We start from the raw sequence: 1,153,433 nt of genomic DNA, 5'->3' as shown, positions 1-1,153,433 counted from the left end.
TATTGCCTGGGCTTGCCAATTCCGGGGGATCTCTGTTGTGCATTATCCCTTTTTGTGCCACGGATACCTCGGACGGATTTTAACGATTGTCCCCCCGCTCGGATCTGGATACTTGGCTCGCTTGCCTCCTTCAAGATGTCTACCATGAGGCCGGACTATGTCGCTGCTTCGCATCGCAGGGGGCAGGGTTGAGTGTGCCTCCCATTATGTCGGGACTGTTTTCACTTGTACTGCTGGGACACTGATGGACTGCCGGGGATATTGAACATGGGTATTGTATTGGTCGCGGGGTCTGGGATCGGGCGGCCGGAGTGATAAGTGATGGAAGTTTTGGGAATATCCGCTGGCCCTCCTCCGGCCTTATGTGTATTACGTTTTTTCTTTTTCTTCTCTTCTTCCCTTTTCTGTTCTAAATTTCGGGTTTGGTTTGTGGGCGACATGCACGCTGCTTGGGGGGGGGGGTAGGCCGTAGCCTCCGCACACGTGCAGGGTGGGGGGCGGGGGGTAGGGATTTTGTTTTAGTTTCAGTTTCTATGGCCCTTCTTTCTCTCTTCTTTTCTTGGTTTCTCTTTCTCTTTTCTTCCTTTGGGTCAGTCAGGTGCTTCGGGGTAGTGATACCTATTCTCTCCGCTGTTGATACTGTCACTTTCGTGGATTTGGGTGTACTGAGTCCGTGGGGCGGGCGATGGCCAACATATACTGTTTCATTGTGCAACTATCCTGATGGTTATTATCCTTTGTTGCTTTTAATTTCTCTCCCTCATTTTGCTACTGACTCGCTGGTTCGTTGCCTGCCATTTGCTTTCGGTGGATTGAATGCATCTGATCCTTCTTATCTACAAAACCTAAAAAAATTAACCTAATTCCTCCTGTACCTGGCGGTCCCGCTTTATTCAAGTCACGTCTTGAACACTTATCGCGTGGGTTTTCTTTGGAACTGCTGGGTTGATCTATTCTTACTTTTTGTGCTACTGACTGCTTTAGAGGCCGGCCTGTATGGTTGTGGGCCCGTATTTGTACGCTTACTATGCACAATAAAGGTTTTCAAAAATAAAAAAAAATAAAAAAAAGAATCCTTGGGCCAGATTTACAAAGACTTTGTGGTGGGTTTGAATTACTTTTTAATGCAAACCTGACACAAAGTATACTGGTTGTATTTAGAATCCAATGCAAATTATGATTTGACATGTAACCAAAAACTATTGCGAATCTGAGAAATCCGCAGCTTAGCATTACTTTGTGTTAAGGGAGTGTTTGGCAAGCACTGTTAAGGGAGTGCTTAGAAGTTCACTTACAAAAAAATGGACCGTACAAGTAAAAAGCAGAATAAAAAAAACCTTAGAAACTGAAAAAAACAAAGGTTACAGGGACATTAGAGTTGACACTTAGCATTTAAAAAACCTTACAAATCCACTGAAAAAAAAAGGTTACAGGTACATTATAGTTAGGCTGATATTTCATAACACCAGATAAATTCAGCAGTTATAGTTAGATGAGCTAACTAAAACATACGCCCCGCAATGCATTGCTTATGACCTCACATATTACATCACTCATGACATGGTCAGTGACATCACTAATTACATTACTGATGACATTTCAAATGACATCAAGTGTTTAGAGTAGTGGTTTAGAAAAGACAGGACTATCCACGGACAACTCTCTCCTGGGTGATAAGTAGGGGTGGGCAGAACTTGTGAAGTTTCACCCTGCGGAATTCAGCACAGTTGAATGAAAACTCTTCAAGATTCGCCGGAGTTCAGCAGGACAAGCGGAAATGGCACTATAATATCAAACTCACTAAAGGAGATGGTGCTCCTCATTCAAACCAATATAAATCTGTCTGTGGCATTGTGCATGGGTGCCATGTTGAGAAGGCCTTAATACCAGCCCATTGAATGTGGACTAAACTGGATCGCCGTTCCAAAGTATACTAACAATCCAATATTAAAGTCTGGCTCTGGTCACGTACACGCAAACACTTGTTGCGAGCGTCAACAACCTGGGCAATTTGTGGACATGCATCTCATCACATTCACACTTGCAGTGAGACGGTGCTTCTCCCAAGCCTTTGTCCTGCTTTTTACTCATTGGATCACAACATGTGAACAGGGAACCTGTCGTACAGTAATCACAGTACACTTGCAGAAGATAATTACATTAAAATCCACCTCCCCAATGTTAACATTGTTGTGTGCATTCAATGTAGGTTACAAGAGCAGTTGCTTTCTATTAAAAATTATAAAAGGCCAAAGCATAACTGTAATCTGTCTCCAGCTGCTAGAATACATAAATGACTAAGCAGCTAGTCGCAATGCTAATGGTATATGTGTGGGTCTGCAATAATAAACGTTCCATGTTCTGATGTTGCCCTGCTGCTTTACATCTCAGTGCTGCTGTAGCTCCTTATGATGACCAGGTTCCAGTGACAATAGCAAATCCTCTGGGATAATCTTTTCCACTTCTCCCATCATCACAGGAGCACAGTGCACACCTCAAAAACACCATGCTGTGGGCCGGACACAGAAAAGGAAGGACACTCTTCTACTGGAAACTGTTAGAAGTGAAAGAAAACTGTTCCATAGCTAACTTGCAACAGGCTAGGGCTGGTAGTATTATGGTGTGGGAAGTTTCATTTTAGTCTTTGCAGCAACAACAAGAAAGATGAGCCAGAGTCAAAGTCTTTGTTTTAGCTCTAATGATGATATCCCCTTTCTTAAGGCCAGTTGCAATCAGATGCTTTGTTGAATAGATAGTTGGGCATTAGAGTTGTTTTCTATTAGGCTGCTCAAGCACAGTGCAAATGCGATATGCCCCACTTATTACTATGTGGAAACTGGTAACTCCACTATGCGATGGTTGGCGAAGTTGTCACCGAACTCTACGCTCCAAGCAGAGTGCTGAGTTGGCAAACTCTGCTAATTTCTCCAGCACTTCCAAGTTTACCACCCACCCCTAGTGAAAAGTGAGTGTAATAGTTGCTAAGGTTACAGTGAACTCTCTGCTGAATACCTCTCATCTGTCTCCTTTCCTTAGCTTCACTCATATAATACCAGATGAATTCATTTGTTCTCCTGCAATGCACTTCTTATGACCTCACATATTTAATCACTCAAGACAAGGTCAGTGACATCACTGATGACATCTCAAATTACATCACTCATGACATCATCTGAGTGGCTGTATAGGTAGGTAAGTGGGTATGAGAGTGGCTGTAGGTGCGTGTAAGTGGGTATGTAAGTAGCTGTGTGGGTGAGTAAGTGCCTGTGTGAGTGGCTTTATTGGTGAGTGAGTGGGTGTGTAGGTAGTGAGTGGGTTTATGAAAGACTGGTTAGGTGAGCATGTGGGTGTCTTAATGGCTATATAAGTGAGTGCCTGGGTGTGTAAGTGGCTGTATGGGTGAGTGAGTGGTTTTTTGAGTGGGTGTTTGGTTAAGTGAGTTGGTGTGTGACTGGCTGTAGTGGACAGTGTTTCTCTGTGTGAATTGCTGTATGGGTGAGTAAGCGCTTGAGGGAGTGCTTGTATGGATGTGTGAATGGGTTTGTAAGTGTTTGTGTGGGTGTGCGACTGAGTATGTCTGAGTGCTTGTGTAGGTGAGTGAGTGGCTGTGTTGAGAGGCTGTTTGGATGAGTGAGTGGGTATGTGATTGGCTTTATAGGTGAATATGGGGTGTGCGAGTATTTGTATGGGTGAGTGTGTGGCAATGTGAGTGACTATATAGGTGAGTGTTTGGTTGTATGAGTAGCTGTATGGATGAGACAGTGCTTGTGTGAGTGGTGGTTGAGTGAATTAGGGTGTGTGAGTGACTGTGTAGGTGAGTGAGTGAGTGGATGTGTGAGTGGCTCTGGTTGAGTGAGTGGTTTTATGGGTCTTTGAATGGGTATGTGAGTGGTTGTATAGGTGTGTGAATGGATGTGTGAGTGGATGTGTGGATGAAGTCATCAGTGATGTCATTTGAAATGTCATCAGTGATGCCATCAGTAAAGTCACTGACCATGTCATGAGTGATGCAATATGTAAAGTCACAAGAAGTGCATTGCGGCAAAGAAAGTTAAAGTTAGCTCAGATGACTTTAACTGCTGAAGTTCTTTGCTTTTGTATGAGTTAAATGTGAGCCTACTAAAACGTCTCCGTAACCTTTGGTTTTTCATTGAATCTCTATGTTTTTGTTTTATTATTAATTCCTAACTATAAAGTCTTTGTATCCTTTGTTTTTGTTCTATGCATTTCCACGTTTCTCAAAATTCTATTTCCTAATTATAACATCCTGTAACATTTGTTTTTTTCAGTGAATTTTGATGGTTTTTAAATTATATTTCACAACTGTAACCTGTAAATTTTGAGAGTGGGCGTGTGAGTTACTGTATAGGTAGGTTAGTGGGTGAGTGAATGAGTGGGTGCATAAATGTCTAAGTGGGGCTGTGAGTAGATGTGTGAGTCACAGGGTGGGTCTATTGGAGGGTCCGTAAGTGTCTAAGAGGGTCTGGGAGTGGGGGAGTGAGTCTCTGAGTTGATCTGTGTGAGGGATTATGAGTCTCTGAGTGGGTCTGTGAATGGCAACTGGGCCTGGGCATAAAATTTGCTCTGCTCGCAGAGTTTGTGGAATTCGGCAACTAAGTTACCAACAAATGCCGCACTCCACCATGGAGTGGAATTTTTTTGTGCCATAGGTGAGCTCGATTGAGTGCGAGTGACTGCGGCCGCAACCTGTAGTGAACCAGGAGGCCTGGGCCCCGTTCAGCGTGGTTGAGAAAGGGGCGGACAATATCTTAGCAAACAGGCTTGAAGCGACTTACTTGTGGCAACAATAGTGGTTCTTGGCCCCCAACGACCGTTAGCAGCCAAGGGGACATCATCCCCCAACCAGTAGTTTACCAGAAGGTCCCTGTGAAGAGTGGTTGAGAAAGGGGTGGAGCCCCTGACGATGTGGCAGCAATCCCACTGTAGGGTACTTAATTGTCGCAAAAACAGAGGTTCATGGCCCCCAACGACCCTCAGCAGCCAAGGGGACTTCATCCCTCAACCAGTAGTGTGCCAGGAGGCCCCTGTGGAGAGTGGTTGAGAAACAGAGCTAGGCCTCAGAAGATGTCTCTGCAATACCACTGTGGGGGACTTACTTGTGACAAGAATAGAGGTTCTTTGTGCCCGACGACCCTCAGATGCTGATGGGATTTCATCTCCCAACCTGTAGTGCATCAGGAGGCCCCTGCGCAGAGTGGACGAGAAAGGGAGTGGGGCCTCCGACCACATCTCAGCAATTCTGCTGTGGGGGACTTAATGGTTACAACCTTAGGGGTTCTTTTCCCCTGATGACCCTCAGCAGCCAAGGAGACTTCATCCCCCAACCAGTAGTATGCCAGAAGGCCCCTGTACAGAGTGGTTGAGAAAGGGGCTGGGCCTCCAATGGCATCCTTGCAATCCAGCTGTGGGGAAAATACTTGTGGTAACAACAGGGGAACTTGGCCCCCAACGAACCTTAGCAACCAAGAGGACTTCATTTCTCAAGCAGTAGAACTCCAGGAGGCACCTGTACAGAGTGGTGAGAAAGGGGGTGAGACCTCCAGAAACATCTCATTAATCTGGCTGTGGGGGACTTACTTCCAGAACAATCGGTGTTCTTGCCCACCAGTGAGCCTCAGGATCCAAGGAAACTTCATCCCCCAACCAGTAGTTCACCAGAAGGCCCCTGTGAAGAGTGGTTGAGAAAGGGGGCGGGCCTCTGATAACATCTCAACAATCCGACTGTGGGGGAACTTACTTGTGGCAACAATAGGGGTTATTGGGCCCCAATGACTCTCAGCATCCAAGGGGACTGTATCCCCCAACAAGTAGTACGCCAGGAGGCCACTGTGCAGACTGGTTGAGAAAGAGGACCAGGACTCCAATTACGTCTTTGCAATCAGGCTGTGAGGGACTTACTTGTGTCAACAGTAGGGGAACTTGGCCCCCTCAACGACCCTCAGATGTCAAGGGGACTTCATCCCTTAACAAGTAGTATGCCAGAAGGCCCCTGTGCAGAGTGGTGAGAAAAGGGGGCGAGGCATTCAACATCTCATTAAACGGGCTGTGGGGGACTTATGTTTGGCAACAATAGGGGTTCTTGGCCCCAATGACCCTCAGAAGCCAAGGGGACTTCACCCCCAATTGATTGTGCACCAGGAGTGGTTGAGAAAGGCGGCAGGGCCTCTGATGACGTCTGAGCAATCCTACTGTGGGCGACTTGTCCCAACAATAGGGGTTCTTGACCCCAAACGACCCACAGAAGCCAAAGGGACTTCATCCCCAACCGGTGGTGCTCCAGGTGGTTCCTGTGCAGAGTGGTTGAGAAAGGGGGCAGGGCCTCAAATGAGGTCTCATCAAGCTCGTTCCTTTTCTTGATTTTGCCTCTTTCTTCTCATTTCTGACCTTTATTTTGCCTCTTTCTGCTCATTTCTCTGCTTTATTTCGCCCCTTTCTGCTCGTTGCTGCATTGCTGTCCTTTATTTTCTCACTTTCTGCTAATTTCTCACCTTAATCATTCCTCTTACTGCTCGGTTCTGACCCCTATTCTTCCTCTTTCTGCTTGTTTCTCACCTTTACCTTGCCTCTTTCTGCTAATTTCTGACCTTTATTTTGCCTCTTTGTTTTTGTTTCTGACCTTTTTTTGCCTCCTTATGCTTGTTTCTTACCTTTATTCACTGTCTCTCTACTAATTTCTTATTTTTTTTGCCTCTTCCTGCTGATTGCTGACCTCCATTGTACCTCATTTTGCTCGTTTCTCAACTTTATCTTCCCTCTTTCTTCTCGTTTCTGACCTCTATTCTGTCTCTTTATGCTTGTTTCGCACCATTATCTTGCCTCTATCGGCTTGTTGCTGACCTTTATCTTGCCTCTTTTTTTTTCTGACCTTTATTCTCCCTCTTTCTGCTCGTTTCTCATCTTTATCTTGCCTCTTTCTGCTCGTTGCTGACCTTTATTCTGGCCTTTCTGCTCATTTCTGACCTTCATTCAACCCTGTGCTGCTCGTTGACGACCTCTAGTTAGCCTTTTTCTGATCGTTTCTGATCTTTATTCTGCTTTTTTATGCTCAGTTCTCGCCATTCATCTGCCTCTTTCTGCTTGCTGTGGACCTTTATTTTCCTTCTTTCTGCTCGTTCCTGACTTTTATTCTGATCGTTTCTGACCTTTATTTTGACTCTTTCTGCTGATTTCACTCCTTTATTTTGCTCCTTTATGCTTGTTTCTCACCTTTTTTTGCCTCTTTATGCTCGTTGCTGCATTTTTGTCCTTTATTTTCCCTCTTTATGCTCATTTCTCACCTTCATCATTCCTCTTTCTGCTAGTTTCTGACACGTATTCTTCCTCTTTCTACTTGTTTCTCAGCTTTATCTTGCCTTTTCTGCTCATTTCTGACCTTTAGTCACTGTCTTTCTACTAGTGTTTCACCTTTTTTGCCTTTTTCTGCTGATTGCTGACCTTTATTTTGCCTCATTTTGCTTGTTTCTCACCTTTATCTTCCCTCTTTCCTCTTGTTTCTGACCTCTAGTCTGTTTCTTTATGCTTTATTCGCACCATTATCTTTCCTCTTTCTGCTTGTTGCTGACCTTTATTTTGTCTCTTTCTGCTTTGTTATGATCTTTATTCTCCCTCTTTCTGCTCATTTCTCATCTTTAACTTGCCTCTTTTCGTTGCTGACCTTAATTCTGCCCTTTCTGCTCATTTCTGACTTTCATTCTGCCACGTGCTGCTCATTTCCTACCTCTATTTAGCCGTTTTTTCTGCTTGGTTCGAACCTTTATTCTGCTTTTTAATGCTGAGTTCTCGCCTCTCATCTGCCTCTTTCAGCTTGTTGCGGACCTTTATACCCCTTCTTTCTGCTCATTCCAGACCTTTATTCTGCCTTTTTCTGATCGTTTCTGACCTTTATTTTCCCCCTTTCTGCTCGTTTCTCACCTTTTTTTGCCTCTTTCTGCTTGTTGCTGCATTGCTGTCCTTAATTTTTAATCTTTCTGCTCGTTTCTCACCTTCATCATTCCTCTTTTTGCTCATTTCTGACCCCTATCCTTCCTCTTTCTGCTTGTTTCTCACCTTTACCGTGCCTCTTTATGCTTGCTTCTCACCTTTACCGTGCCTCTTTCTGCTCATTTCTGACCTTTATTTTGCTTCTTTGTACTTGTTTCTCACCTTTTTATTGCCTTTTTATGCTCATTTCTTACCTTTATTCACTGTCTTTCTACTAGTTTCTCACCTTTTTTGGCTCTTTCTGCTGATTGCTGACCTTTATTTTGCCTCATTTTGCTTGTTTCTCACCTTTATCTTCCCTCTATCTTCTCATTTTGGACCTCTATTATGTCTCTTTATGCTTGTTTTGCACCATTATCTTGCCTCTTTCTGCTAGTAGCTGACCTTTATTTTATCTCTTTCTGCTTTTTTCTGACCATTATTCTACCTCTTTCTGCTCATTTCTCATCTTTATCTTGGCTCTTTCTGCTTGTTGCTGATCTTTATTCTGCCCTTTCTGCTCATTTCTGACCTTCATTCTGCCCGTGCTGCTTGTTTCCAACTTCTATTTAGCCTTTTTCTGCTTGTTTCTGACCTTTATTCTGCTTTTTTATGCTCAGTTCTCGCCTATCATCTGCCTCTTTCTGCTTGTTGCGGACATTCATTCTTCTTCTTTCTGCTCATTCCTGACCGTTATTCTGCCTTTTTCTGATTGTGTCTCACCTTTATTCTGCCTCTTGCTGTTCCCTTCCCACCTTCCACGGGACTGCCGGGGGAACCTGGAAGCGCCTGTTGTCCCTGCTGGCTCCCCACCTCTTGTGGGAACAGGCATTGCTCTCTTAGACAAGGAGCTGCTAAAGATGCAGCTCTCTATCTGTGAGAGCAATACTTTTGTCTGTTTCCCTGCCTGTTTGACAGCGGGAAAAGATGAAACCTCTACTTCCAGAAAGCGAGAACATTTTCTCAGCTCTCGCTTGCTGGAAGCGTAGTGTTAGCTCTGACTTGCCACCAACTCACAGCAAACAGCTATGTCCCGGGGATGGGCAGGCAAGACATAGCAGGAGACAGCTCAGAGGGGTGGTGGCCCACAGGGAATGGATGGCTCCAGGAGGGGAGCCATGTGGCCCACCTCCTTCTCTCCGCATGGCCTGCCCTAGGGAGGTGGTGGTAGTCAGGGCCGAGAACGGCCTGGAAGGAGGGCCAAGTGTCCTCCCTCCTGCTTTTAAAAAAAGCCACTGGGTTGATGGTGGTCCACTCCTTTACAGTAAGTGCCAGATACGCTGGGAGAGTGCAGGGAGGTTGCGTTAAGAAAGGTTAAAAAAAAGGTACAGTTTTCATCCGCACCTGGACCACGCCCAGCGCCAGAACGCCTTGTTCTGTGGCATCAAAATCTACCAATGCTATCAGGTATCCCTGTGAGAAATTACTAGCGCTAAGACAATGTAACAATAATGCCCACTATCTCCCCTATGAGGAAAACACTACGGACCAAGTTAGATGGCCCCTGTTAGTCAGCCACCAGAAGGTACTAGACCACCTGAGCACATAGAATCAACCAGGCCCCACCAACAAACAAATGTATCATCCACTGCCTACTCCTAAACAGTAGGTCTCTGGTGAAACATCAGCTAGAGTTCCACGATCTTGTTCAAACGCTAAATATAGATGAAGCATTTATAACAGAAACATAGGCGGACAACAGCTCCGGGCCTGAGATTGGGTATGCCACATTCAGATTAGACAGGCAATATAAAAGAGAAGGGGGTTTGGCAATCCTTTATCGAAAAGACTGTAGGCCCAGATTCAAATCACAAGACACAGTGGTTTTTAAAGCAATGACTTTCTCAATAGAGCCGCCAGACTCATCAGTTTTTAAAGGTTTGCTAGTTTATCGCCCTCCAGGAGATAGGAACAGCTTCACTGATAAAATTTGCACTGTGATGGAAACTCTATCAACGAGAACTTCACAGTGTTGGGAGATTTTAATTTCCATTTGGAAAATACAGAAGACACTAACTCGCTAAAACTTATTGATGTTATGGACTCATTTGGATTGCCTCTAATTACCAAGGGTCTAACACACAAGGCCGGTCATATGTTGGACGGTATATTTTCCAATTGGGAGGACATTGTGATATCACCGTCCCTCCCAATAACTTGGTCGGACCACTGGTCTGGCAACTGGCTCATGATGACTAAAACAGTTCCCCAGAATAGACCAACCATACAACAATCCACCAGTCGAGCATGGCAGAAAGTCCGCCCAGATGAACTTGAAGAGGCAATCACTGCTACCCCATGTCAATTGGAAAATAATGTGGATCATAATGTGGAGATTCTCTCTTGCTGGCTTAATACTGTGCTGGATAATATAACACCCATCATTAGCAAAACAGTCAAAAGAAAGTTGTCCCAACCCTGGTATAATGAGAATCTGAGACCATTAAGACAGGAATGTTGTAGACAGGAACAAAGATGGAGAAAAAGCTATGTGGTAGAGGAGAAAATCTCATATAAAGCCAAACTTGCAAGACATAAAAAAGATATTATAGAAGCAAAAACAGAATACTTCACTAAACACATAAAAAATGCTTATGATACTAATAAAACCATTTTCTCAGTTATCAATAAGTTGTTTAAACCTAACAAGGCTAGTCATACAGAATCAAATCAAGACTTTTGTGATCTACTGGCCAATTTTTTTCAAGAGAAGGTGGTCAAAATCTATGACAAATTTGCGAATATCAACACTTAGATTAAGCATACATCTGAGACTCGGAAAAACATAAATAGCCTTTCTGAGTTTAGGAACCCCCTCGGAGGACCAATTAAAATCCTTATCCTGTCAATTAAGTCTGGCTCCCCATATGACCCGTGCCCACCTAGCATAATGCATCTGATACCCACCCAACCGGCAGTGCATGTGGTTAAAATTGTTAATAAAGTGTTTTCTAGCTGAATTTTTCCAACCCAATGGAAACTATCCTCAATTCTTCCCCTTTAAAAAAAGACAACCTGGACAGTACTGAACCCTGCAATTAACGCCCTAATGCAAGACTCTCTTTTGCCACCAAATGCATGAAAAAACTAATGAACAAACAAATCACAGAACACATTGAAACAAACACATTGCTGTATGAAAAACAACATGGTTTCAGGAAGTATCATAGTACAGAATCTGCTCTTATCATCGCAACTGAAGATATCTGTGTAATCCTTGATGGAGGTGGATCGGCTGCCTTGGTGTTGCTTGACTTCTTGGCGTCCTTTGATATGGTCAGCCATGAGATCCTGGCTGACCGTCTCCAGGAGGCAGGAGTAAAAGGCACAACACTTGAGCTTTTAAAATCATTTTAATAGATCGACAGCAATCTCCAAGCAGTTCTTCCTACCATGTGGAGTCCCTCAGGGCTCAGCCCTGAGTCCCACACTTTTTAACCTATATGTTGTGCCACTAGCTCTGATTATAAAAGAGGTGGGTTTCTCCCTAGCTTCCTAAGCTGATGACACACAAATTGCAGTGTCTCTAACGAATGGAGAAAAAATTCTGCCCGAGGCTTTTAGTACATGTATGAAGAATGTGAGTGATTGGTGGATGGAAACTGTCAGAAGCTGAATGCATCAAAAACATAGGTTATCATCTTTGGTAACAAACCCTCCCTCTGGACACCCGACTGGTGGCCACCAGCACTGGATACACTGCCCACACCCTCTACCAAAACAAAGGACTTGAGCATCATCACTGACAAAGAACTCAAATTCAAAGAACAAATCAGCAAAGTCCCTTTTGTATCATAAGACTAATCAATAAAATTAAGAAATACATTCCAGGGGAACTCCTGAAAACAGTGATCCTGGCCATGGTCCTCTCACGTATAGACTTCTGCAATAGCCTTTACCTCACCCTCAACTCAGGTCTGGTCAACAGGCTTCAGATTGTACAAAATGTGGCAGCCTGTCTCATTTTAAAAATCCCTAAAAATGTATCAGCAAGAGAAGCTACAAAAAAACTGTACTGGATACTGGTTAGGCAGAGATGTAAGTTTAAAGCCCTCTGTCTGGCTTTTAAATCTTTACACGGCCAAGGGCCAGCACAGTTCAGGAACAAACTAAAGTGGTATGTCCCCAACAGAACCTTACGGTCGGGTCTGGCTAGGAACATGGTAGTTACCCCCTTCAAGAAGGCCACCTGGGGAGGTAGGAGCCTCTTCAGATCAACAGCAGTGCTTTGGAACAAACTACCTATTACACTAAAACAACTTCATCCCTGCTGAGTTTCAGGAAAAGCTTAAAAATGTGTCTATTTACACAGACTGCTTGAACTAAATAATCTTTTCTTTTGCCTGTCATCAGTACTAATGTCCCCTCTGTCCTCAGTTGACATAGCGCCAAGACGCCTTTGGGCAGTAGCTGAGCTTTATAAATCCGATTTCAATTCATTTCCATTCAATATATATATTCACTGAAAAAACACAGGTTTCATTGATGTTATAATTAGGAATTAGCAATTAAAAAACCTTAGATATTCACTGAAAAAACACAGGTTTCAGGGACGCTATAGTTAGGGTGACATTCCACTCATACATCCAGAGAATTCAGCCATTATAGTTAGCTGAGCAAACTATAACTAACACCCCTGCAATACACTGCTGATGACTTCACATATTACATCACTCATGACATGGTCAGTGACATCACTGATAACATCATCCAGTGACTGTTTCTGAAAGTATGTATATGTATATGTGTATATATATATATATATCACTGAAAAAAACATATGTTTCACCCGGTTTATAGTTAAAAATTAGTATTTAAAAAACCTTGTTTAAGTTAGCTGGACATTTCACTCATACAAAACCATTGAAATTCCCCTGTTAAAGTTAATGATAACGTGCGCGCCCGCAATGCACTGCTGATGACATCACATATTACAATATATGCAAAGTATCACTCCCAGGCATATACTACAACAAATGCACAATAGATTAAACAAACAAACTAGTCCGGTTTAGAAAATATACATTTTTAATTTGATTAAAAAAGGAATAATAAAAAAGTCAGTGCAATGATCAAATTTGATAAAATAACAATATAATGATACATATGTATTCACAAAATTTCTTTTAAAAAGAGGTTAGATGGCATCCGGTTGACGCGTTTCGACATAAAGAATATGCCTTCATCAGGACATTAACCATCAAATTTCTGTAAGAGAGATCATAACAATGTTTTACTATTTCAGCCTAATATCTAAAAATAATTTAACCGAACTAGTTTCATGTTTTTTACGACATTCTATTGGCAAGAAATTATTTCCACATTTATGATATACCGCTTTTTATACACAAATATCAGTCACCTATGCATATACGAGGTTATCAAGAACAAGCCATATTGTATTTTGTGTGTGCAAACAGGGAGATACAATGCAGAAAAAGTCTTTATCAATATGCAAAATTCACACATTTCAACTCAGAACATATTTAAATATTTTGATATCAGCAAAGACTACTCTCATATTATCAGATTCAATGATTTAATTGATAGTTATTTTTCATCTTACATGATACATTTCCTTCCTTTCAACTGCACTTGTTTGCCTGTAACATTTGTTCTAAAATAGAACCTCCTAATCTATTGAGTACAAGAAGGGCAAAGGGATAGAAAAAATAGAGAAGAAAGGAAATCATTCAAAACCCATGTTCCAGGGGGTTTGTTTCGTATTTGTGTAAGCCGTTTAGAGAGGCTTATTTAATGCTTCAATTGTTTTTACGAAAAGACAAAAATGCAGATTTTTAAACTAACCCTTACTTTGATTAACTAAACATAACATATTTTCATGCATTTTATTCTCTTACCTAAAATTGTACTCCTGTACAGAGATAATACTATTCACATGTTATTTAGTTCCAAAGGGATGACATTTCCCTATAAGTGGAAGAAAATTTTGTTTTAGTTATTGGCAACTATATTTCTACTTATTGTTGAGGAGAAAGATGGTCATAATTATCTTACCCCTAAGCAATTAAAATAAGTTCATCATCTGGGGTCTTTTTATCGGTGTGGCACCACAAGTATACACTGATTTGTATGGAAGAGTCCTGATAACATAAAATACAGGTAAAATAAGCGGATGTTCTAAATTAAGCTGCCCGTCTTTTACAGACTAAATGTGGCTCGTATTTAGTTACTGCTTACCTAGAAATCGTAGAACGTTGTTTTTTAGTGGTGCCAGTCCTTCCTTATTGCTGGGTTTAAAATATGCTCGGCGTCGGCGTAGTAATTTCTATTATATTCTACTGCCGTTCGCACACTGCTCCTAATAAAGAGGGGGCGGGAGAGGCACCCTTTTAGTATTCATGTTATTCCGCATTTGTTCAGGTTTGTTTTATAATACCACAGCTATGTGGAATACCCTTCTCCCATGAAAATTAGCGGAGGCGGATATAAACCACTAAGCTAAACAAACATTCAAATTTTAATGTATCCACCGCTTACCTAAATGTAGGAGAACACTATTTTCTGGCAATGCCGTTTCCCCCCTCGTGGCCAGGTATTTGAGTATAAGGCGGTGGCTTTGTGATATATATTCTTTTTTATCGCCGTGCGCATGTTACTCCTGGTAAAGAAAGGGGTGGGGGGAGGGAGGGTTTGCAAACCATTAAAGTTCCCAGGGCTATTAACCGAGTCTAGATTTGATTAGATCCTAAAGTATACAGCATACGCGGTTTCTTACCGGAAGGCATTCACGAGGGTAAAGATAATTACGGATACACTGTTGGCGGGTCCAGGATAGAAATAGATCAGGATAATACAACTAACAATATTGTAGCCCTGCCCTCAACATTCACACCATCACTGGACCAACTTGGCCCTGAGATGGCGATGTTCGAAAAAGTGGTCTTAGCAAAATTGGATCAAGCCCTTAGATATGTTCCAAAATCAAAATATAATATCTCGAAGAAGGAACATGATTCTTTACTCAATCTAAAAAATAATAAATCTCTGATAATAAAAAGCAGCGATAAGGGAGGCGGCATCGTCCTCATTGACTCCAATACATATGAAGCAAACATGCTAAAAATGTTAAATGACCCCCTGTTCTACAAAGAAGTTACCAACAATCCGATAGATAAGGTAGTCAGAAATATTCAGCAGACAACAAAGAGAGCATTAGATAGGAAAATAATAACCAAAAAAGAATATGAATTTCTAAATAAATCGCAAGGGAAACTAGCATGCATTTATGGGCTTCCCAAAATGCACAAAAATCAACAGGACCCACCCTATCGACCCATAGTCTCAACTATTGGCACCCCTACGGAGGCCCTTTCGAAATACGTAGACAACATATTGAGACCTTATATCTCACTATCTCCATCTTACATCAAAGACACAGGAGAAATGATTGCAAAGGTGGAAAATCTAAGTTTCAATGAGAATAAGGACCTATTAGTTACGCTTGATGTTGAAGCATTATATAGCAACATCCCACAGAAAGGAGCTCTGGATGCCACTATGTGGTTTATAGATTTACACCAGATACCTTGTAACAAGCAGTTTGTCTTTGAATGCCTTTCAATAGTATTACAGGAGAACGTCTTTCAGTTCGGAGACCATATGTATCAGCAAATCAAGGGCGTGAGCATGGGGGCAGCCATGGCTCCGTCCATAGCAAATATATATATGGCCCTTTTTGAGGCACGTAATATATACAATGAGATGGCCCCTTTCTATGAGTCTGTTTCCCACTGGTACAGGTTCATTGATGATATCTTTTTCATCTGGACCAGTGGGGAACAGGCTCTGGGAGAATTCTTGGAGTGGGTTAATCTTGCAGACGAAAACCTTCATTTCACTACTCATGTTAATACTACCAAAGTTGAGTTCTTAGATATATATATCAGGAACAAAAACAACAAATTAGAAGTGGACTTATATTCTAAGCCCACATCAAGGAATACCTTGCTTCATTTTTCGAGTTATCACCCTAGGAATCAGAAGGATGGTATCCCCTTCTCTCAGTTTCTTAGGGTGAGACGAAACTGTACAAACATCAAAGACTACGATACTCAATCCGAAAAGATGAAGAAAAAATTCCTTGACAGAGGATACCCTCACCGTCTAGTTCGTGAGGCGTATAAGAGGGCCCGATATTATGATCGGGATGCACTCTTAAGACCAAAAAATGAAGTCCAGGAACCAAAATTAGTGTGTGTCACACGACATTCAACACTAAATGCGACTATTAGGCACTCAAGAAACCGATATATGCCCACCGGAGAAACAAAAATTTAAAAGACCTTGTAGTGAGATCAAGATATACTGGCACCTCTGAAAAACTCCCATTTGTACAAAAATCTATACAAGGTGCGAACCCTATAAAAGGTACTTCAAGATGTGGCTCCTGCCACTCTTGTGATGGCATCATTTTAGGACAAACATTTCAACTGAACGGATACAATATTGTGGCGAATGATCTGTGGACATGCAACACCAGCAATGTAATTTATTTGCTCATATGCCCTTGTAACTTAGGATATGTGGGTGAAACCTCGAGAACAATTAAAATTCGGTTAACCGAACACAGGTCAGCAATCAAAACTAAAAAATTGGCAGCCCCATTGGTTGCACATTTCATAGATTTCCAGCATGCCCCATCGGACATACGGTGGCGCATATTAGAAAAGATTTGTACACCTAGTACAAAGGGAGGAGACAAAATACGAAAAAAACGAGAAGTTTTTTGGATCTTTTCCCTTAAAACCTTCAGCCATGGCCTTAACAATGAATTGCCTTGGGAGAATGCAATTTTATGAGAACTGGTATAAACAAAAAATAATAAGATCCCATTAATAAATAATATGGCTTGATTCATTTAGGAATAACATATGAAATAGATCTGTGTGATCATTAACATACCGGAACTGTATGGAATACATGCACTTTATTTAAAAGTAGGATATCTTAGTGTCTCGCCAAAATGCTGTAACTCGCTAAATAAATATTTATTTACACCTGAATACTTTCGATTATTGAGCCAATCGAGAGCTCTATTATAATACACTAAACAAATAAATGTTTATCCACATCTGAATACCTCTTATTTTGGAGCTATTTAAACTAAGCTAGGCATAAATAATAAATGAAATAAAGAATTGTTCGACTACTCCCGAAAAATAAGTGACATATAAATAAGGCTTTCCCCTTTAAAAACTCAGGTGCAATGCAAACCAATAACATTCGTCCTTATAAAAGAACGTCTGAACTGCGAATCGGGGTTAATCTCTTTGAAACTGGACCCGCCGACAGTGTATCTGTAATTATCTTTACCCTCGTGAATGCCTTCCGGTAAGAAACCGTGTATGCTGTATACTTTAGGATCTAATCAAATCTAGACTCGGTTAATAGCCCTGGGAACTTTAATGGTTTGCAAACCCTCCCTCCCCCCACCCCTTTCTTTACCAGGAGTAACGTGCGCACGGCGATAAAAAAGAATATATATCACGAAGCCACCGCCTTATACTCAAATACCTGGCCACGAGGGGGGAAACGGCATTGCCAGAAAATAGTGTTCTCCTACATTTAGGTAAGCGGTGGATACATTAAAATTTGAATGTTTGTTTAGCTTAGTGGTTTATATCCGCCTCCGCTAATTTTCATGGGAGAAGGGTATTCCACATAGCTGTGGTATTATAAAACAAACCTGAACAAATGCGGAATAACATGAATACTAAAAGGGTGCCTCTCCCGCCCCCTCTTTATTAGGAGCAGTGTGCGAACGGCAGTAGAATATAATAGAAATTACTACGCCGACGCCGAGCATATTTTAAACCCAGCAATAAGGAAGGACTGGCACCACTAAAAAACAACGTTCTACGATTTCTAGGTAAGCAGTAACTAAATACGAGCCACATTTAGTCTGTAAAAGACGGGCAGCTTAATTTAGAACATCCGCTTATTTTACCTGTATTTTATGTTATCAGGACTCTTCCCTACAAATCAGTGTATACTCGTGGTGCCACACCGATAAAAAGACCCCAGATGATGAACTTATTTTAATTGCTTAGGGGTAAGATAATTATGACCATCTTTCTCCTCAACAATAAGTAGAAATATAGTTGCCAATAACTAAAACAAAATTTTCTTCCACTTATAGGGAAATGTCATCCCTTTGGAACTAAATAACATGTGAATAGTATTATCTCTGTACAGGAGTACAATTTTAGGTAAGAGAATAAAATGCATGAAAATATGTTATGTTTAGTTAATCAAAGTAAGGGTTAGTTTAAAAATCTGCATTTTTGTCTTTTCGTAAAAACAATTGAAGCATTAAATAAGCCTCTCTAAACGGCTTACACAAATACGAAACAAACCCCCTGGAACATGGGTTTTGAATGATTTCCTTTCTTCTCTATTTTTTCTATCCCTTTGCCCTTCTTGTACTCAATAGATTAGGAGGTTCTATTTTAGAACAAATGTTACAGGCAAACAAGTGCAGTTGAAAGGAAGGAAATGTATCATGTAACATGAAAAATAACTATCAATTAAATCATTGAATCTGATAATATGAGAGTAGTCTTTGCTGATATCAAAATATTTAAATATGTTCTGAGTTGAAATGTGTGAATTTTGCATCTTGATAAAGACTTTTTCTGCATTGTATCTCCCTGTTTGCACACACAAAATACAACATGGCTTGTTCTTGATAACCTCGTATATGCATAGGTGACTGATATTTGTGTATAAAAAGCGGTATATCATAAATGTGGAAATAATTTCTTGCCAATAGAATGTCGTAACAAACATGAAACTAGTTCGGTTAAATTATTTTTATATATTAGGCTGAAATAGTAAAACATTGTTATGATCTCTCTTACAGAAATTTGATGGTTAATGTCCTGATGAAGGCATATTCTTTATGTCGAAACGCGTCGACCGGATGCCATCTAACCTCTTTTTAAAAGAAATTTTGTGAATACATATGTATCATTATATTGTTATTTTATCAAATTTGATCATTGCACTGACTTTTTTATTATTCCTTTTTTAATCAAATTAAAAATGTATATTTTCTAAACCGGACTAGTTTGTTTGTTTAATCTATTGTGCATTTGTTGTAGTATATGCCTGGGAGTGATACTTTGCATATATTGTTTACCCTGTCCCAGGATATTGATCCGTATCAGGGGGTCCTTGTTGTTAACACGACATCACATATTACATCACTCATGACATGGTCAGTGATATCACTCATGACATCACTGATGACATATCAAATGACATCACTGATGACATCACTGATTGTCAGCTTCATCGGTCGACCCTTCCCATATAATGAACAAGTCGTCGATGTAGCACTTTGTCAAAATCCTGTTGGAAAATGGGATCAGCTCGTATGTCTTCCTCACAGCTTCCCATGAACAAATTGGTGAAACCGGAAGAAAAACATGAACCCATTGCCGGTAAAGATTCCCATTAAACAGGATAATGTTGTTACTAAGACACTATTCCATCATATCCATTAACATCTGAGTGTGTTCCAGAAACCTGATGCGTCTATTGGCGAGGTACTTTCTGCATGCTTTAAGGCCCTGCTTATGGTCAATGATGGTATATAAGCTCTGTACATCAAGAGTTATGAGCAGAAAGTTGATATCTCATTTCAGTGTGTCTGTCTTGTCCAAAAAATCTTTGGTGTCCCTGACGTAGCTGTCTAAGGTGATGACAGACTCACTGAGGAAATGATCGATGTATTTAGACACCCGTTCTGATGCTCTTCCCCTAGATGACACTATAGGTCTGCCTGGTGATCTAGTGGCATGTTTGTGAACCTTCCGAAGAAAATATAGTACTGGGAGTACCAGATAATCACATTTCAGATAGCAAAACTAGTCCCAAGAGAGGATCCCTTTGTCCCTCTATCCGAGCAAGAGTTCCCAAATGGTGGTAATGCTGAAGTTGTACCGTTCAGAATTGACCTGTTTATAATATAAGGTATCAGCCAATTGTCTATCGGCTTCCTCCAAATATTGTTCCAGATCGAGGATGACAATATTGCCCCCTTTGTCTGCAGAACGGACAACAATACTGTCATCCTCCATGTGTGATCTGAGAGCCTGTCTTTGTGTATAGGTGAGATTGGAATCACCTTTCTGTTTGAATTTGTGTTTTTTGTGTCTATGTATATATATATATACATTAAGGTGTATTGAAGAATGAGTGGGTATATGAATGTCTGAATGGAAGATTTAGTGGGTGCCTGAATGATTGTATAAGTGAGTGATTCAATGTGTCTTAGTGAATGCATGGGTGAATAACTAATCTGTGTGAATGTCTTTATCAGTCTATCAGTTGGTGTGTAAGTGGCTGCATGGGTTGGCAAGCAGCTACATGAGTGCCTATATTGGTTAATGATTGGTTGTCTGAGTACCTGTATGGTTGCCTGAGTGTGTGGGTGGGTTAGGGATGTGACTCTCCTCATGGATGTGTGAAGTGGTTGATTACCTGGGTCTATGGGTTCATGAGTGCATCTGTCAGGGGCTGTATGGGTGAGTGAGTGTGTGTATGGCTGTGTTGGTGAGTAAATGGATGTCTCAGTGGTATTTGTCTCAGTAACTACATATGTGAAATGCAGCATATGTGAGTTTTGGAGTAAATAATTGACTATACGTGAAAATGAGTGATTAGTGATAGTGAGAGTGGCTCTATGGATGAGTGTGTGATTGTGTCAGTGATAGTATGTGTTAGTATCTGTATGAATAAGTGAGGTGGTGTGTGTATAACTATATAGGTAAGTAAATGGCAGTGTGATTGATTCTTTAGGTGACTGACTAGGTGTGTGAGTAACTGTATGGGTGAGTGGCAGTGTGTGAGTGTCTGTATGGGTATATGAGCAGATATATCAGTGGCTGTATTGATAAGTGTGTGTATGAGTGACTGTATGGGTGAGTGAGTGGAGGTGTATGTACACCTATGAATCAGTGAGTGGGTTTGTACTAACTAGTATTGATGTGTCTATGGTTTCGAGAATAGTAGTCTGTATTTGAGTGTGGGTGTATAAAAGTTTATAGTAGGGTATGCATAGCATGCATGTGTCTCTGCTTTTACCTAGTGACATGTTACATACAAATAACCATACAAGTACTTGAACACCTGTGTTTCAAACAGAACACTCTGTAAATTTTAGGTCAAAAAGGTATATGTCTTTCTTTCTGCTCATAATACAGGGCACATGGGTATTCAATAGTATATTTGAGGGGCTCTATAATGCCTATATACATAAGACATGTCTGCCTGTGTTACCGATTGACAGAGCAGAACTGAGAAGATTTGACCCCCTATAGGAGAAGCTACCCGCTTTTTAAGCTACCATCTTCAGATGCATAACACATGTGAGAATACATGTACAAGTAGGCTTATACCTCAGTCACAAGAGCTTGCCGACCTTTAAAGTTGACAGCTTGCACTTCCCATTTGAGTACAGAAGGAAATGAGAGAAGCACAGAAACATGCAAGAGAAATGCAGAAAAAAGAGAGGTGCAGAAAGAGTATGAAATGTGCAGAAAGAGGCAAGAGAAGTGTAGAAAGAGGTAAGAGAAGTACAGAAAGAGGTATGAGAGGAGCAGACAGAGGCAACAGAGGTGCAGAAAAAGGGAAGAGAAATACAGAAAGAGGAAAGAGAGGTGCAGAAAGAAGGAAGAGGGGTGCAGAAAGAGGTAATAGAGATACGGAAAGAGATGGGAAACGCAGAAAGAGGAGAGAGGGCTATAGAAAGAGGCAAGAGGGATACAGAAAGAAACAAGAAAGGTACAAAGAGAAGCAACAGAAGTGCAGAATAAGGGAACCGTGGTGCAGACAGATGCAGGGTAGGTGCAGAAAAAGGGTGCAGTAAGAGGCAGGAGGGGTACAGAAAGAAGCAAGAGAGGTGCAGAAAGAGGCAAGAGGTGCAGAAAGAAAACGTGTTATGCCTCTTCTGTTCCTGTGGCCACAAGGGAGAGCCACTATCTGGAAGACACAATCAAACAAATGGGTAAATTAAAGGGGTATCATGCAGTAAGTGGAGAGACACCTTATTATTACTGTTCTGGCTAAAGGTTCTCAAAAGAATCGTCTTTGGAATGGTAAATATGCAGGAATAATTTTAGTCCTAGAAGCCCATTAGGACAGTGGACTGAACCCAATACATTAAATGTTAAATGGGTGTACAATGGGTGTTAGCTGAGGGCATTCCCAGCAGCATCCATGGACTTGAGTAATTTATAGCATCCTCATAAACCATGTCCGTGGGTCATATCTGCCTAAACGCCGATATTCCGAACGATTGAAAATGACTTTTCTTGAGAAACATTTGGATTTGGATTATCATGTTCTATACTTTGGAATTTTTGAAAGACTGACTTTGAGGATGCTATAAATTAATCAAGTCTGCCCGAATTGTGTGGGTAAAATTGATACCTAGTCATTTTGAATAAGATTGTACTTACGTCTCGTCTAACATTTGGAAGAAATATCTAGTTATATGACAACAGGATACCGACATAACTTGAAGGAAATAAGAACGCCCTGAAGAAGTTCTGTATTGTATTTGTATTGTATTTATTATTTGTAACACGCAACTGTCACCCTACGGGTATCCTGGTGCCCAAACAGGAAGTAGTCAGATGGTACAACAATACACTAGCTGTCATGACATATAGAACAGCCACCGGAGCTATTAAGTAAAGTCACGGGGATTATACTTTGGCGAACAGCCAGGTTTTCAGGCTCTTTCTGAAACCCAGTAGGGTGTCAATTTGTCTGATGTTCTGGGGAAGCTCGTTCCACAGCCTAGAAGCAGAGATGAAGAAAGCTCTGCCTCCCATCCTCGATCTCCTGATCCTGGTAGTAGCTGCCAGACTCTGGCTAGAAGAGCGCAGGGACCCGGGAGGTCTATACCAGGAGAACCTTTCCTGTAGAGGGATAGGTCCCGTGTTGTGCAGGGCTCTGTACACGATACATAGGGACTTGAAAACAACTCTACTCCCAATTGGCAGCCAATGTAGATCTCTTAGCGCCAATGTAGTGGAGGAACTGTGAGGTCTTTTAAGTGCCAGCTTGGCCGCTATAGACTGGACCCTCTGGAGCCCCTGTAGGATGTATAAGGGGGCCCCTAAATATAGAGAGTTACAGTAGTCCAGTCTGGCCAGAATCACACTCCTAACTACTAGTGGTCTAGACTGTTGTACAGAACAAAATGTGTTGGCTGGCTGTGGTACATAAACTTAAGGAAAAATAAAAGCATTTGACTATACACTAAGATTCAGCGCTTCAATAAGGACTCTAAGTGATATGATTTGATTAGACTTGTTGTGCAAGTGGTGTTGTGCCAAACTTTGGAATATTCTCCACTACTCTCTACTACTCACTCTCGACTACATCACTACTCTCTAATACTCACTTTCTACTACTCATTCTCTACTACTCTAGTACTCTCTACTACTCACTCCCTCCTACTCACTATCTACTACTCTTTACTACTCACTCTCTACTACTCTATACTCTCTACTACTCACTCTCTACTACTCTCTCTCTACTACTCTCTACTACTCACTCTCTACTACTCACTCTACTACTCACTCTGTAATACTCTCTACTACTCACTCTCTACTACTCTCTCTCCACTACTCTCTACTACTCACTCTCTACTACTCACTCTACTGCTCACTCTCTATGACTCACTCTCTACTACTCTCTCTCTACTACTCTCTACTACTCACTCTACCACTCACTCTCTACTACTCTCTACTATTCTCTCTCTGCTACTCACTCTCTACTACTCACTCTCTACTACTCTCTACTACTCACTCTCTGTGACTCTCTACTACTCACTCTTTACTACTCTCTACTACTCACTCTCTACTGCTCTCTACTACTCACTGTACTACTTACTCTCTACTTCTCTCTACTACTCACTCTCTACTACTCCCTACTACTCACTCTACTACTCTCTACTATTCACTCTCTGCTACTCTCTCCACTGCTCTCTACTACTCTCTACTACTCACTCTCTACTCTCTATTACTCACTCTCCACTCTCTACCTCTCTACCTCTCTCTACTAGTCTCTACCTCTCTACCTCTACCTCTCTACCTCTCTCTACACGCACACATATACACATATATATGCATATATATGCATATGCATTTATATATATGTATGTGTGTGTATATATATATATATATATATATATTCACTGAAAAAACCATAGGTTTCACACCAGGTATAGTTAGCTGGAAATGTTATTGACATAAAACCATAGAAATTCCAACGTTAAAGTTAGTTGGACTCACTATAACAAGCGTGCCTGCAATGCACTGCTGATGACGTCACATATTACATCACTCATGACATCGTCAGTGACATCACTCATGACATCACTGATGACACCAGCCAGTGAATGTGTGTCTTTCTGAAAAATCAATATGTTTTATATATGTATTTGTAAAGGTTGATGGAAGAATAAATGATTAAATAAGTGTGTAAATGGATGTTTTTTTTAAAAAAAATGATTGGTTAACTGCCTTATTAAGTGCATCTTATTGAATACATATATTAGCGAGTAACTTTTAAATATTGAAATATATGTATCAGTGTTTCACTTTGTGTATAAATGGCTGCATGGGTTGGTGACTGACTCACTGTTTGTATGTGTTTTTAAGACAGCATATGTGCAGGACTGTATGGGTGGATGAGTGTGTATATGTGTGTGTTAGTGAGTGAATGACTGTCTCACTATTGTCTTTATTAGTAACGACATATATTTTAATCTAGTGTATGTGAGTTTTAATGTATATAAGTGAGTATATGTGAGAGTAAGAGATTGTAAGAGTTCCTGTTTAAATAAGTATGTGTTTCTATAAGTGATTGTTTAAGAGAGTAAGTATGTGTAAGTTTCCTTAGAAGTAATGTGCTAGTGTGTGTATAGCTGTATATGCAAATAAATGGATGTTCAATAGTTTATTTGCATGTGTGAGTATGTGTGTGTGAGTAACTTTTGGAAGACTGTCGGTGTGTAACATGATGTATATGTGTATCACTACATATGATGAGTGAGTATATGTATGAGTGCCTATATAGAACTGTTGGTGAATGAGTGGATGTGTATATAGATGGTGGTATTACTGGATTGGTTGTTGTAACTGGTATGGGTATCTCTATTTATATGAACATTTTAGTTTCTATTTTTGAATATGTGATTCAAGGGTTACATTACACTGAAAGGAGGTCTGTTACTCTGTCACAAGGATGGTGTCATCAGTGATGTCATGAGTGATGTCACTGACCATGTCATGAATGATGTAATATGTGACGTCATCAACAGTGCATTGCAGGTGCGCAAGTTATAGTGAGTCCAACTAACTATAACGTGGAATTTCAATGGATTTATGTCAGTAAAATTTCCAGCTAACTATAATTCGTGTGAAACTTATGGTTTTTTCAGTGAATTTAATAGGTTTTTTAAATGCTAATTCCTAACTATAACTGGTGTGAAACCTCTGTTTTTTTCAGTGAATTTCAAAGGTTTTTTAAAAGCTAATTCCTTTCTATATCGAGTTTCTAACCCACGATTTTTTTTATAAATTTGCTGTTTTGTGTAAGTCTTAATTGTTATTTTATATTTTTTATAATAATATTTTTTTTAAAAAATTTTATCATTTTTTCCTGGGGCGCTCTGGGTGCGCGCACCGGTAAGCTCTCCGGAAAGCGCACCCAGAGCGCTACTTGCGGTCGTGAAAAAAAATATGAATGAAAAGTAAATAATAACGCAAGACATTTAGTACCATACATATAAAAGCAGTTTTTTTGAATAAGGAAATGAAAATGATTTAGCATTTCCGTGAAACTATCAAAACGTTACTTAGGCGCGCCGCGTAAGCGCCCCCGGAAGCGCCTTCGTTCGCGCCGCGTATGGCCCCCGGAAGCGCCTACGTTCGCCCCGCATTAGCGCCCCCGGGAGCACTTCGTAAGCGCGTCAAGTCATGTGACCTTAAAATAACACTTTTCATTGGTTGCTAACAGTTTTTTTACATAGAATGAAATCCCCACCCATTTCCCTCACTTCTTCTTTCACTTTTGTGACTGAAAGACCTGCCTTTTTGCTCTCGGTTCTTTGTTGGATATCTTGGCTTACCATGGCTGCCAGACCATCCAGCAGTGAAGATTACTCCAATGAATTCATTGATGAAGAAACTCCTCAGCCGAAGGTCAAAGAACATTTCATCTGGAAATTTTTTTCCAAACCTGATGACCAGAAGAAGGTAAATGCTCCAAAAGCGGAGTGCAGGATCTGTCACACAGTCCTGTCACGGGGTGACCCCACTAAAAAATATTGTTTTGGGAACTCCACAATGATTCGCCATGTGGAGAGGAGGCACCCCTAGAATTTTGCCCGGGAAAGTGTCAGGGCTCTGGCACAAGAGGTTCCCAGTGATGGGGCCTCTACATCAACCGGAGGACCAACAACATCGGTGAGGGGAGATCACAAGAGCTGGTTCCGAACATTCAGCCTGCATTTAACAAAGGCGTCCTTAAATGCAGATCCTGTGATCAGCTACTTTGCTTTGGGGAGCAAAGTGTTCTGCTCATGGTTCGATCATTGGAGAACCATCGCTGCCGTTCCCAGCCCTAATTTTTATTATTTTTTTTGCTCCTGTTGAGCAGTTTCCATTCCCTGTTTTTGTTTTTGTTCTAAAAAAAGAAAAAAGAAGAAGAAAAAAAGTTATTTTCAGAACTACCTCCAATTCTCATCAAAGAGCTATAGCTAGAAAGGTATGAGAGGATAAAGGAAGTGAAGTAGGGGGACTGAAATAAGGTGAGTGTTGGGAAGGAAAGTAAGGAGAAGGAGAGTGAACATGGGGAATGTAGATATTCAAAGAAAATGTAGAAAAGGAACAGGGGTGTGGAAGGGTAAGAAAAGATGCATTGCTGGAGTTGCATCATTTTTGTGACGCACTCCAATGATGCATCACTTTTGCGCTTACAGATACATCTGAAATACTGACATATCTGTAAGTACTTGCGACATAATACGTCATACATTTAATATGACGAATGAGTAGAAGACTGAAGGCCTCATTTATGAGGCCATGCGTCACTTTTACGCCACCGGTACGTCACTTTTTGTGACGCACCAGTGCTGTTCAAAATGCACCTTATTGAGTCATATTTACAAAGTGACGCATCTAGGTAGATGCGTCACTTTGTAAACGCCTGCACCACATTATACCTACGTCAGGTGTAATGTATGCAAAAAGGGATGTATTGACGCAAGAAAGGGTCGTAGAGGTGACGCAGTGAAATCTATGAGATATCTCTGCGTCACTTTTATGACGCTGTTGCGTCCAAATCTTGCGCCTGTTTTACATCAGGCGTAAGACTGATGCAGGCCCTTTCACATGGGCCTGGCCCCATGTGAAAGAATGCATTGCTGGAATTGCATCATTTTTGTAACGCACTCAAGCAATGCATCACTTTTGCGCTTACAGATGAGGAGAGTGAACATGGGGAATGTAGATATGCAAAGAAAATGTAGAAAAGGAACAGGGGTGTGGAAGGGTAAGAAAAGATGCATTGCTGGAGTTGCATCATTTTTGTGACGCACTCCAGCAATGCATCACTTTTGCGCTTACAGATACATCTGAAATACTGACGTATCTGTAAGTACTTGCGACATAATGCGTCATATATTTAATATGACACATGAGTAGAAGACTGAAGGCCTCATTTATGAGGCCATGCGTCCGTTTTACGCCACAGGTACGTCACTTTTTGTGACGCACCAGTGCTGTAAAAAATGCACCTTATTGAGTCATATTTACAAAGTGACGCATCTAGGTAGATGCGTCACTTTGTAAACCCCTGTGCCACGGTATACCTACGTCAGGTGTAATGTATGCAAAAGGGACGTATTGACGCAAGAAAAGGTGGTAGAGGTGACGCAGTGAAATCTATGAGATATCACTGTGTCACTTTTATGACGCTGTTGCGTCCAAATCTTGCGCCTGTTTCACAGCAGGCGTAAGACTGATGCAGGCCCTTGCACATGGGCCTGGCCCCATGTGAAAGGATGCATTGCTGGAGTTGCATAATTTTTGTGACACACTCCAGCAATGCATCACTTTTGCGCTTACAGATACGTCTGAAATACTGACGTATCTGTAAATACTTGCGACATAATACGTCATATATTTAATATGACGCATGAGTAGAAGACTGAAGGCCTCATTTAAAAGGCCATGCATAACTTTTACGCCACAGGTACGTCACTTTTTGTGACACACCAGTGCTGTTAAAAATGCCCCTTATTGAGTCATATTTACAAAGTGACGCATCTAGGTAGATGCGTCACTTTGTACTTTTACGCCACCGGTACGTCACTTTTTGTGACGCACCAGTGCTGTAAAAAATGCACCTTATTGAGTCATATTTACAAAGTGACACATCTAGGTAGATGCGTCACTTTGTAAACCCCTGTGCCACATTATACCTACGTCAGGTGTAATGTATGCAAAAGGGACGTATTGACGCAAGAAAGGGTCGTAGAGGTGACGCAGTGAATAAACTGGGTTTTCCCCATGCTACGCTCCCCGGTCCGCTCCCCGGTGCGCGTACCGGGCGCTCCCCCGCGAAATTCGATTTTTTTTTTTTTTTCTCCTGCGGAGCCCTTTTATAGCCCCCACATCAAACCTAGGGGGTCAGGGGGGTCTACTCTGCCCTCTTATGGTCATTTCCCCCTTTGTTTTTGCCACCTCTTGTGTCTCGATCTTACCGAGACACAAGATGGCGGCCGCTCCTGACTGTTTCGAATGATTACAGACACCCGAGAGCCAATCAGCTTTCCACGCACAAGTCGCGTAGCGCGCCCGGTGCGCTCCCCAGTGCGCGGACCGGGGCGCGGCCATAGATATATATATTTTTTTGAACCTACATTACTCAAAAAACACTGGAGCACATATCTTGAGACATAGCAAAGGCACATCGGGCTACCAGTCCCTACAATTTTGCCAAGTTTGGTGGAAATCCATTCAGCCTTTCAGGCTAAAAGTTAGGTCGACCGCCCTATGGAAATTAACATGTGGAAAACATGTTATGGGACCCCCCTTTTATCTTGGTCCCCGCTTGGCGAATCTCCCCCAAACTTTCAGGGAACGACCGGAGAGCAGCGAGGCAAAATTGAGGAAATTTCCAGGCAGATTCCTCAACCGGCGGCAAAGTTACTCCCAATAGAATGTTGAGATTTTGCATTGAAAATAATCCTAACTATAACTACCTACTGGCGACCGCCAGTAGGTTATATATATATATATATATATATATATATATATGTTTGAGCAAATGCGCACCTGCGCTTACCAGCAGGCACTCGCAGCGCTTCTGGCCATCCAGCCTACATGCCTCTCATGTCCTGGAGCTCTCACTTCTCCTCTTCATTTCTCATGCGCCGACGCGTTTCGAGGCTGGCCGCCTCTTCTTCATGGGGCTTGATTCAATAAACAGGCAGTACTCTCAGCTTACTATCGCCAACTTTATTTCATTGGGAGGTAACCGCCCTAAGTGGGCGTGGCTTAACGTCTTTTCACCACCGAGGATGATGGTTGTCGTAGTCCACAGTGAAAGTATCAGTCTTTACCTTGAGTAGGTCGCCTGAATTGTTTGAACATTTTGCCATAGTCTGTATTCCCTTAAGTAGGGGGAGAACTGTCGAAATCCAGGGCAAGTATTGTCTTTAGAAACGTTGTGCCCAGGACCCTTGCAACGTGCAAGGAATCGGCTTCTCCGCGCCGTATGTCAGTAGAAACTGCAGCCGGTGATGGTGCTCTGCTGCACGGCCAGGGGCAGCCGTGATTATATGTTTGAGCGAATGCGCACCTGCGCTTACCAGCAGGCACTCGCAGCGCTTCTGGCCATCCAGCCTACATGCCTCTCATGTCCTGGAGCTCTCACTTCTCCTCTTCATTTCTCATGCGCCCGACGCGTTTCGAGGCTGGCCGCCTCTTCTTCATGGGGCTTGATTCAATAAACAGGCAGTACTCTCAGCTTACTATCGCCAACTTTATTTCATTGGGAGGTAACCGCCCTAAGTGGGCGTGGTTTAACGTCTTTTCACCACCAAGGATGATGGTTGTCGTAGTCCACAGTGAGAGTATCAGTGTTTACCTTGAGTAGGTCGCCTGAATTGTTTGAACATTTTGCCATAGTCTGTATTCCCCTAAATAGGGGGAGAACTGTCGAAATCCAGGGCAAGTATTGTCTTTAGAAACGTTGTGCCCAGGACCCTTGCAACGTGCAAGGAATCGGCTTCTCCGCGCTGTATGTCAGTAGAAACTGCATCCGGTGAAGGTGTTCTGCTGCACGGCCAGGGGCAGCCGTGATTATATGTTTGAGCAAATGCGCACCTGTGCTTACCAGCAGGCACTCGCAGCGCTTCTGGCCATCCAGCCTACATGCCTCTCATGTCCTGGAGCTCTCACTTCTCCTCTTCATTTCTCATGCGCCCAACGCGTTTCGAGGCTGGCCGCCTCTTCTTCATGGGGCTTGATTGAATAAACAGGCAGTACTCTCAGATTACTATCGCCAACTTTATTTCATTGGGAGGTAACCGCCCTAAGTGGGTGTGGCTTAACTTCTTTTCACCACCAAGGATGATGGTTGTCGTAGTCCACAGTGAGAGTATCAGTGTTTACCTTGAGTAGGTCGCCTGAATTGTTTGAACATTTTGCCATAGTTTGTATTCCCTTAAGTAGGGGGAGAACTGTCGAAATCCAGGGCCAGTATTGTCTTTAGAAACCTTGCGCCTAGGACCCTTGCAACGTGCAAGGAATCGGCTTCTCCGCGCTGTATGTCAGTAGAAACTGCAGCCGGTGATGGTGCTCTGCTGCACGGCCAGGGGCAGCCGTGATTATATGTGTACTGTCATAGTCGACTGTAATGGAAGTCCATAGTGCTCGTAGAATTTGTTCCTTAAACTCCCACTAATGTTAGAGCAAGGATGAAGAAGTCGGAGGTTACATAGATACTGTCCTCAATAGTTATGTACTGTGCTTTCAATATGCTTCTTGTACTGTGACAACTTTCTGCTCAATCATTTTGTGTTAATCTTAAGGAGCATTGGTTACAGACTATGTCTTTCTTTCTTCATATAGTTGCTCCTTCCAAATCCAAAAGACCATCAAGGAGGAGGGAGCTGGCTTGAATGGCCTGGCAACGGAGGCTGGACGCCACTGTCGCTGAATATCGGCGGCTGGTGGCCCTGAGGGAGGAGGAGACGCAGTCTGGTACTACAACAACGTCCACTGGGACAGCTGCATCCTCCTCCGTGCGGGCTGCCAGCCAGCGCAGTGCTCCAGCGGTACGGAGCCGGGCTACCAAAGCCAAACGCCACCGCCGAGCAGCAAAGACAGCAGCTGCCCCCCACAGGATTTGCAAGGCACGCCGGTGCCGCTTATCCCTCAGACTGTCCTACCTGGAGCAGGAGGTCCTGAACTATAAGAACTTGGTGGAGGGCCTCCGCTTCGAACATGCCACCCTCCGCAAGGAGCATGATGCCCTGGCTGCTAAAGTCAACAGCACCCTGCCGTAGTGTCCCTTGCCCCTTTTTTAGAGACTTTTGGGGGGTGGGAATTGGGAGTTGGGTTTTTTGGGGACTTTTGAAGGACAATCGTTGGGGTTAGGGAGGGTTTTGCTGGAGATTATTTTGTTAGGGCTATAAAAACATACTTTTTGAAACTTTATCTGACCATACCTGTTTTTTACTGCTTTTGAGTCTGGTGGCTGGGGGTTTATTAGTAAGTTTGTTTTCCTGAATAGTCCTAGGAGTTTAGCAGTACTACCGTCAATCTCTTGTCTCTCCTAATACTCCATTATACTACCTCCAACCAAACGCTTATCTTACCTGTAATTTCTGTTTAAAAGTAGGGCTAGGCCCAGGGCTGGCTCCACGGGAAATGGCGATTAAGGTTGCAATCCAGGGCGGCTGAAATTTCCTCCTCATTGCGGTGGTACTAGTGGTGTGACACAGTGGCAGTTGCATGGCTTTGGAAAAAAAGAAAATGAAACCTGGTTTGTCCTTACTGTAGCATTACAACGGTATGATAGAGAATATAGCAGGTGACAGTACAATAGACTACAACAGTGCCACAATGTAGCCTAACAAATGGTAAAGTATTGATAGTATAACTTGTACTTGTGTAGGATTTCTTTGACATTGGCTACTACTACAAGAAATAGTACTGAAGCTGAGTAAGTCTAGAATATATCCTCGGATTCCTTCACCAGCCTGTTGCTATGACCTTATTCTCCCCAGCAAGTGTGTGGAATTATTGATGTCATTTAGTCACACATCAAAGAAAACCACACGACCCGGGGGAAGAGGGTTAGGGTTTGTAAAATGGATGGGAATGGGGGTTTCTTTTTGGGTAGGTTTTGTTGCGAGAGAAAAAAAAAGCACAGCATGGACAAACAATAATTGAACATAAAGAAATCTTTGGGTACAAAGCTAACCATAAATCTTTTACGTGACATAAAGGAAGTGCATGCACTACTGAATGCATTGTTACAGAAAAGTAAGTAGTACTTTCGACAACCGTGAATGCGACAGTACAGGGCTACATTAAATTAAGTTTAAAAAATAGCCGAAGTAAAACCTATAGAATGGCTGTAGGGATCAATTTAGAAGCAGAGAGAGATCCAAGAAATGCAGTCACACACACTCATTGAAGAAAAGAATGGATACTGTATCTGTATTGTTGTAGTTGTCCTGTTGAATTTGGTAAGTAAGTTGCATGCAGCAAACAATTCCTCTTATTAGCGGCACTCCTCCATTCCAGCTGACGCTTCGTCCATCAATGTTGGTGACCAGAAGACACCCTGTCCACTGCCTACCTGGCGGATGCTGAATTGCGGCTCGCTAATGTGAAGCCTGACTCCATCCTTTTTTCCCCATTGCACAGACTGAAACCCGGCCTGTAATTATTGAACGAAAAACAGCACTGATAAATAAATATAAGGTATGTACGCTGTGTAGTGCAAAAAGTCACACTTTGATTTTCCTAATAGACAGTACAACATTTTTGAAAGTGCGTACTCTGTCTGAGTCACCTTTTCAAGGATAAATAAGTATGGGCAAATTAATTTAGCGGATCTTTCCCCTCAAGCTAGGTGTACTGTAAACTGTGTTTTAGAACAAAATTAGACCTTCCCAGCAGTGCTTCCACCCAGATCGTTACTAAAGCCAGTTGCAAAAATGTAGAAGACCCCCAATCAGATCTCAAAAAAAAGGCATAGCAGAAAACTGGTGACAAAACGTACTTCGAAAGTAAAAGTATGCCCAAATACCCCCTTACCCACCGTGGATTGTATTCAAACCACTTGCAAGCAAGCAAAAGTATCCATAGCCAGCATCGCTCCAAGACTCGAAAACCCCCCCCACCCATATACATGCAATAGAAATACTGCTAACCCTAACGAGCCCTAAGTTAAGAATAGTGGCAGAGGCTTTCTTTAACTATGCCAAATCCCCCCTTTCCCACCATGGATTTTCTTCAAATGACTTGCAACCAAAATTACAAATTCTCACAAGTGCTCCAAGACCCCAGAACTCAGTTGCAAAAATCTAGAACACCCCAAAACACATGCAATCCTGATGTTAGGGCTAACCCTAACGAACCCTAAATTACAAAAAGTGCCAAAAGGCTTTCCCTTATGGATTTTGTCCCAACCACTTCTATCTGGTATTAGACCTTCCCAGGAATGCCCCAAGATCCGCCAACCCACCCGCCAAAAAGCACAACACCCCCAAACAGCCCAAAAGCAAAATCTCATACTTACAATATTTCTCGGCCTTCGGTCCAAACGAGCTGTGCAGCTAGGCCATAACTCCAGTTTTCCACCATGGATTTCCTGAAAAGCAAATGCAATCAAGATTAGACTGTCCCAACAGTGCTCCCAGACACCAAAACTCACCCACAAACACCCGGAACCCCCCCACAGAGCACCTCAAAGGCAAGCAAGTCAGCAAAAACACAAAAAAATGTCCGCCTCCGATTTGGTCCAAACCACTTTTATCCGGAATTAGAGCTTCCCAGCAATGGCCCCAGAGCCGTCAACCAGAGGAGAAAATGAGTAGAAGACCCCCAAACAGCCAAAGAGCAGAAGTACAAAAATGGGGACTTAGTCATTTTTTTGCCAATTTCCCAAATCACTCCGCGCTCGCTCTGCAGCTAGGCCCTAACTCCCCTCTGCCACCATGGATTTGCTTCAAACCTCTTGCAAACTAAAGTATCCATAGCCAGCAGTGCTCTCAGACCCCAAAAACCCACCCACAAACACCAGGAAGCCCCCCAAACAGGCCCCCGAAAACGCTACATTGAGCAAAATGTCAGAAATAGCGAGAAAAAAAATCAGCGTGGATTTTGTCCCAACCACTTCTATCCGGTATTAGACCTTCCCAGGAATGCCCCAAGACCCGCCAACCCACCCACCAAAAAGCACAACACCCCCAAACAGCCCAAAAGCAAAATCTCATACTTACAATATTTCTCGGCCTTCGGTCCAAACGCGCTGTGCAGCTAGGCCATAACTACAGTTTTCCACAGCGGATTTCATGTAAAGCAAATGCAATCAAGATTAGACTGTCCCAGCAGTGCTCCCAGACCCCAAAACCCACCCACAAACACCCGGAACCCCCCCAAAGAGCACCTCAAAGGCAAGCAAGTCAGCAAAAACACAAAAACATTTCCTCCTCCGATTTCGGTCCAAACGCGCTGTGCAGCTAGGCCATAACTCCAGTTTTCCACAGCCTCCGATTTGGTCCAAACCACTTTTATCCGGTATTGGAGCTTCCCAGCAATGGCCCCAGAGCCATCAACTCACCCGCAAAGAAGTAGAACACCCCCACAAGTGCTGAGTCTTTCTTCATTGGGCGTAATCCAGCCCTCTGCTTTGATGGAAATAGGAGTTTGGAGGAAGAGGATAGAGGAGCATGTTCTTCTGAACTTGAGAACCTGAGGAATGCAGACTGCGGCACCTTCAAATCAATAAGCAAACAAGTGAAGACAGTTCTGCTGATGGGCTTGTTTTTGTGATTAGGTGAATTAAGTTTGAAATATATTATCTGTGCACAACAAAGAAAGACAGACATACAGGAATAAAAGTGAATAAGGACGAAAAAGAAAGTTATTGATTCATTGTCTCATTTTCAGGGCTCGGTGTCGGAATAAGAATAAGAGTTCGTCATCATACTCTGCGAATTCAGGCAGGGTGAGGTCAGTGTCACCGAACAGAGAATAAATTCCCTCATCTACGTTGCTGTCCTCCTCGTCTTCATGCGGCATTCTTCTCGTACTTTGTAATCTGGTGGTATGAGGTGCTGATTCATCTTGATCATTGTTAACCTCTCCACATTTTTGGGCGAGAGGCGGCTCCGTTTGGGAGTTACAATGCCACCAGCAGCACTGAAAACACGTTCAGAAGACACGCTTGCGAGTGGGCAAGACAAGTAGTTTAAAGCCAGGTTGGAGAGCTGTGGCCACAATTCTTTTTTCCCATGCCAATACGCCAATGGTTCAGCATTAACATAGACCTCTGTTGAGTCATTCGGATAGTCCTGCACCATCGACTCAAGGTCCTCCAAGGTTCCTCCACTTTGCTTAGCTTTTGCTGTGACCTTTTGAGAACCAAACCTTAGCCGATTTAGCCAATCCTCTTCAGCATCCAATGTTACTGTTGTGTCTGGTGCAGATGATCCGGTTGCCAGTGTCTTTAACGGCTGAGAGGTCACTTGTGCCACAGCCACAGGTGCAGAAGTGGATTGTTTTGACTGGGGGTGGCCTGCTGATGCTGATGCCGATGTACTGCCTTTTCCATCAATTTTCTGCCGTTCTCTTTCAAACCTCTTGGCTGACATGGGTAGCCAACGTTTGTACTTTGTAACATCTTCATCAGCAAAAGGAAAGAATGCTCGGCCTGCCAGCGCCATTTTGTAGCGTGGATCCAGAATCGTAGCACAAATGTAATGCTGGTGTGAGTGGATCATTTGAAGACGTTCATCACCTTGTAGGCGCTCTAATAATTTGTCCGCCAAAACAAAAGGGTCTTTGTTTTTTTCATCTTTTTGAAACAGAGAAGACACCTCCTTCAGTTGGTGCTCCAGCATGTACAACAATGGTATAGCTTTTCCCAAATTACAGTCCTCCTTGCTGACTGCACGCGTGAAGACCTCAAAAGGACGAAGCATGCGTGTGAGGCTTTTAACTATGTCCCATTGCGCCGCACCCATCCTCAGGTCCTTCTGAGCTGTACCCTGTTTTAAGAAATAGTGATCGAGTACCGTATACTGCTCAGACAGACGCTTAAGCATGTAGAAGGTTGAGTTCCAACGTGTTGGCACCTCCTGGATGAGTGCTTTCACTGGCATTCGACATTCATGTAGCAGGCTCCTCAGATGCTTCCGGGCCTTAAAAGAATGGCTGAAATGGTTGCACATTTTTCGGCAGGTGTCCACTACTTCGTACGCTGGACTGTCTTTCTCACTCAAGAATTTTTTGACAACCAGGTTTATACAGAGCGCCAAACACAGCACTCTGAAATACTGACCCAGCTCCATGGCCTTAACTACATTGGAGCCATTAGCCGTGGAAACATAACCAGTCTGGCGTTTTTATGGGGACAGCCAGTCAAGGACCTTTGTGTTAAACTCATCCAAAATGTTTTGTGCTGTGTGACGTTTCTCCAAACCAAACATGGCTAGTGTTGCATGTTTCCGAGCAGCTTTAAAAACTTGGTCCGGGTCAACACCTGCGTTTAGCTTTGTTTTAACCCCTGAAAAAGAGACCCAGTGTGCAGTGATGCACATGTAATCAGCGCCTGCGCCACTGGTCCACATGTCTGTTGTCAGATGTATAGTGTGAACAGCACTCTTCTGCAAAGCTGCCCCAATCACCTCCAGCACATCTTCATGTAGTGCTGGAACCGCAACTCTGGCAAAATAGAACCGGCTAGGAACCTTCCATTTAGGGCAGAGCGCTGCCACTATTTCTAGAAAACCAACACCTTCTACAAATGAAATAGGGAGAAGGTCCAGAGCTAGCATTTAGCCAGCTTAGTGTTATACAGATGCGTCAGTGGGTGGTTGCGTTCATATTGCGCTTCTGTAAACAGCATCTTTTTAATGTTGCCCTGGACCAAGCATTTACGGGATGATCATGATATCTTCGACCCAGTTACACTCGCTGATGAACTTTTTCGCATTGGTGTCTCACTCTCTCCCACACTCTTAGTGTGGCTCACATGGGGTGTGCTGCTGACAGGGGTACTGGGTGTAAGTGAAGTGTTTGACACGTCTTCTTCCTCCTCGTCATCATCAGATGAAACAGCATTACGTGCAATTCGGGCTTCCTTGATCGCCTGTAGGTGCGCAAACCATTTGACAGCCTGCTTTCTTTCAAGATGACCTCTCTGGCCTCCGGTACCATAGTTGGAACCAAACTTCCCACGACTAACTGCCAACTTACAAATGCTACAAATGGCAAAGTTTTCCTTTTATGGGCAAACAATAAAGAAGTCCCAAACTGCGGACTTGAAATGTCTTTGGGGGCCGGAGGAGGCGGCGATACTAGTGGTGGTGGTCCTGCTGCTAATGCCAGATGAAGTGGAGGATGTGGATTGCCGAACTTCAGTATGTTTTGCACTTTCACCACCACTAATTGAGGTCGAGGTGGATGGAGGTCCCTTCTGGCGACTAAGAAATATGGAAGCGGTAGGTGTTGGTGTACTAGTTAACTCCAATGATTGTGGTGTTTCTTCCATTGCCTCCTCGTCGACAACATCATCATGCTCAGCAGCTTCTCGGGCTAAGGTCAAAATGTCTTTTTGCTGCATGCCCGCTGGGGCCGCAGTGACCTTTATGATGACTGCGTCGTCGTCGTGAGAGTCTTCATCAGCAGGAGGATCCGCCACTTCTTGGTGAGCCTCATCACACTCCATTACTATGAGTTTTTCGACGACCTTCCTTTTAGGCTTAAGTACCTTTGTCAGATCATGGTGTGCCTCACTCTCAGACGGCAGTGGTGCTGGTTCCCAATTGGGATCCGTATCATCAGAAGGAGGTGGGCTTGAAGAAGATGTAGACACCAACCTTGATCTTTTCCTTGCTAGGGATGTGGAAGACAATGAATGATCATCAGGAGGAGTGGCTTCCTCAAATGATACCTCGGCTTGATTGTCGATTTCCTGATGTGCCCCTACTTCAGGAAGAACAACTATTGTGGGCACTTGTGACCCTCCATGCACCTCTGCTTGCGCATCTCCTTGCTCTGCCTCTCCTTCCACATGTACTTGGGCTTGTACTTGCACATGTGGTTGTTGTTGCGGCTGTGGTTGTTCAACACTTGTCAGATGAGTTACAACAACCTGTGTTGATTCAGGGACATTGCTGCTACTTGCGATGAGCCAACATCACTGGTCGATGGTGATTGAAGAAGTACACTGACTGCCTCTGCAGCACTCAAGGGCTTGGACTTAAGTTGGCGTGGTGGTGGTGGTGGAGGCACTGAGCCCAATGGAGCGGGGTTGCTGCTCCCAGCTTGGTCCCCAGCAGATCCCGCTGCTGCTGCAGGCGTACTTTTTTTTTTACTCCCAAAAAACGCGGCGGCCGGCACACCAGCCTTCTTGGTAACTTGCTTCTTCTGCCCCTTACTGGCAACTTTCTTGCTAGAGGAGCTACAGAGAACTTTTTTTGGGGCCATCTTCTTCAGAGCAGGTCAGAACAGCAGGCCGCAGTTGCACGAGTTGCAGAGTTGTCTGTGGCCAGACGTGACATCGCGTGACGTTATGCTGCACACACACACCGCTGCAGGACTTCTTCCTGGCACTGGTGGTTCTCTTGAGTCTTGTGCACCTAAAAGCAATGGAAGACAGAGGAACATCAGTTCAGTTATACACCCCCAAAAAATCGAAAAATAACAGAAAAATCAGCACAATCCCATGCCCTCCATGATGTTTAAATTCAAGACACCCCACAGAAAGACTAGGCCCATGCAACACTCACTACCCCTGGGCATAAAGGTTGAAAACTAGGCAAAATGGTTGCAGGCCTAACAACACTGCCTGCATTCAAAATGGCCCCCTCCCTCCCAGCACATGGCCAGGGCCTGTAGCAGCACTCAAAATGGCCCCCACCCACATGGCCTGTCCCCATGAACACCCCAAAAAATCGAAAAACACAGAAAAATCAGCAGAATCCCAAGCCATCCAGCCCCTCCATGGAGGTCATTGTAACTCTCCCTTAAAACGTCCTATTGCCTTTTTAACCTGCTAGCAGAGGCCCAGTTCATTAAATATTGCTAATACCCTCGGGTGCTGGGACCTCCTGGATAGCATTTTAATTTCTCACCTTCACACACTTTCACTGCACACTCAGCAACATACCAGCTCCGCAGTCACCTGGCGTTGAAGCACACCCGGGGCACATTCGGTGCCACTGTGGTGGGCCCGATGATGAAGCATGCCACCGACTAGGTCGGTGGGTGAGGGCTTTCAAAGGAAAACAGTGTTTTTCCCACATATTGTCACTGCTGACGTACCAGAGTCTCCCTAATATTTCCCTTAAACTAGCTAGCCTTTATTGATTTATATATATAAACTGGGGATACAGGCTAGCTTATCTAGTCCTCTCTCTCTTGTTGATCTGTATAAATTCAAGACAACCCACAGAAAGACTAAGCCCATGCAACACTCACTACCCCTGGTGAACAGGCCACAACAGGCCAAAAAAACGAAAATCACTGAAAAATCAGCACAATCCCAAGCCATCCAGCCCCTCCATGATGTTTAAATTTAAAACACCCCACAGAAAGACTCAGTGCACCCATCACTGAGTACCCCTGGGCAAAAGGCCCCAAAACAGCCCAAAAATTAAAAATTCCAAAATTGTAGTTGCAGCAACTTTAATGCCCCAAACAAACTTACTTGTGAAATTTCTAATCCAAAAGTGATCCAAAGAAAGTCAAAAAGGCCTCAAATCCAAATATCCAGCAGCATCCACAAAACGTAATCCTTCCAGCTCCAGATCCTAATGAAAAGTGACCAGGAGATGGACAAAGCACTGGGAGGAGCCTGCTGGATAGGAACAGGAAGTTGAAGGCTGTGGGGCACTTCCTTCCTCCCACCCCCCCCTCCCCAAAATGGACTCCTCGCAAAAAAAGTGCAGGCAAATGTCAACCTGAGGAGTTATTCAGAAAAAAATCATCATTTCCAGAATGTTTATACTGGTGGATTTCTTGTGCAGAATTGCAAATTTTGTATTTTCGCGAGTGCAAGATTGTTGCTTCTCGCCGCATCTACAAGCTCGCAATTGCAAAGTCCAGCGATACGTGATCACGGCGTACTCGCGTTGACAAACTCTCGCTGTGCAAGTTGGCAAGCCGCGATGACGTAATCGCACTCGCCAAATTCCCGCGGGATCCCGCTGCAAGATCCAAAATGGCGCAGCACTCACAAAATATCGAGAAAAACAACTCGGCAAACGCTGAATGACGGTAAGTAAACGCCGCGCGCCGCAAAATTGTATCACCAAGAAAAAAAAATCCGCTGCGTGCGAATTTGTGGATTTTCTGTAAATTCGCGATCGTTCGCAGATTGCAGATTTACCGAAAATCCGCAAAATCCGCGAGTGTAACGGATTTTGCGCTCACACTTACTAATAACGCATATACACACACATGTAGCTACTCACCAACCCATGCAGCGACTTATACACAAAGTGAAACACTGATACATATATTTAAATATTTAAACATTACTCGCTAATATATGTATTCACTAAGATAGACTTAATAAGCCAGTTAACCAATCATTTTTTTTTTTTTTAAATATCTTTTTAGACACTTATCTAAACATTTATTCTTCCATCGACCTTTACATATACATATATAAAACATATTTATTTTTCAGAAAGACACACATTTACTGGATGGTGTCATCAGTGATGTCATGAGTGATGTTACTGACCATGTCATGAGTGATGTAATATGTGACGTCATCAGCAGTGCATTGCACGCGCAAGTTATAGTGAGTCAAACTAACTATAACGTGGAATTTCAATAGTTTTATGACAGTAAAATTTCCAGTTAACTATAACTGGTGTGAAACCTATGGTTTTTTCAGTGAATATATATATATATATATATATATATATATATTACCTACTATATATATATATATATTTATATATAAGTATATATATATATATATATATATATATATATATATATATATATATATATATATATATATATATATATATATATGCATATATATATATATATATATGTATATATATATATATATATATATATATATATATATATATATATATATATATATATATATATATATATATATATATATATATATATATATATATTTTCAACAGGTTTCCCCACTTTGGGGAGGCGTGGAGTCGCACAAATTGGAATCGATTGGCTTGTTTGTAGTGAATATATTATATTTATTCCATCAATCCAGGGGGGTATCAAAACAAAAACAACCAACGCGTTTCGACAGCGTCCGCTGTCTTGATCACGGTCAGTTTGTTCTCAAGGGCTCACAGTTTTTAAAACAATCAAAAAATAATGGTTACACCCATGTGGGTGTGTTCAAAACATTTGGCAGATCACATGGTATGTCTTAAATCAGACTTCTGGGAGTTGTAGTTTTCAATGCAATTATTCACAATGAACAATCTTTGGACAAAAGAAAATACATTCCAGTGGCTATACATTGATAACCTTTGTAATGTGATCCGAGTTGTTTTGAATTGTTGTTCATTATTTACAAACAGTACTGCCCTCCAGTGGGCGAGAAACAAACAGGTTCTGGCCTCCGGTGGGCAAGATCAACTCACTGTTAGATAGTTTAGTAAAGAACATTGTTATGTTTTGTGAGCATGTCAAAAGTGAGAAAAAGTGATGCGAGTGAAAACTTAAATTGTGTATAAATTTTTAAAAATTAGATAATATGGTAAGCAGGATGATTTAAGGAGTTCAGTTCTTAGTCAAGGTTAATCGTTCTTAAAGATGTATGTACATTTCTTCAGACTTGTTAAGCCCATACGGAGTCATTGTTCTGAAGTTCAATATATGCCTTGATTCTTTGTTTCTCAATACTTTTTCATTGTGACCGCCCCTTTCTGAGAGGCTCATTGTCTCAATCCCCCAGAAACGTAATTGCTTCCAGTCACCATTGTGATTTGATTCCATGTGCTTAGCAACTGCATTGCCCCAGTCCTTATGTACCGTTGCCCGTACATGCTCCAAAATGCGCTTTTTCAGCTCACAGATGGTACTGCCGATATACCTCAATTTTCAAGGACATTCGATCATGTATATCGTGTATTTGCTGTTGCAAGTTATGCATTCCTTTATCAGCCAGATCTTGTTGTTGGGCATGGATGTTTCTTTTGTGGGTTTGGCAATTTCGCAGACTTTGCAGTTGTAACATTTTATGAAACCTTTTGTTTGTAACCATTGTTTCTTTTTCGCGGTTGGTTGAAAGTGACTGTGGATGAGTTGGTCCTGTAAATTTTGCGCCCTTCTGTATGTTATTACTGGGTGTTTGCCCACTTTTGCACCTATGATTGGATCTAACTACAGGATTTTCCAATTTCTTTTTAAAATTTGATTTATTTGCTTGGTTTCTTTGCTGTAATTCAGAATTAGCCTGATTGGTTCATCCGCTGTCGATGGTAAATTTTCTTTTGGCTTTAGGCAATCCGTTCTTGTTGTCTGATTTGCCCTTTCCCAACATTGTTTTATGATGTGGGGGTTGTAATTTCTTTTTTGGAAACGTTTCATTGAGTTTTAGCTTTGCTCGTGCCATTCTTGTTCTTTACTGCAGATTCTTCTTAGGCGAAGAAATTCCCCATAGGGAATGCTTGATATGAGGGATTGTTGATGGAAAATGGTGGCCTCCAAGGTTGCGTTGGTTGCGGTACTTTTTCGATGGAGTGTGGTTTCCATATGGTTATTTATATACACCTCAGTATCCAGAAAAACAGCTCTGTCTTGGCTAATAGTGTGGGTGAATTTTATGCATGGCGTGCTGTTGTTCAATATTTGGAAATATTCCAAGAATTTTTCTTTGCCTCCATTCCACACTATAAACAGATCATCAATAAATCTCTTCCAGACTATGATGTGTTGTGTGAATGTATGGTGTTTTTCATTCCATGCCGTTGTTTCTTCCCACCATCCCATGGTTGTACAGGCATAGTTCTGACTGAAGGAAAACCCCATAGCCGCGCCGTTTTTCTGTCGATATAGTGAGTCTCCAAACATGAAGATGTTATTGGTCAGCAAGTTCTGTATCATTTCCACTAGCATGTCATTGTGGCTTTGATAATGAATGTTCTGTTCTTTAAGGAAATATTTGCATGCATTCAGACCCATCTCACTGTCTATGTTGGTGTTCAAAGAGATCACATCCATTGTGATCATGATGAAATCAGGTTGCCAAGTGATTTTTTCCAGATTGCACAGAAAATCGGTAGTATCCTTTATATAGGATTTCAGTAGTTTTACTTGTGGGCTTAGATAGAAGTCAATGAAGTTGGACAAAGGTTCAAGCAAAGAGCCATTGGCCGACACGATCGGTCTCCCTGGTGGTTTCATGGCATTTTTGTGTATCTTAGGTAGAAAATACACAGTTGCTGTTTTTGGGAAATCCACTGTTAAGTATTTCCTTTCATGCGAGCCAAGAAGTTCATTGTTTTCCCATTGACATAGTTTCTTATCCAGTTCTCTTTTTATGTTGTCGATTGAATTTTTTTCAAGTTTCTCGCAATAGTGTTTGTTGCTTAGTTGTTCCATTGCTTCTGTCATGTATAGTTTTTTATCCCAGAGCACTATATTTCCGCCCTTGTCTGCTGCTTTTATTTCAAAACTTTGATCTTTTCTTAAAGTGGACAGGGCTTCTCTTTCACTCTTGGATAAATTGTCTGAGTTGTTTTTATTAGAATTGATCTTATATAAATCATGGATAACCGCCTCCTGAAACATATCTATTTTGTTTCCTGGTGTTAGCTGGGGGTAGAATTTAGATTTTGGCTTCAAAAGGCTGGTACCTGCTCCTAGTTGTGGTATCGCTTTGTTTAGGCTAATTTTCTTGCCCTCTTCCGCATTGAGGTTCAAGATTGTTAGATATGCCTCTGATTCTTTGGCCAGTAGAGTAGAAGTAGGTTTTGGTTGATGTTTTGGTATCTTGGGTTTATTTTCTCTTTCCGCAAAGAATTTGGCGAGTTTGATTTTGCGAATGTAAAGATACATATCAGTTCAAGTTTGTGCCATATCCATGCGTTAAGTCGGGCAAAAGTTTATTCCTTTCTTTAGGAGCGAGGTTTCTGCCTCTGTGATTTGTCTCCCCGAGAGATTGATGATCTGTAATTCCTCATTCATTTCCCCTTCTTTTGTTTCATTAGTCTGGTTTCTGTACCTACTTTTTCGTTTGTAGCCATTTCGCCTGCGGCTCCTCCTTGTGTGGGTTTTGTGAATCTTGGTTGCCAGGTTCTCCCCCTTCCCCTTGCCCGACCACGTGTATTTCTTTGCGCCCCGTGATTGTGTTCCCATTGTCGCTGTGATAGAACCAGGCGCATGTTCCCTAAACAAGCCTTCTGTAATGGATCTAGATTGGAATCATCCTCACTGAATTCCACTGATGTTAAGGATGTGAGACTGGATGATGAACTTGCTGTATTTGTTTTAGATGGTCTGAAAGGGTCGTATTTTCGGGCAAAGGTGAATATGCGTCCTTGCGCATAGTCATTGGCATCTCTTTCAAATTTTGTTTGTTTTCTAATTCTTACTTCCTCTTCATGTTTCTCAATTTGTTTGTTTAAATCCTCTTTGAATTTTGTCATTTCGGAGTTAGGTTTTAGGTTATCCAATTCCTTTTCCAATTCTCGTAGCTGTTCCTTTATTTTCTCAAGGGCTACTTCTATATGTTTTACTAGTATTTTTATCAATCCCAATGAAGAGTTTGGAGTGTGTTCCCCCCATTCTTGGAGTAGCTCATTTGTTACATCCTGCTGGCTGGGCATTAGGAGTATACGCTCGGTGTCAGGGAATAAGAATAGGAGTTCGTCATCATACTCTGCGAATTCAGGCAGGGTGAGGTCAGTGTCACCGAACAGAGAATAAATTCCCTCATCTACGTTGCTGTCCTCCTCGTCTTCATGCGGCGTTCTTCTCGTACTTTGTAATCTGGTGATATGAGGTGCTGATTCATCTTGATCATTGTTAACCTCTCCACATTTTTGGGCGAGAGGCGGCTTCGTTTGGGAGTTACAATGCCACCAGCAGCACTGAAAACACGTTCAGAAGACACACTTGCGAGTGGGCAAGACAAGTAGTTTAAAGCCAGGTTGGAGAGCTGTGGCCACAATTCTTTTTTCCCATGCTAATACACCAATGGTTCAGCATTAACATAGACCTCTGTTGAGTCATTCAGATAGTCCTGCACCATCGACTCAAGGTCCTCCAAGGTTCCTCCACTTTGCTTAGCTTTTGCTGTGACCTTTTGAGAACCAAACCTTAGCCGATTTAGCCAATCCTCTTCAGCATCCAATGTTACTGTTGTGTCTGGTGTAGATGATCCGGTTGCCGGTGTCTTTAACGGCTGAGAGGTCACTTGTGCCACAGCCACAGGTGCAGAAGTGGATTGTTTTGACTGGGGGTGGCCTGCTGATGCTGATGCTAATGTACTGCCTTTTCCATCAATTTTCTGCCGTTCTCTTTCAAACCTCTTGGCTGACATGGGTAGCCAACGTTTGTACTTTGTAACATCTTCATCAGCAAAAGGAAAGAATGCTCGGCCTGCCAGCGCCATTTTGTAGCATGGATCCAGAATCGTAGCACAAATGTAATGCTGGTGTGAGTGGATCATTTGAAGACGTTCATCACCTTGTAGGCGCTCTAATAATTTGTCCGCCAAAACAAAAGGGTCTTTGTTTTTTTCATCTTTTTGAAACAGAGAAGACACCTCCTTCAGTTGGTGCTCCAGCATGTACAACAATGGTATAGCTTTTCCCAAATTACAGTCCTCCTTGCTGACTGCACGCGTGAAGACCTCAAAAGGACGAAGCATGCATGTCAGGCTTTTAACTATGTCCCATTGCGCCGCACCCATCCTCAGGTCCTTCTGAGCTGTACCCTGTTTTAAGAAATAGTGATCGAGTACCGTATACTGCTCATACAGACGCTCAAGCATGTAGAAGGTTGAGTTCCAACGTGTTGGCACCTCCTGGATGAGTGCTTTCACTGGCATTCGACATTCATGTAGCAGGCTCCTCAGATGCTTCCGGGCCTTAAAAGAATGGCTGAAATGGTTGCACATTTTTCGGCAGGTGTCCACTACTTCGTACGCTGGACTGTCTTTCTCACTCAAGAATTTTTTGACAACCAGGTTTATACAGAGCGCCAAACACAGCACTCTGAAATACAGACCCAGCTCCATGGCCTTAACTACATTGGAGCCATTAGCCGTGGAAACATAACCAGTCTGGCGTTTTTATGGGGACAGCCAGTCAAGGACCTTTGTGTTAAACTCATCCAAAATGTTTTGTGCTGTGTGACGTTTCTCCAAACCAAACATGGCTAGTGTTGCATGTTTCCGAGCAGCTTTAAAAACTTGGTCCGGGTCAACACCTGCGTTTAGCTTTGTTTTAACCCCTGAAAAAGAGACCCAGTGTGCAGTGATGCACATGTAATCAGCGCCTGCGCCACTGGTCCACATGTCTGTTGTCAGATGTATAGTGTGAACAGCACTCTTCTGCAAAGCTGCCCCAATCACCTCCAGCACATCTTCATGTAGTGCTGGAACCGCAACTCTGGCAAAATAGAACCGGCTAGGAACCTTCCATTTAGGGCAGAGCGCTGCCAGTATTTCTAGAAAACCAACACCTTCTACAAAAGAAATAGGGAGAAGGTCCAGAGCTAGCATTTTAGCCAGCTTAGTGTTATACAGATGCGTCAGTGGGTGGTTGCGTTCATATTGCGCTTCTGTAAACAGCATCTTTTTAATGTTGCCCTGGACCAAGCATTTACGGGATAATGATGATATCTTCGACCCAGTTACACTCGCTGATGAACTTTTTCGCATTGGTGTCTCACTCTCTCCCACACTCTTAGTGTGGCTCACATGGGGTGTGCTGCTGACAGGGGTACTGGGTGTAAGTGAAGTGTTTGACACGTCTTCTTCCTCCTCGTCATCATCAGATGAAACAGCATTACGTGCAATTCGGGCTTCCTTGATCGCCTGTAGGTGCGCAAACCATTTGACAGCGTGCTTTCTTTCAAGATGACCTCTCTGGCCTCCGGTACCATAGTTGGAACCAAACTTCCCACGACTAACTGCCAACTTACAAATGCTACAAATGGCAAAGTTTTCCTTTTTTGGGCAAACACTAAAGAAGTCCCAAACTGCGGACTTGAAATGTCTTTGGGGGCCGGAGGAGGCGGCGATACTAGTGGTGGTGGTCCTGCTGCTAATGCCAGATGAAGTGGAGGATGTGGATTGCCGAACTTCAGTATTTTTTGCACTTTCACCACCACTAATTGAGGTCGAGGTGGATGGAGGTCCCTTCTGGCGACTAAGAAATATGGAAGCGGTAGGTGTTGGTGTACTAGTTAACTCCAATGATTGTGGTGTTTCTTCCATTGCCTCCTCGTCGACAACATCATCACGCTCAGCAGCTTCTCGGGCTAGGGTCAAAATGTCTTTTTGCTGCATGCCCGCTGGGGCTGCAGTGACCTTTATGATGACTGCGTCGTCGTCGTGAGAGTCTTCATCAGCAGGAGTATCCGCCACTTCTTGTTGAGCCTCATCACACTCCATAACTATGAGTTTTTCGACGACCTTCCTTTCAGGCTTAAGTACCTTTGTCAGATCATGGTGTGCCTCACTATCAGACGGCAGTGGTGCTGGTTCCCAATTGGGATCCGTATCATCAGAAGGAGGTGGGCTTGAAGAAGATGTAGACACCAACCTTGATCTTTTCCTTGCTAGGGATGTGGAAGACAATGAATGATCATCAGGAGGAGTGGCTTCCTCAAATGATACCTCGGCTTGATTGTCGATTTCCTGATGTGCCCCTACTTTGGGAAGAACAACTATTGTGGGCACTTGTGACCCTCCATGCACCTCTGCTTGCGCATCTCCTTGCTCTGCCTCTCCTTCCACATGTACTTGGGCTTGTACTTGCACATGTGGTTGTTGTTGCGGCTGTGGTTGTTCAACACTTGTCAGATGAGTTACAACAACCTGTGTTGATTCAGGGACATTGCTGCTACTTTCTTGCGATGAGCCAACATCACTGGTCGATGGTGATTGAAGAAGTACACTGACTGCCTCTGCAGCACTCAAGGGCTTGGACTTAAGTTGGCGTGGTGGTGGAGGCACTGAGCCCAATGGAGCGGGGTTGCTGCTCCCAGCTTGGTCCCCAGCAGATCCCGCTGCTGCTGCAGGCGTACTTTTTTTTTTTACTCCCAAAAAACGCGGCGGCCGGCACACCAGCCTCCTTGGTAACTTGCTTCTTCTGCCCCTTACTGGCAACTTTCTTGCTAGAGGAGCTACGGAGAACTTTTTTTGGGGCCATCTTCTTCAGAGCAGGTCAGAACAGCAGGCCGCAGTCACACGAGTTGCAGAGTTGTCTGTGGCCAGACATGACATCGCGTGACGTTATGCTGCACACACACACCGCTGCTGGACTTCTTCCTGGCACTGGTGGTTCTCTTGAGTCTTGTGAACCTAAAAGCAATGGAAGACAGAGGAACATCAGTTCAGTTATACACCCCAAAAAAATCGAAAAACAACAGAAAAACCAGCACAATCCCATGCCCTCCATGATGTTTAAATTCAAGACACCCCACAGAAAGACTAGGCCCATGCAACACTCACTACCCCTGGGCATAAAGGTTGAAAACTAGGCAAATGGTTGCAGGCCTAACAACACTGCCTGCATTCAAAATGGCCCCCTCCCTCCCAGCACATGTCCAGGGCCTGTAGCAGCACTCAAAATGGCCCCCACCCACATGGCCTGTCCCCATGAACACCCCAAAAAAACGAAAATCACAGAAAAATCAGCACAATCCCAAGCCATCCAGCCCCTCCATGATGTTTAAATTCAAGACAACCCACAGAAAGACTAGGCCCATGCAACACTCACTACCCCTGGTGAAAAGGCCACAACAACAGGCCCAAAAAACGAAAAACACAGAAAATCAGCACAATCCCAAGCCATCCAGCCCCTCCTTGATGTTTAAATTCAAGACAACCCACAGAAAGACTAGGCCCATGCAACACTCACTACCCCTGGGCATAAAGGTTGAAAACTAGGCGAAATGGTTGCAGGCCTAACAACACTGCCTGCATTCAAAATGGCCCCCTCCCTCCCAGCACATGGCCAGGGCCTGTAGCAGCACTCAAAATGGCCCCCACCCACATGGCCTGTCCCCATGAACACCCCAAAAAAACGAAAATCACAGAAAAATCAGCACAATCCCAAGCCATCCAGCCCCTCCATGATGTTTAAATTCAAGACAACCCACAGAAAGACTAGGCCCATGCAACACTCACTACCCCTGGTGAAAAGGCCACAACAACAGGCCCAAAAAATGAAAATCACAGAAAAATCTGCACAATCCCAAACCATCCAGGCCCTCCATGATGTTTAAATTTAAGACACCCAACAGAAAGACTAGGCCCATGCAACACTCACTACCCCTGGGCATAAAGGTTGAAAACTAGGCAAAATGGTTGCAGGCCGAACAACACTGCCTGCATTCAAAATGGCCCCTCCCTCCCAGCACATGGCCAGGGCCTGTAGCAGCACTCAAAATGGCCCCCACCCACATGGCCTGTCCCCATGAACACCCCAAAAAATCGAAAAACACAGAAAAATCAGCAGAATCCCAAGCCATCCAGCCCCTCCATGATGTTTAAATTCAAGACAACCCACAGAAAGACTAGGCTCATGCAACACTCACTACCCCTGGTGAAAAGGCCACAACAGGCCAAAAAAATGAAAATCACTGAAAAATCAGCACAATCCCAAGCCATCCAGCCCCTCCATGATGTTTAAATTCAAAACACCCCACAGAAAGACTCAGTGCACCCACCACTGAGTACCCCTGGGCAAAAGGCCCCAAAACAGCCCAAAAATTAAAAATTCCAAAATTGTAGTTGCAGCAACTTTAATGCCCCAAACAAACTTACTTGTGAAATTTCTAATCCAAAAGTGATCCAAAGAAAGTCAAAAAGGCCTCAAATCCAAATATCCAGCAGCATCCACAAAAAGTAACCATTCCAGCTCCAGATCCAAATGAAAAGTGACCAGGAGATGGACAAAGCACTGGGAGGAGCCTGCTGGATAGGAACAGGAAGTTGAAGACTGTGGGGCACTTCCTTCCTCCCACCCCCCCTCCCCAAAATGGACTCCTCGCAAAAAAAGTGCAGGCAAATGTCAACCTGAGGAGTTATTCAGATAAAAATCATCATTTACAGAATGTTTATGCTGCTTGCTGGTGGATTTCTTGTGCAGAATTGCAAATTTTGTATTTTTGCCGCCGCATCTACAAGCTCGCAATTGCAAAGTCCCGCGATACGTGATCACGGCGTACTCGCGTTGACAAACTCTCGCTGTGCAAGTTGGCAAGCCGCGATGACGTAATCGCGCTCGCCAAATTCCCGCGGGATCCCGCTGCAAGATCCAAAATGGCGCAGCACTTGCAAAATATCGAGAAAAACAACTCGGCAAACGCTGAATGACGGTAAGTTACCGAAAATCCGCAAAATCCGCGAGCGTAACGGATTTTGCGCTCACACTTACTAATAACGCATATACACACACATGTAGCTACTCACCAACCCATGCAGCGACTTATACACAAAGTGAAACACTGATACATATATTTAAATATTTAAACATTACTCGCTAATATATGTATTCACTAAGATAGACTTAATAAGCCAGTTAAACCAATCATTTTTTTTTTTTAAATATCTTTTTAGACACTTATCTAAACATTTATTCTTCCATCGACCTTTACATATACATATATAAAACATATTTATTTTTCAGAAAGACACACATTTACTGGATGGTGTCATCAGTGATGTCATGAGTGATGTTACTGACCATGTCATGAGTGATGTAATATGTGACGTCATCAGCAGTGCATTGCACGCGCAAGTTATAGTGAGTCAAACTAACTATAACGTGGAATTTCAATGGTTTTATGACAGTAAAATTTCCAGTTAACTATAACTGGTGTGAAACCTATGGTTTTTTCAGTGAATATATATATATTACCTACTATATATATATATATTTATATATATATATATATTCACTGAAAAAACCATAGGTTATAGACCATATATAGTTAGGAATTTGCATTTACAAAACCTTGAAAATTCACTGAAAAAACCATAGGTTAGAGACCATATATAGTTAGCTGGACATTTTATTGACATAAAACCAATGAAATTCCATATATAGTTAGTTGCACTAACTATATATCGCGCACCCGCAATCCACTGCTGATGATGTCACATATTACATCATTCATGACATGGTCAGTGACATCACTGATGACATCACTGATGACATCTCAAATGACATCACTGATGACATCACTGATGACATCTCAAATGACATCACTGATAACATCATCTAGTGTCTGTGTGTTTTTGTAAAGTTTAATTATGTTTTACATATTGAAGAATGAGTGGATGTATGGAAGACTGAGTGTGTGTGTGGCTGGCTGGGAGGTGTGTGACTCTGTGCATATCAATGTGTACTTGTATCAGTGATTGTATAAGAGAGTAAGTATGTGTTAGTATATGTGTGAAAAGTATGGTGTTCTGTGTTTAACTGTATAGATGAGGAAATCGAAGTGTGATTGATTCTTCACAGGACTAACTAGGTGTATGAGTGCATATGATATTCTTGTAATAATGAGTGACTGTATGTATGAGTGATTGTATGGGTGAATGAGTGAATGTGTGTGTAGACGTAGGAATCAGTGAGTGCGTATGTAGTAACTGGTATTGGTGTGTCATGATGTCATCAGTGATGTCATTTGAGATGTCATCAGTGATGTCATTTGAGATGTCATCAGTGATGTCATCAGTGATGTCACTGAAGTATGGTGTTCTGTGTTTAACTGTATAGATGAGGAAATGGAAGTGTGATTGATTCTTTACAGGACTGACTAGATGTGTGAGTAACTCCATGGATGAGTGGCAGTGTGTGAGTGTCTGCATAGGTGTATGAGTGCATATGATAGTGTTGTAATAATGAGTGACTGTATGTATGAGTGATTGTATGGGTGAATGAGTGAATGTGTGTGTAGACGTAGGAATCAGTGAGTGTGTATGTAGTAACTGGTATTGGTGTGTCATGATGTCATCAGTGATGTCATTTGAGATGTCATCAGTGATGTCATCAGTGATGTCATTTGAGATGTCATCAGTGATGTCATCAGTGATGTCACTGACCATGTCATGAATGATGTAATATGTGACATCATCAGCAGTGGATTGCGGGTGCGCGATATATAGTTAGTGCAACTAACTATATATGGAATTTCATTGGTTTTATGTCAATAAAATGTCCAGCTAACTATATATGGTCTCTAACCTATGGTTTTTTCAGTGAATTTTCAAGGTTTTGTAAATGCAAATTCCTAACTATATATGGTCTATAACCTATGGTTTTTTCAGTGAATTTCATTGGTTTTTTAAAAGCTAATATCTATAGCTGTAAAATATATTCTTTATTACGTGACGTATCACGTAGCCACGTGAGACGCCTCATGACGCGTCGCATAACCGTGACGTATCGGCTCTGCAGCGCAAACAAAACCCGTAACGTAAGCGTGCCGGAGCACGCTTACAGATATATATATTTTTTTTAACCTTAATTAGACAAAATCCACACGTGCACATATCTTGAGGCCTTGCAAAGGCACATCAAACAAACAGTCCCTACAATTTTGTCAAGTTTGCTGGAAATCTATTCCCTTAATTTTTTTTTCACTGTTTCTCTTGGTTTTCCCCTTGTTACGCTTACCGGGACGCTACCCGGTACACGAACCGGACGCTCCAAAAACACAAGATGGCGGACTCCCGTTACGCTGCCGGTTAGCTGCCCGGTTCGCGTACCGGGAAGCGCCTCTACCGCGAAAAATCGCTGGGGACTTTAATATCCCCCTCATCAATCCTAGGGGGTCAGGAGGGGTTTACCTTGCCCCCTTTCCTTCATTTCCCCCTTCTTTTTTCACCACATCTTGTCTCTCGAACCTACCGAGAGACAAGATGGCGGCCGCTCCGGACTGTTTACAATGTTGACAGCTGCGCTGCCGGTTAGCTGCCCGGTTAGCTGCCGGGTGAGCTGCCCGGTTCGCGTACCGGGACGCGCCTCTACGGCGTAAAATCGCAAAAAAATTATTTTTATTTTTTTTGCCCCGCGGGGCACTTTAATATCCCCCTCATCAATCCTAGGGGGTCAGGAGGGGTCTACCTTGCCCCCTTTCCTTCATTTCCCCCTTCGTTTTTCACCACATCTTGTCTCTCGATCGTACCGAGAGACAAGATGGCGGCCGCTACGGACTGTTTAGAATGTTGACAGACACCGGAGAGCCAATCAGCTTCGCTTCGCGAAGTTCCGTTACGCGTCAGGTACGCAAACCGGGGCGCTAACCGGAGCGCTGTCACAGATATATATTTTTTTTTAAACGTTAATTTCTCAAAATCCACTGGAGCACATATATTGAGACATAGCAAAGGCCCGTCGGGCAAACCATATCTACAATTTTGCCAAGTTTCATGTAAATCTATTCAGCCGTTCGAGCTAAAAGTGAGTCCAACCGCCCTATGGAAAAATGAATGGGAAAAACGTGTTTTGGGACCCCCCTTGTTTCTCGACCCCCCCTTGACGAAACCCCCCCAAATTTTCAGGGGCTGCTAAGAAACGAAATGTGCCATTTTCCTGAAAATCTCAGCCAATTCCGTCCACAAACGCCAAAGTTATTAGACATAGAATTTTCAGAAATCCCATAGAGAAAAAATCCTAACTATATATACCCACTGGCTATCGCCAGTAGGTAATATACATATATAAACATATATAATCTGCATATCTATATAAATATAAATGCATGCATACATATACATATATGCATACATATGCATGTTATTTACATGAAAGTTTTAAAAACACTAATAAAAGCAAAGCTAAAAAGCCACCTCATTACAAACAGAATGGCTTTAACTTAAACGAGGGCGAGATCTATTGCATTTTCAATGCTTGTTTACTTTGGTTCTATCAAGAAGGCATTCAGATGTTTCACACATTTGCCATAAATTCTGAATGTTAGCACTCTAGTTGCTCATTAGATCACTGTAGTAAAGCTAGTGCTCACCAGGGAAGTCTGCTGCTAATCATGGTTTGCAGCCATTTTCCAGCATTTTTTATGCCGCAGACTTTCAGTCCGCATACCATTATCCCGCAAGGTCATTGACCTCGCATACCATTATCCCGCATTTTTTCAAAACGCATGTGCATTTATCGCGCATGCCTTTACAAAGAATTACGTTTTAAAGGCATGTATGGTAAATGCATTTGCGTTGTGAAAACCACGATGACGAGAGAGGTAAGTGGGTTTGTGTTAATTTTTTCGTGGGTTAGTGATTGTGTAGTGTAGTGTAGTGTTGTGTAGTGTAGTGTTGTGTTAGTGTAGTGTAGAGTTGTGGTGGTTGTTTAGTGTAGGGTCATGCTGGGGGTAGTGTTTTAGGGTTTAGGGTTGTGTTGTAGTGTTTGCGTAGTGTAGGGTCATGCTGAGGGTAGTGTTTTAGGGTTTAGGGTAGTGTTGTAGTGTTTGCGTAGTGTAGGGTCATGCTGGGGGTAGTGTTTTAGGGTTTAGGGTTGTGTTGTAGTGTTTGCGTAGTGTAGGGTCATGTTGGGGTGTAGTGTTTTAGGGTTTTGGGTAGTGTTGTAGTGTTTGCGTAGTGAAGGGTCATGCTGGGGGTAGTGTTTTAGGGTTTTGGGTAGTGTTGTAGTGTTTGCGTAGTGTAGGGTCATGCTGGGGGTAGTGTTTTAGGGTTTTGGGTAGTGTTGTAGTGTTTGCGTAGTGTAGGGTCATGCTGGGGGGTAGTGTTTTAGGGTTTTGGGTAGTGTTGTAGTGTTTGCGTAGTGTAGGGTCATGCTGGGGGTAGTGTTTTAGGGTTTAGGGTAGTGTTGTAGTGTTTGCGTAGTGTAGGGTCATGCTGGGGGTAGTGTTTTAGGGTTTAGGGTAGTGTTGTAGTGTTTGCGTAGTGTAGGGTCATGCTGGGGGTAGTGTTTTAGGGTTTTGGGTAGTGTTGTAGTGTTTGCGTAGTGTAGGGTCATGCTGGGGGTAGTGTTTTAGGGTTTTGGGTAGTGTTGCAGTGTTTGCGTAGTGTAGGGTCATGCTGGGGGTAGTGTTTTAGGGTTTAGGGTTGTGTTGTAGTGTTTGCGTAGTGTAGGGTCATGCTGAGGGTAGTGTTTTAGGGTTTAGGGTTGTGTTGTAGTGTTTGCGTAGTGTAGGGTCATGCTGGGGTGTAGTGTTTTAGGGTTTTGGGTAGTGTTGTAGTGTTTGCGTAGTGTAGGGTCATGCTGGGGGTAGTGTTTTAGGGTTTTGGGTAGTGTTGTAGTGTTTGCGTAGTGTAGGGTCATGCTGGGGGTAGTGTTTTAGGGTTTAGGGTAGTGTTGTAGTGTTTGCGTAGTGTAGGGTCATGCTGGGGGTAGTGTTTTAGGGTTTAGGGTAGTGTTGTAGTGTTTGCGTAGTGTAGGGTCATGCTGGGGGTAGTGTTTTAGGGTTTAGGGTAGTGTTGCAGTGTTTGCGTAGTGTAGGGTCATGCTGGGGGTAGTGTTTTAGGGTTTAGGGTAGTGTTGCAGTGTTTGCGTAGTGTAGGGTCATGCTGGGGGTAGTGTTTTAGGGTTTAGGGTAGTGTTGCAGTGTTTGCGTAGTGTAGGGTCATGCTGGGGTGTAGTGTTTTAGGGTTTTGGGTAGTGTTGCAGTGTTTGCGTAGTGTAGGGTCATGCTGGGGGTAGTGTTTTAGGGTTTAGGGTAGTGTTGCAGTGTTTGCGTAGTGTAGGGTCATGCTGGGGTGTAGTGTTTTAGGGTTTTGGGTAGTGTTGCAGTGTTTGCGTAGTGTAGGGTCATGCTGGGGGTAGTGTTTTAGGGTTTTGGGTAGTGTTGCAGTGTTTGCGTAGTGTAGGGTCATGCTGGGGGTAGTGTTTTAGGGTTTAGGGTAGTGTTGTAGTGTTTGCGTAGTGTAGGGTCATGCTGGGGGTAGTGTTTTAGGGTTTAGGGTTGTGTTGTAGTGTTTGCGTAGTGTAGGGTCATGCTGGGGGTAGTGTTTTAGGGTTTAGGGTAGTGTTGTAGTGTTTGCGTAGTGTAGGTTCATGCTGGGGTGTAGTGTTTTAGGGTTTTGGGTAGTGTTGTAGTGTTTGCGTAGTGTAGGGTCATGCTGGGGGTAGTGTTTTAGGGTTTTGGGTAGTGTTGTAGTGTTTGCGTAGTGTAGGGTCATGCTGGGGGTAGTGTTTTAGGGTTTTGGGTAGTGTTGTAGTGTTTGCGTAGTGTAGGGTCATGCTGGGGGTAGTGTTTTAGGGTTTAGGGTAGTGTTGTAGTGTTTGCGTAGTGTAGGGTCATGCTGGGGGTAGTGTTTTAGGGTTTAGGGTTGTGTTGTAGTGTTTGCGTAGTGTAGGGTCATGCTGGGGGTAGTGTTTTAGGGTTTAGGGTAGTGTTGTAGTGTTTGCGTAGTGTAGGTTCATGCTGGGGTGTAGTGTTTTAGGGTTTTGGGGAGTGTTGTAGTGTTTGCGTAGTGTAGGGTCATGCTGGGGGTAGTGTTTTAGGGTTTAGGGTAGTGTTGTACTGTTTGTGTAGTGTAGGGTCATGCTGGGGGTAGTGTTTTAGGGTTTAGGGTAGTTTAGTTGTTTAGTGTATGCTAAAGGCATATTCGTTCTAAAAGTTTTCGTTATTTTAATTTGCGGCCTAATAGTACATGCGGGATTTTTTTTGCAGACTGATGGTATGCGGGATTTCGTCATATATTCGCTAATCATACTTTCTATGGCAAAATGAACCCCCTCATTTTGTTCCTTTTTAAATTAAATGTTTTAAGAGTTACCACTTTATTCCAATCAAGATGGCTTCAGGTGTGCCATACCTTTGTAATAAGTAGGACTGTTAGCACTCTAGTTGTTCTTTAGAACACTCTGGGACATTCTGTCATTGGGCTATAGTTGGGCTACATCTGGCTGATATTTGGGCTACATTTGTTTTTTTTGTCTCTGGTGGCCATCTTTGGGCTACATTGGGCTACATTGGGCTACATTGGGCTACATTTGGGCTCCAACATATATATAGCCCAAAGTAGCCCAATATATATTTTTCAAAGTTAATTTTCGTAAAAACCACTGGAGCCTATATCTTGAGACATAGCAAAGGCACATCGGGCTACCAGCCCCTACAATTTTGCCAAGTTTGGTGTAAATCCATTCAGCCGTTCAGGCTAAAAGTGAGGCCAACCGCCCTATGGAAAATTGCATGGGAAAAACACGTTTTGGGACCCCCCTTTTTTCTCGGCCCCCCCTTGACGAAACCCCCCCAAATTTTCAGGGGCTGCTCAGAAACAAAATGTTCCATTTTCCTGAAAATTTCAGCCAATTCTGTCCTCAAACGCCAAAGTTATTCGACATAGAATTTTCAAAAATCCCATAGGAAAAAAATCCTAACTATATATACCTACTGGCTATCGCCAGTAGGTAATATATATATATATATATATATATATATATATATATATATATATATATATATATATATATATATATATATATATAATATATATATATATATTTTCAACAGGTTTCCCCACTTCTGGGGAGGCGTGGAGTCGCACAAATTGGAATCGATTGGCTTGTTTGTAGTGAATATATTATATTTATTCCATCAATCCAGGGGGGTATCAAAACAAAAACAACCAACGCGTTTCGACAGCGTCCGCTGTCTTGATCACGGCCAGTTTGTGCTCAAGGGCTCACAGTTTTTAAAACAATCAAACAATAATGGTTACACCCATGTGGGTGTGTTCAAAACATTTGGCAGATCACATGGTATGTCTTATAATCAGACTTCTGGGAGTTGTAGTTTTCAATGCAATTATTCACAATGAACAATCTTTGGACAAAAGAAAATACATTCCAGTGGCTATACATTGATAACCTTTGTAATGTGATCCGAGTTGTTTTGAATTGTTGTTCATTATTTACAAACAGTACTGCCCTCCAGTGGGCGAGAAACAAACAGGTTCTGCCCTCCGGTGGGCAAGATCAACTCACTGTTAGATAGTTTAGTAAAGAACATTATTATGTTTTGTGAGCATGTCAAAAGTGAGAAAAAGTGATGCGAGTGAAAACTGAAATTGTGTATAAATTTTTAAAAATTAGATAATATGGTAAGCAGGATGATTTAAGGAGTTCAGTTCTTAGTCAAGGTTAATCGTTCTTAAAGATGTATGTACATTTCTTCAGACTTGTTAAGCCCATACGGAGTCATTGTTCTGAAGTTCAATATATGCCTTGATTCTTTGCGTCTCAGTACTTTTTCATTGTGACCGCCCCTTTCTGAGAGGCTCATTGTCTCAATCCCCCAGAAACGTAATTGCTTCCAGTCACCATTGTGATTTGATTCCATGTGCTTAGCAACTGCATTGCCCCTGTCCTTATGTACCGTTGCCCGTACATGCTCCAAAATGCGCTTTTTCAGCTCACAGATGGTACTGCCGATATACCTCAATTTGCAAGGACATTCGATCATGTATATCGTGTATTTGCTGTTGCAAGTTATGCATACCTTTATCAGCCAGATCTTGTTGTTGGGCATGGATGTTTCTGTTGTGGGTTTGGCAATTTCGCAGACTTTGCAGTTGTAACATTTTATGAAACCTTTTGTTTGTAACCATTGTTTCTTTTTCGTGGTTGGTTGAAAGTGACTGTGGATGAGTTGGTCCTGTAAATTTTGCGCCCTTCTGTATGGTATTACTGGGTGTTTGCCCACTTTTGCACATATGATTGGATCTAACTGCAGGATTTTCCAATTTCTTTTTAAAATTTGATTTATTTGCTTGGTTTCTTTGCTGTAATTCAGAATTAGCCTGATTGGTTCATCCGCTGTCGATGGTACATTTTCTTTTGGCTTTAGGCAATCCATTCTTGTCTGATTTGCCCTTTCCCAACATTGTTTTATGATGTGGGGGTTGTAATTTCTTTTTTGGAAACGTTTCATTGAGTTTTAGCTTTGCTCGTGCCATTCTTGTTCTTTACTGCAGATTCTTCTTAGGCGAAGAAATTCCCCATAGGGAATGCTTGATATGAGGGATTGTTGATGGAAAATGGTGGCCTCCAAGGTTGCGTTGGTTGCGGTACTTTTTCGATGGAGTGTGGTTTCCATATGGTTATTTATATACACCTCAGTATCCAGAAAAACAGCTCTGTCTTGGCTAATAGTGTGGGTGAATTTTATGCATGGCGTGCTGTTGTTCAATATTTGGAAATATTACAAGAATTTTTCTTTGCCTCCATTCCACACTATAAACAGATCATCAATAAATCTCTTCCAGACTATGATGTGTTGTGTGAATGTATGGTGTTTTTCATTCCATGCCGTTGTTTCTTCCCACCATCCCATGGTTGTACAGGCATAGTTCTGACTGAAGGAAAACCCCATAGCCGCGCCGTTTTTCTGTCGATATAGTGAGTCTCCAAACATGAAGATGTTATTGGTCAGCAAGTTCTGTATCATTTCCACTAGCATGTCATTATGGCTTTGATAATGAATGTTCCGTTCTTTAAGGAAATATTTGCATGCATTCAGACCCATCTCACTGTCTATGTTGGTGTACAAAGAGATCACATCCATTGTGATCATGATGAAATCAGGTTGCCAAGTGATTTTTTCCAGATTGCACAGAAAATCGGTAGTATCCTTTATATAGGATTTCAGTAGTTTTACCTGTGGGCTTAAATAGAAGTCAATGAAGTTGGACAAAGGTTCAAGCAAAGAGCCATTGGCCGACACGATCGGTCTCCCTGGTGGTTTCATGGCATTTTTGTGTATCTTAGGTAGAAAATACACAGTTGCTGTTTTTGGGAAATCCACTGTTAAGTATTTCCTTTCATCCGAGTCAAGAAGTTTATTGTTTTCCCATTGACATAGTTTCTTATCCAGTTCTCTTTTTATGTTGTCGATTACATTTTTTTCAAGTTTCTCGCAATAGTGTTTGTTGCTTAGTTGTTCCATTGCTTCTGTCATGTATAGTTTTTTATCCCAGAGCACTATATTTCCGCCCTTGTCTGCTGCTTTTATTTCAAAACTTTGATCTTTTCTTAAAGTGGACAGGGCTTCTCTTTCACTCTTGGATAAATTGTCTGAGTTGTTTTTATTAGAATTGATCTTATATAAATCATGGATAACCGCCTCCTGAAACATATCTATTTTGTTTCCTGGTGTTAGCTGGGGGTAGAATTTGGATTTTGGCTTCAAAAGGCTGGTACCTGCTCCTAGTTGTGGTATGTCTTTGTTTAGGCTAATTTTCTTGCCCTCTTCCGCATTGAGGTTCAAGATTGTTAGATATGCCTCTGATTCTTTGGCCAGTAGAGTAGAAGTAGGTTTTGGTTGATGTTTTGGTATCTTGGGCTTATTTTCTCTTTCCGCAAAGAATTTGGCGAGTTTGATTTTGCGAATGTAAAGATACATATCAGTTCTAGTTTGTGCCATATCCATGCGTTAAGTCGGGCAAAAGTTTATTCCTTTCTTTAGGAGCGAGGTTTCTGCCTCTGTGATTTGTCTCCCCGAGAGATTGATGATCTGTAATTCCTCATTCATTTCCCCTTCTTTTGTTTCATTAGTCTGGTTTCTGTACCTACTTTTTCGTTTGTAGCCATTTCGCCCGCGGCTCCTCCTTGTGTGGGTTTTGTGAATCTTGGTTGCCAGGCTCTCCCCCTTCCCCTTGCCCGACCACGTGTATTTCTTTGCGCCCCGTGATTGTGTTCCCATTGTCGCTGTGATAGAACCAGGCGCGTGTTCCCTAAACAAGCCTTCTGTAATGGATCTAGATTGGAATCATCCTCACTGAATTCCACTGATGTTAAGGATGTGAGACTGGATGATGAACTTGCTGTATTTGTTATAGATGGTCTGAAAGGGTCGTATTTTCGGGCAAAGGTGAATGTGCGTCCTTGCGCATAGTCATTGGCATCTCTTTCAAATTTCGTTTGTTTTCTAATTCTTACTTCCTCTTCATGTTTCTCAATTTGTTTGTTTAAATCCTCTTTGAATTTTGTCATTTCGGAGTTAAGTTTTAGGTTATCCAATTCCTTTTCCAATTCTCGTAGCTGTTCCTTTATTTTCTCAAGGGCTACTTCTATATGTTTTACTAGTATTTTTATCAATCCCAATGAAGAGTTTAGAGTGTGTTCCCCCCATTCTTGGAGTAGCTCATTTGTTACATCCTGCTGGCTGGGCATTGGGAGTATATGTAGACCACGCGGTACCCGCTCAACTTCTAGATATTTTTGCAAGGAGATTAGTTCCCATGATTTATTTATTTCTATTTTGTTTAACTTTTCCCATAGGCGGAGTTTTTCTTTCGTGTCATTTTTACTTTGTTCCTTGTTAATTTCCGTAGGCTTGTTTGTATTGCTCTTTTTGAACATTGTGACTATGAATTCTTTCCTCTTAGCATCCCGCTTATCCATATTGCTTCTCTCTTTTGATTGATTCCCCCTTTACGTATATTGTGTAAAGTTTGATGTCAAATTTAAAGTAGGGATTCCAAACATAAATTCTCTCGTTGTTTGCTGATTGTACCAATTGGTTCAACTTGCTAAATCCCACAGTCGGATTATATTGCAAAAGTTTGTAAGTAGGCACTTAATCGCGGTTTAGGAAGAGTTTTAATGCCAAACAACCAGTTTTCACAATGGGGTAGTTTAGGTCTGTTAGTTCATTCAACAGATTACCCAGATTATGTTCAGTCTGCGTTTGTCCGCGAACAAACGCTCTTGGCAAGGGGCGACCTTTCGGTCCCCCCGAACGTATGGCGGAGTACCACGATCCCCCCGGGAAGCCATCTTGGGCGGGAGGCGAGTCTCGGCTGGTATGCCCAAAGCGGCGTAGCCGGGGCGCGCCTTTTCCCGCCCTAGAGTGGGTTGGCCTAGACACTGACGCGGCCGGCCACGCCCTTGGGGCGGGCAGGGGCGGGTTCACGCCCGCCCTGAAGACGGATAAAAGGAGCAACAAGCCAAGAAAGCATCCTCTTGTTCCTGTGCTCTGAAGCTGCACCTCCTCGCTGCACGTGAGCTCGAGACGGAACGAAGAGCCAATTTTGAGCGTTATAATCGTTCTTGTTTGTTTTCCAGATACTTTGTTGGAGAATGCCGAAGAAGGCGGGAAAGCGAATGACTACCGACCAGATGCTGCGCGTTCTCATGAAGGAGGTGACCGACCTAAAGAGGCGAATGGCGGACAAGGATGAAGAAGGGGGGCCGAAACGTCCTTTGGCGGGAGACGCCCCGGGAGGAAAAGGCAAGAGGCCCAGGAGGGGAGCAGCTGGGGGAGGCATCCTGGATCCCAGTACACCGCTCGAAGCACCCACTCCCGTGCCGGAAGAAGGGAATCCGATTCCCGTTGTGGTCACCCCCGTGTCTGGGGAAGATATGCCGCCCGAGCTGGCAGCACAATTAGCAGCGTGGTTGGGGAAAGGTAGCGAGGACGCCACGGCTGTCGACGCGCAGGTGTTGATGAAGCAACTGCGTGAAACACGTGAAGCAGCGAGGGCATCCACGCCGGCTGCGCCAGTGGAGAATCCACAGGGGACCGTTTCAGTCGCAGGGACAGCGTCCGGTGCAGGTAAGCGGCCATTGCCGATTGCGAGGGATGAGTCGGCACCCTCTCGAAGGGAAAGGTTAGGTCAGCATGTCCCTCTAGCTATTAAAGAGAAGATTTGGGCAGGAGAGTATATAAACATCTTCTCGTTGCTTACTGATCATTATGAGATGGAGCATGTTAAGGGCCAGAAGGACCTCATGCAGCCGAGTGTTTGGCGCGCAAAGATGGCCGCCTTTAAGGTAAATGAAAACATTGGCAATTGGGGCAAAGCGTGGGGGGTTTTTACATCCATCTTGGGTGAACGTAGGCCCGAATTGCTACCCGAATTGCCGATTTATCAGTCACGGATCATGGGGTACTCCGTATCACACGAGGGTAATCATTGGTTTTGCTATGATAATATTTTCAGAAAATCAAAAGAACATGATAAAAGTTTAACTTGGGATTGTTATGATTCTGTGTCCTGGTCCAAAATGGAGGAGACTGGTATGTTGAAATTGCCATTGATAGGAAGTAATGTTGGCGAATCCTCCCGCCAATATGCGGGGACGCCCTTTCGATCAGGTACAAGTACCGACAATCACTTGAGGCCTGCCGGCAACGCAGGTAAAAGGGGGGTGTGTTGGAACTTTAACAGGGGTAAATGTACTAGGCCCCAGGGGTCATGCAAATTTAGACACGAATGTAGCGGGTGTGGGCAATCATCCCATCCTGAGTCCACGTGCAGAGCCAAAACGGGTGATAACGGGGGTAGAGGAGGCGCCAAACAGGTCTAATATTGTCCGAGGGGCGCCTTTACCTACCCCGATTGATACCCTGGCAATGATTCCCTGGCTCAGCGAATACCCGGATCGTACTTCCGCTGGGGTGTTGCGGAACGGGTTTTCATATGGTTTCCGCATCCCAGTGGGGGACTTTCAGGGTGTAGCTAAATGTAAAAACCAGATGTCGGTCTTACAGCATACGACCGTAGTGCAGGAAAAGATCCGGAAGGAGGTTACTCGAGGTCGAGTCGCTGGTCCGTTTAGTCTACCGCCAGTTGCTAACTTTGTTTGTTCCCCTTTAGGGGTGGTACCCAAGAAGGAACCGGGCGAGTTTCGGCTGATACATAATTTATCAGCCCCACGTGGTCTTTCCGTAAACGAGGCGATAGACCCGGAAGTGTGTTCGGTGCGGTACGCATCCTTCGATGAGGCCGTAGCCATTTTGAATCGCCTGGGGCCCGGTGCGCTGATGGCAAAATCTGATATCGAGTCAGCGTTCCGGTTGCTCCCGGTACATCCAGACGATCAGCGTCTCCTGGGTTTCATGTTTCAGGGGCATTATTACATGGATAGGTGTATGCCTATGGGGTGCTCTATATCTTGTGCTTATTTCGAGAAGTTCAGTAGTTTCTTACAATGGGTCTTCACAAAGAAGACGGGTTTTCAACATGTGATGCATTATCTCGATGACTTTTTGTTCCTGGGGGCAGCCGGGGATCCGGAATGTGGGCAGGCTTTGGCTGCATTTTGTGTCTTAATGAATCAGTTTGGCGTACCATTGGCACCAGGTAAGACTGTGGGTCCCTCGACTTGCCTCGAGTTTCTGGGGATCGAGTTAGACTCCGGGGAAGGTTGTTTTCGTTTACCGGGTGACAAAGTATTAAGGTTCAGGGCATCCCTGCAAATGTGTATCAGAGAGTCCAAGGTTAAGCTGCATCAATTACAGCAGTTGGTGGGACAGTTGAATTTTGCCCTAAGAGTTATACCAATGGCCCGCCCCTTTTCCCGCTCGATAGCTCAAGCCATGGTCGGCCTGAAGGAGGGTCATCATCGCACAAGGCTCTCGGCTGAGGTTCGCCAGGACATGCGCATTTGGTTGGCATTTCTGGCGGATTTCAATGGTCGAGTTGTCTGGAACAAACCGGCTGTGTCCTCTGAGGAGCTAGGACTGTGGACAGATTCGGCAGGGAGCGTAGGTTTCGGTGCCATTTTCGGCACTCGATGGTCTGCTCAAAAATGGCCGGCATGGTGGCATGACAGTGGACTGACAAGTAACATTGCTTTCCTGGAACTTTTCCCCATTCTGGTGGCCCTGAGAACGTGGCCGGAAGGGCTCAGAGATCACTCTGTGGTATTTTGGTCTGATAATATGACCGTGGTGGAGTGTATCAATAGCCAGGCAGCACGATGCAAATGGGTTTTGAGACTACTCAAGGAAATTGTATTACTATGTATGCAATTGAATGTGCTATTTAAAGCAAGACATGTCCCGGGGGTGAGGAACCAGGCGGCTGATGCCCTTTCTCGTTTTCGTATACAGGCCTTCTGGGGTTTTCTGCCCACAGCGGACCCGGAGCCGGCACCCTTTCCCGAAGCTCTCTGGTCTCTCGGTGCCCCGAACTTCGTAACCTCGTGGGAGAGAGTTTAGCACCCAGGACGAGGAAGGCATATGAAGGGGCGTTCCGTTCCTATTTGGCCTTTTTGGGGACTGTTAGAAGGGAGCTTTGGGGACAGGAGGAATGGGTAGTGGAATTTCTGATGTCTTTACATCGGGCGGGGAAATCGGTGGCTACGGCCCAGAGGCATCGGGCTGCCATTTCCTTTGTTGCTAGGGCTCATGGGATCCAGGACCCGACAGCGTCTTTCGTTGTACAAAAAGCGCTACGGGGGTGGCAACGCCTTGAGGGTCGCAGAGTAGATGAGAGGCGCCCGATAGGTTTGGATAGGTTGGCCCTGTTATTATCCAGACTCCCTGCAACATGTTCATCTCAGTTTGAGACAGTGTTATTCTGAGCCGCTTTTACGCTGGCATTTCATGGTGCTATGCGGGTAAGCGAACTAGTGGCGAGGAACAAGCAGGATGTGAGGGAAGGACTGTGCGAAGAGCACGTTCAGATCAGAGGGGAGACATTGACTGTCTCGTTTGTCAGGTCCAAGACCGATCAAAGTGGGAAGGGTGATTGCATAATCATACACAGGATTCCCGGGTCCTCCATGTGCCCGGTGAAGTGTTTAGAGGATTATTTAGCACGAAGGGTGGCATCATGGGGGGGGACCTTGTTGAGACACGCTGACGCCACCCCACTGACAAGGTTTCAGTTTCAGCGGGTGCTTGCGATGTCGATTACCGCTGCGGGCCTGAACCCGGGCGACTTTGGGACTCATTCCTTTCGGATAGGGGCTGCTACAGAGGCTACAGCCAGGGGTCTGAGTGTCGAACAAGTTAAACGTGTGGGGCGTTGGTCCTCCAGTTGTTATAAAAGGTATGTGCGGTTGCACATGTTGTGAAGCTGTAATGATGTACTCACGCTTCTTGTTTTTGTTTGGTTTTCAGTTGCGCAAGCCTACGAGGTGGGGCGGACTATGCAGCCGACCCAACACCGGGCCAGCGGTCAGACATCACCGGCTGTGAAAAAGGAGGTGTGGGTCGTGGGCCACTCATACGTGAGGCGTGCCGCGGACGTATTCAAGGCAGGTGACATGATTCACGTGGCTGGGGAATACGGGTACAGTGTGTCCTTCTACGGAAAGGGCGGGCTCTGTATTGACCAGTTTCAATCTTTTTTCGAGGGTTTGCTAGGGCGGACGAGGTCACCGCCGTCTGTAGTCATAGTACATCTTGGGGGCAATGATTTGGTCACCATTGGTAGACGACTTCTTCTGAGGCGATGCTTTCCACTGTAAGTTGGTTAGCGAGGAGAGTTCCAGGGTGCACAATTGCATGGTCCCATATGATCCCACGAAAAGTGTGGCGGGGGGCCTTTTCTGTTTCTGCTTTGAATCATTCTGTAAGAAAAATTAATAACAAAGTGAGTAGGTTGTTCCGTTCCGATACACTGCATTCTATTTCGCATGGTTGTATTAATGATGACGGTATGTATTTGAGGGATGGTGTTCATTTGTCTCGGGTGGGGAATGAGTTACTCATAGGAGACTTCATAGCTTGGCTGAAGACGTTAAAACATGACCTTTAGGTAGGAGTGTTGTGGGGGGGTCCGGATAGCCGGTCAACTATCCGGCCTGTGGCGGTAAGGTCATGATCGGTGAGCACTAATTGGAAGATCCCTATGAGTGGGCGTCACCATTACGGATGGGAGCGCTCGGGGGAGGTGGCCATTGGCCCCTCAACGGGGAGGCGGTCCCTTCTAAGGATGGGTCGCCGAGAGGAAAGGAAAGGCGGTCAAGGCCCCTTCCTGGGTAGGAGGGGTTACAGCCCCCTCCTGGGGAATTTCCCGGGGCCAGGACGTCTGCGACGGCAGATGTGGTAAGTTGTGTGGGGTTTGGGGGGGGGTCTACGCTACCTTCTAGATACCCCACACGAGTCCTCGTACGACCTTTAAGTGGCATTGAGTTTTTGGGGGCCCCCGTCAAGTCAAGGGAAATTGGTAGTTGCACTTGAGGTACGCCTCTGTGCGGTCGCCCCTCACAAGTGAGGGGGATATTTCTGGGTTAGGGATCTTGACACCGGTTACGACCTTGCCGTTGGCCCTTAAACGTTAGGATGTACAATTTCAAAATTTCAAGTAAATGTTTTGTAGGATGTTAGTTCGGCTAGGAGAACCTTTGAATTAGAGAATATGTTAAGGTTAGCCAAACATCGCAATGTGGTAATGAAATTGTACATGATATGAAACTGTTGATTTAATGTTTTAATTTTGTTTCATATTTTTAATAAATACGGCCGGGAGGGTCACTCCCTCCGGTCTTCCAAAAACTTCAGAACTGTTTCCGGTTTCCCATCCTTGGGGATTGTGTTGAGAGGGGGTGGCGGGTATCTCAGCCATATACCTTGGAGTCTTCCCTCCGTGGTAGGTGAATGCTCGCTTCCTTCCGCAGACCGTTCGATGCTGGGTGGGTCACAAAGATCGTGATGGATTACCGGTGAGCACCTCGGGGAGTAAACAACATTAACCATCCGGCTCCCCTCCTCTCCCGTTAGGCGCTGCTTAGACTTTGGCCGCGTTAATCCTGCGATTGAGCCCAACCGCTGACAATTTGAACAGGGTTCCCCACTTCTGGGGAGGCGTGGAGTCGCAAAAATTGGAACCGATTTGCTTGTTTGTAGTGAATATATTATATTTATTCCATCAATCCAGGGGGGTATCAAAACAAAAACAACCAACACGTTTTGACAGCGTCCGCTGTCTTGATCACGGTCAGTTTGTGCTCAAGGGCTCACAGTTTTTAAAACAATCAAACAATAATGGTTACACCCATGTGGGTGTGTTCAAAACATTTGGCAGATCACATGGTATGTCTTATAATCAGACTTCTGGGAGTTGTAGTTTTCAATGCAATTATTCACAATGAACAATCTTTGGACAAAAGAAAATACATTCCAGTGGCTATACATTGATAACCTTTGTAATGTGATCCGAGTTGTTTTGAATTGTTGTTCATTATTTACAAACAGTACTGCCCTCCAGTGGGCGAGAAACAAACAGGTATTGCCCTCCGGTGGGCAAGATCAACTCACTGTTAGATAGTTTAGTAAAGAACATTGTTATGTTTTGTGAGCATGTCAAAAGTCAGAAAAAGTGATGCAAGTGAAAACTTAAATCGTGTATACATTTTTAAAAATTAGATAATATTGTAAGCAGGATGATTTAAGGAGTTCAGTTCTTAGTCAAGGTTAATCGTTCTTAAAGATGTATGTACATTTCTTCAGACTGGTTAAGCCCATACGGAGTCATTGTTCTGAAGTTCAATATATTCCTTGATTCTTTGCGTCTCAGTACTTTTTCATTGTGACCGCCCCTTTCTGAGAGGCTCATTGTCTCAATCCCCCAGAAACTTAATTGCTTCCAGTCACCATTGTGATTCGATTCCATGTGCTTAGCAACTGCATTGCCCCTGTCCTTATGTACCGTTGCCCGTACATGCTCCAAAATGCGCTTTTTCAGCTCACAGATGGTACTGCCGATATACCTCAATTTGCAAGGACATTCGATCATGTATATCGTGTATTTGCTGTTGCAAGTTATGCATTCCTTTATCAGCCAGATCTTGTTGTTGGGCATGGATGTTTCTGTTGTGGGTTTGGCAATTTCGCAGACTTTGCAGTTGTAACATTTTATGAAACCTTTTGTTTGTGACTCAATAAGGTGCATTTTTAACAGCACTATATATATTTTTCATCACAGCAACTTTACCATTTGAAAGAAGTCAGCTCGAGCCCAGATTCGTTAGCGTGAAGTTTTATTCAACACACAGGATGCCAAAAACATCCTGTGTGTTGAATAAAACTTCACACTAACGAATCTGGGCTCGAGCTGACTTCTTTCAAATGGTAAAGTTGCTGTGTTGAAATACTAGAGGGTCGCCTCCTTGCTCGAGCCCGCTGCCGCAAGACCGCCGGGGGATTGGTGAACTTCGTTGGATTAATGTGCTCTCTTTTGAGAAAGTCTCCCTGCCCGCCCGTGAGCTGTGGGTTGATGAATTATAAAGACACGCGAAAACGGCATCTTCGTGACTCAGGCAAGCAACAATTTCCCCGTGTGTACGGGTCCCTGGCTGGCCAGCTGGCTTACATCGGCGGGCTTTGAAGGCAGTGCCCTGATCTGAAGGTGCATTTGGGAAGCGTGAGTAATATCAACTTCTGCAGCGGGAAGGCGGAACCAATATGGCAGCAGTGTAAAAGATAAAAAATTAGTTGGCCCTCTTGAATTAATACATTAAAGTGAACCGTAGTTTATATTAATTTATGTCTGACATCTGCCTGTAAATGATATGAGCCACTCATAATGGAAGGTAGCTCCATGCTGCACAAATGGTTAAAATTAAGTTGTCTGAAATTCAGCTGAAACCAGAAAGAATTACAAGTGAACGTGTACGTGCCCATTCTGCTGTAACTCCAACTTGTTTAATGATTCACTAGCTTTCACCTGTGTATAGAGCCAGTTCAGCGAGCCAATTCCTAGAAAGGGTTCGCTGACCTAGGACGTGCCAAGTTTGCTCTGCCCTTGCCTGGTTAAGTGAAAGGGTAAAGTGTTTGCTCAGCACAGATAGCAAGTGTGTCATTTGTATGGGGAAAGCAGTAAACACGGGCCTCTGCTGATAAGATCAAACAGTGCACATTGACATTTCAAAGATAACCGACCAAGGCTGTCGGTCAGGAGGTAGTGGTGAAAAGATTAACCAGTATCTGCATGGTCAGATCCGTCAGGAATAATGTAAAGTGTGAACGTAGATATATTTCTGAAATGCACCATGATGTTGTTATGTACACGTGGCTGAGATGGTCACACCACAATGTAGTAGTTAATGAATAATGTGTCAGGGGTCTGTGAAAACATATATAAAGACTGATTTCCTCTCTGTAAAACCAGATCACTTTGCAGTCCTGCAAATTGTCTCAGCTGCAGCTTATTGGCAATAAAGCCATTTTCTTTGAAACCTTGTATGTGCCCTTCTTGTCCCTATTCACAAATGTTGTGCTTTTACAGCAGTTGCAGCTGTAACTGTGGTAAAGCGTGTGACAGCTACATCTAACTGGCTGCGTGGTCTCACGAACAGTGAGATTACTAACGAAGAAACATGGATTTGCCAAATCGACTAGCTTCAAGACGCGAAGCAGCCGAGATGCTGTTTGTCCCGCTCCCAAGTGATTCAGCCGCGAGTACAGTGGGTGATATAACGGCTTGTGATAAAACTGCAAAAAAAGAGCTTTGGGACAAGCTGTGGAAAAGCGCAAAGATGGAACAGGTAAAGTGGTGGGAGGCCACCACTCTACAAAAATACGTGGAATGTAAACGGGTGCCACGAGGTTCGCGCATTTTCATCACTCCTACGTTTGCCGATCCAGACCCAGAGCTAATAGAGGAATGGGTACAGAATAACCATCAGTGTTCGACAATCATGTTAAAGTTACTCATTAAGTATGCACAAAAAGATACTGTGAGACTGTCGGATGAGATTGAACGGATTACTGAACAATTAAAGGGACATTAAACTGATAGTGAATTTGAAACTGAAATGAAAAAATTGACAACAAGACTTCAAAAAGCGGAAGATGAAATCAAGCTAAAGAAACAAAGTAAGTTTCACCGCGACCAACTGGATTATGAAAGGGGTCAAATTTTCACCTTTGGAAAAAAGTTTGATCACCTTAGAGAACTGAATAAGAAAATACAAAAACCCCCCGAAAAACAACAACCAGCCCAAACGGACCAAACGGGCACAAATATGGATACAAATATGGTGGTGGAAAACGGGGCAACACCCTCAACAAGTGGCGTATCAACAACCACAGAGGGAGTAAAAAACAATATTTTAATAGAATTCTCTCTAATGGCGCAAGGGAGACAAGGGCTTGCCAGCCCCGGACCTGCGGTATCACCAAATCCAGGTCGCGGAAGAGGCGCCACAGGCGGCAGCCGAAGAGGCTCCAAAAGACAGGGATTGATAGATGCCTTCGTGGGAGTAAAGACAAGAGGCAAGACAACCAAAAAATGAAGAACATCCACACAGTGGTAAATCTATCTAATTTGATTTTATCATTAGACCAAATTGAAGTTCTATCATTGGGATTGACATTTTGCCCATCCAGTCACTTTAATTACACAGATGGTAGAATTGATTTATTTCATTTTGAACGGAAATTGAAATAAAAAAAATGGTTCCATAACAAAAAACCCATGGGAGGGGCAACCTCGGTAGAAAGTACAGGAATTGTTATTGGTGACATTACTCTTTTAAAAACTATGAATTGCCTAGGTTCTGATACTGATGTTATACCAAGTACCATTGAATGTCTATCTGATGAAGAACTGAGTTTTGACTGTCCTAGTGGCAGCGGATTTAAGTCAAAGTCAAGGTTTTTACCACAAATTCACAGTGATATTATTGATGTGTTTGAAAAGGGTGTGATCACTGAATTCAAAAGGATAAACAAAGCCTGTAAACCCGACCATGACAATTTAACTAGACAACAGAGAAAAGCCTTGGTTGAACTAAAAGACAATAGTAATATTGTAATAAAAATGTCAGATAAAGGCGGCAATGTTGTCGTATGGCCAACTGAGATGTACCTTGCAGAGGGCAAAAGACAGCTTGATGATCGGGAAAACTATGCAATTAGTTCTAGAAGCTTTTATGAGAAGAACAGTTTAGACTATCAGAAACAATTGCATAGGTGGAAACAAGATAGTTTACTATCTGAAGATGAATATAAATTTTTGAAATGTGATCACCCCAAACTTGCGGTTTTATATCTTTTATCCAAGTTACACAAAAATGCAAATGTTCCCCCGGGGAGACCTATTGTTTCCACCATTGGCAGCACATATGAAAACACATCTAAATATATAGATCACTTTTTAAGGTCATATGTGGAACAATTACCATTGTATCTTCAAGATACACGAGACTTTTTGAGAATCATTGAACCCATACAATGGGAAGACAACATGTGGCTTATGACATTGGATGTTAATAGCCTGTATACATGTATACCCCATAATTTAGGTGTGGAGGCTAATCAACAGTTCTTAAAGAATCGAGATGTCAACTATCTAATGCATACTAACATGCTTGTCAAAATGATGCGTACCTGTCTTTCCAGTAATTACTTTTTGTTCAATCACGTGGTCTACTGCCAGGCTAGGGGGACTCCGATGGGAACCTGCTTAGCCCCCAGTTACGCAGGTCTGTACCTGGGCTGGTGGGAGGAGCAGGTGGCCAGTAACATCTTGGCTTTCACCCAGAACGTAGTCCTCTGGGCCAGGTACATAGACGACGTGTTTTGTCTGTGGAGAGGCAGTAAAGAAGCTGCACTACAATTTGTCACCGATCTGAATCAGAATGACTGCAATCTACAATTTACTAGTACTATAGACAAACAGTCTATGGAACCAATGCAGACTTTAACAAAGAACTGTGTGTGATGAAGGAAAGATTTAAAGAAAGGGGCTACCCGGCAAAAGTGGTCGAACAAGCATGCAACAAGGTCAAAAATGTAAATAGGAGTGATCTTCTCATCCCCAAACCACCAGTTGATAGTGACGAAGGACCAATTAGATTCATCACCACTTATTCTAACCCGACTTGGCAGGTCAGGAAAAGTCTAAAGAAATTCTGGCATGTACTTAAGCTAGATGGCACTTTAAAAAATGCTGTGGGGAATCAACCTATGATCACCTTCAGAAAGTGCCCAGCACTAAAAGATATGCTTTGCAGAACATGATAAATGACAAGAAGGACACCAAAGTAATCAAGGGTTTCTTCACTTGTCGATCATGCAAAGCCTACAAGGACAGTGTTAATAGGAAAGAACTTATCCTATCTAACAACAGTAAAGCCTTTAGTATCCCAAAACACCTGACATGCAAATCTGATTACTGTGTTTATGCACTACAATGTCCATGCCCTTTCACATATATTGGAAGCACAAAACATCCAGTTAAAAAACGTGTACTAGAACACATGAGGGCAATCCAAAACGAGGACAAAAACTATCCTATTGCCAAACACTTCAAAGACTTTCATGAGAAAAATTTAAGTTCACTAAAATGTTGTGCTTTGGACAGGATTCCACTGTCTGAATGTGGTGGTGATAGACTCAGACAACTACGTCAACTTTAGTCGAAGTTCATAATCAAATATGACCCTTACAACCTTTGGGGTTAAATAAAGATGAAGAGCTATCTATTCACTTAGCTTAGGAGCGAATACATACACCCCATTGATAAACTTTAAACTGAGTCCTATAAAATCATTGATTTGAAGCTGTCTATGTAGTTGTTTTTAAATAATTGTTTGTACTTTAAAGTGATTATATATTTTTACGTTTGTAGGAGACATATATGTCGCTGCACAGTGAGGATGTGACACCACTGGCTGCTGAATTAATTGGTTCAACACGAGAGAATGCATCTCTTTTATTTAAACACTTTTTGAGTTCTAAGACATTATGAGAGTATTATCTATGAGCTGAAGCCCACTGGGGCCGAGTCCTATTGTGACAAATCATCACAGTGACAAATTGTTGTGATCTATGAGCTAAAGGCCACTGGGGCTGAATCGTATTGTGAAAAATTATCACATTGACAAATTGTTGTGCTCTATAGCCCACTCGGGCAGAATTGTACAATCTAATGCAAGATATATATGTAATGGGCACGATTTTCAAAAACAATTTTTTGTTTAAATATTCAGTCCAGCAAAAGCCTTACATGAAAGTCTTTATTTAAGCTTACATCTCTTTATTAAATGTCTCTCATAAACCGTTGAGAAATTAAAGATGCATGTTTACTTTCCATTGTGTAAAAAACACATTCAAAGATGGCCGCCAAACTGTGGTAAAACATACACTTGTGTGAGGACAAGTAGTCCTACTTCTATGTTTTTGATTTATTTTGACTTTAAAAACTGTGAAAGAGAAAAGCACTGTTACCCGTGACCAAGGTGCGGCTGCACCGAAACACGTCGGGTGTTTTTGGCATCCTGTGTGTTGAATAAAACTTCACGCTAACGAAAAAAAAGGGTTTTTTTGGCATCCTGTGTGTTGAATAAAACTTCACGCTAACAAATCTGGGCTCGAGCTGACTTCTTTCAAATGGTAAAGTTGCTGTGTTGAAATATTAGAGGCTCGCCTCCTCACTCGAGCCCGCCGCCGCAAGACGGCTGGGGGACTGGCGAACTTTGTTGGATTAATATATATATATATATATATATGCGCATCCAGCCCGTCTTCACAAGTGCTTGCCGCACAGAAAGGCACACAGACAGCACAATCAGCACGCCAAGGCGAGGTTAGATATCCAACTGCTAGTATTTATTATGCAACGTGTGGGTAAAAAGCTGCCATCAGACGCGTTTCGGGCACGTCCGTGCCCTTGCTCACTGATAGTTGACAGTTAGCGTGAACACACTTTTAAAATCACATCAATTACGTGTTTTCGCGCCAAAGAAATCATGGACATAATGGAAGGACTAGTACTCTGCATATACTGTTTTCGGGCTACAAATGTGGGCGCCATTTTGTAACATACAATCTGCAGGAACTTGACATGGAATATCGATAATAGCCCTCATATTTATACACATCATTGAAACATGCAAGATTGATGATATTATCTAGTGACCATACAGGCCTTACTCTTATCTGGCACAAATGCGTGATTGTTGCATGAATTCGATGTTGCTCTCAAAAATATCAAGTTACACCACAGCGATGAAATTGTTTTAAAATTGCATGCCCTTTAGTGCCCCCACAACATGCATGTCGGCATGTGAAACCAAGATGTATTGATATTTATGTCATGATTTAAAAAACGGAAACATGATCCCATGTCCCCGTGATGTCTATAGCAATGTCATTAGTCAAGGGAAAAAATATATCTTTTTAAAACAACAAATGCTGAAAGTTATACTTTGTACAAATACTCAAATGTATGAAATTCATAATGCTATGATTAGAAAATGGTCCTTAGTAAAAGAAAAGGAAATTATGACAATAAATATAGACTAAATAGAGCTATATTTTTAAGAATGCCCAGCCGGACACTTTAATTTCTTGATAGGAATAATATAAGACAAGGGGAATAGAACACAAAGTGCGATGGAAGTGGGACACCAGCCGGTGTCCGACTAACACACTTGGGGAACAAACACAAGGGAAGGAATATTCAGGCAAAAACGGGTTATCTGACAATTAAAATTACACAATGATAATCCTCAGTATACACATATGCATGTTCAAGTTGTATGTTAACTATGCATTTAGTGCACTTGTTGTCGATGACGTTTCGAACCTCACAAATTATTGGTTCATCCTCAGGACAAAAATGATTGCCTAAAGAGTTAAGAATTAAGCTTGAAACCTCTATACAGACATAAATTTGTTATACAGTAGCAAGGAAAATAATAATAAAGGAATACCCCGGGGCCAGGCCGACCGCCCAAAGAGAGGGAAAACCAAGCCAACACAACGTTGGCCATATCAACCAGGCGAACGCAGTACCAGGCGCCAGCACTACCAATGGTAGATTTACAACTTCCCCTACCTGCCAATGAAATGTCTATTCCGAGTGACCAAGCAGATTCCTACTCTTTGCCCATTTTCAACCTTACACAACATTCCCTTTCCAGCAGTGAATTGTCACTGCTTAGTAAGGGCCTTTCCTTTGTTCCAACTGTACGTCCGAATTTTTTGGATGTTCAAACGGAATTATTACGGTTCTTTAGGAAACTTAGACTACATGCCTTTTTCCTACTCCATCCAAAACCAATGTCAATATCCAACACCCCCTTCAGACCACCCTCCACTTTTTCACCCACCAGCAGTATGGTACAGTCAGAAATTTCTACATTTGAAAAACTTGTCTTGAAGGACCTCTCTACTCTGGAGAAACGCCACTCTTTTATCCCTTACAACATTTCACTAGACGAAAAAAGAGCAATATCGAACCTTAAATCCAATTCTGCACTTGTCATTAAGGCTGCAGACAAAGGCAGAGGTACTGTCTTACAAAATCTTGATACATATAAAACAGAAATCCTCCATCAATTAAATAACCCTGCTCATTACGTGAAACTTTCTGGAAACCCTATCAGAGAGATAAAAAAATTGATACAGTTGGTCACTAAGGAACGACTCGACTCTGGCTTCATTAGCAAAAAAGAACATCTTTTCTAAATGCCAAATCCCCACGCACCCCGGTGATATACACGCTACCTAAGGTGCACAAGAATACGGAACATCCCCCGGGCCGACCAATTGTGTTGGGATGCGGTTCAGTTTTGGAACCATTGGGTTTGTTTGTAGACTATTTCATCAGGGAATTTGTGCCTACTACCCAATGCTATATACGGGATAGTATGCATATGATTAATCTGATAGAAGAGTGTCCTTTTGATTCCACGTCCAGTGTGCTTTGCACTCTGGACGTCGAGTCACTATACACCAACGTACCACAGAACGATTCTATGTTGGTCATTCAAGACATTCTGAACACACGTCCCAGACCGCATCGTATACCCACAACATTCATTTTGCAACTCCTTGAGATTTGTTTATCCAAAAATTATTTCTTGTTTGATGGCCAATACTACGGCCAGATCAAAGGTACCTCTATGGGGGCTGTTTTTGCCCCCAACCTAGCGGTATTATACATGGACAGCCTCGAATGTGGCCGCATTCTGACCCCGTCAAATCCCTTCCATAGTGGCATAGCCCTATGGAAGCGGTATATTGACGATATCTTTATGATCTGGAGTGACTCTGAAGAATTGTTACCCCAATTTTTACACTGGTTAAATTGTAACTGCAGCGGACTCACTTACACCTTGACCACTAGCCACTGTAGCATTCCCTTCTTAGACCTCATGATACAGGATAAAGAAGGACTCCTAATCACTAGCCTATATAGGAAGCCAACGGAGCGCAATACTTTGTTGAGTTATAAGAGCAACCATCCTAGAGCTCTCCATGACTCCCTTCCCTACTCACAATTTTTGAGGCTAAGGAGAAATTGTTTCCTAAAAGATGACTATTTCAAGGAGGCTAACTTACTCAGCACCAAACTCAGTGCCAGGGGCTACCCACGTAGACTCATAAGATCCTCACTAAAAAGAGCCTGGTTTTGCCCGAGGGAAGTATTGTTAGAGCCTAAACCTAAAAAAACACAGGACCGGCTGGTCTGTGTTACCACTTTTTCGCCAGCATCTAACACACTCAGTAAGAGCATTAAACAACACTGGCCAGTGTTGAATGCAGGTCAACTCCAATTGGACAAGCCTATGTTTGCGTTTAAAAAATCTAAAAACTTAAAAGACTATTTGGTGCGCGCGGCATTACCTTCCCCACTCCAAGTGACAACTATTGACAATCTTTGGGGCCTCCCAAGGTTAACAGGGCATGTGAAATGTGGAAATTGTTCCATGTGTGGCAGTACCATGGAAGGCAAAGAGTTTACGCACAATGACATTAAGCACACCCGTAGAGATTTCTCGAATTGTAACAGCACAAATGTCATTTATGCTATTGTGTGCCCATGTTCTATGATTTATATAGGGCAAGCAACACAGAAAGTGCGCACAAGATTGTGCCAACACAGGAGCAGAATACGTTGCAGAACTTTGAATGCACCTCTTGTGAACCATTTCACAGAACTGTCACACTCCGAAATGGACTTCAAATGGACTGTCGTTGATGTGATTAAACTCCCCAACCGTGGAGGCAATTTACAGCAGCTACTCAATAAACAAGAACTACGCTGGATTCTGAAGACTCGGAGTCTGCATACTGGGCTAAACCGTACGGAGGACTGGACTTCCTTAACCTAGTACACAGCTGTGTTCTACGTCATTGAATGTATACTGTTGCTGGACAAAACATCTGACCTCTGCTAGACAGTATTATGATCCTGACTAAATTTTGTCAACAGATCTGTGGTTTATGCATATGTATTGTATAGAGTAATTACGATTGGTGCATGGTTATTTTCTTCACTTCATAATTTTTTCACTTTAATTAGCCATTTCTTTAAGGGTACGCATGGCAATTCTTTAACCACGCGTTCCTTCACCCTTCGAGCGTTTTAGTAAAATATGCAGGTTTCTTCCCTGCCCCCCTGCACTTTCAATCCCCTTGCCCTTAGCACTTCCAAAAGGGCCGCCGCATTAGATCGTATTTTGCCCCTCTTCACTTTTGGTTACCACCACTCGGCGCCTTATCCAAAATGGCCGCCTCTCCGAGCCGCTCTCTCATTGGGTATCCACTTCACGTGATCCGAGACGAGCACAACATTACCGGCACTTCGGACGTTCCTCTCCTCGTGAAGGCTGCTTCACGCTGTGCAAGGACCCCCATTGTGGACCTGCACCTTCTTGACTCCAGGTAAGGGCTCTGTAATTTTGGCGCCATACCAGGCTTGTATTCCTCGGCCCTCTCTTTGCCGAAGGCGGAAGTGTACTAGGCTGGTACCACCCGGCTCCCTAATTAAGTGCTGTTATCTATTCTCCCGGGCCTTACACTGCCAATTTGGCGCTGTATTAGGCCGGTAGCACCGACCCCCTAATTAAGTGTTTTCATCTTCTCCCACAGACTCTTGGACCAGGGCAACGTTCCCCTCGGTAAGCTTCTGTCTGGCTATCGGCAGCCTTTTTATTAATTTCCCTGTCCTTAGTCACTATATAGTAACTTTCCCTTTAATCCCCCGCAGAATTCTTTGTATTTACGTAGATTCTATCCCTAGATAAGTCCTTATTCCCACGGGTGACAGCATGTGGGCGCTTGTCTAGGAGTTTGATTAACTGGATTATCTTTTGTTGTTCATAGAAATTCACTGGAAATATTACCCTTACCAAAGCGATTTTCAGCTTATCTTGATTGGTAAGCTCATCACCCTTAGCTGCTTGGCATCCTCGACAATCCATCACGCATTGTTTGTAACCTTGATTGCTCTGTCCAGTGACACCTGTAACTCTCTCACTCCGTCCCTCCTTTCCACCAACGCGACGATCACACTTGAAACGGACGCAATTCACAATTTGCGTGCACTTGTCGTATGGCACCAACCCCATCACTTACACCATTCTTATTACCACCAGCACGATTGTTACTACTAGCCTCAATAAATGGGACTCCGTCGTTCCAAGTATATGCAAGCTCACTGCATGTTAATGGCATGTACCACACCCTACCACTTTCAACACCTTGGCATGAGATGAGTGTGGTACTACGTATGCAACTGAGACAAGGGACTGATTAATTGACATGTTTTAATCTTTTTTGTCTCCCTTTTTCCTCCCTCCCTATTCCTTTATTATTATTTTCCTTGCTACTGTATAACAAATTTATATCTGTATAGGGGTTTCAAGCTTAATTCTTAACTCTTTAGGCAATCATTTATGTCCTGAGGATGAACCAATAATTTGTGAGGTTCGAAACGTCGTCGACAACAAGTGCACTAAATGCATAGTTAACATACAACTTGAACATGCATATGTGTATACTGAGGATTATCATTGTGTAATTTTAATTGTCAGATAACCCGTTTTTGCCTGAATATTCCTTCCCTTGTGTTTGTTCCCCAAGTGTGTTAGTCGGACACCGGCTGGTTTCCCACTTCCATCGCACTTTGTGTTCTATTCCCCTTGTCTTATATTATTCCTATCAAGAAATTAAAGTGTCCGGCTGGGCATTCTTAAAAATATAGCTCTATTTAGTCTATATTTATTGTCATAATTTCCTTTTCTTTTACTAAGGACCTCTGTTCTTTGAAAATAAGTTTCCACCCATGGTCCTTAGCTTATTGCGCCCTGGGTTCCCTTGTATTGTTCAAAAGAGAATGATTAGAAAATGGACATCTAACATAACACCTTACAGACATGTTATTCACCCATGATTATACTAATCTTGACGTCCCATAGATGATATACAAGCCAAAGCTCACAAAGAAATTGCTTACGGTAGCTATGTATAGACATACTGGACCACAACATGGTGTCACAACGCTGCCTTCAAATCTTACTATATCTATGATATCTGGCTTTGTGTGTGACTTAGTAATATTGTGTGTATTCTGCTAAGGTGAGTGCTCTTGTGGTGAATGGACTTCCAATAAGGAAAATGATACAGAATGATTAAAGTGTAAACATGCTTGTGCAAAATTCACTAACTCGACTGTGGGGGTATTGGGTTCATCTCATGTTTTCAATCATGTACATACGGGAGAGCACTACTGAGATGGCTCCAAAACTTAATTCAATACAGTTAAAATACTTCACTTGCCACAGTGCTCGATATTAGGGTCAGCTCATAGAAAGTTGTACAGGTCTTCCCCCATATTAAGACCCCCAGGACTCTTGCTGTTAAGAAGAACGATATAGCGTGATTCTAATTGCCGCAGCTGTTTCTCGTAGTCCCCACCTCTTTTGTTAGTGGCTACAGCGTCTATGACGAAATATTTCAAGTCCGCCAGATTTTTGTTATGAGCGGATTGAAAATGTCGGGCCACCGGGTAGCTCGGATCTGCATGTAAAATAGCCCGCAAGTGCTGCAATATGCGTTGATGCACAGGTAGCTTCGTGCTGCCAACATATTGTAAATTGCAGCTACAGGTGAGGACATAAACTGCTAGTTCAGTGCGGCAAGTGAAATGATCACGCAGGGGTATGGGGTTGACTTCATAAGGAGTTATATATGTTCTGGTGTTAACTCCAAATTTACAAGCTCTACACGAGCTGCAATGGTAGAAACGCTTACAGGGGGACAGCCAGTTACTGGCCTTGATGGTCTCAGGGCTGTTCTTTACCAAATCATTTCTCATAGCATATGCACGTCTAAATGTGACGGTTGGTGTTGTTGGCATAATGTCTCTGAGAACTTGGTCTGTCATAATGATAGGCCATTGTTGTTTAATGATCTTGGTTATCTGTTTGGATTGACGGCTGTAGCCTGTAATGAGTCTGAGGGCATTGTTATCCCTTGGCTGAGTGGCAGTGGAGTTTTGCTCTCTGTCAGGATTCAATAAATCATTTCTGCACAGTTGGTTTGCTTTCCTCATTGCTGAGTCAAGCAGAGCCAACTTATACCCACGGCAAATTAGTCTTGCTTTAGCTTCTTGTTGACATTTATCTCTCAAAATTGGGCAGCTACATGCCCTGTAGATTCGCAGGAACTCCCCATAGGGGATGCTCCTGATGGTATGCTCCTGGTGAAAACTTGACGCATGAAGAATTGAGTTGCCGGAAGTTTCCTTCCTGAATAGACTGGTGAGAATCTCATTCTCAATAATGTCAATTTTCACATCCAGGAAGCTAGCTGTGGTGCTGCTGATATTCGCTGTGAAATGAAGATGTAATTGATTCACATTGATAGCCTGTACAAACTGCCTAGCCAATACCTCAGACCCTCTCCAAATGATGCAAATATCGTCGATATATCGCCAATATTGAATCACATTATTGGACCACATTTCTTCGTGTTCAACCTTGAGGACATGCTCCTCCCTCCAGCCTACATGGAGCCCCGCGTAGCTGGGGGAGAAACATGACCCCATGGCGACACCCCTTGTTTGTTTGAACACCTCATCATTGAACAGGAAAGTATTATTAGTCAAAAATTTCTCTGTCATTTGGATTAGCATAATGCTGTGATTCAATAGTTCAACAGGGCGTCTGTCCAAATAATGCTTCATTGCACGCAGACCATCCGTGTGGACTATGCTCGTATATGAAGTCGATATATCCAACGTTATTAACAAAAACTCATCTGACCAAATGCATTGTCCCAATCGGTAGAGAAAATCAGTAGTGTCTTTGATATAGGCGGGAAGGGTGATCACATATTCTTGTAAAAAGAAATCAATGTACTTAGATGTGTTTTCGAACACACTATTTATCGCAGATACTATCGGCCTGCCAGGCACCGGTGACTATTGTTTGTGTACTTTTGGTATAAAGTACATGTTAGGCAGAACAGTAAATTCCTTTTGAAGGAATTTAAACTCATCTTTGCTCAAGAGGCCTTCCCGTTTCCATCTGTGCAGGTCTTGGCGATAAGAGTCATTGATTTTTCTAGTTGTGGCCATGTCGATTTTGGAGTAACAGGAAGTGTCTCCCAGCTGTCTGTTGGCTTCCTCTATGTATTCATCCTTGCCCCATAGGACCACATTGCCCCCTTTATCAGAGTTATTAATTACTATTTTTTTGTCATTTTTTTGTTTTTTCATGAGGGTAACATATGGTCGCAATTTGTCATTTGGTTTGTTGCAAGATTTCATAATCCTATTTTGCAGTTTTTTGATTTCATCTATTACACGGTCTGCAAAGACATCTATTGAGTCTCGAGGCATACTGGGGTTGAAAGTTGACGATGGCTTGAATGGACTTTCTGCTGGTTGATTGATGTTATAACCCTCCTCTAAGGCCAAATCTTGGGTGCTGTTATCACTGGTTTCATCATTCCTTAGGTCATGTAGATTTCTCAGTAATCCCAAGTCTCTCGTCTGTACTCCCATTCTTTGTATATATATATACATATATATATATATATACATATATATATATATATATATATATATATATATATATATATATATATATATATATATATATATATATATATATATATATATATATAAGTTTCGGTGTGATTCGCCAGGCGGGGGCCAAGAAAAAAGGGGGTCCCAAAACGTGTTTTCTCCATGTTAATTCTCATAGGAAACTTTCGTTACGGCTACAGCCTGAACTGCTGAACAGAATTACACCAAATTTGGCAAAAAGGTAGCAGAAAGAACTCCTGTTATTAAAATGGTGTAAATCCATTCAGTAGTTCCTGAGAAAAAAAAAATAGAGCAAAAAATGCATAAACACTGAGCACCGCCACGCAGCCTCACGGAAGGAGCCGGGACTTGATAAACATTTTCCTGAGCCCCTCAGCTATCCAAGCACGCTGTGGCAATAAAGGTGTGTTGAAGAATCTCCCCGAGAGTTTGGTTGTGTTTCGACACGCGAGCGCACATATTCTGGATGGAACCATCACCATTCTGTAAACCGCACCCGCCAGAAGAGTGCAGCAGCGCTGTGATGGTATTGAGCGAAGTAGTGACCCTGCATAAACGCTGAGCACCGCCACGCAGCCTCACGGAAGGAGCCGGCAAGGACAAGCATCCAGCTTGTTTGAGAAACGGACATTCATCCGTCCCCTACTCCACCACCGTGATGTCGCCTGGTTGGCGAGGGGAGGCTATTCGACCGCCCTTGTCCACAGATGGGGCATCATGAAAACACAGGACTTCCAGTCCCAACAGGCACCGAGACACTTGGACTGCCCATCTAGGGGCGTGCCATTGTTTAAAGAGGGCTAGTACCTGTATTCCCGTGATGAGTTCGCCTTTTCTCTGAACAAGAAGGCGGGAGCCTTCGAAACGCGTCAGGAACAATACGGCGAACTGGGACTTGATAAACATTTTCCTGAGCCCCTCAGCTATCCAAGCACGCTGTGGCAATAAAGGTGTGTTGAAGAATCTCCCCGAGAGTTTGGTTGTGTTTCTACACGCGAGCGCACATATTCTGGATGGAACCATCACCATTCTGTAAACCGCACCCGCCAGAAGAGTGCAGCAGCGCTGTGATGGTATTGAGCGAAGTAGTGACCCCGCATAAACGCTGAGCACCGCCACGCAGCCTCAAGTTTCGGGGTGATTCGCCAGGCGGGGGCCAAGAAAAAGGGGGGTCCCAAAACGTGTTTTCTCCATGTTAATTCTCATAGGAAACTTTAGTTACGGCTACAGCCTGAACTGCTGAACAGAATTACACCAAATTTGGTAAAAAGGTAGCAGAAAGAACTCTTGTTGTTAAAATGGGTTAAATCCATTCAGTAGTTCCTGAGAAAAAAAAAATAGAGCAAAAAATGCATAAACGCTGAGCACCGCCACGCAGCCTCACGGAAGGAGCCGGCAAGGACAAGCATCCAGCTTGTTAGAGAAACGGACATTCATCCGTCCCCTACTCCACCACCGTGATGTCGCCTGGTTGGCGAGGGGAGGCTATTCGACCGCCCTTGTCCACAGATGGGGCATCATGAAAACACAGGACTTCCAGTCCCAACAGGCACCCAGACACTTGGACTGCCCATCTAGGGGGGTGCCATTGTTTAAAGAAGGCTAGTACCTGTATTCCCGTGATGAGTTCGCCTTTTCTCTGACGAAGAAGGCGGGAGCCTTCGAAACGCGTCAGGAACAATACGGCGAACTGGGACTTGATAAACATTTTCCTGAGCCCCTCAGCTATCCAAGCATGCTGTGGCAAAAAAGGTGTGTTGAAGAATCTCCCCGAGAGTTTGGTTGTGTTTCGACACGCGAGCACACATATTCTGGATGGAACCATCACCATTCTGTAAACCGCACCCGCAAGAAGAGTGCAGCAGCGCTGTGATGGTATTGAGCGAAGTAGTGACCCCGCATAAACGCTGAGCACCGCCACGCAGACTCAAGTTTCGGGGTGATTCGCCAGTCGGGGCCAAGAAAAAAGGGGGTCCCAAAACGTGTTTTCTCCATGTTAATTCTCATAGGAAACTTTAGTTACGGCTACAGCCTGAACTGCTGAACGGAATTACACCAAATTTGGCAAAAAGGTAGCAGAAAGAACTCTTGTTGTTAAAATGGTGTAAATCCATTCAGTAGTTCCTGAGAAAAAAAAAAATAGAGCAAAAAATGCATAAACGCTGAGCACCGCCACGCAGCCTCACGGAAGGAGCCGGCAAGGGCAAGCATCCAGCTTGTTAGAGAAACGGACATTCATCTGTCCCCTACTCCACCACCGTGATGTCCCCTGGTTGGCGAGGGGAGGCTATTCGACCGCCCTTGTCCACAGATGGGGCGTCATGAAAACACAGGACTTCCAGTCCCAACACTTGTTGTTAAAATGGTGTAAATCCATTCAGTAGTTCCTGAGAAAAAAAAAATAGAGCAAAAAATGCATAAACGCTGAGCACCGCCACGCAGCCTCACGGAAGGAGCCGGCAAGGACAAGCATCCAGCTTGTTAGAGAAACGGACATTCATCCGTCCCCTACTCCACCACCGTGATGTCGCCTGGTTGGCGAGGGGAGGCTATTCGACCGCCCTTGTCCACAGATGGGGCGTCATGAAAACACAGGACTTCCAGTCCCAACAGGCACCCAGACACTTGGACTGCCCATCTAGGGGCGTGCCATTGTTTAAAGAGGGCTAGTACCTGTATTCCCGTGATGAGTTCGCCTTTTCTCTGAAGAAGAAGGCGGGAGCCTTCGAAACGCGTCAGGAACAATACGGCGAACTGGGACTTGATAAACATTTTCCTGAGCCCCTCAGCTATCCAAGCATGCTGTGGCAAAAAAGGTGTGTTGAAGAATCTCCCCGAGAGTTTGGTTGTGTTTCGACACGCGAGCACACATATTCTGGATGGAACCATCACCATTCTGTAAACCGCACCCGCAAGAAGAGTGCAGCAGCGCTGTGATGGTATTGAGCGAAGTAGTGACCCCGCATAAACGCTGAGCACCGCCACGCAGACTCAAGTTTCGGGGTGATTCGCCAGTCGGGGGCCAAGAAAAAAGGGGGTCCCAAAACGTGTTTTCTACATGTTAATTCTCATAGGAAACTTTAGTTACGGCTACAGCCTGAACTGCTGAACGGAATTACACCAAATTTGGCAAAAAGGTAGCAGAAAGAACTCGTGTTGTTAAAATGGTGTAAATCCATTCAGTAGTTCCTGAGAAAAAAAAAATAGAGCAAAAAATGCATAAACGCTGAGCACCGCCACGCAGCCTCACGGAAGGAGCCGGCAAGGGCAAGCATCCAGTTTGTTAGAGAAACGGACATTCATCTGTCCCCTACTCCACCACCGTGATGTCCCCTGGTTGGCGAGGGGAGGCTATTCGACCGCCCTTGTCCACAGATGGGGCGTCATGAAAACACAGGACTTCCAGTCCCAACACTTGTTGTTAAAATGGTGTAAATCCATTCAGTAGTTCCTGAGGAAAAAAAAAAATAGAGCAAAAAATGCATTTCCCATAGGAAACTTTAGACACGGCTACAGCTCAAACTGCTGAACGGAATTACACCAAATTTGGCAAAAAGGTAGTGCTTGGTTCAGAAATCGTCCTTTTTTAAAATGGTGTAAATCCGGTCAGTAAATTCTGAGAAAATCAAAAAATTAAAGTTTCGATATATAGAGGCATGGAGGATCCGCGCACCCTCCGGACCATGAGCTGTATTCTAATTAGCTGTCAACACTCCAAACCAGGAAGTGTTGGCAGCCATCTTGTACCTCGGTAACCAAGGCACAAGAAAAAAGGGAAAGAAAGGTAAAAAAAAAGAAAAGGGGGCAGGGTAGAAACACCCTACCCCCTAGGCCTGCTCAGGGGGTCCCACGCTTCAACATTATTTAGCCCCCAGACGGGCCAAATCCTGGAGGCATTCAATAATGTAATTGCGGGGGCCAGGGAGACCCCCGCAGCCCCCAGGACCACCTCCCCCGTGGCTTTCCATAAATATTTGTGGGGGACACATGGGGCACCTCCTGCAGCCCCAGGGACTGCCACCCCCGGGGCTTCTTATTTTTAATCTGAGGGGGGTCTGCAAGTCCCCCCAAGCCCTGGGGACCGCCACCCCTGGGGCTTTTATTAATTATATTCGTGGGGCACACGCCCCAACTGCACCGGGGACCTCCACCCTCTGGGGCTTTTATTTTTTTAAATATACACCTGTGTGGGGGGGCTTGAGCCCCCCCACATGCCCCAGGGACCACCACTTCCCGGGGGCATTAATATTCAAATTATGGGGGCCGCAGCCCCGTGGACAGCCATCCCCGGGTTCTTGTTATTTTTAATGTGAGGTGTTCCTCCAAGGCGCCCCAAGCCCCAGGGACCGCCACTCCGGGGCTTTTATTAATCATAATCGTGGGGCACACTCCCCCTGCTGTACTGGGGACCACCACCCCTGTGGCTTTTATTTTTTAAATATACTCCTGTGTGGGGGGCTTGAGCCCCCCCACATGCCCTGGGGACCGGCGCCTCCCCGGGGCACTAATATTCAAATACAGGGGTCCGTAACGGACCCCCAAGGACCGGGGAACACCACCTCCCTGGGGTTTTCCAATGTTGGGAGGGGGGCCACGTGGCCCCCCTCCAGGAGCCTTTGATGGCCCTGGGAACCACCACTCCCCACGGCCGGCTCCTGCAGTGTCCTGGGGTGCCCACCCTGGGAAACTGTTGTTTGCAATGACAGGTTGGGAGCCGTGCAGCTCCCACCCTGTCATTACAACTGCTTCTCTTCATTGAAGCGAGAGCAGGGAAACCTGTGCCCACCAGGTGCTTCCAGTAAGCGCCACAGGCCTGCGTTGCGGAGAGGTTGTCTAGGCCATCCCTTTTTACACCTCTCGGCAATGCAGCTCTGTGGCGCTTATTGGAGGTCCCTAGTGGGCTAGTTGAACCCCAGGGACCCTCAGGATTCAAGGAGACTTAATCCCCCAACTTACAACGTGCCAGGAGGCGTGTTTGCAGAGTGGTGGAGAAAGGCGGCATGGTCTTTGTCTACCTCTTACCAATCCCACTGCTTGGGGCTTACTGAAGGTAAAAGGTAGGCTAATTGGCCCCTAAAGGATCCCCAGCAGTGAAGGGGACTTCATTCCCCATCCAAGAGCGTGCCAGGGAGCGCGTTTGTAGAGAGGTGGGCAAAGTGGGCGTGGCCTGGTACAAGTACTTACCAATGCTTCTGTGTGGGATTGACTGGAGGAAATAGTTTGGGAAGTTGTCCCCAAGGATGTCCTTGTGGGCCAACTACCCTTCTTGTTACCTCCAGTAAGTCCCACAGAGTGGGATTGCTAAGATGTCTTCGGAGGCCGAGGCCCCCTGTCTCTACCACTCTGCAAACATGCCTCGTGGCACACTAGGGGATGGGGTATGAAGTCCAATTTTGTCCTGAGGGAGTTATTGGGATGAGAATCCCTCCTTGTACCTCCTGTAAGTCCTGCGCAACGGAATTCCTGAGGGTTGGTTGGATGTCCAGCACCCTTTCTCCACCAATCTGCAAACACGACTACTAGTTAAAGTAGCATATTTCTGCACCACTGACTAAGAGGTAGTTTTAAATTCCCGTGCCCTGTTATGTACTAAGGCCTTACAGAGGAGGTCATGCTAATCACAGGGGTACCCCAACGCATAGTGTTCCCTAGTGTATGTAGGTGTTTTAACTGTATTCTAAGTGTCTTTTAGCATAGCACTGGCTCTAGGCCTGGTTAGTCAGAGTCAGTTATCACCAGTACCGATATGCAAAAGTTGAGGGCACAGTATGATTTTGCAACAGGGCCTCTTTCTGCTCCTTTGTTTGTTCTTTCTGTTGCTTCTTCCTGCATTTCTTTTGCTTCTTTTTGTGTTTTTTTCTTCTTTCTTCACATGTCCTACCTCTGTAGGCATAGTTAGAAACTAGCATTTAAAAAAACTTTTAAATTCACTGAAAAAACATAGGTTTCAGGGGAGTTATAGTTAGAAATTAGCATTTAAAAAACCTTTGAAATTCACTGAAAAAAACATAGGTTTCAGGCATGTTATAGTTAGAAATTAGAATTTAAAAAACCTTAAGAATTCACTGAAAAAACTATAGGTTTCAGGGGCGTTACATATTAAATCACTCATGACATGGTCAGTGACATCACTTATGACATCACTGATGACATCTCAAATGACATCACTGATGACAGAACTGATGACATCATCCTTGTGATAGAGTGGCAGACCTCCTCTCACCCTGATATAACTTTTCATACACACACTCAAAAATAGAAACTAACATTTTCAATACAATGGACATACCAATACCAATTATATCACACCTATTCAGTAATTCCAAGATCTGCACACACATCCACTCATTCACCAACAGTCCTATACAGTCTCTCATACATGTTCTCACTCATCATATGTACTCATACACCTATACATCCTGTTATACACCACCACCACTCATCCATAGAGTTACTCACACACATAGTCACACATGCAAAGTATCAATCATCCATTTACTTGCAGTTATACACACACCACCGCACTTACTTCTACAAAAACTTACACATACTTACTCTAAACAATCCCTTATAGAAACACATACTTTTTTATACAGGAACTCTTTCAATCTCTCACTCTCACATATACTCACTTAGATACTATTGAGACAGTCATTCACTCACTAACACACCCATACAAAACTCATCCACCCATACAGTGCTGCGCACATGCTGTCTTCAACACATACAAACAGTGAGTCACTCATTCTGCATCTATGCACTAAGTAATACCCCCCACCGAACCATACAGAGAACCAACGAATAACCTATATAGACACTCATGTAGCTACTCACCAACCCATGCAGCCACTAAGATACACTTGTATTCACTATGATACACTTAATCAGTCAGCTGTACAATTAATTTTACAAAAAAAATCATCCATTTAGACACTTACATACCCATTTATTCTCCATCAACCTTGACATATACATATATAAAACATATTTAATTTTCAGAAGAACACACATTCACTTGATAAAGTAATCAGTGATGTCATCAGTGATGTCATTTGAGATATCATGAGTGATGTCATGAGTGATGTCACTGACCATGGCATAAGTGATGTAATATGTGATGTCATCAGTAGTGCATTGCGGGCGAGCGAGTTATACTTACCTGAACTAACTATAACGGGGGAATTTCTATGAGTGAAATGTCCAACTAACTATAACGCCCGCAAACCTATCGTTTTTTCAGTGAATATATATATATAGGTGATCAAGGTCATTTGGACAGCCGAAACGCGTCTTGACTGGATGTAGGAAAAGAAAATAATGCTGGCACAAAAAAGTTGGTCTGCGCATGTGATTCCGCATCAAAGCAGGAGAATATTGCAAGCTGCTTCTGATATATATATATATATATATATCTAAATATATATTACCTACTGGCGGTCGCCAGTAGGTAGTTATAGTTAGGATTTTTTTCAATGTTAAATCTCAAAATTCTATTTGGAATAACTTTGGCACCGGTTGACGAATCTGCCTGAAAATTTCCTGAAAATGGCCTCGTCGAGCTCCGGTCCTTCCTTGAAAGTTTGGGGGGGATACGTCAAGCGGGGGCCGAGATAAAAGGGGGGTCCCAAAACGCATTTTCCCCATGTTAATTTCCATAGGGCGGTCGATTTCACTTTTAGCCCGAACGGCTGAATGGATTTTCCATCAAACTTGGCAAAATTGTAGGGACTGGTAGCCCGATGTGCCTTTGCTATGTCTCAAGATATGTGCTCCAGTGGATTTTGAGTAATTTAGGTTCAAAAAAATATATATATCTATAGGCGCTCTCCGGTGCGCGCACCGGAGAGCGCTCCAGGCGCGCCACGCGACTTGCGTGCAGAAAGCTGATTGGCTCTCAGTTGTCTGTAAACATTCGAAACAGTCCGGAGTGGCCGCCATCTTGTGTCTCGGTAGGATCGAGACACGAGAGGTGGGAAAAACAAAGAGGGAAATGACCATAAGGGGGCAGGGTAGACCCCCCCTTGACCCCCTAGGTTTGATGTGGGGGCTATAAAAGGGCCCCGCGGGGCATTTAAAATATGTTTTTTTTCGTTTTGCGCGGGGGAAGCGCCCGGTACGCGCACCAGGTAGCGCACCGGGGAGCGTAAAATGAGGGAAAAAGATGACAGATTATAAAAAAAAGAAGCCTTTATTTAGAAATTGGAGGTAGTTCTAAAAATAACTTTTTTTTTCTTCTTTTTGTTGTTTTATATTTTTTTTGTGTTTTTTGAACTTTTTGAACTTTTTTTGGCTTTTCAAAACAGTTTTATATATTTTTTGTATTTTTTTAGGGGGAGAAACAAAAAAAGGGAATTGAAACTGGCTCAACTGGAGCAAAAAAATAAAAAACCCAAAAAATTACTTATTTTTGGGGCACTTGTGATTATCACCTGCAAGGACGATGAGCTTAACGCTTTTTTCACCATAGGCGATAAGCTTGCCACATGCAGAACAAGTGATTTTAAAATCAGCAAATCTTGGCTGAATGCAGGGCATCATCTCGGATGTTTCTGGTCCTGATGAAGTGGGTTGGTTTGTTTGGGAGGTGGTCCTTGACGACTTGGGGAGGTTACTGGCCAGTTCCCTGAACTCAGCACGAGAGTAGTTGTTTGGGTGCTTTCTGGTCATATGACGAATCATGGTATAGTTACCAAATGAATATTTTTTGTTTGGGTTGCCCCGTGAAAGTTCATCATTGCAGATTAGGCAAGTTACCTTGGGCGCATTAACTTTTTTCTTGCCCTCTGGGATTGAAAAAAACTCCCATATAATGTGTGGCTTGGGTTTGTATGGAGTATTTTCTTCAGGCAGCCATCCTCTCCTCCCCTCCTCCTCTTCCTCTTCCTCCTCCTCCTGTTCTTGACCACCAATATAATCTTGAGGTGGTCCTCTTGGTGGTTGTGGTGGTGGTGGTGGGGCAGATGCACCAGCTGCTGCTGCTACTGAAGCCATTATTAATATCAAAAAGGTACAGAGATGTACAAACAGGTCTTCCTCAGTCAAAGGACAAAGTCAGAATAAGGAAAAAAGGTGGGGTCTTTCATCATTTAGAAAAAAAACTGTCCTGAACCAATGAGAAGTGTTATTTTCAGGTCACAAGACCAGGGGCTTCATCATTATGAAACTAAAACTGTTATGAACCAATGAAAAGTGTTATTTTCAGGTCACATGACCCGACGCGCTTACGCTACGCGCCCCCGGGCGCGCCCGGGGGCGCTCTGGGTCGCGTAGCGTAAGCGCGTCGGATGTTTACGTTGCGCGATCGTATTCACTCGAGTACTTCCGGGTGCGCTTACGCCGTGCGTATCACGCGGACGCGGCCACGCGATACGTCATGATCATGTTTTCGTTCGCGATATTGGCGCTTACGGGACGCTCCTCGGAGCGCGCCCGGGGGCGCTTTATAAAAGTACGCTTTTCGGGGCGCTCCCCGGGAAGCGCACCGGGAGCGCTCAAAAGCAAAAAATAAAAAAAATAAAAAATGGGAAAAATTGTAGGGACTGGTAGCCCTATTCTTAAGTGGTTTTTACGAAAATTAACTTTGATAAAATATATATTGTGCTACATTGGGCTATATATATATGCCAAAATGCCAAAATGTAACCCAAATGTAGTCCAATGTAGCCCAATGTAGCCCAAAGATGGCCACCAGAGACCAAAAAATTTAAATGTAGCCCAAATTTCAACTAGATGTAGCCCAACTGTAGCCCAATGACAGAATGTACCAGAGTGTTCTAAAGAACAACTAGAGTGCTAACAGTCTTATTTATAAAGTGAGACTTATAGTTAGGAATTAGCATTAAAAAAACCTATGAAATTCACTGAAAAAACCATAGGTTTCACACCAGTTATAGTTAGGAATTAGCATTTAAAAAACCTATGAAATTCACTGAAAAAACCATAGGTTTCACACCGGTTATAGTTAGGAATTAGCATTTAAAAAACCTATTAAATTCACTGAAAAAAACATAGGTTTCACACCAGTTATAGTTAGCTGGAAATTTTACTGATATAAAACCATTGAAATTCCCACGTTATAGTTAGTTGGACTCACTATAACTTGCGCGTGCAATGCACTGCTGATGACATCACATATTACATCACTCATGACATGGTCAGTGACATCACTCATGACATCACTGATGACACCATCCTTGTAACACAGTGACAGACCTCCTTTCACTGTAAAGTAACCTTTGAAACACATATTCAAAAATAGAAACTAACATTAACAAAAAAGTGGATATACCCATACCAGTTACAACAACCAATTCAGTAATTTCACCATCTATATACAAATTCACACATTCACCAACAGTTTTATGTATTCACTCATACATATACTCACTCATCATATGTAGTGATACCCCTATTCATTCTGTTACACACTGACAGTCATCAAAAACTTACTCATACATATACTCACACATGCAAATAAACTAATAAACATCCATTTATTTGCATATACAACTATACACACATTAGCACACTACTTCTAAGGAAACTTACACATACTTACTCTCTTAAACAATCACTTATAGAAACACATACTTATTTAAACAGGAACTCTTTCAATCTCTCACTCTCACATATACTTACTTATATACATCAATTCTCATATATACAAGATTAAAACATATGTAGTTACTCATAAAGACACTAGTGAGAGAGGCATTCACTCTCTAACACACACATATACACACTCATCCACCCATACAATCCTACACAAATGCTGTCTTCAAAACACATACAAACAGTGAGTCAGTCATTGATGCATCTATGTGCTAAGTAACAGCCCCACCAAACCATACAGACACTCATACTGATACTAAAAAAACATCTAATAACCCATATACACACACATGTAGCTACTCACCAACCCATGCAGCCACTTATACACAAAGTAAAACACTGATACATATATTTAAATATTTAAACATTACTCGCTAATATATGTATTCACTAAGATACACTTAATAAGCCAGTTAACCAATCAATTTTTTTAAAAAAAACATCCATTTAGACACTTATTTAAACATTTATTCTTCCATCGATCTTAATATATACATATATAAAAAATATTTATTTTTCAGAAAGACACACATTCACTGGACGATGTCATCAGTGATGTCATTTGAGATGTCATCAGTGATGTCATGAGTGATGTCACTGACCATGTCATGAGTGATGTAATATGTGATGTCATCAGCAGTGCATTGCACGCGCAAGTTATAGTGAGTCCAACTAACTATAACGTGGGAATTTCAATGGTTTTATATCAGTAAAATTTCCAGCTAACTATAACTGGTGTGAAACCTATGTTTTTTTCAGTGAATTTAATAGGTTTTTTAAATGCTAATTCCTAACTATAACCGGTGTGAAACCTATGGTTTTTTCAGTGAATATATATATATATATATAGATAGATAGATATATATATATAGATATATATATATATAGATATATATATATATACATAGATATAGATATATATATATATATATATATATATATATATATATATATATATATATATATATATATATATATATATATATATATATATATATATATATATATATATATATATATATATATATAACCTACTGGCGGTCGCCAGTAGGTATATATAGTTAGGATTTTTTCCCTATGGGATTTTTGAAAATTCTATGTCTAATAACTTTGGCGTTTGTGGACGGAATTGGCTGAAATTTTCAGGAAAATGGCACATTTTGTTTCTGAGCAGCCTCTGAAAATTGGGGGGGGGTCGTCAAGGGGGGGCTGAGAAAAAAGGGGGGTCCCAAAACGCGTTTTTCCCATTCATTTTTCCATAGGGCGGTTGGCCTCACTTTTAGCTCGAACGGCTGAATGGATTTGCACGAAACTTGGCAAAATTGTAGGGACTGTTAGCCCGATATGCCTTTGCTAGGTCTCAATATATGTGCTCCAGTGGATTTTGAGAAATTAACGTTCAAAAAAAGATATATATCTGTAACAGCGCTCCGGGTAGCGCTCCGGTTCGCGTACTTTTCGCGTAACGGAACTTTGCGATGCGAAGCTGATTGGCTCTCCGGTGTCTGTCAACATTCTAAACAGTCCGGAGCGGCCGCCATCTTGTCTCTCGGTAGGATCGAGAGACAAGAGGAGGCCAAAACAAAGGGGGAAATTACCATAAGGGGGCATAGTAGATCCTCATTGACCCCCTAGGTTTTATGTGGAGGTTTTAAAAGGGCCCAGCAGGGCAAAAAAAAAAAAAAAAAAAATTATTTTGCGTGGGGAGCGGCCGGTTCGCGAACCGGAAAGCGTTCTGGGCAGCGTACTATAAGGGAAAAAGAATGATAGACTTTTGAAATACTGTATGTTAATTGTTTGTTGTTTTTGTTGATTATTTTTTAATTTCTTTATTTTTTCAAACATTTTTTTTCTTGTGATTGTGTTTCATAATTTATTAAACTTTCTAACATTTCACTGTCAGAAATTTCATAATTCTCATTGAATATACTTTGTAGTCTTTGAGGGTGTAAAATGTCCTCATTTTTAAGGAGGTTATCTACTGCTTGCACACATTGCAGTAGTTCCTGGTCCCTACTTTCATCCATAAATTCATTTTCATTTTGATCAATGATTTCTTGGCTGCTCTCTTGCAGGACAATTTTAAATTCAACTTTCTGTTCGCCTTCCATTTTGCCTGAAATTTAGATAAAAAAATATATATTAGTAGAGATAGGGCACTGTTGGGATTAATTTTAGATAGGCAGTTTTTATCAGTGAATTTATCTTTTGGCAGTGTATAGTATCAGAGTGGAAGTAGGACTATAAAAAAGTGTATGTGATTTTACGTAAGTAAATTCATAATTATACAAGAGAAGCCTAACTCCATCCATAACTATAACAGAGAAGTCTACCTAAATCTATAACTACTACAGAGGGATAGTATATAACTATCAGAAAAAGTTTACCATATTAATTTATAGTGTACAATATACTTCAGTTTTAAAAATAACAACTTACCTTCACAAACAAGTTGAAGTGTTTAGTGATAATTCAAATGTAATGTACAACAAGAAGTAGCAGTCAAAATGGCTGTGTTTCCTTCTCTTCCTTTATATATATTCAGGTATATAACCAATCAAATGTCAGGTAATAAAAGTAGAAAATGAAAGTAACATTTTCATTGGTTGTCAATTCCAACACTTCAGATGTGTTTTGTGAAGTAATTTACCTCACGGTATTTAGAGAGGTCTACAGGCTTAATGGCTAAATGGAATTTCAATCAAATTTGTGAAAATGAAAGGGATTGTTATGTAGTATGAGCAAATCTATATTTGGTGAGAGTGTCTCCAGTCGTTTTTCTGTGAATTACTTTCCCACCTTTTTTATTGGACCGCTTCCCGGTATGCGTCCCGGTTCGCGAACCAGCAGCGTTACGGGAGTCCACCATTTTGTGTTTCGGTCGAATCAAGATACAAGATGGAGGGCAAATAATGTTCAGAATGGGTAGAAGGGGGCACTGTAGACGTATCTTGACCCCCTAGGTTTTCTGAGGGTGGCTGAGGAGGACCATATGTGCGGGAAAAAAACATTTTTTTTAAAAATTTTGCGCGGTTAGCTTTCGGTTTGCGTACCAGGTAGCGCTCCGGGGAGCGTAGTTTGTTGAAAATTAGAGAAAAAAGTTAGAGAAAAATAATAATTGTGAGTGATCAGATGTAGGGTAGCTCTGAGAAGAGCTTTTGGGTTTATGGTACATTTAGGTACTTATAAGTAGGTACCAATGCACAGTCTTAAATTCAAAATGAATATTCTGTTGCCCTCATCTGAGAAGTGAACTCCATCTCCTCTGTAGATATCTTGCATGCAGTAACGCAAATTATTGTTGTACATGGAGCCCATTCCATGGTCTCTCATGTAAGCTGAAACAGATATGTTTACATGCTTCCTCGACTTCTCAATTTGTGGACAAAATTGGTTGGACCACCTCCATTTCTGTCTTTGGCATATATTTGAATATACCAAGGCAGTTTGCGGAAAAAGTGCCATTAATTGCTCAAAGGTGTCCTTTAAAAGCATTTCCAGACCTACCCCAGTCAAAGTGCCCAAATCATTACCTCCACAGTGCACAATTAACAGGTCAGGTTTTGGCAAATGCATAAAGGTTTTCACCAATGGTATCAATTGGTGACATTTTAATCCTCTTTGGCCCAACCACTTAATTTCCACATCTTGTAAATTGAGGTTAGGTAAATTTCTGTTCTCAGCATACCTTTGAGCCCAGTAGATGTAACTATGTCCAACAATCCAGACATAAAACATGGTTAGAGAAGGTTGTGCTGCAGTCAGATGAAGTGTGGTAATGAAAGGGCAGTTGAAACAGTAGGAGTTTGTAAAGAAAAAAAACTGTGAATTTCCAATGCTAATGATTCATTAGCAGTGATTGGTGCATTTCCATTTCTGAAAACAGAAAGTTAGGGTGCATGGATGTGTTCTTTGAAAGATGTAATTTGAATGGTCAAGGAAAAAACATTTAATGAAAGATTGCACTGGATACGCAGGTGCACTGAGAGTTCAGAGTTCAATTGAAACATTGTTTTGTGAACTTGCAAACATGAGAGGTCTTTCAGGAGGTGGTTGCTAAGCAAAAAAGGCAGAGAGGGCAGAGGGGGGAAGGGTTTTGATTTGAAAAAAGTGAGGGAAGAGTTTTGATTGGCTAATATGAGAGATATGTGTAATGAATATCAGCATTTCTGTGCTTTCTATAGCTGCAGCCTCTGGAGTGCATCCTCTTTGTTCTGCTGAAGACAATTTGGTGTATTTCTGAGACTGTTTTGAAACTCAAAAAGTATTTGCTAAGGTGAGAAAAGATTTATTTAATTAAGATAGAGAATAGTATGATTTAAGGAGAAAATGATGAAGAAAGCTGTGTTTTTAAAATGTTGCTTTGTCTCAAGTGATATACAAATAGATTTTGTTTCTTTGAGAAATTGTAATTGCATATTCTGTGTAGAAATCTGGGGCCTTATTTATGAAGGACTTGCGCCGCCGATGCGTCACTTTTTCCCATGTTAAAAGTGACGCACCGGCGGCGCAAGTGCTTCATAAATAAGGCCCCTGGCATGCAGTAACGCAGGTTATTGTTGTACATGGAGCCCATTCCATGGTCTCTCATGTAAGCTGAAACAGATATGTTGTGTTTAAAAACGATTTTTGAAAACAATTACATTTCTGGATATGTTCTGCTAGAGCTTCATAGGTTGTTTGGGCCATATTTATAAGGCATTTGAGTGCCTCTGATGTTATTGTTCCCATTTTAATTGGAAAGCTTTCTTCATGGGGCAAGTTTCTTGTAAATACGCTCCCACCTGTGCTTGGCAAATTTAGATTTTGATTATGGGAGTTACATAGCCATGTTAAAAATGTCCCAAAAATGGTGCAAGGGCAATCAAAAAAACGCTTTCATGTGTCTTAAGGACATTTTTAGTCATTTCCTCTTGAATGTAGGTATACAAATGATTTATATGTTGTGTTTAAAAACGATTTTTTGAAATCAATTACATTTCTGGATATGTACTGCTAGAGCTTCATAGGTTGTTTGGGTCATATTTATAAGGCATTTGAGTGTCTATGATGTTATTTTTCCCATTTTAATTGGAAAGCTTTCTTCATGGGGCAAGTTTCTTGTAAATATGCTCCCTCCTGTGCTTGGCAAATTTAGATTTTGATTATGGGAGTTACATAGCCATGTTAAAAATGACCCAAACATGGTGCAAGGGCAATCAAAAAAACGCTTTCATGCGTCTTAAGGACATTTTCAGTCATTTCCTCTTGAATGTAGGTATACAATTGATTTATATGTTGTGTTCAAAAACGTTTTTTGAAATCAATTACATTTCTGGATATGTACTGCTAGAGCTTCATAGGTTGTTTGGAGCATATTTATAAGGCATTTGAGTGTCTCTGATGTTATTTTTCCCATTTAATTTGAAGAGCTTTCTACATGGGGCAAGTTTCTTGTAAATACGCTCCCACCTGTGCTTGGCAAATTTAGTTTTTGATTATGGGAGTTACATAGCCATGTTAAAAATGACCCAAAAAATGGTGCAAGGGCAATCAAAAAAACGCTTTCATGTGTCTTAAGGACATTTTCAGTCATTTCCTCTTGAATGTAGGTATACAATTGTTTTATATGTTGTGTTTAAAAACGATTTTTTGAAAACAATTACATTTCTGGATATGTACTGGTAGAGCTTCTTAGGTTGTTTGGGCCATATTTATAAGGCATTTGAGTGTCTATGATGTTATTTTTCCCATTTTAATTGAAGAGCTTTCTCCATGGGGCAACTTTCTTGTAAATACGCTCCCACCTGTGCTTGGCAAATTTTGATTTTGATTATGGGAGTTACATAGCCATTTTAAAAATGACCCAAAAATGGTGCAAGGGCAATCAAAAAATGCTTTCATGTGTCTTAAGGACATTTTAAGACAATGAGGAAACACAGGTGATGTAATTCTGAAAAAAGGAAAAAAACACCACTTTTTTCAATTACATTAGTAGTGTTTCCTAAGTTTATGAATGACATTGTGCAGATGAAGTTTAGGTCTGAGCACAGATTCTAAAGAGGTCTGGCCTTTGTTCAAGAGTGAAGTGGACATGACTTACTTCATTGGTAGGCCTTTACATGTAATATCTCCTTTGTATTCTTCAACAAGTGAAAAACTCTTCTGCAACCGTGAGTAGGCCTCACCTTAAACAAACCTCTAGAAAGGACACACCTTATCGTCATCCTGAATCAATCATTTAAAATGTTACGGAGAGATTTATGATAGGTGTATGCCTGTTTTGTACCACTGTGCGTCATTTTTGTGACGCAGTGGTGGTGCAAAAGATTTGCTATGTTAAATAATAAGTAGGGTGTTAAGTTTTTGATGACTGTTATTCATTTACTGTTTGGTAATAGTGGTTAATAACATTTTTTATTATATTTTTCCACAGATTCAACTGCAGATCATTTCAAAATTTGAAAATGCCAACTAAGAATCGAATTAGAAAGGCTAGAAAACGTCAAAGACAGCAGGATCATCTATTATTGCAGCAGTCCTCTCCCAAAAAAACCTGTCAAATCACTAAGAAAGCTCCGGGTAAGACCACAAAATCATTCATAAGAAATATTTGTAGTAAAAAAAGTATTTCTACAAAACATGTTTCAGTCCAGAAAAAGAGAAGCAATTTAAATGGAAAGGAAAGACCAATCAAAAATGTTACTGCTAGAGCAAGAGATAACTCTGTGCATGATAGTAGAAGGAAACAACAGTTTAGGGACATTCGAAAACGAATGTTCCGCAACAGGATAATAGTTAATTTATTAAAAAATATTAAGAAAGGCCAACAGAAAGTGGCATTTTATAAGAAAAAGAAAAATGTAGAGAAAATTATTGATCATGCTTTCGAAATTAAGCAAAAGTTGTTTATTTTGGTAATCAATAGAATTAGGACACTAAACAAGGTAATTTCTGATTTCAAATCAAATAGTAGATGGAAGAGAGTAGTTAATCGTAGTAACTTTTGTGAAGTTTTTTCCGGAGAATGGATGCATAGTTCAAGTTGTGAGGCATTTTTTAATGAGGAGAGTTATTTTCAGGATAATGATTTGGTGCTTGCAGTTGACACCAGTGGTCGAGCTTATGAAGTGAAGGATGGTTGTCCAGTTGAAAAAGAAAAACTTGTGACAACAGAGATAGAAGAGGTGTTAGGTAATGAGGTTTTAGAAAGATGTCCTAAAGGTCCTGTGTACATTTGGAAGTGTAGTTCTATTTGCAGTGTGCGACAGGATTCCATCAATTTGCTTTGTGATTTTGTACGGACATTTAATAAGAAAAGTTTGAAGCAGAAAATGAAGTTGTTGCAAGAATTAGATCCTTGCAGAGTGAGACAAGTGACAGGTTTGCGTGGTCATTCACTGGCTTGTCTTTCCAGGAGAGTATGCCAGAGTGTTTTTCATCATTTCAGGATGCTAGCAGTGCATCATAATAAAGTGAGGAAATTAGTCAGAATGTTGTATCATGCTAAGAGTCCAGCAATTATGCTTAAACAATTATGTGCTGCTCTTTTGCATGGTTCTGAAATAGATGTTAAGAATATTTGTGAAGAAATTGAGTTTTGTTACTTTGGAAGTAAAGATGAGAATGTTCAAATTGACCCAGAAGTAGAGGGTAATGTTGAAGATAATGTACAGGTTTCCAGTACAGATAATTTTCAGAAGGAAATTGCCAAGTTTCAGATGAAATCAAGTGAGAGGCCTAATTTCACTTCTGTGTGTTGTCGACGCACTTATTACAAGAATCAGATTAAGTTAGTGGATTTATATGCAAAAAGTGAAAGGGAAAATAATAGTGAATGGAAGGATTTTGCCACATACTTGATGGTAGAAAATTGTTTTGATTTGGGATCGGATCAACGTGTGTGTACTTATTGTTGTAACAAATTAAACCAAAACCAGATGCCTGCTAGGGCGGTTCATAATAATCTGGAATTGGTTGAGATTCCTTCTGAATTGAAGGATTTAAATACTTATGAATCTATTTTGATTCAAAGTATCCATCCCTTTCAGGCTATTGTAAGAATGGAGCCAAAGACAGGGAAGTTGCCTCCATCAGATTTACAGAGAGGATTAAAGGGAAGAGTTGTTTATTTGCCTCTAGATTTGAACAAAAACATAAACACAATTGGAGTAGAAAAAGTGGAAGAGGAACCTCTGGTTATCTTAGTTAATGGGGTTCCGACAAAGAATAAGAAAATATGGCAAGATTTAGTGGATGTTAGGAAAGTGAAAAAGGCAACATTGTATTTGAAGAAAAATAATAAGTACTATAAGAATGTATATGTTGCAGAAGAGGAAGTAAGTGATGAAGAGGATAGCGATTTGTGTGCTGGCCAAATTGAGAAAGTAGAGACCTCTAAAAGTGAAGAAATATATGAACATTATAGTGTTCATCCTTTGCATTCCAAGGAAGTCATGGGGAATGCTATTGAGTTGTTTCAAATGAAACAAGCCAAAGGGAGTCCCATTAGTGTTTGGGAGGAAAGTTTGGAAGCTGGGTGTTTCCCACAGCTATTTCCAACAGGTCAAGGAGGAAGATATGATGAGCGACCTCATCAAATTCCTGCTTCTGAATACAGGACTTTACGATTGTATGCAGAAGATGCTAGGTTTCGTCAATGTATTCCCTATTTGTTTCATCTCCTGTTTGAAAGCGATCTGTCTGGACTGTCATATGCAGTGAACCACATCTTGAAAAGTGGTATACAGATGCGAAACATCTCGGCAAGTGACTTTATGCATAAAGTCAATGTCCAAGACAGTATTTTGGATTCTCACCTAATTAATCTCATGGCGTGTCAGCGTGGTACTAATGAGTACTGGTACCGTCGTCATGGTGACTTAAAATGTATGCTGAGGAACTTAGGAACTCCGACATGGTTCCTTACTCTCAGCTGTGCCGAGTATGGCTGGGAAGACTTACTTGAATTTTTACGAGAGGCAAATGGAAACATTGAAAACATTGAATTCAAGACACCCGGAGAACTGTGCTCTTTGGATCCAGTGAATGTATGCAGGTACTTCAATCATAGATTTGAAGCTATGATGTCTTTCATCACGAATAAGAAGAATCCACCTCTTGGAGAGGTGTTGGATTTCTTCTGGAGAAAGGAGTAACAAGCAAGAGGTGCTCCTCATATACCTATGTTGCTGTGGATCAAGGATGCACCTAAATTTGGAACAGATCCGGATGACTTAGTGATGAATTTCATAGAACAGTATTCTACGTGTGCTGTTCCAAACGCAACGGAGAACAAAAGCCTAAGAGAACAAGTTCTACGTTTCCAAAGCCATCGTTGTGGAAAGTACTGTTGTCGTAAATTCAGAAACAAGGACAAGTTTTACACCAAATGTCGTTTCAACTTTCCACGACCAGTGATTTCTAAAGGAAGAGTGAACAGTTTGATGTCTTCTCTGCAACATAATGTGACGAGGAAATCACCCAAAAATACATACAGTTTGAAAAGGAACGAAGAGTCCAAGTACATCAACGACTACAACCCAGTGATTTTGTCCATGTGGAATGCTAACATGGATATACAGTTTGTGGCTGACAACTGTATGGCTGTGGCTCGGTATGTGACATCTTACATCACCAAAAAGAAAAGACAGAATTGAAGGATATGTGGGAGGACATTTCCCATGAAAAGAGCCTCAGCAAGAAGTTGTACAGTTTCAGTCTGAAGATGTTGTCGCATCGAGAAATTGGAGCTTACGAATGTTCTGACCGGTTGTCTTCAGCAAGTCTTTATTCTAAATCCAGGAGTATCGTTTGGGCGAGTCTTGGTCTTGCTGCAACGCGTAATCGAGTTCTGAAACCTGTGCGGGAAATTGAGTATTTGGCGGAAAAGGAGCCAAACAGTACCGACATTTTGAAGACCAACATGTTGGATACATATTATCCAAATCGAAGCAGTCACCTCGAGAATGTTTGTTTGTATGAGGTTCTACAAAATTACATATTCAAGAGGAACATCAAAGAAGATATTGAGAAAGGAGTGTATGCTGTAATTGGAAGTGAGGGATGCCTGGTGAAGCAAAGAAAATGCCACTTGGTAAACCATCAAAAATTGAGTGGCTAATCTCCAGAAAAAAAGGAGTTTTTCTATTTAGCCCTTTTGCAACTGTTCAAGCCTTGGCGTGCAGAAGAGGAACTGCTTGGAGATTTCCTCTGTTACGAAGACTCTTTCACTGCCGCCAAGGAGACCATAGAATGTCCTGCTTTTCCCAAATATCAAGAAATGTTGACTTTGGAAATTGAGCAGGAAGCAACGATTGCAGCCGAGATTGCCAGAGACAGTTCTCAGGACAGTCAGAGTTCTGTTTCATTGAGTCAAGATCCACTAGGAGGACCTATTATCGAAAATGAAACTGCCACTGCTATGAATGAAGTGGAAAGAGCCATGGCACATGCTCAGGAGGATGTGGTTAACTTAGAAGACTTGGAAAAACAACTCAACGTTGAGCAGAGGAAAATATATGACGAAGTTACCAAGCAAATTGATCATGGATAACGTCATGAGAAGAAAGAGTGCTCATGTACGTCGTTGAAGCCTGTCCGACTGTACGTGAGTGGAGAAGCGGGAACTGGAAAAAGTTTCCTTATTAAAGCAATTTCTTGTTATTTGCAGGAAAGGACTGAGTCATCGCTGTCTTGTGTTGTTACCGCTCCAACTGGACTGGCAGCACATAACATTAAAGGTATTACTTTGCATCGTCTACTGATGCTGCCAGTGGAGCATGACAACAAATTACAATACCACAAGTTATCTGGGGATGCTTGTTGTGAAGTTTCAAGAGTCTTGGGGAAAATGAAACTTCTTATCATTGACGAAGTAAGCATGGTTTCAAATGTCATGCTTGCCTTTGTGCATTTGAGAATGCAAGAAGTTCTTAAAACTGAGTATGATGTGTTATTTGGTGGCAAACACATCATTGTTTTCGGAGATCTTCTACAGCTGACACCAGTAAAAGGACAACCTGTGTTCAAAATACTCACGCATGAAGATACCAGGAAGTGCCTAGGGAGCATTGGCAACGTCAATATATGGTTAAACTTCAATTATGCTGAACTGCATGAAAATATGCGTCAGGCAAAGGATGAAGATTACAAGAATATTCTACAAGATATTAGAATTGGAAAAGTGACCGAGCATGGAAAAAAAGCATTACATGCACGATTACTGTCAAATTTATATCCAGAACAAGACGTTGTGCCTGAGAATATTTTTCAGAAAATTACTGAGAAGAAATCCGGAATATGTTTGATGCCAACTCTTGCAGAATGTGCCATCTTCAACAACAAAATGTTGAATTTAGAAAAGCAAGAGATTGTGAAACTTGAAGCTATTGATAGAATAGAGCATATGGGATCAACAATTATTTTGTCTGAGAATTTGAAATCAAAATTGGATGCATTAGAGAAGACTATATCTAAAACTGCGGGTTTTGAAAAGACTTTGAATGTGTGTTTAAATTGCCGAATCATTTTGAGAAGGAATTTACATGTTGAAAGAGGTCTGGTAAATGGATCAATGGGTAATGTTGTTGATTTTGAGAAATACAGAAGTAGAGATGGAATTGAATTTTTAAAAATTAAATTTGATGGCATTGAGGAAGTACAGCTAATTGCTCGTTGTTCTGCTAGGTTTCTGCTTGTTAAAGACTTATATGTTCGCCGTAAGCAGTTTCCTGTTTGCTTGGCATATGCGGTGACAATCCATAAATCGCAAGGTTTAAGTGTAGACAGTGCATTGGTGAATATTGGCAGTTCTGTGTTCAAGGAGGGTATGGCATATGTGGCATTGTCACGAGTTAGAACTTTATCGGGATTGTACTTGATTGATTGTGATGTCACAAACATTTGTGCGGATCTAGATTGTGTTAAGGAATACAATAGGTTAAGAAGAGAGTATGCGCCACATTTGCCTCAATATCCTTTGTTTGAGAAACGTGTAGTAGGCCGTAAACGAAGAAATATCAGTAATAGTAGGGAGGTTGTAGGAAAAAGACCAAAAGTCGATGAACCGAAAATTGTAAGCAGAAAGAAAACGGATTCTGTTGAAGATGTTGTCGGTTTTCAATTTGGAAACAGTTCTGGTGTCAACTGCTATGCAAATGTAGTGGTTAATGTTCTCTTTTCACTAGAGACTTTAAAAGAACAGATTGTGTTCAATTCGGAACAAAGTTTATGCTGTTTGTTGAATTCTGTGTTAGAGAAATGTAGCACTGATCGAACAAAAGTAGAAAGTGTGTCTGAAGTTCGTTATCTGTTAGACGAATGTTCAGGTCAAACAGACTTCTCTGAAAATAATCAGCAGGATTGTCAGGAGTTTTTAATGTATATGCTTGATGTATTGCAAGATGAGGGTGTAGATGTAGATCACCTGTTTGGGCTTTCTTATCAATGGCAGCATGACTGCGAGAACTGTAGGGTATCAAGTACATCTAGTGTAGACTCAGAAAGATTTATATATTTAACTTTGCCAGACAGTAAATCAGTGTCCTTTAAAAAGCTAGTTCAAGCAGATGATCACAACATGGAGTGTAGCCAATGTAAATCTGAAATGATGTCAACATTATTTATACGAAGATATGGCCAGTATGTAATTTTAATGTTCCAACGATGTAGGCCTGATGGAACAAAATTGGCAACTTTAATAAAAAATGTTGTTGCTTCGCAGTTGTCAATATCAGGAAGGACTTTTGTAACTGTAGCAATATTCTATCATGACGGTCCTTCAACAACATCAGGACATTACACAGCTTATTTAAAGTCTAGAAACGGCTGGACATTCTGCAACGATTCTGTTATAACTTTAAAAAAAATTTGCCGTATGACCTTAAAAATTCTTACCTGGTGTTTTTAAAACCAAAATTCTAGGGAAAGAATCTCGGGATGTGCTCTGAGGAATTTCAAGAGGTTCATGGAGTAGAGGGAATGTAAGTCTGCAATGCTGTCTAGATTATTGGTCCAAAATTTTGTTTAAAATGTCATTTTAAAAATCCAACTATATAAACCTGATGCAAGTAAGTCTGCTTCATAGTAAGAAGTATCAGTGTGATAGGAAAAGTAGAACATGAGTGAGCAAGAAGAGTAAGATATTAGTAGTCCAGGATTGTGAAAGTAATCTGAAACGTTTTCTTTCTGAAAGTTGCGAAAATAGAAAATGACGGGATTTGGTTACAAGAATTCCAAAAGTTGTTCATCGCTCTAACATGATTTGGCCATGTGGAAACATGTATGTAACATATTTTTCAAAACGATGGAGGTTTTCTTTCAGAAAGTGGCGGGCTGAAAATATTAATAGCACAAAGGAGTGTAAGCTATTCATAGGACATCCTTCGACGTCATGGAAAGTAAGTTAATTTTTATGAGTTTTGAATTCAGATTTCTTATGTTGTATGGGTTTTTTAAACACAATCATTTTGATTGTGTTTTTTTTTTCCCGCTGTTACATGATGAATACCTTCAAGTCACTGTTTTAGTGAAATTTGATACATTCTGAGAACAGCAAAAATAAACCATTTAACATGTATAATTAATTCTCTACTTTTTGTACTTATGATATACATTTAGAAATGTGAGGTAGATATGGAGAAACTGAGGCTTCTGTAAGTGTCAAAGTTAATGCTTACAGTGCTGCACTTCTGGGTACTGTTTTTTTTTTAAACCTGAATAGGCCTCACCTCAAACAAACCTCTTGAAAGGACACATCTTATTTGCATCCTGAAACAATCATTTAAAATGTTAGACACAATTTTATGATGGCTTTACATCTCTTTTGCGCTGCCATTGCATCACTATTGTGAGACATCAGCAGTCTAAAAGATGCACCATGTTCCAAAATAGGCCTCACTTCATCAGCATCAAGATACTGTTTGTTTAATATATATATCTTTAGGATTGTGTAGGGGACGTAGAGAAGCAGAGGCTTCTGTAAATGTCAAAGTTGTTGAAAAACTGTTTGTTCTTGAACCTTTTCCCTTGTCTTTTCTAATTTTTAAATAGATGTTTTAATATTTTTGAAATGTTTGTTCTCTCTTTCACAGATTGAAAGTATGAAAAAAGAATTGAAAAAGTTAACAAGAATTATAAGGTAAATGTTTTCTACTCTTTTCGTTACATTTCAATCACATTCACCTACTTTAGGGCTTCAGACTATAGAGCTTTAAACAAAGATTATTTAAATGTGCAAATTTGGAGCTGTGCCCGTGGGTTTTGGTTCAATACACAAGTGCATTGACCTAAAATGAGTGTGCACATTACCAAATCGCCGTCTGTTTCCTCAGGCGTACTCCTCCCACACCTTTGAAGTGAAGTTTAGCTTCACTATAAACGCCCCAGCTGCTTTACCTTCTCATTCTACTGTCCCCGCTTCGTCCCCTCTCCTGTCTGCCGTGTGCATTTCTCCTCTCCCCCCCTCACAGTAACGTCACTCACACACGCAACGCCATTCACACACGCAACGCCATTCACACACGCAACGCCACTCACACACACAACGACACTCACACACACAACGTCACTCACACACACTACGCCATTCACACACGCAATTAATCCATGCAATGCCACTAATCCACGCAATACCACTCATCCACGCAACACCAATAATCCACACAACGCCAATTATCCACGCAATGCCTCTCATCCACACAACGCCACTCATCCATTTGCAAAACCAAACGAACAAACTCTTCTATTGTGAAACCTATTGCATTTTCAATGCTTGATTCTTTCACTTCCTTATGTATTTTGTTTTCCACAATTATATCCTCTTCCTTCTTTTCTTAGGTAAATAAATCTATTAAACACCATTTCTGGTTTAGTCCCTATAGCTGTCTTTCTTTTTACATCACTCTCTGTTTTCTTCTCTTGTACTTACTCCTTTATTTATTTTTTTTTTAAATTGGGGTTAGCTCCCAGTTCGCAAACCGGCGAGCGAACCGGAAAGCGAACTAAAAAAAAAACAGCTTGCTAGAGTGTTACACTTTCTAGCAATTTTTGTAAAAAGGGGAGGTAGTTCTGAAAAGAACTTTTTTTTTTTTGTTTTATATTTTTTTTTCTTTTTTGAACATTATTTGTTTTTTTTGTATTTTTTGAACACTTTTTTGTTTTTTTGTTTTTTTTCAAAGGGAAAGAACAGAAAGAGGCATTGAAAAGGGCTCAACAGGAGCAAAAAAAAAAATTAAAACTTCTTGCGTTTGGAGCATTGGTGTTTCTCGAAAGCCAAATTAATTAATTTCACACTCATGTTTGCGCATGAAATTAAAGTGCCACAATATAAGCATGTCAGCTTCAGATGGACAAATTTTTTTTGTATATTTGGCACTGTTTCGTTTGCCTCTGCCACTGAGAGAGAGATATCAGTAGATGTTCTGGCCACCGAAGTTGGGGGGTTCTGTTGTAGTTCACGCATCTCTGCAAGACTATAGTTGATTGGATGCCACCTCTGCATATGTTGGTGCATCGTGTAATTTCCATAGCTGTATTTTTTATTAGTTCCCCTGGATAACTTATCTTGGCAGATAAGGCACGTAGCATGGCGTGCATTGACTTTTTTCTCTCCTGGTGGAATGGAAAAAAATTGCCAGATAAAGCTAACTTTGCGATGAGATACCCGGGGTAACTCTTGGACAAATCGTGCTCCCTCTTCTTCCTCTCCGTCTTCTTGTTCCTCTTCCTCCTCTGTGTTTCCAATAAACTGTGCAGGTGGTCCTCTCTTCCTATGAGGAGATGGTGGTTGTGGTGGTGGGGGTGCAGAAGCTGAAGCTACTATTGAAGCCATTTTTTAATCAGAGCAAATGATCAGGTCTTCCTTTCTCAAAGTTGAAAGTCAGAGTGAGAAAAAAGGTGGGGGCTTTCATCATTTGGGAAAAAAAATAGTTCTAAACCAATGAAAAGTGTTATTTTTAGGTCACATGACCTAGTCTTACATCATTAGGAAACCAAAAGTGAAATGAACCAATGAAAACTTTAATAAACAAGTCACATGACCTGTTCCGCTCACGTTACGCGGAGCGCGCCGCGCCTCGGATCGCTTCCGGTTCGCGTTCCGGAGCACTTCCAGGAGCGCTAACGCGGCGCGTCATAAGACGCATTACGCGACAACGTGATATGTCGCGTTTCCGCGACACGTCACGATGTTGATTTCTGATGCGGTAGTTGCGTGAACGGAACGTTTACCGGTTAGCGGACCGGGTCGCGGCATCAAATTGAGCTAACGGTTCGCGAACCAGGAGCGAACCCCAAAAATATTTTTTTTTAAAATAATCATAAACATATAAAATATAATTTGGGATATAAAGAAAAAGACATTTTACAGCTACAGATATTAGCTTTTAAAAAACCATTGAAATTCAATGAAAAAACCATAGGGTATAGACCATATATAGTTAGGAATTAGCATTTACAAAACCATATTTTACTCACACAAAACCATTGAAATTTCATATATAGTTAGTTGCCCTAACTATATATCGCGCACCCGCAATCCACTGCTGATGATGTCACATATTACATCATTCATGACATGGTCAGTGATATCACTGATGACATCACTGATGACATCTCAATATATTGAATATATATATATATATATATATATATATATATATATATATATATATATATATATATTTATATATACATATATATATATTTTTTTTCCATGCCAGGAAGGGTCCTTCCGGGATCAGCTCCCTCGTCAGGCTGTGCGTTCTTCGGCGAACCCAAATGCCGATAAAATTTTCAATTCAAATCCAATAATTGCTGATAAGCAAACGTGCACTCAGAAGTTGGTTTTGCTGCAAAGTATTTATTCTTTGGTAACGATATGCGTATCGACACTAACTTGTGACTTGATCACACGATAACCACTCCAACAGTGCCAGCATGTTTAAATAATAGACATTGACGAGGCAACACGGTTTGTAAGTCACGTGACAATGTACATGGAAATGTCTGCCATTTCTCAGTGGTAAAACAATGAACACAAAGCAAATAACTAAAACACATTATTAGTTCATGCAATAAACATTTCACTTGGAAATTCATGACAGTGAAAATGATAGCATACCTCTCATTTTGCAACTTTCGAGTAGTATTAAAATTCATATCGTATTACCCCTGTCAATACCAAGTGGTGAAACTAGGGGCCCCCGGTAAACAAACATTTCTGTCTGTATGCAAGTACAAGCAATTCTTGAAAATATTAATGGCATGTCTTACATATTGCCGATTGATTAAGTATTATACATACCATAGTACCACCATTACTGTAAGATAACTCGGGGAATAAATTCACTTGGTCTAGTGCCCGATTTACCATTTCTACTAAATCGTCCGGAGCTAATTCTTCTATACATACTGTCCCGATAAGGACAGACACTATGTGATGGACTAAAATTAGTCAATGAATAAAAGTAATTGGAGTTAGCCCTTCCACTACTATAAGTGGGTTGTGCTAACCCCTTCTCAGCATTTTTAAATCATTTAAGTGAAGTGACTACTGAGTAACTGTCAACCTCTTAAAAATTGTGCTCCTCTATAGCTCTTATTTACATGCATCATAAAAGGAATTCATTTGTATATTTATTTTATTGATGCATATTTATACCAGTTTGTACCGACTTATACCATTGTCTCTCAAGGTATACCTTCTTCAATTCCTCGCAACTATTGTCCATATTATCCATACCATTACCGGCCTCTGTCAGAAAAAAATGCAAAAAAGTGAAGTTTCTTATCCTAGTAAAGTGAGGTGGTGTCTTCCGTCTTTAAGAAGAAAAGGGTAGGGAACCAGTGAAGTGCAAAAAGTGAAGCATCCCTTCCTTTCCTCCTGTAAGAAACATATAAACAAACAGTTAAAATCAACAGTGAATTAAAATGTTGAACCATATATTACATAATTACAGTACTTCAAAAGTTAGCAATGGGAGATAAGAAATAATTGTATAGATCATGCAGATACTTCTTTCCACTTCTTTCCTTCTTTCTCTATTTACAGACCACAAATCAAAATAAACAAACCCAAGTTCTTTTAATCTTCATGTAAGTGAGTTGCTAGTTCCTCATCTAAATGATGGCCTCCCGGGAATCTAGTTTCGAGTGCCATGATCCACCTAGATTCTCTTTTCCTAAGTGCTAGTTCCTTTCCACTAAGATGTCTCTAAGGTTCATGCACCTTCTATATGTGATCTGAGGTCTTTCACTTAGTTGAGGGCCTATGATGTTGTCTAATTTCAAGATTTTCCAGTTGTCCACTAGGATCTTCTGAATCTTATCAGATCCCTGGTGAAAGGTTGTGATAACTATAGTTGTTACATTGTCTGTGTTCTTGTGGGGTTAAGGTATATATATATAACGCGTCAGGGAGTCATGTAAATATTTCTCTGAAAAGAAGCTGCCTGTGTGCAAATAAAGGGTCGGAGAATCAACCTTTGTGGAGTGGCGTCTTTTAAGCACAGGACACCTTTGGCACACATGAACACGCGGCAGTCCGGCCGTGGAAGGATGCACCGCCCGAGGAGTAAACATCGGGTCTACATGCCGGAATCATGCCGGTATGGGGGCACAAAGGACTTTTAAATCACAGGCAGTTATCGCAACAGAGCCCCATTGGAGGGGTAACAAAAGGACTACAAAAATGAAGATGAAGGTTAGTGCTCGGCATCAATGGCACTACAACGCCCAGCATGCTGTGAGAATACCCTGTGGGAGCGGCATGCAGAAAAGGGACTAAAGCGTTGTATCGTGCAGCCACGCACTAACTGTTTTCCCTATGAAGAAGAGGCTGCTGCCTCGAAACGCGTCAGGGAGTCATGTAAATATTTCTCTGAAAAGAAGCTGCCTGTGTGCAAATAAAGGGTCGGAGAATCAACCTTTGTGGAGTGGCGTCTTTTAAGCACAGGACACCTTTGGCACATATATATATATATATATATATATAAATCTAATACAAATATTTTGCACATAGTTTTAGTAAAGATACACATTAGGATAGTTATACCTACAGCACGTTTGTAATTTACACTATCACTTATTTCGTACTGTTGCAAGGGGCAGAAATGCATTGTTTACAAGAAATGGTGCTGTATCTAGCACCAGCACTTTGCAAATGCCAGAGTTGGGTATTTAAACCAGTATTATGTAACTCAGCAAAACATTGGAGGAATTGCTTTCTATATGAAATTACTTTTTATAAACCACTTACATATGTGGTTTATCAAAGGCTTTTAAAGTTGCTTGTTGCTTTTTTACTTTATGACAAAAAGACCAATTTTTTTAAATCTGATATCATGTTTGAACCCTATAGGCCCAATAGGATGGCGGGCGGTTCGCCCGTGCCAGGCCGGCGGTTACCACCGCCGGCCTGGCGGGGGCGATCCGCCCGCCATCCATGCCGGAATGACGCCCGCCATAATATTATGGCTGGGGGGTCGACGGCTGACGGAAAGACCGTCCGCCCCTTTTCCGCCCTGGTTGCCTTGCGACCGGGCGGAAAAGGGTTCTATATGGTGACTGTGTCTATCAGACACTGCCAGCCATATTAGAATGGGCATTTTCCAATGCCTTTCCGTGGCGGCATTGCCGCCACGGAAAGGCATGCAGAGTCTGCTTTGGGGGCCCGTTGCGGACCCCTAGGGACACCGGTGGGGTGGAGGTGCACATGGGGGTACCTATGGTATCCCCCAGCAGTTTCATGCACAACATGGCAGGCATCGCGCTGTGTATGCCATGTTGAGCATTGAAGTGCACAGCATGCCTTCCTGGCATTGTGGCGGGCGGTGCTGAGTTCACCGCCCGCCACAATGTCAGTAATGCTGCACGCGCACGCCACTGTGGCAGGCGCATCCGAATTGCAGGCACGGGACCCCCGCCTGTATGGGGGGCAGTCACTATATACGATGGGATGGCGAACGGACAAAGTCCACCCGTCATCCTAATGGGCCCCTATATGTTTTAAATTATATTCCATTTGGTATTTAAGCCTGAATGCAGATCAATTCCTGTTGAACTACTATGATGGGGACCTTAAATTTGTCTTTCATGTCTATGCAGCCCCTTGTATTCAATTTTAGGCACTTGTCACTTTAAGAGCAGAAAAAGAAAAAAACAAAAGCGTAACAGCGAGAGAAAAATACTGTTCACTAGAGATATATAAACCAAAGATGCAAAGAAACTGAGTTAATACTCTGTCACCCTTATTAACATGTTTCAAGGCCTGCAAGAAATAGAGGACTTCAGAGACCCAGTAGAAATCCTGTGGGAGAAGATCAAGGAAACAGTAACAACAACCTGCCAGGAGGTACTGGATCCCAAGAAAACACCAGAATGAAGAATGGAAAGGGGCGACCACTCGGTCCCCCCGAAAGTATGGTTGGGTGCCCCGATCCCCCCGGGAAACCATTTTGGGCGGGAGGCGTGGCTCGGCTGGTATGCCCGAAGTGGCGTAGCCGGGGCGCGCCTTCTCCCGCCCAGGAGGGGTTGTCCTAGACACCCGCACAGAAGACCACGCCCAGTAGGCGTACCGGAGGAGGGTCCCCGCCCTCCCGCAGATGGATAAATAGAGCGGGAATCCGAAGAAGCGTCCTCTTGTTCCTGTGCTCTGAAGGCTGCACCCACTCGTTGCTCGTGAGCCCTCGACGGAACAAGCGGCAATTTTGAGAACTTGTAATCTTGTTGTTTCTCTTTCAGTTATTTGGAGTACGAAGGATCCAGGACCTCGTTGATCAACTAGAGCAGAGTACTCGAAGCCATGGCTGGCAAGAAAGCAGGAAAGGGCTCCGAGTTGGAGAAGGTATTGCGCCACTTGTCGAACCGAAAGGCGAGCATGGACCGAAAGCTCGGAAAAGTTGACTCAATCGGCCGGGGTTTGGCCGAAGTTAAGAAACAGTTAGCGGCCCAGAACAGCTCAGGCCGCCCTAGAAAGGTAATAGGCCCGGCCTTGCCGGGAGTAGTCCCTGAGGGTAGGGGGAAGCGTGTTAAGAGGAGGGCGGTTTCTGGGAAAGATCCGGTTCCCGAGGTACCCCCAGTCGCCCCCATTACACCGACGGTCAGCCCAGTACCAAACCCAGATGTAGGTTTACCAATCCCGGTTGTAATTACCCCTGTTAATGACGAGGAGATGCCCCCGGAACTGGCCATCCAGTTAGCGGCAGTGCTGCCCTGGCTCAAGAAGAAAGCGGGGGGCAGTGGCCGCGGGAGACCCGGCCGAGGAAGCTGGGCTAATAATCGAACAGTTACGGCAGTCGAGAGAGGCCGCGACGGAAAATGTTCCTCTTGCTCCTCCACAGGTGGCGCCGGGAGAACCTGCAGTTAGCCGGGAAAAGGCGGCAGACACGACGGTCGAACCTGGTAAGCACACATTGCCAATGGCAGGGGAGGGTTCATTACCTTCAAGGCGTGAAAGGGTGGCCCAGCACATCCCTGCGGCCACGAAGGAACTGATATGGGGGGAGAAATATGTGAATATGTTTTCCTTGTTGACTGACCATCACGAGATGGAATATTAAAAAAAAAAAGAAGAATTTATGGCACCCCAGTGTATGGCGGGCCAAGATGGCGGAATTTAGGGTCGATGAGACTGTAGCAAATTGGGTCAAGGCCTTTTCGATATTTACGGCAGTCATGGGGGAACGCAAACCAGAAGTCATGACCGAGTTGACCTGTTATCAGAATAGGATTATGGATTTTTATACCATGTATGAGGGGGATGAGTGGAAAGGATATGATATGAAATTCCGAAAAGCGAAAGAGTTTGATGCGACTTTGACCTGGGATTGCCTCGACTCGGTGTCATGGCACAAGCAGCTCTTGCCTGGGGCAGCAGGTACGTCCTCGCCGGGCGGGAGCGGGTCAGGGTCAGTCCGTCAAAAACCCGCGGTGCCCTTTCGAGCGGGCGCCGGTGGGGAATATCAGCCCAAGACCGGCGGGAATGGCGGCAAGCGGGGGGTTTGTTGGGGCTTCAATAGAGGCAACTGTAGCAGGCCCCAGGGAACATGTAGGTTCCGGCATGCGTGTGCGGGCTGAGGGAACTCCTCACACCCGGAGAATAGCTGTAGATCAAAAAACAGCAGAACGGGCGGAAAAGGGGGGGTCTAAGCAGGAGTTAGGTGGTTCTTTGTACCCGGTTGCCTACACCTGTCGATATCATGGCACTGACTCCTTGGTTGAACAAATACCCTGATCATGTGTCCGCCGGGGTGTTGAGGAATGGATTCCTATATGGCTTCAACATCCGGCGGGGGATTTTCGGGGGGACTCTTTTTGTAAAAATCAGTTATCTGTCCAACATAACCCAAGTGTAGCTGCAAGAAAAATCTCCAAAGAAGTCAGCTTGGGGCGGGTGGCGGGCCTTTTCATTGCCCGCCGTTGGCGGATTTCGTGTGTTCTCCGCTAGGGGTGGTCCCAAAGAAAGACCCGGGGGAGTTTAGACTCATTCACAACTTGTCTGCCCCAAAAGGTTCATCGGTGAACGAAGCCATTGACCCGGATATTTGTTCAGTGCGGTACGCATTGTTCGACGATGCCATGGCTATGTTAAATCACCTGGGCCCCGGAGCGCTGATGGCGAAATCAGACATCGAATCGGCATTCCGGTTGCTCCCGGTACACCCGCGAGATCAGCGATTGCTAGGTTTTGCTTTTCAGGGGAGTTATTACATGGATAAATGCATGCCTATGGGTTGCTCTATTTCTTGTGCCTATTTTGAAATGTTCAGCTGTTTTTTGGAGTGGGCATTCACCGAGGCCACAGGGCATAGGCATGTTATGCACTATCTGGATGACTTCCTGTTCTTGGGAGCTGCCGGCGATACGAAATGTGCGCAGGCGCTGCAGGACTTCTGCATCCTCATGCGGGAGTTTGGAGTCCCATTGGCACCAGGTAAGACGGTCGGACCATCTACTTCACTGGAGTTTCTGGGAATTGAGCTCGATTCTGTGGAGGGTTGTTTCCGTTTACCGATCGAAAAGGTGGCCAAGTTTAGGGCTTCCTTGACACAATGCCTGGGCAAGGAGAAGGTGACCCTGCACCAGTTACAGCAAACAGTGGGTCAGCTTAACTTTGCCTTGAGGGTGATACTAATGGCACGCCCCTTCTCACGCTCTATTGCACAAGCTATGGTTGGTCTCAAGGAGGGACACCACCGTACGAGACTGTCGGCAGAGGTTCGCCAGGATATGCGCATTTGGTTGGCATTTCTGGCGGACTTCAACGGTCGAGTTGTGTGGAACAAGCCACCAGCGTCTTCAGATGAACTAGGTCCGTGGACTGACTCAGCTGGGAGCGTGGGATTTGGCGCCATCTTTGGTAACCGATGGTCGGCGCAAGTATGGCCGACGTGGTGGCACTCCAGCGGTCTGACAGGTAACATTGGGTTCTTGGAACTGTTCCCCATTTGGGTTGCTCTGATGGCATGGCCAGACCATTTCAGGGACCGCTCAGTGGTGTTTTGGTCTGATAATATGACTGTGGTTGAGTGCATTAACCAGCAGGCAGCCTGCTGCAAGTGGATCTTGAGATTGTTGAAAGAAATTGTACTACTTTGCATGAGATTGAATGTACAGTTCAGGGCAAAACATGTGCCAGGCGTACTGAATCATGCAGCTGATGCACTCTCTCGTCCACATATGCAGGCATTCAGGGGCTATCTACCCACAGCGGACCTAGTGGCGGCACCGTTCCCCGAAGCACTATGGCTAATCGGTGCCCCAGATTACAAGACCTTGTGGCAGCCAGTTTAGCCCCCAGGACAAGGAAGGCATACGAAGGAGCGTTTCGTTCCTACTGCACATTTTTGGGTCCAACAGGGAGACAGAGCTGGGGTCAGGAGGAATCCTTCCTGGGGTTCCTGGTAGCGCTGCACAGAGAAGGCCGATCAGCGGCAACGGCCAATAGGCATAGGGCGGCCATTTCATTCATGGCGCAGGTGCATGGCATAAGAGACCCGACGGGTTCCTTTTTGGTTAAGAAGGCGCTCCGCGGCTGGCAACGCCTCGAGGGTCGCAAGCAGGATGCGAGGCGCCCGATTGGTTTAGACAGGTTGTCTCTACTTGTAGCAAAGCTGGATGAGACGTGCTCCTCCCCTTTCGAAGCAGTTCTGTTCCGGGCAGCTTTCGCCTTGGCATTTCATGGGGCTATGCGGGTGAGCGAACTCGTCGCAAGGAACAAGAAAGATATGGAGGGAGGCTTGTGCAGGGATAACGTCCAAATAAGGGGTGATTCGATGGTGATCTCGATAGCCAGGTCCAAGACTGACCAGAGAGCTATGGGAAATAGTGTTATCGTGCAGCGCGCGCGAGGGTCCCCCACGTGCCCGATAAAGTGTTTAGAGGAATATTTGGCACTAAGGACGGCTACATGGGGGGGAGTTTGCTTAGGCACAAGGATGGCACCCCACTGACGAGATTTCAATTTCAGAGGGTGCTAGCACTGTCAATCGCTGCCGCGGGCATGGATCCGTGCGATTTTGGGACCCACTCCTTTAGGATAGGGGCTGCTACTGAGGCTACAGCCAGGGGTCAGAGTGCGGAGGAAGTAAAACAGCTCGGCCGTTGGTCCTCGTAAAGATCAATTGACATGCACTCACGCTTCTTGTCTTTTGTTTGAATTACAGTTTCGCGAGCCTGTCACGCGGGGCGGAATTTGAAGTCGACCCAGCATCAGGAGACCAGCGGTCAAGGATCACCGACTGGAGAGAGAGTGGTATGGGTCGTGGGCCACTCATATGTGAGGCGCACCGGGGAAGTATTTAAGGCAGGTGACGCGACTCACGCATCTGGGGAATACGGGTACAGAGTGACCTTCCATGGGAAGGGCGGGCTCTGTTTTGACCAATTCCAATCGTTTTTTGAGGGTCTTTTAGGGCGGCAAAGGTCACCGCCATCTGTAGTCATAGTACACCTTGGGGGCAATGACTTGGTGACACTGGGTAGACGAGTGTTATTAGAACACATCCTGTCGGCTGTTAGCTGGTTGGCTAAAAAAGTCCCGGGGTGCACGATTGCCTGGTCCCACATGATCCCCAGGAAGGTATGGCGGGGGGGCCTTTCGGTGTCAGCGCTGAACCACTCAGTGAAAAGGGTTAACATTAAAATTGGTAAATTGTTTTGCTCTTCGCAGTTGCATAGCATTCCTCACGGGTGTATTTGGGGTGATCACATGTATCTGAATGATGGGGTTCACCTGTCCAGGTAGGGGAACGACTTACTCATAGGAGACTTCATAGCATGGCTAAGGGGTTTGAGGAAGCATGACCTTTAGGAGGAGTAGGGGGGGCCGGATAGTCGGTCAACTATCCGGCCTGTGGCGGTAAGGTCATGATCGGTGAGCAGTAATTTCAAGGTCCCTAGAGGGGGGCGCCACCCAGAATGGATGGGAGCGCCCGGGGGAAGGCGGCCATTGGCCCCTTCCACGGGGAGGCGGCACCCACTAAGGATGGGTCGCCTAGGGGGAGACGGCCATAGGCCCCTCCCAGGGGGGAGGCGGCTAGATGCCCCTCCTATGAATTTCCCGGGGGCCGGATATCCGCGACGGCGGATAGAGAGTGTGGGGATGGGGGGAGTCCACGCTGTCCTTCCTACAGATACCTCACACGGGACCTCGGACGACCTTTAAGATGGCGTTGAGTGGAAAGGGGGCCCCCACGACAAGGGAAGTTACAGTTGGCAATGAGGGTAGAGTCCTCTGCGCATGCGCCACTCACACCGCGAGGGCGAGATTTTGGTAGTAGGGATCTGACACCGGTTAAGACCTTGCCGTTGGCCCTTAATGCTAGGATGTACAATTTTAATTTAGAATGTATGCATTTTCAGGATGCTAGACTCAGCTAGGAAACCATTGTATTATAGATCTGTTAAGGTTAGCCAAAGAACATGTCTTCATCGAAATGTAATAAATGTAAAATTGTACATAATTCATGAAACTTTTATTTAATGTTTTAAATGTTGTTTCATATTTTAATAAATACGGCCGGGGGGGTAACTCCCCCCCGCCTTCCAAAAGTTCAAACCTGTGTCCGACTTCTCCCATCCATTGGGGATTGGTGTTGGGAGGGGGTGGCGGGCATCCCGGCCATATGGATCTCCACTGAGACACTACACAAAAATCTAAGAGAAAAGGGAAAAGAAAACTGCAGTCAGCACCAGTCGAACAAGAAAAGAAAAAGTGAAAGCTCAAGGCGAACACACCATAACAAACCAGGAAGCAAAGAGCAGCTTAAGAGGAGACAAGTGAATATTATTCGATGGTCTTGCCACAGAAGCCCTGGAAGCAGCAAGTCATGGAAACTTGAAAGAACTCTATTACAAATACTACAAACTAAAAGAACTAATAAAGACAAACATGGAAAGACAATCATGGGGAATGAAGGCAAACAACGAAGATGGATGACATACTTTGAAGAACTGCTGAACCAGGCTGTGCCACAGTCTTCACCAGACCTACAGGCAGCTGACAAGGACTTGTCAATCAACTGCAGCACACCAACCAAGGAAGAAATACAGCCATCCATCAAACATCTGGGAAATGGGAAGACAGCAGGACATGACAACATTCCGTGAGGGCAGAAATTGAAACATCAGTAAACATGTTCTATCCCATGTTTGAAATGATCTAGGAAGAAAAAAAAGTGGCAGGCTGGAAGGGGCAATATCTCATCAAGATCCCCAAGAAATGTGACCCGAGTAAATATGCAAACTACGGAGGGATAACTCTTCTATCAACCCCAGACAAAGTGTTTAACAGAGTCATCCTGAACAGAATAAAGAAACAAGTTGAAACTCGGTTGCAAGAGCAGCAGGCTTCCTTCCACAAAGATAGATCTGCACAGACCACATTGCAACATGTGCATCATCATTGAGCCGTCAATTGAATAGAACTACCCCCTCCTTGTAAAGTTCATCTGCTATGACCAGTTGTTCGACAGCATGGACAGAGAGACCCTCTGGAAACTTTTCTGCTTCTACGGTACGAGATAAACTTGTAAGAATCATCAGGACCTCTTACGAGGGAATGACCTGAAAATTAGTCCGGAGTGGTATACTTCAAGGAGCAGATGTACAACCGTTTTTTGCAGTCGCAAATGGGAATTTGTCTCATTTGCAACTGCAAAATTGGTCAGCCCCATGTACAAACCATATTTTGCAAGGTGCTAACCTATTAGAGACTCGCAAAATATAGTTTGTGACTTGCTATTAGGAAGGGAGGTGCTTTGGGCATCCCTTCCTAATAGCGAGTCTGATCGCAATGTATGATTTTTTGTGACTGCATTTGCGTTTGCAAATCACTTGCAGTTTACCACCCTTTTCAGAAGGGTGGTAAGCCACTCGCAAATGGGAAGGGGTCCTCGGGGGACCCCTTCCCCTTGTGAATGGGTGCAAAAATATTTTTTAAGAGCAGCAGTGGTTCCAGGGACCACTGCCAGCCATCAAAAAATGAAACTGAAAAGTTTCATTTTTCTTTTTTAAATGCGTCCCGTTTTCCTTGAGGGGCTTCATTTAAATAAAAAAAAAACTGCTTTATTAAAAAATCAGTCACAGACATGGTGGTCTGCTGACTCGAGAAGGCCACCATCCCTGTGAGTGCTAGCCATTCCCAATGGGGTCGCAAATTGCGACTGCCTCATGAATATTAAAGAGGCACGTAATTTGAGACCCCATTGGGGATCGCAAACAGTGTCTGAGACACAGTTGCACTTTCAGTTTTGCGAGTCACAATTCGCAAATGTGAATGTTCGTGCATCTGGCCCTAAGTTAGGACCGGAGTCCACCAGGGTTGTTTGCTCTCACCTTTTCTTTCCCTGCCCACCACAGACTCGATAATGAACACATCCACGGAAAGGAAATAAAATGGGATCCAGTGGACACCTTGGATGCAGCTTGATGACCTGGACCTGGACCTGGATCTTGCAGACATTCTGGAACTACTCTCATCTCCCATACCTATCTGCAGATGCAATAGAAAACTAACAATGTGGCAGCCACATCAGCACAACTAGGCCTCAACATCCAAAGGGGGAAACCAAGATCCTGAAGGCTAACACGGCCAGCACAACTATAGTAACTCTGGCAGACAATGCACTGAAAGAGGTTGAGGCCTTAGGCTAACTGGACAGTGTCATAGACAAGAGGGCAGCATAGGCACTGATGTCAAGACAAGAATAGGCAATGTAATGGCTGCTTTCATTCAACTAAAGAAAATCTGGACCTCCAAGTACCTAACACTGCAAACCAAGACCAGGCTTTTCGACACCAAAGTAAAATTGGTGCTTCTGGCTGGAGCACAACCAACAAAATCCAGACCTTCATCAACACCTATCTGAGGAAAATCCTCCAAATCCACTAGCTAAACACTATCAGCAACAACTGCCTATGACAGCATACTTTCCAACTCCCTGCTCATGAACAAATCATGCATAGACTCTGGCACTGTATAGGTCACGATCTCCGCAAGCCCACATCAAACACCACCAAGCAAGCCCTGACCTGAAACCCTCAAGGGAAAAGGAAAAGAGGAATGGCAAGAAACACCCGGCGCTGAGGCTGACTGCAATGAGATAAGTTACACCTGGAGTCAAATTGAAAAAAAGCCCTGGACAGAGATGGCTGGTGAGCCCTGGCTGACGGCGTTCCTATTGGCAGGGAATGCATTTCTGCTCCCAACCGGCAGGAGCTTTAAAATTTCTCCTGCTAGGTGGGAGCCGACATATATTTCCTTGCCTGCACTCTTGTGGGCGGGGAAACTACTTTCTCAGGGGTGAAAGGGCTATAAAGGGGGGCTGTGCGCCCCATCCCCTTTAATTTAATATCGGTCCCCGGGTATGGAGTCCCCAGGGCCTCATGAGACTCAGAGAGTTGGGCCGCACACCACTTCCCCTTTTCTCATAATATTTCCCCCAGGGACTGGTGTCTCTGGGGCCTGTAAAGGGTCAGAGAGGGGGGACACACACCTCTCGCCCGTTTTCATGTGTATTTGGCCCAGGCAATAGGGTCCGCAGGCCTTTACAGGCTCGGGAAAGGAGGCCACACACCTCATCCCATTTAATTGTAACATTGGCACCAGAAGAGGGTTTCCAAGGAGCCTACTGAAGGCTTGGTTAGGTGGGCTACTTGACACCTCCCATTCAAATCAATGTCATCCCCGGGGAATGAAGTCTCCTGGCCTCCCAGAGGCTCGAGGAGGGGAACCACATGCTCCCATCCACTATACCAGGCCCAGGCCTACCCTAGGGGCGTTATTTTAGTAGTGGAGGAGCCTGCGCTTTTTTTTATTTTTATGCAGAATTGCTCATCCTCTGTGAATTTGCTGCAAACCTAGAAAGTCCCTACCCTGCCCCTCATGTCTTTAATTTTTTACCGTTACTTCTAGGACTTGAGACTTGAGACTGAGCCGTGAGTCCTGAGATGGCTGCTGCCACATCATAGTTGATGTGTAGCAGCCAATCAGATCTCACCTTGAGATCTGTTGGGTCCACTCCACAGATCCTCAGCGGGGTGATATATACAATGTTTTGGAGCATTAATTACGCAAAAACGACTGAACTGATTTATGTGGATGAATGCTAGTAAAAATGAGTAACATCTACAAAATGTAGGTGACGGGACAGGTATGCAATGCATCCAGCAGGTGTTTAAAGATTAACTTCATTATAACTTGATTGGTGATAGAAAAATTACTCGGCGTAGTTGATTGAATTATCTCAAGTGCAAAAATATAAACTACTGTGACAATGAATGCATAATTTCATCAATGAGGTCATCAATGATGCAATCTGAAGTGCTATCAGTGATGTCCATTAACCGGTAAAAAGTGATGTAATATGAGAGGTGATAAGCAGTACATGACGAGGTACAATTTATAGTTAGTTCTGTAAACCATGACTGTAGAATTTCAGTGTTTTTTCGTTTTTGTTTTTGTTTCATTTTTTTTACCTAAGCTAAGCTAAGATCTTATTATCATACCCAACGATTTAACCTTTGTTTGTTCAGTGAAAATATTTGCACACATTACTCACTGTAGGAACAAAATAAATCTCAGAATTATTTCATTTGTACAATAATGTTAATCCAGCAAGAATTGAATTCCTTCATGATCTCATTCGCAGGTTTCATTGTGTGTAGTGCTGCCTGTCTGTGCACCACGCAATGATTGCTTTTTTCTACATAAGTGGTAGGTTCTACGTAAGTGCTTAAAATGAGATTAGACTTACTAATGGAGCTCTTTGGAGAGCAGCCATCAAAGCTTGAGGATGGTACTACTTAAACACGTTTTAGATCAATTACTTGAAAGGAAGTGTTGAAAAATGTGCTGCCAAGCACAGTGTGTGTCCCTGATCGCAGGTCTGGCTATGGCTGTATTCATGTGTGGGCTCTTACATGCATTTGTGAGTGTATGAGCATATGTACAGGTAAGTGTGTATTAAGTAATAGGTGGCATGTCTAGTTTGAAACGGAGTCTTTCTAAATCTTGATAAGGCAGGCAATGGCCTCGAGGTACCACTAGCAAGGCGTCAGCAGCAGTGCTTAATTTGAGCTGGTGGTTGTTGGTGGGAGTCACGGTCCTCATTTCTGTGTACTGGCACTTATTAGTATTTATACGCACAAATGGGAAGAGGGGGCTGGAGAAAAAGAGAAAAACCATCAAAGGCAGGAGACTGTAAGAGTGAGATAAAGGGGAGGACAGAACCTGGTAGTGGATTAGAAAGGCATGAGGTGGGTTGAACACTACGCAGCCTTGCATTCGGTGTGTTGACATTTAATAGCTCCAAACGCCGACATAAGTTAGCAGATTGAGCATGCAGGCAACTAATAATGTTACCATATACGGGGATGTAACATGTAGCTTAGCTAATGTCACAGACTGTTCCACCAGCCCTACAAATTACACAAACTAGACGAAAAAACGATGTAATTTATATCAAGCATATCAAAGGTTATCCCCAAAAATGTCCAATCGATAAAGTTAAAGGTTTCGCCACACGACAAATAGCGTTGAACTTTTAAAGTTAAAAGGCTAAGTGCGACTGTGATTTAGAAAGAACCGTCTGTCCTAACTAGATGTGCCGTTCCTAAATGCTGTAAAACATGCACAACTGCCACAGACAGCCCATCTCCATCCATCCATGCTGGCGACTACTTTCCTCCAAGCAAGTACACTTTGACAGAAATATTGGCCATTCCTCCTGTTACCTATCAGCTCAATGGCATATTATAAAATGAAATAATTTATTAGTAACACGCTTGGTCTTGGTCGCTGAAGCTTAGTGGCACATTAAGGGATCACAACTGCATACCTCTAAGCAGCAACGAAATGATCGGTGAATTCAAAATAAGAACACTGCCTTGTATCAAACCTCGAAAAAGGTCCTTTCCATATGTGTAGTGCAGCGTATTATGGAAAACAAAAGAAATCAATAAATAGTTAAAGATTACTCAAACGCGCAGGTATCTATTCCCTAATGTTTATTCAATAACTGTATAATCCAAGTATTTACAAATCGTGAATATCCAAGGACTGAGCAATGTGCACTTGCAAAATACCACGATGCTGAACAAAGCGGTAATTAAACAGGTGCAAGGTGTAAAAGGACTATACAATTCATCAACCATTGTCAAAAGGTCAGTCCTACTAAGCAATGGTCACATGGATGAGAATATTTCGAGCCCAACAGAAGAGAAGGCAGATACTATTTAGGCAAATAGTAAACTTTGGCTAGTCTGAGGAGGAAGTGTGTGGGGTGTACAGGCTCAACCAGCAAGCCACATCATACCTCGTTAATGGGCTACATCTAATGCTGGACATGCAAACATCTTCTGTGTGCAGTACACCTAAAAGCTTGTGGTGCTTATCGACCGCAATGGCCATGTTTGGTGGTCTATCCCAAGATACTGGAAGAGAAATTAGAAAAAATGTAGATGCCATGTTGTATTAAATACACCCTTTAGAGGCTTATTTGCATGCACAGTGCAATGCCAGAATCCTTTTTTCTTGACATTACAGTGGCAGTCAGGGCTTCCCTATGTGTACAAAGCCACGGAAAGCCACCCTGCGTGGCTTTTCATGGCCTCGTTAGATATGGTGTATGGTCACACAGTGCAAGTCGCTGCGTTGCCTCACACAGCCTAGGGGAGACATGGCATGGGCATTATGGTGGGTCTTCCCACTCAATGTCCATGGTTTTTGATGCATTCCCAAATTTACAACATAGCCTAAATCTGGCAATGCATTAAAACCATGTGCCTTCCCAGGGCAGGCACACCAGTTGTTTTTGTGAAGGAAGGCATCCCTTCCTACACAAACACAACCTGATTTCAACCTGATTTCAATGCAGGCACCTTTGCACCATGGAGCAAGGGTGCCTGTGCTGGCAAATGGCAGCCATTTGGGCACCACGCACCAGTTCTCTGAAATAGGACAGAAAAGCACCATATTTCATAGAAACAGCTAATTCCTGACTGTTTCTTTAGATACAGTACTGCGCAGCAAGAAGCCTTGCGGCGCTGCCCTGCACCAAAATGTTGTATTTGAGGCACTGGGTGTTGCATTTTGCAGCATGCCAAACGTCAGGGTACAAAGGTGAAACAGTATAGAATTGCTAACTGTAACATGGAATAGGCTGTGTAGGTTTCATACCCACTGCCTCAAAAACAAATGATATAGACAGGAACAAAATATGCTACTATCTGTGCATGCAAGCAGTGTGTAATGCTATGTATTTCATCACTGCCCTCAGGACGTTATTAAAGGAGCGCACAAGACTCCAACATGTTACTCCACTAAGCTCCATATGACCGGCATGTAAGAGGAATATGGCTAATTGGTGAAAAACAACCCTTTAACGCTGGAATCAAGCCAAACTCTACTGATGTTTGTGCCAGTATATACAAGATGTATGATATAATCATTTAATACAACCATGAATAATGATAAAATATATAGCTCCAAGGCCACAGAAGGATATGTCACAATAAAGGACACCAAGACACAGTGTGGTTCACCAGAGTTTCTCATTGGTGGTCGTCACAGGGAGCAGAATTTCAGCACATATTGGCCCATTCCTGGTCATGCAGAGCTCAAAATTTCAGGATTTCACCTTTTCTTACAGAGGAGAGGACTCTGATGCCAGCAAAGAGTTTGGGACCTCTTTTGCCAACAAGCTTGATACTCCTGAGGTGGAAGCCGGGAGTCTTTAGGGCATATTATCAAGGGATTTATCTCCGCTTTTTTGGCTTTAAAAGCCAAGAAAGCGGAGATAAAATTATCTCCCTATCAGCAACAGGGTGCTAACACGCAAATTCGCATGTTAGCACCCTTTTTCTCTACGCTTCCCCTTGCATCTCTAATGAGATGCAAAGGGGGCGTTCCAGAGAAAAATAATAGGAGAAATGTTCTTAAGCGACATTTCTACTATTACCAAGGATTTGGAAATATTCGGGCTAAGCGCAAATATCTCCAAAAGCTAACACCTGCCCTGAGCTGTTCTTAGCCATGTTATCCAATAGTAGGTGGATAACATGGCTAAGAGCATTAGCTCGGTAATGCATGAATATCGCTGATTTTTCAGCGATATTCATGCATTGCGGCCTATTTTTATCGCTTTTGCGATAAACCTTGATAATAGCAAAGTTTATCTGCGATAATTTCTGGCGATGCTTAGCGTTAAAAAATTCGTTGCTAAGCATCGTTAGCGACAAATATCGCTTAGCGTTGGTAATATGCCCCTTTGTTCTTAGCCATTGTTCTTCATACTTTGCCTCATCTTTTAAAAAACTTCACGCACCTTTTCAAATAGTATTGCTGCTCTCAGCTTACCTGATTCAGACGATTAAGAGCTGATCAGGGGGCGCTGGGCAACACTTGGGACTTCCGCCGAAAACCGCCGCCATCTTGGAGGTAGCGGAGCGGGCAGCGGGCTAGTTGTTGGGCACATTTAGGGATAAAAGACACCATACTCTGCGCTCGCACCTATTTGCCACACAAGCTTGATACTCCTGAGGCGGAAGCCGAGAGTCTTTGTTCTTAGCCACTGTTCTTCGTACTTTGCCTCATCTTTAAAAAAACTTTCCTGCACGTTTTAAAATAGTATTGCTGCTCTCAGCTTACCTGATTCAGACGATTAGGAGCTGATAAGGGGGTGCTGGGCAACACATGCGACTGCCGCCGAAAACCACCACCATCTTAGAGGTAGCGGAGCGGGCAGCAGGCTAGTTGTTGGGCACAGTCAGGGATAAAATGGACGTCCTAGAGGGTACGGGCAGCGGACGCTCCGGCGGCGTGCCAAAGGTGCGCCAAAGGCAAGACCGTCTGTGCCCGTCCGCGCCTGTACGTCGCCTCTCGCCAGGACCCCTGGTCGGAAGCAGCTACTACTCTCCTATGGTATGGAAGAACTCTTGGCAAATAATTCTGGGATTACCACATGTGGTGCACCTCCATTTAACTTAGGGCTAAAACAGCTGGAATCTCCGGCTTGTAGCCTTGCCATCCCTGCCCCTGTACTCCCACCATGTGTACCGGGTAGTCTACCTTCAGCTCAGTTGAAAATATTCCAACTTAATGTGAGGTCATTGGCTAAACATTATCTGGAAATAATTGACCTTGTCACAGAGGAAGCTCTACACGTATTTTTATGTGCGAGACATGGCTAAGGGATGACATGGTAGCTGAACCAAATTTAGCTTTACCCCAGGATACTCCATATGCACTATCAATAGGGACTCCAGGGATGGTGGCATTGCTGTAATTTTTAAATCCTGCTATTCATGTCTATTTATTAAGGAAGTTATTGAAGGATGTGAATGTGCTCGTTTTAGGATTTCCGTGAGCCCTCACTTGACTTTATCAGGACTTCTGGTTTACCGCCCCCAGGAGCCAGCTGCCAAGTTCGAAGAAGCTCTTTTGGATGTGGTTAGTGCGCTCATTGTGGGCTCTGCCAACTTTAGTATTTTTGGGGACTTTAATCTTCATTTTGACCTTACCCATGATAGTGCTATTTGCAGTCTACTTGCAGACTTGGCTGCATTGCAGATGGACCAATTAGTGGCAGATCCCACGCATTTAGCTGGTCATCTGTTAGACCCTATATTTTCCAACATGCAATCTCTTAAGGCGGAGATGCCTAAACCCATGGGTTGGACTGATCATTCTCTGGTAGAATTGTCTGTTCCACTCACAGAGCCTCTTAATTCTGATACAGAAAGCCACTCTTTAGACACCCGTGGCGTTTGCTGAGGCTGGAAGATTTCCATGCCTTCCTCGCTGCAAGCCCTTTGGGACCCTTATATGACTCTGAGTTGGATTATGGCTCAATTTGTGATCGGATTAAAAAGGGTTTAGACACCCTCATCCTTGCTAAATGGTTCAAGGGGCGTACCTCTACCACCAATCCTTGGTATAACGACTCTCTGACTGTTCTTAGGAAAGCATGCAAAAAAGCTGAACGGGAGTGGAGAAAGGACTATGAGCTTGAGAAAAAATGATGCTATCTCACAAAAATTAAGCACTATCATAGATCCATTTGTAAAGCTCGCGCTGCCTACTATGCAAACAAAATCATGTCGAGCCCTAACCCAGCAAAATGCATTTTTTAGATTCTCAAAGATCTTAGGACTAAGAAAGCTATGTTGCCTGTCATATCTTCCGCACAGCAGTGTGATGACCTAGCGACTTTTTTTGTGGAAAAAGTACGTACCATCTATCAATCTTTTCCTCATGTCTCCACTTATCCCATCTCGTCCTCTTTTGAAAGAGGGTCTCGTTCGACAATTACGAGCATGTATGAGGAGGAGTTTACCAGGTTGAGTGGCAAAATCAAAACTGGCTCACTTTCTGACCCTTTGAAGCCAACGCAATTTAGGGAGTCACTTTCAATTTTACGGGCTCCGCTCTGCCAAATAATCAACTCGTCTTTTTTCACTGCTATTGTCCCGGCATTATGGAAACAGGCATGGGTTTCGCCCATTCTCAAAAAACCTACGCTGGATTCAACTAAACTCGAGAATTTTAGATCCATATCCCTCCTTCCTTGGGCGGCCAAGATTGCAGAAGCACATGTCAACAACATGCTTACTCAGTTTTTGAACTCTAACAATATTCTGGATCCATCACAGAATGGATTTCGACCGGGTCATAGTATGGAAACGGCTCTTTTGGCCACTACTGAACATTTGCGGTCTATACTTGATGCTGGTCAAAGCGCGGCTCTGTTCTTGCCAGACCTCAGCGCCGCCTTTGATACGGTGTCACATGGCATCCCTCTTCAGCGGCTAGAGGAAGCTGGGGTTATTCGGTCAGCCTTGGAATGGTTTAGATCCTTTTTGACTGAAAGATCCTTCCGAGTGTCTGCCCCACCGTTCCTCTCTCAAACCCATTCTATCGATCAGGGGGTTCCCCAGGGCTCAGCATTAAGCCGCTCGTTGTTTAATCTATATGTTCAGCCTTTGGCTGGTGTCGCAAAACAGTGGTCTCTTATGCAGACTACACGCAGCTTGTTGTTACCTTGGCTGAAGGGTCCTCTCCAACCGCCTCTAGATTTATAGAAGGAATGACGGCCGTAGCCGAATGGATGGCTACCAATTGCTTGCAATTAAATGCAAACAAAACTGAGGTTTTGTTGGTTGGGAAGAACGCTAGTTTGTGGAGCGAGCATTGGTGGCCAACTGCTCTGGGGAATATCCCCACGCCTGAGGCAGTGGTTAAAAATCTTGGGGTCTGGATGGATTCGTCCCTCAGTTTCCAGGCCCATACAAGGAAAGTAGCCGCCACCTACGTCGGCCCTGTGCGAGGTCTTAAGCCTCTTTTGAAGTTTTTGACCCGCCATTACGACAGCTGATTGTACACGCGACCATTCTATTGCGCCTGGACTATGCCAGCTCCCTTCTTTTGGGGGAAAATAAGGCTGAAATACTTCGGATGCAACGTGTTCAAAATGCTGCAGCCAGAATTTTGGTGGGTCTCCCGCGTTCTTGCCCCGTTGCTGCCACTATTCGCGGGCTGCATTGGCTTCCTATGGAGAAGCGGATTCTTTTTAAGACCATATGTCTATCTTTCAAGATAGTGAAATCTGTCAGTCCTGATCTACTGAGCAACCCTCTCACCCTTTATGTTCCTTACAGCCAGCTTCGCTCCGCGGGACGACACTTGGTTTCTGTCCCACGGGTTAAGCTCTACCGTGCGGGTGGGCTTTCTTTCCGCTGCCTTGCTGCTAGGCTGTGGAACTCTTTGCCTGAACATATTCGTGGCATAGATTGCCTGTTTGCCTTTAGGAAAGCTATTAAAACTTTTCTCTTTCCTTTAGTGTAGTTTCTGGTTGTTTGATGGCCACTATGGCTTTGAGCTGTTGTGTCTGTTATTCCACCTAGTTGCAAGCGCCGGGATGCCCCTTTACCGGGGCAGCTGTGCGCTATATAAAACTTTATAACATAACATAACATAACTGCCAAGATTTCAGATTGCAATGTGTGACATTTTCATAATTTCTTTGTAATTATGAGTGACATTTCAATGACTATGAGTGACATTTTCTCACAAGCAAAATCAAGCAATGAAGACACAGGAAACATTTAAATAAATTACACCCATTGAGCAATGAGATGGTCTTAAGAATCATGTGTTCAAACACATGTATGTAGTTAAGCAGACCGGGCGTGCATCATAACAAATATAAGCCCATGTCCATCTTGTAGGGGGAAAAGTGATGAGGCGGACGGGATATCACAAGGACCATGGCACCAGGCACAGTGAACATCCCAATGTAGAAATTAAAATGAGAGGGCATGATTTCTTTGCATAGGAAGAAGGGCCCCTACAACAGAATGTGTAAGTAAACAAATAATGGTGAATGGGTAGTAAGCAACATCATAAATATGACCATAGTTCTTTTACGCTATAGATACATGACTGTAAGAACCATTTATGAGTCATTGAGCATAGTACTCTCCAGTAACATTATGCATATTTTATGCCATCTAATTAAACAGCCCAAAAAAGTTATCACCATATGCCAGTATTTTCCCCCTTATTTGTACACTCTTTAACTGTAAGTATAGTAGAAAGCTTTTAAAAATGTGTTTGAGCTGCATTAATGATCACTGACTGATAAAGAAAGACAGAAAAGCCATGCTAAAAATAAATTAAGATGATTCATACAGGCCAACAGACCCGATTCAGGTGGGAGACTCCTGATTATTAAATCCAAAAATGGCTTTATTTTGGCTGCCTCCCGCCTGAAATGTGGAAACCATAGTCTCTGCCTCATATTACAACACACCAGATATTGATGCAGCCCATTGCTACTACAATAAGCATACTGACATGAACCCAAATCATCCGAACAGGGATACATTACATGTATATTTTGCCACAAGGCCGAAAGCCAACAGAAACGAACACCAATCGAGGAAGTACTGATATACACACTTACAAGTGTCAACTCCAGGCTGTGACCCAGTGGTGGTGGTTTAATGCTGTTTGGCACGCTGTAGACGGCCCAGAAGACTCTTTCTTTGAGCGCCGCATCACTGCTGTAAATCGATCAGTTGACCTGAAACCAGGCCTTCATTTTCAAAGGGGCCTGAGGCCAGAGAAGGGAACAGTCAATCTGCGCATGACTCACTATGGTCAGGGAGGAGCTGCTAGGCAGGCAGGGACTGCTGCACCAGGTGCTTCAGATGTACCTGCCTCTGTGCAAGTATATGTCCCCTGGGTCCCCATGTGGAGGGCAGGTGAATATTTTCAATTTATCTCGCCAGGGTGCCTGAGCAACAGCAATCCGCTTGGGAGGGAAGGGCAACTGAGGCGGGCGCTGCCGGGCCTGGAGGTGTTGCCAAAACATCTTGCCAGCCTCGGTGCCAGTGAGCGCAACCTCTATGGCCATGCTTGGTGGAGGGGCTACTTTACCAGCAGCGGGTTTGGCTTTCCAGTTTCCATGCACGTTTTGTAGGTGACCTGGACTGAGGCTCAGGAAATGTTACCTACATTATTAAGGAACGCGGTGGGTGGGACATATTGTTAAAGTTGTTCGCCGCAAGATCTCGGAAGAGGACCTAAAGAAAGACAACCCCAGCAAAGCCAGAAAGTGCTAAGGAGTAGCTTCACTAATTCTCCATCAGCGCCCTTCTGGCTTCGTAGCCCTTTTCCAAAGTATTAGGCAGCTCAGACAGCAGTCCCCAATAAATATGCAAGCAGCACACACCTCACGGATATGCCACTCAACGTACTTTGTGTTATTATAATCATTAGAAAGCAATGCTTGACAGGCACAGGCGCTAATATGCGTGATTACGCATTTCAGTGCGGTGATGCGGACCACCACACAGAAATGTGGTAGTCTAAGGCCTGATGCTTGGTACGTGGCAGGGCTGGACCTGGGTAGGCACCTCTTGGGGATAAGAAACTCTATCAGAGACCAGCAAGATTCAGGCAGGTTGAGTTGCAGGTCCAGGCAGGCCCAGTGCAGCAGGCCAGCTGGGCAGTTGCAGGGAGGCCTCTGAAGCTTGTTGTGTCCCTGTAGCTCAGAAGAGGAGGACAGCCAACTGACCCTTGGAGTCAATCATGTAGTCTGGGATGACGAGAGCAGGTGCAGTCTTCCTTCTCAGGGATCAGGGCAGACCTCTAGCAGCAGGTCAGTCCTCTAGGGGACAAGGAAGGCCTCAAGCAGCAGGTTGGTCCTCTGAGGAACAAGGAAGGCCTCAAGCAGCGAGACAGTAATCTGTGGAACAAAGCAAGCCAAAAAGCAGTAGGGAAGTCCTCTGGGGAAGAAGGCACTCCTTCCTCGTGTACTGTCCGCAGGTCCAGGAGTGTACTGAAAAGTGGCTTTGGAGGGCCAATATTTAAACCTGGTGGCAGCCTTTGAGGTAGGGGGATTCCCCTATTATCCCCATATCTGGTTCTGGAAAGTTCTTCCCTTCCCCTAGCAAGGCTTCAAGATGTCTGGGGTAAAAGTAGACTAGTGTCAGCTTCCTTTGTGTGTGAGTGGGGCAAGGCACAGTTCTGTTGTTTACAGTTCTGCCCCAGCCATCCTGGCAGGATTTCCCATCCTGATCACACCTAGTCCCCTTTTGTCTCACTGCCTGGTAGGAACACATTAACCCCAACAGCAGAGTCATTCACAGTCATTTGACCCAGGACACTGGCTTATGGTACAAAAGGCTAGGACAAGAAAATGGCAACTTTATAGAAGTGACATTTTCAGAGTTGTATATATATATATATATATATACAATGAAAAAACTATTGGTTTTAGGCCATATATAGTTAGGGATTTGCATTTACAAAACCTTATTTTACTCGCATAAAACCATTGAAATTCCATATATAGTTAGATGCGCTAACTATATATCGCGCACCCGCAATCCACTGCTGATGATGTCACATATTACATCATTCATGACATGGTCAGTGACATCACTGATGACATCACTGATGACAACATCCAGTGACTATGTTTCTGTAAAGTTTAAATATGTTTTACATATTGAAGAATGAGTGGATGTATAAGTGTCTGGATGAAGAATTTAGTAGGTGCATGACTGACTGTATGAAAGAGTGATTAAATGTGTCTCACTGAGTGCATGGGTTAGTGACTAAACTGTCTTAATTTGTGCATCAGTATGTCTGTTGTTGTGTAAGCTACAGCATGTGTTGATCAGTAGCTATATGAATAACTATATGGGTTATTGATTGGTTGCTCAAGTATTTGTATGGGAGACTGAGTATGTGTGTGGGTGGCTGGGAGGTGTGTCAGTCTGTGCATAGATGTGTAAGCAGTTGATTCACTAGGTGTATGAGTTCAAGAGTGCATGTGGAAACAGCTACATGGGCGGTTGACTGTGCATGGGTGTCTTGGTGAGTGAATGGATATCTCAGTGCTACATGTGCAAGTAAATACGTATGTAAAACACAATACATCTGAGAGTTGACATATATAAATAACTGTGGATAAGAGCCAGTGAATGTGTGAGTGGCTGTATGGATCACTGTGAGCTTGTATCAGGGATTGTATAAGAGAGTAAATCTGTGTTAGAATATGTTTGAATAAGTAAGGTGTGTATAACTGTATAGTTGAGGAAATGGAGGTGTGATTGATTCTTTCCATGACTGACTAGGTGTGTGAGTAACTCCATGGATGAGTGACAGTCTGTGAGTGTCTGTTTATACTGAGTGTATGTAAGATTATATTAGAGTCTGAAGAGGTTCATTGTATTATCACATGACTGATGTCATCAGTGATGTGATCAGTGATGTCAAATGAGATGTCATCAGTGATGTCATTTGAGTTGTCATCAGTGATGTCATCAGTGATGTCACTGACCATGTCATGAATGATGTAATATGTGACATCATCAGCAGTGGATTGCGGGTGCGCGATATATAGTTAGCGCATCTAACTATATATGGAATTTCAATGGTTTTATGCGAGTAAAATAAGGTTTTGTAAATGCAAATCCCTAACTATATATGGCCTAAAACCAATGGTTTTTTCATTGAATTTTCAAGGTTTTGTAAATGCAAATTCCTAACTATATATCGACTATAACCTATGGTTTTTTCAGTGAATTTCAATGGTTTTTTAATAGCAAATATGAAAAGCTTTAAAATGTCAAGTACGTGATAGATAAAAACTTTTTCGTGTTTATGCACGCTGATGTGCTTTGAACGCTGCCCCCCTCCCCTCTTTTCTCTTAGTAGTACTCTCTCTTTGCAGATACTGAAGAGTAGTTAACGCAGGCCTTTACCCCCGTTGTAATCCGTCCTGCCTGCTTGTCTCTCCATTTGATTGATTATTATCCAAGCATTTACTGTTTTACAATTGATTCTCTTTGGTTCATTCTCTATTTACAAACAAGCACAAAGTCGCAATACTCTGTTTAGTCTTTGCAGATCGGGAAAAATCGTGTAAAAAAATAAAAGTAATCGAGCAAAATCAGTACGCCACTAATTGGATCTTTTTTTGACCTCGCTAAAATAGAAATATTATAAACAACCCTTCATGAGAAATACGAAAATAGTGAGATGAACTGAGCTCCACACCATGAGGGCTGCAAGACAGCTCGGCTCCATCACCCATCCCGCCCAAAATAACGACAAACCCTATGCAAATATTAAAAATATAGACAACACACCAGCAAAGAAACAGGGTAAAACATTTTATTAAATAACTATTTACATAACGTTGGTTTATAAGATGATGTCAGTAGTGGACCGATGTGTGAATAGGTCGGAAGCAGCACAAGGCGCCAAGATCCGGATGGCAAGTCCTGGATGTTGGGTGCCATAGTTCAGAGTTCTGAGTTTGAGCCTTTTTCAATGCCTGTGCTTTGTTGTTTCCCCTCCATCAAAAACAAAAAAAATATATAAAACTGTGCAAAAATACAAAAAAAACAAAAAATGTTTACAAAAGCAGTGCTTGTAAGACTGTCTGAAGCTTATTTCCACCTACTGCAGCTTCACTATTCTCAAAGTAAGTGAGGGTCGTTTGTGGACCTGACTGCATTTGAAAACAATGTTATATGGTACCTCCCTAAACCGCTTGACGGAGGCCCCCGAGGGACGGTGTGATGGCACGGACTCGGAGAAGACGCTTGGCTCCGACCCCCTCCCCAAGTCTTATAGCACTGGTGTAGCCTGAGATCGCCCCCGACATAGGCGGCCGGCTCCCGGGGTCCGGCGGAACTTTTTGCCTTTTGATGACTCTTCTATTCTGGACTTTGTCCCACAATCCGTTTCACCTGAAGACACGCTGTAGTGGGGCGCCCCTTTACCGTTTTAGTTGCCATTCCGCCCGCTTTTGCTACACTGTGCATCTTCCGCCATTCAGCTGTTTACCGCCCGCTCTTGCTACTACAGCGTCTCGCTCACCATGTAGTTAAGTTGCTCACGCTCTTGCGGTGCAGCGATAGGCGGCTGCCACAGGACTCTCAAAATGGCGACCGGCTCTTCGGTTTTGGGCCTGGTCCACTAAAATGGCCCTGGGACACCTTGGAACTCGGACGCTTCCCTGATAGGGCTTGGGTCCCATTCTCGAAAGCGTCCCCTCAGCCGTGAAGATTCTACAAAAGTCTTGGGGGCCCCCGACTCCCGCAGGCTTCTGGTGGGGAGCGGCTGCCATGTCTGCTCGTGGAATGGCCACGACGGAGCTACGAGATGGTAGTGCTCTCATGCTGACGCCAGCTTTAGTCTGAAACATCCAGAAACACTGTAGACTACCAATTCGATCAGTTCTGGTAGCGCCCCAACATGACCCGGAAGAGAAGAACTTGCCCTCCCCTCTTTGACTGATGGTTCTTGTTGCCTGTCCCCTCTGTTATCATTTAACAGAACTTTTTGGACTGCTGAAAGGGGTTGTGTTCCGAACGCTGGTTGGTGGAGACATTTTGACTATATTCTTGACCTACGTTGTCGCGTAATGCGTTATATGACACGCCGCGTTAGCGCACCTGGAAGTGATCCGGGGCGCGGCGCGCAGTGCGCAACGTAAGCATAACAGGTCATGTGACTTGTTAATAAAACTTTTCATTGGTTCATTTTACTTTTGTTATTTTAATGATGAAAAGCTTGGTCATATGACCTAAAAATTACGCTTTTTATTGTTTTCGAACATTATTTTTTTTTAAACATATAGGTTATAATATTCCAGGCTAATGTACTTTCCCGGAAAATTTACAACTGTCCTGCAAGTAAAATATATTCCTTTTTCGAGAAAAAGGGCGTTTCTTCGTCCCATGACGGAGCCGTTGAGCAAAAGAGGCTCGGCCTGCTGTCTTAGTCGCTGATACGCCTGAATATCAGATTCTTATCGAACACTTTATGTTGCAGGAGTGAAAAACACAACTGCCCTTGACCATTTATCTTTACTGCGTTCCTACATATTATACCTTTTATCCGTCATGTAATTGGACTACTTTATTTCACTTGCCTTTTACTGATTCGAAAACAGTGACTAAAAGTAAAAACTTTACCAATGTAAATACTACTACCATGTTTTGTTTTAAAAACCTTTATTGTGAAAATGCCAGTATACAAATACGGGCCTATAACCACGTGGGCCGGCCACGGAGCAAACTGGAATCGTATATGATGAGGAGACATTTACATTGTAGAGGAACGTAACGAGCGGGCCATTAGGTTGCAAGAACTAAGGTGTCTAACAGTTGCGGAATCGGTGGACGTACATTTTGTAATTAAAATACGACAGGGCCACTTTCAAAAAAGTTATCTAGATATACATTTGCGTGCAAGTACATGGGGGACGTTAATTCGAACTTTCAATAGTACAGTAATCAATAACACATCAGAACTTAATATCAATAGGGATGTCGAAATATTCAATCAATTCTCGTCCCCGCCCGCCATGAGCATCAAAACTGCATTCATATCTCATGATATCAAGGTTGTTCAACTAGTACACAACAATGAGTTACGAGTCCCATTTATACCGGCGCCATTTTGGGCGAGTCCGGGCAGGTCCAAGATATAGTCAAAATGTCTCCACCAACCATCGGCCAGACCAGAACCCCTTTCGGCCCTTTATGCTTCAAGATGGTGTCTTCCATTCAGAAAATATTGTTGGCAGCATTTTGAAAGGAAACAGAAACAGCCGTTCTCCTAGTGAGTTTCACATTGTTACATTTAGGAAGAATGTTGAAGAGTAGTATGTGGAAAATCTGAAGCCATTTTTCTACAAACTCTCAATCAGACTTGGATGGAAAAAAAATCCTGAAGAATGTACAAACTGAAAACCAATTTTTGTCTGTATAGCATCAACAGCAACGCTTGAGTCAGCTTTGTGTCAAGCCGCCATTTTCATTCAATCAATAGCGTCCCCCTGCACACATTCAGGGACCTGGTCGTGTCTTCAGATGAAACGGATTGTAGGAAAAGAAGCAGAAAGGAAAAGGAAAAAAGTTCCGCCGGACCTCGGGAGCCGGCCGCCTATGTCATGTGCGACCTTTGGCCACACCAGGGCAATAGTGAAGCTGCAGAAGGTGCAAATAAGCTTCAGACAGTCTTACAAGCACTGCTCAGAACTCTCAACTATGGCACTCAACATCCAGGACTTGCCATTCGGATCTTGGCGCCTTGTGCTGGTTCCGACCTATTCACACATCGGTCCACTACTGACATCACCTCATAAGCCAACGGGGCACCCCACGCCGACTTTCGGCGCAGCATTGTAGGATGGCCACACCAGTGCGGCAACTTGCTGGACACCACCTCGGTGCCATCCGGATCTCGGCGCGTTCGAGTCACTGTACCGCAAAACTGACCGGAACTCAGCTGGACACGCCGCCTTTCGGCGCAGCATTGTAGGATGGCCACACCAGTGCGGAAACTTGCTGGACACCACCTCGGTGCCATCCGGATCTCGGCGCGTTCGAGTCACTGTACCGCAAGAGTGACCGCAACTCAGCTGGACACGCCGTCTTTCGGCGCAGCATTGTAGGATGGCCACACCAGTGCGGCAACTTGCTGGACACCACCTCGGTGCCATCCAGATCTCGGCGCGCTGTGCTGCCTTCGGCCTACTGTAGCCGCAAGTGCGGACGCAACTCAGTTGGACGTGGAGTGAAACGCTAAGGGGCGCCCCACTGCAGCCGAGGAGCCTCCATCTTGGGGGAGACGCACAGCCCCCACTGACTGACGCGACCTCACAGGCTAACGGGGCGCCCCACGCCGTCTTTCGGCGCAGCATTGTAGGATGGCCACACCAGTGCGGCAATTTGCTGGACACCACCTCGGTGCCATCCGGATCTCGACGCGTTGTGCTGCCTTCGGCCTATTCGCACATCGGTCCGCTACTGACGCCGCCTCACGTGCCAACGGATTTTCTACGCTTTTTGTAGCCCTATGCCGCATAACAGGTCATGTGACTTGTTTATAAAACTTTTCATTGGTTCATTTTACTTTTGGTTTCCTAAAGATGGAAGGCTTGGTCATATGACCTAAAAATAACACTTTTCATTGGTTTAGAACATTTTTTTTTCCCAAACGATGAAAGCCCCACCTTGTTTCTGGATCATTTAGACTGAAGCTGGCGTCAGCATGAGAGCACCACCATCTCGTGGCTCCGTCGTGGTCATTCCGCGAGCAATCATGGCAGCCGCTCCCCACCGGAAGCCTGCGGGAGTCGGGGGCCCCCAAGACTTTTGTAGAATCTTCACGGCTGAGGGGACGCTTTTCGAGAATGGAGCCCAAGCCCTAGCAGGCAAGCGTCCGAGTTCCAAGGTGTCCCAGGGCCATTTCAGTGGACCAGGCCCAAAACCGAAGAGCCGTCCGCCATTTTAAGAGTCATGTGGCAGCCGCCTATCGCTGCACTGCAAGAGTGGGAGCAACTCAACAACATGGTGAGCGAGACGCTGTAGCCGCAAGAGCGGGCGCAACTCAGCTGGATGGCCGCCACCTGGGGAGGCCCGTTCACGCCGCCTCCCCCACGCCCCCCCCCCCGGGCCGCCCCACGCCAATTTTCGGAGCAGCATTGTAGGATACCAAAACCAGTGCGGCAGTTTACTGGACATCACCTGGGTGCCATCAACATCTCAGCGCGTTCTGCTGCCTTGGGACTATTCGCACAACAGACCGCTACTGACGAGGCCTCCCCCCGCACCACCCGGGACGCCCCACGCCAATTTTCGGAGCAGCATTGTAGGATCCCAAAACCAGTGCGGCACCCAGGCGACATCACCTGGGTGCCGTCCAGAACTCTGCACGTTGTGCTGCCTTGGGACTATTCGCACAAAAGACAGCTTCTGACCATTGTTGCTTTTTTGGGTGAAAAATGTTTAAATGTTTTTACAGTTTTTGTTCCGTTCATTATATTTATAAGTTAATAAAGTTTTATAATCTTACTTTTTTGGAGTGTTATATATTTTTTTTTTAAACGGGTGAATGGGGCCTTGAATCGGGTTATTGTCATGTGTGGGCTTTGGAAGTGTGCTGCTGCAGGATCGGACATTTTAAACTCAAATGCACGTTCTTTTTCTTACCTTTCCGAAGCATGGAGCGCAATAGCAGGCAGAGAAAGGGTGATGCACGTGTTGAACACTACCTGACCTGGCAAGTTGCTGGCAGTGCCCCCCCGCCCGCTCCTGAAAGAGGGCACACACACACCGCCGCCCCGAGTACTTCACAAATCTTTAAAAGACCATGCGCTTGTTCATGGGGCTTAAATGGTTTATCACCTCTTCTAGAACCCCTGCATCGACCCTCTGACGTTTCCTGGAAAAATTACCACGTAACACAATACCAAGCCCTGTCAGCTGAAACCCCCGAGGAATCGTGGGGCATATTATCAAGGGGGTTTATCTCCGCTTTTTTGGCTTTAAAAGCCATGAAAGCGGAGATAAAATTATCTCCCTATTACCAAGCTGTCGCTAACACCAGTTAGTGACAGCTAAAAGGAGATAGCGACCATCTTGGGCCCCGCTTTGCATGTCAGTGATACTTATCACTAATGACATGCAAAGTGGGCGTGCCAAGATGTTAGCGACTGGAAACAGTCCCTAACATCGCTATCTCCTATTACCAACTTTTGGAGATATTCGCGCTAAGCGCGAATATCTCCAAAAGCTAACACCTGCCCTGAGCAGTTCTTAGCCATGTTATCCAATGGGAGGTGGATAACATGGCTAAGAGCATTTGCTCGATAATACATGAATATCGCTGACTTTTCTGCGATAATAGCAAGGTTTATCTGCGATAAAAATCGCCGATGTGCGGCGATAATTTTTGTCTCTAAACAAGTTAGAGACAAAAATTATCGCTAGTTGTTCGTAATATGCCCCCGGGTTTTTGCTTGCAGAAATCGGGAGGCGGGAGACTAGCACTGAAATCAGTAGTCTCACGCCTGAATCGGGAGGGTTGGCATGTCTGGATTCTCTACAGCTGGGGCCATAAACTACATCCGCAGGGGTAGGTGATAGCCTGGGACCAGCCTGGCATCTAAAATGGCTGCCGTGCAAGACAAAATTGTGGCATTGGAAAAAAGGCAAGATGGCGCAGACAATGTTTATCAATAAGGATTCATTTATAACAAAATATTTTATCGCAGTGACAAATTGGCGGTCAACACTTCCTGATTTCCATCGAATCGAACGTTAACAGACGTCAGGCAGCAAAAAAAAAAAAAGCTCACGCACAGCCGCTGGAAGAGATGTATCAACATATATGAGCCTCCTCAGCCACCCTCAGGAAACATAGGGGATTAGGATACGTCTCCCGCACCCCCTTATACCTAGTAATTTAATTAAAACGAAGCACAAAATGGCGAATTCCCGTTTCGCTACCAGTTTGCGGCCCAGTTCGCGGCCCGTGAAGCGCTTCTACCGTGAAAAATCATTTTTTTTAAATTTTCCCCACGGGACCCTTTAATAACCCCAACAACATTCCTAGGAGGTCAAGAGGGGTATACCTTGCCCCCTTTCATTAAATTCCCCCTTCGTTTTTCACCTCTTCTTCTCTCTCGATCCTACCGAGAGATAAGATGGCGGCCGCTCCGGACTGTTTAGAATGTTGACAGACACCGGAGAGCCAATCAGCTTTCTGCGCGCAAAGTTCCGTTTCGCGAAAAGTAAGCGAACCGGAGCGCAGCCCGGAGCGCTGTTACAGATATATATCTTGTTTTGAACGTTAATTTCTCAAAAACTACTGGAGCACATATATTGAGACCTAGCAAAGGCACATCGGGCTAACAGTCCCTACAATTTTGCCAAGTTTCGTGCAAATCCATTCAGCCGTTCGAGCTAAAAGTGAGTCCAACCGCCCTATGGAAATTAACATGGGAAAAACGCGTTTTGGGACCCCCCTTTTTTCTCGGCCCCCCCTCGACAAAACCCCCCCAAATTTTCAAGGGCTGCTCAGAAACAAAATGTGCCATTTTCCTGAAAATTTCAGCCGATTCCGTCCACAAACGCCAAAGTTATTAGACATAGAATTTTCAAAAATCCCATAGGGAATAAATCCTAACTATATATACCTACTGGCGATAGCCAGTAGGTAATTACCTACTGGCTATTACCTACTGGCTATCGCCAGTAGGTATATATAGTTAGGATTATTTCCCTATGGGATTTTTGAAAATTCTATGTCTAATAACTTTGGCGTTTGTGGACGGAATCGGCTGAAATTTTCAGGAAAATGGCACATTTTGTTTCTGAGCAGCCCTTGAAAATTTGGGGGGGTTTCATCAAGGGGGGGCCGAGAAAAAAGGGGGGTCCCAAAACGCGTTTTTCCCATGTTAATTTCCATAGGGCGGTTGGACTCACTTTTAGCTCGAACGGCTGAATGGATTTGCACGAAACTTGGCAAAATTGTAGGGACTGTTAGCCCGATGTGCCTTTGCTAGGTCTCAATATATGTGCTCCAGTAGTTTTTGAGAAATTAACGTTCAAAACAAGATATATATCTGTAACAGCGCTCCAGGCTGCGCTCCGGTTCGCTTACTTTTCGCGAAACGGAACTTTGCGTGCAGAAAGCTGATTGGCTCTCCGGTGTCTGTCAACATTCTAAACAGTCCGGAGCGGCCGCCATCTTATCTCTCGGTAGGATCGAGAGAGAAGAAGAGGTGAAAAACGAAGGGGGAATTTAATGAAAGGGGGCAAGGTATACCCCTCTTGACCCCCTAGGAATGTTGTTGGAGTTATTAAAGGGTCCCGTGGGGAAAAAAAAAAAAAAAGATTTTTCACGGTAGAAGCGCTTCACGGGCCGCGAACTGGGCCGCAAACTGGTAGCGAAACGGGAATTTGCCATTTTGTGCTTCGTTAATTAAATTACTAGGTATAAGGGGGTGCGGGAGACGTATCCTAATCCCCTATGTTTCCTGAGGGTGGCTGAGGAGGCTCATATATGTTGATACATCTCTTCCAGCGGCTGTGCGTGAGCTTTTTTTTTTTTTTGCTGCGTGACGTCTGTTAACGTTCGATTCGATGGAAATCAGGAAGTGTTGACCGCCAATTTGTCAGTGCGATAAAATATTTTGTTATAAATGAATCCTTATTGATAAACATTGTCTGCGCCATCTTGCCTTTTTTCCAATGCCACAATTTTGTCGTGCACGGCAGCCATTTTAGATGCCAGGCCGGTCCCAGGCTATCACCTAGCCCTGCGGATGTAGTTTATGGCCCCAGCTGTAGCGAATCGAGACATGCCAACCCTCCCGATTCAGGCGTGAGACTACTGATTTTGTTGCGTGTTTATCTAGGTTCCTGATCGATACTGTGACCTTATGCCCCTATTCGGCTATAAACCCATTTATTCCCTATATTGGCATAACCGTTCAAGTGCGATTTTCTGAAAAGTCATCTCTGGCCTCACACGAACAGAGCCACATTCCAGCATGACTCTCTGCTACTTCCTTTGCGACCAATTAGTGCAATGACAGAGCAGCAGTCACTATCTGATATTCCTAGATAACACTCTGAGTTCTTCAACAAAATAAAAACTTAGCAAACCTGGAAATCCCCGCTTGCTATGTTTTGATTAGTAATGGAACTCTAATGAGCAACTGATAACTATCACTTCCTAGTGACATCTTTAATTGACTTCTTATGTCCAGCAAACTTGCGTCAAACCCGGCACCTGTCAGGTATAAATATTACCAACGTTGCCTTAAGCAATGTTCGTTGCCTGTTGCTGATGCCAGCTGCCTGCATGACCCTGTGTTGGTAAATCTAGCACTCTGTCGCTGCAGCCTGCTATCCTGTGGTGGTGAAGCTGCTGATACCATTATCGCCGCTAAAGCGCGACCTATGGTGCAGTACGCTTAAGGAGCTGAACAGCCGTCCTCTGCGAAGACATCCAGCAGATTCCAGCTGCCCGCGGACGCTGTCCCCCCTCCTTCCTCGACGCGCTGAAGAGAAGCCGCTGCCTTTCTCGTGCAGAGAAATCCAGTCCCGGCGCTTCCGGTTTACCCTCGCGGGTGACTGGGATATCGAGAGAGACCCCTGAAGGAGATACCAATCCTCCATCATTCTATTCAGAGGTATGGTGTTGACTAAACCCTTAGACGAGAATTCTTGAAACAAACCTTGGCAAAACCAACTTAACTTAAGCTACTTACTTACTCCCCTTTTCACGTGTTAGGCTTAGGTCAGGCACACTGGGGTAGGCTTAGTTAGAAGCACCAGTTGAGTATGTTAGCCTAATGTATATATGACTGTATATATGTTTTATTACTTTTAAACCATTGTATGGCTAAGAAACCATACCAATGCTTTTACAGTTCTATTTCGCAATACTTATCTTACTGTACGTACTTTTTATAATAACAATTATTGCCATTGTGACAATACATTTCTCTTGTACGAGAAGAAAGACTGTTCAATAAATGTTAACCCTTTATTGATACACGCCCGTCTCTCTATTCTCTACATCTCGTGAAAGTAAACTGCACTAGACTGACTGAGTGAAATACATGTCTATTGTTTCACAAGACCCTAGAGATTGACTCTTGATCTGAGGAGCAAAGTTGTCATGTTGCATGGTTGTTGGAAAACTGAATCCCTTCTTGTCTGTGCCAAGGAAGCTGATCACTTCCTATGCAGAGAAGAAAGTTTCCAGTGACCTCTGAGCTAGTTGGTAACACAACCCAATTAAGTTTAGCATAGTCAGTGGAGGCCTGGAATATAAGCAGTTCCACGTCGATACTACTGTTTATGTTATTCCAATGCGCAGGGCCTAGTGGGAAACTAGGAACTACACTACATGGCGCCCAACGTTTGGTAAGGCGATAAACTAACGCAAGACAGTAGAGTAACTCAGTCGTGCATATTTCACACAGACCCCTTTCTCCCGTAAATACTCCAATAGACGTCTGGAGTGGGTGAAAGGTTAAAATCCGCCCGACCTTAGTAGGAAGAGATTCCTATGTAAAGCTCCGGTTTATTCAACGTTGAAGGATACAGTGTTCCAAAATATTGTGCACCTAATCTTTGTCTCCTTGGAGACCTACTCTGCAAACCTGCATTTTTTAAAATGTCAGTAGAAAACAACGGAACCTCTGGGGCCGCAGTAGACGCGACTCAGCAAGGTCCCGAACAAGCAGACCCGGATGCTATTATCATCCCGGTTCACTTAAGAAGATCTATAACTTTAAAACTTATAGAAAACGGACTGACACCTCAAGGTGGTACAGTAATTTTCGTGATAGAGGCTCACGAGTATCGGCAGACAGAGGTATTCTATTCATGGATAAACTTTCGAGCGGCAAACGCTGCAACACAAGAGTTTCACTATTACAAAATAGAGGAACCTCCGGGAGAGTACGCTCCTTTCGAGGAGATTGAAATCCCACTTAAATTTCAAGAGCACCTGCTCTGGTTTAATGGCGCCCTAAAACACAATGATCACATAACTAGGCTCGGTCCTCTAGGGAGACCAGGAGCAACGTGGCCGGTTCTAGCCAGCTACACACCACATCCTGACATTGTAAGAATGTCAAGAGAAGAGCTGTTAGTACAGCTAAACACATTAATAAAAATACATAGGCAATTAGTCCAATATGTAATGCGGACTGCAACAGTCCAGCCAGCTGTTAATTCACACCAGCTGACCCCTCACCAGGGGAACACAAATAAAATTACACCACAGAACATACAGTCATGTCTTGGTAAAACACCCGTAAAACGGGAACAAATTCCTTTCTGGTTAGCACAGAAAATCACTCAAATAGAGGCAGTATTTCCTGATACTACCCCTATAGAGAAACACAGAATCTTGACCATTTGCCTTCCTATGGGAATCGCACCACACGTGGAGGACTGCGACACTTGGGGTACAGTCTTTGCTTCCATTTATACAAAAACACACGGTGTTCCGTCTATGGCGGTAATACCAGAAGTGCTAAAACAGATTCAAAATGAATTCGGTCCAGAGCCCGCTTTAAATCTAGGTATGAAATTACTGAAAGACTTCAAGCAGGTCTCGGCTATATTATTAGCCAACATTAGAGGAGAAGCAGCATCTGTGGCGATTCGCCAGAAGGTAAGGGAAACAGATATAAAAGATCCTGTTGAGCTTGCAAAAATCATAGAAAAATGCTATGAAGAATTAGGTAGAGACAGCTTGGGTGGGAAACCAGTAAAACCCCAACTGCTCGAAAGCCCTGAAAAATTATTTATTAAAAATAATTTAAACACTCCTAAAAAGAGCTGGGATGGAAATAAACAATCCACTCCCAAGGAAAAAGTTTTCCAGACCAGAGGAAGGTCTCCTCGACGGAGGGAAAGAACTCCGACTCGAGAACGCCAGTCTCCCCAACGGGAGCCCTCTGAGAAAAGATATAACCTTAGAAATAGGGATAATCTGAAAAAACCTGATAGATATCAAAGTATTGATACACGTCCCTCTCGATCTCTTCCACAGAATTCGGAAAGAAGAGGACGGTCAGACCCAGGAGAGCACACCAAGTCCAAAGACAAGGAACCTGCTCAGAGTAAAAAATCTCAATTTCAGAAAAAGAAGGTAGCCAGTATTAGAGTAATCAACCATGCCGAGAATACTGAGGACACAGTTGAAAAACGGGGAGTGGGCATTGACAATGTTGGACAGTGCAGCAGAAATCAGTATAGTGCGCAAGAACTTGATGAGTCATCTGGAGACAGTGGACACGAATGAATACATTCAGGTTGAAACTGCCGACACCAGACTTAGCGAGCCCCATAAAATATACGAAATAACATTGCGTATGGAGGGTGATAAGACTAGGAAAATTAAGGGTCTATTTTGGGATAAGCTCTCAAAAGGCTATGATATTCTGTTAGCTGAGAAAGATTGGCCCCCAGAGTTTGTGAGGGAGTGCCCTCGTGGCGAAGAAGTGATTATGCCTGCCTTCTCGAATCACATTCTGATTCATAAAAAATACACATATGCAAGGAAATGGGCAGTAGCCCAGGCACCTGTATTGTATAAAAATCATGTAGGATGGGATGAGGACTCTCCTCCTCACAAAATCCAACTAAAAAGTGAACCAACTGCCCAACCGCAGTATCCCATAAAGCAAGAAGCTAAAAGACAGGTCAGGGAGATCTTAGATCAACTTGAATACCAGGGGGTGATTGAAACATGCACCTCTCAAATGAACAATCCTTTGTTTCCTGTCTCCAAGCCAGACAATTCATATCGTCTAGTTTTGGACTACAGACATCTTAATACATGTTGCAAAACTTTTGCAGTACAAAACTCGCATAGTGCAGCCCTAATGAATAACATAGTTAGGAAAAAATATAAAACGACATTAGACATATCTAATGGTTTCTTTTGTCAAAACATTGCACCAGAAAGCAGATATTTGACCGCTTTCTCCGCATTTGGGTCGCAGAAAAATTCTGTCGACTCCCACAGGGGTTCAAGAACAGCCCAGGACTATTCTCAGCTAGGGTAACAGAGTTACTACAAATCTATGATGATGAAGCATTATCTTACGTAGATGATATTTATCTCACAGATGATGACTTGGATACTCACTTGAAAAGAGTGAACACCATTATACTTGGGTTCGCAGCAGAGGGTTACAAATTCAACTTTAAAAAGTCCCGAATTGCCCATCTGACAGTACTGTTTTTAGGGTACGAATTATCAAGTGAAGGGAAAAGCCTAGCGGACAACTTCTTAGAGAAGTGCGCTGTACTCCAAGCTCCAAAAACGCTGAAGAATTTACAATCAATACTAGGTTTTCTGAATTTCGGAAGAACTTACATCCTAAATTACGCAGAGAGGGTTAAACCTCTCTACGAACTAATTAAACCTGATTTTAAACAAATCAATTGGACTCAAAAACACACAGAAATTTTGGGATCACTGCAAACAGACATGTTAGCAAAAACAAAATTAGATACACGTGACAACACACGTGATCTTGTAATCCGAGTCATCCCAGGAAGATGCGGATTCACGTACCTTACCTCTAATGAGGGAGAAAAGGTACCAATTTCAATTAAATCTCACTTGTACACACAAGCAGAAAAAGCATTCAGTCACACAGAAAGAACTGTGAACGCAGTGCAAATCGCATTAGCAAATGAAAGAGAACTAGCACACGGCAAACTGATTAATATCCTCACAGCGGAATCCGCCTTCGAAGCGCTATTCAGCCCAGTAAACGTGCCTACAGTGTCACTTGATCCGAAATGGATACAGTGCATAGATTCTCTAGGAGCGGAAGATGTGAAATACTATTTCGCCCCGCAATTTGAAGAACTGAATGATTTAGAATATGAAGAAGAATATCCTCTGCCAATCGAAATTCTGCCTCTCCCACTGTAAGCCTGTATAATCTATACAGATAGCTTTGTACAGCATTTCAACGTAGAGAAAAAATCCTACGATGCAGCATGTGCGATCATTAAAGGTCGTTGGCTGTGCGGTAAATTCAGACCGAAAGTAACAAAAACTGAATCTGTAAGAAACTGTTCGGTTCAGAGAACTGAAATCAGATCTTTAAAGATGGCGCTCGAAAATGCAGAACGTGAATTCCCCACACTTATAGTGTGCGATTCTCATTTTTGCGTCAACTCTTACAACAATAAACTGCAGAGTTGGATCAAAAACGACTACAAAGATGACACAGGTGCAACAATAAAGCATAAATTGCTCTGGAACGAGGTAGCTCTTTTAAGTAAAGAACTACAAAAGACTCACGTGATTCACGCACAGAGTCTTCAACGTGATGGCGTTCACGTTGCAGGGAATTCATTGGCTAATACAGCCACCGCGGAAGCAACTAACCCGGCTTCCGTAGCCACAAAAAAGCGTACAGATAAATACATAGACGGGGAAACCATGCTGGCAGTAAAAACGACCGTAAAAGGCGACTGTGCAGCACTACCCATAAACTATCCACTCAATTATGCATACATAATCGATGCAAACTCCATTCCTTTTGCTCGAATCCCTGGAGTGGGGGACAGAGTAATTCCAAACACGAACAGGAGAATATTTTTAATAGCAGACGCACATATGGGTTTGGGTCTGAGACACCAAACAATTAAGGTTTCTCTGACTGAATTACAATCAGTATACTGGTGGCCGGGAATGAGTGTAGAACACCAGATATATGCAAACAACTGTGAAAACTGCAATAGGGATCGCAGTAGCGAACCTTGCTACCGGCTACCAGTCAGAAAGAGCGTAACGCTGCCTGCACCCCAACCTGCGTCCTATTAATTAGTTAAGATGAAAAGCACTTAAAAAAAATGAGGCCTCCAGCGCTCGGCTGACGCTAGAACGGTTATAAAAGATTTGCGAGTCTTTATCGGCACATACGCAATTACCACGTTCCATTCTGACCAGGGTCCTGCTTTCAGCTCTCGAGCTTATAGGGAGGCCATGGCCAGCATGGGAATTGGGTTGCGGTATTCTTGTCCGTCGCATCCCGAAGGGAATAGTGTGGTAGAAAGAAAAAACCGGGACATAAAGCAATCTATAACAGCGAAGGTATTAGGTTCAGGCGCTGGGTGGGTCAAACATTTAATAAGTGTCCAGACTAGTCTTAACAACATGCCAAGAAATACTCTAAAAGGTTTCAGCCCATACGAACTATTGTTCGGAATTAGAATGCGCGTTCAGGACCTCGATAGTCAGATGTCAGTGGTACAAGAAGAAACAACGCACTTTGATGTAAAGGATCGTTTGGCTGTTTTACAGGAACTGAATGAAACAAGAAAATCATTAAGCAACATAAAGTTAAAGCAACAGCCAAGTACCACTGACGAGGCACCACCCGCAACAGCCCCAGCAAGGCCTGTCTGGATTCCAAAGATTGGGGATCTAGTCAGAGAAAAGATCGCGGTTAAGAAGGAATTTGGGCCTTCTTACAGAAAAGCAGTACCTGTCTTGGCAGTCACCGGAACAAGATCAGTTGTGCTACCGCCCCTTGCTGGTAAAAAGGAGAACAGAGTCGTGTCTATCGATCTGGTAAAACCACAAGCATGTGGCCTATAATCAACAGTAGGCCCAGTGGGCTCCCAAGAAACAACAGAATACCCAAACTTGCAACAATCCAAGAGGTTCAAACTGAAAGACTAATCACATTCGATCAGCCTGCAGTGCACAATGAAGGACTATGCAATAATGCCATGGAACTCGTGCCTCTTGAAACACAGATTGAAACAGTTCGTCAAGAAACAACACCAGTCTACAATGATGTGGCATCAGAAAGTGCTACCGAGAGACAGATTGAAAGAACAATCCCATCAATTGACAGAACTGCCTCCGGTTATTTCATCATATTCGACAACTTCTCTGAAGATTTAAACGACCCCGAAGTGATGCCAGAAACAAAAAAGTATTCTAAAGAAAATACAACAGGACTCCTTCAACAAATCAAAGAATTATATCTGGATTCACTGTTGATTGAGCATTGGATAATTTCAGGGCTATTCATACTCCTACTCTGCCTAATTTTAGTTTTAATTTTAGGGAAGTTTATTACAATTGAATGGACACAGCAAGTCAGAACATCAACCTAGTCCTGAAACCACACAGATCATCCCACGTGAAGAAAAGAGAACTGTCAACAGTAAATGTCACAGCAATTCCAATACCTGGTGGGGTAGTATGGGAGAAAACAGACTATGAGATATATGGTCCGGTCGAAATCCTGAAGTATCCTCATCAACTAAAGGTTTCCTTAAGTGACTTTGTAAAACCGAGTACATTCTCTGATGATTGGGACTTTAACAGTATTAATGACATGATGTCTGATTTAGTAATGTCAGCTAGATTCACAGATCATGATTATTTACAAGGTTCATCTAGTTATGAGCAGTTATTCTGTTACACCCACTATGGGGATCATTATTTGCATAAAGCTGCACAGCCTAGAAATGTTTTTATGTATAATCAATGGGAACATTGTTCTACACCACCTAAAAGCAGTTCTAAAGCATTTTTTGAGAAATTCAAATATTTTTCAGGGTTTAACACCAGTGATGCAGAAACGTTTTATTACAAACTGTTAGATAAAACAGGAATGAAAACAATGCTGACAAATTCTAAATTGATATATTCAGAAGCATTTTATGACAAAATGATGACATTTGGTTTTGATTATTGGAAAAATAATATTGAAACGAAAACAATTTGGGGTACAAAAGATTGGCAGGTGCAAGGCATAGAAGCACTATTTAGAACCTGCATGATATCAGAACAAATGTTGTTTTTAAATGACACAATACACCAAACATCTTGTCTTGGCCTAGCTAAGATCAAAGACCTTAGAACACCGTCTATTCCAAAGCCAATAGCTGAGAATACAACCACAGATATTGAGTTAGACGTATCACAAATTTTACATTTCAACAGAACACATCCTGATTGGAAAAAGTGGTTAATCTGGCCTACAGACACAAATAGCTGTCATGATAGATTCCTGAATAAAACACAGGGTTTAAAAATGACCAGATTAGACCCTAGATACTCCCAGAGACAACATCCAAGGATTATAACCACATACAGTGTAGGGAAACTCTGCCTAGAATGGCTAACTACATCCACACTGGCTGAAATTAGGCAACACTTGTCTTTATTAAAAGATGGTGCTGATTTGCGCGATTTCATTCTTGGACCACGCAAACAGCGTCAAAAGCGTTTCATAGCGACCAGCGTCTATGCTGCTTACAACGAGGCTTGGAAAGTAAAGCAAATTGAAACTGCTGAAAAAATACGAGAAATTGATCGTATTAATTTGGAGAAATCACTTTCTGTGGTAGACAATGGGTTAACGACTCTGTCTTCCAGAATATATTCGTTGGACAATATTGTATCCTCTGCCTTTGATGTGATAGACAGAGACATGCTAATGTTACAACATGGCCAGTCTCAATTACGCTCTATTATAGAATTAGGCTGGACGCTGCAAAATCTTCGTTCAGGCTATGTGCCTTGGCGTTTAATCAACACAACGTCATTATTTTCCAGTTTTAACCTTACTGATAAACAGATCAGTTTGGCACAGAAAGGAGCAGACTATACAATCCTGAGCATCGAAAAACTCGAGAGATTACCATTGACAATGTCAGAGAGTCCTGTCATTGAATGGATAATACACTGGATTATCACAATTCCGATAACAACTTTCCGATTTAAAAAGTGCCTTGAATACATACCTGCTGGCCAATATGAACAATTGGGTAAAGGATATGTAAAATCCGAATGGAAATTACCATACACTCATTCTTGCTATAGTGACAGCGACAAAAATGTATTTCTTAGTGGTGAGAACTGTAAACATTCACTAAGTGGTATACTTTTGTGTCAGGGTATTAATTTACACGGAGCATGTGATGGAAATTCAAACAACCTTTCATGCCACCAGCTAGTGACACCTGCAACTCAGATAGAGCCCTTCTTTATGCAACTCGCAAACGGGAGTTACATTCTTAGAACGGATCACAGATGTTGTGGCCTGACGCCAGGGAAAAGTTATCTAATAGAAGTAACGTCCATGGTCAAATGTTGTATGCAAGCATTGTTCCCGAGCGGGCCTCCAGACATAGTGACTCCCCTCTGGCCTCGTCTGAATCTCTATTCTATACGAATTGATACATTAAGCAAAGTGAAATCTGTACTTTTACAGACAACAGTGCCTATAACGTCATCTAAAGAGACGTATGATCTTCTAGTCGCAAGGACGGCTACTGAAGTTCATGACTTTTTATCAACAAATTGCCCCGTGCATTTCGTAGAAATGTTCAGCCAACTCCTTAACATGTCTAGTGCAACAAGCATCCCAGGCATATTTAAGACAGTCTTTACGGGACTGCTAACACCCTTCCAGGCAATTTTGGGAATCTTTCCTAATTTTGTGCACTCCATTTTTGGCGGCATACCATTATTTTTGGGACTCATCGCAGGGATTCTATTTTTGACCCTCCTGCTACGTTATGGCAAGCCTCGGCTCAGACATAGCTTCCATGGGAATGGAAGAGACAATCCTAGCAATGCGCTACCGGGACAGGATAACTAACGTCCTTGGATTGGCCAGGCTGAGAGATCTAAACATGACCTGGTTCCTTTCATTCAGACCGATATGGCAAAATTGCATTTTACCTGTGCTACGGTGTATGCTTTGCGGCGATGAATGCGTGTTGGACATCTGTCTTTCACTTCCATCAGCAGTACCAATGGACGTCGATACTTTGCTCAGTCCAATAACGGCTCACGCATTGTGTTGTCCCCAGCGGCTACCAATCCTGATGACGGCATTTGTGGAGACTCCTGTACTACAGCCAAGTGGTAACAGTGGAGCGAGTGACAAAAGCAACATCACCCAGGTACAACGTTCTGTGAGCATTGCTGCTCCCGAATATGATGACAGCAATCATTCTCACACCTGCCAAGTTACAGCGCTATCTAATTTGGTTGAACTATCACCTGAATTTGTAGACCAATTCTTTGAGAGCCTGTCTGATACGATGTTCTCACCCACAGAGAAACAATAACTTTTAGAAGCTTTCCGACACACAGTGTTCCCATGAACTCTGAATTCGGCCTTCAGTTTTGATCAACAAAAACTGCAATAAGCTTTGGAACTCTATGTTTCCCCGCTCAAGCATTAAAAGTTTTTTTTTCTTTGAATTGGACAATTTTTCTAATATTGACCTTTTTTTGGCACGAACAATTCTTTGCTTAACGTAAAAACTATTCTTAGAGAACAGAAGCTTCACACTTCTTTTTCTAAACACATCTAGAGACATAACAACATTACACCAGCCTCTAGCACACATGTTATTACAATGCATTTTTATGTGATGATTTATCTCGCATTTCTTCTGTCAGAGATACTTCATGTGTAATTCTTTATGCATAATCGTTCATTGATTTCATATGCAATAATTTTTGAATGATTACTATGCTTTAAAAAACGTGCAGTACCTAAATTCCATGTATTACTAATACGCCTATTTCGAATGCATTTATGTATTTTGGGGTGGGCAATGTTACACATGCATCTAATTGCTTAGTTTTAGTAATTTTGATGGACATTAACCCGTGGAGTGGGTGTTGCGTGTTTATCTAGGTTCCTGATCGATACTGTGACCTTATGCCCCTATTCGGCTATAAACCCATTTATTCCCTATATTGGCATAACCGTTCAAGTGCGATTTTCTGAAAAGTCATCTCTGGCCTCACACGAACAGAGCCACATTCCAGCATGACTCTCTGCTACTTCCTTTGCGACCAATTAGTGCAATGACAGAGCAGCAGCCACTATCTGATATTCCTAGATAACACTCCGAGTTCTTCAACAAAATAAAAACTTAGCAAACCTGGAAATCCCCGCTTGCTATGTTTTGATTAGTAATGGAACTCTAATGAGCAACTGATAACTATCACTTCCTAGTGACATCTTTAATTGACGTCTTATGTCCAGCAAACTTGCGTCAAACCCGGCACCTGTCAGGTATAAATATTACCAACGTTGCCTTAAGCAATGTTCGTTGCCTGTTGCTGATGCCAGCTGCCTGCATGACCCTGTGTTGGTAAATCTAGCACTCTGTCGCTGCAGCCTGCTATCCTGTGGTGGTGAAGCTGCTGATACCATTATCGCCGCTAAAGCGCGACCTATGGTGCAGTACGCTTAAGGAGCTGAACAGCCGTCCTCTGCGAAGACATCCAGCAGATTCCAGCTGCCCGCGGACGCTGTCCCCCCTCCTTCCTCGACGCGCTGAAGAGAAGCCGCTGCCTTTCTCGTGCAGAGAAATCCAGTCCCGGCGCTTCCGGTTTACCCTCGCGGGTGACTGGGATATCGAGAGAGACCCCTGAAGGAGATACCAATCCTCCATCATTCTATTCAGAGGTATGGTGTTGACTAAACCCTTAGACGAGAATTCTTGAAACAAACCTTGGCAAAACCAACTTAACTTAAGCTACTTACTTACTCCCCTTTTCACGTGTTAGGCTTAGGTCAGGCACACTGGGGTAGGCTTAGTTAGAAGCACCAGTTGAGTATGTTAGCCTAATGTATATATGACTATATATATGTTTTATTACTTTTAAACCATTGTATGGCTAAGAAACCATACCAATGCTTTTACAGTTCTATTTCGCAATACTTATCTTACTGTACGTACTTTTTATAATAACAATTATTGCCATTGTGAAAATACATTTCTCTTGTACGAGAAGAAAGACTGTTCAATAAATGTTAACCCTTTATTGATACACGCCCGTCTCTCTATTCTCTACATCTCATGAAAGTAAACTGCACTAGACTGACTGAGTGAAATACATGTCTATTGTTTCACACGACCCTAGAGATTGACTCTTGATCTGAGGAGCAAAGTTGTCATGTTGCACGGTTGTTGGAAAACTGAATCCCTTCTTGTCTGTGCCAAGGAAGCTGATCACTTCCTATGCAGAGAAGAAAGTTTCCAGTGACCTCTGAGCTAGTTGGTAACACAACCTAATTAAGTTTAGCATAGTCAGTGGAGGCCTGGAATATAAGCAGTTCCACGTCGATACTACTGTTTATGTTATTCCAATGCGCAGGGCCTAGTGGGAAACTAGGAACTACACTACAATTTCAGTGCTAGTCTCCCGCCTCCCGATTTCTGCAAGCAAAAACCCGGGGGCATATTACCAACAACTAGCGATAATTTTTGTCTCTAACTTGTTTAGAGACAAAAATTATCGCCGCACATCGGCGATTTTTATCGCAGATAAACCTTGCTATTAGCAAGGTTTATCGCAAATGCGATAAAAAACGGCCGCAATGCATGAATATCGCTGAAAAGTCAGCGATATTCATGCATTACCGAGCTAATGCTCTTAGCCATGTTATCCACCTCCCATTGGATAACATGGCTAAGAACTGCTCAGGGCAGGTGTTAGCTTTTTGAGATATTCGTGCTTAGCGCGAATATCTCCAAAAGTTGGTAATAGGAGATAGCGATGTTAGGGACTGTTTCCAGTCGCTAACATCTTGGCACGCCCACTTTGCATGTCATTAGTGATAAATATCACTGACATGCAAAGCGGGGCCCAAGATGGTCGCTATCTCCTTTTAGCTGTCACTAACTGGTGTTAGCGACAGCTTGGTAATAGGGAGATAATTTTATCTCCGCTTTCTTGGCTTTTAAAGCCAAAAAAGCGGAGATAAACCCCCTTGATAATATGCCCCACGATTCCTCGGGGGTTTCAGCTGACAAAGCTTGGTATTGTGTTACGTGGTAATTGTTCCAGGAAACGTCAGAGGGTCGATGCAGGGGTTCTAGAAGGGGTGATAAACCATTTAAGCCTCATGAACAAGCGCATGGTCTTTTAAAGATCTGTGAAGTACTCGGGGCGGCGGTGTGTCCTCTTTCAGGAGCGGGCGGGCGGGGGGGGGGCACTGCCAGCAACTTGCCAGGCCAGGCAGTGTTCAACACTTGCATCACCCTTTCTCTGCCTGCTATTGCGCTCCATGCTTCGGAAAGGTAAGAAAAAGAACGTGCATTTGAGTTTGAAATGTCCGATCCTGTAGCAGTACACTTGACAATAACCAGATTCAAGGCCCCATTCACCCGATTTTTTAAAAATATATAGCACTCCAACAAAGTGGGATTATAAAACTTTATTAACTTTTAAATATAACGAACGGAACAAAAACTGTAACAAACATTTAAACATTTTTGACAAAAAAAAGCAACAATGGTCAGAAGCTGTCTTTTGTGCGAATAGTCCCAAGGCAGCACAATGTGCTGAGTTCTGGACGGCACCCAGGTGATGTCACCTGGGTGCCGCACTGGTTTTTGGGATCCTACAATGCAGCAAAGAAAAACAGCGTGGGGCGTCCAGGGTGGTGCGGAGGGAGGCCTCGTCAGTAGCGGTCTGTTGTGCGAATAGTCCCAAGGCAGCAGAACGCGCTGAGATGTTGATGGCACCCAGGTGATGTCCAGTAAACTGCCGCACTGGTTTTGGTATCCTACAATGCTGCTCCGAAAATTGGCGTGGGGCGGCCGGGGGAGGGGGGCGTGGGGGAGGCGGCGTGAACGGGCCTCCCCAGGTGGCGGCCATCCAGCTGAGTTGCGCCCGCTCTTGCGGCTACAGCGTCTCGCTCACCATGTTGTTGAGTTGCTCCCACTCTTGCAGTGCAGCGATAGGCGGCTGCCACATGACTCTTAAAATGGCGGACGGCTCTTCGGTTTTGGGCCTGGTCCACTAAAATGGCCCTGGGACACCTTGGAACTCGGACGCTTGCCTGCTAGGGCTTGGGCTCCATTCTCGAAAAGCGTCCCCTCAGCCGTGAAGATTCTACAAAAGTCTTGGGGGCCCTCGACTCCTGCAGGCTTCCGGTGGGGAGCGGCTGCCATGATTGCTCGCGGAATGACCACGACGGAGCCACGAGATGGTGGTACTCTCATGCTGACGCCAGCTTCAGTCTGAATCATCCAGAAACAAGGTGGGGCTTTCATCGTTTGGGAAAAAAAAATGTTCTAAACCAATGAAAAGTGTTATTTTTAGGTCATATGACCAAGCCTTCCATCATTAGGAAACCAAAAGTAAAATGAACCAATGAAAAGTTTTATAAACAAGTCACATGACCTGTTATGCGGCATAGGGCTACAAAAAGCGTAGAAAATCCGTTGGCATGTGAGGCGGCGTCAGTAGCGGACCGATGTGCGAATAGGCCGAAGGCAGCACAACGCGCCGAGATCCGGATGGCACCGAGTTAGTGTCCAGCAAGTTGCTGCACTGGTGTGGCTATCCTACAATGCTGCGCCGAAAGTCGGCGTGGGGCGCCCCGTTGGCCTGTGAGGTCGCGTCAGTCAGTGGGGGCTGTGCGTCTCCCCCAAGATGGAGGCTCCTCGGCTGCAGTGCGGCGCCCCTTAGCGTTTCACTCGCCGTCCAACTGAGTTGCGTCCGCACTTGCGGCTACAGTAGGCCGAAGGCAGCACAACGCGCCGAGATCCGGCTGGCACCGAGGTGGTGTCCAGCAAATTGCCGCACTGGTGTGGCCATCCTACAATGCTGCGCCGAAAGACGGCGTGTCCAGCTGAGTTGCGGTCACTCTTGCGGTACAGTGACTCGAACGCGCCGAGATCCGGATGGCACCAAGATGGTGTCCAGCAAGTTGCCGCACTGGTGTGGCCATCCTACAATGCTGCGCCAAAAGACGGCGTGTCCAGCTGAGTTCCGGTCACTCTTGCGGTACAGTGACTCGAACGCGCCGAGATCCGGATGGCACCGAGGTGGTGTCCAGCAAGTTGCCGCACTGGTGTGGCCATCCTACAATGCTGCGCCGAAAGTCGGCGTGGGGTGCCCCGTTGGCTTATGAGGTGATGTCAGTAGTGGACCGATGTGTGAATAGGTCGGAACCAGCACAAGGCGCCAAGATCCGAATGGCAAGTCCTGGATGTTGAATGCCATAGTTGAGAGTTCTGAGCAGTGTTTGTAAGACTGTCTGAAGCTTATTTGCACCTGCTGCAGCTTCACTATTGCCCTGGTGTGGCCAAAGGTCGCACATGACATAGGCGGCCGGCTCCCGAGGTCCGGCGGAACTTTTTTCCTTTTCCTTTCTGCTTCTTGTCCTACAATCCGTTTCATCTGAAGACATGACCAGGTCCCTGAATGTGTGCAGGGGGACGCTATTGATTGAATGAAAATGGCGGCTTGACACAAAGCTGACTCAAGCGTTGCTGTTGATGCTATACAGACAAAAATTGGTTTTCAGTTTGTACATTCTTCAGGATTTTTTTTTCCATCCAAGGCTGATTGAGAGTTTGTAGAAAAATGGCTTCAGATTTTCCACATACTACTCTTCAACATTCTTCCTAAATGTAACAATGTGAGACTCACTAGGAGAACGGCTGTTTATGTTTCCTTTCAAAATGCTGCCAACAATATTTTCTGAATGGAAGACACCATCTTGTAGCATAAAGGGCCGAAAGGGGTTCTGGTCTGGCCGATGGTTGGTGGAGACATTTTGACTATATCTTGGACCTGCCCGGCCTCGCCCAAAATGGCGCCGGTATAAATGGGACTCGTAACTCATTGTTGTGTACTGGTTGAACAACCTTGATATCACGAGATATGAATGCAGTTTTGATGCTCATGGTGGGCGGGGACGAGAATTGATTGAATATTTCGACATCCCTATTGATATTAAGTTCTGATGTGTTATTGATTACTGTACTATTGAAAGTTCGAATTTCAGTTTGCTCCGTGGCCGGCCCACGTGGTTATAGGCCCGTATTTGTATGCTGACATTTTCACAATAAAGGTTTTTAAAACAAAACATGGTAGTAGTATTTACATTGGTAAAGTTTTTACTTTTAGTCACTGTTTTCGAATCAGTAAAAGGCAAGTGAAATAAAGCAGTCCAATTACATGACGGATAAAAGGTATAATATGTAGGAACGCAGTAAAGATAAATGGTCAAGGGCAGTTGTGTTTTCCACTTCTGCAACATAAAGTGATCGATAAGAATCTGATAATCAGGCGTATCGGCGACTAAGACAGCAGGCCGAGTCTCTTTTACTCAACGGCTCCGTCATGGAACGAAGAAACGCCCTTTTTCTCAAAAAAGGAATATATTTTACTTGCAGGACAGTTGTAAATTTTCCGGGAAAGTACATTAGCCTGGAATATTATAACATATATGTTTTTAAAAAAAAGTTCGAAATCAATAAAAAGCGTATTTTTTAGGTCATATGACCAAGCTTTTCATTATTAAAATAACAAAAGTAAAATGAACCAATAAAAAGTTTTATTAACAAGTCACATGACCTGTTATGCTTACGTTGCGCGCTGCGCGCCGCGCCCAGGATTACTTCCGGGTGCGCTAACGCGGCGTGTCATATAACGCATTACGCGACAACGTAGGTCAAGAATATAGTCAAAATGTCTCCACCAACCAGCGTTCGGAACACAACCCCTTTCAGCAGTCCAAAAAGTTCTGTAAAATGACAACAGAGGGGACAGGCAACAAGAACCATCAGTCAAAGAGGGGAGGGCAAGTTCTTCTCTACCGGGTCATGTTGGGGCGCTACCGGAACTGATCGAATTGGTAGTCTACAGTGTTTCTAGACGTTTCAGACTAAAGCTGGCGTCAGCATGAGAGCACTACCATCTCGTAGGTCCGTCGTGGCCATTCCACGAGCAAACATGGCAGCCGCTCCCCACCAGAAGCCTGCGGGAGTCGGGGGCCCCCAAGACTTTTGTAGAATCTTCACGGCTGAGGGGACGCTTTTGAGAATGGGACCCAAGCCCTATCAGGGAAGCGTCCGAGTTCCAAGGTGTCCCAGGGCCATTTTAGTGGACCACGCCCAAATCTGAAGAGCCAGCCGCCATTTTGAGAGTCCTGTGGCAGTCGCTTATCGTTGCATCGCAAGAGCGGGAGCAACTCAACTACATGGTGAGCGAGACGCTGTAGTTGCAAGAGCGGGCGGTAAACAGCTGAATGGCGGAAGAGGCACAGTGTAGCAAAAGCGAGTGGAATGGCAACTAAAACGGTAAAGGGGCGCCCCACTACAGCGTGTCTTCAGGTCAAAGGGATTGTGGGACAAGGTCCAGAATAGAAGAGTCATCAAAAGGCAAAAAGTTCCGCCGGACCCCGGGAGCCGGCCGCCTATGTCGGGGGCGATCTCAGGCTACACCGGTGCTATAAGACTTGGGGAGGGGGTCGGAGCCAAGCGTCTTCTCCGAGTCCATGGCCATCACACCGCCCCTCGGGGGCCTCCGTCAAGCGGTTTAGGAAGGTAACATATCACATTGTTTTCAAATGCAGTCAGGTCCACAAACGACACTCACTTACTTTGAGAATAGTGAAGCTGCAGTAGGTGGAAATAAGCTTCAGACAGTGTTACAAGCGCTGCTCAGAACTCTGCACTATGGCACCCAACATCCAGAACTTATGCCATTTGAGAATGGCAGTGACATTGAAGCAACTCAGGGACCAAAACCATTAACGTACTTTCACGTATGAAAATCTTACTTGGGGAGGGGGCAGGAGCGAAGCGCCCCCTCCCAGTCCGCGCCACCACACCGTATGTTGAAAATCTGAAGCCATCGTTCTACAAAGTCAACCAACCTTGGATGTAAAAATCTAGAAAAATGTACAAACTGAAAACCAGTTTTGGTCTGCATAGCATCAGTAGCAACGCTTGCTATCAGAGTGCATGAGTTTCATGCTCGATCGATTGAGCTAGCCGGATCGGGCAATAAAAAGTATAAAATAGTTATGTAAATAGTTATTTAATAAAATGTTTTACCCTGTTTCTTTGCTGGTGTGTTGTCTATATTTTTAATATTTGCATAGGGTTTGTCGTTATTTTGGGCGGGGTGGGTGGCGGAGCCGAGCTGTCTTGCAGCCCTCATGGTGTGGAGCTCAGTTCATCTCACTATTTTCGTATTTCTCATGAAGGGTTGTTCCTAATATTTCTATTTTAGCGAGGTCAAAAAGAGATCCAATTAGTGGCCTACTGATTTTGCTCGATTACTTTTATTTTTTTACACGATTTTTCACGATTTTTCACTATCTGCAAAGACTAAACAGAGTATTGCGACTTTGTGCTTGTTTGTAAATAGAGAATGAACCAAAGAGAATCAATTGTAAAACAGTAAATGCTTGGGTAACAATCAATCAAATGGAGAGACAAGCAGGCACGACGGATTACAACGGGGGTAAAGGCCTGCGTTAACTACTCTTCACTATCTGCAAAGAGAGAGTACTACTAAGAGAAAAGAGGGGAGGGGGGCAGCGTTCAAAGCACATCAGCGTGCATAAACACGAAAACGTTTTTACCTATCACGTACTTGACATTTTACAGCTTTTGATATTTGCTATTAAAAAACCAATGAAATTCACTGAAAAAACCATAGGTTATAGGCCATATATAGTTAGGAATTTGCATTTACAAAACCTTGAAAATTCAATTAAAAAACCATTGGTTATAGAACATATATAGTTAGGAATTTGCATTTACAAAACCTTATTTTACTCGCATAAAACCATTGAAATTCCATATATAGTTAGATGCGCTAACTATATATCGCGCACCCGCAATCCACTGCTGATGATGTCACATATTACATCATTCATGACATGGTTAGTGACATCACTGATGACATCACTGATGACATCTCAAATGACATCACTGATGACATCTCAAATGACATCACTGATGACATCTCAAATGACATCACTGATAAAATCACTGATAACATCTCATTTGACATGACTGATCACATCACTGATGATATAATTCATGTGATAATACCATGAACCTCTTCAGACTCTAATATAACCTTAGATACAATCAGTGTAAACAGACAGTCACAGACTGTCACTCATCCATGGAGTTACTCACACACCTAGTCAGTTATGCAAAAAATCAATCACACCTCCATTTTCTCAATTATACAGTTATACACACCTTACTTATTCAAACATATACTAACACATATTTACTCTCTTATACAATCCCTGATACATGTTCACAATGATCCATACAGCCACTCACACATTCACTGGCTTTTATGCACAGTTATTTATAGATGTCAACTCTCACATGTACTGTGTTTTACATATGTACTTACTTTGACATGTAGCACTGAGATATCCATTCACTCACTAATACACTCATGCACAGTCAACCGCCCATACAGCTGTTTCCACATGCACTTTTGAACCCATACATATAGTGAATCAACTACTCACACATCTATGTACAGAGTCACACACCTCCCAGCCACCCATACACACACACTCAGTTTCCCATACAAATACTTGGACAACCAATGAATAACCCATACAGTTACTCATATAGCTACTGATCAACATATGCAGCAGTTTGTAGAACAACAGATATAATGATGCACAAATTAAAACAGTTTAGTCACTAACCCATGCACTCAATGAGACACATTTAATCACTCACTCATACAGTCAGTCATGCACCTACTAAATCCTTCATCCAGACACTTATACATCCACTCATTCTTCAATATGGAAGACATATTTTAACTTTACAGAAACATACAGTCACTGGATGTTGTCATCAGTGATGTCATCAGTGATGTCATTTGAGATGTCATCAGTGATGTCATCAGTGATGTCACTAACCATGTCATGAATGATGTAATATGTGACATCATCAGCAGTGGATTGCGGGTGCGCGATATATAGTTAGCGCATCTAACTATATATGGAATTTCAATGGTTTTATGCGAGTAAAATAAGGTTTTGTAAATGCAAATTCCTAACTATATATGTTCTATAACCAATGGTTTTTTCATTGAATTTTCAAGGTTTTGTAAATGCAAATTCCTAACTATATATGGCCTATAACCTATGGTTTTTTCAGTGAATATATATATATATATATATATATATATATATATATATATATATATATATATATATATATATATATATATATATATATATATATATATATATATATATATATATATATATTTATATATATATATATATATGTGTGTGTATATATATACATATGTATATATATATATATATATATATATATATATATATATATATATATATATATATATATATATATATATATATATATATATATATATATATATATACAAAGAAGGGACTAGGGGGCTTTTTCTCTTTCCACAAAAAGGGAGGTCCAGCATATATGCCCCAGAGAAAGTCTTGAAAAAGAAGGCTGTGCTGTTCCTCAGGGACCAATGTCAAGACTAGGGAAATCAAAGCCAACCTGACCACAAGGGTTCAAAGTTGGGAGTCCATATATTGGATTATAATACCCTCACACACCCAGTTGGGTGTCATGATTCAACATCTGGGCTGCCTCTGTGGGGAGAAAAAGTGTGACATAGGTTATATCAGTATGGTACACTTATTTATATAATCTAATTTCCCTTGTAAGTCTGACTTAGTATTTTTATCAGTGAACAGTGAATGCAAATGCATTGAGAACAATAAAAACAGTTTAAGAACAGTGCCACACAGTGAGTGCCCACAGTGAGCAACCTTCTTTTTCAAGATTTTCAGAGTTGTGACTTACAACCTGACTTTACCATTAAAGAGGAATCTGCTCAAGATCGTCAACAAAGGAGAAGGCAGCACCGTACCCCATCCAGCTACAGCGTCGCCTAGCAACGGAGCTGCAACAACATCAGGACCACCCAGCAGGACGTCCGACGATCAGGGAGAGAGAGAGGCAGCACACCCCCCAGGTAAGGCTTGTATTCTGATCTGGAGCCATAAGCATGTGTGGTCTGGGGTGGCGTGCAGGAGGAGTACAGGAGAGCTCCGATCTCTCTCTCGCTGCACCCCGTTAGACGCGCTGAGTCCCCCAGCAGTACCGGGCCGCCCCTTTAAGTTGACGACCATTGTCTCTGTTGTTGGGGCCTAGTGGTGCCCAAGCTGACCGTGCAGATTGGCTTATAGCATTATTCTTTGTATTATGAACTGCCTTATTCTTGCACTAAGAACTGCCTTATTCTTGCATCAAGAACCGCATTATTCTTGCATTACGAACTGCATTAATCTTACGTTACGAACTGCATTAGTACTTGCATCAAGGACTGTCTTATTTCTACATCACAAACTGCATTACGAACGGCATGGCATTGCAGGTGGACTGCATTAGATCATCGTGAACTGCTCATTAATACCACAAGAACCTACAAGTGATTGTTGGCCTAATAACCAGCAAAGTGACATATTGCGAATACGCATATGTTGGAGTTCTATTGTTTGGTCTCATCGTATTTCTTTTGATAAAGATACCACTATTGTTATAGAATTAGTGTAGTGTCCATTTTGGTGGTGTTATTACTGTGTTACGGGTTGTGGTTGCAAATACTTTACACATTGCCTTGGAGATAAGCCTAGCTGCTCATGCCAAGCTACCGGAGGGTGAGCAGGGGTTATTTAAGAGTTTGTCCCTCCTTTCCCTGACTAGAAGCAAGGGTCCCTATTTGGACTAAGGTACCTACCTCAGCCAACTAGAGACCGTCAGTTCTAACAAGTACCCTTGACCGAATGCAACAACTTTTTGGATGCTTGCCGTTGGCGACGCTTGGCGTAAGTTATGGACTTACTTTTCGCCTCGCCTATTTCACTTGCGTGCAACCTGTGTTCTATTGCTGACAGTGCCCTTTCAACTGGGCCTTGGATTCATGCCTTTCCAATGCATCTGGTGCTCAGCTAAACTATGATCTATTGGTGGGTCCATTACTGGCCCATGACCAGGCCTGTTCTGGGGATTGCCGTTTGATGCGTGCCGCTGCACTTGGAGTTTTGGCTGAGTGGAATACCTGTGAGGCTGTACATCACCTCTTGCAATGGAGTTTCATCGAGTATTATGCAAGTTGCCTGCATGGGCTTTTGAAAGCATCGGGCATGAGGAACACGTGTTTTCCTTAGATCTCCTCAACTGGATGGCATTCCTTTTTTCCACGAACGACAGGGATAACCTTTTGGAACGAATTGCATTCTTGGGTTCACATACATTGATGAGTTTTCCGGACTCTCCTTAATATCATTTTAAACGGACCTTTTGATCTCATCCCGATTTGGCCTTTTTTGCATGCGTATTTTGACTCTGCTTATCATTGCACCCTGTTTGGATTTTTTGCTATTTGCTACAATCTGGCCAAGGGGAGGGTGTTGTGTGGTCAAGGAGAACATTGTCGATATTGCTAAATTAGCATGAGCTCAGCTGCAATGATGATTCTTTTGCGCATGTTACTACATGACTTTATTTTTGCAAGATTCTGTTTATGCCTTTCACATAAGAACTGTCTGCTTTGTGCATTCTCTGGGGGGGCCTGGGGTTTAGTCTGAACACTGTAAGCAAGGTCAATAAAAAATGCCCCTTGTTATTCTGTTCTGGTCAGTCCCTAGCATCTAGACAATACACACTAACACAGCTGCTGCTGGAAACTCGTGCTTTGATATTATGGGGATGCATGTTTGGTGAACACACACTTGGAGAGGGATATTTCCAGGGAGAAGAGCTATGCGGTTCCTATGATGCAGATATACCATCTAGGCACTAAGGTATGGGATCAGCTGACAACGCCCAGAGCTCTTCTATTATATAATAACACTTCTTCTTGCCAAGTGGAGGGTGGTTAGGCCCTATAGTCCTTTATCCACTGTCTTTATATGATGACATCTCTCTTTATCATATATGGCCTTGCTGCAATGATAACTGTATTGATAGTATGCATTTTCCTACTGATTGTGGCTTGTATACGGCATTTTAAAGCCGCTAGTTAAAATAAACATTTGAAACTATATTCGTGTCTCGTGCAATTCTTATTGTGGACATGTACTAGCGAATGAGAGAAAAGGTGTGTCTCATTACTGGGATTTCTGAGATCTGGGAGTGTTGTGTTCTGGGATGTCCAATCATTTGCATCTTCGTGATTGTTTAGGAGAGCAAGTGAGACACTAGCTAGTTGGTCTGGGATTGTGGGTACTGAGGCGGTAGGAAGAGATAGCCCCTATGCACCGAGTTCCCGTATTCCTGCGCATTGTTCTGTGTGCGTGCAGAATCCCTACAACAAAAGCTTCAAATAGGACTAGCAATATTAGAGGTTCAATCACACCGCAATCAAAATTTTACCAGAGGTTTTTCACCATCGACAAAGCTGATGAGTGTGTACCTCAACCATTGCAAACCTCTAATTCAAAATTATCAAGAAATCCATTCATCTATTCAAATTCTTGAAGCTGTGAGAAAACAGTTTCTCCCTTCTCCTTTTGTTAGCTAAAATAAATAAGAAATGTAATGGGATGGGAGGCAAAATATTTAGGTCTTTATAGTCATCCGAGGTTTGAAATAAGAGGCGCTTTACCATGGCCATTTTTACTTTCTGCTCACAAAGAGATTTATCTGTTTTCTATAGAAGACCTGTTGTTTCCAATACATTAAAATATATGCATATATTGGTCTTTGGTTCGCCACCTTGGTCTTTATTGGATGATTTTCTTATATATGTCCTTTCCCTGGTTTTTATTTGATGGATTTCGTCTCTAATTTGTGTTTTTCCACCCTCCAGAGCCTTTCTACTTATCCATGTTGTGAATGCATGACTAGTTTCTTTCCAATGCTTACTTACATTAAGGGAAATACTTTTTAGTTTTATTTTAAGACTCCATGGGAGGCATGTGTTTTGTTGCTCTCTCTCTCTCATTCCCCTGTGGTCTGCGTCTCCACTCACATCCCCAGTCATCTATATTCTCCTTGTTGCTCTGCCTAGCCAGTTCCTATTGCTTTTCCCACCTCTCGCCATATCCCCTTTTTTTGTTTTATAACCCCTCATCCTTTGTTGCTCCAATGTCCCTCGCTCCTTGTCACGGCCAGTGTTACTTTCCTGGTGCCACAGCCTCTCCATTGCTCTCCCGCACACCCAACATCCCATTTGTTTTATTTAAACATTTAAAATATTTTTTTCCAGAGCCCAGCTCCGGAAATCTGCTGCTGAGCTGCTTCTTCCCAAAAATTTGCATTCACACACCTTCTACTAATTTTAGTTTACCAATCCAAAGGTGTCCATAACCTTTAAACTGTAAAAAAAAGTGTGCTGCATCATGACGTTCACATGCAAGTTGACACATGTGTGTGCATACTACATAACGCCGTTTCAGCTGTAGATTTATTGTGCATACACACAGCGATGTGTGATAATGCTTAAATGTGTTGTGTATACACCATAGGGTTTGGAGGGATTGCCGATGACCCTCAGCATCAACATTGTTTCATCATTTCATTATTTCTCACCCTGCCATTGGTACACTAAAATCCAATTCACTCATACCACACATACTCCATTCAACTAAGACTTAAAATCAAGAACCACGGTCAGTTATATTCTTAAATTATATCTCCTTCACTCAATGATAGCATGCCTTTGTTGTACATCTGTTGCAGCCACCGTTATCATCCTTCTTGACCATGAAGAGATAAGGAACAGAAAGTCCCATGTTTGATGATAATTCACATGGGCATTTGATTGATGTTTAAAAATGCACCACTGACAATTGTTGAGCAAAGAAACAAGGTTTGCTTGTACACCATTGGCAGATTTTCACAGACTAAGGTGGCTTATAACTTTAAATCGTGGTAAAATGGAATATGTGTGGCACGAGTGAATTGGATTTTAGTGTATTGATGTCAGGGTAAGAAATAATAAAATAATTAAACAATTAGTATTCCTTTCACTTTTCACGTTGTAACAGAGCAAATGATCAGAGTTGTTTGAACTTGATAAAATTGATGATGAATCCTGCCAAAGGTGGCACTTGTGGGTGAGGATCCTACAAAAATATCCAACAGATGCCAGGATCATACTAATTTAGCAGGGTGAAGATCTCTCATTCTCTAGGATTATACTAAGGACCACGCAACTGATCTCTCGATCTGAAGAGATCATGATAATATAGGTAAACCCCCGTGAGTGTAGTTATCTGTAACAGTCTGGGAGGCGGCTTGTTGCACCTTACATAGCTTCTCACTCTCCTTTCTAGTTGAATACTCGATAAAATTAGGGCACAGCTATTTTCGGTCAATACACTTGAGGGCTTGAGGAGATTTAAGGACCTCTGTGAGCTAACTCCCCACCAAATAATGTAACACACAAAACAAGCCACGGGTCCAGGTTAGGAGGAGGTTAGTGTGTCATGCAGGGGGGGGGGGGGAAATACCCTTTTCAGGATGGTTCCCCTCACACACCAGAGGTGTCATGCTTCATCATGGGGGTGCCTCCTCACAGGAAATACCTAGTCTTCGTGTGGGCTACAACCCCCCCCTCTACGAGGGAGGAGCTCAGGGATGTTTTTATTTGAACAGGCAGGGTGTACTAAACGTGTGTATAAACAAGAAAAGAGTGTCCTATGGTATTCATACGACCACAAAGGGAGCAAGAAAGAAAGGGGGGTGAGAACTGGCCTCACTTAGGTCAGTTAGGAAAGCCCTCACTCACCAACCTGGTTGGTCACTTGCTTCATCATCAGGCTAGTGTGCTGCAACGCCAGGTCTACTGCGGAGCGGGTTATTGTGAGTTCAGGCGTGCAGTGAAATAAAGTAAGTGGTGGTGAGATATTAAAAAATGTCTAAAGTGTATCGAAAAAAAATTATTATGTGATCACTAGGACATAAGTTTAAAATTAGTGTTGGAAAGTGGTCCACAATTAATTGTGTGGTTGTTTCCAAAAGTTTTGACTGTCAGTCAACATGTTTCTGCTTTTAAAACGGTGTGAATTTACCAGGCATTCGTCAGGACTAAAAAGGTGGACTAAACCCTGGCGGTATGAGCACGCTAAGGCCCACCCTCACCTAGGGACGTGAATAGTGAAAAACGGTGTAAAAAGTGCAAAAAGAAAGAGGTATTCTCTTCCCAGTTACTCCTGGTTTAGGAGGCTTACCAATTTAGGTTTCTGCACCTGTGGAAAAAAGGGGGGACATAGACATACACATCGGACAAAACAAACAATTAGTAATTAGTCGCATTCTCATAGGTACATCTATGGTGCTCCATTCGTTGTGGGTGGACAGTGGGCGGCGCTTTAACAGTATGTTTAACACCAACCTCTGTCCCAAGGCGAACAAGTACTTATCTTAAGGAAGTGTCGTGCGCTACTGGTGAACTAGTGAAGTGCGGTAGCAGTGAATTAAAAAGGAAACGCGTGTTCCTAGTCAGGATAAATGGACCAAGGGTCTGTGATCATGTTTATATAATGGTAAGGATTAAAATGTCTCACTTGTTAGGTGTATTCAGCGTACACCATGGGTCACGGGAGGGGGGGTGTTAGTGTAATTGGCACACCCTTCGCATGGGAGAAAAAACAAAAACATAATCAGGGTCAAGAGAAGTCAGGTTGCTACTTATCTTAGCGATGTTGCCGCCGGTATGGATTCCGCCAGAAGCCGTATGGACACTTACGCCCTCGACGCCAGGCACCCTCTGTAAACCTGCGGCACCCTCAGACCGGACCCCGAAGATCATGAGCGGGGCTGGGGAGAGTGTTTAAAAGCAATTTGCAGGTTGAGCGGCTCATTTTCGGGGGGCGTGGCCGAGAGGTGAGTGGGCGGAGTTCCGGGCTCATGGACCAATAGTAATGGTGAAAGGTCCATGACGCCTATTGTAACAGCAGTATGGCAGTGACGATGAGAGTCAAGGGGGAATGGCACGCTCAGAGGCTAGAGCGTTGCCGTCATGATTACTCGTGATACCGATTTCAAGATTTGGTAACTTTATTTAGAGTGCGCACAAAACACAGAGCACACCTAGCGTTTCATCCGGAATAAATTCCAAGACTATGCTCGAAAATGTGAGTCGAGGTTAGCAGCTACTGATATATAGTTAACGCCTGTGGTTTTACTGTGCAGTGCAATGTAGGCGGTAGCTGCGCTCGAAAGAATCCATAGCGAGCCCGGGGAATATATTTCTCCTGAGGCGACAATGAGGAATTCTGGCACTCGAGTGAGCCTGGTTAAAGTTTGAGCAGAGGAACTTATTATCTTAGGCGCATTGACTCTTCTAAAGGCGGCAGGATGGGAATGTCTTCCCATAGTCAATTTTCATATTCCCAAGTCTGTAAATACATCTAAGACTACACTGGGACTGCACTAGGTATCACAGACTAAGAGTGGTTTGTGATTGATTGACCAGAGTACATTTAGACACCAGAAATACCAGTGTCTTAGCCAGCAGTTGGGTCATTTGAATTGCGGTGACAGTCAATAAACAGGTAAGTTGGAGTCTCATGGCAGGTCGCACGCAGAGGGCCTGTGAACAGATTGGTGAGAGTATTATGTGTGGTCTACTGCGGGGGGCCTATAGTTCTAATCCCACCAACGGTCAGGTTATTTTAATACAGAGTTCCACGGGATTTCATCATTAAGTCCGGTGATGTTGGCCCCCAGTCTGTAAACCCACCTCTGCTCTTTCTCAAACAGTCGTTGGTAATATTATTGCCAGTGTTCAGTTGTTCTATCACAGTCCACGGCATGTCGTTGGCGGTGTGATTGTTGTCCAAAAAATGCCTGCTCATTTTTGTGGAAGACTTTTTGCACCTACAGTTTCTCCTATGTTCGCAGATTCTCTGCTTGGCCTTCCTGGTGGTCATACCTACATAGCGTAGGCCGCATGGGCAAGGGATGAGATATATAACATTAGGTGAATTGCAGTTAGTGTGTCCCCTTTGCGTCCACACTTTCCCATGTTCAAGTGTTAAGGACTTGGATGGTGTGGTCAGGTGGCAAACGCTACAATTTGAGCATGGAAAATGCCCTGTTACTCTTGGTATACCCCATGAATCTGTCACAGAGCGTACCTCAGATGGTGCTGTCTCCCTAGGGCCTGTGTGGACCAACGCGTCTTTGAGACTGCGTCCCTTCTTAAATGAGAAAAGTTGTTTTTCCAAGGTTTTTTTGATGCTAGATATTATCCTCCAGTTTTTTTGATAGATTTTTTCATGATGTTTGAGGCTACTATATGTGGTCACGCAAGTGAGTGGAATGTCCTTGGGCTGGTTGATCTTGTCCTCCAGGAGGGCCTCACGAGGTTGATTGCGCACTCTCTTGTAGCCTTTGTTTAGAGTTGACAGTGGGTAACCTTTGGACTTTAGTTTCTCAGTTAGACCAAGTGATTGGGCCTTGAAGTCTTGCACATTGGTGCAATTTCGCCTGATTCTTAAGTACTGACCGTATGGTTAATTTTCTTTCAATGGGCGAGGGTGAAAGCTTGTAAACTCAAGCAGATTATTTTTGGCGGTTGGCTTGTAGTATGTTTTTGTTGACAGGCTTGTGCCGGTGACGGTGATCGTCACATCCAAGAAGACAGCTTCAGTTTTGCTAATGGTGTGGGTGAACTTCAGGTTTGGAGCCAGGGTGTTGATCCACCTTAAGAAGTCTTCCAATTGGTTATCACTACCCTTCCATATCAGCAGGACATCGTCGATGTAACGCTTCCATATTTGTATGGAGGGCATGAATCGTCCATTTGGTGGTAAGAAATGTTTTGTCTCGAAATCCGCAACGTACAGACCTGCCACACTAGGGGCAAAGGTACTCCCCATGGATGTACCTGTGCATTGTAAGAAGAGTTTACCCTTGTATGAGAAAAAGTTCTCCTTTAGGGCTATTGTGGCACATTCAATGATGAATTCCTTGGATGTCTGTTAGTCCCAGTCTACTGTTTCCAGAGCCGCCCCCAGGACTCTGATGGTATCGTCCTGGGGGATGCTGGTATACAGGTTCTCGATGTCTAGGGTTACAAGTGTCACTGTGTTCTCAGTGAAGGTGAGATTTTGTAGTAGCTGGAGTAGACTCTTCGTGTCCTTGAGGTACGTTGGTTTGTTTTGTACAATGGGTTTTAAATAGTGGTCACAGAATCGTGACAAAGGTTCTAGCAGAGAACCTATGCCTGAGACGATTGGTCGTCCCTGGGGTGGAATCCTGTTTTTATGCGTCTTAGGCAGTGTGTAGAAGTAAGGGATCACACTGTCACTGGTACTTAAGAAGTCGGCCTCATTCTTAGATAGTTGTCCGTCTTCCTCTGCTCTCCTGACTTGAGTAGTAATTTGTGTCCTGAGTTCAGCGGTAGGGTCTTCAGTTAGAGGGGTGTAGTTCTTTCTGTCATCCAGGAGAACCTGACAAGCTTTTTAGTAGTCCGTCGTATTTTGTATCACTAGGCCACCGACCTTGTCCGCCGGTTTTATTGTGATATCCGGGTCATTCTGGAGATTCTGGAGGGCTTGATGTTCAGCGGTGCTGAAGTTGCCAAATGTGGCTGGATCTTGGCTGGTTTCCAAATCTTGGAATACAGCCTGCTCAAAAGCAATAATGGCTGCAGGGACAGTATGTGGTGGTGGGGTGAAGGTAGAGTCCAGTCTTAATCCGGTGTCTCTTTTACGTGTCGCTTCATTAGGGTCTTCCTTGCCTTCGAAGAAAGATTTCAACTTGAGTTTTCGGAAAAAACCTGCCAGCTCACAATGGAGCTTAAATTTATCTGGGCGGGCTGTGGGGACGAATCCCAGGCTTTTTTCAAGGACCTTGGTTTCCGTCACGGTCAGTGTCTTGTCCGATAGGTTGGTTATAAGGCTCATTGCCCGCTCGTTCCTGGTTGTGGGGTCTTGCTGCGTGTGTGGTTGCCCACTGGATCGTCTTCTTCCCAAGACACCTGGTTGGCCCCTCTCCTCTTCCCTCTTCCTCTCCGGCCCCTCTCTAAAAAAGGCTGTTGGTATTGGTTAGGAAAGCTAGGTGGTTGCATAAAGCCCGGATTCCAGCCCATGAGTGGGAAGGGGGGTTGTTGAAAGGGAAATTGATGCGCAGCTCCTCCCATCTGTAGGGGTAATGGCCAACTTTGTTGTTGGTTGAAATAACCTGGTCTTCCTCTGTTGCTACGGTTATCTCTGTTGCCTCTCTTCTTGACCTGTTTAAAGGAACCATTACTGGACCCACTAATGTTAGATGAGTCCTCATCTGAGTAGTCGGTGTTACTAGTGTTCCTTGTTGGTGGGGTATAGGAGGCTGCTGAGTAGGGGTAGACTTTTTCAAATTCAAACTTCTTCAGGTCTGTCTGGAACGTCGTGGTCTGTTTTCTGAATTTCAACCAAAAGGGCTTCGGAAAGTCTTAATGCTGTTTTTATTATTAGCCCTAGACAGTCGCGAGTGCAATGCCACGCGATCATGGCCCATTTTTTCCGAAAGGTGGCATCATTTAGGAAGATGCGCGGGCATTGGTGACAAGGAGGCCTCTCTTCTAAAGGCGGCAGGATGGGAATGTCTTCCCACAGTCAATTTCTATATTCCCAAGTCTGTAAATACATCTATGACTACACTGGGACTGCACTAGGTATCACAGACTAAGAGTGGTTTGGGATAGATTGACCAGAGTACATTTAGACACCAGAAATACCAGTGTCTTAGCCAGCGGTTGGGTTGCATTTAGAAGAGTCAATGCGCCTAAGATAATAAGTTCCTCTGCTCAAACTTTAACCAGGCTCACTCGAGTGCCAGAATTCCACATTGTCGCCTCAGGACACATATATTCCCCGGGCTCACTATGGATTATTTGAGGGGCAGCTACCGCCTACATTGCACTGCACAGTAAAACCACAGGTGTTAACTATATAACAGTAGCTGCTAACCTCGACTCACATTTTCACGAGCATAGTCTTGGAATTTATTCCGGATGAAACGCTAGGTGTGCTCTGTGTTTTGTGCGCACTCTAAATAAAGTTACAAAATCTTGAAATCGGTATCATGAGTAATCATGACGGCAACGCTCTAGCCTCTGAGCATGTCATTCCCCCGTGACTCTCATTGTCACTGCCATAATGCTGTTACAATAGGCGTCAAGGACCTTTCACCATTACTATTGCTCCATGAGCCCGGAACTCCGCCCACTCTCCTCTCGGCCACGCCCCCCAAAAATGAGCCACGCAACTTGCACATTGCTTTTAAACACTCTCCCCGGCCCCGCTCATGATCTTCGGGGTCCAGTTTGAGGGTGCCACAGGTTTACAGAGGGTGCCTGGCGTCGAGGGCGTAAGTGTCCATACGGCTTCTGGCGGAATCCATACCGGCGGCAACATCGCTAAGATAAGTAGCAACCTGACTTCTCTTGACCCCGATTATGTTTTAGTTTTTTCTCCCATGCGAAGGGTGTGCCAATTACGCTACCACCCACCTCCCGTGACCCATGGTGTACGCTGAATACACCTAACAAGTGAGACATTTTAATCCTTACCATTCTATAAACATGATCACAGACCCTTGGTCCATTTATCCTGACTAGAAACACGCGTTTCCTTTTTAATTCACTGCTACCGCACTTCACTAGTTCACCAGTAGCGCACGACACTTCCTTAAGATAAGTACTTGTTCGCCTTGGGACAGAGGTTGGTGTTAAACATACTGTTAAAGCGCCACCCACTGTCCACCCACAACGAATGGAGCACCATAGATGTACCTATGAGAATGCGACTAACTACTAATTGTTTGTTTTTTCCCATGTGTATGTCTATGTCCCCCCTTTTTTCCACAGGTGCAGAAACCTACATTGGTAAGCCTCCTAAACCAGGAGTAACTGGGAAGAGAATACCTCTTTCTTTTTGCACTTTTTACACCGTTTTTCACTATTCACGTCCCTAGGTGAGGGTGGGCCTTAGCGTGCTCATACCGCCAGGGTTTAGTCCACCTTTTTAGTCCTGACGAATGCCTGGTAAATTCACACTGATTCAAAGGCAGAAACATGTTGACTGACAGTAAAAACGTTTGGAAACAACCACACAATTAATTGTGGACCACTTTCCAACACTAATTTTAAACTTATGTCCTAGTGATCAAATAATAAATATTTTTTTGATACACTTAAGACATTTTTTAATATCTCACCACCACTTACTTTATTTCACGGCATGCCTGAACTCACAATAACCCGCTCCGCAGTAGACCTGGTGTTGCAGCACACTAAAGAGGCACTCGGCCTCTTTAGTGGAGTCTGATGATGAAGCATGTCACCAACTAGGTTGGTGAGTAAGGGCTTTCCTAACTGACCTAAGTGAGGCCAGTTCTCTCCCACCTTTCTTTCTTGATCCCTTTGTGGTCGTATGAATACCATAGGACACTATATTCTTGTTTATACATATCTAACCGGGGACTAAGAGTGTTCCCTGACTCTCCCTACCTCTCTTCTTGTTGTTACGCACTTAGCAGCACAGAGCTGTGAGAGTTGTTTTTATTGAGTCTGACAGAGTTCGCTCTTTTTATTAAACACTTTGTCTTTACTTACTGTGTACACCATGTCTAACCTGGGACTAACATACTCGGAGTCAGAAATAGCAACCATTCTGTCGGATTCTTCCCTATTCGCAGATCCTGCTATCTCCCAAGTGATAGCCCATACTTCCGAAAGGGAGAAACTAACAGACTTGAAACGTGACCGAATACGCACAATCCTTCACGGCACGATTCTCAAACAATATCTCCTTACAAACACCGCACCGAGAGGCCTCCTTGTCACCAATGCCCGCGCATCTTCCTAAAAGATGCCACCTTTCGGAAAGAATGGGCCATGATCGCGTGGCATTGCACTCGCGACTGGCTAGTGCTAATAATAAAAACAGCATTAAGACTTTCCAAAGCCCTTTTGGTTGAAATTCAGGAAACAGAGTCGCATTTCAAAGCAACAGTCACTGATTACAAGAAAAAACTGGATGAAATTAATAAAGAACTGAACGAAAATAAGAAGAACCTCATGCAATCTAAGGCCACGAAGTTCCAGAAAGACCTTAAGAAGTTTGAATTTGAAAAAGTCTACCCTTACTCAGTAGCCTCCTATACCCCACCAACAAGGAACACTAGTAACACCGACTACTCAGATGAGGACTCATCTAACAGTAGCGGGTCCAGTAATGGTTCCTTTAAACAGGGCAAGAAGAGAGGCAACAGAGGTAACCGTAGCAACAGAGGAAGACCAAGTTATTTAAACCAACAACAAAGATGGCCACTACCCCTACAGATGGGAGGATCTGCGCATCAATTCCCCTTTCAACAACCCCCCTTCCCACTCATGGGCTGGAAACCGGGCTTTATGCAACCACCTAGCTTCCCTAACCAATACCAACAGCCTTTTTTAGAGAGGGGCCGGAGAGGAAGAGGGAAGAGGAGAGGGGCCAACCAGGTGTCTTGGGAAGAAGACGATCCAGTGGGCAACCACACACGCAGTAAGACCCCACAACCAGGAACGAGCGGGCAATGAGCCTTATAACCAACCTATCGGAAAAGACACTGACCGTGACGGAAGCCAAGGTCCTTGAAAAAGGCTTGGGATTCGTCCCCACAACCCGCTCAGATAAATTTAAGCTCCATTGTGAGCTGGCAGGTTTTTTTCCGAAAACTCAAGTTGAAATCTTTCTTCGAAGGCAAGGAAGAGCCCAACGAAGCGACACGTAAAGGAGACACCGGATTAAGACTGGACTCCACCTTCACCCCACCACCACATACTGTCCCTGCAGCCATTATTGCTTTTGAGCAGGCTGTATTCCAAGATTTGGAAACCTGCCAAGATCCAACCACATTTGGCAACTTCAGCACTGCAGAAACACCAAGCCCTTCAGAATCTCCAGAATGACCCTGATATCACAATATAACCGGCGGACAAGGGCGGTGGCCTAGTGATACAAAATACGATGGACTACGAAAAAGCTTGTCAGGTTCTCCTGGATGACAGAAAGAACTACACCCCTCTAACTGAAGACCCTACCGCTGAACTCAGGACACAAATTACTACTCTAGTCAGGAGAGCAGAGGAAGACGGACAACTATCTAAGAATGAGGCCGACTTCTTAAGTACCAGCAACAGTGTGATCCCCTACTTCTACACACTGCCTAAGACGCATAAAAACAGGATGCCATCCCCGGGACGACCAATCGTCTCAGGTATAGGCTCCCTGCTAGAGCCTTTGTCACAATTCTGTGACCACTATTTAAAACCCATTGTACAAAACACACCAACGTACCTCAAGGACACGAAGAGTCTACTCCAGCTACTACAAGATTTCACCTTCACTGAGAACACAGTAACACTTGTAACCCTAGACATCGAGAGCCTGTATACCAGCATCCACCAGGACGATACCATCAGAGTCCTGGGGGCGGCTCTGGAAACAGTAGACTGGGACTATCAGACATTCAAGGAATTCATCATTGAATGTGCCGCGATAGCCCTAAAGGAGAACTTATTCTCATACAAGGGTAAACTCTTCTTACAATGCACAGGTACATCCATGGGAGTACCTTTGCCCCTAGTGTGGCGGGTCTGTACGTCACAGATTTCGAGACTAAACATATCTTACCACCAAATGGACGATTCACGCCCTCCATACAAATATGGAAGCGTTACATCGACGACGTCCTGCTGATATGGAAGGGTAGTGATAACCAATTGGAAGACTTCTTAAGGTGGATCAACACCCTGGATCCAAACCTGAAGTTCACCCACACCATTAGCAATACTGAAGCTGTCTTCTTGGATGTGACGATTACCGTCACCGGCACAAGCCTGCCAACAAAAACATACTACAAGCCAACAGCCAAAAATAATCTGCTTGAGTTTACAAGCTTTCACCCTCGCCCATTGAAAGAAAATTTACCGTACGGTCAGTACTTAAGAATCAGGCTAAATTGCACCAATGTACAAGACTTCAAGGCACAATCACTTGGTTTAACTGAGAAACTATAGTCCAAAGGTTATCCACTGTCAACTCTAAACAAAGGCTACAAGAGAGTGCGCAATCAACCTCCTGAAGCCCTCCTGGAGGACAAGATCAACCAGCCCAAGGACATTCCACTCACATGCGTGACCACATATAGTAGCCTCTCAAACACCATGAAAAAATCTATCAACAAAAACTGGAGGATAATATCTAGCATCAAAAAAACCTGGGAAAAACAACTTTTCTCATTTAAGAAGGGACGCAGTCTCAAAGACGCGTTGGTCCACACACGCCCTAGGGAGAAAGCACCATCTGAGGTACGCTCTGTGACAAATTCATGGGGTATACCAAGAGTAAAAGGGCATTTTCCATGCTCAAATTGTAGCGTTTGCCACCTGACCACACCATCCAAGTCCTTAACACTTGAACATGGGAAAGTGTGGACGCAAAGGGGACACACTAACTACAATTCACCTAATGTTATATATCTCATCACTTGCCCATGCGGCCTACGCTATGTAGGTATGACCACCAGGAAGGTCAAGCAGAGAATCTGCGAACATAGGAGCAACATTAGGTGCAAAGTCTTCTACAAAAATGAGCAGGCATTTTTTGGACAACAATCACACCACCAACGACATGCGGTGGACTGTGATAGAACAACTGAACACTGGCAATAATATTACCAACCGACTGTTTGAGAAAGAGCAGAGGTGGGTTTACAGACTGGGGACCAACCTCACCGGGCTTAATGATGAAATCCCTTGGAACTCTGTATTAAAATAACCTGACCGTTGGCGGGATTAGAACACTAGGCCCCCTGAACTAGACCTCACATAATACTCTCACCAATCTGTTCACAGGCCCTCTGCGGGCGACCTGGCATGAGACTCCCACTGACCTGCTCATTGACTGTCACCGCAATTCAATTGACCCAACCGCTGGCTAAGACACTGGTATTTCTGGTGTCTAAATGTACTCTGGTCAATCTATCCCATACCACTCTTAGTCTGTGATACCTAGTGCAGTCCCAGTGTAGTCTTAGATGTATTTACAGACTTGGGAATATAGAAATTGACTATGGAAAGACATTCCCATCCTGCCGCCTTTAGAAGAGTCAATGCGCCTAAGATAATAAGTTCCTCTGCTCAAACTTTAACCAGGGTCACTCGAGTGCCAGAATTCCACATTGTCGCTTCAGGAGAAATATATTCCCTGGGCTCACTATGGATTATTTGGAGCCCTGCTACCACCTACATTGCACTGCGCAGTAAAACCACAAGCGTTAACTATATATCAGTAGCTGCTAACGTCGACTCACATTTTCACGAGCATAGTCTTGAAATTTATTCCGGATGAAACGCTAGATATGCTCTGTGTTTTGTGCGCACTCTAAATAAAGTTACCAAATCTTGAAATCGGTATCACGAGTAATCATGACGGCAACGCTCTAGCCTCTGAGCGTGTCATTCCCCCTTGACTCTCATCGTCACTGCCATACTGCTGTTACAATAGGCGTCATGGACCTTTCACCATTACTATTGGTCCATGAGCCCGGAACTCCGCCCACTCACCTCTCGGCCACGCCCCCCGGAAACGAGCCGCGCAACTTGCAAAATGCTTTTAAACACTCTCCCCGGCCCCGCTCATAATCTTTCGGGTCTGGTCTGAGGGTGCCGCAGGTTTGCAGAGGGTGCCTGGCGTCGAGGGCGTAAGTGTCCATACGGCTTCTGGCAGAATCCATACCGGCGGCAACATCGCTAAGATAAGTAGCAACCTGACTTCTCTTGACCCCGATTATGTTTTTGTTTTTTCTCCCATGCGAAGGGTGTGCCAATTACACTACCACCCCACTCCCGTGACCCATGGTGTACGTTGAATACACCTAACAAGTGAGACATTTTAATCCTTACCATTCTATAAACATGATCACAGACCCTTTGTCCATTTATCCTGACTAGGAACACGCGTTTCCTTTTTAATTCACTGCTACCGCACTTTACTAGTTCACCAGTAGCGCACGAGACTTCCTTAAGATAAGTACTTGTTCGCCCTGGGACAGAGGTTGGTGTTAAACATACGGTTAAAGCGCCGCCCACTGTCCACCCACAACGAATGGAGCACCATAAATGTACCTATGAGAATGCGACCAACTACTAATTGTTTGTTTTGTCCTATGTGTATGTCTATGTCCCCCCTTTTTTCCACAGGTGCAGAAATCTAAATTGGTAAGCCTCCTAAACCAGGAGTAACTGGGAAGAGAATACCTCTTTCTTTTTGCACTTTTTACACCGTTTTTCACTATTCCCTAGGTGAGGGTGGGCCTTAGCGTGTTCATACCGCCAGGGTTTAGTCCACCTTTTTAGTCCTGACGAATGCCTGGTAAATTCACACCGTTTTAAAGGCAGAAACATGTTGACTGACAGTAAACACTTTTGGAAACAACCACACAATTAATTGTGGACCACTTTCCAACACTAATTTTAAACTTATGTCCTAGTGATCAAATAATACAAAAAATTCGATACACTTTAGACATTTTTTAATATCTCACCACCACTTACTTTATTTCACTGCACGCCTGAATTCACAATAACCCGCTCCGCAGTAGACCTAGCGTTGCAGCACACTAAAGAGGGACTCGGCCTCTTTAGTGGAGCCCGATGATGAAGCATGTCACCACCCAGGTTGGTGAGTGAGGGCTTTCCTAACTGACCTAAGTGAGGCCAGTTCTCTCCCCCCTTTCTTTCTTGCTCCCTTTGTGGTCGTATGAATACCATAGGACACTCTTTTCTTGTTTATACATATCTAACCGGTGGACTAAGAGTGTTCCCTGACTCTCCACACATCTCTTCTTGTTGTTACGCAGGGTGTACTAAACCCCAGTGTGAGCCAGTGTGTGTGTGTGTAGCAGGAGAGTGCAGTGCTGTGATGTGAAAGTTTAAAACTGGCTACAGGGCTAGCTATATTGTGACTATATTCAGCTACCCAGTGCCAGGATTAAAAACAGGGAGGAGCTGATAACACAAGTGCTGACATTAGAGACACATTTGCGGCCTTCTTCAGGGTCAATTTATTCAGCTACTGCAGCTATAAAAGTGTGTGTACGTGAAAAAACTTGAAAAAAAACGTAAATAAATCAGAAGTTTGATACTTAACCAGTAGTCTGGCTGTTCGGTATGGACTGCATACAACCACTATTGAAGACATAAAGGCATGTATGTCAGCAGAATGCATAACCAATGTATATATAGCCAAAGTCTCATATACATTTACTAACCTCCTACATTTTACATTTTAGCATTTTTTGAAGCACATATACATTTTAGATCAATGTGTCAAAAAAACAAGGACGTGTGACTCACCGCAGCAGGTTGTACAGTTCACTACATCTGTCCAGATGTATTAGCCATGTGGTATGTACAACAGAGCCTGCAAAAAGATGTATATGGTGTTTCTTTAAAACAAGAAGCCCAAGAGAGGGTTTAGAGATAGAGCGAAAAAGCGACTTAAGATCAGTCAGATAACGTTTCACTGTCATTGGGCTTCATAGGTATGGCTGAAGGTGCAAAATGAAGTGCAGGTCAATCAAAATCCAGGCATCTCTCAACCCTTGACATCATGCATAGACCGGTGAGATGGATGTCACAAAGAAAGGAGCACAGTTCAGGGAGCTCATTGATGCATGGGAATATGGCATAGGCTAATGTTCGCCAAACCTCTGTTGGGGGATGGCCAGGGTGTGTGGTGTAACACTTGTCAGAGAAAGGCAGTGCAGTACGTAGGGCACACTGGGTAAGGTGGCGCGTCTGATGAATTCTAGCCTCAGCCTAGCATAAATAATAGCCAGTGGGTGGGGCGGGCTAGTGAAAGAGAATGAGCGCATGTGTCTGCCCAACAAATTAAAGGAGGTGATCTAGCAAGCTGCATGGGTTGTCAGTCAACCTAGGTGACATGGTGTATCCCACTGGGCGTGGTCCAATGATACCAAACCTGGTGTAGGTTAGGGGGAACTGAGGCAAGAATGAGCATACCGGGCGGCCCGCAAAGTGCGGTGCAGTGCCTGGCAGGTGGAAAACTTACAGGAGGGAGTGAAGAGATGCAGTGAGAAATACTGTGTCTCCTGGGGAGGCAAGTGGTTATGGACGCTGGGTGCAGCGTGATGGCAAGCAGGCATGGAGGTGGTCTCCTCAGTAGAAGAGTGTAGCAGCCAGCAAGCAGCATTTTGCAAAAGATGCGGGGTGCCAAGGGTGTGGAGACAAGATGCGGTATGAGGTGTCTCAGTGGTGGGGTGTGCGGTGCTAAATTACCAGAACTAGCATGACAGCAGATAAACGGAATGGCATCCTCCTCAGTAGAAGAGTGCTAGATGTAGCCCAGCAAGAAAAGTACTTACCACAGGGTGTGTGGGTCCTATTCAGTCGAGCACATCCAGGACAGGAAAAAAGCGTCCAGGAATGGCTCGCGTTTAAATACATCTAGCGTACAAACAAACTCAGCTGAGTGGTGCATCCCCGGAAGTAGAGGCTCCTGGGAACTGTAGTGTTTGAGCAATATTCTTTTTGTGTATTCAGACTCGGAAACGCATGATCGGAAGTATAAGGCTCATGTGAGTTGTAGTTGTACAGTCTGTGGAACGGAATGTATGGAAGATAAGCACTTTGCTGGCTGCTCATTCTTGCCTCAGTTCCCCCTAACCTACTTCAAGTTTGATCTCACTTGACCACGCCCAGAGTGACACACCATGACATACCATGTCACCTAGGTTTACCGCCACACCATGCGGCTTGCTAGATTACCTCCTTTAATTTGGCAGGCAGACACATGCACTCATTCTCTTTCACTAGCCCGCCCCACCCACTGGCTATTACTTGTGCTAGGTTGCGGCTTGAGTTCATCAGACTCGCTACCTTACCCAGCGCACCCTACGCAACTGCACTGCCTTGCTCTGGCAAGTGTTACATAGTGCCCCCTGGCCATCACCCAACGGAGGTTTTTCGACCATCATCCTCATGCCGTAATCCCACGCATCAATGAGCTCCCTGAACAGTGCTCCTTTCTCTGATACATCGATCTCACTGATCTATGCATGATGTCAAGGGTGGATAGATGCCTAGTTTTTGATTGACCTGCACTTCATTTTGCGCCTTCAGCCATACCTGTGATGCCCAGCAACAGTGAAACTTCATCTGACAGATCTTAAGTCGCTTTTTTGCTCTATCTCTAAACCCTCCCTGGGAGCTTCTTGTTTTTTTGCTGGCTCTGGTGTGCGTACCACATGGCTGATACGCCTCGACAGATGTAGTGAACTCTGCAACCCATTGCAGTGAGTCACATGTCTTTGTATTTGACATATTAATCTAAAATGTATATGTGCTTCAAAAAATGCTCAATGGAAAATGTATGAGGTTAGTAAATGTATATGAGACCTTTGCTATATAAACTTTGGTTATGCCTTCTGCTGACATACATGCCTTTAGGTCTTCATAATAGATTGTATGCAGTCCCTACTGAACAGCCAGACTACTGGTTCAGTATCAAACTTTTGATTTATTCATGTGTTTTTTCAAGTTTTTTAACGCACACACACTTTTATAGCTGCAGAAGCTGAACAAATTGACCTTGAAGAAGGCCGCGACACTACCTAGGTCCTCCTGGCTGAAAAATGTTGGTCTAGCTACACATGTGCCTCTAATGTCGGCACTTGTGTCATCAGCTCCTCACTGTTTTTAATCCTGACACCGGGTAGCTGAATAAAGTCACAATATAGCTAACCCTGTAGCCAAGTTTAAACTTTCACATCACAGCACTGCACTTTCTTGCCCCACACACACACACACCAGCTCACATAGGGGTTTAGTACACCCTGCCTGATCAAATAAAAACATCCCTGAAATCCTCCCTCGTAAAGAGGGGGTTGTAGCCCACACGAAGACTAGGTCTTTTGTGTGAGGAGGCATCCCCATGATGAAGCATGACACCTCTGGTGTGTGAGGGGAACGGTCCTGAAAAGGGAATACCCCCCCTGCATGACACAGTAACCGCCTCCTAACCTGGACCTGTGGCTTGTTTCGTGTGTTACAGCTATTTTCGGGACGCAAAGAAGTACAAAGGGATGGCTGTTATTAAGTGTGGAGAAAGGATCCTAGCCAATAATGGGCACACACATTATTCATTGGATTAGTGCTCTTCATAAAACTCGTGCTAAGGGAAAGGTATACAGTTTTGTTCACAGTGCTATCTATTTTTGGGTATTGCGGCAACAACATCAACATCTAGAGCTCACTCATTTTGTCATGGGGAATAAAATGTGGTTGAGGCTCAACAGGAGATGTTATTATAGAAATCATTTTCAATGGATAATTTGATATATGATCCTGGTAGCAAAGTAGGAGGTTTTAGCAGTTTTATTTGTGTTTTGCAGAGCCCCATTTTGGCAGCATAGTGTGTTTTTGAATCTGGTGATTGTTTGTTCCTTCCCCTTCAATACAATTAATGATTTTCGATCTTAAATTTTATTAGGTACAGGGTAAAACATCTATTTACTTCTCATTTATACCCATTTTAATCTTTTGCAGATACAGAACATTATTTAGTTTCTCAGCAATGCAGACTTAAGCTTGGCAATGTGGCTGTTGAGTCAGAAAAGGGGGTGGTGATGGACAGAGTTTCTGAATTAAGCAGAATACTCCTACCCAGTCAACAGATCAGGGCTTGATCCATCACCGTTTTTTAGCTCACTGCACCATCCCAGCTCAGAACCTGGCTACATGCAAATTAGTCTGTCCCTGTCCCAGTGCATCATGGGAACAGGGCAAACTAAACTACCAAGCCAATTCTTATACTGGGAAGGAAACAAGCTTCCGGGGACTGGTTTCTGGCATTACAGCCGTCTTCGGCCCGGCTTGCTTGAATCCTGATGGTGCAATGAGCAAGGGACTCACATCAGAGTATACCCTTCCACGCTTATGGTGGACAAAATGATTCAGAAAAGGGGGTGGTGATGGACAGAGTTTCTGAATTAAGCAGAATACTCCTACCCAGTCAACAGATCAGCGATTGATCCATCACCGTTTTTTAGCTCACTGCACCATCCCAGCTCAGAACCTGGCTACATGCAAATTAGTCTGTCCCTGTCCCAGTGCATCATGGGAACAGGGCAAACCAAACTACCAAGCCAATTCTTATACAGGGAAGGAAGCAAGCTTCCGGGGACCGGTTTCTGGCATTACAGCCGTCTTCGGCCCGGCTTGCTTGAATCCTGATGGTGCAATGAGCAAGGGACTCACATCTGAGTATACCCTTCCACGCTTATGGTGGACAAAATGATTCAGAAAAGTGGCTGTTGAGGTCATAATCTTTATTCTGAGAGACAGCCTGCTATCTGAAATTGAATTGACAATTGTTAAAATTGCAACGCTAAGTCGCCTCCAATTTTGGATTTGCTGAGGATCATTTACTGAGTTAGGGTGAACCTGGTATTCCAGAAGTAAGAATAATGTATTTATGACAAATGCAGATAAAAGGGACAGGACCTTACTAGTGAACAAATAGTTTGTTGAGAAGATGGAGTCTCATAAGTGTCCTGCGACTTAGGTAGGTAGCAAGTGGAGTGTTGTAAGCTTGAAGATAGATGGACCTAAAAAAATCAGTGTGATGCCCCTTGTAGAACGAATGGATTGGTTCAGGTCATTTAAGAGAATTATATTCTGTTTCTAATGAGCTATTTGGCAGACGAAATACAAAAGCTTTGAAGTAGAAACAGTTGAAAAGTATGCAAAAAAATTGTAAAGTACGATATTGGGATTTTTACATGGAAAGGATGCAGGTTTCCATCGATAATTGAGATCAAGGAACTCATGATTTTTTGAAAATATATTTTTTATTGAACAATTTGTTGGTTACAAAGAGTACATGTTCACAGCGAGGAAATATACTAAGGTATTCTTGTACCATTCCTCAATTACAGATCATTTACATGGTGAATATTTCAATCTTCCAATAATTTTTCCAACAATACATAATAAACAAAATATTTGGTGCATTACCCTAGCTTATTATATATCATATTACCATCCCTCCCAAATATTCATCACAGCTATGTGCAGCCTCCTAAAGTCTCCTCAGACATTGAGATCCCACATCTGTCAATCTGATTCTTTTCAATCCTTCTAAAAAGGCAATTGTTCCCATATTACGTTTTTGTTCACTATTTATTGAAATGTTTGAACAATCTTTATCCGAGCCACTATCCACACTTGCTATTGTACTCATGCTTGCCTGTTCTGATTAGCATACATTCCTGTTTGTAGTTTCCAGTTTGCTCTTTTACAAAACCCTGTCAAATTTCTTTGGATAGGTATGGACTCTTTCCATGCTGTAATCCTGCTCATCACTAAGAATCTTGGATCTTTTTCTATTTCTGAGTTCCTCTACATGCTGTACTATTATCTGTTCTAGGATCTCATAATGTTTCCCAATAAATTCTACCCTGTAAGTTAAATTGGTTTGAATAGAGACCAATACATTAGTCATCCCTTAGTTTCCGCACACATTATTGACCCCTATAGTAATTGATTGGTATATGACTTTAATAACCTGCTCCACATAATACAACACAACGATCTAAATATATTAAAAGTAAAATGACATTAACAAGTCATCACTTTTGTGATACTCATTTAAACATACATCCCACTATGCAATGCTTATTTATTAATGTTCATAGCTCATAGTCAAATAAATAACAGAATATTATTCCTTTAGTAAAAAAATATTTTTGAAACAGAATCCATACTATTTATTTGACCCCAATCTACATTCCTATACAAAAAATCAGTAAATAGTAAGAAAAGACTTATCCAATTCATCCCTTGAGAGTGGGTTACTAATGTCATAACCAAGTAATAACTATAGAGCATCAAGAATTTCTGAGGAAAGTGAGGGATGAAATTGCGTCGATCTCCATTTGAACCAATTTAATTTATAGCGTTTTGGTATATATAGTTCAAAGGAGAGCATAAAATGTATAACTCAATTGACAAAGCACAGGTTCACACTATCACATAAGTCTGAATTATATTAAATTGGGAATTTCTTTAATATTGCAGACATTGGAATGGAGTTACGAATTACAGACTAGAAAGGTTTTACAAAGTGTTTGCGAAGGAAGACAAAATCTCTTTTGGACTCATCAGTTTAAATGAATAATCAGGTATGATGCAAATCAGCGAGATATTGTGAAGTACATGATTGGAAAACACATGAAGAATGGTAGCGATGCATTTAGAAGTATGGGTACTAACTGCCAGATTCATGAAAGCCGAAATATGCGAATTCTAAATTGCGATTAATACCGAATCGCAATTTAGAATTCGCATAATGGTATTCATGTAAAAGTGCGATAATAAATAGCGATTTGCATCCGGCCGCAAAAGCCGATAGCGATTTTTCGATATCGCAGAAAAATCGCAAAATCGGTCCATTTCCATGTAGGAATTGCGATCTCGCAATTAGCGAGATCGCAATTTTGCGATCTTGCTAATAGCAAGATTGCAAAAACGGGAAGTCGCATTTCGAACACAGTGATGACATCACAACCAGGAAGCAGGCAGTTCCCTCCCCCATTGAGAACACTGAGGCAGACATTGAAGCAGCACCACTCTGAGCTCCTCACAAACCACCTCCAGTCTTGGAATTTAGGATACTGCAGACTGCAGCTAGGCACAGGAAGCAGCAGCAGGGCCCAGTGACACCGGGCGAAAGCGCAAGATAAAGTTCTCGGAGCTGGAGCAACTAATCGATGGAGTCTGCAAAGACCACAACAAACTTTTCGGCAAGGACTCCAGGAGCGTTGCTGAGGCCGAGAAACGGCGACTGTGGCTGCGCATCCGCGCCAGAGTGAATGCAGTAGGAGTCACACAGAGGTCCATAGACTACCTCAAGAAGAGGTGGTACGACCTCCGAGGTCGTGCCAAGGAGAGGGTGACTGAGAGGCTGGGTGAGCGCCTTGCAACTGGAGGGGGAGAGCCTACAGTCCCTCCCAACACACCCTCGGAGGATCGTGTGGAGGACACACTGCAGCCTGAGGCATGTGTTGGGGTCATCCGTCTGGACTCATCCCGACCCACCCAAGACAGCCAAGGTAAGTGCCATGCGACTGCGACCCTGTCCCCTAACAATGGCCGTGACCCTATAGCCTCCCATAATCAACCCCAGTCATGCAGCCCATGTACATCAGAACATCCCTATTGCATGGTGGGACATGTAGTCTGACCACAATGCACAAAAACTCCCATGCAGCCAGACATGTCCCAATGTACGCTTTGCAACAGCCAGTCAGGGAATGGAGGCCAGCATGCATGTAGCAACTGCACATATCAAAGATACATGTAATTAATCTACGTCCACTTTCCATCATAGGTGGCGCAGATAACACCAGCAGTGACAGCGAGAGGCTGCAGATAGATGACGCTCCGGAGGAGCCTGAGGGTGAGGAAGAGAGAACATCCACACAACCACCACCATCTGGCCAAGCTCCAGTGCCACCAAGCGTAGCACCACCTGCAATGTCAGTTACATCAGGTACACCAACATTGCCAGCTGCAAGACCCATTCCAGTGGCACCATCAACATCAGGTGCAGCTAGACCTGCGACACAGCGCACACCCACTGTGCCCAGCCAGCACGGCAGGCATGTCAGGGAGCGGCGGCAGATTACACCACGCACCGGCAGGAGGATGATGGCTGTGCGTGTGCCAGGGCTCTCTATTGAGCACCGCATGCTGCACGTGCACCAATTGCAGGCATGACACCTAGGTGCAATCCACCTGCAGCTGCACAACACAGGCAGGAATGTTGCCAATCTGTCTAATCGCATTGACCGGATGTCCACTGCCATGGAGGCAAACACTGCGGCCATGATCAGCCAGCGCAACCCCACCCGCCGCCGCCACCGCCAGCTACTCACACGCCTCTCGGCGTACACACGTTCAAATTACGTGAAATGAAATGCCACCTCCCAGCTGTCCCGTCGGTCCCTGGCAATGCAGCTGCAGATGGTACAATGCTGTGAGGACGTGGCACGTGCACTCGAGCAGGTGACCACTGCTGTCCAGGCTCTACAACCAACTGGCCAAGCCAATGCCGGAGGGGATGACACAAGCGAGGGGACATCGAGTATCAGCAGCCTGTCTGCGACACAGGTCGGTGTCCTACACCGCAGCAGCAGGCCCAGTGCGGGATCACGTGCCCTGCCGGAGGAGGAGCCTGAGAGGCGACTGGGAGCTGCGTGCCGGAGGCGCCAATGACATTTCAGTACATGGTCAGGGACATGCTGCTGACATAAGCATGTCCAGTTAGTAATATTGAGCAGTATGGCGCAATACTCCTCATATGTAACTGATACAAATTATTTGTTATTATTGTGCACACAACAATAATATTTATTCAAGCATTGAACATCGGACTCATGTCATTATTTCAATTGTCATGCATGAGTGAAGTGTTGGGTGAGGGGAGTGGGTGCACTAGAAACAGTTCATTGTGATTTGGTTGCGCCGTCTGTGTCCTTCAGCAGGATTTTCCCCGCGTGCATAATGCGCATGTGCAGGTGGCCGGTGGTCCCCTTCCGTCTCACTGCCAGATATCTCAACAGGTATCTGGCACTTGGTAGCAATGTTGTGTAGTATAGCACACACAGCCACAATGCGGCAGCAGACATCCGGTTCGTATTTCATGGCCCCACCAGTCTTGTGAAGTATGCGGAATCTGCTCTTCAGGAGCCCAAATGTCCTCTGTATGCTATTCCTTGTGCGTATGTGTGCTACATTGTAACGCCGTTGCTGTGGTGTTGCAGGGTTGAGGTATGGGGTGAGGAGGTACTCATGGAGAGCGTAGCCACTGTCACCTGAATGAGAGGAGCAGAGGGTGAGTGACTGTGCTGCGCAGCTACATCATCACAGTGTAACATTGTGGGGCAAGTGTACTTACCGAGTAGGTGTCCTTCACCAAAGTCTCCCTTGGCCAGTCGTGTGTGGAGGCCGCTGTGCCGTAATATGAAGGAGTCATGTGTGCTCCCAGGGTACTGTGCCACTATGTCCGTGATGTATGTCTTAGCATTGCACACCATCTGGATGTTGAAGAAGTGGTAGGACTTGCTGTTGCGGTACATGTATTCCGTTTGTGCTGGTGGACAGATGTGGATGTGGGTACAGTCAATACATCCTATCACATGTGGAAATTGCGCAACATTGTAAAATTGATGCTTGGTCTCATCCAAGTCCTGTTGGCTGGTGGGGAATGAGATGTGGTGGTGTAGCTGGGTCAGCATTGCATCTAGGAAACTCCTGAGGCAGCGGGACATGGTGGGCTGGGATATCCCCCAGCAATGGCAACTATCCCCTGGTAGCTTCCAGAGGCCAGTAGGTGCAGGCTGCACAATACCTGGACATGTGTGGGCACGGCATTGGTCCGCCTTGTTGGGTGCTGCATCAGGGGGTCCAGGTCCTGGATGAGCTTGATGCTCATTGGCCCATTCAGGCGGTACTTGGCGTATATTTGCTCTCTGATTTGGCCCAGCAGGGTGACCCGCTGGCGGAATATCCTCTCCTGGATCTTACTTCCGTCTCGTGCTGCTCGCTGTAGCCGTCGCCGCCTGACCACCATGTAGAGTCCTGGCATTGTGAGTGTCCTAATGCTGCAGCTGCATCTCCTTAAGTGTGTTTGGTCAGGCCAGCACCTGTTGCTGATTAGGAAACGTTTTTTCAAAAAAAGAAATTCTCCTTACTGGTTACCACCTGGTTTGGATTCTCCTTAATTTGCGCCTCGCAGATTGCGATTTTCGGGGTATTCGCAAATTGCGATGTTTCTTGAATAGCGATAGCGATTTATTTGCGAGCTTGCAGATTTATTCACAGAATCCGTGGTTTCTCGCATTTAAAGAATCGCTAATGGGCTACTACCAGGATTCTGCGAATTATTTTGCGAATTCACTATTCTATGTTTGCGAACTCGCACATTTTGTTCTTGAATAGCTTTTCATCAAATTGCGATCGCAATAGCTTTTTCGCAGCTATTGCGATCGCAATTTGCCTTCATGAATCTGGCTGTAAATTCTATTATTGTCATTTTAAGGTGCGTAAGGTATTAAAAATAATACTGATAATACTGAGTCATTAAGGGCCAGATGTAGGTAAGTAACATTTACCGAATCTTAATTACCGAAAATTACCGAATTTTACCGATTCGGTAATTAAGATTCGGTAAATATGAGGGGTTGGTATGTAGGGAATCCAGATGTTCCCTTTTACCGAATCGGTAAAATTCGGTATTTACCGATTTGGTAAATACCGAATCGGTAAAGCCTATTGATTCCTATGGGCTTCAAAGCCCCTAGGAATCAATAGGCTTTACCGATTCGGTATTTACCGAATCGGTAAATACCGAATTTCACAAGGGTGCAGGGGGTGTCATTTTGACACCCCCTGGCACCCCCTAAACAGGATTGGGTGCCATGTGGCAGGCATACAAGCCCTAGGGGCAGGTCTGCCTGCCACATGGCATAGGTGTGCATGCACACATGTGCATGCACGCCGGAATCGGTATTTTACCATGAGGTTGGATTTCATGGTAAAATACCGATTCGTTAAGCCCTTTGGGACTCAGAAGAGTCCCACCTACATATCAATTTTACCGAATCGGTAAAAATACCGATTCGGTATTTTACAGAATCGGTAAATGTACCGATCGGTAAATTTACCGATTCTGTAAAATACAGGGCCCTACATCTCAAATTGCATTTACTGGTCGGTAACGGCCGAATTCGGCCGTTACCGACCGGTAAATGCCTACCTACATCTGGCCCTAAGTATCATAATTATTAACTTATGAAATGCTGAAGAAGTCCTGGCAAAAATGTATTATTGATGAAAATAAAATCTAAATAATCAGTAGGGGACATATTCACAAGGAGCTATCGCTGAAATAATGGAATTTTATCGCAGCCAAAAAGTCGTGATAAATTTACCCCACCATTCATTGGCTGGTGCTAACAGCCCACAGCACCGGTGTTCCCTCGATAGCAGCCGTAAAAAACATCGCCACAGACGACCCCGGCATCTATTGCTAATGAGATGCAGAGTAGGCATTCCCCTGACAAAACACACATCAACAAAACACCTCAACATTCACAACGGCCAGACAGATCGGCGATAAGAACCCAAAACACGCGCTAAGGCGCGTTAGCAGCAGGAAGTTTACACCTGCTCTGACCTGGTGCAAAGTCAGACCACAGCCTGCACCACAAAAGGGAGCACAGCCCACAGCCACACCTGAAGATAAAAAGATGCCATAGTGCAATTTAACATTCAGCACAGACACCCAAGAGGGCCACAACACCCACTGACACCACACCCAGGACCACCCCTCCATGGCACCCCTGACCAAAGATATGCCACATTAGCTACACCGAAACATGTACAAAAGAATCCGCCTGATGTCGCACAATCACAACTGGTGACATGCATGTGTCATCACAGAAATGAGCATCACACATTTAAGAAAGCAATGAAACTTTATTAAAATTAACACGGAAATCAAATGAAGACACATGATGGCTCTCCTCAACACAATCCATAGGTCCCAGCCTGCAAGACAAAAAACATGATGAGAAGGTGTCCTGCACACATCAATGGACAGAGAGAGAGAGAAGGAGAGAGTGAGATGAAGAGAGGGGGAGAGAGAGAAAGAGAGAGAAGAGAGGAGGAGAGAGAGATAAAGAGAGAGAACATAGGGGAAGAGAGAGAGATGATGAGAGAGAGAGAGAGAAGAAAGGGAGACAGAGAAGAGAGGGGGTAGAGAGAGAGAGAGAGAGAGAGAGAGAGAGAGAAGAAGACAGAGAGAGAGAGAAGAGGGGGAGAGAGAGAGGGTAGAGGAGAGGTGGGAGAGAGAGAAGAGCGGGGGAGCGGGAGAGAGAGAGAAGGGAGAGAGAGAGAGATAGCGAGAGAATAGCAGGGGGGACGGAGAGAGAGGGGGAGAGAGAAAGAGAGAAGAGGAGAGGGAGAGAGAGAGAGAGAACCGACCATGCCCACCCAGGCTACACTGCTCACCTGCTACCACCGGTGTGTCTCCAACCATTTGCCAGTACATATAGCAGTACACCAGGTCACATATCTGAGACAGAGCAATTTTCTTGAAGAGTCCAGAGACATGACTGGCACAGTACACAAACTTGCACAAAATAACATCACCCACCTGCCCGCCCATGCACACCCAGGCATATGCATCCCAGCTCCTCCCGCCGCCCATTGGAGCATGCCCGCCCATGCACACGCGGGTCTCACTGCTCACCTACCACCACCGGCATGTAGACTGCAGGTCACACCATGTGCTGTCTGCAAGCCACAAGCCCGGGGCCCGCAGAAATGGCACACTCCACACCATGCAGCTACCCTCCGCAGGCCACAAGGTCTCACGTTTGGTGCTGGGTCTTGATTACACCATGGGATGGGACATACCAGGGCACCCGGCAATATCTCAGCCTGCACAGCTACTCTGCCCAATGGGTGCCACTAACTCTGTGATCCCAGAAGCGAGGCCACGTGGTGGTAGGCCCGAGCAGCCCACTGGTGCGGCCTACACTGTGGTCCAGCAATGCACACTAATCCTGAGCAGTCCAGACCGCCTGCTCAGCAGCTCAAGGTGCCAATGACTCAGTGCACCCTTAGTCACCGTCCCGTGGCGAGGTGTCTGTGCTGGCTGCAATGCTGCGTGTGCCACAAACCCTGTTCAACCCTGGTCAGCGCCCCGTGGCGGGGTGCCTGTGCTGGCCGCAATGCAGAGTGTGCCACAAACCCTGTTCATCCCCAGTCAGAGTCCCGTGGCTGGGTGCCTGTGCTGGCCGCAATGCAGCGTGTGCCACAAGCCCTGTTCAACCCCAGTCAGCTCCATGTGGTGGCAGGCCCATGCCAGCCTCAAGGCCTCGGGTCCGTCATCCAGTCACCACCAGCAGAGGGGTATGTGACGTCGTCAGCCACTTATATTTACGGGGTCACATGGCTTGTGACGCTGGTGCTGGTGGGTGTGGTGTGCATGCAAACCTGCCCTCAGGGAGTGGCTGTGACATGCTGACAACTAGACCAGTGACCTGCACAACACCAGCGAGTACACCTGCGACGGGTACTAATGAGGCCTCCCCATGAGAGCGTGAGCAGAGTGGTCTGGCCTACCGTACGCCGGAACAGCGCAGGGCTTTTGCAAAAATGACTCATGGGCACAGGGCGTGGTTCAGTCCATGTCCAGACCAGAAAGGTTGCTGGTGCGTGTGTCCCTGTTGTCATGTCCACGGAACCCGTGCACACATCGCTATGTAGCCCCCTCTGACTGGCATCCCACAGGGTGAGCATCATTGACGCAAGGGAAATCACTGTCCCTACATTCATCCACACATACATACCTGAATGATGAAAGACATGACACAGCAGTGCGTCACTGGATGTTTATTGCACATCCAGTGCAGTTCCGCAGCTGGAATGGTTCAGGGCACGGCCGAATACACCACACTATTTTGCCCGTGGAGGGCTAGCCAGAGTCCATCCGTGGAAGACAAGTACTGCGGAAGAGGAGGGGTGCAGTCCACAGTCTGGTCGCCGTGTAATTGGTCATCAAACAGGATGTGGCGGTCCATGTCGCTGTCCAAGGTGAGTGCATCTGAGTGAATCGGGGGTCAGTGGAAGGTCATGAGACCATATGCTGGACCAACCAGGAACAGACCAGGTGGCAGAAATGAATGTTACTGAGCCCTTCTGATCACAATCCCATCCAATTCCTCGTCTCTGGATGTGTGCCCTGTCCCACCTGGGGTTTTTGCTGTACCGGCTGTGGCACTGTGTGCCAATGATACCTCAGGTGCCGGAGGTAGATTGTCGGCCGCACTGTGTGCCAATGACACCTCAGGTGCCGGAGGTGGACTGTCGGCCGCACTGTGTGCCAATGATACCTCAGGTGCCGGGGATGGATTGTCGGCCGCATTGTGTGGCACTGTAATATCAGGTGCCGGAGTGGTTAGGCCTGCCGCACAGACAGGCATGGACACACCAGGGGTGGAGATTTGGATGGTGTGGGGGCAGCAGCCTTCAACATCGCCACGCCATGAGGCAGCAATGCCATGATGAGGATCTGCAGAGCATGGTAAATCCCAGCTACATTCCGCTGATGTGCAGAGGTGGCTGCCATCCTTTCTGCCTCCATCTGCACCCTGTCCTCCATGAGCCTCTGAATGTGTGCCAGCTCATGGCTGGAATCGCTGGAGGCACTCTGAGCTGAGAGGTGTTCTTCTCTCCACGTCATGACTCCAGCGATGTCAGTCAGGGCTTGTTGGAGACCATGGAGCGGAGTTACACACCCAACGCTGGCGTCAAGTTTGGTTGCCATGTTGCTGAAGCCCAACCACACCTGCTCTGCAGTCTTCCTCTGGCACTTCATCACATGGCATTTGAAGGCTATCTGTTGTACCTGGGGGTCTTGGGGGAGGGCCAGGGATGTGGGTGCCTCCCGCTGGGTGCTTTGGGTAGTGGGTGGGGTCCCCTCGATGTAGCTGGCCTGCCTTGATCCTGGAGATGAGTGGCGGATGGGGTCAATGATGTCTTGAATTACTTGGGTGTCGATGCTGGTGTTGTCTTCCTCATCATCAGTGAAGAGTGGCTGGGACTGCTCTGCAGAAGGTCTGGACTGTGCCCCTGCAATGTGAAGGGAAGATGGTGTATTACAATTTGTCCACATGTGTGTAGCCACATGGTGGTACATGGTGACATTCAGACAGCATGGCATTGTACATTGTGACAGTCAGCAGATCTGGGCGAGGACCTAGAGTCATTGTGGGTGTGCACTGTACTCTGCTTGATTGTGCATGTGTGTCATTGTGCCCGTCTCCACCCGTACCACAAGTACCTGGTGGTAACTCACCCTGTTGCGGTTGTGCTGTGTCCTGTCAAGCAGTGTCCGATACCCCGACTCTGGCCACAGTCTCCACACTGATATCTGTCGACACCAGCTCCTCCATGTCATCCAGCACAAGCTGTGGTGCTGGGCCCCCACCTCCAGTCTGTGTTGCTGCCTTCTGGTTGACGTGGAGTTTCACCTTGGTCCACCGATTGATGTCATTCCATCGCCTCTTGATCTCGTCCATTGTCCTCCTGTGCTCCCTGATGGCATTCACCTTGTCCACGATGTCCCGCCATATTCATTTTTTGGTGCTCAATGACACGTTGGAGGTGACGAACAGTTGTTGATGGTGTTCCATAACATCCGTGACTATGATCCTGTTCGCCTGCGGACTAAACTTTGTCTTCCTCTTCCTCTTGTCCTTGCCTTTCCCTGTCCCCGAGGTCCCGGGCTGGTCATCCGGGGTGCTTGTGGGGTTATGCTCGTCCTCTGCACCTGCTTCGTCTGCCTCCATGGAGCGTGAGTGTTGGTCAGTTTGTGTTTAGGTGTTTTTTCTACTTTTATGGTGATTTTTCCACCTGCCAGGTGTGTGTTGCAGGCCTGGTGCTGCTTATCGCTGGTTTCCTCATCACGCTTATCCCTTCGCATGTTTTTTGATGTTGTGGTTTTTGTTTTTTTCTCCATCAAAGTGGCTGTATCATGGACATTGTCCACGGTTTCGTCAGACTATCGCATGTTACTGCCGCGTTGTGAATTCCACATTGACACAGGGTTATTTTCCCGCGATAAGCTGCGATGTTGAAAGTTGTGTTATGCTACTCTTCCTGTAGTTATCACAAGTTCTTGGAAATATACCCCTAGGTCTTTATCTATCCTTAGAGCATGCATTGTGATCATGACCTTAATGAACATGACATAATTATAGAACCCTATTTTTTAACCAAATAGCTCCTTCGATTTGATGAATTATGTTCCTTGTTTACTAACACTTGAACCATAAACATATAATGGGTTTCTTTGATGGGTGTTAGTAGATGTTGATATACTAAATTAGTGTTTTTATTGTACTTAGATTGTGGTGTCTAAATAATTCTTTCCTATTTGATTTTAATCTAATTATGTTTGTTTGATGTTTTTTACAGCTACGAAAAACAGGGTCCATATCACCGTGTTGGCTGGTTGTGTATTATTTCCTAATTAAGATGAATTTGCTCCAAATCACACAGAAGTGGTAATGAAGATTAATTTAAAACTGGGAAATGTTTAATGGAGTTACAGTATTTGAAAATCGGAGGTTATTATATAACTCCTAAAGATGAATTTTGATTTGGATAAGACCAGTGGGACTGGTTTCAGAAGGAGAAGGTGCAGGGCTGTTATCTCGTTCTTTTCTGCTTTGCATTTAAGTTGAAAGGAAGCAAGGCTGCCAAATATTAATATGACTGCAAACAGGAAATTTCCTGCTGAATATTATTAGGAAGGCCAAACACCTAAACAAATGGGAAGAACTGGTAAATGATTTATTTGCAAGAAATGAGGGACCTATGATACATAACACACAATCTAATCAGAAAGGTTTGAAACAAATGTTTATAAAATTGAAGTCACTATCCAAACATGATTCATCAAAATAGTGGGACTCGATGACCCTAAGATAATATCTTGAGGTCAATCGTATCAGTAGAGGATTAAGAATTAATATTTTCTTTGCTGTAGAAGATTTGGATGAAGATAGAGTAGCAATATGGGAGAAACAATGTAATGAAACAGCAAGAGACCTTATTGGGATGCTCATAGATCAAGCAGAATACATGAGAGAGAAATTGAACAAAGTAATAGAGCAGATTAAAAAAGAAATTGCTGAGAATAACAGTTTTACACACGTAAAGACAAATTTTGAGATTCTAGAACCTGTAATGGTACAGTATAAAGTGGAATTCCGAAATGAAAAAACTTCCCAGATGTTGGCGTTATTATGTTTTGCTAATGACTAAATATGTTTATAAAATCGTTGCCAATTCTTGCAATCATTATTCCATATCTAAATAAGAGTCTGCTATTCTTCTGTTGCAGTCACATGTTTTTAGCTACCAATTGCACTTTTTTTCAGCATTTGACCCTTCATATGCATATTTTATGTTTGTGTCTATGAAATGTCATTCATTCATTCATTTCATTTTAAACTTTATTCCGTTATTAGATAAAAAACAACCATAAAAGTACAGTTAATACATTACATTTCAAAATATTCATAAAAACAGTGTTAATAAGGACAAAAAATAAGATATACTCATCATATTTCATTAGGTGATCGATTTTCGAAATCTAAAAACATTTTTAAAATACACAGAGAGAGATGCAACCGTTAATATGTTGTCTAATCTTTGAATTGCTAAAAAAGCAGGGTGACACTGATTAAATTCCATGATCTTCAATATGGGCACAATCCATCTTCTCCTAGGGGTTGTCTAAAATCTACAAAAAAAAGGATATGAATGTCTGACTGCTCAGACAAATCATCACAAGGGCACTTAATAAGATGTTTTGACCAATTGCTCATGTTGGGGAAACTGAGGGATCTGAATAACAAATTTAGCCTAAAACGAGTTAATAAAAGCCTTTCAAAATCACTCATTTTTAAGCTAATGTACGGTTGCATTTGGTCTGAGATCATTATTAATTGATGCGCGACCACGTTTTTTTTTACATTTCTATATTGGCTCTGTGCTCTCCCAGATACCTCATGCATATACCTTTAAGGACTTTTCTGGGGACATCGCTCAAGCATGCGGGATCATCATAGTATTTCAGATGGCCTATATTTGAAAAGAACGTCATTAAGTAACTTAGCAACCCCACCTTACCGCCATTCTCTAACCTCATCACGTCCCTTAAAATAGAGCGGTTGAAGGCACACTCCTCGGTGGTCCAGACCCTATGCCACAGAAGAACCGGTGCAACCTTAATAGTATCTTCTAGTTATGGCTCCTTTAGTTCAGCATGACAAGTGTATGTTGAGACACTGTCTGGGACTGCTAGAAGGAATTTCTTAAAGGTGTTTTCCACCCCCTGCAATGATTTCGCGTTTGCATATCCCCATATTCCCGCTCCATGTGTGGCAATTGCCACACAGGTCACTCTGTACACAGTTAAAAGCTCCCCAATTGTTTTTTTGACCATCCTTTTACTAAAGGTTTTCAAGGCCATTATCGATTTGCAAAGCAATAATCTCCTAGTCTTTATTGCACTATTCCATAAACCAGATTGGTCAAATAATACACCAAGGTATTGTAAGGTTGGGGTGTAATCGAGTGGTCTTGAAGCAATGTATATTACTTTTTTCTTTCTGTTTGGCCCGGGGCCGTAAGTCATACAGAAAGTTTTAGTACAATTTATTCTCAGGTCCAAGTTAGTCATAAATTCTGAAAAAGCGTTAACCATCTTTTGCATGGCCAGGGGCGTCCTGGCCATCAGAACCGCGTCATCAGCATATAAGAGCGCTGGGACAGATCTTTTGCCAACTAGCGGCATGTCCCTACATTCCTGTAACAGTATTCTTTCTACACCATTAATATAAATTGTAAAAAGAAATGGAGCAAGGACGCAGCCTTGCCGCACTCCTCTTGCAATGGTGAACGGTTCAGTACACTCTCCATTTTTCCCGTACCTAACTCGGGCTGAAGCCCCTGAATAAAGTTCCCTGAGAAAATTAATTATATTTTTCTCTACCCCTAGTTTCTCAAGGATCAGCCAAAGTTTAGTGTGGGTGACACAATCGAAAGCTGACGTTAAGTCAATAAAAGTTAAAAACATGCAACCACCCTTGGCTTTGGTGTATTTTGCTAAAAGAACGTGCAAATTAAGGCATTGATCATTAGTGCCGAGGCCTTTTCTAAAATGATACTGCAGATCACTAATTACTGAGTGTTTGTCAGCCCTTATTTGTAATCTGTTTAAAATCACACTGCCGAAAATCTTAACGGTTGAGTATAACAATGATATAGGGCGATAGCATTGGCACCTTGATCTCCCTTTTTAAATATAGGTACACCTATCGACTCACACCATGAGGATAGCAAGCCATTAGAGTAGGATGCATAAAAAAGATGGCTAAGAAGCGGGCCACACAGATCCATATTGTTCTTATATAGGTCAACCGGGACCCCATTGGGGCCTGGGGCTTTTCCTCCTGCGCTTTCCTTTATACTTGCTTTTACTTCATTCAAGGAAATACCCAAATTTAATACTAGTATGTACAGTGTCCTCCATCATAATATTCTGGGTTGGGAATTGATCCCATTGACTCACAGTACTGTACAATTCTACATAATGCTTAACCCACTCAGTCTCAGAAATGGCTATTTCTACCATGGCCTTTGTTTTGTCTGTTAAAAAAGGGGCATTTACTGCTTTCCAAAAAGCCGCCGTATCCCTACTCAAGGATGCCTCACACAATGTATCCCAGGCTTCCTTATTAAGGATATCCTTTCTCTTTTTCAGGATCTTTTTATAATCCTTCCTTAGCTCCTTAATTAAGTTACAATCTTTAACAGGGGCATTTAGGGCATGCTTGAGTTTAGTATAAGCCTTGGTACAAGCTGTATCAAACCAGCTCGAAGTATTCTCCTTATGATTTTTCGTCTCCACCCAAAGGCTATTTCTAATGTGTGTGGCAATAATCATAACTTTTTTAATAACTACAAAATCACCAGCATTTTCGTCCAGACAAGCATCAATACTTAGCCCACAGGGTTGTTGGCTATGTTGGCTCCACTTTTCTATGCACCCAAATTCACAGTCTGCAATGGCAGTGTGTGGGTGTTTGGGTGCGGGGCACCTAATATGGCACAATAGGTGCTGCATCCCTCAGAGGTCTTCCCTGGTCAGAGTGCTCTTGGTACCCATGATACCTTTTACAACGGGATTACCTACGGCCAGAGAGATGCCAATTGGAGGGTACAAAGGTGCGGATTTGGGAAAGAGCACAGGCACTAGGAACCTGATTGGCAGGGACCCAGGGCACATCAAGTCAACGTGCATCATATGTCAGGCAAAAAGTGAGGGTTAACAATGCAAAAAGGGGCACTTTCATACACATGTATTGCCACACAGTGAAAAGCCCTTTGCAAAAGTTGACTGGTAACCTTTCTGTTGCTTATTGCTGTGTTGGGCTGTTAAACTGATACTAATGGGTGGGATACAACCTATGTCTAGACAGTGCTAACAAGTGTAAAAATATGAAAACAATGAAGTAATATTATCACAAAATGTGCCTGGTTATACAGCATCATTTGCCTTTTCTTGCTGCATCATTTAGTCAACCCTGCCACATAATTTGCTCCTGCCAAATAATTCTAGTGGCCCTGCCTATGAGCCTATCTGACTAGTCTCCTTTCTCATAGTATTTTTGCTATAGGTATAGCATTGTTTTTGCCACCTCACCCAAAAGGTGCTGTTTTAATTCCCCTCTAATTCGGTGTAGCTCACAAAGTCCTGAGGAGGCGCCCTCTGTGTGTGGTTGCTGCTTGTGAGAACTGCATCTCTAATTCTGCCTGTGTGTGTTTTTTGCTTAGGTCTACTTTTGAAAGGAGCGGAACAGAGATTCAATTCTTCCCATGTAATTGCCTTGGCCGCCTCCCAGCCAGTGGATTGATTTACCTCTCCCGTATAATTTTTTTATGAAGTATCTTTGATAAGGTATCTGATGGTCTCTTTTCTGACATTATCTTTCAAAGCTCATCAGACAAGTGAAAGACAACTAAGTAACTTCGTCATTCCTTTTAGTCCAAAAGATTGACGTGAGTAGGAAGCATGAGTAAATCCATGCATGTCGGGGGAGTTTGGCCATTGATTTTAATATTTCTGATGAGCTATCTGACCGCACCGTGACAGTCAGTTACATAGTAATCTTTCCCTTGTATATAGGTCAATCTGTTGGGGCCCATAAGAAGACTAATTTGCATAACGTAGGAGTCATACCGGAAGACTGAAAGATTGAAACTTGTTTTGTATTCCTCGCGGCGCTGGTGACTCTGAGTGTTAGCTGGAACTTTTTGGCCGCAGATCGGCATTCGTGAATTAGGTGTTTAGCAAATGTTTGATGCATTTATTTGTAGAAGATGACTGCTTTCCGAACGTGTACCAGGTAACCGCAGGGCGTCCATGTTTTCTAGTCACACCTATGACGATTAGGTGAGAGACAGCCTTTTTTAAATAGACAGGGGCTTATTTACAAGGCCCTTGTGCCACTTTTGAATCATTTTTAACATGGGAAAAGGGACGCAAAACTGTCACAAGGGGCTTGTAAATCTGCCCCACAGTATGATGGCTAATAAGATCCCTTTATTATTCTTATCATACAGGCTGTTATTCTCCTTTCATTTTTTCCTGAGTAGACCTTATTGGATGTTCTAGTTGCACACATAATTTAAATGGGGTCGAAATGTTGACGCAATACAAGACCCAGCTTGCACCACTTGCAACTGGTTGAGAAGAAGGGAATGAGAGTGACCCAACATTCTTACAGTATAATCAAATAATCGTAGCCAAGCTGTAAATTAGTCTTAGATTATTTTATTACGGATTTGAATATATATTTGATGAAGCAGTTTCACATACACTTAGATATACTGCACGAGCACTTTGTCATTTTGCACGAAACAGGTTATACATTTTTTGTTTATGAAATGTTTCATTCACGCTATGAACTTTTGTGAAATACTAACATTATATCTATTTGGAGGCTGCCCCTTAGACATGTGTGTGTGTTTCTAGGTCATTTATAACATGGAACATCGGTTGTAGGGGACCAGTGGTTGGCCTCTCATTAAATATGCAAAATACGTATTGTACGTAACCCACCTCGTCTGTCAGTTGTATATAGGAAGGGTGAGAGGGACTGTGTCTGCAAGTTAGGGAATTCTAGTCACAGTAATACAATTACCAGTAAGTAATTTAGACGTTACCGCCTCGTCCTTCCCTCGCTTGCAGCCATTACATTTGAGAAGTAGCAAGCAACAAAAGCAGAACCACTGATAATACCTGCTGACCATACAAATATATTATGAAAACATATGACAATGAACACCTCTTCTATCAGAGAAGCATTGTAGCTAAAAACATCAGAAATGCGTTGGACTTCTGCAAGCCTATACCAAAAGTTTAGGAATCAACTGCACTGCAAATGTCACCAATAGAAGCCCCTTGTAGCTCAACCATAGCAGAAGCCATAATACGGGTAGATCTACCCTGAACAGAGAAAGGGGCTCACCTTAGAGCTCATATGCCTTAGAAACTCAAAGTGGCCGTAGATGTTTTTTTTTCCTTTCTTGCTCCCCCGAACTTCACAAAGGAAGAGGGCCTCACCAAACAGTCATGGCGCACTTAGGAATGGGCAAACCACTCCTCCCCTGCTACCACGGCCCACCCGCTCTCCCACAATGCAGACGGACACAACCAATAAAATTATATTAACTAAGTTATCATCATTTTATGTCTCTAAAGTGGGCACTGCTGTGACGCAGCTGGGTGATAGACCTCTGTCATATCGGAGGAGCTACCACAGTAACAATGTAACCAGTGGAGGGCAATTTTGCATCCTCCAATTAACCGTACACATTTTGATAGTCAAAAACATGAATACTGTCCCTAATGGTACTTACTTGGTAAGCTCCGCTCCCCTCCGACAGTCTGTTGACACTGCTCCGATGGAACGAAACTCTGTTCTCCTGCTAACCCGAAAACAGTGACCCAGCGCTCTGGGGCCGCCCGACCACATCCTGGCGTCCCACGCTGTGGCGAGTCTCTTCTGCCCTGCAGAAGAAACACCTGAGTAGCACAGTTCCTCACATCAAAAAAGACTCCACCATGTGTCCAGTTTTGTGTTACTCCCACTCCTTCAATTAAATCACTGCTTCTCTTCGGTTAAAAAAAAACGCTATCTGATCTGTTGGTCGGTCAGTGAGGCCCCAATATTGCCAGCAATAGTCTGGTGAGGTAACATCAAAAGATAGGAGTAGTGGTGAGGGGAGGGGTTTTTATTGAACAAGACTTTGTGAGATTGAAGTTGGGGAGGCAGGAGATTCTTAAATGTAATGGCTGTCAGTGAGGTGTTGCATTCGGGAGGGGGGGGGGGCTGCCCTCCCATCCGTAGTGCGCGCAGCAGTGCCTCGCTAGCGCACTCAGTAACTAGACACACATGCTCTGTATCAGTGTCAGGCATGGAGTGCCTGCGCAGCTCCGCCCATCTTTATTTGTTCTGGCATTCAAGCCGCCTGGCATGAATGCAGGGGCTGGTAGAAAACCACTAGCCCGCTGACCACCACATCCCATCTCAACTCAGTCCACGACTGGATCTCATGAGTATTACAGTCCACTTACTTGACAGGCAAAGTCTCTCAGGCGGGTGCTCGGCTTGGGGTTTTCCCTCAGGGCATACCTGGACAGGCCCCGGCGGGTTCTGGAAGCAGGGGTAGGGTTGCAAGGCTGCAGTGGTGGTCCTGGGAGTTCTGGGGTCACCTCCGGACCCACTGGTGGTGGAGCTGGTCCCGGATGGAGGTCCTCGGCCTCTTGGGATTCTTCCTGGGTGGTGATGCGTTCTTCAGGACTGCCTCCAACATCAGTGTGGGAGGTGGGGTTGTCTACCTGCTTGAACCATGAGATGTTTCGGTTCACAGTATATTCTACTTTCTCTACAGTCACTATTGTCCCCTTCACATCGACTACTGTCCAGTAGCCGTGCTCATACAGAGTCCTAAATTTCCCCCCTGGCCTCCTGTATTTCATGATGACAGTGTCTCCTCGTTGTAATTGACGGGGCACTGCTCATCGGGCCTGACTGGCGGTGTTGATGCGCTTTTTTCTCTACCGGAGAGCGCCATCCTTGTCGAATAGAGGGGGATCATCCCGGTGCAGTGGGGAGTCCATCCCAGCGGTTGCCGTTGAACATCAGCGCTCAGGGTGTTTGGCGCTTTGAGCATTGAGAGGTGCTCCAATGATCCCGCAGGAACCTCTACGGTTGCTGTTCAGGGTCACTTTGCTCTGCTACGGCAATACAGAGCATCTTGTTGATTGTCCTCATAAGGCGTTCAATCTCCCCATCGGCTTGGGGCCATTGCGGGGTTACCCGCCTTTGACGGACGCCATGATGTTGCAGGAACTCGTGGAACTCTTGCCCCTGGAATGGGGGCCTGTTGTTGCTGTGGAGTTTGTCTAAATATCCAAGCATGGTGAATATCTTCTCTTTAGCTGGGCCAACATGCAGGAAGGCAGTTGAGTTGATGACCTCCACCACCGGGTATTTTGAATAGCTATCGATTAGGGCTAGTGTGACTCAGAAATTAGGGAAGCTTCTAAAATCCATGCTCAACTACTCCCAGGGGCTCTGCCCATGTTCCTCTGTGTTAATGGGTGTTGGCCTTTCGGGTCCACTAGTCACTTGGCAGGATGGGCATCTCCGGACTGTCTCTTCCACCAAGCATCCATCCCCGGAAACCGGACCTTCCCCCGCATGGAGCGTTCATCTTCTCCACTCCTTGGTGTCCTCCATGGGCGAGTTGTGTTGCCCCTAGTTGAAAGGATGCCAGGATGATGATGCGTGGTCCTCGGAAGAGGATGTCTCCTTGGGTGAGGCTTGGTTAATTTCTGACTCTCCACATGTGCATCAGTCTTTCTTTTTCTTGGCTGGACCCGGAGTTCGCATAGTGTAGGAACTGACGCCACACTTGGCTGGACCAGGAGTTTGCAGAGTGTAGGAACTGATGCCACTGCCTTGGACAGCATCCCAGACCTTGGTCATGACTGGATCCTTTTCAGCCGCTGTGGCCACCTCTTTGAGGGTCAGTGCTCAGGGGCACGTGAGCACCAAGATCATGTTCAGGTGGGCTTCCGGGGCATCAGCAGCTGGTTTTTCACCTCCTACTCCTGTTGTGTCGGGGTGTCTCGACGGGAAATCAGCCGGGTTCTTGCACCGGGCCGGTAGACGACGACCATTTCATAGTGCTGGAGCCCGATAGCCCACCGTTCAATGCGTGGAGGTGGGTGGGGTGCCGACCCCTTGAGCAGCGGGACTAGAGGTTGGTGATCCGTGATGACGGTAAATGGGTGTCTGCATATGTACAAGTGAAAGTGTCTGCGCCCAGTGGATTGCTAGGGCTTCCCTTTCAATCTGAGCGTATTGCTTCTCTGTCGGGCATAGTGCTTTTCTGGCATATGCAAAAGCAGCCCATTGTCAGGGTTCTTGTTCCTGAGTGAGGACGGCCCCTAGGCCTGCGGGGATGGCATCCACAAGTATTTCTGTCAGCTTGGCGGGGTTGAAATACACCACCGTGGTGTGGTCTAGGGGGACATTCTTGATAGTTTGAAATGCTGTCTCTTCGGCAGGACCCCACTGCCACATGGCATCTGCTCGGGTGAGGTTTCAGAGTGGCTCTGTGGTGGTATCTAGATCTGGAATGAAGCAGCCACAGGACGTGGCCATCCCCAAGAAACTGCAGACTCCGGCCACGGTGGCAGAGGCGTTATTGATGGCTTGAGACTTCCGAGGGTCTACCTGTATGCCGTCTTGTGTGAATGTGTAGCCGAAGAATTCAATTTTTTGTTGGGATAGCAGGCACTTCTCCCTGTGTAGGGCAACCTTGTGGTCCAGGAGTCTTTGCAGCGTGGCCCTCGCGTGCCGGTAGTGTTCCTCGGTCGTGTGCGAGTGGAGGGGGATATCATCCCTAACATACAATACACCAGGTAGCCCGATCAGGATCTTCTTGACAGCGTGGTGGAATATTTCTGTGGCAAAGGATATGCCAAAATTCAGCCTTTTATACCTCCGGAGGCCTAGGTGTGTGCTGAATGTGGTTATGTAGCGACTGCCTTTGCCTAGGGCTAACTGGTGATAACCGGCATTCAGGTCCAGCTTTGAAAATCAATCATCTGGATCTGTTCGGGGTCGGCCACAATATCATCCATAGTTGGCATTATGTGCCGTTCACGCTGAATGGCCTTGTCGGGGAGCCACATGTAAATGCCGATTCTGATCTTCTTTATGACCCCTTCTTAATACCTTCTTTATGACCCCTTGATCCTCGAGTTTCTGTAGCTCTTCTTCCACCAGTGGTCGGAGGTGAAAAGGGATCCTCCGGTGTCTGAGTGCTGTTGGTGGGATGGTCAGGTTTATGTGTAGTTAGATGGGGGCCCTCTTTATTCGTCCTAGTCCCTTAAACAGGTCTCCTTCTGTCTGTCTGGTCCGCTTGTACGCTCCTGGCGAACGTCACCAATCTCAGGTCTTCTGCTGCGTGACTGCTTAGCAGCGTGTCCGCCTCCTGGTAGATGACATGGATATCGATTTGGGACCGCACTGGCACGGTAATTTTCCCTCGGAGCGGTAGTGGTGAGCTGCCACCATATGCAAAGATTACCATCTTTGATGGTCTGCGTTTGGGCTTGGGCCTCAGCTTGTTGTATTGCTGGATCCCCATGACTGTCACAGAGGCTCCGGTGTCAATTACTGCATTGACTTATGACCCTGCAATCTGTTTGGTGCAAGTGGGCTGGGGGCGTCTCCGACTTTTCAGGGCTTGAGTGAACAAGACTAGGTACATCTCTTCTTCATCTTCCGAAGTGGAGTCGTCTCCCTGGTAGACTGGGTGTTCTTTCCTCCTAACTCCAGGCTGTGATGTTAGCGAGACACTCAATAGTTGGCGAACCATCCTCCTCATTTGTTTAGATTGGTTCCCTTCCTTACACTGGGCTTTCTTCCTGCACACTATGGCAAAGTGGTTTGGGCCGCCACAGTAAGTACACGTCTTCCTTTGCACTGGGCATGACTGTGGGGGGTGTTTCTCGTAATGACAGTTCCCGCAGTGATTCCTTGGAGCTTGTGCCTGGCGATCTCGTGGTCTGTGGAACTTGTCCCTCATTCTGACAGCATCAGTCCGTTCTGTCTTGACAACAGCTGTTATTTCTGCACTGCGCACCAACACCATGTCCATCTCTCTGCCTGCGCCGCTGAAAGGTCATGAGAGCATGCCAGCACTAGGATGTCATTCATTGTAATGTTTGGCTGCCAGATTATAAGGCCTCGCAGAGTTTTGCTGCATATCCCGAGAATTAGTTGAGCTCTAATCCCCCCAGAAGGTGAGTGCTTTCAGACTGACCAATCACATAAACTTGTTTTTCTAAAGTATTTGAAATAAATACCTCCATACTCGTTCCCCTGACTCTCCCCAGTCCACCGCAGCTCCGGTAGCTGATTGAGTGGAGGGAGAACCATAAGCCGGAATTACTCACTTCCGGGAAGCGCTCAGAGACCGTTGGTGATAATGCACTCTATAAATTGAAATTACAATTACAATAGACGGTTGGCGGTCTAGTCCTAGCGCAAAGGCATTTCCCGGGTCTACATTTAAGATCGGGATGGCGCCGACACGCAATTGATCAAGATAGACATTTTCTGCAGATAAGCACGCTGAAAGCTGCTAGTTCACCCGCGTTGCACGGAAATTTCTTTTAAACCCTCACTTGATGCCCTTGCATCGCTGCCAGCGCACTTCGCACCTTTGACTGAATAAGGCACCTTTTTAAATTGTTTTATAAGCTGCACACAACCTGTTTTTAAATGTTGTACATGAACTTGTTTTTCTAAAGTATTTGAAATAAATACCTCCATACTCGTTCAGCTGACTCTCCCCAGTCCACTGCAGCTCCGGTAGCTGACAGAGTGGAGGGAGAACTATACGCCGGAAATGCTCACTTCCGGGAGGCCAATTGCCGGACGCCATTTTCTGAGTTGGCGGTCTAGTTTTAGTGCAAAGGCATTTCCCAGGTCTGCATTTCAGACCGGGATGGTGTTGACGCACAATTGATCAAGATATACATTTTCTGCACATAAGCGCGCTGAGAGCTGCCAGTTTCACTCGTGCTGCTCGGAAATTGCTTTTAAACCCTCACTTGATTCCCTTGCATCGCTGCTAGCGCACTCCGCAACTTTGACTGAATAAGGCACCTTTTTAAATCATTTTATAAGTTGCACATAACCTCTCTTTAAATGTTGCACATAAACTTGTTTTTCTAAAGTAATTGAAATAAATACCTCCATACTCGTTCACCTGATTCTCCCCAGTCCACCGCAGCTCTGGTAGCTGATTGAGTGGAGGGAGAAATGTACCACGCACAAGCTGACTTCTTCAAAGAAAAAATTGAGAACTCCTCCAACTCTTCAAAGGAGCTGTTTAAAATTGTAAATTCCCTCGCTACAATCGACTCAAGAGAAAACATCTCCCATATGCCGATGACACACAACTAGTGGTCTCAATCTCTGACTCCATCAACTCAGACCAGAGGCAACTAGCTCCTTGCCTAGAAAAAATTGCCTCTTGGATGGCTGACTGCAGCCTTAAGCTAAATGGGGATAAAACCGAGCTTATGATCCTGGGCAGCAACTTCAGCCCACGCTCGGAGATCCCCTGGCCAGCAATATGGGGGGCTCCCCTCTACCTAAAAAACTCAATTAAAAACCTAGGGATGTGGTTGGACCAGAACCTAACGATGGAGATCCAAGCAAAAAAAACTGGCAAACACCTGCTTGGGTATGCTTCGAATGATTAGGAAAATATTGAGCCTGCTCCCTGAAAACTCAAGGAAGACAGTGGTTCAAGCCTTAGTGGTGTCAAGGCATGACTACGGTAACTCCTTATATCTGGGCTCACTCAAATATGTTACAGATGGACTGCAAGTAGTACCAAATGCAGCAGCCCAACTGCTCCTGAAGATACCCAGGCATCAATCAGTAAAATTGTAAATTGATACTTGTATAGCGCACTACTCACCCGCAAGGGTCTCAAGGCGCTTGTACGAATACTGCTGTGGAACCCATCCTGGCTTTCCCTGTGAGGCGTCCACTCCTGGGCACCCCCAAGGTGGAGGCCAGGCATCCTTAGCGTTGTGGGGGCCGTTGTGGAGATTAAGCAAGCTATTGCCCAGAGTTGCAGAGTGGGACTCCATGATTGGAATAGGCACAGAGGCGAGAATTATCAGATCCGTGGAATTTTGAGCCCAAGACCCGCCGAGGCAGGGAAATGAACCCTGGTCCCGGGCTAGACCTCTGCATCAGGGTCTGCCGCTCTAATCATTGACCTACTTAAGGCAGAAACATGTTGACCCCTGTGAGGGATATATTTGAATAAACTCTAGTCCTCTTTTAGACTCTATCCCAGAGGCCACCCAATAAAGTTTAAGTGGACCCCTGGAGATAGTTTTACTCACGCTGATCACCTTTTCTTTGCACTCTGCCCCTCATTCACCCTTTTTTCACTGCTCATTCCTGAAAAAAACACCTCAGGTTCTCCCTATTGGGGAGTTGTTGCCCACATCTTGGACCTTCCAATCCAGGTGTGAGGATGGAACCCATATGATGAAGCATGCCACTAAATGGTGAGTAAGGTTTATCATCATGAAAGGATGTCTCCCCTTTCCTTTTTTCTGTTCTGACAGCTTCACTACATATAGTTAAATTATCACTATATAATACCTATCTGTTTCACCTATACCCAGTTGTACATGGTGTGAAATTGTTGTTGTCGTCTGAATATGACACCATTAAAAATCCCAGAGAACATATGATATCTGAAAGTGAAGAAACATAAAGTTTAAAAAGTGTGGGATTGAGTGAGGATCCCTGTGGGACCTCATATTTTAAACAATGGGAGGCTGAGTAAAATGGCCCTTTACTGACTTGAAAGCTTCTAATATTTAGGAAGGAGGGGAGCTCTAGTACTAAACCAGTAATCCCAGCCTCAATCAATCAATTAGACACTCATGAAGTGCGAGTACTCACCCGTGAGGGTCTCAAGGTGTTGGGTGGGGGGGGGCTGGGTCTGCGGTTCCGTCGATGGCACAGGTGTTGAGGTACTTCCTGAATTGCTGCAGCGATGGTGATTGCCTGAGTTGCAGCCACAGGGAGTTCCAGGACTGCACAGCGAGGTAGGAGAAGTCTCTACCTCCAGCCATGGTCTTGCTGATCTGTGGGACATTGGCCAGGGCCAGTTGGGTGAAGTGCAGATGTCTAGTGGGAGTGTCGAAGGAGAGGTATTCAGGCCTGGCATTGTGGAGGGTTTTGTAGGTATTCATGTGTAATAACCGACTTTTTCGACCCTCTTTAGAGGGAGGATGATGGAAGATGACTCCAGCCTATTACCCGTATAGTATAGGGATTAGGACTATAAGTAGGACCTATCCATGAGGCACAGTAGTGCATTTTCGTACCCTTTTCTTTAGATCAGGGCTTATAAACTTAAGCTAGGGGATAGATATATAAGTATTAGTGATGATCCATCCTTTTGCAAGAGTGTTAGTATACCTTCCATGGAGTTATGCTTATTCTGGGCCTTGTAGGCCTTAAACGGGACAGACTCCATCTTGCCCTCTGCCTGGTAGCTTGAGAGGCTTTCTAGGTCAAGTGTAATGGTTTAGTTTCGAGGTGTTGTTCGCTTGGAGAGAACCGGTTCAGGCTGGCCCTTATCGAAAGACTGTATTTTTCTCCACTCCGAAGACACAACTTCAGGCCGGCCGGCTGGGAACGTGTCCTTGGTACGGGGAGGTACAAGAATTTGGTGGGCGGCAGGTTACTGGCCGTAACTTTCCATGAAGGGACAGGCTTCCATATTAGCGAAAGTGTTAGGCAGTGAGTCAGTCAGTCTGTAGGCGGCAGCTAGCCATTAGCATCTATGCCATTAATTATTTTCAAGGCAGACAGTCACCATTTTGAAGTCCGAGAAAGATTCTGAAACCGAGACTCTCTGAGAAAGACTGAAGGAGAAGTAGCGCGGAGCGCACAGAGACAGAGAGAGAGAGAGAGAAAAAGATGGTAGTCAAGAGCGAGCAAGGTTCCAGTGACTTGGAGGGAAGCAGAGGAGATTGAGCATAGCGGTGCAGACGTGTACCCGTGACTGCTGAGGTGTGATTCCGAGACGAGCCAAGACACAGAGACGAGAAGGGAACCTAGATGACTGCCGAACCCCGACTTCATATTAACCAGGTGACCTCCGCCCTGTCCCTTATTAAGCGCGCGTTCTAACCTTTACTTTTCTTTGCAGAATATACATTGTGTAGTATTGTGTTTATTTTTATTATAATAAAACACCCCCAGTTCTTAGTGAACCGACATGTGCCTTGTATTCTTGTTCAATCAGGGTAACCTTGTCTTCTAGTCATGCATAGTTTGCGTGAACGGATGCGATTCCCGATCAGGTAAGAGATGAATGAATAACGAGGAGGAAAAGGGGACATTTGATGTCAGGAGCAGAAGGTACATATTGCAATTTGGAAAGCCATACCAATTTCTATTATCGTAGTTTTATCCTGAGTAGACAATGAGAGACTTCTTCCCTAAGTATACATAGGAAAGTGATCGTCGTTGGTACACGGCGTTAATGAGAGCACCTGAGATAGACGGTGTGTAGGTCTGCCGGATGGCGGATCGTGTGTAAATGAGAACACCGGAGGGACACGGTGTGTAGGTCTGCCAGATTGCGGACCGTGTGTAAATGAGAACACCGGAGGGACACGGTGTGTAGGTCTGCCGGATTGCAGACCATGTGTGAATGAGAGCACTGGGACTGCAGGCCCATGTGTGTAGACGCGCCGGATTGCGTGTCGAGTGAGCACTGAGGGAGATCAGTGTGTGAGAGTATATAATCAGACCTGCCCCAGGGTAGATTAGTCTGGGCCTAAGTGGCCGCGAGACTAGTTGGTGTGAATAGGATATTGTAGAAAACCTATGCATGTTTATTGGAATTTTCCCCATCCTTAGGTACGAGATGTACATACATACATCCATACCCATTGTAAATACGTTCTAAGGAGGGAGGTGATTACGTTCCGGCTGGGTTAGAGGGGCTCCTAGGAGCTGATCCCATCTGGACCGAAAATCCGGTCAGTACATCTGTCGTCACAAACTGTTTACGAAGCCTGTGTGCGCTGTATTGTTTTAATCTTGTTGGTTTGCGCTCGGCTTGTATGTATTGTCTTTGTTAGTAATTGTGTATATATTTTTTGTGTGTCAAAATGTTTTCGCGTAAGTCGAAATCTACTTTCAAAATGCCTGTTGAAATTCCCGGCTGGGAATCAATGCCTTACGAGGCCTTGGCCCGTGAGTGGGCCGATTCTACTGGTTTAAGTGAGAATTGGACTGCTTGTTTGGAGCAGGCGGAGCCTGCCGATGTGGTTTCCTGCTTGCAAAAAGCGCCAGTAGTGAAAGGTGATGAGCTTCCTATTTTAGGACGCAGAGGTTGGATTGTGAAATGAAATGAAATGAAAGCAGGATTTGTATAGTGCATGGCTGCCCGAGAGCGTCCCAGCGCTGAGATTGCATATACAGCTGAGGGGAGGAAGAGGGGGGGTCAAAGGGTAAAAGAAGGAGAGAGGAGTTTTATTGTGGGAAGAGGTGCGTTTTGAGTAGTTTTCGGAACTTCATGTAGTTGGGTTCGTCCCGAAGCTGAGTTGGAAGCGCGTTCCAAAGAGTAGCGGCTGTGACCGAGAAACGGCGTCCTCCAGTGCGGGATTTCTTTGCTCTGTGGACCGTAGCCAGGTTCCTTTGAGAGGAGCGGAGGGGCCTATTGGGTTTGTAAGGGTAGATCATGGTCTTCAGCATTGGTGGCCCTAGGTTTTGCAGGGCCCTATGGGTGGTGCATAGGGCCTTGAATATGACTCTTTCTCGAATCCGCAGCCAATGGAGTGCCTTTAGTGCTGGTTTAGCAGAAAGTCTCCGAGGGGTTCCTGTCAGCATCCGAGCAGCGGCATTCTGTGTTCTTTGGAGAACATTAACCCCTTCCATGCTGATGACGGCCCCCATCCGTCATGCATTACAGTGCTCGTGTGCTGATGACGGCTGGGGGCCGTCATAAAGCCATTGATTCTTTAAAAGCCTAGCACACGAGGAAAATCGGCCCAGCATGGAAGGGGTTAAAGGTAGCTTCTGGGGCTGCCAGGAAGAGGGCGTTACTATAATCTAACCTCGATAGTATTAGTCCCTGTATCAGCAGTTTTTGAGATTGTGCGGGGAGTAGAGGGAGAATCTTCCTGGCTGAGCGGAGTAGGCCGACACAAGTGCCGGAAGTTTTTTTGGCCTGTGTCTTCATGGATAAATCCTGTTCTATCCAGAAGCCTAAACTCTTGAGTTCCGTCTTGGGCTGAGGAAGGGGACCTAGGCAAGAGGGCCACATGGCGGACGGAAGAGGTGACAATTGGTGACCCAGCAACATGAGCTCGGTCTTGGAGCCATTGAGTTTCAACCTTGATTTGGACATCCACTCGTAGATTCCCTCAAGGCAATCATGGAGGTTTTTTATTTTTTCACCTTCAAGGGAAAAGGACACAACCATTTGGGTGTCGTCAGCATATGTTACAGCTTTTATCCCAAAGGGAATTACCACATCATCCAGGGGGGCCATGTAGGTGTTAAATAGTGTGGGGCTCAATGAAGAGCCCTGTGGAACCCCACACTGGAGGTGGAATGGGTCTGATCGTATATTCCCTTCACAGACCTGGAAGGTTCTGTCCTTCAGGAACAATGAAAGCCAGCTGAGTGCCTTGTCTCTCACTCCCAGGTTGAGTAGTCGCTGGATCAAGATCTTATGGTCCACCGTGTCAAATGCAGCGCTTAGATCCAGGAGGATCAGTAAAACCGATCCCCCTGAATCCAAGATGCATCTGGCTTCCTCGACTACCTTTACCAGGGCGGTCTCTGTCCCCTGCCCGGGGCGAAAACCTGTTTGTGATGGGCGTAGGAGATTGTTACTGCATATAGAATTCTTCATGAAAAGTTTGTTAAGTTGCAAAAGCGATTTGTGGATATGGAGGAAAAGTTTGTTGAAGTGCAGAATGCGCATACTCTTTTGCGATGTCAAAATAAATTGCTTGCCGACAAACTTGAAACTTATCAAACTATAGCCGAAAGGGCTGCAGTTCGCATTGCGAAATATAAATACAGACACCGTCGCGGTCGTGTGTCTACACGTAAAGTACGTCTGGTCGTGGCGAAAGCCAGACTGGATTGGAACCCCGATGAGTGGGATGGGAATATCTGGGATTCGAATGATTCTGGCTCCTTGGCTGAGGAGAGTGACAAGCGCGAGTCTTCTCGCTCTGGACGTGATTGTAAATCTGCTTCTTGTGATAAAGACGACATTTCTGGCGACCGTGGTCGCTCTACCCATTCTGATGACGTGTTACGCCCTGATTGTTCTTCTAAATCTAAGGATCGGGCTTCCTCGAAGGCTCTTCCAGAGGTTTTTGCTCACCCTGTGTTTCGACGCAAATTACAACAGGCTCCTGGTATGCCGAATGGTATTCATTTGGATAGTATTGAAGATTTTACTCAACAGGAGGTTAGTGACATTTTACAACGATTTCGACAACGGCCCGGTGAAACTTTGCTTACATGGATGGTGCGCCTTTATGAACTGGGTGCTGCTGGCATCATGCTTGATGCTGGTGATTGTTTGCGATTCTGCTCTTTGAGTTCCGATTCTACAGTACAGGATCATTTTCGGAATTATAATGGTGCTGGCCAAATTAGTTTGCTCCAGCTTGCGAATGATGGCTGCAATCATAAATACCCTACTGAATCTGATTGGCCTGTCAATGACAAGCCATGGTACACTTTGCGCGATGCATCGCAACGTTTGAAGGAGGAAGTGATGAAAACTGCGATTTTTCTCAGTACTTCTGACAAATTGTTGGATGGTCTTTTAACATCTTCTGTGCGCAATCGCATTATCCGTTCTTCGCCTGTTGCTTATAAGCAGGTTATGATGACTTTGTTGATTAATCAAACTGGCAATCCTTTGTCTATGGTGCTTGAATCTGTTCGTCAGCTTGGTGAGTTGGGTGAATGGTTTAAACCTGAGAGGCAATCTCGACCTGAAGGTCGTACCGCTGGGGATTATAAATTCTCTAGACGTGATATGTTTCTTGCACTTTTGGCTGATGGTGTGAAAAGGGAGGACATTGACGGTGAACCTAATAATTGCTTGTGGGACATGTTTCGTAAGCGTGGTTTAGATCGAAAGGAGGGTGCCCGTCGTGTGCGTAAGAATGATTGTGATCGTGGTTCTGATGGCAGTGGTGATGAGAGGCGTCGTGTGGATGCTGATCGCCATGATGACCGGCGCTATGAACGTGATGTTTCTCCCCGCCGTGAAAGCATAAGGGTGAGACAGAGAGAGAGAGATAGGGGGAGAGATGATCGTGTCTCTAATAGACACAGAGATGAGAGGAGTTATTCACCTGACTTCAGGAGAAGGGAGGATCGTCACAAGCTTTCTGATCGCAATTCTCAGTTTTTTGAACATGACAATAATCCATTTCGTAATAGGGATGGATATGAGCAAGACATTCTGATTCCGAAGAAAGTTGAGAACATTTATCCTGATTTGTCTTGGTTGACGGACCACAGTAAAAATGACTAGGAAATAGGTCAAGCTCCGGTACGCAGGTGGGCTCACAAAGACAATAGACCCTATGTAGATATTGAAATTTTTTGGAAACATCGTAATATCCAAAGGGCCCGAGCATTGGTAGATACTGGAGCGGAGGCCACTTTAATTCATGGTAAATCTAAGAAATTTAAAGGACAGTTTTTTACAATTACTGGTTTAGGTGGTAAAGAAACCCCCGCAGTGCAAACTACACTCGAGATGAAAATTAGCAGAATTCCCCGTAAAGAATATTCTGTGTTGGTTGTACCGCTTTTGGAGTATATTATTGGTATTGATATTTTGAAAGGTATGACTTTGCATTTGGATGATTGTTGCTATCAATTCGGAGCCAAACATTACATTTCGTCCAGACCCGTTCGGGTTGGCCGTTTGCGTATGCCCCCCATTAAAATTCCCCAAGCTACGAAAGTAGTTTCTCAGAAACAATACCGTATTCCAGGTGGTCATGAAAAAATTAGTGCCACAATTCAGGATTTGGTTGACGCAGGAGTTGTAACTCCAATCACTTCTGCTTGGAATAATCCCGTATGGCCTGTGCGCAAGAGTGATAATTCTTGGCGCATGACGGTTGATTATCGAGAATTGAACAAACACACGCCCCGTTTAGCTGTTGCAGTGCCAGACATGGTTACTTTAATTCAGAGAATTCAGAAGCATCCAGGTACATGGTATGCGTCCATTGATATTGCTAATGCTTTCTTTTCGATTCCAATTGCCCCCGAGTGTCAGGAACAATTCAGTTTTACCTGGAATGGCCGTCAAATGATGTTCAGGAGTCTTCCTCAAGGTTATGTACATAGTCTTCCGATCTGTCACCGGCTGGTGGCGGAACATTTGTCTGAAGTACCCGTACATCCACAAATTCAGGTGTGTCACTATATTGATGACATTTTGATTCAAGGTGAGACGCAAGATCAGGTCCAGTCCCACTTAGATCAGATCCTTGACTGTTTACGTGCAAAAGGTTGGGAAATTAATCCTGATAAATTACAAGGTCCATCACAGAATGTTACATTTTTAGGAATTAATTGGCATGAAGGTCACAGAGAGGTGATCCCGCAGGTCAAACGGAAAATTTTGGATTTTGCAGTTCCGAGGAATAGAAAAGAGGATCAGAGTTTCATTGGTTTGTTTGGTTTTTGGCGTCAGCATATTCCCCATTTGAGTCAGATTTTGGCTCCCTTATATCGAGTCACTCGTAAAAAGAATGCGTTTGAATGGGGTGAACCACAACAAAATGCATTTAATTTGTCGAAAGAAGCGATTCAGTACGCCTTGGATTTGTGGCCTGTGGGTGAGGGTGATGTGGATTTGAATGTTTCTGTGGAAGGTCTGTATGCCAATTGGAGTTTGTGGCAAAAGCAGGGCAGACAAAAAGTACCCTTAGGTTTTTGGACTAAAAAGTTACCTGAGGCTGGTGAGCGTTATACACCTTTTGAAAAACAATTGCTTGCATGTTACTGGGCTCTGGTGGATACCGAGCAATTGACTCTGGGTCATGCTGTGATTTTGAGACCTGAAATTCCTATCATGCAGTGGGTTTTGAGTTCGCCGAAATCCCATCGTATTGGACATGCTCAAGAGGTGAGTGTGATTAAATGGAAATGGTACATTCAGGACAGAGCACGTGTGGGTCCGAAAGGTGTGGCTGTGTTGCATGAGCGAGTGGCGCAGGCGCCATCGAATGAGAATGGAAATGATTGTTCTGTACCTGTAAATCAGGAATCTCCTGTCAAGTGGGGTAAGCCTTTTGATGATCTGTCCGCGGAGGACAGACAACATGTGTGGTTTACGGATGGTTCAGCGAGGTTCATTGGTGAGAAACGGCATTGGAAAGCAGTGTCCTATAACCCGATCACTCAAAAATTATTGAGTACAACTGGTGATGGAAAGAGTAGTCAATATGCTGAATTATATGCAGTTTACCAAGTTTTGAAACAGGAACTACCTGGAACATGTCACATTTTTACTGATTCCTGGTCCACTGCTAATGGACTGGCGGTGTGGTTACCAACCTGGCATTCTCATAATTGGGAATTGCATTCGAAAGAACTGTGGGGAAAAGAATTATGGCAAGAAATTTGGGAAATGCTCCCACAGAGTACTGTAACAATCTTTCATGTGGATGCTCACACCCCGATTGATTCCCTTGACAAATTTTTTCATAACATTGCAGATGAAAAGTCTAAAATTTCTGAGGCAGTGGTGGACATGCAAGATTCTGATTTGGCGGGATTGGCGAAATGGGCCCACCAAAAAGCGGGACATTTTGGAGAAAGAGCCACTAGCAGGTGGGCTGCCGATCGAGGAATTCATATTCCTTTAAATTTGATTAAAGATGTCATTCTGCATTATCCTATCTGTCAGCATGCTCGAAAGAGAACAGTGCCTCATATTGTTAAAGGCCAGTTACATCGAGGAAAAATGCACGCTCAAATTTGGCAAATTGATTATATTGGCCCGCTCCCTATGAGCAAAAATTGTCAATATGTTTGCACAGCTGTTGATACCTATAGTGGCCTATTGGTTGCTTTCCCTTGCAAACAAGCTACTCAAGTCAATACCATTAACACTCTGGAATTGCTTACATTATACTATGGTGTTCCTTTTCAAATTCAATCTGATAATGCATCCCACTTTCGTGGAAGATTGGTACAGGAATTCTGTGTGGAAAATAACATTGAATGGATATTTCACATTCCATATTATCCGCAGGCCTCGGGCCTCATAGAAAGGATGAATGGTTTACTAAAAGAACAGCTGCGTAAGTTAACTGATGAACACTACAAAAACTGGAGAGATTTCTTGCTCCAGGCGTTATTAATTTTGAATAATCGTCCCTTGTTGCATGCTGAATCTCCTTTAATGCGTTTGTTTCCTCCAACTGTTGATGCAAAGCCCAATACCATGTCTAATACTGTTATGTACTGGGAGATTACCCCCGGAGCTTTGGCTCTACGCAGAGCAACCCCAAGTTCCGCAGGCTTGGACCTGCATGCTATGAATGACGCAGTCCTGAAAGGTAGAGATCGAATATTTGTTGAAACTGGCGTTGGTGTCTGTATACCTGCCGGTAGTTTTGGACTGATTGCCCCTAGATCGGGCCTTGCCTTGAAAAGTATTCAAATTCTCGGAGGAGTGATTGACAGCGATTATCAGGGAGAGATTAAGGTTCTCCTGCTTAATAGCAGTGAGATTGATTTATCACAAAAATCTGACCGTGTTGTTCAGTTGCTAATTATGCCTGTTTTCAGTGGTGAGATTAAGAAAGGCACTGCCCCGACTTTGCTAACGATACGAGGCCAAAAAGGGTTCGGTTCCACGGACAACCCTGGTGCGAAAATATGGGTGCAATCGCCTAAACATCCCCCTGAACAAGCTGAAGTCATTGTGACCGGTCACGATAATACCATTTTGGTGATTAGACCAGGGAAAGATAGCTGGGAAGCTGTCCCGGCTGACAAATGTTATTTACGAGAATGAGTAAGGCCTGTATTTGTTTCTTTCAGATCATTCTCTGGACTGCTGCTGCAGGATGTGCCGGCGTTGGACTCCTTTTGGTCTGCTACGACGGGAGAGGAGAGAACCCACCGACTTTGGTTGATTGGAGAACCCGAGTTCCGCGTTCCTTCGCTGCGTGGGATTCTTCAGCAAACTTTTGGATTACCTTAGCGAAAAGAGTGACTAACTCTCCACATTTCTGCCTCACTCCCATGAGGTCTGTGACTGATATCCTAGCGACCTGCTTGGTTGCTGTCCCTGCCTCTACTGACACTTTGCGGCATATTTTCAATATCTCAAGTGCCCGTCCCAATATTATTCTGGGCGATTTTGCGGCCCACGAGTTTTGCCCTTTATGTACCATCCTTTCTGACTCCAATCCCCCTATTCATTCCCGAATTACCACCTACAACATTTCGCAGGGTGATTTATGCTTTATTTTAACATGTGATCCGAAAGCCATTTCTGAATGTATAAAATTGAAACTGCAGGCTGCCACTTCTTTTTCAGCTCATCAACGATTGCTGTGTTTACAAAGACTTCCAAATTCATGTGTTTCCGTTAAGAACAATATGACATGTAAACGTATATTAGTTGCTCCTAGTTATTACCGTTCAATGTTGTTGCCATCTGGCTGGCTGTTCTCATGTGGAAATTCCTCTTGGCCCTATATTCCCGCAAATATTTCTGGAGGTCCATGCGCTATCACTAGATTAAGCTTGTTCATGTTTTCCTCGCACCCTGGTTCCCATTCCCGTGTAGTACGCGACTCTATGACATTACATGAGGACTGTGACTCTTCCATTCATCTTTATTCTAAATCTGAATATCTCAGTTTAGCTATTTCTATTATTGGTGTCCCGGCGTTAGCCGTTTACAATGATAAAACAATTGGAAAGATGGCTTGCTGGATGGTTAAATCCATTAATCAGACTTCTACCGTGTTATCTGACCTGTTATTAGACGCCCAGGGTGAACGCAGGGCAATTTTGCAAAACCGTGCAGCAATTGATTATCTATTGATAAAACATGGACATGACTGTTCTGACTTTGAAGGTCTTTGTTGTTTTAATTTGTCTGATCATTCTAAATCGATCCAAGCTCATATTGACAAACTTCACGACTTGACTGCAGAAGTTAGAAAACATATTGATCAGGGCTGGTTCGACTGGCTCTTTAATTGGTTGCCTGACTTACATTCTTTACGACAGATTATAGGGGGTTTTATGATTTCTATTTGTATTTTAGTTGCCATTTGCTGCTTTATTCAGTGCATTCCTTCTCTATTCCAATATTTTAGATTTGGTAAGAAAAATAGATCAGTTAATTTTGTTTCTTATTACTCTTCCACTGATGTTAGGTCTATATAGAACATGGCTAATAGACTGGAGTCAAGGGTGAAGTGTAATAACCAACTTTTTCGACCCTCTTTAGAGGGAGGATGATGGAAGATGACTCCAGCCTATTACCCGTATAGTATAGGGATTAGGACTATAAGTAGGACCTATCCATGAGGCACAGTAGTGCATTTTCGTACCCTTTTCTTTAGATCAGGGCTTATAAACTTAATCTAGGGGATAGATATATAAGTATTAGTGATGATCCATCCTTTTGCAAGAGTGTTAGTATACCTTCCATGGAGTTATGCTTATTCTGGGCCTTGTAGGCCTTAAACGGGACAGACTCCATCTTGCCCTCTGCCTGGTAGCTTGAGAGGCTTTCTAGGTCAAGTGTAATGTTTTAGTTTCGAGGTGTTGTTCGCTTGGAGAGAACCGGTTCAGGCTGGCCCTTATCGAAAGACTGTATTTTTCTCCACTCCGAAGATACAACTTCAGGCCGGCCGGCTGGGAACGTGTCCTTGGTACGGGGAGGTACAAGAATTTGGTGGGCGTCAGGTTACTGGCCGTAACTTTCCATGAAGGGACAGGCTTCCATATTAGCGAAAGTGTTAGGCAGTGAGTCAGTCAGTCTGTAGGCGGCAGCTAGCCGTTAGCATCTATGCCATTAATTATTTTCAAGGCAGACAGTCGCCATTTTGAAGTCCGAGAAAGATTCTGAAACCGAGACTCTCTGAGAAAGACTGAAGGAGAAGTAGCGCGGAGCGCACAGAGACAGAGAGAGAGAGAGAGAAAAAGACGGTAGTCAAGAGCGAGCAAGGTTCCAGTGACTTGGAGGGAAGCAGAGGAGATTGAGCATAGCGGTGCAGACGTGTACCCGTGACTGCTGAGGTGTGATTCCGAGACGAGCCAAGACACAGAGACGAGAAGGGAACCTAGATGACTGCCGAACCCCGACTTCATATTAACCAGGTGACCTCCGCCCTTTCCCTTATTAAGCGCGCGTTCTAACCTTTACTTTTCTTTGCAGAATATACATTGTGTAGTATTGTGTTTATTTTTATTATAATAAAACACCCCCAGTTCTTAGTGAACCGACATGTGCCTTGTATTCTTGTTCTATCAGGGTAACCTTGTCTTCTAGTCATGCATAGTTTGCGTGAACGGATGCGAATCCCGATCAGGTAAGAGATGAATGAATAACGAGGAGGAAAAGGGGACATTTGATGTCAGGAGCAGAAGGTACATATTGCAATTTGGAAAGCCATACCAATTTCTATTATCGTAGTTTTATCCTGAGTAGACAATGAGAGACTTCTTCCCTAAGTATACATAGGAAAGTGATCGTCGTTGGTACACAGCGTTAATGAGAGCACCTGAGATAGACGGTGTGTAGGTCTGCCGGATTGCGGATCGTGTGTAAATGAGAACACCGGAGGGACACGGTGTGTAGGTCTGCCGGATTGCGGACCGTGTGTAAATGAGAACACCGGAGGGACACGGTGTGTAGGTCTGCCGGATTGCAGACCATGTGTGAATGAGAGCACTGGGACTGCAGGCCCATGTGTGTAGACGCGCCGGATTGCGTGTCGAGTGAGCACTGAGGGAGATCAGTGTGTGAGAGTATATAATCAGACCTGCCCCAGGGTAGATTAGTCTGGGCCTAAGTGGCCGCGAGACTAGTTGGTGTGAATAAGATATTGTAGAAAACCTATGCATGTTTATTGGAATTTTCCCCATCCTTAGGTACGAGATGTACATACATATATCCATACCCATTGTAAATATGTTCTAAGGAGGGAGGGGATTACGTTCCGGCTGGGTTAGAGGGGCTCCTAGGAGCTGATCCCATCTGGACCGAAAATCCGGTCGGTACAGCGTGAGAAGCTTGAAGGAATTGTTCTTGTTGACAGGTAGCCAGTGAAGGTCAAACAGGTGGCCGATGATGTGGTTGCAGCGTGGGATGTTCAGGATGAGTCTGGCGGAGGCGTTCTGGATGGTCTGTAGTTTTTTTAGAGTTTCTGAGTGGTGCCGACATAGAGTGCATTGCTGTAGTCAAGTCTGCTGCTGATGAGCGCATAGTTGACCATTTTCCTGGAATCAGTTGGGATCCACTTGAAGATCTTATGAAGGAGGCAGAAAGTGTGGAACCAGGAGGATGAAAGGGTGTTGATTTGGCTGTTCATTGAGATTGTGGATTCCAGGATTATGCTGAGGTTTTGTGCTTGGTCCGTGGGAAGGACTCCAAGCGCTGCGTGTCAACAAGAGTCATCCCAGGTGGAGGGAGGGGAGCCCAGGATGAGGACTTCGGTCTTGTCTGAGTTGAGGTTGAGACAGCTGCCCTTCATCCAGGTGGCAACTGCCTTCATCCCATTGTGTAAGTTGTACTTGGTGGCTGTGGCTTTATCTGTGAGGAAGAGAATCAGGTGGGTGCCGTTGGCATAGGAGACAATGTTGAGTCTGTGGCTTCTGAAGATGGCTGCGAGTGTGGCCATGTAGATATTGAAGGGGTTGGGGCTCAGGGAGGATTCTTTCTAGGGCTTTGTTATGGATGCCGGTGTTGTGGAGTCTTGAGCAGGGGGTGTGGTGGGAGACGGTGTTGAAAGCCGCAGAGAGGTCCAGGAGGATGAGGGCTGCAGTCTCACCTTGGTGAAGGAGGGTGCAGATGTCGTTCGTAGCAGCAAGGAGAATGGTCTCAGTGCTGTGGTTGCTTCTGAAGCCTGATTTGGAAAAGTCCAGGATGTTGTTAATTTCGATGAACTCGAGAGTTTGGTGTTGATGGCCTTTTCAATGACTTTGATTTGGAAGGGGAGCAGAGATATGGGTCTGTAGTTCTTGTGGTCCGTCGGGCCAGAAGAAGGTTTCTTCAGCAGGGGGTTGATATCTGCGGGCTTCCAGTCTTCCGGGAAAGTTGTGAACTCAATGGAGCAGTTGATGGTTTGGCATAGTTCGGGTGCGATGGAGGTGCAGAATATGTGGTGAGGGCAGGTATCCGAGGGGGCTCTGGAGTGGATGCTCTTCATGATCCTGAAGGTGTTGTCAGAGGTAACAGTGGTCTAGTTGATCAAGTTCTGCTGGGGCTGGAGCAATTGAGTGCAGTGGTTGTGGGTGGGGTGGGTGAGTTTTGGGTTGCACAGCTGTCGTAGATTTCCTTGATCTTGCAGTGGAAGAAGGTGGTGAGGTTGTCGCAGAGGTCTTGGGACATGGGGATATCTTCCTCTTCCATTCTATGAAGTAGAATTAGATAGGAGACAGTGTCAAATGCTGCACTCAGGTTGAGCAGAATGACCGCAGCTGATCCAGCTTGGTCAATGCCAATTTCCAACTTTTTAGTGGCCACTGAAGGTGCTGTTTCTATGCTCCAACCAGGCCAGAAACCTGTTTGGGAAGGGGTAGTGGAATATGGGATTCCCAAAAAACTGAGAGATTTTGGTGATAGATTTCTTCAGTATTCTTGCCCTCTTTATCAGTTTGAAAATTAAATCTGAGTCAAATCAATCGAAATGGTTTTCAGCATCTTGGCAGAGGGCCCCTTTCTTACCCTGTTAATTTCGTACGTGCTACATAAAGAGCAGGAGCATTCTCATATGATGTTGCAAGGTTCATCCTGAGAGAAAGCCTACTTGGTTTATGGACAAGTATGGGGATTACTCTCTACATTCTTGAGGTAGTATTTTGTCCAAATTTATAAGTGAGGTAGGCCCGTAGCAGGCACATTGGAGTGGGTCTTTTTTGGGATCAGGGATAAAGACTGTTATATGTCTGTTGAGTTTTTGCTCATAGGCTCTTACTATCAGTTTAATCTTTGAATGCCTTGCATAGCAGTTGGGCAACTGGGGTGGTGGTAATCTTGTAGAATTAAATTGTTAAAATGCCTTACCCAAGGGCTTTTCCAGTATTCATGGATTTGATGACCCCTGTAATCTGTACAACTGTGATTTCTTCCTCCAGAGGATTTTCTGTTCTGATGTTACCATAAAAAATTGTGGCTCCTTTAAAAAGCCTCTTTCTTGATCCAAAGACTGACATATATTTAGACTAAGTGGCATCTTGGAAGCTCACCAACCCCATAAAATGACCATGACACCCCAACTTTTTCACGGCTGAATTGAAAACCCGGAAACTAAACTGCAGATAGAAGGAAAGAAGATGGTTTGCCAGTAAGACTCAAGAGGACACCCCCAACAAGAAGATCGCCCTAGCTACCTGCATCAATGACAGCTCCAACACTAGCATGGAACCATATTCAAGAAAATTACCATCCCCTCGGCATTGGAAAACCCAATCACACCCTTGCAAGCCCTCTGCGACACACTCTCAGACTTTTTCTACCACAAAATCAACACCATGTACCAAGACTTTGCACCTCAGCCCCCCACCGAGGACAACATCAATCTGTGATACCCACCCACACCAGCTCACTTCGTGGAACACCCTTACCGAGAAGTAAATGGTGTCCATCATGTGAACCATCCACACCGGGGCTCCAGCACACCCTCCACTGCAATTCCAACTTTGATAATGAACCTATCAGCAAAGAACTCACCAAGGGAAATACAACCCTTAACTTTTGATGACTGCATTGGGTGTTGGGCAGAATAGATACTCTGAAGGAAAATGTAGTGGCGATGTCTCTAGATGCCACAATGGCCTAAAACACAATGGAATTGCCCTATTTATTTGCAGTGCTAAGTAAAATGGGATCTGGGCCCAACTTTGTGTGCTGGATAAGACTCCTATATAACTACCCATTAGCGCAGGTGGTAGTTAATAACAAAAATAAAAGTTTTTGCTCTCAGCAGAGGGGCGAGACAGGACTGCCCCCTGTCACTGTTGCTTTTTTGCATTGCTTATAGAGCCGTTAGCATCATGGATAAGCAGAGATGCACTGATAAGGGGCATGAAATGGACAGAGGGCTGGGAGGATCGTATCTCCCTTTATGTGGACAACATATTGCTGTATTTGGCGTTGCAAAAAAATCATAAGTCAACAGAGTCCTCAACATATTCTTGAATTTCTGGAAATATTCGGTCTACACAATTAACTGGACAAAATCAACAATCTTCGCATTCAGGGGGGGTTCCCCCACTACCTAAAGGATATCAAGTGGCAAGGACAGTGGAGGGGTTTAGATACCTTGGTGTATATATATATATATATTATTACTGACTCAGTGCGATTTTACAACCAAAACCTCTCACCCCCGTTGCAGCGCTTAAAGTCTGATGTACGACACTGGAAAACACCTCCGCTGTCCATATTGGGTCATGCTGCGTGATTCAAAATTATGTCTCTGCCATGCTTGTTGTTATGTTGCACAATGCCACACCGTGTGGCCACCCAAAAGTTGGTAAGGGGGATGTATGGTGGAGGCATAGGACTCCCTGACATTAGGAAATACGATTGGGCAGCACAGCTGACAGTTATCAACCCCTGCAGATATAGGCCACTGGACGACCCTGGATATAGAATGGATAAATGGGTCTTTCCAGAGAGGAGCTATTACAGGGCACTTTAAACCAAACCATCGCGATTACAGCTCACAGGCCCCATCATGCATGCAGTCTAAATATGGCACGCAGTTATTAAGAGCCTGGGGTGGGCAGGGAAGATTACACAAGCCACCCTATTATGGGATACGGAACAACTGGGAACCATGAGGAAAACTAAGGGATTCGACCTTTGGTACATGATTGGAATCTCTCGGATGGGAGACTTGTGGATGCAGGGGAGTACTTTCCTTTGCACAACTACACCAACATTATGAACTAGCATACACAGGGAGGTTCAGATATATACAGATTAGACATGCCCTCCAGGCGATCATCCTCAAGGGAGAAGTGCCCCCGAGCCGTCCCCTCTGGAGGACCGAATTATCACTGATTATATGTACAGAAAAGCAACCTCCCTGACCTATCAGAAACTAGTCAATATTGCGCCCAGTCCCCTCTTACAACTCTGCTGGAAGATGGAAAATGACATTGAGGACATGGAAGAGGACGATTGGCAAGAGGCGCTGGACTCCCTGAAAGAGGTGGTGATTTCTTCCAGGTTCAAGTTATACAACTAAGGTTTTACACAGAGTATACCTCTCAGTCCCCGCACTGGCTAAGATGGGGTGTAGGGAGGATTCCAAATGCAGGAGACAGTGTAACCAGGAGGGTACATTTATCCATATAATTTAGGGATGGGTGCACATAAAAAGATATTGGTTAGAAGTGCTCTGCTGTATGAAAGAGGTGCTGGCAGCAAACTTGGAACTAGAGGCCAAAAGGTGACTCCTAAATGTTTGAGGACCCACAGATTTGAATAGCAAATAACAAACGGGCAATGTTGGGAATGGTAATAGCCAAGCGCAACATAGCAAAAGCATGGGGGGGCTCCAGAGGTATCAACAGTGGGTGCTTGGAGGAAAGACATGGACAGGTGCATGTTAATGGAAAAGACTGTATTTGAATCTCGGGGCTGTCTTAGGAAATGGAAAAAATGTATGGGACAACTGGAACGCATATAGAGGGAACATTTGCACAACCCCTCATCCCAGCTCCTCCCCTCCTTGGTTAGTTTGTTGTAGTAGAGGATAGGCGAGGTGAGGTAGATAAAGCAGGAAACTATGTATAATGGCAAAGGGAATGTCTAAGGAATATGCGTTGATCCCTGTGCTCAACAAAAATGTTAACATCTGAACAATGTCTTGTTTTGCCATCAATAGAAAGATTTTTTTTTTAAAAGAGCTCACCAAGGGCTCAACTCCTTGATCACCATGGCCCACTTTCCCCAGTAATGGAAACATTCCGACATGAAGCAGTTGCTGAAGAAACCATCTGCAGACCAGGGAGAGCTCAAGAACTAATGGCCCACCTCCCTGCTCTCCTTCCCAGCCAAGTTAATTGAGAAAGCTATCAACATCCAGCTAACCAGACATCTGCAGAACTGCAACCTTCTGGACCCCTTAATAGGCAGCTTTAGAGCAAACCACAGCACAAAGACAGCTCTAATCACAGCCACAGACTACATCAGAATGCAGCTAGACCACAGAGAAACAACAGCCCTCACCTCCTCAACCTCTCAGCAGCCTTATACACTGTATCCCACAACACACACTGGTCAAAAGACTCCACCAGATTGGAATACAAGGAGCAGACCTCAAGTGTATTGCTTCCTACCACACAGGAGGCTTCAGAAGATCATAATTCCTCTCTACTCCTTGCTCCCTAAGAACAACACCTGCGATGTACCTCAAGGCTCATCTCTCAGCCCAACTCTCTTCAATGCATACATGACACCCCTGGCCAACATCATCAGGAGCCACAGACTAATCATCTTCTACGCCTACGATACCCAACTCATCCTCTCCCTGACAAACTACCCAACGACCACCAAAGACAGCTTCTGAAGATGCATGAAGGACCGTGCCATCTGGATGAACCACCAGTGTCTCAAACTCAACACTGACAAGACAGAAGTTCTCATCTTAGGGAAAGGCAAGTACAACCTATGGAACAACGAATAGTGGCCACCTGAGCTGGTACCTATCCCCAAATCTACCAAGCTCAGCATCATCCTCAACAGCCAGCTATCCATTAAGAAGCAGGTCAGCGCCATCTCCTCTGCTTGGTTCCTCCCCCTTTGAATCTTCAGATGGCTCACGTCCAACACCAGGTGAACTGTCACGCAAGCTCTCGTCACTAGAAGACTTGACTATGGCAACTCCCTCAAAGTAGAAATCACCACCCAACTCTTGAGGAAACTTGAGACTCTCCAGAACACAGCACACGGCAGCCAGACTCATCTTCAACCAACCCAGACAGATGTACACCACCCTCAACTCAGGAAACTCCATTGGCTACCACTCATGTAGAGATGCCAGTTCAAGCTGCTCACCCAGGCTCACAAGGTACTACACAACGAAGGACCAGCGTATCTCAACCAACAAGTGAATTTTCACAAATCTAGCAGGGAACTCCTTTCCAGATCCACTGGGTGAATAACGGAGGACGCTCCTTATCCCACAGTAATTATTAAGGAAGTGAGCAACCCGGAATACCCTTGAGGGCTTGGGTAAGTAAATATAGAAAGGTAATGATGCCTTCAAGGGACTTTGTTCAATCTAAGTTTTGTTATTTAAAATTAATATGAGAAGAACCAATTTATCGTCCTTACAATGAGTGAATCAAAACTGATCAAATTGTGTTGTCAACATGAAACATATAAACAAAGACACAGGGTGTATACGAAAAAAATGTTTTTATCAAATAATTCATTAGGAAAAATCAACTTCATATACAGACAAATAAGCTAATAAGATTTTAGGACTGTGGGTACACATAAAAATAAATTGCTAAGTGACTCAACAGAACCTAAAAGACACCTATCCCAAAACACATTGAGTAAAACAAAGCAAGGGATGAAGTGCAAAGTCGACGTTTCGGTTTCTTAGCAGTTATTTGATGAAACCATCCTCAGGACTGTAATCAGTTCAGATCTGTATAGAAATATTGTAGTCTGTATGCGGATTATCGTCATCCGCAAGAGGATCTTGGAAGGATCACAGTATCCTAGGGACCTGACTATCGAATGTGGAGATCGCTCATCCAGGTTGGATGTAGCGTCTGAACTTCACTCACATAGGGTTAACGTATTCATACACAGTAGAATTCATCCAGTGTATGTTAGGTGAATTATTATCAAATTTCTGAGACAAATCAGGGGTCGATGCACATAATTTGCGCTTAAGCGAGCCTTAAGTAAAGCCACTTTGATGACACGCGTTATTGACTTCCCCTCGCTGCATCTTAAGACACTGCAGGATCTCTGACTGCTCACAGGCTCGCTTAAGCGCAAATTATGTGCATCGACCCCTGATTTGTCTCAGAAATTTGATAATAATTCACCTAACATACACTGGATGAATTCTACTGTGTATGAATACGTTAACCCTATGTGAGTGAAGTTCAGACGCTACATCCAACCTGGATGAGCGATCTCCACATTCGATAGTCAGGTCCCTAGGATACTGTGATCCTTCCAAGATCCTCTTGCGGATGACGATAATCCGCATACAGACTACAATATTTCTATACAGATCTGAACTGATTACAGTCCTGAGGATGGTTTCATCAAATAACTGCTAAGAAACCGAAACATCGACTTTGCACTTCATCCCTTGCTTTGTTTTACTCAATGTGTTTTGGGATAGGTGTCTTTTAGGTTCTGTTGAGTCACTTAGCAATTTATTTTTATGTGTACCCACAGTCCTAAAATCTTATTCGCTTATTTGTCTGTATATGAAGTTGATTTTTCCTAATGAATTATTTGATAAAAACATTTTTTTCGTATACACCCTGTGTCTTTGTTTATATGTTTCATGTTGACAACACAATTTGATCAGTTTTGATTCACTCATTGTAAGGACGATAAATTGGTTCTTCTCATATTAATTTTAAAGAACAAAACTTAGATTGAACAAAGTCCCTTGAAGGCATATTTACCTTTCTATATTTCCTTATCCCACAGAGCAGCATGGGATTGGAAGCAGCAATAGGAATTGTGAAAGGCATTGGAGGAAAACATATCACCAAGTAAGCAGGACCCGCTATAAAGAATCATTGGCCATTTACAAAACCATGATTGTAAAGGCCAAAAAGTCCTTTTATTCAGATAAAATTGAGCAGGCAAAGAATTCCAGCAAAAAGCTATATGAAATCACCAAATCCCTTTCAGGTAATATTCCTGATCTGACCCCACCTTCATCCCAAGTTATGTGCGATGCACTGGCTAATTTTTTCTTTGCTAAAGTGGATGACATCTACCAAGCCTTCACTTCCAAATCTACCTCTAAATCCACTATAACAAATTCCTCTTTCTCCAACACACCTACAGCTACAGCTTTCATCAGTTTTAAACCACTAACTAACAATCACATACTAAATATCGTTTCTACTATTAAAACAGGATCAACATTGGACCCTTGTCCTTTCTCGGTCCTTCCTCCGGTGATGGACTCGATCATCCCGGTCCTCACACAAGTATGCAATTCCATCTTGAGCTCCGCGATATATCCTAAGTCCTTAAAAACCACACTGCTCAAACCTCTTTTAAAAAAACCTTGTCTTGATAAGACTGAGCTAAAAAACTATCGGCCAATTGCCAGCCTTCCTTTCTTAGCTAAAGTGGTCAAAAAGGCCATGAACATACAACTATCGGAGCACATTGAGACACATCGACTGCTTGACGACACTCAGTTCAGATTTCAAAAAAATAACGGGACCGAAACTACCTTAATTAAAGCCTCCGATGATGTGAGATTAATTCGAGACCAGGGTGGGACAGCAGTTCTGGTACTGCTGGACTTATCGGCTGCTTTCGACACGGTCGTCCATAAGATCTTAGTCGACCGTGTCGGAAAGATGGGCATCTGCCTTACAGCAAGAGACATGCTCGCATCGTTTCTCACAGATAGAACCCAGGCCGTCACCATCGGTCCTTACCAATCTGCTAAGCTCTCGCTCCCATGTGGGGTGCCTCAAGGCTCATCCCTGAGTCCGACACTATTTAATATCTATGTGTCAGACCTTGCTAATGTCATCAAAGCACATGGGATGAGCCTAACCTCATATGCGGACGACACGCAATTGGTATTAGCCATTAAGGGTGACGGAGGGGAAGTCGCCCAACGCTTCCAAAATGGAATGACGGAGATAGGAGAGTGGATGGCTACAAATTGCTTGAAACTCATCTCAGAAAAAACTGAGGTAGTTATTTTTGGACCCCTTTCACCAGACTGGTCATCTCATTGGTGGCCTCCCACATTTGGAGCACTTCCAAAGCCAGTGACCAAGGTTATAAATTTGGGAGTCACCTTTGATGACGGCCTAAATTTCATGGATCATGCAAATAAAGTGGCCTCCACAGCCCACCATAAATCACGCATGATCAGAAAAATTAGTCCGTTCTTGCCAGAAGCCGCCATAAAAACCTTGGTTAGTTCCTTGGTCTTGTCATCACTGGATTATTGCAACGGCCTATTTTTAAATTCGCAGGCTAGGCTTACGAAAAAGTTGCAGTCGATACAAAATGCGGCAGCACGCCTGCTCTCTGTAATCCCAAGATTTGCGGCCATTTCAGACACTATCAAACAACTCCACTGGCTGACGAATCAAAATAGGATCAAGTTTAAGTCACTATGTATAGTCTACAAAGCGCTAAATAAGCAAGGCGTGCATTTTTTAACAGATCAACTGGCCCCTTATCAACCTTCCCGTCTGCTTCGGTCCTCTAATCGTAACCACCTAATGATTCCCCGCTCGAAAACAGTGTCATGGGGTGATCGTCGCTTCTTGGTCACTGCCCCAAAACTTTGGAATACCCTGCCCCAAGACATCAGATCAAGTCCCACACTTATCCAGTTTCGTAAGAGACTTAAGACCTGGTTGTTCTCCCAATAGTCCATATGAAACGAAGGTAACAAAGGTAATCGGTTGGAGCAAATAACACAGATCTGAATCTATGCAAATGACTAGCGCCAAGACGCCTACGGGTATTTGTCGCGCTTTATAAATGCCAATAAATAAATAAATAAATGGTTGCTCCAACTGTTTAGGAAGGACCTCAAGGCCTGGATGTTCAACCAACAGGAACAGGCAGTGTGATCGCTCAGCAGGACCCCACAGCACCTCAAGACCCTCATGGGTGTAGCAGCCGCAGTATAGACAAATTCTGATTGATTTATTGACTATCGTCAGAGGGATATAGCTCACAGGATAACATTGAAATTGCTAATTCTTTTAATATCTCTATTATGTTTGTTATCAATTGATCTATATTATTTCTTAGTGCCGGGATACTGGTAGTTGCTTCCAGTTGCTTCAACTATATTATCAACAAGTAATCTGCCTTCTCACCTTGTTTATGGTGTTTCATATGAAATTGATTCAGAGCCAGCTCTACCTTGGAAAATTGAGAATTTAAATCATATTTAACTTTTGTCAAACTCTTTAAGACTTCAGCTGTTAATGTATTGCGGCACTGGCATTTAAAAGAAGCTGTACTTTCTTCTCCAGGCTTCTTTTGTCTCACATCAGGCTCTCTTTGAGCTATTGTACAGTTTTTTTTAAATATATAACCCCAAAAATTAGATTTAGGAGCTCCTCACAGGACCTTATTGAGGGATCCTGAATGTTCATTTAATTCCAGATAGTCTTTCAGGGGTTGGCATAGGGGTTGTTTATCTGTCAGCATTTTATAATTTAGAGTGTGGATTCTCCATCATCTGCAAGGGACCCTGATTGGCAGCTGTAAGAAACCGATATATTGGTTGGAGGGGGGCGGAGTAGAAGCCTCACTAAGGCAACAACCACAATCCTTGTCAGGGTGATACACAAAAGTCACTAAATTAACCAGTGCGTAACACTGTGGTAGATTGGGTAAAGCTGTCAGGCTTAACTTAGAAGCACTGTGTATAATATTTACGTGGCACATAAAAAGGAAGAAAGTGAAAAATCAACACTAGAAAAATCCCAAACCTATTCAGAAAAAAATTGAACATATTTTAATAAATAAACTGATACCAGAATGACAAACATCTAAGCACTGGAATGAGAAATAGTGACTTTTACAATTTTAACTAAAAATAGTGCATAGAAGCACAAAGGTTTTCTGGGAGTGCAAAGTTACAAGTTCAGGCGGACTGGAATGGAGTGCAGGACATGCACAGAAACAAGTCTGGCCCGCTGGGAGGTGTATGTTATCTCCTAGGCATGAGGTCTGCGCAGTATGGCTTTGCGTGGGTTTGTGTCACTCAGTGTTGGTTCTGATGAGACTTTCAGGTGTGTGGCAATGATTTGTGGTGCTTTGTGTTGCTCAGAATTGATTCCAATAAAGACTGTTGCTGGACTGTGAGGCTTTGTAGGGCATTGCATAGCTCGACGTTGGTTTCGATGAAGTTTTCAGCTGCGCAGCGAGGCTTTGCGGGGCTTTGCATCGCTCTGCATTAGTATGTTGCTCAAATATAAATTTACCTTTAAAAAATACAAGACAAGAGGCATTCGTCAAAACAGTAACTTCTGTTTTATTTAAACGCTTCGTCCGGCAAGTACAGTTCCAGAAGAGGGTCTGAGGACTGTCTCAAAGTACAACCGAACTGAGCAAGGTTTTTTAAATTACTTTGGGTATCATAAAATGTTTCAGTCGATTCTTTTTTGGTAAAAAATGCAGGCCTTGCCTTTGTAATCAGAAATAAGTCCCCTGATGATAAATGCAGGCTGGCCTCAACCTTGCGTGAACACAATGGGGGCCAGTGGGTAATGTGTCCAGATGTCTGGCATGAGGGGCAGGTGATCACTGTGTGTACTGTGTGTGCAGTGTCATAATTGGCTATGTGCTCCTAACCTCATGTAGCATCTAACTTTATAGTTTTTGGGGGAATGCACGCACCCCTCCAGCCATGTGTGTTTTATTGGGGTGAATCTCCCTGGACCATTGTGGCATCAATGTGCCTATCTATGAGATTGATCTGAGTTTCTTGTTAACATGTTTGTCTGCCAGCTACATGCCACCCCACCTATGACCTGTTAATCACTAACCTCAGGCCTAGGCCTCAGAGCCTGCCTGACCACGTATTTCTGAGTTGGAGGTGACAGAGAGTTTGTGACAGGACAATTCAATAATAGAAATGTGATTTTATTCTTACATATGGATGTATCGTTATTAACATTTACATTGACTTTTTCAAAAGTAACATTCCCCCGATAGGTGAATTTTCAGCTGCACTACTCAACATATACTTCATGAGAGACACATTATTGGGGATTAGTTGTTCTTCATTTTCGACAATTACTACTTTCCTAGTTACTTGTATTCTACCCAATTTGAGGAATGCGTTTTTACAGCAAGAAACCCCCAGTTGCAGTAAACCACACAGAAAATAGCAATAAAAAAATGGGCCGCAACTACATGCCCAGTCCAAACAGCCAACGGGGAAGAAAGGAGAACCAGTTCATGAACCATTACTTCTCAGAGGCACCTCCCTCCTCAGGCATATATCTTTGTAAGCGGTGCAGTGCTTGCATAGCAAGAGTCAGAGTCCCATTGTTCATATTACTGCCAGGGATAAACGTGTAGCAGGATGCACCAATTTTGGTGCACACACCTCCCTCCATTGTAGTCATGAAGTCTAATACGTATCAATGTTGCATCACCATGAGGCAGATGGCTCTCATTTCTTCCTTGGTTGAATTAGGGTCGAGCTCAGTGCTGTTCATCATCTTGAGCATTTCCCACCTGGTTATCTACAACCAGCAGGTATTTGTTTTCATCTGTAAGGTGAAGAAGGGTATGGATCCTCCCGCAGACACATGTGCATCAGAGAACAGACTGAATTCTTCTGGAATGTCCTTGTACTGAGCCCAGCACAATGATCAGCAGTTCTTTTTTCATGAGCCTGAAGCAATAGAGCTGTCTTCTTCTTTAGCGGGTGTTGTTACAAATACAAGAGTTCTGCTTAAGGGGTGACCAAGGTTGGGGTATGCATGGTGACAAGGGAGCTGAGACCACGCCATCTGGGGACAAGCTGAGTGTAGGCACACTTGCTGCACTGCCAGAAGTTATCCATCACCTTGGTGTTGTCCCATTACATATACGGAATGTGCAGGATTGTGCCACAGTTTTCATTCCTCCCCAGCGCAATTGTTACTTTACCCTTGAGACAGAAGGAATACAGTGTAAGTTTCTGTACAATTAGGGATTGCCCCATTTCTTCGAGCCATGTGTCTCCACCCACCTTGGTATCCTAGATATCCTGACATGGGGTATCTAAGCTAATGGTCAACCCTTCCCTACGAGACCGATTTCCCTTTGTCTCATCGAGATGTATGGCCCTACACTGGAACTCCATGTCTGGGTCCGTTTGTTATTAAAGAAGACTGCCCGAGATATGCTAAGGGCCACACTGGGACCACAGATGGAAGCAGGGGTGGATGTGTTCATGCACTGGTTCAGTGGCTTTGCTACCTCCAAGAATTTCTTGTCTGGGAAGTCTTGGATGCCAAACTGTATCCTCTCCTACAGTACCCCTCCTGCGCATCCTATCTAGCTCAGTTTGAATGTTGTTAGGCTCTGTGAAAAGATACAGTGTTGTTGGACTGGTCTCTTATCGGGTCAGATTTACTACTACTCTGTGGGATTTTAACTTGTTGGGTTGTACTTTGGCCCAAATCCTGCATTGGTATAGGTGGGGAAGACATTTTGCTTACTCGGGGGCTACCTCTTGGAGCAAGTAAAGCCTAAACTGCCCCTACTGTATGCGGTATCAGCAGACAGATGTAACATGACCTGCCTGATGTCGTGGAGCCCATGACCTTCATGTGCTGATACCATGTGTTGTGTTGGACATTGTGTAGTGCATGTGGGATGCTAGTGTTAGGTTCAGTGTTATTGTAAGTGATATGGGAGCGTTCCTGGGTGGACTCCATTTAACGAGGCAGGTGTTTGGTGATGAATGGAGGCGGCAATACCCATAGTAAACACCGGGTACATAGAAGTGTAAAAATACAACAAGTAAAACTTATTGAACATTGCAGGTATGGGATGAATCCAGGAGAGCTGTTTGTAATCCTCTGGTAATTGAGATTTTCTTTAGATTAAAAAGTTCAAGACAAAAGGGTCATGGTATATTTCATAGTTCTCAATTTGCACACTGTAGATCCTTCTGGGGTGCTGATGTGGCCCCTGAAGAGGTGGTGCACTTGGACATTTGAATGCTGACCTGTTGAATAAGAGCTATGTTCATTGGTTAGTTCAGAAAATGGTGTATTATTGCATGTGACGTCATTAATAATTTTTCTTCGGGGTTCCTGTGCTCTTCATAAGGGGTTTTTCTTCACACTCCATTCATGCAGTTTTAGTGAGGCGCCATGAGGTGGCCTCAGTCAGTGTACCTATTTTTGATGGTTTATGTTAAAGAGTGGTGAATGATTTTTACGGGGTGATCTTGTGAACATTAGGTTAGTCTCCATTTTAGCTAGGGTTCTATGGGCATTGCAAGCCCTCCTGAGCGGGTGATGTCTTTTGACCTATACTTGAGCAGGACGATGTGTAATGAGGGGGAGTATCACTATTTACTGCTATTGGTTGTTGCACTGCGCCCTAAGGTCACGTACATACCCCTCTAGTGCCTGGCATGTGGCATGCACCATGACCCTCATGGTGTTAGGTGTCTTGACCATTCACTTTTTCTATTGTTGGTCTTTTCAGATCCTCCCTAGATCTCACGTGATCTGTTTTTCATGAAACAGAGGTGGTCGGGTTGCAGTTCTGTGGCCCTTGTGCACCCCTGCTCATGTTGTTTTGTGGTGTTTGAGGTTGGGCTTACTGCTATCAACAGATGGTGTAGGTAAGGCCTTGGGGGTTGGCTGATTGCTAGGCCGGATACAGGGGTGAGCACATTCTGCCTTTTACTCGGAGCTGCAATGGACTTTGCAGGCCCCTTCTTCCAGGCACCCCCACCCATCAGACTACATCTTTTCCAGGGTATTTGGACCTGCAATTCCTAGCACTGGCTCAGGACTTCTAACCAGCAGAAAGCTTCGGTTGATATTTTTGAGGGGTACGACCAGACGTACAGACTTTGGATATTTGGAAAACTTAAGGGAAAGGAAGAAAAACATTGCTGCATAAAGAATCCGGGGTTAAGGTAAAAAAATCGTCGAAATGCGCCTCATGATTGTGATGGACTGGGACAGGTTGTTGTTATAGTGAACCTCTCCTCCAGACTGAGTCAGCACCATACGGCACTTCACATCCCGTTGGATCTTGTGTGTTCTGTGGAGATTATGAAGTCTTACTATCCCAAGTGTACAGGAAAGCTGGCTTCAGTTACTGGAGGACAGCTTTGTTTTGGAACTAAAAAATGGGAATGTCATTTTGGCTGGAGGCTTCTGGTTTTTGGAATTGTGTTCCCGCCAGGCTGGATGCCCGAGAATGGAAACCTTTGATCTGCTGACTGGAACTCGTCCCAAGTGACTTGGGTTTATGGGTACCTGGGCGCCTCTCCTTAAGGACAGGTCGGAATGCTGCCCTGCCCCTCTCATCAGACTGCACTACGCCTAGGTTGAGGCCAGCTAGCCTTGTCCTGGGGGTTCAGTAGCGGGGCCTAGGCTCCCGCAGGTGCCCTGAATGGCATACTATAGTGAGGATACCTGGTCGACAAAACACATGCAGCAGCCTGAATGCAAGTAAATTCCTATTATTGTCTAATTTTTCCCTCCTTTGACATTTGGTACAGCTAACTTTGAGGTGTGGGTGAAATAAGGGGGCATGCATCAGGGTTTTAACTTACAGCACATTTGGATTCTGTATTTGTCTGAGGGCATTACCTCCCCAGACATTTACCCCTCCGTGTTGCAGTTGCAGCCCATGTCCCCGTTGGCTGAGTTTCCTGTCTGTTGTTGCCAGGTGTTAGTCCAACTACCTGATCCCTGTTGTGTTGGTGTGGTGGCTGACTGACCTCCCGGTGGCTGAGTGTAGGGTGTATTTGGGTTTCCCCAGGCCTGACTTTGTGGATGGAGATTTTGTGGGGACTGGCCCTGGCTCATTGTTGTCTGTTTGTGGTATGCTTTTAGTCTGCAACTTTCTGCCATGTGGCTCAGTCTGTGAAAGTAGTAACATTCCCTAAGTTCTGGTTGCTGCCAACCCTTCTGCCCTTTGCCAGTATAGCTATGTTTTGAAACCCTCTGGGGTTTTGCAGTGGAGCCTCTTTTAAGACTGGTACCATCACGTTTGTGGCAAACGCAGCCCCCTCAAGAGTGGTCTTTTCAATTTGTGTTGAACCAACTTAGTGGTGTCTCTCTGGGCTTAATCCTCTTTTTCCCATCCTTATCTTGTTTCTTTTTGTGACAGTGCAACATGTGGGCCTGTATCTCCTGCCAGGATTTGGTATCTAGCTGAATATAGCACTTACAATGCAATGTATTAAATCACGTGCTTTTACAACACGGTCGTTACAACGATGTACACAATGGCACCGGCATCGGTAGACAAAGGCTACCGGGTAGGATGAGGACGGTGAGTCTTGTAACTTTATGAGCGGTGCCCTTGAACCAAGCAGCGGCGTGGAGCGGCGCATCGGGGATACCACGGCGTCGTCGTGAAGCGAGGCAGCGCGGAGTGCGGTGCCCACAGGTCGCAGTGCAAGCAGCGGCTCGGTGGCAGTGTCAGCAGGCGTTGTCGGTAAGACCAGGGTCGCGGTGTGGCGTTTCAGTGGGGATCTCTGCTGTGCCTTCAGGACACGGTGTCGGCAGCGGCATCATAGACAGCGTCCGGCTTGAAGTCTTTGCTGTTCCTGAGACTTCTTGAACAGGGGGCAAGCTCTACCTCAAGCCCTCGGAGATACTCAGCACAAGTAGAGAAAGTTCAGTCCAGTACTTGGAAGCTTGGCAAAAGCAGTCAGGCTTACCTTAGAGGCAGTTTGTAAAGCATTTGCACATAACCAACAGTAATACAGTGTAATCACTACAAAGGGACACCACAACAGTTTAAAAAAATATCCAATATTTTTAGATACCTAAACAAGACCAAATACGATAAGAAATCCACAGTACAGTACTGCAAGATGTCTTTAAATTGCCAAGATATGTTGAAAACACAGTTCCTTGATGTCGATAGCTCTGTCCGGGCTATTACAGCATCATGAACAAACAAATCCAAACAGTTCTGGCTGACCCCGGCGTCGGGGGTCAGCTGCGGTGTCGGGAAGACCTGCCAACAGTACCTTTCAGAGATACAGGTCGCGATCACCTCTCGTTGTCACACCCATTGCACGTCGAACTCCTCTCTGATGACATCAGGAGGGCTGGCGTCGGCAGGCGTCGGGTGCAAAGTGCAGTGGTGCGGCGTGTGGTGCCCTCAGGTCGCGGTGCGAGCAGCGGCTCGGTGGCAGCATCAGATGGCGTCATCGGTGATAACAGGGTCGCGGTGTGAGATGAAGGCGGTGCTCGTCACGGTGCTGGCAGGTCACAATGCAGCAGCGGCGTTGCTGTCACTGAAGCGCTGTCGTAGGCTGACAACTGGAGTCAATGGCACTGGCGTCGGTAGGCCAAGGCTGCGGGGCGGGATGAGGGTGGTGCGCTGTGTAACTTTACGAGTGGTCCCCTTGAACCACGGTGCAAGCAGCAGCGTTGAGTCTGGCTTGGAGCGTCAACTTCGGGGATACCATGCTGTCGTCGTGAAGCGAGGCGGTGCGGAGTGGGGTGCCCTCAGGTCACAGTGCAAGCAGCGGCTCGGTGGCGGTATCAGCAGGCGTCGTCGGTGAGACCAGAGTCGCGGTGCGGCGCTGCAGCGGGGCTCTCTGCGATGCCTTCAGGACACAGTGTCTACAGCGGTGTCATAGACGGCATCGGGCTTGAAGTCTTGCTGTTCCTGAGACTTCTTGAACAGGGGGCAAGCTCTACCTCAAGCCCTTGGAGATACTCAGCACAAGTAGAAAAAGTTCAGTCCAGTCCTTTCACTGCACAAGGCAAAAGCAGCAGCTGCAGGCCAACCCAACAAAGCAACAGCAAAGCAAAGTGGGCAGTACTCCTCCTGGCAGCTCTTTCAGCTCTTCTTCTTGGCAGTTTCCTTGATTCCAGCAAGTTCTAAAGTCTTGGGGCTGGGCCCCAATATTTATACCAGCAATTCCTTTGTCCTGTGAATCCAGAGAGGCCTGGACCTAGTTCAAACCAGTTTGGGGTGCATTCTGCCAGAGTGCCCCTTCTTCCTTTGTCAGTGTAGGCTAGGGTCCTCAGATGCACCCCAGGAGGTGGAGCCAGCATTGTGGAAGGCGAGTCCAGCCCTGTTCAGACCTAGGTGCTACTCCTCCCACCCATCTATGTGCAGAGGTGCCTGTTCAGCCCTGCTGACTCACCCTGTCTCCTGGAGTCTCCCCCAGCCCCTGTCACTCACAAACCAGAAAGCTAATACACACGCTAGCAGAGGCGGGCTGGATGGTTAGGTCAGAAAGTACCTACTTTCTAAAAGTGGTATTTTCATACACAGAATGTTAAAACCAACTTCACTAAGAGATGTATTTTATCATTCTTAGTTCAGGCATACAAAACTCGAATTTCTACCATGTTATCATAGTCAGTTAGGCTCATAGGATGTAATTATCAAACTGCCCATTCTGGCCTATGGAGAACATTTAGCCTTGCAATAGTGAAAAACGAAGTAGGCTGTAATTTACTATCAGGACATGCCACAGACACCAGGGCATGTCCTACCTTACGCATACAATACACCCTGCCCATGGGGGTACCTTGGGCCTACCATAGGGGCAACTCACATGTAGCAAAGGGAAGGTTTAAGGACTTGCAAGTGTGTGCACAATTCCAAGTCAACATGGCAGCCTTAGTGTGCGCACAGGCTCTGCGAAGGCAGGCCAGATTTACACTTTACAGGCTGTTTGCGTGGGTGGCACAATCCAATGCTGCAGCCTACCAACAGCATTTGATTTATAGACGTTGGCACTCAAAGTGCACTTTACTAGGGACTGATACATAAATCAAATATGCCAACCATGGAAACACCAATCAATAACACATTTATACAGGAGCATTTGCACTTTACCACTGGACAGCAGTGAGGAATGTGAGCAGAATTATCTCACCAGCAAAAACAGAGTCAAAACCGGGAGGTCAGAAAGTAAAAAGTCTGGGGAAAAACGTGCCAAAAGATGCCAAGTCTAACACATGTCCCCTCCAGCTGAAAGTAGGGAGAACTACCCACCCTCCTGGGAGTTCTCACTTAGGCGGAAGAACCTGGACAGACCATCTGCGTTGGTGTGTTCTGTGCCAGGGCGGTTTTCCGCCGTAAAGTCCATCACTTGTAGGGAAAGGGACCACCTCAGCAGTTTTGGACTCTCACCCCTCATTTGCATTACCCATCTGAGGGACCTGTGGTCTGTCTAAACCCGGAAGTGAGTCCCAAACCGGTATGGTCTCAGCTTCTTCAGTGCCCAGACCACAGCAAAAGCTTCCCTTTCTATGGCACTCCACCTCTGTTCCCTGGGGAGTAGTCTCCTGCTAAGGAAGACTACAGGCTGGTCTAGTGTCACGCCTGCCAGCTCTCCGGAGAACACACAGACAATGCGAGGTCAATCCAAGATTGCCGCGCGACACTGCGCATGCGCGAGGGGATCGGACAGGAAACTAAAGCCTGACCTCCTCGCTACTCTTGGCTTTGCGCTCTAGTTTCTTGTTGCTCTTGCAGCACGTCACTTCCGCCTTGCCACTCTCCGTATCGCTTACTTTGTTTCCTGTTGTGGACCGTGATTTAGGATCCGCATCTCAGCATTTTTCTACCTCGACCATTGATGCTTAGCTGTCTGTTTCGCTAAGTCTGGAGCACAGTTGTGCTTTCCTGTGCCTCAGTGTTGGAGGCTTTCACTCGGTGTTCTGCCTGTTTCTTTTTGCGAAAGGTTCCGAGTTTTCCCCGTTGTGTTTCCTTAATTGTATTCTCCAGTGCCGGCTGTCTTCTCTCCATTCCCTTTGAGGACATCATTCCTAGGCTCTTGCGTTCCGCCTTTTGGCCGGACTACGGTCCCGTCGAACAGCTGGACTTGAGGGGTGTGGGTTTTGGTGGCTACTGAGGAATTGTGGGAGTCGTGGTCCGCTTAGCGGTGCAATTCCCCTTTTTTTTCTTTATCATTTGAAGTTTGCTGGATTTCCTGGATGCTGGCATTCGTCACAGTACAGGGAAAGAAGACCTGGTAAAGCGCTTGTCGTGCACCATTATCATTATCGTTTCATCTGTAAGGGTTAGGTAGTGTCATGTATATATTTGCTGTTCCTGCGACCCTATATATTCTCCTATTCTGCCACGCAGTACAGCCCGTAACTCTTTGGGTAAGACAGGTACAGATCCCTAGCATTACTAATTGGTATTTACATACCTTGGACATACAAATGCTTTTATTCACACCAGGCATTCCGTGGTATCTAGACACATTGTACATTTAGGATGGCAGAGTGATCTATAGAAACCCAGGTCCCACCATGTACTAACCAGGTAATAGACAGTCTATGTATACATTATATGAATGCTTGTTGATTGTCGTTGTACTAATTTTCCCTTCCTTTTAGCGCCAGCTTCCACCTTGAGGGAGATCTGTTCAAGAAGTCTAGTGTTTCTTCCCCTTCTTTCCTTGTTTTGTTCCCTCCTTTCCCTCCTTATCACCATTGTAAATGTAAATTGATACTTGTATAGCGCACTACTCACCCGCAAGGGTCTCAAGGCGCTTGTACGAATACCGCTGTGGAACCCATCCTGGCCTCCACGGTGAGGCGTCCACTCCTGGGCACCCCCAAGGTGGAGGCCAGGCATCCTTAGCGTTGTGGGGGCCGTTGTGGAGATTAAGCAAGCTATTGCCCAGAGTTGCAGAGTGGGACTCTATGATTGGAATAGGCACTGAGGCGAGAATCATCAGGTCGGTGGAATTTTGAGCCCAAGACCCGCCGAGGCAGGGAATTGAACCCTGGTCCCGGGCCAGACCTCTGCATCAGGGTCTGCTGCTCTAACCATTGAGCCACACTTCTCCACCATTGCGTTCTAGTGTTTGATAGACACAATAGGTGCAGGGGGGACGGGTTGGGTTAGACTTCGGTTCCTGGCACTCCTGAGGAAACTGCTCTTGGATCCTTACATCTAGGACATCTTTGCACAGTTGTGAGAGCACAGCTCCCACACCATGCTCTAAAGCGTCAGTCTGCATGACATATTCCTTGGAGAAGTCAGGTGCCTTGAGCACGGTCGCCATGCACATGGCTGCCTTCAGGGCATCAAAAGCTTTCTGGGAGGACTCAGTCCAGATCACCTTCATCGGCTGCTTCTTGGAAGTCAGCTCTGTTAAGGTGCCGGAGCCCTTAACAAATCTCCCATAGTAGCCGGTGAGACCTAAGAAGGCCCTCACCTCGGTCTGGGTAACATAGGTAACACCCATGACGAGCTGGCTTTGTCATCAGCACTGAAGGGGTTAAGGTGCCGTAGCCCTTAACAAATCTCCCATAGTAGCCGGTGAGACCTAAGAAGGCCCTCACCTCGGTCTGGGTTTTGGGGGGCTCCCAAGCCAGAATGGTATCAATCTTGGATTATAGGGGTGCCACCTGGCCGCTTCCTACCTGGTGTCCCAAGTATACCACCAAACCCTGCCCGATCTGGCACTTACTAGCCTTGATTGTGAGACCTGCACCTTGCAGAGCCCTCAACACTCCCTTGAGGTGCTGTAAATGTTCTTCCCAGCTGGAACTGAACACAGCAATGTCATCCAGGTAGGCAGCACTGAAATCCATCACTCCAGCCAACACCTGATTGACCAACCTCTGAAAGGTGGCAGGGGCATTCTTCAACCAAAAGGGCATCATCTAAACTGGAAATGAGCTTCTGGGGTTGAGAACGCTGATCTCTCCTTGGCCCCATCGGTTAGGGCAATCTGTCAGTACCCAGACGTCAAATCAAACCTGCTGAGGAACCTGGTAGCTCCCAACCTATCAATGAGCTCATCAGCTCCGGGGATGGGATGCGCGTCAATGCTGGTGATGGCATTGAGCCCACAGTAGTCCACACAAAACTGCAGTACTGGTGTGGCACCCAGTGCAGCAGCCTTTGGGACCAAGACCACTGGGCTGGCCCAAGGACTGTGCGAGGGCTCAATCACCCCTAACGCCAACATCTTAGAGACCTCCTCCTTGATGCTGGCCCTGACCCGGTCAGTCCACCTATACATTTTGTGCTTTACAGGAGGGCTGTCACCAGTGTCCACGTCATGGGTACACCAGTGAGTAACACCGGGGGTCAGAGAAAACAGTGGGGCAAACTGTCCCAACAACTGGCGACAGTCATTCTGTTGCTCTTGAGTCAGTGTAGGGGAGAGGATCACACCCTCTACTGACCCATCATGCTCCTTGGTAGAAAAAGAGGTCAGGAAGAGTCTCACTCTCCTCTTCCACCCCATCATCTGTTGCCGAGACCATACTCACTTCGGAACTTGCGAAGTGGGGCTTGAGGCGGTTCACGTGAAGACCCTCAGAGAGTTCCTTGGAGTCTGCAAATTCACCAGGTAGGTGACATTAAGTTTGCTCTCCACCACCTTGTATGGTCCAGTCCACTTGTTCTGCAATGCACAAGGTTCCACTGGGGCCATGACCCACATTTTTTGCCCAGGTTGGAATTTGACCAGAGTGGAACTCTCGTCATTCTACTTCTTCATTTCTTCCTGGCTTGCTTCTAGGTTTTCCTGAGCGAGTTTCCTGTAGCGGGCAGTCTGGGTTCAGAAGCCCAGCCTGTAACTAAACACATCCTGGGATGTTTTCCTGGGAGCTGCTTCGCAGCCCTCCTTCACCAAACTTATAGGTCCTAGGACAGGGTGGCCATACAGGAGCTCAAAGGGGCTGTGCCAAAGAGACTTCTGAGGCACCTCCCTGTATGCGAAGAGCAGGCATGGCATGAGGACGTCCCACTAATGCCTCATGGGTTCTGTGAGACTCTTGATAATGCCCTTCAAAGTCTAATTTAATTTCTCCACCAGACTGTTTCCTTGGGTTTGGTAAGGAGTGGTGAGATTGTAGATTACACCACACTTCTTCCACAGGGATGCCATATACTTGGATATGAAATTGGGCTCCCTGTCAGAAACCACCTCTCTGGGGAATCCCACACGGGAAAAGATCCTCATTAACGCCTGGCCCACCACTGGCACCGTCTTGTCCTGAGAGGGATTGCCTCTGGGTACCGGGTGGCATGGTCCACCAAGACCATAATGTACCTGTTGCCCATGGCTGTCTTGGGATCCAGTGGCCCCACAATATCCATCCCAAACCTTTCAAAGGGTGTTACAACAACAGGAAAATATTTGAGAGGAGCTTTGACCTTCCTCCCACTCCTACCACTTGCTTGGCAAGCTTGGCAAGACCTACAGTGTGCATCTGACTGCCTTTGCATTTGGTGGCAAAAGAAGTTGGTGAAAAGCCTGTCAAAGCTCTTGTCCTGCCCCAAATGTCCTGCCAAAAGCACGTAATGAGCCAGACCCAATAGGAAGGTCCTGAAGCGCTGGGGTACCAGCAGCACATGGGCTGACCCAGGCTCAGCGACCTTGGGCTCACTGTATAAGAGACCATTCTCCCAGTAGATCAGATGTGACCCGGACTGATTACCGGCTACCTGGTCTGCAGCCTGCCGCCGCAGACCTTCGAGAGTAGGGCACTCGTTCTGCTCCCGGCAGAACTTCTCCCTGGTGGGACCCCCTTCTTGCTGCCAATGGGTCAGATCAGAGATGTCTCCCAGTTCGGCTACCTGCTCCTCTGTAGGTACCGGGGAGTCCCCCTCGAGGTCCGCCTCCCCCCTTTCCATGGGAACTCCGGGGGCCAGTTTCCCATGCCCCTTGCACTTGGCAGGGACTTGGGCCACTGTTTCAGGCTCCAAGTCTTCTCGATCACTCGATCACCCTGGCAACCCAAGCATCTCCAAGTGAGACCGGAATTCAACATCCTTCTATAAGGAATGCTCCAGGTCGTTACCTAGCAGACAATCTACAGGCATGGTAGGGCTCACAACCACCCTCAAGGCACCTGAGACCCCCCCATTCAAAGGCACCCTGTGCCACCTTACACTGGCTCTCTGAGTTGTCCACAGTAATTACTTGGTGGAATGCTCCGGGGACTACCTACTTCTCAGAGATCAGGTGACACCGGACTGAGGTCACACTGGCTCCAGTATCTCTGAGAGCCTCTACCCTTTTGCCATTAATGGTCACCCATGTGCTATATTTCTTTGTGTTAGGGGGCACCTGGTCTCCTGGGACCATCTCACTGTCCCCTAGTCAGACGAGGGCCATTTCTGCGGGATTCCCACCCTCCAGTGGGCACCCCTCCTACCCAAGCGGTACATTATCCAACACCTTGGTCGGTCCACAGGTGGGTGGCTGTGTCCCCTTTGGGCACCAGGGGTCCCCCTTTATGTGACCCACCTGGTCACAGGCATAACACTTGTGGGGGCCGGTCTCAGTAGGCTTCCCTGTAGAGACTCCTTTCTTCTTATCACCTGGGTACTGGGAACCTTTACCCTGGGTACTAGTCTGTGGCCCTGTAGAGAACTCTTGACTTTTACCCTTGTCCCCCCCTATTTTCTGCTGGGGACCCTGCCCAGCTTTGGCTGTGTCTCCCTCAAATGCTTTCTTGTGGACCCTGGTACTCACCCAGCGGTCCGTCTCCTTAGCAAGCTTTCTGGGGTCAGTTAGCTTACTTTCAACTAGGTGCTGGCGTAGATCTGCAAAACATGGACTAGACAAGTGCTTCAATTCAATCAAATTGTAGAGCCCCTGAAAATCAATCAAATTACTGCCCTTCACCCAGCCATCCAGCCACCTACAGAACATATCCACACATTCAAACCAAGTGTTGGCCTCAGAATTTTTCCTGGACCTAAAATTATCCCTATACTTTTCAGGAGTAAATCCATATCTAGTGAGGAGAGCGTCTTTCATGTCAGCATAGGGAAGGTCCAGCTCCTTAACCAAAGCTATCAGAGTATCCCTAGCTTCTTCTGGAAAGAGAGGCCACAACCTGCCCCCAGTTCCTCTCAGGGACCCCAATTCATATGAATAGACAAATTGTTCCCTTGAAACCACCTTTGAAGGTCATCACCCTTTTTGTACTCTTTACCTACATTCTTGGGGATGTGTACAATCCTGCCTGTGTGTGCTGAAGAGTTGCTGGCACCATCTGAGCCGGTTCTACTCTTTAGTTCCAGCTCCTTGATCATTCTCTCATGATCTAGCAATTTAAATTCAAATTCAAATCTAGCATTGTCTTCCTTTCCTCCATGGCTATCCTCTTGTCTTCCCTCACACTTTCTCTTCTGAGTTTCTCCAATTCAAACTTCCTTGCTTCACACCTGTCCTCAAGCTACTGCTGCCTGGCCTGGAGGGCTCCTCTCCTCCCACAAGCACATCTCCCCTAGGACCAGGCTCATCCACCTCTCCACTGAGATTACCAGATTGCCCACTGGCATGTCTGGCTGCTACCCAGGCCCTCAGCGCCTTTTGTAGCTCATCCTTCCTGGTGAGGCCTCAGACCTGGACTTTCAGGTTCTTGCAAATCGATTTTAACTCCTTGACATTGTAGGCTTCCAATCGATCCTCCTCAAAGGCAATATCTACTCATGCAATAGATGATGCAATGGATTCAGGCATGTTGAAGTAGCAAGTTTAAACTGGCAAGACCAGAAAATCTGTCAAAAAGAAAAAGAACCTGTATGTGGTTTGTAATTGTCTGTGATATGGTAGTAGTGCACATCAATAACTGTAAGTCAAGTGCAAACACAAGTCCTATCCTCACCGCTGACAACCAATGTTAGAAATGGGACTACTGGTTGGCCAAGGTTTGCACCAAAGCCAGGCAGAAACCACCACTCTAGTCAGGATAAGGGAGTTACACTCCCAAAATTACCCCTGCTCACCCCCTTGGTAGCTTGGCACGAGCAGTCAGGCTTATCTTAGAGGCATTGTGTAAAGCATTTGCACATAACCGACAGCAATCCAGTGTAATCACTATAAATGGACACCACACCAGTTTAGAAAAATCTCCAATATTTTTAGATATTTAAACAAGATCAAATATGATAAGAAATCCACAGTACTGGACTTTAAAAATAGATGCGTTGCAAGATGTCTTTAAATTGCCAAGATGCTTTGAAAACACAGTTCCTTGTTGTTGATAGCTCCGTCCGGGCTACCACGGCATCGTGAACAAACAAATACAAGCAGTTCCGGCTGACCGCGGCGTCGCCGATCAACTGCGGTGTCGGGAAGACCCACCAACAGTACCTTTCAGAGATGCAGGTCGTCGATGACCTCTCGTTGTCACACCTGTTGCAGGTCGATCTCCTCTGATTGAATCAGGCGGGCTGGCATTGGGTGATGCATTGCAAAGTGCAGCGGTGCGGCGTGCGTCTCTGACGCTGAAGCGCTGTCGTCTGTTGACAACTGGAGTCGATGGCACCGGTGTCGGTAGGCCAAGGCTGCGGGGCGGGATGAGGGCGGTGCATCGTGTAACTTTATAAGCGGTGCCCTCGAAATATGGTACAAGCAGCGACGTCGAGTCCGGTGTGGAGCAGCGTCATCGGGGATACCACAGCGTCATTGTGAGGTGGTGCGGAGTGCGGTGCCCACAGGTTGCGGTGTGAGCAGCGGCTCAGTGGCGGCGTCAGTAGGCGTCATCAGTGAGACCAGGGTCACGGTGCGCCGCTGCGGCGGGGCTCTCTGCGGTGCTTTCAGGACACAGTGTCGGCAGCGGCATCGGGCTTGAAGTATTTGCTGTTCCTGAGACTTCTTGAACAGGGGGCAAGCTGTACTTCAAGCCCTTGGAGAAACTCAGCACAAGTAGAGAACGTTCAGTCCAGTCCTTTCACTGCCCAAGGCAGAAGCAGCAGCTGCAGGCAAACCCACCAAAGCAACAACACAGCAAAGGGGGCAGCACTCCTCCTGGCAGCTCTTCCAGCTCTTCCTCTTGGCAGGTTCCTTGATTCCAGCAAGTTCTAAGGTCTTGGGGTCTGGGCCCCAATATTTATACCAGCAATTCTTTTGTACTCTTGTGGCAGAGGGGCCTGGACCTAGTTCAAACCAGTTTAGGGTGCATTCTGCCAGTGTGCACCTTCTTCCTTTGTCAGAGTGGGCCAGGTCATCAGACACAACCAGGAGGTGGGGCCAGCATTGTGGAAGCCAGGCCCAGCCCTTTTCAGACCTAGGTGCTACTCCTCCCACCCATCTATGTGTAGATGTGCCTATTCAGCCCTGCTGACTCGCTCTGTCTCCTGGAGTCTCCCCAGCCCCTGTCACTCACAAATCAGACAGCTAATACACACGCTAGCAGAGGCAGGCTGGATGGTTAGGGCAGAAAGTACCTACTTTCTAAAAATTGTATTTTCAAACACAGAATGTTAAAACCAACGTCATTAAAAGATGTATTTTATCATTCTGAATTCAGACATACTATATTCGATTTTCTACCATGTTCTCAGAGTCAGTTAGGATCATAGGATGTAATGATCAAACTGCCCATTCTGGCTTATGGAGAACAGATAGCCTTGCAATAGTAAAAAACAAAGTAGGCTGTAATTCACTATCAGGACATGCCACACACGCCAGGGCATGTCCTACCCTACGCATACAATGCACCCTGCCCATGGGGGTACCTTGGGTCTACCAGAGGGGCAACTCACATGTAGCAAAGGGAAGGTTTAAGGACGTGCAAGTGTGTGCACTTGCCAAGTCGACATGGCAGCCCCAGGCTGCTCAAAGGCTCTGCAATGGCAGGCAAGAGTTATACTTTACGGGCTGTTTGCATGGGTGGCACAATCCAGTGCTGCAGCCCACCAACAGCATTTGATTTATAGGCCCTGGCACTCGCAGTGCACTTTTCTAGGGACTGATACATAATTCAAATATGCCAATCATGGAAACACAAATCCATAACACATTTTATACAGGAGCACATGCACTTTACTACTGGACAGCAGTGAGGAAAGTGCACAGCATTATCACACCAGCAAAAACAGAGTAAAAACTAAGCATGGGCGGAAAATACGTTCCGCTTGCGGATTTTGCGGATTTTTGGTAAATTCGCAATCCGCGAACTCTCGCGAATTTACTGAAAATCCGCAAATTTGCACGCAGCGGATTTTTTTTGTTGGTGATACAATATTGTGGCGTGCGGCGTTCACTTACCGTCATTCAGAGTTTGCCGAGTTGTTTTTCTCGATATTTTGCGAGTGCTGCACTATTTTGGATCTTGCTGCGGGATCCCGCAAGAGTTTGGCGACGCATGGCGAGAGTTCGCAATTGCGAACATGTAGGTGCGGCAGGCAGCAACAATCTCGCACTCGCGAAATTACAAAATTTGCAATTCTGCACAAGAAATCCACTAGCAAGCAGCATAGACCTTCTGAAAATGATGATTTTTATCAGAATAACTCCTCAGGTTGACATTTGCCTGCACTTTTTTGGATTTGAGGCCTTTTGACTTTCTTTGGGTCACTTTTGGATTAGAAATCAACTTTCACAAGTAAGTTCGTTTGGGGCATTACAGTTGCTATTCTGCAGAAAAACGAGTTTTGCAAAACTGAAAGCACTCAGCAGGTGCAAAAGTTCACCCATCATTAGTAACCATTCCCTGTAGTACTTCCTGAGGGGCCCCTCCAAAGTTCAGTTGCCTATGTTTGTTTGGGGCATTACAGTTGCTGTTCTGCAGAAAAACGAGTTTTGCAAAACTGAAAGCACTCAGCAGGTGCAAAAGTTCAAACTCATCATTAGTAACCATTCCCTGTAGTGCTTCCTGACTGGGGCCCCTCCAGAGTTCAGTTGCTAGTTGCAACAATTCTATGACCCTGCTCTGACCCTCACAGCAGGCTCATAGAATAGCTACAAGTAGGCCATAAAGGTCCTGGAAAAAAATTGCACTGCAAAAGAAAGCAAATTACAGATAAGGAAGCAGGTGCCAGACTGGAATTTTAAAACAGTGACACATTAATAAATCAACCCCAAATTAATTCATGTCAGTTGAAGCAGGGCAGGTGTGCTTGCTTTCCCCCCCATAATCTACAGTGATGAACCAGAGGGTGGCATTGATGTACCAGAGGATGGCATGGGTGAAACAGGGTGGCAGTGGTGAAACCGAGGGTGCTGTGAACCTGTGATGATGAACCAGACATAGAAACAACATAGTCGCGACCGTTGCGAGCCGACAAGTAAGTTCGCAATTGCGAACTGGTACAAAACCCTCGCGAACTGGCAGAAACCCTTGCGAACACAACAAAAAAAATCTGCAAATTTGCTAGAATTCACGGATTTTGCGGATTGCGAGTTTGCAAATATGCAAATTCGCGAACGCCAGATTCGCAAAATTCGCCCATGCTTAGTCAAAACCGGGAGGTCAGAAAGCAAAAAGTCAGGGGAAACACACCAAAAGATTCCAAGTCTAACACTCATCCTATCCAGAAAATTTACATTTTTCACAGCCTGCTGGGCAGAAAATCTGGATTTTATTAAGGACACAGAGGCTAATATTATGCAAATCTCCTTTATTACCACAGCTCAGTAGCAACAATTGAAGAATATAGAACTTCAATGAACATTCTGAGTAAGAATAAAGTTCCTTAGAAACCATCTCTCATCCTTCTTTGTCCAAACTGCGAAGAAATATCAATGTGAGATAAACTTGAAGATCAAAGGTTGAAGATCCAAATTTCATAACCAAAAAATCCAGAACGAATTATTCTGAAAGAAAAAAGTAAATATCGTAAAAACTGTCAATTGGGAGGGTTTAAGAAAAAAAAGAGTTGGGATAATATTAGCCTCCGGGTCCTTAATAAAATCCAGATTTTCTGCCCAGCAGGCTGTGAAAAATCTAAATTTTATGGCACGACACGAAGGCCATATTATGCAAGTTTAAAGTGAATTAAGAACATTATCAATCACATTAGGTATTGGTTTGAAATAACATGCTCTAAACATACTATCATTTGACCAATCTGCAGCTCTAAGGATGTCTTGTAATCCTCCACCTAAACAGAAAGATTTTGAGGCTGAAGCACCCCTTAAGGAATGAGCACCAAAGATGGATATATCAACACCACTTTCATGCATAACGTTTTTAACCCATCGAGCAAGGGTTGGGGAAGAGACTCCCTTATGAGGAGATCTATAAGAAATTAACAATTGTGATTCATTCATTCTTAGATGTTTCGTTCTTTTTTCATACTCTTTTAAACATTTAACCACACAGAGTCTATCATTCGCAGAGAAAAAGGGATAGAAAATAGTAGAGGACAGAGTCTTCGCTCATTTCTTCAGGTAAAAGCAAACTCCTTCAGGTTGAAAAGCCCTACTTGAAATGTCTAAAGCCTTAACGTCTGAAGTTCTTCGAAAAGATACCAGACAAAGTAAAACAGTAATTTTAAAAGAAATGTGAGAGAGTAGAATTATCTCCCCACGATGATAAAGTTCTAAGCACCAGAGTAACGACCCACAGTGTGGTATATTTTGGGCCAGGAGGGTTTATTACCCTCATGCTTCTCATTATCCTTTTAGTTAGAAGATTTTGTCCAACTGATAATCCATTAACTAATGAATGACCAGCTGAGATCGCGGATCTATAAACATTAACAGTTCTGTAAGACAAAACTGAAGTAAAAAGATCCGAAAGATAATTGATAACATTGACTAGATCAGTTGAAATGGGATCGTAACACCGTTGAATGCACCAGCGAATCCATTTGTTCCATGCCAGTCTATAAGCTTTCCTTGTGCCAGACGCCCAAGATTCCGAAATGAGTCTGAAAGCGTTTGACGAAAGTCCAGGGACTCTCCATTGTTTCCTGAAATCTTCCATGCCGTCAGAGTTAGAAGGCCCTGCTCTACAAGGGGATGTCTATAACCCTCTGGATCTAGAAGGATTTCTTTGAAAGAAGGAATTAAAATTGGAAAATCTATGCTCATTTCCAGAATAATCGGAAACCACGCTTGGGATCTCCAAAGGGGAGTTATCACGACCATGCTCTGATTGTAACGTCGGGCATGGAGGAGAAGGCGAGGGAGCATTGAGAAGGGAGGAAACGCATAAGGTGCTAGGTTTGTCCAGTCTTGTAAAAAGGCATCCACTTTCGTGACCTGAGGATCTGGTCTCCAACTGAAGAAGTCTTTCAGATGGGTATTTATACTGTCCGCAAACAGATCTGTTGTGAATGGGCCCCACATCGATTGGATGGATAGGAACACATCTCTGTTCAGTCTCCAGTTGCTGGAGTCCTTGAAATTCCTGGAGTACCAATCTGCAACTTCGTTCTTCAGTCCGGGAATATGTTCCGCTACAACTGAAATACCTTTGTTCAAACAGTAGTTCCATAGGCCCTTCGCTAAGTCTGTCAAATCTTTTGAATGTGGACCGCCCAGCTTGCTGACATAGCGAACTGCTGACACATTGTCCATTCGTAAAGTTATATAGCATTTCATTGAATCTTGAGTGAAACAACGAACCGCAAAAGAACTTGCTAGTAACTCTAAGCAGTTGATATGCACTTCTTTTTCTTGTGGGGTCCAGCGACCCCCTGTTGACAAGTTTCCACATCTTGCACCCCAGCCTTCTAAACTGGCATCTGATTCTATTATTAAATCTGGTAGTTCTCCGAAAATGGCTCTTCCATTCCATGCTTCTAAGTTTTTGAGCCACCAAAGTAGCTCAGTTTTCGATTCTTGGTCTAATGAAATTAGTTGGGAATATGATGCGTTGGATCTCAAGTGTCTTGATTTGAGTTTTTGTAGTGCCCGATAATGAAGGGGTCCTGGAAATATTGCTTGAATCGTGGAGGAAAGAAGGCCCAGGATTTTCGCTAGATATCTCAGAGGAAAGACTTTCATAAGAAGTGTTTTCCTCAGTTCTTTTCTCACTTTCCTTACTTTGTAGCTGGGAAGACGGAGTTCTGTCTTCACAGTGTCTACCAAGAAGCCTAGGAATTGGGTTTGTTGAGAAGGAATTATACATGACTTTTTTAGATTTATAACAAAACCCAGGTGTTGAAAGAGAAGTATCGCGAGATCCATATGGAATGAGACAGTCTTTTTTTACTGGGCCATTATAAGGACATCGTCCAGATAAATAATCATCCTCACTCCCCTTTGTCTCAACCAGGTTGCGACGGGTCGAAGTAGCTTGGTGAAACACCAGGTAGGGAAGAAAGCACGAAAGGGAGGCTGCAAAACTGATACAGATGTCCTTCTCATGTAAATTGGAGAAACTTTTGATGGGGTTTCCAAATAGGAATCGTTAGGTATGCGTCCTTTAGATCGAGTCTTGTTAGCCAGTCCCCTTTCCTTAGAACATCTCTTAGGAGGTGAATTCCCTCCATTTTGAAATGTTGGTAGACTACCCATTGGTTTAATTCTTTTAAATGTATTACTGGTCTTTGTTCTTTGTTTTTCTGTTCTACCAGAAATATGTTGCTGAGGAAACCCACTGAAAAGCTCTCGATTATTGCGCCTTTTTTTAAGAGTTCTTGGACTTCTTGAGAAACTAATGTCTTGTCCTTGCCAGAAAAGGTGATCTCTCTTGGGATTTTTCTCTGAAAGGGAGTGTCTACAAAATCTATTTTGTAACCCTTTACGGTATTGAGTACCCAGGGGTCTTTGGTTACTAGGTTCCAGTTCCCAGCAAATTGGAGTAGTCTCCCTCCCACCTTTGGAGGGGTATCTGAAGGGTCTGGTAAGGTTCTTACCTGTAGAGAAGGAGCGTTGTCTTCTCTTGCCTCAGAAGTTTCTCCCACGGAGTCTTTGTCTTTGAGGGTAGAATTGTCCAAAATTGTTGGAGTTATTGGTATTAAATCTGCCTCCTCCACGAGACATGAAGGGTCTTGAATTTGAGTTTCCTCGGCCGGGAAAGCGACCCTGCATTCTCTCGGCCCGTGTAAAAACACGATCTTGGAAAACTCTTTTTATATCTTTCTGTAACTTTTGTATTGAGCTAAAAGCTGCGACATATCTTGCCATGTCTTTAATGAATTCTTCTCCAAAGAGAAAACCTTGAGTATTTTGGCCCCCATTGTTTTTCGCCAAATCAATTAGTTTAGGGTCTATTTTGAATAAAATCCTTTTCCTTCTTTCAATAGATAAGGCGGTATTGGCATTACCAATTAGACATATAGCCCTTTGGACCCATTCCCTCAATTCTTTAGTGTCGACTTGTCGATCCTCCAAATAAGCAGTTTCCGCCATTTCAAATATTTGGGTTATGGGGCCAATTGAATCTAAAAGGCGGTCCTGGCAGGATCTAAGGCCTTTATCTAGTCCCATTCTAGGGTCTCGAGAGGTCTTTGAAATGAATGCTATCACCTTAGGGTCAAGTTCAGGTGTAGAGGTTATTTTATTAGGTAGGGAAGGTCTGGGACATTCGGATCTAAGTCTTGTCCTGACCTCTTGAGGGATCTCTTTTCATAGCCAGAACAAGAGATATTCTCCAACATGTTGGGAGGGAGCCCACTCAGGGGACAGAGGATGTTTGATTAGGAGTGGGTCGAACATAGGATCTCCAAAAGGGATCTAGTAGGGCTATATTTTTATCTAGGACCTTAGGTGTCCCATCAGAGCTCCCTGTTCCCCTTTTTTGCGCCTCATCCTCATCAGTATTAAATTCAGATGAATAAGATAGGTCTATTTCTTTATCTGAATTATCTTCGGAATCAATATCAATAGGGAGCTCTGGGCCTTCATCTTGCCCGAAAGGGGTGCCCGAGGCACCATTCTTGTCACCACCCCAAGGGCGTGAAGGGGCGTAGGTTGTTTTAAGCTTTTTTGGATCCTTGTGATCTGTTCCTCCAATTGTTCGCTTTTTGGGAGCTTTGACTGATCTTGATTGATTTCCGCTAGTGGATGGGCGTGGGGATGATAAGGCTTCAAACCTTTTTTTAATATTTTCATCCATAGAAATAAGGACCTTCTCAAAGGCCTTATTAATTAGTTTTTCTAATTGTCCCTCAACATTAGGGATAGGGTCTGACATATTTAGGGTCCTACCTTGAGCAGTTGGTTAAGGTAGTATGTCCACTTTATAGAATTCGGAATAAGAATCTCCAATAAATGTAAATTATTCAATTTGAATTAGTTAAAATTGTTGAAAGGTTTTCTCTACTGTAAAAAGCGCTGTTGCTTCTTCACATCCGATTTGTGTGTGGAAGCAAACTGTCATCTGATTGAGACAGTAAGTGATCCCATCGAAATAAAATGGATGTCTAATATTTTCTTATGACAAATGCCCAATCTTCTAAAATGGCGGATACGCACGCAATGAGCGTACATCGGCCGTTGCTAATGTTAAATTCTCTAATCCGGCCCCTCTCGAGTAACGTCGACTAGGGGCCGGAGAGTTTTGGGTGAAATGCATTATGGGAGTCATTGGGAATCGGGTACAGCATGTAGCAGAAGGAGGGAGGGAGAGATGTCCCAGAGTGTTTACGAGGCGGGGGAACCGGCGAGGTGAGTGCTTCAAGTTGCGATGTGTGCGCGAGCGCGAGCATTTAAATGGCAATAAGGGATGTAACCGGTCCGAAATAGAACCGGAAAGGGGGGTTGTGAAGGCATAGGGAAGCCGATCAAGGCAGGGTTGGAAATGAGATAAGCGTAGAGGTGAACAACAGTGGCATAGAGGTATATTATGATAACGAAATAGTTAAAGTATAGAGAAAGAGAATAATGAATAATTCATGCAATAAGAGGATAACCACGACCTTCTACAATCTATAGGGATTATGTCCCAGTCCAGTAGTTTTCTTTAAAAGGCAATATATAATCAATAATTAAAGTAAGTCAGAGAGTAAGAGAGAGGCACTTATCTTTCTGAGCAGCAGCAACAAAGAAGGATGAGAGATGGTTTCTAAGGAACTTTATTCTTACTCAGAATGTTCATTGAAGTTCTATATTCTTCAATTGTTGCTACTGAGCTCATCCTATCCAGAAAATTGGGTACGGTTTCCCAAGGTTTGATAGTCCCTGCCAATAACCCTCTTACGTAGAGGCAGTCAGGGAACATTCCCTTTAGGACCGTCCATATTAGGGGCCTGTTTGAATTGAATGCAGCCCCATCATGCTCAGTGTTTGTCAGCATGATTGCTTGAATGTGAGGTCAGGAGAGCACCATGTTAGTCTGCTCTCTGATAAGACTACTTGACTTTGCATCCCGCTAGGTTTATTCCACCAATGTCCTTCTCAAAACATGAGATCTATTGCCCTGCTCCATCCAACAATGGCAGCAATTTGGTCCTTAGCCCTTCTTTACCTTTTGAGCCCAAGAGACGTAGATGGTCCTTGATGCGCCTTTCTGCAGTAGAGGGTACATTTTGTATTTGGGTGGCTACACTGGTTTCTCCCTAACATAGCACTCCCACCTTCTTAGGCAATCTCGCATGTAAGGTAAGTTCCATTTGGGATCTCCCCCTTCTTGCCAGATGCAGTCTTCAGCTATGGTCATGTCCATTGGTTCAAAGGATCCCTCCTCTGGCCAAGATCTACCGTACTGGTCTTTTCTCGGTCCAGCAGGCTAGCAGGTGAGAGAATGGCAACACAAATATCTCACCTTCCTCTTGCACCACTATCTCTCTTGGGGTCAGTCTATCTGTCCAGCACGTTTAGAAAGAGCAATGGACGTCTTTGTCACTGCTGCCATAGTGGGCATGCAAAGGTGCCATCTTGTTTCTTCTGTGCCTTGGTTGGGTCTGCACCAAGCTACCATGGTCTCTTATTTCCTGGTCAGCCCCTCTTTTACTTTGATAATCTGGTGAGCCTTGGATCCCACACAAAAGCGTCTCATCTAGTTCTACCTCTGATTTCTTTCCGATCGGTGTCCTGAACCTACCCCCTCACTTCTCAGGTGGAGGATGCACTGCTATGCTTTCTTGCTGTGCTTCCCGGGTGCAAGTTCTCCCTCCCTCTACCCTTAGTTTGTACTTTTCCTCTAAATCCTATCTAGGTTGCCCCCTTTCCTCTGAGCTATGTGCTGTGTTTCTTGATTGAAATTTGCCCTCAAATGTGCTTTCTGTTTCTTCATATACCTATGTAAACCCTGTAGCTCCACCCTCATCATCGAACCCCTTTCCTCATCCCTGCTAGCTGTAACACTGTCCAGAACCACTTTGAATCTCCCTGTTACCAGAGTGTGTTTTCCCGAACCTGTGGGAGTGTGTGTTCTCTACACCGCTTGAGTTCAATGGGCTGCATACAAAGGATGTGGGATTGAATTTTGGGGAGCCTTTGCACAGGACTGGTGTGGCACTGGTATTACCTGGGCCTGTAGGTTTGTTACACTTTCATGCCTGAACCAGATAGTTTGTTTCTCGGTAGGGGACTTCTGGTTCCTTCAACTAGCGGGTTGGTATATTCTAATGCAGGGAGAGCACCTTCATACCTGCATATAGCGGGGAGGTGTGGACGCCTTGCTTTTTGTTTGTTGGATGGGATTATCGGTCTGAGCTTCCTAGAAGATTGCCCATAGTTCTAATAGAGCCTCTCTCCTGTTCTCCTTCTGTCCTGCATATTTCGTTTGTATGTTGTTCTCATGTGTTTCCTCCTTAGGCCAGGGAAACTGGACTTTTTTAGCCTGTGTGAGGAACCTGGTTTGCATGTGTTTTAGTACCAACTCCATGATAAGTTGGGTCGTTTTAGAAGGCAGATGTGCCCTAGTTTCTCTTATTTAGGGAACCTTTTGTTTTGGTCTGATTGTAGCAAAAATATATACACAGGAGTTTCCTGGTTCTAACTACTACTATGAACTCAGTGCTGTCTACAGCATCAACATAAATATATCACAAACACATATAGCAATATAGATGAAGAGTTACAACCTAGGGCCTGATTACGCTCTCATTGGGAAAGCCCTACGGCCAATTTGGGCACATGGAGCTTTCCGAACGACTCAGCCTCCAGATCTAAGCAACCGTGTACAATGCAATTGCAAGCTGATGGACTCCGGTCACTCGGAGTCCAGCCACGACCGGTGGTAGGTGTAACTGCAGGGCGGTGACGTAGGGAGGGGGAGGGGCAGGGTGGGGGGTTGTAATGTATGCATTACGGACTTTAACAGTAAGTAAACATATAAATAAATAAAGCTAATTTTGTTGTGTGCACTGCATCATGAAATGCGATGCAGTGCGCGCAACGAAATTAGTTTTATTTATTTATATGTTTACTTACCTGTTAATGTCCGTAATCCATACATTACAACCCCCCACCCAGCCCCTCCCCCTCCCTACGTCACCGCCCTGCAGTTACAACTACCACCAGCGGTGGCTGGTGGAGCCCCATTGAAGTCTATGGGAGCCTGTTGTACATCGTGTAAATAGGCTCCCAGAGAGCAAAAAGGTAGGTAGCAGAAAAGGGAGTCCCCTGACGTGGGGCGGAGGCCCTGCACTGTGCATGCATGCAAGAGTCCACCCCAGTGACCGATTCGTAGGGATATGGGTGAAGGGGGATCCGCTACGGGCCCCCAAAGTACGCCTCCGGCAACAGCGACGTCTCATCAGGAGCAAGTCTATCTAACTAACAGACACGCTCATCCTACTTGCTCGCTCAGAAATTGGCCCCATTTCACAGCGCGAGTTAGCCATGTTAGAGTCGTCCGGAAGGCATCGCTGACAGATAAATGTCATTCAGAGCGTGAGGCTATATACGCATCGCACTTGCTCACTCGTACAGCAGTACGAGTCATTAGGAAAACGGATGCAGTAGCCCTTCCGAGCGATATCTTAGTAGGGCCCTTAGAAGAAAGTGCAATTGTTAAGCAAGAAACATGCAATTTGGCATCAAATAATGAGTTTTGACTTTGGCATCAAATACAAACTTTTGCTTCGCCATCAAATAATGATTGTGAGAAATACCAGCACCTTCATATACCTCATTGAATCATCGACAAAATACAACACTTAGGACAAAACACAGTCGCATTAATTACCAGCACCACAACTTCAAATACACCTTGCATCAATTTCAAAGTATAATAAGACAAATCTGACAGAGAAAAAATTATGACTGTCAAAAATACCTTAGCCCACTCCTAGCATATGCTATCCGGTGTCCAGGGCAAGGTCTGCGCTGTACATAGGAATAAGTGTGCCTGATAGTTTGGCAATATTAACTCCAGGACAAAGATAATAAAAAAAATTGTGAAACAAAGAAATATCTTAGAAAACCACAGGCCCCTCTTGGCCAAACACAAGCTACACCTAATCTCCCAGATCCAAAAATGTTTTCCCTAATGAGCGAATTGCAGCCTGTGTCATGCATGCCCAGTGGTTCAACCGAACAACACTTTTCAATTCTTTCAGAATCCAACAGTTTTAAGAATCTTGTAGCCCTGAGAAAACCCCAAGAACCCTAAAAACATAAGGTTGAGGTGCCGGCCCTATATTACACCCAGGGTCCATGTGTACCATCTGTGTCACCTTCAATGGTCCAAGCTGTGAGGCCTCAGCCTTGCATCACACTCAGGGGACAAGTGTACCATCTGTGTCATGCCCAGTGGTCAAGGGATAAAAACTATTCACTTTTCCTACTGTGGTAAATATAATAAAAAAGGCAACATCCCAGATTTCTGTCATTGGCAGGGCTTTCAGGTTACATTTTTGTGCTTCTTTCCAGTTTGCCATACACCGAATGCTGGGACTAAGGATCTGATGAAGTCTCTTACCTACTGTGACAGCGGTTTCAGGATTGACCTTCGTTTCATGGATTCAGCAGAACTTCCAATCAATTGGAGTGTCTGCTCGCCTTCCTTGCTGCGCAAATGTGAATCCGTCCAGGTGGGGTTCCATTCCTTCAGCTGTAGTCGGGTTTGAGGCACCAATCACTCCTATCTGGGTCACCAAAATGTTGCTCGAATATGAATGTACCTTGAAAGAACAAGAGGCATTTAGCAAAACTGGAACAGCTGGTTTAATTAAACGATTCGGTCTGGAGTACAGTTACAGAAGCTGGTCTGACGACTGCCTCAATGTACAATCGATCTGAGCAAGGTTTTATACATTATTTAGGGGGTATCATAAAATGTTTCAGTCAATCCTTTTTTGGTAATATGTGATAAATAAGGCTCCTGATAACAGATGCAGGTGGGCCTCAACCTTGCGTGGCCACAATGTGGGCCAATGGGTAATGCATCCAGATGTCCGGCATGAGGGAGGTATGATCACTCCATGTACTGTGTGTCCTGTGTCTGAAAGTGGCTATGTGTTCCTAACTTCGTGTGTGATCTGAATTTATGGTGTTTTTGGGAATGCGTGCATGCCTCCTGCAGTCTGTGCTTTATTGGGACCTCCCTGGACAATTGTGGTGTTGTTGCGACTATCTGTGGGATTGATCTGAGTTTCCTGTTCACACTTTTGTCTGCTGGCTACATGCCAATCACTAACCTCTGCCTTCCTGACCACGTATTTCTGAGTCAGGGTTGAGAGAGTTTATGACGGGTGAATTTGATAATAGAGATGTGATTTCATTCTTACACATGAAAGTATTACTATTAACATTGACACTGACTTTTTCAATATTAACAAGTTCAGATGTAGCTTTCAACTGTGCAACAATTTTTTGCAGTGCTCTCAATTAGTTAACGGTGAAGCTGTCATCTGTGCGGTGGTGGATTTGTGTGGCTTTGCATTTCTCAGCATGGGTTCCAATAAAGCTTGTAGCTGAGTGGCAAGGCTTTGAGAACTTTGTGTAGCTCGGCGTAGGCTCAGATGAAGCTTTCAGCTGAGCAGAGAGGCTTAGCAGAGCTTTGCTCTACTCTGCATCAGTTCCAATGAAGCTGTCAGCTGTGCGGCAAGGTATCGCAGAGCTTTGCATCACTCTCCATCAGTCTCCGATGTAGCTGGCAGACATGCAGCAAGGCTTGTGGGGCTTTGCATTGCTTTGTTTCTGACATGATGGAACCTTCAGTTAGGCAAACCGGAGTTCTCTTTAATGCCAGCTAAGGATCCAGGGGCCTGTGGGGCACCTCTTGAGGATCAGGACTCACTCCAGCAGAGTCAGCAGCAGAGTTCAGGCAGGTCCAGCTGCAAGTCCAGGCAGGTCCATTTGCAGCTGGTCAGTTGGGCAGCTGTAGGGAGGCTTCTCAAGCTTGTTCTGGACCTACAGCTCACACAGTAGGTAAGCCAACTGACCCTGGAATTCACTCTGAGTAGCCTTGGATAAAGACGAGCAGGTCCAATGTTCCTTCTCTAATAGAAAGGCATCCTTCAAGCATAAAGGCAGTCCCCTGGCAGCAGAGCATTCCTTCTTCTGTATCTTTAACAGGTCCAGGATTCAGGGTTGGTGCTACACATGGGCAATGTGGGCAGCTGCCCAGGGCACCCATGCTCAGGTAAAAAACATGGGGCCCGCTTGTGTGAAAGGCCACACTATCAGTCAGTCCACCGGCTCCTCTAATGCCAAGTACAAAGTAATATTTAAGGGAGGTGTCTTTAACATCATGTTCGAAGGGCATGGTGACATTCCTGGGGGTGCAGGGGTGGGGGGAAGAAAAACAGTGGGTTGGGACATGGGCAGCAGCAGAGCCAACAATTGTATAGGCTCACAACATCAGGGGTGGGGCAGCATCGCTCATAAAAACCTACCTCAAAGCCTTTCATGCCCGTTCTGTTTTATGTTGCAAGGCACCAAAAGGGCCCCTCTGTTCCAAGGATTAACCGGACATTATCAGGTGAGGATTGGTAGGTTGGGGGGAGGAGGGAGCAGCCATAAAAGACTGGCATGGCAAGGCAGTGTTTAGCAAAGCTCAGTCCACTGGGCCATGAAGCATTGCATCAGGCCCTTTCTCTGGGCCTTTCAGCCATTATCTAGTTCTGTGAGACCTAGGGCAGGATCCCCATCTCCTTTGTCCCAGTGCTGCACTATTGCTGTGAAGCCAAGGGGTTGAAACTCTCTCCCCCCTGGGCTATGCAGCACGTGGTTTAGTTTAATGGAAGTGGGGAATCAGGTACAAGTCCTGGCGTTGGTTAAAAAATCCTGTGATCCTGGCCAAATCACTTAATCTCCTGACCTTTTTTTGTGGTATTGCTGTTCATGTAAAGAACTCCAAAATCCTTGGGCTGAGTTTGTGCAATATAAAAGTGAAAAAGAGGAACCACAGCACCATGTAACATTCACCTCACGTCCTGGCATTATGCATTATGCATGACATGTGAACCATCTGCTGAATGGATGGGGGAAAGGGTAGATGGATGTGTGAAAGGGTGAATGGATGAGTGAAAGGATGGACAGCTGAGTGAAATGACGGACAGCTGAGTGAAAGGGTGTATGAATGAATGAGAAAAGGCTGGACGAATGGATAGATGGATGGAGTGAAGGGGTAGATGAATGAGTGAAATGATGGATGAATGGGTGAACAATTAGTAAAAGGATGGATAGCTGAGTGAAAGGGTGGGTACATGGAAGAGCCAAAGGGTGGATAGATGGGTAAGTGAAATGATAGATGAGTTAATGGGTTTACAGATAAGTAAAAGGGCAGATATAAGGATGGATGAGTGAAAGAATAGATGACAGCATGAGTCAAAATGTGAATGGATAGATGAGTGAGTGAAAGGCTGTATGAGTGAAAGAGTAAATGGATGGACACTCGATTTTAAGTCACACTTGCTGACACATCTGTAATATGTCCCCTATAGTGGGTCCACCACAGCAATTCCCCTACTTCACTACCACAGCAAGAGCTATTTGGTAACATCCCAGCAGCAATGTGATGAAAGAACTTTTCAGTGACCCCAAGAGTAAATAAAATGAATTTTCCAGGGACAAGTAAGGGGTCAGCTTCCAGTTTCTAGGTAAGAAATGGAGATGCTCCGCAGTAGCTTCAAGGCAAAACCTAGTTGCTGCTAATGTTTCTCTGTCCAGATGAATCAAAGTCATGCAATCTCATCGCAGTGGCATCAATAAACAGCACTGGCATACTGCTGCAACAAACACACACTTGTGGAGCACAATCATATCAAAGCTGTCCACTGCTTTATCCTTACATCTGGGTTATGGTTCCAAAATAAGTGAATCATTAAACTATCTTTTCTTGTCACAGTAAAAGGGATTTCTATGAAAGCTGTTACTTTCACTAGTGCAGATTTCCACCAAAGGAGGTCTCAAGTTGCTTCTTCATACCACATGTAAGTAGTGCATCCTGCTGTTATTTTCTTGCATTCTGGAACTTGCATTTTCATTTTTCCCACATGAATTCAGCATTACGAGATCCACATGAAAAGATCAAATCAAATGATGTATATGTTTAGGCACTATAAAAACTCACATTTTAAACAGCTTTTATAGTAACCCCTCTTTGATGACCTGTGATTTATAAAGCTTTCAAATAAAAATGGAAAGGTACGTGTATTTGAATTCAACTTTATTTCACTACCCGTTTACATAATTTTTACGATAGAGATGCCATTCAATTAATTTTCCCTGGAATTTTTATCATGCACTAATCTGGACACAGGTGAACTAATATGGACACAGATGAGTAAGGAAATCAGGGGCATATTACCAAGCAATAGCGATAATTATCGCTATTGCTTGGTTAGCGTGAAACAAATTATCGCCAAGCTGCGGCGATTTTTATCGCAGATAAACCTTGGTATTACCAAGGTTTATCGCAAATGCGATAAAAATCGGCCGCAATGCATGAATATCGCTGAAAAGTCAGCGATATTCATGCATTAGGGAGCTAATGCTCTTAGCCATGTTATCCACCTCCCATTGGATAACATGGCTAAGAACTGCTCAGAGCAGGTGTTAACTTTTGGAGATATTTTTTTTTATTTATTTTTTATTTATTTTTTTGGTGCAAGACGTTTATTGAGTACCATTAAGTGTACACAGCATACCGCCACAACCCGGAGGCCGGCTGCTATAGTGCAAATCAGTATTCAAAAAGAGTAGTACATCAATAGTCCCCCCATGCAGTGCTGTAGGACAGCGCATCAAGTCAGTAACAGTACGCAAATATTAAAAGTTCATCAATTCGTCTCACTTTTATCATTTTGTTGATAAACTAACAGAACAGAACAAACCCTAAGCATGTGCAACACATTATTCACAGTAGGGGTGGATCCCTGTGGCAGCCGAGCGGTCGGTGAATAGTCACAGTTCACAGCAGGATGGGGAAAGCCTGGGCAGGGGGGGGCATGGATTATCAACACAAAGGGACTAAAGTGCTATATCGGATCATGGGATTCATCTAGACTCCGGAACATCCCCACTTTCTCTCAGGGCCGCCCCACCAGCACACTACACAACAATTCCAGTTCATACATCATTAACAAGTGAAGACTCTGTTATCAAATAGCATTGTAGCGGGGCCCAGATATCCGTGGGCCTGGAGGAGGGAGGCAGCAGTTCCGCATATGTGTGTAGTTGTTCCTGGCAATACACCAGGTTGCCCAACCACTCCTTAAATTTGGGCGCCCTTCCCCTTCCCCATCGACAGGCCACTCTACGCTTGGCCAACAAAAGAGCCATCGCCACATACTTGCGGTGGGCCGCTTGTAACGGTTCGACATACCCTAACAGAGCCAGTACAAGGGAGGGTGTTACCGCTGTGTTTATCATTGCGGAAAGTGCCTGAAACACCTGGTCCCAGTATCGAAGTACCCGGGTACAACCCCAAGCAAGGTGCAGAAAATCAGCCCCAGGAGTCCCACATCTGTCGCAGGTGTCATTATCCCGCAGCCCGAATTTGTGTAAGCGTGCCGGTGTGTAATACAATCTATGCACAAATTTGTAGTGAATGATTCTGTATCTGCTGCTGGAGGAGATGCGTTCCGTCTGCTGTAAGCAAAACGTCCACTGTTTATCAGTGAGGGGGACAGGCAGTTCCCTATCCCATTTCGCCCTTGAAGGGAGCTCAGTGTATTCTACGTTGGCACGGACCGACCTATATAGTGTAGACACCAGTTTACAGGGGTTCTCTAGTTGCAGTATGTGCTGCAAGGGGAGTAGGATGGGGGGCTCGTGCTGGAAATCTGGTGTAATCGCCTGCAAGCCATGTCTCAAGCGCATGTAGTAAAAAATCTCTAGAGGGGTCGGCTGTATGCCCTCATAGAGGTGATCTTTGGTGCGAAATTTGCCATTGTTATATAAATCCCCCCACGTGCGCACATGAATTTTCGTCAGCAATTTCTGAAAGTCAGTTTCCTGCAGACAGCGTGTTGGGGGTCTTATCCCTCCCCTCCACTATGGTGTAAAGCGCTCCCTCTATAGGCGTGGGGTGTGCTAGCCAATGTTCCGCCGCCAGCTGTGGCATGTACCTAGGCTGTCTCACCCAAAAATAGGCGAAATGTGCATGGGCTGCCAGGAAATACAGTTCAAAATCAGGCACTCCAAATCCGCCCTGGGCATAAGGCCTGGTCAGCACCTCCCATCGGAGCCTGGATGTCTTCCCTCCCCACACCAATTTAAGCAATTCTGACCGCAGCCGCTTAAAGAAATATGCACCGGGGTGAAAGGATATGTTGAGAAACAGATAAAGCAATTTTGGGAGCACAATCATTTTAACCAGGGAGGCCCTCCCTGCCATAGAAAGAGGAAGCGCTATCCACCGGGAAACATGGTCACTGATCTTACTCATTGCCGTACCATAATTAGCCCTCATGAGCGCCTCCCTATCCTTCTCAATGTGAATACCTAGGTACTTAAAGTCTCCTTCACACCAAGTAAGTGGATAGTCCAAGGGGAATGCAAGAGTAGAGGCTGTGAGGGGGAAGATACAAGACTTAGACCAGTTGATCTGTACACCTGCGAGGGCCCAGAACCTGATGAATTCCCTAAGCAATGGGTGTAAATTATTGCCTGGGTGTCGAACATAGAGCGTGATGTCGTCTGCGTACATGGAGATGAGGATCTGTCTCTGGAAGCATCGCAGTGCGCTGTCCTTATGGTGTTGTCGCAGCTTAGCAGCGAGAGGTTCTGTGGCTATGGCAAAAAGGAGGGGGGACAGGGGGCACCCTTGCCTAGTCCCCCTAGAGACAGCGAATTCCGGGGAAAGTTGCCCATTGACAAGGACCCTAGCCGTCGGGCGCGTATACAACAGCTTTATCCATGAGACGAAAATCGCTGGAAAACCCATGCGCCCCAGCACACCAAAGACATAATCCCACTCCAGCGAATCAAACGCTTTAGTGGCGTCTAGAAAGATGGCTGCCATGGGCAAATCCTCATGGACCGAGTCATACACTGAAAAGAAGGTGCGGAGGTTGTGGGATGTCGCCCTGCCCGGGACAAAGCCAGCTTGGTCTGGGAGGATAAGATTTGGCAGCAGGAGACTTATGCGCGTGGCGATGAGTTTGGCAAGGATCTTGACATCACATGTCAGCAACGAAAGGGGCCTATAAGAGTCGCAGTGCGAAGCAGATTTCCCGGGTTTAAGCAGGGAGATAATCAGTGCAGTTCTCATGGATGCGGGGAGGTGACCCACTTCCAAGGTGTCTTCATACACTTCCCGCAGCACCGGGGCCATGAAATCAATATATGTTTTATAAAATTCAATAGGGATGCCATCAAGCCCCGTAGCTTTACCCGATTGCATACTCATGATGGCCTCCCGGACTTCATCCAACTCAAACGGGGCGCTCAAAAAGGCCCTCTGAGAGTCACTCAACCACCCCAGCGTTACATCAGTTAGGTAGTCGTCTAGGGACGGCCTCTCCGCCCCAACGGAGGTGTACAATGTGCTATAATGGTTGACAAATTCATTCAGTATCTGCGTGGAATCTCTGAGCAGCAGCCCCTCGGCAGTTTCCAATTCCAGTACTACGGTGGGTGTCCGCATAAGCCTGACTGTAGTAGCTAACGCCTTCCCAGGTCTCTCACCCTCCCCGTACCTACGTGCCACCCAATACTTGTGCCTAAACTTCGCCTCTCGCGCAGCCTCGTCTGAGTATTCAGTTATCAAATCTCGTATCTCAGCAAGTGTGTCGCCATCCGGGTGCATACGGAGGGCCTCCTCCGCTCGCCCCAGCCGAGCCTCCAGAGCTTTCAGTCGATTCAGTATAGCCTTAAGGACTCCAGAGCCTTTCGCAATGCAGAATCCCCGCAGTGTAACTTTAAACGCATCCCATATGGTCTCAACATCCCGCACAGAGTCCTTATTTCGTTTAAAGAAATCTAAACATTCCTCCCAGAGCTCCTCCCTAAACTCCTCGTCTAGAAGCATCGCGGGCTGCATACGCCACGCCGTAACAGGGGGGCCTAATTCCGTCCCTCTTAGGGCAATGTGAACCGGGGCATGATCAGAATACGTCCTGGGGAGGTGCCGCGCACATGTCAGTGAGGCATAAAGGTGAGTGGTCAGAAAAAAATAGTCAAGTCGAGCCCAGGATTTTGCCTTTGCAGTAAAGTGTGTGCCCTCCCCCTTCGGCCCGCAGTGTGCGCGCCACGCGTCTACAAGGTGATTCTCTTCTACAATGGCACGCAGGACCTCCCGCCCTTTCGTGTAGTGATGCGGAGCCTGGTGTGAGCGGTCCAGAGTCGGGTTAATGGCCACATTAAAATCTCCCCCCCATATTATGTGTTGCGACCCTGTCTCTACTATTGCAGCCCATAGAGTTTCAAAGTAATGTGGGTCATCCACGTTAGGCCCATAGCAGCAGGCGAGGGTCACTGTCATGCGCCCCAGCCTGCCCCATACCAAACAATATCTCCCCTGCGCATCCGTTTTCGAGCCAGCCATGTAAAAGGGAGTAGATCTTTTCACCAGTATCACTGTGCCCCGTGCATGAGAGGAATATGATGAGAACGCAGCGCACGAAGCCCACCTGCTACCAAAGGCCTGCGGTCTGTTAGGTGCAAAGTGTGTCTCCTGTAAAAAGGCTATGTGTATGTTGTGGCGGTCCAGATAGCCCAGAATGTGCCTCCTCTTTCTATGATCCCCCAATCCCTGCACGTTCCATGTGAGTATATTCAGACGAGTGTCCCCCATTCCTAGAATCTGCTGTATAAATGACAAGACAGTGTGAAGGGACAGTCCATGCTCCTGTCAGCATGCACGTCGTGTGACAGCCAATGCAACCACTTCCTGCGGCCAATAGTCCCCCCCTCTGTAGTATCTCCAATGTACCACCACACCCCAAAGCAGGCAGGCAGTCGAGTAAGTAGTAGTGCACATGCCAAGAAACAAAACCAAACTGTTAAATCAGAACCACCCCAGGTCTCCAAACCAGTGAGTCGTAAATACCTTCGTCCAGCAAACAGCTCATCAGACTTGCCCCAAGCATTAGCAGGGCATCTGACAACTATCCCTTCCCCTCTCCCCAACAGTAGGACAGTGCAAAGAACAGTCTTAAACATAGCAAGCAACCTAGGTCGCAGGCCCAAACCGCTCCGTGTAATCGTTGCTCTCCAGTCCGCCACAGATACAGCTCCCGCATTCCGAGACCAGCGCTTTCCACCCCCCACCCACTGAAGCACCCCCAACTTGCCAGCACCCGTTTCCCCCCCCCCTCCCCTAACAAGCCCACAACAGTAAAACATCAAAAGTGCAATAAGCAAGGTCTGTGGGGTACACCCGTTCGGGGTCCTCAGAGGTGCACCGTCTTCCACCCCAGTCCTCTCCCCACCATTCTCATCCACTCTTACCGTCTCTGTCCTGGCGGGAGAGGGAGTATGGGGGTGGGGGCCTGGCATGCATTGTCACCTGCAGGCCCACCCGACCCGAGCCCCCCGGGGGGGCCAGTTGCAATCGTCCCACAATGAAGCATTAATCGTCCCAGTCCAGCAAAGTGTGTAGCAGTGCAAATATCGTTCACTCCGACCCAGATTCGCGTCCGCCGTCCTCATTTGCAGCTCTCCGGTCTCGTTTAGGCAAAGTTTTAAGGTAGTCCTCGACCTGCTGCGTGTTTAAAAAGAAGTGTTGCATGCCCTGGTGGGTTACCCGCAGCTTGGCAGGGTACAAAAGCGCGTAGTCAATATTCAGGCCTCTTAGCTTCCTCTTCACAGCCAAGAATTTCCGTCGTTGCTCTTGGACCACCGGGGTAAAGTCAGGGTACATTGAGAAAGACACTCCTTCATAAGCAAGGTTTTGATTCGCCCTGGCCGCTCTCAGCGCCGCATCACGGTCTCGATAGTTGAGCAGGCGCGCAATGATGGGCCTCGACGGGGCACCATGCTGGGGTTGAGGCCCAAGTGACCGATGGGCCCGTTCCACAATGAATTGTTTCGAGAGGGCCTCCTCGCCAACCGTGGCTGTGAGAAGTTTTTCGATGTAAAGCTCCATTCGCCCTGTGTTGGTCGACTCCGGAATGCCTGTGACTCGTATGTTGTTCCGCCTGCTCCTTGCTTCTAACTCCTGATTTTTGGCGGCTATCACTCTGAGCACGTATCCATGCGGGAAAGCCTTGAAGCCTGCGACGTTGTGGCATCCTCGGTTTCGGAGATTCTGCGTTCCGCCTCCGTTAGGCGCTCCTCATGTATGTCCATTTTCTGGACGATGCCGTCCATTCTGGCGGACAGCCTGTCCACCTTGTCCACCACCGTGGCAAAGCCCTGTCGCATCTCTTGCAGCATCGTGGCAATATCCGGGACCATGGGGGACACCTCCGCTGCCGGACTTCTCGGCTGAGCGACATCTCCCGTCTGCTTAGTCGCCGTCTTCTGTGCCGCAGGCTCAAATTGTAGTTTAGGCTGCCGTTTGTCCGGTTTCCCCATGCCGGTACAGCAGTGATAGGTAGCGGTGAAAGTGGGCTCAGAATTCGCGCCTTGAATCCGAGCAGCACAGGGAGGCTCGGCGCGCGGTGGCACCAGCGGCAGCTGGCCTCCGGTGCGTTGCCAACAAGTCAGGCACCTCCGGAAGTCAAAAAGAAATGCCCCAGGGCATTAACCCGTTTGGTTGCTCCGTGTGGCTTGCCGGTGGCTCCTCGATATCTGCCAGAAATCACCGGTGCATCCAGTGCGGCGTGGCTGCCAGCTTACGGCCTACACACCACGTGGCAATCCGGGGCGTCGCGTGTAATCCAAGGCCGCCGTCAGTGAGGTCCCAACCAGAGCCCGCCTCCGCTGCGGCTGCAGCTCGCTCTAACTCAGCAACCACAGGTCGTAGGGCCCCCAAACTCGGACAGGGTGGGCAGCAGCATCATATCTCTCCCCCAGGCGAGTTTCAGGTGGGCGGGCGCAGTTTGAAAGGATTAATGTAGGATAAGAATGCCAGGCAGCCGGAGCCTCACTAAGGTGCGGCCATTCAGCTTGTGCGCCCTCTAGCGCCCCCAACTTTTGGAGATATTTGCGCTTAGCGCGAATATCTCCAAAAGTTGGTAATAGGAGATAGCGATGTTAGCGACTGTTTCCAGTCGCTAACATCTTGGCACGCCCACTTTGCATGTCATTAGTGATAAATATCACTGACATGCAAAGTGGGGCCCAAGATGGTCGCTATCTCCTACTAGCTGTCGCTAACTGGTGTTAGCGACAGCTAGGTGATAGGGAAATAATTTTATCTCCGCTTTCTTGGCTTTTAAAGCCAAAAAAGCGGAGATAAACCCCCTTGATAATATGCCCCTCAATTCTTTCAGACCTGTACCTAGCTTTACCGTTCAATGTGACTATTGAAATCAATTTAGCTTTAAAATAGACTGGTTTATTTCATTAGGGTATTTAGCTTTTTATCCATGTTACTGGTATCCACACTAAGTCACTTCAGCAATACCAAAGAAGAGTAAGAGTCCTGTGATGTCACTTTCTGTGATATTACTTGCAAATTATAGGGGCCTCACATCTTCCCTTTTGCCGGGACCACAAAATCTTAGGACTGGCCATGACTCGATCTTTCTGATGAGGTACACAATTAATACTTGGCGCCAGCTTTTGTGCGCAGGGACTCTCTGTTTAATCCCACACCTGGTCTTGGAAAGTTCTTCCTCTTCCCCTGTCAAGGCTCAACACTGTCTAGGGGTGCAAAAGTCAGGCAGCCCTGTAGTTAGATTCCTTTGTGCATGTCTAAGGCACAACCCTTTGAAGTGTGAGTGGGGCCATGTACAGCTCCTCCCAGTCATCCTGCAAGGATGACATATCCAGTCCACACCTAAGACCCCTTTGTGTAACTGGATGGAAGCAATAAACAAACAACAACAACAGAGCTTTTCACAGTCATATGAACTTGGACACTTACAGAATGCACAAACGATTGGGCAAACAAACCAACTTTCTAAAAATATGTTATGAACGTTCAATGTGTCATGAAAATGATCACTTTTCAAGTTTTTATTGAAAAAATATACCCCACAGGACAAGACAGTTCAGTCATGATACCATACATAACAAAACATGAATATAACAAATGGCTATGAATTTGTGCATCAAAACAATGAACATCAACCTAAGTGGTGATTCTATCTCATAAAAACATTATCAACATAGACTTGAAAGAAATATTCAGAACCAATCAAATGATTCAAAACCAGAGGTGCTGTTCACAGTTGGCCTCAATGGCAATTCTCAATTCTCTGACTCAATGAAAAAGTTGAGGTTTTCCTTTTTGTGACATTGAAAATTCATAATATGGTCTTCAAAAACAATATAGAGAAAATTTTAAAATAAATAGATGGGCAAAGAAAATAGAGTTACTTCACCTGGTTTGCTTAAAGAGGAAGCTCAAATAATCACAACCATTGTTTCTGTTTCGTGAAATATTTTAGAGGTCCAATTTGGATGTACGTAAAAGGGCCCAACCCCCTAGTTCCTAACTTTTTAAAAGTGGCATTTTCCAAATTGTGACTTAAAATGTAACTTTACCATCTAAGAGAAATTTAAATTGCAATAATTTTTTCACAGCCATAACCTGTAAAATTTAAGCTAGAATGTACTATTCTTTAAATATAATGCACCCTGCACAATCAGCCTTGAGGACATACCCTAGGAGGGACTTATAAGTATTAAAAGAAGGTATGTATCAGTATGGCAAAAGGTTTATTCTGCAGCTCATAATGGCAGTATTACAACAGTCTTGCAGGCTGTAGTGGCAATCCTAAAACATTTTTTAAAAGGCTACTTTAGTGAGCGGTACAATGGGAGTTTCAGGCCCACAAATAGCATTTAATTTGAGGGCCCTGGGTATATGTGATGTAATTTGCTAAGAACTTACAAGTAAATTAAATGTGCCAGGTGGGTGTAGTCCAATTTAACCATGTTTCATGGCGAGAGCACAAGCACTTTAGCACTAGTTAGGGGTGGTAAAGTGTACAGATTCCTAAAAACCAACAAACACTGGTGCAGCAAAGGAAGGGAGTGAGAAAGGGTTTGGGGAGACCCTGCACAGAGGGCCAAGTCCGACCCCATGTCTACTTAATTGGGGCATGATTTGCGATCTGACCCTCCCTTACATTCATAATGTCACCTTTGGCAGCAGACATTTCATCATGAAGTAGTCTATTCTATACCATAAGCATTGGAGCATTGGACATTAAGGGGGTGATTATGATGGCGGGTGGATCGCCACCGCCCGGCTGGTGGTGGTGATCCGCCGGCCATTACAACGGCCGGCAACCATTATGATAGCCAGACGGGCGGACCTGGGCACTAATATGGTGGCTGTGCCTAGCAGGCAACACCATCCATATTAGGATGGGTGTCTTCAAAGGCCTTTCTGTCATGGAAAGGCTGGCAACTGGGGGTGTTGGGTGTGGGGGGCTGCACTTGGGGGGTACCTATGGTAGCCCCCTACATTGCCGTGCACAAGGTGGCAGGCACTGCACAGTGCCTGCCACATTGTGCATGGCACTGCACAACATGCCATTTTGGCATTGCGGCAGGTGCTGCTGTAAGCAACACCCGTCACAATATCAAGACTACCAAATGCGACCGCTAGTGTGGCGGTCGCATCCTAATCAGTGGTGCAGGACCGCCCCACTTGTGGCGGCCGGTCCCAGCACTGCTAGGGCCGCGGGCAGATGAAAGTCCGCCCGCCATCCTAATGGGCCCCTTAGGTATATTCTATTTTGGTGAAGTGTATTATTCTCCATAGTTCCAGGACAGCATTGTCTTAGGTGGAGTATCAGGCCTTTATCTTCTGACCTGCATAATTCTATTGGTCCGAAAGAGTCTAGTAATAAATCTGGAACTCAATTTTAACGCCCTTCTTAATTTACTATCAAAATTTTGAAGCCAAGAAGTAAGATCAAGACATTAATCTTGATGCTTTTGCTGGCAGTCATCAGCATATCCTTTGCCATGAGGTTTGCAAACACCAGTCTGCATTTTCTGTCAGGCCATATTTTCAGGGTGCTGAACTCTAGACATTTATGAATTAGGATAGCCACTCTCCACTTCTTAAAGCACAAAGTATCATCCAGTGCAAATCTCCTGCTGGGCTTCAGATTCGAGGGAACAATATGATGCTTCCTGCCCAGTTTATCTTCAATTTCTCTGACTCCAAGAAGGATAAATGTGTCCCTTGTAGTTGCATTTTGTCTGGGTTGAGATATTGTCTGGGACGCCAGATTCACAAAGGTAAACTTGCACTTTTGTGTAAGTTTACATTTGTTTGGGATTTTCTAAAACAACATTTTAATAGTAAGTTTATGAGTGCGGAGACTCTGCAGTCGTGGTGGGGAACTCTGCACATAAACCGATACAAAATGCCTATCTTTGATGTGTGGAGTTTTACGCCCCAACTGTGGAGTTTCCACACACTTAAAATTCCAAAACAAACGTAAACCTACACAACATTTTACGTTTACCTTTGTGAATGAGGCCATTAGCAGCCAGGAATGACAGTATATTTTCCTTTAATCTAACCTGAGAGACCATTCATATTCAGGAACCATAGGAATACATTGCTTATCGATGAAAACAAAGAGTATCATCTGTATGATCAAAGATATATCAAGGCGAATCATCCTTTACAACGCAACCATTACATCGCACAACACTTACAACGCAGTCATTACATCGCAAAATCATTTACAACGCATGTTACCACAACGCAGGCATTTCAACGCATGACACTACATTGCATGACACTACATCGCATGTAACTACAACGCAGGAATGACAACGCATACCATTACAATGCATCGTATTCCAAAACGTACCCTACTATTGCACCCCCTGGAGTTAGAATAGTAATTTTTACCCCTACACTATCCAGCACTTACCCTACTGTTGCACCCCCTGGAGTTAGAATATTAAATTTGACCTCTATACTATCCAATACTTACCTTACATGCATTGTAATGGTATGCGTTGTAAAGGTATAATGCGATATAATGGAATGCGTTGTAAAGGTAATTTCTAAAAATGCGATGTAGTGTCATGCGATGTAATGGAGTGCGTTGTAAAGGATGTTACGGTGTAAAAACTGTGTTGTAAAGGCATGCGTTGTAAATGTATGCATTGTAACATCATCCACCCAATTACCCATAAGTAAGGCCTTCCATGCACTCTTGTATTATTATCCTTAACAGTTTGTCAGATATCCTTAATTAATTGGAGTACTGAATTAGTGATGCGTACGTTCCCACAATGCATTCCTACTTTGCTGTAAGGTTGTGTCAAACATGATGGAGCCTTACAGAAATGTTACATTTTTGGTTGCTTTTGAAAACAAAACCCCAAAGTGGGACTTTGTTTTAAAAAAAAAAAGTACTTTCTCCGTTGGAGTTTACTTCCATGGAGAGGAGGGCATTTGTTAGTCTTAACAGACTAAACAATCTACTAGGAGATAGTCTTAAAATCACCAGAAACACAGTACAGCCGAGGAAGGTTGCATGAAAATGTAAATATCATTATTCAGGCAACTGTAACAGCCATTATATGTGCCATTACTCCTCACCATATAGTAGAGTTGACCTTTAAGGGCATTTCCTATATCCAATATTCTCTAAGAACTTATCTTGAATTATGAGTCAAAGAAAAGATGCAGGGTACCCGGTAGACATAAGAGGAACTCAAGATGTATCCCTATTTCTGATAGGTGACTCCACTGGCTGATGTTCATGAAATGGATCTCTCTTTGACAGAGCAGGATAAATTGTTCTTTACTTGTCCATCACTTTTTGCTTTGTGGTAAAGTTAAAGTCATAACTCAGAAGAACTAATGGCGAGGCAACACCCATTGTGCTCTCTTTCATGGATTCTGAGAACTTGTTTGCGCCAAATGAGCCATGGCATTCTCTTCTTTTTCTGTCAATTGTTTTCAGCTTCATATCTGGCTCAAGAAGCACAAATCTGATGTCCCACTTTTTTAAGGGTTACATTAATCTCATGAAAAAGGTCAACTGCAAATAAAATCTTTTGGTTTGCGCTTTCGTATGGGCCAAATATTGTATCTGCAGTCACAATCTATCTTTCCTGTGTATGACAAAGAAGAGTCAATGATGAGTTTGACCTGTTATGAACTTGTAAATGAACACTGTTAGACCTGGCATCCTTGGTGTAGTGCCCCCTAAATATTTGCCTTCAACCCTGCTGTTTTGCTGATTTTATTTTTGCTGGCCCTAGGACTGTGTGTTTTACCACTATGAACCAGTACTAACGTGCTTGTGCTCTAATTTAAAGCATGGTAGAATTGGCTTATACCCAAAAGGCGCATTTAATTTACTTGTAAAGTTGTAATACCCATGCCCATGGCCTGTAAATTAAATGCTACTAGTGGGCCTAGAGCACTGATTTTGCTACCCACTTAAGTAGTCCTTTTAACATGTCTCAGATTTGCCATTGCAGCCAGTGTTTACAGTTTTAAACTGGATCTTCGTGCTACAGCGACAACCAATTGCGACACCAGCCTTGCTCTTCGTGCTACATCGACGACCCTGTGCGATGCTCTCTAGTCTTCAGGGCCCCCTCCACCAGGAACAGGACTCTTTGCACCTGACTGAGAAGGTAACTTTTCAGCTACACTGACCTAGTTCCTGCTTCTGACCCAAGCTCCATCGCATCGGCCTGAACTTGTGACTTTCTCACAGTCTTGCACAACTAGATAGCAGTGAGTTTTGGCCATTTTAGGGCTATTTTCACCTACATCTATAAAGTTGCATATCTTTGGCTCTACTGATTGGATAATTTTTGTTTTGGTCTTGATTTATTTAATAATTTTCACTCTTTTGTTCTAAATTGGTGTTGGATTTTTCTTTCGTAAAGTGTTCACCTTATTATTGTTAGAAGTGCTGCATAAATACTTTACATAGTCACTCTAATTTAAGCCTTATTGCTCGGTGCCAGGTTACCAGAGGGTTGAGCAAAAGTTACATTGGAGTTTGCTTGTGCCTCACCGTGACAAGGCTTGTGGTACCACAGGTGGAGCGAGAGCCACCCCCCAGATAGCAAAGTGTAGGAATAGTTTACAAGAACATCAATACACCCCTGATATGCTTCAGGAAAAAGGAATTTGGCAGCTGATTGTTTGTCAAGGTTACCTATGATTAAGGATCATTCTGTAGGTTGTTCAGTTGATGACCTTGAATTCAACTGAACTACCTCTGTGGACAGCTGATGTGGGGTTGCATCAGTTTCTGATGTGATAATTGTAGTATCCCTTTTAGATGACATCATATTGCATCATTGGAATTGTTATGTTTCCTATGTATGTTCTATATTCTTTATGTGGGAGTTGCTCAGATCTCCTGGCATTCCTATCCTGGTGGTTGTATAAGCTGTTTACTCAAGAGAATAAACTTCTGCTACTTCAAGAGAGTTTCCCATTTACTTCATAAATTGACGACAATCGGGATCTTGAAGAAGGACCCACTCTTTGAAGGAAATATTTTTTTTTTTTTAAAGTAGAGGAAGGAACTCGAGTAACAGCGTTCACGCGTCTTAAAGGTATTTTGTTACTATTTTTTTTTTTAATGTGTAAATGATTGCACCAGCGGCAGTAATTGATTCTGTGCCTTTGATTGCACCTGAGGCAGTGTTTAGCGGCATAGCTGCATTAATTTTCTTCAATTTGTGTGTCATTTCCGACTTTAAGACTTTGTATTTTTTTTTATTTGGCACACTCAATTTTTTACTAAGTTAACCTCAGCCTGCTTATTATTTCATTTTAAGCGCACCAAAGCCCATGTTGATGAAATAGTGAAAAGCGTAAAGTTTTCAATTCTGCATACCTTTGGTGGTTCTGCATTTTTTGAAATTGGTTCGGAGTTCCATGATGGTGAGCTTGTCTCAGCGTTTAGGTTTACGGCTCAGATTCAAAGTTCTTGTTGACGTCTGAACGCTCCGCCGTGTCAACATTCTGCACGTCGTTCGCCAAAGCGTCAAAGGCGTCTCAGAGGTTAAAGTGCTATACGCCTTGACGTAACGCAGCGGCCATTTTTCTTTATTTTTTTTTCTTCTCTTTGATTAACGCTATGCTGCATTACTCCGTATGACTGTTTATAATTTAATTTTTATCAGCGTTCCTGCACTCAACGGACAGCTGTATTTGCAGGACTGCTGCACGATCCTCTCGCCTGCATCAAACTTTCAGAAATCTTCAAGATTTTCCTTAAAGAAACGAAATTGACCATGGTGACTACGTTTATTTTTTTAATTCTTTATTTTCTTTAACTGTTTAATTCCTTTTATCTAGTTTCATGTTATTTACCTAAAATGTCTAATAATATTATTCTCCTCCACATTTCTTACCCCCTGTTGGGGATCCTAAGGTAGAGTGGGACCTGTGGTATCCCACATTCCTAGCCTATGTGGATGTAGTGGAGGAAGATGGATGTTCTCCCAAAAGGAAATTAGCACTTTTAAAAAATTGTTTAGGAGGTGCAGGTCTTAAGGAGTTGCAAAATTTACCTCCCATTGACGGTGCAGGTGTTTTTTAAATTTTTGAGGTGGTTATAAAATAATTAACTACTAGGTTTGGAAGGGAAATCAACACAGTAATGGAGAGATTTAAATTTTACTCTAGAGCTCAGAAAGATGATGAGTCTATTGAAAACTACGTAGCCGCATTACGAACCTTAGCAGGTTCTTGCGCTTTCGAAACTATCAATTTTGAACAGGTATTAAGATGAAAATGATGAAAACCAAAAGTAAAAAGATACAAGAACGTCTATGGATGGGAACTGAGTCTTCTCTTAATGCTGTATCGAATATAGCCAAAGGTATTGAACAATCTGAACTCTTTGTTAGTCAGATTAGAAGCCAGGATGTTAAGAATAAGGTAATAATCCCAGAGGTTGCTTTGGTAAAGGAAGTCCATACTCAAAGGAAGTTTCCTATCACACAAACTAAAAAAGAGTATTTTGCAAGAGACAACAGATTCACTAACAAGAAAAACCAGGTGATTTGTTATAGGTGTGGCGGAAATGATCATGTTGGTAATTACAGAGGTTGTCCAGCATGGAATAAAATTTATATAAAATGTAAGAAACCAGGGCATTTTAGTAAGATGTGTAGATCTCCACAAAAAGTAAATTTATTACCTGATTCAGAATATGAAAATCCTGAAGAAATTCAGGAAATCAACACGTTGTTATGTGTTGGTGACACCAAATGCAAAGGTTTTCCCAAGGACAAAATATTAATAAATGGTATAGAAATTTCTATGCTCATAGACTCATGTGCCATGTGTATAATTGGTAGTGATATCTTTAACAGGCACTGGAGTTCATCAAGTTTATTTCCATCAGATGTATACTGGTCAGAAAATTGATCTGTTGGGTTTTATGTGGGCTGATATTAAATTTAAACATAAGAACATTAAAGGCAAAATTTATGTTGCATCCAAAGGAGCCTCTATTCTGAGTTGGCCACATCAACATGAGTTGGGGATTAAATTGGATCCCAATGCTTCTCCACCAGTTTATCTAGTACCTCCTGCTGATGATGAATTCACTGTCCAGATTAAAAGCAAGTTTCCTGGCATTTTTTCTGACACCTTAGGTGAATTTGTAAATTTTAAACATAAAATTATTTTAAAGGATGGTGCGACACCAGTTCGACATAAAGTTAGGAACGTACCTCTAGCTTACCGAGACAAATTGAAAACTATTTTGTTGGACTTGGTAACTCGAGGGATTATTGAACCAACTGAGTCTTCTCCCTGGGTTTCTCCAGTAGTTTTATCAATTAAAAGCAACGGCGAACTTCGTCTATGTGTTGACCTCCGCAGTTTGAACAGTGAAATTTGGGTCGATAGACATCCGTTACCCAACATTCATGAACTGATTTCTACTCTTTCTGGTGCTTGTATTTTTTCAACCTTAGATTTGGCTAGTGCTTATCACCAGGTTCTACTCCATGAAGATTCTAAGTTTCTCACCACTTTTATAACGCCAGAGGGTATGTTCCAATTCCGTTGCATGCCATTTGGTTTGGCTAGTGCGGCGTCAGTATTTCAAAGACTTATGAAAGATGTCTTGGAGGGTTGTGATAATGCCATAGCGTTCCAATATGATATTTTAATATATGGAAAAGACTTTGAAGATCATGACAAGAACCTGGATAAAGTGCTAAGGTCCGTTCAGGGAAAAGGTTTGACTTTGAAATTTTCAAAGGGTAAATTTAGACAAAGCACTGTAGAATACTTGGGACATGAAATTTATGCTCAAGGCATCACACCCAAACATAATCACATTCAAAGCATAACTAAGGCTCCAGCCCCTAGTAATAAGGAACAATTGGTGTCATTTTTGGGTCTTACGGAGTTTTATAGTAAATTTATACCAGATTACTCTTCTAAGGTTCATCCTTTAAGGTTGTTGTTAAAAAAAGATGCAAAATTTGTTTGGAACAATGAACAACAGATTGCTTTTGAATTACTCAAAAAAGAGATTGTCAATGCCCCTTTTTTGAGGCCTTTTGATTTGGGTAGAGAATGCATTGTGTGTGTTGATGCAAGTAATGTTGGCCTTGGCTCTGTGCTGATGCAAAAGAATATGGGTGAGGAATATGTAGTTTCCTATGCATCTCGGACTCTTCGTGGTGCAGAGTTTAATTACTCCACCATTGAGAAGGAACTTTTAGCTTGTACTTGGGCAGTCGAACATTTTAGGCAGTTTCTTTGGGGAACAAGATTCTGTTTGCGAACGGACCATAAACCTTTGATAAACATGTTAGCTGCTGGAGGTGGTCGTACTTTGACAGCACGTTTGGCACGTTTAGCGGCCAAGCTACAAGAATTTCAATGCATAGTGGAATATGTGCCTGGTCGTTTAAATGTTCATGCAGATTGCATGTCTAGATTGCCTTGTGTCTCTTCAGAAGTAATTGACAATATTTCTCGGGATGTTGATGTAGTTTTAACCATTGATGATATCAATGATGTAAAGTGTAATGCCACATCCAGTGTTATCTCTGAAACTGTTTTGAGAGATGCCATGTGTAAGGATGTTTCCTTATCCAATGTGGTGGATTTTTTGAAGCATGGGTGGCCTGAAGAAAGGAAACTTTCTGGTGATGGTTTGTCTTTCTGTAAAATAAAAGAGGAACTCATGTTTGATCAGGGTTTTGTAACTAGAGGCGATAAGATAGTTCCTCCTTGTGATTTGCAAGAAAAAATAATTTTTATGGTACATGAGGGCCACATGGGTATGTCCAACACTAAAAGAAGAATCTGTGAATTTTACTGGTGGCCCGGTATTGATAGAATGGTAGACAAATGGGTTAGTTCATGTTCTCCTTGTGCCAATAGTGATAAGTCAGTTAAACCTTTAGCTGCCAAAACGGATGTTTCTCCCATTGAGTATACTATGTGTCCTTGGAAGAAACTTGGGATTGATATTATTGGTCCTCTTGATTTATCGGATAACAAATCTGTTTTCATTCTGGTATTGATTGATTACTTCTCTAAATGGCTGGAAGTAAAGGTTGTGGACAGGGTTGGTTCTTCCCAGGTTGTTGAATTTCTTGATTAAATATTTTGTAGGGAAGGGATCCCAGCTGAGCTGGTATCGGATAATGGTCCACAATTCATCAGTAGTGAGTTCTTTGCTTTTCTTGATAGGTGTGGTGTTGTACACAAAAGGGTGTCTAATTACAATCCTCAGGCCAATGGTCAAATGGAGTGCTTCAATAGAGTCATCAAGGAATCCATTCAACTAGCTGTTAAAAGCAAATTAGATTGGAAAAAAACTCTTCGTGCATCTCTTTTATCGTACCGTACTTCGCCTAACTCAGTTACGGGCTTTTCCCCATTTGAACTGTTAAAAGGTAGAAAACCTGGTTCAAAATTGTTACCTTGGTGGATGAAGTTGAAGATTCCTTGTGAGCCTGGTGTTGATCCATCCAAGGTTAGACATAAGGTTTTGAAATATCAAGAAAAGATGAGGTGTTCTTCTAGTTGTTCAACTGGTTTTAAATCAGGGATTAAAGTTGGTGATCTGGTGCGTGTCAAATTTGGTAGGTCTTCTGGTTCTAGGTGGAACAAATGGTCTGATCCTTGTAAGGTTACAGAAGTTTTCAGCAAAGCTGTTAGAGTAGAAGGTGGTAAAGTGTGGAACTTCCATAGGGTTTCTTTGTGTAGAGCTTCTAATTTGAAAATGAGTTCTCTACCCCCTTCATCTGAGTCTGATGCTAATTCTTATTCTGCCCTGTTGGACACGGTTGGGGGTGATTTGCAAAGTTCAACCAGTAATAATGATGAATTTGTTTCAAATGTATTGGTTTCCCCAGAACAAGAGTCTTTTGGATCTAATGTTTTGTGTGATAATTCAACCCAACAATGTATTGCTGATACTCACGTTCCCAACCATAATGTGGATAAGTTGAATGTACAATTTACTGATGTTCCCTTAAGGAAAAGTTCTCGTGTCAAATTTACTCCTGTTAAGTGACGTGATTTTATTCATTCGGTTTTTTTTTTGTTTTGTTTTTTAAAAGGGGAAAGGCGTGTAGTATCCCTTCTAGATGACATCATATTGCATCATTGGAATTGTTATGTTTCCTATGTATGTTCTATATTCTTTATGTGGGAGTTGCTCAGATCTCCTGGCATTCCTATCCTGGTGGTTGTATAAGCTGTTTACTCAAGAGAATAAACTTCTGCTACTTCAAGAGAGTTTCCCATTTACTTCAATAATCACAAGACTTAGGAGACAAACTATATGTTGGTGGATGGGCCATCCTCCAAACATGATGGACCCATATGGCAAAGCTCATTTTTATTTTAAAAACAATACTGCAAAATGGGATTTTGTTTTTGAAAATAAAATAAAACAATGCCCTCCCTTGCCATGGAAGTCAGCTCCCATGGCAAAAGGGGAATTTTCCAGTTTTAATAATTCCTTACTGCCAGGGTTTTCTTGGTGGTGAAAAAAAGAGAAAACAGATCTGTTTGTCCGTCTTTTTTAATTAAGATGGGCGGACATACAGGTCAACCTACAATGGCCATTACTCCACCGGGCCTTCGGAGGGATCTAACCACAGCAGACGTAGTATTCTCTACTGTGGTTACACCAAAGGTCCACCCACTTTTAAATCTGGTGGGTGGACCATTATGTTAGCGGGAATCATACTCTGTCACTGTTGCAATGGAGTACCCCTTCCTCCAATATATAAATTTGGCCTTAAATTCCTTTCTTGTTTGACAAAAAGCTCCTATTGGTAGAGAAAATAAAAAAGTCACTTTAGCTTTTATAGGATATATAGGATTTACAGGCCTTATACATGATTTATTCACCTCTATGGTGTGAGCTGGCGTCTTTCCCATGTGACTGTAGGAACACTCAATACTGAGAAAACTGCAACTAATTCAAAATCTGGCTTTGTGCTTGATAATTAATGTTACCTTTACCACTTGGTAATTACAATGCAAGTGGCATTGTAACCAAGTCTGTACAATGCATTATTTCACAAGGCAACTCATTATCATGCCTATATGTATATATAACGAAGTGTAAACAATCAAAAAATTAGTTTTTGGTGATGGGTAAAGAGGTAAAAAGGGAGTTTGGAGGCTTTAACCCCACCCTGTAAAATGTTTTTGAAAAACTTGTTTTATTTGATATAGAGTTTTGAGGGATGTGTAAGGGATTAAAAAGGAGTTCAAAGGTTTCCAAAAAATTAAAACAAATAGGGTTTGTACGGTTTTTAGTAATGAGTAACAGGTAAATAGGGGACTTGGGGGAGGGTCCTCCCATAAAATGTAATAAATAGTTGTTTATTTTGGGTGATGGTAAGGGTTAAAAAGAAGTGTTGGCAGGTTTACTCCCCAACGAGTAAAAACAAAGTTTTATTTCATATAGGATTTTTTATTAACATTTGGATATCATTTTTTTATATGATCTTCATTAGTTAGAAGCAGGATGCGAGAGGTATATTGTTCCAGGGAGATGAGTGTTTAAAGTTTGGGCATTTATCTTTTATTTTGGGGGTGTTTATGTATTTCATTTTAATCTAAGAGCTTTATTCTTTTTGTTGCATTTACCCCAAAGATATCTTTTATAGTTTTTTTTAATGATCAAATAACAATATTTTCTTATTTAAAAGTGGTATACTCTTGGTTGAGAGTATTTTAAATGTTGGCATTTAGGTTATATTTTTTAGGTTGAATTTCTTTATTTGCTTTTTTTAAAATTCTCAATAGGTACTCTAAGAAGTTTTTATCTGAATGTTTAAAAAAAAATACATGCATTTTTAATATTAATTATTTTTTAAACTAAATGTTAACAACTGTTTTTTTTTTACCTGTGATTTTATTAATATAGAAGTTGTATTGCCAAGGGTACAGGGTTCCAGGGTGAAGAGTATTTTAAATGTGAGTATTTACTTTTTAGTAAAAAGGTTGACTTTTAAAAAAATGTAATACTTGGTTAATACTCTAATAGATTTTTTGAATGTCTGACATAATATCGACAGACAAAATATCTACATACAAAAATATCAACACAAAAATATCGACATCAAAAATATTGGAGTTATATCTTCATAAAGGTAAGTACAAAAATATCGAAATAAAAATATTGTAGTACAAAAATATCGAAAGTAAAAATATTGTTTTTTTAAATGTATTAATAATATTAAATAAAAACATTAAAACATATTTAAACAATAATAACTAATACATATACATTTAAAATAAATGTAAAAGTCTACATATAAATTAATATATATACTTACTCCACATATTGCAACAGTAGGAAAAGCGTTGGATATCATAGGGGTTTAAATTATTATTCCCACTCCAGAGGGTGCAACAGTAGGGAAAGCGTTGGATAGCGTAGGGGTAAAAATTACTATTCCCACTCCAGAGGGTGCAACAGTAGGGAAAGCGTTGGATAGAGTAGGGGTTTAAATTACTATTCCCACTCCAGAGGGTGCAACAGTAGGGAAAGGGTTGTATAGCGTAGGGGTAAAATTTACTATTCCCACTCCAGAGGGTGCAACAGTAGGGAAAGCGTTGGAATACCGTAGGGGTAAAAATTACTATTCCCACTCCAGAGGGTGCAACAGTAGGGAAAGCATTGGATAGCATTGGGGTAAAAATTACTTCACACACTACTCCCCCTTTAACACACAACACAGTACACATACAAAAAAACACAATTAATATGAATATCAATTAATAACAATTAATATTATTAAATTGATGTAATTTTAATTGAACTAATTAACACATATTAATTACCAATTAATTAACAAAAAATACCAATAAAGAAATACAATTTCTTTAATTAATTACATTTACTTATATGACACCCTATTACCCTATAAACACACAACCCGCTACACAAAAAGAAATCATATCATTTAATCACTTAATAATTATTAATGGCCAATTAATTATTAATTAACAATAACAATAAATTAAATATATTAGCACATCAACTCTAATTAATTTAATTAAATAATTATTATTATTTTATTACTAATTAATTATTAATTAACAATAACAAAAACTTACATATATTAGCACATTAACTCTAATTATTGTAATTAACTAATTAATAATAATTAATTACCAATTAATTATTAATTACCAATAACACAAAATTCAATATATTTGCACAATAACTCTAATTAATGTAATAAACTAATTATTATTAATTAATTACCAATTACTTAGTAATTAACACTAACAAAAAATGTAATATATTAGCACATTAACTCTAATTAATGTAATTAACGAATTAATATTAATTAATTACCAATTAATTATTATTTAAAAATATTTAATAAATATATATTAATTAATTGATTATTATTAAATTACTTCCCACCCTATTCCCCTATAAACCCACAACCCGCTCTGATACTAAAACGCAAAATGTAAACTAAATTACTAATTTTCAAACATACATTTAATAACATATTCAACAAACATATAAACAACATAATAAAATACATAACACTAAACATAATTTTCGTGGAGAAGTGTGGCTCAGTGGTTAGAGGCGGCAGACCCGGATGCTTGGATCGACCGTGGACCAGGGTTCAATTCCCCGCCTCAGCGGGTCTCGGGCTCAAAATTCCACTGCCTCGACAATTCTCGCTCCGGTGCCTACTCGACTCACGGGGTCTCACTCTGCAACTCTGGGCAATAGCTTGCTTAATCTCCACAACGGCCCCTCGCGGAGGGATGCCTGGCTTTCACCTTGTGGACCCTGCCGGGGCCTCTCACAGGGGAATACCAGGACGGGTTCCCTAAGCAAGCGCCAGGATGCCCTTTGGGTGACAGGTTGCGCTATATAAGTACATTTACATTTACATTTACATAATTTCGGTATTATTAAATTTCGATATTAGTAACATACATACCATAAAAACGATATTCTGTCTGTCGATATTTTGGACATCGATATTCTATACTATCGAAATTAAAACATCGATATTATTATATATCGATATTTAAATTTCGATATTTTGTCTCCCTACCAGATTTTTTAGATAGGTTATTATTCTTTAAATACTTAAAAATGTAAAATATTTGCAATTAATAAATGCAGTAATTTAATTAATCTATAATTAATCTATACATTTGTTTTTAAAAAGTAGGTTCAAAGTGCTTTTTGTTTTTGTAACGATGACGTTTTTTACAATTGCATTGCTAGATAAGTTCACTATGAGTGCTTCTGTTTATATTTTTTAACCCCTTGTGTGCTCAGGACTCCCCCGGTCGTCCTATGTCATGGTGGCATGTGCTCAGGATGGCCGGGGCCGTCCGAACATCGCGGATTCCCCAGCGCAGCACAAATTCCCCGCTTGTGCGGAAGAATTAATTCGTGGGTGGAGTTCAGATGGCCCCCAGCCGTCCTCCGCACATACCTACTCTGATGTAGGATGGCCGGGGGTGTACTGAGCACGCAAGGGGTTATGCCCCCTAATTTAAACCCTGCACTCCAGCAGAATTAGTGACGCAGGGAAGGCGTTAAGGGACAACAGTGCACATGTAAACAAACAATATAAACATAAAGCATACACGTACAACACATATTTAATTTAATATTTAACATTCATTGTTTTAAACATTTTTATTAGAAAAGTCACAATACACATATATTTTTACAAATATATATTTATTTACTAAAATAAAAAACATTTAATAACATTTATTTAAACTCTTTTTTAAATCTGTCAACACTTAGAGACAATGCTCTTTCATTTCACCACATATTTTCTACCTTTACTTTGAGGTAAATTGTCCTATTTTTATGTTTAGCATGGCCAGTTAAAAAAAATGAATTGCTTTTACATTTATTTCTTTATTCAGTGGTATGATGAGTTCACGGTCGTATGGATGCTGCTGCACTAAACAGGAAGGAACATTTTATTTTATACTTAAATGGGCAGTAACAGTACTTTTATAGGAGGGTTAGTAAAAGGGAGGTTAATTAGGTTAAATAACCAATATTTTTGATGGTTTTGTATGTATTTAACTTTACTACTATTCAATTTTTTAGAAAGAAACATTTTGTTGTTATTTTAGGGCTATTGATGGTATACAGCTTAGATTGTAGGGAGGTGTTATAAATTCAACTTAAGAACCCTTCCTATTTTGATTTTCGCCCATTTTATTGGGAGGTTTGTTTCTATCTTTATACTTTTTCCGGTTTTCAGGGGCCGGAAGGAGCTGAGGTGCACGAGCTTTTCTTTGAAAAGTTTCTTGGAGATTTGTTTGACGGGCCAAAGTTATTAGTAAAACAAAAAATGTTCCATCAATGGAAAGCAAACCTAACAATAACTACCTACTAGCTACCGCCAGTGAGTTAATTATATATATATATACATATATATTTATAGAGACCACAAACTTACAAAACTGGAGATACCAAATACCCCGGTGGTCTTAATGTCACTGAAGATTTGTATACCTGTCTATAAGTAGTTTTTGTAGAGTTATGCCAAGGGTTTTTATTCTCTTACTGCTACTAACAATCAAGAGGCTAGATCTCCATATGAGTTGGAAGACAGGTTTTTTTTATGCACACCAATTTCCAGACTGTCCCATTTATTTTATCTGTATTTATTTATATATTTATTTTATATATATATTTATAGATTTTTTATATAATTGATGTGATTTATGGTATAAGAATCTTTGCACAGCATATTTGCACAGCATTTTTCACAGTATTTTTGGATCCTCCCGCATAACCCAACATAAAACATCATCTGGCATTTTTTCCCGGAACTCCCTTACCCATGTTACCTTTGCTCATGTTAGATGTACCATATTGGTCGAACAAAACTTTGAGATTGGAGATACCAACTGTTTATTTGCAACAAGGTATACCTTTATGCAGTAGATAGTATGTTGGATGCCATTAGCCACCATCTGTTTTAGAAATATTAGAAAAAGCTGCAGTTCCATGCTTTGTAAATGTATGACAAATGGTCAGTACGGAGTATATTTGATGGTTACCACCATGTTGAGAAATGATTTGCCTGTGTAATTTTACTAGCAGTTCAAATACACAAGATTTTGGAGTACACAGACTACTTATTTAAGATGTGAAAACTACTACTAAATTCAAGCAAACACTGTGCGCCCGTGTAAGGATCGTCAACTCGGTCCTATTTTGCAAGTTGTTATTTAAAACGTGAACAAGGGTGGATCACGTGCTCGGGATGCACGCTCAGCAGTCGATAATGGATTATGATCAAGAAAGAAAGAAACAAACAAAGGTGTGCACAGTTACTCTTTTTGAACATGTAATATTTTAACCAGTTGCACTGTCACTTTGAAAATGCACACAAAACTTTACCATCATGTCTTGCGAACAAGGCTAGCATGAGCCGAAATGCGTTATGATGACCACAGAGTAAAAACTCTTTGCACTTACTTTGGGTCCGTGTCCGTTCTTGGAGCTATCCAGCTGTAGACGGAAGAAAGGGATTTATTTATATATATGTATCACATAAACTAATAATACCGCCAGTATGTACAAAAATATATATTCACTGAAAAAACCATAAGTTTCATGGAAGTTATAGTTAGAAGTTAGCATTTCAAAAACCTTAGAAATTCACTGAAAAAACCATAGGTTTCGGGGACATAGTAGTTAGTTGGACATTTCACTCGTACAAAACCAGAGAAATTCGGCTGTTATAGTTAGTTCAGCTACCTATAACTCGTGCCCTGCAATGCACTCCTGATGATGTCACATATTACATCACTCCTGACGGGCCATTCACTTGAGGTGTGAACAGAGACAGAGATGTTCAGTGATGTTGAAAGGACAAGGTTCTCAAGAACTCTTTCATCTCATGCGAGGTAAACTGAACCCCTTTGTCAGTAACAATGATTTCTGGCACCCCCTCGAATGCAAATTCATCTTTGAGGAAGTCAATGACCATACTGATGTTTATCACACTCGCATAATGTGTGGACACCCACTTAGTTGTGTAATCTGCCAGCAACAAAACATATCATTCCTTTCGTGACAACAGTTCAAAAGAACCCATAATGTCAACCCTAGTATCAGCCAAGGTTCCTCAACTGAGGAAAGTGATACCGCATTGCCATTGTCAAATTCAAAGAAGTCTTTATTTTGATAAACATATCATAAAAGACTATACATTAAAAAAAAAATACACATATTAAAAAGGTCATAAACCAAACATCAGTGACAGGGCATTGCTACCAAAGAAATAAATCTACAAGTTATTCCATACGGTAAATAATGGTTATTCTTAAAAACAAGATATAAAAGCCTATACAATAAATTAGGTATAAAAACGTCCGAGGTCAAAAGTTGATTGGCATCACAGAATTGATTATACAACGAGTTTACTTAAAACCATTTTAGTTCTGGCGTAGCTTTCTCCTCCGAATTGCCCACATCCAGTGTAAAAATTTAGTGACAGCACTCACAATTCATTCTGAGCTATCAGTTTGGAAGATCCTTAAAGCCTCTGCCCCAGTGGTAATACCTTTCAGCAAACATATGGGCTTCAGCCACTTGTGCTGGGGATGTTTATACTCTGGGCAGATAAACAAGATATGGGCTATACTTTCCGGCTGAGAAATACAGAATGGGCAGAATATATTGGTCTTAGCTTGCCATTTGCCGGTAAAGGAATTAACAGGAAGGGTACCCACCCGATATTGGTGGTACCGTTTCCGGTCTTCCGGATGTGTGATAATATCCCAATAGCCCTCATAGACAGATTCATGTTTAAGCTCAAGGAAGTTTCTTGTAAGTGATGGGCCAATACAAGTTCTACAATTTTGCATAGACACCATTGACCAATAAAGCTCCCTGAAAGCCTTTCGAGGTGGGGAAGGGATTAGCAGTAGGATTCTCCCACAATAAACTCAGACCCATGGCGGTGTAAGCAGCCTTGACCTCTCTCAACCATGAAATTCTGTTGGCTGTATCTACGTCTCGGACTTCGAGGAGGGCCTGGGCGTACTGGGAGAGTTCCGGTGTAACCCAGAGCCTCCTCCAATAGGACACAGGTCTAAAATGTGCCACATCCTCTAGTCGTTGGCAGCCCAGATCCAAGTAAAGGGGAAAGAGTGGCATAGATAGGGGAAGACCAGCTAATCCCCTCACAAACTTATTTTGGGAGCTCATAAGTTGCGCTAGATTACTAAACCCCCATAGTTCTGCCCCATAAAGTATGGATGCGCTTATTTGAGTGCTATAGATTTTCATCGCTGGCGCAATAGGTTTAGTAGCCGAGAGACGCAGTTCCCTTATTAAAGCACCTGCCAACTGAGCGTGTTTGGTAGCCAACTGATTAATGTGTGGTTTCCATTCTAACTTGGAACCCAATGTGAAACCAAGATAAGAGAAGAGTTGGGTCTGTTCTAGTGATTCACCATTCATAACAACCCTCCCTCTCACTAGCTTCTGCTTGTGCATATCCGTAAACTTTGTCTTGGTCACATTAATAGTAAGGCCATAATCTTTGCAGAACACTTCAAAGCGCACAATAGCCTTATATAGGCCTTGCTGCGTTTTGGATATTAACAGAGTGTCATCTGAAAATATTAGCAGGGGGATCGATATTCCATTCAATTTGGGAGCATCGGTAGGGTGTTTTTTAAAGTACTCGATAACCCTGTTAATATACAATGAAAACAGTGTCGGGCCAGGACACACCCTTGCCGTACCCCTCTACGAATCGGAAACCTGTCTGTAACTTTGCCTTGCTGTCCCCATCGGACTTGCACAAAATTTGCATCATGGAATTTGATTAAAAAAGCGAGTACATCAGTGGCATGCCTTGTTCTACAAAGACACTCCACATTTTAGAGCGCGGTACCAGGTCGAATGCCGTCTTAAGGCCGACAAATGCCGCGAAAAGAGTGCCACCTCTAAGGATTACCACCCACCAATAAATTAAAACAAATCTAAAAGCCTGATCTATAGGGCTCGTGTGGGTACGGAACTCGGCCTGGAGAGGGGACAAAATATCTTCCTCCTCAATGCAGGCTTGGATCCTAGACAACACAAGCCTAGCTATCACCTTCAGGACGCAGTCTATCAGGCTTATAGGCCTATAATTGGGTGTCTCCGAGCGATCCCCCTTCTTATAGATCGGGATTATCTCGCCCCCTTCCAAGTGTCTGATATAGGGAGCCTTTTGCAATAGCATTTGCAAGGAAATGGATATATGGTGCCCACACTCCCCTCCCATGATTAAATAGATCAGCAGGAACACTGTCCAACCCGGGCGCTCTACCCTTTGGGACAGAGTTGAGTATTCTATCAACCTCATTTAGGCTGAAGTGTAAAGGAGTAATGTCTAGGGGAATATTTGGAATGTCAGAGCACAACACCTTATCAAAAGACGGACAGGCAAACTAAGTCGTAAAGTGCGAGAACCACAAATCGGGGGTGTTAGACCTGACATCATTGGCTTGAGTCTCTCCTCCATTTTTTCTGTTTGCCTCTACTGTTTTACGATGTTTTGCTGGTATATGCTTTGGGCGCCGTGTCACTGCTGATCAGTGCCATAGCGCAAGTGCTCCCGATGTTAAATTGATGTGTCTATTGTATCCATGTTTGGCTTATTTGGTTTACTGTCAGTCCCTAGTCTAGTGCACCAGGAGTGCCGGGGCTTGTAAATGCAAATGCCGCTCGTGGGCTTGCAGCACGTGTTGTGCCACCCACAGGAGCGGCCTCGTAAAAGAATGTCTACGGGTCGGTCATTGCGAGACCCACGTGCAGTCTTGTACTGTCACGCAGGCTGCGCAGGTATACCTACTTGCCAGCCCCCAACCTTCCCTTACCTTCATGTTAGTCACCCCTATGGTAGGCCGTGGGCAGGGTGCGTTGTAAGTGTAAGGTAGGACAAGCCTGACCAAGTTGGCATGTCCTGATAGTGAAGTGCCGCCATCTTCGTGCTTCACTATTGCGAGGTAGCCTGCTCTCCATTGCTTAGAATGGGCCGCCGGGATTATTAATGCTATGATCCTAGCTGGCTCGGAGAGTACGGTGCAATGTCGAGTTTGGTATCCCTGAACTCGGGGTTTAATTACGCATCCGGTGGTATGGATGGTTTTTGGACTCTGGGTTCGAAAATAGTACTTTTAGAAAGTATCCATTTTCTTGTCTAACCATATCTGGTCTCTGCTGGTCTTGCGTGTGTGTGACGGGAGCTGGGTGGCTCCAAGAGGTCTGGATGAGTCAGTGTGGGATGAGTGGGAAATTTACCTTGAGAGTAGGGGGAGAGTAGTTGTTGATAGCCTGCCTTGCCTGATACAATGCTGGCTCCACCTCCTGCCAAGCGACTGATGGCTCTGTACCTGCCATGGACGATCCTAGCCCCACCTCCTGCCAGGAGGGCGATAGCTCTGCTCCGGCCGGTATCAATGCTGGCTCCACCTCCTGCGGGGCGTCTGAGGACCCGGCCCGGCTCAATGAATAGGCCCGGTGCTACTGCCTAGCTCCACCCACCACAGACCCAGGATGTTGGGAAATCCCCGGCATAGACAAAGGGATCAAAGACGAAAAGGGGTATAAGAGAAGGGCCCCTGAACTAGGAAATCAGATCACTTCTGACAAGGAACCCTGTAACCAAGGACAAGAAGCCTGCTGATCTAAAGGACTGCCTACCCCTTCTGCCAGTGTGCTGTTGTTGGGGGAATCCTGCAGTGCTTCTTTATTTTTGCCAAGGAACCAGGAGAGAGGAACTGTGTGTGTACTCTCACGCTTGCTAAGAAAATCTCCAAGGACTGGAAGAGTGCCAGTCTCCTGCTGAAGTCACAGGGCTAAAGGACTTCATCTGCTAAAAGTGCTATCCCGCTGGAAGTGTGAATCCAGCACCTCTGAAACGAATAGCAATCACGACGACCGGACGGTGGGCCCGAACCGACGCCAGCAGCAACGCCAGTGAGTGGGAGTACGGCTCTAGCTCCAGAGGACCTCGTGTCTGCACCGCTGCTGATCGCATCACCCGTGTGCCCTTCGACGCCGTGAGCGCTGCTCACTCTGTGCAACTGCATCATCGACAACGCCTGCTGAGGCCTGATCGACACCGAAGACGCGACGCCGGATTGCTCGACGCCGCTGATCATCGTGTGCTTCATTTTCCTAAAGGTACTGTGTTGTTGGGGGTCCGTGTGACTCCAGGCCCGACGCAGCGCTCCTCGCGGTCGACGCCGAACCTGTGGATTATCTTTGCCCCAGCGTTGTGTAGCTCCCGTGTGAGTTACCCTGTTGCTAAAGAACTGTGTTTCCCAAAAGAAGATTTGCTTGATACTAAAAACTTTTGTGCTAAAGAAGAAACGATCTTTGAACTATCCTTTTTCCTTCCTGAACGTATTTATTCCGATTGTGTACAGTTTTGCCGTTATTTGGTCTTGTGCTAAGCCTTATATAAAAAATACTTATTTTTATAATACTACGGTGTCGTGTCCATTTGTAGTGTATTCACTGTGTTACTGTATGTGGTCATAATTGCTTAACGCACAGCCTCTGAGATAAGCCTGTACTGCTCTGCCAAGCTACCGAGGGGGTGAGCAGGGGTTATCAAAGGGTGTGATCCCCTTGCCCTGACTAGACAAGGAGTGTCCCTATTTGTCAGAAGTACGTACCTCTGCCAACTAGAGACAGCCGGTTCTAACATTGGTGGCAGCGGTGGGATTTGGACTTTGCATTTATGACCCATGTACAGTGATTAGTGTGCGCTACATAGTGAAAGCAGACCATAACGCAGTCACAATCTGATTTGGAAGGATTCTATTTTTGTTCTCCGCTTTCCTGAAACTTGATTTTCTGAACACTGCCAGTTTTAACCATGAGTGACAACGGAGTCACTGCCCCTGCTATCGTTGTTGTGGAAGAGTTCGAGAGGAGTAAGCTAAAGAAATACAAGAAAGATGAGCTGAAACACTTTTGCAACCAGTTTGAAGTTCCTACCACCGGCCTCTCGAGAAAAGATGATTTTTATAAAGCATTACAGGCCTGGTGGGAGTCCAGAAATCCCTCTGATGTGGTGGTGGTACCCACAGAGGAAGGGGATGAGGAGGTGCCAGTGAATGGACCTGTGCCCTCTCCCGGAAGCAGTGTTTCCTCCAAAGGTCTTTCCCCTGAAGAAAGAGAAGAAAGGGCGAAGGAGCGAGCTTACAACATGGAGATGGCAAGGCTAAAGATAAATGGGCAGTTGGAGTTAGAGAATGGAAGAGGTAGAAGGGAAGCTGATTTAGAGATCAAAAAGTTGGAGTTTGAACGAGAGAAGTTAGCTTTGGAGCGTGAAGCCAGGTTGAGGGAGCTGGATATCCAAGCTAAAAAGTTAGAGTTGAATCCCTCTGGTGGCAGCATTCCATCCGAGCCTGCAGAAAGTAAGTTTTACTTCCCGAAAGATGTGATCAAAGATTACAATAAGAATGAAGATATTGGTCAATGGTTTAAAGCATATGAGTTAGCATTGTTGGCCCACCAGGTCCCTGAGAAGAATTGGGGAGCGGGGTTGTGGGGTCGCTTTGTGAAGGAGGGAAGAGATACCCTGTTAGACATGCCTGTAGCGGATAGGATGTCGTATGCTCATATGAAAGATGCTTTAATGTTGCGATATGGCTTAACCCCCGAGCAGTACAGACAAGCTTTTAGAGAATGTAAGAAGTTGCCTGGTACGACGTGGGTTGAATATGTGTCTTATTTTTGCAGAGCCATGGATGGTTGGGTAAAGGGCAGCAACGTGGAAAGTTATGAAGCTCTTTATGATTTGTTTGCTTGGGAGCACTTGTCTAATAACTGTTTTCCAGAGCTGCGCCAGCACCTGATTGATAGCAAGATATCTAACCCTAGAAAACTTGCTGAGGAGGCGGACCGCTGGGTCAGTACCAGGGTCCACAAGGGTCCAGTGGGAGACTCAGCCAAAGGTGGGCCGGGTCCCCAGCAGAAGAGTGGGGGGGACAAGGGAAAACAGAAGGAGTCTCAGAAAGGGCCCCAAAGTAATCCCCAAGGGAACCAAGGGAAAAGTTCCCAGCCTCCCCCTGAGAAGAAGTCAGGGGCCCCGACGGGTAAACCTGTTCATAGGGGCCCCCTAACCTGCTACGGTTGTGGGCAGGTTGGACACAGGTTTTATGACCCCCAGTGTCCCAAAAAGGATTCGAATGCACCGCCGCGTGCACCCCCTCGTCAGTTGGCAAGTGTAGCCTTGGGAGGGGAAGAGATGGTTGTCCATGGTGGGAGGGGTCCCGCAGAAATGTCCCTGGTCTCGCTAGGAGACATGCAAATGGTCCCTCCACCCCCTCTGCCTAGTAACACTAGTAAATATAGGCAGTGGGTGACCATTAATGGCCATAGAGTGGAAGCCCTCAGAGACACCGGAGCGAGTGTGACACCTGTCAAGTGTCACTTGGTGTCCCGAGAGCAGGTGGTTCCCCACGCATTCTACCCCGTGATAGCTGCCGACAACTCCCAGAAAGAGTGTGAGGTGGCTCAGGTTTCCTTTGAATGGGGGGGAGTTTCAGGTACTCTTCAGGTTGCTGTGAGGCCCGCCATGCCTGTCGATTGTCTCCTGGGCAATGATTTAGAAGACTCACCTTGGGCTAAGGTGGAGAGAGCAGCGCACTTGAAGATGTTGGGTGTGCCAGAGTGGGTGTGTGCAACCACTCGTTCGATGACAGCGAGTAAGGGTGTTGATGGGGTCCCGGAGCCTGAAAGTACGGCCCAGGACCCAGCTGTAAAGGGAAGAGGCAGGAGGCGCGGGAAACCGGCCCCCGTAGTTCCCGTGGTCCAGGAGGAGGTAGACCCTGAGGGGGATGCCCTGGAGCCCACAGGGGAACAAATTGCCGAACTGGGAGATCTGCCCGAGCTGACCCATTGGCAGCAGGACGGTGGTCCCTCCAGGGAGGAATTCTGTGCGGAACAGAAAGAGTGCCCTTCTCTTGTGGGCATGAGGCAGCAGGCCTCGGCCCAATCCTCAGGTGATCAGTCAGGATCACATTTTGTGTACTGGGAGAACGACCTCCTGTATAGCGAGCCTAAGGCTGCTGAGCCTGGGTCAGCCCGTGTGCTGGTGGTACCCTAGCGCTTCAGAGCCTTCCTATTGGGTTTGGCTCATGACGTACCGTTAGCTGGACATCTGGGGCAGGACAAGACCTATGACAGGCTTGTCACCCATTTTTATTGGCCTCAGATGCGTAGGGATGTAGACATCCATTGCAAGACTTGTCGCACTTGCCAGGCGAGTGGGAAAAGCGGAAGGAAGCAGAAGGCTCCCCTCCAACCTTTTCCAGTGGTCAGCACCCCCTTTGACCGGGTGGGTATTGACATTGTTGGGCCCCTGGACCCCAAGACAGCCCTGGGCAACAGGTTCATCCTGGTCTTGGTGGACCATGCCACAAGGTACCCGGAAGCCATCCCTCTCAGAACAGTGACGGCCCCCGTGGTGGGACGGGCACTGATCGGTGTTTTCTCCCGAATGGGGTTCCCCAGAGAGGTGGTGTCCGACCGAGGCACCAACTTCATTTCGAACTATATGAAGTCTCTGTGGAAGGAGTGTGGGGTAACCTACAGGTTCACCACTCCTTACCACCCTCAAGGAAATGGGCTGGTTGAGAGATTCAACCGGACCCTGAAAGGCATGATTATGGGTCTTGAAGAACCAATGAGGCGGAAATGGGACGTCCTCTTGCCATGCCTGTTGTTTGCTTACCGTGAGGTGCCGCAGAAGTCTCTAGGGTTCAGCCCCTTTGAGCTCTTATACGGTCACCCGGTAAGAGGACCTCTGAGTCTGGTCAAGGAAGGCTGGGAGCAATCTCCCAGGAAACCTCCCCAGGATGTATACAGCTACATGCTGGCCTTTCGGAACCAGACTCGGCGCTTCAGAGAACTTGCTCAGGCAAATCTGGAGGCCAGCCAGGAGGAGATGAAGCGTTGGTACGACCGGAATGCCACTCTGGTAGAGTTTCAGCCTGGTCAGGAAGTGTGGGTCATGTCCCCTGTGGAACCTTGTGCGCTCAAGGACCGGTGGACTGGACCGTTTAAGGTTGTGGAGAAGAAGAGCGATGTCACCTACTTGGTGGACTTGAAATCTCCCAGGAACCCCTTGCGGGTCCTGCATGTCAACCGTTTGAAGCCCCACTTAGAAAGGTCCGAAGTGGGCATGCTCCTAGCTACAGATGATGGAACGGAGGAGGAGAGTGAGCCTCTTCCTGACCTCCTGTGTGCTAAAGAGCAAGACGGGCGGTGGATGGTGTGGTCCTCTCTGACACACTGACCCTTGAACAGAAACAGGATTGTCGCCAACTGTTGGGACAATTCCCGGATCTGTTTTCCTTGGTTCCGGGTGTCACGCATTGGTGTGTCCATGACGTTGACACCGGAGACAGCCCTCCTGTGAAGCACAAGGCTTACAGGGTGACTGACAAGGTCCGAGCGTACATTAAGGAGGAGGTCTCCAAAATGTTCGCGTTAGGGGTGATTGAGTCCTCTAGCAGTCCTTGGGCCAGCCCAGTGGTCTTGGTCCCGAAGGCTGCGGCGCCTGGTGCTTCACCAGAACTCCGGTTCTGCGTGGATTACCGAGGACTCAATTCGGTCACGAAGACTGACGCGCACCCCATCCCCAGAGCTGATGAGCTCATCGATCGGTTGGGGGCTGCCCGGTACCTTAGTACGTTTGATTTAACGTCTGGGTACTGGCAGATCGCCTTGACTGATGGGGCAAAAGAGAGGTCAGCATTCTCCACACCAGATGGGCTATACCAGTTCCGGGTGATGCCCTTTGGGATGAAGAATGCCCCTGCCACCTTCCAGAGGTTGGTCAACCAGGTCTTGGCTGGACTGGAGGACTTCAGTGCCGCCTACCTGGACGACATCGCAGTGTTCAGCGCCAGCTGGGAGGAACACTTGCGCCACCTCCAGGAAGTGTTGTTGGCCCTGCACGGAGCAGGCCTCACAATCAAAGCCAGTAAGTGCCAGATTGGGCAGGGTTCTGTGGTGTACTTGGGGCACCAAGTAGGGAGCGGCAAGGTTGCCCCCCTGCAACCCAAGATTGATACCATCCTGGCTTGGGCGCCGCCCAAAACCCAAACGCAGGTGAGAGCCTTCTTAGGACTCACGGGTTATTACAGGAGGTTTGTCAAGGATTACAGCAACATCGTGCACCCCTTGACTTCGCTGACTTCCAGGAAGCAGCCACGTAACGTGATCTGGACTGATGCCTGTCAAACGGCCTTTGACACCCTGAAAGCTGCAATGTGCACAGCACCTATACTCCAGGCGCCCGACTTTTTGAGAGAATTCATTGTTCAGACGGACGCTTCAGAGCATGGCGTGGGGGCTGTTCTAGCTCAGGTGAATGAAGAGGGCCGAGACTTGCCTGTAGCCTTCATCAGTAGGAGGTTACTTCCCAGGGAAACGAGGTGGAGTGCGATAGAGAGAGAAGCATTTGCTGTGGTCTGGGCGCTGAAGAAGCTGAGACCCTACCTGTTTGGGACTCACTTCCGGGTTCAGACAGACCACAGGCCCCTCAGATGGTTGATGCACATGAGGGGTGAAAATCCGAAACTGTTGAGGTGGTCCATTTCTCTACAGGGGATGGACTTTACGGTGGAACACCGCCCTGGTACAGATCACGCCAATGCTGATGGTCTGTCCAGATTTTTCCGCCTTAGTGATGAGGACTCCCTAGGTTAAGGGTAGTTCTCCCCACATTTCAGCTGGAGGGGACACGTGTTAGACCTGACATCATTGGCTTGAGTCTCTCCTCCATTTTTTCTGTTTGCCTCTACTGTTTTACGATGTTTTGCTGGTATATGCTTTGGGCGCCGTGTCACTGCTGATCAGTGCCATAGCGCAAGTGTTCCCGATGTTAAATTGATGTGTCTATTGTATCCATGTTTGGCTTATTTGGTTTACTGTCAGTCCCTAGTCTAGTGCACCAGGAGTGCCGGGGCTTGTAAATGCAAATGCCGCTCGTGGGCTTGCAGCACGTTTTGTGCCACCCACAGGAGCGGCCTCGTAAAAGAATGTCTACGGGTCGGTCATTGCGAGACCCACGTGCAGTCTTGTACTGTCACGCAGGCTGCGCAGGTATACCTACTTGCCAGCCCCCAACCTTCCCTTACCTTCATGTTAGTCACCCCTATGGTAGGCCGTGGGCAGGGTGCGTTGTAAGTGTAAGGTAGGACAAGCCTGACCAAGTTGGCATGTCCTGATAGTGAAGTGCCGCCATCTTCGTGCTTCACTATTGCGAGGTAGCCTGCTCTCCATTGCTTAGAATGGGCCGCCGGGATTATTAATGCTATGATCCTAGCTGGCTCGGAGAGTACGGTGCAATGTCGAGTTTGGTATCCCTGAACTCGGGGTTTAATTACGCATCCGGTGGTATGGATGGTTTTTGGACTCTGGGTTCGAAAATAGTACTTTTAGAAAGTATCCATTTTCTTGTCTAACCATATCTGGTCTCTGCTGGTCTTGCGTGTGTGTGACGGGAGCTGGGTGGCTCCAAGAGGTCTGGATGAGTCAGTGTGGGATGAGTGGGAAATTTACGTTGAGAGTAGGGGGAGAGTAGTTGTTGATAGCCTGCCTTGCCTGATACAATGCTGGCTCCACCTCCTGCCAAGCGACTGATGGCTCTGTACCTGCCATGGACGATCCTAGCCCCACCTCCTGCCAGGAGGGCGATAGCTCTGCTCCGGCCGGTATCAATGCTGGCTCCACCTCCTGCGGGGCGTCTGAGGACCCGGCCCGGCTCAATGAATAGGCCCGGTGCTACTGCCTAGCTCCACCCACCACAGACCCAGGATGTTGGGAAATCCCCGGCATAGACAAAGGGATCAAAGACGAAAAGGGGTATAAGAGAAGGGCCCCTGAACTAGGAAATCAGATCACTTCTGACAAGGAACCCTGTAACCAAGGACAAGAAGCCTGCTGATCTAAAGGACTGCCTACCCCTTCTGCCAGTGTGCTGTTGTTGGGGGAATCCTGCAGTGCTTCTTTATTTTTGCCAAGGAACCAGGAGAGAGGAACTGTGTGTGTACTCTCACGCTTGCTAAGAAAATCTCCAAGGACTGGAAGAGTGCCAGTCTCCTGCTGAAGTCACAGGGCTAAAGGACTTCATCTGCTAAAAGTGCTATCCCGCTGGAAGTGTGAATCCAGCACCTCTGAAACGAACAGCAATCACGACGACCGGACGGTGGGCCCGAACCGACGCCAGCAGCAACGCCAGTGAGTGGGAGTACGGCTCTAGCTCCAGAGGACCTCGTGTCTGCACCGCTGCTGATCGCATCACCCGTGTGCCCTTCGACGCCGTGAGCGCTCCTCACTCTGTGCAACTGCATCATCGACAACGCCTGCTGAGGCCTGATCGACACCGAAGACGCGACGCCGGATTGCTCGACGCCGCTGATCATCGTGTGCTTCATTTTCCTAAAGGTACTGTGTTGTTGGGGGTCCGTGTGACTCCAGGCCCGACGCAGCGCTCCTCGCGGTCGACGCCGAACCTGTGGATTATCTTTGCCCCAGCGTTGTGTAGCTCCCGTGTGAGTTACCCTGTTGCTAAAGAACTGTGTTTCCCAAAAGAAGATTTGCTTGATACTAAAAACTTTTGTGCTAAAGAAGAAACGATCTTTGAACTATCCTTTTTCCTTCCTGAACGTATTTATTCCGATTGTGTACAGTTTTGCCGTTATTTGGTCTTGTGCTAAGCCTTATATAAAAAATACTTATTTTTATAATACTACGGTGTCGTGTCCATTTGTAGTGTATTCACTGTGTTACTGTATGTGGTCATAATTGCTTAACGCACAGCCTCTGAGATAAGCCTGTACTGCTCTGCCAAGCTACCGAGGGGGTGAGCAGGGGTTATCAAAGGGTGTGATCCCCTTGCCCTGACTAGACAAGGAGTGTCCCTATTTGTCAGAAGTACGTACCTCTGCCAACTAGAGACAGCCGGTTCTAACAGGGGGCAACATAGTTTTGTGGGTGGTCCCTAGGCTGCCCCTTCCCCCATTTCACCAAATCCCAAAATACACACATGTTCCTGGCTCTACTAGCATTATACAACTCCGACCAGTACTGTTCGTCCCAAGACCGCTTTGCTTCATGTTGCGCTTTCTTGTACATCACCCTTGCATTTTGAATCCGGTCCCTTATTGCTGAAGCCAAAGTTTTGTAGGCATCTCTACAAGTTTTACCATACCATGTTTCCACCCTCGGTTTAGGCCTACGCTTTGATTTTTATACCTCCGTAAATAAGAAAAGCCCTAAGCTCATTAAAAAGATTAGTCTGTATTGGAAAAACTTTTAACATCATATCCTGCTCAGTGACACAATTATGGAGCTCTAGTGTGCCCTCTACCGCAAGCACACTCATTGCTGCCATATGGTCCTCTTTTAGAAGACAGTCTGTCCATTCTCCTGGTGTCGTTTGAAGGATAAATGTCAATTGCATTAGTACTAGATTCTAACAATTTGCTTCCATACAACTCAGTAGATAATATAAGTGGATTATGGTCGCTTTCCACATGTTTTGATACAACCATATCCTCAATAGAGGACCAATTCTCTTTGTTAAAAAGGATGTAGTCTATGCGGCTACTACATGTCCCATTATTAAAAGTGGGATCGGCCTGCTTATCTGAATTTGTTCTACCATTTACCGCCCTGAGCCCCTGTTCAAGGCATAGAACTTTAAGCTGTAATTCCGCTTCTGACCACTTCTTAATTGGAGATATGGTCAATTGCGGAATATCCCAAACAAGATCTTCCTCCAAAGTAAGTTCAATATCATTATTATCTAGTGGTTCGCCACAAGTGTAATCCCCTTGCCGTTATACTGGTCAAGAGATGAATCTAGCAAGGAAATAGTCTCTGAGGTTTTACCCCCAGGCTTACCCCTTGCATAAATATTAAAAATATACAGATTACTACATTTGGGGCTTTGAATTTTGATAATTAGAATATCGCTACTCTTAGAATCCAGCTGGCAGACTTGGTAGCTATCATCCTGTCTAACCCAAATGGTCAGACCCCCCAATTGGTCTACCCCTCAGACTTGGGGTGGCTGAGTTGTAAAAATGTAGGTATCCTAGTCTGTACTGAGGTTCCATTTGCCAAGTTTCCTGGAATATTAGGACATCATGATTATCTATAAATGTTAACCAATCTTGGGACATTAGTTTGTTCTGTAGCCCTGCGATGTTCCAAGAAACCAGAGATTGTACTATATGACCAGAACTAAGGTGGCCACGTAGCAGGGGCTCACTGTCTCTGGGAACAACATTAAAGGTCATTGGACCTGATACTGGCCAACAGCTGGCCTTGACATAAGGTAGAAGCTACTTGTCCCTGTGTGGTCCACCCTGTTATCGACAATATCACTATTGCACTCATATAGGCCAGGGAGCGGTAGAGCAATAACTTCATCTCTATTGGTGGGACTTATAATTTCAGCAACACCATGCCCTTGTAACATACCTACTCCTAGAGTCTTAAGGTCTGTTGGGAGGGGCAGTCAATCATTGGCGTCTAATGTGCTCAGCACATCAAAACAATTAGACACCGAGATTGCCCTGTTAGAGTCTCTTGGCAAAATGCTTGTTTGCCTATCGCTTATTAGTCGTTTGTGTATATCTGGTTGGTAGAAAAAACCCAGCGGGAGGACATTGATACCCTCATAATTTGGCCTAAAGTAAACTGCCTGATCAAGTATAACCTGGACCAAGGTTGGTTACCTAAAGCTTAGCACAACACAGTCACCATCTGAGTCTTTTTGTGAGCGCCCAACCCAGGGTACCCTTCTAACCATCATAAATTCCCGAAAAAGGTGGTTTCCTAGCCCTGTTCTATAATTCAGGAAGTGGAGTGCCTTGTTCTTAAGAGAGGACCAATGTTCCTCTTCGTGATGTGGAAATTTCGGTACATTGGCTAGGATGATGGTATATGGGGTCGCCTCAGGTGGGAGATGTAAAGAGACTCCCAGTGGCGGCACATTTCCGCGGCCCTGAATTCAACCTGAAGGGCCCTGTGGTCCTACACTACCATTATGTTCAGGCGGTATTAAGTGGTTTTGTAGCATCACCATTGGAATTGGGGGAAGACTTGCCGACCCACTGCCCTGGGAGCTAGGTGGTAATCTAGGTTCACTATCATTTGGCTCAGTTGCTTGTCTAATTCCCGGGATGACGGGTAGATCTTTAGATAGGTGCTTCTCTAGTATACTTAACCTTTGGGCAATTGCGTCAAGTTTTACCATAACAGGATTGATCAGTGCTCAAAGCCTTTCTTCAAGCTGTTTCACTAAATCCAATGTCATCTGGGAACAATTAGGGTCCTGCGCTAACCCAGATGGACTATAACTATTTGCGCCCCCCTTAGGGCTATCTGAGGCCATAGACAACACCACAGGCCCTCCCTGCTCAAGTACAACATTCCTAATCTTAGCCTGCTTGGAGATCTGATGACTCGTTTTGGGAGCACTACGTGCTTTTCTCTTCTTTGACTGATCTTTCCCTTTGGGGACTTGCATAGACTTCAGTTGTCTAGTGCGGGTATGTGGCGGAGAGGGAGGTAAGGTTGAGCAGGGAGAATTAACAGATGTTACTGGTTCTAGAGTACTCTGCTGTGAGTTGGATGCAATGTTTTGTGATACTCTAGGGCTCATAGCTACAACTGGATTAAGCTCAGGCAAATGAGCTTGTGATGAAAAAGGATTTGTTGGTTCTAAGGAGAGCCACCGCTCTGTAAGATGGATCTCATGCATTAGCACAGACTCAGCCCTAGAGAGAAAGGCATCTAAAGTGCCCGCAACTCCTGCCCCATTGCCCCCCTTGCGTGAGATCTTACTCATTGCCTAGACAGTTAACCTCCCACATGTGCTTGAGAAGAAGTATTGACAGTGTCCCCCTAGTCCAGAGTCATAAATGATAGATCCGCTTACTTTAGATCCAGATGACAAGGTTAGGGGGGTGGCCCAGCCCAGCCTCTGCCTGCGCTGCGGGGGCGCTCTCCTAGTTTTAAAGCACCTCCTGGCGCTCTAACAATGACGTTGTGCAGGGCGCCGGGGCAAGCTGGGAATTATGGTCCTTGACCAAAATTGCGGCGGTATCACGGCAGTCGCAATAGAGTAGTAGCCCTCCGGTTGGCTGGTCCAGTTGGTGTCAGGAACTAAGGGAACAACAGGTAAGGCCAAACACAGTTCAGGGAAGCAGAAAGGAACTCGCGCTGCGGGGGCGCTCTTCTGGTTTTAAAGTGCCTCCTGGCGCTCTAACAATGACGTGATGCAGGGTCCCGGGGCACGCTGGGAATTGTGGTCCTTGCCCCAAATTGCGGCGGTATCACGGCAGCCGCGCTAGAGTTGGAGCCCTCCGTTCGGCTGGTCCAGATGGTGGCAGGAACTAAGGGAACAACAGGTAAGGCCAACCACAGATCAGGGAAGCAGAAAGAAACCCGCGCTGCGGGGGCGCTCTCCGGGTTTTAAAGCGCCTCCTGGCTCTCTAACAATGACCTGGTGCAGGGTGCCGGGGCACGCTGGGAATTGTAGTCTTGCCCCAAATTGCGGCGGTATCACGGCAGCCGCGCTAGAGTTGCAGCCCTCCGGTCGGCTGATCCAGATGTTGGCAGGAACTAAAGGAACAACAGGTTAGACCAAACACAGGTCAGGAAAGCAGAAAGGAACCCGCTCTGCGGGGGCGCTCTCCTGGTTTTAAAGCGCCTCCTGGCACTCTAACAATGACGTGGTGCAGGGCACCATGGCACGCTGGGAATTTGGATCCATGCTCCAAATTGCGGCGGTATCACGGCAGCAGCGCTAGAGTTGCAGCCCTCGGTTCGGCTGGTCCAGATGGTGGCAGGAACTAAGGGAACAACAGGTAAGGCCAAAGACAGGTCAGGGAAGCAGAAAGGAACCCGCACTGCGGCGGCGCTCTCCTGGTTTTAAAGCGCCTCCTGGGGCTCTAACAATGACGTGCTGCAGTGCGCTGCGGCACGCTGGGAATTGTGGTCCTTGCCCCAAATTGCGGTGATATCACGGCAGCCGCGCTAGAGTTGCAGCCCTCCGGTCGGCTGGTCCAGATGGTGGCAGGAACTAAGGGAACAACAGGTAAGGCCAAACACAGGACAGGGAAGCAGAACGGAACCCCATTGCCATTGTCATTCTTGGTACCCAGCTGACAGTCTTTCACAACATGCTCCACCTGCCAATCCAACTTTGGCTGTATGCAAGACTTGGTTAAATTCCTTCCCAGGTGGCCCTCATGCCTTAAATTCACAAATTGTTCTCGCAATCCGGTAGTGGTACTAACCTTGTACCCCTGAACAAGTCATCATCAGTAAAACTCAGCTCCTCCTTCACATTCCAAAAGTCCTTCACCAAACCCAGGACATCCTTAAGAACTGGCCACTCCTTCACCACCAGCTCAGACAAAATTTTGAAAGCTCCATCATCCCTCCTCGCCTCCGCCCATTCAGCCTCCCTCATGACCTTCTCCTTCACCCAGGATACTGCCACACCATCATTACATTGCCCCAACTCTGTAATAGCCTTTAGAATATTCCACTGTTAGTCTTGATTGACGGTCCACTGCTCCATTCTTGTCTCCCGGTAAATATTCCACCCAAAAATTGAAATCCATCAACCCTTTCATCCATCTCCTGATCCTTGGTGTTACACAATTACGATCCAAATAGATGAAAATCCGCCCTCCTCAATGAGTGTGATGCAAATGCCACTACTCTGTGCTCTCCCTCATCCACCTGAGATAAAACAGCACCCAGTCCACGCAAGCTTGTATCAGTAGTCAGTACGTTTTTTTACACACACCAAAGAGTCCCAACGTGGGTACGTTACTAATAACTGCCATGACTGCCTGGAAAGCCACCTCACAGTCAACATACCACGAAAACACCACACCCTTTTTCAGCAAAGTCCTTAATTGTTGTACAATGCTTGCAAAGTTGGCAATAAACTTGGAACGAAATTCGGCCAACCCCAGAAAGACCTGACCTGATCTTTATTTGTGGGACTGGGATCCTTAACAATACTCCTAGCTAATTCCTACTTAGAACTGATCCCTTCTCTAGAAATTATGTGCCCAAAATAGGTGAGCATTGTGACACCAAATCTGCATTTTTCTTTCTTCGTCAACCCTGCCATTAGCATGAGCAAGGAATACCAATTTCCCACTCCCTTCAAATTTACTTTGTATAGCGCATTGGCTAGGGAAGTTGGAGCCCCGCTTACCGGGAATATATGTTTTAAATACAATTTATAATCTGTATAAACCCAGGCTTCATTCGGCTCCCTACCCTACTTATTACTCCTTCCCAGGAAATAATTTTATTTCCAATAGGAAAGTGGCCCAAAAACTCAAAACCAATATCTTTCCATTTCTTAACATGACTGGCCAAACCCCCTACATTCATCTAATTTCAGAAAGGCAAATCCGAAAACATTTGCTTGTTTAAACCACAATTGAAGTCGATTAGAGTAATCACGCACGGTCTTATAGTGCGATTTTTTCAGCAGTTTAAATGTTTTCATTAAACACATGGCATTTCCCTTGCTGGATGAAGTTTTGGGAAAAATAACCCAGGAGACGAAATGTGATTTCTCCCAACTGGAATGGCAGGCTATAGACCAAATTGGAAGCAAGGCCTTATGAGCGGACAATTTTAAAAGGTTGGCCTTCCTGTCATGGTGACTGGCTTATTACACTCCAAAAAGCTTAATAGATTTCATCCGGAAGTAGACAATAAATGCTTTTGTTGCCTCTCCCAAGGTGAGGGAGATTGCGTCATATGTTTTTTACATGTCCGAAGCTGGAGACCTTATGGGAAAATGTTTTCTTAGCAATAAGCCAGTCCATTAAAAAAAAGATCAACCCCAAAACAGAAGTGGCTCTCTTTGGACTCTCCAAAGCTAGGTCAGAACTGACCAGAACGGAAGAGATATATATATCAATTTGCTCTTCAGTAGCATCCTCTCTAATCCTCAAAAATTGGAGGTCAGAGGAGTCTCCATCTTATCTTAAGTGGGTAAATAAAATGGCAAGAATAAGGAGATTCGAGGAAGCATATGCTAAACGGGTGGGGGCAACAAGAAGGTTTGCTGTGGTTTGGAACTTTTTTGACAACATGGCTGCATTCCAAGATCTTTAGCACTTTAGCACATCTGCACTTTAGAAAATTAAGCACTTTAATGCACTGCATTGCACTTTTAACCCCAAGTAAAGGATTGGTTCTGAAGTAATAATGCCAAGATTGGTCAAATAGAAAACGATACTGATGATCTAATTACATTTCTCGTAATCTTGATGATTATCCGGTACCAGTCACTTTAGATAGTTTTAGATATGATGGGGGCAATTAATCGATGTTTTGATGTTCATGAATTCGGGGTGTCCAGGACTCTTTGCTTTAAAAAAAAACTTTTTTTTTTTTAGATGTATCTTGGTCTGTTGGGCTCCATCTTTTAACCGTACATACGTTATAGCTATATATGATATATGTGCGTTATATGTGGAAATATGAGTACTATTCCTTTCTGATGACTAATGCTATGTTGTTTTCTTGGTTCTCTGCTCTGCTCAAGAATTTTTATTTTTTTTAAACCCTACCATTAGCAACCTCTACAGCACCTGTCTCAAAACGGCATTATGATCTTGCTTATCCTTGCGGTGCACCAACACATCATCTTGGAAAAATGACACCTGCTGCACACACTTCAACACCTGTTTCATTACCCTCTGAATGCAGGCTGCCACAGATGGCATCCCAAATGACATTCTCAGATGCCGTAAGCCCCCAACAGCGTGGCAAAAGATGTAAGATTCCTTGACTCTCTATGTAAGGGAACCTGGTGATAGGCCCGAGTCTAGGTCCAATGTGCTGAAACCTTTAGCCTCCTTGAGAACTTCTGAGATATATTTAGGAGAGGTTGCCGAGATGCATTTGTTCAACTCTCTCAAGTCTACATGCATCCTCACATTCTTTCCTCCATCCTTAAGGGCTAGGACAACCACAGATAACCTTTAAGAGGATTCTATTTCCTCAATAGCCCAATTTTAGCTATTTTTGTAGCTAATTTTTCCGGGTTTCCTTCATCAGGTTGGGAACCTTCCTGACCTTGAACACCCATGGCACCACATTACTCTTCAGCACAATTCTATGCTCAAACCCATGCAACAGACCTAAGTTCACACTAAACATTCTAGGAAACTCATTCACAACGTCATACTCCTGACCAGTGTTCTCTACCAACCGGATAGGATAGGTAATTGGGTTTAAGGATGATTCCCATGTCCCCCTGATGTCTCCAACCTAAAAGGTTATCCCTACGCTTCACCAAATACACCTCCCGCACAGTCTCTCCCAGAATTGTCCTCATGACAGTGTAACCTAACACATCAATCTTGGCTTCACCATAACCCACATTGGCACCAACTTAATACCCTCCCCTCCATAATGTGTATGTCATTGCTGTTCCCTTACCATCGTATAGAGAGAACCTGAATCCATTAAAACACTTTGGGGGTCTATTAGGATGTCGAGCTGACTTTTGTCACCCTAGCAGTGTGGGGACCGGCTGCCAGTGGTGCAGCGGTCCCGCACCAGCAATTAGGATGCCACCGCCATGGTGGCACCGCCCGTCACAATGCTGTGGCTGCACCTTGTGCATTTACATGCACATTGTGGCAGGCATCGCACATTGCCTGGCCCAATGTGCATGTAAATACAGGGGGGTACCATATATACCCCCATGTGCACCCCCCAACACCCTGGGGGCCCGCAAAGGCCCCCATAACCAGGAACCGCATGCCATGGAGAGGCACTTCCCTGCCTGCATTATAATATGGATGGCGGTGTCATGCAGACACCGCCACCATATTACACCCCTTTTCTGCCCGGTCCACTTATCGACCGGCCAAAAACCGGCGGGCGGTCTTTCCATCTGCCGGGGTCCCCCCGCCATCGTAATATGGCCGAGGAGGAAATGGTAGGCGGGCGGGGAGAAATGGCCGGCGGATCGCCACCGCCATACGGGTAGTGGCGATCCGTCCGCTATTCTAAAAGACCCCCAAGTGTCACGCCACCAATAACCACAACATCTTGGTGCATTTTTAAACTACCCCCATCAATCACACCATCCTCTCACACAGTTAACACCACTTTACTATCATGATCCGTGTTTTCCTCCACAACTCTCACTTTTGCACCCTTACACACCCTGGCACAATGGCTTTTTTCCCACAATTCTTGCAGTAGGCATTTCTGGCAAAACACTTGGGATTATTGGAAAGATGTACAGTACTGCCACATCTGTAACATTTGAATTCTTTGCTCTCCTTACCAGTTTGAGCAAGTTTTGAATTAGACTTAGCCCAAACCACTGGCTCCATCAATTGCACTAATGTGCTCGTCCAATTGTGACTCTTGGAATTCCTGAACCCAAGTCGAAGCATTCTTCAAGGCCTCCACAATGCCTAAAGCCTCCTTGAGATCAGGGTCTTTAGCTAAAAGTTTCTCCTGCACTCTCTGATCATCAGTGCATCTCACTAACTGGTCTCTTATTAATGAGTCTGTTAATTTCCCAAAGTCATATGTACAAGATACTATTCTTAAAGAGGCTACATAGTTCCCTACTCTCTTAGTTTTCCCATGAGCTCTTGAAACAATTGTATGTCTTTCGACAACAACATTAATCCTACTACCAAAAGGCTTCTCCAGCATGAATAATGTCACTCATATTGATCCTCAGGGTCTCCATCTCCACCGCCCATCGGTATTTACTCTAGGATTTCATAAATGTTTCTTCCTTCTATACCAGGCTTTTACAACAAAATAGCTTGCTTCCTAGTGAGAGTAAACCGCTCTCCACCTATAGCAACCAGGTAAGAGTCAAATTGTTTCCAAGTCAGCAATGCCTCTCCATTCTCCAATAGAAAGGCTGGTGGCTGGGACATATTGGAGGTCTTCATTGAAAAACACTGAGGAAAATCATTCAATAATAACAACTACTTCTCAAAATGGCAAAACCAGCCTGGTCGAAGTCCCCGACAAATTGACTTTTGTTGCGAGCCCAGAACCCAGATACTGCGTGCCCAGTCACCACGCCCTGCAGGGCAACTATGAGTATAAATTATTAGGTGTGTGGGTCACCAAATCCTTCAACAATTTCACCTACAAATGAGGGCATTGTGGTGTGTAAAAAACAAGGTGCGCCTATTACTGATCCTCCTAATAACTCAAATATGAGGAAATTATGACGTACATTGAAAAACAAGGTGTACATGTCACCGACCTTCCAAACCATTCAAGTATGAAAAAGTTGTGAGACATGCATGTTGGAAATGGCCCTTTTTGCAGGGTTATCCCAGAATATTTTGCCTTCCTCCTGTATTTTATGACATCTTTTTGTTGGTTTTATGACTCAGGGCACTCTACTAATGATTATCAGTGCTAAAGTCCAAGTGCTCTCTCTTGTAAACTCAGTAAGATTGGTCGGCCCCTGTTTGGCATATTTAATTAACCTGTAAGTCCCTTGTACAGCGGTATCTCATATACCAAGGGCCTGTAAATTAAATGCTACTAGTAGGCCTGCAGCTCTACTTGCACCACCCACCGAAGCAGCCTTCCAAATCTGTCTCAGGCCGCTGCCAGTGCAGGGCCTGTGCACGCTGTTTACTGCTGCAGTGATATGGAACTTAAGGTGGTTGCCATGTCTAAAGCTCCCCTTTTACTACATATAGGTCACCCCTAACATAGGTGCTGTTTAGATAAAAGGTGGGACATGTGCCTTTACTGTGTGGTATATCCAGGTAGTGACAAACAGCCTATTTGGTTTCTCACTGCTGTGAGACTGCCCTCTCATAGTTTGCATAGGAAATTCCCTGATATGTGCTTCAGTAGTAATTTCTCATATGATTCTTTGTGCCCTGACTGGTTGTGTATTCACAGTACGGTTTTGGAGTGACATGGTCTGGGGATGTGCATTCACTCTAGACAGTCACAAGGGGGTTGAAGTCTGTCCTGCATTTCCTGGGTGACTCAGCGCTGCACTGAATAGATCTTGGCTGCATTTAGAGTGGTGGAGGGAATTGCACCTGCACCTGAATAGGGCTATGCCTGCCTTTCAAAAAGCTGTGTCCAATCCCTCTGTAATCTGTCTGTAGCCAGGGGATTGAGAGGCGGTGTTGTGCACTTCTGAAGTTGTTTGAACAACAAATTTTGGAGTATAAGTACAGGGGCTGTGACCCTATGATTTTAGACACTGCATGGGACTTTTAACCAGATGCTGCTGACTCTACATACTGCACCAGAGAATTGCTGTGCTGCCAGGGAACCGCCACTTTGTCTTGTTGTGCTGACCTGCTGAAAGGACTGCATCTTTGCCACAAGGACCCTGTGTGCTGGCCTGCTGCCTGCTTTCATGAACTTGTGTGCACCCCCGGAGCTCTATTGAGTGCTGTGGACTGCTCCTGGTTGTTTGCCCCATGCTGTTGTGCCCTTGTTCTCTTCAAGGAGGTCTGTCTACGCCCCATAGTCCTTGCCAGTAGAGTCCGTTATTTTTTATTCAACTTATAAGGAAGCGCATGAGGAACGCTTTTGGTCTACACAGCAGCATGTGCAGAGCTGCACTGCCCAAGTGGATCTGGGGACATGGGAGGGAAGAGCTGAGGAGGAAGAAGCATTCTCCCACTCCCTGCTTATGTTGGCTGGGTGATGAGTGTGGGGTTTGCCTGCAGAGAGGAGCCGACTCAGTATTTTCCGCCTGCAGCCCCAGCCGGAGAAGTTGCCTGGCAACCTACTGAAGTGAAGTGCAGCCTGCCCAATTTCAAGAAGCCCACAGGTGTCGTCCACAGAGTCGCTGCCGCTGTTGCCTCTCACAAGAGGCAGGTAAAGAGCAGAGAATGTTCACCAATAGCTTCCATCTAGCCTCCCCCCTACCACTCTGCGACCTGGATTCAGGGACTTTCAGCGCCATGTTGCTCCTTCCGGAGCGAACGCTGCGCTCTATAAATACCCCTCCAAATATCCAAAAATATTGTGTGGTGGTGGGTGGGGCCTTGTGGCCCAATGGAGATGCACCAGCCTTCCATTCTTGAAGCAACAGCAGCTCCATGACCATCAATGGTTCGCAGCAGTTCCCGGATGGTATTAGGGGACTCACAGCTGCCCCATGTGAAGATTGTGGTATTGTGAAATCTGTCAGCGCATGAGTGCCTTCCCCCTATACCAAGAGGAGGGCATCGCTTGAGAAGCCGTTGCACCGTTCATCGAGGGCAACTTCCTTTTGCTTCCCAACATGCAAGGGACTAAGTAAGGTGACCCCCGCTCACGTCTCCAAAACGGGTGCACCCCTCACCGTGGGTGCACATACCTGGGGGCACTTTTTCTCTGGCTGCCTTGCTGCCTTTGGAAAAGCATTACTGTGAGGACTGTAATCCCAGTTATAGGAGTGCAGATTCTGCTGTGCCCTGTCTACCCGTGAGGAGGACAGTGTATCATGTAAGACGAGCACTGGAGTGCTGTCATAGTTTTCTGCTGCATTTCATGCCCTAATGTTTGTATATGTATTGATGTAATGTTGCATATTTTAGTGGTATTTTGCATGGACAGTAGAGGTGATTCATGTTCATCATCACTTACAGGCTGCATTTCCTGTTCCCAGGTGTGGGTTGTTTTATGCCTTACCATGAGAGGCTAATGAGTATTATTTTAAAGTATACATTAAACGTGCAGTAGTGGTGGTTTTATGACAAGTGCAACTTAAAAGTATTTATGTGAGTGCCCAAACTGTGATGCCATGACAAACGCCTGGTTGGCAGAGTAATTTATATGATTATGGTCTAAAGTGTTTTATGACTATCGCTTATGGTGGCGGGGGACGTGGAACAATTTGATGAGTTATGGCAACCCTTTCATGCGCTTTTAACCACAGAATTTAGGGAACTCACCTGTCCGAGGTACCTCAGACTCCTGAGACTAACGCCACCGGTGATCTCAACTGACTAAGGGGACACAAGATCTGGGCTCACGGGGTGGGGGGGCGTGGCGAGAGGGCAGGATGCGTTATGGCCGAGTACTGGACGGGGGGGAGGTGGGAGGGTGTTGGGGTGAGTTGGGGAGTTTGGAGGGAGGGGTTCTGGGGGTTGGCGGGGTTGGTTTCTTGCATCATTGCCTTTCATTTTCTGATCTGCTTGATGGTGTCAACTGTACTTAGCCCTTATCATTTTACTATTTGATTTTTCTTTTTGCAGCAGCCTTGTCCACCATCGCGCTCCTAGATTTATACTCAGCTATTTTCACCTGAATGTATGTAACCCTACCCCTCATGTTCCCTTACCTCCTATGTTTTTTTGCCTTAATAAAATGCTTTAAACCTAAAGTGTTTTATGTACAATACAAAGGATATTTTATATAACCTTGTGCGGACTCTCTTTTTGTGGTGTGCCTAGTGTGTCACTGGTGTATGTGTGTGTGTGTGTGTGTTGTGCAAACGCTTTACACATTGCTTCTGGGATAAGCCAGAATGCCCTGCCAAGCTACCAAGAGGCTGAGCATGGGCTATCTTGGAAGTGTAACTTACTTACCCTGACTAGAGTGGTGGTTTTTGCCAGGCTTAGGTGCATGCCAGAGCCAACCAGAAACCCCATTTCTAACATTGGTGATCAGCGGTGAGGATGGGAATTGCGTTTGCACAGTACCACAGTGAGTCATTGCTGCACTGTGTGAGAAGTTGTCCTGGTATATGCTGTCCACGAATTAAAGTGGGTACCTTGCACAAGTCCAAACAACCCTTATTGATGATTAGGTCAAAGACAACCTTTAAAGAAAGCTATCCTAGTGGTAGCTGTGGAGAGCAGCCTTCAGGCCAAGTCTCGAAAGGAATGTAAGCAGCTTGTTTTACCAGATTAGAACCTCCTGAATAACAAAATGAAAGGAGAAACACACAAGAGATATATAAAATATATGTATTTATTACTAAACACTCTCTACTAACCTCTTTATGAGATTAGAGCACAAAGCACACACTATTAAATCACTAGAACCACAGTAAATAGCACAATACACAGTGGGCTTCAGAGAGAGACAAAACCATATACTGAGAAAGTGGTATTACAAACACGACTTAACTAGACACAGTGCCTAGAGCATGTGGAATCACTGGGACCCAAAGGAACCACCCAAAGTACTGATACAGGGGACCCACGGAGGACGGGTACAGTTTGAGAACACAGACTTGAGCTCCGTACAACTTCATGGGAAAGTCGATGGTGGAAAATTAAAGATTAGGGACACTTCAGAGAGGACTTCAAACAAACGCTTTGGAACATGGAAAGTTCGAAGACCAGCAGGCTTGTGAGTACCAAAGTACCTGTGTTACCTATCCCAGGGGGGCCAGGTGTGTAGGTGTCAAGGGATGTTGGAAACCCTCGTCGTTATCAATGGCGTGACTCAAAGAAGTGCTGCTGCCGGGAAGATGAAAAGCTTGGATCAGAGGTGAGAAGAACCTGAAAGCAGAGGGGTCAGAGTCTGGGTCACTTCACCATGACCAGGGGCTCGGTAGACGAATGACCACCGATGTTGGTGCTTCAGGTGAGATGATGGGGAGCTTGCCTCTGCAGTCAGGACGACCAGGAGATGTTGACGAGGACCAAATTCCAGAGGTGAGCTGTCCCATGAAGGATGTTTAGTGCTGAGGGGTCTGTGTCCGGATTGAACACCAATAAGCCTTGTCAAATGCAACTCACATGGGCAGAGGAAAGTTGGCCCGGTGTGGACCAGCAAGGTCCTGGAGACTCTCCAAGGTATGGGGAGTCAGGGCATATCTGGAGCAACCAGTAAGGTCCAAGATACATAAAAGGTACCTTCTCAGGGACCCACAGCAAACGGACCAGGAATCACGAAGGGACCTCGAGCTGAATCACAAAATACCAGCCCACGGAACACTTGTGAAGTGTAGGCTGGAAATCTTCGGTGCAGTTACTGCTCGGGGTCAGGACTACCTGTTGCCCAAAGCACCACCTCAGGGATCACCAAGAAGCATATGTTGCTGCAAAAGTACACAAGGTTCGGGTTGCACGGTCCCCGCGAGGGATACTGATCTAAGAATCGGTGAGAGGGTAGATCGACCTCAGGGACGCTTATGAACCCGCCTCCCGTGTTGCAAAAAACTTCGCAGTCCTCAGGAGCTCGAGAGATGCAAACTGGTCAGATGCAGTAAAGGTGCCTGCTTCGCAGGCGAGTAACTCCTTTGCTCCAAGGGAGATTCTCCAGTCATCCAGCATAGTGTAGATCATCGAAGGACTTGGTTTCTGCTTGCAGAGTTTACTCCAGGTAAAATATAAAGTCCTGTAGTCAGAGTTCCTACTTTATACCCAAGGAAGGGGTGGGACAAACTCTGGGACCCATCGGTTTGAACTGGACTATGCACAGGGTCACCAAATGTGCCCCCAGTGCAGACTGTCAGGCACTCTCATAGTGCACCCACCCAGCCCCAATTCACTAAATCCTGTCTGAGATGTGGTCACACCTCTCTGTGACAAGAAACCTATTGTCAAGCCTTCCCCTGCTCTAGCTTGGCTCATCAGGAGGAGGGCAGACTCGTGTCTGTGGCTTGCAACATCCATTTTGTGATGCTCAGGTTGAGAAAGCTGGCCCCGGGTATACCACTGTGTCGCATATGTCCCTTTAGGAGGGAGGATTCGTACCTCCCCCGCCCGTTACTGGTGGGGAGGTATGATTCCAAAGTGTTTGACACCAAACACGACATTTACCAAGCAGCAGTTTTAAAGTTAGCATTTATCGCGAGGTTATAATGCACTTAAATATATATGATTGGCCGCATCACAAACAACCCCGGAAAATAGGTTCCGAAGATTGCAGAGGGGCTCTGCTCAAGCATGGGCACCCTCTCACATAAAACCAAGCACCCTGCCTTCAGGATTAATAAAGCCTGCCAAAGGTGTGACTGATAGGTTTATATGAATAGTGATTTAAGATAGATATAGTGAACCTTTATCTAAGTAAGGGGTGCATGCACCACCTTACACAGGCTGCAGTAGCAGGCCTGTGATATCAGTTTGAATGGTCTCTCAGGGGTGGCACAATACATGCAGCAGCCCCTGGGAGGCCTCTGGGGTAACCATAAGAAGCAGATCCTACTCTCCTACATAACCACCACCCTCCAAACGTAAGGACATTAACTTAACCTTGATCAGTTGAGTCTTCATGTTCTAAGTTTGGGGGTTTCACCCTTCATCTGTTTTAGCCATAAGAGGGGCGTATGGTCTGTCTTAACAATGAAGTGAGTGCCAAACAAGTACGGCTTCAGCTTCTTCAGACCCTAAAACACAGCAAAGGCTTCCCTCTCAGTAGCTGACCAAAGTTTCTCTCTGGGGGTCAACCTTCTGCTAGTAAAAGCTACTGGCTGATCCTGACCCTCTTCATTCAGTTGTGATAGCACAGCCCCTACCCTCAACTCAGATGCATCAGTTTTAACAGTGAATTATTTTGAATAGTCAGGACTTTGCAGAATAGGAGCAGTGCACATGGCCTGCTTCAGGTCATCAAATGCCTTTCAAAAGCTAACTGTCCACTGAACTTTCTTAGGCATTCTTTGGGAAGTTAGATCATTCAAAGGGGTCCCTATGGGTCCATATCCTTTGACAAACCTCTCATAGTACCCAGTCAGGCCCAAGAAAGCTCTGATCTTAGTCTGGGTGGTTGAAGCCACCCAGCCCATGATTGTGTGGATTTTGCTCTGCAATGGTTGAACCTGACCTCCACCAAAAAGGTGGCCTATGTATACAACCTGACTCTGCCCTATCTGGCACTTGGTGGCCTTGATAGTGAAACCTGCATTCTGCAGGGCCTCCAACGCATTTCTCAAGTGAACCAGGTGATCCTCCCAGGTGGAGCTAAATACAGCAATATCACATAGATAGGCTGAAATATAGGCTTCCAGACCTGTAAGGACTTTCCTCAGCAACCTTTGAAAAGTGGCATGTGCATTCTTCAAGCCAAAGAGCATCACCACAAATTGGTAATGCCAACTAGGGGTTGAGAATGCTGTTTTTTGGTTTTGCATCCTCAGCTAATCTGATTTGAGAGTAGCCAGCTGTCAGGTCAAATGTGCCCAGAAACTTGTCTGAGGCCAAAGTATCTACAAGCTGGTCTGCCCCGGTTATTGGATGGTCATCAGTCCTAGTGACTGCATTGAGACCCCTATAGTCAACACAGAACCTCATCTCTCTCTTAACATTCTGGGTGTGAGGTTTTGGTACCAAGGCTACTGGGCTAGCCCAAGGGCTATCTGAGGGCTCAATTACTCCCAAATCCAACATTTTCTGGACTTGAGTCCTGGTGCAGTCCCTGACATGGTCCGGTTGCCTGTAAATCTTATTTTTAACAGGCAGCTGTCACCTGTGTCCACTTCATGAGTGCACCAGGTAGTCTGATTTTGAGTCAGTGAGAACATATGTCTGTACCGATTCAGGACTCTCCTACAATCCATTTGCTGCTGGCCAGTGAGGCTGCCTGCCAAGCCTACACCATCAACCGAACCATCATCAGGGTTCTGTGAGAGCAGGTCAGGGAGTGGATTACTCTCTTACTCCTGTCCCTCATCAGTAGCCATGAGCAAGCCCATGTCTGCCCTGTCAACATATGGTTTGAGCCTGTTCACATGGAGCACCAAATGGGGTCTCCTGGGAGTTCCAAGGTACACCAGGTAGGTAACCTCTCCCTTCTGCTCAATGATGGTATGGGTGCCACTCCAGTTTTCTTGGAGGGCTGCTGGGACCACAGGCTCCTACTCACATACTTTCTGCCCTGGCTGATAAACAGTCAACACAGCCTTTTGGTCATGCCAGGCCTTTTGCAATTCTCGGCTAGCCTCAAGGTTTTTGGATGTCTTCTTCATATACTCAGTCATCCTGGAGCGGAGACCAAGTCCGCAGTCCACAATATCATGTTTAGGGGGCTTGAGAGGTAACTCCATCCCTCCTTCACTAGACATAAAGGACTTCCAACTGGATATTCAAACAGACGTTCAAAAGGGCTGTAACCAACCCCCTTCTGAGGAACCTCTCTGTAGGCAAAGAGAAGGCAGGGCAAAAGTATGTCTCATCTAACCCTGAGCTTTTCATGGAGACCTTTAATCATGCCCTTTAGACTTTTGTTGAATCTCTCAACTAAGTCATTGCATTGTGGGTGATATGGGGTGATAAATTTGTAATGTACACCACACTCCTTCCACATAGCAGTCAAGTAACCAAACATAAAGTTTGCATCTCTGTCTGATACCACCTCTTTAGGAAAACCCTCTCTGGAAAAGAGTCCCAGGCGGGCTCTAGCCACAACAGGAGCTGTGGTTGTCCTAAGAGGGATTGTCTCAGGACACCTAGTGGCATAGTCCACCACCACTAGTATAAATCTGTGCCCAGATGCAGTTTGAGGATCCATGGGACCAACAATGTCAATCCGAACCCTCTCAAAGGGAACCCCCACACAGGTAGTGGTATCAGGGGGGCCTTTGTAGTACCACCTGCCTTGCCATTGGCTTGACAAGTGACACGGGCGGGAGCGACAACATTTCTTTGTGTCCTCTGACATATGGGGCCAATGAAAGTGAGGGACAAGCCTGTCCAAAGTCTTGTTTTGGCCTAAATGACCTGCTAATGGGATATCATGTGCCAGTGTCAATAGAAAGCCCCTAAACTTCAGAGGTATAACCAACCTCCTGGTAGCACCAGGCTTGGGGTCTCTACTGAGTATAAGAGTCCATCATCCCAGAAGATCCTATGGGATCTACTGACACTCCCCGCAGCCTCAGCAGCAGCTTGCTGTCTGAGGGGTTCAAGAGAGGGCCATCTCAGCTGCTCCTGGCTCAGATCTGCCATGGAAGGGCCTCCTGTCCCCAAAAACCCAACCTGAGCAGGTAAAAACTCCTCTGGGACTGTTCCTTCTTCAGAACTACGATCATCTCCCTCAAGAGACTGATCTGTATTCTGAGGCAGGGGGAAAGACATTGTCTTTCCCTCACTGCTCCTTCTCTTGGAAGGCATCTGGTCCATTATTCCAGGATCCAGGGCCTGTTCAGTGGAAGACATGTTTGCCTGTGACCTAGTCATAGCAAACACATCTGCAGGGATGCCCAACATTTCTGCATGAGTCATGAGCTCCACTTCAGCCCAAGCTGAAGTTTCTAAATCATTGCCCAACAAGCATTCAACAGGGAGGTCTGCACTTCCCACAACCTTCTAAGGGCCAGTTACCCCTTCCCAGGTGAAATTCCCAACTGCAAAGGAATGGTCTGTCCTGACATTGCTTGCAATGGTCACTTGGTACATCTCACCAAGTATGATTTGCTCAGGGGCCACAATATCTTTTGTCACCATGGTGACACTTTCACCTGTGCCCGTAAATGCCATGGCCTCCTTGCCATTATTCAAAGGTTGTTGTCTGTATTTGCCAAGATTAATGGGACGAACAAATAAGGAGGCAGTGTCCGGATTGAACACCAACAAGCCTTGGCAAATTCAACCCATGTGGGCAGAGGAAAGCAGGCCCGGTCTGGATCAGCAAGGTCCTGGAGACTCTCCAAGCTATGGGGAGTCAGGGCACATCTGGAGCAACGAGGAAAGCCAGAGAGAAATTAAACTTACCTTCTCAGGGACCCTCAGGCTAACGGAACAGGGATCGCGAAAGGACCTCCAGCTGAATCACAAAATATCAGCCCACGGAACACTCATGGAATGTAGGCCGGAAATCTTTGGTGCAATTACTGCTTGGAGTCAGGACTACACGTAGCCTAAAGCACAGCCCCAGGGATTACCAAGAAGCATACGCTGCTGCAAAAGTACACAGTGCACAGGTGCTTGGGTTGCATGGTCCCCACGAGGGATACTGGTTTCAGAATGGCTGAGAGGGCAGATAAACATCAGGGATGCTCATGAACCCACCTCCTGTGAGTCCTCCTGTTAACCCTCAGGAGCTCAGGAGATGTAAACCGGTCAGATGCATAAAAGGTGCCAGCTTCGCAGGGGAGTAACTCCTTTACTCTAAGGGAGATTCTTCAGTCATCCAGCGTAGTGTAGATCATCGAAGTACTTGGTTTCTGCTTGCAGAGTTTAGTCCAGGTAAAATCTAAAGTCCTGTAGTTAGGGTTCCTACTTTATACTCAAGGAAGGGGTGGGACAAATTCTGGGGACCCACCTATAGGAGGGTCAGGACAGAGGGGTGGTTAGACCCATGTCCAGTTTCGCACCAGAGCAGTAGTAAATGGCTCCTGTAACTGGTTTGAACTGGCCTATGCACAGGGACATCAAATGTGCCCCCAGTGCAGACTGTCAGGCACTCTCAAAGTGCACCCACCCAGCCCCAATACACTAACAGCCACATGCATCAAGAGATTTTGGAGCCGCAAACGGTGCGAATCGCAAAATTCGGCCGTTTGCGATTCCAAAATCACTATTTGGGATGCATCAATGCAAAAGTACAAGAAATCGCTATTTTTTGCGATTTCAGAAAATGCGATTTAATTTAAGGAATTACATTTTTGTGATTCCTTAAATGCAATGCATGAATGTTAAAAAAATTGCGAATTTGCAAATAGGGGGAGCAAATTGACACGAGGTTGAACCTCTTGGTAATTTGTGAAATCTTACAAAAATGCTCAAAAAAAGCATTTTTGAAAGTGTCATGTTACACACACACATGTCCTTTGGACATGTGTGTGTGAAACTTGCACTTACAAAAACATTTCAAGGGTGCAGGGGGGGTCCTCAACACCCTTAAAATGCATTAACAAATTGCGATTCGCAAAATGAAAATCGCAAAATGTTAATGCCTTCCCATTGATTCCTAAGGGCCTTTTGGCCCATAGCAATCAATAGGAAGGTTTTCCTTAATTGCGATTCGCAAAATTGCGATTTCTTAATTTTTGCAATTAAGGAATCGCAAACGGCACTAATGATGCATGTACCTGTAAATCTTGTCTGGGAGGTGGTCCCACCTCCCTGTGACAGGAAACCTTTTGTCAAACCTTCCCCTGCTCGAGCTTGGCTCAGCAGCAGGAGGGCAGACTCGTTTCTGTGGCTGGCAGCATCCATTTTGTGATGCCCAGGTTGTGAAAGATGGTATTGGGTGTACTGGTGTGTCGCATATGTCACTTTAGGAGGGAGGAATCGTACCTTTCCCGCCAGTTACTGGTGGGGAGGTATGATTCCAAGGTGTTTGACACCAAACATGACATGTTTCCAAGCAGCCAATTTAAAGTTAGCATTCACCGCGAGGTTATAATGCACTCATATATATATGTTTGGCTGCATCACTAACAACCCCGGAAAATAGGTTCCAAAGACTGCAGAGGGGCTTTGCTCATGCATGGTCACCCTCTCACATAAAACCCAGCACCCTGCCTTCAGGATTGATAAGGCCTGCCATAGGGATAACAGATAGGTTGATATGTGCAGTGATTTAGGATAGAAAAAGTGAAACTATATCTAAGTAAGGAGTGCATGCACCACCTTACACAGGCTGCAGTAGCAGGCCTGTGATATCAGTTTGAATGGTCTCTCAGGGGTGGCACGATACATGCAGCAGCCCCTGGGAGGCCTCTTGGGTACCTATTGCCTGGGCACATAGTGTACCATATACTAGGGACTGATAAAGGAACCCCAGTATCCAATCTGGAGTGTACCTAAAGTACATACAATCAATTTAGAGGAGAAAGCAGCTAGGCCGGGGTCCTGGATAGCAGGATCCCAGCCAGTCTAAGTTGAAAACAGTGAAACATCAGCAAAAAGTAGGGGTAACTATAAGAAGCAGATCCTAGTCTCCTACACACTGCAAACTCTACACCTAAACAATCATGTGTTTTGGTTTTCTCCTGATTTTCTCTCATTAGCATGTTTTTATTCTTGTGTACTCCTGCTTCAGCTCCTATGCCTAGGAATCTTGTGTTGCACTTGTGTGTTTTTAACTGGCCAAATTGGAATCTATCTTTAACATCCATGACCTGTTGGAATACAATCTGAAGGAGTTAAAGGGGTTCTGCAGGGTGAGGAAAATAGTGCTGATGTGTGAAGACACCCTACTAGGTATTCAGGAAATCCTTCTCAGGTGGCAAGAAGACAGGTGCGGATGATCAAAGGGCCCAATTCTGTAATGTTCCCCAAAAAGCATTAACAATGATCCAGAAGAGTGGTAGTTCTGAGGGAGCCCCTGAGGAGGGCCCTGAGATTAGGGAGGACTCTGAGTGGGCGGGCTCCCAGTCCCTACCCCAGGAGGGTGGTGGCCCTGGCGGGTCTGAACAGGAGGTAGAAAATGACTGGGCAGGGGCGCACATAGATAGAGAGGACTCTAAGGAGAGGGACACCCTTGCTGGATCTAGTGCCAGGAGTAGTGTCACCTCGTTTTCTTCGCATCGTCGGAGGAACATGGCGGCGGGCTGACGCCGGTCGTAGGAGCTCTTGCTACAGCCAGGCAAATCCGCTTTACAATGCTCAGCATGACCTACCTTTTTCGATGCTGATAGAGGCGATCCTGATGGTGAGAGCGGTTGGGGTGATTTGCTTTCACAATGGGGGCCTAAGTGACTAATTTTCTCCAGTTTTTCTTGTTTTCGCCTTCCGATATGCCATTGCCTCCGTGAGCTGAGAAACTAAGGAGCCGGGAGCTGGGAGGCGCGGCGTAGCGGAGCCTGGAGTCGCGCTCTAGGACCGCGGAGCCAAACCTGCATGGGGGTGGTGATTGACGTGAATTCCCGAGCCCTCGAGGCATACTGAGACCGCTGCTCAAGAGTGCTGAGGAAAATTCAGACAGCAGCAGCCAGGATAAATTTTCACACTCCGGAGGGAAGAGGAGCTGCAGCTGTACGGTCAGTGGCGGTGGGGGGGGGAGGCGGTCTGCTGAGATTCTGTGAGCTACTTACAAGTAAGGTGGAAGCTTTTTGGCGAACAGGCATTGCTCATGGAAAAGGTCCCCCTGCAGAACACAGAGATAGAGGATTTCCTGTACCTCTAGCACCCTTAGCTAGGAATAGGTTTCAGCTCCGTTCTCAGAACGAGCTGAAGAGCACTGCCATACAAGAGGTCCAGGAGGGGGGGCTGGGGGCGAGGGGAGGTTTAGTTGCATTGACACCTCTTAAAAAGAAAAAAAGTACAAAGGTTGGAGAGTTTAGAAAGCGGAAAAGTTTCAGGGATTCTGCCCTTCCCCTGAAGCCTACACCCTCACTCAAATCATACTTCAAAATAATAGAACAGGCGGCCACCTCTAATGGGGTGAAAATTCCCCTAAAATCTCCCACTAAACAATGCCTTCCCACTATCCCCACCAAGAATAGGTATGCTTCTTTACCCTGTGATCCTGATGTGGAAGAAGGGAGCGTCTCAGAGTCTCCTGGTCTTCTGGTCCGGATGGACACCACTACGCCACACCACAGCACTACGCCACCTCCGCACCCAGGACCCACCACTAGCCCAGACCCGACCGGCACCCAGGCATGTCTTACCCTAGTTTCTCTTGACAGCAATGATGCTGGTGGTCGAAATCAGATGGGCGCAGGCAGTTATAGCTCTGGAGAGTCTGAGTCTCTGTATTAAAAGTCGGATAAGGGGCAGCCGCAATTGAAAGTGCTGTTCCAGTCCCTCAGGGGGATATATTCTCTAAATTTGGGACCTCTGATGCCAACCAGAAGGCAATACATGAGAAATGCTAAACCTTGGAGTCTAAATTTGACGATGTATGCAAGCGTACTGGGGCTTTAGAATTAGAAGTAGAGGCACTTACTGAAGTAGTTCAGGGGAACACAAAAAACATCCGGGACCTGAAGACACAGAATAATTCACTCCAGATGGACATCGAGAGGCTAGAAATGCTAGCTAGGAGGAACAACTTAAGATTTTTGAAAATCCCGGAAGGGGAAGAGTGTAGTGATGTTAAAACTTTTATTTGCAAACTACTTAGAGAGGGATTATTGAAGGACAGACCAGATATAGACTTGGAGCAAGAAATTCAGAGGGCTCATGGGGATCCCTTCAGGTTGCATCCAGACAGGAAGGCTCCCAGGAAGATCTTGGTCAATTTCCATACCTACACGGTTGAGGAGTTGATCTTGGGAAGAGCATTAACCGATACGACACTACAACTCAATTCTGTTAACTATCAAATCCGTTCTGATGTTGGTAAACCAACTGCTCAAAGGCAATGGGAGTTGGGCTCAAGAATGCCCGAGCTTAGGAGCTTGGGGGCAAATGTCCAGATGAAGTTCCCGGCGCTCCTGAAGGTGATGTGGAGAAATAAGCTCCACAATTTCAGCTCTCCCCAAGAAGTGGATACCTTCCTGATCCTAATGAAAGATAACTCTCCATCTGGCCCTCATTAAGTCTGTGCTCTGGAGGCGAATGCCATAGCAGCCATAGCACCTGTTCCCCCCTCTCTCACCATAGTAGAAGAAGTAATAGGGAAATAACAGGGGAAAGGAAAAAAAGAGAGAAACGGGGCTATTGAAAAGATGGGAGACTTGAAAGAATTATTAAAAAAAAAAAAAATTTTTAGACAAATACAATTTTTGGGTGAGTCTTAAGCCCAATGTCCAAAATGGGTCAACGTTTTAAAGAGGTCACTTTTGTTTTTCTCTTGTTTACATTGGGCTTTATTTTTATTTTTCACTCATTAGGGGTTTGCTCTGATGCTGGCACAAGGGTAGTCCTGATTAGGCGACAATGATCGCCGAAGGGAAGTATGGGGGGGTTCCTCAGCGGGTGGAGGGGGTCAGGTGGGGGGCAAGGGGGGGGGAGCAAAACAAAAAAAATAGTCCAGACATAACCAAGAGTAAAAGAAAGCATAACACCAGCTTAGTTATGGAGCTTGCTTCTTTGAAAATCTTAATAAATGGGTAGTATTTCTAAAATCAAAGTAATTAGTTGGAATGTGAATGGCCTTAGAGATAGGAGGAAAATGTCTAGAGTGAGCGAATTCCTTTACAACTGCAAGGCCCATATTTGTTTCCTAGAAGAAACCCATTTAGAGGCTCATGAGTGTAGGCTGGGGTTCAGCAAGCTCAGATGGGTTCAGGAAGGCCTTTACTCTGAACAAAGGGGTAGCTACAGGGGTGTGGCAATTATTATTAGAGGTAACACAAGGATAAAGGTTGAAAAGTTTGAAACAGACCAATCCGGAAGATGGCTTGTGGCTACTCTCTCGATATGCGGCACTCTCCTGGTATCTGCAGTCTATTATGGGCCAAACCAAGACAATCCAAGGTCCCTGATAAAGTTAAAGGCGAGCCTCTTGGCCGCATCTGCTCCTATCAACTTGGGGGGAGATTTCAACCTGGTATTTGATGAATTTTTATATCGTACCTCTAAAGCCAAAAACATTGTCCTTCGTAGATCATATTCTGAGCTGAAAACTCTTATTAAGGAATTCAGTCTCTTAGACATATGGAGAGCGAAAAATGGTTCTGAAAGAGACTTTTCCTTTTATAGAAAAAAATACTAGTATCACTCTAGAATAGATTTTTTCTTCCTGGATCAGACCATCTTCTCAGACGTAGACTCAATCTCTTATATCCCTGCTATTCTCTCAGATCATTCAGCTATGGTATTGGTAGTCAATCTAAAGCAAAAAAAGTGCCAGAGGAGGTGGATCCTAGATAGATCCCCATTATTATAGGAGGCGGTAAAAGCAGAAGTAGCAGCACAAGCAGAAGAATATTTCAGGTATAATCTTGGCACTACAAATGATCAGATAGTATGGGAGGCCTTTAAGCCTTTTTAAGAGGCATGTTAAGCTAGCTAATGATCAGACAAAATAAATCTATGAGAAAGCTGGAGGAGGATCGGCTCTGTAAGATTAAAGAGAAAGAACAGGAGCTGCAGCGGGCCTCTGTAAGCGCCCAGAACCAAGTCCCATGTTTACAAACTGAGCTTGAGGGCCTTCGGGCAGAATTTCAGGTAAATTTGGATAAGATTTTAAAGGATAGGTGGTGTGCCAGCAAACTCCAAAATTGTTCATATGGGGAAAGATGTGGCTCTCTTCTGACATGGAAGGCCAGGGTAGACAGAGCAAGGAATCAGATAAATAGTCTAGCTCAGAAAAGCACAGGAACCATCTAATATGATGATGATGAGATCTGGGGGGAGGCTAGACTATTTATGCAGGACCTATATAAGGAAGATCTTAATTTTAGCGCTCAGGAAGCAAAGGATTGGTTAAATCAGATTGTCCTCCCCCAGCTATCACAAGCGGATCTGGCTTTTTTACATTCCAGTATTACAGAGGGCGAGGTAGAAGCCCAGCTGAAGAAAATGGCCCGACGTAAAGCGCCTGGCCCGGATGGCCTCCCCACAGAGGTATATCTTGCCTTATCTGATATAATTGTGCCTGTCCTCAAAAGTCTTTTTAATAAAATATATGTGTTTGGTGAGCCCATTCCAAGGTTTTGGTCTGAAGCTACTGTAACCCTGATCCTGAAAGCCAATAAAGATCCACTAAAAACTGAGCCATATAGACATATTTCTCTTTTAAATATAGATTATAAAATCTTTGCTGGGGTGTTAGCTACTAGGACGACAAAAATCATCAAAACTGTAATACATCAAGACCAAAGGGGCTTTATTCCCGGAAGACAGTTGAATGAACTTACTTTTCAAGCCATTGGCGCCATCGATGTGGTGGTAGATAAACAACTCCCGCTAACTTTAGTTGCCATCGATGCCGCCAAGGCTTTTGACCAGGTGAGCTGGTCATATCTCTGGGAATCTCTAAATAGTTTTTGATTCCCTAGTAATTTTGTTTTAGCAGTCAGATCTGTCTACTCTGCCCCCAAGCAAAAATGTTAGTTAATGGTGCTCTTTCAGACTGGGTTACTATTACCCGGGGCACCAGGCAGGGGTGCCCCCTGTCACCCCTTTTGTTCAACTTATATATTGAACCTTTTGTGTGCCGGCTCAGGACCGACCCCCAAATTATACCTTTTAAAATCTCGGACCTGGCGCTAAAATGTGCCCTATATGCAGATGATCTGCTTATGTATACAATCAATCCAGCAGAGGCTATCCCTAGATTAGTAGAGCAGGCCGAAGTATTCGGGGAAATCTCAGGCTACAGAATAAATAGGGATAAGACCGAGATCATGGAATGGAACCAAGGCAACGGAACACAGGGGACTAAGTCTCGAATGAGGTATCTGGGCATCCAACTAGTTCAGAAAATAGAGGATATCCCCAAGATCAACTGGAGCAGGGTCTCTAAAGATGTTTGCAGTATGCTCCTCCGGTGGTCAAGCCTCCCTCTGAACATATTCGGGAAAGTTAATCCTATAAAAATGATTGTCTTGCCCAAGATAATTTTTTTATTCAACTCAATCCCATTATCCTTTAGTTCCTTGGACATTTCAAAATTGCAGGGAAAAATTGGCTCCTTTATCTGGAATACCAAATCGCCCAGAATTGCCTGGAAAAAGCTAAGGAGAAACTTAAACAGGGGGGGTTTAGCCGTACCAGATCTACTCAATTACTGCCATGCGTTCCACTTTAAAAATTTTAGAATACCGGCCAATAAGCATGTTTAATCCTCATTGGGCCTACTGTTTCAGGCTATACTCCATGATATTCCTCAAGGGCAGGGGTTTTTCCTCTGTAATTTCGGGGACCCCAAATTTTATTAAAAAGTCAAGCTGAAGGTCCTGGGGGCTGCATTTAAAAATTGGATCTATGTCAGGAAGAGTCTTAAAACCCCGTACTATACAGGCCAGGCTCCTATCTGGGACTCCCCAGGGCACCCCGGTTTGTCTTAGGGATCATCTCTCTCAGCCACTGAAATTGGCAAGGGTTCAATCTTGGGGCGATCTCCAGAAGGACTCATAGCTGTTGAGCTGGGAATCTCTTTCCAACATAACAGGTGGCATGCTCACTAGATTTAAATATTACCAACTGTTGGGATGGTGGGCAACCCAGTCTTGGGATCATGAAGAAATGAGAGTAAGATTCAACTCGGTCTCTAGAAAGGGAGGCTGGAAACGGGAAATCTCTTTCTGGTACTGGGCCATGCTGGAAGATGAAAGACTGGCAGCATCTGAAACCCAGCATCTCTGGGGTAATGTTTTTGGCCCCGATATGCATAACTTAGGTGACATCTGGGGGGACTCTTTCACCATATTGCGGGCAGTGGTAAAACCAGCTGCCCTCAAGAGAAACCATCTCTACACAGCCTATAAAGTTTATTGGACCCCAGGAAAACTAGCTAAGGTGATAGGGTCAGAATATCACTGCCCTAATGTAAGTATTTGGTGGCCGATGACCTCCACATGTTTGTAGACTGTCCTAAGATCATCAGCTACTGGCTTGAGGTGAAAATGTTTCTTAGAGATGTTCTCCAACAACAGGTGGAGGTTAACCCCAGGACAATCTTCTTTGGTTTAACGACAGACTACTTCCTGAAAGATCTAGCATCTAAATTCATCTTTTATGTTGTAATCCTGAATCTTGAATTGAACGTTAAATCCATATGTATAATGTTATAAATGTACCATTTAAAGATGGCGGCTGTTAGTGACATCAGGATCGGGAGACGAAACAAGGACCTCATCTTTGTTTGTTTATGTATTTAAACACGGACGTCTTCACTGTAATACTCATGTGATCAAGACACTCTTAGTGTCAAAACGCGTAGCGGTTTACAGTAATAAATTTTGGTGGCAATCAAACAACCTGTGAGTGTGCATCGTGACTCAATATTTTTGGAATTGGATTTACAGGCTTGGGGCTCCTGCCGGGGAATGCACCACCCGACTACGGGACTGATCCTAGTAGGACCCGTACTTGTTGAAGTTTTATATATATATATATACATATATCAATGCTCAAAGGTGTCCACCATTGAGTAGCACGCGAACAGCAGCTTGGTTTATGTATAGGTGAGGACGGGGATCCACTCCTAGACGCCGCTCCGTACGGGATCTGCCCGACGGGTTTCGAAGCTCCATCTGCTTCTCTTCAGGGGCTTTAACGGAAGCGGTGTGCGCAACCGCCGACCCACTTCCCCATTTTATGTATAACACACCCACCGATGGAAGGCTCAAATGAGACTGTGCATTCTGGGAAGTGTGGTCCGGGAAGCACACAATCAAGTCCTGTATGGACTCCACAAGTGGGCCCGTCCTCAATTCCAAGAACGACTGCTGCTTCACATAAGTGACCCCCAGGGTACCGGGGTGGGGCATACTCCGCGGCTGGACAGCCGCGTATAAATCAATGCTCGAAGGTGTCCACCTTTGAGTAGCACGCGAACAGCAGCTTGGTTTATGCATAGGTGAGGACGGGGATCCACTCCTAGACGCTGCTCCCTACAGGATCTGCCCGACGCGTTTCGAAGCTCCATCTGCATATATACATATATATTACCTACTGGCGGTCGCCAGTAGGTAGTTATATTTAGGATTTTTTTCAATGTTAAATCTCAAAATTCTATTTGGAATAACTTTGGTGCCGGTTGACGAATCTGCCTGAAAATTTCCTCAAAATGGCCTCGTGGCGTTCCGGTCCTTCCTTGAAGGGTTGGGGGGGATGCGTCAAGCGGGGGCCGAGATAAAAGGGGGGTCCCAAAATGCGTTTTCCCCATGTTAATTTCCATAGGGCGGTCGATTTCACTTTTAGCCCGAACGGCTGAATGGATTTACACCAAACTTGGCAAAATTGTAGTGACTGGTAGCCCGATGTGCCTTTGCTATGTCTCAAGATATGTGCTCCAGTGGATTTTGAGTAATTTAGGTTCAAAAAAATATATATATCTATAAGCGCGCCCCAGTACGCGTACCGGGGAGCGCACCGGGCGCGCCACGCGACTTTCGCACGGAAAGCTGATTGGCTCTCGGGTGTCTGTAAACATTCCAAACAGTCTGGAGCGGCCACCATCTTGTGTCTCGGTAGGATCGAGACACGAGAGGTGGCCAAAACAAAGGGGGAAATGACCATAAGGGGGCAGAGTAGACCCCCCTGACCCCCTAGGTTTCATGTGGGGGCTATAAAAGGGCCCCGTGGGGCAAAAAAAAATATATTTTTTTTCCGATTTGCGCGGGGGGAGCGCCCGGTACGCGCTCCGGGGAGCGTACTGGGGAGCGCACCGGGGAAAAAAGAGAATGGCAGAGTTTAAAAATGTATGTCATTTTATATAAATGGGAGGTAGTTCTGAAAAGAACTGGTTTTTTTCCTTTTTGTTGTTTTCTTTTTTATTTGTTTTTTGAACATTTTTTACTTTTTATGGCTTTTCTGAACAGTTTTATATTTTTTTTGTATTTTCTTGGGGGAGCAACAAAAAACAGGGAATTGTGAATGGCTCAACTGGAGCAAAAAAAATTGTGCAAAAAATTAGGGTTTTTTCGGGCACTTATGGTTCTCCCCAGCACAGATGATAAGTTTAACACTTTGCTCACCATAGCAAATTAACTTACCACAATATTTGCACATGATTTTAAAATCGTTAAATTTGGGTTGTATGATAGGCATTGTCTCTGTTGCCTCTGAACCCGATGGAGTTGGTTCTTTTGATGTTGAGGGTCTAGATGATGATGGGGGTAGCTTACAGCAGAGGTCCTTTACCTCTGCAGCAGAATAGTTGATTGGGTGCCAACGGATCATGTGCCGAATCATGGTATGATTCCCGAAGGAATATTTTTTGTTAGGGTTCCCCCTGGACAGCTCAGCATCACAAATCAAACAAGTCACCTTCGCAGCGTTGACTTTTTTGAAACCCCTTGGGATTTTGTAGAACTGCCATAAGAAATGCTCTTTTGGTTTGTAGGGCTGATTAACTTCTTGCAGGAACTGCCTTGAGCGTTCCTCCTCTTCCTCCTCCTCCTCCTCTTCTTCTTGACCACCAATGTGATCTTCTGGTGGTCTTTTTGATGGTGGTGGTGGTGGTGGGGCAGATGCTCCAGCTGCTGCTGCTACTGTAGCCATTTTTAAGTAGAATATATTAGAGACAGATCTCCAAACAGGTCTTCCTCAGTCAAAGGACAAAGTCAGAATAATGAAAAAAGGAGGGGGCTTTCATCATTTGGAAAAAAAACTGTTCTGGACCAATGAGAAGTGTTATTTTCAAGTCACATGACCAGGGCTTTCATCATTTGGAAACCAAAAGTGTTGTGAACCAATGAAAAGTGTTATTTTCAAGTCACATGAGCAGGGCTTTCATCATTTTGAAACCAAAAGTGTTGTGAACCAATGAAAAGTGTTATTTTCAGGTCACATGACCCGACACGCTTACGCTACGCTACCCGGGGCGCGCCCCGGGGCGCGTAGCGTAGGCGCCTCAGAACGTTTTGTGATCGTATACGTCACGATCATGTTTTCGTTCGCGATATTGGCGCTTACGGGACGCTCCCCGGTGCGCGCCCCGGGGTGCTTCAAACGAGTACGCTCTCCGGGGCGCTCACCGGGGCGCGCTCCGGGAGCGCTCCAAGGCAAAAAAAAAAAAATTAAAAATGGGAAAAATTGTAGGGACTGGTAACCCGATGTGGCTTTGCTATACTCAAGTGGTTTTTACGAAAATTAACTTTTTAAAAAATATATATTGCTACATTGGGCTATATATATGTTACAGCCCAAATGTAGCCCAAATGTAGCCTAATGTAGCCCAAAGATGGCCACCAGAGACAAAAAAATACTAATGTAGCCCAAATATCAGCCATATCTAGCCCAACTATAGCCAAATGATAGAATGTACCAGAGTGTTCTCAAGAACAACTAGAGCGTTAACAGTCTTACTTATAAAGTGAGACTTATAGTTAGGAAGTAGCATTTAAAAAGCCTATGAAATTCACAGAAAAAAACATAGGTTTCACACCAGTTATAGTTAGGAATTAGCATTTAAAAAACCTATTAAATTCACTGAAAAAACCATAGGTTTCACACCAGTTATAGTTAGCTGGAAATTTTACTGACATAAAACCATTGAAATTCCACGTTATAGTTAGTTGGACTCACTATAACTTGCACGTGTAATGCACTGCTGATGACGTCACATATTACATCACTCATGACATGGTCAGTGATATCACTCATGACATCACTGATGACACCATCCAGTGAATGAGTGCCTTTCTGAAAAATAAATATGTTTTATATATGTATATGTAAAGGTCGATGGAAGAATAAATGTTTAAATAAGTATTTCAATGAATGTTTTTTTTTAAAAAAATTGATTGGTTAACTGGCTTATTAAGTGTATCTTAGTAAATACATATATTAGCGAGTAATGTTTAAATATTTAAATATATGTATCAGTGTTTCACTTTGTGTATAATTGGCTGCATGGGTTGGTGAGTAGCTACATGTGTGTGTATATGGGTTATTAGATGTTTTTAAAGTATCAGTATGAGTGTCTGTATGGTTTGGTGGGGGTATTACTTAGCATATAGATGCATCAATGACTGACTCACTGTATGTGTTTAGAAGACAGCATATGTGCAGGACTGTATGGGTGGATGAGTGTGTATATGTGTGTGTTATTGAGTGAATGACTGTCTCACTAGTGTCTTTATCAATAACGACATATGTTTTAATCTAGTATATGTGAGTATTGATGTTTATAAGTGAGTATATGTGAGATTGTAAGAGTTCCTGTTTAAATAAGTATGTGTTTCTATAAGTAATTGTTTAAGAGAGTGAGTATGTGTAAGTTTCCTTAGAAGTAAGGTGGTAATGTGTGTATAGCTGTATATGCAAATTAATGGATGCTCAATAGTTTATTTGCATGTGTGATTATGTGTGTGAGTAACCTTTGGATGACTGTTGGTGTGTAATAGGATGTATAGGTGTTTCACTACATATGATGAGTGAATATATGTATGAGTGACTATGTAGAACTGTTGGTGAATGAGTGGATGTGTATATAGATGGTGGTATTACTGAATTGGTTGTTGTAACTGGTATGGGTATCATGTTAGTTTCTATTTTTGAATATATGTTTCAAGGGTTACTTTACAGTGAAAGGAGGTCTGTCACTCTGTCATAAGGATGGTGTCATCAGTGATGTCATGAGTGATGTCACTGACCATATCATGAGTGCTGTAATATGTGACGTCATCAGCAGTGCATTACACGCGCAAGTTATAGTGAGTCCAACTAACTATAACGTGGAATTTCAATGGTTGTATGTCAGTAAAATTTCCAGCTAACTATAACTGGTGTGAAACCTATGGTTTTTTCAGTGAATATATATATATATACATATATATATATATATATATATATATATGTATATATATATATATCAATCACCTACTGGCAGGCGCCAGTAGGTAGTTATAGTTAGGACCTACTTTCCATAGGAAATCAACAACGTTCTATTTGGAATAACTGTGGCGCTGGTGGACGAATCTTCGTGAATGTCTCCAAGAAAATGGCCTGCTTGGTTCCGCTCCTTTCTTGAAAGTTTGGGGGTGATTCATCAAGCAGGGGCCAAGAAAAAAGGGGGTCCCAAAACATGTTTTCCCCATGCAATTTTCCATGGGGACCTTTAGCCAGGGCGAACTAAATTACACGAAATTTGGCAGAGAGGTAGAGTTCTGTTGGCAGATTGTGCTTTTCATTAAATGGTGTAAATCCGTTCAGTAGTTTCTGAGAAAATTGCAAGTAAAATCATAGCGATATCTAGAGACGGAGTTCAGCACGCGTATGGAAATCTGTTCAATTACGAGTGAGAGCTGTATGCTGATTGGCTGTGAACTGTCTGTCAACACTCAAAACCAGGAAGTGATGGCGGCCTTCTTGTATCTTGCAAGAACCAAGTCCCAAGAAAACAGTAAAGCAAAGTTGAGAAATAAGGGAAGGGGGTAGGCTAGAAACATTCTGACGCTCTAGGCTTGCTCAGGGGGTCGTACATGGATGTTTAGGCTCTATTTTTTATTTTTATTTTTTTAAGGAAAATCGAGGCGCACGCGTTTGGAAAGACGTACAATTACGAGCAAGAGCTGCATGCTGATTGGTTGTCAATACACCAAAATAGGAAATTTTGGCAGCCATCTTGTTTGTCGCGAGAGCTGAGTCACAAGAAAACAGTAAAACAAAGTTGAGATATAAGGAAAGGGGGCAGGGTAGAAACATTCTGACCCTATAGTCTTGGTCAAGGGGGTGGTACATGAATCTTTAGGCTCAATTTTTATTTAAAAAAAAAATGGCGGGGTACTCGTGCAGTACTTGTACGCGGTGGAAAAGGTGAAAAAAAACTAGAAGTCCGTTTTGTTTATTAGGTCCCGGGGGGGAAATTACGGGGTAATTTTTAGAGCTATATTTCTATGACAGTATGTAAAACTTTCGTTTTTTTTTGCTGCATCAGTTGTACTGTCTACGCATGCGCTGCCTTGTTTGCAGGTGAACTTTTTTTTCTTTTTCTTCAAGTTCGCCAAGCAAACCTTTCCTGATTTTAGGTATTAAATTTGCCGCTTTGTTTTCCCGGGTCATGTGTGTTATCCGTTGCTATACTTTTGTAATATATTAATAAACATATTGTATGTATATTTATTTGAAATGTAGTGTTGAGGCACCAAACGTTGATTACATACTCCGTCCAACAGCCATTTTAGTACTTTTCCTTCGTTATTTTTTTTACTTTCATTTTACCCTGCGTATATTTTCTCTGTGATCGATGAGATTTGGTGCCACAGATACCACGCTGTTTGTCCTTGGCCTCTGATCTTATCAGAGTTGGTCACACGTATACCTAGAAACTAATTTGAAGGACGTAAGGCACAGGCATTACAACACGTGTTGGTCAACAAAAAACATTATTAAGGTTATGCATTTATCATGAGTGGTAAATGCATACTAGTTGTAAAAGCATGTGTGGAAAAGCAATATGGGTACTAATGATTTTGTGGTGACGTTCACGCGTGCTTATGAACCGGGTTTGGGCGTGGTGGAGTCTAGGGTACCAGGCGGAGGAGCACGCAGCTGGACTCACACAATATAGAGGTAATATAGGATTTTTAAAACTTACAAAAAAATTATTCCATAATTATCCTAGATTAAGTCTTCTGTTAGTATGTTCATTAAATACATGAATATATGTTTTAAAACAATTAAAAACATTTGCGTCTTTTTTGTACGGGACGCCGTACATGACGTCACACTGAGGCTTTGATGCGACGCGTAACCTCGAAGTGTATTCGTAGCGTATGCTGAGAATGATTAGCAGTACAAACTATGGTGTGATCACTCTCTCACTGTCAAATCAGAGCACAGGGCGTGCTATGAGAATGGTTAGAAGTGGTCACTCATTGGAGATCCAATTCAGGTGTGTGGCTTATCCACAGTATAATAGCGTTTTTTTTAACCTGGTTAAGTTTGAGGTTTGCATGATAGGCAGATATGGATGTTTTGGCAGCGCTTTTGTCCATGAAACTTGGTTATTACCATTTACATATAGGTGTCTGAGGAAGGGAAAAGAAGTCTATGTGAATGGTGAGGATTGCACAATAGTACCACATCACTCCTTAATTTGTAGACACATACAATTGCATGGCTCTTGTATACAAGATGCGCCTGATTTGGACTGAGTTTTGAAAGGTAGTCCGACACCTGCTATCATAACAACGTTCCGTTTACTGGAAACGGGAGTTATTTACTTTGAAATAATGGAGATTGTTGTTCAATGTTAGCAGGCATCGCTTACATGATTACGGTAACTGAGCGTGTGGTTTGATTAAAAAAAAGTTGTGTTAACTCCTCTGCATGGAAAGCTGGATGTTTCCATCTGGCGGTCGATTTCGACCTTGAAAGCAGAGTCAACTAAATGAGTCGTATAAAAGCGCTATTGTCTCAAAAAGAGGTCGCTCTTATATCTGGTGCAGAAACATTTGGCCTTTATGTAGCAAACACCCGCACAGAAGTGCATGATTTATTAAATACAGATGTGCTCTTGAATTTTGGGGAGTTAATTTAGAGTATCTTTAATGTGTCCTTGACTACGGGGTTACCTTACTTTTTTAAAGTTAGAAGCAGTGGCCTTGTGACTTCTGTAGAAAGTATATTTGGTGTCTTTTTGGGATTTTTTCCTTCGATTTTTTCCAACATCTTTGGTGGATTGCGCTTAATACTTGCATTAGTTGCCGGTGTGCTTTTATTAATTTGTTTACATAAATAAGGATGCACATCCTGCAGCAGACGATAATATGTCTCACCTGTTGCTGCTCCGCAATCGAATGCTTAGTTACTATGGAGCGCTGCCTCTTGCAACGGTGAGTGCAGCTTATGGATTATCGTTTCGATTCTCCTTTTTCACATGCGTTCAACCTGTGTTCCATTGCCTGAGCTGCGATTTCAACTGGGCCCTGGATTTGTGTCTCTGCAGTACGGTGTCTCCCAACGCGGATTATGACCAGTTGATGAGCCCCTTAGTGGTTCATGACTTGCTCTGTTCTTGCGGCGGGATCATGGCTTTAGCAGTGACACATGGAATAATGGGACGTTGGAATGTTTTTGCAGTGGTGCTTGAGTTCATGGCACGCAGTTACATTGAAGATGACCCGAGTTTTCCTGCGATGGTGATAGAGGCTGCGGTCGGTGAGGAACATGTATGTTCATTCCCACTATTTCATTGGATGGCTGAAATGTTTTCAGATGAGAACAATGACTTCCTGTTGGAGGCTGTTGCTACATACTGTGCTTACACGCTGTTGGGTTAAGACTCTTTGATTTTTCTATGGATTCTTTATTGTTTAGTTACTGCTTTTTATCAAAGAGCGAATAACTTTTTGGGGGAAATGTGAACTTGACTATGCTTTCAAGGCTTGGACTCTGCGTTCCTAATTCGCACACGTTTATATCACATGCTTTGATCAAGAAAGGGTGCCGTGGGGCTGAGCGTTGCACTCACACCCTGTTAAGTTAGTATGGGTTTATTAGAAGTTTACACACTATTTTTGCTTTCCTGCTCTGTTTTGCACACAACACGTACTTACGATATTGTTTAAAGAAGTCTGAGTATTTTGCTTTACATGAGAATAATTTGATATGCTAGATTTGTAAACTGCCTCGCTAGTTTTCTGTGTATAGTGAGAGCACGGAACATCAAGGTTATCTTGAATACCGTGTCTGTTATTCAGAATGATCCTCGCACGTCCGTGCCATAATACATATGGAGCTGTGGCCACCTCTGATACTTTCGCGTTTCATAATCCATTGTGGAGTCAAAGTTGCACACAGTTGGAGAACATTTGTATCTGGACAGTTTGTGGAGCACTGAATGTGATCCACTACTGCTGAGTACCAGAGGTATGGGTCTGCCCATGTAATCCTATGAGACTTTCTGTAGTTATAAATTAATCTGCTAGGTAGGGAGGGTGAAATGTAGGTATATTTTAAATTTGTTTACCTTTAGCATTATAGGATGCTTTTCCCATTTATATTTCACAGAATAGTAACAATGCTGACAACCTTGTTTCTGATAATATGTTTGGTTGTATTTTCTAAGGTACTGTGGATGAGATTATGGCGTTAGAAGTAAACATTTAAAAGTTGTACGTGTCTTTATTTATATCTTGTTTTTGACTGGTGTAAGAGTATATTGAAAGAGTGTTTTTGTTATCCACTTTACTTCATGTAATCTAAGTTGCATGTTCTGGGATGACTGGTCATTGGTGTTTTTGCTCTAGGGCAAAGAACCAATGAGTCACTGATTGCTAGTTTGGTAGGGGGTTTGTGTAGTAAGGTGGGTTTTGGTTCACCGTAATTCACTGAGGTCCTAAGTCTTTATGCACAGTTCTGTGTATGAGCAGAATTCCTGGAACAATAGTTACAACAAAAAGGCTTGATAAAGGGCTTGCACTTTGAATATGAATATAAAATAGAAGAATAGTTGATAATCACAGCTAAGGAATGCAGCAATTAGATGTGTGTATGTGTGGATGATGTGCAGAATGAGTGGAAGATGAAAAACGTGAAAAATAAGAAAGGTTGGAGAGATGCAAACTAACCACTGCATTGTCAGTAAAGTGGATCTTTGGATTTCCAGGTCATTACACAGATAGGGTGTTGGATTCCGCAGTGGTAGCAAGTGAAACTAGTACAACAACTAAGGAAGAAAGCTAGTGCATAAAGTACACACAGTTGGGCAGATTTACAAGGTTGTGGGAAAAATGATGCAAAAGTGGCGCAAGGGGCTTGTAAACCTGCCGCAGTGTGTAGTAGAAAAGACGCAAGAAAGGACAGAAGCGTGTAAATTACCCACCGCTATTCACGGGTAGTAGTTACCAAGAAGGCTGAATAAAGGGCCTGCACTTTGAATTTGAATTAAAGAAGAATAATTGATAAGCTTAGGCAAAAATGGTAGCAAGTAGGTGTGTGTATTTGTGGTTGTTGTGTTGATTGAGTGGAAGATGACTAAGGTGAAAAATTTGAGAGGTTGCAGAGATGCAAACTTTCCATTTCTTTGTAAAGGAAGTGGGTGTTTAGTTTTCCAGTGCATATATATATTCACTGGAAAAAAAAGGTTTCAGGCACGTTATAGTTAGGAATTAGCATTTAAAAACCTTAGAAATTCACTGAAAAAAACATAGGTTTCACCCATGTTATAGTTAGCTGGACATTTCTCTCATACAAAACCATTGAAAATTCCCCTGTAATAGTTTGTTCAGCTAACTATAACTTGCGCGCACACAATGCACTGCTGATGACGTCACATATTACATCACTCATGACATGGTCAGTGACATCACTGATGAGATCTCAAATGACATCACTGAATTTAAACTTGAAGAGTCTGAATATTCATACAACCCAATGTCTTGGTGGAAAAGCATTTTGAAAGTAAAGCTGTAAAATTCTTTACTAAGGCTTTTCTCTTGTGCAATTTCTTCCCACATTTCCTTCATCTCTATTTTTTCTGATTTTGTTATGTACAATGTAACATAACATGCAACAGCAATTGAGTTATCTGCAACATATTGAATTTCCATGTTCGCATATCACATTTTTAAAATGACTGGATTGTAATCATTGATATACTTTGATACTGCTGTTCTTTTTAACCTGTAGTTATTCTTTGGAGATTTTCGAGTTATTGTGTGCATTACAAATGAAAAAAAAGAATCTACTCTTCCTTTACGAATGACTGGACAGGAAAAACCAAACTGACATCTGGTGTAAAATTTTCCTTTAGACTTGTATTTTCTTCTGCATTACTTTCAACAACCGGGACTTTGGAAACATATAACTTGCTATCCCAAGCTTCTATCTCCTTCTTCTCTTGGTATCTCACATGTCACATACTATTCAATGAACAATACTGTTTCATCAGAATAATTTCCAAATTTAGGTTCATCTTGATATATAGTTGCATATGTATTTGAGGTGTACCTCTTTCTTGATACTCCTTTCTCCAAAAGAAATCGGTAACCTCTGCAAGGGGTGTATTCTTTTTATTGCAGATAAAAGACATCATAGCTGGAAACCTATCACTAAAATATCTGCACACATTTACAGGATCCAATTAACACAGTTCACCACGATTCATTATTTCAACATTTTTATATTGTAATTTGTTTCTCTTAGAAAGTCAAACAAATCTCCCATGCATACTCTGCACAGCTATGTGTGACAAACCATGTTGGTATATCTAAGTCCTGTAACATACACTTGAGTTCTTCATGACAACAATACCAATACTCATTTGTTCCACGTTGACATGCCATCAAATTGATTAAGTGTCCTTCTAAATTTTCAACTGTTTCTTGAACTTTCTCCACAAATTCTTTCGCAGAAAGAACTTACTTGATGCACTTTAGTTTTAAGTATGTGGTTCACTGCATACGACAGAGAAGACTGATCACTTTCAAATAAAAGGTGAAATATGTACAAAATGCACTTTCGAAATCTAGGATCTTCAAAATATAATCTGAAATTTCAAGTGGTCAAATTGAGAAAGTGGACAAGTCAAGGACTGAAGATATTTATGAACATTACACAATATATCCTTTGCATTCAAAGGAAGTAATAGGAAGCAGCATTGAGTTATTTGAAATGAAAAAAGCACAGGGAACTCCAATAAGCTATTTCCTACAGGAGAAGGTGTACGGTATAATGATTGACCTGTACAGATTGCAACTTCAGAATATTGGTCAACAAGATTCATCTTCTAAACTTATTACCTGTTCACCCACATTTACAGTTTTGTAATAAATATTGTTCTCTATAAGATATAAGGTAGCCTTTTCAACTTTATTAACACCCACAAATTCTTGCCATATTTTCCGACTTTTTGTTACTACACCATTTACTAGAATGACTACTGCCTAATTTTCCTCTTTCACTCCAGCAATAGTTTCAATATTTTTCTTAAAATCCAAAGGTAAGTACACCACTCTACCTTCAAACCTCTTTGCAAGTCTGTTGGTGGCAGTTTACCTGTTTTAGGCTCCATCCAAATTATAGTGTGAAATGAATGAACACATTGAAAATGTATACAGAACAGACTCATTTGCATTCAATTCTGCCACTTATTCCGGAATAGCTACTAATTCTAAGTTATTATGTTGTGCTCTAAAAGGCATTTTGTCCTCTTCTAATTTATTGTAACAATATTTACATATACGTTGATCATACCTAACTCAAATTGACCTTCCACCCACAAGTACATTTCAAATTCTACCCACTTACCATTGTTCTCCTTTTCAAATACAAATCAACATTCCTACTTTGACTTTTATCATGAGTACGTCGACAACAAACACAAACATAGTCTCGTATTTCGACCACACTACATTAAACTTTCCAATTTCTTCTTCAAACTAATCAGTGCTAATCACTTTCACATCTCCTCCAACATCTGTATTTGTCAAACTTTCACTTTCTATGAACTGCTCCTCTGAACCAAAATATCGCATTTCAATATCATCACACTTTTTTTGAACAACTAATAAAGAAGCATATAAAAGACTTGTACTCAGTTGGCTTACAAATAATGCAGGACTTTTTACATAGTACACATTCCTCACAAACTTCTGCATTTCTGAATGGCATACTGCTAACATCCTCAACTGATGAAAAACACTTTGACAAACTTTTATTGAAAGACCAGCCAGAGAATGCCCATAGTTCTCAGTATATGTTCTTACATGGCATGGATCTAGTCCTTGTAACAACTTAACATTCTGTTTTATACTTTCTCTTCAAAATCACAATGAATAACTTCTGTTTTAAATTGAAAGCACTATCCACTATACTTTAAATACGTTGCTTCTCTTTCAATTCAAACATTTTCTTTTTATATTTGCAGTATGTTTTCATTGAATTCTGAATCACTCTATATCTAAAAAGCCTCTGACAAATTTCATGAAACTGCTTTTGTCTCCATGTAACATATACTATTTCTTTATCATGTTTCCTTTTCCTGGTATTTGAAATTGAACTCTGCTTCACCTTACTTGAAAAAATCTTCTTGTTCCTCTTGTGTGATCTTTTTTTCATTAAATGTTCGTAATATTTTTTTTCACAAACTATCTTGTACTTATGGTAGAACAGACTGTTTCTGTACTTCTCGCTTTTATTTCTAATTAAAGATTTTGCCTTTTGCTGAAATATTTATTTTTATTCTCTTTTCTTTTTTTCCACTTCTTCTTGGCATTTCCAAATTTTAATCCAAACAAAATAATTTTCTGAAAAACAAAAAATAGATTTAATTATTTTTCACATTAGTTCACTATGTTATAATAATAACATACAAATACAAAACTTCCACTAATGACTTCCGCACCCAGTGCTGCAACATGAGCATGACAGAGGAGCACTAGGATGACAAGTAGTGCCATAGAACATACAGCAAGTATTTATTTAATTATTTATATACACCTTTACAATTTATATGTTACTGCACTTCCTCGTACTTTTCACCTCTCCGCCGCACCCCACAGCACTCTCTCTACAACCCACCGCAGGCAACTTTATAAATAGTATTTTAAAAAATGTGAATCTTTGTACTTAGGATGATATTATCAACCAAACAGCACACACAAAAATTACCATTATTACCCTACAATTTTATCTACGACTTCCCAAACATAGCACTGCACCCTGGGTTTTAAGTGGGGGGGAAGGGTCTGAGCACCAGCACTTTAGTTTTGGGGGCCTCGGAACAGGTCTTTATGGGGGTCTATTTTCGGGCCTCACAAATCTCATCCTTTTTTTTTCTTTATTGCACTGCAGTGAGACTGTGAGAGTATGCACATTATTTACTACTTAGAAGTGCAGTCATCATGCCAGCTGACTCACATTGTAGGAGAAGGGAAATCCTTTAAAAATACACATTTTCTCTCAGAATTTTCCTTCTCTTTTTGCAACGCAGGAGCAACATCATCGTGGGGTAATTAGCAAACAGACCACCAGGTGTGCATTGCCCATTGCCCCGGACTCTCTCAGACAGCAACCCGGGCGCACACACACAGCTGCACCTGAGTACTTCATAGGTCTTCAAAATATCATTTTTTTGTAAAGAAGACTCTGTTCTTTTTCACCCCTTTTTACATCCCCTACATCCCCACTCTGCCTATTACTGAGAGAATTAGGCTCCCCCAAAATTTTGCTCTGGTTGCGTCTCTGGAAACGACCACAAGCAGGCAACTCTAGCACAAACCTGCTCTGACCTTACACACTCTCTTGTTTTAGTGCTACGAAAACACACGTTTTGCCTGGCTCACTTAGTTCTCACACCCCCTCTTTAATATGAACATAAAAGTTTTCCAATTACTTTTATATTCCTATACTGTGCTTCACATGGAAATATGGAACTCAAAGTTTTCACCACCCCAAATTAGCCCTCTGGTATAGTTTCTCAAATGTAAGAAGTACAGGTCTTCAGTATCTGTCAGTCACAGCCATGTTAAAACAGTGCACCTATATACAACTCGGCAAAACGTTATGTTTCCAAATAAACGACCTACACTTAAAAGCTCCTTTACATTTCTTTTGCTAGATCTACCTTTGTTTAAAACACCACCAGAGAAGGGTGGTGAAGTATGCTCAACGAAGAGCAACTCAAAGCTTTGTTATTCTTTATAAAAAAATATGCCTATCAATACTTTTCGCAAGCCTTTTCGACCTCTTAAGAGTCTGGGTGGATGAGTTTAATACGTTATATTAAGGATCGGGGACGAACGATGCACGAAAATAAGAACGTATAGTTGAATCAAGGGCAAGTGGATGCATGGCCAGATGCATCAATGCATAGATAAATAGATGGATGTATCAATGTATGGATGGATGGAAGGATGAATGAATGCAGGGACCAGTCCTTGCGATAGACGGGTGGGCTGATAGATGTTTAGGATTGGTTCTGGAACAGATGTATCTATGAATTTATAGGCGTATGGCTGCATGAATGGCACAGTGCTTACAATAGGCGAGTGGGCTCATAGATGCTTAAGATAAGTGCAGGAACAGATGTATGTATGTATATAAGTAGGAATGTATGTATCAATTAAAAGATGGTTGGATGGCGCAGTGCTTAGGATGGATGCTGGGCTTTAATTGGGTTGGGTCTGAGGACCGGCACTTATTTTCAAGGAGCCTCCAAATGGGTCTCTATTGGGCTCTATTTTCGACCCACGCAAGCATAGTCATTTTTTTATTTTTTTATTGAACTGCAGTGAGAGCATGTCCATCGATGTACGCATGCTTATTTTGCTCACTACTGAGAACTGGAGACATCACACTAGGTTACACACATTGCAGAAGGAAGGGAAATCCTTTAAAGAATGTTTTTTCCGAACGTAGGATAATTGAAATGGATTTTCTAAAGCACACAATGAAAGTTATCTTGATTTAGACCACGGCCCAACTTGCATAGCCCACACTCCTTTAAGAGCTATGCCCCCCACCGCCATTTTGGAGCACCTCTACTTTTTTTATCCCACTTAGAACCCTAACTACACAATAGTAACAAAGAAACAGTGTAAGCTACCATTGAAATCTACAATGGCACCAAGTTTCATAATTTTCCATCAACGCTATCAGCCTTCTACCACAGTAAAAGAGTGTCTATCAGCACAAAGATTTCTTATCCACAGAAATGTTGTATAATTTGGGTACCTGTCTGCTGGAACACTCATCACCAAAAGGTATTAAAACATGGGAATTTTCCAGAAAGATATATACCATACCATAAAGCGATTCATAAATGGGCACACTGCCACTGCCAAACAGTGTAGGTTGGCGGGTGCACAACTATGTAGATTAACGTGTTTGAGCCAACAGTTCCAATAATTCAGGGTGCTCTCGAAGGGTGGTGTTTATCCGTCTAAACACCAACAAGTATCATGAAAGTTGTGTATGCAGATGAACTGCAGGTACATCCCCTGACGAGGCACACCAGGAGCGATCAAAAAATATGCTTCACTGTTCCTTTAGAATTGTTATTTATTTTTCATAACGTTCTCTTTTTGATTTCAGCAAGTTTTTACTGATATTGACAACATATGCAGTGTGCAGCGTATGTTGGTGAACATTAGCTTCTGAATTCTTTCTCCAATGCATTTCGGGCGAGATGCCCTTGTTCACGGTCGATTCATGAAAACACAGGCAAATTTATTGATAAGTACCTACAACCTCTAGTTACTCAAACAGCGAGTTACATTAAAGACACTACGGAGTTCCTGTTGAAACTCTCCGGGATCCAAATATTGACCAACGAGCACCTGGTGCTCTGTACTGCTGATGTGAGTTCATTATACACTTCGATACCCCACCAAGGGGGAATCGAAGCTATAGAACAGATTCTACTCAACAGCGAACTCAACCCACAGATGCAAACATTCCTGATGGAATTGATGATATTTATCTTGTACCACAGTTACTTCAAAGTGGATGACCAATGGTTCTTACAACTCTCCGGAATAGCGATGGGAAACTGCGCAGCCCCGTCATACGCCAATGTGTACATGGAAAATTTTGAAAGAAATCACCTATACACCAACTCAAGTTTTCAAAATCACTCTAAATTGTACGTGCGGTACATTGATGATCTGTTTATATTATGGTCTGACACTAAAGAATCCTTACACCACCTACTCACTGAAGTTAACAGTAAAGACTCTCGAATCAACCTAACATGGCAAATTAGTGAAACGGACATAGCTTTCCTGGATGTCCACATCAAAATTACCCCCGGAGGGCTGGTCACGGACCTACATAGGAAAAACACTGACCGTAATAACTCGCTTCACTTCGCCAGCTTCCACCAAGGATCGCTGAAGAAACATCTCCCGTTCTCCCAAATTTTGCGCGTCAAGCGCATCGTATCTGATGACACAGTAGTTGAAACACGCATCAAGGAAATGTCTAAGAGGTTTCATGGCCGGGGTTACCCTGACAACATTCTCCAACAAGCTCAAACACGTGTAGCTAACATCTCCAGGTCAGACAGTCTATCGAAGACACCGAAAACGACACAGCAACGCATGGTACTAGTATCAAAGTACTCCACAGCAAGCTTGGCATATAAAAAGATCATATGGAAACACTGGCCCATATTACAGAATGAACCTGATTTTCGGGGCATTTTTGACAAACCACCGATATTTGCCCATACTAGGAGTAGAAATATCAAAGAGATCTTAGCTAGACCTACTGACATACCTAAACATCACCGTGGAACCCTACCTTGTTTAAACTGCAATCATTGCAACAATGTTATCAGAGGCAACAGTATACAACACCCCATGAAAGGTAATAACATCAAGCTACAAGTTGATGCCACTTGTGATTCCTCGAACCTGATTTATGCACTGAAGTGTCCTTGTGGTAAGCTATATATTAGCAAAACCGAACGTAAAATAAAAACTCGTCTCAACGAGCACAAGTCCAACATAAGGTTGAAAACAGAGAAGTCTAATGTTGCTATGCACTTTGTAGATGCACGCCACAACATTGCCCAATTGAAGTTCATAGTCTTGGAAATCATATCCAAGAATGAAGGAACTGATAACAACAAATTACTGTTACAAAGAGAACTTGAATGGATTTATCTATTACAGACATTGAAGCCCCATGGGCTCAATGACCGCATCGAATTTAGCTGTTACCTGTGAAATGTATGTCATTTATTGTTTTACTGTTTTACCGTACTCCTGCACCCTCTTTAGCCTCCCCCGTAACATTATGTGCATGCACCACTCACTAACCCCCTGGCACTTCTATTCATTTCAAGATGGCCACGACGGTTCTTTGAACTAACCGCCAACCTACATATGAGTCACCCGACATAGTAGTCCTTTGTTACTTTCCACTAATACACTTCATCAACCTGTGATACGAGCACTCGTAGCAGCGAACTGGCAAGCTGGTTGAGAGCGTTTCCTCGCGCTACGCGTCACCTTGAAGTAAGTCTCTGTGTATATACGCACCGTTAACCGTTATTTTTAACTCCAACATTCACCATCGGTAATACTCCTTTGCACACCCTAAACCTTCACTTTAGCGCCGAGCACTCTATAGTACGTAAAGACTCAGTCCCCACACGTGTAGCACAAGTAATTCCCCCACCAATGACGCTAGTACCATACACTGACACCCGTTCTTTCCATCTTCCTCCTCAGTTCTCCGTGAACAAGGGCATCTCCGCCCGAAATGCATTGGAGAAAGAATTCAGAAGCTAATGTTCACCAACATACGCTGCACTCTGATATGTTGTCAATATCAGTAAAAACTTGCTGAAATCAAAAAGAGAAAGTTATGAAAAATATATAACAATTCTAAAGGAACAGTGAAGCATATTTTTTGATCGCTCCTGGTGTGCCTCGTCAGGGGATGTACCTGCAGTTCATCTGCATACACAACTTTCATCACACTGCCACTGCACCACCCTCTTCCCCATCCTTCCTTAACCTTACAAAATCAAAGAAAGAGCCACACCAAACCTAGTAGACACACTATAGCAATACAGGAACTTAATTTAAACAACTGTCTGCCGGAACGCTCATGAGCAAAGCATATTAAAACATGCAAATTTGCGGGTAAAACATATACCACTCCAAAGGGCACTTTATAAGTGCTCCCAGTGGTACTACATCACCTTCAGTAGCTCGACATCTGCACGTTACAAAATTATGTGTTTCAATCAGCAAAATAACCACCTACCCCACACCCACCCCGCCCTTCCTTAACCATACGAAATCAAACAGAAACCCCCACCATTCCCAGTAGTGCCACTATACCCATACACAGGCTTAATTTTAACAGGTGTGTGCCGGAACACTTATCAACAAAAGTATTCAAACATGCAAAATTGGTGGTAAAAACATAAACCATCCCATAGCACGGTTAATAAATGGGCCCAGTGAAACGACATTACTTTTACTAACTACACATGCCCACGTTACAAATGTCCGTCTTATAATCAGCAACAAACGCACCTCCACCACCCCCACCCATGCCCATGCTCAACCTCACGAAATCAGACAACAAACCCCAGCGTATCTCTTACTGCCACTATAGCCATAAATAGACTTAATGTCAACAGGTGTCTGCCAGGATGCTCATCAGCAAAAGCTATTAAAACCTGCAATTTTGCAACTCAAACATACACCATAACATAAGACGTTTTATAAATAGTCACAGTACCACTACATTACCTCAACACCCGCCCTTGCTTAACTTTACGCAATAAAAGAAAGAGCCCATGCAAACATAGAAGCGCCACTATAGCCATACAGAGGCTTAATTTCAATAGATGTCTCCCTAAACACTCATCAGCAAAACGTGTTAAAACATGCAAATTTGCAGGTAAAACATATACCATGCCATAGGGCACTTTATAAGTGCTCCCAGTGGTACTACATCACCTTCACCGACATCCAAGATGCGACAGCAACAGCTCCGATGGTGGCGCACTTCTCGAGGATGCAAGGTGCTCTTAGTTGATGCAGTGCAATGCGACAGTTCCAGCGGCGACACCCTCCTTCAGAGTTGCGACGACAGGCACAGCGGCAGCGACATGCTCTGACCTCATTGCGAGATTCTGCTCCTGATGCGGTGCAGTGCAACAACTACAGTGGTGACACCCTCATTCGGAGTTGCAACAGCAGCAGCAGGGACGGCGACACGCTTCCTCTTCGATGCGGCATGCTTCTCTCCGATGCGGTGCAGTGCGACAGTTCCAGCGGCGACACCCTCTTTCGGAGTTGCGACGGTAGGCACAGCGACAGCGACACGCTTCTTCTCATTGAGTCAAGCTTCCAGCTCCTTACGACACGCAGTCCCTCAGAAGGCCCAAACAGCAGCAGGCACTTACAAAGAACTCTGGGGAGCTGGGGGGTGAAGTCTGTTGTCCCTGAGACTTCAGCAGGAGGTAAGCTCTTTTCCAAGCCCTTGGAGATCCTTCACAAGTTGAAAGCAAAGTACACAAAGTTACTTTCTCCTTCCTTTGGCAGTTAGGCAACCACTGCAGGCCAATCCCCCTAGCAGCAGTTCAGCTTGGGAATAGTCTCCCCTCAGTTTCTTCAGGTTCCTTCTCCTCAGTAAAGGTTTCTTCTTGTAGTCCAAAGTGATCTAATTTCATGGGATCAGGGTCCCAATATTTATACCCCAAAATCCTTTGTTCTCTGAGCGGAGAGGGGCCTTTGCCCAGTTCAAACCAGTTCTGAAGCACTCTGTTTACCAGACTTTTCCTTTCCTTTCACAGTGCAGGGCAGCACCCCACAGGAGGTGGAGCCAGCATTGTGGAAGGCAAGTACAGTCCTGGAGCACTTTGTTGACAGGACTCCTTCTCCTCTTTCAGGGTGCAGGTCAGAGACATCATCCGCTCCCCAGGGGGTGGAGCCAGCATTGTGGAAGGCAGGCACAGCCCTATTTAAGATTCAGGTGCAACTCCTCCCTCCCATCTAGATGCAGATCTCTCTATTCACCACTGGGCGACTCAGCCTGTCTCTTGGAATTCCCCAGCCCTGTCACTCACAAAACCAGACATGGGAATACACAACCCAGCAGAGGCAGGTTTGAATGGTTAGACAAGCAAATACCTACTTTCTAAAAGTGGTATTCGCAAACACAGAATATTAAAACCAACTTCACTAAAAGATGTATATTATTATTCTGAGTTCAGGCATACTAAACTCGAATTTCTACCATGTTCTCTGAGACAGTTAGGATTATAAAATGTAATAACTCTAACAGCCCATTCTGGCCTATGGAGAACAGGTATCCTTGCAATAGTGAAAAACGAAAATGGCTGTAATTCACCATTAGGACATGCCACATACACCAGGGCTTGTCGTACCATATCCTTACAATGCACCCTGCCCTTGGGCCTACCATAGGGGTGACTGATATGAAGAAAAGTGAAGGTTTAGGGACTGGGAAGTGGGTGCACTTGCCCAGTTAGCATGACAGTACCAGACTGCACGCAGGCTCTGCAATGGCAGACCTTAGACACATTTTACAAGGCTGCTTATGTGGGTGACACAACCAGTGCTGCAGGCCCACCAGCAGCATTTGGATTTACACGCCATGGGCACACTTAGTCCACTAGACTAGGGTCTGACAAGTAAACCAAATAGCCAAACATGGAACCACTGATTAATACACCAATTTACAATAGGGAGCACTTGCACTGTGGCACTGAATAGCAGTGGCACAGTGCCCAAAGCATCTAATACCAGGAAAAATACATGAGGCAACAGTAAAAATGGAAGGGAGACCCTCGCCAATGGTGCCAGGTCTAACACACATGCTGACACTACTTCCACGAGTATAGCGCAGCGGCCACGGCACATGACTTCACAGCATAAGACTTTAATCCCAGAGTCCCACACCACCTCACCTTACAGACCATAACAGACTATAGACAATACCTCACTTAATTTCTGTAACCCACCACTCACACCGGTAGGGGTGAATACTTCGCTTCGCACCCCCTCTATAGCACACCCTAAACACCCCACAGAGGTTACAGTGCTCCTACCCTCCTATTTCCCACTTTTTTTCCCCAATTTTCCCCTTACTTGCTTCAACCGAATCACAAAATGGCAGCCAACACTTCCTAGCTGCAACGGCTTACACCCCTGGCAGCCAATAAGCAGCAAGCTTGTGCTCGTTATGCCTCAGCCAATCAGATGGCAGACTTCCCAAATACCGATATCTGTAAATTCTTATACTTCTCAAAAACTACTGAACGGATTTACACCAAATAAACATAAGCGTACTTTCTTGACCAAGACCCTTCTCCCTGCCAAATTTGGGGTAATTCCATTCACCCGTTCTACCTGTAGCCTTGTCTAAAGTTTCCTATGGAAATTTACATGGAAAAAACACGTTTTGGGACCCCCTTTTTTAACGGCTCCCCCTTGACGAATCACCCCCAAACTTTTAACATAGGAGCTGATATCAACAAAGAATTAGGTTAGACAATTTCATGAAGATTCGTCAATTGGCTCAAAAGTTATTGGGAATAGAATGTTGCGATTTTCCTATGGTAACTAGGTTCTAAATAGAACTACCTACTGGCGATCACACAAATATATATATGTATATATATCCAGTAAAAACACTCCTGCCAAAATCCTTCGGCTATTCCTGGGGTGGCTCGCAGCCGTATTAATATCACTGCGAAACGGCGTTCCAATGCGCGCACTCGGGTCCAATAACAACAGCACACACGCAAAATCCAAGTTGTAGGGTTTATTTACGCCATAAGCCCAACGCTGGGCTTATGATGTAAATAAACCCTACAACTTGGATTTTGCGTGTGTGCTGTTGTTATTGGACCCGACTGCGAGCTTTGGAATGCCGTTTTGCAGTGATGTATATGTATATATATATATATATATATATATATATATATATATATATATATATATATATATATATATATATATATATATATATATATATATATATAAAATTATATATAATAAATATTAAAATTAATTTTAACAAAATAAAATAAATGTAATATACATTTTAACAAAATGGAACAAATAAACTTAATTTTAAAAATAAACAAAAATAATTACTTATACATATATATATATACTTTAAAACAATAAATAAATTAAATTAGATAAATATATATATATATATATATATATATATATATATATATATATATATATATATATATATATATATATATATATATATATATTCATTCGTATTTCCACACACTTCTTTCCTCCAGGTATGAAAAACACGAGCCCAGTATGCATCCAAAGATTTATTTCAGCAAAATCGGCAACAGAATTAACTCAATGTGTTTCGGGAAGGTCTCCCTTGCTCACGAGTCAAGCCAACTTTTTGCTGAAATAAATCTTTGGATGCATACTGGGCTCGTGTTTTTCATACCTGGAGGAAAGAAGTGTGTGGAAATACGAATGAATTGCAGGGCTCGCCACCCAGCACGAGCCCCCATCGTAAAGAGGTTGGGTCAAGGCGGCGTTTCAGCGCTTGCTGAACCAAAATGATTTGATATATATATGTGATGTCATGAGTGATGTCACTGACCATGTCATGAGTGATGTAATATGTGACATCATCAGCAGTGCATTACACGTGCAGGTTATAGTGAGTCCAACTAACTATAACGTGGAATTTCAATGGTTTTATGTCAGTAAAATTTCCAGCTAACTATAACTGGTGTGAAACCTATGTTTTTTTCAGTGAATTTAATAGGTGTTTTAAAAGCTAATTCCTAACTATAACTGGTGTGAAACCTATGGTTTTTTCCAGTGAATTTCATAGGTTTTTTAAATGCTAATCCCTAACTATAACTGGTGTAAAACCTATGGTTTTTTCAGTGAATATATATGTATATTAATATAATACCATTTTTTTAAAGTATATTCATTGTTTTTTTTATGTTTCACCCTGGAGCGCTCCCGGTGCGCGCTCCGGTGCGCGCTCCGGTGCGCGTACCGGGGCGCGTCCCGGGAGCGTACCAAAAAAAATAATGAAGGAGTGAGCATGAGCAAAGGGGACAGAGACAGTGGTGTAAAGAGGAAGAGAGCTAGAGGGAAGAACACAGAGGGACTGTGTAATAGATAGTAAAACAGAGAAAAGGTATAAGTGGAAGTAACTAAGAAAAGGAAAATGAATAAGGGACCAAAAGAAGAGAAGAAAGAGGAAGAAGACTGAAGCAGAGGTTCTGGGAGAATGTGAAAGGATGATGAAAGTAAAAAGAAGGAAAATAAAGGATGGGGAATGACGGGTAGTGACGGAACCAGAGAAAAGGAACAGCGGTGACGGAGGGAAAGAAAAGAGCAGTGAGTGTAAGTAAAGAGAGGTGAAAGAGGGTGGATAAAAGTGAATAAGGGTAAGACATAGGGAGTGACAGAGAGAAAGAACAGAGAGAGTAAAGGAAGGAGTAATAGAAAGGGACTGAGTGAACCAGAAAAGAAAGGAAAGTGAGGGAGTGTGGGTAAGCAGGAAGACTGAAAGAAGTTGAATGTGGTAGGAAAGTAAGGAAAAGGGAAATAAACATGGAGGATAAGAATAAGTGAGGGTAGCAGAGTAAGGATACAGGGGTGAGGTAGGGTGAGAGAAAAGTAGTGGGGTTAAAGCAAAGGGTGATGACAAACTACATTTTTTAGTCACACTTACCATATAATAACCGTAAACTTAATTGCATGTTAAAACTCCACTTTGTATCTGTGAAAGACAAAAGAAAAAAAGTTATAATTAGTAAAATATATATTTTAAAATAGAAGAAACAGGTCAAGAGGTAAAAAATCAAAAAAAGTGTACTAAGAAATAAAGCAAGAGTGAAGGATACAGAAACAGAAATAAAGTAATGTAGAAAGACAAAAAAGAGGGAAAAAGAAATAGAAGGAGAACAAATTACTGAAGGTAAGTAAGATACACGAAAGAATGTGAGATACCAAAACGAAATCAGGAAAGAGAAGTAAGTAAAAGGAAAATAAGTGAAAGGGAAAGGAGTCTAAATGAGAATCCATTAATAAGAAAGAGGAATGGAAGATGACTGAGAGTGAGTGAAGGGGAGTCACAGAGTGAAGGGATGAAAGGAATGAGGTTAATATAGAACGATAGAGGAAAAAGGAGTGAGGAAGTAAGTACACAGAAAGACAAAGGGAAGGACTGAGTGAACTGCAGTACAATGAGCGAAGAAAGGAAAAAGAGTAAAGGAACAAAAGAAGGAAAGAGAGGGGAAGAGAACTAAAGCAGTGGTACTGAGAGAATGTGAGAAAGCTGAAAAGTGGTGCAAGGGAGAGAAGAAATGCAGCCAGTTGAAATTGGATTGAGGAGTTGTGAAAGAAGTGGAGTAAAGGAACAGCGATGAAACAAAGTGAAAGAAAGGCAGTGTAAGTGAGTAAAGAGAGCTGAAAAAGGGTGGAAAAAGGAAAATGAGTGTGAGACAATGAGAATACAATATAAATTACACAATGCAAACTATAGAATAACTTATATATCATGCTACATAGTTTTTTTTGCTGTTCTCAGAATATATTGAATTTCACTTAAAACAGTGAGTTAAAACTCTTCATCATATAACAGCGGGAAAAAAACCCACAATCTAAAAGATTGTGTTTAAAAAAAACATATAAACTTACAAATCATATATGTACACTAATCTTTGATTCACTTACTTTTCCTTGAGGCCAAATAGTAGATAGTGAAGGTCCATTTGGTAGGAAAATACTCTGCTGTTCTCTAAAACTTCCATTTCATCGACTTCCTATGAAAAAAGATCTAAGAACATCTGAAATAATTCTCAACGTTTTAATGTTCCTCCTTGTGTTAAGTTATGACTTATTACTCATACCTTGAACTTTCCTTACGGCCAAATAGTGTCAGATATATGAGTATATTTTGAATTTTCTCTAATTAAACTCTGGAATTACCGTTTACCCGATGTTTTCAAAGAAAAGCTCATATGACATTTTCACAATGTTTATAAATTCATATTCTCTTTTTTGATCACTCATGTTCAACATTTCCTATAAAACTGATATCACTTACTATGAGATCCGCTTACAGTACCTATATGAGATAAAGAATTTTAAACATTAGACTAACTAACTAACTAACTTTTATTAACTGCTCCCGTCTTCAAAGGCCAATTACCTTTACTAAAACTTTGGTTTTAAAAACACTAGGTAAGAATTTTTTAAGTCAAAAGGCAAACATTGTTTATAAGTCAAATGAGAATCATTGCAGTAATTCCAACCTTTTTGACATTTTAAGTAGCATTTATAATGTCCTGATGTTGTCGAAGGACCGTCATGATAAATAATAGCTACAGTTTTAAAGGTTCTTCCTGAAATTGATAACTGAGAAGCCACAACATTTTTCATACAAGTTGTCAATTTAGTTCCATCAGGTCTACATCGTTGGAAAACTAAAATGACATACTGACCATAAGTTTGTATGAATAATGTGGACAGCATTGGACACTTACATTGAGTACACACCATATTATGATCAGCTGCTTTAACTAGATTATTAAATGACACTGATTTACAGTCTGGTAAAGTCAAATATATAAATCTTTCAGTGTCTATTCTAGTAGTACTTGACAAACTACAATTGTGGCAGTCATGTTGCCATTGATAAGAAAGGCTAAAAAGATTTTCTACATCTACACCTTCATCTTCCAAAACACCAAACATATACATTAAAAATTCCTGAAAATCCTGCTGAATGTTCTGTGAAAATTTATCTTGACCAGAACACATGTCTAAAATATTTTGAATTTCTGTTACACTTTCTATTTTTGCTCTATCACTGCTACGGTACACAGTCAAAATATCGAGTATTAAATATCGACCTACCAAAATATCGTGTTAGAAATTTCGAAGGTGCAGAATATCGATGTCAAGAATATCGTTGTACAGAATATCGACCCTAAGGTAAGTAATATCGAAATTCTTTATATCGATGTAAGTAATATCGAAGTTAGTAATATCGATAGCATATATATCGAGGTTACTAATTGATTAATTGATAAATAGGTTCTATATCGGGTTATGGGTTTATAGGGAAATAGGGTGGGAAGAAATATAATTAGGTTAAATTAATTAATAATTAGTAGTTAATATTAATTAATTTTAAATAATTGGTAATTACATTTAATTAATTGGTAATTCATTTAAATTAATTGATTAATTGATAAATATGTTCTGTAGCGGTTTTTTGTTTATAGGGGGATAGGGTGGGAAGTTATTTAATTATGTTTAATTAAATATTAATTAGTAGGAAGTATAAATTAATTTTAAATACTTGGTAATTAATTTTAAATGATTGGTAAATAATTTTCATTAATTCATAAATAGATAAATGTGTTCTGTTGTGGGTAGTGGGTTTATAGGGGAATAGGGTGGGAAGTAATTTTAATTTAATTAAGTAATAATGTTTTTAAATTAATTTTTTGATATTAATATAATTGTTAAATAATTATTAATTGGTAATTAAATATTATAAAATGGCATTTTTTTATATTTATTTTTGGTTAAATATATTTAGCTAATCATGTTTTTTATAATTATGTATAGGTATTGTATATGGTTTATATTTATTTAATAGTTAAATTTTTTATAATTAAAAAACGCTTTTATTTATAAGTATGTTATTTTAACCCCTACGCTATCCAACACTTTCCCTACTGTTGCACTCTCTGGAGTTGGAATAGTAATTGTTACCCCTACGCTATCCAACACTTTCCCTACTGTTGCACTCTCTGGAGTTGGAATAGTAATTGTTACCCCTACGCTATCCAACACTTTCCCAACTGTTGCACTCTCAGGAGTGGGAATAGTAATTGTTACCCCTACGCTATCCAACACTTTCCCTACTGTTGCACTCTCAGGAGTGGGAATAATAATTTCTACCCCTATGCTATCCAACGCTTTCCCTACTGTTGCACTCTCTGGAGTGGGAATAGTCATTTTTACTCCTACGCTATCCAACGCTTTCCCTACTGTTGCACTCTCTGGAGTGGGAATAGTAATTTTTACCCCAACGCTATCCAAAGCTTTCCCTACTGTTGCACTCTCTGTAGTGGGAATGGTCATTTTTACCCCTACGCTATCCAACGCTTTCCCTACTGTTGCACTCTCTGGAGTAGGAATAGTAATTGTTACCCCTACGCTATCCAACGCTTTCCCTACTGTTGCACTCTTTGGAGTGGGAATTGTAATTTTTACTCCTACGCTATCCAACGCTTTCCCTACTGTTACACTCTCTGGAGTGGGAATAGTAATTTTTACCCCTACGCTATCCAAAGCTTTCCCTACTGTTGCAGTCTCTGGAGTGGGAATAGTAATTTTTACCCCTACGCTATCCAACGCTTTCCCTACTGTTGTACTCTCTGGAGTGGGAATAGTAATTTTCACTACTACGCTATCCAACGCTTTCCCTACTGTTGCACTCTCTGGAGTGGGAATAGTAATTTTTACCCCTACGCTATCCAAAGCTTTCCCTACTGTTGCAGTCTCTGGAGTGGGAATAGTAATTTTTACCCCTACGCTATCCAACGCTTTCCCTACTGTTGCACTCTGTGGAGTGGGAATAGTAATTTTTACTCCTACGCTATCCAACGCTTTCCCTACTGTTGCACTTTCTGGAATGGGAATAGTAATTTTTACCCCTACGCTATCCAAAGCTTTCCCTACTGTTGCACTCTCTGGAGTGGGAATAGTAATTTTTACTCCTACGCTATCCAACGCTTTCCCTACTGTTTCACTCTCTGGAGTTGGAATACTAATTGTTACCCCTACGCTATCCAACACTTTCCCTACTGTTGCACTCTCAGGAGTGGGAATGGTAATTGATATCCCTACGCTATCCAACACTTTCCCTACTGTTGCACTCTCAGGAGTGGGAATAGTAATTTTTACCCCTACGCTAGCCAACGCTTTCCCTACTGTTGCACTCGCTGGAGTGGGAATAGTAATTTTTACTCCTACGCTATCCAACGCTTTCCCTACTGTTGCACTCTCTGGAGTGGGAATAGTAATTTTTACCCCTATGCTATCCAAAGCTTTCCCTACTGTTGCACTCTCTGGAGTGGGAATAGTAATTGTTACCCCTACGCTATGCAACACTTTCCCTACTGTTGCACTCTCAGGAGTGGGAATAGTAATTTTTACCCTTATGCTATCCAACGTTTTATATAATTAATTGCAAAAATATTAAAAGTATATTTAATTTTTTATATTTTTGACATTTTATTTATGTTATTGTTTTATGTTTGTAAATGTATTTGTAATTTAGAACATACTTTATTATTTATAAATTAGTAAAATAATTATTACAACTTATTGTTCAGTACATATATATTATATATTTACTGTATATATTTAATTAATGTATTATTATTATTATATATGTCTTATTTATTAATTTTAAACATGATTAGATACTTTTAACTATGTATATTTTATTTATTAGTGTTATATACTTTATTTTACATTCATATTTTAAAAGAAAAAAAAACGATATTTTTAACATCGATATTTTTAACATCTATAATTTTTTTCGATATTTTTGTACTTACCATGTTGTATATAGGATGTCGATATTCTTGCCTTCGATATTTTTGACTCGATATTCCTGTAGGTCGATATTTTGGAGGTCGATATTCTGTCAGTGATCCCACTGCTACATTTCTCAAACACAGAATTCAATAAACCACACAATCTTTGATCCCGATTTTCAACAATCTGTTCTTGTAAAGTTTGAAGAAAAAAAACAACATTAACCACTACATTAGCATAGCAGTTGACACCAGAACTGTTTTCAAACTGAAATCCAACAACATTTTTATCAGAATACTTTTTCTTTCTGTTTTGAATTACATTTTCATCTACTTTTTGTCTTTTTGCTACTACCTCACTGCAATTATTCTCATTTCTTCTTTTTCGGCCTACCACACGTTTTTCAAACAGAGGATATTGAGGCAAATGTGGAGCATCCTCTCTTCTTAACCTATTGCATTCTTTAACACAATCTAGATCTGCACAAATCTTTGTCTCATCACACTCAATCAAGTACAATCCTGATAAAGTTCTGACTCGTGATAATGCTACATATGCCATACCCTCTTTAAACACAGATCTTCCAATGTTCACCAAAGCACTATCTACACTTAAACCTTGATATTTATGAATTGTCACTGCATATGCCAAACAAACAGGAAACTGTTTTCGGCGAACATATAAGTCTTTCACAAGCAAAAATCTAGCAGAACAACGACTGATTTGTTGTACTTGCTCAATGCCATCAAATTTTATTTTTAAAAATTCAATTCCATCTCTATTTCTATAATTCACAAAATCAACAACATAACCCATTGCTTCATTTACCAGACCTCTTTCAACATTTAAATTCCTTCTCAAAATGATACGACAATTTAAACACACATTCAGAGTCTTTTCAAAACCAGCTGTTTTAGATATACTTTTCTATAATGAAAAACAATTGTTGCACCCATATGCTCTATTTTATCTATTTCTTCCAGTTTCACAATCTCTTCATTTTCTAACTTTAACATTTTGTCGTTGAAGATGGAACATTCTTGCAGAGTTGGCATCAAACATATCCCAGATTTCTTCTCAGTAATTTTTTTAAAAATAATCTCTGGAAGAATGTTTTCATTTGGATACAAATTTGAAATTAATCAAGCATGTAAAGCTTCTTTCTCAAGCTCACTTACTTTTCCGATTCTTACATCTTGTAGAATATTTTTATAATCTTCATCCTTTGCCCTGCTGCATATTTTGAAGCAGTTCAGCATATTTAAAATTTAACCATATATTAACATTTCCAATGCTTCCAAGCGACTTCCTGGTATCTTCATGCGTGAGCATTTTAAAAACTGGTTGTCCTTTTACTGGAGTCAACTGCAGTAGATCTCAAAAAACAATAATGTGTTTTCCTCCAAATAACACATCATACTCTGTTCTAAGAATTTCTTGCATTCTCAAATGCACAAAAGCAAGCATTAGATTTGAGACCATGCTTACTTCATCAATGATAAGAAGTTTCATTTTCTTCAGGACTCTGGAAACTTCAGAACACGTATCTCCAGATAGCTTGTTGTAATGCAATTTATTATCATGCTCAACTGGCAGCATCAGTAAACGATGTAGAGTAATCCCTTTAATGTTATGTGCTGCCAGTCCAGCAGGAGCGGTTACAACACAAGACAGCGGTGATTCAGTCCTTTTCTGCAAATAAGTTGCAATGGCTTTAATCAGAAAACTTTTTCCTGTTCCCGCTTCTCCACTTACGTACAGTCGGACAGGCTTAAATGATGTACATGAGCACACTTTTTTCTCATGTCTGAATCCATGTTCAATCTGTTCTGTGACTTCGTTATATATCTTTTTCTGCTCAACGTTTAGTTGCTTTACCAAATCTTTTAAGTTAACTACATCCTCTTGAGCTTGTTCCATAGCTCTTTCCACCTCATCCATGGCAGTTGCAGCTTCATTTTGGATAATTGGTCCTCCTAGTGGATCCTGACTCAATGAAGTAGAACTCTGACTGTCTTGAGAACTGTCTCTAGCAATCTCTTCAGCAATTGTGGTTTCTTGCTCTATTTCTTCGTTCAACATTTGCAGATAATTTGGAAAAACAAAACAGGACATTCTATGGTATCCTTGGTTGCATTAAAAGAGTCTTCATAACAGAGAAAATCTCCAAGTAGTCCCTCTTCTGTACGCCATGGCTTAAAGAGTTGCAAAAGAGCTAAATAGTAAAATTCTCTTTTGTCTGGAGCTTCGCAACTCAATTTTCGATGATTAATGAAATGGCCTTTTCTCTGCTTCACTAGACATCCTTCATACCCAATGACAGCATATTTTCCATTATTGATATCTTCTGTAATGTTCCTCTTATAACTGTAGTTTTGCAGAACTTCATACAAACAAGTGTTCTCAAGGTGAGAACTTCTATTTGGATAGTATGTATCAAACATGTTTGTCTTCAAAATATCTGTACTATTTGGTTCTTTCTCTGCCAAATATTCAATTTCTTGTACAGATTTCAGAACTCGTTTTCGTGTTGCAGCAAGACCTAGAGTCACCCAAATGATTGTTCTTGATTTGGCATAGAGACTTGCTGATGATAACCAATCAGAACATTCATATGTTCCAATTTCTCGATGCGACAACATCTTCAGACTGAAACTGTATAATTTTTTACTTATACTCTTTTCATGTGAAATGTCTTCCCACATTTCCTTCAGTTCAGTCTTTTCTTTTTTTTATGTAAGACGTATCTGGTATAATTATGAATTATATTAGGCTTCTACACATACCCTTTTTTTATATTTCTACTTCCTACCTCATACCATACACTGCCCAAAGATAACTTCACTGTAAAAAACTCACAAGTACCTGTCTGAACTTAAACCCAACAGTGCCCTATCTCTACTGATATATTTATTTTTTATGTAATTTACAGCAAGAAAATGGAAGGAGAACAAAATAAAATTAATATTTCATTTGAAATTGATTTGGAAAACAATCCTAAGGAAGACATTGATGAATTAGACTTTTTGGATCAGTCTCTGGACCAAGACTTACTTAATTGTGTAGAAGAAATTGAATCATGGAATCCAAATGAGGACATACCTGACGAATTAATGTTGGAAATTCTTTTAGATCTTGAAAAATCACAGCAATAAATTTGTATTTAAAAATTAAAAATTGTTTGAGACATTATTCTGTTTTATATGTAAATTATGAAATAGTACCAAAATAGATATAATATAAAGTGAGACTTAAAATATACTGTGCAACTTTTTTATGTTACATAGTAATTTTGCTCATAGTTACTTCCTTTCTCCCACAATAACATCTCTTTATCATCTCCTGCCTCCATGTTGTTTCTGCTTTCCTGACAGACTATGGTATGAATTCCATATACCACAATAACTTCTGTAACAACATGCAAGATATCTACAAAGGAGATGGTGTATATTACATTTTAGACTCTGCATTGGTACCTACATGTTGGTACTTAAATAAAAAATAAAAAAACAACAAAAAGAACAATTAATAAACATACAATTATTGAAAAGTCTGTCATTCTTTTTTCCCCATTGTACGCTCCCTGGTGCGCTCCCCGGTGCGCGTACTGGGCGCTCCCCCCGCAAAAATCGAAAAAAAAAATATTATTGTTTTTGCCCAGCGGGGCCCTTTTATAGCCCCCACATCAAACCTTTGGGGTCAGGGGGGGTCTACTCTGCCCCCTTCTGGTCAAGTCCCCCTTGTTTTTGCCACCTCTTGTGTCTCGATCCTACCAAGACACAAGATGGCGGCCGCTCCGGACTGATTCGAATGTTTACAGACACCCGACAGCCAATCAGAATTGAGTTAAAACAAAAGGCACCACAAGTACCAGAAGGCCACGGGCGTGGCTACGCCCATCTGGGCCGATGGATTATGTTCAAAAGAACGGATGCCGGTTAAAACCACCGTGGGCCAGCACTCTCAACCAAGCCCTAAGCCCATGATTAAGTGCGGGAAGCATGAAACGCGTTGGGCTGGACTAAAGACGCTCTGAAGCACTCTGCTGTTTTGTCACGCTGCATCCTCCACGAAAATAAATTGCAGACCTTTCACTCCACGTCTGGGTCTTCTCATTTTCCAGGCAAACTATGTTTTTGATGTGGAGCGGTACAGCCTGAACCGCGTGAGGGACCCGGCTGCTTGTTTGCAGTCTGCCGCAACGCTTAATTGTCGGAGCGACTGCAAGACGGGGAGGCAAGTGAAGGAAGAAACGGATGGGTGAGAACAGCAGGCAGTGCCTCTCAACCCACTTGGGATTTTAAACTTTGTCAAAGGGAGTATGGCAAGGTGGACTCACTGGAGTTAAAACAAAAGGCACCACAAGTACCAGAAGGCCACGGGCGTGGCCACGCCCATCTGGGCGGATGTATTATGTTCAAAAGAACGGATGCCGGTTAAAACCACCGTGGGCCAGCACTCTCAACCAAGCCCTGAGCCCATGATTAAGTGTGGGAAGCATGAAACGCGTTGGGCTGGACTAAAGACGCTCTGAAGCACTCTGCTGTTTTGTCACGCTGCATCCTCCACGAAAATAAATTGCAGACCTTTCACTCCACGTCTGGGTCTTCTCATTTTCCAGGCAAACTGTGTTTTTGATATATATATGTATAGAAAGCAGACCGCAGGGAACACCCTGTTACACGCCAGTAGTGCACATCCCAGCCATCTAATCCACAGCATCCCCTATGGGGAGATGCTGCGGTTACGTAGAATATGCAGCGATGAAGGGGAACTCAGGAGACATCAACAGGAGAGCAAGTGTAGGTTCCTGGAAAGAGGCTATAGTGCCAAAACTATTGATGCGGCAATGGCCAAATCAAGATTAAAATCAAGAGAGGAACTTCTACAAAACGCAGAAATCCCCACACTAGAAAACACAAGTAGCACAACAATATCTGAAGAGGCACCCAGATTAATCATGAGCTACAACCGTCAGCATAGGGAATTGCGTAAAATCATCCAACGTAACTGGCATCTTGTAAAGGAGGATCCAGTAATAGGAGACTCCCTTCCTGAATACCCTTCAATCACTTACAGAAAAGCAACATCAATGGGGGATGTGCTGGTAAGAAGTAGTCCAGAATATAAGGACAACACAGGCTTGTCTCTAGCGCGCAAAGGATTTTACAAGTGCTCCAGCTGCAAAGCTTGTTCATTTGGGGTAAACAAAACTTCCTATTTAACAGCGTTCAGCTCCAAACCACAAAACATTAAGTTTCACCTAACATGTAAAAGTGAATTTGTGGTATACATACTGGAGTGCACGTGTAACTTAAAGTACGTAGGCAGTACTAAGCTTCCCAGCCACAAGAGGATCTTACAACACATCAGGGCGATCACCAACAACGACCCTAATTATCCTGTGGCGAGACACTTCCATGAAGTCCATGGTGGAAATCTAAAAGATCTGAGATATTATATCATAGACGCAGTCCCCGCGCAGAGAAGAGGAGGGGATAGGGAGGGCATGCTACGTAGGCTTGAGACACACTATATCTTGACCTTGGATACTAAGCAGCCAAAAGGTCTCAATATGACTGAAGATCTACACACATTTTTAGAATGAGTTAAGGGAAGTTATTGCTTATATTATGTACTAAAAAGTCTATACAGTTTTCATCAATTTAATGTAACAGGATGTACAGTTTGAACCGTCCATTAATTTCTAGATGTAAATACCTTATGAACTTGTTTTGTATTGTAAATAATGGATTTTACATGGTGATAGAGATAAATATGTATATATATATTTTTGATACTTCAAAGGGGTTTTAACTATTTATGCAATTTTAATTGAGCTATGAGTGGATTGAACAACAATAATTATCTATCAATTTTGGTAGAGGTTGGTCAATTGTGGGAATCACTCAATCAGACAGTTATATTTAGTTGCATTTATTTGGAAGAACCCTTTATGAAATAGAGATATGTATATGATTTCTTCCTTGTATTTATCTTTAAGAAGAGTAGAAACTATTTTTCGAATTGTTTTTTGGTAAGGTACATGTGTGTGTAAATATAATAATATAATTTTTTGTTCACATAGGTTATCATTTTTGTCTATCACGTTTTGATAAATGTTTTAGTTTCAATTTCTCTTTACTTAGATTCACGGTGATGCACTACAGTATTCAGTGAATGGATATTTGGAATACAGTTAACAATAACTCATTGTATTATACCGAAATATTTTTTGAGACTGAACCCTCATGCTTAAATTTTAGCAAATGTATTTTACAAATATTTCCTGTATTTTACGTATCACACTAAGAAAACAATGAAAGAAAGCTGTAAATAGTATACTTTCTATGTCCATTCACGCACTTGCACTTTAAAAGGAGGTGCATCCCACGACACTGTTGTCATGTGATCAAGGCAGGGATCTGCCGAAACGCGTCGTGGCTGATGTGGCTGCACTTTAAAATTAAATAAAAAAGAAGAAGCACGAAATCGGGTCTACCTCGTCTTTGCTTGTTTGGCTGTTGGTTTCGTTGGGAGACTGAGACGAGTTCTTGCAGCATATATATATATATATATATATATATATATATATATATATATATATATATATATATTACCCAACACTGGGTCCCTCAATCCTCGGGACTGGTCTTCAAAAAAGAGCACTCAAAGTCGCTCCAGCGTGGTTAGCCATATTTTATTACAGCATTTGCAGATAACAAGGTTACAAACGTGTTTCGGCATTGCCGCCTTCATCAGTGTAGACCATCGTATTTTTTAAGGTGCTTTAAATAAAATTCATTGTGACTTCCTGACACATGCATTAAAAATAAACATGAAAAAACGGCACAATTCATGCAATTCAATCATTAAACATGGCGGCCATCTTGTAGTGGTAAGTGATGTGAACAATTGATCACAAGATGTAAATTCAAAACATATTTTCGAACACTTGTGTACTTCATTTTAGTAACTATAATGATCAGTTCATTTGTAGTTTCTTTAATATGCACATGTAATATTATAAAACATATTACTGGTCGCCTATCATTATTTTCCAGTGCCGTTAATTCGCACAGCTCCCCACAATCACATTCATGGGAACCATGTCGAATAGTTCACGGATATATAACCTGGGAGTCATATTTAATTGTAAGCTAAATGCAGTTCTTTCGATCAAGCCCTGAATGGGCTAATTTAGCTCAAGCTGTTATTAGGCAGACACGTCAGTCTTGGGGATAGATTCTTCACCTCTTACTAGATTTTCTTGTTTCCCCAAATGTCAGAAGAGACAACGTTTCAGATATGTGTCCACATTTCTTCTTCGTTGTTCATACCTCCTAGGGCCTTGGTTTGGAGCTGGGTAATGAACCTAGACTCAAAGGTTCGTAGTTTCTTCACCCAGTCTCCTCCTCTCTCAGTTCTAACTAGTTGATCCAGTGCGAAGAAGGTAAGTAAGTTGCTGTTGCTTTTGTGCATCCCCTCGAAATGCCGAGCCACCGGGTAGCTCTGAACTTTCGTGGTGATGGCTCTCATATGTCAAGGACCCTTAATTTGGTCTGTTTGATTGTGCTCTCTATGTATTTTTTCCCACAGGGGCACATCAGGCAATACACAGTATATTCCGAATTACAATTGAGTAATTTGGAGATCTTAGTTTTGTTCTTTTTTCCTGGTATTTGGTATTCCTTGACCTTATGTGAATTTTTACAGGCCTTACATTTCATACAAGGAAAAAAGCCTAGCACTGTTGGTTTCTTCCTGCTTTTGCACTCATAGTGACTGTCAACAAGATGATCTTTAAATGAGTTCCCTTTTCTATAGGAGATGAGGGGATAGTCGGGTAGTGTTTTGCCTATCACACTATCTGTCTTCAAGATGTTCCAGTTTCTTCTCATGATATTGAAGACTTCTGGTGATTTCTCTGAGTAGCCTGTGATCATTCTGATTTCTGACTCGCCTGATCTCGGTTTGTCAATGAGTAGGTCATTTCTCCCCACTGCATTGCTTCATGTTTCTGCTTGATCCAGGACTCCTTTGCAATACCCCCTCTGTCTAAATCTCTTCCTAGATTCTCCTCTTGCTTTCTCAAACTCTTCTTCTGTTGAGCAGAAATAAAAGAAAAAAAAAAATATATATATATATATAAATTTGAATGTTATCTGCGTATTGCCAGAGACGCAGCATGGAGGCCCCCGCTTCGTCAAGATGTCACCAAGGGATTGGTACGGCCTGGGCCAGCCACGATGTTTAGACATGAAGGAAGCGGTTGCAGGGATATTATCCCTCTACAGGGCGGCATGTACTGACATTGCTGCCCCCATGATTATTCGGACCTGAACATCTGGGCTCAAGCGGTATAGGGGCATGAGGAGGCACATTGTTTTTACTTCCTGCAGGGTTGGGTTTCCATCCGCGCCGGCCTGCTTTTCCGCGTGACCACATGGCTTGACATCTGATTCCATCACCTACCTGGGGGCAAAGCACTGCACTCTGGGAGTTGCAGTTTGGGACTACGCCCAGAACTGCGGCAGGTGGGTCTTTTTACATCGGGGTGGAGCTTTGGCCACAAGGCTACAGAAGGCAGCAGGACAGCATTCTGTGCGTGGAGGGAAGCATCCTGGTCGCTTGTGGTGCTGAGGAAGGCAAATTAATGCCGAAATGCATTCGCCAAAAACCAGTGAGAATAAAGGCTTCCCTGTTGTCCCCAATTGTGGCCTCTACTCTTTTCTTGCGAAGGAGGTAATATGGATATATATATATATGGCTCCCTTTCTTTCCCGGTAGGCGCTACTAGGTGTGGCCGCGTTACTCCTGCGGTTGAGCCCAACTGCTACTTTATCCAAACAACGATTCCTTCCTCGGAAAGAAATCCTGGAGTCGCAATTTACCCAATATAATTGACAAGGAGGTTGGTTTCAAAGTTATTTATTCCAATCCATGGGGTGTCAAACAAAACCAAGGCAACAACCAACGCGTTTCGACAGCCTCCGCTGTCTTGGTCACGGTCAGTTTGAAAAGTGCATTGCCACAGATATATAAACAAACCACATTTCCTGAAACACAAAAGTTACCGCCCAAGTGGGCGTGGTTAGTATCACAAGGTCATTGCATCAAGTCCCACCCATCAGAATTCTGGGTTATGTAGTTCAATTGATATGCTGTTGTTTCCGTTATTTTCACGGAGACTTTCATGTGTCTACCCATCACAGTCAGAATCACAAGGTCATTGCATCAAGTCCCACCCTTAAGAATTCTGGGTTATGTAGTTCAATTGATATGCTGTTGTTTCCGTTATTTTCACGGAGGTATTCATGTGTCTACCCATCAATTAATAAGTTTATTTATTCAGTCTTTGCTGGATGGGGGATGTGTGACCGAGTTGATTCCGAATGTTGCCCTCCAGTGGGCTGATTGAAAATAATGAGATCAGTTTGATTACGTCCTGGCCATGGGGTTTGTGGGTCTTGTAGTTCACAAGGTTGCGCCGGCAGTCCTGCTTTTGGCGAAATGGTTTTGGGTCCCCAGGTGAGGATTTTAGTTTTGGATTTTTTGATTTCCTGCCCTCCAGTGGGCTTGGGATGATTGTCTCATTTGACAGATATTGTGATTTTGGTTTGCTTTGATCTGTGGTTTGGTTTGTGAAGAAAAATTGTGAAAGTGTCAATTAAAATTGTCTATAAACGGGATTGTTTTTCAGGATTAGGATTGTTTTTGGTGGAATTTCAAGACCTTTGGACATTTTACAAGTGTATGTATAGTTCCTCTGATTGGTTGAGGCCAAAAGGGGTCATTGTCCTGAAGTTTAGTATGTGTCTTGACTCCTTTTGCCGCAGTATTTTCTCATTGTGTCCTCCTCTTTCTGAGGGAGTCATTGTTTCGATGCCCCAAAAGCGTAACTGTTTCCAGTCCCCCTGGTGATGGCTCTCCATATGCTTTGCGACTGCGTTGTTTCTGTCTTTGTGTGTTGTCGCACGCGCATGTTCCAGGATGCGTTTTTTAAGTTCGCATATGGTGCTTCCAATATATCTCAGTTTGCAGGGACATTCAATCATGTATACAGTGTAATGGCTGTTGCACGTGATGCGTTCCCTGATTTGCCATGTTTTTTTGTTTGCCATGGATATTTGGGTTGTCGGTTTGGCAATCTCACAAGCTTTGCAATTATAACATTTGATGAAGCCTTTGGTTTTTAGCCACACTTTCTTGGAGGTTGGTGTTTTGTAGTGGCTATGTATTAGCTGGTCTTGTAAGTTTGTAGCTCTTCTGTAAGTAATTACAGGATGATTGCCCATTTTCTTACCGATTACCGGGTCCAACTGAAGGATTTTCCAATTCTTTTTTATGATCTGGTTGATTCTTTTTGACTCCTGGCTGTAATTCAGGATCAGTCTGATAGGTTCCTCTTCCTGATTGGTTTCTTTGGTTTTTTGTTGTAGGCATTCCATTCTGGGTTTTTGATTCGCTCTTTCCCAACAGCTTTGAACCACTTTTTGGTTATATTTTCTTTTGGTGAATCTTTGAATGGTGTTCTTGCTCTGTTTGTTCCATTCCCTTTCCTCGCTGCAGATTCTTCTCAAGCAGAGGAATTCTCCATAGGGTATGCTTTTGATTAGAGATTGTTGATGGAAGCTGGTTGCTTCGAAGGTTGCATTTGTGGCTGTGCTTTTTCGATGGAGGGTAGTCTCAATGCGGTTATCCTTTATGTACACTTCTGTGTCTAGGAAGATGGCTTTAGTTTTGCTTATATTGTGGGTGAATTTCAGACAAGGTGTTTCAGTATTCAATATTTCAAAGTATTCAAGAAATTTTTCTTCACTGTCGTCCCACACGATGAACAGGTCATCGATAAACCTTTTCCATGACACAATATGTTTAGTGTGTTCCAAATATTTTTCATTCCACGCAACTGTCTCCTCCCACCATCCCAAGTGAATCAGAACAGTGATAGCATATTGATAAACTGGCAATAGGAAATATCATACTGCAGATATAGCCAAAAATAAGAAACGTAAACTTTCTGTTTTCACCGGAAATACTAAGTAAACCCAATCATGCCACAAGGACCAAAGAATTTCAAGGAACAAACTTGAAAGAAAATAAATATCCTGACATAAAGGGGAGAGTCAAAACCAAGCATCTTAACAATGCCGAGCCAACAAGATGTCACAAATGACTTGTTACAAGAGTGGGGGGAACACTCCCTTAACTCATCTTTGGGATTCATCAAAATCTTAGTAAAACATATAGAAATTGCTCTGAACAAAATAAAGGAACAATTAAGAATCCTAGAAAAAGAAATAGATGGTTTGAAACTAAACCCGGAAATGACCAAATTTAAGGAAGATCTCAGCAAACAAATCGAAAAACACGAGGAAACAGTAAGAGAAAGAAAACAAACTAAATTTATAAGGGATGCAAACGATTATGCCCATGGACGCATCTTCACATTTGCCCGAAAATACGATTCGTTTAAACAACAAACTGACAACCCGAACATATCCTCATCGAGCTTATCCATCCTCACATCTGCAGAACTGAGCGACGATGACTCTATCACAGACCCAGCACAGAAGGCTTTTTTAGGGGATATGTGCCTCGTTCTCAGCCAACGCCAGTGGGAACAACATCGGGGGTGCAGAGATTTACACGAGGCAGAGGCAGAGGAAGAGGGAGATCCTGGCAATCCAGAACCCCAAAACCCCAACAAGAAGGAGCAGAAGGAGAAAATTCTACAAACGCTAGAGTAGGCACGGAAACACGGGGGATGAAACAAAAGAGGGGCAAATAAATGAAGAACTACAAATAATCAACCTCTCAAAAAGAGAAATAACGAGGGGCGTGGCTTGGCGGGCAAAGATGGCGGTCACAGCTTTGTAGAGCTCCCGCCGGCCCGGACACAATTTGCTCATTTATCCTGGCCCGCAGTTGGTACCACGTGAGTGGCATCGGTTCCAGGGAGTGCTCTGACTCCTCCGGTGTGCTGATCCTGCGGTTCCATCTCTTCCAGGGACCGGAGGCGCCGCCGACGACGTACGGCCTAGTGACTGGCAGTCGACCCGGGACCTCGATTTTCAGGACGCCGGGTGGCGGTCGCTGGCAGGCTGCTGGGGATCGCATCGACTGCGCTGATTCCGGCCAGACTTTGCAGTTCCAGTTGCCCACGGGTCGCAGAGGTGTCCTGTGCTCTAGTGCGGTGCCTTGGGAGAACATTTACAGGCGACATGGCGTGGTGGAGGCCTACACCGCCCTTGTGAGGCGGGGGCCTCGAGTTTCGCGACACTGGGACTGGCCTAGCCTGGGAACGATACTTGTCGCTCCTCACTCTGAAGACACCGGTGGCGGCGTCCCGGCTCGGGGCCTGAGGCTTCCTGTGCCCACCGCTGTGGGTCTGCTCCTGGAGATCTGCTGAGAATTGTCGCGGAGGGTGTCCGCCCTGGTCTCGGGGTCTCCGGTGACGGGGCCACAGGCGGCTGCCCAAGGAGTGGCACCGCTGAGCCTGCAAGCGGCCATGACCAGGGGTGGTGGAGGAGGCCCGCCTAAGCAAGGCCCTATCGACAAATTTACGGGGCCCAGTGGCGGATCAGGGGCGCCCAGCGGCGGCGGCGGGACAGGGCCGGACAAAGCAACGATCTTGGCTGCCATCACCCAGTCCCGGGACATGCTCGATGCCAAGATCGGGGCTGTGGGAGCGGACGTTACACTGCTACGCCAAGATCTCCGCAATGCGGTGGAACGGATCACTGAGACCGAATCCCGAATCTCGGTGGCAGAAACAGACATTGGAGCGCTGAAGCAGAGAATGGCGGAGATGGAGCACACCCAAAAGACTCTCGCTGCCCGAGTGGAGGATGCCGAAGGGCGCGCACGGAGAAACAACCTACGCTTTATAGGTTTTCCGGAGCGGTGTGAGAAGGATGATATGGAACAGTTTTTGACCCGATGGCTGGAGGGCTGGCTCCCGGAGGGGGCATTGTCCACTTGTTTCGTGATCGAGCGGGCACACAGGGCCTTGACACAGCGGCCGCCGGAGCGTGAGCGTCCTCGGCCTGTTATTGCAAGACTCTTGAATTACCACGACCGCGATGTCATATTGCGGGAGGCGAGGAACAAGGGCTCGCTCTCCTACGAAAATCACACTATTATGATCTTCCCTGATTATACAAAACTGGTGCAGCAGCAGAGACAGTCGTTTGTGGCCGCCAAAGCCAAGTTGCGGGGCCTGAAGCTCCAGTACTCTCTTCTGTACACGGCCCGCCTGCGGGTGGTGTACCAGTCCCGGACACATTTCTTCGATTCACCCGAGGAGGTCTTTTGGTGGACTGACGAAGCAGTGAGGATCAGGCCGCATGCCCAGCCGGGGCTAGACCCGGGTGGGTCACGGGGATCATCGCAGGAGCGGACGAACCGCCAAAACGGAAAAGGACGACATCGGAGGTCCAGATCACGCAAGCGGTCAGCCTCCGCTAGTGCAACACAGACCAGCGGCACGATGGACACTGAACACTCCGATGCTGGCAGTTGAACTCTGGTGGGGCCTGGACCCTGGTTCTGTCCGGTAATGTGTTGCCCTACTTTGTGATGGATCGGCTAGTGGGGCTGTTGTATGGGGGCTTCGTTAATGCCAGACTGTATACGTTCGAGACATTTTGAGGCTACCTGTGGGAATGCTGTGGGGCTCGGGAGGCGACTACTAAGGGCCTTAGAACCACACGTGTATATCGATGTTGGATCGAGTGCATGGTGGGGTGCGCTGGGGTGGCGCGGGGGGCCTAGTGGGGGGGACTGCCTAGATGATGATGGCTGATCGAACTGCTGTGCTCCCTAATAAGGCCATTCGTGTTGTAACGTGGAATGTGAGGGGGATGCTCGATAAAATCAAACGTGGAGCAGTATTGCACTGGGGGAAGAGGGAGGCGGTAGATGTGCTGTTGCTCCAAGAAACTCATATGTTGGGCTCCAAGGTCCTTAGCCTCCAGAGATTCGGCTTCCAGCAAGTTTACCATGCCGGCTTTGCGAGGGGATCAAGGGGGGTGGCTATCTTGGTTCATCGCAGGGTGGCGTACGTTCATGAAAAGCAGTTGATCGACCCTCAGGGCCGCTATGTTTTTATTAAGGGACAGATGGGTGCCGAACCAGTGGTCTTTGGTAGTGTCTATGCCCCTCCTCCTATGCAGTGGGCCCTGTCAGAGAGACTGTTTGCGTTGTGGGATGAAATGCCGGATGTGTTGACGGTGGTTGGGGGCGATTGGAATGAGGTTATGGATGTGGGCTCGGACCGCCAGAGACGCTTGCCTGTGACTGTGGATCCCCCCCCCCCACTACCACACATACTAGACTGCGTGCGACGGCGGATAGCTTGGGCTGGGTCGATGTGTGGCGCCATTTTCATCCTGCTGCGCGTGAGTTCACGTATGTGTCGGCGGTGCATGGTTCTTTCTCGAGACTCGACTATATCTTTATGCCTGGTGCCTGTTTGAGCCGTGTGAGTGACACTGCTATCCTACCCAGAGGTCTGTCTGATCACTCCCCCGTTGTGGCTACCGTAGACCTCCCCACGAAATGACAGCCGTTCCGTTGGCGGATGTCTTCATGGCACCTACAGCAACCTGAGTATGTGCATCACTTGCGTGAAGCAGTTGATAATTATTGGCGCGATAACCTTGTGGGGGACGTGGACGCAGTAATGGTGTGGGAGGTGCTGAAGCCCACGATACGGGGGGTTGACATCGCTTGGTGTGCAGCCGCACGGCGGAAGCATCGGGAGGCCATTACGGCCGCCGCCGCTCGCATGGAGATATTGGAACAGCGTGGCCGAGATGGGGGAGATGAGGCTGCGATACGGCAGCTCTTGCAGGCGCAGCAATCCTACGCCTCGGTCCTGCATGATGAGGCCAGACAGGCGTGGCTCGCCACGCGTAGCAGGGTTTATCAATGGGGCGACAAGTCCTGTACGATGCTTCACAGATTGTGCCAGGCTACCTTCCAGCCTCTCACGTTGCCAGGCCTCACGGCGGAAGATGGTTCGGTGGTGACAGACCCGGCCCGCCTCGCGGCTAGCTTTGCCCATTACTATGAGGCACAATATGCCCCCCGGGACTCCCTGGAGACGGAGGAGATATCCACATATCTCGATGACCTGCTGCCGCAGGCCGTCTCCGAAGACACTAGAACTGCGCTGGACGTCCCGCTCGCGGCTGAGGAACTCGGGGAGGCACTGGGACAGCTCAATACAGGGAAGGCGCCGGGCCCGAGTGGCTACCCGCGCGAATTCTACAAAAAGTTCCACCTCCAGCTGGGGCCTCAGTACAGGCGCGCGCTTGAGGCAGCACGGGCCCAGGGGGAGCTACCACCCGATTGGCGCCACGCCGAGATCGTGGTCTTTCTAAAGCCAGGCAGGGTGCCGGACAGGCACGACTCGTACCGGCCCATCTCACTTTTAAACATTGAGGCCAAAATCCTGGCAAAGGCCTTGGCGAACCGCCTGCTGCCCTATATTACGGACCTGGTCCACCCTGACCAAGCCGGGTTCATGCCCCGTAGGGCAACTCGCCACAATATCCGGCGGGCGCAGGCGGCGGTTGATGCCATGGGGGCTCGGGATGAGCAGGCGACACTCCTACTAGCGGACATGGACAGGGCCTTTGACTCTGTGAGTTGGGCATACTTGTTTACACTCCTGCCTCGCCTTAACCTTGGTCCGGTGTTCCTATCGTATCTGAGACTACTATACACCAACGTCACGGCCTCAGTCCGGGTGGCCGGGGCCACGTCTGGGCGCTTTCGGATTGGTCGGGGCACCCGGCAGGGCTGCCCACTGTCCCCATACCTGTTCGCCCTTGCGATGGAGCCCCTGGCATCTCGGGTGCGTGCTGATGCCCAGATACGCGGATTTGTGTGGAGTGATGAATTGGTAGATAGAATCGCACTCTATGCGGATGATATCCTCTTCTTTCTCACCGACCTACAACATTCGGGTCCCAGGGTTCTGGAGGTCATGCGCGTATTTGGCGAGATCTCCGGCCTTCGACTCAACCTTCACAAGTCGACCCTATGGGTGCTGGGTGGCGGGGCCGTCATTGACCCCTGGGCTGCAGGACTGCGAGTAGCGACGGATGGGCTGAAGTACCTTGGCGTATTTCTCTCGGAGTCGCGCGCCGTGGCTTGGGATCGTGGCATCCTGCCGGTGTGGGAATGGGTCCAAGCCGATGTCAAGACTTGGTCCAGAATGCCCCTCACTATATTTGGAAGATCGGCCATCTTCAAAATGGTGGCGCTTCCACGCCTGTTGTACCAACTTCAGAACTTCCCTTACCCTATCGGCCCGCAGTGGTTTCGCCAGGTCAACTCGTCGTTTCCTGTGGGCTGGTGGAGCGGCCAGAGTGGCGTTGAAAACGTGCTTCCTGTCTACCTATTGCGGGGGCCTAGCCACCTCTGATCTCCTATCTTACTACCAGGCTTCCCAACTGCTTGTTCTTAATGAGTGGTGGTACAGCGACAGGGGAGACCCGGCGTATGCATTGGAACGGTCGCTTATGGGCGATAACACACTGCACACCATTCTATACTCAGCCCGTCTGCGTCGTGCACTACAGTCGGTTACCAGAGTGGTCTTCGCTGTGTGGAGACAGGCCCTACGCCGCATGGGCTGGTGGGACAAGTTGACGGCTGAGACGCCGCTCTGGCACAATGGCCTGCTCCCGGAGCTAGCGGCCCTGGCCGGTTTTGAGGGCTGGGAAGCGATAGGTATCTCGCTACTGGGCCAGGTCATGTCCGGCACTACCCTTAAATCATTCGAGGAACTCCGCACGGAGTTCCAAATGCCTCAGTCCCAGTTTTTCCGCTATTTGCAGCTGCACCATGCCCTCACCCTGAGCATTGCCAACCTGGACCCCCTAATAGAGTTCAGCCCAGTCGAGGCAAAGGTTTTTATGGGAGACCTGGGGATAGGAAGGTATCCCGGATATACCAGACGCTGGTCATCCATTGCTCCTCTACCCTGCATTCTCTCCGGGCGGCTTGGGAGGTGGACGTCGGCCCCCTGGACGAGGACGATTGGAGGGAGGCGCTAGAATCCCCGCGTGGGACCGCCATTGCTGTACGGCTCCGACTCATCCAATTTAAATACCTGCACCGGGCCTACTACACCCATGAACGATTGTGGAGAGCTGGGTTGATTGCATCCCCGGAATGTCTGCGCTGTGGGACGGTGCCTGGATCCCTGATACACACTGTGTGGTCGTGTGGTCGGCTGTCTGGTTTTTGGAGAGGTGTGTGGAATTGTCTATCTGAGGTCCTAGGCTGGGATCTTCCCCGCACCCATTGGCTAGGGTTGTTGCACGTTATGGAGGGCATTGGTGGGAACATCTATAAGCGTCATCTGCTGCTTTTGGGGCTTGTTGTTGCCAAACGGGACCTAGCCCGGGCGTGGAAGGCTGTGAGGGCCCCTCCCCTGTCTGCGTGGAAAGCTGGGCTGGACTACTTCATGGGCCTTGAGAGACTGATCTTTGAGGCGAGGGGCTGCCCACGCAAACACTACAAAATTTGGAAGCGGTGGGCCGACTACCGGGGTCTGTCACTTGATCCCCCAGCGGAGCGAGAAGAGGACATTTGATTGTACGGACATTGTTGGCCCGAATCTGCGACACTCCTGTCGCACTACACCTACACCCTTTATCTGCTGCTATATGTACACGTGCGGGGGGGGTGGGAGGGGGTTTCTGGGAGTTGGGGGGCAGGGGTTGGGGGGTAGGGTGGGTTTGGGGTTTATTCATATTGAGCCTATTCTGGATGCCTGCTTGAACATTTGCTACTCATTTGATTTACCGTACCTGTATTGTTGTGGTGATCTCCGGCCTGTGGGGTGCCACAATTTCATTGCTTACTTGCTCAATAAAATTGATTGTGAAAAAAAAAAAGAGAAATAACACCAGCAGAAACCTCGGTTCTAAAGAAAGGGATTAACTTCTGCCCCACTCAACGTATGAACATGGCTCAAACGCGAATTGATATTTATTTATATATCAGAAAGATCAAATTGGCAAAGTTTTTCATGGAAAAATCCAACAAACCCAAACCAATAAAACCTCAAGCAGAAATTACTTCTACTCTCCTAGCAAAAGAAGCGGAAGCATATCTGACACTGATAAACTTAAATGAAGAAGAAGGCAACAGTATTAATCTAAACAAAGCCATACCACAATTGGGAGCAGGCTCAAGCAAAATGAAAGCCAAATCAAAGTTCTATCCGCAACTCACACCAGGGAACAAAATTGATATGTTCCAGGAAGCAATCATTCATGATCTTTACAAAATCACGAAAACTAAATGCAAAGATAACTTAACAATTCAAGAGAGAGAAGCCATTCAATCCCTAAACAATGACACAAGTTTCGAAATAAAAATTGCGGACAAAGGGGGTAACGTGGTCCTGTGGGACAGGGACCTGAATACCACAGAGGCCATGGAACAACTAAACAACCCAGAATACTATGAGAAATTGAACTCAAATCCGATGGAAAAAAGCAAAAAAGAATTTGACAAAAACTTGAGCGAATGGGAAATGAATGGATTGGATTACGATGAAAAGAAATACCTTACTGTCGATTTCCCCAAAATGGCAACAATATACTTCTTGTCCAAGATCCATAAAAACCCCACGAAACCACCAGGGAGACCAATTGTGTCAGCCAAGGGGTCTTTGTTCGAGCCCCTAGCCAACTACATTGACTATTTTCTGAACCCTTTTGTACAAAAACTCAAATCCTATCTAAGGGACACAACTGACTTTTTATGCATGTTAAAAGAACTAACCTAGCAACCTGAATTCCTCCTGATCACTATGGATGTGACAGCTTTATATACAAACATCGATAATGATCTTGGCATAAATGCTTGCTAATACTTTATCCAGGAACGCAATATTTACTTCAGAGATCACAATAACATGCTCTTGGAAATGATCATCAAATCACTCACTAACAATATCTTCCTATTTGGAGATCTGATCTTTCGACAAAAAAATGGAGCCGCAATGGGCTTTTCATATAGCCCTAGCTATGCTTGTATCGCTATGGGATGGTGGGAGGAGACAGTCACGTGGAATGAAAAATATTTGGAACACACTAAACATATTGTGTCATGGAAAAGGTTTATCGATGACCTGTTCATCGTGTGGGACGACAGCGAAGAAAGATTTCTTGAATACTTTGAAATATTGAATACTGAAACACCTTGTCTGAAATTCACCCACAATATAAGCAAAACTAAACCCATCTTCCTAGACACAGAAGTGTACATAAAGGATAACCGCATTGAGACTACCCTCCATCGAAAAAGCACAGCCACAAATGCAACCTTGGAAGCAACCAGCTTCCATCAACAATCTCTAATCAAAAGCATACCCTATGGAGAATTCCTCCGCTTGAGAAGAATCTGCAGCGAGGAAAGGGAATGGAACAAACAGAGCAAGAACACCATTCAAAGATTCACCAAAAGAAAATATAACCAAAAAGTGGTTCAAAGCTGTTGGGAAAGAGCGAATCAAAAACCCAGAATGGAATGCCTACAACAAAAAACCAAAGAAACCAATCAGGAAGAGGAACCTATCAGACTGATCCTGAATTACAGCCAGGAGTCAAAAAGAATCAACCAGATCATAAAAAAGAATTGGAAAATCCTTCAGTTGGACCCGGTAATCGGTAAGAAAATGGGAAATCATCCTGTAATTACTTACAGAAGAGCTACAAACTTACAAGACCAGCTAATACATAGTCACTACAAAACACCAACCTCCAAGAAAGTGTGGCTAAAAACCAAAGGCTTCATCAAATGTTATAATTGCAAAGCATGTGAGATTGCCAAACCGACAACCCAAATATCCATGCCAAACAAAAAAACATGGCAAATCAGGGAATGCATCACGTGCAACAGCCATTACACTGTATACATGATTGAATGTCCCTGCAAACTGAGATATATTGGAAGCACCATATGTGAACTTAAAAAACGCATCCTGGAACATGCGCGTGCGACAACACACAAAGACAGAAACAACGCAGTCGCAAAGCATATGGAGAGCCATCACCAGGGGGACTGGAAAAAGTTACGCTTTTGGGGCATCGAAACAATGACGCCCTCATAAAGAGGAGGACACAATGAGAAAATACTGCGGCAAAAGAAGTCAAGACACATACTAAACTTCAGGACAATGACCCCTTTTGGCCTCAACCAATCGGAGGAACTATACATACACTTGTAAAATGTCCAAAGGTCTTGAAATTCCACCAAACACAATCCTAATCCTGAAAAACAATCCCGTTTATAGACAATTTTAATTGACACTTTCACAATTTTTCTTCACAAACCAAACCACAGATCAAAGCAAACCAAAATCACAATATCTGTCAAATGAGACAATCATCCCAAGCCCACTGGAGGGCAGGAAATCAAAAAATCCAAAACTAAAATCCTCACCTGGGGACCCAAAACCATTTCGCCAAAATCAGGACTGCCGGCGCAACCTTGTGAACTACAAGACCCACAAACCCCATGGCCAGGACGTAATCAAACTGATCTCATTATTTTCAATCAGCCCACTGGAGGGCAACATTCAGAATCAACTCGGTCACACATCCCCCATCCAGCAAAGACTGAATAAATAAACTTATTAATTGATGGGTAGACACATGAATACCTCCGTGAAAATAACGGAAACAACAGCATATCAATTGAACTACATAACCCAGAATTCTTAAGGGTGGGACTTGATGCAATGACCTTGTGATACTGACTGTGATGGGTAGACACATGAAAGTCTCCGTGAAAATAACGGAAACAACAGCATATCAATTGAATACATAACCCAGAATTCTGATGGGTGGGACTTGATGCAATGACCTTGTGATACTAACCACGCCCACTTGGGCGGTAACTTTTGTGTTTCAGGAAATGCGGTTTGTTTATATATCTGTGATAATGCACTTTTCAAACTGACCGTGACCAAGACAGCGGAGGCTGTCGTAACGCGTTGGTTGTTGCCTTGGTTTTGTTTGACACCCCATGGATTGGAATAAATAACTTTGAAACCAACCTCCTTGTGAATTATATTGGGTAAATTGCGACTCCAGGATTTCTTTCAGAGGAAGGAATCGTTGTTTGGATATATATATATATATATATATATATATATATATATATTTTAAAATATTTGGAGAAAAAAATCTATAGTAAATTAAAACATTAAATAAAAAAAAAATTTAACTGAATTTCCCAATGCAATCAGTCACGATATTTATGACTTAATATTTATGCTAGTCGATATAAAAAACTTTATATTCTGTCTGCACACCGTGACAAACAGCCTATTTGGTTTCTCACTTCTGCCCTCTCATAGGTTGGCATTGGGAATTCCCTGATATTTTCTTCTGTGGTAATTTCTCATATGAAATGGGTAGCATGACCATGTTTGATATGTTTGGAATAGAAGTAATAAATCCTGCTTATTGGTGAAAGCAGATTTGTCACTACTATTTTAGAAATGCCACTTTTAGAAGTGGGCGTTCCTGTGTGCTTTTGACTTTTTGTGCCCTGCCTAATTCTGTATTCACTGCCTGGTTTTGGAATGATAGGGGCTGGGGATGTGCATTTACTCTAGACCGGTATGAGTGGGGTTGAGGTGTGTACTGCCTTTCCTGGGTGACTCAGCGCTGGACTGAATAGGCCTTGGTTGCATTTAGATTAGTGGGAGGAATTGCACCTGCACCTGAATTGGGCTGTGCCTGCCTTTCACAAAGCTGTCTCGACCCCCCTGTAGTGTGTCTGAAGGCCAGGGCATAGGATTGAGTGAGGGTGTTGTGCACTTCTGAAGTTATTTGAAGTGCCCACCAAACAAAGACTTTTGGAGTAAAAGTACAGGGGCTGAGACCCCATGATTTTAGACACTGCGTGAGACTTGTAACCAGACGCTACGGGTTCTACATGCTGCAAAAGAGGATTGCTGTGCTGCCAGATAACCACCTTTTTGACTTTGCCTTGTTGTGCTGACATGCTTGATAGACTGTATCTTTGCCCCATGGACCCTGTGTGCTGGCCTGCTGCCTGCTTTCATGAACATCCATGCCACCCGGTGCTCTCAAAGTATCTCAGTGTGAGGTGAGTGCTGTCAATCAATCAATTAATCAACATTTGTAGAGCGCACTACTCACCTGTGAGGGTCTCAAGGAGCTGGGGGGGTGCTGCTACTGCTCGAACAGCCAGTTCTTGAGAAGTCTCCTGAAGGTCAGCAGGTCCTAGGTCTGTCGCAGTTGGATGGGGAGGGTGTTCCATATCTTGGCGGTGAGGTGGGAGAATGATCTGCCGCCGGCGGTTGCTCGTTGGATGCGGGGACGGTGGCGAGGACAGCAGAGCGAAGCTTGCGGTTTGGGGTGTAGAAGGTGAGTCGTTCCTTGAGATATGTTGGTTAGGTTTTGTGGAGTGCTTTGTGAGCGTGGTTGAAGAGCTTGATGGTGATCCTCTTGTTGGCGGGGAGCCAGTGCAGGTCTCTCAGGTGGGGTGTGATGTGGCTGTGGCAGGGGATGTCCAGGTTGAGGTGTGCAGAGGCGTTCTGTATGCGTTGTAGTCGTTTCTGGAGTTTGGCAGAGGTTCCCGCGTAGAGGGCATTGCCATAGTCCAGTATGCTGATGATGAGGGCAAGATGACCGTCTTTCTGGTTCTAGTGGGGATCCATCTGTAGATCTTGCGGAGCATGTGTAGGGTGTTGAAGCAGGAGGAGTAGACAGCGTTGACTTGCTGGGTCATTGACAATGATGAACCCCAGGTTACGAGCGAGATCAGTGGGGGATGGTGTGGCTCCCAGTGCAGCTGGCCACCAGGAGTCGTCCCAGGCGGAGAGAGTGGAGCCAACGATGAGGACCTCCGTCTTGTCCGAGTTTAGTTTCAGGCGGCTGTTCCTCATCCATTCGGCGACGGCCTTCATTTCTTTGCAGAGGTTAGTTTTGGCGGTGATGGGGGCATTGGTAAGGGAGAGGATCAGCTGGGTGTCTGCGTATGAGATGATTTTCAGGTCATGTGATCGGACGATGTTGGCGAGCGGTGCCATGTAGATGTTGAAGAGTGTAGGACTGAGGGATGATCCTTGGGGTACTCTGCTGATTATCTTGGTGTCTTTAGATCGGAATGGGGGAGGCCGACACTCTGGGTTCTGCCGGTGAGGAAGGAGGTGGTTCAGTCCAGGGCTTTGTCACGGATCGATGCGTTGTGAAGGCATGTGCGTAGGGTGTGGCGGCAGACGGTGTCAAAGGCAGCCTAAAGGTCCAGGTGGATGAGACTGCGGTTTCTCTGTTGTCCAGCAGGGCTCTGATGTCGTCAGTGGCGTCGATGAGGGCTGTTTCAGTGCTGTGGTTGCTGAGGAAGCCAGATTGGGATGAGTCCAGGATGTTGTTCTCTTCGAGGAAGGAGGCCAGTTGCCTGTGGTAGATCTTCTAGATGACTATCGCAGGGAACGGGAGTAGGGAGATGGACCGGAAGTTCTTGAGGTCCGTTGGGTACGCCTTAGGTTTCTTGACTAAGGTGTTGATCTTGGCATGCTTCCAGCTCTAAATGATGGTGGCAGTCTCGAAGGAATTGTTGATGATTTTGCGGAGATGGGGTGTGATGGTGGAACTTGCTTTGTTGAACATGTGATGTGGGAAGGAGTCTGATGGTGAGCCGTAATGGATGGTGTTCATGATTTTGATGGTTTCGTCGTCGTTGACAATCTAGTCCTGCATAAGTCAATGTCTTAACCATAACACACTTGTAGGGCTGCTTCAGCATGTAGATTTTTGTTACCTTTTGTTGTCTTATTCTGTAAGTTCAACATATGCAGTAGGATTGTTACTGTGTGAGCCTGTGCAATCTGCCTAGCTCTCCAGATTTTGGCCTGTACATGTAGAATTTATATAAATGTGTATGTTTCTACCCTGCTTCATCTAGTTAGACTCTTTATCATAACATGTGAATGAGAATGGCTGTTGTGTATTCCTCTTAAACAGCCACGAACAATAGAAATCTTAGGTGTGGCTGATTAGGCAATCACTGGCAGGATGAGAGGGCGGAGCTGGGCACAGCTCTACTTACACTTCAATAAGATGTGTCCTCTCTCCACACAAATGACTGCATAGCCCCTGTAGTTAGTCTGGAGCCAGGAAAGGGAAGGCAGGATGCTGGGGACCTCAAGGGGAAACGACCAGAAGGTTTTCCCACCTTCCAAAGGGAGGTCACCAAGTATAAATATTGGACCTCAGACACCAACTCTTCAGTACACTTCTGGACCTGTGGACCTGCACTGCTATGCTGCTGAAAGGACTGCCACTCTTCCTGACCGCTGCTCTGAAGAACCGCTGTCCTGCTGTGCTGTCCTACTTCCCTCTTGAATTGTGAGAAGTACTGGATCAGCATCTGTTTTACCCAGAACCCAAAGTGACTCCAAGGACTAGTTGACTGGCCTCCTGACTTGAGCCTTAGGATCAGAAGGGCCCAACTACTTAGAGCCCAGCACCTAGACTCTGCCATTGGCGAGGGTGCCCTGCCAAGTGGTACCACCCCATTCCTTGATCCTTGGTAGTGGCTCTAATGTCCTCTGCTAGACTCTGTGGATACTGCGGAACTGACACATCTCCTCTTCTGTGTGCCACATCCTAAGCACAACCGATGCATTGCCACTGTTGCATGAGTCAGAACCATCGCAAACACCTGCATCACATTGCAACCTGCAGCATATGAACTATTGCTGCGAGACACATTCTGTGCTCTGGCCCTCGCATCCCTCATGAACAGCAGCCTCGACATAGACACGGGACTCCGCATTGCAGCTCCTCGGAGCAGACGCATCTCACCAACTGCATAATGCATTCCTTCAAGCCGGACTTCGCATTTCAAGCCCTCTTTGATGGGATTCTCGATGATGACACAGGGCCTTGCACCACAGCCTTGCCGCATCTTGGAACTGATGCATTGCTTTTGTTCCTTGAAGCATCTTCAAAACGGATCCTCAACAATGCTCAGCAAAACTGGATTTAACTACTCAGTTCAACAAGCCTAACTGGGTCCCAGTAGATTATCAATGTTCCGTTGCAATCGTCCTGAGCTGGTAACTTTGTCCCTGTCCAGCACAACCAGATCTCCAGTTAGCGCTTTGTCCTTTTTGGCACTGTTTTTACAAAAATCTTTCAAATGGAATATCTCCAGTTTTACTGGATAGATTTTTGTTGTTTTTGTCTTGTTTTATTTAATAAAAGTTACTCTATTTTTCCACACTGGTATGCAATCTTTGTGTGGCGTGTTTTTACTGTGTTAATGTTTGGATGGTTTGACAGATACTACACACATTGCCTCTGAGATATACCTGACTGCTCTTTGCCAAAGTACCCTAGGATTGAGCACAGGTTAACTCACGTTTTGCTTGCGTCTTCAACCTGAGAAGAATTGTGGTTTCTGCTTGAGATGAGCTTCACTATCCTCAAACAGTCGCCCAATTTCTTACTGGTATCAATACCAATCTGCTTACCTGAACACAAAGATCCTGTTTTACAGGTGAATACAATCTTTTTAAAATGCTGAAGGACATGGTTCTCGTGACATTGTAGTTACATATCAATCTCTTCGGGTCTTTTAAAACATAATACAGTCTAAAAAAAGGAGAATTTCACTTAAACGTCAATAAATTGCATTTAAAATATCTGCAATAGGCTAGTTCATCAGAGTTGATTAAAAGTTTCTGGTGGGTGGTGATAATTCATCAACAAACAAACAATTATGTAAATGGAACATATTACATCTAGGAATGATATACATGTGATTGTGTTTTCAAATAAATATAGTTTTTATTAAAAACGGTCACACATCTGCTATTCATAGAACTCATTGAAGTTGAGCACATCTGTATTCAATTCCCATTTAAAAACGTGTCTACGAGGTAACACTGAAATATGCTTACCTACTGCACTGTAGGTTTTTCTGATGAAGGAAAAAATAGTAACATGGCCGACCACTACAGTGTCTCTGTAAATGACACTGAAAAGTTCCAAAGCTGCCGGAATTACGTCATGTCGCCTCCCCAAGAGCCCTGATTGAGGTTCCGAGACTCAGAGGTGCTCAGCAGAGTGTGGCTGCTTTCATTATCACAGGCCATGCGAGCTCTGGGCAGCGCGAGCGCAGTCCAGGAATGTGAGACAGCGCTGCATCTGTTGACTTCAGGGTTCTGCGGCCAAAAGCGGCAGAGGCCGAGGAGGTGACAGCAAAGTGCAGACTCATCCTCTTGTTCATCTCGGTAGCCCGCTCCCCAAATGTGGAGCCAATGAGTGGAGTCCTACATTGGTTTGTCCCTGCCTTAGTGAACAGACAGCGCTGAGGCAAATTTAACAAGCATTTGCAATGCAATAGGTCTCACGTTTGTGACAGTTCGAGCTATTGGGTTGTAAATGACAATGTCTTTCATCTATGTGTTTTGGTTTGGAGTGCAGCACTATCTAGAGGATTAAGAATGGGAAATTACCACTGGGAACAGAGACAAAGCTGGAGTTCTAAAAAGAGGATTACTTTATACAGACTTATATACATCTGGTATACTCGTAAATTCTAAATTCCTTTTGGTGCAAGAGGACGGAGTTCAAAAGAATACACAGAGGAAATTCCACAACTTCAGAAGTAGTATTAAGTAGCCCTGAAGAAATCCTGATGCATGGACAACAAGGGAAGAGCCCTCAATAACTAGGAAAACCAGAGGCCTCTAAAGGCAAGTCCAGATGCAAATGAAAACAAGCCTGTAAATAGAAGCAGAAACCTAATATTACAGTCAGGCAAAACTTGATTATGAATATATAGCACTTTGCTAACTTGAGACCAAAATAGAGAAGTAAAAATGTGAGAATAGAAAAACGTCTTCTGCAACCTAGCAAAGAGTCGAAACAGAAGTTGTGTAAACCACCGTCCAACTTTCAACCATCAGCAAGTCAGAAATGGTGGATTATTTTGTGATACTAGGTTTGAGTGATATCAAGAATCCGTAAATATATACCTAGAACAAAATACCGACATGCCAAACAAAGAAAAAAGCATTTTAAAGAAAGTAATCAATGATGAAGAACTAACCTTCGAACTGCCTGCATATCACGGATTCAGAAGAATACATGAATCTTGAAGGTGAACTCACAGTACAGTTTGCACAAATACTAAAAGATATTGAATAATCATTTCTAAGAAATGGCGTCACATATTATTCACACAGTTATAGGATAGATCAGCTTCCTTAGTCCACATATAGAAATTTCACTAATAAGTTGCTCCTTTACACATTATTTCATTTGCACTGCACTTGGGGTTTGCCACCTCTGACAGAAGCTCACGATAGCTTATATCATACACCGACCGCGGAACCCAACACTTAAAACTCCCCTTCTCCCCACTTCCCATCACTCGTAAATAGCACTATATTGCACCCTGGACTTGCCCTACCTCACCAAATGCAGCACACGCCAGGTGCCCCTGGGGCCATTGACCTTGGTGAGCGAACCACAAATGTCCCTAGAGTTTCCTCTCTATAATATCATCATATTTATATTCTAGCCCTGATGAAGTCTGCTGTTATGATCACAGCAATACACAGGGGCAGCTGCTGTCAATCTGAGGTGGCGGAGGGAAAGAAATAAACACTAACCTTTCCTGCCAGCTGCTGCCGCAATCTCCTCTTCCTACGCCGCAGTGTTCCACTGCTACCGTCCCAACAACACTACATTTCCCATGGGCACAGGATCCCAAACCTCACCCAATCCCGACGCTTCTCCCAACATGAGAGAAACACTGGGATTGGGCGGAGTGGGCCCGTTTTGCGCTTCAGCAGGGTCTTGGAGCAAGTGCCCCTGAGCACTAGGATATCTTTAAAGGGACAGCCTAGAGATATCCAAGTGCGCATGTGAGTTTGGCCGGGCATGGACAGCTGGCCAAATCCACTTGTGCACTTTCATTGCATGCCTACCACCACTCCCCTTGCTGTTTGACCCTGCAGACTAGCCCCACCGGCCCGACGCGGCAGACTGGAAGTAAAAATAATATGACAATGAATTCGTTTTATTGCCATTTTATTTTTCTTCTTACCGCTGCGTTTCAACAGTGGGGCGACGCTCCTCCACCAAAGCGGAGGAGCCGCGCCTAGGGATAGATGAAACACATGTTGGCACATGGGAAGTCTTATTATAAAGGCAGAAAATATTTTGGAAGGCCCAATAAAGAACAGTTAATACCACTACCTCGACACCTGAACTATTTTTTTGAGTGTTCGGAAAATTCTTACAAATCCGATTTGGAAAAGCTTCTTTCCAATAGAGGAAGATCAGGTGTCTCTCCCTCCTCCAGAGCACCAAAGATATATAGACATCAGCTCAGCATCACGGACTCATACATATATCTACCTTTTGTACAGTTTAAGTTGTATGTGCTGACTACTCAGCCTCCACCTTGTTAGTGTAACAAACTGTTGGGAATTTGGGAGGCCAAACCTCTATTTAAGGTTCATTGATGGGGAGGTTTCATAAAGTGGGCAAAGCCACATAATGCGAAAAAGATCTAGTTGTTCAGTGTTTCCTTACAAGACTTTTTTTAAAAAACATGACGAGAATGGTATCTGTATAGGTGATCAGGTCAACTTCACAACATCAAAACTGTGGACTGTGAATTAGTTATACAATTATTCCAAATCTATTTCTGATAAGTTGAAACAGACAAAATAAAAGAAGTTTGATCATCTGGGATTTCAGGACCAAATGCAAGAGTGGTCACCATCTTCAGATCAGAGGGTGAGTTTTGAACCCTCTTTCTGACAATCCTCTTCTCACCCTGCCTGGACACCGGAACCATTCAAGATGCATTGAACGAATCGATCCTTCTTCCTGTCTTTAAACAAGCAGCACATTAAAAGACCCAAGGCTTAACAAAACTGTAATAACGGAGCCACCCGGCCCATTCACTCACGCTGCATGCATCCAGGCATCCCGAGGGCGGGCTTGCCCGAGGGAATAAATAAAGGGGCGCAAGACCGCTCTGGGTCTTTGGCCCAGAAAAACATAGCCAGCATGTGTGTCCGTTATTTAGTATATCAAGGCCCAAGCCTGCGACCTAGGATAATCACTGCCCTGGTGACCCCGTTCACCACGCTTGCGATGAGGCGGGTCTGCCCCAAGCCTCGCCCCATGGACACACATCGGTTCCTGTGCCCTGTGTCCGTGGTACTCGCGCAGTTTGCGCTGGAGCTGCCGCGGGTGCTGGTCGCGGGTGCCCGCCGTGCTGGTAGCTGCTGCCTGTGCCCATGGGTACGTAATCGATGAGGTGTGGCCCCGTCGAGCAAGGAGCAGCGCAGAGGTGAGGCATACCCTGAGCGGAGGTGGGCGAGCGTGTGCTTTGCCATCCCTGCGCTGCGCCACCTCCGCCTGCAGGGCCCCGCACTGTTCTGCTGCCGCCCGCGCTCCCGCTCTCACGTGGCGGAGCCGGCAGGCGAAGCCCGCGCTTGATTCAGCACGTTGGGACGAGACGCCCACACGTACGCACGGGGGGGAAGTCTGCCCTCGTGAGCTGAGGCCCGCCTACAAGCACGCGCCCCCACCATCCTGCACGCTGAGGCTGCCCACGGCCCATCTGCTTCTGGGGCCCACCACTTGCCAGACAAAAACAAAAAAAAAACAACTATAATATGAAGGAGGAAAGGAAACTCATGCCTGCTGCCCCGCGCCTTAGCATGTTAAACTGCATGTGGGCTCACGTTGCCGGAGAGGACACGCCCCTGCTTGAGAACATTAGCTCAGAAAGGCAGTTCTCCTCAGACTGAAGCCACGACCATCCACAGAGGGTGCAGCAGGGCCTGCCCCAGGCATCCCTTCACCGGTTCCACACCTGGACGCCCCAATGACCACACACGGACACCTAGCCCCGCCCATAGGCGCCTGGGGAGAAGACCTCACGTGCCTGCATCTGCGCCAGGGACGCCTGCGCGCGTACCCACCATACAATTTAGAAGAGACTGCGCCGGCCCCAGCCATACACGTTATGTTATGTTATGTTATGTTATGTTATGTTAAGTACTCTTTTATAGCGCACAAATTCGCCCGGGGGCATCTCGGTGCTTGCTTAGCACTATCTCTGAGGATGGAGGGGAGAAAAGGTAAAAGATTTAGAACAAAAAGACTTTCAGCTGTTTCCTGAAGATACTGTAAGTCTCCATTTTATGCTGATGCTCGGGTAACTCATTCCAGTACCTTGGCGCTAGGTATGAAAAGGATTTTTCTCCCGATCGGCAGTGCCTGATCCGCGGTACTTGTAGGAGACCCTTTCTCCTGACCTAAGATGTCTGTTAGGAACATACTTAATAAGTCTTTTCTGGAGATATTTAGGGCCTCCACCTCCAAGCGCTGTATAAGTGAGACACCAGATCTTGAAGAAAGATCTTTTTTCTCACTGTTAACCAATGGAGTTCCCGCAATAGAGGGGCCAAAGGGGTACCCTCTGTGCGATTCAGTACCATCCTAGCTGCAGTATTTTGAATAACCTGTAGTCCGCTCAACAAGGTCTCCTACTCCTGCTAGCAAAGCATTACCATAGTCCAGGTGATTGAAGTCTGAAGCGTCCTGGGGATGGCCATGTACTCTGGCCGGTTCATCCCCAACCTTGCATCCATCTCTGAGCCGCTCCGTGTCCTCACAAAAGCGGGACAACCATGGGCCTGTTCCGCCAGAGAAGACGTGACATTTCAGGCGGGGAAGGACACCCTCATCGACGATCGAGTCACGGCATACTTCCGCCCGAATAGGTGCACAGAGGTCATGGTGGGCGCCAGTCCCATTGGACTAGGCGCTGTCCTAATGCAGGAGACGGAGTCGAGAGATTGGGTTCGCCGTTCCAGGCAGGGCCGGACTGGGAACCACAACCGGCCCTGTCAAAATGCTCGGCCGCCCCCCCCCCCCCCCCTACCAGCACTGGGACGCTCAAGGGCAACCATGCGCCTTATATGCTCAGATAGAACAAGAGGCGCTGGCCATAAAATGGGCGTGCCAGCACTTCCATCTATATCTCTACGGCCATGAGTCTTGGGTAATCACGGATCACAAACCCCTCGTCCCGCTCTTCGCTGGAACCACCAGGCTTGCACCTCCACGGATCGAGAGAAGGGCAGTGCAGCTACAGACATACCGCTTTGAGGTGCTCTTCCGACCAGGGGCCAACAATCCAGCTGATTTCCTCTCGCACCATCCTGGCACACCCACATCATCTCTCACACCGGGGGACGATGAGGACGTCGAGGAATTTGTCCTAATGATCTCTCTGGAGGCATGTCCGGTCGCACTCCCGCTTGAGGACGTGGGGAAAGCCACAGAGTCCGATGAGTGCCTCGCCAGAGTCAAAAGCACACTGGCCAACCCAAACTTGCAACACTTTCTGGACGGCGTCGGCTCCCTCACGATGGAGGAACAAGGCTTTCGGCAGCAAGTGTGGTGAGCTCAGAGCGAACTCAGTGAAGGCCCTCACAGGGTGATTCTGAGGGGAACCACCCTCGTAATCCCGACGAGCCTGCAGAAACAGGTGATCCGGCTGGCGCATCAAGGTCACCAGGGCGTTTCCAAAACTAAGGCCAGACTCAGAAGCAAAGTTTGGTTCCCAGGAATGGACATTATGGTGGAGGAAATGGTGCGCAACTGTCACTCCTGCAACATCACGAGTGAAGACCCTGTGCCGCACCCGGTAATCACCGAAGACCCGTGCCAGGATCCATGGTCCAAACTGAGCATTGACTTTGGATCCTTTCCAGATGGATGGAACACCCTGGTACTCGTCGATTCGCGCTCAAAATTTCCAGTGGTGGAAGTGGTACCCTCGGCGGCGTTCTCCCACATCAAGGCTGTGCTGGATTGCACATTCGCAATGATGGGACTGCCCGACGAGATCCGGTCGGAAAACGGATCGCCATTCCAGGCAGGGCCGGACTGGGAACCACAACCGGCCCTGTCAAAGTGCTCGGCCACCCCCCCACCCCACTCGGGGGAGGGGGGGCGGCCGAGCACTTTGTCGGGCCGGTTTTTGGCCGATTTTGTTACAGGGACGATTTTGCAGCTATGCTTCAAAAACGGCCCTGTAACAAAAATGGCCCCCAGGGGCCCAAAACCGACCCCCACCCGTGCAGCGCACCAGGGGATTGCCCGGTGCCCCCCATGGCCAGTCCGGACCTGGTTCCAGGGCAGGGACTTCCAGGCCTACCTGACCTCCCGTGGCATCAGGCACCGGAAGATCACACCACAGTGGCCCAAGGCAAACGGCGAGGTGGAGCAGTTCATGCGAACCATGAACCGGACCCTCAGGATAGGGGTAGACAAAGGAGATGATGCAGAACAATGCCTCTCACAGTTTCTCAGTGCCTATCGCCAGACCCCACACTGCACCAACCAGTGTGCCCCTGCACATTTGCTGTTTCGTAGGGCCCCAAGGGACTGTGTGCCGGCGGAGCTATCCTGGAGTCCCCCTGACTTAGACCAGAACCATGCACAGGGAAGAAGGAAATCATCCAACGACAAGGCGAGCCAAGCTCGAAGAGCCCACCCAATGAACATTGTAGTTGGCGACAGAGTAATAGTAAAGGACCGTCACCCGAACTGGAAGTATTGCACCGCATATGAGCCAGAGGTTTGGGAAGTAGTCAACACCCAAGGAACCATGGTATCGGCCATGCAGGGTACCCGCATGGTCAAAAGAAACACCTCCTGGTTTAAGAGAGTCCCCAGGGACCTGGGGGCAGATGATCCACAGCCCGAAGAGCTGGAGAGTGGAGAGGAAGTGATTCCCTTGGAGATCCCACGGAATCAACAGGAGGAAGCGCCAATACAAGCCCGGAGAGAACCAGAAGCGATGGAAGCCAGGAAGGGTCCTGTGGAGTATACAACCATCCCCGCGGTAGATCCTGAAGGGTCGGAGGCAAGCAAAAGCTCCTGGAGCCAGAAGTATGGTCTCCGGCCGAATCCGACCCCCAGCCAGAGACTAAAAGACTTTGCGTGGTGTGCACACAAGATCTGAGTGCTTCCCTGAGAAGAACCTGTGTATCCAAAAGATTGGAGGACTGTAATAACGGAGCCACGCGGCCTGTTCACTCATGCTGCACGCATCCACGCATCCCGAGGGCGGGCTCACCCGAGGGAATAAATAAAGGGGCGCAAGACCGCTCTGGGTCTTTGGCCCAGAATAGCTTAGCCTGCGTGTGTGTCCGTTATTTAGTATATCAAGGCCCAAGGCTGCGGCCTAGGATAATCATAAACCCTGGTGACCCCGTTCACCACAAAAACCTAAACTAATTCAATTAAATGTGTAAATGTAAATGTGTTTCGATTTATATAGCGCACTTTAACCCAGGGGTCCCAAGGCGCTTGCTTAGGGAACCCGTCCTGGTATTCCCCTGTGAGATATCCCGGCCAGGTATCCACAAGGCGAAAGCCAGGCATCCCGCCACGAGGGGCCATAGTGGAGATTAAGCAAGCTATTGCCCAGAGTCGCAGAGTGTGACCCCGTGAGTCGAGTAGGCACCGGAGCGAGAATTGTCGACTCCATGGATTTTTTGAGCCCGAGACCCGCCGAGACGGAGACGGGGAATCGAACCCTGGTCCACGGCCGATCTCAGCTTCCGGGTCTGCCGCCTCTAACCACTGAGCCACGCTTCTCCACACTACAGTCTGATAATCAACAACCTTCCGGATAAAGCCTGAAGCACGCAATGAGCTTGTGGCGCACCTCCAACAATCAAAAGCATGTGTTGCAAGTTATGCTCATGCAATGTGAAAGCAACATGGTGGTCACACACAACTTACATTTTATGCTCCATGTCAAGCCACCAACAAAAAGCACAGCATGCGGTGGCCCTCGCTTATGGGGGATCCTTTGTATGCACCCTCCACTCTTAGCTATACTCAAGCTATCCCGATACTCACATCGGAGGATATGGAAGGCCACCCTCTGCCTTTTCTCAAAGATTTCTCCCTGTCTAATGAGCAGTTCAGATTCCTGTTTATCGCCTAAAAGAAACAATCACCCACAGACTGTAAACAAACCTGTGAGCCCAGACAGGCATCAGAGGTGAGGCCTACAGGTAGCGGTGCTGGGAGGAGGGACTTGGGCTGGCAGAGGCAGAGCTTAGGCAAGGGAGAAGTGTTGCAATAGGAAGAGTTGTGGAGGAGGTTGTGGAGATTAGAAGAGAGTTAGTTGGAGGTGTGAGCCACTGTGGTGACCGTCTTGGTCCTTCCATAGCCACTGCAAAACACCCAGTTCATTAAATCATCTTCTTGTGTTAACTGTTCAATTGTACTTTATATTTTTATTGAGTCACAGTATGTTTCCTAAAACTCAACACTAATGCTTCCGCTCTAGGCTTGATTGATAAAACACATCACAAATGTATTTCGCACAGTGATAGCTGATCTTGCATAATTGTGATGGTTCCCAACCAGAGCATTACTATTTTATGTTAGGGCTTTGTTTCAAAATGGCATCCATGTTTTTTGGTAAAATAGAACCCCCTAAACCCCCGTTATTTAGCTGCATGAACATTGCGCATGTGCAGACTGTGAAAATGGTGGGGAAATGAACAATTTGCCCGACTTAAAGTTGTCTGGCTCTGGGGAATTGGTACCACAGAGTGAGAGCTGTAGTAGCAAAAGGGTGACTGGGTTATTTCAGTATGGACTAAGCTCTTGTGCAACATGGTAGGAACTTACTTTTGGGTTTCGGATGATCAAAGCGATGATTGTGGAGAAGTGCTAGCCTGGATTCCTATGATCGTGAATGCGTAAAGGTATAGTAGTTAAAACAAATCAAAATTTTATTAGGTTGAGAAATTATTTAGAAAGTTGTTTTTTAAGCTGTGGACGTGACCTGTTGCTCCCATCCTTCTCCATGAGCAGCCAATGATGGAGGTAGCGGAAGGGGCTAATAAAAGAAATAAAATAACAAACGGAGCTCGCCTATATGGAGCAGAGCCTGGAACACCAACAAAAAAACAGTGCCTTTAAATGAATAGTTGAGCACTAATGTGGAATGCTGCTCGAAGTTAGGCGCCGCTCCGTGGGAGGAAACAAATGAGCACAGGGTGGAACAAAGAGAAAAGATCACTAGCAAGCAAGCATTTTCAAAGGACAATTGAAGTAATGAATGAAAAGGCAATGGGTGGGCTGTAATCTCACAGAGTGAATGAATACGGCATGTCTCAAAGAGACAGCACAAGTGCTGCCTAGGCTTCACCAAAAAACTGAATGACCTTGCTCCAAAGTAGCAGTTCAGTGTTTGTTCTAAAGTCAGAGTAAAGTAACCCAAATGCACTGCTCTGTTTTTGGCCTTCAAGTATGTTTATTTTTAAAGGAAAGTAAAAAGAGTCTCACAACTGAATTCTCCACCTGACTGGATACTCCGAAGTTATTTTCCCATGACGTTCCTCCTCTTGTCTGATGTGTTCAGTTCTCTGGCGTGACAGTGGTCTCTACGTTTTCTGAGTTAGAGGAGAGGTGAAGGTGTGAGGAAAATGAACAGAGTGGTACAGGAAACACACAAGACAACGGTATAAAAAGAGAGGTGAAGTAGAGGAAGTTATATATGAGGCAGAAAGGTGAGGTAGGGCAAGACATAACAGAGGGAGAGAAACTTGAGTTTGTCAGACTGAAACGTACAAACAGGTAGAAAAAGGCAGGTAAAAAATAGCTTGAGAGATACAAACGCTTTATGAGAGAGGTAGAGAAATACAGATGGAGTCAAGAAAGTGTAGAAAGGGAGAGAAGCGTGTTGTGCACCAGTTGATGAGGTAGAGCATGGGTGATGCAGGCTAGAACGAGAAGTGAGTTAGAAACAGCTAGAGGAAGACACAGGTAGAGAGATCAGATATTTAGAGAAGTATAGAGATAGCAGTGAGGCAGATAGATCAAGAACATGCGAAGATGTATAGAAAGACAAGTCATGTAGAGAGATTGGTAAGGCAGAGAGAGAAGTAAAGAGGGGTTGTGGTATTTCACGTTTATTTATTTCTCCTTTAAAACTTATGGTTCTACTTCAGAATCTGCTGCATGTCATCTGGCCAGATTCTTCTGGAGTCAGTTATCTTTGGATCTTGGACCTATCTGCCACTCTTCTTATGAGCTCTTTCCTATATTCATTAATTACTTAATTTCCAATAAAACTTGGATTGGATCATCAGCTTGACTACTGGAATATATATATGTGACCCCATACTACAATTTGGTACCAAGAGTGGGGTCACATTGTATTCAACCGGTGATTTAAAACTCTCCTATATCTTATCATCATTATTTATGCAGAAAGAGCTCATCGCTATTATCAGCCATACATCACATTTTTAACAGGATGAAAAAAAAGGGAAGGGAAAAAAGGAGGAAAAAACGATTTTTGAACTGTTAGAGGGATCACAAGGATTGAATTTCCTAGGATGGAAAGAACCAGCGCTATGCAACCAAGGTCAGGTACGCTGTTACTTATTACGATTTTTTTAATTATAATTATCTTTGTGTTTTATTGCTTCTCAAAGAAAATCCAGGAACGTCTACTTACGTCAGGAAATCCCACATTGGCTAAAACTATTGACATAGCAAAGAGCATAGAGAGGTCAATAGTTACATCCAAGGTATTAGCTAATCAATCTAACCAGGGTCATGTTACATAAAATATCACAAACCTACAACTGTTACAGCTTCAGTATCAAGTTTAGTGAATGATGAAAATGCGGTGTGTGCTGTTAGTTCTAAACAAATGTACAACAAAAATAGGAACTTTAGAAACCAAAGTTCTAAAGGACAATTGGTTTGTTTTCGTTGTGGCTCAAGAAACCACATTGGGAATAATCCTAGTTGCCCTGCCCGAGGTAAGAAATTTTCTAGATGCCAACAGTTTGGCCATTTTCAGGGAGTTTGCAGAAGTAATCTCAGTTCAAGTACAAACAAAGTTAGAATTTCTAACATATCTTTAGAAACGGAAGATGTACAAGATTGCAAAACACAATTGGCGAATATGATAGTTACCATAGAAGTTCCTGATTCATTAGACAAGCCTATCAAGGGCCCCTTTGTGGATATGAAAGTTGGTGGCAGAGTCATTTTAGCGATGGATGATTCAGGTGCCCCAGTAACTATCCTTGCAGATTGTACTTTTTATAAATTGTGGTCAAAATATATGACTCTTATTGCTCCTGACATAAATCCCAAAGCTTTTGGAGATCAAGGTATCGATCTTCTGGGGTATTTCTTAGAAACTGTTGAATGTTTGGGCAGGTCTATTAGAACTAAAGTATACGATGCCATTAGAGGGAGAGACATAATTGGGTGGAAAGATTTAGCATTATTAGGCATTGAATTACACCCTGGACAAGACCCACCTATTGTACTTGGGAAGCTCCCTGCACTTACAGATGGTATTTTAGCTATAAATACTCTTGACGTAGGTGCTGGAAATGTTGTGAAATCATTTCCGGAGGTGTTCAAAAACAAAGTAGGAACTGTTAAAGGGTATGAACACAAAATACAATTGAAAGATAATGCTACTGCAATTATACATAAAGTCAGGCCTGTGCCTCTTTCGGTCAGAGAGGATTTAAAAATTCTACTTGACAACTTGCAAGCTGAGGGCATAATTTCTCCCATTAATTCATCTGAGTGGATTTCTCCAGTGGTTTTGCGGAAAAAAACGAACAGAGATTTAAGGCTATGTGTGGACTTGCGCTCATTAAATCAAAACATTTCAGTGGACTGCCATCTGCGGCCACTTATTCATGAGATAGATCTCCATTCCGCGTACCACCAAATAAAACTCACTACTGATTGCCAAGCTCTTACTGCTTTTATAACACCATTTGGCGCATTTAAATATTTGAGGCTGCCATTTGGACTTGCGTCGGCATCAAGTGTTTTTCAAAAACTTATGGATGGTCTTTTCAATTAATTTCCTCAAGTACAAGCATATCAAGATGAAGTTTTAATCCACACTGAGACTAAAGAAGAACATATACAAATTCTTAAAAAAGTTTTAAGCATTCTGCAAAACAAAGGCATGACAGAAAAAGGAAACAAATGTAAGTTCATGGTTGATAATGTAGAATATTTAGGTCATAACATCTTGAAACATGGAATCAAACCAAAATTTTCAAATGTAGAGGCAATACAAAAAGCCCCTCCTCCAACAGATAAAGATGCTTTACGGTCATTCCTTGGGTAATGTGAGTATTATGCTAGGTTTGTTCTTGGATCCGCACATTTCATCCAACCGCTGAGACATCTTTTAAAAAAAGGAGAAAAATTTGAAAGGAATGAATCCCTCCATAAAAGTTTTGAAGAGATTAAAATGATGGTAATCAATGCTCCAGCCCTCCACCCATTTGTATCAAATGCGGCCTCTTTTATTTCAGTCGATGCTAGTCAAAGAGATCTTGGAGCAATTTTCGGGCAATGGATTGATGGCACTGAGAAAATGGTAGCTTTTGCTTCACAGAGTTTGACTCCAACAGAATGCAATTATAGCCTAATCGAACTTGAAGCACTAGCTATTGTTTGGTCAGTGCAGAAATTCAAAACATACATATGGGGTACTCGTTGTGAAGCTTTCACAGATCGCAAACCATTGGTGTCTTTATTGTGTGGTAATGGTTTAGGTAAATCATCGGCAAGACTGGTAAGATTTCTTTCTAAATTGCAAGAATACAATTTAGACATTAAATATATTCAAGGAGGAAGGAACATTAGGGCAGATTGTTTGTCCCGTATTTCTTTACTTGACAATACAGAGGGTGAAGACGATTTTCATAAAGACTGTGTGGTTGGGTTAATAGATGCCATCTCTGAATGCAGTGGTAATATCTCTCAAGAAAACTGGGCTAATGCCATGGAAAGTGATGATACTCTCAAAAAAGTAAAATTCTACATCAATGGGAAATGGCCAAGCAGCAAGAAATTAAATGATGACATGAGATGCTTTGCACAAATAAGTGAGCAATTATCTTTTGATAACGGTGTATGTGTAAGGAATGGTTTATTTGTGCCTTCCACATCTCTTAGAGATAAGATTATAGACATTGCCCATGAAGGTCATCTAGGGATATCTGCAACGTGTAAGACACTTAAGAGTGTTTATTGGTGACCAAGCATGGACAAACAAGTAACTTCTTTCATTAATGATTGTCCAACTTGTATTGTTTCAGACAAGCATTGGAAGGTCCAAATCAAGCCTTTGATTAGTGTCCCTTTTTCTGAACTTCCATGGGATAAAATTGCCATTGATTTTTCAGGACCTTATACAGTTTTGCCTACGGATAAAAGATATTGTATAGTTGCTATATATTATCATTCGAAATGGATTTATTATTCATTTGTAGATGCAGCTACCTCTTCAAATGCCATTTGTTTTCTGAATCATATTTTCAAAATAGAAGGTACTCCTAATTTCATTGTCACTGATAATGGTCAACATTTTGTTTCCCAACAATTCACTACTTTTCTCAAGAATGTTGGAATTTTACACTGCAGGGTTGCTCTTTACAGTCCATCCACAAATGGTTGAGTTGAAAGGGCAAATCGCATTATTAAAGAAGGAATTCAGAGTGCTATTGCAACAGATGTGGATATAGGTGAGTTCTTACAGAATACAATTTGGGCTTACCTCACTATGCCACATTCCACAACTGGTGTGACTCCTTTTAAAGCACTTAGAGGTAGAGAAGCAAAATTAAAAATAATGCTGCAATGGTTTAATGATCTGCCTGTGGGTTCTGGTTTGAATACGAAAGGGTACACTAAATCAGATGTCCAAGAAGTTCAATCCAGAGTACATCATAAACAGAAATTACAAAAACAAAATTATGGAAAATCTCTTAAATATCATGATCCTTTGCTTGAATCTAATGATTGGGTAATCATTAAGAAACCTCACAAAGTTTGCAAGGGAGAATCTGTTTTTAGTTCACCAGTGAAAATTGAAAAGGTTACCAAATCCTCTGTGTTTTTAGGTTCCAGAGGATGGTGGAATAAAAGCAAGATGGTGAGAATTAATGAAAAACAATGTAAAATCTTTGAGGAAATGTACGCTATCAGGCGTTATGAAGAGAATGACAATGGATTAAATTTTGGTCCTGATTTGCTTGAAGGCAATAACATAGGTAATGCTTTGTCCAATTCTACTTCACATTTGTGTACTAACTTACCTGTTCATTCCTCTGGTAGTCATGACTCAACACCTTTACATAACCATTGTACTTGTAAAACACCATTGAGATTCAGTGATGATATATTGTATTAAAATTTTACTTTTGTTTCATTATATGGGGGGGGGGTATGTGGTATTTCATGTTTATGAAATTCTCCTTTAAAGCGTATAGTTCTACTTCAGAATCTGTTGCATGTCATCTGGCCAGATTCTTCTGGAGTCAGTTAACTTTGGATCTTGCACACTCTTCTTATGAGCTCTTTCTCTATATTCATTAATTACTTAATTTCCAATAAAACTTGGATTGGATTATCAGCTTGACTCCTGGAATATATATATGTGACCCCATACTACAGGGGTGAAGGGTAGAAAGAGTTGAGGTGAAGAAAGTAAAAGGTGGAGTAGAGGCAAAGTGAAGAGGTAGAGAATGAGAGATGAAGCTAGTTCAGAAAAAGTAAAGAGGATGAGGGCAAGAGATAGTTTTGATATTATACCTGGTAAAGAATAAAGAAATCAAACATATGGTTGAAGTGAAACACACAGAGGAACGATGCAGGGAGCTGGAATGGAAAGTGGAAAAAGTAAGCGAGGTGCACAGAGAGAGTAAGGTACAGGGAGAGTTGAGGTATAAAAGATGTAAAAGTAAAACTAGAGAGTGGTGGAGATAAAGTTGAGGTTTAGATAACGTCTAGAGGAGAATAATCAATTTAAAGGCAAGACTAAAGAGTGGCAGGGAGAGCGCTGAGGTGTAGAGAGCCTCAGAGGTATAAAAGATGTAAAGGTATGTTTAGAGAGTGGTGGAGTGAGAGTCAAGGTTTAGAGGGGTATTAAAGATGTAAAGGTAAGACTAAAGATTGATAGAGAGAGAGTGAGGTTCATAGGGCATCTAGAGAGTTATAAAAGAGGCAAAGGTAGGACTAGAGAAAGGTAAAGAGAAAGTTGAGGTTTAGAGAGCATCAATAGAGGTATAAAAGATGTAAAGGTAAGACTAGACTGTGGTGCAGAGACAGTCCAGATTTGGAGGGCTTCTAGAGAGGTATACAAAATATAAAAGCTTACAGAGTAGCAAGAGAGAGTTGAGGTTTAGAGAGTGTCTACAGGGGTTTAAAAGATGTAAAGGTAAGACTAGAGAGTGGCAGAGAGAGTAGACGTTTGAGAGCATCTAGAGGGTATAAATGATAAAAAGGTGGCATGAGGTATGTTCATGAGAGGACGCTGGAAAGAGGTGTACTTAGGTAGATATATGTAGGTGAATTAGAGTGTCCAAAAAGTGGGGGTGAAACAGACGTAGAGGTATGTGGAGATATAAAAAGAAAGGATAACGGTAAAAGCGATTAAGTGAATTAAGGAGAGAGAAACCAGATAGATCAAACAGAGGGTGAATAAGATGCCTCCTGGTTACGACCATAGGACTTCCTGGTAGTGCTAGTGCTCACCGGGCCCCCTGGTAGTGCCTATTGACTCAGACACTGTGTTACTGGCACCATTGGCGTCAGGAGCTTCAAAGGTGAAATTACCATGTGCTATGATGGGTATTATAACTGGAGCCTTAGGTGGACGTGGGAACGGCCTAAAGAGCAGTACAGGATTCACCAATTTATGTTCGAACAACTTGTGGAACTATAAATGACCCATTTGGTGCTCTCCTTTGGTCAACTACACCTTAGTTAAGCATCAGTGAGGGGCACCTACAGTCATCCCCTGTACATCACACTGATTAAAGTTATACATTTGAACACACGCTGCTCTGACATGGTGTCTCTTTCGCACTCACCACATCACGGAAACTCCCGCTGACGTCACATTCATGAGGCGCAGTGGACAGTGGTGAACTACTTTGAGGTTTGGGTTCTGTGAGGGCCCCCTCTCCTTTTCATGTAGGAGGAGCCCTTTAATGTTTTGTTAGGTCAATGGTGCGAATCGATGCTTTTTTGTACAGTTTGATGTTATTCTCCTCCTTTGGCACGTGCAGCGCTGTTCTGGAGAGGGCTGCTTTTTAGTGCTAAGAGGTGCTTCGAGGGACACCATAATGTGAACACAGAATGACACTGGGCCTGGAGACATGTCTGGAAACAGAAGTGTGAAACACGCAATAAACAGATACATGTGTCCTCATGTTATTACAAAAAGGGGGCGCCGGTGCTTTTAAGCTTAGTGAACACAGGTTTTACACAACCTGTTCTATTAGGAAGGGCTGTGCTACAAATGACACAATTCAAGACAGAATAACAAAAATTTCCAACTTGACATAAAGGATAAGTACAGTTTATTTATTTAAACAGGCTATGTGTTTTCTATTGCAAGGGGCTCGCTTTTTATCAGTCTCTGTTACAGTAGCAAGATATCTGGATAATTTCACAGTTTGAGCCTCTTAATGTCCGTTTAATCATATAAATGCCCCATAGGAGAGCTTAGCAGCTTGAGTCATGAATATGCAGGGGCAGCCCTGGGTGACGGAGCTGACGCTAGGCCACGTCCACTCTTCACCAACTAAGAGGATGTCCCTTTCCCGGCCACGCAGCGGGCGCGCCAAAGGCAAGCCCGTGTGCGCCAGGCCGCGCCAGGCCGGGTCCCGGGGCCCCTCACTATGCTGATTTACTTATGTACTCCTCTGCTAGCATGTCGTGGTGATTAGCCTATCAGTATTTCCATTTTGGCCCGTATTAATTCCCTTGGCATCTCTCAGTCAAACCATACTAACTCACCAACTTTTAAGCCTGGATCCCAGAAATCTGCGCTGCCCTTTGCCGCCTAGCAACCTCCACTCCAGCCCCGTGTTAGTCCCCCCCCTACGGCCTTTGCTTATCTCCTCAATACTCACTCTGCGATCAGACACCAAGTAGAGCTCTTTGACTTCTTGGATAATACTAAGCCTGACTTTCTATATCTCACTGAAACCAGGTTTACTCCCGATTCCCTCCCAGACGTTCTAGCTGCCCTCCCCGATTCGTACTATATTCTTCGCACCGATCGCCCAGAGAGGATGACTGGCGGTGGAGTGGCGATTATAGTCCGCTCCAAATTCAAGTTCCAACTTCTTCCCCCCCCCCCCCTATTGCAGCAGTTGAATCTTTGGTTGTTCGCTCTACCAACCTTGCGACCCCACTCACCTGCGCACTTTTTTATCGCCCCCCCCCCCCCAGGCAATGCCTCATTTCATTCCTGCTATACAGGAATTGCTGGCCACTCTTGTGGTCAACAATTCTGCTGTATTACTACTAGGAGATTTTAGGCCTGGTGACCCTCGCAAGGACCCCATGTCCAAAGATTTTTCTGATACTCTTCATTGTATCAATTTTACCTCTCACATTTCCCTCCCCACCCACATACATGGTCATACCCTTGACCAAGTTTGGTCCACCAATCAGCCAATTTCCACCCCTACCGTTTTCCCCTGTGCCTGGTCAGACCACTCCCTAATCTCTTTCTCTCTTGACCTTAGGGTGACCAACATTCCTTCCTCCCCGAAAAAACATTTGGGCTCGAAATTGGAACCGTGTTGACTTGGCCGCCCTAGGACACTCGCTAGTCTCCTCCGCTCCTGCTTTGGCGGATATTTCCCTCAATTCTCAGATGGCTGCCATTAACAGCTGGCTGTCGGCTGCTTGTGATCAAGTGGCTCCCCTTAAACGGGTCAGAACACGTCACCCCATGACGCCAATAGATGGTTCACGAATTACCTTAAATCCCAGAAACCGGCGCTTAGGCAGGCCGAACGCCGCTGGAGGTGCAGTTACTGTCCTGACCTTAAGGCCCAATATTCGACCCTCCTTCGGTCATTTAAAAAAGCCATACTTGCAGCCAATCGGTATATTTCTCCCAGAAAATTCACCAGGCATCCAGTAAACCCAAAGAGATCTTGATGATCGTACATGAGTTAGCAGCTTCGGGTAGAGTTGCCCCGAAGCCCATTTCCTCTCAGCTTCTCTGTAATGCCCTCAATGACTTCTTCATCGAGAAGATTGCTACTATCAAGCGTAACATACCCTTGCCTCCCCCCTCTTTTTCTTACCCTCGATCGCCCCGTCCCCTTCCACCCTTGACCAATTTCCCTTGATTTCAAAGGAGGTCTTTCTCACTCTGCTAGGGAAAGCCAAGACGGGCTCTCCCGCTGACCACTGCCCTGCCCACATTTTGAGGGAGATCTTTTCAAGCTGTCCGGAACCCCCCCATCACTCTTCTTAATACCTCCATCTCTCAGGGAATTGTTCCAGACTTGTTTAAATCGGCCACGATTATCCCTATCCTTAAAAAGCTGGGCGCTGACCCCACTCTCCTCTCTAACATATCTCTGTTCCCGCTTCTGGGTACGATCTTGGAGAGTCACATTACGTCTTGTTTTTCCACCTACATTGAGGCCAACCATCTCCTGGCCGCTCATCAGGCCAGCTTTCGCCCCGCGCATTCCACGGAATCCGTTGTTCTCTCCGTGGTGGATAAGCTCAGGAGAAGCACCGACATCAATTCCCCAAAGGCTCTGGTCCTGCTCGATCTGTCCGGCACCTTCGACATGGTCGATTATTCCATTCTTCTCGACCGTGTCGGGGGCGCCGGCGTTCGGGGATCGGCTCTAGCCTTCCTTTTTAGTGGGCCGTACCCAGGCCGTTCGGTTGGAAGGCTTTTCCGCCCCCTCTTGTTTAGTTTCCTGTGGGGTGCCCCAAGGCTCGTCTCTTTCCCATCTCCTTTTCAATCTTTACATATATCCTCTTATTGTTGCATTACAGGATATGGAGGTCACGGTGTTTATTTATGCCGATGACCTTCAGCTAATTTTTTATCTTTCTTCCTCCCCTGACTCTATTCTTAAGTTCCATTCCACACTGACATTCATCTACAATTGGATGAACCTGAACCAACTAAAATTGAACCCTGATAAGACGGAGCTGGTTCTTATCGGTAGTCCCTCTAATCCTTGGACTTCTGCTTTTTGGCCCCCAGCCTTCGGCTCCCCTCCCATTCCCTCTGCTTCTGTGAAAACCCTGGGCATCAAAATCAGCCAAGACTTTTCCATGCGCCCTCAAATCAGCTCGGTGGTCTCTTCTTGCTTCCTATCCCTCAGAACCATCCGCAAAATTTCCCGTTACTTCTCTGTTGAAGCCCTCAAACTTATCATATTGGCAATGATTCTATCCCACCTGGATTATGGCAACGGCCTGTATGTTGGTATTCCTGCATTCGAGCGCCGTCGCTTGCAGCTCATCTAAAACCAAGCGGCCCGCCTTATCTACAGGCTTCCGAAATCGTATCACATTACTCCCCTGCTAAAGAGACTTCACTGGCTCCCCATATGGGAACGCTCATTATTCAAGATGGGCTGCTTGACTTTTATGTCGCTAGCCGGCACAGCTCCAGACTTCATCAGATCTAAGATCAGGGCCTATGTGTCCGGTAGAAGCCTTCGATCCTCTACCCAGTTCCTCCTTAGCGTTCCTCGCTATCGAAGGAAAAAACTTGGGAGGATCCAGATTTTCCATTCTTGCCCCCCTCTTTTGGAACGCACTTACTCTTGCTATCAGATCCATCTCTACCTACATGGACTTTCGTATAGCCCTTAAAACCTATCTCTTTTCCCGAGCCTATCCATCGTAATTCCCCTGTCTTCCCTCAGGACTATGTTCATCACAAATAAAATTCCACCAAATAAGCAATGATAATTTGGAATTATCTTTCCAGGATGATAAAATGTCCTTAAAAGCTAAAGCAATAAAAAGGTCAAACAATTTAGAATCAGATGGTACTATACCTATATCAGGTGATAATGATCCTAGGAAAATGTGTTTTAATGATATAGTGGTATTAAACTTAAATATTAACATGCAAACATTCCAAACTGAATTCCAAAAGGAAAAAACAGCAGAACACTCATATAGTAAATGTATCAGTTTTGACAGTGGGTGATGCTGGGTAAGTCACTTCAGATTCATCGCTGAAAGACTGTGATTTGGTGGAATCTATCAAATGTTAGACTGCTGTCTGTAGGGTTGAGGCTGGGGCAGGGTCCGGGACTTACCAGAATTCCTCCCTGAAAGGGGGTGGGGAGGGGGGGGGGCTTTGTTGAATGTTGCATCTTTTAAAAGCTGCCAGAGCTTGGACCCTGTCATTCAAGTTGCAGACGACTGTCTAGGAGCCTGGAGGGTCGGGAAGAAAACGTTAATCGGGAAGCTTCTTTCAGGCGTCAGCTGCAATGCAAGGAGGGCTCCGGCATGTTCCCTACAACCTTTGGGCTTGGGCACAACATATCGTTGAGAAATCACAGTCCGTGTCCCTGTAGGCGTCAGGGAGGAAGCTTGTTGTCTGACATTATTACTTTTGGGTGCTCCGCTTCCAGAAGTGTCTTAAACAGTAACAGGGATGCTACTGCGCCGGCCCTGCCATCGTGACACACCCTGAGACTGAGAGCCTGAAACTGAAAGGTGCCCAGGAGACAGTGACGGGAAAGCCCTGCCCTCGTAGGAGGTCATGTGTTATGTAAAACAATTGTTTTTAGCTGAATTTGTGAATCCCCCACAATTTGTGTTTTTTGGGATCGAACTGTTGTGACTGTGCATGCGTGACAGTTGCCTATTATATGGAGATCTGTGCCTCAGCGCTCTCTTGTGGATAAGGGCGGTGTCCAAACCCTTGGAGAGCAATTGTCTTTAAGATAAGGGCGTGGTGTCAGACGCAGGAAGAGCTGGAAGGAGGTCACAACCGGGACACGGCACCCTTCACCCTCTCCCCACATCCTGTGATTCAGGGCAAATCACTTACTCTCCCAATGTCTAAAAAAAATGCTTGTTGATAATAGTCACCAAAAACGTAGTGCCTTCTCACACAAAAGGAGGGAAAGTGCTACGACAATACATCTAGCATAAAATACACTACTAAAAGGACACCAGTCATACCATTGTACCAGACACACAACACAAGCACCACAAGAAAGTAAAAAGTAGGCTTGAGTTTAGAGAGACTGACTTTAGCACAAGGACCGCAAATTAAGTATTGGGACACAGAGCCGGCCCCCCCAGAGACTACTGGTGCAATGTGTGCTTTTACATAAAATCTATAATTATATTTTAGGTTTTCAACAATGCAGGTGTTCTTACAATGTGTGCCTTAATACAAAAGCCATTCGCAAACAAAAAAAATTAGCAAAGCCAAAAAAAACTAGTGGATATAATGCTTGATTTTAGTGATTTGTCATACCTGAGAAAGACTTCATTTTACGTGGTTAATTTACACAAGCAGCAAGCAGGTCTGTCTGTATCATTGCAATGAGAGCTCGACTTTGTCATGTTTTATGGTCGGCGGAATTGAAACACTCAGTCGAGTTTAATCGTTGTAAAAGGGATCTTTCTAAATAGGGTGGACTGTAAGGTCACATTGTAATCTACAGAAGATCTGTTAATGTAAAACCAGTATTCTTTGCACGCAGGAAGAGGCGGCTGGCCGTACTGGGGAGGTCTGCAGACGAGCCGGTGCCTGTCAAATACTTTCTGGGGAGACGCCTTTTGGGATACCGGCCCTGGGTGAAATTAATTATCTACAGGCTACAGTTCCTATAGTTACATTCACAGACATGTGTAAGTAAAAAATAAATAATCTGCCACTCGAGAATAGGCCCTCCCCTCACACCGTCACAGAAAGGTTCCTCAGTGCTGCACAACTCACAAGGCCATTTTATCTGGCCTGAGGGAAAATCCCAAATCAAACACAGACAACCTTGTGCTTCACCCTTCCGTAGCCTGTAGAGGACTACCGGGGGGCGTTGTCCAAGATGCCACAGGCTGTTGCGATATTGCGCCACAGACAGGCAAAACCCTAATTATAGCTGCAGGGAACAACACCTTCCCATGCGCTTTTCCTCCAGGAAAGCCCTTCCCCATTAAAATGATGCTAAAACGGCTGGCCTGTAACCGGATTAGTGCTAAGAAGCATGCCACTGTGCACACTGTGAGGAGAGCTCTGAGGGGGTGTGGGAGGGAACCCCTCCTTTCTCCTGACCTGGCAGTGCTCTGTTGACACAGCCGGCTTACATGTACCTTTGTTTAAACGCCGTTTGTGCATCGAAGTGCACTCTCAGCCCTCTCTCTGCAGCGAATGTAACTAAGGCCGCGAAAGTTAAAAGTCCATCGGAAGTTCAGAGTAATTCAGACGCACAACGGCAAAAGTGAAAGCGAGGAATGCGGCTGTTTACAGAAAACAGTGCCTGGATGTGTGCCCACAACGTGAAGGATCTTTGAAATAGGAAACCAAACAGATGGCACACAGCGCGCCCGTGCTGGCTCCCGCAAGGTAATCGTCACACATGCACGAGGGCTCATTGGGAACAGTGCAGTACATGCACAAGTTTCCCAAAAAGCCCTGAGCGATTCCAAGAGGTCCCTCTAAGCAGCGCTTGCGCGCTGCGTAGCCAAGACCTAAAAATGTAAGCACAGTAAAAGGTCTTGGAAATGTTAGTGCATGAACACCTGTTTCTACAACCGTGATGAGGCCACTCAAGTCGCGCCTGTGCAGCATTGTGACGCTAAAGATTCAAAAAAAGGCCTTCTGTCTTGAGCTCTTAGTGCTCTGATTTGAATTTCGTACATCCCTCGGATGCTGCACCTCCCATGACTCACAGAGCACCAAAGGATACACCTGGTGATCCACCAACGAATGAGTGCCACCACTATCAATCCAGACGATGGAACTAAGTTTGCTGACAGCTCAGTCCGGTGATTGTCCTCGAACAGAATGAGAACTTAATTAGCTCTTTGTAAAGCACACAGAAGAGTGGTCAAAGTGGGCGGGATCGGCAGTGCACACAGCGCCGGTACTTCTTTAATCCAATAGATTCCGTTCCCCTACTTTTTTATTTTGAACACCTGTCTCAGGACGGCAAAAATGGCCAAGGCCTACAGATAAGGCTTGGCGTTCCTGGTCATCCGGGGACGGGCAGGTGGTCATAGTAGGAAAAGGACTCAGTCTTTTCCTTCTTGCCCCAGAAGACAAATATAGTGTCCACTTCTCCTGCTGTGTGGATATCAGCTGGCTCCCTTTTTCTTCCTCTAATTCCCTCTCTTCCTGTCTTGCTCCTCTCGCTTCAGTCAAGGCTTGCAGTACTCGCGGCTCAGGGGCACGGGGACGCGCAGGGGTTCGCGTGTGGGAGTTAAAAGAAAAAAAAGGAAAAATAACCTGACCAGGTTCGCGCCGCCTCTGCTCCTGGGCCGGGTCCCGCGTTTTCCTGCTCCTGAACAGGAACAGGCATGCTCCCTCCCCTCCCATAAGCCAATCACAATGCTGCAATGGCAGCGTTGTGATTGGTGCGGACAGCGCCCAGCCAGGCTCCTGTAGCTTACATAGAGAAAATGTAGAGTGCGTATGACTGGTTTGGTCGGGCCGAAAGGGCTGACCAAAAAGTCAGGGTACTCGGAGGGGTGCAAGCCACTCCTCCCTGACCTACCCATCCGCCCGCCCCCAACCAGGCATACCCCTGCCTTCTGCTTGCTTGCAGTGCGAGAAGTAGAAACATAAAATGGTGTTTAAAATACCATTTTATGTTTCTGCTTCTCACACTGCGAGAAAGCAGTGGGCCGGCGCTCCACCGCCCTAATAGAGGAGCCGCCCTTGTTTCCCTCTCTGAAAACCGTTCATTTATTTGTTCCTCCGTGAAATGGATCAAAAAAAGAAAAAATATTTTGCTGAAATGTCGTCTCTTTCTGACATTTTTCTATTTCAATGTGGAGCCTCAGGAAAAAAAAGGTTAAAAATATGAAAAATAAATGAATAAAGTAAGACAGAGTGGTCACAAAGTGGCCAGATTGATTTTATTCACAACAAAACACATTAGCATCACTTTACAGAGTTTGTCAGTGAAACCCTACTTTTGTTTTCTTGTCTTTATTTATTTTATTCATTTATGTGACTTATATAGCGCCTGAATCACCCTGTGAGGGGTATTTCTGCGCTGGGGCTGCTTGTGGCCATACCGAGGAAGATTAGAACAATTTGTTTTTCAGAAGTTTTAGGAAGGCTAGGAAATTTGTACACTGGCAAATCTGTATGGGGAGTTGATTCCAGTACCGGGGGGCTAGATGGGAGAAGGCTTTGCCTCCCGTGCGTGCGAGTTTGACCCGGGAAATACAGAGAAGTGCTTGATGGCTAGATCAAAGGGACCTGGCCAGTGTATATCTGTCCAACCTTTGGGCTACATAGCTGGGGCCCCTGTAGTGTAATGATTTGTACACCACGCAACAGATTTTGAACGTGTTTCTCTTTTTATTGGGAGCCAGTGGAGTTTGCGCAGAAGTGGAGCAGAGGGTTTTCTGGGAGAAGCATTGCTCACTAGGCGGGCAGCAGTGTTCTGAACTATCTGGAGTTTATTTAGGGATTTTTCTTTAGCAGAAATCAGCAGGGCATTGCAGTAATCTTGGCGACTGATTATCAGTGTCTGGATTAGGGTTTTTTGGGTAACTGATGTCAATAAGGTAAAAACCCTTCGGAGGATGCCAAGAGTATGAAAGCAAGTCCTGGCTGTGATGTTTACGTGTTCCTCTAGCGTTAGTTCCTGGTCAACTCCTAGGTTTTTCATTATCTGTGTTGGGGGCGGGCCGGTCCTAGTCCACCCAGCCACCAATTGTGGGACCATCTCAATTTTGCTTCTCCGAACAACATGATCTCGGACTTTTCAGTGTTCAATTGGAGGAAATTATCCCTCATCCACTGTACGATGCCCTTAATCCCTTCTGCGAAAATGTTTATTTATTTATTTATTTATTTATAGTGTTTTATATAGCGCGAACAAGACCTGTGGGTATCAGAGCGCTTAACATAGGGGGTAGATTACAGATTGACAATATAATAGCATTATACAAAACAAACATATATGAGGTAGGTATGTGGCTGTGAGGGGGTGATTAAATATATATATTCCTAACGCATGTGCAATTAGCATTAAGAGGTGAATAAGGCTTAGTTATGTCATGGACCATATAGACAAATAAATGTGAGGTAGGGGTTATATAGTTTTGGCTGTGCGATACAGTTATATCTGAAAGGAGGAGTTGTGTGTCATCGGCGTAGGAGATGGGAATGAAGCCTAGTTTCCGCAGTAGCCCTGCCAAGGGGGTAACATAGATATTAAACATCATATGGCTCAAACAAGAGCCCTGTGGAGCTCCTGGGTGACTGGGGTGGTCTGGGAGCGGTAGGGACCAAGGTTGATTGTTTGTGTCCTGTTGGTTAAGAAGTCAGTCAGCCAGTTCAAGGCTTTACCCCGGATACCTATATCCTTAAGGCGTTTGAGCAGGACCTGATGAGATATGGTGCTGAAGGCAGCAGACAGGTCGAGCAGCACCAGAATCACTGCCTGACCACTATCCACTGTCATTTGGATGTTATCAGTAACCTCCACCAGTGTCGCCTCTGTGCTGTGCTTTGGGCGAAAGCCGACTGTGATTGGTCAAGGCGATTAGAGGATTCGATGAACTCAGATAGATGTTTGTTTATAAGCTTTTCTAAGAGTTGCTGTATAGGGGGAGCAAAGAGATGGGGCGATAGTTCGTGACATCCTCTGGTGGGACCTTTGGATTTTTCCTTATAGGAATAGTCTGTGCTGCTTTCCACTCAGTTGGGAGGGTGCCTTCTTCCATGGAGCTGTTAAGGATTGAGCATATAGTCCTGGCAAGAGTATTAGACAAAATGGCAGCGATCTAGGCAGGTAGAGGATCTAATGAGGACCCAGATTTGGCAGTTTTTAGGAGAGTATCTGCTTCAATAATAGTGAGAGCTGGGAAGATGACTAGCGTGAGGGAATCAACTATGGTGGGTGGAGGATCTATGTGAGGGTTTGAATGGCGAGCAGAGACAGAGGTGATTTTTTGGTAGATTTGTTTCAATTTTCTGAGAGAGGTGGTTCGCGATGTTGTCACAGAGACTTTGAGATGGAGCTTCTTCAGTATTGCATGCTCTTGGGTTGGTGAATGAGTTTAATATCAGGAACAGTGTGCGGGAGGAGTTTTCTGCTTTATCGATCTGCTGTGTGATGTGTCATTTGCGAGCTAATTTCAGGTTTTTATGATAAGCCGCTAAAGTGCTTTTAAATCGTTTTTTATCTAGTAAGTTGTGTGAGAGACGCCAAAGACGTTCTAAGTTATTGCAAATACTTTTTTGGGTTCTAAGGGTGAGGGAGTATCATGGGGTGTGAGTACATTTATTGGGGTTCGATTGGGGTTTTAAAGGGGCTAGGTGGTCTATGGTGGCTAGAAGACTAGTAGTCAAGGAAGATAGTCGTTTCTCTGTGCTATCAGATTCCACATTGAGGGGTGGGGTGAAAGATTCCTGAAAGGATTATGGTATGATATTGTGCCTGGTAGGTTTTGTTTTAGGGCCAGCACAGCTGTGTCGGCCTCTGACAGTGAAATCGATCATTGAATGATCTGACCATTCCAGGGGCCTGCTGGCTTTATAGATTATATTGGGAGAGTTCGTTAGAATTAAATCTAACATATGTCCGGCCTGATGAGTAGGATCAGTATTAACTTTGCTTAAATCAAGTGTGGTATGGTCAGTTACTAGTGTTGCAGCTTCTTTGTTTCCGGGATTTTCCCCATGCACATTAAAGTTGCCTAAAAGTACACTGCGCGGTACCTGTCACGTTGTGTATGGCAATGCACAACATGCCTCTTTGGCATTGCAGCGGGTGCTGCTTACAGCACCGCCCGCCGCAATTTCAAAGATGTGGGATGCGACCGTCAAGGTGTTGGTCACATCCTAAATGGTGGTCGGTCCCAGCATCGCTAGGGTGGCGGGCGCACTAAAGTCCACCCACCATCCTAATGGGACCCAAAATGCGTATCCTGGGTGTGTGTTGGCGGAAGTGGTATTTTCAAAGCATACTGCTTAGGTCTGTTAAGGATATAAGCAATTGACATTGAAACGGTTCCTTTCCAGGCCCTGTTGTCATGTCCGTAACTTTTCAGGCAAAAGCACTCACTGATTTCTGAATAATGAGTGGAAAAAAGTTATAGTAACCAAGTTGTTCCTGCTTTTATTTCACATGCTTTACTTAATCTTGCATTCCCTATGAGTGTTTACTCTTTCCAGGGTGTTTTTACTTTTTTTCAGGCAGCATATTGCTTTTGTCTAGTGCATAATTTGAATTGAGTCGCATCAAGGTGTTTATAGCAGGGCACATTTGGATAGTAGCTGAAGGCAGTGCGAGTTTCTCTCAAGTTTTAAAAGCATCTGCTGCATCCTTCCTGGCCTCCAGCAACTTTCGACAACACTAAAATTGTCATGATAACTCCAGTGATTAATGTCCTTCCTAGAGAGAGATCGAGTTTTGTCTAGTAGAAGTTTTGACTCATTGAAAGGAGGCGCTGAGGGTTTATGTGCCTGCTGCAATGTATCATGCAGATCACAAAGTGCACATAATGGCAGACAGGCACTCATACCGCATACTGGCAGCCCCCCCGTGACAGGTGCTTGACTGATTCAGCCTGTACAAGCCAGTAGCCAGCAGTGGCTGCAACTTGGAATTTTTCATGGGCTTAGCCTGTACTGCTATTGGCTGGCTGGGGCTGGCGAGGGGTCACCTGGGCATCCTGTGGGGGCAGGCTGTGGGACTTAAATACAGGGGCAACTTTGCCTGTTGTCACCCCGCTCCATGGATGCCCTTGACGGACGCCAATCCTCCTGCCTTGCCAGCAGCCGCCAAGGAGCTCTGTTTTTCCCCACCCACCGTCCCTTAGTTCACTGCAATGGGGCGGGGTGCGAGCCATAAAAAAAGTGGTGTTTGGCTACAAAACAGGTGGACATCCTTGGCATCAGTTATAAGTGCAGGCGAATCCAGGAGGGAGTTGACCTTAAGCCAATGTCCCAACTCAGGCATGGATACACAAACTTTAGAGAACGGATAGTGGTGTCTGCTACCGCAATTGTCCATAACCTTACTTTATGCTGCCCCGATGGGTGTTTGAGGGATTGGGAGGTCCTGGTATGGCCAAGCCCATTGTTGAATGGTGGCCAGGGGAATACCTTAATGCATGACCCTGGCATGATGAATTATGCTCTGGGGGACCAGTTCGATGCTGGCCCAGGTCTCCTTCATACTGAGGGGACAAGTGGATCCGCCTTGTAATGACAACAAATGGAACCCAAAAGGAGTAATTCCCCTGGGTTCAGGACAATGGAATACAGATGATGCCACAGGGAATGGGATCTGAGGGTTCGTCTAGCATGACTCTGCCAATGTAATGTAGGCTTCAATGTGTTGGCTCCTTGCAATGCTGTTGCAGTGTAAAATAATGTAAATATTTTCCTTTCATTGCTCTTTTAATGCAATGTTCAGAGGTTCTAGGTTGTCTTTATGATGAATAATAAATATTGGCCTGATAATATGATTTCTTTAATGCAACAACAGCATGGTGTACTTGGTTTTGTTTTCAGAGACAGAATGTACAATGCTTGGGTTGATTTGATTGGGAGTGGGGGATTTGGAAAACCTGAGTGGTCTGGATGCATTCCTTCACCTATGTAAAAAGGTCAGTGGGTTTCTGATTTTGTCAGAGAGATCCTTTTGTTACTAATAGATTATAAATTAAAATCCTAACATAGAACAGTAAGCTATTAACTGTCAGCTAAAAGCTGCATGCAAATTAAAAGGTATAAATTAGAGCGTTATGGTTTTATTCCCCAGTCTGTGGATATCCTACTGTTGCAAAATGTGTTCATTTGGATAGAAATCATTTCTTATTATTAAAGAGAACCACTCAACCATGATATTACATTTTGAATTCTGAGTTTCTGTTTCTTCAGACCAATCAGTATTAAACTATACTGCCTACTTATGGTTGTCATGTGACTCCTACACCTTGTAGTCCTTTGTTTTATGTAAAATTCCCTTCACAGTGATTTACACATGTATAATTGATTGACTCTGTGTAATGTGTGTGATGTAAGGTGCTCTGACACAATACACTGGTACGAGTGATGCTGTAAATCAAATTAAATGAGAGAGTGTGGTTAAAAGATGGCAGTGAGGGAATCTGTGACGGAGGGGTCATTTGGAGGCACCAATAAACATTGCTGCACATGGCGTCACCAGTGCTAAAGCCGGCCCTGCCCTTGAGGCCAGTCCACCTCACCCATTGGTACCTCCATTGGCCTTGTTTCAGCAGTAGTAGCTGTAACTTACCTGGGATCTGCAATGCAGGAATTCACACACACCAAACTAAATTCACAAACTTCACAATCTCTCTGCTTCATGCACAAGCACTTTTAACATGCTGCCTGCTTTGGGGGCACTGGAATTATGCAGCAATGAGTTCAAAATTCAGCCACCGTATTGACTAAATTATGCAGCAAAACAAAGACTGCAGCGTAATGTAGTAAATTATGCAGCAATGAAGTTCAAAATGTAGCCACCGTATTGACTAAATTATGCAGCAAAACAAAGACTGCAGCATAATGCAGTATATTTTCTGATACTTCATTATTTTGACCTTTTTACACATGCTAATAGTCTCAGGAAAGAATGTGCCTTATTAGTACCAGTGTAACATACAAATGCAGCAGAGAGAATGGTGGTCAGTCATCCTTCCACATCGCAGAAACACAAGTTTTTTTTTAACCTTTTGATACGTTTGATGCGTTTGAGCTACAAGCAAATTCTTCCTTAAAATTGTCAAATTATGCAGCAGATGTATTATGTGGCAAATATGTCAGAGGCCTAATTATGTGGAAAACATTTGCAAACTAGGATATTTTGACATTCATGTTTGAACTGTTAAATATTTGACGGATTTGTTAGCATGAGCTAAAAGCCATTTTGTATTTCTGGCAGCCATTTTAGTTAGCCATGTGCTGCCACGTGCTCGCCATGTGCTCTGTCCTCCCTCAGTGTTGACTGCTCCTGTAATCTGCCTAGAAACAAACTATTTTAGCATCTTACACCTTAGCGCATGCTCAGAAGGGCCTAGCTAGTAGAATGCACCTGCTCATCTTGTAGAACTGTCAGGCTATTTTTTCTGCTGTATGGAGAAGTAACTCTCCTCCCACTTTGTTGAGCAAGCAGATCTTGCATGCCCATATTAGTCATTTTGCATGCTTACATAAGCCAGGACTGCCCCTTGGTCTTATGCTGACTATGTAACCCTAACCATATATAAGGGCCCTGTTTTCTGTACTCCTTAGACTGCCTCATTCAGTTGCTAAGGCTTCTGTGTGACGTAGTCTCCCTCATTTGAGGTTAATAAAGATGTGACTTTTATATTTCAGCTTCAGTGCCAATTTCTTCTTTGTTGGTTTAAAATGTTCCAAGCATCAGTGGGACCCCTGAGAATGTTTCTATTTTCTACAGAACTGCTCTTGTGGAAACATGGAGGAGTAGTGTTGATGACAGAAACTGCATGGCTCAGAGACAAATGGCTTGTGATTCCACTATTAAGTGTATTTAGGAAATTCTGTGATTGGAAACATATCCCTCTTTGTGAATGTGTTTTAATGTCAATAACTCATATTAAAACTTAAATAATCATATGTAGCCATCAGTTGAATTAAATAACATAATGTTATGTTATGTTATGTTAGGGGGGTTCTTTTAGAGCGCACTGACACCGTGAGTTTCCTGGCGCTGATTGGGATTTCAGTGAGATAGCAGATAGAGATTAGCCTGATTGGGGGAAAAGCCAAGTTTTGAGAGATTTAGCAGATTTAAGAGAAAGGGGAAAAGAATTCCAGAGTGTGGGAGCAAGATGTGAGAAACTCCGACCTCCAACCCTCACGAGTTTGAAAGAAGGAGTAGCAAGGAGATGAAGATGGGAAGATCTGAGATTGTGAGAGGGGTGATATGGAGTGATGAGGGATTTCAGGAACCTAGGAGAGGGGCCGGTCAGGGATTTAAATACTATGCAGCCGATCTTGAAGGCTGCCCTGAGATTGACCGGGAGCCAGTGCAGTTTGGCAAGAAGAGGCTTGGCCGACTGCCATTTAGGAGTCCTGAAGACCAGCCGTGCCGCTTGGTTCTGAGTGATCTGCAGCCTGTAGAGCAGGGTTTTGGGCAGACCGTGATATAAAGAGTTTGAAAAGTCCAAGCGGGAGAGGACCAAGGCCATGGTGACTTGAAGCAGAACTTCGGGGGACAGGAGATAAGCGACCTTCCTGATCCTGCGAAGCTGATGCATACAGGAGGAGACCACCGCCCCCACCTGGGCTTTGAGTGAGAGTTCGGAGTCAATAATAACTCCCAAACTCTTTACAGATGCCACAGGGGCGGGAGGGGGGCCAAACCCTGTGGGCCAAAAGTGAGGACCCCAATGGATGTAGCTCTTGCCTGGAAGAAGGAGCTCCGTCTTTCCAGGATTTAGTTTGAGCTGATTTTGACTCATCCAGAGGAGGATGTGAGACATGACAGCATGAAAGTTAGAAACAGCGGAAGGGGTAGAGAGAGGAAAGATGAGTTGTAGGTCGTCAGCGTAGTTAAAGACGGTGACGTCCCACTGCCTCAGAGAAAGAAGAAGGGGGCGAAGATAAAGATTGAAAAGAAGGGGGGACAGAGAGGAGCCTTGAGGGACACCGCAGGTGGAGGGTACCTTGGGTCCACGGAAGGGGCCCAAACTGACCGACTGAGACCTGCCAGACAGAAAGGAGTGGACCCAGGCCAACGCCGGGCCCTGGAGGCCGGCTTGTTCGACACGGCGGATGAGGATGTTGTGGTCCACCGTGTCGAACGCGGCCGACAGATCTAGTAATACCAGGGCCTGGGGGGTGCCCCTGTCCGCGTTGCCTCTCAGAGTGTCGAGCACGGCCAAGATGACTGCCTCCGTGGAGTGGCCGGGCCTGAAGCCGGCCTGGTTGCCCTCCAGGAAGTTCGAGCTTTCGACAAACTGTGAGAGGCTAGCAGTGACATGGGCTTCTAGAATTTTGGAAAAGTAAGGGAGAAGGGAGATGGGTCGGTAATTAGCTGGGACCGAAGGATCAGCCCCAGGCTTCTTCAATAGGGGCACAAGGACGGCCTCCTTGAAAGAGCCAGGTACCGTGCCCGAAGAAAGAGAGGAGTTCAGCAAAGGGAGGATACAGTCAGGGAGGGACAAGCAGATGTTACGTAACATCGAAGGGGGACAACAATCATCCGGGGAGCCAGACTTGACTCGGGTGGCAAGTTTTGCTAGAGTGGCGGAGTCGAGAATAGGAAAGTGTGAAAAAGAGGAAGTATTGTGAGGGACGGGAGTGGTGTCAGCGTCAGGAAGAGGGGCAGAGATGGAATCCTTGATCGTGACGATTTTATCCACAAAGAAAGAACTAAGGGTGTTGCAGGATTCCTGAGTGGGGGCCTGAGTGGGAAGGGTCCTGGTGTCAGTGGTAAGTTCCCCCATAACTCTAAAAATCTCTTTTGATTTAATAGGTGCAGAGAGGATTCTGTCAGTGATGTGTGCAGATTTGGCCGCAATAATAGCTTTCTTATACTTCTTGCGCGCAGTCAAGTAGGTATCCCTGCTCGTGGCGCAATAGTCTCTTCTCCACCTGCGCTCGAGTTGGCGGAGTTCAAGATGTTGCTGTTTCAGGCTAGAATTGTACCACTTGTGGGAGTGACTGTGCCGGGACCGAGGGAGTTTAGTTAAAGGGGCCAGGACATCAGTGGCTGATAGCAGCCAGTGGGAGATGTCATTGGCCAGCTTGCCAGCGCTGAGGTCAGGCGTGAGGGGGGGACGCGATTTTGAGAGGAGATCAAGAAAGCCCTGGGTGTCTACGGCCTTCCATTTTCGCGCCATGCCACCCTCTGAAGAGGGGACCCTGATATGGCCAGTGATGGTGAGAGTGGTCTCGACCAAAAAATGGTCGGACCAGATACAGGGGGTGATCACCGGGTGCGAGAGCTTGATCCCGAGGGTCCATATGTGGTCAAGAATGTGACCTCCGGTGTGTGTGGGGGCATCTATATGTTGTTGCAAGTTGAGGGATGATAAGGTCTCGAAAAGCTCAGTGGCCTGGGGGCCAGCATCCTCATGCTGGAACCAATAATTAAAGTCCCCGAAGATGGCCACACGGGTGGAGGAAGTAGTGAGGTTGGCCAGCTGTTCAGAAAAAGAGGAGGGAAAGAGAGGCATGGAGTAGGGAGGACGATATAGTACCACGAGCGACATGGCACCCTCGTTCGTGCCCAGGTTGATCACAAGATTATCGACTGCTGGGAGGGTGAGCGAGGAGGAGGAAATGAGTTGTAAATTTTTCCGAATTACTGCTGCCACGCCCCCTCCATGACGACCGTCTGATCGATTGGCGTTCAACATGTAATAATCAGAGGGCAATGCCGCTAGAATATCTGGAAGAGAGTCCTCCGATAACCATGTCTCCGAGAGTAATAGTATATCGGGGTTCTCGGCAGTCAGTAAAAGGAAGACATCAATTTGATGCCTAATAAGGAAGCGGGTGTTGAGATAGAGTATGCGAATGTGTGACTCGGGGGTGACTGATATGTCTGGCCCCAGGAGAGGGGGGGAGCTACCCTCGATTCCCAGTGAGGTGATGCGAGCCCATATGGTAGGGTGAAGGGGGCAGATGGGGAACTGCAGTGCTTTAAGAGCCGCGGCGGTGTACGGTATGGGGGCAGCAGCGTCTCTGGCCCCTGCGCCCGTCTGGGCACAGACGGGCACAGACGGGCGGGACTTAGGCGCGACTTCGGCGCGATGACGGCGCGCCCGCTGCGCCCGTCCGCTGCGCTCCCTGGATGGGGGGACCATTTTATGGGGCCGAGGGCGGGAGGGGCCGAGCGCTGCACCGCTCGCCTACTCCCTCACCCAAGATGGCGACTCACCAGGTCACGACCCAGGCAGCACCTAACTCGGCTGCAGTGGGCGGGGCCGGGAGGCGGGGCAAGATGTCTGCTTGTGGGAGTGCAGCGCGACCGGACGGGTCCCAGCGCGCACTCAGGAAGTCAAGAGCGGTTTTTGTGCGAGGCGGCGCAAGATGCAGTGAAGCGACTCCAGGGAGACCTGCACAACAAAAGGGGGTTAGTGTTACAAGTTAAAATCCGATTGTGAGGTTAAAAATCAGCGCACTGTTGTAACTGGTCAGTGAAATGCCAAACAAATACAAAAAATTAGGATGTTTTATGCATTCTGGGCACACCTCTGACTCCGCCCACTGATCCAATCCTCAGGTTACTCCCGCTCTCTTATTCTCGACTTACAGTTCCCCTAATTTTTTCTCCCACTTTGAGCACTGTAGAACACACTAGGCACTTTCTAGTGACGGGCCTGTGTAGCACAGAGGCCCCTTGAGCCACCGTTGAAATATGCAAATACCAATCACAGTGTTCCTTGTCCAGTCAGGCCCTCACTGTGACCTGCGTCTGCTGCGCGCACAGCCGATTCAGTGAAGGTCTCCACTGCACTAGGGACTTCCCAGCCACCGGGGTCTGCTTAACTGATACCTAAGGCCAGAGAGCAACCGGGAAGAGGCTACATTCGGAGCTCGGAGCAGCTCTGTCAATAGTGATGGTGCGAAGCTTACAATAGATCAGGTGCAACTATGTTCCACAGAAAATATGCTATGTTCCAGAGCCTTCAGTAGCCAGTGATCTGCTCCATGCAAAGAGACAGCGGCAGCTCGAGAGTCTGATCTGATAGGGGACCAGCAGTGTCAGCAATCCTGTGATATGCTCTACCGCAAAGAGAGCAGCAGCTAGAGAGTCTGGCCCAATAGAGAACCAGCAGCGCCAGAAGTCCTGGGATCTGCTCCACTGCAGAGACAGCAGCGGCTCGAGAGTCTGATACAATAGGGGACCAGCATCATCAGCAGTCGTCCGATCTGCTCCACTGCAGAGACAGCAGCGGCTCGAGAGTCTGATCCAAAAGGGGAACAGCATCAGCCCTCTGATCTGCTCCACTGTGATGGAGCAGGGGTTCGCAAAAAGAAACCTGCTCACAGTGACACCCCCATATTACGTACTAACAGTAAGTAGTAATAGAAAACTAACGTGCACCTTACACAAACACAAATGAAATAGCTTTGTGCATGTATGCACTAATGTGAAATAATATAAGAAAGAACTAAAAACATATTTGCAGTATGCTTTGAAGGAAACGAAAAATAATGCATGACTAGGCCGCATGTGCATTTCGTAGTTTGCATGTTGCATCTTGCTTCGGAATAATAAATAATGCTGCTTTAGAGTAACCTAGCGTATGCTAGGTTACTCTAATGAGGAATAATGCAAGGTCGGTGGTAAACAGTAAAAAGTGTGTTATCATATAATTAATGATTGTTAATATTACATTTGTTATGGTGTTGCGGATGAAATGCCATCTTCCTTAACTTGACCGAATAGAGGAAGGGAGAACGAAGAAATGAATTGATCTGTCAAAGGCAAGACAGAGGTTCTGAGCAGAGCAGAAAATATGCAGGGTTTAAAGAGAAATGTGATGATCGTCTTCCAAGGGATGTGTCTGACCGTGGGAAAAGAAGACTTCTTCCGCGGACACTGCTTAAGATTATGTATAATTGAAACATGTATTAAATCGTGTGAACTGAACAATTATAAATCGTGGGAATGGGTGTAGAACAGTGAATATGCCCGAAGTTGAATGAAGTCACAGTGGTGTGACAGAGCCACCTCCTAAACTCAACAATCATCTCTCGAGTTTCATAAAATGTTTCAACTGATGTGGGACGGACATCTAGGTTTTAGGGTATAACTGGGCTGTCTTTAGGGGTGTGGTTTAGACTTGTGGGAAGGAAGAGAAGACTTGGTGAATGCGTCGCTGATCGTCTGTTTGCAGAGAGGCCTAGTTGTTCCTGCCCCTGTCCCTTTCCTGGGTTCTAAAATCTTGGTTCCCTGATTCTATTTCAGGGACCCCCCACCATCACCTAGGCAAAGGGGGTGGTTTTCCACAGACAGTTAGGTTTGTATTATTCTGACTCATTCCATTCCTTGACAATGTTTTTTGTTTCTGAAACTTTTGTCTCTTCACCTATCCACTCCGTCATAGGTACATTGATACATATTATTTTAGATGAAACTATTTTCTCTTCATCAATCCCCTCCGTTAGGTGTATTTTGTTTTGCATCTAATTTTGCTGAAACTTTTGTCTATTAAACTATCCACTACTTCATGCAAAATTTCATTGCTTGTATGATGAGTTTGTATTCATTTGAAGTTGCTGATGTTTTCTCTCCCTTTGTGAATTTAATTATTTGCATTTTGTGACTGTATGCAATGAGCATTAACCACTTTATTTTGAGATAAAGCTTTATTAACTTTACCAAAAGTCTGTGATTATTTAACTGACTGAATAGTTATTAGATAGTATTATCATTACCATCAACTATTCAAGTAATTGGTTCATCGACCAAGTAAAAGGAAAGTTAGTGTATAAGTTAGGTAAGTATTTTATACCGTCATACAGGGTTTTTAGAAGTAAAAGAATTAAAAGTATATAAATTAACCCCAGCGCATCAGGGATTTTGGTGAATGTGTATGGGCCATTGTTCTGTGATATTATTGAGTATTGATCCCTGATCAGGTATTAGCCTTGCACTGGATCAACTGCAAAGAGACAGCAGCAGCTCAAGAGTCTGAAAAAAAGGGAACCAGAAGTGCAAGTAGTACTGTGATCTGCTCCACTGCAGAGACTGCAGAGGTTCAAGAGTCTGATCCAATAGGGGACCAGCAGCACCAGTAGTCCTGCGATCTGCTCCACCACAGAGACAGCAGCGGCTCAAGAGTCCGGTCCAACATGGCACCATCTGTGATCTGATCTGCTCCACTGCAAAGACACAGTAGCAGCTCAAAAGTCTGATCTAATAGGGGACCAGCAGCGCCAGAAGTCCTGCGATCTGCTCCACCGCAGACAGCAGCGGCTCAAGAGTCCGGTCCGACATGACACCATCTGTGATCTGATCTGCTCCACTGCAAAGACACAGTAGCAGCTCAAGAGTCTGATCTAATAGGGGACCAGCAGCGCCAGAAGTCATGCGATCTGCTCCACCGCAGACAGCAGCGGCTCAAGAGTCTGGTCCAACATGACACCAGCATCAGCCCTGTGATCTGCTCCACTGCAAAGACACCTCAGCAGCTCAAGATTTTGATCCAATAGGGTACTAGCAACACCAGCAGTCCTGCGATCTGCTCCACTACTTGTTTCCGGTCCAGGGAGGTTCTGGTCTGGCAGTTCAGATTAGACTGTTCCCATGAGACACAGGGTCAAGACTGATTTGCATATGACTGGGTCTATACTGGGTGGCACGGTGATAAAAAGAATGATGGATTTAACCCAGATCTACTGACTGTGGGTGAATATCTGATTTGTGCTGCATTCCGTCCATCATGTGTGTCTTTTCCACTGTAAAAACAACAGCAGCTCCAGAGTCCGGTCTGCCATCTGCTCCACTCCAAATACACAGCAGGAGCTCAAACATCTGATCCAATAGTGAACCTGCAGCGCCAGTAGCCCTGCGATCTGCTCCACTCCAAAAAGACAGCAGGAGCAGCTCGGGAATCTGGTCCAGTAGAGAGCCATCAGCAGCCTGCGATCTGCTCCATTTCAGAGAGACAGCAGCAGTTCGGGGACCTGTTTCCTTACAAGGCAGCCTAGCCTAGAGAACCGGCTCAAATATGGACCTCGAAGTACTTGGGGGATTTGCTCCATTACAGAGGCCTCATCAGCTGAGGAGCTGCCATAACACAAACCGCTGCCAGCAGCAACCTCGGGGTGTCTAAATAGGCGCAGATCGGCATCTGCTCGGAAGCAGGAGCACTTCGTGGATCTACTGCAACCCCACGCCGAGAGCAGCTCTGCGCGTTGCTGCGATACATCTCGGAGCCAGCCGCACGCTGGGGAGCCCTTCGGGTGATTTACTCCAGTACAAATCCAGCGGCCGTCCAGCAATCTGCTCACTCCTCGCCCAGCAGCAGAGAAGCGACCTGCTTAATACAGAGCCAGCAGCAGCTGGAGATCTGCTCCATTAAAGAGCCTTGGAGATGTGATCCATTACAGAGAGCGCGTGCGTCTGCTCTACCGGACTCAGCAGCAGCCCGGAGACCTGCCCACTGGAGACAGAGCAGCAGTGAGAGGATTTGCTCCGTTGCATTGCCAGCAGGACGTGGGGGGTTTGCACAATTGGAAAGCCATTGAGAGTTCGGGGGTTACACTGTTACAGTGAGCCATCGGCAGCTCAGTGGTCTGCTCTGTCACTGTCAGCAGACGTCCTGAGATCTACTCCTTGCAGAGCCAACAGCAGTTCGAGGATCTGTCCATAGCAGACCCAGCGGTAGCCCGGAGATCTTGTAACTAGAGAGCCAGCAGCAGCTGGGTGATCTGCTCCATCACAGAGCAAGCAGCAGCTCGCGTTTTTCCCCATTGCATTTCCAACAGAACTTCGGTGATCTGCAGCACTGCGGTGCCAGCGACAGCTCGAGGATTTGCTCTGTTGCAAAGCTCTGTGATCTGCTCCATTACAGAGTCTCAGCAGCTCGGGGATCTGCTCCATCACAGAGTCTTAGCAGGTGGGGATCTGCTCCATTACAGAGTCTTAGCAGGTGGGGATCTGCTCCATTACAGAGTCTCAGCAGGTGGGGGATCTGCTCCAATATAGAGTGTCAGCTGAGCAGCTCGGGGATCCACTCCACTACAGAGTCAGCAGCAGCTGAGACCTCTCGCCGGGTGCTCGCGCCCCGAGGATGCTGGCATAGCTCTGCCCCACACTGCACATGTGCAATACTTGGATGGCTCGGATGCTCTGATAACTACGGCGGCGGAGGACTCTGCTTCCACATCACTCACTCTCTGCCGGGATTTGGGGTAAGATGGCTATGAAGGAGGGCATCCTGCCCATCAGCGAGATGTCCTCGCCCTTCCCGGAGGTGGTGGAGCTGAACGTGGGCGGCCAGGTGTATGTGACCAGGCACTCCACCCTGACCAGCGTCCCGGACAGCACTTTGCACAGCATGTTCTCCGGCCGCGCCGACGTCAAGGAGCTGCCCAGGGACAACCGGGCGCGCTTCTTCATCGACCGCGACGGCTTCCTGTTCAGGTACATCCTGGACTACCTGCGCGACCGGCAGCTCGCCCTGCCCGACCACTTCCCCGAGCGCGAGCGGCTGCTGCGCGAGGCCGAGCACTTCCAGCTGCCCGAGCTGGTCAAGCTGCTGAGCCCCCGGGTCACCAAACAGGGCTCCATGAACGACGAGGGCTGCCAGAGCGACATCGAGGAGAGCTCGCAGAGCAGCGACCTGCTGCGCACCGCCGCCCTGGACAAGCGCGCCGGCTTCATCACCATCGGCTACCGCGGCTCCTACACGCTGGTGCGGGACAACCAGGCGGACGCCAAGTTCCGCCGCGTGGCGCGCATCATGGTGTGCGGCAGGATCGCCCTGGCCAAGGAGGTCTTCGGGGAGACTCTGAACGAGAGCCGGGACCCCGACCGCCCCCCGGAAAAGTACACGTCCCGCTTCTACCTGAAGTTCACCTATCTGGAGCAGGCCTTCGACCGGCTGTCCGAGAGCGGCTTCCACATGGTGGCCTGCAACTCCACCGGGACGGCGGCCTTCGTCAACCAGTACCGGGACGACAAGATCTGGAGCAGCTACACCGAGTACATCTTCTTCAGTAAGTCACAGCGTGCCTGGCGTGCGCGTGGGGCGGTGCCCGCTGTGCCCATCCAGTGCGTGTGCCCGCTACCCCTTGTGCCCTGGTGAATGTTCCCGGTAGCCCAGAGTTTCTTGTGGGGAGAGGGGTTGCTTTTCAGATTGCACCCTAAAGGAGTTGGAAATAAAAGTCAAACTTCTATATATTGCAGCGACCAACCCCAGTAGAGGGCGGGACACATACTTAATTCCCTTGTATTCTGTAAGGTGTACCCCTTGATTGCAGTAGCCCTTCTCGTATCGATATTACGTTTGTTTTAAACAGACTGAAAAGTTCTGTAGCTCCTCTTTAAAAACCCATTCCCTCTGTTGTAAAGTTTTCCCGCGAGATGAAAAGTGTCCTGCTGTGTTAGATGGGGGCTTTGAACATGTAATTGCAGCGCGGTCCCCGTTTCTCATTAACTACAAGGTACAGTAACAGCAGGCATTAATCGGGAAGGGAGTGGAACGGTGGGATGAAAGACCGAGCCCTCCTCCTATCAGAAACAGACGTTGCTGCATGGTTTTCAGATGGAAACAGGGGAATTGCGCGAACTGCCAGTCAGTGCCTCACACAGCTGCTAGAATTGCTCCGATAGAATTGCTCAGTGGGTTGAGTGCTCGCCTCTGCAACATGTGATGCCCAACAGGTCACTAGATGGAATCAGAGAAAGGCCGGCTAAGCTTGCCATCCTTCAGAGGTATAAGAGTATAATTAAATGGAATGATAGTAACATCTCTTGCCAATAGCGCTTAGTAGCAAAAATAATGGCGGCATCTTGATTCCCACTATCCATAGGCCACACCCCCAGATCTGGTTTGCTGCTTTGTTCATAGTACCAACCCTTATAGGTGCGCTGACGGCATTGAGATAAATCACGTTTTTAAAGTTAACTCGCTTTTCAGGAAGGTGGGAGTAAAGTCACGTGTCCAGCAGGACGGTAGAGTATGTTTGCTCACTTAAGTTAAAAAAAAAAAAACTTGGAAATAGTTTTGTTTAAAACACAGATTTCCCAGCCACCTGAATCTTTGTGGGGCAGTTGCAGCATCCCATTCCGCGGGGCCCTGTCCACTGAAGTCTGCTGCGCACTCAGCTCCGACGCACGTGCACCTGGCGCGCTGTTGGCAGGAGGGGAGGGGTTTTAATTTCTCAGTAGGGAAGAGTATGGCATGGAGTTAGCATGGGTTTCATCGCGCGTGATCCATATCGTGGCCTCTGCGACTGCTGGTAAAATTTCCGTTGTTCAGCACCGTTTTCGTGGACAGCTCGTTGAAATACTGCATGTGATATTTCTACCTCTGTTTACACTCCACACAAGTGATTAAGCACGGGTACATGCAACTCTTGTGAAATCACACTAGCGCCACTTGTATTAAAAGGCAGCTGATGTTATTCTACACATACATACATGTGATGTATACCGGCGTGAGGTTCTTCTTATTGTAATGACTGGTGATGATTTTATATATTTTTCAAATTCCTTTCCCAACTCAGCTGGGCTCTGTGTTGGTGTCAGTGGTGGGTGGCCGAGCTGGAAAAAATTCAACAGGCGATAACTTCTAATTAATAAACAGGGCTCTGTGAGGAATCCTGAGTTTACCTTTGGTAGCTTGCCACTAGCAGCAAGTTCTTCTTCGCACGAGGCACGTGAATAGCAACACTAAAACAACATTACACAGTTATCAAATAATTAGGGTAACATTTCTGAAACAATGACGTTGAATATATCACAAGTTAATGATTCAAATGACATCTGCACCTGCATGCCTACATGAGGATGTACGCACCAGTACTTATGCAATTATCAGAAAACATTCGTAGAAAACAGTGCAGTACTAAAAACATTCTCAAGTAATCCAATGTGGTGTGTCTCTCTAGGTCCAAGCCAGCCTCCAGGACCAGACAGAGATGGGACAAAACCTGGTCGAGGTGCATACACTTCCCAGGGCAATTTTGTCACATGTTCCATAATTAGGTACCCTTTATGGCCGACCGGTGATGGAGCGTGATAGGGTAAATGGCAGCAGTTCAACCAGGTTAAATGTTTTACTTTTTGTCGTGGGGGTACTTTAAAGTTGCCTAGGAAATTGTGTTAAATTAGCAAGTATCTGGGCCCCCCCAAAAAAAATTCACGCCCCCTGCTAGATTTAGAGTAAAGATAAGTGTTGTGCTTAAATCAGTGGAGTCTCCAAATACTTCTCCAGCATAAACCTTTGACCTGATTGCACCACCACCACAGAGCACTAGGTAAAAGTGTTGGTCACTCCTCCCCATTAAGGGCTGGACAACTGTAACTTTATTTTCCTACTAAGGACAGAAAATCAAATCATCCTCGTTCTAGGTTGGGTAAAATGCACGGCGGACCCAATGTACAGGAATAAAGGTTCTTATGCATTTAGGCTATTTTTTTTGTTTAAAACAAATAAACTCTTCTTTTGGGTGTTTGTTGAAAGCAAGGCATTTTGACTACTGAGCAAAACAGATTTGGTGCCTACATAGCAAACTTCTGTTCCTTCAAAGGAATTCCAGCAGCAGTAGCACATCTGAAGCCACAGAGATGCTTACCTACTTGGCAGGGACCTCTAAATGTGTTGGGGGGTCTCTATCTAGGGATTGAAGGCAATAGCCTCTGATGGACTGGTGCCATGAGTTTCCTAGCCTGCTTTCAGGAAGTTAAAATCTATCTGCAAGCCAAGGTTCCACAGGATCCGCAGGGCAGCCTGTGCTAAGCCTTGAACGTTGCTGTAAAGAACGTCCAGTGGGGCACCTATGGAAACTGTTAGCAACTCAATCATGTCTTCACTTGGCATACAATGGTACATCTAGAATTTGGGCTGGAAGTCGTGGCCAGGTAGAACTCCAAAATGCTGAATACCTATTTTATTCAATTTTGCTGGAACCATGCATCTTTTGGCAAAATGCTACATTCAGGAAAAAAACAATAAGTCATGTCTGTAGACAATGCTGTTTTGTTGGGCAGAAATGATAAATTGTCCCTGTCCTCAAGAGACATAACATTTCAAAAGTCCTAGCTTTTCTCAAAAGTTCTATAGCCTACATCCTGGAACTCCCAAAAATGACCAAACTTTCATAGAATTTTTTTTTTGGAAAACATAAGCAGAAAAAAAGACACACGTTAATCTAACACAGACTTAGCTGTTTTTTTTCTCCCAAGTGAATATAGATCCATGTGTCTCTTCAATGTGCCACAGGCAAATACGTTAGACAGTAGGCAGGCTCCCTCTGGACAACCTGGCCTTCAAATCATAGCAATGAGTAACACTCCTCAGGCCTTTATCAGGCAGATGTGAGGTCTTCCACCTTGCATCAGTAAGCCTTCAATTCTTTCCTGTTCCTGTAAGATTTCTGCCTTAAGAGAGGGCAAACAGACGACTGCAGCTTTGCCGCGAGCAAGCATCTACTGTGCTATTTGGAACTACATCCTCCATTTGGAATCGTTTCATTACATCCTTGCTGAGCGGACTTCCTGCCACACCCTGGCCCGCATTTTACACCGTAGCGATCCTGTTGCAAACGTCCTGAATCCCACCCTTGATTCTGACCTACATCCTCTCCCACACGCCTCATTGTAATCGTCTGTTCACAGCCTTCACAGGGAACCCGTCCGGGTCTCCCTGTGAGTATTCTTCCCTTTCCTTCACTCACGGTTGGCACTTATTTCACCACCATAGCTGTGCGATTGACAATCTAGTTGTCTCTACTATCATAGGTCCTGATGAGACCCCACATCCTAGAGGGGGTCGAAACGCCGTCGACAGTCTTGAAGAAAGTGAACCACTGACACAGCACTTATCATTGAATATAGTTGCTTCATAATTTGCAAAAACTTAAGATATGGTCGCTTTTGGTAAACAATTTGTGAAACCTTGTAAATATTTGCACAATATGTCACTCAACTGTTAGGTTCATGTCACATTTGGGACACTTTCGCACTAATTCTTCACCTTTTTGTACAAATGTTGTTTATGTTGTGATTAATACATATATGCTCAACAAAACCATTGGTGTTTTTGGTCCTATTCTCTATGACATCATCATCAACCTCCTATTGTGATTGTGCACTGTTATATCATTTAGATACATACTATTCTACAGGAACCATTGTTTTCTTGTTATAGTCTATCACCCTGGTTCCGTAGTGAGTAGGGTTCCCTTGTTCTCCCCTTTTGACTTTAAGAGTGTTTGCAGCTGTTCCTTTTAGATATCATTAACTACGTTTGGCAAAAGACTGTCAGCAAAGCAAGCTAGAATTCAGACACATTCTGCTTCTGTCTTTTGGAGCACCATGACACAGTGCTTGAGACCCTCAACAGCTACTTTCAGTCAGTTGCGTGCTATTCCCACTGGCATACTAGCAACCAAGAGCATCATCAGGCATCCCTCCTCCAGGAAAATATAGAAATGGTGAGGGATTCATTACACACAGGTAGTGATCTAGAATTACCTCCTATCCCAAAGAAAACTGAATTTATCAAAACAGGAGCATTGGTATGGTTTCAAAAGAAAAAAAAGATGTGTCTAGAGAAAGGTTAGGCGTCCCTCACATCTACACAAACATTAGGTCAACATGTTTCAGCCTACTTGCGCCCATACAGGTCAATGGCTTTCGTCAGGATCGTGAGATTGATTGGATCCCTGTTCTGTGGCAGTAGGTATACTTTCTCCTGGCCTGGATTGTAACAGGTAGATTCACTTTGTGAAGATGTAGGAGAAAACACTGCCCTCCAGTCCGCCTCCCCCTGCAACCCATGAGGTCTTGCTGCTAACATAATAAGGTACAAGAATGCCTGATATATTTACTACATTCTTGTTTATACAACATCTGTTTGCAAGTGTAACAGAGGGTGGGGAAAGTGCCCTACTGGCCCAGACATGGGACCCAATCAATCTCACAGTCGTGATGAAAACCATTGGCCTGTATGGGCGCAATTAGGCTGAAACATTTTCACCTAATGTTTGGGTAAATGTGAGGGATCCCTAACCTTTCCCTAGACACATCTTTTTCTTCTTTTTAACCTTACCCCAGCCTCTGTTTTAATACATTCATTTTCCTTGGGACAGGAGGTGATTTTAAATCACTGCCTGGGTGCAATAGATCCCACAACACCTCTATATTTCGAGATATCCCCTCCTGTTGATGATGATGATGATGATACTATCGGTTGCTAGTACGCTAATGAGGATAAGATGCCACTGACCGAAAGTAGCTGCTGGGGGCCCCAAAATTATTTAAAGAGACTCTTTAGTCTGATACTGCGTTGTCCACTCCTTATTTCCCACCTTACACTAGTTCCAGCCAAGGCCAAACCCCAATGCCACCAACATCAAAGCACTACCAATTCTTTCTAGGCACATTTGCTATCCATATCTGTGGGGAAGATCACTGCCAGGTCGACAAGGTCCTTTTCTTCAAAGCAAGCAAGAGTAATGGATGCTCAGGTGAACGTAGACATCATAACAGAAGGGAATTGAAGAATAGGAAAGCCTTTGCCTGAGGAGGCTTTGATCAGTGTCAGTGGTTCTATTCTTACATCAGAAGTAAGGCTGTGTGAACGAACCTAATTAGATTTAAGCCACGGGAGCCCATGTGCAGGAAGGAGATTAAGGCTACAAGTTAGTTACTTTGAGGACTGCAAATGTGACAACATGAAAAATTCTTCTTTGTGAAAAGCATAAATAAAGATCATAGTAAATAATGAGTTAATTTGTTTCTTATCTAGTTTTATAGCTGAAGAATGATTTCATACCTATTTCTTAAAATGAGTTATCAAAATCCAAGGTTTAGGAACATTTAAGTTTCATTATTGTGCTGCTCCTGCTGCTATCATAACACTTAAGATCATATTATCTTTTTAATTGTAAAAGTATCCTTAGTGTACATTTCAGGTATATGTACAGGACAGCTGAACCTAATTTTTGTAAGACACAGATACAGTTGACTAACACAGGGTTATATCTGGCATTTAAAATTTAAAATTGGGTTATTTCAAACAGCCAGGCCCAACCTGGTGTGCTAAGAAGCTGTTTTAAAACTCATGTTGCAGGGTTTCCTCCAATTGTGAGAGGTATATGCCTCTCCAACAGACATACTCCATGAATTTCACATTAAAATCATCATTGGTGTGAATTTTTGCAGCTCACGTACAAAAATCTAAAAAAAGTCAACATAAAAAAATGATTTTAATGTTGTAGGAAAAGTCATATGCAGTCGGGGATGTTAAAAGATCCTCACTGCCCAGAGGTCCAAACAACAGGTATTCAGCTACATGTGCTGGGGACACTCCTTGCCCCAGCCTTTACGGTGAAGCATGGTGGATGGGTAATGTAACAGGGTTATGTGCACTGTTAATGACCATCAAAGTGGGAGCAACATGACTTCAAAGGACTATACCATTTTAGCAGATTTCCCCACTAAATTGGGGCCTTGGGATACACAGCCAACCAGTAATCCAATGGCTCCTGAATTCACATTGTATTCTTCAGCCCGCCACTCTTTATTTGGAGTATTGATTAGTTATTCCTTCCACAGACTGACTTGCAACTATCCTGAGTGCATAAATGGTAGCCTGCTCCTTTTGTAACCACACAATTGTTGAGCTAAGCTGGGTGCAGAGGAGAAGTTCCCAGTGGGGATGTGGCACCTAAATGATTCTTGACTTACTGATGATCTCTCTCTTGAGCACCTGAAGTAGAAACAGCCTGCTTTCTTCACTCACAATACTAGTTTAGTGGACTCTCAGCTGAATCTTTGGAAGCAATGCAACCGAATCTGAGTGGGAGAGGTAAGGCTTACCTTAATGCAGCAGATACGGAGTGAAGGAGAGTGACTATTTATCTGAAAGTACCAGTGGAGAGGTACTTGCATACAAAAGAGTCTGAAATCCTGCTAGAATTGGAGTCCATTAAACTGTACCTAAAACATATGGTATTAGAAAAGTCAAGAGTCATGTGTATGGTATCTGAAAGTCACTTTCACAAGTGTGGAGACAAATCCAGGAAGCTTCTATATCGGTTGGAGAAGGAAAGTAGGCATGTAGAAGGAGAGTCTAATGGCTGGTACTGGAGCTATGGATTTAATGGCTATTATATCCTAATATTAATATTATATATGCCATACCTCAAAATAAGTGTACTCAAGTCAAGGACTTGTTGACTTCATGCAAGATCTCCCCATGAGAAAGCTCACTGGGGTAGACTAAGACTCATTGGAAAGAATATCCTCAGCAAAGGAAATCACTGAGGTGTTGGAATAGGTATAGTCTGGCAAGACTTCTTTTGGACCTTTTCAAAAAAGTGTGCCAGCAAATTTGCTCCCCATTTGCTAAAAAGTATACATGCATTAATAGGTGGCAGCTTGCTTCTCCAGGATCTCAGCTAAACTTGTAATTAAAGTGATTCTTAAGGATAGTGTGCAAAACAATGTATATGCCTTCCATAGGTAGCTTTCACTAATAAATAATGAGGCCAAAGCCTATGCCAAAGGTCAGATTTAAAACTCTTGGGAGTGATCAGGTTGACAGTCCTTTCAGACCACAGTGGTTTTATGACTGAGCAGTCCATCTATCATATTATATTTACAACACATATTGCATTAGCACACAGAATAGAGAGTCCATGACTATTATCATGGTTGGCATTGAGAAAGCATCTGCAGTGCTTCAAAAATGACAATGGGTCTTAAATTCTTAAAGTATGTGAAGCTCGTACATACACAGCTGGTGGCCAGGGTGATAGTTAACAGAGTTTGGAAAAACTGCTTCTGATCGGGAGGTGTACCTGGTACTATTATCCCACATCGTTGTTGTGAAAATGGAGCTGCTAGTAATCAATTTAGAAGGATCCTATTGTACAGTAGTGTGTCCCTTGATGTGGAAGCTCGTATATCTTTGTGTGGGGCCAATCATGTCCTATATCTCAGTTATTTTAGATGGTCCAGAACCTGGGTGATTAAAATACTATGTGCTTCATTTACAATATTTTGATACAGAGCAGCACAGCAAGCCTTCCTGCTGCCCTGCAGTGTGGTGAAAGAAAAGGACAGGAATGTTCCATAGCTAAAATATACGGCACATTCCTGACCTTCTGTCCTGCGCCGGCACACAAACAGCAGCTGTGCGCCAGTGCAGACACTCTTGTGCCATTTTGCAAGGGTGCCTGTGCTGAGGGGATGATTGTTTTGTGCAGGAAGGGACACTTTCCTGCACAAAAACCACCATTAAGGGCATTTTCCTCTTTCTATTCCCCCTCCAGAAAGCAACACGCAACGAAAGATGAAAAAACGAGGAGAAATACAAGTATTTCTCCTCATTGCGCCTCCTTACGCCCAGGAGGTGTAGGATTCTGACGCATTCCCAGGTTTACAAAAATGTGAATCTGGAAATGCGTCAGGCTCCATGAATGTTGCACTGGAACACCCACAACAGCAACAGCTAGGTAACTCCCCACTCACTCAGAGTTATGCGTGAGAGAGAAGCATAATCACAAGGCCATTAAGAATCACGCAGGGTGTCTTTACATGGCCTTATAAATATGGGGAATTCCCATTGCGCTGCAGGTGCGTCAGTAAAGGTGACGCACCGGTGGCGCAATGGGATGGTAAATAAGCCCCTATATATCATTGATTGAGCAATTTTTGAGGTTCTAGATAAAATGGTCAAAAGAGTTTCTACTTCCTGTAGTGGAGTTGGGAAACAGATGCTGCTTGGGCCCTACTACTTAAGGTAGAGTCAGTAGGCTTTAAATACCCTGAGATCTTTATTACACAGAATGTCTTGGTGTGCTGGACCAAAATAGAGTTCTGCAACTCTGGTAATTCAAGCAGGACTTGACTGTCTAGCAGACTCTACCTTTTGCATAATTGTTAAATTGGCCCGTTTTAAATTGATGTCTCTTCCTAAACTGCCTTAGGTGCTACACATTTATTCTTCTCGAGTTCTAGGCAAAATTGCCTATGGCCTTTATGACCTTTATGACCATGTTTACATTTTTTTCTGGAAAACAGTGACCCGTGGAGGGTGCTTGGATGAGTGTTCTTTCTAACCCTACTTTAGCTGGCATGCTGGGAATGACAGATGTACAATTGTAATATAGCGCTTCAATTTTGTGTTAAAAAACTGGATTTTTGACCTTCAAGTCTGATCAATTAGCTGTTGTAGAATTGTGGACTACAGCAGGGATAACCATCTTGAACTTATGTTGTGTTGAGCGACTTACAAGAAACCTTTCTCAGGCCACGCAGACCTTGCTGCACATTTCTGTTCAGAAACACAGAAAATGAATAGTGGAATAGGCTGACAAAGGAAATGCCATTATGGTGCAGCCCTCAACTTCAGCAGAGAGTAACCTGGTAGGGTTTTCTGGGTCAAGCCTGAAGTGGAATCCCTAAACTGGGCATGTGGTGCTTTACGGGGTAATTACCTAATGTGCTGAGCTGCAGAAAGCATATAAGCTTCATAGCTGCCACCTGTAGATGTCTGCAATTAATTCATGCACATAGCCAGTACCGTCTGAATGGAGACACAATCCCAGACGTTTGCCCCCTAGAAACCAAGCTAATGATAGACAGACTTGGTAACCATGTGATATATCAGTCTGTTGGAAATTTGTAATACTACCAATACATTTGAGTGCTTTAAACATACACGAGAGACACAGGAGAGATTTTGGAGAGAGAGTGGAGGAAAGCTCCAGTGGTGCAAAGGGTAGCCATGTCAGCCTGACATAGATTGCATCAATTTATTTAATGAATACGTGGGAAAACCATGGAGAAAGGCACTCGTTGCATGGCTTGAGTGCACTGTTGGATGAACAAGGGGACTAACTGCGTACAAGATGGGGATATACAGTGATGCAGCATTTCTGGGTGGTCGTGGTGGCAGTCATATTAATACTAAAGGCGGTAGGCTGCAAGCTTGTGTTAAACCAAAAAAAGGCATTGTAGGATGCGCCGGATGAGTTAGGGCAAACGCGTTACATCAACCTGTTTCCAAATCTGAGACTGCGGCTAGAGGGCATGGACTAAGAATAGGGACAGAATGATGTGTGGTGCTTCTTGGATGGCTCCAAAAATATCAAAAGACCGCGATTTCATGCTTCAATGTGACGTCTGAGTTCCTAACCACTTGTTTGTGGCGTCAAGCCAAGAGTCGTCTAGCTTTACGAAAGGCTAGGGCACCCCTCACAGTTACCAGTAGCTTGCAAACATGATTTTTGTGTGAAATGGGAGCTCTGTGGACACGTTTACTGTCTTATGTTTGCACTTATTGAACTTGTATTTCCAGCTGGAAACGTCATAACATGTTTATTAAAAACACATATAACAGCTCTCCAGGGCGTAACGTAAAAATCCTCAGAGGAAACACAGCGGAAAGATGCCTTTCCAACAATGAGAATAATACATTTTTTATATAAAACTCTGAAGGCGTGCAAAAACAGGTTAAAACGCTATTATTCAATGCGTATATTTGTTTTTAATTGCCGAAAGAATAAGACATTGTACTTTGGAGGGGAAAACCCTAAATGTATAGGGTACATGATTCCTTGATCAAGGCTGCATTTTCATTTCCTTTCCTCTGACAATGATTCAAACGCTTAGATATTCTTCATCAATAATGAATAGGCTTTCAGACTCTTTAAAAGCCATAATTGTTCTACTAGACATTGCTTTAGAGAAGGCAGCTCTAAAAACCAGCCCACACCTCTGAAGCGATAAAACTGTCCAGTCTCTGGGCGCAAAGTTAAACTGTAATTTTCATATCTGTTTTCATTCCGATTAACACCAGTATCAAATGAGAGGATGAATTTGACTTCTCATTGATAGATGCGATTCAGGTTTGTTCTGCTGTCAGCATTCCACAGTCAGGAGTAACTTGTGTTCCTCGTTTCCGGTCAGTAGTCTCAGTAATTCAACTCAGAACCTTTCAACAGACCATTACAATTGGATTTCCTCTGCTGTGGTAAAAGAAGCAATCATGCAGCTTGATTCTGATTGGTGGATTTAACCTACCAATCAGTATAAACTAGCTTCTCATCTATCAAGAATAGGAGTTTTTCCTCTTTTAGTCAGGTAAGATTGCGCAATAATTAATTTGTAAAAAAAGAAAATGGGGAAAAGTAAGGGCTGTTCCCCAAAATGTTTCCGAGGAGGCCACTAACCACTTCCTCCACTCGCATCACCCACTACCAGGATCGGGGCCACCTACTTCCAGCATGGCCTCGCCTCCCAGTCTTGCCTTTACAGTTGCTCAGTTCTCTGTCCCCTCAGGACTTCAGCTGCTGTTTATTCTCCCTCCCCCGCTTTTGTCTCTTTCTTGACCTGTCTCCTCTCCTCCTCTATGTCTGAATGTCCTCTCTCGACTCTCCTTTACGCTAGTGCGCTCTTTCCTCTGCCCTTTTATCCAGCGGTGTAGTTGTAAGTGGTGCACAAGGGGCAGAGGTACCAGGGCGCGCGTATTCCAATTAATGCTGTCTTTTACTATCCCATTAGGGGACGTTGTGTCTATTTTCCTTGCATGTATTACAATCTGGCAGTCTTGTTTCACCACAGCTTTTATCCATGCTTAGCTTCCTTCCCCTTTATCATTGCTCTCTCCTATTCTCCTCTAGCCCTCGTCAGTTCTCTCCACTTTATTCCTGCTCTGCGTTTTTTCTTTCAACCATTTTTCTCTTTGCTTGCCTCTGCCTCCTCTTCAATACTTGCCTGCTTTATTCCCGCTTTTGCTCTGTCTTCCCTGCAGCTGTTCTGTCTTCTCTCTCCCTCCGTATATGATTTGTTCTCTTCTGTCCCTTCTGTCCTGCTCTCTTTTATCTCTCTTTAGTCCATTAGTTTGTCCAACAAAAGCAATTCCTGCGCCCCCTTTTCAACCCAACATGATAAGCCACACTGTTCTAAAAGAATTATGGGGTAGAGTGAAACTCCTCATATGTCAAGGCACTCCAAGTAGCAAAAAACACTTCAGCAGGCTTTTAACATTAAATCAAGTTTCTTGTAAAATCAAACACGTGTCTTGTAAAGTGCAACTACTCACCCGTTAGGGTCTCAAGGCACTGAGTGGGGGTGGGGGGTCTGCGGTTCAGTAGAAGAGGCAGGTCTTGAGGTCCTTCCTTCCTGAAAAACTTCTGAGCTATCATGGAAACAGGTGACAATGTTCTTGATGCTTTTCAAATTTGTAATCTGTACTCTTCAGATCTGTAACTAGAGGAAATGTGCTAAGATTTGAAGAGTTTCAAGAATGTTATTTGATTCTTCAAACATATCGTTCTTTCCAAAAGCAGCACAATGATAATCCTGTCACAAGACAGTGCCAGTCTGGGATTATTCCCTCTGGGAGCCATTTAGTCTTGGAGGTTGGGAGTTCGGCGCCATCTCCTTTGTGGAGCTCTGGAAGCTTCTCCACCTCCCTCTACACCGCATTAAAACTGCTTTGCACGTACAATACTTTGAATATGCACCGGGGCCAAGGTGTGAGACTTTGAACAACAAAATTCGGATTGGAAGAGGAGCTTTCATGCAAGGAGCATACTCTGAAGCTGAACGTTTCTGGCGTCCCTCCTTACTCGCCAACTACTCAAGTTAGGGCCCGATTCAGAAAGGTACACTTAGGCATTTGGTCTAAATTTAGACCAAACATTTAGGTTTCCCTTTGTCAAAGGGGTCCGTTGTGATTCTCGTGTTATCGACTTCGAGAGGATAAAAGGTTGAGTATCATTCAGCATGACTGGAATATGCAACGTAGTTGTCATGCAAAACTTTGCCAAAGCGGCATTAACCACCTGAACTGTCTCATTTGTTTTGACAATTGGTGTTCTCAGGCTTGCAAGCTGCTGTACCTTCATATTGATTTTGCTAATATAATAAGAAGCATCCCTTAATCAATCATATGGTTCTCCCTGGGCGTCTCCGGGCACTGGGTCTTGACGTCCTTGATCGAAAAGCCATGTCTTGAGCTTCCTCCTGAATTCTTCCAGTGAAGGGCAGGTGCCTAGGTGGAGGCGGAGCTCATTCCAGAATTTGATGGGAAGGTAGGAGAAGGTGAGACCTCTGCAGCGGTTCTACTTGATGCAGGGGGGAGTGGGGCAGGGCAAGGGTTGTGGAGTGGAACATCAGGCGGTTGTTAATGTAGGCAGGTCTGAAGTTGTGGAGAGCATTGTAGGCGTGAATCAGGAGGTTGAAGAGGCATTTTTTCCCTATGAGCAGCCAGTGGAGGACTCTGAGATGGGGGTTGATTGTTCTCCTAGGGAAGATAAGAATGTGTCTTGCTGAGGTGTTCTAGATGGTCTGGAGGTGGCTGAGTATTTGCTCGGTGGATCCGGTGTAGAGTGTGTTGCCATAGTCAGGATGGCTGGAGATGAGGGCTTGCTTGACGGTCTTCCTGGTGGAGATGGGGATCCATTGGAAGATTTTACGAAGCATACAGAGGGTGAGGAAAAAGGAGGATGAGACAGCACTGACTTGGTTCTTCATGGTCTCTTGACTGTCCAGGATGATTCCGAGGTTGCGTGCAAGGCTGGCTGGGGCAGCTGCGGGGTAGAGTGCGGTGGACCACCCGCCGTCATCCCAGGGGGAGGAGTTGTTTCCGAAGATGAGTACTACTGGCTTGTTCGAATTGAGCTGTAGGTATTTGGCCAGTTTCCAGTTGGCGATGTCTGACATGGTGTTCTGGAAGCTGGCTCTGGTGGTGTTAGTGTCTTGTGAGTGTCATCAGCTTATGAGATGATGAGTCTGTGGTCGTAGAAGATGTCTGCAAGTATTGTCATGTAGGTATGGAAGAGGGTGGGGCTGAGGGAGGAGCCCTGGGTAACACCTCAAATGATGTCCTTGGGTTAGAAGGAGGAGGATACCAGGTGGATTCTTTGCATTCAGCCAGAGAGGAAGGAGGTGATCCATTTGAGAGTGCTGCCTTCAATGTGAGCTCAAGAACGATGATGGATTCAACCAGATCTGTGACTCGGGATAGTGTCTGAAAAGTTTCAGCACTCCATCCATCATCTCTTTGTGTTTGCTTTGTTCGCCCTAAGTTGGTAGGGTATGCCCAGAAATGGGTCCTTTGCTCACTTTGCCACTGGATTCAAGCTAGCATGGCTGATGAGGGGTGTTACCCCGAAACAGGTCCCAGGACGCTTGTTTCCGGTTCAGGGGAGAGCTGGCTTGGTAGTTCAGGCTGGACTATTCCCATGAGGCACAGGGTCAAGATTGATTTGCATGTAGCTGGTTCTGAACTGAGGCGGCGATGGGAGCTAAAGATTGCTGCTGGATTCAACCCAGATCTGTGACTGGGGGTGAGTGTCTAGAAAGGTTCAGCACTCCTTCCATCATCTATTTGTGTCTGCTTAGTTCGCCCCAGGTTGACAGGGTATGCCCAGACGTGGGTCTCTTGCTCACTTTGCCACTGGATTCAAGCTAGCCTGGCTGATGAGAGGTGTTGCCCCGAAACCAGTCCCTGGATGCATGTTACAGGTTCAGGGAAGATCTAGCTTGGCAGTTCAGGCTGGACTGCTCTCATGAGGCACAGGGTCAAGACTGATTTGCACATAGCTGGGTCTTAACTGAGGTGGCGAAATGAGCTAAAGAACGATGATTAAGTCTACCCAGATCTGTAACTGGGGGTGAATGTCTGAACAGTCTCAGCACTCTGTTCATCATCTCTTTATGTTTGCTGCGTTCGCCCTACTTTGGCAGGGTATGCCCAGAAGTGGGCCCTTGCTCACTTTTCTACTGGATTCAAGCTAGCCTGGCTAATGGGGGTGTTACCTTGAAAATGGTCCCAGGATGCTCGTTTCCGGTTCAGGGAAGACCTGGCTTGGCAGTTTAGGCTGGACTGTTCTAATGAGGCACAGGGTCAAGGCTGATTTGCATATAGCTGGCTCTGAAGTGAGGCGGCGAAGTGAGCTAAAGAACGATGGTGGATTCAACCCAGATCTGTGACTGGGGGTGAGTTTTCTTAAAAGTTTCAGCACTCCTTCCATCATCGCTTTGTGTTTGTAATGGAAAAGTAATGCCTGATGCCACCTCTGTACAGATGTTAGTACAGTCCAACCAGTTGTTTTCCAGATATGAGAAGTTTAAGTTGTCTCTCTTTCGCAAACTGAGCGCAATTTTGGCTTCAAAGACAAAGCCCAAATAGTGAAACTGAGTTTGTGGCCCCGTATACCATGGAACTTCCATGGGAAGTACATTTGCTCCCAGTGTAGCAGGACTATACGTGAGCAATTTTGAAGAGGAACACATCAATAACCCCACAAATCCCTACCAAGAACAAATATTATTCTGGCGTCGATATATCGCCGATGTCATTCTCATCTGGAAAGGAGATCTGGAACGTCTGATCAACTTTCACACCTGGGTCAATACTCGTGATGAGTGGCTAAAATTCACCTACACAGCTAACAAAAAACAAATTGATTTTCTAGACATCACTATTTATGCAGAGGGTCAGACTTTGCAAACCAAGACGTATTACAAACCAACGTCAAAGAACAGTCTACTTTCTTTCATGTGGTAAAGAGTTTCCGAGATCCAGGGTTTTTGTCACAGGAAATACCTCCATCACAGAGTTTCTGCAATGAAATCGCAGATTATTTTGAACAAAAAATAGTTAACATCATAAAACACTTTCCTGAAGTGATTGAAAACACCGACAATCCAGCTGTAGAAACCAGCCCAGATAAAATTAGATGGAATTCTTTTACTACAATCGATCTGCATGAAACATCCCATACTATGTCAAAAATTAAATCAGGATCACCACTGGATCCCTGCCCTCCGGCACTAGTCCATGAAATCAAAAATGAGGTCAACCCCATGATTAATTCCATCATAAACGCCTCACTCCAGTCGGGGGAAATCCCCAGCACATGGAAGACGGCGATAGTAAAACCCCTACAAAAAAAACCACTACACGATCCATCCGTCTTAACTAATCTGAGACCCATCTCACAACTCCCCGCGTTATGTAAATGTGCCGAAACCCTGGTAAATAAACAACTCTCATCATTTCTGGAAACAAACAATATATTACACCCAAACCAGGCAGGTTTCAGAGCCAATCACTCTACAGAAACAGCACTCCTGTCAACGACAGAAACCATTAGAGCGGCTCTTGACCAGGGGAAGAAGGCAGTCCTGATTCTCCTGGATTTATCTGCAGCATTCGACACGGTGTCCCACACCATATTACTACATCGCCTAGCTGAGGCAGGCATTGGGGGCACCGTGTTGAAATGGTTCACAAATTTTCTGCTCCACAGAAAACAAATAACCAAATTGGGACACTTCTACTCAGAGGAGAAGGAGGTTAGGTCAGGGGTGCCCCAGGGCTCTAGCTTGAGCCCAACCTTGTTCAATCTGTACATGGCACCCCTGATCAACCTAATTGCCACGCATAATGTAACCACGGTTGCATATGCAGATGATACCCAATTGGTCCTGGTCTTAGATGAAGATACAGGAAAGGCTGAACAGATACTGAAAGACTGCCTAACTGCGACTTTTGGATGGATGCACAATAACCATCTAAAGTGCAACTCTGCGAAAACAGAGATCCTGCCCTTCGGGAAAAATAACATCTTTTCCCCTCTTACATGCTGGCCATCAGACGCAGAAGCCCCTCCCAATACCATCAGTGCCACACGCAACTTGGGTATAAAATTTGACGATATGCTGTCCTTTAAACAGCAATCCAAAGAAGTGGCCGGTATCTGTTTCAACATAATCAAGGGCCTCAGAAAATTTTTTGACTACCTCCCACTGGCCGCCCGCCGTACGGTTGCAATCGCTCTCATAACATCGAGAATCGATTACTGCAACAGTTTGTACGCAGGAGCAGCTAAATCTACCCTGCACAAACTGCAAATGATTCAAAATGCGGCGGCCCGGCTGGTCTTAAGATGGCCTAGGAGATCATCCGCATCAGCTGCTCTGAATGCGTTGCACTGGCTCCCCATCCAAAAAAGGATACTATTCAAAGTCCTTCTGATCACATACAGAGGCTTTCATAAATGCGGACCCAAATATCTGTCAACCAAATTTCACAGATACCTCCCAAATAGGGAACTTAGATCAGCCACTGCTAATCTAATGACCATACCCAAGTTTCGACTGACCACCAAGGGTGGCAAATCCCTAGCAGTCCTAGGCGCCAAGGCCTGGAATGCCCTTCCAGCTAAACTTAGAGCATCACCATCAGAAAAAATCTATAAAAAACTTCTAAAAACATGGATTTACGGATTATCTGATGCAAAATGTAAGACTCTAATCTAAGGACATCTACAGCTCAGCTACCATCCACAAATATTTCATCTTTGCAGTGAAATCAGCAGCGCCAAGATGCTCCATGGAGTGTATGTGCGCTATACAAAAACCAACAAACATCAAACATCAAACATCTTTTCAAAGCTTCCACCCCAAACCACTAAGGGAGAATCTCCCTTACAGCCAATTTCTGAGGCTACGCAGGAATTGTAGCAAACTAACTGAATATAAACAACAAGCTAACGACCTGAGTGGAAAGCTTGAAGAAAGGTACTACCCCAAAAGAATCATCGACAAATGCAAAAAAAGAGCTCGTAATCAACATAGGGATGGACTTCTAGAATCCACACTAAGGGAGCCAGAACCTGATGTCACAACCTGTGTAACAACTTATGGCCCAGCAAGCAATAAACGGCAGAAAATTGTCAGTAAAAACTGGAGGATTCTAACCTCAGCCAACATTCAATGGCCCAAACCAAGGTTTGTGAATAAAAGAACTCGCAACCTTAAGGACATACTGGTCCACACGAGACCCCCTCCGAGAAAACCACTGGCAATCACAAACTCACCGTGGGATACCAGTCCAGTCACTGGCCATTATCCATGTGGGTCGTGTTCGGTATGTCCCCTAACAAAGGCGACAAAAGAGATACAATTACTGCCTGACTTGAAATGGAGACTTCTTAACCACACGAATTGTAACACAAGCCATGTGATCTATATGATCACATGCCCATGCAAAAAAATTTACATAGGAATGACATGCAGAAAGATCAAGCAGCGTCTGTGTGAGCATCGAAGCAACGTCAAGTGCAAACAGATGACAACAAAGATGTCCAACCACTATTTAGAAGCAGGGCACACTGTTAACGATCTGAAGTGGATTATTTTGGAAACTTTGCAAAATAAAGATCACAATGCAGAAAGGATTCTCTTTGAAAAAGAGCAACGTGGGTACATAGACTTGGCACCGATCAGAATGGATTGAATAACAACATACCATGGGGTAACATCTATAGATGATCATAATGCACATTGTTGGAATTGGCTAAATATACCTAATATGGGGATAAGAAGCATTGAGCTTAACTGGAAGAACAACCTTTAGTAATGCTCTGAACCAATACCGTACCAATGCTCAGAACCAATACAAACTCTTCTGCTTGTTGAACCAAGAAAACTATTGACATTGCTGGTTTTTAGGATAATCCAACTTGAGCCAAAATAAAACATCTGTGCACCATTACTGATGTCTATGTAATATTTCCCCTACAAATTCAATTTTTGCAAAATCGGGAATATCAAGCACATAAATAATGACCCTATAACAATTAAAAATTATCTCAACCATTTGGGATTAACAGACTAGCTAGAAAACAGACTGTCAATCGCAACCACTAGCCTGTCTACCAGCTCTTCTATATGACCAAGTAAGTCCAAACCATTATTGATGTCTATGTAATACCTCCCCCACAAACTTAATTGTTGTAATTTCGGGAATATCGAGCACATAAATAATGACTCTTCAAAAACTACCTCTATTAAAAATTATCTCAACCGATTTGAAAAACGGACCAGCTAGAAAACAGACCGTCATGTGTACCCACTAGTCTGTCTACTATTTTTCCCATGTTCACACCAACAAATACGCAACCCCGGAACAACAACCTGTTTCCGAGACCAGCGTTGGCAGAGTCAGAACAAGCAACTGACGGAGAGACCGAGGTAGCGCGAGGAGCAGAATTGGGAAAACCGTAATGTATCCACACAAATTTGAACTCTCACTGAACTACTATTCATTATTATAGTGTGCCTCCCTGACCCACCTGGCTCCCAATGAGGTTTAATATAACCATTATCGAAGGTACGTTAATGAATGATATTGATGAATGAGAATGACGTGTGAAATGAGCACCATCATGAGAGTGAGATACGCTACTTTACTAGAGAGTATAACTCGAAACGCGAAGCAAGTCATGAGTGAGAAGTATTAAGTAACGCACCCAGCCAAATCCAGCCGCTTCATAAAGAAATTACTCTTTAATCATGAAATATAGACAAATTGCAACATGTACATTGTTACAAAGCCTATACTGCCCTGGGTCATAGTTTGAGAGCCTAGAATTACCATCTATGACATCTGACGAAACCATCAGACAAATAGTTGACCTTCTTAACTTACTTACAAATTAATCCATACGTTGAAACGCTAACAATGAGAGAGTTGACCCTACTCTAGACTTAGGGTAGTCAGTTCGAAGTATTGCCATTTTTTAGTTGCAACGCCATTGTGCGTTATATGTGTTCCTGGTAATTAAAACCAGTTGACTAGTCATAAGTTTTTTCCCATACCCATTCCCTTTGTCCAGTATGTCTTTTTTCTTTACAGGTACTATTTGACCTTATTAGGAGCAGCATAACGACATGTTCCTTTAAAATCAAATTTTTTTTTTCACATATAGAGACGTGAGAGGTCTCTATACACTTTGCACCGTGGTCCTGATGAAAGCCCCACCGACCTTCTGGCGATCCAAGGGCTGAAACATGTCGACCTATACCACAACCCTAGTGTGAAAGAGTCATAACCACTCTTATTCACCTACATTAATTTTAAAACTTTGCCTACGGAAACCAGAACTAATAAAATAATTGTCTGGATGAGAGAGACTTTTTACTAATTTTCACTTTATCACGTCACAGTCACTATCACTGATCACTACTGTTTTTAACTGAGGGTATTGCCTCCTGGTTGGAGGTTGCATAAACCACTAAACCCTATGATTATGCAGACACGTGTGAGGGACAGCGGAGAACCAAGATATACCGCTTAACATCACAACTCACCAACACGTGCATGAGGGTTTTTTATTGGGACTAGTCAGAACCGTTCCTGCATACCCGATGTTATGCAGGACAAGTGATCCTTCCCTCTTTGATCAGATTATATGAGTACAGGAAACTGGACGGATCACGAATTCCTCCCCTCCCCCTACATTGACCCGTATAGTATCCACAGACTCAAAATCAATTATTTGGTATGTTACGAGGTGGTATAAAATATTATTTACATAAAAATGCAATGCAAAGTAAGAGTACGTGCATTTTTTAGTATAAAAGAGTATGAGCACTCACAGAAATGTGCTGAGACCTTTAAATGATGACCATTAAACTAAATCATACTTCGTAAACACACAAGTATGTACAAATAAACTGAATAAAATGAGCATAACATATTAGCTTTAGTTGTTAATCATTTCTTCCAACCCAGTAGAAAGCACAGGTAGGTACATTATAATTGTGTGGTAGAAGCTGAGAAATTGTCGCAACCACATATGAAAGGTAAAATCAGTGTTAACAATGTTGCTATGTAGGATCCTGCTTCTGTAATATACTTATCCGCCAGGATTGATTTATATGAGTATAATTTGATTTATGTAAGTGAATAATTTATAAAGATTTAGAATGAGACGTGAGCATAAATCTGCAGTGAGAAGTGCTGATCAAGAATCTCATACAGTGAGGCATTAAATGAGCATGCAACACACCACACTGCAAATATGCTTCAAAGGTATTCAGTGTGCATAGAAACATTCGCATGATAGAGACTGAGAAAGGCGCCTGCACCACTGGTGAGGCTAAGAAAGGCATCTGCACCAATGTCAATATGTTTACAAACACTGGACAGACAGTATGAACCTTTTATGACTGAGTAATTTGTTTACTATTTGTTCATATATTTTAATGCTTATTACATGGCAGCGTACTCGTGGTATGAACTTGCAGGATATACTTAAAAATGAACTAGATGAGGTGGTTAATTCCTATTTCGATGGTGCTTGAAGAGTATGGCTCTGTGAAATGAAACATCCGAACCTCTGAAAGGTATAACTGCCACGGTTAATAATTGTTTGCTTATACCTTGCAGTGGTTCTTATTAATCTACCTAAAGGAGTGATATGTCAAGCTTGACTGAAGAATATGTATCAGTTGAGAGTACCAGTCCTTCTCCCCTCTCTTATAGGGGAGGAGAAACAGGAACCGGCCGTCAGCGTGAGCAGGTTCAGGCTAGGGTTTTCGTAAGCGCAGCGTTTGAGGTCATTGTTATCCTAGTAAGATAAAAGTAGCACAAGTCTAAGACTAACTATTGCAAGATATACATCATAAGGGAAACTGGTTTCTTGGCTTTCTAAATGAGCCTATGATTGATCCCCACACTGGCCCGGAACAGGCAGAGAATCCTGGATTTTGGGGAGTGTAATTGTAGCAGTAAAGGCATAGCAGGAGAAATCACAAACAGAAAGCTGTGCTAGACTTTAACTAGGGATTTGAGGGAACCGAAAGAGATCAAAAACAAAGTGGAGGAATGAATGGCTAGGTTGTGAGCTTAAGAGCAAGCAGAACAGCAAACATCTAAGAGAACAGTTGAAAGGTAGCTTCCTTACTGGGAACCCACACTGGCCCGGAACAGGCAGAGAATCCTGGATTTTGGGGAGTGTAAATGTAGCAGCAAAGGCATAGCAGGAGAAATCACAAACAGAAAGCTGTGCTAGACTTTAACTAGGGATTTGAGGGAACCGAAAGAGATCAAAAACAAAGTGGAGGAATGAATGGCTAGGTTGTGAGCTTAAGAGCAAGCAGAACAGCAAACATCTAAGAGAACAGTTGAAAGGTAGCTTCCTTACTGGGAAATGGTAGTAACTGGGAGGCATATTATCAAGGACGGAGTTAAGATTATCGCTGGTTTAGTGGCAGAAAACTGCTGCTAAAGCGGCGATAATAGGCTTGATAATATGCCCTGGAGAATTCCAATAGAAGCCCATGTTCACACCAGATCATGGACTTCTATTGGAATTCTCCAGGGCATATTATCAAGCCCATTATCGCCGCTTTAGTGGCAGTTTTCTGCAGCTAAACCGGCGTTAATTTTTAACATTGTTCTTGATAATATGCCCCTAAATGTTTCGTACTGCCTATGTCAGAAATGAACAGTTGACCTGAAAATGCCAGTTAATGTTCCAGACTATCTTTCCAGCGTTCACTACTCTTTCTTCCAGAGTTCCAAATGCTTTTCTATGCCGAAACTGCATAGGAATTGTATGTGTGAGTACATAAGAGAAGTACGATACATCTGCTTCCGTTCCCGCAATTTAGAGATCTTTCTCCAACTCACGATATTACTCTGTTTCTCTGTTCACTGGTTTATTTAGCGTTCTATAATTTTTGAGAAAGTGATGAAACAGAAGAGCTTTTGTTATTGGCTTCATTGTGAAAATGGCAATTTGTGTACTTTTCTCACATTTTAGTTGTGCTGCTTTGACTGTATGTTTGCAGCATATTTAGAATGTTCCCTTGCTGGCTAATGAGCACTCTGTGCCTCAAGTGGGAAACTATATGGACCACATTGTTTTGGTCCAGGGCTAAGACTGATTTGCAAATGGCACAGACAGACTTAAAAATAATGGCCTGGAATATTACCTAGAGAGATTTCCAGTGGCTGAGATTATTTAAGATGTTCCACCCACCACTTTTGTGGTGTCTAGAAGAAGCATCGGGGACAAATCGAGGGTATACTCCTCAACCTACGAATATGAATCATGGGACTGACAAATTATAGACCATTTTCTTGTGATTTTGTAGTCAATTTAGTTAAAAACGTAGCTTCTGCAATGCAGTTTGCTTCAAGCTTTCTAAAGAATAGATCATTTGTTCTACTGAAAAGTTGTAATGCGATGACTCTGTGGGTGGTGATTGACACCGCGATGTACAAATGCATAGAGTACTGAAATGATCTGAAGGAATGTTTTGATCAAATGTGCACTTCTGAGCCTTTGTTCCTTCTTGTGTTAATATTTACCCAATAGAACAATGCAAAGAAAACGTTTATGTGGTTGAATCAAATGAACAAAGTGTGATTACCCTTACTTTTCATACAAAAATGATTCCATATTTGAGTAAACTCAAGTCTGTCCAAATTAAATCCTTATTTTACTTAATCTCTTCACTGAACACGGTGTGAATAGAAAATATTGTAGGAGCAGATAGTGCTCCAGATCAAAGTAAACATAACGAATCAAAGCCACCACTAAACGGATTTTCAAGATACACCCATGGGGAAATTTATCAACACTTTGTACCAGGTTTGCATCACAAAAGTGACACAAACCCAGTGCAAAATATTTTGTTGGGCTTTACTTTCTGCTGTTTATACTAAATTTGCATTGGAAACTTGCCAAACAACCCAAAGCACTATGCAGAACTTTGCATCTGTGGGAGAGAGGGGCAAGGGAGCATTCCATTAGTGGTGTACGAAAGTTCCCATGCACCTACCTGTGGGTTTCGATGTAAATCCATATCTATTGACGTTGGAAGACAGGGATTTGTGTTAAAAACGTGTGCCTCCTTGAGGCAGACAAAAGATTTCACAATAGTTTTGTTTTCTCAAATCTTTACAGACCTTGCATGTATGCTGGACTGTGCAGCACACACACAAAGTGGTAAACGTATTAAAACATAGTTTCTGTAGTGGAAGGATCCCCTTTCAGTATAACACCTAAGCTTGGCAGAACACACACATAACTATATTGCAAGAGTATCTCCCTTGGAGCATGGTAGCCTAAAGCCTGCAAGTGCAGATGGAGAGAAAAACTCTGCCACATCTTCATAGATATGGCCCTGTTTCCCTTGCCGCAAGGCCCCTGCTGTGGTACGTTCGACAGTGGCATTGCCACTAAAGTCCTAAACTGCTGTATTATTAGGACTTGATGATACTTTTAAAGGAAGGAAAAACAAAATCTATCTTAGAAGTTGCAGTTACAGTCTTATGAATGACACGTTTTAAACTCTGGCCCCACGGAAATAAAAGAAAATATGTTTCTATTAGTTTAAACTTAAACCCGAACACTTAATAGCCAAATTGCTAAAGGAAAATACGAATCTGGAAAGGGCTAACATATTACTTGACATCCCCATGACCTTAAATTCAATTAATAGCATCTTCCAAAATCTTACTTTATATTCACTGAAATTGGATCTAAATACAAAGGCAGAATGTTTGCCTTTTACATTAGGGACCAAATCCCTAAATATTTAATAATTCCCTCTTTCGAAACAAACCTGTACTGTTCAACAGGCTCTCTAAATCTACCTCATACCTGCCAACTCACACGGTGCCACAGTGTATCACACAATATCGGCTCTTATCACAGAGTCTCCTGGTGAGGAGCTGATATCACCCTGTGGTAGCGAAAATGAGCGGAAAACCAGTGTAAACAGGTGTTTCCAGCTCGTTTTCGAGAGGCGCTTTGAACTGCCAACATCCATTATGAGGTATAAAAACACCTCAGGCATCAGCACCAGCCACAGCAAGCTGTTTTTTTTTTTTGGGGGGGGGGGGGGAAGAAGTGGGTTTGGGGGCGGGTTCAAAAGTTCCTCCAAGGGACTTTTCGGCATGAGGCCCTGCCCCTTTCCAAGCCCTGCCCCCCTCCTCACATTGTGAGATTTTTCTTTAAGTTGGCAGGTATGGTGCCTCTAGTAAAAGGTGAGATACTGGATTGCCATTAATTAGATGTACATCAAAAAAATCTTGCAAAACTCGGTAATAAGGGTCATCAAGAACCGAATAGGTGTATTTAGCCCCAAAAGGGTCTCTTGCCTATGATCGGCATATAACAAAAGTTTTGTTTCCGGATCTCCATTTGTCTCACATTCGTCACATTCTGTTGTCATGTTGAATAGCAATTGTTTATAGCTTTACAACTAAGTCAAACAGAAACAATATTGTTTCACATCAATTGACAAAAATCAACTCTTTAAGCAAGTAGCCGATTTGTATATATTTACACCTCAGTGCTATACTTTTGTAAGGATGACTCCAAAATTCTCAAGGAAATTAATTGAAGGGCTAGGAGGCTTGCTCAAATCTACTACATTCAAAAAGTATGGTTTGATGGGCAAAGGATTCCCAGTGATTAACTATGGCGTGAATATGGTATGTCAGACCTGGCATGGGAGGGTTCAGATTATTGGAACCATGTCTGTAAAGTATGACTTTCTCTGCAGGTGGCCTAACTGAGCAAGATTCTGCTTAACAGATGGTTATTTGAGTACTAGTGCACCCTAGGACATTTGTTTTAGGGGTCAGATTTATATTGTTGCTAGAAAAGAATAGGTCTAACTGAAGTCTATAGTTTGAAATTGTGGCATTATTAGTCTCACAGAATAGTGCATAGAATTAAAATCCAGGTTATATCTTTCACACTTAGGGGGTAATTAGGATGGCATCGCCGCCACGGAAAGGCATCTGAAACAGCCCATGTTAATATGGCTGGCGGTGTCTATTAGGACCTTATCCGTCCGGTCGCAAAGCGACCGGGGCGGAAAAGTGGCGGAGGGTCTTTCCGTCCGCCCCGGTCCCCCCCGCCATCCTAATATGGCGGGGGGTCATTTAGGTGTGTATGGCGGGCAGATTGTCCCCGCCAGGCCGGCGGTGGGTACCGCCAGCCTGGCGGGGGCAATCAGCCCGCCATTGTAATGGGCCCCAAACTGTGTAGTTGTCCTGAAAACTATCATAAGTACGGCATGTAGCTACACTCAAGTCTGTGTGGGTAGTGCTAGATTTGAAGTTTTATCAAACCAACGTCATACAAAACCTATTATTATAAAACGTATATATTAAAAGATAATCGTATTTTATCTTTCAACATTAAAATGAAATTATCCTAGAACATGTCATCAATGAGATTTAAATTCAAATCCTGCCAAAGTCTGCTAATATATCAGTAGGTATAACTGTACCTCCATCTTTATATACATGTACATTCACTGAGCATAGTGTGGGGAATTAATAATGTTACCAATAATATACATATGTATGAAGTATGTATGCATGTGGTATTTGAAAGTGCAAACGTAGCTAAAATGGGTTTTGGTCAAACACAGTCTAAGACCCCTGCCTAAATAGTGGATGTTCGCGGAGTAACACGCAATGAATATAAGTAGCTATTGGTTCTACCCTAAATGGGCTAATCAACATGGGCAGCTCCTCCATTAGGGCAGAGCAGCGCTGCCACACAGCTTTCTCGCAGTGCGAGCAGTAGAAAATAAAATGGTATTTTAAATTCCATTTTATTTTCTGCTTCTCATGTTGAGAGAAAGCAAAAGGCAGGGGTAAGTCTGGTTCGGGGCATGAGGATGTGCCTGGTTGGGGGCGGGCGGGTGGGCGGGTTGGGGAGGAGTGGCTTGCACCACTGTGAGTAACCTGACTCATTGGTCTGCCCCAAGTCATGCGCATTCTACATTTTCTCTATGTAGGAGGCATGCAGTCTACATAGAAAAAATGGCACAGCTGGGCGTTGTCGGGGACTCTGCATCAATAACAATGCTGCCATTGCAGCGTTGTGATTGGCTACCAGAGGGGAGGGAGCATGCCTGTTCCTGTTCAGGACTGGCCCAGGAGCAGAGGCGGCGCGGGACCAGGATCAGTTAAGTTTTAATTTTATTTTTATTTTACCCCCCGCGGTAACACCTTCGCGATAACCCCGTGCGACTACCCTTCACCCCCCACCCATAAGAATTGCGAGCCACGACTGCTAATCAAGACGACCAACAGTACAGTTTACAGTAATAACATACTGTCTTTCGAAAGCCCACTGATAAAAGGGAAAACAGCCCCTTTGGCTTTTTCCTTCGTGGGTAGAGATGCTGTTAGAAATGCAGTGTTGTCTTTGAATGTAAAGCAGTCAGTACAGTACGTTCAGAAGGTAGGAAAGGGTTAATATTCAAGTAACACTGTGCCTTAGCATCTTTTTCAGGGCACTGTCATTTATGTATCATATTTCTGGGATATGTTTTGCCTACCAAGTAAAATGTCAGCTTAGCAATATTTTTAGTTTAGTTATGCCATGGAAAATGAATTGGAAATACAGCGAAGTTTGCTAATGAGAAGAAACTCTGCAATGCATAAATTAATGCTTTATTGAGTTATGCATTTTTCCTAGTTTTGCCATTCCACCAGAAGTAATTTAGTCTAAATAATTAAGATGTGAAAATGTACTGCACAATTTAAATGGTGCATCAACTACCTCATCCAGTACATTTACTTGCAGAGGGATGGAAGCTAGCGTTCTGCTAACTCCAACATAGTTAATATGTTTTTGATGTTATCGTAGAATGTCACTTTAAAAGCGTTAAGTTGTGCAGTGGTGCTCCCAATAATCTGCTTACGTGAATATGAAAGCGACGCTTTTTCATAGATTCCATCCTAGGCATCTATTAAGGGCATGGTCATTTCTACAGATATTTTAACCAGAGCATAGCCCAATATTTGTAATAATGATTCAGACATAATCTGTACTGTACAGATCACTGGAAACAGAATTTCATGATAATGCAATGAGGCTAACTGTGCCTGCTCTAGGTATCCTACCTCCACCCATGGTTTACACTTTCTGATGGGATAATTACCCATCATCTTCCCAGCAGTAATAATTTTTAGGAGTCCTGTGATTTCTTGCCACCAAGATCTACACTAAGGGCTCTATTGTGAGTGGGGATGCAGCAGTGGGGGTCTTCTGACTGCCCCATTACAATTAGGGTGTTCAGACCACTATTGCCCCACTGAAGCCGCCAGGGAACTGCCGTTCTCTGGCGGTGTTGCGGATGTCAGGAGGCCCGCCAAGCATTTTACGGGTTTCCTCTCTGCTACAGTTTTCATGGCAGTTCCGCCTCCATAAAAACCATGGCCGAGAGAAAACAAATGGGCATCTGAGTTTTGGGGTGCATGCAGAGGGGCAACACGTGTGCCCCCTTGTGTGCATGCACCACAGTTCCTGCACCGCATGGACTTTACAGTCCATGTGGTGCAGGAACTGTTTTTGGCGTTCCCATTGTGGTGCCCATTTTCAGGGCAACGCTGTGAGAACGTAAAAAAAGCCTGCCAGACACAAGAAGTCATCTGGCGAGTGCCCAATCACTGGTTTGGCGGTGCAGCGCTGTGGCAGACCAGGTGCCGCACCGCCAAACTCATAATCAGGCCCTTAGCGGGAGCCTTGCTGTCAGAGATATTACCTTCCCAACCTACTGAAGGTCTACCACATCCAAAGATGGTGTAAAGTACACCGAGCCCGAGGTTGCATCTTAGACTAATGAGATGGCTGTGCCATAGTAGGCTACATCACCCTTCCCCAGGGTTAAATCAATATCTATGTGGGCATGAGGTGTAATCCTTTTTTGTAGAAGAAATCATTCAAACTGACACTCTTTAGCATTGTGACATGGACTATATTGCGTAGTTATGATAAAGCAGGGGCATTGCTTCTATAGCTAGGAGGTTAGACTCCTTAAAAAATTTTCAATCTATCCTCATAAGCTAAATGTACATGCATTGATGCGAAACAGTGTTTATTTACAAAGTTAATGGCTATGTTACAAATGTGGCCTATATCCAACCTGCTTGGCCTTACATAAGAAACTACTAGACTACGGCGAGCTACTGGATTCTAGCTTACTATTGATGATAGTTCCTAACATTTTCAAATAGATAGTTAATTTTAGGATGCCTCATTCACAACTTCAGAATTTGAATACTGTATTAATTTAGTGCTGAGAGTAAATGTCTTACTAAAGATGGCACACCATTGTAGCTTGGGTGGTGTTGAACGCGTCTTAATAGAAGCACATTAGAATGCCTCAAACCTAACCTTTCAGACATTTTCAGAAAATGGACTTTGCTTATCACTGGTATCCCTAAATTAAAGTTAATACTCGAACGCAATATGCAAAAGTTGTCAAATGCAAAGTTGAACTTGCTTGGTCTAATGGTGTACTAATAATTTCAGTTCAATTTAGATACTGCAAAAAGTTTGAAATATGGTCATGCTCAACCGGATATTGGTGTATACATTGAAACCATTTTGAATTGTATTGTCACAAACATAGAACTACTATTTTTCAGGATGTCCTTATTAAAATATAAAAATTCAATATCTTTCTGCAGAATTTATTGCTGGTTAATATCTATTTAAATCAGTCCCTCAATGAGAAATTCATGAATTGACATGTTTTTCTCCCTTTCAAATAAACTCAGCATCACTCATCATGATGTGTATATTCAACAATGTGCCCATAAATTTAAATTGAAAGGAAAGAATCTTCTTTTTGCAAAAAGCCGATTAAAGAGGAGTGATGGTTGCAAAATGTGTCCATGCAGAATTCATACACATTGGTCAATAATTATGAAATTTCCTCTAAGAATGTTTCACAATGGATGAGTTCATAAACAAACTTTTGAGGGATCAGGATGTTATTGAAAAGGTCACCATCTCTCCCGCAATTTGGGTTGGTCGTCATTCATTCATTTGAAAATTAAAATATATCTGCTAGAGCTCCTCAAACATCTGGTTCTGCTAGATGGTCAATTCATTTTACATCATAAGGTCAAAGAAGAATCCTTTAAGGCTAGCAGATATAATGTGGCTCCTAGCCCAAATGGTCTTCTGATTGACTTGTCTAAAGATTTCTAATTTTGGGCAACCCAGCTGTGCCTAGTTTTTAAGAATTATTTTCAATGTAGTTTAATCCTAAAGATGGCCCATTTTGCACCACTGTATTAGAAGGCACTTTAATTGAACCAGCAATTACTTGATTCATCTCATGCCGCTTTTGTCCGCCACCGGCCACTCCCTGGGACTTTGTCTCACTTTTACAGGTTGTTTGTCATCCCCACTGTTTTCCTTAATCACTGTTTTCCCGTGTTTCTCTTCCTTTTTCGTTCTCCTTTTTAGGTCTCGCCTAGGCAGCGCGCTTTCGCTGCTTTAAGAGGGCCTTTAGCCATTGGTCTTCACTTTTCAAGAACTGCACTCATGCTTGTGGCAGCATCCACCTTGCGGGATCGAGCAGCAGTGCGCCACAGGCACGAGTGCAGTGCTTGAAAAGTGAAAACTGATTGTTTTGTTAATGTGGTGGATTTCCCTTTGACTCACTGCCATCTAGTGGTCACTGCCATGAATAGATGCACTTGTGCCTTTCTTAGAAGACCCGTTCTGTGCAAAGTTTAAAGCATTCCTTGTGTGCATGCGTGATCTAATCTCTTTCCGCCATGTGTTTCACATGAACGGGATTATCCCCCCTTTAAGCTATTAGTGCAGGGCCTGCCTCTGCCAGAGATGGAAGGCTGGGGCTCGTGTGCTGCGAGATGCCAATTAGCATCAGCCACAGATAGGGTGGTGGAGGCTACTTGCCTCTCCCAGGCTCCTTTGGTTCCCATGGCCTTTTCCTTTGATCTTTTCGGGTGTGGGGGTCAAGAAGGTTGTTTGCTTTGCAAACGCCTGTATTTATCACAGCTTCCCATCGTAAGGACACAGGCTGAAACAGTTCACATGCACATGTTTACTTCCCCAGTGAGGCCACCCCGAAATCTCCCCAAACCTGAATTGCATTGCTTTATTTAGCAGTGATTGGGGAGCAGTTAAGTATCTGTTGCTTCCCCTCAAATAAAGCTCTTTCCTCCAGCGCCAGTGAACTAATGCAGGTGGCTCGTGCGTCTTCAGTTGGACGTACAGCACACCTTGACATTCATCTAGAAATATAACGCAGCATTGCAGAGATGCAGTCAGCCAACCGGTAAATGTTTCTCCAGACATCTGATGGAAAAGGATTTTTTTCAAAAGGAATTCCAACACTCTGGTCTTTTTTTTAATTTTAATTGCTAAATAATTTTTTTACTTCGCAGCTGGAGACCAGAAAAGCAAGAAAGTTAAAATGGAGCTCAGGCCGAGGTCCAGCAGTGGCACTGCAGAGGCCATCTAGAGCTACAGTTGTCTAAGATGCACTTTATTTTACACTTTATTGAGACGTTTTGGTCCGCATGCTGGTTTAATTACCTCCATTTTTTTTTCATAACACTGACTGAACTTTAACAATTCTCCGCGTGTGGTGCCCTCCCTCTCGACACCTAAATCTACACTCCTCCCACCCACACTTCCGAGTTAAGGAGACTAACCTTTGTTATCAGCCGCTCCAGCTCAGCCTCTCCCAGATCACCTCTATAGCCGCAGGGGTCACGGTGATCAGCAAATCAGCTGGCCTCAGACCTGACTGCATCTTCTCCCCTGCAGCAGCTGATCTTCCACCGCAGCTCACACCGCTCTGCAGCACTTCAAATGGTGGGGTGTGGTAACAATGTCCTTCCAAGTTAAGCGATTTAATGCCTTTCTCCATTTCCAGGTCAATATGGTTTTATATATTTCATTAAATATAAGTCCTCTTTAACTTCAAAATAATATATGAATTTGCTCTGCGTAAGCAAGGACATAAAAATGTGCAAGCACGTACCTTAATTGTTCAGGCCTTTACAGTGCAGCACACTTGTAAAACCACACAATTCCTTAATCATAATGAGGTTTGGCTTTAAATGGTTCATGATTGTTTTTTAAAGGGACTGTGTGCATATTTTCCTTCTCTCCATCGTTTTAACCCTTCCCAACTCCTCCCTGCTTTCCAGGGAACTGCAAGTTACATGTGAAATGTACAATGCAGAAGTTCCTTCGGTGCTGTGGGCATGCAGTTCCCAGTTTTTTACAAGTTAAAATGTATTTTAATAAGTTGGAGCAAACTGAACTAATATGTGATGGACTTTTTACACTGAGGGCCTGATTCTGATGCGGTTAGGAAAGCATTCCCACCTAGGGCCTGATTCTGATGCGGTTAGGAAGGCCTCCTAAAGGCATTTCCGCCTTCAAAATCGGATCGGGAACGTGTCTTCCCGACCCAGGGCCACATTATGACGCGGTTAGGAACATATGCTCCCATTGAAGTCAATGGGAGTCCGACCAAATCGTATCTGGAGGCATCCAGATGCATCCTACTCCGTGAGTCGGACTCTCCCGATTCGAGTTGGTCGGAAACCATTTCCAAACCGATTTGGTCGGAAAGCTTTCCAACTTGCATCAGAATCAGGCCCTGAATGTTTTAATATGTCTTATGATGTAAGGAAGCTGTTGTGGCATCCTTGCCATAGCCAATAGGCCTCGCCTTTGGGACCTTATAAGTGTTTAGTTATCTAGCATATTATCCTTGGTGCAACAACATCAACTGTTGCATGGCTAAACACTTATAAGCTCCCAAAGACTAGACCTATTGGCTATGCCAATGCTTGTTTCTTTTTCTCTTTACCTGGGGGGAAATCTGATGATGAAAAATAAGTGCAGAACCTTTAAAATGATTGCTGTTGAGTCCCACCCGCAAGCACTGGCTAAAAATGTGGCCCTGAGCTATGGCAAGATACAGATGAGATTGTTCATATAAAATAAATCCACTTTGTCAAGGTCGCACCAGATCATTGACTGACGGCGCTGATGCTTTCACTTAACATTGGCAATAACTATCTAGATAGCCAATGTGTTTGTGTTAATGAAGGACACAGAATACCAAAAAGACAATACTCTAGGCATTGCATCTTGAGAATACTTTGTTCTATACAATATTGTTTAAACACATGGTCGCTGATACAAAAAACAGGACATAGGTGTTATTTTAGAGGTTCAAGTTCTTTTATTTGCAATTTTAAACTAGATTAGGCATAAACAAAAAAAATGCCTTTTAGGTTTTTATTGCACATTCCTTTGTGTGCTATGTTCAATCCTGCATTACATAATGTCATGTTCCAACTAAGTAACTTTTGTTCATTTTCAAATCAGTCTATTCCAGTCTTTTACACATAATTATGAAAGCGACAATGTGAATCAAATGCTCTTAAGGGGTATCGGTCACTGAAACAGGCAAACAAAACTTATGAGAAAAAGTTTGAAGTAAATTACCATCTACCCCCTCATTTCTGTTGCCTAATCTGATTCCCTCTTCATGATCCTGCCCTTCTCTGACTGTGTCTTCCTGGCAGCAAGGCAGTGGTACCCACTTGCTGAGTTGCAGTATTGTGGACTATGAGGTGAAGAGCTATTATTTGGCACTAATTTGGGGGTTGTTTACCATCTCACCAATGGATATGTGGAGTGACTGAAATCTAATCTTGTGCAGTCCAAATGTCCTTTTAAGTGTGTTGCGAGATTGTGAGATGAGTTTTAATTTTCCTCACCAACACTCTAAGGATGCAAAATTGTGGTCAACAAGTAATGTTTTAATGGTTAGGCATTTTCTCCTGTGAACATGAGAATGGAAATTGTGGCAGGCCTTCTAACTGCAGTCCATGTCTCCCATGTTACAAGTTGCATAGGGCAGTATTGCCAGCTGGGTTACAATGTATCAGTGACCAGCTGTTCGCGCACATGGATTTATCGGGTGCAAGACAGTAAGGGGCATATTCTCAAGGACTTATCGCTGAGTTAGCGGCACTTTATCGCAACCAAACTCACGATACATTTATCGCCCCATTCACAAGCTGGTGCTAACATCCGATATCACCAATTTCCCTGCAATAGCAGCAGCAAAAAACATTGCCACAGATGACACCGGCAATTATCGCTAATGATATGCAGAGTAGGCGTTCCCGTGCAAAAAGCCCCGACAACACCACTTCGCAACCTTCTAAACTACCAGCCAGATCCGCGATAAGATCATAAAACAGGCGTAAACGCACGTTAGCAGCAGGAATTTAACACTTGTTCTTACTTGGTGTAAAGTCGGACGACAACCTGAACCAGAAAAGGGAGCCCAGCCCAGAGCCACACCTGAAGAACAACAGATGCCACAAAGCCACTGATTATGCAGCTCAGACACCCAAGAGGGCCACAACACCCACTCCCACCACCCCCAGGACCCCCCCAAGGGGCCCTCCCTGGAAACCCCCCACCTCCCCTGGACAAAGATATGTCACATCAACTTTACGAAATCATGAACAAAACAATTTGCCTGATGATGCAAAATTTCAACACTTAACATGCACGTGTGGTCAGAAAAAGGAGAATCACTCATTCATCTTTGAATTACCAAGCAAAACATTTTATTCAAATAAAAAGTCAATACAACTATTTTGAAAAGTCATGGCGGGTCTTCACAGGACAATCTGTAAGTCAGAGCTTGTAAGACGAAATTCTAGATAAGGTGTGTCATACGCTCATCAAAGGACAGAGAGAGAGAGAGCGAAAGAGAGAGAGAGGGAGAGAGAGAGACAGTGAAAGGAAGAGAGGGAGAGGGTGGGAGAGAGAGTGCCAACACTGCAGACCCAGGCCTCACTGCTCACCTGCTGCCACCTGTGTGTCTCCAACCACGTGCCAGTATACTCTGCAGTCCACCAGGTCCCTTATCTGAAACAGGGTCCACAGTCAAGAATGGCAAAGTCCATACAGTTGCACACGCCATAATTGCTTGCCCGCCCCTGCATACACAGGCTGCTGCACCCCAGGTGATTGCCCGCCCCTGCCACCCAGGCCTCACTGCTCACCTTCTGCCACTGGCGTGTCTCCAAGAGGGCTCACCATGTGCTGGTGCAAGCTCCAAACCCGGAGCCCGCGACCATTGCAGCCTCCACATCATGCAGCCCCACACCCCAGGCCACTAGGTCACACACTTGATTCTGGGTCTTGATTTCGCTATTGCAGAGATCATATCAGCGCATACGACATCATCGCAGACTGCACACCCGCTCAGCCCATTAGGTACCACTAACTCAGCGACCCGCGAGACAACGCCACCGGGCGGTGGGCCCACACTGCCCGCTGGCTCAGGCCTACACTGCGGTCCAGCAGAGCTCACACAAATCCTTACCAGTCCAAACTGCCAAGATAGGGCATCATCGCAGGCTGCACACCCGCTCAGCTCGTTAGGTGCCTCTACCACAGTGCACCGAAAGTCACTGTCCCGTGGCAGTGTGCCTGTGCCGGCTGCAGTATATCTGGTGCCACCAAGTCTGTGCCCCGCAAGTCATGGACCCTTTATGATTGAGTTTTGTGGTGCAGGCACCATCATGTCAGCTCCGGCACTGGGGAATGTGATGTGGTAGGGCCCTATGCCCTCATGCATAAATAACAACCGCACGGATACACCCAGATGGAGAGTGGAAATGCCATCCAGCACGTTCGCCTGGCCCTTTTAATTGGCAGGGTCACATGTCCTGTGACACGTGTGGTATGGGTGTAAACCAGGAGTGGCTGTGGCATGCAGACAACAAGACCTGTGACCAGCAGATCACTACAGGGAAGACCTGGGACATGTAGCGCTGTCGTCCCCCCCTAGTGAGAGTAAGCAGAGTGGGCTGGCCTGGCGTATTCCAGTTCAGCTTAAGGGTGTGAACAATGACCCCGAGGCTCTGGGCGTGGTCCTGGACTGGACAAGGAAGTAACTAATACGTGTGTCTCTGTTGTAGTGTCGGCGCCCCCAGATCGCAATCGCCAATGTGTCACCCTGTGACCCAAGTCCCACAACATCAGCAACATGGACGTAAGGGGAAATCACTGACCCTACATTCATCCATACTTCCACACTTGAAAGATCATAGACATGACACATCTGTGTGAATATGAATGTTCAATGCACATTCAGTGGAGTGTTGTAGCTGGAGCAGTACAGGACCATTCAAACCCCACTTTACATTGTGGGCCCATGGAGGGCCAGCAAGAGTCCTTTAGGGAATGACAAGTTCATCAGAAGAGGAAAAGTACAGTCCCCAGTCTGAATGCTGTGTCTTTCTTGACCAAACAGAATATGGTGGTCCATGTCGAGGTCCAAGGTGAGACTCGCAGTGTATATCGGGGGACAGTGGAAGGTAATGATGCAGAATGCAGAACCAAACAGAAACCGGCCATATGGCGGAGATGAATGCTACTGGGTCCTTCTTACCAGGTAGGCAGATTCATCCGCATCTTCGTCCTCTGCTGTTTCATGTGCCTCACATGTGGGTGGTGGTGATCTGTCTCCAGCACCGTGTGTTAATGATACCACAGAGGTCGGAGGTGGAATGTCTGCCACACTGTTTGGCACTGACACTTCCGGGGGCAGAGATGTGGATGTAGTGGTAGCAGCAGCATTCTTTAGGGCATTGAGGAACCCAGCTACCTCTTGCTGGTGTGCAGCCATGGCAGCCGCTCTTTCCACCTGCGTCCGCCCCATAGTCTCCATTATCCTCCGCATGTGTCCCAACTCCCGGGTGACATCGCCAGAGCCACTCTGACTAGACAGTTGTTCTTGTCTCTGAGTCAGGACTCCAGCAATGTCAGCCATGGAACATTAGAGAGCATGGAGCAGACTGTGGGTATCTGTTAGGGACTGTGAGTGGTCCCTGATGGAACTTAGACACCCACGTATGGCATCTAGTTTGGCAGCCATTGGGTGGAACTCCACCTGCACCTGCTCAGGCAGCTTCTCCTGGCACCCCCACACACGGCGTTGGAAGGCCATGTGTTCTTCGTGGGGGTCCTGGGAGGAAGCCGTGGTGGTGAGTGCTGTCTTCTGTGTGGTCTGTGCAGGGGGTGGGGTCTCCTCGATGCAGCTGGGCTGCGAGTGCAGAGGCTGTCAATGAACTCTTGGATGGCGTTGGTGTCGAAGGTGTGGTGGTCATCTTCGTCATCAGAGAAGAGATGTTCAGCTTGCTCTGCAGGAGGTGTTGGTTTTCCCTCTGCAGCGCCTTGAGACCCTCTGGGTAAGTAGTGCGCTATATAAGTACGATGATTGATTGATTGATTGAATGTGAAAGGGAGATGAAGTTTAACTTTGTGTTCACATGTATGTTGAAACATTATACATGTTTACATACAGACTGCATGACAGTGTACATTGTGACTATTAGGGAGGAGCTGCCTATTTGATGCGGTACAGTGGACATTTTGACATCATCACAGATGTGTGTTCATACTTGTACATTGCCAACTCACATTTCCCTGCTATGCCAAATGTGATTGGCCAGTTTCTACACACAGGCAGCACCAGTTGTGTCCTCTGTTCTGTTGTGGACGTGTTGCGGTTTGTACCACATTGTTGTCAATGGTGATGTGTTCTGCATGTTATGTGTGTGTGCTGCATTTTGGGGGAGTCGCCCTTGCAGCTCTGATTTTGCTGCCCCTTTGCCCTTTCATGCGGTGTGCCTTTGACTTCTGTGCTTATACAGTGCTGAGATTTTGCATACTAGGGTACATTGGTCTTGTAGTGGGAGTTGAGGGTCTGGGGCATGGTTTGTCCGCAGATGTGCTATACTTAATTGTGCATGTGTGCCATGCCCATATCCCACCATCTCCCCAGTCGCTGTTCGTTACTCACGTGATGCTGTTGTGTCAGGTCATGTTGAGCAGTGTCCGGTCCCACAACTCCTGCCACCGTGTCCCCACTGATGACTGTGGATACCATTTCCTCCATCTCATCAAGCTCCTCCTGAGGCGCCGGACTCCCACCTCCAGTCTGCAATGCTGCCTTCTGGTTGATGCACTGGGCCAGGGTCAGACTAATTTGCATATAGCCAAGTTCTGAGCTGGGATGGTGCAGTGAGCTAAAAAACGGTGATGGATCAAGCCCTGATCTTTGGACTGGGTAAGAGTGGTCTGCTTAATTCAGGCACTCTGTTCATCACCACCCCCTTTTCTGAATCATTTTTGTCCACCATAAGCGTGGAAGGGTATACTCAAATGTGAGTCCCTAGCTCATTGCACCATCAGGATTCAAGCAAGCCGGGCCGAAGACGGCTGAAATGCCAGAAACCGGTCCCCGGTAGCTTGTTTCCTTCCCAGTATAAGAATTGGCTTGGTAGTTTGGTCTGCCCTGTTCCCATGATGCACTGGGCCAGGGTCAGACTAATTTGCATATAGCCAAGTTCTGAGCTGGGATGGTGCAGTGAGCTAAAAAACGGTGATGGATCAAACCCTGATCTTTGGACTGGGTAAGAGTGGTCTGCTTAATTCAGACACTCTGTTCATCACCACCCCCTTTTCTGAATCATTTTTGTCCACCATAAGCGTGGAAGGGTATACTCAGATGTGAGTCCCTGGCTCATTGCACCATCAGGATTCAAGCAAGCCGGGCCGAAGACGGCTGAAATGCCAGAAACCGGTCCCCGGTAGCTTGTTTCCTTCCCAGTATAAGAATTGGCTTGGTAGTTTGGTCTGCCCTGTTCCCATGATGCACTGGGCCAGGGTCAGACTAATTTGCATATAGCCAAGTTCTGAGCTGGGATGGTGCAGTGAGCTAAAAAACGGTGATGGATCAAGCCCTGATCTTTGGACTGGGTAAGAGTGGTCTGCTTAATTCAGACACTCTGTTCATCACCACCCCCTTTTCTGAATCATTTTTGTCCACCATAAGCGTGGAAGGGTATACTCAGATGTGAGTCCCTAGCTCATTGCACCATCAGGATTCAAGCAAGCCGGGCCGAAGACGGCTGAAATGCCAGACACCGGTCCCCGGTAGCTTGTTGCCTTCCCAGTATAAGAATTGGCTTGGTAGTTTGGTCTGCCCTGTTCCCATGATGCACTGGGCCAGGGTCAGACTAATTTGCATATAGCCAAGTTCTGAGCTGGGATGGTGCAGTGAGCTAAAAAACGGTGATGGATCAAGCCCTGATCTTTGGACTGGGTAAGAGTGGTCTGCTTAATTCAGACACTCTGTTCATCACCACCCCATTTTCTGAATCATTTTTGTCCACCATAAGCGTGGAAGGGTATACTCAGATGTGAGTCCCTAGCTCATTGCACCATCAGGATTCAAGCAAGCTGGGCCGAAGACGGCTGAAATGCCAAAAACCGGTCCCCGGTAGCTTGTTTCCTTCCCAGTATAAGAATTGGCTTGGTAGTTTGGTCTGCCCTGTTCCCATGATGCACTGGGCCAGGGTCAGACTAATTTGCATATAGCCAAGTTCTGAGCTGGGATGGTGCAGTGAGCTAAAAAACTGTGATGGATCAAGCCCTGATCTTTGGACTGGGTAAGAGTGGTCTGCTTAATTCAGACACTCTGTTCATCACCACCCCCTTTTCTGAATCATTTTTGTCCACCATAAGCGTGGAAGGGTATACTCAGATGTGAGTCCCTAGCTCATTGCACCATCAGGATTCAAGCAAGCCGGGCCGAAGACGGCTGAAATGCCAGAAACTGGTCCCCGGTAGCTTGTTTCCTTCCCAGTATAAGAATTGGCTTGGTAGTTTGGTCTGCCCTGTTCCCATGATGCACTGGGCCAGGGTCAGACTACTTTGCATATAGCCAAGTTCTGAGCTGGGATGGTGCAGTGAGCTAAAAAACGGTGATGGATCAAGCCCTGATCTTTGGACTGGGTAAGAGTGGTCTGCTTAATTCAGACACTCTGTTCATCACCACCCCCTTTTCTGAATCATTTTTGTTCACCATAAGCGTGGAAGGGTATACTCAGATGTGAGTCCCTAGCTCATTGCACCATCAGGATTCAAGCAAGCCGGGCCGAAGACGGCTGAAATGCCAGAAACCGGTCCCCGGTAGCTTGTTTCCTTCCCAGTATAAGAATTGGCTTGGTAGTTTGGTCTGCCCTGTTCCCATGATGCACTGGGCCAGGGTCAGACTAATTTGCATATAGCCAAGTTCTGAGCTGGGATGGTGCAGTGAGCTAAAAAACGGTGATGGATCAAGCCCTGATCTTTGGACTGGGTAAGAGTGGTCTGCTTAATTCAGACACTCTGTTCATCACCACCCCCTTTTCTGAATCATTTTTGTCCACCATAAGCGTGGAAGGGTATACTCAGATGTGAGTCCCTAGCTCATTGCACCATCAGGATTCAAGCAAGCCGGGCCGAAGACGGCTGAAATGCCAGAAACCAGTCCCCGGTAGCTTGTTTCCTTCCCAGTATAAGAATTGGCTTGGTAGTTTGGTCTGCCCTGTTCCCATGATGCACTGGGCCAGGGTCAGACTAATTTGCATATAGCCAAGTTCTGAGCTGGGATGGTGCAGTGAGCTAAAAAACGGTGATGGATCAAGCCCTGATCTTTGGACTGGGTAAGAGTGGTCTGCTTAATTCAGACACTCTGTTCATCACCACCCCCTTTTCTGAATCATTTTTGTCCACCATAAGCGTGGAAGGGTATACTCAGATGTGAGTCCCTAGCTCATTGCACCATCAGGATTCAAGCAAGCCGGGCCGAAGACGGCTGAAATGCCAGAAACCGGTCCCCGGTAGCTTGTTTCCTTCCCAGTATAAGAATTGGCTTGGTAGTTTGGTCTGCCCTGTTCCCATGATGCACTGGGCCAGGGTCAGACTAATTTGCATATAGCCAAGTTCTGAGCTGGGATGGTGCAGTGAGCTAAAAAACGGTGATGGATCAAGCCCTGATCTTTGGACTGGGTAAGAGTGGTCTGCTTAATTCAGACACTCTGTTCATCACCACCCCCTTTTCTGAATCGCCATCTGGTTGTTGGCGAGTTTCTGCTTGGTTTTGCACTTCACATCATTCCAGCGCCGCTTGACCTCTTCCATTGTCCTCTTCAGCACTCCGACTGCATTCACCGTGTCCACGATGGACTGCCATATTCAATTTTTTTTGCCAATGACACAGTGGAGGTGACGAACAGTTGTTAATGGTGTTCTACCACCTCCGTTATCAGAATCCTGTTTTCCTGCAGACTGAACCGCATCTTCCTCTTCTTCTTGTCCTTGCCGTTGCCTGACCCCGAGGTCCCAGGCTGGTCCTCTGGGTGTCTTCTGTACTTGCTCCGGCTACCTCCATTGTGCTTCGCTGTTGTTTTGCTTTTGTTTGTATGTTTTTTTCTCCTTTCATAGGGATTTTTCCCACCTGACATTTCTGACTTGCAGATCTGGCGAACATTATCACTGATTTATTTATCGCGATTGGGCCAATCACAACTTTTTTCGCGTTGGGGTTTACATTTTAATCGCCGTCCCGGTGATTTTATCACGAACATTTGACGCGTTATCAGGAACATATTGCTTGTTATCGCCGTGTTGTGAATAGGATGTTAACACAGAGTTATTTTCCCATGATAGACGGAGATATGAAACATTGTGATAACCGATTTTGGCGATGATTATCAAACCTTCTTGAGAATATCCCCCTAAATCTTTTGGTAAAATCACGTTTACTTGGACTGCATGTGGAGCCCGTCCCTGTTGTTTAGTCCACACACAGTTCCCTTCTATGGCATGGGGGAAGCATGTCATGCTCACCTCATTCCAGGCCACACCCTCTCCTTCTCTCTACAACTGCCCTATTCCTGCTCAGAACGGGTGGTCAATGTGAGTGTTAATCACTGCGTAACTTGGAAGTGTATGTGACGAAATATACCCAATTTTCCCCATTCATGGGAATTCCTCAACAACCAATTGTGCTCACGTTGCAGGCTTGTCATCACTCTTGGAATGCTGCTGTTTCACATTAGGTGTGCATTGTGTGCTGATGCATAGCAACGTGCAGAGCAATCTGTAATTCCTAGGTTTATTTTGCTCTCCATTTGCATCTTCAAGGAGGTTTCTATATTCTGAAATTGCTCCCTTTCTTTAGATGGAATATCAGGTGAACGTAAGGACAGCCACTACATACAACTCCGTTAGGAAATGTGGAAATGGCATAGAATCCACCCCTCACTGCATTAAGGGCCAGATGTACGTTGATTTTTTGGGTGCGTAAATGGCTGTTAGACCCGTTTGCACATGCAAAAAACTTGGGGTCCTTGTACTAACCCTATTTTGCGAAATCGCTAATTAAATAGCAACTCGCAAAATAAGGTTAGCGACTCACTATTAGGAAGGGGCGTTCCAAGGGTGTCCCTTCCTAATAGCGAGTTCAACACCTATGTAACAATGTTTTGCGGCCGCAATTGCGGTCGCAAAACACTCACAGTTTACCACCGTCTTCAAGAGGGTGGTAAACCAATCGCAAATGGGAAGGGGTTCCCAGGGGACCCCTTCCCCTGTATGAATGGGTGCACAAAAATTTTTTCAGAGCAGGCCGTGGTCCCAGAGACCACTACCTACCCTTAAAAAATGAAACCAAAACATATTTTTTTTAATGCATCCCATTTTCCTTTAAAGAAAACGGGCTGCATTTGTTAAAAAAATGCTTTATTTAAAAGCAGTCCCAGACATGGAGGTCTGCTAAGCCCAGCAGGCCACCATCCCTGGGAGGGCCAGCCATTCCCGAAGGGGTTGCAAATTGCAACAGCCTCATTACTATGCATGAGGCATTCAATTTGCGACCCCATTGGGAATTGCAAACAGTTTCTCAGATACTGTTGCACATTGGAAATTGTGACTTGCAATTTGGCTCAATTTACGAGTCACAATTTACAATGGTCGTACATCTGGCCCCAAGTTCCATAAAAATCTAATGTTGTCTGATATTTCTACCAACTTTCTCCCCATCACTTCATTTAAAATCCAAGGGAATGTCTCTGTGCTATGCTTTTTGTCATCGTAAGTGTTGCTTGGATGAAACCGCTTGAATAAAAACTCAGGGCGGCTGGTAATTTTACCAGTGTGGGCAAGGCCGGGTAGATGTCATTGCATGACTCTAGTTTACGTTTCATGTACTCTAGTACCTCCAATAAGGCGTATTCATCCACTCAGTAAGTTGCCAAAACATGTTCGGGAATCATGTCCAGCAAGTTATCACGTGTCCTGACATCCCTTCTTTTCTTTTTTTTCTTTAAATTCCCAAAGCTGTCTGTCCTTACTTAAGCACCATATGCAAAGTCTCCACTTTCTTCTCCCTATGGACAGCTCAAGAGCAATGGCAACCGTGAATGGATGCCAAAGAATGTCTTTACATTCCACCATGGCAACGAGTTTCAATAACGTAAACATTCAAAAAAAATTGTGAAATGTACTAATTCGACAAGTTAAAGGTTTAACATTTATAGCTAACCTCCAAACCTAAAAACAAGAAAAGTTACGAACGGATATTAAAGGAGATACTGAGAAAAAACATTGCGAAATCACATTTATTATTGAACATAATCGAGGGTCAGAGTAATCTGGTATAATGGATGCAGCCGCTGCAAGAGAGTGTGCCCAGGAGCTATTGACCAACATGCTGAATATACGTGTCCCTTTGCAATGCTCGGATCGAGGAATGACCTCTCATTCTGAGCCTACATTACTGGAAATGAACAAAAGTTTTGCAAGTACCATAAGGGGCATTTAGTTTCTGACCCATTAGTATCTAATGCGTTCGAACTTACCAGTCCTTCAATGGGGAATGTCAAGGAAATAATCTTGCTCCTCTACCCTAACATTTTCTCAAACCATTTTCCTGAAGCAGCCTGTTGCTCACCCTATCATTACATACCAATTAACTCAGCAATGGAAAGTCTACAAACCACTCTCCTCTCTTCTATTTGCAGCTGTGATTTTTTTTCCACCATCGGGCAGTGAACTGGGAAACTTGGTCAGTCTAAATAACATCCCCATCAAGTTCCTGATTCCTCTCCTTATAGAATCTACTGCTTCTGTGAAAGAGGTAATTGAAGATAATGCATGTCAGATAACTGGTGCTTAAGGGAGATGCTCTAATAAAGTATGTTTAACAAACGAATTATGGCCTCAAAGGGATGACACTCACTGCAATTAATGTTGAAACATTTAGAAATATAGCAGGTATCTGGATCATGCCCCAGAAATTTAACATACTACCTGAAAAAGGATTCGGATACAAGGTTCAGTATTCAAGAACAGCAACATAGATATTATAATTGTACAATCCATTATAAATGCCAGTTATGTAATACAAGGCATATGGAACTATATTTATTATATATTTAATCAGTGTTCTTTGAGGTCAATATTTTACTCTTTCCTGTTTCCACTTCTGTGCTTCTTGAATGCTCCACGAAGAGGAAATGGGGCAGGAGTACAAAACTGGCCATGAGTGTAGGAAAGTCACTCTTTTAACCCTGATCACCCCCATTATTGACTGATACTGGTGGCTACTGACTCTTAAAGTGTCCTGGACTATGCTAATCAGGCCCAGGACCAGTGCCCTGTTCTTAAAAGGTACATGGTATTTAGTAATAAATCTAATTTGATTAAACAACCTACCTGTAAGTCCCTAGTACATGGTAGGGCATGTAGGTTTAGAGACCCTCGTGGACTTAGTGCACTTAAGTGTGGGCAGCTGTGGAATCTGGTTTCATTTTAAAGCCAGGCTTGTTGTGCAGGCTGGTTTTAAAATATAAATATATTCGAATTGGACTTTGAACTAAAATAATTTCCAAAATACAAAACTACCCTTTTATTACATATACGTCACCCCTAAAGTCAGCCCTTGGTACCCAAAGAGTAGGATTCATTGTTATAAAAAGAAGGGACACTATAAAATATGTTTTATATACCCTGGTAGGGAGAAATAGCCATTGTCATTTTCCCCCATTGTAGTGCTGCTAGTCCCAAAGGCTAACATGGGAAGGCTTTACTAAAACTTAATAAAGTATGTTATTTTAGTTGGGAGATAGCTGGTAATATCATTTAAAGTATCAAAATACTTGGTACAGTAAATACAACAACTTGCCATGGTCAGATTTATTATAACTACTACAGGAAAGTAGTTTCAAAACTTACTACCCTGAGGTTATCTAAAGCAGCCCTGTGGCAGCCTCTTCTGATTGGCCAGACTTTGATAGCCTGAGCCAAAGCCACTCTCTGAGCAGGTGTGAAGAGGCCTGGGGATGAAACAATACAGCCATTTGGTGGGAAGAGATGTGCTTCCTGGAAAAGCCAGGGAGAGGAAGAGGGCTGGGGAAATATGTTGGACTTCAAAGGTAGGTGAACAGATGTCACTGGACCCAGGCAAGACCTCATTTGCTTGACCCCCAGCCAGATGTGAGCCCCCTTAATAAGATTAGGAGAGGGGCCGTAAGGGGAGTGTAATGAGTTGTTAGACACAGCATTGAGCTGAGTTACACACACATCAAGGAAATATTTTTTCAATGTTATGTTTTGGAGAACAGTGCATTTTGGGTCATAATTATACACCACTTCGAAGGATGTGGTTATCAGAGATGGAGGTCATTTTAGCCCTAGTGGTTGGGGTATCCCCCTCTTGCAAGTCTAGAACGGAAGCTAAATATAGGAGAGTTGCAGAAGCTCCTCAGAAAACTGCCTGGAACAAAGGAAGAAGAAGAAAAAGGAGGACTGCACTGCTGGACCCTTGGACTGTACCACAGTACATTGACCCTTCTGATATCTCAAGGCTCTACAAAGAAAGGACTGTGCCTAACTCAAAGGAAAAAGAGTGGGCTCTCGGAGCAGCCACAGGTAGAAAAGTACTGAAGGAAGTCACCTGCGGCAGACAAAGAGAGGACTACCCCAGCTGACCAGGTGCAGATGGCATTTACTGTATGGCACAGGTGTATCGTGGGAGATTGAGTCGTAGCCTCCAAGAGGCAATCCACTGTTTCTGAACCCTTGACTGGCACTACTGGACACTTCTCTCTCTCAGAGGAAACTAAAAGGAACAAGTTCTAGAAGTTTGTAACCTTTCTACAAAGTTTTAATAAAAAGCTCCAGGAGGAAACGCTCATCGTCGAATCGGCCTGACCTCACTGGGTTGCACTGCTTGAAGCACCTGAAATCCTCACCATCGACAATGAGGCCAAAGGCTTCAAGAGGCTCACCAAGGCATTAGGCTGCAGCAGGCCGCCGTCAAATCGAACTCCAGACTCAAGGAACCCAAGCACTCAAAAGTCCAAAGATAACATTTTGACTGGGACCTAGCACTTATCCTATCCCATCCACGCTACATTGCGGGCAGCCTAAAATTTTAACTTTGTCCATGTCCAGTGCGACCAGATCGGTAAGAGTGGTGCTTTAAGTGTTTTAACACTAGAATGCACATTTTTGTTTTAATTAAAAATTCATATCTCTGCGTCCCTACATTAGATGTTTGTTGTTTTGGTGCAATTTGAAAAGTACAAATATTCTCTGTCTTTCTGAATTGGTGTTGGATTTTATTTTACACATATCCGTCTCCTAAGTTAAGCCTGACTGCTTGTTGCCAAGCTACCAAGGGTTGCTCAAGGATTAATTTATTGAGACTTAACTGGACGCTATTAGTGATTGTGGTATTATTATTAAATGAAGGTGACTGCCCCACCTACTGATAATCCACTTTCCTATAATGAGTGTTAGACCTGGCATCCTTGGTGTGGTTTCCCCCCTGACCTCTTGTTTTGCTGACTTCCTTTTTGAGGACTCCTGGACTCTACAAACGTTAACTCTGATAACCAGTGGTAAAGTGTTTGTGCAATCTCCTTAAGACATAGTAAAATTGCTTATACCTAATTGGCACATTTAATTTACTTATGAGTCCTTAGTAAGGTGGCACTACCTGTGCCCAGGACCTGTAAATAAATACTGGTGTGCTACCCACTTACATAGAACTTTAAACATGTCTCAGGCCTGCAAATGCAGCCTCTGTGTGTGAAGTTTTAAGATTCCATTTCTACCTTGCAAAATAAACCGTTTGCCATGCCCAAACCTTCATTTTTAATACATATATGTAATCCTAAAATTAGGCCCTGGACAGCCCAGAGGGCAGGGTGCAATATATTTAAAAAGTATGACATGTACTTTTAAGACATGTATATCCTGGTAGTGAAAACATTTTACATTCGTTTTTCACTGTTGTACCTCTCCCATAGACTAATATTGGAGTTAACATACTGCATTTAATAAGCTGTAATTTCCAAATATATATATATATATTCATTTACCACCTCCTCCGAAGCGTCGGGACTCTTCACATCTCGGTGCACTGCATACTTGCTGTACCCTGCCACACCTTGCTGTGGCTCAGTCTGGTTAAATGGAAGAGAAAGAAAAGAGTAAGCGCACGTTTCTAATATGTTTAATTTCACAATGCTTGTGGGCACACAAAAGGTTTTTGTGACTATTGTCACGTTGTGTATGTATAAACACGCGCTAATGTTGCAAAGTGAACCAACTCCTCCCCCCTCCATCCACCCACTTCCCGGTCTGCGATCCTGGCACCAGCTGTCCATCCTAATATATGTAGACTATTGTCTCTATGCGTCCCTTGTAGTTGTTGCACAGCAACCAAATCAATAGGGTCTGTTCGGCCTTTCGATTAAAAACACGCGCGTGTTGGACACATGCGTATTCGAATACAACGATGTGTATTTATAAACACTTGCTAATGTTGCAAAGTGAACCAACTCCTCCCCCCTCCCTCCACCCACTTCCTGGTCTGCCATCCTGACACCAACTGTCCATCCTAATATATGTAGACTATTGTCTCTATGCGTCCTTTCTTAATGTTGCAAAGTGAACCAACTCCTCCCCTCTCCCTCGACCCACTTTCCGGTCTGCCATCCTGACACCAACTGTCCATCCTAATATATGTAGACTATTGTCTCTAAGCGTCCCTTGTAGTTTTTGCGCAGCAACCAAATCAATAGGGTCTGTTCGGCCTTTCGATTAAAAACACACGCGTATTGGACAAACGCGTTTTCTAATCCCATGTTGTGTATATATAAACACGCGCTTAATCAAATCCAAAGTTGTGTCAAAACTTCAAATCAATTGGTGAAGAACTTTCGGAGATTTAAGATTTTGAACAAAGGAACATTGACATTTGTATGTGTCTGATCAGTCTTTCGATTAAAAACGCGCGCATTCGACATGCGCGTATTGGAATCTAACGTTGTGTATATAAAAACACCCCCCTATTCGAATCCAACGTTGTGTCAAAATTTCAAAGCAATCGGTGAAGAACTTTCGGAGATTTGCGATTTTGAACAAACAAACATTTACATTTTTATTTATATAGAAGACATATATATATATATGCAGAGAGGTGTAAAAAGGGGCATGGCCTCAGAACACCTCTCTGCAGCGCAGCCCCCTGGCGCATACTGGAGGTTCCTGGTGGGCTAGTTGGCCCCCAGGGACCCCGAGTATGCAAGGGGAATTAGTTCCTCCTCTGCAAACGCGCCAGGGGACTGAGTTGCAGAGAGGTGTGAAAAGGGGCATGGACTCATTACACCAATCCTCAACTTGAAGATAGCAGGTATCAGAGTGCTTTACAGGAACACCAGTTTTGTTACAGATGGACACATTCATTTTTGTTAGGCATAGGGAGATTAAGTGATCTCCCCAGAATCACAGAATGTTGAGGGTCCCTGCCAAGGCTCGAACCCAGTTTCCTAAGTTTCGAAGTCGACTACTGTAGCCGTAAGGCTACACCCTCTCCCCAGTGAGCCTGTGTCCCTGTAGCCGGCCTGAGCTATATTGTGGTCAGCCTGAACTTGTGACTTTTTCCCAGTCTGGCTCTATCCGATATCTACAATTGGCTCTTTGGCGCTAGATTCATTAAAATATTTAAAATTCATGTCCCCGGTGCTACTCATTGGATTAATGCTATTTTTATCTTCTTTTAGTTATTAAAGAAAGCTCTATTTTTTTTACTTGGTGTGGGATTCTTTTTGGGTGATGTTTTTCAGTTAATTACTACTTGAAGGGTTGCACAAATACTTTACATATTGCCTGTAGGTGATACCTGACAACACTTTGCCAATCAACCAGAAGATTGAGCACAGGTTAATTTAGTGTTGGCTTGGGCCTCACACTGACAAGGACTGTGGTTGCTGCTTGAACAGGGCTCACACCCCAGTCAATCAACAGCCTAATTTCTTACAATAAGCAGGTATTTCAGTAACCATGGACCTCAACATTAATTCCAAGTACAATTTTCAAGGAAAGACAATTTTTGGAGAAAAAAGATTAATTGTATTGAGTAGCAGAGAAAATACATTTGTAGCACACTATAAACGTTCCCATGTTGGGTCATATTCTCAAAATCCGTGCTTAATTTGTAAAAAGGAAAAATGCCAGCGCCCGAGGCTCTGCCTAGAAGCCCCTGGCTGGAGCAATTAAACTTCAGTATGTCCAATAACAAGGCTGCGTACTTGTGAATTTACCCCAGGCCTCTAATTCACTACCAGATACTGCTGCCCCTTTATCTCGCTCTTGCAAGTTCCAGGTTTCTTCCCTTGTGACTGTTTTCTGTCTTTCTCTTCCTCCACCTCTCCACTTTTGTTTATTTTTCCCTCTCTTGCAGATAAATGAGTGCCGGTCCCTAAAAATAAGTGCTGGTGGCACCCACTGGCAACCACCGGCTCAAATTAAGCACTGCTCAATTTCACTTCTTTTTGAAAATGGAAATTATTCAAGAAAAAAGATGTATCATGGTGCTTATATTTTAGATCTGAATTCAAATAAAGATGATCTGCAAAATTTCCCATGCAGAGACACAACATCGACTGCCAAACTTCTGCCAGGTCGTCGGCGCCCTCTTTTTAAATAAATGATAAGTAAGCGAGAAGTGGGGAACCACAGGGAGTTAAGGGAAATTGAAATGGCATTGATGATAAGACACAGAATGCAGCTGTGGCTGGTGGAGGGAGTTCCATGGGGCAGAAAGGCGGGGTGAGGAGGGGCAGGGTGGGAGGGTGCTAAACACCGGAATATGGATAATTGGAGGTAAGTAAACAATTTAATGAATAAAACGAATTTCGTAGCGTGCCCTGCATTGCAAATGTTGCCACTTTGCTAGTTCTCACAATCAATTACAATGCCTGCCCTACACTTATCTTTGCTTCCAAACGTGCACTTAAATTAATCAAACAAGTGTTTCAGAGAAAATGGTGTTACCTAGGATGAAATATGGAGACAATATCTGTGAAATTTCACATTAACACCTTCGATGCTGGTGACGGAACCATTCTGTCATCAGTCACGGTTGAGCTGTGCTGATGACGGAACGGTTCCGTCACGACCACACCCAGTTAAGGAATGTCCAGCAAACTGAGGAAATCAGGGCCGCACGGAAGGTGTTAACTCAGACCATACACCTGCAGAATTTTATGCACTAGGGGCAAACCAAATAACTCCACAAACCATATGCTTATCTTACAAGTGCCTGAGGGCTTTGTGAATCAGAGACACAAACAGAATCACTGTGAGAATTTCCAACATTTTAAAACATTGAGCCTATTCTTATTACTAGACAAGTGCTCCTCTGCTCTGATTGAATTTTAGAGCACTCTAGGGTAGCTAATATATAGTTCAAATACTGCTTGATAAGCTGACCTTTCACACAATTAATATAATATTTTTAAAAAGAGCAAACTCTTTAAAGTAGCATGCATTCCTTTTAAGCAGATTACATGTCCTTTTTAAAGCCGAAACATAGTAACTATTTCAATTAAAGAAAAAACTCGTTTAACTGTCACATCGCACAAGAAAGAAAAAAAATTATGAGAACTCATAGATCAGAGTTTCCCAAACTGTGTGTCGCGACCCACTTGTAGGTTTTGAGCTGATTTCTGGTGGGTCGTGAAACCTCAAACAATTAATAAAGATGCCTTTAAAGTCTGTATTCATCTTGTCATACTTTCTGTACTTTAAAGACAGAAGCCAGTTGTCAGACTATGTCTTCCGAAAAGTTGCAGCTTATTGTTTGTAACATGGGGATTGGTGTTTTACAAACTCTTCTCCACTGGTGGCCAGTGAAAATTGAAACTGGTAGGGCCAGCTACATACCACTACCTGGGTAGTGGCCCCTGAAGAAACACTGCCGAGCATTGAGCTAGCACTCATATATAGTGTACAAGGGTTTCCAAACTAAAGCACATACACTGTATACATTTACATCATGTGATCCAGTATCAATTATGATGCCAAACACATGCAAACAAGTCTTTCCCCGCTTCTTCCCAAGGGAGGAGTATCAAGCATTGGCATCTTGTATGAATGCCACTCTTTTCTGAACCCATCACAGGGTAGGTATTAGCCCTGACACCATTGTGTGACAGTCCCCTCAAACCCTTTGCCTTAACCCCTCCTGTGTTGCTGAATTTGTTTTTATTGATGTTAGGACTTTGTGATCTCTCACTTAAATATGGTCAAATTGCTTTTCACCCAACTGGCAAATTTAATTTACTTGTAAGTCCCTAGTATTGTGGTACTAACCAAGGCCTGTAAATTAAATTATACTATTGCACCTGCAGCACTAATTGTGCCACTCAGTGAAGTAGCCCTTTAGGGCATGGCTCAGGTATGCAATGGCAGCCTGTGTGCAGGTTTAAACTGCCATTTTGACCTGGCAAAAAAAAGTTTCTCTGGTCTTAACCTTCCTTTTTAATACATAAGTCACCCCAAGGTAGGCCATAAGCAGCCCCTGGGGCAGGGTGCAGTTTATTTAAAAGGTTGCACGTGTACTTTTAAGTTTTACATGTTTGTGGGATGAAAAACTCTAAAAATCTTTTTTCACTACTGTAAGGTCTACATCTCCTGTAGGATAACATTGGATTACCTTATTATATTTAATAAGTGATCATGTTTGATTGGGAGCATATAGGAATATCACGTTTCGGCTGAAATGAATTGTAATTTAAAATCCTCTTTAATGGTAAAGTCTGATTATCAGTCACAATTCTGAAAATGAAACATTTTGAAAGTTTGCATTTCGTAACCATTTGGTGCATGCAGGCTGTATCCTGGGTCACATGACTAAGTGTACTTAGCAGTTGACCCTTGTGCATTCCTCCCAGACAGTATCACAAAAGGGGGACTGGATGCAGGCAAGATGGGCTATCATAACGTCAAGGAAGGGGCAGAGCTGTTGCCTACCACCCTCCACCCTTGGAATTCAAAGGAGTTGTCACAGAACACTCACAAATGACTTCATACTAGTCTACTGAAACCCAAGACCCCTCAAAGCCAGGACAGGAGAGGGGAGGAAATCACAGAACTAGATGTAGGGGGAAGTCTAAATGTCTCTCCCACTTTCAAGCGTACACTTCATATAAATATCGGGCCCTCAGACTAACTCTTAAGTACAGACCTGGACTTGTGTACACTACATAAGAAGGATTGCCCTGCTGCCAGAGGATTGACCTGCTGCTTGAGGCCAGCCCTGCTGTCTATGGAGGAAAGCAGGACCTGCTCACTTCATCCTAGGATAGCTGGGTGACTCCAATGGCTACTTAGCTGGCCTCCTGTTCTGAGATACAGGGAAACAACACGCTCCAGGTGCCTTTCTGTAGCTGCCCTGTTGACCTGCTGCACTGAACTTGCCTGCAAATGGACCTGCCTGAGCCTTGATGGCCTCTGCTGGAGTGAGTTCCTGATCCCCAAGAGGCGCCTTCCAAGTCTTAGAATCTTGTGTAGCATCAGTTGATCTCCTCCTGGAAGGAAAGGAGAAATCCTAAAGTTTGGGGCTCTTTGCAACCCTGAACGGGCCTGTTCATGTGAAGATCTGGTCGCCCATGCCGACCGCAAACATGAAGCTCTGGTGAACCTAACTCTTCACACTACAGCGACTACCAGCGGCGACCATCAATGCAAGATCTGCACGTTGTACTAAACAGCATCGTCAGCCCGCAGTCACTGTCATTGCAAAGTTCTAGGAATGACCGTCCATGACACCCAACAAGATCTCCGTGCTACACCAATGACAGTTCGAGATGCCCAGCCTGCTCTTTGTACTACTGAGATAACCATCCACAGCGCTTTACCTGCTCCTTGTGGTCCTCTCCACAGCAAACTGTACTCTTCATGCTAGACTTTGAGCAGGTAATTTTTTCAGCTGAACTAACATGGTCCATTTATCCAGCCAACTCTCCATCATGGTCATTCTGAACTTGTGAATTTCACCTGGTCTTGCACGACCGGATAGACCGTGACTGACACTGTAAGCTTTTATGCGCTATACTTACCTTAAATTCTTTTAATTGCATATCTCCGGTTATAGTAATTGCATTTGTGTTGTTTTGTTCTCAAATAATGTATTCAATTTTACTCTATTTTTTTTAATTGATGTGGCATTTCTTTTGTGTTTTACTTTATCTCTTCCTGTGTGCTGCATAAATACTTCACACATTGCCACAAAGTTAAGCCTGACCGTTTGTGTTCCAAGCTACTAGAGTTTTAAGAACAGGTAAATTGAATGACTTTATGTGTTTCACCTTAGCAAGGATTAAGCTGGTTACTTGGGTAGGGTTTCAACCTTCAGCCAACAATCCAATTTCTCAGAGTGGGGAGGGGGCAGTAAGGCTTGGTGATCCCACCCTGTAACGACCAGGAAAGGTGCACTCTTGCTGATTGGCATACAGCCTTTGGGAGCACAAGGCTGATGCCTAAAGCACTCAAACTGCATTCAGTGAGTGAGGATGCCCTATGTCACAGCAAGGAGTGGCATTTAGACTATACTGAGGCTGAAAAGCAGGTAAATCCAGCTAAAGCTCCTATGCGCTGCACATGTGCCTTTCAAAAGGGCCAGACTGCCTTTGAAGGTCAGAGTGAAAAGGATACTGACATTATGTCCCTAAAATAAGGAGGCAGGTTCTATACGGAGGAGTGCCGCAACACTAATATTCATAAGCCGTAACTGCTTCTCTCAGATTGTTTTCTGAGAAAGAAAAGTAAAGTGAATTATGTGATAATCTTGCTGTCATATAGGTAGTATGAAAGGAAAGACTGTAGGGTGTCATTTTATTTGTAGCACACAACAAAATGTAAATACCTATAAGCTAACTGTACACATTCAGTAGTTAGGAAAGCAAAAATAAAGCAAATTGTTTTCTAATTCTGAAGTGTGTTGGAAACAACAAATTTAATAGGATCAAAACACATAAAGACACTTTGCTTCATGATGCATACAAATGATAAATATTCAATGAAATCCGATTTCCACACGTTACCCTTCATGTCCAATATGGTTTTGTCAGTAAAACTGTATGTGTGTGCTGTGCAAATTTAGTTGCCACTTCAAAGGAAAATGTGCAGTCTGTAAATGACATTGCCCTACCACACGATGCTTTAGTTATATTAAAAATTGCCCGCCTCATGCCCACTAAGGCTAGGCGTGTTACAAACGTTTCTAAAAATTGGGCCATGGTTTTAAAGGGTTTGGAAAAAACTGTCCTAGATTGTCAGTGTGGGAAAAGACTCCCATCAGACTAGGAATACAGTGGCTTGTTTAGGTCAGCACATTTTTAATGGAACAACTTGGACACAAATAAACCGGCCTTTCACTGTAGAAATGGGTGTATATTTGAGCACAATCAAGTCAGGAAATCAATTACAGAATGACACAAATCTCATCAAAATCAGATTACATGAACCAGAGGTGTGATTTTTCAAAGTTTTTAAGTAAAAAAGTCTCAAGACAAAACAAAGGGAAAAAGTACGTAAATGGGCATGGATCACCGGGTCCTATGCACCTTTTCAGGCTGAAGGCAGCTTAGCATTGGTCAGATACAGTGCAGCGGTGCACCTCAGTCAATCATTTTACCTTCTGATTAGAAGATTTGATAGAATTACAGATAATCCAGTGAGCATGGAAAGAAGCTTGAGGCAGCAGGGCTCCCACGAAATCAGGATATTGAATGCTGGGTCCTGGTAAAGCCTCGAGGTTTTACCCAAAAGCCTCAAAGTGGGACAAGCTTGAAATGCGCAGCCACCGAGGTTGCTTTACATCTGCTATAACTTTGTAACCTTTACCCACTCTCGAGTTTAACTTTCGGACCTAGAAGCAATTATGGACATTGAACTGCACCAGTGAGGTGAGGTCAAGTGTCATAGATAGGCAGAGGTAACAAGCTCGATTACCTTTATTATGAGAGCCCACTGAAGCTTCGTTATCTCAGGTCAAAACAAACCCGAAACTCTTGTTTGCCAAGGTTGCTCCTTTCTTGGCAAGCTCTTGTCATGTTCAGTGTTTGGTTTTAGCTTGTGGTTGCAACCATCATTCATTTCCCTCATCACCAGACTTACCCGGAGAAAGCGAGAAAAAAACACAACTTGCGGAAAGGAAGAGGAAGACAAAGATGGAAAACAGTGCAAAAGGGCGAAAGCAAGGATTAAAAAGAGTCCGCAAGAGTGAAATAAATGTTCCAGGAGTGTCTGGTGGTGGAATAAAGAGCTGTGAGGTGGAATCCAGACTATGCATCCTTGGTATACGTCAATCCCAACATTCATCAGTGCCATCTATGGTATTCGGGAAAAACTTTAAACACCAGCACTTATTATTTTACAAAATAGGCACTTGCAGTGAGCCGGTGGTTCTGCTGCTCGGCACCAGCACTTACCGCCTGATTCATGAAGCAAAATTGCACTCGCAAAGGGCAAGATTCTCAGAATCTTGCCTTTTGCGAGTGCAATTTTGGCATTTGGGATTCACAATCCCAAATGCTAAAATCGCTAATGAGGAATTAGCAAATATGCGAGGATTAGCATTTAAGGAATCTCTATTAGAGATTCCTTAAATGCTATTCATGACACTTGCAAAAATTGCGATTTAGCAAAATTGGGCCGCTATTTACCGAGAGGTCAGACCTCTCGGTAAATAGCAAAAACATAGAAAAATGCTTTTAAAAGCATTTTTCTAAGTTGCATGTTGCACACACACATGTCCTTTGGACATGTGTGTGCGCAACACCTGTTCAAATGTGCATTTTAGGGGTGCTACAGGGTGTCCTTTGGACACCCCTGGCACCCTTAAAATCGCTATCTGATTTGCGAGTAGCAAATTGCTACTCGCAAATAAGGGATACTCCCCATTCATTCCTATGGGCCTTTTGGCCCATAGGATTGAATGGGGAGAAATTCCTTTTTTTGCGAGTAGCAAATTGCTACTCGCAAATAGAGAACATGTAGGAATCGCTATTGATTTAGCAATTCCTACATGAATGCCGTTTTGCGTGTCCTCAATAGCGAGTCGCTATGATTCGCTATTAGGGCCACGCAAAACGGCCCGTACATGAATCAGGCTGTTAGTTCCCAACACTCGCTCTTATGAAAATCTGCTATATCATGGCACTGATTGTCTAGTTTTGAGAGGAGCACAACAGCAGGTGTTTAATCAATCAATATACAATAACAATGAATAGTAATACCCGTCACCCAAGCCATTCTGAAGACTTTGGGTGGACTGGAATAGTCTGAATTGTCACATGTGTAGGAGTGTGGTGGTTAGTAGTTGTGATGATGCTGTCAATGGTAGCGCTGGGAGGGGAAAGGGGTGGTGCAAGCTGCAGTGGCCTCCCGAGAAGGACAATGACACGTACCCTTTTATTTTTAATTTTATTTTATTGTTTTACAAACTAAGCACACATTGTTAAAGCCAGAGAGACTCCTCGATTTGCAGGACTTCTTTTGCTACTTCTCTCCTGGTAAAATCCGTGAAACTTGATGACGCAATTTAATTTTTGGCCGTGATGCATAATTTCTCTTGCTAAGTAAATCGGATTTTATAGGCCAAATTTTAACAATTGAAAGCTATTTACAAATACACATAAAACTGATATTTGTGTGGAAAACAAGCAATGAAAAGAAATTAAGACGCTTCTTACAGGTAAAGTAGAAGTGGGAAATCCATACTTCCAAAACCCCCAGTGCTCTGAATATGTCTCTGTGATCAGTTTCTTCACTGTTTTAGGCGATGTCCTCATTACAGTAAAAGGCTGTTTATGAGTAATGTAATATACAGTACATGACCATATGATTTAAATGTGTTCGCAGAAGTACCGATCTTCTCTTGCAGGACAAAGTGCACCACAATTAACGGCTGGAAAAGTGGTCCATGAGAGAAACCACAATGTGCAATATTAATGGAACTCGAACCATATTTCCATTGATTTTCACTCTCATAAACTGTTGCCGGAAATGATAATGTATGAGTGATAAACTGGTAAGAGCATTTTGTCTTCCAGGCTCAGGCTCAAAGACATTTTACAGTTGTATACAACACTTCTTCAATCCCCTATATCATTTAATTCTGTACATAAAATTATGCAACAAAATTACCCCACGCCACTTTATGCTACTGCAGTATTACCAGACCTCTCCCCGATTTTCTATTTTTTTGCAAAAAGGTAAGGTCCCGATGAAGGTGATTCGTCCCTGGCATTAAGACAGGCTGCCCTCAATCTTTATAGTCCTTATTTTTAGAGGGAATACCTGCCTGGTGCAATAGACGTAGAAAATATTTTTTTATATTATGTACAGATTTACAGTTTCCTAATCTCTTAAAAGCTGAGGTTTTTACGCCCATTTCTGAGCACCTATTCTGATTCTTAGGGCACTTCGCACTTAAGCTTTCATAGCCGTTTTTTCACAAAAGATATCCAGGCCAAACTTAGGGGCATATTATCAAGAACGGCGATAAAATTATAGCCGGTTTAGCGGCAGGAAACTGCCTCTAAAGCGGCGATAATGGGATTCATAATATGCCCTTGTGAATTCCCATAGCAGCCCAGGTTAACACCAGAACCTGGGCTGCTATGGTAATTCACAAGAGCATATTATCATGCCCATTATTGCTGTTCTTGATAATATGACCCCAACTTCTTTGGGGACTGAGTCCGGGGTTTGTTGATTTCCTTAGAAGAAACCGCCAAAATAGCCAAAATGTAGTAAAAATAAATGTTAAAAAATTAGAAAAAGGTTCTGTGAAAGAACGAGTTTGCCTTTTATTTCTAAAAAATCATCAAGAAAACATTTGCTGTGCAATATCACCAGCCGCGGACGGCAGTGGGAGTGCCTGCAGGGCGGTGATGTGGGGAGGGGGAGGGGCAGGGTGGGGGTAGTAATGTATGGATTACGGAGCTTCCCAGGTAAGTAAACATTTAAATAAATAAAACGAATTTCGTTGAGTGCACGGCATCCCCAAATGCGATGCAGTGCGCGCAACGAAATTCGTTTTATTTATTTAAATGTTTACTGACCTGTAAAACTCCGTAATCCATACATTACTACCCCCCACCCTGCCCCTCCCCCACCACACGTCACCACCCTACAGGTACTCCCCACTGCCGGCCGTGGCTAAATATCACCCTCTTCCTATCTTTCAATAATAGGCAATCTTGTGAAAATAATTCCTTTTCACCATATTTTGGATAGGCCTGTTACTTGCTACAGGAAAAGTCATAGAATGCAAAGTAGAAACATCAAGATTTTTCCTATGAAATTCAGTAAGTTTAGGCTTGGGTTGTCGCAGTACTCGCACAAGAGATTAGCCAGTAGTCATGGAAACCTACCAACACTAACCATTCTGAATCCTAGACAGCCAGGCGAGTCTGGGGTGTTGTGGCTTGCATGGATGCCACCTCTTGGTCTTACCAATCATGTCTTGGAAATGATCAACCTTTGGAAAAAATATAGGTTTACATGCATCAACAAAACTTCTGTCATACAATCATTAAAAAAATGTACCTGCTTCAAGATTGCATACGTCATTTTTGTATTCCAGGTTGAATGTAAACATTTCGCCACAGCAAATACTGCAAGCACTTTGCAGTGTTTTTTTACAAATTTTGAAGGCCATCCTCCAATGTGAAATTCGCAAGAGTCAACCTAGCAGAAAAACCCATTTACGACTCGATTTTCTGCTGTCCCAACAGTAACAAAAAAGTGTTCTCTCTCTCTCAAGCAGTTCCATGCCAGGCACATAGTGGTTGGCCATTTTGAAGTAAAAGTAGCCTAAGATAAAATCCCATTCCTAAATTTAGTAAACAAAGCCCTGTTATGTGTAGGGGGGGTGGGGGGGTGGGGGGGTTGATATAATGTTGGTTGGTTGATAGCTTTATTTCGATATGCAAATATCATAAAAGCATTACAAAAATATATAAAACAGCACATCGTAAAAAACTGTAGAATTTAAGAACAAGACAGATAAAAACTTTCAATTTGATCAATGAATAAGTTAATTAAAAATGAATTAAATTGATATAGACAGTCTTTTTAAGTGGATCAACCATGCCCATTTAAAAAATTTAGACACACCACAAACTATGGAGGAGGATGTGTCCGTTAATAAAATCCTTAAAGCCACCATATACTGGCGAGTTCCCAATTGTCTACAGAGTGGTTTGAGCCAGTGTCTTCTTGGGCGGGTGTAATCAGGACATTCAAAAAATAAATGAGCCACAGTTTCAGGCAGAGTTGTGCGTAAGGCGCAATGTGGTGATGCCTGCACGGGCGTATTCCATCTTGAGAGCAGGTCTCCTAGGGGTAGGGTGCCTACTCTAAATTTGATATAGAGTGCCCGGTCATCAGAGATTGTAATTATGTCCAGGTAAGGCTCAAAAGCAACAACGTCTTTTATTTTCAAATAGGCTGCGGTGAAGTTGCATTGACGCGGATTGCTGATGAGCTGGGCAGAGACCCACTCCCAATATAGTTTTTTTAGGGTCGCCTTCGGCGGGGCAGAATGTGTAGTCCAACAAGACCCCAGACCTAGGTCTCCCAGGAGATTTTTGATGTCCCTGAGCCACTTAATCTTGTGCCAGCCACCCATTCCCATCACCTCTGACAGCCCGTCCGCATATGTTTTCAGTTCAGGGACCCTCCACAGACGAGCCCAAAGAAGGAGGGGCCGGAGGCGAGCCTGGTCCTTAATTGATTTGCAACCCACGTCCAAAAGCACCGGAACTGTTGGAGTGCTCAACGGGATGGCCAGAAGGTCCTTCAGAAATTTGTTCTCAGCCTTGGACAGAACCTCCATGTTGCCAAGGCCCCATAACTCAGCCCCATAGAGAGATGCCGTGACACCTCTGGCTTTATAAATGTCAATTACTGGGGCTACACATTGCTTTGATGAGTTACGATACTCATTCAACAAAGCTCCCCCCACCCTTTTGTGGCTAAGGGTCATTTTGTTGATGTGGGGTGACCAGCTCATGACATCACTCATGCGAATCCCCAAGTAATAAAATTCTGAGACTCTCTCAAGGGGAACAGAGTTCAGTACTGGGGGGCGACCAAGCTTGCGGGGAGGGTGCATGATTAAATATTTAGTTTTGTCCACATTGATAACCAGCCCTCTTTTTGAGCAAAAATCCTGAAAGCGGTTCAAAAGCTTCTGGAGGCCCTGGGGAGTCTTTGAAATGAGGAGGGTGTCGTCGGCAAACAACAGGGTTGGAACCCTCACACCCCCCAATGAGGGGGCGTCTGCTGGTTCTTCAAGCAGGTGCTCTACAACACCATTCACGTACAGGGAAAATAGTGTGGGAGCTAATACACAACCCTGTCGGACACCCCTATTGACCGGGATCCTATTGGTCTTTTCCCCGTTCTGTCCCCATCGCACCTGGGCATAGTTGTCATTATGTAATTTGATGAGGAGCAGTAGGATGTAGGGGGGCAGCCCGAGACCCTGCAAGACCCTCCAGAGTTCCTCCCTAGGAACCAGGTCAAAGGCAGTCTTCAAGTCTGTAAAAGCCAGGTAAAGACTGCCTTTGCCCAGTTCCACCACCTTCCAGTGTAAAAGCAACAGTCTGAACACTTGCTCAATAGTTCCTGTACCGGAACGAAAGCCTGCTTGCAAGTCGGACAATATGTGTTTTTCATCCACCCAATGGAGAATCCTCCCTAAAATCGCTTTTCCCGCCACCTTCTGGGTTGAGTCTATGAGACTTATAGGCCTGAAGTTCCCCGGTTGGTCCCGACAGCCCTTTTTAAAAATTGGAACTACCTCAGCCCCTTTCCAAGACTCAGGGACAGGGCCTCCCTCTATGATAGCGTTCAAGAGGGCTGAAATCAGAGTACCCCATTCACACGGATAGGCTCGGAGAAGATCCCCTGGCAGCCCATCGGGACCAGCTGCTTTCAGGGGCGTCAGGGATTTAATCAAGTTCGTAACCTCCCGCGCAGTGAAGGGGTCAGTGGCTTTATCCAGTGAGAATGGGGGAAGGGAAAATGGATCGTCGAGGCGCCCTTCTACAGCTGAGTATAGGGCCTTAAAGTGGTTGAACCACGTCTGGGCTGGGATCGTACAAGTCCTCAAGGTGTCATCAGGACGATTTCTACTGCCCACCAGGTCCCAAAAGCCTTTAGCGTCTCTTCCTCGACTTGCAGCCAGGAGATCCTGCCAAAAGTGGTCCTCCCATTCCTTTTTTGCAGTTTTCAAGCATTGTGAATATAACCTTCTGGCCTCCCTGGTCCTAGTTTGGGACTTAGATTTCACTGCTTCCTCGAGCAGTGTCTTGGATTCCCTGCACTTGCTGTTAAACCAACCCTGTCTTTTCCGGGGGCGTAGCTTCGTCCCATTGTGGCTGGATGGAACAATAAACAGTTTGCTTAATGCCTGGGTTAGATTGCAGAACCGGTCGGATAACTCCACCGGTCCACCATCGAGAGAATCGAGATTATCTAAGACTGTGGCTAGGAGCTGCGTTATGATGGACATCTTCTCAACCGAGAGCGTGAGCTTAGCCCACTTCAGCCGTCTGCCACAGTTCGAGACAACTGATTCACCGGGAACAATAGCACTTGAAGGCGAGCCCCCTATGCCCTCTAGCCACCAAGGAGACAGGATAAGAGAGAGGAGATTGTGGTCGCTCTCAACAGACGATATGATCTCCATATCTTCCACCGTGCTCCATAGGTGGACGTCAAGCAGAATGTAGTCAATTCTTGACGTGTGGTTAGGCCTGTTATACGTATGGGCTCCTGCTTTATCGGATATAGTCCTACCATTAAGGGCCCTCAGGTCAAACTCCAAGGTAAGGGAATTAACCTGAAGTGCCACTTCCGTCCATCTCTTGATTGGGCTAAGCTCTAAAGCCGGTATCCCCCTCCTGAGGTCATCGTCCTCCTGGTCTTGGGTGACTTCTGAGCCAAGAGGTTCGAACGTGCAGTTAAAGTCACCCACAACCAGGGTACAAAGCTTATGGGGGGAAGATCTAAGCAAACCCTCTAGAAGAGCTATAGTGAGAGATTGTCTGCCTCCCTTTATGCCCCGCACATAGATATTAAAGATGTTAAGAATGACACGTCTCCTGGATTTTATTAAGGTGATATTAAGGAGATCCAGGCAGTTTGTTTGATGCTCCTCTACCCTACAGTTAAGGGAGGAAGCTACCCAAATAAGGAGGCCACCCGAGGGACGTCCCCTGCCGGATTCCGGGTAGACAGCAGGTATATGGTAAGATGAGTAACCTGCCTTATGTGAGGGCTCCCTACTCCATGTCTCCTGAAACAAGCATATGGAGTAGTCCTCCACAAGAGCATTCCAATCAGGCAAGGCCAACTTCCTGTCTAGACCAGCCACGTTCCAGCTGAAAACCCTAATTAGTGGGTCCGTCACAGCTGCAGCGCTACTGGACGCGACAGTGCCGTCCGAACCTATCTCTACCAAAAGGGGGTGATCAATAGCAGCTTCATTAGGGTCTCGCCCCACACCTGGTTCCCATCTAGACATTAGGGCTACCTGCTTCCCTGTTGAGGTAGGTGGACCAGTCAACTTTGAGGATGGTTGGAAAAGTACGTCAGAAGTTGGAACCCCCCGGGCCTCCCCAAGGGAGTCGACGAGTCAGTACCCCCTGGGACCCCAGCTCGACCTCGGCCATACCGCATGCAGCTGGAATAGAGGTGTTGAGGGATCCCAATGGGTGCCAGCGATGTTTTGATAGGTGTCCACAGGGGGTTGGCCAGGACATTTCATAACCGGCCGCGGGTAAAAGTATGTTAAATCAACTGCATCAATACCTGGTCCCCCTGTAGCCTGCCCAGAATTGCATATTGCATGGGCAACTCTCATATCTTGAAAGTTGACTACCACACAGTCACCCTCAAACAATTTCTTTCCCTGTCCAATCCATCCCACCCTACGCACTCCGAGAATCAACCCATCCACACCCAAGGGGAGGGGTCTATTGGCTTTTAGCCAGCGGATGGTTTTATTCTTCAGTGCCTGATGGGTTTCCAACTGAGCGTCCTTCACGGCGGGAACATTAACGAGGACGGCAACGTATGGATAACATTCTGGGGGGAGATTAACTGGGGGACATTTTCGAGCCACCTTCTGCGGTATAACCGCAGGGCTAGGGGTTCCAAGATGACTCGTTGCTGTTTTTGCCTTTGATACCTGGGCAGCTCCTCTGGCATCAATGGTTGGGTGGGCTAATCGTTTTGGTTTAGTATGGGCCCCTCCCTCTTGCAACTTCTTTTGGTCTGGTTTAGACTTTGCATTCCTCGCTGTCGGGGGGGTACTAGCATGGACCTGAACCGTATGGGTAATAGTTACCGGTTTTACACTAGCAGGGGTCTCAGAGACAGATGTCGAGGCCTTCCCTATTACTAAGGCAGGAGGAGGCATTGGCGGTAATGTTGCCTGGATTGAGCCCCCTAAATCACTCTTCCCGTCGTTCCCACCCGCAGAGTCCTCCCTAGATTTAGACTGAAATTTAATAAGGGTTTTCAGGGAAAAAAAGTTGTCCCGGGTGGTCTGTTCGAACCTATCTAGCCTGTCCCCCAGACTCTTAACTTGATCGATGAGCGGGACCAGTAGGGACTTGACCAGATTCTCAATGAGCTTAGGGGAAGGCACCTCTTGGGGTATTGTTGGTAGTGCCGGGACCGAAAAGTGTGCCTGTGTAGTTTCAGCCACAGTTACTAGGGGATCGTTTCCTCCGGTTGGTTCGGTGGTCAGTGTGGCAGGTCCTCGACCGTTTAGTAGTGCAGCGCCTCTTGGGACATACTTCCTCGGGCGCTTGTGAAGTGATGTAAGACTGCCCTTCCGTGTACTAGTTACCCTTTTTCTCTTGGTTCGGACCAGGGAGGCTCATGCCGAGCACGACGGGTTATGAGCCGGGGAAAGGACCTGAAGGGGCGGTTGACACTCATGCTCTGTGGGTGGATTTGGGGGTATGACAAGTCGGGGTCCTATGGCTACTGGACTAGAGCTAACGGGCAAGGATTGTGCTACCATACTTTTCAACCTATCTATACTTGCCCCTATTGCTGCAATCCATGGCTGCTCGGACAGAGACCCTGGAAGAGGGGATGCAGGATTGGTAGGAGTTGGAGACAGGGCATGTGCCACTGCTCCTAGCGAGGAGCGTCTGGGCGGGAAAGAGTCTTGTGAGAGGCGGCGTTCCGTCATCACAATCTCATTTTCAATAACGGCAACTACTCTTGTGATGAATTTGTCCATCGTGCCTATCATGGAGCCTCCCGCGGCACCCTCTCCTCCACCCCTCAAAGCTTTCCCGGAACGGGTAGACATGTGGGCCTCTAAACCCACAAGGAAACTACTAACTCAGGCACAACAGATGGTAGATGAAAGGGTGGTGGCCCAGCCCAGCCTCTGACAGCCCCTGACTGCCACAGACTGCCCGCCCTTTGCCCGGGCTTCGCTCGGCGTCCTGCTCGCGTCCCGCTGCGCGCAAGTCGAGCTGTTATATAAGGGACGTTGCAGGCGGGGGGCGTGTCTCGCTGGGCAACAGCGCAGGGACTCCTGGTCTTGAGAGTCCCTGCTCGCACACGCCGTCTACAGGTTCTGGAATCCTCCTCCCGTTGGTTCCAAACGCCCAAGCAGCCTCTGCCCCTCGCTACCAACCGCGAAGCGGGTGCAGCGAGCAGCAGCCGTGAGTAGCGGTATCCCGGGGGATAGAGAGCAGGCTGCTCCTTAGGTCCTCCAACAGCACGTTTGTGGCGTCCCACTAGGGCCTGGGAACACACGCCTTTTGATCGAGTCAGGCGGGGGCGTGTCTCGCTGGGGGCGAGGCAGTGCAAACCTGAGCAACAGCGCAGGGACTCCTGGTCTTGAGAGTCCCTGCTCGCACACGCCGTCTACAGGTCCTGGAATACTCCTCCCGTTGGCTCCAAACGCCCAAGCAGCCTCTGCCCCTCGCTACCAACCGCGATGCGGCACCCGCGAAGCGGGTGCGGCGAGCAGCAGCGGTGAGTAGCGGTATCCCGGGGGATAGAGAGCAGGCTGCTCCTTAGGGACTCCAACAGCACATTTGATATAATGTAGAAAAGCCACAATTTGCTAATTTACCTTGAATTTTATGCACCTTTCTGTAATGCTCCCATGGAAAGAGAATGCCAGCCAATCGCACAGTACTGTCTGCCATATGCAGTCTTCAATATTTCTAAATTATGTTGAGGGATTGGTGTAGGGTAAGACCAATAAGTTCCGAGCGCTAGAGCGCATAACCATGTTTTTACATGACTGATCCATATGACTTTAAGGGAAGCAGGTCTGTTCATAACATCTTTCAATGCATCTCTGTACGGTTTTAGTTCTTCTACTACACAAATTCTAATTCAATATAGGAGTGGCTTCAGATTAGCCATGAAAGAGAGTGGTTTCAAATCACCATCCAATTTTGAAGGAATTGTTGGGGCACTCCTTTGAACCTTTTTTTTGGATTTAGTACATATATAGACACTCTTAACCAACTGTGCAATTTTACAATGACTCCAAAGCTCTGAGCCATAAAGGGGTGCACTAAAAGACTTCGTCCTGTAGATTTCTATGGCAGGGAAGATAGAAATTTAAGTATAACAGCCGCTCCGTGGTTCAGAAGTAATTTATTTATGGATACATGGAATGACCAAGTATAAGAAACATAGAGTCTAATTGTCATGTAGTTAACCCTATAAAGAAAAAAAAGTATTCATGATGATCTAGCCATTAAATTAAATTAAAAACTAAACATTTTGATATGAAGGCATTGACTTTAAACAAGGTAAAGCTCTCCAAAAGAGTTTAAGACCAGTCAGGGTTTTAAATAGCTGTAAACTGTCATCCATGAATAAAAGTGCATGGATCTTTTGTCCTTCCATTTCAGAATCATTTGAACAATTTAGCATAAAGTCAAAGCATCCATATATAAATAACGAAAAAAGTGTTTCGGATGAGGACAAAGCCCTGCTGGACTCTCCTGCTGATTTTTATATTACAAATGAATTATCCATTTTTACCCCTCCAAACTTTGGCAAAATTCTCTCCGAATAGTTGGATTATTATGTGGAGTAAAATCTCGGAAACTCCTAAATTGAAAAGCAATTTCCTTTGCTTGGATCTTGGGTCAAGGCCATAGATCTACAGAGTCTACAAGCACATGACCAGGATTTATATTTGTAATTTTTCTTTTCATCATCAAGGAAAAAAAAACTTGATCTACAGTGCTTACCTTTGAAATAAATCCTGCCTGTAGGTGGAAAAGTACTTAATTTTCCTCCATCCACCATGACAATTTGTCCAAAACCTGTTTACTAAATTATTTCAAAATAATAATATAGAATTTTTTTTTATATTACACGAATTGACCTGGATGGCTTTGGGAGACTTTTTTTATAGATACAACAAGTTCAGCAACTCCTCAATGTACTATGAAATGGTTGCTCCAGCCGCTGTGGTGTTAAATATTTTATTGATATATGGACCTCATATTTTAGGTTCTCGCAGGTACAATTCACGTAAGACTTCATCCAGACTTGGTGCCTTGACAAGTTTTGGGTTTAAATATCCTTCACCTACTGCAAGGCCTAACCCTTCCATAGGATAACATTGTGCTATCTCATTACATTTAATAAGTGCTAACAATTGGGAGCCGGGAGTGAAGTCAGGTTTGTTGTCTAAAGATTTGTCTTTTAAAACCCTCCTTAATGGTAAAGTCAGATTTTAGGCCAAAGTTCTGAAAGGGCCACTTTTAGAAAGTTTTAATTTTCTTGTCCCAACCATTTGGTGCCTGCAGCTTGTATCCTGAGTCACATGACTAGGAGTAGCTGGCAGTTGGCCTTTGTGTATTGCTCCCAGACAATGAGCCAAACGGGGAATAGCTGTTGGCATGATGGGCCATCTCTGATTTTATGGGTTGAGGGGAGCTGTCACCCACCACAATTACACATCACAAAGGCTCTGCTGTAGCACACTTGCAAAGGGCTTCATTCACTTTGGGTTTCCGATGGCCGAGACTGCGCTCTGTCCATCTCTGCGACAATTAGACTGATCGCGGATTGTAAGCTAATTAGCTACATTGCACCAGGCGATACTGAAATTGATCCACAGGCCCCTGGGCCACTGTTCCTCAGGCCCCAAATCCTCATGCCTGCCAGGACAGTGTACATATAATCTTCACATCCCCGTCTTGAAAAAGACCCGCCGTGACCACCAACAGGGGCACAGAAGGGTCGAAACGTCGACGCATTCCTTAGGTCCAGAATGACCCGGTTTCCACACTAGGAAAGAAACTGTGGATTCAAACAAAGCTCTGGCCTCCTCTAAAGAAATATTTTTTGATGATACCCTGATGACACTGCATATATTGTTCACTTTCTCACCTCTTCACTATGCACAACTGTCACTAAACAGTATTTTGTACATGATTTGAGTTCTTGGCATAATCATATAGCTCATAATCGAATGATGAAATTCAGATAAATTATTGAGCACAAATTTAATGAGTACAGTTTTTCTTTTTCTTCTCCTTTGTGTGTTGAGAGAGCATATTCTATATTGCATTTATTGTATTTGAAATAATATCAGTCCTACCCGACAGAACCGCTTTTTGTTTAAACGTCTAAATTACCCAGGTTCTGAGGGACACAGGGTTACCCCATTTTTTGAGCTACACTTACAAAGGGTGCCACCACAGTCCTGGACCCTTTGAAGTGGACCTGAAGGTAGTCTGCCAACTCCAGCTGTAGTCCTGTGAGAGGGAAACATCCTTGACCCGGCAATCTTTACAAAGAGCAGCCTTTGAAACGAAATCAGTACTCTTCATGTGACGTTACCACAATTTACTTTCCCACGTAACTTGTTACAATGACTTGCTGTAGGGGGCGCATTTTTGGACTGGTGTTGGATTTTTAAGTCCAACACCTTCCCTACTGCTGTGTAAACTGAAGTTGGAATAGTAATTTACACTATTCCATGGTCCAGCACTCCCTAAAGCAAGTTGTTGTAATGACTTGCGTGTTACAGTAACATGTGGTACAGTCGCCGGCGGGGTACTGACTGTGTTGTAAAGGCATGCGGGGTGAATTCCTGCTGGGTTCTGCCATACAACCCAGTGTGAGCAGAATAGATGCAGCACAACACATCTCCTTGTAGCCTATCGCAACCGCTGCTGCGTGACACATCCCAGATGCAGCATCTTGTGTCACAACACACAGCTTCCTGGGAGCCGCTGCTGCGTGATACATCCTTTCCTCAGGCCTTCGCATCACAAGCTCATCATTGATGGCATCCTTGATGACAAAGCAGGACTTTATATTGCAGTCCCACAGCTTCATTGGAGCCACTGCTGCGCATGGTATCCTTGTCAACAGCATCCTCAATGGCGATGCAGGACTCTGAACCACAGAACTGCAGCTTCCTCAAAAAGGCTGCTCCTCGACCCACGATTTCTCAACGCTCTGCAAAACCAGATTTAAGGTGCTTTGTTCAGTGGGCCTAACTTGATCACTGCTTAACTTGGGTAATCTATTCGCACTCCATGCTCCTGTGTAGTCGGCCTGAACTTGAGACTTTGCCTTGATCAGGGCGACCAGATAACCACAGCTGGGACTTTGTGGTCTAGGAACAATTTTTACTTAAATCTTTTAAATTGTGTATCTCCTGTTCTACTGAATGGATTCTTGTTGTTTTGGTCTTAATTAATGTATTACATTTTACTCAGTTTTTCTAAGGTGGTGTGGGATTTTTTTTGTGTTGTGTTTTGACTTTATTACTGTTTTGAGCGTGGCATAAATACTTTACAAATTGCCTCTAAGTTAAGCTTGACTACTTTTGTGCCAAGGGTTGAGCACAAGTTAATTTGAGGTTTGCTTGTGTCTCACCCTGACAGAGATTGTGGTTCCTGCTCGAGTAGTTCTTCAATCTCCTAAATCAGTAACCCAATTTCCTATAAATACTTAGACAGTCTTGAGAATATTGCTGACGTTGCAGATGCAATGCGACTCCAGTTCCTATTTTTGCTAAATTCATCTATCTTTCTAAGCGGCAAATTTTTAATGCTCTTTCGATGTCGGTTTGGTGACCGACCGTTAGAGGGTCTTGGTTGATCCACTTAATTTCTAATTTGTGGTTGGAATTTAAGAGGATGAATTACTGAAGTACTTTTCCATCTTTATGATACCATTTAATTCTTTCTCTTGGCACAACTCAATTCCACATTTCCTGATTGGATCTACATATTTTAAATTTTTATCGATAATCATCTTTCAGTTAAAACAAGCCATTATTGAACACCATATTCATACCCTTTTTTCACTTACAAACGATGTTTGCAATAGATCTTCAGAAGTTACACTCCTTCAATTAAATATTGCATGCAAAACGTACAGAATTATCCTACTATTTATAAATGCAGAGTTGTCATAATCAAAAATGTTTATTTCAGATACAAACATTTATAAAACACAGTACAGTGGGTAGAAAAGTAAAACCAGATAGATAGGCAAAATAAACATTGGGAAACCACCAACAGGGTAAAGCAGCATTCAGCATCCATACAGAAAGGAAAGGAGTAGTTTTAAGGCACCATTGCTTTAACACTTTGACACTGTGCATACGGGTGAACGAAGTAGCATGCAAACATGTTGTCATTCCGACACCAACTACCTCTCCCATATCTGAACCTACAGTGTGTAGCGCATTATTATAATGATAAAAAATAAAACGTTTACATACTGGCCTAATCCACAGTGTTCATGGTCTATAGTAGGCAGGGCAAAAAAAGCCAAAATTATGTGGAGTTTCCTCCGCTAAATTACAGAAAGGACACTTGATAGAGCTACAGTACTGCACATCCCATGGGATAAAAAAACTAGTTAACAGCAGTTCCCCATACCTCTATTTTAAAAGGCAGGCCTGTCTCATACAACATGGCCTTGGAGTAAGCAAGTCAGGCAATCCTCTCTCAGCCCAGAGGTTTTACGAGAGCCCTGATCACAACTCTATAGGATCCTAGGGGCATATTATGAAGCCTGGGCGATAAAATTATCGCCGCTTTATCGGCAGGAAACTGCCGATAAAGTGGCGATCATGGGCTTGATAATATGCTCTATGGAATTCCAATCGAAGCTCATGTTAGATGTCCTTCACATTTAACATGAGCTTCGATTGGAATTCCGGAGCATATTATCAAGCCCATTATCGCCACTTTATCGGCAGTTTCCTGCCGATAAAGTGGTGATTATTTTATCGCCCAGGCTTGATAATATGCCCTCTAGTTCATCTATCTCTGTGCCAGTATATAATGGGACAAGACATAATGAGGTGATATATAGGGAAAATGAAGAATTGTTAGTTGTTACAAATATATCTTCAAACTCCAAGACTTTTGATCTTATGCTTTTAGGACTTGTATTTATGTTGCCCCTTACAAAACTTCACAATGTGATTTTACTATTTCTAGCTCCCTTTTTGCATATTTAACCATTGGCACCATATTCTTCAATACTTCATCTTTACATGATTTTGGGGGGCAAATGGAAGTACCGATGGGTTTACCATTTCATTCGGGCTCTCATGCAAGGTAGTTTTTGTTTCCACCATGTCATCAAATCAAATTTTATGTGGGACTTTTCCAGAGGTTTTACTCACTGTTTTCCTATTTTGCTTATTTACAAATGTATTTTTGTTTGCAGCTTGGTTTTCCATACTAGAAAAAGTTTGATATGCATTGTTCCTCTATTCGTTTTTGGCAACTTTTTAGTGAATAAGTGTTCTTTAATCGCATAATTTTGGTCTGAATTAATATTTTTTCATTCCCTCATTCCACTTGACATGTAAATCGTCCTCAGAATGTGATCTCTTATTTTGCTATAGTTTATTGGCTTAGCCACTATCATCTTGTTGTAAGTTTTTACTGGACATCATCTCGAATAGCGTTCTCATAATATTCTGAACATTTTCCAATTTAGGTGATATCCTTGAGCTTAAAGGCATGTTGTTTTATCTTTTCAATTGTGACACCTTTTGCAAAACAGAATTATAATGAAAAGATGTATTGCCTGAAGGATTGCTCTATCTTTTGCGAACCATCACTCTGTTGATTCATCACTCTGTTGATTCATCAATTGCACAGCTGAGTACTCTTATTTTGTTAGTTCTTAGCTACTCTTCCCCTTTGCAACATCCCTAACCTGGAGGTATGCTGAGTCATGTATGGATTTCAGTGTCACAATTATAGTTTTATCTACCATGACATTTTCTGGCAGGGATCACAACAGTTTCCCAGTGTCTTTGACCTGATCCTTAAAATAGGCTTTTATTGAAAGCCTGTCAGACTGCTGCTTTTCTTTGTTTCATATGTTTAGCACAGTTTGTAGCTCCAATGTCACAGATGAGTCAATGGCCTCTTTTTGAATAGGAGTTTATACCAGATGAATATTCATTTTTGGTACACACCTCATGCTCATACCATGTTTTTGTTGATAACATGTACCACTCTTTGGCTTATGAGTATTCTCCTTATCTTGCTTATTTTTAGAAATCGGGTTCCTGGTTGGCTGGGGTGTGAACCCTGGTCAAGCGGTGACCACAATGATACTCAGGGTAAGGCACCATCAAACCCCATATTAACCTGTGCTCACCCTCTGGTAGCTTGGCACAGAGCAGTCAGGCATCATTTGAAGGCAATGTGTAAAGTATTTGTGCAACACTTTAAACAGTGAAAGCACCACACAAAAAAACCCCACACCAGCTGTAGAAAAATAGAATATATTTTAATAAATAGACCAAAACAATAAAAATCCAATAAGTAGAACTTGAATTATGAATATTTAAAGAATAAACCGTACAATAGCACTTAGAAACGGGACACGTTTACCAGGGACATCTAGTCGCACCGGACTGGGACAAGTTCAGGGGACACGCTTCATCACAGGGGGCTGATTGCAGGCAAGGACTACTCGCCCCAGGCACCAGCGGGGCTCGGAGTGTCGAGGCAGCCCCTCCCTTCACTACCAGGGCATCAAAAGCTTTCCGCGAGTCCCGCTTCGCGGGACACGCTTCATCACAGGGGGCTGATTGCAGGCAAGGACTACTCGCCCCAGGCACCAGCGGGGCTCGGAGTGTCGAGGCAGCCCCTCCCTTCACTACCAGGGCATCAAAAGCTTTCCGCGAGTCCCGCTTCGCGGGACACGCTTCATCACAGGGGGCTGATTGCAGGCAAGGACTACTCGCCCCAGGCACCAGCGGGGCTCGGAGTGTCGAGGCAGCCCCTCCCTTCACTACCAGGGCATCAAAAGCTTTCCGCGAGTCCCGCTTCGCGGGACACGCTTCATCACAGGGGGCTGATTGCAGGCAAGGACTACTCGCCCCAGGCACCAGCGGGGCTCGGAGTGTCGAGGCAGCCCCTCCCTTCACTACCAGGGCATCAAAAGCTTTCCGCGAGTCCCGCTTCGCGGGACACGCTTTATCACAGGGGGCTGATTGCAGGCAAGGACTACTCGCCCCAGGCACCAGCGGGGCTCGGAGTGTCGAGGCAGCCCCTCCCTTCACTACCAGGGCATCAAAAGCTTTCAGCGAGTCCCGCTTCGCGGGACACGCTTCATCACAGGGGGCTGATTGCAGGCAAGGACTACTCGCCCCAGGCACCAGCGGGGCTCGGAGTGTCGAGGCAGCCCCTCCCTTCACTACCAGGGCATCAAAAGCTTTCCGCGAGTCCCGCTTCGCGGGACACGCTTCATCACAGGGGGCTGATTGCAGGCAAGGACTACTCGCCCCAGGCACCAGCGGGGCTCGGAGTGTCGAGGCAGCCCCTCCCTTCACTACCAGGGCATCAAAAGCTTTCCGCGAGTCCCGCTTCGCGGGACACGCTTCATCACAGGGGGCTGATTGCAGGCAAGGACTACTCGCCCCAGGCACCAGCGGGGCTCGGAGTGTTGAGGCAGCCCCTCCCTTCACTACCAGGGCATCAAAAGCTTTCCACGAGTCCCGCTTCGCGGGACACGCTTCATCACAGGGGGCTGATTGCAGGCAAGGACTACTCGCCCCAGGCACCAGCGGGGCTCGGAGTGTCGAGGCAGCCCCTCCCTTCACTACCAGGGCATCAAAAGCTTTCCGCGAGTCCCGCTTCGCGGGACACGCTTCATCACAGGGGGCTGATTGCAGGCAAGGACTACTCGCCCCAGGCACCAGCGGGGCTCGGAGTGTCGAGGCAGCCCCTCCCATCACCACCAGGAGTATATTAACAAGTGGTAACCGCCGTCCCGCGGACGCGCGCGGGCTGCGCCGGGAGAAGCCCGGGACAAGGGCGGGACAGTCTACGGCAGTCCACGGCAAGACCAGGCAGGGCTGGGCCACCCTCCGTACATCTCCTGCTAATATGGGTAAGCGGAAAAGCGGAGCTACCGCAGACGATGGGGGGAAAAAGGCTAAAGTGGCTAAACAATCTGACTCCATCTTGTCCTACCTTACTTCTGCGGTGGGGGCTTTAACTAAAGAAATCGCCACAGCACAGCAAGAACTGGGTATATTAGCTAAGTCCCCTTCCTCATCTATACTACCTGAAGCACAAGCCATTCCTTTAGAGCCTGATGTCATCATAACGAAACCCACGACTGCTACTGTTTCCAATTTACCTCAAGCTTGTGCATCCCAAACTTTGCTTCCCACTGTGAGCCTGGACCCATTGGGAAATCCAAAATCGTCCTCGAAAAAACGTAAGAAGAGGGAGGCCCCTCCTCGAGTTACTCATGGGATGGAGGAGTCCCTGAAGGACCTTATTGAGGCTCTTTTTGAGGAACGGATTGAACCCCTTTTAGTGGGAATTGCAAAGGACATAGTAGACACTATGAACACATGTCTCGAAGGCTTGCTAAAAAAATGTGTCTTGATAGATGATATAGCAAAAAAACTTGATAGCTTGCCTTTTGGCGATAAAAAGGTCGTAGATTGTCACAGCGCACAGCAGTTACCTTTACCACTTCTTGAGGCCATTCCCGAGCCTATGGAATCAGACACAGTAGGCCTACAGGTCCCCCAACCACCCACACCTATCATCCGACAGGAGGTCCCCTCAACATCAGGGGAAACTAGTTACTTGGGAAGCAAGACTCATCTAAATCTGCCCCCTGCGGTAGTACCCTATGTAGCTGTTTTCCTAGGGGTGCCCCCGCTAAGGCAAGGCGAGGAGGAGTCAACTCCCGCACTTATAGGAAAAGCTAAAAAATGGTGCGATGATTTGAGCAGCGGTGACTCAAATACATCCTCTAGCATCATAGCTGCAAGAAGGGTAGGATGGGTGGGTAAACGGGTTAAAAATGTGAAAGGTGACTGTGTGGTGATAAACTTCAATAATGACCATTGCCCGAGTACCCTGTTCTGGGATGGATCAGATATTAAGGAAAACGACAGCCTCAGGGCGGTCCCATTAGGCTTCTTTTATCCCCCACAGCCCCACTTCAACTCACACAGGATGGCCCCCCCAAATATGGTCCCAGCAGCTAATGGGTGGCAAATTGTAACTAGGAAAGCGAGTCGAAATTCATCAACGTTCCATAATACAGGCCCTATTATGGACCTGGTTAATCGCTTTAATCCCCTAAGTGATTTGAACATAAACGATTGACTACCTACACCCTTAACATCACCTATAATAGCCAAGCCTGAGAGGGTCACTTCCCTACCATGCACATTTATGACCTGGAACGTTGCAGGAATAAGAGCTAAAAGATCGGACCCCACTTGGATTCAATACATTTCTAAACATAAGGTCATAGCTCTGCAAGAAACGTGGGACACTTCACTTTCCTTTTCCCTAGATGGCTTCCTAAGTTTCATAATACCCGCTAGTTCTAGTAACGCGGGGAGAGCAAAAGGGGGGCTTATTACACTTTTTTCTTTAGATTTAGCAGGAACTTTTAACCTACTGAATTCAGGTTCTCCAAACATCCTAGCAATAGAATGGACAGTCTCCCCGAGCTGTATTATACTAGTAATTAATTTCTATAACGCCTGGGGTGGACCAAATGAATTTGAACACTTGCATTGTTTGGTGAACTTGATAAACAAATACAGTCAAAATTCACATACTCCTTTCGAAATTTTTTTAATGGGTGATTTTAATAGCCACAAATGTCAATTGCCCTGTCAATCACTAGATGCAGATCCTCCTGCCGGAGTCTGCATTCCTCATTTCGAACACACCAAAATGGGGGAGTCACTTGACCTATTGTGTGCCAATTTTAATATATATGAATCATACAAAACTGCTACTAATGAGAAGGTCCCCACCTTTAAAGGTACAACTAAGGGGTCGATAATTGATTACATATTTATGTCCGTAGGCTTAATTTCAAAGACAAGAGACTATAAAGTTACTGTCTCACCCCATAGTGATCATAACCCTCTGTCAACTGAAATTCACTGGAGTGACTTATGGCGCAGACAGGTGGACCAACCCCGGGTTTGCGCCTTGGCGGTGCCCAGTGACCAGGGCAGACGGCTCAGATGGGGTATGGCCATGGAGGAAAGGTTTATGGAAACCTTACTTCCTAAAATTGAGGGACCGATAGAAACTTGTCTAGATCAAACTGCCTCGAACCTTCAGGTTGTTACAGCTTTTAATTGTATTTGTGCACAAACTGTCAGGGATCTTACAAAATCCAAATCCAAGTACCCCACAAAGCCCCACAAATGGTTTGACAGCAAATGCTCATGGGCACATAGAGAATTGAAACTGGCCCTTAAGGCCAAGGATAGGGATAAAGAATTAATTTCTCACCTGAGACGGGCCTATAAAGCCAATGTGAGGGCAAGGAAAAATGAGATCAAGAACAATGCATGGAATGATCTACTTAATGTAGATGTTCTAAAAAATAGTAAACAGTTCTGGGAAATCATTAACCACTCCTTTTTTACAGGGGAGAACAATCTGAATACAGATTGTGTAATTCCCGATGAGAGATGGGTACAGCATTTTAGCAATATTTATGGGGGTGAACCATTAGACTGCCCAAGTACTACTGAGGTGGTTCACTGTGCAGCCACAGTGGTATTCACGGAAGAGGAGGTCCTTAAAGCCATTATGGATACCACAAAAAACAAGGCACCAGGCCCTGATGGTGTCCCGGCAGACTTTTTTAAATATTGCCCAGTACTCTGGAGCAAAGTACTGACCAGAGTGTTTAGAGCAGCAACCGAAGGATTCCTACCTCAAACTTGGGCAACATCCATAATAGTTCCCATCTTTAAGAAAGGAAATCGGGAGGACCCTGGGTGTTACCGCCCAATTTCCCTTATCGACTCCACTTTTAAAATCTTAGGTAGAGTCCTTTTGGTTCAACTAAGGGAAAATTTAGAACTGAATGGGGGACTCTCGAACATTCAATACGGCTTTCGTGAGAATAGGGGGACGTTGGAACAATGTTCCAATCTCCACCTTTTAGTCTCCAGGTATACGGTGGCCGGGGAGGGGTCAGTTTACTTGGCTTTTATGGACCTCTCCTCGGCCTTCGACCTGGTGAATAGGAGTAAGTTATGGACTATTCTACTAGAGCTAGGTATAGAGGAACCCTTGGTGGCATTTATGGCAAGGTTACACCAAGATCTCAACGCAAAAATAAGAGTCACCAGGGATGGAAGGTGCACGGAAAGTTTTAAATCCGAAAAAGGGGTGCGCCAGGGTTGCATCCTGGCCCCCATTCTTTTTACTATTTATATAAACGGTCTGGGGAAATACCTAGAAACAGGACTGGCTGATGTTCCCCGTGTAGGAGGAGCCCAGATTCCAGCCCTCCTATACGTGGACGATGCCGTCCTAATAGCACGAACAGGGATTAGCCTACAGATTCTTCTGGACCGCTTTGGCTCCTTTATGGAGAATCTAGACTTGAAAATTAACGTTTCCAAGTCCCACACTATGATTATTGGTCGTAGAGTAAATATGTTGCAGACAAAATCTTTTATTTGTAAAGGGGAGATACTTTCTAGGGTCCCAGTTTTTCCTTACCTGGGAGTCCTTTTTGACCAAAGAGGGTCCTGGGTCCCCCAGATCAAAGCAAAGAGTCTTAGCTTAGCACGATCTTCATCAGCCCTGCTGGCCTTTACAAAAAGATTGGGAGCCAAACCAATGGAGGCGGTGATTAAAATATATAACAGTAAGTGCGTACCAATCGCTATGTATGGATCTGCGATTTGGGGTTACGCAGAGACGGCAAAAATACAGAGGGTAGAAAATGGTATTATTAGGAACATTTTATCTGTTCCTGATTCCACACCCACCTTCTCTATCCATGAGGAAATAGGTTTACCATATATCTCTGACAAATTAAAATTAGCCCCCCTCCTTTTCTGGGCCAAAACATGGCTGAATCCCGAGCTAACGCTAAACCATGCTATCCTTAAGGACGTCATTGCAAGGGATAACGCCATGAGAATTCCCTGGCTAAAATATATTAAAACTACATTACTAATGCTGGGGAGACCGGAACTTTTTAATGACCCAACCAACATCAGGAGGGAGGATGTCAGATGGATTAAGCAGATGTTTCTGGAGAGGGCTCGTATGGATAGAGAAGAGCTGGAATTGAGGAAACCCATGGTGAGGGCACATATTGTTTTAACGACTTCGCCCACCTTGGAACCATATCTAAAAGTTGTGACTAATCCTCTTCACAGACTCCTACTAACTAAATTCAGGATGAACTTAATTCATTACTCCCTAGGAAACTTCCCGGTGTGGTCAAAACCTGAAGATGGTCCGCCATGTGGATGTGATCAATTTTCAGTTCAAGACACCCTTCATTTTATATTTTTTTGTGACTTTTATAGCAGTGAAAGGAAAAAATATCTATTCCCTGTCTTGAAAGCGGCTGGCTTTACTCAAATAAGGCCAGCCTTAATCTCCCTCCAAATGTTAGCAGATACTCACACCATGTTTAGTGTTGCTTGCTATCTAACTGCTGCATTTAGATCTAGGAAGAAAAGACTACCCCAGATAGACCTGTTTTAACACAAATTTGTTTTTAAAGGAACATTTTTAATATTTGTAAATAGATTTGTAAATTTTGGTACTTTTGTGTAACAATCTGATGAAATGAAATCATTAAGCAGAACACTTTTGTAATGAAATCAAGTGATGTTTTTAAAAAATTGTATTTGTATTTGCATTGTGCCTTTTATGATTTTAACAAAAATCGAATAAAGAGTATTTTGACTGACTGACTGCCAAGTTCAGGCCAACCGCGATAAGTATGGGCTGGCTACAGGGATCCTGTTAGGTCTGCTGAACAAAGTACCTTAAATCCTGGTTGTCAAACAATAATTGGATCAGGGTCAAAGAAACACCACACCCCGAAGCGATGTGTCTGTTCCGAGATAAGAGGAGGCCGCGGTGCAAGGTTCTGAAGCATTGCCATTGAGGATCCTGTCGACGTGGCTTGCAATACAAAGTCCAGTGTTGAGTATGCAATGCACAGTTGAGGCGATGCGTCGGTTCTGATGAAGCTGCGGTACGGAGTTACAGTGTCAGCACTGAGGCTTACTTGGACGAGAGATGTGAAAACCTGGGCCAGATATTTGCCACAACTTCAGTGATGCATCGGGTCAAGGACTGCAAGGGAGATGTAGGTCCAATCCACACAGCGGTGACAATGCATCGGTTCTGTTCGACAATGTGCCACGCATCTGAGGAGATGCACGGTTTCAGCTTGAGGATGCACTTCTCAACAGAGAAGATGCATTGGTTCCACTGTTAAGCACCTTAAGCCCAGTTAGATGGGTCCAGGACTGGAGTGGCACAACTTGGCAGGGTAGATTCACAGATGGCAGAGTCCAGGGCCGGAAGCAGGTTGGTTTGAAGTCTTTTATGTCCCTGAGACTTCAGATCAGGAGGCCTGCCAACTAGTGCTTGGAGACTCTCTGGGTTCAAAAGAAGCAGGTCCAGTCCTCCTCACCCAGGCAAGAGGGCAGCAGGCAGAGAGTCTGCACAGCAATGCAGGAGTTCAGAAAAGCAGCAACCAGCAGCATAGCAGTTTTTCTTCATGGCGTAGTTTCCACAGGTCCAGTAGTCTACTGAATGTGTGATGTCTGAAGTCCATTACTCATAGCCAGTGGTGCTTTTGCAGTGAGGGAGATTTCAAAGAGATGCCTTTGAAGATCACATATGTCCTCCCTTACTGCTCTAGGTTCAGACTCACTACAGGGGTGCATGCAGTCCTTTGTGTTTGGACAGGACACAGTCTATTCAGTTGTAAGTGAGGCTGTGCCTAGCTCCTCCCTCCCATCTTGTCAGGTTGGCCCATCAAGTCACACCTAAGCTCCCATTGTGTGTGGCTGTTTAGGTGGAATACACAAAGTCCAACTGTCAACTACACCCAGACATGTGATCAGATACAGGTCTCATGCTCTAAATGGCTAAGGTAAGAAAATACCCACTTTCTAAAAGTGCATTTTCCGAATGTAATTTAAAATCCGACCTCACAATAAGTTAGGGTTTTAAGTTAGGATTCCGGAGCCACCAAACTTGAGCCGGTTATATCATCCCATTTTAAAATTACATTAAAAAAACTGAAATAAGGTAATCCCAATGTTATACTCTGGGGGATGTAGGCCGTGCAGTAGTGAAAAGTGAATTGAAGAGTTTTTAACTACCAGGACATTTAAAACGTAGAAATATATGTTCTCCTTTTTAAATACATTGAAGCCCGCCCTCTGGGTTTTTCAGGGCCTTACCTAAGTGTGATATAAATGTATTAAAAAGGAAGGTTGGGATGTGGCTAGAGGCTTATCTTGCCAGGTCGACATGGCATAACTGAACACACAGGTTCTCCAATGTCAGGCCTGAGACACGGTTAAAGGGCTACTTGAGTGGATGACACAATCAGTGCTGCAGGCCCACGAGTAACATTAAAGTTACAGGGTCTGGGCACCTGAAGTGCACTTTACTAGGGAAGTAAATCAAATGTGCCAATTGGGGATAAGCCAATGTTATCATGTTTTAGAGAAAGAGCACAGGCATTTTCGCACTTGTAACAGTGATAAAGTGTACAGAATCCTAAGGCCAGAAAAAACCAAGTCATCAAAAACTGGAAGTGTGACGGCAAAACATCAGGGGGAAACATGCAAAGGATTTTATTTATTTTTTTTTTAAATATATTTTTATTGCAGGAATCAGTAAATCAGTACAGTAACGACCAGCATGGTATCATAAGCAATAGTAACAGAATAAAGCCCTCTGGCCCCCCTCCATAAAGTCTGTACACAGCCAACCAGCCCACAACCCTGGGGTCGGGCGGCGAATCGCAATGGGGGTCAGTAGGATGCTGGAGCTGGTCCGGATAATGCACTGTCCGTCATCTGCTTTTCCAAACAAGCCTAAAACCCCCAAAATAAACCCCCTCCCCATAAATGTCTACTAACTAAGAGAACCCCCCCCCCCCCCCCCCACCACCACCAGCGCCGGGGAGCTATCAATATAGGATCTACTATCGGACCCAAGGGGAAGGCAATAGGACTGTCAGTACTAACGTTCACCGGGACTCGGGGTGAGTCGCTTCTTCACTTTCAGAGTCGCTAGGGGCACTATAATCCCTGAGGGCCTGCACCAACATTTCCCACTCCAACGCGGCCTCCTGCGCCTTCTCATTACCCTGCCTCCAAGCCAGTTGATATCTCAGTGCGCTCTCTCCCGCCGCCCACTTCAAAAGCTCACTGTGCCATCTGCTGCCCGCCGGACCAGCCCGTGCCTTCCAGTTCCTAGTCACCTCTCGTTTGGCAAGGAGGAGCCCCAGGTCGATAAACTTACTAGAAATTTTATTCCTGGGGGTATGGGGAAACCAGTGTAGGAGCCCCACCGCCGCATCCAATGATAAGAGTCTCCTTGTCACCTCCTCCAGGGTCGTCGCTACCTCCTGCCAGTAGGATGTCAGTCCTGGACAGGCCCATAACATATGTAGGAGGTCCGCCTCCTGAGCCGGGCATCTGGGGCATTCCGCCGAGGCCGTGGCAAAATAACGCCTGACTTTCACCGGGGTCAGGTACGCTCTATGGAGAACATAATAGTGGACCAGTTGGAAACGGGCATTGCGTGTGCCCTTCCAGGCCCGTCTCACCAACTGGGACCAGGTCGTTTCCGGGATCTCCCTACCAATGTCCTTCTCCCAGCGGGTCCTCAAAGTGGTGAGAGGAGCCAATCCCTCGGTAATCAACCTGCCGTACAGGCAAGTGACCGCCTTCACCGTGCCCGCCGACATCATTACGTACTGGCACACCTGAGATAAGTGGGGTTCCTCCAGCCCGTTCTTCCAGTGTGCCTGGATCGCTCGTACAATGGCCGAGTGCAGCAGAAAGTCACCTCGGGAGAGCCCGAAGCGGTCAATGAGATCCTGAAAGGACAAGAGCGCGCCGTCCTCGTACAGATCACCAACGAGCTGTAAACCGGAATCCTCCCAGGCCGCCAAGCGTGACCAATCCCCTCCGTGGGGGAGGGCCGTCAGCATCCCCAACGGTATTTCAGGCGCATACGGTGTTCTCAGTTGGCCTCGGGCATGGGCCCGATTCCAACACAGGCGGACAGTCCGCTCCTCCATCGATAAGTCCCGCAGGACTAAACGTTGTCGCAGCGCTATAAAGGAGAGGACATGCCTGGCCATCCCTGTCCCCCTTCCGTCTTCCGGGCCCCGGAATTCCCTGGCGATCTCCTGGGTGAAGGTCTGGAGCTGTGCCGCCAGATAATACTTTTCGAAGTCCGGCACAGCGAGCCCCCCCTCGTCTTTCGGCCTCATCAAGGTATTGAGGGCCACCCGCCGTCGGCCCGTTCCCCAGAGGAATCCGACCACCATAGAGCGTAATCGACGGAACGTGGCCGGTGGGACCCAGATCGGCAAAGTCCGGAAATAATATAATAACCGGGGAAGCGCCACCATTTTGAGCAGGGCGATACGTCCCGCCACTGAGAGCGGCAACGTGGCCCAAAAGTCCATGCAACCTCGGAGTGCTCGAATGCAGCGGGCAATGTTTCCATCTAGGAGGTCGGGTTGTTCGTGGTAAACGAATACCCCAAGGTACTTAAAGCAGTCGGGCTCCCATCTAATCTCCCTACTCAGCGCAGGGGCGGGGGTACCCCTGCGTACCGGAAAAAGACTGGTCTTAGACCAATTCACTCGGAGGCCCGAGACCTCTCCGAACTCCGTGAGCGCTAATTCCGCTCCCCGTAAAGCGTCGACCGGGTCCTCTAGGAAGAGCAACAGGTCGTCCGCATAAAGCGAGACATAATGCGGGCCCGCAGACGTCCATAAGCCCGTATAGTGGGCTCCCGAGCGAAGGTGCAGCGCCAGTGGCTCCACCGCCAGCGCAAAAAGAAGCGGGGACAAGGAGCACCCTTGCCGCGTGCCTCGTTCCACCGGATACCGCGATGAAATCAATGGGCCCGCTCGGACCCTGGCCGAAGCAGAAGCATAAAGAACCGTGGTCCATCGGACAAATCCCTCCCCTAGGCCGAACCTCCGTAACACCGTGCAGAGGTAGTCCCACTCTAGGCTATCAAAAGCCTTCTCCAGGTCCACCGATAAGACTACCGGGGACGGGGCATCCACAAATGGTTCCCCTAGCAAACGGAACAACCTACGAGTATTCATAGTCGTGCTCCGCCGTGGGATGAAACCGGCCTGGTCCTCATGCACCAGAGAACTCATGTGTCCCAGCAGCCTCGAGGCCAAGATGCTGCTCAGTATTTTGTAGTCCACCGTCAACATCGATAGGGGACGGTAGGACCCCGGGTCGGATGAGTCTCGGCCCGGTTTGAGGAGAGGAACCACCAGCGCCTCACACATCGAGCTCGGGAGTCGCCCTAGCCTCTTCGCCTCCCTGTAGACCACTAGTAATCGAGGGGCTAGTAGGTCAGCGTAAGCTGCATAAAACTCCACTGGTAGGCCATCTAGGCCCGGGGTCTTGTTTCTCGCCATCCGTTTAATGGCCCCGCGGATCTCCCCTAATTCAATGTCGGAACCCAGAGTTTTCGCCACTTCCTGCTCCACCGTGCGGAGCTCCAGTGGGCGAAGGTAATTATCAAGCCGGTCTGGGTCACGTGCAGAGCGACTGCGGTATAAACATTCATAATAATGCCGGAAGCAACTAAGAATCTCCGGTTGGGTGCATACCTCGGTTCCGTCTGCCCCACGCATATTTGTCGTCGTTTGGGACTGGCGCGTAGGGTTGGCCAACCTCGCCAACAACGCACTCGCCCTGTCCCCCTCCGCGACAGACCAGACCGTATAGGCCTTATAATCAAAACAGCGGAGCCGTTCGACCTCCACTGCCACCTTCTCCCTCGCCTCCGCCGTTTGTGCTTGCAATTCCGGGTGTCCGGGGCGTCGAATCTCAAACTCGCGGAGTTCCCGGTCCGCTGTGTCTAGATCAGCTAGGATGACGCGCCTCATGCCCACCTTCTTGGAGATACAGTAGCCCCTCACCACTACCTTAAAAGCGTCCCACTCTAACGCCCTAGTACTCGCGGAGCCGCCGTTGGACGCAAAATAATCCGATATTCTCTCCCCCAAGTCCGCCTTGAAGACACTGTCCTCGAGGATCTCGGGTCGCAATTTCCAGGTGGGCACCGCCGGCGTCCCCGGAAACCAGCGAAGGTCCAGTAGGAGGGGGTTATGGTCCGAGATGGTCCGAGATAAGTACTCCGATCGGACCGCTGCCGAAACCAGTTCGGGCGATCCAAGAAATCCATCTAGTCTGACATGCAACTCATGGAGGCTCGAGAAATATGAATAATCCCTAGTTGCGGGGTGATGCGCCCTCCAAATGTCCGTCAAACCCCAGCGGGTCTGCCAATCCTGACGACCCTTAGCCGTGCGACGGACCGGGGAATCGGGAAGCGGGGGATGCGAACGGTCTATGTCCACATCCACTACGGAGTTAAAGTCTCCCCCCAGCAGGAGGGGCCCGGCGAAAAAGTGGGCCAACGAGCCCGATAACCTGGAAAGGAAGGCAGTCTGGTCTACATTAGGAGCGTATACACAGCAAACGTTCAGGTCCCTCCCCCCTAGAGTGCCCGAGATGGCCACGAAACGCCCCTCTGGATCCAATACTGTCCTCGTGACTTGGAAGGGGACCCCTGCCCTGATCCATATTAGCGCCCCCCTGGCATAAGCAGAGTACGACGTGGAAAAGACCTGCCCCCGCCACCTACGCTGAAGCGCCGCCCCTTCCGCCTTGTTCAGATGAGTTTCCTGTAGCAGCGCCATTTGCACTCCCCTACGCACTAAATAAGCGTGGACCTTGTGGCGCCTGGACATAGTGTGAAGCCCCCTTACGTTCCAAGTAACACATTTCAAGTTAGCAACATCAGCCATTGTCCCAGATTGTTCTTGCACAGTCCCCCCATCCGGGTCCCCTCAAAGAAAAGACATCAATCCTCCCAGCGCTGATGGCGGCCATTTTCCCCAACCCAAACCAAGCAACCCAAAAACCAACCAAACTCCCCCCCACCCACCCCAGAACAGGACCCAAACTGCACCATCTAGATCCCATCCAAACCTCGTCCTCCATCAACCCCAGAACCCCCTCTAATCCTACGGTCGCCACCGTAGGAAGGCCTTATGGGCCAGGTGCGGGCTGGGCGGAGGCAGTGGGCCCTCGTCGCCCAGGCCACCAGGACTATAACAAGCCCCAAACAGTGCCAAGACCTTCCGGGGCAAAAGCAGAGGCCCCCCAACCCTCTCCCCCTCGTTGTCATCAGTAAGGAACGGCAACCGCCTCCCCCCTGCCGGGCCCCCACCCAAAACAAAGCAGTATACCCCGTTACCCTTGTCCATCCAAAAGGTCCTCCACCGATTTCGGTGTGATCACCGGTGTATGGGCACTATCTGCTACTGAACCCTCCGAGTCCGATGGTGCTCTCTCATCGCCCGGGTTTTCTTCCTCCTCGATGACTTCCTCCCTTGCTCCCGACAACTCCGACAATACTTCCAGCACTCCCCTCCGTTCCGATGATGTCTCCGCAGTCGAGGGCTCTCCCGTGCGGCCGCGGCGATTCCTGACCCTCTTGGATCGCCGCCTTTGTTCCGGCTCATCTGCTTGTTGGGACGAGGAGCCAAAGCCATCTTTGCCTGTCCTGTATAGGTCGAGCCAGACACAGACATCCTCCGGGGTGTCGAAGAACTGGGTTTTGTCATCGACAATGATGCGGAGCTTTGCAGGATATAGGAGTAAATACTGAATGCCCTCGCTCCTGAGCTCGCGCTTAACCGCCAGGAAGGAGAACCGCTTGCGCTGCGTCTCGTAGGTGTAATCTGGGAAAATGTTCACCTGACTGTTCGCTACTTTGAACGGGCCATTGTGCCTGGCGGCATTGAGGATTAAGTCCCTGTCTCGGAAATGCAGCAACCGCGCCACCACCGGCCTCGGGGTGCGTCCCTGCTGTGTGGGCCGTGCTGGGACTCTGTGGGCCCGTTCCAGAGTGTAGAAGGAGGACAGTCCCTCCGGGACCACCGTGTCTCGGAGCCAGGTCTCCAAGTATTGCACCATGTCGCCATCCTCGATCTTTTCCGGCAGGCCCACCACTCGGATGTTGTTCCTCCTGTTGCGGCCTTCCGCATCCTCCGCCCTCCGTTCCAGGGTCTCAATTCGGGATAGGGCGTCCTTCATCGTCGCAGCCAAGGTTCGCTGCGCCGGCTCCAAGGTTTTCACCGTGCCCTCCACCTCCTTGACCCGGTCTGAAAGTTTGCCATGGTCCGCCCTGAGGAGGCCCAGGCTCGTCGCCACCTGAGCAATGTCCTGTTGGAGGGCTGATCTCGTAGTCTCTATCGCCTCCAGGACACGGTCGAACTGTTGCTGCATCGGCGCGCCACCAGAACTTTTTGGGTCCCCATGCTCCTCTTTGTCCTGGGCTTCAGAGTCCGAGGCGGTCTGGGTGGATCCCTTGGCCCCTCTGGGTTTCCCCATGCCTCCAGGGGCACTCCGTGAGGGTCCCGTAGTAGGCGTCTCCGTGTGCGGGTGTCGACCACGACCTTCCCGGGTGCTTGTCCTCAATTCGGGTCCGGGCGACCTCCTTCTCCAGCGCCTGTGGAGACTCCGCCGCTTCGGCTCACGCCATCGCCACGGCGTCCGAGGGCACCGACGAGGGGGCGGAGACAGCCGTCGTCGAGTTGGGCAGACCCGTTCACCCACTATAACCCCGGGGTGAGGGCCACCTACTCCCTCGGGTGATCTGTGGCGCCAGAGTGTCGCGCCTCCCATGTAGGTGGACTGGCCAGGAAGACGTAGCTAGTCGCGGAGTCGCAAGGCGGGCCACCGCTTGGATCACAGGGCGTCCGCTCCCGGTGCCCTCCACTGCGTGGGCACCCGCCCGGCCGTCCAACCGAGTGCAAATCCGTTGCAAGAGGTCCAATCCAGTAATGTCCAATGTCCAGAACAGCCGGGGATGGCGAAGCAGGGCGCCAGACGCCACCCGCGGCACCTCTTCAACTCAGTAGTTCCGAATAGGGGGACAAAGGGGTCCGGGCGCCATGTTGGGTCGCACTCCGCAACTCCGCAAACTTCGGTTTTACTCCGGAACAACCCTCGTCCGAGCTTCACCAGGGGCCCCGGCAGGTTTCCGTCGGCACGCTCAGCAGAATGCGGGGTCTGGGGTGCCCCGCAGCCTCCGATTTTCAGGATAATTCCGGGCTTAGTCCCGGAGCCGAGCTCTCAGGCGACCATCGCCATCGGCGCCCAAGCCACGCCCCCGGGAAACATGCAAAGGATGCAAGTTCTAACACTTATTATGCTGCTTTTTCTCACTATCACAACAGGTTCAATCAGTACATTTTTTATAATTGTATTTCTTTTAACAAGGAGAGGTTTGATGCTCTACATTTAATAGTAAATGACTGTATAATATTAATAGCATTGTGCTACACCAGTGCCCTTTATTCAGCCATTTCTGATTTTTTATCTTCTGTCTTAATGGGAGACCGATCAGTCTAAATCTCCCTTAAGCTGTGTAAGACCCCCCTCTTTTTCCCCCAATTTAAGTTTATTTTGCCATATTTTATTTCACCTAAACTGATCAAAATTAGATGGCCAATTAAGTACAAAGTAAGCACAAGATATCTATTAATTCCAAGTTCCGAGCAGAACCATTTTAACCTCTTCAAATTTCAATAAATCAAAGATAAAATCAGTCGGTTACAGTTTTCAGCCTCTTTCAGCATTGATATTGTTGCCAACTGTGGCATTTCCACAGAATCTAGCAACCAAAGAGTGGTATTAAAGATATAAGGCAGGAGAGAAGGCAATTTTATTTTGCTTATCTGGTGTATAACACTCCTTAGGTTCCTTTCATTGTCTTTCTCACTGTTTTGCTGTGTTAGACACAGACTATACTAAGCACAGCCGAACCTGTCCCACCACCTAGCATCAAGCACGCTGCCACTCATTGCAAGTGCTCCTCACACCTCTAGTTCCAGGTCTTTCCCTCTAGGCAGTCCCACTGATCCCGCTATCCGACCCCAGCTCTCCAGTAGAATAGAGTAGGTGCAGTGTACAGAGTATGAGAAAGTGAAACCAGCATCACAGTGGGTAAGCCTGGGCCAGTCAGAGTCAGCCCGCATAGGTCTCTGTGCCCTGCCCATGAGCTTGGACCCCCACTTGAACCCCTTTTTGGACCCGGCATAGAGTTAAGTGATGGGTGGCGTGGGCTGAGAAAAATAACTTTTTCTGTATTTCGATTCTGTACAGTTGTTTTTTTTGGACCAAATATTTTTGATGATGTATCTGGTCCAATGGATGATAAACTATATTAACAAAAGTCACTAGTATTTTATGTTATTTTATTAAATATTTATGAGGTTCCAAATGTTGTGGTTGGAGCATAATTTGTTTTTTTTCAAAGTGATAGCTGTTGTTCTTGAGTTGATAATTAAGCATCCACATAGCGAAAGTTTGGATTTTCCCCAAAAGTCCAGGCAAAAAACTTTTGTGATACGTGGACTGAGCACAACAGTCTGGATTTGAGGGCACAGGTGCCACACAAAGACATGGGCGCTAGTGCTCAAGCAGACACAGTGGGAGAGGCGCAAACATTACAAAATCATGTAATTTTTTTAAAATACATATTGAAAATCAAATCAGAATGACAAAAACGATGTGTAGTTTATTTTTGGACAGCAGTGTTATAAGCCTAGGATTTACTATTGCCTTACTCCTGTAGGTATTTATAAACACTGGAGCTTTTACCTGAAAGAGCTGCATCATAGACACATGCTCATCCTACCACCCATGAAAATACCATCAGATGAATTCAATGAGATGAAGAAAAGAAGCTATATTTGTATTGTCCGAAATGCAACACGTGTCCTACACCTGCTACCTTTTTGTATATAATTCGACAATTGTCACAGTAAAGTATCATTTACTTACAGAAAGCAATACTCTTCTTTAGCAGCAATGAAAGGGCAAGAGCTTTGTGTAAGCCAAAGGCATTTTAAAAGCAGAGTACATGCTCAACATTTGAGCCCTTGAAGAGGAGTGCAGGTCACGCCAGCCCTCACATAATTATATTACTGTCCATGTATTTCCATTCAGCTGCCCCCGAGCAAGGGCAACTTCACAAAACATTTTACCATAGTCGGGGTTGTCTTACTCAGAAAGTCTTTTGAGTTGGGTTCTATATGTTTGGTTCCAATGAGAGCTTACTGCTTGGGTATGTCAGCATTCTGTGGCCACTAAGAGGTTGGGGAGCTTTGTATACTACGATTTAGGGGATCCCTCCCCAACGAACCAAAAGTTGAAGAAAGAAAAAGGGGCAAAAGGGGCAAAACTGGTTGCAGTCCACGACTGCACATAGACATAATTAGATACACAGAGGCTCCACATACATTGAAACACCATTATTCTGTAGCAGGTTTTTACACATTGTACTTTACTACTTCCAGTGTCATCATAGTGTACAGAATGAAGTAATACAGCTTGTGGATTAGTAAGCTAGAAAAAACTTCAGCATTAATCAAACAAGTTATCCTGGTTAATTAATGGATAGTTTGTATATTAAATGGAAAAAATCCCCAAGACCTGGAAAAATCAAATAATGTTGTGCTGTTTCTTAAAATCTATTATCGGTCTGTGGTAGACTTTAGGCAGAGGGATAGATAGCTAGTTTGTGAGACAGATAGATAGATAGATAGATAGATAGATAGATAGATAGATAGATAGATAGATAGATAGATAGATAGACACACAGATAGATAGATAGATAGATAGATAGATAGATAGATAGATAGATAGATAGATAGATAGATAGATAGATAGATAGATAGATAGATAGATAGATAGATAGATAGATAGATAGATAGATAGATAGATAGATAGATAGATAGATAGATAGATAGATAGATAGATAGATAGATAGTGTAAAGTGGTGAAGGGCCCTAGGCCTGCATGTTAGGAGCAGCAATAATGTGGACGCAGACACCAGATGGGGGTAGTGGGAATGGCCATGAGCACGTGCGCCCGGCCCCATTTATAGGCCTCGTCACCTGACCCAGTGACGTAGGTGCTGGGTGTGTGTAATGTGTGATTACAGGCTGCAAACACTAGAACGTGTCTAATGCTCAGACACTACATCCCTCCCATTTTTTAATTGCAAAGACCCACATTCAGCAATCAACCTGTGGGGAAAATAACATGTATCAGGATGCAGTAAAGTGTTCAGCTTCCGCAGTGTCTTTCTATCCGCCGCTGCTTGGAATCACAGATGATGTTCAATCTGCTGCGGGGAACATCAGTTCACAGTGGCACCGGTTTGTGGTGCTTGATGGAAACAGTCTGTTGACGACTCGGCAACCAAATTGTCCTCACAGTCTTTCTTTTGTTGACTTCTGTGGCAACGGGTGCAGTTAGAGTTCTTGTTGTTCGCATTGGAATGATGTTCACATACCGGTCTCGGCCTTGGTTTCACTTGTGGTCTTTGTCTTACTTAGCAAAGTCAGATCTGTTGAAAGGCATCCCTCTCACCAGGATGACTTCTCTCGTTGGTGTTCCCCTGCCACGGGATATCCTTGAGGTCCTCTTTTCTCAGACTTGCGCTGGGCTGGATGTGCCACATCAGTTTGCTCCTGCGCCGCCGTCAGTGGGGGTATGGAGGAGACGATGTGCCTCACCTCAGATTCCGCAGCCTCGTCCCGAAGGTAGCTGTTGGTTTCTGTCTTTGCTTGCGATGTCTTCGCCCTCCCCTGACCTTTCGGATGGGCATTGGATGACCATCTCTCGTCGCGGGGCCTGTCGTCCCGGAGGCCTCTGCCCCTGGGCCACCACGGCTGGCATTGTCCAGTGTCCGTGTGACCCCAAAGGTGGATGTCACAAACGGTCTCGCTTGCTCCTCTCCGCAGATCCTGGGTGTGCGGAAACATCGTCGATCAGATCAGCTGGTCTTCTTTGCCACTGGTGTTCTTCCGGCCTGGTCTTCTTTGCCACTGGTGTTCTTCCGGCCTCGTGCTCCTCGCACCGTTGTCCTGGCACTTGTCGCCTTCCTTCTCTTCGGGAGTGTGAGAGGTCTTCCTGCACTCCTCTCTCTTTCCTTGGTTGGTTCACTGTGGGGACGTTGCTTCGCACTGACTTCTCCTTCCACTCTTAACTGTGGCAACAGGGCACGTGGATATACTTCCTTCCACTCTGGCAGTGGCAGACGTGCCACTCTGATCTCTCCTTTTCTTCCTTCCTTTTCGCGGTGGCAGACGTGCCACTCAGATCTCTCTTTTCTTCCTTCCTTCTTTTTCTCGGTGGCAGACGTGCCACTCAGATCTCTCCTTTTCTTCCTTCCTTTTCGCGGTGGCAGACGTGCCACTCAGATCTCTCCTTTTCTTCCTTCCTTTTCACGGTGGCAGACGTGCCACTCAGATCTCTCCTTTTCTTCCTTCCTGCTTCGCGACATCACTTGGTCCGATCTTGTGTCTTCTCTCCTGACCTGGCTCCTCCATGCAGGGCGCGCCCGCTGCATGTGTACCCCTGGTCTTGTCCCCGTCGGGGACACTTTCTCCTTCTTCCTCAGCAGCCAGAGTTGGTGTCGCAAACCCTCTTCTCTTGATTCTTGTTGGTGACGTTCGTGGGTCCACGTCCGTAGACCTTGTCTTGGTTGAACGTCCTGGACCGTTTGGCGGTCCACTTCTGCCGATGTCTGGCCGGTTATCTTCGGTCGTCCTGTCGGACTTTGCGCTTTAACAATTTTTTTGTTTGGGGACCCGTCGTGGGTCAGCACTTGATGGGTGATCATTCTGCTGATCGGCTTCTGGGAGGCGCCACGTCGTGTGGTCGTCCTTTTGCGCTACAACAGTTCTTGGGGACCCGTCGTGGGTCAGCACTTGATGGGCGATCATTCTGCTGATCGGCTCCTGGGAGGCGCCACATCGTGTGGTCGTCCGCGATAACTGTTCTGCGCGATGGCGCTGCCTGCGCTCTTCTTTCTCCTTGCGGTGGCTGTGCGATGCCATGTGGTGCGTTATCTGCGCACTTACTGTTCAGGGCTCTTGGACGCCTGTTGCATGTTGTTGGGTACTTGCTGCATTGGACCGTTGGCGGGAGCAGTTGATACTGCGGTGAACACCTGTGGCCACTAGGAGTCGCTGCTCTCTCCGTCTTCTGATCGCGGCAGTCTTTTCCCTGGACGTTCTTCCAGTGCTTGGCAGTCGTTTCCCTCTAGACGTTCTGTCAGTGCTTGAGTTCTCGCTGAGGCGTTCGTGCCTCTTCCCACGTTGCGTTGGAAGTGGCGACTGCCGACTCCTTGCTGGTGCTTGTGGGTGTTTCCTGCGTGGTTGCGCACTTACTTGCTGCTTGGTAGTAGATTCTCCTTGGGGGCGCTACTCAGTCTGTTGCCCCTTGCTGCTGCTGACTTATCTTCTGTTGTGCACTTGTGCAATGCTTGTTTTCTTTCTTTTCTTGCTGGCAGATGCACTTTTCTTTTTGGCTACTGGGTGGCAGTGATGCCTGTTTCCTCCTTGCTCACGACTGTCTTCCCTTGTTGAGCACTCTATTGTCTTCCCCTCTCAGTGCACAGGGGGCTGGAGCTGCTGCAGTGAACTGGTGAGTCTCTGTCCTTGGGTGCACAGGGGGCTGGAGCTGCTGCTGGGCACCGGGTCTCGCGCTGCCTTCCTGTTAAGTCCGTTCCCTTTATTTATTTACTGGTGGGGGCAGGAGGCATAGGCATGTGTAGGGCACTGCTCTGATTGCTCACGGGCAAATGTTTTGATTCTTGCCGGGTGCACCGGCACTTTCATTTGATATCCCTGTGGGGGCACATTTGAACTCGGCGGCTCCTGGCCGCATACAGGCTCTGCAGACCTCTCCACCCTCTCCGCTCGCGGCAGCCTCTGGCAGTCCTCGCGCGGGCGGGGGGAGGTGTTGATGCTTCCCTCAGGCGGGTGAGCTCCGCGTTGTTTTCTGTTCTCTCTTCGGGACAGGGGGCGCTCGAGGCAGGCCGCGGGTGGGCTCCGCCGGCTCTGCCTATTTAAATGTTGGTAGTTCTCCGGCACGGCAGGCTCCGCTCTTCACTGTCTCCCGCCGCAGCAGCCTCACCTTTCACGCGCTGCGCGGCGGAGACCAGCCATGCTCGTAGCAGGCCCCGGGTGGGCTCCGCTGGCTCTGCTTTGTCCTTCCTTGCTGGGGGTGTTTCCGGCGGGCCGCGGGTGGGCTCCGCTGGCCTGTTGAATGTCCAGACCACGTTGCGAGGGGGGTCAGGAGGCAGTTAGCTACTCCGCCCCCTCCCCCTCGTAGTTCACTTAAGGTACAGGTCCGGCCGCACACTCCCCACGCCGTCTACAGTCTCTACACCCACCGCCTTCACTCATACACGCGGCGGGGACAGGGGACACCTCGGGCAGGCCGCGGGTGGGCTCCGCTGGTCAAGCTTATAATTGGGCATTGTTCATGGGCGGGCACTTCTCGCCCTGGCTCACCTTCGGCCGGCGGGCCTGATGCTCTGTCGCGGTCGCGGCGGGTGAGCTCCGCCCGGCCGGTGGGCTCCGCCCGGCCGGTGCACCTCTCCGTGGGGTCACTGCTTCGCGGCCGTCTCAGGTGGGCACTGGGCGGTCTGCTCTTTCCTGGTGGCACTTGTTGGTGGCGGCCGATGCGGGTGGGCTCCGGTCGGCTTACCGTGGGCCTCCTGGTCTCTGTGGGGCTCCGACGTGCCGCTGAGCGCTTCCTTCCTGCAGGGGATGCCCTTCAGGCGGGCAGCTCTCTTCCCCTTTTCTCTTGTTTTTGCTGTGGGTAGTGGCACGCATGGGCTGCACTACCGGCCTCGTCGCCAGTGTAAAGTGGTGAAGGGCCCTAGGCCCGCATGTTAGGAGCAGTAATAATGTGGACGCAGACACCAGATGGGGGTAGTGGGAATGGCCACGAGAACGTGCGCCCGGCCCCATTTATTGGCCTCGTCACTTGACCCAGTGACGTAGGTGCTGGGTGTGTGTAATGTGTGATTACAGGCTGCAAACACTAGAACGTGTCGAATGCTCAGACACTACAGATAGATAGATAGATAGATAGATAGATAGATAGATAGATAGATAGATAGATAGATAGATAGATAGATAGATAGATAGATAGATAGATAGATAGATAGATAGATAGATAGATATTAAACAACCTGACCGATCAAGAATTACTAGTGCAGCTCATATATAAATTTTAAAACCAATGTGGTAATCCAGTCTGACCTTTATACTATATGGAATGCCACTTGCTTTTAAAAACTGAATGTAGGGAATAGGAAAGCTAGTACCTAGCCCCACTAAACTGTCAACATGTTTCTGCCTAGTGGCTCACCAGAGTCCATGGCATTCTTCAGGACGGACAGTGGAATCTCTGGTAGCATTCATACCTTATATATGCCACTGCATCTGTGATCTAACCTTTGTCGCCCCCCCCACCCCCTACGTTCCTCGGTCCGAAGCCACCCTCAATCAGGGTCATCTGAGCTCAGGAAGCTCTGTAGTCGCACATATACTAAGGTACGTTCCTCGCCAGTCACCTACCGGTACTGGCTCCTTCCTCCCGATGTCATATTCTTCAGGTGTGTAAGTATCATTAGTTCAATTGAAGTAAATCAAGAACACAGCATCCAGAATGCATTTCATTATCGCTTGAATGACCAGGAGTGTAAAGAGGGTCTGTGAAGACATGTCATGAGCTGGCTACTCTCATTTTTGAAATAGCACATTTTTTGTCTCAATTACAATTTGTGGTTTGTGGTATACTATGCATGCAGGCAATATGTACAGAATTGTGTTTAGTTTGTGCAAACTCCAAAAACTAATTTAACCGTAAATGTTCTTACATCTAAACATGTTAAGGCGACTATATATGTTTCTGAAAGTGCAAATGATGCAGAATTGAAAAGCATTATCACCATTATGCAATGTCATTTCACACCCTGCCCACTTTCCCCTGGTTTCGATGTCATTTCGTTTTCGAAATGCCATAAATACTTCCCTCTGGTGGATTCTCTACTTTCAGCACAGCATAAAAATAACGCATGAACTTTCTAAAATGCAATCATCACCTTCGCTTTCGCTTCCCTGCCATTCATCTAGTAACATGATAACATGAACATCACGTTTCTCAAATAATCTATAAGTATGACTCGAGACCAATCGTGCGGCAACCTCTGCTTGCCTAAACAAAAAACATTTCTAATTAACTTTTTTAATAGTCAATCCCCAGTCCTCTTGTGAATTTGCTTCTTCAGACTTACAGTTAACATATTTTCCCACAAACTGGCTGATAAAAGAGTGAAACTAACACTACAACTGTAATGACATCTGCTGATTGATGTTCAAGCTCCCACACCGAGAGAGCTGAGAGTGCCGAGGAGAAGCGCTGCTCTCCGGGCTATTACCGAGCACTCAGAGGGTTAGTGAAATGTATGCAGGGACAATGCCAATTTCTACACTTCAATCAATAGCTCGAGAACTGCTGACGCTACAGCGCCGCGCGCGAACATTCCCAATAATGAAGACATTGCATTCAGATTATTTCTGTCATGTTACATTTTTCACTCCTACGGCAAACAAAATATATTCGGAGAGTAGAGACTGCATTCCAAAATCAGAATTAATTGACTGAGGCTGCAACAAGAAGGGAATGGATGGTGGCATATTGTGCAAATAGGGAGTGTGGTACATTAGGAAGTGGCACTGCATTGCACAATACGCTTACACTCTTTTTAAAAGTTCAAATAGCATTGATAAATAGTAAAACAAATCACGTCTAAAACTGTCCAGCACCGCATTTTTGTATCGGATGTCGAACAGAGCAAAAAAGCAGAAAAACATAGGCAGTGCCAAAAATCTCACCGAATAATATCTGGATATAAGAATAAATGAAGTTTTAAAAAATGCAAAAACAACAATGCGTAGGATGGACAGACAGCATAACCTTTGTTTCCTATCACTACCCCGCAAAAAGAGCTGAAAAGAAAGGAAATCCATCCCCTCCCTCTTCCCTTTCCTCATAGCTGGCTAGCCTAATCGTTTCCATGCAGTAGTTAGCTGAAAGCAGACTTTCAGACTTATCGAAATGCCATGAGATTGTGGGAACTAATATGTTCCAGAGAAGGTCATTCTACAAGTAGGTGGCAGCTCCTGAGAAGAATCTGTTTCCTCTTCTTTGCACTTAATTATTGATTCACTAGAAGTTCTTGATCCACTAGAGGTTCTTGATCCAGTAGAGATAGCATGGCGGGTGACAGTTTTTGAGTTTTTCCAGGAGATAAGAGGAGCAGAGTGTTCTTGGCGTTTGTAAGTAAGGAAGAATGGGGCATATTATCAAGATGTGCGTTAAAAAAAGCACATAGCACATTTCCCTATCGCCGGATTTTATCGCTGTGATAGAGCGCTATTATCAATGCGCAACACGTAGGCGATATTAAATCCGGCGATAGTCGGCATTAGGGAACATTAGCGTGTGAAAACAAGCGTTGTTGTCACGCGCTAATGTGTGCCTTGATAATATGGGGGGGTGGATTCAGCTTTATGATCCACACCCCGATGTTAACAATGCCTAACACCTGATCAAAGCAGGCTTTGGGAGACCTGCGATAAACCAGTTTATCGCAGGTCTCCTTCTCCCAACGCCTGCCTTAATAATAGGGTGTTACCACCTCCAACCACATTCTACATGTGGTTGGACGTGGGAACGCCCACCCTGCATCCCATTAGCGTTATCTTTCGCCCCCAGCGCGGGGGCGAAAGATGAAGTCAAGAATACATCTCTAACTCTGGTAAGAGACGTATTGAGAGTAGTGCGATAATAAAAAAATGTGTTAGCGACTTTAAAAAGTCGCTAATGCTTTTATCGCGGGCTTGATAATATTCCCCAATGTTTTTGTGAAGATCTTTGATTTGACAATGAGATAGTAAAGGTTTCCAAATTGCTGGGTGGCACAGTGGATCTTGTTAAAATAAAGAGCAAAGAGTGATAGATGCTCTTCACTTTAACAAGATCGAAGTGGATTGCATCTGAAGCGCCTGGAAATCCAAGCGCATAGCAGCACCGTTCCCTACTGATTTCCTTCACTTCTTATCCTTTCCAATAGCAAAGTACTCCAGTTATAGAAAACTACAAAATTTATTTATTCATTCCTAAACTCAAATACATGTTAAAAACCGACCATTGAGCAAATTCTCTACCACAGAAGAAAGCAAAAATGTTTCTCCTTTCTTTGTGGGCTTTTCAGTGGTTGGATCTTGAAAAGACTGAAAATTAATCTGACTGCTGTGTGTAGTGCTTTTTGCAGCCTTTTTTGCAGGGTCATCCCCAAACTTTTTGCTTCTTCCTCCCTTATTTTTCCTGACCGATGGCTGTTGGCAATAGGACTCTGCGCACTTTACCACTGCTGATCAGTGCTGAAGTGCATATGCTCTCTGTGTAAATTGTGATGATGATTGGAGATACATGATTGGCATATTTATTTGTATCACCACGAAGTCCCTAGGAAAGTGCACTGGGTGTGCCAGGGCTGGGGATGACAAATGCTACTAGTGGGCCTGCAGCACTGATTGTGCCACCCACATGAGTAGCTCTAAAATGGTGTCTCGGGCCTGCCACTGCAGTGGCTGTGTGCAGTCTAGGAACTGCTGTGTCCTCCTGGTCAGTGTCCCCACTGACCAGGCCTAGCCCTGCCCTTTTTGTGCACATTAGTCACCCCTATGGAAGGCCCAAGGTACCCCCCTGGGCAGAGCGCAGTGTATGCAAAAGGTAGAGCATGTACTAGTGCAGGTGACATGCTCTGGTAGTGAATTACAGCCATTTTCGTTTTTCACAATTGTAAGGCTATCTTACTCCATAGATTAACATGGGGGATGCTGGCTACAGTGGCTTCCAGCATTTCTTCCCATAGGAACAAGATAGGACATAAGTATCTAGTATCCCTGAACTCAGAATTTAATAACACATCTTTTAGGAAAGGTTGTTTTTAAATCCTGTGTTTGAGAACAGCACTTTTAGAAAGTTGCTGTTCTCTTCTGTGTGCCTTGGCCTGTTTGTGTATTGACTGTCTGGTTTGAGAGTGACAGGGGCTGGGGATACCCCAGGAGGCTGGCTGAGTCAGCCCTAGGCTGAATGACTGCATTTGCAACCTGAGTGGTGGGAGGAGTTAGCACCTGGGCCTGAATAGGGCTGTGCCTGCCTGCCACAATGCTGGCTCCACCTCCTGCTGGGCGGCTGACGACCCTGCCCCTCACTCTGAAAGGAAAGGAGAAGCCAGGAAAACAAAGTACTCAAGAAACACCCAGAACTGGTTCAGACCGGGCTCAGGGCCCACATGCACAAAGAGAACAAATACTTTTAGGGGTATAAGTACAGGACCCCTGACAACAGAAAATTAGATCATCCTGGAATCAAGAAGGAACCTCTGCCAAGGAGAAAGCTGAATCTGAAGAAGGAAGACTGTCCTGCTGTTGCTCTGCTGGACTGACCTGTTGATTTGCTGCCAAGGAGAGGGGAAGGACTTTGCTGTTGTGCTGTGTCCACTGTCTTGAAGGAATCTCCAAGGGCCTGAGAAGAGCTGGCTCCCTGTTCTGAAGTCCCAGGAACAAAAGGACTTCACCCCCCAGCTTTCCTGAACTCTGCTGAGAGAGTTCTGTCCTTCCTAGAGTGCTTGATCCAGTTGTGGGGCCTCTGGAAGTTGTACCTGTGCTGGGAAGCTTGAAACTAAGCTTGAGAGACTTTTGCAATTGAAAAGTGTTGCATCGCTCGCTTGCGGAGCACATCCCCGACAGTGTGAGAAGTTTCCCGCCGCTACGAAGGTCGAGATCGTTGCAGCACCTGATGCCGCTGCCAGAGCCGTCGCATCCTTCGTTTGCGAGACCCACCAGACCGGTGCGGGAAAGTCGAACATCGCTGCCAGTGTCGTCGCTGAGCCTGTCGTCGCTGGGTGAGATCGCCGCACCACTTGCTTGCGGACCGCACCACGTTGCTGCGAGCATCATCGCAGAACCATTGCATCGTGGAGCTGCGAGAGAGAGGATGACCGCTGGACCACGCATTGTCGCCCCGGAGATCGTCGCAGCCCCTACAATCTCCCTACGGAACCTATGCACTGGAATCCATACAAGTGGCCTTCCTCCCCATACAGACCAGATTCGTCGCAACACGCCCGCTGCTGCAGCGGGGCTGTCACATCGCCTCCCCAGGGTCTCAGGAGCAACGCATCGCTTGTTTTCCACCGCACTAGCTTCTGCTTGTGGAACGTTGTCGCAAATAAAAGGTACTGTGAGTAAACGTGACGCAACTGTGAACTTTTCACGCATCTGTGGATTATTTTACCGCAACCTGAAGAATTTCTATCGCAACCTTAAGAACTCTTTTGAAACCATATTCTTGAACTGTGTATGTTGGATTTTTGTCGTTTTGGTCTTGTGTAGTTTAGAATAAATACCTTTATTTTTCTAAACTGTTGTGGAGTCAGTTTGTGGTATTTTCACTGTGTTACTGTGAGTGTTGGTACAAATACTTTACAAATTGCCTCCTGAATAGCCTTGACTGCTCGTGCCAAGCTACCTAGAGGGTGAGCAGGGGTTATCTCAGAGGGTTTCCTCCGTACCCTGACAAGAATCAAGGGTCCCCATTTGGACAGTGGTACCTACCTCTGCCAACTAGAGACCCCCAGTTCTAACAGCAGGTTAGAAAAAGAGAGCAGCATTTATTAAATAAAACAAGACCAAAACAACAAAAATCCAATCAGTAAAACCAGAGTTATGATTTTTTCCAAGAAAAAACTGCAATATAGCACCTAAACACATAAAGTGCCAATCATGGCTATCTGGTTGTGTTGAACCAGAGCAAAGTCAAATGTTCAGGCTGACTGCAATGGAGTGTGGGTTGGATACAGTTCCAGATTAGTCCTGCTGAATTTCTCAAGTTTTGTGCCAAGAATCCTTTTGCTTCGAAGAAAGTCACCAGATGTGGTCGGTGTGGCGCGAGAATCAGGTCAGGCATCGTGGACAGGCAGGCTGGTACTTCACATTGGCAGCCCTCCATGGACAATCAATGCTTGTTGATCAGAAAGATGGGCTTGTGGTGGCTTACGCTGATGTTCCTTAGCCCCCACCACCATGGAGGGCCAGGGACTGAGTTTTGGTGAGGAGGATGCAGCAGCAATAATGAGGACACCCTCTCTTTTTGGTATTGACATAGAACCTGCCACAGGGAGTAATACAACTGAGTGGCAATCCCTATCCGATCTCAAACGAGAATGGATAAGAATAACAATACACGGGACCATGATGGCGGAATATTTCAAAGCCAAAATTGCCCCTAACGGTTTGATCGTTAAGAACTTCCCAAGAATCTTCTGGGAAGATGGACAATTTAAAGTCGAATGGTCACAGGTGTCATGAAAGTGCACCCATGACCTCCTCATTCTCATTGTAAATACAGCCAAACGACTAGCAGATGCGCTTCTTGTCAAGATCCAAGCAGCAGAGGCTGCCTTGAAGACTGCGGTACAGAACCCGGGCTTCAAAACAAAATTGGCCGAGCTAAACAAGGAAATGGCAGAACATAAAGAATACCTCATGAATCAAAAGGTAGCGAAACTACAAAAAGACATCAAAAAGTTTTCAAAGGAGAAAGTCTATCCCTATCTAAAGGATGACTACGTTCCCCCTGGTACTAATTATAATTCTGATTCAAGCACGACTTCATCAAGGAGGGGTTCCAATAGTGGCTCTGACAGTAGCGGGGATAATGATCTTGCCCAAATGCCTCCTAGGGCAAAAAGAGGAAGGGGACGTGGACAACATAACTTTCCAAACTATCCTAACCAGGGGCAACCAATGGGTCCCCCATTCTGGCAATACCCACAATTCCCCCAATTCCAACCACCTTTTGCCCCTCAATATCCCCCATTCTATCCTCCACAAAACCCTACACACCCCCCTTTTTTAGGCAGAGGTTGGGGCTGAGGGCAAGGGCGAAAAAGAGGGAACGCACCAGAAAAGAGAGTTCAATGGGAGGACACACGCCCCCAAGGGATGGACACGAGGAGCACGAACCGATCAGGACCAAAATGAGCCTTGTGGTCAATCTGTCTGATCGGCTCCTCACAGAGAAAGAGGAAGAGGTCCTTCAGAGAGGTTTGGGCTTTGTTTCCCACCCCGAGGGTCGATCTATTCAAACAAACTAGAGAAATCCAATCATTCTTTAGAAAAATAAGATTGAAAACCTTCTTCGAAGGCAGGCCCTGCGAACCAACTGAGGACTCAGGCCTACATAATCCATCAACCTACACACCCCATAACGGGATGGTCCCAAATGAAGTGTTAACTTTTGAACAAGCCGTGCTTAAAGACCTTAACAAATTAGACCGACATACACCTCACTCCAACATCTCTAGGAACGAGATGATTGTACTGAAATCACTGGCAGAAGACCCCTTGATCACTATCAAACAGGCGGACAAAGGGGGAGCCACAGTTTTAATGAATACTGTGGACTATGACTTGGAATGCACTCGACAACTCAATGATCAAAGATATTATACACCCATTCCGAGTAATCCAACCATGCGCCTACAGACCACAATAACAAGCTTGGTGACAAACGCGGAATGTGAACAATGGATCACTAAAAAAGAGGCAGATTTCCTTATAAAAAAGGACCCAAGGGTACCATATTTTTATATATTGCCCAAGATCCATAAGGCAACCAGGCCAGTACCAGGGAGACCGATTGTGTCAGGGATAGACTCCGTATTGGAGCCCCTCTCACAATTCTGTGACCACTTCCTACAACCACTTGTGAAGTGTATTCCCTCATACATCCAAGACACCACGGATGTACTACGCATTCTGGACAACATCCAGGATACAGGACAGATTGACCTCTTGATTACACTAGATGTAGAAGCCCTCTACACGAACATTCCTCAGAGAGCCACTCTTGAGGTAATAGAGGAACGATTGGGCTTAGAAGCTTGGGACTCCAACACTCCACAGACTTTCATCATGGAATGTGCCACCCTAGCCCTCACCGAAAATTATTTTGAGTATAGAGGAAAGTATTACCACCAGACCCAAGGTACATCTATGGGCAGTACTTTTGCCCCTTCGGTGGCCTGTCTGTACATGGCTGAATTCGAAGGCAAACACATACACCATGAGTCGAACCCCTTTCAGGATAACATCAAAATGTGGAGACGCTTCATTGATGACATCCTCATCCTATGGAGAGGCCCACCGACCTCCCACGAGGCTTTCTTTGAATGGGTCAACACACTGAACCCCTACTTACATTTTACCATGGCCTCCTCTTCGAAGGAGATTCCCTTCCTGGACCTAACAATAAAACTGGAAGGAGGGTCTCTTAAAACCACCATGTACAGGAAACCCACAGACCGCAACAGCCTACTGCACTACAAGAGCCATCATCCAAAGGCCCTACGCACTAACCTGCCTTTCGGCCAATTCCTACGGATAAGACGCAATTGTAGTGAGGTGTCCAACTACAAGAAAGAGTCCGCAATCCTCTCTAGGAACCTTCTTGATAGAGGCTACCCTAAGAGTGATGTCTTGAAAGCCAAGAAGAGGGCCAGGAATAATAATCGAGAAGCTCTCCTTGAACGACAGGAAAGAGCCACTGTTGAAAATCAACCGATCACCTGTGTGACTACCTTCACCCCATTGTCCAACAAAATAAGGAATACAATAAAGCACACCTGGGGTATCCTCAATACAGGGGACATGGTTCTGGAACAACCAATGTTTGCCTTTAAGAGATCACAAAACCTAAAGGATATCCTAATCAGCACCAGGCCCAAGAACGTCAGGAAAGAAACTCAACAAACCTTGTGGCACTTGCCTCCCATGACAGGCCATTACCCATGTGGCATGTGTGGCGTATGCAGATACACTTTGACTCTGAAAACCATACAGCTCTCCGAGACTTTCAAATGGGAGCTTAGGCAGCACACCAACTGCAACACGACACATTGTATATACATGCTAATCTGCCCGTGTGGTCTACAGTACATCGGGATGACAACCCGCCCCATCAAAACCCGCATCAACTTCCGCTGCAAAAAGACCCACACTAAAATGTGCAAACACTATGTAGAATCAAACCATAATGAAGACTCATTGAAGTGGGTAGTTATTGAATCTAGTCCGAACTCCCCAAAAAATGCCCTTTTCCGCAAGGAACAAAGATGGGTCCATCGCCTTTCTTCCGACAAACAGGGACTTAATGAGGACATCCCCTGGCATTCGCTTTGATTCAACCGCCCATGTACGGGCACCCAGACCATTCTGTCCCATTTGTTTTTACCTTGATTCAGACCAAGCATCCAATGTCACCTTACCTTGATGACCGCTCTATCACTCACAACATACTCCCACTAGGCATTTGCCCTCCATTGGTCTCCCAATCATACATCAGGGTTTGGGGTAAGGATGGTTTATACTTTGGCCTCCATTGTGATCCCTATCACACATCAGGGTCTGCTTTAGGGATTGTTTGTACTTTGGCCTATCCCTATATACACCCGTTCCAAGAGACCACACCAGCTGGTACATAGCGGATACCATCCCTGACACCGGCCCATTACATCATGGCCGCCACAGTCAATATTTACATCACGTGACCGAACATACTGAGCGGTAATTCTGAATGCACACCGGATCACTGCCGGTTCTTTATATATATTTGTTATATATATTTTTTCAGACGGGGTTATTCCCTCGTGAGCCTTTAGGGTCTGGCACTTGTCTTTTAGGCTCCCTAATACATACGCGCTAGAGTTTTCCTAAGAAACAGAAAGGAAATAGATTACTCCCTCCACCAGCTTAAGATGGCCGCCACATTACCAGTCACGATCACGTGACATCCCGGACACCGGCCCATTACATCATGGCCGCCACAGTCAATATTTACATCACGTGACCGAACATACTGAGCAGTAATTCTGAATGCACACCGGATCACTGCCGGTTTTTTATATATATTTGTTATATATATTTTTTCAGACGGGGTTATTCCCTCGTGAGCCTTTAGGGTCTGGCACTCGTCTTTTAGGCTCCCTAATACATACGCGCTAGCGTTTTCCTAATAAACAGAAAGGAATTAGATCCCTCAACCAGCTTAAGATGGCCGCCACATTACCAGTCACGATCACGTGACATTACACAAGCAGGTGTTGACGCTTTAGCTAACGCCGGTCCATTTAAATACACCCACCGCCGAGCTCACTTATCTACTCGAGCTCGGCGGAGATGGGTAGGTTTTTCCACGCGGACACGGGCAGAGTGAGGTGAGTGTATCCTGTGTGAGCACGATTAAGGAGGTCAGCAAGATCCACATTAGACCAGTACCTTGCCAGTATTTTAGCTCTTAGACTTTGCTTATGTGCTCCCTTTAGCTACATTCAATAGACTCGCCCCCAATGTACTGACCCGCCGACCCCTCATGTGGCCAATAGTCCCTGACCAATAGGTGAGTAGGGACCACGCTCATCTCCAATTATGCCGCTTTTTAATCACAGTGTGAGATGTTTGGGTGGATAATCACAGTGTGACATGGCCATTATCTACATCACCCTAATTGCCCTTGTAATACACTGGATGTGAGGAGTGTCCATCTTAGACTGCTGCATTTTTAATCTTGTGTTTTTAAACCACTCATCTTTTCACTTTTCCTTCACGTATAGAGAATGTGTATGTGCTCCTCACTATGCACGTGGCACGCTCCATACACCCAGGCATGCTTGGATTGTGTTCAGTGATTCACAGTACCACAAGCATGCCGCATTATGTACATATCCTGGCGTTGACTTGACTTGTTGTGGTTTACAGTAAAACGTTATAACCATTACTTGTTTCTTTATTTAATTTCTCTGTATTTAGGCATAGGAACTTCCACAGAGGTATTGTACACACTACACACATGACACAAGCATGTTGTTGTAATTATTCTTCTTCTTTGCACTTTTTGTAAGGTCCTGATGAATCACGGGTGATTTTACCCTGAGCGAGAAACATGTCGACCAGTCTCACTTCTAGCCTTCTCTAGGGTCACTCGACCTAACTTGCTGATACCTAGCGAGCTAGTCCCACCTTTTAATTGCAGCCAGGGGACCCCCAGAATAAAGTTAATTCCGGTACCCCTTGCTACATTTTAATTTCTTCACTACACAACATAACATCCCGCCCACACACCCCCACTTCACCATAAGGCTGTTGGATAAAAAGATCTCCGCCAAAGAGCCCCTCTTTGAGGTGAGCCCGTCGGGGATTGCACCGCCTCCCCGACGAGGAGCAAACGCCTATGATGAAGCATGACACCCGTCTGGGGGTGTGAGGCAACTACATCCAACAAAATGGATGCCCTAGGGTGTCTCTTTTACACCTTGGTCACGCCAGTTAAATCCCCCTAGTCTGTCTATAGGAACAGTTCAGCAACCACTTCATTGCGCCATTTGTACCAGAAACGGACACATGCTGATACTGGACCTTCCACCCTTCAGAGTGGTAATCTGTGTCCGTTGATCAATTGATCTATCATTCTCCCTCCTTTGAAAAAAACTGCATGGTTCTGGCATGAACAGGGCTGTTTAAAGCAGCAAAGAGCCCAAAAGCTTGAATGTAGGAGCTCAAGAGCCATACCAAGGGCCCGATTACGAGTTTGACGGGGTGGTGGTGGGACCACCCCGCTGGAGCGCTGCCAAACTCGTGTGAGGACTGCCCACCCTATAATTACTTTTTTTGCCATTGGCTGGCATTTTCTTTGCCGTTCCCATGGCAGTGCCTAAAAAATAGTCACCGCAATGGGAACATTGAAGGAAGGTCCAGCACGTTCCCGGTCGAGAGTATTGTGTGCCGTTCTTCCCTTCATGATCGCTGAAACCTTGAAGGTGGCACAGGAATCTTAATTAGCGCTTCTTCCTTCTCTCGTCATCTTCGTGATGAAATTCCTCAGTTTGGCGGTAACGCGCTAGCGCTAGTCGGTGGGCTGCTCTCCCCATGGCTCTCTTGGCATGCTGTATTGGGGCTCTATTTAGCGGCGCTCTGGCATCTGCACTTACCTTAAGAGATTCTTTAAAATCTTTCACACATTGCAGTAGCAACATATGACTTTTGTGGTTCTGAAGAAAGCCTAGGATTAACTGTCCATATGGCTGAAACATGTAGACCTATTAACACAGTTATTAATTAAAACTGTTTTGCACTGTTTTAGTGTGGGTAACAAGAGATACTTAATAAACAAATGTTTCTCTTGCGATCCACTTTCAATCTCACTCTCACTTTCTATGCACTGCGTCCATCACCTTTAGAACCACCTCTTCACATCTGTGATATCGCAGAGAGCTATCCCTTTTGAATACCTAAAAAATATCCATGAGCTCCCTTTTCCGCGCAAGAAGGTTGTAGCCCTTGGTTACACTAGAGTGTAGCCAGGAGGAGACCCAGATTATGAAGCATGTCACCTTCAATGAGGGATGGGAATCCGTCCTTTTAAAAGGATTTTCCTCAGTAAAAGTGTTCTTTCATGAGCTATATCTTCCCTCTGTTTACTATACCATTGAGTTGCAGCACTTCCATTTTTGCATTGTAGTCCTCTTCGATTCAGTAGACCCGCGCATTTATTTATGTTATTGTGAGTTAGATTTGGGGAGTTTTTCCACGCAGGTCTCTAAATAGTCCCTAAGACCCTCTTTTCCTATTGCAGTGTTCTTGTTCGTTTGTATCATGCTTGGTATAGCAAACAACTCCACTCCTAGCACTCAAATCAGAATAGCAATATTGATGTTGCTGTCTTTCCTTTACTGCTGTGCCACTGGTTCACTTCAGGCTGGAAAATGACATCTGAAAGACAGTTTTTTTCCATTATTATGAGTCGGATTATGGATAGCTTTTTGTGGCAGATAAACCACATCTGCATTTAAATGGATTTATAGTTTGTAAATGCTGCCAAGAGTAAGCACATTATTTAATTCTTGATGGCAAGGATACTCAATCGCAATGACAATGGAGTTTCCTTACCAACAAGAATGTAGTACACCTGATGAATTTAGATGTTGATGGACCTTTGGTTTTATTACAGTGGAGACTACTCTGTCTTCATCTGGATTAAACTTCTGTGACAGCCCTGCAGAGTGAGAGCAGTGGGAGGCAAATCGTAATTCCACCCACCTGATTTAGATGGGCGGGATTAGAGGTCAGTTTTCACTGACCGTCATCACCAGGAAAAACCTGGTTGGTAAGGGGCAGTGAAAATTGAAAAATGCTCCCCTCGTCATGGGAGAGGATTCCTATGGCGTGGCAAGAATTGTCTTTTGTATTTTTAAAAAGAAAATCCCACTTCAGTATTTTCTTTATTGAAAACACAAAAGAAAATAGTTTTGTGCAGGGTTTTTTTCATGTTGATGGGCCATACACCAGAACGGTAAGGGGGCACGTGTGCAGGAAAATACAGCATAATGTGAATAAGCAGATGGTATTTGAAGGTAGTTCACTCTTCACATGTGTATCTATACTTCACAGGATCAGAGTAAAATTCTTACACACTTCAGAAATGTTTTATTTCATCTATGATAGTGCACCATGTGAAGAGGACACGGCATGCGTGAGTTTAAGCTGTATGCAGAAATCCTTGAAAAAAACAGTTTTGCTTTGCTGGCCTAAGTAAACTTTAGCAGCTTGATATACAGCCTCCAGATGAAAGGGGTGAGACATCCAGCAGCCAGTCAGGCCCAGTGGTGGCTCCTCCTCTAAGGCAGAAGAATATCACTACACTGCTCTTAGAGCAGTGAAAAAGGAAAAAAAAAATGATAATAAGGATGGGGTGTGACTGGTGGCTCAGGGAGGAGGAGTGGTTTGGGCACACGTAAGTGTGCATGATTGCCCGGCCAAACATTCATGCCCACTTTGCATATTCACCACCAGTATGAATGTTTTGTAGCTTTCTTGTTTACAAAAAACACTGCTTTTCCATAATTCAGCTGGACAAAATCTGGAGTTCTTCTGGAATGAAAGGCATGATTTTCCTTAAGGTGTGAAGAAGAAGGAAGCAAGCTGCCCAGCCCTTCTAAATTTGCAGGTCGGAAGTCAGTTTGTCATCCATCCTCACTATTAAGTTTTTAGCAAGGAGTTGCCAAGTTGCCCAATGGGGAATGCCGTACACTCTAAGACCAGAGTGATGGGTATTCTCCTAAAATCATATTTAAGATTTCAGTTTTACTACCATTTAGCCTAAGAAAAGTGTTTTAGCAGCACTTGAGTGTCAGTAAAGTGGGGCAAACCCTAAAAACCAAAGCACAAACTCACTCTCCCCGAGACTACCCATAGATATTAAGAGGACAGGAGAAGCAGAAGAAGTCGATGAATAGTGGGAAACATCTTTGATTACTGCTTGCTCCACTGCCTCAAAGGCACCCAGGAAAACCACCTGTAATCGACCTGCCTATTCTCACACTCATCAATCCAACTGCAGCTAATCGGTACAGTAGGATAGATTAGTCAACCATACCAAATGTAGTAAATAGACTGAGGAGTACGCCAACTTCAAAGAGCGGTTCATTTCTATCTTATCCCTTGTAGCATCCCAGACCAGCTCATTGCAGCATCTCGGATGAAAGTAAGCTTGTGACCAGTCTAAAATATTTGTTTTATCAACAGAGGAGAATAGCCAGTTGGTCAGATTTTTTCCATGATGTTAGAGACTGAAGGAGGTGATGTCAACTGTTTTTTGGGCCGCTGGGATCAAGTTAGCATTTTTTTAATACAATAGTTATGATTCTTTTTTGACAAGTCCGAGACACAACCCTTGAGAGAAAGAGGTGATAATGATGTGATAATGAGATGGCATACAGAAATGCATCTGTGAGTGATTAAACAAGAATTCACAAAATTTTTCCTGAAGTAGATAACTATTTTGGTGAGTGAAGCTCTCTGGTCTGATGAATATGCACTTGTAAGTAAGTGTACTATCTCTCGGGATTTATGAATTTAGCCCTTTTGCAAAACTTTTCCAAGTTGGGCTTCAAATCTGCACCAGTTGCAGCTTTCCAGAAGTATTCCAGTAAACGATTGACTCTTTTTTTTCTCTAAAAAGTACACGGCATGCATATTTTCCCATAAGAACAAGGAACAAGTGCAATCATACTCTCTTTTTATTTCCTGTTCCATGGGGAAATATTTTTCCTTGTGCAGAATACATATCCCTGGACCCAAACTAACATTGTGGATGTTATCTTTCACTTTTTGCTATAGAAACTTATTTACAAAACACCAAGAACCCCTGTGAGGTTGTGTAAAAACTTTCAGGCCTTTTTCATATTTTCAGGCCAATTTTCATATTTTTATTTCTCCTTGTTTATTCCTATTTCCATGTGTGCTGCATTCTGCGGCACACATAGAAAAAAGGGAAAACACCTCTTGGGATTGTTTTGTGCAGGAAGGTGCCCATTCCTTCACAAAAACAATCCTGTCTGTAACGGAGGCACCCTGCCACCATGGTGCAAAGGTGCCTGAATGCACCATATTTCATAAATACGGAGCCTTGTTGCCCTTTCATATTGGTGTAGGGCACCACAGCAAGAAGACTTGTAGCACAGCCCTACACCAATTCAGGGGCGGCATTAGGCATGTGCAAGCTGTGCACCTGCACAGAGCCACCAAACCCCAGGGGCCACCACTCCAATATATATCATTAATATAATAATCCTCTGAGGATGGATACATATTTGCGTGGCGGCCCCTGGCAGCCTCCGGCTCTGTTCTACTTCCAAACACCCTGACCCCCCCTCTTCACTGGCCTCCGCGCTTCGCCCCACCCGGACCCCCCCTTCCGGGGCCCCCTACCTACGCTCCCTGTCCAGGGCCACCATGAGCCTAGAGCCGCCCCTGACCAATTCCTCATCAATCAAGATAGTTTCTATAGGCGCAGTCATGCAGTATTCTACAACTCTCTTTGGCACATGATAGATATGCCTATGGTCACTGCAACACTGACGTCACCCTCATGTGGCACATAGAAATACTTGGCTTTTGGCAAGTTTGCAGCCTAGAGATTGTGGGCTCCATGCTGTAATGCCTGATGGCATAGTTACTTGCAGCCCAATGGGACGGCTGCCAGCAGGATTCCTGGTATCCAAAAATGAATGCTGTTGATACCCATTGGCACCCACTGGCCACTGGCACACATTAACCATTTGCTTTTTACCAATGGGCCGAGAGAAAACTCAGTTTAACAGTAATTAAATATGTGCTGCCTATTGAAATATGTAGCTGCTATTTCATCTTATTTGATCTGTTTTTTCCTGAATAGATACATGTAATAATTTATTTGAAGAATCGAATACCAATATCTTTCCAAAATCAATGTTTAGCTATGGCTCTTTCTTAACAAATGTCAAAACGGTTAATTTGTGGTACTTCATTTTCATTAAAGAAGTGGACAAAGGTTTTAGTGATGGCCATACAGTTGGACATAATCAGGGCTCATGAGTTTGCTATGGAGATCCGAAGACTCCTGAATGCGACTAACTTTACCCAAGGTTTTGTTAAAACCTGAAAGGACAGGCAGCACACAGAACTTTTTGGCATAAAATGCGTTGTTGTTGGATAATCCTTCACGAGGAAATGCCACAGGAGGAGGAGGCGCATGGGCAGTCACTGGCAAGGCTGGAAGCAGAACATTTAGAGGTCGTTCCACCGTTTGAATTGGATAACAATGTTCACAGATGCATACATGGCACAATTGAGTCCTGTTTGATAAATCAGCAAGTATACTAATACATCTACAGTCACAAAAACATCAACCATATGCCTTTCTCCCTACAACTCTCCAAAACATTTACATAGATTCCTCACACGTTTGCCATAAATACTTGAATTTAATTACTAAGTCAACTTTTTTATATATATATTGCAATTCTTTATGAACTTTACACATAATACTAAATGCCCTGCAAGGGATGCAGGGGTCCGCACAAACACCAATCTAAGACAAATTTCCAAGAAAAAGGATTATGGTAAAGGAAAAAGAGAAAACCTATGGCAGTCAAATCTGTCTAGTACATAGAAGACAATCAAAATAGGTCATACGATTAAACGTACCACGCCCCTAAATATATGAAACCCTTCCACCCCTCAAACCAAACCCAACCTGCCCCGGTTCCACATATGTGGATTGATTGTAGCGCCCCCCCTAAGAGCACACCACATATAAGGGCCAAGAATATGCACCACAGGGGCTAGAGGTAACGCAATAAAGTGGCAAAAGTCCCCTTGCGAAGGATGCCCTATAGGAAAGACGGGTGTAACTCAAAGCCTGAGTCGCCCTGCCTACGTCTCCAGTATTCTCCTGAGGGTAAAAAGCGAGTAATAGCCCATATTATTAAATGGTCCATCAGGGGGGTGCGTCATTGGGACTCCAGGAGCAATAACCCCTAGTGCCTCGTGCCTAGGGATGCTTAGAGTACTTGAGAGTGAATTCCAGGGGGTACTGACCTTCTTGTTCTGAATGTTACACCTAGGGGCTCAGGGACACAGAAACTTGCCCCATGTCTCATTGCATTTGTGCTTCTGTTCATGAAGTTTGTAGATTAACCTTTCATATGAGGCCATAGTGTGAATGTCGGAAAGCATGTGTTGTAAGAGGGATGAATTCTCGGTTTTCCAGTGGCATAGTATCTTGACCTACACCTCTGTCTCGACCAAGGAGAGTCAGCGAGTTGTGTGGTGCGGCTAATATGGTAAGCCTGCTGTGTCATATAGTAGAGATTAGCAACTCGTCAGAGCCAATGTCACTCCCAATTCATCCTGGAGTAGATCCCAGATTTGCCTTCAGTAGTGGGAAAGAGCAGTAATGTCCCATAAGATGTGTGCAACATCACAGTCTGGGTTGGAACATCTCCAGCACTTGGAGTCTGGCTGCATGTGCGCTCCATGCATTTTAGCCAGTGGCCAGTGTGATTGATGGAGAACCTTAAAGCAACTGATTTTAAGTTGGGCCCCTCACCGTGATTTGTAGTGGAGGTCAAGAAGCTCAGACCATCATCCAGGAAGGTAAGACCCTACCTATTTTCCCACCAGCTCCTCCCCTCCAATTCTAATAGACCAATTCCACCACAATTGAGCATTGTGTCGTAGCGCAACTGGGTGAGTGTTACTTTATGCCCACATTCCTACACGTATCTAGCAGTACGTAGTATCAGATTGCCAGAGGCATTAGTTTGGGCATGAACGGTGTAATACACAGCTAAGTCCCCTTTTCTACTCAAGAGATGCTTTTCTAGACAAACCCATGTAGGTATTTCCCAATGGGTTTGCAGCATGAAGATCGTATGCTAGTTGGGAGGCCAGCCAATAGGAATCCAAGCATGGGAGACACAAGCTCCCCGCCGTGGTTTTGCATGTAATTTGGACACCTTACGTTGTGGTCTCCAGCCACTCCATGCAAATGTCTGAATAAAACAGTCAATCTCCCGCTAACAGGTAAGGGGAGTGATGTGGTCTAACGGCTAGGGCGGTCGGCCTCAAATCTGGGGAACCGGGTTTGAGTTTCTGCAATGACGCTCAACATCCTGTGATCCTGGGCAAATCACTTAACTCCCCATGCCTAACAAAAATGAATGTGTCCTGGTGTAACGCAACTGGTGCTCATGTAAAGCACCCTGATACCTTTGGGTCAAGTTCACACTATTTAAAACTCTAAAGACATAATTAAAGTGAGGCATCACATTCTTTTTCATAATTTGTATTCTAGCCCACAATCACAATTGTAACATGGACCAAATCCCGGATTCCAAAGTTATTTTGTCCAGTATTGGGGATCTGTTGTTTCTGACAGCATCAGTGATCCCTGTGTTCAAATAAACGTCATGGTATTTAAGGCGTATGATAAGCCAAGCGAAAGGCAAGGTACCCAAGGCAGCTCTTGGTAGTAGTATGTGTCAATACGTGGGCTTCACATTTGCACCAATTGATCCTGTAACTGGATAAGTGCGAAAAACGATGTGTATAAGGGACTGTATTGAGGTAAGTGGATCGGACATGGCTATGAGAATGTCATCAGCATAATATAGTGCTTTCTGTTCCTCTGCTGCAGTATGTATCCCAGGGATGTCCGGCGTGGCATGAATAGCTACAGCCAGTCACCCTAGCACCAACAGGAACAGTAAGGGTGACAGGAGGCAGTCTGGTCTCGACCACAAACTATCTCAAAAAGGAGGAGGAAAAGCCATCCAGGAGATCAACACGGTGGGGGAGCTGTACAACCAATGAATTTTGATGATAAAGGGAGTCCCCAGCCATAAGCGATCCATGAGCTTAAACAGATATGTCCATTCCACATGGTTGAAGGCCTTTTCAGCATCAAATGAAATGAGGATCTAATCATCTCTATCATGCCTGACCTGCCACATAATATGGGTCATCCTTCGCAGATGATGTGCTGATGTGCGACCTGGAACAAATCCGTCCTGTGGTGGAAGAATTAATTGAGAGCAGTAGGTCACAAGGCACATAGCTTAGACTTTCACTAATATCTAAATGTCTGAATTTATAAGGGAGAAGGGCCTGTAGTGGTGCAATTGAGAGGATCTTTTCCAGGTTTAGTATTAAGCAAATACAGGCTCTGTTAAATTCTGGTAAGGGTGCAGTGCCTCTTGAAATGCCCCAAAACAGCTTGCCCAGCAGGGGTACTATTATCGTTTCAGTGATTTTATAAAATTCTATGAGAAATCTGTCATCACCGGGGGGTTCAACATTGCCATCATATCGATGCCATGAGCTATTTCTTCATCACTAATCGCCCTTCCCAGCCCCTCTGCATACTCCTGTGGTGGTGTTGGAAGCTGAAGCCTATCCAGGATTGTGGCCACCAACTGCTGGGTGTTGTGCAACTCAGTGCAGTACAGTCTTCAATAATACCCATTGAATACCCTTAATATGTCATGAGGGCCAGTAAGCAACACATTTTGAATAGACATTACGGCATGGACGGTGCTCTGTGGGGATACCTCTTTTAAAGGTAACCTAATCGCTTTTTTTCCCCCGTCATAATTTTTGTGCTTAAGCCGGAACATAGCTTTTTCTGCTTGTGAGTTAGATATAGCATTTAAGCAAGTGTTCACTTTGAGAAGGTCTTGAAGAAGTTAGGCTGTGGGGGTCGAGTTGTATTCACTTGTAATTTGGGTTATGAGAGCAATAAGTCTGAGAAAATCATTGTTGCAGCACTTGTCATAACTCAGAAGTCCTGATCATGGAACCTCGCAAGCAAGCTTTGCCAGCATCCCATGGCATCTGTGGTGAATAGCCTATGTCTGCATTCTCTTCTAGATATTGATTGAGGTAGGTGCATAGATGCTGTTTGTATTCAGGGTCTCTGTAGCGAAGCACATTCATGCGCCAATTAACCAGGGGGTTGAGGGGGTTCAGAGACTGGTGTCAAGATCCAACATTATCATATCAGAGTCGTACATACTATTCAGTAAGATAAATGTGTCTACCAATTTATGGGTCTAACCATGCTGTCATTAGGAAAAAGTCAAAGCGAAATCGGGTGCCATGTACGCAGGACTTGAAGATGTAAAACCTGTCCAGGGAGAGGACGTTTAAGTGCTTGGGTTCCACCAGGGCATGGTTATGAATAACATCAAATAGTATGTGCCTGTCACATGATTTATGGACGCTGGTGATGCCTGATTTGTCTAAGAATGGATCAAGGCGTAAGTTCCAGTTGCCTCCCCACACTTTTGGTCTTTCCAAAGTAATGCAGCAGTCTGTATAAGGTGGCCAAAGAGATCAGATTTTTCCCCTACAGGCACATAAATTTAGTCAATGATAAACGCCTCGTGTCGTATTTTAAGTTTGGTAAAAGAGGGTCTGACCATGTTTGAAGTGTACCTACTGCTAGCTCTTTGTTAGGAGGCTAGCAGCTCCCTCCTTCCTATGGTCTAGTAGTGTGACAGGAAGTGCTGACTAGTATGTATAACGGAGCCCACCTATTCCCTCTTGAGCTTAGAATTTTCAATGTCCGTCAGGTGCATCTCCTCATCCACGGCTATGTCGGGTGTTGAGAAAGTACAATACCTTTTCCCGCTTAACAAAATACATCACATCATTTATATTAAGCAATAGTATCTGCAGTGGATGTGCCAGGGCACTGTAGAAGACCATCCGTGTTGAATGAGCAGGCGGCAGAAGGGTTCAGACCGAAGTGGTCAGTGGTTTTGGTGTCTCAATAGAGGTTGATCACTGAGGCTGTCAATAAAAAGAAGAAAAAAAGGGGGGAGGGGTGAAAGAAAAAGAAAGAATCAGTCAGAAAGAGGAGGTGTGATCCCCGTAGAGTCCAAAAACGAAGAGTAAAACAATCCTTACCCCTTTAACACAGTGAAGGGTACTAACCTGCCTATCTAATTTTAGTAAAGGGATGCAGGTTTATCCGCCTGACTCATCCCAAGTCAGATGCAATCTGGGTTATCTTCGCAGACCCCATTGGAGTGGCCCATGGCTTTCAACTGATCCCAAACCTCAACCCAAGTCCTAGGCCAGATTCTATCTGCAAACAGTATTCTACAGAGGCTGGGAGTATCAAATAGCACTACAAGGGAGAGGAATATGATGCTGATGTAGAAGGTGGGATGTAAGTTGCAAAGTAGCAGTCTGGGCCTTTGAGCTTCGACAGCTGTCCGATGGGAACTCAGTCAAATGGTAACGGTCCACTATTGCAACAGGTATCTCATCCAGGGGCATGCCACAATGTGATCATCGTTCCTAGGTGGTCAACGTAGCTGGAGCATGCGCATAAGTAAAAAGTTCAAGCTCAGTGGAGAGTTGCCTTTTCCATCAGGTATTCCGTGGTGGGCAAGATTTGCCTTTAGCAGCCCTGTCCCCAAAGATGTCTGTGGCCGTCTGCTTGTTGCCCATTTTTTGGGTGATCTTGCACAATCTGTCCCACTTGCTGCATCATCTGGCATGCAGCCAGTACTCAGCTAGTCTCCAGCCTGCAGCAGCTGTGGAGAGAGAGGGGCCGGCCATAAGTGTACATGTCTGAGATGTCCAAGACATCCAGGAATCGGTCCAGGTCATCTGGTTTGGTATACTCGCTTGTCCTGCCGTCAACTGTTATCAGCGTTACAGCCGGTTCCAACAGACCACAGTGAACGGCACGTTTCCAAAGATGGGGTTCAAGTGCTAGGAACTGTTTCTACTTGCAGCTAGTATCTTGGGAGAAGTTCACTGATGTGAAGAATTGATGGTTCTCCTAATAACAAGGACATGTTTCCAGGCTGCCATGATAATCTGGCATGCGTGTTGATGCCGCAAAAGGTATGCCAGAATAGGGCTAGGGGATTGAGAGGTAGAGGGAGTCTGAGACTGGACTCATTAGGCTCTCTGTATTTCCAACTGCGGGATAAATTGCTGTTCCAGCAGTCGCGAAACGAAAGGACAGGAAAGTGTAGTTTTTACAGTACTCCTGTGATGTGCTGATTATCTTGCCTACTCCTGTCTTCTAAGTCTGTTACCTTGCATTTCAAGGCCTAAATCTCTGATTGCCAGCTTTGCAAGTATTGAAGCTGGGTTTCCATGTCTTGCAGCCTGTGTTCCTTGTCATCCATCCTATGGTGACAAGAGGCGATGTCGAACCATAGGTATTGTACCTCCAATGCTGTTTTCGACACTGCATCGTTGATAGAGCCCATGGAAGTTTTAATGTCGGTCAGTTCTTGGAGTAATGTCTCCATAACACAGTAGTATATTGGCGATTCAGCCTGGGACATGTTCCCCATTGTTGACGCAGCCTGTGGCCTCCAAGAAGAGTAGTTTGTGTGTGGCCTTCTGTTTAGACATGTGTGAAGGGGGATCGGGCTGATCAAGGAAAGTCAGGGTGGGCAGTTAGGGCCAGAATCAAAGGTTAACACAATGGCGAGGCAGGGAGGTGAGATGCGCCATTGATTTCCAGTTGGCACAGGTAGGAAAGTACCAGAGTATCTTGGGGTTTGATCGTGGTTGGCTCCTTATGTACAGAAATGTCTTAGTAGCAGGCAGCTCCTAAAAACAAATGTGTACTCCAAAAGAATGGGATAAGGCAGAGGTATTATGTGAGGCCCCAAAATCGTTAAGGCATTGTTATGGTGCATTGGCCCAAAGTCATTCTCCATCCGTCATCATGTTCCCCAATGTGCACTGGCTACACAACCCCATACAACAGGAGTTTTCAGACTGTAACATGGTGCGGAGTGAGTGATGAGGCTTTCCGTGTAGAGGGCCACTAGGTAGGCCTATGCTGAATGTCCCCTTTCCTCCCTTTATTAAAAAGGGAAAGTGGAGTCCCCTGAGTAAAGATGCCCACCATAATAGTCCAACGCAGTTCTATCTGCACACCAGGGATAAGTGGAGAGAGCTTCACCCACATTAAAGATCTTCTGCTCAAGGAAGAGGATGCAGTCCTCTTTCTCTGGCCATGGTCGTTACTGTGGCTGCCGGTCGTCTCCTGTGTCGGGCAGAAGGGCAGGAGAAGAAAGTTGGAATGTGGCAGAAGAGGGTAGGCCGTGCTTCTGTTGCACTACTTACCGCCGGTCACAAAGGTCAGTGAGATACAAGGTGGGCGGTTCACAGCTCTCCGCCCCTGCAGTTAAGAGAACAGTGAGATGTGCCCAGCAAGGGGGGTGGCAAGCCCTCTCACTAATCTGCTGTTCAAGGGGCCGACACCGTTAGAGCCACAGGATTCCACAAGACCGCCAGGCACGGCCCTCTGGTAGAACTCACTACCAGCTGGGCCTGCCTGGTCTGGTCTCAGCCGCGGCCCAAACAGGTAACAGCGGTGGGGCCATGTAATGGGGCATTTCGAGGGACAATGCAGAGGGAGAATTAAATAACTAATTAATTTTCCCTCTGCATCGTTCTTCGAAACCCCCCCTTACATGGCGGCACTGCTGTTACCTGCACGGACCGCGGCTGTCTGGGCTGTCAGCGGTGGCGTTTGGGGTTGCATCAACTGGGCCACGGTAGATGCCTACAGTCCCCCCAGTATCAGAGCTGTGTTCCTGTCCAGTTATACACAGTGATGGGGGCATTAGTGAAGCAACCAGGGCCGACCACGCTGGGACCTTCAAAAAGATGCAGCCATGCTCCTCAGCATTCGGCTCTGCCTGCCCCCCACTAAGTCAACTCTTGCTTCATTTTACAACTCCATTTTATATACCTTTCCATTGTAGTCCATTTCCATTGCTGTATATTCTCTGTCTGTCACGCTGCTTTTGCATGTATCCCCTCAGCTAAAATCTTCTAGCTCTCACTTACAGCCATAAAATGGCAATTAAAAAGAGTCCCACAACTGACCTCAAGTATCTAGGTCATGATCAGTTACAGCTGTTTCACTGTTTCAATATTTATCTACCCATATATGCTTAGCTCTTCATTTCTGTCTTATTTAATGCAGAAATATTATTATCTTGCCTCTTCATCCACCAAAACTACCCATAAGTGCAATTTTATATGATAGAAATGCAAGTCTGCTAAACACATACACTATAACAAATAGGTGTTTTGTGAATAACTGCCATGAATCATGTTTAAATGTTTTTCTTCCTTTGCTGGCTATCCATTGTAAAGAGTGTATTGAGCAATGCCCCCATCAACCACTATAGTATGTTGTCCGCACTTTCTCCCTATCAATTTGTGCACTGCTAATGTCTTACGCATGCTGAAAAGGAGACAGTACAATGTATTCATTGCCTGGTCCCCACGTTCCTTCTATTTTCATTAACTCAATCTCTACGGCTGTGTTGCTTTTGGCAGACACATGCGAAATTGCCCTTTGTTCCATTTTCTGTACATTTGTGTAGTTTTTCACAATGCAAAGACACAAATATTTAGCTAGTTTTTCAGTAATATATCTGAGCTTGTTTTCAGAGATACATTTTGTGCTCAGATCCCTACGCAAGTCTATCCCAGTCTTGCTATTGTTAGTTTCATAAAAACCTGTGCACAGCAAAGCAAATAATTACCTCTGCATGAACCATTACAGAATGTTCACAATGTGTGTTCTGGAACGCAGTACATCAAAACGCATCTTTACATTTTTACATAAAATCTATTATACCACCAATTTTCCTATCTCATTTCTACTTTATTTCTGAGAAGTGTGGGTCACTGAACGCTATCTAAAATGTAATAACTTGTTTCGAAAAAGGTGAAAGAATCACCTATTACAATATCTCATTATTTGCATTTCACTCCCTATTTGCAACATGCAAAGTCTAATTTTATAACTCCCACCTACTTGAAAAAATCCCGAGACCGAGCTGTAGGGAGGTGCACAGTTTTATTTTCCTACCTTGTCAGGTTGTGCTCATCACTTGCATTGCTTCACGTAGTTCTATTTTCAGTTGGTTTCTCTTAGTACATGTTGGCCATGTCAATATCAACAGTGCCAAGACGTTTTGCAATCATGTAAACAACTAACAGTGACCAGGATCACCGTCGACTGGAAACTTGTTATGTTATGGTGTGCATATTTGTAGAGTGCACTATCACTTGTGAGGGTATCACAACTCTGAGCAGGTTTGATTCTAGACACAGATAGGGCCTAGTGGAACTACTCAAAAATCCCAATCTTCAGCTCCTTGCGGAGTTCAAGAAGTGAGGAGGAGGTTCCTATGTGTAGCAACAGGTCGTTCCATGCTTTAGGAGCAATGTAGGAGAAGGCTTGAATGCTGGGTCTGCTTTCCATATGTGTGGAATCTGTGTAAATAGGAGTCCAGATGGTTGAAGGTGTCTGGAAGGTATCTTAAAGCAGATGCGATTGCCGAGGAATGCTGATCCAGTGCTATGTAGTACCTTAAAAGAATGTGTGAGGTGTTTAAATTGTGCTTGTTTGCAAATGTGTGGTGTGATGGGAGTGCAGCATGGGAGATGATTCTGACCACCAAGTTCTAAATGGTCTGCAGCCCTCTGTTGAGATTTTTGTTGATCTCTGAATAGAGGGTGTTTCCATAGTCCAGCTTGCTTGTGCTCAAGGCATACATGATAGTTTTACGGATGCTGATTGAGAGCCATTTCAAAATCTTCTGCAGGATCTTCAGGGCAATGAAGCATGAGGCGGTGAAAGCATTGACTCTGGTAGTCATGTCCAGTTTGCTGCCAGAGATAATCTTGAGAATACTGGCATGGATGCTGGGGGTGGGTGTTGATCCTAGCTCCGCTGGCCACCACGTGGAGTCCCACGATGATATGCTCTTCCGGAAAATCACAATTTCAGGTGTTTTGGTGTTCAGCTTTAGAGAATTTGGGGCTGATTCACAAAAGGCCTCTGCACTCATGGGAGTATTTGATTTCTCATTGAGGAGAGCCCACCATGAGTACAGAGACACCTATGCTGAGGTGAGTTCCTAATCTCAAAGAGGTGTCTTCCCAGGTCCTGGACCCATGACTGACATCACTTGAGCTCCTACCGTGAAGTCCTAAGGCTTTGAACACTTCACGCGGGACTTTGAGAAGGTAACATTTTCAGCTGAACTAACCCGGCCCCTGTATATTACCCGCACTCCATCGCACTAGGCCTGAACTAGTGACTCGTCTTGGATTAGCATGACAGAATAGCCATCAATGGCGCTTTGTTTTTTAAGGCATATACTTACCTAAGCCTATGAAATTGCATATCCCTGGTTCTACTGATTGGAATTTTTTCAATCTGGTCTCATTTTATTTTTTACATTTTACTCTATTTGTTCTAAATTGGTGAGTGTTTTTTATTGTTGTATTTCTACTTTACTGCTGTTTGTGTGCTGTATAAATACGTAACACAGTGCCTCTAAGCAAAACATGACTGCCTTTGTGCCAAGCTAACACAGGGTTAAGCACAGGTTAATTTAGTTACTTTTGTGATACACAATGACAAAGGTTGTGGTTGTTGCTTGAAAAGGATTTTTATCCCCTCAACCAAAAACTTACTTTCTATCAATGCATGATTTATGTCTGTTTTTTGTTTTTAAATGTTCACATAGTAGACAGCATGTATTGTCTAAATAGAATATTATGGGGGTAGCACATTTTTATTCCTATTCTAAGTAGTTGATCTCTCAACATTCTAAGATCTGACAAACAAACCCTGAGTCACTGGTGACAGCCCTCTCTGAACAAAAAACAAGATTAGGTATTACACTAGTTTGAAAATATAATTAATATTTTATTTTACTTTGCGAAGCTAGCAATGGAATTTCATCCAGGGCCAACTATAAATTTGTATTATTTGCTGCTGTAATGTTTCCTTGGTTGACCCCTTTATGTATTTTTTACTCCTTCTGTAATCAGCGGTGGCAACAGCTCTTTTCACCGAGTTCAGAGTGTTAGCTGATAATACTCCAGGTCAATCATGTCATTCTCCTTTCCTGGATCTGCTGAATGTCCTGGGTTAAGCCTTAGATAAACAAAAAAATCAGGAACATATACATATTTGCATGTTTGCCACCCACTATAATCACAATTTGAGACAGAGCCAACAATGACACAGCAAAGGGTCAAAATAGTAAACATCACAAAGAGAAGACGAAAGAGACACATGACATTCATCTCACATTCTGGGTGAGACAGCCCCCTCGACCCCCCAGTGCAATCTCAAAATCAAGCTATTTATCAACCATGAATTATGTCTATGCCAACAAAAAGTGAAATTCAGGTGTTTTTTTCATTTGAGTGTGTTGACACGCGATGCAAGGTTATGTGACGTGAAAAATGAATAGAGGTTATCACATTCCAAACAAAGAAAAAGAAGGTCCAATATGAGAAAAATTATATTCCTAAGGCTTTACTATGCATGCAGAAAGTATTGTGCCAAAAAGCTAAGCAAACTAGAATTGCTTATTATTGCAGGGGATACCTCTGACACAAAAATTGTAATACCAGGATGTACTAATCCACACATGAAGACATAATTAGATGAGCCCTGGCTCAGATAAAGTGGTGGTCTTTGGCTGGGTATTAATTGACTTCAAATGGAGAATAACTACTAAGAATTTGCTAAACCAGTTTAAAGTCCTTAGTATTTTCTACAGTTTGCTCAAAGTAAGTAGGCAAATTGTTATGACTCTTCAGACTTCTTGCTATTTAAACTTTTGTAGTCAAATGTGGTCAAAAAGATCTGCACCCATAACACCATATTATAGTTCATAGGTATATCTCTTAGCTCTTAAGGAGTTTTATTACGGTCTAAACAAGGTGTGTTAGGTACATAACTGGAATTAATTGTGTTATGTGAGCAAGTCCAGCAGGAATCATGGTTAACAAAAACTGCTTTATTGGAACTATGGCAGGCACTTAGGTCCCTTAGGATTGTAAAGGAAGCCTTGACAGAGTTTCTTCTTGGTTAATTTTGTAAGAAATTAGGCACAATCTTACTCATCATTTTTTGATCTCTTAATCACATTGTTGAGATTTGCATGGCCCTCCAGTCATTAAATGTATTGGTTACCGGTCTACGTAAGAAAAGAAGCCCGGACTTAATTAAATACTCCTCATACTGACTGCCACCTGCTGAACTGTGACACCAAGACAGTTAACAAATAGTGGGTAAAATGTTGACTATTCGTCTTGACATGTCCCTGTACTGGACTATTCTCAATCTTTATCTCAGATAGGTAGATGGAAATAATTCTTCTGTCAATTATAGATATTGCATTTGTAAATCAGGCACCTCTATAGCAATCATAAATGCAGAAACGGCCTCTCCTCGGGTATGTTGGGCTCTCATATGTCATCTTCAGCCACCGGTAAAAATACTTAGGCAATTAATTTTTTAGATGAGAACTTCTAGACCTGATGAAGTATTTTCTCTTTTGTTTTTCAGAAAATTGATATTGTTAGAGGATTAGCCTTTTTTCCAGGCTATTAATGTGAGTAGATTCATAAGACTGATAAAAAATATACATTCTCTAAAAAAAGCAATATTTCAGAATGAATGTAGTCGTCTTTATTTTGACATTTACACCATGGCTGCTTGGCAGATTCTTCCCCTGTGCTGGGACTCAATGTAAAGGGGTGTGGTCATGACGAGCTCAGCTCGTCATGAGCACACGAGAGGTGTACCTCATGACGAGCTGAGATCGTCATGAGCATCAAAGGGGTTAAGGCAATTTGTTAGGGAATTGCAAAGCCTCCCAATTCAGAAAATAATTTCCAAATAAGATTTTGTTCTCTTGATCTCCCTGAGAATGTAAATGTGTCTTCCTTAGAAAACAAGGATCGTCCTGCATTTCTGCCGAGCTCAAACGAGATGGATGGATAGACTTCTATGTGCTTGGAGTATTGAGTGGAGTGGCATACATGGGTTGCTAGTGACATTTCTTTGTATTGAGATGCAAAAAGATGGCATCTTTCAAAAACCCAGGCATTGCTAACTCTGGGACTTTTCCCGTACATAAATCTCTAAAATTCATCTCTTTGGTTAGTGACTGTTAGACTTGGCATCCTTGGTGTGGTTTCCCCTGACTTTTTGCCTCTACCTCCTGTGTTTTTGACGGTATACTGGATTTCTTTTTTGCTGGCTTATTTGTTTTGGGCTCTTTGCCACTGCTGATCAGTGTCAAAGTGTAAGGGCTCCCTGTGTAAATAGTTATTATGATTGGTTTTCCCTGATTGGCATATTTGATTTCCTGGTAAATCCCTAGTAAAGAGCACTGAGTGTGCCAGGGCCTGTAAATCAAATGCTACTAGTGGGCTTCCAGCACTGATTGTGCAACCCACAAAACTAGCCCAGTAAATGTATCTCAGACCTGCCACTGCAATGTGTGTGCACGCACAGTTTTCAAACTGCCCTGTCGACCTGCCAAGTGCACCCAGTAACCTTCCCTTTTTTCCTACATGTAAGGCACCCCTCAGGTAGGCCCCATGGGCCCCCATGTGTATAGTGCAGTGTATGTGAAAGATAGGACACAGACTGGTGTATTTTACAATGTCCTGGTAGTGAAATACTTCCAATTTCGTTTTTCACTATTGAAAGGCTATGTGTCCCATAGCCTAACATGTGAATTGCTTTGTAACATCCTACAAATAAACCTTCCATTAGGACAAGATAGAGAGATGAAGTTTAGGCTCTCTGAACTCAGAATTTAATAGCACATCTTTATGGGAGATGTTTTTTAAATTGTATGTTTGAAAATGCCACTTTTAGAAGGTAGGCATTTTCCTATTTAACCATTTTGTGCCCCTTTGCTGTTTTATGTATTGACTGTCTGGTTTTGGAGTGACAGAAACTGGGAATGTGCATTCAATGTAGACAGCCACAAGGGGGTTGAGGTGTGTTCCACCTTACCTGGTCGACTCACAACTGGGCTGAATAGGCCTTAGCTGCATTTAGAGTGGTGGGAGGAGTTTCACTTGCATCTAATTAGGCAGTGTCTACTCTGCACAATGCTGTCTTCACATCCTGTAGTGAAGCTGGGCCAGAGAGGGCAGAGCTGCTTTGGGCTGGGCTCAGAGACCCTAGACACAAAGAGAACAAAGAGAAAATGGGGTATAAGTATTGGACCGCAGATAATTAGATCACCTCTGGACTCAAGAAGAACCTCTGTCCTGGAGAGGAGCTGGAGAACTGTAAGGAGGAGTACGGCCCCTTTGCTGTGTGTACTTTGCTAAGATGAGTCAGGCAGCCAGGCACTACTGAGGGGAACACATGCTCTAATGAGCACAAGCAACACACCTTTTTCTTTTTTCTTTTTTTAAAACAACCCCTAAGCAAGCTTAGGATTCACCCAGTGCCAGCCTTGGCCTGCAATTTTCGCAGGTCTGAAGAGACCTCCCATTCATGATGCGTAGCAACATCATATTTGCAAGCAATCAATAGGATTCAGGGCATAAGCCCTGTATTCCTGGGTTTGCCTGTCAATCATTTCATAGGCTGCAAGCAACACCCTTTGCTAACTCGTCACCCGTAATACATTGGGAAAGGGTGGTGTTTGCAGTCTGTGAAGGATTGAGGGCATATGATTCGAGGTTACAGAGTCATGAGAATGTGACCTTGAGTCACATGCATGATGTAAACAGAGACCCTGCACATGTTTTAACACTGTTTAAAGTGTCTGTTTAAAGAATGTTATTGTGGCATTAAAAAGGGCTCCTATTGTGTATTTTTATCATGCAGGACGTTTTATATTAATACATCATTTATTTCACTATATTTAGAGGTATTTATTGAAACTGTAATAAATGCTTCTAAGTACCATAATATGAATGGATATACTATAGTGCACTCACTCGTGCAATGGGTGTGGGGTCAACCACCCTTACAAACTGTGTGGTCCTCTTTTTCCCCCAAAGACAACAGACTTAAGTTCTTAGGTTTAGAAGTAGCAAATTTGCTTCACATGAAGCAAAGTGGTATAGCAATCACTGCAATCAATAACATTGTGCAGCAAATAAAGCAAAATACACAGCAAACCTGCACACGAAATTGCACATATCATATTTACATCCCCATTTGGGGGCAGCATAGTAAAGAAATACCAAGTGAAATAAAGTGACACATCAACCATTTCTGACAGCTCCAGAGACAGCATAGTGGGATGGTCCCTGCCGGAACATCTCCTGACTCTTGATCACGCCCCCCAAAATCTTTGGGGTTCCCGAGGTAGGACTAGAAGTGTAGGGCCACGTAGCACATGAGGGAACAAAGAAGCTGCCACCAGGTGCCCGACCATATTTAAAGGGTCTTACTCCACCTCCTCCCCTAGTCTCAAACTCAAGGGCCCCTTTCGGTCATACCATACTTCCTCGGGCCCCACCCTCCACAGTGGAGTGACTAATGATACCCACCCGCAAATGGCGGTGGGCTTTTAGCCAAAGTGAAACACTCCTGCATGTTAAAGCATACAAGAAAGGTGCATCTCCATTTCCAAATCCCACTAGCCGCCACTGCGTTGTGATGCAGATTCAACAGTCACATCACTTCAATTCGAATATGTCAGGTTGATATTCCTTTTTAATGGCATTATCACTGCTTAGGTGCTAGTTCAAGAAATGTGTCTACTGCCAATAGTAATTATCAGTTGGCATATTTACAATAATACCTTAAACCAGAGGAATGTATAATTGTGACACTAAAGACTTTACCAAGCAACAGAATGGTGACATCTTCCGAACAGTAATTTACCAATAGTGGAATGTCTTACAAAATGAGAACCGTAGACTTAAAATGTTAACATTGGAAATGCGTAATCTCTGTCATAGATTATAGGTAATTTGTTTGTACTCATGAAACAACTTTGTGCTTTTTTGTCTCTGATGAGATAATCAGCACGCCATTAGTTAATTTCAAACTGTGATAGCATTTTTAAGGCTCTGCACACTGGACCTTGGGAACTGGTATAAGATTAAAATGGTGTTTCCTATCGTTCCACACAGCTGCTGATTATTTTAACAATATCTTCTGGGCAGGATGTAAAATATGCCATTCCAAACAGTTGAGCTGATGCAACCAGTTGCTAAGAAACCTAGCTATGATCCAACTCAGTATGTTTGTGAGCACACCACATTGTACTGGGTCACATACATCCATTTTTCATGAAAAGACTTACGATTCTGTTTAGAATTCGAGCTAAAGTACATATCAACGTTTCAGTGAAAATGCCCATTGACAATTTTGGAAACTCTGTCAGTAAGTATGAAGGATCTCTTTTGAAAAAACTTGTCAGCATCGTAACACTGAGCGGCTAGAGTATTGCTGCTAACCTCATATTCGGATTTATTTCTGACATATTCTTACGAAGAACACCCCCAACTCACTTTTTTTCTGCTCTGCTTTATGAATATATTTAATAGAATACAACTACAGAAGAATGTAAATTCGACTCGTTACTCAGCAAAACATTCATTTTAACAGCTGCTTGATGTTAATGGTCAGAATCAAGATCCTACCGTTGCCACGTTTATATTCTTTAAAATGTTGTAAATTGATACTTGTATAGCGCACTACTCACCTGCAAGGGTCTCAAGACGCTTGTACGAATACCGCTGTGGAACCCATCCTGGCTTTCACTGTGAGGCGTCCATTCCTGGGCACCCCCAAGTTGGAGTCCAGGCATCCTTAGCGTTTTGGGGGCCGTTGTGGAGATTAAGCAAGCTATTGCCCAAAGTTGCAGAGTGGGACTCCATGATTGGAAAAGGCACCGAGGCGAGAATTATCAGGTCCGTGGAATTTTTGAGCCCAAGACCCGCCGAGGTGGAGAATTGCACCCTGGTCCCGGGCTAGACCTCTGCATCAGGGTCTGCCACTCTAACCATTGAGCCACACTGGTGGTGTTGATTCACCATAGGACATTTTTTCAGGTTTCCTTGTAATCTTAACAACAAATTTCAGTTTTGCAAAGTAATAATAAACTAACTGTTCTCAAACCTTTTGTGGTGCACAATGCTATTCTCCAGTTTATTGGGATGTACCACCAACATGCCTATGGAGCTGATGTATGCGAGCCCTGTTTAGACTTCAACATTGATTTCCTTAATTTTGTCTCCAGTTTGACTTCATGTAAAGATTCTGTCCTCTGTGCGGCAGGGATGCCTTGTGGTAGACACGAGCCCACGCAGACCTCCCACTCTCACAGCTCCCACAGAGATACATGCACATAGATACTGAGGGCCTCATTTATGAGAAATGACGCATCACTGCGTGAAAGCAGCGATGCGTCACTTCTCAGTGCTCACTCCTTGCGACATTCCTGATGCGTCATACTTAATGTATGACGCATCATGTCGTAAGGAGTTACAGATACCTCAGTATTTCTGACATATCTGTAAGCGCAAAAGTGACGCATTGCTGGAGTGTGTCACAAAAGTGATGCAACTCCAGCAATGCGTCCTTTCACATGGGGCAAGCCCCATGTGAAAGGGCCTGCGTCAGTCTTACCCCTGCTGTGGGGCAGGCGCAAGATTTTGACGCAACGGCGTCCTAAAAGTGACGCACCGAAATCTCATAGATTTTACTGCGTCACTACTATGACACTTCCTTGCGTCAATACGCCCCCCTTGCATACATTATACCTGGCGCAGGTATAATGTGGCGCAGGGATTTACAAAGTGATGCATCTACCTAGATGTGTGACTTTGTATATATGGCGCAACAAGGCACATTTTTTACGTCACTGGTGCGTCACAAAAAGTGACGCACGGGCGGCGTAAAAGGGACGCACAGCCTCATAAATGAGGCCCGAGTGCGGCAGTGAGACCACATGAGGGCCACGCCCTTTTATTTTATTCCCTCTGGCCAAGCCTGGCCAGAGGATGTGGTGTGTCGTACTTGCATACAATTAGGGGATCGCAGGACCACTAACCTGCTACATCCCTTCCGAACTTAGTCTGAAAAGTAAATGTTCATTTGAGGTGGAACAATGTCTCTGAGCCGCTAGCTTGGCTGAGGATTAGGTCATATTTTGTACCGTTGATGTTGAGTCCGGCCTGACAGATCTTCTGTGATAAAGGTCTCCCTTGTGTCACCTGGTGATGCCTGGCCGGCGGGCACTTGAGTCTGATCCTTGGCACGGATGGAGGCACCTTCACACTCTTGGACCCCCGGTCTCTGTCACTCACATCATGATCCACCTGTATGAGGAGGGTGGTGTTGATTCTTTTAAACCACTAGATGTTTTGGGCTACTGTTTCTCAGCCCTTCTTGGCTGTCACCATAGACCCATTGACTTTTGCAACAGTCCAGACTCCTGGTTTATACGGCGTTAAAAACTTGGCTATTGATCTCTGATGACCACTTTGTCTCCTAGTGAAAGTGACTGTGTCTGCACCCTTCTTCTTTGGCTCATGTGGGTGTTTTGCTATGTGAGCACTGAGCTTGTGTTCCTTGGATGTCATGAGACGGTTGCACCCACCTTTGATATGTTGGAATGGTATCCATGCGGGGTCTATTGATAATTAAAGTCCATGGGGCTTGTTGGGTGGTGCAGTGGGAAGTCTCTCAGTATTCTAGGAGGAACAGCAGGAGGTGAGACTCAGGATTGACTAGGTCGACCACTGTAATTTGAATGTTCTTGTTCAATGTGAGTATGAACCGTTTGGCCTCGCTGTTGGCCTGAAGCCACTGAGGGTTTATGCTCTGCTGGTGTATCCCCAGTTGTTTGAGGAACTCCTTGAATTCCACACCCTGGAAGGGTGGCCCATTATCAGTCTTGATTTCGGTTGGTAAGCTGAAGATAGCAAAAATGTTATTAAGGACTGGGGCCACATGTAAAAACGCGTAGACTCAATCACTTTGACAAAGGGGTACTTGGGATAGCTGTCTTTTAGGACAATCATAGTCGTTTCATCTGGGAAGCTTCTGAAATCAAGGCTTAGCTTTGACCATGGCATGATGCACGGTCAACTATTGGTGCTGGTCTCTCTGGCAGGCTTGTCAGTTGGCATGCCGGGCATTTTCGGACGATCTCTTTTACCATGTGTCCCCCGTGTGCTACAATGTTACTTGACATTGTAGGGCAGCTGAGATCACAATGCGGGTTCCTCATAGAAGGATTCCGTCTTGTGGGGTGCTGAATTCATCCCGGAGCATCCACATTTTTATTAGTCCATCCCTGCCTTCGCTGGGCCAATCATTGGCATCCCTCAGGAAGTTTTGCCACATCCCCCTTTTGGACTGGGGTCTGCACACGTGCTTGTATCGGGTCTGTCTGCCATCTTCATCAATGTTACTTAGACTTAGAGCTTTGGGACAGGTGGCTTGCAAAACCATGTTGAGGTGTTCTTCCACTGTATCAATGTTGTTGGCTGTTTGGCCTTCTGATTATATTGGGTGGCGGGAGAGAAAATCGGCTGTATTTTTGGCTCCCGATAAACCACTTCTCTTTGATATTTCTGCATCTGGATTGGTCACCTCTCAATTCTTGCAGTGGATGAGGGGCTGATCCCCAGAAGAGTGGGACAAGGGGTTGGTGATCCATGATGACCTTGAATGGTTGTCCACTAATATACAGGTGGAAATGTCCCATGTGCAGTCGATTGCTAGGGCCTCTCTCTCGATCTGGGCATAGCGGGCTTCAGTCTTCGTCAACATTTTCCTGGCGAACGCTTGCATCGCCCATCTGCAACTCATGTTCTTGATTCAGTAGAGCCCCACATCGTACTGGACTGGCGTCTATCAATAAAAGTTCCGTGGGCTTGGCCAGATCAAAGTGCGCCTTGGCTGTGTTGTTGAGAAGTGCTTCCTTGATTTTCTGGACGCATCATCTTCTTTGCAACCCCACACCCACGGGCATCTGTTTTCATCAGTACTCTTAAAGGTTCCGCTAAGGTGGCAAAGTCAAGAATAAATCTGCCACATTACGTGGCCATGCCAAAGAAGCTTCGTAATCCTAAAACAGAGGTCGATCCATGAGCCTGTTTGATGGTTTGTGACTTTTGGGGGTCGACTTGCACCCCATCTGGACTGAACACGCAGCCAAAGAACTCAATAGACGGCTGGGAGAATGAGCATTTGTCTTGGTGTAGTGAGACTCCATTCTCCCAAAGTCACTTCAAGTATTGCCCTGAGGTGTCGGTGGTGTTCTGCTGCTGTCGCTGAGTGGAAGAGAATGTCATCACTGACATTCATGACGCCAGGTAGTCCGGTTAGTGTCTCCCATATGGAGTTCTGAAAGACTTTGGCGGCAGATGCGGAAGTTCAGCTTCTTATACCGGCGCAGCCCTAAGTGAGTGCTGAAGGTGGTAATATACCTGCTCTCTTTAGCTAGGAGTAGTTGTTGGTAACCGGTGTTTGAGCCAAGTTTGGAGAACCACCGTTAACCGTTCACATCTGCTATCTTGTCATCCATTATTGGTGTTATGTGGCGCCCCCGCTTGATGGCCCGATTTGGGAGTAACATATCGATGTACAGGCATATGTTCACTGGTTGCGTCAGCTTCTACACTATACCCATTGGGGAAACCCATGGGGTAGCTCTTGATACCTTCTCGATTACGTCTTGCTTTTCTAGTTTCTTGAATTCTTGTTCTGTGAGAGGCCATAGGTGCAACAGGACACTTCCGTCATGTAGTCCTACTGTTGCGACAGTGGGGTCAATGTGTAGCTTTACAGGTGGGAACTTGAGGCACCCTAGTCCGCTGAATAGCACAGGGAATTGATCCAGTAGCTCGTCGATCTGATGTGTCTTTACCTTCTGGCGAATTATACCAGACCCGGGACCTCTGCGGAGTGACCCCCACGAGAGAGTTGGCTTCCTTTTCAACGATGTGGAACATGGCAATGACCTCTTGGTCATTGGACTGTACAGGCATGGTCATGCGTCCTTGGAGAGTTAGGGGGGACTGGCTCCCTTACACAAAGATTTAGGTATGTGATGGGATCAACTGTATTTTTGGTTGAAGGCGGTTATATTGCTGGTCTCCCATTACATTGACTGGGGTTCCTGTGTTGATGATAGCTTTGACCGTGCATCCAGGAAATTGGACAGCGCAAGGAGGTTGTGGACTTCAATGCTATTTTACTTCTCTCATCAAAGAAATGAGGAACGTTTACTCTTTGCCCTCATTGGGGGAGGAGTCTTCCACCCGGGGGTTGTGTCGCGGTGACTGTGTATTTGTCTCTGGTGATGCTAGGTTATTTCCATTGGCGATCGCCCTCCCTGTGCACTTCTTTCCCTGGCCTTCTTTTGACAGATTGATGCAAAGTGGTTGCTGCTGCCACAGTTGGACCACGTGAGGCCTTAGGCCGGGCATTCACATTAATTTTGTCTCATTTTGTCTTGCTTTTCATGCAAATGGCATCCGTCCGCGCCATCCTGATGGCCACAGTTATCTTGGGAGCTTGGATGATGGGCACATCCATCTTGTGGGCTCTGGCTGAGGACAGGTCATGAGATCTGGGTAGAATCAAGATGTTGACCACATTAATATTGGGCAGTCCTAAAATGTTGTGGCACACCTGGATGATTTGGACTCGAATTTCTTTGAGCTGGTCATCCCCTGTGCAGGTGCTTCTGAGTTAGTTCATGCAGCCTCACTTAGAACGCATCTATCGGTTCTCCTTTTCGCTGTCAGGATTGACAGAGTTTGAACTACTCGAAGTCAGGGTTCACCACTGGGTCATAGTCTGTGGCAGGGCCGGTACTGGGTAGGTGCTCAAATAGGTTATTTCTTTCTTCCCCTGAATAGTGGAGTAATAGGGATCTCTTGACAAATAAGAGTTCAAAAAAATGTGTTGGTATTACAAGTAGGAAGCAGCGTGATTTTACTTTAAGAATCAGAAAAGGCATAGTTAAACTTGCTCCTTTATGCAGTATGAGATCAAAACATAGCATAGTATTGCATCGAGATTCACAAATGTTCCTATTCCATGCACTACTCAGGGGTAGACACAGAATGCGAATAAATATATGCATAGCAAAGAATTATAAAATCTACATACCGCCTTCTGATATAGATAAATCACATATTTAGAAAACCAAGGGACCAGGTAACTGCTTAAGCACCATCCCTTTTTGAGGCACCAGTGACCCAAACTGATCACACTCTATGTAAACATAAAACCATGGGCAACCCAGTAGTAGGGCTAAAAGGACTGGGCCATCAGCAGCTCAGCCCTCCTACTAACCAGCCCCTTAACCACCTGAAATATAAAACGTGGGCAATCCCAAGGTAGGGCTAGAAGGTCATCACCACCAGCAAGTCAGCTCTTCAGCTACCAGCCCTGTACCCATCTGAAACTCTGTGAAGAGATTTGAGATACTTGGCTGTAGGTTATAAAGTTACGTTTTTTTTACCATTCTTTCCACTTACAACCAATTGCATCTAAAACATTTAGTGGGTCATGGTGGGTGGGCTTTCAGTAGCTTTGGTGGTGACGTCCCTGGGGATCGTCCTGTCAGACAACGAGGAAGTACTCAAGCAAGGAGACCCAGGTTTGTATATCCCATTGCAGGTCCCCTACTGATGACCACATACGGGGCAAAGACAATAGAACACTAACTTGTGGTGGGGGGCAGTGCAGTTGTACAAGAAGCAGCCAAGACATGAAGATGGCCAACTTCCTTCACGCTGAGTGACTAATTGCGCACCTCCGCTATTTGCTCATGATAAATGAGTCTAAGGTAAGGTTGGGGAGAGGAGTTGGCCTAACAGCTAGGGCAGTCGACCTCAAACCTATGGAATTGGGGTTGAGTCTCAGCAATGACGCTAAACATTCTGTGATACTGGGCAAATCATGTAATCTCCCCATGCCTAACAAAAATTAATGTGTCCTATTGTAACGCAGCTGGTGCTATGTAAAGCACTCTAATACCCTGTTCGGGTCAAGGTCGCGCTATATAAAACTCTTTAAAACATTTTTTTAAAAAGGTAACCATGTGAGGGGCTTTTGCCAACAAATAGCTCATCTTGATTTAGACAGATCACTCCAATGTCATATTAATATTAACCTTTTTACAAAAAAACATGGCTGTGAGACTATTTTTTGCAAAAATCAAGCCTCTGCAGGTTTAGCAGTCTCAGCAATGACGCTAAACATTCTGTGATACTGGGCAAATCATGTAATCTCCCCATGCCTAACAAAAATTAATGTGTCCTAATGTAACGCAACTGGTGCTATGTAAAGCACTCTGATACCCTATTCGGGTCAAGTTCGCGCTATATAAAACTCTTTGAAACATTTTTTTTTAAAGGTAACCATGTGAAGGACTGTTGCCAACAAATAGCTCATCTTGATTTAGACAGATCACTCCAATGTCATATTAATATTAACCTTTTTACAAAAAATATGGCTGTGAGCCTATTTTTTGCAAAAATCAAGCCTCTGCAGGTTTAGCAGTCTCCGAAATTCAGACACAGGGAGAACCTTATTTAATGCAAAGCCATATACTACATCCCTCCACCGATCAGATTTAGTGCACTCCCAGATGTTTCTGGCATTATTCAATAGTACCTAAATGTTTATTTTTAATGATAATGATGCCTTAATTTGAGTCTTTGGACTGAACAATGTTAAAGATACTTTTCAATGTTTAAGTTTCAACTCAATATTTTTTATGCGCTTAATTATCAATATTGAAGTGTGGACCAAATGACCTACAACTGTCTGGTTCGTGTCAAATATAAGAGTTCAAATGCCCTTGTTATTCTATTTTATTTTTTGCTGAAGGGGGAAATTGATCTGCATTTGCATGCAAATTTAACTGTCAGACACTTTAACTCCCTCTACTATAATGGGTGCTGTTAGATCTGGGGGTCTCTAGTTGGCAGAGGTAGGTACCAATGTCCAAATAGAGACCCTTGCTTCTAGTCAGGATAAGGGGGCTAACCCCTGCTCATCCCCTTGGTAGCTTGGCACGAGCAGACAGGCTTATCAAAGGCAATGTGTAAAGTATTTGTACCAACACTCACAGTAACACAATGAAAACACCACAAATGGACTCCACACCAGTTTAGAAAAATAAAGTATCTTTATCTAAACTACACAAGACCAAAAAGACAAAAATCCAACATACACAGTTCAAAAATATGATTTTAAAAGAGTTCTAGGGTTTGTGTCAAAGTAATCCACAGTTGAGTCACATTTAGCCCATAGTACCTGTAGATGCGACAAAAGTTCCAAATGGAAGCTGCAGCGTTGAAAAACAAGCAATACATCACTCCTGAGACCCTGGGGAGACGATGCGACAGCTCCGCTGGACGCAGCGGGCGTGTTGCGGTGACTCCGGTCTGTATGGGGAGGGATGCGATACCTTGTGTGGATTCCGGTGCGCAGGTTTCGTAGCAAGAGTCTCGCAAAGGTATGATGAAACGATCTTCGGGACAGCGACGATCTCAGGTGTGGCGACGATGCGCAGCGCAGCGTCGATATTCTCCTCTCGCCTACCCTCGATGCGATGGCTCTGCGATAACTCTTGCAGCGACGTTATGCGGTCCGCAAGCAAGCGGTGCGACAATCTCACCCAGTGACGACAGGCTCTGCGACGATACTCGCAGCAAGCGTCCTTTTCCGGCACCGGAGTGATGCGTTCCACAAGCAAAGGATGCGTCGGTTCTTGCAGCGGCAATAGGCGCTGCGACGATCTCGATCTTCGCGGCGGCAGGAATTTCCTCGCACTGACAAGGATGCGCTCCACAAGCGAGCAATGTGTGAAACTTGCAGAAAGGCTTTGTTTCTTCTTGTCCAGCTTCCCAGCCAACAGGTACTACTTCCAGATGCACCACAACTGGCCCAGGCACTCTAGAAAGGACAGAATTCTCTCAATAGAGTTCAGGGGGGAAGCTGGGGGTGAAGTCCTTTTGTTCCTGGGACTTCTTAACAGGGAGTCAGCTCAACTCAGGTCCTTGGAGATCTCTTCAAGCAAGGGGACACAGCACAAAGCAAAGTCGTTCCCCTCTCCTTGACAGCAAAGCAACTGCAGGTCAGTCCACAAACACACAGCAGGACAGTCCTTCCTCTTCAGTCCTCCAGCTTTCTCCTTGGCAGCGGTTCCTTCTTGATTCCAGGATGATCTAAAGTTCAGTGGTCTGGGGTCCTGTACTTATACCCCAAAAAATCTGTGTTCCCTTTGTGCAGGAGGGCTCTGAGCCTGGTCCAAACCAGTTCTGCAGCACTCTGTTTACATGACTCCTTCTTTCCTTTCACAGTGCAGAGCAGAAACATCAGGTGCAGCACAGGAGGTAGAGCCAGCATTGTGGAGGGAAAGCACAGCTCTGGAGCACTTTGTTGACATGATTCCTTCTCTCCTTTCACAGTGCAGGGCAGAGACATTGGCGCACCACAGGGGGTGGAGCCAGCACTGTGGGGGTCAGGCACAGTCCTATTCAGGTCCCAGGTGCAACTCCTCCCTCCCATCTAGATGCAGATCTCTCTATTCACCACTGGGCGGACTCATTCTGTCCCCTGGAATCCCCCAGCCCTGTCACTCACAAACAAGACAGTCAATTCCCAAACAGCCAAAGGCACACCGAAAGATCAGACAAGAAAGCAGCCACTTTCTAAAAGTGCCGCTTTCAAACACAGGATTTAAAAACCATCCTTCCTAAAAGATGTGTAATTAAATCCTGAGTTCTGGGATACCAGACTTCAATTTTCTATCTTGCTCCTATGGGAAGATATGCAGGTAAACATTATAAACAGCATTCCCCATTATAGCCTATGGGCAAGATAGCCTTTCAATAGTGAAAAACGAAAATGACTGTAATTCACTACCAGAGCATGTCACCCACACTAGTACATGCTCTACCTTTCACATACACTGCACCCTGCCCAGGGGGGTACCTTGGACCTTCCATAGGGGTGTCCAATGTGTACAGAAAGGGAAGGGTTAGGCCTGCCCAGTGTGGACACTGGTCAGGTCAGCATGGCAGTTAGCAACTGCACACAGGCACTGCGGTGGCAGGCCTGAGACACCATTTTAGGGCTACTCATGCGGGTGGCACAATCAGTTCTGCAGGCCCACTAGTAGCATTTGAATCACTAGCCCTGGCACACTCAGTGCACTTTACTAGGGACCTACTGGTAAAACAAATATGCCAATCATGGATAACCAATCACAATAACAATTTATATAGAGAGCATATGCACTTTAGCACTGAACAGCAGTGGTAAAGTGCCCAGAGTCCTATTGCCAACAACCACAGGTCAGGAAAAATAAAGGAGGAAGAAGCAAAAAGTTTGGGGATAACCATGCAAAAAGGGCCATTTCCAACAGGTGCGTTCACTGACACTGAAGCAACACCCAGGAAAGTGCCATGCCTGGTTAAGCTTTCCAATGTGCTTTGTGCAGGGCCTGTGCATCCCCTTTAAACACTATCTTGTACCCACGTTGCTGATAAAAGACTGGTGGATGATCGGATATTGGACCAGAGAACTGCACACTGCCACAATCACTCCGGTGAACACCAATGATCAAGCATGGCAAACATATCGTGCTCAGTTGCAGTTCTTGCTGAAGGCCACCCCATATATACCTTAGTGCATCAAAGGAGCTGTGCAGCTGCTAAGACTTGCTCATGGGCCTCAGGGATGAAGGTACAAGCAAGTAAGTGAGACAGGAGCTCTGTGATAGTAGTCTAAATTCCTCGTGGGCTGAACGAAGCATAGCAGTTCAGAGAGGGCAGAGGCACCACCTTGGGCACTACATTTAGAGAAGACATATGTTGATGAGGCAGCGCTTGTAGGAAAGTGCCCCTTTTTGCCTGGTTGCCTCTTAATTTTTGCCTGATGTTGATGCTCTTCGACTAAGTGAGCCCTGGGTTCCTGCCAATCAGGTACCCAGGGCATATGTTCTTTCCCTAAAACTGTACTGTTGCAACCCCAATTGGCAACACTCTTCGCACATGTAAGTCACTTGTAAAAGGTACCATGGTTACCAAGGGCACTGTGACCAGGTAAGGCCTATAAGGATTGCACCACATATTGAGCTACTCTTAGAGGCCCTGTACCTTAACACACACACACTGCCCTTGAAGGCTGTGTTTTAGTACAGAGAAAAGTGAAGAGTAGACATGGCCCTGTGTGCCATGCCTACAACAAACTGCCTATGGTATAAATAAGCCACCCATCTATCAGGGTGCACTATACCACTGGTGAGGGTACAGGTGCATGAGCCCTGTACTCCTACAGTGTCTAAGTCCATTATTAGACATTGTAAGTGCATTAAAGTCATAAATAGTATACGGTCTGGGAGTTTGTCATTACGAACACCACAGCACCATAATGGCTTTACTGAATCCTGGGAAGTTTGGTATCAAACTTCTCCGCACATTAAACCCACACTGATGTCATTATGGGATTTAATGCCAAATGCACTCAAAGGGCATCTTAGAGAAGCCTCCTGTGAAAAACAACCTAACTCTAGTGCCCTGGCTGAGTGGCTGCTTGCCAGCTGCCACCACCAGACGTGTTTCAATCCCGAACCTTGCCTCCTTACACAAACAAGAAGAAGAAGGACTGAAGAGCCATTCTGAAGGAAGAAAAGGAGGACACCAACTGACTTGGCCCATGCCATGTCGCCTGTACTGACCTAAACCTGCTGCAGCGGAATCCCTGTTTTTCCTGCAGCCAGCAGGCACCCAGAACCTGGAAGACCTTCTCTACCTTCCCAATAAAGACTCTTTCACCCGTGAGCACCGGACTTGCTCAAGAACAAGACACTGACTCCAGCCAAATCCACAGGTCTGCACCACTCTGCCCCCGATGCCCCCAGCATGAGTTTGAGTGGGCCAACACCAGGAGAAGGTCTCCCCAGCTATCCTGACCTGGGATATGGTGATCGCTGACCTTTCTCAAGTCTCCCAATGACGCCTGCAGTCTCTATCTGGAGGATCCCCCCAACCGCAACTGGCGCTGGTAAGAAAAACCTGATGCCTCAAGACACTCCTGCCCCTATGCCCCATGGCCTTGGGTGGCCTAACCAACAGTGTCCAGGCAACCCCCAGCACCCCAACTTACCTCTTCAACCGATGGTCACCTCTAGATAGTCTTCGTGCCCGAGCATGCAGTGTTTGTTCTGACCAGAGTGTACCAATTTAAAGCAACAGGGCACCTAATATCGACCCTGCACCTGGCTGCCCGTGTGTTGCTGTGGGTGCACCTTGTTTGCTAAGTTGGATCCCCCTTTGCCTTGAGCTTAATCCTAGGAGCTTTGCTCCCTCAAACCTGTTGCCTCCCTTGAGCAACCACCAACCGATGCCCCCCAGCCCCATAGGCTAACTTTGGGCCTTCGCACTCTGTACCCGGCCGCCTTTTTGCCACTGATGGTGCCTTTTGAGTGCATCCATGACCCTGGGGGAACCCTTGTTCTAACCCCAGAAAATCAACCCTAAAGACTGTTTACTTTCCTTCAAACCAATATCCTCCTTTCTTTCCATGGGACTGCACTGACTGTTTTCCTCTGAAAAACGTGTGTTGAGGGTGTTTGTATGGAAACATAAGAGACTGTGGTTTAATGAAAACTATTTTACTTACCTTTTATCTAGGAAATGTCCCAGCATGATATCTAGGAATGGCACATTGAGTAGAAAAAGTAATCTAAAACATACTCTAAATATTAATCAAAAGTAATCCCAACTGTATTTGAATATTTTACAAACCTGTAACAAAAGTCATTATTCATCTGGCTTGCATAAACAATCTGTCTTGAAAAGTACAATTCCACTTACCTGCACCTAGTCTTGCTTTGTTCTAAAAGTAAAATACAACAAAGAAATATTTTTGATACAAACAATTTATCTGAGTTCAGTCTTTGAGCATGTGAAATCATTTCTTGACTAGGTGTGTACAATAAATGCTGAACACTAACCTCTGATAAAGCCTTACTACTCGCCCACACTACTACAAATAGAGAGTAATGCATTACCTACTTTTACCTCTGTAATCCTTTGGGGATCTACTGGACTATGTGCACTCTACACCTTACTTTGGTATAATATATACAGAGTCAGCTTCCTACAGAGCTCAGCTGTGGTACATTAACCAAGAGGCCAGGAGCATATATGCTACAGTGCCTCACTAGATTTCCTGTCTGATCTTCCTAGGCAATTTCGCAGGGGTATATGGCTGCATATCCTCCATATAAGCCCACTTAAACCTGCTCAGTCAATGCTCTTCAAAACTATAGCTTTCTATGCCTTCCAAATGTGTCTGAAAATGTTAAGGGTGAGAGAAGCTAACTTTGAATTAGAAAAAGGACCTTTGGTGTTCAGTGGATTTTTAGGTGCTTGGAAGATTATGATTGTATTCATTTGTTGTAGGCTTCAAGTGGCCCTATAAAGCAGGCTGCTTACATGCACATGTACTGTAGAATTATGCATTTCTCAGTTTCCAGCTATTCTTTGTTACTTTCCCCTTTATGCTTTTCAATTTGCCTCATCCACTAGTACCTACAGTGAGCAAATGTATTCTAAAGTTTGAGGTTTTAGCACTCTGACACATCTAGCTAAGGCTCTGACAGTCTCCATGCTAACTCTCCTAGGATTGAATCTATACCATGGTCCCTCCAAGAGTTATTTGTGTTTAATGGCTAATAATATATCAGAGAGGAATGTTGTGGGGAAACTATGGTGCCTTTAATCTGACAAGTCGGCTGTTAACTGTTATTGCTTGCTTGAAGTGAGTTGCCAGTATTAAGCCGAATGCCTTTGTGCATGTGCTAACTTGGCAAATTAAATTGAATGGAAATGACAGCAATAGTTATTAAAGTATGCCGGTCGGCTCACAAGATGTGGGTCACGTGGTTACTAAAGATTCTTTTCTGAATTAAGACTTGTGGTGCTCTGTAGAGGGACCATGTGAAGATGGTGGCTCCCTCTGGATGGGGGTGGTGGGTGAAAACAAAAAACTTAGTTTGCCACCGCATCCGCTGCCGCACGCCTCTCCCACCGCCACACGCCTCTCCTCCATCTGCTGACTTCACCGGAAGCACCCAGGCTTCCATACTCACCCAGCCAATTACGATGCTGCCTGAGCAGCGTTGTGATTGGTCTGAGCGGCCTGTTTGGCCGCTCAGGCAGTGCGTAGGGAGACTGTGTAACACAGCCCAATGGAGAACCTGACAAGTCGCATGACGGTTTGGCCGGCCCTAAAGGGCCGGTCAAGCCGTCATGTGCAAGTAGGGTGGGAGTTCAAAATACTTCTGCTCCCTCTGTGGCGAGCCAGTCCCGCCCCGCCCAACCTGGCTGGAGCAAGGAAAAATAAAATGATAATATCTTCTTGTGATTATAATTGTATTTTTATTTTGCACTGCTCAAGGAGCAGTGGGGCATCGCTCACCCGCCTCAGCGGAGGAGCTGCCACTGCAAGGGTATCCAGCATAGGTTGAGGAATGGCTGATTCATGCCATATTTTAAGTACATCATCATGCAATAAAGGTACATTAAATATTCTGATTCAAACACATTTACCCAGTCGCAGTTGTCGTCAAATTCTGACGTAGATCTGATCTTCCCGTAACTACGCAGGACAGAGCGGGTGTACTAGCTCTTACAGAGCAAGTTTCCTTTAATGTATTTCTTGATGTTTCTATTCCTCATAAATCCTTGTTTGTTTAGGTGAGAATATTTTTTTTGTTCAAAATGGAATGTGTTCAGTGTTCAGACAGATTGATGCTCAGGTTGTGTCTGGAGATTTTCTTTGGAAATCTGCATGTACGGTTATTTTCACTAATGGGAAGCTCAGATAGCAGAAAACAGCTAGTGCTGTACCCGGAGGGTGGTAATAATTCTAACATGAATAGAATATCTGTTTAATTCGATTAAATTGCTGTGTTTATGTGTCAGATCTCTCCTTTCCCAGCCGAAGGTTTGATTTGCATCTTGAGCGCCAAAAGTACATAAATTGGAAATGAAACCTACATATTACAATTTACTGAAATAAAATTGCCTTCAGTCCTAATACTCTATCACTGCTTGATATGGTATTTCAGGTGACGCAGTGTGCTTCGAACTGGAAAATTTAGTGTGCATCCAGTCTGGATGTGCAGAAATTGTAAGTTCCCGTTTTCCCTGAAACCCTTTTACATTGCACTTAGTTATGATGGAGGCAGACTGATGGTCGTTGAGTAAAGACCTTTATTTAGCCGACAAGCCCATCATAGTGTAGGGTGCACTAATGAAGGACGGTGCACCCCATTGGAGCAGGATCAACTCTTACAAGAGGTGCTGTAGAGCAGCTTGGTGTGTGGAGTTCAGTTTAGATTAGTATTCCAAAAATCTGTTGTGACAGCGAGGGTGGTAGTACCATCTAACCGAAATGGCTCTAGGAATCACACTGAGAGGCTAGCTTTAACACTATTGCATTGCAGACATTTCTGTCATATTGCTTATAACTTTAATACATGGAGATTAAGTAATAAGCCCAGATTCACACAGCGTTTAAGGATTGAATTATGATGGCCTCCTTACATTGTAGTCACTGCACTAACACCTATTTGAAATTGTGCAAGGGTCCCATTAATACGTTCTGTTGTAAAGTAGGCCTCCTTTTTTCTCCTTAAATTTCAATAAGTAACACCTGATGACATTTAATGAGGGGAAAAGGCACTATATATACAATGGCGACCATCATGTATTTGGTATGTAAAAAACCAAAATATAAACGTTACAACACATTTATAAGAAAATTTGTAAAGAACCAAAATATAAACGTTACAACACATTTATAAGAAAATTTGTAAAGAACCAAAATATAAACGTTACAACACATTTATAAGAAAAATGTGTACCTGGTGCTTTCTAAACACCTTGTGATTATAAACTCCAGGGTGTCAGAGTTCACTACGTATGATAAACTTCTAATCGAGGCCGTAGAAAAAAGTGCCTAAGCCAGGACTAGGTTGAGTCAGGTACAGGGTACCTGACTGACAGGTACCTCATCTTTGCTGTGAGCAGACGCTCCCCTGGCTCCCTGCTGCTCGAACTGCTTTGTGGTATCGTTATTCTGCGCTCACACATTCACAACGCGATCATTGCACAGATCTGCGCTTGAGATCTGGCTCCTTACTTTCAGCGCGTTATTTTGCATTGTGACGATTTGCTTTTAATGTGCCTCATTTTGTCTGCAGAGATAAACTGAAATTGTTGCGCTTTTATTCTGAGTGTACCTTCATTGCTCTCTTGTGTGGCGCTATATTGGTAGGGCTTGGCGCTTTGCTGCTCGTGCTTTTCCACACGCCGCCATTTGGTTGTTGTTGTTTTCCCCTGCAAGGCCGTCCTCCAGAGCCCGCCCCGCCTCCAAGCTGAGCCCCCCTCGCACTGATTACTTATAGCGCTCCCGTCCCCGGAAGCGCTGTGTCTGCCTCATCTTTGCTGTGAGCAGACGCTCCCCTGGCTCCCTGCTGCTCGAACTGCTTTGTGGTATCGTTATTCTGCGCTCACACATTCACAACGCGATCATTGCACAGATCTGCGCTTGAGATCTAGCTCCTTACTTTCAGCGCGTTATTTTGCATTGTGACGATTTGCTTTTAATGTGCCTCATTTTGTCTGCAGAGATAAACTGAAATTGTTGCGCTTTTATTCTGAGTGTACCTTCATTGCTCTCTTGTGTGGCGCTATATTGGTAGGGCTTGGCGCTTTGCTGCTCGTGCTTTTCCACACGCCGCCATTTGGTTGTTGTTGTTTTCCCCTGCAAGGCCGTCCTCCAGAGCCCGCCCTGCCTCCCAGCTGAGCCCCCCTCGCCCCTCCCCCTCCACCTATTTATGCCAGATGCACCCACGCGCAGCGTCTACGCGCAGCGACCGCGCCCAATCCGCGCCGAAGGTGCGCCAAAGGTAAGCCCGTCTACGCCCGTCCGTGCCTGGACCGCGCCCAGCGCCAGAGCCCCTGGTCCCCGTCATGCCCACCCCTCCCGCAATACTTACGATGCCACCACCCTCCAAGCCCTAAACCTTGGCCGCCCCCCCAACTGCGTCCAAGCCGCTCCTGGACACACCCATGGACCCTTCTCCTGCTACTCCTGCAAGTTCGACGGCACCAAGAACAACTCCTCATCTACGAACACACAACAGATATCCGACCCCAACCACCTACAATGCATCCTGCTCAACACCTGCTCGGTCCACAGGCACACCATTGACCTCTGGAATCTACTAGACACCATCTCTCCGGACGTCGCCTTCCTAACAGAAACATGGATGAACGCCTCATCAGCCCCAGACATCACCATTGCCATCCCGGAAGGCTATAAGATCATCCGCAAGGACCGTTCCGGCCACACAGGAGGAGGCATCGCTATCGTCCATAAGAACTCCATCCGCATCTCAACCAGCTCAGACATCAATCTCGCCAACACCGAACACCTTCACTTCCAGATCCACATCGACCCCAAGACCACACTCAGAGGCACCCTCCTTTACAGGCCACCAGGACCTCGCGCACAATTCAGTGAAGACATCACGGACTTCATCATTCCACACGCGCTCCCCTCCAAGGATTACATCCTTCTGGGAGACCTCAACTTTCACCTTGAAAATAACAACGACCGCAACACCACCACCCTTTTAGACAACCTCGCCAACCTCGGACTTAAACAACTTGTCACTACCCCCACCCACATCGCAGGTCACACACTCTACCCTATCTTCACCTCCAGCAAACATGTCTCCTTCAGCCACTCCACAGCTCTCCTTTGGACTGCCCACAGCTGCGTTCACTTTACCTACAACAAGCCCACATCCAACAACCACCCCCAACCCACTCTGCAAAGGAACTGGAACAAAATCACCACCGACCAGATCGCCTCATCGCTTCTTCTTAACCCCCCAGCCCACTCTTCAATCCCCGACCAGGCAGCCACCAACCTTACCCAATGGTTATCCAACAGCGCCGACATCCTAGCACCACTGAAAAAACGACAAATCAAACTAGGCAGCAAGAAGGCCTCCTGGTTCACGATGATCTTAAGAAATCCAAGAAACTCTGTCGCTCCCTTGAGAAGGCCTGGAAAAAAGACCCAACCACCAGCACCAAGGACGCCTTCAAAAACGCCACCCGCATACACCACCGATTGATCCGGAATGCCAAGAAAACCGCCTTCAAGGACCGACTAGATAACAACGCCCACAACAGCAAGGAATTGTTCAACATCGTCAAGGAATTCACCAACCCCTCAGCCAACTCCAACGACATCACCCCTTTCTCAAGCCCTCTGCGACTCCCTAGCGTCATTCTTCCACAACAAAATTGTCGACATCCACAACAGCTTCGACAACCGACCCGATGACCAACCCACCCAACCCCCTGCAGGACCCACACCCCCCCTGAACATCCTCAATGACTGGAAGCCAATCTCCACTGAGGACACCACCCGTCTGATGAACTCCATCCACTCAGGATCCCCCACAGACCCATGCCCTCACCACATCTTTAACAAAGCAGACTCCATTATAGCACCGCACCTCCGAGACGTCATCAACTGCTCCCTCAACTCTGCAACCTTCCCGGAAAGCTGGAAACATGCCGAACTCAGCGCCCTCCTGGAGAAACCCACAGCTGACCCCACCAAACTCAAAAACTACCGCCCTATCTCACTCCTTCCATTCCCGGCCAAAGTCATCGAGAAAGCGGTCAACAACCAGCTCGCTACATTCCTCGAAACCAACAAATCCCTCGACTCCTCACAGTCCGGCTTCAGAGCCAAGCACAGCACTGAAACCGCCCTCATCGCAGCAACAGACGACATTCGAACTCTACTGGACAATGGAGACACAGTCGCCCTCATCCTCCTCGACCTCTCCGCAGCCTTCGACACGGTCTGTCATAGCACCCTTTTACAACGCCTCAGAAACATCGGAATCCAAGGAAGAGCACTGGAATGGATCACCTCGTTCCTCACCGGAAGAACCCAGAGAGTCCGCCTTCCACCATTCAAGTCAGAGGCCACTGAAGTCATCTGCGGCGTACCACAAGGATCTTCACTCAGCCCCACCCTCTTCAACGTATACATGAGCCCCCTCGCGGCCATCGCACGCCAACATAACCTCAACATCATCTCCTACACTGATGACACTCAACTGATCCTCTCACTCACCAAAGACCCTAACATCGCCAAAACCAACCTGCATGAAGGAATGAAAGAAGTAGCCGAATGGATGAAGCACAGCCGTCTGAAACTGAACTCAGACAAAACAGAAGTCCTCATCCTAGGCACCTCCCCCTCCGCCTGGGATGACTCTTGGTGGCCAGAGGCCCTTGGAAAAGCACCCATCCCGACGGACCACGCACGGAACCTGGGCGTCATCCTGGATTCCTCACTCTCGATGAACAGACAAGTCAACGCCGTCTCTTCATCTTGCTTCAACATTCTTCGCATGCTCAAAAAAACATTTAGTTGGATCCCCACCGAAACTAGAAAAACAGTCACCCACGCTCTGGTCACGAGCCGTCTGGACTACGGAAACACCCTCTACGCCGGTACCACCGCAAAACTCCAGAAAAAACTCCAACGCATCCAGAACGCTTCAGCCAGGCTAATACTAGACATCCCGCGTAAAGATCACATCTCTGGACACCTGAAAAACCTCCACTGGCTCCCCGTCAATAAAAGGATTACTTTCCGGCTCCTAACCCACGCACACAAAGCGCTCTACGAAATCGGACCCGAATGCCTCAACACAAGACTGTCCTTCTACACCCCCACCCGCCAGCTACGATCCGCCAACCAAGCCCTTGCCACTGTACCTCGCATCAACAAAACCACCATGGGAGGTAGATCCTTCTCCTACCTGGCAGCTAAAACCTGGAACTCACTTCCCACTCACCTTCGCCTTACTCAGAACCACCTAGCATTCAGAAAGCAACTTAAAACGTGGATATTTGACAAGTAATTCTCCACCCCTCTCCAAGCGCCTTGAGACCCTTTGGGTATGTAGCGCGCTATATAAATTTATTGACTTGACTTGACATAAACAGTTTTATGTGCAAGCTATTTGAATGTGACCACATTTTGACTAACTCATACAAATAATTTTCTGTGGGCACTATTTCAGTTTCAATCTGCTCAGCTGTTTTTATGGTCTGTCTTGACAGTGCAGCAGTCCTCTGAGAATTAAGTGAGAATCACCAGGAGAGGGGCTTTGGTACCACCCATATGTTTGAAGCCAAGAGTAAGTTTTGATTGGGCAGAAGTTGCGTACTTCCACAAAACAGAGTGTTTGCTCACTCTCAATGCAGCTGTGATTACTTCGTTTTTTTCTCCAGAGGGTGCATTCATACCATTGTAATGTTAATAAAGTGTCCTGGATAACTAGATATTTTATGTTGTCTTTCTCTGGCAGCAGCACAGACAGGAGGAGGAGACAGCCATTGACTGACATGGATTTTTAGTTCAGGTTGACAGTGCAACTGACATTTGACCTAATAATCTACACCAATATTATTCTACAATACTTTAGGGTCCACACAAACACATATCCATTTCTGTGGTATGTACTGGTAATACTTAATATGTCCATACACATTCCTTTAAAGCCAGACCTGTTTGTATTGCCAATGCTTGTTTTTTGTTTGATGTGCACAGTGTTATTGTTAGAAATTGGGTCTCTAGATGACAGAGGTATGCACCCTGCCCAAGTAAAGATCACAATCCTAGAAAGGGTAAGCTAGATACACACGAAAGGATAACATGTGCTCACTCTCCGGCAGCTTGGAGCTGAGTAGTGGTGCAATGTGTAAAGTATTTGTGCAACGCACACTCACACAATATAACCACCGCAAAAATATTCCACAGAAGTTTATACAAAGAGAGAATAGTTTTTAAAGAAAATTAAGACCAAAACAACAAAAATCAATAAGCAAAACCGGAGATATGAATTTTAAAAGAATGATCCCAAAATAGTGCTTAGAAGTCAATAGCACAATGGGGTTACTTGAGGTCGCACTAGACCAGGGTGAATCCAAAGTTCAAGCTTATAGCGATGGAGGCAGCCTCCGGGATTCAGACACGTCCCACTGACAAACTAACTTGCATGGAGCAAGCGTCGATGTCGAACACTCAATGCAAGGATTCAAGCAGACATTGTGTCATTGTCAATCCTGTGGATGGAGGTGAAAATTTGGTGCTAATCCGCGCACTTGAGTAAGGCATCGGTGTCAAACCCCTGTACAATGCAGGAGCTGCATTGATGTCAATCCACACTGCCCATGGGAATCGAGTCCGGCAGTCTGTTGAGGGGTGGTCATTGATCGGCTCCTGCGTTGGAGTCAAAGTGTAAGTTCCAATCAGTGCAAAGTCATCACTGTGTCGATTTTGGAGCAGCAAAAGCAGCTGCAGAACCCACTTCTGAGGCCCATGACTGAATTAGCAGCACAGGCAATGGAGTATTCACAAATGGCAGAATCCAGCAGCAGGGTTGTAGGAAGTCTTTGATGGTCCTGAGTCTTCAGAACAGAGGAAAAGCCAAAAAACCCTTGAAGTCACTCTGGGTTCAAGTGGGAGTGATCCCAACCTTGTCCTAGGCAGGGCAGAGATCAGCAGGCAGCAGGGCAACTCAGCAAAGCACAGAAGCAGTTTCTTTAGAACAGTCAGTCAAGTAGAGTGACAATCCTTGAAGCACAGCAGTCTTTACTCCTGGCAGAGTTCTTCACAAGTCCATTAGTGTTCTGTTGTGGTAGGGTCATAGCTCCAGTACTTATACCCAAATGTGCCTTTAAAGTGGGGGTGACCTCAAAGCAGGCTACTGAAGTGCATAGGTCCCCTTTCATTTCAGCCTTGTCTGCCAGGCTATCTGAAGGGAGTAATCAGCCCTTTGTGTGGGACACATGGCACTGCTTATTCAGGTGTACGTGTCAACTCCCCTCACTTTTCATGCCCAGGAAGAGCTATCAAAATGTAGAGGATTCTAGATGAGTTCTCTGTCACATCCACCCTTCCTGTGTTTACAGCTGTCTAGAGGGAATGCACAAACTATAGCTGTCACCCATCACAGATGTGTATTTGAGACAGGCTGCAAGGCACATAGAGCAGTAAGAGGAAAGAAAAGTCTACTTTCTAAAAGGGGCGTTTCTAAAACAGTAATGTTAAGCGTGACTTTACCAGTAAGATGTTTTATTATTACCATTCCAAAGATATGAAACATGAAGCATCTTTCTAATCAGGAAATACAGCATAAAAATGTTTTAAGGAATCCCAATGCTAGCCTATGAGGAAAGATAATATTAAGGAATAATCTAATATTACATTAAACCCAAGTAGCATTAATGATAGTGAGAGTTTGCAGGGTTGAGGGATGGGAGATGTTTGAGATGGTGAGGTTTTTTTAGGGATCAGGAATGGGTGCAGTTTAGGGGGTGGTAAGAGGTCTTTAGCGTTCAAGGATGAGTCGAGTTGTGGGGTGAGGGGTTTTAAGGTTCAGGGATAAGTGGAGTTTAGGCTGGTGAGAGCTTTTAAGAATCCGTGATGTGCAGGGCCACTGGAATTATATATCAGAGGCGGTGCAAATTATGCAGCAGGGATGAGTAACTTACGTGGCAATAAAAGCCAATTATTGCTGCTTAATACAGCACATTTTGTTATAGTAATGCTTCATTAATTTGTCATTTTTACACTTGTTAATACCATCTTGGCATTGGTTTCACATAATTAGTAACAGTTTAACTACCAAATATAGCAATAAGCAACATAAATGTGACCAGTCAACCTTTGCAAAGTCCCTTCAACTCCAAGGTTACACGTATGTCTGTGTTTTCAGTAACTGTTGAACCACTTGAGCTAGAAACAAATTTTATTTGTTTAAATTTGCTGATTATCCAGCAGATGATGGATTATGTGGCAAATGTGGAAAATCTATAATCATGGGCAAAATGCTACGGCCATACAATCGCAAATTGCTGTGGCCCTGGTGAAGGATATGCTTTAAGGGAAGTACGGGGTTTTAGGAATCAGCGATGGGTGGACTTTATGAGGAGTGAGGGAAATTTAGGTTTCTGGGACCAGGAATGGATTGAGTTTATGATTGGTAAGGAATTTTTAGGGTTTAGGTATGGGAGGTGTTTAGGGGTTGTGACAGCCATTTGAGGTTCAGGGATAGGTGGACCTTAAGAGTGTTGAGGGGCTTTAACGGGTCAAGGAGAGGTGGGATTTATGCGAAGAAAGGGGTTTTCAAACTTCAGGAATGGGTGGATTTTAGGGGTATCAAGGTGTTTTAGGGTTCAGGAATCGTTAAAGTTTAGGGGTAGAAAGAGTTTTTAAGGTCAAGGATAGGTGGAGTTTAGCCATGGTGAGGGATTTTTAGGGGGTGGAGATGGATGATGTTTAAGTGTTGTGAGGTGGCTAGGGATGGATGGGTTTAAGGATGAAAAGCGAACAGCGAATTAAAAGCATCAGAAGTATTTTTTTTAAACTATACAAAATATGAATCCAAATTAATGTCCCCTGAAGTAAAGGACTGAGATAAACAAAAATGTTTATGAAAGCAATACATGCAGCCACTACATTTACACTTTAAAGAATACCATGCAAAAGTCAATTTTGAAAAAAAAGACATTCTATCGATTGGTTTCTATGAAATCCTAAGTGCTATTCATCCTGCAAATATCCATGAATAAGTGTTGGTGAAATGGGTTCTCAGTAATGGTATAGCTTGAAATCGTTTTCCCATGAAATCACATACAACCATCCCAACTCCTGCCTTGAAGCCAGGTCAGCAATTCTACCAGAATTCTCAAAAACCACCCTGTCCATGCATGAAGATCAATATTAAAATATACGTAGGCTTTGAGGGTGGAAGGGTGAGATACATTGAAATCGAGGGGTTAGTTAAGAAAGCCAATGATTAGCAAAGAAATAATTGTAAAGGGGTGAAGAGGATTAATGTTTGCTTTGATGAAAGTGGAATACAATATGAAATGTGGGAAAGTAAAGGGTGGCATGTAATATATGGAATGGGGGATCACCAAGTGTACATAACTAGGTTATTAAAAGTCCCCCATGCTCTCTGAATCTATATTACACCCACCTCCCCTGTACCTTGCAGAATCCTTATAATGCATGATTGGGGGTACTTTCTCCAACATACAGCAACATCTAGACACGCACATACTTTGTCTTAAAATATGTCCTAGCCCAAAAGAAGTAAGTACAAATGTATCTTAATATTACGTTCTAGCTTGTCTCGCATTCCCTGGTATTCTCCCTTTGGTAAGAGGACTGAGAGAATCTTTTGTAAATCAGTGCATCTGCTCATGATGTACAAAACAAATACCCATGTGGGTGACTATTGCATGTGTTCACTATGAGGGCACCTAGAGATGTTGATTATCTTATCTCTGGCTGGGTTCTGAGAGTTTCAGAATTGTTGTCAATCATGTTTTCGGGGTTGAAAGGACCAAATGGGCACCTTGAGAGGGGTTTGCTCTGAACATCTTGAGTGACACTTCAGGGCAGGCCAGGGTTGGACTGGCCTATCGGGCAATCAGGCAGTGCTCGATGGGCTGGTTTCACATGTCAATGTATGGGCCTGTTTTTCAGCTTTTGTGGGCCTATTTTATGGTCACTTGGCAGGTTTTCACTGATAATAAAATAAACGTTGCCTGTCGTAAACTAAAATCCATCTTCTATACCTTTCAAAACACTTACATAGCCTGTCTTTAGAAATTCAAAACTGCCCCAGATTGCAAATATGGTACACCTCTTTTAACTTTCGAATTCACTAATGGGGGCCATTTGTAGTTCGAGGCCCAGGTCTATTTTTTTGGGCCAGTCTGACCCAGTTGGCCCCAAAAGACACGCCCCCCCCCCCCCCCCTCTGCTACTTTGTGCAGATTTGTATGATGCAGACCTGTCTATAAGCTAAATGAAGAATCAAATCATGGTGTCTGCAGCACATGCACATCACTAAGTTTGTGACTTAGCACTGAAACATAGAGATAGTGTGAAATTTGCTTAATTTCCTTATGCCTGATCACTCAAAATTGCATGAAAATTACACAAAATGTAAGGTTTTTACATGGAATGCAAAATCAGATGTTGATGCTATATTTGAGCATGGAGTGTTTCCTTGTATCTCTTAGGCGCATTTCACACTAAAATAAATAACTAAAAAAAACACAAGCACCTCAAACAGCAGCCACTTGCATTCTGGTCATTCGTATTGTTTCCGTGCGCTCGCACTATTGTGTTGCCACGTATGGCTCATTAATTGCATGACCTGGTGTGATAGTGTAATTTTGGGAATGGTGCATAAAGCATAACGCAAAACGAATTAAATTCTGCTAAATTACGCCAGTGTAGCGGAAATTTCACCCAGGCCCAGTAAGCACATGAAGTGCCATTTGTTATTTATGCAGAACATTTAAATTTGATGTTGAAAAAAACATGCTTATTGACTTATTATGCATTATCTTAATATTTGCACGTGCTGAGATCTCATAATATCCATTAACATAAAATAGAAACCTTTACTCTCTGCATTGTGGAATGGTGTGTTTTTTCCACGAAAACTCGGAACTTCGCAATTAGAACACAGATCTTTGTGCATGCCAATAATGATACACCATATTGTCAACCGTGCTAAGTAGTGAGGGTAACTGTGGGGCTCGCAGAGCTCAGCTGCACATTTGAAGGACCCTGCCTGCTGCAGTTTTAAGTTGTCAGCCGCAGTTGCTGGCTGGTAATAATGAATGCTTCAGCCAAGTAGTTGAGTAAATCATATATAATTAAGTAGCTGTGAATATCAATCATTAAGTTACTCTCACGATTCTAAAAGCACATTTTTAGAAAAAGGAAGGCAAGTCGAAGGGACATCGGCACAAGATGTGTGGTTTAACGAAAGGGAAATTATTTAACGATGCAAAAGCTTTACTTGAAAAGGGTAGCGGTTTACAGTTGGGGTGAAAACGCTGATCTTCACTGTTAAGATTGTGGGGCATATTATCAAGAACGACGTTAAAATTATTGCCGGTTTAGCGGCAGAAAACTGCCACTAAAGTGGCGATAATGGGCTTGCTAATATGCCCTGGAGAAATCCAATAGAAGCCCATGTTCACACAAGAACATGGACTTCTATTGGAATTCTCAAGGGCATATTATCAAGCCCATTATCGCCGCTTTAGCTGCAGTTTTCTGCCCCTAAATCGGCGATAATTTTTAACGCCGTTTTTGATAATATGCCCCTATGTTCTTTCAACACCCATTTTAAGTCACAAGGCCAATCTATTCACATTTACAATGTCCTGGGCATTCGGACCTGTGTGCTATCCAGATAGAAGCCAGCACCTGTTACTTACAGAGCTAAGAAAAAGCAAACTGTGGCTAGAGTTGCATAAAAATCTATCATGACAGAGCTTGTTATTACGATTATTAATATTACTGGAATACAGCTCTCCGAGGTAGCTAGATGGTGGTGTGTAAGTTCTTTACTAAACCACCAAATGCACAAGCATTTGCACTGCAATAGGTTTCGCATTTGCGAGAGTTTGAGCTATTGGCATTGTAAAAGACCGTGCCTTTTATTTATGTGTATTGAAAACCTGCAAGCGGTGTGTAAAGACACACTTTGTACTTAAAGTTGTTGCTTACGAGAAGCAAGGCTAGCAGTAAACTGCGCCTCTTTTACCTCCAGACTTGCTTCTTGCAAGCAAGGACTCAGTATATGTGTTTATGCACAGCACGCAGGTTTTCAAAACAATTAAATAAAAATCATTATCATTTACAATGCCAATAGCTCAAACTTTCGCAAATGCAAGACCTATTGTATTGCAAATGATTGTTTAGCCTGTCTGTTCTCCCCGTTTCCCCCATTTTTATGCTTTTTTCTTCCTATATTTCCTTCCCTGTGCACCCCAGCCCAGCACCCTCTTTCACACTATTCCTTAACAGTGTAATTTATAAGCATTTTTTCTGCAGACAAAAGAGGCCCATAAATAACATATGGGGGACAGGGCTACAAGCCCATCTCCCGGTGGCACCATAGGCCCCTTTGGTGGGAGTTCCCTATGCAAGTGGGATAAACATCTTTGATATCCTTGGAGACTTTAAACTCAGGCCAGAGGGCTCCAAGGAACAACCTAGCTTCGTATTTTTAATCCGTCATTTGATGGGGGTTTGAAATGTGGACTCAGGGTGTCAACCCTAGGCCCCCAGTCACATCTAATGCCACGCACTGGTGCCAATTTGGCAACAAAATAGGAATATTTCCACCCAGAATACCTTGCCATGTGTCTGGTGAGAACCCTGTGGGGTAAATTTGCATCTGTGCCCCTGATTACCCCTTCCCAGGGCACAAGGAACCCCCCTCTGTTTCATAAAACTCTCTTGTAACTTTGATGTCACCAGACATGTGAACAGACATCACTTCCGGCAGCCCCTGTAACCATCTCTCAAGGACCCTGTGATAGAGGTTTCAGTTTCTTATTTAACTCCTACATGAACGCAGACTTACTTTATTTACGTATGTGTTGTCTTTTGAAGCGCTAACCACAGCTGAGCAGGTTTCATAGCGCTGTACTGAGAAACGGTGTGATAACAGGCAAAGTGAAGCATGCGTTGAGTGGCAACATCATAAAACAGGGGGCTGTGCGGCCAGGTGTGAAAGGGCATGTACAGCACTGAGTGCACGCCCAGGTGGCCAGGGGTGTGTGAATGTGCAGTGGGAGACAGCAAGTTCAGCATCGCCATGCATGGACACGTAGCAGGAGAGCAGGCCAGCAGCCAGTTAGCAACAGAAGGAAGAGAGGGCCGGATATCAGGGTTAAGTGACTGGAGTGGAGAAGGCTTCAGCAAGGGCGGCGGAGCTGGGGCGGAGAGAGAAGAGCAACAGCGGAGACGAACAGCAGCCAGTTGCAACAGAAGGAAGAGAGGACCGGATATTAGGGTTTAGTGACTGGCGTGGGGAGGGTTTTAGCAGGGGCTGCAGGGCTGGGGCAGAGAGAGCAGAGCAACAGCGGAGACGAACAGCAGCCAGTAAGCAACAGAAGGAAGAGAGGGCCAGATATTAGGGTTAAGTGACTGTAGTGGAGAAGGCTTTCAGCAGGGGCTGCGGACTGGGGCGGAGAGAGTAGAGCAACAGCGGAGACGAACAGCAGCCAGTTAGCAACAGAAGGAAGAGAGGGCACGATATTAGGGTTAAGTGACTGGAGTGGAGGGGGCTTTCAGCAGGGGCAGTGGGGCTCGGGCGGAGACATCAGAACAGCACAAGGGACTGAACAAGGAACAGCGCGGAAAATATGCCAAGTCGTAGTTTAGATTCATTTTACGTTTAGATAAAGCACATGCAACCTGTTCACCCCTGACAAAGAACTGGTGCAATTTATCGCAAAAAAATAAACAAACTGCAGGGTCACTGGTGAACTAAAAGATAGAAATAGAAATAAAACTAGTGCTAGCTGGGGTGTCGGGTTGGGGGGTGGGGCGTGTACTGATCGCCAAACGACAGGGAAGCTATTGCTGGGAATGAGATTTTGATACCCTTTTTAATCACTTAGATATTAATCTCATTCATCAATTTGGATCGGTTATTTTCTGTCATTGAGTAAAAGACAAACCCACATAGGTTAAATCAACCCCATAGACTGACGCAACTCTGAAGAACCACTTACAACTGATAAAGTTTGAAAGATTTAATATAAAATTAAGAAAAGTTGCAAATACAATCCTCTCAGGATAAAATTCAGCAAATATACAGGAACTAGAAGGAACATATATTCCCTAAAGAACCTCAATCTACAAACGAATACAATTAAAGTCAGTTCCAGAATCAACAAATTAAAAGCATAGATATGATGTGGTTCCGTTGCGTCATCTAAAAGAAAAGAATACAAGTTAAATCTGTCCCTACTCTATACTAGGTGACATCCCTACTTCGCAAATTCCTAGTACCCTAAAAAGGTGTCAGCAGTTTGACTCCCTAAGAAGTTCAAACTCTCTTAGCCTCTAAAGGTAACTTAAGTTTAAGAAGCAGTACCCTCTCTGCCTACCCATCCGCTCTCTAAGGGTCCTCGGCCTACTGCCCCCTTGCGCTCTGATCTCTCTCTCAGCGCATCTGTTCAAGTCATCTGCTCTCTTGCTTGCCCTGAGCTCTTCGCTGTTCCCGCTATCTTCTCCCCGGGGTGCTGTCCCTAAAATACACAATCACAGTGTGGGTGGAACGCCCCTTCGACGCCCACCACGGACTTTCCCCCATGATGTCATTTTCTAGCTCTTTCCATGGCTTCGTCTCTTCGCGTCGTCCGTTAAGTTGACCTTTCTTCTTAGACGCCATCTTCGTCTTCTTGCTGGTGACTTCGTTGACATTGCATTTGACACTTTCGGAGCAAAAGTCTATCACCTCATCAGAACTTTACTCTTTACGACTATATAAGTAACCTTTCTTGGTCCTGTGAATGGTCATTTCAAAACAAGACTCAAATTCCAAGCGTCTCCTCTCACGTTTAGGCAATAAACTTCGTCCGACATTGTCACCTTAAATCTAGCAAGCTTAGACTCCTTGGCTCTCACATTCAGATGAAGGCTATTCACGACTCCTGTGAGCCCACTAAATTACCAACAGCGGACTACACTCCTGCGAACCCTTGGTCAGTCAGGTTAAAATCACACATGACCTAAACTCTACAAAACTTCTTCTACACAGTATAACCTTTAACACATATTTATATACAATCGCATTTAGCAAATCCTTTGCTTATATGTGAATACATTTTACATAGAATACAAATTATCCTCGTTCGTTACATCGTTATGTATGCTCTCTGCACATTTCTCCAAGTTACATTTCTCGCCGCTTCTCCATTTAGAATTATACACGTATATGAATTCTACTTTGCACGTTCTTTTATTCATAAGCATTTCTACACATTTCTACATTAGCTCACTATGAATACGGGCCTTCTAAATCTAATGCACGTTCAAGAGTAAATACAATTACATTTCCTATATTACTTTGGTTACGTCTGTTAACTTTATACTTATAAGTGTCAACTTCACTTTACGATATATATTTCATTCTTACGTTTATACGATATGCTTGTAAATATGACTCGGATGTACGTTTTATTCAAATTGCGCTCTCTGTTCCCCCCTTTGATGACCTTTAGGAGTCATCACTAAATGCAATTTGAATAGCACCTTTAAACAGAACTAGTTACATCATTCCCTCTTTTTATCCTTTCGAGTGCTCTTAAACTTTTATACTGTTGATCTTGTAAAGCAGCTAATCTCCTTTCTTGTTCTCTCATGGATCTTTGTAACCGGTTCGTCCTATACCATTTATACAATTTTACTAACCCTAACAATGTAATTATGCAAATTAATACTATTAATACAGGTTTTAATATATACCATACAATGCTTTTACCAAGGTTGGCAAACCAACTTCCAACCTTTCCTACTCCATGACCTACTTTTTCCCAAACATTTATTTTTGTCAAATCTTCGATTTCTTGATGTATCTCTGTAATGTTTCTTATGACCTTCTCAAGTGGTTTTGAATTATCAGGAATATAAGTACAACATTCCTGAACCTTCAAAACCTTGCAAACTCCGCCTTCTTTTGCTAATAGTACATCAAGAGCAAGTCGATTCTGAAGAACCATTGCTCTAATCGATTGCATCTCGCCTTCTACTAGCATTAATGACCTTGCAGTACTTGCAGATAATCTATCTACGACTGTAGCTAGTCTCCTGATCTTAACATCGTTAAGTATTAAACCTAACAAAGGAAACATCGCTCCAAATACATCTCCTACTACTTCTGCATCTCCTACTTCTCTTTTCGTTCTTGTCGAAGCCTTTCCTTCTATGATCGCTAAATCCTTTGCATGATATATTTTGGGGAAGACAATTGCCAAGTAACACGAACCATACCAATTGTCAGGCAGTTTTACATAGGCATTTCTTCCGCATACAAAATATACATTAGGAATCACTTGCATCTCTTTCATAAAATCTTTCGTATAGTACTCCAACCTAAAAGCATGTTCGCAATTAACTTCACCTACAAATACACTCTCATAATATGTCTTGCTTCGAGTTAAACCTAACTTTCCTTTCTGCGTTCTATCCAAAGCTATTGGACCATTGCTACCTTTCCTCTTGTGTGCTTTTTCTTCTTCGGTCCAATCAGTTTTCCACTGTCCTGACATTTTTAGAATCTTCTGCCTTCTGTATCGGTCATCTACTTGTCCTATGAATTTCTTCTCAATCTCTGACACCTTACAAGTCAGATTATTTCTGCGTGCGTATGAAGTATCTAGTGTATCCCAAGGAAGAAAGAATTTGGCTAGTCTATCCTCCTTTTTGTAATAGTCCCACTTATTCATTTGTTTATAATTCGGGACTTCAGGCAGTACCGAATCATAATTTGAAAAGTAGTACTCGAACCCTTCTCTACCATAAAATATACTAAGCAGTAAACTACATGTTATCCCATAAGTCAGTGGGAGATGATGATATCGGATGCCCTCATCTACAGAAGCCGGCAATTGCATACATACATAGCAATCTTTGGCCTCCATGGCATCGATATACTCGTACAATAGTTTGGCATATGCATTTGACCTAAAGTTTCCCTGTGACTCGTCTACGTGTAATCTACGAGCTTCATCTACCAGTAACGCTTTTTCACGGATAACATTGCTCTCCTCCTTCTTCCCAACAAGAGCAGGTTTCAAAGTCGTTACAGGCTTTACATCTGTTATTTCTTTATCAGTTTCATGTCCTACTATGTATGATATGGTCACTACTGTAACTATGAGAAAAATTACTACTGCTATTTATGTACCTATTATGCATTTGGCTTTTCGGTTTGGGTTGCCGTTCTCCATGTTATCAAAACAGCGTAGCTCTTTCCTTTTCGAAGAAAAGTTTTCTTTCTCAGTCTGTAAAGTGCTCTTTACCAACAAAAGTCTCTTTTTCGCAACAATGTCTCTTTCTCTTCAGCAACAGACAACCCTAACCCTTCTCCGTCCTCTAAATGTAATCCGTAATTTTATTCTTCTTTCCACTCGGCGCTAGGTTATCTTCTTCTTTATAGCTTAAACACAAAAGTCTTTATGCATCTACAATTATTCTCGTACCTGCAGCTTTAATAACAAGTTCCAATAGTTCAAAACGAATGACTTTTTCTTCTTGTTCTGGAATTTGATGACCAAAAGTCGGAAACTGTAATCGATTTAGCACTAGGTCTTTGATCCGACTTAGGTAAGGGGGTATGGGAAGTGTGAAAGTCAGTAACCCCTCAGTCTCGAGTCCAGGCGTCAACATCCATATCTCCACTGCCACAAATGGATCGAGATCGATTACTTTCACTTCTCTCACTCTCCCAGATTTCTGTCCCCAAGACATCTGCTAGATAAGTCCACTCTAGGGTGGCGTACCTTCTGCAGGGCACACGTACCCTTCTTGATCTTCTTGGACTCTCAGTGCCTGAGTCTGTGGTTTCCTCTTCTTGATCCGATTCTTCAGCGATCGGAACAAGAGTACTTTCTTGTGGTGCTCTTAAGCTTGGCCTTCTCCTTCGTTCTGGCCAACTAGCTTCTCCATTCCTTGTCCTCCTGCTTCTTGTTCTTGGACTCGTCTCTTGGTCACTTACATCTTGTTCGGTCTCTGACTCGAATTCCCAGCTACTTCCTTCTTCTGATACAGCTTCGGTCTCACTGGTGTCCTGACCATCAACGACTTGTTCCGACACAGGCTCAGCCTCTTCGATCACCTCTACAGCTTGGCTTTCCCCCTCTGTGGCTTCTCCGCTTTCCGCTGGATTCTCATCCGAGAGAGGAGCTGTTTCTTCTAGAGGTGTTGGCACTCTTCGAGTGTGCGAAGCATGTATCCAATTCGGCAGGCCTCCAAACTTCACTTCAGTGTTCGTAACAAGTATGACTTGAAACGGTCCTCGCCAGCGCACGTCTAAGCAGTTCTTCCTGACGTGCTTTTTCACCAAAACCCAGTCCCCCGGACTCAGGTCATGGCACAAGTCCTGTGCTGATGGAACCTCTGCGGCCTGGACCTGGAGGGACACAGAATTAGTGGCATCAGACAGTCCCTTGCAGTAGTCCAAGATCAAGTCGTCTGTGATGTTCAATAACGCTGCAGTCGGAACCGATGGCAATCTCATAGCTCTCCCCATTAGCACTTCATGTGGAGAGAGACCTGTTTTTCTATCTGGTGTGCTACGTATGCTCATAAGAACCACTGGAAGTGCGTCTGGCCAACTCAGAGATGTTGATGAACAAACTTTGGCAAGTCTGGACTTGATTGTGCTGTTGATTTGCTCTACAATCCCTGAAGCTTCTGGTCGATAACTGCAATGGAGCTTCTGATCGATACCCAAAGCTGAGCACAACATCTTCACTACTTCGCTGTTAAAATGAGTTCCTCTGTCCGATTCCAAAGAGGATGGCACCCCAAACCTCGGTATCAACTCTCTAAGTAACAGTTTTGCTACTGTAAGTGTATCGCATCTACGTGTAGGGTAAGCTTCAACCCATCTAGAAAATATACAGACAATCACTAAAACGTATCTGAGTCTATTGCATTTAGGCATTTCAATAAAATCAAGCTGCATCCTATTGAAAGGCCCCCCAGACCTCCCAATGTGACTCAATGTGACTGGTGTTCTCTTTCCTACGTTTAGTTGCTGACAGATCGCACATCGCTGACATACTGCTTCTGCCGCTACTCTAAACTTTGGATTAAACCACGTTTGTCTGAATACTCTCACCATAGCATCTCTACCTATGTGTGCTGATCCATGCAATTTCCTTGCCATTGGACTAACAAGTTCATTCGGTAAAACTGCTCTCCCATCTGCAGAAATCCAAAAGTTCATTTCACTTTTTGTACACCCAGCTGTTTCCCAGCCCTTTTTCTCCTCATCTGGTGCGTTTTCCTGAACACATTTCAGTTCATCCCACGTATCTACAGTGTCTAACAACATAGTTAAATCAGTTCTGTCTTGTATTCCTCCCACTTCTACATTGGTGTGAGAATAACCTTGTTCTGCGCAGTAACGCGCTACTTCATCAGCATAGCGATTGCCCTGCGACACAAAATCTACGTTTTTCGTGTGCGCAGCACATTTGACGACCGCAATAGCTGATGGTCCTTGCAATGCTTCTAACAATAGTCTCACGAATTCTCCATTCCTAATGGGAGAACCCGAGGAGGTCATGTAACCTCTTTGAGACCATAACTGCCCGTAATCGTGAACTACCCCGAAACCATACTGGCTATCGGTGTATATGGTGACTCGAATTTTGTTACCTGCTAAACAGGCACGCGTCAAAGCAATAATTTCAGCTACCTGAGCGGAATGTACTCCTTCCAGGCAAACGGCTTCTACAACTCTGGTGATTGTACAAACTGCATAAGCTGCTCTCAGCTGACCAATATCGTCTCTTACGCATGAACCATCAACAAAGAAAATTTCATCGGGGTCAGTTAATGGCTCATCTACGATATCTGGTCTCGGTTTGTTGCATAGTTCAGTCACATCAAGGCATTCATGATCTGTACAAATTTCATCATCCACCTCATTTGGAAGTGGCATCAACGTAGCAGGATTTAAGACGGAGCATCTTTTTAGGGTCACATTCTCGGCAGCCAATATGACTTGCTCGTAGCGTGTGAGCCTGCTATTCGTCAGATGCTGAGTCTTAGTCCTGGTCATTAATAATTCCACAGAATGCGGTACGTACACCATTAACTGATGTCCCATTACCACACTCTCACATCGTTCAATGCTGACACCCGTTGCAGCTACGGATTTGAGACATCCGGGCAACGCTGCGGCTACTGGATCTAATGTAGCCGAAAAATACGCAACTGGCCTACGCGCATCTCCGTGTATCTGGGCCAAAACTGCTAAAGCGCATCCCTCTCTTTCGCAGCAGTAAAGCAAGAATGGTTTTGTGTAATCAGGCATTCCTAAAGCCGGGGCGCGACACAAGTCCTCCCTCAGCTGCAAAAACGCCATCAAACAATCTTTGTCCCATGGTACCGGATCACTCACTCCTTTGTGCGTCAGTTGTAATAACGGCTTTGCCTTCAGTGAGAAGTTGGCTATCCACTGTCGACAATAACCGACCATGCCTAGAAACATCCTGACTTCTCTCTGTGTTTTAGGCGCGTTCATCTTCATGATCGCCTCTATTCTGTCTGGAGACACCTTCTGTTTTCCTTTTTCAATCCTGTGGCCCAAGTATTGCACTTCAGTCAGACAATACTGCAATTTACTTGGAGACACCTTATGTCCGTTCTCGGCCAAATGATTTAACAAGGTGATGGTGTCTACTCTGCAAGCTTCCTCAGTTTCTGACGCAACTAGGAGGTCGTCTATGTACTGGACCAGAACTGTGTTCTTGGGCAGCACTAGACTTTCAAGATTTTTCTTCAGTAGCTGGTTAAAAATCGATGGGCTTTCTGTATACCCCTGAGGGATACGACACCATGTTAAAACGCGATTTTCCAGCTTAAAAGCAAAAAGATACTGGCTATCTTCATCCAAAGGAATCGAAAAGAAAGCCTGGCACAAATCTATCACAGTGAACCATTCAGCTTGGAACGGTATCTGAAATAATATCACTGATGGATTCGGTACCACTGGACAACATGAGACAACAATATTATTAATTTTCCGAAGATCCTGCACTATTCTGTATTTTCCACTAGGCTTCTGCAAACCCATAATCGGGGAGTTACATGGACTACCCACGATCTCCTTCAGTATTCCCTGTTTAATCATAGATTCGATCACAGGCTTTATTCCTGCAATCGTCTCCGGTGTCAACTTATATTGTGGTGTTCTTGGATACTCGGCATTGGGTCTTACCATGATCTTTACTGGTTCTACCCCTTTGATCAGTCCTATTTCTTCTCCAGTAAAATCCCACACCTCAGCTGACACTTTCTCCCTCAAGTCTTGTGGAAGCTCCTCCACTGTTAAGGTAGGATATAGTTCCACGCATTCCTGCGAGTTTACAACCTTGAAATCGGCATCTTCATCGTTGGTCTGCACTTCCACTCCTTCAGGTGTGCAATGTATTGTGCAATTCAATTTACACAACAGATCTCTTCCTAATAAACACACCGGGCTAGAATCACAGATCACAAACTGATGTTCGTCACTGTAATTCCCTATCTTCACTGACACTGGTTCTGTCAGAGGATTCGTCATCCTCTTGTTTGCGACTCCTACCACCTGAATCGTCTCTCCTGATATCGGCAGACCTGGGACTACCGCTGATCTCAACGTGGATCTAGTGGCCCCCGTATCCACCAAAAAGGTCGTAGGACATCCAGCTACTTCGGCTTCTACGTATGGTCCTCTCTGATCTACCTCCAGGGCTGCTCCTAGAGTACAGTCTTCTTCCCTATTCACACGTTGCCCTGTAAGAGGATCAACGTAGTAGCATTCTTCTCCTCCTACGAACAATGGCATTTGTCTATAGGTTTTCCCTCCATTTGTAATGCGAGGCGGTTGAGGAAACGGGGCTCGAGGAGTCTGAGTCCCCCCTTTGATAAACTTTCCCTTCGGGACTGTTGCTCCCTTAACCACGTTGTTCTGAACCTCTTCCTCCTCCTGTTCTAATTCGCCTGTCTCGACATTGTAAGGACACTCGCGTCTCCAATGTCCCACCTCGTTACACTGATGGCACCTCGTTGTCTTTTTCAGTGTTGCGATATCTATTCTCGGTCTCGGTCTTTCTTCCTCATCTCTGCTCTGATTATTCTGTTTCTTTGCTGGCATTCCTATTCCCTGTTGCCGCTGTCCACCCTTTCCAACTGCTTGCATCTGTACCAACATCAGCTTTTCCTTTAGTTTCTTTGCCTTCGAATCTATTTCATCGCTACAGTACCTGGCATACCTCAGAATCTCATCCAAAGGTTTGTTTTGCCAACAGATCAAATGCTGTTGAATCATTAAGCTTATGTCTGGTCTCAATCCGAGAACAAACTTAGACACAAACTGTCCTATGTCTTTGGGATCCATTACGTCTAACCCACTGTACTGTTTGAATGCTTTCAGTAACCTCTCATAGAACTCGTGAACGGTCTCTTTGGGTTCCTGAGTTGTTCGATCTATCTTAACCCAGTCTATATCCTGCACCGGCACTTTCTCTTTTAGCCATGTTATTACTCTCTCGTATTTTTCCATGACTCTGTCTGATGGACCGCCTGTCCGGGCATCCCTCGGAGGCTCACAAGCGGGCCATTCGATACTAAGTTTACATGCCGTCCACAAATCTCCGGGTACCACGATATCGAACAAAGTGTTCAAATCGATCCACAGTACCTTAGAGATCTTCACGAATCTCTCTACCTGCTTGTACCACTCCACAGGATTCTCTCTAAGCTTTGGGAAAGAATTAGTGAATGCCGCTAAATCCCCCCTACTCCAGGGTACATGAACGTAGTTTCCGTTCGCGATCTCTCGCAAAGGGAAAGCTTCCATTCGCATTAGGTCTGTATCCTGGGACTTCACAAGTGCACTCCTTCTGACAGATCCCCTCTTGGACCATTTTTCCTCCCATCTATCCAGATCTCTCCATATTCTGATACACATGATTAGTTCCCTTATGTGTACTCTTAGCCCAATCGTTCTACGCTCATCTAGATCCCGATCCGTGCAATTCAGCCTATGGTTGGCCTGTAAGGCTTTAGTTCGTGACATGTCTATCATATACTTTTCTGCTAATTCAGATAATTTTTCATGAGCTGCCCTTGCTTTTCGAGTAACATCCTTAGATAAAAACAGTATTTCATCTGGATCGTACAGCTCTAGCCTTTCTATTGCTACTGTGCCGTCAATTATTTCGTCCAAGTCTGATTTTAAACTCATTACATCTATCCGTCTTGCTTTTATTTCAGCTCTCAGTACGTCAGTCCTAGGTTGTTCTCTTACATCCCTCTCACCTCCACTATGCGCCCTACGCCTAAGCACAGGTGAGTTATGAGGAGTTCTTCTTGTATCTCTTTGTTCCCACCTCTCTAGTTCCCAAGCTTTTCCATCTTCCCTTGGGGTGTGGTGGAACAATGCTCCATTCCTCTTCACTACATTCCGTCTTTTTGGCTCAGTTTCTCCAGATACGATATAGGATCCTCCGTGCTGTTCTAAACCACTGTAACTCGCTTGCTGTCTAGTGTCACTCAACAAACGGTAAGGTCCTTCACGGTCCTCCATGTTCCCGCGATCTCGTTCGTGATCACCGGATGCATGGCGAGACGTTTCGCGACTCCTTATATTCTCATGACTTCGTTCTTGATCACCGGACGCATGGCGAGACCCTTCGCGACTCTCCATGTTCCCGTGATTCCAATGTTGCACATTTTCATCCGGGGTATGGTGAGTACATCTGAAAGTATTTCGGTACTCCTGCGTCCTTCGTTCTCCCTCACTAAAGGTGACGCGAGGCACTTCCCCACACCCTGCACTCCTGTCGTTGCACATTTGCCTATTGCCACTAGTAGTAGGGCAAGTATCTCCCCTGCTTCCTTGACTCTCTCTCTCCCACTCCGGGCTGCTTTCGCCAGCTCCACAATGAGAGAGGATCTTGTTATCCTGGTCTCTCCATTCTGTTCCTGTTTCTAAACTTTAATTCCGAGTCTCTTCGGCAGCATCCCATTCTCTCAGGTATTCCCTTAATTCCTTATAGGATTTTGGTTTCGGTCCCCTCAAATCCATTGATCCTCTTTGACCCCCTTGTTCTATCCAGGGACCCGTTGCGGAATCTAATGGGGTACTCCGACTCGTCGGTGCTAGTATCTGCCTCTGGGGATTTATCGCGTTGTTCCTATTCTCCATCTCTGCCCTTTCCCTGTCCCATCGTGCCTGTTCCTCCTGCTGGACCCCCTCTGGGTTGTAGATTGACACTATAGGGCCTATGGTAACAGGTACTTGTAAAGCATCTGGCATTTGATACGATCTTGCATGCTGTGTTTCTGGGACCTTCTGGACCACGAATCTTCCCACTACTCTCTGTTCGGAACTAGCTTGAGGTACTTCCTCATCTTTCTTGGTATCCCACTCGGTTACTGGGATCGATTTATATTCCCCCCATCTAGCTCCGTCCTCTTGCTGTAGTACGGGACTTTCGGCTTCTCTGTTGTACGGAGGTGGTCTATCTGTTAATAGTCTCTCTATTAGATCCTCATCTGGCTCGCTATCCTCATCTTCTTCTATAGGTTTCTTTTCTCCCGTAGTCTCTAGCATTGTGAACAGTTTGTCTGCTTCTATCTTTTGCACTCTCCACTTTTTAGCTTCGTCATCCCATTTTGCATCCTGCACTGCTTTCACCGATCGTCTCACTCTTTCTTGGCGTCTCTTTAAGCTTTTTTCGTGTGCTGCTCTAAACCATGCACTAAGTGCTTCGAACTGTGTTGGCCTTGGTAGAGGTCTCGTTGCAAGCATTACTGCTTTCAGTTGGTTCAATACTTCTAGCTTAAACGTTCCGTATCTCGGGAACGTCAGTTCTTTATTCCCTTCTGTTAGCTTGTTCCACTCGGAGATCCATAGTATCGAGTGTAAGCCTACATTCACTGCCATATGATAAGCTGGTGTGCCTTCTGGTGGAGCTTCTTCTCCGGCATATAAGTTTCTTCTATCTCTCCTAAAGATTGCCCTTAAACGTTTGAAACACTTCATTTTCAGTAATCTTACGATTTTCCCTTATCAATTCTCTTCCTTATTTACGTCCCGATGACAAACCACCAATCCCTGTGCGACTCTCGCTAATCAGCCTATTCCAACGCGGTTCTACACCAACCGACCAATCTCAGCGCGACTCTACGCTGACGTCACTCGTCCCCTCTACAGCAGTTTCCTCCTTTCTCAGCTTGCCTCGCGGTCTTGCATACGTCTCATTCATACGCCGAAAAATGACTACTTCCGTCCAAGCGATCACTTTTCTCTGACTGTACGGCCACAGTCTAACTGTAATTGCTACCTCGACTGGCGAGACGTCTTCCCTCTGACGGTCAGACGCTTGCCTTAACTGATAGGTTACTTACACACAGTAAACGTACGACCAGCGTCCGTTACTCATACACTCACTCAAACGCTCCCCCTATCATCGGTCTGTCGGGCGATCAATGGTACCTCATGACCCCCTTTAAAATGGTAGACAAATTACTCTGGGTGTTCGATACACCCGAACCACTTAAGCCCTCTCTGGACTTAAGATTTTATCCGGTTGCGCGCGCTCACAACCTTCCCTCAATCACACTACAGGCATTCAACTCCGCTTGACATTACAACACAGGTACAACATGAAACACCGCAATCTGGCAACGCATGACCCTTATACTCACTCTCGACCGACTCTGCTGCTTTCCTCTCGACGCACCGTCAGCACCTTCTTCGGCAGGGATTCTTCTTCTGGTCGTCGATGACTAGGGACCTTGGGATAAACTAGACCTGACCTAGGTTGTCTTCCTCAAGAAGAAAACCATCTTTCTCTGCTACCAACTGCTGGGAATGAGATTTTGATACCCTTTTTAATCACTTAGATATTAATCTCATTCATCAATTTGGATCGGTTATTTTCTGTCATTGAGTAAAAGACAAACCCACATAGGTTAAATCAACCCCATAGACTGACGCAACTCTGAAGAACCACTTACAATTGATAAAGTTTGAAAGATTTAATATAAAATTAAGAAAAGTTGCAAATACAATCCTCTCAGGATAAAATTCAGCAAATATACAGGAACTAGAAGGAACATATATTCCCTAAAGAACCTCAATCTACAAACGAATACAATTAAAGTCAGTTCCAGAATCAACAAATTAAAAGCATAGATATGATGTGGTTCCGTTGCGTCATCTAAAAGAAAAGAATACAAGTTAAATCTGTCCCTACTCTATACTAGGTGACATCCCTACTTCGCAAATTCCTAGTACCCTAAAAAGGTGTCAGCAGTTTGACTCCCTAAGAAGTTCAAACTCTCTTAGCCTCTAAAGGTAACTTAAGTTTAAGAAGCAGTACCCTCTCTGCCTACCCATCCGCTCTCTAAGGGTCCTCGGCCTACTGCCCCCTTGCGCTCTGATCTCTCTCTCAGCGCATCTGTTCAAGTCATCTGCTCTCTTGCTTGCCCTGAGCTCTTCGCTGTTCCCGCTATCTTCTCCCCGGGGTGCTGTCCCTAAAATACACAATCACAGTGTGGGTGGAACGCCCCTTCGACGCCCACCATGGACTTTCCCCCATGATGTCATTTTCTAGCTCTTTCCATGGCTTCGTCTCTTCGCGTCGTCCGTTAAGTTGACCTTTCTTCTTAGACGCCATCTTCGTCTTCTTGCTGGTGACTTCATTGACATTGCATTTGACACTTTCGGAGCAAAAGTCTATCACCTCATCAGAACTTTACTCTTTACGACTATATAAGTAACCTTTCTTGGTCCTGTGAATGGTCATTTCAAAACAAGACTCAAATTCCAAGCGTCTCCTCTCACGTTTAGGCAATAAACTTCGTCCGACATTGTCACCTTAAATCTAGCAAGCTTAGACTCCTTGGCTCTCACATTCAGATGAAGGCTATTCACGACTCCTGTGAGCCCACTAAATTACCAACAGCGGACTACACTCCTGCGAACCCTTGGTCAGTCAGGTTAAAATCACACATGACCTAAACTCTACAAAACGTCTTCTACACAGTATAACCTTTAACACATATTTATATACAATCGCATTTAGCAAATCCTTTGCTTATATGTGAATACATTTTACATAGAATACAAATTATCCTCGTTCGTTACATCGTTATGTATGCTCTCTGCACATTTCTCCAAGTTACATTTCTCGCCGCTTCTCCATTTAGAATTATACACGTACATGAATTCTACTTTGCACGTTCTTTTATTCATAAGCATTTCTACACATTTCTACATTAGCTCACTATGAATACGGGCCTTCTAAATCTAATGCACGTTCAAGAGTAAATACAATTACATTTCCTATATTACTTTGGTTACGTCTGTTAACTTTATACTTATAAGTGTCAACTTCACTTTACGATATATATTTCATTCTTACGTTTATACGATATGCTTGTAAATATGACTCGGATGTACGTTTTATTCAAATTGCGCTCTCTCACTATCTTTGCCCCCCATGATAGGGGGGCTGCCAAGAAGCAAAGGCAGGCCCTGAAGACTCCCCTGGCACTTCTGATCTCCCCCAGAGAGCTGGTTTAGTTGATCATCGTCACAAGCCCTACTGAGGGCCCATCCGTGGACCCCAAATGGCGAGGGTTTCTAAACCTTCTATTTGTCTAAAATCCAAGAAGGGAAGAGGGGTGGAGAGCATGGACCTGTCCTTCTTAGCGCTGCCTCACCACAATTTAGTCTAGAGATTATCCTATCCGCTGATTCCCTGAAGCAGAAATATATTAACTCTGCAGGAAACAGGTGCCAATGCTTGTTTACGTCCTGTTCACTTTCTTACTATTCATTACACAATAAAAAAGAATCCCGTACACAGTACCTTCAAGTTCAGTCCGCCCAGTTGTGGCCTTTGGTGTTAATATAAACAAGACCTCGAGCTTCTGAAGGCCTTTGGTTGTTACATGTCTGTCACTCTGCTGTTCATCTTACGGAGGTCAATATAAGTGCCATTGATTCGCCACATAGTAACACCTGGCACTATGATGCCAAGTTTTTTATTTTTTAAAAAGGTAAAACAAAGCGTGATGTCCCTGAAGCAGATGCTGCGTTCTTATTAAAAGTATTTTTTTTTCTGTAAAGCGTCGCCATTGTACTGTGGAGGTAGGGGGGCAGCTACTTTTAAAGTTAGAGCGGCATAGCACTCCATACAAAGTGGCCGCCATTGTCTTGTTTGGGCCTGCTGCATATACAACAAAAAGCAGACGCCATTGTCCCCATCATTGTTAATAACAAAACTAGAAACTCACAAACCAATAATAAACGCCACAGCTTAGTAAAGCAAAAGCACTGCTGTGTACTCTAAGAAGTTACATCGAAAACGTTGTGAAACGTCGCAAACTGTAAAAGTGACATACCAGAAAATAATATAGCTGCTATTGTCCCGTAAACTTTGTGCATAAAATAGTACTGAAGACACATATACATCCAACCGTGTGAGACCTTGAGTGCAAAATGCAGTCCATATGGGCAAGCCGGAAAGGAGACAGGGAGGGAACCAAAAAGCCTCACTTTCAAAAGAAAGCGAGCCTTTAGCATAAAGTGTGACATGTGTGTGACACGCACCAATAAAAAGCATGGGCCGAGCTTCCACCCCACTTCCGAAGTCGACTTGATGACAATAGAACTCGCAGAGCATGCAACGCATGCACTGCGACGCTAGGCAAGACCTAAAAAAGGACATCAATAATGATGCATTTCATCAAGGATAGAATTAATTTTCTGTTATTTTATCGATGTGCCGGTCATTTCTTTAATTTGTTGTCTTAAGTTTCAGCTTTTGAGTACAGGACAGTAGAGATCTTGAAGCAGGAAATTAATTCACCCCTTGTATGGAATTTACATAAACTTAGAACAGCAATGCTTCTCTCCACTTAGGACTTTCCAGAGTCAAAGCTCAAGGTATCAGTGGGCCGCCATATGGGGCATCTTCATTCACGATGGGAACTAATTGAACAATGTAGGTGAGTTTGGCGGAGAACATGTTACATCTCTTAGTAAAACAAATAAGGCCTCTTGCTACATTCTTCACCCTTAATTCGGATTATCAAAATGGAGCTTCAGTTTGAGACCATCACTAATGATAATAGACAAATATATGTAACTGTAGACAACGTCTATGCAGCTACCGTTTAATTAGAGGTCCTTAAACAAATCAGGTTCAGTGAACATCAAACGTTTAGATTTTTGTTTGTATTTATAATTATGCTGTTAGTCAATGGATAGGCTATTAACCCATACTGGCTCGTCTGAAAACCAGTATCCTCATTATTAATACAATATTATTTGTGTAATAAGGCACATGTGCGGGACAACTCAAAGTCTGGGTGAATGAGCATTAATACGACCTAGCTGGGCATCTAAAGCTAACAGATGCAGTGGAGGGGGCAAAATAAATCCTTGTTTGACTCCTCCATTGTAGGTAACAACGTGCTACTATTGGTTAATTACATAGTAATTTAGCTCTCCATGTTAAGTGCCTGAATGGGCTTCCATAAGGAATGCTCAAATCCCATAAGCATTAGCTTTTTCCACACTCAGGGGAAGATGTATAAATATTTCACGCAGTGCATCGCAGAAAGGAACCTTGCTGCGTGAAAGGGCAGGAATGTGCCTTATTTAACATCATATGGCGCATTTCCGTCCTTTCCTTGCACTGATGCACAATGCACTGCATAGTGCCAATGCAGGCCCCCTTGGGCCGTGGTGCAAGGGTGCCTGCGTTGCAGACAGGATTGTTTTTCTGCACAAAAACAATCTTCAGAGGCATTTTCCTCTTTCTATGTTTTCTTCAAAATGCAGCACACATAGAAAGAGGAACAAGCATTGGCATAGCCAAAAGGTTTCGCTTTTTGGACCCTATAAGTATTTAGTTATGCAGCAGAATATCCTTGAAGTGTATACTGGTAACATCCAAGCACTTCTGGGCTAGAGTGTATACTGGTACCATACACGCACCTCTGGGCTAAAGTGAAAACTTGTAGTGTGTGAGCATGAGCACTTCTAGGCTGTGGTGAATACTAGTAATATACGCACACCAGCACTTCTCAGCAAGGGATGAATACGTGTTATAGGTGAAGTGTCTGCCACCTCTGGCTTGGTTGTAATACTGAGCACTGACAGCCCTCCTCTGTTGCTACAATAGCCTTTCAATGGAAGCACTAGTACTTAACAAGTGGATAGCAGCACTTCTCAGAAGCGTGTTTGTCCTTGGGCAGTGAGTATCTGCTTATTTTCTTTCCAAACACTGCCTACAAGTGGCTTAGCACAGGCGTGTTACCGGGTATTTGGCTGAAAGGCCCATCGTCTTTACAAGCTGCACTTAGGAGACAGGCCATCCCCGCTCGCCCGCTATACAAATATTTATAGGCCTGATATAAAATCCCTGAATCCCTGGAGCACCTTCCGCTAACGGACAGAGAGCTGCCCCATACTGTCTAATCACCTGACTCACAGCTCACGGCGGCCTGGCTTTGATTAGCGCAGAATAAAACTCGAGTCTCTTTTATACCTCGAGCGGCTCCACAATGCACCCTTGTACCTCCAGCCACTCCTGTTGCAGTGTTATTTCTTCCCCGATAAAATAAAGTTTATATGAAAAAAATACTGAAGCAGGTAAAAAAAATGACATTGATGTGAGGTTGAAGGAAACGTCCCTATTGCGGTCTGGAAAAACAGTAACTTGCATCAAGAGAAAAAGTGCAGCAAAATAAAAAGCAGCTGTTTTTTGGGGCCGCTTTCCCCAAATACTTTATATTGTAGAATTCTGAGATTTCAAACACAGTGCGCCAATGTTATAATGTTATGTTATAAAATTTGTAAAGCGCTCAGCTGCCACAGCAAAGTGGCGTCCCGGCGCTATGTTGGACAAAATAACACAACCAGATGGAGAAATCAGACAGAGCAAAGATTAGAGTAGTGGAAACAAAAAGGTTTTGATAGCTCTTCTGAAAGACAGTAGATCCGGTAAGGCACGGATGTCAACGGGTAAAGTGTTGGACAGAAAGTTTCCTAGAGATGTTGGAATAAGTTCAAGTTGCGGGTGCCTCTTTGAGACTGGCACATCGGGGTGCCGCTGGGGGCATGAGGAGGGTGCTACCTTATGTCCACAGCAGAGGGAGGGTGTGTTTGTGGCTCCCGGACACTTGTCTGCTCACGGGCTCCGCTACAGTGTAAAACAGAGTAAATCTTCAAAAACAGTATCTTTTTTATCTGCTGACAATTCACAGGCATCAGTTGAAATCCGTAACCAGGAAAATATTATTGATGGGCAAATATATCAGTTACAAATACCCCCTCGCCTGCGTACTTGCCAAAAACAAGCGAGCGCCTCATGCTACAAGTGGGAGGGGTGGGGGGAGTGCAAGAGCACACAAAGGGTTTCCCTTGGGGGAGCCAGCCAGGGGCACCATGTGTTTGTAAGTTAATTACAAACATATGGTGTCAAGCTCGCTCCCGCAAGGGAATCGCCAGACGTGCATGCGTTGCCATTGAAGGCAATGGAACGCGTGCACATTTTTAGGGCAAAAGCTGCATCGATGGCTAAAGGCCTTTTTCCAAGCAGCACATGAGCGCTGCTAGGCAAGACCTAAAAAACCGAGGAGATATAAAGATATTTCTCCTCATTACGCCTCACGTGTAGAAGTGTACCATTTTGATGCAGCCCTAGGTATACAGTAATGGTAAATCTGGGAATGCGCCAAAATCCATGGTTAGATACGTGGAAACATGCATGCTCCACCCATGAAATGCATCCCAGGGACAGAGTAATGCAACCAGCAATTTGCGCTGCATTGTGTTACTCTAGATTTATCAAGCCACACAAGCCACTCAAGGTGGCCTTGCGTGGCTTGTTAAATCTGACTTAGTGGTTGTGTAGCCCTTGTGCCTTCCTTTATGGACCAAGGGTGACGCAGCTCATTAATACCTTTCCCTTTGAGTGTCTAACTAATAAAACAAAAACAGAATCAAAATTTATGAAACTGCAATAGTTAATGAGGAAATTAGGTGCCTTGAGTACGCTGACGATTTAACACTCCTATGTCAAACACAAATCGGGTTACAAAGAGGAATGAGTGCCGTAGCCAAATATTTGACAGCACAAGGGCTAGAACTGAATTTATTATTATTATTATTATTATTTATTTTTGTAAAGCGCGATAGTCACCCGGAGGTATCCCAGCGCTGAAGAACCCTGAATTCACCAGGTCAAACGGAGCCAGAGACTAAGAAGGGCAAGGAACGAAGGGGGAAACTGAAGCAACAAGAGGGGAGGGGGGGTACAGGATTAGGGAAAAAGATGAGTTTTTAACAGTTTCCTGAAGCGCAGGTATTGGGGTTCAAGACGTAGGTTACGGGGGAGTGCGTTCCAAAGGCGGGAGGCTTGAACCGAGAAACGTCTTCCTCCTGCTCGGGTTTTTCTGAATCTAGGGATGTTCGTAAAGTTTTCTGCATTGGAGCGGAGGGGCCTAGAGTTCCTATAGGGAGTGACCATTTTCCTGAGAACAGGAGGGCCTTGGTTCTGCAGTGTTTTGTGAACGAGACATAAGGCTTTAAATTTGACTCTCTCCCTTATGGGGAGCCAATGGAGGAGTTTAAGGGCGGGCTTGGCAGATGATCTGGCCGGGGTGTTGGTGATGATCCGGGCGGCCGCATTCTGAATAATCTGTAGTTTAGTAAGGGTAGCTTCGGGAGCACCCAGATAAATCACATTGCTATAGTCCAGTCTCGATATTATGAGACCTTGGACTAAAAGTTTTTGGGATTTAGGGGGGAGAAGGGGCAGGACTTTCCTCAGAGATTTTAAGAGGCCGAAGCAGGTCCCTGCCACCTTCTTGGCTTGTGAGGTGAAGGAGAGATCGGAATCGATCCACACCCCCAGGCTTTTCACCTCTTTCTTAGGGTCAGGGGGCGGGCCCAGACAGGCTGGCCAGCAGTCCAGAGGAAGTGAGGCTCCTTTCGGGCCCAGTATAAGGACCTCGGTTTTTGTCCCGTTGAGTTTTAGGGCTGATCTGTTCATCCAGTGATGGACCTGGGTAAGGCAGTTGAGCAGATCAGCTTTCTGTTGCTTGGGGTGGGACAGGGACACCACTAGTTGAGTGTCGTCGGCGTAGCTGACGACGCTCACTCCGAAAGGGATGATAACCTCCTCCAATGTGGACATATAGATATTAAATAAAGTGGGGCTCAGGGAGGAGCCCTGAGGAACACCACATTGGAGGGGCATTTCGGAGGAGCGGGCGTTCTTTTCCCAGATCTGGTAAGAGCGTTGGGCCAGAAAAGATGAGAGCCAGGATAAGGCTGTTCCTTTCACTCCCACCCTAGCCAGTCTTTCGATAAGAAGTTGGTGGTCAACTGTATCGAACGCTGCACTGAGGTCGAGGAGGATCACTGCCACTGATCCTCCCCCATCCAATAGTGCTCTTGCCTCCTCTACAGCAGCCAGGAGGGCGATATCCGTGCCCTGTCCAGGTCGAAAACCTGTCTGGGAGCTTTTTAATTTATTATTGGCCTCTAGGAACTGAGAGAGTCTCCTATTGTAGTCTCCTATTTATCAAAAACAAAGATCAAAATAATTGCTTCCTACAAATATCTTTGATTTATGGTAGAACGAAAATTAACCCACAAATCACAGCTCATTTCAATGAAGTCAAAATCTCAAAACCTGATATATGGCTTCAATGTATTAAAAAAAAAAAGTAAGCTGCCCATCATATGGCAACTTATTAACAGTTATGCAGGCACAGTTAATGCCAACAGTTACCTATGGCACCGAAATAATGAAAGGATGTGAACAAAATACAAAGAAAAGTATATAAAAAAGTCTTCCATATCCAGCAAAGCGCATCGCCTGCTCAGGTGCGGCTAGAGTTTGGCTTATTAAACCAGGAATTTCGCAGTAAAGGAGCATTCATAAAAGTGTGCTGGAGGTTGCGTGCTTCTGCAAGCGGGACCATAGATCACCTATGCTGGAAAGAAATAGAAAGACAAAAAGAAAAGAAAATGCAAGGATCCTGGAGTAGTTACTAAAACCAGGTGATAAAGGACCTCTCTGCCCTAGATATTTGGAATCTTAGTATAGGAAAACAGGAATTCAACAAACTAATCAATATCACAATGAAATGTTTGTCTCACTCAATGGATGAGAACACCCTACTGCAAAGACGGCATGCCTGGACGGTTATTAATTCATATGGGAAAAGGAAGTCTCAGGAATATTTATCAGCCTATTTCTCACTTACTCTAAAATATCAATTTATGAGGTTGCGTCTTGGCATGTGGGAAACAAAAGACTTAATCCCAGCATGGAAGGATAAAAGGGAAAATCGAGACTGCAGACTATGCGGATATAAAGACAAATCTATTCAACACATTTTTTGTATATATCCTATGATACTAAATGAACAGAAGGCACTATTAAAATAACTACTGAATAGTTTGAATATACGCTCATGTAGAGAAGCTGTAACCACCTGGCTCAGCGGGACCTCAATCCCATTAGTATGTAGAGGGGTGAAACCTTTAAATGTGTATTTAAAGGAAATCGGTGGAAACTCTGTAGAGAGCGAAAAAGATTCTCCATAAAAAACTAATGGTCAACCAGAAAATTAAGAAGAGTCAAAGGCTGTTTTTAATAATGATGTTAGAAAGACATGATTTTTTTAAACCTTCGTTTAAAAATGAAATTTTAAATATTTGACACATAAAAGTACCTTTGTAGGATTCTGCAAACAATTCTATGTGTTTATATGTAGTAGTACTATTTAAAAATTGTTATTTGGTGTAATGGTTTTTGTTTTTAAAAAGACCGATTACCCAAAATAAAATCTTGAAATCCTGAAACTGCAACACATTAAGACCATTTTTTTTACTCAATGCATCCCAGTAAAAAAAAAGGATGCTCAACATTTTTGGTATCTAAAAATAAATAAAAAACTTGCTCAACCTTTGGGTCCTAATATCCTAGTTAATTTCAGAAATATAATACCTCCATCAAGATCCCTTAAAAATTAAAATAAGATTACCAAAGTCAAGAATAGATCCTGGTCAATAAATTTGATCTGCCATACTCTAGTGGTTCAAATGAAGAAACGAGGATTGCAAATCACAAAGACTACAAATTGGCACCTAGGAAAAGCTGAGTAGGAAAAACCTATTTATATTTTCCTGACAAACTGTCGCAGTAACTATAGACCTCACATGGATTTTGGACGGCCTCTAATGATGTCACTGAGCTTTCACTGGACCGCCAGTCAGCCCCTCAAAAAGCCATGAAGAAGGCAATCCAAGGTTAGAAGCAATTTAAATTATAGGAGGTCCTCCCACCAGCTCCTCCTGCTGCATATAAACAGCCATTTTTTTTTGCCTCTGACTGTCTTTTGTTTACTTGGATTTGCCTGTATTCTATTGCCTCATGACCCACTGCCTCTTTCATTTCTTCCTCTGTTCTTGTATTTGACTGTTGCTTTCTTCCTCATTGTACTGCGCTATTTGCAGCTCTCCTGCTGTTTTCCATCCCACTTCCCGCCCACCATGTCCGTGCCTCACACACCTCCCAGGACCAACTTAATGGAGGTCACAGTGTGGCTGCACAGTGGGCCCGCGCAGTGGGCTCACTACCGGCACACCAAGGGCAAGCCCGTCAGAACCTGTACAAGCCTGAACCACACCCAGCAACAGGAATCCTGCCTCTCCCGCCATTCAAAGATACACAGCCACGAGCCCTGCACCCCAGGCTCCGCAAAAACAACTGCTGCCACACCTTGCCTGAATCTACAGTAGGATCTTATACCTACCGGCATTGTCTTTTCACCTTTATTTGAAAATGTCCCTCTCTGAAGGATCACCAAAAACATTTTGCCTTCCTCCTCCTTTTTTTCTGACATTCATTTTGTTTTGTTTAGGACTCTGGGCACTTAACCACTGTTGACCAGTGCTAACGTGTGTGTGCTCTGTCCTCCAAACATGGAACAATTGGTTTATATAGGAAAGTGCCCCTTTTTGACACGATCACCCCGCTTTTTGCCTGGTCATTGATGTGATTTCGACTGCTAACCAAGTCCCCAGGTGCCAGATCTCTTTCCCAAAAACGTTACAATTGTTTTTCCAATTGGCACTACCTTTAGCAGTCTCTATAAGCCCTTGGTAAATGGTACCCCAGGCACCTTGTTCCTGGGATAATAAAGAGGGTCCACAAGGGCTGTAGCACGAATTCTGCCACGCTAAGGGACCCTTCACCAAACTCATGCAGGGCTGCTACCGCAGGATCCATGTTTTGGTGCAGACAAAAGTGAAAACACAACATGACATACATCCCTGTGTGCCAGGTTACGTAACACAGCATGTAATATTTGTAAACCACCCCTACAGCTGGCCTTACATCCTTAAGGCAGGGTGCCTTATATTACATGTGAGGACATATCTGCATGAGCTGATATACCCCTGTGCTGGGCAGTTTACTTGCTTTCAGTACAAGTGATCAGGGAAGCCATTTTAACACATTTGCTGGAAGCTGGTGAAAACAAGTTTTAACAGCTACATGATGGCTTCGCTGAAAATAGAGATGTTTGGTTTCAAATAACTCTTATTCACAAACCCACCTGATTCCAGTAGTGGATTTAAAAATACATGCACACAGAGGTGCCCCCTGAAATTCTACCCCCTGAAATTCTACTAGCTCTGCTGCATTGGCTGACTGGTCTCTGCCAGCCTGCCAGGGTGAAGGCGTTTGCTCTCAGGAGGTCAGAAATAAAGCCTATCTGGGAAGAGGGTGTTCACACCCCCTCACTCAGGATGACCTGCTGATTAGCTTTCCAGGGAAGGGGAGAGTCAAAGAAGTCGGTTGAAGTGCCTCCCAGCAGTGGGGTTGGGTCAGTTCCATCTCCTACCCTGGATTCTGCTTTGTCTGTTTTCCCGCCTATCTCTCCTTCGGCGTCACTGGCACTTCTGGCCAACCTGAAATCGGGGTCGCCGTTAGACCCCTGCCCGGCCAAATTTCTGGCGAAGGTGGCGGATGTGGTAAACCCTTTGGTTAATCCACTCTTGAACCTCTCTTTGAGGGAGGGGATGGTCCCGCAGGCTTGGAAGCGGGCAATGGTGATCCCCCTCCTTAAAAAGCCTGGCCTAGACCCCGAGGTGCTGGCCAATTATAGGCCTATCTCGCTCCTTCCAGCGCTGGCTAAAATTACGGAGAAGCACGTGCATAGCGTGCTCTCTGCTTTCTTAGAAACCAACGACCTGCTCCACTCTACTCAATCTGGCTTCCGCCCTAATTTGAGTACCGAGACGGCGCTGCTGGAGGTGTCTGAGGCCATCAAGGAGGCTCTGGATTCTGGAGGCAAGGCCATGCTTGATCTGTCGGCGGTCTTTGACACCGTCCCCCATGAGGGGCTCCTCGCCAGACTTTATAACATCGGTCTGAGGGGGACGGTGCTCAGCTGGTTTACATCTTTTTTAGCTGGCCGTCGACAAACGGTCTGGGCCCCCGCTAGCTCCACTGAGATGCCGCCATTGGGAGTCGGTGTTCCACAGGGTTCTGTGTTGAGCCCGACTCTTTTTAACATCTTTATGACCCCTTTGGCGGCACTGGCGGAGTCCTTTGAGGCCCAGATCGTTTCTTACGCTGATGACACCCAACTCCTCTTCACGTGTAGAAAAGGTGAGGATTTCAATGGAGAGAGCATTCGGGAATGTCTCAGGGCTGTTTTCAACTGGTTTCAGCAGAACAGCCTTAAATGCAACTCTGACAAGTCGGAGGTGCTAGTCTTTGGCTGTACCTCAGACCCTGACTGGCAGGCATGGTGGCCGATTGACATGTTCCCCCCAGCACAGGCATCCCAGCTGGCAAAAAATCTGGGAGTCAAGATCGATAATGGTCTGGCACTGAGATCTCAGATCCTCGGTCTTATGGGCACATGTTTCGGCATTCTTAAGATGCTCCAGAAGTTTCTCCCTCTGCTCACAGAAGAGCACAGGAAGATCACGGTACAAGCCTTGATTGGCTCCAGATTGGATTACGCCAACGTCCTTTAACTGGGCCTTCCGGACTATCTTGTACAGCGGCTGCAGGTCGTGCAGAATTCTGCTGCACGCGCCATTTTTGGCCTTCGCAGGCGAGCCAGAGTGTTCGGCCTTCTGCAGTCGCTCCATTGGCTGCCTATCCGGAAACGGATAGTTTTCAAGGCGCTGACCCTGGCTCATAAAGCGCTTTTTGGCTCGGGAGCAAAATAACTTCAGCGTAGGCTTGTCTTTTATCGACCGGCTCGATCTTTGCGATCTGAATCTCTGTATCTCGCGGTGGTTCCCCGAGTGAAGAGGGCACGTATTGGGCAGCGCTCCTTTAGTCTGAGGGCACCACAGCTCTGGAACACTCTGCCACTGGCCTTACGCAGTACTTCTAATCTGCTGTTGTTCAGGAAGGGCCTTAAAACCTGGCTTTTTACCCTTTAGTATATGTCACTCTGCTGTTTAGGATTGTTTTTTTAGTTGTTATGTTTTCTGTCTTATGAGCTGCCAATATAAAGCGCCGGGACACTCCATTGGAGTAGCCGTGCGCTATAGAAATCAAATTTAACATAACATAACATAACATAACATAACAAGTCATCACATTTGAAATGCTAATCTGTTTCCCCTCACAGGAGAGGAAGCCAAACCCCTTTGTCCAGAGCCATTGGGCACTTGGATTGGTGGGATAATGTAGTCAGGTTGGTGTGTCCATCCCAGTCTATTACCACCCCTAAGGTTGGCTAACTGAAGTGGACACGACTTTTCAGAACTCTGGGACAGGATTATGCCCACTTCCCACAGTAATTCCCTTCCCCTTCAAATGAAACTGAGCGGTAACCTTCTTAGCTTCCGACACTCCCTTAAAACCTGGCTATTCTCACAGGCTTACTGCTGAGTTTTATAATTACCATCTTTTAACTGCTGTGTTGTGTTCTCTTCTATAGCGCCATGAAGCCCCCGGGCGTACTAGCGCTTAACAAATACATACTAACATAACATAACATAACATATAGGAGGCGTAGAGTCCCCAGGGGCAGGTAGCCCATTTGCTACTACTCTACATTCCCCTAACACGGCACAATTCAGTATTTAGGGGAGCCAATGGCGCCAGAAAAGTAGATCCTGATGACCTGAAAGAAGAAGATGGACTTGAAGGTTCGCAAAGAACAGGAACGGAAGATTTCACAACTGACTTGGCACCAACGCTGCCGGCCTGCCTGTTGACTTCGACAATTGTGCCAAAAGACCACTAGCCCTGCAGCTGCTGGGTCTCCAAAGCCTGGAAGACTTGCCAGCACTTCACCCAGGACGGAAGAACTCTCATGAAGCAGCAGACCTGTTTCCCTGCATCCTGCAGAGATCCAAAGAGACCCGAGAGGGCTCTAAGACCATCACCTCATGGAGCTTTTTTCACAAAAGTTCTTCAAAGTTCTCCAAATTTCAGGAGGTGCTTCCTGAAGGTTCCTTGTAGGTTCAACATGTCCAAATCACCAATCCACAGGTCTGGAAACTCCAAGATGGTTTCTGGGATGTCTGGACCACAATTCCCACAATGCACCCGGCAAAATCCTTAAATGTCCACTGGACATACTCCAGGATGGGGAATCTTGGTGGAGATGAGGCAGGTGGGCTCTCCTAACCTGTATCTTGCAGGGAGTCCACTCCTTAATCCTTCTTGAAGCAAGGCACAGTCTCCAGGGCGGTTGTACCAGATTGTGCAGCAGGCACAGTCTTTCAGAGTGCTAGCCTTTGGGTGGAGATGCAGATTTTATCAGAGCAGTCCTTCTTCTCTTTGTAGTTTCAGGCAGGAGATCTGAGAGACTATGCAGCTCTCACATATTTTTCCGTGTTCTGTAGTGACAAGCAGGGGGCACCTCTGTCTAATGAGATGCTGGGTGCCACCCACATGCATGACAAATTCCTCCAAAGTGTGGCCTCTTCTTGTCCCACAAGGCACTGCAAAATGGATGATTTCTCTCCAGAGAGGAGTAAGAGCCAGGTAAACAAACCTACAATGTGGCTCATTTTCAATGAGCTCCCCCTTAGTGTCTGCAAATTCCTCTCCTAACCTGCCATCTGGCTAGGACACATGATGTCATGGTAGGTATGCCTGGCATTCCTTAATAATCTGCTCTCTCTGCGAGCTCAAGTTGATTACACAGCCCCCCTCTAGGAGCTAACCTCCACAGCTGCAGAGAGCTCTCCATCAGATAATCTCTGTTCTAGCCAGGCCACTTATCACCTATCAAAGCAGCCTGGCTAAGCCTGTTAAGGCTGACCAATCGGCAGAGACCATTAAAGGCTGGATTTTAGCCTACAGAAGAGAAAGTTCAATAACTTCTCTTCTGTACTAGTTATGATAAATTCAACAGTGGCAAGTTGGTGGATTTATCAATACCAATCTTTTATGTCTTTGAATTATATTTTAACTTCTTTCCCTAGCAATAGTTACAGCTAATTAAAATATTGCAATGTTAACCTATGGAGCTTAGTATCTACAAAGAGGAAAATGAAATGGGCAGTTTTCCCTAACTGCTTATAGTTGCATGCCCCCCTACTCCTGGAACACCTAGGGAAGACATTAGGGGGTGATTAATACGTTCAAATAAAGTAGATTATCAATTTTGAAGTGCCCATACCACCAAAGTCAAGTTCGCACACAATTTACTTTTAAACACAGTCAGCAAAGCATAGCTGACTTCAAAATGACAGCAGGCACTCAGCAGTGCACACTCTCAAATGAAGTAAATTTGTTGGGCCTCTAGACTTTCATGCCTTATTATATACCACAGACTTACAGGTAGTTAGAACCCCCTAGCCCTATTATATACTAGGGGTTTATAGGGTCTGCAAATACCAATTGTGAGAATTTACTTTTAAAGACAGGCCTCTAGGCAGAACTGCCTTTAAAAGGGCAGCAGGCTCACAGTAGAGTACACATGCAAGTGTAGGAAATCTGCAGGTCCTCTAAACCACCATGCCCCCTTGTATAATAGGGACATGTAGGTAGATTGCATCCTCTGGACCTTTTATCTACTAAGGATTTATAGGGCCTATCATTGCCCTTTGTATGTGCATGCTATTAGATGTACTTTTTTAAACATAACACTGGTCCTGGGCCTGGTAAGCAGAGCCCAGGGTACAGTGTGAGTCAGTTACCACCAGTATCATTAATCAAAAAATGGGGTGAACAGGGCAGAAGTATGACTTTCTAACAGTCCATTTGTGGTGTTTTTTGCTATGTGCCTGTGTATGTTTTAAGGAAATGTAATCTATAATCCCCAGCTTTATCATAAAAAGGAACAAGCATTGGCTTAGCCAATAGGTCTCACCTTTGGGACCTTATAAGTGTTTTGGTATCCAGCACAATATACTTGGTGCAACAACATCAACTGTTGCGTGGCTAAACACTTATAAGGTCCCAAAGCCGATACCTACTGGCTATACCAATGCTAAACAGTGACGACACCCCGGGGAGTCGATGGGAGGCAAGTTTGCATCGGAATGATGGGGAGCATTGCTGCAGGACCTCACAATATTTATCCCAGTAAATACTATCTAAGAGAGCCATATATTTAAATAACAACACATACTCAAAACACAATACTGCATTTATAGTTGTTTCTTTCGTAGTGTTTAGGGTAATGTGATATGGTATTTTTAAGATTACTTACAGTTGTATGTCTATCTGTCACATTGAGGGCGATGTCTTGAGCACTGCATTTGGTGTGCAAGTTACGGTTTGAATTTCTTTGTGCCAGTTATGGACTGAAGTACTAACCACAAACTTGGCCATTTCAGTGCCTTTTATTGTTTTAATTTGCAACTATACCTGCACTTTAAGTGTGTGTTTTAAGTGAATTTGTGTAACATGTGACAGTTTAATAACCTGATGACTTCACTTTAATCTTTTTTTTTTTAAATGTAAAATAATAAATACTGATCTATTTTAGTCTCCTGCAAGTCCCGAAAGTAAATAAAGCTACACTTTTGTGACAAGTGGCTCACAAATTTCACTTGGTCATTGTTTAAGAAAAGCCAACATTAATATCTGGTAAATTACTTGCCTGGTTGCTAAGGAGAGAGTCCCATAGTGGTAATAGCACCTATTTAGCAAAAAGCTATATAGGTAAAGTGCATGCAGAAGGGTAGAGTCACTGCCATGTGCAGCATTGGCCACTGGAAATGTAGAAACTAAAGCTGGGGTCATAAAGTCAAATAAAGGAAGCGACAGAAGTATTACGTTTGAAGCATGAGGTTGATTTTCCGTAAATTCATTTTATGCATTTAAGTGTCTCGCTTAATTTTGCTTGTCGTTTGAATTCCCATGTTTTAACACAACCTTCCGTTCGACTCGAAACTTAATAAGCTGCTCCCGAGAAGTAATCATTTAACAAATGGGGCAGCCAATGAGCATCAAGAAAGCAAACACTGCTGACAGCTCAAACCGAGAGATTACCTATAGTCGAAAATGTGTACAGAATAAGTGGTTGTTAGAGGAAGTAAGCAATTAATAGGGTCAAATAAAGGATGACTGTGGGGTGAACAAGGAGTTCTTGATGCAAATGTATCGTAACAGCACCCAGAACCGGACTGGCCATTGCGGGCACCGGGCAATCCCCCGGTGCGCCGCAAGGGTGGGGGCCGGTTTTGGGCCCTGGGAGCCGTTTTTGATACAGGGCCGTTTTTAATCGGCCCTGTAACAAAATCGGCCGAAAAACAGCCCCGGCAAAGAGCTCGGTCGTACCCCCAGGGGACCGGCCGGGCACTTTGCCAGGGCCGGTTTGGGTTCTCAGTCCGGCCCTGACAGCACCTACACAGGTTGCTGCAACATAAGTTACACCTCTATTGCAGACACTCATCACAAGAAGACAAGAAACAAAAAACATACAGAAAAGTTTCCTCAGATTCGTTTATGCCCTGAAACATATGTTGCTCGCACAAAATTTGAGAGTGAGCTGCCACCAGCTCGTCTCTTCACACAGCAAGCATTGATCGCCCATGGAGGACTGCCACCGCAAAGCACCAGCCCGCCCACCTGCGATGCCTGGCCTGCTCTTTGTGCCATGTCGAAAACCACTTGCGAATCTCTCTTTGCTTTCCGCTACTCTCTCCAACACGATTGGGATTCTTGGCACAAACCTTGAGAAGGCAAATGTTCTGCAGGGCTAATCTGGGATTGTATCCAACCTGCGCTCTATCGCGATTGACCTGAACGTTTGGCTATGATCTGGTCCAGCACATCCAGATAGCCACAGTTAAATATGCCTCATACCGTAATTCAATAAACAGTACATATTTTAGGGGAAAGCATTGGCACTTACTTATATTTAGCAGATATATAGCCAGCAAAATCCAGTCGAAAAAATGAGTGGTACCACAATAAAAACAAGCATTTTCAATGCAATAGGTCTCGCATTTAGGAGATTTTGAGCTATTGGCATTGCAAATCACAATGCCATTTAGTTATGTGTTGTTTTTAAACAGATAAATAAATTCCATTGTCATTTACAATGCCAACAGCTTAAACTCTGCAAATGCAAGACCTATTGCATTGCAAATGCTTGTTATTTCAGTATGCAGAAATCTCTGACCAGATGCAAACAGACCTCTTACCTTTTTTTTTTTTAGTCCAGGACTAAAATTTGATTCCTCGTGAAGAGTCCTCTTCCTGAAAATCTCACCATTTTTGGGGTGCTCTCTCCCATTCCCACCCCGGATGTAGGTTTACTTTTGCCCTTGGCACGAACAAACCCGTGATTTTATTGAAATGGGTGTTCATCTAGTATTTCTCACCCAGGAACACCCACACCCTGCCCTGGGAGCAAAGTACTTTCAGGCAACGATAATTAATGACAATAATGGTGTAATATCGCATGTCAGCAAATCGATTTACGAGTGTAAATGTGACTTTGCATTCGCAAATCATGCCATTTACATTTCTAAGTTTAAGTTAAGTGAGCACAATTTCTTTTTAAACGAAGCCTTAAGTGTGTAATATCCAGGGAGTCAGAGTTGCCAATAAAAGTTTGCCTTGTGTTGAATGTTTATACACCAACCGAGGTCTGAACATTAATAGCATGAAGTTAACATTCAGAGCTGCAACCGAAGGAAGCGTTTCCTTTGAAGTGTCATAGGGATGGAGACAGCATGTCCTGTTCAGAACCAAAGACGATGATTATCTGAAACAAAAAGTTAGAAGAAACTTCCCGTCTCTGCAAATTCTCCAGGGTTTGTGGCTCGTCGTTCTACGCAGATAGAGGCAAACAGGCAATGTTTATGGTGGTACGCCCTATGAGGCAGGGCGAGCCCAGCCCTCTTAACAAAGGGTAAGGATGTGCGAGCGAGGACCCAAATGAAGAACACACGGATTCATAACCTCGCTTTGTTATCACAAGCCTTGTCTAAATAGAATCTGGCTGAGAAATATTAATATATCAAAATAAAAGCAGTACATTTGAAAATGTCTCTTTTGTATTGGGGAGTGAGTAACAATTGAAAGTAACTACAGGGGCATCTTACCAAGCAATAGCGATAATTATCGCTATTGCTTGGTTAGAGACAAAACTTTACCGCTGAGCTGCGGCGATTTTTACCGCAAATAAACCTTGGTATTACCAAGGTTTATCGCAAATGCGATAAAAATCGCCGCAATGCATTAATATCGCTGAAAAGTCAGCGATATTCATGCATTACTGAGCTAATGCTCCTAGCCATGTTATCCACCTCCCATTTGATAACATGGCTAAGAACTGCTCAGGGCAGGTGTTAGCTTTTGGAGATATTCGCGCTTAGCGCGAATATCTCCAAAAGTTGGTAATAGGAGATAGCGATGTTAGCGACTGTTTTCAGTCGCTAACATCTTGGCACGTCCACTTTGCATATCATTAGTGATAAATATCAATGACATGCAAAGTGGGGCCCAAGATGGTCGCTATCTCCTACTAGCTGTCGCTAACTGGTGTTAGTGACAGCTAGGTAATAGGGAGATAATTTTATCTCCGCTTTCTTGGCTTTTAAAGCCAAAATGCCCCTACATTTTGAAAATTACCATAAGTGTATCTTATTAATGTATTGTGTGTGCAGATATTCTAAAAAAATGTCTATTGGAAATATATTATTTCGCAATAAAAAGCGATTGCCAACGTAAAGAATTATTGCACTGTGCCTTAAATGAAAAGACTTACACTTTTTTTAATGCTTTAGAATTAAGCGTGCCAGCATTATTCGCTCTCCGATCTCCACTAGCAACATTTTACCAAATTTTGTGCAAAACTGGCAACACTCAGGTACTCCCAAACACCTCTCACTGCTTCTGACCTATAGCTAGCCCCCAACATCTCCGTCTACCTATTAACAATGCTAACCTACGATACACACACGTGTCAGAAACTATGTCACGCAACCCACATCTTGCGACACCTGCAGAATGTTGTGCATTTTCAGTGTATTTTGCCTTTTTGTTAAAACTTAATTGGTGTAATCTTTCTAACATGATTTTTCGAAATAATTGCATTTCTCTTTTTTTTGTTGCAAATAAATACCTCTTTTTTCTAAAAATTTCTTGACCTAATCTCAATACCAAATAATTTGTATCGAGACGGAAAGTGTAGCACAAGACCAGATAAATAAGGAAGGCTGCTACCTGGTTCTGTGTCACCTAAACATCACCTTTCAGGCTTCAGCTTTCATTTATAAGGGAAGTGTATGCTGGGAGTGGTTGTGTGTGCTTTGATCAATTGAAGTCCTTGTCCTGACATCTGATAAGTGCTTGATAAACTAGCCCGGGTATGAAGATTCCACAGCCGCTCCTCGTTCCCTACTTCTGTAAGAGGTCATGGGGTCACACGAAGAATGTGATACATAAAGTAGTGACACTCTCAGAAGGTTAGATAGTACAGTGCATTGAGTGTCTGTTGCTGATGTTTGTGTTAAGCCCACAGGAGCGGGCCCCAGTAAGGCCAGCTCGGACCTTTATTTCCCCATGGTGAATGCAAAGTGTCCACTGAAGTGTGGTAATGGTAACACGTTAATTCTTTTGACAAGAGGCAGTTCAGCTTGAGGTATGTGCTGTATCAAAATTACTAATATAGTTTGCGGTATTTTTATGAAAGCGCGCACAATAGTTTTCGCTGCTGTAACCAAATTTACTGAAGAAAAAAATACATGGTTAATTGCTAAACCAAGGATCATATCTGACTAGTTTTCTCACTTACCTTCCGCTTATACACGAGATTGCTGTCCAAGCCACGAAACGTCTGTCTGTCCGATCTTCACAAAGGTTCGAAAATGCAGCAGTTAAGATTTAGGGGTGGACGGAACCAGAAGAAAGTAGAGGAAAAGGCAAAGTGAAGACAAACGAAATCCTGCATGCAGCACTGGGAGTGTTATGTTAGCAGTACTTGGTGTTGTGGAAGCGGGATTTTTTTGCGATCCTAACCGGCTGGGAGAGGGCTCCGAGGGACTCCCGGCATCGGAGAGGAGGCAGACAATGATGGCACCCGACCCAGAGACATGAAGAGAACCCAGCGATCCTAAGAGGATAGATGCTCCAGCTCCACAGTGAGGGGCAGAGAAGTGGAGAAAAGGAGGCTCCCGCAATGCATAGATAGCAGGGGAGGTCCGGTGCAGCAGCGGGGCTGTGGAAGTATCGCACGGGCCTGAGCTGACTGCAGCTCTCGTGGACTTCCTGAGAGGCCTGTGTGCGGCAGACACAGTCGCAATTCGGCAGGCCGAGGGGAGGAGAGCCGAGCCTGGCATGCGAGAGTCAGCTGGAAGCAGCCAAGTGATCCCGGGTAAGGAGGAGCTGAGCGGCCCCCCAGTGCAACGACCTGAGAGAGGTCGAGAGCAGGCGGGGGCAGACAGGCCCAGACCACGACTGAGGCTTTGTGAGATAGTGGGGAAGTAATCCAATCGCCGGAGGGTAGAAATGGAACCCGGCGAGGTAAACAAGTGGACAGACTGCGTGACCGGGAATATAGGCAGAGAGAGTCCCGGGGGTTTCTTGAGCTACTAGGGGAAATTAAGTAGGGACCGTGCACGAGCGCGAGTGTTCAAGTGCCAGCCCGAGTGCGCCTCAGCAGCAGCGAAGGGACATGCGTGGGTCCTTGCGGGAGCGTGCGACCAAATGGTGCCATCAGATGGTGCCGCACGATCCCGAAAGGAAATCTCCAGACGTGTACGTGTTTGCATTGCAAGCAATGCAATGTGTGCACTTATTTGCTGAAAAAGCTCTGCCGATGGCATTAGGTCTCTCCTAAGCAGCGCATGTGCGCTGCATAGGCGAGACCTATTTATGTACTTTCTTACAATGCTGCTTTGTTCTCTAACCTCAGTCTGAAATTATCTACTTTGCTCTAATAATACTAATCATGAGTTAGCAAAATGAGAGCAAATAACTATTATTCTTATTGTTCATTGAAAGAAATGGGGTTTCTGGTTGGATCAGGTATGCACCTTAGCCAGGCAGAACCCACCTCTCTTGTCAGGATAAGGGAGTTAGGGAGTTACACATCCAAGAGAACCCCTGCTCACCCCTTGGTAGATTGGCAGAAGAATCAGGCATATCCCAGAGGCAATGTGTAAAGCATTTACGCAACACACACACAGACCAGTGACACAAAATATACACCACAAAAGAGATTCCACCCAAAGTTACATAAAAATATTTTGTACATTGTTTATAAAAAAAATAGAACATAATCACATAATATCACCTTCAGTTTGCCAACTAGGCAATTGTCATAAGCATAACAATTTGTGCACTAAGTAAATACTTGCACAGATCATAAAAACCTTACTGCGCATATTCCACCATCACATTATATTGTACTTGCTGTCTTGACTATGCAAGGCATCCAAAAGATCCATTAGAATTTCAGGGCACGAAATGTAGCCGTTATATTAGGGCTAAAGTACATAAATCACTCTTTCACCAGTGGTACATAAATCACCCAATAACACCAGAAGCACATAGGGTGCAGCAGACCTGCAGTTCGATTACCTTGTATACAGTCATTGAAGCTCACCATGAAGGGCACAGAAGCGCCTTTGTTTCTCTTAAGGTTACTATGGCCTTTGCTGAGATCTTCTCTCACTGTGGCCAGTTTCAGATTGGGGGCACCGTCCTGGGCTTGCCCAGTAATGGCCCCAAACGCAAGGAAGAGCTGGCCCCCCAGGTAGGTGTGCACATGGGGGGACACAAACAAAGGTGCTGTTTGTGAATGCACGGTGCAGTTGCTAAAATTGCTCGTATGTCTTCGGTGGCCAGACCCTGCCCACTGGGGCAGCCGCTGCACTGCAACACATCAAGAGACCGCCGTAGGTTGGGGCTGCAACCTGGCCCAGTCCTCACTATGGCAAAAGTGGAGGACCGTCTCTGTAGACCCGGGCCGGGAACGCACCTCCGGAACCTCTGGCAGTTGGGCACGGCTCACTTCAGCATGCTCCTTTCTCTGGTCTCCCCTGGAGGCTCCGTTAGGTGATGGGCGGTGCTGAAAAGGGTTGCCAGGTGCCATGGGAGGATTCCTGCGGCATTGATTGCCTGGCAATGCTTGGCGGTCCTGCTGTGCTTGCCCAGCTGTGGAGAGGTCACACTCCGGTTTCTTCGAGGTCGGAGACCTCACAGCATGGCACGCCAGGCGGCGATTTGATTGCTGCTCACCTTAGTTGAAGGGGGGGAGAATGAGGGATCCAATGCCAAGGAAACATGATGGACCTTCCAGAAAAGCATGCAAACTCTCGCAAGGCGCAAATAATTTGTAGTTTTAAAAACTAAGCGCCCAGGGAAGTTTCCCAATGTGTGAAACACAAGGGACTTCCAGGCAATAAAACCAAGTCAAGGTAGGTTTCGCAGGCCATCCTGTCAAAATCCACTATGGGTCAAGTGACAGCTGAATGCCAGCAGAAGAGGCTTTTGATTTTAGGTATGAAAATGAAAACTTTCTAAAAGACTATTACTTTGAATTTTAATTTACTAATAAAATGATTTCTTGAACTATTTTCCTAACTACTCCCAAACTGAATTCATCAGATATTAACAGTAATACTGTAAACCGGTATTAACCTATGTGAGAGTGTGACTTGCCCAGTAAAAAATGACTTTGTACATTTTTCACTGCCAGGACATGAAAGACATTAAATGTGCATGTCAGAGTTTTTAGATACCATGTCCCTGCCTTATGGGGCCATTAAGGGTGACTTATAATTTATAAAATGGAAGGTTTAGGCCTGGCAAAAGGTTTATTTTTTCCAGGTTGAAATGGCAGTTTGAAACTGCGCACATAGGCAGTGTTGCCTGGCGATATGTTTTAGAAAGCTTCTTTCGAGGTGGTACACTTTTCTTTTTCTTTTTTAGAGTTTTATATAGCGCAAACTAGATTGGAAGAGATCGGGTATCAAAGCGCTTTACATAGCACCAGTTTCACACATACATTTTTGTTAGGCACGGGTAAATTAAGTGATTTGCCCAGAATCACAGGATGTTGAACGTCATTGCCGAGACTCGAACCCGGTTCCTCAGCTTCGACATCGACCGCTCTAGCCAATGAGTGGTGCAGCCCGCTAGTGGCATTCATTTGTCCAGGCCCTTGGTACATTCAGTACAGTATAATAGGGACATACAAGTAAATTAGGCTTGCCAATTGAGTGTATGACAATTTTAACCTAATTAGAATGAAGATCACAGGCACTTTACCCACAGTTGGTAGAGGTAAAATTGCAGAGGTTTTTATGGCCAACAAAAAAGTTTTCAAAAACCGAACGCGGAAATCTGCGCTGACCCTGGTGAAATGGCAACTATCCAACAGCTTGCATAACAGTTTGACTTATTGGTCCTAAACTTCTTTAACAACCTGTAGTTCATACATGTCTCTTTACACCAAATTCTTCCTAACATTAATCCTATTGTGGAAATATTTTAGCAAGCGGACTCTTTTAGCAAATAATTTTCTCATTTCAACGGAAAGTGCCCACTGATTTGGAATAGGTCATTTAGAAATTGGGAAATTTTCTTTGTCAGACAATCACTGTTCAATTATTTGCTATTATCAGTAGAATATTAAATGCAACTAACATTTGTTTAGTGCATTACCAGAGTCAGTGCCATATGTATTTCATCCCAGTTGGGAAGATCATTATACAGCTTAAGGAATTCTCCCAGTGTTAACACTGCTCGTCAGAAGAGATTGACTTAAATCCTAAAATGGCTTATGCCTGAAATGCAGACATACGTGCAAAATAACTCAGGCACAAAATCTGCAATACCTCCAACGCTAAAAAATATTCCATTTGAGTTATTTCTATAAGCATGCAAAGCATTATGACACAGTTCGGTTCACACGTACATAATTACTCTGCCTTCGAATGTTTTTTTCTTATTTCTTTATTTGATATTTTCTCCCACTATCACGTTACTGTACTTCTGGGAGAGCTTTGCTCCACCTATCATGTCCCCCCTGCTAGCCTACCCCAGGAAGTCCTGCTTCTCCCCTCACTTTCTGCCCAGTACATGGGGCAGGATGTTGTATCCACTTTTCAGGTTATGGACCTGGGAAGGCTCCACTCAGCCTGGTCGTAGTGTCCTGCCGACATGACTGATGCCCTACATTTTCAGCCAACCAATCATGACACCAGTGCTTAATTTGTAAAAAAAAATACGTGCCAGATCCCTCCTCAGGAGGCCACTGCAGATTGTACCAACGTTTGCCTCTGCAAGAGGTGCCAATGACAGCACCAACACACTACTAATAATCATACTCTTATAAGTGAGACTATTTCAATCACTACTTCAAGAAGCCTTAGCACTCCTGGACTGCCAAACTTTATGTTTAAGAATTCTCTACCATGTAACTTTTATGAAACACTGTTGTAAAGCGCTCCGATACCCCCGGGTCAGGTCAGTGCTATATAAAAATCTAAAAATAAAATAATACATAAAACAAAATAAAATTTCAGGCCCCAAAGCTAAAAAACCTTCCTTGGTGGTAGGTATTAGTAATTTTTTTTATTGTGCATTGAAATAATGAACAGTTGTTGACCTTAGCTTCGACTGACAGTGCCACCCTGTGCAGACTGTCTTAAGTGCCGGAGCTGACAATTAAGTGCCAGTGCCAAGCACCGGAAAGCACCAGCTTAAATTAGGCACTGCAAGGCACAAAATATATTGAATGTTTACAAGATTCATAAAGAATAAAATCATTATGTATGGTTCTGACTAGGAGCTAGTAGCAGAAATACTATATTCTAAATCCAGTTATTCTCTGCTATTCCGATACAGCAGTGAAAAATAAGTTATTATGCTGGTGAACTTTTTCAACCTGAGCAAGCACTTCTCTTTAAGAAATCTCGCGAGATTCTAGCAGAAGACTGGTTCACACAAAAAGTCCCACCAAGAAACATTTTCTGCTTGATCAAAGTCTCCTGCTGGTATGTACCTAGATTTGTTTTATGCCAAGTGTGAACTTAGAGAAGAACAGTTACGCGATTTTGGCATATTATATTTCCTATAAAAGAGCAGTTTTGTGGACTTTTCATGGCATTTGGCTAAATTTTGTAAGAAAGAGATATACAATTTTCCACAACTCGTGCAATAATGTTGTTGAGTTCTAAGCCACACATGCAGCAATAACCAATCTTTTGAGCTTTCGGTTTTGTCTGTGCTCCAAATTCAAGCTAGAAAACATTAAGGGTTTTATTTACAGGCCCATTGAACTGCCCGTGCGTCACTTTTTTGACACACTGGTGGCGCAATGGGCTTGCATATATTTAGAAGGTCACATAAAGTCACCCTGCGTGGCTCTTCATGCCATTGCAAATAAGGTCCCTTTTCATGCGTACTCTGCGTGAAAGGGGGTTCCATAGGCGTTGCTGTGGGAGTTCCCATGCAGTATCCATGGAACTTGAGGCATTTACAACATGTTGTAAAACTGAAAATGTGTCAGAATCCTATGACTCCCCAGGGGACGCATAGGAATTGCACAACGAGGATAAATACTTTAATTTCTCCTCGTTTTTCCCTCTTTCTATTCGTGCTGCATGCTGCGTCACACATAGAAAGATGAAAATGCCATTAATGATTGTTTTTGTGCAGGAAGGTCTCCCTTCCTGTACAAAAACAATCATCCCAGCAGCGCAAACACCCTTGCAAAATGACACAAGGGTGCCTGCTCTGGCTCATAGCAGCAAATTGTGCGTCAGCACAGGGGAAAGCACAGGGATGAGTTTTATTGTTGTTAATACAAAGCATCCCTGCGCTTTGAAAATGACGCAGCATGGTGCAGCTAAATGGCTTGCAGCGCCATGCTGCGTCATTGTCTTGTAGATGGGTCCCTACACCTATTTACCTAACTCACATTCAAGCAGCACGTTTACAGACAGAGAGGAACATAATAACCCAAGATTAAGCACAATTTTCTTGATACACATATAAACTTTCTGTTTTATAATTACACACTTTTACAGAGAGCCTCACATTAGGTACATTTTGCTTGGGCAGCTCACACTGTCTCACCAGTTGTCGCTATCTCTCCCATGGGTCTTTCTTTTCTGTGGACTTCGGCCTAGATTTTCTAATATTTGATGCAAGATATTGCAGCAACCACAGTTACTGCAGAGCCGTGCATCAAAGGAGAGAGTAATAAAGTGCACAATATCAGCTAACATATTGCACATGTTTTCTCTTCCACAGTGCTAGCACATTTTTGGCTGCCATGCGCCAATATGCACACCCTTGGCTATAGTGCAAGGGTGTGTGCGTTGTCAAAAGCATACGTTTTGTACTGGAACAGGACCCTACCAGTATAAAACAACGTTCCCTACTGTGTATGTGTGCTGTAAAATTCATTGCACATGAACATTTGGGGAAATAAGGAGAAATGAAAACCTTTCTCCTCGTTACGCCTGCCTCAAAAAGGTGTAAGGATTTGGTGTAAATCCCTGTTGAATGTTAGTAGATAGGGATTTGCATCAAACCGTGGGTGGTTGCATGGTAACGCCCAAGGACCACCCATCAAATGCCCTTTGATGCAAAGTAGAGCATAGCGCAACTTTGAATTACTTTGGGGATCTTTGCAATAGAAATCCTGATCTGGGCTGAATAGTAAACCTACCCTCAATACTTCGCACTGTGTTTTGCGTTATGTTTGTGCCCAAACCTAGATTAGTACATTTGGACCCAATTGCAGGAGTGATGGTTGCGTTATTAAGAGGATGTGTCAGTTTATGAAAACATTTTCAATCATCAGAGAAGTTGAAATGAGAGACAAGATAATTGAATGCATAGTCCTTTATATGAGGAGAATAAAGTCTTGTGAGCATGGCTAAGGAGGTAAGGTAAATAGGTAATTGAAGTAATTTGTACTGCATCATGCAGAATAGGTGTCTTGAATTCCTGTATGAATGCATGATTTCCAAGGAGTCTGGCATTGCAACGTGGAAGAGCTAGGAGACTTTGAAATTCATATTCTGTTGTACAGTATGCACAAATAGGTTTTTACGACTGTCATTTTCACAGCCTGTGGCATATGGTTGGATGTATTGCACAGCAGGTCCTTGGAGTGACCAAGGCCGAGTAACCATTGGTTGTGATATGCATGCAGAGCCCACTGTGCATGACCCAATGGAAATGGCATATTAATACATATGAAAGTTCCTGAATCATTTTATTTTCAAGACAATATAAATAATTATATTACTGAAGGACATCTGGTGTCTGCGTCTGTGTTTTTTGCTAATAGGACTCAATTCAAAATAAATTCAGATAGCTTTATAATCTATTATTGATGCAACACATATGAGCCCATAATCATTTTCTTTGAGGAACCCGGAACTGTAGGTGGTGATACTAGACCTCACAGACAAAAGGCAACAAGATGTGACAAGCATGGCAACAAACATCCAGGGCCTCATTTACAATAGAATGGTGCAGCGCAGTGTCACAAGTAATTTTGCAGTGCTGCGCTGCATCATTCGAAAAGTGCAGGAATGTGCCATATTTACAAGAGTACAGTGCACTACTGTACTGACCACTGTGTCAGTGCTAATGAAGCAGCCTAGCCATAGGGTGCCTATATTGTGGTGCGGGGCGAGATTTTGATCGATACCTTATCACTATTGATCTAAACCCCGATCTGGTCGACTGAACCTTTATTGCCTGTCATTGAGGGAAGAAAGTGCATCTCTTACCAAGTTAGTTCACCCAATAAAGGACTCCGCTTCCAAAGATCACAGACAACTTCTAGCTTTCAAAGATTTATTATATAGTCAGAATAAGCTGCAAGTACAGGCATCTCAGAATGAGATTCACAAGATACACGGGCCCAATTACATACATGTGCTCTCTGAAAACCCTCAGACGAGCAAAGAAGACTACTAATACAAGTTCTAAGAATAATAAAGCTATCAACATAGACACGTATTGAGATCTCTCCGACATTTAGGTTGGAGGAAAAACACAGGTTAGGCTGTCCCTACCCTGCTCTAGATGGTATCCCTACTTAACAAAGTCCCAACCTATCAAAAGGTGTCAGCGGTGAATGACCCCCTAGGGAGGTCACCCACTCTTAGTCTCTTGGTGAAAACCTATAGTTCGCCAGTCATGACCCCTCTCTGCCTACCCATCCGCTCTCTAAAGGGTCCTCAGGCATCTGCTCTAACTCCACCCAGGGGTGCTGTCCCTAATACAAAACAGTCAACAACATTTGAGACGCCCCTTGTGAGACGCCCCTCACGTGGTGTATCTTCTGGCTTTTTCCATGCTGCTTTGTGTTGGGCCCCGTGCGTAAGAGTTGACCTTGCTTCTCAGACTCTTCTCCGGCCCGCTGATACCCCTTAAAACATTCCGGAACCCTCCTCCATGTCTGGGCCTTCTCTTGAACAAACCTCTATTCATGTCTTTATAATTGGATCCCCCCTTTCCCTTGCAGACAGACATCTGCGGCCAAGATCCCAATTCTCATAGACTTCCAAAAAGGTCTGCAACATTTCTCGGCCCAGACTAATACGTGTAAATCAAAGGCTATAACGTTTTCAGGCCTACTGCATTTCTCATAATGATTATAACATTCAAATCCTACATTAGTTAATAGCATGTTAATACTCTTGTTCTGTTATCCAGTAAACACATCTATAAATCATGGCCCATCAATTCTTATTGCTAAAGCATTAGTGCAATCCATGTTGTGAAAGGAAACACATCTCTGGCCCTGAGGCCTACCACGTTCTACGTTTACCCGCATGCTATCCTACATTTAGCAGCTACACGACATGGATTCAGGAATTATCACGTCTATTAAAATCATATGATTTCACACATTTCTGCATTAGTTCCACTTCTACTTAAATTTCTAAGTTAACTACACATTTCAGAATATAGTTGCAGGTACTATTAGCACTCATGGCATTTCTCTTCATGACTTGTGCTTACTACGTGTAAGTGTGATGTACTTATACATTTAGGTCAGTTTGCGCTCTCTCAGTTCCCCCCTTTGATGACCTCTCGGGGTCATCACTAACATTTAAACTGCAGTGATTGCTAGCATACCTCGTTTCTGCGTTTCCAGAGCCCTCAGACTCCTGTACTGATTATCTTGTATGGCAGCCAATCTCTGCAGCTGTTCCTCCCGAGCCTTTTCAATTCTCCTGGCTCTGTACCATTTGAATACCCTCACCAATCCCCACAACACGATCCCACAGATCAATATTATGATGATAGGTTTCAGGATATACCACACAAAGCTTTTGCCTAATGTGGTGAGCCAACCTCCAGCTTCACTCATTCCGTGGCCCACCTTTTCCCAGACATTTTCTCTACTCAGGTCTTCGATCTCCTTGTGAATATCAGTTATGTTCCTAATAACTTTCTCAAGGGGTTTGGAATTGTCTGGAATGTAGGTACAACATTCCTGGACCTTCAAAGCCTTACAGACTCCGCCCTCTTTTGCTAATAGGACGTCTAAGGCAAGACGGTTCTAAAGAACCATAGCCCTTATCGATTGCATCTCTCCTTCTACCAGCATTAAGGACTGAGCAGTGCTGGCAGACAACCTGTCTACGACTGTTGCCAGTCGTCTAATTTTGACATCATTAAGGATTAGTCCCAACATAGGGAACACAGCTCCAAATACATCTCCGACCATTTCTGCGTCTCCTATATCTCTCCTTCCTTTCGCTGATGTCTTGCCCTCTATGATCTCTAAGTCTTGGGCATGATATATTTTGGGGAAGATAATTGCCAGGTAACATGATCCATACCAGTTATCGGGTAGTCTCACGTAGGCATTCCTTCCACAAACAAAATATACATTTGGAATCACTTGCATTCCCTTCAGGAAATCTTTGGTGTAATACTCTAAGTTGAAAGCATGTTCACAGCTAACTTCTCCCACGTATACATTTTCATAATACGTTTTGGCTCGGTGAAGACATAACTTTCCTCTCTGCGTTCTATCTAAAGCTATTGGACCACTACTACCCTTTCTTTTATGTGCCTTCTCTTCCTCGGTCCAATCTGTTTTCCATTGTCCAGATTTCTTCAAAATCTTTTGTCTCCTGTATCGGTCATCCACCTGCCCTATGAACTTCTTCTCGACTTCTGACACCTTGCATGTCAGGTTATTTCTCCGGGCATGTGAAGTATCTAAAGTAATCCAAGGAATGAAGAACTTGGCCAATCTGTCTTCACTCTTCCAGTAGTCCCATTTGTTCATCTGCTTATAATTTGGGACTTCTGGCAACACTGAGTCATAATTGGAGAAGTAGTATTCAAAACTATCTCTCCCATAGAATATACTAAGCAATAAGCTACATGTAATGCCATATGTCAGCGGGAGGTGATGATATCTAATGCCTTCATCTACAGACGCCGGCAACTGCATGCAGACGTAGCAGTCCTTTACCTCCATGGCATCCACGTATTCATATAAGAGTTTAGCGTAAGCATTTGACCTAAAGTCGCCTTGGGACCCATCTACGTGTAACCTGCGAGCTTCTGCAGCTAATAACGCCTTCTCTTGAGTGTTTTCCCCCTTCTCACCAGCAACAGTGGGTATAGGCGTTTCTACAGATTTCACATCAGTTACCTTTGCCTCTTCCTCATGTCCCTTTACATAAGAAACTGTGACTACTAAAACTATTAATATTATCACTCCTACTATTAGTGTGCCTATAATACATTTAGTTCTGCGGTTCGGGGTGCCGGCTTCCATTTCGTCAGACAGTATGGCTCTCTCGTATTCCATCACAAAGTTCCTTTCTTCTCGTTCCTTTACAGTCTCTTTTACTCCTTTTGTCCTTAGAACCACACAACTGGAAGCTAACAACCTTCTTCGCAAAAGGTCCTTTAATAGTTCAATACAGACAACCCTAGCCCTTCTCCGTCAACTCAAGGGAAGGTCCCTAAGATTCTCTGCTTCCTGGGCGCTAGGTAATCTTCTTTTTCTTCTCGCTTATTTACAAAGTCTCTAAGCATCCACAATCAAGTTCGTGCCTGCAGCTTCGACAGCATAGTTCAATATTTCCAAACGAAGATTGTGCTCTTCATGGGCTGTTATCTTGGTACCAAAATCGGGGAATTGCAATTCTGTGAAAAACATGTGCCTTAACTTACTGAGGCGGGGAGGTCTGGGGAGCATGAATGTCAGTGACCCTTCTTGTTCGATCCCGGGTGCTAACAGTCGTATCTCCACTGTGATGATGGGCTCAGAGCTGGACACCACCACCGCTCGTATCCTCCCTGTCTTCTGTTCCAAAGACATTTGTCGCCAGATATGTCCACTCAGGGGTGGAGTATCTGCGGTTAGGCACACGCACTCTTCTTGACCTCCTCAAGGCCGGTGCTTCAGCGCCCTGAGCACCTTCTTCCGGGTCTGAATCCTCTGATATCGGAGGAAGGGTTATCTCTGGAGTTGACCTCAGGCTAGAGCTCCTTCTTTGCGGCCAACTAGCTTCTCCACGTACCCTTCTACTCCTTCTTCTTCTGGTCTGTTCACTTTCTCTGTCAGACCGATCAGGGTCCAACTCGTACTCCCAGCTACTTTCTCCTTCAGTAGCGTCGTCCGTTTCGCTGTTGTGCTGACCGTATTCAGCTTGGTCAGACTCGTACCCTTCTTCTGTTGGCACCTCTACAGCTTGGCTAGCCCCCTCTATGGCTTCTCGGTCCTCAGCTGGACGTCTATCCGAGAGAGGAGCTGTTTCTTCCAGAGGTGCTGGAACCCTCCGCGTGTGTGACGCGTGGATCCAATTGGGCAGGCCTCCCACCTTCACAGCAGTATTCGTGATCAGGATGATCTGGAAGGGCCCACGCCAACGAACATCCAGGCAGCTACTCCTCACGTGCTTTCGCACCAGCACCCAGTCTCCAGGGCACAGGTCGTGGCACAGGTCCTGGCACGATGGAACTTCGGCAGCCTGCACCTGAAGGGACACAGAATGAATGGCGTCAGACAGCCCCTTGCAATAATCCAGGATCATATCATCTGTGATGTTTAACAGTGCAGTAGCTGGTACAGACGGCAACCTCATTGCTCTCCCCATCAACACCTCCGTAGGTGTACAGGACCATGTATTTGTCTAGCCATTGGGCTCACCATCTCATTTGGTAACACTGCTCTGCCATCTGCTGAGACCCAGAAATGGGCCTCACCCACCACACATCCTGCCTTTTCCCATGTTTCCTTTTCAAAATCGGGAGCATTTTCTTGCATGCACTTCAATTCGTCCCAAGAGTCAACAGTTTCCAGTATCATAGCTAATTCAGTTCTTACATTTATTCCACCCACTTCCACCTCTGTGAAAGAGTACCCTTGTTCTGCACAATACCGTGCGACTTCGTCGGCATATCTATTGCCCTGTGACACGAAGTCCATGTTTCTGGTATGTGCGGTGCATTTCACAACTGCGATACCTGCTGGACATTGCAGCGCCTCCAACAACAAGCGCACAAACTCTCCATTGCGAATGGGAGAGCCTGAAGAGGTCATGAACCCTCTTTGAGACCACAACTGCCAGTAATCATGAACTACCCCGTAACCATATTGGCTGTCGGTGTATATGGTGACTCGAATTTGATTGCTTGCCAAGCAAGCACGCGTCAGGGCAATAATCTCGGCTACCTGAGCGGAGTGTACTCCTTCCAGGCATCCAGCTTCCACAACTCCAGTAATTGTACAAACAGCGTAAGCTGCTCTCAACTGCCCAACTTCGTCTCTTACACATGAGCCATCGACAAAGAATATTTCGTCTGGATCAGTCAGTGGCTCATCTACGATGTTGGGTCTAGGTTTGGTGCATAGTTCAGTCACATCGAGGCAGTCATGGTCTGTACATTCATCATCGTCTATGTCATTTGGGAGCGGCATCAAGGTGGCAGGGTTCAAAACAGAGCATCTCCTGAGGGTCACGTTCTCTGCAGCAAGTATGACTTGCTCATAGCGCGTGAGCCTACTGTTGGTCAGATGCTGTGTTTTGGTCCTGGTCATTAACAGTTCTACGGAATGGGGCACGTATACCTCTAACGGGTGCCCCATAACAATATTTTCACATCTCTCAATACTGACACCTGTTGCGGCAACGGATTTGAGACATCCGGGCAACGCTGCAGCTACTGGATCTAGCGTAGCTGAGAAGTAGGCGACTGGTCTACGGGCATTCCCATGGATTTGGACTAACACAGACAACGCGCAACCCTCTCTCTCACAACAGTAAAGCAAGAATGGTTTATCGTAATCAGGCATTCCCAATGCCGGAGCACGACACAGGTCCTCTCGCAGCTGTAGGAACGCCATCAAACAGTCTTTGTCCCATGGTACCGGATCACTCACCTCCTTGTGCGTCAGTTTTTGCAAGGGTTTTGCTTTCAGTGAAAAGTTCGCGATCCACTGTCGGCAATAGCCCACCATCCCTAGAAACATCCTGACTTCTCTCTGTGTCTTAGGCGCATTCATTTTCATGATCGCCTCTATCCTGTCTGGTGATACTTTTCGTTTGCCTTTCTCAATTCTGTGTCCCAAGTACTGCACTTCTGTCAGGCAGTACTGTAACTTTCCTGGGGATACCTTGTGCCCATTTGCAGCTAGGTGATTTAACAAGGCAATGGAGTCCTCCCTGCAAGCTTCTTCTGTTTCTGACGCCACAAGGAGGTCGTCTATGTACTGGACCAGAACTGACTTCTGGGGCAGCACTAGACTTTCAAGATTTTTCTTCAGCAGCTGGTTAAAGATCGATGGGCTCTCTGTATACCCCTGAGGAATACGACACCATGTTAGGACGCGACCTTCCAGCTTAAATGCGAAAAGAAAATGGCTTTCTTCGTCCAGAGGGATCGAAAAGAAAGCCTGACAAAGGTCAATCACAGTGAACCACTCAGCTTGGATTGGTATCTGAAACAGTATCACTGATGGATTCGGTACCACTAGACAACACGAAACAACAATATTATTAATCTTTCGGAGGTCCTGCACTATCCGGAATTTCCCATTTGGTTTCTGCAAACCCATAATCGGGGAGTTACATGGACTACCCACTATTTCCTTCAGTATACCCTGCTTAATCATGGACTCGATCACGGGCTTTATACCTGCAATCGTTTCTGGAGTTAATTTGTATTGGGGTGTTCTTGGAAACTCAGCATGTGGCTTCACCACAATTTTCACTGGGTCCACCCCTTTGACCAATCCAATCTCTTCCCCAGTGAAGTCCCATACTTCTGGTGCCACTGTCTCTCTCAAGTCCCAGGGGAGCTCGTCTACTGTCAAAGTGGGGTACAGTTCCACACAGATTCTTGAATTTGCGACTTTGAAGTCAGCATCGTCGTCATTGGTCAATACTTCCACTCCTTGCGGGGTGCAGTATATAGTGCAATTTAACTTGCACAAAAGATCCCTTCCTAGCAGACATACCGGACTAGAATCGCAAACCACAAATTGATGCTCATCGCTGTACTTCCCTATTTTCACCTGGACTGGTTCTGTCAATTGGCTGGTTATTCTTCTGTTTGCGACCCCCACCACTTGTATGGTCTCTCCAGACATGGGCAGGTCTGGAACTGCAGCTGATCTGATCGTGGATCGAGTGGCTCCTGTGTCCACTAGGAATGTCGTGGGGCACCCTGCTACTTCTGCCTCAACGTAGGGTCCCCTCTGATCTACCTCCAAGGCTGCCCCGAGGGTGCAGTCCTCTCTCTCCACTCTCTGTCCAGTTAGTGGATCTACGTAATAGCATTCCTCTCCACCTACAAACAGAGGCATCTGTCTATATGTCTTGCCCATAGTCCCTACTCTGGGTGGCTGTGGGAACTGGGCTCGGGAGGAGGACCCCCCCCCTTTGAGCACCTTTCCCTGGTATGGCGTTATCCCTCTTGTAGGCGCACTCTGGACCTCTTCCTCCTCTAGCTCTTGTTCTCCTATTTCAACGTTATAGGGACACTCGCGTTTCCAATGCCCCACCTCGTTACACTGGTGGCACCTAGTCGTTTTCTTCAAGGCAGCAATGTCTATTCTAGGCTTAAAGGTGGAGTTCTCCTCACTGCCCTTGTTCTGGCTATACTGTTTCTTGCCTCCAGTACCGGTCCCTTGTTGCTGTTGCTGCGGTCCCCCCTTGCCGGCTGCCTGCATCTGTACCACCATCAGTTTCTCCTTTAGTTTCTTTGCCTTGGAGTCTATCTCATCACAGCAGTACCTGGCATACCTCAGTATTTCATCTAGGGGTTTATTTTGCCAGCAAATCAAGTGTTGCTGAATCATTAAACTAATATCCGGTCTCAAACCCAGGACGAATTTGGACACAAATTGCCCTATGTCCTTTGGATCCATTACATCCAGACCACTATACTGTTTAAACGCTTTCAACAATCTCTCGTAATATTCGTGAACTGTCTCTTTGGGTTCCTGTCTTGTTCGGTCTATTTTGACCCAATCTATGTCTTGCATTGGCACTTTCTCTTTCAGCCAAGTCATCACTCTCTCGAATTTTGCCATCACAATCTCGGACGGTCCATTAGTCTTAGCATCTCTCTCCGGCTCCGTTGTGGGCCACTCAGCGCTAACCTTGCATGCCGTCCACAAATCTCCTGGCACTACAATGTCAAACAGCGTGTTCAGATCTATCCATAGGACCTTTGATATTTTTACAAATCTCTCAACTTGCTTGTACCACTCCACTGGGTTTTCCCGCAATTTGGGGAAGGAGGTGGTAAAAGCAGCTAAGTCTCCCCTACTCCAAGGGACGTGCACATAGTTCCCATTTGCGACTTCACGCAAAGGGTATGCCTCTATTCCCTGCAGTCTTCCTGGCGTCATACCAATCGTGCTTCTCCTGACGGTCCCCTTTTTGGACCACCTCTCTTCCCATTTATCTAGTGCCCTCCATGTCCTGATTCCAGTGATCAATTCCCTTATGTGTGTTTTCAATCCTATTGTTCTCCTCTCATCCAGGTCTCGATCTGAATAATGTAGCCTGTGGTTCCCCTGTAATGCTTTGGTCTTTGACAGGTCCACCATATATTTGCCTGCTAGTTCGACTAACTTCTCATGAATTGTTCTCGCTTTTCGAGTGATGTCCTTTGCCATGAACAGTATTTCATCTTGCTCATACATTTCCATTCTTTCCAAAGGCAGGGTACCATCTACCATGTCATCCAGGTCTGACCTTAAGCTGGCGACATCGAGTCTCTTGGCTTTCATCTCAGCTCGTAGTATCTCTTTCGAAGGGGGCTCACTGGTCTCTCTACCATCCCAACTCCTAGCCCTACGTTTGGGCTCGAGAGAGTTAATGAGTGCCCTCCCTTGCTCCCATCTTTCCAGGTCCCATGCTCGGCCATCCAATCTTGGAAGGTGATGGAACACGGGCCTGTTACCCCCAATCTTACTCTGCTCATTCTCTCTTTCTTCTCTCTTTTCACAGTAGGACTCTCTGCTATTCTCCCTCCGGTCGCCATTCTCTCTCTTTCTAGTATCACTCAGTATCCGATATGATCCTTCTTGGTTGCCCATATTCCCTGGACTACGCTCATGTCCATCATCACAGGGACTGTGGCGCGGCCTCTCACAACTCCCATTCTGTTCTCTGGTGCCGGGCACACAGTGGGTACACTTAAAGCTGTTTCTGTACTCTTGCGTTCTCCTCTCCCCTTCACTGAGTATCGGGCGAGACACCCCTCCACTCTCAGGACCCCCGTTTTCTAGGTCTGATCTGCCTCCACTCCGGGCCCAGTGGGTGCCTCCCCTACTGCCCTTCTCTCTCCCGTCCCACTCCGGGCTGCTCTCCCCAGCCCCGCAGTGAGTCCGGGCTCCGCTATCCTGGCTTTCCCTTTCAGCTTCCGCAGCTATGATGTTCCTATGAGCCTCGACTGCCTCATCCCACTTCTTCATGTACTCATTCAGCTCCTGAAAGGATTTTCGTCCAGATCCCCTCATATCCACTGGCCATCTATGGCCCCCAGGATCCCCTCCTGGATCCTCTGCTGTGTGTACCGGGGTGCTCCACTCTCTTGGTATCGGCATCTGACTTGGGGAATTGATCGTATCGTTCCTTCTTGCCATTTCTGCTCTTTCTCTGTCCCTCCGTACCCGTTCCTCCCCTCTAGCTCTCTCTGGGTCATATATCGATACTATAGGACCTATGGTAACAGGTACCTGTAGTGCATCTGGCAATGCGTGGGATGTGGCACACTCCGTTTCCGGCGCCCTTTGTACCACAAACCTCCCGACTACCTGCTGCACCTGACTAGGCTGGGACAGTTCTTTCTTTGCAACGGGATCCCAATCGGAACTGGGAAGTGGCCCATGCTCTCCTGCATTGCCCCCCTCCTTTTCACTACGCTCGACATCTCCCCCTGCTCTGTTATACGGGGGTGGCCTGTCTGTCAACAATCTGTTTATCAGGCTGTCCTCTGTTTCACTCTCATCATCTTCTTCTAGGGGGCTTTTGTTCCCGGGCATCTCTAACACTGGATACAATTTATTTACTTCCATGTTATGCACCCTCCATCTTTTGGCATCCGCATCCCACTTGGCATCCTGCACTGCCCTTACCGATCGTTTCACCCTTTCCTGTCGTCTGTTCAGGTTCTTTTCGTGCGCTGCCCTAATCCATGCATTAAGGGCTTCAAACTGGGTTGGTCTAGGCAAGGGTCTCGTTGCGGTCATAACTGCTTTTAGTCGGTGTAGTACTTCTAATCTAAACGTCCCGTACTTCGGGAACGTCAGTTCCTCATTTCCTTCTGTAATCTTACTCCACTCTGATATCCATAAGATCGTATGCAGCCCAACATTTACCGCCATGTAACGAGCCGGCGTACCCTCCGGCGGGGCTTCTTCCCCTTCATACGATCCCCTCCTCTCTTTTTTAAACACCGCTCTCAACCATTTAAAACACTTCATAATTATACGCACAATTTCCAGCCTCAATACTCTGTTTACTTCCTGATGACAATCCACCAATCCTAGCGCGGCTTTGCTAACTTGGCCTATCGCAGCGCGGTCTCTCTCCGGCCGGCCAATCCCAGCGCGGCACTTTCTGACGTCTTTGCTAGCTGGCCTATCGCAGCGCGGTCTTTCTCCGGCCGGCCAATCCCAGCGCGGCACTTTCTGACGTCACTCGTCTCCGCTTCGCAGCAGCACCCCTCCTTTCTCAGCTCTTCTCCCGGTCATGCATGCATCCCATTCATACACTGAAAAGAAATGACTACTTCCGACCAAGCGGTCACTTCCCTCGACTGTACATCCACAGTCTGTCTGTAATTGTCAATACAACTGACGAAATGTCTATCGTCTCTCTTATAGGTTCCTTACACTCACAGTAACCTCCGACCAGCGTCCGTTACTCACGCACTCACTCTTGCGTTCCCCCTATCTCGGTCTTTCGGGTGATCAATGGTACCTCATGACCCCCTTCACACTAATTGACAATTACTCTGGGTGTCCGATACACCCGAACCACTTAAGCTCTCCTTGAACTTAAGATTTCCACCGGTTGCGCGCGCTCACAACCTGTTCCACAATCTCTCTACAGGCATTCAACTCCGCCAGACATTACAACATAGATACAACACAAAAACACCGCAATCTAGCACGCATGACCCTTTATACTCACTCTCGACCGATACTGCTGCTTTTCTGTCTTACGTCATCCGGACCTTCTTCGGCAGGCGGTTCTTCCGATCATCGATCTCTAGGGGCCTTGGGGTAATCTAACCTGGCCTAGATCACCTTCCTCAAGAAGGCAACCATCCTCTGCTACCAACTGCGGGGGCGAGATTTTGATCGATACCTTATCACTATTGATCTAAACCCCGATCTGGTCGACTGAACCTTTATTGCCTGTCATTGAGGGAAGAAAGTGCATCTCTTACCAAGTTAGTTCACCCAATAAAGGACTCCGCTTCCAAAGATCACAGACAACTTCTAGCTTTCAAAGATTTATTATATAGTCAGAATAAGCTGCAAGTACAGGCATCTCAGAATGAGATTCACAAGATACACGGGCCCAATTACATACATGTGCTCTCTGAAAACCCTCAGACGAGCAAAGAAGACTACTAATACAAGTTCTAAGAATAATAAAGCTATCAACATAGACACGTATTGAGATCTCTCCGACATTTAGGTTGGAGGAAAAACACAGGTTAGGCTGTCCCTACCCTGCTCTAGATGGTATCCCTACTTAACAAAGTCCCAACCTATCAAAAGGTGTCAGCGGTGAATGACCCCCTAGGGAGGTCACCCACTCTTAGTCTCTTGGTGAAAACCTATAGTTCGCCAGTCATGACCCCTCTCTGCCTACCCATCCGCTCTCTAAAGGGTCCTCAGGCATCTGCTCTAACTCCACCCAGGGGTGCTGTCCCTAATACAAAACAGTCAACAACATTTGAGACGCCCCTTGTGAGACGCCCCTCACGTGGTGTATCTTCTGGCTTTTTCCATGCTGCTTTGTGTTGGGCCCCGTGCGTAAGAGTTGACCTTGCTTCTCAGACTCTTCTCCGGCCCGCTGATACCCCTTAAAACATTCCGGAACCCTCCTCCATGTCTGGGCCTTCTCTTGAACAAACCTCTATTCATGTCTTTATAATTGGATCCCCCCTTTCCCTTGCAGACAGACATCTGCGGCCAAGATCCCAATTCTCATAGACTTCCAAAAAGGTCTGCAACATTTCTCGGCCCAGACTAATACGTGTAAATCAAAGGCTATAACGTTTTCAGGCCTACTGCATTTCTCATAATGATTATAACATTCAAATCCTACATTAGTTAATAGCATGTTAATACTCTTGTTCTGTTATCCAGTAAACACATCTATAAATCATGGCCCATCAATTCTTATTGCTAAAGCATTAGTGCAATCCATGTTGTGAAAGGAAACACATCTCTGGCCCTGAGGCCTACCACGTTCTACGTTTACCCGCATGCTATCCTACATTTAGCAGCTACACGACATGGATTCAGGAATTATCACGTCTATTAAAATCATATGATTTCACACATTTCTGCATTAGTTCCACTTCTACTTAAATTTCTAAGTTAACTACACATTTCAGAATATAGTTGCAGGTACTATTAGCACTCATGGCATTTCTCTTCATGACTTGTGCTTACTACGTGTAAGTGTGATGTACTTATACATTTAGGTCAGTTTGCGCTCTCTCAGTGGTTATGATTGATTTTGTGCAGGAAGATACAGCTTTCTGCACAAAATCAATAAATGGAGGCGATTTTGTCCTTCCATGTATGCTGTAGATTGCAGCACACATAGAAAGAGAAAAAAGGCAAGAAATAATCCTATTTCTCCTCATTGTTCCCTACTAACACCACCCCTTGGGTGACATTAGAACCTGATGCATTCCCAGGGGTATGATTCCTCGTAAATCTGGGAATGCTTCAGATTCCATGGGTGTTGCATGGAAACACTCAAAGAACCATCCAAGAAACTCCCCTTTCACACAGTGTTCTGCATGAAAGGGGCACCCATTTAAAAGGCCATGAAAAGTCCTGTAAAGTGGCTTTACGTGGCCTTCTAAATATGCGGTGGCACATTGTGCCACTGGAGCGTCAAAAAAGTGGCACACAGGTGGTGCTAAACTGCAGCTAGAGCCTCATAAATGAGGCCCCTCGTACTCAAGTCAAGATCATTCAAACAGAGGCATGTTAGGAAAGCGAGACGCAGACACAATAAATCAATCATGTGTTTGTTAAGCGCAACTACTCGCCCGTAAGGGTCTCTAGGCGCTGGGGAGGAGGGAAGATGCAGGTTCCAGTCCATCAAGGAGGGGTCTGTCAAAGAGCCAAGTATTGAGGTTTCTCATGAAGATGAGGAGTGATGTTGTCTGTCTGAGGTGGAGCGGCAGGGCGTTCCAATGTCTGACTGCGAGGAAGGAGAAGGAGCGGCCTCCTGATCTGGTCTTTCTGGCACGGAGGACCACGGCGTAAGAGAGCTGGGCTGATCACAGGGTCCTTGGGGGTGTGTGGAATTTGAGTCAGCTGTTCAGGTATGCTGGTCTGGTGTTGTGGAGGGCTTTGTGTGCGTGGGTGAGAATCTTGAAGGTGATTCTAGCCTCAATGGGGAGCCAGTGGAGTGTGTGCAGGTGCTGGGAGATATGGCAGTGTCTTGGCAGGTTGAGGAGGCGTTCTGGATATTTTGTAGCTTGCGGTGAGGTTTTTGTGTATTCCGGCGTAGAGTGCATTGCCGTAGTCGAGTCTGCTGTTGATGAGGGCGTGAGTGACAGTCTTTCTGTGCTCAAGGGAGATCCATTTGAAGGTCTTACGTAGGAACTGGAGGGTGTGGAAGCAGGAGGATGCAACGGAGTTGATCTGGCGGTCCATTTTGAGCTCAGAGTCCAGGAGGATTCCAAGGTTGCGTGCGTGGTCCGTGGGCTTCCGAGGGCGGGGGGCCACCAGGTGTCATACCAGGCATCGGGTGTGGGCGCATGATGAGTACTTCTGTTTTGTCAGCAGCTGCCTTCCATCCATTTGGCGATGGCTTCCATGCCTTTTTGAAAGTTGTATTTTGCTGCATTGGGTTCGTGGGATAGGGAGAGGATGAGTTGGGTGTTGTCTGCGTATGAAATATTGTTGAATCCATATGTTCTGACGATGGGGGGGAACAGAGCCATGTAGACGTTGGAGAGCGTGGGGCTGAGGGAGGACCCCTGGGGGACTCTGAGGATGGTTGGTGTAAGGTCTGAGAGGAAAGGAGGGAGACTTACCTGCTGTGTTCTGCTGGAGAGGAAAGAGTGAATCCAGTCTGGATCCCTGCGTCATGTAGTTTGCGTGTAACGGTGCGGTGGGAGACTGTGTCAAAGGCCGCTGATAGGTCAAGGAGGATGAGGGCTACTGTTTCTCCTCCGTCCAGGAGGGAGCATTTGAATTTGAATTTAAAATTATTTATAAAGCGCACGTACACCAGCGGTTTCATGGCGCTAGGAGCAGATGTCGTCTGTTGTGGCCAGGAGTGCGGTTTCTTTGCAGTGGTTTTTTCTAAAGCCAGATTGGTAGAAGTCAAGAATGTTGTGCTCTTGCATGAAGGTGGGGAGTTGGTTGTTGATGGCTTTCTCAATTACTTTTGCGGGGAACGGGAGCAGGGAGATGGGTCTGTATTTTTAGGTCCGTGGGGTCTGCTGAGGGCTTCTTCAGGATGTGGCTGATCTCTGCGTGTTTCCAGTCGTCGGGGAAGGGCGGTTCGCTAGGGATCAGTTGATGGTGTGGTGAAGCATGGGCGCGATGGTCTCGGCGGCTCTGTTGAAGATGTGGTGGAGGCATGGGTTCGTGGGGGCCCCGGATTGGATTGACTTCATCGTCACAGAGCACTCAAAGATGGAACAGAGAGGGAATGAGAACACAGAACACCAAAACAGAATCAGCATGCGAAGCACATGGAGACAGGCAAATAGACATGGAGAGATTGTTAAGTACTTCAGCTAATTACCGCCACAGGAGAAAACATTATTGTTGATTCTAAAATTATTGTTGATTCCTAAAAATGTATTTGACTAAAACTTTAAAGAAGTGGCATTAAATAGTTGTACCTAAAATTCTTATGTGAGAGACTACCACAAGGATTTGTATCAGTTCTGGAGTCCGCTTGTCGAAAAAGCTAAAGATGAGTTTGCCAATGTTCAGGTGAGAATTAGCAAATAGTTCAAGTTTCACATTATAAATATTAAGAGGGCTATGACCAATAGACTAGTGGGTACAGATTGAGGATAGAGGTGTTTCAAAGATTCAGTGATATGTAAGCATAATATAGGGAGCGGAAGCTACAGGACAAGTGTCTGAATGTTAATTCTTTTAGATGACCTCCTAGAAGTAGTCTTTGTAAGCACTAGATTATGATTAAAAAGGGCAGCTAAGAGCGTAGTTTTAGTTCAGAGGGATTTTATGGTGGTGCAAGAACACGCCATTGCAAGCTAGAATGGTGAGATTGCCCTTTACTGCCCACCATATTGGTGCAACAGGGTTTCCATTTCCTCATTGTTGGGGCTGAAGCCCTTTGAGCCCAATGGGTGTTGCGCGCCTGGCCCTGGGCCACTCGTAATGTGATTGGTTAATGTAGGCACAGACTGGTGCAATGCAGACATCCAGGATGTTGATATCAAACCAGTCAGAGGGTGTGCTGTGGCAGGAACTCCTTTTTGTACTAACCTTCACCAATCGAGAACCGACCCATAGGCGTGATGCTTTCAACATGAAACACGTTTTAATTCTATATAGGTTAAAGTTACCTCCGATACCAACCTTTTCCTCTTCAACAGAAACAGGAATTTATATAAAAGTATAATTCAGTGAAGCCACACTCATTGTCTAGTCTTTGCTGAGCTCTAACTTCAACCATTTTCTGCGGCGAGTCTTTACCAGCTGTTTAATGCTCAAATGCTCACACACATACTAACCCGAGAAGGGAAAATCCAATTTTATCTGAAGGATGTGTCTTCCTCGAGGTTAGCGTGCTGGTCCAAATACCGACTGCCCGATGAACTTGTACATTCCTTTTAACTTTATAACAAGCCACATTAATTATAGAGTGCAATTCATTCTGCTCTAATTATTTGGAGGCAGAGTCACTTACTGCAAAGGAATACTTTCTTCTCAACATACATTCACCAACTGTGCAGACCCCTGCTGCGCCTGTTCACAGAACTGTCACCCAACCGTGATATTAATATTTCATTGTTTATTAAGATGATAACTGGCAAACTGATTTCAAGTTAAAGGGCAGGGGCACGTCCCACAGGGCCAATTCCGGCGCGTTTCCTCGTACAAAAACATTGACCTAATTATCTTTTGTATAAAAATAATGCTGCCGCCAAATAATTCCTAATGTATGTTGGCTAATGATGCTTTTTCGGGCTTACCACATTACTGAATTTTTTTAATTAGCACTCCGGTTTAAGGTTACGATTCTCGGTCTACATATGGCTTCCTGGGGAGGGGTTCGCCCCCTGATCGCTTCCACAAACAATGATTCTTCCTCGCGCCGTTTCGTTTTCTTAGAAGAGCAGGCTGGCTGCGCGCCTCTCAGTGAGACGTGCATCACTGACACAGGAAGGAGGACGCAGCCGGGGATTGACAGGACCGTAAACGCCCTTCTGTTTGACAACTGAGGCAGCTGTCTGTAGACGCGGTGGGGATGCAATACCTCTACATTCATACCACATACCGACCCGACCTGTCTATAGACGCTGTGGGGATGCAATACCTCCACATTCATACCACATACAGACCTCTGTCTGTAGACGCTGTGGGTATGCAATACCTCTACATACATACCATATACAGACCTCTGATTGTAGACACTGGTGATGAAATTCCACTACACACATACCATATACAGACCTCTGATTGTAGACACTGTGGTGATGCAATAACTTTACTTATATACCACATACAGACCTCTGATTGTAGACACTGTGGTGATGTAAAACCTCTGCATACACAGCTCGGACACCAGACACTGTGGTGATGCAATACCTCTACATTCATACCACATATAGAGTTATGACTGTTGACAGTTGGTCAGGCAATACCTCTAGATACAGGGCTCTGACTGCAGACACTGAGGTGATGTAATATCTCTGTATATATTTCGCTGACTGTAGACACTGTGGTGATGCAATACCTCTACATATGGGGCGTGTACTGTAGAAACTGTGGTGAAGCAACAACTCTACATTTATTCCATATACATGGCTCTGACTGTAGACACTGTGGTAATGTAATACTTCTACATACATTGCCCTGACTGTAGGCCTGGTAATGTTGCAATAGCCCTACATACAGGGCTCGAACTGTAGAAACTGTAAAGATGCAATACCCCTACCCACATACCCCACATACTATAGACAGACCTCTGACTATAGACTCTGTGGTGATGTAATACCTCTACATTCATACTATATACAGAGTTCTGACTGCAGCCATTGTGGTGCTGAAACACCTCTATATACAGGGCTCTGACTGTAGACAGTGTAGTAATGCAATACATTTACATTCATGCCATATACAGAGTTCTGACTTTAGACACCGGGGATGCAATACCTCTACATTTATACCATATAAAGACCTCTGACTGCAGACACTGTGGTGATGTAAAACCTATACAACCATACTATATACAGACCTCTGACTATAGACTCTGTGGTGATGTAATACTTCTACGTACATGGTTCTGACTGTAGACTCTGTGGTGATGCAATACCTCTACATTCATACTATATACAGAGTTCTGACTGCAGCCACTGTGGGGCTGTAACACCTCTACATACAGGGCTCTAGACAGTGTAGTAATGCAATACATTTGCATTCATGCCATATACAGAGTTCTGACTTTAGACACCGGGGATGCGATACCTCTACATTTATACCATATAAAGACCTCTGACTGCAGACACTGTGGTGATGTAAAACCTATAGATCCATATCACATACAGAGCTCGGACTTTAGACACTGTGGTGATGCAATTACTCTATATACATACCACAGACAGGTCTGACTGTTGACACTATGGTGCAGTAACACGTCTACATATAGAGCTCTTAATGTAGAAACTGTGGTGATGCAATAGCTCTACATTCAGACCATATGCAGAGTTCTTACTGTAGACACTGGTGATGCAATACCTCTACATTTATACCATAAACATACTTCTAACTGTAGACACTGTGGGGATTCAATACCTCTACATTTATACCATTATCAGACATCCGACTGTAGACACTGTGGTGAACCAATACCTCAACATTCATACTGTATACCAACCTCCTACTGTAGACACTGTGGTGATACAATACCTCTACATACAGAGGTCTCGCAGTAGACACTGTTGTGATGCAATACCTCTACTGCTGTGATGCAATACCTCTACGGCTGTGATGCAATACCTCTACAGAGAGAGCTTTGACTGCAGACCCTGTGGAGATGCAGGAGGAGGCAATACCTGACTACCAGGATCTTTCTATCTCAGTTTATTTAATACGGATGCAAGGGTTGCATTGGGCAAATGACCCACACTATTAGGGGTTTACTGCACTCTGATTATAACTGTCTTTTACTAACCAGTGTGGCGGCAGAATACCTGGTCTCCCTGCTTGAATTATGCAATACCACTGACCAGCCTACCTTAATTTCAAATTCTGTCATACCCTGATTCCTTTCAAGGTCAGTCCACAGTTCGTGTGTGTGTGTGTGTGTACTGTGTTTAGCAACTATGACACTTACAATATTACATTTCTATCTGGGGAAAGAGTTCATTTGCATCTTCCTCACAGACACACTTTTACATTTGCATTCATATTTAGAAGAATATGAAATAATGAAACAAAATTACATGCCCTATTTTCTGATGAATGCAGTTATTACAATAAGAGTGCCCTGAAATAGAAATGCAAATGATGGTTGTATATTGAACCGCCAAATCCTCATATATGTCTAATATAATGAATCCCTTTTGATTTAATATTTACCTCAGTGCTGCTCAGAGTTATAATTACTTGTTTTGTGTCTATCCTTTTTTAGCTCCCTAAAGTACTAGAAATTCTAACTTTGTTTGCAATGTAGACTTCACTCATCTTGGGATCTATAGCATTGGACAGCATATACACGACCAGCAGTAGCCCTACGTACTACTGGACAGTAGTTACAACTCATTTTACACAAAATAATGGAACTAAGTAGTATCATCTTCTGGTAGAATCTTGCCCACTGGACGAAAATACTGATTGGATCCGCCGGCACATCTTTAGAGATATGGTCCATGAAAAATTGTTTCCACCATCTTTAGAAGCATACCTTCCTTTTTGGGACTGGGCAGTCTGTGGCAGGAGGGCTCACATAATCTAAATGGAGATTAGCATTTTGTTTCTGAAATTCTGGGTGGTGGGCAATGAGGATGATATTTGGCCTAGATGGCTCACGGAGAACTTTCATTACCAATCTGGATGCGTTAAAGAGGCCTATACATTAGGGTAGGAGCTGACACTTTCCACTAAGCAAAGGTAATTTTGTTCCAGGAGCTCAGAGAAGAAATGAACTGCAGTACAAAAGAAAAGGCCATTTTGAACCCTGATATTTGGTTCATTTTGTAATCCCTCCATGCTTTGGTTAAGCCCATCAGGAAATTTTACTGTCAATCCCTAGAGGTGGTAAAAGTTCTGTATTTTGGGGCCATCTATAATAGATACATACAATTAGGCCAATAGTGCACTTAGACAGCGTCCTGCTCTTAGATGTCATCACAGAATAGTTAGGAGGGCACACCACACCTGAATCGTTGTTCTTTGAAGAATCCCAACCCCTCCTGAAAAGCTTCCGCCCAATGTCTTGTTCTATCCAAATGTGAAAAACAGTGCTCCAGTTTTTGGAATGTGGTTTATTAGTAGGTGTAGGCAGGCACCTACCACTATTAATATGGCCACAATCACAATATAAGGTCCATTCAAGGTCTGAATAAATTATTTCCGTGCTCAACTCTTGGTAGCTGGCTATGAGCAGGCAGGCTTACCTTAGGAGACAGGTGTGTAAAGCATTTGAAAACACCAATAATTTAAAAAAGTATGCCAAAACACACAATAAAAATCCAGCACCAATTTATAAAAACTGGAAATATTTTTATGATTAAAATGACACCAAAGCAAAAAAACTCCAAAGTAGGGAAACATAGATATGAATTTTTAATGAATAAACACTTTCTAGTGCCTAAAAGCCAAAGGCACCACTTTGGGGCATTTGCTTGTACTTGACCAGGATGAAGTCAAAGTTTCAGGGTGACCCCGATGGAGTGCATGTCATATACACTTAGCGGTAGGGTCCGGCCATGTTTTTACCCTCTGAATCTGTCTCTTTTTGGGAGCTTTTCTCTTAACGTCGAGAGAGGCTCCTCGTCAGGCTGGCTATGGGTTCCACAATGGCAGCTTGGCTCAGTGTGATGCGTCAGTCAACTCCTAGAAGTCTCATCGATGACAAAAAGCTACTGGGGCTTCTGCGGGGTAAACCCGAATCTCAAACCGAGCTGTGGTAATGTGTCGCTGGCTTGACTCTTGCCGATGGATAGGTCACTATATGGAGCTTTTTGAGAAAAAAGATTCCAAATTTCTCAGACCTTACCACCCGCCTCCATATCTGAATGACTATCCGGCAAGCCGGTGGAAGCGCCTCCAAGGAAGAGCTACTGTACAGGAGATGGAGCAGCGGAACACCCGCCATGGCTAACCGCTCTACAGCGTAGGCCTGATCTGTCTCGAACCATACCATCCCTCATTGTTCTCCAGGAGGTGCGAGGCCCAGTAGTACGCAAGGACGTTTGCCATCGCAATACCACCACAATACGTTGACTGTATACATGTTGCGAGCACCACACGGATCGTGCCCCCATGCCAGAGGATTTTTTTCAGGAGTACATTGAGTTGGAGAAACCACGCCGGGGGGATAGGGTACGGATAGTTCTGGAGCCTGTGGAGTAAGTGTGGCAGAGACACCATTTTCAAAATTGCAGACCTGCCGTACAACGATAGGGGTAGTTGGGACCAGATCGTCGTTTCATCCCGGACGGAGCAACGGGGCTATGTTGTGCGTCCAAGTATTGCTGGGACACCACGCTAGAAAGACTCCTAGGTGAGTAGATTTTTTTGGGTAGATCTATTCAGTTATTTAGAGTATGAATGTGGCATCCAATTGGCTGTGAATGACAAATTAATTCTTTTCGGGTTCGATCCTGATCTTTCTTTTATGGATCCAATGGTAACATTTTTATATATAGCAATGGCAGTAGCTACATCGCTTTTATTGCAAAAATGGCGAACAGATTTGATTCCCTCCGTTTTTGAATTGGGTCATAAGATGAAAATAGTTAAGAAGGGTGAACGCATTTTTGCATTACGGGTGGGCGGTATTAAGAAATTTAACAAGGTTTTGGGTATTTATTTTGATTAAAACAGGGTTAGGAGATTTTTTTATGATGCTTAAGTAGGTTGGGTTGTGGTCTTGAATTTATTATTGTATAAATGCATTTATTGATCTTTTGTTGATGCTTTGTGTATTATTAATTTTTTGTGTATTTGCCCCAAGGGAGTTTTTAATGATGCATTGATCTTATGTTTATGTTAAAATTTCTGGCTTCAATAAAATAAAATATGTAAAAAAAAAAAAGAAAGACCCCTAGGTGCTTAAGACCCATGTCTGCAATGACCAGCTGCGAAGCCCAGGCTTGACTCCTCTGCTCGCCATGAATAGGAAACAATGTAGATTTGGACGGGTTGGCCCAGAGTCCAGAGGTCTCCCCAAAGATTTGGTGAATTTGGAGGACACGAGGCCCGGAGTTCCAAGGGTCTGACATAAAGAACAGGGCATTTTCAGCGTAAAGCGGGATCTTGTTTGAGTGTTCCGGCGACCAGTCCAATCCCCTAATGGCAGGGTCCTGGCGCACCCACGCAGCTAAGGGCTAATTCGCTAAGGCGAATAGGAGCGGGGATAGGGGGCACCCCTGCCTCGTACCCCTACGGATAGGAAAGGGGGCCGAGCAGCATCCGGCTGCACAAACCGAGGCGGAGAGATCCGTATACAGTAGTTTCACATATGCCATGAACCGGGACCCAGGTTAATTGCCTCTAGGAGTTTAAAAAGGTAAGTCCAACTCAGCGAGTCAAACGCCTTGTCGATGTCCGCCAAAAAGACCGCCACAGGACGACCTAGGCGAGGGGCTTCTATGAAGGTGGAGCTTTTTTAGCTGTTGCTTTGAGGGAGTCAACTCCTTCACTTTTCAAAGCAAGGCAAAGTCCTTAGGTCTGTAGTTCAAAAGTGTGCAGCAGGTGCAGTCATTCAGAGTGCAGTTCTATAACTTATTTTCTGTGATAGTTATAATAAACCCAACCTTGGCAAGTTGTTGGATTTATTCTATCATTTTATTACTTTGAAGTATATTTGTAGCTCACTCCTGTTATTAGTTATATTTTGCAAGAGTATTCCCATTTTAGCCTATGGAGCCTACGGGCTACAATGTGGAAAATGAAATGGGCTGTTTTTGGCTCACCAGGGCATATACAACACCTTTTAAAATATCCTTGCTTATAGTTACAAGGCACCCTACCCCTGGGGCACTTAGGGGAGACCTTAGGGGTGATTAAATAGTTTTAAAAATAAGATAGTTTGAGATTTTGGAAGTACCTTTTATTCCAAAGTCAAATTTGCATTTAATTTAATTTTAAAAGCAGCCTGCAAAGCAAGGCTGCCTTGAAAATGACAGCAGGCAACACAGCAGTGCACACTGAAGAGCAGTAAACCTCCTGGGCCTCTAAACCTACATGCCCTACCATATACTAGGGGCTTACAGGTAGGTTGTCATACCAATTAATATTACACCTAATTACCATACACCTTTTACACAGAGCTCTGACCCTGGGTCTGGTTAGCAGAGCCCCGGGCACAGTCAGATGCCACCAGTATCAGTCAACAAATGGGGCTGATCCGGGCAAAAAGGATGGCTTTCTCCTATCAATACTGGCGCATTTGTTCTAATCTGGACCCATGACTAGCCTGTGACCCTTTGCAGATCTCCTCCTATGAGAGCAATTAATGAGCACCTAGGACCAGTTCTCTTGCACCATAGATTACCTGTGATATGCTTTAAAAATATCTCCTTGAATTGCTGCTCTTTGGTTAAGTTACAAGAGAACTTGATATATAGTCATCTCAGAATAAAATGATGGAATGTATTTTAAAAATGAATCAAGCTTTTGTACTTTAAAGTAAGGGACCACAACATTGCCTAGGCTAATAACGAAAAGCCCCTTCAATGGCAGGGTGCTTCAACTGTGTCTAAATATTGATGATCCCGAAATAACTGCAGGAAATGGCAGAGTTCGCCGTTTGAAGGATCATCTCCTGAAATCAAATTCAGTCCTTATCTTTCAAATATCTTTAATATCATGTGAATGTTAAAGTAGAGTCGAACGAGGAACTTTCTTTTTAAGGGGTCTAAACAGAGTTGTTTACTTGTAAGAATGGTTAATAAAACATTGTGCCTGCAGTCCATCGTTAATTAAACTGAGTTGTGGAGTCTTCATGTTTATCGTAGAGCAAGTTATCCAAGTCTCCACTACAGATCAGGTGGTACAGTACCATCAGGTACTACCTGATTTCTACCAAGCTGTTCTGTTCCACAAACTTGACAGTGGCCTGTGATAATATAGCCTTATAGCCCGCCGTAGAGGGCTATACCGGGTATTAAAGGCCCTCTCCAGCGTTAAAGGCCCCGAGCCGAAGGCGAGGGTCTTTAACAAGGGAGAGGGACTTTAATAGCGGTATAGCCCATCTACGAAGGGCTATAAGGCTATTAGAACATTCTGTCACTAGAGGACAGAATGTTCTAACAAAAAACAAAGCCTTTTGGGAGCGTGAGGGGCATGGAATCCCCTCGGGCTCCCTGAAGCCTTTGTTCACAGCCAGAGCTGTGAATAAAGAAACATTGGAATGTTGGAGCTCCAGGCTTATACCAGCCATTATAAGCCCAGAGCACTCCATTGTTTTCAATGGAGCTCCCAACATTCCAATGTTCTTATTGGTGATAAAGATGTGCTTCACTGCAGTAATCCACTGCAAGGGATTATCACACTGGGATTTTTGAATGATAGTGAAGTAGGTTTAACTCCATATATTAACTCTGCAGTGAAAACATGTTTTAAAAAGCTTATACTTTTAATAAAGATCTTGCCTTCATTCCTTCAAGATATTCATGATTAGGTAGTTAACGCAACCATTAATTGCAGACTTGGAAATTACTGCTATCTAGGCCTTCCAGCAAAATCATTGCTTAAACTACAATTAGAACGAGTATGAATCTCAACCGATGTGAACATGTATATGAAGCTCGGAGTGCTTTACTTTGATTACCTATAGAAAAGCATATTCAATTTAAGGCCCTCTGCTACTATTAAAGAGTGTACTATAGGAAAGATCCCAGGTTGGTAAACAGTCATAATATCGATTCCAAAATATAGAATGGACATAATATCGAAGTAAAAATATAGAATGGACAAAATATCGAATGGACACCATATAGTGGTTAAAAATATCGAATTTAAGGTAAGTAATATCGATTTTCAAAATATAGAAGTCAAAATATCGAAGTATACAATATAGGCATTGAATATATCGATTTTGTAATAATATCATTTTTTTTTAAAGTGTTTTGTATGTTAGTATATGTGTGAAAAGTGTATATTAATTTTTGTAATGTATGTTTAATGTATTTTAAGTAATGAATTTTATGTTATTTAATTTTTGCGTAATTTAATTCTGTAGCGGGTTGTGGGTTTATAGGGGAATAGGGTGGGAAGTAATTTAATTATATTAAATTAAATATTATTTTTTAGCAATTATGATTAATTTTTAATTAAATTTAGCTTTTTAGTTCTGTAGCGCGTTGTGGGTTTATAGGGGAATAGGGTGGGAAGTAATTTAATTGTAATTAATTAAATATTTTTATTTATTTATTGGTATCCATTTTGAATTTATTGTTATTTTTTAATTGGTAATTAATTTTTATTAATTGCCAATTAATTTGTATTAATTGATTAATTGTTAATTATGTTAATTTTCTAAATTAATTTTCTGTAGCGGCTTGTGGGTTTATAGGGGAATAGGGTGGGAAGTAATTTAATTGTAATAAATATATCATTTTTTTCATTCATCGGTATTGATTTTAAATTTATTGTTAATTAATTTTTAATTGGTAATTAATTTCTATTAATTGGCAATTAATTTTTAATAATTGGTAATTATTTTGTATTAATCAAATATTTGATAATTATGATAATTGTATTAATGTATTTTCTGTAGTGGGATGTGGGTTTATAGGGGAATAGTGTGGGAAGTAATGTAATTGTAATTAATTACATGTTAAAAATACTTTTTGTGTATTGATAATTAATTTACTGTTAATTTTTAATTGGTATTAATTTGTATTATTTAGTTTTTGTTATTGAAAATTAATTCGTTGTTAAATAATTATGAATAGGTTATTAATTTTTAATAACCAATATGTAGTTGTATTTCTAATTAATTATTACATAATATTAAATTGGTTATTAATTTCAATTAATGTTTTATTGGGATTGATATTTAATTTATTTTTAATAATATATTGAATCATTACTTTCCCTACTGTTAAACTCACTGGAGTGCGAATAGTAATTTTCACCCTCCCGCTATCCAACGCTTTCCCTACTGTTGCCATCTCTGGAGTGAGAATAGTATTTTTTACCCCTACGCTATCCAACGCTTTCCCTACTGTTGCACTCTCCGGAGTGGGAATAGTAATTTTTACCCCTACGCTATCCAAAGCTTTCCCTACTGTTGCACTATCTGGAGTCGGAATAGTAATTTTCACACTCCCGCTATTCAACACTTTCCCTACTGTTGCACTCTGGAGTGGGAATAGTAATTTTTACCCCTACGCTATCCAATGCTTTCCCTACTTTTGTACTCTCTGGAGTGGAAATAGTAATTTTTACCCTTCAAATATCCAACGCTTTCCCTACTGTTGCACTCTCTGTAGTGGGAATAGTAATTTTTACCCCTACGCTATCCAACGCTTTCCCTACTGTTGCACGCTCTGGAGTTGGAATAGTAATTTTTACCCTCGACCAATCCAAAGCTTTCCCTACTGTTGCACTCTCTGGAGTGGGAATAGTAATTTTTACCCTTATGCTATCCAACGCTTTCCCTACTGTTGCACTCACTGGAGTGGAAATAGTATTTTTTACCCCTACGCTATCCAACGCTTTCCCTACTGTTGCACTGACTGGAGTGGTAATATTAAATGTTACCCTCCTGCTATCCTACGGTAAAATATTGTACATTTTATATTAATAACTTAACTTAATTATATCTTAATTTTAAGGTTATTTGAGTATTTTTAAGTATGTTTTAGTTAATTATATTTATTATTTCATTAATTTTAAATTACTTTTAAGACATTTAAAAAAATTCGATACTTTGACTGGCTATATTTTTTACAGACTATATTTTGGATTCGATATTTTTGTACTTACCTGTTTGTAGATAGGAATTCGATATTTTGGCATTCTATATTTTGGTGACTATATTTTGGTAAGTCTATATTTTGTCATTCTATATTATGTCAGTGATCCTCCCAGGTTTTTTCAGGATTTGCTTCCAAGTTATGTCTGCCATCAACTCTGTAAATTGCCAGCTACCATTTCCCTGGTCCCTATTCTTTATTCTTCTTCCAGCTTCCATCTCCTGCTCCCAGCTCTCTGCCAATTCTTTCCTCTCCCCTGACACCATATCCCTTGCTTCCGTCCACTAAACCTTTTATTCACTACAAGACCCAACCCTGATAATGCATAATCTTCTGTCAGGGCTACATGTGATGTGCAATTGAAACAGGAACAGTAGAGCTCACACGATGAGAATAGGAAAGGTAAGGTCTCAGAAGACTAATAGCCATAAATATCGCAGAAAACACGTACCTGTGAGAGAAGCATGGCTACGGTTCACTGCTCTTCTCTTTCAGATCACTGAAGGAACAGTGTTTTCTGCTCATGGCCTACAGTTAATGGATAAAGAAGCATTTGACTACAGTGCATCTAGGTGGCATAATAGTTACTGACAGGGGCATGACAATGTAAGCTAATATAATGGCACAAAAATGGGCAAAAAAAGGGTGACCATTTATGTAGCAGCAGCAAAGACCACTTTGAACCGGGAAGCACTTTTTGGAAAAGAATAAAAGAAAATAATTTCTAAAAAGAAACTACAAATAATACAATGATTCCAAATAACGGACGCTTTCAAGTTATCAAGAAGCCAGGCAGTCCCTCATAACGCGGGCTACACAAGCTGCAGATGTTTCCTGTTTCTACACCAGATACTTCTTCATAGAGTTTTACAATATAAAGTCATTACATGTTTAATTTGGTTACACCTGTTTGTGAATTTCACTCACAGTCTGTGCCCTTGTCTGTCCAAGCCACGCACTTCTCTGCATAAGAAGGTTTTTATCAAACCCAGAGCAAAATTCTGTAATCTCAATCAACTACAGAGGACCATGCCCTCATAGTCTCTTTCCAGAATAGCCATTACTGCTATCTAAATGTACAGCTGTCATACCTTGGTCTACGATGCTGCTGATTGGTTTAGTCTTACGATTTGCATTATGCATGAGACCCTGCGCAATGTAATATCGGCCTGCTTTGCTTGCATGAAAAGAAGTGAATCCCCGCCAACAACAAACTGTCAGTTGTCTTTTCGATTACTATATTCTCATGAAATAATTTCTATATACTTCTATCAGAGGCAAAGCGACCTAGGATAGAAAATGTACTTTAAAACCATGGTTCATAAAAGGGATGAAGGGTTATGGGTGGAGGAAAGGTTGTATGACCTCCAGAGAAGTGGCATTCCAGAGAGAACATTAATGCACATAGTGCTGTTTGGAATTACACAGCCCCATGTACCATCTACCCCACCTACACCACCAAGAACAAAAAAGGAAATGAAAGACATTGCATGAAGTCTGCTCCTTTTAATCCCCCCCCCCCCAAGGTATTTCAGTAGCTTATTATCAATGAAATGTTGTTTTACTTATGATTTCTGAGAGTTTCATTTTTGGCTGTGTCCACTGTGTTTGTTTCATGGTCAGGAGTGTGTCTAAAAGAGTTTACCTGGATTGTCAGCTGCTCTGTATACTGTCAGCTTTTGGGTCTACTATTTGGGGCCTATTAGGATGGCCACCCCAGAGGAGGAGGGACCGTCCGCAGGGGCAGTGGCGGTCCCTCCGTGCTAATTAGGATGTGACCCCAACCCTGGCGGTCACATCCTGTATTTTTAACATTGCGGCGGGTGCTGCTTGTAGCAGCACACGCCGCAATGTTAAAAAAAACATGTTTACCTTTGCGTGCACGAAGCTGCAGGCACCACGTGGTGCCTGCCACTTCGTGCACGCAAAGGCAGGGGGGTACCATAGGTACCCCCCATGTGCACCCCCCCCCCCTTCACCCCTGGGGCCCGCAACGGGCCCCCGAAGACAACACCGTATGCCTTTCCACGGCGGAAATGCCACAGTGGAAAGGCATATGACCGCAGCTATCGTAATATGGCTGGCGGTGTCTGATAGACACTGCCAGCCATGTTAGAGCTTTTCCACCGTGGTCGGAAGGCGACCGCGGCGGAAAAGCGGCGGACGGAAAATAGATCCCCCAGCCATCCTAATCTGGCGGGGGGTCATTTTCCAGTCTGCAGCGGATAATCCGCATCCTCGGGGCCGGCGGTGGCTTCCGCCGGCCCGGAGGATGCGGATTATCCGCAATCCTAATGAGCCCCCAAATTCGGATTTATCAAGCCACGCAAAGCCACCTTGCATGGCCCTGCGTGGCTTTATAAATCTAGAGTAACTCAACGCAACTCAAATTGCTTTGTTGTGTTACTCTGCCCCAGGGAGGAGTTCCATGGGTGGAGCGTGGGGGTGCCCATGCATCTACCCATGGACTTGGGTGCATTCCCAGATGTACCATTACTGGTAGACTGTGAATGCGTCAAAATGATACGCCTCCCCAGGTGAGGTGTAACAAGGAGGAATATCTTTATTTCTCTCCAATTTGTTCCTCTTTCTGTGTGTGCTGCATTCAGCAGCACACACAGAAAAATGTCTTAGAGGGGAAACATCCTTTACCCCTCACTCTTTACAATGACCTGCCTTTACAACAAAGTCAGTACCCCACATGCGACGTTACCACGTGTTACTTTACCCCGCATGGGGTTACGACTTGCTGTAGGGGGCGCGTTGTTGGACTGGTGTTGGACTTTTTAAGTGCAAAACCTTCCCTACTGTTGCATAGATTAGAGTTGAAATATTAATTTATACTATTCGAAAGTCCCCCTAAAGCAAGTCATTGTAATGACTTGCGTGCTAAAGTGATGCATGCTAACATCCCATGCTTGAGAGGTTCCATCATATTACCTCTCAGAGGATGGTTTTTGTGCAGGTACATGCCCCTTCCTGCAGAAAAAAATCCTGTCTGCAGTGCAGGCACCGTTGCACCAAGGTGCACGGGTGCCTCCGTTGGCGCTAGGCAGAAGCTAGTTCGCCAGTACAAGGAAAGAACAGGAATGCGCTGTATAATGTCGAATGCATTGCATTCCTGACCTTTCCCTTTCACACAGCACAGCAAGTTGTCTGGCTGCGCTGCATGAAAGTTTGATAAATCTGCCCCTCTAACCCTATTCTCTGTTATCGGGCAGCCCCAGTAGGAACTAAGATCCGCTCCTCCATCACAAAGGAACTCCAGGCTGCTGTCACGGGGCTCCCTAATAGCCTGTCAGTGCAGCAGGGAGCACAGTTTGGGGCAGGAAGGAGTTCAAGGAGGAATGAATGGAACAAAGAGTGGTGAGGTAGGTGGCTGGAGGCAAGATATATTTTTGGACATTTGGGACATGAAGGAGAGACCATATTATGTATGTCCCCAAGCTACAAATGTGGCTTCTATCACGTTGTGAGTATATTAAAAAATGGCTATAGTCTCAAATTGGCAGAAGTTGGCCCTTCTCTCCAAACAGGGACCTTTGCCTCTAGTCAGGGTAAGGGAGTCACAAACTTAGATAACCCCTGCTCACCCTCTTGGTAGCTTGGCACAAGCAGACAGGCTTGTCCCAAAGGCAATGTGTAAATAATTTGTACTCCAAACACACACACAAATGGACACCGCAACCGTTTAGAAAATCAAGGTATCTTTATCTAGACCAAACAAGACCAAAACGACAAAAATCCAATATACATGTATCAAAATATGAATTTTAGAACATTTATCTCAAAAATAGCACTTGTAAAAAAAACAGCTTCAATTGGGGCTATTATGGCTTTGTGCCAGGCGTAAATCCAAAGTACGGTGCTGGCCGCGCAGTGCATGGCGAAGGGCAAAGAGTCACATGGACCCTCAAACAACAGAACCTTGGAAAACCAAGTCTATGGATGATGCATGGCATCGTGGAGGCGAGGTGTCGGTGCAGAGGATAAGGCTGGTTCCCTGGTTGGTAAGGGAGAGGCAAGGTGTTGAATCTTTGAGGAGGCGAGGTGTCGAATCCACGTTAGGGGAAATTAGGAGCGTTGGCAGGGAGGCATCGATTCCGGTGAGGCGATGCGAATCTGAAGAGTTTGTGAAGTCACCCTCATGGGTTATTGGCTTGGCAATACCCGGATGCTGGCATCGGAAATCCTGATAATTGCAGGGATCTGCATGTGTTGGAGCTGCAGTGCAGGTGGGGCGGTGTATTGTGCACTTCGTAAGTGGTGCCCCAAGCCTCAGTGCAGGTCACGGCATCACTGGCGGCATCGCTGACAACATTGGAGTTGTTTTGCTTGCATTGCAGCACAAAGTACAACATTTTCAGGGCCCAGGAACTGGAATTGGCGCCTTTTTGAATGTAGGAGTTCACAGAGAAGTCCAGGCGCTGGTCAATGGGTTGCAGTTGAAGTCTTTGGGGCCCTGATACTTCCAAACAGGAGGCAGCACACACAGGCCCTTGGAGATTCTTTTTCAAGCAGGTTCACAGCAAGGCTCTAGTCTTTGTCCTCTCCTTGGCAGAAGCAGCAACTGCAGACCAACTCAGCAAAGTACAGACAGCAAAGAGCATATACTCCTCCTTACAGCACTCAAGCTCTTCTCCTTGGCAGAGGTTCCTCTTGAGTCCAGAAGTTATCTAATTCTCTGGGGTTTAAGGTCCAGTACTTCTACCCCAATTTTTCTTTGTGAATGTAATAAAGTAAAGGTAACATACCCAAAACATATAATGGCCCACATAAGTTTATGGCACATTACTGTACTTCAAATGTATTATGAATGTTTCTAGGTATATCAAGTCGCTAATATGGCAGGCATTAGTTTATGGCAAACCTTTGCTGTTGTCATATAGTGTAACTTGTCCAGCTTCACATTACTGTCACCAACAGGGGTATGATAATGATTCCTTTCCTTCAAATATGGTGGCGCCAGTGCTTAATTTATGAATAAAAGAAGTGCCTGGGCCCTAGTCATTAGGTGACTGCAGTTGCACCACCCTCTGCCCCGTCTGCACTGGCAATAACAACTACTAACCATGATATTTTTACAAGTGTGACAATTTGGACCATTCCAGCCTGCCCAAAGCTATAAGAATGGATTGGCGTTTGATATTAGTGATTTTGAATGTATGCATTCTTATTAAACAACTGTTGTAGTGCTCATTTCAAAATCAGATAGACAGCTCCACTGTGCAATGGACTGTCATAAGTGCCAGCAATTAAGTGCCGGTGCCAAGCATCCGAAACCACCGGCTCAATTAAGCACTGAACACCCCTCGTTCGTATTAGAAGAGAATCTTCTGCTTTTTACGATTGAGTAGCATACTGTATCATTCTGTGTGAATCCGTTGTGCAATGCTTTGCTGCAAGTTGGTTTCCAGTAAGTGGACTGTGGGATACTGTAAACTCCATTTTAGAAATCAAATTTGATGCAGCATCCATTCCCTATGGCGACCAGAGTGTCGAAGCAATAATACTAAGTGCCATACAAAAGAGGGGATATGGTGCTTAGCTGAGAGGTTGATGCAATATTATACCTCCAGAAGCAAAAAAAAACAGTGTCTAAATTATGTTACAAATGTATTTGAAAGACACTATGGGTAACGAATATTACAACACCCAATGTGGGAGTCCCATATGGATAGGCAGATCACTTTCTGCAAGTTGTATTCAACGTCTACGATGGAAAGGCCTGGTGTATTGTCTTATTCTAAGAAGTTGGTGTAGTAGTCATCTGAGCAAACTCTTAAATCAACAATCAGCTTATTTGATTGATTTTCTTCAGAATTTACAGAATTTTCATTATTCTAATTAAAGGTGTTTTGGTTTATAAAAGGTCAAACAACAACAAAATGTGCCTTTTCCAGAGAAGAGAGTAAAACATGAAAAAGTCACAGGGATATGAACAACTCCACATCTATAGCAGGAAAATTAGATAAACTATTTAATTGACAGAAGCTGAACACTGTATGTGAAGAGGATTTGGAATATCCGTGTCATTGAGTTTTTATATCAGAAATGAAAGATTGACACAGAGACAATACATTCTTCAAATCATTTGAGGTGATGTAGCGATCATCACTCAAAGTTATATTACTAGGAGCAAGCTAAGAGTAGCAAACGTATAGGCAAGTCTATCACCACAGAATCCTTTGCAAGAGATCAGAAAGAACCCAAGGAATATGAGAGCATGTGTATCTTGTATATAGATCAATGTTTAACTGGGAAAAATGCTCAACATTGGCAGAAATGTGTTTTCGTGTGGGAAGTAAGCATCTGAATAGCTAGAAGGCTAGGGCTCTTACAGACGTTTCCACATATACTCGGCAGCTGGGTTCCTGCTCAAATACCTACACATACTCATGCCTAAACAAATGCATATCTCTATCTTTATATATGTGTGTGTGTAGATAGGTAGATAGATAGATAGATAGATAGATAGATAGATAGATAGATAGATAGATAGATAGATAGATAGATAGATAGATAGATAGATAGATAGATAGACTGTAAATTACCCATTATGTATATGTATTCCCACTGTACAATAAAACACACATTGCTCCATGTAGACTCCAGAAACGAGGGGGGTGGAGTGTAAAGCCGGTGAAGCATATCGGCAGTACAGACGCAAATCCAAACAGTAAACATGCTCAATCAGGGCTAAAAGTTTGCCTGAAAGTTTAATGAAAAAAGCAACTCAGACGCATTTCCGCCGTCAATCGGCCGATATGACATGACAGAATCATGCAAACCAAACCTAATATATTGTAAAAGTAGAAGAAAAAAGACCAAGTGAAAGTTCAGGACATGATGAACGGGAGTCATCTTTGAGTGGAGCATTGTTGTGTAGAAAATATAACTTCATGCAAGAAACCTAAAGAGAGTTAAATCAATGCATAAATACATCAATATATAAATCAAAAAGGCTAAATAATTAAAATATAAAGCAGCCTCTAAGAGTCTTATGAGCAACTATCAGTAGGTAGGTTGGAGGGATAAACAGCAATGGCTCTCGTAGTATATCCCAACTGGTCTAAAGTATATATATATATATATATATATATATATATATATATATATATATATATATATATATATATATATATATATATATATATATATATATATATATATATATATATATATATATATATATATATATATATATATATATATAATGCGGCTAACTTGCACTAAATAAAGAAAACAGCACCTTAAACTGGTCCGTGTCTGCGTGTTCTGTGGCGTGGAGGATTCCTGGCTCACGGAAGAAAACGATGTTCTTTGGATATATATATATATATATATATATATATATTCAATGAAAAAACCATTGGTTTTAGGCCATATATAGTTAGGGATTTGCATTTACAAAACCTTATTTTACTCGCATAAAACCATTGAAATTCCATATATAGTTAGATGCGCTAACTATATATCGCGCACCCGCAATCCTCTGCTGATGATGTCACATATTACATCATTCATGACATGGTCAGTGACATCACTGATGACATCACTGATGACAACTCAAATGACATCACTGATGACAACATCCAGTGACTGTATGTTTCTGTAAAGTTAAAATATGTCTTACATATTGAAGAATGAGTCGATGTACAAATGTCTGGATGAAGGATTTAGTAGGTGCATGACTGATTGTATGAGGGAGTGATTAAATGTGTCTCACTGAGTGCATGGGTTAGTGATTAAACTGTATTAATTTGTGCATCATTATATCTGTTGTTCTGTAAACTGCTGCATGTGTTGATCAGTAGCTATATGAATAACTATATGGGTTATTGATTGGTTGCTCAAGTATTTGTATGGGAGACTGAGTATGTGTGTGGGTGGCTGGGAGGTGTGTGACTCTGTGCATAGATGTGTAAGCAGTTGATTCACTAGGTGTATGAGTTCAAGAGTGCATGTGGAAACAGCTATATGGGCGGTTGACTGTGCATGAGTGTATTGGTGAGTGAATGGATATCTCAGTGCTACATGTCAAAGTAAGTACATATGTAAAACACAGTACATGTGAGAGTTAACATATATAAATAACTGTGCATAACAGCCAGTGAATGTGTGAGTGGCTGTATGGATCATTGTGAACATGTATCAAGGATTGTATAAGAGAGTAAATATGTGTTAGAATATGTTTCAATAAGTAAGGTGTGTATAACTGTATAGTTGAGGAATTGGAGGTGTGTTTGATTCTTTGCATGACTGTCTAGGTGTATGAGTAACTCCATGGATGAGTGACAGTCTGTGAGTGTCTGTTTTCACTGAGTGTATCTAAGGATATATCAGAGTCTGTAGAGGTTCATCGTATTAACGCATGAATGATGTCATCTGTGATGTTGTCAGTGATGTCATTTGAGTTGTCATCAGTGATGTCATCAGTGATGTCATTTGAGATGTCATCAGTGATGTCATTTGAGTTGTCATCAGTGATGTCATCAGTGATGTCACTGACCATGTCATGAATGATGTAATATGTGACATCATCAGCAGTGGATTGCGGGTGCGCGATATATAGTTAGCGCATCTAACTATATATGGAATTTCAATGGTTTTATGCGAGTAAAATAAGGTTTTGTAAATGCAAATCCCTAACTATATATGGCCTAAAACCAATGGTTTTTTCATTGAATTTTCAAGGTTTTGTAAATGCAAATTCCTAACTATATATCGACTATAACCTATGGTTTTTTCAGTGAATTTCAATGGTTTTTTAATAGCAAATATGAAAAGCTTTAAAATGTCAAGTACGTGATAGATAAAAACATTTTCGTATTTATGCACGCTGATGTGCTTTGAACGCTGCACCCCCCCCTCCCCTCTTTTCTCTTAGTAGTACTCTCTCTTTGCAGATAGTGAACGGTAGTTAACGCAGACCTTTACCCCCGTTGTAATCCGTCGTACCTGCTTGTCTCTCCATTTGATTGATTGTTATCCAAGCATTTACTGTTTTACAATTGATTCTCTTTGGTTCATTCTCTATTTACAAACAAGCACAAAGTCGCAATACTCTGTTTAGTCTTTGCAGATAGTGAAAAATCGTGTAAAAAAATAAAAGTAATCGAGCAAAATCAGTAGGCCACTAATTGGATCTCTTTTTGACCTCGCTAAAATAGAAATATTAGGAACAACCCTTCATGAGAAATACGAAAATAGTGAGATGAACTTAGCTCCACACCATGAGGGCTGCAAGACAGCTCGACTCCGTCACCCACCCCGCCCAAAATAACGACAAACCCTATGCAAATATTAAAAATATAGACAACACACCAGCAAAGAAACAGGGTAAAACATTTTATTAAATAACTATTTACATAACTATTTTATACTTTTTATTGCCCGATCCGGCTAGCTCAATCGATCGAGCATGAAACTCATGCACTCTGATAGCAAGCGTTGCTACTGATGCTATGCAGACCAATACTGGTTTTCAGTTTGTACATTTTTCTAGATTTTTCAATCCAAGGTTGGTTGACTTTGTAGAACGATGGCTTCAGATTTTCAACATACGGTGTGGTGGCGCGGACTGGGAGGGGGCGCTTCGCTCCTGCCCCCTCCCCAAGTAAGATTTTCATACGTGAAAGTACGTTAATGGTTTTGGTCCCTGAGTTGCTTCAATGTCACTGCCATTCTCAAATGGCATAAGTTCTGGATGTTGGGTGCCATAGTTCAGAGTTCTGAGCAGCGCTTGTAACACTGTCTGAAGCTTATTTCCACCTACTGCAGCTTCACTATTCTCAAAGTAAGTGAGTGTCGTTTGTGGACCTGACTGCATTTGAAAACAATGTGATATGAAACCTTCCTAAACAGCTTGACGGAGGCCCCCGAGGGGCGGTGTGATGGCCATGGACTCGGAGAAGACACTTGGCTCCGACCCCCTCCCCAAGTCTTATAGCACCGGTGTAGCCTGAGATCGCCCCCGACATAGGCGGCCGGCTCTCGGGGTCCGGCGGAACTTTTTGCCTTTTGATGACTCTTCTATTCTGGACCTTGTCCCACAATCCGTTTGACCTGAAGACACGCTGTAGTGGGGCGCCCCTTTACCGTTTCAGTTGCCATTCCGCCCGCTTTTGCTACACTGTGCCTCTTCCGCCATTCAGCTGTTTACCGCCCGCTCTTGCGACTACAGCGTCTCGCTCACCATGTAGTTGAGTTGCTCCCGCTCTTGCGGTGCAGCGATAGGCGGCTGCCACAGGACTCTCAAAATGGCGGCCGGCTCTTCGGTTTTGGGCCTGGTCCACTAAAATGGCCCTGGGACACCTTTGAACTCGGACGCTTCCCTGATAGGGCTTGGGTCCCATTCTCGAAAGCGTCCCCTCAGCCGTGAAGATTCTACAAAAGTCTTGGGGGCCCCCGACTCCCGCAAGCTTCTGGTGGGGAGCGGCTGCCATGTCTGCTCGTGGAATGGCCACGACGGAGCTACGAGATGGTAGTGCTCTCATGCTGACACCAGCTTTAGTCTGAAACATCCAGAAACACTGTAGACTACCAATTCGATCAGTTCCGGTAGCGCCCCAACATGACCCGGAAGAGAAGAACTTGCCCTCCCCTCTTTGACTGATGGTTCTTGTTGCCTGTCCCCTCTGTTGTCATTTAACAGAACTTTTTGGACTGCTGAAAGGGGTTGTGTTCCGAACGCTGGTTGGTGGAGACATTTTGACTATATTCTTGACCTACGTTGTCGCGTAATGTGTTATATGACACGCCGCGTTAGCGCACCCGGAAGTGATCCGAGGCGCGGCGCGCAGCGCGTAACGTAAGCATAACAGGTCATGTGACTTGTTAATAAAACTTTTCATTGGTTCATTTTACTTTTGTTATTTTAATGATGAAAAGCTTGGTCATATGACCTAAAAATTACGCTTTTTATTGTTTTCGAACATTATTTTTTTTTAAACATATGTTATAATATTCCAGGCTAATGTACTTTCCCGGAAAATTTACAACTGTCCTGCAAGTAAAATATATTCCTTTTTCGAGAAAAAGGGCGTTTCTTCGTTCCATGACGGAGCCGTTGAGTAAAAGAGACTCGGCCTGCTGTCTTAGTCGCCGATACGCCTGATTATCAGATTCTTATCTATCACTTTATGTTGCAGAAATGAAAAACACAACTGCCCTTGACCATTTATCTTTACTGCGTTCCTACATATTATACCTTTTATCCGTCATGTAATTGGACTGCTTTATTTCACTTGCCTTTTACTGATTCGAAAACAGTGACTAAAAGTAAAAACTTTACCAATGTAAATACTACTACCGTGTTTTGTTTTAAAAACCTTTATTGTGAAAATGTCAGTATACAAATACGGGCCTATAACCACGTGGGCCGGCCACGGAGCAAACTGAAATCGTATATGATGAGGAGACATTTACACTGTAGAGGAACGTAACGAGCGGGCCATTAGGTTGGAAGAACTAAGGTGTCTAAAAGTTGCGGAATCGGTGGACGTACATTTTGTAATTAAAATAAGACAGGGCCACTTACAATAAAATTTTCTAGATATACATTTGCGGGCAAGGAGTTACGAGTCCCATTTATACCGGCGCCATTTTGGGCGAGGCCGGGCAGGTCCAAGATATAGTCAAAATGTCTCCACCAACCATCGGCCAGACCAGAACCCCTTTCGGCCCTGTATGCTACAAGATGGTGTCTTCCATTCAGAAAATATTGTTGGCAGCATTTTGAAAGGAAACATAAACAGCCGTTCTCCTAGTGAGTCTCACATTGTTACATTTAGGAAGAATGTTGAAGAGTAGTATGTGGAAAATCTGAAGCCATTTTTCTACAAACTCTCAATCAGCCTTGGATGGAAAAAAAATCCTGAAGAATGTACAAACTGAAAACCAATTTTTGTCTGTATAGCATCAACAGCAACGCTTGAGTCAGCTTTGTGTCAAGCCGCCATTTTCATTCAATCAATAGCGTCCCCCTGCACACATTCAGGGACCTGGTCGTGTCTTCAGATGAAACGGATTGTAGGAAAAGAAGCAGAAAGGAAAAGGAAAAAAGTTCCGCCGGACCTCGGGAGCCGTGTCATGTGCGACCTTTGGCCACACCAGGGCAATAGTGAAGCTGCAGCAGGTGCAAATAAGCTTCAGACAGTCTTACAAGCACTGCTCAGAACTCTCAACTATGGCACTCAACATCCAGGACTTGCCATTCGGATCTTGGCGCCTTGTGCTGGTTCCGACCTATTCACACATCGGTCCACTACTGACATCACCTCATAAGCCAACGGGGCACCCCACGCCGACTTTCGGCGCAGCATTGTAGGATGGCCACACCAGTGCGGCAACTTGCTGGACACCACCTCGGTGCCATCCGGATCTCGGCGCGTTCGAGTCACTGTACCGCAAAACTGACCGGAACTCAGCTGGACACGCCGTCTTTCGGCGCAGCATTGTAGGATGGCCACACCAGTGCGGCAACTTGCTGGACACCACCTCGGTGCCATCCGGATCTCGGCGCGTTCGAGTCACTGTACCGCAAGAGTGACCGCAACTCAGCTGGACACGCCGTCTTTCGGCGCAGCATTGTAGGATGGCCACACCAGTGCGGCAATTTGCTGGACACCACCTCGGTGCCATCCGGATCTCGACGCGTTGTGCTGCCTTCGGCCTATTCGCACATCGGTCCGCTACTGACGCCGCCTCACGTGCCAACGGATTTTCTACGCTTTTTGTAGCCCTATGCCGCATAACAGGTCATGTGACTTGTTTATAAAACTTTTCATTGGTTCATTTTACTTTTGGTTTCCTAAAGATGGAAGGCTTGGTCATATGACCTAAAAATAACACTTTTCATTGGTTTAGAAAATTTTTCTTCCCAAACGATGAAAGCCCCACCTTGTTTCTGGATCATTCAGACTGAAGCTGGCGTCAGCATGAGAGCACCACCATCTCGTGGCTCCGTCGTGGTCATTCCGCGAGCAATCATGGCAGCCGCTCCCCACCGGAAGCCTGCGGGAGTCGGGGGCCCCCAAGACTTTTGTAGAATCTTCACGGCTGAGGGGACGCTTTTCGAGAATGGAGCCCAAGCCCTAGCAGGCAAGCGTCCGAGTTCCAAGGTGTCCCAGGGCCATTTCAGTGGACCAGGCCCAAAACCGAAGAGCCGTCCGCCATTTTAAGAGTCATGTGGCAGCCGCCTATCGCTGCACTGCAAGAGTGGGAGCAACTCAACAACATGGTGAGCGAGACGCTGTAGCCGCAAGAGCGGGCGCAACTCAGCTGGATGGCCGCCACCTGGGGAGGCCCGTTCACGCCGCCTCCCCCACCTCCCCCCCCCCGGGCCGCCCCACGCCAATTTTCGGAGCAGCATTGTAGGATACCAAAACCAGTGCGGCAGTTTACTGGACATCACCTGGGTGCCATCAACATCTCAGCGCGTTCTGCTGCCTTGGGACTATTCGCACAACAGACCGCTACTGACGAGGCCTCCCCCCGCACCACCCGGGACGCCCCACGCCAATTTTCGGAGCAGCATTGTAGGATCCCAAAACCAGTGCGGCACCCAGGCGACATCACCTGGGTGCCGTCCAGAACTCTGCACGTTGTGCTGCCTTGGGACTATTCGCACAAAAGACAGCTTCTGACCATTGTTGCTTTTTTGGGTGAAAAATGTTTAAATGTTTTTACAGTTTTTGTTCCGTTCATTATATTTAAAAGTTAATAAAGTTTTATAATCTTACTTTGTTGGAGTGTTATATATTTTTTTAAAAACGGGTGAATGGGGCCTTGAATCGGGTTATTGTCATGTGTGGGCTTTGGAAGTGTGCTGCTGCAGGATCGGACATTGCATACTCAAATGCACGTTCTTTTTCTTACCTTTCCGAAGCATGGAGCGCAATAGCAGGCAGAGAAAGGGTGATGCACGTGTTAAACACTACCTGACCTGGCAAGTTGCTGGCAGTGCCCCCCCGCCCGCTCCTGAAAGAGGGCACACACACACCGCCGCCCCGAGTACTTCACAAATCTTTAAAAGACCATGCGCTTGTTCATGAGGCTTAAATGGTTTATCACCTCTTCTAGAACCCCTGCATCGACCCTCTGACGTTTCCTGGAAAAATTACCACGTAACACAATACCAAGCCCTGTCAGCTGAAACCCCCGAGGAATCGTGGGGCATATTATCAAGGGGATTTATCTCCGCTTTTTTGGCTTTAAAAGCCATGAAATCGGAGATAAAATTATCTCCCTATTACCAAGCTGTCGCTAACACCAGTTAGTGACAGCTAAAAGGAGATAGCGACCATCTTTGGCCCCGCTTTGCATGTCAGTGATACTTATCACTAATGACATGCAAAGTGGGCGTGCCAAGATGTTAGCGACTGGAAACAGTCCCTAACATCGCTATCTCCTATTACCAACTTTTGGAGATATTCGCGCTAAGCGCGAATATCTCCAAAAGCTAACACCTGCCCTGAGCAGTTCTTAGCCATGTTATCCAATGGGAGGTGGATAACATGGCTAAGAGCATTTGCTCGATAATACATGAATATCGCTGACTTTTCTGCGATAATAGCAAGGTTTATCTGCGATAAAAATCGCCGATGTGCGGCGATAATTTTTGTCTCTGAACAAGTTAGAGACAAAAATTATCGCTAGTTGTTCGTAATATGCCCCCGGGTTTTTGCTTGCAGAAATCGGGAGGCGGGAGACTAGCACTGAAATCAGTAGTCTCACGCCTGAATCGGCAGGGTTGGCATGTCTGGATTCTCTACAGCTGGGGCCATAAACTACATCCGCAGGGGTAGGTGATAGCCTGGGACCAGCCTGGCATCTAAAATGGCTGCCGTGCACGACAAAATTGTGGCATTGGAAAAAAGGCAAGATGGCGCAGACAATGTTTATCAATAAGGATTCATTTATAACAAAATATTTTATCGCAGTGACAAATTGGCGGTCAACACTTCCTGATTTCCATCGAATCGAACGTTAACAGACGTCACGCAGCAAAAAAAAAAAAAAGCTCACGCACAGCCGCTGGAAGAGATGTATCAACATATATGAGCCTCCTCAGCCACCCTCAGGAAACATAGGGGATTAGGATACGTCTCCCGCACCCTCTTATACCTAGTAATTTAATTAAAACGAAGCACAAAATGGCGAATTCCCGTTTCGCTACCAGTTTGCGGCCCAGTTCGCGGCCCGTGAAGCGCTTCTACCGTGAAAAATCATTTTTTTTTTTATTTTCCCCACGGGACCCTTTAATAACCCCAACAACATTCCTAGGAGGTCAAGAGGGGTATACCTTGCCCCCTTTCATTAAATTCCCCCTTCGTTTTTCACCTCTTCTTCTCTCTCGATCCTACCGAGAGATAAGATGGCGGCCGCTCCGGACTGTCACGCAGCAAAAAAAAAAAAACTCACGCACAGCCGCTGGAAGAGATGTATCAACATATATGAGCCTCCTCAGCCACCCTCAGGAAACATAGGGGATTAGGATACGTCTCCCGCACCCCCTTATACCTAGTAATTTAATTAACGAAGCACAAAATGGCGAATTCCCGTTTCGCTACCAGTTTGCGGCCCAGTTCGCGGCCCGTGAAGCGCTTCTACCGTGAAAAATCATTTTTTTTTTATTTTCCCCACGGGACCCTTTAATAACCCCAACAACATTCCTAGGGGGTCAAGAGGGGTATACCTTGCCCCCTTTCATTAAATTCCCCCTTCGTTTTTCACCTCTTCTTCTCTCTCGATCCTACCGAGAGATAAGATGGCGGCCGCTCCGGACTGTTTAGAATGTTGACAGACACCGGAGAGCCAATCAGCTTTCTGCGCTCAAAGTTCCGTTTCGCGAAAAGTAAGCGAACCGGAGCGCAGCCTGGAGCGCTGTTACAGATATATATCTTGTTTTAAACGTTAATTTCTCAAAAACTACTGGAGCACATATATTGAGACCTAGCAAAGGCACATCGGGCTAACAGTCCCTACAATTTTGCCAAGTTTCGTGCAAATCCATTCAGCCGTTCGAGCTAAAAGTGAGGCCAAAGGCCCTATGGAAATTAACATGGGAAAAACGCGTTTTGGGACCCCCCTTTTTTCTCGCCCCCCCTTGACGAAACCCCCCCAAATTTTTGGGGGCTGCTCAGAAACAAAATGTGCCATTTTCCTGAAAATTTCAGCCGATTCCGTCCACAAACGCCAAAGTTATTAGACATAGAATTTTCAAAAGTTCCATAGACAAATAATCCTAACTATATATACCTACTGGCGACCGCCAGTAGGTAATATATATATATATATATATATATATATATATATATATATATATATATATATATATATATATATATATATATATATATATGATGTAATATGTGACGTCATCAGCAGTGCATTACAGGCGCGCAAGTTATAGTGAGTCCAACTAACTATAACGTGGGAATTTCAATGGTTTTATGTCAGTAAAATTTCCAGCTAACTATAAATGGTGTGAAATCTATGGTTTTGTCAGTGAATTTAATAGGTTTTTTAAATGCTAATTCCTAACTATAACTGGTGTGAAACCTATGGTTTTTTCAGTGAATTTCAAAGGTTTTTTAAATGCTAATTCCTAACTATAACTGGTGTGAAACCTATGGTTTTTTCAGTGAATTTCAAAGGTTTTTTTAATGCTAATTCCTAACTATATAAGACCTGAAAGCCCACCAGGAATCTCCAGTATGCGCCAGGGGACTGCATTGCAGAGAGGTGTAATGAAGCCACAACCCTTTTTACACCTCTCTGCAACGCAGCCCCCGTGCATGTTTGAAGAGGGGGAACTAATTCCCCTTGCATACTGGGGGCCCCTGGGGGCCAATTAGCCCACCTGGAACCTCCAGTATGCGCCAGGGGCTGCATTGCAGAGGTGTAATGAGACTATGCCCCTTGTTACACCTCTCTGCAACGCAGCCCACTGCCGCGTTTGCAGAGGGGGAACTAATTCCCCTTGCATACTGGGGGTCCCTGGGGTCAACTGGTCCACCAGGAGCCTCCAGTATGCGCGAGGGAGCTGCATTGCAGAGAAGTGTAATGAGGCCACACCCTTGTTACACCTCTCTGCAATGCAGGCCACTGGCGCGTTTGTAGAGGGGGGACTAATTCCCCTTGCATACTGGGGGTCCCTGGATCATATCTGCCCAAACACTGATATTCCGAACGATTGTAAATTACTTTTCTTGAGAAACATTTGGATTTGGATTATCATGTCCTATACTTTGGAATTTTTGAAAGACTGACTTTGAGGATGCTATAAATTACTCAAGTCTGCCCGAATTGTGTGGGTAAAATTGATACCTAGTCACTTTGAATAAGAATATACTTATGTCTCGTCTAACATTTGGAAGAAAAATCTAGTTATATGACAACTGGATACCGACATAACTTGAAGGAAATAAGAACGCCCTGAAGAAGTTCTGTTGTACAGAACGAAACCTTTCGGCTGGCTGTGGTACATAAACTTAAGGAAAATAAAAGCATTTGAATATACACCAAGATTCAGCGCTTCAATAAGGACTCTAAGTGATATGATTTGATTGGACTCATTGTGAAAGTGGTGCTGTGCCAAACTTTGGAATATTCTCCACTACTCTCTACTACTTACTCTCTCCTACTCCACTACTCTCAAATACTCACTGTCTACTACTCATTCTCTACTACTCCACTACTCTCTACTACTCTCTCTCTACTACTCACTCCCTACTACTCGCTACTCACTACTCCCTACTACTCACTATCTACTACTCTCTACTACTCACTCTCTACTACTCTCTCTCTACTACACACTCTTTACTACTCACTACTACTCTCTACTACTCTCTCTCTACTAGTCTCTACTACTCACTCTACTACTCACTCTCTACTACTCACTACTATTCTCTCTGCTACTCATTCTATACTACTCTCTACTACTCACTCTCTACTACTCACTCTTTACTACTCTCTACTACTCACTTTCTACTGCTCTCTACTACTCACTCTACTACTTACTCTCTACTACTGCCTACTACTCACTCTCTACTACTCACTCTCTACTACTCTCTACTACTCACTCTACTATTCACTCTACTACTCTCTACTACTCACTCTCTGCTACTCTCTCTACTGCTCTCTACTACTCACTCTCTACTCTCTATTACTCACTCTCTACCTCTCTACCTCTCTCTTCTTCTCTCTCTACTAATCTCTACCTCTCTACCGCTACCTCTCTACCTCTCTACCTCTACACCTCTACCTCTCTACCTCTCTCTACACGCACACATATACACATATATGCATATATATATATATGCATATGCATTTATATATATGTATGTGTATGTATAAAAAAAACAACAAAACATTTTTTTTTTAAACAGCTACTTTTAAAACTGTCATTCTTTTTCCCCATGGTACGCTCCCCGGTACGCTTACCGGTGCGCGTACCGGTGCGCGTACCGGGCGCTCACCCCGCGAAAATCCCAAAATTTTTTTTTTTTTTTTTTGCTCCGCGGGGCCCTTTTATGGCCCCCACATCAAACCTAGGGGGTCAAGGGGGGTCTACTCTGCCCCCTTATGGTAATTTCCCTCTTTGTTTTGGCCACCTCTCGTGTCTCGATCCTACCGAGACACAAGATGGCGGCAGCTCCGGACTGTTTAGAATGTTTACAGACACCCCAGAGCCAATCAGCTTTCTGCGCGCAAGTCGCGGTAAGCGCCCGGTGCGCGTACCGGTGCGCGTACCGGAGCGCGGCTATAGATATATATATTTTTTTGAACCTTAATTACTCAAAATCCACTGGAGCACATATCTTGAGACATAGCAAAGGCACATCGGGCTACCAGTCCCTACAATTTTGCCAAGTTTGGTGGAAATCCATTCAGCCGTTCGGGCTAAAAGTGAAATCGACCGCCCTATGGAAATTAACATGGGGAAAACGCGTTTTGGGACCCCCCTTTTATCTCGGCCCCCGCTTGACGAATCCCCCCCAAACTTTCAGGGAAGGACCGGAACGCCGCGAGGCCATTTTGAGGAAATTTTCAGGCAGATTCGTCAACCGGCGCCAAAGTTATTCCAAATAGAATTTTCAGATTTAACATTGAAAAAAATCCTAACTATAACTACCTACTGGCGACCGCCAGTAGGTAATATATATATATATATATATATATATATATATATTTATATATATATATATATATGACACTAAATATTTTGGACAAATACCCATATCTAGATTAAGTTCTAGGAAGATGATATTCTCATCCTTTGCTAGAGAGTCAATAACTGCTCTTTGTTTCCCAGTTAAGTTCAATTTCTTAATAATAGAACTTTACTATTTTTTCCCCCTCCTAAAGATCTCTGATCATTTTGTCATGAAAGGTATCCAGGGCATCATAAATCCACTGTGGATGAAAAGGGAATTGGGGTTTGAAATTGCTGGAACATGAACAAACGTAAACTATACCCAGTGGGGTAGATTTACAATTACTGGTGCATCCCTGCATATCGGCAGGGATGCGCCAGTTATTGTGCGCCGCAGCTCCGCAACCCTGAATGCGCCGCATTTATAATGCGACGCACCATGGGGCGAAAATGGCACAGATGCGTCACGCATCTGTGCCCTAAAAGCGGCGCATTGCTAGAGTTGCGTCGCAAGCGCGACGCAGCTCCAGCAATGCTCTGGGGGGCTCTATCTCCACAATGCTGCGTCAATCCTTACGCCTGCTTGAAGCAGGCGCAGGGTTTTGACGCAGCATGGGCCCAAAAGTGACTGAGTGAAATCTTGTAGATTTCACTCAGCAACTTTTGGGAGGCGTTCCTGCGCCGGAACGCCCCCCCCCCCCCCTGCGATGGAACGCCTCCTTCTGGTGCATGGCTTTACAATGTGACGCATCTGGGAGATGCGTCACGTTGTAAATACCCCACACCATGGCGCATCTTTTGCACCGCCACTGCGTCACAAAAGTGATGCAACGGCAGTGTAACAGAGGCGCAAGGGGCTTGTAAATCTGCCCCTGTGTATCTAAGAGGGCTTCTACCTCCGTCACATCTATGCCCTCTTGTCGGTTTCTCACTTATTCATGTACAGTCACAAGTATGTCGATATCCTCAATCAATAAATGAGAGGTGTCTCTATTATTAAAGGACATTCCTCGTTTCCCTAAAACCGTGCCGCTTCTTTAGTTGTATTTACCGACCAGTTTGAATAAATTAGTACGCTTCTCTGCATAATTTAAATTAGGACAGGACAGAAGGAAAGTCCAAAACATAAAGCTGATTTTTTCACCTCAGCAAGTACCCTATTAGATAAGTTAATGATAGTTCTATTTACCATCTTTTTATCCATTATTGGTCCCCACGTGGGATCTTCTTGTTGCTTACCATGAGAGCCCTTAATTGTCTGCTGTCTTTTCTGATTTCTTTGGTGGGTTCTTTCTTTCCTCTGACTCTTCCTCCATGTCGCAAAAAACACAGTTGATGGACAGAATGTAGAACAATGTCATACATTCAACCCAGTACAAGGATCTGGGCCTAAATCTATCCTTTTTTTAGCACTCCACACCACCCTGGGTAAGACACTGGCTTTATGCAAATCAGCTCTGACCCTGTGCCTCATGGGAACAGTCCAGTCCGAACTACCAAGCCATGTCTTTCCCAGACCGGAATCAAGCATCCAAGGACCGGTTTCTGGCTATCAGCCTTCTTCAGCCTGGATAGCTTGACTCCAGTGGTATGGAGAGCCTGGGACTCACGTCTGAGTATACCCAGCACACTCGGGGTGAAAATTGCAAAAAACACAGTTGATGGACAGAATGTAGAACAATGTCATACATTCAACCCAGTACAAGGATCTGGGCCTAAATCCAACGTTTTTCTGCACTCCACACCACCCTGGGTTAGACACTGGCTATATGGAAATCAGCTCTGACCCTGTGCCTCATGGGAACAGTCCAGTCCGAACTACCAAGCCATGTCTTTCCCAGACCGGAATCAAGCATCCACGGACCGGTTTCTGGCTATCAGCCTTCTTCAGCCTGGATAGCTTGACTCCAGTGGTGTGGAGAGCCTGGGACTCACGTCTGAGTATACCCAGCACACTCGGGGTGAAAATTGCAAAAAACACAGTTGATGGACAGAATGTAGAAAAATGTCATACATTCAACCCAGTACAAGGATCTGGGCCTAAATCCATCGTTTTTTTGCACTCCATGTCAGCATGCTCATCCTCGTCCTTTCACTCCGGTTCCTCTTTCATTGCCATTGTTTCCTGTGGTTTCTAGGATTCATTTCCATCCTTTCCCCAGCATTTGATAATCGTCTAAAATAGTGGTGTGTTTTTGATTTGTCTTTGACTCTGAAGCACTACTTCCTGCTACCTCAGAGGCAATATCCTTCTTCTCTCTTGTTTGCAAACCCACTTCAAATGTAGTAGTTTCCTCTTGGATTCGTCCTATGTTCCCACTCATCTCCACTTCATGCATCTCATCGTATTGGCAGTTAAATGTAAGAATATATTAATTCTTATGATCCTGATAAACTCAATCTATATGCAATTTACGTTGTTTACATGCCTTAATATCATCTTCATGTTTTATCAATCTTTTATCCGTTTCCCTTAGGAATTTTTCTTTTTGATTCTTTTCGGAACTTGGTTTGAATTCCTCTTTGATAGTACCTATCTCCTTTATAATCTTTTCTCTGTCTAACCAGGAGTATTTGATTAGTATTTCCATCATTCTTTTGGGCCTCACTGCATAGTTTTCTTCACCCTCCTCTAACATTTTGGAATTAGAAGATTTATATGATGGTACTGTGTAGATCTGTACTCCTCTTGGCATCATACCGTTTTTGACATCGTATTGTAGGAATGTACACTCCCATCATTTCAATTGTTGCGATTTGCACAAGTCTTTTCAGTCCCTTCCAGAGTTCTTCATTTTTACTGGGACCTTTATGTGTGCCCATTCCCTTGAGGTGCATATTTGCAAATAGTACTTCTGCCTCACTTGTCTTGTGAGTTTCTTAATTTTCTGTGAGGGTTTCTAGACAAAAGGTGGAAACCAGTCTCTCAGGTATACACTGGTACCATAAGAAACACCCCCATGTCCAATATCAGATTCCACCTGCCTCTAAATGTCAAAGAAGGTAGTTGCCAATACACCAGGGGGCAGATTTACGAGAAAGTGCAGCAGCGTGGCAAAGCAAACCCTTTGACTGCGCCACGCTGCAGCACTCTCAGAGCCCAGGAATGAAAATGTGAGACTCAGTTTTAAACATGTAAGGGGCCCAGTGTGTCAAGGATCCCCCTCGGTAGAGGAGGGTGTTCATCCACAGGAGCAAAGACGAATGTCCCACACACTTCCAGACAACAACGACCCAAGCGAGGAGAGATAACTCGCTCAAAGTCAGCTGCTACCAAAAAGTGTGGAGGGACGTTTCCCAGGGAGTATACCACTCTCCCCCAGCAAGGACAATGTAGCTGCAGTCTTGATGGCAGGAGATGGCTGGAAATAAAGGTACAACAATACTAACCTCACCAGTAATTTACAGGACTGATACATAAGTGTTCAACATAGCATTCCACTTACCTCACCAGGTGAGCGTCAGGGCTTTAAGCTAGCAGTCAAGTGTAGAACCAGGAGGTACAGAAGGGAACCTGGATGACTACCAGCAAGGATACCTCCAAGGCAGAAGGTACACAATTCCAGTCCTGCTCTTAAACTGAAGACAGAGCAGGACTGGGCCAGAAGAGCAGCAGCTGACAAGCTCGTATCACTTATAGAGCTAAAGACAAAGTGACACGGAAACTCCCACTTCCAGCTCATAAACTTAAGACAGAGCGGTGTGAGGAACAATTAACACACAACACAAACAATGCCCACAATACACACACCACGTCCAACTCGTAAACTTAGGACGGAGCGGAGCGGGTGTACATATAACAATACAATACAAGGGAGACGTACCAGCGTTCCACTCGTAAACTTAAGACGGAGTGGAGCGCATAAACAAACACATACAGAACCTCTTCGATCTCTCTGCAAAAGACGACAGAAATGACCGGCGAGAAATTCAAGGCTGAGGCGCCAGTATCACAGACAGAAACGGGGAGTGAAGGACTGCCGGGAAAACAAAGCGGAAGGGAGAGAAAGGCACCGGGGAAGGAGGTGCCGGGAAAGGAGCAAGATTACAGAACAGAGCGGGAGGTACAAACAACGGGCAGGATACGGTTAAGGGAAAGAAATACCGGGACTCAAAGGCAAATACCACAGAATCAGGAAAAGGAGCAAAACAGGAACGCGAAGGCAAAACAGGATCTTGGAACGCTATGGGAACCTCACGGAGCAGGACGCTGAGTAGAGGGGGCGTGGTCACTAACCAACCAGTAAGCCAAGCAAGGATTCGCGGGTGACACTCCCTTTTCTGCTAGTTAGGGAGCGTCTAAAAATATCGTAGCATAATGCAGTAAGATATTTAGGGAATGTCACAAAAGGATCTCAAGGGCACAATAACAAATGCGGAAAAGAGCATTCTACGCAGCCCTGAGGAATCTACATTGAACACTCATGAATGTGGTCCGATCCGACCACCCCTAACACAGTGGGCATGAATTGTGGGAACCCAACTGGTAAGGGCCCTAATGTGCATGAACTGTGGGATGCCCCAGGTAAGTGGCCCACTGTGCATGAACTGCGGGAAGCCCACAGGTATGGGGCCAATGTGCATGAACTGTGGGAACCCTACTGGTAAGGGGTCCAGTGTGCATGAACCTTGGGAAGCTCACAGGTAAGGGGCCCAGTGTGCATAAACCAGGGGAATCCTGCAGGTATAGGGCCCAGTGTGCATGAATTAGGGGAATCCCACAGGTAAATAGGCTCAGTGTGCATCAACTTGGGGAACCAAACATATAAGGGACTCTGTGTATCATCAACTCAGGGGAACCCCATAGGTATGGAGCCCAGTGCGCACCTTCAACCCAGAGGACTGCACAAGTAAGGGTCCCAGTTTGCATGAACTAGAGGAACCCCGGAGAGGATGTGCCTAATGGCTAAAGCGGTAGACCTCGAAGCTGGGGAACCAGATTTGAATCTTAGCAGGGACGTTCAACATCCTGTGATTCTGGGCAAATCACTCAATCCCTCCATGCCTAACAAAATAAATATGTCTGTGTGCAATGCAGCTGGTGCTCATGTAAAGCGCTCAGATACCTTCGGGTCGAGTTCACGCTATATAATACTCTCCTCCCAAAAATGTTTACATTTTGTAAATAAAAGTATGGAACTCCAGTGCTAGCCACGGCCCGTGGAGGGAGTTTCGGTGGGGCGGAGAGGCGGGGGAGGGGAGGGGCAAGGTGGGGGGTGCTAAAAACCGGAATATGGATAATTGAAGGCAAGTAAACAATTTAATTAATAAAACAAGTTTCGTAGCGCGCCCTGCATCGCAAAATGTGATGCAGGGTGCGCTACGAAATTCATTTTATTAATTAAATTTTTTACTTACCTTCAATTATCCATACTCCAGTTTTTAGCACCCCCCACCCTGCCCCTCCCCCACCCCGCCTCTCTGCCCCACCGAAACACCCTCCACAGGCCGCGGCTGTCCAGTGCTTAATTTGAGCTGGTGGTTTCTGTTGCACCGCACTAGCACTTAATTGTCAGCAGCTCCAACGCTAGTGACAGTCCACCACATGGTGGCACTGCCTGCCCACTTTTGAGACGAGCACAACAACAGGATTTAATAAATACATCTACATATACAAAATGAACAGTACCTGCTGTTCTTGCCAATTTTTGAATGGCCTAGAAGAGGCTGAATTGTCAAACTTGTGTGAGTGCAATGGTTAGTGTTTCAATTGGAACTGCTTTTGGCAGTGCTGACAGGGGCATGGGTGGTGCAGCCTGCAGTGGCTTCCTGAGAAGGGCCCAGCACTTACATTTTTACGAATTAAGCAATGCAACGATGTTTAGTTTAATAATGTTATACATAATTAGGTGTTAGACCCGTCTGCTTCTGAGAGTCCCCTCACCACTATGATTTCTTTTGTTCCCCTGTACCTCCCAAAATTTGTCGCTTTTCTTTGTCTACCAGGACCTTTTTGTGTGCTGTTTCAATGGGGCTAGATGTTCCTTGACGCCCAGTTGTTCACAAGGTTTTTGGCACCTATTCACAAGACACCTGGTGAATCCTGTGACATTATAGACTGGGATTGGCAACCTGTATGAATGACCTCAAAATGGTGGCCATCCATTTTCCTCATGAGAGTGACTCCCTGTGGAGCCTCCATGAAACCTGACCTTTCAAGGTTTTGGCGCCCTTTTACTTGGTGCGCATTCCTGACAGGAATTACTTTATTTCCCTCAGGTACACAAAATGGCTGCTCTAGAACCCCAGTATGGTGGCTGTTAGAGACCCAAATACCCCAGTAGTGCCATGTCATTGGTGTAACCCAAAGAAGGTTCTAGAACCTACTGGCACGAGCCAGCACCTCAGGGCTCTGGCTATATTAGGTCCAGTCCCTGGCGGCCATATTAGATGACCAAAAGACTAGATAGGATAATGATGTTCCAGATCTAGGTGAAGAAGGAGATTCCAGACTTGACACCAGATTGACACCTGCCCTGTTGACCCCCTGAGGCAGCTGGTAGCGCGGGCAGTAGAGCAAGCAAGAGTCACTGGCGTGGATCCTGACTGGCGTTCCAGTCAGCTGTGTGTGCGTTGACCTCGCGCCTACAGCGCCTGCCCAGCGAGTGCCTCGTCACCCCCAAGAGACTGTGGCCAATTTTTCGTGTGCCTCCCCGCCCCCCCCCGGTGGCGAATTACGACTGACTCGGGTCGCGAGGCGAGAGCAAGTTCGCCGCGACCATGAGCGTCTTCTGTGCCCCTTGTGTGACAGGCGCCTCCAGCGAGGAGCTCGGACGTCTCCGAGCTCCACCGGCGTAGAGTGCTTCCTGCGCAGACTGAGGTGAGGTGGTGCGCCGGGGCGGGGAAAGGCCGGCCTTCGTTGGGCGGGACTACTGTCTCTGCCCCTCCCCAGTGGATCGGCGGCTGTAGCTGTGGGCGGAACCCATCCCTGTTTGAGGAAGTCGGAGGGAGGTCTGTGGAGCCCTTGAGAACCCGTCGCTGGCGAGAGAAGTGCTGAACCCGACTGAATCGCTTTTCGATTGCAGCCGATGTGAGGTGGGCCTGTTTCTTCAGGTGGGAAGCGCTGTTATAAAGGAACTGTGAACCGGCATTTATTTGACTGAGCGCGAAGATTGTGTGACCTCTTCGGCAGTCTAAAGACTTGGAACTGGTGCCGCCTGAGTGCTAGCGGGGACAGAAACCCCTAGGCGCGCTTAGACCCCCACCGGCAAACAGAGATCTCAACCCGGTGGCAGCCGAGTGTAAATGAAGTGTTCACTGTCTTTCCTTGCCTTTTAGATATACGCGCATAACCCCCGTGTGATTCTTAAAGAGTCCCAGCACTCCCTGTTAAGCCCAGAGAAGCCTGTGTACACTAATGGTGAAATCGTCATAAACTGTAAGAGTAATCTTTCCAACCTGAAATGTATTTGCAAATGTAGTGTTCCTGAAGTATTTAATTGGTGGCAGCGATACCAGAATGAATCTGTAGATGTTCTTGAACTGAACCAGTATTTACTCTGCTACACAGACAGTGATATTTATGCTATTTATTGAAGATATTTATTCCCGATATTTATTCTATTTATTGACAATATTTATTCCTGATATTTAATCTATTTATTGATGAACTGTACTCCTAAGCTTATTTATTGAATCTATTCCAAAATCGAAACCCAGCAAATTGTGACCCAAAAGAAATGTAATTGTGCTTTCCTAATTGATCCCCATTCACAACAGAGAATTTTTACATAAAGGAATCGTATTTTTCTACAACAGTGGTGTGGTGTCCTTCTTTTTGGTGGTTGTTCAAGGAGATATTATTGGGTCGAAGCCGGCTTAACACGATAGCCTTCACTTGCCTTGACACTTGAGCCAAGCTACCCCCTTTGTGCTGGGCTTGCCCATCGCAGGTCCAACATAAAATTGTTGCTCAACGGGTGGGATTACGAGCCGTGCTTGTTTTGGACCCCATAATAATTCCGTGTGCGCCACAGGTACACACCCGGAGTTTTCTCCCAGCGGCCCTCCAATTCCATATTCTGTTTTTTCCAAATTCTCTTCTGGAGGTGGGTGGAGGTGACCCTCAGAGTTCCTATCCTTGTAACCTACTTTGAGGTGGTTGTCCACACTTTTCACTGACAAGATGGAATTCGATATGTCAGAGCTGGAGACCTATACCGTGGCGCAGCTCAAAGAGTTCTGTCAGGAAAGGGGAGTGTTCGTTAGGCGAGGGGCCAAAAGAGAGGAGCTCCGCATTAGTCTGCGAGCCTGGGTGGAGGCGCATCCGGAGGGTATGGTAGAGGAGGAGGAGTCAGACAGGGGTACTGTCGTTGAGAGAGCTGCGGAATGTCCCCTGGGGGTGGGTGATATGATAATCAGCCCCAAGGTAGCCTCACGGGAGGGCAGCAGTGCATCAACAGGAGGGTTGTCAGAGACCGAGTTAGCTGATAGAAGAGAGGAAAGACAATTGAGGTGGGAGTTAGCTAAGCTGGAGATGGAAGGGAAGAGGATGGAACACGAGTTCAAGCTACGAGAACTCGACCTCAGAGCCAATAACATCACTCCGGAGGGTGTCGAGTCTAAGGAATTTGCCAGGGAGCTCAGGCCTCACTTACCCAAGGACGTGGTCGCTAGCTATACTGTTGGAGATGACATAGCTAAGTGGCTGGCAGCCTATGAGGTCTCCTTAAGAGCCCATGGGATCCATGAGCAGAATTGGGGTGGTGGATTGTATCGCTACATGCCTCCAACAGGTAGGGATGCCCTATTGGCCCTAGACCGGGAGGATCAGGTAGACTCCCCGCCATGAAGGTGGCGCTCATTAGAAAGTTTGGGTTGACCCCCGAGAAATACCGGCAGAGGTTTAGGGGCAGCCATAAACTGAGCTCACAGAATTCGGTTGACTTCCTGGATTATGCCAAGAAAGCCCTGGATGGGTGGGTCCAAGGTAGTGAGGTGGAAGACTATAGAGGGTTGTACAATCTCATACTCAAGGAACATCTCCTCGAGAAATGTCTTCCCGAGCTGAGGCAGCACCTGGTAGACAGCAAACTTACTTGCCCCCGTAAGCTTGCTGAGGAGGCGGACATTTGGGTAAGTACCCGAGTGTCCACGAAGGGGACGGGAGGAGATTCTCAGAAGTCCGGACAGGGCGCTCCCCAGAAGAAAGAGGGGGGAGATAATAAGAAACAGGAGTTCTCCAAAGGCCCCCAAAATAACTTTAAGCGGAAAGGTTTCTTCTCCAACTCTAAGGCTAGCCCGCAAAAGAACCCTAATCCTGGCCAGAGTCAGCAGCCAAGGGTTGTCCATTGCTTTGAGTGCGGTGGTATTGGACATTATAAGGGAGACGCGAAATGCCCAAAGAGACCACCCCCTCCCACTGGAGGAAAGGCCCCGGGAGTTGCTAGTGTAGCGCTCGGGGAGGAGATGCCCTTAATTAAGGGGAAGGAGTGGGCGGGTGTCACCTTAGTGTCCCAGGGTGATCGGGAGATGGTTCCAAAGATCCAGGTGCCCCCAAATACTACCAAGTATGGGCAATGGGTCACCATCAATGGCCGTAGAGGGGAAGCTCTGAGAGATACAGGAGCCAGTATGACTATAGTTAGGAGTCATCTGGTGTCCTCAGAGCAGGTGATTCCAGGCGTACTTCATCCAGCCGCGATGGCTGATGGCAGAATGAGCCACTATCCCGTGGCTGAGGTTCCCTTTGAATGGGGAGGGGTTGCAGGTTCACTTTGAGTTGCCGTAAGCCCCGCCGTGCCAGTCGATTGTCTGCTGGGCAATGATATGGAGCACAATGCTTGGAAGGAGGTGGAATACCGGACTCATTCTGAGATGCTGGGTACACCTGATTGGGCCTGTGTGAGTACCAGGTCGGCGGCTGCTCGGGAGGAGAAGTCGCATGGGTTGGAGCCTGGAACAATGGCCCACCCAGCTGCCGATGAGGGAGCATCTCGAGGACAGGAAGAGCCTGCCTCGATGTCCGTGCCCCGTGAGACGGATAGGCCATCGGAGGAGATGGACCCGGAGTCCGCGGAGGAGGACATGGTTCCATTGGAGGATCTGCCTATCCCCGCTGAGTTGCGAGTGGAGGGAGGACCATCCAGGGAGGAACTGAGCAAGGGACAGAGGGAATGTCCCACCCTCGAGGGTCTGAGGCAACAGGCTGAAGCCCAGGCAGCAGGTAATGAGTCTGGGAACTATCGTGTTTACTGGGAGGATGGACTCCTCTACAGTGAGCCCAGGGCGCCAGTGCACGGACTGTCATGGGCCCTGGTAGTCCCACAGTGTTACCGAGCCTTCCTATTAGAGTTGGCTCACGAGATTTCCTTGGCAGGACACCTGGGACAGAACAAGACCTTTGCACGGCTTGTCCCCCACTTTTATTGGCCTCGAATGAGGGTGGCGTCCGATACATACTGTCGGTCGTGTGTGTCATGCCAAGCCAGTGGGAAAACAGGGATGAAGCTGAAGGCTCCCCTGGAACCACTTCCCGTCGTTGGCACCCCCTTTGAAAGGGTGGGCATCAATATTGCTGGGCCCTTAGATCCACCGACAACATTCGGTCACAGGTTCATCCTGGTACTGGTGGATCATGCCACAAGGTATCCGGAGGCAATACCTCTGAGAACCATTACTGCACCGGTAGTGGCGATGGCCCTGATGGGGATCTTTACCCGAGTGGGATTCCCCAAGGAAGTTGTGTCTGACAGGGGAACCAACTTCATGTCAGCGTACATGCGGGCAATGTGGAAGGAGTGTGGGGTGACCTACAGGTTTACCACTCCTTATCACCCACAGGCCAATGGCCTGGTGGAAAGGTTCCACAAAACCTTAAAGGGTATGATCAGAAGTCTACCCGAAAGCCTGCGGAGGAAATGGGACGTCCTCCTACCCTGTTTGCTCTTTTCTTACAGGGAAGTGCCGCAGAAGGGAGTGGGCTTTAGCCCCTTTGAGCTTTTGTACGGGCACCCTGTACATGGACCTCTCAGCCTGGTGGGGGACTCCTGGGAAAAGTCTCCTCCGAAAGTTCCCCAGGACGTGGTGAGCTACATGCTGGCCTTCCGGAGCCAAATGGCTAAGTTGTGGAAGCAAGCTTCTGACAACTTGGAAGCCAGCCAGTCTGTGATGAAAGCGTGGTATGACCACAATGCTCACCCAGTGGAGCTGGAGCCTGGTCAGAAGGTGTGGGTGATGGAGCCTGGAGAGCTGAGTGCCCTCCAGGACCGTTGGACAGGCCCCTATGAGGTGTTGGAGAAGATGGGCAAGGCTACCTACTTGGTGGACGTGAAGACCCCTCTGCACCCACATTGGGTGTTACATGCCAACCGCCTCAAGCCCCACTACGAGAGGCCCGAAGTCATGTTGGTTATGGTGACTGATGGATCAGAGGAAGAGGACACAGAGCCTCTCCCTGACCTTTTTGCGTCTCAAGAAAAGGATGGGTTGGTGGAGGGAGTGAAACTCTCGCCATCCCTGACTCCTGAGCAGCAGGAGGAATGTCGCCAGGTCTTGGGGTCATTCGCTCCTCTGTTCTCCCTTGTCCCGGGTAAGACCCACCTGTGTACCCATGACGTGGACACAGGAGACAGCCCACCTGTGAAGTCCAAGTCTTACCGGCTGTCTGACAAGGTGAAGGCCAGCATTCGAAGTGAAGTAGCTAAGATGCTGGAGCTAGGGGTCATTGAACCTTCAAGTAGCCCTTGGTCTAGCCCGGTGGTTTTGGTGCCCAAAGCCGCTCCACCTGGCGCCACACCAGAATTACGATTCTGTGTGGATTACCGAGGACTAAATTCGGTAACCAAAACAGATGCTCATCCGATCCCACGGGCGGATGAACTGATTGACCAGTTGGGAGCGGCCCAATATCTCAGTACCATTGACCTCACTGCAGGGTACTGGCAGATTCCCATGACTGATGGAGCCAAGGAAAGGTCAGCCTTCTCCACACCTGATGGACACTACCAGTTCTGTATCATGCCCTTCGGGCTCAAGAACGCTCCTGCCACTTTTCAGCGGCTGGTGAGCATGATCCTCACCGGGATGGAGTCCTTCACTGCTGCCTACTTAGATGACATAGCTGTCTTCAGTAGCAGTTGGGAGGATCACTTGCAGCACTTGCAGGCCGTTCTCCAAACCCTGGAAAGGGCTGGCTTGACAATCAAGGCCAGCAAATGTCAGATTGGACAGGGGTCGGTAGTGTACTTAGGTCACTTGGTGGGCAGGGGAAAGGTGCAGCCCCTTCAGGCGAAGATTGAGGCAATCATGGCCTGGAAACCCCCAAGACCCAGACTGAGGTCCGAGCCTTCCTGGGCCTCACAGGCTACTACAGACGGTTTGTGAAGGGGTATGGCACTATCGTGGCACCCCTTACTGAACTCACGGCCAAGAAGCAACCCAGGAGAGTCATCTGGACGGAGGCTTGTCAGCGAGCCTTCGACCCTCTGAAACAAGCATTGTGTAACGCTCCCATCTTGAAGGCTTCAGACTTCACAAAGGAATTCATTGTCCAGACAGATGCATCCGACATTGGCATTGGGGCGGTGTTATCGCAACTCAATGAGGAGGGTCTGGATCAACCCGTGGTCTTTCTGTCACGGAGACTGCTTCCCCGGGAACAGAGGTGGAGTACCATTGAGCGGGAAGCCTTTGCGGTGGTCTGGGCACTGAAGAAGCTGCGACCATACTTGTTTGGTTCGCACTTCCTTGTTCAGACAGACCACCGACCCCTTCGCTGGCTCATGCAGGTGAAGGGGGAAAACCGCAAACTGTTGAGGTGGTCTATCTCCCTACAGGGAATGGACTTTTGGGTGGAACACCGGCCCGGAGTTGACCACGCCAATGCAGACGGTCTCTCCAGGTATTTCCGCCTTAGTGTTGAGAACTCCCAAGGGGTTGGGTAGCTCTCCCCACTTTCAGCTGGGGGGGACGCGTGTTAGACCCGTCTGCTTCTGAGAGTCCCCTCACCACTATGATTTCTTTTGTTCCCCTGTACCTCCCAAAATTTGTCGCTTTTCTTTGTCTACCAGGACCTTTTTATGTGCTGTTTCAATGGGGCTAGATGTTCCTTGACGCCCAGTTGTTCACAAGATTTTTGGCACCTATTCACAAGACACCTGGCAAAACCTGTGACATTATAGACTGGGATTGGCAACCTGTATGAATGACCTCAAAATGGTGGCCATCCATTTTCCTCATGAGAGTGACTCCCTGTGGAGCCTCCATGAACCCTGACCTTTCAAGGTTTTGGCGCCCTTTTACTTGGTGCGCATTCCTGACAGGAATTACTTTATTTCCCTCAGGTACACAAAATGGCTGCTCTAGAACCCCAGTATGGTGGCTGTTAGAGACCCAAATACCCCAGTAGTGCCATGTCATTGGCCTAACCCAAAGAAGGTTCTAGAACCTACTGGCATGAGCCAGCACCTCAGGGCACTGGCTATATAAGGTCCAGTCCCTGGCGGCCATTTTAGATGACCAAAAGACTAGATAGGATAATGATGTTCCAGATCTAGGTGAAGAAGGAGATTCCAGACTTGACACCAGATTGACACCTGCCCTGTTGACCCCCTGAGGCAGCTGGTAGCTCGGGCAGTAGAGCAAGCAAGAGTCACTGGCGTGGATCCTGACTGGTGTTCCAGTCAGCTGTGTGTGCGGTGACCTCGCGCCTACAGCGCCTGCCCAGCGAGTGCCTCGTCACCCCAAGAGACTGTGGCCGATTTTTCGTGTGCCTCCCCGCCCCCCCCCGGTGGCGAATTACGACTGACTCGGGTCGCGAGGCGAGAGCAAGTTCGCCGCGACCACGAGCGTCTTCTGTGCCCCTTGTGTGACAGGCGCCTCCAGCGAGGAGCTCGGACGTCTCCGAGCTCCACCGGCGTAGAGTGCTTCCTGCGCAGACTGAGGTGAGGTGGTGCGCCGGGGCGGGGAAAGGCCGGCCTTCGTTGGGCGGGACTACTGTCTCTGCCCCTCCCCAGTGGATTGGCGGCTGTAGCTGTGGGCGGGAACCATCCCTGTTTGAGGAAGTCGGAGGGAGGTCCGTGGAGCCCCTGAGAACCCGTCGCTGGTGAGAGAAGTGCTGAACCCGACTGAATCGCTTTTCGATTGCAGCCGATGTGAGGTGGGCCCGTTTCTTCAGGTGGGAAGCGCTGTTATAAAGGAACTGTGAACCGGCATTTATTTGACTGAGCGCGAAGATTGTGTGACCTCTTCGGCAGCCCCGTTCGGTAGTCTAAAGACTTGGAACTGGTGCCGCCTGAGTGCTAGCGGGGACAGAAACCCCTAGGCGCGCTTAGACCCCCCACGGCAAACAGAGATCTCAACCTGGTGGCAGCCGAGTGTAAATGAAGTGTTCACTGTCTTTCCTTGCCTTTTAGATATACGCGCATAACCCCCGTGTGATTCTTAAAGAGTCCCAGCACTCCCTGTTAAGCCCAGAGAAGCCTGTGTACACTAATGGTAAAATCGTAATAAACTGTAAGAGTAATCTTTCCAACCTGAAATGTATTTGCAAATGTAGTGTTCCTGAAGTATTTAATTGGTGGCAGCGATACCAGAATGAATCTGTAGATGTTCTTGAACTGAACCAGTATTTACTCTGCTACACAGACAGTGATATTTATGCTATTTATTGAAGATATTTATTCCCGATATTTATTCTATTTATTGACAATATTTATTCCTGATATTTAATCTATTTATTGATGAACTGTACTCCTAAGCTTATTTATTGAATCTATTCCAAAATCGAAACCCAGCAAATTGTGACCCAAAAGAAATGTAATTGTGCTTTCCTAATTGATCCCCATTCACAACAGAGAATTTTTACATAAAGGAATCGTATTTTTCTACAACAGTGGTGTGGTGTCCTTCTTTTTGGTGGTTGTTCAAGGAGATATTATTGGGTCGAAGCCGGCTTAACACAATAGCCTTCACTTGCCTTGACACTTGAGCCAAGCTACCCCCTTTGTGCTGGGCTTGCCCATCGCAGGTCCAACATTAGGTAATCGGCATCTGGGAGGAACCTCAGTGGAATAACTATGACAGAGAGAAAATAGGGGTGGAAGAATGGATTGGTAAGAGCCAGCCACATAGAGTGGTATTGTATCAAGGTTGAGTCTGAATTTCTCTAGCACTCGATTGTATTTTTGCACAATTCATCACAGTCCAATGTACTTTTTTTACATCCATATGAATTTTTTTTAACATTTTCTTGTTAAAGCTGACCCCGAATTTGACTAGATCTTTATTGCATTTGTTCACATTTCAGTTTAGCCTAGTGCATTTTTGTACATTTCACGATGTGTTTTTTTTTTGCTTTGCAATTTTGTATATAGTTCTACTAGATGGTACCATATTACAATATGTACAGAACATGCTGGTGAGATGAATCTCAGTATGGTGCTTCATTACATCGGAATGTAGGAGAGTGTTTTAAGGTTTGGTATTGCCATACAATGTGGGTAAATTATGAGCATTTTTACAGCTTGATATATATAGGAAAAAGTAATTAAGTATGTCATTATTTTTTACGTTTGTCTTGCATAATTGTTAGCTTTGCATCACCCATCTAATGAAATTCTTTTTTCTGCTTGCCTTCCAATAGAAGGTATAAAGGGAGAGATCTTCAACTATTTGCATGCAATATTAGCATAGCTATGGAGAAGTCTGCCAGCCAGGATGTGGTTAGATTTGATCTCTTTGTCCTCTACACCCTGGGACATAGTTTTTCTAACTGAGACCTGGATTAAAGACTCCTCCAACCCTGACATCGCTCTAGCTATTGCACCGGGTTACAGATTTTCTGGATTTAGCCGCGAAGGCTCCAAACCAGGAGGAGGAATAGGGGTAATTTTAAGGAATCACCTAAAAATAACCACCAGGAAAATCACTAACGCCAAACCTATAGAAGCTTTATCCTTCTCTATCGTAGATTCCACCACTGCCATCTCCTCAGGGATGTTGGCCTACGTCCCCCCTAACTCTTCCCAACCTGCCATCCAAGAGTTACTGGCAATTACAGCAGATCTCTCCCTCAAACACCCTGACTTCATTGTTCTGGGATACTTCAACCATCATGTAGACGTTAGCAGCTGCAATCCCGCTGCCCAACTCCTGGAATCAATGCAAAATCTTAATCTATCACAAAGGGTAACAGGCCCTACTCATGTCGCTGGGCACACTCTCGACCTAATATTCTCAAATCATGAGAAACTTATAACCTTCCCCCCTTTCCCCCTGACATGGTCTGACCACTACTTAGTACCTTTTGAGATTTCTCTACCCCAAATTATTAAACAAGAATCCGCCATAAGAACTCAAGGCAGAAAATGGCACAAACTCTCTCTAACTGCTTTAGAGCAAACATACGCAACGAGTCGCAACCCGCCTCTGGATGACCTGGACGCCGCAGTATGTACACCAAACAATGACCTCACTTCTGCAATAGAAAAAATAGCCCCAATGCGTCCTCGCACCTCCCACAGACTAAAACCTTCTGCTCCATGGTTCACACAAGAACTCAGGGCACATAGAAGCATGTGCAAGAAGCTTGAACGACTCTGGAGACAGAACTATGACCCAGTAGCCAAGGCGCTTTATAGACAAGGCCTTAAAGAGTTTCGTAAACTTAAACACCATTCCATGAGCACTTACTTCTCTGATACCATTGCCAAAGCAAAGAATTCCACCAAGACCCTCTTCAATATAGTCAAAGACTTCACTCAGCCTAATGCTCTTGCTGCCCCAATTCCCATGTCGCAAACATTATGTGACAATCTCTCAAATTTTTTTGAAGAGAAAATTATCAACATTGCAGCTACTATCCATCAAAATGGTACGGTCAACACTAAAGATCCTGACACGAATCATAATCTTGCCTTTACAGCATTCCAAACTCTTACTAAGGAACAAGCCACGAAATTATTTCTGGATTGCAAATCAGGCTCACCTCTAGACCCTGCCCCAGCCTTAATCCTGAATGATATTGCTCCTTTAATTATCGACTCCCTACTCGAAATCTGGAACTCCTCCCTTTCCACCAGTGTTGTCCCTGCAGCCTGGAAACATGCATTACTTATCCCTATCCAAAAAAAAGTAGGTATGGACCCTCTTTGTCTGAGTAATTACGGTCCGATTTCACTTCTGCCCAAACCCGCCAAAGTACTAGAGAAGGCAGTTCAACTACAACTATCAGACTATCTGGAATCTAACTCCTTGTTTCATGACACCCAGTCTGGTTTCAGACCGGACTATAGTACCGAGTCTGCACTACTTGAAGTCTCTGAGTCAATTAGAGAATGCACGGACAGGGGAGAGGAGGCCATGTTGGTCCTCCTCGACCTGTCCGCTGCATTCGACACCATCTTGCACGACATACTAATGACTCGCTTACAAGAGACAGGGATTGGCGGCCCTCCCCTCCTGTGGGTAAAATCATTTTTAAAAAACAGAACCCAACAAGTGATGCTGGGATCGTTTCTCTCTGCCAAAAAACCACTGACTTGGGGAGTCCCACAGGGCTCCGCCCTAAGCCCTCTCCTCTTCAATGTGTACCTTAAACCATTAGCAAAGATTGTCGAATCGTGCGGAGTCAAGGTGACTTTCTACGCCGACGACACCCAACTGGTGTTCTCCTTCAAAGACCACGCTGAAAAATCATTTGACAACTTCCGCCACTGCATGTTAAAAATCGCCTCCTGGATGTCTGAGAACAATTTAAAACTCAACACTGATAAGACTGAAGTCTTATTTTTTAATCAAAAATCTCCTTTACCCCCTAATATCTGGTGGCCGTCCGAACTAAACCCTCCCCCAGTGCCGGTCCCAGCGGCCCGAAACCTAGGATTTCAATTCGACACTTCTCTCTCCTGTAAAACCCAAATCAGCAAAGTAACCTCTGCTTGCTTTGGGAAGCTATGTATGTTAAAAAAATCATTCCCTACCTACCACTTGACTCCCGAAAAACAGTAGTCCATGCCTTGATAACCTCCCATCTAGACTACGCGAATAGCCTGTATGTAGGGGCCCCATCCTATCTCATCAACCAGCTACAGAAAGTCCAGAATGCAGCGGCCAGGTTAATCAACAATATCCCTTTTCGTCACTCCATCTCACCCCACCTTATCAAACTCCACTGGCTCCCAATAAAAATGCGGATCCAATTCAAAGCCCTGACCTTCGCTTTCAGAGCCCTTAATGACCGTGGCCCTGCATACCTCCGGCGCAGACTGAGGTTCTCTCAGTCACAGCGTAACCTCAGATCCAATCACCTACGCTTAATCATAACCCCCCGGTTTCGTCTCACACGTACGGGTGGAAGGGCTTTTGCCGTTGTCACCTCTAAACTCTGGAACCAGCTACCTACAGAGTTAAGATTCACCACCTCAGAACCCCTTTTCCGAAAAAAATTAAAGACCTGGTTCTTCTCCCAGATCTAAACTCCCCTCTTTCCTCCTTTCCCCCTTTTCCCTTCTGAGATACGGTCTTCAGCGCCGGGACACCTCCGTCGGAGGTAGCTGTGCGCTCTACAAAATACTAAATAAAATAAATAAATAAATCTCTGCCGGCCACCTCCCTCTTCTTTGCATCCGGCTTGTACTTGATAAAGCAAAGCCAGGCCAGGTTTCATGGACAGCCTGTACCCATCCTTGCTTCCATCAAGTTTAAGCAAATTCAAAGAATCCGAACTGTAAACTACCACTAACTTTGAAAGTGCTATGACTTTTTAACACCAGGTTTGTTTTAGTACAATGAGAAATATTGTCTTCATTTTCTAAATGAGTAAGAAAGTAAGTGACCCAATTTTAACAGTTTATTGAAGTGACCCTATTTTAACAGTTTATTGATATGTCACTTATCTTTGACGTCAAAAGTATGATTCTTTTGGGTAGTGGATGAGCAATATGCATAACAGAGTCGTTATTTTTAGCATTCTTTCTGCATTCAGCTTTTTTTTTAACATTACACTTAAATTGCACAAGAACAGTAATTCTGTATTTAGCGCTATTTTGGATATTTGGCCTGTGCGCCATGATAATCATATTCCAAATATGGGAAAGAAAGCCCACCCTTAGAGTAAGGCTGAGGTAGCACAACCCAATTGATCCTGGGTTGTTTGTTGGCCCATACAAAACTTATGAAAATGGTGTACATGGATTTGAAGAACACCTGATAAACATGTCTGACCGGACATCCCCAGCAGTCTGCGAGCCAGTAGAGAGTCAAAATCATTGTAAAATTCTGTAGTTAGGCCATCAAGGCCTGGAGGTTTCCCTCCCTCTATGGACTTTATTTCCAGGAATGATAATGTTAACCTCATGGATAATAATCTGTAACATGCAATACTAACTAAGAAAGTAAATATATCAGAATGATGCTTGTGAAAAAATGAAAGTCTATCTGTATAATTCCCTACACTGCATAGCAGTGCGTATCTGTGCGCTTAAGCTAATGCATTTCAACTTTTAAGGGAACCGTGAGTTTTTCAGTTAAGGGGGGTTGTATGTCAATACCTCAAAACACAGCACATCAAGGTGCAGCTTCCCCTATTCCACTACCGTCATTATGGTAAGTTTAACTGTATTTTACTACTACATCAACACCACAACCCCGACCCTTCAGATATGTTGACTTTTAAAAACTAAATACAATTAACTTATTTATTTTAATTAATAATGGCAACTCTAAAGATCACTCTTAATTATTAAAGGTTGTTTAATTATCTTTAAACATTTTAACCCTAATGGTTAATTAATTACAATTCAATAGATATCATTAGATTAGGAAACTATCCCTTAAGGTAATACATATTTAACAATAAACTAAATTAAGCCCATTAATTAATTAACTAATTAAATGAAAATAAATTAATTTTAATTAAAATGTTAAGAGACCTTAAACTAACCCTAACCATGTATTACTTTTTGCTATTAATTAAAGTTAATAAGTAAGGCTGTCAGATTAAGAATAGTTTTGATTAGTTTAAATGTGTAGTCTAATTGTGGCACTTATGTAATTTCAGTTTATTTCATTTTAATATATTAAATTATTAACCCTACCACTGGCCTTCCATTTATTTAATTTACATTAGTTAAAATCATAACTTTAGCCTTGCTAAATCTTAGTTCGCTAACATTACAATATGTTTTTTAAAACATGATTAATAGTTCACAACACCCCACAAAGCAATACCATGCACACCCACCATGTAAATTATAACTCACATACACATGCATTTTCAACACTCACTGAGCATGGTCTTTGGCCATGCCAGTAAGAGTTAGCCTCTTTCAAGCCCTCCATGCTCAGCCTGCACATAACACAAGATAGATATTATGGGCCGTATTACAGACAGTACCCCGAGAGCACAGCGGGCGTTTGCGCCCGCTTTGCATGCCCACGGTGCAGTTTGCTATTACAGAAGGGGCCGCAGACGCTTGTGCGACCACTTTTGAATACCGATAGCGCTGGCGCACATAATGTGCTAAGGTTATCTGCAGGGGATATTCCCTCATTTGCATAGGGGTGTGCCCCATTCATATGAGGGAATTCTTTTGCTTCTGCAACCGTGCCGTATTACAGACGCAGGCCCAGTAAGAAGGACGCTGTCAGGAGGCGCACTTACAGAGCACTACTGTCAATGCACCCCCTGTTGGCAGCCGTTTGGAGGGGGAAAGGAGGTCCCACGGACCCCCCCCCCCCCCCTTCAGCCTCCCCATTGCAGGCAGATGCAGTCACTGACTGCACTCGCCTGCAAGTGGCTCTCAAATCCCCATTCAAAGTGCAAGCGGATTGCCGCCTGCACTGTGAAAACACAGAGCAGCTCCTTTAAAGCAGCCGCTCCGTTTTTCACATGAGTTTGTTGCCCCCAGGGAAGCGCGAGTTCACAGCGGTCCTGGGGGCAGTGCACTCATGGTAATAGGGAGCATTTTAATTGTTTGTGACAGGCGCACCTTTTAAAAGGAGCGCCTGATGAAAAGAATGAAAATGCGCCTTTACTATAATATGGCCCCATGCGTCTCCTCTAGAGGCTCCCAGTTGGACACACAGGATGTTTATATATATTGATTGATCATCTTCACTACAAAAAAAGTGATTCTTTATTTGTATCTGTGGGGTCTTCTTCACTGAATACCAGTATAAGATCAGCATTTTCCTGGTATATTCTCCGGCTGACCAACCTATCCTATACAGGGGAGGGCAACTAGAAGTCTAGCTGCATCATGGGCAGAGTTCAATGGGATTTCACTGCCAGAGATTCGTAGAGCAGTAACTTGGGTGGTTCCTACTACCTTCATTCATTGCTAGAGACTGCAGACAAGTAAACTGATGATAAGAATTGCAATGTTGCTGTTCTGAACTCAGCTTTGGCAGGATTTGATAAGAGTTTCATTAAAGCACTGGGTGTATCAGCTATTCAGTGTTTTGTTAATTTATTGAAGTCCTTGATTCAATGAATACCTAATATAACATTGATAGTGCTCATAAGTTATGACAGGGATGAGAACTCAGGTTGTAGAGGTAATTAACATTACCAGCAAGTAATCCTGAACATTTCCGGCCATCAGTTGTCATGACCTAAACTCTCTTTGGTTTTGGACACGCCAAGATGATCAGAGTGTGCTAAGTCAATTAACCTTTTTTAAATACTCACTGGTAAAAGCAAATGAATTCCGGTAAATAACAGTTCAACAGTTTGTTTTGCACTCAGAATTCATTGCTGACAAGCCAGAATAGACCTCTTCTTCTCTTCCAGTTCTCTACATCTTTATAATTATTCTTTACACACTCACACCTTTGACCAGCTCTTGAGCCTTACTCATTTTATCTAAACAGTCTTCTTCACATACACATGTCTTCCTCAGTGTCAGTGAAGACTTACTCCTCAAAGAAAGTCTTCAGTTTCTTCTACTCTGTCATTACGTCCAATCAATCTTCACAGGCAGTCCCTGCTTTATTACCTGCACTTGTCATCAAACACATAATCCTGCAAAGCTACTGCTTGTTAACAGATCCTTGTTAGCGCTGCATCTAATCTTTTCTTCAGGCCAATTGCTCTTAGGGGCTTGCGATTGGTGAGCGGGCCAAAAGAAGCTCCCCACAGGAAGTTTTAAACTCCCTCAATTCCCCAAAAACAGTGACTGCCTTTTTTTCTATTGTACAGTTAGGGCCTCATTTAAGAGGTCCATTGCAGCACTTTTGCGCCATGAGAGCGTCACTTTTATGACGTTCCGGTGCAGCAGCATATTTCCTAGCCTTGTAAATTTGTGCCCCTTTCATACTAAACACTGCGTAAAATAGGCGCTCTATGGGTGTTGCTGTTCCCACACAACACTCATTAAATTTGAAGCTTTCCTAGATTTAGGAGAAATCGTAAACCTGGGAATGTGTCAGATTCTAACGCCGAAAGTCGCAACGAGTAGAAATGTTTCTACTCAGGTTTTCCTTTTTCTATGTGTGCTGCATTCTGGAGGACACATAGAATGAGGAAATCGCATGAATTGATTGAATTTGTGCAGGAAGGTGTCCATTTCTTCACAAAATCAATCAGCCCCCGCAGCGTAGGCACACTTGCAACAAGGCACAAGGGTGTCTGCGTTGGTGCATGGCAGCCCATTATGTGCCAGCACAGGGGAAAAGGATAGGAATGCACCAAATCTCAAAGATACAGTGCATTACTGCCCTTTTGTTTTGATATAAGGCAGCGCAAGATTCCTTGCGATGCTTCCCTGCTCCTAAACCTCATAAATGAGACCCTAATTCTCTTCCACACCATGGAAAGCACAAGAAGGAAATGCAGTGGTGCAGTCTGACTTTAAGATAGCACACGCCACTCTTTCTCAAGCATCAGTGGTCACACTACATCTCACTCCAGCTGTAATGCTCTGTAATTTGGGTGCATTGTTAAGGCACATTTGACATTTCTGATACCTGCCTCAACAACCTCAGACTCTAACCCTTTTTTTAAGGAAAGCAACGCATCGAGTAAATCACTTTGTTAGAGATCGATTTAAAACATGAATCCTGTCATTTAGAACCATGAGTTAGTTCTAAAAGGGACTCATGACAGAAGCATGAGAAAAATGGGTGGACAGACTGCACTGGGTTTTTCCATTTATGTACACATGGATGTAAACAAGTCCACATACTACCAGCAAATGCCACTTGCATCCCACTGCAATGGTATGTTAAGATTGTATTTGCGCTCTTTAATGACATATCTGTGTAACAGTGTACTACAACTATACATCCTTGCATATTGCAAATGTGGATAAAGCAGGAGCTTTAAAATGTGTGCCTTCACCTTTGCACAGATCCGAGGCTGAGCAGACAAATCGCAAAGAATATTTGAAGTGATTTTCTCTTTCAGTGCCTTGGAAATTGGGTCTCAGCCTTTCTTTTCCCGCCTACACATAAGAAATACCCTCTCTGCTGCTCTTCTACCTTTCTGGCATTGATTAATGTATGATTGGTTCTGGAAGAGTGTCTAGCCTTGAGGGCTGATAAACAATTTCTCATTTCAAAATAATCTTGATACGGTATTTGCCTGCATTTCCTAAAGGGCTTCACTATTGAAAGAAATATATCATGGACAAATTGGGCTCCTCTCAGGCCCAAAATGAATGTATATGGGAGATTAAAGCCCTCTCATCCTCTGGTCTAGTGTCAGATATTGAAAGGCTCATTTGTTATGGCTGCTTGAAAACTGAATGTCACACACACACACGTGCGCATTAGAAGTGGAAATAAATGTGATCCACTACTTGTTTGTTGAAGCACCTTTACTCATAAATGCGCATTAACACATTATTACAACGCAAAGCTCAAATTCCACATTTATTACCACAGTACAGCACAATGAACATGAGAAAACAGTCAAAGACTGCATGTAACACATTCTTTACTAAGAGAAGCACTTCTCCTATCTCTCATGAGGTCTATTCGATGTTATTTTACTATACTGCACAATTGTACCCGCTTGCATCTTAGTTTAGGGTAAAGTAACTTTTGTGAAAACATGTATACAAAAAAGAATACTATGACATAAACCATATATGCAGGAGGGCAGACTGTAATAAGCTATTTCTAATCATTTCAGAGAGAGGAGGGACATCATGTTCCATCAAAATAAGCAGCATTCAGTACACTGTATGCATCTGCACGTATACTATGTATAAATATTTTAATTATTTGTGTATGTATACTATTTATAAATACTTAAAAAACAAATAAATATATGAATATGTATATATATATTTATGTGATATATACACACACACACACACACACACACACACACACACACACACACACACATATATATATATATATATATATATATATATATATATATATATATATATATCAACGCGTTTCAATCTCTTACTGAGATCTTGTTCACGGTGCCGCCCTCCTCATTTCATTCGTTTTTAAAGCTCATGTGTTTCTTTGATAACCTCCCCCTACTTGAGAAGGCATTATGGTTGTTGTAGTGCTATTTACAAGACAGTGAAAATTACGTGAAAAATCAAAAACAAATTAATTCTCAGTGTTGCAAATTAGATGAAATTAAATGAAATTGACCAATTTTAAATGAATAGTAAGTTGTAAAAAATATATCAACTTAAATTAGATCCATGAAATTAATTACTCATGTTTTATAAAGAACCCTCAAGTTCACACTCGTGCTTTTCATTATTCTTAGTTCGTTTTTTAATTTTTAATTTATTTTTTATTTTTATTTTTTATATATTTTCTTGCTTTTCAATTAATGCCTCCAGTGGCCTTAGAATCTTTATCACGATTGATCCAAATGTCCATATGTCCAACCAAATTGTCACTATTTTCCATAGCCTTATTACCAATGTCTTATTTTGATGTACCATATGTACAACTTACCAATGTCCTTAAACTTTTGTGCACTATACTCAAATAAATAATAAGATTTTAATTTAAACATGAATGTAGTATGATGCAAAAAAGGCGTAACTGTTACAATTCTGCCTTTGTTACTTGAGTTCATGATAGTACCCATCCCAAAGTCCATTTACAAATGTATATACATTTCCTCGCTCTGATTCAGACCGTACGGAGTCATGGTGCGTAGACTGAGAATGTATCTTGATTCTTTCTTTCTTAGCATAAGTTCTATTTTATCTCCTCTCAAAGGTTTTTTTGCTATGCCAATGCCATAGATTTTTAGACTTTTCCACTCGCTGTGGTGATGAGACTCCATGCGTTTGGCAACTGCATTGCTCATGTCCTGATGTACATATGCCCTGACATGTTCTAAAATCCTCTTTTTTTGTTCATTCTTTGTACTGCCCACATACTGTAGTTTGCCCGGGCATTCAATTACATAGATTGCATATGGTGTTGTGCATGTAATTAGGTCATCAATCTTCCAAATTTTTCCATTTGACAACATGACCTCTTGGGTGGGTTTACATATTTGACAAACCTTGCAGTTAAAACATTTTTTGAAACCTTTTCCTTTCAACCATGCTTTCTTTTCCTCTTTGAATAAATGGCTCTTCGTCAATCGATCTTTTAGATTTGGTGCTCGACGGTATGTTATTTGTGGTGTATCACCCACAATGGGACCAATAGTTGTATTCATTTTTAAGATCTTCCAATATTTCTTTAGAATATTCCTGATTTGTTTGGAGTCATTAGAAAAGGTTGTTATGAATCTTATTACTTCTTTATCACTCTCTTCTTTTTTCCTTGTTTACAATAAGGTTATTCTATCCTTTTGGTTCACTCTTTCCCAACCTTTCTTTATGTGACTTTTTGAGTATCCTCTCTTTTCAAATCTTTTACTCATGGATGTGCTTTGTTTGTCCCATTCTGATTCTTCCGAACATATCCTCCACAGTCTTAAGAACTCTCCGTATGGGATGTTTTCAAACAAACACTGCTGATGGAAGCTGCTAGCATGCAGTGTTGCATTGGTTGCGGTTTTCTTCCTGTGCAAGGTAGTATGTACTTCATTGCCTCTGATATAAATTTCAGTATCCAAGAACGATATTTTTTGGTCACTTAGTTCATATGTGAATTTGAAATTTGCAGGTGGTGAATAGAGGATTTGGAAATATTCTATAAAATCATCTTCTGAACCATCCCAAACAATGAGAAGATCGTCGATAAAGCGTAACCACAGTATCACTTTATTCAACATGATATCATTTTCTGCTTGCCACGCCCATTTCTGTTCCCACCATCCCATGGTGAGATAGGCAAAGCTTGGGCTAAAAGAAAAACCCATAGCAGTGCCTTTTATTTGGGCGTAGATTTCTTCTCCAAAGTAAAAAATGTTTTGGTACAGGCACAGTCTCATCATCTCTTCCAGCATAGTGTTTTGACGTGAATAATGCATATTCCTATCCTGGAGAAAGAACTTACAGGCTGAAATTCCCACCTTGTGATCTATATTCGTATATAAAGATACGACATCCATCCATATTAATTTATACGAAGGTTTCCAGGGAATTCCATTCAGCTGTTTTAATATGTCCGTCGTGTCTTTTATGAAAGAACTTAACTTTGAAACATAGGGGAGCAAGAAAAAATCCAGATAGTTTGCTATTGGCTCAAACAGGGAACCCATAGCGGAGACTATTGGTCGCCCTGGTGGTCTAGTTCGATTCTTATGTACCTTCGGTAAGAAGTACATAGTTGCAGTCACCGGGTCATCCACTGTGAGATATTTGTGTTCATCAAAGTCAATCAAACCTGAGTCTAACCATTCTTTTATTTTTTTATCCAATGACTCTTTCATTTGTTTGGTAGGATCCGCTGTTAGTTTCTTGTAGTACATTTTATCTTGTAATTGATCATGGGCTACTTTTGCATATTCCAACTTGTCCCATACGATGACATTAGCGCCTTTATCAGCCATCTTGATTTCAATGGTTTTATCTTGACTCAATGTTGTTAAAGCTTTCCGTTCTTCAATTTTCAAGTTATCAAAATAACACTGTTTTTTCAATCGATCTTGCGATGCTGAACATGCCCAGTGCTATTAAGAAAGGGTCACAGACTTGAAACACGTCTGGCAGCAAGGGCAGTGAATTTTGATGGTTTCTCTTAGCGTTTGTATGCAGCCTTCGTGACAAAATAAAGGAGTTTATTCACTTACCTGGTTGGTTCTTCCACAATGGGGCAACTCGATGGTTTATTGAAAGAAATGTAATGGCATTTATGCTGTTAAAAGGACTGTTTTTCGTTATTAACATTTCACCAGGTCAAAACTAGGAGAAAAATATCTTGGAAGTTCTTGCACATTTTGGTGCCTATCATATCAATATCCGTATTGTATTCCCCATTATGGTACACAAAATCATAATTGGGGGCTATTCTGACCTATGGAACTCGAAATGGGAAGGTAAAGCTGCTTTTAAAAAAAATTATTTACTTCATTGTGATGCTGATAGATTCCTCAAGTACAACTTAATCTTCAAATGTCTGCGATGGTAGCAGCAATACATATATATATATATATATATATATATATATATATATATATATATATATATATATATATATATATATATATATATATATATATATATATATATATATATATATATATATATATATTCGAAGAATTTCACACCACTTCCAGCAAGCAATCCTGCAACGCCAGCGAGAGAAGGAGACAGACCACAGATTCAGGTGCAGTAATTTTATTTGCACAGAACAGCTACGCGTTTCAGGCTTCACGAGCCCTTGGTCACGCTGCAAGTCAATAACTTTTTTTGTTGCTTTTATATTAGTGCAAAGTAAAATGTGCTCGCCCCTAACGGTGACATCACATATCACATGATCATGGACATAGAAAACATTTCTTATCTTGTTTTGTGAAGATAACGAAAAACAGGTATCCATCTATGTATTTCTACAATTGTTAGATGAGTTGACACTGGTTTTTGTTAGTCTAATGAACCACACATAGACTTTGTAGACCCTTTGACACTGTTGTGTTTTATGCATTTAGTTAGGGAATGTGTCTCTGTCTGGTCTTTAAACTCCCTTAGGCCCTCCCTCACCATATTGTTTTTTCTGATGAACATATAACCCCAAATCCCTGCATGTATCAGCAACTGCAGCTGCTTCACAGTCATCTTTCCCTAGCACCGCAGAGTTCACGAAGATAAAAAGAACTTATGTAATTTGCCAAAAATATGTCACTCATTAACTTGAAGGAACTTTCACTTTACATGGGATTGGAAAAGAAATCTGGGTGAGAGAAACAGCCATTTTTGTTGATAAGCTGCCTGGTGAGCCCGTATGGCCACTGGTCTTAAATAAATCCAGCGGTGTTGAGCAGTTTTCTTAGCTTGCCCGTGGCAAACTGTTGGCTGTGTGCATCTCCATGAGGGATAGAAATTGGAAGGAGGAGCACATGGTGCCTCTCATTACTAATGTTTTCTAGACAGGGCCAGAGTTCTCTTGCAGCCTACATTTTATGTGATCTTACCAATATTTCCTACCAGGCTCACAACAATTAATGTAACCCCGCTAATAGGGGCACAGGGGTTCCTCTGCCTACAGGGCTTATTGTTGCTGATTTTTATGGTGATATTTGGTAATTTTGTGTAATGCTAAATGTCCTCTAACCTCTATCCTCTAACTTGTTCAATATGGAAAACAAAGCATACATCTATGAAAATAAAATGTTGTTTTATTAACAGATTCTCCCATAGTGAACTCTACATTAATCTTGACTTTCATATATGTATTCAGGCAGGCCCTGAGACCTAGGCCTGGGAATTGCAGAATGGTCCGTCACAGGTGGGAGGTTGCATAGTTGGCAGGCAAACACTTGGACAGAATACTCTTGATCAAACCCACAGATAGGCACAGCGACATTACAAAGGTCTGGGGAGATTGCTCCAATAAAGCACACAGGGTGGGAGGTGGTACTCGTGAACCTAAATACCCCATAAAGTGTAATGCCAAATGAGTTAGGAACACATAGCCAATCAGGACCTAGCACTCGTAGTGAGCAAGCACTCCCAATGTCTGACATATGGACAGATACACCACTGGCTCCACTGTGTGAGTGCAAGGAGGAGACCCACCTGTACTAACCATTGACTATTCATTTATTACTCCACAACAGCAACCCACATTCCTAACCATATATGGCATGCCAGAAACTTGTTTTTATCTGTTGTATTTTGTATGTGGGAAGGACACAACCAAAATGTAAATGGAGACACACTTTTAAATGTTCTCCTCCCAGCTGAACTGTTTAATTAAAAAAACTGTTCCTGTTTTGCCAAATGCCTCTTGTCTTCTGTTATTCTAACTCAAGCATCAACCTAACTGCTGAATTTAATGCCCTGATATTATAATGTATGTTGTTTTGATTTTCGCACAGTCAGAATAACGAGTACAATTGCAGTATTGCATAATATGCACAGTATTTATGATCCATTTTGTTTTGTTCTATGTTTTATGTAGAATATATACTATATTTTTTATATAATCCTGCGTGGAGTCTCTTTTGTGGTGTATTTGTTGTGTTTCTATGTGAGTGTGTTGCACAAACGCTTTACACATTGCCTCTGATGATAAGCCCAACTGCTCACCAGAGGGTGAGCCCAGGTTATCTTTGGTGTATAACTTACTTGCCCTAACTAGAGTGGTGGGTTCTGCCTGGCTAAGATGCCTACCATAGCCAACCAGAAACTTAGGGGCATATTACCAAGCAATAGCGATAATATTCGCTATTGCTTGGTTAGAGACAAAAATTTACCGCTGAGCTGCGGTGATTTTTACCGCAAATAAACCTTGGTATTACTAAGGTTTATCGCAAATGCGATAAAAATCGTTGCAATGCATGAATATCGCTGAAAAGTCAGCGATATTCATGCATTACCGAGCTAATGCTCTTTCCATGTTATCCACCTCCCATTGGATAACATGGCTAAGAACTGCTCAGGGCAGGTGTTAGCTTTTGGAGATATTCGTGCTTAGCGCGAATATCTCCAAAAGTTGGTAATAGGAGATAGCGATGTTAGCAACTGTTTTCAGTCGCTAACATCTTGGCACGCCTACTTTGCATGTCATTAGTGATAAATATCACTGACATGCAAAGTAGGGCCCAAAATGGTCGCTATCTCCTACTAGCTGTCTCTAACTGGTGTTAGCAACAGCTAGGTAATAGGGAGATAATTTTATCTTCGCTTTCTTGGCTTTTAAAGCCAAAAAAGCGGAGATAAACCCCCTTGATAATATGCCCCGTAGTTTCTAACACACTCCCATACTCACGTCTTGGAGCACAGAGTACTAGGGTTTCACCCATGTTGACTTCGGCAGAGGAAGGAGTCAAGAACCGGATATCCTGCAGGCCACAAGAAAGGTTCTGGATGGTGAGCCGGCAAGGACTGTGAGGGATGTGATGCTTTGTTGAAGCCTTGCAGTTGCCCTACATGGGGCCAAGGCATCTGGAAAATAAAAGAAGTGATAGCACACAAGTGTGCATGCTTGTTTGATTTTTTTAAATAAGAAAACAGAAAATAAATATTTATCATCATGGCCCTGGAACACTGGAAAATTTGCATATTGTAATGTGATGGTGTTCCATATGGGCAGGGACACCACTACCAAAGGCAACTGAGTGTACAGAGTACATAAGAGCAGTAGTGGGCTCCTCAACCTCCTCCATGGGGACTTCATTAAACTTTTATTGTCTGCCATATGTCTCCCTAATATAGAAATTCATCATCCTAGGAGACATTTTCAGGAATGTGAGCACTCCTGCAGCAGGAATATTTGTCTAAAGGCTCTGGGATGCCTGGATCTTTGTTACTAGGTAGTTGCCTAGCAGCCATTATAACGTTAACATACCCAGTGTAATGGGCAACTTGTTTTTGCCCTTTCTGACATCAAATGTTTGGGGCATTCTTCAAGACCATGATGTTCAGTCACTCTGCTGAAAAAACTTGCATAAATAATAATAGTTAAGAATAGATACTCAGGCTCATACTCTTGACCAACCATGCACAGCAGTAGCACTTTGTTGGGTAGGGCAGGTGGCCCTATGAACAATGTGTACAGTCCGACTCTACTATCTACAGAGTTTCTCCACACACAGATGCCTCTTACGTACGGAGGTCCTTCACCATCTCAGACTCTGGTGGGGAACATTTTTGTGAGACAAATTTAGGCCACAATATTTTGATACCATACCATGTGTAGCACCAAGTTACTGAAGTAATGTTTTACAGTAATAGGCTATTTGTAAGGAATAGTAAACATTACTACATGCCCACCCATCTAAATTTATTTAGACCGACATCTAGCCATTTCTCTGACAGCCCTTACTATCCAGGGCCCTCGGAGAAGTGCCAGACTTAAGGTCTGCTGGCTCTTAAATTTGGCAGACAGACCACTATAATTGAGGAGGGATACTCCGTCTAAATGCCCTTAATCTCCAAGCAGAGTTGAATGCATTAGCTCTGCTGCACACCAAAGTATGGAAATAGTGAAAATGTATATTAGGATCAGCTCTGAGCAATAACTAATAACCAGATTTTGCAACATTAATCAGAGTTAATTTGTAGTAATAAAACAATCAGGCAATAGGTATGTCGCTTTGGAAAGTCAGATCTATGTGTTAGGGATAAGGCACAGGAACATTTAGCTGCTCTGCATAGCCAGGAGTTCCCAGTGAGTGCAGATCTCACTGATATGCTTTCCCTGGGCGCAGGCACACTTGAGGGTGTTGTGAGAATAGGTCTAGGCAGCATCTGCATAAGGAATGGTTGGAATGTTGCAGAAAGCAACTGTGTGTCTGTGATTCCAATCCAAGATGTGGCCCAAATCAAAGTTGTGGTTCCAATCAAAGATGGTCGACCAAATCCAGGAGAGCATCTCCCAGCAGGTTGTACACAAAGCGTTATACGAACCGACTATGTCTTCCGGGCATGACTTTAATTGTAACCCTTGGAGGTGAGTTATGGTTGGCTCATTACATTAAAGCCTTGAGGGTCCCGTCCATAACCATGACTTGTTCCGTGGACCAATACATCCTTTCACGATATGTTTACACCCAACGATGATGCAGACCACAGCTGACTGCCATTGAAGCATAATGAAGTCCAATTTAGTGCCTTTAGCGCCCCTCGATCCGGGTGAACCGAGTAAATGAGTCCAATACACATGAGTTTATCAGTTTCTCTTGGTTTTATGAGGGAGTTTATCTCAGTTATTCATCATTTATGATCTCGCAATGAGGTACTTTTTTTTCATTAACATAATTTCCTCTATATTTCCAGCTAGCAGCTAAGCGGCAGCCTCCTGGTTGACCTGTGGGGTAATATTTGATTGATTCATATTAGCAACATAGTGATTTTTTTGTTCACTAAAAAATATCTGCATTTATGTTATGTCTTTGTATGTTGGTTGTACCTCTGTCTTTCTATATACTTGGTCATTGAGCTTATATTAGATGCATGTTTTACCTATATTGGGGATTGTTACAAATGGAGGTCTCTAGTTGGCAGAGGTCAGTATCTTTGTCAAAGTAGGGACCCTTCTTCTTAGTCAGGGTAATGGGGATACACTTCTAAAATAACCCCTGCTCACCCTCATGGTAGCTTGGCACAAGCAGACAGGCTTATCACGGAGGCAGTGTGGAAAGCATTTGTGAACACATACAATAATACAGTCAAAACACAACAAAAGGACACCACACAGGTTTCGAAAAATAAGTCATCTTTATCTAAACCAAACTGGACCAAATGACAAAAATTCGCAATACAGTATCAAAAATATGATTCTTAAAATGTAGTAAAAGTTCTGTTCCAAGAAGATATGCGATGCAACACATTTACTCAAGGGAATGTGATGCGTCAGTTCCTTACACCCAGGGAAGGTGATGCACTGGTTCCTTGCTCCGGGGGAGGTGATGCATCAGTTTCTTACTGCTGCGCAGGGGAGGTGATGTGTCGACTTGGCGCTTCAATGCATTGTGTGATTACCCGGTAAAATATGTCGGTTCATCTCCAACCAGGCCTGTGTCAGAATCGGTGCAGTGATTTCGTAAGTCAGAGATCGGTACACAGGATTTGTTGCACAGCAGACACTTCAGCAACAAGAAGGCGCTGGGCCGATTCTTGGGCGGCAGCGATGCGTTAGAAAATTCTCCTCGCACTGCTGTGATGCGTCAGTAACAGGTGATGCCTCATTTTTCAAAGTTCTTGCAGTTTCCAGTCCCAAAACAACCTCCAGAGGGCTATAACACTGACAGGCCCCTCTCAGCAGATCAGAACTCCCAGCAAAGGAGTTTGGGGGAGGGCAGGGGGTAAAGTTTTTGTGTCCCTGAGACTTCAGAGCAGGGCGTAAGCTCTATTTAAAGCCCTTGGAGATCTTCCTCAAGCAGGGGACACAGCAAACAGCAAAGTCCTTCTCCTTTCCTTAGCAGCAAGTAGCCAACGCAGGCCAACCACAGACAGCAGTATTCCTCCTCAGCTACTACGGCTCTTCTCCTTGGCAAAGGTTCCTCTTGATTCCCAAAAGTGATCTAAAAGTCTGGGGTCCGAGTGCCTCTTTTTATACTACAAAATCCCTAGTTCTCTGTGGCAAAGAAGCTCTTTGCTCAGCCAACGCCAGTTCTATCCTCTCTGGTGCAGATTCCTGGCAGGAGGTGGAGACAGCATTGTCTAAGGCAGACCAAGCCCATTCATGTGTGAAAGAAATCTCCTTCCCGTACTCTGAATACAGCCCAGGTCTATTCAGCCGAGCCCTGACTCACCCTGGAAAGGCAGGACACACCTCAACCCCCCAAGTGGCTGTCTGAACAGAATACACATCCCCAGCCCCTGCCATTCCAAAGCAAGACAGTCAATACACAACAAGCACAGGCACACGAGATGGTTAGGCAAGAAAATCCCTACTTTCTAAAAGTGGTATTTTCAAACCCAGAATGTGAAAATCACCCTCACTAAGTGATGCATTTCAACATTCTGAGTTCAGGCATAATAAACTTTATTTTCCCATCTTTTTCCCATGGGCAGTTAGGCTTATAGGATGTTATAAGCAAACTCCTCATTCTATCCTATTGGACAGATAGCCTTACAATAGAAAAAAGCTAAATTGGCAGTATTTCACTATCAGGATGTCAAACACATCAGGGCATGTCCTACCTTTCACATACACGGCACCCTGCCCACAGGAGCACCTTGGGCCTACCTTAGAGGTGACTAATATGTAAGAAAAGGGAAGGTTAGGGCCTGGCAAGTGGATGCACTTGCCAAGTCGACATGGCAGTACCAAACTGCGCACAGACTCTGCAGTGGCAGGACTGAGTTACATTCACAGGCTGCTTATGTGGGTGGCACAATAAGTGCTGCAGGCCAACTAGAAGCATTTTATTTACAGGCCCTGGACACACACAGTGCACTGTACTAGGGACTGACTAGTAAATCAAACATGCCAATCATGCAAATCACCAATCCATAACAACAATTTACAGGCAGCACTTGCGCTTTGGCACTGAAAAGCATCTAGACCAGCAAAATCGAAGTCCAATAAACAGCAAAAACACAGGAGGCAAAGGCAAAAATACCGGGGAAACCCACACCAATGATGCCAGGTCTAACAGAGACCATTCACCACCATTGATTATGATATGCCTACCTTTGGAGACTCCGTTGTTTCTCATGGATTTCCTCAATGTAGGAAACCTGGCTGCAAAATGCTCTGCTTTTAGTTTGTACTTTTGTTTCTCTTTTTCCTTCCAGGTTGGACAATCACTTTAATCACCCAAAGGAAAGTGAAATACCTTGCAGAACGAGCACCTTTTTCACATCACAGGTGTGGGGTAGACATATTGCCTCTCCTCATTTTGTCCTGAAGAAGCGCCAAGGATCATTAGTAGATCATTACAATGTGAAACATGTTGACCCAGCTATATCAATTGTTTTAGACCTATTGAGCTACTAGGGTACATTATATCCCCAGGGTAGCCATTACCTGTTATGGTTTTTAACCCTGTCAGGAGAATTGTGCCAGTAACAATATTACAGTATCTTCTAGACAGTTTTAGTTCACTCATTTTCAAACTCACAGTCACCCCATACTCCTCAATCAATCAATTAATCAATCAGGGTTCTTGTAAAGTGAGGCTACTCACCCGTTAGGGTCTCAAGGCACTGAGTGAGGGGGAGAGCTGCGGTTCAGTCAAAGAGCCAGTGTTGAGGTCCTTCCTGAATTGAGGCAGTGATGGAAGATCCCCTCACACTTACACCCCCTCACCATATGGGGCTAAACCATAATAATCTCCGCTAAACTCACCCTTCGGGAGACCTGTAGGCATTGTAGCTTCAGCTCGATAGGGAGCAAAATGCCCAATGATGAAGTATGACATCGTCTAAGAGTTCCCTCTTGCTCTTTTGACCACACCTGGTTTTCTTGCCTCTACTTTTGGGAACAGTATCCTCTTTTTTGTTAATTTTGGCCTACTTTTTTTGAGCATAGGTACTGGACCTTCATCTGCTACTATTCCCTTTTCTTTAGTTTTACAGTGTACTTCCTATAAGACATTCAGGGAAATAGGAAATTGTCTTGTAATTCCGGGGATACTTTCTAGGCTGTCCTGCACTTCTACATCTACAAATCATGACCAGTGCCCAAGGACAGGAACTCTTCTGAAAAATTCTTTAGAAATTTAAGCATATTTGTTAAGGATTCCAGTTCTTGTTTCATGAATGGTACAGTACCCGTTATTGGACTAAACTATTACTTCAAATGTACTTCGTTCACAGTGATTGACCTATCCTACAGACACAGGTATTATACATGGGTTGATCCCTAACTCGGTTTCTCTTTGACCTCTACATTCGTTTGGTGTCATTTTAGCCGGTGTCTTCTGCTAATGATTTTGCCTCCAGGGTGTCATGCTTTTCCCAAAACCGCCTAACTCTGACTCGTCTTGTTCCATCCCAGTTTGCTAATGAGTTGCACTCATAATTACAGACTACCAATTCGTCACAAATGTGAAAAAAACTACTTTTTGAAAGCATGGTTAATGACACTATAAAAACGTAACCACTAGAAGCTGAAGGCAGAACACTGAATACACCCGAACGTAATGCAAAATCTAGCAACAGCTCAAAAAAGTAAGCATAAAAATAGAGTGGTTGACATGATGCATGTCTGTTTTCATGGGCATCAAAAGACGACTTCTGGTTCTTGATTACCATGCATAAATACTGCCAACTTTAATGCCAAAACTAACATGCATTTGGTGGTCATCAAAGAGACAATGTATCTGCATTCAGGGACTGTTGATAAGTAGAGGAGGGTGCTACTCCCCAATGATAAGGACAACAATTATTTATGTGCATGCAGAGCCCTATGGGAACCCTCTAAACTCTCCTTGCTCTGCTACCTTTGCATAACCTCTTTGGTGTCTCCTTGATAATAGTTTGGCCACCTTGCTTAGCCTACACACAATAACTGGTGCCTGATAATCTACTTGAATGAGTCCATGGTTAGACAAAGACAACCTAGAACCACTAACATACAACATGGGCTCTCATTAGATCAGGGTCTACGGAGGTTCTTGAGCAGGAAGCACATGAGTTTAGGCACTGCTCTAAACATGCTTGCTCCAACAGTATCCGAGGGTTAGATGACAGACCCACAAACAGAATAGCCTAAACACATATCATTACTAGTGCATGCCTGGGTATTTCTGTCAAATGAAATAGCTCTATCCTGGTCCTAATATGCTACCAACATTTTGACAATCACAACCTATTGAACTCCACTGCCTTGTATGTCATACTGACTTTCCTCACTATTAGTCGCATACTCACAATGCACAGTGTTGTCGTCAATTATGTAATTTCAGAAGCTGTATTGATGTCAATAACGTCATACAATATGTACTAAGTGATATAGCATGTGAGGTCGCAAGCAGTGCATGGCTAGGATGTGAGATACAGTTACTTTAGTTCACTGTAAATGGTGAAGTTCAGGGTTTTTAAAGTTTAAGATGTTACATTAAAGCTGACATTTTCATCTTGCCATAACCCCCTATTAAAAATTGTTTTTTTTCTGTGAATTTAGAAGTTTTTTTTACTGTAATGTAAGATGTTATTACTATACCTAATTTTCATGTCAATTTAATATTTGTTTTTAGTGCATTTCTGCACCTCCAATTTAAAAACACTAATGCACTTTGTTTTTAAACTGCACAGTCAGAACATGACATTTTATGAAGGTTTTACGTTTAACTGACTGGAGGAAAAAGTTTAGGGAATATAACTTACGATTCCTTTTTAGATAACTATTTTTATACAGTTAGCATATTGTAATGATTTTAAATAATCGAACAATAAAAGCTTTTTCACTTAGTGCATTTCTGGATTCTTTTTTAATGTCGAGTAATATTTTATTACCATACATAACTATACCAACTCCCCCCCATGGGTTGGCCATTAGACCTGGCCTGGCTGGCCTAGCCTACACCCCCCCACCCGTCAGCAACCAACACACTGTTGTGCAACACCTTGGGCCGTGTTCAGTGGGGGGGACATAACCCCTCACTGAAGGCTGTGGGCACTGCGGCCAGGCCCTGCACCCAACTCCCCACAGGCTGCCACAGTGCATTATCAAAGGCCATGTGGAACACTGTGTTGGCCGCAGGAAGTAGCCGGAGGCCAGGCCCTGGACCATACTGCCTACAGGTGGCCCCCTTTGCTGTGAATTGCCTTGACCATGCATGCCACAACGTAGCTGCTGAGCCAGCCTCCTAAACCCCCTGGAGGCAACCAACACCCCACCACACAGGTCATCGGCTGAGCATAGTGTGGGGTTAGCTTGAGGGCCAGGTCTGACATCAGGTCCTGGGCACAACCCCCCTGGATTGCCACATCACACCATGCACAGCTGAACCACATGTGCAGCATGGGGTTGGCTGCAGGTAGTCCCCACACCATGCACGCCCCTTGACCATGCCTGGCATTGGTTATTTGCAGAGCTAACTGCTTGTACGTAGTCTACCCAACACAGATCCTCATGCCTCCCTTTTTTATGATTTTCAATCCCACAGGATTATGGCAGGATCCAAAGTAGGCCCTTGTGCACCTTCCGAAGTAAGGGGGTTGTGCTGGCTACTGCCAGAGTCCTGCCGGATCACGAGTCAGTCAAAAGACTGTCTCACAAGGTTGAGGGTAACCCTACCCGGCTCCCTTAAACTTAATAAAAAATAAATATTTTCAGGACACGGGGACCACATCCCTGTGTCCTGTAATAGAGGCCACAACACTTAAATTTAGGTTGCATCCTGCCAATCAGAGCACGATCTCCCACTGAACTCACAAGAGCCTTTAGCTCCCGTCTCCAAGCCCATTGTTTGGGAAAAAAGGACCATTTGGGTGAATCAATCTCCCATGCACCCAACTGTCCAGATAGATATATACATTATTAACCTCTATTTCCCCAAAACTACTGAATGAATTAACACCAAATCACAAAAAAGCCCGCTTTCTGGATAAATACTTTGCTTTCTGTCAAATTCAGTGTAATTGCTTTCAGCCATTTGGGCTGTTTAATTCCCCCCTTTTGTCTTGGTGCTCTCTTGACGGATCACCTAAAAGGAGGTGAGGTGGATGTGTCGTTGTTTCAGAAACTTTTAGCCAAACAAAAGCAAAATTAATATAAAAATGTAAGCGTCTTACATATATATATATATATATATATATATATATATATATATATATACACAAGCACACATGCACATATATATATACACACACACACACACACACATATATATATATATATATATATTTATATATATATCTACCACACACACACACCAGTAGGTAGTCATAGCTAGGACCAAAAATTTCATAGGAAATGCATTTCTTTTTTGCCAATAACTTTAACGCAGCTTGATAAATCTTCACAAATTTTTCATAAAACTTTCCTTCTTTGGTACAGCTGTTGTGTTAAATGTTTCAGGGTGATCCGTCAAGCAGGGGCTGAGAGAAAAGGGGGGTCCCAAAACACGTTTTCCCCATGTTATGACCATGGGGATTCTTCATTTTTTTTTACATGACTACAGCACGAACCGCTGAACGGAATTACTCCAAATGTGGCATAAAGCTAGATGTTGGTCCAGAAAATGTGTTTTTTTATGATTTGGTGTAATTCCATTCTCTAGTTTCAGAGATATTTAAGTTTAAAAAATATAGATATCTGGGAGCACAACAGCCTACTGAAACCCTACTGAAATGTGATTGGTTGCCAACACGTCAACCAGGAAGTGTTGGCAGCCATCTACCACAAAAAATGTTTTAAAAAAATATAAGAAAAGGGGCAGGGTAGAAACACCCTGGCCCCTAGCCCAGAGTCAGTAATAAAGTCTTTTGTTTTTTCATTTTCGGCTGGATCCGCGGATCCGGCCTAAAATTGAAAACAAAATGAAGTGCGTGCTCCCACACTCTGTTCATTATCGGCCCACCGGTGGCCCAACTCCCGGTGGCATGAAGGTAATGAAGGAAGGGGGCTCATGGGGCCCCCCTTCTAGGCTTCAGAAAAGCCCTGAGGACCGCCATCTCCTCGGGACACTGTATTATACAAATTTGGGGGGCTACCTCCTCGGGGCACTGAACAATATAAATGCCGGGGGCCCTCTGGGCAAACCTGCAGCCCCAGAGACACCTCCCTGGGCAGTAAAAGTAAATTAGGGGTGGGGGAGCTATGAAGCTCACCCACTGCCCCGGTGACCGCCACCTGCCCGGGCCACATACCTTATTTAAAACACAATGCAAGGAGGCTGTACGACCAGTCTCGGGGACCGCGACTTTCCCGGGCAGAAAGAATACATTTTTTTTGGGAAGCCAAGTGGCTCCCCCGCTGCCCTGGGGACAGCCATCTCCCCAGTGCACATCTAAAATAACTGAGGGGGTCCATTGCGAAGCCCTAGATGGCTCTCGGGACCACCACCCGCCAGGGACTTCTCCAGCAATGTCCCTGGGTGCCCACCCCCAGGACATTGTAGTTTGCTACGGCTTTCCCGCCAAGCCATAAAAAACTCTGCTCCAGTTTCTGTAAGCGAGAGCATGCCAAATGCTCTCGCTTGCACAAAGAGTAGCAGAATTGCTTTTGAACAGAGAAAACTGCATGTTAGCAGCTCCCTCTGTCCAAAATCAATGACGGCTCAAGCAGGAGGCAGGGAGCCGGCAGGGAGCGTGTAGGCCTTGAGGCTACCCCCGCGGTCCCCAAAGTGAGAAACTGGGAGCCATGGGTAGGACCAGGGCACCCGTAGCCAGGCCATGAGGGACGGGGTCTCTGTGGCCAAAATCGGCCCACAGAAGAGGAGTAATGTGACCCCCTTCCTAAAGAAACAACAAGCCCCATGCCCCCCTCCCCTTTTTAAAAATGCCTAGCCCCAGGGGATGGAGTAGAAAAAACATCACTTAACGTAGGTGTGGGTTATTGGACAATGTGGTCTGGTAACCTGGGCAGTCTCAAGATCACCCGTGCACCTTGAAATTGTTGAGAAAGACCATGAAGAATATTCACTAATATTTGCAGTTCATTCCGACCCTGGCAGCAAGCACACATGTACACACAGAAAGATAGGTCTTCGAGGCGCAGCTAGGTTGGAAAGGCAAATGCAACCCTTTTGGGAGGTGTAGGGCAAAATAATTCTCCCCAACGAAAACATGCTTTCTGGTAAAGAAATAATAGGAAAAATGAGAAGTTGAAAATCTATGCTAAAACCTACGATAACCTTTATTCATAGAGTTGAGACTGACACGTGTTTACTGGTGAAACTCAGTCAAAGTACCCTCAAGAGTTCATCTGCTAATTTTCTGGCATATAAAAACTAGCAGATTTTTAATCTATGCAAAAGTAAGAGAAAGACTGCAATTGTATAGTTTTTCTGATTGCCAAAATGTGGCTTAATAAACTATGGGGCATATTATCAAGGACCGCTGTTAAAATTATCACCGTTTTATCAGCTGGAAACTGCCGATAAAACGGCGATAATGGGCTTGATAATACGCCCTTGTTTATTCCCATAGAAGCCCATGTTCTTGTGTTAAAATGGGCTTCTATGAGAATTAACAAGGGCGTATTATCAAGCCCACTATCGCCGTTTTATTGGCAGTTTCCTGCCGATAAAACGGCGATAATTTTAACACCGGTCCTTGATAATATGCCCCTATGTGTGGCAAACTTCGAACTACGAGACACCTTCTTTTTCAGTAAAGCTCTTTATATAAGTAAAAGTCGTGCCATTAAACATTCCTTACAGCAGGAAGCAACTAATGACCGCGGGTTGATGATTCCATTGGTAACGTTTTAAAGTTGAGTTCAAGTCTACACAGCGCGATGGAAATCCACATCGGTTAGTAAATATTCCCCATCGAAATACACATGACTTTGTATTGATCTTTCTGTTATACGGAGTGTTTACAAACTACGGTGGCCTAAGGACACATCACTTTCAGCATTTTCAGGAAAGTGAGTCCGTCAAAAAGTGTCTCTACATTTAACTTCGATAAATTAATTTCCAGCAGTGGCCGCGCTGTGATAGCAGCGTGTCTGGGATGCAGCAAATCAAAACTAATCTTTAAACAGCAGGCATATCCAAAATCAATTCCGCATTCAAAGTGTTGTTTAATTATTTACAAACTTCATTTATCAAGAAGCGCTTGGCTTTGATTTCCAAAAGGCAACTGAGCAAGCTGGAAAACCGTAGCCAAATGGTCGCCTCACAAATGCACTCCTAATTATATGCACTCTTTGTTTCATACAGTATTTATCTATTTATTTGGGAAAGTTTATAAAGCACGAACATGACCCGTGGGGGTCGCAGAGCGCTGTACAGAGAAGCAGACATGTTAAAGTAGGTAGACAAGTAAATAATAAATGCTGTACCTATAACAACAAGCTAAGGATATTAAAGGAGAAAAGGGAACAACAAGAAACATAGTAGATATAAAGAACCAAAATTGCATAGTAGAATAGGCTACCCGAGCTGAATACACCAACTAAAAGTCAATGTGAGTGGCTTCAGGGCTGTTGTTGAAGGTTTTTATTCAGGAGCAACTGTTTGACTTCTTTTTTGAATGAGGTGGTCTAAGGGTTAGATCTAGTTTGAGGAATTAGTGTGTTCCATATTCTAGGGGCAAGACCAGAGAACGAGCAGTTATATGTTAATAGTATGTTTTTTAAAGCGCCTGCAGTTACCAGTGAGTGTCCTGGCGCTAATCATTTATCCTGAAGGCAGCGGTGGACATGAGGTCTATTCAGCAAATATGCAGGTCTTTCAGCCCTTCCTAAAGGCTAGAAGATCCGAGGCATTTCTCAAGTGGAAAGGAAGGACAATCTAGGCCTTCGCCGCACCCACGACAAAAAGTTCTGCCTCCCCACAGAGCTTTTTTTGTGTGCGGCACTGACACTAAATTGGCCCCCAGTGAGCGAAGTGTCCTTCTCGGTGTGTACCACTGGAACCGTTGTTTTAAAAGTCTGGGCCTGTACTTTGAAGGACTTTGAAAACCACACAGAGTGATTTAAAACGCGCTCACTTTTTTACAGGGAGCCAGTGCAATTTCTTTAATTCCTTGGAAATGGGAGAGAACTTGGGTGTGCCCAAGAGGAGTCTAGCAGCTGCATACTGGAGCAGGTGGAGCTTGTTCATAAATTTCTGCTGGATATTCAAGGACAGGTGATTGCAATAATCCAGCCTAGACAATATCAGTGCTGTGATCACTGTTTTGTTGGCTGCCAGTGGGAAGGAATGGCAGTACTTTCCTGACCGTTCAGAGCTGTCGTTGATGCCACTGCATTTACTTGCTCCCCACAGGTAAGTCGGTCATCATCTATTACTCCCAAATCTTTTACCTTCTTAGAAGGTATTGGGAGACAGCCCATCGCATCAGGCTATCAGCTCGGTGTCCAGAAACTGGTGTCCTTTCCTAACAGTAGGACCTCTGTTTTGCCTGAATTAAGCTTTAAGCAGTTCTCTGTCATCTATCTTCCAACTGTTTCCATACAGGCTTGGAAGCGTTTATCCGTACCCAATTCCCGGTCAGAAAGCAGGGACACCAGAATTTGGGTGTTATCAGCATACAAGGTGAGACCTAGCCCAAATGCTCTGATAATGGGTTGTAGTATGGTTTAGGGCCTCCCTTTGTGTGCATGTTATGTTAGCATGGCTTATTAGAAGTTTATACACCATTCTACCTTTTGCTGATTTGCACAAAACACTGCATAGCTGTTTTTGTAAGTTAGCCTTCACAAAGGTCTACACATGAAAAAAGGTTTGTTTTTTGGCATCTCTAGACATACATCGTGCCCCTAGTCTGCACAGTGAGTGCTGAGCCGTCAAGATTATCATAACATGTAAGCCTGTTTATCAGCATGTCCGTTTAACACATTCTAGATACAACATTTTGGCAGCTGCGAGCCAAGTAAGTTTCTGGCGCCTTTATCGTAGCACACTTGCCATGATTTCACACACTTGGAAGATTCCAGGGATGCAGAGAGCCTTGCTGATCCAGATGTAATTTACTCTTACTGAGCGGAAAGGTAATGGGGTCCCCCAAAACAAGCCCAAGAGACCTTCCTTAGTTCATAATACATAGTTCCTATATGGGGAGGGTGTTAAAACCAGGCGCTATATAACCTGTTTGCACTATCATTGTAATATGATTCCTCCAGTTGTATATGAATCTAGGACCCCAGTGTAATTTTCCCGAATGATTCCCATATATAGGTATAAATCACCCTATCCTTATATAGGCACAGAAATCATAACCATATTTAGACTTAGCCTATGCAGTCCAAATACGGCATGGCTACTTCCACTAGTTCAGAGAATCCACAACAATTTCTTGGAAAAACCCGCCTTCAGCAGTCAGGGACTTCCCCTTGCTTGAATATTGATTTATCCAAGAACTGAAGGAGTTTTCAAAGAACTGAGTCTTTGATGACGTTATTATGTCCAACCTTACGTCAAACTCGGCACCTTCAAGGTATAAATATGCTCACATTTGCCCAGGCAAACACATGGTGGTTTATAGCAGTTCGACTATCTACTTGCCCGACCCCCTGCTACAGCAAGTGCCGAAGGAAGCCGACCCTCCAGCTGACGCACTGAGAGAGACGCTGTCTTTTCTCCTGCCGAGAAATCCAGCTCCAGTGTTTCCAGGCTACCCTTGCGGGTTGCTGGGAAATCGAGTCCTGAGAGAGAGATACAAGACCTCCTTCATTCTAAAACCAAGGTACAGAGTTGATTAGACCCTTAGAGAATTCTTGGAATAGATTATTGGCAAAAGAATACTAAACTTAAGCTACACCTCACTTACTTCTTCCCTCATACTAGACCTAGGTTAGGTACACCGGGGTAGGCGTATTTTAGAAGCACCAGTTGAGTACTTTTAGTCATTATTTATTAATGTATGTATTCTATGTTATTTTATATGGCTTAGAAACCATACCATGCTTTTACAGTATTATTTTATAATACTCTTCGTACTGTACCTATTGTACTTTGCAACCAGTATTACGATTGTAGCAGTTCATTTCTTCTGCCTGAGAAAGAAGACTGTTCAATAAAATACTTTTTATTGAAAATGCCCTTCTCTCTATTTCTCTGCACCTCTGGTGAAACGAAGCATGCACAATTGACTTAGTGAAATAGTTGTCTATTGTTTCCGCGACTCTAGAGATACGTTTCTTGTCCTGGGGAAACAAAGGTGTCATGTTTATGCGGTTTTCAGAAACTAATCCCTTCTTTTGAATTCGAGAAAGTTTCTAGTGACCTCTGAGCTAGCTGGCACTTTCAATTAAGTCTAACATATTCGATAGAGACCTAGTCAACCTCAGTCCTACGTCTAAACTATAGTATATGTTATTCCAATGCCCAGAGCCTATTGGGAATATAGGAACTACACTACACTCCTTTAGTATTTCATGGAATTGTAACCATGCTGACCATATTATTCTTAATCATATGTCTGCTTATGTTGACTAAAATACTGCGCATGAGATCACGTCGTTAAAATAAATATGTTAACCTTACTGTGTCTCTTATTTTACTCCTGTTGTGGACTGGTATGAGAGTATAACAGTATAAGAGTGTTCTCACTTCCCACCATTCCTGAGATGGTCGTAAGTCTCATTGGTTGCTTTGCTATAGGACGAAGAGCTAATGAGACACTGATGCTAGCTAGTTGGGGTTTTCTAGCTACTGAGGTGAGTTTCTGGTACACCACAATTCACTAATGTCCTAGGTCTCTGTGTACAGTTCTATGTATGAGCAGAAATCCTTGCAAAAGGATGTCAAAGATAATACATATACATTAAACAGGGTAGGACTCAGGGAGGACCCTTGTGGGACCATACAGGGCAATGACAAAGGTCTGGACTGGTATTCATTCAGAGCAACAATTTGTCCTCTGTTAGATAGAAAGGATTTGAATAGATCCCAAGCTTTGGCTGAGATCCCACATTCCTTTAAACGGTCCATCAGGATGTCATGATGGACTGTGTCAAAAGCAGCGAACAAGTCCAATAGGGTCAAGTCAGCCTTGCCACCCTGATCCACGTTCTCTCTGATCTCCTCCATGGCTTTGATGAGGGCAGACTCAGTACTATGTCCCGCTCTGAAGCCGTACTGGGAAGGGTCCATTGCTTGTGTTGCCGCTAAAAAGGCACTGAGTTGTGTGTTCATGTTTTTTTTAACCAATTTAGCTGGAAGCGGAAGACGTGAAATCGGGCGAAAACTATCAGGGTCCTTAGGATCCAGACTAGGTTTCTGTAGAAGGGGTAGTATGGAGGTCAATTTCCAGCATGTTGGGAAATAGCCTGATTCAAACATGCTGTTAAAAATAGACAACAGTGAGGAAACAATCACACCCGGGGCGGTTTGGTCACCGCTACCGGGCATGCATCAAAGGGTGATCCTGATTTGGTTGTCCTGAGAAGCCCAAGCACGATGACAGGGGATACTGGCATGACATTGTCGAACATGGCAGTCAGCACCCTTGTGGGCTTGCATTCTACCCTTGCCGTGATCAACAAGGCCGCACTGGAACAGCTAGGGGCCAGATGTAGGAGCCCTAATACCGGTCAGAAACGGCCGATACCGATTCGGTAAAATACCGAATCGGTATATTTACCGAATCGGTAAATCCATATGTAGCTGACACTACTAAGAGTGCCACAGGCCCTTAAGAGTCGGTATTTTACCACACAATCCATTTGTGTGGTAAAATACCGAATTCAGGTGTGCATGCACATCTGTGCATGCACACCTGTGCCATGTGACACACAGACATGCCCTTAGGGCATGTATATGTGCCATATGTCACACAAGCCTGTACTTGGGGTGCTAGAGGGTGTCAAAGTGACACCCCCTGCACCCTTGCAGAATTCTGTATTTACTGATTCGGTAAATACCGAATCAGTATTTCCCATTGATTCCTATGGGCTTCAAGGCCCATAGGAATCAATGGGCAATACCGATTCGGTATTTACCGAATTGGTAAATACCGAATCTTACAGATTCGGTATTCCTAAATTCGGAATTACCTAAATCTGCCCCCTTCCCATTTACAGACTCTTAAATACCGATTCGGTAAAATTCGGTATTTAAGAGTCTGTAAATGGGAATTACCTACATCTAGCCCTAAATGCTGAGAAGATGGTCTCAACTTTAGTTTGGAAGAACTTAGCAATGTCTTCACACAGTTACTGACTTGCTTGGATTTTGGCTGGACTTGGGGTAGTCAAGGTTCTCTTCCGCTTAAATTTCTGTTGTCTCAGCATTAAGGAGTTAGAATTTCTTAGAGATGGATTCATACCCGATAGTTTGAGTTTCTTTGATAGGTAAATGGGATAGTTATCAGAGAGAGGTAAGGATCAATGGCCAAAGCGGCTGACTCCGGAGCGCGGGGGTCATGGTTCAATCCCTAGCAGCAGCTCAGCTCAGCATCATGTCACTCAGGGCAATATCTCACCTAATCGCCCCAAATGCCTTGAAGCCCTTAAGGGTGATATGTTTGTGCTTTTCAAATAGGAATTATTATGAAGTGCTTTGTGTGTCAAGCAGGCTAACTTGAACTCAATCTTAGCTTCGAGAGAGATGACTGGGTGGTATCCGATCTGGTGCAGTGATCATGTTTTCTTGATCCTGTGATGAGTCTTGCTGCTGAGTTCAGTGAAGCCCTTAAAGGGGCCGGCCTACCTTTGGGTAACCTTGCCAGGGTTGCATTCCTGTATCTAAACAGGAGGTAGCTAGGGATAGGAGTGCTACCTGTAAGTCATCTGGAGGCGGGAATGATTTGATTTTCCTTAGAGTGTTCAGTTGGTTATTGGCTCCTCTGGTGGTTGCACTGATGTGGTCTTGCATATTAAAGTTAGTTGTTTGAGGCATTCTTCAATGGAGGAAGGCATTTCTGTCTTGAGCCTGTTTGGCATAAAGGGATTTCCAGTTAACCATTGTGAAGTTTTCAGTAGGGCACAGTTAAGAGTTTTGATATCTTCGGGCAAGGACATTTTCATGTGCAATTGAGTTTCATACAGCATACATGTAATGATGTATGTTTGAGTTATCGAGAATTTCGGTGAGAGGTTCCATGAACAGGTTGAAAAGCATGGATGAGAGTGCGAATCCTTGAGGCACTCCAGTTGAGACCGGCATACTGTTAGAAAGGAATAGGTTGACTCGGATTCTGTGCATTCTGTTATGAAGAAATGAGGCTAACCAGCTTAAAACAGGACCAGATAACCCCATCCTTTTCTCGAGAAGGTCAATCATGTTTAACCATGTCAAACAGTGAGTAGAGATCAAGAAGTATAAGTAGGCAAGGTTAGTTCTGGTCAAGTAGTCTCAGGGCGTCATCTACAATGTGTGTTAGAGCTTTTTCAGTGCAGTACATTGTTGTGCAACTACAACGATCCATATAGTAAACAACTGGATTTAGTGCTTATTTGCAAAATTAAAAAGATGCACATCTGGGAGAGTATGCAGATCGATGACATCCAGAAGTAGTGCCTGTTTGTAATGAAGAATTTAGTGGATTATTCTGCCACTGTAGCCTTGCCAATTGGAAATGTTCATTGTGGTGTAAATATTCATTTGTTATCCTTCAAAACTACTTGCTTCATCTTTCTCCAGCAATTGAACCACAGGCATTTCCGTGGAGGGAAACAACCTGCAAACTGTTTTGACACTCACAAACCTGTGAGCTTGTGAAAGCTCACAATATTTTGCATGGCCTTCTACCGATATGCTCGTTTCCTACATTTTTGATTGCCTTCCTTTGCAACACCATTTTTTTCTCCGATGTTAGGACTCTGTGCACTTTACTCCTGCTAACCAGTGCTGAAGCGAGCATGCTATCCCTTAAAAACATGGTAAAATTGGCCTATACCTGATTGGTACACATAATAAACTCAAGTTTAATAAGCTTTATTGAGTCATAAAATATCAATACAACATAGGCCTAAAGTATAACAATGTAGAGGATAACTTGTAAGTGAAGTAGGAAACAAAATTGTTGCAGAAAGCTGTTTACATTTCAGGAATAATATGGGAAAGAAGAAGGAAGGGGGGAAAGAAGTGGTAGAAAAAATATTTTTTGCAAGTAGTAAACAAAGAGCAATAATATGCTCTTAAAAGTAGGGTATAATGAACAAGTTCATTCCTGAATAATACTCTGCCAAATACTAAAAGAAGAAAAAAGAGAGAATAAAGAGGAAGAAATACATGGAGGTTGAAAATACTCAGAGCGATGTTGAGAAACAGTATTAATTGAAACCTTATTTAAATAGGTAGGTAATGGTAACCAGAATACATCTCTATTTACATGTGGATTGCAATGGGAAGCATAAGCAAAATCTAATCTATGATATTGGCACACAGTATTCCACCATGACTTAGTTGAGAGTTTGGTCAAATATTTCCAATTCATCGTAATTTGTTGAAATGCTAAAGCTAACATCAGATCAAACAACCCTTTTTCATGGGAGGGTAAAGTGATGGACTCTGATAAACTTCCCATAAAGAGAAGAAGATTAGATATGGGAGTATGGATCTTAAAAATGTTGGAAAGACAAGACCAAATTTGTATCCAAAAAGAAGCTACTGAGGAGCATGAGAACAGGAGATGTGAGAGGTCTCCTGAGGGAAAGTCACAGGATCAACATTTCTTATCAATGGTGTGTGTGAAATTAGCTATAGAGATATGAGTGAAATATAATCTATGATATAGAAAAAACATGGATTGAGTGGTGGAAGCAGATCTTTAAATTCTCAGCGATCAAGCCCAAATCTTATTCCATATATCAGTGCTCCACTGACAGTTTAAGTCTGATTCCTAAGCGAGCTCCACCTTAGTCTTAACACATTCTGGGATCATGGAATAGAAGAATTGATAAATTAAGGCAGCCTTTGGAAGTGATACCAATATTTTAAGAAGAGGTTCCTGTGTATTTGAAGATTCGTCAGAAGGTAGGGAATAGAAAGCACTTAGAATTGCCTCCATAAGTATGGAAAATTTACATAAAAACAAGGGAGGACAGTTGAATGTAGCTTGAAAAACAGGAAAGGAACAGGGAGAAGTACCAACAAACAAGTCCTTGACCCAGATGATGCCCCTCGCTTTCCATGAGGACCAATACAGTGGTCTAATATTAATGGTGATGAGACGATTATGCCAAAGAGGAGAATGAATAAAAACATTTCTGGAAAATATTTTTGATTGAAAATGGGGACTTAACAGTGAGCAGGTGTGTTTAAATAGTGGAAGGGATGTGGGGGCAATCTTGGCAGTAAAATAGAGAATTTCATTAGTCGAAAAAGGGGTGAAAAGACAGCATTCGATATTGACCCATAATGAATTAAAGGGAGAAAGTTCCATAAGAAGTCAATGAGAAGCCTGTTTTAAGCAGAAAGACTTATGATATAACCGAAAATCTGGACAATTTACCACACCAACAAGTCTCGGTTTTCTGAGATCAAATAAAGAAATTCTGGACTTTTTGTTTTTCCATAGAAACTTGGAAAGAAGAGAGTCTATTCTTTTAAAAAAGGTGAAGGGAATTCGGACTGGAGTTATTGAAAAGTAGTATAGTCAGATTGGAGTAATCATCATCTTAATAGAGTCAAGACAACCCCACCAGGAGAGAAAAAGGGGGTTCTAGGAAGAGAAAAGTTTGGAAATATGATCTAGAGCAACAGTCATGCTTATTTTAACCGGATCCCTAATAGAGTTAGAGAACCAAATACCAATATATTTGATTTTAGGACTGTTCCAATGGAAGCCAGTATAATCAAATTGTTGTTTAAGGCAAAATTTGCTCATTGGTAAAACCTCTGTCTTATCAGAGTTGATTTTATAACCTGACACCGCTGAAAAATCAGAGATTTCTTGTAATAATGGAGGAATAGAGAAGTCTAGATTGTAAATAAAAAGTACAATATTATCGGCATAAGCGGAAAGTTTCAGGTGATGATCTCCATATGGGAATCCAGAAATAGAGGAGTTATGTTGAATATGACAAAGAAAAGGCTTAATAGATAGAACAAATAAAAGAGGAGATAATGGACAACCATGACTAACACCTTGATGAAGTGAAAAATGCTGTGAAGCTTGACCATTAACGATGGTGGAAGCAGAGGGAGCAGAATAAAGTAGGGGGATAAGAGAAATGAATTTAGGACCAAAACCATGCCATCAGAGTGATTTAAACAAAAAGGACCTGTCCACCCTATCAAAGGCTTTTTTCTGCATCAATCGAGATCACCACAAGAGGGTAAGGTAGAGTAGAAGCCTTATTCAAAACATTAAAAAATAGTTTTCCGGGGTTAGCCTGCCTTTGACAAAGCCACATTGTTCTAAGCCTATTAAAAGAGGAAGAAATTGTTCAAGCCGTAATGCTAATAATTTGGCAAAGATCTTATAATCAAAATTTATCAATGATATTGGGCAGTCATTTTTGCAAAATGTGGGATCTTTGCCATCTTTATGAATAAAACAAATAGAAGCCTCTAGAAAATTCGCCACTTGCAGCACCTGTGCAACAAAAGTGTTGAAAAAGTTTGAAAACATTTTGTAATAATAGATTGGAGAAATGAAGATAAAATTCTACTGAAAAACCGTCAGGGCCATGAGATTTATTTTTCTTTAAAGAGTTCAGGGAAGAGGAGATTTAAGGGAGTGAAAGATCTTTGTCTAAAGAGGCGAAATCCAGGTCCGAAGGGGAAGGAGGAGGAATAGTGCTAAGATAATCATCAATGAGTGAGGCAGATGGAGGTGAACCAGGAGTGTATAAATCACTATAACATTTTGTAAATTAATCTAATATATCCTGATCCTTGAAAAGGTGTTTACCTTCTGTTCATTGAATAGAATCGATTAGTACTCTCTCCTTTCTAGATTTGAGATAATTAGCAAGGAGTGAGCCAACTCTATTTTGACCCCTATAATATCTAGCACTACTACGGAGTGAAGGGAAGGAGGCATTGTCAGTAGAAATTGTATTAACTCCATATTTTCATGTATAAGTTTCTGCAAATTGGAATCTGATGAGGAAGTGTAAAACTGATGTTCTAAGTGTTTGATGGAGGATAATAAAACCATTTGTTTATTGGAGGTGTGTTTCTTTTTCTTAGAGACAAAATCTATAATAAAACCTCAAGCAGTGGCTTTAAAACTATCTCACACCAAAACAGGGGAAATAGAAGGATCTCCATTATTAGAAAATGATTCTTCAGCAAAAGAGGTAAAGGAAGAAAGAAATATTGGTTCCTGTTAGAGATAAGTATTAAATCTCCTCCTGGAAGATTTAGAGCAAGAAGGGAGTAAGTCAACAACCACTGGAGCGTGATCCGAAATCAAAATGGGCTCGATCAAGGAGGAAATGAGGTTCTGAGCCAAGATTTAGAAAGGAATAGATAATCAATCTGGGATAGGAATCTATGTGGAGGGGGAAAAAAGAAAATTCTGATTGGTCTGGGTTGCAAAGTCTCCAGGTATCAACAAGATGAGTCTGCGTGATAGTGCTGAGAAATTGTTTATGAGTTTTATGGGGAATAAAACATAGCTGGGATTTGCGATCAATTAAGGGGTCCATAACTTGATTGCAAACACCTCCAAGTATAAAAAATCATCTTTATATTGAAAAAACGTATCTGTAATTGTAGGCCAAAAGGTGGGATCGGGTTGAGTTGGACCATAAACATTAAATACAGTAAGAGGGATATTATTAATTAGTAGTTTGACCAAAATCCACCTACCATCAGAATCTATATCTTGGGTTACAACAGAGCATTTCAATTTTTTATGGCATAAAATAACAACCCCATCTTTTCGGTTTTTGTGCGAGATATCAATACTGAGCCAACCCAATTAGGCTTAAGTTTAAGAGCCTCAGCCTCAGACAAAGGAGTTTCTTGTAATAAAAACGAAATCAGGTTTATAGGAGGCAAAATGTGAGAGAATTCTCTGCCTTTATAGGATTATTAAAACCCTTTACATTCCATGTAATAACTCTGAATGAAAAACAAAAACATTATATAAACAGCTTAGAAATTGAAATATAAAGGAGCATAAAAACAAGAATGAGCATGTAAAATAGTAACAAATAGAAAGGGTAGAAACAAAACCATAAGATACAGAGGAGGGAAAGAAAAGAGGATAAAAGAAAGAACAAGAAGAGAAGACAGTACATGTCAACAGGTGATACCAATTGAAAAAGTGAACAAGAATAGAAAAAGGAAAAAGATTGACGACTGTAATGCGTACCTTTTGAAGGGGCACAAGAGGAAACGGGTGAGAGGTGGACACAACCAACCGGGGAGAAAGTACTACAATGGGGAACCAGATGAGACAAATAGGAAAGGGAGAAAGGGATGTATCAAGAGAAAACATCTGCAAAAAAGAGAGAGAAGAGAACATTTACATAAAGGAATAAAAAAGCATATTATAAAATAACTACCATCAGTAACCTATGGAAGAAAAAATCAGCATTAGACCAAACAAAGTGAGACAAAACCTTCCAGCCATAAATAAAAAAGTCACGGAATGGGGGCGGTGAGGAAGAGAGAGGATCGGAAGTTTCCATAGAAGAGGTGGTATGTAGTTGGAGAAATTTCTTCAGGTCAGCTGGATCATCAAAAGAGGAAGTGTTGTTTTGGAAGGTGACTTTAAACAGACATGGATGGAAAAGTCCGTAACGTGCTCCAAGTGTACGTAAGGCTGGACAAAGATCAAGGAATTCTTTCTGTTGTTTAGCTGTTGCTTGAGACACATCTTGCGAGATGAAAAGATTAGAGCCTAACCAAACAAGCTGCATCTTGTGTTTGGCTTCGTTAAAAACTTGTAGTAAGTCGGAAAATTTTAAAAATAAAAAAATCTCACCCCTTGGTTTTGAGGGGCCATTGGATGAAGATAGGCGGGCCTTACCTATGAGCTCATTGAATGTTAAGCATTGTAGAAGCAGGAAGGTCCAGAAGTTTTATGAGAAAAGTATTGAAAAAGTGGACGGGTTCGTTACCCTCCAAATCTTCAGGAAGGCCATACAGGAGTAGATTATTGCGCCTGTTTCTATTTTCAAGATCCTCCGCTGATTTCTTTAACAAAGAGACCTCCCTCTCTAGAGTAGTTAATTTAGTGGAGAGATTTTGTAAGTCATTGACTTGATGTTCCACCGTACTGATGCGAGATTCCATAGACGCCCATTTAGTGTCCAACAACTGGAGACGTGAATTAGTCTCTTCAATGAATGGAAGCATGGCACAAATTTCTTCAAAGACCATGTTTAAGGAAACCAGAGAAGCTGGTTTCGGTGGAGAGAGAGGGTCTTGCTTGAGGTGTTTGCTGGCAGAAGCAGGGGTCTGCATTTTGGTTGAAGATGTAGATGGGGTCAAAGACTTTGAAGACCCAGATTGCGCCATTACAACACCACCGCTAAGCGCAGAATCAGTATGACAGGATTCCAAGACAGGGGCGTGGGCCGGGTATCTCCTGCTAGTAATAAGTATCTTCTTGCTCCTACCCATATGTGGAGGAGTAATAGACTTCAGTGTCAGTCAGTCATAAAACTTGTATTCGGTTGCATCATAGCGAAACCATAAAAAGTACAAAGGTAAAATATTACAATACATATAAAAAATCTCAATGTCATAATACATTTAAAAATTGTCATTTAAAACCATTGCTAAAAATAATTCATTGGGATACTAAACAAGAAGTGGAGTAAACTGAAACTCAAAATTTACAGCAAATTTTTAAACATGATTTTAAAAAACAAGCTACGCACTTAGCAGTGTATTGAGAATCCAGAAACTGCAGAGCCAGATAAGCGGGCCGACATGTTCTCAGGCCCATTTTTCGCAGTAAGGGAGAAATCCAGCGCTTGCGAGGAAGCTCGTAGTATCTACAGAAAAATATTACGTGCATTGTAGACTGGGATGATATACCATCACAGGGGCATTTTATTGGATTATGTGACCAGTTCTGCTCTTTTGGGAATGTAACTAAGCGAAAAAAGGAATTAAATTGGAACCTAGTCAAAACATATTTTTCATAAATAGTTAGATGGAATGTTAGATATGGGTGAATACCCAAAGCAGTCTGGACTGATAGAATCTGTACATTTGAGGGTTTGCTTATTTCTTGAGAAAGACGTAGTTCTCTAAGATGGGTTAGGCATAGTTTTTTCAAGTCTTTCCTGGTGGTATCTATCATTGTAGAAGGTTCTAAGAAATAAGTAGTACAGTTCAAGTCCTTAAGGAAATTGGAGACATACAGGAGCCATGGGATTTTACTCCAGTTTGCCAGAGCCAAACAATCGGTTATCAGTGAGCGGGTTAGATGGCATTGTGTTTTGGTCCAAATACGGTGCCACAACAATATCGGCTGGCATCTAATATTATCTGTCAGATAATCAATACCCAGCTCGATGTGGCTACCGTATGTTGGGGCACTTTGGGGTACTGCCAATAAGTATTTTAGAAACCCATTCTGAACCGTTTGCAGGGTATCGGTGGGAGCGTAACCCCAAACCCCTGTGCCGTAGGTTGCTACGCTATGACATTTTGCATGATAGATTTTTAGCAACTCTACTGGGGCAGGCTTACCCAGTTTCCTCGAAAAGGAAACTAGAGCTGAGGTCGCTCTCTGAAAAAGTAGCTTTTTACTAATCATGGCTTGTTTCCAGGATAATCTGTCGTCCACTAAAATTCCTAAATAGGGATATTCCCTGGTGCGTTCCAGCCTAACTTGATCAATAAAAACTGGTTTAGGATTCTTCGCCCTAGGACCGATATGCATGACGAAGGTTTTGTTTCTATTCACTTTTAGGCCTAAAGAGAGCATAAATTGACAGTATTTATTTAGCTGTCTTTGTAGCTGGTTTAAAGTTTTGGCTAAAATTACGGAATCATCGCGTATAACAGAGCGGGAATAAGGCGGTGATTAATGGATGGAAGATCCTGACTCCCTTCGAGCATGGCCGCTTCCAGCCCATTAGTATATAGATTAAATAAGAAGGGAGCCAGGACACAGCCCTGTCTAACACCTTTATTGACGGGAAATGATGGAGATAATTCACTGCCAATCCCGTATCTAACACATGCAGTAGCGTCTGAGTAGAGTTCACGAAGGAATTGGATAAGAGGTGGATCTACCCCCAATTCACAGAGAATAGACCACAGCCTTGAGTGAGTAACACAGTCAAACGCTGCGTTAAGGTCGACATAGACTAGATACAGGTTGCCACTTTTAGCCCCCACATATTTACCAATCAAAAGGGCTAGGTTCAATGCCTGCTCAACAGTACCAAGTCCCTCCTGGAAACCATACTGGAGATCTGTCAAGATGTTATTCGTAGACGCCCAATCCTGGAGGTGTTCCAAGATCGGCCGGCCAGCGACTTTCCCCAAGGAATCCAGGAGGGAGATGGGCCTGTAACATGTTGGATTGTTACGTTCGCCCTTCTTAAAAATTGGGAGCAAGATGGAAGTGGACCAGGCGTCTATTAGGCCTATTTTTGTGACTGCTGCCATAACCTGAGTGACAAGAGGTGACCAGAGTTCCGGACTATGTACAAAGATATCTAGTGAAACACCGTCCGGGCCGGGGGCCTTACCGGTTTTAGAAGATGACAACGCGTTAATGACCTCCTTATGATCAAAGAGAAGGTCAATGGAAAATATCTGGTCCCCGGGACGGTCACCTGCCACATGAACCTCATTGTTGGTATCCTCGAGGGGACCACCAAATATCTTTGAAAAGTGGGCTACCCACTCGTCAGCCGTCACTGCAACATCGAGATGTTGAGAAGATGACGCATCTACCAAAAAGGGTGATTTTACCGTACGCCAGAACAGAGAACTGTCTTTGCGTAGGCAGCTCTCATGTAATTGGGCCCACAAGTTCTTCTTAATTTCATTTCTACGGTTGTGCTGTGCCAATGTATAAACCTTTCTAAGTTTATTGATTTCAGTACGATCTCTGGCTGGGTCGTGGAGAGCTCTTTTTAAGTCAGTTAGGGCTTTACTGCAGGTTGGATTAAACCAGCCTTTGGTTTCCGATTTTCTGGACTTTTGATTACAAAACAACTCTTCCCGTATAATTCTAATAATTTCCAAGAAGCTGGTTATAATCAGCTGGGGTGAGGAGTCTAAGGCTAAGCTATTGCCACTGGGTCAATTTTAGACCATTTGACAGAAAAGCCGTTTACTTTGTCCACGGACAACGTTTGTTGATTCAGTAGACTAGGCCTGGTTAAATGAGGTAAAACATTTTTAATTGACACGCTAACACTATTAGGAAAGTGGTCACTACTAATATCTGAGCCTGTTTTATAAGTTTTCAGTTGACCCTTTATAATCTGGGAACATAGAATGTAATCGATGACACTTGACAGACCCGTACCATGAAACGTTGGCAAGAAATCGGCAGTCGCATATTCCATCTCTAGTGAAAATAGACACTCATTTAGGCAGTTACCTAACTTTGTATGTGTGAAGTGTGTCAGGGAGCATCCATTTTCGTCCTGAAGACCACAGGTGCCATTCTTATAATTATTACATAGTGAAACATTAAAATTCCCCCCCCCCAAATCACATAGGAGGTAAAGGAAATGTACTTATTCCGCTGTTCATTTAGAAAAGATGTAATTTCAGTTAATATTTTAGCACATTCGGTTGACTGAAGGTTGTTATAAAAATTAACCAAAAAATACAACATACATTTATTAAATGAAACCCTTAAGATTTGATCATTCTCGCCAGACAGAAGAACAGTTATATCCATAGGTGGTAAATTATTTGCGGTATATACTGCAAGACCTCCCTTAGGTCTACCAAAAGACCTTCACAATCACAGCGACTTAGAGAAACTGCGCAGCACAGTGTAATCAAATAATTAGAGTGCTGCTGATATAGAGAAAATCTAGTTACACCTGAGAGGACAGATACTTCTTGTTTATAACCCAAGTCAAAACAAAGGGATGAATTTCAGGTAAATGAAGAAGTACATTGCAAGTGAGGTAAAATCCAGCACAGAGCAAGTAAAATCCTAAGGTCACTCCTGGTCAGATAGAAAAATAATTATGTCCAAGATAGCAGGTTTTGCATCACGTTGTAGTAAGAGTCAATTTGTAAAAATAGTACTGGCAGTGAATGAAAACTCTGACATGAAGGAAAACAAAATAGTGGCCATAACAGGGTTGTAGTGAAATTAGCGTTTTCCAGGAGAAAGAGGTGCAGAAAATGCAAAAAAGGGAAGAGAACCTTTCAGGGGTTCTTCCGATTCATGAGGCTCTACATTTCACTTGTTGAAAGTTGCTGGAGCTGCGGAAATCAGCGCGGCATTCCCCGCCGTGATACAGAGCTCCGGGGTCAGGCAGCCATCTTGCTCGGCGCCGCGTGCGCTCCCCCTACTTAATTTATTCGAACGTCCCTAGTATATAGTGGTACAGGTACTACTTTAGGCTGCAGAACTCTAAAGAGCAAGTTTAAAAGTGCTATTTCAACCTGGTAAAATAAACCTTTTGCAAAGCCTAAACATTACTTGTTGAAAACGTATAGGTCAACACCAAGGTAGACCCTACAGGCTCATAGGGCAGAATGCATTGTATTTGAAAGAAGGACATGTATGGTTATTTTTACATGTACTGACAGTGAGAGATAACATAAAGTCGTTTTTCACTATTGTAAGACTATCTCTCCCTTAGAATAACACAGGTTGCCTCAACACAATAAATAAGTGATAACATAAGTTTAACATTAGATAGAGAAATGTTGTTTCCACTCAAATGATTTGTAATTTAAAACATTCTTCAATGGTTAAGTTGGATTTGAAGTTTCTATTCTAAAATGCTACTAGTAAAAATTAGCATTTTTGTGAATAAAACAATTGTGCCTTTCAACCAGTGTCCAGGGTCACCTTACTGTGAATGGCTCTTGGTGGTGTTTTGTGTATTCCTTTCAGAAATAGTGACAACATAGCCTTGTGTGTGGGGCAAGGTGTTGTTGTCCTGAGCAGCAAGACCAGGGGGTTATAATCTGAGCTCCAAAGGGTAACCTAATGGCTTTCCCACCCCCTTCCTGACTTCTAAGGGCTGCCTGCCCTGCCACTGACAAAAGCAGCTCACACCTAGGCATGCCTGCTATGTGTTACTCTAGTGATATTGGAGCCAAATGAGGAAAGAGGGAAGGTTAGACAAAGAGGGCACCCCACGCTCACAGGCTTACAGTGGAGATAAAAAGGGTACCTTCAGAACCACTCATCAGAACACTCTTGGATCTTTGGAGTATTGAGAAAAAGGACTGCCTTGCTTTCTGAAGAAGGATGATTGGACATGCTTGCCTTGAACCCAGGTTCCCTGGAAGTGACTCCAAGGGTTAGTTGCCTGACCTCCTGTATGAGCTACAGGGACACAACAAGCTTCTAGAGGCTTGCCTGCAACTGGATCTACCTGGACCTGCCTATGCCCTGCCTCTGGACTCTCCTTAAGTGAGTCCTGATCCCCAAGAGGTGCCCCCAGGTCCTGGATCCTACGATTGCATCAGAGTGTACTCCTACTGACCACAAAGTGAACATACAGAAGTTTTTGGCCCTTCGCAACTGAAAATAATGCTCTTTGCAAAAGACATCTGTCCGCGCCGACTGCCAACACGAAACTCCAGCAAGACCTGCACTTTGAACCAACATCAACCTACCACGACGACCAACAGTACGAATTTTCAATAAGACCTGCACTTCAGGCCGACATTGACCAGTAGAAGCTCCTGAAGGGAGTGCTATGGGGCGGTGGGATGGGGCGGGGCGGGGGAGCGGCAGGGTAGGGAGTAGTAAACACCGGCATACGGCTGATCGGAGTTAGGTAAAGAAATAAATAAATAAAACAAATTAAATTGCGGGCACTGCAATGCATTTGACTCAGGATGTGGCCAGCCAACCACAGGATGCGGCCAGCCAATCACAGCATTCCTATTGGCACACGTATTCAGAATACTGAATAGATATACACCAAACAACAAAAAGCACCACCTGCAGACCAAAAGCTAGCTTTCTGCCAAATCTGGTGCAATTCTTTCCAGTTGTTCAGGCTGTAGTCATATTCAAAGCCCCTATGGGAATTAACATTGGAAACACACTTGTTTTGACCCCCCATTTTCACAGCCCCTGCTTGACTGATCACCCCAAACTTTCCATGCGGACCCAAAAGAACTGAAATACTTTTTTGTGAACATTTTGTGAACATTTGTTAAACACCACCTAAATTATAGGCAAGTCCAAACACTTTTTTTCTATGGAAACATGCTCCTAACTGTAGCGAGCGCCAGTAGGTAATAAATATATATATATTCACTGAAAAAACCATAGGTTTTACAGACGTTATAGTTAGGAATTAGCATTTAAAAAACATTTGAAATTCACTAAAAAACATAGGTTTCAGGGATGTTATAGTTAGTTGGATATTTGACTCATATAAAACCAGAGAAATTCGCCTGTTATAGTTAGTTGAGCTAACTATAACTCGCACGTCTGCAATGCACTGCTGATGACTTATCATTACATCACTCATGACATGGTCAGTGACATCACTGATGACATCTTAAATGACATCACTGATGACATCATCCAGTGAATGTGTGTTTCTGTAAAGTTTAAATATTTTTCATATATATCTATGCCACGGTGTATTGAAGAATGAATGCATTTACAAGTGCCTGAAAGTATCATTTAGTAGGTGTGTGACTGACTGTATAAGTGAGTGATTGAACGTGTCTTACTGAATGGGTTAGTGACTAAACTGTGTGAAAGTCTGTATTAGTCTCTCAGTTGGTGTGTAAGCAACTGAATGGGTTGGTGAATAGCTACATGAGTGTCTATATGGGTTATTGATTTGTTGTCTGAGTATCTGTATGGGTCCCTGAGTGTCTGTTTGGGTGGGAGGGGGATGTATGACTCTGTGCATAGATTTCTGAGTTGGTGATTCACTGGTTGTATGGATTCAAAAGTGCATCTTGGAAGGGCTGTATGGGTGAGTTAGTGTGTGTATGGGTGTGTTGGCGAGTGAATGAATGTCTCAGTGGTATATCTGTGACTAGCTACATATGTTTTAAGACACTATATGTGAGTGTTGGAGTATATAAATTACTATACGTGAGAGTAAGTTATTTGAAGAGTGGGTGTATAAATGAGTGTCTGCTTCTATCAGTGATTGTATAAGACAGTAAATATGTGTTAGTATCTGTATAAATAAGTGATGTGGTGTGTCTATAAATAACAGAGTTGGTGTATATAACTGTATACATGAGTAAATGGATATGTGATTGAGTCTTTGCATTACTGACTTGGTGTGTGAGTAACTCTATGGATGAGTGGTGGAGTGTGACTGCATGTATAGATGTATGAGTGCAAATTATAGTACTGTAATGATGAGTAACTACATGTAAGTGACTGGATATGTGTAGACCTAGGAAAAGTGAGTGGTATGTAGCACATGGCATCGTTATGTGTATAGTTTCAAAAACAGCAATCTGCACTTTATAGGAAGTGTCTAAGGGTGAAAAGAAACTGTAGTGCAGTTGAAGCTTTCGAAGCAGAGAGTAGGTGTTAGACCCGGTGGTTTTCAACTGGCAGGGACGCATAGAAGTCTTTCAGAATCTACCGCTTTAGATAGGATGAGGACTATACACGTGTGCTCGTGCTTAGGTAGCTTAACACCATGCAGTGAGGCTTATCAAGGCCCAAGTGTAAATTGTTGGTACAGCACCACCCTCGCAACATACTGCGTATACCATCAAGCGACTCCACACCAAATACTTAAAACACTTCTCTTTGTGTTACACACATTGAAATCCTAATGAGATGCACATTGTGTATACACTTAACAGTTATATATGCAATTGTCAAACTTCCCTACCGAAATCAAAATCAAAATGAGATACACATTGAATATACACTTTACAGTTATATACAATTGTCGAACTTCCCTATTTGCAGAGTGGTCAAACAGTAACAGGTCTTTGACTACGCCTCATGCCCCAGCCCCTCAGTCATCCAACTACACCAGCCAATGATATGCATTGCTCCTGCTGGCACCCCATTTACTAGACAGTTGGAACCACCTATCATGGACAGAAACTGTTACTTAGTTTTGTCCATCTGGATTAGACTTCCAGGCATCCAATGACAACTGCACAACTGTAGGATCATGATCCCCTTATAGACAAAAAGTTGTTATCTAGGAAGCTAGCATGCTTCCAAGTCTGGAGGAAGGTTTACCCACAGGTGGAGGTGTGAACTGCCGTAGCCCCCGACAGTCTGCTGCTGGTGGCCACAAGGCACATGAAACCTCTCAGGCTTTGTCACGATGTTCTCCACAACAAAGTACCTTGTGGCGTGGGTCTAGGGAGAGGGAGCGAATGACCTGTCATCCTTCCAAATTTTGAAGACAATCTCAGCTCCTTTCTCAGATTCCCCCAATACCTCTCAAACACCACATTCTCTGGAGCGCAAGCATAGCACAGGTCCCCTTGGTTGCAATTATGGGTCCTTCAGACTCTACAAGCTTCTCCTGCTCTTCTCGAACTCCTCACATCTCCGGTGGCTGCTGATCTTTATGAACACTCTCCTCTGCACAACGTGATGATGGTGTACATCAGTACGGTCATTGTCCCAACCACCGATTACTTCCGCCCCTTTTCACTGCACCCCATGCAGTCCTATGCATCTCATGAAAACAGTGAGATCCTTTGTGTCCCTGGGATCTCATGGACAGAAGGCTAGCTAACCGGCTCTTGGAGAGCACTTCAAAACCATGACCATGACAGTTGGCACTTAACTGCAGCAACGTTCAGTCAAAAACCATCAAGTGATAGTCCCTTCCTGGAGCAAGACAAGCTTCAGAACACCATAAGTCTGCAGATAATCCAGTTGCAGTCCCTCCTGCCCTAATGACTCCTTGTGTCGATGTCCCAGCTTCGAACCAGTGTAGTATGATTCCAAATCCAAAAGCGTCTTTTGTTTCAGAGGCCAGAGCGCCAGTAGTTCAGTAGTCAACCCACCAGGGCCTTTGAAGGTACCATCAGTTCAAAAGGTTCCCTTTGAAATGCACATTCCCTCACCAAATTTTGTCCTGTCTGCTATCCTACCCTGGAAGGTTTGATCACTCTCTTTAGTGGAGCCAAGACCCAGCTCCCTGGAATTCAGGTGCTAATTCCAGCCCCCCCATGTAACCTTCCCTGAAAGGCACCTCAGAGTCAGAGGTCCGCAGTTTCCCTTTAGCCCCTAGTTTATGGCCTTCAACCAGGAATGCACATATGCAGCTGTCCCCCTCACACCCACATGTGAATTTGAGACAGGCACACAGAGCCATGAGCATCGAAATGCTCACTTTCGCAAAAGTGACATTTTCCCACACGCAGTATCAGATTCTCTCACACTACCAGAAAGGATTCACCATTACCAAACTCATTGATATTAAACACGATACTACTACTATTCTGCCTGATCAAAAGTCTTTCCCTACATTCCCCCTTGCTAATCCAATGCAAGAAGCAAGCCCTGTTTTCCCGAACACACCACTCGGTGTAATAAACAACACTTACATGCAACACAAACAAGTACATGCTTTACCTCTTCCCAACACCGGACCTTGTCACCAGACAGAACTCCGATATAGCAAGAGACATGCAGAACTTTGCCACATAGCTTTTTTAATGCCAAACTGTGTAACAGTAGTTAGTGCACTCAAGTCCCACCCGGGGAAACTTGTGGCACAATCGATGAGCTACCTCTGTAGATACCCAGCTCCTGCTGCAGGTCCATGGAGGAGCATCTGAGATACATGTCTTGCGTATATGTCTTACCCCTTCACAAGGGACTAGCAGCTAACTTGATTCAGCCAATCATGTATATGATGAGCACAGTGTTTTGGCCCTGAATAGCAGTGTCAAACAATCTCAATGAACTATGGCTAGCATCCAGAGTATCAGAAAACTGGGAAGGAGAAATCAAAAAGTCGAGAGAATGCACCCTCAAAAAGGCCATTTCCAACACTAGGCTTATGATCAGTAGATTCAAACAACGAAGGTACACTAACAGTCATCCAAAAGGCTAAGAGGGCTGATTCAATTCCAAGGTAAAACTTTTGTTCCCTCTTCCAAAAACACCTTTTGAATCTGACAATATCATTAGATTCATTACCAATTTGTCCAATCAGGCACACAATGTAAGGGGTATCATCAAAAAACATTGGCATATATTTAAAATTGGTGATATACTTGATAAATATCTGGGCCTATCATCACAAATCACCTTCAAATGCTGCAGATCTCTAAGATACACAAGGGTGTGCAAATTATCCTTCAGGGGTCCCTACAATCTAAGGACCTGAAGAGACCCCACATTGCACATAGGGTCGAAACGCCATCGACAGTTTTCAAAAGCGAAACATTAAACACCAGCATTAGTTATTGTATAAAGCGTGGTTCATACTATATATACCCTCTAATGGTTGTCTTTATGAAGTATGGGAAACCTTGTATATATGTCACAACATTGGCACTATTATTTTAGGTTCAGTTTTTTCACTGGGACACCACTCACTAAAACTAGAGGATTATATAAATATTATGTATGTATTTTGTTTAAAAAACTAAATAATTAATTGTGTATGAAATACAAATCTTAGGTGTGTTCGACTCTTTCTCTTTTTTACATCACACTAACCAATTGCAACGCCATTGTACGTTTATACATTAAGATTGTTTTGCCATTAGTCCTCAGGAGCCATTTTTTAAATAATAATTTCAGTACCCTGGTTCCAAGTGAGTAGGGTTCCCTTGTTCTTTGTTCTCGGAAGATCTTTAAAAGACAGTCAAGTCAGAATGCAGTGAACAGCAGAGTTATGAGGATGACTGATTCCCCCATGGATATTTTTTGTTGCAAGAACTGTAGAGCATGCAAAAACAGTTGTCTAGAATCTTGGCACACAGACCTATTTTTGTATGAGCTTGCCGAATGCCTTGACACAAGTGTATTCGCCAGGTCCTCACCTAGATGCCAACTTTGACATGTGCCACTTGGCATGTTTGCACTCTACCACTGTCCTTTTTGACATTCATTTGGCTTAAAATACTTTTTATGTTTTGCATACATAAACATAATGTGTTATACAGATCATTATGTTCAACCTTCAAATGTTGTAACTGACTGGAGTAATGCTTGTTTATTTGGTCCTGCCCCGCTCACCATTTCAGGTTGGTGCTATCACACATGGTAGATCCTGGCAACATTATTTTTGCATCATTTAGCATTCTTTGGGTGTGTGTATTTGCCTTATATAAAATTTGCGTTTCCCGCTTTTCAGGTTTTATTTACTCTTTATTTCACATTTCATTGCATTTAGAGCAGGCCATTGCAGATGACAGTGTCCTTACCTTGTACCTTTCAATGTATTGCGTGTGTTATTTACAATTATTATGTATCTTGTATTGTCCCCGTTTATCATTCCAAGATGGCGCTTATATTTATTCTGGTATTAGTATAGAATCTATAAATTGACCCCATGTATGTTTCTATTATGTGCATTTCACCTTGGTGGGTTTGGAATCCCGTGACCCCTGATTAGGGCTACGGCCAAAATGGGTTGGTGAAGGCTGACTCTGAATAAACAAGTTTTTTTTCAAGAATACAGGACTGGTCCGAGTGTGTCTTGTAGGTGGAGGGTTGTGGCTTTGCTATTAAGGCTTACCGGACCCCTGCTGAGATCTCTGTGCTTGGGCTACTGAACTCCGGTTTTGGGGTGGTTCCGATATATATATTTATTTTTATTATTTTTAAATCCCTCCACCAGTTCCCCTATAAACCCAACAATTACAAATAATGTTACAAAAATGTATAATGATTTTTAAACAAATAATCACTAAAACATGTATTTACAATGTTACAATATTTGTTAAAAAACATAAACACAAAAGAAATTAAGCAATATAAAACCAAAATAAACAATAATATTACAAAAACATTGAAAAGACGATATTACTTGCTATAACATTTTATCAGTGATATTTTTAGCACAATCTTATCTGTAATATTCTTGTCATAGTTATTGTCCACATCTCAATTTTCTTCACGATATCCTGGTATCACAATATTAAAATCTCAATATTTTGCCCAAACACCGATGAGAGGTAGAATTGAAGAGTTTTGATCCCTTCAGTGCAATCTATCTGTGAGATCATAGCCAATGGGGGATGCCCAGAAACAAGCGAGGTGTTCAACGTGAACACTTCAGAACTCCACAGCATGAATTATCTTTCTTCACCTAGATCTGTATTGTTATTTGTTGCTCTTACATTCAAGCCTAATGGCGCTGATTACCTGTTCATTGGTTAGATCATAACTAGTGACTTTTCCGAGATTTAGCAGTTTAGGACATCACTCCTATAATTCATAAATCAGCCTGATCTGAACTAGCTCTACTTTTCAGCCAAATTGTTAAATGAATAGCCGATGGCAGGAACTAAATTAATGATATTTAGTTAATAATATACGTATGATGATGCATTGCATCTCATTAGGCCCTACATAAAGAAGTACATTGATCCACTTTATGACCTACAAGACAAAGTATGTAATATAATGTTCTCGTGCTGGTTATTTACTTGGATGATTTGATTTATTCAGAGAATACTGCTTCAGTTTTAAGAAACACCATTTCTCAGTAACACTGGCGAAATAATAAAGTTCTTGAATTGGCTTCAAATATAGATTTGAATCCTTAATTGATCATTGTGGAACAGAGGATTCAGTTCTAATGTTGATATTTACCACCCCATGCTGTTCGTAAACAACCAGTCATTTTGAGATAAGTGAATACCTTAACAGGAATGAAAGAAATGCTATGTCAAATCACATGCAGCAGGAGATGTGCTAAATGCCATTGTGGTGCCTGATAGGCCACAACCTGTGAATCAATCACATCTCCATCCCTTGCTTGGGCCACAATTGCAGGCCCTGTTGCAGCCAGGTGTAAAGTCGCTGCTCTAGCTATACCTACTCCCACCATATCTGTAATCAATCTTTCAGATTCAGCTGCAGCCCCTTTACTAGCCACAACTGGCTTTCCTAACACCACCTTAGCTTCATATTTCAACACATCTTCCCTGCTACTTCTGCTCTGTTTAGATCTACAATGGTGCCCAAAGAAGTGAGTCAAGATGTCATCAGCCAACTCTGGTAAGAAGGCATTTTCCTCATCAGCATGGAGGATTAAGATATTGGTAACTATGTTTCATTAAAAAAAAATATCAGCAGATAGAGTGGCTCAGAGCAAGGCCTGTACTGGTGCAGTCTTTGGCCAGCAACCTGAAGGCAGGACAGGCATCACTGCTGATAATATAACTAGGCCCAGCATACTCCGTGGCTCCTCTCACTGACACAGGAAGCACCCTCTGGGAGAAGGATAGTATGGGGCAATCTCAGCAAATGTGTCTCTTCAACCACTGCATGGAACAGAAGTGCCATGCCATGTCAATGCAATGCAGTTGCGCAGAACAGACGTCGATAGACAGTTATCATTTGGACACTAAACTGTCTGACATCTTCCATTCTTATCAGCCAACGTATGACCAATACACAGTGATAGGGGCTAGATTGGAGAGACTGGTTTGCTCCTGGAAAACCAAGAAATTAACGTGCCAGAGAGGTCCCATTTCAAAGCCCTAGATATACCAAACATTCATTAATTCCTTCAATATAATCCCAGTCCTAATCCACAGAGGGTTCCCCAGCCATGCCAAAGAGTCAATTGTGCCACGCACCTCAACTCAAAACAGCCTCTTTCCAAAAAAGGATTAGGAACTTTTACTTTAAGGTTTACATGGCAAAAGGAGGCTTTTGATAGGGTGGGGGGTAGGTAGTTGGGTATCATGTGGGTAAAAGGGGACAGCTACCAGGGCAGAGGGGGTCTGCTTTCAAGTATAAAGGGTTGAACCACAAAATGTTTTGTTTATTTTGTTATATACAAGTATATGTTTTACATTGTTTTGTAGATGAGACCAGGGGAAATATTTGTTTATCATAGATATTTGTATAGAATGGACAAGTCTAATACATTACATATGATAAGCCTGAGATAAAAATAACAAGTAATTATTAATGTAACAACCACAAAGCACTGCCCCTGCGGTGACGACATGCCCAGTAAATGCATCCTGTACATCCAATGGCTGGGGGCTTTCTAATAAATGGGTGGAGATCGTATGTGGTCTTTTGCTCACACGTGATACTGTGTGCAAGTGTGGCATTGCTGCTGCATTTAGGGGGGTATAAGGCTAGTGCTAGGGCTAGTACAATTAACGGGAGTTGGGGGAGGGGAGAGGAATTTAGGATTAAAAGAGAAGAGAAATAGGAAATCATTCCGAAGGGACAGATAAATAAATTGGAATATGTTTTTGAAGGGATGAGTCTTAGGGTCTTTCCTGAAAAACAGGAGGTTCAGGTTCATTCTGAGTAAGTCCAGACAGAATTTCATTATGATGGGAAATCTGGCAAAGTTCCAGAAATGTCTATATTACACCATGTCACATGATTACGTATGATTATGTGCATGATTATGTGCCATTCATGGTAAACATTTACCACAAATGTACCGTTCAATGTATGTTTTACTGCAGTTGTACTGAAACAAGATGAACAACAGAACTCAATCTAATTTTGTTCACAGTGGTTTTAATCCTTTACACTAATTTTTAGCACAAATCCATGCATCTAACTTGGACACAAACTTGCCTTCCACACTAAAATACAGTCCCATATGCCACTTGCACATCACATAAATATGCGTGTTTGCTTAATTCCACTGAATTTTCATGTAAATTCCTGCCTTTGCCTTGTTTTTTCTGCTTTCTCCTTCCTTGCCTCTGTTTTTCTGAGTTCCTTCTGCTTTTGCCTCTTTTTCAATACTTTTTCCGCAAAGCAACTAGCAACACCAGTGCCTTGAGACCCTTAGAGGTGATTTGCAGCATTAAAATGCTGATTGATTGATTGCAAACTGGCTCCATGTTACAACGGAAAGCAGAAAACACAACTGTGGGTGCAAGAGTGGATGGAAGGCACAGATGGTATTAAACGTGGGAGGAAGCTTCCAGGCAATAGTTTTATATATTTAGGTTGGGGAATGGTGGATTGATGAGAGGATTGGGTGAGTGATTAGCCAAACAAACACCAGGCATGTTTTATTGTTTATATTTTTGAGAAGTAAATCTGAGCAAAGTGGCTGAATGACAAGATTTGGCTTGTATGACAAAGATATAGACACTGGAAAAGGCAAATCAAAAATCCGAATGTCCACTCAATTGTGTTGTGTTACTTTAAGTTTAGTAAATTGCATGTTGGCTCTGGTTAATTTGCTGGTTTTTGCACAGGGGCCTCAGGGGAGTTCCACAATCATCCATTTTCAAGGATATGCTTATGTATTTTCATTCACATAAGTTAAGTATATCCCAATTGATGTTATGTTTAAACATTTAAGTAAGCCCTGACGGTAAACTGTGCTCCGCTCATTGAGTTTGCGGAATTCTGGCACTCCACGGTCCGCAGAGGAGAGTGGAGTTCCTTAATTCCACCTTCCCGAGTGCGAAGCAGTTTATTATTATGTTCACGTACTTAAGATTTGTTGTGGTGCTTGCAAGTGAGCGTCATGATTCACTTGTGCATCTAGCGAGGTTGCGTGATACTTTGTGCTCACTTGCACGGATTCCGGCCACGATGGCAACAAAGTAGTGCCGATTGCGAATGCACCATAGCTTTTGTTGTTGAGAAGCAGCTGAGAGGCTTATCAAATGGATTTTCTTCTCCTACGGGATGTTGGAATTTGTTTTTTTGTGCGAGAAGCCTTTGTTCCTGGTCCTCACTAGCAGACTCCTCCCAGTGCTTTGTCCATCTCCTGGCAACTTTTCATTTAGATTTGGAACTGGAAGGATCTCATTCCCTCCTTGACTGCTGCTTATATGCCATTGGATGTAAGGACTTTGTATTTGAGATTTCACAACTTCAAAAACTGCTGTATAAGGGGATTGTTTGTTTGATTGGAGATATGCACCAGGATTTATTTGTACATGTATTTTTTTATTTTTTATTTATTATGGTGGGTGGCCTGCTGTTTCAGTAGGGGCCTAGTTATTTATCTGTGTGTCCTTTTCCTTGTTTTGTAAAGGAAAATGATGCACAGTTTAGTACATTTTAGCCATGTTTTTCAAATAATTTTGCAATATTCATTTAATTCACTATGTGGCCTAGTCCGCTAATGGGTCTTCCAGTCGGTAGGCCCAGTACTAGTCATGGGTGCATGAAACAACTCTTTCTGTGGTGTCTGTTGAATTGAAACATCATTTAGGTCATGGATGGCTTTGGAGTACATTTCAAAATGAGTTTTAGTTTTTGGGTTGAGTGTTACACGTTTTGTTCTGAAAACAGTGTATAGGTGAGGTAATATATTTGATGCCTTTGGAGGATGTTTGTTGGTGAAATTATTTTAGCCCAGTTAATTTTCTTTTTTGGCATTGCTGAATTATGCTGTTTTCTCCTGTATCACCATGCCTCCTTTGTCTGGTGAATGTATGAGTGTGTTTGACGTAGACCACAATTTGTCTTTGTTCTCCATGCCATGTGGCCAGGGGCCATTTCTCTGTATAGTCAGTGCCCATAGGCTTGTATGAGTTCTTTGTTTTCCATGCCTCCTGCTTGTTGTTTTACCATGTCGCTGGTGGCCATTTTGTGTAGGCAGCCATTGGCCTGCATGCTGCCTTGATGGTAGTTGATGTCCCCATGTGTCTGACGGACATTTTGTTTAGCCAGCCAGAGTGCTTTTGCCATAGGCCTACATGTCTTCCTAGTTCGCCATGCCTCCTTGCTCAGTGTTGTTGTTGTTGACCATTTGGCACTGGCTGGCAACTCTTTTGTGCATCCAGGTTGTTCACCTTTGCCTTAGGCTTGCATGAATGGGTGGGATATCAGTTTATTAATAAGCTTGAGGATCATTGTAGTATGTGTATTAAGAATATGATTTTGATGAACAGTGTTTATGTATATTAAATGCATTTTTTTATTTTCCACCTCCAATAGGTATCTTCTCATCCTCCCATATAAACATCAGCAATTATTGATTTATTCTTTAATTATAATTTATCTTTATCTTTTTTTTTATTCTTTACTTAAATATTTTTAATTTCACTTTTTAAAAAAAAATAACATTTTAAAATATTTTTTCAATGTACTTTTTTATTTACATTTTTAAATGTATTTGGTATTTAAATATATTTATATTTTTATCATTTTAATTTGTAATAAAAAAACGTTCAATGTTAAAAATGTTTTTTTCCAATTTACCTTGTTCGATCCATCATCTATCCATCCATCCACCATAGGCACACAGCTGCGCAACAGCATTCAGGTTTTTAGGAATATAATTCCATAGTATATATATATAAATATATATCTCCAAGCTCCAGGTTTGACCCCGCAAGAGCTGCACTCCAAACCAGCGTTCCACACAAGGCATTTATTCAGGTATAAATGTCCACTGCCTCGCGGTAAGGGTATCAGCTGCTCCATCCTTAATAGCCGGACACGTTTCGAAGGAGTGTCATTCTTCCTCAGAGGCTGAATGGATCAGATATGGACTAACGGCAAAGGATTTAGATCGGACACTGCCAAACGAGGCCCATCTGTGGGCTTGCATTTCCCAGGGACAGTAATAGGAGCGACCATCAGAGGTATGATTTTAACCACAACTCCCACAATGCTCCATGGTGCCATTGGACTGGCCCATCCGGGGGCCTGGAATCATGCATTTAGTGGGAGACATGCACGTATTTGATCCATTCAGCCTCTGAGGAAGAAAAGCGCCCCTTCGAAACGCGTCAGGCAATTAAGGATGGAACAGCTGATACCCTTATTGTGGGTCAGTGGACGTTTATACATGAATAAATGCCTTGTGTGGAACACTGGTTTGGAGTGCAGATCTTGCGAGGGAAAACCTGGAGCCTGAATATATGGCGGCGGCCCTGTCGCAGAGCTTGCACCACCCTGTGATCATAGGGGGCAGCTGGTTTTGTATACACGGAACCAATCTGCGAACTACCGGCGAAGGATTTAGATCGAACACTGCCAAACGAGGCCCATATACACACTGTTACTGAAGCTGGATACGGAGGTGTGATGAAATGTATGGCATTCGTGATGGAACTTAGCATGGCTCCTGGACTATAAAATACGAAGATTACTGCTTATATTGCTTGTGCTCGGATAGTTTGGACTATACTCCTGGTGAAGCTTGTACCAAGAGTTACTCAAAGTGACAAGCCTATACTCTAATTACTATAGTGCTGCATACATTGGAAATTAGCCTTGAGGGAGCCCGCAAAAGGAGAAACGTGCGTCGGCTGTCAAGCACTTTGTTTTAAAAGAAATAAAAACCACATTTTCTACACAACGCGACTCTCTTGGATTGAAAAGGAGTGTCTTTGCAAGAATATGAATTGGAGAAACGTGCTGATTGCACAAGGATAAAAGTGACTTTATGTGATTTGCGCTGGTGTATTTGTTCTTTGTTGATGTGACACTCTGCAACGCTGTTGGTAGGCAAATGGTCCTTTTCTAATGCTTGAGGTGGATAAGCATTTAACACCAAGATTGCACTCAATATTCAACATTTGAATTTCATACATAGGTGAATCTTTTTTCTCAAAGGAAGGAGACATGTTTTGATGTGCAGATCTGGTATAGCAAATCCGCCTTCTTGTGATGTTTATATAAACAAAGAATGTCAGAACCAGACTACTATAAGTCATAACAGTTGAGTTTTGACATAACAGCAGCAGCTGAGGTGAAAGGCAGGTCAGGTCGCGAAGCATAACCAAAGCAGCTATTTAAAGCAGCAAAAACAGAATGCTGCATAGTGTGGGTCTGGTGGCTCAGTGGACTAATGCGTCCACTGTAGGGGCCTGTGTTTGACCTTACAGTTACCGGTTTAAATCCAGGCAGGCCCACTCAGCCTTTTATCCTTCTGAGATAGATAAAACGAGTATCATTGATTTGGGTAACAATAAATCTCTGTTATTGAATGCCATGAAATCTTTCTGGTTGAACGTGCACTTTATGTTTATTTTTTAGCTTACAATGACAAGCAGAACGAACATGTTTATTTTCTGCATTCTTTAGATTGGTAAAGGAAAGCTAGAATCTTTCTTCATGTTTCTCTGCATTCCAAACTACTGCAACTTTTATTTTATTTTTTTTAAACTGACTTTTATTGAACTGTGTCTACTATTTTGTTTCCAACAAATATATAACAGGTTTGTGATGTGTTTCATGTTGCAATAGAGTTTTTTATTTTATTTTTCAAGTTTGAAAACTTGCTCTCTATTTTATGTGAAAGAGTTGCGCACCAAGGTTTAAGAGGTTTGTGGGAAAGGTGAAGGTGTGGCCATGTATAATATAGGCTACAGAACCACCTTGCATACATAATAAGTATATTGCAATTCACCTCGACGATCCGTAAACAAATAAAGAAACTCTACCTTTGGCATCTATATTGTTATGGAAGTTCTCAGTGACTTGCAATATCCTTCTAATGTATGACAGGTGTAAAATATCCCATATATACATACACATACAAACACACACATACAGCAACACACATACCCACACACCCTCACACACACACACACATAGATAGGCTGAAAAAACATGCTGGTACTCCATAATAACTTAAACCATGTTTAAACAATGATGCGTTTCAACTTACTAGCCTTTATCTAACTAAAGAGCTCCATCACCCACAAAAAACATATACAAAACATTTAATCGACTGAGATGACAGACTTCCCCATTATCCCAAAATAGTCTCTTTCCATGATCAAACTTCAACAATTCATGAAATTGCTGAATAATTCATAAGCTACTCATGGAGGACACAACTGGTTTCCCCGGTGGCTTTTCCAATTTCTTAGTGTGTTCAGGGAGCATATAAAAGATGGAAAGGGAGAAGAATGTTCTTTTCTGTGAATTGAGATCACTATAAACATAAATTAAAAAAAGAATGTGTGAAACATTTGAAATTATACCCATATGGGACATGATATTCAAGCTGGTATGAGGTTGTATATTGCATACTTTAAAGGCTAAAGCTTGTGAGTCAAACTGTGGAAAGGTATGGAGGATAATTTCTCATGTATATTATGGAGACTGGAAGGGTTTATCTAATTATTCAAAACATAATCCTAATTTTATTTTAATCATGTTAAAACTTTTGGGCAGCATAAAATATGAATTATTCAGTAATGAAATGAATTGTTGAAGTTTATTCCCAGAAAATAGAATAGGAAAGTCTGTCTTCTCAGTCCAGTTAAGGGTTTGTACATATTTTTAATCGGGTACTTTCTTCTGACAAAAGCTGTTATGCTGAAACATGTCATTGATTAAATATGGCGGAATATATTACAAACTGTAAGCCAGTTTCTTGAACCTTACCATGATTTGAATCTTTGAAGAATATTAGGCAGGTTCAGTACTCACTTCTGGCCTCCTTCACCTCTTGGAGGGAAGGCAGCATTACTGACTTTGGAAAGTGGTAAGACATAATATATATATCCACTGCAAAAACTTCATAATCAGTAGATATTTCACAAAATTATCATTGGGAAATAAAGCAGCTTGCTGGGATTTGCAAAAATGTATGTGTATGTTTATGGGGGTCTAGTGCCATAAATGTGGGCAGGAGGGGCAGAGTGGAAACAAAAATGTGCTGAACAGTAAAAAACTGGTAAGCACTAAGAAACATTCCAAAAATCATTTCACATGCAGGATTATACGAACATGTGCTCCTGTACTAACTTGATGGAAATGCATTCCTAGTGCTGGAAAGAAAGTTGCTGTCCATACATGCCCATATCTCATGGACATGTATGGCAAGGGGATTAACCTCAGAATATAAAAAAAGGTTCTTGTGTACTTTTCCAGTGTGCATTTTCCAGTGGTGGTCCACCACAGTAGGAGACAAAGGGATGTGTTTGCCATATACATGATTGGCTGATTTGAGTTAGCTTTAAGTCCCTTGTCAAGGGGTAAGACATATACCCAGGGCATGTATCTTGAATGTTTCTCAGGGGCCTGTAGCACTGGCTGTGCATCCACAGAGTAGCTCATCGATTGTGCCACAGGTTTCCCTGGTGAGCCTCTTTGCACAGATTTATGTTACTCAGGTTTGCATTGAAAAAGCTATGTGCCAAAGTTCTACATGTCTCTTGCTTTATCATAGATGTCTCTTGTGACAGAGTGCGGTGCTGGGAAAAGGGTAGGCTATGTGCGTGTGTGTGTTACACACAAGGGTCATGAATGGCACTGGATGGTGTGTTCTGTACAACGGGCCTGCTTCTTGCATTAACTCAGCATGGGGGAATGCAGGGAAAGACTATTGAGCAGTATTTCCTACTGGCAAAATAGTAGCAGTATCTTGTGTTATATTGATGAGTCCATAATGGCTAATCCTCTCTGTTAGTGTAAGAGAATCCAACATTAAGTCTGTGGAAATGTCACTTTTGGGAAAGTTGATATTTCGATGCTCATAGCACTGTGTCCCTGTCGGCCAGTCACCACATTCGTGATTGTAGTCCATAAACTAGGGACTCGAAGGAAACTGCAGACCTCTGACTCTGAGGGGCATTTCTGTCATGGTTACATGGGGGTGAAATTGGCACCTGCATTCCAAGGGCCAGGGTCTTTGCCCACTAATGATAGTGGGGTAGGATGGCAAAGAAGGCAAAACTTAGAGAGGGCCTGAGCATTTAAAAAATGGCCTTTTTAACTGACTATATTTTCAAAGCCCATGGTGGGTATAACTACTGGGGCTCTGGCCTCCAACAGTAGAGACGTTCTTGGATTTGGATCCATACTACCCTGGTTCGATGCTGGGACAATGAAACAAAGAAGCATTAGGGCAGGAGTGACTGCAACTGGATTATCCACAGACTTGTAGTAGCCTGGAACTTGTCATGCTCCAGGAAGGAGACGATCATTTGGTGCATTCTGTCTAGACGTTGCAGACCTGCAGCTAAGTGCAAACTGTTGTGGCCCAGGTCCCTAAGTACTCTCCAAGAGCTGGTTAGCTGGCTCCCTGTCCACAAGATCCCAGGGACACAAAGTATCTCACCATTTCCATGTGATCGTAAGGACCACACTGGGTGCATTGTTGGGACCAATCTGACTTACACCATCATCACACTGTGCATAGGATTGTGCTCATAAAAATCAGCAGCCCCCTGAGGTGCCGAGATGTGAGGAGTTTGAGGGGTACAGGAGAAGCTTCCAGAGTCAGAAGGACCCATGCTTGCAATCAAGGGGACCTGTGCTAGCTTGCGCTCCAGAAAATTGGGTGTCTGAGGTGTTTTGGGGGAACTTGAACAGAGAGCTGAGAATGTCTTTGACCTCCAGATTGGGAGGATGACAGTGCCTGAAATCGCGGCATCTGTCCAAGGTCATTGGCTCCCTCTCCCTGGACCCATGCCACAAGGTACTTTATTGTGGAGAACATCGTAACAAGACCACAGGGGTTTTGTATGCCTTATAGGCAGATGCCTGTTGTGGGCTACAGCAGTTCACGGGGAAACATTTCTCCAGACTTGGAAGTGCGCCAGCTTCCTGGGTCACAACCTTTTGCTTATTGGGGGGTCGTGATCCTGTACTTGCGCAGGTGCCACCAAGTGCCTGGAGGTTTAATCTGGAAGGACGAAACAAAGTAACTGTTTCTTTCCATGTTAGGTGGTTCCTACTGACTAGTTAGCTGGGCGCCAGCAGGGGCAACGTATATCATTTGCTGGTGTAGTTGAGCGACTGAGGGGCTGGGTCATGAGACGTAGTCAAAGACTGGTGACTGTTTGACCTTTCTGCGAATTGGGAAAGTTCACCAATTGCATATAACGGTAAAGTGCATATACTATGGGTATCTCATTTTGATTTCAGTGTGTGTGTAATACGAAGAGAAGTGTTTTATATCCACAGTGTGGAGTCTTTTTATGGCATATGGAGTGTGTTGCAAGGGTGATGTTGTGCCAATACTTAAAACTTGGGATTGAGGATAAGACTAACTGCTCAGTGCCAAGCTACCTAAGGATGAGTACAGATTATCGGACACGTGTACAGTACTCATCCTATCTAGAGCTGTAGATTCTGACTGGCTTCAATGTGTCCCTGCCAGGTGGAAAAAGCAGGGTCTAACAGTTAACAATGGGTAAACCTGCAAATTAAATAGACATAAATCCATGATGGGTTAATTTCCAGATTGCTCTGGGTCGGGATTATTGAGATTTTAGTGCATAACTTGTTTATTATGCATTGGCAGCCGGGAGGTGGAAAAGTAGCTCAGAAAATCTGACTATTAGCTGTTGATAATAATGTAGCATCTTCAGAATATCTGCAATAGGACCCTTGTTGTTTCTGGGCAGGCTTTAGACAGGACTGAATAGACAGGGAGATGTCAGGTTGGTCAATTAAACAAAAGATGTAATGTTCAGTGTGTGAGTATATGCTGAAGAAAAGAGTAAGGTTTGACCACAGCTCCTGTGTGGTGTGTTTCATCTGCATGCTTCAGGGCTGGGTAAGACACTACACCTGGCAACGAGTAGAGGATATGTACTCAGAAGAAAACAACCCGCCAAGAATTCACCAGTGAGGTCACTGGCAAAGACGGTGTGCTGCGCTCTGAACACTGAACAATATTCAAGGAAAACAAAGTCAGTGACTGGGACAACCATTTCCGAAACACAGAAACCCACTCAATTTCAAGGACAAGTGCAGCAATTTATGACCTCCATTTGAATGTGGAGACCCAGACTCAAGCACCTGAGGTGTTGCGTAGAGAGGTTGTCAGTCCCGCTTAGTGTGACAAATGATGTTTAACAGCACAAGCTCTCAATGGCAGCAGAAGGGCGCGCAAAATATAATGCAGCAGTCCTGAAACCACCACTACCTTTTGACACTTTTAAAAAGCAGATCATCTGTGCCAGGTGGATGCGTGCATCGAAACATTCGATGAATTCATAGATGTGCTAGAAGAAGAAGAAGAAAATAAGATTGTCAAATACTTGAAATTCCTTGCAGGTGAGAAGGTTATAGAAGAGCTAAAAGATTTCACAAACAGAAACCAAATCGTACCAAAAGGTAAAAGAAGCGTTAGAGGCTAAGTTCAACCCAATGCCGAATATCGACATCTTCAAACAAACATGGCAACAGGTTGGTGAAACAATGGATGAGTTTGTTGAAAGACTTGATACACTCATTAAGTATTGCAAGTTCTGTGACTTCACCAACTAAGAAGCCATACATCTCAGATTCATCGATAGCTGCTTTTTTGATTTGTTTAGAAGGCGCGTGTTGAGAGAGACACACAGTTTAGAAAACATGCTGATGGCTGTGAGAGCAGGAGAACAAGCCTACCGGGAAGCTGCTGACAAGCAAGCAGAAACAAGATACCAGTAAGTCACTATCTTTACAGAAATAAAAGTTATGCTTCCAATGTAGATTTTCATTTCTCCATGAAGTTGAATATCGAGCCATTGGGCAGATCCGCAAAGGTTGTGAGAAACAGAACAATTTCACAACGGTATGCCAAGCTAAGAAATAATCAAGTGCATCACAATTAAAAGACAAGATGTATGTGTAAACATTTCAGAACCTCTCTCACCACACCCACAAAACCAGAAAGCAACATCGGCTACGACAGGTGAAAACAATGCTAGATCAATCGTTGTCAAGCTCATCGTACAAACGCTCTTCGACATCACTATCGAGTGCCAATGAAGAAGACTGGTATGCCCTAATGTTATCTTCCAAATTGTGACTTCCACATGTAGGATTAGCTGCTTGTAAAGAAGACCACAGTTGAAATTAAGTTCACTTAACAAAACTCATGGTAGTCATAGATGAATATTCATGTTTTCCTTTGGTGGAAGACCCATCGCCAACAACTCATGATAAAGTCATAGAACGGCTTGACATCTTTGCAATGTGGTGCATACTCAGAATTCTTAAATCTGACAATGGCCCACCCTTTAATAGAAGCAAGTTCAAATAATTCCTTGTTTGATTTAACATCAAACACCAAAAGGGTACACCCTTCTACTCTCAAGCTGACAGTGTATTTAAACGATGCATAGGCAACCTCAAGAAAATCATTCAATAAGCATCCATGGAAGGAAACAAACTGAACCAAGCCTTGTGTCAGGCCCTCTGGGCCTACTGATCAACTCTTCACTACAGAACTGGTAAGAGTCCAGTCACCTTGCTATTTGGGAGAGACATTAAAACAAAACTATGCAATGTATCTTGTAATTATTTATTGAGAGTTTTATTGCCTGAGAACAGGAACGGAGGGTATGAGAACACTGTACAGGATATGCCCACAACAATAATTGAGAGGTTTTTTTGAGAGGGTAGTGGGGGCAAATCACCTCCACAAAATAAGTTACAATAGTATGGGTACATCTGTTCTAGCCATTTATGGATATCTATGGAAGTCATTAATCAATTTCTTAATATCCTCAGAATCATCACTTTATTAGGTATGTCTTGATGTGCAGAGTACATCTCGATCAGAAAACAATTTTTAAACTTACTATTGTTGTTTAGATTGTTTATCATTGATCTGTTGTAACTAATTATGTTGCAACCGTAAGATACCTGTTCACTTGACATGTTGCCTAAAACTGCAACTAAAAGGTGATGACAACACATTGTTAACCAGATAAATGCAAACCAAATAAAGGTCAAGCTAAATAAAAAAGTAGGTTGACACCCACTTTCTCCACAGGAGTAAACTCTCTGCCTACGCTCTTATCAAGTACCTGAGCCTAATTCACCATTGCCCGATCAGGGTGGATCGCGATCATCTAGGATCACCCAAGCTGACAGACAATTATGAGCGCCTCACCGACTAATTGAAGAGATGTGACTTTCAATACTATTGGCCACTTTTTTATCTAACAAAGGGGGAGATGTAGAACATTGATACTATATGCACTAGGGCCCTTGTGGTTCTGGGGTGGACTTTAGACAGGAACTGCATAATAGGAGGGGAGGTGTAAGCATGTGGTCAATAAAAAATATGATATAATGTTCAGTGTGTGAAGGTATGCTTAAGAATAAAGTAAGGGTTGACCGCAGCTCCTTTGTGGCGTATTTCATTTGCATGCTCCAGGGCTGGGGAAGACTCAACACATAAGACTATGAAGAGCATATGGCGAGTTCTACCTAGAAGCACATTGATGGAATCGTATATGCAGAATATATCGTAATATTAAAATGCGTTTGTAAGATTAGGAAACCAGGTGGTATTTTGTATATTATTATCAGACCTGCTTGAAATAAGAGAAGGGAGCTAAACTTACAGAGGTCTCTAAGGACTGAAGCGATCTCACACAAGTGGAATACAGATGAGATTTCAGTGAGGGGATGTCAGCCCTGCTCCTGCCTGGAAGTGACAACGCTACTAAAGCTGCACTCTTAAGGATAATCAGAGCCTGACTGAGATCACTGCCAGGAGGCGGTGGAGGGGTTTCACTGCAGCTGTCGGTAATAGAGGATAAATAGAGGGCTTGTGACTTTAGAATCATCAACAAGCCTGTCCAAGTGGAAAATCAAAGTTGAAGACTAGCAGCAAAAGCCAAAATGAAAGAATATGGATATATCAAAGGATACCTATCAACGTGAGACTAAATCATGCATTTTGCTCCTTCATTCATTTTCTGTCCATCAAGCTTCCATTGCTTTAAAGCGCACTTTGATCATGCTATCAATGGGATTTTATTTCAGTTCAGGGCTGCCAGAATCCTACACGCGACAGACGATTATCTCTGATTTGTTTTAGGTTTAGGGTCTTGACATCAACCTGTGTTATGCCTATTCACTATTCTCATTCTTATCCTCTGCTGCAAATATAGTTTTCCCCTTTGATAATACTTTTTCTTGCATATTACAGGCTCAGCATCAGAGGTGCAGGAACAGTTTTTAGAGTGGGGGTGCTGCCATTATTTGTACTTAACTAAAGGAATAGGGATTGTGGAAGAACCAAGCCTCATACAAAAGTGTAGCAAATGAGCCAACCCATTCAGAAGGAGAGTGGTGAGGATGTGGTATGTAGCTGGTGGTGCACTTTGAAGCACTAGTGAGGTAGTGCACCGCCATTTACAGACTGCACATTTTCAGTTGAAATGGCCAGTACATTTGCAAAGACATGAAGTTTTACTGGCAAAAATATATAAGGAAAAAAACATAAGTGTGAAAATTGGGTTTCAGTGAATATTTGTCACTTGTGCATCACCCAGTGAAGTGTCTTGATTTCTTTTGAATCTATTGAAATCTTTGTTTCCATCACACTTCAGAACTATAAAAAAGTGCTTCATTTGTACTGTCCTAATATGATTGGCATAACTTGAGTAATTGCTTGTAGAGTAATCTCGCTGATTTACCTACGAATTCCACAATATTACGCGGAATCACGTGAAAAGAGTAATTCTGCACAAAGCTGTATATCTTAGCGCAAAAATGCCCCCTTCTGTCCATTTTGGATGCGAAGGGGCTTTTTTGCACTAAAATATCGAGCTAAATGCCACAGAACACAAATAGCGAGATGCCGCTCTATAAATATGCGTTCCCCCATATGACGCAAGGAGGAGTAATCGAGTAATTATTAATCATTTTCTGTGAATGAGTAATGCAAAATTATCGAAAAGACTGATTACTCTTGCGTAACTGAAATTCTGCCAAGGCCTATTTTCTAATTGTTCATATAATGCGAAATATGTGCATAATTCATTTCCAGATATTTTTAAAAACTGACATTCTACAGCCTTCCTTTTAATTTCCCCTACTCCAGCAGGATTGTCACCAAATTTACTGAATCCTCTCACTTTGCAGTCGGGGAAATAAAAGGACACATCACTTTCAGAATCCAGCAATTTGTCAGAAGAGATAGCTTGATATTCGACCTTTGTCTTTAAACGTGCAGCAAATGTGACAGGATACACACCAAATGTAAAGGCACCTGTATTGCTCATTCAGCCTCCGAAATCCGTAATGATTATTTCTGGGGGTGCTGCAATACCACCATCATGCTACTTACAGCTGCTATGCATAGCAGGAACCATCTTTAGATGATTTAAAACAAAGCTATAGGTATAAGTGTAAAGGCCATCAGCCTACACAGTCTTCCAAACATTCACTGGGTCCCAAATGATGTTTAATCATAAACACGTATTACAAATTGTGTGCTGAATATTTAGAATTATCTAGAATATATATCTATCTATCTATCTATCTATCTATCTATCTATCTATCTATCTATCTATCTATCTATCTATCTATCTTTATTCATCTACTGCCATCCATCCATCCATTAATTCTCAGTTTAATTTCTCGGTCGGCATTATTTAGGGATTGTTTTCAGTGCATGAGAAGGCCTCTAAAAAAGTAAAACACAGTCAGCCCCTTTTATTGGTCAACATTTTATTTAAAATGCCAAAGTAATTAAGAGTAATTAGGGGAGAAATAAATCCTACTGCAAGAGCACATTTAGTCCGTGGCTGCTTGCACTGCTGTTTATGTTCTGTATCATTGAGTGCTATCATTTTAGCCCAAAATGCATCCTCGCATCCATTTTGGATGTTAAGGCAATTTGTGCGCTAAGAAAATAGTGCTAAATGAAGAAATATTCTTCTTGCGTAATTCCACATATCTGGCAGAGTTTTTGCTCAATTCCCCATGATTATTCTGCATGAGATTATGTGATTTACACCCATTTCTCAATGGAGTTCGGAGTATTGAAGGGTCCATACTTCTTGCTTTGTTCAGTTGGCAGTAGAGACGTAGGGACATATTTAGAATTATGCAGACAGGATACTAGACAGCCTTTTTACAAGTGCATTTATAGCCTATGGCACTTGTAATATGGCAGGCGGGATATCTACCACATAGTGTCAGACTATCCCATCCTTCAAGCTCTAAATAAGGCCCTTAATCAGTACATCATTGAATGAGCGTGGCTAGTGCTATGACTATTGCCATATACTTTCTTGTCCTTATCAGAAGTTTCAGAATCAGACGTACAAGAAGACAAGACCACAAGAGCCCTCACAAGTACTGGAAGACATCACCTGTGGGCCTACAAGAAATATGGTATACATTTTCATAGTTGAAAGTTTCTAGGAACAAAATGCTGTATAACATTTGGAATATTCCAAAGGTAACTGCTGTTAACTCCATGCAGCTAAAACTAGTGACATCATATTGGTGTCGTCTCCCCTTTTGGCCATAAGAGACATAACATAAACTAATCAGAAAAGACTAGACTATCTTTAAACAACGGGAAATAAAATAACCTCTTTATGCATTAACACTCTTCTTTTGCTCTTCAAAATCATCTCCACCAATCACAGTTTAATTGCATCTTGGTGTTGAATCCTGTGAAGAGTACAGCTACCTATTGGCTAATTTATGGCTTTATAAAAACACATATATGCAAAGATATATTCAAAAATAGAATGAACCTAGAATCACTAATCAGAACACACCACGAGCAAGAAAGATACACTGAAAATAATGTGGTGACTCCCACTGATCAAGGATCACCGTAGATGTAGCACATGTAGTACCCTCCATAAGTACCAGAGGACCTGTGCGTCGGTAAAATAAACTAATCTAGACATTTTTCACCTGGAATGCAGAAAATATATTGTGTATGGGATTATGGGCCAGATGCATCAAAGGGTTTTGCCCATTCTGTGTCTATGGGAAAATGTGTTCATGCATAGGGCCCTATGTGCCCATGTATCAAACTATGTATATGAGCCCAGATGTAAAGCAAGAATTTTCAACATGAGTCTTGAATGCGCCTATTGCAATGGTTATACTTTTAGTAGATTTAGGTCCCATTATTATTAAAAAACTGGTTGTGTGGTCAAGATTATCCATAAAAATCACATAGCTGTCAATACATCATTTAAAGCCATTGGCTGTTGTGAACATCAGAACAACATCATAAGCACGTAAACGATATGGAGCAGATTTTCAATTTAGTCTGGGTGCATCCTGCTCCGTGTCACTTCAGGGTCTCTCTAGTCGATTTGTGTAAAGTATAAACAAGAGGGGATCTAATGGACACCCTTGATGCACCCCCTACTTAGATTGAAACTGTCAGAGTGTTCCCCATTTGAGCCATACCTAATCTGTGCTGTGGTCACCTGTGCTGTAAAGATATTATGCAGTTTTCTCAGGACTCAATATTTTGAGGATCCAATCCAGCAGCTTCCAGAATTGTCTAAAACATTCATGTATTGACCCTGTCAAACACTAGAGAGAGATACCAATATGCATGATGTTACAAACCGGCTCAAGAATTAACATATTTACTTATTGAGAAACAGCCTAAAGAATTAACTTATTTGCATGTTCCAACATACCCACTCCTGTTCAAAACACATATTAACATTATAATATAGTCTCATTGCCAGTGGCCCAATCCTGAATTCTGGCCATCAGTATACAGCCAACTGGAGAGTCGATGAGGTGTTGGGATGATAACAGCTGGGGTCCTCCTTGTCATCTTCTTTAAAGATATGGTGTTAGACCTGTCAGCCTTGGTATTGTCTTCCCACCAAACATTTTTCCTACTCCCCACCTGTTTTCTGAAATTCAGTTTTGTTAACTTTAAGACTCTGTAAACTTTACCAATGCTAACCAGTACTAAAGTGCGTGCGCTCACTCCTTGAAACATGGTAGAGTTGGCCTACAACTGACTGGCACATTTAATTTACTAATACGCTAGTGAAGGTGTACAGCATGTATCTAGAGCATGTAAATTAAATGCTACTAGTGGAACTGCATCACTTATTGTGCCAACCACTTATGTTGTCTTTTAAAACATGTCTCCGGTCTGCCATTGTATTCTGTGTGCAGTTTTAAACTGTCTATTAAACCTTGCAAAATAACTCCCTCACCAGGCCTAAACCTCCCTTTTTAATATATGGTCACCCCTAAGGTAGGCCTTAGACAGCCCATAGAGCAGAGTGCATTGTATTTAAAGTGTTGGTTGTGTACTTTTAAACTTTACATGTCCTAGTGGTGAAAAACTCATACATTTGTTTTTCACTATTTAGAGGGCAAATTCTCACATAGGATAACATTAGGGTCACTTATTACAGAGTGATAACTTTTGTTTGGGAACAGGTAGAAATCTCTGTTTGGTCTCTAAATAATTGTAATTTAAAATCCTAGTAATGGTAAAGACAGATTTGAAGTCACAAATCTGAAATATATATATATAACACAGTAAATTGCAGTACATAAACAAAGATATTGCACCGTATCAATGATGTCATGTCATTCATAACTTTAATGATAAGGTGATACATAATGTTACTACTCAGCTCTCTTGAAAGTTTTGTGGCAATCCATCAAGCAAGGGCAAAGAAAAAAGGGGGTCCAAAAATACGTTTTCCTCATGTTAATTCCTGTAGGAACTTTAGACCCGGCTACAGCCCGAACAGCTGAAAGGATTTACACCAAATTTGGCAGAAAGGTAGATGTGGTGTAAATACGTTCAGTAGTTTTAAAGATAATAACCAAAATCCACATTTGTATATAGGGATGCAGATCCTCCGAGGATCCCACAGTGTCTGTGCTCAAATCTGATTGGCTGCCAAAATTTCAAACTAGGAAGTGTTGGCAGCCATCTTGGGACTCTGCTTGACCCGAGTCCCAGAAAAAACATTAAAAATGATGAAAAGGGGGCTGGTTATGAATACCCTGACCCCCCTAGGCCTCTTGGGGGGGAGGGGGGAAATCCCGACAGGGCAAAAAAAACCTCAACAAGAAAAAAGAAAGAGGAGGAGTGGGTCGGTGTGTGGGAGTACAAGTATGGTTCTGTAAATGGCTATCAGAGTGGTTATGTGGGTGTGTGAGTGAGCATTCGAGAGGTTGAATGAGAGTGTTAGTTGGTGGGTGTGGTTCTGTGGATGATGTCATTGGTGATGTCATCAGTGTTGTCATTTGAGATGTAATTAGTGATGTTATCAGTAATATCACTGATAATGTCATGAGTGATGTAACATCTGAGGTCATAAGCAGTGCATTGTAGGTACATGAGTTATAGTTAGCTCAGGAAACTAGAACTGCTGAATTTCGCTGGTATTGTATGAGAGAGATCTGAATCTAACTATAACGTTTATGGAACCTTTGTTTTTATCAGTGAATTTCTAATTTCTATGCTTTTTTAAATTCTATTTCCAAACTGTAATGTCCATGTAACCTTTGTCTTTTTAGTGAATTTGTATATACAGATATATTTTTTTGTCAGGTACAAGCGGCCTATCTAGGGAGGGCTAACCTGCATAAATTAAGGAGTAGATCTGTGGCGTGCACACTTTCATCATGTCTGTGCCTTTGAAATAGAGGGTTCATACTTTGAAACATGTCAGCTGAAAGGACGCTTTTGAACTGCCTATGCTATTGTAGTGCTGTATACCACTTATACCAATAAAGGTTTGCAACCTATAGTGGCATCAGAGTGCTTTCCACAAAGGGCAACCTTTTGCAGCAGTGATCTTGGGCGGCGGCCCGGCCGCCGGGAATACACCACCTCATTTTCTTTGGGGGCCTGCGAACTGGTAATTACTGGATTGCTTTGGGAGACGCCACAATGGATTCAGATTGGGACTGGTGCTCTGAGGCCCATCTGTGGGCTTTGAATGTGCAGTAGTTAATGGTGCAGGATTGATTCACTATTGGCCATGGACTACATGGACCAGCATGCCTCGCTCTTTCAGGTACGAGTGGCACATCCATGGCAGGTTAGTCTGCATAAATTAAGGAGTAGATCCATAGCATGCACACTTTCATCACATCTGTGCCTTTGAAAAAGACGTTTCATACTTCGAAACGCATAAGGCTGAAAGGACGCTTTAAACTTCCTATGCTATAGGGGTGCTGAGTACCACATATACCAATAAAGGTTTGCAACCTATAGTGGTGTGGGAGTGCTTCCCACAAAGGGCAACCTTTTAGCTTATTGGAACACACATCAAAGATTAGTTACAGAGATATTGGAATTCTGTGATCCCACTGTATCCAGAAGCAGGGAACTGCTATGGACATGTCCTTTGCCCCTAAGTACGGCAACATATTAGTGAGATTTTGGGAACATAAATATTGTGGGCAGAGGAAAATGAAATAGCAATGAACCAAATCAAAATGTGGATCAGATGTATGGGTTTTTGATCAGGGAAGGGAGATCTTTTATAGGCATTTATTGCTATGTTAAACTACAATAACTAGAACTTATGGTTCACACATTGTATCAGTAGTGAAAAAATGTATTATTTTGATATACATTTGTATATATTGAACAGGGAAAGATTTGCAACAAAATACATAGAAAGATCATGGCTAATAATTTGGACACCAAAAGCTCTGAAATGGAGCATCCCCTATGGGTAGTTATTAAGGATAAGACAAAATGTTTCAGAAAACACTGAATCTGACAAGAAAGCATAGATAATGATATCACATTTCAGGAAAAGGGGAAATCCAGACTCACCCCACAGAGAAACCTTATAAACATCATGGAAGAGAAGAAGAGAGGAACTACTAAATTGAAAAAACAAAAAAGAATAAAGAAAGTCTGAATATTAAAGCTTATCATAGATTTTAATAAATCATGTAAAGGCATCAGAAAAACTGTACATAGAGGTTGTAAAATACCACTAATGGATGAGAATTTAAGAGATGAGTTGCCCTACTCTCCACAAATGACATATCTCAAAACTTCATCGCTAGTGTGAGAAGTTGGCCTGGTATATAATGCTCACTAGTTCTAGTGATCACTTTGTACCATGCCAAGCAACCCTTATGATGATGGTTGTAATTCAACCTTGTAGACCAGTTATCCTAGTGGTAACGTGGACAAAGCAGTCTTAGGCTAAACTCTGAAAGGCATGTGAAGCCAGCTGTTATACCATACACAACCCCCTTGAATACCAAATGAAAGGGACACCACACAGATATATATTGAAAATATATATTGATTTATTAACTATAAAATCCCCTGGACTCTTTATGAGCACAGAAGCACAAGCGTTAAAATCACAAGACAGTTTAAAATACACAAAAGTTGCACAATATGGATGAGCCCTAGGGGCCACCTAAACCATATACTAAATAAGTGGTATAAGGGATACCAGGAGGAAAGTGAAGAGGCCTAGGGCCTTGGGAATCGCTGGAGCTATTCGAGACTGGAGTTAACTAAGTCGGGAAAGGCCCACGGGACTCGGGTGCAGTGTTCAAAGTGCACGCACTTCTCAATACAAAGTCTATGGTGCGTAAAAAGCACAAAGTTAGAAAGTTAGGAACCTTCCGAGTGACCTACGGAGCTGAAACTTAAAACACAGGCCCTTGGGATGTGTACCAGTGCAGGAGCACCGGCGGAGCTGAGTTACCTCACCCACAGGAAGCGGGTGCACAGGGTCGAAGATGTGTCGGGTTTCGTCACGCTGGTCGATGGTGCTTGGAGCTGAAGATGCTGCAGGCGGCTCGATGAGAAGAGTTCCGGTGGATCCAAGGGTGGATCTGAAGATGTGAAGACCTGAAAGCAGAGGGGACAGTGTTCAAAGTCACTAGCCAGTGACTGCCGTGGAACCAGAGTGGAACCAGGTGATGTCGGGTGCAAACAGGCGTTGTCGGGTAGCTTCTTTCTGCAGCCACGTGGATACCCGGGGTCGAGGACGTCCAGGAGTCGGTCACGAGCTGTCCCACGTAGGCCTCTCGCTGTTGGCGGTGTCGGCGACCTGATCGGAGCAAACAGGCCTTGGCAAATGCAAGCCACGCAGGAGTTGAAAGATGCTGTTCACTCGGACCAGCAAGGTCAGAGCGGGTGCTCCTTTTCACAGGAGCTTGGGTAGGTCTGGAGCAACCAGACCTGCTGTTTAAATCTTCGGGTTCGTCGCCAAGATGGCCGCTGGCCGCGTGGCTAGTGGCCGGGATGGCGCGTCGAGTGGCACAGTGCAAAAGGGCCCCACGCAGATCGTGGAGATGCTGGGGGGCTGATCTTCGGTGCAAGGGCTGCTCGGTGGTGGGGGTTCTCAATCCCCAAAGCACAACGTCGAGGATGCCTCAGAAGCTGCGCAGTCAGCTTTTCGGGTGTCTTTCAAGAGGTCCGGTCCCACGTCACTCGGTGCCTCCACGGGTCCCTTCTTTGCAGGGACTGTGGATCGGGCTCTGAGAGGTCTGGGAATCTGGTTCTTGTCGGGCTCTGGGCTCGGGCTCCGGCGGGAGGCGGCGGCAAAGCAGACGTCGAGTTGCTGGTTGGTACCTGTGTTCACAGGGTGGTCACTCCTTGGCCACAAGGGAGATTCTTCTTCAGTCTTCTGTGCAGCAGAATGTCGAAGTCCAGTCTTCTTCTTAGTTTAAGTCGATTTCGGGATGATCTGCTGTGCAATGGCACTGCTCCCCCTCTTATTCCCAAACTGGGGGTGGATCACCTACTAGGTCCCTCCCCTATGGGTGGGACCAGGAAGGGGGGTGGTTACACCCCCTCTCCTTTGTCCAGCTCCTCGCCAGGACTGGGGCTGGAAAGCCCCAGAACCGGTTTGGGCTGGCTTATGCACAGGGACACCTTGTGTGCCCCAGGCATGTCTCAATCTATTCAGCCCTGTCCTACCCAATACACAAAACCCTGTCTGGGGTGGTGCTCGCACCTCCCCAGGCAGGAAACCCTTTGTCCAGGCCCTCCTCGCTGGAAGGACTCCCAGCAGCAGGAGGTCAGACATGTGTCTGTGGTGGCAGCATCCATTTTGTGATGCTGAGGCTCTGTTTAACTTTAACCAGGGTTAAGGCTACACACATGTCGTGTCCCTCTAGAAGGGTGGAATGCTATCCCCGTCGCCAGAACTGGCGAGGGGATAGTATTCCAATTCGTATGACACCTTACTCGACATGTTTTGATAAAGCCAAACCAAAGATAGCATTTAACCGCGAGGATTATAATGCACTTAAGAGTATATGGTATGGCAATATCCCGGAACAGCTTAGGGAGTGGTTCCCGACAGCTGCAGACAGGCTCAGCTCATGCTAGAGCACCATCTCACATATTTCCAAGCACTCTGCCTCCAGCATTGATGAGGCCTTCCATAGGAGTGGCTGATAGGAACATATGTGTCCAGTTTAGGGTTAGGCACAGACATACTGTACCTAAGTAAGAGGTGATTACACCAACTTACCCCAGCTGAGTGATCAGCCAGTTGTGTCAAATATGGAGGCCAGGCCAGGGGTGGCACAATACATGCTGCAGCCCCTGGCAGGCCTTGGCTACACCTATGCCCTGGGTACCTATGGTACACTGTTACAGGGGCCTATAAGGTGAACCAATTCCAATTGTGTTATGCACCTAAGGTACATGGAGTCCATTTTAAGGAGAGAGCAATCAGCCTGGGGCCCTGAATAGCAGGATCCCAGGCCAACTAAGTCAAAAACCAGCTAAACACCAGGCAAAAAGTTTGGGGGTAACCATAGTCAGATATCCACCTTCCTACATAACCCCCCCCCAAACGAAAGGAGATAAGGCTATCCTTGACCAGGTAAGCCTATATTGCCTAAGTGGCCATATAAGGAAGTACCAGCTCTGGCTTGGTAACCCCCTGTCTCATGGTCCACTAAGCAATCCCTCACCCTAAGGGTATCGGAGGGTCTCCACCATAGGGAATCTCTACCTGTGGTGTGTCTTTGCAAAGTCAAAGGCTGGTGTTGAGATGGAGTACTGAAGTGAGCTTCCTCTGTAGGGCTCAGCTTCCTCCAATCACTCTCCACCATGTGTGCCTTTCTTTCTCTGACTGAGTTGCACTGTGCTCTCAGGGTCAACCTCTGGCTACCTAAAGCTGGAGGCTGGGTCCCTCTGTTTGGCTTACTGGAGGGACAGGTCAGGTTTGGGCCCTTAGGGTCCCAGGTTTGGCTGTGCCCAACAATATCCATCTGGGGGAGGTCCCTAACTACATTTAAGGGGGATCCCTCAGGAGTTTTTAAAGCTTGCACCTCACTAGGGCTACTAGTTTCGGTGCCCCTAATCTGCTGATGGGGGTGCTTTATTTGACAGGGGGCCCTTTGGGTCTCACTGTCCTTCTTGTCCTCTGCAGCCCTGGGCTGAGTAAGGCAAGGTAGAGAGGGGCAGGTTACCTGCTCCAGACTGGGTCCCTCCTGAGAAGGGTCCACTGCCATCAGAGGCTCTGTCAGGCCAGGCCTAACAACCTCTGGGACAGTTCCTTCATCAGGGGTAAGATCAGTTCCCTGAGGAGGCTGATCCTTTCCTAAAGTCTGGTGGGAGGGAGATTTCTCTTCCTCCTCAATGCTCTCTGTTTGGGTGGAGTGATCCATCATTTCAGGCTTCACTACCCAGGTATCGGTTTGAGTTTGGGCTGTGGCCATCACAGACCCACCAACCTTTTCAGGAGGAGACTCAGTTTGGGTATGGGCTGTTACTAGTACAGCCCTGCTACTCTTTCCAGGAGGGAAGTTATCTAAAGATGGGGCTGAGGTTTGCTCAGCCCTCCCAACCTTTTCAGGAAGGACATCTTGAATTGGGGCTGTAGCCATTACAGCCCCACTAACCTTTCCATGGAGATGTACCATTCTAGAATGGGTTTGCTGTTCAACCTCAGCCCAGGCTGAGATTTCCAAATCATTACCCAGTAGGCAATCTACAGGCAAGTTTGCTGACACTGCCACTCTCTTTGGGCCAGTGACACCTCCCCAGCTAAGATTGACTACTGCCATGGGATGATTGGTTTCTATGCCATCAATGTTTGTCACCTGATATCTGGCATCAGGTAAAAGTTGCCTTGAGGGGACTAGACATTCAGCCACCATGGTGATGCTAGCCCCTGTGTCTCTGAAGGCCTCAACTTTCAAACCATTGATGAGGGGCTCCTGTCTATACTTGCTCAAAGTGTTTGGGCAAGCTGTGAAATTGGCAAACCCCATGCCAGTCTCATAGACAAGAGTATCTGAGTTAGGGGACCTGGATAGGCCAGAGTCCACCTGTCCTCCAAAAGTAAACCCACCCAAATTCTTGGGGGTGCTCCCACCACCTGGGGGACCACTGCTAACAGTGACAGGAGGTGTTGGAGCCTTACCTGGAGGTATATTCTCCTTATTGCCATTCTTGGGACAACAGCTATCTGTTTTGTAATGCCCCACCTGTTTACAGGTATGACAATAAGGCTTTTTCTGGGATGCAGAAGTGTCTTGGGACCCACCCCCATTCTTGGAGTTTTGGGGCCCTGGGGAAGTCTTTTCCTTACTTTTATCCCCACCCTTCTCTTGAGGCTTGGTAGTCTCTTTCTTTTGGTCACCACCCTGGTTCTTAGGCCTGATCCTGGTTCTGACCCATTTGTCTGCCCTCCTACCCAATTCTTGTGGGGAGGTCAGATCAGAGTCAACCAGGTGCTGATGTAGAAGCTGATTTTGACAATTACTTAAGATTTGCTCTCTCATAATTAAATTATACAATCCTGTATAGTCAGTAACCTTACTTCCCAGCAACCAGCCCTCCAGAGCCTTAGTGGCACACTCAACAAATTCAGACCAGTCCTGAGTCTGTGTCTTCTGGGTATCTCTGAACATTAACCTGTACTGTTCAGTGGTTAAGCCTAACCCATCAATCAGAGCACTCTTCAGGACCATGTAGTTTCTAGAATCCTCATCACTAACTGTGAGGAGTCTGTCTCTGCCTCTACCTTCAAAGGAGAGCCACAAGATTGCTGCCCACTGCTCCTGAGGAATCTGCTGTACCATGCAGGCTCTCTCAAGTGCAGTCATCCATTTGTGGATATCATCCCCAGCTTTGTAGGGGGGCACAATCTTACTCAGGTTTCTTGTATCAAAAGACCTGTCTTTATCCTTCTGGATAGTGCTGCCACCAGTGGATCCTAATCCACTCTCTCTAGGCTGTCTTGCTCTAGCAAGTTTCTCCTTGGCCAGGGCAACCTCTAGTTCTTGCCTCTGGATCCTAAGCTCAGCCTCTCTCATCTTGGCCTCATGTTCCCTTCTCTGAGGGCTAGTCATCTCCTTCCTGGAGTGACCATGAGAGCCTCTAGAGACATGGGAGGTATTGGATTCACCTGAGTGATGCCTCCTCCTCCTATGGCCCTGGTTAAGTCCACCTGGGGGTCTGAATGGGTTGTTACCTGATTCATTCCCAAGTTGACTTAAGTTAGCCTGGTTCAGTCTACTGACCAGCACCTGACTATCTCTGTCATCATCTGACTCACTGCTTTCCACCTCCTCCTCCTCTTCTTCTTCCTCTACATCTACCTGAGGAGCTCCAGTGGTGGAGGCTTCCTCATCTACCAGGATGATAGGGGCAGGGGTGTCTACAGTGTCATCCTCTGAAGGATGGCCTCCTTCAGCATCCCCTGTGGGGTTTGCTTTAGAGGTCTTTAGAGCCTCAGACTGATCCAAGAGCTCTCTTAGGTGGTCTGTAGTAGGGGAAGGCCCTGTCTTCAGACCCCTTAAGACACAAAGCTGTCTTAATTCCTTAAAGGGAAAAATAGCAAACTGGGATGGTGCCCTTGGAGGGTCACTCTCAACAGGAGTAAGTCCACTGGACCCCTCTGTTCCAGACATTGCTCTAGTGTGGGTGGATGTGTTGCAATCTACCTACACTGGTGTTTACCTACTAAACCTATCTAGTAGTTGTAGCTAGGGTGTGCTACTCCCTTTGCTCTACAACAACTAAGTTCAGTAGAACTTAAGTATACTAGTCTTGTTTTATATGTACCTAGCAGGTACCTGTATGATCTTTCAAATGATAATCTCAAAGATTGCAATGGTAAAACAACAGCAAGCTCAGATCCCAATCCGCTGCTCACCAATGTGAGAAGTTGGCCTGGTATATAATGCTCACTAGTTCTAGTGATCACTTTGTACCATGCCAAGCAACCCTTATGATGATGGTTGTAATTCAACCTTGTAGACCAGTTATCCTAGTGGTAACGTGGACAAAGCAGTCTTAGGCTAAACTCTGAAAGGCATGTGAAGCCAGCTGTTATACCATACACAACCCCCTTGAATACCAAATGAAAGGGACACCACACAGATATATATTGAAAATATATATTGATTTATTAACTATAAAATCCCCTGGACTCTTTATGAGCACAGAAGCACAAGCGTTAAAATCACAAGACAGTTTAAAATACACAAAAGTTGCACAATATGGATGAGCCCTAGGGGCCACCTAAACCATATACTAAATAAGTGGTATAAGGGATACCAGGAGGAAAGTGAAGAGGCCTAGGGCCTTGGGAATCGCTGGAGCTATTCGAGACTGGAGTTAACTAAGTCGGGAAAGGCCCACGGGACTCGGGTGCAGTGTTCAAAGTGCACGCACTTCTCAATACAAAGTCTATGGTGCGTAAAAAGCACAAAGTTAGAAAGTTAGGAACCTTCCGAGTGACCTACGGAGCTGAAACTTAAAACACAGGCCCTTGGGATGTGTACCAGTGCAGGAGCACCGGCGGAGCTGAGTTACCTCACCCACAGGAAGCGGGTGCACAGGGTCGAAGATGTGTCGGGTTTCGTCACGCTGGTCGATGGTGCTTGGAGCTGAAGATGCTGCAGGCGGCTCGATGAGAAGAGTTCCGGTGGATCCAAGGGTGGATCTGAAGATGTGAAGACCTGAAAGCAGAGGGGACAGTGTTCAAAGTCACTAGCCAGTGACTGCCGTGGAACCAGAGTGGAACTAGGTGATGTCGGGTGCAAACAGGCGTTGTCGGGTAGCTTCTTTCTGCAGCCACGTGGATACCCGGGGTCGAGGACGTCCAGGAGTCGGTCACGAGCTGTCCCACGTAGGCCTCTCGCTGTTGGCGGTGTCGGCGACCTGATCGGAGCAAACAGGCCTTGGCAAATGCAAGCCACGCAGGAGTTGAAAGATGCTGTTCACTCGGACCAGCAAGGTCAGAGCGGGTGCTCCTTTTCACAGGAGCTTGGGTAGGTCTGGAGCAACCAGACCTGCTGTTTAAATCTTCGGGTTCGTCGCCAAGATGGCCGCTGGCCGCGTGGCTAGTGGCCGGGATGGCGCGTCGAGTGGCACAGTGCAAAAGGGCCCCACGCAGATCGTGGAGATGCTGGGGGGCTGATCTTCGGTGCAAGGGCTGCTCGGTGGTGGGGGTTCTCAATCCCCAAAGCACAACGTCGAGGATGCCTCAGAAGCTGCGCAGTCAGCTTTTCGGGTGTCTTTCAAGAGGTCCGGTCCCACGTCACTCGGTGCCTCCACGGGTCCCTTCTTTGCAGGGACTGTGGATCGGGCTCTGAGAGGTCTGGGAATCTGGTTCTTGTCGGGCTCTGGGCTCGGGCTCCGGCGGGAGGCGGCGGCAAAGCAGACGTCGAGTTGCTGGTTGGTACCTGTGTTCACAGGGTGGTCACTCCTTGGCCACAAGGGAGATTCTTCTTCAGTCTTCTGTGCAGCAGAATGTCGAAGTCCAGTCTTCTTCTTAGTTTAAGTCGATTTCGGGATGATCTGCTGTGCAATGGCACTGCTCCCCCTCTTATTCCCAAACTGGGGGTGGATCACCTACTAGGTCCCTCCCCTATGGGTGGGACCAGGAAGGGGGGTGGTTACACCCCCTCTCCTTTGTCCAGCTCCTCGCCAGGACTGGGGCTGGAAAGCCCCAGAACCGGTTTGGGCTGGCTTATGCACAGGGACACCTTGTGTGCCCCAGGCATGTCTCAATCTATTCAGCCCTGTCCTACCCAATACACAAAACCCTGTCTGGGGTGGTGCTCGCACCTCCCCAGGCAGGAAACCCTTTGTCCAGGCCCTCCTCGCTGGAAGGACTCCCAGCAGCAGGAGGTCAGACATGTGTCTGTGGTGGCAGCATCCATTTTGTGATGCTGAGGCTCTGTTTAACTTTAACCAGGGTTAAGGCTACACACATGTCGTGTCCCTCTAGAAGGGTGGAATGCTATCCCCGTCGCCAGAACTGGCGAGGGGATAGTATTCCAATTCGTATGACACCTTACTCGACATGTTTTGATAAAGCCAAACCAAAGATAGCATTTAACCGCGAGGATTATAATGCACTTAAGAGTATATGGTATGGCAATATCCCGGAACAGCTTAGGGAGTGGTTCCCGACAGCTGCAGACAGGCTCAGCTCATGCTAGAGCACCATCTCACATATTTCCAAGCACTCTGCCTCCAGCATTGATGAGGCCTTCCATAGGAGTGGCTGATAGGAACATATGTGTCCAGTTTAGGGTTAGGCACAGACATACTGTACCTAAGTAAGAGGTGATTACACCAACTTACCCCAGCTGAGTGATCAGCCAGTTGTGTCAAATATGGAGGCCAGGCCAGGGGTGGCACAATACATGCTGCAGCCCCTGGCAGGCCTTGGCTACACCTATGCCCTGGGTACCTATGGTACACTGTTACAGGGGCCTATAAGGTGAACCAATTCCAATTGTGTTATGCACCTAAGGTACATGGAGTCCATTTTAAGGAGAGAGCAATCAGCCTGGGGCCCTGAATAGCAGGATCCCAGGCCAACTAAGTCAAAAACCAGCTAAACACCAGGCAAAAAGTTTGGGGGTAACCATAGTCAGATATCCACCTTCCTACAGCTAGCAGATAATTTGACCTCTAATGATTTAAAGCCCATACAAAAGGAACCCTTGAACTGCATAGCCAAACAGAAAATAATGGATTTTAGAAATGCTACACCTGCAAGGCTTGCAAATATGGCATGAATATAAATGTTTTTCAACTTTCAAATGGGAAGAGGAGAACTATCAATGAATACACAACCTATGAAACAGACAATGAATGTATTGCAATGCACTTACAAAAAATGTTATGTCAGAAGGACTACAAATAAAGTGAAATTTAGAATCCTGCCATAGGCTATAAAAAACAAGAGTTTTAGATACCCAATGACTACACATTTTTGTGACAAACATGGATGGAGCACAGCAGATTTAAGATACTATGGGATTAAACATATTGAGACGTCATGGAGATGAGGTAGCAGAGAACAAAAATTAAGAAAAGCAGAATCCAGAGTGATCATCCTGATGGCCATAATAAAGATGCAGAACGTTATGTGTATTTACAATAGAGAGTATTTCAGATAGTTCCCAACAACCAGTATTATCCCACTACATGAGAATAAGGATATTATGAATAATTTGGTGTCAATGATAAATTAACCATCCAAAGAATAAAAAAAGATTAACTTAAAGAGAAAGGTCACAGAATTCCATGCTGATGAAGTAGATGACCCCATACTAAAAAAAGGACTCATATAAAGCTCTCAGAAATAGAAAATGTGTTACTGTGAGTAAAGTACTTTTCAGAAATAAATAAAAAGAAACATAAATAAAGCAAATAGTGTAAATATGCACATGGATAATAGTGGAACGATTAATTTCACTTTAATGGAAGATAATATATGTAAAATTAAGGCATATGCATGATTAGGCACTCTATAGGAACTGGTACACCTCGATCTTTAATTAATGTGTTTACAGATTATTGGCAATACGACTCCTCATTAAGAGGAACTATGAGACCTTGAGGAACTACATTGGAAAAATGGTGCGAAAAATGCTCCTTTATATATGGATTCAGCCGGCAAGCTAGTTGTCTTTAATGCAGGTGTACAAAAAGCACAAACACTTTAAATAGACTACTACATTAGGGGTAATCTATGGTCCAGTAAAAAGGCAGAGAAAGAGAAACGCATCAGCCCTATTTCTTGATTTGCACTGAATTTATAATCAAATGAATTGACAAATAAATTAAGTTTCTGAACCTCTACCATGTAGTGTGGTCTGATTCAAGCCTCATGAAGGGTGGGGAGAAAAACTTGCTGCAAATATGTCGTTATATATATTGGGTAATATATATATGGAGGACCAGAAAAGAAACATGGGTCCTGGAGAGACATGAATTCATAAGGCCCAAGGAAAAATCAAGAAGGAGAAAGGAATCTTGGTGAAACCCTCGGATAAAGGAGGGAAAGTAGTCCTTTGGGGGAGTACCGCAACAAAAAGGAAGCTTTAAAACAACTTAATAACACATAATGTTATAAAAGAATTACACCAACAGAGTATGATACTGTGATCCTTCATTTTTCTGAGAGACTGAAGGAGTGGAAAGAAGAAAACGTATTGAGCTGTGATGAGGATAAATTCATCAAACAAGAAAACTCGGTAACTCTTCCTGCAACAGCATGTTTGAGAATGGCTCCAAATATATTGATTTTTTTCTTAATCCTATTGTGAAAACGCTTCCATCATATATAAGAGACTTGTCTGATTTTCTTACACATATCTATGATGTAAGATGGAATAACAACATGGTATTGGTTACTTTAGATGTCTCAAACCTCTATACAAGCGTAAGGCATTTGGATGGCCTGAGGGCTACACAGTATTTTGTTTTAAACGAAATCAATGATATTTGCAGCACACAATGCCATGCTGGTATGAGTTATTCCAACTGGAACAGGGGATGACGATGGGCACCTACTTCGCCCCAGTTGTGCTAATTTACATCTTGACTGGTGGGAGGAGCGGGTGCTCGGGATGCCGGAATTGGAACATTGGGCAGGAAATTTTATAGTTTGGCTAAGATTCATTGATGATGTTTTTGTACTGTGTCATGGAAACAGAAGTGGATTTATTCATCGACAATCAAAACAAGAATATGCTGAACCTGAATTCTGTAGGGCACATAGTAAAAGTACAATCGATTTTCTAGATGTAAGAGTGCTGGTGAGGGGAGATAGGTTGGAAACCACGGTTTTTAGAACACCCATGGCTGGAAACACAATACTTCATGCAGCCAACTCACATCCAACCCCCCTTATTAGAAGCATTTCACTTGGTGAATTCTATAGGTCACGAAGAACTTGTAGTACTATGGAAGAGTACATAAGTGTGGAAAAGGAAATGATGACCATTTTTTATGCAGAGAGGCTGTACAACTAAAATCTTGGAAAATGCCTCCCAAAAAGCTATGATGCCATCCAAAACAGCTGTAAAGAAGAATAGACATAGCCAGGAAGAGAATACACATAGATTTATAACAACGTATAACACAAAACATGAAGAAATGAGGTTAATTTTAAAAAAGCACTGGCACTTTATTAAATGTGACTCTATAATAGGATCACAGTTTAAGGAGTATCCAGAAATAACCTACAGAAAATCCAAATCCTTGAGAGATCATATGGTGACATGTAAATATAGGGAGAGTACTGGTATTCAAACCTGGTAACAACAGAGAGAAGGTTTCAAAAAATGCTTAAAATGTAAAGCCTGCCAACACGGGGAAAATCTATCAAATTTTAAAAAGTTTTTTAACAAAACTGTAAAAAATAAGAGGATTTTTAACCTGCAAGTCAAGTTTTGCAGTTTACATTTTAAAGTGCCCATGTGAAAAAATATATGTAGGCAGTACTACATTACCAGCCCATAAATGGATCCTGCAACACAGGAAAGCTATAAGTAATAACAATCAAAGCAATACTGTGACTAGGCACTTTGAAAAAAGCACCAAAGTGATCCTACACTAATGTGTTACAGCTGTATAGCCGAAGTACCCAAAAAGAAAAGAGGGGGCAATAGAGAAAGAGAGTTACGGAAACTTGACACCTATTAAATCTTAGAATTAGACAGTAAGGAGCCAAATGGAGTGAATGTGGTCAAGGATTTGTTCACATGTCTTTACTAAATAGGCTGTAAGTACTGCACATTCAAGAAAGCCAACTTTTAGTTTTTATACAAAAAAGATTTTTTTAGGAGGAGGACTTCGGCACCACACTTTATTAATCTTAGCACAGCACTTGCACTTTATTAATATTAGTGTTTAGAAAGAACTAGCACTTACAATAAAAGGAAAGAAATAGATTAATATAAAAGAAACAACCAAAAAGAGAAACATATGTATGAAATAAATACATTAATTAGTCAAGAGCAAGAGCTCTATATGCACAAGAGGTATGGAAATGAGGTTAACACTATAAGAAATTGAGTGTAAAAACTAATGCAGCCTAAGGAACATTCAGCACTAAAGCACTTTATTGTCCTGCTCCTAACAATACAAGCTCACACTCGTGATTTTATTTTGATACATTGAACATAAATAATGGAGAATGTATTAGAATGTTCTGATATTAAATGGAAAAAAATTCTCTAATATGTGCAATAGAAATGTTTCTGAATTCGAAGCACTAAAGCACTTTATGGGGGAAAGGGGATCTGTTCCATTTCTATTAATGTATTAATTACAAGTTTTAATTTGTTTTCTAAAATATCATTTCAACAGTGTAATAATGCACTTTCCCGTTGAAATCTGTTTACAAAGTAAGATTAAAATGAATCCTTTGTGGAAAGTTTTAAGTATATGTGAAAGGAATGTGGAAGTATTTTACTATTTAGCAGCATTGTAAAACAAAATGAACATGTTCCAAAATGGCGCCAAAGTATTTCAACTCGAATACCTCAAGTTCACACTGAAAGAAATAATGTGGCTCAATATCGTGACCAAGTCTGTGGGCTATGCAAAAAAAAAGAATTTAAGGACGGAATGCTGAACAATGCAAACATTCACCCCAAGTCACAAGGATCTGGGTTTAATCCATCGTTCTTTTGCTCACCACACCACCCCAATTTGGACCCAGCCATATGGAAATCAGTCTTTACCCTGTTCCTTCTAGGAACAGTCCAGCCCAAACTGCCTAGCCAGGTCTTCCCCGAACCGGAAACAAGCATCCTGGGACCGGTTTCAGGGCATCACCCTTCATCAGCCAGGCTAGCTTGAGTCCAGTGGTGTAGTGAGCATGGGACCCACATCTGGGCATACCCTTCTCACTTAGGGCGGCATATGCAAAAGAAACAATTGATGGACGGAAGGCTGAAAAATGCAAACATTCACCCCCCCAGTCACAAGAATCAGGGTTTAATCCATCATTCTTTTGCTCACCACAATACCCCAGTTTGGACCCAGCCATATGCAAATCAGTCTTTACCCTGTTCCTTGTGGGAACAGTCCAGCCTGAACTGCCAAGCCAGGTCCTCCCTGAACCGGAAACAAGCATCCTGGGACTGGTTTCAGGGCATCACCCTTCATCAGCCAGGCTAGCTTGAGACCAGTGGTGTAGTTAGCACGGGACCCACATCCAGGCACAACCTTCCCACTTGGAGCGACATATGCAAAAGAAACAATTGATGGACGGAATTCTGACCAATACAAACATTCACCACCAGTCACAAGGATCTGGGTTTAATCCATTATTCTTTTGCTCACCATACCACCCCAGTTTGGACCCAGCCATATGCAAATCAGTCTTGACCCTGTTCATTGTGGGAACAGTCCAGCCCAAACTGCCAAGCCAGGTTCTCCCTGGACCGGAAACAAGAATCCTGGGACCAGTTTCAGGGCCTTCCCCTTCATCAGGCAGGCTAGCTTGAGTCCAGTCGTGTAGTGAGCATGGGACCCACGTCTGGGCATACCCTTCCTACTTAGGGTGACATATGCAAAAGAAACAATTGATGGACGAAATGCTGAACAATGCAAACATTCACCCCCATTCACAAGGATCTGGGTTTAATCCATCATTCCTTTGCTCACCACACCACCCCAGTTTGGACCCAGCCATATGCAAATCAGTCTTGACCCTGTTCCTTTTGAAATAGTCCAGCCCAAACTGCCAAGCCAGGTCCTCCCTGGACCGGAAACAAGCATCCTGGGACTGGTTACAGGGCATCATCCTTCATCAGCCAGGCTAGCTTGAGTCCAGTGGTGTAGTGAGCACGGGACCCACGTCTGGGCATAACCTTCCACTTAGGGTGACATATGCAAAAGAAACAATTGATGGACGGAATGCTGAACAATGCAAACATTCACCCCCAATCACAAGGATCTGGGTTTAATCTATCATTCTTTTGCTCACCACACCACCCCAGTTTGGACCCAGCCATATGCAAATCAGTCTTGACCCAGTTCCTTTTGGAAACAGTCCAGCCCAAACTGCAAAGCCAGGTCCTCCCTGGACCGGAAACAAGCATCCTGGGACCGGTTACAGGGCATCACCCTTCATCAGCCAGGCTAGCTTAAGTCCAGTGGCGTAGTGAGTACGGGACCCACGTCTGGGCATACCCTTCCCACTTAGGGCGACATATGCAAAAGAAACAATTGATGGACGGAATGATGAACAATGCAAATATTCACCCCCAGTCACAAGGATCTGGGTTTAATCCATCATTCTTTTGCGCACCACACCACCCCAGTTTGGACCCAGCCATATGCAAATCAGTCTTGACCCTGTTCCTTGTGGGTACAGTCCAACCCGAACTACCAAGCCAGGCCCTCCCTGAACCAGAAAGAAGCTGTGGACGGCAGGTGAACTGTGAGGAAGATAATGCCATCACTGAAAAACAAAAAAAATTGATCGAGTTGAACAAACCTTTAGAGTGCCGGTCTTTGCCTTGGAACGAAGGAATTTGCATATATATATATATATATATAAGTCAAGCAGTTGCCTGAACCGTGCATATACCCATGGCGCTGAGGAAGGCGAACTTCAAGCCGAAATGCATTCGCCACTGTGGGTGTTTTATCGAATAAAGAAGCCTTCATTGTTTCCCCTGGTGTGGCCTCTCTTCTTCCTATGGAGGAGTTCTGGATGATATTTCAGCGCGTGTACCAGAAGTCGCGCTTTGAGAGGTCCCCGCAGCATACAGTTGGCCCTGGCTACGCTGGTCTTCGCTTTTGCGGAATTCTTGTTGTCCCTGGTAAGGGAAAGACCGGGGCCCACCACCGAACCTGGAAGGATATTGGGCGATGTAGCAATCGGCTAGATTGCACTGTGGGCGTGGAGGACTTCCTACTTTGCCCCCGCCGATATTGTTTCCCGGACTTTGGAGGTGGCTGCGGACTGGGGAGCGGAGAAGGCAGCTGATGTTCGGCAAACCCCCTGGGGGCACTACAATTGGCTGGGACAGGACTTACCCCCGCAAGACACCAAGAAACGGCCAAGTATGGTGCATTCTGGGTCCTGTAGGCACCGCACTACGAGCAGCCTGCAGGAAGTGTCATGCGATTGGTACTCACCTGGAGGGGCGGAGTCACGTGTCCAGCAGCAGGAGGAGGCAGAGACATTTTAAGTCAAGCAGTTGCCTGAACCGTGCATATACCCATGGCGCTGAGGAAGGCGAACTTCAAGCCGAAATGCATGCGCCACTGTGGGTGTTTTATCGAATAAAGAAGCCTTCATTCTTTCCCCTGGTGTGGCCTCTCTTCTTCCTATGGAGGAGTTCTGGATGATATTTCAGCGCGTGTACCAGAAGTCGCGCTTTGAGAGGTCCCCGCAGCATACAGTTGGCCCTGGCTACGCTGGTCTTCGCTTTTGCGGAATTCTTGTTGTCCCTGGTAAGGGAAAGACCGGGGCCCACCACCGAACCTGGGAGGATATTGGACGATGTAGCAATCGGCTAGATTGCACTGTGGGCGTGGAGGACTTCCTACTTTGCCCCCGCCGATATTGTTTCCCGGACTTTGGAGGTGGCTGCGGACTGGGGAGCGGAGAAGGCAGCTGATGTTCGGCAAACCCCCTGGGGGCACTACAATTGGCTGGGACAGGACTTACCCCCGCAAGACACCAAGAAACGGCCAAGTATGGTGCATTCTGGGTCCTGTAGGAACCGCACTACGAGCAGCCTGCAGGAAGTGTCATGCGATTGGTACTCACCTGGAGGGGCGGAGTCACGTGTCCAGCAGCAGGAGGAGGCAGAGACATTTTAAGTCAAGCAGTTGCCTGAACCGTGCATATACCCATGGCGCTGAGGAAGGCGAACTTCAAGCCGAAATGCATTCGCCACTGTGGGTGTTTTATCGAATAAAGAAGCCTTCATTGTTTCCCCTGGTGTGGCCTCTCTTCTTCCTATGGAGGAGTTCTGGATGATATTTCAGCACGTGTACCAGAAGTCGCGCTTTGAGAGGTCCCCGCAGCATACAGTTGGCCCTGGCTACGCTGGTCTTCGCTTTTGCGGAATTCTTGTTGTCCCTGGTAAGGGAAAGACCGGGGCCCACCACCGAACCTGGGAGGATATTGGGCGATGTAGCAATCGGCTAGATTGCACTGTGGGCGTGGAGGACTTCCTACTTTGCCCCCGCCGATATTGTTTCCCGGACTTTGGAGGTGGCTGCGGACTGGGGAGCGGAGAAGGCAGCTGATGTTCGGCAAACCCCCTGGGGGCACTGCAATTGGCTGGGACAGGACTTACCCCCGCAAGACACCAAGAAACGGCCAAGTATGGTGCATTCTGGGTCCTGTAGGCACCGCACTACGAGCAGCCTGCAGGAAGTGTCATGCGATTGGTACTCACCTGGAGGGGCGGAGTCACGTGTCCAGCAGCAGGAGGAGGCAGAGACATTTTAAGTCAAGCAGTTGCCTGAACCGTGCATATACCCATGGCGCTGAGGAAGGCGAACTTCAAGCCGAAATGCATTCGCCACTGTGGGTGTTTTATCGAATAAAGAAGCCTTCATTGTTTCCCCTGGTGTGGCCTCTCTTCTTCCTATGGAGGAGTTCTGGATGATATTTCAGCGCGTGTACCAGAAGTCGCGCTTTGAGAGGTCCCCGCAGCATACAGTTGGCCCTGGCTACGCTGGTCTTCGCTTTTGCGGAATTCTTGTTGTCCCTGGTAAGGGAAAGACCGGGGCCCACCACCGAACCTGGGAGGATATTGGGTGATGTAGCAATCGGCTAGATTGCACTGTGGGCGTGGAGGACTTCCTACTTTGCCCCCGCCGATATTGTTTCCCGGACTTTGGAGGTGGCTGCGGACTGGGGAGCGGAGAAGGCAGCTGATGTTCGGCAAACCCCCTGGGGGCACTACAATTGGCTGGGACAGGACTTACCCCCGCAAGACACCAAGAAACGGCCAAGTATGGTGCATTCTGGGTCCTGTAGGCACCGCACTACGAGCAGCCTGCAGGAAGTGTCATGCGATTGGTACTCACCTGGAGGGGCGGAGTCACGTGTCCAGCAGCAGGAGGAGGCAGAGACATTTTAAGTCAAGCAGTTGCCTGAACCGTGCATATACCCATGGCGCTGAGGAAGGCGAACTTCAAGCTGAAATGCATTCGCCACTGTGGGTGTTTTATCGAATAAAGAAGCCTTCATTGTTTCCCCTGGTGTGGCCTCTCTTCTTCCTATGGAGGAGTTCTGGATGATATTTCAGCGCGTGTACCAGAAGTCGCGCTGTGCCCTTGCACATAGGAGCGCACTTGACTTCTCCCAACCATGCGGTTTTCTTTAGCAGCCCACTTCTTTGCACCCCATTATTTTGCTTTTGCCAACGCGTTTCAGGGCCATCGCCCCTTCCTCATAGGCTCAAAAAGAAAGCTTGAAACACTCACTGCTTCTGAGTCCGGTTCCTTTTATTTCCAGCATTTTTACAGCAGCAGCCTCTAATGGGCATTTGTTTGCTATATATACATATTACCGAGCCACTGGGTAATTATAGTTAGGCCAGTATTTCCATAGGAAATTTCTTTTTGAGATGCTAATAACTTTGGCACCGTTTGACAAATCTCCATGAAACGTTTTTAAAAAGTGATCTATTTGACCTAGTTAGTGCATTGATGCTTCTGGCTAATCTGTCAAGTGGGTACTGAGAAAAAAGTCGTGTCCCAAATAAGCATGGGCGGATTTTGCGGATCCACGATCCGTGGATTTTGCGGATTTGCGGATCCGCGGATTTGGGGCGGGGCTTCCATGCGAGTGCACACGCCTCTTGTGTGCATAAAAGGTCAGAGAAAGATCAGTTCAGCAGATGAAGAGAAAGAAGCCCCTGGTCACAAGAACAGCACAGGTATTGTGCTCGTGAAAGTCAAGGATGCAAAGGCCCCTATCCAGCATCACAGCTGATTTTCCACGGTAGAGTTGGGAAGAAGGCACACCTGTCCAGCCTCGACGACGCTCACGATTGTTTTTGGGCTAATGAATGAGTCACTGAATTTGAGCATCAACTAGTTCGAGCGACCATGTGTGTGTTACTATGCAATCGCCCCGAAGGGCGCAGGGGTCCCTTGAGTGAGCTGTCCATCATAGTGGGTGAATGGCGGGAAGACGGTGCAAACCGCGAGTGTGTGGGCGGGGCCAAACGTGCGGGGCTTCCATGCGAGTTCACATGCCTCTTGTGTGCATAAAAGGTCAGAGAAAGATCAGTTCAGCAGATGAAGAGAAAGAAGCCCCTGGTCACAAGAACAGCACGGGTATTGTGCTCGTGAAAGTCAAGGATGCAAAGGCCTCTATCCAGCATCACAGCTGATTTTCCACGGTAGATTTGGGAAAAGAAAGCACACCAGCCTGGCCTGTTGTAACTATTTTACGATGGCGCCGGCAAGCTGCCAGCGCCATCCTAAAATAGTTACTAAATTAGCTTCAACAGGAAGCTCTAATAGATAAAATCGAGCACCTGCTTTATTTTATCTATTAGAGCTTCCTGTTGAAGCTAACTTAGTAACTATTTTAGGATGGCGCTGGCAGCTTGCCGGCACCATCGTTAAATAGTTACAACAGGCCAGGCTTCAACTTTTGCCCCCGGATCCGCCGCTCGCGGATTTGCGAATTCTCGGTAAATTCGCGGGAGTTCGCGGATCGCAAATTTACCGAAAATTCGCAAAATCTGCGAGCGGAACGGATTTTAAGCTCATACTTGGTCCCAAAACAGAAAATCCACATGCATTTTCCAAAGACTTCTTTAGCCAGGGATACAGCAAAAACTGTTCAACGGAATTTCACCAAATTTAGCAGGAAGCTAGATCTTGGTCCGTAGACTGCGCTTTTTGTGATTTTGGTGTAAATCCGTTTAGTCGTTTTTTAGAAATATTTGTATATCTCGACTGTTGGGTTCGCGAGAAGATCAAGAGACTCTTGCAGGAGCGCCAACTTAAAAATGATGCATTGTGATTGGCCCATGGAGCTTTTTTCCCTTGGACCAATTTGCTCATGTGGGAGTCACAGACTCCCGCAGGAGTGAGTGCTCCGATTCATTGGCAGCAACATCACAAAAAATGTTGCTGATAGCCCTTACAGAACTTGGGGATTAATCCCTGTTCAGAAGTGTTAAATAAGAAAAATAGAAGGGGGCAACGTAGGGATACCCTACATCCCTAAGCCCCATGGGAGGACCAAGAGAGTCCTTCCCTTGAGCCAAGAACAAATTGCCAATTTTTGCCATGAGCCAGTAGATTAACAAAATTTTAAAATTGGCTCTCTGGGCCAAAATCTTCGAAAGTGCAGCCCACCTTATTAGCTGTCACAGGCCCCAGTGAGTTCCTCTCCTGGACCAAAATGTTATTTTAAGTGGGAGAGGGGCCGCTAACTTTCCAAAAAGGAAGGCATTGCTCCCTGACTCATTTGGCCTCCGGCGATGGGGTCCCCTTGACAGGCTCACCTGTTATGTCTGAGGGAACAAAGCAGTTATCTTGCCTGCACCAGCCGATACACCTCCTCACGAAAATAAGTAAATTGGTCCCTGGGATATGGAGCCCTGAGGCCAACAATAGCTAAGAAGGGGGGGGGGGCGTTAGGCCGCATCTACATTTTATATACATGTTCTATCTTTCTTAATTACTTGGCATTGGGGGATGGGGTCCCGGGACCTAATAATGATTGTCCCTCCCCTTTTTAATAAACTCCAGCCCTGGGGGACGGGGTTCCCAAGGCTTAATAAGCCACCCAGTCTTTCTTCCTCTTTTAAAAAACAGCCAGCCATGGGGGACAGGTTCCCCAGGGCTAAAGGAGACATCAGAAGGGGGGTCTGGTTGCCCCCTTACCCTATAGAAATGGACAGCCCCAGCGTATGGGGTCACCAGGATATGGGGTCCCCAGGTCCTTAGAATGCTCAGGTATTGTGGTCTTGTGGCACCCTCCCCTTTAAAAAAAATGAATTGCTCCATACAATTGGGTCCCCGAGGTCTATAAGGCGGTCCCCTGCTCCCGGCAGCCAGCCCTACACTTCGTATGCCAAAGGCTCTGCAAGGTGTGGGAGTAGCAGCCTGCTGGAGTTTGGCCACAGGGCCTAGCAGCAGGCCAAGCCCAGTGACCAACACCCAGCTGCACCAGGTCAAAGACTCTGTGAATCGTGGGTAGGTATGGCTGCCTGTGATGAGTTGCACATAGGGCCTGGCTGCAAGGCAGGCCCTGCAGCCGACCCCAAACTGGCTCTGTAGCCCACGCCCTGCTGAACATGGCTGAAGGCCATGCACAGCACAGGGTTGCCTGCCTTTGGGCAGGGAGGTCATTAGTGATGTTATTTGAGATGTCATTGGTGATGTCATAAATGATCTCATAGAACATTTCATGAGTGATGTAATAACTGACGTCTTAAGCAGTAGGTGGGGGTGCAAGTTACAGCTAGATCTGCTAACTTTAACTGGTGACAACAATCTGGATCCCAAAGGGTATAATGAGTCACACAAAAATAAAAGTCAGAAAATCGTCAGTAACAGATATAGGGACCAATTTGCCACTTGGAAGGAGTCGAGACCTGGCTAGACGCTGGGATGGCCGCGGACTCACGGACGGACGCAGTCATCGTCCCCTCTACAGAGAATCAGAGGGCCCCGGCGACGCCGCAGGAACAGGCTTTCACCAGCGCAACGGTTGCACACAGCGGCAGAGATCAGCCCCCCAGTGGAGCTGATCCATAGTGAACAACAAGATGCCCTCCGGATGGTGGCGGAACTCAGTGGCTCCCTGGACACAGATGCCGCGCTGGAAGCCAGTCCGCGAGCGCTTCCTAGCAATGATGAGAACATTTATGGACTTCCGGACTCGCAAATGTCCACGGAGCCCCCAGACGTCACTCCACAAATGGCTGATCTGATTCACTGTTTGTGTAGCGGACTATTATCAGGTGACTTCTGGTAGCTGAGAATTTATTGGCGTCCCTGCTGACCCGGACAGCTGAGGGACTCTCCTCAATGGCGACACTCGGAGACCAGCTGTGGACTGCGCTCTGCGATGACGTTGTTTTGAGCAGTAAGTACTGATGTGGTCATTGGGGGGATTGCAGAACAGTGGATTTGTCCTATAGCTGGGCAACAGTGACAGGCCTGGTTCCTCCCTTGATGCGAGAGGTGAAATGGGAGGTGCCGCGCCTTCCAGCGAGACCCGGACATTGAGACTTGCGCATTATGAAGCATGGTTCCTCGGCTGGCCATGATGTGTACATTTCCCCTTGGCTGCCTAGAACTGCCTGAGCAAGGAGAGGCTCCATCGGCTTGAGTGACGGACGTACAGGCGACGGTCGCGCCAAGTGCACGGCAACCCCCCTGGAACTAGATGTTCATTGCCTCGTTAGAGAGTTTGGACGATGGCATGTTACACTGTCGCCCTTTTTGTGTTATGTATTTGTTTTTCTTTTTGCCTTATGCGTTGGGTGAACTGTGCTTCAATTCTCTTTCTTTTGTGCAACCCTTGAGAGTGCTCGCTAAACTATTTCCTATGACATTGAAAGTGTGGCCTGTGGGAGAACTGGGCTGGCTACTTGTCGCGGGTGGAAGGGAGGGTAGAGGTAGGATGATCCATCGGAAACATAATGTCAGCGATTAAAATTTGTACATGGAATGTACGCTTTATGCACACACCAGCACATAGGTATCAGATCTACTCTTACCTTAGACGACATTCAAATAGCTTTATTACAGAAAACGCATTTGGCGGGCACGGAACTGCAGTGGCTGCACCGTAGGTGGCGGGGGCCACTGTTTGCTACTGGATATTCGGCATATGCCCGCGGGGCACTAATATGGGTGCGCCCGGGAACCCCACTCGCGGTCACGCACTCCCAGGTGGACCCCGACGGCAGATATGTTGTAGCACATGGTAAGCTAGATGGCCAGCTGATTGTTCCTGCATCACTGTATGCCCCAAATACTGACCAGGGGAACTTCTTCACACGCCTGTCTATGATCCTAGCGCCCTGGCACGGTGTCCCTTTAGTATTGGGGGCGATTACAACTGCATCCTAGACACTACTCTGGATCGCTCCTTTCCACCCCTTGCTGGGGCACCGCTACATGGGGCTATGAAAGCACTAAAGGCCTGGGCCAAACAATGGGACCTACATGATGCCTGGCGGAGTTGTAATCCGCATACTGAAGTATACTCTTATTACTCAGGTGCACATAGACTGCATGTTAGGTTGGACAGATACATGTTGACGAGTGACCTGCTCCCTCACGTTGCGGACACTTATTACATGGGCTGAACACATTCTGACCATAACCCTCATATCCTGGACTTAGCATGGGAGCGCCCACACCCACTTATACCCACCTGGAGGCTCCAACCTGCTTTATTGTTGGATGCCCCATTCCGCGACTCGCTGTCGTCCAGCATTGTACACTATCCAGAGGAAAACACCCACACAGCATCTATCCCCCAAATTGAATGGGATGCTTTTAAGGTTGTCACTAGGGGTCACTGTTTGGGCACGCAGGCGGGCATGCAGAAGCAGTTGGATAGGGCACTAGCGCACATTGAAGCCGACTTACTTGGGAAGGAACAAGAAGCGGAGGGGGGCGACGATGAGTCACTGTTGGAAGCCCGCGCAGGAACACGAGCGTCTATTAGACAGGCTGAAACATTTAAACTATGCTGCCCACTCAGCACGCACTCATCTTCTAGGAGGCAAACCAGGCAAACTACTGACGTGGTTGATCAAGCAGGACACTATGACATCACCAGTGACGTCAATAAATACCACGCAGTAGTGTACACGCAGCGAGACATTCATGGGGCCTTTGTGTAGCACTCTGAGGCTCTGTACCGCTCTAAGTTAGAGGTTCCTGCTGCTAACATAATTGAGTACCTCTCTATTATTACCCTGCCCACATTGACAGATGCGCAGCGCGATGAATTAGGGACCCCACTTGCATTGGAAGAATTGCGCACAGTCATATTCTCCCTCTCTAATGGTGAGTCCCCGGGCCCGGATGGACTGCCTGCAGAGTTCTATAAGGCCTATTCTGTAATCCTGATTCCAGGACTCCTCTGGGTGTATGCAGCAGCAATTGCTGATTCTTCCCTTCCGTCTACGCTTAATGAAGCCAGCCTAATATCCCTCCCGAAGCCTGGTAGAGACAACACGCGCCTGGGCTCCTATCGCCCATTGGCCCTCCTAAACACGGATTACAAAATCCTAGCCTCTGCACTGGCCCAGCGATTGGCCCCTCTGGTGCCTAACCTTGTCCATGGCGACCAGAATGGCTTTGTTCCAACTCGTAGCACTTCCCTTAATATCCGGCGCTTGTTTAGGGTGCAGAGTTTCGCCACAAAACAATGGCCTCACTTGGGATGCTTGGTGCTCGATCTGGAGAAAGCTTTTAACTCTGTAGAGTGGCCCTACCTTGTAGCAGTGCTGCAGAAGTATGATCTTGGAGACGACTATATCCAAATAGTGGAGCTACTGTATCGGAGGCCCACAGTGCGGGTTCGCACCGGTAGGCTGCTGTCGGATGACATTCGTGTTCGGAGGGGGACCAGGCAGGGGTGTCCTTTATCCCCCCTGCTCTTTTCCTTGGTGATGGAGCTGCTAGCAGCAATCCTACGCGAAAGCAGTATGGATTGGGGGATCCTCCTAGCAGACGGTCTGCATACGGTTTCCGTGTATACCGACGACCTACTACTGTATGTCAGGGACCTGACCCGCTTCCCACTAGTAATGTCTGATATATTCCGCACCTTTGAGTCAATGTCAGGACTTAAAGTCAACGGGGGTAAATCTGGAGTGTATTCCTTCAACGCAGATACGTCCAAATGTGCCATCACAGTTAATGGCGGGCACCTGACTTGGCACCCTACCATGTTCCGATATCTGGGAATATATATCTATAGAACCCTCACGGATATATTGGAGGGCAATCTAGTCCAGGCGATCTCCTCCTTACAAGCACAAATGGCCTTTTGGAAGACCCTCCCCCTGAATGTGCCCAGTAGGATGACGCTAGTGAAAATTACAGGGTTACCAAGACTATTGTATTATTATCCAGAAACATACAGAGTATTGGAGGGTCCTAGGGGAAATAGTTTATAGACAGAGAAGGTACCTTGTCCCCCAACTCATACAGCAAAAAAACACGAGAGGTACTCAAAGTCTGGGTGAGGAAAAGTGTTGGACCCAAATGGTGTCCAATGATGTGTTCAGATCACTCAGTTGATCTTGAACAGAAGACACTATTATGTCAAAGAGGTGAAATAGAGAAGATACAAAGTCTGTAAGACTAGAAAACAGTACCCATCAGCCCACTCAAAAGTGGAGTATCGTCATCTGGGTAGTTGGAGAAAAGGTGTCCTATAGGCTTCTCCTCAGCGAAAGTCTGAGGTTGCCTAATCATGGACCCTTAGGTCGAGCATCCAACCCACAGAAGACAGTGTGTGAGCAGACAGGGCAAAAAAGTTGCAGTGCAGAAAATAAAGACAAGAAAGGGAAAATAATCCTAGTGGTTAAAAATACCTACTTTGATGACATAAGGAAACTTTATTGGATTTGACCATCAAAGTGGCATCATTAAAAGCAGTATGCTGATAGCATGGAAGGAATTGCTATCTATCATGCGTGTTACTTGGTCGACATGTTTCAGCCTTTAACGGCTTTCTTCAGGACCTATGATAAGCTACTGCAACACATACTTATCGTGAATAGCGACCAATCTCCCATGGATTCAAAGGATAAAGGTGTATCTTCTCCCTAAATGTGGGGAGAGAAAGCCTCACCTCGCCTGGCAACTGCTCAGGTAGGAAGGAGGCCACGCACTCTCCGTCGTTGCCTCGGGTCCAAAGACTGAGCCGAGGGGGAGGCTCAGTCTTTGGACCCGAGGCAACGACGTAGAGTGCGTGGCCTCCTTCCTACCTGAGCAGTCGCCAGGCGAGGTGAGGCTTTCTAATAGTGTCTTCTGTTCAAGATCAACTGGGTGATCTGAACACATCATTGGACACCATTTGGGTCCAACACTTTTCCTCACCCAGACTTTGAGTACCTCTCGTGTTTTTTTTATTGTATTATTATGCCTATCTCCCTGTCCACGTCCCCACACGCATTTTCCGCGAGCTGGAAACTTGCATTAGGAGCCTTATCTGGAATAAAGGACGACCCCGAGTAGCGCTGACGACGCTATAAGCATCAACGGATGCAGGGGGCCTAGCAGTTCCCAATCAGGAACACTACTACTTGGCAGCACAGCTGCAGTGGGTGGCCGGCTGGCTAAGCGGGAAAAATTTGGGAGATATTGCTACAGACACCACGGTCTTGACGCTAACACAGGTGCACCCCCTGTTTCACCCGCCTACTAACACTCCTTGTCCTATGCAGCTAAATTTAGCAGTTGTGCGTCGCTGCTAGGTGCGAAGCCTGAGACTCACCAAAAAAGTGCTGCCATATGCCCCGGTACTCCAATTGCTAGGTACTCCCAAAGAGCGGGAAATAGTCACAGAGGTGGCGCTGGAACAGTGGGCACGGGCAGGGGTAGACACTATAGGAGATTTGTATGCGGAAGGATCGCTAGTTCCCTTTGCAACACTGGCCACTGACACGGGCCTTCCAGCGGGGCAATTTCTTCTACACACAGCGCTCGTGCGCACGCTAACACCGGCTTGGGGTGACGTCTCCCGGGAATTGCCGACACACCTACTAGTGCAATATTTACATGTTATGGGAAATGACTCTCATGTGGTACACTGGCTCGCACAGGCGCTCCTCACTCATAGACAGTTTTCTTCCCAGAAACTGCGGGACAAATGGGCGGAGGACAGGGGGCGAGCGTGGACGGATAAGGAATGGGCAGTGGTGTTGGCCAGTGCCACGAATGTTCGCTTGTAGCTGCAGACCTCTTACACATGCTATGGTCATGCCCCTTGCTGCAAACATACTTGCACAAAGTAACATCTTCTCTGGCGGAGAGCGTCGGGGAGGTATTGCAGCACACCTGGGAGGTATGCATATTGGGCGTATACTGAAGGACGAAACAGATGAAAGTCTCTGCCAGGTTTTGGGCTCTTGGGCTCATTACAGCGAAAAGATTAATCACCAAGCGCTGAAAAAATAGTGAACTCCCACGAGTGGCACAGCGGCGCAGCTCCTTTGACAACTCGGCGAGAGCGGAGAGCACAACACTGCACAGGGAAGAAACAGCGGGATTAAGGAAATACCCCATAGCACAGTCCTGGGATGACACTCTGAAGGCCTTTCACCATGCATGTCACAGGCTCAGCATTCCATAAACAAACCATAGCTGATCCTACCGGTGGCAGTGCTGGTGGCAGTGGCCCCCGAGTGACCCTCTGCATGTCCCGCATCCATATGCGAGCCGCCTCTATTAGGTCATGCTGGAGAGCTGCTATTCCGAGTACCGGGCGCTCTGTTCCTGATATGCCGCAGGCGAGACATAGTTGTTGCATGAGCTATTGTCCCTTCCACCTCCCATGCTAGAACTGCCTTTGCGATGTCTATACACCTCCTAGCCCTCACACGGTACATACCACACGAGCGATGTCTTGCACTAACGATGTCACATGATTGAATTTTCAATTAAGGACCCCATTTTTATTTTATGTTTTGATTTTCTTTCTTGTTTAGTGTCCCACTGTTGTTTCGTTGGGAAATTGGTTTCAATGTCCTGAATATCGAAATGTGCATATCTTATCTCTTGCCTTTACTTGGCTGTTGCAGCTGCATAGTATCAATATTCCGAATTAAAACTGTATAATTATGTAGTTTGATGTAGTTTGCTGAAGACACGTAAGCAGGATAATACCTTTGATGTCGTACCACCCAACGCTGTGGCGGATGGAAGGATTAGACACATTAACATATAGCCACTACAGTTTATATTGCTTCATGTAGGTCCTTGTTGGCACTGCACCTTGGACTTTCCTACACTGTATTGATCCTGGACAGGTCTTGCACACTTTTACTTTTTATTTGTTATTACATTTTCTTCCCCTTCCCCGGAGGCCGGAGGGGCAGGTCACGTATGATGAGTGACTTTTCAGAGGCTGCGCCCTCGGATAAGTATCTGCCGGATACAATAGAAAGCATGTAGATGTGCGCTGTGGCTAACTGTCGTCCATACGAATATTCTAATATGGTTATGTGATGTAATGATACAATGTCATTTTGGATGTTATGTATTGTGAGCAACATACCAGAAAAAGCAATAAAAGATATTCAAACAAAAAAAAAGATATAGGGACCAAGTTGATCCTATGGAAAAGGTTATCTTCTGAATTAGAAACCTTTATGGAGAAAATATGGTAATTGACAAGTCATCAGCAGGGCAAGCTAGATGTGAAGAAGAGCTCAACCATGATGAGTTGCTGAAGAGTGATTTCCAGGTGTCTTCATCGATGAAAGAGTGAATGCTTGAGCGGGTGAAATCTGAAGTTGTTGCCCAGGCGGCCTAGATGTTGATCAGATACTGCTCGGCGTCCATCCCGGTGAAGCCTTCGATGTACGAATTTTTTAACTTTTCCGGAAGTTTTACTTCATTCAGTGAGGCAAACCAGTAATGCAAAGCTAAACTGTGATTCCATGTCCACAGCTGCGGTTTTGACAGTGATTCCGGTCTCCGGCGGATCTTGAGAAAAAACCTGGCAAAAAGTTTCTAAGTCCCACTTCCTGCAGTTTTAGGACAGGACTGGAGGAGTGGACCAGTCATGGGTCCAGGGCCTAGGGGTTGGGGGGCACCACTTGGGGGTTAGCATTTAATTCAACAGTTGTCAGCTGCAGGGTTCAGTATAGGTCTGGGAAGGTGGGGAAATAGAGGCTCCCGCATGTAAAGCCTACCCAACACAAAGTAACACAAGGCAGCACAATGCCTTGCGCTAGTGTGGGTTAAAATCCCACCCAAAGTCACACAAATCTTTATTTTCATGACTTTGTTAATCCCAACATGGATTTTGCGTCAGAGCTGCGCCTGACGCTTAGTATATTTCACCCTTGATGTGTCTTTGCTTTGTGTATTAAGAAATGGTCATTAATATTACTATTGTATGTATTTCCAATTACATTCCTCTTCCCATCAGCTGCTTTGAAGTGTAATAGCTCTAAATACAGAACACTATGCCACCAATGGCTGTGTCACCTTTCCTAGACACTAATGGACCAAATTAACTTTTGTTTCTTGGTGGTGTGGTGCGCGGCCCTGAGGCACACGAGACAGGACAACCATCTGAACCAGCACACACCTTTATGGCGGGGCACATGGCTGGGTGAGGTGGCGGCACTCTCGGGTTTCAAGCAACCCTGTGTGGGTGACGTCTGGGTTGGTGACCACATTAGGACATTCCAAGACTTACTGGGCTGTACACTCTTCACATTTCTCAGTTCTATAAATATCTACAACTTCGTCATGCCCTCAATATACATATTTCGACAGGCACCCCCCTTCCAGAATTCAGCCCACCAGAAGCCCAGGTCATGATGGGGAACCTGGGTAGGGGGGTCTCCCGAATATACTGCACCCTTGTTAATAACAGGCCGGCAACTCTTGATCCACTTCGGACCCATTGGGAGGAGTGGGTGGGTCCTCTGGAGGACGAAGACTGGCTCGACACCCTCATGGCCCCTAAAACCATCACTACCTCAGCTAGACTCTGCCTTATTCAACTATACTACCTCCACGCGACCTACATTATCCCAGCACACTTACATAGAGAAGGGCTGGTCCCCTCCGCAAACTGCGCACACTGCGGCCACGCATCTGCAGACTTTTACCACATGATTTGGACTGGCCCTAGGCTTGCCCCGCATCGGTTGGAATGCGATACAGAGCTCACACAGGTCCTGGGCTCAGAAGTTCCCCATGATCCCGTACGTCTTGCCTTGGGGGTGATGGAAGGACTGGACTGCTCACGAGCAGACAAAACATTCCTTGGGACTGCAGTCGCGGTGGTCCTTCCAAGTATAACAGAGTGCGGGGTAAATGGCTGAACCTGCTGGACTAAGTGTGCGGATCCTCCCTCTGAAGTTTGGGTGCAATGGTAATGTGTCAAGTTGGTACTTCCGTCAATTATTTTGTATGCGCCACAAAAAGTGTTTGCGGTAAATGCTTGTACTGTCAATTCAGTGTCCTGTGCTGCTCTTGTGTTTTAACTTAATACCAATAAAGTTGATTTTCAAAAAAACTAATAAAAATTAACTTTTGTTTCTTTGCTTAGGCGTTATTTAATTTTTTTGCCCAATGTAAAGATTTGAAGATCGTGCAAAGGTTAATTTTTTATGTTTCTTAATCGAACCGAAAACGTTATTTATGTCAAAGTTTTCGAGATTTCGCTTCCACTTTGTATTTTCAAACTGAAAAAAATCTCAAAGATTTCCAAGGACCAGAAAACTGTTGCCATGTTCCGCTGTTATTTGATGTTTATTGGGCGCAGTGTGCTGCGCTAGTGCTGCTTCAAAGTGATCGAAGAATCTATGGAAAACTGAGAAAAGGTCATAAAGACCTGACTTTAAAAGACATTTGTAAGATTTAAATGGGCTTTACAATCGTTTCAATTCTTTTGGCTCATTGAAGGCTGAATCTAAAATGCATTTCAGATAGTGAAAGACTGTACGAATGTTAACTCGATTGTATGCATATGAACAGGAACAGTCCATACATGGCAATTTGGCTGCTCATCAGACTGTTTCTATTTTTTTGGCCGTATTGCATTTTTAAAAACATTGTGTGAACAAAATGTTTCAATATTATAAACTCCCACACTACCCAGACTCAATTACATCAAAAGGGTTGGAATGTTGAATACCATTGATAGCAAAAGCACCCATAAGGACAAATTGCAAGAAGTGATTGTTAAACTTTTAATTGTATTAATCTTTCCTATTATCTAGACAAACATAAAAAAATCCTTTTATTTTGCAATCTTTCAATTGAATATAGAGTGCATACATATAAACAATGTCATCATACAAAAATCATGGTATAAAAGACACATTCCATCTTAAAATGATATAAACTAGTCTCAATAAAAGAAGTAATTCCATATAAAATGTTTTAAAACGTTATCAGCTTTGGTTGTTGTATAATAGGCCAAAAGTCAACTGAGATCTCCTCAACCTTAAGCCTGACCACAAAAATGACGCTATAAAATTACACACAAACGGGTCCACAAGCATTTGGATGAACAACAGTGCTACCCAGCATTGTATAAAATGTTATTTCCGTACAGGAGGTAAAATACATTTTTTCCTTGGTTCTTCATAACATTTAGAGAAAAAAAGCAAATGTAAATTTCGATTGTAGGGATGAACCCTCACATGGACATAAAGGTAAGTCTTGTAAAGAGTGCCTGTTACCCGGGTGCTCCAGCGTCAGGGGAATATAGTTGAATTGAAATTTCACTAATATTAAAGGATGTTGTGAGTTGTAAACCTGTGCTAAGTAGACAGGACTGTACTGATAGATGGTAAAGGTTCACTGAGGGTATAATATGATTTGCATCCCTTCTGTACCGGATAGCTTTCAGGCAGAAAGCTTCCTTCAGTTTTGCTGTGGGAATTAGCCTGTTACTAGTTGGAGGTTCAAAGAGTTTCAAAAGAACCAGTTCCCCTAATGTGACTTTAAAATTATGTAACCATTTAATTTGATCAACATGATTCAATTTTAGGAAATAACTCAGGATGTTTTGTTGTCATTTTACGATCTCTTTTCTCCAAATGGACTGCCACAGTGTAAGTGGTGCCAAACTGATTATGTCACAAATAAATGGGGCCCCCAGTTTATTAGGGCAGTTATAATTTGAGCATGACCGCGGGGGGAGAGTAATCTTTTTTTAAATCAGTTCTCAATGCACTGTAGGGTGACGACATAGTTCATTCCCCAGATCCCTGCACCATATGAGGCTGCTGATAGTGCTTTGACCTTACAGACCTTCAGGATTTCTGTGATTGGTTTAGACCCAGTTTTTTACTTAAGGTGAAGATGGCCTTGATAAGCTTTTCGAAGGATAAGCCTCTATTTGCCACCATGCTGTTCCATGTTAGCTTTTCGTTGAAGCAGATCCCCAGATAGGGAAAGATATGGACCACTTCCAGTCTAGATATTTCTATATAAAATGATGGTCGTTTTTTTAGCCGTGCTCCTGCCACTAATATTTGTTTTTTTTTACCTCATTGACTCTAAGGTCAATTGTTTTCATGAAACTGGTATGGGCATCAATTAAGGTCTAGAATGCCTTTCCAATTCTTGCAAATATTACTGCACCATCTGCGTATAAGAGGATAGGGAGGGGGCAACATTTATGTATGGGATGTCCGTTGTAGACCCCAACAGTTCAGCCTCCACTCAATTAGTGTAGAGCGAGAAGAGGAAAGGATTTTAAATGGCCTCGTGCATTCCCCTTCCCTACCGTACCGGACACTAGATGATGCCTGCATGTACATCTGATGGATGAGCACTATTATGGGTTCCTTTATGCCCATTGCTTCCATGACAGTCCATAATTTGTGATGTGACATGCAGTCAAAAGCTGCTGAGAGGTCCATAAAGGCCAGATAAATAAGTCCCTTCATGGCTACCATATAATTGGCCATCGCAAGGCTTCGGTTTAACCCCTCCCATGTTGGTGACGAACCCCAGCCGTCACGCCCCGCGGTGGGTATGTGCTGATGACGGCTGGGGTTCGTCACGGCCCCGCCCTGTTCTTTTGTTTACCGCACAGTGGTAAAATCGCAGCCGCAGCGAAGGGGTTAAACAATAATAAATGGTCCCTCTATCTCTTTAAAAACCTTACTGCGCCAATTTGACCATATTTAAGGGCGAGGGCACAAGCACTTTATCACACTTTACTGCTGGTTAGCAGGGGTAAAGCGTACAGAATATTAAAGTCAATAAAAAACAAATTCAGTACAAATAGGAACATGGAGTCTAAAAGCCTGGGGGAATATCATGCCAAGAATGTCAGGTTTAACACATTGAATATGGTGCATGGCAACCAAAATATTAATGACTGCTTCAAACTACAATGGCCATTATGTATCTGATTACACAAATGTAACTGATTGTGGGATTATCCAAAGCGGTCAATTCTAAAAATAACAAAGGCATCATAGACTTCACAAACCTGTGAAAATGGCCAGTGAATGGAGCATCTGTAAATGCTGGAAACTCTGAGAACCCAGAGAGCCTAGCCCTTACCAATAGGAAACTTGTACAGTTCTCTGAGTTGTAACGAGGTCAAAAGTGACAGTTACCCGCACTAAAGAAACCCTTTGATTGCAGAAATAAGCTGCAACAATATTTAATCACATACAAAGGGATATTTGTCAATTTGTGAATGTAAGCAAACATATATGACAAAGGTAATAATTAATATCCAGTGCTATCCCTTTTATTAACCTGCATAGTTTGCAAACACTGTCAATGGAGAAGGTAATTCTTGACAGTTTTGCCCTAATAATTTGTATCCAAAAACTTCTGGATAGGAAGAGTGATTGGTAAGTACTTCTGCTATCTTGATACATTCTATGCTAAATCACTTTTGATATACACTATGCTGAGGGGCAGATTTATGGGGATTTGGCATAGGGCAACGCTGCGAGTCCCCTTGCTGGGTGCCCTACGTCAATGTGAAAGGGCAGGAATGCGCTGAATTGATCTAATACGGTTCATTCCTGTCCTTGCCCCCAACGCTGACACCATTTCGCCAGCCTAGCACTAACGCAGACACCCTTCCACGATTGTGCAAGGGTACCTGTGTTGTCAGCAGGTTTATTTTTAAGCAAGCAGGGGTCCTCCTGTACAAAAATAATCATGGAGGCTTATTCTTTTTTTGTGTGTGCTGCTGAATTCAGCACACATGGAAAGAGGAAACAATGAGGAGAAATAAAGTTATTTTGCTCTGCCAGTCCTTACTCCCTATATATGAGGCCTTCAAAGCCACACAAAGTGGCTTTGTGTGAGCTCATAAATATGATTTTGTGGTTTGCGCTGCTGGAGCATCACAAAAAAGTGACACTATGGTGGTGCAAGGTGCTCTTATATATGCCCCTAAATTCACTGACTCCAAACTCTGCCTCATGCTAGCTCCTGTACTCCTGGAGACCTGAGACATTTTTCTTGCACACTGGTTTTTAAAATGTGTATTGTGATTTTGAACATAAATAATACGTTAAAATGCATTGATACTGCATGACAAATTCTTATTAAATAATCTGAAATATTTTCTAAAAGATTGTACACATCAATGAGAATGCTATATGCATATGTTTCTAAAAATACATTTCAGAAAAAAATATATATCTAATAGATGATCTAGTGAAGCATGTATTAGATAATTGCAAAGATGAGAGCAAATGAACACATCTTTAACTTGATCGTGCACTGGTCTTCTTTCACCAGCTGTGTCCAATTATGTGGGCTAGAAACATTGCTTAATTTATGGTCGAAATCAGACACTAAAAACAAGCCCTGTAATGTAAAAAAGTGATATCCTCATAATTGAACCACAATAATTTGCATAGCTGACGACACGTAGAAATATACAGTTCTGACAAACATTTATCTCTATGCAGGTATTTGTTTCATGCTGAAGACTACAGTCTGACTCTACTGTTAAACATCTATCTCTAGGCAGGTATTTTAGGATTTTAATGGAAGTTCCCTTTCCAGAAATGAGTCATCAAATGAGCTGATAATCTGTAAAAGAAGTTTAGGCTGTGTAATCATTGTAAAAACGGTATGGTCAAATGTATGCAACATGTACTTATTGAGCATGATATCAATAATGCAGAGGCAATTTATGTATCTGTAACACATGTATATAAAAAGGATCAACCATTTGTAATCAAGCTATGAATGGATTTGGTAAAAAAAAAGTTGCTCAATTAAAATGTAGGCAAACGACTGTGGATACACAGGCAGCGTGTGGGATAGCAGCTTTTAAAGAGTCTCACACAAAAGCTAAATATCCATGACAAAGTCCATCAGAAATGCTGTGCTTTCATCATTGGCTTTGTCCGCATAAGCAACTTGTATTACATCATAATGCATGTAAAATCAGTAGATGGTGTTATGTTTTCACTCCTGGTGTGCTCACAAATGGCCGGATGTGCAAATTTTTAATTTATAAAAAGTGGTTGCCAATTGCACAACAATTTTTTGCGGATGTAAAATAATTTTGTGAAACAACCTATCTGCTAATAGACCAGGTCACCAAAGTGCAAATCCTTGTGGGCCAACATAAAGATGTCCCTTACAAATAATGATTCATTTATTGGTTTACAATTCCATTTTGTGATTTGGTAACAAAGAACTGAATCATAACATGGGTTTAGTAGATAACAAATAGCCATTTTGGAGTAACAAACTCTGAGATTTTGCATATCGCATATCTTAAGTTATCTATTGTGTGCTATTGTGTATGACAATGAGTGGCAATACATAAACCATTACAATGACAGCATAAAGGCGGGAAACTAATAAAACAACATGTCTACTTGGCACTCGTTTCACAGTGTGATCTTCACAAATGTTCTACTGAGAAGCCAGGTGGCAGCAGCAAAAACAAATTATCATTTTAGAACTTAATGCATAATTTAGCATTTATTCAATGCAGTTGTGACCAATGTGCCACTCACAAGCAGGGCCCGCATTTGATCAGACAGCGCCACTCCTTCCCCATCCTCCCCCTCCCATCTGTGATCCTTTTAGGCCCATAGGTGATGTCATGGCTGAATATGTCAGTGACCACCCAGTGAACACAGATTTGAACGTTGTTCCCTCACCTAAACCACCTATCCAGTGCTAAACTGGAGGTGAGAGTCCCTGGGAGGTGAAGAGGGAGAAGGAAGGGGGAGTGGGAGAGAGGTAATTGGAGAGAGGCTAAGAAGAGTAAAGGAAACCACATTTTACACACAGCCTGAAGATAACAAACTGAACCAGTGGTCTGGAATAAATGCCTTATTCAAGGCACTCAGGAGGTCAGCTGCCTGTAGACCTCTCTAACTGTAGGCGCCCCGGGCCTTAGCCCAGCTTGCCATGCCAAAACACCGCCCTGATAATTAAACAACAGGGGGTGGTGAAGGACAGAGTTTCTGAATTAAGCAGAATACTCTCACCCAGTCAGGAGATCAGGGCTTAATCCAACACCGTTATTTAGCTCACTGCACCATCCCAGCTCAGAACCTGGCTATATGCAAATTAGTCTGTCCCTGGCCCAGTGCATCATGGGAACAGGGCAAACCAAACAACCAAGCCAATTCTTTCACTGGGAAGGAAACAAGCTTCCGGGGACCGGTTTCTGGCATTTCAGCCATCTTCGGCCTGGCTTGCTTGAATCCTGATGGTGCAATGCTCTCAAGCATGGTGGCAGAAACATGAATCAACAATTGGTCTACTCGTTGCTTCCTTGTAACAGAAAAGAACACCAAATTAACAAAAATCATGTTAAATGTAGTGAATAAGAGAGGAAAACAACAAAATACCTCTGCTGCACAGAATGGTTTACACCAGTGTACCACTCACAAAAAAGGTGACCAGCTTCAAACTTCTTTAAACACAATTCAACAAAGTCCACCAAGCCAAACGCAAGCAGTGCGTATGGAGATTTTCACAAATGCTGGCCAATCAGAGACTGCATATCAAAAGCATGATGAACACACAAAATCTCTCTCTTTGTATCTTTTCGTCTCTATCATTTGCTTTGATATGATCTCCGGCAACCAGCTAAAGCTATTTTTTTTAAAATGAATTAATGCAATTTTCTATAGTACGGACATAGTCCGAAGGCATCAGAGCGCTTTACAGCAGTAGCATGATACAAGGGTACAAAAAGTTACAGTTACAATAATAACGCTCAGACATGCGCATTGGTAGCTGCGACTAGGACAAATGCAGCTATTGGACAAGGAGCGTACACAGTTCAGGCATTGATTAAGATGGCAGGGACCCAGAGTGAAGGTAGATTGTCTCCTGGATAGAGTACTTGGGTATGATCGAGGGAAATGAACCCATGTGTCTGTCAAAGAGGAGGAGCTTGACGTCCTTTTTGAATGTTAGTAGGCGAAGGGGGGAGGTAAGGATTTGTGTGCCGCTACTGGAGAATGACTGGCTCCTGCACTGTTTTCGACTGAAGGTGGGTGGGCTCCAGTAGCAGGGATTGGGCTTTTCTGGAACCCCCATTTGCTCCCTAGATTTGCAGTTTCTCACTTAGATAGGAGGGTGAAGAGGAGTGCAGCACTCTTTGCACAAAGCAGATGGTTTTGGATTGGGCTCAAGCTTCAATGGGAAGCCATTGAAGGGTTAGTAGGGCTGGGGAAATGTGCTCCCATATAGTGAGACCTAACACAAAGAGCGCTGCTACATGTCATGTTGCTCTCAGTGGGCCTACGTTAGCAAGAACTAATGTGTCTGTTTTTAACTCTGCAGGCACAACAATGTTTGAAATCTAAGACAAGGTGGCATTTTAACATTCCTTCCGCCTAAATATGGCCACAACTTCTTCTTGTTAGGAAAAAATGCACCTCCTTTCTGCTGGCTCTCTGGGAGACTGGCTTGCACTGAGCTGTGACACACCTGGTCCAGATTTTATTACTGGGGTGAGGCAATAGTTCAGCCTTCCCACCCACTTATTCTTTTCTGGGAGAAAGGGCACTGATACATGTTTAAGAGACAACTTTTTTTTCTGCTTTCCAAGTTGTAAACAGGTGATAAAAACATCTTAATCCCTAAATTGTTCCCTTGAGGTTTTAAACCCCACAGTGTGATCCTTTGCGCGCTGCTCTTGCTTCCATCTTTTCACAGCAGGTCCATATTTTGTATACTTTGTAGCTCAACTGTGTGTTTGCTCTACAGAAATATTGTTTACGATTGTGTTCTTTAATCTGTTCCCGCATTCGTCCGTATAACCATAAACAATCATTTCTTCATGGGTATAAAAGATAGGAAAGAGCTAGTTCCAGAAGACTTTCCTCATGGAATTATTTATTTTCAGGGGGTGACGAAGATTTTCTCCACACAGCTGTACAGTAGGTGTTCCTTTGTGCTCAGGATGGAAATCGTAGGATGAGTAAGTACGCGATTTTTGTTCTTTGTGAATAGCTGGAACTAGGCGTTTGGTATTGCTCATGATGAATACACTATCCCACGTGTTGTTTTTGTGTGAAGAACTGTTACTGGTCCTCGTAATATCTCTGGGAGCAGCTGCTGTGGGTGTGTGAAGAATAAATCTCCGAGTATATAGCAATTTTTGTATCTATAATGGCTTTCAGGATAAGTCAACATATACTTTAAATTAATACGCATAATTCAAACTGTACTAATGTCATCACTCCTCTCAAAAGCTTGTTGAAATATAAACGAGCTGCATATATTTCCTCTCCCAGGGCTGTGAACAGCACCAAGCATCCAGGTGCCTTACAATCCTGTGCACATCAATAGGATTTCCTTATCTCCCCCTGCCTAAGTGGTTAAAAAATGGACTTCTTATTCTGAAATAGATAAAAGGCCTCCAAAAAGTATGACTGTTTTAACCCTGTATGTCATGTTAATTCACACTTTTAAACCATTACTTCCTGTAATGTTTCTCTCTGCCTTGTTATTTTTATAGAGTTTTATTAGACGATCCACCAGTGTCACCTTTTTGGGGTCCCTGGGTAAGAAATATTGTGGGGGACTCTTTGAACAACGTCGAATTTTGTTATCCATTTTTTGTTAAATCAAGCCCTATGTTGCCCAAACATATTGAATTATGTGTTAAAAGTTAAGATACAAAAAATGCACAAAAGTGAGGTAAAGAGAAAACTCACTTTCACAGATGGGGTGCTTGGATGGTACGGTCAGTGGGCAATTGACCACTTTGCCGTGCTTCAAAACGTCTTTTGGTTCCGCTACAGACAGCTCCAACCATTTGTTGCAGTCAAATTGCCAATAAGCATTTTTCACATACATTTAGAGTAGGGTTGGCTCTGCTTTACTTATGAATAGATAGCTTTGCTGTCTACTGCAATTCCCCACTTCTTATTCGATGGGTTTCTCCCTTCTCTTGTATTTGTTTTACCAGCAGAGCTTTTGGGTTTTATCGGTTTGCATTTTTCCTTTTGTATGTTTTTATGAGGTTAGACTTTTTGCAATCATTGGGAGTAGATGACCCTTACTCCCATCATTGCTACTTGCCCCTTTCTCTCTGCCCTTGCTTTGCTTTCCAACTCACGTTCTCTTCCCGACACCTCAGTTTCCATCCAGGCTCATTTCCTCTCTCCAAGAGTGCTTCAGCATCTTAAGACCCTTTTGAGAGAACATTACACTGACCAAAATTTGGTGATTTCAAATAATACACATGGTGGATCACTAGTATTGAAATTAAATGTTCATGCTCCAAGAAAACCATGGTATAAGTATATGTGCATGTGGAGAAAATTCGTAGCCATTCCTGAAATTCATGTTCATGCTTTCCCCACATTTGATCAAAACATGGAAATGGTAATTGCAGTGTTGTTATCTCAGAACTCCTGCTGTGTTTGACACATTAATGAATAGTGAGCTTACATAGGGTTTATTAGTGATGTTTCTTCTATTTCTATGGAGTGCCAAGTGGTAGAAAAATACTGTTCTGGCTATCTGCCACATGACGACTAAAAGATCTTCACCGCGTGATGGCATCACCTGTTGTGCTCTGCTCTTTGCCTAGCAGTCAGGTAGGAGAGCAGTACCTGCATCCCGAGGTCCGATTGTGGATGGTGAGCCGGAGGAGTGGCCAGGCTCACAATGCAAAGCCTTTGAGAGGAAGGTTCACACTCAGTCAGTGGTTGTGTTGTAGTCTTTGGCAGGCGTAGATTGTAGAAGGCAGCGTGATCAGCACAGACCACTTCAATTTCAAAGTAAACTGCTGAAGTTTATGTTTATGTTTAGGTGATTTATATTGCGCGCAAATACCCTGGGGTGTCTCGGCGCATAGGATTGTAAATTCAGACAAGGAGACGCTGAAGAAATTATTTAATCATTGATTAAAAAGCCATGTTTTGAGTTGTTTCCTGAACACAGTGTGGATGGGACTGGTTTTGATGGCCAGAGAAAGGGTGTTCCAGAGCTTGGGGTTGGCAACTAGGAAACGTCTATCTCCCCAGGAGGACGTTTTTGTCCTTGGGACTGCTAGAAGACAAGTGGAGGATGAGCGGAGGGATCTGCCAGGGATGTAGATATGAAAAGCGTTCTTAAGGAATCGAGGTCCAGAGATGTTGTGAATGGCTTTATAAGCAATACAAAGTGCTTTAAAAGTGGATATTTGTTCTCTTTTTATGTCAAAAACATCAGGCATATTTATTGAGACTCTGCAACATGTGACACACCACACCTTACATACAGATGGGCACTGCCACTATAGATTTGTTTCAAACATTAAGCTGTTGTAATGATTTTTAGGTCTTTCCATTGTGTAATGTAATATTATAAATATTTTAATGGATACTCGGTTCTATAGAAACTCTGCCTTTTCCAGTTTGATTTCCAGTGATAGTTGGTGTCCTTTGCTACCCATTCCAAAGCCCTACAAAGCCATAGTGTCTTGCAACCCATATTGACTTTAGTCACGGCCACGTGGACTCCAACAGTTTGTACTATATTGAGGTAAAGTTCTTAATAATTCCATTAGGAATTGGTAAACATGGTTATTATTGTACTGGTAATATATGGTGAGATAAATACAGTGACTGCTGTTGTATTATGCTGTTGAAGTAGCAAAGAAGCAGTCTAGCTATGAAGGCCAAGACCAACTCACCGGCACACCTCTTCCTGAGGCAGATATCTATGAGAAACATAGGCTCTGGTTCGATTCGGAGAGGGCAGAGCCAACTGAGAGATGCAGCAAACTTCGGCTTGACCAGACATTGGATTGTATCTAAAGAAAAATGATGATGCAAAGTTGAAACCATATTTTAGGTTCTTCTAATAATGGATACCTCTGAACTCTGCACAGTGTTAATAGAAAGACATCAAGTGGGACAAAGAAGTATGGCCCTGTGATATAAAGTGCACCAAAGCAAGTACTAAATGTTTACTAATTTGCCAAGCCCCCGCCCCAACTCCTACCCCTACCTCACAAACATCTTAGAGGGAAGCTGTTCTGGCCACTATTTCATGTTCAATGATTAAGAACATAGGCTGAAGCAATGCAAGCCGCTGGGAATGTTGAATTTTGAACAATCAAGTATGTATGGTATGCAGAAAAGGGTGCTCTTACCATGATCACAAATGCATAGACAAAAGTCCCTGACGTCATGTGCAGCTCGTTTTCCCAGCACGTTTTGCTTTTGTCCCATGAGGTATGCATTAACTGCTGCATTTGCAGCCATGATTTGAGGGTCCTTCAATAGCCAGACTGTCCAACCTGCACATTAGTCCTCAGGGGGAGCTCCCAGAGAGGTGACACCCATAGGTCTCCCCTCTTGTGGTTCTGTGGGAGTCGCCTGCTGTAGGCCCCTCAGACCTCAATCCAGCATGTGACCTGGGAGAGCCAAGGGGAAGAGCCCATTGACCTCTCTTTGTACAAGACACTCCAGAGGCTGGATCCGAGAATACTCCTTTGTTTGCCTATTTCTTGTTATTAAATGCGAGGTTTGCACCCATCATTAACAGTCATTGCTGGCATAAACATTCATAAACATTGTTTATGAACATTGTTTATGAAATATGATGAAAGGCTTTGCAGACTTGCATGGTGAACACACCGCTCTTTGCACCACTTTTTCTTGTTTTCATTCTTTTTTTTGTTGGTCTCTTTAACCTTCAAATGTGCAGCAGTCCAGTGCCATGTTGGTTTGCCGGTTAGATAGATCCAGGGACCTTTGTGGTCCACTCTGAACCCCCTTTGTTCCTAGGCTGAAGACTGTATGCTTCTGTTGACTATGAGGTCCATGTTCCTTCATGGCCCCAGCATGCAATAACAAACTCTGAGACATTGTCCCATTGCTTTGAAGATGTCCATTCCACTGTAGATTTAATTGATTAGCCCCTGTGCATTTCTATTTCATTGTTCTTGAAAATCTATAGTGTTAACTCCTTTTTATTAATCTGATGACAGATGTCGCTTCCTATTTTAGTCTATATTTAAATAACAGTTTTAGTTTTCATAAAGCTTTGCAGACACTAGCTATGTGTGGATATACCATTGAGAGAACCACATCCTTATTGCGTGCATGGAATCTATGCGTTGACTCTGCTAGGTGCATCTATACGTTCCCAGATAGTAGAGCTTTAAAATCATTAGAATTGTTTGCACAAAATACACAGTGTTTAGCCTAGTTGTAGTACTATATTCTGTGCTCAAACGATGTACTCTACTCTGATTATTTTCATTAACCTCAAATAAATTGCCTTTCTTCTTGTGGATCCACTGTTTCAATGTATCATTTTACCAGACTGTGATGAATGTGGTATTTAAATATTTTGTTTTGTGTATTTTCCATTTGATTTAATTGTCCTAATGCTGAAAATTTATAAAATATAAGCGAGTTATTTGTAAAAGTCCTATGTACCGACAATATTTCGCTGGACATTCAGATTTTATTGTGACAGTCATATTGTCTGGCACAACACACAGACACAAACTCTATTTAGTTAAGCTTCAAGAGAGCCCCTACTTTCTATTGCACACTGAGTACTTTCAATGCTGATTGCTAAAGAGCGCAGTGACCACTGTAATAACTCACTTGATTGAACCACGCTTGACAATGAAGTATTACTTTTATCAAATGTGCAACTTTAAAACCAATAAATGAATAGCAATACATTTAATGTAAAGGGTAGTTAAGGTTCAGTGAACACAAAAGTGAAAAAGCCCTGAATTCGTCATGACCTCTGCAACTCCCTCGCCACCTACTTCCACAACAAGATCGCAGACATACACAACAGCTTCATCGCAAAGCCAACGAACCCCACGACCACACCTGCACCCCCCACCACCATCCTCCGCGCCTGGACCCCGATCAACACCGAAGAAACCCGACGCACGATGAACTCCATCCACTCCGGATCTCCAACGGACCCCTGCCCTCCCCAACGTCTTCAACAAGGACGACGCTGTCATCGCACCCCACCTGCAGGACATCATCAACACCTCCTTCGACACCGCTACCTTCCCAGAGAGCTGGAAGCACGCCAAACTCAGTGCTCTGCTGAAGAAACCATCAGCGGATCCCACCGAACTCAAAAACTACCGCCCCATCTCGCTCCTCCCGTTTCCGGCCAAATTCATCGAGAAAACCGTCAACAAGCAGCTAGCCGCCTTCCTCGAGACGAACGGATCCCTCGACCTCTCGCAGTCTGGCTTCCGGGCCAACCACAGCACCAAGACCGCCCTCATCGCAGCCACCGATGACATCCGAGCCCTGCTCGACAACGGGGAAACTGCAGCCCTCATCCTCCTGGACCTCTCCGCGGCATTCAACACTGTCTGCCACCGCACCCTAGTACAGCGCCTCAGCAACGTCGGAATCCAAGAGAAGGCACTAGAATGGATCACCTCCTTCCTCGCCAGAAGAACACAGAGAGTCCGCCTCCCCCCGTTCAGATCAGAAGCCACCGAAGTCATCTGCGGCGTTCCTCAAGGATCCTCGCTTAGCCCCACCCTCTTCAATGTCTACATGAGCCCCCTTGCGACCATCGCACGCCAACACAACCTCAACATCATCTCCTACGCCGACGACACCCAGCTGATCCTCTCCCTCACCAACGACCCCGCCACCGCCAGAGCCAACCTGCACGAAGGGATGACAGACGTAGCCGAGTGGATGATGAACAGCCGCCTGAAACTGAACTCAGACAAGACGGAAGTCCTCATCCTGGGATCCTCGCCCTCCGCCTGGGACGACTCCTGGTGGCCCCCCGCCCTGGGCAGCGCTCCCAAACCTACGGACCACGCTCCCAACCTGGACTTCATCCTGGACTCCTCCCTCTCCATGACCAGACAAGTCAACGCCGTCTCCTCGTCGTGCTTCAACATCCTGCGCATGCTACGTGAGATCTTCCGGTGGATCCCCACTGAGACCAGGAAGACGGTCACCCAGGCCCTCGTCATGAGCCGACTGGACTATGGCAACTCCCGCTACGCCGGAACCACCGCCAAACTCCAGAAGAGACTCCAGCGGATCCAGAATGCCTCAGCAAGACTCATCCTCGACATCCCCCGACACAGCCACATCTCCGGACACCTGAGAGACCTGCACTGGCTCCCGGTCAACAAGAAAATCACCTTCCGTCTCCTCACCCACGCACACAAAGCCCTGCACAACCAAGGCCCAGGATACCTCAACAGCCGCCTCAACTTCTAAACTCCCACACGCCAGCTACGATCAACCAGCCACGCCCTCGCCGCCGTCCCCCGCATCCGAAGAGCCACCACAGGAGGAAGGTCCTTCTCCTACCTGGCCGCCAAGATTGGAACTCCCTCCCGACCCATCTCCGCCTGACCCAAGACCACCTCGCCTTCAGGAAGCAGCTCGAGACCTGGCTGTTCGAGCAGTAGCGGACCCCCCCCATCCCCAAGCGCCTTGAGACCCTCCGGGTGAGTAGTGCGCTATATAAATGCACTGATTGATTGATTGATTGATTGATATTTTTTCAGATAATTTTATAATTTTGTGATATATGACATTCATCTGCCATGTACCTATTCTGCAGTACACACAACCTTTGATTTGTGCAGTGTGGTTTGCCTACTGCATGTCCCAGCTGCCACCCGCCCAAACATCATACCAGACCTACTTCTAATCATAGCCTTGATTTATATATTCACCTAAACATGCACATTTCTTGAACGCTACAGAATTCCAAAATGTATGCATTCTCTAAAACTCATGAGTTTTTAAAAATGACAAGCACAAGCTTGTGAATTTCAGAAAATGTTAGATTTTTAGAAAATGCTAACAATTACCAAATACGAAAAGAATTGTTGACTATTTTTACTCTCATTTTTGGCACACCTTCATAGCTAGTGATGTTAAATGGGCAAAATATCTCTACCTTTTTACTGTTCAATGCTCACCAACACATTTTCCAAACACTACTGCATAGATTTGCGCCAAACCACAAAAAGAATCCTTTCTCAAGAAAGTTCTACTTTTAAGCCAAGGTTCGATGGAACTCATTACAACGTTTACTCTATTCGAGAAAAAACATTTTTTATGTGAGCTATGTGAGCTACAATGCAACATGCTACTTTTGACCACTGCCCAGTGCCCCCCTTAACTTTTTTCCAGTGCACAGACCTGCACGAGACTTGCCTTGCTAACCTTAAGCACTTTTAACGAGGTTGTGCAAAATTCTATGCTGATTTGTTAAATGGCCCCAATGCATCAAGGAATGTGTTTTCAATAGAAGTGAGGCTGACCATAACTGCAGTCACGCAGATGTGCAGAATGTGATATTGAAGTTATTACCGTTGTATGTTGTGGAGAGGGGCCATGACTTAAGAGCGTCAAAACCTTAAGTGGGTGATGAATGAAGCTCCACAGTGGTACCAGAAATAGCATATCATTAATATTATTATCATTATTATTAACATGTATTACTAGTAGTGGTAGTAATTAACCAGAACACGAAGGGTTGAATCCATGAGTTTATATAAAATCATATTATATAGGCATCCTGGCTATTAGTAAGGTTGTTTTCCTCTGTAAAGTCGTTATATGATGCAATATGTTAGAGAGTAAGCACTGTTTTCTCAAGTGAACTACTTTGTTTAGTGGTAATGGCATAGAATTTGATATTCGCAAAGTAGTAATAAATATGCGAATGTGCGTTTATTTGTACACATGCTTAAATAACATGGTTTTAGGTCACATTCATTTTCAATGATATGGCATAAATATATGTGTTCTTTTTTTCATTTACTATAATGAAATAAATCAAGCTCTATTCTGTTATCATGTAAATGAAAGTTAAAGATTCCTGAATGAATAATGACAACTGTAGAAAAAAAAAGTCGTGATGGGAATTGAATGCAGTCATCTTGCATAACATCTTCAAATGTGCTTTTAATGCGTTTTACCGACCCTTGCAATGACTTGGCTGCTTTCCAAATCCCAGCTCTACTTAAAACGTCTGCAGTGGTCGCAGCTGCACCTGACATGCGTTTCCCTGCTCTAGGAACCGCTGCCCTGCGTTTTACAACCATCAGCGCATTTCCCTTGCAGACGATCTTCAGTGAGATTTATCCCTTGCAGAAAGATGGCCTAATTAAATCTAATGGACTTCTGGTGCACATTTATTGGAGTATTGACATTCTATCACCGATTACACTGTAGTCCTTATCTCGTTAGCCCATAGCCAGCCTTTTATCACTCCACTCTATAGGGTTGGAAGCAGTCTCTTCCTTTGATTTGCTGCTCCTTTTTTGGCATTTAGAGGTTTTTTTAAGCAACACGAACCCATTAACGATCATGGGTGGACGATTATTGCCTGCACTTATAAACCACGGCATCACAAATCAAACGTGATGCTCGTCTTCCATCCCTGAAGAGTAGGGCTCCCTCACTTAACCCCACTCCAGTAAATCTATTTATGGAGAAGAGTGCTGTCCACTTCATGTCCAGAACAATGTGCTTCAAAAGAAGTGGTGACTAAAGATGAGGAGAGGTGTGCCTATCATTGGTGCAACAGGTGCAGTGGCACCGGGGCCAAGGACGTGTAGCATCCCCTGTATCCCAATAAATGCGGTCTTATAGCGCCCAGCTTGCATGGGAGTCCTGGCAGCGTCGCTGCAACACAGTGTGGGGGCTACATTATCATCTGGGGTTATAGAATGGATAAAGCCTCAGGTAACCAAGACCCTAGCGCCGGATTTACTACGGGTTTGCACTGGTGGCCACATGACACTCATTGGCACAAACCATGGCCACGCACCGCAAAGTGCCGCAAACAGCAGCCACTGATAAATGCGACTTTATGTTGAAAATTGACCCTCGTGCAGAGCCCACACCCCTTCGCACCATTGCCCTGCTACTGTATGCAAGGGGGCATCACTGACATGGGCCGAAGCAAAATCCTCAGGTTGTGTTGCAAAGTCATATTCACTAAAATAGCATGACTTGTCTGTTTCCCAAATCATAACGCCAAAGAAAAGCAGGGGCAGGCATAGGGTCAAGCTGTATTTTGCCTGATACATCTATATGCAACGCGTGCTTTATGCTAAAACACACATCTTGCATGTTTGACCAGTGTGCTGATCTCTATGTGTACACATGTGTACTGGAGGGTGTACTCCAGCTGAAAGCCAGTGCTAGACACTTCAGACTCTCCTTTGCACCTGAGCGTGAGGCTCTGTGTAACAAAGAGCAGCTGATCTTTGCACGGGGGGGGGAAGCTCTTACTACATCTGGCGCTACACCACTTTGCACAAATCAGTGCTACATTTTTTCACTTAGTGCTCTCCTGGCTCACAGAAAATAAATGTAGGCCCTAATTTGTTGGAAGCTTAAAACACAAAGGCCTGAATTTTGAGCCTCATGTGATCAGGGAGTTCATTCCAAAGCACACTGATGTGTTTAGTGGACTATTGTGCACCAAAATGGACGTAGATACATTTAGGGGCTGGTTACCATTGCTATGAAGAGGGCAAGTGATGTAACGTAATAAAGGTTGCAATGCTTTTATTAAATCGTGTTACTTATGAACTGATGTAGTTTCCTCTAGCTCGATATAGGGACAAAAGCACGCCAGGTTATTTTATTATTTATATTGTGGAACTCAAGTCGTAGTTTAGAAACAAGGTTTTGGCAGGCTATGGGCTGGGAGTGCATTAAGCCAGTAGCGTATTCCAGAACAAATGACCACATGAAAGTAGAGTAATATTGTAGAAGAACATTGTAAACCTGTTTCATGGAGTAACAACCTTGAAAGATGCAATTGCCGACACCCTGAGCCGATGGTTTCCGTTGTAGTGTGCAGTCTGAGCTGCCATGAAGGAAGGGACGGTGTCCTGTGTGGACAACATGCTGTGTGCCAACATTCTGTGAAGATGCACAGCTGTCCCAAGGAGAGACAAGTCCTAAAATGATGTTTGTGCATCAACGTAAAGGAAAGTACAGAGTAGTTGAATTGCTAGTATAGTTTTCTTGCCCATCTGTTTCCCCCTAAGTGAAATCTCCACACCTTTACATCTAATGATAGGCTTTTTCAATACACAGAAACAATGGAGAGATCTGGGCAGGGGTAATATGATCATGACATGTTAAGCCAACCACAAAGCAGGCTACATAGTTTGGTACTCTTTGCAACTTAAGGGGGAATGTTGGGGGAGGCTGGGGTAAAGGGCAATAATATCAGTGGGACATAACAAAAGCAAGTATTCAGACAATTTTCTGTAACTGCGACAGGATACATTTCAGTTGAAGTAGGTGGAGAACTGAATTATCTGGAAGCAGTGAGAGCTGACCACTGAGGATCACACCCAGATTGCATTATTGGTTCACTGGTAGGAAGGGAACACATGTCATCAGGCAAAGAGGGCTTACTTGGCATAGGAATAGTATTACAGTTTTGGCACCACTTAGGCACGGCCAGTTTTTCTGTATCCACTGGTAAATATGAAAGAGAAAATAAGGAGGAAGGTTGACGGGGTCACCGTCAAGCCTTCAACAGAGCTGGCTATTGTTCACATACATCTGTACCCTTTCCAATAGGAATCTAGAATGGGTGCCAAGGGTACCACATAGGCATGGAAAATTATGTGAAACAAATAGAGCATTGTAGAACACCACAACAGACGTCAGCTGTTCTTGAGTGGAAAGTGCTCTCTTTTTATTGATGCGTACAGTTATGCAAGAAGGCATCAGCCTTACTAGTTCCGTACCTCTGACCTTGCTAAAATTGGCATCCTATCAAGAAGCACCTATTGGTCAATTATGTTGAAGGAGGCAGAGAGAGCAGGTATGATCATTGCACAAAGGTGGTATTGATCATGGGTGGATAAAAGCACTTTCCTAAGGATTTTTCAGTTCTCCTGTGTGGTCTGAATCCAGACTGAAAGGCACTGAAAAGGCCATTGGACTCCAAGTGGAAAGACAAATGGTAGGAGACATTGGCTCTGAGCAATTAGCACTCATAGGAGGCCTGAAATCAGCATGCAGTTGTACAGTATGCCAGGGCCTACTGTAAAGTTCTTTAGGATGGGTATAATAATTAAATATTTAAAAGACTAGGGGATTTACTTACTAGAAAGCAGTTAACAGGGTTGGTGAGTGCTGCTAAGGTTACTGGGGGATCAAGAATAATGACTTTGGCTTTCATGATATCTCAAGGCAGGTTTTTAACTCTCTTAAGGTCTGATTGAAAATCTGAAACTACACCAATTGGTATGGATCTTCATTTTTCCATTGTTGTAGCTTTAATTTTTGTAGAGGAATTATTGTTTGTAGAAAAGAGGCAACAAGCTTCCACGTTCCCAAGTCCATCAATCCAATCGGGTGAAATAATAATGGGAGCGTATCCATACTCTCATGCGTTTTTCACCATTTAGAGCAGTAGATTTGTGGTCATATTCCTTTTTAATATGCTGAGGTAGGAGCTGGCAATAAAGGTGCTCATCAAAATATTGGATATGTGTTTCTTTTTTCTCTGTTTGTAGATAGCTGGAGGACAGATGGTATATGATTTCAAAACTTAATGGGCCTTAGGTCATGAGACTTGCCTCAAGCGAGGTAAGGAGGGTCATGGTTTCAAATTGTGGATCAAGTTGACAAATCATATGTGCAGGTAGAATTATCAACTGTATCAATCTTTTCAAATGATGTGTGAGATGAAACAGTTCTATTCTGAAGTATCCTTTAGATAGGTGATAAATGCTGACCAGAAACTATACAGAGAGAGGCTATATCATATTCTAGTAGAAGTGTGCAATTAGGGCTATTCGTAGCAAGGCTTAGTCAATGTAGGCAGTAGGTTATAACCAGATTATTAAATCTCTATATGGCTAATTAGTTCCTACATAGGGTTCTATATTGAAGTTTGGTAGACAGGGTAGGCCATTACAACTGAGTGGGGAGGATCGCTGTTTTGTTATGTTATCAAGTATTTGTAGAGCGCTTGTACACGGTTGGTTTCTTGGCGCTGATTGCTAGGGGGTAGCTAACCCGGAAACAGATCATTCTTAAGCTTGGATAAAAAGCCGGGAAGGTTTTGAGAACCTTCCTGAAATTCAACAAATTATTGCGTGACCTGATTTCCAGGGGAATGGAGTTCCATAGAGTTGCAAACCTGCAACCCCCTTGGCGCTTCAACTTGAAGGTAGGGACAGTCAGAAGTTGGAGCAAAAAGATTTGCCAGCTTTTGGTCTGCGGTGCCCCCATTGGGTCTGCCAACTGAAACCTTTCTCTTATACCCTGTCAAGCTGCTGTTTCTGCATCAGGGGGAAAAATAACTTCTTTTCTGATCCCAAGAAGGTGACCAAGTTCATCAAATCCATTCCAGCGAGGGCGGCTGGTGGGCCTTCGATTGTCCTCAAGATGGCCTATTTGTGGCTTTGGCATTGTGTAGCGTGGAGGATTACTAAAATTCATGTTGGGCCCGCCCCGGTGCTCTTGATCCTGCAGCTCATTGTGGTCCATGATGTCTGAGCGAACCTCCTGGTGTGGTGGAACACACTTCCCTGCAGACTCTGGGTGGTGCGTATCGTCCGAGGAACATATTTGCCAAGCCTGCTCCATCCTAGCTAATAACATGGACACCGATGTGGCTGCTTGGGTGTGCCCTGCCACCCCTCCCCCTTGACACCGGACCTCTACGGCCAACCGGCTAAATTTTGGCTTGGTAGTGAGCCGGACATCTAGTTCGCCCTCATGGGATGTTCCTGTAATTTTGCATTAGATCGTTGTTGGGGATTGCTAGATGGGTGGGTTTGTAATATTTGGTTCCGACTGGGGGCCGAAGTGGGATGCGGTGGGACTGTTCTGTTGTTGCAAATGTTAGCAGGTGTTCTCACTGCTCAATGTTCTTACTTCTTCCTTCTTTATGATTACTAAGCACACAGTAACTGCTGACACAGCTTGCAATTGTTTATTAGGTGACAGGAGCTCCACTATCCCACTACAGATTATTCATGCAGTCAGTTAAATTTTGGACCTGGAACATCCAGGGCCTCAATGACCGACAAAAGGTGTGACATGTCTTCGCACACTTGCAGAGACATTACATAGATATCTGCTTTTTACAGGAATTACACCTCACAGGAGTCCCCCAAGCGAGACTGCAGGCGGGTTGGGTGGGAGAATGACAAGTGGCATATTACTCTATGCACATGGGGATGCTATTCTCATCAGGAAAGGGCTGCTACGGCGCATGCGGCTGGTCATATGAGACCCGCCGGGTCGATAATTCCTGCATTCCGGCATATTACTGGGACACCAATTAAGCTCCCCTTAGTGTACGGCCAAAATTTTGATATCCATCAGTTTTTTCCTGAGGTGTCAAGTTTGGTGGGTTCATTGGGACTGGGCGCAACTTTGTTGGGAGGAGACTTTAAAGTAGTGCTTGACACCAGACACTAGACAGATGTAGTGATACTAGAAACCAGACAGTTGTATGCTAGGTTACTTGCTGGGCTATAATCTGCAAAGCTGGACAAAAATGGCATAGTTTTTAGTCTGAAGAAGACAAATGCTATTGTAAGAGGCAGAATATTGCCATTATAATGCCATCATGAAAGCTAAAAAGCTGACATTGTCAAAGGCCACTGCAAGGCACCCACCTGAACTAAGGAAATCTTTAACATGCACAAGGAAATTACTAAGCCTTATCCTTTGCAAAGCAATAATGTAAAGGCCTTCACATTTTCTCCTTACTAAGAATATCCAAAATCTATGATTCCATCACAATTTCCACAGAAGTATTCCTAGTCCCTGTGTACTACTAAGGTCTTAAACTTGACAATTACAATAAAAGCATAAAGCGTGCCCTCTGCCCCATGTTCAGCTGAATGACTAACAAAACTCTTCCCTTCTTTTGTAATGGATTTACTGAGGCCTATGGATGCATTCTTCATTATCTGAAGTCTACTATATAATCATATACACATGTTCTCCTAAAGAAAGGTTTAAACACTGTCAAGGCATATCCACACATGCACTTCAATAGGTTCAATCATTCTTTAGCGTCCACAGTCAGAAAGACATAATTGGGTCAATTGAATATCCCACACCTATAATGGCTTGTAGCAATTCTCCTAGATCTTCCCTCTCATGTCTTGTCTTTAACATTTACTTTTACCACATGCCCAATCTCCTTCAGCTATGATTGGTGAAATCCAAATGAAGGAGACAACACTCAAATCTATCTCAACCATCAAAATGGACTAGAGCATCCCGCTAACATCACTGTGTGCTTGGACCACATGTTTCACTTTAGGACCAAGAGATTTTTCTGCATGAAGAGTGCTATGACTGAGATCCTCATGATTGAAGATTCTAAACCAGCACAGCACTGTGTGACTCACCTACATAGATGTGTGAAATAAATTCAAGGTCTTGTGCACCATTGACAAAGTGAACTAGTGCAAGGTACTGCATACCTGCAACAATTGACAACTCAATCTTCCTTTCAGAGACCTCTTTTCAATGTTAGCCAATTGGTTTGGCCAATGCTCCTTCATGTGGTTGAAACTTGGTAGCAAGCCACTGGGCATGCAAAGACCATGACTCTGAATTGTTGTTGACCCTAATATAACAGTTGCACCCAATCACATGACGTTAAGAAAACATTTGGAAATTAAACTCTTCAGACTTACTTTCAACAGATATGACTAGGACTAAGGTTTGTAATGAAGAATATTGGGTAATGTTATTTACCCCACCCGGTAGCACGCTAATTTCTAGGTCTACTATCAAGCTGTACGAGCAGGGGTTTTTGAAATGCAATATGCAGCACTTCAGAAACCTTCTTAATAAATAAACAAATACATGGGTATGTGCAGAAGTTAATCTAGTGAAGAATAGACCTTCTTACGTGAGATGCGAGCACTGACATAGGCTTACTTTTTTAACACCTTTGCTCTAGCTGGTTACTACAGATATTTTGATTAAAAGTCAAAATGTTCACTATGACCTATAATGCTTTGCAATATTTAATCTCTCCTAATTTGAAAAAATTGTCATTTAGATGAAAGCTAAACGCATACTACAGTTTACACGAATGGTCATGGAGTACCATAGTAGGTTGCAATTGGGTGTAGGCTTTTCTTGTGTCACTTTTAGCAGTAATCAAATGGAACTGGGATGTTTATATCATTTAAATATGTTCTAGATAAGCTATCTGTACTTGATTAAGCTTAATCTGTATTCGTATCAGCTACTTATATTTATAAAGAGACAGCATCTAAAAATACTTGTATTTGTGTGATTAAGGTAGTTCTCGAATGTGGAAATGTTTGTCCTGGCGCTTTCTGCAGGATCACTTGAGATTTTTGCCTTCTTCTATCTTTGTTTGTTGAACTTGATGTTGTTGGCTCTTAGGGCTCTGCACACCCTTTCCCTGCTAACCAGTGGTAAAGTGCTTGTGCTCTCCCTTGCACTCTCCCTTGAATACATGGTAAAATTGACTTAGACCCGAAATGTGTATTTATTTTGCTAGTATGTCCCTAGTATATGCTACCACAGGCACCTAGAGCCTGTAAATGAAATGCTACTAGTGGGTCTGCAGCACTCATTGTGCCACCCTTTAAAGTAGCCTTTTAAAACATGTCTCAGCCTTGCCAATGCAGCCTGTACAGCAGTTTTACACTGCTATTATGACCGGCCAAAATAAACTTTTTGCAAGGCCAAAACCTTACTTTTTAACACTAATAAGCAATCCCTAAGGCAGGCTCTAAAGGTTCAAAGGCAAGTTCCATGGTATTTAAAAAGTAGAACATGTAAGTTTAATTTTTACATGTCCTGGGACTGAAAACCTTCTATAGTCGTCTTGACTGTTGCAAAGCCTTTGTTTCCTAGAGATTAATACAGGGTTACCTATTTCAGCGGGAAATCAGAAATTGAATGGACAATCCTCCAGCCTCTAAGAATAGTTTTTGTGAAGGGAGGTATCATTTCCTGTATAAAAAGCATTCTGACCACAATGCAGGCTCCCATATATCATGGCGTAAAGATGCCTGATTCGGCACTAGGTAACCAGAACAGCGTCCGTACACTCTGCAAACACAATTGAGCCGTATCTTGGCAGGTATGGGACATTTCTGCACACTCCTTTTGTTGCAATACAGCCCAGCAAATTCTCTTGCTGAGCTGAGTTGTGTTAAAGTTCAGTAAATCTGGCCCTTAAACTTTACATGACCTACTCAATGTTATGTCAAAACTTGCACTGCATATTCGGTTTAAAACCTCATCTTTTGAGAATCAGGTGGAAATCATAAGGGTGTATCTAAATTGTACTCCACCAAGTCCTAGGGTTATCTCACTTACTTAAAAACACTGCTCATAAGACTTACATTTAACCTGCTTGCCTCTTCTTTTACAGTAGGATTCCATCTATATTTTTGTTTTCCTATCCATTCAGCCCCTCTCACACAAATACCTATCCTCTTTTGTACAATTTCCTATGCATCTGTCAACAAAATACCTCTCATTTTTAATTTAGTTTTCCTGCACCACCATCAACATTGTATTGACTGCACTTGGCCTACAGGCCTTAGGTGCATAACAATACTATGGTACCAGAATATCAGTGTCAAAATAACATCTGGCATAATAAAGTTCATGCCATAGATATTATTTACAAACATTGTGCTCCATTGGAGTAGAACATGTGAATTATTACTCCAAATTAAGAAAGTGAAAAATTGTGTAATGTTTTGGGGACAAGGGCATTGGACATAGATTGGTCTCTTGCCTGGCCATTTTCTGCTTGACCAAGTTTCCTACAGGCAAAAGTTACACAAAAGTGCAAAATTCTAAATTTGAAGGAATTTTGATATTGCCACTTAAATTTGTTTTGGACCTTTTCCAAATCATCCACATCTCACTTACTGATCTCCAGTACTCCAGACCTTGAGCAATTTCCAGGAAAACGCCAACAGAAACTGCAAAATTCCTTTTGAGAGCTGAACTAGTTATAGATTGGTAGTACAGATACCCTATGCACACACTCCAAATCTAATCAGTCGTGTATAAATCAATACGCCAATGTTAATAAACAAAGCAAGCAGAAATAAACAGGGATCTCCTGCACAGTGTTCATTACGTTCGGTTCTTTAATTCTCTCTCAGAAACAGCGAGCCGACATGTGTTTCATAGCTTCCGCGAATCATCAGGGCTGAGAATAACAAGAAACAACAATAGAACTTCTAGCATGATGTCATTAGGAAACAAAATTCATCACGAACTGATTTTCGAATTCGAAAGTGCATCCAATGATATCTCAATTATGAGTGCCCCCCCCTATCATAAATTGTGTCTATTCCTAAGTGACCACCAATTAGGAGTATACCAAACTTAACATACCTGCTTGCTTTGTTTATTAACATTGGTGTATTAATTTATATACGACTGATTAGATTGTTGAGTGTGTGCATAGGGTATCTGTACTATGATTAGTTGGTTTGTCAGTTTTTACTAACAAACTTCGGAGTGGTTACAAGGGTTTTTCCACTCACCCAGTTGCACCACAACACTGCAATTCACTATTATACTATTGCGTCCACTTTTGGCGGAGCGCCCAGTGCTTTTCTGAGACTAAAAACCTTTTGTTTATCATAGTTATAGATTGGTATAGTTAAAGGGCAGGAGGGAGTTCATGAATTAGGCGATTGTTCTTAGTCTCATTAGATGTCTACTTTCAGAGGCTGCTTCGAACTAATTGGTTCATCCAGCACTGTTCCAAAATAGAAATGACAGCACACTTTATTGAAAATAACTGTGTAACATGTAAGAAAATTTTTAGATTTGGAAAAGATCACCTATCATGACATTGTAGTTTTCCTATTGAAAACCCATGGTAGTCTTACTGCCAGTTAAGAACCTAAATGGAACAAAGATGGAGGAGAGCAAGGGCTTTAAGTGGGCCGGGTCTCACCGGGTCTGAGCATCTGCAGTTTTTTAAAGGGGGCCTCGAAACGGTTCTCTTTCGGGTTCTGTTTTGTGCCTACTGTCACTGCAGTTCGTTTTTTTTATCGCACTGCAGTGATAGCAGACACATCAATGTGCACAAGCTCACACTGCTCTCTTCTCACTAGTGGAAATGTTACTGCATGATGTCATGCCATGTGAGCGTTGTGGGGGAAGGGGAACCCTTTAAAGAGTAATTTTCTATCAATTTCCCTTCTTTTTGAAACTCGGGAGCATCAACACTGTCCTAGTGTCACCAGGGCTTTAAGTGGAAGCTTTTTCAATATTATAAACAACAAGCCATAGTTGCTGCTTATTTATCTAATAGAACTAACAATCGTTGATAAAGCCAATAGTCCTGACTTGTTGTAGGTATGATGTTACTTGTTCTATTATATCTAGATGCAATGACGAACAGCAAAATACAAGTTTGGCGGGCCACTTGACTTTGCACAGATTTTTTAGTTTAAGTGTTTTTAAACCACGCCCTTAATTACATTGGCCACGCCCCTTTGAGACCCTCCAGTTTTTTCATCCCACTTACAGCCCTGAGGCGAGCCCAATGCTTTCTGTCTTCGTGGAGATAGCTGTCTGCTAATGGGACTTGTCACTGGGGAGTCTGATGTTCCAGGGAGTTAAAATGTCCATTTACAGAAGAGGCTGATGACCGATTAGCAACATTTGACTTGAATGATATTCTTATGCCAGGGATGTGCTAGGGTTCTAGTCATTGTTTGGATGTCCACATCCCTAGTTTAAAGAGGAAGGGAGTAGTTTTGCTTGAACTTTGTTTTGTTGAACCTTTGACTCATTGAGTAATAAACAGTTCTTATTTGTGACATCTGAAGGTCGGGGTGAAGCAGGAAAATAGAATCCATCGTTGAATTTGGGTAATAGTAATACCTTTTATTTAAAACATTCAGAATGGAGGAAGTGACAAAAATGTGAAATCCTTATTATTTTATAAGGACATTACTTGTCCCACTTGAAACATTCCTTTTAAACAAAAAGTGTTCCCTCATTACCCCACAAAACCGTCAATCAAAGTGAGACTCGTTGAACCATCATCAGCTTTAGACTGTGCTTGCAGTCCAATGAAAAGTTGTAACCTCAAAATGTGTAATTTCTCTGAGAAAAAACTTTTACCTTCAACCCAGCGATGAGGGTTTGCTGCAAAACCTTTGTGGCCACGTGCGCCCTGATTCACAAATGGCATTTTGTAAATGTAATTTAGTATTGCATTCGTATTACATAGTACAAAATGCAATTCACAAGGCTGCATATAGTGCATTATAAAAGTCCTAAATAAATACAATGAGACACATTCAGAAAGGGATTTTGGAGTATGTAAAGCGGTATTTCTACAGCACTTTTACATCCCATTGTGAATTGGCACGTGTTAGACCTGACATCTTTTGGCGTGATTACCCCTATCTTTTTGCCTCTGCCTCCTGTATTTTTCGATGCTGTGCTGGATTCGTTTTGCTGGTTTAGATGCTTTGGACGCTCTGCCACTGCTGATCAGTGCCAGAGTGTAAGTGCTCCCTATATAAATTGTTATTCCGATTGGTTATACATGTTTGGCATATTTGTATCACCATGAAGTCCCTCGTAAAGTGCACTGGGTGTGCCAGGGCTGGTGATGACAGATGCTACTCGTGGGCCTGCAGCACTGATTGTGCCACCCACAGGAGTAGCCCTAAAATGGTGTCTCGGGCCTGCCACTGCAGCGCCTACGGGCAGTTTAGAACTGCCATGTCCTCCTGGTCCGCGTCCCCGCTGACCAGGCCTAACCCTTCCCTTTTCGTGCACATCAGTCACCCCTATGGAAGGCCCAAGGTACCCCCCTGGGCAGGGTGCCGTGTATGTGAAAGGTAGAGCATGTACTGGTGCAGGTGCCATGCTCTGGTAGTGAATTACAGCCATTATCGTTGTTCACTATTGTAAGGTTATCTTGCTCCATAGGTTAACATGGGGGATGCTGGCTACAGTGGTTAACGGCATTTCTTCCCATAGGAACAAGATAGGACATAAGTATCTAGTATCCCTGAACTCAGAATTTAATAACGCATCTTTTAGGAAAGGTGGTTTTTGGATCCTGTGTTTGAGGACAGCACTTTTAGAAAGTTGCTGTTCTCTTGTCTGATCCTTCTGTGTGCCTGAGACTGTTTGTGTATTGACTGTCTGGTTTGTGAGTGACAGGAGCTGGGGAATGCCCCAGAGGCTGGATGAGTCAGCGCTAGGCTGAGTGGAGCAGTTGCTACCTGAGTGGTGGGAGGAGTTAGCACCTGGGCTGAATAGGGCTGTGCCTGCCTGCCACAAGGCTGGCTCCACCTCCTGCTGGGCGGCTGAGGACTCTGCCCCTCACTCTGAAAGGAAAGATGCAGCCAGCACATCAAGGTGCTCAGGATCCACCCAGAACTGGTTCAGACCGGGCTCAGGGCCCACATGCACAGAAAGAACAAAGACTTTAGGGGTATAAGTACAGGACCCCTGACAACAGAAAATTAGATCATCCTGGAAATCAAGAAGGAACCTCTGCCAAGGAGAAAGCTGACTCTGAAGAAGGAAGACTGTCCTGCTGTTGCTCTGCTGGACTGACCTGCTGTTGCTTTGCTGCCAAGGAGAGGGGAAGGACTTTGCTGTGAGCTGTGTCCCCTGTCTTGTAAGGAATCTCCAAGGGCCTGAGAAGAGCTGGCTCCCTGTTTCCGAAGTCCCAGGAACAAAAGGACTTCACCCCCAGTCTCCCTGAACTCTGCTGAGAGAGTTCTGTCCTTCGTAGAGTGCTTGATCCAGTTGTGGGGCCTCTAGAAGTAGAACCTGAGCTGGGAAGCTTGAGACTAAGCTGAAAACTTGTGAAGCTGAAAAGTGTTGCATCGCTCGCTTGCGGAGCGCAACCCCGACAGTGCGAGAAGTCCCCGCCGCTACGAAGGTCGAGATCGGCGCAGCGTCTGACATCGCTGCCGAGGCCGGCGCACCCTTCGTCTGCGGGACGCACCAGGCCGGTGCAGGGGAATCGAGCATCGCTGCAAGTGTCGTCGCAGAGCCTGTCGCTGGGTGAGATCACCGCGCCGCTTGCTTGCGGACCGCATCACGTCGCTGCGAACAGCGTCGCAGAAAACATCACATCGAGGAGCTGCGAGAGAGAGGGTCACCGCTGGACTGCGCATCGTCGCCCCGGAGATCGTCGCAGCCCCTACGAGATCATCGCATCGTGCCTCTGCGAGAACAAACTTCCCACGGAACCTACGCACCGGAATCTACGCAAGCTGCCTTCCTCCCCTTACAGACCGGATTCGTCGCCGCACGCCCGCTGCTGCAGCGGGGCTGTCGCATCGCCTCCCCAGGGTCTCAGGAGTAACGTGTTGCTTGTTTCCACCGCACCAGCTTCCTGCTTGTGGAACTTTGTTGCATCTAAAAGGTACTGTGAGTCAACGTGACGCAACTGTGAACTTTTCACGCATCTGTGGATTATTTGATCGTAACTTAAAGAACTTTGATTACAACCTGAAGAACTCATTTGAAACGTAACCTTGCATTGTGTATGTTGGATTTCTGCCGTTTTGGTCTTGTGTAGTTTAGAATAAATATCTTTATTTTCCTAAACTGTTGTAGAATCAGTTTGTGGTGTTTTCACTGTCTTACTGGGAGTGTTGGTACAAATACTTAACGCATTGCCTCTGGTTAGCCTAGACTGCTCCGGCCAAGCTACCTTGAGGGCGAGCAGGGGTTATCTAAGAGGGTTATCTCCTCGTCCTGACTAGAAGCAAGGGTCCCTATTTGGACATTGGTACCTACCTCTGCCAACTAGAGACCCCCAGTTCTAACATTGGTGGCAGCGGTGGGATTTGAACTTGTATTTGTACTTGACACACAGTAATTGGTGTACATCACTAGTGAGTGCAGACCATTACGCCACCGCATACTACTGGTTTTTGAGTTTTTGCATTCTGTTGTTGAGTAACTCTTCGGAAAGCATCATGTCTCTGAATGGGAAAGCGCCCAGTGAGGAGGCAGAGCTAGATTTGGAATTCTCGATTGAAGATCTGTACTCCTACCCGGTAAAGCATCTTAGGTACTTCTGCCAGCAGTTTGAGTGCCCCATAAAGAGCGCCTACAGGAAGGAGGAGCTGCAGAAAATCTTGAAAACCTATTGGGAAGCACAGGAAGGAAATGAGGTTGAGGATGTAGACAGTGCTTTTCAAGGCAAAGACCTGCCAGTGGGCAGAGTAGGCTCAGGAGCTGGCAGCAACCACTCCAGTAGGGGCCTCACCCCGGAAGAGTTACAGGAGAATCAAAGAATAAGAGAATATGACCTGGAGGTCATGAAAATGAAAATGAAGCAATTGGAAGTCGAGAAGGCGGCGGAGGAGAGCAAGAATGCCCGCGCTTTAGAGGAAAAGAAATTGCTTTTGGCTCACGAGTTGAGAATGAGAGAGCTGGATCTGCAAAACAGAGAGGCGGATGCCGGTTCAAATGGTGGCAGCGCACAGCCAGTGCATGGGGGTAAAGTATATATTCCCAAAGACCTGGTATAGAATTACCATAGGAGTGAGGATATTTATGCCTGGTTCACTTCGTATGAGATTGCATTGAAGATGAATGATGTGCCTGACAAGTATTGGGGGGCGGGCCTGTGGAAAAATTTTGAGGCGTCTGGGAGGAGTGCTCTAGAGCCCTTAGAGTTGACAGGTGCCATGACCTACCCCAATATGAAGGAGGCCTTATGTCTCAGGTATGGCCTTACCCCAGAGCAGTACAGACTGCAGTTTAGAAACTCCAAGAAGAAAGAGTCTGAGACTTGGATGGAGTGTGTGAATGGGTACTCGCGTGCACTGGACGGTTGGATGAAGGGCAGTAAAGTAACTGATTTGAAGGGGTTGTTGCATTTAATCAGTTGGGAGCACTTGAGTAGTCTTTGTGTTCCAGAGCTGCGCCAGCATCTTTTAGACAGCAAGCTGACCGACCCCATTGAGCTTGCTAAGGAGGCGGACCGCTGGTCTAGTACCAGGGTCCACAGAGGAATTGTGGGTACCACAGCCAAAGGTGGGCAGGGTCCCCAGCAGAAGAGTGGGGGGGACAAGGGTAACCAAAAGGAGTTCTCGCAAGGGCCCCAAAGTAGTTCCCCGGAAAAGGATTCCCAAACCCCCAAGCCTAAACAGCCATGGCCCTCTAAGGGTAGGCGGGACAAGAGAAATAACCAGGGTCCCCCTACCTGCTATCACTGCAACGAGGTGGGCCATATTGCTCCGAAATGTCCCAAGAAGAAGCCCGCACCCACTGGTGCTCCAGCTCCAGCGTTAGCTAGTGTAGCTTTGGGTGGGGATTTGGTTTCTAGTGATTGGGGAGAGCTAGCGGTCATGACCCTTGTCTCGCTAGGAGACCGAGAGATGGTCCCGGAAACCTTACTACCCTCAAACACTAAGAAATATGGGCAGAAGGTGACCATCAATGGGAGGGAGGTTGAAGCACTGAGAGACACCGGAGCCAGTGTGACATCCGTGAGGTGTCAGTGGGTGTCTGACGAGCAAATCATCCCTGGCGTGCTCCGCCCTGTAGTGGCTGCTGACAGCTCAGTACGCCTCTGCAAGTTAGCGAAGGTTTCCTTTGAATGGGGAGGAGTCTCTGGTCTTTTGGAGGTAGTTGTCAGTGATGCCTTGCCTGTGGACTGTCTGTTAGGTAACGACCTGGAGAGTTCTCCATGGAAGGACATAGAACACCGAACTCACTTGGAGATGTTGGGTCTGCCTGCGTGGATCTGCGTGACCACGCGTGCTATGGCAGCCAGTAAGGGTGAATCAGCAGAACTGGAGCCTGAAACAGTGGCCCAGAGACCTGCCAGGAGAGGAAGAGGCAGAGGGCGCGGGAAACCAGCCCCAGCCGTTCCCACGGTCCAGGAGGAAGCAGAACCTGAGGGGGATGCCCTGGAACCTACAGGGGAACAGGTAGCCGAACTGGGAGACCTGCCTGAGTTGACCCATTAGCAGCAAGAAGGTGGTCCCTCCAGGGAGGAGTTCTGCCAGGCGCAGAAGGAATGCCCTTCCCTCATTGGTCTGCGGCAACAGGCTGTAGATCAGGCAGCAGGTGGAGCAGTCAAAGATCACTATGTCTACTGGGAAGGTGACCTACTCTATAGCGAGCCTAAGTTTGCTGAGCCCGGTGCAGCCCGTGTGCTGGTGGTACCCGAGCGCATCAGAAACTTCCTAATGGGCCTGGCTCATGACGTGCCTCTCGCAGGACATCTGGGGCAAGACAAGACCCTAAACAGGCTTGTCACCCACTTCCACTGGCCCCAGATGAGGAAGCACGTCGGTTCCTTTTGCAGATCTTGCCAAACCTGTCAAGCTAGTGGCAAGACTGGAATGAAGTTGAAGGCCCCCCTTCAACCCTTCCCAGTGGTGAGCACCCCTTTCGAGCGGGTGGGCATAGATATCGTAGGGCCCCTGGACCCCAAGACAGCCTTAGGCAACAGGTTCATCCTGGTCTTGGTGGACCATGCCACCCGGTACCCGGAAGCAGTCCCTCTCAGGACAATCACAGCACCCGTGGTGGGCCGTGCATTGATGGGGATCTTTTCCCGTGTGGGGTTCCCCAGAGAGGTGGTCTCCGACCGGGGTACCAACTTCATCTCTAGGTACATGAAGTCTCTGTGGGAGGAGCGTGGGGTAACTTATAAGTTCACCACTCCTTACCACCCTCAAGGAAATGGGCTGGTCGAAAGGTTCAACCGGACCCTGAAAGGTATGATTATGGGCCTAGCGGAGCCCATGAGACGTAAGTGGGACGTCTTGTTACCATGCCTTTTGTTTGCCTACAGGGAGGTGCCTCAGAAGTCCTTAGGGTTCAGTCCCTTCGAACTCCTGTATGGCCACCCTGTCAGAGGACCTCTCTCGCTGGTGAAGGAGGGTTGGGAAAAGTCCCGTGGGAAAACCCCCCAGGATGTGTTCAGCTATGTGCTGGCCATTCGCAAACAGACACAACGCTTCAGGAAACTCGCTCAGGCGAACCTGGAAGCAAGCCAGGAAGAAATGAAAATATGGTACGACCAGAATACCACTCTGGTCGAGTTTCAACCTGGGCAGAAAGTGTGGGTGATGGCACCAGTGGAGCCTTGCGCGCTCCAAGACAAGTGGTCTGGGCCATACGAGGTGGTGGAAAGGAAGAGTGAGGTAACCTACCTGGTTAACCTGAAGACTCCCAGGCAGCCCCTGAGAGTTTTGCACGTGAACCGCCTCAAACCACACTTTGAGAGGTCTGAAGTAACCATGCTCCTGGCTACAGATGCAGGGATGGAAGAGGATAGCGATCCTCTCCCTGACCTCCTGTCAGTTAAGGAGCACGATGGGTCAGTGGATGGTGTGGTCCTCTCGCCCACCCTGACCCCAGAACAGCAGAATGACTGTCGCCAAGTGTTGGGTCAGTTCTCCTCTCTGTTCTCCTTGACCCCAGGAGTCACCAACTGGTGCGTCCATGACGTGGACACTGGAGACAGTCTGCCTGTGAAGCAAAAATTTTACAGGGTAGCTGACAAGGTCAGGGCCAGCATCAAGGAAGAGGTTTCCAAGATGCTGGCGCTAGGGGTGATTGAGCCCTCCAGCAGCCCCTGGGCTAGCCCAGTGGTCTTGGTTCCCAAGAAAGCTGCTACCCCTGGTGGCCCGCCAGAACTCCGGTTTTGCGTGGACTACCGTGGGCTCAATGCGGTCACGAAGACTGACGCACACCCTATCCCCAGAGCTGATGAGCTCGTGGATCGGTTGGGAGCTGCCAAGTACCTCAGTACGTTCGACTTGACTTCGGGGTACTGGCAGATTGCCTTAACTGACGGGGCCAAACAGAGGTCGGCATTTTCAACGCCAGAGGGGCACTTCCAGTTCCGTGTCATGCCCTTTGGGTTGAAGAATGCCCCTGCCACGTTCCAGAGACTGGTTAACCAGGTACTGTCCGGGCTGGAGGAATTCAGCGCCGCATACCTGGATGACATTGCGGTGTTCAGCTCCTCATGGGAAGAACACTTGCAACACCTCTGCGAAGTGTTGAAGGCTCTGCAGAAGGCAGGCCTCACTATCAAGGCCAGTAAGTGCCAGATAGGGCAGGGATCCGTGGTGTTTTTGGGACACCAGGTGGGGAGCGGCCAGGTGGCGCCCCTACAGGCAAAGATTGATACCATTCTGGCTTGGGAGCCCCCCAAGACCCAGACAGAGGTGAGAGCCTTTTTAGGACTCACCGGGTATTACAGACGGTTTGTCAAGGGATATGGCACCATTGTCGCCCCCTTGACAGAACTCACTTCCAAGAAGTTGCCCAAAAGAGTTGACTGGACTGACGCCTGCCAAACTGCTTTTGAGGCCCTGAAGACTGCGATGTGCACAGCACCGGTGCTCAAGGCACCTGACTTTTCCAGTGAGTTCATAGTTCAGACGGACGCTTCAGAGCATGGTGTGGGAGCAGTACTCTCACAAGCCACTGAGGAGAATGGAGACCAGCCAGTAGCTTTCATTAGTCGGAGGCTACTCCCCAGGGAACAGAAGTGGAGTGCGATTGAAAGGGAGGCTTTTGCTGTGGTCTGGGCTCTGAAAAAGTTGAGGCCCTACCTGTTTGGGACTCACTTTCGTGTTCAGACCGACCACAGGCCCCTCAGGTGGTTAATGCACATGAGGGGTGAAAATCCAAAACTGTTGAGGTGGTCCATCTCCCTACAGGGAATGGACTTTACGGTGGAACACCGCCCTGGTACAGAACACGCCAACGCTGATGGTCTGTCCAGGTTTTTCCGCCTTAGTGAAGAGAACTCCCAAGAGGGTGGGTAGTTCTCCCCACTTTCAGCTGGAGGGGACACGTGTTAGACCTGACATCTTTTGGCATGATTACCCCTATCTTTTTGCCTCTGCCTCCTGTATTTTTCGATGCTGTGCTGGATTCGTTTTGCTGGTTTAGATGCTTTGGACGCTCTGCCACTGCTGATCAGTGCCAGAGTGTAAGTGCTCCCTATATAAATTGTTATTCCGATTGGTTATACATGTTTGGCATATTTGTATCACCATGAAGTCCCTCGTAAAGTGCACTGGGTGTGCCAGGGCTGGTGATGACAGATGCTACTCGTGGGCCTGCAGCACTGATTGTGCCACCCACAGGAGTAGCCCTAAAATGGTGTCTCGGGCCTGCCACTGCAGCGCCTACGGGCAGTTTAGAACTGCCATGTCCTCCTGGTCCGCATCCCCGCTGACCAGGCCTAACCCTTCCCTTTTCGTGCACATCAGTCACCCCTATGGAAGGCCCAAGGTACCCCCCTGGGCAGGGTGCCGTGTATGTGAAAGGTAGAGCATGTACTGGTGCAGGTGCCATGCTCTGGTAGTGAATTACAGCCATTATCGTTGTTCACTATTGTAAGGTTATCTTGCTCCATAGGTTAACATGGGGGATGCTGGCTACAGTGGTTAACGGCATTTCTTCCCATAGGAACAAGATAGGACATAAGTATCTAGTATCCCTGAACTCAGAATTTAATAACGCATCTTTTAGGAAAGGTGGTTTTTGGATCCTGTGTTTGAGGACAGCACTTTTAGAAAGTTGCTGTTCTCTTGTCTGACCCTTCTGTGTGCCTGAGACTGTTTGTGTATTGACTGTCTGGTTTGTGAGTGACAGGAGCTGGGGAATGCCCCAGAGGCTGGATGAGTCAGCGCTAGGCTGAGTGGAGCAGTTGCTACCTGAGTGGTGGGAGGAGTTAGCACCTGGGCTGAATAGGGCTGTGCCTGCCTGCCACAAGGCTGGCTCCACCTCCTGCTGGGCGGCTGAGGACTCTGCCCCTCACTCTGAAAGGAAAGATGCAGCCAGCACATCAAGGTGCTCAGGATCCACCCAGAACTGGTTCAGACCGGGCTCAGGGCCCACATGCACAGAAAGAACAAAGACTTTAGGGGTATAAGTACAGGACCCCTGACAACAGAAAATTAGATCATCCTGGAAATCAAGAAGGAACCTCTGCCAAGGAGAAAGCTGACTCTGAAGAAGGAAGACTGTCCTGCTGTTGCTCTGCTGGACTGACCTGCTGTTGCTTTGCTGCCAAGGAGAGGGGAAGGACTTTGCTGTGAGCTGTGTCCCCTGTCTTGTAAGGAATCTCCAAGGGCCTGAGAAGAGCTGGCTCCCTGTTTCCGAAGTCCCAGGAACAAAAGGACTTCACCCCCAGTCTCCCTGAACTCTGCTGAGAGAGTTCTGTCCTTCGTAGAGTGCTTGATCCAGTTGTGGGGCCTCTAGAAGTAGAACCTGAGCTGGGAAGCTTGAGACTAAGCTGAAAACTTGTGAAGCTGAAAAGTGTCGCATCGCTCGCTTGCGGAGCGCAACCCCGACAGTGCGAGAAGTCCCCGCCGCTACGAAGGTCGAGATCGGCGCAGCGTCTGACATCGCTGCCGAGGCCGGCGCACCCTTCGTCTGCGGGACGCACCAGGCCGGTGCAGGGGAATCGAGCATCGCTGCGAGTGTCGTCGCAGAGCCTGTCGCTGGGTGAGATCACCGCGCCGCTTGCTTGCGGACCGCATCACGTCGCTGCGAACAGCGTCGCAGAAAACATCACATCGAGGAGCTGCGAGAGAGAGGGTCACCGCTGGACTGCGCATCGTCGCCCCGGAGATCGTCGCAGCCCCTACGAGATCATCGCATCGTGCCTCTGCGAGAACAAACTTCCCACGGAACCTACGCACCGGAATCTACGCAAGCTGCCTTCCTCCCCTTACAGACCGGATTCGTCGCCGCACGCCCGCTGCTGCAGCGGGGCTGTCGCATCGCCTCCCCAGGGTCTCAGGAGTAACGTGTTGCTTGTTTCCACCGCACCAGCTTCCTGCTTGTGGAACTTTGTTGCATCTAAAAGGTACTGTGAGTCAACGTGACGCAACTGTGAACTTTTCACGCATCTGTGGATTATTTGATCGTAACTTAAAGAACTTTGATTACAACCTGAAGAACTCATTTGAAACCGTAACCTTGCATTGTGTATGTTGGATTTCTGCCGTTTTGGTCTTGTGTAGTTTAGAATAAATATCTTTATTTTCCTAAACTGTTGTAGAATCAGTTTGTGGTGTTTTCACTGTGTTACTGTGAGTGTTGGTACAAATACTTAACGCATTGCCTCTGGTTAGCCTAGACTGCTCCGGCCAAGCTACCTTGAGGGCGAGCAGGGGTTATCTAAGAGGGTTATCTCCTCGTCCTGACTAGAAGCAAGGGTCCCTATTTGGACATTGGTACCTACCTCTGCCAACTAGAGACCCCCAGTTCTAACAGCACGGAAACATCTAAAAAGGGAATACAATTGCAGTAATATCCAAATATTCATATATAGACGGTACAAAAGGAAAGGGCTGTGCCCTCTTTGTATTTTTACTAAAAGGGAGTAGGACGTTTCGAACCGATTCCCAAAAGTCATGCCAGAGTACTTAAAAGTGTACTTATGTAGAACTACTTTCCATACTCCTGGGAGGGAAAAACACAGTAAGTGAATCCCAACCTAAAAAGGAATCTCTAGTCAATATCGAACACAAATTGTGTCACGGCTGTGCCAGGTACGGGTGTAACCAGAGCTTCGAATAAGGCCTGCCCTTGAAATAATGTGTAGTGTGAAACACTTGCTAGAATTGTGCCAATGTTCATGCCCCTCGAAGGAAATGTCGGTGAGATGGTCCCCAATCTAGTGTAATGTTTTTTGCGCCATAAACAGGAGATGCCTCACTCATACTCCCTGACCTTCTGTGACTACACTACTTTGCTTGGCATTTCAAAAACAGTCAATGCTTTAACTGCATTAACAGCGCAGAGGCCACTACGACCAGTTTGCCTACTTCAAATGTATGGCAATGATAAATCAATTATGTCACTTTTGACTTACTATTTTTTCAAAAAAAGATACAGAAGCAGCTGTTGCATAACTGTAGTACATATATTGCAATTTCCATAATCTGAATCATGCAAATCAAAAACAGCAACCACAGCTCCCATGTAACAACATTGACCCATGTAACAACATTGTCAAAGCTCGATGTTGCACGCTGACATGAGATAGAAAATTGTCTACACCTGTGCACACTGAATAATGAATATGTATATTTACCATGAGTGTCAGCATGCCATGTTTTCAGCGGCCAGCTGCACTATATTGAAACTACTACCCTGACATAGTTCAAACCTACAAAAGAAACATATAACAGTCATGACTCCCTCTCAGCACTTCAGGTACCTTCCAGCCATATGCAACAGTTTCAATAATTCTAAAAAATAATGCCGTCCTGGCTTTGGGGCACTGCGACTGGTGCGGCTGCACTAGGCACTGACCTGGGGGGGGAGGCGACCTCAAGGGGGCGCAGTGTTTAGCAATAATGTAAGATTTAACAGCATCTGCTGCAGAGTTCCTTCTGGGTCCAGTTTTTAGGCAGCAATAAAAGTGTCAAGATAACTCTTCTGATGAACGCTCCTGCAAGAGTGGGAGATCGGAGTTGTGCCTAGTGGCTGTTCTGAATCACCATAAAATAGCACAGGGTTGAATAAGAACTGATCTCTATTTTATGTGGATAGCTGAATGAATGAGTAAAGCCAGCCTTTAGCAGCGCTGTAAAACAAATGAAATGTCCGCGAGAGAGGGGCTATAGAGAGATGAGAGGCGCTTTTACCGGGTGTAGTGAGGGAACCGGATGAGGAGTTCATAGGTGTGGGTCGGATTGGGATCACAATTCGGCCCGGGCACTGACGAAAAAAGTGGCCCACATTCAAGAGGCGTGGCCCATATTTAAGGGGCGTGGCCCACATTCAAGGGGCGTGCCCTTTCATGAAACACCATTTGCACAGACAAGGAATGAAAGTGGGAGGATACTGTTCTTGCACACAACACAGGGCCAAGGTGACAATGGCCTACATGCTGAGCAACTAAAAAAAATAGCAAGGCCCCTTTTTGTCACAAAATTTTTCCAGCCCTCCAGCACAGGAGCACCTGAAAAGCAGCAAAGCCCCTGCTATTACTAACCTACTCAGCCCTCCCCAGACCTTCAGCTCAGGAGCACATGAACAGAGGTAAGGCCCCTGCAATTAGTAAATTAATCAACCCTCCAGGCCTTGGGAAAATGTCCTGGCAGGGGAGCACAAACACAGCTTTCTGGGTCATCCAAGCTAGCCAGGTAGCCAGGGGGAGGCTGAGGTGAAGCTGGTGCATGGGAAGTGCCTTCCCAGTGTGTTCTGGCAGTTTGAGTATTTACCATTTACTGTAGTATTACCCTTGTACCTGTGTATGGTACCCTTTTGTAACTTGCACAAGTCACTTTTCTCTTGTAACACACTGTTTGCTACCTCTCACTTTTGTTTGCTTTAGATACTTGCACAAGTGCCACCATTGCCTACATAACGTTTGTTCTTGTGCTGGAGTGTCTGCCATTAATTGCAGTATTATACCTCTACTTGCATTTTGTATGCTTTTGTAACCTGCACACATATCTCTTTTTCCTCCTGTAATGTATCGTTTGCTCCTCTTGTATTTTGGTTGCTCACTATTGTCACTTTTGATTCATGTAACTGAACGTTTGCTTATGTAATTTGTCCACTTATAATTTTCTCCTCATGTATTATTGCTGTTCCTAGTGTGAAGCGCTTCGACACCTTTGGGTAAAGTCTGCGCTATATAAAATCGCATAAATAAATAAAGAAAACAAAAAAAATTCCAAACATCACCAGGCCCCCACAGCAAGACCCATTCTTCCTCGCCCACTATGCCCTGAATGTGAAGGGCTGTGGGGGAGGTTTTAAGACTAACATCGTTTCTGGGCTGCATGGGCGCCAGGGGACCGAGGTGCAAATGGCTCAAAGGCCTGAGAAACACCTGGCCCCCAGGGAGGCCGATTATTGAAAACAATCACCCCTCCCCAGCCCAGCCTCAGCCTTATTGCTTGGCAGGGTAGGGGTGAAGGAGAGCCCACAGCTGACAATCGCTGTCTGGCCGCACAGCGAGGCTGCTTTCATTTTCTCAATCTCTGTCTCTGTGCACTCTGTGGGCCGGTTTTTTTTCTCCCCTTTCCTAGTCCACTCTCCGTGGACTGGGACAGGGGAGAAAAAAACGGCCCACAGAGGGCACTGAGGCACCGGCCCTTCGGCCCATTCCCGAATGCCCGCCTTGCCAATCCGCCCCTGGGTGTGAGGTGGGGGTCCCATACACGATTGTCGCACCAGGCGCCACCATCATTGAAGCCGGCCCTCTATGACACTGTTATTGAAACCGCCAGCAAACATTGCACTTTTTCCAAGCAGCGCATTGCAAAATAAGTTCGTATTTCTTTTCCTTTTGTACATGCTCATATAGGTTGCGTTTTCAGTAGGGTTGGTATTGTCATGATGCAGCGATGCAGAGGGACACAGGTGCAAATGAGAAGCATGTTATAGCTGGCTGCATGCTTATGTAAGAACAGTACTAATTAAAATGAAAAATATATTCGGGCTACAATTAGGACATGACATTTCTCGCTATACATATAGATGCATAAGCAAGAGTAAGCAGTGTGGAAATAGAGTGAACTATGGCGTGCATGAAAAACAGCCAGCGTGAGAGCAAGAGGGCGTTTTCATGATGTCTTGTGCGTGGAAGCACAGAAGCAGAAAGGAACTGGGGGCAGGAAAAGACTCGGAGCCGGATTTAGAGTTTGGTGGACAGGTTACTCTATTACAATCTTGGCTGCTAATGTGTTCTCTTAAGTCCAAGTGCCACAGGATACAATGTACTTGTGGTAAGGCGGATGAAACATCTGGCAGGTTTGTGCTCTGTTACAGGCAGCAGAGCTCGGAAAAAGATGCAGAAGAGACCTGTGTGACTTTTGGTCAATAAATGGCTGTGATCTAGGGAGTAGTACGTTGTAAAACTAAGAGCTCTCAGCCTCGCCTCATTTGTTTTAGACTGTGTGTAGTCAATCACTATCCTTGGCTAATCCAAAATGAGTGTCCTCTTAGGGTCACGTAGCAGTCACTCATCCTCAGCTCTGAGTTTCCCCTAATCCTCAAGCGTCTTCCTTTTGGCAGCACAGCACACATACACTCGCCCAAATCTGCCCTAACAGTTCCTGTACCAGACTACCAACACAGATTGTTTCTGACCTGGCTTGCACAATTAAAGCCTACCTCGCCCATCTACCTACACCCTTGCTGTACTGCCCTCCAACGCCCTACTCTACTAATATGCATTCCGTACACAGCACCTAAAACTGATTGGGAAAGGGCGAGTCTGCACCACCACCATTTGCTAGTCCGGAAGTTCAGGGAGCAGGATTTCCTGGTATCCTGGATCAGGAAATGAAAATGGGAGCCAAGGTGCCCCCAGTTAAACACCACTAGCACAAAAAAGGTACCGCCTGAGCATTAACAGTGCCTGCTTTACTCGCACAACGGAGAACTACATGGGTAAGAGAAATGCAGGCTTCCTTCTTGCCCTCAAAGATAGGTACCAATGGGCATTGACAGTTCAAGGAAGCCTCACAGAAGCACATACGGGGTGGGGAGCAAGACAACCTCTGCCACGAAGTCAGAGCTTTAAGTGGGATGGAAAAAAATGTGTGGGGGTGGTCCTTTGAGAGGGCATGCCCAATGTAATTAAGGGAGTGGCTTATAACACGTAAGCTAAACATCTGTGCTTAGTCTAGTGAGTGTGCTGCCCGACTGGTATTTTTCTGCGTTTGACAGCATCCAGAGATATAATACAACAAGTAACATTACACCTCCAACAAACCAGGACCATTGGCTTTGTCAATGGTTGTTAGTTGCATGAGATAAATAAGTAACAACTATGGCTTAGCTGAATATAATATCAAAATTCTTCAGTTCTGAAATGATGAGACTGATAACTAAAACGAGTATCTTTGAAGTTATATCAAAGGCAGTAAAGAGTTGTACTGCTTCAAAGTTAAGATTATATTTACACCCTGAGGGTGAAGCCAGGGGAAAACGGAGAGGAAGATAGGGACCGTTTTTTTCCGGCATCCCCCGGCCCACTTAAGCCCTTCATGGAGTGAAAGGCAGTCCATTTCAGAAGACGAGAGTCACACTCATGGCAATCGAGGGAGCAGCTAGCGCCGGACATTTGGGGTAGTGCTATCCAGAGAAGGATCATCCTGGTAGGAACCGGAGTAGTTGCCCTGAGCCTTGCTAGCACCCAAACGCCACTGCAGGGGGAGTAAAGATTGAGGATGCTCAGGGCTTGGTGCATTAGCAGGTAAGAACTGAGGACCTTCTGAAGGTGATATGATCGTGAGCCAATTGCACACCTATTTGTCATCATCAATTGCATCCCAGAATATGATCCAGTCTCCCCGTCTCTTTGTGCGGGCATACCTGTAGTTGTGCGTTGCCTTTTATGATCTGTTTTTGGTAGGCGCCTTGATACCTTCGGGTTTTAGTAGCGCAATATAAATTGCTTTCAAATTCAAATTCAAAATTCAAATCCAGTCAGTGTCGATTCACACTGAGCCTACCCTGCCTTGGGAAGAAATTGCTCACCAGCAATTCTCCTGCACAAAGCAAATCACTATGCCACGAGGCATTGTAGCGCATAGCAACGTCAAGAATATTTTACTACTAGCACAACAGCAGGATAACAAGAAAACAAGAAACTTGAGATGCACCAGAAGATTTGCAGACATTTCACGCTCGTCAACACACACTCACTCTCTACCTTGATGATTGCCATTTTCTTTTTTTTAACGGGGATACCACCCCCCACCTCACCCCTGCTGCCCTTCTCAACCTCCTGACAGGCATGTCCACGCCTGCAACTGCAGCGCTATTGAATTAGGCGCTGCAATTGCCCGGTGCGCATTGTTTGTGGCAGGAACAAGGCGGCCCTGCGGCCTCGAAAAACTATGGATCACTTCCATGGCTAGGACACCTGTGGGCCATCCACAGCGTGTGCCGCTGACGACAGAGCGTTAACAGGTGGAAAAGGTAGTGTCATTATTTAAAAATAAAGGTTTAATGGAGAATTGACTGGTTTCCTCCAAATCGACACCTAAATGAAGGACTCATGTGTCCTCTTAGCTTATTTGTTTTGTCTAGCTCGGTCTGTCAAACACAAATTTCATATTTTACTGCATTTAAAATAAATTCTTACACCTTACCGGGACTGTGATGCACGTGGGCTGTTTGGTGAAGAAGAAGTTTCGTCCGCAGACAGGCATCCCTTCCCTTCCAACTCCTCTGCAATTTCACTGAGAGGGCTTTGAAAGTGAAGAGCTCATCCCCTAGCACTTTAGGGATCATAGGTCACTGCACACAGACGACGACTGAGCACTCACCGGAAGCAGTTATCTTTCATCACTTAGCTGATTGAAAGGTAGGGGACATCATTTCCGGTACAACTAGCAAGAGTTTGGAAGATACGTTTTGTATCATCGTTGAGAAAATGCAGCTGATGACGCCTCATAAACTGCTGTGGGTGTGACTTAAAGGTTCATCTGGCTGAATGCCTCCACCACTCTGTACCCATAGCAGATGGAATGCTGATGGAGGGTGTTGCCCTGGTGGAGAAACCCCCAAATGAGGATCTATACCTTCCTCCACATATCACTGGAATTCTCATCAGTACCAAAATTCCAAGTCAGACCCTTTATCATTTACATTATAACCCTTATTTAAGTGTGCTTTCAATAAAGTAAGGCGATGCATGTAGGAAGTGCTGTAAATTTCATTTTTAAATTTCCGAGTGCAATGCGGTTGTCAGTAAGATTTAGACAGGTCACATTTGCATACATCGTTACTTTCAATTCCTAATTTCACGAGAGCTCAAGTTTAAATCCCTCGCGTTTATCTGTCTGGAAAATGTGTTGAGCTGCTCTGAGACTTAGACAAGTCAAGACAATATCTCCACTGGGTGTGCTTGACAAATAAAGCATATGTAGTCTATTGGTGCGTTACAACTCGAGGGATTTTAATGAAGGAAACTCAAAGCGCAAAGATTTGTAAAAGGAAAGTTACTGCAGAAATAAGAAAAAGCATGTCATCAAATTAAAAAAGCATTTTAAATTTACGAATGTAAAATCTACTTTGGAGATCAAATGCCCATGGTGTGACAGGTGCTTCTAATTAACGCAGGGTCCATTGTAAAATATACATTATTACACTTATCAGAGACAATGACACACATATTGTAACAGTCACCCAAACGTCATTTCCTGCCAGCACCTGAATGATTGATTTTAAACTCAATATTACATCCCATCTACCCAGCTGTAGCCCATAATCGCTCACAAGGGAATGATGGGTGGTTGCCAATTACTTCATCACGCGTGCTAAATGCACGTATATTCCTATGCCTCCATTCCAATCATTTGAGCATTTAACATTCTAAAGTGCAGCCTTTTTAGTCTCGTCATCATTAATCATGCTTCTCCGCCATCCTCATAACACAGCAATATAATATTGCATGAACTCCAAAGCGTGTAGGAATAACCTCAAGATCTAGGCAATACAATTCCGATATTAAGATATTTGAATATTCGTTCAGACAAAATAAGTGCCATGGCAAAATAATTTCTATCTTTAACTAATAGTCTAGGCATTCTACAATATGCAAAGTGTCCAACCATGGCCGGACTGGCAGTAGTGGCACCAGGCGTTTCCCCGGTGGGCAGTTAGGGTGGGTCTGGTTTTAGACTCCTATAAGGGGCGTTTTTTGTTCCCAGGGGCCGGTTTTGAGGCAGAGCTGCAAAATCGGCTCCCAGAAACAAAAGCAGCACAAACCTTTACGTTTTCCGCTAGCACCAATCTCCCCCCCCCCCTCCACCCAACCACCTGGGGCCAGCTGACCTCTTTGCCAGGGCACGTTTTAGTTCCCAGTCCGGCCCTGTGTCCAACAGATAAATCTGGCCACCTACATGATCTTATAATGACGTTCCATCTGGAACATCTGTCTGTTACCTATATGCACTGATCAACAGCAAACTATAAATATCATTTTTCTCTATGTCACTATCCAGTGTAAAACTATGCACATCTGCCACAATAGCTACTGCACAATCAGTAATTTCAAACAGTTTCCTTCCGGAGCAGTGTAATTTAGACTCCACTTTCATACGTCACAAAAATGCAAACTTTATGCATGCACTTGACATTATATTCACTGTGTGCCTTAAGTGTACTAAAGTGTGTGAAACATGTAACTGTTACTGAAATGTATTCACTGTAGAAATTAGAGATTTATATGCCTGTGTGATGTTTGGCTGGAAGGATGCCCCCAGCCAGGAAGAACCTACCACTCACGTCAAGGGCAGGAGACACACTCGCTGTATAACCCATGTTCACCCTTGGTTAGATTGGTACTAAACAGACAGGCTTACTACAGAGTCAATGTGTATAGCAAAGGCACAACCCTCATTCGTGATAAATACACCAAGCATCACAAAAGAGACTTCACATGTGTTTTATATTCAAGGCACATATTCAATCATTATAACATGAACATCATATACTTTTGAACATAATACACAATTGGAAATATGACTAGCAGTACTAGGCCCACTCGTATTGTTATAATATCAATCGGATGCACACTGTGGAAAAGTCGTAATTTAACCGCCCCAATAGAGAGAGAGAACCCTTATGTGGGGCACAATATAAAAAAAGGTACATACACGAAAATAGAACACTTTTTAGAAGCACTACGGGCCAGAGCCATGCAGGTAAACCCAAAGTCAATTGTATCATACTTTTGGCATATAATCAACGTATGAAGCGGCACCGCCGGCCAGTGTCGTGAATCACAGGCGGTCCGCACACAATCACTCCCAATCACACACTCCAATCTACTACGCGGTGCGACAGGTATCAGCCATCCCGTATGGCATGATCCTACACACCTTAAGCACTCAGCACCCTAATGCTGTGCCACTGGTACCCACCAGGTCAGTGGACCACACCCTGCAGACTCCATGTCCCCAGCCTCCCTCCACCCTCTAGTTCACCCCGATTGTCCCCTACCCTTGGATGGAAGATACCGGCCCTGCCTCCTGCACACTGAGCAGCACGCGTCGTAAGTCACACTTATTCTGCGTTTTCAGGAAGCAAGTGGGACTATGTAGCAGTGTTAATTAAGAGATAGATTTAAACAAGAGGTGGTAAGCAGTCGTTCAGAAAGTTCACTACGAGTCTTAAAACACAAAGGAGTCACGCAGTCTCCTGACCTGCTCGGAACTGTCTCAGAACCCTTCCTTTAAACCAGTCAGTCTCTCTCACTACTACCTTGCCCCAAGAAGTCTTTGGAAGTGGCCAGGTGTGGACAGGGCAGTTGGTCAACCCGATTAAGGTCAAAAAGGGAACAAGCAAATAGTTTGAAAGGCTCCGCACTTGACAAAAGGTCAGTGGGCTTCACTCCGCGACCGTGGCAGGCCGTAAATATCCAAAACTCGCAGGGTTGCACTCATTGGAAGAAGCCACTCGAGGAAGAAACTATTTGCTTGTTAAGGATCGAGGAGCGGGCTGGCGTATGCCGGAAACGCCCATCCTTTTTCGTTCAGCAGCCACAGAGCGGGGCACGGAAGTTCATGTTTCTAGCATCTACCTACATGGGATTAACATTTGGCATAATGTGGAACAGTGAAGCAAGCCCACCTGGGAATGATATTCATGCCGCACTACAAGAGCCAGGATGCCTTGTGTGTAACCACGCCCAGGGGCGGGTACACATCATGAAGTGTGTGCGTTTTGAACTTTGCTCACCTACCTGCCTGAGAACGCTGCAGAAGAAGGGAGCTTCGCTCCCGAAACCGGTCCAGTGACACAGTTAGATGACGGCACCTGAACTGTTCATGTGCGCAGACTGCTGAATAAATTTGTGAAAATATTTCTTCCTCGAGTGGCTTCTTCCAATGAGTGCAACCCTGCGAGTTTTGGATATTTACGGCCTGCCACGGTCGCGGAGTGAAGCCCACTGCCCTTTTGTCAAGTGCGGAGCCTTTCAAACTATTTGCTTGTTAAGGATCGAGGAGCGGGCTGGCGTATGCAGGAAACGCCCGTCCTTTTTCGTTCAGCAGCCACAGAGCGGGGCACGGAAGTTCATGTTTCTAGCATCTACCCACATGGGATTAACATTTGGCATAATGTGGAACAGTGACGCAAGCCCACCTGGGAATGATATTCATGCCGCACTAAAAGAGCCAGGATGCCTTGTGTGTAACCACGCCCAGGGGCGGGTACACATCATGAAGTGTGTGCGTTTTGAACTTTGCTCACCTACCTGACTGAGAACGCTGCAGAAGAAGGGAGCTTCGCTCCCGAAACCGGTCCAGTGACACAGTTAGATGACAGCACCTGAACTGTTCGTGTGCGCAGACTGCTGAATAAATTTGTAAAAATATTTCTTCCTCGAGTGGCTTCTTCCAATGAGTGCAACCCTGCGAGTTTTGGATATATATATGTATATATATATATACAGCAAATTTCCCTTTCGGGGGGGAGCAACAAATAGCTGGTGCCGGCGGCGAGGTATGGCAACCTCGCAAGGATGGTGCCAAAATGGGTTTATTGACCCATTATCTTCCTTTCACCCCTATACGTTTCGACCTCAACAGTTCTTGTTCACAGTCCTTCATTAGTTTTTGACAATTTATACTGAGTCACCACTTTTACCATTATGAAGCATTGTGGGCTTAGTAGTTTTCATACACTTATCTACATTATCTATGGCCCTGCCAGTCAGTGTTATGTTTTTCCAACCGCTTATCATGGCTGATGTCAAATACCTAAGTGGTGGGAAGTGCGTGGGTTATGTAACTGCAATAATTTGCATATTGTACAATAACTGTCGCTAACGGTGGCAAACTTCGAAACTGCATTTATTTATGGCTAAGTGCCTTATTTCATTATGCCACTGGCAACATGACTTACTATCCAGTAAGTCATGATATTAATTATTATGAGCTGAGTGCTGTTCTTGTGCCATGATCTCCACGGTATGTACTTCACGTCTCACTCAAAGGCAATGTCCATAGATACAAAGTAAACTACAATCAACATGCGAGATATGCTGATACCTTTAACTCATTATTATAAATTCAATACTATGAATTATAACATTTCTAATGTATTGAGGCTTGTCGAGTCAATGTACAAGAGTTCTCGCAAAGTTAGAGAACATTTCTGCTATGTAGATCAATATGTATTGAATGGAAACACAAAATATTGACATTCAAAATCTGCAGATGTTTGCATGCATATTTTGCATCATATATATATTAACAAATTATGGCATGATAGGATTATACAATTCTTGGATCTCTCGAGGGTTAATATAGACGAAGAAATGTTCACTACTATTGTTAATCTGCAGTTATAAATGCACGTGCATTTCTTCGTCCCCATTAAGACCTTGCAGGATTTTGGTTTTGAAGCGGATGATTAATTTCGACCCAAGGCGTCTTAGTTTTTGGAGTCGATTACCTCCTCTTTCATGCTCAATCACCATGCTAGACCCGAATATCTAATGTTTTGCCATGTTTTGTTGTTGTGGCTAATCATGTGTTTGGCTATGGCATATGATGTATCCTTATTCTGGATTGCTCTAATATGTTCAAGAATTCTTTTTTTTAGAGCACAGATAGTTGATCCAATATAACATTTGCCACAATCACATTCAATTAAGTAGACTACAAAGTGTGATTCACAGGTGATCTTTGTTGTAATTTCAAATATTTGTCCCTTTGGGTCCTTAATAGATTTCACATTTTTTCCAACCTTGCATGCTTTACATGACATGCATTTAGTGAATTCTCGCTGTTGCTTTTGCAACCAGGTTTCTGTTTTTTTGATGGAAAAGTAACTGTTCACCAATGTATCCTGAATAGACGGTGCTTTTCTATATGAGATCAATGGTTGATCTCCAATCAGAATCCAAATATCAGGGTCCTTTTTGAGCACACTCCAATATTTGATTAGTGATTTTTTGATTTGAAAACTTTCTTTTGAGTAAGTTAAGATCAATCGAGGTTTATCCTCATCAGTTTGTTGGTCTGATTTGTTCTTGACAATCAGTGCCTCTGCTCTTGTTTTTATTCTGGCTGTTTGTTCCCCACAAATGATATCCCTGTGCTTACAGCCTCTCTTGGAGAACCGTATGCTAGTTTCTTTGAGCTTATTCTCCATCTCTGTCTCTTCTGAGCAGTTTCTTTTCATTCGAAGAACCTCTCCGTATGGGATACTTTGTTTCAGGGATACTGGATGAAAACTTGACCCATGCAGGATACTATTAGTTGATGTTTTTTTGCGAAATACAGTGGTTTGCAATTTGCTGTCTCTTATGTACACTTTTGTGTCCAAAAAGTCTATTTCTCTTTGTTGTATATTCAACGTGAACTTGAGGCACACTTCATTCTCATTCAAAATCGCATTGTATTCCGGGAGTTTAGATTTTGTACCCTTCCACAGAAGGAAGAGGTCGTCAATAATCCTCAACCATAATACCACATGTGAAGTGTATGGATCGTTTTCCTCTCTCCAAGCTATGTGTCTCTCCCACCAACCCATGGTGAGATTTGCATAGCTTGGAGAGAAGGAAACTCCCATAGCTGTTCCACGTTTTTGAGAGTACATTTTGTTGTTGAAGGTGAATACATTATTGGTTAGACAAATTCTGATCATGTCCAGGATCATTTTTGTATGTTGGAGTTCCCCAATTGGTCTTTGCTTTAAAAAGTATGAGATTTAGACCAATTTCGTGGTCAATTGACGTATATAGAGAAACAACGTCGATTGTTACCAGTAGATATTCAAGTTGCCATGCTGTATCCATCAAGATCCTTAAGAAATCGCCTGTGTCCTTTATGAAGGAACTCAGTGTAGGGACTATAGGAGCCAAGAAAAAGTCGACATAAGATGCTATATTTTCAAATAGTGAACCGCAACTTGATATTATTGGACGTGCTGGTGGTTTGTGTAATGTTTTGTGCACTTTTGGCAGAAAATATATGGTCGCAGTTGTCGGATTAGTTACTGTTAGAAACATTTTTTCATCTTGATTTAATAATCCGTTCTCATTCCATTCCAAGTTCTCATGCCATTCCATTACTTGGTTATGTATTTTACTTGTCATTTCTGGAATTGGATTGCCTGATATTATTGTATAGTTGGTTGCGTTACTTAGTTGTCGATTAGCCTCCTCTAAATAGTCCTGTTTGTCCAGAATTACAATATTTCCACCCTTGTCGGCTGGTTTAATTTCGATGGTATTGTTTTCTCTTAATGATCGTAGTGGTTGTCGTTCATTCCATGAAAGATTTTCTTGTTTCTTTGTTTTTATATTCTTCATGGCATCCAATTCTGTAACTACTAGGTCATGAAATACATCAATGCGATTCCCGGGGTGAAGTGCTGGGCAAAACTTAGATTTTTTCTTGAATTTAGTTCTTGGACGAATGATAGATTCTATTCCCATATCTGTTAGGACTTGAGTGTCTGTTGTTTCAGTTTCTTCTACTTGGTGAGCCAGTTCATATGCAATTCTCAGGCTCGGTATTTCAGATATGACCAATGTTTGTGGCTGATCACTTGAATTGGTGGATTTTCCTGAAGTTGCTACTGTTGTTCTCGTGGGCATTCAAGCAAAGAATTTCTTGAGCTTTAGTTTACGGATATATTTGTACATATCTATTCTTGTTTCCACACTGTCCTGATGTTTTTCTGGGCAGAATGTTAGCCCTTTATTTAGCAACTTTTTTTCCGTTTTTGAAAGGTTGTAACTGGACAGATTAATGATCAGATTTTGTTCCGTGTCATATCCCTTGTCAGTATTCATTTCCTTATCACTGCTCGGTTGCGCAATTGATATCTTTGTTTTTCTTCCTCTTCTGGTTTTGCGCTTTGATCTCGGTTTCCGAATTGACCCGTGACAGGATTTTGCTGAGTTTTGGGAGGCTTTTGCCGCCTCTACTGGCACCGGCATACAACGTCAGGCATACAGTGGTTTTGGCAGTAATTGGAGTTATAAATATATATATATACATATATATATATTACCTGCTGGAGGTCGCCAGTAGGTAGTTAAAGTTACAACCTAGTTTCCATAGGAAAAGCATTTTCTGATTTGCTTATAACTTTGGCATAGTTTAGCGAATCTTTATGAATGTTTCTAAAAAGTTGCACTTTTAGGTCAGCTTCTATCTTGAAAGTTTGGGGGTGATTCGTCAAGCGGGGGCTGAGAAAAAAGGGGGTATCAAAATGCGTTTTCCCCTTGTTAATTTACATAGGAAATTTTGCAACAAGCTACAGCGTGAACTGCTGAATGGTCCAGAAAGCACGTTTTTGTTGAAAAGGTGTAAATCCATTCAGTCGTTTTCGAGATATTAAAGGGAAAAATATATATATATCTGGTCGATGCCTTACTCCCGAGCATTAGCTTGCCTCTGATAGGCTGCTAACTCTTTAAAGCAGGAAGTGTCCTCTGATTGGTTGCTAACACTTAAAACCAGGAAATGTTAGCAGCCATCTTGTGCCTCGCATCGAGTGAAAATATAAAAGAAAGGTTCAGAGGGCAATTTAATATACCAGAGCTCTGTGTAATGATGATTTGGACACAGTGAAGGTTTAAGATTTATTAACAATAAAGGAGAAACAGGTGTGCACCAGGCAGCATGACTTCCACTCCAGTACACTAGTAGGAAGATAACCCTTTCACACTCCCTGTGCCCATCATCACCACTTCGGTGGTATGCCTTTAGAAGCCAGTCCGTCGGCTCGCAGCTGTCTACCTTTGAGAGCTAGTACGCTGCTGTGCCTGTACCTCTGCAAGCTACAATGCTGCTGTTCCTTTGGGAGCGGACGGCTCGTAGTTTTGCCTCTGTGAGTCGAGCGGACGGTCTGCAGTTGTCCCTCTGCGAGCCTGGGTAAGAACTGTTCATAAGTCACATTATATGAGCATTGAAAAGCTGAGGCATTTCTGAAAATATACCGGAGCTCTGTCTGTGAGAGATATCCCTTTCACGCATCAGCAGGTAACGCACCTTCTTGCCACATCTAATGAACAGCTAGAATGAGAACATAAGCAACACCTAAAGCATTTCCTTTAGAAATGAAGGGTTAGTAGTCTATAGAGGCAAAATGGGGACACATTTTCTATGAGTTCTCAAATATCTACCTAATCCATTTCAGTATGAGTGTAACGTTCACTTTCAACATCCGCTACAGCTTGTCAGTTACCAAACCACAGCTTTACCACAAACTTCTAATGACAACTAGAGGACTAACATTCTGAATTTATGTTACAATTCTTGCACAACTGAATGCCTTATTGATTTTTTAACAGCTGTAAAACAGATAGCATTTCTTGCAGAGGATACTGTGGTAAATAAAGATATGAGGGGTTTCTTTTGTTATTAAAATCATGATTAGTGCTCTTGGAAGCTTAAATGATATAATATGTTTAATGAGTTCACAAACATCTTCCTCATCCATTTCAGTAAATCTTACTGACATACATAGTCAATCATGTATTTCCAACACCAGCAGCCGCATGTCAGTTGATTGAGTATCTATCTATCTATCTATCTATCTATCTATCTATCTATCTATCTATCTATCTATCTATCTATCTATCTATCTATCTATCTATCTATGGTGTGGTCTTTAATTGAGGTCTTTAAAGGCTAGTTTAGTCCTGTCTATACGGGCTATTGGAACTTTCTGTCTTATGAGGGCGCCATTTTCTATTTAATATAAAGGCCTTCTACTCCTGTATGATGGAATGGACACACTGTCCCTGTTTGAGACACTGAACGCATTTAAACAGATGTGCTAGTTACAAACACAAATAGTGTGCCCTATTACAGCCATCAACTCATGCTGCTTTCAGGGCATGGCATTAGTGAAAGGTGAACCATGTGTTTGAAGCATCCAGTCTGTCTTTCTCTGTGCAGGTGGCAACCACCTACACTTCAAATGAGAGACAGAAATCCACATGCAGGTGTGTGCAGTGAATTCCTCTGTTCGTCTGTAGAGGAGGTAGGGTGTAGGAGGGTCCATGGACTCCACTTCTCCTCCCTGCAGAGGTCACTCTCAGGAGGTGCACTGATTGCACACCTCCACCTTGTAGTTCACTAAGAGTGCTCCTCCTGGCAACCTATTTGTCTCTACATCTGCATTATTAATAGGGTGTGGGTGCGGAGGCAAACTATTTCCCACATTAGCATAGGGACACACTCCCATGCTAATGAAGAAACAGACTCCTAAAGATAGCTCCAGCTCTATATGTACATAAACAGGAGACAGCGTTTACAACGCAGTCATCGCATCGCAGTTCCTTTACAACGCGGTTGTTACAAGGCTGTCAGAAACCGACATCAGAATGCCTTCTTTAAGGGATTATGGTAGGTTTCTAAACAATGGCTACCGACAAACCATTGGTGGCAGTCTGAACTGCATCGTAAACAGGCCCTAAGTGATTTGCCTAGAATCACAGGATGTTTAACTAAAGCCAGGGCTGGTGCATGGTCCCCCAGTTTTTAGGTCAGCAGCTCTAGCAATTAAGCCAAAATGTAAGAAGCACCGGAAAAGCCAGTAGGTCTGGTTTTAGCAACAAATGGCTTTGTCAATGTTTTTAAGACGTTGTACTGCAGTGGGAAACATGAGTCAAGAAAAAAGCGCTATGATGCGGCCAACTTTGACCATGTCATAGAGCACTTTTCTTAAGCCAATTATTTTATTCCACTTCAGACATTATGTACAGCAGCCCGCACTGCTGTGCAATCTCTTTAAAAAAGCAGGAGGGCAAAGAAACACACAAGGGGACGAGGAGGGAGCAGTAATAACACACACAGTCACAGGGCAAGCAGCGGACTGACAATACTTGTAAATGTAAATGTAAATGTACAGGAATTTATATAGCGCAAATCACTGAGCGATTTCTAAGCGCTTGCTTAGGGAACCCGTCCTGGTATTCCCCTGTGAGATAACCTCAGCAGGGTATCCGCAAGGTGAAAGCCAGGCATCCCGCCGCGAGGGGCCGTTGTGGAGATTAAGCAAGCTATTGCCCAGAGTCGCAGAGTGTGAACTTGTGAATCGAGTAGGCACCGGAGCGAGAATTGTTGAGTCCATGGACATTTTAGGACTCAAGACCCCGCCGAGCCAGGAATTGAACCCTGGTCCCGGGCTGACCTCTGCTGCCAGGTCTGCCTCCTCTAACCAGTGAGCCACACTTGAATCAATCTGTGTTTGGTCATAGCTCCACAGAAAACAATGGAAATGACACGTGGACTGCGCTGGGCAATTAGAAGGCTACATATATTGTGACACTGAAGCCAACTAATGGTAAATAATGGACGTGCTTCAAGCCCTTTATTGTAAACAATAGTGCATCACAAGTGAAATCACATGCAGTGTATGAGCTGTCGCAAGCGCGACCTAAAATTTTGCCCCATACATACTGCAGGAGAGTGCTTTGTGAATGGAGCCCTTGAGGATTGCATGGGAGAATCACCGCAACTCATCCAGCTGTTTGTGTAGCCCCCTGCTCCGCAGTCAGTGAAAAGGGCAGAGCAATTGGTAGATCAGTCTGTCCTTTTTGTTGCACAATGTAGTGAACAGCGGTGCATAATTTAACAATCAACTACCGCACAATTTCAATGACCCAGAATTAGAGCAAGACAATAAAGATGACATGTCTGGCTACAATCTTATATTCACCATGATTAAAGAGAACTAAAGACATGTTTTCAAAATAAAATTAAAATAATTACTCTTAGCAGTATATTTTTGAACGTTAAGGCATGATGCAACACATTGTTGAACAATATTTCACCCGATAGCATTTGGCTTTTCAGTTTTCCTGAGTCTGCCTGAAATGCGAACTGAAGAGTGAACTAGGACATGTGGAGTAGGAAGATGGCTGATTCAAAAAATGAAAAAAGCCTTCTTTCTTTCAAGTATTTGTGAAGCGAACAGCAACATCAGAGAGTGTTTGGGCTTCAGTCCAGAAAATGTGCAAGGGAACGTATATTAGCTCACAGTTGTTGCCCATCTGAGGTCCAGTGATCACATTATCAGCATCGACAGAGCCCCCAGACTTTAAGGATGAAAAGGAATGCGCATGCAGAGGCGATTTGACGGGAATGAAACATTAAAGAAACGAGCGTCGGGTAAATTGCTGTTCAGAAGATAGGCATCAGCAGATAAAAAGCAAAGATGCTGAAGGACAGATAGAAGAATGTTGAAACCCCTTTCCGTCTAAAAAAAACAACTCTCTGGTAAGCAAAAGGACCATCTCTGCTACATAGTACCTCTAAATTAGTAATTCCATTGTGAATTGTTCATCACAAATAAAGAAGGCCTCGAGAAAGGAACACACTGTTGAATGAAATGTCCTTTGAAGGGGATGAGAACTCATCATTATTACAGTTCACGCTGTCTTCAGCGATCTTTTTGAGTGGATGGATGAATGGATGCATAGATGAATGAATGAACAAATGAATGAATGAAATGAGTTTGTAAAGCGCTGCGGCTGCTTCAGAGGAAGCATGCCGGCACTAAGCAGAAAAAGAAAACAGGACTGCCATTACATCTTGCAGAACAAAAAGGGCTTCAAATGTGCCTTAAAAATACTTCTCCTAGACATAGACCAGAGGACAGCCAGTAAAGAGTTCCAGAGACTGGGTGCCAACTGCTTCGGCTTTATGCACTTTAGGTATGCATAACACATTTTGACTGGCAGAGCGCATTGCGCTTGGGGGGGAATATCTGTTGACCTTTTCCTGAATATAACAAGGGCCATTACTATGAAATGCCCTATGGTACTCATCAAAGCTTTAAATCTAATTTTCAACTTGACAGGCAGCCAGTGCAATTGTTTCAGTCCTTGTTGAATAGGTTTTCTTTTAAGGATGTATTCTGAACTCGCTTCAGCCGGTTTATCACCTTCTGTGGGGGTTCCCAGATAAAGTTCATTGGCATAATCCAGTCTGGATGTGAATAAAGCATGTACAATGTACAGCAGTAATTTGTTTAATGAATAGATCTACTTGAGCCCTTTGCAATTTTTTTACGAAACTGTTGAAGAGCAGCTTTGCAGGCTCTCTTATCTTCTGGATCTAATGCCGCCGCCATCTTTAAATCTGTTTACAATTTTGTTTTTTCTCCTGCATGCTGGGTAAAAACCATGCCACGGAGGGTGCGCCTCGCTCCCTTCTGATTTTTTAAGGTGACAAATAATAAAAAAAACTTGCCACAAGGAAGAAATGAAAGAATTGGCAGCTTCATCGATTCCCATAGTAGTGTTTATAATGATTTGCAAACACATATGGAGAAGACTGAAATCACGGATAGATTGCTATGGCTTAGAAACTCCCTCTGGCCTAGTTGTGACAGTCTGAGCAGCAGCACCAGCCAAATGAAAGGGAAATAAACAAGTATTTACAATGCAATATTCTCGTCTTTGTTAAAGTTAGAGCTATTGGCATTGCTCATGACATTATTTTTGTTTTTAAGACATAAATAAATGGCATTGTCATTTACAATGCCAATAGCTTAATCTCTCGCAAATTCGAGACCTATTGCATTGCACACACACACACACACACAGAGCCACACACAGAGCCACACGCACCCACACACACACACAGAGCCACACACAGATCCACACAGATCCACACACACGCACACCAGAGCCACACACAGAGCCACACACACACACAGAGCCACAGACACACACAGAGCCACACACAGACAGAACCACACACACACACACAGAAAGAGCCTCACACACACAGAGCCACACACACACAGACAGAACCACACACACAGACAGAACCACACACACACAGAGCCACACACACACACAGAGCCACACACACACAGAGCCCCACACACACAGAGCCACACACACACAGACAGAGCCTGCCTAATGGTACTAATAACTGACACGCTTACTACTGCTCTGAACGCATGAGTAAATGAAATGCTGAAGGTGAGTCACCCAGCTACGCACCTGAGAGCGCCAGTAATGTGGGACACCATGGGGAGACAGTACCACGGACAGAGGTTACTAGACGTATGGTAACCAATGACTGCCTCAGAACCCCTAGAAAAAGTCTAATCTGTTTGAGCTGAAGAACAAATCTACAGTCCCAGACTTGTGCGGTCCGTATGAGCTTTGGGATAGCCCAGCTGTTTGTGTGAGCTGACAGATACCTCTGCTGTTCCAGGCCTGAGAGTGATATGTAAACTGAGGGACAACTCTGCTGTCGGAGGCTTGTGAGGGCCGTGTGAGCTGAGAAAACAGGTGACTGCATCCGAGTCATTAGACGCCGGTCTGTGGAGAGCAGGCTGTGCTTAGAAGCGTGAAATGGAAGAGTTTGCAACAGGAAGGGAGGAGGGGCAGCTTTGAGCAGGAGGGGAAAGCGAGCCCTTGTGCATAGCCCTAGCCAGTCTAGTGATCTGAAGCTGGAGGCGCAGACCTCCCATCCGAGGGGTGGGCAAGTGAGGGAGGAAGGGAAGCTACCTCAGCGCATCTCCTGGGGGGTGATATTGACAGCGGAGGAGCGTTCAGATTAAGCATCTGTTTAAAAAAGACGTACCTCCCACGTTTCCTTCCTTTCTACACAATCCAGCAAAGTGAGAAGTGAGCAGTGTGAGCAGCACACACTAGTGCAGAGGTCTTCAAACTTTTCTAGGTTGAGCCCCCCCAGCTGAATTTTTTTAGATGTTGGGCTCCCCCACCGCCTGTCAGAAATTTCTGGAATCTGGTACATTACATAATCGACCGTCATCCGCATATCCCATACCATATCTGCCAAATAACTGATTGAACCTTCTACATCCACAGCCACTTAGAAAATTAGCTCAAAACTTTACTGCTTGAAGCTTACAATGGGCATTGTAAATCTCAGTAGAAGAAAACATATTAAAATGTCGTTCAGCACATTAATCCTTGCACATAATGTTCATATCGTTAGATTTGTGAAACCATTTCTATATATTTTATTAAAAAGGAGAAAGAACGGGAGATCATTGGTTCCTTGCTATATAGATCACCATGGAGTACACCGGTTTCATGATTCCAAACTTTACCTTCCTGGAGGTTTAGTTGCCTTATTATTGCATCGTGTTCGGTATTCTGCAGCTTTTTCTACAAATGTATGCTTTTATCTAGCCTGCTTTCCCTGATTACTCAATTTTTCCACATGTGTTCTGCTGCGCCTGGGCTACTAAAAACTCTGCTCCCGCTGCTCACCATAAGCCTGGTCTGTTGATGTTAAGTTTGGGTTATGCTAGCTGGCTGTCCGTGGCCTTTCTGCCCTACATTGCTGTAAAGAGGAACTGGACTACAGTGGACAACATAGTCAAGACTATCTCACTGAGCTCCAATGCTGACTGGACGTACTTTTCGAAATAACTGAAAATGCATGCTCCTAAACCTGTCTGTTACCACTGTTCAGGAGCTCCAGCTTGCCCTATCTTTTTAGTTGGGTACTTCTTGATGCTTGTTAGGAAATCTTAGACTAACATTATTGAAAAGCTATGCCTCCAAATGCACATTCCTCTGGAAGAACAAATACAGCAGTGCTACCAGGTATTTTTGTATTCTCTTTAGCTTTATCTAAAAACAGAAGAGCTGTTTAACAAACAGGGCTTAGCACCATTCCCATTGCAAGAAGACTAACTTTGTGAGTGAACCTCAACCTAGCTTTTCACAAAAAAGGAGATGTCTTATCTCATGGTAGAAAGCAAGATGCCACTACTTACATCTCTGAAATGTATCACTTGTGGAGTTCCTTACTGACCAGCCTTTCTTAACTCCTTCCACGCTCATGACGAGCCCAGCTCGTCATGCAGTAGCCTGCTGCTACACTCATGATGAGCTGAGCTCGCCATGAACTAATGGAAATGAGCCAAAGCCAGCGCAGCAGGGGAATTCCCATAGCATTGAAGGTGTTAATTACTACCACGGATAATGCACGTTGAAGTAAAGGTTGCACTACACTCCTGAATGAATCTACATACATTCAAGTGCTCAACGCCTGTGACCAACTAGTAGTTTACCCGCTCTCCCCCAGAAGGCCTGGCTACTCGCCTCTGGCTCCTCCATTTCCAGGCCTTACTCTGCTACCTTCATATAGTGTCTTCTGCTGCTTCCAATGGGACCATGAAGGACAGTTTTTGTCCTGTCAGGCCTCCAGCTGCACTACCTGCATCTGGAGTACAAACATCCAGCAGGCATAGGTGCTTTGGTGATTGAAAGGTTGTACACAATTTTAAATATCTCATTGAAAGGATGGGTTGGCAGTCACCATTGTCCTCTCCTAAAATGACTTGGGTGTGCATGATGAGCAGCTGTTGGGCATACCTCTTAGATCTGCTTGGAGGGCAAAAGCCAGACCAAAGAACTTTGACCCCAGTGACAACACAGGAAGAGACAGTCCTTTGACAAAGTGAAATCACGTCTTTGCTACTCAACTAAACGGCTATCATTTTATCGACCTCAGAAACATGTATGGCTGAGTGGACCTACAGGGAATCGAACGTGTGACCATGGTATCAAAGACATTTCTGAGATTATTCCATCAATAGGCAGAGTGGAGCTGCAGGGCCTCTAAGAAGTAGTGAAAACAAGAAAGCCTTTATTGGATGTTTAAATAGCGCACACCACAAATCGAACCCCATCAAAAGGCTTTTTATGGTGTGGCTTGACATCACAGCTGTCAACAGACAATTCTGTGAGTACGACTAGAGAGGAGTTTTGGCTCTGCTCCCATTTTGGGAGCCAAAAGTACATATTTTGATTGGCCAGAAGCTGTGTGCTTCCATAACAAAGTGCCTGCCTTCCACCAGCTGTGATCATTTTGTTGAGCCAGCTGCTTGAGCTTGAACTTTCAGGGGCACAAACATGACATTGTAATGGTATTAAAGAGTCTTAGATAACTTATGTTAGTCTTTCTCTGGCAGCAGCACAAATAGGATGAGGGCAGTCATTAAGCTACATGGATTTTTAGGTGTGGCTTGGCAGTGCAACTGTCACCTGACATTTTAACGTACATCAATATTATTCTACAGTTCTTTGCTTCCATACAAGTACATATGCTATTTTATTTTGGGGGGATTTTTATATAGCACAAATTAGATCCAAAGATATCGAGTATCAGAGTGCTTTACATAGCACCAGTTTCATTACATGAGGACACATTCATTTTTGTTAGGCACAGGGAGATTACGTGATTTGCCCAGAATCACTTAATGTTGAGCGTCCTTGACGGGGCTCGAACCCGGTTCCCCAGCTTTAAAGTTGACCGCTGTAGCTGTAAGGCTACATCCTATCCCCTAATTCCCTGGTAATGCTTCAAGTTACCATACAACATTCCTTTAAAGTCAGACCCACTTGCACTGCCAAAGCTTGTTAACCAAGGACTGGGTACATGTCCCACAGAAGCTCAGAAAGACAAGAGGATTCATTTACGAAGTCCAGTGCCTTCAAAGGCAAAAATAAGTGCAGGTTCTCACTAAATGGAGCTGTGGAGTAGAGATGGGAGTTTGCAGTGTGGATCATGACAGTGCTGAAGGCGGAGCAAGCAGCAGGACTACATGGAACCCATAAATAGTCTGAACACAAGCAACCCAGGACAGGTTTCCCTCTTACTAGGATCCATCAGCCAGTTATAGCTTGAGTGAAAGCGGTCCTGGGTTGCGTGTGTCCAGATTCAGGGAGGACCTGGCCTGGCAGTTTGGGCTGGACGGTTCCTATTGGAGTAGAGTTCAGACTGATTCGCAGTATGGATGGGTACAAACTAAGGTGGCATGGTGGGCAATAAACAATGAACTGGATGCAGCCCTGAGCAGTTGAGGGATTGCCAGTGGCTGAGATTAATTCAAGCATTCCATGCATCACCTTGCTGCTGTACATTGGATAACTAACAGTCTCTGGGAGGGTGGATGGTGCTTATCAGGTAATACACATCGACTCATGGTAAAGCACATCTGAGAGCAAAGTAAATCCAAAGCAAGCTGGATTTAGAGTAAGCACAACCCCATTCACAGAAATAATAATGGTGTCCACACTGAATGTTGAATCAAAAACATCGAAGGGATAGAATATCGGCAACCAAATACTGAAGGTAAGTTAGTATATTGAAGGTAAGTAAGTCTAGATTTTCTATACCCAACTACACCGATATGTACCCACACAGTAAATATGCATCTTCAAGGTGCTTAGATGTGGAGATAGGAATAGTGAATCTATAAATCCCTCTATGCACGTACCCTTCAATATTTTGTCACTTGATTTTCTGTCCTAGATTTAGTATGCCACAATATTGTTGGTGTCTATATTGAGTAGTACAATCAGTGAAAATACCCATTATGGAAAAAAAACAAGAAATAAGTTTAAAAAGTGTCAAAATCTGAGTTCACAAATCAAGAAAAAGCAAACAGGAAAAAAGCCGGTCTTGGCTCTACCCAGAAAATGACACAATTCTGAGCAGGATAGGAGCCACTCAAAGCAGGAAAACACAGACAAAAATATACACAACATTAGTAATAATACCTATTATTAGCAATGTCATTGTGAGCTCCAATGGCCACCCATCACACTCCTGAGCACACAACAGGCAACCAAACCCCAGACATGGTTGCGTCTCTGTAATGGGTGTGGCCATGTGTGCTCTTGTGCTTCCTCAGATCTAGATTTGACCATCACCACACAGACGGGTGTTGATTTAACATGTCTCCCATCAGTGCGGTGGTAGGGGGTTCAGCCGCCTTACCTGAGGTTGGCAAGGTTCTCCGAGTCCATGGAAAGACTGCACATCCTGGCAAAGCCTGTGCAGCATAGAGGGAGTCTGCAACTGAGCAGCGGTGGGCACAAACAGATGTGCGCACAACAACCTGCACAGCCCACGGTCATCCCTAGCTGAATACATTCAGCCAGTGTGAAGTGGCGGGAGTGGAAGGCCAGCGATGCACACTAATATGGATCATGGCGATTGTGGCTTGTGCATCTGTGCTGCTGACGGTGCCATATGGGCACTCGTACTCTCCTTTTCTGATGAACAGATCCGGTGCTCAAGGGGAGAAAATTATAAAGTGTTGGTTCTGAGCACCTTTGAGCACCGGCCCAGTTAAAGCACTGTCTACATTCATACCTATTCAAGTGATATTTCTACTAAAGTCACAAGGTATATGGCATTGCATATTTATTCCTTAAGAGTTACAGAAATGTGTACAGTTGTTTTACTGTCCTTCCATTACTTAGCACTAAGGCAAAACGGGACGGTTTGCAGTTATCACACAAATATAATTGCATATTCATCAAGAAAGTATTTAGTTATGGAACAAGCAGATTAAGGAGGTCTGAATAATACTGTGTGAGGGAAGTGGCAAGACAGAGACCGTGCATTTTAATATATCAGTGCACATTCTTTAGCATAAACTTGAGACAAATCCGCAGGTGTGCCAATTATGAGTGCATCGACGCGTTTCCAACTCATAAATGAGATTTCGGAACCGTCTTAATCAGCATGAAATGGCTTCAGGAGGTAACTAAATCTCTGCTGTCAGCAAACAAAATTAAGGAGCATTCACCATGACCTAATATACAGGACGATGTAGGCGTTTACTGAGTTTAAATGGTCTCAATGAGTGATGGGTAAGCCTGGTAGCATACTTTTATTATATGTTAGAATATGGTGGACAAATGCAAAAGTTACACAATCACACAGGAAGTTACAGATATAAATTACAACAAAATCACGGTCTTGCAGAAGCAAACCACTACATTTAAAACTGCCTTAAGGGGGCTGGTTGTATTTTGGGAAGACCGGTCAGAGGAGAATTCCCACAGTAAGCAGCTGGTGACACAAGAGATTGGACGAGCGCTTGGAGGGCCTGTTAAGTAATATATCAACGAAGCCTCCAAAGAAGCCTCCAAAGAAATCTTAGCTAAAAGTGCAGAGTTTTAAAAATCATTCACTTGAAACTGCACATGGAGTCTTTTGCCCGGGATGAAACCCTGCCAATGATTGCCCGTTTGCAATCCAGTTCGCCATTGGATCCAGACCGATATTGTACAGGTGAGGTCGAGCGAGAGGGCTAGACGAGGAGAAACTCATTTTAAAGCATTGTGTTTCAAGGGGTGTAAAGCGTCATTAACAAGCAAATGGTCTTTAAAAGACCTGTGAAGTACTCAGTGCGGCTGGGTGTGTTCCCGGGAAGCTGTCTCAGTCCGGGCTGCCATACACGGTGCGGGGGCTGAAACCCTTGGAGATTAATGGGCGCTGCGTGCCTGCCTGCATGTCAGTGTCTGAGAAGCAGGTTTGGACCAGACCCCATCCCTCGTCAGAGTCGCTGAGAGAGCTGAAGACAGCAGGAAAACGTGTTTCTTTAAATTACAAGAGTATAGCACCTTGCAAATGTACTTGTCACATGGGACGGTGAGATTTTAAGGTGGAGAGCGCGCCCCCCTCAAGATGATGTCGCGCCCCCACAAGGGGGCGCGCCCCACAGATTGAAGAACTCTGCACTAGTGAGAAGTGAGCAGTGTGAGCAGCACACACTAGTCAGAAGTGAGCAGTGTGAGCAGCACACATTGTCACTAATAAGAAGTGAGCAGTGTGAGCAGCACACACTAGTGAGAAGTGAGCAGTGTGAGCAGCACACACTAGTGAGAGGTGAGCAGTGTGAGCAGCACACATTGTCACTAGTGAGAAGTGAGCAGTGTGAGCAGCACACACTAGTGAGAAGTGAGCAGTGTGAGCAGCACACATTGTCACTAGTGAGAAGTGAGCAGTGTGAGCAGCACACATTGTCAATTGTGAGAAGTGAGCAGTGTGAGCAGCGCACATCGATGTGCCTGCTGTCACTGCAGTCCGGAAAAAATAGACCGCCTGTGCCAGGGCACAAAACAGAGCCCGATAGAGAAGCGTTTGGAGACCCCCTTTAAAAAACTGCTGATGCTCAGAACTGGTGAGACCTGGCCCACTTAAAGCCCTGCCCTTGTGTAACAGGGGGACTTTGTACTAAGCGTGTTATGCAAAATTACCTGAATCATGCCAGGGTGCATTAACTTTTTACTCGTTTACAGCAAAATGTTACCTGGAGCGCGTGGGAATAACAGGAAGGGCCGAAGCATGAGGAGGTGAGACTCGTGCCACGTGCCGTTTTTACATTAAAATATAGGGCAAAATGATGGCGCTCGGCAATTACGCATCATTTCGCATTGCTCCCCCCCACAGTTTCCGAAAATCAAACAAAAGCAAATCACACATATTTTGCCCAAACCTGCCTACAGCATACTAGCCAGCATGCCGAATACCAAGCACAACTCTATAGGAACAGTTGTGAAGTCCAACCCTGTTGCCTTGTGACTCCAAGCCACCAGTGTCAATAAGCCACCGGTGTCAATTGTTGCCAGCAGCGACGGCTCGTGGAGGGAGTTACGGTGGGGCAGGAGGGCGGGGAGGGGGAGGGGCAGGGTGGAGGTTGCTAAAAACCGGCATATGGATAATTGCAGGTAAGTAAACAATTTAATTAATAAAACGAATTTCGTAGCTCGCACTGCTTTGCATTTTGCGATGCAAGGCGCACTACGAAATTCGTTTTATTAATTAAATTGTTTACTTACCTGCAATTATCCATATGCCGGTTTTTAGCAACTTCCACCCTGCCCCTCCCCCTCCCCGCCCTCCTGCCCCACCGTAACTCCCTCCACGAGCCGTCGCTGGTTGCCAGTGTCAGCAGCACAAAAGCTGGTGCAAGTACTGAGAAAGTCCTTCAATCGCACATTTCTGCCAAAGCCTCTTACTTGTATTTTGCAGCTCCCTATACTATTCTAATAAGAGACAAACAACATTCTACCAATTTGTGAAAGGATAAACGAGGATGTAGTGAAAGTATGGGGGGTACACTGCAGTCGTAATTGTGAAGGGATGGGGAACCCAGGAATAATGTTCTCCTTCAGATACACCATTCGTTCTCTAGTAGTTAAACACCCACTGCAGTACCCTTTCCAGAGCAAGCGTTAACTTACTCCTTTTACTAATCTTATGCGGTAAGCAGTGTCTGCCAACCAAGTTCCATAGTGATGCTTTTGTCTCAACAAAATTTCCCCAATATGAACCGGGCTTTCTTATTGTTCTTTAAGTGATGAGTGCTCCTATAGGTCATGCTGACAGATGATGCTGTCTCGGACAGCGGTTATGAGGGTATATGAAGAAGATTTGAGCGAGCCAACCACTCCGGCTCAAACTTTCCTATTAAAATACTGCTGACTTAGAGCGTCTTTTAATGGAAGGGAGTTGAGAAAAATATTCTGCTTCAGCAAGCTTACAAATAAACTTCCTTCCCTTTAGCTACCGCCCACCCGACTTCAGCAGCCCGCACACTCCCCTATTCATGGCAGCATCCCCTGCTATACTCACCAAAAGCAGGGTGTTCCCTCCAGCACAACCCAGTTGCTCGGCACAGATTACAACTTCCTGGTAACAACTTCCGGTCACGTATCCCACAATACGGTTTTCTGTAGTTTTTACGTGTAACCCATTGTGCCCGTGTTACAGAGCCAGAGCTACTGTAGCGAACACAGCTGGTACTAGTCACTGGTGGGGATCACCTGTCTGCATCAGCTATGGACAGGGATTAAGAGAGAGAACAAGCGGGGCAGCTGCGAGCACCAATGATGTGGCCCGAAGCGGGCACCAAACGTGCAGGCAGGACCCACGGGCTTGCATACTAAATACAGGCTTCCTCTTAACCCCATTCACCAGGGCCTTCGACGCACCAACTCCCTCTCCTCCGCTCTGCTTTGGGGGCGCTCCTGGCCGCCGTAATGCTGAGGGAGAAAAGGAGTGTGGTCCTGGGATGCAGGGGAAGCTGGACCAGTTAAATGTGAGCATTAAGGAATTTGCTAACCCCCACGAAAATGATTGTATAAAGAATTATTCAAAACAGCACAAACAAAGAAAATCTTCAGCTTGTGCAGGTATTTTATTTAAACCTGTTTAAATTTTTTTCAAATTTGTGTTTTCATGGAAGAGAAAGGTACTTATAAACCACATTTATACATATTTACAACATTTAAACGACAAACATATATACAAATATTACACAATCTTCTTTTACAAAAGCTACGTATTCACAAATATTTACTCTTTGTGAAATATTTCACTGCCTTTGTGAAATATTTCTCACTTTTTATTACCAGAAATGAAAACAAAAGAAAGCAACCCAATCATTACAAGGGAAAAATCAAAAACAATTAGTAATGCGATCAACAATGAATTTCTATTCCCTTTCTTTAAGTGCTGACGCGTTTCGAATCTGAAGATGAATGACAGATTCTCATCAGGGCTCTTTCATTGAGGGTAATCTGAATAAAAAATGTGAAAGAAGATCATTCAGTAACTAGATCTGAAAACTTATTGCTCCCATTACAAAAGACTGATGTCACACAGCCTATTACCTTGATCTATGGGCAACGCGGTCCAGCGGGTCCAATATGTGTCTTATAACTTCTAGGGTCCTTTTTCTGTAACTGTGGACCTAATGTGTAGAATGAGGGATATTTACTGTTTACATTGATAGCCACTCAGAAGACAGTCTGTTATACAGACAAAAAAGCTGAAAATTCCTACCTCTATTGATGTTGGTAACATGGAGGTTTCTTTTTAATTGGGAATTCTGAGGTTATAGGAGATGTCCTCCGTTCTCACACGGGGGTTCCACACTCCTAAAAGACATGGGGGATAGCGCTTGTGAAAGTCTATTCGTTATTTTTGCTGTCTGCTACAGAATATTTAAAATGGGAGCCCAACGTACCTGTGCTGTTTTCTTTCGCTGCACAGAGAGTTTTTACTCTTCGCGGGCCTCGTATGTCTGTGCTGTATTAATATAGCCGGTTAGGACCTTCGTTCGGTGTCCTTTCTCGGTAGACAAGACAGCGTTTCAATTCACGCTGTACATCTGCAATAAAGTATTGCAGTTTGGATTAGGGAACTGGTGCATAGATTTATAAAACAGCGGTCGCCCCCCTTCCCCGCTCACCTTCCTCTCAGTCTGAATTCCTATCGTTGTGAACCATCCTCCAATACCGTGGCAGCGGGTTGGCTCTTCCACTATGTTAAGTCGCCGCTGAGCATTATGGTCTATGTAGTTTGGCAATCGTATTTTTGGAGATTCCAAGTGTTTCAAAGCCTCGAAACCTCGGACAATGAATTCAAGCCTGTTTGGGCGCTATTAAATTTTAAAATTAAGTAAGCCTCCTTTTTGAGCAACACTTGTTCTATATTGATTCCAGGTTTCATTTGGTTCATGCTGTACAAAACAGTCCACTGGAAGTCGTTATCCACATGATTGTTATCAATGAAATGTTGTACAAGGGGTGCAGTCTGGACTTTATTTTTGAGACGTGATCGGTGTTGTGTCATGCGTGCATTTACTTGTTGGGTCGTTTTCCCTATGTACACTTTTGGGCAGGGACAAACGATGGCGTATACTACATTTTTTGTCCTGCAGTTTGAAAAAGCAGTGTGTGGCCAGCTCAAATTTGCATGGTGAAAGGTATTACCTTCGATGGTGGAATCACATGCCACACAGTTTCCACACCTGTGATGACCTTCGATGGGTTTTAAGCCCTATTGTGATAATAGATCGCTTTTGGGTTTGTTTAACCTTATATCTGCACAGACAATCTGTTGTCCAATGCTTTGGTTTTTCCTATACGCAAAGGTTGGGCGTGGAAAGGGTACTTCAAGTTCTTCAAGAAGATGCCAATGTTTAAGCACCATTTGTCTTATCCTATGTGTCTCTGCGCAGAAGGTAGTAACGCACACCAAATTCTCTAGGTCTCGTTTAACTTTAGTCTCAAAGAGGCACTCTCTCGGGGTATAGCGTGCTCTTTTGTAAGAATGTTTTAGCAACTTACTGGGATATCCCCTTTGGCACATTTCTTCACAGAAGGTCTGTCCATGTTGGTCAAAGTGTTTAATGTCTGAGCAATGTTCGAAATGGAGGCCTGAATTTGTTGTAATGGATCTTCTTTCAACTTTCTATACCATTCTGGATTATTTACTTGGGAAAACCCTTCTGCCAGATATTTATCCCTCATTCTACACATTAGGTCCACAGTTACAGAAAAAGGACCCTAGAAGTTATAAGACACATATTGGACCCGCGGGACCGCGTTGCCCATAGATCAAGGTAATAGGCTGTGTGACATCAGTCTTTTGTAATGGGAGCAATACGTTTTCAGATCTAGTTACTGAATGATCTTCTTTCACATTTTTTATTCAGATTACCCTCAATGAAAGAGCCCTGATGAGAATCTGTCATTCATCTTCAGATTCGAAACGCGTCGGCACTTAAAGAAAGGGAATAGAAATTGATTGTTGATCGCATTACTAATTGTTTTCCCTTGTAATGATTGGGTTGCTTTCTTTTGTTTTCATTTCTGGTAATCAAAAGTGAGAAATATTTCACAAAGGCAGTGAAATATTTCACAAAGAGTAAATATTTGTGAATACGTAGCTTTTGTAAAAGAAGATTGTGTATTATTTGTATATATGTTTGTCGTTTAAATGTTGTAAATATGTATAAATGTGGTTTATAAGTACCTTTCTCTTCCATGAAAACACAAATTTGAAAAAAATTTAAACAGGTTTAAATAAAATACCTGCACAAGCTGAAGATTTTCTTTGTTTGTGCTGTTTTGAATAATTCTTTATACAATCATTTTCATGGGGGTTAGCAAATTCCTTAATGCTCACGTAATGCTGAGGGAAGCTCCCCTTCACCAGGGCTCCTCAGGGTCATGACATTGTGGCAGGGGGGAGGGCACCAGTAGTGTTCCTTGTCAGCCCCACCTTCCTGTCTTCTCTGGTGGGCCGCCGGTTACTCTGGCAGAGTCCGAGGCAGCAGGACACAAGCAGGGCTCTCCCTTCTCCATGGGAGCCCCACGGATAAATTGAAGCAGCTCTCCTCCAGCCAGTGTTATTAGTCAATAAAGTCTAGGACGAGGGTACATTGGCCAAACTGCACTGCTTCCTCCCGCCCGGGGGAAGCGAAAATGGAGCCCGCGAGGCTCCTCTCTTGTCTCAGCCGGCCCTGCCCACCGTCAGGCACGGGCGCCGCCGTGGGCTCTGTTTTTTTTTCTTCCCTCAATTCCTTTTAAAGATAACCAAAAAATAAAAAGGAAACAAGTCCACTGCAGTGACATAAACTAAATAAATTTTGCACACTACAGCTGAGCTCGAACGAGCTCTGAACCACGGTCGGATTTGTCAGTCACTAAGCCCCGTCCTTTTCGGATTGGGGGTGCGTTTTGGACTAATGATATCACAGAGAGAAAAAGCTTGAAAAAACACGCCCCTCAATCCGAAACGGACGGGCCTTAAAGTGACAGACAAAGCTCTTCTCCAATGGCTGGCCGCTGATCCAGCGCTCCTAATGTAAAACTGTCTCACCAACGCTACTAATCTCCACAATACTCACCATTAATCATGAATTACTTACTAAGGCCCATAAACTAACGAGACAATTTTTGAGCGACTGAATCATGTGACCTAATTAATCAGATCTATTCACAAACTATTTACATAACTATATACAACTGCAGTTTATCATTTCTTACCATGGATTTAAACATATGTCATTTAATTAAGTCACTAAGGCGAATGGATTAACCGATGGTAACTAGACCATGAATAAACAAGACCAGCTTGTCGTTTCAAATCTAATTTTTATTAGCTTTATTATTCAAGGAAAGGGCATTTTAATTAAGAATCTTTATTTATTAGCAAAATGAAAGCAACATTTTATTAAGGAAAAGATTTATTAGACTGACACTTTAAATGCAAATCAATCAGCATGAATTAAAGCAAAATAAAGTTTCCATTCCCTAAATTCTAACACTCTGTCTAAACTCGCTTCACCTAGAAAGAATAATCTCTAAAGACTGCTGTCCTTACGTGCGCCAAAGAGAGTCCAACAGCACATCACGCCCTTCAGGAATCGGGAAACAAGAAGATCCCCTCTTACCCATGGAGCCAAGTTTTATACCTTTCTAACTAGCTAATCTTCTCAGAATTGTATATTTTTCTTTGTTATCCAGAGTTCCCATTGGCTGTCTTATGTCAGACCATATTGTGTCATCACCGCTTTCAAACCAAGAACGGGCTCTTCTTTAGCCCTATTATCCTTTGCTTTCGTGTCATTTCGCTTCCTCGAAAATGTAACGTTTCACTCGAGCTACAGTTCATGACTTCCTTGCCTTGGCAATCTTGCCGCTTCCTGTCCTTGAGTCTTTCTCTCCAAGAGCACTTTTAGCACAACTTATTAAACTGTATTTTTCTGACAAAATTGTCGACGTGGTAAAAGTTTCCACTTCTGTGCAAGGTTCCTTTCTGGACAGGATTCGAAATGCCATCTTTTGCAGGCCTAAGACCTCTCTCGGAAACTATTATTTAAACAAACACAAAACATTAATTAATTAAAGAATTGAGACCCATTCTGTTACCCACCCCTTTGCTAATTATTAACTCATTAATTTATGTTACCTAGCTGAGCACACAAAGCAGCATTTATATCTACCTTCTTCTTTTAGGCCACAAAGATTCTTCACGAGCATTTGCCACAAAAAATACATAACATAACATAGGCACACAAATAAGCACATGCCATTAATTAAACAGCCCAATTTAATACTGACAAAGACAATAGACAAGGTTAGTTCATTATTTTTCACGCAATTGCAACATAGAGAATATAAATTAGTCCAACATGTTTTTCTGAATGTATGCATTTTTAAAACTAAGTTGATTAATGATTTCAACACATGCTTATTAATACAGTTACATTGGTTATGAAAGTTTAACTTTGCGAGTTTGAACAAAATTTTATTCATCACCTCGCTCCATCACCGCCGTTTAAGAAGCCAGCTAATGGAGAAGAGCTGGCTTGTTTAAGCTCCATACTAGAAGACATAAAATCTCGCCAGCGAGACTGAGCAAGCGCAGCCTACGCTAGCCAAGACCTAAAAATGATCAATCTAAACTAATAGCATTGGTTATCCCGAGACCAAAAAAAGGACAATTCAAAAAAATAAGAACAAGCATGTGACCCCCTTTGTGAGTAGGGTCTTTAATTGTTTGCCATAGATTAAGATCTGCCTTAGTATCCTTAAGCTGCTCAGCCAATCTACACTTCGGGTCCTCCATATGTAAATTATAATTCTCCAGTACTGTAAAATTGAAATATTGTGGCTCGAAAGGGGCCAGCACGTTTCTAAACACTTCCATGAACTTTGGAGACGATTTCGGGCGGCGGTAAATTAAAGAAAGAAAAGTTGTCTAATATCTTAAGGGAAAAGACACCATCAACTAATTCCAGGCCTTCCAACCTTGCAGTAGGGCACATTCATTTTGACCTATATATTATGGCAATCCCACCACCGAGATCTTCCACCTGGTCCACAAGGGAGTTAGCATAACCCTCGGATATTTCCAGAGCAATATCGGTACCAAAGCTATCATTTAACTACGTTTCTGTGAAAAAATATAACATCCCAAACATTATCGGTAAGCATGTCCAGAGCTCTGTTTTATGTTTTGATAGGGATCTGGAGTTTATTAGACAGGCTTTTAACCCTGAACTCTAAAAACTGTCCTAGGAGGCTCTGACCTCTTTTGCAGTTCTAAATTACACTCAATACATTGTAGAATCATGCCAACCTCACAAGCGTGAAGAAAAAGATAATCACAGCCAGGCAAGCAAAGGGCCATCGAAGTCTCCTTACAATTAAATCCCTTTTAAGGCTTGGTTGAAGAAAAAGAGTCAGTATGGCTGGTCCATGTCGCGTTCGTGTTGCTGATGAGAGCAGACTGGATTTCCACTGGTATGCCTTTGGCATGCCAGTGGTGTACCCGCTGGATGCCAGCCCTGAGCCAGGCATTAAATGGATGAGAGAAAACTAGTGAAAACTAGTGACCCCGCCCAGGCTCCAACCACAAGGGCATGCAGCTCCTAAAATGGAGTCGCAATATCGAACACAATAAAAAAGCACTAAAAGACGGCTTTCAATGTAAAAATACCCATCCTTCCTCCAACTCTGTACCTACAAAATCAGATTCAGAAGTTTTAAGATTTTAAAAGCAAATGCAAAGACTTAAGCAGTCTACTTTCTTTCTTATTGCACATCTGAGGACATATTACAGAACACCATCCCGCTGGTGCAATAAAAAGCAATAAAAACAAGGCAAATCAATGTGCAGTAATTTTGCTACTTATAAGGACGTAACAGGCCACATTTGGTTGCGCTCCCTGATACAGAAAGGTTTTGTCGAAGAGCGTTAATAGAGGAAATGGATTGTAGAACATGGTCCCATTTGTCACAATTGAAAATGTGAAGGATGTTGTTGAGCACCATTTGACATATAATACTGCAAAAGTATTGTAAAAAAAAGCGTGTGTCATCTCTGCCTAAACCTAGCACTAGCTGCTCCGTTCTCTGATAAACAAGCAGCAGAAATGGTGCAATATACATTGAACTACTTTTATGAAGACATAATGCATGTTTTTTTGTACTGAGGCTCATATTCCTTTCACAACTTACTTTAGTCATGCTATATTCAATATTTGTATTAATCATACTTCGACTCTGGAAGAACAGAACGGCCTGAACCCCCCACTCCGGGCACAATGTGAACAACATCAGCACCACAACAAGAGAATGTTGAAGGGCCAGAATAATGTCTTTGTTGAGCCAAAAGTCAGGTAAGGGAGAGATGCGCAAAGCTGTATACATCGCATTCAAGCGCAACCAGTGAGTTGATCGCAGGGGCAGAGTTGTTTCACCCATTAAGTCATGCCCAAATTTTCAAATGGCCAACACTCACTACTGTTGCCGGGAATGGGGATGATCTGCAGACAATGAAACTGTCCCTTCCACCTTTCCTCTCAACACTCTTGACCTTGGGGCAAGCTGGAGGGTGAGGCAGACGGTGCTTCTCTGTAACACTGTGACCAATGCTCTCGATGGAACTTTGACGATGCCCCTGGATGGAAACCATAACTGTCTGTACTTACCGCGGTGCTCGAGCCACCTTGACTAATGCCCGGTGGAGCTGTTCTATGCAGCTATAGAGGAGTTTGGCTTTGGTTCACCCCTCGGCGCCACTTACCCAGCCGGACACCTGACATTGTTTTCCTCGTCTCCCTGTTATGTTTCCTACCTGCATTCCTTACCCCTGTTTTACCATTCCCCCTTTACCTTTCACTCCCCATTAGACGTGTGTACGCGCTAATAACTCACATCATTGTGTAATCATGTTTATTTTCTTCTATGTCAATACTTAACCATGTAATTATGAAACCTGTAATCCGCTGATCCTCATGTAAAGCGCTCTGATACCTCCGGGTCTAACCAGCGATATAAAAAACTCCTCCTTGAGCGTCCCCAGAATCACTGCTCAGCAACCCTATCAATAAATGCCTGTTGAAGGTGGTTTTGCAGAAATGCTTCAGAAGCCTATGAGCCAACAGAAGCCATAAAAATAATCCTACAACTATATTCTAATGATTGATTCATCGACATGATGGTGTGGACTGGCTAAGCACAAAGCTGACTGCCTGATTTTTTTGTGTGTGAGGTGTCTTCAGTTCAAACATATGACAGATACAGTGAGCAGAGATTGCCTCTTTCTGTTTCCAACATGCTCTGTCTAACGGTCATGCATTAACTCAGAGAAATTTGGAGTCATATGTTTGAATTTTAGACACCCTGCATGCAAAGTAACAGAAACTATACCAATGTACCTGAAACTTAAAACGTACAAATATATCCAAGACTTGGATGCTTTTCTATTGAGCAAGAACAAGCTCAGCGCATAGGATGGTGTTTTTCACCGAAGGTATGTCTTAACTTTTGTTGAGCCATACTTATATTTTGAACATTACTATAAATTCAACACTAAGGGACTGTATTTCTTGACTTACAAATACCTAGACAGCCGAAATTGTCCTGAGGAGACCCACAGGTTTACTCCATAATGTCAAAACAAAAACACAATCTGGAGTTTGTCCTTCATGGACCAAAACATAACTTGGATTCAAATACTTTGTATTGGACTTGGTACCTTTTACATCATTATGAAACCATAGTGTCGTTCTATCCATAAATGTATGTGCACTGAGAATTTCATCGCACTAAGTCATATACACCAGATTATACAACAGTATTAAGACAGTAAAATAATACAATTATTCGGAACACTAATATTGGCTCTTGTGAATATTGATTAGTTTAATATTGCACTTATTGTAGTGTGGATATAAGATGGATAGATTGGTATGTTATATATGGGATTCTGCAATCCCTGCATAAATACTGTCTCAATTTTTTTTATAATAGGCACCTTTTGACACACCCAGTCACATATTCTAAAGAAAGGAAGTTTTAACTCAACTTGAGTAACTTATTACAGTTTAGCTTCAACTATTCAATGGCTGCTATCAAATCCAGCAAGCAGCTGAGGAATAAGGCAGGTTAGATCATAGAGTATCATTAAAGAAGCTTTTTAAAAAACAAAGACAAAAGATTGCTTTTCCTTCTTTTACTCTAATTTTCTAGATGTACAGTGACAAGCAGAAACTAGATATTTATTGTAATATGTGTATTTTTTGCACTCCTTGGATAGCTATAGAAAATATAGAATCTTTCTGCATGTTTATACTGAGCCCTTTTCAAAAAGATTGACTTTTTGATACAAATATCTAACAGCTTTTCTGATTTGCTAAATGTTGCACTACAGATTAAATGATTATTTTTCATGTTTGAAAACATGATTTCTCTTTCTTATGAAAGAGTTACTCACCAAGGATTTCAATTGTTTGCGGGAAAGGTGAGGGTGTGATCATGTATTATATAGAATAAAATACCCTTTGCTGAACATGTTAAGGCTAGTGCAAGTCACTAAGGAGTTACATAACCTTATGAAAGAACTCTGCCTTCAGCCTCATTCCTCCATCTGGTCATGGAACTCCTTGGTGACTTGCAATATCTTTATATTGCAAGGCAGAGGGTACTTTATCCCATTCATAATTGAGAGAAATCCCACAGAATCATTGTTAGTGTTATGCATATCGACTCAGGTTCTGTATACTGGGTAAAATGATCTATCCTGTATGGTTATACCTGCCTTGTAATAATCAGACTTTACTTAGCCATGAGCTGAAAAAAAGTAAGAATGTTCCAAAAAGTCAGTGTGTTTCCAGAATGGGGATGTACCTGCAAGATATATATGATTATTAACAAAGTTACAGCGTGCTTGTTGTTCACTAACTTCCATAGTGCGGACTGCCCTTAACTTTACATTTCAGATTTGTCAGTGTCATCAATGCATGATGTAATTGCAAAATTACACAAATGTAGGATACATGATTTAGAGCCTATCGACACTCTAACATTCGAACACAATGATACTGTAGCCCTAAAGAGGGGGGTAAACAAATTTTACATTGTAATATATAATTGTTTATGTTTTCATATGTGCCCATCAACCTATTCTCTGGAGTCACTTAAAGCGGTATTGCTCGCACCTGCGGATATTAACAGCTGTTGATTACCAGTCCCCACAATTATGAAGTAAGAGTAGTTGGCAGCTGTTATTACCACATAGGTGTCAGCAATAAGGTCATCAGCACTACTCCCTTGGGCCACCTAGAAAAGTACAATAAAGAGGGTGCAGTTGTTCTTTTCTGCCCAACTCTTGCTTCTCTTTCGGCTCTGTCACACAAACATCACTGAAGAAAAAGCCTCTCTTCCCTGCTAGAGTATGTCAACTCCATCCTTGACTTTCTGAAATCAAGCCTAGTCAAATACCGAAGTAGAGAAACATGTTTGTTTTACTTTTATATATGTGAAATTTCGAGTATGGTTGAATGAGCTTTGTTAGACCCTTGGCCCTGCCTTCAGGCAGGTCGCTTCCCATGCCGGGCAGCTCCACCTGACACGTGCCCCTGTGCTCCCGCTGCTGACTTCGTTCGAAGGGTGTTCGAGGCCCGCCTCCACCCGCCTGCTACCACCTGCGCCTCATCCCTGGTGGCCAGTGGGCCTTAGGTTTTTTGCTGCCACTTGCTTCTGTGCCCCCAGTATTTAATTGTGACCGCTGTATTTGTGCCCCCAGTATTTTTATTGTGACCGCTTTCTTTTTGTGACCGTATTGCCTCTGTTTCTTGTTTATTTGCTGTCTTGCCTTAGGCCTGTTTTCCCTTCCTGCCAGTGCCCGCCGCTGCGTCCCTGCGGCCCGCCTCCCTGCCCCCATTGCGGCTTCTTGCTTCTGTGACCACAGTATTGAATTTTGACCGCTGTATTTGTGCACCCAGTATTTTTATTGTGACCGCTTGCTTTTTGTGACCGTATTGCCTCTGTTTCTTTTTTATTTGCTGCCTTGCCTTAGACCTGTTTTCCCTTCCTGCCCCTACCCGCTGCTGAGTACCTGCGGCCCGCCGCCCCCGCCCCCATTGCCGCTTGCTTGCTTCTGTGACCCCAGTATTGAATTTTGACCGCCGTATTTGTGCCCCCAGTATTTTATTGTGACCGCTTGCTTTTGGGACCGGATTGCCTCTGCTTCAGCTGTCTCCTTTGTTGCCTTGCCTTAGGCTTGTTTTTTCTTTCCTGCCCGTTCCCGCCGCTGCGTCCCTGCGGCCCCGCCCCCGCGCCCCCATTGGCTCCCTCCCCCCTCCCAGCTGCTCCTCCCTCCCACCTCCCCATCTCATGGCGGCCGCTGCGCGGCAGTGAGAGTGACCCTTGACCCTGCCTTCACGCAGGTCGCTCCCCACGCCATGTAGCTCCACCTGACTGCGCCAATGCCTCTGTGCTCCCGCTGCTGACTTCGTTTAGATGGTGTTCGATGGTGCGCCTCATCCCTGGTGGCCAGTGGGCCTTAGGTTTATTGCAGCCGCTTGCTTCTGCGCCCCCAGTATTTAATTGTGACCACTGTATTTGTGCCCCCAGTATTTTTATTGTGATCGCTTGCTTTTTGTGACCATATTGCCTCTGTTTCTGGTTTATTTGATGCCTTACCTTAGGCCTGTTTTCCCTTCCTGCCCATGCCCGCCGCTGCGTCCCTGCTGCCCGCCCCCCCCCTCATTGCCGCTTGCTTGCGTCTGTGACCCTAGTATTGAATTTTGACCGCAGTATTTGTGGCGCCAGTATTTTATTGTGACTGCTTACTTTTGTGACCGGATAGCCTCCGCTTCAGATGTCTCCTCTGTTGCCTTGCCTTAGGCTTTTTTTTTCCTTCCTGCCCGTTCCCGCCGCTGCGTCCCTGCAGCCCCGCCCCAATTGGCTCGCTTCCCCCTCCCAGCTGCTCCTCCCTCCCACATCCCCTTCTTATGGCGGCCGCTGCGCGGCAGTGAGAGCGACCCTTGACCCTGCCTTCAGGCAGGTCGCTCCCCACTCCGCGCAGCTCCACCTGACTCCACCTGACTGCGCCCGTGTCCCTGTGCTCCCGCTTCTGACTTCGTTCGGAGGGTGTTCGAGGCCCGCCTCCACCCGCAGGCTACCACCTGCGCCTCATCCCTGGTGGCCAGTGGGCCTTTGGTTTGTTGCTGCCACTTGCTTCTGTGCCCCCAGTATTTAATTGTGACCGCTGTATTTGTGCCCCCAGTATTTTTAATGTGACCGCTTACTTTTTTTGACCGTATTGCCTTTGTTTCTTGTTTATTTGATGCCTTGCCTTAGGCCTGTTTTCCCTTCCTGCCCGTGCCCGCCGTGGCGTCCCTGTGGCCCCGCCCCCCGCCCCCATTACCACTTGCTTGCTTCTGTGACCCCAGTATTGAATTTTGACCGCCGTATTTGTGCCCCCAGTATTTTATTGTGACAGCTTTCTTTTGTGACCGGACTGCCTCTGCTTCAGCTGTCTCTTCTGCTGCCTTGCCTTAGGCCTGTTTTCCCGTCCTGCCCGTGCCCGCCGCTGCGTCCCTGTGGCACCGCCCCCATTGCCACTTGCTTGCTTCTGTGACCCCAGTATTGAATTTTGACCGCCGTATTTGTGCCCCCAGTATTTTATTGTGACCACTTGCTTTTGTGACCAGATAGCCTCTGCTTCCGCTGTCTCCTCCGTTGCCTTGCCTTAGGCTTGTTTTTTCCTTCCTGCCCGTTCCCGCCGCTGCGTCCCTGCAGCCCCGCCCACATTGGCTCCCTTCCCCCTCCCAGCTGCTCCTCCCTCCCACCTCCCCTTCTTATGGCGGCAGCTGCGCGGCAGTGAGAGCGACCCTGGACCCTGCCTTCAGGCAGGTCGCTCCCCAGGCCGCACAGCTCCACCTGACTCCACCTGACTGCGTCCGTGCCCCTGTGCTCCCGCTCCCGCTTCTGACTTTGTTCCGAGGGTGTTCCAGGCCCACCTCCACCCGTAGGCTACCACCTGCGCCTCATCCCTGGTGGCCAGTGGGCCTTAGGTTTTTTGCTGCCACTTGCTTCTGTGCCCCCAGTATTTAATTGTGACCGCTGTATTTGTGCCCCCAGTATTTTTATTGTGACCGCTTGCTTTTTGTGACCGTATTGCCTCTGTTTCTTGTTTATTTGCTGCCTTGCCTTAGGCCTGTTTTCCCTTCCTGCCAGTGCCCGCCGCTGCGTCCCTGTGGCCTGCCCACCTGCCCCCATTGCGGCTTGCTTGCTTCTGTGACCCCAGTATTGAATTTTGACCGCCGTATTCGTGCCCCCAGTATTTTATTGTGACCACTTGCTTTTGTGACCGGATTGCCTCTGCTTCAGCTGTCTCCTCTGCTGCCTTGCCTTAGGCTTGTTTTTTCCTCCCAGGAAGACCCACCAGAAAGCAGATGAGAGCTCAGAACATACATAGATGAGCCTCACCTTCCGGCGTTTGTGGCTGTCTAGTGGGAATTCACAAAGTGTCACTTTCACCCAGCCCAGATGTGTATTAGAGATTGTCTGCAAAGCACACAGAGTTATAAACACTGAAAAATTTCCATTTTCTAAAAATGTGCATTTCTAAAACAGTAATGTGAAATCCAACTTCACCAGTAAGGAGGATTTGTCATTATCATTCTAAACACATCAAACATGAAAAAGCTACTGCATTCTGAACAGAAATTGCCACTTAAACGTGTAATAAGGGAATTCCCAATGCTAACCTATGAGAGTATTAGGCACACAGTAGTGAAAAACAAAATAGGCTGTTTCTCACTACCAGGACATCTAAAACATAAAAGTACATGCCCTACCTTTTACTTAGACAGCACCCTGCTGAGTGGGATACCTAGGGCCTCATTAGGGGTGACCTATGTATAATAAATTGGGAGTTTCAGGCTTGTCAAGGAGCGTTAAAGGCCACAATGAAGTTGCAGTAAACTGCACACACAGGCCCTGCAGTGGCAGGCCTGAGACATTGTTAGAGGGCTACATAGGAGGGTGACACAAGCAGTGCTGCACGCCTATTACTAGCATTTAATTCACAGGCCTTGGGCACATGAAGTGCACTTCACTAGGGATTTAAAATTAAATATGCCATTTGGGTATGAGCCAATGTTTACAAGGTTTTATGGAGAGAGCACATGTACTGTAGCACTGGTCAGCAGTGGTAAAATGCCCAGAGGCCTAAAGCCAACAAAAATGAGGTCAGAAAAAGAGTAGGAGGTGAGAATACAGTTTGGGGTGACCCTTCAGAGAGGACCATTTTCCAGCAGGCTTGCATTCAGCAAAGAACAGGGTGCCATCAGCATCTCAAAAAAGGCAATGGAGAGAGGATATCGTTTTCTTCAGCAGCACCTGAAAAGTAACAGGAGTGTGCACATTTGAAAAGCTGTTCTCTGTCAGCATAGCATTCAGGTTCTACCTCACCTTGATGTAAGCAGCCATTGAGGGGCACGTCTTGGACTACCAGGACAAGCAATACAAAGAAGGACGTAGGTATGTGTCTGCCAAAGAGTGTTTCCTTTGGGGACCACAAGAATGTATTCTGACTGTCTGGACAGCTGTGAACATTCCATTCGGGCACCAATAATGGACTGACGGTCATTTAACATGATATCTGTGGCTCTTTACTTTTGATGAACCTATCTATACCTATGATTTTGTTCATTCAACCCTATGTACAGCGCTCCGATGCCCTTGGGTCATGTCATGCTTTATAAAACACTTTAAATAAATAAATATGACTTATTATCAAGCCCATTGTCAACACTATTTACATACAGAGCTTGTGTTGAAGTCAGAGAAGTATAATAAAAACAGTAAACAAACATGAAAATCCAATATATTGTATTCAACATTTGCATTACAGTGTTATATTTAATTTAATGAACCATGGATAAATACTAAATGTAAAAAGGAGGATATATATTTTGACTATGATAACCTGTAGATTTTGTCAAATCATGGTCTGAGATTTTGTAAATGCTAAAAGTTATGGTGCACGTATGACGATCGCGCAATCAATAACATATAGGGCTACTAAATGTTGATTAGAAACAATAATTAAAATATAATTAATCAAGAAGAAAAGATTATATGTTGAATGTCATGAATCATAATTAAGAAGTACTATGCACGTTGAATGTCATCAATCAAAATAAGTCTCCTCTGTTAAGAATGCCATCAATAACCACAAAGAAACATGTTTAGGCTCAAAACAATCCCTATGAATAAATCATAATTATAAAGCAATTACTAATTATAAAGAGGTCATCTTTAGAGTAACATCAATTACGCTACGGAAACTGTCTAATTAAAAATTGACATTAAAGATGACGTTATGTCTTGTTCTGTACTTTTTCATGTGTGAGCCACTAGCTTTCGTTTTTCTGCATCTCAAATGCCTAGATGTGTGCAATCCTGGTTCACTAAATGCTGTGTATCTACTTCGTTGCATGTATGTTTTTTCTGTTGTAGTGTAGTTATGAATCATGTTGGTCACTTGCCTATCTAACTTATAGGCAACACTGAGGCTGTTCTAGAATCCACATTCATCCTAGAGTTGACTGCATTTTATTGCATGAAATTCTGTGTAGATGGGTTTTTATAACTGAACACAAGAGATAGGAACTTGCACACAAATAATTGTTGATACATTCAAAAAACATTTAAATCAAAGTCGTTACTGATAATGTGAAGAAATTCTCCAAGTCCATGCACTCTCGTTTTCTTTTGAAAATGATTCTTTATTGAAAGAGAGAATAAAGCAAGCAGATAAAATACTCCACAAGCAGGTAAAATATTATACCAAAAAATAATGCGGGCCAGTTTCACAGCATTGTTTCTAGCCTAAATACTCCATTGTATTTGTACTTCTAACCCAAGGTTATCTGAATACGTTAGAGGTGTCCAATACCATTACTAGAAAGACATGTCCATATTCATAACACAGTCACCCTTAGATTTTGCAAAACTAAATGTACAGGCACCTGAGATTTAAATGAACAAGCCCTCTTTTATTAAACAGGCACGTTAACACACTGGGCAATTCATAACAAAAGCCCAAAACAAAAAAGGATTTGTTTTTCAAAGTCAATATACTATGCGTCACCACTAATTTTCAGAATCAAACTTAAAGTATCAGCATAGATTCAGGGCGGCCCTTAATTGACCAATTCTTTTGTCTAAAAGAACAAAAAGAACACTGTTTCCTCATATATAGTGTGACACATAGTTTATGGGTGGCTAAGCAAGAAAATACCTACTTTCTAAAAGTGGTATTTTCAAAAAACAGAACGTAAAAATCACCCTCACTAAAAGATGCATTTTAACATTCTAAGTTCAGGTATACTAAACTTTATTTTCCTACCTTGTTCCCTGGGGTAGTTATGTTTATAAAATGTTATAAGCAAACTTCCCATTCTATCCTATGGAAACAGGTAGCCTTGCAATAGTGAAAAACACAATTGGCAGTATTTCACTATCAGGACATGACACACACATCAGGGCATGTCTCACCTTTCACATACACTGCACCCTGCCCACAGGGGTACCTTGGACCTACCTTAGGAGTGAGTCACATGTAAGAAGTGGGTGCACTTGCCACTTCAACATGGCTGCACCAGACTGCACACAGGCTCTGCAATGTCAGGCCTGAGTTACATTTACAGGCTGCTTATGTGGGTGGCAAATTAGTGCTGCAGACTCACTAGCAGCATTTGATTTGCAGGCCCTTGTCACGCTTAACGCCGATGGGGCTTTCCTAAACTACCTGTTGCAGTTGGATTTAGAAACTTAAGCGGTCGTATCCCTGCGGATGAGGAGTCGCCCTGACCACACCTGAATATAGGTATTATAGGGTGTACTGAGTATCGCCATCTCAGACCCCTGCTCTTCACTCCTTACACTTTGCACGGTTCTGAAGAAACACCATAGGATCCACTATGGACCTCTAGAGGTGTGAAACATGTTGACCTAGAATCCTTAACTTTCATCACCCCTAGCACCATGATTACCGAAAGGAAAATATTCCCACTTCTGACTATTAGATCAAGAGCATTACTATTGGCTCCAGTTTTTAACCATACCACACACGCCCCTGAATAAAGCTACCAGTGTGGTATTTTTAACTCACTCACATCACTCCCCACACACCTGCACTCACCACTGTGGGGTTCCTCCAAAAGATCTCCGATAAAGAACTCTCTCATGGGACCCTTGGGGGACAGCAGCACAACCCCCACGAGGACCAACGCCTGATGATGAAGCATGACACCAGCTTCAGTGTGTGTGGGCACTTCTTCAACAAGGAGCAATCCTCCCCTGAGACTATCACATCCAACCTATCCTTTGAAAGAGTCCCTTTCACCAGTCTTTTCAGCGACCTAATACTAATAGGCCTGCTTTTTTCTCCTAGGAACAGTTTACCTCCAATGATTGTAACGTTACCTTTGGGAGCCCGGGTACTGGACCTTTCTTTCCATTTGCTCCTAGTCCCCCCTCTTTTTGTGTGTCTGAGATTCTGTTCAAGTTGCCAGAAATGTTTTAAGTTTCATGTCTAAAGAAATTGATCGGACGGTTACTTATCACCTACTTTCTAATGAAATCCACATGTGTTTGAACCTACACAGAACACAGGATCCAAAAAACATGGTTTGTAAATGTTAATTGCCAATTAAATATTTTATGAAAGGAGAAAAGCAGATTTGCAAATAGCAACTTGTCTGATGCTCGGTAGTTTCTGTTCTCTGTCTCCACGGCATTGTTCCTACATAATTACTGCACCTGCTGGCAAGCTCCCCACGCTATGCCGGCGAATGCTTATGCACAATAAAAAGCACACACATAATAGCACTTACTACATAACATGATATTCAGTAGATTTAATGCCTGTGCCTTTTGGTCAAACTATTAGCATCACAGCAGTAATGGGTGACCTAGTTTTATTACCAGGGAGGCAAAAACAATACGAGATAATTAGATGTGTGTGGCAGTAGATGAATTAAAAGACTTGAGGGGTTCTGTTGTAGAATGGAAAGAATAAGTCGCCAAATGTGTAAATATTTCTCCATAATGTTTAGTTTATACAACATGGAAGTTGTGCAGTATGAAAATAAAGAGCCGGGCTTGTCCTAATGTAACTGAAACGAGGCTCACAGTACCAATTTAAAAAAAATAAAAGTGCCATTGCTGTAATTGTTAGTTTGTTAAACGCATGTATTATATATGAGGAAATAAAATGCTAACAGTACAAAAGTTGTGGCAGATACTGTGGGGCCCTTTTACTTCTAGCTAAGGGAGGCTGCTGTTTCAACTTCCACAGATCTTGATGGTGGAAATGCAGGCCTTAAGGGATTATGATGTCTTTCCGACTGGCTGACGGGATTCTTGAGGTCGTTTTAAACTCCTACCGCTCTCATTGTAATATGGCGGTAATATGGAGTTTGGATGTATGACGTTACAAAGCATACTTTTACCACGCATGCCTTTACAACCAGTTTTTACAACGCATGCCTTTACAACGCATAGCGCTTTGGGGTGCTGGATAGTGAAAAGTTTAATTTACTATTCCAACTCCAGTCCCCGTGGACACTAGGGAAGGTGTTGGATAGTAAATTAAACGTATTCCCTATAATAGAGCGCCCCCCAGCGCAATGCGTTGTAATGGTTTGCGTTGTAATGACTGCGTTGTAATGGTAGTGCTTTGTAAAAGTTTCGTTGTAAAGGTTGCATACCTCAGAGTTTAAACCTGCAATATCAGTCAGATGCCCCCGACCAGTGGTCAGAGGCTTTCTGAGTGACATTGTAATTAGGCCCAGTATGTCTTTGAAATGGAAACACTGAAATAGCCCTACCCACGGTGCTATATGTTCATAATGACTTATATTAAACGTGGCTTCCTGCTTCAGACTAGAGCACACTAATTGTCCGGGTCTGTAACAGTAAAAGTGAATTTACTTACAGCTACGTGTTTATATGCTATATAATGAATGTGAAATATTTATACTGTAGTGTATTGACAGGGCGCAGTCAAGAGTGTATTCATATAGGGGCTTATACATTGTATTTGATCCCCCTCGAACTGCTGACGATCACAGAGTTTGAATCCTTGAAAGATAGTGTCATCCTTCCATCCTTTCTAGGTTAGTAAATTGAGTACTATGAAATGGTAATAGTGATATCTGATATTTATGACTCTCGGAAACGGAGGAAGTGCAATATTAAGCATGACATGCATAAAAAGCACATTGTTATTATTTAAGGAGGTGTCAAAATGTTTCTCTGAAAAAATGAAGTTGTGCCACATTCAGTGAAACAAACGAAATGTTTACATAATATGTTGGCCAGCAAAAATTCTCAAAATTGAAATTAAACATTCATTTTAATACTAAGTTTTGTCCATGTTGGGGCCCATTGGCAAAATCAACTATAATGAATCAAATGCAAACATTTACGATTGGCGATCTTGATTTTTTAATTAAAATGTTCAATTATGTATGGTTTTCAAACTGTGTAAACCAGTCAGAGACGGTCAATGACCCTCAAAGGTGGAAGGTCCTCAAGGCAGTGCCAAACCCAGTGGGAGGCACTGTGATAAATCACAATGCCTTTAGGCTCACATTCCAAAGGTCTCAATCATGGCTCGATGACAGATTTTATAACGGGCTGTGACTGAGAGCTCTGGAATTAAAGCTGAAGGCAACGCGAGTTTCTCATAATGCTTGTCAGCGGGCCAAAATGTAAAAACTTTCCTACCTACGCATTCTTGCTTCCTTGTCACCTTGAATTTCCCTAGAGCCTCAGCCAACCCTCTCTAAATCCCAATGCTTCTCTCATACTTCAGTTGAACAGCATGAGAGAAGCACCAGGATTAGTTGGAGCAGGCTGCCTTGACGCTCCAGCAGGCACAGGGGGCATGTGTCTGCTCTCCACTCAGCTTTCTTATAACAAGCATGTCAGGCAGCCGGCCAAAGAGCGATGCTCCACTGCCCTAATGGGGTAGCGGGGGCACCGCTGAAACCAGTGGCTCTTAACTGGTTGTCTGAGTACTCCTGAAGGCTTACCCAGGAGGTCCACAACAGTTTTACAAAATTAAATAATAGTAAATTAAGAAATGAAAATTAATAAAGTAGATACAAATAAAGAAACACAATTGAACATTTCAAAACTTTTTCTATATTATTATTATTATTATTTAGTATAATGTTCATTTTGGAAACATGCTTCATAAAACATGCTTAGATTAAAATCACAGTTTTGTACAATAAAACATCACAACAAAAAGTAATAAAAACTGTTTCTTTATGTGGCAGCTAAAAATAGCTCTACATCATATGTGCAAAATATCAAAAACAAATATTTGTCCAATTAAACTGGGACGCATATCCCTCAGAAATGTGTTAATATCATAATATCAATATGATTCATTAAATTAAAATGAGCTAATGGGAAATCCAACCTTGCTAGTGAAAATGAGAATTGTGCAAAAAAACAAATATACACATGAAATGTTCACCTAGGGCTTAGAAAACTATCTTCAGACAATGCTCAAGGGGCTACATAAGGCGTTCTTTATACATTGTTACTGTATGAGCCACGTAGCCTATAAATACTTGCAAACACTAATGACTATCACTGATCTGGTGTCAGACTTGAGTATTCTTAGGGCCACCTCATGTTTCCTAAAACCTAGCATTTTGCACGTTGGTAAGATCCACTTCCTACGGGGGAGCCTGTAGGCCTTTCAGAATAGCAGAAAATAGTGCATAATCTCACGGACAATCCTGCATACCGGGCACAGATTAGGCAGGCCCCGATTGCTTCCTCAGGTGGCGGTGAAGGTGAGCACATGTAAAAATGTATATCCAAATTTGAGGCACAATTGCTTTGGCACGGACCCAAGATTCTGTCAAAAGAGGTCTCTTAGGCTGGACCAGTCTTATGGTCTAGGAATCTATCAGTCAGACTACCTGGCTTACAATACTCCTACCTCCATAGGTGTTCTCTTAGCCTGTCCTTAATCAAGTACTTAGGTATTGCAGCAATTTTCTCAGAATTATCCCAAAGTAGGCAGAGATCTAGTGAGTAAAACATGTTCTTAATGTATGCCAGCCAGGGAATTCCTAGGTAAACCAAAGAACCTAGAAGTTCCCTAAGGAGGTACCTATATAGTTCTAGGTTCTTCGATGGACAAGAGTCGGTGTCAAATCAATATGGGTCCTAATTTCACAGAGGACAATAGGATCAGGTATAAACCCTTGTCCGGAACTAGTGGGAGTCAGGGGTGCCGTGCGGGATGTTTACCATGGCCCGAGAAACTTGTTTCTCACCAGAGAAAGCTCTATGAAATCTATATGACCCCAAAGATCAGCGCTGTGAAGAGCAGAACTTTTAGAATCGGTTTTATAGATTTCAACAGCTGGGGAAAGGTTTCAAGATATTGTTCTCTTGACCGCCTTAATTGCCGCCCCTACTTCCCTCTGCACTTTTAATACTCTCTTACTTATATGGGTCCTACCAAAATTATGGGACACGTTCACTCCCAAGTAAGTTAAATCTTGGACCTGCTAAAGAGGTATGCCCCGCACCGAAATTCTGGTACTCACAACCTTGTATGGGTTGAACGCCATAAATTTAGTTTTCCCGATATTTAACTCCAACCCTCTTGCATAGCAAAACTCCAGGAAATTATCTAGTACAGCTGCAGGCCTGCAATGGTTTTTGAAATGAGGTAGGTATTATTAACAAATAATAATAAAGTAAACATTTTACTTGTACCTACGTTCTGGGCATCATTCCTCTGGAAATCAAGAAACTAGTTCATATCATTGATGTACTGAGTAAAAAGGTTTGGAGCCAAGACACAGCCCTGGGGTATACCTTTTTCGATTTTGAAGGAGTCAGTCAGCTCCCCCTTGCTCCTGTACATAACTGTTGCTCGGTTGTCTGCATAGCGTCTAATGAGCACATCCAGAATTTGGGCCTGGACTTCCTTACTATCTACTACTTCCTGGAGTTTATGGCGGGGTACCAGGCTAAATGGTACTTTTAAATCAACAAAGGCCACATATATATGACTTTTCCCTCGCACTACTGTTTCCAGTCGACTATATTAAAGCGTAGTAGTTGATCGAATGCTCTTGTTTTTGGCCTGAATCCCGCCTGACAATCTGAGAGAATATTGTTCCAGAATTTGACGACAGAATAACTTCTGCAGTCCATCAATGAGACTGATGGGTCTGTAGTTGCGAGAATCATTCCGCAAGCCCTTCGTGAACATTGGAATAATATTGGCATTCTGCCAAGATTTGGATGCGGGCCACTATCCAGAATTGCTCTTTTGAAGGCATTGAGGTATGAGGCCCATATATCAGGCTCAGCTGCATATAAATAATATGGTATGAAGTCAGGGCAGAGAATCTTCTAGAGGACTATGGACTTAAGGGCCTTAAGTGAGTCAGTAATAGAAATCTCAAGTGACTCATGATGCCTTGTGCAGTTTCCTGGTGCCTGGCTTTCAGCCTCTCTATGACTGACTACACTGCCAAAGTACAGGTTCTCAAAGTGATCCACCCAGATATGAGGTTGGACATGGAGAGCCACTATCGAAACCATGTGATGACTTCCATGTGTTATTATGCCCCAGAATGACTTAGAGTCTCTCCTTTTAGCTAATCTGACCAAATAACTCCATAACGCATCCTCCCAGCAAGCTTAAGCACGTGCCACCACTTCTTTATACTTTCTTCATGCCAGGGAAAAGCTACTTTTGACTTTAGATTTTATACAATGGAGCAAGGTGCTTTTTGTGTGCCTACACTGTTTGTAATACCAGGGCTGTAAAGCAGTTACTTTTTTAAAACATATTTTTATAGACTCCCTAGATAGCAACTTTGTCAAGGATCCAAATAATTATTCATTAGAAGCTATGAAGGAATTGTGTCTAGAAGTTTGGGAAGGTAAAAAAATCATTGTTTCCAGAGTAGCAGGCACCTTTGAATATCCCTGTCTCATTAGATCAGGGTCTCCCATTACATATTTCCATTGTAACACCTTTTTCTTATTCGAAAGTATACACGAATGGGTTAAGTTCAAAGCTTGCTGCACCATCCATAAGGCTTTATTCAACCTCGGTCCCGCCTATCTTTCATAGAACTTTACACCTTACGTGCCTTGTCCCTTCGCTCAGGATCTAAGTCTCTCCTTGTGGTTCCTCGAGTCAGGAAAGCTAGACTGTGTGGGAAGGCTCTCTCCCACCTTGGCCCCCGCTATTGGAATCAGTTCCCTCTGCATCTGAGTCAATGTACCGACCATCTACAATTCGGAAAGCAGCTTAAGACTACTCTCTTCTGTCTTTGATTTTGCTGTAGCAGCTCTACTTTCCATAAGCCCTTCCGAAGCGCAGAGATACCCCTTCGGGGGTCGATTGAAGCACTATATAAATAAATAAATAAATAAAAGGTCACGCAAGGTGATAGCTTCTCTAGTCCTGGAGACATAAGAACTAAGTTTGACAGCATTATGGTCACTGTCCCACCCCCCTTCATATATGGCCATGTCTGAAGAGATAGAAGTACATCATCTATTCAAGATGATTGGCTTAACCTTTTAAAGGTGAGGTCAATCATGGTCTGACTGTGACCTACCATTGCAGGCTCTAAGACCTAGCCTCAATGTCATACCCAGTAATATATTTGCCAGGACCAAGCATCTCGTGACCCGCAGAATATCTAGCTTCAGGATAGGCCATGAGGCATCTCCTTCCTCGGTTAGGTCTAACATGGGCTTGTCTAGTGGATAAAATGTCACATTGAAATCATCCACAATTATCAGATAGACATCTGCTGATAAGGCATCTGAAGAGTGCTCTAGGGAAGTATGGATGGCTGATTCTTTGCTTACACTCACTGGCCTATTGTGCACATTAGAAACATAAATACAAGTGTCCTCTATGGTGATGGACAGACCAAGTATGTCAAGCGCATTAACAGAGAGCCTCTTTAAACTGCATTGAAGTGGGTTCTTCACCCACGTAACTAAGCTCCCTTGGGCACTGGCTGGATAATAAAAGTAACAATAACCTGCCCTAAAGAAAGGTTATGTACACCACAATACTTTAAACATGCAAATATCAAAGGCATCAATAAAAGGGCCCTAAAAGGGATCTGAAAGTTTTGATTTCAGTCCAGCTAGGTTCTATGAGAGCATAGTACATGAAGCCTTGTCTGGGACTTTCGAGATTTTGACATGTTGATCTAGTGCATCACCTTGTTTGTTGTTAGAACCGGGAGTCACTAGTTGGCTGAGGCAGTTACCTTAGTCCAAATAGGGACCCTTGCTTCTAGTCAGGGAAAGGCGGGACACCATCTTTGATAATCCCTGCTCACCCCCAGGTAGCTTGGCACGAGCAGCCAGGCTTATCTTCAAAGCAATGTGTAAAGGATTTGCAACCACACTCCCAGTGACACAGTGATAACACCACGAATGGACACCACACTGATGTATGAAAATAGAGGTATCTTTATCAATAAGAAAAATACAACATATGGGTATTCATAATATGTCACTTTGCCAGTTATCAGGCCATCAAACACTTGTAGGGTCTTGCGGTATTAATGAGCAGTTCACTATGTTCAAGTGCAGTCCTAATGTAATGCTGTGCATTTCATAATGCAGTTCGTATTCTCAGACTAATGCAGTTCATAATGCAAGAATAATGCAATCCTCAATGCAAGTAATAAGGCAGTTCGTAATGCGAGAATAATTCAATCCTTAATGCACATAATCAGGCAGTTCGTAATGCAGGAATAATGCAATCCCTAATGCAAGTAATAAGGCAGTCTGTAATGCAGGAATAATACCAGGTCAATCGACACAATTAAAATGGGCACCACTAGGCCCCAACCACAGACAACAGTCCTGAACTTCCGAGCGCTGCCCCGGTACTGCCGGGCAGGTTCAGGCTGCTCAAGGAATCGGCGCCTCTAACACAATGCAGCGGGAGAGAGACAGGAGCACTCCTGTACTCCTCCTGCACGCCTCTCCAGGCCACACACGCTTGCGGCTCCTGAATGGAGTCCAAGCCTTAACTGGGGGATGTGCTGCCTCGCTCTCTCTCTCTCCCCGCTTGTCGGATGTCCTGCTGGGAGCTCCCGATGATGACGCAGCGCTAATGCAAGGCAACGCTGTTGCTGAACAGGTTACGGCACTGCCTTCTCCGTTGCTGACGATCCTGGGCAGATACCTCTTGCGAACAACGATTACGATAACCTCACGACTTCCTTAGCTTTACAAAATCCTTCAGCACATTGCGGCTCTGGATGGGGCGGCGATCATGATCCGCATCATTCTGCTTTGATGATGGCTTGGGCCACAAACAGCTACACAGCAGCGTGGACGATGATTCAAGCTGCGGGGGCACGGCAGTCTCAGGGCACTTTCCAACCAGTACCACAGACCCCAACGGAAGTCTCAGGCTGCACACGCACAAGCACAAAGCGTCACTGAGACTCGGTTTGGTTTCAGGCCACACAGTCCTGGGGCAATGCTTACAAAGGTCTCAGGCTGCAAAAAGCACATGCACATAGCGTAGCTGAGACACACTTGGAAACTTTGATGTTCCTGAGTTTCCACAACAGGGAGCCAGCTCTCCTCGGGCCCTTGGGGACAAGTTACTTCGGGACACAGCACACAGCAAAGTCCCTTAGCAGGACAGCCCCAGAACACACAGCAAGGGTCAGAAGAAAAGTCCCTTAGCAGGACAGCCCCAGAGCACACACCAAGGGTAAAACCTTCTTTTCAGTCTCTTCAGCTGTTTTTCCTTGGCAGAGGTTCCTCTTGACCACAAAGTAGTTTCAATCCTTTTCAGTCTTGATCAGTACAACGTTCAGGGGTTTCAGCTCTCACAGTTATACCCCTAAATGTCTTTGAAGTCTTTGTGTTCAGGGGGCACTGACCCCTGTCCAAACCAGTTCTGGGTGTCTCCCTGCCAGTGAAACCTTCTTCCTTTCATTAGTGGGGGTCTGGTTCCTCAATCACTCAGCAGGAGGTGGAGCCATTCTTTTACGGCAGCAGCCCAGGCCTCTTCACCACCAGGGGCTAATCCTCCCCCCTACACTCCAGATGTAGGTCAGCCTGTTGCTGTCTCACCTCCTCCTCCACTGGGTCAAGACATTTACCAGATTCGAACCCAGACAGTCAATCCACAACCAGGCAGAGACACACAGAATTGTTAGAACAAAAACAAAACTTCAAAAAGTGCGGTTTCTAAACACACAATGCAAAAACACCTTCACAAAAAGATGTGTTATTAAATTGTGAGTTCAGGCACACTAAACTACACCTCTCCATCTTAAGCCTATGGAAAGATAGGCTGGAAACATATTACACAGCCTTCCCCGTTCTGTCCCATGGGTAAGATGGCCCTGCAACAGAGAAAAACTAAATGGGGAGTATTTCACTGTAAGGACATTCTACACAACTCAGCACATGCCATACCTTTCACGCACAGTGCACCCTGCCCAGGGGGGTACCTTGGGCCTACCATGGGGGTGTCTAATGTGCATAGAAAGGGAAGGGTAAGGCCTGGCAAGTGGGTGCACTTGTCAGGACAACATGGCAGTTAGCAAACTGCATGCAGGCAATGCAGTGGTAGGCCTCAGTTCTCTCTTTAGGGCTACTTTTGTGGGTGGCACAATAAGTGCTGCAGGCCCACAAGTAGCATTTGCATTACCAGCCCTAGCACACATAGTGCACTTTACTAGGGACTTTACTAGTAAGGCAAACATACCAATTATGGATAACCAATTTCTATAACACTTTATACAGGGAGCACTTGCACTTTGACACTGATCAGCAGTGGCAAAGTGCCCAAAGCACCTGAGTCGGTAACATAATGTCAGAAAAAGATCTAGGAGGAAGGCAAAAAGTTTTAGGAACTTTAGCCATAAAGGGCCAAGTCCAACATTTGTCAAATACGCAATTGGCTCACTTTGTCCAGTAGTTAATCTTGGAACCCTTGTCATGAAGATATTACATTCCCAGGCTGCCTGTGTGGATGTCATCAGATTATTTCTTAAGGGCTGCATATAGCCTGCAAATAAATCAGGCTTTGATTAATAATAGAGGCACCTGTTTCCAGCTTGATGTGAAATAGGTATATTGTTTGGGGAAGAAGGGAAGAAATTAAGTTTCTTAATACACTGAGGTCTTAAAGAATTTGAGTACTTGGGCTGCATGTCGAACTTTGCGGATCCAACATCTATTGGTCGCCAATCGCTTCTAGCCATAGGTTTTCCTTCAGTATACCTCTTGGTGCTCTTGGGGCAATAGCTAGAGAGTGCTACGTTAGCTTTATTCCAATTATCTGTGCTTTCAGGGCCGGTTTGGCATGTGAGGCAGCTGAATCGATCCTCATGGCTCTTGGACAGGTGTGCCACATTTGTTGGTTAGGTTTGTGTTTAGATCTGAGAGCTGTTGTACTCAAATTTAGCGATTGGATGACCAGTTTCATAGAGTAAAGTTTGCAATTTAAATCCGCAGTTACTGAGCCTGACTCCGCTGATGCTAAGTTTGCACCGCTGATCTCTGGATTTTCCTATGTCAGGTTAATTAATGGAGCATAGTGGTTTGTTCATATTATACTGGACACAAACTCTGCCATGAGAGGTTGATTATTCGATGAGAGATTTGGGACAGCGGGGACATTTGATGAGCTACGAGCATTCGGTTTTAAAAGAATTTCTGAGTCCTCAGCAATATCTGGACAATGATTATTTGTACTAGGGATTACCTTTCTTTTTTACCATTGAAAAAGTGTGTGATTTTTATATTAGTGTCAGTAGCCCCAGAATGATTCTTTCCTTTATTCAACATGTCCCCTACCTCCTCTATCAAATCATCAATAGCATCAAGCATACAATTGTGGGTAGCATGTCTTTTAGCACATTTTCCAACCGGCCCTGGTCCTGTTGCATTATCCTGGGCCTTTCCTTTACCCATTACAGTAATCAGTAATGCAACTCTGAATACTAACAGTTGCAGCCAAAGACAACATCCCCTGAATGCTCCAAGATGACAAGCAAAGAGGGGGGGCCTTCCTTGCCTCTTCCTGTCACTGGCGGGCGCAGGGTGGGCTCGACCTTTGCCTAGGCTCTGTCAGAGCACATCCCGCACTGCAGGTCCAACACCAGCAGTCAGCGCCTCCTGGCACTGTGCAAAGTGGGACCTGGAGTCCCCTTAACTACAGCAATGACATAGTCCTGCGCTGCGGGTATCGGGGCAACACTATAAGCACTCAGCAGAGTCCGCCCCCAGCAGCAAGCACCTCCTGGTACATGGCAATGTTGGAACTAGAGTGCCTTTAAACGACAGGGTCCAAAAGCCTTACTCAGGGGGTCCGTGACAGTTTACAAAATTAAATAATATGAAATTAAGACATTAAAATTAATAAAGTACATACAAATAAAAAAGCAAAATTATGAATTTCAAAACCTTTTCTATATTTGATTGTGAATTATACAATATATTTCAATATTTAAGCATCTGTTTGGTGTATACTTGTTTCGATATTTTTATGCATTGTTTTGAGTTTAAAATCAATGAAACTGCTGAGTCTGTGGTTCCCCAGCTTCCATATTGACTCAGTGGGGTCCGCAGATTCCAGTAATGATTTTGTGGGGGCAAAAGAAGTCAAAAGATTAAGAACCACTGGTCTAAACCATTGATCACACTCGGTATTTTTAGATTTAGTGTATATGACTTTCTACTAAAACTGAAGATAGAGCCATCAAATTCTCTCACTTGGGGTGTGGGCTTTAAAGACCACTTTGCTTTCCTGTGAGTGAAATACTTAAAAATCTAAATTTAATTACTCTCAGATCTATACTCTGCTTGAAAGTATCAAACCCAGGATCAGAAGATTTCAGGCGGCTAGGGACTGGAATTCTACGCCTGCTCCGCTAAGAGCTGAACCCTCTGAAACACGGTTTAGGAGCCTGTTAAAAACCTGGATTTTAATTCCACATAATTAGCTTTTTTTTCATTGCTGCTAGGTTCTACTGTAACTGGTTCAGGGTCTCGGTGCTGAGACACACCGGTTTGGTGTAGGCATGTGGTCTACAAATCTACTTATTATTTTATTTTTATAAGATCACTTGAGCTTTGCTAGAGGCACAGTGTGATCATTTCACGGGCTGTTAATAGATACATAAAAAAGTACTCATTAGTGGATGTAGTCAGCCAGACTGGCTCCAACAGCAGGTCAACTCATTCAGTGTACTTTATTACCTTGTTTGTTCTTCTTGATGCCTCCAGTTTCAAAGCCAGGCACACGCAAGACCTTTCTATCTTTATCCGGCATTTCCACTACTCTTAGGCGATCATACACAACAAACTAAACTCCATCAGTAAAACTACACACTTAAGGCCAATGGGACATATGGACATAGCACAAATCCAGCAGGCGATACCTGACCAGATACAACATCTAACAACTTAAAACAAGAAATAACTCTATTTTTTGATACACAAAATGTTAATTGATATTACTACTTCCCTGTCCCAAATACAAGTAGGTACTCCATGCTCCTGGCCACGCAACTGTGCGTAAATAACACCGCAAAGTTTTAAAGGAATAAATAAACATCATGACCTGCCGCTCTTGAAAAAAACAGCCGTTCAAATAGGAGTAAAATGCTATCAATCTCATTCACTTCCCTGATAAACATCATAGTAATTCAAGAGCCAAACGAAAACTTAAATACAATACTACACAAGTGATTTGGAAAATAATCAGCTTAGTTCAATCATAGTGTAAAGAAAGCTCAAAAAGGCAAGCTGAAGTCTCACAGCTAACTAGCACAGCTAGTGGTAACACGGCTGTTAAGAGTGATTGTGAAAAATGTAGTAAACATTTCAAATGTTAGAAAGGTAATTAAAGTCACAAGATTCACCTTGACTAATTCATCACTGTCAAACTCGGCAACAAGTGTCTTGAAGCTAGCTAAAAAGCAAGACCTACAAGTTGGCAGGGGTAATTTACAGACTCATCACTGGTAGAGATCAGTGAACTTCGGGGCTTATTTACAAGCCCCTTGCGTCGCTAGTGCATCACTTTTTCTCATATTAAAAATGAGGCACTGGTGGTGCACGGGGCTTGTAAATAAGCCCCTTCATCTGGGTAACTTTAACTCTATTGTTAACTTGTATTTACTTGAATGATAATTTGATTGAGTGTCCCCAATCTAATAACAATAACAATCTAGCCATAAAGGGATTTAATTTTCTACAAAGAAATACTAAAATTCTTCAAAAATACATTAAGTTCAGGTTTTGATTGCTAGGCAGAGGATGAAATTAATGTGTGTGTTTGGGATTAAAGAACATATAAATCAAGACGCTCAAATACAATATAATGTGCTGGACCCTGTCTTTAGACTAGAGGCCTGAGTTAGAGTTTGTCACCAATCTGAAATATGTCCCATCCATCTTATTAAATGTGCCATAGATTAAATGTATGTGACAAACTCTAATTCAGGCCATTAATCCCCTGGTCAGAAATAGACAAGATAGCATGCAAAAATCAGCATAAATGATCCATGCATCAATAAAATCAATAAAATATTATTGTGCACTTCAAAATCCTATAGACTGAGATTGATTACAGGTTTTCTGCAATACTGTGTCTTCTTTTTAGCATAGTGTTTCAGTTACCATCACCATAGGCACTTTGGAACTAAAATCCCTGTTTAACACCAACGTAATATTTTCCAGGTTAACTGGAACATCCAAAATTAAACTCTACCGTAAATACCACTCAGAAACATCCCACACAAATCACCTTTTCATAAGATTGTAAAACAGAAAGTCATCTTGGATGTATAAATCTTCTTCATTAAAGCAACAACAGCTCATAATCACGAGCACAGTCCAGTCAGCATCAGGCATTGTTCACCACCAGGAGAGGAATGTCCTACCTTATAAGGTACTAGTCAAAGAGGTGAGGAGGAATTCATTATTAGAATCTGCGAAAAAGGTGAAAATTAGAAGGTTTATGCCAGCAGGAGGTTAGAAACGTAAGAGTATTATAACCAAGATCTCCCATTAGTCCACAAAAATCACTCTCTGTAAGTTTGAAAAACCACATAACAAGATCCATGGGTACAGCAAATGCAGCGGCGGCCCCCCATCAGGGCGGAGGAGCACCGTCTGCCCCTGTTGTCAGTGCAGCAAAAGTGAAAATAGCAATAAAATGAATTACCTTTTTATTTTTCATTACTCTCAGCCTAAGCAGTGTTTGGGGGTGGGGCAGTGCTGCTGACTGGCAGCAGGGGAGTGGTACTCACTCCACCAGTTTACACTGAGCATGTCTCTTTGGTTGGCTGTCTTGCGACAGCCAGCCTAAATTGCACAGCGTAAACCTCTCCACCTAGCTGGGTGGAGAGAAAGCACAGGACTCCTTTGCCTGGTGGAGTGTCAAGGAAGTCCATGCCAGCCAATCCTGGCGCTGCTCTCATGCTGCTTATCTGCAGCATCGTGATTTTCAGAAGGGGGTTGCCTGATGCTCCATGAGGTGCTGTTGCGCTGACTCCTGAAGAAAGAAGAAAACACAGAGAAGCATGGGTGAGTACATTTTGTATTTTTGTTAATTAGCTTTTTGCCACCCCACTGGGTTTGTCTCTCGGTCCCCCAGACGCCCAGACGCCCCTCCAGTGTTGAGGGGCACCACCCGCCACTGAGCCAATGGCAAACTGTATTTTACTTCAGACCCTCCTAAAGAAACTTGCAGGTATTACTTCAAATACACATGAATATGCTTCCCACTGAGAGTGGGTTCCCAGCACAGTTGTCTATAATATGCTATGCTTCAGAAGAAGTTTCCTTAAATTATAATCTTCTTACAGAAACAGTTGGTCGCCTCAGAAAACACATTCACCTATGTTATTTAATAACCAATGCACAGATCAACATGATAGCCTGATCAGAGAGGCCTTGCATGCTCTTACTCCTAAGTATTTTACCAAATGCTTTCACTTCGTCCATCCTCAAAGAAATGTAAATTCATCATCAGAACCAACATTGAACATTCTTAGGTGACAATATTCATAACTTAGTCTAAAATGCCTGGCTGTCTCTGGGTAAAGGATGTGGAACTAGAAACCTCTTGCTGATCACTCAGTCACAATGCGTCAAATGTTAAATCCGCTTTGATAGAATATTGTCTAGATAAATGTGTTTTTCATCCTGCCTGTTTATTTATTGCTAATACTTTAATCTGGTAGCATTTCTGTATTTCGTTTATATTTTATTTGCATTGGATGATGAGTGCTCTTGGTAGCAAGATACCAGGGGGCATATTTACAACGCCGCAAGCCTTCTGGCTGAGCTACCCTACGTCACAAGAAAAGGGCAGGAGCGCATCATATTTACAAGATATGGCACATACATGTCCTTTCTGCTGGTGCACAGACTGCAGCAGAGCGCCAATGCACGCACCCTTGCACCATTGTGCAAGGGTGTCTGTGTTGTTGGCAAGATTGTTTTAGGAAAGAAAGGAACACCTGTCTGCACAAAAACAATCAAAGGTGGTATTTCCTAGATGTGTATGTGCTGCACAATGCAGCAGACATAAAAAGAGGAAAAAGCGAGGCAAAATGTAAACATTTCTTCTTGTTACACCTGCTTTGGGAAGGCGTTCATTTTGGAGTTGCCCCAGATGTACAGTATTTTGTAAATCTGAGGTAGTCTCAAAAACCATGGGTGTTGTGTTGGAACACCCACAGCAACATCCATGGAACGCCCCTTCCATGTAGAGTAAGGCATTGCCTTACTCTATATTTACAAGTCCATGAAAAGTCACGCAGGGTGGCTTTGCGTGGCCTTGTAAATAGGGGCTTGCCCACTGTGCTTCTGGAGCATCACAAAAGTGACGCTCTGATGGGGTAAAAGAGCCACAGGGGCATTGTAAATATGACTCCAGGTATTTTTCTTGTATGGATTGTGCAAACGAATCTATCTATCTATCTATCTATCTATCTATCTATCTATCTATCTATCTATCTATCTATCTATCTATGATCATCCTATTTTTATCATGCTATATCATAACACAGCATGACATATAATGATAATGTGAATAGCATATTCATTGCCTTTTAACTACATAAAATTGAGAAGCACTTGAATTACATTCTTAAATAAAATCGGAGGTTTTTTAAAAAGGTGCACAAAATCAGCGTACAACTGTTTTATCATGTATATAACATTATTTTTCTATAACAGAATTCCAAAAGTACATACTCAACGTGATAAAATAAAAAATGCCTATTCATTATGTATTCCAATATAGTTAGAAAAAGATTTATTCACAGATTAATAATGCTCATATAACATTTTGTGTTCTTCAGTAAATATACAGGGAGCAAGTGACAAAAAGTGAAATGTGTGTGTATATAAAAGAGTCAGCCATGGGATCGTAAACGAGGAGGATTTGATATTGCAAAATACAAAACAAGATATGTAATAGCTAATGGGATTTCTTAGTCTGACTGTTGAGGTGCCATTGACTTTTGAACCTTGTTGAGGAATTGGGAAGGGCATCATCAGCACACAAGTAAGTACATAGTGGATGCTGGTTTGCAGAGAAACAGAATCAACAATCAACGGGAGCAGTCCCTTTCCAAGCAATGGATCATGTCGAGCCGGCAGCTCTGAGTGAGATTAATGACACAGGCTGCTACATTTAAATGCTGCACCATTTGTGCTGAAATCCTGTGAGCTGATCCTTTCCTGTTGCAATCCATCATTGTATGCTGCCATTTTCCACTCAGAATTAGTACTTGCCACAGAACATGAATAGCAGTGTGAGCAGGCGCTCGCTCTCGCTAAATATGCACTTGAGATAGAATTTCCCCCGAACTTACTCCCAGCATTTAACGCGAGTTTCTTAGCACAAAATGCACCCGGGGCCCCAAAATGGATGTGAGAATGCATTTTATGCTAAGGAAATAGAACATAATCAGCAGTGTGAGTAGATGCTCGCGCTTACCAAATGTGTTCTCTTAGTGGGATTTTTACCCCAAATTCGCTTAATTATACGAGCAGGCATAATTGTGTTATTATCAGTAATTCTGTGTCAAAAAGTAAAGTGGAATTACCAAAATTACTTCTATAAATCCGGCGTTAATAAAATTACGCCCAGGCCTAGAGCATATACGCACATTTGTATAGAGATAAGGGTCCTCATTGTGGTTAAATACTTTAAAGTACATTGAAAGAAACAGCATGCGTAGATGGAGGCAGGCAGACACATTTCTTTAGTCAGTATGGAAATGTTTGATTCTAAATTCTTACATTTATGGAGTCATGTCTAGAGTTCACTTGTGTCCTAGAGTTCTTATAACTTATTTCTTCTTGCTGCACACATAAACTTTGGGAATGAGACGCACACTCAATGTCCCATCAGGGGTTTCCCTTGAAGTGGACACAACCCTGTCTCTCTCTTGTTGTTCCCAAAAACATGCACACTCTTTGTGGCCACGGCAGATACTCCACATGGGCCCTTTGATGGTCTCTTCTCAGTGTTTATCAGTCCCCCTGGATTACATGATCAATCCTTATGTTCCAAGTTAGTGCTTACCTCCTGAGATCAGAATACTAAGTTGATATCTTAACAAATGTTTGGTGGTTTCTGGTAAAGTTCTTGTTTTTGCTTTTGCTTGTGGTTGACATCTCAGAGGCGGGGGTAGCAGACAGGACATTCACATTAGTCTTTTCCCTTTTTGCAGCATGTACAGTTAACTGAAGTGATATTAATGTACTAAAAGTGCTTTTGCATGTTGAGAGAGGAGAGTGGCTCAAGTTGATAGTTGGGGTCATCCTCTGTATGTCTCTTTAGGACAGCAGGTAACAGAGGAAGATATTGCATTCGTCCTGAAAAAAAATCCCAGTTTTCAGTTTCTCTGGACTTCGTCTCTGAAATGATAATCGAAATTCTCCATTATGGCAAAGTTGAAGGCTGTATCTAAAGAGGTTCTGTCGAAGTTGTATGGCCATTACATGAGGTTGTGTGAAACCTGGAAGGAAAAGCTCTGGCAGGAAAAATTCAAATGTCATATATTGGTGGCTTGTCCTGGTCAAGATGTCTAAATTTAGATTTAGCCTCTTTTCTCAGAGCTCAGAGTACTGCAACAGGACAAGGTGGCAGGCTAATACCCAACAATGAGTACCACAAGGCTGTATACCTTCTTTCTAAGAGCCCACTGAAACAGATTTGCTGCTGTGGGAGACACCTGTTTCTTCAGCCCAGCAAAGGGGCACTTTGGGCAGATTGGCTTGGGTGGTTGATCCTGAAGCTCCAGAGGCCTAGAAGTCCAAAAATATTCAGAATTGTTTGGAGAAGTCCAGTCAGACACAGCTAACGCTCCCAGGACCTCAGGAACATCACTTGGGATCAATACTCCCTCCAGCAGAGGCCACCAGGAAAGTCCAGTCCAGATCCAGTTGCTACTGGTCAGCTGTGTACAACAAAGAAAAGGACTCAGGCAGCTTGTTTTGTCCCTGTAGCCACACAGAAAGTCAGACAACTGATCCCTGGAGCCCACTTATTTGTCCTGGGAACAAGTGAAAGCAGGTTCAGCCCTTCAGGTCTGTTCACAGGTTCTAAACAGCAGGTCCTGTACTTCCTCTGTTCCTCCACAGGACCTGAGTTGTGATGAGGGTGCCTTCATGTGTCATAATTATGGTTGGCACTAGATAGTAGGGTAGGGGGACTGCTGGCTTCTCCCTAAACCATGGCATATATTGCTTGCCCTACTGTGCACAATCCCTCTTTCTTCCTTCTGCAGAGCCTGTGCTCCCACAAGAGGAGGGTCCAGGGAAATACGCATTCCTCTCTTCCGTTGTCACTCAAAACTGGTTCTTTTGTAAGCTCTCTTCCCACTTGGTTCAGATTCAGCCTGGCTAGGGGCACAAAGTGTTGCCTTCAACTTACAAGTATTTATGACAGGTCAGAATCTTGAAAAGTTAATGAAGTTCCTGTGCGCATCCTAGCTGGTTTTTATTCAAGGGGAAGAAAAACACTTCCCCACACCCAGGCTTTGGGAGCAGTTTACACACCTCATTATTGTCAAACACTGCCTGGGCAGCTGCCAGGGCAGCTAACGGAAATTAACCTGCAGGACCTTTAAGTATGTAAAAGGTAGCTTTTTAAAAGCTACATTACTTAAATCTTAATTAAAATACAAGTTCACAATTGATATGGATTTTAATAAATATTTAAAATAGTGGTAGGAGTATTTTTCTAGTGAGTCCCAAACCAGAGATAGCAGAATTAATATTTTAATGTGTGCTCTAGTTTTCCTTATGAGGCGGCCAGAGCCTTTCACTGTGAAAATCACATATTGGGCCTTGTCATTGTAGGGACATAGTGATATCATGTTTCTATATGTCCCACTTTTAAATAACAAGAATCCTACATTGTGGGCTGCATGGCCTACATATGGGTGACTTTTAGTAAGGAAGTATTTCAATATTAAAAAGGGTTATTTGGACAGGACAGACTGTAGGTTTACAGTACAGCAGACAGGCTAGAATGGTAGCCCCAAAGCCATATTTTCCTTGTTACACTAATAAATGGCACACATAGGGATGCAGTTCATAGGTGATATTTAGGTTTCAATGCCTTGGGGGTTGTTTCGACACCATATAATATTGCTTTCAGGAGAGTTAAATATGCCAGTCAGAGATTAGCCAGTGTTACAGTTTTTAGGGATCTGAGCACTTACCCTGAGGAATAAACAATAGTGGTTCACTGTTCAGAGTGTAAAAATAAGCAATAACATTCAGCACAAAATGGGAGTGACCATGCAAAAAGGGACATTTTTCCACAACACCCACACAAGGCTTTGTGGTAGAGATAAAATGTCTAGAAGAGGATTCTCTTCCAAATCGGACATCAATGAAGGTCATTCAGATATTGCGAAAGAAGGACTTTCCAAGGTAAGTTAAGCAGTTTATTATTACCACATACTAAGGTCCAAGGGTTGAAAAAGATCTGTAAACCATTTATGCCATGTTTAAAATGACATCTCCTTAAATATCAATGTAGCGCCAGCTTTTGCAGTCCTATTCAATCAATAGGTCAAAGCACTTGAATGACAGTGCAAGGTGTTTCATATTCAATACCCGTCCTCCTATTAAATGTCTACACATTTATATGTATGTGTATGATATATGGTTGGTAAAATATAGTTTTTAATGTTCACAAACCAGAAATCTCTTTGGGCCAGATGTCTCAAGCATTTTTGCATTTGCAAACGGGCAGATTAAATTGCTTTTCCGATGCAGAAAACCTAATTTTGCGATTCGGTAACCTCTTACCGAATTGCAAAATGGGTTTGCGTACCGGTATTAGGAAGGGGTGGGTTTTGGGCGCCCTTTCCTAATGCCAAATTGTATCGGTAAGTATGAACGTTTTGTGACCGCAATTGCGGTAGCAAAACATTCACATTTTACCATCTTCTTCAAGTAGGTGGTAACCCATTGCAAATGGAAAGGGGTCCCAAAGGGACCCCTTCCCCTTTGTGAATGTTTGAATAATCATTTTTAAGAGTAGGCAGTGGTCCCACGAATCACTGCCGGCTCTTAAAAATTGAAAAGAAAATTTTCATTTTTCGATTTTTAAAGCGTCTTGGGGCAGATGTATCAAAATACCTATGTGCGATTCCCAAATGGCGATTTTTTGAGAATCGCTGTTCGTGAATTGCAAAATGGTATATATCTAAAAATTCCAATTTTTTTTGCGATTTCTTATTATTCCTTGATTGCGAATAGCAAATTGCGAATTCCCAATTAAGGAATAATTTCGCATTCATTTCTATGGGCTAGGAGGCCCATAGGAATGAATGGGAAGTTATTCTCAATTTGCGATTTGCAATTTGAGAATCGCAAATTGAGAATAATTTCAAGGGTGCAAGGGTGTCCTAAGGACGTCCCTGCTGCACCCCTGAAATTCACATGTGTGCGCATATGGCGCACATACATGCCCTAAGGGCATGTATGAGCGTCACATGGCACCTTCACAAATGCAAAAAAGTGCATTTGTGTAAGAATTCGCAAATTACCACCAACTTGAAGTTGGTGGTAATTTGCGATTTCTTAAGGAAAAATCACTACGTTGAAATGCTTAATGCATAGCATTTAACGAATCGCAATTTTCGATTCCTTAAATGGTTACGCAAAATTAAGGAATCGCAAATTTAGCGATTCCTTCATTTTGCTATACATTTTTCTTCATACATTCCATTTAGCAAATTTTTTGTCCCAAACGCTGCTGTTTTGCGAATCGCAGCGTTTGCGACTAAAAATTCCCTTGACACATCTGCCCCCTTGCTTTCCTTTAAGAAAAACGGGCTGCTTTACAAAAAAAAAAAGATTGCTTTGTTGAAAAGTAATCATGGACACAGAGGTCTGCTGATCTCAGCAGGCCACCATCCCTGTGATTTGTGCTATTCCTAGGGGGTCGCAAATTGCGACTTACCTCATTAATATTCATTAGGTAGGTGATTTGTAACCCCCTAGGAATAGCAAAAAGTGTACTATACTCCTTCATACATTACATTTGAGGATTCGCAATTAGGGAATCGCAAAATGCTATCTTACTTACATCCGGCCCTTTGGAATTTAGTGAATTGTAAAGGAAGCATCAACTTACTTCAGTGTGCTTCAAAATGTCACAATCGTTATTAAAATACTAAACATCTTATTTTCTAACGGTGGGAGTGATATATTTGCTTTGCATTCTTTTGGAGCTGATAATAAAAAATCTACAAACTAAGTTCAAATATTTAGCTTAGTCTTTGATATATGGAGGATTGTCTACTTAGCATATTTTCTGTCAGATAGAATTTCATATGAAATTAACTTTACCTAAATAGAGTAAATGTAAGTAGCTTATGCTAATGGACTATGCAGAAACTGCCAAGTCCATGGCAGTTCAAAGACTTCATGAACAATGCGGTTATTGAGACGAGCTGTTAGGGTATTATCTCTTCATTCCTCAAAGGTGTAAGACACCCTTCTCTCATTGGATGCTATCCAATGGGAAAAGTGGATAGAGACAAGCAGACTGATGAAATCCACATAAGAGAAGCCAAGATTTTTCACAAACTCACATGGGATGCATTTGTACTTTCTAAGGAATAAAATTGTTTTTGTAGACATTCTTTTCACTTGGGAAATGTTTTTGCAGGTAGGAATACATTTTACCCACAAGTCTCTGTGGCATTTAAATAGCTGGAATGTAAATCACAAAGTACTAAAATTACATAATACTTCTGCAAATATAACTTTCTTTGATGTGGGAAATATTTTAGCATTTGGCTAGAGATTTCTTATTCAAAGGTCTAAAACAATATTTTTTTTATCGTTGAGGTTTGAAGTAGAAATTAACAGGAAAGAGAATCTTTGTAGACATGACTAGGGATTGCTCAACATGTGCCTTCGCTTAATAGAAAGGAATTGCTTTAAGAGTATAGCCAGCTACACTGCGAAATGGAATACTGAAGCCTTAGTCCACTGTGAACAGTCATTTGCCTACTTCAGTTAGGCTGGGGGACAGCCCTGCCTATCCAGTTGCTGATATGTACTATGTCATCTGCACTGAAATTCTGAAGTTACTAAAATTAGAACCAGCGATGGATGGTGAACTAATTTATTATAGAAGGGGTTCTAGTATCAGGAGATTCTTTCAACTTTTCTCAGGTGAAAAGATCACTGGTATCCTAGCCAAAATACGTCAGATTTAATTATTTTAATGAGAGAAGCACCTATCAATCCATTAAATGAATGGTTCAGGAATTATGACGTTGAGCCTGTTTTGAGCTACGGCCCACAGTACCACTTAGAGCTCAATATAATCATGTCCCCAGTTGACTAAGAGCTTCCAAAAATGTTATCTGATCTTCAGAGATGGCATGAAAATAATTTTTCATACTTGACTATATCCCGAATTATGGGGCCAATTCACAAAGGCATTAATGAGTACGTGAAATAGAATTACAGAACTGCTACTTCATAAGCGCCTTGGTCAATTGGTCCCTATTTGTCGGATTGACTAGAACTGCTTCTGTGTAGTTGTCAGGCACTGTTAGACAATTTCTATATATAGCTTTTTGCTCAGCCATAGCAGATCCAGAGACAACAGGCCATCTCGAGGGTGGGCATGCTGATGTTCCCCACTAATCTTGAAGTAGGTTACAATGAAAATTGACTCTACGGGTGACTGTGGAAGAGCTGCCAAAGCCAAGCGCAAAACGTGGCGCAGGGTGGAACCTCTGTGCAGCACAGGATTTGTAGTTGCAATAAACTTATGACTGTTCAAAGAGTTGTGAGTTTTTGTAAAAGCACAACCCTTTGTCAAATCTTAAAATATATAAACATATTTACAGTAAAAAGAAATGTAAAATAGTGAGAAAAAAAGGCAAATAAATCGCTATACACAATGAAACAGTGATATTATGCACATACAGTAGCTATGTGATATTTAAAATCTAAAAGAAAACAACATTTTTCCATTCTTCTTGATGGCGTTAGCCACTTGCACCATTTTTAGAATACTTTTGTATTTTACCTAAAACACATAAACGTGTACTTTTAATGTTGAAACTATTTTCTCAGTCTTAACTTTGTCAACTATAAAACGTTGCTTGAATCTTCCGTTCTGATAAAATCCCAATGATTAGGATAGAGCTAAACGTATGCAGCTACATGGTAATTAATCTGCCTACAATAGACCTGCTAATGTTGTCAACCTGGGAAGGCATATCAAGGTATTAATTGCCCATATTGCAAAGGTATTGTTCTTTGGGTCGCTACCGCAAGGGTTTAGCTTATAAACGAAACCCTTGAAAGCTCCTTTGAAATTGCAGAGCCAGAAAATTAAGCTGTAATCCGAAAGAGAAGATGTGAGTCATCTTTCATGTGAAAGAAGTTCAGTTTTGAAGATATCAGCCTCAGAACAAAATTACTGAAATTTGGATTTGTGAGGAACAGTGATGTAGGTCAATTTAGGGAAATTTTATCATGGTTACTTTGAAAATTTGAAAATTGCACCAATGTCGTTTGTAATCCCTATTATAAAATGTCAAAATCACTTTGTATTCTTCAAGGACTAGAACTGGCTGCCAGAGTGTAATCCACAGTTAGGGGCCTATTAGGATGGCGGAAGGACCAGCGTCCATCCGCCACCCCAGAGGGGGAGGGACCGTCCGCAGGGGCAGCGGCGTTCCCTCCGTGAGTATTAGGATGTGACCACCACCCTGGCGGTCACATCCTGCATATTTAACATTGCGGCGGGTGCTGCTTTAAGCAGCACCCGCCGCAAGGTTAAATATGTATGCTTTCCATTTGCATGCACCAAACGGCAGGCACCGCGCAGTGCCTGCCGCTTTGTACATGCAAATGCTGGGAGGTACCATAGGTACCCGCCATGTGCACCCCCACCCCACCTTCACCCTGGGGGCCCACATGGGGCCCCAGAAGCAAAGTTCCACATGCTTTTCCACGGCAGAAAAGCCGCCATGGAAAAGCATGTCTCACCACACTTCCTAATTTGGCTGACGGTGACTTGCAGACACCGCCACCAAATAGCGCTCATCATCCTGCGAATTAGCGGCGGACGGTCCTGCCGTTCACCGCTGTTCCCAACGCCATCTGACCGCCATCCTGATCTGGCGGTTGGTGGTTTCTGTCACCGCAGCGGTGAATCCGCATCCTCCGGGCCGGCAGTGGCTTCCACCGGCCCGGAGGATGTGGAATCACCGCCATCATAATCAACCCCATAGTTTAAATAGGTACCCTGCCTGTTGTCAATGTCCTGTGTGAGACCTGCCAGCCTTAGGGAGGTCATCCCCCCAACTTTTTGCCTTCCTCTTCTATTTTTTCAGACTTCCCTTTTGCTGGCCTTAGGACTCTCATCACGTTACCACTGCTAACCAGTTCTAACGTGCATGTGCTCTCTCATCAAAACATGGAAATATTGGTTAATGCACAATTGGCATATTTAGTTTACTTAGAAGTCTCTAGTAAAGTAGTACTATATGCACCCAGGGCCTGTAAATTAAATGCTATAAGTGGGCATGAGGCACTGATTGTGCCACTCACTTCTGTAGCCCTTTAACCATGTCTCAGGCCTGCTATTGCAGAGCCGTGTGTGCAGTTTGAAATGTAATTTCGGCCTGACAAAATATATTTATTTATTTATTATTACATTTCTTAAGCGCACAGCTACCCGTAGGTTTCCCGGCGCTGGGAGTATAAAACAGTATACAACAATGGGGGAGAGTCTAGTCAGCCGTCTTACATATCGAAAAGCCAGGTCTTAATTCCCTTACGGAAAGTAAGGAAGCACTTTTCGGAGCGCAGAGGGGGGGGTAAAGAGTTCCAAAGAGAGGGAGCCAGGAAGGAAAAGTAGCGCCCTCCCATTTTTGCTCTCTTGATGCGCGGTATCCGGAACTTGTTCTGGGTGGAGGACCTAAGTATACGCGATGGAAGATAATGCTGCACCAGAACAGATAGGTAGCGAGGAGCTTTTCCGGACATTATTTTATGCATAAAACATAGTGCCTTAAATTTGACCCTGCTCTCGATCCTCAGCCAGTGTAGTTTATGCATATGGGAAGAGGCTGAGGATCTGGCGGGTAGGTTACAAATAAGACGAACAGCCATATTTTGTACTACCTGGTACTTCTTCGTTACCTCCTTGCAGGCACCCAGAAGTAAGATGTTACCATAGTCCAGGCGTGAGATGACAAGAGCCTGGACTACAGTTCTCAGGGTGTCGGCAGGCAGCATCCACGAGATTTTCCTAAGCCACCTGATGATGGTGGTACAGGTGGCGGAAACTTTCACGACGTGCTGCCTGAAGGACAATTGATTGTCCAGGAGGACTCCAAGATTACGAGCAGAAGAGGTTGGGGTGGGAAGAGGGCCCATCTCCGGCGGCCAATGTTGTGGGCCCCAGAGTGGAATGTCATGGCCAAACAGGAGAAGTTCAGTTTTTTCCCCGTTTAGTTTTAATTTGTGCTCCAACATCCATGCCGAGATCTGTTTAAGACCAGCTTGAAGGGAGGAAGAGGGGAGGTGCTTATTGGTAGAAAGAGAGTAGATGACTTGAGTGTCATCAGCATAGGAGTAAATAGAGAGACCTGCCTGTTCCGCCAAAAAAGCAAGAGGTCTCACATATAAATTAAAAAACAGGGGACTAAGAATAGAACCTTGGGGGACACCGTGATTGGAAGGAAAAGTAGAAGAGACAGAAGTAGAGGAAAAAACTTGAAACGTGCGTTTGGACAGAAAGTTAGAGATCCAGGCCAGGGCGGAGCCATCAACACCCACTTCTCTCAGGGTGGACAATAAGATGGAATGGGAGACGGTGTCAAATGCGGCACTCAGATCCAGTAAAATGAGTGCCACGGTCTCCCCGTTGTCCACCCTTTGCCTGATGGATTCAGACACACCAAGGAGAGTGGTTTCGGTCGAGAAACCGGCCCTGAACCCGGATTGAGAACCATGAAGAAAGTTAGAAGTTTCCACATAAGAACTAAGCAAAGAATTAACGTGTTTCTCCAAGATTTTAGAAAAACATGAAAGTAAAGAGATAGGTCGAAAATTAGATGGATTATTAGGATCTAAGTTGGCCTTTTTTAATAACGGAACCACCATGGCGTGTTTCCAATCGTTGGGAATGCTAGCTTCAGTGAGGGAGGCATTCAAAACCTTAAGAATAATCAGAAGTAGGGCTGGATCTAGAGAGCTCAGGATTTGGGGAGGCAGAGGATCAAGAGGGGACCCTGATTGTATGTCCTGTAGATACTTTTTTAAAAGCGGAGGAGAGATGGGATCCCATGCGAGGAGTTGAGGAGGCACCGAAGTGGAGCAAGGGGGGGTACCAGGTAAGGGAGTACCTGAAGTAGAGACGTGGTGAGAGGACACAGCAGGAGGAGAATTGAAGGTTTCGTAGATTTTCTCAATCTTTTCAACAAAGAATTTGGCCAGAGCTTCACACTGGGGGGCGTCAAGACAGGGGGCCTTAGGAACGGTAGATTCACCTGACAGCTCCTTCACCATTTTGAACAGGGCCTTAGGTCTGTTCTGTGCCGTGAGGAGCGTGGTATTCGCAAAGGAAGCTCTGGCACAATCACACGAAGTGTGGTAAGTTTTAAGAGCAGCCTTATACTCTGCTTTGTGGCCCGCATCGTAGTGTGAGCGCCATAAGCGTTCTAATTTTTTGCATTTAGATTTTTCTAATCGAAGGGCGTCCGTAAACCAAGGAGCTGGTGGATGGTGAATATGGGATTTGTTTTTTTGCAATGGAAGACAGAGATCTAAGGCACTAGTCAACCACCGTTTAACAGAGGGTAGTTCGTTGGTAGACAAACTACCAAACAATGGGGGCATTGAATTAGTGAGACACAAGTTTAGTTTGTCGATATCCAGACGTTTCCAATTCCTACTGGCTTTATGGGGGAGGGTAGGAACAGGGGGGCTGGAAGAAGCTACTTCAATAGAGAAGTTTACGAGAAAGTGGTCCGACCAAGGGACCTGCAATGAAGATTGGTACGAAATGGTAGAGAGGTTAGAAATAATAGGGTCCAAAAGATTGCCGGCCTTATGAGTGGGATCCGAATTATGGAGGTGGAGATCTAAGGCAGCAAGATCCTGTAAAAGACGTGTGGAAATGACACACGAAGCAGAGTTAAAATGGATGTTTAGATCACCAACGACCATAAAGTTATTTGATTGTGCAAGGAGTGGGGCAATGAGATCAGGGAGGGAGGAGGCCCAGCTACTCGCAGATCCAGGCGGACGATAGATCAGCGTGCCGGTTAGAGAGAAATGCGGGGTAAGTAGTAGCTTAAACAGACCAGCTTCGCAGTTAGGGAACTCAAGGTCTTCCCATTTACAGGAGAATTCTCTCCTGAAAATGATAGCAATTCCCCCGCCATCTTTAAGAGGGCGGTTTCGCCCAACATAGGTGTAGTCTGTGGGGAGAGCCATGGCGATGTCAGGGCCGGAGCTCTCATTTAACCATGTTTCTGTTAAAAACATGGCAGCTGGGCTGACTGTCTGTAATAGGTCGAAAATGTCTCTCTTGTGTTTGGCGAGAGAACGGCAATTAATACTAATGAATTTCAAAGAGGGATTAAGGTTGGGTCGTTTGGAGGGAAGAAAGCTTCGCCGGGAGGGAGTGTTCCAAAAGGTAGTAGATTTGAGGTCTATCCGAGAGGTAACAGAATCCAATGAGAGATTGCAGGAAGGACAGGAGGTTGGAGCATTGTGACAGTTAAAAACAGAGTTCGAAGAACAGGGGGGACCACGCAGCCGCAGTAGAGCAGTACGGGTATAAGTGACATAATTTGGGGCAGCGGGACTGGGCCCTGGGCACGTACTGGCGCGGACGGGCGCAGACGGGCTTGACTTGTGCGCGACTTCGGCGTGAAGTCGGCGCTCCCGCTGCGCTTCCTCCATGCCCCCATTAAGTACTAAGGGTGAGGGACCACTAGACCGCTCACCTGCAAGGACTAGCGCAGGGCGGAAGTGGTGTCAGCCTCCAGGAAGTGCGCACCTCGGACTGGTCCTCCGCAACAAACGGCACAAGCCGGGGCGGAACGGGACCACGAGGGCGATAAAGTGCAGGCAATGCGTCGGTCACATGTGAAGGTAAGAATGGGCAATTAAAAGAGATCTGTCCGGCGCGCTTTTAAAATCAGCCGTGGACCGATTGTGCAAATAGGCAAGTTTAAAAAGCAAGTTTTAAAATATCATCATACATGCTCTAACATCAGCAGTGGTATAATAGTAGTACAGCGTCCAACACACACACCGCCACCTGTAGACTGCGTTAATTACTGGGGCCGGGAGCGTTAGCGCCGATATATGTAGTGAGGCGGGCTCAGCACCACTAGACCGCTCACCTGCAAGGACTAGCGCAGGGCGGAAGTGGTGTCAGCCTCCAGGAAGTGCGCACCTCGGACTGGTCCTCCGCAACAAACGGCACAAGCCGGGGCGGAACGGGACCACGAGGGCGATAAAGTGCAGGCAATGCGTCGGTCACATGTGAAGGTAAGAATGGGCAATTAAAAGAGATCTGTCCGGCGCGCTTTTAAAATCAGCCGTGGAATATACCTTTTTCCAGCCCCAAACCTTCATTTTTAATACATATGTCGCCCCTAGGGTAGATCATGGACAGTACAGAGGGCAGGGTGCTTTTAAGTTGGCTAATTGTGTTTTATATTTTATGAACCTGGGCGGGACCTTGAAGCCTTACTTCTTTTACCAGATTAACAGTTCTTCATTGTTGAACTCTTGCAACCCAGGCACTCCCTTCTAAATAAGCCTCAAGCGTGTCTTGCGTACAAGAGAGTGAAACAACGTATACTTTGGGTAGCATCCCAGGGTGCTTCTTTGAAGCCTTCTAGATGAGAAAGGCTCATCTAGCTTGCATACCAAAGTATCCAGGCCTTGTTCCATACATTCCATTTTTGGGAGGATAATTTGACACCACAGACTCTGTGGTGACAATGAAAGACCTCCAAGGGACACCTTCTCATTTCTGAGAAAGGCAATAACTGTTCTGGTAGCCTAGGCAACGTTTCTGAAAAGCATTCTCATTTTTCCTTGGAAACAACTTTTCTCAGAGGCATGTTAACTTTTCTTGGAGACAAGACTTTGCTGTGGAATATCTGATGGCACTCTGGAAAATCAAGGTACTATCTGAAAAGTTCCAATGGGAGATCAAGGGACTGTTTGGAAAACACTGTAGTCAGAGCCTGAACAAGGAAACAAAAGATTTGTTGTCGGTCCACAGACCTTCCTTTGGGGAGGTTCTACATCAATAGGAGAGCAATAAACGTCCATATGGAACCTGAGCGGCAGGACCATTGGGCTTTCTGTAGATCGAAAATCTTTACCTGAAAATCCTTATAATTGTACAGTGAAATTTATACAAATAAGTGCTCTACCTCAATTTGAATGCTAACACCATTGCATCATTCATAATGTCAAATCATATAGGATAAAACTGTAATATGTTATATGGAAGCAAAAAATAATGAGGGACACTTAATGAATGGCTTCATAAAAATCTTCTTTAATTCGTGGTATCTCCAGTAAACAACCATTAATTACACAAGTGGTGACCTATAGTCAACGCTTGGTTTGCCCTCTAAGTGTGCGCAGGCCTGTGGCTACCTCAAGCCTCTGAATATACATATAAAACCATTATGTATTGGGAGATTACATATATATGTGCTTATGTTGGTATCTATTAAGATAAACTGCAAAGAGAAGACAGACAGAATAGGCACATCAATTAACCAAATCTGGAATAGGTGACCCAGGTGAAAACTCACACTGAAGTGCTTTGCAGTTGCATAGTTGTGCTGATGATAACATTTATATCATTGGAGATGATAGTGAAAGGAAAAATTAGATGGGTAAAGCGATTACCTCACATAACATTAAGCACTGCAGTGCAAATGACTGGGGTTGTTCGATGGTCTGCGTGGTATACCTGTGTGTGCTACAATCTTAGTGTTTACTTACTTACTTGCGCCAGCTACCCCTCCATCAATCAAGGCTCTCCAGCCATCTCTGTTCTGGGCTTGTTTTACAATCTGACTCCAGGTGTAACTCTTATTCTTTATAAGAATCAGCAAAGGCAGTGAGGGAAAACAATTACAGCTGCACTTGCTCTTCTATCACTAAATGTATATTCACCCAACAGTCTAACTTGTGCCCTCCTTCGTAAGTGCACTGCCCTAGGACCTAAATTTAAACAATACACTATCAACGCTCGAAGGTGCACATATTAAATAGCATACAGTATGTGCACAAATCACAAATCACACAAATCTATTAAGGAGACTTGTCTTCATAGAAACATCTTCTTTATTCTTGCTCCACACAGTGAAGACAGGATGGATTTTGATGACGATAGAGAAGAGTTGGCGAGGGACCTTTTCAACTTGGGCAGCACACATAAATCTGATGGCACAGGACTTAAGAGTAAATTTATAAAATTGGAGAGATTAAAAAAGAACAAATTATCTAAGTGGTGGGATGGAGTCTCTCTAAAAAGATACTTAGATAATAAGAAAATTCCTCGAGGACTCCGTATACTCACCTTTCCCACTTTTGATGATCTCAACCGGATCTGTTAACTGACTGGGAAAGGAACCTGCAAAATTCATCATGTACCAATGTGAAGATTCTAATCCAACACTCTGATTGTAAATGTATTACGCTAAGGAAAGAAATCCGAGTTTTGGAGAAAGAGATAAAAAAATCTTAACTTAAAAGATGCGACAGAAAAAAATTATGTAATTTTGAAAGAGCAAATTCGGAAACACCAGTGTATCATAAAGCAGAGAAAGTTGAACAAAATAGCCAGAGATGACAACAGGGATTATGCAAAAGGATGTATTTATACTTTTGCTAAAAAATGTGACAATATTTCAATACTAAAAGAAAAAGACAGTGGTACCGAAAGTGTGGGTGCTGCCTTGAGCCTTCAAAGCAGCTCTAATGCATCTTCTACAGAAGATTTAGCATTAGTATCGGGCAATGGAATTGAAACCAATACAGCTTCACTACCCTCTGCGTCCTCTTTTTTAGAAGAGGTGTTAAGATATAAAATTGGCAGCAAACAGAACAAAATGGGTGCAAGACCAGAAGGGGGGGGGGACATAGGAAAAACAGAAAAAAGCTCTGGGGTTCTTACAAGGAACCAGAAGAAGAAAATGAACAATTGATGGTTTCTCTTGATGTTGGAAGACAAGAACATTCCTCTGGCATAGATAATATTGTGGTTAATTTGTCAAGTCACGTGTTGGATGATAATGAAGTATCTGTTTTGAATAAAGGGCTGGGTTTCTGTGCAACGTATGGAGGTGTTTTTCTGATATTCATACTGATTTATTCAAGTTTATACGTTTTGTAACTTGGTTACAGAGGATCTGCATGGCGGAACTAAAAGCCCTCACTAGACTGAGGGACGATCCCACCCTTGTCATCCGACAGGCTGACAAGGGTGGGAATGTAGTGATCATGGATCGTGCTGATTATCAACAGCAAGCACGTAGGCAATTGAGTAACTCTCAATGCTACAAAAGAATAAGGCAGAATTCCTGTCCAGAAGCTATGTCCTGCATTAATGATCGTTTGCCAAATTGGAAGGAGGTAGGGCTGCTATCGGAAACAGAACATCAGTTTCTTAGAGTGGCACAATCTGGGTATCCTTGTTTGTACCTTTTACCCAAGTACCACAAACAATCAGCCTTCCCTCCAGGTCGTCCCATTATTTTGAGGAATGGTTCAATGACAGAACATTTGTCCGAATATGTGGACTCCTTTTTAAAACCCCTGGTGACCAATTTACCGTCGTTTTGAGGGATACAAAAGACATACTTAATAAATTCGATGACCTGCAAGGGGATGATTCCATGTACTTGGTCACTTTAGATGTTTAATCCCTATATACATGCATCAAAAGTTAATATGGGCAGTTAGCAATGGAGCCTTTTTTGTCTTTCAGAGAGGCTTGCTATTTGGAACATAGTGCTATGATTGTGGAGATGGTCAATCTCATCTTGTGTAGCAACTTTTTCTCATTAACCATGATTGGTACCACCAGCAACAAGGGACAGCAATGGGGTCCAAATTTGCACCCTCGTATGTGAATTTATTTATGGGGTGGTACGAAAAATGTCATGCTCGGGCCTCCGGAGCAGCTAAGTGGACTGGTTTTGTCCACTTTTGGGGTCGTTATATAGACAACATGATTTTAATCGGGACAGGCACTAGGGAATGCTTTCTAGAATACTTCCAGTTTCTCAATGATAATGTTTTTAACGTCAAACTAACAATGAACATTTCACAAACAAAAATCCATTTTTTGGACCTTGAATTGTTTGTAGTGGATAAAAAACTTCATAGCACCATGTTCAGAAAAGACACAGCAGTAAACAGTATACTGCATTATGAGAGTGCACATGCCCGGAGTACTAAAAGAGCAATTCCGTTTGGGGAGTTAATCAGGGTGCAGAGAAACTGCAGCATTGACCAAATGTATGAGGAACAGGCCAAGGGCTCACTCGACCATTTGAAAAAAATGTGGATCCAAAAAAGATGACTTGAATCTGGCATTGGGAAAAGTCAGGAAGGTGAAAAGAGAGGACACCCTAAGATTAAGAGCAAGCAAAACCCAGAAGGAGCGGTTAACTTTTATCACCACTCATTCAGGCTTGAGTCAGGATCTGCATAAAATCCTACATAAACACTGGAACATTTTAAAATGTGTTCCAGGAGTAGCAACATTGGTTACTGACAAACCCTGTGTGACATATAAAAGATCACAAAAATTAAGGGAAGTTTCATTTCCCTGTTATACTGCCCTTAAATCACATGGGTCTGACACATGGTTGAGAAGTGCGAAACGTTTCTTCACTTGTGGCAACTGTAATATCTGCCACATGGGTCTCAAAAGAACAACAAATTTCTCCTATAACAACAAGAAAGTATATGGAATCGAGCGCTTCATTAATTGTCAGTCGACATATGTTGTCTATGTGATTATTTGCAATTGTTCTAAAAACTATTGTGGGAAGCACGGTTAGACAGCTACGATTTAGAATTCAGGAACATCGTAGGGCTGTTATAAAAAATGATGAATCATATGCAATTTGCTCGCATGACTGCAGTTCCACCCTTCCAAGGTCCAATTTTAAATTTCATGCAATTGATTGTGTACTACCAGATGGAAGAGGTGGTGATAGGGAACTCCGCTGACGACTGGATTTGTAAATTAAGATCAGTATCCATGGGTCTGAATAGTGACCATGAGCAACATTATCTACTGTATAAGGTTGGTCATACTTCCTTAACTCATTTCCCAATAAAATGGGAACAAAACATATCTTCTCTTTTTATGGTCCCCAGGTTTGGGGTCCGTTTTAACATGCTTTATTGATACCTGAATTACCAGAGCGGGAGTAGCATATTATCTGATATGAGTACTAACATGTATGTCGCATCAATGTACTTTCAGTATCTGTTTCTCTAAAAATGTACGGGTGAATTTGCTAAATAAATAATGTCTCTTCCTATATCAATATGTTGATGTGGGCATGATACGAATATTTATGTCTGTCCACTATGTGTTTTTATGTATTACAGAATGTTTTAAAGTGTACATGTTTCTAGGGTGCTGCAGAAAAAAAGTCCTAGGTGTACATATTAATTGTTATTTTGTCTCACTAATCACTATTTCTAAAAATCAGATGTTCGTCTTGATAGAGCAGATCTTGGCTTATGGATGTTTAGTGGCAATTAGAAAGTATAAAGCACTATAACATTTGTTATGTGCTATTAAGTAAAATTTTCTTGCAAATTATTGTTTGTGTGCAAAAGAACACTACAACAAAAGCGTAAAATATACAGTAGAAGTAGAGATGTGCTTGGAGCATGGATATTTGTCGGTGCTCAACACAAATGTGAGGATTGGTTACCCGCAATAACCCTTGTGCCCTGTGAAGCCAGGTACACTGGTACAAAGTTTTACATGCACCACAGTACCACTGTCACCACTGAGCTTTCAATAGGAACAGACAAACTGTGGCATCCCTGCCTACTGGCTCACAATGCAAGTCACAGCACTGAGAGAACTCTTTGCCATTGAGTGGCCATCCAATAACTGTGGCAAAAGCACAGCTAGTAGATCTGGCATTAATATCTTAATGCATTCAACACAGGCACACATACATGTTGTTTGCTGTAAGCTGTTTGGCTTTGCCACTGCTTATTTAAACTTTCCATCATATCCCTTTTATCTCACTGGTACGTTGTAAATGTGACTACATAAGATAAATCGTACTCTTTATTCATCGCACACTACCAATCAAGTCAACGTTTTATTGATTCGCTGTTTCTGTGCGCCTGCAATTCTAATTAGCATTTGTTGATGCCTTGTAAGCTCTTACGTTGCGTTTTACACATTAAATATGTCTAACACATTTAAATAACAACCAAGTAGGGCTTGTAGTTTGAGTTAAATGAAAATACTGTTTAAAAAGCTACATGACTTATCATGAACTCCGAAAAAGCATGTAGCTTGAACAACTTGACCAAGACAAGAATATACCGAAAAAGAGAGGCGGTCATCTTCTAGAAATCATTCATTAAAACGGTGCATCCTTGAAGGCTATTGCAAGCAAACCTCAGAATTCATAACACAGAGCAGTGGAATGAAGATTCAAAAAAGGACCTTTCTTTCTGAATTTTCCCTTTTGCCTCCACCTCCTCCCTCCAACACCAGCATGGCACCACTTGCATGCAGCACGCTACATTGTGCAATCAAAAGGCAGAATTTGCAGTGTTATACATGGTTAGTGCTATCACAATAAACATTTGAAATGTTGCCCAGTGCATAGCAAATGATGTGCGGCTGCCTACATTTCTAATTCCCCTCAAGATGTTCATATTCCTAATGGTTTCACATCTGCTCTTAGTGAATGTTTCAAGTTCTCTCATTTGTGATTCACGGATGGCGTTTCTGTGATGCTTCATCAGAAATGGCACCCCAGCTAGAGCAAGCAAATGGTGTTCTGCTCTCCAATTTGCTTTGCCCAGCTGTGCTGGGAATAACTCATAGCGAAGTGTCTGATTTCTGTTATTAGTACTTGCATCTCAGTTCTGCTTTTAACTCTTAGAAACCACTTTACAGAAGTAGCCTTAATGTTTTGAAATTTGATATATGTGTTACCCTTACTAAGGCTATAACCACGTACATTAGTACCATTAACACATAACAATTACTGTCGTCCTGTAATGAAAACTCTCGATTCCAGACTCGAACATAGACCTTATGATAAAAATTATTTGATAAATGTTTGTCCTTGAATGGGGGTAATTCGAGCAACGGCTCAAACCTATGAGGCAGGTTGTGTTTTGTATATCGGTGTGTGTGTATATAGTAAGTATGTTTTTTACGTTTTGGGACATAATGATGTAAGCGTTTTACAGAGACGAGGAACAGTATGTGTCATCCTTTAGAAAAACGAAATAGTATAAAATTGATTTTGCAGTATTAAATGTTTGAGAAACCAATTTAGATTCATAAGTGAGTTCAGATCAGCCTGTATCCTAAAGTAGTCTCAAAATAATAGAAAACAAAATTATTAAAAAATAAAATTTTAGTTAGTACGTGCCCACATACTGGAAACACAAGAAACCAAAGTAAAATGCCACATTAGTAAGCAACACATGACATTTATTTAGGAAAAAAGTTAACATTATTACAGAGGATAACAAGCATTTACAAATCAAATAGGTGTAGCTTGCGTTTTGATTCTGGAGTAAAACATTAAAAAAAACAGGCTGCTGCAGTGTAAAACTGGGGGATGCCCAGACGTGGGTCCCAGGCACTCCACTCCACTGGAGTCAAGCTAGCCGGGCTGATGAGAGGTGTTACCTCGAAACCGGTCCGGTCCTCGGATGCTTGATTCCGTTCTGGGAAGGACATGGCTTTTGTAGTTCGGACTGGACTGTTCCCATGGGGCACAGGGTCAGAGCTGATTTGCATATCGCCATTGTCTAACCCAGGGTGGTGTGGAGTGCAAAAAAACGATGGATTTGGGCCCAGATCTTTGGACTGGGGTGAATGTGTGACATTGATCCACATTCGGTCCATCACCTGTTTTGTTTGCAGTGTAAAACAAAGCAAAAGATAAAGGGCCAGATGTAGGTAGCCCTTTACTGGTCGGAAACGGCCGAAAATACCGATTTTCGGCCGTTTCCGACCGGTAAAGGGCTATGGAGATGTAGGGGCTAAAAAACCGTACATTTTCGGTAATTTTACCGAATCGGTAAAATTACAGAATCTGTAAATTTACCGATTCTGTACATTTTACCGATTCGGTAAATTTACCATTCGGTAAAAATACCCAAAATGTATTTTGTGATGTAGGTAGCACTTCTAACAGTGCTACAGGGCCTTTAGAATTCGGTATTTACCATGCAATACAATTGCATGGTAAATTACGAATTATTGTGTACATGCACATCTGTGCATGTACACAGTACCCTAAGGGCATGTCTGTGTGCCACATGGCGCAAAAGCCAGTTACAGGGGTGCAACAGGGTGTCAAAGTGACACCCTGTCCCCCTTGGCAATTCGGTATTTTTACCGATTCGGTAAATACCGATTCGGTATTTGCTATTGAATCCTATGGGCTTCAAGGCCCATAGGATTCAATAGCAAATACTGATTCGGTATTTACCGAATCGGTAAATACCGAATCTTACAGATTCGGTAAAAAATACCGAATTTTTAGCTACATCTCATTTACAGATTCATAAATACCGAATCGGTAAAATTCAGTATTTATGAATCGGTAAATGAGATTTACCTACATCTGGCCCAAATTTCTTTGTGGGCATAATACACAGATGAGATAATGAGTTCATAGTGTGATAATTTAGAGCACTTTTATGACAGTAATATAGTCCCTAATGCAATACAACGCAGACACCCCATAGAAGGTAAAATGTTACATCATAAAGCCAATAACATGAGGAGAAAGAGAAGTATTTCTCTGAGAGGAGTTACAGCATGTACTATGCAAACTTGAATAAAATAGTTACAATAGGTCTTGTAGAAAGCTACAATGTCAAGCCAGACTTAAAATGTGCAAAATGCTAAACCATCAAGGTCTATGGAAGAAGAGTATACACCATTTTTAACAGAATGTGGTAATGTGAATTCCTGGACAACTCAATCATCCCAATATGAAACTGTGGGTAAAAGTTCTACAGATAAAGAAGTCCCTTTACCCTGTTAATCTTACTAGCTACAGACTGAAGTCATAACTATAATTTCCCACAAAGTTACTGCAATCTATTTTATCCTCCCAGTTATTACCCACCAAAATCAAAACTTCTCAGCCACATTAAAACCAGCTGATCTGTTTTCAGTTCCAAGATAAACTGGCAAAAATCAGATATCATTCCTATTTCCAGGGAGTATTTAGTACTGAGTTTTTATAGTGGAAATTTAGATAGTACTGTCACTCAAAATGGTTCTTCGTCTTCTTCCTATTGAGAAAGTGTCAAAACCTAATCAGCAATGACTGACAGACCATATTACAGACCATATTACAGAAATTTAAAGTCTACTTGAAATGACTAATACCCAGATGGTGGGTTTATAATGTTGAATCAGAAGTACTTCCCCAGCTTATATCATCCATCATCTACAAGGACCTTGTGGATGAATTCTCGTATCTCCGAACCATCTTACACCAACACCCACAACATCTTCTTAGGTGTTGTTAAATTCCGGAAAACAGTAGCTAAAAAAGGCTCTCCTCAAACGTACTGACACATCACTCAAGCGCCACACTCCAAATGCCACATCCACAAACTTATCTTCCCAACATCCGCAACAATCCAATGCAAAGCATGCACACGTTGAGACAGAAACAACCACTTTGCCATCCATGTCTTCCTTCTCAGCATCTTACCAACAAACCAAGATCAAGTCAAAAGAGAAGACTAAACCTTCAGATCCTTTAAAGACTTCTCCTTTGAAAACACAATGCTTGAATTGGTCTCTCAGCCAGTCAACTCCATGTCTAATACTAACACTCTTCTAAACAAATTCAATACTTTTTGGGAAAACTATGAGTACATCCATGCTCCAACTAAAATACACAGGTGCAAGGTAAAACTTTTGTTACTCAGGTACTCTAAAGACCTTGCTGACAGTAAATGTTCCATCCACAGGCAGAAAACAATGGAATAAATACAGAACACCCCATTAAATTTATGATACTGTAGCCTCAACATCATCAGTGAAGCCACCCACAGAAGCAGAACGCTCTTCAAGACCATCAAGCACAGCATCAACTTCTAGCCTCGTATCAGTTAAAAATGACTGATGATCCAACAGCACATCAACAAGAATTAGCACCTGATTATGAGTTTGGTGGCGTGAGAGTGGGCCGCCACACCACCTGCCCGTTCCCACACCACCAAACCTCACCGCCGGCTGCCCGCCATATTACAAGTTAACTCGTGGTCTGGTGGGTGGTCCTTTGGGGGCTCCCACAGTGGAGTCCATGTTGTGCAGGAAAGGAGATGAATGCACACAGGGGGGAACAACATGTACCCCGCCTGCAGGTACCCCATGGCCCTGTGGCAACAGGGGATAGGGCCCCCTTTGTTTACTCAACGCCACAGTTTTCATGGCAGCTTCAACGCCAGGAAAACTGTGACAGTGTGGAAACTCCTAATATGCTCGGCTGTGCCTTAGCAGCACCACCAGCATATTAGGGCCTTTCACAGTGTGCCACTGACACTGGATCCATGACCTGCGGCAGTAGGGGCAGGCCTGTGGTTTTAACTGCTGTAATCATATTACGGCGGGTGGATCGGCACCACAGATTTGGGAACTCTTAATCAGGCCCTTAGCCTGCTTCTCTTCTTACACCCACCACTTCTTGTAAAAACCAGTAATGGTCATCCTTTAAATACCTATTTCTCACAATTCTCCCCAACATATTCAACACCCTTAAAGCCCCTTCCTATTCAGTCCTTCTTGACAAGCCAGATACAATATGTTTCTCTAAAAATGTTTACATCAGACTGCTTTTCACTAACATGTAGTGTCCCACAGGGAACGTCATTGAGTCCACCCTGTTTAATATCTACGTTTCCAGATTAGCTACCTTGATCAGACAGTTTGGGTTCTCTCTGACCTCCTCCACAGATGACACACAAAATGTTGTCTCTCTACTGGAGAGTGATCTGGACACAGACTCGAGATTCAGAGAATGTATGCTAGCAGATGGCAACCAATTGCCTAATAATCAACTTGAATAAAACAAAGGTAATTGTTTTCAGAAAACCTGCCTTTTAACTGTATTTAAAAAGTTCTGTTGATGCTGATATAGTAAGTAGATTTGTAAAAGAAGCTAGTGCCAAGACACCTCTGGGTAAAAGCTGCGCTTTATAAAATAAATTAATTTAACATAACATAAGATGATATCGGCAGAGGAGTAAACGTTACTCTAGACATTTACCCAGAGGCTCTCAAGACATGTAAGAGTCACCCACTCCTAAACAAACCTACACAAGACCCCGATTGCCTCACCAGCTACATGCCTATCACTCACCTACTGTTCAATCAGCAAGATTATTGAAACAACAATTTACACTCAACTTCAAGGTGTCATCAATGCTAACCATCTCCTGCAGGATTACTTATATGGGTTCAGTTCATATTGCAGATGTTATACATCGTGGATGGAGTCCTTATGACCATAGATGAAGATGAACCCTACCTCATTTTGACCTGGATGTTCAGCACCTGCATGTAGCTCAATCACACTGGGTCAGAATTCCTGTTATTTGCTAAGAAAAGGAAGCAAGATCCTTTAGAACCATTTCCAACACACCCCCTCCCCCTTAATTAACACTACTTTGACCCATCATTGCGTTACACATTAGCAACGCTTTACAGAGTTTGCCAATGAAGCGCACTTCTCGTCTTTCTTGGAACAACTTGGTTTCCCTTAGGAGGGGAACTGCAGCATTCCCTATGAGTATTTTCTTTTCAATTGATATAAGTCTATGTTGTTTACCTTTCGTGACGTCACTTCCTGTCATGACGTAACTTTGTCTTTGAGCGTCCCCCACTTCTGTTTTTTTTTTACCATTCATGACGTCACTTCCTGTCTCTGAGCATCCCCCCCACATCTTTATTTAGGACTTGTGCCCTGACAGCAGGGATCTCTGTTTGAACCCACAATCACAGGTTCAAATCCTGGCTGGTCCACTCAGCTTTTCATCCTTTGAAACAGGGGCATAGCTTCAAGGGATGGTGGTGTTTGGGGTGTTACACCCCCCTACTAAATGTGTTATTAAATAAATAGCTAGGTATAGGGGCATTCAGCCGGTATAGTAAGGTATTTGTCAGGTTTCACATGGGATTTTTAAATTCTCACTAGGACAAAAACATACACCTGTATCTTTTTTGAAGGTCTTAAAACATGGTTATTTTCCAAAATATTGTTTTTAAGTACCCATCACAAATCACACTCCTTTTCCTTTCTACTGGCCACTCAGCCCCCCCTCATGCACTGCTTTCATATAATGATTACCATGATATGTCAATGTGATTGTCAGTAAGCGAAGCTCACTTCCCCCAAGTCTTACTGACCTATCTATGCCCCTGCTTCTGAAGTTGCTAAAATTAGTACCATTGAGTCAGGTATCAAAAAGCATCTGTGATTCCCTGCAAATGTTCTAAAGGGAAAATATGCTTTGCAAGTGCACATTAGGTTACATGAATTGAGAGGTAAATATGGACTATCTGAACGTTTAACAGAGCACATCCTGTGAAAAAATTAAGAGTTGAGGGCAACCAGGGAAAATCATGAACCATAATACGCCTCTAGATGCTACCTTTGAAATGTGAGTGAAGAAATTCAATGTGCCCAGTAGACCGCCAAATAGGTATAATTTTTATAGGGACCCTTACTAAGGAGCCTGGCGATATTAAATTCCTCTCCACCTCTTTGCTGAATTGCTTCCGTGCCTGGCCTCTCTCATTTCTCCTTTTGTATGGAGGTCGCAGAAGTGTGTAAGTGACCTGTGCAAGGTGAGAAAGCAAGGATGATGGTCGTATTCGACTAACTAAGGGGCACATGTATCAAATTATACAGGTTTGCGAGTCCTTAATAGCGATTTTTTGCGAATCACTATTAAGGACTCGCAAACTGCTATGTAGGTAGGACTCTGATAATATTTAGCGATTCCTACGTATTCCTTATTTGTGAATCGCAAATTGTGAGACGCAAATAAGGAATGGCTTCCCATTCAGTCCTATGGGCCAAGAGGTCCATAGGAATGAATGGGATTAGCGTGCGCGATTTCAGGGCTGCAAGGATTCCTAAAGGACACCCTGTTGCACCCCTGAAATGTGCAAGTGTGCACATGGGGCACAGATACATGCCCAAAGGGCATGTATGTGCACCACATGGCATTTTGAAAAATGCATAAAATTGCATTTTTACAGAAAATCGCAATTTACCACCAACCTGAATTTGGTGGTAATTTGCGATTCCTTACAGCACAATCACAATTTGCAATGTCTCCCAGAATAGCAAATTGCGATTTTCGAAATGCTTGCGCAGAATAGGGAATCGCAAATTTTGCGATTCCTTATTTTGCAAGTGAGTTTCTACTTACCTGCATTGTACACAGCTGAATTGCAATCACAAACGCTGAAATTCTGCGAATTTCAGCATTTGCGAATGCAATTTACCTTGATACATCTGGCCCTAAATGTCCAATATCAATTGCCTGTTTAATGAAGCACACGCTTGAAGCTCAGTGTCAAGAAGCTCAACATATGCCTCATTTTGTAAGAGCGGGACCCTGCTATACTAAATATTCAGTCTTGTCTACTCCAAATCTCAACCCTTTTCTCATATAATGTGACCTTTGTGTTAATAGATGTCTCCCACGGGACGTATAATTTCAGCATCACTTTTTGCTATTCTTGAGGCTGAGGTAAGGGACTGAATGCATTTTTTGCATTGTGTAGGATTCTGAGAATAAACAAACAGTTTGCCCAACTGTTAGGCCTGGCAATAGGATCTATATTAATTTTGTGGTCCATCATTAAAACTTCTTTTGAGATTCAGAGCTCTCTGACGTTAAAGGAAAGTCATAGTTTACCAAATTTGACAAGCGATATTGAGACAAGGCTGAGCAGAAATGTCTATTGAGGTTTTTATATTGGTGGTAGAAAATAAAATTCTATAAAAATTCTATAAAATCAGACATTGCTAACCACCATTATTATAATCCAACTGTGTGTGATAGGATTGATCTGCATATCAAATTCTAAATGCAACTATAATCCCAAACCTTAGCAGTACAAAACAACAAGAAAAAAGAGAAGAAAACGAATGACGGTGCGATAAGCCTTATTGGAATAAATTGTCCAATGCCCTCAGCCATCACTTACGATATATTTGACATGTTAGCTCATGAAGATTTATTCTGAAGGTATTTGTCTTGCTTGTACCAAAATGGCCTGCTGCTATCAATCAATAACCCGTACCTAAGCATGCTATAGATGAGTAGTTTTTTAATTTATTCCACAATTTTGTCCCCAAACTGACAAATGAGCATACATTCATATAGGTCATAAAGATAGGTACCATTTTCAGACTGCCACTGTCAATACAACAATCATATATGAAGGTTCACATTCATTTTTTAATATGCCATGGCCTGAGCTACAGCCCTATAATTTTGACCAAGGTTAACACTGTGTGGCCTATTCACAAACTACGTACTACAAAATTCTATTCACAAACCTACATGCAGAAGTTTATACCTCTGCCTCTCCTACCTATTTTGTGTGGCGATCTCCACCCTGATCGTGGGTGTTCCTGCGCACGTAATGGTGATTGTGGGAGGGACAAGGGAGAGTGGCTGGAAAAAGGGAAATATATAAAAAAGAATTGGAGGAGCTTGAGCAGTAACAAAGTTGGAAAAGAGGGGTTTAGAGCGAGGCACACACCCATCAACAAAAGAGTAAGTCCATTGCTATTCATAAACTCTACTTCTATATTTAATACAGCCATAAAGGATCCAAAACCATAGCAAATGTACTCGGGGTAAACTAAATTTGGGTAATTTGCTTTTGCATGCTTATGTGAAATTTTGACAAAATTACGCAAATTACATGTAATTATGTGAAATGCAAATCCATCATTTTGCACTATATTTCAAGGCAAAATGCATCCTTGCATCAATTTTTTGCACTAGGATGCATTTCATGCCAACAAATATCAAAAAAATCAAAAGTACCACAAAAATTTACCACTCATGTTCTGTTTTTCCTGTGCATTTGCAGTAAATTTTCACCACGAGTGATATTTGTCCGAATTTTTGCTCCATATGGCACATAATTACTTAAAGTTTTGTAATGGCATGATATCAGGTTTTTTACAAGTCATAAGCAAGCATAAAATTACACGAACAGGCTTAAAATGTACTGTAGCTTAGATATGGAGTAAGTCCAGCATCACCCTTTGACATTTTTTTAATTTTTTTTTAAAATATATATAGAAATGTATTTAAATATAAAAACATACAATATAAACTATAAATATTATTTTATTGTAATACTTATTTTTAATTTAAAAAACAAAGTAAAAAATAAATAAAAGTTACTACATCTATTTATATTATTGTATACATAACTTTTGTTAATTTTAAATGCATCATAAATAAATATAGATATTTTTATTTAGATGTTTTTTCCAATAAATCTTTAATCATTTATTTAATTTGTTTTATATGAAAATTGAACATATAAAATTAATTGACATTAACATTTACCATAAAACATTTTAACTATGTTTTTCCTAAAGTTTACTAAAGGGAGAGCTCTGCCTTAAAAGCAGATGTCACTGCCAAGTGTGTGGAATGTACAATATAGTTGTAACGTCACTTCTAGTATTCACTTTACAGTCCTTTACCACGTTACTGACTCTACCCCCTGTTTAAGGGGGTGAAGACAAGTAAGTCTACACCTTATAATACATTTATACTCATAGATTATGAATAGCCAAAAGTTGCAAAGTTCCTCACAAGTGTAAGAGTGAACATATACATGCAGATTTACTCAAATTTAACGTTACCTTTGTCAATAGCCCCATATATGTCTCACAAGTTATAGGTTCAGAATCACTTCTAGATGTTAAAATCAGATGTATTTTTCTCTAGTTGGGTTTAATATTCTAAAACGTAAAGTGTTGGTTCAGTAACATATTAGCCTACGCTGTTATTGAGGAAATAGGTTGGATGGATCATGATTTAACACACGTAATCAAAGGAAAGTTGGATAGGAAAGGAAAAAAAAGTACATTTAATTTGCACCGGTTTGCTGCATGCATTTGTGATTGAAGTCACACTCTGTATCTGGCCCAGACTTTAACCTCTTTGGCTTGCCCCTCCACAATACTCTCTGGTCCTTCTACATATTCCCCGTTCCCTTTTTCTATGAGATGATATCATACACATTATTTAATGGAGCTCCCCGAATCCAGACTTTATGAATGCCAACTTATGTTCCATATTGAATTTGCTGTTTTCTCTAAATTGTATACTCCTATCTGTGTACCCTTTTGTGTTCCTGATATACAGTGTTCTGATACCCAAACGGGTCATGTTTCCGCTGTATAAAACTCAATAAAACAACATTTCTTTACTCAAGAGCAGGCAGTAATTGCCTCTCCTTGACATACAGAAAAAGGTCTGGTTGTACTACTGATTCGCTAAACATGGTACCCTGCCTCCACCTCAGTTGTCTAATGGCCACTTTGAAGTCAGTCTTGGTGCACTCCTCCAGATCACAGAACAGATGTTGTTCCTTGCATTACAAGAGACAGTAACAGACTTCTGCACTCACACAAGAATGGCATGACACCAAAGCCAAATAGAAAGTCAGGATAACAATGTCACATGCAGACAGTCACACAGAGCATGGGGTACACAGATGCAGTGGACATTCCCACTCAACAACCAGCAATGGCAAATTAGTCAATCAATACCATGAATATTAATTGGGAAAATGTGCCTGTGAGACCTGTCATTATTAGCGTGGTCTTCCTCCAAATATTTGCCTGCTTCCCTCCACTTTTTGCTGTATCTTTTTGTTGGACTAAGAACTCTGAGCACTTTACCACTGCTGACAAATGCTAAGGTACATCTGCCTCTCCCCTAAATATGGTAACACTGGGGGCACTTCATTGGCATATTTAGTTTACCTGTAAGTCCCTTGTATAGTGGTGTACCATGTACCCAGGACCTGTAATCTAAATGCTACTAGTGGGCCTGCAGCACTGGCTGTGCGACCCACACAAGTAGCCTTTTAAACATGTCTCGGACTGCCATTGCCGGGCCTCTGTGTGCAGATTGCTACCACTTCGACTTGGCATTTAAAACCATGTGCCAAGCCATTAACCCCTCTTTTATTACACATAAGTCACCCCTAAGGTAGGAGCAAAGTGCATGGATGTCATTTGGAGGCAGTCAGTGGTCACAGATATGACCTCTAGCTTGCTCCCTGCTACTCCTGGAACTTCTTTTGTGACCCTTGATCTCAGAGGAGGCAAAACATTTTGCAAAGGAAGTGCCAGGAGTAGCAGGGAGAAAGCTAGTGGTCACAGTTGCGATCCCTGACTACCTCTAAATGTCGTCCTTGCCGAAGTGATCCTAAGGGCCGGGTCCTGTAACTAAAAGGTAGAACATGCACTTTTATGTTTTACATGTTCTGGCAATGACAAACAGCTGCATTTGTTTTTCACTACTTTGAGGGCTACTCCTTTCATAGGCTAGCATTGGGAATTCCTTAAAACACGTTTTAAGCTCCATTGCGGTTGGCCTGAACTTTTATTTTGCATGTGCCCCTCGCAAACTCAAGTAAACTTTTGACTGCTGGTGACTTCTAAATAAGCGTGAGCGGAAAATCCGTTCCGCTCGTGGATTTTCGGTAAATCCGCAATCCGCGAACTCCCGCGAATTTACCGAAAATACGCTAATCCGCGAGCAGCGGATTTGGGGGGCAAAAGTTCAAGCCTTCAAGCTTGAAGTTGTAACTATTTTAGGATGGCGCCGGCAAGCTGCCAGCGCCATCCTAAAATAGTTACTAAGTTAGCTTCAGTTAGCTTCAACAGGCAGCACTAATAAATAAAATAAAGCAGGTGCTCGAGCACCTGCTTTATTTGATCTATTAGTGCTTCCTGATTAAGCTAATTTAGTAACTATTTTAGGATGGCGCTGGCAGCTTGCCGGCGCCATCCTAAAATAGTTACAGGATGATGGATGGGAATGGGATGGACAGCTCAATCAAGGGACCCCTGCGCCCTTCGGGGCGATTGCATAGTAACACACACATGGTCGCTGGAACTAGTTGAAGCTCAAATTCAGTGACTCATTCATCAGCCCAAAAACAATCGTGAGCGTCGTCGAGGCTGGGCAGGTGTGCCTTCTTCCCAAATCTACCGTCGAAAATCAGCTGTGATGCTGGATAGAGGCCTTTGCATCCCCCCATTTAAAAAAAGTCCGCAAAATCCGCGAATCCGCAAGTTCATGGATTTTGCGGATCCGCGAATCCGCAAATCCGCAAATTCGCAGATCGTGAATCCGTGAAATCCGCCCATCCTTACTTCTAAACACTGTTTTCACATTTAATCTTTAAACATTCATGTCTCGACTTCTACATATTGGATTTTGGTCTTGTTTCACTGAATACATATTCTCTATTTTTCTAAACCTGTGTGGAGTTTAAGTGTTGCAGAAATACTTTACACATTGCCTCTTAAGTTAAGCCTGACTGGGGAGTGGCCAAGATGGTGATGAGCACATACATGCTGAATTGAGCTCTGCTCCGGGCCCGCCGAAAAAATCCTGTCTATACCTTGCTCTGGCTGGGAATAAATGACGCTTCACATGACGGAAGCATCCTAGTAGCAGATACATTGATTGCCGGCGTGAAACAAAGAACAACGGGGTCGCAAGGAGCCCAAATGCCGAATGACCCTGTGGCGCTGACCTGAGCGCCGAGATTCAGCCCGAGCATGCAAAAACCTGACGTGCGCTGCCGTCGCTCCACGTTGATTGAGCTGGACACTAACCGGTGGCACCATGAGTGTAGGAGAACTCTTGGGACCATGCTGGATTCACCAGAGGTCCCCGAATCTGCAGTACACACATCTCTTGCTGAGACGCAAAGCAATGGGGAGGACGCTGACAACGTACTAGTCCGCGCGGCCTATAAGAGGGCGCACCTGCCCATGGTTAACGTGACATCAGTGCACCCGGATGGCGGAGCGCATCACAAGGTGCATTGAGGCTGCGGTGGGGGCGCAGGGCCCATTTGATCAACCAGTAGAACCCCGAATCCCCGGCCCACAATACACCCCCTGAGGGGCGACATAACGGAAAGGAGCGCTACAGCACCACAGGAACGCTGGCGAAGCACCAGGGCACGCGGCCAATGAGGGGGCGCACGCACTCATGGTGAATAAGACACCAAAGCATCTCCTCGGAGAAGAGTACTGCAGGACGCACTAGGGTCCTGGTGAGGCCACAACGATCCTGCACAGGGAGCTTCTGAGCTCCATTGCCGCAAGGCCCACGATGAACTTGTATGCACACCATACTTTGAAACAGGTGAGCTGAACTGCTCCTGCACTGGCGCCTACTCACATGAAGACAATATTGTGCTGTGCCTGGGCTCCGTGTAGATTGTGGACTGAATAACACAACAACCCCAGCACACATCCAGGGCACTACCTATCGGGGGCACCGGGTATCGCCGATCCCAGTGGTGCATCACTGAAGAGTTCCTGGAAAACCTGCGAGAATCGCTCGACGACCCTGGGGGCCTCTCTGTCCATGTAGCGCACGCTGCTAGACACCACCACATCTCCCCACCTGAGCTTTGGCGAGCCACCACAATACAACGAGCAACTGCAGCCCTCAATATTAACCACCATCCTGAAGCCCACAGTGAACAAACAGTCCGAACACAGATATCACCAAGGTGGGCAATCCCAGATTAAATAAGTCCCAACCGCAGCCACCAGACACAGAATCCATAGTTCCTGGCGTGAAGGGCACGGAGCTCACTAGGCCCTCAACTCCTGGAGATCGCAACAGCCAATCACATTGGTTCATTAAGCTGATGGCAGTGATATCAGACATCAAAGCTACCCTAGCACACCCGGGGTAGAGTTAGGATCTCCCCCCCTCCTTTCACTTTTTTGGCTCGCCTCTCCTTTCCCCCCTCCTGCGTTCCACGGATGGTGGCGGTGAAGCGGTGATTGTGGGAGCCGCCCCCCCCTTTTTGGATCACCTGGGTCATTTTGCAACTTGGAGGAAGCCTTGCCGCCACGGAGTTAATGCGATGCTCAGCAGTTCCCTGGGGCCCCTGCCGATCACACTCATGGCGCTGTGACCCCCCCCCTTGCTGTGACCTACAGCCTGCCCGCAGAGCCTGTGGTGCGAGCTGCGTTCCATAGTGGTGGGCGCCACTGTCTGGTTCTTGGTGGTGGGGGCGGACGGTTGGCCCAGGGGCATATCCTCTATACAGTTGCGGTGTTGGTGCCCCCCCCTTGCGGGGCCCTTAGGACTCTACGCTGGGACGGAATTTGCGACTGGCTGCACATAGAGACCGTCACCTGTGGAACCCGGAGGAGTGTGCTGTGTTTGATGCGAGGAAGGGGTGGCTTTCTCCGGTGGAGGTATGCTGCAGTTCAGAAGTGCGGTGTGGTGGTGGGCCCGGACTACGCACCATTGTTCTGTTTTGGCGGCCTTTGAGCTAGTGGGGACCCGCCCTGTTGCACTCCCCCCTCTTTCTGACCTGCAGGAAACACGGTGGACAATAAGGACAGTCAACTGGTGGTATGCTGAACTTCTTTGGCTGAGAGTGCTGGTTGGACCAGGTGTGTGAGCAGAGAGTGGGCACTGGGGCGTGGCCGAACAATTCTTGGAAGCACTGCGGTGGCGCAGCTGGTGGCCCCCTGCGGTGGTGGACTGCATTGTGTTTCTATATCCCTGACACTGCGTGCCTTTATGGGGGCCCTTTCAACGCCTACATTATCGACAAATTGTGTTGCTTGTCCTTGGTGCAGCGGACTGTAGAGGGCCTGAGTTCTGAGTTGCGGTGTTGGGAGCAACATCTGCTTGTCTCTTGCGGTCGCCCCTGATTGCGCACTGTCCATCGGGACATGGAGCGTGTGAGGGGCACCAGGGGTCGAAGCTGGTACAAGCCAATAAACTCAACAGATATACAACTGCTAAGGAGATGCCTAAAGGAAGTCTGTCGGTGGACTCGGTGAAGGGAGCGCTGACTGGTGAGGAACCTGAGCTCTCTCTTAAAGACATCATGGATGCTATAACTGGGGTTAAAACCTCACTGGAGCATAAGATGGATTCCATGGCCATAGACATTAACTTGATTTGTGCAGATATGGGGAAACTGAATGAAAAGGTGAAGCACGTTGAACTTACTACTTCCAGTCTTGTGGAGGATGTCTCCCAGTTGCAAACGGAGGTTAGGGAGCTGCGTGAATCACACATGGCCTTCGACCTCAAGTTGGATGACTATGAGGGACGCCTCCGCTGCAACAATCTATGCATCTTGGGCATGCCTGAGAAGTCGGAGGGTCAAGCCCCAGATCTATTTGTCGAGGATCTTATCCTCAAGCACCTGCATCCGAAGGGCCTCAGCAAGTTTTTGGTCGTTGAGCAGGCGCACAGGGTCCCGGGCGTCCGTCCCAGACCGGGCGCTCCCCTGCGGCCCATGTTGGCCAGAGTCCTCAACTACCGGGACAGAGATGCTATTCTTCAGTGCTCGAGGGCCAGTGCTCCCCTTAAATATGGGAACGCTACTATTGCTTTATTTCCTGACTTCACGCAAAGAGTGCAAAAGCAACGAACATCCTTTTTGTCGGTGAAGCGTGTCCTGCGGGAGAGAGGCATGAAGTACTCTATGTTGTTTCCAGCCCGTCTTAGAGTCGAGGCGGATGGTCGGGCATGGGTTTTTGATCAGCCGGAGGCAGTGATGGAGTGGCTCGAGTTTCGGGGCTCTCGGGCTTCAGCGGACAAGGGAGGAGATGGTGGTGCGGGGGCTCGGCCTTCCTGAATGGACGTCCAGTCGTATGTTTTAGCTGTGTAGGGGGCTGGTGGGGGGGTGTGGTGAGGGAGAGGCGTGACATATCCTTCAACTTATTGTTGGGGTGGGAGATATAGCAATGGCATAACTGTATTTTCTTCAGACTCATTACTATGACTGTTTGGGCGCTGACCGGAGCTCCTATGCTCTATCCCCCTAAGTACTTTTTTGTTCTTTCTTTTGAATGTTAAGGGCGACAGGCACTCTGCGTTTATCAATGGGCAGTTCTAAGCCTAATGGGCAGGGCAGCGGGGTGGGGGGGTGTTGGGGAGGGAAGTTTGTTTCACCAGTTGGGTGGATTGTTGATGGCATCAGCATAATGTACTTGATTAGTATGCAGCAGTCAGAGGATTGTCACTTCTTCTTTACAGACGATGGGGGTAGGGAACTAAAGGTTTTGAGTTGGAACGTGAATGGGTTGGGGGACAAAGTTAAACGCAGTGTGGTCCTTCAGTATCTTAAGCGACAGGCGCCAGATGTGGTTTTGCTTCAGGAAACGCACTTAGTAGGGAACTCATGTAAGGCCATGCACAGAATGGGTTCCAGGGGGGTGGGCATTCTAATTCGGAGGACGTTCCCCTTGGCAATTGACTCCTCGTGGGAGGATAGCATAGGTAGATACATTGGTATTACGGGTCAGTGGGAGGGGCATGTTCTTACCCTCCTGTCTGTCTATGTACCCCCGGGTATGCAGTGTACTTCCTTTGCAGACCTGGGAAGGCTTCTGCTCGAGTTGCCAGTGGGGCTTTTGATCCTGGGTGGTGACTTTAACGCAGTTGTCTCTGGAGTTATGGATAGGCCTCCTCCGCGGGTTATGGGGTGCACTATGCGGTGGCTGCCCGATTTTATGGACGCAATGGGTCTGATGGACGGCTGGAGATTGCTCCACCCTGATCAGAAGCAATACACATTTCACTCCGGCGCCCATAATAGCCTCTCCCGCCTGGATCACTGTTTGGTCCCAGCGGCTCAGGCATCTTACATCACTGAGGCTATACATCTCACCAGGGGTATCTCAGATCATTCTCTGCTTTAGTTCCGGCTGGGCATCACGCCCGGGAGGGCGGCCCCCATTAACCCTTGGTATCGACGTAACCCCAAACTTCGCAAGGACCTCATTAAGGCTCTGGATAATTATTTTACGGATAATGAGGGGTGGGTGTCTTCCTCCGTGTCTCTTTGGGAGGCCTTTAAGACAGTCATTAGCTGTCAGGCTGTGTCACTGATAGCGGGTTCTAAAAAGGAGAGAAACAGGGAGGTAGTTGATACAGAGACTGAGATTAGTCGGTTTGAGGTAGAATTGGAACAGGAGGTGACGCAGGCCAAATTTCTTCTTTTGAGCCTCAAGCAGTATGACTACAAATCACTGGTCACTGATAGGGCTGGGGCACTTGGTAGGGAGCAGCAGGGCAGGCTTTACGACCTGAGTGAAGTAGTGTGGCTCACTGGTTAGAGGAGGCAGACCCGAGAGCAGAGGACGGCCCGGGACCAGGGTTCGATTCCCGGCGCGGCAGGTTTCTGGACCAGGGTCAGCGGACTCGATAATTCTCTCGCCTCGGTGCCCACTCTGATCAGCGATCACACTCGGCAACTCTGGGCATTAGCTTGCCTCATCTTCACTAACGGCCCCACCAGACCGCCAGGGATGCCTGGTCTCACCCTGGAGATACCCATTAAGGGTCCATCTCTCAGGGAAGCCAGGAAGGGTTTCGCAGCGGTCGAAGCGCCTTGGGACCCTACGGGTAAGTAGTGCGCTATATAAATGCCAATACATTTACACAGGGATAAGGCGGGGAAACTCCTCGCTTGGTTGGACAAAAAGGACTGGGCTGGTCCCAGAGCTCGTTACAGAGGAGGGAACTGTGCTTACAGACCCACAGAGCATTGTTGATAGCTTTGCAGCGTACTTCCAAACTGTTTACACCTCCGACTCCGATCGAACAGAGGATGACTCTCATCTGCTGCTTCGTGATATACAGCTTCCGTGTTTATCCCTTGAAGTTCGTGATTTTATGGTTAGTGCCTTAACAGCTGACGAAATAGCCCACGCTATCCGCTCCTAGAACTCGGGAAAGGCGTTGGGACCTAATGGGCTCCCGATTGAACTCTACAAGCTCAGGCCCGATAAGCTCGCACCCTACCTTAAAGGCATGTTTGTTGAGGCCCGGGAAAAAGGGATCCTACCCAGTGATCAGAGAGTGGCATCGGTGGTGGTGATTCATAAGGAGGGCAAGCTCAAAATCAATTGTGCCTCCTATAGGCCCAATTCTTTATTGAATGCTGAGCCCAAAATATTGGCCAAGCTTCTTAATAGGCTGGTAACAGTAGTAAGCAGACTGATCCACCCGGATCAGTTGGGCTTTATACCCCACAGAAACACGGCCCTAAATTTACGTAGACTGCATGCGTGATAGCTAGGTCCCACACTCTGCAGGAGCCTGCTGTGATTGCTTCACTCAATGCAACCATGGCTTTTGATACTATAGAATGGTCCTATTTGTGGGCGGTCCTGACTAAATTCATATTCGGCCCTGAGTTTATAGGCTGGATGCGCTTGCTGTATACAGAGTCGCTTGCCCAGATAGTTGTTAATAATCGGCTCTCGGCGTCCTTTCAGCTTGGCCGGGGCACTCAGCAGGGCTGCCCTCTCAATCCACTTCTTTTCTCGCTGGCCCTGGAACCTCTAGTGGCCTGGCTGCATTGGGAACCTTCTATCCGGGGCATTCGGTGGTCCCCGGATTGGGAAGACCGAATATCCTTGTACGCAGACGATTTTCTGCTTTATTTAATCTCTCCCCGGAAGTCCCTCATTGTCGTTTGTGACCTCTTGGCCTCTTTTGGTAAACATTCAGGGCTCTCCATTAATTGGGGGGAATCTTTGTTGTTTGTCCTGAGGGGGGACCCACCGGTTCCTCCTCGGTACTGTCCCATCCAAATCAACACGGATGGGTTCAAGTATTTAGGAATTTTCATCTCTCTTGTCCCAGCAGTCAGATATGCCCAAAATCTTCTTCCCCCTTTGCGGAGGCTTAGGAGGGATATCGCCAACTGGAGGAAACTTCCGCTCTCTTAGTTGGGGCGAGCGGCCCTTTTCAAAATGATGGCTCTGCCTCGTTTCCTTTACACCCTACAAAATACCCTTGATGCAGTGCCAGCCAGTTATTTTCGTGAGGTGGAAGAGTTGCAGCGGAGTCTCCTATGGGAGGGCAGACCCCGTATTTCTTTAGCTAAGCCCACGCTTCCCTGGTATGACGGAGGCATTGCCCTCCCAGACACTAAACGGTACTATTGGGCTTCCCAGCTGGCTGCGATCAACCATGGCACGTATGGTCCCATCACCGATCCGGGCTATGCCATGGATAAATAGCTTCTCCCCGGAGGTAGATACAATAGTGCGCTGTATTCTAAGCCGAATAAATTGGACTTGACAGGGCCGACTAAGCAGGCTGTCCGGATCTGGCACGGTGCCACGAGTTCTCTGGGGTGGAGGGATAAATTGACGTTGGCCACCCAGCTTTTTGACTCTGAGCGGTTAGGTAAGCTTTGGAGGACAAAGAGGTTTGATAAGTGAGACCTGATAGGGATCTCCACTGTAAGAGATATCTGGGGCAAGGGGAGGATTAAATCATTTGAAGAAATGCAGGCGGAATTTGAGTTGACGAGCTCTGAGTACTTCCGCTATGCACAAATTCGCCACTCACTCCAGGCGGCACTACCCGTGGACGCGGATCTCCCGGAGGCTTCGCCTCTTGAGGATAGAATCTTGGATGGTCACCTCCCCGAGAAAACGATCTCCCTGATCTATAAGAAGCTAATCAACCTCAGGGCTAGTCCTCTGGAGGAGTTGAGGGCTAGGTGGGTGCAAGATGGAATAGAATTAGATGATGAGGATTGGCAATCAGCAGTGTCTTCTCCAAAGGTGGTGGCCATTCCAGCACGGCTGCGGCTCGTTCAACTAAAAGTACTACATAGGGTCTATGTCTATGTCATGGGGCCCACCTTGTACATATGGGTCTTTCTGATGCTGGCTTGTGTAGACGGAAGTGGGGTCTCGTGGGTACATTCCTTCATATCATCTGGGAATGTCAGTATATCACAGAGTACTGGCGCAAGTTTCATAACACCATACACAAGGTTTTGGGGGTCTCCTTACTACCTGAAGCGAGGAGATGCCTCTTTAACATTTGGGAACCTATGGACCTCAATTCTGCACAGACACAGTGGGCTACATTGGGCTTCATGATAGCGAAAGGAATATTGCCCAGTTGTGGAGAGCCAAACAGCCCCCCACCTTGGAGATTTGGGAAAATAACTTAGACTGGAGAATGTTTAGGGAAAAGACTATTTTCATGGCAAAGTGAGCTTTGATATGGGGACCTTGGAATAGATATAGAGGAGAGGTCTGTGTACCCCCATCCCGTGAAGTTCCTGATATTGTGTGCAGTCCAGCGTCCTGTACCCCCAAATGTGTTATATTTGATATGGCAATTTTCCTCTGTACTGTGAATTTCACTGATGCTTTGTTTCAATAAAAAGAGTTGTTAAAAAAAAGACTACCCTAGCTCCAAAAATAGACTTGTTAGGTGTGGAAATAGGGTTCCTGAAGGAAAACCACAAGAAACTAAAGGACGGGGTGGAGGAATCAAAGTCCACTTTGGCATCAATGCGCCCTACAGTGAATGCAGCAACAGTTCAGTTGCAATCCCTTCAACAAGAAGTAGACTACCTGAGGGCCCGCGTGGAGGACCAGGAAGGATGCTCTTGCAGGAACAACATGCAAATAGTGGTCTCCCTGAGTGAGAGGAAGGCCATATTATGGAGCTCTACCTGGAGGACTGGTTCTCCAAGGAAATCCTTCAAGGCAAGATCTCAAAATTCTTCTCAATTGAGAGAGCCCACAGGGTGCCCGGGGGACCCATGACCGAGCAACGCTCCCAGACCAGTAGTAGTGAGGCTATTCATTAATTGTGATAGAGACCGTGTTTTGAAAGTAACTGGCAAGTCAATAACGCCACCATTCATATATATCTGGACTACACCCTGTCGGTACTAAGACATAGGTCTTCTTACTTGGAGGTCAAGAAGTGCCTGAGAGATCAAGAAATCCAGTACTCATTACAAAAGAAGCTAAGCATTTGCCATAAAGATAACACTGTCTTTTGCACCACCCCGAGGAGGACTGAGCTTGGATAGATCAACAAGGACTAGCGCACACACCGCCCACAATGACATCGAACTCTCACTAAGCTTGGAAACTGGCGGAACCCCCCAGGGGTAGAGGCAGACTGCGTCAACCAACAAAATCCCAGCTGGCTCAGGAACACGCACAAGCCATAAAATCAGCTGAACATATTGGCAGCCCCATATCCTCCCAAAGATTGGACTCGGACATGGCAATGGACCAAATATTACCCATTACTGCCGCACAACACAAGGCATTATTTGGGGGCTGCCCGGCCGTCACTCCACAGACTACAGACTACAGAGGCACTAGGCTCAATAATTAGAAACGTGCCTGTGAACATGCACCAAAAACCGCACATTGCAAGCAAGAACGCTGCCAGACCGAACAATGTAAGGCGGCCAACTGGCAGTATTGCTCAGACCTGCTGCACCCCCTTGGAGAGTGATAAGTGGCTGATATAGCATCTTTGTTACTCTTTGCTTCTTTTCCCTCTATTTCCCTTCTTGTTATTATTATTTCAGATTCATTAATCTCTTTTTTAGTCCCTCTTTCTCCTTATAAGTAGGCTACTATAAGTGGACTCTTTGGGATGTTATATTATAATTTAGGTCAATGTTATTTTTGTTCTAATAAACTACATTTCAGTGCAGATGGCCAATGCCCGTTGGCAAGCCGGCCTGGGGTGGGATGTTGGGGACTTTTATTGTTAATGTTAATCTCTCTATTTATCCACAGGGTGCGGAAGCTGTGGGCTGATTATGTGCTTTTTAATGTGGAGTTGGGGCCCGGGGGGTTGGGGGCTAGGTTGTGGCGGGGCAGGGAGCCTGGTTGTGATTCTTTGTTTATTTATTATTGCCAAGTAGATGGTTGACGGGAATTACGCTTTTTTATCCTGAAATGTATGTAACTTATCAGGGGGCACTAAATGCCACAAGGTATATCAGTACCTACAAAGCCACAAAATATTGTTTGGATTGTTACAAGAAACACATCTAACCCTGCAAACTCTTGCGTCCCTCAACACATATTGGAAGGGTACGGTTCTTGGCACCACAGATTCAGGATATGCCAGGGGCACACTTAAATGGGAGGCACATGGGATACCATCACATGTATCACACTCTAGAGTCAACAAACAAGGTCATTTTGTAACCCTGGAGGGCCTCTTGAAAGGATCTCCACTGGCAGTGATTTCCTCTATGCCCCAAACTCCAGCCAAGCCACATTCCTGCATTCCCCACGGCACCTACGTACTGGGTCGGGGACTTCAATGGGGTACAGGATTTCGGCTCGAACCACTCTAGCCCTCCCCTCCTGGGGGCATAGTACATTAAATTTGCACAGCACATGGGATACTGGACAGCTAATATGCAGGTACATGACGCATAGAGCAGCAAACTTCCCAAGCTGCACACTTACTCACATTACTCTGTAATTCACGACCTCTACACAAGGATAAATAACATATATTGCTCAGATAATGCCCTGCATAGCATATTACGGGCAGAATACTTAGCGTGTACAATTTGAGATCACAAACCATTGCAGCTACCCCTGTCGTGAGAGGACACAACAACCCGGGATATTGACCTGGCAACTCCCACTTGCAGTGCTCACTGATTCATCATATCGCACCACCCTGTCACAGTCCATCGTTTCATATGTTCAAACCAATTCGGGCACGGCCTCATCTGTGGGGGTGTAATGGGATGCCTTTAAGGCTGTACTCCGGGGACATGCCATTAAGACCACGTATAGCTCCTGTAAATCACTAACGGATGCACTTCAAACTCATGAGCTAGAAATACAGAGGTGTGAACTGCTCATACCCATGGACCCACAGATTGGTCCCCTGCTAGTTCAGGCTCGACTAGCATATAAAGAGACACTAGAAGATCTCTGTGCATTGGACTGCAAAACATACCAAGCACGTCAACAAACAGAGGGGGACGAAGCGGGTAAGATGCTAGCGTGGCTCCTAAAGACTGACACTACCCAACCTCCCATTACAGCAATACGCACAACTATGGGGACCACTGTTAACACCCAGGAAACGATAAGTAGCTCCTTCTATGAGTACTACACCTCATTATATGCGGCCCTGGACACGGATGAACCCACCTCTATACAGAGGTTCCTGTCAGAAGTTCACCTTTTGCAAATAACGCAACACCAATATGACTCACTTGAAGACCCCATCACTCTGGACGAGATTTCTGAGGTCATTGGGCAACTAGCAACAGGCAAAACTCCGGGCACAGACGGCTGGCCATCGGAGTTTTACACTTCATACTCCAAACAACTAACCCCCCGATTGGCCACCATGTGTACAGATGCATTCAAAAAGGGTGAACTCCTGCTTACTTTACGGGAGGCGACACTGGTAGTGCTGCCTAAACCAAACAGATACCTCCTTCAGCTGGCCTCATACAGCCCATTATCGATGTTGAATGTCAAATATAAAATTCTAGGGAAATCCTTGGCCAATAGACTGGTTGAGGCCGTTTCCGTCCTGGTCCATGAGGACCAGAATGGTTTCATACTGGGGAGGAACACTGGCCTAAACTTACACCAGTTTTTTGCACTGTTAGAATGGGCAAAGGGAGAACCGGAGATGCCCTGGATAGCGTCCTTGAATATCGAAAAAACATTTGAGACGTTGAGCTGGTGCTACTTGTTATAAAAAATTGTAAATTGATACTTGTACTTGTATAGCTCACTACTCACCCGCAAGGGTCTCTAGGCGCTTGTACGAATACCGCTGTGGAACCCAACCTGGCTTTCCCTGTGAGGCGTCCACTCCTGTTAGCAGTATTATCTTGACTTGGCATCAGCCCCAACTTCTTGAAGTGGATTCGGCTGCACAAAGCCGCAGGCCAGAGTAAAGACGGGACACACTTTTTCCCCACTCTTTACGATAGAACGAGGCACAAAGCAGCAATGCCCTTTGTAACCAATCCTCTTTGCCCTAGCCATGGAGCCACTGGCATGTAGGTTGTGCCAATGTGTGATGGAATGGGGCATATACGTAGAGTGCCGGTGGATACACTGATTTAACCTACATGGTCAGATCAAACTGCTGCGGGAGCTAAGCGACCTACTGAATGAACATGCACTGGTCTCTGGATTACGAGTTAATTGGTCTACATCTGTAGTGTTCCCAATGAAACCAATGTCCCCAGACCAAAGGCAAAATGCACCACACACGCCATTAGAGTGGGCGTTTGACACTGTTAAGTATCTGGGGGTTCAAGACTAACATTCAAGCGTAGATACGAAAGATAGTAACTTGGGGTGTGCTATTACCTGGGCCTGCGCAGCGCTTCCATTCTGCCTGAGTCTCCCCTTGTCCCTCATGGGACGAGTGGCCATCTCTAAGATGCTAGCACTTCCTTGCCTTATGTTTTTTTTTTTTCACACTCCCCTATCGCCAACCACAGAGCCTGTTCAAAGATCTGGAGTTGTTTATAGTCACCCTGAGAAGAGGGAACTCCGGGGCCAGAGTAGCTCTCCAAAAATTATACCTACCATTGTCGGACGGCGGCCTGGGCGCACCAAACTACAAACATTTATTTATTTATTTATTTATTTTAAACATTTATAAAGCGCAACATTTACCCGTGGGTGTCTTGGCGCTGTGACTTAAGCTAGCAGTCTCTGGTTAATCAAGGTATCTACCTTAGGGAATATTTGTGCTGAACGGTTATTGGTCAAATAGCCAAGTTTTTACAAGTTTCCTGAATTGAAGTAATGAGGGTGCCGATTTAGGTTCCATTGGAAGCATGGTCCATAGTTTGGCTGCGGAGTTAACGAAACATCGGTCGCCCCATTTAACAGTCCTGGTTCGTGGCACTACCAGAAGAAGTCTCTGTTCCGATCGAAGAGATCTTTTCGGAAGGTAGTGGCATAGTTTCTGTTTAAGAAACGCTGGGCCCTGACCCTTGAGAGCTTTAAAGGTGAGACACAAGGTCTTGAATCTAATGCGGTTTCTCACCGTTAACCAGTGGTAGTTTCTTATTGCTTGCTTGGTGGACTGAAATCTGGGGATGCCCGATAGCAGCCTTGCAGCAGCATTTTGAATAAGCTGCAGTTTGGCCACCACCTTTGCCTGCGCGTTTACAAAGAGTCCATTACAGTAATCAAGTGATGAGAGTACTAAGGAGCTCACCACTGTTTTCCTTGTACTTTCGGGCAAGTAGGGCAGGATTTTTCTAATGATCTTGAGCTTGTAAAAGGCAGAAGACGCAACCTGATTGGCATGGTTAGCGAAACTGAGATTGTCGTCAAAGACAATTCCCAGATTCCTAACCTTATGCACCGGTTCTGGGGGGGCTCCAAGCGAAGTTGGCCACCATGTATTGGACCATTGTGGGGATAATTTTCCGAAGATCATTACCTCAGTTTTCTCTGAATTGAGACGCAAGCAGTTCTCAGCCATCCAATCCTTAATAGCCACCATACCTTCCTGGAAACTGGCAGCTACTTCTTCACCGTCGTTCTTAATCGCGATCACCAGTTGGGTGTCGTCGGCGTATGAGGTAAGGCTCATCCGGTAGTTCTTGATTACCCTAGCTAAGTCCGACACGTATTGCAGCACAGCTGCAATGGCTGATGAGGTGGTTGACCAAGACCAATACCACCAAACTAGTGGCAGAGGCCTTATCCTGAGAACAATCAGCAATACTAGAGTGGCTATCAGGCGCTAATAACTTGATGACGGCCAGAGGGTAATTGCACTAGGTATGTGTTGCCAAAAAACCAGGCCAAACCATATGCTCCTAGTCTGCCATTAGAGGTCCTACTGGGCACGTTTGCTTGTCACTGCCGCACAGAACTGGGGGCCTGGAAGACAGGTCTAGACACATGAGGCGATATGTATGTGGACTCGCAGCTACAAACGTTCGAAGACCTAGTGAAAAACTATGAGGTACCACAGGGATCGTTCATGCTGCATGCATTACTCACGAGCCTATTTTACCAGACATGGGATAATGACCGCACTGAACCCCCCACGTCACATGTCATACAGACACCATTGACACACGGACGAGGTAGACATGCAATAACAGCAATATATAACTCTATTAGGCTAGACTACGCACCTCCACTGACATCACTCTAAGCGTTTTGGGACGCTGAATTGTCTACCACCATCACCGACAAACAATGGCTGCAATATATCAATAACCATAAAATCACATCGACAAATGCCAGGATGAAGTATACCCAATTTAACTATTTACATTACACATCATACATAGCCTGGCCCAAATGTACCCAACTACCACTGCTTTATGCCCTAGGTGCCGGGACTCGGAAGTAACATTCATGCATATGGTATGGACGTGTACCTGTAGCCAGTCATACTGGAATGAAATTGCTGCCAAACTCACAGAGACAGCAGACGTTAGGGTGGCAGCTCAACCCACTCATTTCCTGCTGGGAATCACAAAACGCAGTGCCTCCCACAAAGGTCTTAATACATTTCTGGATCTGGCCCTTGGCCTCGCCAAACGCAAAATAGGTATGTCATGGAAAGCGCAGCTAGGTCCCAAGATACAATCATGGCAGCTTGACCTCCGCAGGGAACTGGTGTCAACACACTTGAATCAGTTGGCCAATGCAGCATGAGCATCTGCACCTCTGCGTCTTAACCCCAGTGAGTGGCAAGACTACTTAGAGGCTGCAGAGACCAAAATAGCCGCAACACATTCTACCTAGATCTAACTTATAGGCCTGTTAATTGGCCCAGAAGAATTCTATCCTCACACATGCATGGCCACTGCGCTTGCTTGTGCCCTGCAGCGGGGCCCTTCCGCCCCCCCCGGGTGGACCCCCAGTTGCGCTGTTGCCCACGCTCCCCCGCTCCACCGCGGGAGCTTTTATGCTCATCCAGCCACACTCAAAGCCACAAGACCCACGTTACCAGCAACTGTGATCATGTACAGACCATTTATACGAGACTGACCCTATGTTTTTTCTTTCTTCTCTTCATTTGTATACAGGTAATGGTTTGATTGGCTTGTGGAACAACAACAAAAGAGTTTATTGTCCTATGTACTTGACTGTAAATAAATCCCACTGAAAAATTGTAAGCTGGCCAATGCTAACAAAGTGTTAATCTTTACTGTACTAGATATCTTTGACATACCACATTTGCTACTTAAGCAACTGTCATTGTAACGCTTGAATATGATTATCGGCATACATATATTATTTCTATAACTTTTCGAAAATCAATAAAGACCATTTATAAATAAAATAAAAAGTTAAGCCTGACTGCTCTGTGCCAAGCTAAGAGAGGGGGAGCACATGTTAATTTAGGCTGTGTATCTGACTTACCCTGACAAGGGTGGTGTTCCCCATTTGACAGGGTGTGAACCTTTGCCAATTAGAGACCCCATTTCTAACAGTACCTGTACATTCAGTGTCTGCTTAAATTGTTTTATCCACTACACCATATTTAGAAACAGCGAGTATAACGTTTAATGCTAAATTATATAATGATAAATAGATTTGGTCTTCAATACTAAAGTGAGTGAGTGTACTCCCCCGAGACTTTGTGCTGGGATTGCAAGAGATGCCAATACTTGCGGGTTGCATTATTGCATAAAACACCTACATACCCTACAACCTTTGCCACTGCACTGTGTTTTCTCTGGGTTGTTTTTAGAAGCCTGAAATCAATCACATTTTCTTCAGGGAACCCGGTGAGACAGATTGCTTTCTAAACATGATCTGACAAGACAGTTAGGGAGCCTACATGTTTTTCAGCTATGAACAAAAACCGTATCTGATAGAATCTGTGTCAAGGAACAAAGCAGAAACGAAATGCAAAGGAGCAGAGTATTTTTTGGAAATATTTCTTCGCATACATAAGGGTATGTTATTGTTGGCGTCTTTGAACAGCAGGGCGCAATAACAGTAAGCAAGGAAGTAGCTTATCAAGCTATCAGCACGACTCAGCCATAAGTTTGATGTGGTAATTGTGCAACCGTAATTTCCAACACCACAGAGCGCAGTAATTAGCGAGTGCTCAATTACTGCGCTATTTCAAGTTTCGAGCCGCAGAACAGGAGACATAATGCGCTTATTACGCATTTTACACCATCTGGAATTCACAAACCTGAAATGGGTGCTCTTTTCCCTCATGATTTGCAGAAGCTGTCACTTGGCAGAAAACGTGCAGTCAAAATGTAGTTCAGTACGACGCTTCAATGCCATACTAAGATCCCGATTTGGGTGCAAACCAGAGTTTGCATCGACATCGAGATTTTTCCTAAGGGCCAAAGCTTCTATCAAAATAAATCAGAGTGCAGAAAGGGATAGCAGGGCTGGTCTTTAATGTAGGGGGTGCCCAAAGTTTACAAGTGACCAGGGCATAATGAATAGAGTGGGCCTTTTGTAAAATACCTAGAGATGACCACCTCAAACCCTGACAAACTTTCAGGGTCAAGGTGACAGGGGGGATTCCACCAGGGCATGAAGCCTGGGTCCACCATGCAACATAGGGATCCAGACCCCGATGGTATTTGCCTGGCCTGTCTTTCTGTCATCTATCTCTTACTCACCTGTCTCCGAGCTACAACTTTGACACCTGTCTCTGTCTCAGTAAACTCTTACTTTACCCTCTCTTTTTCCTCCTGAAGTCTCCCTTTTTGTCTCTTTATGTGTCCCCATCTATGTCTTTTCTCCTTGTTTCACCTACTTCTGATGCTTTCTAGCACTAATTCTTTCATTTTTTTTTCTGTAAGGAGGATATTTACAACAAAATGTCAGAGCGCTGTGATACGCCAAAATTGGTAATGCCGCACGCTGCCATTTTTTAAAAGCAAGGACGCGCTGTATTTACAAAAATATTCCAGACCCCAGTATTTCCGCTGGCAATAATAAAGCAGCCTAGCGCTAGCGCAGGCACCCTTGCGCTATGTTGCAAGAGTGCCTGTGCTGCATGGGTGATTATTTACGTGCAGGAAGGGACGCCTTCCTGTACATAAACAATCTTGAAAGGTGATTTGCTCTTTCTATGTGTGCTGCAGAATGCAGCACACATAGAAAGAGCAAATAACAAACGAGAAATTAACAATTTCTCCTTGTATTGCTAGTCTTAGACCAGGTATTCCCCGGTCTTAGGTTTTGGCACTGCCCGAGCCTTGTAAATATGGAACAGCATCAAAAAGCAATGGGTGTTGCGGCAGAACGCCCACTGCAACAGCACTTTCACGCCAGGTGGAGCATGAGAAAGGCCCTATTAACAAGGTGGCGTTAAGCCACGTTAAGTGGCTTATTCCCGCTTTATAAATAGGGAGAATGGGATATCACCACCAGTAAAAGTGGCGTTCTGGTGGCGATATCCCCTTATAAATATGCCCCCAAATTTCTCCTTTCCTCCCGCACCTGTCTCTCCATCTTGTTATATTTGCTGTCCTTCCCTTTCAATTTTCTCTGGTCACAATTGTCCTGCCTCTGTCGCCTCTGACCTACGCCCTTCTTTTCGTTCTCTCTTAGTTCACAGGCCCAGAAATGAGAGAGACACGTAACTGCTCCCCACTAGCAGCATGAAATCCATATCTTTAAGTGGGCTGGGTCTCCTATCTGGTAGTAAAGAAAAACGGCCTATAATAATTTCATGTATATTTATGTCATGTAAAACTATCCAACCCCCATATTACGTCCTTTTTAACTATCATTATTTGCACAAACACACACAAATAATTACAAAACCTGTTACTGTTTATATATTGACTAGATAGATAGATAGATAGATAGATAGATAGATAGATAGATAGATAGATAGATAGATAGATAGATAGATAGATAGATAGATAGATAGATAGATAGATAGATAGATAGATAGATAGATAGATAGATAGATAGGGAGGTTTGTAGATAGATAGATAGATAGATAGATAGATAGATAGATAGATAGATAGATAGATAGATAGATAGATAGATAGATAGATAGATAGATAGATAGGTGGGTAGGTAGGTAGGGAGGTTTGTAGATAGATAGATAGATAGATAGATAGATAGATAGATAGATAGATAGATAGATAGATAGATAGATAGATAGATAGATAGATAGATAGATAGATAGATAGATAGATAGATAGATAGATACTGTTCAAGCAGATCAGCTTCCTGTATTTTATCATGTGCCTTCCTGTCTTCTGATTTAAACATCAAACTGGAAATTAGAATTTGGTTGAAGAAAACTTGGTCTACTGTGGAGGATAACTTGGAAGACTCCGCCTTAGGATGTTACCCCAACCTTAGATTCTAACTGTAACATCCAGAATTAATGGGCAGATTTACAAGACCCTTGCGCCACTTTTGCGTAATTTTTAACATAGAAAAATGACGCAAAGTGGTGCAAGGGGGTTGTAAATCTGTCCCTAAATATTTAACAAATGTGCGTCAGCAAAGTGAACACAAGCATTGGCAAAGCCAATAGGTCTCGCCTTTGGGACTTTATAAATGTTTAGCCATGCAAAAGTTGATGTTTTTGCACCAAGGATATTGTGCTGGATAACGAAACACTTATAAGGTCCCAAAGACGAGCCCTATTGGCTATGCCAATGCTTGTTACTTATTCTTGGTACATGATTAGGTGCTGCAGATAACTAACTAACCTGGATACTGCATATCCATTGCCCACAACCTGAAGTACTATCTCCAGAAGCAGCTGTAAAACCTAATGGTTCTGCGCTAATATATTAGAGAAACCTGTAGTAAAATTGTGTGGCACGCGTTAAAAAAAATACATAATCGGTAAATTGAACTCTTCCTCCAAAACTCCCCTGGAGAGGGTCGGGCTTTAGCGCCCAGACCAACCCTAGGGCGTCCTGTGAAACAAACGATATTTATGCTCTGAGATTTTGTTTGTTATTATATGGCCATTAGAGCAGAATCTGCAGATTTAAACCCCCCCGCTTATTTTACTAAGAGTTTGTGGTAAGAAGTATTTTTATGAGAAATATTTTCAACAGCATCAACACGTTCTACTAGTTTTACTGTAGTTTGGAAAAATGTTGCTTTTCCGTTACGGGGTTTTAATGATGGAAATAGTGGAGCACAGTGTAAACACGTCACCGAATTGTGTGATCCTGGGATGATCCCTCTAGTTTAATGTGTCTTGGTTCCCGAATGAGGGCTAGAGAGTGGTACTGTAAAGATGTCGCTGCAGCCGAAGAAGACAGTACACTTCGCTATCAAGATTAGGGGTTTATTTAAGTTTTAAACACAATCATTGAGAGCGCCGAGCATGCTGCCACTAGCGCTGCTCCGGCGTCCGACTGGTCGCGCTCAGCGCGCGTGACCCAAAATGGCTGCCGTTCACACTACGTGTTGACGTAGCGTGAACACTAGAGCGGTGACTCTACATATCTCCCCCTTTTTGTCCAAATTGAGTAACAGAGTTTTAGGGGTGTCAATGTCCATCCCCCATATCATAATCCCGAAACCTAGAGGGTCTCACCACCAATCGCCCCCCTCTCGTGCATCTTACCGGGATGGACATCGCCTCCTTTCCTCTTAGCTTCATGGACTCCCCCGCTTTACCTTCTTGGACATACGACCTCTCACTGTCCACTGACTCTCTCCTTTCTCGCCTTATTGTCTCTGCCCGGGGAGTTTCTCTGCCTCCTTGCTCCGACCCCGGATCCACACCTTCCATGTCTCCTTCCTGGGTACCTAACTCATTTTCTGATGTGCTCTGATCTGTCACTCCTGGTTCTCGATCTTCAGGGGCCCATTGTAATATCTTATTGCATCGAGCCATGCGATCCAGGGACCACACATTCCCATCACTCAATTGCACTGCTCGACCGAAAACCTCTTTGACCTGGAGCGGTCGGCTGTATTTACTGTCCCCCTTTCTCTGTAGTACGGCCAACTTGACTCCCACCCATTCTCCTTCTTCCAATGATGTGTCCTTTACATTCCTTCTCTTGTTGTAGTGTTCGGAGTATATTGCTTGAGCTTTTTCCAAATTTGCTCGTACAATCGCAGGAGACCATTTGCTGGTTACCGTCTTCTCCTTCCATGCCAAATTATCTTTGGTGAACGGGTCTCTGCCTCTGAGAATCTGGAAAGGACTGTACCCCGTACCAGTGGGGGTGATGCGATACGCCCAAATCATGTGTAAGATTTCCTTTTCCCAGTCCTTTCTAATCAAGATGACTGCCTGAATGGACCCCATTAGGGCTCTATTGAATCGTTCTACTTGTCCATTCCCCGCGGGGTTATATATGGGCGTGTGTTTAGAGATGATTACGTTCCTTTCCATGTATTTGAGCCATTTGTCTGAAGTAAATTGGGGACCATTGTCGCTCAATATTGACTTGGGAATTCCTTCCCTGAGAAAGGTAGCCACAAGAAACCTAAGTATAGTCTCCGTGTTCTTCGCCTCCTTGATGTGCACTTCTGGCCATTTTCAGTATCTGTCTACCAGGACACACAGATATTTCAGAGTCCCTTGTTCATCCAGAATTGGTCCCAATATATCAATGGAGAGTTCCTCCCAAGGATTCTTCGGGGTGGCGAATTTTCCTAAGGCCGGCCTCAATGGTGTCATTGTCATGTCTGCTCGTTGACATTGGTTGCACTCCCTTACGTGTCGTTCCGTTTGTATGTCCATGCCTGGCCATCAGTATCCCTGTTTGGCCCTCAGTTTAGTTTTTCCAATGCCGAGATGGCCCTCTTGCAATATTGCTAGTAGCCTCGGGATTAGCCCTTCTGGGGGTACCACCTTGTCCCCTCTGTACACAAACACTCCTTTGTCACCCAGTGATAGTTCCTCTCTTACTTCAAAATATTTCCTCATGTTTCCACTCAGATGAGTTTTTTCAGGCCACCCTCCAATGATGTGTTTTATCACCTCTTGGATGTTCCTGTCCGCTTGGTACGCGTCCTTCCATTCTTGGTTGCTTATCACCTTCTCTGGGTCTTCCATCAATGCCACCATTTCGTCCCCCTCTTCTTTCTCTTCATCTGCGTTTTCCATTGCTACAGCCCTGCTCAAGTAATCTGCCACCTTGTTCCTGCTGCCCGGGATGTATTCCACATAGTATCGATACTCCAACAGTTTTAGGGTCATTTTTGCTATTCTAGGAGTTGCACTCGCATGCCCGCTGGACATGAGAACTCTCACCAAGGGTTTGTGCTCCGTTCTGAGCTGGAACCTCGTGCCCCACAAGAACTGAGGAAATCTACCCATGGCCCATACTACTGCTAGCATCTCTTTTTTGATGACACTAAACTTCTTCTCAGTGTCTGTCAGGGATCTGGATTCAAAGCTTAATGTCTCCATCGTTCCACCTCCTCTGTCTTGCATTAGAACTGCTCCCAGCCCTTTGTCATTGGCATCCGTTGTTACCACCGTTCGGCCCTGCGGATCGTACCCTTGGAGGGATATGGCTTGGACAACATCCCTCTTGACACCTTCAAACTCCTTCTGTGTCTCTTCCGTCCATGCAAATGCTGTTTTCTCTCTCGTCAGCTGCCGCATGTGGTGGGTCTTGGTGGCAAAGTGTTGTACGAACTTGCTATAATACTTTGCCATCCCTAAAAAGGACCTTACATCTTCCTTGCTAGCGGGCGGTGGAGCATCACATATTGCTCTTATGTTCTCCCTCTTTGGTGTGATCCCCTGTTCACTAATTTCATGTCCCAGATAGGTGACAGAAGCCATTCCTAGGCGGCACTTCTCCCATTCTGCAGTCAGACCTTTATCTTCCAGCACCTTCAGCACCTTGGACAACTTGGTGTCGTGGTCTCGTTGATCTCCACCCATGACCAGGATGTCGTCTTGGACGTATTGGATCCCTTCCATGTCCTTCAAGAGGCGATGCATTAGTATCTGAAAGACCACCGCTGCTGACGCGAGGCCAAAAGGCATCCTGCAGAATTGGTAACACCCAAAGGGAGTTATGAACGACGTCAACTTCCTGCTCTCTGGGTGTAACGCTATCTGATGGTACGCCGACGTCAAATCAATGGTGGAGTACCATTTTTTCCTTTGGTTTTCGCCAGTATTTCCTTGATCCGGGGTAATGGGAACTTCTCCACCACGATACTTTGGGGTCCACACACAGCTGTACCTTGCCGTTAGGTTTCATGACCACCACCAGGGACGCCAGCCACTCCACACATGTGATTGGTTCAAATATTCCATTCCTTTCCAACTCACGCCGTTCCTGTTGCACCGCTTCCCTCACTGCAATCGGCACGTTCCTTGCTTTGTGTGATACCGGTGTGGCATCCGTCTTGAGGACGATCTTTTGTGAACATTTTTCCAATTTCCCGACCTTTCCGCCGAATGCCTTAGGGAAGTCTCTCTTCCATTTTTCTATGTCTGTCCATTTTTCTGGCTCCGTCATCAGTACCTGTACTGCTCCGCTAGGGTCCAGCTTGATGCCCAGGTCTCCTTGGTCCATCCAGCCTAGTACTGATGGGCCTTTTTCCACTACATATAATTTGCAATCGGCACTGCGTCCTCTGAATCCAAATTTCAACTGTCTAAATCCCACTATGGGGCTGGGGTCCCCCAGGTACGTAACCGGTCTGATGTCTGGCGGTTCCAACTGCGGACCCAATTGGGGCGTGAATTTCTCAGTCCATACTGCTCTCTGTACTATCGTGTATGGCGACCCTGAGTCCGCCAGGATGCTTATCATCACACCGCCTATTAGCATGTCCAGCACCGGTTTGTTCGATCTCCTGTTGCCCACGCTCAGAACTTGCTCCTCTATACATAGCACTTCATCCTCTTCCCCTTGGCATCTTCCTTCCACACCTTCTTGGTCTAGGTCTACATACTTCACTGTATTACGGCCCGCTTTTCTCCGGCATACCTTTTCGGAATGTCCCATCACACCGCAAACATGCATTTGGCCCGGAACGCCGGGCACCTTTTGTCATGTGCTTCATGGGCCCAACTGCCGCAACGGTAACATGAATTCTTACTTCCTTTCATCTGCTTCCCTGGCGGTACCGGCTTCCCCTGCCACTTGTTGGGTCCTTTGTAGGTCGCACCTGTGTTCTTGTTCCCTCCTTTGGGCTCTTCTTCTTCTATTCTGTTAACCATAGGCTTCGCCGCTGTTTCTCTTTTCGCCGCGTCCGCACATCTCTGCGCCAATTCCGCCTTCTTCACTATCGCAATCACCTCTTTCAACGTGGTATCATCGCATGCCCATAGTTTGTCCTGCACTGATTTTAATGTTGTGTGCATCACTATTTGGTCCTTGATGAAATCATCATGGAGGGCGCCATATTGACACGTGGACGCTAACCTTTTTAACGCTGCCACATACTCATCGATCGATTCGCCATTTTCTTGTTCCACTGTTGAAAGTTGTAGCGGTATATCGACACACAAACTGCCGGTCGGTAGTGTTCGTTGAGCTCTTCTATTGCATGGGCGTAAACATCATCATCTCCAGCTTGCCGCATTTTGGGTACTAGGTTCTTGAATACTCTTATCCCCTCCAGGCCTAGATTATGTAGTAAAATCCTTCTTTTCCTTTTACTCGTGAATACCTCTTCATTTTCATCCTCCAGGACCTCAATGTAATTCGAGATGTACGCTCTCCAGTCCTCCCACTTTATTGGGGGCTCTCCCGGTTTTGGTAAGAATGGTACTGGCGCCGTCACCGAGGATGTCTGTGCGCACATGGTTTCACGCTTCCCTGGTGCTACACTCTGGCTCTTGGCACTGCCTGGTGCACTTCTCTCCTCTCCTTGTTCTGGCTGGAGCTGGGGACCTCCTGCGTCTCCACTATCTCTGCCCCCTGATTCCGCCAGTGCTCCTGCCCAGTCGGGGTCTTCCCACCCAGTGTAGCCCCCTTTGCGCCCTTCCGGCACGTCGTTGGCCTAGGATGTCAGTCTCCCTCTGCTTCACCTTCCTGGGGCGCGCCTTCCACCCTGCAGCCCTGGGTGGTGTGTGGTGCCCCTTGTACCTGGGCTCCTCGAGCTGTTCTTGTTGAATTCGGAGCACAGCCGCTTCTGCCACGCTCTCTGTGCCCTTCTGACCCCTTCCTGTGGCCCAGCTTGTGGTGCAGACTCTCTGCTTTCTTCCTGTGCTGTGGGTATTTTCTTTCCAGGGTCCGTTTTTTTTTTGTGTCCCACCTCATCGCCACTGTAAAGATGTTGCTGCAGCCAATGAAGACAGTACACTTCGCTGTCTAGATTAGGGGTTTATTTAAGTTTTAAGCACAATTATTGAGAGCGCCGAGCGTGTTGCCACTAGCGCTGCTCCGGTGCCCGACTGATCGCGGTCAGCACTCGCGACCCAAAATGGCCACCGTTCACGCTACGTGGTGACGTAGCGTCAACACTAGAGCGGCGACTCTACAGGTACCAGTGAGGAAATATGTTTTTAAAGCATACACTTTTGTCATTTAGCAATACAGATGTTTTCTGTAGAGTAAATCACGGTCTGGGGAAACACAGACGTCTCTCCGCTGATGTATAGCACTCTGACACCACCATGTCCTTGCTTTTCTCTCTGCACCATTAACTGAAAATAAATATATGTATGTGCAAATTTGGCACTCACTCACCTCTGCCATTCTCTTTTATAAAGACCTTAACTCCGGGGTCCCTCCTGTCTCCCCTGGTATGTATGGCTGCTGCTGTGTTAGTGGCTAGAAATCAAGGTAATAGTCGAAGCAACTTCTTATAAAATAACAAGCATTTGTAATGCAATAGGTCCGATTGCATTGCAAATGCTTAAGTTTAAAACTGAGCGCAGCGCCGCTTCACGGACACTGCGCTATATTTCTGAACTTTAACACTGAGCGCGGTGTCCTTGAAGCAGGCTCTGCGCTCAGTGTTAAAGTTAAGAAATGTATCAATAAACCGAGTGGAAGCCAATAAAAATGAATAAGCTTTATATGTATAGAATATAAGAGGGGATTTCTCGAGCTGATTAATTAAGCTGTACTAAAATGATACTGTCGAATGTGGCCTTAGCATATGAGAAATAAGCAAGTGAATGCACACCAATGTGTTTACCTCTTTCAAAAAATATTTTTGGGCCACATTTCTTTTCACTGAAATAAATATAAACATTGCAGAGCAGATACTAAGAACGCTAGGCTCACATACAGGGCTGTCAAGTTTACCAAAATAGACCATGCAATCAAAAATGTTATGTTTCAGTCTGTGAAACTTGTTAAACACCATAATGCATTATGGGTGCTGTTGTCCTGGTTTACCTGAGCTGATCAAGACTAGCACACCTGAAATGTTTTGGGTAAGAGAAAAGCACTGGACAGAAGCATGTTATCATTTGCCACAAGGCACGGGTCACTTTCTCTACTTATGCATTCTCCATGCTATGGCCACTAGGTGACAACAAGGATGCGCGCCTTGCGAAAACAATAAAACAAGCGAGGGAGCGTGCGTGCGCGCCCGCAGAGTCAGCTGTTTTTCAAAGCACATACTCATGCATGTGGCACGCCCCTGCACACTCCCGCAAGGTATATGCCGCCACAAGCACGAGTATGTGCTTGGAAAAACATCTAAACAACTGCTAAAGGTCTCCTTAGCAGCGTGTACAAGCTGCGTAGGCGAGGCCTAAAAATGCAGATTTAATTGATATGAATAACATCTGTTCTCACCAGGACCATATTCATTGCATGTCTGGCCTCCTTTACAACCTCATTAGAGGCCCATTCCAAGGTGGGAGGATCACTGTGGGTACTGGATTTTTCGCCCAGGTAGTTTGGAAATGTACCGGTGAAAATCCAACAGAAAATGGAGAAAGCATGATGGAACAGCTTCTAATGTTAGATAATTTCCCCCTCGAATTATAGATGTCTAAGGAATTGGCATTTGGGGGGGCATACCTGACTGTTACAGGCCTACTTGTAATGGATCCCTTACAGTAGTCATTGACACACTGGAGTGCCTAGGTGCTTTCCCATTCCTCTCATCAGTCTCACAATGTATATCAATTAGACAGCAAACATGTTCACCGGTAGAAAGTTCACTGGTTCATTATTCTTGAAGTCAGACTAGTTTGCGGCTGTTAGGGATAAGAGTTATAGATGAACCCTCAATCAATCAATCAGTCAGTCAACTTGTAGAGAGCACTACTTACCCGCGAGGGTTTCAAGGCACTGGAGGGGGGCGGGGGGCAGCAACTGTTTGAAGAGCCTGGTCTTGAGGAGCCTTCTGAAGGTGAGGAGGTCTTTGGTCTGCCGCATACTGGTAGGGAAGGTGTTCCAGGTCTTAGCGGCGAGGAAGGAGAAGGATCTGCCACCGGAGGTCGTTTGTTGGATGCGCGGGACAGCGACGAGGGCGAGACTGGGGGAGCGAAGCTGGCGGGCGGAGTTGTAGAAGTTGAGTCTACTGTTAAGGTAGGCAGGTCCAGTGTTGTGGGGCACTTTGTGTGCGTGGGTGAGGAGCTTGAAGGTGATCCTCTCGCTGATGGGGAGCCAGTGTAGTTCTCTTCGGTGGGGGGTGATGTGGCTGCGCCGAGGGTTGATGAGGATCAGGCGGGCGGAGGTGTTTTGGATGTGTTGCAGCCATCGTAGGTGTTTGGACGGGATTCCTGCGTAGAGTGCGTTGCCATAGTCCAGCCTGCTGCTGACGAGAGCTTGGGTCACTGTTCTTCTGGTTTCTGTCAGAATCCATTTGTAGATCTTGCGAAGCATGCGGAGGGTGTTGTAGCAGGAGGAGGAGATGAAGTTGACCTGGTTCGACATGGAGAGGGAGGAGTCGAGGATGAATCCTAGGTTGCGTTCATGGTCCGTGGGTGTCGGTGCTGTGCCCAGTGTGGTCGGCCACCAGGAGTCGTCCTAGGCTGAGGGGGGGAAGCCGAAGATGAGGACCTCCGTCTTGTCCGAGTTCAGTTTTAGGCGGCTGCTCCTCATCCACTCAGTGACGGCCTTCATTCCCTCATGGAGGTTGGTTTTGGCGGTTTGCGGGTCCTTGGTGAGGGAGAGGATGAGCTGGGTGTCAGCGTAGATGATGTTTGTGTTGTGGTGGCAGGCCTCTTGTGCGAGGGGGCCCATCTAGATGTTGAACAGGGTCGGGCTGAGGGCTCAAACCTCCTTTCCTTTTGACATGTCTTTTGCTTAAATTGTGTGCACGTACAATGCAATGTTCAGATATTATCTGAAGGAATTTTAGGAATTTGACAACATAAATTGGTGCTGCCCTATGTGATAATATTTTATTTGTGTGCCAGCTACGAGACTCCATTTTAAGGAAATCAATACTATTGAAAAAAGATGAAGAAAGGTTAATATATGTATGAACAGAATCAAAAATGAAAATGCCCATTCTAGCAGGATGCATATAAAAATGATCCTTCCATAGTGAAGACAAGAACTCTGGGTTAAGATCTGCACAATGAAATGATATATGAGAGCGAGTTAACGTTTTAAATGATTTATTTAATTTGTGAGTTTTGTTACACCCCACAATTAATAAGTATTGTTACTCTACTGGTATTGGGACGCGCCATACCAGCTACACCTGCACCAAAGGCTGTGAGGGGAACGGGGTATTGCCCGCACTATCCACCCGCCTCTGCTCTTCAAGCTCTTGCTTATCGAGGCAGAGGGACCTACAACAGTCCAACGGGACCGCCGCGAGGCCAATTGCTGACACGGCCACAGTGAGGGACTACAGCCCCCAGAAGCCCCGGGACCAGGCGCACATCAACGATGTCATTACTTAGCGCCACCAGCCCTTAACTGCATCCTGCGCTTCCCACAGCGCGGGACACGCCATACCAGCTACACCTGCACCAAAGGCTGTGAGGAGAATGGGGTATTGCCCGCACTATCAACCCGTCTTTGCTCTTCCAGCTCTTGCTTATTGAGGCAGGGAGACCTGCAACAGTCCAACGGGTCCGCCGCAATGGCAATTGCTGACGCAGCCACAGTGAGGGACTACAGCCCCCAGAAGCCCCGGGACCAGTGCATGCCAACGACATCATTACCTAGCGCCACCAGCTCTTAACTGCATCATGTGCTTCCCGCAGCACGGGATGCACGCGGGCAGCACCCGTGCGAAGCCCAGGGCAAGGGCAGGCCCGTCCTTGCCCGTCAGAAGCTGGGCTGGGCCATTTCCCTTGGCTTGAAAATCGCGCCCAGAGGAAAGTAATAGGAGCTGAGGGGTTTTGAACAGGGGCTAGGCAGGAGCAAGAGTGAACATCCACCACAACTGTAAGATCCACTATTTAATCTGCTTATTCAAGTTGACCCTCCGGGCTTGTTGTCATTTTCAGCATCGAGAAAGCCACCACAAATCCAGCTGACTCCATAGAGTTGAGTATGGGGAAACAAACTGTAAAAGCTCTATGCCATGCCCCCCCTTGTTCCACTCCTCCACTTCTTCCCCAGACATCAATCGATCGGATGCTACAAAGGGCGATAGGAGTGGTGGCCACAGAAATTCAGAGGACTGAGCGTAGACTGTCTATACCTCCAGACCACCGCCTGGCATTGTCACTGTGAGAAGTTGGCCCGATATGCAGCGTTCGCTATTCTAGCGACCGCTATGTATCGTTCCAAACGACCCTTATGGTGATTGGTTGTGAGTCAACCTTAGACCAGCTATCCTAGTAGCGTGGATACGAGCAGTCTTCGGGCTAAACTCTAGAGGGCGTGTTAAGCCAGCTGTTATACCATCACATACCCCTTGAGCCCCAAGTGAAAGGACACCACACAAGTGTTATGAAAATAAACAGAATATTTATTAAGAATCACAACAGCCCTGGGCTCTTTATGAGGACAGGGTACTAAGCACAAACCAAAACTCTTAGGAAAATACTTCAAGTGCACAATTAAAACAAGTGTCCGAGGACACGGAAAGTTTAGTGGTCTCGGGCGGACCCGATAAGGCAAGTCGGAAGCGAGGGACTCGGGACCCTAGAGTAAGGAGCCTATGCAGGCACCGAAATGCCGAAGTTACCTAGCCACGAGGGCTGCGGCTGCACAAGTCTTACAGGCGTCGGGCTCTTCGCTGACGGGCCAGGAGCCGGAAGAAAAGGAGTTGCTGGCCGGCGACCAGTGATGAATAGTTCGTAGAGATCCAAGCCTGGATCAGAGATCGTTGATACCTGAAAGCAGAGGGGACCAAGTTCGTACTACTAGCCAGTAGTCAGAGGGTACCAGGAAGGCACCGGTTGGCCGTCACCTCGACTAGGTGAGTGGGCGACGCTAGGCTCTGCAGTCTCACGGACCAGGAGGCGTTGTCGGCGACCAGGATGGAGGTGCGAGCTGTCCCACGAAGGTTGATGCTGTCGGCGTCGCTGGGCCCAGGATTGGGGCAACAAGCCTTGGCAGATTTCAGGGCCACGTGGTGGGCCTAAAATGGCGTCTTGAGTGGACCAGGAGGGTCCGGGGTGCTTCTCTCAAAGATGGAAGCAAAGGCCAGTCTGGAGCAACCAGACCAGCAGCGTTGGTTGTCGGATGTCGTCAAAGAAGGGCACAAGCCAGCGGCTAGTGACCAGACAACGTGCTGAGCAGCGAGCAGAAGGGCCCCACGCAGATCGTGCAGCTCAGGGTCGGGGCTTCTCGGACCCCAGAGCACTCACCAGAGAATTACTTCGATGGTCGTGCTGATTAAGAAAGCGTGCAGGTTTTGATGATGGCCGGTCCCTCGAGGTCTCGTCGCACCCACAGATCACAGCTGAGCTGATGACGTGGGTAGAGGTCAGAGGTGCCAGGGAAGCCGGTTCTCGTCGAGCTGGGCCGTCGGATTCCTGAGGAAGGACTTGCAGCAAACCGCAGAGTTCTTAGATGGTGCCTGCGGATGCAGGGTGACTACTCCTTAGTCACAAGGGAGAAATCTTGAGAAGAGTCTCGAATGTCCTTTCGTAGAAAGTAGTTCTTGATTCAAAGATGATCTAAATTGGAAGGGTCCCCGCTCCGGCCTTTATCCTAAAGAAAGGGGTGGGTACATGACTAGGTCCTGCCCTAAGGGTGGGACCAGGAAGGGGGGTAGTTACACCCCTCTCCCCTGCCGGACTTTCCCCAGGCCAGGGGCTGGCGCCCCTGGAACTGGTTCTGACCGGCAGATGCGTAGTGAGCACCGGGGTGCCACTCCGCAGTCACCTTCGCGCAAAGCCCTACCTACCCAGAATACACAAACCCTGTCTGGGACGGTGCGAACACCGCCCTTGACAGGAAACCCTTTGTCCAAGCTCTCCTCGCTGGAAGGACTCCCAGCAGCAGGAGGTCATACTCGTGTCTGTGGTGGCGGCATCCATTTTGTGGAGCTGAGGCTTTAGTTAACTTTAACCGGGGTTCACAGTTACGTACATGTCGTGTCCCTCTAGAAGGGCGGAATGCTAACATCGTCGCCAGAATTGGTGAGGGGGCAGTATCCCGATTCGTATGACACCTTACTCGACATGTCTTGATAACGCGATACCGAAGTTACCGATATGGTACGCGTTATCATGGAACAGCCATTGGGTCTTGGTTCCGCAAGCTGCAACCGGGCTCGGCTCGGGCCAGAACCCAATTCACACGATTCCAAGCACTCTGCCTTCAGGATTGTCAAGGCCTGCCATAGGAGTGACTGATAGGAACTCGGGTGTCCATTGTACGGTTAGATATAGGGCTACTATACCTAAAGCAACGAGCGGGTACGCTACGTTGCCCCAGCTGTCGTGCAGCCAGTTGTGTCAGATTTAGATGGCCATCCAGGGGTGGCATAATACATGCTTCAGCCCCTGGTAGGCCCTGGGTACACCGATGCCCTGAGTTACAGGGTCTGACAGGGTGGCCCAGTTCCAATTGGGTAATGCACCTAAGGTACACGCATCAATTTAGAGAGAGAACAGCTAGGCTGTGGGTCTGATTAGCAGGCCCACAGCCCGAGAAAGTCGTAAACCAGTGAAACAAAAGTAAAAAGTCCGGGTGATCATAGGATTGCAGACCCTACTCTCCTACAGTCACCATCTAACCTTTCCCTTTCCCCTGAAAGGGGCGACAGTACACCAAGCCAGGTCTCTCTGTCTAAGTTGCCTGTTCCAACTATGGTTGCTATACGCAAGTTAACTATCAGAAATAGAGGGCGCACCAAAACCCCCGCTAATTCTAGTGCGGCCAATCATCACCTTCAAACTAAGAATGTGGGGTGCAAAAAGAGGAAAATAAACAATGGAACCGCCTTGTTGGTAGAAGCTGACCAGATTGTCCGGGAGCCTGCAATACAAATGGATCTGACGCCTCCTGCATGGGCTGCATCATTTTCTAACGCATTATTCAATCAAATCAGCGGGGTTTTAAAAGAAGAATTTGCCCTAATTCATGCCGGTCTGGACAGCATGACTAAGATCTGCACATGCATAGACACGGTACAACCAAATCCATTACACTCTGATAACATACAAGGGAGAACTTTGGCTTCAGCTTCGTGTACCAGCCTGAGCAATATATCTGCTGAGAAAAGTAGAGGGGAAAGTTTTACAGCTCATATTGCTGACATGGCGACAGTAAAAGCTAGCAATACAACAGCTCGCACTACAGAGGCTAAGGCAGACGGTCCTGTTGGCCGAAAGGAGATGTCTGCAGCCCCGGGAGAAGTCTTAACTCTCCAAGGCCACCGAGGCCAAGAGCTACCTTACATTAATCTGCCCCCTGGAAGCGTACCATATGTACTAGTCCTTGCTGGTGTGCCTTCCATGGGTGAAGATAAAACAGAAAGTCATTTGGAACTTAAAAATAAATGTCTTCATTTGCTCGCAAGACAATATCAATTCTCTTATGCCAATGCAGTTGGCATTTTGATGACTCGAAGGGTGAAGTGGATTGGCAACCGGGCTAAAGATATTTGTGGGGTCTCTCTAGTTGTCAACTTCAGGAACCCCCACTTGGTACAATAAGTTTTTTACCTAAGTAACGGGGGATCTACCATCAGACTTCTTCCCCTCACTTACTTCTATAATCATGGTTTTGCTTGTGGCTCAGGGTTTGTGTTGTGTTATGGAACTAGGGAGTGGCCTTCACATCGACTAGGAAGGGGTCAGGTGGAAGGCATGCAACGGCCCCAACCATTCAACTTACCCCTTTTCAACAGATTTGAGAGTTTGGAGGAGGTGGACTGACTTTTGAACTCAGGGTCCCCATGTAGTAATACTGGGCCAGCAATGCCCGAAGTCAACACAGGTAGGGCAACGGGTAAACTGAAGACTGTCATTGATAGTGGAAGGAAAGTGTGCAAGATTCCACCTACCTTTGAGCAGATTCTTATAAGCCCGTTAAACTCAGCTGCAAGCTTCATAGAAAACGCAGTGCACTTTGGTCCTCCTCTCACTCAAAATTCAGAAAATGATCCTGTAGTTCCACCAATAAGGGAATTAGCTATGAAGGCTTTAACCGACAATCAGTCTACCTTCCACAGAATTAAGATACTTTCCTGGAATGTGGCTGGTATTAAAAATAAATCACATTGTCCAGAATGGGGAGTTTTTGTAGATTCCTGTGATATATGTTTATTTCAGGAAACATGGGCTACAGATCACCCTGTTCGTAGAGGATGTGAATCTTTATATATCCCTGCTATTGCTGGAACTAGGAGCAGGCCTTCAGGTGGACTCAGCACTTGGGTGGGATGCCATCTGAGTTGTGACGTTAGGCAAGTGGATTCACATAGTCCAGACATCCATTACCTAATATTATCCTTTTCTAATAACCTTACATTTTTCTTAATTAATGTTTATTCTAGGTCTGTCAAGACGGGCAAGGAGTCCCCTGTACTTCCACATTTAGAAGATCTCCTCTCGGACATTCCCTTGGATGCTCCGATAATCCTGGGAGGCAATCTGAATTGTCAGTTTGAGCCCCTACTGGAAACTGAGGATTCGGACAGTGCAGAAAAGGATGAGATATGGGCTATTCCTGAGTCCAATATCCCTCAAATTAGGGCATGGTCCCCCTTATCTCTCCAAATTAAAGCTCTAACTCTCAGATATTCACTGAGAGCCTGCAATGGGTGGTTTCCCTTAGATTCCCATGTTAGTTACACCTACAACAGGTTGGGCCACTCCTCAATTCTAGACTAAATAATTTTGGAAACTAGAATATGGTATTTAGCCTCTAACTTTAGAGTTATACCACGTGAGGACAGTGATCATAATGCGCTGATGGTAAGTTTTGTTATCTCCCCTGGGGCCGAACACAGCCCGGATCACACTGACCAAGACGATGGGCTTCTGCTCAGTAACAACAGGAGGAGAGTGAAGTGGTCATGGCTAGAGAATTCTCAGGAAAAAAGGGCAACACTATATATGGAGATCATTCCAGACCTTGAGGCTATGTTAGAGTATGTGAACTCTGAAAACTCAGTACCCCTTCTGATCAAGGTAGCTGAAATCAATCGCTAAGCTTTCCTGAGACTGAAAGATGTCTTTTGGAAAGAATGTCGTAGGACTGGTGCCCACAAACTATGGCAATCTTGGTTTAATTCTAATTGCAGAAAAATGAAAAGTGCCTTGATAGATGCCATAAAATTAAAGTGTACTCCCACTATAAAAATGGCAAGGCTTGCCTATAAAAATGCCATTCAAGCTGCCAAAATCTCCTGGGGAGAGGAACAGTGGGCAAATCTTAAACAGGCTCTGGAAAATAAAGACCTAAAATCTTTTTGGAATATAGTGAGCTCAGGAACTGCAAGAGGACAGGGTGCTGACGAACCCAATATAGCAGCAGAAAAATGGGAAGCCCACTATAAACTCCTATATGCCCAAACTCTTGACGAATGTACTGGTCTGGGGCAGGACATTCTAGCTTTTTTAGATACAGACTCAGACACCCCAAAGATCACCCTGAAGGAAGTGTAAAAATCCCTTGAAAGAATAGTGCTAGGGAAAGCAGCTTGCCTTGACAAGGTTCCTGGCGACCTGTACCAGGCGGAACCTAAGATCTGGGGCCCTTATTTAAGGGAAGTATTTAATGCCATTCTGGAAGGGATGGACCTCCCTGAGACTTGGCTGGGCGCAGAGGTGATACCAATATTTAAAAAGGGTTCATCTCTTCTCCCAATCAATTACAGACCGATCAGTTTGTCTCCCAGAAGGTGTTTGCTAGGATTATTTTGGATTGCCTAAAACTATGGATGGAGGATAATAACATCCTTTCCCCCCTTCAGGCGGGGTTCAGGGCCAAAATGTCGACTATAGACCAGATTTTTAGGCTGCAGCTACTCTATTGGAAGATAATAACGATGGTGGGTGGTAGCCTATATCTGGTCTTCTTTGACCTCAAAAGTGCCTTGACCTGGTCCCCAGAGAGGCACGATGGAAGGTGCTCAGGGAGTTGGGACTACCGTGTTATCTTTTATTCTTACTTAGGAAATTACATACTGGCACCTTTGCCCAAATTAGATATGGTAAGAATGGGGAACACACTAATCGCATACCGGTAAAGGGGAGTGAGGCAAGGATGCGTTTTAGCTCCCACACTGTTTTGCATCTTTATTAATAGCTTAGTGGATGCTATAAATAAATGGCAGAATATTGATGCCCCTAAGCTAGCAAACAAGAGTGTACCAGCAATGATGTTTGCAGATGACACCTTACTCCTCTCAAAGTCCCCTATGGGCTTGCAAAAAAAATGTTGGATGCCTTCTGCGAACTTTGTAGGGTTAGGGGTTTAGAAATCAACATACAAAAAACAAAATTCATGGTTTTCAACCCCAGTAAGAATGTCCGCTCTAATCTCTGTATGAATGGGGTACTGTTAGAAAGGGTTTCAGAATTTGACTACCTGGGTCCCACTCTAAATGAAAACATGACCTGGAGACCGCAGGTGGTTAGATCTAACCTGAAAGTAACAAGGACAGCTGGGGGTCTGGCTAAATTTTTCAGAAAGTCCTACCATAAACCCTTGAGCTCGGTCATAGAGATCTATAAGACACAGGCCAGAAGCTCAGTTCTCTATGGGGCTGAACTATGGGGGCACTTGAATCTTAGGCCAATTACCCACACAGAAAATAACTGTCTGAGGCAATTGATAGGGCTTCCGGGAAGCTCCCCTCTGTTGCCCATGCGCATGGATTTGGGGGTGAGACCTATTGCACAAGAAATTGCAAGATATGCACTCTTGTATTGGCAAAGTCTGTGGGCAACAAATGAACTGGCGGAGTACAGAGCCAAATTGCAAGGCATACTTAGCCTACCGGGGGCAGGGAAGCTACCATGGCATATGCACATCAAGAATTGCTTAAATGAGATAGGCTGTTCTGAGCTATGGGTGAGTCCTTTAATTGCCCATACCAAGGTCACGCATACATATTTATGTACTAGGTACTGGAAGTCGAAACGTGACAACATCTCAGAGGACTCCTATATCGCCTCTGTGATCCGCCAGTTCATGAACATAAAAGCCATCTACCAATTAGAGCTGTGCCTGGATTATATACGTCCAACCATAGCTAGGAAACGTTATTTACTGTTACGACATGGCTGTCTCCCTCTGTATTCATTTGTTAATAAATGATCTAAGGATGTTCCCATGGCCTGCCCTGCCAGTGGTTTAGCCGAGGAAACAGAATTGCGTGTTTTTTTGTTTACCAAGGCTATTATAAGATCAGAAGAAGAGAGCTACAGCAATTATGTAAGAATCTCGGTGCAACCCATTGTACAGATGTTTATAGGCTTTTAAAACACAATACTAGCATGCATATAGTATTTGCTACTTCACGATGTCTTGCTGCAATGTGGTGGGCTCGTCTGCAATTTTTAAAACTTCAATGAAACGTATTTTTATAACTGTGGTCATTGATAAATTATGAAATATCTTTCTTTCCTTTTTAACTTATCTTATTCTTTAACCATTTTTATTTTCTAAATCTTTTTCTCAATTGTTGACATGAAATGCTGTCTTTTATGCTCTCTGAACCGAAATAAAGATTTTCAAATAAACAATAAGTATTGTTATAGATTTGTTAAGCCAAATTATTCTATAATATTACTATTGTGTTTGAGAAAGAATGATAGTTTAATACCACAATGGATCCATGTTAAAGTCATTCTGCACTCCTCTATACACCTCACACCATAATCAAAATGCTAAACACTGCCTCATTTGATTCCCTTAGAAGCAACAGCCCAATGTAAGGATCGGTGCCTTCCAGAACTCCGCACCCAATCTGCTTGGGAAACTAAAAGTCTTTGAAGCTCAACCAGGATCAGTGAACGCTGATTCCTTCCTGCTTGAACCTCTGGCACCCTGGCATAAATGCTAAAACAAACAGGCATCCTCCAGCAGTGTAACAAGGATCTGGAACTGCCTCCCACCATTTTTTTCCACAATTTGTAGCTTGACCATATTTAAAAGTGATCTCAAAATCATCCTATTTGAGAGACACTTTGGAGAAATTGAGATTTACTACTCCAATTCTTCACTTCTGATTTGTACTGACTATCCTGATAACTATTTATTCTGAATGCTTTCCAGGTATTTATCAGTTGCTTTAAGATGATAATTATCAATACTATACTTCTTGCTCTCCTATGAAGTGCTTTAATGCCACTCAACCAAGTCTATACTATATAAAAACACACAAATAAAATAAACTGTTAGCCCACCTGAACCTTCCTCGGTGAGTGGTCATATGTAAAGATGTTTTAAAAAAGAATAGCATGAACATGTGGCTACTGATAATAAAGGTGAATGCTTATCTCACTCACCTAAACCTGTTAAACTCCACATTACACAATATCATGAAATACCTTTTTTGTTGGGTACCTCTCAATTTTGGATCCACAATTCTGATTACATTTATTTTGGATCCAAGACTTCAGATATAAATCTAAAATACAGGACTGGAATTCAAGTGCATTAATTCTCCTGGAGCAGGGGCTCATCATCAGTTTATCCAGAACCCTGCAACAACTTTTGGAAAATGCATGCAGTAATTATGCAAACAGAGAAAGGAGGGCAAACACATGTGACCGCACACGAGTTCTCATCACAGTAAAGCGCTATATTTGCATAATACATGTTTAGGTGTAAACCTAATAAACAGACTATAACAGAAATGCAACAATTTGTTAACAACAGATTACATTTTCTCCCTTATCATCAGAATATTTACAGTGAATTTGATTTGAATGTAGAAACGCTCAAGTGGGCAAAACATGTCTCATAAGTATATACCATCTTTATAAATAATTATGTAATAATGATCTGTTCCTCTGATAAGGCAGGCCACAACTTCAAAAATGTTTTTAATGTATTCACTTGATTAATGGCTACAATGTATGTATTTCAGGTCTAGAAATTATAATTTACAGGTTGATATGAAAATCAGAATTTAGAAAGGAACATGAAAAAGAAGAAAAAAACTGCACAAAACAGTATACTTCTAACGTATGTAAAAATAATAAACATGTTTCTGCTCATGGGAGCCAGAGAATAACTCTCATAAATAGTAAATCCATTTTATGAAACAGACTGTCCATTTGCTTTTTGCGACTACTGGTTCAGAACTCTGAGTCACAGCAGTTTGTTTTTGTTGATTAATATGCCAATTCTTGCATTTTACATAATTCGTCACAAAGCCAGCCATTTTTAAAAATTACCAAGAAAATATATTTTGAGCTTGGTACAGACATGTATTAGGAAGAGACACATCTTCAGTTTTGCTTCCCCGGATATTGGTTCATGTGAGCTGATCTGCAAACCTCCCTAGTGAAAATTTCGGCTCCTGGAAGCCGACTTGGACGTATCAGCAACAACACCTCACCTGAGACACAGAGACAGATAGCAACTGTCTCAAAGAACAAAACAAGCAAACTGTTCAAACTAACCTATGAGAACTAGAGATCAATGTGTAAAAAAACCACTGAATTCATCAATAACATAATATAACATTCAATGCAATGAATTTCAGAAACACCATCAGAAGGTTGCAATTCATATTAATATTTTGCTTCAAAATTGATTTCATTGCCACTACTGCTTTTAGAGTTACATACAAGCATACTATCTGCACTATATTTGGACATTGATTTACATACATTATTTAAATAATATTGTGTGTCTATCCAAGGTAAAATGATTTTCAGTATTCAGTAACAAGCAACTAATCCTGTCAGTCTCACATGACTGATTGTAGCCAACAACTCATTATCATTCATGGGTTACAGCCTGCCAGGTTCCCTGTCTCAAGGTGGTAGTCTGGGTCTGAGTCTGTATTTCACCTGAGGGTCTATGGGATCTAAATCTATGCCATATTTTGCATAACTGCAAAAATAAATCACTGTGAAGAATCCTGGATTTTTGTGCTAATACTTGCACTATGCAAGTCCGAGGTCTCCAGCCTGTGGACAGGGTCGATGTAGGTCAGTATCCAATTCCATCACCAATGAAGCATATCATGCACTGGGTTCATACCTTATCAAGGGACATTAGAAATGTTGCCACATATGGCCAATTTCTTTTGAAACATCTAACATGGCTGCAAATTTGAGCCCTCATCATATTCCCCCGTCACAGGCTTTTTGTGATACCATACCCATCAGAAATCTACTGAGGTCAATGCACCACCAGAAGCAAGATTTGTGATGAATAGATATAAACTATGCACTGCACACACAAAATATAGAACAGCCTGTTCAACACGGTCAAGCAGTCATGAAGCTCAGGTACGTTTGTAAAAATTATGACATGAACAGTCATCTGATTAGTCAATTTCAGTCTATCTTACTTTTCTTCATTTATAGGCACATTCTTGAAATGCCTACCCCTCCTAGTTTGTGCATCCTAATGTCGCAAAGCACACCACTTTACTGAGCTCAGCTAGTTATCTGCCTTTTAATTCTTTTCACATGCCTGAATACATGGGGCAGATTTACAATAACTGGTGCATCCCCAGGGATGCGCCAGTTATTGTGCCCCGCAGCTCCGCCACCCATGGTGCGCCACATTTACAATGCGGTGCACCACGGGGCAAAAACGGCACAGATACGTGACGCATCTGTGCCGTAAAGGCGGCGCATTGCTGGAGTTGCGTCGCAAGCGCGACGCAGCTCCAGCAAGGCTCGGGGGTGCCCTATCTGTCCAATGCTGCCTCAAGCCTTACGCCTGCTTCAAGCAGGCGCAGGGTTTAGACGCAGCATTGGCCTAAAAGTGACTGAGTGAAATCTTGTAGACTTCACTCAGCCACTTTTAGGAGGCGTTGTGGCGCAGGAACACCCCTCCCCCCCCCCTGCGCCGGAACACCTCCTTATGGCGCAGGGCTTTACAACGTGATGCATCTCCTAGATGCGTCACGTTGTAAATACCCCGCACCATGGCGCATCTTTTGCGCCGCCACTGCGTCACAAATGTGACGCAACAGCGGCGTAAAAGAGGCGCAAGGGGCTTGTAAATCTGCCCCTTAAACTGTAGTTAGGGGTAAACCTTGATGAGTTTACACATTCACCACCTAATAGAATCCAGTTTAGCCTAATGCTTCACCAAAGAGTTATTTTTTAACATGCTCATTTCTGGCTGAGTTATCAGTATGCTGCTGATAGCATTCCAAGCCATCCGTCCTGTTGTTCTAGGCATGTGCTGCCATGTTGTTGTCATATGAATGTTGCCAGTAGATGATGTAAACTAAGTTGGCATAGGATCCTGGGGCCTCATTTATGAGGCCGTGCGTCACTTTTACGCCGCCGGTGCGTCACTTTTTGTGACGCATCGGCGGCGTAAAACATGCCTCCTGTTGCGCACTATTTACAAAGTGACGCATCTAAGCAGATGCGTCACTTTGTAAACCCCTGCGCTACATTATACCTGCGTCAGGTATAATGTATGCAGAGGGGGCGTTCCCCCGCAAAAAGCCTCGTAATAGTGACGCAGTGAAATCTGTGAGATTTCACTGCGTCACTTTTAGGACGCTGTTGCGTCAAAATCTTGTGCCTGCCTCACAGCAGGCGTAAGACTGACGCAAGCCCTTTCACATGGGGCGTTCCCCATGTGAAAGGACGCATTGCTGGAGTTGCGTCACTTCTGTGACACACTCCAGCAATGCGTCACTTTTGTGCTTACAGATACGTCAGAAATATTGACGTATCTGTAATTCCTTGCGCAATGATGCGTCATATTGTAAATATGACGCATCATTGGGGTCGCAAGGAGGTCGCAATGAAAAGTGACGCATCGCTGTTTTCTTGCAGCGATGCGTCACTTTTCATAAATGAGGCCCCAGGTTCGAATTTGTGGGATTACTCTCGTTTTCAGACACAAATGGCGCTCTTTATGAGCACCATTGAGTTGGGTAACAACAAACATCTGTTATTTCAGCGCCAAGAGGCCCGCAGTGGTGAACGTGCGCTTTACAAATACCCATGTTATGTTATGTTATGTTTATCATATTCACATCTTAATTTCCAGATGGTAGTGGTCACATTATTGGGCTGCAGCAGCGATTCTTAACTTAACCTTTTGACTTCTGTGGACCCACACTGAATCATTATTAGAAACTGAGGCTGCCCACCGAGTCATTACTGGAAGCTGGGAACCCCAGACTAAGCAATTTCTACCATTTGAACCCCAAAAAGAGTACACAAAAATACAGAAATAAGTATACATCAAAAAACACAAAGGATCAACTATTTGATTTAATTCATAAACAAATATAGAAACAAGTATGAAAAAATCGATTTTTTATTTTTAACCCCTTAGCTGCGGCGGCTATTCCGTCACAGTGCTAAGGGGGAGGGGGGGACGCGCGGCGCTCCCGTGCTCGTGACGGAACCGCTCCGTCACGAGCCTCGGGGGGGGGTTGTGCTTGTGACGGAACAGTTCCGTCACGGCCCGCCCGCCTAATAGAACCTTCAGCGCAGGCGTGGAATTCGCACCGCGCAGGCGCGGCGAGCGGGCCGTGACGGAACCGTTCCGTCACCAGCAAAGCCCACCTGAGGCTCGTGACGGAACGGTTCCGCAACGAGCACGCAAGGCGTTAATGGAAATGTTGAAGCCTTTCTAAATTCAGTTTTAATTCTAGACTCTAGCACATTACTTTGTCTTTTTTGCTCCTAATGCATTCTCTATATGTTGGTAATTCAATGGAGGCCACTTATTGCCCATGCTATATTCTGTTTGTTGTACATGTGCATGTCCCACCAATAAAGCTAATGACACCAACTTATCTTTTAGCTTCCAGTTTCAAATCCCTTCCCATTTACAAAACATTTTAAAATGTTCAGCTTTATATTCTTAACATGTTATGTCATTTCAATGCATAGATGGTACCTTAATGGAATACCGAATAGGAAATCTATGCTTACTTATATATTATTAGGCTGGTATTTCTTGTTATCTCCTATCCACAAAATGCAACTAGCAGTAGCAATGTAAGCACATCCTTGATCCCATGCACTGCCAGCACTTACAGTCTAATGCGTGCAATGAAGGGCGATTCTGGCGGGAGGTGATGTCTATAATTGTGAAATGCGCTCGGGCATATTAATGGTACCCGGGGCAGAGGAGGAAGTCTGCCTGTGTTGTGGGCAGAGAGGCGTAGACAGACAGCAAGAGAATAAAGGAGCTGCGGGGAGGCCCATTCATTCCACGCTCACTGGGGTGCCTGCTTCCTGGGAAAGCAATGCAAGGTTTATGGACCTGGTGGCTGTTTGGACGATGCTGTATGGCTGCAATTAGTTGCAATTGCTGCCATTAACGCCAAAGCATTATCACTTTCGAACACACACAAACACATGCGGTTACTCAATGGAAACAGCCTTTAGGTGCACAGCCATTCGCATCTCCCTTTTGTTTTGAAGTGTTAATGGCATCTTTCAAGTGTGCGCGCTCTCTAAGTGCTTGGAACTTCATGCTCTAATTCATAAATGCATAGCTTATATATATATATTTTTTTTTAGCATACTTGCTTTTGGAAAAGATGACTTTGAGTTGCTCATTGAAGTCTGTTAGACCGAAAGTTGAGGAGGACAGAGGTAGGCAGCTTAGAAGAGAGGGGCCCTGAGCAAAAGTCTTTGTGATTTCCTAATATGAGATGTTTGTAAAAGCTTTAGTTATTTAGAGAGCAGATAAGTCTCCACCCAGGGGCACAGGAGTAAAAACACCCCTCAATGTAAAATTAAGCAGAAGAGAGCAAAAAACTCTCTCTGTCTGTCCCTTTAAGTTTCTCATTTGGCCGCAGAGAGAGAGAAAGAGGAAAGGGGGAGGGGCGGAGGGAGATAAAAACAGCAGGAAAATGCAAAAAGAGAGAGAGAGATGAAAAGGATAAGTGGCAAAAGGAGAAATAAGAAAAGAGGAAGTCAGTGTGGAGGAGAGACAGACTAAGTAATAGAGAAGGAGAGGTGTACGAAGAGGTATAGATGGAGCGATATATATATCCCCTAGGTTGTGGAGGATTTAGTCTATAGCAAGTTAAATCTTTACTCACAAAGCGTGCTTGTTGTTATTTAGTGTAAATCTGTATAGTTGTTATCGAGAACTTTGCATCTAAAAAAGTTATCAGGGTCATCATGAAGGGTTAAAAAGTTGGGTATATCTGAAAGGTTGGTCCAGTTAAAGTATTGCAGGATTTAAAAAAGTGATTTCTGATTTGCCCTGGGAGCTTTTTCTCCCTTAGGTCTTGTCAGTACTGAAGGACCAGGAACGGTCCCTCAGGACCGTGTACTTTGATTGGCTGGGTGCAGCTCGAAACTAAATTTCACGGCCACTGTTACAGGACTCGGACCCACAGGGGCAGTAAGCTGACCAGGTAAGGCAGGCAGGAGGAGGCGTGGCAGCACAATGGACCACAGAGGGCAGGGGTTGGGCAGGAGCATGTGAATGGAGAATTGAGGCATGGGGCAGGGGCTGCAGGCTGACCAGAGAGGCAGGTGGAGGAGTTACTAGTAGTGCAACAGGCCACAGAGGGCAGGTGGACGGTTTAGGGGCACAAGAACAGAGAACGGATGGCGGGGGGCCGGGGTAGAGGCAACAGGCTACCAAAAAGGGCCGGTGGGAGGGCCAGTAACACCACAATTGAGCAGAGAGGGCATGAAGGTGGGGCCAAGGGCTCAATAAATGGGACAAAGGGGGATGGAGCAGGGTCAGCAGGCTGGCCAGGGGTGTCAGGCGGGAGTGGCAGCGCAATGGACAAAAGAGGGCAGGGAGGAGGTGGCAGGGGTCAAGAATGTAGAACTGAGTGCAAAGGAAATAGAGTCAGAGAGGTCTAGCCGGCATGCGCAGAGGCAGCAAGTGGACCACGGAAGGCAGGAGTGAGTGGGCAGGGGCACACAGAAAGAGAACGGATGATGCAATTTAACATTAGTAATGTCATTTGAGATGTCATCAGTGATTCCATCAGTAATGAAATGTACACTGTCATGAGTGATGTAATATGTGAGGTCATAAGCAGTGTACTGCAGGCCACAAGGTATAGTTAACTCATAGAATTGCGACTGGCGAATGTCACAGGTTTTTTTTTTTAAACATTCGTTTTTAATTCGTTTCAACATCTAACTACAGTGTTTCTTTAACCTTTGTTTTTTCTAGAAATCATATATAAAAAAAAATATATATATATATATATATTACCTACTGGCGGTCGCCAGTAGGTAGTTATAGTTAGGACCTACTATCCATAGGAAAACCGCAACATTCTATTGCCAATAACTTTGGCGTCCATTGATGAATCTTCTTGAAATTTTCCAAACTTTGGGCCAGCTCAGTTCCGCTCCTTCCCTAAAAGTTTGGGGGTAATTGGTGAAGCGGGGGCCGATAAAAAAGGGGGGTCCCAAATTGCGGTTTCCCCATGCAATTTCTCATAGGACCTTTAGCCACGGCTACAGCTCGAACGGTTGAATGGAATTACACCAAATTTGGCAGAGAGGTAGTCCTCAGTTCCGACTTGTGCTTTTGGCCTATCTAGTGTCAATCTGTTCAGTAGTTTTTGAGAAAATTGTGGTTAAAGTCATTTATATATCTATGGGCGCGGAGGATCCGCGGATTGTGCGAGGATGGGCCTCGTAGGATAAGGGCACCGTTCCGATCACGCGCTGCATTCCAATTGGCTGTCAAGCGGTTGTAAACATTCAAAACCAGGAACTGTTGGCAGCCATTTTGTGCCTCGGTAAAAGCGAGAGTGAAGAAGTCTGTGAAATATGATGGCAAAATGTGAACAGGGGCAGGTTAGAAACACCCTGACCCCCTAGGCATGCTCAGGGGGTGACATATGGACCCATAGGGCAAAAAAAGTAAGAACATTTTTTTTTCCAAAAAAGTTGCGAGATGCGCGTAAGATCCGTGCATTTGGTCGCTGAAAAAACGAAGCATGTATTTTTGAGATATATATATCAAGCTTATGTGTATAGATGTTGGGTGGTTCTAGAAAGAGCCCTTGTGTTTATTGAGAGATTTTAGTAATTACAAGTAAGTACCGATGCAGAATCCAAGGTTCATGAGGAAGACTCAGTTTTCTTCATCTGTAAAATGTACACTATCTCTTTAATAGATGCCATGCATATTGAAAAGCAGATTGTTGTGGTATATGGACAATATTCTATAGTCTCGTTGAAAAGTAGAAAGATTTATTTCCATGTTTATTCACTTATGTGCGCAGATCAGGTGTTCTAGTCTTCCCCTATCTCGATGACTGGTTGTTGTAGGCGGGCTCGCCCCAGACAGTCGTCTCCCACCTCCTGAGTATGGTCGACCTCTTGCACCTGCTGGCGTTGTCCATTAACGTGCCGAAGTCTCACTGGTGCCCCTCTCAGAAGCTCCTCTTCATCGGAGCGGTTCTGGACTCAGCGCAGTTTTGGGGTTTTCACTCCGAAAAGGGGGTTCGGAATATTTAGGCTCTGATTCTGATCTTTCAGCTTTTATCCCGGGTCTCGGTCAGGTTGACGCTGCGGCTCCTGGGGCTAAAGGCCTCCTAGTGGTGCATCACGCAAGGTGGCATGTGAATAAATATAAACATAGGCCACGCAGTTTGCGTGCCGTAATACACAAATTTCAGGGGGTGGTGGTTCCCAGGGCTTGAGGGGGGTCTTTGAAGCCCACATACTTGTAATGTTGTAGGGGGGGGTGGTTGGACACGAAAGTGGTGCAAGGGGGTTGTCAATCTGGTACACAGTGTTTTGTTTTACTTTGCCTTCCTTTCTATGATGTAGAAGATACTGGGTAAATATAATGGTTTTTGTACAGCCAGTAACTTTTAACCCTACCCCCAAACGGCTTTCTGCCTGTTACCATAGTAACAGTTCATTGAACACTTACATGAGCACAGAGGTTAAAAGTTCATCACACTATGTTGCTAATTAGTTACCTTCAGAATTATACTTCAAATTATAAATATCATTTCTATTTATGACTGCTACCCCCACAAAAAAAAGACGTATGTACTTTTTTATTAACTTTTATTAAAACAATAACTGGAACTATAACTAAAAGATAACAATACAATAAATAACTATAACTAACAAAATAATAATAATAATAATATAATAAACAACATATAATATGGAGTCCAAAATAAGTATTGTAGTTAATCTGCAAAACAAAAAAGAAAATTAGTGTTTAAAATTAGATTGATGTGACTAAATAAGGTCAAACATTACAAGTCAAAGTAACACCAGAAGATATATATATATTTTTAAATGTTTCCAGTGTGCATGAAATGCTTCCACTGGCATTGTACATGCAGACTTTGGTCCACCCTTTTTATCAATTTTTGCAGTTTGAGATAGAACGTTGAACCTCTGTTATCCATCTCTTACTTTCTCCTTTCAAATTCTTTTGTAAAGACGTTAACAACAATTAAAGGGAACATTTTCGGCATATTTTTAATAAAGCATTTGACACAATGCATAGTGACACCGTATTTATTGAATGTTTTGAAATTAATTTTCACAAGTCTTAAAAAAGGTGAATGCAAGAAAAGTTACTTTCCGCATATGCAAGACCGCTTTCAAGAGGAGACCACAATAAAGAGGACTGGTGTGGAACTGCAAGTATGCAGAAGCACTTGCAGACTAAGAATCCGGTCAACTTTGCAAGGGAAGAGTTAAGGAGATTGAGAGAGGCTCCGCCTGCTTCATATCAGTGGAGCAACACCGTCAACCTCTACTGCACAGCCTAATATTTGTCCCCAATTTGGAATCCTTTAAGAAAAAAAGTAAGAAGGTTGTGAGCTCTGTATGCCATCCTAAAACCTAAACATCCATTAGTTATACAGAGATCCACCCTGTATCAGACTCATTCGTAGAAGTGAGAATTTGAGATTATCTGCCACCGAAAACCCCTCAAGTACTTATATCCGTTACTTTTTAACTTCATCGAGTAGTCGTTTTGTGAGTATTTACCTTAACGTTGTCCGTTAAAAATTTGTGAATGTTCATGGCTTTGGACAACTAGTAAATGCCATATTTGAGACATCGTTGTAATCAGCTGGAACAGGAGGATATTGTTTTCTTTAACCTCGGCAACAAACATTCTGCAAACTGAAAAAAGAGTTAAAAATGTATATGTTGTACATATGTCTAAGATTAATTTAAATGTACATTAATCATTTGTTCTCAATAGGATTGAGGATGAAAAGCAATTATCAGAGGTTATATTTGGCAAGCAAAATAGGAAATAGCATTGCATTATACAAATGTTAGGCTGAGATTGGTCACTCGCTTTATTTACATTGCAATTTTCGGCTGATACCATATGGAGAGCAGTCAGTGGATCTGGTGTGTCGAGTTGTTCACCACCACGTGGTATAGTGTATGGGCAGGACAGCTTGTGGCGACCAGTACGTCTCATGGTTGAGATATCTGTATAATGAGATAGAACAGGGGGCAAATGAAGTTTAAGGTTATTAAAAAACATGGAGAGCGTGGTAAAATACCACGTTGACCAATCAATTACATGTGCTGTGCATAGGGAGTAAGGAGCATGTGACGCATTACTTATAAAATTATATGCGGCCGGATTAAGTGATTTGCCCAGAAACATCGCCTACCAAGGCAAAATATTTAAGTTACAAGAGCTGGAAACCATGCTAAAATACACTTTTGCATTGCATGGGGCACGTAACGCACTACTTACGCGAGAAAAACTACATCGCATTCACTTGAACAGCACATAGTACACTGCTGTAGGAGCTGCCACGTGGCGCTTGGTAAATTAAACAAATGCACCAGGATTAAGTGATTTGCACAGAAACAAAAGTTACGAAGTCAACTTTAACGATATAAAAAAGCCGGAAAGCATGCTTAAAAACAGCATTGCCAAATCGAACATAAATTTGCATTTACGCGGTATTTAAAGATTGTTCAGAATAATTAATTTAGTTACTCTTAAAAAAGGTGCTCACCTATGAAGAATTGGACACGAACACTCTCAATGGTTGTGTCTGCGGAATAGGAAAAGTTCAAGAAGGTTGGCAGCTTATAAATGCTTTGCAGAAGGATGATTGGTTGAGTATGATGTCACTGGGTGTGAGAGCTGTGATTAGGCATGTTGTAATTGAGCATGCACAAATAAAATGAAATACGTTAGGGGTACATAGCCAGACGGTGGGACGTAATGTGCAATGCCGAACAAAAACACGCACGCGCTACCACAAACATGCATGCGAAAAGTGAAGGCAATTCCTACGGGGTACATACATAGTTGGAGTTCGGATGTCCCCGTGGTCTTGAAGTGGCTTCAGGAGGGGGGCTTTGCAGACCTCCTCCATAAAATAATAATATATAATTAGCCATGTTCCGGAATTGGGCACGGGAAGGGGGCCAAACGGCCCACTTCCCATAAAAAAATTTAATACGTATACTCCGCCTATTGTCACCGTACCATAGGTGTACTCTTCCGATCACGGGCTGAAGGCTAATTCAATGTCAAGTGGTTGTCAACATTCGAAAATAGAAACTGTTGATAGCCATTTTATGTCTCGGTACATGGGAGGCTGAAGAAGCGTGTGAAATGTGTGCTTAAAACGTGAAAAGGGGGAGGGTAGACACACCCTGATCCTCTAGGTCTCCTCAGGGGCTCCCACAAGGTCTCCCAGGGCCCCTATTATTTTTTCTTTTTTTGGGAAAAATCACGGAATTCGCGTATGATCCGCGCCTTCTAGCGATATTTAAGAAAAAAAAAGACGCGGGCTTCAGCTCGTCTTTGATAATTTGCATTCTTTCAACTGTTTAGAGGAGATGCATCGGTGCTGTGTCCAAGATCCACCACTGAGTAAGAAAAGGTAACGATAACACTATTTACCTGTTGAGTGAATTTCTACCCATAGGATAACAGTGCGTAACTCCATAAAAAAAGAAAAAATTAATACAAATAATTTAAGTATATTATGAACAATGTATAATAATAAAAAACAAATAGTTGCATGTAAAAAAATGAATAAAAAAATGTGTAATGTGATTGAAAAAATAACATCTAAAAATAAAAAGATCTAAAAATAAAAAGATTAAAAAAATGTAGTTAGAAAATATTTTTTTACAAAATAATTACAAATTAGCATTTTAAAAATCTTTGAAATTCACTGAAAAAAACATAGGTTTCAGACATGTATAGTTAGGAATTAGCATTTAAAAAACCATTGAAATTCACTGAACAAAACATAGGTTTCAGACATGTATAGTTAGGAATTAGCATCTAAAAAACCTTAGAAATTCACTGAAAATAACATGGGTTTCAGGGGTGTTATAGTTAGCTGGACATTTCACTCATATAAAACCATTGAAATTCCCTTGTTATAGTTAGTTGTACTAACTATAACTCACGCGACCGCAATCCACTGCTGATGATATCACATATTATATCATTCATGACATGGTCAGTGACATCACTGATGACATCACTGACGACATCTCAAATGACATCACTGATGACATCACTGATGACATCATCCATGTGACAAGCTGATACACCTGATCATACAGTAGCATAATCTTTTAACACACATTATAAAATATGAAGTACCATACTTGAAACATTGACACACCAGTATAAGTTTCTAAAAACCCACTCGGGGATTCCTACATCTACACACACCTCTAAACACTTACCTATAGATTCACTCATACATGCTAACAAAGATCTATGGAACACTAATAAATATACTTATATACCTACATCAACATTACACACCAGCACATATCCTATTCCTTTATGCAGACATCCTACTCACTTATGCAAACAATAGATCATACTTACATTTACTTAGCTATACACTTATACAAACACCACTTTATTTATTCATATACTCATATAACTCATACTTAGTGTGTTATAAAATCAGTATTACAAGTATACAGTTATCCATACATCACTCATACAATCACTGAGTATTATGTATACCTATTTATATACAATAACTGTCACATACACGGCCTTTTATATTTTTAGTTTGTTAGACATATATCATTGAGAAATATATTTACTCATCACCACACCCATAAAGAGATTCACTCACACAAACAACTGTTTCCACATAGAGTCTTAACCTCATATACTTACTAAATCAACTATTTACACATCTTTCCACAGTCAAACACGTCCCACCCAATCACACACATTCATTCACTATCCCATACAAATACTCATTTAACTAATTCATAACTACTGTAGACGTTCACATAGGTAGTAACCAACTTATGTAGCAGTTTACACAACAAGAGCTAGAGTGATACAGGTATTCATACAGTTTAATCACTATCCCATATATTTAGTGAGACACTTAAAATTGCACACTTAGACAGTCAATCACATTAGTTCTAAATCCTCCATTCACACACTTATACATCCACTCAGTCTTCAAGGCAGATTGCTATATATATATATATATATAATACATATTTAAATACCGAACCAAGACACATTTACTGGATGATGTCATCAGTGATGTCATCAGTGATGTCATTTGAGATGTCATCAGTGATGTCACTGACCATGTCATGAATGATGTAATATATGACATCATCAGCAGTGGATTGCGGGTGCGCGAGTTATAGTTAGTACTATAACGGGGGAATTTCAATGGTTTTATACGAGTGAAATGTCCAGCTAACTATAACACCCCTGAAACCTATGTTTTTTTCAGTGAATTTCTAAGGTTTTTTAAATGTTAATTCCTAACTATAACCTATCTGAAACCTATGGTTTTTTCAGTGAATGTATATATATATACACACACACACACACATACACACACGCACACATACACACACACACACACACACATATTTATGTGTATATATATAGATAGGCACCAAACCTGGATGGAGGAGACTGATATTTTAAGTCCTCTCCAGGCGGGATTTAGGAAGGGAGTCTCAACAGTTGACCAAATACTTAGATTAAACATCCTGTATTGGAAGACGACTCATCTAGAAGGCGGATCACTGTATGCGGTCTTTGTAGACCTCCGTGCCGCCTTCGACTTGGTCCCTCGGACCAAGTTGTGGGCGGTACTGGCGGATCTGGGTGTCCGGGGAGATATTCTCCAGATTCTAATCAGGCTACATACAGACAACTACGCCTGTGTAAGATATGGAAAGGGCGGTAGGCTGACAGATAGGTTCCCTGTCCAACGAGGGTAAGGCAGGGATGTGTGCTGGCGCCGACCCTGTTCTGTCTATTTACGAACGGGGTGATAGAGTATTTGAGCAGGATCCCCAATGTCGATGCGCCATAATTAAACAACAGCAGGGTGCCAGCGATTATGTTCGCGGACGACACCCTGCTGTTGTCAAAAACACCAATGGGGCTACAGAGGGTCTTGAATGGGTTCTTAGACTTCTGCATTGAAAGGGGATTAGAAATAAACCCCTCCAAGACCAAATTTATGATTCTCAGTCAAAAACCCAAAACCAAAACCTGCCCAAATCCCCGCCTGGGATCTACATCCCTAGAAAGAGTCCTTGTAATTGAGTACCTCAGCATAACCCTAAATCAGAACCTAACTTGGCTGCCACACAAAACAAAGGCAACCACAAAACTAATTCAGAGGGCTGGTGCTATCACAAGAATTGCCAATAAATCCTATCTCCGTCCATTGGCACCTGCAATACACATTTACAAAGCCCAAGCTCGAGGAGGCATTACCTATGGGGCCGAGCTATGGGGACATACACCGCTCCAGACTATACAGTTCGCAGAAAACAACTTTATTAGACAATTAGCAACCCTCCCACCGAGTAGTCCCCTTCTCCCCTTAAGAATGGACTTGGCACTTTGTCCAATTACTGAAGAACTGGGCCTCAAACCTTTGACATACTGGAGACGTCTGTGGAGCAGCCAGGATCTGGGCCACTATAGAAGCGAACTACAGGAGCTTCTAGGGTCAATACATGTGTCCAAAATTCCTTGGCTGAAGTACATTAGGGACATGTGCACGACCCTTGGAGTTCCAGAGCTATGGTGTAACCCGGTAGTAACATCCACAAGGCTTCCGAGGAAAGAACTTTCCAGACTGTTTTATAGCTTTATGTCTCAGAGATCTCTGAGTTTAATCCGGGAAGGTTCTTTAACCGACATATTTACCAAAGCAAAAGACTCCTACAGCCCTGAGTATGTCTTAGACGCCATGTCCCCCGTGTATGTAAGAAAGATCTACCTGCAATGGAGATACGGCTCGCTACCCTTGAGGTCCTTTACTAAATCTTGGAACAGTAACTCGGAGCTGGCTAACTGCCCAGCTTGCAATTACAAGCTGGAAAGTGACCTACACGTGGTCCTGTTTTGTAGAGCTTACAGTAAAATCAGGAGCTACTGGCTGGTCCCTTATCTAAGGAATTTGGGCTTTCGAAGTTATGCCCCAGCCTACAGAGTGCTTAAGACTGATTTAACACCTTCAACTGTGTTTGTCATGGCAAAGAATTATAAAGGACTCTAATGCGGCACGATCTACTAATTCTTAATTCAAATGTATTCACTCTTTTAGACTGTAATCATGAACTTTTAATCTTTTAAATATTGAACTCATCTTTATAGTTTTTATGGTGTGTTTATTGTATATCTTTTATGATCTGTAACGATCGAAATAAAGAATATTGAATGAATGAATATATATATAAATATATATATATATATACACACACACTGCACACATTTCAGTTGTTGAAGATGCTTTCTGAAGATGTTTCAAAGACACAATCACGACTGAGTGTAATTCCAAAATTCTTATACACGCAAGATAATAGCATTTTTCAACCTCTGTAAGTCTTGCTCACAGTTGCACTTACCTGATAGAGAAAAGGATATAATGATGTCAGCGACGGCCCGTGAAGGGAGTTACGGTGGGGCAGGAGGGCGGGGAGGGGGAGGGGCAGGGCGGAGGTTGCTAAAAACCGGCATATGGATAATTGCAGGTAAGTAAACATTTTAATTTATAAAAACGAATTTCGTAGCTCGCACTGCATTGCATTTTGCGATGCAAGGCGCACTACGAAATTCGTTTTATTAATTAAATTGTTTACTTACCTGCAATTATCCATATGCCGGTTTTTAGCAACCTCCACCCTGCCCCTCCCCCTCCCCACCTTCCTGCCCCACCGTAACTCCCTCCACGAGCCGTCGCTGACTGATGTGTATTCTGAGAGATACGTTTGCTGAAGTACAATAACCTACATTTTAAAATGCAAAGTAATAAAATGAAAATGAAAAAAGGGCTCAGCTGATTCTAGTGCACACTTAGCAATCTAGTTTGTTGAAAATAGACTTGCTATATGCCATTTTTCATTTAATCTCCTTGAAATTGCTTTCTTCTTCATCCAGAACTGAAAACAGTATTATGTAATATGCTGCGTGTCTTTCTCCCCGTTTCAATGTAAAGTTAAAAATGAATGAATTCCAACCTTAATTTGCTCTTTGAAGATTATATTCATTTTAAATTTATGTTGGCTTTCCATCAGAACGTTCTGCTACCAATTGATAAAGGCATACCAGCTAAGCTGGTGACTGTCGGAACACCAGCAGCTGCCATGTGTGAGCCCCGTATGTATAATGCATGATGCTTTCAATGGTTTTAGACCAGGCACATGGTGCAATGAAGTGAAAACAAATGTTCAGCTCAGATATAGGCCACTAGTCACCGACCCACAGATTATTCTGGTAATTATTCAAACTCAAAGGTCTGCTTTCAGGTACTGGTGAGGTAGGCCTGCTTCATTAAGACACATTCTTACATGATGAATCATGATACAAATATATAATTTGAACAAATCGAACTTAACACAATTGAATTATAGTCGTTTTATTATATAGGGTCACCTCGGCATCAGATATGCAAGCTTCTCACGTGCACCAGGACATCTACAGCAGGCGTCTCTAGCGAGTGGCTAATGAGCTGCTGGTAGCTCTCCAGCTACCTGAAAATAGCTCTCCTGTGGACTCCCAACCAACTAAATTATAAGTGTTTCTTTGGTTAAATTATTATTTGTATTCCAAAATTGAACAGTGTGTATTCGGGATGAACTTATATACATTTTCAGAAATTATAAATTGCTGTCTGAAGAAAAATTGGATTTTCAAAATATATTTAATATATTTAAAGCTGACATTTGAGTGATAAATCATGAAGCATTGGGGATTCCTATTAGTAATAATAGTACCTTGGTGCCAGGGCTGTCATGTAGTAACCATGTAGAGGCAGTTGAACCTGATTAAGCGTTGTTTACATTTCTGAGGTGTTCACTGTGGGTAATCTTGCATGGAGTGTCCATGGACGTTACTTGTGTGACATACTCAGTATTGCCATGCTAAAAATATTAGTAGTTCGGTATGATTTTCATTGAGCATAAGTAGCACTTATCACAGAAAAGGTTGGAGAGACCTGATCTACCATTTAGACATCAGCGCAGTCTGCTCCTTCACTGACCGATAATGGGTACAGCATGGGCATAAACAGTTCACGATTTTCACTCATTCACCAGGTTTGGCACAGATAGCAGCCATGCTCACCTCTTTCATGCACACCGAGCAGGTATGCTACATAAAGCCACAATGCACGTTTGCTAACAAAGAAAGCAAGCACAGTATGTGTGTGCTGAACCTTTTCATGCTGCTGTCTGTGGAGTCGGGTGTGCATAGATACTAAGCCTTGTGACAGTCAGACTCTAGTCCGTAGAGTCAAAAATTCGAAGTTGGGGGACCTGATGTGAGGTGTGGCCAGTAGTAACACCAGGATGTTCCCCACATGCATAGAGGTCAGAATCAGTATCACGCTCAGATTATGCAGTGCCGTTTGTATTGGGTAGCATTTGCAAACTGCTCGATATGCTACTGAAGATGTACTCGACCAAGGAGCAGTTTAGATGCCTTTGAAGATGAGGGGAAGCCACCTCCACCATCCAAGAGCTTACTGTGCCAGAGGGGCCGCTTTTATCGCGTAAGTGTCCCTCTCCACAATGTGCAGCCCGTAGACAAGAGGAGTCCAGTGGGGGGAGCAAGACACTCACTCTTCAAGCGGGTGGGCATAAGAAATGTAAATGACACCACTGAACCATTTCTAAACGTGAATTAAGTCTGTCGTCTGACATTCTTCCTGCCGCAGTGGTCTGGGAATTCAATGTGACCCCTTACAACGTGAAGCCTCTTCCAGATTCATCAGACACACATCCATTTGTTGTGCTCCTTATGCACAGAGGTGAGTATACATGTTCTACAGGAAAATCATTTCCATATGCAGGGACACATTCATTCACAGAAGGGTTAGAGAGAGCTCTACCCACTCACTTATCCGCCCATTAATCTCAGCCTATCTAAGTCAATGATCCATTCAACCATATATGCACTCATTCACCAATACATCTTCTATAAACGGTTCACTCACCCATTCGATCAGCCATGTACTCACCCACTTTTTTTAATGCTATACATGTTATTTTTTATATGCGTGCGCCAGGAACCATGCTGCCACTAGGCTTCTCTTTGGACGTCGTCTGGATTTAATTTAATGGTTTGGTAGTTCAGTTATGCTTTGACCGTTTGATCAAGCCACATGGACAGTCAAGGAGACTTGGGAGGCCATTCTTCAAACACAGCCCTATAACCTAGGTTTCTGATTAGACATACCATTTCACATTGGGTTAGGGCTTTGTGAAGTTGGGAGGCGCACCGGCTCACTAGATCATGCAGTTTGTTGAAAATAAATGTTTGCCAGGTTCGTCACATGCTAAGCTGGCAAAGTTTTTTGGGAGGGAATATCAATGTTGCATAAAACAGGGGCCCTACAACTTGAAGCTTTCCAGCTGTTATTAAGGGCCAGTATCTTACTTTAATTTGGCCGCATAGCACTCGATCTTTATTCCCTAACCATGAAGTCCCCAGGAGGATTTCCAGAGCCAAGAAAGCGATGGAATGTGGACTTGTTCAAAAGTAATCCTTGAAGCACACATATTGGGTAGGACGCCAGAATGAAGGGGCATAGCACATTTTAAGTATGCCACATAAAGTACACTAGTGAGATTTCACATCTCCACCTGCGAATTTCCCAAAAGTTTCCCAGCCTCGTGGTTGAAATTGATATTTCTATACAGTCCCTGCAGCTGGAAGGATTGCGGGAAAAAGTTTAAGTTTTCTAAATAAGTAAAGAAACTGATAGGGAAAAAACAAGAACATATAAATAAAGATTCAAGGAAGGAAATGAAACAGTCAGTGTATGGAAATTGCAAGGTTAAATGTATGTGATGCGGGCTGGAAATTGAGTTTTTAAAAAAGGCAGACAAAATGGGGAGAAACAGCAATGAAGGAAGGGAAATATAAATGTAGAGAGTAATTGTTTGGTGGAAGATAAAATATCTATCCTGCATCAAAAAAAATGAAATGCTGATGTTTGTCAATTTCTGCACCAAATTAATCTAGGTACAATAAAGTACAATACTGGAGTGGTACTAGATTGCAAAAAATATATAAGGTTGGATTAGAAGGTGGAAATTATAGCTAAGGGACCAAGAAAACCGATTTCCCTCATATTATAAGTCAGAGGACGTGAGAAGAAGAGCTATTGGTATCCTTTTTTGGAGAGCACCATAGCACTCGATAAGAGACAGTTCAAAAGAGAAGACCAAGGAGATGTACGCTATATCAGGATAGGACTGGCTGAGGAGCTATATACCATTGGATTGGGAAATGGCAAAAAGGACCACAAAGGTATTTCTAAGAAGCATTATAATGGGTTGTCTTGAATAAGTGACAGAATGTGTGTGGTTTGTAAATGCAAATCTGAAATAATTAAGCACAAAATAAATGATCCGCAGTACAAGGGACATAAAAACGAAGATGAGTTGAGGCACAATGCCGAATGGTGATGAAATAGCGGGCATGATGGGAAGAAAGGATCGCGTATTTTGCAGAACTGAGAAAAGTACAAACGCAATTTTTAAAAAGAGCAGGTTGCTTTTTAAATGTAGTCGGGGATCAGGGCTGGGAAGAGAAAGAAGGGAATTTAGGTTCATATAAGAAGACAAATGCAGATGGGCAAACGGATTGAAAAAGAAACTAGGAGTTGGAGTGAAAATTGGCCAGAAGCAGGGAAATGTTTGAAGTTTTATAGAGATTGTGCTGAGGATAAAACAAAATGCAGAACGTGGACTGTGTGAGATACATTATAACTCTCTAAGGTTTGAGGCATTTGAGAGGCTCAAAGATTACTTCAAATTGGTCTCACATTTTTGGGAACAATAATCATGTATTCTTGCTCAGTATGTGGTAATTTTCTTAAGGATAATGCTTCCTTTAAAAGCATGAAGAGATTATTGACATTCGTAGTAGAGTATAATAAAACTTAATATAGATATACAAAAACAGACTTCAATAAATTAATACGGAAAACAGGCAAAGAGGCTTTTTTATTCAGGGAAATATGAAAGTTATTGAATAAAGGATAATGTGTATGTAGACATAGGGCAAAATAATAAAATCATAAATATTGTTATAACCGGTGCAGCATCACTATTTTCTTTGAAAAGTTATAGGACCAAATTAAGATTGTCATAAAAATGGGAAAGTCGCTGCTAAATGGCCGATGTCCTATTTCTTAACAATTGCAGTTCCTGTGACTCACTTAGAATAACAAAAAGCGTCATATTCTCCAAGGTAATTTTACACATGTGGATGTACTAACAGGTAAACTTACTACTGCACCTGGGAGTAACTTTATAATATTTTGCTATTCACCATTTCCGAGTGTAAATCTACTACTAGGTGAAGACATCCACATATCCATGCCTTAAAAACTGTGGTTGGAGACTGCTAGAACAGGATTTATATGTGTGAAGTTACTACTAGTAACATTGCACATAGAGGCAGAGGTCTCTCCCACCGGATTGAGGCCCCCCCCATGGTAAAGTATAGGAAAAAATATTAAAGTATAATTAGTATTGAAAAAGAAATTGGAAATATGGTAATGCAAGAAATAAAAATGTAAATTAACCTAAAATATTTGTTATTAACACAGGACTAAAAATAATTAATTGCTACAGCACAGTAACTCTTCAAATTAAATGTTTAGTAAATACTTGAAAAATTGTATTTATAATTATAATTATTACTATGTGGATTATAAATAAAAATCCCACCCTCATTATAGTTTTTATTTTTGTTTATTAAATAGTAAATATAAAAAACAACTAATTTTCTTGTTTTCTTTTTAAAGTTTAAAGATGTAATCCATGTATTTTAAAATTAAAATTAATTACTTTTATTAAAAATTTCCTCACATAAGTTATTATTTTAAGTCTCTGCCTCCATTATTTTCTAGAGGAGTATGTGGCAGTACATGTGAGTGGGCATGCGTTGCACAGGGCTTACTCCAAGGCTGAGCTGGAGTGCATTTTCTACTTATTCCCCCAGGTTCCTCCTACTTTTACTACTAAAACATATATCGATGTGGGTGTCCACCTCCGAAACTGAGGCAGAGAACTCTGCGTCGAAAAGAGAGCCAAGGGCCCACCGGCTTTACAGCATTGGAAGGACAGTCTATTAAGTGAGAGACTTTCAGCACTGATTAATTCCTGATTATGTCCTCTACCTAAAGTAGAGTGACACAAACACAATATCACAACAAACAGGGAGACAACTCACTGCATGTCAGGGACTATGTTTTTCAGCTGCAGACTCTTGCTTAGGGTGTTGTTTTTGATAACCAAAATTATTGCTGAGTGAGCTGGCCCGACATGGTGGCCCACCAGGCACTGTATTTTCACTAAGAATGCTACTTCAGCGTTGATGTCGGCATTCTTGACAAGAACGCACCACCACATCAGAGGGGATCTCTAAGTATGCCTTTAGTTCACTGATGGGTCGTTGGGGTTAGCAGCTCTTCTGCCCCTGGCCTAATATGGTGGAAAGCTGGTTTAGAGGCCTTGCAGTAGAAAGATCCTTCGGCATGTATTCAAGGGGGTTCTTCAAAGCATAGTTAAATAACATTTACTAGGGTTCAGATAGCGGAGGAAAACTAGAGGAGAGTAGACCTGTTGATAAAGGCTGTAAAGTTTTGCATCATGCCTTCCAGATGGAATTCACCCACTTGAATTGCTATGTGGCTGTGAAGTTGGAGAATTTCCATATCATACTGGGTGACATTCTATTATGAAAAAAACGATTTAGAGAGAGTTATGGAGAGAATCGTCAGGAAAATGCAGTAGTGCACAGCGCTTGTCAAACCAATGACAATCTTCACAATTTTGTAATTTTCCATAATTCAAAGAATTTCACTTCAAGGCGTTTTGAAGTTCGTGTAATCCATAAACGACACTTTTCCAAAGAATGGTTTTAGCACAAAATAACTTTTAAATTGAGGATATCGTGATGATGCTCAGCCTTTTCCTATGGCCTCCCCCAGTGCTAGCAAAACACTTTGCACTGTACTCTGAAAGTAACTCTTCAGCTGTATTAACCTGGTCCCTGTATCCGACCCGCGCTCCACCGAATTTGGCCTGAACTTGTTACTCCTACCCGGTCTAGCATGAACCAGATGACTGAGAGTGGTGATGGTGCTTTTAGGTGCTATTGCATGTTAGTTGTTTTGATATCATTTTATTTATTAAAATGTACTCTATTTTTCTAAATTGGTTTTGCCAGAAGTAACCGTTCCTTTTTAATACATATAAATCACAACTAGGGTATAACATGTGCTTTTAAGTTTAACATGTCCTGTTAGTGAAAAACTCCTAAATTCATTTTTCCACTACTGTAAGGCCTACCTCTCTCATAAGATAACATAAGCTTACCTTATTACATTTAATAATTGCTAAATATGATTGCAAACAGGTTGAAATGTCACGTTTAGAATCAAACGAATTGCAATCTAAAATCCTCTTTAATTGTAAAGTCGGTCACAATTCTCAAAGTGCCTCTTATAGAAAGTTGGCATTCTCCTGCTCTAAACATTTTTGTGCCTCTGTCAGTGTCCTGGGTCACATGAGCGTGAAAGGGTCTGCTGTTGGGGTTTGTGTATTCCTGCCAGACATGAGACAAACAGGGATGGGTGTATGCAGGATCGGTCATCCTGCCTGGATTGCTGGGGGCGGCAGCTGCTCCCTGCCCCCATTTAAATTTTAAAGGGCTGCTTCCAGCACACACACAAAGGAGCCTGACATGTCTTTTGTCAGCCCAGACCTTGTCAGGGGAAGATAAGCACTTTCCACAGCCTGGTGTCGGGGTAGCTTAGAAGATTCCCCCACTTCAGAAGCTGGCACCAGGGATAAATATTAGACCGTAAGAGCACCTCTTCAATACACTCCTGGGCACATGGAAGGATTCGAAAGGACTCCCTAGACCTTCCGAGGCCTGCCCTGTTGCTTGAGGCTTGCCCTGTTCTCTAGAAGTCTGTTCTGCTGCTAGAAGAGGACTGCCATGCTGTTTGAGGGCTGCCTTGTTCCCCAGAAGACTCCAATGCTGCTAGAGGCCTGCCTTGATTCTTGAACTCAGGACTACAAGAGTGACTTAAAGGCTAGATGGGAGGCCTCATGTGGGAGCTGCAAGGAGCTACAGGGACATAACAAGCTGCAGAGACCTTGATCTCTGCACCGGACCTCTTCTGGACAGAGTGCTAACCCCCACAAGTGGTGCACCACCACCATGCCCTGGACCTTTGTAAGTAGTATTAGAAGTGCTGTTCCTGCCTAACTCTAAAAGTTGGGACTTAAAAAGATTTTCACCAAAAAGTACCAGAAGACTGGGACCTACCTGCCAGCTGAGCTGCCTAAGGTTTATCGCTGGTCGGCCGGACCACTGTAGACCTTGCTACGTTCTTCTCCACAGCAGCACGTCCTGTTTAGTATGACTTCCAAGCTTCGGTATCCAGCCTTGTGTAACCCTTTTCTGCTACAGCTTTGTCCTTCTGGATGTTTTCGAGTCCTGAAACCCTGACCAAGTCCAGAGGTAAAAATATTCACTGGACTCAAAAGTGACAGGCTCCCCATTGACAAAAAGGACCTTATTGGCTTGTAAATCTGGCTTCTCCTGCTAAGAGCTTTTTCCTACCACCATCAACGACTCCACCGGGGGGGCCTGGCTTAAGCACCGATGTGAGCAGCAGAGGACTTCGGATCTCCTCCACGGCTGCCCTCCTATACAGCTGATCCTGACATGAAACCTAAGGCCCCGGCACTGCATTCCATGGCGGAATAGCCGGTGCTCACCCTGAGCTGAATTTGGGACGTCAGCGAGGGCTTTCAGGGAAAGGAGAGAGTCAATTTCCCTCATTGCTGCAGTCCGCCGAGACGGGACTTAAATTGGCGGCCCCGTGCGGAGCTTCTGGCGCTTAACTACAACGGCGCCTGCCGTGGTCAGGGGAGTCCCCGGGGGAGTCTGCAGCCCTATTGACAACACCGGAGAGGCGGTTGCAGCTTCCTTGGGCCCTGGTGGTGAGGAGACATCGCGCTACGGCGGATGTGGGCAGTTGTATCCCGGCTGGTCAGGAGCGGATGCCTGATCCTAAAATGGCGGCACCCGGGACATAGTCGGCGCCATTTGGGGCTCAGCACAATCTGTTCAACTGCTTGCTGGATGGAAAATTACACACATGTGCGCACGGAGGCCCTGGGCCTGGCCCGGAGATTGACGCCTGATGACTGGTGGCCCGGGGCGGCCCAGAGCAGACTGGGACGTGGCCCGGACCTGAAGAAGAGGGCGGAGCTTGAGGCTCCAGCCCACATCATTGCCGCCTCTGCTGCTTCTCCCGCCTTAGCTGTCTTTGCCACCTTTCCTGCTCTTGCTGCCTCTGCCGCCTGGCCCTCCGCTGTGGGCTAACCCGGAGTGCTGCGGTAGGGTGTGCCCCTGGCCCTCGCTTCGCCCCGATGCTGCGCCGCCCTAGCTGTTAGCTGGGCCTCTGAGTGACTTTTGTGGTGCTGTTGCTTGGCTCTACAGAGGTGGCTGCTCATCCCCCCTGCGACTGCCTGTGGCGGAGGGGGCTCAAAAGGGTGTCCACGATCGGCGGCAGAGGTGGGTGAGTTCCCCACGGACTACCTGGCTTGGACAGTGGGGGGAGAGAGCGAGGGGGGACTCCCCTGTGGACTCCTTGGCGGGTGGACTGTGGCGGTGAGGGAGAGGTTGGCACACCTGACTGGGGGATCCACTGACAGGTGGCTCCAGAAGACGACCCCGCGGGACGACTGCAGCCTACGGGACAACGTGACTCGTGTGGTGCTGGTGGAGCGTCTCGAGGCTGATGTGCCTGTGGCGGACTCGAGGTGAGGTCGGACGGGTGGCGAGCTGGGATACCCCCTAGCAGGCGCTTTACCAGAGACACTGCATAGAGACTTCATGCTTAGTGCCTGGCGGCCCCACACTGCGAACCTTCTCTGAGGGGTGTTAACGCACGGCAGACGGAGGGTGGTTAGTCGGCGATTACTGACCAGCATGCCCTATTGATTGTACTGGCAGTGGGGGTCAGCGCTGGCCAGGAGAGCTACCACAAGGGCCGCGCTCTTGCTCTAGGAGCCTTGCATTGGTGGACGGGGCGTAGCACAAATCTGCAGAAGACAGAGGGACCTTGCTGCGGATTGGCGATGGATGGGCCGGTCCCGCACACGACAGTAGGGGCTGCGATTTCCGGTGTAGCTACCAAGGAAAGGTGGTGCCTTGCTGGTGTGGAGTTGGACCTTGGGCTCCCCAGACGCTGCTAGTTTCAGCCGTGAGTGACTAACCCAATGGGCAGGGTCTCAAAGAAAAAGGGATTTGAGGTCCTGCGTTTAGACGAGTTGGAGCAGCACACGGAGGATGAGGATGGCGACGTTGGGAGACAGAGACCAGGAAGACCTGGAGTCCCTACCCTGGGAGGAATCATGCAGGCCATTGTGGCCTCCCGGGAGGCAAAAAGGAGAAAAAGATGGACGCCATTGGCTCGGATCTCACCTTACTGAAAGATGACCATCGGAAGGTCTAGGAAAGAGTGGCGACCTACGAAACTGCTATGAAGACATCCCGGATACAGTGACTGCTCTGCGCCACTCTTTAAATGAGGTGACGCATAGAGTCAAAGTGCCGGAAATGAGAGCAGAGGACAGTGAGGGGTGCCTGAAGCGCAACAATCTCCGCATTGTGGGGGTTCCGGGGCGTGACGCCTATCCCTATTCTACGCGCTGGAGGGGGCGCATAGGGTCCCGGCTCACCCGCCTAAACCTGGAGCTCCACCGCAACCAATGGTGGCGAGATTGTTACACTATCGCGTCCGGAAATTTATCCTGCAGCGGGCTCGAGAACAACAGAATTTGCAAAGGAAATAGCAAGGTGCTGATATTTCCGGATGACACCAGGGGGGTTCAATGTCAACGGTCATACTTTCTGGCTGTTAAGAGAAAGCTACGTCAGCTCCATCTCCCCTATGCCAAGCTATTTCCGGCACGCCTAAGGGTGACCGCAGACGAGAAGACCCACTTCTTCCTTACACCGCAGGTGGCAAGGGACTGGCTGGAGGGTTGCGGTGGCGCGGCTGCGAGCACCTCACGGGCGGCCTCGCCACGAGAACGGCAGGCGACTACACCGCCAAGGGGGAGGCCTACTTCTCCAGTGGATCAGCGTCAGGAGCGAGACAGTGCGGTGCGGGCGGTGGCGGCCATCAGTCGAGAAGTGATTAGCCCAGTGAGCAACGATGCGGACAATGAGAAGAGCGAAACAGAGAGCCCACGATCTGGTAGCGCCCAAGGACTCTCGGACATGGAGACGCCAGAAGTCATCCCCACAGACAGCTGATGGAATGTTTGGGTGATGGGGCTGCAGAGGGCATGAGGGGCATGTCATAAAATGTCTGTTGCGCTTATTGGGCTCAGGGGCCAGTTTGATGTGGGGCAGCAGTGCGGAAGATGACTCTCCAGGAATGCCGGGGTCCCAACTGGCTATGTATGTTTCTAAAAAGGAGGGGGAGGGGGGGTTCTGGGGGCATTGTGCGTGAGTCACACGTTACCTCCTAGTTACGGTTCTTTGTATGATCAGTTTAGTTTGGATGGGAACCTGCTCTTGTGTGCCTGTCCTGGGGTGTGGGAGTTGGGCGAAGTTTGAAGGTTGGGTGGGATGTGTCAGGGTCAGACATGTCGCTAGGGGTTTTTTAGAGGAGCGCATGCATGAGTTGGATCCATGGGCACCTCCATAGGCCTTAAATTTATGTCTTTGAATATTCGGGGGATGCACACTATGTGTTGGCGCCACAAAATACATGCAAACCTGGTACGGAGGGGAGTGCAAATCGCGCTGCTTCAAGAAACTCACTTGACGAAGGCAGCGGGAATGGCATTACAACGTCCCCGGAGGGGCAGGTGTTCCACACTACCTACTCGGCCTATGTCAGGGGGACATTGATTTGGGTGCGGGCAGGGGTACCATTTCAATGTGTGAGGCAGGTGGTTGACCCAGAGGGCAGGTTTACAGTGGTCACGGGGCGGCTTGATGGGCGGGACATTACGCAAGGTAGCATCTATGTCCCCAATGTTGAACAGTCAACCTTTTTTGCACAGCTTTCACAGAAATTGGCACAGGAGTTAACGGGCCCGGTTCTTCTGGGGGGGGGGGACTTTAACTGCGCGACTGACGTGGACCTAGACCGCTCCCATCCACCACTCCCTGATGCCCCTACTCGTAGAATTGCAGACATCAGACGAGACTGGCAGCAGCGCAGGGGGCTCACAGATACTTGGAGAGCTCATCAGTCTGCGAACCGAGACTACTCTTATTTTTCAGCGGTCCATGAGATGCCTGTTAGGCTGGACGCTGTGTTGTGTTCTCCTGATGTTAACATGCTGACCATGAAGAGTGAATACCTGGCTAGGACAACCTCTGATCACAACCCCCTCTTGGTGACCCTGATCTGGGTTTGACGGCGATCCCTAGCTGGCGTCTCTGAACTGAAGTATTGGAGGACCAGGTCTTCCAAAACACCATAGGTACTGCCATAGAGGACTATTTTCAGCACAACATGGGTACTTCTTCTAGTCTGCATAATGAGTGGGATGCACTCAAGGTAGTGATACACGGATGGTGCATTGGGGAAGTTGTGGGAGTCCGTAGAACTCTATTGAGTGAGGTACAGCAGGCGGAACGACGGCTCAGGGAGAAAGAAAGGGAGAGACCGGGATGGGAGGACACACAAGAAGGGTTACTGAGGGCGAAGGAAGAGTTGGCAACGCAAGTGGAGAGGCTGAAGTGCTTTGATCACAGGGCGTACATGGTGCGGGTGCATGAGGACATAGATAAGTCCGGGGCGCTCCTAGCTTGGTTGGCAAATCCAGCATGCAGAGGTACACAGATTCTTGAATTGCGGGAAGAAGGGGGGACAGTTCGCTATGGACAACAGGCCATTAACACACAGTTCCTAGAATACTATTCCACCCTTTATTGCAGCAAGTTGGACCCTATGGAGCTAGAGGAAGGGGATTTCCTTGACATAGAGTTACACCAGATTGAGGCGGAAGAGGCGGAGAGCTTGGGCCGACTAGTAGAATTGGGCGAGGTCCAGGGTGCTATCAAGCGTATGGCCAAGAACAAAACGCTGGGTACTGATGGGTTGTCATCGGAAGTCTATGTCACTTATATCGATGTGCTGGCTCCGTAGCTAGTGACCCTTTATAATCGGTCGAAACAGGATGGCTACTTACCTAGCTCGACAAGGGAGGCAGTAATTGTACCACTCCTTAAACCGAGTAAGCCGGAGTGGGACTGTACAGCGTATCGCCCCTGGCTATGTTAAACACTGATTATAAGATCATGAGCGGTATATTGGCCAGTCCCCTGATGGTGCACATGACAACTCTGGTGCAATGGGACCAGGCTGGGTTCATTCCTAGCCGGAACACGGCAATGAACACCCGGAGATTGTGTCAGTTGCTGCATGAGGTGGAGGCAGGGGGTGATGAGGCATGTGTACTATCGATAGACATTGAAAAAGCCTTCGATAGCTTAGAGTGGCCGTATCTATTTTGGGTTTTGTGGGCCTTTGTCTTAGGTGAGGGATTTGTGGCCTAGATGAAGATTCTGTACACTCGCTTGACGGCCAGGGTTTGGACGGGCGGGGGGGGGTGATTTCTGCGACTTATGACGTAGGCAGGGGTACGAGACAGGGCTGCCCCCTGTCTCCCCTCCTGTTTGCCCTGGTAATGGAGCCTCTGGGGGTTTGCGCACGGACAGGGAGACACTACAGATGCCTAGAGGGGATGGGACTTATGCACTACATTGCTCTCCATGCTGATGATTAGTTAATGATCCTTGCCAATGCTACTGATGAGCTGCGGGTGCCCAGGAATTGCTGGAGAGGTTGGGGCAAGTTGTAGGACTCAAAGTCAATTGAGCCAAGACCTGTATGTTTCCGGTGCATGGGGGGGCGAGGCGATCCTCCTGAGGGGCTCGATGTACGATAGGAAGGCAGATGCTTGCCTTATTTGGGGGTCAGAATCAATCAGGAGGCTGCTGATTTATTTGAGGGTAATGTAGGGCGGGACCTGTGAACTACCAAGAGTAATCTTGAATTCTGGGGGTCTCTACCTTTATCTGTTGCGGGGCGAGTGACGTTACTAAAAATGATAAACCTGCCCCGTTTGCTCTATTATTTTGTTACGCTGCCGCTTTGGGTCCCTGGGAAGTGCTTTGCCCAACTAAACTCAACGGTTTCACGTTTTCTATAGAGATCAGGGAGGCGTAGAGTGACGTTGAATGCTATGATGCGTCCCAGACAAGAAGGGTGTAACAAAGTAGGATTCATCCAGGATAAGGTTGATGTGTAGTATTTATTCAGCCCCAACCAACAGTCAGCTAACAACTGACAAATATGGAACTTTCACATTAGATGAACATTGGTGACAGATGGTTCCAAGCTCTAAGTTCTAGCATGGAACCAGACCACCACAAAGAGACAGGTCATCACACTTCTCCCTCTTAAACACTAAACAGGTTTACATGTCCAGCAATAAAATAAGCAACAGAAACATATGAAGAAACAATAGAAAGGGTTCCTATACGTAATCACGCAAGTGAACAGGAGGCCTGCGTACTCTCACACTCTTACGAGAAGAATCTGTATACAAATCTGGAACAACAATATTATCTTCACATTTCCCTTTTCCCCCAAAATGAGAAACACGACTATTGTTCCAGATATGACCATCCTCCGTCTTTACAGCATTTTTGAAAATCTTTACAATGGTATATGTAGTATTTATTCAGCCCCAACCAACAGTCAGCTAACAACTGACAAATATGGAACTTTCACATTAGATGAACATTGGTGACAGATGGTTCCAAGCTCTAAGTTCTAGCATGGAACCAGACCACCACACAGAGACAGGTCATCACAAAGGGGGTTTTGCAGTGCCTGATTTCAAGGCTTAGTACCACACGGCCCAGTTCCAATAGTTCACGCAGCGGATGGCGTGGAAACTGGGAGTCGAGGTGGATCAGAGTGTTAAGGATCTGGGGCTTCGTCACCTGACTCGGATTCTGCTCCAGCTCCCGGTGCCTGAAAGGGAGGTGCCCAGAGACTTATGGGTGCTACGGCAGTGCTGGACTAGGGCTCTACGATGAAATAAAGCGAGCCCTGCATATGCGCCCGAGATTACGGGGTGGTTCTGTGAGGAGTTGCCTCACGGAGGGGATTGGCAGTGACTACAGGAATGGGGAGAGCTGGAGATCTCCTCCATTGGGGATCTATACGAAGATGGTACCCTATTACCATTTCAGGACCTTATGGAAAGACATGAACTGCCTGCTCAGGATTTCCTTCTGCATGCGGCAGTGACAGCTGCTGTGCGCAAACACTGGAAAAAAGGGATGGAGGAACCACAGATCTTCCTCCCTTGCCAATACGTGGTCACCTCCACGGGTAAGATCAAGGCGGTTATGTGTCTGTAACAGAGACTGATGCAGGGCTTAAGGGCTCCTCTAGAGGAACTGCGCACTAAATGGGAAGCTGACTTGGGAAGCCTATATATGCAAAACCCTGGGAGATGTTACAGGAATGAGCATGGAAATGCTCTCGAAATGCGAAATTCCAGCTCATATAATTCTATGTGTTTCATCGAGCGTACCTGACTCCTTAAAAAATCAATGAATTTTTTTGCTCCCACACTGCCTGCCCGCGATGCAGACTGGAAAACGCAGCGTTTATGCACATGTTCTGGGAATGTACTTTGCTTCATGGGTACTGGGGGAAGGTCCTGGCCAAGCTGACAGAGGTGACGGACAGGGCACTGAAGCCTACTCAAGGGGCAAGCCTGTTACACTGGTTCCCCCACACTGCCCGCAACAAAACCACCAGTAAATTCCTGGATCTGGGGTTAGTCCTAGCCAAACAAGAGATTACTAGCCATTGGAAGGCGGCCACAGCCCCCAGTGTGGCGTGCTGGCTACGGGAATTTATAAAGTGGGAGGAATACGAGGGGACCCTCCGGCTCCAGCTGGCGCAGAGAACTGACAATGACAGATTGTGGGACACTGCAAGAGCATGGGTGGCGATGGGGGATCTTCTTAAACACCCGACTGGGGGTGTGGCCAAGATGGCGGGGTGAGCGGACGCTTCCTCCCGTAGCTCCTCCGGCCCGGCTCAGCCCGAGCCCCTTTCTCGCGCTTCTCTCCCCCCCGCTGATGCTCAGCGAGTGAGAGGAGTGTGGCGGAGTACTTGGCGCGTCACTATGGCCCTAATCGCCTCGGAGGAAGCACTTCAAAAGTTTGGTCAAAGATCGAGGAACGGAGGAGAGCCTGGGAGGCGGAGCGAACTGCAGTGCTGTCCAGACGCCTCGGCTGGGCCTTGTGCTGAAAGCTGACGATCCGGAGGGGATCGGATCCGCCGCGTGCCGGAGGATAGCGGAGCCCTACGGGCTGGGTCTTGGCGGCACGGAGGACTTTACATTTGAGATTTGCGCTTTTGCCCCCCGACTAGCGACGGCGACACACTGCGCTGTGTAGGCCCCGGCCCCGTGAACGACGACTGGGGGCCTCAACGCTGGGATCGGCCCGCTCGGGCCCTTCTGTGACACTGTTTGACATTGGCTGTGGAACTTCTTTGATTGCTGTGATCCCGGGGGGCACCGGCGGTGTCGACAGCCCGGGCCGCTCTCCCCGGCCCCGCCCTGCCGCCATCTTGTCCCCGAAGGACTGGTGTTGGTAGCCTCCATTGGTGCCCTTGGCTGGTGGGTGCTTGCAGTCGCCTCCGCTACTATACTAACTTCCTGTGGGATGTGCTGAAGGGGGATCCCTGCTTTGGCTCCCGAGCACCGCCCTGGCTGGGCGCCGCGACTGGCGGTGCCCGGACTGGTCCGCCATTTTGTTGCTTGTGATGTAGCACCCCTGCTTGCCGAGCGGTCCCCACATCTGGCGCTCGCCGGCGACTGGGCAACCCTGAGGCGGCTGGACCTGAGCCCGCTCGTCCACTGCAGCGACTACGATGACTGGGAGGGGCGGCTCGAGGAAGGGGGACCGTACCCTGCCGGATATGCTTGGCAGGGCCCAGCAGCTGCGGGACAGAACACAGCCGTCGCCGGGGTCCTCCCGAGCCTCGGTGGATGCGGCTGGGGGCGAGCCGCCGGTCACGAGGTCCTTTATGGAGGAACTGTTTAGCTCCCTCAAGGAAGACTTTCAAACGCTGAAGAAGGAAGTGGCCAGTGAGGTCCGTGAAGTACGCAGGGAGGGGGAGGGCCTCGGCGAGCGAGTTGAAACAGTAGAGACGGCGGCCCAGCGCCGGGATGAAGAGATAGTCCATCTTCAACAGGACGTTCTCCGCCTCCGGGAGCAATGTGTTGAGCTCCAGGCCCACTCTGAGGACCTCGAGAACAGGTCCCAGCGGAACAACATCCGGGTGCGTGGTGTCCCATCCGCGGACGAGGGGGCCGACTTGGTGGCCTATCTGCAGGACCTGTTCCGGGAGATCCTGGGGGAAGATGCAGACTTCCCTGTCCGCATTGACAGAGCGTATAGGGTTGGTCGACAGCGCCAGTCATCGGCGCCCCCACCGGACATTTTGGCATTCTTGCCCGACTTCCCGCTGAAGGAACGCATCATGGCGGAGGCCCGAAAGAAGCAGCCTCTAACTTTCAGGGAGTGGCCTGTAGCGCTCTACCAAGACCTGTCCGCCATCACGCTGCAGAAGCGCAGGTCCTTCAGGATTGCCACTGACTTTCTGCGCGAACACGAGACGCCTTACTCCTGGGGACACCCTTTCCGTCTGATCTTTAGGTGGAACGGGGTGCTGCACCAGCTGCGCTCCCTACAAGACATCTGCGGGGTCCTGGGGCTCACGGCTACAGAGGAGGACGGAGCTACACCGTCGGGGAGGCGCCCAGAGAGACGGAGCCGACGGAGGTCAATGAGGAGACAGTCGCCAGCGAGTGCAGGGCGCCCTGATTCCCCTACTATCAGGGCGGACATGGCTGATGCTTTGAGGGCGGCGGCCAGGGACTTGGCCGACTCCAACGGCGTGGCCTTGACGGCCTAATTTCACTCCGGGGGGAGATGTTCTTAGCCTTCACGATGCTGGGTTTGGGGCCGGGGGTCGGGGGGGAGCGGATGGAGGTGAGTGGCTGAACGTCCACTTTGCTGTTTTCTACGGACTTGCCCGTTTTGGGGCTTGACTGAGACAATGGGGTGTTTATGTTTGTCTTTGGCTAGTTGCCATGGGTGTGTTTTGGGAGAGTGTAAGGGTTGTTTTGTTGTTGGGGAGGTCCCGTCCGATGTTGTCCATGCCCACGCTTGGCCTGTCCTGGCCTTTCCCGCGCGCCTGCCCCATGTGCCCCGCCTGCTGATCCCTTGCTTGCCACATAGCGTTTCTGATCCCCGGGTGGAATGCCGTCCTTAAAGGTAGTGACCCTTAATGTTAAGGGTCTGAATAACCCCGTGAAGCGAAGGGCGATCCTATCATTGCTGGAGGGGACACAGGCGGATATATGCCTCCTGCAGGAGACTCATTTGCTGTCCCGGGATTGCCATAGGCTGCGCTCTGCCAAGTTCCCCACTCAGTTCTTCTCCTCGGCGGCGACCAAGACTGCGGGAGTAGCCATTCTTTTAGCGAGCTCCTTTAGAGGTGAGGTTCTGTACAAGTATGCTGAACAGAAGGGGAGGCTCCTTGCATATCGCATGCGCCTAAGGGGAATAGCTTTTACGGTTGGCTCAGTTTATAGCCCGAATGATCACCAGGATAGTTTCTTGGACTCAGTGTTGGTGGACGTCACTGCCTCTCCCGACCGCCATGTTATCCTGGGGGGAGACCTTAACATTGTTTTCGACTCTGCTATGGACAGGTCGGCGCAACGCTCCCCGCAGACGGGGAAACTTTCCCGCGCGGTGAAGGATCGGATTGTGGAGATGGATTTGCACGACCTCTGGCGCTCTATGCACCCCACTGATAGGGACTACTCCTACTTTTCCCATGCGCACCGCACCTACTCGCGACTTGATTACCTCCTGGTGAGTGGGCCAATGTGCACTGCCACCACAGCGGCGGACATTGGAGTCCTGTCTCTGTCCGACCATGCGCCAGTTTCCGGTGTTTTCAAGTGGCCGGTGGCCTCTCCCTCTCGGGGGACATGGCGTCTTCGCGATACCCTTTTACATAAAAAGTCTGTTGTGAAGCGCATATGGGAGGTCATACAGGATTATCTGATTCATAATGGCAACTCCGACACGTCCCAAGCAACGCAGTGGGCGGCTTTGAAGGCGGTCCTCCGGGGGGAATTTATTTCCATCTCCTCAGCCGAAAATAAGGAACGGCAACGTAAAAGGGACGAACTGACCGCGCAGGTCCGGGAGCTTGAGCAGGTCCATCGCCGCACAGGGGCTCCGAGAGTTTGGAGGCAGTTGAAAGCGGCGAGGAAGCTCCTGTCGGCACTGGATCTTGATAGGGCGGAGTATGCCGCTTTACGCCTGAAGCACGCCTTCTACTCAGGGGGGGACAGGTGTGGTAAGCTCCTAGCCCACCGGCTCCGGGTCGCACAGCAGCGTGTCGTGAAGGAACTGGTGGGCACGGACGGGGTTGTTGTTTCTGGTGACGCAGAGGTGGCGGAATCTTTTCGCAGCTTCTACGAAGCGCTGTATGCTGGGGAGCCCTCCTCGCTGCGAGACGCCGAGGACTATTTGGAGTCAGTGGCCCTCCCGGTGCTGGATCCCGCCCAGGCGTAACATCTGGAGAGGGACATCCATGTTGAGGAGGTAATCTCCGCTATAGCGCGACTGAAGCATGGTAAGGCCCCGGGCCCGGATGGCTACACATCCTTGTTTTATAAGACCTTTTGCACCGCTGTGGCCCCTATCCTGGCTTGACTGTTTAATTCGTTCTCCGAGCCTGGCGCCATCCCACCGGACCTCCTGAACGCAACGGTATCGGTCATCCCGAAACCCGGGAAAGACCGGGCCTTGTGTGGTTCGTACAGGCCCATCTCGCTCTTAAATGTCGACCTCAAGTTATATACGGGGATTCTAGCGTCCAGGCTTGGTCTACACCTACCAGGACTGGTGGAGGCGGACCAGGCTGGCTTCGTACCCGGTAGGCAGACGGTTGACAACACCAAGAGGGTAACGCATGTACTAGAGAAGGCCTCGCGGATCCCGGGGGAGCGGATGCTGCTATCAGTTGATGCGGAGAAGGCCTTCGACAGAGTTCATTCGCCATACCTCGAGCTGGTTCTCAGGAAACTGGGTATCGGTGAGAAGTTCCGCACCATGGTCTTCAACTGTTACAAACGTCCTTCGGCGTCGGTGCGGGTCAATGGGTGTAGCTCCGAAAGTTTTGCCATCGAACGCGGTACGAGACAGGGTTGCCCCCTCTCGCCGCTTCTGTTTGCCCTCAACATGGAGCCGTTTGCTCAGAGGATTCGCAACAACCCTGACGCTATTGGGGTCAAGATGGGCCAATATGTCCACACGGTCAGCCTCTACGCGGACGACGTCCTGCTGACCCTAGACGACCCCAGGAGATCGCTCCCTGCTTGCGTCCAGGAACTGGACACCTTTGCGCGCGTGGCCGGCTTCAAAATGAATATGAGCAAGTCGGTGGCGTTAGATGTGTCCCTGGCGGCGGATACCAGGAGGGACCTTCAGCGCCTTTTCCCCATGCAGTGGTCCTCGTCTACGGTGCCATACCTGGGGATCCTACTGGCGCCCACACTGCCTGAGATGGTGACAGCCAATTACACTTCCCTCGGCAGGAAGATCAAGGAGGAACTTGGCCGCTGGAGCAAGGGCCTTCTGTCTTGGCTGGGTCGCATCGCGGCGGTTAAGATGACGGTGCTGCCCCAGATTCTGTACCTCTTTCGCGCTTTGCCTCTCCAACCCCCTGTGGGTTGGATAAGACAAACGCAGGCTGACATCTCCCGCTTCGTTTGGCAAGGCCGCAAGCCACGGATGAAGAGGGTCCTCTCCACGCTTGCTCCGGAGGCGGGGGGTCTTGGTATCCCGGACCTCCGTAAATATTTCCAGGCGGCGCAACTGCGATACTTGGTGGAGTGGAGCAGGTGGGAGTCCTACAAACACTGGCTTTTTCAAGACCAGGCGGTGGCGGGCCGCACCCTCCAAGAGGTTCCGTTCTTACGCCGCGCGCATCGCCCTGCTAATCTCTACGCCTCTTTTGTTACGCGGGTCCCCCTGAGGGTGTGGGACACAGTTTGCGAGACTCATGACCTGACCACCTTCCCCTCGCCGTTCACACCCATAGCGGGTAACCCGGACTTCTCCCCAGGAATGGAGCCGGGGGCCTTCTCCCATTGGGTGAGCGCGGGCTGTAGGGCGCTTTTCCAGATCTACGGGCCGGAAGGCGTGATTCCTTTTCAACAACTTCGGCAGGAATTCGGCCTGACGGAGATGGACAGACTGCGCTATATGCAGGTCCGACACTGGGCTCTCCAACCCCAGGTGCGCGACACCGCTGCTCGCCAAATCACACCGTATGAGCGGTGGTTGGTGACTCGGACCTTGGATGCCAAGCTGATTACCGATTTGTATAAATTCCTTCAGCCCCTGACGTTCCACTATTATAACCCGGGGAGGGAGCGCTGGCACAGAGAATTGGGTAGGACACTCAGCCATAAGGAGTGGGACAAAATTGCATATCGGGCGAGGCATGCGGCGTATCACACGGGACTTACGGAGACCTTCACTAAGGTGTCTACTTATTGGTACTACACCCCGGAGAGGCTGTATGAAATGCATAGACACACTGACAAGGGGTGCTGCCGGGGATGCGGACAGGAGGGTACCCTCTCACACATTCTTTGGGCTTGCCCGGTGCTGACCGCTTATTGGAAGGAAGTTTTGGATGAGGTGGATAAGCACTTTGAGATTGAGCTGCCGCGCTTCCCAGCGTATGTTTTGCTAGGCCTTCCCAATGACCTAATGTATCCGTTGAAGTCCCGCAGGGGTAGACAGATTGCAATTGCGCTGGGCTCAGCGGTCCAGAACATTCTTGTCCACTGGCGTACCACCACTGTCCCCTCCATTACGGGTTGGTTGCATAGGCTCTGGCAGGTGTTGGGAATGGAGAAGATGTCGCTCACGGTGGCTGGGGATGTAGATCAATTTGAGGAGCTATGGCAACCCTTCCTAGCACTACTGTCCACGGAATTCCGGGAGCTCACCTGCCCGAGGTACCTTCGACTTCTTAGGCTGACGCCACCGACGACCCCGGTGGATTAGACTGCACGGGGGACAGGATCTTAGGGGATGGGGGGTGGGCTGATTGGGGCGGGTTATCCTAGTACAGGGCCATTGGACGGGGGAGTTGGGGTGTTGTTTCCTTTCTCTTTCTTTTATTGGGGGTGGGGGGATCGGAGGGACTGGGTTGTGCTTTGGTGTATCGCTGATGGCTATCCGCGCTCGGCTTTAGATGGGGTGTTGAGGTGCATGCGAGGGTCACACAGATTGCTTATTTGCCTTACATTTGCTGTATTTTCTTCTGGACCACCGGACTACTTTTTGCCAACGCTCCTGAGATGCACTTCTTCCTTTATTGTGCTGTATGTAACCTTAACCTCCTATTCCCCTCCCCCATGTTTTTCTATTTTAATAAAATGCTTTAAACCTAAACACCCGACTGATGACGATGACTGACCTCTCCAGGTATGGTTGTCACCCTTTCCTATATGTGTACACAACCATAGGTCACAGGGTGAGAAGGTAGGTGGGGAGATGTCTAACGTGGGTGCATCCTCCAAGGTGGGTCATGAACCACTGTCATGGGGAATCCAACGGAATGTGAGGAATAAAAATTGTGCAACAAGTGCGCTGTTAGGGAGAGCGACATGTCTGAGGGGAGGAAGGAGGTGGGGTTACTGGGAGGGGGCCAGGGAAGGGGGGAATGAGTTGAGAAGGGTGTTTGCGTTCTCTGTTATCTGATATGGTGAATAGGCGTCGGCAGTGCTTACATAACCTTGGGGTAACGTGATTCAGTCCCTCAAGGCTACGACACAAGTCGGGTGGGATATGACTCCTGCATTTGATGGACTCTCTCCTCACGAAGAAGGAGAGGACTGGCTGGATAAACTAATGTGATGCGTGGCTATGACCTGATGTGGACACAACTGACTACTGAATTGCGTGCTTATGATATATTCTATAAGATCATATGTGAGTTTCACATATGTGAAATAAGAAAAATGAATAAAGTCTGTTTTTAAAAAAAAATGTACGACTCCACCAAGACCTGGTCTGGTGCTCCCCAGTGATGGCGACTTCTCCTCAGACACACCTGCTGCCTTGCTCCACTGAACTGTATCTTTTCCTGAACTTTTTTTCAAAATGTCTTCTGTAGTCCCAAGGTAAGCCAAGACCACAGCCAATACACTTTGTCTAGCCACCCTCCATCACAGTTAGCCTTAACTTTTTACTTTGGCCAGGTCTCGGGAGACCATATACCCACTGTTGCAATCTTACAGATGCAATTTTGCACTAAAAACTTCTAACATTCATAACTCTGGTTCTACTGACTGGATTTAATTTGTTTTGGTATCATTTTATGTGTTAAAATGTCCTCGGTTTTTCCCATTTGTTTTGGGATTTTCCTTGTGTTGTGTTTTCCCTTTGTTACTGTTTGTGTGCTGCATTATTACCTTATACATTGCCACTAAGTTAACCCTGACTGCTTTTGTGCCAAGCTACCAGAGGTTTAAGTACAGGTTAATTTAGTGACTTTTGTGGTTCATTCACTCTGACAAGGATTGTGGATGTTGCTTCCTAAGGGTTTTCACCCCATTGACCAAATAATGCAGTTTCTTACACTTATTAACCCTATGTGACACACTGAACTGTGTCCCCACGCTAATAGCATGGTACACCGTGTATGGTGTGTGGTTGGGAGGGTGCTGTATTTGTTTTGAGCATGCATGGGAAGTGGTATCATTTTGTGTGTGATGACCACTGATTTACATTTATCATAGTAATGAGACAGGTGACTCTATGTGAAAGACAGAAGTGCAAATTATAATATTAATAAGGACTAATGAGCATAGACACAGGGTTTATTATGTGGGATGTTCTGTTCCTCCATACAACAAAAGGGGGAGTAATCAGAGTAGGCTTACTAGCCCATACAAAGTAATGTACAAGGCAGAGATGCTGTCAAATGAGAAAAAAGGATATCAAAAGGTGCACAAATTGTAATTTATGACATAAGCAGTAGCTAGCACCATTTTATACCATGTACTCATTTTTCAAAGCTAGGGATGCTGTCTGCTGGTGAACAAATACACCCCATGAATAAGGAAAGATGTGGAAAAGCAATCATGGCTGGCAACCTGAGCAAAAACTACACAACCTTTAAAAGGCCCTAATTCCTCCTTCCTGTAACATTTTGGTCAGGGGGGCCACAACTCAAGCCCTTCTCAGGATCTGTAAGGAGGATGAGCCCTAGTCGGGTCATACGCTAGACCCCAGCTAGATGGAAACCATGCACATACAAGGGTGAGAGATGAAGTACTTGATAGATTGCTGCCATAACAACGCAAAAGTGAATTGATTTGAAATGTGTTAGCCTGTTGTCCTCACCCTCCCATGCATTTCCAGTACTCTTTGAGTGTCCAAGAGGCCCTTGTTCTTTCTAATTTACACCATGAGGCATTCTCCTGATCTTCTAAAACGTGCTTCCACTTTCATTATTAGCAGTGAATGGCATTTCAGGTAAAAAAAAAAGAAAAGGAAAAGTATGCTGCTTGAATTATTTCTGCACGGGCAGAAGTATGCCATTGATTTGGTAAATCACACCTTTTCCCTTACCTGTGGGACTTGTGAAAAACACTTTTTATGTATGCCTCCACAAGTTAAGGTCCCTTCTGAGCTCCTTTGTCTGGTCTACTTTCACTCTACCTCCTCTTCTCCCAGCCATTTGCACTGCTCTCACCTTTAGCCAGAGGTCTTTTAACTAAAACAATATTAGCCAATAGGGGGTCATCTCCTGTCCCGGACAACTCTTAATTCCACCCCTCTGAGTGTTGTCTCCAGCCAGCAGAGTGTATTGATAGTGTGTACTGGATAATTCAGCTTTACTCTTCTCTAGAAGAGCATAGCCTTTGCCTGCCTTGTTCAGTGAAGAACTCTAACATATAGCCAAACAGGCACATTTTTGGGAAATTGTGAACTGTTCCTAATTACCTCAAGGCTGGCCACTATGTCTTCTGTTAACCTCACTGACTTCTGGGCACTTGGCAGCATCCCAAAATCTGCACCCTATAGTGCACGGTGTGACAAGATCAGTTTAAAACCCTACAGTAGCCCTCCAGCCCCCTGTTATATCTTTGCACCCACTCCTCCATCAGGTGGTTGTCACCATAGCTAATTGGAGGGCTGCTAGTTTGCAGAAGGCCTGTTTGTATAAATGCTGTTGCTTGAAACATTTATGTGCCTGTTACACAGGCAAGATACATGGAGGGACTCTGGAATGTATCAGAAGCTCTCAGGCCAGAGTACCATGCTGAGGGGACCCCCTGAACCTCAGGGACCCCCCTCCCAACCCCCCCCCCCCCCCCACCCCAGCACTGCAGGGTCTGCTGGGGCTGTGTTATGCTACTGTGCAGATTAAAAAATCATATCTATGAGATCACTCAAATGGATTGGAGTAAAACTAAGCCGCACAAATCACTGCATTGCCTTACTCTGCATTTGGGGGGAGTGCCATGGGCGTTGCGGTGGGTTTTCTCAAGCAACACCCATCAATTTGATGCTGCCCCAGATTTCCAGGATCATATAAACCTGGGGAAGCGCCAATCCTTACGCCTCCAGAGGTGTGGAGTAACGAGGAATAATTCTTAATTTCTCCTCATTATTTCCTCTTTCTGTGTGTGCCGCAGAATGGAGAGTGCATAGAAAGAGGAAATCACCTCTTAGGATTGTTTATGTGCAAGAACGAGCCCCTTCCTGCACAAAAACAATCCTACGTAGAACACAGGCACCCTTCACCATGGTGCAAGGGTGCCTACATTGCTTTTAGGCAGCTGAAAGGCCAGAGCAGAGAGGAAGGACAATAATGCACCTTTCTGCATAAATAAGGTGCATTCCTGCTCTTTTACTTTGGTGTAGGGTAGCACATGCGAAATCCCTTTCAGACAGACCATAAAAGATTAAATGCTTTCCTGACAAAAATACCGAATTGGATAAATAAATCAGAAGAAAAATAAAGACATATATAGAAAACAAATTTCGATTATGTTAGAAAAAACATTTATACGGAACTTACAAGGAAAGATTAATTTGTTTGCATTGTTTGAAACTTTTTTTTCATTCTCGGATTTCCAATCAAGATTGCAACAAAAATCATTCTTCCGAAAAATTAAAGAATATGAAAATCCAATCAGCTAAAAAATGTAGTACAGTAATCTCAAACTGTTTGCGACTCTATTTCTACATTGTTTATGTCAAAAAGTACTCATTTATAAAGATATGAAAAGGAAAAATAAATATCAAGCCCTGGCAAAGACAATAGGTCTGGCTTTTATTTTCAAGTTTTGCCAGTGGTGCAGGAGGATGGGGAGTGGATGGTGATAGCATACAGAGAGGTTCTGGTGGAAGGACATGGTGGCTCAAATAGGAGAGCAGTGGCATAAAGAGGAGCTGCGTGGAGAAATGCAGAATACAAAGTTATTCATGGGTGTTGGCTACAGGGGATGAGAACAGCTCACAAAGAGTGTGAGAGTGGAGCATGGTGGCACATAGAGGGGATGCCAGGGGTGGGCACACAGAGCTGCTGCTGAGGTATGGTGTCGTACAGATGGGCAGCATTCACACAGTGAGGCTGCGGCGGTGGGGCAAAGCCACACACAGTGAAGCAGTGTGGGCAAAGTCAAATGGATAGTAGCAATGGTGAAACAAAGGGCTTCAGGAGCAGAGAGGAAAACAGAGTGAGGGGCTATTGTGAGGTCGCTGGACAGGACCTTGGAGGGGGCACACAGAGGGGCTGTAAAGCTGGGTGAAATCAACAAATATAGGATCAGCAGGGACACAAAAAAGGCATTGTAGGGGCAGGCCAGAGCAAAATAAATAAATAAATAAACACAGAGAGGGACTGCAGGGCAAAGATAATATGCAGGGGCTGGGGAGAAAACCAACAGGATATGGTGGCACACCAAGGTGCATTAGTAGAATGGAGGACATACAGTTATACTATTGAACTACTTTATGCCTAATCACCAATGCCATAATTTAAAGCTAATGCCTACCTCCACAAAATGCTATGGGCTTGATTGACAACCCATCCAACCAATGTCTAAAATGGAGAAGCAGCGTACCTAATGTCTCACAGTTAGGCCCAGATTTACTAAGATTTAGCATTAGGGTTATGTCACTTTTTTGGCATAAACCCATGCAAAATCTATTTTGGGATTTACAAAGCCATGCAAAGACTGATTTGGGAGACATTGTAATAAAAAAGCAACTTAGCACTGTCTTGCATTACTTTGTACCATCGTCCCCGGACTCATCTCGCTTCTGAAAAGCAGTGAGATATAACCTGAAAGAAGTGCCTGGATTGGAATGAACCAGAGGTAAGCCGCACGCACACGCCCAATTCGGAGGTAATTAATAATACCTGACGTCAAAATCTATGACGTTAAGTCAATACTGTAAATGAGGAGTATCAAACCAAGAGATGTCCATCATTTTGAATGCAGAAGACCAGGGCACTCATAATAAGGATCTCTGTAGACTGAGTCTAACTAGTAGAGTCACATGAAGCACAAGGAGTAGAATTATGAAATCAGGCTATGTTACTTTCCCAAATGCATGCCACGTATATTTTACTGTAAATGCAGGGCTTTCCATGCCTTTCCACACTAACGGAAGCAGGGGGACTTCTGCTGACTGCTGTACTTGTTTTGAGGGCGCAGCGTAGGGCGCGGGTGACGTTGCCTATTCACTTATTTAATGGCTCTTTCTGGGTTTACACACGTCATTACTCCCGGTAATGAGGCGATCGCTCCGTCTCCACCCGTAGCACATTTACTGCTGAGCATTATTGAGCAGCACGTGCCACGCACCCGCCAGCGCTGGGAGACTCAGCTGTGACCCAGTTCGAATTCCAATTCTTATATAAATCACCTATACAAGCAGCGTCATACAGAGGGACATCATTAAAGTCCCGCTCTACAGCGGGAACATGTTACTTTTCTATATAAAATGGCCTGAAGAAATAGGAGCGAGTCGGTTCAACACTGAAGTAGCAATGTTGTGAGAAAATATGTGAAACGTAGACTGCTTTGCTAGTCCCACAAACTGAAACTTTCACCATGCTGAGAGATGCTTATGAGCAAACGATTATTGTAAATAATTCCAGGGATAGAAGTGCAGTGAATTACGCGCCTCGAGGAAATTATTATTATTTTTATTTGTTTATTTATTTTTATCTCAAAAAAGTTTGTATTATAAAGTGTGCATATCAGAGGATATATACAGTACAGAGTAAGTGGATTACTGAGTGGTTTAAAGTGTATTCGAAATCCACACAAGCGCACTGACTGCAGCATCCTAACTCTGACGCAATATTTTTATAAATCCATGTTGGTTGTGTGTAAACACCAGACTATTCACCTACAATCATTATTACAGTTCTGCAAAAGACTTTCCGTGAGGATGCTAAAGTGCCATTGAGACCAACGGCTCAATTAATGCACTTACAGCACTAACAAGGAAATGCTGAAAACATGTAGGGGCATTTTTATGTAGGTTTTGCTTCATCCTTACGGGAAGCAAGGGGGCATAAGAGTGACGCACATTCGACGTAGACCGTATCAAGCCACGCAAGGCCACCTTGCATGACTTGATAAATGCAGAATAAAACAGTAAAATCGCTATTTTGGATTACCCTGGCCGGGGTGGGCATTCCATGTGCGGGGCATGGGCGTTCCCACTCATCAACCCATGGATCCTGACACATTTCCAGATTAACCGCTACTGGTAGACCGGGGAGTTTGTCGTAGACAGGGGAATCTGTTCGAATGCTACGCCTTTCAAGGCAAGGCATACCGAGGAAAAATATATTTTTTCCTCCTTGTTGCTTCCTTTTTCTATGTGTGCTGCATTCAGCAGCACACATAGAAAGAGGAATAAGCCTCAGTGGATTGTTTTTGTGCAGGAAGGCGACTCTTCCTGCACAAAAACAGTCATGCTTACGGCGCAGGCTCCTTGAAACATGGTGAAAGGGTGTCTGTGTAGGTGCTAGGCAGCACATTAGGCACCAGCGCTGGGAAATTACAGAAATGCTCTGTATATTGTTAAGTATGGAGTATTGTGTGCTGTCACCGGGAAATGACAGGAATGTGCTGTGTATTGTTAAGTAAGGCGTATTCCTGCCCCTTTTCGTATCACGCAGCTCAATGCAGCAAGGTAACTTACTGCACTGTGCTGCGTGATAACTTAATAAATATGGCCCTAAGGTTCTCCCATGCACATCAATGAGCATCTTGACTAAACATCTATTAAATACTGTAAAATGTAGCCTGTGTTGGCGCTAGGCAGCACATGGTGCGCCAGCGCTGGGAAATGACAGGAATGCACGGTATCTTGTTAAGTACGGCGCATTGTGCGTCAGCGCTAGGAAATTAAAGGAATGTGCTGTATATTGTTAAGTACAGCTCATTCCTGCCCTTTCCCTATCACGCAGCCCGTGCAGCAAGGTGGCTTGCTGCGCTGCGCTGCGCTGCGTGATACGTTAGTAAATATGGACCCAAGGTTCTCACATGTCCATCAATGAGCATCTTGCCTAAACGTCTTTTAAAACCCGTAAAATTTAGAAGCAAATATTCACAGGTCTGTCTCGGAAATCCTGGGTGACACATTGTGGCCCAATGTGGGTTCCTTTCTACTCTCTGTTTCACATGATATAATTAAGGGAATTGAGAATTCCCACCCCATAAACCTCTGCCTATGCAATGATATATTCAGGGTGGGCTATCCCAGGCAAATAATAATTTATTCAATGTTCAGGTTTGGCTCTGTTAACTCTTCCTGGTTAAAAAAAGCATTCTAAGAGGGACTGGGCTGCCGATTAAAGAAGGAAGATTAGACCTGATTGCCTTGAAACCAGGCTACCCAGAGTGACTCCAAGGTTCAGTCAGTGACCCTCCTGTGTGAGCTACAGGGACACAACACGCTTCCAGAAGCCTCCCTGTAACTGCCCATCTAACCAGCACCAACTGGACATGCCTAAGCTATGCTTCTAGCCTCAACTGGGAGAGAGCGCTGATCCCTGAGATTAATCCCCCAGAGCATGGACCCTTGTCAGGCATCAGTGTGAGCTCCTCCTCAATAGAAGGTGAAAATCCTGAAGTTTGGAATCTTTGTGACTGTGAAGTGACCTCTTAGCGACAAGAATCAGCTACCTGTGACCACCGCCAATGCAAAGCATCAGCAGGACCTTCTCTTTGTGCTGACAGTGACCCCAGGCAACAAGTACCAATTTGATTCTCCAGCGAGACCTACTCTTCAAGCTGACAGCCTGCATCAACCACCAACTTGATACTCCAGTGACAACCAGTTATTTGTGCTACAACAGCGACCATCAACAATGTTCGACCTGCTCCACACGCCAACAACGACCTCCTCGTGGCCCCTGTCAACGTGAAGGTAACTCTTCATGCTGGACTTGAGAAGGTAACTCTTCAGCTAAACTAACCTCATCCCTGTACCACAAGCACACATACACTATCATTTGCATTTATGCAGAGTAATGTCAACTACAACAACAGTATATAACAATATGCCTTTAATGTCTTTCTTCTGCTGGTCCAGCCAGACCAACATAAGAAAGAACATTAAAGACATACTGTTATATACTGTTGTTGTGGTTGACATTACTCTGCATAAATGCAAATGATTTTGTATGTGTGCTCGGGCTTGTGGTACATTAGTAGTGTGATCCTCTCGTGTCACTTATGCTGAAGGGTGGATGACCCTTCTACCCTTGAGCACCAATAGATTGGCATATTACATATAACCACTTGCCGGAATTAGTAAGCCCCACTACCACACGGGGGCAATTTCATCCTCTCTAGTTATTGACCTCATCCCTGTGTCTGACCTGTGCTCCATCGCAGTCAGTCTAAACTTGTGACTGTCCCCCTCTCCAGCGCAACCAGATGACGGCGTGTAGTGCTTTGTTCTTTTTGGCATAATTTTCATCTAAAACTTTAAACCCCTTGTAAGACATGGCTTTTTCAGTGGGTTTATCCCCAGACTTTATGCTTTTTGGCATCTTGTTTTTGACCCTGTTTTTCTTTGTTTTAGAGTTCTGGAACGTTACCACTGCTGATTAGTGCTACACTGCATATGCTCTCTGTATAAATTGTTAATATGGATTGGTGTTTCCATGATTGGCTTATTTGATTTTCTACTAAGACACCCTTACAGTGTACTGTGTGTGCCCAGGGCCTATAAATCAAATGCTGCTAGTGGGATTGCTTTCATAAACAAAGGTCCTAGGCCTAGCAATTGATAATGAAAGCATTTTCACATAGACTACAATGAAAACTATGAGTAGTTATCCAGTGTCCAGCCGGACAAAGGAATATTTATTCACAATGAATTTCAAATTGAATGAACAAAAATGGAAGAACCAATTAGATAAAGAAGGGCACAGTCCTGTACCAAACGTCTTCTTTAGTTTAGAGAAAGATTAAGTATTTTTCTGAACTGGTTTGGTGTCCATTTGTAATGTTTTTAATGTATTACTATATGTATACACAAATGATTTACACAATGCCTCTGAGATAAGCCTGTCTGCTTGTGCCAAGCTACCAAGGGGGTGAGCAGGGGTTATTTTAGAAGTGCATCCCCCTTACCCTGATTAGGAAGAAGAGTCCCTACACGGATAAAGATGCAAGCCATTGCCCTAGAGACCCCCATTTCTAACAGACCTCATATCTGTGGCTGTACTGATTGGATGTTTGTCCTTTTGGTATAATTTTATTTGTTAAACGTTACTCTATTTTTTTCAATTAGATTGCTATTTTTCTTGTGGTGTATTTTCACCAAGTTACTCTTTGTGTGATGCATAAATACTTTACCAATAGCATCTAAGTAAGTCTGACTACTTTGTGCTAGACTACCAGAGAGTTAAGCACAGGTTTATTTAATGACATTTGTGGTTCACTTGGACAAGGATTCTGGTTTTTACCCCCTTTCCCAGAACCTTGCGTTCTACTTCATCTGCATCCCCCTCTACTTACTACTAATGCTAACAAGGTTCCTGAGACCATCCTAAGTCTGGTCCATTGTGAGTGCTAAGGGTCTAGAATTAAAAATAGCAGTGATTCCTAAACAAATGTACGAAACACTGTAAGTAGGCAACGAAGCGTAAGCTGCTGGGTGATGGTTTCTGTAGCATAAGCTTCTCATCATCGGTGTACTCCTTTGCATGCATAGAAAAATGGCCATGCACCTGATCTTGTAACAGCCCACGTTAATCACTCTTTCTACACCCCATAAGTCTTGTGACAGTCAAAATTAAAATGAGTCCTAGGACCCTTAAAACTTAATTTATATGGTGCCTAGGTGCATGGATAAAACATAGTAATAAATTCTATGACTTGTGGGTTACGTACCGGCCAGGATTGCTATATGCTGGGCAATTATCTGTCCCAATATGTGGCAGTGATTTGAATAAGTGAATGCTGAAATATTTACTGTCAGATGCTAATGGAATAAACTCGGTCTGTAAATTTGCTGTATGTACTAATTAAATATGGAAGATTTTTATTGTCAATGTGGGATGGCTCTGATGGTTTATTGTTTTTATGTGTGCATTATTTATATTGTACAAACAAACCAAATATATAAAATGAAAATGTAGAAGTATTTTTCCCAGCTCTTAAAAAACACACCTGATGGTTCCTAGGAGCACCCTTGGGATTCCCTGAAATTGGGTGTGCACTTCATTATTCTCCGCACCCCATAGTCTTGAAGGAGTAGACCCCCAACCTCTTTCACAGTTGCTGGCTGGTAGAAACAGTAAGGAAAACAGTTCGTCCCAGACACACCTGAATACACTCAATTAATAAGTATATTTATGGAATTCGATGCAAAATTTCCAAATACATAAATAACAAAAGAAGGTGCCAGTACTGATAAACATAACTTAGAACTAAGGTTAATCCTCCACAAACAGAAAATCGAATTCGAGAAAGGGAATGCTTCTTAGTCGCAATTTTATTATATATAGAAAATCAACAATATTTTATAAAATTCATTTTTACATTTGAGGAAAAAACATTAGGAGAAAATCAAAAATGAGAACGGACACATGAGAATACAATCACTTGGAACGGACCACCATTCAAAACTGCAATCATATCATATTCGCCACACATTCAACACATACAGTCTTAGCTCAAACATACCATATATACATTATCTACAAGGGAAAAGTATATAACTGGAACTGCCTTAGTTAAACAAAACATTCAAAATGATTGATTGAGAAATAGTACAACACAAAAAGATTATACAATTTCAAACAGTCATTGCAAATAAATGGAAATAGGTAATGTACAACAAATAGCAAAGAGTCTATAGATGGATGTGACTCTTAACCCCAAGGGGCAGACCAGTAAGAAGATAGGCCTACGCGTTTCGAATCCCCTTTAATTCTTCGGAGACTCTCATCAGGGCCTCAGGCAACACCAAAGTTGCTGCAGTGGAAGCTTGTGGTAGTCCGGGACGGGGGAATGGTAAAAGGGGAAATCAATCGCTCAGAGAAGATCAATGTGCCCGAGCGGCAAGAAGATGGATCCACAGAAGAAATCTGGGGTGGATTGGGCCAAAGCCGGAAGGACCACGGGGACCGGAGGCTTTACATCGGCGTGTCTTTTTGTATAAAAAGCAGGCTCAGGGTCCTGTATAAAGCGATATTGGTGCTTCAGCCTGTCTCAATCAGGTGGCTCCGAAAGTGGTGGCAGCGTCAGCACAAGCAGGCGCAAGTCGCATGTGCGAATCTAGGACTTCTTCTTCAGAGCACTCCAACCGGTCGGCGTCGCAGTGTGCACTAGTCACTCGCGCATTTCCAAATACAGCACATCCAACAAACAATTCAGTGGTCACCGGAGATCAATTGATTTGCAAACATCAATTTATTCTTTTTGTTCAAAACATGGAGACAATACATGGAATTTGGTATGTCGCAAGGTTATTTCCAAAGAAGGAAGGGGTGAGAAAAACGTGCACATGTGTGAGATAGCAAAAGACAGGTAAGAGTGCATCAAGGGATAATTACAGAGTACAAGTTAAAATATTTCTAAAGGAGGGATCCGACCAAAGTATGACTGATAAAGCCGGTACCCTCTCCAATGGTGGGCCTACGCCTTATTACAATTCAAAACGTAACTTTTAAATTTGTAGGGTGAGACTTACCCTCTGATGGCAATGGTGGTGGGGGTGGATCTTGGGTGTAGGCCCCTATGGGGATTTGTTGATGCTTTGATCCTAACGCCAAAGGGTAAGTAAACTCCTCAGCTGTGGGTCTTCCTCAGGACAGGGAAAGGAAGGAACCTAGGAGAATAACCATGTAATCATAAGGTGACCCACATAAAACCAATAAGAGAAGGATGTGCTAGCAGGACCCCTTCAATGACCAGGGTCTCACGTTTTTCAAGGTTGAAAACTCACCTGACCACGGTCGTGGTCTGATGGATAGGAATCAATCAAATGAGTCAAAAATCAATCAATGGGGTAAGAAAACCCAAAGGGGACGAATCACCCCAGAATGCTAAAAAGAATTACAAAACCAAGTGTTAGAAAAACACTGGTGTGCACATGGACATACAATATACAAGAGAAGTGCCATGTAGACTGAAAAACACCCGCTGCGGTCCTTCTATCAAAATCACCCACTGCGGTCTAGAGGCATGAGCCCTTCTATCAATTTGCTACCATGATAAAGATGAGGCTATGAATCAGTAAGTTCTGTAAAGGAATCGACATGTATTTAAATAAGGCAGTGACCTATGAACTCCACCCCATAGTAGGGTTAAGCCTGTGGAGTTATTTACCTTAAGCCCATGGGAGACGAACCGCATCCGTTGGTATATCTCACCAAAAGCGCGACTAACCCTCTCAGTTCATGCGGTGTGAGAACTTGTGTTGAAATCACGCATGTGGTTCAAGCGCTGGGTTTCTGTGAATAAAACGACATATGTTTTAAGCGGCGTCCGGTGTCAAAACACCTCCCGTGCCCTAGAAGTTGTAGGTCTTGCCTCCGAGGTAAATTACCTTAAGTTGAGCAAGAAGGCAACAAACCGCATCCGCCAGTTTCTCTCAGGGCTATGAGACGTTGCACCGTCAGCCGCTAGCTATATAAAGCTAACGTGCAGGTTGCCGCCAGGCGCATACCGTCATGATCAGTAAAAGGAAGACAGACAGGGTGTGTACCGAACTCCTCTGTACAGTTTAATAAGAGGAAAGACTCTAAAATTGGACTCGAGAAATCATGATTGATTCTCAAAACCGGACCCTTCAGTCAAACAGAAACCTTGATAATTCCAAGTGGTATGGACAGTATTCTACCCCGAGCATGTCAGTGGAGTAGAGACTTCAAAAATATGAGCGGGACCATGTGACCGTGACATAAATCCCGCCTGCAGCCTCATCAATACATATGGGGGCAAGTGATGGTACCTTACTAGACACAGTAAATTAAATAACAATTAATACATAATATACAATATATACAAATGTGCAATAGTACAAATACAAAAAATGCAGTGGAAACATGCATAAAATTATGAGATGCAGTATCTAACTGCACCCACTCGAGAGGACCTACTGGTGCTCCCTTTCAAATTGGTTAAAGTAGCCTGCTTCAATTTTCAACAATCATTCTTTTAAAATAATCACTCAAAATATATGTAGATTAATGTTAATGTTAATGTTATGGTGATTTGTATAGCGCACGGCTGCCCCAGCCAAGGGGCGTCCCGGCGCTGCAGATGGCTATTCTCTAGTGTCCTTTATCATTTCTTCTACAAAGCTTTCACAGGTCAGATGTTCTTAAAAGTTTATACATGAATAGGTTTATACACTCAAGAAATTTGACATATGTAGGTTTGAATTTTCATTTAAAAATTACAATTAGATTATCATAGGTGCATATGAAATAAAATAGACAGAGATGATAGCGCAGTGTGACAATTAGGGTGAACTATTGATCAATGTATTCTGGTTCACCATAGAGTAACTCACATATCCAATGCTGAGTCGCAAGCTGCCATAGGGTTTGAAATGTCAGATAAGCATATTTGAGTTATTAAATTCAGTCCGCTGGGATATCTGTTCAGTTTAGAACCTTAACCAGGGTAAATGGGTCATAATGGATCATCATTAAGACTGAAAAAGGCACAGTTTGCTGTCCATCCCCAGGATCAAGAGAATAGACATTGATGTATGGGAAACAGTACCTGAGATTCCCATGGGTGAAACATCCTTTACATTGCAGCCATTACAACAACCTACCTTTACAACGCAACTGTTACAACACAACTGCCTTTACATCGCATGCCATTACAATGCATGCCACTACAACGCATGCCATTACAATGCATACCATTACAACGCATGCCATTACAATGCATTAAAAGGTAAGTAATGGAGATTTATTTAGTATTAGGGTGTGTTTTGGTTTTGGGGTTCTTTCCCTACTGTTGCACTCACTGGAGTGGGAATTGTAATTTTTACCCCTACACTATCCAACACTTAGTGATTTGTACCTCTACAATATCCAACACTTACACAACTGTTGCACTCATTGCAGTGGGAATAGTAATGTTTACCCCTACACTATCCAAACTTACCCTACTGTTGCCCTAAAAGTAGTATGAGTTGTAATGGTATGTGTTGTAATGAAATATGTTGTAATGGTAGTTTTTAAAAATGTATTGCAATGGCATGTGCTGTAAAATCATGCACTGTAATGGTAGTTGCGATGTAAAGACTGCGTTGTAAAGCATGCATTGTAATTGCATGCATTGTAACATTTATGCTTCCCATGGTCCAGAAGGATTCTGATGGGTAAGGCCAGGCATCTGAGGAGCAAGACTTGTCTGCAGAGGAGTACCTGCATAGCTTTTCTAGTTGTAAACTGCAGGATGACCAATCCAAGTCCACATCTGTGGGGCACAGTTCCTCAATTTTTCCTGCACAATGCCTTCATTGCAAGGCTGATGCACATGGAACTTCTTCTGCTAGGAACCTTCGTTCCTCGGCGAAACTGCTCCTTAGTGTTCCTCGAGTGCGAAGAGCTAAATGGGAAGGCAGAGCCCTCTCCAACCTGGCTCCAAGATGGTGGAACATAGTTCCCTTAGAGATCAGGATCTCACCCTCAATGCAATCTTTCAGAAAAGCTTTGAAAACGTGGCTTTTTGGTAAAGCATACCCTTAGCTTTTGGTTTTTGCCTTTCTTTTCCTTTTCTGATTTCCTTTGGTAGGCGCCTTGATGCCTCTGGGCAAAGTTGCGCGTTTATAAGTTTAATTTCATTCATTATAAGTTTAATTTCATTCATGTAAAAATAGAAGCCAGTGGACTGTTTAGAATCTACTGGTAGAATGGTGTCTTCTATACCGAGTCAAAATACTGAGATCCTGGGTCACTCGTAGGCTAGTGGTGCAACATCTCTACCAGAGCTGGACATCTTGGTGTCACTTAAATGCACAACCGGCTGGTGAGCCACTTTGATTGGCACCAAATGGGGTCTAGAGTACAGAAGGTCTGTCACTCCTACCTCAACTGCTTGGCCAGCGGCAAGTTAATAAACACTGTAAGCCCTCCATTATTCCACTGCCCAAAGGCACGTCAGTAAACAGTGTAAGTCCTCCACTGTTCCACTGCCATCATTACCCAGCGTGTGGAGTAACATTGTTGGAACCGTAAAATCTTAGATTAGCTCTGTAGAAGGTTCATTCTACTTTTGATGGCTAGGGCCTTGCAGGGTATCATAACATGAGTATGGTTCTAGTGGTTTATAAAGAGATAGGTACCACCAGGGGAAAAGATTCATGTTGGTGCACCTGAAGGATATGTGAGGAGAGCACAGAGATAATTATAAGGTAAGACTTATTATCCCCTAGGTCAATGGGCTCATTGATAGATTCAACAACACCATAAAACGCACGATGATTATGAGTCTGGAGAATCCCTAAGGAGAAAGTGGGATATCCTGTTACGATACCCATTGTTTGCATAGAGGGATTTTGCAGAAGGGCAAACATCTGTTTTGGCACCCTGACAAGTGTTTCTTTTGTTGTTTGAGAGTGGTGTGGGAGAAATGCAATGAAGATGAGATGGACTATGCTGGGATTTGAGTCCAAGATGACCTTGAACATAAACAAAGCAAACAAAAATCAGGAGGCAATTCAGGAGACGAAAGAGTGGTAATATCTTTAAGGTTTTATGGTTGAGTGTTAACCTTGGCAAACAGTGTGGGTGGAGGAGCTAATTGACACTCAGGCTCCAAGATAAGTGAACTGCAAAAGTAAATCAAGTGACCAATGTTAAAAGTTTGAGAAACCACACAGAACAGTGCATGCCAACAAGACTACGCCCCACTATAATAGGATGCTAAAGAGAATTTGTGTCAGGTATTTAGACAGTAATAAAGCAACTTTAAAATCAAAGAACCAATGAATAATCTCAAAAACCAACTTAGAAAAAGAAAGATATTTTTAATAAACAAAATGACTGACAGTAGTCTAAATCAGACTAATAGAACCAGCTACATGAATTTTTAATTATTACAAGTCAAAAATTCACCAAAAACATACAGAGAGCCTCATTATACTGCCTCTGTATTGGCCTGATAAGTCATAAGCTTTCCAGAGTTACAAATTGTTAGGCTATCAGTAACTCTTTACACAAGGGAGTTCATGGTTTGGTTGCATTTGTGCATCTATTTCCAAAGTATTTTATCTAAATCCAAAATATGTCAATAGATCTACTGGGAGTTTGTAGGCCTACCAACTCATTAAACCCACTCAGGTTAGGTCAAAACACATTTCTGGGACAGCCTCTCCTCAACCCCAACCATATTAGAAAAATAGGGAATAATACAGTAAGTATAAAGACACCAAGATCATCGAAATAGGTTAAGCAGCACCTGAGATATGAATTTGTGAAGTTTGAGGGAAAATGCACCAAGAAAAAGTAATGCCTCAATCATAAGTTACTGTTTCCGGTTGATTGGGACCAAGGCATGATTAAAGGCCAAACTCGTTGAAGCGGACGTCAGATACACCAAGCAGGTCATCCCAATCAAAGATTTTGCATTCTGACTTAGGGCCTTACAATTGGAAGGATGACCCAGTGTTTCACCAGGGTGATGGAGAAAATTAGTCCATCATCTCAGTGGAGGGGCAGCCTGCCAAAGTTAACAAGTATTGGTAAATGCATTAGGTTTCACCTGTGTGATTAATAATAAGCTGTTTTTTGTTGTAAGTGGTAGTTTGTTGAGTAGTTGTACAATATAAGGTACAGAAAGTCTGTTAAAGTGTTACGACTTGTTTACATACAAAAAGGTATTGTGCTGTTACTAGTGGTATAGTGCTGGTAAGTAATAGCTACATTTTGGAAAATGAAGTGAAAGAGTGAAATAATAGAATCAATTGATGTAATAGCATTATCAATATTCTGCGTTTAGTGGGGTCCCTAGAGCGTTTGGCCCCGGTGCCACTGCACCTGCTGCACCATTCAAATCATGACCCTGTTGTCTGCAAGGTAACTGCACTTGTGACTGCCTGTGCAGTAGTAAAATATAGCATAGCTCTTATATATTAGCTTTATTTTTAATGTGCGATGTTTATTACAACACTTAGAATTTGATCGTAATGACCAAATAGATTACGTTTAAAAAATCAATCTGATAATGCCTACAAAGTACAAAGAGAGGTATTGAGGTATGAATAGGAAATGCCAGGCAAATTATAAGGCTAAAGCATCGGCTTTTTGTAGCTAAGTAATAAAAAGCAAGAATTCCAGCATACAGCTAAAAGCTGTCTGACTTTTCCATGGGAAGAGATCTTATCTTGACAGTGATGGGGCTTAAAGTGTGAACAGCTCAAGTAGATAACAAAAACAGAGTTCCACTCAAGAGCGAATTAACACAGTAATTCTTGTGAACACACCACATCCCTGCATTTAAGTTTTTTTTGCATAGCACCACGCTCCAACAATTTTTTGTAAATATGCCCCTAAATCATCTAGTGGGCAAGGTCCAATGTAGTGGCAGCAAGGGTTCCCCAAAGTTGGATACGTCATTATCAAGCTCTTGCTGAAGCAGTTGGTGTTAGTGGCTAAAGCTCCAAGTGGGCCAAACATGGATTTCATAGTTGACCAGGTTGACTTGCAGGTCAGACAGATTGGCAATATCACCCCAGTCCAAATGTTTACCTTCAAAATGTGTTCTTGAAAGTCATAGCTGGGCAAGGCTCTATGAGGCCAGATATCCTTGTTGCAAGTGTGCACTGAACCAGTTTCAGCACAGCAGAAATATATGAGCGGTGAGTGGCATGAACCAGATTTTCTTTCCCAACTTGGGTGCGATCTTATTGTGCAAGCATTAGCACCTTACCCTGCTCCTCCAGAGGTAAAAGAATTACAAAGTCTAAACTTTTAAAAATTTCTCCTGGTCGGCCCAAATCCCCAGCTCCTCAAAGCAGGATACCAGACTCTAGGTCTCTCTTCATCCAGGTCTCCAGCAGGTCTAGTCTTCAGTGTTCAGATAGATCTCCCTAGAATCCAGAGTCATTTTGCTTTTTTGTGTCTCTGGAGCAGGAAAACAGGAGTTCAATCACTAGACACTTGGAGAGAGTTGAGAGTCATTGAGTTGTCTGTGAGTCTTCTTCTTCCATTAGAAGCCACAAGTCTTCTTTCAGTAGGGCCCTCTTCTTCCCAGGTCCAGGAATGTTCTAAAAATGTTGGGGTGGAGATGCCAGATTTATCATGTGCACTAGCCTTTGAATGGAGAAATTCTACAAATCAGTCCTAACACTTTTCTCACAGTCCCACCAGGAACACCAGGATTAGCCCGTGAGGCTCAAACAGGAATACATTAATTGGAGTATCCACCCTCAATAAAGTAGACCATCTGGCATCATAGTCTCATGGCCTAGTGTTTCCCCTGACTCTAAATAGAGTGGGGAGCCATGCGTTTAGATGGCAGGTTACGCTATAGAGTTTTGATTGAGTACCCTATCCACAACACTCTGAATAAGCTTTAAATATTGAAAGAATATGGAGAATAGTAATGGTTTGACTGTATTATAAGGAATAATGTAGCCCATGCTGTGTAAAAAAGATATTGCAAGTCACATGAGAGGTCCATGACCCTACACTGCAGTTAGAGTTTGCCACTCTTCCTCTGCTTTCATCAAGAGCTGTCAATAACCCATCACAGATCGTCCTTGAAGTGAAACACAATTTTATTTTCAACTTGGAACTGGAATCCACATTGCACTTTAAGCTTCAATGAGGCCTAAAGATATGCTTTGCGAATGTAGGGAATTGCTTACTAAATTTTGTGTAAACTGTACATTATAGACTACTACCTTGTTAACAACAATATTGTGCTCATTGGAAATGTTTATTGAGCATTGTTGAATTTGACCGTTTCTGCAGGGTCATCCCCAAACTATTGCATTCAGCCTCCTATTTTCTTTTTTTTGTTTAATAATTTGTATTAAGTTTTCAGATAAAGAAAAACATTACCAAGCAAATGAACAAATTGTGAACAAAATACAACAACTAATATATACGGAGAAAACATGAGCAAATAATGTAAGAGAGAAAATAAAGAAAAAGAAAGAAAGAGAAACGAAGAGAGGAGAAAGAAAAGAAAGGTAAAAATATAGAAAGGATATATTAAAATAGACAGAATAAACATAAAGTAAAACTAAGATGCAGGTGCATAAGTAGAAAGACAAGAAGTAAAGGGTAACCACAGTAGGTCAGATTTAATTTTCTGAGAAAGAGACATCAATTCTGTGTTCATCACAAATATAGTTCCACCAACTTAACGGTGATAATTTCGTTTTCTTTCCAGCAAGACAAAATCATTTTGAATGCTAGAGCAATAAAAAGATAAAACAACAAAGAAATAGAAAAAGAAACATCCAAGGTAGGTGAGGAGGAGCCTAGAAAAACATTTTGCATTGATAATGGAATATTACATTAAATTATTTTTTATACATTAGACCAAATAGATTGAAAAAGCTTCAATACGTTAGAACATTCATATATTTGAGGAATTAAAGTCCCAGTGGACGCAGAACATAACCAACAAAGGGACTAGAAAGTAGGGGAAGCCTCTTATTTTCTGAGCCCATTTTTGCTGGCTTTTAGGACCCTGCACATTTCACCACTGCTAACTTGTGGTAAAGTGCTTGTGCTCTCTCCTTCGAACATGATAAAATTGACTTACGCCCAATTAGCACATTTACATTACTTGCAAGTCTCCAGTAAAGCTGTACTCCAAGAACTCAGACCCTGTAAATTAAATGCTGCTAGTGGTCATGCAGCACTTTTTATGCCACCCACTTAAGTAACCTTTAAACATGTCTCATGCCTGCCATTGTCTGTGTGTAAAGTTTTAAACTGCCATTTTGAACTTGTAAAATAAACCTTTTCCCAGGCAATTTTTTCATCCTACCCATTTGGTGCCTGTATCCTGTGTCACGTGATTAGGTGTGGCTGGCAGTCGGTCTTTGTTTATTGCTCCTATACAGTGAGACAAATGGAAAATAGGTGTTGGCAGGATGGGCCATCTCTGACTTGATGATGGGAGGAGCTGTCACTTACTACACTTACACATCACAAAGGCAGTGTCTGACCACACTCACAAAGGGTTTGACTCTTTTGTGACTCCAGGCAAGCTTGAGCCAGGGCAGGAAGGCAAGAAATAACAGACACCTCTTGGGGTGGAAACCTCCAGTACCTTCCCCTACTTGAAAGTGGGCACCAGCTATAAATATTGAACCATCAGACCCAACTCTGTGCTGCTTTGCAAGAAGGACTGCTACTCTGATGTCCTTTTGTCCAGCTGCCTGAGTGAGAAGTACTTGACCTGCATCTTGAACCCAGGACAGCCAGAGTGACTACAAGGGTTAGTTGGCGGCCCTCCTAATCAGAACCTCATAGCCAGAAAAGGTTCCAGTCACCTTGAATCGAGCACCTGGCCTCTGTGTTCTGTGAGTGCAATCCCTAATTGGTGCCACCCTAGTCCTGCATCCTTAGAATTGACTTTGAACGAGTTCTGCCAGCCAAACTGTGACCCTGTGGGCAGAACCAATGCACCGTAATGCATCTCTCCACAGCTCTACTTCAGGAACCACCGCAGCGTGACACATCCATGATGCCAAACTTTGCATCACAGCTGCAGGCTCCTCAGAACTGCAGCTGCAAGACGTATCCTTGACGCAGGCTTTCATGATGCAAGCCCCTCATCAACGACATCCTAGATGATGACTCAGGACTCTGCAATGCAGCCCCATAGCTTCTTCACAACTGCTGCATAATGCACCCTTGACGCTAGACATTGCATCGTAAGCCCCCATCAACAATACTCTTGACAATAAAACAGGAGTCTGCATCACAGCCCCGCAGCTTCCTTGGAACCACTGCTGCATGACGCATCCTCGATGTGGGATCTTGCAACGCTCCGCAAACCAGGATTTAAGGTACTTTGTTTAACTGGCCTAACTTTGCCCCTGTATCCAGCCCACGCTCCATCGCAGTCAGCCTGAACTTGTGACTTTGTACCGGGTCAGCATGACCAGATAACCACAGTTGGCCCTTTGTGTTTCCAGGCACTATTTTTACTTAAAACGTTGAAATTGCAAATCTCCTTTAATACTCATTGGATTTTTTTTTTAATATAAAAAAAATGATTAGGTGTTAAACTATCTTTGTAAGCTGTGTTGGGATGTTTCTTGTGTTTTCACTTTATCACAGTTTGAAATGCTGCATAAATACTTTACACAGTGCCTCTAAATTAAGCCTGACTGCTTTTGTGACGCCAACTGCCAGGAAATTAAGCACAGATTCGTTTTTTGTTTTTTTTGTGTAGCTGTATATATCGTAAACTTGACCCACTGTTATTGGACCACTTTACATGAGCACTAGTTACATTACACAAGGTCACATTCATTTTTGGTAGGCAAGGGGAATATTAAGTGGGCTGGCCAGAATCACAGGTGTTGAGCTGACGCCCAGACTCAAACGTAGTTCCCCGGCTCCAAAGTCGACAACTCCAGCGTTACGCCACATCCTCTCCCGAAGAGGAGATTGCTTATGGTTCACCCTGACAGGAACTTTGGTTGCTGATTGAGTAGGGTTTCCCCCCACTCAACCAGCATTAACCCAATCTCCTACAAGCATTGTTTTAAAAAATAGGGACTGTGACGTGGACATAAGCTAAACATTATCCATGATTGAACAATTGTTGTCATGAAAACTTTTAACCAAATATATGGAAAAAAGGGGGGTCTAGGAGGCTCCAATGCATCTAAAGGTCTACAAGAGAGAAAATTTAGTTTTAACCAGCAGCGGCTCCTCTATAGGAGCAGAGGAGCATCACTCCCCATGCTGCGAGAGCAGAAAATGGGAAAAATGAAATAACAATAGAATTACTTTAGTACCATTGTATTTTTAACTCTGTAGCCCGGGCTGATTATGAGGTCTGGCGGGGAAAATGGGCCATTGCTGGAGATGGGCAGGAAGGAATGGGCCATTGCTGGTGATTGGCAGGAAGGAGTGGTGGCAACTCCAGCTTGAACTACGCAGGTTGGTTTGCCTGACTGTCTTGCGACGGCTAGCCCAACATGCGCAATTCAAACCTCTCCAACCCGAGCTAGCCGCGTCTGGATTGGCTAAGGGAGGTGGCTGTGGGAGTGGACCTTGCTCAGAGCCAGGATTGGAGAACAGCGCAGACATGCTGCAGCTAATAGGTAGGTAAACATTTCCTTTTTATTATAATAAAATATTAATTAACTTATTATAATGCATACCATGTCAGCCTTTTTCTTCATTTTGGATGTTAGGTATTTCCCGCATGTTGTTCCATCAAGGGTTATGATTTACCTTATAGCGGAGAAGAGAGTGTAGAGTAACGGCCAAAGCTGCCAACTTTGGAGCTGGGGAATCAGGTGGTTTGATTCTCCGCCCCAGCTCAACCTCTTGTGAATCTGGGCAAATTACTTACAGCCAGATTCATCAATGTCCCGATTTGTGAGTCCTTTATAGCGATTATTAAGGAATCGCTATTAATGACTCGCAAAACGGGATTCATTTAGAAATCGCAATACTATTTGTGATTTCTACAGCTTCCTTATTTGCAATTAGCAAATTGCTAATCGCAAATAAGTCAGACTTCGCGGTAAATAGCGGCCAAAAATAGCAATTTTGCAATTCAAAAATGGTTCATGAATTGCATTTAAGGAATCTCAAATAGAGATTCCTTAAATGCAATTCCTCGCAATTTAGCGATTTCGCAATTTGCGATTTTTGCATTTGGGGTGATGAATCCCGAATGCAAAAATTGCGCTCGTAAAGGGCCAGATTCTCAGAATCTGGACCTTTGCAAGCCCATTTTACAATGATGAATCTGGCTGTTAATCTCCCTGTGCTTAACCAGGGAAACGGAGAGGCTAAACTTCTTCCACCCTTGCTAAGGGAAATCTCTCGAGATTAATTTAAATTCCACCCATACCTAGCTACTGGTGCAGAATGGGGTCTATTGGATTCCGCTTGCAATTTGTGATGTGAGCACTTGAAAATTCCCATGGTAGTTCCACTGGGGTGCTCCTGTAAAGTGCTACTTTGTGTGCAACACCTTAAACCAAACCGGATTGCGCTGTTGGTTACCGTGTGAATCCATTCCATCTGGCACACTATGTTTACATCTTGCGAATTCATTTAACTAACTGCCTGAAGCATTTTGGGAGTTGAAGTGCTGGCTCCCCATAAATGTACTAAAGCTGTAATGCACTGAAAATCTACAGGTATTTTAACCTCCTACCTTGCTTCCTAGGGGCTCGGCGGGGCTGGCTGGCAGCTGATAGCATCGTAGGCTCCCAGCGGCAGTGGCCGCCATCTTGGTTTGGGCTGGTTCGCCCAACCCCACCCACGCCACTCCCGCCTCACTGCTCCTCCATTTAGGAGCACTTCTGACGTCCTCTCAGCGATTGCGAGCAGCCCGGTGGCAGTGGGCTTGCTTGCAGGAGCTGAGGGCTGCGTTTTTGCATTTTAATCTTAGCGCGCTGTCACGCTGATTACGAGCGGTGACACGCTTCTGTAAATTGTGATTCTCTTCTGTGTCTAACCTGCACTGAAAATCTACAGGTATTTTAACCTCCTACCTTGCTTCTTAGGGGCTCGGCGGGGCTGGCTGGCAGCTGATAGCATCGTAGGCTCCCAGCAGCAGTGGCCGCCATCTTGGTTTGGGCTGGTTCGCCCAACCCCACCCACGCCACTCCCCCCTCGCTGCTCCTCCATTTAGGAGCACTTCTGACGTCCTCTCAGCTATTGCGAGCAGCCCGGTGGCAGTGGGCTTGCTTGCAGGAGCTGAGGGCTGCGTTTTTGCATTTTAATCTTAGCGCGCTGTCACGCTGATTACGAGTGGTGACACGCTTCTCTAAATTGTGATTCTCTTCTGTGTCTAACCTGCACTGAAAATCTACAGGTATATTAACCTCCTACCTTGCTTCCTAGGGGCTGGGCTGGCTGGCAGCTGATAGCATCGTAGGCTCGCAGTGGCCGCCATCTTGGTTTGGGCTGGTTCGCCCAACCCCACCCACGCCACTCCCCCCTCGCTGCTCCTCCATTTAGGAGCACTTCTGACGTCCTCTCAGCGATTGCGAGCAGCCCGGTGGCAGTGGGCTTGCTTGCAGGAGCTGAGGGCTGCGTTTTTGCATTTTAATCTTAGCGCGCTGCCACGCTGATTACGAGCGGTGACACGCTTCTGTAAATTGTGATTCTCTTCTGTGTCTAACCTGCACTGAAAATCTACAGGTATTTTAACCTCCTACCTTGCTTCCTAGGGGCTCGGCGGGGCTGGCTGGCAGCTGATAGCATCGTAGGCTCCCAGCGGCAGTGGCCGCCATCTTGGTTTGGGCTGGTTTGCCCAACCCCACCCACGCCACTCCCCCCTCGCTGCTCCTCCATTTAAACGTCCCCCATGTGTCAGCGCAGCGGACGAGCGCAGCGGGCGCGCCGTAGGCTCGCCGGAGTCACGCCAGAGTCCAGCCCGTCTGCGCCCGTCCGCGGCAGGCCGGGGCATGGGGCACCCCCCCATCTTCCTTCACTCACATATTCTCCCTCCCTTCTCCTTTCGTATTGGACTCCTGGCTCCATCTGCTCTTCTGTTTCCGAACGTCTTACATTTCTAGGACTTTATTCCAGGCCACCTTCCTCTCCTCCTGCTGTTACACTAGGGGCTGTCCCTGTTCCTTGTATTGTCCCTCCTGTTCCTTCCCTCCCATCTGCCCCCGCGCCCCAGCCTCTAACTCCAGGGCCGTGCTCTTAAACACCAGATCGGCTGTTAGCCACCAATATGAGTTATTCGATTATATCGACACTCACGAACCAGACCTCCTGTTTCTAACGGAGACCTGGTTCAAAGCCGACTCTTTGCCTAATGTCCTAGCGGCACTACCTCCCTCATATTCCATCATTCATGCGGACCGTCCGGAGGGCGGAAGAGGCGGCGGAGTGGCTTTGATAGCCCGTACAGATTTTCATTTCCAGACTCTTTCCTCCCCCCCTATTCCTGAAGTCGACTGCCTGATAATCCGCTCCAGCTCTCATTTGGCTCCCCTCACCTCTGTTCTCATTTATCGTCCTCCCCACCCTACCCCTACTTTTGTTTCCAGCCTTCAAGACACCCTCGCAACACTGGTAGTAAACAACTCGTCAGTGTTAGTCTTAGGCGACTTAAACTTCTGGCCCTATGACCCCGCTGAAAGCTCCCTTTCTAAAGAGTTCACTGATCTTATGCTCAGTCTTAGCTTCACCCCTCACGTCCACAGCCCCACTCATGTACAAGGCCCGTCACTCGATCAGGTCTGGACCCTGAACATTCCCACTACACCTCCCAACATCTCACCTTGCTCTTGGTCTGACCACTTCTTAATTTCCTTTTCCCTCACTTTAGCCCCAGTCATCAAGCCTCCTCTTCCCAAGAATACCTGGGTCAGAAAATGGGGCAAAGCAGATATGCCATCCCTTTGCTCATCTCTGGCCAATTCCAGCCCCGATCTCTCCGGCCTTGCCGCCCCCTTACAACTAGCCACCATTAACAACTGGCTGACCCAAGCAGGCGACGAATTTGCCCCCTTGAGGCGAATCACCGTCAAGCGAGCCCACGCTGCTAACCGTTGGTTCACTCCCGACCTCAAGGAGAAGAAGCTGGCCGCGCGCAGAGCAGAGCGGGCAAGGAGAAGAGCATACTGCCCCGCCCAAAAAACTACCTATCTCTCTGTGCTCAAGGTATACAAGCAAGGTATCCTTGATGCCAAGACCTGATTTTATTCTAACAGGATATTGGCAGCGGAGTCACAATCCAAAGAGATCTTTGCAACGGTGCATGAGCTTGCTTCATCTAACAGAGCTACAGCCTCGATCCCCCCTTCGCAACCCCTCTGCGACTCACTCAACAATTTTTTCGTTGATAAGGTCGCTAAGATTAAGGCTAACATTCCCCCTCCATCCCCCACATTCATCAACCCCTCCCCTCCCGCCGTCACCTCCAAATTGACTTTCATTCCCCTCTTGACCAAAGTCACTTTCCCCCCTCTGCTTCAAAGGGTGAAGTCAGGTTCCCCCCTGGACTTCGCCCCTGCCCATATCCTGAGAGAAATCTTCCTAACATGTCCGACTCCACCCCTCACACTCCTGAATGACTCTCTCAGCAATGGATTGGTTCCCTCCCCTCACAAATTTGCAGCTGGTATCCCTATTTTAAAAAAGGCCGGTGCTGACCCTTCATCTCCATCTAACTACCGCCCCATCTCCCTCCTACCTTACTTGGGTAAAGTTTTAGAGACTCACGTGACCAGCACCCTGAGTACCCATGTAGAAACCAACCACTGCCTCTCCCCCCGACAGGCGGGCTTTCGGCCCTGCCATTCTACGGAGAAGGTGGTGATCTCAGTAATGGACAGCCTACGCGAGGGCATCGATATCAACCGTCCGCAGGCCCTCATCCTTTTAGATCTGTCCGCCGCTTTTGACACGGTGGACCACTCCATCTTTCTCACCCGTGTCAGGGCGGCGGGCATAGAGGGCCTCGCCTTCGCCTGGCTTGAATCCTTCCTGAGTGACAGGGCTCAGGCAGTTCATTTAGCTGGGTTCACTGCTGCCTCTCGTAAGGTTGTGTGCGGGGTCCCCCAAGGTTCTTCACTTTCCCCCCTTTTGTTTAATTTATACATTTACCCCCTTATTTTTATGTTGCAGCAGCTCGAGGTCACGGTGTTTAATTACGCCGATGACCTCCAGCTAATTTTCAACCTCTCCCACTCCCCCACTTCTTTCCAGAATGTCCAATCTGTCATGTTGTTCATCCAGGATTGGATGAACTGCAACCACCTCAAACTTAATCCGGACAAGACGAAGTTAATCTTGACCGGAGGTGGTTGCAGTCCCTGGTCCCCGTCCCACTGGCCCCTCTCACTTGGTGTTCCTCCACCCCCCATTCCCAAAGTCAAAACCCTCGGTATCCTCCTTAATCCTTCACTTTCGGTTCACTCACAGGTTAGCTCTGTCGTCTCCTCCTGTTTTCTTTCCCTCCGTACTATTAGGAAGATCTCCCGTTTCTTTTCCCTCCCGGCTCTGAAGGTCATAATGATGGCAATGGTGCTCTCGCGCCTTGATTATGGCAACATCATTTACAATGGCGCGCCGGCCTATGCCATCCACCGTCTGCAGTTAGTGCAGAATCAGGCTGCCCGCCTGATCTATGGCCTGCCCAAATTCCATCGTGCATCCCCCCTACTGCAGGCACTACATTGGCTGCCGGAGAAGGAGCGAGCCCTGTTCAAGCTTGGCTGCCTCACTTTCCAGGCCAAAATGGGCACCGCTCCGGAGTTCATTTGTTCTGCCATTAAGCCTTATACCCCGGGCAGAGAACTCCATTCTGCCCACACGGCCCTCTTGACCATTCCTCGATTTAAAAAGAAAAAGGCGGGTGGAACAAATTTTTCGGTCCTCGCTCCCGTGTTTTGGAACTCTCTCCCTGTTGAACTCCGCATGACACCCTCGTACACAGCGTTTCGAAAGAACCTCAAAACCCTACTATTCTCCTGAGCTTTCGCAGTCTAATTTTATCCCCGCTCCTGCTGCCTCCTCGCAATCTGAAAAGCGCCATGAAACCGTGTGGTAAAAGCGCGCTATATAAATAATTTTAAATTCAAATTCAAATTCAAATGTAAATCTGTAAAAAAACATAACGGTGACTGCGTTTAATGTAACTGGTGCTCTATTTAAGCACTCTAATACCTTTGGTTGGAAAGCCTGCTGTATTAAAATAATCTGATTGTGTTGTGGATTCTTTGAATGCTCGGTGATTTCATTTATGACTCATTCACTGTTTGAAACTAAACATCACAGCTCTGAGTCGTGGTCCATTATAAACACTATGAACGGAACATATTCAGAAATGAACGATTGAGAGCTTTGGACAGCTAAAGACATCGCTGGCATCTCTAGCCTCACCAGTTTCATGTCACCAACCGCCACTGGTTTTAACATGTTCTTTTTGGCAACTTACTTGCTATTATTAAACACAAAAGTGATGTATTTCACAAGATACATACAGCCAGATTCATGAAAGGAAATTGTGCACGCAAAGGGCCAGATTCTGAGAATCTGGCCCTTTGCGAGCGCAATTTTTGCATATGGGATTCATCATCCCAAATGCAAAAATCGTTATTTGCAAAATCGCATATTTGCGAGGAATAGCATTTAAGGAATCTCTATTAGAGATTCCTTAAATGCAATTCATTAACCAATTTTAAATTGCGAATTCGCAATATTTGGCCGCTATTTACCACGAAGTCTGACTTCGTGGTAAATAGCGAAAAAATAGAAAAATGCACTTTAATGCATTTTTATCTGTTGCATGTTACACATGTGTGTGCGCAACACCTGTGTAAATTTGCATTTCAGGGGTGCTACAGGGTGTCCTTTAGACACCCCTGGCACCCTTGATATCGCTATCCTATTTGCGATTAGCAAATTGCTAATCGCAAATAAGGAATACTCCCCATTCATTGAATGGGGAGTTATTCCTCATTTGCGATTAGTAATTTGCTAATCGCAAATAAGGAATGTGTAGGAATCGCAATTTATTTAGCGATTCCTACATGAATCCCGTTTTGCAAGTCCTTAATAGCGATTCCTTAATAATCGCTATTAAGGACTCGCAAAACGGCTCTTTCATGAATCTAGCTGATACATCGGTAGAAGATTGGATTACTTCTAGAATGTGTATGTGTTATTTTTAGAAAAATGCTGACGGCACATTGGTTGTAATGGAAGATTTTAATTAGACACATATTGGATTACATTCTTCGGGGAAAGGCACACGGTTCATGCCGTGTGATGTACCCATGGACAAGGTGTAAGTGGAACGCCTAAAAACGTGTGGTTAGGATTGCCAGAGTGTGTCAAAGCAGGAAATCATTGACTGCTTATCCATCATTTCCAGGAACTGTACACATTATTTTTTTAACACGAAAAGAGATTTAGTATCTAATGACAACATATTGAGCAGTTTCGAACATGGCATTGAATACACTATATTTTCGGAAAAATAATCAAAGAACACCCTATGGAGCTTTTCTGTTCTCCTCTACCCTCGAAGGCGTTTCATTTCACGGTTTTGGCAGTCATTTTCTTTCATACAAAATTCTTGTTGGAATCCGGTATTGCAACCCCACGATAGAGCAGTGTGATGTTCATCCATCACTCAAAGCTGAGTTAACGGAGGCTTGAAAACAGATGAAGAACAATGGATGTTATAAACTTTGCTTTACATTCTTCACAGTCAAAGGTTTGAGGTCATTGATTGGGTTTGCACTAAATATCTTCAACAATCCTGTCTAATTACCGCTCTAAGAAAATTAATTATACTTTCAATTTCCACAGTTTCTACATTTGTTGTAAATAAATTGTTCGCATCGGATCTATTTATAAAAACATCCCGCTTTTAGGAGTCCAGTACACTGCAGAGCAAATATTGCCCACACTACCCAAATTCACAATACCATTCTTGTTACAGTTTCAGAGTAACACTTTATCCTATCAACATAACACAGCTACCCTCTGTCCACCCCTAGAGCTTCCTGTGATGGAAGCACCAGATATGGAACAGCTGCAATATTGTAGCAGTAAATCACATATTGCCCAAGGATGTAATCCCTAAGAAATGAGTCACATGCACACACTCATAAACAAAAACAAAGGGTCAGCAGAGGGTCTTCATTCAGCCCAAGGAACAGTGACAGCGCAACTGGGCAGTTTCATTCATCAGGTAAAACCAAACAATGCCTAGTATCAAGAGTCACCCTAGATTACACAAATACAGCACACGTGGATGACTGAATCACCTCGGAATGTGACCTCCAGTTGGTATTTATGCCCCCTTCTATCAGCATCTAACACAAAATTAATAGCCCACTGTATCAGGATTTCCTACCCAAAGGGGGATGCGCATCTCTTTATTGCACCTGCTGTACAGTAGAAAGCATGCCATGTACCTAATGTAAGTTGAATTTTAGCACACAACTGTAAGAGATGTGCTGCTATTCCCAGACGTTATTGTTTAATTAAACTTAAACTGTTCCTAATTGCCAAGTCTTGCTGTTCTCCTTTTTGATAGTCAGAACCTGCTTACAACCTTAAGTGATGTAGGCAAGCTGTGATGGGAAATCACTGTAAGGCGCGCAATTTCACATGAAACTGGTGGGTTTCTTCACATATTATAATCACAAATCCAAACTACAGCTTCTTTTCAAGTTTGAATCAGAATTTATTTCATTCCATTGTGGTATTCATTACTTGTAATTCATTATCCAACAGACATTAAACATCATTCCATTTTCATAGTTACTCATTCATTGCCCAATGCATTTCGGGTTGGTGGGAGTAACCCTTCGTCAGGGGCCTGAAAAATGAAAACATACAAGACCTTAACTTTCAGCAAAACGAACCATGAGGTCAAACTGACCAATAATGTACAAAACATAAATGCTGAGATTATACACACTGAAACATGCATTCTAACATTATACAAAAACAAAGAATGTTGGTCATTGCAGAGTGTTGTGCATTTAATCAACGAGGACATACCTCACCAGCTAGTATCTAATACGAAAACAGTAAAACTAGCGAAAAAAATGACAAGAAAATAGTTGGCCAACTGCCAAAATTCTGTGAGTCAATTAAAATAGAAGGACGTGCGCTAAAAGATAAAGGAGAGCGGAACGCTAGTCTAAGCGAAAAGACCAACTCAAACCGGCAGCTTACCGTAATATGAACGAGTACTCGTCTCACAGTTCCGAACGCGGAACTGATCCTGCTGGATACATGTCCAATAGGAAGCCTGGTTATAACTAGGTCCCGAGATCACGTGGTGCGGGTCCCGAGAGTGGTAATCGGGAAGAAATATATATATATGCCGAAATGTGGGAAATGAATAACCGGGTAATACAAATCCCGAGAAAATTAAGGTTGGAACAACAAATGCAACTTTACGAAAAAGCGCTGTGGAAGCGTGGAGATTTCGGCGTGATCTGATAGGTCTACAGGGGTCACGTGTGGCGCCGAGTGAAGGTAAACAAAGGCTGATCAATGAGCAAATGAGGCAGAACAAAAAAGAATGCCCTGCGCGATTGTAAATAAAGGATATACGAACGAAAAAACAAGTATTATGATAGAAATGTGTGAAACATAAATTGACAACATGCAACACAATGAAACTTAACTGAAACATAAAGCTATATGAAATTACTCATAAGAAATAATATGCAAAAAAATGGTATAACAAAGCGATACCTGCTGATGAATATATCTATTAATAATGTAAAGCATTTGAACATGACTAATGAATCAGTTAACAAATGTTCGTGGGGTCATCCTCGGAGGAGTGGGGGGATCGCTCCTGTGACCTTATGGAGTGCCAAGAAATTACAGGAAGCATGAAAATTCGATTCGGTCATTGATCCCTGCTGGTTGGAGGGAATTCAGTTTCTTGATCCAGTGAAATTCTGCTTGTAAACGTTGCTTGGTGGGATCCATGTCGTGGCGATGCGGAAGTATCTCCAGTATAGTGAATTTGAGTTGGGTAATCTGATGATTGTTTTCAAGCCAGTGTGTGGATAATGCTGATTTCATGTTTTTTGTGCGGATATTGCTTTTGTGTTCTGATATTCTCGTCTTGATCTTTCTTTCTGTCTGGCCGACGTATATTTTGCCACATGGGCACTTGATTGCATAAATTACGTTTTTTGAGTCACAGGTACCTGTATACAGTAGATCTATTTTGTGACCTTTGGTTGGATGCAAAAAAATGTTGCCAGGTATAATGTTATTGCAATGTATGCAGTTCAAACATTTCAGCATGCCTTTATGTGCAATTTTTGTCACTTTCTTGGTGGTTAATGTTTCTTTAAGATTTTTCGATCTTTTAAAGGCGAAGGTCAAATGATCGCTGTACAGATTGGTTAGGTCAGGTTCTGTTCTAATGAGGGTCCAGTACTGATTGATAATTCTTTTGATTTGTGTTGATGATGTTGAGTATTTTAGCACACACACTGTCTTGTTTTCTTTTGCTTGAGGCTTAGATGTCAGTAATACATCTCTTGAGAGATTGGTGACTTTTTTGATAGATTCATCCAACACATCTTTGGGATATCCACGTTTTTGATATTGATGTAGCTGGTCGGTAAGAGTCATTTCCAGTTGATGGGAGTCAGAGGTAATCCTTTTAAGGCGAATGAATTGGGAAATGGGCAAATGCTTTTTTAAGGTTACCGGGTGAAAGCTTTGGAACAACAAGCTGGAGTTCCGGTCAGTGGGTTTTTTATAAACTTGAGTGTGAAGTTTTTGGTTGACAATTGTAATCTGTACGTCTAAAAATGCAATGGTTTCCTTCTGGAGGGTGTGTGTGAACTTGATTCTAGGGTTCAACTGATTTATTTCCATGATGTTAGCAACGAGTTGTTCTTTATCGCCTTTCCAAATTAAAAATAAATCATCTATGTATCTTTTAAACGTCACAAGGTGATCGGTCCAATTGTTGTTGTTCAGAATGTTCTCTTGTTCAAATTTAGACATAAACAGATTTGCATATGAGGGGGCCCCCCCAAAACCCATTGAGGTTCCGTTGCACTGGTTGTAGAATTTGTTGTCCCATTCAAAGTAGCTGTGGTACAGCGCGAAATGCATGAGTTCCATTAAGAAGATTTTGTTGGCTTCACATTCATCATCCCTTAAAAGACTCCATTCAAAGGCTTCAAGGCCTTCATTGTGTGGTATAGAAGTATACAGTGATACTACATCAATTGTGCTGAGCCAATATTCTGCATCTGGTTCAAGTTCTATAGTTTTGAGTAAATTGAGGAAAGATGTAGTGTCCTTGATATAGGTTTGTCCTCGTTGTACCATCGGCTGCAAAAAATGATCTAGGTATTTGCCTACACTGTCTGATATTGATCCGCACGCGGACACGATAGGTCTGAACGGTGGTCTTTTTAAGTCTTTATGCACTTTAGGCAACATGTAGAGCTTTGGTCTCCTGGGAAATTTAGTTGCCAAAAATTTGTATGTTCTGTCGTCAATCCATTTTAGTTCAAGGGCGTGATCTAAAATTGCTGTGAGAGTTTTGGAATATTCTTCAGTGGGATCACGGTCCAAAGGAATGTAGGTATTTTTGTCTTGAACGTGTTCATTAACACTTGCATTATAAAAAGTTGTGTCCATGACAATCAGGGCTCCCCCTTTGTCTGCTTTTTGGAAAGTTATTTCAGTATCATTGGACAGCTGCATAATGGTGCTGCGTTCCTTCTTTGACAGATTGTTTTTTGTGATTTTGTTGAAGTTGATTTTTTGAATATCTGTAAGTATCATCCTTTCTGCAGTTTCTATAGTTTTATGAGAGTATGGAGCACAAAATGTGCTTTTTGGCTTGAAAACTACAGTATCAGTTGTAGATGTAGGTATCGCATCTTTGAAAAAGTATTTCAGTTTAAGGTTCCTGAAGAATTTGAATAGTGCTATCTCGGTTTCAGCGAGACTGGTCTTGTAGGTTGGCACAAAAGTGATTCCTTTGTTTAATACCGCCACCTGGGCTGGTGTCAGAGGTTTAGATGAGATATTTATCACTAAGTCGGTTTTGTTGACTTCTGACTCCTGGTTCGTTTGGCTATTTCTTCTGGAGTTTCTTCTCCCCCTCCTGATGCGACTGTAGGTGGTGCGTTGGCTGCGGGACTGATATCTAAAAAAGGCTGCTTCTTGGTAGAGGAACTTGGTTGTTGGGTTTTCTCAATGGGTTGTCTTGTCTGTGCAATGTCCGATTCTGATACTAAACTTTCTTGAGACGAGGTAGTAGATGGTTTAGTTTTGGGTTGTTGCCATTTCTTTTGATTATAAATTTCTGCCCAGGTGTACACTTCGTCATATTTATAATCAATAGTATCCCTCTTATATTTCCTCACTTTCCGATCGTTTACTTCCTTGGCGTATTTGTCTAATCTTTTGTACACATCCTCCAGTGTTGTTTGTAAATCTGGAAATTTTTCAAGCTCCTTTTTCATGTTGTTTAGATCGACGTCAATTTCTTTAAGAACTTTGGAAAGTTCCTGTATGATTAACAGAATCAAATCAAGGGAACACTTGTTCAGAATTTGGTACCACTTTTCAACGAAATTTTTACTATTCTTGCACAACATAGGTTTCAGGGCGATTCTCAACCCTCTGGGGATTCTCCTATTTTTATGATAGTGTATCAATGTCGTTGCATGTAATCTTTGATTGATTTCTTTTTTGCTTAAAAATTCAAATTGCCGGATTAATTGTGCTGTGGTTGAAATATTAGGACTGAAAGCTCTGGTCTCTTGTATGAGTCCATAAATTTCTTCTGCCGCTTCAGAAGTGAAAGCTAACATCTCTGCTTGATTGGACGTTAATTGTGCTATTTCTTCAAACTGCATCTTCGAAACAGTATATTGGTGCACTGGGGGATGAAGTAGGCGAAAGACAATATAATTGATGAATAGTATCTCCGTGCACTCACTCTTAGTATGAGATTGAATTAGTTCAAGCGCGTTCCCTTGTCGCACTATGCCTGATAGTGCCTTTCAATAATGTAGGCAAGCTGTGATGGGAAATCACTGTAAGGCGCGCAATTTCACATGAAACTGGTGGGTTTCTTCACATATTATAATCACAAATCCAAACTACAGCTTCTTTTCAAGTTTGAATCAGAATTTATTTCATTCCATTGTGGTATTCATTACTTGTAATTCATTATCCAACAGACATTAAACATCATTCCATTTTCATAGTTACTCATTCATTGCCCAATGCATTTCGGGTTGGTGGGAGTAACCCTTCGTCAGGGGCCTGAAAAATGAAAACCTTAACTTTCAGCAAAACGAACCATGAGGTCAAACTGACCAATAATGTACAAAACATAAATGCTGAGATTATACACACTGAAACATGCATTCTAACATTATACAAAAACAAAGAATGTTGGTCATTGCAGAGTGTTGTGCATTTAATCAACGAGGACATACCTCACCAGCTAGTATCTAATACGAAAACAGTAAAACTAGTGAAAAAAATGACAAGAAAATAGTTGGCCAACTGCCAAAATTCTGTGAGTCAATTAAAATAGAAGGACGTGCGCTAAAAGATAAAGGAGAGCGGAACGCTAGTCTAAGCGAAAAGACCAACTCAAACCGGCAGCTTACCGTAATATGAACGAGTACTCGTCTCACAGTTCCGAACGCGGAACTGATCCTGCTGGATACATGTCCAATAGGAAGCCTGGTTATAACTAGGTCCCGAGATCATGTGGTGCGGGTCCCGAGAGTGGTAATCGGGAAGAAATATATATATGCCGAAATGTGGGAAATGAATAACCGGGTAATACAAATCCCGAGAAAATTAAGGTTGGAACAACAAATGCAACTTTACGAAAAAGCGCTGTGGAAGCGTGGAGATTTCGGCGTGATCTGATAGGTCTACAGGGGTCACGTGTGGCGCCGAGTGAAGGTAAACAAAGGCTGATCAATGAGCAAATGAGGCAGAACAAAAAAGAATGCCCTGCGCGATTGTAAATAAAGGATATACGAACGAAAAAACAAGTATTATGATAGAAATGTGAGAAACATAAATTGACAACATGCAACACAATGAAACTTAACTGAAACATAAAGCTATATGAAATTACTCATAAGAAATAATATGCAAAAAAATGGTATAACAAAGCGATACCTGCTGATGAATATATCTATTAATAATGTAAAGCATTTGAACATGACTAATGAATCAGTTAACAAATGTTCGTGGGGTCATCCTCGGAGGAGTGGGGGGATCGCTCCTGTGACCTTATGGAGTGCCAAGAAATTACAGGAAGCATGAAAATTCGATTCGGTCATTGATCCCTGCTGGTTGGAGGGAATTCAGTTTCTTGATCCAGTGAAATTCTGCTTGTAAACGTTGCTTGGTGGGATCCATGTCGTGGCGATGCGGAAGTATCTCCAGTATAGTGAATTTGAGTTGGGTAATCTGATGATTGTTTTCAAGCCAGTGTGTGGATAATGCTGATTTCATGTTTTTTGTGCGGATATTGCTTTTGTGTTCTGATATTCTCGTCTTGATCTTTCTTTCTGTCTGGCCGACGTATATTTTGCCACATGGGCACTTGATTGCATAAATTACGTTTTTTGAGTCACAGGTACCTGTTTTGTACCTGTGACTCAAAAAACGTAATTTATGCAATCAAGTGCCCATGTGGCAAAATATACGTCGGCCAGACAGAAAGAAAGATCAAGACGAGAATATCAGAACACAAAAGCAATATCCGCACAAAAAACATGAAATCAGCATTATCCACACATTGGCTTGAAAACAATCATCAGATTATCCAACTCAAATTCACTATACTGGAGATACTTCCGCATCGCCATGACATGGATCCCACCAAGCAACGTTTACAAGCAGAATTTCACTGGATCAAGAAACTGAATTCCCTCCAACCAGCAGGGATCAATGACCGAATCGAATTTTCATGCTTCCTGTAATTTCTTGGCACTCCATAAGGTCACAGGAGCGATCCCCCCACTCCTCCGAGGATGACCCCACGAACATTTGTTAACTGATTCATTAGTCATGTTCAAATGCTTTACATTATTAATAGATATATTCATCAGCAGGTATCGCTTTGTTATACCATTTTTTTGCATATTATTTCTTATGAGTAATTTCATATAGCTTTATGTTTCAGTTAAGTTTCATTGTGTTGCATGTTGTCAATTTATGTTTCTCACATTTCTATCATAATACTTGTTTTTTCGTTCGTATATCCTTTATTTACAATCGCGCAGGGCATTCTTTTTTGTTCTGCCTCATTTGCTCATTGATCAGCCTTTGTTTACCTTCACTCGGCGCCACACGTGACCCCTGTAGACCTATCAGATCACGCCGAAATCTCCACGCTTCCACAGCGCTTTTTCGTAAAGTTGCATTTGTTGTTCCAACCTTAATTTTCTCGGGATTTGTATTACCCGGTTATTCATTTCCCACATTTCGGCATATATATATATTTCTTCCCGATTACCACTCTCGGGACCCGCACCACGTGATCTCGGGACCTAGTTATAACCAGGCTTCCTATTGGACATGTATCCAGCAGGATCAGTTCCGCGTTCGGAACTGTGAGACGAGTACTCGTTCATATTACGGTAAGCTGCCGGTTTGAGTTGGTCTTTTCGCTTAGACTAGCGTTCCGCTCTCCTTTATCTTTTAGCGCACGTCCTTCTATTTTAATTGACTCACAGAATTTTGGCAGTTGGCCAACTATTTTCTTGTCATTTTTTTCGCTAGTTTTACTGTTTTCGTATTAGATACTAGCTGGTGAGGTATGTCCTCGTTGATTAAATGCACAACACTCTGCAATGACCAACATTCTTTGTTTTTGTATAATGTTAGAATGCATGTTTCAGTGTGTATAATCTCAGCATTTATGTTTTGTACATTATTGGTCAGTTTGACCTCATGGTTCGTTTTGCTGAAAGTTAAGGTCTTGTATGTTTTCATTTTTCAGGCCCCTGACGAAGGGTTACTCCCACCAACCCGAAATGCATTGGGCAATGAATGAGTAACTATGAAAATGGAATGATGTTTAATGTCTGTTGGATAATGAATTACAAGTAATGAATACCACAATGGAATGAAATAAATTCTGATTCAAACTTGAAAAGAAGCTGTAGTTTGGATTTGTGATTATAATATGTGAAGAAACCCACCAGTTTCATGTGAAATTGCGCGCCTTACAGTGATTTCCCATCACAGCTTGCCTACATTATTGAAAGGCACTATCAGGCATAGTGCGACAAGGGAACGCGCTTGAACTAATTCAATCTCATACTAAGAGTGAGTGCACGGAGATACTATTCATCAATTATATTGTCTTTCGCCTACTTCATCCCCCAGTGCACCAATATACTGTTTCGAAGATGCAGTTTGAAGAAATAGCACAATTAACGTCCAATCAAGCAGAGATGTTAGCTTTCACTTCTGAAGCGGCAGAAGAAATTTATGGACTCATACAAGAGACCAGAGCTTTCAGTCCTAATATTTCAACCACAGCACAATTAATCCGGCAATTTGAATTTTTAAGCAAAAAAGAAATCAATCAAAGATTACATGCAACGACATTGATACACTATCATAAAAATAGGAGAATCCCCAGAGGGTTGAGAATCGCCCTGAAACCTATGTTGTGCAAGAATAGTAAAAATTTCGTTGAAAAGTGGTACCAAATTCTGAACAAGTGTTCCCTTGATTTGATTCTGTTAATCATACAGGAACTTTCCAAAGTTCTTAAAGAAATTGACGTCGATCTAAACAACATGAAAAAGGAGCTTGAAAAATTTCCAGATTTACAAACAACACTGGAGGATGTGAACAAAAGATTAGACAAATACGCCAAGGAAGTAAACGATCGGAAAGTGAGGAAATATAAGAGGGATACTATTGATTATAAATATGACGAAGTGTACACCTGGGCAGAAATTTATAATCAAAAGAAATGGCAACAACCCAAAACTAAACCATCTACTACCTCGTCTCAAGAAAGTTTAGTATCAGAATCGGACATTGCACAGACAAGACAACCCATTGAGAAAACCCAACAACCAAGTTCCTCTACCAAGAAGCAGCCTTTTTTAGATATCAGTCCCGCAGCCAACGCACCACCTACAGTCGCATCAGGAGGGGGAGAAGAAACTCCAGAAGAAATAGCCAAACGAACCAGGAGTCAGAAGTCAACAAAACCGACTTAGTGATAAATATCTCATCTAAACCTCTGACACCAGCCCAGGTGGCGGTATTAAACAAAGGAATCACTTTTGTGCCAACCTACAAGACCAGTCTCGCTGAAACCGAGATAGCACTATTCAAATTCTTCAGGAACCTTAAACTGAAATACTTTTTCAAAGATGCGATACCTACATCTACAACTGATACTGTAGTTTTCAAGCCAAAAAGCACATTTTGTGCTCCATACTCTCATAAAACTATAGAAACTGCAGAAAGGATGATACTTACAGATATTCAAAAAATCAACTTCAACAAAATCACAAAAAACAATCTGTCAAAGAAGGAACGCAGCACCATTATGCAGCTGTCCAATGATACTGAAATAACTTTCCAAAAAGCAGACAAAGGGGGAGCCCTGATTGTCATGGACACAACTTTTTATAATGCAAGTGTTAATGAACACGTTCAAGACAAAAATACCTACATTCCTTTGGACCGTGATCCCACTGAAGAATATTCCAAAACTCTCACAGCAATTTTAGATCACGCCCTTGAACTAAAATGGATTGACGACAGAACATACAAATTTTTGGCAACTAAATTTCCCAGGAGACCAAAGCTCTACATGTTGCCTAAAGTGCATAAAGACTTAAAAAGACCACCGTTCAGACCTATCGTGTCCGCGTGCGGATCAATATCAGACAGTGTAGGCAAATACCTAGATCATTTTTTGCAGCCGATGGTACAACGAGGACAAACCTATATCAAGGACACTACATCTTTCCTCAATTTACTCAAAACTATAGAACTTGAACCAGATGCAGAATATTGGCTCAGCACAATTGATGTAGTATCACTGTATACTTCTATACCACACAATGAAGGCCTTGAAGCCTTTGAATGGAGTCTTTTAAGGGATGATGAATGTGAAGCCAACAAAATCTTCTTAATGGAACTCATGCATTTCGCGCTGTACCACAGCTACTTTGAATGGGACAACAAATTCTACAACCAGTGCAACGGAACCTCAATGGGTTTTGGGGGGGCCCCCTCATATGCAAATCTGTTTATGTCTAAATTTGAACAAGAGAACATTCTGAACAACAACAATTGGACCGATCACCTTGTGACGTTTAAAAGATACATAGATGATTTATTTTTAATTTGGAAAGGCGATAAAGAACAACTCGTTGCTAACATCATGGAAATAAATCAGTTGAACCCTAGAATCAAGTTCACACACACCATCCAGAAGGAAACCATTGCATTTTTAGACGTACAGATTACAATTGTCAACCAAAAACTTCACACTCAAGTTTATAAAAAACCCACTGACCGGAACTCCAGCTTGTTGTTCCAAAGCTTTCACCCGGTAACCTTAAAAAAGCATTTGCCCATTTCCCAATTCATTCGCCTTAAAAGGATTACCTCTGACTCCCATCAACTGGAAATGACTCTTACCGACCAGCTACATCAATATCAAAAACGTGGATATCCCAAAGATGTGTTGGATGAATCTATCAAAAAAGTCACCAATCTCTCAAGAGATGTATTACTGACATCTAAGCCTCAAGCAAAAGAAAACAAGACAGTGTGTGTGCTAAAATACTCAACATCATCAACACAAATCAAAAGAATTATCAATCAGTACTGGACCCTCATTAGAACAGAACCTGACCTAACCAATCTGTACAGCGATCATTTGACCTTCGCCTTTAAAAGATCGAAAAATCTTAAAGAAACATTAACCACCAAGAAAGTGACAAAAATTGCACATAAAGGCATGCTGAAATGTTTGAACTGCATACATTGCAATAACATTATACCTGGCAACATTTTTTTGCATCCAACCAAAGGTCACAAAATAGATCTACTGTATACAGGTACCTGTGACTCAAAAAACGTAATTTATGCAATCAAGTGCCCATGTGGCAAAATATACGTCGGCCAGACAGAAAGAAAGATCAAGACGAGAATATCAGAACACAAAAGCAATATCCGCACAAAAAACATGAAATCAGCATTATCCACACACTGGCTTGAAAACAATCATCAGATTACCCAACTCAAATTCACTATACTGGAGATACTTCCGCATCGCCACGACATGGATCCCACCAAGCAACGTTTACAAGCAGAATTTCACTGGATCAAGAAACTGAATTCCCTCCAACCAGCAGGGATCAATGACCGAATCGAATTTTCATGCTTCCTGTAATTTCTTGGCACTCCATAAGGTCACAGGAGCGATCCCCCCACTCCTCCGAGGATGACCCCACGAACATTTGTTAACTGATTCATTAGTCATGTTCAAATGCTTTACATTATTAATAGATATATTCATCAGCAGGTATCGCTTTGTTATACCATTTTTTTGCATATTATTTCTTATGAGTAATTTCATATAGCTTTATGTTTCAGTTAAGTTTCATTGTGTTGCATGTTGTCAATTTATGTTTCTCACATTTCTATCATAATACTTGTTTTTTCGTTCGTATATCCTTTATTTACAATCGCGCAGGGCATTCTTTTTTGTTCTGCCTCATTTGCTCATTGATCAGCCTTTGTTTACCTTCACTCGGCGCCACACGTGACCCCTGTAGACCTATCAGATCACGCCGAAATCTCCACGCTTCCACAGCGCTTTTTCGTAAAGTTGCATTTGTTGTTCCAACCTTAATTTTCTCGGGATTTGTATTACCCGGTTATTCATTTCCCACATTTCGGCATATATATATATTTCTTCCCGATTACCACTCTCGGGACCCGCACCACGTGATCTCGGGACCTAGTTATAACCAGGCTTCCTATTGGACATGTATCCAGCAGGATCAGTTCCGCGTTCGGAACTGTGAGACGAGTACTCGTTCATATTACGGTAAGCTGCCGGTTTGAGTTGGTCTTTTCGCTTAGACTAGCGTTCCGCTCTCCTTTATCTTTTAGCGCACGTCCTTCTATTTTAATTGACTCACAGAATTTTGGCAGTTGGCCAACTATTTTCTTGTCATTTTTTTCGCTAGTTTTACTGTTTTCGTATTAGATACTAGCTGGTGAGGTATGTCCTCGTTGATTAAATGCACAACACTCTGCAATGACCAACATTCTTTGTTTTTGTATAATGTTAGAATGCATGTTTCAGTGTGTATAATCTCAGCATTTATGTTTTGTACATTATTGGTCAGTTTGACCTCATGGTTCGTTTTGCTGAAAGTTAAGGTCTTGTATGTTTTCATTTTTCAGGCCCCTGACGAAGGGTTACTCCCACCAACCCGAAATGCATTGGGCAATGAATGAGTAACTATGAAAATGGAATGATGTTTAATGTCTGTTGGATAATGAATTACAAGTAATGAATACCACAATGGAATGAAATAAATTCTGATTCAAACTTGAAAAGAAGCTGTAGTTTGGATTTGTGATTATAATATGTGAAGAAACCCACCAGTTTCATGTGAAATTGCGCGCCTTACAGTGATTTCCCATCACAGCTTGCCTACATTATTGAAAGGCACTATCAGGCATAGTGCGACAAGGGAACGCGCTTGAACTAATTCAATCTCATACTAAGAGTGAGTGCACGGAGATACTATTCATCAATTACAACCTTAAGTGAGCCAGATAGGAGCTGAATATGGCGGATACCCAGACTACAGCCTGGGGACAGGAGGATCCACCCGCCCTAGCCCACTCTGCGCACATTTCTGAAGAAAAAGGTGTAGCAGGCTTCTCTTTTTACTGCAAACGTGTCGGCCTGTAGAGGGCTGGATTCGTCCACTGACTGCTGTCGGAAAGAGTAAGATGCAGCGATTCGATTTTCGTTCCCAAATAATACAAACAGCATAGCCTGGCAAACAGAAGCGGTAAGCGCAAAAATAGATTCATCCAGCACTCATAGATAAGGTTGGCCTGGAGGTACTTTTTTGTATTATTATTTATTGTGGACTAATCACCCAGGACTTCTGTTCAGCATGACCTGGGGGTACTTTAAAGCGAGAAAATAGTTTTACCCAGCACTCCAAATCAGAGTGCCCTTGAGGTACGTGAGCCTCAACCTCATATTTATTCGTTAACCACAAGCTTAGTGCAGGAGAATTTCTTAACACCGCCTGTACCTGAAAGAAGTGTTGAGAGGAAAAAAAGAAGCCCAGAATAAACCGCTTTCAATTAGGACCAAAGACACCTTACCTAAGAGAATATGCCTAACTCTAGAAGAGCCCAAGAGGGGCTGCATGACAATTGTGCCCTTGAGTTAAGGTAATTATGTACATATATGCCGTATGAATGAGGTATGAGCGTTGTCTGAATAAGAAAAGCCTGCACTGCAGGAATGCATTGATATTATCAGCATCATTGTTGTCTGAAGGACCAAAGGCTGCACTGCCGATGCGCAGCACAGAGGCTAAGCAGGAAAGCAATGATGGGGCACAGATTGGCCATGGAGGGTAGGAGGAGTGGGCAGGGACATCAAGCTAAAAGAAGTTCAGTGGCAGCACATTGGACCATGCAGGGCAGGAGGGAGTGGTCTGGTGCATGGACTTGGACAACACCCTTCATGAATGAGGTGGATGGAGCAGCAAGCTAACTTTTCAGGGCAGGCGGGAAGGGCAGTGGCAGAAGAACAGCCACACTGAGCTGTAATGAGGGATCAGGGGCATGGACTTAAACAATAGATAGCAAGGATAGGGGGGCCAGGAATAGCAAGCTTGGGTGGGGGCAGCACAATGCAAGACCAGGCCCTGCGTCCAACTCCGCCCCCACCGTGTATTGCGATGGGCATTGAACTTAATGTTAAAGAAAACTAGAAATTCACTGAAAGAAAATAAAGGTTACAGGGAATTTATTGTTAGGAAATGAAATTAAAAAACACCTTAAAGATTAACTAAAAAAACAAAAGTTACAGGGACGTTACAGTTAGGTTCAGATTTTACACGCACAAAACCATAGAAATTCAGCTGTTATACTTAGAGTTATTTCAAGTAACTATGACTCGTGCCCTAGGGTAACAATAAATCGCGGCCTCGCCATGCACTGCTAATTACCCCATTATTATATATTACATCGCTCATTTTTTTAAACAAACTTTATTGAGTACTAACAAGTGAATACAATGTTTCTTGCCAGGTACATTACGGCATTTTCATTTTGTTTTGCAATCTTAAGCATCTTCTTGTTTTCAGACTAGTTCATCTGAGTGTGGATGTCAATACACCATGGTACAGTCAATACAACTGTGAAACAAGTAATGTGTGCTTAAAGAGTACAATTTCATCACCTGAAGTGATTGCATTTTAAAGTACCTTTTGAACAGTTCCATTAACAATAACTGCCCCTTCCCTCCCTCCACCCTCCCTCCTGGTTGGTCGTTTTTTGTATGACATTCAGCCTAGTACATCTGCCTAGATAACTTTTGCTACCAGTTGCTGGTGGTGTGCGGTTTGGGTGCTGATAGGGCCCACAAGAAGCCTGCGTCTCATGTTATGTAATGGATTGGATATGTTATGGAATAAGGGTGACGTGTACGGGTATAAGGTCTATTTTTCTAAAATCATCCAACATGAGGTCCCATTCCATGGAAATGGGATGTTTCTTAGCCCTATCACTTCCTCACGTCTAAGGGCCACGCGATCGGTCCCACACCATCGGATCACATCTTCCTGCCACATAGTTATTAGGGTACATTTAGGGGATTTCCATCTCATGGTGAACTCTCTAATGGCTAACATAAGGGTGAGGTCTAGAAAACACAATTGGACCTTCAGGGCGCTGGTACGCTTGCGGAGACCCAGTAGACATTCCAGAGTGTTGTCATGGATTGTTAAATGTGTAACCTGTCCGAGTGCTCTCCGGATCTCTCCCCAGTAGACACTGAGGTGGGGTCAAGCCCATGGCATATGGACAAAGCCCGCCTCCTCTACCTTATATCGTTGGAAGCAGGGCTGGGCCTGTGGGAACATACGTTGTATACTGTTTGGGGTTAAGTAGGACCTATGTAATACCATAGTTTGTATAAATTTAAGTCTGGCATTACGGGATACCCATTTGGGATGTTCTAGGATGCTCACCCAGGCTCTGTCAGTTATATCTGTGGAGAAGTGTGGCTCACTGGTTAGAGGAGGCAGACCTGGAAGCAGAGGTCAGCCCGGGACCAGGGTTCAATTCCCAGCTCGGCGCGGTCTTGAGTCCAAAAAATGTCCATGGACTCGACAATTCTCGCTCCGGTGCCTACTCGATTCACGGGATCACACTCTGCGACTCTGGGAAATAGCTTGCTTAATCTCCACACCGGCCCCTCGTGGCGGGATGCCTGGCTTTCACCTTGCGGATACCCTGCTGGGGTTATCTCACAGGGGAATACCAGGACGGGTTCCCTAAGCAAGCGCTTAGAAACCGCTCTGTGATTTGCGCTATATAAATTCCTGTACATTTACATTTACATATCTGTGTCAGTGGCTTCTGGCCATTTTGCTCAGAGGTCAGTGAGTGTGATAGATGCTTGTGCCCTAATACTAGTGTACAGCCATTTAACTTGATGGCCGCCCTCCCCCATATAATAAAGCAAGAGTATTAACTCATGTTGTGTAGGTTCAATGCACTGGGGTGCCCATGTCTCCCTAATGTAGTTTGCGACTGCAACATATAGTAAATAATGTCGATCTGGTGCCCCCGTGGTCTGCACAAAAATGTCATGGTCTAGGAGGATGCCATCGTCGAAGAACAACCCTACCTCCTCCACTCCAGCCTCCATCCAATCCTGTAGTCGCACCGTCGATAGCCCTCCCCAGGAAGTGGTATTCCCAATAACGGGATATTCCTCTCATACGGGGTCGCCCGTGGTATAGTTTAAGGCCTTCTTCCAACATGAAGCACGGTTTTAAGCAAGGGAGGCCGATCCGGTGGGATATTAATTTTGGGGAGCAGTAACCTGTGTAGGGTTTCGCGCTCTAGGTCACGGGTTTTGAAGCCTATTTCCTGCAGGTTCTTGCCTGCCATCCAGTAGGATAGTCACTGCAGCTGGCATGCATAGTAATAGGCCCTGAAGTCTGGGATCCCTAATCCGCCTTTGTGGGGCTCTAGTTGTAATTTCGTGAGGCTAACCCTACGTCGGCCCTTCCCCCATATAAACTCCAGGAGAAGTACGTCTAATGTACAAAATATGGATGGTGGAACTATCAGAGGTAAATTTACAAAGAAGTATAAAAGACAGGGGAGCATCACCAACTTAGAAATGGCAATCCGCCTCAGTGCTGATAATGGTAGGGATGTTTAGAAAGATACGCTTGAGCGTATAGCGCTGATTGCCCTAATTACCATCAAGTTGATCAGATTGCGCCCTGTATACTTGGATCCCCAAGTATTTAAAGGTGTTGTGTGCTACAGGCAGGTTGTAGGTGCAGAATGGAAGCAAGTCTGGACGTGGTCCATCACAAAAATAAAAGACGTTTGGTTTTCCCTCGTTGATGGCTAGGGCCGAGATACGCTCAAAGGTGGAGAATATGCTGGGAAGAGGTTCTGCCCCGGCTGTCATGTCACATAGATAAATGAGGATGTCATCGGCATATATTGAAATTAAGTGCGCAGTGCCAGTTATCGGTATCCCCAATCTCTCGACCAATTGACTCAGGGCTATCGCTAGGGGCTCTAGCGGCAAGACAAACAGTAGGGGGATAGAGGGCTCTCCTGTCAAGTGCCCCTATGTATAGTAAATTCATGTGAAATATGCTTCCCGGGGCGTGCTCTGGTGGTGGGATTGGTGTAGAGCAGACATACCCATTGGAGATAACCTGGAGGAAGGCTGAATCTTCGTAGGGCAGCAAGCATATATCCCCAAGTGATGGAGTCAAAGGCCTGGCGTAGATCCAATGCCAGACAACCCGCATTGGTATATTCCACCGGGGTAGCCACCATGACATGGTGTAATCGTCTAATTTTTAAGTAGGTGCTGCGTGCTGGGAGAAATCTGCATTGGTCTCTGTTTATAAGGGTATTTAGGACAGGCAATAGGTGGTTAGCTAAGGCCTTACTGAGGATGTTGAATTCAGTCGTTAGTGACGATAAGGGTCGATAACTAAATAAATCAGTGCCATCTCATCCCGGTTTGGGGAGGGAGACGACTAAGGCTCGCATGGTGGATTGTGGTAGATGACCGGTGGATTGTGTTAGATGACCGGTATCTAGGGCCTTCTTATATAGTTCCTCTAGTTCAAGGACAAGGGTGACTGAGTAAGTTTATAAAATTCTGTGGGCAGGCCATCAAGCCCAGGGGCTTTGTTATGGTTTAGGCCCTTAATCGCACCTCATATATCCTGCTTGGTGATGGGACCAGAAAGGTCTATATGCGTGTCGGCTGTAATACTGGGGAATGCTAGTTCAGTTAAGAAATCTTCTATTAGCATGTATGCGTGGGAGCGGCATAGAGCTTATTGAGGAAATTAAACAAAAGGCCTCATTTATCTCGAATTGTGTGTGTACAAGGCCCTTGGTTGGAGCCAGTATGCAGGTGATAATGGGTGGTTCTGGGCTGTCCCGCAAAAGCCAGGCTAATAACGTACCAGACTTGTCGGCCTCAGTATGCTTCTGCTGCGTAAAGGCGAGATGGTCTCTGACTCGGAGATCTTCCAGAGTCTCAGCATGTAGAATGCGAGCGTCCTGCTAGGAATCCCTTTTGTCTGGGTCAGACACTGCTGCCTGCTGTAGGTCAGTCATTTGGGGTTCTATATCAGTCACTTGGGGTTCTATATCAATAAGGCGTTGATGTACTTATTGTCTAGCCCCTACTATGGACCCAATTGCAGAACCCTGCACTACCACCGTAAGCACATCCCAGTCAATGAGGTTGGAGGAGGCTGTATTCCAATTTTCTCACAAATAATTTGTAATGGTTGTGTATAATGTGCTACGGAACGGGGCATCCGCCAAGAGCTGGGGCCATAATTTCCAAGTGGGCATCGGAGTGGGGACTCTACCCCATCTGAGCATGAGTTCCGAGGGGTTTTGATCAGAGAAGGTCTTAGCTAAATAGGTGGATTGGTATATTTGTGTAGCAATAGTGCGAGAAACTAAGAACCTATCAATCCTGGTGTGGAGTTTGTGGACTGGTGAATAAAAGGAATATCCCCTGTCTGTAGGGTGCAGAAGTCACCAGATATCATTCAGTCCCCAACCATTTAGCCAAGTTGTGAGGAGGTCAGCTTGTTTGAGGGCACCAGCACCATGTAATGGGGATGGGATCTATATAAGTCCACATCTACAACAGCGTTACAATCTCCACCCAGAATCCAGGGAATAGTTTCCCACCCGGTCAGGGCCGTGCACAACCGATGGAAGAATTCGTCTTGATCAAAGTTCGGGGTATGGATACTTCTCAGAACCACAGGTAGCCCATCCAGTGTACCCTGCAACAATATGTATCAACCCTGATTGTTTACGCAGCGATCCAGCTTCCTAAAAGGGACCCCATGTTGGATTCATTTGGTCGCCCCTCGTGCAAAGGCCGAGTTATTAGTGGAGAACATGTGACCTCTCCATTTTTTGCGAGTCTTCAAGGCCTCAGATTCAGTAAGGTGCGATTCCTGAAGGAAGACGATATGTGCCTTCCGCCTAGGAAGTGTCTTTTGTGCACTGCCCCCAGTCCTCGCACATTTCAAATCAACAGGTTATAGGAGCCCAAGGTTGTGGTGTTACTAGTCATACGTAAATAGTGTAAACAGGGCGCCTTCTAACTCGGATCCAATTAACATTTGCAAACCCGGTGTACCACTTTCCTTTCGAACCAGGAATACTCATCGCAGCCAGTGAACTGTGCTGGGCCAAACAGATAACTACAACATTCGTGTACAGTACTACAGTGCGTTCGCTATGTGGGGGGTTGTTACCACCCACCAAAAAAAGATTGCTCGGCTACAGAGCTCCAGTAGCTTAACGGAGCTCAGGGGGTATATATATAGTATGTCAATGGAAAATCATAATCGCCTTATGTGCGGCCACTGGGATTTTGCCTGTAAGTGATGGGACCACCTGGCTGTAACAAAAAGTTATTAGCAACCTTTGTAGGCTCTACTTATTGATTTATAAGGAAGGACAGTATAGCATGTCAGTTCTTAGTGTTGCAATTAGACATATATTTTAACATGCACCATAGTAGTGCTAAAAAGGATACAGATAAGCCTGGTAGTCCCGCTATAGTTCCTAGGATTCCTGCCATTGCTTTCAGTCAAAATGACTGGTTAGATTCCTTCAATTCTCCACTAAGTCGTCCACAGCTTGAGGTGTAACTGAAGGGAACAGGGTAATGCTATTATCAGAGTCTGAATGAATGGTGCTGCTGTCCTCTGAATCAGTCATGGTCTTGGAGTTGTCTTCCCGGAAGGAGCCAGCCAGGGTTGCGCCTCTGCTCTGTCGGTCAATTGCTGATCATGGGCCGGACCAACTATCAAATATATTATATATATATATATATATATATATATATATATATATATATATATATATATATATATATATATATATATATATATATATATATATATATATATATATATATATATATATATTGTTTACCAATCCGATTCCCATGTGATAAAAGGAAGGCACTGACTCAGTGAATTTGACTCAAGAAAAGTTTAATCCGACATGCTGCACAGACGCGTTTCGGCGGAAGCCTCCGCCTTGCTCACTTACTCTGCTGTGAATGACATATGCATATATAACAAACAACATGATGACACATCAAGAACAGATCCTACATCATGATAGGCTGTTCGTTGTTATAGTTACCAATGAGTCATGGTTAGACACACTTAAACATAGACACAGAAGATTCTGTAGTTTTTGAGACAGGTTTTCCGTCTCAAGTATACCCGTAAAACAACCCATTACACAAGCGGCTAATGATGCATAGCAAATCATAAGACCATTACCATCTTGATGCTCTAATATGATCCGAAGCATCAAAACATGTGAGATGTATTATTCTGTGTCATACGTTTCTACCATAGTTGCCGTGACTCCGTGCTAATGCTATACAATTGAACGTCATTGTGCATTGCATACAATCCTGCGGTTCATGTTGGCTCCTATGGTACAAAATTAAATATGTCACTTTTGAATTCTAGTGTTTGCTCAGGGGGTATATATATAGTATGTCAATGGAAAATCATAATCGCCTTATGTGCGGCCACTGGGATTTTGCCTGTAAGTGATGGGACCACCTGGCTGTAACAAAAAGTTATTATCAACCTTTGTAGGCTCTACTTATTGATTTATAAGGAAGGACAGTATAGCATGTCAGTTCTTAGTGTTGCAATTAGACATATATTTTAACATGCACCATAGTAGTGCTAAAAAGGATACAGATAAGCCTGGTAGTCCCGCTATAGTTCCTAGGATTCCTGCCATTGCTTTCAGTCAAAATGACTGGTTAGATTCCTTCAATTCTCCACTAAGTCGTCCACAGCTTGAGGTGTAACTGAAGGGAACAGGGTAATGCTATTATCAGAGACTGAATGAATGGTGCTGCTATCCTCTGAATCAGTCATGGTCTTGGAGTTGTCTTCCCGGAAGGAGCCAGCCAGGGTTGCGCCTCTGCTCTGTCGGTCAACTGCTGATCATGGGTCGGACCAACTATCAAATATATTATATATATTATATATATATATATATATATATATATATATATATATTTGAGCAAAAACCTCCAATTTAATGAAGACGCCGCACACCGCTTCAACGGTTTTAACTTCGTTCTTTATTTCCAAAGTTCCTCACCTACACGTTTCGGACAGAAATGTCCCTGATCACAGTGAACCAGTTTGTATACCGTGATCAGGGACTGGGAAAGTCCGAAACGCGTAGGGTGGGAGAAAACCTTCAGAAAATAAAGCACTAAAAACCATCTTGAAGTGGTGCGCGGCGTTTTCTTTATTGAGGATTTTGTTTCAAAAAATACAGCGAGCCTGTCCCATTCCTCGCCACCAGCGCCAGCTATTGATTGCTCCCCCCGCTTGGGACATTTGCTTGTGTATATATATATAAATATATAGGCACAAAGGTTATATATATTTCAACCAATCCTGATCTTTACTTGAAAAACCGGACACTGACACATAAGAGCAAGCTTTTGCCATCCAGGTCAGGGTTTTATTTCTTGTTATCGCATAACGCATTTCGGCACACCTGCCTTGTTCATATATATATATTCATATGGGTTTATGGATTGGTATGTGTATAGGGTGATATGGGTTGATATAGGTTGATTTAGAGTTTAGTGGTTGGTAAGGGTATAGGGCAGTAAGGACTTTTTAGGGTTTTGGGGTGGGTAAGGGTATAGGGTGGTAAGGGTATTTTTAGAGTTTGGGGTGGTTAGGGTATTGGTTGTAAGGGTGTTTTTAGGGTTTTGGGGGTTGATAGCGTGTTACTGTTATTTTAGGGTTTAGGTAAAGGCAAGGGGTAGTAAGGGATATATTAGTATTTAGGGGTGAGTAGGGGTATAGGGTGGTAAGGGTATTTTTAGTCTTTAGGGGTGGATAGGGGATGGGGTGGTAAGGGCATGTTTTAGGGTTTAGGTGTGGATAAGGGAATTGGGTTGCAAGGATGCTTTTAGGGTTTATGAATTGGTAAGGGTATTGGGTGAGAAGGTTATTTGTAGGGGTATTGGGTGGTAACAGCATTTTGTAGGATTTAGAGGTGGGTAGGGCTGTAAGGGTCATTAAGAGATGGGCATTTGGGTGGTTTTCCCGCCAATAATAATAATAATAAATTGTTTATAAAAAGGGGGGGTTGGGGATCTCACCCCCAAAAAACAAATTAGATATATATCCCACAGCAAACTGCATTATATAGTCAGTTCAATTAAATTCAATTCAATTCTCTCTTTATTCGAATGTCGTTGACAATCATAATAGATAAACATAGAGAATATAGTCATACATAATAATCAGTATAATAATACAAAAAAATATTACAATTTAAAATTCAAGACTTTAAGAATATGACACAGCTGCCTTAAGAAAAGAACCCGCTTTAAAACATACATCAGTACTGGGTAGAAGTTGTAAAACTCTGAAGGCAACCGTACACTTTTAAAAAGAGGCAATAAATAGAAAAAGCTTCAAAAGAATATACAGTGTGCAAAATATCATAAAGTGAAGCAAAGATTGGGAAGAAACATTATTACAAGCACATTTCTTCTCTGCGAAGTTCCCATAATATCCCAGCAGAAAACACAACATTAAACATATGGAACTAGGTCTACATTTTAACTGTAGGGCTATTTCCCAATTATTAATCACATACATTAAATACATTAAATAAGGTTCTGGGCCAATAATGTTTTTTTAAGTGGAATATTCCAAACAATCGGTTTGCTTAATTCTAAGCAATCCCTTTCAGCACAATGTTTTTCCATACACAAATGTTTCACAGTATTCTTGTCAGCCTTGCATATAGATAACATATTTTCAAATTAAGCGGATTTACTCAAAATAGTAACATGTTGTTTAACATAAGTGAATCATGGGCTATCAAAGCCTTGGGAACACTGGACACAGTCATTGATTATGGTATATTATGGTATGTTATGTTATGTTATGTTATGAAAGAAAGAAGCCCTGAGATATTCCGTATAAATAGCCATATCAAATTGTGATAAATGGAATAAGAGACTCTTTTCAGACAGAAACTCAAGACTTTGTTCTGTACACTCGAGCTTCCTTTTCCTTCCCTTTGTTTTCCTACGCTACGCCTAGTACCAGGACACTCTTTTTGAGTAGCCATGCACTTAACAAATCATTTCATTCATTCATAACAAAAAAAGGGCCCTTTTTAGTAGAATCCTCAATATACAGCAAGGCCATCACTTCATGACAAAAATAGTGGGGGGGAGGGGGGGGGGGGGTTGTAGAGGAAGAGAGCGAGATGCGTACAAAAGTGATTGCACTTGATCTAAAATAAGCAACAAACCCCATAACCTAAATTCCACTCCCATAGCTAGCAACAGGAACACATTGCTTAGAATATATTTCTATGAGTAAAGTTACGGGTTTTCTTCCTACTGATTTACAGACGTTCAATAGAGAACAAATAGTTTGCTGGTATGTAGTGTTTCTATCACTAATGTTCTCTGCCCAAGAACCATTAGCATCAAATACTAGCCAAGATATGGGAACTTTGAGACACTCTCTACGTAACTCGCATTAACCTGTAAAGTACTTAACAAACAATGGCTGAGGTTACATGCCATAGTTTGCGATTTGGTATAATTGGTAGAAAAATCTAAATTAAGCATAAACTCAGAAAAAGCTTATACCAGGCACCTCAAAGCATTTGGGGTCCATGCTATAAGCACAGCATCATCAGCTTACAGCAGTATGGGTAAGGGAACAGAATAAATGTAGGGAACATCACGTGTAATAGTGCTTAAAAAGGCACTACATTTAATCATGTATAAAATCAATAACAGTGGTGCTAAACAAATCCTCGCCTATCTATGCGATGTGCCTTTAGAAGGATTATATAATTCGCCGTTAGAACTATGCCTCACTATGGCACCTAAATCTCGGTGGAGTTGGCTAAAAAGTGCAAGTGCACAAGGTTGGTGTCTATTCCCATCTCCAACATAATAGCCCACAACTTACTACTATTAACCTTATCAAAGGTGGTTGATAGACCCCTGAAGGCAAGGTATAATGGTAATTCTTTAGATATAGGCCCAAATTGAGAACGTTGTCATGCAACGCATCACAGCCTCTTAAGGGGCTGTGCTGTGTGACAGGGAACGAGCCGAAAAGTACAATTTTTACAGAGAAATGGCACTTTCCTCCTGTCTTCTTAGCACAGGTGCTGATTTCAGCTGCTGTGCACCAGGCACACACCTTAGCGCCAAGGCGCTAGGATGCGTGCCTGAGTCTACCATTGGATTTTGTACAGTATGGGAACCCACCTTGGAATAAATACTATGCCTAGACATGTCCAAGGGCATTGGGCTACGTACTCCTTCTGATATACCTCTTTTCAAAATTGTAAATTACACCTTAGGTTAGAGAGGGCAAAGTTTTTTAATCTTGAAAAATCTGAGTTGATTTAGCCTAAGGACCTCTTTCATAAAGGGGAGATCAAATCTTTTGACTATGTTAATCATGGATTCACAGTTTCAGAGATGGAGAGGTTTTGGTCTATGCAACTGAGGTTCCAAGCACTGCAATCTGAAGCAAAAATGTGTGTTAAACAACAACTCAGCCTATATGACAAACGCCTGCCATCACAAGACACAGCGCAATTCTCTTGAACTCTATCAGATATGAACCACACAACATGACCATATGTTCCTGACCATAGGTTCGTGTTTCATCTTCAGTGGGAGAAGGAGACAAGTATTACCGCTAACCCACTGCAACATTTTCCAGAGAGCTTGTAACTATGCCAGGCACGTTTAAAGAAAATAAATCCACAAAATTCTGTTGACATTGCATTACACACCGGTTTGCATGCAGTAGATTAAGCAAAAACAAACAGCTGCTGTATGAGATGTGGTGCTGTAGATACAATAGCCCACGTCCTTCGGATTTGTATCAAATTAGCAAGTTATTGGTTCATAATCTAGGGAAATCTTAAACAGAAAACATGAAAACAGAGGTGGCATAGTGCCTGATGTAATGCTACTAGTATGCCGATCACAGGGGAACTTTCCCTTGCACTCTGCGAGGAGGGAAACAATCACTCACCTCTTACTAGCAAGCTGCACTGTCAATGTAGGGAAGGTACCACCTTCTGACAGTGGATCTATAGTTAAAAGTGTGACTACTAATGAGCTATAGGATATTGACATACAGTGCACTAGATATGGAGTGTAAAACATGTAAACTGCGGAACTCATATTGTAGCTCATATTTAAATTAAGACTGTGGGGAGATAACATGTCAGAAGAGACTAACTTCTAGACAAGGAGAAATACCTAATATGAATGTAGGCGGTATGAAACGGCCAGAAGAGAAGCCCAGTTCCTTGATGGGAAGATGGTACGAGATGCTACAATAGGGTGCATGGAGGGGGAGGAATTTAGGGTTGGATGTTGGGACAAAGGGGGTGAGTAGGTGTTTGTGTTGAGCTAAAGGGGCAAGTCATAGATGGGTGTACCCTCCTTATGTTGTATTTCTTCCTAATCAAAAACCAATAAAAATGATTGAAGTCCAACAGGGGATCTGAGGCGCGCTAGCCCAGTCATGAAGAACGCAGTGTAGTGTCTGACATCATTCTACGCTGTGCCACTTCTAAGTCACCACACTAGTCTGTGAGTCTATGAACCAAGTGTGCAGACTCCCTCACAAAGCCTGACTCTTAAGGATATGTAGTGTTCAATTCCCAGACTGTTGTAACTGCTGTCTCGAATCACTGTACTCTGCCTTGCACTGCACACATCACCAGGCATCCAATATGACCACTTGTAATCGCATGGTAGCACATGTATGCAGTTATATGAGAGAGTGCAGGATGCCAACTAGCTAGCGCTTTGGAAGTATGCACACAATGATAATGATAGATGATTTCTCCTGAATGCTGTGGGAAAGTTACACTTGCAATACAACACAGTATTGAAAGACCAGCATCTGCTTTGAATGTAGTAAACATGTACTGAGTTTGGACACATCAGGTGAAAGAGGAAATTTACACTCTGTGCCATATCTACCCACTCAGAGGCACCATAGGAAATTACCAGTACCCAACTGAGGTGGGTAATTCAGACTAGTAAGTAAAGGTACACTGTAACACCTGTCAGCCTTAGGCTGGTCTCCCCCAAGCTTTTTGCCTACTTGCCTCAATTTTTGTGCTGAAATTCGTTTTTGTTGGCTGTGGGACTCTGTGCACTTTACTACTGCTAACCAGTGCTAAAGAGCATGTGCACACTCCTCTAAACATGGTTTGATTGGCTTACACTGGAATGACATATTTAATTTACGTATATGCCCCTTCTAGAGTGGTATTGCAAATGCAGAGAGCCTGTAAATTATATGATACTAATGGACCTACAGCACTTTAAGCACCTTAAGCAGCACTTTAAAACATGTCCCAGGCCAGCCTGTATGTAGTTTTAAGCTGCCAATTTGGCTTGACAATATAACCCCCTAGCCAGGCCTTAAACTCCTTTTTTAGGTCTTGGCCTGACCCAGCGCATGCGCTGGTCTCGGCCGAGACATTTTGGGGCTCTGAAAAATGCTACTTTGCTGGCAATCAGCTTGCTAGAACCCGCACAAGAGCGCACGCGCACATGCACCTTATAGCATGCTGATCGCCGGCAAGGTAGCACTTGCAGTGACACGCGTGCACACCACGCGCATCACCACTCACGTTTTTTTTTTATTTAATTGCGCAGCCGCCAATGCTTGTTTACTTTCGCGGCATGAATATGCCGCGCACGCAAAAACATGCAATAGCTTTTACTTTTTAGCTCTCTATAGGCAAACCCACGCTGCCCTGCCACTTAGATGCCAGCCCCTCTCTCTTAAGCAGGTACTTTCCGCAGCTTTTGCTGCCAGGTTGCAGAGATGCGCGTGCGCAATACACATGTCACCACTCCCGTTTTTTTTTTATTTCGCGCCCGCGCGGCTTTACTTTTACGGCCGCGCGGCCGATGCTTGTTCTTCTCACGTTCTTAAATGGGTGCGAAAATCCCAGTTTTAGGGGAAGCTTGTGAGAGAAAACTTTTCACATCCCCAGTTGTCACAGCCTACTCAAATTACGTGCGCTTAGTCCTTCCAGGGGTATAAACCTTACCTGCTCTACAAAATTAAACTGGGTTTGTCACTACCTTTACACTTACATGTTTTCTAAAAATCACAGCCGCAGAGCAGTGAGATGCACAGTGTACCGGCCTTGTATTGTCGGCATGTCTTGCCAGTGGAGGTCAGCAGCCCAGCCCCAGACCTTCAGCTTGTACCGAGATTTCTGCATGTTTTTCGCTCCCAGTTTTCTAAAATCGTCGGGACTCTACCTGAAAACCGGCAGTGACCACATCCGGTAAGGGGCAGTGCGTTTAACACAGTCTGCATATGACTTAAGTAGTGATTTTATTTATACTGTGCTTAATCACATACTAGTGATGAAGATATTCCATTTAAGGTTGTAACCTGAAAGCTCTTAACGCTAAAGGATTTAGTTGCGTTGGGAGATTAGTAAACAGTCAAGTGGAAACGCCAGTAAGGCTTGGATATGGGTATGATCTTTCAAGAAACGACTTTTTAGCCTTTTCAAACGAGGAACTCGGGCAGGTGATATGGCTTAACGGCTAGTGCAGCTGATTTTGAAGGGGTGGAACTGGGTTCGAGTCTCGGCAGGGAAGCTCAAACATTCTGTAAGTCTGGGCAAATCATATAATCTCCCCGTGCATATAACTGAATGCATCCATCTGTAACGTAACTGGTGCTTATGTAATCCGCTTGATACCTTCGGTGGAGCTCACGCTAGCTAAAACGGCAAAAAAAGATGGTATCTTTAATGTAGCATTACCAGATATACTAGATGTCGTTGTGGCCAACCTGTTTCAGTCATAGATGTACGTTTTTTTTGCCAGCCCAGTGCATTTTGGGTAGCTGTTCCATCAACTCTCTCCCTCACTTCTCCCTCCTCTTTCTTTTCCAAGCTGTTTCTCCTCAGATGCCTTCAGAGTTACAATATCGAACTTAATAATAGGACCCTAGACTTTGCAAATCTTCCTTCATTCTAGTATACAAATTCATGTTCTTGACAACTTTTCTCTCAGTGGGGAGCCTTATGGAATGCAACAACTTTCATCATGTTAACTGTTGTATCTTAAAAAACATAATTCCAGACATTGCCTAAATTGATTCTGATCCCTTTATGTTTTATATAGCGCTTACTACCCCTGAGGAGAGTCGAAGTGTCCCAAAGAGAACAGGAGTCATGTGTGAATAACTCTCTGCTCCCCTGTGTCACATTTAAGATGCGCGTGACACTGCACTCGCCGTGTTTTCTTAAATGTAAAGCATGCTGCATCCGTGATTGACAGGGTACCTCATTCATTTTAATGAATGGAGGAGCCGCGCGACTCTGCACCCAGTGTTCGAGTGGAATGGTCTGGAGGCTGTGTTTCTTTGATGTCAGAATGTGTCACGATGCACCCCCAGTGTGTGAATAGTGTTCGAGTTTGTGTAACATTGCAGTCCCAGTATTTGAATTAATTAGGTGTGCTTGACACAGCACTACTCAGCGTTTGAATGCATTACAGGGTCTGTGTAATGCTGCACTTCCAGGGTATGTGTAAATGCAAGTTGTGTCTGAAAATGAACTTTCTACGTTCCAGCATTTTGAAAAGTGTGTGTGTGTGTGTTAGAGAGAGAGAGACTGACTGAATACAGGTTGTGTACTGACCCTCCAGCATCTGAATGAGTGCATTGTGTGTGTTAGTTTGCTTGTGTGTAGCAGGTAGTGTGTGTTTTGCCTTCCAGTAATTTATTGAATGCAATCTGTGTTTGGAAGTTTGTGTTAAGAAGCAGGTTGTGTGCGTCTGCCTCTCCCGTATTTAAATAAATGCATTGTGTGTATGTTTGTTTGCGTGTAGCACAGTACCCCAGTATTTGAATGAACACAGGTTGTGTGTGACAACTGTGTGGGCCTGTGAGGATTGGGCACGACCCTCAGGTATTGAGCAGTCCTCAGTATGTGAATCCATGCAGTCTGCTCCTGCTGGTCAGCACTGTGTCTTTTCTTGATCTGCAGTACTGCACTGGGTACACCTGAACTGCCTTAGATTTTAGAAATGCCAGCTTGTCTGGGCGCTTTTTATAACAAGCATTGGCATAGCCAATAGGTGTCGCTTTTGGGACCTTATGAGTATTTAGTTATGCAGCACAATATCCTTGCTGCAACAACATCAACTGTTGCATGGCTAAACACTTATAAGGTCCCAAAGGCGAGACCTATTGGCTATGCCAATGTTTGTCATTGCATGTCACCCCTTAGGTAGGCCCTAGGTACTTCCTACTCTAGGGTGCATTGTAATTAAAAAGGTTGGATATGTTTTTGGGAACAACAGGAGGCACAGACTGAAGGAAAACGTCTTTATTAGCAAAGGGATATACGGCCCCTGGGAGCTCCAGCAGTTCCTCCACAACTGTCCTTCACTCCTCTGCTCTAAAGTTCCTCTCCAGAAGCTCATATAACAGGTTGCATTGGAACATGGGAACAGTCACCAGGGTACTAACATTCGATAATTACAGAACATAACATATCTCCTTTTTTAATAAAAAAAACAACACACCTAAAATACCTATAACAATAATTAACAATGAAAAAATATAGCATAGTTGGAGCAATTGGTTCACCATAAGTTAATTGCCGACATAATCCTTATGCCATGCAGGTTTTTGTTTTAAACGTCCACTCAGTCTCCTATCACTAACATCATGTCTTTTTTCTCAACGCTACCGTTTCTTCTTAACCAATTGCGCTCCTCCTCATACGGACACTTCCTTACTCTCCTGGCATTCCACCATTTACCATCAGACAACAATAGAGAATTCCCCCTTGCTTTCATCACATTCGTAGGATCAGAACAGTTAGAGAATATTTTCTTCACCACATTTCCTGGAGACACTCTTACCCCCATACTTTCTGAGAAATTCCAATCCAACTTGATAACTCTTTCATTGTGTCTCTGCGTATATCGTGCTTGATAATTTTCAATTTTCTCACTCAAAACGCCCTTGAGTATTCTTTTCTCCCATATCTCACCTTCCACGGAGGAACAGCTACTGTACATGGTACTATACCCTTTAACAAGCAGAAAGGTGTCTCCTCCGTCACACTATGGGGTGCTGTTCTGTAATTCCACAAAAAACACAGTTGATGGACAGAATGTAGAACAATGTCATACATTCACCCCAGTACAAGTATCTGGGCCTAAATCCATCGTTTTTTTGCACTCCACACCACCCTGTGTTAGACACTGGCTATATGCAAATCAGCTCTGACCCTGTGCCTTATGGGAACAGTCCAGTCCGAACTACCAAGCCATGTCTTTCCCAGACCGGAATCAAGCATCTAAGGACCGGTTTCTGGCTATCAGCCTTCATCAGCCTGGATAGCTTGACTCCAGTGGTGTGGAGAGCCTGGGACACACGTCCCCCTTTTGTACCGCTTTTGGCCGCCATAAGAAGGTCCAGGGAAGACATGGCTTGGCAGTTCGGGCTGGACTGTTCCCATGAGGCACAGGGTCAGACTGATTTGCATATAGTCATGTCTGAACTGGGGTGGCAGAGTGGGCTAAAGAACGGTGATGGATTAAACCCAGATCTTTTGACTGGGTGTGAATGTTTGATTGATTCAGATGCTCCGTCCATCACCACCCCCTTTTGTACCGTTCTGTAATTCCACAACATCTCTTTTATTTGTTTCTTCCAGCAAATGCTATTCACCATGGCCAATTGCACACTTTCACTTAAAACATGATTAAAGCGCTCAATAAGGCCATTACCCCTAGGATGATAGACTGGAGTCCAACTTTGCTTGATGCCCCATTTCTTGAGGAAACCAAGGAACTCTGCTGACACAAATTGCAGACCTTTGTCCGAAAGTATCTCCACCGGACATCTTTCCCTGCAGAAAACATCCTCACAAAAAGGCAAATACATTTCCAGTTTTTACTTAACTTACAAATGTCACATCTGCCCATTTAGAATAGTAATCCATTAACACAATGGCATACCTTTCCTTTAAACCCAAACATTTGAACGGCCCACATATGTCCATGCCTATTTTCTCCCATGCTTTTTTGGTCACTTCACAGGACTAATTGTGGTTTCACTTAGAGAATGCGATTTGTCACTACACATGCGTGAAACACATTTTCTAACATACCTTTCTATCTGCATGTCCATCCCGCGCCCCCAAAAATCGATCCTGATCTTCCTCTTCATTGCTGCCATACCACCATGACCTTCATGCATTATTCCTAACAACCTACTACGCAATCCTTCTGTAACCACAAGTTTGTTGCTCCTCCTCACAATATCATCTACCACTGATAACTCCTCCATATATTTTTATACAGAATCATATCTTCATCAGATTTCCATCCTGACATCTCAGGCAACATATCCTTAACCTTCTCTAATACAGGATCGGCCATCACTGCATTTTTCCATTCAATCTCTTCGATGGCCCGACACACTTCAGATATATCCGCCACTACCCAGTCATCTTCATCTTCGCCGGTATCACTCTGAAGCAGCAACCTGGACATGTAATCTGTATTTATATTGCTTATGCCCGGAACATACTTCACAGAAGATTGTACTCCTGTAGGCGATGCAACCACTTTGAAATGTATGGAGTAGCTTTCGCGGGCACCTGCTGTGGAGAACGGCTCAACTAATAGTTTATGGTCTGTTCGTAGTTCAAATTGAATACCCCAAACAAAAATTCGAAAATCGGGCACTCCCCACCAGCATGCCAAAGCTTCTTTTTCCACCGTAGAGTATGTTTTCTCTGCTCCTCTTAGAGCCCTCTACGCAAATGCAACAATTCTCTCCTTACCAGCATGCTCTTGCATCAGAACCACACCTAGTCCATATCCACTGGCATCGATGACCACAATGGTCTTAACTTTAGGATCAAATGGTTTCAGTGTCACAACTCTTCCAATTTCCTTTTTAATATAATCAAATGCATTCTGGCAGTCCTCCGTTCAAACATACATCACACCTTTTTTCATTAACTTCCGTAAAGTGTCTACTCTCTCAGCAAAATGATGTACACATTTGGAATAATATTCTTACAGCCCTAGAAAATGATCTTATTTGATTCTTATCTTGTTGAGCGGGAGCCCGCTCAAGGGCCTCTATTGAATTGTGGTTTGGCTTGACCCCACCATATGTCAAGGTATGTCCCAAATATTCTACTTCAATTTGACCAAACATACACTTTTCCAACACAATCGTGACACCTGCTTCCTTCAACGTAGACAGCACATTCTTCAGTATCTCATCATCCTGCTCCAGCGTTCTCGCGCCAAACCCATACATCATCATGGAATACCAATACTTTCCTCACTTCCTCCACAATACTCTGCATCACTCTCTGAAATACCACACATGCGGATGCTAGACCAAATGGCGTTCAGACAAATCGAAATGCCCCTTCAGGTGTAATAAATGATGTCAAATGTCTAGATTTCACATGTAACCACACTTGATGGTATGCATTGGATAGGTCCAAGGTGGAAAAATATCTTCCTCCAGAGACACTTGCCAACATCTCATTGATGCAGGGTAAAGGATGACGATCCACCCATATACATTTTTTAAGGTCCCTCAAGGCCACACACATGTGGATATGGCCATTGGGTTTTCTAGCAATAACAATGGGACTAAGCCACTCTGATGCTTCAATGTGCTTTATAACACTATGTTTTGCAACTCCTCCTTAAGTGCACTCCTCAGAGCTAATGGCACATTCCAGAATGTATGCACCATTGGCTTGGCATCTTTCTTAAGAATAATTTTATGTTCAAATTTCCTCAAACAGCCTAACTCCTCCTCATATAACTTGGGAATTTTTTTTATCCATTAACTATTATCCTGAGTTACCAACACCTGTTGTGGGTGATTGGTATCCCTAATGCCCACTGTCCCTTCCAGACTAATAGTGATTTCCCTCTTTCCACTATATAGATCTTAGAAGACGTGTGGCTACCCTGGAACTCCAATTCTGTAGCAAGATATCCGAGTATGGGTAATTTGTCGCCACAATAACCTTCTGGTTCCACATCTTTAGGACTTAGTTCTGGGGAATTCAGCTTCTCCCAGATAGGCTTATCAATGATTGTAAAAGGTGAATAGGAATCTGCCCAAAACTGTACCTCCATTCCGCTCACACCAAGGGCAAAACCTAGGTGGATGATAATTATCATAAGGCACACCTGCAGTCACAAGTGACTGTGCTACATTTCCATTGATCATTAATACCTCCACTTCTTCTTGATCACTGTAATCAAATTCTAGCTCTTGAGAACACTGCCCCATGACTCTCACTATATTTACTGAGTTTCTTCCTCTACTAGCTGCGTTATTTCTGCAAACTCTTGCAAAATGTCCCTGTTTCTTACATTTAAAAAACATTTACTCATAACTGCGGGACAATTATGTGATTCAGCAATGTGTCTATCACTTCTACACCTAAAGCACACTTTCTTCCTTGCTACATTTATTCTTCCCTTGAATTTGTTCATTGGTCTCACATTTTGAGTTACCCAATTTTCACCTCTAACTTCTCATATTTTTTCAGCATCAGATGTTTATTTAGACTTAGTACCACCCAACTCCTGTACATAACTCAACGTGTTTGGCCACTTCAATAGTTTTATCTAACCTGGGATTTTTTAAGTCTAGCAACTTCTCTTGAATTCTCAAATCACTTAATCAGTTTAACATTTGATATTTTATGATTTCATCTCTCATATCTTTAAATGTGCATGTAACAGCTAACCCTGTCAAGTATCTACATATTGGCTAATTGACCCCCCAGCTTTCTGGCCACATGAAAAACATTTGTGCCTTTCTACTACAACATTCACTTTTTCCATAGTTCTTTCCCAAAGCAAAAAGAGCATCCTCATATACGTCTGCATTATCGTCATAAGATCAGTCAACATTTCTGTTCATTGTACATGGCATTGATTTTAAGACTTTCCTCCCCTCCACTCCAAGACAGTTCTTTAAAATGGCTAACTTCCTTTTTGCTATATACACATTTCCCCTATTGCCTCCATACATGTCAAAATGTTTCCTTCCAGTCATCCCAATCCATGGAAGGCAAACACGGGTCTTGCAGGAAATATGGTGAGGGAGCTATATTTTGTACAGTTTAATTCAGGCATCCAGCATTGGAACCACAAGTGTACCTGTCACTGCAAAGATTATCAGTTTGACAGACCGCATAAAAGTCAAACGTGGTTCTCCACATTGTATTGGCCAAGGTACAGTTGCACTACACACATCAGATGCCTATGGCCACACTGGATGGGCATCTACACATAGCATCTGTGCTTGAGCTTCGCTTACTCTCTGCATTGTTGCGATGCACTTCCTCAACAGAAATGGTGGTACTTAGCGTGCAGTCGTGATCACGTCACGTTGCTACGTCGCTAGCGTATGTAACTCCTCCCACCAGCTCAACGTGACAGCTTCCTCATTCAAGAGCAACGGCTCCACTGTAGATGAAAGTGCCAAGCACCAAACGTCTCCCGTAGATTTAGTAAGTGCACACATGTCTCCTACTGTCTCTTGCTGTGATCCAACCACTCTCCTCGCAACACACACTAATGCGCACAAAATCACATATTTACGGCAGGCACCACTCCACGCGCCAATACGTGTGCTGATTCAACACTAAGACTTCAAATATCGTTTTCCACTACTGTGAGGTCTCCATATTCCATAGGATAACATTGGATTGCCTTATTACATTTAATAGGTGCTAACTTTTGCTTAGGACCAGGTATCCAGTTCATGTTTGGTATCTATGAAAAACCGTTTTTTAAATCTAAAATCTGATATGAGATTACAATTTTGACAGGGTGTAGCTGACAGTTAGATTTTGTGAATTCCTCACAGACAGTCACACAATAGAGGGATTTAGTGTGCCAAAATGGGCCATCCACTGGCAGGATGAGGAGATGGAGCTGAGCACAGCCCCACTTGCAACTGAATAGAGTGAGCTCTGCCTACACACAAAGGGCCTATTACCTCCATATTGTCATTACAGCCAACTTGGAGCCAGGACAGGAGTTTCAGGAAATTCCATGCACTTCAATGAACCTTTCTAGAGGCTACTCGCACCTTCTAGAGTAAGGGCACAAGGGTATAACAAGCATTGGAAATGCAATAGGTCTCGCATTAGGAAAGTTTGAGCTATTGGTGTTATAAATGAAATTTTTATTTTCTTTACGTGTTTGTTAAAATAGCTAAATTAATAGCTTTGTCATTTACAATGCCAATAGTTATAACTTTTGCAAATGTGACACCTATAGCATTTGTAATGCAACATGTTTTTTATTTACGTGACTTAGATGTATTGATATTACAAATAACAATGGCTTTTTTTTTAATTAATTGTTAAATAATTTGTTTAATTTGTAATGGCAATAGCTTAAACTTTTGTAAATAACTTTTGTGAAGATTATATTCAGTGTTTTTTATTGTGACGAAAATCCAAGAACAGAAGTGAAATATTAACATCTTTTTGTGATTTGTAATAAAGCTTGAAAGCTTGAAAACAGCTTGAAACATTGAAAGAACATATTTGAACCAGTGATGCTGTGGTGGTGCTGAGTGATGCTGTGGTTGCGCTGAGTGATGCTGTGGTGGTGCTGAGTGATGCTGTGGTGGTGCTGAGTGATGCTGTGGTGGTGCTGAGTGATGCTGGGGTGGTGCTGAGTGATGCTGGGGTGGTGCTGAGTGATGCTGGGGAGGTGCTGAGTGGTGCTGTGGTGGTGCTGAGTGATGCTGTGGTTGCGCCGAGTGATGCTGGGGGTGGCGCCGAGGGATGCTGGGGGTGGCACTGAGTGATGCTGGGGTGGCGCTGAGTGATAATGTGGTGGTGCTGAGTGATAGTGTGGTGGTGCTGAGTGATAATGTGGTGGTGCTGAGTGATGCTGCGCTGAGTGATGATGTGGTAATGCTGAGTGGTGCTGTGGTGGTGCTGAGTGATGCTGTGTGGTGATGGTGAGTGGTGCTGAGTGATGCTGGGGTGGTGCTGAGTGATGCTGTGGTATTGCTGAGTGATGCTGTAGTGGTGCTGAGGTGGTGCTGTGGTGGTTCTGTGGTGGTTCTGTGGTGGTGCTGAGTGGTGCTGTGGTGGTGCTGAGTGGTGCTGTGGTGGATCTGAGGGTGTGTGGGGTGTGAGAGGGTGAGGGGGTGTGAGAGGGTCAGGGGGTGTGTGAGGGTGGGTGAGTGTGTTTGTTTTTACTGTGAAAGAGAAGTTTAGAATGAAAAAAAGAGGCTTGTAAATGTTTTGGCTACAACAAAACGGACGTTAGGTCAGACAATAACGTAGTCTTAATTTTTAAAAAAAAGCTTGTGTGCCGAGGAAGCACATAATAGCTGGAAGTAAAAATCTGGTAATAGAAAACAAAAATACTAGGCTGTTGGTTAAAAGGCACAAATGTAGCAGGGTTATAATATTTTAGTGCTAATATACTCTATAATTGTTAATAAGAAACAGAAATGCTGTGTTTGCAGAGCGCACAAACTGCTAGCAAGCAAGCACCAATGTAAAGGGTGGTGGAGATGTAGCTGAAAGTGAAACATTGTGTTGAATGAAATGGGAAAGTAAAGCAAGTATCTTTGTAACCCCGCTGCCGAGGTGTATAAGTATAGAATCAATATCGGCAAACACAGAGCATCAATGTAAACAAGGGGGGGGGATATAGGGTGGGTCAGTATAGTCAGACGGGACAGCACATGCACGAAGATGAACGTGGCCCCTATCGGAGGGACCAGATTCACACGAAGCCTGATGCCAAATATTAAATCGCGTGCCTTATGCAGGAGTGATGCACGTGGTTAGCATAAGCTCGCCCCGTGGTGCAGGATGTTGGACTCTTTCTACCCCAGCCTTCATGCTTCGGAGGACGGTAAACTCCGTGCCATTAAATGATGCAATAGTTGCATCTGATGGTTACAGTGCTTAGAAATGACAGAAGCGCATTATGAAGCGCTGAATAAATAAATATGTTTGTGGAAGGAGCACAACAGAGGGAGGAGAGCCGAGTACCTGAAACACATAAAAAACATAGCCACGAAATAAATGTTGCATATGTGCCGCTGGCAATGGAAGCCCAGAGGTTAGTACTAGCGCCGCAGTTGTGTTTTTTTAAGCTCCGTTAACTGGACATGCACTAATAATGCAGACAGAGAAATGCCGTTGCGAAAACTGAATTAAAAACATGGCAAAAGCAAAGCATTGGTTATAGTGGAATAAAAAACACTGATAATGCGGAGGAGAAAAGCTATAGCGAAAACACAATAAAAAATACGTGACAATCAAAGTAGTTGTTATTGCGTAAAAAATGCCAAAGTTAAACAAGAAACACGCAAGAAACACAAGGGAGGAATGTTGGGGTCATTAAAGTTGGCCGAGCGCGCAAAAATGCATTTTTAGATGGTGAGTTTTTTTGGGAAAAAGAAACAGGATCAGAAACCGTAATTGGCACACTTATTTTTTAAACACCACGAAGTGTGGAGCAGGCAAAAGCTATAAATAAGTGCCACGATGCTTCGAGAGATTCTTAGTGCATGTTTAATTTGACTGGTGCAGTCTTAATGTACCAAAACGCTGACAAAAATACCCCAAAGGAGGACACATGTATAAATAATTTACAGACTGTGTAAAAAAATGTCCAGAAAACAATACGCAATAACTTTCGTTTCGAAGTAATCCAAGGGGGGCTGGTAAAGGTGGACTTGTGTCGCAGTCGGGATCCACAAGTCAGCATGAGGCGACACTTAATCACCGATTTAGCAAGTCAAACCAGTCCAAAAGGGCAGGAAATGAATGCAGCTCAAAACAAGGGCATCATGGAGGGGGCATGGGAGAGAAGCGCACAGGCAACAGAACGGGAGGGGGAGGATGGAAAACACAGAGTACGGGAGAAGGCGTGAACAAAGGGTTGGGGAAAACAAAACAGGAGCGAGGGGGAACGGATGAAAAGCAGGCACCTCTTTTAACAAATATAGGTTTCACAGATACCAAAAATGACAAGGTCAATTTTTACATAATAAAAATGAAGAAAACCTTTGACGATTATCGAAAGAGTGGCTCGGGTTTCAAAATCAGTTATGCAGCAAAAGAATGCAAACCCAGGATGGATCCATATTCACGGGCTGGAACGTCTTTGTTTAGTGGTTATTGCTCGTGGGTGAGCAGCTGCTTAAGCAACAAGATGGAGGGAAGGCAGAGAAGGGGAGGGGGGAGGAGAAATGCGACACGGCGGGCAGGGGAGGGGCGGAGCGGGGAGAGGGTGTGAAAGCAGCAGGGGCCTGGCAGACGGCTGAGGGAACTGAAGAAATGCGACACGGCAGGCAGGGGAGGGGGCGGAGCGGGGGTGTGGGAGGAGTGCAAGGCAGGCGGCTGGGGGCATGTGCACGCGCTTTTAAGCTCAATGCGCATGCGCATTGAGCTTGATTTTCACGGGCACTGCAAGGAATCGCCACGATTCCTTGCAAGTTGGTTAAAGACTGTTTAAGCCCCCATAGTCTCGCAAGCTCGATGCGCATGCGCATCGACAGGCGAGACCTAAAAATAGGACCTTTAGACCCACTCGTCAGTTCACTTCTGGACCTGCAGAAGGACTCTCAGAGAGAGGACTTCCTGGTGCTGTGACCTGCTGTGCACTCTGCAAGACATTTTTGCTGTACCTGAGGGACTGCTTTGCTGTATGGAATCTGCCTTGAACCCTTAGAGGCCAGCCCTGCTGTTGAGCCCTTCATCTTCACCTGAGCCCAGCACTACCAGAGTGACAACCACAAGGGCTAGTTTGCTGGCCTCCTGTTCAGAGCCACAAGAACACAAAAGACTTTCACCATCTTGAACCCACAACTGGACCTATCCAGAAGAGTCCTGAGCTCCCAAGTGGTGCCTCACCAGTCATGGGCCCTTGGTTGTGGTGCTCAAGGTACCCAGCTGGCCACAACCCGAAACTGAGGACTTTCAAAATCTTTCACCAAAAACTGCTTGGAGAACCAGGAAGAGACCAGGACCAACCTGCTCGCCTTTAGGCCCAAACTGCATCACCAGTTGGATTAACTGCTTCTCCTGCTACATTCTTCTCCACAGCAGTAAATCCTGTTCAGCAAGTCTTTGCCACAAGGGTATCCAAGCACCTGGAGCTGTCTTATATTACAGCCTTCTGCCTCACCCCACAGGACATTTTCGACTTTCAAAAAAGAGAGTAAGGGGCCGATCCCGATTCGGGTCAGAAGGGCTCCGAACCATGTTCGGAGCACTTCCGACCGAATCGGTCATTGCCGGTCGGATTATATTCCGAATGGAATCCGACTCAGATTTCCGGATGGCCTATGACGGGCTCGGAGAGCCCGTCTGCCATCCGGAAATCCTCCAGTACTCCCCTGGTCGCCTCTTTACGACCGAGGGAGTACGATGGCAGTTTTTCATTGCCTTTTCGTGCCGGTTTGTCCGGCACGAAAAGGCAGTCAAAAACTGTCTTTGGGGGCCCCCAGCAGGGCCCCATGGGTGCAAGGCTGCAGAATAGTAGAATGGGGGCACCTATGGTGCCCCTCTGTGGATCCCTGCACCCGGTGGCAGGTACCTTTGGGTGCCAGCCAGAGGGTGCAGGGATGAACTGCACCCCTGCTTTTCTCAATGCAGGCCTGCATTGTGAAGTATACGACCTAGGTCCGTCCAACATCGGAATCGGCCCCAAGGTCTGAATGTAGAAATCTTCACAGAGGCTTTTACTCAAGGCTCCCTGACAATGCACCATCCTCAAACACCTCCTACCAACCTTTTCCTTCTCAGAACATTTTTACCTAGTCTTGCGTGACTAGATATCCGCGGTTGGCACTTTGATCTTTTAGGGACTAGTTATTACTAAAACGTAAAAAATTCATAGCTCCGGTATAACTGATTGGATTTTTATCTTTTGGTGTCAAACAATTTATTAAAATTTACTTTACTCATTTTTCTAAATGGGCGTGGGAATGTTCTTACACATTGCCTCTAAGTTAAGCCTTTGCTTTTTTGTTCTAACCTACCCAGAAATAAACACAGGTTAAATTAGGGATTTTTGTGGTTAACTCTGCAAGGGATTGTAGCTGTTGCTTGACCAGGGCTCACACCCTAGTCAACTAAGAATTACATTTTTCACATACACCAAATAGAATGTTGCTAAGACTGATGGCGGGGGTCAAGGTTACAGCAATCTCCAACCTGGTTCACCTGTGTCTACCATTGCGCAAGCTGCTTCTCCACCAAGAATACACATGAGCATTTGTACCATGATTCAGCAAACCAAGCTTTCCTGTGTCTTTGGTGCTCTGGAGGGCAGTGTGGATTGGTCATCTCACTAACGATGTTGCAGCCAATAGAGAAGCCAATCCCAGAGTCAACTCCCCCCTTCTTCTCAATGTAGAAGATATGTTTTGGTTGTTTCTGAGCCTGCCAATCACAGCAGTGTAAAGCAGCTGTTGTCCCGCAAGGCACACTTAAATCCTCAGCTGAATCTAGGCTTTGAAAGGTTTGTCTTGCTCCTTTACCCAAAAAAATGAAGCCCAATCAATTTATAATTTTTACACCAGGCTGAGGAGCTGGCTAGCTAGTATACCAAAGATGACACTTCGAAAGAGGTGCAAGCCTAAGTGATTGTATTCTGACTTTTATTGGTGCTGAGACGTCTTATTCTCTGTGAACCAAGAATGGCCCTAAAGACATTCTTAACCATGGCAGGCCACAGTTATTATCCAATTGGAGAACGGTGACCTGCATGACAGTAAAGATAGAAATGCATGCCTCCAAGGCCATCAAGATGAAGGCAGTGGATGCCATTACGAGTAGGCCTAGCGCTAAAGGCAAAAAATTGGAGAGAAGAGCTAGAAGATGCTATGTGGATACCAAGGAGGTGAACTCCCCCCGCCTCCAAGACTATGGGCTAGATGTAGGTAATTGAAATTTACCGATTCGAAAATACCGAATTTTACCGATTCGGTATTTTCGAATCGGTAAATGCTATGTAGATAAAAAATCAGTAAAAATTACTGAATCATTAAGATTTGGTATTTACCGAATCGGTATTTCGGTAACGGCCGAAATTCGTTAATTTGGGCCGTTACCGACTGGTAATACCCTTCTTACATCTGGCCCTATGTTTTAGTGTATCATCATTAGTGGACGTTTTTCAGGATGCCATATGAGAGGCTTTACCAGTATAGACTGCACCATGAATATAAGCAATGACATCGTCATCCATGAATTAGGCATTGCTGAACACCATCACAGACTAAAAGCCACACCGCAGTGCATAGCTGATTCTGATCTTATGCTGCACTGGAAAAAATGCAAATTTCTGCACCTTATTAATTTCTTTTGCTGTGATTTCTCCAAAAAGATTGTGAGAATAGATCTGAATAAATTGGAAGAGATACACCATGCTTTTGCTTCTCATAGTGTGACAGATATATGTAGTTTCTCTGGATTGGCAAACTACTGCAGGAGATTTATTCGCAATACAACCACACTGGGAGAACCCTCTTCAAACCTTACTAAAGTTACACCTGTACAGCAGTGGAAGCTCTTGGACCTGGACCTTTTTGCAGAGGTGCCCCCAATTGTTTGTCTTCTGTTGCTGCAACCATTTTTGTTGTCATTAAGACTAGGGGCACTTTTTCCCTTCAAACCAGTGGTAAGCAGGGGCGCTTCATCCGTTATGACGGAGTAGGGTCACCCCACTAGGTGGCAGCACATGTAAACATATGAAAAATAAAATGAGAACAAACCAATGTTATTATCATTTTATTTTTCTTCTTACCTCCTGCAGGCTGACAGCGAGTGGGGCAGGGCCATGCAATGCATGGCAACATTGGGAAGGAGGGGTGATTGGCCCTACTAATTGTGCATGATGGTTTGGCCGGCTGTCTTAGACCGGCATGCACACTTAGCCTTTCTCCACCCGGCTGTGTTTCACAGCTGGGTGGAGATAAGCCACAGGCTCCCAGGCACTGTCTGAGCATCGAACCAGGCTGCTCAAACCTGAAGCATGAGAGCAGCGCTGGGATTGGCATCTCGGAGCCTGCGCAATGTGCACTAGTCGAGGTTCTGGAGAGCAGAAAGAAGGCATGGACACAGCGTCAGGTAAGTAAAGTTTTTATATTTATGTTTATATTTTTGTCTGAGCTTCTTTTTGTAATTCCCCCCTTGCCCTGCTGCTTCAGATCCTGAGCAGCCGCCACTCATGGTAAGGTGCTTATGCTCACTCCCTAAGACATGGTACAATATGCATCAACGTGATTGATACATTTAACTTATTTGTAAGTCCTTCGTAAATCATACTACATGAACTCAAGGCCTGGAAATAAATGCTACTAGTGGTCTGCATCACTCATTCTGCCACCCACTAAAGTAGCATTTTAAAACATGTCTCAGGCCTGCCACTATATCCTGTAGTGTGGTTTTAAACTGTCATTTCGACCTTGCAAAATAAATCTTATGCCGGGCCTAAACCTTCATTTTTAATATGTATAAGTCACCCCTAAGGTAGGCCCAAAAGGCTCATAAGGCAGGGTGTCGTGTATTTAAAATGGAGGACATGTGTACTTAGGTTTTACATGTCCTAGCAGTGAAAAACTCCTAAAGTTATCCTATCTCTCCAATTGGCAAACGTTAGGTTACTTTACTATCTTTAATAAGTGCTAACGTTAGATTGAGAGCAGATAGAAATATGCTGATTATTCCCAGAAGAATTGTAATTTAACATTCTCTTCATTGGTAAAGTTGGATTTTAAGTTAGAAATTTTGAAAATGACACCTTTAGATAGTTGGCATTTTCTTATCCTAATCACTTTGCCTTCTGCCAGTGTCTTGGGTCATATGACTGTTAATGACTCTGCTGTTGGGGTTTGTGTATTGCCTCAGACAGTAACGCAGAGGGGGCTCGGTGTGGACTGATTGCACCATCCAGACAGGATGACTGAGGAAAGACAGTATCCGGAGCACTTGCACTCAAAGGACTTCGCATCCTGCACACAAATGTACCTGACATGAGGCCTGCCCTGTCTTTTGTCAAATTAGACAATTCAGAGCCTTGATCAGGGGAAAGGGAAGATTTATCCAGACCCAGTTGTGGGGGTAGGACATGGAATCCCCTCACACAAAGGCTGGCACAAGGTATAACTATTGGACCTCCAGAGCCACTCATCAGAACACTCCTGGACCTATGCAAGTTACGGAAGAAGGACCGCCATGCTTCCAGAGGCTTGCCCTGCTGCTTGAAGGACTGCCTTGCTGTCTGAGTAGGATCTGCTTTCCATTAGCCCAGGCTGACCAGAGTGGCTCCAAAGGTCAGTTGGCGGTCCCTCTATGTGAGCTATAGGGACACAACATGCATCAGAGGCCTCCCTGCATCTGCCAAGGTGACTTTCTGCAACAGGACCTGCCGGACATGCAACTGGACCTGCCAGACCACTGCTGGTCTCTGCTTGACTGGGACCCTAAACCCCAGGATGTGCCACCATAGGTCATGAAACCTTGGCTGGCATCAGAGTGTACACCTCCTCATGAAAAGGTGAAAATCCTGTAGTTTAGGCTCCTCACTACCACAAATGTGGCAGGTTGCACTCAGACTCTGTCGCTATTGATGACCTCCAAAGCCTAGCTCGGCATGAGACCAGATGTTCATGTACAAAGTTAAGCCAGCAACTGCTGTGAACATCACACTACAGCAATAACTATCTGTGATGATTCAATGGGTCTTTGCCATACACCAACGACCATATGTGACACCTGACCTACCCTTCACACCACAATGATGACAGTCTGCGATGATCAGCCTGCTTGTCACGTCCTCCAACACAAACAGAAGTCTTTACACCAGACTTTGGAGGTATCTCTTTGGTGGACTAACCTTCCTGTACCTGCCCTGCTCCATCGCTGGTCGTCCTGAACTTGTGACTTTCCCTGAATCTAGAATGACTAGATGACTGCGAGTGGCGCTTTGTGCTTTTAGCCACTATTTTCACTAAACACTTTGAAAATGTATAGCTCTGGTTCTACTGATTTGAAATATGTAATTTGTTTTATTAAATCTTACTCTTACTATTTCTCTAACTTGTATGGGATATTTCTTGTGCTCCATTTTCACTTAATTTCTATTTGTGTGTTGCATACATACTTAACACATTACCTCCAAGTTAAGCCTGAGTGTGTTTGTGCCAAGCTACCAGAGGGTTAAGCACAGGTTAACCTAGTTAGTTTTGTGGTTTGCCCTGACAGGGATTGTGGTTGTTGCCTGAGTGGTGCTTCCACACAACTTAACCAATAATCCTGTTTCTTGCAAACAAAACAAGGTATTCACTATACACCTGGTTTTCCATTCGAAGTGGAACCATAATGAGATACTTAGATACGAAAACTAACACAGAGTTGGTGACAAACTCTGGTCATTAGGGCTTTGGTGCAGTGTGTCTGCAAAAACATTCTCTAGACCAGTGGCATTTGTTAGTTGAGCACTAGGGGACTATTCACAGGTATAGACGTAAACTCTGGTCATTAAATTGGTCTGTGTCCACTTTCACAGGTACATGAAATCTATATGCTAACCAACCACAAACCTCTTGTTGCCCTGTTTTCCAGGTTAGCTACTCATCACACACTGCAAATATAGAAAAATGGGCCCTTCAACTTCAAAAATATAACTTCTCAACAGAATACATGCTAGAGTCAGATAGTCACACGGACTATCTGTTGCATAACCTAGCTGCCCATGAGGATCTTTAAACTTAAAAGCTAGGGAACACATATGAGCTTCTATGTCTGTGACATAGAATACATGCCCAAAACCAAGGAAGTTGGAAGATATCCCAAAACCATCAGCAGTTGACGCCTGCCTACAACTGTCAGCACCAGCGACAAAGTAGATCTTGTAAAATATGGTCCCATGAGGGCACAAAACATAGATGCCAATAGGTGCTTACTTTGCTGTGGGCAGTGCATCCAAAGATGTCCTAGTGCTGTGAAGTGACAAAATATAAATTCCACAGGAGTGGTGCATATGCACATCCCACCACCAGGGAATGGCCAAAACAAAAAGACAACATTAGGAAAAGGGTGGTTCCTTAGGATGGTTGAAATTAATGATATGAACTTTATCATGCACCAGATACTGAAATGAGGCCTCCCGACAGATGGCTAATCAGTTTTCATGGAAACCTGCTCAAAATATCTGATGCAAGAGATGCTAGAAACAGTACCATCCTGAGTCTTTGAAGAAGTTAAATCCAAGCTAGAGAAAGAGTTGGTAGCATATGGATTTCAGACAGTCATCTAAACAGACAATGGTCTTCTGCTCCCTAGTGGAGACTAAGAAATATGTTAATACACTGGGACTAGGCCATTACTAATTCACACTGGGATGACCCCAAAGCAAATGGTGAAGTAGAACATTTTTTGCAGACAATAACTAAAGTTCCCTGAATTTGGATGGAAATGGTAAAAATACAGAGGGCCTGATTCACAAAGGTAAACTTACACTTTTGTGGAAGTTTATGATTGCTATTTGCAAATGGATTTACAAGTAGTAACTTTCTCAGTGCAGAGCATCCACACATGAAAAAAAGATCAGCATAAAAGAACACATAAAAGAATAATCAAAAACTTACACTAAAGTGTACGTTTACCTTTGTGAATCAGGCACTGAGTGGTTGATTTATAATTTCTTGAGATTGCACAGGAGCACACCTCATTGAACCCCTCAATGTGCACCAGCAGTAATAGTATAGTAGGCACAATGTACAGGCAAGTGAAATTGACTCATAGTGACAGTCTTGTGATGACCTAGAATGGAAGCAATAGAACTCCATTCCAGTGAGCCAGTCTTCCCTAACACAGGCAGTCTTTCCAACAAGCCCAGAGGCATCTGGTGCAGCAGACAATCACAGACAAAACCTGTGGACTCCTCCAGAAGGGAATATAGAGGTATTCATTAAGATACCATGATCCATTTTCCTAAAGACTGAGATACAGATATGTTAAAACAACTGTAATGTTGTTGTTCCTGTTTTTCAGGTTGATCAACACAAAGCTACGGAGGGATATAGTTTACCATCTGGTCCAGAAGCCCCTATTGCAAGCAAGCACACACCATCACAGTAGGCTTGTTACTACTGTCAGTTATTAGGGATCTGAAGTGCACACGACTAGTCCTGAATAGAGCCACACAGTGTCTTGCATTTTTCCTTGCAAGCTGATTCTTAGCCACTACAGCCATTGAGGGTCCCTGACATTTGTGGCATACTTATCTATAAGGGGATCAGTGAGTTGAATGGGTCTACTCAACTAAGGACAAAGTCACTCCATGGGTGCAAATGCATATTTCTACTCTTATCAGGTATTGCCACAAAACTGGAATCAAGCATGTGCATCCTTGACCTGACATTTGAAGGTCGCCTGAGTTTAGACCACCTACGATATTGGGATTGCACCCACTGACCTGGAGTGAGATGGTCATCTTAAGAGGCCTCCTTGCATTTAGTGGAGACGTTTTCAACACCGTAATTTCACATAATTTTCACAACATTTTCATATTTTTTCACAAAATGCCATTTAGCTTATCCTAGCTACAACCTTCGTGTTGATGTCCGTCACTTGAACCCTTGTTGTGGAGGCTACAGAGAGATGTCTTCCCAAACGGTCATAAGCTGTGGCCAGATTTAATACCACTGTCTGTGGAACATAATAAGTGCATGAAAGAGCAACTCTGGAACAAATCCTGCTTTTGCAGCAGTAATAAGGCAGTTTTCTTCAGGATTCTTCTGTATGTGCCATTTATCAAGCCATGTTATAGGTGTACCTCCTGAGTTCTTTCCTTTTTCTGCTAGCACCTACTATGCTATGCACCTACTCCAGTGAATGTACAAGAGAACCCCTTTATCCTCTTCTTTAATAACATTTCCATTTCCCTGATGGCTTCATGGTTGAGTGGATACTGGGATATGTATCAATTCGATGGACCAGTAGAGGTCCTCTCAGAAGCATAACACTGGTTCTGCAGTAAGTCCAGCCAGAGTCCAGCAGTTTCCATTGGATTCTATTTGATTTCCTATTCATCCAGCTGATGACAGTTGCTGAAATTAGCTTTTCTGGAGATTTAAGAAGGAAATGGTGTTAGGCCAACTACTTGACACTACATTGGTTTTGTAAATTTAGCCAGGTTTAAAGTCTTCATTTTTATGCGTTATTACATATTGGGGGCACATTTGTCAAAGGGTTATGTCGTTTTTCTTCCATGCAACAGGGTGCAAGAGTGACGCAACTCTTAAACTTGATATATCAAGCCACTCAAGGCCACCTTGCATAGCTTGACAAGGCTAGAGCAACGCAATGCACCACAGAGCAAATCGATGTGTTGCGTTACTCTGTCCCAGTGAGGCATTCCATGGGTGGAGCGTGGGTGTTTCCACCCATCCACCTATGGATTTTGATGCATTCCCAGATTTACCATTAATGGTAAACCAGGAAATGCATCGAAATGCCACTCCTCCCTAGGGGAGGTGTAACAAGGATAAACATCTTTATTTCGCCTCGTGACTTCCTCTTTCTATGTGTGTTGCATTTTCCAGCACACGCAGAAAGAGGGAAATGTCTGCTTTTTCTGCAGTAAGTGTCCCTTCCTGCACAAAAGCAATACTGCTTACAACGCAGGCATCCTTGAGGCAGACCGGACTGGGAACAGCAACCAACCCTGGCAGATTGCTGCTCGACCGGCCCTGGGAGTTGGGGGGGAGGGGTGCTCGTAAGAAGCACCGCTCCTGCTTTTGTTACAAGGAACCAATATTGCAGCACAGCTGCAATACTGGCCACCAGTGACAAAACGAGCCACCAAACAGGCCCCCACCCCTCCGGCCAACCGGGGAAATGCCCAGTGCCCGCTATGGTCAGTCTGGCCCTGGTGCAAATGTGACTGTGTTGGCACTAGCCAGCACTTTGTGCTCCAACACTGGGAAATGACAGGGATGTGCAGTATCATGATGAATAAGGCGCATTCCTGACCTTTCCCTATTACGCAGCTAAGCAAGGTGGCTTGCTGCACTGCGTGATTATTTGATGAATATGCCCCTATATTTTTCTGAAACTTGGTTTTAATATTAGTGTTTTATCCACTACATGCATTAGCCCTGGTTTACCATGCAATTCGGTTATCTCAAAATCGTACATTTTCACTCCCCCGGCGCCATTACGACCCATTTTGTTTGCTGTTTTTGCTCATCTCCAATCAATCCTTTAAATCATACAATTATTTAAGAACCATTTTTAAATACATGTGGTCAGATGAACTAAACTAAATTTCTATGCGGACTATGAACCAAAAATATAAGATGTACGTCAATTTAGAACTCATTATGTACATGCTTGCACCAGTGTAAAAAAAAGCTTGGAACAATAGTTGTCTGAAAATTATATATTAATAAGAACGCATAATTTACCAACAACCTATTATGAATGGAGGCCATCGTCTTAAGAAATAATCAAGCATTGACAATGTTTCTAAATCATGGTTTTCGATTGTAGAAAAATAGGTGTTTTCGCTGTTGTCCACATCTAAAGCCCTAGTAATAAAAACAATTATTTATTTTTACAGGACCGCCTCAGAAGACAGTATCTTCTAAGCAGGAATTAGAAGAAAAGAAGCAGGAGAAAGCTGCAGACAAAGGAAGTGAAAGTGGGACTTCCTGCAACGAATTGTCCACATCTAGCTGCGACAGCCATTCCGATGCCAGCACCCCCCAGGAGGACGCACCCACCATAGGGCAGTCAACCACACACCAGCCAAACACCGTCACCCTGGACCGACCTTCGAAGAAGGCCCCAGGGCAGTGGATGCCCCAGCCAGACAAACGGAGAAACAGCGAGCTCTTTCAGACTTTAATCAGCAAATCCAGGGAAACAAACCTTTCCAAAAAGAAGGTTTGTGAGAAGCTTAGTGTTGAGGAAGAGATGAAAAAATGTATTCAGGATTTTCAAACCATTAAAATTCCGGATTGTTTTCCAGAGCGCCAGCGCGCCTGGCAGTCTGACCTGTTGACAAAATATGGCTTATAGTGACTGTCTGCTTCAGTGGGTTTACCCAGTCAGGTTCATTTCTGAATGGTGACTATCTACTGATGCTCTTCACAGATTTTACTCTTGTTTGTGAAGCATTCCACTGAGTCCACCTGTGGTGCATTATAAATGCTGGATAAAGGTGGCCCCTTCCAAGACAAAACAAAAATATACAGGAGCCCAACTCGTCATACGACTATATATCGTTGAAAGCTGGGTGGAAGGAGGAAAGTGCATGAAGGAAATCTGTGGTCTTCAAAATATGGGGCCATATGTATGAACACTTTTTCCCATAGACACAGAATGGGTAAAACCCTTTGATACATATGGCCCATAGTCTTCTAAGCCTCGTTGTCATGTTGAAGCCCAAGAAAGAATCTTTATCAAGCTAGTCTCACTTTACGTCATCAAAAATTAAATTTAAAATGTCTTGTTAGCGGTCAGTGTTACAATTACATTGGAACTGGTTCCTCTATGAAAATACCCCAAATGCATCATTATGAATGCAAGAAACAAATTATTATTTTGCATGAGCACAATGTTACGAAAAGCACACGAGTTAGGAAAAGATGTATTTGTTGCTGAAATCTAGATTGCGGAAGACTTTGGACCTACCCAGAAGATGTAAATGGCAAGGGGAGGAGTCAAAATTGCTTTGTTCCATGTCTGTGATTCCTTTGTATGTGGGTGTGTATGGTGTTCCGTGTGTAAGGGTGGTGTAGACATGCCTTATACTATTTTATTATTGCACCAGTATTCATATACTAGTACTTGTCAGGGCTATTTCTGTGAAATGCAAACTGAACTTCAGTGTGTGGAAACAGGTTAGAAGGTTTTAAACGGTGATCTTGTTAGACCAGTAATTTACAGCAAAACCGGATAATTGATTTCAAAATATTAATTAAAAAGAAACATCTGTTCGATTTGCTTTGTCGCGTTCCATCGCGTGTCTGTGTTTTTTAATAAGATGGTGCATCTTCACGTGTTTGCAGTGAAAAATAACACTTCGTAATCAAACCTGAAGATTTTGTTTATGCAGGACAAATCCCTCATTCATCCAGCAAAGAACTAACAGCTTCATAGACAAGTCGTGTGAACAGGTATAAATTACACTTCAATATTCAACTCCTCACAGCACAACCTTACCTGCGTTGACTATAAAATAAATTAGAATGTTTGAAATAAACTATATGACAGCACATATTTAAGTTAAAATTGAAAATACATTACACAGGGTCCTACTGCAAACAGATTAGCATTACGCTAAATAAAAAACCAAGGTAATATTGTAGTTTTTGACCTGAAGAGGATGCACTTAAGAAAAGGTTCTACATTGAGAATAGGAAATAAAAAGATCTACCTACTGGAGCAATATTTTAATAATCTCCGATGGTTGAAACATGGCTACAAATGTCAATTGATAAACATACAGCATTTAGGCAAGACACAAAATAACATTATTACATATGAGACTGGTACCTGGAGCTTGCATGCATCCTGATCTGAAGTAGGTATGATTAAGGTTAACATATGGATAAAATTATTCGATGTGTCACAAGTGATTCTGAAGACATTGATGGAAGTTAAATGTAGGTATGTGCCCACAGAAAGTACTGGGGACAAACAACATTGCGGTGATGTCCTGCTTTTAGGACACAAACCTGCTGAGCAGTTGCTGCCTAATTAAGGAATATTGAGAATATTTGTTTAACTCATCTAAGCCATATGATAAGCCCAATAGAGACAGAAGGAGTATCGGCAGAAATAGTCTCCAAAGCATTCATAACTTACATTAAGGGTAGGGAGAACCTTCCCAGAAGGAATTGCTCTCTGGAAGGAGGATAATGTTTGAAAGAAGTCGAGAAATTATCACTAAGTGTTACTAAAAATACTTTTTAAAGCAACACATTGAAAAGGCTCTGCAAAAGGGAATATACAACACCTGCATTGGTCAGTATAGGAGTATCTTTTAAAATGATTGGTTGAAAAATATATGAATGGCTGGAAATTATAATATGGCATGAAATAAGTAAGTAATAATTTAAGAAAAAGGTATCACTTTTAAAAGAAACTTGTTGATGTCGATTGGACAGAAAATTTATAATGTAGAATTGGCACCAGTACCTTTGGTTGTTTAACAAACTAGACATACTGGAGGTACAAACACTCTTTTCCTGAAAGATATACCAGCAAAAGACATCGCACCTACATATGATGAAATCACTGAATTGATGTGAGCGTTTACCGTACTGTAGTAAAGACGGACGCAAAGAGGTAAGTCCAACTCTTTATTTATGTAGCTCAGAATAACGCCTCCTCGAGTCAGTGCACAAACCCACCCTCTGAGGGAACAATTCTAACATTCTAAATTGCCTCCCACTCAAGATTCTAAGGGAGAGACCAAGAGGAAGAGTGGGAGGGGGCTGGAGCCAGAGGGAGAAAGCAAGACGGAGATTAGAACACATCTCCCTCCCAAAGGGAAGAAGAAGAAGAGGAAGAAGAAGGAGACGAAATGAAGGAGTGAGAGATGGAGAGGAGAGTGAAGGATTACCCAAGTGGTAAATGGTAAATACAATTTCCAAAACTAGAAAACAAAATGCAGAGAGAAAAAGAAAACGACATTACATAATCTTTTTGCCACATAGGTGGATGAACAGGTCTGCTCATTCTTTCTTCTTGTTCTGTGCAGCCCGGATGTACCTCGTGTTCCTTCTGCTCTGCTCTATCTCTGGGGGAATCAGACGTGAAGGGCACCTGGCAATTCTATCCATGCTCCACATTTTACCATTTTCTAGCACCACCACATTGATTTTGACTTGCTTTATTTTTTCTAGATCGTAGAATTTGTCACCTTTGTTGCTCGCCCCCTGGGGTTTCTTTACGTTATGTTATATGTTATAGTAAACTTGTAGCGTGCAATACTCCAGAGTGTCCTGGCGCGAAAGGACCCATTGTCCACTCTTCCAGTTCTTGCTTCCAGTGCCCCACTTCCTGTTGTATCTGTATTTGTACATCTTTTGTTAACTCACCACTCTGCTTCCTCTGGGTTAATAGTGACATCCTTGTTCTTGAACAGCCAGCTGGGAGAAAGATTAGATCCCGCTTTTCTCCCTCTTAACATCTCGAACTGGGACAGTCCTGTCGGGGGAGTAGTGTGGTAAGATCATAACATGTCCCTAACTGTACTCTCTATAGGATTCCCTGAGGGTACAGCTAATTGAATGGATTCCATCAACATTCTGTTTGCACTTTCTATATAGAGGCGTCCGAACATGAGAGATCAACAGATCCTTAAGAAATTCTTTAATTTCTTCAGACACGAATTGCACACTATTGTCCGTAATGAGGGTTTCAGGAATTCCCTTCCTGGAAAATACCTCAGTTAAGAAACACTTGAGGAACTTGGTGTTGACCATGCTGACAAATGTATGGGAGATCCAATGTGAGAAATAGTTAACGAGAACTATTAAGTACCTTCCCTGGAGACCCATGGCCTGTATAGGTCCGGCCATGTCAAGACCTAATTTGTTTTAAGAAATAGTGGGTACCTCAACTGGAATAAGGGGGGAACGTCTAAGGCTTTTAGTTCTGTCATTCAGTCTACAAGCCTGACAGTCCCTGACCTTCTCTTTCATAAGGTGATCCATATAGGGAAACGAGTAATCAGATCTTAGCTTGGCCTTACTCAGACTCCTCCCCAATTGCCCTTCATGAGCAAAATTCAATATTTGCTCTTGTAAGTCTTCAGATGGTACTATCTTTCCTGATTTCAATATGATATCTCCCTCCAAGGATAGTTCCTCTCTTACATTCCAGAAGCACTGTAGTTCCTCTGATAGGTCCCTACATCTGTTGGGCCACCCCTTGATTATAAAGTCCCTGATTGCCTTGAGCTCTTGATCTTGCTCTGTACTAGACTCCAACTGATCTTGTAAAACTGTGGGTACAGTGATCTCCAAAATGGCATCCTCAATGAGCTCACAACTCTCCTCCTCCTTAACCACAGGCGCTCTGGACAAGTAATCTACAGTACTGTTCTTAGCACCAGGCAGTTATGTTATTCTGTAATTGAAAGTTTGGAGTCCCAAAACCCACTTGGCTATGCAAGGAGTAGTGTTCTCCATTCTTTTTTTTTCAAAAATGGAAAGTAGGAGTTTGTGTTCAGTTTGCAGCTCAAATGGTAGGCCCCACAAGGAAAATGTAAAGTGAGTGATGGCCCAGTAACAAGCAAGTGCCTCCTTCTCTACCATGGAGCAATTAACATCAGCCCTAGTATGGGTCCTGCAGGCAAATGCAACAATTTTTTCTTGGTTGTTTATGCTCTGGGAGAGGGTAGCTCCTATGCTCCTATTGCTGGCATCAGTGGTAAGAATGATTTCCCTCTGCACATTGAAATTTCCAATGTGGGGTGCATCTCCAGTAGATCTTTTTATCTCCTCAAACGCAGCACCATGTTCACCATCTCAACTGAATGCTATACCCTTCTTAAGCAAGTTCCTGAGGGGTTGGGTAAGAACAGAGAATTTCTTTACATATTTGGCCATATACTCTGCAAAACCTAGAAATGACTTGATTTCTTCTTTGGATGTGGGTCTGGGGGCTTTGAGAAAATATTCTACTAAGTCTGTTTTGGGTTTTATTCCTTTCTCTGAAATGTTGTGCCCCAAATAGTCCACTGAAGTGGCACCCAACTTGCACTTGCTTATCTTGGTGGTGAACCCTGCTTCCGTCAACTTGGTTAGAACATTTCTAAGATTGAGATTGTGCTCACTTTCACTGGACCCATAAATTAGTATGTTGTCCTGAAAGCACAGGGTCTTAACACATTCTCTCAGTATGTGCTGCATAATTCTCTGGAATATTGCAGATGCGCGTCCAAAAGGCATGCTCAGAAATGTATAATTGCCAAACGGAGATGTGAAAGTAGTCAACATTTGTGAGTCTGGATGTAGGGTGACTTGATGATACGCTGAATATAAGTCTAAAATACTGAAGTACTTGGCGTCCAGAACGGTGCTCAACATCTCATGTATCCTTGGTAGAGGGGGATCACTGACAGAATATCGAGGAGCAAAATATCGAGGAAAAAATATAGAATGCCAGAATATCGAATTCCTACCTACAAACAGGTAAGTAAAAAAAATATTGAATCCAAAATAAAGTAGTAAATAATATAGTTTGTTAAAATATCTAATTTTTTAAATGTCTTAAAAGTAGTGTAAAATTAATGAAATAATAAATATAATTAACTAAAACATACTTAAAAATACTTACATAACCTTAAAATGTATAAAAAATTAATATAAGTTAAAAAAGTAAACATGGATTTTTATTTTTTAATACATATATATTAACCTAATATTAATAAAAAATATTCTATATTTTTTGTGTAGGATAGCGGGAGGGTAAAATTCACTATTCCCACTCCAGTGAGTGCAACAGTAGGGAAAGCATTGGATAGCGGGATGGTAAAAATTACTATTCCCACACCAGTCATTGCAACAGTAGGGAAAGCGTTGGACAGCGGAAGAGTAAAAATTACTATTTCTACACCAGTGAGTGCAACAGTAGGGAAAGCGTTGGATAGCGGGAGGGTAGAAACTACTATTCCCACTCCAGTGAGTGCAACAGTAATGAAAGCGTTGGATAGCGTAGGGGTAAAAATTACTATTTCCTCTCCAGGGAGTGCAACAGTAGGGAAAGTGTTGCATAGCTTAGTGGTAAAAATTACTATTCCCACTCCAGAGAGTGCAACGGTAGGGAAAGTGTTGGATAGCCTAGGGGCAAAAATTACTATTGCTAATCCAGTGAGTGCAAGAGTAGGGAAAGTGTTGGATAGCGTAGGGGTAAAAATTACTAATCCCACTCCAGAGAGTGCAGCAGTAGGGAAAGTGTTGAATAGCGTAGGGGTCAAAATTACTATTCCCACTCGAGTGAGTGCAACAGTAGGGAAAGTAATGATTTAATATTTAAATAAAAATAAATTAATTATCAATACAAATAAAAAATAAATAAAAATTAATTACCAATTACAAAATATTTAATAATTAATTAATTATGAATACCAATAAATATTATTCAGTAAAAAATAATTACCTAATAATAATTAATTAACAACCAATTAATTTTCAATACCAAAACTTAATAAGTAATAAAAGGGACCAATTAATATTTAATTAACAGTAAATTATCCATGCACAAAAATAATTTCAATAATTACCTAATTACAATTAAATTACTTCCCACCCTATTCCCCATAAACCCACAACCCGCTCCAAATAATAAATGAACACAATTAATTAATTACCAATTAATAAAAAATAACTACCAATTAATAAAAATGAATTACCAATTAATAATTAATTACCAATAAATTCATTATTAATACCAATAAATAAAAATAATTACTTAATAGGAGAAGTGTGGCTCAATGGTTAGAGCGGCAGACCTTGATGCAGAGCGCTGGTCAGGGACCAGGGTTCGATTCCCGCCTCGGCGGGATCGGGCTTAAAGTCCTCTGACCGGATATTCTCGCCTCAGTGCCGAATCTAAGCATGGGCCCCGCGCTGCAACTCTGGGCAATAGCTTGCTTAGTCTCCACAACGGCCCCCGATACACAAGGGATGCCTGGTTTCACCATGGGATGCCCAGGAGTGGACACCTCACAAGTAAAAGCCAGGAGGGGTTCCCTTGTGGTAGGAGTACAAGCGCCAGGATGCTTATGGGTTACTGTTCGCGCTATACAAATACAACACATTTACATTAAATGACTTCCCATCCTATTCCCCTATAAACCCACAACCCATGACAGAACTCAGACGCAAAATTAAATTAAAAATAATTAATAATTCCTAAAAATTATTATTTAATTTACTGTTATTAAATTACTCCCCACCCTATTCCCCTATCAACCCACAACCCACGATGGAATTAAATTATGCACAAATTAAATAACATAAAATTCATTCATTAAAAAAAAAAAAACATACATTACAAAAATAATACATACTTTTAACACATATACTAACACTTAAAGCACTATTAAAAAGTTTGATATTTTTAACAACTATATTATGACTGTCGATATTACTAATTTCGATATTATGGAAATCGATATTACTTATTGAATTTCAATATTCTGCACCACTATAATTTTGCAATTCGATATTCTGTCTATTCTACATAATAAACTCGATATTCTGTCCAGTGGATATTTTTTTTCCGATATTATGACTGTTCACCGGTAGAGGGTGGCTGTCCACCCAGATGTTGGCATTGAGGTACCTTAAGTCCACACATAGACGAATGTTCTTCCTTGGTGGTAAGAACAATGGGCGCCAACCACTCTGAGCTTTCAATTTCTTCTATACCACCTTGCCTTACAAGTTTTTGCAACTTCTCCTTTAATGGTTCCCCCATAAGGAGAGGTATCAAACTGGTCTTGTGAACCACAGGGATGGCACCTTTCTTTGAGAATGATCTTGTGCATGTATTTTTTAATCTGCCTAACTGTTCCAAAAACACCTCTGGTAATTCCGTGGTGACATCACTACCTACCTCTGTAGGTTCTACTAGCAACACTTGATCTATAGTGTGATGCCCAGTTCCTTTTGGTGCTTCCAACCTAACAAGCTGGAGCCTTTCTTAGTGATGTACACTTTTCCTACTTTGTGTCTGCCCTTGAAGGATATACCTATTCTCACTATGCCTTCTAATGGGATGGGTTCCTTGTTGTACCCTCCAGGTTGGATGTCAGCAGCCTCTACAACTAGATTATGAGTACTAAACTTCTCCTCATACAATTTCTTCTCTATCAATGCACACGGAGAGCAGAAATCAGTGTACACAGAAATACTGACTCCATCAAGAATTATGTTGCCCCTTGGATATTGTCCAGATTCCTCCACTTCATTTTGTTGAATCTGAAAAATGTAATCTTTGTTCTCATCACATTTAGGCTCAGACCCATTTATCATGTGTACTTTCTCACTTCTAGCATTGCACACTTTGACAAAATGGCCCCTTTTGTTACATTTCCTGCAGACCACAATTCTCGCAGGGCATTTCAAATTGTTCACGAAATGGTTGTGGTTACCACACCTATAACAACAAACATTACCCATCTTTTTACGCGGAGCATGTTTATTTTTCTCACTAATCTTGCAAACTGCATCTTTACCTACAAATGTTTTAACCTCTTCTCGCTCCTTGATAACCCCTGCCACATTTTTAATTTCCCTGATGCATAATGCAGTGTGTTCTATTCCCTTGTCAATATTGATGGCTTCAGTCAAATCAGGGTTTTTAGTAAGAAGCTCCTCCTGTATTTTCTGATCATTAGTGCATCTGACAATTTGGTGTGCCAAATTCGCAGGTAGCTTACATTCCTCTTAAAACAGACGCATATGTAGAAACTCTCTCATCATTTCTTTGTTCCCTTTTAAAGAATGTGTGCCTCTCCAAATCTATGTTAATTTTCTCTTTAAAGTGTGCCTCTAGTTTCCTTAAAGTGCAATCATACACATCTATGCCTGCTTCCTCCCCCTCCAACTCTTCATCCACATCTCTTCCAGTAATGTCTTCATACACCTTCCTCCATCGAATACCCAAGTTGTGAAGCAGAATATGCTGCTTCCTAATAGATGGGAAATTAACACCCCCTATAGCTATCAGATATGATTTAAAAATCCCAAGCTGCCTAAGCCAAGGTATGTCTGGCTCACCTAAGTCATTCAGAAAAGGGGGTGGTTGACTCATGCTTGCTGCAGCCATAGTGAGAGAGCAATAGCCTAATGAGGATAGACCCACAATTTCCCAAGATTACTGCAAACAGACCAAGTGTTATGAAAAACAACCCAACAATCACTATACCTGAAAGGAAAACAGATTAGTTAGACAATTGCACTCTGTCACAGTAACATAATACAGGAGATACAACACTTGGAGAAAAATCTTATGGTTATTAGCTGTGATGAACTAAAAATGAAATTGTCTCTCTATGACACTACAATTAGAAGAACATCACTGAAAAAGCTTATATTGTTAACATATATGAACTGATATGCGAAGTCCTCTTTCTATGACACTGCAATGGGAAGTCAAACACTCCCCCACAGAGGGTTTCCTGTCACAGGGATCCAGGGAAACACAAGCAATGGAAGTTATTTGAATGCACACTTGGAGAAAGGTGACGCCCAAGCTTTGATAAGGAGAACTTAATCCTGCTGAAGTGAATCCTCAATATGCCTGCAAGACATGCTAAGACGATGACACAACCGTAGATGCACTGAGTAAACAAAACAGATGAAAATGAAGACGAAGAAAATGAAAACTGAAGGAGGCGGAGCGCGATGGGACAGGAAGGATCGCAGGGAACTCCCACCTGTCAGCAGATCTGAATCCGTGCTCAGGCCCTAATCAACCAACCTCATGAGTGATACGAGGCAAAAGTGCCCTGTAGATGTGGAAAAACACTTGAAGAGATGAGGGCTTGGAACAATCTTGTCCACTGGCTGTAGTAGAGCAGGAGCACACAGTTCAGGTAAAAGACACGCCGTGGCGCTGGCAATAAGGACTCCTGGAGTTGGTGCAAGAAAACACTTAGGGAGTTGAACAAGGCTTGAACTCGCCACCGCAGCAGCCAACTCACACAGGAAACATAAAAGATGACAGAAGAGAAGTCCATTAAAATCATGCACCCACTGACTTTGAAAATGTATATCAACAGGGTGGAGGCGTCTCGCTGTCCCTGTCATAGCATCCCATGGATCGTCGACAAAAAGTGTAGTAAAGACGGACCCAAAGAGGTAAGTCCAACTCTTTATTTAAGTACCTTAGAATAACGCCTCCTTGAGTTACTGCACAAACGCACCCTCTGAGGGAACAGTTCTAACATTGTAAATGGCCTCCCACTCAAGATTCTAAGGGACAGACCAAGAAGAAGAGTGGGAGGGGGTTGGAGCCAGAGGGAGAAACCAAGACGGAGTTTATAAAACATACCCTGAACTTCTGGTTAACTGTCTTCTAGATCTGGACTTACAAAGCACAAGTAGAGTACCACCTTCCTTTCCAACCTGTGCCAAGTCACAAAGAGTCATAAAAAGCTAAACATCACGGACCCCTGAGCTTCAGACCGTTTCTATGTTACATGCCTACCAGCTATGAATCATGTTTTGGGAGAGGTGTTCTACTCATACACTGCCTATAAGAGAATGCTGTGGCCTGTGATTGAGTTGAGCAGACGCTGGATCTTAGTTGCATGCTTGAAGATGTGGAGGGTATCCATTCCTCTACTCTGGGTGCTGAGCTCGTATTCAGGTGGGGGTTTGCTGGCTGAAGACAGTTTTTCCTTGAAAAGAATACAAAGCTCTTTCTGATAATAAAAATTTTTATCGGCTCAGCATAGAAATAGCAAAAGTGTGTCATGAAGGACTGTATTAAAAAAAGTTACAATTCACATTGAAAACCTTGATTATCTAATCCAAGCCGTCTTTGGCTTGATAGCTTGTTTTATCTCTCAATTTCTCTAACAGTCTGACTTTTTTACTCATGCATCCTACTGTATGACCCTTTATTCCGAAATCCCCTGTTTTTAAATTATTTGTTGTCTGTTGTTTACTGACACCCCTTTACTATCCCTCTGAATTGCTTGGTCGCAACTGGAACAAGATGGAGCTTCAGAGTGATTGAAGATCTGATCAGACCCATGAACAATCCAACCATTGTATTAGCAATTGAATAGTACCAGCCAAACTAGGCTAAGTTGTATGGCATCAAAAATGTTTTTGGAAACCTGCATTGAAGGCTTGCCGTGGGCTATGACATCACTAAGCTGAGCTTCTAGGCTGTAAATGTGTATTGATGATTAAGCCAGCACCCCAAAAAAAAAGAATGTCAGTGAAATATCAGAAAGGAGGAAAGTGTATCGGTATGTGTTTAGGAATCAGTTTTTTTGGCTTTTTTAGGATTCTACACTACAATAGTGCTTGTGCTCGCTCCTTTGAAAATGGTAGAATGGGCTTACACCCAATTGGTCTATTTCATTTTATTGTAAGTCCCTAGTAAAGTGGTGATACATGTACCAGAGCCCTGTATATTAAATGCTACCAGTGGGGCCGCAGCACTTATTGTGCCACCCATCTAAGTAGCTGTGCACGCGGGTCTAAGGCCTCAAGCGTGCCATTGCAGCTTGTGTGTGCAGTTTTAAAGTGCCATTTCCACCTGCCAAGTAAACCTTTTGCCAAGCCCAAAGGTAGGTCCTGAACAGCCCATAGGACAGGGTGCAGTGTATTTAAACAGTTGGACATGCACTTCTAAGTTTTCCATGTCCTGTTAGTGAAAATCTCTTAAATTTGTTTCCCATTGCTGCAAGGCCTACTTCTCACATAGGATAACCTTGTTACAAGACCTCAAACACCACAGCTTTTTCAAATGCACCTGTGTAGGGTTATTTAATTATAAGTACATGGATGGTCAAAACAAAGAACAGAGAAAAAAATAAAAATAAGGTGTCTCATTATATATTGTAGGGTTTTCCTGAGAAGATAAGTCATCTTGGATTAGTTCAATGATTGTAGGTGTAATGTGGAACCCAGGGCATCTGTGCCTTGTGGAAAGCTAAATCCACTCACACAGAATCAGATATAGGACAGATCGTTATTAATGAATGAGATGTTCTCAATCATGTCATGGGGGATGGGTGACATTATCTCAGAAAATATCAAATACTCAACAGGTGAATCAAATAGTATATTTCTCAGAAAATATTTTACCAACAAACATAAACTATACCATCAGTGATAAGACGTTTTGTCCATCAAGAGTACTTTTGAACACTGGAGACTTTAGTTCTTGGGCTGCAACACCATCACAGAAGTGTTAGAAGTGTTAACAGATCACAGAACTCTGCACTTCCTGCACAAACCAGAGCACTTACTTTCAGACAACTGAGATGGACCTCGTTTTCTGACTATGATGTTGCGATAAATTCCAGACCAGGTTCTAATAATTGTAAAGTTCATGCTCTGTCTCCACAGTGAAAGTCAATTAACAGATGATCCACCATTAATTCTAACATTTAGAAATGGCCATTCGATTGCCTTAATTAATGTGGATCATTTTTGACAAATCGAACAGAAAGTCAGTCTATAGATAAGGAGAATTGGTTAAAGAAATAAGAACATATGCATGAAGGAGATTGATTGTTGTATTAAGGGAAACGTGTATATATTTGCCATTAGCTCAACGAAGACAACAGGATTTGAATTGGCTTCATGATTCAAAGGTTTCTGGGCATATTGGAATAACTAATATTTTAGCAGAGGTCAGGAGAAATCTTTGGCGGTCAAGACTATTTTTTTATTTTTTTATTGCAGTGAAATAAACAGCAAATACTTTACAACGATGAGAAAATGAACAGAGTGAAGCAACCCCCCATCCCACGCAGGTAAAGAGTATGTATAAAGGGCCGTTTCTAAGGAGGCAAAATAGTAGTAAAATACTGTCTTATCAGAAATATCCCACTATACAATACATCAAGGTCAATAGTTCATTTGGGCATTTTTTATCCCACACAGCAAGAACATAAAGTGACCAGTGTAATAGTACAAAAAATATATATACCAGAGCCGCCATGCTAAACTAAGAAAGATCACTTATACATAAATGTAGGCAAAAATAGCTTATTCTTTAATCTCTCCCACATTTATCCTTGGTGGGTTAGCCAGTGAGAAAGGGGACCTCTAAACGTGCATGCCGGAAACTGGAGAAGACATCGCTCCACGAACGCACACCAGACAACCACACAGCCCACAAGAACGCCACCCGCAGACACCACCACCTCATCAGATTAGCCAAGAGATCCTCCTTCAAAGATTGCTTGGATAACAACGCACACAACAGCAAAGAGCTCTTCAGCATCGTAAAGGAACTCTCCAACCCCAGCGCCAACGCCAATGACATGCCGCCCTCACAAGAACTGTGCGACTCACTAGCCATCTTCTTCCACCGCAAGATCGCTGACATCCACGAAAGCTTCAACTCCATGACCGCCCTGACTACACCAGAGTCCACCAACACCCTGTGAACACCACCAGCGCCAACCGCCTGACCTCCTGGTCCAACGTCAACGACCACGAGACACGCAAGGTCATCAACTCCATTCACTCAGGATCTCCGTCTGACCCGTGCCCACACCACGTATTCAACAAAGCAGACACAGCCATCGCACCCCAACTAAGGAAGGTCATCAACATCTCCTTCGAAACAGCGACATTCCCGGAAAGCTGGAAGCAGGCCAAAATCAACGCCCTCCTCAAGAAGCCCAAAGCGGACCCCAAGGACCTAAAGAACTTCCGGCCTATCTCCCTGCTTCCGTTCCTGGCAAAGGTAATTGAGAAAATCGTCAACATGCAACTGGCCCGCCACCTCAAAGACAACAACATCTTGGGGCTGTCCCTGTCCAGATTCAGACGAAACCATAGCACCAAGACAGCCCTCATCGCCCCCATAGACGACATCAGGCACCAACTAGACAACGGCGAAACATCAGCCCTCATCCTCCTGGACCTGTCAGCCGCCTTCAACACGGTCTGCCATCACACTCTAAAGACACGCCGGAATCCAAGAGAAGGCTCTTGACTGGACCACCTCCTACCTATCAGGCAGAACCCAGAGCGTACGCCTCCCACCATTCTGATCCGAAGCCACCAACATCATCTGTGGCGTCCCCCAGGGTTCATCCCTCAGCCCAATGCTGTTCAACGTCTACATGGGCCCCCTCGCACAAGTGGCCCGCCATCACAACCTCAACATCATCTCCTACGCTGACGACACCCAGTTCATCCTCTCCCTCACCAAGGACCCACACACTGCCTAAACCAACCTCCACGAGGCAATGAAGGCCGTCGCCGATTGGATGAGGAGCAGCCGTCTGAAGCTGAACTCGGACAAGACGGAGGTCCTCATCCTCGGACCCACCCCCTCAGCCTGGGATGACTCCTGGTGGCCAACCACAATGGGAACAGCACCAACACCCACCGACCATGCACGCAATCTAGGATTCATCCTCGACTCCTCCCTCTCCATGTCTAAGCAGGTCAACGCCGTCTCCTCCTCCTGCTACAACACTAAGTGTGGGCGGAAAATCCGTTTCGCTCGCGGATTTTGTGGATTTTCGGTAAATTCGCAATCCGCGAGATTTGCGAATCTCCCGCAAAATCCGCAAATCCGCGAGCAGCGGATTTTATGGCTTGCTCGCACTGTTCGCGTGAGTTCGCGCCCCGCGAATAAGCGCTAAATTGCAGAAATACGATTTTAGCAAAACTGAAACTACTTACCAGGTTCAAAAGTTCAGGCTCATCATTAGTAGCCATTTCCTGTAGTGCTTCCTGAGGGGCCCCTCTAGAGTTCAGTTGCCAGTTGCAACTATTATGTGACCCTGCTCTGAACCTCAGAATAGTTACACATAGGCCACAAAGGTCCTGAATTACAGCCAAGTGAGACAAACAGGAGCCAGGCTGGAAGTTCAAATCCATTAATCAGCCCCTAATTCATTATTGTCAGTTGGGGCAGGGCAGGTGTTGTAACTAATTTTGCAACAATGAAAGCACTTAGCAAGTGCAAAAGATCACTAATCAGGAAGCACTAAGGAAGCAGGTGCCAGCTAAAAAATATTCTGTGACACATTAATCAGCCCCAAATTAATTCAGGTCACTTGAGGCAGGGAAGGTGTGCTTTGCTTTGCCACAATAATGTACACTGACTGGACAACCAGAGGGTGCTGTGATGAAACAGAGGGTGGCATGGGTGGGCCAGAGGGTGGCATGAGTAGTCAGAGAGTGGCAGTGGTGACAGAGAGTGGCAAACCCCCAAAAAAAAAAAATCCGCAAATTCGCGAGAATTCGCGGATTTTGAGGATTGCGAGTTCGCAAATCCGCAAAATTCGCGAACGCGAGATTCGCAAAATTCGCTCATGCTTATACAACACCCTCCGCATGCTCCGCAGGACCTACAAGTGGATCCCGACCAAAACAAGAAGAACGGTGACACAGGTCCTCGGCAGCAGCAGACTGGACTACGGCAACGCACTCTATGCAGGAATCCCAGCCAAACACCTGCGACGTCAACGTCCCCCGCCGGAGCCACATCACCCCCCACCTGAGAGACCTACACTGGCTCCCCGTTGACAAGAGGATCACCTTCAAGCTCCTCACCCACGCACACAAAGCACTCCACAATGCCGGACCAGCCTACATGAACAGCAGACTCAGCTTCCACACCCCAACCCGCCAGCTCCGCTCTGCCAGCCTCGCCCTCGCCGCTGTCCCCCGCATTCAGCGAATGACCTGATGAGGTAGATTGTTCTCCTACCTCGCCGCGAATGACCTGGAACACCCTCCCTACCCACATACGGCAGACCCAAGACATACTCGCCTTCAGAAGACTCCTCAAGACCTGGCTCTTCGAGCAGTAGCAGCACCCCCCCCCTCCCCTCAGCACCTTGGGACCCTCACGGATAAGTAGCACGCTTTACAAGTTCTCTGATTGATTGATTGACCCCAGATTACTAGTCCCTGTTTTTTAAATCTGAGTCCCTTTTTAGCATATATTGCCTTTTCTAATGAATGAATTGAGTAAAAACGAGTTAGTCAATGTGTCAAGACTGGGGGGTCAGGATCCAGCCAAGTAGAATCAAGCAATGCATAGCCTAAAAACAGCCATGGCAATGAATATTAGTGCCCCCTCCCTTCTTTCGGTCAATCGATTCCGTTATACCCAACATTATCGTGGAGGGAGCCAGCACCAAATTACGAGATGTCCCAGAAAGTGCTGGATCTTATTTAATATTGGTACTAATTTTACACATGTGGCAAGCATATGGATTAAATCAGCTTTAAACTCAGCGCAGTGAGGACAGTATGTTCCTTTACCGGAGCCCCATTTTGCAATCTTACTAGGAGTGAAATATTAAAAAAACAAGTCTTAAAGTTTTGTCTACCAATACCAAGAAACTTGCGTATGGCTGAAAAAACCTTATAAACCCCAAGAGGAGACGTCATTTTCACCCTTTTAGAGTAGCCCAGCCCTAGCTGTCGCCACAGGCAGCCCCAAGCGTCGGATCCAAGCAGGAGTTCAGAAGGTGAAGGCAAACTAACAGCTGGCTGAGGGGAGAAATCTTGTAATAATATGGGGCATGTTTATACTGTAGCCCAATAATAGAGTTTTAAATTGGGGAGGACCTACCCCCCTCTATCCCGAGGTAAAGACAAGAATTTAACAGCCCTTCTAGGTTGGGAGAATGCCTATACAAATTGGGAGAATAACCTTTCAAACCTTGCGAGTGTCGGCTTAATAAACTCTAAGGGCATATCCCTAAATAGATATAATATTGGGGAAAAAATTATTTTTAGCAAATTACAACGCTCAATGATAAAAAGATGTAAGTTGTTGAGGCGATTCAGGGCTTTCCTTGACTCAGCAATAAGAGGGTCTGTTTTATGATTTACTATGAGATCAGTATCAGCTAAGATGTTAATACCCAGATATTTGGCTTTGACCCCTACCCTTTCATCGTTCCAGATAACAATGCTATTGATTATAATTTGAGTTTTTCCTGTATTTAATTAATATCCAGATAGGGAGCCGAATAGATGAGCCTCAGCTTCGATTACTGGGATGGCATTCTTTGGATCCGGTGTAACCAGGGCCAAATCATAGGCATAGGCCATGATTTTAGATTCTAGGCCAAATCTGCTCACAGCCTGATTGGCTTCTAGTCTTTTAATAAGCGGATCAATATAGATGGTGAAAAGCAATGGGGAACAAGGACAGCCTTGACGGATCCCTCGCGTGATTTTAATCAGTTCTGTCAGTCCCCCATTGATAGATATCCTAGCCATGGGGGTAATATATAATGACACACCACAAGTAGTTCCAAAATTGTGAGGCGTCAGGCAGACTAATGAGTCTGCGAATATGTTATGTTGTGCCCTTAGCAGGGATAAAGCCATGCTGCCACCTCAATACTAGACCTTCGATTGTGGCAGAGAAACAGGAGGCAAGCATTTTAGAATACGCAATCGAGTCACCATTAATTAGGGTGATTGGCTGACATGAGCCCATCTCCATTGGTGGTTTATTTTTTGGGGGAATACCATAATCTTGACTGTAGACCAAGATTGATGGGGAGAGACACCCTGAAAGATTTGAGTCACTACATCTTAAGAATAACTTTAACTTGTGGGAGAAAAACCTTCTAAAATTCCACTGGGATACAGTCGGACCCGGCAGCTTCTCCATCTGGCAGGCTATGCAGAGCTCTAACAATCTCTTCCCAGGATGGAGCGAGTTCAAATAGCTTGCACTCTTCTCTACTCAGCATTGCTAATGATATTGAATCTAGATAGGTATCTAGGTGGCAGCTAAGATCTGATTGCTCGTCCACACTTTCAGAATATAGATCTTGAAAGAATTTACAGAAGGCTGCACGAATTTCTTCAGGGTCGCTGGTGATAGTTCCTGCAGATGTTTTAATTTTTTGAATTTCACTGGCCGAGACCTGTAACCTAGTTCTCATAGCCAGCTGATGGCCAATTCTTTTACTGCATTTGTATGTTTTCTCCTGAGACGCAGCCCATTTAAAGGCGGCTTTATCAGCCAATACAGAGCAAATCTCTGCCCTAACAGCCGCAACCCCGAATTGTGCCAGATCGGTCTCACCATTAGACTGAATGATTGAAATAAGGTTTTCCTCCATTTTAGCAGGTTTAATTTGTAGTTCCATCAGTTGGGCTTTCTCTAATTTATTTTTCTTGAGTGAATATTGTGGAGTTTCCCCGCAAACACAGGCTTTTAAATTATCCCAAAGTACCATGGTGGGGCTGTGCCTAGATTGTTGTCAAGAAAAAACTTTATTAATTGTTTCATATGGGACCGGTAGCCTTCATTCTGTAGGAGTGCTCTTTCAAAACTTCAAGAAGAGGTTTCCTTACTTGTAATGAACTCCCGGATATTGAGACTCAGGGGATTGTGATCAGAAAGAATACGGGGTAGTAATTCAATTTTGGTATAATTAAATAGGGATGATGAAACCAGGAAAAAATCCAAACGAGCAAAAGATGTGTGGGGAGCAGAAAAGAATGTGTAGCCGGGTATGTCAGGGTAGAGATGAGACCATACATCCACCAGCCCATGGGTGTGTAAGAGATTCTTAAGAGCCAAAGCACTTTGGGTTTGTGGGAAGTCTGGAGGCATTGTGGGTCAGCTCCCCAGTTAGAAGGTAAGTTAATATTGAGATCCCCACACAAGATGATAGGCAGGGGCCAGTGAGCCAATTCGGCGGAGATTTGATTAATCACAGTAGGGTAATCTAAAACACTCCCATAGATAGAACACAAGGTAAATAAGAATGTAGGGGTAATACAACATTCGGTAAGCACCCATCTCCCTTGGGGATCTCACTTAGTTTGAATGGATTGAGAGAGATAGTTATACCGGGCTAGAATGGCTACAACCCTGGTACATCCCTTGCGTAGTGCCCCCAATTACTTTATATCCTAAGCTGTTTAATAGATACAATTGGGACCCTTCTATGTGTGTCTCTTGGGGACATACTAAATTAGCCCCGACAGCCGTAAACTTTGGTCTACCTTTTGCCTTTTTCGAGTAACATTTAACCCACAGATGGTCATGGATAAAATTTTAAGATTTGTAATATTCATCGCAATAGGGGTACCATTAAACCCATAAGTCAAAAATCCTGTGAATAAGAAAATTAGAAAAAATATCAAAAACGCCCACAGAGTGAGTCTTTGGGATGCACATGTCACATTAAAATATAAGCTTGCTAAAAAAAATGTGAGCAATTATCACATATTCCGCCTTCCATTCAGGGACTGCCACCCCCCAATCCTACCCCTGACAGCCTGCCCTCCCCGCCCACCTTCCCCCGTACATGAGCAATCAGGAACTTCCTGAATGAATAACCCTGTCATAACACCCCACCAACGTTTCCTTGCCAAGGGAGGTACCTTTCAGGAATAAGAATGCGGCATAAATAGAGTCAACCGAAAGCAAATAAAAAATAAAAATAGGAAAGAAAAGGCAAAAATGGAAAAGGTTAGGCAAAAACAAGAGATAAATATGCTTTACATTAGGCTAAGTGCAATTTAAAAGTTCAACTATACCAGTCCCGATACCAATTGTAGTTACTTTAACATTTTCTAAGCTTCAAGTTCCGCAAGATATTCTTGTGCTTTGATCTCCGACATGAAAAATCGTGAAGCACGATTAAAAATAACCTTCAATTTAGCAGGGTTCATGAGGAAAACATGGGCCCCCAACTGTTGGAAGGGGGTAATTAGCTGGCGAAGTTGCCATCTTCGCTCCACAGTGGAGTGACAAAAATCCAGTTTGGCAAAAAAGGATACCCCTTCAAAAGATTTCTGGGAGTATTGCATGGCTTGATCAAAAACTAGCTGTCTAAAAAGAAAATTCCCAAAGAAAATCAGGAACGCCCATAGTCTTTCAGAGTCTTTCAGAGTCAATAGAGCTACCTGAGAGTTTTTTAATAATAAGGGGGAACGGTGAGCTCACTGGATTTCGTGCTCCCAACACCATTCGGTCTGGTCGGGAAAGGCCCCCTTTAGGAGCTTGATGATGTAACGCCGGGGATCTTTCCCCTCAACCCCTTCAGGGATCCAGAGAAGGCGGAGATTATTTCTACATTGCCATTTTTCTCACTCTCTCACAGACTTCCGTGCAAGTTTTATTAAGCTTTTGGATACTCCCCTGCAGTTTTTTAGCCGCATTCTTGGCCTGATGATTATCAGCTCGGGCTTCCTCCTGAAATTGTTTAATAGAAACCAAACTAGCAGCCAAGGTTGGTTCTTCGTAGTGCTCTTGTGTAGCCTGACTAGCACATTTTGTTTTGCTGGATTAATCAATCTTGGAGAAAGAGAGATGGGTCCCCGAATAATCCCATTTAAGGTCATCCTTTTTATCATGCTTTTTTCCTTTACCCTTTACCACCTGGCATTTCTGTTTGCGAACTGTATTTTTCCCCTCTTTGGATGCAGTGCTATAGTTAGATTTCAAGATATCAATATCAGTGGAAGATGAAGAGCTCGCTTCTGTCGGGGAGTTTGACCCATCTGACACCGAAAAAAAGTGTTCCCCCAAAGGATCAGGGGAGCCAGGGTTTATGAGCAATTGTGTATTGGTGTCTTTAAGACCATTTAAGTCATCAGGCACAGGGCCCCAGATGTTTTGGTCCTTGGTCGCGCTTGCAGTAGGAGCCATATCGGTGTCAACCTGGTAGAAAGAATTAGGATTTCTCTATTCATGTTAGGCGTAAGATTATCAGTTAGAATAACCCCCTGCTTTGGATCTGGCTGAATGGTTTCTAGTTGGCGAGCCTCAACTGTTAGTGAGGATGAAGTCTCATGCGAATCTGGAGGCCCAGTCTGTGCAGCTATAGCGGGGATTGCCCGGCTACTTTCAGTGTGGGAGTTGAATGCAGACTTCGCCCCGTTTCCCAAGCCCGTCCCAGCAGAAGAAAAAAGTTTGGCTTCCGAAGGTTGTGAGGTGCTTCTATCCTTTGGAGGACCCCCGAGGGTAGATTTATTCAAAGACTTTTTAGAGCTCGCAGTCTCTCTTTTGTTTTTGGGAGTGGGTTCTGTTGCAACAGAAGTGGGCCCAACCATAACACCAGAATTAGAGCTAGCTACTGGTTTGCCTCTGACCCTCATATTCCCTCGGGAGGCCATACCCCACTCACCGCCACACAAATCAAGGACCAAATCAGTTTTGCCATGGTCCGGGGAAAAAGCCTCCGGGTCCGGCGTGTTAGAAAAAGAGCTCAATCGAATAACCAAAGAAGCCAGCCAGACGCACAAAAGTCTGAAAAGGGCGCCAAGAACGGGCCAACCACACCAGGGAGGCTCTCAGAACAATCCGGGTTGTAGCTTTCCCACGACTTGAAGCAATCAATTTCCTTCAAGGCTTCAGGAGAGTTTTCGGCAGCGTTCGTGGCACTTCCAAATGATGAAAATAGGCACCGCAGGGGCACTGGGAACAGCTGCAGCAGCTAGTTGCCAGCATCAGTGCCAACAGATTCCTATTTGAGTGACGATATTAAGTCCAAACATGCGTCAAACTCGGCACCTTCAAAGTATAAATATGCTTAGGTTTGCCCAGTCAAACACACAGTGGTTTGGAGCAGCTCGACTATCTACTTGCCCGACGCCCTGCTGCAGCAAGTTCCGAAGAAAGCCGACCCTCCAGCTTATGCACTGAGAGAGACCCTGTCTTTTCTCTTGCCGAGAAATCCAGCTCCAGTGTTTCCGGCTTACCCATGCGGGTATCTGGTAAATCGAGTTGTGAGAGAGAGATACAAGACCTCCTTCATTCTAAAACCAAGGTACGGAGCTGATTAGACCTCTTAGAGAATTCTTGGAATAGATTCTTGGCAGAGAACTACTAAACTTAGACTACTCCTCACTTACTTCTTCCCTCGTACTAGACTTAGGTTAGGTACACCGGGGTAGGCGTATTTTAGAAGCACCAGTTGAGTACTTTTAGTCATCATTTATTACTGTATGTATTTTATACGTTGTATGCACTCTTATGGCTTAGAAACCATATCATGCTTTTACAGTACTACTTGGCTTCAGGATGCGGATGCTGCTATTTCCAATCTAGCATGCCCCCCTGAGTACTCTATTTACACTTTAAATCGATCATCAAGAGGTGGTGGTATAGCTCTGATAGTCAAGTCCTGTTTTACTTGTGTATGGAGCGGCCTTAACATTGCCGGATGTGAAAGTGCCCCTTTTTAAGATCTTAGTCAGCCCCTAATTTACGTTCTCTGGGATGGTTGTGTATCGTCCGCCGGGTAGTGATGTGGTGTTTAGAAATTCTTTCCCCGATGTTGTTGGCACACTAGTTACAGGCTGTGCTAACTATTCCATCTTGGGTGATCTGAACCTACATTTTGATACTCTCACTAACTCGACGGTACGTAACATCTCTGCTGACTTAGAGGCCTTTCAGCTCACCAGGCGGGTATCTCAGCCCACGCATGTTGGGGGACATATTTTGGACCCCTTTTTTACCAATTTGGCTGAGACTAAAGTTATATCCATCTCCCCGCTAGTGTGGACAGACCACTTTTTGGTGTCCATTCAATGTCCTTTACTCGCGACCTTTTCCACCTCTTCGGTCAGACGAATATCTAGGAGGCATTGGAGCAAGCTTAGGCTTGAAGATTTTCACCGCCTTCTAGCGGAAGATCCGCTGGGCCCATTGAATGATGTGGAAGCGGGATACGACCTTTTCTGCTCTTGGATCACCAGGGCTCTGGACTCTCTGATTCCTATCGTATCGAGTAAAATCAGTACTAGAGAGTCGAGCCCCTGGTATGACAGTGTCTTACGTGCCTTGAAGGGAACCTGTAGGCGGGCGGAAAGAGCATGGCGGAAGACTTATGAGGCTGATTTAAAAGCGGCATATGTTGCTTCCGTTAAGACCTACCATCGGGCCGTTTGCCGAGCCCGTGCAGCATTTTATGCTGCCGAAATCTGTAATAGCTCAAACCCGTCAAAGACCATCTTTAAGGCCGTGAAAGATCTTCTGGCGAAGCGGACTTCCTCAGTGGCTGTGGGATCCAGCTCCCATTGTGAGTCTCTCGCCTCTTACTTCTTGGGAAAGGTCCAGGCTATTTACCGGGCTTTCCCCAATACAGGGGCTGACCGGGGAGTCTCTAATTGGACACCATGCCATCTTACCCTGCTTTCATTTCCCCCACTTCTTCCTGAGGGGTTTGACAAACTTGCTTTGCAGGTTAAATCTGGCTCTCCTTTGGATCCAGTAAGGCCTGCTCTTTTTAGAGATCAGGCCTTTATGGGACGTTCGGCTGTATGTTCCTTAGTCAACCTCTCATTGGATTCGGGCGTGGTTCCAACTAAATGGAAGCAGGCGATGGTGTCCCCAATCATCAAAAAGCCCACCTTGGATCCATCGAAGCCTGACAGCTACCGCCCCATTTCACTGCTACCCTGGCCGGCGAAGATAACGGAGGCCCATGTTAATCTGGCCCTGTCAGAACATCTCGCCCGGACCAATGCCCTTGACCCCACACAAAATGGCTTCCTTGCTGGGCACAGCACGGAGACTGCCCTTCTTGTGATGGTAGAACATCTACGAGCGGTGTTGGATGCTGGTCAGACGGCGGCGCTGATACTATTAGATCTCAGCGCCGCCTTTGACACGGTCTCCCACAACATCCTTTTGCACCGGCTCGAGGACATCGGCGTTGGGGGACGGGCTTTGCAGTGATTTCGCTCCTTCCTAGACAATCGTTCCTTCTGTGTGGCCATCCCTCCTTTTAAGTCCAATTTACAGCCACTGGCCATGGGGGTTTCGCAGGGATCCTCGCTGAGTCCCACGTTATTCAATCTATACATGAGACCGCCGCTGGCTGAGGTCGCTAGGCAGTGGGGCCTAACTTTGGTCTCATATGCCGACGACACACAGCTGGCGGTTACTCTCAGCGGGGATGCGGAGCAAGATGTCCCCAGGTTTCAGAACGGACTGAAGGCGGTGGCCAGCTGTTTGACGGGGAACTGCCTCCAGCTCAATGCCACCAAGACAGAGGTTATGATTGTCGGGAGGAGTGCAGAACTATGGGGTGACCAATGGTGGCCGTCGGAACTGGGACCAACTCCGACCCCGGTGACTGAACTGAAAAACCTGGGAGGCTGGTTGGATGCCAGCCTTACCTTTGTTGGCCACACTAAGAAGACAGCCGCGTGCTGGTTTGGCCTGTTGAGAGGTCTAAGACCTGTCCTCAAATACTTTGACGCTCCAACCAGGCAGCTGGTAATCCAGGCTACTGTCATCTCCCGCCTGGATTATGCCAGCTCTCTCTTGGTTAGAGCTAATCATGCAGAAATCGCCCGTTTACAACGGGTACAAAATGCTGCAGCCAGAGCGAATGTTGGCCTGCCCTGATTTTGTTCCGTGTCCAGCGTCCTTCGCTCCCTGCACTGGCTTCCAGTGAGGAAGCGAATTAATTTCAAGATTCTCTGTTTGACCTTTAAAATTCTGAAAGGCATAGGCCCCCAGATTATGTCCAATTTCCTGTCCTTCTACGTACCCACGCGTACACTTCGCTCTCAAGGTCAGGCCCTTGATGTGGTTCCTAGATTTAGGCTTTGCCGTGCCGGAGGACGCTCTTTCAGCGTTAAAGCTGCTACCATCTGGAACTCTCTTCCGGTTGAAATCCGCCTGATGGTGGACCTCACGCCCTTTCGGAAAGCCATCAAAACATTTTTGTTCAAATTTTAGTTATCCTTAATCTCTTTCCATTATGTTCCTGTTATGTTATGTCCTGCCTTGTCATTGCGCTCCTTAGCTGGAGCAGCTGTGCGCATAACAAATTACGTTAACATAACATAACATAACATAACATAATACTGTGTGTATTATATGCCTTGTACTTTATAACCAGTATTACGATTGTAGCAGTTCATTTCCAATGCTTGAGAAAGAAGACTGTTCAATAAATACTTTTATTGAAAACGCCCGTCTCTCTATTTCTCTGCATCTCTGGTGAAACGAAGCTTGCACGATTGACTGAGTAACATAACTATCTATTGTTTCCGCAACTCTAGAGATTTGATTTCTTATTCTTGGGAAACAAAGTTGTCATGTTCATGCGGTTGTCAGAAACTAATCCCGAGAATGTTTCTAGTGACCTCTGAGCTAGCTGGCACTCACTATTAAGTTTAATATATTCGGTAGAGACATAGTAGACCTCAGTCCTACGTCTAAACTACAGTATATCTTATTCCAATGCGCCGAGCCTATTGGGAATATAGGAACTACACTACAAGAGAGCAGCTACATACACAAAATCGATGTTTATTTCATATACAGAATAATAATATACATTCAAATCACAGAAAAACCCTATATGTGCCCGCAACCAAGTCACAATACCCGACCACACATCCCTTCTAAAAACACTACATTAGAAAATTCTATAAAGGGAAGTAACCCTGAGGTCATAAGGGTTCAAGCAGAGGGGATAAACAGGCTCATTGTGTTGCAATATAATGAACCCCTAAGCTTTGGATAGTAACACTATAATGCACAAAAGAGCTTCTGAACTATCAATGTTTTGGTCCCACTCATATCATTTCAAAACCCCATCCTCAGGACCTGTTGGGGTCTATGTGACTATAAGTTACTGCAACTTAATGGGGGGGGGTTTGTATCTATAGGGTAACAGTTACTGCAAACGCATAGAAACAAAACATACAACAGAGTGTGAGTGTCTTGCTCATGGTATTTTGTTTTTTGCATTTTTTATTTTTAGCATGAAATGCACTCTGTTATGCATTTCACATTAAATACAGAGGCAAATGCCAGTTTTGCCTTTTGCATAATTGCGCACAACATCTTGTAATTGTGGAAACATTTAGGGTATTATTACAAGTACCTCAGTCCTGGGACTACTGTACTTGAGGTGGTAGTCCGTCCGCCGTATTACAATGGTGGTGGTGGGACCACCACAAACCCACCACCAGGATCCCGCAGTTTCAACGGAGGGGAAAGCAGGAAGGAATCGCGGTGGTGGTGATGCCGGCACCGGCAAGCAGATTTCGACCTGCCTTTCCACCAAACATTTCATGGAAAGGACCCTGTCATGAAATGCTTGGTGGAATTGCATGGAAAGAGGCCCCCAACAGGGCCCCTGGCAAATCTGCCTATGGGGGTGTGTGCGAGGGGCTCATGATGTGCTCCCCCAAAAGTGTACATGGTACATGCCACACTGTGCATGGACATGCTGGAGGCAATTTCATGGTGGCGATATGCTGTTTAGGCTCTATTATGGCCCAAACATACCCACCGCCATGACGGCTCCGCCTTGCCAGCCCTGGATTAAACGCAGAATTCGGCGAGTGTGTTCACCACAAGCTTGAAGTCTTCCTGGGACCACCACAGTGGCGGTCCTACAGGAAGACCTCTAAACTCGTAATCAGGGCCTTCGCCTATTGTTTGTAAAAGCAAATTACGTCAATTTTGAAGCCCCCTTCCATTTTGTAGTTTATGTAAAAACCAATTAATTATGGCTTATTTGGTTTCCCACCATGGAATAAACTTCAACTTCCAAATAAGAAACAAATGAGCAGCATTCCAAAATGATCAAATTTACAACCGTAGAGTTGGTTTCCAAATAGTTAAAGTATTTCTAATTTGGATATATATATACAATATGTACAATGCGGAATCATCCTGTAACATTATGTAGATACTCATTAAATATGCGCAAAAGGACAGAGATAAGTTGTTGGATGAAAGTAGAAAAATTTAATCCAAATTAACCCAGATGATAAAAGCAGATGCTTTGGAAAAATTTGAGTCGGAAGTATTAGTTAAATTAAAAAAAACAAGAAAAATCTATCAGGGACAGAAAAGCCACGACATTTTTACGAGATAAAATGGACTATCAGAGAGGACAAATCTATACCTTTGCCAGCCGCTTCGATAATATCAGGAGACATATCATATCATTAAGCATATAGATGAATTTGTTTCAGGTTTAGAAAATCTGAGTTACTGATACATGGTGCACTAGTACTTGATCCAAACTGCAAAAGGAAATTGAAAATGGATGAAATTGTCCTCAATAGAAAGAATACATTTTTACACAGGTTTTTAATTTATATAGCCAAGCAAATGCAAAACATGAAGACAAAATGTTTTAATTTGTTTTGAAACTGCGCAGCAAGTATTTCCTTGTCATTGAATTCAACACGGTGTGTGATGTAGTCTGTTTTCCATTATATTGGAAACAGTGAAGCACGTAATCGAATACTTACTGTTTTTAATTTGAAGTAATGGAGATTGAGTTATTGATGTGAGCAAGCCAAGGCTTTGAAATAATAATAAAAGGGAATCTTTTATGAACTACAGGGAAATGGAAAGCTGGAGTTTGTGTTATATATATATACTAGCAGCCCGGTCCGGCTTTGCCCGGGGCAGAAGGGGGCAGGGGGCAGCATTTTAAGCCTCTGTGCACCCCCCCCGACATTGCCCAGTCCGCATCCCTCCCGCCTCCCGCCCCGACATTGGCCATACCGCCTCCGGCCTCCCGCCAAAAGCCTTGTGCCTTGAGCCTCCCGCCCGCCGCCCCCGCCCCGACATTGGGCATAGCGCCTACCACCTCCCGCCTCCCGCCTCGCGCCTTGCGCCTTGCGCCTCCCGCCCGCCTCCCGCCCCGGCTTTGTAACCCCCCTCCAGGTCCCGACTTACCTCATCCGCCGCTCCTCCCTACGCTGGAGTGTTTACCTCTCCACTGCTTGACCGCTTGTCAGCTACCTCATCCGCTGCTTCTCCCCACGCTGCCACTGCTCCTCCGCTTGTCGCCGCTTCGCAGCTCCTCCCGGCGCTCATGTTCTCCCCTCTTCCTGTTGCTGGTGAACTCCGCTCCTCCCCTCACGCAGACGCTCCTCCCGGCGCTCATGTCCTCGCTCTTCCTGTTGCTCGTGAACGACGCTACTCCCCTTACGCATATGTCACGGCCGGCGCTACTTGCAAGGGACTACTTTATTTTTTATTTCGAAATATTTTAAACAACGTTTATTTATTTTTTTTATGTAGCCTATGTCCTTCTGCTTGCCCTGAGGTTTTCTAAGATGTCTTGGGTGTTCAGATTGGTGGTGTAGTTTTCGAGTTTACCTGGCTCAAAGGTGCAAGTTCTCTCTTTATAATAGTAGTATAGATATTTATATATAAATATATATATATATATATATATATATATATATATATATATATATATATATATATATATATATATATATATATATATATTCACTGAAAAAACCATAGGTTTCACACCAGTTATAGTTAGGAATTAGCATTTAAAAAACCTATTAAATTCACTGAAAAAACCATAGGTTTCACACCAGTTATAGTTAGCTGGAAATTTTACTGACATAAAACCATTGAAATTTCCACGTTATAGTTAGTTGGACTCACTATAACTTGCACGTGCAATGCACTGCTGATGACGTCACATATTACATCACTCATGACATGGTCAGTGACATCACACATGATCCCAAATATTCAGCCTGTTTTTTGAAGATATTACAATTCGTTGTAAGCAGCGTGACCAACTGCTCTGTTATGGGGAGCAGAGCATTGAGCTGATTGTTAGAAAGAGGGAGGAACACCGCTGTGCCCCTCAGCCCTAATTTTTCCCCTTTTTTTTGCTCCTGTTGAGCAGTTTTGCATTCCCTAGTTTTGTTTTTGTTCTGAAAAAAATACCAAAAAAATTTCAAAACGTTCGGAAAAAGTAAAAACTAAATTTAAAACTAAAAAAGAAGAAAAAAACAGTTCTTTTTAGAACTACCTCTAATTCTTCAAAAAGAGCTATATTCCTTACATATTGTGTTGTTCTTTTTTTCAATGAATGTGTACTGCATAACTGTTTGGATGAAATGACTGAATGAAAGGGAGAAAGAGACTGATGGAACAAATGACAGAAGGGGAGTGAGTAAAGGTGAGTTGATTACAGTGAGGAATGCAAGGTGAGTGAGGGTGAGTGAAGGGGGAGTGACAGAGTGAGAGGATAGAGGGAGTGAGGGTGAGGCAGAAGGAATGAGGGAAGAGGAGTGAGAAAGTGAGAGGACAGAGGGAATGAGAGAAGGAGTGAGTGAAGTGGAGTAAGGTGAGTGAGAGAAGAGGAATTACTGAGGGAGCGAATGAAGGGAATCGAGGGGAAGGGAAGTAAAGCAGGGGGACTGAAAGAAGGTGAGTGTGGGAGTGGAGTGAGAGGAAAACAACAATTTAAGGGGCAGATTTACAAGCCCCTTGCGCCACCTTTGCATCACGTTTAACATGAGAAAAGTGACGCAAAAGTGGCGCAAGTGGCTTGTAAATCTGCCCCTAAGTCTCTATATGTAGGTATTTAATCCAAAAAAAAACAACAAAAAGATTTTTTTTTAAAACAGCTACATTTTTTTGAAACTGTCATTGTTTTTTCCCCATGGTATGCTCCCCGGTACGCTCCCCCCCGCGAAAATAAAAAAAATTATTTCTTTTTTGCCCCGCGGGGCCCTTTTTTGGCCCCCACATCCAACCTAGGGGGTCGGGGGGGTCTACTCTGCCCCCTTTTGGTTATTTCCCCCTTTGTTTTTGCCACCTCTTGTGTATTGATTTTACCGAGACACAAGATGGCGGCCGCTCCGGACTGTTTCGAATGTTTACAGACACCCGAGAGCGCTTATAGATATATATATTTTTTTGAACCTAAATTACTCAAAAATCACTTAGTATTTGCTAAAAAAGAAGAGAGATATAAATATAATACTTGCAATTAATTTGAGACTGATCCACTATCAATAGATGGTTTTAACAATGATTTAAAGACAGGTATGAAGATCCTCACATAAATTTAAACCATTAGGGTGTTTACTGTCTAGATTAAGAATATAATGGGTTTCTAGTTTGCGAAGTATCCCTTCCCTGTCGCCACCTCTTCTGAGGGGCATGACTGCATCTACCACATAATACTGTAGTAGCTGCAGGTCTTTATTGTGGCAGTCATTGAAATGTCTTGCGACGGGATAAGCTTCATCACAGTGCGTGATGGCCCTCATGTGTTGGCACTCTCTTGTGGACTGGAAGTTTAGTGCTTCCTATGTACTTAAGTCCACAAGGGCACTCCAAGACATAAATCGCAAGTTCAGTTTTGCAAGTTGAATATTTTAAGATAGCAATCTGTCTATCGGAGAACGGGGAATTGTATGATTTTTTGTTAACCCCGTGTTTACAGGCTTTGCACGTCATGCATTTGTAAAAGCCTGTCCGGCTGCTCAGCCAGTCGGTCTTATCCAAGACCTCTGGGCTGCTGCTGACCAGGCTATTCTGCATTGATCCTGATTTTCTTTAGTTTATAGTTGGTGATTTCAAGGATCCCATGTTTAACACTGGGTCATTCTGAATTAACGGCCAATGTTTACCCATTATTTTTCTGATCGCCTGGTGTTGTTTACTGTAAGTGACTATTAGGCGAATGGTGTTATCTTGAGTCACTGGTAAGGCCTGTGTACGCTTAATAGCCATCATGATAGTTTTGTCATTATAGCCCCTCTCTAGAAAGCGCAATCGACACGCCGCCTGAGCCTCCTCCATATCTTTAATACGTAGCATCTCCCCGCAGGGGATGCTGTGGATCAAATGGCGAGGATGGTTACTGGACGCATGCAATAGGGTATTTCCTGCCGTTGCCTTACGATGTAATCTAGTCTGTATTGTTAATTGATCAACAAAAACTTCAACATCTAGAAAATTGACTGAGGACTTGCTTATATTGGAGGTAAATTTTAGATTTAAGGAGTTGACATTCAGATTATCAATAAATGCAATGGCCAAACTCTCCTCCCCTCTCCAAATCAAAAACAAATCATCAATGCATCTGTAAATGCAAACAACGTTGTTGTGCATAATTTCAGCAAACTGTGCTCCGAGAACCTGCTTCTCCCACAGTCCCATATGCAAACAAGCATAACTGGGGGAGAAGCAGGAACCCATCGCTACTCCTCTGGTCTGCTGAAAGCACATTTGCTGAAACATGAAGAAATTGTTATACAGACACATTTCAATCATGTTTACAATCATGTTGTTATGGGCATGGCAATGTAATGGCCGATTGTCCAAAAAGTATTTTACAGCTTTGAGGCCATCAACATGGTTAATACTTGTGTATAGCGAGGTCACGTCTAGCGTGATAAGTAAATAATCCTCCTGCCATTTAATGTCATTTAGTTTCCTAAGGAAATCTCCAGTGTCTTGAATAAAAGGGGGAAGGCTGTTCACGTGTTCCTGAAGGAAAAAGTCAATGTACTTGGAAGTGTTCTCCAGCAGGCTGCCACAGGCTGAAATGATAGGCCTGCCTGGAGTGTTCAATGGTTGTTTATGTATTTTGGGTATAAAGTAAATACAGGGAATTGTTGGGTGATCGTTCTTTAAAAATTTGAGCTCATCAGAGCTCAGCAAGCCCAAACCTTTCCAAGCCACTAATTTCATATAGAAATTGTTCCAAAATACCTTAATGGTCGCTACATCCACTCTTTTATAACAGCCTTTATCGTTAAGGTGTCGCCATGCTTCCTCCATGTATTTTTCCCTCGGCCAGATGATCACATTGCCGCCTTTATCCGCCTGGCGAATAATCACAGATTTATTTCTTTGTAATTTATTGATAAGATCATGGTATTGTTGGTCACATTTGGAATATTTGAATTTAGTTCGTGCCACGGTGTGTTGTAGCTTTTTGATGTCTGTAGTGACTAAATCATGATAGTAGTCAATATTATCTTTGACCATTATCGGACAGAAAGTGGATTTTGCTTAAAAATCCGTCAAACCCGCTCCCATTGAGACCTGGTTCACATCATATGCTGACAATTGAGTGCTCTCACCTTGTTGGCTTAATAGGTCCATTCTAAGATTCATGTCACCTGCTGTTAGACCCTCCGGGCTGGCACCTGCAGCTGCAGTTGCACCTGATATTGTTTCTTTTGTGGGTTTTGATGCAAAAAATGTCTTACGTTTAATCTTGCGCACAAACCGAAACACATCAACCCTAGTTTGTGCGTATCTAAAATTGCAGGCAGAACTATATGACAGACCTAAAGATAAAATTTGTAACTCCGCCTTACTTAATTCAATGTCAGACAAATTTACTACAGACATCTTATCGGCTGCATTCATTGTGTTGCTATTTGCTTGCGCTTCCAAAGTTGTTGGTTTTGTTATTGTTCTTTCTTGCCCCCACTTTTGCGTTTCCTGCGTTGGTGGCGTTTGAAATTTTGGAATTTTTGGGCTTTGTTATCCTGGGCCTTAGAGTATCGAGGCGATCCTGCCTCATACAGTCTATTTCTGGGGCCAGGGTAAGCCGACGAAACCCCAACTCGTCGCTAGGTCCTGCTTGTTCATTTTCAGACCCGCTTTCTCCCACCGAGCTGTAATCCGAGAGTGATGTTGCAGATTCCGCTCTACTGGTTAAGTTTCCCTGTTGCTGTGAGGGCACTTGGACTTGCGGGGGCTTTTTAGAGATGTTCTTTTTGATAGACTGAAAGCGTTTAGCAAAGGCGAACACCTGTCCTCTCTCATAGTCTTGCTTGTCCCTTTGAAACTTAAACGCTTTTCTTTTACGTATAGTTTCCTCCTCTTTGCTAATACGTGCTAACATTTCATCTCGTATTTTGATATTGGCAGTACTCTGTTCAAAGCTACTAAGTTCCAATTCAAGTGCCACAATCTGCTCCTCATATTTTACACGATCAATCTCGGCATATTTACTGAGTAAGGCCATAAGGTTCATGTATGATTGCAAATTGCAGTGATCCCACTCGTTCAACAGTTCAGGGTTGGGAGACTCATATGTGGGGAGCAGCATGATGCGCAAGCCGCGCAGTACTCTTCCTACTTCCAAATATCATGGCAGGGATCGATGTTCCCACCACTTGGCCTGCTCTCCTTTTTTTAGTTTTTCTAGTTTTTTAATTTTATCACGAAAGGTCGCGTTAGCCACATCAATCGTAGCTCCAGATTGGTTTGCAGTTACAACCGCTGATGGTTCATCACTAAACATATCATTTGCGGCTTGTTCTCGACTCCGCAGCGTGCCGGCCATGGTGCAGTTTAGGGGTGTTAAAATGGTGCACGGAGCAACTACAAACGGACAGCTGTCCTCGTTGTCTTACCCGCACACTCCTTCACCGAGCTGTTTAAGCACACCGATAATGCCTGGCTGGTCCGCTCCCCACGGGTCGTCCAACTCCGGTGTAAGCTCCCACTCCAAGGTCGATGCAATGCAGTCTGCTCGGGGGCTGGAACAAGGTAGAAATCCCGTGTAGGAATCTCTATTGTGCTTCCGAGGTCATGACCTGGAAGCTTGGCTTGTTGTTTGTTCCGCCCAGAAACAAAGGAGGGGTTCGCTTGAACCGAGAGAGCCACTCAGTAATGTAGAAACCGGAAAGTCGACACTCTGAGGCAATGGAAGGACGACAGCGGACCCAGCAGTTGAAGGTGCAAATTTCTTTATTTGTGCGTATAACCCCGCACCTCAGCCATGACGCGTTTCGGGCCTACCTTGGCCCTTGATCACATGACACGCTATGGAGTGTGATTTACAAATTTTCAGTGGCAGTGCAAGTCGCATTTGGAGACGTCATCATAGACATAGACAAGGTAACTACAAATGTCAAGCAGCTCGTCTTTTGCAACCAAACATCAGTACATAAAATGATTATATTAATGCAACAACCATTATACACATGTGAGTGGTAATCTTGATACCAGAATGAATCCATAAACATATTTATCCACATACGTTGCAAAACAGCCTTCAATCCTCCCAGGCAAGGAAAGCAGCACAGCCAGGCACCAATGTCCTTGTAAGTCTTTTTATTTAATTTTATTCACAATCAGTGCAGACAAACTAAAGAGACCAGATTAATACAATATATGTATATTGTGTGGAAGTATTAAGAGATCTTTAGGCTTAGTAATAGCAACATTGCATCTTCTGCATTCCGCAGCCAAGGACAATTATCGGTGCTCGCTGTAGGAGATTCAGACAGTTTTCCTTGCCCACCATTATAGTGCTATAAATGACATGTGTTGAACCTGGTCCTTTCTCCAGGCCATCCCAGATTTTACCCTTCCTTTGCTGAGCCCGTTTTTGTTGGTAATTGGGACTCGGCACACTTTACTTTTATTAACCAATAATAAAGTTGCTCCCCCTTCCACATATGGTAAAATTGGTATACAGCTGATTGTTCCAGTTAATTTACTTATAAATCCCTAGTATATGGTACCAAAGTCACCCAGGGCCTGTAAACTGAATGCTACTAGTGGGCTGCAGAACTTATTGTCGCACTCCCTAAAGCAGTCCTGTAAAGCATGTCTCCATGCCTGCTTTGGCAGCATGTGTGCAGTTTTAAAATGTTATTTCAGCCTGGCAAAATAAACCTTTTTTCCAGGCCTAAACCTTCCTTTTGAATTCTTATAAGTCATCCCTAAGGTAGACCCTAAAGGCTCATAGGGCAGAATACATGGTATTTAAAAGTAGGACAGGTGTACTTAAGTTTTATATATCCTGACAGTGAAAACCCCTATAGATGTTCTTCACTGTTGTCTATTATAGACTAACACTGGGTTACTTTATTACAGTTAATAGGTGGTAGCTTCAGTTTGGGAGCAGAAAAATACTTATTCCTCTCATTTAAATTGTAATTTCAGATCCCGTTTAATAGTAAAGTGAGATTTTAAGTTACTATTCTGAAAATACCACTTTTAGAAAGCTGAGGGCATATGTATCAAGCCTTTTTCCCTCTGAGAATCGGCCCGTTTGCGAATGGGAAAAGGCCTTTTGGGATGTATCATCCAAAAGGTGTTTCGCAAATTAGAGAATCGCAAAATTTGCGATTCTCTGTTTTGCAATTACATTTAAGGAATCGCAAATTGCGATTCCTTAAATGAAATGTATGAAGCACCTATGTAGTGCGATTTCTCCTTAAGAAATTGCAAATTACCACCAACTTCAAGTTTGTGGTAATTTGTGATTTCTTTGAAGAATGCACTTATAGGCATTTTTCAAAGTGCCATGTGGTGCACATACATACCCTTAGGGCATGCATTTGCGCCACATGCGCACAAATGCTCATTTCAGGGGTGCACCAGGGTGTCCTTTGGACACCCTGGCACCCTTGAAATTGCATTCTCAATTTACTATTCTCAAATTGCGAATCGCAAATTGAGAATGTCTTCCCATTCATTCTTTGGCCCTCCTGGCCCATAGGAAGGAATGGGAAGGTATCCCTTAAATGTGGTTCGCAATTTGCTAATCGCGATTAAGGAATGACAAGAAATCGCGAACTATTTGCAAATTTTTAAATAAATCATCTCCTTTGCGATTCTCAAATAGCGATTCTCAAAAAATCACTATATGAGACTCACAAATAGAGTATTAGATACATATGCCCCTTGGTATTTTTCGACTTAAAATAAAAGTGTATTTCTGCCAGTGTCCAGGGTCACATGACTGTGAATGGATCAACTGGGGTGTGATGTGTATTCCTTCTAGACAAGGCACAAAAGGGGCCTGGGTGAAGAAAGAGTCTTTTTACAGGGTGGCTGGGGAAGAGTTGTGTCCTACCTTGACTATACTTCAAAGGAACCTATAGTACGCACAAAACAACCTGACACCAGGCCTGCACTTGCCTATGTCCCCCTACACAGATTGGAGCCAAGCCCTGGGGAAGAATTTGGCCAGAACATGTTTGGGGGAAAGCAAGTAACACCCTCAGAACCCACAATCAGAGAACTCATTGAGCTGCTTTGCTTAACCCAGGTTCCCAGAAGTGACTCCAAGGGTCAGGTGGTAAACCTCCTGGTTGAGGTGCAGGTACACAACAAGCTTCCAGAGGCCTTTTCTGCCATTGCCTAGCTGACCAGCACAAACAGGACCTGTCTGGACCCTGACACTGGCCTATACTGGAGTGTGTTGAGGTGCCTAACCGGGTCCTGGACACTAGGCTGGTCTACGAGTGTCCACCTTCTACCACAAAACTGCAAGAACTGAACTCCAGGAGAAAATCCAGGGGTTCTAGACTCTTCACTTCAGCAATGATGGCTCACGTCCACAACAATGTGAAGCTCCTGCTCTTGACATCAGAAAAGTCTGCCCAAAACTCCCACCAATGGGAAGTTCTGATCAACGACCGGCTCTTTGTGCCAGTAACGGTCTTCTCATGGACAAATTCCACTGGTGATCAGCTCTTGATGCTCACAATGATCTCTTTGCAGGATCGACAGAAGCACAGCTCTGAATAAGGCTCCTCGCATTGAAATGGACTGAGTTGAAGGTAAACTTTTCCCCAGGATGAAACTAGTCCCTGTATCTGATTTTCTTTCCAACGGGTCAGCCTAAACCTTTGACATTGACATGGTCCAGCACAACCAGAATACAGGTATTGATGCTTTATGCTTGTTGGTGCTATTTTTACCTGAAATGGTAAAATGCATAACACCAGTTCTACTTATTAGATTGTTGTAATGTTGTTGTCATTTTATTTATTAGACATTACTCTATTTTTCAAATGTTGTTTGGAATTTTCCTTGTGTTTGTTTTACCTTATTACTGTTTGAGTGCTAAATAAATACTTTATGCATTGCTTTTAAGGTAAGCCTGACTGCTTTTGTGCCTACCTACCAGACGGTTAAGTACAGGTTTTTTAAAGGACTTTGAGGTTCACCCTGACAAGAATTGTGTTTATTACCTGAGTGAGTCTCTGACCCCTCTCAACTAATAATCCAATGTCTTACAACAAGGAAGTCAGCACAGTCCCATAAGTCATAAGGACGCTATCACCTGGAGAGGAAAGGAACCTGCCTACAGTGGAGGATTTGAACAAAGTTGGGAACACACGCCACCCAACAAGAGAGAAAGACGTGATTGGAATGAATTGAAAATTATGAACAGAGAAGAAATAACACCATGCAAATTAAATCTTGTATAAATGCTCTGATGAAGTCTCTATAAGAGATAAAACACGTTGACTGGGTGTGCCAAAAAGATGTCTGGAAACTGAAATAATAAAGAACTTTGAATGAAAAAGCACAAGCATTTGGAGATTGATTGAAAGAAGAAAAAAGAAAAAAAGAAAAGAGAAGACTTTACACTCATAATACTTGGATCAAAAGTGATTACAGCTACCAATAATAGAAGCCTGGAAATTGATAAGATGTTGGTCTCCTATTTGAAAAACAACTGAGTTTATAGGAAGCTTTGTGGGCAGTCAGAGCTTTAGGAGTGAGCACAATAGATTACAAATTGTTGGGGGGATTGACCTGTACAGTCTGTAAATCACTACTGCTGTGTTTGGAAATTGGGTGTAGTTAGCAGTTGGGCTTTGTGTATTCCTCCCAGACAACCACACGCAATGGGAATTTAGGTGTGACTCGATATGCCATCCCAGGATGCTTATTTCCGGTCCAGGGAGGACCTGGCCTGGCAGTTTGGTTGGACTGTTCCCATAGGGAGCAGGGTCAAGAATGATTTGCATATGTCTGGGTCCAATCTGGGGTGGTATGGTGAGCAAAAGAACGGTGGATTAAACCCAGATCTTTGTGACTGGGGGTGAATGTTTGCATAGTTAAATATTCCGTTCATCATTTGTTCCTTTTGATTAATGGGAACAATGGGAGGGAGAAGCAGGAAACTGCCTCACTTAACACCTGAATAGGATTTATGCTGTCCCCACAACAAAGAGCCGCATACCCCCTGTAATTAGTATGGAGCCAAGGATGGCAGGGCAGTGCATCTGCACGCTTCAAAGGCATGCCTCTAGAAACTTTTTCCCACTTCATAGGCACAATTGTGAATAAAAGAAGGACCTCAGATGCCAGCAGTTGAGTACACTTCTGGAGCTGTAGATTCTCTGCCAAGAAAAAGGACTGCTGAGCTTCTGAAATGACTGCACCCTGCTGGACTGCTACTGTGTTGGATTCCTGCTTTGCTGTACTAACCTGCTGCCCTCTAGCCTTTGTGAGAAGGACTGGACTTGTATCTCTTGAACTGGGCTAGTTGGCTAGCCTCCTGCTCTGAAGCCTCAGTGACCTAACAGGACTGCAACAACCTTGAATCTTCATATTGACTCTGCCATCTGTGAGTCTATCCTGCCAAGTGGTGCCATCCCAGTCCTGGACCCTTGGAAGAGAGCCTAAGGTGCTTACCAGCGGAACAGACACATCAACTCTGCTGAGCAGCGCATGCTCCAGCCAAACTGATGCATCTCCTCAGCTGAGCAGCGCATCCTCGAGCAGAAGGTCTGCATTACCCTCACAATCCTCCGAACCGTTGTGCCACCAAAGGTACGATGCATCTCTGACCCAGGTCCTCACATCCCTCTGCGATTTCAATGGCCTCCGCATCGCCGTCTCGTAGGTCTTCATAACCAACACATCGCCAGCTGCGTACTGCATCCAAAACTCCTGGACTTCCCACTGCAAGTCCCATTGACGGAGTCCTTGATGATGACACAACAGGACCTCACATGGCAACCTCGCCGCATCTCGGAACTAATGCATCACTTCGGCTGGACAACGCTTCTTCGGCTCGTATCTACGCAATGCTACACAATCAGGATTTAAGGTAATTTGTTCTGAAAGGTCTAACCTGGTCCCTATAGCCGGCTTGCACTCCATTGTGGTTGTACTGAACTTGTGGCTTTGTCCCGGTCTGGCATGACCAGATATCCTTTGTTGGCGCTTTGTGCTTTTTGGAGCTATTTCATCCTAAAACTTTCAAATTCAATATCTTCGGTTTCCCTGATAAATGTTTGTCATTTTGGTTATGTTTTATTTATTAATATACACTCTATTTTTCTTAACCTGGTGTGGCATCGTTTTGTTCCATGTTTTCAGTGTTTTATTGTTTGAAGTGTTGCACAAATACTTTACACATTGCCTGCAAGTTAAGCCTATTGCTCTGTGCCATGCTACCAGAGGGTGAGCACAGGTTATCTTGAGGTTTGCTTGTGCCTTATCCTGAATAGGATTGTGGTTGCTGCTTGACCATCCCAGTCGACTAGCAACCTAATTTCTTTAAACGTCACCATGTTTCACTTTAGTCCACAGTTCTGGATCTGGAAACTCAAATCCAAAATGGCACCTCAAATCCACAGCCATGGGACTGGAAGTGCCACATCTATGGGTTTCCAAGGACCCAGAGGTCCTTGCATATGAAGTGTACCCATATCTGGGTTAGGCCCATTGTTGGAAAGTGGGCTGTGATGTTCGACAAAGTCCACGCAGGCCTGTGTGTTTATGTTCTGGGTGTCCATGATCCTTACCCTGTAATGTAACGGGGTTAGACTAAACTTCTTGACTAAGCTTTGCCTCATGTGGGAGTAGGATTTTACCTCATCCCTCTGCAGGATCAAGAGCCTATCCCTCCCAGCTACTGGGATCAGTTTCCATAAGAGTGACCCCCAATGCTTGGAACAGACCTCCCTCATCTCAAGAGCCCTTTCAAATGCAGTCAGCCATTAGTCAATATCACCCGCCTCCGTGTACCTGAGCACTATTCCCTTGGGGTCAAAGACACCACCCCTAGACATTTCATGTATCACTGCTACCATTTCTTCTTGCTTCCTGTTCCTCCCACTGCGCTTTAACTAATTACAGTTTATTTTGATCCAAAGCTATTAGAACTAGTTAGGCCTCAATGGGCCTCTCTGCAAGGGATAGCACCCTCCTCCTGGGTGACATTGCACGGATCAGCCTATCTATACCCTTCATTCTCTGGGGGCTGACTTGGCCCAGGCCTTAAGGGACCTAACCAACTCTGCCTTCCTAATATTGATATTAGCACTTAGCCCCCTACCCTTAAACAGAACGCTAAGCTCAACCACTTTGAGTTTAGTCAGTTCAGACAGATCCAGATCCATGGTATTGCTAGTTTGGGGCTCAATAAGTATCAATTAGACTCGGAACGAATTTAGAAAATTTAAAACAATGGATTAAAAATCAGTTTAGTCCATATTTCAAACAATCAAATGGTTTGTTCTAAGACAATTTAAGGTATTTTTTAAAGATCTTCCTTAGTTTTTGTACGGTCTACTTCAAACACAAGTCTGCATCTCATGCTGCCATTAAATGTTGGAAAGTTGGTTATTGGTAGGGATAAAAGTGCACCTACCACTACTAATAGTAATAAGGCCACCAACACAGTATACAATTCAGTAAAGGTTTTATTAAATCAGTTGTTTGCTCAACCCTTGGTAGCTGACAACAAGCAGTCAGGTCTAACTTAGGAGACAGGAGTGTAAAGAATTTAAAAACACCAATTCATCAATTAAGTAAGACACCGCACACAATAAAACTCTCAAACCAATTTATAAAAACCAGAAATATTTGTATGAACTAAAGACACCAAAATGATAAAAATCCAATGTATCGAATCGGATATATGAATTTTTAAAGATTAACCACTTTATAGTGCTTAAAAACATATAGTGCCACTCTGGCACATCTGGTCGCGCTTGACTTGGACAAAGATAAAGTTTGAAACTGACTGCGATGGAGCCCTGGTCTAATACAAATAGCAGGAGGCCCCAATCAAAATATTACCTTCATACTTAGAAACTTTTTCAAAGCTTTTTCTTCCAACGTCGCTTGACCCTCCAAGGCAGTCCGTATTCAATGAGGGTTCCTCAACTTGACTTTCCACAAGACCCTGGTCAATTCCTGGAGGTTTGGAGCTCCGGAGTGTTCAGCGGGATGAACCTAAAATATTGGCTGGGTCGCGGTTCAAGGTAGTCAGCTTGCCTCTTGACGTTGTGTCAGTCACCTCAAAGAGCATTTTCACATACATTCTCCAAAGTTCTCCAGACTTCAGGAGGGGCTTCCTGAAGGTCTCCTTGTAGGTTCAAAGTGTCCAAATCTCCAACCCAAAGGTCTGGAATCTCCTAGATAGTCTCTGGGATGTCTGGACCTCAAAGTATCTAGCTAAATCCTTAGGACGCACTCCAGGATGGGGACTCTTGGTGGAGATGATGCAGGTGGGCTCTGTTAACCTGTAGCTAGCACAGAGTCCACTCCTTAATCCTTCTTGAAGCAAGCTACAGTCCATAGAGCTGTAGTACCAGATTGTGCAACAGGTGCAGTCAGTCAGAATGCAGGGCTTTGGGTGCAAATCCATATTCCACCAGGGCAGTCCTTCTTCTCAATGTAGTTTCAGGCAGCAGATCCAAGAGACTATGCAGCTCTCACATATTTATTCAGTGTTCTGGGGCAACAAGCAGTGAGGCTCCTCTGTCCAATGAGATGCTGGGTACCACACAAAAGGATGGCAACATCCTCCAAGGTGTGGCATCTTCTTGTCCCACAAAGCACTGCACTTCCAGAATTCAACAAGGATGATTTCTCTCCAGAGGCGTAAGAGCTAGCTAAACCAACTCACAATGTGGCTCATTTCCATTAGCTCTCCTCTTCCTGACCTCTGCAAACTCCTGCCTGTCCTAAACCTGCCATCTGACTGAGGAACAGGATGTGGGGGTAGGCACACCCAGCATTCCTTACTGATCTGCTCAGTTTGATTTACCCTGCCCCCGCTGCAGTACCCATCCTCCTCAGCTCCAGAGCTCTCTCCTTCAGATAATCTCTGCTCCGGCCAGGCCACCTTTCACCTAATCAAAGCTGCCTGGCTAAGCATGTTAAGGTTCACCCATCAGCACAGACTGCTAGTTATATTTACATGACAACCCACCTCTGGGACACCCGACAGAGACCTGAGGGGTGCCCAATATGTAACAATAAGGGAGATTATCACTTTTAAAGTTCCCATACCACCAAAGTCCAGTTAGCACACAACTTTAAAAGACAATCTGCAAAGCCAGGCTGCCTTTAAAATGAAAGCAGGCACTCAGCAGTGCACACATGCAAGTGCAGGAAATCTGCTGAGCCTCTATACGTATATGTCCTATTACATATTAGGGACTTATAGGTAGTTTGAACCCCCTAGCCCTATTATATACAAGGGAATATGGTCTGCCAATGGCAATTGTGAGAATTTACTCTTAAAGACAGGCTGCAAGGCAGGACTGACTTTAAAAGGACTGCAGGCACACAGCAGTGCACACAACCAAGTGCAGGAAATCTGCTGGGCCTCTAAACGTCCACACCCCATTATATGCTAGGGGCATTTAGGTAGATTGCATCCCTGGCCCTATTATCTACTCTGCACTTATATGGTGTGTCATAGCCAATGGTAATTGTATCCTATTACAAGTGCTGATTTACACATAGCACTGGCCCTGGTTAGAAGAGCTCAGGGTACAGTTAGCCCCACCTGTATCCTCCAGCAAACAATGGGGGAGAACAGGGCAAAAGGATTCCCTTCTAACATCCATAGTATTGGCAGTGACTTTCAGATAGAAGATATAAATGTGAGATGGACTTTGCAACTGTATGCTCTAAAAGCGAAGTTTGACAAGAGTGATAGCACTCATACACATGTGTGACAGTAATTCTCTCATTATCGAAAATGTGTATTGCATATTTTCTTTAAGGGGTGCATCTCAGAACCTGCTACTGTACGATAATGTATGCAGCACCTATTTGGTGTTGTAATTTAGCATTTGTTGGACTTGTGGAATTGTGGCAACATTTAGTTTTGGAATGTTTTTGGTATCATTTTATGAACATCGGATACTTGCTATACTATAAGGTATGAAAATAACACTGGTAGTTCTACAGTAAGAAGTAAGAAGGAAAGGGAAATTGCAATTAAATATTTACAGTGTTCACATATTTTACGTTATCAACATGGTGCTTTGTCTCAAACACCTTCGCCATATATTCTGAACACACCTTAAAAGCACAGCAACACAGATGTTGTGTAGTTCCTACAAATCTATATAGGATCTGTGCGTTTAGACAACATAAACTAAGGGATTGGTGTCCAGACTGATTCCTTTTTTTTTTTTGACAAGCAAGTCAAGGAGAGCAGCATTTTTCGTATACATACAAAAAGAAAAAATCTAGGTATTACAGGTACAGATCAACATGCAGAGATAAAAGACAAATGAACAAAGGAATAGAAATTCCTAGCCATACTAAATCAATAGCGCCAGCTTCAACACAAAAGTTCTGTTAACTTTATCAGTATAAAATTTACAAAAAATTGTCCCAGATCTTTCCGAACTTAACAGTTGGTTTTAAGCCTCTGCTCCTGGCCAGTGCATCCTCCATAGTGTAAATTTCATGTAAAAGATTCTACCACTCGATCGTGTGAGGGGGGTTCTGCGAAATCCTATCCCTGGCTATCACCAATCTGGCACAGGCCTGAGCTATGCTTAACCAATTCCTATTGGTGATGCCCGTACAATATATAAATAATAATACCAGAGGTGCAGTAATTGAAGTGTTAATCAGCTGTTTTTGAAGTAAAATATTTTCGATTTCTGACCAGTATTTGGTTAATGATGAGCATGAATAAATCATATGTATGAGGTCTGCTGCCACCAGACTGCATTTGGGGCATTTAGTGCGATCGCTACCTGAATTGTTTTGTGACCATTTAGATATTTTTAATGAAGTATAATAAAGTTGGCTAACCGTCCTATATAATTGTAGTTTCAGACTAGAAGAATAAACTACTTTATTAATATTAATCAAAGCGGCTGAAATATTCTGGGATGTCACATTAGATCCTAAATCAGTAGTCCATTTTAACGCCAATCTAGGGCAATCGTCCAGTTTATTTTGACCAAGACACTTGTATCCCAGACTAATTAGTGACTTCCTTTTCGTAGAATAAAAGCAAGTCCAGATATCTGAGCTATTAATTTGTTTCAGATTCATTTTACGTATAGGATAATCCTTAATTTGAATGTATTTGTATATCATTACTTCGGGCAAGTTGTACAAAATTTTCAATGTTGCAAATTGTAGAAAACCATCTGTGCCATATAAGTCTCCTAGTGTCTTGATTCCATACTTAGCCCAGTCCTGCCCAGTTTTATCACTGAAAATATCGGGAAGCCCTGGATTGTCCCAGAGTGGTAGCTCAGTATGATAAAAGGAAGTGTCACAATTGCTCAAAATCAGGTTCCAAATGCGTACTGCATCTCTCGCAGTCTTAAATTTTACACGTTTAAAATAGTTTGGGTCTTGCACTTTTGCCAAGAATTGTTTTGAGTTAGTACCAAGCATGAACTGATAAAAAAAATATTGATCATTAACTATAAACAAACTACGAAGCCGGCCTAAAAAGGATGCGAAAATATAAGCTCTAAAGTCCGGAAAATTCAGACCCCCTCTTTCAAGTGGTAGTTTTAATGTAGACATAGACATTCTAGCCTTCTTATAGCCCAGATAAAGCTGCTGAAGATTCCATCTAGTTTTTTGAAAAATAAGTTCTTAACCCGAAAAGGAATGGAGCGGAAAAAATATAAAAATTTCGGCAAAATGTTCATCTTGATCAAGTTAATTTGACCAAGTAGGTTGAGCGGGATCTTGTGCCATTTTTTAAGCAGCATGGTCACCTCTTTTAATAAGGGATCATAATTTAATGTATTTATTTCAGTAATATTACAAGAGATCTTTACCCCTAAGTAGACTGCGGACTTACAAAGTCCTTGCCCTAAAGAGTTAGCTTGATAATTCATGATAACCTGTGTTTTGTTATTATTTAATTTATAGCCGGAGATAGCTCCAAAGTTATTAGCTTCTTCCGTTATTCCTACTAGTGCATCCACCACATTAGTGGTATAAATGGCTAAATTGTCCGCATATGCAGTTATTTTAAGAATTTTGTCTTCATGCTGCATCGGTACAATCTTAACTTGAGCTTGCAAGGCATTAATATATGGATCCATAGAGAGAGCAAAAAGCAGGGGTGATAGCGGGCACCGCTGCCGAGTCCCCCTTAAGATCGGAAAAGTTGATGAAAGTGACCCAGCATAGCTGATTTTAGCGTTGGGGTCTCTGTATAATGCCTGTATGCTTCTAAGGAAGCGCCCTTTAATGCCAAATTGCTTCAAGACCCCCCCAAATAATCCCACCCCACTCGGTCAAACGCCTTCTCTGTGTCTAAAAGTATCATACCGAGTGGAGTGAGATTAGTTGCAGCCACGTCGAAGGCAGTGTTGGCCATGTTGACATGGGTGGTAGTATCCCTCCCTACGACAAAGCCATGCTGTTGATCATTTACCAAATGCGGCATGAGAGGTGCCATTCGCATTCCTAAAAGTTTGGAGTAGGCTTTAGCGTCAGCGTGTATCAAAGAAATAGGTCTGTAAAGACCCGCAGTCCATAGGTGGTTTATTATTTTTTTTTCAAAAAACATAATTTTAGCTGTTTTCCAGGAGTCCGGGGCCTTCCCTGTAACACCAACTAAATTAATTACTGAACAAAAAAGAGACAGAATTTCATCCACGCAAATTTTGTATAATTCTATCGGGAGTGTATCCTCACCTGCCGCCTTGTTAGATAGAAGAGAGGAAACAGCAAGACGCAACTCTGCTAGTGTATACTTCGCCTCCAATTGGTCGATACTTTCCTGATCTAAATATTCTCTTACAGGTAGTTTCTCGTTTATATAAGATTGTATCTTATCTTCCGTACTCCTACCATTGGGGGTGTATAAGTTTTCATAATATGAGACAAATTGTCCCATAATTTGTGCAGGTTGGGAGTATAGAATATCATTGGGGCCTTTAATGGATCTAACTAAAGCCGTTGCCCGATCGTCAGCAACTTTGTAGGCCAGGAGCTTCCCTTCTCTATCCCCACATTCATATTGGGAATGTTTATATTTAAGTATATTGCGACTATTTTTCTCCCTGAGGGAGCTTTTAATAGTTGAACGCAAAGTAACAAGTTTGGTTTTTAATTGAGCAATGTCTTGAATACTCAGCCCACCAGCCCTAAGATTATCAGCTAATTGTTTTCAACTAGCAAAATATTAGCAGTTGCCACCGTGGTTTCTTTCCTACGCAGTGCGTTTTGTTTAAGTACATATTTTTGCGCTAGTCCCCTTATTGAGGCTTTGCAGGTATCCCACACTGATAGAAGAGTAGCAATATTAATACTGATTTCGATAAATTCTTTTATATGTTCCTTAAGGCCTGCTACAAATACTACATCTGTTAGTAAATATCTAGGGAACGTAAAAGGTCGCTGTTCTAATGGCCTTTGGACTATACAGAATGTAAAACGTATAGGGTTATGATCGGATGATATTCTTGGAAAGATCTCCATATGTCCTAAATCAATTAATTCATCTGATGCCCACGCCAAATCTATACGTGAGCATAATTTATGGGGGGGTGAATAGTAGGTGTATCCTGGTATACCAGGATGAAGATTCCGCCATACATCTTTTACATTATGTATCCTTGCTAATTCCAGAATTGCAGCCCTGGTTTTACGCATGCGTCAAAATATCCCTCTCTTTGTCACATCCTGTTCATAATTTAACACACAATTAAAATCCCCCATCAGAATGAGTTCTCCCTCCCAAGAAAGTAATTCTACATTCAACCAATCAAAAAAGCGCGGTTCATCCGTATTCGGCCTATAAATGGAACAAAAAACATAATTACAATTTTCTACCCGCATTTGCGCAATTGCCCATCGACCCCAATTGTCTGCAGCCGTTTTAATCACTTCCCCGCGCAATTGTCGCTTCTTCAAAATTGCCACTCCACGAATAGAAGCATTTAAAGTAGTACATACCACCCTCTCGTATCCCAATTGGCCCAAAAGGTTCTTATCCCTAAAACATATATGCGTTTCTGTTAACATAACCAAATGTGGATCATACATTTTCAATTCCTCATAGACCAAGCTTCTTTTGTTTTTATTATTCAAGCCTGACACATTCCAGGCTAGGCATCTAAAATGCCACATTTTGATTAAATATTAAATCAAAATGATCTGTGCCTTTCCTTAAATTCGTCCTCATTTCTGGTCTGAAAACTGCCAAGTTACTCTCACTTAGACTTGTCATGTCCGTTTCTGTTTTTTCCTAATCCTCACCACTCCCCCTCCCTCTACCACCCCCTTCCCTGCCCTCCACCCCCGTACCATGTGGGAAAACCCCCCTCACGCACCTGCTACCGCTGGATGGGCAGCCACCTGTAGGTGCAGCTGTCTAAAGAACCCTCACCCTCAAATGTATAAATCTTAGACCCCCCGAGTACAGTATCGATTAATCAGCACCTTGTCGACCACCATTATATTTCTGAAGGTTTGTTCGTCCTAACACCTTTATACAGTAGTAATTTTTGCTAACACCGCCTCAGCTTCCTTGACCTGATTGAGGTAATACGTATGACCTGCTTTGATGACTTTTAGGCAGGCCGGTTCCTGGAGAAAAACCTGTGCCCCTGCCGACTTAAAGGAATCAATTAGTTGTCGTAAATTCCAGCGCCTCTCCATTGTGCTCTTACATAAATCTGACCTGACAAAAAAGGTTACATCTTCTGTCACTATTGGGGAATTAGGTCTTGCTTTCAAAGAGACAGCCTGCCTAAGTAGGAAATTTCCCAAAAAGATCAGGAAAGGACGGGGGAATTTGTTTCCTTTGTTTCTATTTACTAAAGGCAGTCTATGAACTCTCTGCAGATGAGAGTCCCAGTATTAGTCCGCCAAGTCGGGAAAGGCACGCTGAAAGAGTTTGACGATGTAGGCGCGAGGGTCTGAGCCTTTTGAGCCCTCTGGAATCCCAAAGAGTCTGAGGTTCTGCCTTCGCTGTCTGTTCTCCATATGCTCGATTTTATATTGCAAAGCCCGGATCTCTTCGTCATGGCGGGCAGACTTTAGCTCTGTACCTGCTGACTGTTCTTCCACCAGCACAACCCTCTGCAGTAATTCTTCTACCTCTTGGGTAATGCCACTCATTTTGCTATTAAACTCAAGTAGACAATTTTGCATCTTGGTATTATCTTCTTTTAACTGCAAAAAGTATTGTTGAGCTTCGTGCCGCTGTTCGGTCAGTGTGTGCAGAATTTGAGCTATAGAAGTGTTCTCAGACTGTGGTAGGCCAGGCGGAATATCCACACAGGATAATGTTTCAGAAGATGATTTTGAAGAGATATGCGTGCCCGTACAATAATTCCTGTTCACCTCAGCCGTAGAAACTATTGTAAGAGGAGTTGTGCTAACAATGTGAGTAGGATCCGTGTTATTAGCCCCATCTCTTCCCTCGATAACTGCCTGCGCGATTGAGGCATTTAGGAGAGATAGAATTGCTACTCACGTCTTGAGAGGGAAGGAGCAGCTCCGTCGGACTAGTTCCTGATAGCTGTAATGCCATGGTTTTGACCCCCCCTTGGCCTGGATCCACTTTCGCAGTGGACTCTCATCCAAGATAGGTTTGCCTCTAGTGTTTGAAAATGATATAACCGTAGAAAGAGTGGAGGGCTTAATATTCTTCTTGTTCTTAACCTTACTTTTGGCCTTACCCCTTCCTTTTTTCCGAGCAAGCTGCTTCACTGCGTCCATAGGAGAATCCGCCCCCTCTTCTTCCTCCTCATCGACCAGTTCCTCGTACTCATCATTAGAGGCATCAGCTTTTTCCATGTTCCCCAAGAAAAGATCGCCGGGGGTTTATTTAATTCGCTGCTGTTGAGGATTTTTCGCGCAGCAGTGACCTGCACCGACTTAGTCTGTTCCGAGGTACTAGGAGTTGCGGCGTTTATTGCATTATTCTGTTCAGAGCCACTTAGGTCTAGCTCCGCGTCCACGTCTGCCAACTCCAATTCCAGCTCCTTCTCCTTGTCAGCTGAGACCTCTGATGCCAGCACTACACGTGTATCCCCGTCTATAGAGCCTTCGATCCTTTCAGTCACCTCGGTCATATACAGCTGTATCTTTACTCAGGGCTTCTCCCACATCCCACTGCTCGCTCTCCGTAGTATCCACATTCAATTGGTCATTCAACGTGGTGCCTACTTTGCTGTCTTTAGTGCCATTAGCTGCGGCAGTAGCAGTAGCAGAAACCGTTTTAGACAATGCACTTTTATCAGCGGCAGTAAACAGAGAGGGACGGATGATTTGCTGCTTACCAGATGGATGTGCAGCCTTCTCCTGTCTCCCCGCAGTCTCCAAGGTTTGTGAGCTCGTTCCAGTGATCAAAGCTGGCACACATACAGAAGCCTTCACAGAAACCTTCGTGCCCGTTGTCTTCAAACTTTCAGCCGATGCAGTGCTCGCAGTGGTCGAAACGGTTCCCTGAATGCTGCCCTCCTCCGTTACCGCTGTCGGGACACCCCTCGCAGCCCGTGAGCCTCTTGGAAGATTCTTCAGGGCCATCATTTGCGCTATAGGAGTAAGCGCCGCGCCCAGCCTCCCCCGAGCACTCTCCGTGTCAGGCACGCCAATCGTCCGCCAGGTGTAGGGGCCGAGACCACGACCCAGACCTGAAGAGCCGAGCCAAGAAAACAGCGTCCAACGAGCCCAGCCCGCCCCAGGACGGGGAGCGTCCCGGCTGGCGTGTCCGCCCAGGAACAGAAGCTGCATCCGCCGCTCTCCCAAAGGTAATTACCTTCATGCGAAGTTGTAAGAAAAAAATTTGTGCAGGTTTTCTCTTTTATCGTTTTGGCATTAGGTTTAACCTGTTGAATCAAAGGGAATCAGAGGGTACTAGATCCGTAAAATCATCGGCAAAAGCATCGAGGTGAGGGAGCTACAGACTCAGGCTGCACCATAGTGACGTCTTCAGTCCGCCATCTTTTTTTCCCAACCTCCGTCCCGACTGATTCCAGACTCCCCCGAAAGATGTGTTAGTCGGTTAGTCCAGCTAGCTTACAGTGACAATACTAGCCTCTCTTACTAAGGAGAGAATAGCTTCTGGCAACTATCAAACATGACAACCGTGACCCCTCAGTTATCATGGAAACAGTACAGTACTTTTCACTCAGTCACTCGTGCTTACTTTGTCTCAGAGAGATACACAGAATAAACGATGGGGACATTTTCAATACGCATTTATTGAACCAGTGTCATTCTAGTGTAAAACACATGTGATGCAACAACCGTAGGACAGAAATATATATATATGGATATAAGCACCAGCATAGTAAAGAAAAGGTAGCATTCTACCATACTGCTAAAACAATGAATAAATGCAGGCATATGAGTACCTGACAGTAATAATGCATAATCTTATGATGCAAACCCTAACTAGAGGTACATAAATGTACTTAGCCTGCATGTAGGTGAATAGCCATGAATCCCCTTAGAATAGAGCCAACCCCATTACCTGATGTGGGAGAGCGAAGGACCCCGTCTTGTTCTCGAGTTGGACAGCTCAGGAGGGAAATCAGACCACTGCCTGCTGGAGCAGGAACCTCAGCATCTCGCGCCAGCGTAGCAACATGGAAGTCTTTTTCTCTTCTGGTTTGCCTAGCGAAGATGTAGTGCTTATATACCTGAAAGGTACCCTCAGGGGTTCTACCTAGAAGTGTACTATGAGCAAGTTGGGCAAGGATGACGATACAGGTGACCCTTATACAGAATTATTATGCAGAAGATGGTAATCTTGCTGTGATACTGAGAATCCTTATGCATAATACATGAGGTTACTTTTTCAAAGAAAACCACACAACACTCATGTATCACCCAACTAGGAAAAAGGTCAGCGCCAGACCCGTAAGAAGTAGCCTAAGCTTAAAGGTGCCTTTTAATTCTGATTGGTTAGTAACTAGGCCAATTATAATTATGAGATCTGCAGTAACATTGGAGATCTGTTTTATTTCATCCAAAGATTTCGGCTGCTTAAATCAAAATGAGGAGTTTCCGTGGAATCGATCTGAAATTACTGATTCCACTTTTCATTTCTCATTTCTAACTGAACCGTCAGAGTTTTAGTTGTAATCCCCCAGTATATATTTCCCTCGGAGTTACTTGTACTACCAGTATTGGTAACTCCATGGGATTGAGATACGAAGTGGAATACAGTGGCACTGAGAAGGAGGCCCACGCTTACAAAAAGCTTATAAAGGAAGAAATAAGAATACGTTCTTGCATTGCTGAAGCTTACTCAGGCAATAATGCATTTTGGCATTGTTAGGTGGCATGAAAAACGAATTATGAAACTAACGGGCTTTCTTTAATTGTTGAGGGCCTATTACAAGCTGTTCAAATGTTAGCCTCCATGAAGCAACGGTAAGATTGACTGTGCACCTCTTCGCTATCTCATTTTTAGACCTAATATAACATATTCCTTTTTTTACATTCAATAATGTTCTTTTCAGAACGTCTGAGGCTGAGATGAATTGAATCCTTTCACCATGTAGCAATGCGGAATGTCTGCGTTTTTTAATCTCGAAGCCTATATATGGCATACTGATTGTGAACAGTATGCCTGATTCATGTCTGCCAAGGGCAGCAAACAGCTGAGGAATTCTAGTGTGTTGGAGGAATTACATGTGTAATGTTGATTTCTACTTTAAATTCTCCATATACTGGAATTTACTGTACATTTTCAGCTGTGAGCTTCAGCTGCATAGACCCGTCTCAATTTGCCAGGGATAGCTTTGGGAGGGTTGCTAATAGGAGTGTTAAGCATTGCATTACTCAGAATTTCAGTCGGGTGCAGCACTTCTGTGTCTTGTCATTGCAATAGCTATTCACATTTCACTCCAAACAGACACATATTACCTCAGTCTGTTATACTTACCCACTTGTCTTACACATTCTAGCCTGCACCAGTAACCTTACCCTCCTTCAAAGTTCATCACGCCAAATGATACCCTGCTACATACTCCTGTGCTTGATTCTTCTTGTTATTTTTACTTTAAAGGCATCAAACATAGAAACTAAAAGGAATGTTACTTCTTTTATTTCTTCCTGCACTCTAAAATGATTGCCACTATTTCAACAGCTCTCTCCGTCCAAGAAAATTAAATTGACTTGTGTCCACTTTTGTGAATAGGGCAGTTGAATGTCTTGTCTACTGCACCATTCTTTACAAAGTCTCCTCTGTATGTATTAAGTGACCCTGCAGTTTCTTCAGGTTCGTTGTGAACGGTACAATAATAGCACATTAGTGCTACTCATGGCAATTTTATTGTCACTGAAAAAATTACGAGTCTCAGGAACCTGAATGGCATGAAATGTTCTTTTGTTTCACAGTGGCGCTCAGAGGAGAATGTAAATGTCAATGCTGCTGAGGGGGTGTCAGCTCATTTATCATTAGCAGGTGACAATTCCTCACGTCATGGGTGTCTAAAATTAAGAAAATAGGCTGTACTTGTAATCAGCTCTATTCTGTCACAGCAACATGATTAGTTTAAAGGGAACGTGGAGGCGAAATTAACTATCATTTAATGCAGCTCAGCAAACAAAGTTCATGCGCTGTGCTGTGTGAAAGAGAGGACACAATTAGGTGGCCGGGCGGCATGCAGTTTAGTGGCACCTTTGCACCACAGTTCTGGAAGGGATTCCTTCTAGTAAAAAAATATTATGTTGAGACAGACATTAAAACTTTTCCGTCTTAGCATGTGTGCTGCACAGTGAAAAGTTGGGAAAGATTGAAGAAAGAAACGTTTTCTCCTAATTTGCACCTGCCTCATGCATGAATATTTTTTGGGTAAAAAGCCTTGTCTACAAATGTTACTAGTAAATAGGTCTTTGAATCAAAAAGCAGGAGCGGTAGCGATGGAACACCTATGTGGAACTCATGGGACGCCCTTTGATGCAAAGTAACACAAAGCAGTGCAAAGCGCTATTATGTGTTAATTTGAGACAACTTTCCAACTCAAAATATCTTTTGCACTGGAAAGTTAATTGCAAATCATTAATTTCGTTGATTTCCTTCGCTTTTGGTGGCTTTGCACTGGCTTAAAGACTTGATAAATTTGGTCCTAAATTTGTAATTGTTGAAGAGAATTGGATCAGGTGGGCTGTAATTTAGCCTACATCTAGCATATTGAAGCAAAAAATGGATTGTGGGATATCTAGCCTGCAGTACTTGTCTGCAGCAAATAATTACTATATGGTGAAGTTGGTGTAGGAGAGTAGGATCTGCTTCTTATAGTTCCCCCCATTTTTTGCAGCGGTATCACTGTTTTTGACTTAGACTGACTGGGATCCTGCTATCCAGGACCCCAGTAAAGCTGCTTTCTCCTCTAAATTGATTGCATGTACTTTAGGTACACTCCAGTTTGGATAGTGGGGAACCCTTATCAGTTCCTAGTATATGTTTCAACATGTACCCAGGGCATAGGTACCCCAAATGCCTCCAAGGGGCTGCAGCGTGTATTATGCCACCCCTGAGAGACCATTCAAACTGACACCACAGGTCTGCTACTGCAGCGTGTATAAGGTGGTGCATGCACCCCTTACTTAGATATAGGTTACCTATATCTATTCTAAATCACTGAACATATAAACGTATCAGTCACCCCTATGGCAGGCCTTATCAATCCTGAAGGCAGGGTGCTGGGTTTTGTGTGAGAGGGTGCCCCTGCATGAGCAGAACCCCTCCGCAGCCTTCGGAATGTATACCCCAAGGTTGTCGGTGATGCAGCCAAACCATATGTACTTAAGTGCATTATAACCTTGCAGTAAATGCTAACTTTAAAACGGCTGTTTAGAAACATGTTGTGTTTTGTGTCAAACACCTTGAAATCATACCTCCACACCAGTAACTGTGTGGAAGGTATGATTCTTTCCTTGTAGAACCACTACTGTAGGTCACCGGTCAACACAGTACCAGCTTTCTCGACCTGGGCATCGCAAAATGGATGCTGCCAGCCACAGACACATGTCTGCCCTCCTGCTGCTGAGCTGAGCTTGAGCAGGGGAAGGCTTGACAGTAGGTTTCTGTCACAGGATTTAGTGTATTGGGGCTGGGTGGGTGCTCTCTGAGAGTGAATGAAAGTCTGCACTGGAAGCACGTTTGGTGTCCCTGTGCACAGTCCAGCTCAAACGCGTTGCAAGATCCGTTTGTCCTGCTCTGGTGCAAAACTGGGCAAAGGACATGGGTGTAACCACCCCTCTATCCTGATCCTCCCATAGGTGGGTCCCCAGAGTTTGTCCGACCTCTTCCTTGGATATAAAGTAGGAACCCTGACTACAGGACTTTAGATTTTACCTGGACTAAACTCTGCAAGCATAAATCAAGTACTTCGACAATCTACACCACACTGGACGACAGAAGAATCTCCCTTGGAATAACTCCCCTGCTGAAGCAGGCACCTTAACGCATCTGACCAGTTTGCATCTTCTGAGCTCCTGAGGACTCTGAAGATTTCTGCAACACAGGAGGTGGGTTACTGAGCATCTCTGAGGTTGATCTTCTCTCTCAGCAATTCTAAGACCAGTATCCCTCGTGGGGACCGTGCCACCCTAACCCCTGCGTACTGTGTACTGTGTACTTTTGCAGTAGCATATGCTTTTCGGCAATCCCTGATGCTGTGCTTTGGGCAACGTGTAGTCCTGACCCTGAGCAGTATTTCCACTGAAGATTTGCGGCCTCCACTCCACGAGTGCTCCGTGGGCCTGTACTTAGTGATTCAGCTCGAGGTTCCTTTGCGATCCCTGGTCCATTGACCTGTGGGTCCCTGTGGAGGTAACTTTGATTTCTCTTGGGCTTTCCTGGTTGCTCTAGACGTGCCCTGACTCCCCATAACTTGCAGAGTCTCCTGGACCTTGCTGGTCCTCACCGTGACTTGTTTCCTTTGTCTGCATGTGTTGAATTTGCCAAGGCTTGTTGGTGTTCAATCTGGACACTGACCTCTCAGTACTCAACAGCATTTGTGGGACAGCTCATTCCAGACTCTGGTCATCATTGACATCTCCTGGTCGCCGTGGCTGCAGAGTCAGTCAAGCAGTCAGTCTTCTCACCTGAAGCACCCGACATTGGTGGGCATTAGTCTACCGAGCCCCTGGTCCCCTGAAGTGACCCAGACTCTGTCCCCTCTGCTATCAGGTTCTTCTCACCTCAGATACAGGCTTGGATGCCACCTGACACTTTTTCTCTTCCTGGCAGCAGCACTTCTTTGAGTCACGCCATTGAAATCAACAAAGGTTTCCGACACCACTTGACCCCCATGCACCAGGCTCTCCTGGGATAGTATTCACAAGGGTGCTGGCCTTATAACCTTCTATGTTCCAAAGGGTTTGCTTGAAGCCCTTTCCGAAGTGTCCGTAAACTGTAATTTTCCAACCAAGAGTTGTACGGAACTCGTGTCTATGTTCACACACTGCACCAGTCCTCCGTGGGCTCCCTGTGTCACTCCTTTGGGTGGTTCCTTGGGGTCCCAGCGATTCTATGTGCTCTAGGCACTATGTCTAGTTAAGTCATTGTTGTTAAACCATTTTATAGGTCTCGCCTATGCAGCGCGCATGCGCTGCATAGGAAAAAGACCTTTAGAAATCGATTTGGCTTTTCAGCCAAAAAAGGGCACGCATTGCATTGCTTTGCTTGGCAACACGTGCACATTTGGCGATTCCCTTGCGGGAGCAAGCTTAGAAACTATCTGTTTGTAATTAACAGATGGTTTCAAAGCTCGCTCCCGCAAGGGAAACAGGCGCAGGTCCCATCCTCTCTTACCTCCCCCTGCTGCCTCCTCCTTTAGCGCGAGGCGCGCGCGTTTGCTTTTCTTGTCTGCTTGGTTTTAATTGCAATTAGGTTTCACTGTGTCTCATGATGCACACTTAAACCCAAGGAACCATGTAATATATGCAAAGCGATACTCTTTTGCATCTTGTCCCGTTTTGTAAAATTGCACATAAAAAACACAATAACATACGTGATGAGATAATCAGTAATTCCGGTGCGCTACAGCCATAAATGCCAGTGGCTGTATCTACAAAGAACTAAAGAGTTTAAAAGTGAGCTAAGACTGAAAAAACTGAGTGCAAAGTATATTAGTATGGATTCAACTAAGGACTACATGGAGGTGGTGTCGGTAGTTAATTGAAGCTGAAACAAAATGGAGCTGCCCTTCGGAAACAAGTTAACTATGAAACTACCATACTGTGTTATGTTAATCGTATAGGTGAATGCGCTCACAAGTGGTGCACTGAATATGATTGTCGAGTGTCTGGTGAACCCACGCTAAAATCACGTCAAGGCAAATTGTATTAAGAGTTCACTTACGATTATAGTCTCTCTGTTATTCTGTTAGTTAATCGGTGGTGTAAGACGTCGGCTGTATGTGCGGTGGTTTAATCGCAAATAGGATCGTTAGCATAAAACTAGGACTATATCAGGCTAAAAATAATGGCAGCCATATTGTAACGGGGTATGTGTCTACTGTGTAAATAAAATACAGGAAATTATATTCAAACTTATTCTGATAGAATGTATGATGTTACAACGCATACATTCACAACGCATACCATCACAACACAACTTTTACAACGCAGGATTCATTACAATGCATGCCATTACAACGCATGCCATTACAACGCAGATGCCATTACAACACATGCCATTACAAGGTAAGTATAGGTAAGTATATCATTTTATTAATATTAATTTAATTTTAATTTAATTACAATTTTCTAAAATAATTTATTTAAATTAATTTTTATTTTTATTTAATAAAATGTAATTTACTATTCTAAATCCAGGGGGGTGTAATAGTAGGGTAAGTGTTGGATAGTGTAGGGGTTAAAATTACTATTATAACTCCGGGGGTGTAATAGTAGGGTAAGTGTTGGATAGTGTAGGGGTTAAAATTACTATTCTAACTCCAGGGGGGTGTAATAGTAGGGTAAGTGCTGGATAGTATAGGGGTTAACATTACTATTCTAACTCCAGCGGGGTCTAATAGTCGGATAAGTGCTGGATAGTGTAGGGGTTAAAATTACTATTCTAACACCATGGGGGTGTAATAGTAGGGTAAGTGTTGGATAGTGTATGGGTAAAAATTACTATTCTAACTCCAGGGGGGGTGTAATAGTAGTGTAAGTGCTGGATAGTGTAGGGGTAAAAATTACTATTCTAACTCCACGGGGGTGTAATAGTAGGGTAAGTGCTGGATAGTGTAGGGGTAAACATTACTATTCTAACTCCAGGGGGTTTAATTGAAATGCATTTAATTTAATTTATTTAATTTCAATAACATTACATTAAAATATTCAAATTTATTATAATAAATTAAATTATAATTATTTTAAGAAAATGTATTTAAAAATAAATTAATATTATTTTAATTAAATACTAACCCATACTTACATTGTAATGGCATGGGTTGTAATAGCATCTGCGTTGTAATGGCATGCGTTGTAATGGCATGCGTTGTAATGGATCTTGCGTTGTAAAAGTTGCGTTGTGATGGTAGTGTGTTGTAAAAGTTGCGTTGTGATGGTTGTTTCCCATGCTGATAAATTAAAAAAACAAATCTACTAGTGAACACAGTTCAATAATTTAAATCTGGTCAGAAAACCTAGTAAATAGCATATTTAAGGGCTTTTTTATAGTCAGTTTGGTATATGTGAAGAATTGTATTGTATACAAGCTGCAGTTAGTATGGCTAAATGATTACCCATTCAATGTCACTTCTACAAAAAATGTATCATCCCACGCGTTATGGAAAAGTGATTCATCACTTCTTCCCCTGGCTCCCCCTCCCATCGTGCTTCTTCATAGAAAGCCTTCTTTTTTAAGGAAAGAAAAGTGAAAACAATGGTCTACTTAGTTTCTGTGTTATGTTTGTCAGCTATGTCCTTTTGTAAGCCACCTGACAATAATGTATGTCGGAATCCACCCATTGATGTTCCGCATAACATCTTGACTATCAGTGACTACATTCATCAGACTTCAAAATGTTTGTCCCATAGTCTTTAATTAACCAGTTGAAAAAGAGAGCACACTCCTAAAAATATTTACTGCATTAGGCTAAATGAATTAATTTTCTTTATGGAGTACAATGGAGATGGGTTCATCTGGTTAAAGCTAGGAGGTGCGGACATGGGGCTAAGTTTAAAATGCTGAGCAAAACTACACTGAGAAGTGTATACCATGACCAGTGCGACTGGAACTATGCGATTGTGCTGAGATTTTTGCATAATTGTAGATTTGCCACATAATCCATCATCACCCACATACAGATTTTAACAAAAAAATTGTTTCTTGCTTATACGGTTCAAAGGTTACTAAGAAGCATTGGCATAGCCAATAGGTCTCGCCTTTGGGACCTTATAAGTGTTTGGCTATCCAGCACAATATCCTCGGTGCAACAACATCAACTGTTGCATGGCTAAACCCTTATAAGGTTCCAAAGGCGAAACCTATTGGCTATGCCAATGCTTGTTTAGTATATGGTTCGGTCTTTCCCTGGAGCCCGCTGTTTATTGTGCTATTTACTGTCATTCCATTGATTAAGTATTCTGGGCCCTGTGCTCTAATCTCGTATAGAGGTTAGTAGAAATTGTTTAGTAATAACTACATATATTTTATATATCTCTTGCGTGGTTCTCCTTTCATTTGGTTATTCAGGAGGTTCTGATCTGGTAAAACGAGCTGCTTTACATTCTTTCGAGACTTAGCCTAAAGGCTGTTTTCCACAGCTGCCTCTAGAATAGCTTTCTATAAAGGTTGTCTTTAACCTAATCATCAATAAGGGTTGTTTGGACTGATACAAGGTGCCCGCTTTAATTAGTGGACAGCATATACCAGGCCAGCTTCTCACAGTTGGTAATAATGAACAAAGTCCATAACCTGTAAAGTAGAAAGGGAGCGAAATTCCCACAACTAAGGCACCAGAATTACATCTCTTTTATTGAGCTGGATGCGAGACGTAAATAAAAAAAAATGTTTTCACTGCAGGATTTAGGCGGATTGTTAGAAATGGGGTTTCTGGTTGAGTAAGGTATACCCATAAGCCAGGCAGAACCCACCACTCTAGTCAGGGTAAGCAAGATACACTACTTGGATTCAAGGTGTGGCTAGCAACTTAAAAAATTGGTGTGGCGCGGCACGCTGTAAAACTCACCAATATGTTGGCTGTTGCCTTTACCAACGATGACGAGCAGGAAAGGAAGGTGGTTTACTTCCAGCTTCTGAATCCAGGCAATCCTGGCCCTGCTCAGCAGCTCCAGGATTGGCTGGAGTAGGCTAACCCAGCACTCATTTTTAGGCTGGAGGCCTGTGCCTGCAATATCTTATCTGTTTTACAGCACTAGGATTGCAGGCTCTGAAGTGCGCATGACAGATTGGTCGGCTGTAGACAGCCAGCCAATTTGTCATGCACACTTGAAGCAGCCCTCCTGTAAAGTGCAGTAATCTGTTGTCTGCCCCGCCCCCACCATCACACTTGTGCTAGTGCCCCCACCATCACACTTGTGCTAGTGCTGCTGGCGGCACACAGAATAATAAAATGGTATGGTAATAACAATTTTTTTTCTCATTATTCTGTACCTGCTGCACTCGCAGCAAGTGGGGCGGTGTCTTAAAGGAGGAGCTGCTGGGGAAACCTGTGCAGTGATGCACCTCCAGTATGGTGGAGGAGCATTGCCACCTCTGCCAGCAACATTAAAAAAATACAAATAAAACAATAATAAACCTTGGTTTATTCTCGCCTTATTTTGTTTGCAGGCCGAGTATTGGGGGCGGGCTAGAGGGATGATAAGTACAGACGGAGTGTGGTGGGCACTGCTATCAGTGAGCATGACGGTTTGGCCAGCCGTCTCAGGCCGGTCAAGATGGCCAGCCAAACCGTTATGTGCACTGAAGCTCTGCTGGGTTGGAGACAGCAAAGCACAGGCTGCCAGTTGCTGGGTTGGAGACAGCAAAGCCAGGCTGCCAGTTTCCCTGGGAGCGCTAATCCTCATTGCTCAGGCCAATCCTGAAGCTGCCCTCCGCAGGGGAGGCTTTGAGCATTTGCCTGCTGTGAAGCCACAAGAGGAGCAGAAGACCGGGGATGCGGCGGGCTGCAGACAACAGGTAGTTTCCTTTCCCCCCCTTTTTTGTTGTTTTTGTTGTTGTCTCCCACACCCTCTCTCCACTGATACCCGCTGCTACAGAACCTGTGCTCACCCTCTGGTAGTTTGGCACAGAGCAGGCAGGCTTATCTCAAAAAGCAATGTGGAAAGTATTTGTGCAACACACACACACACAGTAACACAATGAATACACCACAAAAAAAGAGTCCACACTGGTTTTGTAATTTAGCTTAGTATATTCTGAATAAAACATGACTAAGACGATAAAAATTACATGTATACTTTTCAGGTTATACATATTTAAACATCACATTAAATGAAAGATATGAGCTCTTCTCTAAATGCAGGAAAAATACATGTGAATATACTGTGGGCTTTGCTGTAATCTTTTCACACTGACAACGATCCCTGTCAGGTATCGACAACTGGACTGTCTATGGGTTGGAGTGGGCGACTAATGCTCCTAACGTTCTGGGGCTAAGTTTTACTTGTGAAAGGGGAGCGTCAGTGCGCAAGTCCTCCCTTGGACCCCTGCGACCGAACAGTGGCAAGCTCATCAACCTGCATGAGCACAGTGCAGCTATAGGGCACAGGTGGTTCCTGGCAATCACAGTACCTTTTTTTGGCAGAAGTAGCATGTAGCAGACGGGCTACCGATGTTTCAATCTCCTTCCTGAGGCCACAGCAGGCTGTCTCCGTATAGCACTGGCCTTTTGCAAGCGGGCGTGGTGACTTCCCACAGTTGTAGTTGGAGGAGGTGAGATGTTACCTCAGCAACCCTAGACCTTGGGAAGGCGGCTATCGGGGCAGTCGCGGTGCCACTAATTTGGACTCGGCTTGCAGATCTGCAAGTATGTGGGTCCTATGGTGGCACCAGAAGCACTTATTGGTTTGTCAACTGAAGCATTACTCCTCACAGGTCAGTGAGTATGTGGGTCCTCTGAAGGCACCTGAAGAGCTTCTTGGTTGGCAAATGAAGTGTTACTCCTCACCACACGGAGTTCTGTTTTTGAGCAGAGCTGAGATCTGTTGAAGTGCTAATTCCCAAGGAATGAGTTCTGGGAGTAGTGAAATCACAAAAACAGGAAAGCAAAGTCTTTCATCGCCCTGAGACTTTGAGAACAGGGGGCAAGTCAACAAGCCCTTGGAGAACACTAGGCATCAGCACTGCATAAAAGCAGCAGGCTGCAGGCCAGCACAGCAACCAGGTTGAACAGCGGCTGTCTCTCATGCATCTTAACAAGCAGCAGGTCAAAACAGCACAGCAATTAGCACTGTGGCAGTCCCTCCTAGCAGCACAGCAGTTCCTTCTGGCAATGTGAAGATGTTGAGCCAGCAATGTATGGTCACAGGTCCAAAAAGTGTCTGATCAGGTGGGGCCGGAGGCCCAATACCTATACTCAAAAGTGCCTTCGATGTATAGCGTGCCTTAAAAAGAACTCTCTGAAGTGCACAAGGATCCCTTTCAGACCAGTCCTGTCTGCCAGGCTAACCATGGGGAGTAAATCATCAGTGCTTTATGTGTGTGTTTTGTGTATTCACATGTAAGTGGTAGCCACCTCTTCCCCTTCCTGCCAAGGAATACTATCAGAATGCAGATGAAGGCTAATGAGTGTTCAGAATGCAGATGAGCCTCACCTTCCTGTGTTTGTGGCTGTCTAGAGGAAACAATTGCAAAAAGACCAATAAGTACAGAGAAAATGTCCACTTTATAAAAATGGCATTTTCAAAACAGTACTGTTAAACACAAGTTCACCAGTGAGAATCTACTCCTCTTTGATCAGGAATTACAGATTTAAAGTAAATTAAGGAGTTCCCAATGTTGGCCTATGAGAGGGGTTCGCCTCACAGGAGTCAAAACAAAATAGGCTGTTTGTTACTGTCAGGACATGCAAAACATAAAGGTACATGTCCTACTTTTTAATTACATAGCACCCTGCCTTAAAAGTTACTTACGGCACCTTAGGGGTCACTTGTATTTAATAACTAGAGAGTTGCAGGCTTGGAAAGTAGTTTTAAATGCCAAGTTGATATGGCAGTAAATGCATACAAAGGCACTGCAGTGGCAGGCATGAGACAGGTTTGAAAGGCTACTTGTGTGGGTGGCAAGATTCAGTACCACTACTAGCATTTGTAGTGCAGGCCATGGGTATATTGAATCCACTTTACAAGGGACTTACCAATACAACAAATATACCAGTCAGATATACACCAATGCCATCATGTTTAGGGGAGACGCACATGCACTTTAGCACTGAGTCCTTTAGCAAGCAAAACGAATCAGCAAAAAGGAGAGGAAAAAGGCAAAATGTTTGAGGAAACACCACCCTAAGAATGCCGGGTCTAGCACGTGTCCCCCAGAGTTAAAAGTAGGGAGATCTAACAAACCTCTAGGGAGTTCTCAACACTAAGGCATAATGACCTAGATAGACTGTCTGCATTGGAGTGGCCTACCCCTGGTATGTGTTCCACCCTGAAGTCCATACCCTGTAGGGGAATGGATCACCTCAACAAGTTATGATTTTCAGCATGAGCCACTTGAGGGGCCTGTGGTGTGTCTGAATTAGGATGTGAGTGCCTAACAGGTATGGCCTCAACTTCTTAAGTACCCAGAGCACAGCAACATCTTTTCTGTCAATAGCACTCCACCTTTGTTCCCTGGGGTGATACCTCCTGAAAATGAAGGCTATAGGTTGGTCTAGGCCCTCCTCATTAAGCTGAGACAGTACTTCCCCTAAGCCATGCCCTGAGGCATGAGTCTGAACAATAAACTCCTGGGAGAAGTCAGGCACCCTGAGAACAGGAGCTGTACACATGTCCTGCTTGAGGGAGTCAACTGCAGTTTGGGATGCCTCTGTCCAAATCACATTTCTGGGCTGCTTCTTAGCAGTCATCTCAGTCAAGGCGACAACAATGGTGCCATACTCCTTGACAAACCTCCTATTGTACACAGTAAGGCTCAGGAATGCTCTGATCTTCATCTGGGTTTTGGGATGTCTCAGGTCATGATTGTTTCAATCTTGGCCTAGAGAGGCTGAACCTTACCCCGGCCCACCAGGTGTCCCAAGTACATCACAGTCCCCTGCTCTATCCAGCACTTACTTGCCTTTAAGGTTAAGCCTGTCTGTTGTAGAGCCTTAAGAACTTCCTGAAAATGAAAGAGGTGGTTCTTCCACCTGCTACTGAAGACAGCTATATCATCCATATAAGAGGCTGAGAAGGCCTCCATACCATCAAGTAACTGGTACCCCAACCTCTGAAAGGAGGTAGGTGAATTTATAAGACCAAAGGGCATTACCCTAAACTGATAATGCCTTTCTGGAGTGGAGAAAGCTGATCTCTCCTTGGCTCCCTCTGTTAGGGCAATCTGCCAGTTACACTCATGTAAGATCAAAGGTAGTTAATAACTGGGCAGCCCCTAACCTGTCAATCAGCTCATCCACCCTAGGGATAGTATGAGCATCTGTCTTTGTCACAGAGTTAAGCCCTCCGTAATTCACAAAGAATCTCAGTTCACGTCTGGTGCCTGCTGGGGCAGCTTTTGGTACTACAGGACCACAGGACGGGACCAGCAGGCTACTGGAGGAATCTATCAGCCCCATCTCCAGCATCTTTTACACTTCAGCCTTGATGCTGGACCTTACCTTCTCCAACAGCCTGTAAGATTTATTCTTAACAGGAAGGTTGCCTCCAGTGTCCATATAATGGTTACCCAGGTGGGTAGTCCCATGAATAAAGGAGAACAGAGAGGTGTACTGCCCCAACACTTGGTGTCAGTCCTTCTGCTGCTCAGGAGTTAGAGTGAGGGAAAGGATTACTCCTTCCACAGACCCATCCTTCACCTGGGAGACCAAGAGGTAAGGAACGGTTCACTCTCTTCCTCCTATTCTCCATCTGCCACCAATAGCATTGCAAGCTCATACCTCTCAAAATGTGGTTTGAGGTGATTGGCTTGTTTCACCCTGTGCAGTTCCCTAGAGGTTTTGAGATCCACCAGGTAGGTGGTCTTCCCTTTCTCTTTGCCACTGCGAGTGCAGTAGTGGTCCTCAGAGGGATTGCTTCTGGGTACCAGGTGGCATGATCCACCCGAACCACAATGTACCTATTCCCAGAAGCACTCTGGGGGATCCATAGGCCCTACAATGTCAATGCCTAACCTCTCCAAGAGTGTGCCAATGACAGGCAATGGAGTAAGGGGGCTTTAAACCTCTGCCCCGTCTTCCCACTGGCCAGGCATCTGAGGAAACCTTGAGTCTGGGCCAATAAAAGTGATGGACAAGCCTTGCAAAGGTCTTGTCTTGGCCCCGGTGTCCTGCCAAGGGAACTTTATGCGCCAACTCCAGTAGAAAGGTCCTGTAGCATTGAGAGACCACCAAGGCTTATTTTGTCCGGACCAGGAGCCTTAGACTCACTGTAAAGGAGGTTGTCATTCCAGTAAATGTGATGACTCCCACAGGCATCCTCTGCTGCTTGGGCCTGCTGCCTCATCCCCTCAAAGATGGGCCACTCTCTTTGTGCCCTACAGAATTCATCTCTGGTGGGCCCCATTTCGACATACCACGGCGAGCTCAGGCAGGTAATCAGGGAGAGCAAAGTCCTCCTCCGTGGACTCTGGGATGCCACTGCTGGTGCCCCACCAATCTTGCTGGAAGTAAATTCAGGGGTTAGCTAGAGGTACATTCCAAGGCAGGCCTCCCCGTCCTCGTCCTCTTTCCTTCTTAGCAGCTGGCTGGGCCATTGTTCCACACTCCAGCCCTTTTAGACTCCATTCCCAGGCAGCCATGGATCATGTGGTAGCACAGATCCATTCAAAAACAACAGAAGAGTGACTATTTATAAACACACTGAAAGAAACACACAAATGTTTTTAGAAGGACCCTCACTCTCCAACCTGGTTGGAGACATACTTCATCATTGGGTCCCCACCGGATCAGCCGAATGCCGTTCCGGTGTGCTACGACGCCGGCAACTGCAGCGGAGCAGGTTGTGATTTTGTGCAAGTGGAGTGGTGCAAATTTAAAAAGTAACCAAAATGTACCCTGAAAAACGCTTTATTTTGGGTAATATGGGTACTAATAAAAACAGGTGACAGATCAGTACCAACTGAACAATGGGGCTGGAAGATCCGATAGAATCTAAAAAATGGTCGACATGAACATGTTTCAGCTTGTATTAGCACATTATGCTAAGCATTCATCAGGACCTTGTGGATAGTGAGACCATGGCGGTATACGCGCGCTAAGGCGTACCCTAACCTATGGTTGTGTGTAAAAAAACTCACGGTTTTACCATGAACAGTGATCTCGGAATTTATTAGACCGCTGATAACCTGTAAGAAAGAAAACATGGGGACAAATTTTTGCTCATCATCATTATATCATATCTATATTTTTCTTACATATGCGGTTTTAGAAATATCAACATTGAGTGTTTCTTAATATAGAAAAAATGCACGTCCCAACCGGAACCGCTATTCTTTATAAACAATTGGTATCTGGTCAGCTAATTCCTGCCCAATTTCCAAACAGACTAACCACCACTATTTATTGGTAGTTATCGTTGTCCTCGTACCCTTCTGGTGAGGTGAAATGGAGAACAAAACAGCCAACTAGTTTCTGTCTCGTGTTAGTAATGGCGGCTAGACCCCTATGTCTATAGCCCATTAGGAGAAAGAAAATCAACCCATGCGCCACACTTATGTAAGGCAAAAGGTTGCACTATAATTTAAGGCAGAGCAGTCTATTTAATACAGCTTCGGCTATGGAGAAAAAAGGGTTACTTGAGTCAATTACAGAAGTTACTTCATGGAGCACAGACCGGAGACCCGACTGGAAGTTCTGTAAAGTAAACAATTCGGCGTTTATCGTCTACGAATTATCAAGAGAGCGAAGCCCCCGTGATAAACAAACAGCACTTACTTCCAAAGTTTCGGGACTCCACCTGGCGCCTAGTCATGCACGTCTGGCTCCGAATATTGCCGGTCTGACGGCAGAACCCAGAAGAAAAGCACAACATTCCGTGTCACGTGTGACGGCGTTGGTAGAGACGTCATTATGCATGAAAACGGCAGTTTTGAACTAGAATGCTAACCTAGATCGTTGTGTTGTGATCATTGTCAACTGATAAAGTATTGTCACTCAACTTTATTCAGTGTCCCTCAAATGTAAAAACAACAATGGTAATGGTTCATTGGAACAGTAAATTGACCCTGTTGTCAAACAAATGAATGATGTCAGTAAGAATAACCACAGCTATACGCGGTAATAAAACGCTGGCGGTCCTAGGGGAGGGACTATATGCCAAGTGACGCCAACATCGGTGTCAAAAGCGGTAAAGGAATTTATTTGCGCGTGTTAACCCAGACAGGGTGTGATGTATTATGATGCCTACATAGCGGCCCCATCCTATTGCTCTGTCAATTTTAACTGCAGGGTACAAGAAAAGTACAAGAGAAGTCGGACTAGCTCAATAACTCAAGGAGTGATATGGAGCCTATTGTCATTGGTTAGTGGACCTTATGTTTAGTCCCGGATAATGCGATACAGTAGTAAAACAATCCAAATCGTACGGTAAGGATTCATTTGAGGACAGAACCCCACGGAATATTGTCATTAAGCCCCTGACGGTAGGTAGACAGACGATAAATCCACCTTTGTTCCCTTTCAAATAGGGCTTGTTGTGCATGGGGACCTGATTTGAGCTGCTCAATTATCATCCAGTACAAGTCATTGGTGGTATGGCCAGAAGCTAGGAAATGATCTGTCAACTTAGTGCACACCTTCCTACATCTAATGTTACTCCAGTGCGCACACACCCGTTGTTTTATTTTCCTTGATGTCATTCCCACGTAGCGTAAGCAACAGGGACAAGTGATTAAATAAACAACGTTCGTTGAGTTACAATTAGTGTGAGAACATTGCCAAATGGATCCCAACTCAAGATTGAGTTGTTTTGTGGGCTTCGTCAAATGGCAGACGCTGCATGATCCACAGGGATAGTGTCCTGTGACAGGTGGTAGGGGCCATGCCTCAGTAATAGTTTTATCCTGGCCTGAGGATTGTGTTTTAGGGCGAGTATGCACGAGGGAGTCCTTGATGCTCCTTGCTCTTTTGTATGAGAACAATGGTAACTCCCATTGGTGGTCGTTGCTCTACAGTATCTTCCAATGTTTTTGAATGGTTTTCGCAACACAGCACAGATCCAGTCAGGTAAACATAAGATCTCCACATAAGCCTTGAGCTCCGCTTCTTTCCAGATAGTGTGCTCAGTTCCTTACCCAACAAAGAGTCCACAGGAATGGCAGGGCCTAGTGCAACTTTGAGAAGACTTGAAATCCCTCCCCACTCAAATGGAATCAGGGTTACTAGGAAGTGACCTTTACAGCCAGCACAACCAGTTAAAATGCAGGGGGAATTACCTGCTCTGGGGAAACCAACTGACTCCTTACCATATTCATATCAGCTCAGGTATCCCTCAGAGCCTCAAAACCCTGCCAATTGATGGTGTACCATATACTTTGGAGTATTAAAGGGCACATGGATCTTAGGCACCATCTCACTGTCACCCAGGGACAGTGAGATAAATAAACACCAATAAACTTCCCCCATTAACAAGGACAAACTCATCCCCCAGCACTACACTCACCCACTCTGGAACCTTACCTCCAGTGGGAGGTGATGCTCTTTTTGGACACTTGGAATCCCCATTATAGTGTCTATGTTCCAGGGCACTCTGAGCACTTAACAGACTTGGCCTGCTGATTTTTGTCATGGTAAGTCTTCTTCTGGAGCCACACCTTCCTGTGTTTGTGGCTGTCTAGAGGGAAGGCACAAAGAGTTGCTGTCACCCAACTCAGACATGTATTGGAGACAGGTTGTCAGGCACGGTGAGCAGTCAAAATATCATTTTTTTTATATCGACCTACACTAATATCGAGTTTTTAATATCGTAGGGACAGAATATCGATGTCAAGAATATCGTTGACTAGAATATCGACCTCAAGGTAAGTAATATCTTTTTTTATATCAAAGTAAGTAATATTATTATTGTTACTGATAATGCATGTATTGTTAATTAATTCTTAATAGGTAATTAATTTGTATTAATTAATTAATTAATAATTATATTAATTATAACTAATTTTGTATTAGGTTTTATTTAATTTTATTGTTAATTAATGTATTGTTAATTGGTAATTAATGTTTATTAATTGATTAAGTGAAAATTAAATTATTTGTGTGTTTTTTTTAATGCGTAGCGGGTTGTGTGTTTATAAGGGAATAGGGTGGGAAGTAACTTAATGTTATGTAAGTAAATATTAATTAATAATTTTGTAGCTAATTAATTTTTAATATGGTATTTATTTTATAAAAATTATTTAATGAATACGTATGTTAATTTAACCCCTACACTATCCTACATTATCCACACTTTTACATTCACTGGAGTTGGAATATTAATTTGAACCCTTACGCTATACAACACTTTCCCTACTGTTGCACTTACTGGAGTGGAAATAGTAATTTTTACCCCAACGCTATCCAACACTTTCCCTACTGTTGCACTCACTGGAGTGGGAATAGTCATTTTTACCCCTACACTATCCAACACTTTCCCTACTGTTGCACTTCGTGGAGTGGGAATAGTACTTTTTACCCATACGCTATCCAACACTTTCTCTACTGTTGCACTCACTGAAGTAGGAATAGTAAATTTTACCCCTACGCTATCCAACACTTTCCCTACTGCTGCACACACTGGGGTGGGAATAGTAATTGTTTCCCCTACGCTATCCAACATTTTCCCTACTGTTGCACTGTTTGGAGTTGGAATAGTAATTTTATTACCTCCTCTATCTAATATTTTTTGTAGTAATTTAGCGAATGTAGTATATAATTCATATTAAAAAGATTAAAAATAATTAACAGTTTTTTAATTTGTTATATATATTTATTTAATTTGTATTTATATCATAGTTTTATGTGTATAGATGCATTTATAATTTATATGATATTTAAAAACAAATGATGTCATTAAAATAATTATTGAAAATTATTAGTAAGTAACTATATATATTATATATTATGGGGTTGATTCCGATTCGGGAAACTAATCCGTACGACGATTTGTATTCGTAGCTGTTTCCGTACGAATCGTACGAATCCGTCCGAATTGCGTAGTACGATCGGTGCGAGGAAATACGTCTGAATCAGTGCGTACTGTACAAAAATTAAGGGTAAATCCGTACTACATCGACCCGCACAGTGAACCATACGATTCGTAAAAAATGCAGAACGACCCGCCAAGTACGATCCGGACTGGGGAATCAGTATGCGATTCGTACGGTAAATGTTGCATATGAGCAATTCGTACCGAGGGCAACACTATCACATACGCATCGTACCCCTAAAATCATGGGGTGTACGCACCGTACACCTACCACCTTGGGGTGTACGAACCGTACCCCTACGGTCCGTACACCTACGATAATGGGGTGTACGCACTGGGACATACGCACCGAACCCCTGAAATCCAGGGGTGTAAGCACCGTACCCTGATGCACCGTACCCCTGCAGTCATTGGGTGTACGTACCGTACCTGGGGGGTCCGTTTCGTATGCATTTCGAGGCAAAATCTGCTTTTACAGATGTTTTAAACTCCTGTAGAAAAAGAGTTGTACGGAGTGTTGTCGATACGATTCGTACTTGATGGGTCGGAAAATGCAGCTGCGATCCGTACGGACATCGCATACTGCGCGTTCCGAATGCGATTCGTATGGTCTTCGGTATGATTCGTATGGAGAACTGCTTTGGGTACACATCGTACGTATGGGTACGGTTCTGCATACGATTCGTATGGGAAAAAACTCTGTACGGCTATTCAGAGGGCATTTTACCGAATCGGAATCGGCCCCTATATGTATGTATACTTTATTTTTACATTATATATATATTACTTATAATTTGTAAACATTTAAAAATATTTTTAACTATGTTTACTTTAATAATATGTATTATTTACTTTATTTAACATTTTTTTTCAACTTAACTAAAAAACGATATTTTTAACAACAATATTTTTTACACCAATGTTTTTTTCTCTATATTTTAGTTATTACCATAATGTAGATAGGATGTCAATATTTTTGACTTCAATATTCTTGCTTCAATATTTTTGTAGGACGATATTCTGACGTTCGATATTTTGTCAGTGATTTGTCAGGCACAAAGGGCAGTAAGTACAGAAAAAAAGTGCCATTTCTAAAACAGTACTATTAAGTTAAATTACACTGGTGAGGGGGATTTATCATTACCATTCCAAACAAATCAAATATGAAAAAGCTATTCCTCTCTGATCACGAATTACAGCTTAAAAGTATATTAAGGAATTCTCAATGCTGGACTATCAGAGGGGTAGGCCTCGCAGTAGAGAAAAATTAAATAGGCTGTTTGTCACTACCAGGACATGCAAAACAAAAAGGTACATGTCCTACCTGTAACTTACATACTACCCTGCCCTTAGGGTTACTTAAGGCCTACCTTAGGGGTGACTTATATGTAATAAAAGGGGAGGCTAAGACTTGGCAAGTAGTTTTAAATGCCAAGTCGAAATGGCAGTAACCTGAACACACAGGCACTGCAGTGGCAGGCATGAGACATCTTTGAAAGGCTACTTATATGGGTAGAGCAATGAGTGCTGCCGGACCACTAGTAACATTTGAAATACAAGCCTTGAGTTTATGGTATACAACTTTACAAGGGACTTACCAAAATAAAACAAAAAATATGCAATTTCTGTGTACGCCAATGTCATCATGTTTAGGGGAGAAGCAAATGCACTTTAGCACTTGTTAGCAATGGCAAAGTGCTCAGAGTCCTAAGGCCAAAAAGAAACAGCAAAAAGGAGAGGCAATAGGAAAAAAAGTCTGGGGAAACACCACCCTAGAGATGCCAGGTCTAACAAGAATCCACATCTTGCATTTATATTTGTCTTTTTCTAAACCATATCTCTACACATTCGAGCACACCTGTGTCTTTATTCATCCAAACATAATACATTCATTTAAGAGCCCACAGCCATGATTTCATTGATCCACCTACAACTATGTGAAATGTGCTTGAAATTATACCTATAAGGTCAACTGGGAAGATTTATGACTGGAACTAGGTGCAAAAAAGGTGACTTTTAAAGTCATTATTAATGTTTCTCATGCAATGGTGGGTAAATTACATGCAAGTGGACATTTCAACACGTTGCTAGCGTTGAATGTTTGTAAACATCTACAAGCACACAAGCTGATGGGTATTCACGTTTTCCTGCCTCGCTCACACACTTTGGAAGTGGTCAGAGGTTTACTCTCATCAGTATAGTTGAGGTGTAGGGAAAGGTTTTTCTCAACAAGAAAACAAACTATTCCCTGCGGAGAAAAAAAAATGTGCCATTGCACAGTGGAACAGGCAGCATGTCAAATTACACCTGAAGAAACAAAGGTCAACACAAAGGCCTATAAAGGAATTCCAAGCACATATGCTGAAGTATATCTCGAAGGGTGACTCATTAACAGCTTTCCAGTAGTGAACCTGAAACGTTAAAACTAGAAGACATAAATCTACACCTCTGTGAGGTGGTAAAAACTAGTGGATGGAGATGTACAACTTTTGTTTAAGGCCACCTAACAACTATGACCCTTCATCTTTAATTCCTAATAGTTCCAAGATACCTACATATGATGAACATGCCCTTTATCAGAGGAAAACGGTATACCCTAGCATAGCACTCTCATGCATCCAAAGGTCCATCTACCCACGCACTTTTTTTTATTTTTATGTATGCATGGACGGCTCTGTATATTGTGTATTTTGATGGTTCCACTAATCGTATGCTTGGATTTTGGTCCATTGGTCTATTTGAATGAATGTTCAGATGTAGTTTGGTTCGAGAGTACCTGGATGCTGTACTTTTGTCAGTGTGTTCATGGATGCTGATTTATGTTGTGCTGTGTGTGCATGCTTGGGTTTGCTGCACCAAAGACAAATCTATTTACTTGGTCAATTTCTGATTCATTGCATGATTCCTGTGAAGAAAAGGTTAGAATTCGCCACACCTGACAATGCCGCCACTGAATCCACCTTCCTTTCTATTTCAGGACGGAAATGGACTGTGATAAAAAATAAAATAATATACGGCATGAAGACATCAATTGTGTGTTTTTCTCTGATTAGATGACATGGTATACGAACATCAAGGGATATGGAATGATGTAAACGTGTTTATTTGAAATGAATTAGAACTGCTTGGGGCTGTGGACAGTGCAGGGAGACTCTAGAGAGACAATTTCTGTTTTGCAGAAGTCAGTAGAAATAAGTCAGTTTAATAATTTAGATGCAAAGAGCTTACAGCAAAAGAAATGCAGCACTTTCAAAGCATGTTTGTATGGAACCGGGGAATTACATGTTTCCGGCATCTTAGTGGTTACCCACGCTTTGTCATTGTGCTGACAGCCTCTGACGTGCAGGACAAAAGCCAAGAGACCATGAAAAAGAAAAATGAATCACCAAAGACAATGAAACGATCCTGTAAAGCTTTGTGGCAAATATATTTCGTGAAAGAGACAAAGAACAAAGAACGCATTCGCAACAGACACGTTCTAAGAATTTTAATACAGTTGTAAATCCAACGGCTTTCCCATTGATCTTTTGGGGATTTGTAATGTGAAGTAATACATGCGGCCTAATAGAGCACTAAAAAACTCCCAAAAATGCAAATATACACTGTCTGGTGTAGCCAGAGTGTCAATCGCCTAGACATGGTACCATTCTGGGGTGTCTATAGGGATCTGCCATGTTGGCAATTCCTCGTTGGGCTGCAGGTTTAAAGGACGGTTTTGGAAATGAATGGGCTGCCATTAGCCAACAATTCGAAAAATGGCCGTATTCTAGCCTCTGCTCCTACATTTTGATACTAGTTTGTACATATTTGCCAGCGCTTATTTTGGTTTTCAGCCCAGCTCTGCCCACCTCATGTCCCATTGGGTGAAATCATCAATACGATCCTGATAAATATCAAATGTGGCTGGACATTAGGGAAGCTGGGCAATCGAGTGAGAACCAGTATAATCATCTGTCAATCAAATGATACACCTATGGGCTTCTGAGAATGTCTTCGGGAATGTGGACCCTTGATAATTCCTGCTAAAATCTGCTAAAAAGGGGTTTACGAGTGTCACAACACCCCACTCACAGAGTCCATTGTGCTTTTGGTGTGTTGTTATTGGTGCTGTATTACTTACTGGTAATCTTCATTACTCCTCGTCCCGTTGTCCTCGTCGCATTCATCACAATATGAGAGATATATATATCTTGTGGACAGAAAAAAGAACAAAATGAAGTACATAAGACATACTTACCAAGCATTCCTTCGAACTACTAAGCCCCAATATGAAGGACCGCTATCCGGGATTAGAGGGAGGGGAGTAATGAATGGGACGAGAACAATGGGACCAGGAGTAATGAACATTACCGGTAGGTAATAGGGCATTACCTCCAAGTCCCTCCAGTCCTCGTCCCATTCATTACAATATGAGAATACCCTGCCAAACACCCAAAGTTCCTAACAACAGAAAACACAATGGACACAACGACCACAGTAGCACCCAAAGTGATTTATTGCAATAGAAAACTAGAAAATCAGGAGCCAATCCATCATTAGCATCCTCATACAGAAAATTCCGAAGCCAGTAATGCTGCACAAAGGTCTTTGAGGAAGTCCAAGTAGTAGAGCTGCAAATGTCAGACACGGAGACCCCCCTCTATTCAGCCAAGGAAGCTGACATCCGTCAAGTGGAGTAACCTTGCACCCCTGCAAAAGAAGGAGAACCCGAAAGAGAATAAGTCCTCACAATGACCTGCTTAATTCGAATATCGACCCACAAAAATATCGAAGCAAGAATATCAAAGTCAGGAATATCGACATCCTATCTACCTCATGGTAAGTACAAAAATTTGAAAAAAGAATATCGATGTCAAAAATATAGTTGTTAAAAATATCGTTTTTTATTTTAGTTAAAATAATTATGTTAAATAAAGTAAATAATACATATAATTAAAGTAAACATAGTTAAAAATATTTTAAAATGTTAAAAATAATATTTTTATATATGATGTAAAAATAAATTAAACATATACATATAATATATAATATATCTACTTATAATTTTAATAATTATTTTAATAACTTATACTCTTTTTAAAATATCACATAAATTATAAATATATCTATACACAATATAAATAAAAATCAAATATATATATAACAAATTAATTTTCTAAAATCTTTATTATATTAATGATATACTACATTAACTAAAATAATATAACAAATATTAGATAGTGGAGGTAATAAAATTACTATTACAACTCCAAACAGTGCAACTGGAGGGAAAATGTTGGATAGCGTAGGGGTAAAAATTACTATTACCATTTCAGTGAGTGCAACAGCAGGGAAAATGTTGGATAGCGTACGGGTAACATTTACTATTCCCACACCAGGGAGTGCAACAGTAGGGAAAGTGTTGGATAGCATAGGGGTAAAAATTACTATTCCCACTCCAGGGAGTGCAACAGTAGAGAAAGTGTTGGATAGCATAGGGGTAAAAATTACTATTCCCTCTCCAGTGAGTGCAACAGTAGGGAAAGTGTTGGATAGCGTCAGGATTAATTTTACTATTCCCAATCCTGTGAGTGCAACAGTAGGGAAAGTGTTGGATAGCGTAGCGGTAAACATTACTATTCCCACTCCAGTGTGTGCAACAGTACGGAAAGTGTTGGATAGCGTAGGGGTTATAATTAATATTCCAACTCCAGTGAATGTAACAGTGTGGCAAATGTAGGCTAGCAAAGGGGTTAAATTAACATACTTATCAATTAAATAATGTTTGTAAAATAAATAACAGATTAAAAATTAATTACCTAAAAAGGAATAATAAAACAATAAAATTAAATTAATATTTACTTAAATACCATTAAATTACTTCTCACCTTATCCCCCAAAAACACACAACCCGATACACATAACAAAATAATTAATTGTCAATTAATCAAATAATCCAAATTAATTACCAATTAATAATAAATTACCAATACATAATTAACTATAACAATAAATAAAAAATAATAATACATTATTTATAATTAATATAATTATAAATTAAGCAATTAATACAAATAACCAATTAACAATTAATTAACAATAGTTTAATTATCGATAACAATAAATAAAACAAATATTACTTAATTAGTTATAATTAAATTACGTCCCACCTTATTCCCCTATAAACCCACAACCTGCTACTCCAGAGGTCTTCAAACTTTTGTAGGTTGAGCCCCCCACAGCTGAATTATTTTAGATGTTGGCCCCCCCACCACCTGACAGAAATTTCAAGCGTGTAATTGACACCAATAGGTCGTGGGAGGACCTAGGATTGTGCCCACACAGGCGTGACGTGCGCGCCACTTGTTTTATTTGGCAGCGCGTGACCGCATGCCTTTATTTTCTTCTGAACTTGCCCCTTTTATATGTTTTGTTTATTTATTAATTTTGCAAGCACGGCACGCTTTTACTATAGTGGCCTCGCACTTTTTCCCCCCTGGAGAAGCAGACAATGGCAGCCCCATGCCTTTCGTTCCAACAAAAAGAACCTCCCACCCCCTTCTTTCTACAATAGCCGTCGGAACCAGAAGAATGAGGTAATATTCCACTTCTATTGGTAAGTAGAAATGCTTGTTGTACAAAGAGGAGTGGTGCTGTTTTCTCCTGTGTTTGCAGTACTATAAAGGAGGGACCTATGTCTGCAGTCAGTTTTTGCATTTGTAAAGTTAGTGTGCGTTTTTCTGCAGGGAATCTCTACCGATCCTTCCAGCTCCATTCGTAACACGGGCAAAAACGTTTCTGCCTGCAGATAAAAAAGTTAAAGTAATACGAACCAAAGTGCTTTAAAGACACAGAGCTCTTACTACCATGGCTTCCCTTCAGTTCAAACACATATCTTCAAAGAGTTTCTGAATTTTGCTTAAATCGACAAAAAGCACATGGTAACTGGGCTATGTCGGCGCTAACACATCTGATGTACAGAGTGGGACGAAGCGGTCTGATTTTAATGGTTTTCACACATACATCTGTGCATTTACAGCCCGCAGATGATATAGACTCGATATTAAATGACAACCTCCCACCTACGTGCAATCCATACCATGAAAATACAGGGACAGAATCCAGGCGAATTAGGCACCTTTAGATGCTTCCTGAAATAGTTACACAACGAGCCTGAAACATCTGCTTGGAACGACTTAAATGTGCATTTTTACACAGAACATGAAATGATAGCGGTCTCCTTGATTCCCTGCCTGCCACTGCTCAACACTTACCAAGGAAGCAGTTTATATACCACGATTATGACTATAAAATCCATTCAATTCATTATATAAATTTGTTACAGGAACCGGACATCATTTATATGCACTACTACAAATCTGTCCAAAAAGCTTGTCGGATCAGTAATAATAATAATTGCTTTGCATGAGTGCTTGCTGCGAACAATATTCCCACTTAAAACAAACACGCCCTCAAAGTATGAACTACTTTGAAACATCCGCATCCCACCCTCTCACTGTGTAACGCTTAAACTCCAATCAGGCAACTACCACATGCACTCAAACACATACATATTTCTTCGCACCATATGCTGGCAGCCGAGCCTTACTTCTCTCAAATCAAAAAGACCGACATAAAGAGCTAATAGCAACATTGCAAGGAAGCAACATTCCAATGGGAATAGAGCACACAAATATTTGACAATTATGTCCACTGCTTGGCAGATGTTCAATGCATGTTTTAGAATGTTTATTCAAGTTATTTATACTGCTTAACCCCTTCCATGCTAGTGACAAGGTCAACTCATCATGGGCTTTACCTGCCCTGTCTGATGACGAGTTGACCTTGTCACAAACAATGGTAAATGTGGGAATCCAGCACCCAGCGGGAAAACCCTTAGCAGCCAAGGTGTTAAAGGGCCCCTTGCGGAATTGGGAGATTTTAAATATAAGCAGCACAGTTTCATGATAGTTGGATTGTTTTGTTAGGCACGGGGAGATTGTGATTTGCCCAGAATCACAGGATGTTCAGCTTCATTGCCGAGACTCGAACTCTGGAAACGTTGTCTTTCTGGGAAGAGTTAACTCTCCAAGGAGGGTGTTAATTCATGGAGCTGAAATGCTTCAGCTGCTGTGGGGGGCGAGGGGTCTCCACTGCTAAAACCGAAAGCATGTTTGTTTGTTTGTTTGCTTTTAGTTTTAACAGAGGAGACTCCGTGCCTCCCACTGCAGCTGAAGCTGTCAGCTCTGTGAATTAACCTCGTCCTGGGAGAGTTAACATGACAAAAGAAGGGTCACCTCCTGCCCCATCGATCTCCCCTCCCTCCCCCTTAGACATACCAGAATCCTACAAGAAGAATGGAGCGACGCAGGGAACAAAGGTCAGATTTAAGTGGAGTGCGCGCCCTCCCTGGGAAGGTGTCGCGCCCCCCCCAGGGGGGCCCGCCCATAGATTGAAGAACACTGCGCTACTCATCAAAATTAACATTATTCATTTAATTATCAATTAATCAATTAATAAAAAATAATGGCCACTTAATTGACAATAAATTAATTAACAATAACAATAAATAAATAAAATAATAAATGTATATAATGATAATTTCATCAATTAATAACAATGAATTATCACTAATTATTAATCAATAACAATAAATAAAAACATAATTATTAGTTAATTATAAATAAATTACTTCCCACACTATTCCCCCATAAACCCACAACCCGCACTGACAAAAAACTCAAAATTTACTTAAAGAAATTGCTAATTTCCAAACATTTAATACATATATTAAAAAATAATAATACTTTACAAAAACTAGTAAACATACATATAAAATACATACTAAAATACATAATGCTAATATAAATATCAATATTATTAACAACTATATATTTGCTAACGATATTACTTACTTCGATATTACAAAATTCGATATTACTTACTTCAATATAAAAAAAACTATATTACTTACCTTGAGGTCAATATTCTGTTCAACAATATTCTTGACATTGATATTCTATCCCTACGATATTAGAAACTCGATATTAGTGTAGGTCAATATAAAAAAAATCTATATTTTGACTGCTCACCGCTTAATCCATCAACCAATGGACAAGGGAGAAGCGTTCTCATCTGGGAGGACGCCCCGAAAGAAACAAACAAGGAATCGGACTTCCAAAACGCCTGAATGTGCTCCAAATAGATGAACAAGGCCCTCTTGACATCCAACAAGGACCACTGGAGGTTGTCCCCAGATGAACAATCAGCCACAAAGGCAGGCAAAAGAACCTCCTGAGAACAATGGAATTGGGAGCCACCTTGGGCAAAAAGGACGGATTCAACCGTAAAACACCCCATTCTCAGAGGACAGGAAAGGTTCCCGCTCCATCATAGCCCCCAACTCACCGAGGCACCAGGCCGAAGTGATAGCCATCCAAGAACACAAATTTCAAAGTGACAAACTCAAGGTCGACCAGCTCCAAAGGCTCAAAAGGAGCTGCGATCAACACCTTCAAGACCAACGGCAAAACCCACAAAGGGAACAGAGGTTTTACCAAAGGGCGTGCAAAAAAAAACACCTTCAGCAAAAGGGGGACACCAAATAAGCCACATCAGAAAGATTACCCCATGGGGACCTAAATGCCTTAATCGCAGCCCACATGGCCCGTAAGGTAGACACAACCAACCTTTTCCTGAAAGCATCCCAAAGAAGCTGTAACACAGAAATCAGGGAACAATCCAGAGGGGACAAAAGGAGAGACTCACACCACTGTTGGACATTCCCATAGTGCCACCCATGGGTTTTAAGAGTGGAAATCCTACAGGACTGCCGGATGGCCAGTGCTAAATGCTGTGGAAACCCCTTGCGTGGCAACGTCCTCCTCTCAACTTACACACTGACAGACGCAGGAGAGGCAAAAAGGAGCTAACATCAGGGGAGAGGGGACACAGGGGATCACCCAAGGACCCTGAACAGCCAGAAGCTTGAAAGTGAAGACCCAAGACCTCTGAGGCCAAAAAGGAAACACCACCACCCTGGATTTCCCCACCAGACATGCAAGGAACATGGGAATCGAAGCCAGAGGCGGCAAGGAATACAACAGGCATGGCGGCTAAGGAAGGGTCAAAGCATCCACGCCCCAAACCCCCTCCTGATGAGAGTGAGTACAAAACGGGGGCAGCTGGGCATTTGTCGGGATGCGAAGAGGTCCAGAAATGGGACACCAAACTTCCTGCACACTTGCCAAAAGACCACCCAGGTGAGAGACATCTCCTGCGAGGATTTAAAGTACCGAATGATAGCATCCTCCACCCAATTGTGTACACCCAGGATGTGTACAGCCATTAGAATCTGAAGTGGCCCCTCCAACCAGCAGAACAGGAGAACAGCCACAACATTCAAGGACTAGGAACGAATCCCCCCCTGATGGTTCAGGTATGCCACAGTCACCAAGTTGTCAGATCAAACCACAACATTCCACCCCACTGGATGCAGACGGAAACTCGATTGCCCGGAAGAAGGCCATCAGCTCCCTCCAATTGGAGGACCTCCTACGGGGACCAACAAGCTTGTAAAGAACTGTCCCACACTGTCACAGTGTTGTGTGCCTTTTAATAAATGTCCTCTGTTAATTAATATTCTATTGTTTCACTGTGTGTGTTTTTTTATTACCTGCATGCGCTCATGTCCTCGTGCTTGTTAGATCACAGATGACACCTGGAACGTTGGAGTCATCGATGGTCGGTTTAGGAGCCTGGCATCAGCTGTTAAGACATGTTGGTTTCCTCTGCAGCAACTTGAATAAAACATTAAGCTATAACTCATCTTTGCCACATCATTCCTACATAACAATTTTGGCGACAGCTAGGAGTTACTTAGTGTGCAACTTTCAAGCTTTCAAGAATTTTCTAGACTTTGTACTTCATTCAAGTCACCTCTGACTGTTTGATTCGACCAGCATTGTGAGTACTGTTTTATTGCTTATTCGTTTCTGGATACCAACACATTACTTAACCATTTCATGGCGTGGAAGTTTTTTCTTTTTTTAAATTGAACTGTCAGCATTTTCGCATTTCTTACCTTCCTAATGCCAAATTTGGAATGTTGCTGTTTGAACATGTTCAGCATTCCATAGATGTTGCCTCATGCATGTCCAACTGTATTTCTTCTGTGTCACCCTATGTCACAGTCGGCATTGCCGTGTCAACTTGAGACAACGATGACGCTGCACGTCTCCAGCTACACATAATTGAGATGACGTCTGATGTCCCACGTTTTCAGCCATTTTACCCTGGGCATTCCTCCAAAGTCCACGTCATCACGCAGCCAACGCAGCAGCCATTTTAATTATTATCTTTGTTACAGGGAACTTGGATTTACTTCAGTTGCCTATTGACTTCAGTGATAGGCACACCACAGCATTCAAACTACTGAATTGTATTCCATTTCAATTACAACTATACCATTTACAAGGTATTTCCTTCATTTTCTGAGGTTTCCTTGTTTACCCAAAGTTACACTCTTTTACCTCGTCAAGACAAGCTGTGTTTACTTCTCACCTTGTATATTTAACTCTCTGCACGCCATGCTTGCTTGTCTTTCACAGTGACAGGCACACCATCCTTTTACTTGTTTTTTTTTTAACGTATTTTTTCCCACCATTTGTGCCGTGCAAACATTTACCTTACCTCCACCTCAACCATTTTTGACAACAAAAGTTGAACCTCCTATTAAATGGTTAGAATGAAGAGAGTACTTTTTAAATTACATTGATACATTAGAAGATGGTGAAGATGAATTATCTCAAGTCAAGAAAAAAAGATTTTACTTAATTCTCTGGGTCCTCGAGGCTTAAAATTATATAATTCTATGAACAAAAAAAATGCACTGTTTATGACAATAATGTTTTTCTCCATGTTTTAGAAGATTTAGATGTGTATTATTCTACTTCTGTTTGTATTGCCATTGATCGCCATAAATTCTTTGGTAGGAAGTAAGACAAACAAGAATCTATTGAAGAATTTGTGTCAGATCTTAAAAAACTTGCCTTGACGTGCAGATTTGGCATTTTAGAAGACAAACTAATTTGCGAATAAATCAGTATGTATGTCAATAATGAATATGTCCAAGAACTCTTATGGATATATGGTGAAGCACCATTATCTGATGTTGTGCTCTTATTAAGAAAGCTGAAGTTACATGAGGGTGCCAGAGCAATTTCTGTAACACCAATAGAGATTGACAAACCTTTTGTCAGTAAAGTCAGCAGCAAAGGTAAAAATAAGTTTGTCAAGCCACCAACGGTCAATGGTAAGGGAAATTTTACTAACGATCTAAAGTGCTGCAGATGTGGTTGCAAAAATCACTTGGCAAATTTTAAAAAGTGTGCAGCAAAAAAACAAAAGTGTCTTGCTTGTGGCTTAGTTGGTCATTTTACTAAAGCTTGTAGACGCAATAAGAGTAAAAATAAGAAGATTACACTTGTTACTGATGACAATGATGATTCTTGTTCTGATTCATCACACAGTGAAGATTTTGTTACGAATGATGATTGTGTTTTAGGTATCTCAGAGTCTGTTAACCATCTAACCTTACAGTGCAAGTCAAAACCTGTACGTTGCATAAGTCTGGGTGGTATTGATATGCTCATTGTGGCAGATTTAGGATCCCCCAACACTATCATTGATAACGATCAATGGGATAGTAAGTTTGTAAATGCCCTTGGACCATCATTATCTCCTCCTGAAAGGTTTACAAGAGAAAAAAAGTCCTTAATTGGTTTTAGAGAACTTAAATTAGAGTTTAAAGGGAGATCATCCCTTGGGAAGTTGTACATTGCTCATAATGGTCCCTCAGTTTTAGGATGGATTGATCAGAGGAACTTGAATATCATCTTGACCCCAATGGTGTTGAACAAGTCATGGTATTAGATCAAACTGAGGATTATCATCAATGTTCCCGAAGTCTTTTTAAAAAAAGTTGGCAAATTGAATGGTTATGTCCACAAAATTGTTCTTAAGGATAATGCCAAACCTATTGTTCATAAATCCAGACATATTTCTTGGGTTGTCAGGAAGGAAGTCAATAAAGAATTAAAACGGTTATTGGATGAGGGTATCATAGAAGAGGTTGAGGCTTCTGATTGAGTCGCACCTTTGGTTGTGGTATGCAAGGCCAATGGAAAAATTCACCTTTGCATTGATTTGAGGTCTCTCAATGATAATATTATGGTTGAGAGATTAATGAGTTATTATCCCTCACCAATGGTATGAAATAGTTTTCAGTGGTTGATTTAACCTCTGTTTACCATCAAGTGTTGTTACATGAGGATAGTAAGAACCTCACTACATTCATGACTCCTCAAGGATGTTATTGCTTTCTTCGCATGCGGTTTGGACTTGCGTCAGCGGCTGCTGTATTTCAAAAACGTATGTTCAAATTATTTAAAGACATGCCGGGAGTCCTCTTTTTCCAAGATTATATACTTAACATGGGTGACACGAAGTATATATGCAATGATAGAGTATCAAAATAAAAATTAATTAAATGAATGCCATCAAGTTTGCTCCTTCTCCTTCCAACAAAGATTAATTGAGATTGTTTTTGGATCTTATTGAATTTTACAACAAATGTATTAACAATTTTTCAGAAAAACATATAACATGCGCCAATTACTTAAGAACAGATCTGCTTTTCTGTGGACCGATGATTTACAAGATGATGTTAACAAATGAAAGAAGAACTATCTAGTGGTAAAGCATTAGCTCGTTTTCATCCCTCTTTACCTTGCATCATCACCAGTAATAAGGGCTTTGGAGTTGTATTGTCACAAATGAAAGTTACTGGTAGGGAACAGGCTGTTGCTTATGCTTCAAGAGCACTCTCTTCGGCTGAGGAGAGATATTCTGTCACCAAAAGAGAGACGTTGTCTGGGGTCTAGAACATTTCAGGAATTTTATTTGGGAGTTCCATGTTGAAATTAGGTGTGATCACAAGCCCTTAATCAAGGTTCTTTATCATGATGGGCTACTTAAGACGACTCCAAGAATCGCAAGAATGTCTGTTCGCCTTTTTGATTATAAATATACTGTATATTACCTTCCAGGAGAGAAAAAACAAGTGGCTGACTGTCTTCGCATATTACCTTTGCCTTTAGAGTCTTCAATTGATGAGTGTTATGATTTTCAAGAAGCATGGATGGAGACGGGTTATGAAAATCCTGCCTTAAACTTTCAAGAGTGGAATGAATCTGTGGCCAAAGATGACATTTTAAACCTAGTTAAGTTTTATGGTACTCAAGATTGGCCTGAGAATTTTTTTGTGTGTAATGAGTTGAAACAATTTTGGGAAGTACGTGATGAATTGTCCTTGGCAGATGACAATCTTTTACGAGGAGGAAGGATGATTCCAACGAAGGTACTTAGAATTAAGGTTGTTCAATGGTTTCACGAAGGACATCTAGGTATTGTAAAAACAAAAAAAACTTGTGAGGGAGTTATATTGGTGGCGGGAGTAGATAAAGAAGTGGAAAGAGTAGTGAGAGAATGTTCCTTATGTTTGAACTCTGACAAATCTCAAAGGTTAGTCTCTCCACCTTTGTGTCCTGTCACATGTCCAGAAATTGCTTGGGAAATGTTGGGATTGGATATTACTGGCCCAATTGTCAGCGATGAGTGTAGTTTTTACATCCTGGTTGCTATTGATTATTTTTCTAAGTGGCAGGAGATTAAAATAGTCCAACATGCTTATTCCCACAGTGTTTTAGAATTTTTAGATGACTTATTTCAAAGAGAAGGACTTCCCAAGGTAGTCATCACTGACAATGGCGTACAGTTCAAGAGTTCTCTTCATGAAAATTTCTCTAAACTTAATGGCATACAACACAAAGTCACCTCCATTTATCACCCCAGTGGGAATGGCAAAGTTGAGAGATTTAAGCAAGTCATTAAGGACGCCATTCAGCTGGCCAATCTTATCTGGCATGATTGGTTTACTGGTGTAAAGAAAATTATATGGATGTATTGCATCACCCCCTCTGTCACTGATTTCAGTCCTTTCACCATTATGAGAGGCCGCATACCTTTTACAAAAGATAATCAATGTTGGTTGAAACATTTTAGGTTATCTGCATGTCTCCTGATCAAGTAACATACAACATCAAGTTGCATCAAGAGAAGTATAATAATTATTCTGATTTAAAACATAAGGCTAAGAAGGTGGTTCTTTCAGAGTAAAAAAAGGGGAAAGTAGATTCGCTAAGCCTCTTGCAGTAGTTGACATTTTTACCAAATCAGTCAGATTATCAGATGGAAGAGTTTGGCATCTCAGCAGATTGGTTACATTTAATGCTGAGCTTGAGAATTGGTTGGATGTTCAAAGAAATAGAAGCTTTCATTGGTTGGATTCTCAGAGAGAATTGAGTTGTGTGTCTGCAGAAGATTTATCTTCTTATGCTACTTGAAGAGAAGTGATTGAACCTTCTCGGTTCCTGCACCTGCATGTATGAATGCTTCTTTTAACAAATTTGGGAGGATGTTCAAACCACACAGTTATCTCAAGGATTACATTACTTTGCATTAGGTTCCTTTGCATGTTTCTTTTAACAAAAGTGGGAGGATATTTTAAACCTCTTGGTTATATCAAAGATTACATTACTATGAGTTTTTATGCATAGTTTTTTTGTTTTTTGGTTGTTTTTTGTTATGCTATATAGGAGATAATGTGTGTTATGTCCCTTTTAATAAATGTTCTCTTTTAATTAATGTTCTATTGTTTCACTGTGTGTTGCTTTCTTTCCTGCATGCGCTCATGTCCTCGTGCTTGTTAAATCATCGATGACGCCTGGAATGTTGAGGTCATCAATGGTCAGTCGAGGAGCCAAGCTGTTAAAATGTGTTGGTTTACTATGCAGCAACTTGAATAAAGCATTCAACTATAACTCATCTTTGCCACATCATTCCTTCATTATCTGTACCCCAACTGAAAGCACTGGCATCCGTGGTAAGGACCACTGTAGGATCGGGTTGTAATGGTACCCCCATACAGAGTTTCTCCAGGACTGCCCACCAGGGTAGATCTGGTATGATGGCTGGAGTCACCGGAAGCAGCTGGTCAAGGTCCTGAGAGACCGGATTCAAACTCACAAGCAGATGTACCCAGGGAGGCTGGTGATGGACGCTGTCCCACGGCACTGTGAACACTGCAGCTGCCATAAGACCCAGAAGCCACAACCACAGCAGTGCAGGAAAAAGAAGCACTCCTCAACACCCCCACAACCAGGGATCTCAAAACCAGAGCTCTTGTGACCAGTAAGAACAGCTGGTTCTTGTTGGTGGTACATCTGGCCACAATTAATGTCAAGTCCAGAGGTGGAATCAGCTGACATTTCAGAAGGTTTAGCAGGAACACTTGATCCAACAGGACCAAACATACCACTCGTAGTTTGAGAAGAAGCTTATCCCGAAAAAGAGCATGGAGCAGCCAATCGTCCAGATAAGGAAATAGGGGGATGCTTTGGAGATGCAGGGAAGCCACCAATCGAGCAACCACCTTGGTGAAAATGCTCTGGCCAGATCGAAGGCCAAAGGGCAGAACACAAAACTGATAATGCGTGCCATGAATGCTGAATCTGAGGTACTGCTGGTAGAGGGGATGGATTGGAATGTGATAGTATGCATCCTGCAGATCCAAAGTGCATAACAGATGATTCCTTAGCACCAATGGAATCACACTTTGGAGAGTCACCATATTGAAGGGTAGGTGGATGACAAACTTGTTCAATGCCTTCAAGCCCCACAGCGGCGAAACCCCCATTGACTTGGCCACTAGAAAGATTATCGAGTAAAAGCCCTTGACCCTCTCCCATGGTGGGACTTCCAGAATGGCACCTTTCACAGCAGTGAGCAAATTCCCTGTGACAATGTAGTCCTCTTCACTAGAGAAGTAGGCCAAGGAGTTAGGTGAGTCCTGGAATCTGAGGGAGTCACAGCAAACTCTTATCTTGTAGCAGTGCGTTACAATGTCCAGCAGCCAAGCATCTGAAGACAATTTTTCCCAGGCCATAAGAAAGCGCTGAAAGTCTCTGCTACCACAAATTTCTGTACCCCCCTCATATAGCCTGGAGCAGGGCTTCGGTGGAGAAGACTTGACCTTCCTGTCCCAAATTCTGCCAGAAGGAAACCTGCCCTGACCATGGGCATACTGCCTCCGAGACGGCTGATGGACGGGAGCCATGGGTTTCAAAAACCACTTATCCTAAGTAGCCTGCTTCAGAGAAGTGGAGTGCTCCTACTCCTTGAAAAGCTTGTGCAGCTTAACCTTCAACTCCTCACCAAACAGCATATTCCCCTGGAAGGACAACCTAAAGGCTGAAGCCTTTTGTGGGGAATCCGTCTCCCAGTCCTTCAAGACCAAATTACAGCGAGCCGCCGCACAGGCATCACCGCACAAAGCAGAGGCCCTCACCAAGTCAAAGGAGACATCCAACTGAAATTCAACTTGGAATTCAATCTGTTCCAGCAGACTAGAACAGTCAGAAGTGTCATCCAGCGACCTTTAAAAGGCTTTGACATCCGAAATCAGGGATTGGGCTACATAAGTCCCATAAAGGTCAGCATGTAGGGCCAAATGAGAACCTGAGTACACTTTCTTCAGAGAAGTATCCAGCTTTTTGTCCACAGAGTCCCGGATCTCAGGCTCCTCAGGTAGAGAAGTCTGTCCCACAAGACTGGCCACAAAAGAATCGAATGAAATAGAATCAGGCTATTCTTTAGGCATGTCCAGAAGAGGGTACAACTTGACCATAGCCTTAGAAAGCAGAATCTTATTAGGGCCACTCCACTTCTTCTTCAACACCTCATGGATGGAGGGATGCACAGGAACATCCACAGAGGTCGCAGCAGAAGTGCCCAGAACCTCCTCTTCTGGGAAGCCGATATTTGACTTGACATGTCGCAACAGCTCTGGTAACATTTCTCTGTCAAAATCCTTCCCTTTGTGCTCCTCTGCACCCAGACTCTGCTCATCAGAAACTGAGGAATGTGAATCTGGCACAGGGACCGAGTTCTTGAGCTTCCCACTGCCCATCTCTAGCAAATGTCTCCATGATCAGGCACTTCAGCCTGGCGTCATCTCCTTCCATCTTACATTGAGAACTGGACAGGGAAGGAGAAGAAGGAGAGGAAACCGATGTAGAAGAAGAAGACTAAACAACAATTCCCACTTCCTGGAATATTCCCCATGATACAGAACAGTGCTGCCCAGTAACTGCACGGGCTACACTTGCCCCAGAAGAACAGCAAACAATGTACCCACAACAGCAAGGGGTAACAACACCACTGCATAATAAGGCGTCTGGAATCCACTCTCATGATCCCACGCCAATGCAGACTCACACTGCTACAGGCTTGTATGTCTCTCAGCGCACCTGCAGCATCTCAACCGGAAGACAGACAGAACAACCCAGAAGCACCCTTTACCATGCCTGCCTGGGCCATTGCAGTATTTGCACGAATGTCCACTGCATGTCTCCCATCCTCCCAGCAGGTATGGAGACATGCACACTAGCCACCAGCTGCAACAGCAATGCATCTTCCTCCTGGCCCAGCCACCAGGAAGACGCACACCCACAACCCAGAACTGCCCTGCGGCCACTGCTTCCCAGCTGGAAAGGGCCGTCTATACACAAGCGTGCCTCCCTGCAAGCCTGGTAGGCTGGGAAACACCACAAGTCCAACGGGCAATCCAAGAAGCACACAGAAGAATGCCACCCCTGCCCAGCAGGAGCAGCACTTAGCTCATTCTGTTCCCAATCTGTTGGCAGACAGAAAAAAGAACAGAAGGAATGCTGGGTAAGTACGTCTTATGTACTCCCAGTGGAAAGGGGGGTAGGGGATCCAGTGTTCCTTTTGTTCTTTTTTTCTGTCTGCAAGATATGTATATATATATATCTCATTACCTACTGGGGGTCGCTAGTAGGCAGTTATAGTTAATAACTATTTTCCATAGGAAATCCGCAACATTCTCTTTTGAATAACTTCGGAGCCGGTTGACGAATCTTCACAAAATTTTCAAAACTGGTGGGGCGATCCGGTCCACTCCTATCCTGAAAGTCTTCGGGTCATTCGTGAAGCGGGGGCTGAGAAAAAAGGGGGTCCCAAAACGTCTTTTCCCCATACAATTTTTGATGGGTACCGTTCATCGCGGCTACAGCCCGAACAGCAGAACGGAATTACAACAAATTTGGCAAAGTTAAAGTCCTTGGTTCAGACTCGTGTCTTTTGTTTATATGGTTTAAATTTGTTCAATAGTTCCTGAGAAAATGACTATTAAAAGTACATATATATCTATGGCATCGGTGGATGCGCGCATCTTGCGCGGACTATAAGCGCACCGTCCCAATCACGCGCTGAATGCTGATTGAATGTCAAGTGGTTGTCAACATTTGAAACCAGGAAGTGTTGGCAGCCATTTTGTGCCTCTGTAGAAGCGAGGATCTAGAAATTAGTGGAACAAGTGTTCAAAATGTATAAAGGGGGTTGGTAAGAAATATTTCTACCCTCTAGGCCTGCTCAGTGGGTCCCACAAGGACCCTAGGGCCTCAAAAATAAATATATATATTTTTTTAAAACAGGGAAATTTGAGCTGGGTGCATGGATCCTCTGTAAAAAAAATAAAAAGGAAGCTACATATATATCCATGGCCTCGGTGGATGAGCGTATCTTGCGCGCACACTAAGCACACCGTCCCGAACACGCGCTGAATGCTAATTGGCTGTCAAGTGGTTGTCAACATTCAAAAC

General features: G+C 44.2%; 1 protein-coding gene across 1 annotated transcript; it reads left to right on the top strand.

The window, feature by feature from the left end:
• The first annotated feature begins 424,772 nt into the window (after nucleotides 1-424,772).
• On the top strand, nucleotides 424,773-1,065,862 carry KCTD8 (potassium channel tetramerization domain containing 8). Its single transcript, XM_086963360.1, has 2 exons — nucleotides 424,773-425,612; nucleotides 1,064,531-1,065,862. The coding sequence occupies exons 1-2, from the start codon at nucleotides 424,811-424,813 to the stop codon at nucleotides 1,064,989-1,064,991; spliced, it is 1,263 nt and encodes a 420-aa protein (XP_086819486.1). The 5' UTR covers nucleotides 424,773-424,810; the 3' UTR covers nucleotides 1,064,992-1,065,862.
• Nucleotides 1,065,863-1,153,433: the final 87,571 nt, after the last annotated feature.

Source organism: Lissotriton vulgaris, chromosome 3_1 (assembly GCF_964263255.1).
Source record: "Lissotriton vulgaris chromosome 3_1, aLisVul1.2, whole genome shotgun sequence".
NCBI lineage: Eukaryota > Metazoa > Chordata > Amphibia > Caudata > Salamandridae > Lissotriton > Lissotriton vulgaris.
The sequence above is the reverse complement of the archived record's forward strand: the minus strand, read 5'-3'. Positions and strand labels throughout refer to the sequence as shown.

Bases quoted from the DNA above. Each gene is read 5' to 3' on its own strand.
- KCTD8 (XM_086963360.1), top strand. From the start codon at position 424,811: ATGGCTATGAAGGAGGGCATCCTGCCCATCAGCGAGATGTCCTCGCCC. The intron at 425,613-1,064,530 runs GTAAGTCACAGC...TTATTTTTACAG, and splicing joins CACCGAGTACATCTTCTTCA to GACCGCCTCAGAAGACAGTA.